Raw genomic sequence first — 1,025,326 nt, 5'->3', positions numbered from 1 at the left:
CCCCCCTATAACATTGGGATAAATTTAGGATTTTTTGAACAAAATCTTTACCACTCAAATGTAGAGTGAAAGAGTATGGTGAGTTTTTTTTTTTTTTTTTTTTTTTTGGAGGAAAAATTATCTCGTAATTTTTTGCTCTTTCTTTACAAACACCACACACCCTTAAAACAACAGCAGCAAACTGGGATTGAAATATAAATTACATTTGTAACCTACTTTTATGGCTTTATGTATAGTGGACAGTTTCCACATCAAATATAAATAACTCCATTACCATTTTTAAGGTTGCACAGTATTCAATGTCTAGATAAATCAGTGTTTAATTATGCCCTAATGATGGATACTGATATAGCTTCCATTTTTCATCATTATCAACAAAAATCTGATGTACACTTTTATGTCTCTCCCTGGTTAATGCTCAGGATAAATTCCTAGAAGTAGAAATTCTGGATTAAAGGAATAGTGATCTAAAGAAGAATGCCATACTGTGCAGCAATTGGGAATTTTCAGGTGGGGACATTGACGAAATGAAAATTGCCCAAGCTTTAACAACTGGGTGTCAGGGCCAAGGCCAGACTGAGACATCTAGCTGTCTGCAGCCCATGTAATAATGCTCAAATTCTGTGCAAGTAGGGAGGTGGCATTTTATTGACTTTTTTGTTATTTTATTTTCTAAAGTTTATTGAAGTACAGGTGATGTACAATGTTGAGATAATTTCTGCTGTACCACAAAGCGATTCAGCTACACATATACACACATCCAGGCTTTTTCAGATTTTTTTCCCATATAGCTGAGCATGGAATATTGGGTAGGTCCCCGTTGGCCAATCATTCTGTATACAATAGTGGGTATATTGCCAGTGGGAGAGGTGGGGGATGGATTGGGGGTTTAGGATTGGCATCTGCAATTATTGAATGATGTGGTTTTTTTTTTTAAATGTCTTTATTTATGTCTTTGTGATGTAACTGGAGGATTCATCTTCGTTCCATTACATGTGTCTGAAGTACTGCTGGTCAGAGTAGTATTTCCCCCAGCTTCCTCGATCAAACACATGGGGCTCTTATGAATATCACGGATCCTGGGTCCCACCCAAAAGTGGCTGAATCAGTCTCTCTAGGCGATGGGCCTGGGGTATGGTATATTTAACAAGCCAGGTGAGTCTTATAATCAGGAAAATTTGGGAAATACCTGGAGGGGAGGAGGCAAGAAAATGAGTGATTTCCAGTGGCTAATTTAACTTCTTTATGGGAATCATCTGATTGATGATGTACCTACCAGTGGGATGGGCGAGAGGGAGCAAAATCCAGGATAAGCAGGATTTTGAGGATAGAGATGGTGAAAGGATTTATTTCTGAACAAGAACATGATAGGAATCATTATTCCTAAGCCTATGTTCCAAAATTTCACCTTTTCAACAAGCGTTACAGTAATTTGTTACCACAATGGATAAGAAGACCATTAGACGGATCGTAAGACCCTTCCATCCCTTAGAGAGAGAGTGGGACATAGAAGCAATCCTCAATGAGAACCATTAAAACGGTGGTCAGAGAGCTGATGGATTGTGTTGCTCCTCCTTCCCAGGCTCCACCCCCAGGCTTGCTTCCCCCAGTGCTGCACCTTTTCTCCGGAGTGTGAGGTCTTGGCTTGGAAAGGGCAGCTCTGGTCAGAGCCCCAAAACAGGAGTGCAAAGGCCCTGAGGAGGAGGCGTGGCTAGAAAAAGGACCCCTGTGGGAGCTGATGACAGCGGTGAGTAAACCAGAGATTAATTTCACTTGCCTTGTCTGACCCAGCCATTGCTGTGCTTGGTGCGGTCACTAAAAACTAGCTCCGGGCCATAAAGATCAATTCTGCATAAGTGCACAGAGATAGACGCGTGTTCAGTATAGACAGCTTTGAGAATGAGAAAGGCATGGCTCTCTACTGTAAGATAGTGTCTCACATCACTGGTTAGGAAAAACTAAAATACTTGTAAAAATGGTCGATCCTTAATATTTTACTAAAGAAACAATAGTCTTTCTCTTTTTTTTTTTTTTTTTTTTGCAGGGAGGGAAGTGGCTTTTTAGGGCATACCCATGGTGTATGGAAGTCCCAAGGGGTGAATTCGAGCTACAGCTGCCGGCCTACACCACAGTCACAGCTACAGCAATGCATCTATAACCTACACCACAGCTCACAGCTACGCCAGATCTTTAACCCACTGAGCGAGGCCAAGAATCGAACCCATGTTCTCCGGGATACTAGTCAGGTTTGCTACTGCTGAGCCACAATGTAAGCTTCAAGAAACAGTAGAATCTCTTTCAAATGTGGGCGTCCACATTTTTTTCAGTGAGACTTTTTAAGTGTGTTTGTAACTGAGACGGGAGGGAAGGGGGCAGGGTACAACCGTTTAAAAAATGACACAGCCATTGAGGATAGAGTACAAACTGGTTGGAACGGATTAGGCCCAGGATGTTGGGAAGATTCAACTTCCAGTGGACCTTGAGCCTTATTATGCACTCGTGGTAACTCATTAGCAGCTAAATGACAGGCCCACAGGTGCCAGGTCTGAGGCCGACCATAAAAGGCCAAAAAGTGAGTCGCATCCCAGTTCCTGGAAATCCCCACCCACCCTGAAATAGTTGGAATAACCCTCCCACTCATTAGCCTATGAAATTACCACACCCATACAAATTTACATATTTTTAAAGTTTTAAAATATTGTGGGCTGCTCTTAAGCCTTCTGAGATGGACCACATTCTGTCTATGAAACCTGTACCCACATTCCGTCCCTCTCAATAAATCGACTCCTTTTCTATCACTTTGCCTCTGTTGAATTCTTTCTGTGCTGGGACACAAAGAACCGAAACTTCAGTAGGTCTGGAGACCAGGTATGCGATTTCAGTTAAAAGACAGTGGGTTCGCACCCCAGCCCATGGACTCAAGTCCCATCTGAGTTGTGCCCTTTCTTAACTACAAAGTATTCCCTCTCCTAGTATGTGAAGCCCCTAGTCTCTGCTTGACTTCCGTGATCTCTTTGCACTGGCTAATCACCAGGTGTTTTAGGTGCTTGTACGTAACCATAATGCAATGATGGTGCCTCATTTGGGCAGGGGCCTCCTTCCTTTCCGAAATGCAGTTCTTATAAATGAGCAATAGTTCATGATTCTTAAATTCCAATCCTGTGGCCTTATTTTCCACAACAATTATAAAAATACTAATTGAAGATGACCTGTGATCCTCAGGAGATGGTTAGATAAACGCTGGAATACTCTGCAAATAGTAAAATAGATGGATTCAACGAGATCTATGAGTGCTGCAATGAAAGACGTCCACAATAGATTGGAGAATTGGAGTTGTATCATTAGTAGGTTTTCACATTTTACTTAAAAAAAAAAAAAAAGGAGAAACCTGTGTGTTGTCTATACATTTATATCTCTGTATGGGTATATAAATGTGTATTTGCATGTATAAAAGAGGAGCTAGCACGTGACTTAAGGGAGGAGACAGCAGATGTTCAGGCAGTCCGCCCTAATCCAGCTGTGTTGGGCATTTAACTGTCGTCTGTTCTGATTTGTTTGTGCTTTGGCTATATTGGTTACAAATATATGTAATGCATCATTCCTGGAACAGCAGTAGGGAAATGGGAGACATATTTTTTTTTTTAACTTCATTCACTTCTGTATTGATTGAATTGGGGATAAATTACCAATTAAAGTAATTCTAAAGTGATAACAGTACATCCAATTTGTATGTAAGTGATCTATAGATGTTATAGAATGAAAGCCATGAAATCAAACTTCATAATATTAAGGTCTATTGCCCAAGGGGGTGGGTTTGGTTCAGGAGGTTTTCGAAGTCCACCTCCCAATTGTAAAATGAATACATTAAGCCAAAGAGGTGTTGCAACTTGCCCAAGGTCATTCAGCAGGTTAGCAGCAGAGGTCCAGGGAAAAACCAGGTCTTCTGATGCCTTCTTCCAAGCTCATTCTAATTCTTATGATTTTTCTCTCTCTCTGCCTCCCTCCATCTCTTCCTCTCTCTCTCTCTCTCTCTCTCTCTCTCTCTGTGAGGGGGTGTTTTAAAACCCCATGCTTCTCTTGCAGTTCCCTGAGCTTTAAAAAGAAAGATGGCCTTAATTAGAATTCAGCAATATTAGGTAAATAAATATAGAATCTTCTATTGGTTATGCTAATACAGCTTACAATAGCTTTTACATACCAAATATGCATTTAACTCCGAAAAATAAAATGGATTATGTTAATGAGAATGTTCTTGAACATCATATGGAAGTTCCTTTTTTTTTTTTTTTTTTATTTTCCCACTGTACAGCAAGGGGGTCAGGTTATCCTTACATGTATACATTGCAATTACAGTTTTTCCCCCACCCTTTCTTCTGATGCAAGATGAGTATCTAGACATAGTTCTCAATGCTATTCAGCAGGAGGAAGTTCCTTTAACTGTACGATGTAGCTGTGTCATTTTTTTCCCTTCGATCTTTAGATCGAAATTGAATGAGCCTTGTAACGGTAATGGATGCAGAAAGAACTAGCACAAAGACAGAAAAGGCTTCTTCGATCTGTTAGTATAATGATAGGGCAGCTTAAATAAATAAATGACTCAGAAGGCTCAAAAGTTCTAGATAAAAACTCATTTACCTACAAATATTAACACAAGTTACACTATAGCTAGTAGCTAGGGTAAACGTTACCATAGAAATAAACAAAAGGTTTCCTTGGTAATAGACATAGTCCTTTTAGTTGATACAACATGTTACAGTGAAATAAGTCAGAAAGACAAAGACAAATACCATATGATATCACTTGTAACTGGAATCTAATATACAGCACAAATGAATGTTTCCACAGAAAATCATAGACTTGGGGAATAGACTTGTGGCTGCCCAGGGGGAGAGGGAGGGAGTGGGAGGGATCCGGAGCTTGGGGTTATGGGAGGCAAACTATTGCTCTTGGAATGGATTTACAATGAGATCCTGCTGTGTAGCATTGAGAACTATGTTTAGATACTTCTATGGCAGCAGAACAAAGGGTAGAAAAAAAATGTATACATGTAAGTGTAACTTGGTCCCCATGCTGTACAGCGGCTGGAGGGGGGAGGGTAGTTACAATTCTTAAAGTGATGCTGTAGATGAGTTACAGAGAATGCAGTCTTCCATACCTCCCTGGATTCCCATCCTCTGCAGTGCGCTTTGCCATTAGCCTGGTTCTCCTTGTTCCTTCTCCCCCTGAATCTGACAGGCCTTGTGATTTGGCCAATAGAATGTGCAGAAGAGAGGGTGTGCCAGTCCCAAGACTGGATCTCTTGAGGCCTGTACACATACGCACGCTCTCGTAGCATTCTGTGTTCACTGTGAAAGCAAACCCAGGCTAGCCTGCCAGATGGTATGCAAACACAAGGAGCAGAGACAAGCCATGTAAGCTGAGACCATTCTAGAGCCATCAGTCTGCAGCCGACCTGCCAGTTGACTGTGATGAATTAGTGAGCTGAGCCAAGGGCAGCTGAGCACAAAGGAGTTGACCAGTTGACTGTAGACTCGTGAGTGAATTCAATGCTTATTGTGTTAAGCCACTTAATTTTGGGTGGTTGGTGAAGCAACATGATTGTGGCAATAGTTGTCTGTGACTATTATGTAGAATTCCTAGCTCAAAATGAGCCCAGTTTTACATGATGAAACTGCAGATATTCTCCTAGGGAGCATTTATTGAGCAACTATAAAACTGTGAAGTTTCAAAAAGAAGAAACATGCACATTTGTCCAAGGGCAAACAAGACTCTCTTTGAGGGGTTGGCTTTCTGATAGGAGAGGTACAAATGTCCACTTACGTAACAAAACCTGAGCATTAATCAGTGAACGCAAATAAACACACAGGAATATATATTTTCTGATTTTTTCCCAGTTTCAATGAAGTATAATTGATAAATGAAATTGTATATATTTAAAGTGTACAACTTGATGTTCTGATATAGATATACATAGTGTGATAAATAATCACCACAATCAAACTAAATAACATACTTACCTTTTTCTCTCTTTTTGTCTTTTTAGGGCCGCACCCACAGCATTTGCAGGTGACCAGGTTAGGGGTCGAATCGGAGCTGTGGCCTCCGGCCTACCCCACAGCCACAGCAACGCGGGATCTGAGCCACATCTGCGGCCCACACCACAGCTCATGGCAATGCTGGATCCTTAACCCATTGAGCAAGGCCAGGGATTGAACCTGAGTCCTCATGGATACTATTTGGGTTCTATAACCATTGAGCCACAACAGGAACTCCAAAATACTTATCTTCGTAGATAGTTCTCTCTCTCTTTTTTTTTCTTTCTTTGCCACCCTGCAGCATAGCCCTATGAATAATAATTTGAAAAATATTCTCTTCATTTTACTGATGAGGAAATGGAGACTCAGAGAGAAGTAATTTGCTCACGTTAATGGCAGGGTCTAATTTACAACTTAAGATCTATGTTCTTAGGAGTTCCCGTCCTGGCACAGTGGAAATGAATCCGACTAGGAACCATGAGATTTCGGGTTCGATCCCTGGCCCCGTTCAGTGGGTTAAGGATCTGGCCTTGCCTTAAGCTGTGGTGTAGGTCACAGACGAGGCTCGGGTCTGCCGTTGCTGTGGCTGTGGTGTAGGCCAGTGGCTACAGCTCCGATTAGACCCCTAGCCTGGGAACCTCCATATGCCGAGGGTGCAGCCCTGAAAAGCAAAAACAAACAAACAAAACCTATGTTCTTAACCATGGTTGGTTGTACGATTGTACTCTGGCTTTATTTCAACACAATGCTTGACACTAACATTTGCCTGTCTTCCCAGTCTAAGCATCATTTTGAGAGAGTCAAGTGGTTTTGACGGTATTTGATAATCTGCTAAGGGGTGAGAGAACACATCTCCCTTGCGGTAAATTCTGCCATCTTGAAACAAAACGGTAGCTCACATAGGTTTTTCAGTAATCACTGTTCCTGACGTTTTTGTAGAACTTAAGCTTTCAGTGAGGACTAAGGTCATATGATTATGTTGACTGAGATCTTCAATCCATAAAGACCAATAATTAATTCGGAAGGGGACGAGCTGTGAGATAAAATTTGTTCGGCTCACAAAGTCAGTTGATTTAAGCATAGAATTTAAATTCATAGTTCCTGCTGAGACTATCTAGTATTCACATTTTAAAGCATGTGATTTTGGAAACCTTTATAAAACTCTCCGCTGTTGCAATGTAATGCCATCTGGGATTCAGCATTTATAAAATGTGCGCTTAAGCGATGCCAAGAGATTCCTTATGCACACCAGATGGTACAATAACAGCTCTGTCTATTTTTCTGGCAGAAAAAAAAAATAGGGCTTTGGATGGCTTGAAACTTATGTCAATAAATTAAATCCAATCAATACTTCAGGGACATTATAATTTCAATAATCAACTAACCACCTAAATATTTTCATAAATGTTTTCATTTGGAGAAGAAAACAAAAGGGAAGACAATGGCTCCTTTTATGGCTTCATGTTTGCATTTAACCATGTTTCTAAGGAAAACAGCACCAATGCTCTTCAATGTGGGAAAGAAAGTTTCTCTGTATTTTAAAAGTGATATATGAGATTTTAAATGAGAAGCAGAGCTGTGGAAATCTCCTTTGAATAGGAAAAAAGTCCACATCAAATAGGTTGAACTGTTTTATCACGGTGATAAAGAGGAAAAAAATACACATGTAAGTGATACTTCTGAATAATCCATTTGAAAATGTCTTTACCTCAAACAGATGTATTTCTCATGAGCGCATTCAGCTCATACGGGAGTGTGTTAATGCTGCCTGGTTCTGCCCGAGCCTGATTCCCCAAAGTTTTCTGAGTAAAAACAGGGCTTTTTATTTACTTTCCATTACTCTTTTATTTTCAATAGAATTCATAATAAGACACTCATTAGATGAAGTAATTTTGTGAAAAGCAAATGTTCTGCTTGAATCTTTTCTTTTTCCTTATTACATAAAAATGGGCTTCCCTACCATACAAATGAATTTCCTCTGTAATTAGTCGTGAATAGCTTTGAAGAACAAATTATGTCTGCTTTTGAAAGCCAGACCTCTTGGGGTTCAGGGGGCAATCTCATTAAGAAAAACATGGGTTGCACAAGATGTTGAATTTCTTTCCCAAGTAGCAGTGAATGGTTTTTCAGAACAAAAACGAAGAATTTGTTTTGCACTTTGCTGGCATTGGTGTTTCTTTTAGAAGTGTCAACCACCACTAATACGTGCCTCTTCTTTCCCCCCCTCTCTCAATTTTAAGGTTATGTTATTAGGGACCTGCAAGTTTAGGACTATCATATCTTATTGATGAATTGTTCCTTTCATCATTATGTATTCTCTCTCTTTATCCTGGACAGTTTTTTGGGCTTAAACTATGTTTTGTCTGATACAAATACAGCTACACACGTGTGTTGTTAGTATTTGCTTGATATAACTTTTCCATTTTTTGCTTTTGGTTTTTCTGCAGTTCTGTATTTTAGATGTACCTACTGTGACGAAGACATGACAGAGTCTTTTTACTGATGAATTCCATCCATTTACTTTTATTTTGATTACAGATCGATATGGACCCTGTTTTTGGTTTTATACTGTGCTCTTTATTTACACTAGCTTTTTTATGCTTTTCTTCTTTTCTCTAAGGCAGAATTTTAAGTTAATGATTTGGGATCATTCTTCTTTTCTAACACAAACACTAAAAACTGCACATTTTCCCCTAAGCTCTGTTTTAACTGCATTCTGAAAATTTTGCTATGTTTGTTTTCGTTGTCATTCAGTTCAAAATACATCTCATAAAGGATCTGTAGCCAGAATACATAAAGAATTCTTATAACTCAATAAGATGACTTGATGACAAATGAACAAAGGATTTAAATGTAAGATATAAGGATGGCTAATAAGCACCTAAAAACATGCTCAACATTGTTAGTCATTAGGGAAATGAAAACTTACCCTACAGTGGTATCACTTCACACCCACTAGGATGACCGTAAATGAAAATACAGATAACAAAGTTTGCAAGGATGTGGAGAAATTCAAACTATCATACTTTGCTGATGGGAATGAAAATACTACATTCTCTTAGGAAACCATCTTGGTAATCTCTTAAAAAGTTAAATGTAAATTGCCATATAATCCAGCAATTCCACTCCTTGATATGTACCCAAGAGACATGAAAATATATGTCCCACACAAAGACTTGTGTATTCAGAGCATTATTCATAAAAACAAAAAGTGGAAACAAACCAAATGTCCATCAGCTGTTGAACAAATAGAGACATTTTGGTGTATCAGTATCGTCGAATATTATTCAGAAATAAAAAGGAAGGACGTAACTGTTACATGCTATAAAATGAATGAACCTCAAAAAGTATGTGACGTTAAAAAAAGGCTAGATACAAAAGACTATATATCACATGATTCCATTCGTATGAAATTCCTACAAATAGCACCTCTGTAGAGACAGAAAGCAAATTAGTGGTTTCCTGGGGCTGGGAGTAGAAATGAGAATTGACTACAAATTAGCATGAGGGATATTTTTGGGGTTACAGATATGTTATGAAATTGGATTGTAGTTGTTACCAGACAGCTTGGGTCTGTGTGCCCTCTATGTGGCAAAGCCAATCTACTGACTCCAGGTCGTGAGGAAGGAAAGTGCTGCATTTATTGCAAGGGGCCAAGAAGCAAAGAGTGGGCAGCTTGGGCTCAAAAGACCCAAAGTCTCCAATGGCTTTCAGGGAAGGGTTTTTAAAGACAGTGTAAGGGAGAGGGTCACAGGGTATGTGATCAGCTCAAAGGCAATTCTCTGATGGGTTGATGGTGAGGGAACAGAATGATACTTTAGGAATCTCAAATATCAGCCTTCTGGTTCCAACTGGCCTGGGGTCTACATGCTGGTAGTTAGCATGCAGCTAACTTTGTCCACCTGGTGAGGGTTTTAGTACCTGCAAAATAGCCCCAGCATATGGTTCAGGAGGTTACCTACAGCCCTTAAGAAGGAATTAAAAGTCTTTGAGAAGTTTATGGGTAAATTGCTATGATTTTTGTCTTGCTTGCCTGGTTTTTCTTTGTTTCTGCCTTTTCTCACTTCGCTGATTAACTTTCCTCTTTGGAACTCAAGGAAGACCGAGGAGGCCACAGCTTCCTACAAACAAGAGACATGGCAATGAGTGAGTGGCAGGGGTGTCTGTTCTCAGGAAGGCCCCACAGCATCCTGCTTGGTTTCATGGTAATAGTTGTACAAAGCTAAATTTCGTGACCGTCATTGAATGGTACACTTAAAATGGGTGAATTTCCTAGCATATAAATTATACCTCAATATAGCACTTTAAAAAAATAGACTTCCCCAGTGAACTAGACTAAGTTCTGAATTGTTTTGAAATTATGTTCTACATTTATGCCTGGAAGATCAATATTACATTCAAGATTTGTTAAAAGGACGTTTTTAAACATGTTCCTCAAAACACTCCTGGTGAACACAGCAGTCCTCCAATGTCATGGCCATTCCAGAAAGAAAAGGTCTAAGTTCAGTGCTGTGAACCTTTCTGGCTGCCTTCCGTGTTGGGAGGCTAGACTGAGCTTTGCCCTGGGGCGACACTCTTTCTTGTCACTGATTAACCAGCTTTGTAGGAAGGCTGCTTCACTGACATCCTGCTCTGCCTGGGGTGATATTTGGCCGGAGCTTTGGTGAGCAGAAAAAATGTCCACTCGCTACCACCAAGCTGCTAGTGACAGCTACCTGGAACTTCTGAAAGAGGCTACCAGGAGAGATCTGAATCTTTCTGATGAAGATGGCATGACTCCCACACTCCTGGCAGCCTACCATGGGAACTTGGGAGCCCTAGAAATAATTTGCAGCAGAGGGTAAGTTCAAACCGATGGTTTTGATTGGAAACTGTTTACAGTAGGGTTTTGCAGACAGCAGCAAGAGGCAGGGAATCAGTGAAAATACTTTTCTCTCTTTCTAGTCTGCGGAAATAATTGTCTTTTTTAGAGAAAAGGAGAAAACTTCCCGGAAGTATACTTTTTTTGGTTGTTTTTTACACTGAGCGCTGACACCATGGGGTGGCTGATCCCTTATAAGCCACATACACAGAGGTCCTGAACTCTAAGACACTCTTATTTGTCTTGGGGGGAAGATATGTTAATCTTATGCTTTTAAACACCTTTTCTATGACATGTAAATGCTTAACTCTTTTTTTAAAGATGTCAACTTTGATTGAAACAAACAATATGTTTCTATTTCTTCATCAATGCCATTAAAATCTCAAACCTTTTTAAAAAATACTCAATCCTCATGCAAGGTCATGATTCTTTGATGAAATTATTGGCTTTATAAGCTGTAAAAGGGACCTTCAGCCCTTCTTAACTTTATTACCCCTCTGGCTATCAGATACTGACATGCAGGCAAATTCCCCCTGTGGAATTCTAAAGCAGGAATTAGCTAGTTCTTGTCTTCTGCTTGTTACTGGAGGGGCTATGCTGTGTTGACAGCTATAACCCAAGAAAGGTAAAGAAGGAACAAAAGGAAATGTAAGTAAAAGTGGCAAGTGAATTTATTTCAAGTCCATACATTTCTGTACAGACCCTCTATGGACCAGTCATTTCAATGGCCACTGGGATGCTGCGATTGACAAAAGAAATGTGATTCCTGTCCTTGTGGTGGTCAGATTTAAGAGAGGAAGACAGAAATGTCATGTGTGATATTGTTACAAAGGGGGGAAGAGAGGGCACTAAGCAAATAACACAGCTATCCCAATCTAGGTAGTGAGGGAAGGCTTTCTTGAGCATTAAAGCTGGGATTTGAAAGATGTAAAGGAGGAATTCTTGTTGTGGCTCGGTGGAAATGCATCCGACTAGTATCCATGCAGATGAGGGTTCAATTCCTGGCCTTACTCAGTGGGTTAAGGATCTGGCGTTTCTGTGGCTGTGGTGTAGGCTGGCAGCTGCAGCCCCGAAGCAACCCCTAGCCTGGGAACTTTCATATGCTGCAAGTGCAGCCCTAAAAATAAAAAAAAAAAAGAAAGGTGGAAAGTTGTTGGCCGAATGAAGGCGGAAGGAAGAGGATTTCCCCAAGTGCGTGCACAGCTGTCTAGGCACTGAAGAGGTCGGGTGTGGCTGGATGGGGCTCAGAGAGACAAGAGACAAGACTAGGTCAGAAGAGCCTTGTAAACTCTGTGAAGGAGCTGGACTTTATCTTAATGCCATAGGAACCCACTCTCATGGGTGTGTGCAAGGGAGCCACCCAGTAGATTTCTGCTCACCCAGTTGTGTACTAGTCAGAGAAAATGTTCTGTGGGCTGTTGCTTGTAGGGAGGGACGAACTGAACCAGGATAGTGGTGGTGGGAATGCAGAGATGCGGATGGAGGTGAATGGCAATTCAGATATAGATTTCATTGTGATCTACAGGATATGGAGTCAGTAGATAAAGGAAGAGGGGGATCCAGGCACCAGGTTTGGGCTTCAACAGCTTGTGGATTTTGGCACCTTTTATTAAAGCGAGGGGCCCTTTGGGAAGTCAGAAGAGCCAAAGGGGGAGGGGATTCCGGAGTCAAAGACTGAATGAGGAAGGGAGTGGAGGTGATGTTCTCCATTCTTTTTACTGGGTTTGAGTTCTGTTTCCCAGACACCGCCCTCTACCCCGCCACCATCAGTCAACCTCCAGAGTATGACACTGACATAAGATCTCTCTTCTTCTCCCAAATTTTGTCCACCTACTCCAAGTACAATGTCAGTTACTTCCCAAACAGTGAAAGTCCTTGCTCCCTTTGAGGTCCGGTTTAAATGGAAATATCTAGATATTCTCTTTCTCTCTCTCCTTTTTATATACCTGAAACATTTCCTTATATGCATTGTTCTACTGGTCTTTATTTATCACGGAAGTAACATAAGCTGAGCCCAGAAAATTAAACCATATGCATACACAAATTATAAAGAAAAAATGTCTTATAATGCCATGCTGTTAACATTCATTTATATATATATATACACACACACTTACTACATATAAGTATGTATAAATATATATGTGTGTGTGTATATATACATACACATGCAATAGTATACAAAGTAGATATTTTTTGCGGTGTGCTTTTTTTTTCACTCCTCAATACATTTAATTTTCAGAGACATTTTAGTATTCTAGCCAATAAATATATTATATAAATATATTAGAGTTCCTGTTGTGACTCAGTGGTTAACAAATCCTACTAGGAACCATGAGATTGTGCGTTTGATCCCTGGCCTCACTCAGTGAGTTAAGAATCCAGCGTTGCTGTGAGCTGTGGTGTAAGTTGCAGACGCAGCTTGGATCTGGTGTTGCTGTGGTTGTGGGGTAGGCTGGCGGCTACAGCTCCAGTACCCCTAGCCTGGGAACCTCCACATGCCACAGGTGAGACCCTAGAAAAGACAAAAAGACAAATATATATATATACAAAATTTTATTTTGCCTTTAAAATGTACTGGAATTTTTTTTTTTTTAGCTTTGTTTCATTTTCTAAGGTAGTAATATGTTTTCTTCCTTTCTGATTCTCAAAGGAACACAGACTTATTGTAATATTTCATGTCATTGGAATATATACTTAATAAGGTAAAAATCACATGAATTCTCACAGTCATTAATATTTGGGTGTATTATTTTCAGATGCCTTTAAGAGCATGCATTTAAATGTACACATGGTTCTTCCTTAAAAAGGAAATCATGTTATACAAACAGTACTGAAAACTGCTTCTAATTATTTAATAAGATATCATGGACTGTTTGCACTTAAAAGAGATCCATGCCATTCTGTTTCATGGTTTCATCATAATTTAATTTGTTGCTTTTTCATGACGTTTAATTTGAATCAAGTCTTTGTATAAGTTGGAATGAACATCCTTGATCAGTTCATCTTTGCACAAGGGTCTGATATTTCCTCAGGATAAATTCCTTAAAGTAGAATTGTTGATTCAAAAGGATGCCATATTTTAAAGACTTTTGGCACATGTTGTGCCAGGAAATTTGAACCACTTGAACCACTTCCTCCAGCATTGTTCATTTCCTCACACGCCTGCCAAAACTGAGTATTATTATTCTTTTTATTCGTTGCCTATCTGATAGGCAAATAGATAGTGGTACATTGTCTCCATTAGCATTTATTTGATTTTCAGTGAGTCTAAATAGGCCTTCTCATGTAAAAAATATTTTTAAAAGATTTTTTTTCTGAGAACAGTGGGAAAAAAATCAACTTCAAAAGAAGAAATTAAATGGACCAGATGCTCAGAGTAATTTAATATAAGTGAATTGCCTATCTCATGACAATAATTGCAATTCAGCTTTAAAAATTATTGCCCAAATGTACTACTAATTACCAAAAAGCAAGGGCAAAATATGATTATTTAAAAATATTTTTATTGAATATCTCTTTGGGGAAAAAAGGGATAGAAAAAAAAATCAAATCAAAATTTTCTGAATTTAGCCCAAAGAAAAAATACAACATCAATATTTGACTCAGGTTATTAAATGGGGTGTACCAGTTTGTGACTATCTGGACAGGAATATATAGTGATTCTATCAAGAATTGTGGAGTTCCCCTTGTGGCGCAGCAGAAACGAATCTGACTAGGAACCATGAGGTTGCAGGTTCGATCCCTGGCCTCATTCAGTTGGTTAAGGATCTGTTATTGCTGTGAGCTGTGGTGTAGATTGCAGACGCGGCTTGGATCTGGTGTTGCTGTGGCATAGGCCGGCAGCTACAGCTCTGATTAGACTCGTAGCCTGGGAACCTCCGTATGCTGCAGGTGCAGCCCTGAGAGGACAAAAAAAAAAAGGAGAAGAAAAAAAAAAGAAATGTGAAGAACACCAGGGACTGAAAGACAAAGAATGAATTTAGAAGAACCCCCAACTCGTCAATAGAAAACATTTTGATTTAAGTTGTACATCAACTTGGAAAGCTGTCAATAAATAGGATTTCTGCAGGTAGAAATAGCTTAAATTCACTAAGGAAACCCATGAATCAGCTTCCTGAGTGTTTCATCTATAAATCTGAAGTTTTGTGTTTGAAATTTTAAGAGAAGAGCGATCTTTGGGATCATCTCAGGTTTTTTTCATGTTCTTCTTTCCATCTTAAAAGGATCATTTAAGAACACCTGGGATGGGAGGGAGGCGTGGATAAAGAAGATGCAGTACATATATATATATATATAATGGAAAATTGCCCAGCCCCTGAAAAGTACGAAATAAGGCCATTTGCACCAACATGGGTGGCTCTAGAGATTATCATACTAAGTGAAGTTAAGTAAGAGAAAGATAAATATAATACGCTATCACTTATATGCAGAATCTAATTAAAATGCCACAAAAGAACTTATTTTTAAAATTTTTATGGCCACACCCATGGCATATGGAAATTTCCAGTCCAGAGATTGAATCTGAGCTGCAGCTGTGACCTATACCACAGGTGCTGCAATGCTGGACCCTTTAACCCACTGTGACCTGAGCCTCTGCAGTCGGATTATTAACCCACTGTGCCACAGTGGAAACTCCCAAAAGAACTTATTTTATTTATTTATTTTTTGTCTTTTTGCCTTTTCTTGAGCCTCTTCCGAGGCATATGGAGGTTCCCAGGCTAGGGGTCTAATCAGAGCTGTAGCCACCGGCCTGTGTCAGAGCCACAGCAATGCAAGATCCGAGCAGCGTCAGCAACCTACACCACTGCCCTCGGCAATGCCGGATCCTTAACCCACTGAGCGAGGCCGGGGATCGAACCCGCAACCTCGTGGTTCCTAGTCAGATTTGTTAACCACTGCGCCACGATAGGAACTCCAAGATCCTATTTATAAAACAGAAACAAACTCACATATTTCAAAATCAAACTTATGGTTACCAAAAGGGAAAACTTTGAGGGGAGGGATAAATTAGGTTTATATATTAAACTACTATATATAAAATAGATAACTAAGAAGGACCTATTGTATAGCACAGGGCAATCTACTCGATACTCTGTAATAACCTATAAGGGAAAAGAATCTGAAAAAGAATGGATATATGTATATGTATGACTGACTCACTTTGCTGAACACCTGAAATTAATACAACATTGTAAGTCGACCATACTCCAATAAAATTTAAAAAATAAAAATAAACATAAAAGATCCCTTGGGATGGGGAAATGCCACTCCTCTGGGGTCTGAAGCATGTAGATTTAACCCAAATTGAACACCCTCTAACATCCTCATTACAGCTCATTCCTCTCAATAATTTCTTTTTTAACTTATCCAATCTAAGTTCGGGCAAATTCAATCAGTATGTTTTTGTTTGTGTTTATAGTAATGTCTTAGGTGTTTTACAGTCCCTCTTTGATGTCTTTTAAATGTGGTGTTTGGTTAAAACCCTCCTTTGGGGGAGGGCTGAGATATTGTGCTCCCCTAAGATACACAGCTATGTTAAGGCGGAAAGAGGTTTCCTTTGATCCAAAACAATTAAATCAGACGAACTGACCAGAGCCCTCGTGAAAGTGGCTGTGTAACAGAACTGTGTTATTTCATATTTGCTTTGCTTAGATTCAAGTTTCTTTTCTTTCCTCCCTCTTTGAACTTATTTTCCTTGCCACCATCTCTATGCACTCTGGTCACGCTGCAATCCTGGTTCTCCAAATATGTAATGTCACCTATGTGTGCATCTGCTTATGCTGTTTTCTCTGCTCAGAAGGAAATGGCCAAGTGCCAGCGTATGGGCTGGATCTAACCCACAGCAAGTTTTTTTTTTTTTTTTTTTTTTTTTTTTTTTTTTTTTTTTTTTTGTCTTTTTTGTCTTTTTAAAGTCATGTCCATGGCATGTGGAGGTTCCCAGGCTAGGGGTTGAACTGCAGCTGGAGCTGCTGGCCTACACCACAGCCACAGCAATGCAGGATCTGAGCCTCCTCTGCAACCTACACCACAGCTCAAGGCAACACCAGATCCTTAACCCACTGAGTGAGGCCAGGGATTGAACCTGCCACTTCATGGATACTAGTTAGATTCTTAACCCGCTGATCCACAATGGGAACTCCCCACAAATATGTTTTATTTGCACTTCATCATATTTTTCTTTTAAATATAAGCCAATATGTAAAAATCAAAAAGTTTCACATGAAATTCTGGATTTCTGCCTTTGTTTGGAAAAATGGGAACTCTGGGAATATTGTGTTTGCTTTTATTCAAGGTGGACTTAACTATGACTTTGTTGAAAAAACAAGCCTGGCCCTATGCGGTTACTTACATTACCTGCGTGGCTCCTTTAGGTTGATTTTGGGATATCTGCTAGGAGATGTGGATGATACAAAGGACAAAAGACACCGGTTTCGTGCTTCCGCAGTAATACTATCTAGTTGGGGACCAGGGCATCTTTGACACAATAAGAGAGGCTCTAAGTCCTTAAAAGCCGCAAGAGATATTGTAGTGAATTTACTAGGTGGGTGTAGGGGGAAAATATATGCAATAAAAGATTTTGAGTTTAGAGACAAGGGAAAAGGTAACAAGTAAGTTTATTGCATATTCTTTGCTACAACCAATTAAAGGTTTTGAGTTTAGAGACAAGGGAAAAGGTAACAAATAAGTTTATTGCATATTCTTTGCTACAACCAAGCACTTTTCCAAAGCCTTACATATGCTGAGTTAGTCACATGATACATCTATGAGTAGATAATATTTCCCTCAATTTATAGACGAGGACACTGAGTCCTAGAAGAGTTGAACTTGAGGCCTCCTCGCGGGTAAAAGGGAAAAGTGGAAGTATGTTAACAAAGACCACACTGTGTGGGAGAACATTAGACGGGGAGGCAGACTTGATCTGAGGGGTATTGCCTGTGTACTGCTGGGCAAATCCATTAAGTGCTCTGAGTGTTATTTCACCCCCTCTGATAAGTATTCTTTTATTCTTTCTCTAAGAGAAAAGTGGTGATGGTTGGTGATGGTGGGGGCAGCGAATGTCTAAGTGTTTTGTAACTGGAAGGCGTGAAGATGCTTTTGTAACTCCCCTGGAGGAATTACAAGTCTCATTCATCACATGATAGGACACTGGTCGGGGCACCTTAAGGAGAGTGCAGCTCTTCTAGTGAGCCTGCCAATCACCAGAGGATCTTGTTCAACTTCAGATTTGATTCAGAAAGTCTGGGATGGGGTCCAAGACTCTGCGTTTCTAACAAACGTGCAGGTAACAAGGCCTTAACATGTCAGTTGGAAGGGCATGGCCCTTCTCTCCTGTTGCCACCTGTTACTTACCAGGAATGTTAAGAGGTCTTCTCAGGCTCTCTCCTGCCAATCCATGGGGCCAGCCTGGTGAAAGTTCACTGAAATCCTGATTTGGGGGTCTGTACAAGTATTATCAGAGTTCTCAACGCTGGCTTGGGGTCAGAGCCATAGTTAATAAGTTATTACTTTTTTTTTTTTTTTTTGGTATCTGTTTATAACTCAAGGCTTGGCAGGAGAAAGGCTGGGGGTGGGGGTTGTAGCCTGAGGCAGGATTCCATTGGGCATTCATTCATTCCACAAATATTTTTTACCTACCATGTACCTGATTGTGTCAATCTTGGGGTCACTGGCCGTAATGCCATCTAATACTGTCCGCAATTCTACCCAAAACCATTGCAGAACTATTCACATATATAATTCTATAATTACACAGAAGTAAACTAAGGAATCCATGGACCCTTGTACGAATATTGGTTGTATTAGACACTATTTGCTTCCTGCCCAACATCCATTCCTCTCTTCTTTTGCTGATTGGGAATCAGTTCTGTTCAGTTCATAAGTTCTCTACATGTGACTCAGAGGAGGCTAGCAGTGGTGCTGGAATTGTAACTGAGCAAGTGGGCTTGTTGTCCCCTGCACCATGGAAAGGCCAAGGCAATGGTCTTCTATGGAGAAAGGAGGCTTTATTGCAGGGCAGCAAACAAGGAAACAAGGGGCACAGCTTTAGCCCCATCGCCCCGTTTGGCTTTTCCAATTTATCTTGGAAGTGGGGAGCAAGAAGAGGAGGGAGCTCAGAAGTGACTGGTGGAAAGTAGCATAAGTTTCAATGTGAGTTTCCAGAGTTTAAGCGTTCTCTGTGCAGGCCTGACAGTCCTCCATGCCTCTTCAAGGTGTTGCAAGTGCAGGTTGGGGGTGGAGCGATCTGGTATGTAGCATGTGGTGGATTTTCAGTGACATCCAAAAATACTCAGTCATTCCGGTCCCTCAGGGCACCTGTGTGAGACCCAGGCTCAGTTGGAGGGGTTGTCAGCAAGTTGTTTCCATATCTGTGGTTTCCCTGATACTCAGCAAAACCAGCTTGTGTTCTCTCTCCATGTTTCCATTTTTGTTTCTCTCTTGGATCTGCCATATAGGCCTTGAGCCTTTAAGCTACAGGAGCTGGTTTCAGAACCACGTCTTACCAGCTCAGAAGAGAAGATGGCTAAATTTTCAGAAAGTTTGAATCATATAAACACACCCATTATTAAAAATAAAATTATATGCACTTGCAATTTAATAAATTACATTAAAAAGATAACACTCAAAATTCACAACTTTCTAATGATTTTACCACATTTTACAGTTGTTATCTTTGCTCCTCAGATTGTGTAAAATCTATTAAATATCTATGAGGCAGGAATAATCATGTGCTATGGCCTATCTCTTCCAAATTCTGTGTCCGGTATTAGTAGCTCGAAATGTGCAATGGTGGGTGTATTCACATCATAGAAATTGGCACATGCTATAAATTGGAGCTTGATTTTTTTTTTTTTTTTAACTAGGTGAGCTAGTTGTTAAACATTTACCAGCACACAATGGGATAATCCTGTCCAGGGGAAAATTCTAACTGATCTAAGATAAACAAGGTAGTTCTATTTTCCTTCCCTCGGGCACATGGCCCAGTTCTGAACAATGAGAAATGAAAGTTGCTCATTTGGGAGATGATATAGAAAGTTTTCTTGCTTCTAAAAAGGAGATACAGGGTAGATATGGGATTTTCTTTTTTTTTCTTTCTGGCCATTGTAATGTCTGGATGTGACATTTCTGGACTTCTTCAGAAGTTGTCTTGCAACAAGGTCAAGTTAGGATTAACATGCATTTTGTTCTTTATTTTTGCTTTTATTTTTTTGGACCTCATGTTCAGAGAAAACAAATTAGCATGTACTTTTAATATTTTCTCTTCTAGAGGGGATCCTGATAGATGTGACATCTGGGGAAATACTCCTTTACATTATGCAGCCTCCAATGGTCATGCTCACTGTGTCTCATTCCTGATCAACTTTGGTGCCAACATCTTTGCCCTGGACAATGATTTACAGTCTCCACTGGATGCTGCTGCCAGCAGAGAGCAGAACGAATGTGTTGCTCTCTTGGATAAGGCCGCCACTGCCCAGAACATCATGAACCCCAAGAAGGTCACCAGGCTGAAGGAGCAGGCTCAGAAGAATGCCAGGAAGCAGATCAAAGAGTGCGAAAGGCTCCAGGAGAAGCACCAAAATAAGATGGCCCGTACCTACAGCAAGGAGGAATCTGGGACGCTTTCTTCTTCCAAGAGCACTTTCTCCAGGTCATCCTTTTCAAATGCTTCTGCATCCAATACATTCGGGTCACTGTCTAAGAGCATTAAAGACACTTTCAAGTTAAAGTACAAGAAGAACAAAGATACAGCAGAGCAGGTAGGGAAGGAGAGCAGAAGTGGGCAGAGGAATGTGATGGAAATGTTTAAAGAGGAAGAGGAGGAGGAGGAGGAAGACAAATTCTCAGGGGACTTCAAAGAGAAACTCCAGTTCTCATTAAAAGGGGACAGCTATGTGCAACATGAATCCATCCTCAACCGTCCAGGTCTAGGAAATGTTGTTTTTCAAAGCAACAGAATCTTGAGCCCTGAAGACATCTCAGGTAGCAAGAGGGAGTTTGGGTTTAAAATGCCCAGTGAATTGCTTCAGAGACAAGAAGCATCTGAGGCAGAGGCAGAGGAAGAAGAGGACAACCAGCGTGAGGATGATCTGCCTTGGGATGAGGATGAAGTGGAGTGGGAGGAAGATGTGGTTGACGCTACTCCCCTGGAAGTGTTCTTGCAGTCCCACCACCTGGAAGAATTCCTTCCTATTTTCATGAGAGAGCAGATTGATCTGGAAGCGCTGTTGCTTTGCTCCGATGAGGACCTTCAGAGCATACAAATGCAGCTGGGTCCCAGGAAGAAAGTTCTTAATGCCATAAACAGAAGGAAGCAGGTGCTACAACAGCCTGGGCAGTTGGTTGACACCAGCCTCTGATGGAGTATTGGGTCCCTGGGGTGAGTCTGCAGCAGTGGGGTGATGCTGTAGCTCAATGGAAACATTCTAGGCATTACCCACTAGTCTACCCAGGATTAGACTGCTGGGTTTCTAGGGTTCTCGGAGGAGTCTACCCAAGAAAGAGGTCCAAATTCTACTCTTAGAAATACTCTATACCCGTCCAAATAAACCACCAGTGAGAAATTCAAGGAGACCTGGGAATAAGAAAATGGCATTTCTCTTTGATTATCTTTTTGATCTTTTTGAATATAGAAAGGATTAAATGAATGACAGAAAAGAGGAAAAAAAAAACTTTCTTCACTTTCCTAACTCTGGACTTAAAATTGTAATCTCTCATCACACACTTAATTTCTGATCCTTAAAGTCTGGGGATTCTAACTCCAGTTCTGGCCTTAGCTCTGTGGCTTTATCTGTTGGTGGAGACTAAATTTCCTCCATTGGCCTATGGCTTAATGCCCAACTTGAATGTGTTTAACTCTTCAACAGATGTTTACGTGTGTGTATAAGGAATAGAAATAAGTCTATAATACTTCTGACAGGAGGGCGGTAGAGAGAGAGAAGAATGAAGCAGAATGTATGGTACCTGTTATGGACGGAATTTTGTTCTTCTAAAATTCCCATGTTGAAACCCTAACCCTCAATGTGACTGTATTTGAAGATAAGACCTTTATTACAGAGGTGATGAAGGTTAATGAGATTGTAACGATGGGCTCTAATTCCACATGACTGTTTCTTTTAAGAGGTTGAAACAGTGGCCATGTGCATGCACAGAGAGTATGTGATGTGTAAGCAAGGAGGGAAGCCTCGGGAAAAACCAAACCTTCTATCTCCTTGGACTTCGAGTCTCCAAAACTGTAAGAAAATAAATTTCTATTGTTTAAATCACCCAGTTTGGGAGTTCCGTTATGGCTCAGCAGCAAAAAACCTGACTAGTATCCATGAGGATGCAGGTTCGATCCCTGGCCTCACTCGGTGGGTTAAGGATCTGGCATTGCCATAAGCTGTGGTGTAGGTCTCAGATCTGGCATTGCTGTGGCTGTGGTGCAGGCTGGCAGCTGCAGTTCCAGTTCAACCCCTAGCCTGGGAACTTCCATATGCTGTGGTCCAGGCCCTAAAAAAAAGCCAAAAAAAACAAAAAAACAACAACTAACCAATTTGTAGTATTTTGTTACAGCAGCCCTAGCACACTAACAGAGTGCATAAGCAAGAGAGTCGAGGAAGTGAGAAAGAAGGATTCAGAAAAGAAATCTGACCTATTAGATGATTTTTCTGAGGTTAAGTGCCTCCTAAACCTTAAAAAAAAGGAAGAAGAAATCTAGGTTCTTTGTGGAGAAAATTCAATTTGTAAAAGTAAATTTTTCTTTTTTATGCATATTATGCATATATCTTTATTTACTGTTGTCTATCACCATTTCTGTACATTTGAATGCATGTAGGTTCTACAACATAATCCTTAACACGGACACTGCTGCTGGCATTATTTGAATAGTAATCTCAAATTCAAATTGAAACCCTACTTGAATAGCTAAGTAAGCTTCACTGGACTTTTATAGTCAGACTTGCATTAAATGAAATTTACCATTGATTATGTGTATGATATAGAAACAGCTTCAGCATGTCTCCTGATTCATATCTGTTTGGGTTGCTTCAGAAAGCACCACGGAGGGAAATTCCCTGTGTGGCTTAGTGGGTTAAGGATCTGACATTGTCTCTTTGAGGACACAGGTTCAAGCCCTGGCTTTGCTCAGTGGGTTAAGGATCTGGTGTTGCTACATGCTGCTGCACAGGTCACAGATGCGGTTCAGATCTGGAGTTGCTGTGGCTGTGGTGTAGGCCACAGATACAGCTCTAATTGGACCCCTAGCCTGGGAACTTTCGTATGTGGCCATCACAAGGGGGAAAAATACACCACCATGGAGGATACAGATATTTTAATCTGAATGATTGGCACATTCTTCCTTAATGAATGGGTTGAAAAGGTTGTGAATCATTGAATAAATATGTTACATTAGGAGATGATTATATTTATAAATATCAAATTTCATTGTTCTGGAATAAACTCTAGTTGTACACAAAATAATGTACACGAGAGCCATATTAACATGGAAGTCACTCAAAAAAGTATGTGATGTTTGAGTCTCCCTCTTACTATTTCCTTATTATAGAAGCCAGGATTCTCTCTCTGAGGAACCCCCAGAAACACTGGGTGGCAGGATATAGAAGTATAAGCCACTAGGAGAGGGCCACTGTTTTTTAAAAAAGGACTCTTTCCAGCAGTGCTTTGTATGTCATTGTCAGAGGTAAAAATAACATGGAAAGCCTGATGATCTATTCTAGCAGATGAGAGGCAGCATGCATGGAGTGATGATACAAAGAATTTTGAGCTGGAAACCAGCATTGCTACCTGGAAGATAGAATAGGAAATGAAAAGATACTTTTAAGGAAAGTAAGATAGGCCAGCAGAAATGTTACTGGAATTCAGCATTACAGGACTGAGTTCTGCTTTATGGGATTTATTATTTCTAGTTGGAATTTTCTATGCTGCCCTATTGGAGGGATGGTAATTTACTCAGAAATATAGGAAGGGGAAGGTATGTTTGCTGAGCAGAACTGGAGGCTCTCACCTGGACCATCCCATTGGACTCTACGTCAATTCTGTGATGAGATGATGAGATATGAACGTGAAGAACGTGTGGATTTAAAAACCTCACATAAAACTTCCATCAAATTGTTAGATTAAAAAGGAGGGAGAAATCATAATACCCCCCCCGTTTTTTAATCTTCGTAGGGACACCCTCGGCATATGGAGGTTCCCAGGCCAGGGGTCCAGTCAGTGCTGAAGCCACTGGGCTACGCCACAGCCACAGCAACGCCAGATCCAAGCCGTGTCTGTGACCTACACCACAGCTCAGGGCAATGCTGGATCCTTAATCCACTGAGCAAGGCCAGGGATTGAACCTGTGTCCTCATAGATATTAGTTAGATCCGTTTCTACTAAGCCATGACAGAAACTCCAATAATCCCTTTATGTAATAATACTGAATAATCTAACTCTATGAGGGGTTGTTAGAAGGCTTTTTTTTTTTCTTTCCCCAATAGTTGCCTTTAGTTTTTTTGTTTGTTTGTTTTTAAGGTATTCCAGCTTATAGACTCGATAAGTTCATCTATTCTTCTCTAAGTAATCTCTGTCCCATTTAGAGGAAAAATACCATATCCATGATTATCACAAAGACTGGCTTAAAATGCATAAACCAAACAGAATCACTGTGGGTCTTTTTTTTTTTCTTTTGTCTTTTTGTTGTTGTTGTTGCTATTTCTTGGGCCGCTCCCGCGGCATATGGAGGTTCCCAGGCTAGGGGTTGAATCGGAGCTGTAGCCACCGGCCTACGCCAGAGCCACAGCAACGCGGGATCCGAGCCGCGTCCGCAACCTACACCACAGCTCATGGCAACGCCGGATCGTTAACCCACTGAGCAAGGACAGGGACCGAACCCGCAACCTCATGGTTCCTAGTCAGATTCGTTAACCACTGCGCCATGACGGGAACTCCACTGTGGGTCTTAAATATCAGAGAGCAAAGGAGGCATACTAAAGGGTTCTATAGCTCCTGGGAACTCTGTGCCCACTGCCCTAGCAGAAAGCAAGTTCTGTCCTCCAGTGTAAGCTCCTTCAGGACAGGAATTTTCCTCTGTCCTATATTCATTGATATACCCTTTGCACCCCCAAGTGCAGATCCATCACTAGCAGGTAGTCAATAAATATTATTGAACAATTGGAGGTGACGCCTGGGCTGGAGGCAAGATGCAGATTACTCTGGCCTGTTGATTCCTAGGATCGTGACAAACTTCAGTGGTTCCCATGGCAACCGAAGTAGGTGGGCAATGTGAAACTGAAAAGTGACTTTGAAAGGCAAAAACCTTAAACTGTACAAACTACTGTTGATCACATTTCCTGACCCAAATCTAATATATTTGGAGAATTGTCTGTGCTCTTTGGGGTGAAAGACTATTTCTTCTCTGTTAGCAGCCTAGCATTAATGTAGGCATTCGTATGGAAAGCATGAAAGAAGAAATCTATGAATGAATTAAGGTGCCTTTGAGGAGTTCCCGTCGTGGCTCAGCAGTTAACGAATCTGACTAGCATCCATGAGGAGCAGGCTTGATCCCTGGCCTTGCTCAGTGGATTAAGGATCCGACGTTGCCATGAACTGTGGTGTAGGTCGCAGACGTGGCTCGGATCCCATGTTGCTGGCTGTGGCGTAGGCTGGCATCTACAGCTCTGATTGGACCCCTAGCCTGGGAATGTCCACATGCCATGGGTGCAGCCTTAAAAATCAAACAGGGAAAAAAATGATGCCTTTGAGAATCTTATTATCGCACACCCTTCACTACACATCCCTTACAGCTGTGATCATTCAGATCTCCAGAAAGACTCCATAGTCACTTGAGGGGTGCAGAGCAGATCACAGGGGTATTTTAGTCTAGCACAAAGGCTAGACAGCCTGGCGAACATGATACACTTTTGGCTAAGCTCCCTAGAGCATGAAGAGGACCGGCCAGGAGGAAATGGGGTAAGAAAACAAAGCAAACTTACATGCTTTTCCTTGCTGCTGAATTATAACCAGCCTAAGGGGTGGGGTGGGAGGATGTGAATGGGTCTTTGGCAGGACACAGACAACACAGCCCTGCTCATGATTTTGGGATCTGGGGAAAGCATCTCTGCACCTCGGATTCCGCATTGGCAAGTTGAGGAGGTTGGACTTGATGATGCCCAGTGGCTCAACACTGATTCTGTATCTGTAGATTTTGCCCACCTAATATACAGTCCTCCCCCTTTTTGGTAAGAGATCCCTTTCCTTTTGTCAGCTCATGTAGTCAGATGGGCTGACGGCAACCTTGATTTCATGGGGGGGCACGTAACCCAGGCCTGGGTAGTAGAGGACTCAGATCGTCACGGGTGATGCAGTGCTGTAGGCACAGGCACAAGGGCCTGACCTGGGCAGGGTATTCCATTTCCTTTAGCCACTATGTTGCACATACGGGCATAGGACCTAGATGGTCCAGCAAGTCTTCATTCTGGGACTTTTTTTCTTAAACAGCTGTAGGTACAGCCTATGGAAGTTCCTGGGCCAAGGGTCAAATCGGAGTTGCAGCATCTGGCCTACGGCAGCCACAGCAATACAGATCCGAGCCACATCTGTGACCTATGCTGCAGCTTGTGGCAATGCCAGATCCTTAACCCACTAAACGAGGCCAGGGACTGAACCCACATCCTCACGGAGACTATGTTGGGTTCCGAACCTGCTGAGCCACCAGAGAAACTCCCGTTCTGGGACTTTTAACTGTTCAGGAAGAGAATATCTATGCCTGGGAGGGTTGCTGAATAGGGCAGACTGTGATTCAGGAGCTCCTGGCATCCATCCTGCCACTCTCAGGGGAAAGCTTACTTGATAATGGAGCCGACACTGAAGAAAATAGAGCCAAGGGACAGGGAGAGAGACTGTGGGTCCTGATGACATTCGGAGCCCCTGGATAGAGCTATAGCTGCAAGCAGTTACCTGTGTATTTAATTAGAAGAGCCAATACATTCCACTCCTCATTCATTCATTCAACTTAAGGTAGTCTGAGTTGTGGTCTCTACCAACTATGACCAGAGGGGGTCTGACTGAGAGAGAAGTTCTGCTGTTCCTTGAAATAACAATTATAAGAAGCCAGAAAAAAAAAAAAAAAAAAAAAAAGGATCCATAACATGATCCCATTTACATGAAACATCCAAAAAAGGCAAATCCATACAAATAGTGGTTGCCAGGGCCTGAGAAGAAGGGGGGTGGAGCAGGCAGTGACTGCGAAATGGGTCCTGGGTTTCTATTTGGAAGGATGAAAATATTCTGAAATTAGACAGTGGTGACACGACCCTGTGAATATACTAAAAAACACTGGATTATATACTTTAAATTTTATGATACATAAATTGCAAATCAATGAAACCAAAACAATTTTTTTTTTTGTCTTTTTAGGGTCCCATCTGCGGCATATAGAGAGTCCCAGGCTAGGGGTCCAATCGGAGGTGTAGCTAACCCCATAACAACGTGGGATCCGAGCTGCATCTGCGACCTACACCACAGCTCATGGCAACACCGGGTCCTTAACCCACCGAGTGAGGCCAGGGATCGAACCTGCATCCTCATGGATACTAGTCAGATTCATTTCCGCTGAGCCATGACGGGAACTCCTAAAATAGAAAAAAAATTTAACTCTAGCTTTGGCGCTCCTGCAGGGAGTGAATGGAAGCACTCGATCCCCTCACTGCCCTGCTGTGCAGGATAGACGTGACCAAAGCAAGAACTGCAGAACTGGAAAAGCTTTATTTCAAGGCAATACAAAAGGCAGTGAAACACAGGGGGAAGGGAATGCTAGTTTAATCTGGTGGAACAGAAGAATGGCCGTTTAGTTTTGCCTTCCAACTACAAACACAAGAGGGGATCTCATTATTTAAGGTAAGACATGATAAGCACAAAACTAGAGATCACTGAGCACTGGGTGCTCTCATTTGACGGAGAGATTATGAGACAACTAGTGTTCATTCCCCTTCAGCTGTAGCATCCACTCAGCACAAAGCTCCTTTGTTTTATTTACCAGATGACCAGGACTCGTACACTAGTTTGGCTGCAACCAAGTCTTCCACCGCCATTCCTGGAATGCACAGAAATTCAGTTCACCTTCTGTCAGAACAACTTTTCCTCTTAACAGCCCACATCCCAGAGCTGGCAATTTCCCTGAGACAGTTGATGCCCGGCAGGGTAATAAGGACTGACACCCAACGTGAATTCAGGCTTGAAGGGTTTGCAAAGGGCAGGGCAGGGCAAGCAATGCCCACCAAACATTTTAAGTGTTCTTCAAAGGTTAGTTCAGGGACTAGAGAGGAAATACTTTAGGTTCTTCGGAGTTCCTGTCGTCGTTCAGTGGTTAACGAAGCTGACTAGCATCCATGAGGATGTGGGTTTGATCCCTGGCCTCACTCAGTGGATTACGGATCCAGCGTTGCCCTGAGCTGTGGTGTAGGTGGCAGACGCTGCTCAGATCCCGCGTTGCTATGGTTGTGGTGTAGGCTGGCAACTACAGTGCCAACTGGACCCCTAGCCTGAGAACCTCCACGTGCTGAGGGTGTGGCCCTAAAAAGACCAAAAAAAAAAAAAAATTTTAGGCTCTGCAGGCCAATTACCTGCAACTACTCAACTCTGTCCCTGTAGTGCAAAAGCAGCCATAGACCACAGTTAAACAAATAAGCCTGACTGTGCTCCAGCACAGCCTTCTTTGTGGACACCATAGTTTGAATTTATCATGTTCATGTGTCACAAAATCATCTTGCTTTTCCCTCAATCATTTGAAAACATACAAACCATTTCATTTGTGGGCTGTATAAAACCAAGTGGTAGGCTGCGTTTGGCCCACAGTCTGTCATTTGTTGAACCCCTGGTCTAGACCAAACCCTGAATCCTCTAGCATCACCCCTCTGCCTTGTAGTTTGGGGCACATACCTTAATCTTGAATACGTATATCCTTTTAAGCAGGGGCCAGATTTTATTAGGTTTTGTAGCTATTACTGAACCCAGTATGGAGCCTGATACATAACAGTGTTTAATAGGCATCTGCTAGAGGACAGGAGGTACCAATAAACAAATTCCCCAAAGGGGGAAAGTCAATAAAAACTGCTCAGATGTGTAGCGTGGGCTTCTGCTCAGAAGTGTGGTGTCTCTTGAAGGGGGCTGGCTGACCTCTGATCTGCTAGGAACAAGAAACATTCAGACACAAGATCAGTGTGATATCTTTGAAACAGGCTTTAGATAGAGCCTTTGCCTGTCTTTTTGAGCATGAGAGATTTAGAAAACTATTTAACAGATGGCAAGACACGGATACTGGCTGGGTGCTGGGTGGTTGAAACATTCTTAAATAACGCTTAAATAACTCTGCCAAGCATTAAAGCTTTGACTGCCTGTGATCATTAAAAAATGTCTAAGGCCTGGAGAGATTGAGGGCTCAGGGCAGCACCAATCTACCAACCAGATTAGGGCAATTCAATATTTTAGGTGCATGAACTAAATATTAGCTCTGGAGTTCCCACTGTGGTGCAGTGGAAACGAATCCCACTAGGAACCATGAGATTGCAGGTTCAATCCCTGGCCTCGCTCAGTGGATTAAAGATCCAGCGTTGCCATGAGCTGCGATGTAGGTCGGAAATGCAGCTCGGATCTGGCATTGCTGTGGCTCTGGCGTAGGCTGGCAGCTTCAGCTCTGATTGGACCCCTAGCCTGGGAACCTCTATATGCTGCGGGTGCGGCTCTAAAAAGACAAAAAAAAAAAAAAAAAAAAAAGTTAAATGTTAGCTGTGTTACCATGTGTGTTTGTGTCCGTTTCCTTAAATCTGGTGGCGAGGGAGTGGGGGGCTGAGGGGCAGACCCACCACGGGGAGCCCCTTCTTCACTGGGTTTCTGCTCATGCTAACTCAGGTGGTAAAGGGGCTCCCCTCTGAAGCCCTTCTTCAATCAGCAAGTCGGAAGGTAGGAAAGGAGGGAAAAAAGGGTCTCAGGCTATACTTCCTCGCTGGGCCTCTCTCAGGTTGGGTCTCCCTGCTATTTCTCTTAAGCCCCCTGTTTCTTAACATCTTTTTCTCCCATCCGCCCCCCCCCCACCCCCAGGCTTTCTTCTTCTGCGTTTCATTTAGATCCAAGTCTAAATGATTTAATGCTGACACCTGCTATGTGCAAATAGGTTGACACACACGTCTTGCTTCATTCTCTCAAAAACACTAGGTAACAGGTGGTAAAGACACTGTGGCTCAGAGAGGTGAGGTCACTTCTCCAAGGACTCATGCCCAGGGAGGGGCAGAGAATCCTACCCGGGACCGCCCTATTCCAGGGTTCACGGTCTTCATCACTAGGCCCAGACATAAATGACTGACCTGAACGAGAGAGTTCGCAATGATTCACCTACGAAAGCTGCAGACTCATTCCTTTCCCACCAGTGGGTAAACCGACCTCGTGCTCGGGTTCTGTTTGTGCCCTGGGGCTCTTACCCAAAGACTTGAATACTGTCGTCTTCTCGCAGTGGGCTGGCTTCACGCCCTTCACCACTTCTCCCAGCTCCGCAAAGATCTCGGCCTGTCAAACGAACACACGCTAAATGATGTAACGCAGACACCTGCTAGGTGCAAAGGACCCAGGCCATGGAGACAATGTCTGCTCAGGGCCAGCTTCTGAAGCCAAGACAGGGTGTCCCTGAACTGGATGAGGGATCCCTTGATAAAAAGACCTTTTGTAAGTTGGATGATATTAGGAGGATGCTTCCCTCTTTAAATTTTTTTTTTTTTTAAGCATCTGCCTTTGTGATACCATGACTGCAGAAGTACAAATTTGTATTTGTATTGGACAGGACACTGTATCAGCGAGCATACAGGCATGTTTTTATCTGAACACTCCTTCTGGCAGCCCCCCTTCTTGCTTCTATGCCCTGATTACAAAAACGAAAACAAAAACAAACAAACAAAAAAAAGGAGGCCAGAAAGTGGCCAACCCTAGTCCTAATTGGGGGAAAGTTTCGAGGCTGCAACAGCCTATCTTCCAATCCTACTGCTTTACAGGACAGCCCAGTCCATCAGGCTGCTTTCCTCAGGCAACGTGGACAGGAAAACATGTCACCACCGGAAGGGCCTGGAAGGGGATTAGAAAGAATTGAGAGATGTTTGGGAGTTATCACCCCACAAAGAAGTGGGGAGGTACTGAGGTCTGGAGTGGGCCAGACGGAGCGGGGAGCTAGGGAGACCCTGGGATCTAGGAGAGGACAGCCTGGCAACAGCCGGGAGACAGCCCAGCAGAAAGGAGGCTCACCCCGGACAAGAGGACATCTCCAGACTCTTTCACGGCGGCCTCCCGGGAGTCCACGTACAGCACAGCCTGTTTCATGAGCTCGTCATCCAGCTCTCTCCAGTCGGGTCTGCTGGCGCCAATGGCTAAGAGACAGCAAGACAGACCCTGAGCCTAGAAACAGCCACAAGGGAAACCAAAGGCACCAAAGAATGAAAGGGGTGTCAGAGGACCCATGGGAACAGATTTGGAAGGCCTCACGTCCTCAGGCCAACTCCCTCCCAGCCAACAAGACTGCGTATTCACTAATAATATCCAATCGGGAGTTCCCTTCATGGCTCAGCGGTTAGCGAAACTGACTAGGATTCATGAGGATGCAGGTTTGATCCCTGGCCTCACTCAGTGGGTTAAGGATCCAGCATTGCCATGAGCTATGGTGTAGGCTGTAGACATGGCTCAGATCCCACACTGCTGTGGCTGTGTTGTAGGCCAGCAGGTGTAGTTCCGATTTGACCTCTACCTAGCCTGGGAACTTCCAAATGCCAAGGGTGCGGCCCTAAAAAGCAAAAAAATAAAAAAAAATTAAAAATCCAATAATAAGAGTATTTGTAAAATAGTTACTATTATAATTAATTATAATTAATAGTAGAATTGATACAATAATTCTTATTGTATTAATGAGAATTAATTAAGGATTAATAATTATTCACTAAGTAAGAATTCACGAATAAGAATAACACCTGGCATTTTTTCCTTTCTGTTTCATATCTTTTCTCTGTACTAAAAAAAGAGGTTGAGGCAACTCAGCATTGATTTACAGCAGCCTACCATCTGTGGGATGTTTCACACATACTATTAATTATCCTCACACGTACATTTGGTGTCCGATTCGCATTTAAGATGTACACGAACTGAGGCTCAGAGCAGTGACTTCCTTACAAAAAGCCCTAAAACAGAGCCATCACTTGGTGCTTTTTCATACCCTACCCTCCTCTATTTTCTGTCCGCTTGCTCTTCAATTATTCCCATTATTCACCTTCAACCACTTCTCTCTCTCTTTTTTTTTTTTTTACGGCTACACCTACAGCATATGGAAGTTCTCAGGCCAGGGATCAAACTGGAGCTGTAGGTGCCAGCCTATGCCATAGCCATGGCAACACCAGATCTAAGACACATCTGCACCCTGTGCTGCAGCTTGCAGCTACCCTGGATTCTTAACCCACTCAGTGAGGCCATGGATTGAACCTGCATCCTCACAGAGACAGTGTCAGGTTCTTAACCCACTGAGCCACACCAGGAACTCCCAACCATTTCTCTCTTAACTCACGAGAAAAGAGCCCAGTGTCAGGGTCACAGACAAGCCCTAATGAAGAGGAACCTGTCTGCACCCTGGTACCAAGGTTTCACATCCTCTGCAGAGCCCAGAACCACAATGATGAAGCCAAGGAATCAGGTCTCCTGGCACTGGGTCATAGGATAATGCAGAGGCTGCGACCAAATGCCTGCAGGGCCAGGTAGGTAATGAAAATGAGCAGAATGGGTCAGAGGAATGGAATTGGAAATGGCAGAGACCGAGGTGCAGAGAAAAAAAGCAGGTCCTTCTCAGAGGGAGAGTCATTGTTCAACTCCAGCTAACTGTTGGCATGTGAGAATGCAGGGCCACTGTTAGATACTCCCCATTCCCCTCTTTTTAAAGAGAAGCAGGAAATCGATTTGCATGTGTTACTTCTTGAGTTTTCAGAACACTCTATGGTCTGAACAAAACACATCTGCTGGCTGGATCCGGCCTTGCCAGCTCGTCTTTGGAAACCACTATGAAGGCCGACATAACTATAAGGCAGCATTTACATGCCTCCTCTCACTGCCATCCGGCTTCCTCTGCTTATTCCCTCTCCTGCTGTTCTCCCTCACTCTAATTCTCAAAGAGAGTGGTGTAAAAAGGTCCATCTTGAAGGTTGTTTGTGTGAGGACTTCTATAGCACAAAAGCACCAGCTAATGAACCTCTTAAATAAATCATAAGCTGGTGGGAAAAACCCCAGCGTCTCAAGCCACCTCTTCTCATTGCACTTGTTCCCCCCAGTTCTGAGAAGGGCGAGTTCTCGGGGGGTTGCATGAGGCCACGCAGGCTGATGGAGGTGGGCCAGGCAGCAAAGGAAGGGGCCTCATTCTGGCTGGGCTTTGGTCTTGCTTGGGTGGGGCTAGAATGGGTGAGGGTCTGACACTGGCTGGTGGGGCGTGGGAGCAGGATGAGAGATGGGTAGGGGAGGCTGGAATGGGGCCTATCCCTTAGCCAAGCTGCAAGCCAGTGAAATCTGCTGTTGGTGTTTTCCTGTTGACTGCCCTTGTAACATACTTTTCTTAAGTATATTTGATGCTGCTGTGAACACATAAACCAATTTTGTCTTTAGGCTACAGAAAAATACACCAGGCCTTGACTCAAAATCAAGTCAGCCCTTCCTGGAGAGAGATTCAAAGTATGAGAGAGATCTGATATGAGGGTGAGTCTCTGTTGTTGGCCTGGAAGGTGAAGGATCCACATGGCAAGGAATGTGGGCAGCCTCTAGGAGCTGAGAGCAGCCCCAAGGAAACAGGCACACTTATCCTACAACGCAAGGAACTTGCCACAACCGCGTGAGAAGAGGATGCTGAGCTGTAGATGAGGACTGGACCTGGACAATACCTTCAATTCATCCTTGTGTGAGCAGAGGACTCAGCTTACCCATGCCAAGATTCCTGACCCACAGAAACCACGAGATAATAAATATGTGCTATTTTAGGCTGGAAAAAAAAAAAAAAAGCTGAAAAAAAAAGTCAGTCTTGCTAAAGATTCAGCTCTTGTCCATTTCACCAAGAACTGGTTTCTCTTGATTTCTCAAGAGACCAAGTCCTTCCAGAAATGGTCTTACTGTTTGGGGCTGGCTTTAATGCATCGTAAGACCTTCCCAACCTGGACCCACATCATAATACCCACATCATAATCTCAACCTACACAGGTCGAGACCCTCAACTTTCTATGGCCCATTCCTCAATCATGGTAGTTTCATTTCCTTCATAGAACTTTTCTTTAGCTGGAACGATCCAGCTTGTCTGTGTGTGTGTTTGGTTGCTGTCGAACTTCCTCCTTTGCAATATAAGCACCAGGAAAGCAGTGGTCCTGACTGCTGGTTTACTGTGGTATCCCCAGCATCTAGAACAGTGCCTGACACATGGTACAGATTCAGTACACATTTGTGAATGCATGCAGAATCATGATACTTGGCCCTTGCATGCACATCTGCAATGTGTGCAGAGATCTTAGATTTTTCTCTCTCTCTCTTTTTTTTTTTTGGCTGCACCCACAGCATACAGAAGTTCAAGGCCAAGGATGGAACCTGAGCCAAAGCATTGACAATGCCAAATCCTTAACCACTACGCCACCAAGGAAGTCTTTTTTTTTTTTTTTTTTTTTTTTGATATCTTAGTTTACACTATGTGCTTGTCACTTAAAACATGGAGCACTAAATACCATGTTTCAAGTCTCTAGTCTTCAACTGCTTATTTATCAGAATCTAGTCTTCTTATTGAATGATAATACAGGGGATTATTTAAGATCTTGGGCTCGGAAGGTAGAGTGCCTCAGTTCAAATCCAAGCTCTGCCTCTAAGAACCCCTGACTTTGAGCGAGTTATTTAATCTTTTCATGCCTTGGTTTCCCCACCTGTAAAATGGGGCTCATGGGAACAATAGCTCCTACTTCATAAGGGTCTTGTGAGGAGTCAGTGATGTAGGACTTCCAGAGAATTTAGAACAGCCCCTGCAATAATAAGTACTCAATATAGACTAGATCTTGCTGTAGCCCCAGGTCCATCTGAGGATTCTCAGAGGCCCCAGGAACTCTTATGTTTAGAGTCTCAACTATCCTATCGCACATATTAAAAAAGCCTCCACAGGTCACATTAAATGTCTTTTGTGCTGTAATTAAAAAAAATTTTTTTTTGTAATTCGAAGTGTTCTTAAGAGCAAGTGAGGCATTTGGCTTCTGTAATTTAAATCTCATTTAAGAACTGAGGTGTAATTGATCATTCGTCATAACGTGACAGTTTATAAAGGTTTATTTAATTAAATTTATCCGTTTCAGGTTGTGATCTTTGTTTCATATTTTAGAGCGAATATTGTTTTCCAGGCCCTTTAAAAGCTCGGGCACTCTGCCTGAGGGAAACTGCTCTGCAGATGCAGAGACCTGTGGTCCACCCAAGGGAGAGTTTGGCCACCAAAGGGTCATGGAGCTGCTTTGCTTACCATTGATGTGAGCCCCAGGCTTCACCCATTCGCCAAACAAAATGGGCTCTGTTGCCATGGTGACCGTGATGATCACATCTGCTCCTGCCACAGCCTCCTGGACCGATGGACAGACCTCAACCTCGCCTTGCACTGTGTTCGCAAACTTCTCCGCGTTTTCTTTGGTGCGGTTCCATATCCTCACCTTCATTGGGGTTACAGGAGGGACATTGGTGCTATGATTAGTTGGCTGTTTATGTGTCATCAAGCCCAGGGCTGCAAGGGAAACTAAGGGCTGTAGTTATTTAAATCATTGCCTAAGGTGAATGGACATTTGATCAAGGGTACAACATTAAGCTGGGCAAGATGTTTGAAAATGACTTTTTCTCTAGCCTATTCCCCTTTTAAGAGGGGGGTAGGTGTTTCAGTTCCAGCCTGGGACACAGAGCCTCAGTAGCTTAAGAGCTACTGATACAGATTAATGATTAGCAGAGTAAGTTCTGGAGCTAGACAGGCTTAGAAAGAATCCTTGCTCTGTCACTTAGGATTTCTGAAGTTATTTAACCTCATTCAGCCTAAGTTTTCATGTGTGTAGAATGTGAATGATCTCTGGCAAAGTCAGCATCAAACTCACAGTTTCTGTCTGGGACTCTGGGGTTATAACAGGTGTGAGCGTCACAAGGAGGATGTGCAGGGCTGTGCACGGGATAGCCTGACCCTTGAAGGATATGTGGGGAATTAAAGGTTGGAAAGGTTTCAGGAGGGAAGGGAGCAGCAGAGGAAAAGGCCAAGGGCAGTAGCTACAATTAGAATCCTGGAAAGTGCTGGGAGGGAGGGGATGGGTCGCTGACATCACCAGGAGGTGGGGACTTGCTAACCAGCTTAACATATTTTTGATGTCTGGGGTGGGAGTTGTCAGCCTTCAACTGAAGAGCTGAAGAATAAGGAGATAGAATAAGCATAGAAATGCATGTTATGTCTAAGTAAGTGCATTAACTAAAGGTGAAAAACAATACAATATGCCCAGTTCTTAGAGAAAGGTTAACCGTACCACCTTTCCTGTTAGAAAAATATGAAATCCTAGACACAACTTAGGTAAGGGAAGAAGGTGATAGTATTAGACTGTTCAGTGAAAATATAGTCTATACAACTGTGTATATTTAACATGATTGAAGCTATGTTAGGAGGGGTTACTATCCAAACTACTGACACAACATAGTATCAAAAACACCCCAAACAAAAAATGAGGGGAGGATCTAAATAAATATTTTTCTAAAGAAGACATACATCTAGCCAACACACACGTGAACAGATGCTCAGCATCACTGAATCATACATAGGTCAAAGCAAATCAAAACCACAATGAGACAGCATCTCACACCTGTCCGAGTGGCGATGATGAAAAAGACAAAAAGATAACAGGTGTTGGCGAGGATGTGGAGGAAACGGAAACCAATTGCACTGTTGGTGGGAATGAAAACTGATGTAGCCACTACGGAAAACAGTATGGAGATTCCTCAAAAAATTAAGCATAAAACTACCCTCTGATCCAGAAGTTCCACTTCTGGGTATTTAAAGAAAAAAAACCACTAACTCAAAAAGATATATGTACTCCCATGTTCGTTACAGCATTATTTATAAAAACCAAGATAAGGAAACAAGCTAAGTGTCCATCTGTGGATGAATGGGTAAAGAAACTGTGCTTTGTATATTATTATTATTCAGCCATAAAAAGAAATGACATACTATTCAGCGACAAAAAGAAAAATCCTATTCAGCCATAAAAAGAAAAATCTTGCTGTCTGAGACATCACGGAATATGGATGAGCCTTCAGGGTATAATGCTAAGTGAAATAAGTCAGACAGAGAAAGACAAATAGTGGGTGAGCTCACGCACATGTGGAATCTAAAAAACAAAACAAATGAACAAGCAAAACAATTCAGAACCTGACTCACAGATACAGAGAACAAAAGAAGGAAACTACCTATATGGGAGAGAGGCTGGGGGATGGGTAAAATAGGTGAGAGAGATTAAGAGGTGCACACTTCCAGTTATAAAATAATTAAGTCTCGGGAATACAATGTACATCATAGGAAATACAGTCAATAATATTGTGATAACTTTGTATGGTGACCCATGGTAACCAGACTTAATGGTGACCATTTCAAAATGTATACAAATATCCAATCACTATGAGGTATGCCTGAAGCCAAAATGATACTGTATCAATTATATTTTAATAAAAGGAGCAGGAAAACCCCACAAAACTATGTTATAAAAAAACGGATGAGAGATGATTGGAAATGTTAACACTTGTCTTTGAAAACAGGTAAAAGGGAACTTTTCTTTTCTTCCTTAGAGCCTTTGAGAACAAAGCGGAGGTATTATTTTTATCATAAAAAAATCCTACTTTACATCTGCCCCACCTCTCTCACACATACACAAAAAATAAAATCAAAGCAGCATCAACTGTATCCAAGGCAGCAGGAAGAGGGAGCCAGTCAGACTGGGGAAAGGTGGACCAATACCTGGCAGCAGAAGGGGCAAGTGGCAGCCTCCTCCTCTCTGGGCCTCATTCCCAGTTCCTGGATCCCTAACCTTGAGTACTTAAGAATCTCAGATTCTCCCAAGAGAAGCAACAGAAAAGGGCCAAAAGGACAAATGAATGGATAAAATGGATATAATACAACCCTTTAAGTAACCGAGGAGGCTCTCTGCATACTTAAGCATACACTGCAAACTTGGCAATGGGAAGATGTGATTCGGGCCTTTCTTCCCATCCTTCACCTCCAGTGGGACTGCTGGACAAGTCACTAAAGAACGGTCCAGGTGGTGGAACTCTCAACCTATTTCAGCAGAGCCCATGTGGTAACGAAGGAGCAAAGCAAAGGTCACAGCCACTGCCTCCCTCCTTCCCCCTCCCCGGACTTACCTCCTTAAAGGAGAACTGCTCTGTGAAGACCTCATAGTGGCTGTAAGCCTGGACCCCAGCTCCAAGGATACACAACACTTCACTGTTGGGGGGTTTCAAAAACTATTTGAGAGAAATGAGATAGAAAAGGGAGACACTAGGAGCCAAGAAAAGAACCAGTGGTTTGAGGATCACGTGACCTTCAAGACCTCTCAAACCATTCAGAAGATGTCATTTTGTATTTCTGTGTCCATTCTGTGGAGTAGGGAGGGGAAGGGAGCCTTCACTGGTACCTAAGAGGAGCCAATGCTTAACCCTCGTGATCTCATTTAGCCCAGATAACTGACCCTGTGAGCTAGATACTCCTGTCATTATCCTCCCCTTACAGATACAAGAATTGAGATCCAGAGAGGTTAAGTAACTTGCTCAGGGCTCTACAGCTATTAAATGGCAGGGGCTCCAAAACCACATCATTCATTCTTCAAAACCCACATTCTTTCTCCTGTGTCTCAGAGGCATGAGGAGCCACGCCTTCTATTCAGAGCTGTGAGTTGCTCCTGGGATCCATGAGTCCTTGCAAGCCTGCGTCCTCAGCTATATTTGCTGTGTTCGCTTTCCGTGGATCCTCTCTCAGCCTTTGTCTTCCTTGAAGGAGGAATGTGGAGATGGCATTCGAGGCACCGGCTGAGGGTCTGTCTTTGGGGGTGGGGTTCCACGAACTGCTATCATGTGTCACCTTTCCAGTGAAGTCTTTCTCTCTCCCCTGACAGAATTCACCACTTCACAGCACTTGCTTGCTGACAAATTTCTTTTCTTTCCTTTTTTTTTTTTTTTTTAAATTTTATGGCCACACCCGCAGCATAAGGAAGTTCCTGAGCCAGGGATTGAATTCAAGCTATAGCTGTGACCTATACTGCAGCTGTAGCAATGCCAGATCCTTTAACCCACTGTGCCTGGCTGGGGCGGGAACCTGCAACTCTGTAGCAATTGAGCTGCTGCAGTCAGAGCAAGGCTTTTTGTGTGTGTCTTCTTAGGGCCACACCCTTGGCATGTGGAAGTTCCCAGGCTAGGGGTGGAATTGGAGGTGCAGCTGCCAGCATAAATTACAGCATCCCACAGCCGCAGCACTGGGGGATCTGAGCCTTGTCTGCGACCTACACCACAGCTCATGGCAAGGCTGGTACTTAACTCACTGAATGAGGCCAGGGATCGAACCCCAGTCCTCATGGATACTAGTCGGGTCCATTAGCACTGAGCCACATCGGGAACTCCTGCAGTCGGATTCTTAACTCACTGTGCAACAGTGGGAATTTTCAGACAAATTTATTTTCTTAAACTGGTATGTAAGCTCCATGGAAATAGGGCCAGTCTCATCTGCACAGAATTGGCACACATCTGCTATTACGTATAAGAAACAGAACAGGGTTTATTGACCTCAGCACTATTGATATTTGGGTGGATAATTCCTTGCTGGCAATGGGGTGGACAGGTGTAGGCAGGTGGGCTGTCTGGTGCTTTATAGGAAGTTTAGCAGCATCCCTGGCCTCTATCCATGAACATCCCCCATTCCCTACCATTTTTGGTTAGGAAAACCAAAAAAATGTCTCCAGACGCTGCTCATCGTCTCTGGGGCACTTGGCCAAGTTGTTTTCAGTTAAGAACCACTGGCAGTGAGGAAGGACAGCACTGGCTCCTCAAACATCATGTGCTCTCCAAACTGTCCATCTTAAACAAGACTGTCTTCTGCCTTTTCCTCTTTTTCATTTGATAAAATCTGAGCTCTCTGGGTCTGCTCTGTCAATATTTTCTTCATTGTTGTTGTTGTTGTCTTTTTGCCTTTTCTAGGGCCGCACCTGCAGCATGTGGAGGTTCCCAGGCTAGGGGTCCAATCGCCACAGCCTTGGAACACGGAAGCCTTCGCCACAGCCACAGCAACGTGGAAGCCAAGCCATGCCTGTAACCTATACCACAGCTCACAGCAACGCCGGATCCTTAACCCTCTAAGAAAGGCCAGGGATCAAACCCACAACCTCATGGTTCCTAATCAGATTCGTTAACCACTGCGCCACGACAGGAACTCCTGTCAATATTTTCTAATTATTAAAATTCTGGAGTGCAACCTTAAAAATGAAAGTATTCTTAATATTAATCACTAGCAAAAAGGAGGCTCAGAAATATCAGTAGATATGCATCTCTCTTGCAGCTTTAGGAGCAAAGATATATTTTTGTGTGTTTCGCATCATCAAGTGTAGTTTATGGACTCTGATTTGGGAAGGTGTCAAAATGACAATATCCACAAGATTAGTAATCTTACCCTCCTGTCCAATAAGGAGAACTAGGTGATTTTTCTTTAAATATATATTTTTTCTGTTTTCAATGAATATGAACTATTCTTGGAAGTACACAGGGGCTTCAGAAATTGTTGCAGTATGCTGTAAAAGTAACCTTGGAACTCTGAAAGTAAATCTGTAATTCTGCTTGGTTCTCTCACTTGATATTTTGTTGCCCTGATAGCAATATTATAACTGGTATCTCTTTTCCTAAATGGCATAACATTTATAAGGTTTACCATCAGACCAAGATGAATGGCATTTCATTTCTATTCCCAGCATGCAGATAATTAAAAACATAAGGGGATAGTAGATGCAAACTATCTAGAATGGATAAGCAATATAAGATCCCACTGTATAGCACAGGGCACCACATCCTATATCTTGGGATAGAACATGATGGAAGATAGTATGAGAAAAAAAATGTATATCAATGGTGTACAGTAGAAAGTGACACAACACTGTAAATCAACTAAATTAAAAAAAAAAACAATAAATAAAAGTTTAAAAAATATACAAATCTGCTATGTTTCTTTCTTTTTCGTTTTTTGCCTGCCCCATGGCATATGGAGCTCCCAGGTCAGGGATCAGATCTGAGCTACAGTCACGGTCTGTTGGGGGAATGCCAGATCCTTAAGCCACTGTGCTGGGCTGAGGATCAAACCTGTGTCCCGGGGATCCCAAGATGCCACCCATCCAGCCCATTGAACCACAGTGGCCGCAGCGGCAGCCCCTCTGCTAAGTTTCTTAAAGAGTCTGAAAGACTGTTTCATTTGCATTCACTAGAGCTTTGCATGGTCTGACCCCTCCACTTCCCCAGCTCCCCCTCAGGACATGCTCCCCCCTGCACCTCCTGTTTTCTAGCTATACCAGCCCCCTTGCAGTTCCCCAAGCACATGTGCCAATATCAACCACAGGCCTTTGCACAGGTTCTTTGCCTGGAGTACTTTCACCCTCTGCTCCTCATAACCAACTCCTATTATCTCTTCAAATCTCAGCCAAGATACCCTTCCCATAGGAAAAGCCTTCCCAAATCCCACAGACTAGAGCAACACCCACCCCCCTCCGATTTTATGTTCTCATAGCCCTTCGCCCCTTTTATTCAATGTATTTGTTGAGGCTGTAATTTTTACACTAATTGGTGTGATTTTGGGGGGGTCTTTTTAGGGCTGCACCAGCAGTAATATGGAGGTTCCCAGGCTAGGGGTCCAATTGGAGCTCTGTAGCCACCAGTCTACACCACAGCCACAGCAACCTGAGATCTGAGCTGCATCTGCAACCTACACCACAGCTCACAGCAACCCCAGATCCTTAGCCCACTGAGCGAGGCCAGGGATCAAACCCGTGTCCTCATGGATAGTTGTTGGGCTCTTAACCGCAGAGCCACGGCAGGAATTCCTAATTGGTGTGACCTTTGGATTAATATCTGTCTCCTCAGATGTCCTCTGTGCTCCATGATGACAGGTTCTGTATCTGGTTGTGGTCACCACTCTATGCCCCATGCTGAGCAGAGGGCCTGGTCCTTAGTGGGCACGTAAATATTGTTGAATAAATACACGTCAGGGATAAACCTTGATACATACTGTAACCTTGCAAAAGCCTGCCGGGGTCCCCATCTCAGGGGATGTGCACCCCAGATGCAAAGTTACAGCATCTGTCAAACCTGAGAACTTTCTCTGCTGTTCATCCTCTTCCCCAAAGCCCTGACTGAAACAGAAGTGAGGAAAAGAAAACATTCCCCTCTTACAGCACAAACAGTAAAGCAGACCTTTGTTCCTTATTGAAATACCAATCTGAGCCCCTGGGAATAAAGCTGTGGCGTTTCAACCTAAACTTTGAAGCCCTGACTCAATGACTCTCAGCTCTTCTGTGAGTACAGATTTTTATTCACGCAAAAAGCACAATGCAACTGAGAGCTGGGTTTAGAGGAATGAAGGGCCCACACCTGGCTGATCAGACTCAACCAGAGATCATAAAACAAAACAAAACAAAACACAAACCAAAAAACCCCTTCGTTTCTTGGGCCCGACCCTTCGTGATTTCAATTCAGTGGTTTTGAGAGTATGAGTTTTTCAAAAAATTCCCCAGGTGATGCTGCTGCGTAGCCTGGCTTGTCCTGATCCAGGACGAGAAGACCCCTGGCTACCTGGGTTTCGCGACTTCAGGAAACCCTAGTCTCCATGTCCTTCTGCACAAAATGATGCCAGTAATACGTGCTCTGCCTTCCCCACAGAAACCCCAAAATAACCACTTATTTCCAGACAAGGGGCTGGAAATTATTTTGGCAAAGAGCAAAGTCCTTTTTATATTTACTTATTTATTTCTATTTTATGGCTGTGCCTGTGGCATATGGAAGTTCTCAGGCCAGGGACTGAATCTGACCTGCAGCTGCAACCTATGCCGCAGTTCGGCTGGGGATTGGACCCACGCCTCTGCAGGAACCTGAGCCACTTCAGGCAGATTCTTAACCCACTGCACCACAGCGGGACCTCCCAAAGTTTTTTTTTTTTTTTTTTTTTTTTTTAATGTAGGGCAGTATTGTTAGAGTCCCTCTGTCCCTATGTTACGAGGAAACATAACCTCAAAGAGTCCCTTGATTGTTTTCATCTGAGTTGGGTCTGGCTATAACTAAAAAGACAACAAACAACCCCCCCCCCAAAAAAAAAAAAAACAGTTCATCACGGTGTGTACTGTAGTCCATTCCCTTCCTATATAATTTCCAGATTAATCCGCACATTCTTCCCTCCCCAGCATGTGTGAAGAAGATCTTAACAGACTCACAATCTGAACACCTGGTCTTTGCTGCTCCAACCCTCTGTGAGCTGTCACATTTCCTTCATACATGGCTTCATAAATCAGTATTCCCAGACCTGGTACTTTTTCACCTAAAGCGAAGGAGTCCATGGAGTTCCTGTCATGGCTCAGCGGTCTACTGAGCATCCATGAGGATGCAGGGCCGATCCCTGGTCTCAAACAGTGGGTAGGTCGCAGGTGCGCTTGGATCCCGCGTTGCTGTGGCTGCGGTGTAGGATGGTGGCTGCAACTCCGATTCGACCCCTAGCCTGGGAATCTCCATATGCTGCGGGAGCGGCCCTAAAAAGTAAGTAAGTAAATAAATAAAGTGAAGGAGTCCACACTCTAACTGTTCCTACAGATACCTCTTCTTCTTAACCCGAAGCTGTAAAGGTCCTGTCTTTCTTGCGGGATGTCCTTATACTCTTATGGAACATCATCAATTCTGTCATTTGCTTTTCCTTCTGCCTAGAGAGCATCTCCCCTCCTCCTGTTTCACTCACTCACTTCCTTTTCAGTCTTTACTCAAATGTCACCTTCTCAGTGAGGACTTTCCTTGAGAATTTAAAATGTTACCTCTTCCCTAATACTCTCGATTCTGCTTTCTTTTCAGCCTTCTAACATCCTATTTGTTTTCTGTTGCTGGTGGTGGTTTTTTTTAAAAATGAAAATCCTAGCCTAGTATTAATCTCAAAAGGAGTTTGTTGTTGGTTTAATTATTATTTTTTTCTTTCTTTTTTTTTTTTTATGGCTGCACCTGTGGGCATTTGGAGGTGCCAGGGTTAGGGGTTGAATCAGCCGCAGCTGCTGGCCTATTCCACAACACTGGCTTCAAGCTGCATCTACGACCTATGCCATGGCTTGCAGCAACGCTGGATCCTTGACCCACTGAGCAAGGCCAGGGGTTGAACCCACATCCTCAGACACTAGGTCAGGTTCTTAACCCGCTGAGTCACCATGGGAACTCCGTATTTTTACATTTTGATTTTATTTATTGTCTGACGTCCCCTGTGTATGCCACTCTCTGTTTTGTTCACTGCCATATCTCTGACATTTAGAACGGTGCCTGATACGTGGGAGGGTCTCAGTCAATAGCTGCTGAATGAACCATGTGTCTGGCTAGGATCTGTTCATCTCCCCCTCTGCTTCTTGTGCAGTACAGGCTCTGGCCTATGGGTAATCACAGTGATTTGCCAGTGTGGTACAGGGGCAAGAAAACCGTCTTGGGAGTCAGAGAGGTCAAGTTTTAAATTACTGCTCTGCCACTTCTCAGCTGTGTGTCCCTGATCAACTCTCATAACCTCTCTGAGCCACATTCCCTACACCTGGCAAAGAGAGATAATTATATGGCAAGGTTGGTGTGAAGATCGGCAATAATACATGTAAGATACCTGGAATCTCGGCCTCATTAAATGCTAGCTAATCATTTCCTAACCATTGTGCTCACCTGAGAGCCCATATCTGACATCTGAAGTTCCAGCTATCTCCAAAGAAAATCAGAATGAGTTTCTCACTTCTCCCTTAGATATTCAAGCTCGAGACACCCAACACTACCCACCAGCTTGGCACGGCCAGGCACTAATCTTACCTTGGTAGCAATGGCAGATACTGCAGCAGTTCTTTTTGCAGTTATAACATTTCCATCCATGACCTAGGAGGAAAGAAGAGACAGTGAGAAAGAGGCACCCTTATCCACTACCTAGAGAGAAGAAACTATAAAAGACTAGCTCTAGGAAGCATCAGAGTGCTCCATAAAGGGCACAGGCTTCATGTTGGACCTGGATCCAATTCATCCACTTCTGAGAAATGCAACTTTGAATAGACATGCTTAAGCACTGGATTCCTAGCTATATAAAAACAAAGATAATGGCAACCATTTAGAGAGTTTTAGTGAGGATTAGATGCACTGGACTACATGAAACTTCTAGCACATGGCGAGCCCTGAAGAACTGCTCATGTTCTTTATTTGCCCGGGATTCTTCAAACATCAAATTAAGGAGAAACTTGAGGCATAAGAGTAAGTCACTTGACATCTGTGCAAGGGCCCAGAAAGTCTCCCTCAGGGGCTCTCAACTCCTCCTGCACATGTGGGGAGTTCTGTGACTATACAGATGCCCAGACACGACCCCTGGGTTAACTGATTCGGAATCACTAGGGATGCACCCAGACATCCTTGTTTTTGAAAGCTCCCCAGGTGATTCAGAATTCCTCCTGCCTAAGAGAATAACCATAATCCTTGGCACTGTTCTCCTCTGTTTATAGTATTAGCTCAGTTGATCCTCACCAAGGAGTAACAGTATTCTCGTTTTATGGACAAGGAGGTGAACTGCTTGGCTCCTGATCAGATTCAGGAAGAATCACCAGCCTTGTCCTTTAGTTCCAAAGCCTGAGAGGGTCTCAACAGTGGGGAAGCACTGTTGGTAGGTAGTATGGATGCCATTTCTATTGAATGAGCAGAGGTTAGGGAGAGCTGGATTCTCCTTCCAGAGGAGTGATGAACAGCCAGCTTCCCTGGCGGAGCCAGAAAGTCTAAGGAGGGTCTAAGGGTTCAGGGGACATTTGGGTAGAATTAAGGAGTCTGTCCCTGAAAAGGATGCAACTGGCTGGCCTCAGAGCCAGGCTAGAGGGCATAGGGCACTTTCCCTAACCAAGCTGTGTGGCTTCAAGCAAAGTGACTCTAATATGCTGAGCCTCAGGGACCTCAACAGAAAGGCAGGGGGAACAAACCTCCCACAGAGGAATGTGGTCAGAATTGAATGAGATCAATTTCTCCTGCCTGGCACATGCGAGGTGCTCAGTAAGTGGCAGTGAGAAAGGCTGGAGAGCATAGTCCTAGGACAGTACGGGCCCTGGACTTACACGGAGTAGGTCTGAAGTCCACCCATGCCACTTATTAGCTATGTAAGTGAGTACTGACTTTGGGAAAACTGCTCTATGACTTAATTTCCTCATCCACAAAATGGAGGTAATAAAATTACTTACTTCACAGAGTGGCTCTAAGTATTAAGAGAGTTTACATACACATATAAAGTATTTAAAACAGTGGCTGACACACACAGAGTGCTTGGTAAATATGGATGACTACTATTTTTTGATATTATCATTAAATGTTAAAACATGTACCCCTTAGAAAAAACTCCCAGGTAGTAGAAAGCAGCCCTGCTCTGTCACTCATGTAACTCCATGTAACACAGATTCACTAAATGCATGTTTCCTTGGCTACGGGTTCGTGCAAGCTGGATATCTGGAATAACTGGTATAGGATGAGAACATAATGAAGAGATTATTACTGCTACATTGTCGCACACTTGAAGCAGCAGTGGGCTCTGGCACTGGGTTGTGCGTGCTCAGGCAGTCCTAGAAACAGATACATGGTCACAGAGAAACCTCACTGTCACTGGGGTCCTGTCACTCAGAGAGGGGCAGGTGCCGTCACATTCAAGACACTGCCTGGGAGTTCCCATCCTGGCTCAGTGGATAATGAATCTGACTAGGAACCATGAGGTTGCCGGTTTTGTTTTGTCTTTTTGTCTTTTTAGGGCTGCACCTGCAGCATATGGAAGTTCCCAGCATGGTTCCTAGTCGGATTCATTTCCACTGCATGCCACGACGGGAACTCTGAGGTTGCAGGGTTTGAACCCTGGCCTCGAACAGCAGGTTAAGGATCTGGTGTTGCCGTGAGCTGTGGTGTAGGTCGCAGAGGCGGCTCAGATTCCGCGTTGCTGTGGCTGTGGTGTAGGCTGTCGGCTATAGCTCTGATTAGACTCCTAGCCTGGGAACCTCCATATGCCGCGGGTGCGACCCTAGAAAATACAAAACAAACAAACAAACAAACAAAAAACAACACCCCTGGCCCACGGAGAACTAACTTCTGAGCTGAGCTCCGTGCCCAGGGGCCCCCCTTCTACCCCAGGGCAGGGAGTCACTCACCGCCAGAAGAGAGCCATTGCTCGGCTCAAAGAGAAGCACAGTGGCCTGATGGGAGGGGACAGTGGAGGTGGAGCGGTGGCCCTCATAGAAGGTGACCAACTTGGTGGTCAGCGCATCCTCTGCTGCACTGTAGGCGGGCATGACCCCCAGGAAACTACAAGAAGAGAAGGAGCAGCTTCAACCCCTTCCCATCAATGCTGGGGTGTCTTATCAAGTCCCCATATCCCTGCCTTCCCCTTTCCTCAGTCACTGCCTTACTGGCCTTCTCCCTTCCCTCCCCATCCCTCTGCCTCCGCTCAGGCAGTATGCAGAGTCCGCATCTGCAGGAGAAAAACCACTCCAGTTTTGCCACTTACTAGCTGTGTAACCTTGGGTAAATCACGTCGCCTCTCTGAGTCTCGGTTTTCCCATTAGGAAATGGTTGCATCAATACCTACCTACATATGGAATATGTTGAATGAAACAAGGTAACGCCTACAAAGCCCCCATTTGGCGCAGTGGGGAGCATACATTAAGTGACAGCTGTTATGAGCCGTGATTAGGTAAACTCTCCCTTCCTTTCTCCCGCGGCTTCCTTTCTCATCCCTCCTTTCCAGTTTCTCCCGTCCCAGGTCCCAGCTTTCCTACTCACTCACCCGCTGTGCTTGGCCACCGGCACGACGGTGCGCACCGGCTGCACGACCCCTCCGTCGGGGCCGCTAGAGAAGTTGGCCAGGGCCGCCTCCAGAGGCGGGATGAGGAGGCTGGAGCTGCGGAGGTGGTCCTGCACGTCCGCGGCGCTCAGGAACGCTGGCACCGAGCTCATGTCGACGCCTGCCTTCTAAACTCAGCGCGCTCCCAGCGATCCGCGGCTCCAGGCCTGCTCCTTATATGAGAGCGCCGCGCGCGCGCGCGCGCGCGCTGCCGCCTACTGGTCACCGCCCAGCTCCGGGGGCGGAGCCAAGCCGTTTTTCCCCGCCCCCATCCCTGGGTCGAGGGGTGCCAGCTGGGTCCCTTCCAGCCACTGGTTCCCCGAGATTGGAGTTGAGGCAGCGGCGGGTTGAGAGCTAGTATCCTTGGGACCACTTTCTCAATTCCTGTTAAGTAGCCGTAGTCAATTTCCTTGCAAAACACATTAGTTTGGCAGCCCCCTTCCTCCCTGCTTCCCCACCAACTCCACTATTTGCTGCGTCGCGCCTGGGAAAGAGGAGACATCGGAGATGGGGGCAAACAAGAACGGGCTCCCTTATTTCTCAAAGTATTGCCTACTTCTTAGGAGATCTTAGACGAAAGGAGATAAAAGGGTATTTTTCAATTCTGTCCCCATCTGGAGTCTCTTAGGCCAACCTCCCTCCCATTCCTACCCCATCCCACCCCCATATCCCTGGCTGTTATTGCTTAGAGTGTGAGTGCACACTTTTCTCCTGGGCGAGCTAACTCAACCAACCTTCCGCTTTAGAAAAGGGAGACGCTCCTAGGAAAGATATAACCGCCTCAGTCACAAATAGCCAAATGCATAAGACATCTTGTTCGCAGACAAGTTGGGTTCTGCCCTTGAGGTGAGACTCCAGAACTTTACTCCATTAGGCTACACTGGCAGCAGAGGGTGAAAGAGGGGATTTCAGGCCAGGTGAAACCCAGGGGTGGAAGGAGTGTTGTCTAGTCCTTGAGAACAGTGTCTTGCCAGGCGGGGTTGGACTGGAACAGGGGCTGATGTCTAAGGGTACCAAGGCATAAAACTGGGATGCTTCTTGAAGTCGCACTGCTAAGAAGGGTGATTCTGGAAGGGAATCACATGGTTAAAGAGATTAAACACTTAGAAAGAGGGGTCTCATGCCAATGCAGAAAATGAAATAAATGAGCATGAGTGTAGCCTGGGAAACAGGTCAGGAGACCCTAGTCTCAAGTTGTGTTCTCCTGATACTTGCTTTGGGAGCTACATAGCCCATTTCTTAGGAAAAGGTCACATCATAAGAAAAGACAGTGTATGGCTAAGTGTCAAAATATGAACTAACGAAATAATAAATCATATGTAATATACTTAGCACAATAGTTGGCACAGAGTAGCCACATAATAAATGAAAACCTCTTGTATCATCAAAAAAGAGAGACACTGCCGTGAAATAAGTTAACAAAAGCTTATTTTAATTACACGATCTTGTTTCTTCAGTTCACCATCCTTAGAAATGCATGCCGAGGGGTACGGGCATTACAGAAATGTTTATGCCTCATTATTTGTGTTGTTATAATTATTATGCTGTAACACTTATTAGGTCTAAAAAAACAACAGAGATATAAAGAAAACAGCAGTTTGGATCATTATTCTTGAGGGGAAAAAAACAAGCAAAAACAAATACTCATCAACTAAAAGAGATATGAAATAGGAAAGCCAGATGGCTTTTTTGGCTTCCATCGTGAATTTAAAAATTGAGTCCTGGTCACGCAGAAAGCTTTTGTTATTTGTTTCTAGCAAATCCTGTAGGAAAAGGACTAGTCTGTAAATCACCTCAAATCAACTTCTTTGTAAAGCTTTGTGTAACATCACCCAGGTACTCAGTAAAGTGGTGCTGGGAAAACTGATCTTGATTGAATTAGTTCTTAATTGTTGGGCCCAGAGACCCTGGGAACTAACTGGTCCCAAGAATCCAGAGCCTTGGGACTTCCCGTCATGGCTCAGCAGAAATGAATCCAACTAGGAACCATTAGGTTGTGGGTTCGATCCCTGGCCTCGCTCAGTGGGTTAAAGATCTGGTGTCGCAGATGCAGCTCAGATCCTGCGTTGTTGTGGCTGTGGTGTAGGCCGGCAGCTGCAGCTCCGATTTGACTCCTAGACTCCTAGCCTGGGAACTTCCATATGCTGCAGGTGCAGCCCTAAAAAGCAAAAAAAAAAAAAAAAAAAAAAAAAGGAAAGAAAAAAAAAAGAAGCCAGAGCCTTTCCAAAAATGAAAGTTACGCAATATGCAATTTCTGGTTAGGGTCAGGAGCTGTGCAACCTGGGCAGGTAGAAGGGAATTCTTAGGTAATCACATATGCCAGGAGTCCAACTGTCAGTTCTGTGGAAGCTCTAACAGCTCCTCTGATTTCTTTTATTGTTTACCTAATATACAGTGTTAAAATTTTTACTGCTCTTTTTAACTTCAGTAGAAGCAAAATTAGCCTGCTATTGGAGTTTAATATGCTATTTCAATCATTTTTAAAATTTGCATCACAATAAATGCACGACTATTCAAAAGACAGTAGATCTGTGAGTCACCTCAAATCATCTTCCTTATGACTTTGGATCATATCACTCAAGTCCTCAGTAAAGTTTTAGTTGCCAAACATGATGGTCTGGAAAGACATCATCATAAAAGGGGAAGACAGCCTTTCTCCTCCCCAGCCTGGTGGTAGCAGCAGTGGTTCTGGGGAGGCTGGTGGGAATTCCAGGGGACCAGAACAGATCTGGTGGCCAACTGTAGAGGAATGGTCTAGAATATAGGTTAGAAGCTGGTTTTGCAGTGCGGACTGACAGCACATCAACCATGGTACAACAAACACTGGCCCAAATGCTCCAGAGGGAGAGGGGTTTGCTGGTATCACGCCACTGGGCTGGGACTTTGGGGTTAGCATATTTTTGTATAACATGTCAATAAACACCTTTTTGTGCTTAAATTTCCAAGGAGCTTCCATGGAAATGATCATATATATATATCTTTTTGTTGTTGCTCATTAATGGGATGCATTGTATGAACAGTTATCTTAGCATCTCAATATGTTTTCTATGGGTTTTATTGGAGTTCGAATGCTTTTTTTAGCAAAATCCCCACCAAATTACTTTCAGGTACAGGCTTAGGAGCTTTGTACTTTGTGATTTCCAAGTCAGGGCTGTGGGGTCAACCAGTTTGAATCTGAATCCTAGTTCTGCCACTGTACATGCTGGATGAACTTGAATAAGAAACTTAAGCCTTCTGATCCCGTTTCCTCCACTGTAAAATCAGATAATATTGGTAACATGTAAACTCCCAGTCTTGTGGTGAGGCACAAATGAAATCATTTTGTAAAATGTTTAGCTGGCAGGTGTTTAATACAGATTATTAAGGGAGTTCCCTTCATGGCGCAGCCGAAACGAATCCAACGAGGAACCATGAGGTTGTGAGTTCGATCCCTGGCCTCGCTCAGTGGGTTAAGGATCCAGCGTTGCTGTGAGCTGTGGAGTAGGTTTCAGACTTGGGGTGGATCTGGCGTTGTTGTGGCTGTGGTATAGGTTGGCAGCTGTAGCTCTGATTAGCCTGGGAACCTCCATATGCATGGGTGTGACCTTAAAGAAAAAAAAAGATTATTAATAAGTATTAATTGAGGCTTTTTAGTTTATTATTAAAGCAATGAAACTATGATCAGTAGTAATGACTTCATAGAAAATTAGTAAACTTATTAGTAATGTAGGGAGCAGTAACCAGGATGGTGGGATCAGGATTACTGATTTTTCCTTTTGTTTTAGCCTCTCCTACAGCACTTCATGGCTCTTTTAAGTTTTCTATTTTGAAAATTAAAAAACGTCATATTAAAGTATTTACCTTGATTATTGAGTTGGCTTCCCCTTAAATGTTACAGCCAATGGATGTAAGAGGTCCACTCCTCTCACTCCCAGTCTCTGTCTTGGAAAGTGGGGGACTGAGTGGTGGGCCGGGAGGAGCCAGGGGTGAAATATTTGGGAAGCCTGAGAAAGGCGGGCTGGGCGCCCCAGAAGCTGGCAAGTGGCCTATAAGGGACAAGCTGGGGAGTGGGGCGCTGGGGCACGTGCGGAGAGGGGCGGAGGCGGCACGCGTTGGGTCCTTTCGCCCGTGGGTGTGGGTACCGGTTCACGGGGCGGCGCCTTTAAGGGGTGGGCGGTGCCTTTAGGGGTCCGCGTGGCGCAGAGGCTGCAAACCGGTCCCCCCGCCCCGGGTTCCGCGGGTGGCTGGACGGTTGGGGAAAGCGTTGGAAGGAGGCGCCATGCTAGGTGGAAGGGCGCCCCTCAGCGGCGGTGCGGAGGCAGTTGCCGAGGCCCGAGCCGTGAGTGTCTGGATCTTCCCGCCCCTCCTCCTCCTCCCTAATCCCTCCTCCTCCTGATGCCCCGCCTAACCCCGCGGAGGTGGACTCGCTGATCGCGGGACTTCAAGATTTCAAGCTTTAAGGCTTGCTCTCCCTCTTCCCTCATCCATTCCTCCAACCCCATGCAATCACGCAAAATCTCCCTAGGGCCTTAGGGTGACTTTTAACTTTTTTTTTTTTGGTTGTAACCTTGTGATTGGAAGGACAGTTTGGGGAGATTCTGTCAACTATGTTTTAATTTACCTTTAAGGCACATGAGTTGACGTCTGAATCTCAGCTATCATGTAGGGGAATATCATTTTACCCATACCGAAAGATTTTTCTTTTCTTTTCTTTTCTTTTTTTTTTAAATTGAGGCGTTCCCTCTGTGGTGTAGCCGGGTCAGTGGTGGGACACGGGTTCGATCCCCAGCCTAGAACAGTGGGTTAAAGGATGTGGCATTGCAGCAGCTGCCCCTCCCTGCCCCCTAAAAGAGAGAGAGGCAGAGAGGGAGTGAGACAGAGGTAGAATTCACCATTTTTACCATTGTAAAGTATCAGAATTCAGTGGCTTTTATTATATTCACAGTGTTGTGAAACTGTCACCACTATCTAATCTGGAACATTTTAATCTGCCTTAAAATAAACCCTGTACTCAAGAGAAGTCACTCATCATTCCCCTTATTTCCAGCCCCTGGCTGGAAATAAATAGGCTTTCTGTCTGTGTGATTTGCCAATTCTGGGCATTTCTTGCGTGGATGGAAGTAATCAATAAACGAGTTTATAGTAGAAAAAACAGTTTTGTTTGAGCCAAATTGAGGACTATATTCCAGGAGATGGGCTCTCAGATAGCTCTAAGGAACTGCTCCAGAGAAGCATGGTTTTCCTCATAGTTTTGTATCTTATCAGAACAAAGAACACCAAACAAGTCAGGGATACAGTCTTTGAAGATTTCAAAAAACCCCAAAACTAAATTAGCTTGTATACAGTGAGTCAGTATGTCCTTGGAACCTGGGAAGGGAGTCTTATCATCAAAGTACTAGCATTGACATCTCAGGAAGGGAGGCATTTAATCTTTATTTTTAATTAGCACATTCTTTGCTTCAAGTCAGTACACCCTTTTCTTTAATGATTAAAGCAGATGTATGATGTGTATTTGATATGATACAAACAGGGTGATTTAGTTACCATCAAATTCAAGTTAAATCATGTTTAAGCGAGAATGACTTCTTCATAACTCAGTATGTGGAAATTTCTTCCATCGTATAAATAGAATCATATAATACGTGATCTTTTGTATTGGGCTTCTTCTGCTTAGCGTATGTTCAAGATTCCTGGGTGTTGTGTCATGGATTACATTTTGGATAATACCAAAATTTTGTTTATTCATTCTCATGGACTTTTGGGTTGGTTCCGCCTTTTGGCTATTATGAATAATGCTACCATGAACCTTTCTGTCTATGTTTTTGTGTTAACAAATCTATTCCTTACAACCTAGGAGTGGAATTGCAAGGTCATATGGCAACTCTATGTCTAACTTTTTGAGGAAGAGCCAAACTTTTCTGATCAGCTCGTGCTTGGTTCTTGGATTGGTTGGCATCAAGGTGAAGTTTCAAGGATCATTAATTAACCTTCTGTTTTCAACCAGCGTGGGTGTAGGGTTTACATGCTTGCCCTCAGCAGTTTTCATCTAGTGAGGGGTCTGCTTCCTGCAAAAATAGCTTGAGGATGTCTGTCAGGATTTTATCTTTATCTTTCAGGGAACTGGGAATTCAGTACTTTTGCTAGGTGGCAAATTTACACTCCTATTTTCGTCTTTTGGAAACTATGTACATATTTCCCTGGAACAGAGAGTTTATTTGTATTCCTGTGGGTCTCCGGGTATTGTCTCAAAGGCTTTAGGCATTTTGTTTTAATGGGCCTGTGAAGTCTGCTTGCTCAAGGCCATTCCCTCCATCCTTTTAAAAAATGGTTATACTTGAGTTCCCATCGTGTGTGGCTCAGTGGTTAACGAATCCGACTAGGAACTATGAGGTTGTGGGTTCCATCCTTGGCCTCTCTCGGTTAAGTAAGGATCCAGCGTTGCTGTGAAGTGTGGTGTAGGTTGTAGACACAGCTTGGATCCTGCATGCCTGTGGCTGTGATGTAGGCTGCTGGCTCTAGCTGCGATTTGACCCCTAGCCTGGGAACCTCCATATGCCACTGGTGCAGCACTAAAAACAAACAAACAAAAAGATGTAATTTTTTTAGTATTAATACAAGATGTAGCACCTCCTTTTCCCTCCTTGATTTTCTTAGTCATTTCTGACTTTGATAGCCCAATGAGGCTGTTAAGAGTGCTAAGGAAATTCTGACACATATCGCAATGTGGCTGCATCTTGAAGACATTTTATGCTAAGTGAAATAAGCCAATTATGAAATGTTAAACAAGGGTTTCCACTTATATGAAGTACCTGGAGTAGTCAAATTTGCAGTTATGGAAAGTAGGATGGAGATTACCAGCAACTAAACGGAGGAGGGAATAGTGAGTTGTGGGCTTTTTGGTTTTGTTTGTTTGTTTGTTTGTTTTTTGCTTTTTAGGGCCACCTCTGATGCATATGGATGTTCCCACACCAGGGGTCAAATCAGAGCTACAGCTGCTGGCCTGCGACACAGCCACAGCAATACCAGATCTGAGCCGAGTCTGGGACCTACACCACAGCTCACGGCAACGCTGAATCCTTAACCCACTGAGCAAGGCCAGAGATGGAACCCAAAACCTCACAGTTCTAGTTGGAGTCATTTCCTCTGTGCCACAACAGGAACTCTGTGAGTTGTTGTTTAATGGCTACAGAGTTTTAGTTTGGGATGAGGCACCTGTTCTACAGACGGATAGCGATGGTGTTTGCCCAGCAATGTGAATGTGATTGCTGTCACTGGATTGCACACTTAAAAATGGTTAAAGTGGTAAATTTTATGTCATGTATATTTTATCACAATTAAAAGTGCATGGCCTTTCAGCCAACTTCTCCATAGTAGCAAATGACCCTGGGGAAAAATTATGTTGGCTAAGTATTATAATTTTTCTGATTTTATGAATGATAAACAGCCATAGGTTACTTATTTTGCTCACAATTATACAGCTTGTGAGAGAGATGGGATTTGACATCAGGAAGCCTAACTTTATTTTTTATTTTTATTTTTGCTTTTAAGGGCCACACCCATGGCATATGGAGATTGCCAGGCTAGGGGTCCAGCTACAGCTGCCGGCCTGCGCCACAGCCACAGCCACAGCAACACTGGATCCGAGCCATGTCTACGACCTACACCACAGCTCACATCAACTCTGGATCCTTAACCCAATGATCAAGGCCAGGAATCGACCCTGCAACCTCATGGTTCCTAGCTGGATGCGCTTCCGCTGTGCCATGATGGGAACTCCAAGGAAGCCTAACTTTAGATACCAGATTTTTACGTACTATGCCCTAATATCTAGACCATGTGAAAAAAATCATGACAGTTTGGAACCTACCTAATGCTTAGCATAGAATGTGACACAGAGCACATATTACATAAATAGTAAGTATTCAGTGTTATAATTTGTGAGACTCTCTCAGAACCTATCAAAATAATAACTGGTATTTTGCACTTACAGTTTACATCTCTCTCTGTGAAAATGGATGGAGCTGCAGCTTATTGATCTTTGCATCTCTATTGACTAATATTTTTGTACATTTTAGAAAATCATCACATGTGAATTTAATGAATTACTATAAAAACAGGAGCGGCCAAATATTTCTTTCAAATTATTTTTTTTTGTAGTTTCATCAAGATTGATGGAAAAAAAAAGAAGGAGGCCATCCTTTTACTTGACTAAACATAACATTTTGGCAGGTACCTTAAATTTGAAAATCTCTACTTCCTTTTTAGAGTTGAACTCCCATTCTTTGTGGTAAAATGGATTTGTCGTGGCTCAACCAGTTTGCAGTCCTCCTCTGGAAAAATTTCATACTAAAGGTGGGTGGAATTATGTACGAGTAACAGTTGTAAAGACTCATGAAATTGAAAGGAAAACATTTTAATATTAATACAAGACACAGCACCTCCTATTTTAACAGCTCCTTCATTTCATTTCAGTTTCCAGGTATTTTTTTTCCCCTTTTTTCCATGGCTTAAGGTAGCTTTCTAAATCTGAAGAGTACCAATAAGGTATATGAATAGAATGAATAATGAAATGTGAAAAAGGTGAAAAAGACAATCCAGAGACGCATTCATGTTGTAGAATGGAGCTGAATAATATACAAACATATTATAACACACGCGTATACACATATGCTACTCTTTTTTCTTTTTTGGTCTTTTTCGCTATTTCTTGGGCCGCCCCTGCGGCATATGGAGGTTCCCAGGCTAGGGGTCCAATCAGAGCCATAGCCACCGGCCTACGCCAGAGCCACAGCAACGCAGGATCCGAGCCGCGTCTGCAACCTACACCACAGCTCACGGCAACACCGGATCCTTAACCCACTGAGCAAGGGCAGGGACCGAACCCGCCACCTCATGGTTCCTAGTCGGATTCGTTAACCACTGCGCCACGATGGGAACGCCTCACATATGCTACTCTTAAGGTTAATTAGCTCAATGTTGTTTCTCTTGCAGAAGCGGAAAGTAGTTTCTTTAACTGTGGAAATTTCCTTGACGTTTCTGTTCTCGGCACTGATTTTGCTTCATCGCAGAGACTTGGCAAAGGATTATCGAAATGCCACTCTTTTCAATCCTCTTCCTTTGAAGGAACTGCCCGGTTTCCTCACTGATAGGAAGCATGAATATATACTGGTTTATGTGCCTTCTGAAAGTGATGTGGCAAAAAATATTACTGAGATGGTGAAGAATGACTTAAATGCCCGTCTTAAAGGTTAGAAATTATGACGTCTAAAATGTTTTTTATATAGTAATTGATCCTTTGCTTCAGAAGAGGCCCGCTTCATTGACTTTGGTAACTTGTATATTCATCTCTTAAACATAACATTATGAGCTTTGTCAAATAACATCAAACATAGCTTCATGTAAGTATAAACAAAATATGACATTTAAAATTAGATGATGGAGTTATGTAATTCTAAATCTTCTTTGTCTCTGGTTATGCTTCTTAAACTAGGGTAAGTACCTGAGAGTGTGCCAAACGGACCCAAAGCCTCACGGTGAATTTGGCAGTTTTTTCCTGGATGCATAAACTTTACTAATTTTACATTTTATAAAAATATTACTTAAGCATGATATATGAATGCATTTGAAAGGATGATTAAAACCATGTAGATTATTTTTAAAAATCTTTATCTCCTTACCCTCTCTTTGCTCTCAGTTTTTCTGCTTTGTCTCCCACTGTGAAAAACACTGTCAGAAATTTGATAAGAATCCTTCCATTCTTGTCTCATGCTTTTATGTATGTGTGTGTGTGTGGCTTTATCCTGCTACATTTTTAAAAAATTATATATTGATTTTTCTCATTTTAAGGGTTTTTAGATAGGAGGGGAGGATAGATACACTCTATAATATTTTCACTTTTTAAAAGTGAAAATATTATATTTATGTAACTTACTGTAAAATTCCCATGCACTTTTATTTATTTATTTATTTTTAATTATTATTATTATTATTATTTTTTGTCTTTTAGCCTTTTCTAGGGCTGCTCCCGCGGCATATGGAGGTTCCCAGGCTAGGGCTGGAATCGGAGCTGCAGCCACTGGCCTACACCACAGCCACAGTAACGCAGGATCCGAGCCGCGTCTGCAACCTACACCACAGCTCACGGCAACACCGGATCCTTAACCCACTGAACAAGGCCAGGGATCGAACCTGCAACCTCATGATTCCTAGTCGGATTCGTTAACCACTGAGCCACGACAAAATTCCTGTGCACTTTTAACATATAAACCATGAATGTCCAAAGAACTTTAGTGATTTAGGTTCCATTTCAGGTACTCCAGTATGTAGACGTGGGAGATAGAGAACAGGCTGCTGTTCTTACCCTTTGCTCTTGTGGGTGTATCAGTGGAAAAGACTCATAAGAAGCACTGTCATTCTGTCATGTCGAGGCCATCAAGAGAGAGGGTGCCTAAAGACTGGAGTAGAGAGATCTGCCTGGTTGAAGGTCCATGGTGACATAGATTAATAAATGTCTCATTACCAAGTGCTAACTTCAAAGGAAGGAAGCTGAGAAACTTTGCTGATGAGGCCTGATCCTCTCTCTTAGTTTCTGTTGAACCAACTCCTTAGCAAAATAGCCCGGTGGATATAAAAAGATAATGTGTAAAAGTCTTTATTTGGAAACCTCCCACCTTCAGTTTATAGTGCTATTCTAAATTTTTTTTTTAAAAAACCTATTCCCTGGGAGCTTTTAATCTACTAATTCAAGGTCAGATGTTATAGCATCTGAACAGTATAACATGGTATAGATTACCAGTAGTAGGATCATTTGTCATAAGAAACCTGGTGTTGGGTTAAGACTCTGATGTTGGTATTTGATGACTTGTTTAATCGACACAGAGTCATGATTTCTGTTAAACCCTTTGGCAAAGAATTCCTGAGAACTATATAGACTTTATTTTTAGCATGCTGATCCAGAAGGTGCCACATCCACACACATTTGATTTTGAACAATTTCAAACCTATAGAGAAAATGCAAAATTGCTGCAATTTACCAGTAACATCTGTCCCATTTGCTTTATCCTTCCTTCTCCTTCTATCTATATAAAATGCATTATATTTAGTATTTTTGATATACTATATTTAATGTATATGTAACACTTGTAGGAATGTATATAACATTATTGGATTTTTTCTGAACCATTGAGAATAAATTGTATTCACGACACTTCACCTTCAAACACTTTATGCGTTTCCTAAGAATTAGGATATTCTCCAACAAAATCTTTACAGTGATCACACCTAAGAATTTTTAAATCGACATGAAAATGTTATCTAATATACAGTCAATATTTATATTTCTCTCATTCTACTAATAAGCTTCTTGAGAATTTATTTTCTCTTTTAGTAATCCAGGATTCAGCTGGAGATATATGAATCTGTATTGCGGGTGGCAAACTTCTATAAAGGGCCAGACAGTACATATTTTAAGTTTTATGGGCTGTCTATATTCCATCAAATATTCCGTTTTTTAAGAACTCATTAGAAATGTAAAAATCATTCACAGCTCACAAGCCCATAGCAAAACAGACTGTGAGGTAGATTTGACCTGTACAGAGTGAATTTGTTGACCCCTGCCTTAGAATTACTTCCTTCTGTTGTTTTTTCTTTAATGACATTAAAATTTTTTAAGAGACTAGGCTGATTATTTCACAGAAATTTCTAATTCATATTTGCCTGATTGTTTTCTCAAGTTTAGTTTCAGCTTGAACATTTGTGTCAAACATATCACATCTTTCTTAATAGGGTCTTTCCTAGTGATTCCACACGAGGAAGCCCATTGCCATTTTGTTCCATAATCGGTGATGTCATATTTGCTCATTTCATTAAGATCCGTCTCCACCAGACATTCCATTGGAATGGCATTGTTTTTCTCTCTTTGTAGTGAATAAGGAATCTCTAGTTCTAGGTTAGAGCCTTTCCAGCACCTTAGAACTTCCTTTTGTGCCAACTTGCATTACTGCTCTTCCAAGTTGAGACACTATTTCTGACATCTAAGACCATAGACTAGTTTTGCCTATTTTTCACGTTATGTAAATGGAAACACTCACTGTACCATCATATATAACATACTGTGTACATAGCATAGAGTATCTACTACATAGTTTGCTTGTGTCTGCTTTCACTTAGCGTTGTATTTGCAAGATACACTCAAATTGTTAGGTCAGATTATAAATCATTCCTTTTCATTACAGTATTACATTATGCTAATATTCTATAATTTATTTTTCTCCCTGTTATTGATGGACATCTGAGTAGATTCCAGAGTTGGGTTATTATGGGTGGTGCTGTTATGAACATTTTTATATGCACATTTTGATGAGCACATATCTACCTTTCTGTTTGGTATATGAACTGAAATTATTGCGTCTTGGAGGATGTATCTGTTTACGTTTAGTAGATACTATAAAATAATTGTGTAAAGATATTTACCTTTCTACCAGAAATGTATGAGTTTCAGTTGTTCTACATCTTCAGCCACACTTGGCATGTTTGTTCTGTCTTTTCACAGGAAGTAACATAAAATTATCATTGTCTTGCTCCCTGTCTCTGGAGAAAACATCTTGATATTTCACCACTGAGCACCACGATTGTTGTATATTGCTTGTAGATGTTCTTTATAAAATTTATTTATTTATTTTTAAAAGCAAGTTAATTTCTCATTTTATTTTTTAATTTTTTTTGTCTTTTTGCCATTTATTGGGCCGCTCTCGCGGCATATGGAGTTCCCAGGCTAGGGGTCTGATCAGAGCTGTAGCCGCTGGCCTCCACCAGAGCCACAGCAACGCGGGATCCGAGCCGCGTCTGCAACCTACACCACAGCTCACGGCAATGCCGGATCCTTCACCCACTGAGCAAGGCAAGGGATCAAACCCGCAACCTCATGGTTCCTAGTCGGATTCGTTAACCACTGTGCCACGACGGGAACTCCTCTTTATAAAATTTAGATAGCTTCTTTCTATTCCTGATTTGCTGAGGATTTTTTTTTAAATCACTTATTAATGTTAAATTTTGTCAAATGCCTTTTGTTTATATCTATTAAGATTGTCATTTCATTTTTCTCATTTTGGTTAACATAATGCTTTTTCATACTTGCATACTGGAATAAACTCCACTTAGCTGGGTTTATCAATGAATTTTATTTGCTATTATTTTGTTAAGAAATTTTAACATGTGTTTACGAGATTAGTCAGTTTCAAAATCTTTATTCTATGAATTATTGAAAGTGAATACCTAATTTCCATGCAATTGGGGTTTTTCTTTTTATTTACGTTTAAAATTTTACTTATTTATTTTGCTTTTTTGGGCTGCAACTGGGGCGTATGGAGGTTCCTAGGCTAGGGGTCGAATCAGAGCTACAGCTGCTGCCCTATAACACAGAAACACAGGATCCGAGCCACGTGCCAGATCCTTAACCCACTGAGCAAGGCCAGGAATTGAACCCACAACCTCACGGTTTCTGGTCAGATTCATTTCCACTGTGCCAAGGCGGGAACTCCTGGAGTTTTTCTTATGGAAACTATGGAAGTTCCAAGTCAAGGGCTCGAATTGGAGCTGCAGCTGCCAGCCTACACCACAGCCATAGCAATGCAAGATCTGAGCCTCTTCTGCGACCTATACCACAGCTCATGGCAATTTGGGATCCTTAACCCACTGAGCAAGGCCAGGGATTGAACCCATGTCCTCATGGACAGTAGTCTGGTTTGTTACCATTCACTGAGCCACTATGGGAACTCACAGTTTTTGGGTTCTTGAAGTGTTATATCATATCTGCAAATGCTTGTTTAAGGATTTTTAGTTCAGGTTGGGACAGTTTTTCCTGCTCTGTGAAATATTTTCAAGAAAGAATGGGAGAGATTTTTTAGTGGCTGAAATGCTTTGATTTTCATTTTCTGTTTTTTTATACTAGCTTTCTATGGATGTCATATACTGCTTTTGTTCTTTTCTAATTAAATTTTTTTCCAGTTTTGTTAAAATATGATTGACATATAACATTGAATAAGTTTAAGGTATACAAAGTAATGATTGATATCGGTATATGTTGCAAAGTGATTACCACAATAAATTAACATCCATTACCTCGCAGTTACAATTATTTTTACTTATGGTGAAAACTTGAGATCTACTCTCTTAGCAACTTTTTTTTTTTTTAACATTTGTCTTTCATGATGTATTTTATTTTTTAAAATTAGTCAATGAATTTTATTACATTTATAGTTGTACAACGATCATCACAACTCAATTTTATAGCATTTCCATCCCAAACCCCCAGCGCATCCCCTCACCCTCCAACCTGTCTCATTTGGAAACCAGAAGTTTTTCAAAGTCTGTGAGTCAGTATCTGTTTTGCAAAGAAGTTCATTGTATCCTTTTTGCAGATTCCACATGAAAGTGATGGCATATGATGTTGATATCTCACTGTCTGACTGACTTCGCTTGGCATGATAATTTCTAGGTCCATCCATGTTGCTGCAAATGCCATTATTTCCTTCCTTTTAATGGATGAGTAATATTCCATTGTGTATATATACCACATCATCTTTATCCACTCCTCTGTCGATGGACACTTAGGTTGTTTCCATGTCTTGGCTATTGCAAATAGTGCTGCAATGAACACTGGAGTACATGTGTCTTGGCGAGTCATGGTTTTCTCGGGATAGATGCCCAGGAGTGGGATGGCTGTGTCAAATGGTAGTTCTATTTTTAGAACTGTTTACTGTCTTCCACAGTGGTTGCACCAATTTACATTCCCACCAACAGTGTAAGAGAGTTCCCTTTTCTCCACACCCTCTCCAGCATTTACTGTTTGTAGACTTCTGGATGATGGCCATTCTGGCTGGTGTAAGGTAGCACCTCATGGTAGTTTTGATTTGCATTTCTCTAACAATGAGTTGAACATCTTTTCATGTGTTTTTTGACCATCCATATGTCTTCTGTGGAGAAATGTCTGTTTAGATCTTTTGCCCATTTTCTGAGGGGTTGTTTGGGCTTTTTTGGTATTGAGCGATAGGAGGTGTTTATAAATTTTGTAGATCAATCCCTTGTCAGTCGCTTCATTTGCATATATTTTCTCCTATTCTCTGGGTTGTCTTTTGTTTTGTTTAGGGTTTCCTTTGCTGTGCAGAAACTTTTAAGTTCCATTTGTTTATTTTTGTTTTTATTGTCATGACTCCAGGAGGTGGATCTGAGAAGATGTTGCTGTGGTTTATGTCAGAGTGTTCAGCCTATGTTTTCCTCTAAGAGGAAGGGGCTGTCTTTTCTCCACTGTATATCCTTACCTCCTTTGTCATAGGTTAGTTGGCTTTAGGTGCGTGGGTTTAATTCTGGGCTTTCTATTCTGTTCCACTGACCTATATTTCTGTCTTTGTGCCAGTACCATATGGTTTTGATGACTGTAGCTTTGTAGTATAGTGTGAAGTCAGGGAGCCTGATTCCTCCAGCTCTATTTTTCTTTCTCAGGATGGCTTTGGCTATTCTGGGTCTTTTGTGCTTCCAAACAAACTTTAAAATATTTTGTTCGAGTTCTGTGAAAAATGTCCTTGGTAATTTTTTTTCCCTTCATCTATTTATTTATTTATGTATTTTAAATTGTTATTTCCCCAATACAATGTTTTTTCTACTGTACAGCATGGTGACCCAGTTACACATACATGTAGCCATTCTTTTTTCTCACATTATCAGGCTCCATCATAAGTGTCTAGACAAAGTTCCCAGTGCTACACAGCAGGATCTCATTGCTAATCCATTCCAAAGGCAATAGTCTGCATCTATTAACCCCAAGCTCCCAATCCACCCCACTCCCTCCCCTTCCCCCTTGGCAACCACAAGTTTATTCTCCAAGTCCATGGTTTTCTTTTCTGTGGAAAGGTTCATTTGTGCCATATATTAGATTCCAGATATAAGTGATATCATATGGTATTTGTCTTTCTCTTTCTGACTTACTTCACTCAGTATGAGAGTCTCTAGTTCCATCCATGTTGTTGCAAATCGTCCTTGATAATTTGATAGGGATAGCATTGAATCTGCAGATTGCCTTGGGTCGTATAGTCATTTTGACAATACTGATTTTTCCAGTCCAAGAGCATGGTACGTCTTCCCATCTGTTTATGTCGTCTTTGATTTCTTTCATCAGCATCTTACAGTTTTCAGAGTATAGGTTTATTCCTAAGTATTTTATTCTTTTTGATATGATGTAAATTGGATTGATTCCCTAATTTCCCTTTCTGGTCTCTCATTGTCTGTATATAGAAATGCAGTCAATTTCTGTGTATTAATTTTGTATCCTGTGACTTTGCGAAATTCAATGATGAGCTCTGACAGTTTTCTGGTAGCATCTTTAGGATTTCCTAGGTATAGTATCATGTCATCTGCAAATAGTGATAGTTGTGATTTTAGCAACTTTAAATGTACGATATAGGAGTTCCCATCGTGGATCAGTGGAAACGAATCTGACTGGCATCCATGAGGACACGTGTTCAATCCCTGGACTTGCTCAATGGGTTAGGGATCTGGCATTGCCATGAGCTATGGTGTGGGTCGCAGATGTGGCTCGGATCTGGCGTTGCTGTGGCTGTGGCATAGGCTAGCAGCTGTAGCTCCAGTTTGACCCCTAGCCTGGGATCTTCCATATGCTATAGGATGCAGCCCTAAAAAAAAAAAAAAAAAAAAAAAAAGAATACAGAGAGACGAAAAAAAAAAAGGTACAGTACAGTATTCGCAACTATGGTCACCATGTTGTACATTACATGATCAGAATTTGTAACTGAAAGTTTATAACTTTTGATCACTTTCACCCATTTCTGTTTTGTAAATAAATTCTTTTACCCCTTTAAAAATTCCACCTATAAGTGGTATCATATGGTATTTGTCTTTCTCTGACTTACTTCACTTAGTATGCTAATCTCTAGGTCCATCCCTGTTACTTCAAATGGCATTATTTTACTTTTCATTGCTGAATAATATTCCACTGTATACATGTACCATATCTTTATCCCTTCCTCTGTTGATGGGAAGTTAGGTTGCTTCCATGTCTTGACTATTGTAAATAGTGCTACAGTGAACACTGGAATGCATGAATCTTTTTGAATTATTTTGAAGATTCTGCATGTTGTTTTCCATAGTTGCTATACCAGTGTTTGTTACTACCAACAGTGTACGAGATTTTTCTTTACATCCTCACTAGCATTTGTTATCTCTTGTCTTTTGGATGATAGAGATAGCGGACAGAGCTATCTTATTGTGGTTTTGATTTGCAGTTCTTGATGTTTATTGATGAGCATCTTTTCATGTACTTGTCCATTTGAATATCTTCCTTGGGAAAATGTTTATTCAATTCCTTTGCTCATTTTATTTATTTATTTATTTATTTATTTATTTTTGCTTTTTAGGACTGAACATGCCATGGAGGTTCCCAGGCTAGGGGTTGAATCAGAGCTGTAGCAGCCACCTATGCCACAGCCACAGCAATGCAGGATCCAAGGCACGCCTGTGACCTATCACCACAGTTCATGGTAAGGCCAGATCCTTAACCCACTAAGCGAGGCCAAGGATCGAACCTGCATCCTCATCATTGATGCTGGTCAGATTCGTTTCCACTGAGCCACGACGGGAACTCCCCTTTGCCCATTTTAAAATTAGATTAGTATAGTTTTTGTTTTTCTTTGCTATTGGTTTGCATGTTTCTTACATATTTTGAATATTAACTCTATCAGATATATGGTTTACAAATATTTTCTCCCATTCCATAGATTGCCTTTTTATTTTGCTGATCATTTCTTTTGCTATACAGACGATTTTTAGTTTGATGTCTCTTGTTTATTTATTTATCTTTTTTTTAAGGCCTCACCCATGGCATATGGAGGTTCCCAGGCTAGGGGTCCAATTGGAGCTGTAACCACTGGCCTATGTCACAGCCACAGCAACATCAGATCCAAGCCACCTCTGTGACCCACACCACAGCTCATGGCAATGCTGGATCTTTAACCCCCTGAGCAAGGTCAGAGATCAAACCTGCATCCTCATGGATACTAGTCAGATTCGTTTCCACTGAGCCAGGACAGGAACTCCATATTGTTTATTTTTTATTTTGTTCATTGTGCTTTAGGTGTCATGTCCAAAAAAATCATTACCATCCTTTGTTATCTTCTAAGAGTTTTAAGATTTTACATCTTAGATTTAATTTTTTAGTCTATTTTGAGTTAATTTTTGTGAGTCATGTAAGATAAGGGTCCAACTTCATTCTTTTGCATGTGAATATTCCAATTTTTTTCCAACACCAGTTATTGAAAAAAACTATGTTTTCCTCATTGGGTTTTCTTATATCCTTTGTCAAATATTAGTTAAACATATAAACACAGTTTATTTCTGAGCTACTGACTATTCCATTGGTCTATGTGTCTTTTTAACACCACTACTATACTATTTTGATTACTATAGCTTTGCAATAAAGTTTGAAATTGGCAAGTGTGATGCTTCCAGTTTATCCTTCCTTCTCAGGATTGCTTTGGTTATTCAGGATTATGTCAATTTTTAAATGTCTTATATTATCAGAATCAGGAATATAAATTGTATATGCTCACGGTTGAGAGTTTTGATGGGCTACTCTCAACCTTGAGCATAAACAGCTTATATTCCTGATTCTATTTCTAGAATACCTTCTCCTCTTTGCATATCAGTTTTTAAAGTCAATGGGGCTCTTTTGGTGGTGAAGTTGGTGGATTTTCTTTCTTTCTTTTTTTTTTTTACAACATGAGGATTGTTTAAATATATTTTAGGGCAGTGGTGATGTGAGTGAATGTATCACTAAAGTCAATGTAGTAGTGGTATTTAGAATGCATTTCATTTAAAAAAATTTTTTTTAATTTTCCCACTGTACAGCAAGGGGATCAAGTTGTCCTTACATGTATACATTACAATTACATTTTTTTCCCCACCCTTTGTTCTGTTGCAACATGAGTATCTAGACAAAGTTCTCAATGCTATTCAGCAGGATATCCTTGTAAATCTATTCTAAGTTGTGTCTGATAAGCCCAAGCTCCCGATCCCTCCCACTCCCTCCCTCTCCCATCCCAGCAGCCACAAGTCTTTTCTCTGGATTTTCTGATTTTTGTGATTTTCTTTTCTTTGTAGGGAATATTCGATTTCCAACTCTTTCTTCCGTTTTCCTCCCTTTGCCATCAAATCTCGAAGCGTAGCTTTCTATATTCCCATTTCATCTCTGCCAGTAATTGTATTTTCCAAACACCAGTCTCTCAGGCCACACACTGTGCAGTCTTATTCTCTTATTAATTTCCCCAGTAGCCAGAGTTTTGACATATGTTCTGTCCAGAGCTATTCCTTTGTATTTTCTGCTGTTTGGTGGCACTTTCTTAGCATGGGGGTAATTGTATCTGTCTTCTGGCATCCCTCAACCCGTACTCCACTCTCATCTTCTCTGATAAGCCTGTGTCTGACTCTTCACTGGTATCGGCTCAGTGGTTGGTTCTGCTGGAAAATGGCTCTATCGTTTCCTACTTAACACTTAATTTGAAGTTTGTGGTATTCTGTTTCCTAGTCATGTAGCAGGTGTGTGTTATGTTATGAGTGTTTCCCCCCCTTATTTCTTTGATTTTTTTTTTTCCTCTTGGAGGATGTGTAGTGAGTTTCTGAATGAGGTAACTGTCAGTAATCTACAGTAATCCAAAACTTTATACAACATTTTCAGTTAGGAAATATTTAGAGATCAGATGAAACTTTTTTGCAGTGGAATAGGTTTCCAGTTTCCAGTTCTCACTGGCTAAAAAAATGCTTGTTGCTGTTGCTGTTACTTTCTCATTCAGGACCTGTTTGGTTGTTCCCATAACAAAATCATGTAGCTTAAGTAAGAAAAAATTTTCTGTCCCAATTTTTATATTTGCTTTGCCCTAGGCTAAGGCATATTACTCACCCCTGTTCTGAGCCACCTCAATGAGCCTGAAACACTTAACTAGCTGAACGCAGAATTGCTTCTCTTTGGTTTTCTTTTCTTTCTCTCTTTCTTTCTTTCTTTCTTGGCTTTGCCAGTTTTATTTCATGTGTGTATTTTTTAAGGCTTTAAAAAATGTATTAGAGTTGATTTGCAATGTTCTTTCAGCTTCTGCTATACAGCAAATTGACCCAATTATAAATATATATGCATTCTTTTTTCTCATGTTATGCTCCGTCATGTTCCATCACAAGTGATTGCTATACAACAGGAACTCATTGCTTATCCACTTTAAGTGCAATAATTTGCATCTACTAACCCTAAACTCCCAGTCCATCCCCCTCCCCCTCTCCGGAAGCAACCACAAGTCTCTTCTCCATGTCCATGAGTTTATTTCTTTTCTGTAGATAGGTTCAGTGTGCTTTATATTAGATTCCTCTCTTTATCTTTAACTTTTGCCATTTTTATTATAATATATCTTGGTGTGGTCCTGTTTGAGTTCAACTTCTTTGGGGCCTTCTGTGTTTCCTGTACCGGGATATCTGTTTTCTTTAGATTTGGAAAGTTTTCAGACGTAATTTCTTCAAATATATTTTTGATCCCCCTTTATCTTTCTTCTTCTGGAATTCCTATTACGTGTGCATTGGCCTGCTCTATATTATCCCGTAAATCTCTTATATTGATTTTGTATTTTTTTTTTAATTTGGTTTTCTGTCTGCTGTCCTGATTGGGTGATTTCCATTATTCTATCTTCCAAGTCATTAATTTGTTCCTCTGCATTATTCATTCTGCTTTTCAGTTTGCATCTCTGCAAAGTAATTTTTAAATTTTTCTTGGTTCCTCCTCATATTTTCTAGTTCCTTTCTAAAGTAATCTCTGTTACTGTTTATATGTTCTCTTAATTCCTTCATTTTCACCCTTAATTCCTTATTTTGTTCCTTATTTTCATTGTCTCCCTTTGAACTCAGTGTCTGTTAGACTGCAGAGGTCTGTTTCATTGTTTGCTGTGAATTCTCCTGTCCTTCTAACTGGGAATGGGTCCTGAGCTTCTTCATCTTGCATATATACATATATAATTTTTTTTTTTCCTGTGAGTTTAAGGGAAATCAAACTGTAGTCTTTGAGGGCTATTTCTATGCAAGAGCTCCCCTTTGTATTTTGTGGTGGGTTACTATTTACTTTTGGCATGGTGGTTTGGATATTTGCTGTCTCTTTCTTCGTCGTGAGCAGGTTGTTATCCCCAGGGCACTGAGTGTGTTCCTGGGGAGAAGGAGGCAGTAGGTGGGGCTAGTAGTCAGTGCCTGGTTGCTGGGCTCTTGACAGCAGCAAGGACCTGCAGCAAGGTGGCGCAAGCTACTCCTAGTTTGAGGGTCCTGGTAAGTGGTAATGAATCTTGGGCAGATTTAAAAAGTGCCCAGAGCATTTGCAGTTGCAGGGTGTGTAAGATCCCAGGGGAGTGAGAGGAACAACAGGTGGTGTTCAGTAGCAATGCCCTCCTCTGTGGTGCCCTCGGAGATGATTGGGGCTGCAAGTGTTACCTGTTCAAGGATCCCAAGTGGTGGTGGGCCACGCCCACCTCTGGAGTCAGAGATAACTGTGGTGGTTTGCCCCCACCACCTGCAGACCACGCAAGAAAGCACCCTGTCCCACTTAGCCCATGCAGGAGGTGCTGCACAGGCTGTTCCTAGTTGCGGGGTCCTGAGAAGTGACCGTGATCAAGCCTGTGGGCGCTGTCCTGAGCGTTTGGCAGTGGCGGCAGCAGCAGGGCGGGTGTGCTCCCAGGGGAGTGAGAGCAACAACAGGTGATACTCCGTTGCAGTGCCCTCTTTTTTGCCGACCTCTGAGGTGACTGGGGCCACAGGTGGAGCCTATTCACAGACCCCTAGTGGTGGCAGACCACACCTCCCTCTGCTTTCTGAGATGACTGCTGCGGTTTGTCTCCAGTGCCTGTAGATCACACAAGAGGCACCGCATTGCAGTTAGCCCCCCGCAGCCCTTAGCCCACACAAGAGGTGCCCCACCACCCACAGGCCACGCAAGAATCGCCTGGTCTCCCATAGCCAGGACAAGTGGCCTCTCACCACCCATCGCCTGGGCCAGAAGCGCCCTGCCCCCTGAGAGCCCGCAGGCATGCGCAGGAGATCCCTACGCAGCCCGCCCCTCCTCCTCCCACCCTACCCAATAAGGGCGCCTCGCTTCTCCTGCAGGCCCAGAGCGCCTCCAGGCTTCCCTTGGCTGTGGAGTTCTGCTCCCCAGCCCAGGGCACACCCCTCCCTAGTCCCTTAGGCTGTCTCCACACAGCCAACCCTAGTCCTCTCCCCCGAACTGACCTTGGGAGCCTGAGTCTCAGCGCCCAGTCCACTGGAGCATCTCAGGCTGTGGGGTCCCAGGCGGTGGTGCCCACGGTCTGTGCGGCTCTCTGCTTTGCCCTCCTCAGTCCAGCTGCTGCACTTTTCTCAGCGACTTTGAGGTCCCTCCGTCTAGGCTGATCTCTCCATCAGTTAGGTGGCTTCCCAGGGTGTGGATTCCTCTTCTCTTTCAGAGCTTCCTCTTCTGAATGCTAGTCCCATCCTGATTCCTTCTCCTCTCTCTCTTTTCTTTTGTTCTACCCAGGTATGCCAAAGGTTTCTTGCCCTTTTTGGAGGTTTTAAGTTCCTCTGCCAGCGTTTGGTAGATGTTCTGTGTGAATTGTGCTACATGTGGATGTGTTTTTTTTTTTGATGTGTTTGTGGGAGAAGGTGAACTTACTCCTCTGCCATCTTGATCCTCTCTCCACATTTTTCTTTAAATTGCTAGATTTCAAAACACAATTGAAAGTTCTTCCATCCCAGTTTGCCTTAATATATATTGTAATAATTTAATACTGTTCATAATGCCACACAGCTTTGATGATACCCAAGAATTTTTATGTACCCTGAATATTCATTAAGACATCTGTGATATTAATATTTGAGTAGTAATGTTCTAAAATTTACATTATTAGGACAGGATTAGGGTATTCATGGTACGTATAGGGAAGTAGGAATAACCATTAGACATTTTACATTTATATGATGACTGATTTAGATTTTTCTGTCCGCAGTTCGAGGTTTTTCTTCGGAAGAAGATTTTGAGAGGTACATTATGTTTGTAAATAAGACCACTCGTGTGCTGGCTGCTATTATATTTGATCATGACTTCCAAAATAGCAATGAGAGATTGCCACTTAAGGTAAGAAGGTTTTAGCTAAAGATCATATAATTGTATTTTAAAGTTTCGGGGATTTAATGAAATATACATCCTTATTTTATAAATGGGAAAAAAGTATAACTTGCCCACGATCATAAGTGCTGGTATATAAGAACAGGGGTTTGAATCCAGCTCCAACTTACTTAATACCTGTACTTTTAATGATTACATTACTGATGAGAACACTGTACCTTAAGGTCTTATATCAGAAAATGAAGTAATATGAACCTTAGTGAGAATATTCACTTCACCCATCTGCCTGGCCAGGGAGATATTTCTAGTCCTGCAAAGTGTGGGTAAGAAAGTAAGAAAATAAGAGTATAGCTAGATAAAATGGGAAGCAATGTGTTACTTATTTAAATACCTTATTATGGAATTTCAAATAGTGTGTATCTATCATGGGATATTTAAACTTTTTAAAGAATTGATTATAAGTGTAATTGCCTTTCCAACTTTGCATATGAAGTCAAATTTATAATAAAGCTGTTACTGTATGAAAGTTAAAAAAAAAGTCTGGATGTCTCTTTGGCTCTAGACTGTGAACTCTAAAAGGAGTGTCTCTGTCCTCTTGTTAGGACAGTTTGTTTGCTGCTTCATTTTGCTCTGCTGAATGCGTCCTTGTTTTGCACTATGTGTCATGCTTTAATACATTGTTTTTATGTATCCAAAGAGGTAATTGCCTTCACTTTGAGAATTCTTGATTCTCACTAGGGTGGTGTGACTGGAAGCTTCTGTAATGCCACTTAATTACTCATTTGGATGCCCTTGAAATATTCAAGTTTGACCTTTAAAAGAGATACATCTATACACCAGCAGAGATTCTGACATGAAAGGCTTCTTTCTTTTGAATAAGTTGATTTCTCTTCTAAATCTCTAGTAGCAGCTCTTGGGCTCAGCCAGGTTGCATCAGAATTAGAATGTCTTACAGCCACTGAGGAAAGACTGATAACATTTCCCGAAGAGGAAAAGAATGAACAATGTTTTGAACTTGGTAACTTGATGTGCCTTTCTACCAGCTATTATAGACAAGCTCTGCCCAGGGTTGATGGAAACAATCAAACTATAATATCTATGCATAAAGCTAGATCCAGCATTTAGGATGCAAGTGTTTTCCAGTGGAAGGAAGGAAGGATAAAGAAGAATCACTGGCAGGACAGCAGGCATTCTTTCTTTCTGTCCTGCCATTGCTTCATTCCTTTCACATGTGCCTACTTTATGCTAATTACTGCCTTAAAAATATATGCTGATGCTGATATAGGCTCGTTGGTACACAGAGAGACCCTAGCCCGAATGTCAAATAGCTTTGGTGCAGTTTCATTTTTGTTGTTGATTCCTAGGTGTCTAGCATTTGGAATGGAGTCCTGACAAACTTTTTGCCCAGGTGCTTCTCTTTTCCCACACTTTACCAAACACAATTTCTTTCTCTCTGCTTTGTGACTTCATGGCTAATGAGACCTACTATCCTCTCCTCCCTCCCCCAGACGGTGGTTCTCCTGTAGTTTAGCTGATTTTCTTGGGCAAGATTTATGTGGTACCACAATGACCCATTAAGAACACAGACAAGATGGTGTCTCTGTGCTATGTAAAATACGTCAGGAACACTCCATTCATTAACTACAAAAGTTCCTCTGCATGGGGTACAAGGCCATCAGCAACTTGTTTTCTGAATACGCCCCCAGCCTCATTGTGTCTCATCTTTTGAACTGTATGCTCTAGCAATATTGAACTAGTAGTTCTTTGCATGTACTGTTATCTCTTGCTTCTCTGGCTTTGACCCCCCTTATTCTAGTTTTTTCCTCCGTTCCTCATTTCTTGAGTCGTTCTTCATAATTCTAGAAAACACTGACTCTTGACTATTCAGTCTCCTCTTCCCTCTTTTGTGCTCCTTTCACACTTCTGTGAATTCTCTGAGGACAAGGATTGTGTATTAAGAATATTTTAGAGTTCCCATCATGGCTCAGTGGAAACGAATCTGACTAGCATCCACAAGAATGCAGGTTTGATCCCTGGCCTCGCTCTGTGGGTTAAGGATTTGGTGTTGCAGTGGCTGTGGTGTAGGCTGGCAGCTACAGCTCCCATTTGACCCCTAGCCTGGGATCCTCCATATGCCTCAGATGTGGCCCTAAAAAAGCCAAAAAAAAAAAAAAAAAGATTTAAGCATGCTGTAAGTATTTAAAACTCCGCTTTTAAATAACTGAATTATGTGACTATTTAGCTCAATTTAGTACACTTGCCTCTCCTTCTTACCTTACGGATTTCTTTGGTGTACTTCCACTGATCATTGGCAATAGTCGTCTCTTGTTAAGCTACTCAGGTTCTACTGTAACTTACTCTGAAGTTTATTTAACTCTCCAGATGTAGTATATCATTATCTGTTCATTTAATACTTTAAAAATGTGACCTTCCACACTTAAATGTTATCATCCCTCCTTGTACGATACCTGGGTTTTTTCTTTATGTGTCATTCACTTTTTGAAGGGGGAGCTATCTTTGCTCTACCGTAATTGGCTAACTTAATGGGAGAGAAAACTAATAGAACTTTCTGAATTTTCCCTCAGTAAGCAGGCCAATTGTGTGTGAGGGAAATACAATCATAACGATCAAAGAAGATACCACTATTGTGTCTTTAAGACTCAAAGGCAAAAGGCCATGAAGGTGAAAGAGGGATCCATACAAATTTAGTCAATTTCAAATTATGACTGATTATAGCACCTGAGTCTTTTTACTTACTTGTCCCTTGTGACAGTAATACTGTCATTTCTCATCATTTAGAATTCTGAATTTCTCTGTCCCCAACACACAATTGTTAACTTTGAATTTTATTTTCCTTTCAATGCTAATATTTGCTTTTTAGTGTATGTTGGTTTAAAATATTTGTTTTGTACTTATGATTCATTCTAGGTAAAATATCATCTGCGTTTTAGTAGGTTCAGTAGTCCTTCAGATAAGTTAAATGGAAACAGGGGCTGGAATACAGGTCTTCTCTTTCCGGTAGTACCTTCTCAAGGACCCAGGAACCTAGCTCAAACAGATGGAGGATATCCTGGTGAGCTGATCCTTAAGCATCCTTGTTATTTTGGTTGTAAGCTGGCAGTCATATCAACATGTGTGACTCATTTTTTTTTCCCAACATGTGAGAGTTGTTTATTCATTAATTGTGACAGTGGATTTTTTAAATGTATTTTTTATTATAAAAACAAGCATTTAGAAAATGTTATATGTTTGAAAAAAAATCTTTCTTTAACCTTAGATCATTTCCTGAACTTTACTAATGTATATCCATGAATTTATATAATCATAGTTGGTAAATGTTGGCTCTGCTGACGAACAGACACATCTTCATATACTAACATTGTCTGCATACTTGTAGTTCTGAATTATTTTCAGGGGCTGATGAATTACTTTTGATTATTTGATGATAATCTTATTCTTTTTGAATTGTAGAGATTAAGTTGAGGGAAAAAAAATAGAGGATTTGAATGAACTAACAAGTCCGAAAACTTGTCTTTAGTAAATTATTCATCAGAAGACAAAAGCTCTGTGATTTTACCATTACCAATAAAAATTGGAAACAGTAAAAAGAGTCTGTAATAAGTGCATGGTTAGGAATATGATAGTATATCTGTTTGACAGACTATTGTGTAGTGATTAAACATAGTTATTATCAGGACTGATAAATATGGAGCCAGATGTATAGAATTATGAAAATATGTAGGGGTCTACATAGATTGGAATAACTGTCTGAAAATAAAAACAGAGTGGTGGGATTGTGTAGTGTATTGTCATTTTGTCAATAATATTTTGAGTATTTCTCTAATCAAAAGTTAAAAAGGAGTCTGGCCTCTTTTAAAATTAATGTGCTGCATGCTAAGTGTGGTTTGTGAGACCAAGTTCATTGAAAATAGCGTGATCTTGGTGGAAAATGGATAGTTTACAACCAAAAGAAGAGTTTATTGTACAAAAACACATGCATGGAATGTTATTCTTAGAGGTAGGTTTTCCTTAAAAAATCCTCCATAAAACAAGAAAGAAAATAGGCAATTTTCCAACTGTCAAAGACACTGCATAATCAAGTAGTATTAAAAATTGGTAGGAAGAAGCAATCACTTTTGTAAATGGTAGTATAGTGTAGAGACTAGGAGTAGATGACTTTTTTTTTTTTTTTTTTTTTGGCTCAGACTCTGTCAATCAGTAGCTTTATAATCTTAAAAACTTTGGACCAAGTTTTTTCATATGAAAAATGAGTGTTTAGACTAAATGGCCCTTTGGGTCTCTTTCAGCACTAAAATTCTGTGCTATGATTAGGACTTGGACCATTTAAATAAACTACGTTGTGGGAGAGAAGATCAGAATTAGTTTCATGAAATTTGAAAGTGAGACTTTAAAAAAATTTAGAAAGAATACTTAGCATGAGATCCATCTTTTTAAATTTTCAAGTGCGTGACATAGGCATGTGGTTGTATGACAGATCCCTAGAACTTTTTAATCTTGCAAAACTCAAACCCTATACCCATTAACAGCTCCTCATTTTCACGTTCCTCTAGCCCTTGGAAACCACCATTCTACTTTCTCTTTCTATGAACTTGATTTCTCTAGATACCTAATTTAAGTGGAATCATGCATGGTTTGTTTTTTTGGGGGCATCATGGCCTCAATGTTCATCCATATTGTAGCATATGACAGAATTTCTTTCTTTTTTAAGGGTGATAGTCCATTGTATACATCACATTTTGTTTATCTATTCATTCATCAAAGGACGTTTAGGTAGCTTTCACCTCTTGGCTATTGTGAATAATGCTGCAGTGCACATGGGTGTGTAAATATCTCTTTGAGATCCCATCTTCAATTCTTTTGGATATATACCAAAGGTGAGATTGCTGATCATATTGTAATTATTTTTAATATTTTGAGAAACATCCATACAGCTTTCCATTGCAGGTGCATCATTTTATCTTTCCACCAGCCGTTCACAATTATCCCAATTTCCTTACATTCACACTAAAACTTATTTTCTGTTTTTTGGTTGTTGTTGTAGTTGTTTTGTTTTTGGGTTTTTTTTTTTGTAGTGGCCAACCTGGACTGTGTGAGGTGATATCTCATTGTGGTTTTGATATGCATTTTCCTGATGACTACTGTATTTGAGCATTTTTTCATGTGCCTTTTGGCTGCTTGTATATCTTCTTTGGAGAAATATCTGTTCAAGTCATTTGTCCATTTCAATATGGTGGTTTTTGTTGTTGTTGTTGAGTTTTAGAAGTTTTTATATATTCTGGATATTAACTCTACCAGCTTCGTGGTTTGGGAATATTTTCTCCCATTCCACAGGTTATCTTTTCACTGTGTTGATTTTTTTCCTTTGCTCTGCAGAAAATTTTAAGTTTAATGTGGTCTCCTTTGTCTATCTTTGCTTTTGTTCCCTGTGCCTTTGGTATCATATCTGAGGAATCATTGCCAAATACAATGTCATGAAGATTTTGCCCTCTGTTTTCTTCTAAGAGTTTTATTTTATTTTTTTTTTGTCTTTTTGCTATTTCTTTGGGCTGCTCCCACGGCATATGGAGGTTCCCAGGCTAGGGGTCCAATCGGAGCTGTAGCCACTGGCCTACACCAGAGCCACAGCAACGCAGGATCCGAGCCGTGCCTGCAACCTACACCACAGCTCACGGCAACGCCGGATAGTTAACCCACTGAGCAAGGGCAGGGACCGAACCCGCAACCTCATGGTTCCTAGTTGGACTCGTTAACCACTGCGCCACGACGGGAACTCCATCTTCTAAGAGTTTTACTGTTTCTTTTGGTGTTTAATACATTTTGATTTAATTTTGATTATGGAATAAGGTCAGGATCCAACTTCATTCTTTTGCCTGTGGATATCCAATTTATCCAGAATAATTTTTTTGAATATCTTTTTGCCTAGTGCCGTTGGTGAAGATGATTTGACCATGTATGAGAATTTATTTCTGAGTTGTAAGTTCTTTCCCATTAGTCTGTCTTTATGCAAGTACCATACTTTTTGATTACTGAAACTTTGCAATATATTTTAAAATCAAGAAGTGAGTCCTCCAGCTCATAGGAGCAAGCATTCTTCTTGCTCAAGATTATTTTGTCTAATTAATGGTTTTTGAAATTTCATATGAATTTTAGGATATTTTTTCTATTCCTACAAAAAAATGCCATTGGAATTTTTATAAAGATTACATTGACTCTGTAGATCCTGCTGGCCTATGCCACAGCCACAGCAATGCAGGATCCGAGCCACATCTGCATTCTACACCACAGCTCACAGCAATGCCAGGTCCTTAACCCACTGAGCAAGGCCAGGGATTGAACCTGCATCCTCATGGATGCTAGTCAGATTCGTTAACCTCTGAGCCATGACAGGAACTCTGGGGGTGCGATTTTAAAAGGTATTGTGTTTTTATATTCCTTTTCTAATATTTAATTGTTAGTATACAGAAATGCAACTGATTTCTGAATGTTAATCTTATATTCTGCTACTTTACTCAATTCATTAATCAGTTCTAGTAGGTTTTATGTGGACTCCTTAGGGTTTTCTATATATAGTATCATGCCATCTGCATACAGTGATAATTTTACCTCTTCTCTTCTAATTTCGATACCTTTTATTTCTTTTGTTTGTCTGGCTGCTCTGGCTAGGAATTCCAATACTATGTTGAATAAAATTGGTGAGAGTGGGCATCCTTGTCTTATTCCAGATTTTAGTGGGAAGGCCTTCAGATTTTCTCCATTGTATATTATATTGCCTGTGGGTTAGTCATAAATGGCTTTGATTATGTTAAGGTATGTTCCCTTTATACCCACTTTGGTAAGAGTTTTGATCATGAGTGGATGTTGAACTTTGTCAAATGCTTTTTCTGCATCTATTGAGATGATCATGTGGTTTTTACTTTTCTTTTGTTAATGTGGTGTATGATGTTGATTGAGTTGCATATGTTGAACCATCCTTGTGAACCTGGGATGAATCCCACTTGGTCGTGGTGAATGATCTTTTCTATATGTTGTTGGATTCGGTTGGCTAAGATTTTGTTGAGAATTTTTGCATCCATATTCATCAAAGATATTGGTCTATAATTTTCCTTTTTGGTGGTATCCTTGCCTGGTTTTGCTATTAGGGTGATGGTGGCTTCACAGAATGTCTTTGGGATTATTCCTTCTTTTTTAATCTTTTGGAAAAATTTAAGAAGGATGGGTATAAATTTCCCTTTGTATGTTTGGTAGAATTCGACTGTGAAGCCATCTGGTCCTGGACCTTTTTTTTGTAGGGAGTGTATTTATTACATATTCAATTTCATTTCTGGTGATAGGTCTGTTCAGTTGATCTATTTTTTCTTGATTCAGTTTTGGCAGGCTGTAAGTCTCTAGAAAGTTGTCCATTTCTTAGCATATAATTATTCATGGTATTCTCTTATTTTTTTTTTTTTGTATTTCTGCAGTATCTGTTCAGATTTCTTCTTTTTCATTTCTTATTTTGATTATTTGATTTCTTTCTGTCCTCTTTGTGAGTCTGGCCAGAGGTTTGTCAATATTGTTTACCCTTTCAAATAACCAGGTCTTTGTTTTATTGATTTTTTTCTATTGTTTTTTGAACCTCTATTTTATTGATTTCCTCTCTGATCTTTATGATTCCCTTCCTTCTGCTGACTTTAGGTTTTATTTGTTCTTCCTTTGCTAATTCTTTTAGGTGGTAGGTTAAATTGTCAACGTGAGATTTTTCTTTTTTGAGGAAGGCCTCTATTGCCTCTAAGCACTGTTTTTGTGGCATCCCATAGATTTTTGAGAGGTTGTGCCTTCATTATCATTTGTCTTGAGGTATTTTTTAATTTCCTTCTTGATTTCCTCATTGACCCATTGGTTTTTTAGTAGCATGTTGTTTAGTCTCCATGTAGTCAGTTTTTTCTCATTTCTTTTCCTGTGGTTGATTTCTAATTTCATGCTATTGTGGTCAGAGGAGATATTGAAATAATTTCTGTACTCTTAAATTTGTTGAGTTTATTTTTGTGCCCCAGTATGTGGCCACTCCTTGAGAATATTCCTTGTGCACTTGAAAAGAATATATTATTCTGATCTTTTGGATTTAATGTCCTGAAAATACCAATTAAGTCTAAGTTTTCTATTGTGTCATTTCGGATCTCTGTTGCCTTATTGATTTTCTGTCTAGAAGATGTGTCCATTGATGTGAGGGGTGTTAAAGTCCCCTACTATTATTGTATTTCCATCCATTTCTCCTTTTATGCCTGTTAGTATTTGTTGTATGTATCTGGGTGCTCCTATTAGGGGCATATATATTGATGATTGTAATAATCCTCTTCTTGAATGGATCCTTTTATCATTAAATAGTGTCCTTCTTTGTCTTTCTTTATGGCCTTCATTTTAAAGCCTATTTTGTCTGATATGAGTATTGCAACTCCTGCTTTCCTGTCTGGTCCATAGGCATGAAGTAGTTTTCTCCATCCCCTCACTTTCAGTTAATTTGTGTCCTTTGCCCTAAGGTGAGTCTCTTGTAGACAGCATATTGTAGACTCTTGCTTTTTTATCCAACCTGCCACTCTGTGTCTTTTGATTGGAGCATTCGGCCCACTGACATTTAAGGTAATTATTGATAAGTATGTATCTATTGCCATTATAAACCTTGTATTCCAGTTGATTCTATGTTTCTCTTTTGTTCCTTTCTTTTCTTTTTTTGGCTGGATTATTTATTTTATGCTCCTGTCCCCTTCTTTTTAGATTTTGTGGATGAATTGTTTGGTTTTAATTTGTGGTTGCCCTGTTTTTCAAGTATGTTAACCCCTTCCTATATCTGTTTTCTTTAGCCTGATCATCATATAAATTCAAACACATTCTAAAAAGAGTGTCTAGGTTTATTTACTTTCCTTCCCCACATTTTATGATTTTGAAGTCCTTTTTTAACATCTTCATGCTGTCCTTTTGCTGTTCCTTGGGTTTATTGTTGCTTTTACAACATTTTTTTTTTCTTTTAGATCTGTATAATGGCTTATTTAAGTGATTGCTTTCCAATTGTAATTTCCTCCATCCTATTTTTTCTTACTTCTTTTTTACCTAGAGGAGCCCTTTCAGCATTTCTTTTAGAATGGGCTTAGTATTGCTATACTTTTTTAGTTTTTGTTTGTTGGAGAAATTCTTTATTTCTCCTTCTATTTTAAATGATCTTCCTGCTGGGTAGAGTATTCTAGGCTGCAATTTTTTCCTTTTAGAACTTTGGGTATATCTTTCCCTTCTCTTCTGGCCTGTAGTTTTTCTGTAGAGAAATCAGCTGATAGCCTTATTGGGGTTCCCTTATTATTAACTCTTTTTTTTCCTCTTGCTGCCTTTAGAATCCTATCTTTAACTTTTGCCGTGTTTATTATAATATGTCTTGGTGTGGCCCTGTTTGAGTTCAACTTGTTTGGGGCCCTCTGTGTTTCCTGTATCTTGATATCCACTTCCTTTTGATTTGGAAAGTTTTCAGCCATATTTTCCTCAAATTTATGTTCAATCCCCTTTTCTTTTCCTTCTGGAATCTCTATTATGCATTGAATGGACCTGCTTAATATTATCCCATAGATCTCTTATATTGCTTTTATGTTTTTTTTTCTTTCACTTGATTGTCTGTCTGCTGTCCTAATTGTGTGATTTCCATTATTCTATCTTCCAAGTCAATGATTCATTCCTCTGCATTATCCATTCTGTTTCTCAGTGACTTTAACTCAGCTGTGTCTCTGCAAATGAATTTCCTAATTTTTCTTGACTCGTCCTTGTATTTTCTAGTTCCTGTCTAAAGTAACCTGCATTACTGTTCATAACCGCTCTTAATTCCTTTGTATTTGCTCTTAATTCCTTCAGTATTTTCACTATTTCCTTTTTGAACTCCATGTCTGTTAGACTACAGAGGTCTATTTCACTGTTTGCTGCTTCAGGTGAATTCTGTTCTTTTAACTGTGAGTAATTCCTGAGCTTCTTCATTTTACTTATAAATTTTCTGATTCTGTGAGTTAGGAAAAAGCACTACTGTAGTTTTGGAGGGCTATTTATATGCATGAGCTACTCTGGGTATTTTGTGAGAGCTTACTTTTTATTTCTAGGGTGCTGTGCATTCTTCCAGAGAGATGGCCGGTAGCTAGTGCCTGGTTGCTGGGCCCTTGGCAGTGACAAGGACCCACAGGAAGGTGGTGCAGGCTGCTCCTAGTTGCGGGACCCTGGGAAGTGAAAGTGATCAGGCAGGTGTATGTGGGGCCTGGCATGTTTGTCAGTGGCAGCAGTAGAGCAGGTGCGTTCCCAGTGGAGTGACAGCAACAATGGTTGGTGCTTGGTTGCTGTGCCTTTTTCTTTGCTGACCTCTGAAGTGCCTGGAGCTGATGGTGGTGCCTGTTCACAGACCCCTTGTGGTGACAGGCCATGCCCACCTCTGGTGTCTGAGATGACTACTGTGGTTTGCCCCCACTGCCTGTAGATCATGCAAGGGATGCTGCCTTGCACTTAGCCCCCCACTGTCCTTAGCCCACACAAGAGGTGCCTGGCCACCCATAGCCTGCATAAGAGGTGCCCGGTTGCCTGTAGCTCCCACAAGTGGCACCTTGCCATGGGTAGCCAGCACCAGAGGTGCCCCACCCTCTGAGAGTCTGCTCGTGTGCAGGGAAAGATATTCCTGTGGCAGTCTGTCCCTCCTCCTTTCACCCTCCCCAACAATGGCACCTTGCTTCTCCTGTGGGCCCAGACCTCCTCCCAGGTTTCCCTGGCTACAGCACTTGGTTTTCCAGTCCGTGGTGCCGCCATTCCCTAGCCCCTCAGGCTGTCGCCACACAATGAATCCCATCCCTCTCCCTGGAATTGACCTCCAGAACCTGAGTCTCAGTGCCCAGCCCCTGCCTGAGTCAGTTTGTGCTGTCCCGAGGCTGTGGTACAAATGGTCTGTGTGGCTCTGACTTGGCTTTGCCCTCCCCAGTCCAGCTGCTATGCTTTCCTCTCCAACTTTGAGGTCCCTCTGTCTCAGCTGATCTCCGTGTCTGTTAGGTGGCTTCCCAGGGTGTGGGTTCCTTTCCTTTTTAACAGCTGCTTCTCAGGAGTGCTTGTCCTGTCCTGATTCCTTCTCTCTCTCTCTTTTTTCCCCCTTTCTTGATTCCCAGTTATGTGGAGGGTTTCTTCCCCTTTTTGAAGGCTTAAGGTCTTCTGCCAGCTTTCAGTACATGTTCTGTGTGAGTTGTTCTACCTGTAAATGGTTATTTTTTCTTGAGTGTTTGTGGGAGAAGGTGAGTGCCATGTTTTACTCCTCCACCATCTTGATACTTCTATATGTATGTATATATATATAGTTTATTTTTCTTAGAATATAGTTGATTTACAGTGTTGTGTCAATTTCCACTGGACAGCATAGTGACCTAGTCATTTGTGTATGTGTATAATATATAAAATAACCCAGTCATATATATATATACACACATATGACCCATATATGTATACACATACATATGACCCATATATACATATATGACCCAATCATATATATGTGTGTATATATATATATGTGTGTAGGTGTGTATATATATGTGTGTGTGCATGTACACATTATATATATACACATTCTTTTTCTCATACTATCTTCCATCATGGTCTATCCCAAGAGATTGGATATAGTTCCCTTTTTGATGCTATTATAAGTGGGATCATACCACTTCTTACTCTGAGCTTCATTTCTTTGCGTATTTCCATTGTATAGGCATATATCGGGCATTTTCTTGAATTCTAATTTCTTTTAGCTGATAAAATTACATAAAGCACTCGTACCATTTTCATGCAATAATTTATTTTGGAGAAACTAGTAATATAATTCCACGTTATATTATCTTTTTGTGTTCCAAATAGGTTTTTGTGACCTTGTTTTGTTTTGTGAGTTAAAAGATTTGAATTACCTTAATTGCCTTCTTTGGCTGGTTGTTTCCTAACACACTGAACTTGACAATTTTTGTTTTCTCATTTAGGGTATTATAAAGGAGGATTCCTGCTTGTGCAGCATGCCGTAGATAAGGCCATCATGATATATCATAATGACAGAGCTGCAGAAATGCTGTTTGAAAATCTCACCATTTTTGTTAGGAGATTTCCATACCCTGCTCATTATAGTGATATGTTTATGAGGACTTTTGCAGCTATCTTCCCTTTGGCAGTTATACTTATATTTTCTCTTACTGAACTTACCCTTCTCAGGACCATTGTTATGGAAAAGGAAAACAGATTAAAGGTAACTTCACTCTCTTTGTAACATTTTGGCCTGCGGGACAGTTTTGTGTGCAGGGTTGGACTATTTCTATACATTTGGCACTGGTGAATTGTTGCATTATAGTAGGAATATACAAATACAGATTGGCTATAAGTATGTACTTTGTCATTTGTCAAATGGTAAATGACAATGTGGGGGAGGTAGAAATCAGTGGAAATAACTTCAAAGAGTTAACTTCAAATTCTGGAATTTTGCACACTGGAATTTTGCCATGTTTCCTAAAGGGATAGTGATGCTTGGGTTTAATGAGGTCAGAATGGGATAGAAAGAAACGTCATTTTTCTGGGCAAAGGATTGCTCTTCTTTCCAGGTTTCCTGGTTATGTTAATTAAATTTCCACCCCCCCCCCAAATCACCCAGCCCTGAAAACCAAGTCTTATCTGTATAGTATAGTGTAGAAAGTATATGAGTGCTGCCACTGCCCGCCTTATAAGTTTTGGGTTAGTTTCTTGACGTCTCTGTGCCTCATCTGTAAAATGGAGATAAAAACACCCCTACTACATAGAGTGATTGTGACATTTAGAGGTAGTAGCTGTTTGCGCATAGGAAATATGTAGCTACCAACATGAATTCTCTCTCCATTCCCTTTGTCGCCTGTGTATGGTATGTCAACGAGCATACATTCTACTTCTTTGTTTTCATTTGTGGAAATGTGATTTTCTAGTTCAAGCTCTTATGAATTTTTCATCATCTGGCTAGCTCAGAATTCTTTTCATTGGTTTCCCCAGCCACTGTCTCCCCTTGATCTTGCTTCACACTGAACTCTTTTTCCCTTGATCTCCAAATGGTTCATGTGGTACCATTCTTCATTTTACTTTCTCTGACTAGCACATCTTTTTCTCTTTTTTTCCCCTAACAAGTGAATAATCTCTTTGAAATCTATTTTCAACTTTCAACTTCAATAACTAGTTTTTTCATTGTGTCTTCTGATCCTGTTACACAAACTTCAATCATGTTGTTAAAATTATTTATTTATTTATTTATTTTTTCCTCTGTACAGAATGGGGACCAAGTTACACATGCATGTATACATTTTTTTCCTCCCATTGTCCTCTTGCGATGTAATTTTTCATTTTGAACATTTAAATTGAAATATAAAGTAAATACATATAAAAATATATACCTGTAAATTGGTACAGCCACTATGGAAAACAGTATGGAGGTACTTTAGAAGGCTATACACAGAACTAGTGTATGACCCAAGCAATCCCACTCTTGGGCATATATCTGGACAAAACTTTCCTTGCACCCGCATGTTCATTGCAGCACTATTCACAATCACCAAGACGTGGAAACAACCTAAATGTCCATTGACAGATGATTGGATTAAGAAGATGTGGTACATATACACAGTGGAATACTACTCAGCCATAAAAAAGAACAAAATAATGCCATTTACAGCCACATGGATGGAACTAGAGACTCTCATACTAAGTGAAATGTCAGAAAAAGACAAATACTATATGATATTGCTTATAACTGGAATCCAATATACAGCACAAATGAAACTTTCTACAGAAGAGAAAATCATGGACAGGGAGAACAGACTTGTGGTTGCCAAGGGGGAGGGCGAGAGACTGGGAAGGACTGAGAATATGGGATTAATAGATGCAAACTATTGCCTTTGGAATGGATAAGCCATGAGATCCTGCAGTATAGCACTGGAAACTACATCTAGTCACTTATGATGGAGCATGTTATTATGAGAAAAAAGAATGTATATATGTGTGTGTAACTGGGTCACCTTGCTGAACAGTAGAAAATTGAAAGAACACTGTAAATCATATATAATGGAAAAAATAAAAATCATTATTAAAAAAATATTAAAAAAAAATATATGTATATACCTATGTGTACAGAGCATTGAAGCATGAACACAGGTACATAACTACTATGCCAGTCAAGACATAGAATGCTGCCAGCAATCCCGACACCCCTCGAATTCCATCTTTTTTTTTTTTTTTTGTCTTTTTAGGGCTGCATCCGTGGCATATAGAAGTTCCTAGGCTGGGGGTGAGTCTGAGCTGTAGCTGCCAGCCTATACCACAGCCACAGCAACGCTATAACTGAGCTGTGTCTGCGACCTACACCACAGCTTATGGCAATGCCAGATCCTTAACCCACTGAACAAGGCTGGGGATCAAACCCACATCTTCATGGATACTAGTCAGGTTCATTATTGCTGAGCCACAGTGGGAACTCCCTCTCGCATCCCATCTAAATCACTATATCTCTTGTCTGCAAAAAGAGTTACTATTTAAATTCTAAATCTATATTAGTGTTGCCTGGTTTTAAAACTTTATTTAAATAGGATCATATGATAGCTATCCTCCTCTGTCAGTGGGCATTATTGATGTTCCTCTGTGGAGTGTATTTTGGCCATTTTTTTTGCTGTGCATTGTTTCATTTTATGAGTATATCACAACTTCACAGTCATGTCACTGTTGATGGACATTTCGTTGTTCATGTATTATAAGCCACTGTGACTATTTTGGTGCACATGTGTACATTTTTCAGTTGGGTGTATACTTAGGATTGAGATTTGTGGATGTACATATTTTCAACCCTGTTAAATAAAGCCAAGTGTTTTTCTTTATTCTCTTATCCGTAATTTAAGAGAATTACTCTTGCTCCATAAGTATGCCAGCAATCAGTGCTATAAGCCTTTCTAAAATTTCAACCATTCTGGAAGAGTATAGTGGTATTTCGTTGTGGTTTTCATTTGATTTTCCTTATTAACTAATGATGGTGAACATGTTTATTGGCCACATGGAAATTCTCTTTCTTTTTCTTTTTCTTTCTTTTTTTTTTTTTTTTTTTGGTCTTTTTGCCATTTCTTGGGCCGCTCCTGCAGCCTATGGAGGTTCCCAGGCTAGGGGTCTAATTGGAGCTGTAGCTGCCAGCCTACGCCAGAGCCACAGCAACGCGGGATCCGAGCCGCGTCTTCGACCCACACCACAGCTCACGGCAATGCTGGATCGTTAACCCACTGAGCAAGGGCAGGAATCGAACCCGCAACCTCATGGTTCCTAGTCAGATTCGTTAACCACTGCGCCACGATGGGAACTCCCGAAATTCTCTTTCTTGAAGTGTCTGTTCAGAAGTCTTTGCTCCACTTTTCTACTGGGTTGCATTGACTTGCAAGCATTCTTTATATATTGTGGGTACAAGTCCTTTGTGTGATATATGTATTGCAAATACTTTCTCCCAATTTTTAACTTACTTGCCTTAATGATATCTTTGGACTTATAAAAATTCTTAATTTTAATGTAATGAAAACCTTTTCTTTATGATTAGTGCTTTCTGTGGCCAGCCTATGCTGGCTGAGTTTCTCCGTTTTGCTTTCCTCGTTGTTCTTTAAACTTTCTTTTTTTTTTCTTTGTCTAATCTTTGCACGTAAGCCTCTGAATTTACATCTAATCATAACTTTAGTTGCAACCTACAAGTTGAAGTATAGTAATTTCTTTATCCTATAGTTCAAAGTAATTTCTAATCATCCTTGTTCATTTCTTCTTTGACCCATAGGACAATTAGAAAATTTCAAGGATCATTCTAAATTTTAAATCATTTTACCGATTTTTTAAGGATAAAAAGCTGGCAGTTTATTGAAATCCTGATGTATCTTCCTAATAGCCATAGAAGGCATTAGTATTATTTGATAGGGTTGGAATAAAGAAATCTTCACTGACAGCAAAGAAGAGTATAGGTAATCGTTCCCTAAAAGGCCATGCAATTAATGTAGGTCCATGTTTACTAAATAATTAAGCTCCATGTTGAAAACCAGAGAAAGCACAATTCTCAGATGATTGTATTAGAAGAATAAAAATGTTTCTTGAATGCATCTAATTTGTCATTTGATTAGGGATCACACAGTGGATTTTGAAAAGTTTTATTGAGACTATTGTAAACTTTTAACAAAACAGAATGGTTTTAATATGTTTTACAAAATCACCACCACAACATACTAGGTGAAGTATTTTATTTATCTTTTGAAATTTTGATGACATGCCCTTGATAGGCTAGAATGAAGCCAATTTTAGCAAATGTTCCAAGTGCAGATGTGCACTGAAAAACAATGTATGTTGAGCATTCAAAGGGTGCACATGGTACATCAACCTTGTCCGATGTATTGTTCATATATTTAACGTGTTTTATTCATTAGTTGCTATCTGTTATTGTGAGATGTATGTTCAAAATCTACATCTATTGAGTTGTCTATTTTTTCCTTTTAGATGTCAGTTTTAACTTTATACATATTGATGTTTCATTTAGGAGCCCCGGTTTATGGGATTTACTTATTCTCACCTGTTTTGCAGGACTTGGCTGCTCAGTGCAGTCTGCCCATCACTGCCATCGCCGTGTCTTCTCACATTGCTGGTTGTTTTAAACTCCCTTGTGGGCAAGGATCAGGGTTTGGGAGGAGATCCATTATGCCTGCATTAGGAGCTAGCTCTTTTCATTTCTGGACTCAAAGGAAGAGCTTTTGGCATGGGGTGAGGAATCTTTCATCCACAATGGTTTCACAAAAACTTGTGGTCACCAAACTCAGAAACTCAGTGACGTTATTACCCAGCCTAGTGAACTTTGACCATAGAGTTAAGAGGTGGTAAACCTTTGACACATATATGCATCTCTTTCCCTTTCTCTCTCCAGCTGACCACCTTAAGACCTGATGCTTCCATTTGGCCTACTTGAATGATAGCATTTGAATGGACCTCTTTTTATGACTCTGTGGCTAGTGTGGTAAATATGTTACCTTACATTTTCTCTCCTTCACATCCCATTTTCTTCTATTCTTTTTATTCATTTTCTTTTCAATCTCTGAATGTACCGCCTGATAAAGTCCTAGCACGTAAGCTTTGCTTAGGCTTTTATTTTTTAGTCCTTACAGGCCAAGGAACTTTGTTATTAGGTGTGTATGAACTTAGAAATCTCTTCCTAATGGATTGGAATTTTTGTCATTATGAAATTGTCTCAGATCATGAAATGTCCATCTTTAATTGCCAGTGATACTTCTGTCTTTCATATTAATATAGCTGTACTGGTCTTCTTTTGGTTATATCTGCTTAATGTATCTTTTCTAATCATTTTATTTATAATATTTATCTTTATTTTTGAATGTATCTCTTGTAAGTAATTATTATATATGCATTAATGATCCTGAGTCTACTGAAGCATTTATAAGTAATATAATTAGACATGTTTGTATTTAAACATATCATCTTGTCATTTGTTTTCCATTTATGCCATTTTACTTTGCTACTTTTTCTTGCCTCCTTTTGGATTTTATCACTAATTTTATTTTTAATTAGTTTCTTGTTATGCATTATTTTATTATTTTTTTTCATGAAAGCTTAGAGATCCCAACATTCTTTCCTTCTTTCTTTCTTTTTTTCTTTTTAGGGCCACATCTGTGGCATATGGAGGTTCCCAGGCTGGGGGTCTGATCAGAGGTACAGCTGTTGGCCTATGCCACAGCCACAGCAACACCAGATCCAAGCCATGTCTGCGACCTACACCACAGCTCATGGCAACACTGGATCCTTAACCCACTGAGCGAGGCCAGGGATTGAACCTGCAACCTTATGGTTCCTCGTTGGATTTGTTTCCACGGTGCCACTACAGGAACTCCCCAACATGCTTTCTTGGATTATCAAAATTCATCAATCTAGCATCAAAGTGCATCAAAAAGCAAATTAAAAACTATATTAAAAAGCACTTTTATGAATGCTTCTCAAACATTGCTCCTATTTTATTTTATTTTATTTTATTTATTTATTTATTTATTTTTGCCATTTCTTGGGCCGCTCTCGCGGCATATGGAGATTCCCAGGCTAGGTGTCTAATCGGAGCTGTAGCTGCCAGCCTATGCCAGAGCCACAGCAGCGCAGGATCCGAGCCGCGTCTGCAACCTACACCCTAGCTCACAGCAACGCCGGATCGTTAACCCACTGAGCAAGGCCAGGGATTGAACCCGCAACCTCATGGTTCCTAGTTGGATTCGTTAACCACTGCGCCACGATGGGAACTCCCCCATTTTATTTTTTATCTATTGTATTTTATTTTGACTTTTTAGGGCCGCACCTGTGGCATATGGAAGTTCCCAGGCCAGGGGTCGAATTGGAGCTGTAGCTGCTGGTCTACACCACAGCCACACAATGCAGGATCCAAGCCACGTCTGCGACCTACACCACATCTCATGTCAAGGCCCCACCTTAACCCACCGAGCGAGGCCTGGGATCGAGCCGGCGTCCTCGTGGATACTAGTCCAGTTTGTTACCTCTGAGCCATGATGGAAACTCCATTGCTGTCATTTTAAATCCCACAAAATGTTACTGCAATACCTGATACAGTTACTTATTTATATATTTATGTCTTTATCCATTGTTCTTATTTCTGGTATCTTCCCATGAGTGATGATTTTGCCTTTTGCCTTAATCTTTAGTATTCAGTATACATTTGGTGTTGAATTTTTTCATTCTGTTTTTTGAAAAACTCTCCCAGTTTACCTTTATTCTTTTTTAAATTGAAGGACTAATTTTACATAGTAAATTGCATCGATTTTGCATGTAGAGGTCAAAAAGTTTCAGTATATGTATAGTCATATGTATTAGCCATCAAACTAATCAAGGTACAGAATAGAGTCTGGAAAGTTCCAGTTCCCATGCTATTTATTGGTCCCCCCTTGGAGGCAATCACTTTTCTGATTTCATGTCACGATATATTGTTTCCCTTTTCTATAACCTACCCTTCTTCTGATTTTTTATTTTCACTATTTCAAATCTTCATAAATTTAATTTTTATTTCAAAATTATTTTTTCTTCCAGTTTTATTGAGATAATAAATGACATGAAGCACTGTATAAGTTTAAGGTGTACAGCATACTGGTTTTCCTGATCATAATGCTTCATCATGAAATGATTACTCTTAAGTTTCATGAACATTCATCATCTCATATAGATAGAAAACAAAAGAAAAAGAAAAAAATTTTTTTCCTCTTGAGGAGAACACCGAGGATTTACTCTCTTAGCAAAGTTTACATAACATACAGCAGTGTTAATTATATTAATCACGTTTTACATTAAACACCTTGTATCTATTTATCTTATACCTGGATGTTTGTGCCTTGATTCACTTCTCCCTCCGCACTCTCCACTTTCAGTAACCACAAATCTGATCTTCTGTGAGTTTGTTTACATGTTCATGTTTTGTCTTCTTTTTAATTTTTTTATTTTTTTGTCTTTTTGCTATTTCTTGGGCCGCTCCTGCAGCATGTGGAGGTTCCCAGGCTAGGGTCAAATTGGAGCTGTAGCCACCGGCCTGCTCAGAGCCACAGCAATGCGGGATCCAAGCCGCGTCTGCAACCTACACCACAGCTCACGGCAACGCCAGATCGTTAACCCACTGAGCAAGGGCAGGGACCGAACCCGAACCCGCAACCTCACGGTTCCTAGTCGGATTCGTTAACCACTGCACCACAACGGGAACTCCACGTGTTCATGTTTTGAAGTATAACTGACCTGCAACAACACTGTGTTAGTTCCAAGTGTACAACAAAATGATTCAGATTTCTATATGTTACAACTTCATCACCATAAGTCTAGTTTCTTGTATAGTTAGCTGTGTCCATAAAAGATAGTACATAATTTTGACTATTCCCCATGCTATACATTTCATCCCCATGACCTATTTATTTTGTAACTTGAAATTTGTACCTCTTAATTCCCTCATCTATTTTACTTACCCCCTAACTCCCCTTCTGTCTGGCAGCCAGTTGTTCTCTGTATCTATGACTCCTTCTGTTTTGTTATATCTGTTTATTTGTTTTATTTTTTTAGAGCCTGCCTATAGGTGAAATCAAATGATATTTGTCTTTTTCTGTTTCACTTAACGTAATACCCTCTAGGCCCATCCACATCAGAAATGGCCAAATGGAATCAGTGTACATTTTTTCCTTTTCTTTTTCATCCATGCTCATGGCATATGGAAGTTCGTGGGCCATGACTGAATCTGAGTCACATCTGCAATGGCTGTAACTGTGGCAATGCCGGATCCTTTAACCTGCTTCCTTGGGCCAGGGATCAAACCTGTGCCTCTGCAGCGACCCGAGCTGCTGCAATTGGATTATTAATCCACCGTGCCACAATGGGAACTCTAACATGCAAATGCTATGTGAATAGTTATCATACTATGCTGCTGGGGGAATAATGACAAGAAAAATGTACATGTTTGGTACAGACGCAACCATCGTAGGCCTGCTTACATAGTACATGTCAGCAACAACAGAACATTTTCCTTCTTAAACTCTGACAGATTGCTGTCATTTAATTATCTCAAAGAGAAATATAAAGAATAAATCACAGACTATTTAAAATACAAGCACATGCAGAAAATATAATTATAGAGAAAATATAAATTCACTCTTTCACACACAGTGTTAACACGCACCCAAACTCTGATTCTTCTTTCTTGTTAACTCTTGATTTTATATCCTGCAATTTTACCAAACTTATTTATTAGTTTTAATATGCTTTTTTTTTTTTTTCAGAGTTCCCTGGTAGGATCTGGTGTTGTCATTGCTGTGGCTTAAGTCACTTCTGTGGCATGGTTCAACCCCTGGCCCAGGGACTTCAGCATGCCACAGGTGCAGCCACAAAATATGTTTTTTGTTGAATATTTAGGGTTTTGTGCATATGTGCATGTCATCTGAAAACGGTGACAATTTTACTTTTTCCTATCCAATTTGGATGACTTTTATTTAACTATTTTTCTTATCTCTCTGCTCTAAAACCTCCAATATGCTATTGAATAGAAGTGGTGAGAGTGGGAGTCTTTGCCTTATACCAAATTTTAGAAGGAAAGCTTTCCATTTTATATGATTGATTATATGATACCTGTGTGCTTTTTTCTGTGACCTTTATTGTGATGAGGTAAGTTTCTTCTATACTTATTTTGTTGAGAGTTTGAATCATGAATGGATGTTGAACTTTGTCAAGTGCTTTTTCTGCATTTATTGAGATGATCGTGTGCTTTTTCCCCTTCGTTTTGTTAATATGTTGTATCACACTGATTGATATGCATATGTTTAACCATCCTTGAATTCCAGGGGGGTTCCACTTAATCATGGTGTGTGATCCTTTTTATATGTTGTTGAATTTGGTTTGTTTTTTAGTATTTTTACATCTATGTTCATCAGGTTTATTTGTCTGTAGATTTTTTTTCTTCTGGAAAAAAGTCTTCTGCCTTCATATTATTTTGGTATTAGGTGATGCTGGCCTCAAAAAAAAAATAATAATTGTTCCTTTTTCTGTTTTTTTTTTTTTATTATTTCATTGAAGTCCCCTACTATTATTGTATTGCTGTCAATTTATGTCTACAGATCTATCAATGTTTGCTTTGTATATTAGGTGCTCTGATGTTGGATGCTTTATATACTTAAAATTTATATCTTCCTGTTGAATTGACCCTTTACCATTACATGTAATGACCTCTTTTGTCTCTAAGGACAGTTTTAGACTTAAAGTCTATTTTGTCCAGCATAAGTATAGCTACCTCTGCTTTCTTTTGGTTGCCATTTGCGTGGAATATCTGCAGTCATCCCTTTGCTTTCAGCTTATGTGTGTCTTTATATCTAACATGAACCTCTTATAGACAGCATATTGCTGGATCTTTTTTTTTTTTTAAACTTTCATCCATTCTATAGTTTTGGGGAGTTTCATCTGTTTACACTTATTGATACACTTTATAATTATTGATAGGTGATGATTTACTATTGCCATTTTGTTAATTGCTTCAACCTATTTTGTAGTTGTTTTGTCCCTCTTGTCCTCTCTTGTCTATTTATGTTATTTGATGATTTTTTAACAGTAATATGCTTTGTTTTTTTTTCTTCTTTATATTTTATTTATCTATTGTAATTTTTTTCTTTGTGGTTAGCTTGAGGCTTGCATAAAATGTGTTGTAATAGCACATTTTGATTTGGTAAAAATTTGACAATTCTTACTTTTTAAAATTTAATTGTGTAGGAGTACAGTTGATTTACAATGAAGTATTAGTTTCAGGAGTACAGCAAAGTGAATCAGTCATACCTATAAATATATCTATTCTTTTTTACTGTATAGGTTATTAAAAACAATCGAGTAGATAATCCTTGCTTTAGATTAGATTCTTGTTAATCATCTTTTTTATACAGTAGTGTGTATGTGTTATTATCCCCTCCCCACAATGGTTTCATCTATATAACCGTAAGATTGGTTTTGAAATCTGTGTTTGTTTCTGTTTTTTAAATAAGTTCCTTTGTATCATTTTTATTAGATTCTATATATGTGATATCATATGATATTTGTCTTTCTCTGCCTGACTTACTTCACTTAATATGGTAATCTCTAGGTCCATCCATGTTGTTGCAAATGGCTTTATCTCTTTTTTATGGCTGAATAATATTCCATTGCATATATGTACCACAACTTCTTTATCCATTCCTCTAATTTGAAAAGATACATGCATCCCAATGTTTATTGCAGCACCATTACAGTGTTAAATTACTCTGTATTTGTCTGTATATTTACTTTTACTAGTGAGATTTATGCTTTCATATTCTTTCACATTGCTGTGTAGCATTTGTTTCAACTTGAATTACTTCCTTATGCATTTGTGGTAAGGTAGGTTTAGTTTTTATCTCTCTGAAGAAGACTTTCTCTCTTTGCTTTTGTTTTATTTTTCATAGCATTTTTTATTACTCAGTTACATTTATAGTTGTACAAAGATCATCACAACCCAATTTTATAGCATTTCCAACCCAAACCCCAGTGCATTCCCCCACCCCACAACCTGACTCATTTGGAAACCATAAGTTTTTCAAAGTCTGTGAGTCAGTATCTGTTCTGCAAAGAAGTTCATTGTGTCCTTTTTTAAAATTCCACATGTAAGTGATAGCATTTGATGTTGGTGTCTCTGACTTAATTCACTGGTAAGGATATTGGAAAGCAATCAAATACCTTCACATTTATTTGTTTATTCAACATACACTTTCAAGCACTTTCTATGCATTAAACAGACTAAAAATAGAACTTTAGTATTGAAATATAATAATTAAAATGTGTTGCTTTAACAGCATAGTCAGAACCATCTGTTTGAATAGCCTCTGGAAACCAGTACCACTAATTTGACTTTTTTTTTTACTAGCCTTTTAAATTAAAATAATCATCTTGTAACTTTAAACTTTGTTTTGCCTTTTTTAAAACTTGAAATATCAAGTGTCTGTAACCAAGTAACTTTTGTATTATAGTTTATGAAACTTACTGCTAAAACTCTGTGAACTCTTTCTTGCCAATTATTTTTATTCAGATTTTAGTGTTCACAGATGAGAACACTGAGGCACAGAGAGGTCAAGGAGTTGGCTTAAGGTTATTCCACTTATAGGCGGCAGAGCCAGGATTCAAATGCTATTTCCAGTCTGTGTTTATACCAAGAAAAGTGGTCTCAGAAACAAGGAGAGGCAGCAGCATGACAGAGCACAAAGCAGGGAGTTCTGCCACGGCAGAACTTTGTAGAAGCAGCTCTCCTTCTCTGGGTCTGGTTTTCCGATCTATAAAATTAGAGGGTTTTCATTTAAATTGGGGATTGGCAAATTTTTCCTGTTTAAGGCCATATGGTATATATTTTAGGCTTTGCAGACCATTTCACAACTATCGACTCTTTTAGGAAGAAAGCAACTACAGATAATACATAGGAATGAGCATGACTCTGTGTCAGTAAAGCTTTATTTACACAAATATGAGTCAGGCTGGATTTGGCCTATGGTCTGTATTTTACCTGTTGTGCTCTAATTTTTATTTTTATTTTATTTTATTTTTTTGTCTTTTTAGGGCTGCAGCTGTGGCATGTGGAAGTTCCACGCTAGGAGTCAAATCGGATCTGCAGCTGCCGGCCTACACCACAGCCAAAGCCACAGCCACACCAGATCCAAGCTGTGTCTGTGATCTACACCACAGCTCATGGCAGTACCAGATCTTTAACCCACTGATCAAGGCCAGGGATAGAACCTGCATCCTCATGGATACTAGTCAGGTTCATTACCACTTGGCCAGAATGGGAACTCTGTAATCTATGGTTGAATGTAAATGTGATTTCTTTCTTATAATATTTCCTGAGGTAGAACATAATAAAAAAGTAAAGTTGTCCTATTTTTTGTGTTATAACTTTTTATTAACGTGTTTCTTGAGTTAGAGCCATAACTGGTAAGTTATTTGGGAAAAGATCCCTGAACTTAGAATTCTTAGTTGGAATCACTCTTAGTGAGTTCTGTTGCCACTTACTAGGTAAATGATTTTGATCAGTTCACTTGACCATTCTGAGACTTGACTTCTTTATAAAATGGAAATGATAATATTTAACCTATATAAGTTTTGTGGGAATTAAATCAGATACTGTTTTTAAATGCATTTTGAAAACTGTGAATTGTTTTCATGATACTTGTTTTGTGTTCATTCTCCCACAGGAGTACCAGCTCATGATAGGACTTAATAATGCTATGCTATGGGCTTCCTATTTTGTCACATTCTTCTTGATGTTTTTAATTATCGTCTGTTTAATGTGCGTGGTTTTATTTGTAAAGGCAAGTATCTATTTGAATGTAGCATGCCGCAGTTACACTTTAAGAGGGATAACATAATTGTGGTTGTTGGCTGTGTGGGTGTTAGGTTGCAGAAAAGCAAATATGTCTTTAATTTATTCTACTTGGAAATTCAGAAGCTGCTCAGTCTATCAGCAGACAAATGTGCTATTTAGTTTTTGTGCCATCTCACTGTTTTACTAGTGCTACTCAAATGTTTTAAGGATGTTTTCTGCGACAGCACTTCCAGGATGACTAAACCGGTTTCACAATTGTTTTGTTAGATTGTACCTGAGACAGTCCTCCAATACAGTGACCCATCTCTCATCTTTGTCTTTTTCCTGTGTTTCATCACTGCCTCAATAACCTTTGGCTTTCTGATTACCACATTCTTCAGTAAAAGTGAGTCCTTCCATGAAAGATATTCCATGAAATATTTTCAGTGTTTCTTTGAAAGATTTTTTTGAAAATTAAAAAAAAATTAAAAGATTTTCGGTGTTTCAATTGACTAAAAGAGAATTTTATTTGGGAGCACCTCCTAAAGTTTGGTTGCGATTTCATATAGAGCCTCTGCTTCCATTTTAAATTTGTCTAAAAAGATATGTATCATGTACATATGAAATGATTTGAGAGAAAGGACAGAGATTAGTGAAAATTAATACATAGGATGTATGTGGAAAGAGGATAAAAACATAACATCACATGTGACAAGAGGATATAATCAAAAATAGGGTCATATGAAAATATTTATTTATTTATTCACTCTCTTGAGAGATCATTTATCACATACCTGGAACAATGTTAAATAGAACAAAAAGAAATGAGAATGTCCCACCCTGTTCTCATTTACAAGAGGAATGTGTGACTGAATAAATTCAAACTGGCCTAGTTAGGGAATTTGTAGAATTACTTCTCCAGTGGTCATTTTTTTCTGTTATCATTTATTTTAAAGATAAGTACATTTTAGTTTTCAGACAAGAAATCTTCATCATTTTTTTTGCTTTTATATTCTTAGATGCTGAACAATTAGAATGTTACCTTCTTTCAGTCATTTAAGGCACAAGTGCCATCCAACAAGTGTTCTATGGTAAAGAAATTTACATTTCATAGGTTTTTTTTTTTTTTTTTTTTTTTTGCTGTTTTCAATAATAGCACTGCCATCGGTTGGTTCCTCCCATAAAGCACAGTAAAACCATGTGTAGAGAGAATTATGCTAAAGTCAGGCTGAACGTGGTGTGCTGAGGACTAATGTAAAGTGGGCAAATACTGATGAATGACTCACTCCGTAAAAACAACTATGATACCGATTAGATTTTTTTAAAAGAATTCCTTCTGTTTATAAACACAGCTGATATGGTACAAAGATCAAAAAGAAAGTGGGAGGTGATTGAAAGTCAAAGTTAGCTTTTGTCTTGGGACTTCTTGTTGAACATCAGAGATTTGAGGGTTTTTCTGACAGTAATTCAGGGAGCTAAAATAAGCCTAGAGCCTGCCAAATGTGTGCTATTTTAGAGGATACCACAAATAAAGGTAGGACCTTAGAGATGGTTAATTGTATCCCTTAATTAATTAATCCCTTAATTGTAAGGGAGGATGAGAAAGTTGCCACACAGAAGGAACAGCAATCTTATTTAAATGCACCAAAATATTCAATGAGAAGATAGAAATTTTAAGTTTTATAGCAGAAGACTGGTGAATTATGTAAAATTTTATGTTCCATATATATAAATAATTCTTTATCCCTCTAGCCATCTACCAATGTATCTGAAGTTTTTTCTTTGTTTTCTGTAATTTTTATTTTGGTTTCCTTTTTTCATAAGTCATAAAACTACATGCAGTCTTAAGGCAATAATCTGTATATGATTTGGTATCATTCTATTATTTTTCCATAGTTGCCTTTCCGTGTCTATTTTCTTGATTATAAGTCCTTTAAGTATTTTTTTATGGTATGAAGTATCACAAGTGCAAGAGTGTATACACAGTGTAAATAAAATATAATAAAATGAACGCCTAGGTGCTCACATAATACCTAAGAAAACAGAAATATGCTGGTTCCTGTGAATACTTTAGGTATCCCTAATAACAGTAACTACTTTTCTGACTTACTTTTCTTTGCACCTTCACCATTTATATATCACTAAATAGTGTGTTGCTTAGTTTTATCAGTGAAATTATACTGTATGAATTGTATACAATTTAGCATTATGGTTTAAGCTTTGTCTATATAATGGCGGATAACTGACTTCAGTTTTACCCTTGTGTATTATTCTGTTGCACAATTACCAATTTTACACTTGATGGATATTTGGGTTGTTTCTAGTTAGTTACTATGATGAGTAGTATTGATGTGAACATTCTTTATTTTTTTTTATTTTTTTATTTTTTTGCCTTTTCTAGAGCCGCTTCTGTGGCATATGCAGGTTCCCAGGCTAGGGGTCTAATGGGAGCTGTAGCCACCGGCCTACACCAGGGCCACAGCAACGCGGGATCCAAGCTGCGTCTGCAACCTACACCACAGCTCACGGCAATGCTGGATCCTTAACCCACTGAGCAAGGCCAGGGACCGAACCTGCAACCTCACAGTTCCTAGTTGGATTTGTTAACCACTGCGCCACAACGGGAACTCCTATGTGAACACTCTTGTATATGTTAGCTGGTGCAGATGTGCAAGATTTTCTTCTGGAGCACATAATTAGGAGAAGAATTTCTTATTCAGGTAGAGTATGTAAGCATGCTATCTTACTGGGTTATGTCAAACTGTTTCCAAAGTGATTGCACAATTTTACAGTCCACTTAGCAGTAGAAAAACATTCCTATTGTTTAATACTTTCAAACTTTGTACCATTTGAAATGTGAAAAGTTTCTCACGGTATTTTTTGTTTGTAATCCCTGGTAACTATTGATGCTGATCATATTTTTAGGTTAATATGAACCTGTGTGTTTTTCTCCATAAAATGCCCGTTAGTATCTTTTGACCACCTTTTTTACAGGAGTAAGTTCACTCACTAGTAAATTTATCAAGTTATGTAATCATAATAAAATTTTACTTTAGAAAATTTCCATCATTCCCCCCAATTTTTTTTGATCCCATCTTTGATCAGTTCCTACCTTTAACCTCTCTAGTACAAGGTAACAACTTATCTACTGTCTCTCTACATAAATCTGTTTTTTCTAGACATTTAATGTAAATGGAACCATAAAATATGTATTTCCTTTTTCTAAAATATCTAGTCTGGCTTCTTTCACTTTACATAATGATTTTTTTTTTCTTTGTCTTTTTGCCTTTTCTTGGGCCGCTCCCGTGGCGTATGGAGGTTCCCAGGCTAGGGGTTGAATCGGAGCTGCAGCCACCGGCCTACGCCAGAGCAACAGCAACACTGGATCCGAGCTGCGTCTGTAACCTACACCACAGCTCATGGCAACGCCGGATCGTTAACCCACTGAGCAAGGGCAGGGACCGAACCCGCAACTTCATGGTTCCTATTCGGATTCGTTAACCACTGCGCCACGACAGGAACTCCTACGTAATGATTTTGAAATCCATTTATGTCCAGCCTGTATCAATGTTCCTTCCAGTTATTTGCTGAATAATATTTCCTCATGTGGATATATTACATATCACACAACAACTGATGGACATTTAGATTGCTTCCAGTCTTTTTGCCCATTATGAAATAATGCTGCTATGATTATGTTATGTATAAGTCTTCAGGTTGGCATATGTTTTTACTTCTCTAGAAGTAGAATCACTAGGTTGTAAGGTAAATTTATATGTAACTTTTAAAGAACTTCCAAAAATGTTTTTTGAAGTGGCTATATAATTTTATATTTATTCCTACTGGCAAGAATAAGAGTTATGGTTTTTCTACATCCTAGCCTTTTAAAAATTATATCTATTATAGTGAATATGTAGTGATATCTCATTTTTCAATGGGTCATGTATATATATTGGTATGAATGTCAGTTATGTCTGAGGTGTCCAGGATTGTTTTACTATTCTTGCATTTCCATATACATTGGGACCAGCTTGTTAATTTCTACAGAAGATTTTGACAGGGGTTGGATTAAATCTACAGACCAATTTAGGGAGAACTGCCATCTTGAATATTATTGGCTTTCCATGAGCATGGAATGTCTCTTTATTTATTTATATTTATCTACATATAAGTGGTACCATATAGTATTGTCCTTCTGTCTGACATTTCACTATGTACAATATTGTCTATGTCCATCCATTTTGCTGCATATGACAATATTTCACTCTTTTTTTATGGCTAATATTCTCTCTCTCTCTCCATATATATATGTGTGTGTGTATACATACACACAACACACATAAATATGTATAGTATAGTATATATATTATTATTTATGTAATATATATATTAGATAGATGTAGCTATATATAGATATCTAGCTATATCTACATATAATATAGATATATATGTAGATATATATCTACATATATCTAGCTCTATATAATATAGGTATATCTACATATATCTAGCTATATCTTAATTCAGTTGATGGCTGAGTAATTTTCCATTGTGTGTGTATGTATATGTGTGTATTTTTAAAATTCAGTTATTTGTTAATGGGTACTTGGGTTGTTTCCATATCTTGCCTATTATAAATAGTGCTGTTATGAGCATTGGAGTGCATTTTCAAATTAGTGCATATTTGGGATATGTACCTAGTAGTAGAAGTGCTGGATCCTATGTTAGTTCTATTTTCACTTTTCAAAGGACCTTCCATAATTTTTTCCATAGTGGCTGCACCAATTTACAATTCTACCAACATTCTACTAGAGTTCCCTTTTCTTCACATCCTAACCAACGTCTGTTGTTTGTAGACTTTTTTTTTTAAATTTATTTATTTTTATTTTTTTTCCCCACTGTACAGCAAGGGGATCAAGTTATCCTTACATGTATACATTTTTTTTGCCCCCACCCTTTGTTCTGTTGCACTATGAGTATCTAGACATAGTTCTCAATGCTGCTCAGTAGGATCTCTTTGTAAATCTATTCTTTATACTTTGTAAAGTTGTGTCTGATAAGCCCAAGCTCCCTATCCCTCCCACTCCCTCCCTCTCCCATCCCGGCAGCTACAAGTCTATTTTCCAAGTCCATGATTTTCTTTTCTGTGGAGATGTTCATTTGTGCTGGATATTAGATTCCAGTTATAAGTGATATCATATGGTATTTGTCTTTGTCTTTCCGACTCATTTCACTCAGTATGAGATTCTCTAGTTCCATCCATGTTGCTGCAAATGGCATTATGTGTTGTTTGTAGACTTTGATGATAGCCATTCTGACAAGTGTGTGAGGTGATACCTCACTGTGGTTTTGATTTGCATTCCTCTATAATAATTAGTGATGTTGAGCATCTTTTCATGTGCCTAGTGACCATATGTATATCTTTGAAAAAAGCCTATTTAAGACTTCTGCCCAGTTTTTGATTGGGTTGTGTGCTTTTTCAGTATTGTGTTTTATGAGTCTTTTGTTTATTTTGGATATTAACTCCTTGTAAGTCACATTAGTTGCAAATGTTTCATCCTGTTCTGCAGATTGTCTTTTTGTATTGTCGATGGTTCCTCTCACTGTGCAAACTCTTTTAAGTTTGCTACATCCCATTTGTTTATTTTTACTTTTTTTCTTTTGTCTCAGGAGAGTGATATAAGAAAATAAATATTGCCATTATTTACATCAGAGAATGTTTTGCCCATGTTCTCTTCTAAGTTTTATGGTGTTTCGTCTACATTTATAGGTCTTTAAAACATACTGAGTTTATTTTTTATGTGGTGTGAAGGAAGGTTCTCATCTCATGTAGCTATCCAGCTTTCCCAGCACCACTTGTTGAAGAGTGTATATTCTTGGAGTTCCCATCATGGCTCAGTGGTTAACGAATCTGAATAGGAACCATGAGGTTGTGGGTTCGATCCCTGGCCTTGCTCAGTGGATTAAGGATCTGGCCTTGCCATGAGCTGTGGTGTAGGTTGCAGATGCAGCTTGGATCTGGCATTGCTGTGGCTCTGGCATAGGCTGGCAGCTACAGCTCGGTTTGGACCCCTAGCCTGGGAACCTTCATATGCTGCAGGTGCGGCCCTAGAAAAAAGAAAAAGGCAAAAAAAAAAAAAAAAAAAAAGGAGAAAAGACTGTATATTCTTTCCTTTTGTGTTGTAGATTAATTCACTGTAGGTGTATGGGCTTATTTCTTGGCTCTCTATTTTGTTCCATTGATCTCTGTGTGTATGTGCCAATACCACTCTGTTTTGATTACTACAGCTTTGTAGTATAGTCTGAAGTCAAGGACTGTGTGATACTTTCAGCTTTATTCTTTTTTCCCCACAATTTCTTTGACAACTCAGGGTCTTTTGTTGTTACATATAAATTTTATGATTATTTGTTCTAGTTCTGTGAAAAATGTGGCTATTTTGATAAGAATTGTGTTAATCTAAGATTGCATTGAGTAGTATGGATATTTAAATGATATTCTTTGAATCTAAAAACATAGGATAGCTTTCAATTTCTTTGTATCATTTTAAAATTTCTTCATCAGTGTTTCATAGATTTCAGTTAATAGGCCTTTTACCTCTTTGGTTAATTTTATTCCTAGGAATTTTATTTTATTTTTTTGATGTGATTGTAAAAGAGATTGTTTCCTTAATTCTCCTTCTGATAAATCATGTATAGAAAAGCAAAAGACTTCTGTATATTAATATTGTATCCTAATATATAGAAATGACTTCTGTATATTAATCTTATATCCTACAACTTTACTGAATTCATTTATTAATTCTAATAGTTTTTGGGTGGAGACTTTAGGGTTCTGTATATAGTATCATGTAATCTGCAAATAGTGAAGGTTTTACCCCTTCCAACTTGGGTATATTTTCTTTCTTTTTCTCATCTGATTGTTGTGGCTAGGACTTCCAATAAAAGTAAAAGTCGTAAAGGGACATCCTTTTCTTGTCCCTAATTGCAGAGGAAATGCTTTCAGCTGTGATATTAACTGTGCATTTAACGTATATGGGTTTTATTATGTTGAGATATGGTCCTTCTGTACCTACTTTGATAAGAGTTTTTATCAGGAATTGATGTTGAATTTTGTCAAATGCTGTTTCTGCATCTATTAAGATGATCATATGGTTTTTGTCTTTCCTTAAGTTACTGTGGTGTGTCACATTGACTGGCTTGTGGATATTGAACCATACTTCCATCATTGGAATAAATCCTACTTGACCATGGTGTATAACTGTTATTATACTGTTGAACTATATTTGCTAATATTTTTTTGAGGAGTTTTGCATCTATATTCATCAGAGGTATTGGTCTGTTATTTTTTGTAGTGTCTGTCTGATTTGGGGATCAGGGTAATGGGGGCATCATAGAATGAATTTGGGAGTGTTCCATCCTCTTCAGTGTTTTGGAATTGGTTGAGAAGGATAGGTATTAGTTCTTTTTTATATGTTTGGTAGTGTTCTCCTTTAAAGAATCTGATTCTGGACTTTATGCCTTCAATTTCATTATTAGTGATCAGTTTGCTTAGATTGTCTCTTTATTCCTTGTTCAGCTTGGAGGTTGTATGGTTCTAAAAATTTGTCCATTTCTTGTAGGTTGTCCAGTTTGTTAGCATATAACTTTATAAATCGCCCATGATTTTTGTCTCTCTGTGATTTCACTTGCTATTTCTTCTCTCTTATTTCTTTACTTCATCCTCTCTCTGTATTTCTTGGTGAGCCTGGCTAATTTTGATCAGTATTTTTTATATTTTAAAAAAGTCATCTTTTGCTTTATTGGTTTACTTTTTTTGTTATAGTTGATTTACAATGTTTTGTTAATTTCTGCTATACAGCAAAGTGACATATGTATATATATATGTGTATTTTTTTCACATTATCTTCCATCATGTTCCATCACAAATGACAAGATATAGTTCCTGTGCTATACAGCAGGATCTCATTGTTTACCCATTCTAAATGCAATAGTTTGAATCTACTAACCCCAAACTCCCAGTCCATCCCACTCCCTTCCCATTGGCAACCATAAGTCTGTTCTCCACAAGTCTGTTCTCATGTCCATCAGTTCATTTCTTTTCTGTAGATAGGTTCATTTGTGCCATATATTAGATTGCAGACATAAGTGATATCATATGGTATTTATCTTTATCTTATCTCACTTACTATGAGAGTTTCTACTTCCATCCATATTGCTGCAGAAAGGCATGATTTTGTTGTTTTATGCATGAGTAGTATTCCATTGTATATATATACCACATCTTGTTAATCCATTCATCTGTTGATGGACATTTAGGTTTTTTCCATGTCTTGGCTATTGTGAGTAGTGCTGCTGTGAACATTATGGTGCATGTAACTTTTTCAATGAAAGCTTTGCCTGGGTTAAAACTTCCCAGGAGTGGGATTGCTAGGTCGTATTGGTAGTTCTATATTTGGTTTTCTGAGGTACCTCCATACTGTTTTCCATAGTTTGTATCAATTTACATTCCCATCAACTGTGTGGGAGGGTACCCTTTTCTCCACAACCTTTCCAGCATTTGTTATTTGTAGACTTACTAATGATGCCCATTCTGACTGGTGTGAGGTGGTACCTAATTATAGTTTTGATTTGCATTTCTCTGATAATTAGTGATGTTGAACATTTTTTCCATGTGCCTGTTGGCCATTATATGTCTTCTTTGGCGAAATGTCTATTTAGGCTTCTGCCCATTTTTCAGTTGGGTTGTTTGTCTTTTTGCTGTTGAGTTGTATGAGTTGATTGTATATTTTAGAGATTAAGCCCTTTTCAGTTGTATTGTTGAAATTATTTTGTCCCATTCCATAGATTGTATTTTTTTTATGGTTCCTTTGCTGTGCAAGAGCTTTTAAGTTTGATTAGGTCCCATTGGTTTATTTTTATTTTTATTTTATTACTTTGGGAGATAGACCTAAGAAAACATTTGTACGGTTGATGTCAGAGAATGTTTTGCCTATGTTCTTTTCTAGGAGTTATGGTTTCCTGTCTTATATTTAAGTCTTTAAGCCATCTTGAGTTTATTTTTGTCCATGGTGTGAGAGTATGTTCCGTTTTCATTGATTTACATGTGGCTGTCCAGTTTTCCCAGCACCACTTTCTGGAAAGACTTTTTTCCTGTTTTATATTCTTGCCTCCTTTGTCAAAGATTAATTGACCATAGGTGTCTGGGTTTATTTCTGGGTTCTCTATTCTATTCCATTGGTCTGTAGCTCTATTTTGGTACCAGTACCACACTGTCTTGATTACTATGGCTTTGTAATATTGTCTCTAGTCTAGGAGAGTTATGACTCCTTTTTGTTTTTATTTCCCTCATGATTTCTTTGGCAATTCTGGGTCTTTTATGACTCCATATGAATTTTGGGTTGTTTGTTCTAGTTTTGTGAAAAAGGTAATGGTTAATTTGCTAGGGATCGCATTGAATGTGTACATTTATTTGGGTAGTATAGCCATTTTAACAATATTACTTCTTCCAATCCAAGGGCATGGAATATCTTTCCATTCATTTGAATCCTCTCTAATTGCCTTAATTAATGTTTCATAGTTCTCAGCAAACAAGTCTTTCAAGTCCTTAGTCAGGTTTATTTCTAGGTATTTAATTTTGGGGGGGTACAATTTTAAGAAGTATTGTATTTTTATATTCATTTTCTAATATTTCATTGTTAGTATATAGAAATGCAACTGATTTCTGAATGTTAATCTTGTATCCTGCTACTTTGCTGAATTCATTAATCAGTTCTAGTAGGTTTTATGTGGACTCCTTAGGAAATCCTATGCATAATATTCTATTATCTGCATATACTGATAATTTTACCACTTCTCTTCCAATTTGGATACTTTTTACTTCTTTGTTTGATTGCTGTGGCTAGGACTTCCAATATTATGTTGAATAAAAGCGGTAAGAGTGGTCATCCTTGTCTTGTTCCAGATTTTCATGGGAAGGCTTTCAGCTTTCCTCCATTGAGTATTATATTGGCTGTGGGTTTGTCATAAATGGCTTTGATTATGTTATGTTCCCTCTGTACCACTTTGGTAAGAGTTTTTATCATGAATGGATGTTGGATTTTGTCAAATGCTTTTTCTGCATCTATTGTGATAATCATGTGATTTTTAACTTTTCTTTCTTTAATGTGGTATATGACATTGATTGATTTGCATATTTAATTTGAATTTATCTAATAATTAGTGATGTTGAGCTTTTTTCATATGCCTGCTGGCTATCTGTATGTCTTCTTTGGTGAAATGTTTTTTAGGTCTTCTGCCCATTTTTCAATTAGGTATTTTGTTATTTGTTGTTGAGTTGTATGTGTTATTTGTATATTTTGGAGGTTAAACCTTTGTCTGTTGAGTCATTTCCAAAAAATTTCTTCCATTCTGTGGGTTGCCTTTTCATTTTTTAAATTGTTTCCTTTCCTGTGCAGAAGCTTTTGAGTTTAATAAGTCCCATTGGTTTATGTGTCTTTATTGTCTTTATTCTAAGAGGTGGATCAAACAAGATGTTGTTCTTTGATTTATGTCAAATAGCTACTGCCTATGTTTTCCTCTGGGAGTTTTATATTGTCTGACCTTACATTTAGGTCTTTAATCTATTTTGAGTTTATTTTTGTGTACAGTGTTAGTTAATGTTCTCATTTCATTCTCTTACATGCAGTTGTCCAGTTTTCCCTGCACTGTTTATTGAGATTATCTTTCTTCCACTGTAAGTTCTTACCCCATTTGTCATAGATTAATTGACCATAGGTGTTTGGGTTTCTTTCTTGGCTTTCTATCCTGTTCCATTGATCTATATTTCTGTTTTTGTGCCAGTACCATACTGTTTTGATGGCTGTAGCTTTGTAGTAGAGTCTGAAGTCAGGGAGACTGATTCCTCCAGTTCTGTTTTTCATTTCAATTTTGCTTTGGCTATTCGAGGTCTTTTGTGTTTCCATACAGATTTTAAAATATTTTGTTCTAATTCTGTAAAGAATGTCATTGGTAATTTAATAAGGAGTGCATTGAATCTGTTCATCGCCTTAGGTAGTATTGTCATTTTGATTACATTGATTCTTCCATTCCTAGAGCATGGTATATTTTTCCTTATATTTGTGTCTTTGATTTCTTTCATCAGTGTCCTATAGTTTTTTTTTTTTTTTTGTTGTTGTTGTTGTTGTTATTGTTGTTGCTATTTCTTGGGCCGCTCCCGCGGCATATGGAGGTTCCCAGGCTAGGGGTCTAATCGGAGCTGTAGCCACCGGCCTACGCCAGAGCCACAGCAACGCAGGATCCGAGCCGCATCTGCAACCTACACCACAGCTCACGGCAACGCCGGATCGTTAACCCACTGAGCAAGGGCAGGGACCGAACCCGCAACCTCATGGTTCCTAGTCGGATTCGTTAACCACTGCGCCACGACGGGAACTCCATTTTTCAGAGTAGAGTTGTTTTGTCTCTTTAGGTATGTTTATTCTTAGGAATTTTATTCTTTTTGATCCAGTGGTGAATGGGGTTGTTTCCCTAATTTCTCTTTCTGATATTGCATTATTAATATATAGAAATGTAATCAATTTGTGTGTATTAATTTTTTATCCTGCAATTTTACCCAATTCATCGATGAGCTCTAATAGTTTTCTGGTAGTATGATTTTCTATGCATAGAATCATGTCAACTGCAAACAGTGATAGTTTTATATCTTCTTTTCCAATTTGGATTCCTTTTATTTTTCTTTTCTGAGTTCATGGCTAGGACTTCAAGACTATATTGAAGAATATTGGTGAAAGAGGACATGCTCGTCTTGTACCTGATCTTAGTGAAAATGCTTTCATTTTTTCACCATTGAGATTGATGTTAGCTGTGGGTTTGTTGTAAATGGCTGTTATTACATTGAGGTAGTTCCCTTATATTCCCGGTCTCTGGAGAGTTTTTGTAAGGAATGTATGTTGAATTTTGTTAAAAGCTTTTTCTGCATCTATTGAGATGATCGTATGGATTTTATTTTTCAGTTTGCTGATGTGGTGTATCACATTGATAGATTTGCAGATATTGAAGAATCCTAGCATCCCTGGGATAAATCCTACTTCATCATGGTGTATGATCTTTTTAATGTATATTAATATGCAGTTTGCTAATATTTTGTTGAGGATTTTTACATCTCTGTTCTTCTGTGATACTGGCCTGTAATTTTCTTTTTTTCTGGTATCTGTGTCTGGTTTTGGTATCACTGTAATGGTAGCTTCATAAATGAGCTTGGGGATGTTTCTTCTGCAATTTTCTGGAAAATTTTCAGAAGAAGTGTTAACTCTTTTTTGAATGTTTGGTAGAACTCAGCTGAGAAGCCATGAGGTCCTGGACTTTTGTTTTTTGGAAGTTTTTAAAGCACATTTTCAATTTCAGCACTTGTGATTGGTCTATCCATATTTTCAGTTTCTTCCTGGTTCAGTCTTGGTAGGTTGTACCTTTGTAAGAATCTGTCCATTTCTTTTAAGTTGACCATTTTATTGGCATACAGTTGCTCACAGTAGTCTCCTGTGATCTTTTGTATTTCTGCAGTGTCAGTTGTGATTTGTCCTTTTTCATTTCTAATTTTATTGATTTGAACCCTCCCTTTTTCTCTTGATTACTCTTGTTGGCAGTTTATCAATTTTGTTGGCCTTTTCAAAAAATGAACTTTTGGTTTCATTTATCTTCTCCATTGTTTTCTTTGTCTCTATGTTATTAATTTCTGCTCTAATCTTTCTGTTTTCTTTCATTCTACTACTTTTGGGCTTTGTCTGTTCTTCCTTCTCTAGATGTTTAAGGTGTAAGGTTAGGTTGTTTATTTGCATTTTTCTTCTTTCCTGAGATAACAATCTATCGCTATAAACTTCCCTCTCAGAACTGCTTATGCTGTGTCCCATGGGTTTTGTGTTGTTGTTTCTTCATTGCCATTTATCCCAGTGTATCTATTGATTTTCTCTTTGATTTTTTCAGTGATCCATTGGTTGCTTAGAAGCATATTTTTTAGCTTCCAAGAATTTGTGGTTTTTGCTCTTTTTTTTCCTTGTAGTTCATTTCTAGTTTCATAGCATTGTGATTGGAGAAAATACTTGAAATATTTTTAATTTTTAAAAATTTACCAAGATTTGATCTTTGGCCCAAGATGTGATCTGTCCTTGAGAATGTTGCACATGCACTTGAGAAGAAAGTATATTCTGCTACTTTGGAGTGGAAAATTCTATAGACATCAGTTAAGCCTATTTGGTCTAGTGTATCATTTAAGGTCTGTGTTTCCTTGCTGATTTTCTGTCTGGATGATCTGTCCACTGCTATAAGTGGGGTGTTAAAGTCCCCCACTATTTTTGTGTTGCTGTTGATTTCCCATTTTGAAACTGTTAGTAGTTGCCTTGTATATTGTGCTGCTTCTATGTTGAGTGTAAATATATATATATATATATTTAAAATTGTTATTCCTTCTTTTTGTATTGATCCTTTGATCATTATATAATATCCTTCTTTATTTTATTTTATTTTATTTTTTTGTCTTTTTTTGCCTTCTTTATTTTAAAATCTATTTAGTCTAATATGAGTATTGCTACTCCTGCTTTTCTATAATTTCCATTTGCATGTAATACCTTCTTCCATCCCCTCAGTTTAAGTCTGTATATGTCCTTAGATCTGAAATGGATCTTCCATAGATAGCATATATATGGGTCTTGCTTTTGAATCCATTCAGCTAGTCATTTTCTTTTCTTTTTTTTTTTTTTGGAGCATTTCATCCGTTTAAATTCAATGTAGTTATGGATAAGTATGTATTTTTGTCATTTACTTAAATTTGGGGGGGGGCAGATTGCTATTTTAGGTCCTTTTTCTTCCCTTCCTCTTTTGTTGTCTTTTCTTGCAATTTTCTGACCATGTTTAGTGTTATGTTGACTAGTAGTTCCCCTCATATTTTGATATATCCATCTGTATGTGTGCAGAATTGTTTTGTCTTTCTGTTCTCCTTAATTGAAGAATCATTTTCAGTGTTCTGTATTTGTCCTCTCCTTTTCTCATGCTTGCTATTTTAGATATTATATTTGTCAGTAGGTGATTTCCTACCTTTAAATTATCTTCGCCTTTACCAGTGAGCTTTTTAATATTAATTTTTAATATTCTAGTTTCTAATTGTGGCTTCTCCTTTTCTGCTTAGAGAAGTTCCTTTAGTAGTTCATGTAGAGCTGGTTTAGAGGTGCTTAATTTTCTTAGCTTTTGCTTGTATGTGTAGCTTTTTCTCTCTCCAACAGATCTGAAAGAGAGCTTTGCTGGGTGGATATTCTTGTTGGGGTTCATACAAATTTCCATGAATGTGCTATTGCTTCCTTCTAGATCATTTTTCATTTCAGCTATTGCACTATTTTTTTGGTCTTCAAGTTCTCTAGCTCTTTGTGAAACATTTATTTTAAGTTCTTGATCCGTGTCTCCATTCTTTTTCCAAGATCTTGGATCATCTTTACTGTCATCACTCTGAACTCTTTTTCAGGTACATTGCCTATCTCCTCATCATTTAGTGGTTTTGTGTGTTTTTGTCTTGTTTCTTTGTCTGAAAGCTGCTTATTTGTCATCTCATAGTGTCTATACCTTTCTCTTTATCGTCCTCTTCACAGTTGTTGTGTAGATGTTGAAACAGGTGCCCAGTCCTGGAGTTCTTGGTGGTGGTAGTGGTTCAGGTATACCTCTTTGCTGGGTAGGCTCTATGGATTGCTCCATGTAGATATAGGAGCAGCTGCTGCTTTCTATTATCCCCTAAATCTCATGTATTGCTTTTGTGTTTTTTTGATTTGGTTTCATCCTGTTCTTCAAAGCCTTTAACTCAGTTTGCATGTCTGCAAATGGATTTTCTCATTTTTCTTGTCTCCTCCTTGTATTTTCTAGTTCCTTTCTAAACTTACCTGCATTACTGCTCATATCCACTCTTAATTCCTTCATATTCACTCTTAATTCCTTTAGTAATTTTAATATCTCCTTTTTGAACTCAGTGTTTTTTTAGACTGCAGAAGTCAGTTTCATTGTTTCTACGTTGGGTGAATTCTGTTCTGTTAACTTGGAATTGTTCCAGAGCTTTTCATTTTGCTTATATTTTTCTTATTCTGAGAGTTTAGGGAGAAAAACTACTGTTGTCTTGGAAAGTTATTTTTATGTACAAGTGCCCCTGGGTATTTTGTGAGGGCTTACTATTTATTTTTGTGGTGCTGAGTGTGCTTCCAGAGAGATGGAGGCAATGGGCAGGGCTAGTATCCAGTGCCTTGTTGCTGGTAGTATCTAGTGCCTTGTCAGTGGCAAGGACCCGCAAGAAAGTGGTGCAGGCTGCTCCTAGTTGCTGGGCTCTGGGAAATGAGAGTGATCTTCAGGCAGGTGTAGGCAGTGCTGAGTCTTTGACAGTGGCAGCCACAGGGTGTGTGCATTTCCTTGGGGAGTGAGAGCAACAACAGATAGTGCTCTGTTGCAGTTCCCTACTGTGTGCTGATGTCTGAGGTGACTGAGGCCACAGGTGGTGCCTATGGCACAAGAATAACCTCAACAATATTCCTATGGCCCCTCAGGCTCTCTCCACACTGCCAATAGTAGTCCTCTCCCTGGAACTGACCTCTGGAGCCTGAGTCTTAGCACCCAGCCCCTGCTTGAGCATCTCAGGATGTGGTTTCCTGTGGTGGTGGTACTGATGATCTGTGGGTCTCTCACTCTGCTTTGCCCCCTTCAGTCCAGCTGCTGCACTTTCATCCAAGATTTTGAGGTCCCTTCCTCTCAGCTTATCTCCCCATTGGTTAGATGGCTTCCCAGGGTATAGGTTCCTTTACTCTTTCACAACTCCCTCTCAGGAGTTCTAGTCCCATCTGATTCCTTCTCACCTTTTTTTCCCCTTTGGTTCTACACAGTTATATGTAAGGTTTCTTGCCCTTTTTGGAGGTTTAAGGTCTTTTGCAAGTGTTCAGTTGGTGTTCTGTCTGAATCATTATACATGTAGATGGATTTTTTTTTATGTGTTTGTGGGTGGGAGATGGTGAGTGCCATGTCTTACTCCTCCACCATATTTATCACTTCCCTGGTTTTATTGATCTTCTTTATTTTATACTTTGTCTCTATTTTATTTATTTCCTTTCTGATTTCATTATTTTCTTCCTCTGCTGACTTTGATATTTTTTTAAATTTCTAATTCCTTTAGAAGAGGGCTAGCTTGTTTTTTTGTTTGTTTGTTTGTTTGTTTTGTCTTTTTGCCTTTTCTAGGGCCACACCTGCGGCATATGGAGGTTCCCAGGCTAGGGTTCTAATTGGAGCTGTAGCTGCCAAGCCTATGCCAGAGCCACAGCAACGCAGGATCCGAGCTGTGTCTATGACCTACACCACAGCTCACAGCAATGCCAGATCCTTAACCTATTGAGCAACGCCAGGGATCGAAACCGCAACCTCATTGTTCTTAGTTGGTCGGATTCATTAAACACTGAGCCACAGTGGGAACTCCAAAGCTAGCTTGTTTATTTGATGATTTTGTTATTTCTTGAAGTATGCTTGTATTGTTATAGATTTCCCACTTGGAACTGTTTTTCTTGCATCCCATGCATTTTGGAAAGTTCTGTTTCCATTTTTAGTTGTCTGAGGTATTTTCTGTTTTCTTCCTTGATTTCTCCATTGACTCACTGACTTTTTATTTGTATGTTGTTTAACATGTTTCCACGTGTTTTAGCTTTTGCCGTTTTTTTTCTCTAATTGTTGTCAGAAAAAATGCTTGATGTAATTTCTACCCTCTTAATGTGTTGAAGCTTATTCTGTGGCCTATCATGTGATCTGTACTAGAGAACACACTTTGTGCATTAGAAAAGAATGTGTATTCTGCCGTTTTTGGATGAAATGCTCTGTAGATTAAGTCAAAATGATCACTAAATGTCACTAAAACTACTGTTACCCTATTGATTTTCTGTCTGGATTATCTGCTCATTTCCACAAGTTGGGTGTAAAATACCCTACTATTATTATTGTGTTATTGTCAATTTCTCTCTTTGTTGATATTTGTTTTATATATTTATGTGCACTTGTATTTGGTGCACATGTTCACAAATGTAATATCCTCTCCTTGTATTTATCCCTTTATCATTTTATAATGCCTTTTTGTATTTTTTGTAGACTTTGTTTTAAAGGCTGTTTTTTTTTCTGATAAGACTATAATCTCCACATTCTTATCATTTCAATTTGCCTGAAATATTTTTTTCAATCCCCAGACATCCAGTCTCTGTGTATATTTGGGTCTAAAGTTATTACCTTGTAAGTTGCTATTTAATTCAACCACCCTGGTTCTTTTGACTGGGATAGTTAATCCATTGACATTTAAGGTAATTATCAATAGGTATGTACTTACTTCCATTTTATTACTTGTTTTCTTGCAGTTTTTGTAATTCTTCCTTGTTTCCTTCTTTAATTTTTTTCCTTGTGGTTTGATGATTTTCTTTATTATTATTATTATTATTATTATTATTTTGGTCTTTTTGCTATTTCTTTGGGCCGCTCTCACGGCATATGGAGGTTCCCAGGCTAGGGGTCGAATCGGAGCTGTAGCCACTGGCCTACGCCAGAGCCACAGCAACGCGGGATCCGAGCCGCGTCTGCAACCTACACCACAGCTCACGGCAACGCTGGATCGTTAACCCTCTAAGCAAGGGCAGGGCCCGAACCCGCAACCTCATGGTTCCTAGTCGGATTCGTTAACTGCTGCGCCACGACGGGAACTCCTGATGATTTTCTTTAGAGTTATTCTTGTGTTTCTTTTTCTCATTACCTTTCTTATTACCAATGCTTTGAATTTTTTGTCTTGTAAATTGTTTATTTCTGTTTCATTAGTCTTTAATGTATTTTTCTCTTGCTCTTTCAATTGAGACAAATTCTTCTATTTCTTCATTTTGCTTACTTAATGTTCTCCATCTCTATGAAAATTAGGCGTAACCATTATCTATGGTGGTCTTAAAGGAGTGTCCTTCTGTGGGAGTATCCCTTTATAGTATTTATGCACCCTTTGACTTTGATAATAGAGCTGGAATTGATGTGAAGACAAATTACATCTTCCCTCCTGGTTTGTAGGCAGCTATCACCTTGGTACAAGGTGGAACTGAAAATGGAAGGGCTAGGGCCAGAGTCAGGTGTGAGGCAGGTCTTCCCCACCCTTCAGTGGCCATCACCACTCCATTAAGGGTGAGGGCAGGTTCTGAATTGCTGGAGTGGAAGCCCTTAGGGTCAGGTCCAAGTTGGCTCAATTTCTTTCAAGGATGTGCTCCCACCTCCAGCAGTATCACCCTTGCCCCAGAAGGGAGCAGTGCTAGAGCGAGTGGGGTTGATATGAGCTCTTGGTGTGGGTCAGAGTGGGGTTTGTGGTGTTCTGGCCACTGTCAGAGATCAAGACTACTTCTGATGTACCTTGTAAATGCCAGTAATGGCTGCCCATGCCCTGCTCAGACGTCTTATGAGTTTGAACCTAAGTCTCCCATTGAGCTCCTTCCTTGGTCATCCCAGTGATCACTTCAGTGTGAAGCTGTGACACAAGGCAGATGGTGCTGGAGTGATCCCTGTGTTCAGGCTGTGGCATGTGCCAGGGTAGATATGGGAAACAAGCAAGCTGTCTATGAATTCTTAGTCTTCTCCCTCTGCTCTGCTTCTGGAGCAAGCAAGCACATTCACACTCTCATGAGCAGAATCCTGGCTTCTCACCACCCTCCATTAGTCCCAGCAGCCCTCCATCTAGCTAAGGTGGTTCATCTTCCCTGTGTCAGAGCCCATGGCAGGAACTCCCAGTATATGTACCAAACTACTGACTCTCCTGGAAGGATCCCTGCTCATGTATCTCCCTTTTCTTCTGAGGCATCTTGCAGGGGCATGGGTCCCAACATAATCACTCTCTTCCTCTCCTATTTGATATCATGTAGATATTTCTTACAGCTTTGGTCAAATAGGTGTCATTCTGGCAGTTTCTAGTCAGTTTTAAGTGAACTGTATTCCACATATATGTATTTTTTGTGTTCCTTGGGGAAGATGAGTTCTGCAATCTCCTTTCCCACCATTTTGACCCAAGTCCAATGGAATGGCATTTTTTATTTTTAAAAATTTTTTATTATTAATTTATTTTTTTCCCACTGTACAGCAAGTGAATCAAGATATCCTTACATGTATGCATTTTCCCCCACCCTTTGTTCTGTTGCAACATGAGTATATAGACATAGTTCTCAATGCTGCTCAGCAGGATCTCCTTGTAAATCTATTCTAAGTTGTGTCTGATAACCCCAAGCTCCTGATCCCTCCCACTCTCTCCCCCTCCCATCAGGCAGCCACAAATCTATTCTCCAAGTCGATGATTTTCTTTTCTGAGGAGATGTTCATTTGTGCTGGATATTAGATTCCAGTTATAAGTGATATCATATGGTATTTGTCTTTCTGGCTCATTTCACTCAGTATGAGATTCTCTAGTTCCATACATGTTGCTGCAAATGGCATTATGTCATTCTTTTTTATGGCTGAGTAGTATTCCATTGTGTATATATACCACTTCTTCCGAATCCAGTCATCTGTCGATGGACATTTGGGTTGTTTCCATGTCCTGGCTATTGTGAATAGGGCTGCAATGAACATGCGGGTGCATGTGTCTCTTTTAAGTAGAGTTTTGTCCGGATAGATGCCCAAGAGTGGGACTGTGGGGTCATATGGAAGTTCTATGTATGGATTTCTAAGGTATCTCCAAACTGTTCTCCATAGTGGCTGTACCAGTTTACATTCCCACCAGCAGTGCAGGAGGGTTCCATTTTCTCCACAGCCCCTCCAGCACTTGTTATTTGTGAATTTATTAATGATGGCCATTCTGACTGGTGTGAGGTGATATCTCATGGTAGTTTTGATTTGCATTTCTCTTATAATCAGCGATGTGGAGCGTTTTTTCATGTGTTTGCCGGCCATCTGTACATCTTCCTTGGAGAACAGTCTATTCAGGTCTTTTGCCCATTTTTCCATTGGTTGATTGGCTTTTTTGCTGTTGAGTTGTATAAGTTGCTTATATATTCTAGAGATTAAGCCCTTGTCAGTTGCATCATTTGACACTATTTGCTCCCATTCTGTAAGTTGTCTTTTTGTTTTCTTTTTGGTTTCCTTTGCTGTGCAAAAGCTTTTCAGTTTGATGAGGTCCCATGGGTTTATTTTTGCTCTAATTTCTATTGCTTTGGGAGACTGACCTGAGAAATATTCATGATGTTGATGTCAGAGAGTGTTTTGCCTATGTTTTCTTCTAGGAGTTTGATGGTGTCCTGTCGTATATTTAAGTCTTTCAGCCATTTGGAGTTTATTTTTGTGCATGGTGTGAGGGTGTGTTCTAGTTTCATTGCTTTGCATGTTGCTGTCCAGGTTTTCCAGCAGTGCTTGCTGAATAGACTTTCTTTTTCCCATTTTATGTTCTTGCCTCCCTTGTCAAAGGTGAATTGACCATAGATGTCAGGGTTTATTTCCGGATTCTTTATTCTGTTCCATTGGTCTGTCTGTCTGTTTTGATACTGTGGCTTTGTAATATTTCTTGAAGTCTGGGAGAGTTATGCCTCCTGCTTGGTTTTTGTTTCTCAGGATTGCTTTGGCGATTCTGAGTCTTTTGTTGTTCCCTATAAATGTTTGGATTGTTTGTTCTAGTTCTGTGAAAAATGTCATGGGTAATTTGCTAGGGATTGCATTGAATCTGTAGATTGCTTTGGGTAGTATGGCCATTTTTACAATATTGACTTTTCCAATCCATGAATATGGAATATCTTTCCATTTCTTTACATCTTCTTTGATTTCTTTGATTAAAGTTTTATAGTTCTCAGCATATAAGTCCTTTACCTCCTTGGTCAGGTGTATTCCGAGGTATTTGATTTTGTGAGATGCAATTTTAAAAGGTATTGTGTTTTCGTATTCCTTTTCTAATATTTCATTGCTGGTATACAGAAATGCGACTGACTTCTGAATGTTAATCTTATATCCTGCTACTTTGCTGAAATTATTAATCAGTTCAAGTATTTTTTGTGTTGAGTCCTTAGGGTTTTCTATGTATAGTATCATGTCATCTGCATACAGTGACAGTTTTATCTCTTCTCTTCCTATATGGATGCCTTTTATTTCTTTTGTTTGTCTAATTGCTGTGGCTAAGACTTCCAAAACTATGTTGAAGAGCAGTGGTGAGAGTGGGCATCCCTGTCTTGTTCCAGATTTGAGTGAGAAGGCTTTCAATTTTTCCCCATTGAGTATTATATTTGCTGTGGATTTATCATAAATGGCTTCGATTATGTTCAGAAATGTTCCCTCTATACCCACTTTGGCGAGGGTCTTGATCATGAATGGCTCTTGGACTTTGTCAAATGCTTTTTCTGCGTCTATTGAGATGATCATATGATTTTTGACTTTTCTTTTGTTAATGTGGTGTATGACGTTGATTGATTTGTGTATGTTGAACCATCCTTGTGAACCTGGGATGAACCCTACCTGGTCATGGTGTATGATTTTTTTGATATGTTGTTGGATTTGGTTGGCTAAGATTTTGTTGAGAATTTTTGCATCTATATTCATTAAAGATATTGGCTGATAGTTTTCTTTTTTGGTGGTATCTCTGTCTGGTTTTGGAATGAGGGTGATGGTGGCATCATAGAATGTCTTTGGGAGTATTCCTTCTTCTTCAACCTTTTGAAAGAGTTAAGGAGGATGGGCACCAGTTCCTCTTTATATGTTTGGTAGAATTCGCCTGTGATGTCATCTGATCCTGGACTTTCATTTGTAGGGAGTGTTTTTATGACACCTTCAATTTCATTTCTAGTGATCGGTCTGTTCAGTTGGTCTGCTTCTTCTTGATTCAGTTTTGGCAGACTGTAAGATTCTAGAAAGTTGTCCATTTCTTCCAGATTGTCAAATTTGTTGGCATATAGTTGTTCGTAGGGAATGGCATTTTTTAAATGCTAAAAGATTGAACAGAATCTGTCAACTTGGTATCAAATGCCCATCAAAAATATTTTTTAAATATGAAGTGGAATAAAGGCCCCAAAAGTCCTAATTTGTCTTTAGCTAATTTTCTCTAATAGAATAGTAGCTCTTCAGATAGAAAAATAAAACCTTTTGATTTAGAAATGAAGCATAGAAATGTAGTGGGAAAGAATGAAAGGCACAGGAAATGGTGAATCTGTGGATAAGTACAGAAGACTTAGGATGTCCATAAAAATTCCAAAGGAAAAATCACAGTTAATGCTGAAATATTTAACAATATCTTCCTAAGTTCAGAGAAAGAAAAGGATATCTATTATTATTCTTCCTATTCAGTGTCATATAAGGGTACTAGCCAGCACTAATGCAAGGAAAACTCATGTAATGTGTAAATATTGGAAAGAATGTTGAGATGACAATACATCTGTAACAATTTTCTTTGTAGAAATCCCAAAGAATCTATAGATAAACTGTTAGACTTAAGTTAAATTAAGTTCACAAAATATGTGATTAATAGATAAAAGCAATTTTTTTCTACATATTAACTACCATTACAAAAGGAAATTTTAAAGATATTATTAACCATGGCAGAAAAAAAAGAAACATCTAAGAATTTATATTAACAATGTGAAAGCCCTTACCCTGAAGACATTAAAATATTCAGTATTCACTGTTCTTCCCATACATTAACAGTTGAATTCCCTGATGTGCGTATCTGTGTGTGTATGTGTGTGTGTGTGTGTGAAAATTCAAATTCCAAAATTTTATGGAAATGTAAGTAGCCAAGAATATTTTTTAAATAAAAATTTGGTGGAATTTTGCTACCAGATATCAAAACTTACTATGAAGCAATGGAGATAGAGACAATATGGTTTTTGTATAAGGACAGATAAGTTAATAGAATGGAGCAGGGAATCTAGAAACGAACTCACATATGTGTGGTCACGTGTTTATAACAAATACGTCACTTTAATGCAGTGAAGAAAGGCTAATATATAGTACTGGGCCAATTGGTTATCTATTATAGAATCACTTGAGCTATAAATGTCAACTCACTCAAAAAGTTAACCAAGATACATCACAGGCTTACATATGAAAGGCAAAATAAAAAATTGAGGATTCATAGAAGGATAAGATTAATTTTGTCCCTGAGGCTCTTCCAGATTTCATTCTTTTTCGTCAGTGCATTTATTGCTGAATGTTTGGTTAATTTTTCCTTGTCTGAACAAAATCTCCCGTCTATGACTGGTTGATTAATCTGTATGTCATATTATGAAACTACTCCCAGGAAATGAAAGGGGCTAGAAGGGTTTATCCCCATCAAAATTATCATATATTTAGATTTCTTGGTCTCTATAGATCTTCAGTGGCTTTAAACTATATTTTCCTAGTTTTCCTGCTGCTTTTACAATTTTCTTTTTGTCTTGCATTTCACCAGTTGTACTAGAATAAATTTAGGAATACTTTTATGTCTGTTCTGTTTCAAATTTTTAGTGCCTCTTTATTCTGTAGCTTGCATTTCCATTCAGTTTTGAAAAACTCTCAAACATTAAGTTTTCATGTAATTTGTTCTTTCCCATTTTCTATTTTCTTTTACTCTGCCAATTTAGTTACATGGATGGTGGGCTTTTTCACCATGTCCCATATATGGGAGATGACTAAAAGGATACCTCTTTCAGATGTACCTGTATTTTCCAAGGTTTTTCTTTTTATGCTTCTCTTTGTGTATATTTCTCTTTCCAGGCTCTAATACTGTATTCATCTTGTCTAATCTTCTATTAAATCCAACTTTTAATTATGAATTCCAGTTACTATATTTATTTTGTGTTTGATATTGTATTTCTTTTTTACACTTTCACGTTTTTCTTGAAATCCTCCATATTGCCATGTAGTTTTATTCTCGTGTGAATCATAGTGATTTTAGCATCTGTATCTGATAGCATTAAAAACCGTTGTTGTCTTTCTAGTGCCTGTCTTTCGTTCTTGGTATTGGGTTGTGTGTTTTGTCACCAGGTGTATTAGTTTTCTAGGGTTGCCATAACAAAATACCACAGACTAGGTGGCTTAAGCAACAGATCTGAGACCAGAAGTCCAAGATCATGGCGTTGTCATATTCAATTTGTACCCACCCTAAAGGCCTCATTTAACCTGTTAAAAAATGCCCATTTCCTTATCCTTCTTGCCAGTCATTTTGTCTTCCTTTCTGTGATCACAGTTTTTACCCCATCCCCCCCCAAAATAAAAACACTAGGGGGCAGACACAAAAGAACCCTGTGAAGGAGCTTCTGATATAGTTTAGCTTCTCCTCTGAAATGTGAGAGAAAAATGAGAGCATAGGGTGATGGTTCATTAAATGTACACCCTTGATTTTCTCCCTCTAAACCAGCAGATCACCTAGAACAAGTCTACATTTTCACAGTCCTTCTGAGGAGTGTTTTATGTGGCTTTTAAAAAACAGTCACAGAGTTCTTTCCGGAATGGTGATCCAGTCTCATTTCACTTAGTCACCCTTCTAAAGACTCTCTCTCCAAATACAGTCATTGGGTTAGGGCTTCAACACAATTCAGCCCATAATACCTAGCATTCCTAGTAATTTTTATTTAATGCAAAACATTGCATATAAAATGATTTTGGTCTTTGAATGGCTATTTTTTTCTGGTAGAGAAGATTTACATTTAATTCTGTCAGACGTCTAGGTTAGAGGCACAAGCATCCCCAGATTAGGGGTTAGGTCATTTTAATCCTATGGTTGGAGGTGATGAAAAATACCTCTTTCAGTCAACTTACCTGTATTCTAGATGTAGCCTTTCAGGGCCTTTAAGTAAAAGGTTGAGGTATTAATGATACAGGTCTACTTCTTTCCTTTAGTGCATCTCAAATTTGTTTTGTTTCTCTAAGCCTTTGACACTGCCAAAATCTCTACTCAGTATCTCAAACCTCTAAACTACAGATTAGATTTTGTAAATGCTTCAGAATGAAAATTACTCCCAAATTCTAGATTTGTCTTTCTTCACTTCTCTTCTTATCTTGATATTGGCCTGACCATTATTCTTGCATGGTAGCTCTCTCATGCTTCAAAACAAAAGTAACTTATCTATTTTTTTTTCTGTTGTCATTGAGAGAGCTGATCTCAAATAATGTAGTTCCTATGATATATAGCACTCTAATCCAGATGCTTATCTATGATGATGACTTATTGCCTTATTTTAATGTTTACCTTTAGGAAGTATCATAAATAAATGAAACATAAATGTCTGGAAGTATTTATAAACCCATTGTTAATTATTTCAGTTCTCACCTATCAAAATTCCAAATAAGTGGTAACAATATAAGTATGTTCATATGATGTGATTACTGGTATTTTACAGCTAGAAGTTGTTAAGCTAACTGGTCATAAATGAAAATGAAAAAACAAGTTTTTATAAATGTAGGGATAATCAATCTTTAAATGAGTAAATATCCACAACCATTGCATAAGAAAGAGTAAATTCCAGAAAAGTTTCTTCCTAATACTATTCATTCATTTATTTAAGCAAGCAAAAATGTTTATTTATTTATTTTAAGAATGCTTTTTATTTTTTCCATTATAGCTGGTTCTGCAAAAATACTTATTAAACATCTATTTTCTATTCTGCAAAATATTTATTAAACATCTATTCTCTATTAAGCACTGCTTAGATGATAATGATACAATGATGAAAAAGACAATTTCTCTTCTTTTTCAGAGTTTACATTTTGGAATTATTACGTAGTAAAATGAGAGTATTTATACTTTAACTTTTGTAGCTTATGTAAACTGACTGTATTTTCTTCTTACTTTTCAGCTACATTGGCTGTTTCTGTTGGAGGTTTCCTCTATTTTTTCACCTTCTTTCCATTTTCAGTAGTTTCCATCATGTATGAACAGTTGAACCTCACAGAGAAGCTGGTGTCCTGTCTCAGTTCAAATATTGCCGTAGCTTTGGGAATTGATTTTATAAGCAAGATGGAAATGAAGCGTGAGTCTTTTCTTTGTAAAACTTACTTTGATGATTTGATTACCAGGGAAAAAAGACAGGTGGTCTAGTTTGGCAATGAAGTAAGTGTGATAGTAAGTGAGAGATGACCTTAGTGTTTCTTAAATATTTTTCCTGGCTTGTAGTATTTTTATCATAAGATATCTGTGCATTATATATGTATACTATATACATGTAAATATTTATTTATTTTCATGTCTTTATATCAGCGGTCTCATATGGAGACAATTTTGTCACCTAGGGGATGGTGGCAGTGCCTGGGGATATTTCTGGTTCTTAATTGTCACACCTGTTGGTAAATTTTTCCTAGCTTTCTCCCATTCCATATATATATTTTTTTACCTTTCCAACATTGAGAAACCTGGCCCCCACCATTGTCAATATAATCATTCAGTTGCTCAGTTTTACAATTCCCAAAATGGTTATGGACCTGCTACTCCATCCCACTGTAAACAATTTACATATTAACTGTGGTAATTGTTTGTACTTCTTTTTACATTTAGTTTGAGCTGGGTAGTCAAAATACTGTGTTCAGAAATCACTTGGATTAGCATTTCTTACTTCATTCAGTGTAGTTATGGTATTCCTTTGAAATATGGGTAGGTGCATTTGTTTCTTTTTTTTAATAATGATTTTTATTTTTTCCATTATGGCTGGTTGACAGTGTTATGTTGATTTTCTACTGTACAGCAAGGTGACCCAGTCATACATTCATGTATACATTTTTTTCCTCACATTATCATGTTCCATCATAAGTGACTATACAGCAGGATCTCATGGCTTATCCATTCCAAAGGCAATAGTTTGCATCTATTAACTGCAAATTCCCAGTGCATCCTACTCCCTTACCCTCCCCCTTGGCAACCACAAGTCTGTTCTCCCTGTCCATGATTTTCTCTTCTACAGAAAGGTTTATTTGTGCCATATGTTAGATTCCAGATATAAGTGATATCATATGTTAATTGTCTTTCTCTTTCTGACGTACTTCACTCAGTATGAGAGTCTCTAGTTCCATCCATGTTGCTGCCAATGGCATTATTTTGTTCTTTTTTATGGCTGAGTAGTATTCCATTGTGAATATATACCACATGTTCCTAATCCAGTCATCTGTCAATGGACATTTGGGTTGATTCTATGTCTTGGCTATTGTGAATAGTGCTGCAATGAACATGCAGGTGCATGTGTTTTTTTCAAGGAGAGTTGTGTACAGATATATGCCTAAGAGTGGGATTGCTGGGTCATATGGTAGTTCTATGTTTGGTTTTCAAAGGTACCTCCATAGTGTTTTCCACAGTGGTTGTATCAGCTTACATTCCCACCAACAGTGCAGAAGGGCTCTCTTTTCTCCAAACCCTCTCCAGCATTTGCTGTTTGTGGACTTATTAATGATGACCATTCTGACTGGTGTGAGGTGGTACCTCGTAGTTTTGATTTGGATTTCTCTAATAATCAGTGATGTTGAGCATTTTTTCATGTGCTTGTTGGCGCTATGTATATCTTCCCTGGAGAAATGTCTATTCAGGGCTTTTGCCCATTTTTCAATTGGGTTGTTGGCTTTTTTTGCTGTTGAGTTGTATAAGTTGTATATTATAGCGATTAAGCCCTTGTCAGTTGCATCATTTGACACTATTTTCTCCCATTCTGTAAGCTGTCTTTTTTTTACAGTTTCCTCTGCTGTGCAAAACCTTGTCAGTTTGATTAGTTCCCATTGGTTTATTTTTTCTTTTATTTCTGTTGCCTTGGGGGACTGACCTGAGAAAATATTCATAAGGTTGATGTCAGAGAATATTTGGCCTATGTTCTCTTCTGGGAGTTTGATGGTGTCTTGTCTTACATTTTTCTTTCAGCCATTTTGAGTTTATTTTTGTGCATGACATGAGTGTTTGTTCCAGTTTTATTGATTTACATGTGGCCGTCCAGTTTTCCCAGCACCAACTGCTGAAAAGATTGTCTTTTTCCTATTTTATATTCTTGCCAACTTTGTCAAAGATTAATTGACCATAGGTGTCTGGGTTTATTTCTGGGTTCTCTATTCTGTTCCATTGGGCTGTATGTCTGTTTTTGTACCAGTACCACACTGTCTTGATTACTGTGGCTTTGTAATATTGCCGAAGTCTGGGAGAGTTATGCCTCCTGTATGGCTTTTGTTCCTCAGGATTGCTTTGGAAATTCTGGGTCTTTTGTGGTTCCATATAAATTTTTGGGATGTTTGTTCTAGTTCTGTGAAAAATGTCATGGATAATTTGATAGGGATTGCATTGAATCTATAGATTGCTTTGGGTAGTATGGCCATTTTTATGATATTAATTTTTCCAACCCAGGAACATGGAATATCTTTCCATTTCTTTACATCTTCTTTAATTTCCTTGATTAATGTTGACAACCCACCACCTAAATGAATTAGAAAAAGAAGAACAAACAAAACCTAAAGTCAGCAGGAGGAAGGAAATCATAAAGATCAAAGAGGAAATCAATAAAATAGAGATTCAAAAAATGATAGAAAAATCAATAAAACCAAGAAGTGGTTCTTTGAAAATGTAAACAAAATTGACAAACCTCTGGCTAGACTCACCAAGAAGAAGAGAGAAAAAACAAATAAAATAATGAAAAAGGATAAATCACAATGGATACCACAGAAATACAAAAAACCATGAGAGAATACTATCAACAATTATTGCCAACAAATTTGACAACCTAGAAGAAACGGACAACTTTCTAGAGACTTACAGCCTACCAAAACTGAATAAAGAAGAAATATATCAACTGAACACACTGATCACTAGAAATGAAATTGAATATGTCATAAAAACACTCCCTACAAATAGAAGTCCAGGACTAGATGGCATCACAGGGGAATTCTACCAAACATACAAAGAAGAACTTATACCCATCCTCCTTAAACTTTCTCAAAAGGTTGAAGAAGGAACACTCCTAAAGACATTCTGTTCTGCCACCATCACTCTAATTCCAAAACCAGACAAAGATACCACCAAAAAAGAAAACTATCAGCCAATAGCTTTGATGAATATGGATGCAAAAATTCTCAACAAAGTTTTAGCCAACCGAATCCAACAACATATCAAAAAGATCATACAGCACGACCAGGTGGGATTCATCCCAGGTTCACAAGGATGGTTCAACACATGCAAATCAATCAATGTCATACACCACATTAAAAAAAGAAAAGTCAAAAACCACATGATTATCTCAATAGATGCAGAAAAAGCATTTGACAAGGTCCAACATCCCTTCATGATAAAAACTCTTACCAAAGTGGGTATAGAGGGAACATTCCTTAACATAATCGAAGCCATTTATGACAAACTCTTACCAAAGTGGGTATAGAGGGAATATTCCTTAACATAATCAAAGCCATTTATGAAAATGTAATACTCAACGGAGGAAAGCTGGAAAGTCTTCCCACTAAAATCTGGAACAAGACAGGGATGCCCACTCTCACCACTGTTATTTAACATAGTACTGGAAGTCCTAGCCACAGCAATCAGACAAGCCAAAGAAATAAAAGGCATCCAAATAGGAAGAGAAGAGGTAAAACTGTCACTGTACGCAGACAACATGATACTATACATAGAAAACCCTAAGGAGTCAACCCAAAAACTACTTGAACTGATCAACAAATTCGGCAAAGCAGCAGGATATAAGATTAACATTCAGAAGTCAGTCACATTTCTGTATACTAACAATGAAATATTAGAAAAGGAATACAAAAATCCAATACCTTTTAAAATTGCACCCCAAAAAATCAAATACCTGGGTATACACCTGACCAAGGAGGTGAAAGATTTATATGCTGAGAACTATAAAGCATTAATCAAGGAAATGAAACAAATTTAAATATTTGAAGTTGTATTTGCTTTCCTCCTGTGCAAAATGTAGAAAATGTTTTGAGTTCATTGTTTTGAGAGGCTATTTTTCAATGTATCCACTTAAGACACACCATATCATAGTATTAATAAGAAATTCTATATTAAGATCAATTCATTTGTATTTCACAAGTTAGTAAATGCTTTAGCAAATACTTTGGCGATGTTACAGAAAATGTATCTTCTTATTTTCATTTTCATACGATGTAATTTTTGGGTGTTTGTGCCTTTTAAAAATTAAAAGCAGCCAAATGTTAGACAATATGTATATTGAAAATTTTGGTAGTAGCTTGTATTTTAAAAGAAACAGCTCCCTTATGATTTGCCTCAAGTTCTAATAACAGTATAAAGGGAAGCACATTCAAAATGCTGATTTGCTTGGTAGGAAGTGATTGTTCTTTGAAGACTAATGCAAGTAGACATGACTCATTATGGTGAAGTGAACTATTTCACATACTCAATAGTTTACATAAAATTTTAAAATGTATTTTTAAAAGAGCTAAGCATTTGTATCCACTGATAGCAATGCAGTACCTGCTTTATGGTGACTTTGAAACACACAAAAAAAGCTTATAAAAAGCATTTTAATTTAAATTTTACCTAAATTTATTTTATTTTTATCTAAATTTATTTTTAGTCAATAGTCTAGTAGCATTTTCCTCTCAATATGCTACTCCTTCCCTATAAGGCAGTTCCTAGAAGCCAGATAGTTTAGGTAATGAGAGAGTTAAGGTAAAAGTAATTGCTTATAGTTTTAAATGGACAATAGCTTTTTGCTCCTACTTAGTGTGCAAATCAGTTGTGTCTAAAAAATATGCAATTCTTAAAAAGGTACCATTTCTGATTTATTTATTATCTGTAACCTTTGGGAACTAATCACATGAAACCACAAAATTAGCAAATGTCTTTAAATATGTATATAAAACACAAATTACCTCTAATTTCAAGCTCTCCTGTGTTAGTGTTAATACAACTTAAAAAAAAAAAGAGTGTCTCCAAAGATAGTTGAATGCAATTTTTAAAAACAAACACTCATTTTAACTTTTCATCTATCTCACACCTTGATTTCAAAATAGGTCATTTCACAGGTCTTCGTCATAGACATTTCCAAGATAAGATTTTATATTTCACTACCAGAGTTTCTTACTATCAGAAAACCCATGCTTTCCTTTGTTGAAAGAGTTGGTCCTGCTGACGTTGGTATTTTTCATCCCTGTCTTGTTTCAGGAGGCATTTCTTGGATTTGCTATCTTCATCTTCATTAAAAGCTGCTGCCACTGAAAGGATTTTTGGAGCAAGAGTTGGAACAGTTTTGTTAGTTCAGGCATACTCGAAATAAATTTGGTAAATAAGTTGATGCTTTCTTTCTCTGTTGCCTGACTACAAAACCCAAACTTGGAAATTTTTTATAGGCTTTATTGAGAAGTCTGCAGTTTCTCTTTGAGCTGATCACTTCTCAGCCTTGCAGCTGGTACTTTGTCCTATCGCTCCAGAGGCTTTAGCTAGCTGTGGCTTCTTAGGCTTTTTCTTACCTTCCTGTCCATCATTTGCCCCACCAGTCTCCTATGCAGCCATGCCAGTGACTCTAGCATTTATTTTTAATTTTTTTAATTAATTTTTTAATTTTTTCCGCTGTACAGCACAGGGGCCAAGGTACACTTACATGTATGCATTTTTTCCCCACCCTTTGTTCTGTTGCAATGTAAGTATCTAGACGTAGTTCTCAGTGCTACTCAGCAGGATCTCATTGTAATGATTCTTCTTAAAGACTATCTCTCTGATACATTATCCATCTGTTCTTGAATGTTGTGTTCTATTTCCATGAAACCCCCTATCATGTTAATCATAGTTTTTTAAAATTCCTGGTCTGATATTTCCCACATCTTTGCCATATCAGAATCTGATTCTGTTATTTCTTCAATTTCTTCAAACTGCGTTCTTTCCCTTTTAGTATGCCTTACAAGTTTTTGTTAAAATGTGGACATAAGGTTCTAGGCAAAAGAAAGTACAATTAATAAGCTGTTAGTAATATAGATGTAAAGTGTACAGGAGAGAGGCAGCATTCTATTTTCTATGATTAGGTCTCAGTCTTTTGATGAGCTTATGTCCCTGAAACAGGAACTCATCAGTGCTTCTCAGTTTTTCCTCTTAGAGGGACAGGATGACTAGAGGGACCTGGACATGGGTATTCCCTTCCCTTAGGAAAATAAGGCTCTGGAAAAATAGTTTATTATGAGGCAGGCTGATTAAGAACAAAATGCTTTGGCATATTTCAAAATGGTTCCTTTTCTCCTTTCCCTCCTGGAAGCATGGAGGGATTTTTCTCTCATATTTACTGTGAGAAACTGATGGGGATATTTTGTGAGGTAAACTCAAAAACATGAACTCACAAGTTCCCTGTGACTTGATCCTCCTGAAGTTTTTAACTCTTCAGACTTGTCCACACTGGGCCCCAGTGATTTGTCAATTGCTGTTTAGGCTTTTACACCCCAGGATTGCTTAGAGGTTTCCACTCAGGGTTTCTGTTCCATTAAATTGCAATTCTTTGTATTTGCATATCTGGCCTCTCCAGTTTGAGGGGGCAGTGGGTTGCCCTGTGATCTTACTTATCTGGTGGATCTGAATTGATTTTTCAGTTCAGCTTCCTGCTTGTTGTTAGGAATGAGTGGTGAATTCTAAATTGCTTACATTTCAGACCAGGAACTGGAAGTTGAAACTTATTTTTTATATTGATGAATAATTTCCAAATTTATATTTCTTATTGGTTATTTCAGTGGAAATTAGCACAAGAGAAAATGGAGAGATAAGGCCACCATCTCAAACAATAGGTCTGCTTACTGCTTAAAGCCTTAAAGGCTTATTTTATGGACCTCTGGTGATGGCTTATTTTTTGTTTCAGTCATCTACTAACCTTTAGTTGGTTTGGATCTAGGTAGAGGCACTTTGCATTATTTCATTATCCTTATGGACAACCTAAATTTTAAAATATCAGAAAATAGTAAATAGATAGTATCCATCTCCAGAGAATACCAATGCATTTTTCTTAATATTCAATTTTAAAGGAGATGGGTAACTTTGTTCTAGTCGTAGCTGGGCACATGACGTAACTATCTGCTATTATATTTCAGGTCGTGGTGTTAGGTGGAATAACATACTGTCACCAGTGAACCCAGATGATAACTTCGTTTTTGCTCATATTATGGGAATGCTTTTATTTGATGCTTTCTTGTATGGCCTTCTGGCCTGGTATATAGATGCTGTCTTTCCAGGAAAGTATGGTGTGCCCAAGCCATGGTATTTCTTTATGCAGGTAAGTTCTAATGTTTCTGTTATTGAGAGAAACCTCTTGTTATTTACCTTATTTGTCAAAATGTGAGCATTATTATCTTTAATACCTTCCCTATGATCTGATGGTATTGATACAATTTTTATTCCTTCTCAACTAAAGCCATTATTATACATTGTAACATGCATAATGGAATTAAATGGTTTTCTCCAAAAAAATGGACATTTGAATGAATATGTGGTAGGGTCTTTAGATCTTAGTGAAGAGGGGACAAATTATGTCTGATAGCAGGTTTACCACTCTCTGCCCTTTTTATAATCTTAGCCCAAATTACTTAGAATCAAAGCCATAAAAAAATGGAAGCATTTCCTATCCTCTTCCTTATTATTCTGTGGTTCAAAGCAAGTGTTTCCCAAAATGCTGGTCTTAGAATTTCTTTACATTCTTAAAAATTATTGAATACCCCAACAAACTTTAGTTAATAGTCAGTTATATCTATTAATATTTACCATATTTAGAAATTAAAACAGAGATTTAGAAGATATTTATCAAATTATTTAAATATGTCAATGAGATGATTACATGTTGAGATATGTGATATTTTGGTGGAGGAAAAAACCCTATTTTCAAAATAAAAAAATAGAAGGGTGGCTTGTTTTACATGTTGAAAAATTGCTTAATTGAAACAATTAAGTATTCTCTTTAGAGACTGTGTATCTGACTCTGCATTCACTCTTTTATATTATGTTGCTTGGCTCATCATATCTGAAAAAAATGTGGCCTCACACAGACATAGAGTTGAAAAAAGGTGACATTTTTTGCTACCCTTTTAAACAAATTTAGCTTTTCCTTTTTGTTCTTCGCTAAAACTCAACTAGTGATTATTTACCAACAATTAGTTGAATTTTGGAAACTGAAAGCATGTTAGTGAACATTTCTTAATCTGTTAAAATAATATCCATTGGTGTATCTTTCCAATTGAATGGAGATTTAACCATACACAAATTTGTCACATTATATTTTGAATATTTAGAGAAGATCAGTTCATTGATACATACCTTCCAAGTTATGATGCATTTATCATATATTATCAGGGTTTTGCATTTAAAAACATCAACATGATATCATCAGAATAGTTTATGAGAATTGGAAATATGTCATAAAACAGTGGATACAAGCTTTTAAAATTTTCTACTTTTCACCAGAAACCTCAAATTTTGTCATTGACAACAAATAGTTCTTTTCCTTGAAATGACATCACTTTATTAATTTGTAAGAAAATGTCTGCCAGATTGTCATCCTTTCAGGTAGAAATATTATTCTATGAAAAAGTGGCCAGTTCACCTCACAACACAATGACACAAATGTCTTTCCTTAGTGCTCCCGTTATATTTTAATCTGCTACAGAAATGTCTTATGGGTATTTTTCATCACGCAGAATAATAAAAAATGTGCATTCAAGGAATGAGACTTTGTAAATTATTTTTACTCCTTCCTCAAAGAGATAATTAAATGAAACAGATTTTATTTTACTGTGAGTATCTAATAGTGAAGAAATGACAGCTTAATACAATTTTATACTACTGTTTTGATTTGTGTTAAGGCATCAGCAGTTTTACCTAATATTGCTTTTATACCATCAATGAAAATATCAACATAGTAAAAGGGCAAATAATATGTTTTATTCTATTTTACTTTATTTTACTACTTTTTACTGGTATAATTAATATACACTATTGTACAAATATCAGGTGTGCAACAAAGTGATTCACAATTTTTAAAGGTTATATGCCCTTTATAGACATTATAAAATATTGGCTGTATTTTTTGTGCTATACAGTATATCCTTTACATATAAAGCTAAGCTTTATATCTGATAATTTATACCTCTTACTTCTCTACCCCTATTTTGCTCCTTACCACTTCCCTCACCGCGTTGGTAACACAGCTTGTTCTGTTTTTATGCGTCTGCTTCTTTTATGTTATATGTTTTATGGTATGTTAACTAGTTTGTTATATTTTTCATATTGCATATATAGGTGATAACATACAGGATTTGTCTTTCTCTGTCTTACTTCACTTAACATAATTGACAGGTCCTTCGGTGTAGCTGCAAATGGCAAAATTTTATTCTTTTTAATGGCTAAGTAATAGTCCAGTGTGTGTGTGTGTGTGTGTGTGTAGATATATATCTTTTTTTTTTTCTTTTATGGAACACATGGCACAGAGAAGTTCACTGGCAAGAGTTGAATCCAAGCCACATCTATGGCCTCTGCCACAGCTGCAGCAACACTGGATCCTAACCTACTTTGCTAGGCCCAGGGATCAAACCTCTGCCACCTCAGAGAAAACGTTGGTTCCTTAACCTGATGTGGCACAGCAAGAACTCCTATAAACATCTTCTTTATCCAGTAATCTGTTGATGGACACTTAGGCTGCCTCTATATCTTGGCTATTGCAGATAATGCTGCTATAGACATTGGGGATGCATATATATTTTTGAATTACCACTTTCTTTATCCATGGATATATACCAGGAGTAGAATTGCTGGATCATATGGTAATTCTATTTTTAGATTTTTTTCTATAGTGGCTGTACCAATTTACCTTCCCACCAGTGTTATGCTATGGTTCCATTTTCTACACATCATCACCAACAATTTTTACTTGGGGTCTTTTTGATGATAGCCATTCTGAAGAGGTGAGATGATATCTCATTTTTGTCTGACTTGCATTTCTCTAATGATTAATGATGTTGAGCCTTTTTTCATATGTCTGTTTGCCATCTGTCCATCTTCTTGAGAATAAGGTGTATTCAGATATTCTGCCCATTTTTAAATTGGGTTATTTGTTTTTGTGATGTTGAGTTGTACGAGCTGTTTTTACATTTTGGATATCAACCCTTGATTAGTCATATCATTTACAAATGTTTTTGCCCATTCAGTTGGTTGTCTTTTTGTTTTGTCTGAGGTTTCTTTTGCTGTGTAAACCTTTTAAATTTGATTAGGTACCGCTTGTTTTTTATTGCTTTTGTTTCTTCTGCCTTAGGAAACACATCCAAAAAATATTGCTACAATTTATGTCAAAGAGTTTTCTGCCTATGTTTTCATCTAGGAATTTTATGGTTTTCAATATTACATATAGGTCTTTAATCCATTTTGAATTTATTTTTGTATATGGTGTTAGAAAACGTTCTACTCTCATTCTTTTACATGGTTTATTTTTGTTTTTGTTGTAATTATTTTAGGAGGTGGATAAAAAAAGACATTGCTGTGATTTATGTCAAAAAGCATTCTGCCTATATTTTCCTCTAGGAGTTTTATAGTATCTGGCCTTAGATTTAGGTCTTTAATCCATTTTGAATTTATTTTTGCATATGGTGTTAGAGAGTAGAACACTCTCTAATTTCATTCTCTTACATGTAGATGTCCAAATTTCCTGGTGTGACTTATTGAAGAGGCTGTCCTTTTTCCCTGGTATATTCTTGCTTCCTTCATCATAGATTAATTCACCATAAATGTGTGGGTTTATTTATGAACTCTCTATTCTGTTTGATTGATCTATGTGTATGTTTTGTATAAGTACCATGCTCTTTCAGTTACTGTAGCTTTGTAGCATAGTCTTAAGCCAGGACATGATACCTCTAGCTCTCAAATTATATTGGCTATTTGAGGTCATTTGTGTCTCATACAAATTTTGATAATATTTGTTCTAGCTCTGTGAAAAATCCCATTGTTATTTGGTTAGAGATGCCATTGAATCTGTAGATGGCCCTGGGGAAAAGAGTCATTTAAAATTATTAATTCTCCCAACCCATGGACACAAGATATTTTTCCATCTGTTTGTGATGTCTTTAATTTCTTTCATAGGTGTCTTATAGCCTTGTGAGGACGAGGTCTTTTACAGCCTTGTAGGTTTAAGTCCTAGGTGTTTTTATTTAATGAATGGTAAATGGAATTACTTTCTTAATTTTTCTTTTTGATATTTCATTGATAATATGTAGAAATGAAACATATTTCCATATATTAATATTGTATCCTGCAACTTTACAGAATTTTTGATGAGTTCTAATAGTTTTCTTGTAATATCCTGAATATTTTCTACATATAGGGTTAGGTTCCCTCTATGCCCACTTTCTGGAAAGCTTTTATCACAAATGAGTGTGGAATTTTGTCAAAAGTTTTTCTGCATCTATTGAATGATCATATCATTTTTATTCTTAAATAAGTTAATGTGATGTATCACATTGATTGACTCGTGCATGTTGAAATATCCTTACATCCCTGGGATAAAACCTACTTGATCATGATGTATGATCCTTTTAATGTATTGTAGGATTTGATTTGCTGATGTTTTGTTGAGGATTTTTGCATCTGTGGTTATCAGTGATATAGAACTTTAATTTTCTTGTGTGTGTGTGTGTGTGTGTGGTGTTTTTCATGTTTTGATATCAGGGCGGTGCTGATCTAATGGAATGAGTTTCTGTTTCTCCCTCTGCAATATTTGGAATAATTTGAGAAGGATAGTGTTAACTCCTCTCTAAAGGCTGGTATAATTCAGCTGTGAAGGCACATGGTCCTGGATGTTTGCTGGAATTTTTTCTTTAATTACTGATCCAATTTCATTATAGGTAATTGTTTTTTCATATTTTCTACTTCTTTCTTGTTCAGTCTTGGGAGATAGTACCTTTCTAATAAATTATTCATTTATTCAGGGTTGACCATTTTATGGGCATATAGTTGTTCATGGTATTTTTTTAAAAATCCTTTATAATTCTGTGGTGTTGGTTGTAACCTCTCATTTTTTGTTCCTGATATTATTAATCTGGGCCCTCTTTCTTTTTGATGAGTCTGTCTAAAGGTTTATCAATTTTGATTACCTTTTCATAGAAACAGCTCTATGAAAAGAGTTGGGTTTTTTTGATATTTTTCTTTTTTCCTGAGGTAAGCTGCTTTTGTTGCATCTTGAAGATTTTGGATTTTTGTGTTTCCTTTTTCATTTTTCTCTGGGTATTTTTTTATTCCTCTTTGATTTCTTCAGTATCCATTATTTGTTTAGTAGCATATTGTTTGGCCTCCACATATCTGTTTTTCTGTAGTTTTTTAAAAATTCGTTTCATTAGCATGATTATCAGAAAAGATGCTTGATATATTTTCAATTTTCTTAAATTTACTGAGGTTTGTTTTATGGCCAAGCATGTGATCTAGAATGTTTCATGTGCACTTGAGAAGAATGTATATTCTCTTCATTTTGAATGGAATGTTCTATATATGTCTATTAAGTTATATGGTCTAACAAGTCATTTAATGCAGTGTTTCCTTATTGATTTTCTGTCTGATCTATACATTGATGTAAGTAGGGGTATTAAAGTCCCGTAATATTATTGTGTTACTGTCATTTTCTCATTTTCTGTCTGTTAATATTTGCCTAACAAGTTTAGATGATCCTATGTTAGGTGTATATGTATTTACAATTGTTATATCTTCTTGGATTGATCCCATGATCTAATGTAGTGTCCTTCTTTGTCTCTTGTAAGAGTCTTTATTTAAAGTCATTTTTTCATGCTCAAAGTATTGCTGCTCTGGATTTCTTTTGATTTCCATTTGCATGGAATACCTTTTTTCCCATCACTCTCCTTTTCAGTCTGTGTATATTTCTAGAACAGACGTGAGTCTCTTTCTAGACAACATGCACATGGGCCTTTTTTTGGTCACCAATAAGTCACTTTGTGTTTTTTGGTTGGAGCATTTAGTCCATTTACATTTAAAATAGTTATTGACATGTATGCTCTTATTTCTATTTTCTTAAATGTTTGGGGTTTGTTTTTGTAGGCCTTTTTCCCTTTCTTCTTTTGTTCTCTTGTACTTCGATGACTGTCTTCAGTGTTATATTTGGATTTTTTCTTCTTTGTGTTTATATAAATTATAGAATTTGCATTTTTAAAATCCTACATTTATGGAGTTCCCATTGTGGTTCAGCAGAAATGAACCTGACTCGTACCATGAGGATGCAGTTTGATCCCTGGCTGCACTCAGTGGGTTAAGGATCTGGCACTGCTGTGAGCTGTGGTGTAGGTAGCAGGTGTGGTTCAGATCCCTTGTTGCTGTGGTTGTGGCATAGGCTGCAGCTCTCATTCGACCCCTAGCCTAGGAATTTCCATATGCTATAGGTACAGCCCTAAAAAGCAAAAATAAAATAAATAAAAATCTTGCATTTGAAATATGGCACCAAACAACCTATCCACAAGTAATTGAGAAAGAGAAAGACAAATACCATATTATATCATTTATATGTGGAACCTAAAATATGGCACAAATGAACCCATCTATAAAACAGAAACAGACTCACATAGAGAACGGACTTGTGGATGCCAAGACAGAGGGGGTAGGGGGTGGGATGGACTGGGAGTTTGATGCAAACTCTTGCATTTAGAATAGATAAATATTGAGACCCTACTGTGTAGCACAGGGAATTATATCCAGTCTCTTGGGATAGAACACGATGGAAGATAGTATGAGGAAAAGAATGCCCGTATGTATGACTGGGTCACTATGCTGTAGAGCAGAAATTGGCACAACACTGTAAACCAACTATAATAATAATAATAATAATAAAAAGAAACAACTCAGACATAGAGAACAGACTTGTGGATGCCAAAGTGGAGGGAGGAGGGAGTGGGATGGACTAGTAGTTTGGGGTAAGCAGATGCAAACTATTGCATTTAGAGTGGATAAGCAATGAGGTCCTACTGTATAGCACAGGGAACTATATCCAATCTCTTAGGATAGAATATGATGGAAGATAATATGAGAAAAATAATGTATATATGTATGTCTGGATCACTTTGCTGTACAGCAGAAATTGGCATAAGATTGTAAATCAACTATACTTCAATTAAAAAATAAAACTAAGTAAAAATAAGTAGGAAAACCCCCCACATTTGTATTCTTCTCCCCTCATGATTACTGTTTTTGATATCATATTTTATTTGTTTTCTGTATCCCTTATCTGCTTATTGTAGGTACAATGATTTTACTGCTTTTGACTTTTAACCACTGCTAGCTTTGTGTGTGGATGATTTCCTACCTGTACTGTATGTTTGCTTTTACCAGTGAGATTTTTTATTTCATAATTTTCTTGTTTCTAGTTGTGTCCTTTTCTTTTTTGCCTAGAGAAGTTTTTTTTTTTTTTTTTTTTTTTTTTTTTTTTTTTTTTTTTTTTTTTTTTTTTTTTTTTTTTTTTGCCTAGAGAAGTTTCTTTAATATTTGTTGTAAATTTGGTTTGGTGTTCTTTAAGTCTTTTATCTTTTGTTTGTTTGTAAAACTTTTTAATTCTCCTTCAAATCTGAGTGAGAGCCTTGCTATGTAGGTTGTAGGTTTTTCCCTTTCATGACTTTAAATATATTATGCCACTTCCTTCTGGACAGCAAATTTCTGCTGAAAAATCAGCTAGAAGACTTATAGGAGTTCCTTGAATCCTATTTGTTGTTTTCCCATGCTGCTTTTAATACTCTCTATCTTTAATTTTTGACATTTTGATTACAGTGTGTCTAAGTGTGTTCCTCTTTGGATCTATCCTCTTTGGGACTCTCTGCACTCCCTGGTTTTGGATGAATGTCCCCAGGTTAGGGAAATTTTTAGCTATTATGTTTCCACATATTTCCTCAGCCCCTTTCCCTCTCTATTATCCTTCTTGGACACTTATAATGTGAATATTCATGTGTTCGATATATCCTAGAGGTCTCTTTAACTGTCCTCATTTTTTTTTTTTTCTGTTCAGGATCAGTTCTTTCTACTGCTGTCTGCCATTTAGTTGATCTGATCCTCCATATCATTTAGTCTATTGTTGTTTACTTCAGTTATTGTATTCTTCATCTCTGTTTGGTTATTCTCTATTTTTCTCTTTGTTAAAAACTTCTAATTTCTTGCTCTGTGTATCCATTCTTCTTTCAAGTTCTTTGATCATCTTTATGATCATTAGTCTGAACTTTTTCCCGGGTCTGTTACCTCTCACCTCTTCACTTTGTTTTTCTGGAGTTTTATCTGTTTTATCTTGTTTCTTCTTTTGGATTATGTTCCTCTGTCATCTAATTTTTCCTAACATGCAGTTTTTCTTTCTGTGTATCTGGTAGGTTAGTTGGAGAAGTGATATTTTATAGGAGACACTTTGTGCATCACAGTAGCACACTCACCTCTTGTTCCCTGAGTGGTTGCTCCTGGTCTGGTTGGTTGCCAGGCCCTTCTTTGTGTGGGACCTGCTGGTCACTGGGGCTAGTTCATGAGGTGGCTGGCTGCTGAAACTTGCAGATCCCTAGTGCTGGTGGATTAAGTCAGGACCTAGGGTAATTCATGCTCACTGGAAGGCAGAGTCAGGTCCTATGACCTGAACACAGGGCCCAGTTGTCCCAGAGTTGGTATTGGACTACTGGTGAGTGGGGCCAATTCCTGACACAGCTGGCTGTGAAATCTGACATATAATACCCAAAACTTTTTTTTTTGGCCTGCTAGTGGGTAGTGCCAGGGCCCAGGCAGTTCCAGGGTATCTGTTAGCTTGTTGGTGGGTGAGCTAGGCCTGTAGGCTGTGGGGCTGTTGTCCTGTGGTTGGTGTCTGCTCACCAGGGGATACTATTCATGAGACTAGAGTACAATTGCTGATGGGCAGAGCCAGGGATTCTTCATTTGATGTATTCCTTTTGGTGTGTGGAGCTGGGTCCTGGGATTTTCAGTTGAATGGTCTTGGGTGTCCCAGTTCTAGTGCCTGCACACTGGTGTGTGGGACTAAGTCCTGGCCTCCTGTGGGCAGTGCCATACTAGTGGTGCATTGGGCTTAGAGGGTCTTAAGGCAGACTTTCTGCTGGTGAGTAGTGCTGTGTCCCTGCCCAGGTAGTTGCTTGGCTTGCCGTATACCAGTACTGATGAGTACAGGCTGTTGGGCAAGGGCAGGGCTGGGTCCTGAGGATAGGAACCTAGATGGAATATTCCAAAAGGGTGCTTGCCAGCAACAATGTCCACCTGGTACAATGAGCTTCCCAAACTGGCTGCCACCAGTGTCTGTATCCCCAAGGTGGGCTGCAGTTGCCTCATACCTTTCCAGGGGTCTCTCCAAAATCAGCAGGGAGGTCTGATCCAGGCTCCTTTCAAATTACTGCTTCTGCCCTGGGTCCTGGAGAATGTGATGTTTTGTGTGTGCCCTTTAATAATGGAGTCTCCATTTTCTCCAGCCATCTGAGACCTCTGAAAATAAGCCCCGATGGCCTTCAAAATCAAATATTCTGGAGCTCATCTTCCTAGAGGACCCCTAGAGCCTGATGTGGGTCTCAGACCCCTCATTCCTTGGGGAGAACCTCTGCAAATGTGGTCATTCTCCCACTTGTGGGTCACCCACCCAGCACTCTGGGATTTGACTCTATTGCAATCTTCTTCTACATCTTGTTATGCTTCCTTTTTTATATGGTTAGAGAATCTCTTTTCTGGTGGGCTCTGGCTTTTTAAAAATTTATGACTGTTCAAAAAATAGTTGTAATGTTGGTGTGCCTGAGAGGAGGTAAGCTCAGGGTCTTTCTACTTCATCATCTTGGCCACCTCCCCCAAAATAATGCATTTTAAAAGTGTTTTTATGAAAATAATTTTAAACTAACAGACTCACTGAAAGGGTCTTAGGAATCTTTAGGGATTTGTAGTCATGTCCAAATAAAGAGACCAACCCAGGTTGACAGAATGCTTTTTTGCTGAGCCATTTTAATGTGATTTTATTTTGTCCTTCTTCTTAGACAGTGAAATTTTATTTATTTATTTATTTATTTATTTTGGCTTTTTAGGGCCACACCTGCAGCATATGGAAGTTCCCAGGCTGGGGACTGAATCAGAGCTGCAGCAGCCACAGCAACACAGGATCTGAACTATGTCTGGGACCCACACGACGGCTCACAGCAAGGCTGGATCTTTAACTCTGAGTGAGGCCAGGATACAACCCACACCCTCATGGATACTAGTCTTGTTCATAACCTGCTGAGCCTCCCCCCACCTTTTTTTTGGACAGAGACATTTTAAATGGCATGTTCTGTGCTTATTCTATTGGAATTGAAATTATCGGTATTTGCTTCCACATTTCATCTCAAGTTATCTGCTACAACCCATCTCAAAACTGAAGTGAAATGAGCCACTTTTTTCCAAGTCTTAAAAACATTTTTTTTTTCGTGGCATCGTAATGATTACGTCTTTGCTTTTTTCTTAGAAAGCCTACTGGCTGGGAAAAGCTACAAGCATTCGGAAAAAAGAAGAGAGTCAAGTTACTAATATAACTCACAATGCTTATTTTGAAGACGAACCTGTTGATTTGGTGGCTGGTATCATGATCCAACATTTGTATAAGGTATTATTTACAGATCTCTTTTCCCCTATGTTACTGAAAATTAATTTACAGGGCGTGCATAGCAAATGTTTGTCACTGGCCATAACCCTACCCCCATATAATGTTAATAAATATTGTAGTCAGTACATTTATTATTTAAAGAGATAAAGTGAAATTTATGCACATAAAATAGAAATCCATGTTTTCTTCTACTTCAGAATAGAATTCAGCTTTGTATAGATGATAATGGTGTCTTCTGCAAGTCTCCCATTTTAAGAGCTAATTTCTAGTTGTAGCCATGATAGTTTATTATGTAAATATAAATTTATATTCATCGTTGTGGTTTTACTTTTCTACAAGTTACACATTAGGCTGTCCTGCTACGTTCTCCTCTTTCCAAGTGTTTTGTAAGGAGGTGTATTTACATCTGTCAACTAATTTGGATTACAGTAGGTATGTATTATTCCAGCAACCTATATGTCTGCTGGCATTCCCTTGTGCCTCAAGGAGATACTTCAGCTTAAGTTGAACCTCTAATCTCACAACTTGTGGAAACTCCTGTATCTCTTCATAGGTTCTACTAATTATCTGTGTGTGTTGTGAAGGGGGGAGGACTTTTTATGCTCTTGTGTTTTTTTCTGCCTCCAGCATAACACATTATGATTCTGGTTTAATCTCATCAATTTAGATGTAAAACTCATCCTTGCCTTTTTTTTTCCCTCAGAAGGACCACTCACATCACAATTTTCTAAGTATTTTTTACCTTTAATATAATTTGGAGCTTAGTTAGGGTTATCTCAAGGGACATATGAGCCATTTTACCAGCTTTACTCACTCTGTCTTTTTTAATCTCTGTTTTTGCTTCTTCTCCAAGACTGTCCCTGAGAGCCCTTCCTCTAATGTGTGGAGCAGTTAACATTTTCCCAGGTCCTTCTCCTAGACTTGCACATCCAGACACATCAGTGTTCAGCAGAACCAAGGACCTTTTCTGTAACATTTATTTACTTATTCAAGATGTTCAGCAAGTGGTTTCTAAGCAACTATTATGTTCCAGAAACTGATTGGTATTGGGAAGACAGTTGTGAAATATGCGGATAAAATCCCTGTTTTAAAGGAAATGTAAGCAAAAATTATTTAGGAGTTCTCCTGCCTCCAAGTAAGATGGAGAAGTTCTTGGTATCCCTTGGTATCCTCAAACTGCAAAATGTAGAAGAATCCAGATAAATTACATTTATCAGACAACTACAGTTGTTCTACAGACACAATAATGACCAGATTAATTTCAATTCTAAAGAATAGACAGTCTTTCTAAACTGACCTTAGAAATGCTGGCCGTTTTCTTCCTTTTAGTCATTTGCTGTTTCTAACCATGGACTGAGGATCAGCCTCAACCCCCCATCCCCACCCCATACAAGACTTTACTAGAAGAAAGAGATGTGATGCTTGAAACTTGAAGCTTTTGGTGCTCATAGTTGGCTGGCATGACATTTTGAAAGTTTGAGGGGGTCCAAACTCTCAAGTGTTCCTTTGGTATATCTAAACTGATGTATAGAGCTATAGCTGGTATGCTGGAAAACTAGACCAAGGATTCTGAAAGGCAACATAAAATATGTAAACCTGTGAAGCTCAGAAGACACAGTCACACTTGAAGAAAACATACAATTGTCCTCCCCTCAGACACCCAGTGTATTAGAGGCTAATGAACTATATCTAAACCTCCAAAAGACAGGACATAAATCTCCTTTAGTCTTACTGGACTGAGGATATGCAGACTGAAGATACTCCATAGATACTGACGAGAACCATGCTTGCAGAACAAAAATGAACTGGGATGGCTCAAGTCTTTCTAAACTTCCATTCTATCTTTCACCCCACTGAGTCTCATATTAAATGGAAGTGATGATCTCGTTCCCTTACCTATTTAAACAAGAAAAGGGATTACTCTTTTGTGGAACATAGCTGCACCTCCATTGTTATTTTACACAAATGTGTAGCTCAAATAAAAAAATTGCTAGACATGTGAAGAGGCACAAAAGAGTTACCAGTGACTAAGAATAAGAACATGCAATGGAAGCAAACACACAGATTTTCTGCATATTGGGTTAACAGAGAGAGATTTAAAAATCACCGTGATTACTAAATTAAAGAACATATTAAAAATAGTTATTCTTATCTGAATAGTTAAAATAAAGAACATTTGACAATAGCATTTGTAGCAAGGACATGGAAAAGGTATATTACTAGCAAGTAATTCAAATCAATATAACAACTTTGGAAACCTATTTGGCAGTGTATCATTCAAAGTTGTGCCAGGAAACAGAAACCAGTAATTTGAATACTGAAAATTTAGTACAGAGAACTGAGTAATAACAATGGGTTAAATGCTGATATGGATAAATCATCGCTTAAACTATATCAGAATATCAGGTTAGAGAATATCCAATACCTCTTGTGCTGAGCAGGGAATACTCAATAGAAGAACAAACTTGAAAATTTTTCTTCCTTTCCACCAAGGATAAGATTCAAGCTCTAGTGGAGGGTGTGTAACTGTGGTTTAGTGAATGGTAAGAAATTTGCTGAGGTGCCATACGGCTATGTCTGGCATCTAGAAAACCTCCTATGCATAACAGAGAAACATGCCAGGAACTACTTGCTTGGGTCCTGGAAAGACTTATTGAGGAGCCACTGGATGTGGTGACGATGAGACTTGCTGGGAAATTGCCCACTGAGGTGCTGGTTGAACTTTCTTGGAAGCCACCAGTGGGGTAATGCTGAGGTCTGACTGGAAATAATGGCGAGACTCCTAAAAGATAATTACAGAATGCCGTGTACCATGAGGGAAACAAAATGATGGGACAGTAACTTGGGCATACAACAAGAAATGGAAATAATTTTGATAGATTCCTGAAGTAAGGCCTCTTTGTGAAGCTGATCCTTGAGTTGAGCCTCAAAGATGTGAATGAATCAAGGAGTTGAAAAACTGAGACATGGGGGAGTTCCTGTCTTGGTGCAGTGGTTAACGAATCCGACTAGGAACCATGAGGTTGCGGGCTGGATCCCTGCCCTTGCTCAGTGGGTTAACGATCCGGCATTGCCGTGAGCTGTGGTGTAGGTCGCAGACGCGGCTCGAATCCCGTGTTGTTGTGGCTCCGGTGTAGGCTGGTGGCTACAGCTCCAATTAGACCCTTAGCCTGGGAACCTCCATATGCCGTGAGAGCAGCCCAAGAAATGGCAAAAAAACAAAAAAACAAAAAAAACTGAGACATGAAAAACAAAAGCAGAACATTAAATCCAAAACTCTGAGGTGAAAAATGTTATCATGTATTTGAGGAAGCAAGTACAGAAGAACTGGTAGAACACAAGTTTGAAGAGGTGGACAGAAACCACAGTAGGTCATGATAAAGTTTGGTAAAGTTTATATTTGAAGAGTATTTAGAAGTCATTGAAGGGAGATAATTCCATTAAGGATGTAAATTGGTGTATGTTTTGGAAAGATTCTTTGACTGTGGTGTGGAGAATTAGTGAGAGGAAGACCAATAAGGAGGTTTCTAAGCATTAGATAATGATAGCTTGGATTAGAGTAGCGTGGGTGAATATGGAGAAAAGTGAGCAGCTTAAGGTAATTTTCTGTAATTATATCTGTAAAGGTTGAGGGAAAAGGAGGAAACACATATGACTCAGATTTCTGACTTGAACAGTTCAGTGGGTGGTGGTGGCATTACTGATGTGGGAAAGACTGGAGACGGATTAGTTTTTTTGTTTAAAAGTGGAGACTTGAGGAACTTAACAGATCTCCTTTGGATATAAGTTTGAAATGCCATATAAACAAACATCCCTGTTGAGATATCTCCAGTTTTTGAGACATTGTTTTACCTTGTGACTTCAACTCTCTAATGCATCTAAGAAATATTGCCTTTCAATTTGTCCAGAGTTTTTTTTTTTTTTCTTTTCTTTTCTTTTTTTTTTTGTCATAGTAAGGATGTGAAAAAACTCCCTGAGACTAAGTAACCGTGCCGGTCTTCTTCATAAAGGTATTCACAGTATCTTATAAATAGATGCCACATTGTATGTAGACTAAATATTTGTTGAATAAATATATTGATTAGCAGTGGTAGGTGCCTGATGACTTAGTGGATGAGGCAGAGGGAGGTGTTAAAAGTAAGTTCCAAGTTTCTGGCTTGTACATCTAGGTAGGTGATGGTATGACTCACTAAGATAAGAATATAACAGGAAGAGTACATTTTCAAATGTGTTAATGAGTTTGAAGGGCTTATAGGACAACCAAGTATAATGGGTTTCTAGCATAAAGTTTTGGAACTTAGAAAGATATGGACTGGAGCAGACCGTGACATTATCAGCTTCAAGATAATAAAGTTTTGTGGCCCTACTTTGAGCTTCTGTACATGTATTGCCTTCACATATTGTTTATTTTTCACACCTTTATCTTTTTTATGCTTTTATTTTTCCTTTTGAGAGTAATGGGCTGTTTTTTCTTCTCTGGATAATTGATATAAACACCTGTCCTTTATAATAGTAGTAGATATAAAGCTTGTTTTGTTTTTGTTTTTGTTTTCTTTTCACAGGAATTCACATTACAAAATACGACTGTACTAGCAGTTCAAGACTTGACTTTGAATATGTATGAAGGACAAATCACCGTTCTTCTAGGACACAATGGGGCAGGAAAGACTACTACCTTATCTATTCTCACAGGTATATATTCAGGGTCACTTTGCACACAGATGCTGCTGATCAAGCTTTGAAGTTTTTGTATACTCTTCTTGACATTGTCATTGCTTGCATTTAAATGATGCATATAGTTGTTTCTCAATCCACTCTTTTTTTAAAGGGCAAATTATTTATTATTAAGTTTAAAAATCAGGTTTGTTTTTCAGGTGCACCAAACTTCTCACTTTGTAAAGTATTACCCTCACTGGTCAATACAAAGAATGTTTTATTTTCATTTATTCATTAATTTAACTTTCCTTTTATTTTACTATTTCTTCTATTCCCCTGTTCTCTTAATAGGAAAACATTCTAATTTGTTTGATGTATTTTTTTTATTGTAAAATGTATATTATATATTCTTATGACTATATTTTTGTTATAAAATTTTCAACATACATTCAAGTTGAAAGACTTTTAGTTATCACCCTTATGCCCACGGTGATTATACCATTTTAATATTTTATGATACTTGTCGTATAGCTATTGATCCTATTTTTTAGGCAACTGAAAATTAATTTTAGACATTAAAATGCTTCCTAACAAATAATTTAGTATGCATATCACTAACTAAAATTTTTTTCTCTGGGAGTAAATTTTCATTATGATGAAATGCTGAAGTTTTAAGTATTCATTTGCTGAATTTTGGCATATACATACACCTGTGTAATTGAACTGCCTATTAAGATAGATAACTTCACTATTATCCCAGAAAATGTTCTCATTACTCAAGTGATCCACTTGTAATTCATAGCAGCCAGTACATTTCAGATGAAGCAAAGCTCTATTCATATCATTAATGTATATAAATATGTCAGGTATTTGGGTGCAAACAAAGAATGCAGTGGTGAACAAAGTCCTCCCTTTAAGGATCTTACAGTTGAGGGGGCTACTGATGGTAAATAGGAATTTTATGACGCAACATGAAAAGTAAGAAAATAAAGCTTTTTTTTTTTAACCTTTTATTTTTTTTCTACTGCGCAGCATGGTGACCAAGTTACACATACATGTATACATTCTTTTTTCTCACATTAACATGCTCCATCATAAGTGACTAGACAGAGTCCCCCCTCCCCCCCCAAAAAAAGAAAAGAATGCTTGAGTGTTGTGTGCCATCCTGTAACCTTGATACAATCCTGTGGGCAGGGTATGTGCGCAAAGAGGAAATGAAATCTAGTTTGAATTTGGTATGAGTTGTGATTAATCATGAAAAGAAGAGGAGATGCATATTCCAAGGATATTCATGGCCAAGGATGAAGAGGAGAGAGAATGTTGTATGGCTAGAGAAAAGAAAGGGAATAAGAAATGACAAAAATGATAGCAGAATGTCAAGTAAAGGGCTGGAGCAAAGTTGAGTTTCACATTGTAGGTCAACTAGAAGCAGACTTACTTTAGAGGCAAGGGGTTATGCAAAACAACAATTCTTTGTCAGTTTCTGTCTTTGAACTCCCTCTGAACCTCAAAGACTTAAAGCGCTTATTTTAGGCATTAGTCTCTAATTAATGCCACATAATTATTAATGAAGTATTGTTACTGTTGTTATCAATGTAATATCAGCTACCATTTATTAAATGTTTTCTATATATTTTATCTTGGGATATATCCATGCTTTAAGCTTTGTGTCAGTGGTACCTAAAGATAACGGTCTCCAAAGATATATTCATGTTATTCCAGGGATTTTTTAATGTTTATATATATATATACACACACACACACACATATATATCATCTCATAATGAGATGTGAATGTTTATATATATATATCATCTCATGTTGATATATATATATACATATATGCATATACATATATCATCACATTATATGTAATGAGATAATCCTGGATTTTCTGGTTGAATCCTAAATGAAATCTGTAGTGTCCTTATAAGTGAAAGACAGAGGGCAGTTATAGATAGGCAGAAGAGTAGAGGACACAGAAGGGAGAAGGCAATGTAGCAATGGTCCCAGATAACCACATTGGTGTCCCACAGGGTAAGAGATATCCGCAGCCACCAGAATCTGGAAGGGGCAAGGCGTGGATTTTCCCTTAGAGTCTCTCCTGGGAGTTTAGTCCTCTCGACACTTCAATTTAAGCCCAGTGATACTAATTTCACACTTCTGGTCTCCAGAACTATGCTAGAATAAATTTCTGTTGTTTTAAGACTTAAGTTCATGGTACTTTGTTACAGCGGCCATTGGAAACCAATGTGTTTATAACCTCAGAACATACATTATGTAGTTTCTTCTGTGCATGTGCTCATGCCATTTTCCCTTACTGGAATGCCTAAACCACCACTTACCCTTTTGAAATATTCTATTTATCTGTGAAGATCCAGGATCCTGATCCCCTCAACCGTAATTAACCCCTCTTACTTCTTATCCCCTCAACCATAATTAATCACTCTTGCTTCTGTTTGATAATTGATATGTCTCAAGTGATTAGACTAGTACTTTCCAGACAGTAAATGCTCAATAAATACTTGCAGACTGAGTGAATTTCATCATGTGTCATAATTGTTGAGTTACCTGTTTCCTCCATTAGATTTAAGTTGTTTGAGGCAAGGGTCATGTATGGTTACCATTTTTTAAAGGGTAATTTTTAAAATGAGATAAAATTCATATAATATGTAAGTCACCATTTTAAAGTTTGCAGTTAGTAGCATGTGCTACTTTCACAATATTGTCCAACTACTATCTCTGTCTACATCCAGAAAGTTTTTCTCCCCCCCCAAAAGAAATGCTATATGCTTTAGCCATAACTTTCTCAATTTTCTATCCTCCCAGTCCACAGCTGAAACCTAATTTCAGTTTCTATGGATTTGAATAAACTGGATATTTCATATAAATGGAGTCATACAGCATATGAACTTTTGTATCTGGATTCTTAGCATGTTTTCAAGTTTGACCAGTGGTGTAGCATATGTCAATATTTTGTTCCTTTATATGTTTGAGTAATATTCTACTGCCTGCATAAACCACATTCTGTTTATTCATTTATAAATAATGATAAATGGATATTTTGATTGTTTTTCCTTTGGCTTATTGTGCTGGTGTAATTGTTCATATACAAATTCATTGGAACACTAGTTTTTAATTCTTCTGGGTATATACATAGGAGTATAATGGCTGGGTCATATGGTAATTCTATGTTTACTCTTTGTGAAACTGTTTTCCACAGTGAATGTATTACTATCAGTACAAGCATGTACAAGGATTTCTATTCCCCTCAGCAACAGTTATTATTTTCTAAAGGTAGCCATCCTAAAAGAGTTAAAGGTAGTTTTTCATTTTGCCTTTGATTTGAATTGTTTTTTCTTGAAGTATACATTACTTACAATGTTATATTTGTTTCAGGTGTACAGAAATGTGAATCAGTTATACATATAGATATATCCATTCTTTTTCCATATAGGTTATTACAAAGCCTTGAGTAGATTTTCCTATGCTATACAGTGGGTTCTTGTTAATCACTTCTTTTATGAAGTGTGTGTATATGTTATTACCACCTTCCAAAATTCCTTACTTCCCCCAGTGGTATCATCTATGGTAACCATAAGATTGGTTATGAAATCTATGGGTTTATATCTTATAAATATCTTCCTTTGTATCATTTATATTAGATTCCACATATAAGCAATATCATGTGATATGTGTCTTTCACAGTCTAACTTCACTTGATATGATAACCTCTAGGTCTATCCATGTTGCTGCAAATGGCCTTATTTCATTTTCTTTTTATGGCTGAGTAATATTCCATTGTATATATGTACCACAGCTTCATTATCCATTCCTTTGTTGATGGACATTTAGGTTGTTTCCATGTCTTGGCTATTGTAAATACTGCTGCAGTGAACATTGGGGTGCATAGATCTTTTCAAATTATGCTTTTCTCTGGATATATGCCCAGGAAAGAGATTGCTAGTAGTTCTATATTTAGTTTTTGGAAGAACCTCCATACTGTTTTCCATAGTGGTTGTACCAATTCACATTTCCACCAATATTGTAGGAGGGTTCCCTTTTCTCCACAATCTCTCCAGAATTTATTTTTGTAGACATTTGACAATGGCCATTCTTGCTGGTATAGGTGGTACCTCACTGAAGTTTTTACTTATATTTCTCTATAATGAGTGATGTTGAGCATTTTTTCATGTGTTTATTGACCATCTGTCGTTCTTCTTTGGAGAAATATCTATTTAGATTCTTTGCCCTTTTTTTGATTGGGTTTGGGTTTGTGTTTTTAGTTTTTGTTTTTGATATAAAGCTCTATGGGATGTTTCTTAATTGTTTCAGATTTGGTATTTTAGGTCTTTTTTCCCCTCCCTCTTTTGTTGTCTTCTACTGTGATTTGCTGTCTTTACTGTTGTATTTGGTTGACTGTTCTTTTTTTATGTTGTGTGTCTACTATAGTTTTTTGGTTTGCAGTTCCCATTAGATTTTGATACAGCAGTCTGTTTATGTACAGTATTTTTTTTGATGGTCACTTAATTTCAAATGCATTTTCAATGTTTTGCATTTGTTCTCTCCTCTTCTCATGCTTGCTAGTTTTGATGTCATATTTATCAGTGGATGATTTCCTATTTTCTTTTCACCCCTACTAGTGAGCTTTCCCATTTGTAATTTTCTTGTTTCTAGTTGTAGCCTTTTCTTTTCAAGCTAGATAAGCTCCTTTAGCATTTGTTGTGAAGCTGGTTTTATGGTGCTGAATTCTTTTAGCTTTTGCTTATCTGGAAAGCTTTTGATCTCTCCATTAAATCTGAATGAGAGCCTTGATGAGTAGAATATTACTGTTCCTACCTAAGTTACTACCTTCATCACCTTAAATATATCTTGCCACTCCCTTCTGACTTCCAGAGTTTCTGCTGAAAAATCAGCCTATATCCTTACAGGGGTTTCCTTCTATGTTATTTTTTCTTTTCCCTTGGTGTTCTTAATATTTTTTCTTTGGATTTAATTTTTTGTCAGTTTAATTAGCATGTGTCTCAGCATGTTCGTCCTTGAGTTTACCTTGTACGGGATTCTCTCTGCTTCCTCACGTTGAGTGAGGGTTTCCATTCCATATTAGGGAATTTTTCAGCTATAATCTCTTCAAGTATTTTCTCTGGCCCTTTCTCTCTCTCTCACTTCTCCTGCTAGGACCCCTCTGATGTGAACGTTGGTGCATTTAGTGTTGTCCAAGAGAGCTTAGACTGCCCTCAAGTCTTTTAATTCCTATTTCTTCATTCTTTTCTGTGGCAGTGATTTCTACCACTCTGTTTTCTACCTCACTTATTCGTTCTCCTTTAGTTTCCTGATATTGATTCCTTCTAGTGTATTTCTCATTTTAGATACTGTGTTAGTCATCTTAGTCTGCTTGTTCTTTAAATCTTCTAGCTCTTTCTTAAACATTTCTTATAACCTGTTCATTATGTCTCCATTCTTTTTCTGACATCTTGGATCATCCTTACTGTCATTACCTTAAATTATTTTTCAGGTAGATTGTTATCTCCTCTTCATTTAGTTGTGTGGGTTTTTATCTTATTCCTTTGTCTGAAGCATATTTTTTGCTTGTCTCATTTTGTCTAAGTTTCTGTTCGTGGTCTCTCTTCTACAGGCTGCAGGATTGTAGTTCTTGCTTCTGGTGTCTAACTCTGGTGGGTAAAGCAGATACCATCACTTGTCTAGGCTTTGTAGTGGGGGGACTGGTGTCTGTCTACCAGTGGTCGAACTGGGCCTTGTCTTTCTGATGCCCAGGAGTGTGTTTAGAGGTGGCTGTGAGTTCAGGATGACTTTAGACTGTCTATGTGATGTAATATTTTTTGGTACAAGAGCTGTTTTTAATATGGAATCCTGCCACCTCTTTCTTCAGTATATAATGGTCATTATCCCTTTGATAGGAGATGTGGCTGATGTTGTGTTGACCAGAGCCTGCACTGGGTATTGGATGGGGATTCCTGTTTTCTTTGTAGTTGTCTCTCCTCTCTATTTGTTGGGGTAGGGCCACCCTATCAGTTTTTAATCTGTGTCTCTGCTCTGTGGTGCAAGGTAGGCAGGATCGGAGAACCCCCACTATGGGACAAGTACCTGAGTATTCCTCCACTAAAGCTGTTTACCTGTGAGTAATCAACCCATTCAAGTCCTATATTTCCTAAATATCATCTGTCTAGTTTTCTATTGTTATAAATGGGTTAAGTCAACAGCTATTATTGTATATATGTATATTTATATCTTTAATTTCATTTCTTTGGTTTCATGTATTTGCTAGTTTGTCGTTAGGTACATATACACTTACCATTGTAGTTTCTTTTCTTTTTTTTTTTTCTTTTGTCTTTTTGTCTTTTCTAGGGCCCCTCCCATGGCATATGGAGATTCCCAGGCTAGGGGTCTTATTGGAGCTGTAGCCGCTGGCCTACACCACAGACATAGCAACACCAGATCCGAGCCATGTCTGTGACCTACACCACAGATCCTTAACCCACTGAGCAAGGCCAGGGATCGAACCTGCAACCTCATGGCTCCTAGTCACATTCGTTAACCACTGAGCCATGACAGAACTCCCGCATTGTTGTAATTTCTTGATGGGTTGAACCTTTTATCAATATATATGGTCTTTGTATTCTGTAATAATTTTTGTCTTTAAAATATATTTTGCCTGATATTATTATAGCCGCTCAGCTCTATTTTGTATCCTATTTGCGTGGAATGTCATGTTCTCTCCTGCCACTAGAAACCCATTTGTGTCTCGGAATGAAAATGAGTCTCTTTTTTTATAATACAGATGGATAAATTTTTCCTATTTTTTTCTAAATCTAACTTTTATTTGAGAAGTACATTTCCATTTACAGTAAACTCTAAAGGAGTTCCTGTTGTGGCTCAGCAGAAACAGAACCAACTAGTATCTGTGAGGATGTAGGTTGTTCAATTCCTGACTTCATTCAGTGGGTTAAGGATTATGATTGCTGTGAGCTCTGTGTAGCTTGCAGACACAGCTCAGAACCCATGTTGCTGGGATTGTGGCATAAGCCGATAGCTGCAGCTTCAATTTGACCCCAAGCCAAGAAATTACATATGTTGCAGATGCAGCCATAAACAAACAAACAAACTGAAAAAGAAGGAATTTCTTTTGCCATTTTGAAATTGTTCTACATCTTTTATCTTTTCATTTGTGTCTCCGAACTAAAATGTTTCTTCATTGCTGCACTGCTTCTTTATTTTTGTGATTTTTCCAATTATATTAATTACCTTCTTGTTTCTTTTTTTTTTTTTTTTTTGTCTTTTTGCCATTTCTTGGGCTTCTCCCGTGGCATATGGAGGTTCCCAGGATAGGGGTCTAATCAGAGCTGTAGCCTACGCCAGAGCCACAGCAACATGGGATCCGAGCCACGTCTGCAACCTACACCACAGCTCACGGCAACGCCAGATCATTAACCCACTGAGCAAAGGCAGGGATGGAACCTGCAACCTCATGGTTCCTAGTCGGATTCGTTAACCACTGCACCACGATGGGAACTCCTGTTTGGAGCTTTTTGATGTTCTCTGATGTGTAGATTTGTACATTTCATCAAATTTAGGATGTTTTGGTCATTTTTTAAAATATCCCTTCTGTTCCTTTCTCTCTTTCCTCTCCTTATGGGGTTCCCATTATGTGTATGTTGATATACCTGATGATTTTCCATAGGTCTCTCAGGTTATATTAATTTTTCTTCAATTTTTTTCTCTGTATTTCTCAAACTGAACCACTTTTAAAGTTCACTGCCTCTTCTGCCTATTCTAATTTGTTTCTAAGTTAATAGAGTGAATGTTTCATGGCAGTTATTTTATTTTTTTTGTCTCCAGAATTTCTTGTTGTTTTCCTTTTGTATTATGCTATACAGTAGGCTCTTGTTAGTTACTTCTTTTATATATAGTAGTGGATATATGTTAATCCCAAATTCCTAGTTTATCCCTCCCCCTCCTTTGATAACCTACGTTTTTTTTTTTTCTGCTTTTTTAAATGGCCACACATGTGGCATGTGGAGGTTCCCAGATTAGGGGTCAAACTGGCTGCAGCTGCCAGTAAACATCACAGCCACAGCAATACAGCATCCGAGCCACGTCTGCAACCTACACCACAGCTCACAGCAATGCTGGATACTTGACCCACTGATTGAGGCCAGGGATCTAACCCACATCCTCATGGATACAGTTAGATTTGTTACCACAGAGTTACAATGGGAACTCCCCCAAGTTTGTTTTTAAAGTCATGGACTTAGAGAAAAGACTTGTGGCTGCCTGATGGGAGGGGGAGGGAGTGGGAGAGATCAGGAGCTTGGGCTTATCAGACACAATTTAGAATAGATTTACAAGGAGATCCTGCTGAGTAGCATTGAGAACTTTGTCTAGATACTCATGTTGCAACAGAACAAAGGGTGGGGGAAAAAATGTAATTGTAATGTATACATGTAAGGATAACCTGACCCCCTTGCTGTACAGTGGGAAAATAAAAAAAAAAAAATAAAATTAGAAAAAAAAAGTGTGGCTGTATGGCTGGGTCACTTTGTTGTGCAGCAGAAATTGACAGAATGTTGTGAATCAACTATAATAAATTTTTTTAAGTATAAAAATAAAATGTATAAGTCTGTTTATGTCTTGTAAATAAATTCACTTGTCTTATTCTTTATTAGATTCCACATATAAATGATATCATACAATATTTGTCTTTGTCCGACATACTTCACTTAGTATGGTAACCTCTAGGTCCATCCATATTGCTGCAAATGGCCATATTTCATTCTTCTTTATGACTGAATAATATTCCATTGTATATATGTACCACATCTTCCTATGGCGGTGGGTATTTAGGTTGTCTCCTGTCTTGACTATTGTAAATAGTGCTGCTATGAACATTTTGGTGCGTAGCTTTTCTTGAATTATGTTTTTTCTCTGGGTATATATACCCAAGAGTGGGATTGCTGGATCACATGGTTGTTATATATTTACTTTTTTAAGGAACCTTCATACTTTTCTCCATAGTGGCCGCACCTGCTTATATTCCCACCAACAGTGTAGGAGGTTTACTCTTTTCTCCATACCCTCTCCAGGCTCTTTGTAAACTTTCTGGTGATGACATTTCTGACTGTGTGAAGTGATACCTTGCTGTATTTCTGATTTGCATTTATCTAATAATTAATGAATTGAGCATTTTTTCATTTTTTTTTTGCCATCTGTATGGCTTCTTTGGAGAAATGTCTATATCTTCTGACCATTTTTTTTATTTGGTTGTTTGTATTTTTATATAGAGAGAGAGCTGAATGATATGTCTGTGTGTTTTGGAGATTGATCCCTTGTCAGTCACTTTGCAAATATTTTCTTCCATTCTGTGGGTTGCCTTTTTTTTTAATGGTTTCCTTTTCTGTTCAAAAGCTTTTAAATTTAATTATGTCCCTTTTTTTTGGTTTTGATTTACATTACTCTAGAAGACATGTCAAAAAAGATATTGGTGCAATTTATATCAATGTCCTCCTCTAAGAGTTTTATACTATCCAGCCTACATTTGGATCTTTAATCTCTTTTGACTTTATTTTTTACATAGTGTTAGAGAATGTGCTAATTTCATTCTTTTACATGTAGCTGTCCAGTTTTCACAGCACCACCAAATGAAGAGACTGCCTTTTTCTCCATTGTATATTCTCGCCTCCTTTGTCATAGATTAATTGAACATAGGTACATTTGTTTCTTTCTGGGCTTTCTATTCTGTTCCAGTGATCCCTGTTTCACATACCATGAAGTGTGCAGCATGCAGCAGCTTGATATGAGATCTCAGTTCCCAGACCAGGGATTGAACCCATCTGCAGCAGTGAATATGATGAGTCCTAACCACTAGATAACCAGGGAACTCCCTCAAATACCATACTATTTTGATGAGTGTAGTTTTGTAGTATAGTCTGAAGTCAGGGAACCTAATTCATCTAGTTCTGGTTTTCTTTTTCAATATTGCTTTGGATATTTGGAGTCTTTTGTGTTTTTCTGTGAAAAAAATACCATTGTTAATTTGATGGGGATTGCATGGAATCTGTAGAGTACCTTGGACAAGATATTTTATTCTCTTCAATGCATCGGCAAATGGGATGGTTTTCTTAAATTTCCCTTCCTGATCTTTTGCTGTTAGTGTATAGGAATGCAAGAGATTTCAGTGTATTAATTTTGTATCCTGAAACTTCACCAAATTCATTGATGAGCGCTCTTATTCTTAGCATGTTTAAGATTTTCTATGTATAGTATCATATCATCTGCAAGCAGAGACAGTTTTTTTTTTTGTCTTTTTGCTATTTCTTGGGCCACTCCTGCGGTATAGGAGGTTCCCAGGCTAGGGGTCCAATTGGAGCTGTAGCCACTGGCCTATGCTAGAGCCACAGCAACGCAGGATCCGAGCTGCGTCTGCAACCTACACCACAGCTCATGGCAACAGTAGATCGTTAACCCACTGAGAAAGGGTAAGGACCGAACCTGCAACCTCATGGTTCCTAGTCGGATTCGTTAACCACTGTGCCACGACGGGAACTCCAGCAGAGACAGTTTTACTTCTTTTTTCCCAATTTGGATTCCTTTTATTATTTATTTTTTTTTTTTTGTCTTTTGGCTATTTCTTTGGGCCGCTCCCACAGCATATGGAGGTTCCCAGGCTAGGGGTCGAATCGGAGCTGTAGCCACTGGCTACAACCCGCAACCTCATGGTTCCTAGTCGGATTCATTAACCACTGTGCCACGATGGGAACTCCTGGATTCCTTTTATTTATTTCCCCCTCTGATTGCAATGGCTGGACTTCCACAAATTATTGAGTAATAGTGGTGAAAGTGGAGGGTCTTGTTTTTTTTTATTTTAATGGAAACACTTTCAGCTTTTCACCATTGGGAATGATGTTAACTGTGTGTTTGTCATATATGGCTTTAATTATGTTAATGTAGTTTCCCTCTTATACCCATTTGCTAGAGAGTTTTTAATCATAAATGTCAAAATCTTCTGCATTTATTGAGATGAATTTTATTTTATTCTTCAGTTTGCTAATATGGTGTATCACATTCACTGATTTTCAAATACTGAAAAATCCTTGCCTCCTTGGATTAATCCCACTTGCTTATGGTGTGTGATCCTTTTAATGTGTTTTTGGATATGGCTTGCTAATATTTTATTGAGGATTTTTGTTTCTAGTAAGTCTTTACCATCTTTTTTTCTATTAAGAATAGTGCTACTCCAGTTTTCTTTTTATTTCCATTTGCATTTAATATCTTGTTCCATTCCCTCTAGAATGGAATGTGCCTGTATGTGTATGTGTCTCTAGATATGAACTAGGTCTCTTGTAGATAGCATATATAACGATCTTGGTTTTGAATTCATGCAGCCAGTGTATATCTTTCAGTTGGAGCATTTAATCCACTTACATTCAAGGTAATTATCTATATGTATGTCCTTATTGCCATTTTCTTAATTGCTTTGGATTATGTCTAGGTCTTTTTTCTTACCTTCATTTTTGTTCTCTTCTCTTATGGTTCGATGACTATCTTTAGTGCTGTGTTGGATTGCTTTTTTATTTGTGTGTGTATCTACTGTAGATTTTTTTGTTTGTGGTTACCATGAGATTTTCATATGGGAGTCTATATGTATAGAAGATTGTTTTAAATTGTTGGTCTCTTAATTTCAAATACCTTTCCAATATCATATCTTTTTACTCTCTCATGATTGCTGGTTTTGATATCATATTTGTCTGTGAATTTTTTTTACCTTTACTGGATGTTTGCCCTTACCGCTATTTCCCTCTTGTAATTTTTTAATTGCTAGTTAAGGCATTTTTTTTCTTGCCTAGAGAAGTTCATTTAGCATTTGTTCTAAAACTGGTTTAGAGATACTGAATTTTACAGCTTTTGCCTGTTTGTAAAGCTTTTTATTTCTCTGTCAAATATGAAAAAGAACTTTCATATATAGAGGTGTCTTTTTTTTTTTTTTTCGGTAGCTTTTTCTCTTTCGTCACTTTAAATGTATTCTGCTACTCCCTCCTGGCCTCCAGAGTTTCTTCTGCAAAATCAGCTGATAACCTTAAGGAATTCCCTTATTTGTTGTTTGTTGTTTTTCCTTGTTGGTTTTAATATTTTCCTTTTGTTTTTAAATTTTTATTTGTTTGATTAATGTGTGTTTTGACATGTTCCCATTTGGGTTTATCCTGTATGGTACTTTGTGCACCCTGGATTTGAATAAGTGTGTCTTTCTCTGTTAGGGACTTTTTGGCTATAATCTTTTGAAATATTTTATCAGGCCCCTTCTTCCTGTCTTCTCCTTCTGGGGCCCCTATTTGTTAATGTTGCTATGTTTAATATTGTCCCAGAACTCTTAGACTGTCCCATTTCTTTCATTCTTTTTTCTTCATTTTGTTTCATGGCAGTGATTTCCACCACTCTGTCTTCCACCTCACTTATTCATTGTTCGGCCACAGTTATCCTGCTATTGATTTCTTCTAGTATATTTTTTATTTTTGTTATTCTGTTGTTCATCTTTGTTCTTCAAATCTTCTAGCTCTTTGTTAAACATTTCCCATAGCTTCTCAGTCTGTGCTTCCATTCTTTTTCTGTGACCTTGGGTCCTCTATCATTGCTAGGAATTCTGTTTAAATGTAATTTGCTTATATCCTCTTCATTTAGTTGTTTTTGTGGGTTTTTACCTTGTTCATTCTTCTGAAACATTTCTTTGTCATCTAATTTTGTCTAACTTTATATGTTTGTGGTCTCCTTTCTGCAGGCTGTAGGATCATAGTTCCTCTTGCTTCTGTTTTCTGTCTTCTAGTGGTTGACTTTGGTCCAGGAGTTGTGTAGGCATCCTGTAGGAGGGACTGGTACCTGCCCACTGGTTGGTGGAGCTTGGTCTTGTCCCTCTGCTGGCAGAGCCATGTCCTCAGTGTATGTTGGTTGCTATCCTCTTGGTAGGAAGTGGGATGGTGTGGTGACCAAGAGCCTGCACTGGTTATTAAGTATGACTTCCTCTTTGCTCTGTGGTTAAAATTGCCCAGTCAGGTGTAGGGTCTGCTCCTTAGTTGTTGGAATAGAGGCCCCCATATCTGTTTCTAAGCTGTGTTTCTGGTCTGTTTTGCAAGGTAGATGGGATTAGCATGCTGTCACTGGATGAGGAGACAGTGAGTATTCCTCCACTGAAACTGTTCACTTGTGAGTGTGGTCTGTTGTGTCACCTTTCGCTTGTTCTGTGGGCTCACTAAGTACACTGTTGTTGGCACTGATCTTGGCCCCACCTTAACTACTGGCATGCCAGATATTGGCCCTGGTGTCTCTCAGGCATTGTTTTCACCAGGTCAACAGTGCGGAGGCAGCTCAGACCCTAACCTGGCCCAGCCCACATGTGTATGAGCCCACAGCTGCTAAAGCCAGGCCCATCACAGTTGTGGGACCACTCATTATCCAGAATCCTTGCTTTGCACAGCTACCAGGAGAGATTTAACTCTCCTTTCTAACTTGCATAGCCTCTGGATTTCAGCTGTGATTTCATCCCCACTTCTGTGTATACACAATCTGTTCTCAAAGCCAGCACAGGGAAATGTGTGCAACTGGGTCACTTCGTTGTACAACATAATAGACAAAACATTGTAAATCAATGGTACTTTAATAATAATAAAAAAGGAGAAAGAAACAAATGAGCAAACATTACTTTGCTATTAACATTAATAATGACACCTTGTTAAAAAAAATGAATCTGGAACAAATGTTAAAATGGGTAGAAAGTTTAGACAATAGGATTAATGGGGACATTTAATCACCTCAAATGTAGTGGAAAATCTTGAATACATTTTCCCCCTTCAAAGTGTATTTTGTAAAGTAGAATTAAGAGTTGTGAAATTTAAGGATTTCTGTAGCTATATTTAGTATGTCAGATATTTCACCATAGAACTGTTCTATTTTCCATCTATACATAAAATTTATGTAAATATATTTAGACTATTTTATATGATTATGTCATATCTTCCAAATAGGTCTTTAATTTCTTGAGGATAAGAATCCTGTGTTCTAAATTTTTAATTTTAAAAAAAACATCTACCAGGAATTCAGCAGCTCAGTGGGTTAAGAAACTGACTAGTATCTATGAGCATGTGGATTGGATCCCTGGCCTCACTCAGTGGATTAAGGATCAGGCATTGCTGCGAGCTATGGTGTAGGTCACAGACATGGCTTGGATCCCATGTTGCTGTGGCTGTGTCATGGGCCAGCAGCTGCAGTGCTGATTCAACCGCTAGACGGGGAACTTCCATGCTGCAGGTGTGGCCCTGAAAAGAAAAAGAAATCTACTAAAATGCTTATAATACAGTGCTAAAATCATAATATACTTCATATATGTTGTCAAATGGCAGACAGCAGGGCTAGAATGTTGGAATAGAAAATTCTTCAAAATATTTTTATTACTCAAGTAATTAATATTTTTATACTCATTGGAAACTAGAATGTATGGATTTTTAAAAAAGGAAAAACAATTTTTCCCATCACCAGAAGTTACCATGATATTTAACCATGTCCTATTTGCTGTAGGACATACTGACTTTTTGAGTAATCCATAAGTATACTCTTAAGACTATTAAATGTATTGTCAGATTCCCTCACTTAAACTAACCTTCTGTCATGTTTCTGCTTAATTCTAGGTTTCTATCGTCCTACAAGTGGAAAGGTATATATTAATGGCTATGATATTTCCAAAGACATGCTTCAAGTCAGGAAAAGCTTGGGCTTGTGCCCCCAGGATGACATATTGTTTTCAGACTTGACAGTATCAGAACATCTCTATTTCTACTGTGTGGTGAGTCAGAGATATATTATTTTCCCCAACTGTTTTCATATGCTTCAAGCTGTATGACCTAGGATCAACATCTTCATCCCTGTTGAGTGGAAGTTCATTTTTTGGAGGCATTGCTATTTTACCATAAAGGAGGGCAAGGAGAAGGGGAAAAAGGTCTTATATCTAAATAACTCTGTAAGAAAAATCCTGATGAAGAATTTTCTTTTTTTTTCTTTTTAATTTTCCCACTGTACAGCAAGGGGATCAAGTTATCCTTACATGTATACATTACAATTACATTTTTCCCCCACCCTTTGTTCTGTTGCAGCATGAGTATCTAGACAAAGTTCTCAATGCTACTCAGCAGGATCTCCTTGTAAATCTATTCTAAATTGTGTCTGATAAGCCCAAGCTCCCAATCCCTCCCACTCCCTCCCCCTCCCATCAGGCAGCCACAGGTCTTTTCTCCAAGTCCATGATTTTCTTTTCTGAGGAGATGTTCATTTGTGCTGGATCTTAGATTCCAGTCATAAGTGATATCATATGGTGTTTGTCTTTGTCTTTCTGGCTCATTTCACTCAGTATGAGATTCTCTAGTTCCATCCATGTTGCTGCAAATGGAATTAAGAATTTTCTACGAATAAAATTGGAAGCACTATGTAAACGCCGTCTTCTTTTCTAGATAAAAGGAGTACCTCCAGAGATACGCCTCAAAGAAGTTAACACGATGCTGACTTCTTTTGGCCTGCTAGAAAAGCGTGATGCTCTTTCAAAGTCACTAAGTGGAGGAATGAAACGCAAACTCTCCATCATCATAGCACTCATAGGAGGCTCCAAGGTAAAAAACAATTAACATGATCCTTGCTGCAGCTGACATATAAAACTGAGCTGACCTAAACCTATGAGCTGTAACAAACCTATTTCTCTAAAATAAATTTCCCAAATGATAATTCGAGGGATTTCCCATTATCAATTCCCAGCTGATATAAAAGTGATTATGGGGTTTTAACTTACTATTAATTTCTAAGAGTTCTCAATGCACTCTAGATTACGTATTTTAATTGAAATATGTCCTCCATGAATAGTAAGTTATTCCATGAGAGGCATAAATGAGTTAAATATGATCATGTAATTTTTCTTTTGATGTTTAGGTGGTGATACTTGATGAGCCAACATCTGGCATGGACCCAGTCTCAAGGAGATTCACCTGGGATGTCCTTCAGCAGCATAAACAAAATCGTACCATCTTGCTGACAACCCACCACATGGATGAAGCTGACTTCCTGGGCGACCGTATAGCTATCATGGCAAAGGGATACCTGAAATGCTGTGGCTCTTCAATTTTCCTGAAAAAAACTTATGGTCTCTCTCCCTTTGATCATTTTTTTTTTTTTTTGTCTTTTTAGGGCCATACCCATGGCATATGGAGGTCCCCAGGCTAGGGGTCAAATTGGAGCTGTAGCTTCTGGCCTATGCCACAGCCACAGCAATGCTGGATCTGAACCGCATCTGCAGCTTACAGAACAGGCCATGGCAATGCCAGATCCTTAACCCACTGAGCAAGGCCAGGAATTGAACCTGCGTCCTCTTGGATGCTAATCAAATTCATTTCCACTGAGCCACAGCAGGAACTCCTTGATCATTGTTTAGATGCTAGTATCTTAATAATATTCTCTAACATGATTTTTTTATTTTTGTTCCTCTGCACATCTCTTCCAAATATCTTGCGTCCTAGTACATTAAGTCTAAACTATTTAAATTGGCTATTTGTAATTTCTACATCTCCTATACAGTTATTTTTCACTATGATCCAAAAAGTATATTCCAATTTAGAAAATACTTTTATTGAGCTCAAAAAAAGTTGTGTTTATTTTTTCATGTGGTTTCTACCTAAGTGGTTATGTTTTGTAGGAACGAAGTAATTCTTCCAAGGAATTTGATACATAGACTGATGGCTTATGTCTAGATATCTCTGACCCTTTTTTCCCTATTTCCAAATAAGTATCAATCACCCTTTAATGTATTAGTTAAATGGTTTCTAGTTTATTTTCATGAAATAATCCTGAAATGTCACAGTTGATCAACAAGAATGTATTCACTATTAATAAACACTGAAATAAAAATCTTGACTTTAATGGGTATATAGTCTGGTTAGTCAGTAAGACTAGTACATCAAAAATTATCTATCTATATCTATATATTATATATAGATAGGATATATAATTGATATATATATATATATATATGATATATAATTGAGTTCTGAAATTACATGTTTTAAACCAGTAAGTATATCAGGGATTCAGAATTGGAGGGTATAAATCAATGAAAATAGTTAAGGTTGATATCATTCCATTAATCATTAATTTTCTGTTTGAATTCATCCATTCAGCTCATATATCATTTTTACACACATTTAGCTCACCTCTTCTTCATAACCTCACCATTTTATGGAGCAGAAAACTGCAGCATATACAGAAGTATGTGCAAACTATGCAGTAAGTGGCAGAGTTTTGTACCTGGGTTCTGCTGACACCAAAGCCCATTCTTTGCACTTTAATATGCTATCACTTTCCCTCTACTCTTTATCTCAAAGAGAATGTTGAGCTTTAAATAGTAAATTTGATGAATATCAGAGTAGAAGGACTTACACTGTTTTCACTTATAGATGAGGACATAGATGTTGATATGCCTACAGTAGTTTAGTTGAAGACACATAATCATTACCTAAATATATTAGTATTTATAGAGTGCTCTTAGTTACAGACCTTAAAAACACCTCTTTTTTTAGGAGATGATATAAGTAAGTAAGTAATAAAGGAATGAGAATAAAAATGAGCATTTTTGCACTTGGTACAATAAGGAAGTCAGCCTGGATCAGAAAGCTGTTGGGAAGGATCAATGAGAAATTAAATTTGATGGACAGGATAGAAAATAGAAAGGCACTGAAAACCACAAGAGTGGTTTTAATTTGATGTACAAATGCATATATGTATGATATATTTAGAAATATGGAATTCGGAAGACCCGTTCGGGGTTAATAGATGCAGACTCTTGCCTTTGGAATGGATAAGCAATGAGGTCCTGCTGTGTAGCAGTGGGAACCGTGTCTAGTCACTTATGATGGAGCATGATAATGTGAGAAAAAAGAATGTACATGTGTATGTGTGACTGGGTCACCATGCTGTACGTAGAAAAAAAAATAATGCATTGGGGAAATAAAAAAAGAATATAACAACGTAAAGTCAGCCTAAAGTGATGAATGCTAAAATAAGAATTAGGGCAGCAAGACAGGAAAAATAAACATGTATGTCTATACATACATACATACATATATGTGTGTGTGTGTTTGTGTGTGTAAGATCCTGAAGGAATCAGAAACACTAGACAAAAGACAAGACAGAAGTTATAGAAGTCCATGTAGCCTATTGTCACATGATGAAGGGAAGACTTCCTAGTACAGTGAGGTGAAATTTTGAAGTTTTCATCATTCAGTATAGTGAAGTAAAATTTCCACTTTAATTACATGTCCCTGAAGTGTGGCAAGTGAACATTAAATGTGTAAAGAATGATGGAATGAAGGAAATTCAAAAAAGACATAAAACAGTAAGATTTTAACAAGTTTAAATTTTGGTAATATTCTTTTTTTTTTTAATTTTCCCACTGTACAGCAAGGGGGTCAGGTTATCCTTACATGTATACATTGCAATTACATTTTTCCCCCACCCTTTGTTCTGTTGCAACATGAGTATCTAGACATAGTTCTCAATGCTATTCAGCAGGATCTCCTTGTAAATCTATTCTAAGTTGTGTCTGATAAGCCCAAGCTCCCGATCCCTCCCACTCCCTCCCCCTCCCAGCAGACAGCCACAAGTCTCTTAAATTTTGGTAATATTCTGAAGTCAAAGATTAAAGAATCAGAAACTGACTAAGAGGAATGAGTTGAAAGTAATTTGAAGACCATATTCTCTCAAGTACATTATTGATGGCCCTTAAAAGTGAAATTTTAAAAAAGCAAGATCTTATGCTTCTTAGTGTTAAGTATATTATGTGTTTAACTTGAGCAGATTGCATTTGCAAAATGTTGATTTTTTAAATGGATGTTTTCAGGTGTTGGATACCACATAATTATGGTCAAGGAACCTCATTGCCATGTTAAGGAAATTACCCAACTGATTCATCATCATGTACCAGAAGCCATATTGGAGAACAATGTTGCAGCCGAATTATCATTTATCCTACCCAAAGAGTATACACACAGGTATGGATCCAGATAATGTTAGATAAATGGTTTGGGGTAACCAGAAATCACTACTACTTTTCTAGGTCTCTTCAGGTGTGGAAAACAGGTTATTTCTTGTATCCTGAAGGTTTCACTATTTGCACAGAGGGAATTCACATAACTTTTATTTCCTTTAGGTTTGTCTTGATATATTTATTTCTCTTTCTTACAGCCTGGTGTTAAGTAGTGATAAGAAATAATAGGCTATTGGCACAAATTTTGCTCTTGGTGAGTCAAATCAAGTGAATTGCTAAGATAATAAGAGAAAAAGTGGCCCATATGGAAGCTCCTAGAACTAGGAGCCCTAGAAATGACAGGACATAGGCAGTTTGACTGCAACAGTTAACCAACTTAGTTATCAAGAGGAGAAAGGAGGAATATTATTGGACCTGGGATGTTTATCTTGACTAAGAGAAGAGGAAAATAAGAGTATTTATGGAGGAGATAATGAAAATAGCAGAGTAATAGGATGTGAGGTTCATCTACTCCCACAAATACATTGAGAAAGCATCTACATGTGGAATTAATCACACAGAAAATTTACTGAAAGCTGGAAAAGACCTCAAAATTCTGATAGATCAAGAAAAAACTTCACAAAACCAGGTAGGACAAAAGAAGGAAGCAAGAAGACAGAGAAAATGAGAAAAGAAGTGGGATGTGACCTACACCCCTATGAAGTAGTTGGAAAGAGGAAAAGCTCCTGCACCCTGGGAAGCCCACCCACCAGCGAAGAGATCAGCTAGGACAGAGGAGGAACTTTAGAGAATGGAAAGCGAACAAAGCAATTGATGTGAAGTAGCTAAAATGGAAACAGTCATTCACAAAAGCACTATCACCCTGTACTTCCCAACCTTATGCTGGTACAGGCAGAGATCTGGAACTGAAACTCCAGATTTAGATATCAGTCTCAAAAAGAGAGAGCTAGGGCTGGCTACATGAGAAAAAATGGGTTGGCTGTGAGGAAACAGCCTGGAGGGACTAGAGTATACAGCAACCACGTTTAAGGGTGTAAGGTGAGGAAACTCAGTCAAGCTTGGAGGCCAGGCATCATTATTTGGGGGTGCTGGATGGAAGGAGCATGATCCACCATTGCAGCATTGTTCTCTGTGTGCATTCTTAGGCTGCAGGACACCAACATCTTCAGCTCCAGCAGCACCCAGCAGCAGATGCTGCCTAGTAATAGCTGGGGAGAAGTTCTACCCTTAGGGCTACAGAGAGGGCTCCTTAGGGTGGCCAAACAAGAGGAATAACTGTGGATCAGTGCCTGTCTCCACAACTACAGAGAGCATTCCTGAAAGCCTCCCAGGAAAAGGGAGGAATTGCAGGAGCAGCTGCTGATGTTGACAGATCTAGGAAAAGGTCCTGAGAGCTGCTGGGTAGCAGGAGGGGTCACAGGAACCACTGCTGTGCCCCCTGCAACAAAAGCAATCCTGTGAACTGTTAATCATTGCCACCTCCCTCATGAACCCAATCTCTATCAGCCAGCCAGCTTCAGGAGAGGTAGTATGATGCCACTGCTCATATCACGTGCTCTGTTACAGTGAGCCACTACCACCCCTGAGAACTCCAGGACTGGGCACCTGCTGCTGCATCTACATACAATAAACACAGAAAGTTAAAAATTATAAGGGACAATAAACATAGAAAGTTAAAAATTATGAGATGACAAATAACTTTCAGGCAAAGGAACAAGACAAAAACAACTAAATGAAGAGGAGATAGGCAATCTATCTAGGAAAGAATTCAGAGTGATCATAGTAAAGATGATCTAAGATATTAAAAAAGAATGGAAACGAGAAGTTATAATAAATGTTTAACAAAGAACTAGAGGGTTTAAAGAGCAAGAAAAGTAAGAAGAATAGAACAATATCTGAAATGAAAAAAAAAAGGAATCAATAGCAGGATAATGGAGACTGAAGTATGAATAAGTAAGGTGAAAAACAGAGTGGTATAATTCACTGCTCCAGAAAAGAATTAAAATAGAATGAAAAGAACTGAGGAAATTCTACAAACTCTGGGAGAACGTTAAATGTACCAACATTTGCATCCTAGGGGTTCCAGGAGAAGAGAGGGAGAGAAAGGGCCAGAGAAAATATTTGAAGAAATTATAGCTAAAAACTTCCTTAATATGGGAAAGGAAAAAAAATCACTCAAGTTGAGGAAGCACAGAGAATCCTATACATGATAAATCCTATACATGATAAAATCACTCAAGTTGAGGAAGCACAGAGAATCCTATAAATGTTTTGAGGAGAAACGCAGCGAGACACATACTAACCAAATGAACAAAAATTAAATACAATGAAAAAATATTTAAAACCACGAGGGAAAAGCAACAAACCCCCATAAAGCTAACAGTTGATTTTTCAGCAGAGAATCTGAAAGCTAGAAGGGAGTGGCAAGATATATTTAAGTACATAAAAAGGAGGAAACTAGAAGCAAAAATACTCTGCACAGCAAGGCTCTCATTCAGATTTGATAGAGACAAAATAATAGAGAAGATCAATGAAACTAAAAGTTTGTTCTTTGAAAAAATCAACAAATTTGATAAACCTTTAGCCAGACTGGTCAAGAAAAAAGGGAGAGTGTTCAAACCAAAAAATTAGAAAGGAAAAAGAAGTTAAAACTGAAATACAAAGGGTCATAATAAACTACTATGAGAAAATACATGCCAATAAAATGGACAAACTAGAAGAAACAGATTCTTACAAAGGTACAACCTACAAAGACTGAGCCAGGAAGAAACAGAAAATATGAATAGACCAATCACAAGTACTAAAACTGAAAAGTCCAGGGCCTGATGGCTTAACAGATGAATTCTATTAATCACTCAGAGAAGAGTTAACACCTTTTCTTCTGAACTCTTCCAAAAAATTGTAGAGGTATGAACATTTCCAAGCTCATTCTGTGAAGCCGTCATCAACCTGATACCTAAACCAAAGATATCACAAAAAAGAGAATTACAGGCCAATATCACTGAAGAATATAGATGCAAAACTCATCAACAAAATATTAGCAAACAGAAGCCAACTATGCATTAAAAGTGTTATGCACCATGTTCAAGTGGGATTTATCCCAGGGATGCAAGGATTCTTCACTATCTGCAAATCAATCAGTGTGATACACCACATCTACAAACTGAAAAATAAAAACCATATGATCATTTCAATAGATGTGGAGAAAGCTTTTGACAAAATTCAACACCCATTTCTGATAAAACTTTCCAGAAAGTGGGCATAGAGGGAACTTACCTCAACATAATAAAAGCCATTTATGACAAATCCAAAGCTAACATCATTCTCAATGGTAAAAAACTGAAAGTCTTTCTGCTAAGATCACAAACAAGACAAGGATGTCCACTTTTACCACTGTTAATCAACATAGTTTTGAAAGTCCCAGCCATAGCCACATCAATCCAAGAAGAAAAAGAAATAAAAGGAATCCAAATTGGAAAAGAGAAGTTAAATTATACTGTTTGTAGATGACATGATACTATACCTAGAAAATTCCAAAGATGCTACCAGAAAGCTGTTAGAGCTCATCAGTGAATTTGGTAAAGTTTCAGGATATTCAAAATTAATACACAGAAATTGATTGCATTCCTATATAACAACAATGAAAAATGAGAAAGAAAGATTACGGAAACCATTCCATTTACCATCACATCAAAAAGAATAAAATACCTAAGAGTAAAACTACCTAAAGAGATAAAAGATCTGTACTCTGAAGACTATAAGACACTGATGAAGGAAATCAAAATAACAGCAGCAGATGGAAAGATATACCTTGTTCTTGGATTGGAAAAATCAATATTGTCAAAATGACTAATTATACTACTCAAGGTGATCTACAGATTAAATGCATTCCCTATCAAATTACCAATGACATTTTTTCACAGAACTAGAACAGAATATTTTAAAAATGTGTATGGAAACACATAAGACCCCAAATAGCCTAAGCAATGTTAAAAAAGAAAAATGTAACTAGAAGAATCAGGCTCCTTGACTTCAGACTATACAACAAAGTTAGAGTCATCAAAAGAGTGTGTTACTGGCACCAAACAGAAATACAGATAAAGGAACAGGATAGAAAGCCCAGAAATAAACCCAAGCACTTACAGTTAACTAATATATAAACAAAGGCAAGAACATATAGTTGAGGAATGACAGTCTCTTGAGTTAATGGTGCTGGGAAAACTAGACAGCTACATGTAAAATAATGAAATTAAAACATTCTGGAACACCATACACAAAAATAATCTCAAAATGGATTAAAAAACCTAAACATAAGGCCAGATGCTATACAACTAGAGGAATACATAGGCAGAATGCTTTTTGACATAAATCACAGCAATATCCACCTCTTAGAATAATTACAATAAAAACAAAAATAAACCAATGGGACCCAGTGACACAGCAAAAGAAATCATTTAAAAAACTGAAAAGACAATCCACAGAATGGGAGAAAATCTTTGCAGACAATGCATCTGACAAGGGCCTAATCTCCAAAATATGCAAACAACTCATAAAACTAAACAACCAACAACATACCACCCAATCTAAAAATGAGCAGAAAACCTAAACAGACATTTCTCCAAAGAAGACACACAGATGGCAAGCAGGCTCATGAAAAAATGTTCAGTATCACTAGTTATTAGAGAAATGCAAGTCCAGATTGCAATGAGGTACCACCTCACACCAGTTAGAATGGCCATCATTAACAAGTCTACAAATAACAAATGCTGGAGAGGGTGTGGAGAAAGTGGGAACCCTCATTCATTTTTGTTGGGAATGTAAATTGGTACAACCACTGTTGAAAACAGCATGGAGGTTCCTCAGAAAACTAAATGTAGAACTATCATATGATCCAGCAATCCATTCTTGGGCAAACATTTGGACAAACCTTTATTCATTGCAGCACTATTCACAATAGCCAAGATATGGAAAGAACCTAAATGTCCAACAAGAGATGAATGGATTAAGAAGATGTGGCACATGTATACAACAGACTAGTACTCTGCCATAAAAAGAACAAAATAATGCAATTTGCAGCAACATGGATGAAACTAGAGATACTCATACTAACTGAAGTAAGTCTGTAAGAAAAAGATAAATACCATATGACATCATCTCTATGTGAAATCAAAAATATGGCACACATGAACATATCTACAAAACAGAAACAGACTCACAGACATAGAGAACAGACTTATAGTTGTCAAGGAAGAGGGTGGAAGAAGTGGGATGGATGGGGATTTTGGGGTTGGAAGATGCAAACTATTACATTTAGAATGGATAAAAATGATGTCCTACTCTATAAAGTCTAGAATAATTTTTTTTTGGTCTGAAAAAGTTGACCAGAAAAAAACATCCTCCTGAAACTAGTAAGGTTGCAGGATACAAGTTTGATATATGAGTCAATGACTTTCCTATATATCACCAGTTTAAAAATATAATTCAAAATAATGAACAAATAGTATTTATATTATTACCTCTGAAAGTGAAATACTTATGTATAAAGCTAGTAAAATAGATACAAGTTCTATGTGAGATAAATCCCAAAATTCCTGTGTCTAAAATGAAGGAAATTAATAAATGAGGAGAATTTCCATGTTTATGGATAGAAAGACTCAATAGTGTCAAGATGTCAGTTCTTCCCAACTTGATCTATAGATTAAAGGTAATTCTAGTCAAAATCCCTGTAAGTAATTTTGTGGACGTCAAGAAACTGATTCTAAAGTTTATACAAAGTTACCCAAAATAGCCAGCACAGTATTTAAGGAAAAGAATGAAGTTAGAGGAATGACACAGTAGATCTTCAAGACTTACTATAAAACTACTATAATGAAGACAGTGTAGAATTAGTAGAAGAATAGAAAAATTGATAAACAGAACAGAATAGAGAATTGAGAACTAGACATATACAGTCAACTGATCTTTGATAGTAGAGCAAAGGCAATAGAGAAAATACTCTTTACATTAAAAAAATTAATAAAATTGCGTGCCTTAAAACATTCACAAGAATTAGCTTAAAGTGAGTCATAAGCCTAGATGTCAAATGAAAACCTGTAAAACTCCTAGAATAAAACTCCTAGAAAATAATATAGAAGGAAAATTAGATAACCTTAAGTATTGCAATAACTTTTTAGATATGACATCAACAGCATGATCCATGAAAGAAATAATTGAAAAAGTAGACCTCATTGAAATTAAAAATTTTGCTCTCTGTTAAGGCAGTATCAAGAGAATTAGAAGGCAAGACATAGACTGGAAGAATATAATTTAAAAATACATATTTAATTTAAAAAGTTATCCAACATGTACAAAGAACACTTAAAACACAATATGAAACACTCAACCTAATGTATATATGGATTAACGGCTTTACAAGATACCTCAGCAAAGAGAATATATGGATGAAAGATAAGCATCTTAAAATGCTTATTGCATCAGGAAATTTTAAATTAAAACGACAGTGAGATACCACTATACACTGATTAGAATGGCCAAAATTGGGGGTTCTCATTGTGGTGCAGTGGAAACAAATCTGACTAGTATCTATAAGGATGTCAGTTTGATCTCTGGCCTTGCCCAGATCAGGGATCTGGCAGTGTCATGAGCTGTGGTGTAGGTCACAGTTGTGGCTCAGATCCCACCTAGTTGTGGCTGTGGGATAGGCTGGCATCTGTAGCTCTGATTTTACCCCTAGCCTGGGAACTTCCGTATGCTGTGAATATGGCCCTGAAAAGCAAAAAAAAAAAAAAAAAAAAAAAAAAAAGACAAAATCTCAAACACTAATAATACCAAATGCTGACAAAGATGTGGAGCAACATGAACTCTCTTTCACTGCTTTTGGGAATGAAAAATGGTACAGACACCTTGGAAGACAATTTGATAGTTTCTTATAAAAGTAAACATACACTTACCATGTGATTCGGCAATTAAGCTCTGTGATATTTATATGAAGTACTTGAAAACATGTCCACATAAAAACCTAAACATAAATGCTTATAGTAGATTTATTCTTAATAGCCCAAACTTGGATGTTGTTAAAATGCAGGTAAATGGATAAATAAACTGTGTAAGTGGGATAAATAAACATTGTATCCAGACAATGAATATTGTTTAACATTAACATGAATGAGCTATCAAGCCATGAAAAGATGTGCAGGAACCTCAAATGCATATATTAAGTGAAAGAAACCAGCTTGAAAAGACTACATATTGTATGATTTCAACTACATGACATTCTTTTTTTTTTTTTTTTTTTGTCTTTTATCTCTTGTCCTTTTAGAGCTGCACCCATGGCATATGGAGGTTCCCAGGCTAGGGGTATAATTTGAGCTGCAGCTGCCAGCCTACACCACAGCCACAGCAATGCCAGATTTGAGCCATGTCTGTGACCTACACCACAGCTCACGGCAACACCAGGTCCTTAACCCATTGAGCGAGGCCAGGGATCGAACCCTCAACCTCATGGTTCCTAGTCGGATTTGTTTCTGCTGCACCACAATGGGAACTCAAATATGACATTCTGGATAAGGAGAAACTATGGAGACATAAAAAGATCAATGGTAGTCAAAGGTGTAGGAAAGGTGATATGAGTAGGTATAGAATATTTTTAAGGTAGTGTAAATACTCTGTGATATAATGATAGACATATATCATTATAAATTTGTCCAAGAGTGAACCCTTAGCCAAACAATGGACTTTAGGTGATTATGATGTGTCAGTGTATATAGGAACATAGGGTATACAGGAAATCTCTGTACCTTCCTTTCAACTTCATTGTAAACCTAAAATTGCTTTCAAAAAATAGAATATAAAGAAACTCAAGAAAAAATTAAAAAATCTGATTAGACCTCTAGTAAGTAAAATCATTGAATTAGGAATAATGAAGATTTTGCAATGAAAAGACCAGGTTCAACTGGCTTATGTGTTGAGTTCTACCAAATGTTTAAATAAAAATTAATGATAACTTTCCACAAACCATTCCAAAATAGTAAAGGGAACCCAATCCATTTTATGTGGCATAACCTTATAATAAAACCATAAATAAAGACAAGAAAACTACAGGCCAATATAACTTTTGAATATAGAGGCAAATAAAATACTAGTAAATCCAATCCATGAGCACATAAAACACATTATACACTATGACCTAGTCATATTCATTCCAGAAATTCATGATTGGTTCAACAAGAAAAAAGTCATCAATTTAAACACCGTATTAATATTATAAAAAGTAAAAACCACATGATCATCTCAATGGATGCAGAAAACACACTTGACAGAATCCACACACTTTCATAATAAAAACATTAAACAAAATAAGAGTAGAAAGGATGTTTTTCCAGCTGATAAAAGGATCTATGAAAAACCCAGGGCTAATGTCATATTTAATAGTGAAAGACTAAAATTTTCCCCTTAAGATGAGAAACAAGCTAAGGACATCTGTTTTTGCCATTTGTACGAAGTACTGAATCCAAAAGCAATTAGGGAAGAAAAATAAACAAAACACATCCAAATTGGAAAGAAAGGATTAAAATTATCTGTATTTATAGATGTTGTCTTCTTGGGTGTAGAAAATCATGAAGAACCAACTTAAACTATCGGAACTAATAAATTTTTCAAAATATAAATGTAATATAAATATTTTCTATATACTAATAATGAGCAACCCAAAAATGAAATTAAGAAAAAAAATCATAATACTATCACAAAGAATAAGATAGTTAGGAAAGATATGATAACTGCAAAAGAAAGCATAAAAAAATAATGAAGAGGCAACCAATGAAATGGGAGAAAATAGTTGCAAATGATGCAACCAACAAGGGCTTAATCTCCAAAATATTCAAACAACTTATAAAACTCAACAAAACAAAAAACCAAATCAAAAAATGGGAAGAAAAACTAAATATATATTTCTCCAAAAAAAAGACATACAGGTGGCTAATAGGCACATGAAAAAATGCTCAACATCACTAATTATTAGAGAAATGCAAATCAAAACTACAGTGAGGTACCACCTCACACCTGTCAGAATGGCCACCATTAATAAGTCTACAAATAACAAATGCTGGAGAGGGTGTGGAGAAAAGGGAACCCTCTTGCACTGTTGGTAGGAATGTAAATTGGTACAACCATTATGGAAAACAGAATGGAGGTTCCTCAAAAAACATATAGAACTACCTTATGATCCAGCAATCCCAGTCATGGGCATATATCCAGATAAAACTCTAATTCAAAAAGATCCATGTACCCCTATGTTCAGTGCAGCACTATTAATAAAAGCCAAGACAAAAACAACATACAAGTTCATCGATGGATGTACGGTTTAAAAAATTGTGGTACAAGCGTTTACATTGTGGTTCAGCAGGTTAAGAACCTGACATCGTTGTGAAGATGTGTGTTCAATTCATGGCCTTGCTCAGTGGGTTAAGGATCCAGCATTGCTACAGGCTGCAGTGTAGGTCATAGATGTGGCTCAGGTCTGGTGTGGCTGTGCTTTAGGGCTGTGACTGCAGCTCCAATCCAAACTCTAGTCCGAGTACTTCCATACACCACAGATGTGACCATAAAAAGAAAAAAAAAGAAGATGTGGTACATATATACAATGGAATTCTACTAAGCCACAAAGAAGAATGAAATAATGCCATTTGTGGCAACATGGATGCAATTAGAGATTATCATACTAATTGAAATACAGCAAAAAAGGGCAAATAACCATGTGGTATCACTTATATGTTAAATCTAAAATATGACACAAATGAGCCTATCTATACAACAGAAACAGATTCATAGACATAGAGAACAGACTTGTAGTTGCCAAGGAGGCAGGGGAGTGGCATGGACTGGGAGTTTGGGGTTAGTAGATGCAAACTCTTACATTTAGAATGGGTAGGCAATGAGGTCCTATCCTACAGCACAGGGAATCTGTTCAGACCATGACAGAAGATAATATAAGAAAGGGAATGTATGTGTGTATATAGTAGTATATATGCATGGCTGTGTCACTTTGCTATAAAAAAGAAATTAGCACAACACTAAACTATACTTTAATTAAAGATAAATTTAAAAATAGAATGAATAAACACCAAGGTTCTGCTACATGGCACTGGGAACTATATCAAATCTCCTGCCACAGACAATGATGGAAAATAATATTTTTAAAAAGAACGTAAAAAAGAATTACATTTATTTTATATTGCTTATAATTTTGCCACGTAGAAAAAAGCAGGGCGATTTCTCAAAAAATGAGCAATATAGCACAATACATGGTTCAGCAATCCCGTTTCTGTGTGTTTATTTAAAGGAATTAAAATTAGGATCTCAAAAAAGCGCCTGTGCCATAATGTTCATTGCAACCTTATTCACAGTGACCAAGATATGGAAACAATATAAATGTCCATCTCAAATGAACAGATAAAGGAAAAATATGTAAATACAATGGAATAATATTTGGCCTTAAAAAGAAGGAAATCCTGTCTTTTGTGACAACATGGATAGATGGCCCCGGAGAGAGTTATGCTAAGTAATATAAATCACGGAATGACAAAAACTATATGACCTTACTTACATTATGGAATCTAAAATCACCAAACTCATGTAAAGCAGAGAGTTGAATTATGGTTGCCAGGGACTGGTAGAAGGAGGGTGGGAAAACAGGGATGTGACATTCAATTGGTCCAAAGTTTCAGTTTATGCAAGATAAATACATTCTGGAGATCTACTGTGCAGCATAGTGCATGTATATAACAGTATTGTATACTTACTATTTGCTAAGATTGTGAATCTCATGTTAAGTTCTCCTTACCACAAAAGTAAAAAATAACAAAGGGGATGGGAGGAAATGATGGAAGATGATGGGTATGTCTATGGCTTTGATGGTGATGGTTTCATATGTATATATTATCCTCAACTTCATTAAGATGTATGTATTAAACATTAAAGCTATTTGTCACACTTCAGTAAGTGGTTTAACTTTTTTGTAATTTTAAAAGGTTATGCAGGGGAGTTCCCATCAAGGCTCAGTGGAAACAAATCTGACTGGTATCCATGAGGGGGCAGGTTCAATCCCTGGCCTTGTTCAGTGGGTTAAAGATCCAGCATTGTCCATGAGCTATGGTGTGGCTCAGATCCTGCATTGCTGTGGCTGCGGTGTCAGCTGGCAGCTGCATCTCTGATTTGACCTCTGTTCTGGGAACTTCCATATGCCACAGATGTGGGCCTTAAAAAAAAAAAAAAAGTTTTGCCATGCACATGATGATATATGTGAGTGCATATTTTTTATTATTCTGAAAAGCACTTCAGAATAATATTCTGAAACTTGATTTTCTCTCTAAGATTGTGTCAATTGAATCCAATTTTGGCTCAAAAAAAAAAAAAAACCAGAGAAAAATTTAATAGAACTTTCCTAAATGGTAATTTTTAAATCATATTTATTGTGGTCATATTTACTCCTCAGAATATAGTAGAGATATGTTGAGAACTGAATGGGTTTCTGGAATAGATAATCTTCTAAACTGGATAAAGTGAGAAATCTCAGAAAAACTGTTCTTCAGAAGCTTTGATGGCAACACATCACATGTGCCTGAAATGGCACAGTATTTCCCAGGTTATTTGAGTGAACGGTTCTCTCCCAGTTTCTTGCTTTTATTATCCTTATGTCAATTTCTGCTTTCAGTGTCCTCTGTTTCTTATTAATTTGAAAACATTTTCCTCTTTAATTTAGTGGTTTATAAGAACTATAGCATATATTAAATAAATTAAATCTCAACTAGTGAGGAATGTTAATATATAAAGTCAATTAATAACTTTATCAGAAAACCAAGTAACGGTTTGTGATAGCAATCTGCTGTTTGTTTCTCTTTATATGTTTCACATTTCTGGTTTATCAGAATCATGGAAACTGTAATAAACATTGCAGTAAATAATAAGGTAGATTTTTTTCCCACTGCTGAAAGTAACACAAAATATAAATATGAATATCATGTGCTTGATGCTACTTTTTTTCTCCTTCTTCTAGGTTTAAAGACCTATTTGCTGATCTGGAAGACAGACGGGAAGAGCTGGGCATTGCTAGTTTTGGTATATCTATCACTACCTTGGAAGAAGTTTTCTTTAGGTAAGTAATGATCCATGGGAAGCAGGAGAGAGGGAAAAAAATCTTTCTTTAAAATAAGATCTTTTTGAAAGCAAGTCCTATCCTATATGGGGCTGGAGAAATTGAAGTAGTCATGGATTGTTATATGTGGTTATCTTCTATGAATCCTAGGCACATAAATTTATGGACTTTGCTCCCCTGTGGGCTGAGGCTATGTTGAGTCATGGACCTGGTGTGAGAACATTAGTTCAGAGATCTGGGAAGGAGACTCAGTGCAAATCATGGAACTATGAAACTTCATAAAGCAATGACACCCAGGTGCTAATTACCCAGGGTAGAGGAATATTGGGCAAGAGGACTATATGAAGCTTTGGGGTTAGGGTTGGGTGTCTGTGCCTTTCTTGTGTAGAATAGTTAGTATTGGCTTAGAGCAAAGAGAAATGACGTGGTCATAGAAAAAGTCCTGGATCTAAATTAGAGGTTTTACTCGGGATGACTTTAAAATCTTAATCTAGTCGTTCTCTGTAAACTACTTAATTGTGTGCATAGTTTATATTGTGAGATTACCTTGTGCTGTGTAAAAATTCAAAGAGAAAGTGCTGAGGGAGTTCAGTATCCTATGAAGTGAAGGCCCACTGGTTAGCTGTCAGAATACCTTATTTTTCTGAGGTCTGGACTTCCTTCTCTCAGGCTTAGAAACAATTTTGTTAGACCCAGGGATTACATAGAGTAGTGGCTCTCGTAGGAATGAAGTGTATCAAAGATTATATATGTATTCAGAACATCACTTGGTAACTTTGCCTAAGAAATAGAAGTTCCGGGAGTTCCCGTCGTGGCGCAGTGGTTAACGAATCCGACTAGGAACCATGAGGTTGCGGGTTCGGTCCCTGCCCTTGCTCAGTGGGTTAACGATCCGGCGTTGCCGTGAGCTGTGGTGTAGGTTGCAGACGCGGCTCGGATCCCGCGTTGCTGTGGCTCTGGCGTAGGCCGGTGGCTACAGCTCCGATTAGACCCCTAGCCTGGGAACCTCCATATGCCGCGGGTGCGGCCCAAGAAATAGCAACAACAACAACAAAAAGACAAAAAAAAAAAAAGAAATAGAAGTTCCGAGGGGAACTTGCCAGCTCTATGTCTCTTCTCTAATCCATTTAAAAATACCATGTGATATCACTTATATGTGAAATCTGAAATATGGCACAAATGAATTTATCTACAGAACAGAAACAAACTCATGGACATAGAGAACAGGGAGAGGGGGAGGGAGTGGAATGGACTGGGAGTTTGGGGTTAGTAGATGCAAACTATTGCATTTGGAGTGGATAAGCAATGAAGTCCTGCTGTATAGCACAGGGAACTATATCCTATCACTTGCAATGGAGCACGGTGGAAGATATTATGAGAAAAAGAATGTATATATGTATAACTGGGTCACATTGCTGTACAGTGGAAATTGACAGAACGTTGTAAATCAACTAAAATTAAAAATTAAAAAATTTAGATGTTATTTTATTTTTAAGACACAAATGACATTTTTATTTTCCTTAGAGAGCATGTTCTCATTACCTTCATGTACTGGCTCTACACTGCAGAAAACTAGCGTTTTTTGATGTAATTAATGATTAAATATTCACAGCTTTCTGAAAACAGCATTGGTACCATCAAATAATTTCAGTTGCTGTCATGGCTCTAACTTGATTTTGTGCAATTTTTGACCTCTTCAAGGTTCACTTTAACCTCGTTTAAAGGGGCTAATGTGAGCAGTGCTATGTCAATTTGTAACAGATATATTACAAATGCAGTTACAAAGTACTCTGCCTGGGTCATAGAAGGTACACAATAACAGATACCATAATTATAATAGTGAAATTGAGCTAAAAAGACTATTATAGAACTGGCTAAAAGTTAACATTTATTTATTTATTCTAAATACTTTCTGTGTTGATATTTAATCATTACAATGTCCATTTTTCAGATGAGGAAACAGAAATGAAAAATTCCCTAAAGTCCCACAACGCTAATATGACATTTTCAAACAAAACTGATAGGACTATCCTTATGTTTTTGAGTATTCTGTACATATTAAAAACATTTCCCAGTGAAAAGCATTAGTTTTTTATTTTAAAAAAAGGTTTGTGTCATTGTCTTTCATGTGTATGGTATTTCCTATTTCAGAAGTCTAGAATTATTATATATTAAAAAGCATCATATTGACTCTGTTTTCTAGTTTATGTGTAGGAAAATTATGCCAAAACTCAAATTAGATAAATATTTATATTTTCTTTGAGGATTATTTATTTTACTCATTTAAAATTTTTTGACAAGTAATACTTTATTCTCTCCATTTAACATAATTTTTTTATCTTATATTGGTATATAGCTAAATTACAATGTTGTGTTTAGTTTCAGGTGTTCAGCAGAGTGATAACAGATATGTCAATAAATGTACAAATAGATTAACACATATACATACATACATACGTATCCATTCATTTTTAGATTCTTTTCTCATGTAGATTATTAGGGAATATTCAGTAGAATTCCCAGTGCTATACAGTAGGTCCTTGCCGATTATCTATTTTACATGTAGGAGTGTGAATATGTTAATCCCAACCTCCTAATTTATCCCTCCCCCTCCATCTTTCACCTTTGGTAACTATAAATTTGATTTCAAAATCTATGAGTCTATTTCTGTTTTGTGAAAAGTCCATTTATATCATGTTCAAAAATTAGATTTCACATGTAAGTGAGGTTATATGATATTTGTATTTCTCTGATTTACTTCACTCAGTATGAAAATTTCTAGGTCCATCCATGTTGCTACAAATGGCATTATTTCATTTTTATGGCTGAATAATATTCCATTGTATATATGTACCACATCTTCTTATCCATTCCTCTTTCAATGGACATTTAGGTTTCTTCCATATCTTGGCTATTGTACATAGTGCTCCAATGAACATTGGGGAGCACATATCTTTTTGAATTAGGGTTTTCTTTGAATATATGCCCAGAGGTGGGATTGCTGAATCATATAGTAGTTTTATTTTTAGTTATTTAAGGAACCTCCACACTGTTCTCTACAGTGATTGCACTAACATACATCCCCACCAACAGTGTAGGAGGGTTCCTTTTCTTCACACCCTCTCTACCATTTGTTTGGTTATTCTTACTGGCATGACATGGTACCTCATTATAGTTTTGATCTGCCTTTCTCTAATAATTAGCAATACTGAATAATTTTTCAAGTGTCTGTGGACCATCCATATTTTCTGGAGAAATGTCTATTTTTAATTTTTTTTGTCTTTTTTTTGGTATTTTCTTGGGCTGCATCCACAGCATATGGAGTTTTCCAGACTCAGGGTTGAATCAGAACTACAAGTGCCAGCTTATACCACAGCCACAGCAACACAGGATCCAAGCTGCATCTGCGACCTACACCACAGCTCATGGCAATGTGAAATCCTTAACCCTCTGAGAGAGGCCAGGGATTGAACCTGCAACCTCATGGTTACTAGTTAGATTCATTTCTGCTGTGCCACAGTGGGAACTCTGAGTTTGTTTTTTATATTGAGTTGTATGAGCTGTTTGTATTTTTGGAAATTAATTTTGTCAATTGCATCATTTGCAAATATTTTTTCCCATTTTGTAGGTTATCTTTTCATTTTTTTTATGGTTTCCTCTGCTGTGCAAAAGTTTTTAAGTTTAATTAGGTCCCATTTATTTACTTTTGGTTTTATTTTTTATTACTTAAGGAGGTGGATCTGAAAAGGTATTTTGTAGTTTATGTCAAAGAATGTTATACCTGTGTTTTCCTCTAAGAATGTTATAGTATCCAGTTTAAAATTCAGGTCTTTAAATGATTTAGAGTTTATTTTTGTGTATGGTGTTAGAGACTGTTCTAATTTCATTCTTTTACATGTAGCTGTCCAGTTTTCTCAGCACCATTTATTAAAGAGACCGTCTTTTTCCATTGTATATTCTTGCCTCTTTTGTCATAGATTATTTTACCATAGATGCATGGGTTTAGTTCTGGACTTTCTAACTTTTCCCACTGATCTATATTCCTGTTTTTATGATAGTACCATGCTGCTCTAATTACTGTAGCTTTGTAGTGAAGTCTGAATTCATGGAGCTTGATTCCTCCAGCTCTGTTTTTCTTTCTCAGGATTGCTTTGGCTATTTTGTGCTTCCATACAAATTAAAGATTTTTTTTCATTCTAGTTCCGTGAAAAATGCCATTGGTAACTTAACAAGGATTGAATTGTATCTGTAGTTTGAATTGAATTCATCCAATCCAAGACCACATTATATCTTTCCATTTGTTTGTGTCATCTTCAATTTCTTTCATCAGTATCTTATGGTTTTCAGAATATAGGTGTTTCATCTCTTTAGGCATTTTTATTCCTAGGCATTTTATTCTTTTAGGTCCAAGGGCCAATGGGATTGTTTCCTTAATTTCTCTTTCTGATCTGTCTTTGCTAGTGTATAGAAATGCAAGAGATTTTTGTGTATTAATTTTGTATCCTGAAATTTTACTGAATTAATTGATGAGCTGTGTTAGTTTACTGGTAGCATCTTTAGGATTTTCTAGGTATAGTGTCATGGCTTCTGCAAACAGTTACACTTTTACTTCTTATTTTTCAATTTGGATTCCTTTTATTTCTTTTTCTTCTTTCATTGCCATGGCTATAATTTTCAAAACTATGTTGAATAAAAGTGGTGAGAGTGGGCAAAGTGCTTGTCTCTGATCTTAGCAGGAATTCTTTCAGCTTTTTACCATTGAGAATGATGTTAGCTGTAGGTTTCTCATATATGGCCTTTATTGTGTTGAGGTAGGTTACCTCTATGCCCATCTTCTGGATAATTTTTATCATAAATAGGTGTTAAATTTTGTCAAGGGTTCTTTCTGCATTAAGATGATAATATGATTTTGTTCTTCAGTCTGTCTATGTGGTGTTTCACACTGATTTGTGAATTTTGAAAAATTCTTGCATCTCTGGGATAAATCCCATTTGATCATGATGTATGAAACTTAATGTTTTGTTGTAATCGGTTTACTAGTATTTTGTTGAAGATTTTTTGCATCTACGTTCATCAGTGACATTGGCCTATAATTTTACTTTTTGTGGTATTTTTTTGTCTGGTTTTGGTATTATGGTAATAGTGGCCTGACAGGATGAGTTTGGGTGTGTTCCTTACTCTGCAGTTTTTTTGGAAGAGTTTCAGAAGAATAGGTGTTAACTCTTCCCTAAATGTTTGATAGAATTAGACTATGAAGCCGTCTGTTCCTGGACTTTTGTTTGTTGGAAGTTTTCAAATCACAGCTTCATTTCAGCACTTGTGGTTGATCTGTTTATATTTTCTATGTCTTCTTGGTTCAGTCTTGGCTGAACCTTTGTAATATTTTGTCCATTTCTTCTAGGTTGTTCCTTTTATTGGCATATAGTTGCTTGTAGTAGTCTCTTATGATTGTTCATATTTCTTCACCTTTTTCACTTCTATTTTTCTTGATTTGAGGTCTCTTTCCTTTTTTCTTCATGGGTCTGGCTAAAGGTTTATCAATTTTGTTGATTTTTTTGAGAGAAACATATTTTAGTTTCATTGATTGTCTTTATTTTTTTCTTTATCTCAATCTCACTTATTTCTGCTCTCATATTTATCATTTTTTTTCTTCTATTAACTTGGAGTTTTGTTTGTTCTTCTTTTTGTAGTTGCTTTAGGTGTAAGATTAGGTTTTTCACCTGATATTTTCCTTGTTTCCTGAGGTGATATTTTACTGCTGTAATATTCACTCTTACAACAGCTTTTGCTATGTCCCATAGGTTTTGGATTATCATATTTTTTATTTCCTCTTTGATTTCTTCACTGATCAATTAGTAGCATATTGTTTAGCTTCCACATGTTTGTATTTTTTGTGTTTTTTTTCCTGTTTTTGATACCATTTCATAGCATTGTAATCAGAAAAGATGTTTGATATAATTTCAATTTTCTTAAATTTACTGAGGCATTTCCCCAAGATTCAATCTGTCTTGGAGAATGACCCATGTGCACTTTGGAATGATTGGCATTCTGCCTCTTTTAGATGAAAAGTTCTATATATATCAATTAAGTCTAACTGTACTAATATGTCATTTAAGGCCTATATTTCCTTATTGTCTGTCTGTATGATCAGCCCATTGATGTAAGTGGGGTGTTAAATTCCCTCCTTATTAGAGTGTTAATGCTAATTTCTCCTTAAGGCTGTTAGCAGTTGCCTTATATATTGAGATGCTCCTATGTTGGGTACACATATAGGTACAATTATTATATCTTTTTATTGGATTATCCCCTTGTTCATGATGTAGTGTCCTTCCTTGTCTCTTGTAACTTTTTTTTATTTTAAAGTCTATTTTTTTTCTTTTATGAGTATTGCTTATCCAGCTTTCTTTTTATTTTAATTTTCATGGGCTATCTTCTTTCATCCCTTCACTTTGAGTCTGTGTGCATCCCCAGATCTGAAGAGGGTATCTTGTAGGCAGCATATATACAGGTCTTGTTTTTGTTTCCATTCAGCTAGTGTCTGTCTTTTGGTTGGAGCATTTAATCCATTACATTCAAGGTAATTATCGATACATAGGGTTTATCCTGTATGGGACTCTCTGTGCTTACTTTACTTGATTGTTTCTTTGCCCATATTAGAGAAGTTTTAATTTATAATCTCTTCAAATATATTCTCAGCCCTTTTCTCTCTCTCTCTCTCTTTTTTTTTTTTTTTTTTTTTTTTTTTTTTTTTTTTTTTTTTGAGGAGGGCACCATGACTGAACACCATCTTCTTCTTCGACCTCTATAATGCGAATATTGGTATGTTTGATGTCCCAGAAGTCTCAGGCTGTCCTCATTTTTTTTTCATTCCTTTTTCTTTACTCTGTTCTGTGGCGGTGATTGCCACTACTCTATCTTCCACATCAGCAATTCATTATTCTGCCTCAGTTATTCTTCTGTTGATTACTTCTAGCGTATTTTTCATTTCAAATATTGTGTGGTTTACCTTTGTTTTATTGCTCTTTAAATCTTCCACCTCTTTGTTAAACATTTCTCGTAACATAATGTGTTCATCCATTCTTTTTCTGAGATCTTGGCTCATCCTTGCCATCATTATTCTGAATTCTTTTTCAGGCAGATTGCCTATCTCTTCTACATTTAGTCGTTTGGTGGGTTTTTACCTTGTTCCTTTGTCTAAAACTTCTCTTTCATCTCATTTTGTCTGTTTATTTTGATCTATTTTCCACATCTGCAGGGTTTAGTTCTTCTTGCTTCTGTTTTCTACCCTCTAGTGAGTAACTTTGGTCCAGGGGTTTGTGAGGGTTTCTGGTTGAAGGGACTACTGTATTTCTACTGGTCGGTGGATCTTGGACTTGTCCCTCTGGTGATCAGGGCCTTTCCAAGTGGTGACTTTAGAGGTGAATATCAGCTCAGTAAGATTGTAGTAAGCCTGTCTGTGTTTAATATTATTTTGTTGTGAGGGCTATTTTTAGTTTGTTTGCCTGACACTTCTTTCCTCATTCTGTACTGACCATTATCATCTTGGTTAGTATATGTGACAAGAACCTGCCCTGGATATTGAGCAGGGCTTCCTGTTTGCTCTCTGGTTGTCAGAACCTTGTAAGAGATAGGGTCTTCTCCCTGGTCGTTGGGGTAGAAGCCCTCAGGTTTGTTTATGACTTGTGTTTCTAACCTGTGGTTTAAGCTAGGCAGGATTGGAGCACCCCCCCCCCAGGAGAGGAGCCCCTGAGTATTTCTCCACTAAAGCTGTTCACCTATGAGCATACTCTTTTGTGTCACCTCTCACCCAAGGTCATATAGTACACCTTTATGCAAGGTCATAAAGTACACTGTTGTTGGCACTACTTTTGACCTTACCTTAACTATGTGTATGTCAGCTATTGGCCCTAATATCTCTTGGGTATGGTTTTCACCTAGCTACTATTGCTGATCCACTGAGATTAGGACCCAGGGCTGCAGTATTTGTGCTTCTAGGCCTGCTATGGGAGCTGTGGGGTCAGATCAGACTCTGGCCTGGTCTGTCTCCCATATTTATGCAAGCACAAAGCCCTTAACTACTAAATCCAGACCTTTTTCAGCTGTGAGAACACTCACCCATTTGGATGTTCCACCAGCACTGACTTTATAAGGTCAACAGTGGAGATTTCAATCCATGGTTCATTCAGCTGGGAGAAGGGGTTTCAGCTCTTCCTCCTTAGTCACAAGGCCGCTGTGGCTCAGCTGTAGTTTCACCTCCACCTCTATGCGTGAGCATCCCATCAGTGGCTGCTCCCAAGGCAGCATGTGTACAGGGTACTGGAATGGCTGGTATCTGCTTTTGAGGCAGCAGGTACACAAGGGGTCAGTCACCAATGATTGCTTTGGAAGTAGCATGTGTGCAGGGACAGTGGTGGCAATTGATGTATGCAGGTAGGTGAGGCAGGCCTGCAGTCCAGGTGCACAATGGCCTGCTCCATGCAAGAGGGGTTGAAGCTATGACAGGGTGTTCAGTTCAGCTAGAAGGGAGCCCTCCCCAGAGCTTTCAGAGACTGGGGCCTGTGTAAGGAATAAGGCTGTAATTGTGGCCCCACCACTTGCATATGACTTAAGTATGGCACTTAGCCTCTGTGGTGGCCCAGGTCACCTCTCTGAATATTCCCAGTTCCAGCACTCTGCCCTCCCACTCTGCCAAGCTGTCTCACATAGCCAACAACTCTCCTATCTCCAGGTCTGCTCTCCAAACCCCATGCTCCAGCACTCAGTCCCTGCCCATATCTGTGGACTTGTGTCTCAGGCTTGGTGCAGGGTGTTTGTATGGACCCTCTGTGTATGTCTCATTCTGTCCTGGATGCCACAGACCAACTCTTGTGCTTTCCTCTAAGCAGCAGAAGTTACTTTCCTGTCCCAGCTTGTCTCTCAACTGGTGAGGGGACTCCCCCAAAGTGTTACAACTCTCCTCTCCTTCTGCTCCCTAGAGGGCAAGTCCCAAGCCACTTCTACCTTTGCTTTTTCTTGTAAGTCCTACCTGGTTACATGGAGATCCCTCTGTCCCTTCCAGTGTTTGAGTTCTTCTGTCAGAGTTCAGTAGATGTCCTGTGCAGACTTCTCCCTTTAGAGATGTATTTCTGATGACAAATTAATCAAAAGAATTAAAAAGACAAATACACCAAATGATTTTTAAAAAATACCTAGTCTTGGTGAATATGTGGTGAATTGTAACATGGATATGAAATTAGTGGGTTATTTTTGAAGATATATGAAAGTACATATACTAATTTTGGCAAGATACATAAGAAGCTTTAAAATGTGTATGTTCTATATTTGAAATTGTGTTTTTTTGTGGATATGATATCTGTGGAATAGTTATAAAAAGTTAAAGCAGGAGTTCTTGTTGTGACTCAGCAGGTTAAGGACCCAACCTTATCTCTGTGAGGATGTGGATTCAACCCCTGGCCTCACTCAGTGGGGTAAGGATTCACTTGTAGCTCCAATTAGACCCCTAGCCTGGGGCCTTCCATATGCTGCAGCAGTAGCTGTTAAATTAAAAAAAAATTTAAAGCAATCTAGGTAATTAGTCAATAAACCATGGTGCATCAGTACAGAAAAATAGAATTCAGTCATTATAAGTGATGTTAGGTAGATAGATAGTAAAATGAATATATTTCAGTAATTTAAAAATCAATTTGCAAAACAATGTTTGCAGTATTGTATCATCCTCATTTTGCACTGTATGTGTGTATGTGTATATTCGTGCTTGTGCATGTATAGATAGAGAAAAATCATTTGGGTACACCTGAGTAATGAAATCACTTTCTCTTCCTTTCTTCCTTTCTTCCTTTCTTCCTTCCTTCCTTCCTTCCTTCCTTCCTTCCTTTCTTTCTTTCTTTCTTTCTTTCTTTCTTTCTTTCTTTCTTTCTTTCTTTCTTTCTTTCTTTTCTTTCTTTTCTTTCTTTCTTTCTTTTTCTCTCTCTCTTTTTATGGCCGCACCTGCATATGGAGGTTCCCAGGCTTGGAGTCGAATTGGAGCCATAGTGCTGGCCTATACCACAGCCACAGCAACACTGGATCCTGGCCACATCTGTAACCTATACCAGAGCTCACAGCAATGCTGAATCCTTAGCCCACTGAGCAAGGCCAGGGATGACACATGCTTCCTCATGGATACTAGTCAGATTTGTTTATGCTGAGCCACGACAGGAACTCCTGAGTATTTTTTTTTTTTGGTTTATTGTATTTTTAAAACTTTTCCCATTGAATATGTCTTATAAGTGTATGAAATTAAAAAAAATAAGTTAGAGAAAAAAGTTAAGGAAAAAATCCGTTTTTGTCTTCAGTGGTATCAATTAATGTACAATTGCCATGACCAAACATGGCCCTGACACTACCTGGAACTAATATAATATTGAAAGTCAAATATATGTCAGTAAAAAAAGTCTTTTATATATTGAGGTTGTTCCCCTCTGTGCCCACACTCTGAAGTTTTTTTTATGAGGAATGGGTATTGAATTTCGTCAAAAGTTTTTCTGCATCTATTGAGATGATCATATGGTTTTTACTTCTCAGTTTGTTGATGTGGTGTGTCACATTGATGGATTTGTGGATAATGAAGAATCCTAGCATCCCTGAGATAAATCCTACTCAATCATGATGTATGATTTATATGCAGTTTGCTAATATTTTGTTGAGGATTTTTGCATCTATTGTTCATCAGTGATATTGGCCTGTGATTTTCTTTTTTTGTGGTATCTTTGGTTTTGGTATCAGAGTAATGGTGGCTTCATTGAATGAGCTTGGGAGTGTTCCTCCCTAGAGGAAAACATAGGCAGAATGCTCTTTGATATAAATCACAGCAACATCTTGTTTGATCCACCTCCTAGAATAAAGACAATAAAGACACAAATAAACCAGTGGGACTTATTAAACTCAAAAACTTCTACACAGCAAAGGAAACCATTAAAAAACTGAAAAGACAACCCGCAAGATGGGAGAAAATTTTTGCAAATGACTCAACCGACAAAGGTTTAATCTCCAAAATATACAAACAACACATATAACTCAACAATAAAAAACCAAACAACTCAATTGAAAAATGGGCAGAAGACCTAAGTAGACATTTTTCCAAAGAAGACATACAGATGGCCAGCATAGATGTGCAAAAAAAAAAAAAAAAGCTCAACATCACTAATTATTAGAAAAATGCAAATTGAAACAACGAGGTATCTCTTCACACCAGTTAGAATGGCCATCATTAACATGTCAGCAAAAACAAATGCTGGAGAGGAACTGGAGAAAAGGGAACCCTCTTATACTGTTGGTGGGAATGTAACTTGGAAATACCTCATAAAACTAAATATAGAACTACCATATGACCTAGCAGTCACACTCCTGGGCATATATCCAGACAAAACTTTCATTGAAAACATACATATGCACCCATATATTCATCACAGCACTACTCACAATATCCAAGACATGGAAACAACATAAATGCCCCTTCACAGATGACTGGATTAGGCCGTTAAAAAGACAAAATAATGCCATTTGCAGCAACATGAATGGAACTAGAAATTCTCATACTAAGTGAAGTAAGTCAGAAAGAGAAAGAGAGACACCACATGATATCACTTATATGTAGAGTCTGAAACATGGCACAGATGATCTGTTGACAAAATAGAAAAGATCATGGACCTGGTGGACAGACTTGTGTTTGCCAGGATGAGTCAGAAGGAGTGGGATGGATTGGGAGTCTGGGGTTTGTAGATGCAAACTATTGCATTTGGAGTAGATGGACAATGGGATCCTGCACTGTGGCCCAGGGAACTATATATCTAATCACTTGTGATGGAACATGATGGAGAATAATGTGAGAAAAAGAATATATATATATATATATGACTGGGTCAGTTTGCTGTACAGCAGAAATTGACAGAACATTGTAAATCAATTATAATAAAAATATTAAAAAATAAAATGTATTGCCAGGAATTTGCTGGTGTAGCCCCCCCAAAAAGAAAATTTAAAAAATTTTACCTTGGGAGTTCCCGTCGTGGTGCAGTGGTTAACGAATCCGACTAGGAACCATGAGGTTGCAGGTTTGGTCCCTGTCCTTGCTCAGTGGGTTAACAATCCGGCATTGCCGTGAGCTGTGGTGTAGGTTGCAGATGCAGCTCGGATCCAGCGTTGCTGTGGCTCTGGTGTAGGCTGGGGGCTACAGCTCCGAATTGGACCCCTAGCCTGGGAACCTCCACATGCCATGGGAGTGGCCCAAAGAAGTAGCAAAAAGACAAAAAAAAATTTACCTCAATTTGTGAAAATCTTATGATGATCTAGGAATTTAGAAGCCTTAGTTAAAATGCTTTTTTTTTTTTTTTTTTTTTTTTTTTGGTTTGTGTGTAGGGTCAGTAGAGAAGAAAATCTAGCTTCCCAGACCCTAAAAGCCAAAGATGAAAGAGAAGACATGAACAAGAATATGAACGCACCCAGAAATTTTGAGAGATCATATTCTTCCTCACTCTCGAGTGAACGCTCTAATATTAAATTTAATACTGGGGTGAGCATCATCACTAAGAATATAGTGCTGGTGTATATTTGGATATTTGGATATTTGGAGGGCTTAAAAAGATAACATTTCACTTTAATATTTGAATTCAAAGCAGAGTTTGGTGTTTTTAGCCAGAGAAGACCAGGTAAAAAGTTTTCAGTGAAACTGTCCAATTAATTTTATAATTCAAAAGTGAAATATAATAGTAAAAATTAGATTTTACTTTCACAATTTGTTACTCCTCAGAGTTATTTATCACAGTTTTTGAAAGTGTAAGTTCAGAATTGAAAAAGGGTCCTTCAAAAGTTATCACTACTCACACACGTAAAAGCATTTAAATTTGCGAATTGAAATGCCTTAGTATTTCCTGTTGAACCCTTCCAAAGTCACTATGTCCCTTCACTGGCATGGGGAATTTCACTGGCTTGCCAAGCATTTCTTTCATTTTCTCCTAATTATCAATCAGACAGTTTCCCCTGATAAAGACTAGGGATTCTGAGGTGGCGGATACATTTCTCAGAGTTGTCCATACACATGACTTCCCTGAGGGGCTGATATGCCAGTTGTGAAGCAGACTCAGTATTGTACAACTAGAATACTGAGCTGAATAGAACTGGAATTCCTGCTTCATTTACTATTTGACATTGATCAAATCATTTCACATATCTGTACTTCAACTGCATTTTCTGTGAGACTGTTTTAATGAGTTAACACTAGTAAAATATAAATTGTGGAATGTTTGGCATGAATCAGATATCTAAAAATGTAATTTTCTTCCTCTCCTTGCTTGCACATTTCTGCTGTATCACTCTTCCTTATTTCCTCCTCCTTATAAATGCACAGATTATAAAAGATTTGTAGATGGTCTAGAAAAAATTGATTATTTGTAGATGGTCTAGAAAAAATTGATTATTTCACTAATATATTCTGAATATAACCCATCTTTTAAAAGCCAGAGAAATATGAGAAACAATTCTCTTTCTAAACTTTACACTATTTCTAGCATGTGACAACATCCAAATGCTTTTTGTTTCACTCGGAAAATACTGGTTGATGGATTAGGGATATTTCCATATGGTGAATTATGAAAAATGGGCTGAACATATTTTAAGTAATGTGATCTATATACTCTACTTCAACATTATAGACATATTTTCATGTGAAGTCTGTACAACAGCAGGTTCTATTGTTAATCTGAAAAAACATGTATACTAAATTCACTATAGGTGGGCAAAAAAGTCATGAAAAGTAGAGAAAATCGTATATTTAGGTACATTTAAAAATTAACAGTTGGACACACTTCTTAAATTTAGAAGTTTAAGAAAAAATATTGAGCACATTACAGTTTAAAAATAAATTCATCTTCTGCTTCCTAACTATCCACAACCCTGTAGAAAACATGGATTAAAATTTAGAAAGAGGAGACTTGTTACATATGTACATTTTGTGTGTTTCTTAAATGTTTCGTTTATAAAATAGAGTACTGAAAGATCATGACTTAATCTTAGCTGAGAAGAATAAATGTAATGTTGTTCTGGTCAGAGATGCTATGGCTGTGTTACCGATGCTTTGAGCTTTTCAGCATAATTAGATGAGAAGCCAAATTTTAATCCTTCCATTTAACACATTGTACAAATAGGAGGTCTTGCTTGTCACCTAGACTGCAAACTATGGCTCCGTTCTGTTCAAGGATATATATATGTGAAATTGTGTACATCTTCTACCATAAGATTCAAAGCATTAATGTTAATGAATTTCATTAAATTTTATAGTCACTGTAATGTCTTTCTCTCCTCTTGTCAGTGGACTCTTCACTGTCAGCAGTTCTCTGCCATGTTCATAAAGAGAGCAATGTTCTATTGGCGCAACTGGAAAATAATGTTGCTGCAAATACTAGGACTTCTGGGTATTGTTTATTTGTTGATGAAAGGTGTGCAGATTATAATAAAAGGTGCAGAACCTGGCAGAGAAATGGATTTGGACCAATATGGTCAGACAATTGTGCCCTTCTCAACTTCTGGAAATAATGATTTTACTCAGAATTTAACAAAAAATCTTGAGATCTTGCTAAGGGCTAAGAAACAAAAACTTCATAAAGTAAAAGGTAAGTCTCTCTTTTTTTATTTTTTAAATGATTTTTATTTTTTCCATCATAGTTGGATGGAACATTATAGTGTTCTGTCAGTTTCCTACTGTACAGCAAAGTGACACCCAGTCACACATACATATATACATTCTTTTTCTCAAGAAATAACTGCTAGTAGATAGTCTTGCTTCTGTCATTTTCTTTTCTTTTTTTCTTTTTTTTTTCTTTTTTCTTTTTTTTTTTTTTGTCTTTTTGTCTTTTTCCTTTTCTAGGGCCGCTCCCGCAGCATGTGGAGGTTCCCAGGCTAGGGGTCTAATCAGAGCTGCAGCTGCCAGCTTGTGCCAGAGCCACAGCAATGCCGGATCCGAGCTGCATCTGTGACCACAGCTCATGGCAACACCGGATCCTTAACCCACTGAGCAAGGGCAGGGATCGAACCTGCAACCTCATGGTTCCTAGTCCTTCTGTCATTTTCAAATAAAGGTCTTAAGTGGAGTATCTAACTACTTGCTCTTTTTTTCCTTGATAGTCAACCTCGTAAAGGCAGCTAGAGCAGAGACAAGAATCATTCTTCAAGATTACTGGCCACAAAAGTTAATTATTAATGGAGATATCTTGAATATGCTACTTTGAGTACACGCCATTTGCTACACCTTATAGAGAATGGATGGGAGTACCAAAATGTTTTCTTTTATGAAATTTAGCAGAGAATTTTACAGAAAGCTATGTTTACAGTGTGGTATGATGGTCCTAAATCTCGAAACACTTCCCACAAGACATGGTTCAACTTGGCACTATCTAAAAACATATTAACAGTTTAGGATGAAGCCTTTATGAGCAGATTACTCAGAACTTATTTATTTGCAAGGTGGTAGTAATAACTGATTACATGTAATGAACACACACTTTTGGCAATAACTTTTCTAAATACTTGAATGGTCTCAATTTCTGTAACAACCAAATTTACTAAAGTTGGGGAAACTGAGGTTTGGAGATGTTAAGTTAGTTGTCCCAATTCATGCACCTAGAACAGAGATTATATTTTAAGATTGCTTGATGGGAGTTTGCAATATTAACTCACAGTACACTTAATCACCCCTGGTTATTAGTGTAATAAGTCTGTCTTATTACAAGACCGATCATTTCCTTCTAGGTACTTGGTTTGTATTTCCTTCAGCTACTGTCTGTTCAACAGTGTTATTTTCGGTTAGCACATAACCTGTGTAGTTTGTCAAGTTTATCCTTTAGGTTCCAGTGTAAGAGCTGAAAATGTACTTGGAGATATTGGTCAATTATTTCTACCATTATCCTGATCTTATGTTGAAATGCATAATAAGCTTGGTGGCATAAAAGTTATTTGTACATCATACATTTCTTCTCCTCCTTCACTAAGGATCACTAGATTAACACTGAATAATAAAAAAAAATCACACAATTTTTAGAAGAGGGAAGAGAGGAGAGAAATGAATTTCCCAATTTTAAATGTGTTCCTTTTCACTACATTATGTTATTTATATAAAAATGGACTATATTTCACAGATATATTAATAATAAGATATTCAAATTAAATCCTCCTTTTTGTAAATTCTTTTAGCACCTTGGATTTATCTCTCTCTCTCTCTTTTTTTTTTTTTTTTTTGGCTTTTGTCTTTGCTTAGGACCTCACCTATGGCATATGGAGGTTCCCAGGCTAGAGGTCGAATCAGAGCTGTATCTGCTGGCCTACACTGCAGCCACAGCAATGCGCAGGATTTCATCTGCATCTGCAATCTACACCACAGCTCATGGCAAGGCCCACCCATCCTTAACCCACTGAGCAAGACCAGAGATTGAACCCATGTCTTCATAGATACTAGTTGGGTTCGTTAACCACTGAGCCATGATGGGAACTCCTGGATTTGTCTTAATTAAAAATTCAAATAGCTCTTTGAGAAAGACGGTGGACTAAGTAAGAAGCTTCAAACCTTGTTCTTCCCCTATAGAAATAGCTAGTAAAAAAACCAATAGACTAGCAAAAATAGCTTCACATAGAAACTGACTAAGGGTCTGAACAGTCAAATGAAAGCTTAGTCAAGAAAAAGCCACACTCAAACCAGTAGGAAATTTTATGGTGTTTTTCTTGTTTTTACCCCATCACCTTCTCTGGGGCAGTGCAGAGAGTTAGTAGAAAGCTACCCAGTTCATTGTACCTCCCTCAGGGTAAAAATAAAAGTGTAGAATTTTTCAACATTCAGACTTATACGGGAGCCCTGTGAAGGACTGAGTTTGGTTTTACTTCATTCAGAGTTCAAGTTAAGACAGTGGCATAGTTTAAACATTATCTTAGAGGTTGCTGAAAGCAGTGATAAATGCCAAACTGTGAAAACTGCAGGGAAGATGTCAGATATGTAGGCACCATGGACAAGAGATCCAGCCATGAGCTATGGTGTAGGTTGCAGACATGGCTCAGATCCAGAGTTGCTGTGGCTGTAGCATAGGCCAGCAGCTGCAGCTCTGATTGGACCCCTAGCCTGGGAACCTCCATACACCATGGGTGCAACCCTAAAAAGACAAAAGACAAATAATAATAATAATAACTCTCAACAAAAGGCATTCGGGACCAGATGACTTCACAGATGAATTCTACCAAACGTTTAAAGTAAAATTAATACTAAACTTTCTCAACCTCTTCTAAAATATTGTAAAGGAGAAAACACTCCCAAATTCATTCAATAAGGCCAATATTGGCCTGACACTAAAGCCAGACAAAGACATTATAAGAAAACTACAAACAACACCCCTAAAGAATATAGATGCATCAATGATTAATAAGGTATTATCAGACAATGCAACAGCACATTAAAAGGATTATACGCAATGACCAAGTGTGATTTATTCCTAGGATCCTAGGATGGAAGGATGGTTGAACACAGGAAAGTCAGTCCATGTAATACACCCCGTTAACAGAATGATGGGAAAAAATGCACATGATAACTTCAATTGATGTAGAAAATTTTTTCACAAAATGATAATTATTTTTATGATAGAATACTCAACAAATCAGAAAGAAACAACTTCAACATAATAAATAATTTATATAGAAAGGCCACAGCTAAGATTATACTCAATATTGAAGCCCTGAAAGCTTTTCCTCTAAGAACATGAACAGTTAAATGTGCTTGCTTTCACACTTTTATTCACCATAATTCTGGATGTCCTAGGTACAGAATTTAGGCAGGAAAAAGAAAAAAAAAAAGAATCCAAATTGGAAAGCAAGAAGTTCAAATCACTTCTGTTCTCAGAAAACACAATTATATATATAAAATACCAAAAAATTTCAGCAAAAAACTATTAAAGTTGTAAATTCCTAAAAGTTGCCAGATTCAAAATCAATCTATAAGTATATGTATTTCTATACATAACAATGAAAAATCCAAAAACAAAAATAAGACAACATTTTCACAGAGTTCCTACTGTGGTGCAGTGGGTTAAGAATCCAACTGCAGTGGCTCAGGTCAATGTGGAAGTACAAGTTCAATCCATGGCCCAGCACAGTGAGTTAAAGGATCTGGTGTTACCATGGCTAAAGTGAAGATCTCAGCTGTGGCTAGGTTTCAGTCCCTGGCCTGGGAACTTCCATATACTGCAGATGAGGCCATTAAAAAAAAGAAAACAATTTAATTTATAATAGCATCAAAAGAATAAAATACTTAAAAATAAACTAAAACGTATAATGAAAATGACAAAATGTTGCTGAAAGAAATTAAAGATACAAATAAGTGAAAAGATATTCTATATTTATACATCAGCAGACTTAATATTGTTAAGACATAAATACTCCTCGACTAAATCTACAGATTCTGTGCAGTCCCTATCAGAATGCCAGTTATTTGGAGGAAGAGGAGGAATAGAAAAATCCATCCTAAAATTTGTATCAAATCTCAAGAGACATGAACAGAAAATCTTTTTCTCCCAGCTTTATTAAGATATAATTGACAAATGACATTTTGTAAGTTTAAAGTATATACCAATAATAATAATAATAATAATAATAATAATAATAATAATGAGTTTCCATGGTGGCTCAGTGGTTAACAAATCCAGCTAGGAACCATGAGGTTGTGGGCTTGATCCCTGGCCTTGCTCAGTGGGTTAAGGGTCCAGTGTTGCCATGAGCTGTGGTGTAGGTCGCAGACGCGGCTCGGATCAGGCGTCGCTGTGGCTGTGGCATTGGCCTGTGGCTACAGCTCCAATTAGACCCCTATCCTGGGAACCTCCATATGCTGCAGGTGAGGCCCTAGAAAAGACAAAAAAAAAAAGTATATACAATGTGATAATTTTATATTCTTACATATTGCAAAATGACTGCCACAAAAATTGTAAACACATCTATAAACTTAGAGTTACAATTTTTTATTGTATGGTGAGAAATTTAAATATCTTTCAAATATGCAACACACTATTGTTATAGTGTCAATTATGGTCACCATGCTGTTAATTAGAGCCAAGAACTTATAACTGGAATTTTGCACCCTCTTTGTACCCTTTGACTAACATCTCATTTCCCCCACCTCCCAGCTCCAGGACCAGGAAATTACCACTCTTCCTCTCTCCCTCTCTCTTTCTCTCTCTCTCTTTCCCTATATATATATGTGTGTGTATGTGTGTGTATATTTACATATATAATGTAATCTACATATATATTATGTCACCAATGCAGCTCAGATCATATATCTATCTATCTATCTATCTATCTATCTATCTATCTATCTATCTATCATGTCAGTACACAGTTAGGATGTTTTCATGTCTTGGCTGTTGTAAATAATGCTGCAGCAAACATGGAGGTGCAAATATTTCTTCAAGATACTAATATAATTTCCTTTGGATATATACTCAGAAGTGGATCTATTAGACCATACGGTAGTTCTCTTTTTAACTGCTTGAGGAAACTCCATACTGTTTTTCATAGTAGTACTTTGAAAAACAACTATACTACTTTATATTCCCACCAGTGGTGTACAAGTTTCTCTTTTTTCTACATGTTTGCCAGCACTTGTTATCTCCTGTCTTTTATATGATAACCATTCTATTTCATATTTCTGTTCTGATATTTATTATTTCTTTCCTTCTACTCGCTTTGGATTTTGTTTGTATTTCTTTTTCTTGTTCCTTTAGCTCTGAGATTTGGTTCTATATTTAAGATTTTTCTTGTGTCCTGAGGTTGGTGTAATTTAATTACTTCCCTTTAGAACTGTTTTGCTGCATCCTATAGATTTTGGATTGCTGTTTACATTTTTTTTTTGTCTCCAGGTATTTATTTCTTCTTTGAATTCTTAAGTGCCCCATTGGTTGTTTAATAGCATATTGATTATCCTTTATGTGCTTGAGGGTGGGGTTTTTTTTTTGCATTTTTTTATAGTTGATTTATAGTCTAATGTGGTCAGAAAAAAGCTTGATAAAATTTTAATCTATAAATTTGGTGAGTTTTTTTTGTGGTCTACTATGTGATCTCTCCTGGTTAATGTTACATTGCACTTGAAAAGAATGTGTATTTTCTTTATTTAGAATGGAATGTTCTATATATGTCTATTAAGTCCATCTGGTCTAACATGTCATTTATGACCAGTGATTCCTTATTGATTTTTGGACTGGATGATCTGTCCAATGATGAATGTGTGAGTGTTAAATTTCCCTACTATTATTGAGCTATTGTCAATTTCTCCCTTTATTAATATTTGTTTTACATATTTTGGTACCTCAATATTTACAATTATTATATCTTTTTACTGGATAGACCCCCATATAATTTTTTTTTCTTTTTATGGCCACATCTGTGACATATGGAATTTCCCAGGCTAGAGGTCAAATTGGAGCTGCAGCCCCCAGCCTAATCCACAGCCACAGCAACACTGGATCTGAGCCTCATCTGTGACATAAGCTACAGCTTGTGGCAATGCCAAATCTTTAACCTACTGAGTGAGGCCAGGGATCAAAGCTGCATACTCATGGACCTTATGTCAGGTTCTTAATCCACTGATCCACAACAGGAACTCCAAATTATTATGTGAAGTTCTTCTTTGTCTCATTACAATCTTTGTTTTAAAATCTATTTTTTTCTAATACAAGTATTGCTACCTCAGTTTTTTTTCATTTCCATTTTCATAGAATTACATTTTCCATCCCTTCACTTTCATTCTCTGTGTGTTTTTAATTGTAAAGGAGCCACTTGAGGCAGAATATATATGAGCCATTATTTCTTATTCATTCAGCCAATCTCCAACTTTTAATTGGAGTATTTATTCCATTTACATTTAAATTAATTATTGTTAGTTATGGTCTTATTGCCATTTTGTTAATTGTTTTTTGGTTGCTTTTATAGTTCAGTTTTGTTATTTTGACCATATTTTGCTGATTCTCCTTCTGATTTAATGACTCTCTTTAGTGTTAATTATGGATTACTTTATCTTTGTTTGTATCTAGTATATATTTTTAGTTTGTAGTTAGCATGAAATTCTTATATAAATATATATACGATTATTTATATATATGATTATTCTGAGTTGATGATCTCAAGTTTGAATGCTTTCTAACAACACTGTTTCTATTTTGTATATAGATTAGTTTGTATTTTTTTTTAGATTCCACATATAAGTAATGTTATATAATGTTTGTGTTCACAGAGTCTTAATATTCTCTAGGTCCATCCATGTGGCCGCAAATGGCAATATTTTATTTTTTGTTTGGCTAGGTAATATTCCCTTGTCTGTTGATGGGCATTTGTGCTCTTTCTATGCCTTGACTATTGTAAATAGTATTGTTCTGAATATTGGGGTTCAGGTGTCTTCCACAGTGGCTGTACCAACTTACATTCCCACTAAAAGTGTAGAAGAGTTCCATTTTCTCTACCACTATTTATTACTTGTAATCTTTTTGATGGATACAGTTTTGAATTAAGTGGTCGAGTTGTGTCAGAGCTGTTATGAGATGCTAGAAGAGGAAAAATGTCAGGCAAGTAAAATCATTGGGTTTTCCTTCTCTAAAATACAGAGTAAGGGATCTATATTGCATGCTAAGCCATTGGTCAGTATTGTTTTCTCATTCCAGGTCGTATGGATGCATATTTGGCCAATAATTCAGAATGTATTTATTCATGCATTATTGCATTTTCCATTGAGGTTAATGGAAACCAAAAGAGAGTTACCTTCTGGTTCAACAATGAGGCATACCATTCATCATCGTTATCACTGGCTATATTAGACAATATTATGTTTATGTCACTTTCTGGCCCTGATGCTTCCATTACAGTCACCAACAAACCTCAGCCTAAATATGGTACTTCTGGTAAATCTGATAAAATGTATGTATGCTTTTCTATTGGACTTGAGTTTTAATCTTTCTTCCCTATTCCTTTTCTATATTATTAATTAAAAGTTAATCTTTGGTTTATCATTTATTAAAAATAATAAAATAAATAATCATAATAAAAAGTTGACCTATTGTTAGAAATTAGTATTTCCCACTTTAATGTTTTACCAATATGTCCTCTTTATTCTTTCTTTTGTAGACAAATGTCAGGACTAAATGTAGCCTTAAATTTGTTTTTTGGTATGAGTATTTTCATCAGTGGCTTTTGTCTCCTGACAGTGACTGAGAGAGTCACTAAGGCAAAGCACATTCAGTTTTTGAGTGGGGTTTATGCCATTAATTTCTGGCTCTCCGCTCTAGTGTGGGACTTCTTCATCTTCTTCATTTCCTGCTGCTTACTGCTGGTGAGTATTTGACAAAGTATTGTAAGAGTTCATTCCCTGGTAAACCCCAGGAAATTTCTATTTGGCCGATAGTAACTTAAATCTAAGTCAAGAGAGATAAAAATTTCTTTGGCTCATTATATCAGAGTGTACTTCATGGGATGTGTCTTATAGTGAAATTTTCTCTTTTTTTTTTTTTTTTTTTTGTCTTTTTGCTATTTCTTGGGCCGCTCCCACAGCATATGGAGGTTCCCAGGCTAGGGGTCTAATCGGAGCTGTAGCCTCTGGCCTATGCCAGAGCCACAACAACACAGGATCCGAGCCGCATCTGCAATCTACACCGCAGCTCACAGCAACGCCGGATCATCAACCCACTGAGCAAGGGCAGGGACCGAACCCGCAACCTCGCGGTTCCTAGTCAGATTCGTTAACCACTGTGCCACAACGGGAACTCCTTTCTTTTTTTTTTTTAAATAAAATGTTGTTGTATGTTGAAAGAAAAATGCGCCTCTTGATCTGGCTTCTGATATGCTTGCTCTTCAATATCCACAATATACCAAAGCTTCTACAGATAGAGAAGGGTATAACATGTAACACTAGAAGACCAGTCCCCACTTAAACTAAGACAAATACTCTACAAATATAAAGTGTTTTTTCCTGGTGTTTTCCCATCTTGTCATCTATTATTGATTCTTTATTTTATAAGAGACTTCATGCTCAAATTTTGCAGTTTCACTCAAGAGATTTTTTTTAAAGTCATGAACTATTCATATTTTGTGTTTGTGTGAGGTTCTGAATATTTGAATGTTGAATAGATGAAGTAGAGTTATTAAAGTTTTTATTCTTGAAAGTAAAGTCAGGACAATTTTTGGTCTGTTTATGTTTGTTTCTTTCCTCATCATTTTTTATACCTTGTGTCTTCTCCACAGTCACACTCCTGTCCAATGGGAAGGTGACTGATACGCTGCTGTAAAATTTCAAGCAAACCTCTTTGTATGTTTTAATTGAGACGTAGGGCTGGGAGGCCAGTTTCAGTGCCTCTTTTGGCTATTACAAGACATACATAATTGTCCCTGGGGCTGTAATCGGAATGTTGTAACTGTGGATTCTGAGGAAGAGCTAGAAAGATGAAAGGGATTAGAGGCTAAAGTGATATAGAGCGCCAGGGTAGAGAGGGAAACGTGATATTCTTTCTCTGTTGCCATTTGCACACTGCCAAGGAGTTCAATGGTTCTTTCCTCTCACAGCTTAGCAGACAGCCATTTAGCAAGGTAAGGTGAAGCTACTAATTTTCTGAGGATGCTAATCATTTCTGTCACCACAGGAAATAACCAGGAGAGCTAATGCAGATATTGTCTCATGCTACATGATCTCCCTCCTCCATTCTCTACCAACACTTCCTTCCCCCTTATGCATACATTATGAAAACCCTGAAATAGTTAAGGCAATACCAGAGCCTTTAACCCACTGTATCAGGCCAAGGATTGAAGCTACATCCTGGCACTGCAAAGGCAGCACAAATCCACTTGCACCACAGCAGGAACTCCTATTTGTTTTTAAAATTACATTGCTGTTTAACTGCGTGCCACTGTGGGATGTATTGTTTTCTAGGTCATTAATTTCCAGACATTTTCTAATTTTTAAAATATACTGAATAATGAAGTTTTCTAAAAATATGTGGTTTGATTTCTAAGGAGTTTGAAAATGTATTCCTAGCTTAATACCACTTTTCTCAGATCATATGAATGATTTCAATCAATTTTATGACCAAGCATGTGGTAAATTTTGGCAAATGTTTTAGGTGTATTTGATTAGAAAATCAACTTATGTTTAGCAAACGGAGAGGTCAGGGAGAGGGAAAAATTGGGTTATGGGATTAATAGACAAAGCTACTATGCATAAAAGGGATAAACAGAAAGATTATACCTATAACACAGGGAATTTTAACCATTATCTTGTAATAACCTATAATGGAGTAAAATCTGCAAAGCTACTGAATCCCTATGGTGTACATCTGAAACTAATACAATATTGTAAAAAAATTATACTTCAATAAAAAGAATGTGTCTCCTGCTGTTATTGGACATTATTATAAGTAGGTAATTAAGTCAGTTTTTTTTAAATTATAGTTGATTAACTGTGTTGTGCCAATATCTTCTGTACAGCATAGTGACCCAGTTTTATATATATGTGTGTGTGTGTGTGTGTGTGTGTGTATATATATATTCTTTTCTCATACTAGCTTCCATAAAGTTCTATCCCAAGAGATTGGATATAGTTTCCTGTGCTCTACAGAAGGCCCTCTTTACTTATCCATTCTAAATGTAGTAGTTTGCATCTACCTCCCTGTCCTTCATATTCTCTCCTCCCTCCTCCTTGTAGATGGGTTTATATATCTATAATGAATATATTTATATAACTGGGTAACTTTGCTGTACAGTAGAAATTGACAGAACATTATAAAAAATATGTATACAGTGATATTCATTTTCTCGTAATATCTTTCATCATGTTCCATCACAAGTGATTGCATATAGTTCCCTGTGTGATAAAGCAGGACCTCATTGCTTATCCACTCCAAATGCAATAGTTTGAATCTACTAACCCCAAACTCCCAGTCCATACCACTCCTTCCTCCTCTCCCTTGGCAACCACAAGTCTCTTCTCTATGTCCATGAGTTTGTTTCTGTTCTGTAGATAGGTTCATCTGTGTCATATTTTCCATTCCACATCTAAGTGGATTCATATGGTATTTGTCTTTCGCTTTCTGACTTACTTCACTTAGTATAAGACTCTCTAGCTCCATCCATGTTGCTGCAAATGGCATTATTTTGTTCTTTTTTATGGCTGAGTAGTAGTATGCCATTGTGTATATGTACCACATCTTCTTAATCCATTCATGTGTCAATGGGCATTTAGGTTCTTTCCATGTCTTGGCTATTGTGAATAATGCTGCAATGAACATAGGGGTTCATGTATCTTTTTCAGTGAAAGTTTTGTCTGCGTATGTGCCCAGGAGTGGGATTGCTGGATCATATAGTAGTTCTATATTTGGTTTTCTGAGAAACCTCCGCACTGTTTCACATAGTGGTTGTACCAATTTACGTTTCCACCAACAGTGAAGGAGGGTTCCCTTTTCTCCATACCCTCTCCAGAATTTGTTACCTGTAGACCTGTGAAGGACAGCTGTTCTGACTGGTCTGACCAGCATGAGGTGGTACATCATTGTAGTTTTGATTTTCATTTCTCTAATAGTATGTTGAGCATTTATTCATGTGCCTGTTGGCCATCCGTATGTCTACCTTGCATAAATGTCTATTTTGATCTTCTGCTCATTTTTCAGCTGGATTGGGTTTTTTTTTCTTGCTGTTGAGCTGTATGAGTTGTATGCATATTTTAGAGATTAAGCCCTTGTCAGTTGCATCATTTGCAACTATTTTCTCCCATTCTGTAGGTTTTCTCTTTTTTTTATGGTTTCCTTTGCTGTGCAAAAGCTTATAAATTTGATTAGGTCTCATTGGTTTGTTTTCGTTTTTATTTCTATTGCCCTGGGAGATTGACCTAAGAAAACATTTATATAGTAAATGTCAGAGAAGTTTTGTTTATGTTCTCTTCTAGGAGTTTTATGGTGTCTTGTCTTATGTTTAAGTCTGTAGTCATTTTGAAGGGTGAATGTATCTTTTTGAATGAAAGTTTTTTCAGATATATGCCCAGGAGTGGGAATTCTGTATCATATGCCAGTTCTATATTTAGATTTCTGATAAACCTCCATACTGTTTTCCATGGTGGTTGTACCAATTTGCAATACTGTCAAGAGTGAAGGAGGGTTCCATTTTCTCCACACTCTCTCTAGCATTTATTCATAAACATGTTACCAGTGGCCATTCTGACCAGTACAATGTGGTACCTCATGGTAGATTTGTGCTTTGCTAATAATTATTGTTGTTGAGCATCTTTTTATTTGCTTATTGGCTATCCATATGTCTTCTTTGGAGAAATGTCTATTTAGATCATCTATTTTTTTATTGTTTTGTTTTGAGTTTCTGTTGTTATTGTTGAGTTGTATGAGTTGCTTGTATATTTACTGGGAATTGTTTGTTTTTCACTATTGAGAATAATATTAGCTGTGAGTTTTTCATATATGGCTTTTATTATATTGAGATAGGTTCCCTCCCTCCTTGCCCACTCTCTAGAGAGTTTTTTTTTTTTAATCAAAAATGGGTGTTGAATTTTGTCAAAAGTTTTTTCTGTATCTATTTGAGATGATCATATATTTTTCTTATTTTTCAGTTTATTGATGTGGTGTATCACACTGTTTGATTTGTGGAGAGTCAAGAATTCCTGCATCCCTGGGATAAATCCCACTTGATCATGGTGTATGATTATTTTAATATATACTTGGATGCCATTTGCTAATATTTTGTTGAGGATTTTTTCATCTATGTTGATCAGTGATATTGGCCTTTAATTTTGTTTTGTTGTATCTTTGTCTGGGTTTGGTATCAGGGTGATGCTGGCCTCATTGAATGAGCTTAGGAGTGTTCCTTCCCCTGAAATTTTTTTGGAAGAGTTTCAGAAGAAAAGGTATTAATTCTTCTCTGAATGATTGGTAGAATTCACCTGTGAAGCCATCAGATCCTGGAATTTCGTTTTTTGGAAGCTTTAAAATTATGTTTTCAATTTCAGAATTTGTGATTGGTCCGTTCATGTTTTCTGTTCCTTCCTGTTAAGTCCTCATAGGTTGTACCTTTTTTTTAAGACTCTGCCAATTTCTTCTAGATTGTCCATTTTATCAGCTTATGTTTGCTTATAGTAGCCTCTTATTATCTTCATATTTCTGTGGTGTGAGTTGTTACTTCTCCTTTTTATTTATAATTTATTCATTTGAACCCACTCTCTTTTTTTCTTGATGAGTCTAGCTAAAATTTTATCAATTTTCTTGATCTTTTCAAAGAAACAACTTTTGGTTTCATTGATCCATTGGGGTTTTTGCTCTGGTCTTTATGATTTCTTTCCTTCTACCAGTTTTGAGCTTTGTCTGTTCTCCCTAGTCTAGATAATTTAGGTGTAAATTTAGGTTGTTTATTTGAGATTTTTTTGTTTCCTGAGATAATACTTTACTCTATCAACTTCCCTCTCTGAACTGCTTTTGCTGTGTCCTGTAGGTCTTGTATTGTCATATCGTTCTTGTCATTTATCTCTAAATATAGTTTGATTTCCTCTTTTATTTATTCAATGATCAATTTGTGGTTAAGTAACACATTGTGTAGCTGACATGAGTTTGTATCTTTTTCTGTTTTTTTTTCCTATAGTTGATTTTTAGTCTCATAGCATTCTGATTTAACCTGTAGAATGTTCCATGTTCACTTGAGAAGAATGTATATTGATTGATTTGGGATGGAATGTTCTATAAATATCAGTTAGATCTATCTGCTCTATGATGTCATTTATGCCTGCATTTCCTTGTTGACTTTCTGTCTGGATGATCTGTCCATTAATAGAAGTGGGATGTTAAAGCCCTCTGCTGTTATTATGTTGCTGTCAATTTCTCCCTTTATGGCTATTAGCAGTTGCCTTATATATTGTGGTGGTGCTCCTATGTTGGGTGCATATATATTTACAATTGTTATATTTTCTTCTTGGATTGATCCTTTGATCATTATATACTGTCCTTCTTTATTTTAAAGTCTTTTTTTCTGATTTGAGTAGTGATACTCCCACTTTCCTTTGATTTCTATTTGCATGGAATTCCTTCTTCCATTCCCTCACTTTCACCTGTATGTGTCCTTGGATTTGAAATGGGTCTCTTGTTGCTGCATATATATGGTTCTTGGTTTTGTATCCATTCAGCCAGTCTGTGTCTTCTTTGTTGGAGCATTTAATCCATTTGCATTTAACATAATTGTGGATAAGTATGTACTTTTGCCATTTTCTGAACTGTTTTGGATTTTCATTTTAGGTCTTCCCTTCTTATGCTCACTTTTTGTGATTTGCTGACCATTTTTTAGTCTTGTATTTTTTTTAATGTGTGTGTCCATCATAGTTTTTTGATTTGTAGTTCCCATTAAATTTTGATATAACCATCCATATATGTACAGAATTATTTTTAGCTGCTGGTCTCTTAATTCCAAATGCATTTTAAACGTTCTGCATTTGTCCTCCCCTCTTCTCATGCTTGCTATTCTTTATATGATATTTGTCAATTTGTCCTACATTTATATTATTTTTGCCTTTTCCAGTGAATTTTCTCACTTGTAATTTGTTTATAATTGTTGCTTTTTCTTTTCTGCCTAGAGAAGTTCCTCTAATAGTTGTTGTAGATCTGATTTGGAGGTACTGAATACTCTTAGCTTTTGCTTGTCTGAAAAGCTTTTGCTCTCTTCATCATCCCTTTCTTTCTCTCTCCCTCTCTTCCTTCTGTATAACCTATGATGCAAATCTGAATAAGAGCTTTACTGGATAGAGTATTCTTAGTTATAGGTTCCTCCCCTTCATCAACTTAAGTACATCTTGCCACTCCCTTCTATATTTCAGAGTTTCTGATGAAAAATCAGCTATTATCCTTATGGTGGTTGCCTTGTATGTTGTGTGTTGCTTTTCCCTTGTGTTTTTTTTAAATTTTTTATTTATTAATTTTTATTGAAGTATATTTGATTTACAATGTTATTAGAATAGATAAAAAAACTTTTAAAACTCAACAATAACAACAAAAGTACAAACAACTCAATTCAAAATTGGGTAAAGGACTTGAGTAGTTTTTTTAATTTCTCCAAAAAAAAAAAAAAAAAGATGTAAAAATGGCGTTGCCACAACTGTGGAGTAAGTTGCAACTGCAGCTTGGATCTGATCCTTAGCCAGAGAACTCCATATGCCAGACAGACAAAAAAAAAAAAAAAAAAAAAAAAAAAAAAAGGAATAAACCCACCAATAGCTTTTATGGCATTTTTTATTTTATTTAATTTTTGTCACTTTGATTATTATGTGTCTATGTTTCTCCTTGCATTTATCCTATAAGGAATTCTCTGTGCTTCCTCAACTTGGGTTAGTGTTTCCTTTCCCATATTTGGGAAATGTTTGGCTATAATCCTTCAGATAGTTTCTCTGGCCCTTTGTCTCTCTCTTCTCATTCTGGATAAACTATGATGCAAATGTTGGTATGTTTCATGTTGTCCTAGAAGTGTCTTAACTCTCCTCAGTTCATTATTTTTTCTTTTATTATTTACTATGGCAGTGATTACCACCAGTCTTTCTTCCACATCACTTATTTGTTCTTCTGCTTCCACTTTTCTGTTATTGATTGTGTCTAGTGTATTTTTGATATCAGATGTTGGGCCATTTATCTTAGTTTGACTGTTCTTTAAATTTTCTAGCTCTTTGTTAAATATGCATCTTTTCTGTCTCCATTCTTTTTCTGATATCTTGAATCATCTTTACTATCATCACTCTGAATTCTCTTCAGGTAGATTGTCTATCTCCTCTTCATTTAGTTGTTTTTGTGGGTTTTGTCTTGTTCCTTTGTCTGAAAAAGACATTATCATCTCATGTTTTCTTACTTTCTAGGTTTATTGTCTCCTTGAGAGCAGGTATGTAGATACAGCAGTTGGTGTCCAGTCCCGGAATTCTTAGGTGTGGTGGCAGCTCATGTGTACCCAGAGCATGTGATGGGAGCAGTGATATCACTCTACCTGTTCTGGAGCTGGGTGTCTGCTAAGAATGGTGTCCTTGAGGGAAGTGGCAGTAGTTCACAGTTCATGGGACTGCTCTTGTAGCAGGGGGCACAGCAGCAGCTACTGAAACCCCTCCTGCTACCAGTAGCTCTCAGGACCATTGCCTGTAGTTGGTCACGTCAGCAGGTGCTCCTGCAGTCTCTCCCTTTATCAGGGAAAGTATTAGGACTGCTCTCTCTAGCCAAAGGTTCAGGTACTATTCCTACTCCCTTTGTATGACTACTCTAGTCATACAAAGTGCTCTTTTTAGCCCCAAGTGAAGGGTCTGTTTCCTAATTGTTGCTCTGTAATTTTGGGTGCTTGTGTTGTTCCTGCATTCACTCCAACTGTCCAGCAGGCCACTTGTGGCTCTATTTTTTCAGCTTTGCTCATTGAGCTGCTCATCTGAATATTGATATTAATATTGTACCTACTTGCTTTTTTTATCATTTTGATATAGTTTGAAATTTTAGTTTGTATAATTTGCTTTATAGAATTTGTATATTGATGTGTGCATACATGTGTAGAGTTGTATTTTCCTGATGGGTTGACTCCTTTATCACTATGATCTTTCTCCCTTTTATCACTACTAATATTACAAGCCTTAAAATATACTTGTTTTCTGGTAATAGATAGCTTCTTTGATTATTGTTGTCTTGTTATATTTTTTCCACCTTTTTACACTCATATTTTCTGGGACTTCATATTTAAAATTTTTCTTGCAAATAGTATATCGTGTATGTTAGTTATTTCCAAAGTGACAATCTATGCTTGTAATGGTTATATTCAAAGAAGTACTGATATATTTGGGTTTATAATGCTATCTTATATCTTCTTATTATTTCTGTATTTGAATATTCTGTATTATTTACTCTTTCTCCTTTTTCCTGCTATTATGATGTGTTGAGTCTTTAAGGTAACTGTCCTAAAATTGAACATATACATTTGATTAATTATTGTCAGCACAATTACTGCTTTTACCACTTCCCTGACAATTCTAAGATATTACAGCATTATCATTTCAACACCTTCATTTGACTTTTTGCATTATTGTGATGACATTTTAATTTTACATATCTATTATTAAAAAGATATTATTATTGTTTTTACATAAAATATTCACTTACATTTATTCACATAGAGTTTTTTTCAATTTTCTTCACTTTTAGCCTGCTATTTTATCTGGGGTCATTTTTCTCTTTCTAAGGAACTTCCTATGACAGCTTCTTTGGAAAGTTTTTATGGCAAAAAAAATTTCCAGATTTTGTTTGAATGGAAATTATTTCATTTTATTTAGTTTTTAAAGAATATTTTGTTTAGTTACCACCCCCAGCAATTTAATAATATCATTCCATTGTCTTATAGCTTGCTTCCATGATTTTTTAAGTCAGTTTCAGTATTTTTACTACTCTTTGGAAAGTAATACATATCTTTTCTCACTGTTTTTAAAAACTATTTCATTCTTACTTTGAGTATTCACCATTCTTACTATATTGTGCCTAGGTTTCTTTACATTTACCCAGCTTGGTATACTCAGAGCTTCCTAAACCTGAAGGTTGGTGGCTATTACCAATTTTATAAATTGCTTGGCTATTCTCTTACTTTCATTTGCCTCATCTTCCTTCTATTATTGTTATATAATTCCATTCACATATGTATTTTTTTCTTTTCACTGTGTCACACGTCTCAAACATGATTTTCTTTTTTTAAGCATTTCTTTGTGTATTGTCTATTGATCTCTTTACAATATATCAATCCTGTCTTCTGCTGTGCCTATTCTGCTGTAAAACCTATCCAACAAGTTCTTATTTCTTATTTATATTCCTCAGATGTAAAATTTCCAGCTATGTTCCCCAAATTTCAACTATCTTGTGAAATTATTCATTTGTAAACCTATGCTCTCCATCTATTTTCTTTAACATATTTGACATAGTTATTTTAACATTCTTATGAGTAACTTTATATCTAGATTATATTCACTGTGTTCTTCTCTATCAGTCAAAAGATAGAAAAGAAAATAGAAAAAAAGGTAAAGAGGTTAGACATGGCATATCATAAAAGAAAATATCAACTTAGAATAGATTTACAAGGAGATCCTGCTGAATAGCATTGAGAACTATGTCTAGATACTCATGTTGCAACAGAAGAAAGGGTGGGGGAAAAACTGTAATTGTAATGTATACATGTAAGGATAACCTGACCCCCTTGCTGTACAGTGGGAAAATTAAAAAAAAAGAAAATATCCATGGTCTATAAACATATAAAATCATTAAATTGCATTAATTATCAGAAAAATAAAAATTAAAAGCATGATAAGTGATGTCAGCACTATAGCATGCTCAGAATTATCTAGTCTTACTCCCCCATGGGAAAAAAGTACAAACTGATTAAAATAACCTAACAGAACTTCCAGGAAATAGTATTAGATATATAGCAATTAGAAGAATGCCCAATCAAGGAAAAGCCACATTCAAATTTTTATGAAATTTTATTGCATTTTACCTAGAACTTGACACAGACCCTTCTTGGTGTAGAACCACCTTGGTCTGGAAGATATGGCAGCCCAATTGCCAGTTATTTCCCTTGATGTGAAGGGAGTAGAGCATACTTTATTTGCAACATCCTGAACTGTATTAAGGATGAAAAAGGAACTGGTATCTGTCTTGCCTAACTTGGGTCTCAGATGGGGAATATCAGTGGTGACCAGTGACTGTGATACCAGGAGCATCACAGGCCTATTAAAGCCTAGAGGGAGGAATTATGGGTTTGAAACATGTAATAGATTATATAAGGCTCCAGGAAGAAGCTGGTTTAAGACACTAGGAAATCAAGTCATTCCAAAGTCCATATGTAGAGGAATTGAGATTGCAATATACAGACCAAGACAATACATATGCTCATAGAGACATGAGAAGACTTTGATATTGATAGACTAAGAACAGTTCCTAGTCTCAGAGAAAACCCAGATAATTGATTATGAACTGCCCTGACACAGAGGCAATGTGCAAAGATTGGAGGAGGTGGATGATTTCTTAAACACTCAGTTTTAACAATAGCAACAATAAAAACAACAAGGCATAAAAATAAAAAGGAACATATGATCTATTTAAAGACACAAAATAAAATAGCAGCAACCATCCCTGAGGAAACAGAAATTGGATCTACTAGACAAAGACTTTAAAACAATTGTCTTAAGTATTCTTGAAGAGCTAAAGGAAAAACATAGGCAAAGAACTAAAGAAACTCAGGAAAATGATATATGAACAAAATGAGAATATCAACAAAGAGGTAAAATTTGTAAAAAATAAACCAAACAGAAATTCTGGAGTTAAAAATATTATAACTGATTATCAAGCTAGAGAAATTCAACAGAAGATTGTGCAGGCAGAATAATCAGCAAGCTTGAATATAGGACAATTGAAATTATCATGTCTGAGGAGCAAAAGAAAAAGATAAACATGGACTAAGAGAATTGTGGAGTACCATCAAGTGGACAAATACACATTATGGGAGTCTTGGGAGAAAAGAGAAAGAAAAGGGAAACATATTTAAAAACTCATCAAATTTGATAAAGGACATTAATCTAAAAATTCAACAAACTCCATGTTAGAAATAACCAAAAAGACACATACTGAGAAACATGATAGTTAAATTGTTGAAAGTCAAAGACAAGAAGAGGATATTGCAAGTGAAAAGTGACTCCTTGAGCACAAGGAATCCTCAACAATATTAATCAGTAATATTATTAATCAAACTCTTAATAGAAATCTTAGAGGCCAGAAAATAGTGGGATAATATATTTAAAATATTGAGAGAAATATATCACTGGAGTATATTATATCCATCAAAACTGTTCTTCAAAAATGACAAAATCAAGACATTTTCAGATAAATGAAAAAATGGATAACTCAAAGCCATATGATGACATAAAGATCTCCTGTAGGGAGTTCCTATCATGGCTCAGCAGTAATGAACCCGACTAGGATCCCTGAGGATGCAAGTTCAATCCCCAGACCCACTCAGTGGGTTAAGGATCTGGTGTTGCCATGAGCTGTGTTGTAGGTTCAAGATGTGGCTTGGATCCTGTGTTGCTATGGCTGTGGTGTAGGCTGGTGGCTACAACTCCATTGGACCCCTAGACTGGGAACTTCCATATGCTGAGGGTGCAGCCCTAAAAAGCAAAACAAAAACAAAAAAAAACTCCACTAAAGGTAAATACACAAGGAAATATAAAAGCCAGTTGTCTTAGCTCTGATTACTATTAAAAAATACCATAGACTTGGTGGCTTAAATGAAAGAAGTTAATTTCCTCATAGTTTTGAAGGCTGGGAACTCCAAGTTCAAGGTACTAGTCAATTTGGTTTCCCAGTGAGGGTTCTTTATGGCTTGAAAATGGTCGCCTTCTCTATGTTTCTGTACGGGGGAGAGAGGGAAAGGAGGAGGCGAGAGATGCATACACACACACACACACACACACACACACACACACACACACACAACTCATCTTTCTTCTTCTAATGACATTATCCCATCATAGGAGCTCAACCCCCATGACCTCATATAAGTCTAATTGCATCACAAAGGTCACACCTTCAAATACCATCACATTGGGAGGTAGAGCTTCAGGATATGAATGGAGGAAGGATGCAACATTCAGTGCATAACACTGAATGAAATTTTTGTTTGAAACTCCACTTTTCTACAGCTTTTAAAAGACAAATGTATAAAAATAATCCAAATCTATGCTAGTGGGTAAAAAAATGTATAAAATTAATTTGTGACATAAATAATATAAAGAGGTGGAAGGAACAGTATAGTAGTACTGTCTTTGTATGTTATTAAAGTTAGGTTGATATCAATTCAAATTGGTTATTTTACTTTTAGGATGTTATATGTAACTCATGATACCAAAGAGGAAATACCTTCAGAATGCAAAAAAAAAAAAAAAAGAAGAAAAAACAAAGGATTCAAAACATGTCACTCACTACAAGCAAACTGAAAACAAAAGAAGGCAGTAATAGATAAATTGGGGACAAAAAATGAGTTACTTAAAAAGAAAATGGCAAAAGTAAATCCTTATCAGTAATTACTTTAAATGTAAATGAATTAAACTCTCCAATCAAAAGGCATATATTGAAACAAAGATTAATATAAATGATTTAACTATATGCTGTCTACAGGAGATTCAGATCGAAAGAAATAGATAAGTTGAAAGTGAAAGGATGGAAAAAAGACATTCCATGCAAATTATAACCAAAAGGGAGCTGAGGTAGCTACCTCGAAACTTTATGTTCAAAAATGTTATAATATCATATTCTTTTTACTAAAAGGATATCTAGCAATGAAAAGAAAAAATCATTAATTAGCCAAAACAGTTTTGAAAAAGAACAAACCTGTAATACATTTCCTAATTTCAGAACTTACTACAAAGATACAGTAATCAAAAAAATGTGGTATTAGCATAAAGACATACATAGAAACTGATGGGATAGAATAAAAAGTCCAGAAATAAATTATTTCATATATGGTCAAATGATTTTTTTTATAAGCACCAAGACTATTCAGTCGGTACAGATGATGGGAAAACTGGATATCCACATAATATATTAAAAAATGAAGTTGGACACATATACAAAAATATACAAAAATTAAGTCAAAATGGATCAAAGTTCTAAATGTAAGAACTAATACTGTAAGGCTCTTAAAAGAAAACAAAGAGAAAAATCTTCATGACATTGAATTTGGCAATGGTTTCTTGGAAGTGACGTCAAAGGCAAAAGCAGAGGAAAGAAAAATATAAATTGGACTTGATGAAAATTGAGAAAATATATAAATCAAAAGGCATTGTCAACAGGTAAAAAGGCAATTCACGACATGGGAAAAATAATTAAAATTTTATACCAGATAAAGAATTAATATCCAAAATATATAAGGAACTCTTAAAATTTAGCTATAACATCAAATTCAGGTAAAAAATGTACAAAGCTCGAGTAGATATTTCTTCAAAAAAGGCAAATAAGTGCTTGTAAAGATGCTTGACATTGGTAATCATTTGGGAAATGCAAATCAAATGTATAATTCAGATAGCTACTATCAAAAAGAGAAAATGACAAGTGTTGGGAAGGATGTGGAGAAACTGGAGCCCTTTTCATTGATTTTGTGTATCTAAGATGGTGGAACTGATATGGAAAAGAGTATGGCACTTCCTCAAAAAGTTAAACATAGAATTACCATATGATTTAGAATTTCCATTAATAGTGGAATTCCAAAAGCACTGAAAGCAAGGAGTTGAACAAATATTTGTACATCAGGGTTTATAGCAACATTATTCACAATAGCCAACTAGTAGAACCAACCCATTTTTTAAATTTCCCCAGTACAATATTTTTTTTTCTACTGTACAACATGGTGACCCAGTTACAAATACATGTAGACATTCTTTTTTTCTCACATTATCATGCTCCATCATAAGTGACTAGACATAGTTTCCAGTGCTATGATCTCATTGCTAATCCATTCCAAAGGCAATAGTCTATCTATTAACCCAAGCTCCCAATCTTTCCCACTCCCTCCCCCTCCCCCTTGGCAACCACAGATCTATTCTCCAAGTCCATGATTTTCTTTTCTGTGGAAAGGTTCATTTGTGCTGTAGATTAGATTCCAGATACAAGCGATATCATGTAAGAACAATATAATGCCATTTGTAGCAATATGGATGGGACTAGAGACTCTCATACTGAGTGAAGTAAGTCAGAAAGAGAAAGACAAATACCCAATGTTCTTTGATGGATAAATAAATAATTAAATGTGGTATATACATACAGCGGAATATTATTCAATCTTAGAAAGTAAAGAAATTATCACATATGCTACAACATAGTAAGTGATTGAATTCATTTCATTTCTCTTGAGACTGAAAAGTCTGCTGTGACAGAAAAAAATAGTGATCTCTGTTATACCCAAATATTTTCAAATATATTCACCTTTTGCTGCTTTTTCTACCATTGAGAATTTGTTATTAATCATATAGTGGCTATCCTCAGCTTCACCCTACTGTCTGATTCTCAAGGATTCTTCCACATAATCATTTAATAGTTCAAAATAGTTTCTCCAAATAGAATTTGGAGAAACCACAATTAATAGCTTACAAGATACAGACCTTATGCCTTAATGATTCTGTAGGTTCTCTGTTTCCTTACTTAGATCCACTATCATTTGGGCTTACTTAGATCCACTATCTCTGTTTCCTTACTTAGATCCACTATCATTTAGGCTTCCCTGTGTGGTTTTCAGCTAAGTGGCTGAGACAGGGAGAGGAGGCATAGGAAAACAGAGTAGAGCCAAGGACCAAGTATAAAAATAGTAGGTTCCCTAATATTACAGCTTACAGTTGCCCGAATGATAATGTTCAGAAAAAAAATTTCTTACTAGATGATATAATTCCTAGAAATACTGAGGATGGGAGAAGAGGAAGAAAATATACTTTGATCTTGTTCAAGGAGAACAAAATGAAATCATTACAAGTAGATAAAAACGGAGTTCCCGTCGTGGCTCATTGGTTGACCAATCTGACTAGAACCATGAGGTTGTGGGTTTGATCCCTGGCCTCACTCAGTGGATTAAGGATCCGGCATTGCTGTAAACTGTGGTGTGGGTCGCAGATGTGGCTCAGATCCTGCGTGACTGTGGCTCTGGCATAGGCCAGCAACTACAGCTCTGATTAGACCCCTAGCCTGGGAACCTCCATATGCTGTGGGTGCAGCCCTAGAAAAGACAAAAAAAAAAAATGTAGGTAAAAACAAGTAGAAAGGCAAGTAAGGGGATTCTGCTCACTGATAAAAGTGGAAATCCCTCACAGTCATGCTCACAGATAAAATTATATGACTCATAAACAGCTTTGTGTTCTAACAAAGGAAGATTTTTCCTTCCCTGAGTTTTTAGACTTACATTCTTGGATATTTTACAGCTTTCTTCACTTTGGCGTTACTTCTGTATTCTGTTTCAGGTGGTGTTTCTGTACTCTGGATCGGAAGTACTGGTCACGGATTACCACTTTCTGGACACATTGTTCATCCTCATGCTGTTTGGCTGGTCTGTCATTCCCTTCATGTACCTGATAAGTTTCCTGTTTTCTAGTCATACCAGTGCCTACATCAAGCTCGTCATATTTAACTACTGTGCAGGGGTTTTTGGTATAGTAGCAGATTTCCTAATAACTGGACTACTACAGGGTAAGGAGTGGACAAAATTTCACCATTTCTGGGGGAATAAATGAAGATGAATTGGCGTGAAGATAAGAACATTACATGAGTTCCCTTTGTGGCTCAGCAGGCAAAGAACCCAACTAGTATCCATGAAGATGTGGGTTCAATCCCTGGCCTAGTTCAGTGAGTTAAGGATCCAGCATTGCTGCAAACTGCAGCATAGGTCACAGATGTGGCTCGGATCCTGCATTGTTGTGGCTGTGGTGTAAACTGGTAGCTGCAGCTCCAATTCAACCCCTAGCCTGGGAACTTGATTAAAAATAAATATAAGAACATTACAAAGTTGGAGTTCCCATCGTGGCACAGTGGAAACGAATCCAACTAGGAACCATGAGATTGCGGGTTCAATCCCTGGTCTTGCTTCAATGGGTTAAGGATCCAGACATGGCTCAGATCTAGCTTTGCTGTGGCTCTGGCATAGGCCAGCAGCTGTAGCTCTGATTAGACCCCTAGCCTGGGAACCTCCATATGCCATAGGTGTGGCCCTAAAAGGACAAAAGACAAAAAAAAAAAAAAAGAACATTACAAAATTTTTTGGTTCTGGGTTTCTGGGGAAAAATTATGCTAGCGGTAAGTATGATTAATATTATAGATATCACATTGTATAAAATCTAATATAAATTATGACACTGAAATTTCTTCTAACCCAATCCCCTTCAAGACTTTTTGCCCAGAATTTGCAGAATATATGTATATATATATATATTTTCCTCCTTTGAATTTGAGATTTAAGAGAGATTGGATTTACAAAGATCACAATAGGAGTTTCTTAGGAGACAGACTGCTACCACTGCTTTATTAAATCACTCTAGAAACATTAATATAATCTGTTTTAAGTACTCTAGCTATCCCTGGGCCTGCAGAGACTGAGAGATATAGGCTTCCAATACATTTATTGAACTTAGGTCTTGCCCGCCAGTGAAAAAATTCCCTGAATTAGCTGAAGACCTATTATAATACTCCTTGCATATTTATTCAGGAGAGAATGTGAAGCCATATGAGAAATAATTGATCTCTGAATAGCAGACTAAGAAACATGTAGGACATGTTGTTCATTCTCTGAATTAATGAATTAATCACATTGCTTTTAATTAGTCTCTGTTTTAATTTTCTATTGCTACTGTAAAAAATTACCACAAACTTGATAAAGTACACAGATCTATTACCTTACAGCTTTGTAGGTCAGACACCTGACATGAATCTCACTGGGCCAAAATTAAGCTACCTGAAAGTCTGCATCCACTTCTGGATATCTTAGGAGGGAATTCACTCCCTTGCTTATTTGAGTTGGCAGAAATTCAGTTCCTTGAAATTATTGACCTGATATCAGATTTTTTTCTAAAATGGTATTTTTCTTTCTTATACCTTCTTGTGAGACTTTTTCTTTTCAAAGAAATTTCTATCCTTTTCAAAGAAATTTTGCATTTCATCCAAGTCTTCAAAACTATTGGCATACAGTTGTTCATAACATTTCTTTATGCTCTTTTAAGGTCTGTTTATAAATATTGATATCTGCTCCTTATATTCCTTCACACTCCCCTAACCGATCTGTCAGATCAATATTTACCATTTTCTGAAGAGCTGCTTTTTGGTTTTGTTCATTATTGCCTATTTTTTGTGTCCTGTTTTATGGATTTCTGTTTTTATATTTATTTTTTCGAACTTCTATTTACCTGGGATTAAGTTTGCTATGCTTATTCTATTTTTTTCAAGTTCAAATGTTACATGATTTTAAACCTTTTTTCTTTGGACTATAGAAGCATTTAAAGCTATAAAGTTCCTTTTAAATGTTCTTTTAGTTGCATCCCACAAATTCAGGTATGATGTGTTTTCGCTATCATTGTGTTAGAAATATTTTCTAATTTCTTTTGCAATTTCTTTGACTCCTGCATTGTTTACCAAATGTTTCATGTCTGTCTAGACTCCTGTGATTATTTATATTTATGTTTTACCAAAAGTTAATCTAAGTTTATATTTAGGCCTACCTTGGCTAAGCCTCTCCTGGTTCTTACATCCTGGGCATGATTATCCTACAGGACATCTTAACTGCTTAATCACCACTGGTCTGAAGTAAGAAAATGTTCCTGTCCCATTCAAAGCAGTGCTAGGTTCTAAAACCTCCTAAAATATTAAATTTTGATTAGAATGTTCTCATGGAATATCTAAGAACTCTTAATCAGCATGCCTACATAGCATATGTTACACCAAATAAGTATGAAATAAATACTAAATCTGACCTCTTCTAGGGATTAAGTATTCCCCACGAAGTAATTTTAGGATGGTTGGTTTGGGAAGATTTCTACTCACTTTCATTGTAAGAATAATAGTATTTGGGAAAGTTATTAGATGCAATAACTGCTGAAGCCTTCAATGATTAAAAAAGAAAAATCAACCAAAACAGAATACCATAGAGAATGAGAACCTGATTTCCAGAGTTAGCACGTTATAATATTCAAATATCCAGTTTCCAAAAAAGTTCACAAGGTATACAAATAAACAGAAAAAAATGACCCACTAAAAGAAACAAAGTCAACAGAAACTCTCTCTGAGAAAGCCTAGAAAAAGACTTTAAAATTTCTGTCTTAAATATACTTGAATAACTAAGGGAAATAATTTAAAAAAGACGTAAAAGTAACCATAAGAATAATGTCCCATAAAATGGAGATTAACAATAAAAAGTCCAAAGTTTTTTTTAAAAAAAAAAGACTGAACAGAAATTAAAAGTAGGAAATGAAAAATTCACTGGAGGTGTTACGGAAAGATTTAAGCAGGCAAAATACAGATTCAGTGAACTAGGAGACAGGACAATTGAAAGTTTTGAATCTTAAATTCAGACAGAAAAATAGTGAAGAAAAGTGAACAAAGCCTAAGGGACTTTGGGACACAATCAAGAAGACTGGTATATACATAATAGGAGTCCCAGAAGGAGAAAAGAGAGAAACAGAGGGAGAAAGAATATTTCAAGAAATAGTAGTCAAAGACTTCCAAAATTTGATGAAATGTGTGAATCTACAAATCCAGGAAGCTTGGCAAACCACAAATAGGATAAATTCAGAGATCCTTATGAAGACACGTGGAAATCAAACTCTAGAAAGACAAAAGGGAGGATCTTGCAACCATCAAGAGAGAATCAACTCATCAAACACAAAGAGTTATCAATATGGTTCATAGTGGATTCCACATTAAAAGTCTTAGAGACAAGAAAACAGAATTTTTTTGTCTGACAATCAAGAATTACATTTTATTTAAAAATTTTTATTATGACTGATTTATAATGTTCTGTCAATTTCTGCTATACAGCAAACCGACCCAGTCATACTTATATATACATTCTTTTTCTCACATTATCCTCCATCATGTTCCATCACAGTGATTAGATATAGAGTTCCCTGTGTTATACATCAGGATTGCATTGCCCATCCACTCCAAAAACAAGAGTTTTCATCTACTGACCCCAGACTCCCAATTCATCCCACTCCTTCCCCCTCCCCCCTAGCAAACACAAAAGGTCCATGATCTTTTCTGTTTTGTAGATAGACCATTTGTGCCACATTTTAGACTCTACATATAAGTAATATCACATGGTGTCTGTCTTTCTCTTTCTGGCTTAATTCACTCAGTATGAGAGTTTCTAGTTCCATCCATTTTGCTGCAAATGGCATTATATTGTCTTTTTTGTGGCTGAGTAGTATTCCATTGTATATATGTACCATATCTTCCTAATACATTCATCTATCAATGGGCATTTATGTTGTTTCCATGTCTTGGCTATTGTGAATAGTGCTGTGATGAACATAGGAGTGCATGTATCTTTTTCAATGAAATTTTTGTCTGGATATATGCAAGGAGTGAAATTGCTGGGTAATATGGTAGTTCTATATTTAGTTTTTTGAGATAGTTCCATCCTATTTTCCGTAGTGATTGTACCAAGTTATATTCTCACCAATGGTATAGGAGCATTCCCTTTTCTCCACACCCTCTCCAGGATTTATTTGTTGACTTGTAATAATGGCCACTCTAACTGGTGTGAGGTGTACTTCATTGTACTTTTGATTCACATTTCTCTAATAATTAGTGATGAGCATTTCTTCATGTGCCTGTTGGCCATCTGTATGTCTTCTTTGGTGAAATGTCTATTTAGGTCTTCTGCCCATTTTTCATTTGGGTTGCTGGTTTTTTGTTGTTGAGTTGTATGAGTTTTTTGTATATTAGGGATATTAAACCTTTGTCAGTTGAGTCATTTGAAAAAATTTTCTCCCATTCTGTGGGGTGTCTTTTCATTTTTTTCCACTGTACAGCATGGGGACCCAATTACACATACATTTATACATAATTTTTTTCTCCCATTTTAGTGCTGTGATGTAAGTATCTAGACATAGTTCTCAGAGCTAATCAGCAGGATCTCATTGTAAATCCATTCCAAGAGCAATAGTTTGCATTCATTAACCCAAGCCCCCAATCCCTCCAACCCTGAGATTTAACCTTCAGACAAGATACCATCAAACTCCTGGAAGAGATCATAGGTAAAACATTCTCTGATATCAGCCTTATGAATATTTTCTCATGTCAGTCTCCCAAATCAACAGAAATAAAAGCAAAAATAAACCAGTGGGACCTAACCAAACTGACAAGCTTTAGCATAGCAAAAGAAACCAAAAAGAAAACAAAAAGACAATTTACAGAATGGGAGAAAATATTTTCAAATGATGCAACTGACAAGGGCTTAATCTCTAGAATATACAAGAAACTTATACAAATCAACAGCAAAAAATCCAACAACCCAATGGGAAAAATGTCTTTTCATTTTTTAATGGTTTCTCTGATGTGCAGAAGGTTTTGAGTTTAATTAGGTCCCACTTGTTTATTTGTGTCTTTATTGTCTTTATTCAAGGAGGTGAGTCAAACAAGATGTTGCTGTGATTTATATCAAAGAGTGTTCTGCCTTTGTTTTCCTCTAGGAGTTTAATAGTGTCTGGCCTTATATTTGGGTACATTTTGAGTTTATTTTTGTGTATGGTGTTAGACAATGTTCTAATTTCATTCTCTTAAATGCAGTTGTCCAGTTTTCCCAGCACCATTTATTGAAGAGACTGTTTTCCTCCACTGTATGTTCTTGCCTCCTTTGTCATAGGTTAATTGACCCTAGGTGTTGGGGTTTATTTCTGGGCTTTCCATCTTGTTCCATTGATCTATATTTCTGTTTTTTGTGCCAGCACCATACTGTTTTGATGACAGTAGTTTTGTAATAGAGTCTGAAGTCAGGGAGCCTGGTTCCTTCAGTTCCATTTTTTCTTTTCAATATTTCTTTGTCTATTTGAGGTCTTTTGTTCTTCCATACAAACTTTAAAATATTTTGTTCTAATTCTGTAAAGAATGCCATTGGTAATTTAATAAGGAATGCATTGAATCTGTAGATTGCCTTAGGTAGTATTATATTTTGATTATATAGATGTTTCCAATCCAAGAGCATGGTATATTTTCCCAGATATTTATGTCTTCTTTGATTTCTTTCATCAGTGTCTTATAGTTTTCAGAGTACAGAACTTCTGTTTCTTTAGGTAGGTTTATTCCTAGGTATTTTATTCTTTTTGATGCAATGGTAAATGGGATTGTTTCCTTAATTTCTCTTTCTGATCTTTCATTGTTAGTATATAGAAATGCAATTTATTTCTGTGTATTAATTTTGTATCCTGAGACTTTACCAAATTCATCGATGAGCCCTAGGTTTCCTGGTAGTGTCTTTAGGATTTTCTAGGTATAGAATCATGTCATCTGCAAACAGCGATATTTTAATTCTTCTTTTTCAATCTAGATTCCTTTTATTTCTTTTTCTTCTCTTATTTGTATGACTAGGACTTTCAAGACTATGTTGAAGAACATTGCTGAAAGAGGACATCCTTGTCTTATTCCTGATCTTTCAGTTTTTCACCACTGAGAATGATCTTAGCTGTGGGCTTTTCATATATGGTTTTTATTATGTTGAGGGAGGTTACCTCCATGGTGGCCTGGGCCACTTCTTCGAACATTCTCATTTTCAGTACTCTGCCCTCCCACTCTTCTAGGCCATCTCACACAGCCAACAACCATCTTATTTCTGGGCTTGTTCTCTAAACTCCATGCTTCAGTACTCAACCTCTGCCTGTATCTGTTGACTTGTGTCTCAGACTTGATGGCACAAGGGGTTGCACGGACCCCCTGTATATGTCTCATTCTGTCCTTCTTGCCACAGACCAGCTGTTAAGAATTCCTCTGAGCATCCAAATCTCCTTTCCTGACCCAGCTTGAGCCCCCACTGGTGAGGGGACACCCCCAGGTGTGACAATTCTTTTCTCTTACAGCTCCCTCCATGGGTTGCAGAAACCAACCCTCTTCCACCTTTAAAAAAAAATCTTAAGTCCTACCTATTTATGTGGAGATCCTCTCTCCTTATGGTTATAAAAATGGACAGGTTGGGGGGGTGGAAGGATAGACAGGGGTTTGGAACTGGCGTATGCACACTGAGGTATATGGAATGATTGATGAGTAGGGACATATGATGTCAAATATTATCCCAATATCCTGTGATAATCTTATGTGGGAAAAGAATCTGAAAGAGAATGAATATGTATATAGGTATGACTTTGTTGTACATCAGAAATTATCACAACCCTGTAAATCAACTGTACTTCAATAAAAAATTAAAAATACCCCCAAATATTATTAATTAAAACCCTTTCTATAAAGTAAGCATTAGGCTCATATTGAAGTTTTATGAAATAAGTAAAAATTAGAATTCTAATTTAATAAAACCCTTCTAGAGAGCAAGGGGGAAACAGCTTCTCTGCTCATTATGTGAAGTTATCATAACTTTGACATCATAAATAGAAAAGAATAAAAGAAACATTACAAGATGAAATCACTCATAAATATAGATGTAAAATTCTGAGCAGAATACTGCAAACTGAATTCAGCCAAGTACAGAAAAGATAACTCATTATGACCAAACTAGATTTTTCCCAGTAATGCAGGTTAGATTTAATGGATCTATGATAGACTTGGAAAGTCTTTTAATGTAATTCACAATATTAATAAATCAATAGTAGAAAATCATATATGTAAACATATTACTTTGAGTTTTGGAAACTTTAAAATATGATTCATTATAACTAGGTAAAAATTTCAATAAATTCATATTTGCAAAAAGTATACAAAGATATCATATTCTCTGATAAATCATTTAAAATATTCCCTTCAGATTCAACATGATATCTAGGGTCCTGATCAGTACAGTAATAGATAAAAGTAAAGAATATGAGAATAGAAAGGAAGAAATTAAACTAGCATTATTCAGAGATGACATGAAAATTAGGATATTATCAGAGACATGGGAAATATATAAGGAGGCAAACCAAAACTGCAGATAGCAATTCTGCTTTTCTCTAGATCTTATAGTGTTCAGCCATTATGCACAGATGCTTACACTGATTGTTTCTGATTTGTATCTAGTCTGGTTTGTTGACATTCTACACTTATTGATTAGTACACATGCTGAATTGGAAGATAAATATTTTGTAACATACATTACAACATGTTTTTCTCAACTTTTATCTTTCTCCCCACCCTACCCTTATGGTATCCTTCAATAATTTTTCAGGTAAGTAATCATATTTCTCCTTTATCTAGGAAGATTTTCTTCTACTCTTTAGAGGTGAGAAGATACATATGTATTCCACAGAAAGACTAAATACTTACAACATTAGCCATTTTCCTTATTAAAATATTTACAATATATTACAATATTCACCATATTATGTTAGTTTCAGGTGAACAGCATAGTGACTCAATATTTTTGCAGATTAAATGCCATTACAAGTTATTACAAGATAATGCGTGTAATTTCATGTGCTATATGTTATATTCCTGTTGCTTATCTGTTTTATATACAGTAGTTTGATATTTGTTAATCCTATACACCATTCTTGTCCCTCCCAGTTTCCTTTTGTCCTTTTGTAACTACAAGTTTGTTTTCTGTATCTGTTTCTGTTGTCCATATAAATTCATTTGTATTATTATTTAGATTCAACATAAAAGAGATATGTACTATTTATCTTTTTCTGTCTGACATTTCACTAAGCATATTATTCTCAAGATCCTTTCATGTTGCTGCAAATTGTAAAATTGCATTCCTTTTATGGCAGTACACACACACACACTCACACATACACACAGTGGGCATTTGGGTTGCTTCATATGTTGACTATTATAATTAGTTCAGTTTGAAATGTTGTGGTGCATGTATCCATTTGAATTAGTGTTTCCAACTTTTCTGGGTATATACCCAGGAGTGGAATTGTTGGATGATGTAGTAGTTCTATTTGTAGTTTCCTGAGAATATTCATACCATTTTCCACAGTGGCTGCACCAATTTACATTCCCACCAACAGTGTACAAATGTTACCTTCCTCCATATTCTTTTTTTTTTTTTTTTTGCCTTTTTATCTATTCTAGAGCTGCTCCCCATGGTATATGGAGGTTCCCAGGCTGGGGTCGAATCAGAGCTGTAGCCGCCAGCCTACACCAGAGCCACAGCAACGTGGGATCCGAGCTGCATCTGCAACCTACACTACAGCTCACAGCAACACTAGATCCTTAACCCACTGAGCAAGACCAGGGATCAAACCTGCAACCCCATGGTTCCTAGTCGGATTTGTTAACCACTGCGCCACAACGGGAACTCCCACCTTTCTCCATATTCTAACCAGCAATTGTTATTTGTAGAATTTTCTTTTTACAGCCACACCCACAGCATATGGAAGTTCCTGGGCCAGGGACTGAATCCAAGCCATAACTTCAACCTACAGCACAGCTGCAGTGATACTGGATCCTTTAACACACTGTGTCAGGCCAGAGGGTAAACCCACACTTCCACAGCAACTCAAGCTGCTCCAGTCCAATTCTTAACCCACTGCACCACAGTGGGAACTCCTAGAATTTGTGATGATAGGCATTCTGACAGGTATGACTTGATACCTCATTGTTATTTTGGTTTGAATGTATCTAATAATTAGTGATGTTGAGCATCTTTTTATGTGCCTGTTACCATCTGAATGTCTTCTTTAAAAAAATGTTTATTCAGGCCTTCTGTCTGTTTTTTTGATTGAGTTGTTTTTTTTGACATTGAGTTGAGGGTGCTATTTGTATATGTTGGATTTTAACCAATCCCTTGTCAGTTGCATAATTTTCAAATATTTTGTTCCATCCCATAGGTATTCTTTTCATTTTGTTGAAGGTTTCCTTTTTAAGTTTCACTAGATTCCATTTGTTTATTTTTGCTTTTATTTCTTTTGCCTTAGGAGATTGATCCAAAAAAATATTGATGCTATTTATGTCAGGGTGTTCTGCCTATGTTTTCTTCAAAGAGTTTTATGGTTTTAGGTCTGACATTTAGGTTTATTTTTGTATTCTGTGTGAGGGAATGTTCTAATCTTATTGTTTAATATGTGGTGACCAGTTTTCTCAGCACTACTTGTTGATGAGACTTTTTTCCATTGTACATTCTAACCTTTTTTGTCATAGACTACTGGGTGCATGGACTTATTTATGAGCTCCCTAGTCTGTTCAATTTTTCTATGTGTCTACTTTTGTGACAATACCATGCTGTTTTGATTACTGTAGCTTTGTAGTATACTCTGAAGACTAAAATGGTTATATCCCCAGGTTTGTTCTTTTATCTCAAAATTGCTTTGGCAATTCAAGCTCTTTTTTGATTCTATATTAAATTTTTTATTTTCATTTTTAAAATTATATTTCACATAGTTTTTTTTATTAAGGTATAATTTATGTACAGTCTTGTGCCAATTTCTGCTATACAGCAAAGTGCCCCAGTCATACATATATATAAATTCCCTTTCCTATATTATCTTCCATCATGGTCTTTCCCAAAAGACTGGATATAGTTCCCAGTTATAAAGTAGAACCTTTTTGTTTATCCATTCTAAATGTAATAGTTTGGATATACTAACCACAAACTTCCAGTTTATCCCACTTCCTCCCCCTTCTCCTTCTGCAACCACAAGTCTGTTCTCTATGTCTGTGACTAGGTTTCTGTTATGTAAATATGTTCATTTTTGCCAAAATTTAGTTCCCATATATGTGATATCATATGGTATTTGTCTTTCTCTTTCTGACTTACTTCACTTAATGTGATAATCTCTAGTTGTATACATGTTGCTGCAAATGGCATTATTTCTTTCTTTTTAATGGCTGAGTAGTATTCTGTGGTATATATGTACTAAATATTCTGAATGCATTCATCTATCAATGGGAATTTAGGTTGCTTCCATATACGTTGCATTCATGTCTTAACTATCATGAATAGTCTTGCTATGAACATAGGGATACATGTATCTTTTTGAATGATAGTTGTGTCCAGATATATGCCCGGGGGTGGGATTGCTAGATCATATGGTAATTCTATATTTAGTTTTCTGAGGAACCTCCATACTGTTGTCCATATTGGTTGTACCAATTTACATTCCCACCAAATTGTATGATGGTTCCCTTTTCTCCACACCCTCACCAGAATTTATTTGTAGACTTATTTATGATGACTCTTACAACTGGTGTGAGGTGGTAACTCATTGTAGATTTGATTTGACTTTCTCTAATAGTGATGTTTTCTGTGCATTTTTACATGTGCTTACTGGCCATCTGTAGGTCCTTTTTGAGAAATATATATTTAGTTCTGTCCATTTTTCAGTTTAGGTTTTTTGTTAATTAGTTGTATGAGTTTTCTGTATATTTTAAAGATTACACCCTTGCTACTTGCCTACTTTGCAACTATTTTCTCTCATTCCAGTGGATGTCTTTTTATTTTTTGATGGTTTCCGTTGCTGTGCAAAATCTTGTAAGTTTGATTAGGTCCCATTTGTTTATTTTCGTTTTTATTTCTATTGCCTTGGAAGGCTGACATAATAAAACATTTGTATGGTTTATGTCAGAGAATGCTTTTCTTATGTTCTATTCTAGGAGTATTATGGTTTTAAGTCTTAAGTTTTATGTCTTAAGCCATTTTGAGCTTATTTTTCTGCATGGTGTGAGGATATGTTCTAGTTTCATTGATTTACATGCAACTGTTGAGTTTTACCAGCACCAGTTACTAATGAGACCTTTTCCCATTTTATATTCTTGCCTCCTTTGTCAAAAATTAATTGACCATAGGTGTCTGAGTTTATTTCTGGGCCCTTTATTCTTTTCCATTGATCTTATGTCTGTTTTTGTACCAGTGCCACATTATCTGATTTCTGTAGCTTTGTAATATTGTCTGAAGTCTGGAAGAGTTATGCCTCCTGCTTTGTTCTTTTTTCATCAGGGTAGCTTTGGCAATTCTGGGTCTTTAATGGTTCCAAATAAATTTTTGGATTATTTGTTCTAGGTCTGTGAAAAATGTCATGGGTAATTTGATAGGGATCACCTTAAATCTGTAGATTATTTTGGGTAGTATGGCCATTTTAACAATATTAATTCATCCAATCCAGGAGCATGGGATATCTTTCTGGTTTTTTTTTTTTTTTTTTTTGGAATCATCTTAAAATTCCTTCATCAATGTTTTATAGTTTTCTAAGCATCCTGTTTAAAGTCACATCAAGTATATACCTAGGAATAAATTTCACAAGGGGGTGAAACACCATTTGTTACTTTTAGCATGTACTCAAGTGGCCAATAAATGTCCAGAATTATTCTTTCTGGTTACCACCTTATGCGTATCTAAACCAGTTGCTATTCCCTTTGGGACACACTTGGTATGACATAACCACTTAGAAAATTATATATTTGGAACCTCACTTGTGTTGGTATCTTACAAATTTTTTTTCAGATATATTTTGTCTTTATTCCCAATTATCTGAATTCAATCTTGAATTCTTAATATGTTGACCCATAACCATCTTTATATTTTCTCCTATATAGTCATCATATATTATACACATTAGTTTACTATTTAGAGAAACCTCAGTTAGCTTTAAGTTTTGTCCTCTGGAGATGTGCCTCCTTTCAACTGATGAAATATTCTTTATCTCTTTCTCACTGTTGAGTCCTAGGCTGTGTTTCCTACTTTGTTTTCCTTTTTATTGATCATATAGGATATGAAATATGAGAAATAATCAGTATGGGTTTACTATTCACATCAGGTGAGAGGGAGACAGATTATATAGACATCAACTTTCCCAAAAGGACTTTCAAATTCTGTAATTATCAACATACAATATGCTACAAGACATTAGAAATTGTATACTTAGTGACAAGAGTTTCACGAGAATAATATGATGGCTTTGTAAATTTTCTCAGTTTATTTTGAGCAACTTGGGGAGCTTTTGTTTTCATGGGGCAGTTCATTTCATATAAAGCATGCTAATGTTATCGTCTTTTTAATCATAGACAAGGAGTCTGCTTCTAAAAGCCACATGCTTAATTCAATGATGTTGTTACCCATACATAATTTGGGGATGAGCATCAGCAGATATTATGATTTCCAGCAGACAAAAGCAACATGCGCCTCAAAGAAAAACGTTCCTATCTTCATGAATTGTAGTGAAGAAGGTAAGTATACAGGGCTTCCCAAGGCTCATCAGAGTTACCACTAGTCAACAACTTACTGCATGTGAGTAGCTCTCCCTACATTATTCTGAATCTTCATAGTTATTCAAGTTATGTGTTATTATTTTCACTTTGAGGAAACTAAAGCTTTTACAGATTGATGAAATATCTTATATGAGTTAGAGCTAAGATTCAAAGCTTATATGCATAGTGTATTTTCTCATGAGAAATAACCTCCAAAAATGAATGAAAAAAGAAAATGTGGTATAAATCTCGGATATATATATCTCCATAAAAGAGGAGAAAATCTTGTCACTTATGGGAACATGAATATACTTTGAGAGTATTATGTATAGTAAAATAAGTAAAATAAGTCAAAGTCAAATTCAATATTACCTCTCTTACAATGTGGAATCTGGAACTTAAGAAACGTGGAATCTTAAAAAAAAAAAGAACTCATATACAATAGATTGATGGTTGCAAGAAGCGGGAAGTATGAGATTGAGTGAAACAGGTGAAGAGACCCAAAAGTTTAAACTTCCAGTTAAAAAATAAATTAATTATGGGGATATAATTACAGGTAACTAATATTAGTATTACCATTATTAGTAATATTACTATAACTAAGGTAACTATAGGTAATAATAATGTGTTGTGTATTTGAAAGTTCCTAAGAGAGTATGTATTAAAAGTTCTCATCACAAGAAAAAACATAACTGTATGGTGATGAATGTTGACTTATTGTGATTGTTTCTCAGTATATACAAAAATTAAATTATTATGCTGTATAACTGAAGCTAATGTTATATGTGAATTATGTCTCAATTTTAAAAACATATAATAAAAAATAAGCATAAAAATTATAAACCTAGAAATTCAAGAAACTGAGTAAACTTCATATATGTTAAAACCAATGAAATTCATGTCGAGATACATCATAATCTAGCTTTGAAAACGAAAGACGAGAAAAGTAGCTACAAAAAAATTACACCTTAACCATAGGGCAAAAAATTTCCTCTAATTTATAGATTTCTCATCAGAAACCATGAAGACTCGAGGAACTGATACATTATTATCAAGTGCTGAAATGAAAAACCTGTCACCTCAAAATTCTATATACATAGGAAATATCTTTTAAAAATAAAGGGAAAATAATTTGTTTTAAGATTAAGAGTATCTACAGGAAGTTGTGATGTGTAGAAATCCTAAAAGAATGGCTATAAAGATTCTAGAAATATAAATGATTGAAGAAGTAATTTTAGAATATCAAGAAAAAAAGGACAGGAGTTCCCATTGTGGCACAGTGGAAACGAATCCAACTAGGAACCATGAGGTTGCAGGTTAAATCCCTGGCCTGCATCAGTGGGTTAAGGATCTGGCATTACTGTGAGCTCTGGTGTAGGTTGCAGATGCGGCTCGGATCTGGCGTTGCTGTTGCTATGGTGTAGGCCGGCAGCCTTAGCTCTGATAGACCCCTGGCCTGGGAACCTCCATATGCCATGGGTACGGCCCTAAAAAGACAAAAAGACAAGGAAAAAAAAAGAACAATGTAAAGAATAAAATCGTGGGTGAATACTATATACTTTCTTCTCAAGTTTTTTTAGTTTGGTGGTTAAAGCAAAATAATAGCATTGTCTGCTAATGTTCTCAGTTTACATAGTGGGGATATTTAGTAGAGTAACAAACAGGGAGGTTAAAGTGATACAAACCATGGAAAAGTTTTTATACTTCACTCGAAATGATAAACACAATATATGATAAGTTATGTGTGCCAAGTCTAATTCCTAGAGCCATCACTATAAAAGTACATACAGTATACACTTGAAAGAGATAAAGAAAAAGAAAGAATTATGTGTGTGTGTGTGTGTATATATACATATATATATATTTAAAGTTCACTATATATAAAACTGAATGAAAAATATTGCTGTCTATGTAGATATTTTCAATTTGTAAAAATTCATTGAGTCCTACACTTGGGGTGTGTGTGTGTGTGTATGTGTGTGTGTGTGTATATATATATATATTTTAATACAAAGTTTTTTTTAAATACAAAAAGGAAATTTGTTTATCTTCACCTCCTTGATGAGCTTACTATTTTCTCTATCATGAATCCAAAGTCTTGTAATTACTAACTTATCATCATAAGTAACTGGAAAAGTACCAGCTTTCACGCACTTACAACTTAGTTTAAATATTAGTGTTCTCGGCATTCCTGTCATGGCTCAGTGTTTAATGAATCTGACTAGGAACCATGAGGTTGTGGGTTCGATCCCTGGCCTCTCTCAGTGGGTTGGGGATCCTTTGTTGCCTTGGCTCTGGCGTAGGCCAGCAGCTGTAGCTCTGATTGGACCCCTAGCCTGGGAGCCTCCATATGCCGTGGATGCAGCTCTAGAAAAAGGCAAAAAGACAAAAAAAAAAAGAGGGTTCCCTAATAATTAAAAGTGGTTGCATATGTAACACAGTGACAGTTGATTCTTCTGCTTCTGTTCCACCCTTTCAGAACCACACTCTAAAGTATTTTCTGAGGAAAAATATTTGGGGACAAGGAGAGCCTTAGCTACTACCTAATATTCTGATTAGTGTGAATAGGCATTCACCCAATGCTTCTGAGTGTCTAGTATATGCTGGTAATAAATTCCTAGAACTATATAGCAAGATAAAACTCATGGAATTAAAAGTTTTCCCTCCTTAATAGATTCTTAAGATACTTTGCATAATATGAACTCATTAATCATAACTTTGAATATATTAATGTTTGATAAACATTCCATTTAAATCTATAGTCCTTCCTGTTTGTTGACTTTGTAGGATCTGTTCACTGGGTTAATATTTCAAAGTAAGCCCTTATCTATTTTTGTTGTTGTTGTCACCAGCAATGAAGCGCAGTGTATATGGTTTGGAAGCAGATGCAATTGGAAGATTTTTAATTGCAATGGCTGTCACAGGACTTATTTTCTTCCTCTTGATTTTCCTTCTGGAGACCACCTCATGGACCATGAGAACGTTTGTGTTTCGCTCTATTTTCTTTGGTATCTACAAGAAATTTAATAAAGTAAGTCGCTGGTTATGACATTGATAAGATCAAAAGCATATCTCTATACATGCCTAACTCCATGACCGGGTTGCAGCAATGTAAATTAATCCCTGTTTCCTGGGAACTGTGTGACTCAGAGATCTCCACCATAATTTGAGTTTTGTGGTTTCTAAACATTATGGCCTCTACCAGTCAGATATCAGATATTCTGAGAAGATATTTAAATACTTTTCTTATAATAGATTTCCCTTGAACATCTTCAGTGTCAGAGAACCATTCCCACCTAAAACTTCTCATTCACCATAATTCGATCCCTGGATAATTCTAATAAACTCCCAGGTGATATTGATTTTGTCGACATGTAGGATTTATATTTAATAGTTAGTCTCTATTAGCAGTTGTTTTCAATTTTTGGCATTTGTCAGAATCTCCAGAACGCTTTCTTAAGATCCAAATTTCCTGTCTCTTTCCTACTGCTAAATAAAAATCTGTATAGAAAACTCAGTTCTAGGGAGAGAAATCAAGATGGCAGAAGAGTAAGATGTAGAATGCTCCACCTCCCACGAATACATCTGCAGGTAGAATGACTCACACAGAACATCTACTGAATGCCTGTGGAATACCTCAGGCTTCCAAAAGGGCAAGAAAACCTTCGCACAACTTTGGGAGCATAAAAGGGAAAAGAAAAGAGAGAGAAAGAGGAAGGAATTGGGATGAGCCTTGGGACCCAACGAGGAAAGTGTAAAGGAGGAAACATCGCTACACTCTGGGCAGTCCCCTCAATGATGGGGACATCATGGGGGTGGGGAGGATGATTCTTGGAGCCTAGGAGGAGAGTGACGCAACCAGTTTGCAGAAGATGTCCAGAGACAAAGCCTAAGCCATGAGAAGGTAGGAGGGGTGTTTTCACAATATAATCAAATTTCATACCTGCATTGTGGGCAACCCACAGTCTAGAAAAGAATCATATTGCCAAGGTTCTCCCACAGGAGTAAGAGTTCTGAGTCCCACATCAGGCTTCCCAGCCTGAGGATCTGGCATCAGGAAGAGGAGCCCCCAGAACATTTGGCTTTGAAGACCAGTGGGGCTTGAGTGCAGGAGTTAGGGGAAACAGAGACTATGTATTTGGAGGATGCACAAAATATTTACTGTGCACTAAGATCAAGAACAAAGCAGTTACTACATAGGAGCCTGTGGTAGACGTACCTGTTGGAAGGTGTCTTGTGGAGACAGATGTGTGGAGGGAAGGGCATTGGCAATAGAAGCCCCAGGGAATGCTGATTGATGTGAGATTTCCTGGAGGTTCCCATTTTGGCATCAAAGCCTGGCCCTACATGAAAGCCTTCAGGCTCTAGTGCTAGAAAACCTCAGGCCAATCAATCAACTAGTATGGTAGGAACACAGCCCTACCTATCAATGGACAGGATGGCTAAAGTCATAGTGAGCTCACAGCCACCTCTATAAACACACCACTTGAAATGGCCCTACCCAGCAGAGGGACAAGACGTAGCTATACTCACAAAAGGGCAGTCACCAGTCCCTCACACCAGGAGGGACTACAGAAGTTCCTGGGCCAAATTTACCCATAAGGGGGCATGCAGAAAAAGCAAGAGAAACTACATTCCTTTAGTCTGCAGGAAGGATACCACAAACAAAGAAAGTTAGAGAAAATGAGACAGCAGAAAAATATGTTCCAGACAAAGGAAAAAGATAAAACTCCAGGACAATAACTAAGTGAAATAAAGACAGGCTATCTACCTGAAAAATTTCAGAGTAATGATATTAAAGATGATCCAAGATTTTGAAAAAAGAATAGAGGCGCAGAAGAAGAAGATGCAAGAAATGTCGAACAAAGAGGTAGAAGATTTAAAGAACAAGCAATGTAAGATGATTAACACTGGGATAAAGAAGATGTGGTACATACATACAATGGAATATTACTCAGGCATTGAAAAGAATGAAATAATGCCATGTGCAGCAACATGGATGGATTTAGAGATTATCATATTAAGTCAGTCAGATAGAGGAAGATAAATATGGCATCACTTGCATGTAGAATTTTAAAAAAAGATATAAAATAACTTATTTACAAAACAGAAATAGACATAGAAAACAAACTTATGGTTACCAAATAGGAAGTGGGGGAAGGTTAATTAGGATGTGGAGATTAACATATACACACTAGTAGGAAGTTCCACTGTAGTACAGTGAGTTAAGAATTCAGTGTTAACACAGCTATGGCACCTTTTGCTATTGTGACACAGGTTCAGTACGTGGCTAGGGGAACTTCCATATGCTGTGGGTGCAGCCACCCCCCAAAAAACATACAAACTCCTATATATACAATAGATAACCAACAAGGACCTACTGTATAGCACAGGGAATTGTACTCAATATTCTCTATATGGGAAAAGAATCTGAAAAAGAATGGATATATGTATGTATATAACTGAATCACTTTGCTATACACCTGAAACTAACACAACACTGTAAATCAACTATACTTCAATACAAAAAAGCCATGGGAGTTCCTGTCGTGGCTCAGTGGTCAACAAATCCAACTAGGAACCATGAGGTTGCGGGTTCAATCCCTGGCCTTGCTCAGTTGTTTGGGGATCCGGTGTTGCTGTGAGCTGTGGCTCTGGCGTAGGCCGGGAGGCTACAGCTCTGATTGGACCCCTGGGCTGGGAACCTCCGTATGCTGCGAATGTGGCCCTAGAAAAGGCAAAAAAAAAAAAGACAAAAAAAAAAAAGCCATAATTGGCCAAAAAATATTTATATATCTATATACAAACCACCAAAAAAACATACAAAGTGAAAATTAAAACTGAAATTAAATATAAAGTGAAATTTAAAACTGTCATTTTAATAGTATAAAAACATTCAAATAATATTTTTTTAGCCACACCCTCAGCATATGGAAATTCCCAGGCCAGAGATTGAATCTGAGCTGGGGCTGTCACCTTTGCCGCAGCTCCAACAATGCTAGATCCTTAAACCACTGCACCATAGTGGGAACTCTAAATGATGGTTTTAACCATTTAAAACAAAATATAAATAAATAGAAATTATACAAGACCTTTACATGGAATATTACAAAAACAGTTGAGAGTTTAATGAAAACCTATATAAATAATTATACCACATTCTTTTGAGATAACCCAATCAACACAATCCCAGTCTAAATCCTGTGTGTGTGTGTGTGTGTGTGTGTGTGTGTGTGTAGAATGATCAGCTGATGGGATAATTCTAAATTTTACATGGAAATGCAAAGTGATTCTAAAATTTACTTTGAAATGCAAAGTATCGACAATTTCCAAGGAAATCTTGAGAAACAACAAATGCAGTGGATTTATGCTACCATATATAAGTATTTTTAAATTTGACTATAAGGCAGAAAAACACTGTATCAAAAATAATAATAATTTTTCTGAAAGTATGGTTATCTGCATAAGTTCAGTTTTTTTAGAAATGCAACTTTTTATAACAGCCCCATCCCAGGCCTACTGATCAGAAGTTTTGGGGTTGGGACCCAATATCCTTGCTTTAAAAGCCATCCAAGTATTTCTGGTGCATGCTTAAACTTTGAGGACAAATAGAATATGATATCTAAAAATAGATGCACAAATGTGATATATGGCAAGTTTGAAACAAAATGTATTGGGGAATGGATGTTCAGCCTAATTCATGGTGTTTATTCAGTTGGAAATCCATGGGACAAATAATGAACTTTAACCTCTCTCTTAGTTCCTACAGATGGTTTTTAGTTTACAACTTTTCTATGGAACTTAATGTAAAAGGTATAACAGTAACGCTTTCAGAATTAAAAACATAGTAAATACCACCACAATAGTAAAGGCATCATCATCAAAAGACATCATTAAATGAGTCAAAAGGTGAGTCGCAGAAAGAGAAAAAAAAAGATTTTTGAATTGAACATCACAGGGAATAGCACAAGCCATCCAATTTTTGAATAAGCAAAAGACTGGGATACTGACTCTACAAAAAAGAATACACACAGTGAAAGGGGGATGGAGCGGTGGAAATGAAGGCTGGACAGGTGTTTGAGTTGTGGGCAGTTCACTCACAGCCATGGCCAGGAAAAAGCAGGAAATGGGGAAGGTGCCAGAGAGCTGGCTCCAAGTCCACTCTCCAGCAAAAGGGGCTGATGGCTGCTGATGGAGGGAGGTGGGATCAGGAGCAGGAGTGTGTGGCAGGCATCCTGACCATCGGGAAGCTCTAAAAAAGAACCAAGTGGCGCTGGCCAAACAGCAATTGCTAAGCAAACAGAACACCTCCCGGAGAAGGACTTTATTACCTCAGAAATGAGGGAGCACATTCAGGTCAAAGTGGGCAGTTTCAGTTTCCTCAACTTGCTTCCCGAGAGGGAGCCCCAGGCGTTTGATGCCATCTGTGTGATCCTTAGGGAGACCAAGCAGGGTCGCCTGGGGGATGTGATGCTCATGACCCTGTCTGATCTTCAGCGTATACGCCTACGATTGAGACTTGAGTCAGGTTCTTCCCACAAGCAGCCCTGCCTCTCCGCAGATATAATGGAACCCTCCCCAGACAAGAGAAATAATCCTCTCTGCCTGCAGGTGAAGCCCTACCCTCCTGAGTTTTATCAAACCCATTACCAGCTGGCCTCTAGGCTGAAATCTTGACCCTGTGGCTGGCACTGGTGTTGAGCAAAGTGCACTTCGCTGGAGAGAAAGACCTGAAATTCCGCTCTGGAGGGGTTGTGGACCATTGCACTCCAGTCGCCCTCTTAAGCTCTTGGACTACAAAGTTCATGTTCTACTTGACCAGACTGCACAGGAGATGCAAGAGAAAGTGTCTAATTCCACTCACTATGTGGCAGATGGTGGCATATCGTGAAGGGCAGCCTCTGTAGTGTGGATGGCAAACTCTTTCAGTTACAAGAGGTTTTCTGGATCTTTGACGATGCCAATTGCCAAAGCCTACAGAACAATCCCCAAATCTGTCTTCCTCCAGACCTGCTGTGGAGGTGAAACAGATCCCCGGGTTGTCCAGTAAGATGGAAAGAACCGTGAACTCTCCCCCCAGTGTGAGGAAAACAATGCTGGTAAAGAGGAGCTGCTGAAGATGTAGCTGCCCACTGGCTTGGACATGATTTTTGACTATACCTACCTTAAAGGTACTGCTGCCATGTGCAGCATCATGGGGGGCTCTTGGTACATCCAGGTCCTCATTCAGGTGTTCTCTGAGAGGGCCTGTGACATGCCTGTGACTGACAGGCTGGTGAAGGCAAATGTGCTCATCAGGGAGCGAGAAGGCTACACAATTGGCATGGAGTTCCACCGATGCAAGGAGACGTTCGAGTACTGTAGCACTTTGCCACCTCTGTCTCTTCCCAGAACATCTTCCCACGTGATGCCGCCTGATGCCACTTCCTCATCACTCATGCTCCATGGAGGCCACTGGACAACAGGAGGTGTGATAGAGGTTCTCCTCTTCAGGATGCACTGTTTCTGTTCCTCTCCTTCAGGGATTGGGAATCCTCTAGGCTTGTTCCACAGGCCCATCATCCCTGCTTTTGTACAGACTACAAGCCAGCTCCTTCCCATGTGAGGCTCTTTCTCCCTGTAAATCCAAATGTAGCTGGACTTTTTGCCAGGAGCATGTTGCTGCCACTGAGGAGCCTGGCAACAACGTTATGGAATGATGTTGATGAGGAGAGGATATTTGGGTTTCCTCACTGACTGTGTTGTTTCTACCCCAGGGCTTTTGTAGGAAGCGTTTTGGTAATGGCTTTCCTCACATTGGTTGAGTTGGCTCAGAGTCATCCACCATCTTTTCTTTGTCTTTTGTCTTTTTAGGGCCACACTTGTGACATGGGGAGGTTCCTGGACTAGGGGTCCAATCGGAGCTGTAGCTGCTGGCCTACCTCACAGCAATGACAGATCTGAGCCATGTCTGCAACCTACACCACAGCTCAGGGCAGCCCCAGATCCTTAACCCATTGAGCGAGGCCAAGGATCGAACCCATGTCTTCATAGATGCTAGTCAGGTTCATCAACCACTGTGCCACCATGGGAACTCCCCATCTTTTCTTTCATATCGCCTGATTATTTGTCCCAGAATGAGAGTTTGGAATGTGTCCTAATGTAGCATAGACATTTTTCATTTGGCTTCAGAAGACCAAGCAAGACTAGAAACACACTGATGCTATGTGTGCAGCCCTGATCTCTGTGCTCGTTCCCATCATTTGTGAAAGGTCACCGCGTGGAAAGGCAATCCTCTCAACTCTACTCCTAGCTCCTTTTGCCTCAAGGAATCCAGCCTTTCAGCAGAGGTTAGGGTCTGGGTGCTTTGTATCTGTTGTAAACCTTTGCCCATGGAAATCTCAAAGACCTTTTAACTGGTTTTTTCTTTCCGCTTTATTCATGAAATGAGCCTTGCAGAGAGTCAGCAGAGGCAGTTAAGAGTGGTATGTGTGCTCATACTTTGTAATCTGTCACCTTTGCTTTATTTTTCTTCCTATGAAATGTCCCTTTCTATAAAAGCGCCTAGTTGTTATCTCCCTGCTTCCTGTTTCTCTCCCTCTTCAGTGTCTTTTCATCCTGTTTATTGCTGCCACCAAATCTGTCTAAACTACTACTGAACTGGATCACTTGTCTGTTCGAGGATGTGATGTAGTACCTTGCTCCCTCTTTCTGCTTCAAAATTAAATCTCATTTTCATTTTATGTGACCTGTTTCCCCTTGTCATCAAGATCTCAATTTCAGAGAGACCACTTCTGTATTCCTATGTATGTTATTTGTTTACCCTGGAAGCCATCTATGAAACTTTACCATTTTTAAGGCCTCCTATTTTGCTATTGTTCTTTCCCCCCTCAGTCTAGTCTATATAGGACAGATTTCTGTTTTGGTTTTTAAATATAGATCTGATCTTGTTATTCCCCTACTTGGAACTCTTTGGTTTCCTCTCACAGCTCAAATGAAATCCAAACTCTACATTGACCTGCAGGACCCCTGCCTATCCCTTGAACTTCATTAAGTGCTGATTTCCTTGGAAGCCACAGCCCCAAAAATTAAAAAAAAAAATAGAACTACCATAAGATCCAACCATTCCACTTCTGAGTATTTATTTGAAGAAAATGGAAACATTAATTCTGAAGGATACATGCACTCCTATGTTCATTGCTGCATTATTTACAATAGCCAAGATATAGAAGCTAGTTAGGTGCCCATCAATAGATAAATGGATAAAAGGATACATATAAGTATACATACAAGTATGTGTGTATATATACAATGGAACATCAATCAGCCATAAAAAGAAATGAGAAATAATGCCATTTGCAGCAACATGGATGGAACTAGAGACTCTCATACTGAGTGAAGTAAGTCAGAAAGAGAAAGACAAATACCATATTATATCACTTATATTTGGAATCTAATATATGGCACAAATGAACCTTTCCACAGAAAAGAAAATCACGGACTTGGAGAATAGACTTGTGGTTGCCAAGGGGGAGAAGGAGAGAGAGGGATGGATTGGGAGCTTGGGGTTAATAGATGCAGACCATTGACTTTGGAATGGATTAGCAATCAGATCCTTCTGTGTAGCACTGGGAACTATGTATAGTCACTTACGATGGAGCCTGATAATGTGATAAAAAAGAATGTGTACGTTTCTGTGTAATTGGGTCACCATTCTGTACAGTAGGAAATTGACAGAACACTGTAAACCAGCTATAATGGAAAAAAAATAAAAATCATTATACAAAAGAAAAAAAGAAATCTCCCTACTTGTACAACATAGATAGTCCTGGAGGTTATTATGCTAAGTGAAATAAGTCAGATAGAGAAGGAAATTATTATATGATCTCATTTGTATGTGGAATCTAAAAACCAAACAAATGAACAAACAAACCAGAAACAGATTCATAGGTGCAGAGAACAAACTTGTGGCCATAGATGGAAGAGTAGTGGGAGTGGAGATTGGAAGAAAAGATGAAGGGGATTAAGAGGTACAAAATTCCAGTCTAAACAAGTTACAATATGTAATATACAATGTAGGGAATACAGTTAATAATATTGCAAATACTTTGTATGATTACAAATGGGTTGCTACACTGATTATGGCAATAAACTGTAATGCATATAAATGTGAAATGACTATTTTATACACATGAAACTAATATAGTAAGTCAACTTTAATAAAAATAAAGCATCATATTTATATTCATATGAAAATGTGCATACAGTAAGACCTAGAAGCTCCCCTTCTAAGTATAAATCCAACAGAAATACACAGTTGTGTTCACCAAAAGACACTTGAAAAAATATTCATCAACATTATTCATATAAGACAAAAATTTTTAAAAAGAAGTAAGCAAACTACATGCCTATCAGTAGTATAGTGGATTTTAAAATGACTATTCTCACAATAGAATACAGAAATCAGAAGGAATAGCCTATAACTCATGAAACACCATGGAATAACCTCAAAAATATAAATTGTCCCCAGAAGTCAGACATAAAAAGGAGAATTTCATGTATATAAAGTTCAAAACAAGAAAAACTAATACATAATTACACAGAGTTATAATTCTAGTTATTGTAGGTTAATATTCTGTTTTCTTTATTAGAGATGGTTACACCAAAAAATTATCAAGATGTTGATTTATGATTTATGTATGTCTAGATAATATGTTACACTTAAATAGTTTACACTAAAAATAGTATTAGAAGTATTCAAAATATTTTGCATTAAGCTTCAGTAAGATCTATAGTTAATAGTATTGAACCAGTGTTAACTTCTGTTTTGATCAATGTATCATAATTATAGGGTGTCATTAGGAGAAGTCTTTATAACTCTTATATAAATCAAATTTCTTTCAAAACAAAAAGCTTAAATTGAAAAAAAGGCAACCCAATTAAAATGTTCAGAAGGCATTATTTTGTTCTTTTTTATGGCTGAGTAGTATTCCATGGAGCATGATAATGTGAGAAAAAAAGAATGTATACATATATGTGTAACTGGGTCACCATGCTGTACAGTAGAAAAAAAAATAATGTATTGGGGAAATGCATTAATTAAAAATGTTCAGAAGATCTAAACAGACATGTCTTAAGACAGATGGCCAAAAAACATATTAAAAATGCTTAACATCATTAATTATTAGAGAAACACAAATCAAAACTACAGTGAGGTATCACCACACACTGGTCAGAAGGCACATCAAAAAGCTTACAAACAATAAATGCTGGAGGTGGTGTGGAGAAAAGGGAACGCTCTTACACTGTTGGGGGAAATGTAAATTGATGCAACCACTGAGGAGAAAAGTATGAACAGTCCTCAAAAATCTAAATATAGAGTTACTATATGATCCAGCAATACCACTTCTGGGTATCTATCCAGAGAAAACCTTAATTTGAAAGGATATATGCATCCCAATGTTCATTGCAGCACTATTTACAAAAGCCAAGTCATGGAAACAACCTAAATGTCCATCAACAGAGGAATGGATAAAGAAGAATTTGTACATATATACAGTGGAATATTCAGCCATAAAAAAGAATGAAATAATGCCATTTGCAGCCAACATGGATGGACCTAGACGTTATAACACTAAGTGAAATAAGTCGGCCAAAGACAAATATCATGAGATCTTTAATGTGTGGAATCTAATAAAAATAATACAAACGAACTTACAAAACAGGAACAGCCTCACAGACTTGGAAAACAAGCTTATGGTTACCAAAGGGGAAATACTGGGGAGAGGGATAAATTAGGAAGTTGGGATTAACATGTATAGCTACTATATACACAATAGATAACCAAGGACATACTGTATAGCACAAGGATATCTACTCACTACTGTGTAATAACTTATAAGGGAAAAGAATCTGAAAGTGAATGGATGTATGTATATGTATAATTGCCTCACTTTGCTGTACATAAAAAACTAACATGACATTGTAAGTCAATTATGCTTCAATACATTTTTTAAAAAGAATGATATGCAAATCTTATACTATTTTCACTCTCTTTCCTTTATATGGGATGCCCTACCCCTCTTCTTTCTTCCCCAGTGTAAGTCACCTGATGAACTCCTATTTCATTTAAATCCATCTTATACATTTCTTATTTGAGTCTGTCCTTGGATTCCACTCTTCCTCTAATAAAACAAAGTGTTAATCTTTACCTTCTCTCAACTCTTTCATATCTTATAAAATATACATTATATTTAAAAATAATTTGGGGTTATAATTAATAGTTTTGTTGTGGTTGTGTGTTGTGGTTTTTGGTAAAATTCCCATTTTGATAAGAGCATGCTACTTGCTCATGGTTAGGAGTGTGGTTTTTAAAGTTTGGAAGTAGAGAATAAAGTTATACATGAGAGCTGAGCCATACATGGTAAGTCATTTGGGGATGACTCAAAACCTTCTATTTTGATGTCCGTTGATATTATACCCCACCTTAGCTTCCCTGAAGCCAAAGAGTGTAAAGGACAGCTATATCAATGAGTCTTATTTTGAAAATACAGGAAAGAGTGTCCATGGAATTATCTGTAGAATCTGAAGATGAAGACGTACAAAATGAACGAAATAGAATCCTGGAGTATCCTCAGGAGTCACTGAATTCTACAGTGCTTATTAAGGAACTTGCAAAGGTAACATTGTTCAATGAAAAACTTAGGATGGTTTCATTTCTATTAAAGTGTATGTCATTAGTGTCAAGGACTCACTGTGGTTTTTGGCATCTGTGTGTATTCTCTCAATAGAACAGAAGAATTCTTGTGAAACTGGGGTAGCCCATAGGGGTAATGTTTGTATGTGACTTATAAGTATTCTTTGCCGTATTGTGTTTTCTGTATTTTTAAGATATATTTTGCAATGCCAGCCGTTTTTGCTGTGAGAAATATCTCTGTTGCAATCAAAAAAGAGGAATGCTTTGGGTTGCTTGGATTAAATGGAGCTGGGAAAACTACTTCCTTCCAAATTTTGACTGGAGAGGAGGTTGCTACCTCTGGGGATGTGTTCATTGAGCACTTGAGCATCACGAAAAATGTCCTAAAGGTAAGACACTATTACCATCTGAGGTATGAGAAGCATTATTTGTGGGTGAAGGTAAGAGGCAAGCAGTGGGAGAAGATAGAAATGAATCATGGAAGGAAATGATATTTTGACTGTCGACTCAGCCAGTAGATTCTAGAGAGAGATATAAAATTTTGAGGGGGATCATGAGGCAAATAGAGCAGTCTTACCATGAGAATGTCAGACCATAGTTTCTTTAGTTTTCTTTAAAATGATTGAAGAGAACAATGGTAGAAATAGAGGCTCTTGACTTTCCCTCTTTCTGTGGATACACCAAATAAACAGCTACACAGGAATCAATTCACTGAGAGATAAATCAAGAAACTAGTTGAAAGACTCTTACACATCATGCATCTAAGAAAATATCCAGATCAAAATGGGTAGGATAAGCTGAGACATAATCACACCATTAGCTCCATCCACAAAACGGTGCCTTTCAACCAGGATGGAAGCATCAACTCCCCGCTGATCCCTGAGGAGTAAAGAGTTTGGATCCCACATCTACCTCCTTAACATTTTGGCTACCACCCAAGAGTCTGGTTCCAAAACCACCTAGGTCTGAGGGCAGATGGGATGTGACATTCATGAATTCCTTAGGAAGGCAGAGAAAAAAAAAAAGGCAATTTCAATAAGCACCCCTAATGTCTATTTCCTATGGCTAAGCATGGAGCAAGTAGGAAAATACACTCAGCTCCCAGTTTTTTACTGGAAGGGTTTTGGCATCTGAACATTCCTATCTGCTTCTCCAATGTTGGATTTCAAATTAACATGCATCTAGGAGCTGGTGAGGATGGCAATTGGTAGTTCTCTGCGTGCCTGAATGGATATGCGAACACTTTCTCAGCCTTCGGAGCAATGACAGGGCTTGTCACACCATAGCCTCCTAGGACCACTAACACAGACAACGGTTTAGACAAGCACAACGGTTTAGGAGGATCCGAGAGCCTTTGGCCAGGATGCTTGGCGACATCATCTCCTAAATGAGGCCCATCTGTCTATACTAGGAGAACTGATTGTTTTTCTAATGTTCTAAAGTTTTCCTGATGTTTCTAATTGATTGTAGTTTCCGATATTCATAAACCAATATGGAGAGACAGAAAAAATAGAAAGGGAAATATATTCCAAACCAAAAAAGCAAGATTAATCTCTATAAAAGGAGCTTAATAAATGGAGACAAGTGATTTAGCTGACAGAGAATTCGAAGCAACAATGAAAATATGCTAACCAATTTCATGAGAGCAATGCAAGAAAAAAAATGAGAACTTTAACAAGATATACAATACATATAAATACCAAACAAATAATAGATTTGAAGAATCTAATAATAACTGAACCAAAAATTCAATGGAGGGGCCCAACAGTGAACTATTCAAACAGAATACATGAGAAGCAATCTCAAAGACAGATCAATGGAAATCATTTGATCAAAGGAAAAAAAGGGAAAAAGAATGGAAAAGAGTGACAGTAGCATAAGGAACTTATGGAGACACTGTTAGGAGGAGCAATGACATGAATTATGTAAGTCTGAGAAAGAGGAGAGAGAAAAAGAAAGGAGCAAATACTCAGAGAAATAATCAATGAAAAGTTCACAAAACTGGGGAAGGAAATATAAATCCGATCTAGGATGACCTAAGAAATGAACAAGATGAATCTAAAGACACACACACACACTGAGACACACTATAATCAAATTATAAGAAATTAAATACAAAGAGCAAATTTGAAATCAGTAACAGAAAATTGATGTGTTACGTCTATGATAACACCCATAAACTATTAGTGGATATTCAGCAGAAACTTTGCCGGTCAGAATGAGTGGGATGATATATATTCAAAGTTCTGAAAGATAAAAACTACCAATTAGAATACTACATCCAGCAAATCTTTACTTCAAGAATAAATAAAGGAGAGAAAAAGGCTTTCTGGAGTTCCCTTTGCGGCTCAGTGTGTTAAGAACTTGACATAATTCTGTGAAGATGTGGGTTTGATCCCTGGCCTCGCTCAGTCGGTTAAGGATCTGGCATTGCTACAAGCTGCAGCGTAGGTGCAAATGCAGATCAGATCCAGTGTTGCTGTGGCTGTGGCAAAGGCCAGAAGCTGCAGATCCTATTAGACCCCTAGCCTAGGAACTTCCATAGGCTGCAGGTACAGCCATAAAAATAAAAAAATAAAATAAAAATAAAAAGACTTTCTCAAACAAAAATAAGGTAGTTTATCACCACCAGATCTATTTTACAAGAAATGCTAAAGGGAGCTCTTCAAGTTAAATGAAAGGACACTAAACAGCAACATAAAAGCATAACAATGTGTAAAGCTCATTACAAAAACAAATTGGATTACTATATCAGTGATAGGTAAATTTCTTTTAATTCTGCTATAAAAGTTAAAAGACAAAAGTATTTAAACTACTGTAATTATGTTAATGGGTAGATAATATAAAGGGGTGTCAATTTTTCTTTTTTTTCTTTTTTCTTTTTTCTTTTTTTTTTTAAGGGCCACACCTTAAAAAAGGCGAGGCACATGGAGTTTCCCAGGCTAGGGGTTGAGTTGGAGCTACAGCTGCCAGCCTACACCACAGCCACAGCAACTCAGGATCCAAACCACATCTGCAACCTACACCACAGCTCACAGCAATGCCAGATCCTTAACCCACTGAGCGAGGCCAGGGATTGAAATGGTAAAACCTCATGGTTACTAGTCGGGTTTGTGATGGGAACTCTAAGAGGCGTAAATTATGACATCAGTAGCATATAATGTGGAGAGAGAAGAGATAAAAGCAGAGAATTATTGTATGCTAATAAACTTAAGTTGACATTAGCTTTTAAAAGCCTCTTGGTAACTACAAAAAAAAAAAAAATCTATGGACATTTCACCAAAAAAGAGAAAGGAATCAAACCCTATCAATACAGAAACACAGAAACACAAAAGAAGACAGCAAGAGAGAAAAAGAGGGACAAAAGAACTATAAGACACACAGAAAAGTTAACAAAATGGCAATAGTAAATCCTTCACTATCAATAAATCTAAATGGACAAAACTTTCCCTACTCCCAGAAAAAAAAAAAAACAAAGAAAGAGAGGGACTGAATGGATGAATAACCAAGGTCCAACTATATGCTCTTTACAGGAAACTCACTTTAGATTCAAGGGTATAAATTGGCTGAAAGAGAAGAGATAGAAAAAGTTATTCTATGAAAATTATAAGAAAAAGAAAGCAGGAATGGCTACATTTGTTTCAGAAAAAGTATATATTAAGTTAAAAAACTGTCTTTAGATAGAAAAATTACATAATAATAAAGGGGGTCAATTCAATAGGATCATATAACAATTGTAAATACATATGCACCCAACATCAAAGTACCTAAGTATATAAATAAATATTGACAGATCTGGAAAAAGAAACTTATACAATAATAGTAGGAGACTCAGAAAAATGGATTGAACATCCAGATAAAAAATCAATAAAGAAAGAGTGAATTTGAACACTAGAGACTGAACTGACTTATCAGACATACGGAGAACTTTTAACCAAACAGCAGAAGGATACACATTCTTCCCAAGCACACATGGAACATTTTCCAGTTTGGATGATATGTTAGATCACAAAACAAGTCATAGTGATTTTTTTAAAACTTCAAAATATTATAGTATTTTCTTCTGATGGAAATGGAATGAAACTAGAAGTCAATAATAGCATGAAAATGGGAAACCAGGAGTTCCTATTATGGCTCAGTGGAAACAAACCCAACTAGTATCCATGAGGATGTGGGTTTGATCTTTGGCCCTGCTCACTGGGTTAAGGATCTGGTGTTGCCATGATCTCCCTACCAAGTTGAGAAAGTTACCTTGGAAACAAGGAAAAATCCTGGGAGTCTGCAAGGGGCCTTCTGGGTGAACATAGCACTGCAATTTGCCTAGGGAACAGAGGGTAATTTGAGAATCATAGCAGACAGTCTGGGATTCTGCAGGGGGTCTCCTGGGTGGGCAGAGAGCCATAATCTGCCTAGGGAGTAGAGAAAGTTATCTCAGAAGCAGCACAAACGATTCTTTGTCTTTTTTTTTTTTTTTTAGGGCCATACCCACGACATATGGAGATTCCCAGGGTAGGGGTTGAATTGGAGCTGTAACTGTCGGCCTACTTCACAGCCACAGCGACACCAGATCCAAGCCGTGTCTCCAAACTACACCACAGCTCTTGACAATGCCCGATCCTTAACCCAGTGAGCAAGGCCAGGGATCAAACCCTATGGATCCTAGTCATGTTCACTGACCACTGAGCCACGATGGGAACTCCCCTGAACTCTACAATTTCTGATGAGAAATCTGCTCATGATCTTATTGAGGATCCCTTGTATATGATGAGTCTCTTTTCCTTTACAGGTTTCAAGATTCTTTGCGTTTGGTTTTGGAAAGCTTGATTTTTGTGTGTATTGTGTTCATCTTCTTTGGACATCATTGACATTTTTTTATTATTATTAACATATAGTTGATTTATTACAACATTTTGTCAAGTTCTGTTGTACATCGAAGTGACCCAGTCACATGGACATCATTGATCATAATTGGATGTTTGTATTCATATAGTTCATCAAATGTGGGACATTTTAGTATCATTTATTCAAATATTCTTGCTCTGTTCTCTTTCTGAAAAACTCCTACAGTGCATGCGCTCATCCATTTGATGGTTTCTATGGTCTTATAGGCTCCATCTACTTTTATTTCATCTCTTTTGCTTTCTTTTTCATGGGCGCAATAATTTACATTGTCCTATCTTTTGTTGACTGATTCTTTCTTCTGCCTACTCAAATCTGTCTTTGAATCCTTCTAGTGAAGTTTTCATTTCAGTTAGTTATTGTACTTAACAGCTCCAAAATGTTTTTTCTCTTTAGGTTTTCTATCTCTTTATTGATATTTCCATTTTATTCATACACAGTTTTCTTAACTTTCTCCATATCTTTCTTTAGTTCTTTGAATACTTTTTAAAAGTATTTGTCTAGTAGGTTTACCATCAGCATTATTTTTTAGGGATAGTGTCTATTTATTTTCAATGAGTCATATTTTCCTGTTGGTCTGCATCTCTGTAATCAGAAGCAGCAATAAGTTATTAGAGCACAAATGCCCTACATTTGGAGGATAAGATCTTTTTGCTCACCCTGGCTTCCCCTAGCTATGTGCAAACTGCTCCAGGAACATGTACACACATGTCACCATGGTGCTGGGGATGCAGGATGGTAGATGCTAGTATATTAAGAGCAGAAATTGAAATTAACCGCAATTTATAGTCCAAGTATTCTCCTGGAATTCGCAAGATTTCAATAGACTACAAAATTCCAAAATAATTTATTAGACAAAATTTGCTAGTGTAATTTTTGTCCAGGTGAGTAGATTTCTTCATGCTTCCTACTCTGCCATCTTCCCAGAATACCCTGAATCTCTTTTACAGTGATGCAATATGTTAATACCTTAATTATTGATTTAAATTCATCTATTACTCTCTTGTTTAAAGTGGCCTTTTCACTACATCCCACAAGGTTCAAAATATTGTCCAAGAGGAACCGAGAGTGAATTAAGAATGTAGTCGTAGAAATTTATTTTGAAATTTGCAAAATATGGAGGTTTCTAAAATATTTTTGATTTTATTGTTGATTTTTAATTATATTTTTATAGATGACTATTATATAATTTTTATAATATGTTAAGGCTTCTTTTTTGACTGATAAATGACTGAAGTAAGAGCTAGAATCCCAATTTTGCTCACCTGCCATGTAGATGATTCTCACAAAGCCATACTGCATAAAATAGAGAGCTGGAGAACCCCACTTATAGTCCATCCATTTACCGCCACTACCAAAAAGTAGAAGGTCACCTGAGCCTATACCAGAAATCAATGTCCAGCCCCTCCTTCTATGATAGCCTTTGATTATGAAATCCTAGAATCTCATGGGACTAAACAAATGAAGACTTATTAGAGAAAATAGATACTAAATTTCAAAAATATCCATTTAGTTATTAACACTGGACTCCACAGTACTGATTTGTGTGTCTCTTTTACTTTTTAGAGTCACCAGAGTTTTCTTTAGGCTTACAATAAGTAAAGGTTGAGCCAATAGTAGACTAACTTCTTTATATCTCATTCCTATTCTTCAGGTGAATATGCTTCTCTAAGAGGTTCACTGCTATTTATTTTTGAATTAATTTTTATTTATTTCATAAATTGAATATGGCCTTTTTAGGGAGATAAGCTTATGTTAATAAAAATCCATCTTGGGAGTTCCCGGTGTGGCTCAGTGGGTTATGAACCCAACTGGTGTCCATGAGGATGTGGATTCAATCCCTGGCCTCGCTCAGTGGGTTAAAGATGCAGCATGGCTGGGAGCTGTGATGCAGGTTGCAGACATGACTCAGATCTAGCATTGCTGTGGCTGTGGCACAGCCAGGAGCTACAGCTCGATTCTATCCCTAGCCATGGAACTTATATATTCCTCAGATGCGGCCCTAAAAAGAAAAGAAAAAAATCTATCTGGACGCACACCTTTGCACACTTTTAATTTAAATTATGACAGTAGCCTCCAGTAGTAGTGATTCTCTAATCGCTGAGAAATAAGTTATTTGCAAAAACTCTGTGGGTTTTAACTTTAGAAGCATGGGCTGGAAAACTTCAGGTCTTCTATGCTACTCATATTTACTGTATGACCAGTGAAATATAGTTGACTTGTGTTCATCATTATTCTTTTCTTTTAGGTCAGATCAAAAATTGGCTATTGCCCACAATTTGACGCCTTGCTGGATTACATGACTGCTCGGGAAATAATGACTATGTATGCCAGGTTATGGGGGATTCCTGAGAAGCAGATTAACCATTATGTAAATAAGTCAATACAATCACTGAATCTGGAGCCATATGCTGACAAGTTTATCTATACTTACAGGTAAGATATACCAATGCTCTCGTTACAGATAAAATTGAGGCGCCCTCCTCTGTTTCTGATTTTTGGAAGCGCCACTTACAAACAGAAGTGCCACTGACAAACAGAAACAATGACTGGGAAGTAATCTAATGCCCTGTCAGTATTTAGATGCCAGCAACCAAGTAGACCTAATTCGTATCACATTTTTCCCTTGCAGAGGTGAAACTCACAATCCTGGTTCTATTGCAATATAGCCATTGAATTACAAAAGAGAGCATCTTTGTCCATTGTTCTTTGTTTCTCAAGTAAGGACAATGTGAAATTCTTTGTATTGGCCCGGTCATTATGTAGTTTATATATCTGGGAGGCTCGAGGAACTTTTGTAAACAAAAGTCACCTTTCTACCTTTAGAATGAAAATGATTTGATTTATATATATGGATTTGAGTTTGATGGTTTGTTTAAGTCACATGCAATAAAGCATTTTTAGTAAGTCTGCTATTCCCTGTGATTCAGTATTTTGGAACTAGGCAAATTGTTTCCTGTAAATAATGGATATGTATTAAACAGATGTTTTAAATTACTGTTGCATCTCTGTTTCTGCTTTCTGTCTCCTTCTTTGACTGTGAAGTGGAGGAAACAAACGTAGACTGAGTACTGCTATTGCCCTAATGGGAAAGCCCTCCGTCATCTTCCTGGACGAGCCATCAACTGGTATGGACCCAGTAGCCCGGCGCCTGCTCTGGAACACAGTGACACAGACCCGTGAAAGTGGCAAAGTCATCATCATAACATCTCACAGGTGTGGTTCACTGAGAGGCTTGGTTAAGGATTAGAAGAGCCGTAGTGGTTATGGTAGAGCATTATTTGGGGGTGCTAATATTGGAGAGTAAACTTGCCCGAGCATGTGAGCTTCTCGTGAATCCTAATGAATGGAATGGCCAAGGATCCTCATTGAGAGGCAAGAGCAGGAAGTTTAAGAGCTGTTCCATTTGAATATTTGGTCCCTTATGACTTATTAAAAAATTATAGTTGCTTTACAATGTTATATTCATTTCAGGCTTGCAACCTAGTGAATCAATATTTTTTATAGATTATGCTCCACTTAAAGTTGTTATAAAATATTGGCTATATTCCATTTGCTGTAAGATATACCCTATAGCTTATTTATTTTACTAATTTCAATTTGAAAATATCTCCATTTGCCATGATGTTGATGATGGCAGAAAAGGGTTTTCAAAGAGAGTCACAAAATACTGGATGTTTGAACTACAGAATTTCTTCCAATAGAGACTTCTTTTTTTAAGCTTTACATCATTCTGGTATTTTGTTTTGCTAGTATGGAAGAATGTGACGCTCTTTGTACTAGGCTGGCCATCATGGTAAAGGGAAAGTTTGTGTGCCTGGGCAGCCCTCAGCATCTCAAGAACAAATTTGGCAATGTTTACATCCTAAAAGCCAAGATCAAGATTGATAAGGATGAGAACAAATTAAAGGATTTTAAAGATTTTATGGCAACAACCTTCCCAGGTAAAAAGAACATCATTGGGTTAACATCATTATAAATGTGTTAGATCATATTTTTTGTTCTCATCATCCACATGCTGTTTATCTCCAATAACTATTTCTTGTGAATTATAGATGTTAATTGCATTTCCAATGCTTGCTATTTTAAACCTTTTAGGTATGGTTGTGCTAGGAAGTTTATACAAAGAATAGGTATGTTCACCAATCTCTTGAGTATTAACTAGTAAGGCAGTTGTAGATTAGAACTCTTGATACAATTTATATAGCTAAAGCCATATGTTTGATCACAATGCTCAATTGTTATCACATAATCTGTATAAGTCTGCTAAGGCTGCTATAATAAAATACCACAGACTATGTGACTTAAATGGCAGAATTTTTTTTCTCACAGTTCTGAGGTTAGACATTCAAGATCAAGGTTTCAGGAGGTCTGGTGATTCCTGAACTCTCCCTACTTGCCTTGCAGATGGCCCTCTTTTCACTGTAGCCTCAGCTTTTTCCTGGATGTGTACATCCCTGGTGTCTCTTGCTCTTCTTATCAAGATATTGGTCATAGTGGATTCTAATCCACTATGACCACATTTATTTCGAATTACTTCCTTAAAGGGTCCATGTCCAAACACAGTCAACTGGGGTTAGGACTTAGGCATATGAATTTGGCAGGAAGGGGTACAATTCATTCCATAACATCACTCATGAAAAGCCTTAAGTTTTTTTCCCCCTTGCACTAAAACATAACTCTGGTCTTTTGCTGTCCCAGTCAGGATAAGGAGTTGAAAATCAAACCAGAACTGCTAAGCTTTTCTCTCCTTTCAAGAGTAGCTGCTTCTTCACGCTATATTCAATAAGTTTTCTCTGCCTATATGGTAAATGCTAGAAACAACAACCGTTTCTGTCTTTACCTTTCTTTCCTAAACATAAAGCAGGAACGTGGTAAGACTTAATAATTCTGGTTTTGCATCTGAGTTTCCACTCTGCCAGGCTGAGCAAAATATCATAGAAGTTCCCATGGTGTGTCAGGCTGAGGAATTGAAAGTTTATCTTCTAGGCAGTGGAAAATAGCTTGATTGATTGCATAGTAAGAATGGAGAGCAGAAAATTAAAAAGGATTGGATGGTAGGGCAGATGTGAGGAACAGATGTGAGGGAAAAAGAATTACCTCAGTGTTAATGGTCTATTAAGTTCAACATTCACTTATGCTTTCATCCAGCAAATATTTTTGAGATATAGTCCATAAATCACTACAAAGAAAAATTATGACCAGAAAACTTCATTTACTATGTGCTGTCCTAGCAACTTGTTCTACTTGAAGCAAGGACACAACACCAACCAGAAACTTATCCTCAAGGATGTGGATACAAGAGTGTTCATGGAAATGTGTGTTTGAGGCATATTTTCAACTGGGGGTGGTGATTTCTCAGTCTTTCCTCACATTATCTTGAGAATGTAGCTATTCAAATATGACAAATCAAAAAGGAACTGATATGTAACTATACATAATCATTGATTTTTTTAAAAAGAAAATACTATAAGCAAAGGGCAGCTAAAATATTCATTTCTAAAAACTTACTACAGAAATGAGGACTATTTAAGATAAAGGATTCCACACAATCTCAAGGAAATTTAAGTCACTATGCATTCTTTTTGTAAAAACTGCAAATATGATGATATGATTCAGTTTCTTCCCTTTGGAAGAGTATATCTGAAAAGTACGCCTGATCAAATAACACTATGTAAAATGAAAACAAAAATATTTTAATCCATTTTTAGTTTATTTTTGTGTATGCTTTGAGGGTGTGTTCTAGTTTCATTGATTTGCATGCAGCTGTCCAGGTTTCCCAGCCATACTTGCTGAAAAAACTGTCTTTTTCCCATTTTATGTTCTTGCCTCCTTTGTCAAAGATTAATGGACCATAGATGTCTGGATTTATTTCTGGGTTCTCTATTCTGTTCCATTGGTCTCTATGTCTGCTTTGGTACAGGTAGCACACTGTCTTGATGACTGTGGCTTTTGTAATATTGCCTGAAGTCTGGGAGAGTTATGCCTCCTGCTTGGTTTTTGCTTCTCAGGATTGCTTTGGCAATTCTGGGTCTTTTGTGGTTCCACATAAATTTTTGGATTGTTTGCTCTAGCTCTGTGAAAAATGTCATGATTAATTTGATAGGCATTGCATTGAATCTATAGATTGCTTTGGGTAGTATGGCCATTTTTACAATATTAATTCTTCCAACCCAGGAGAATGGAATATGTTTCCATTCCTTTGAATCCTCTCTAATTGCCTTAATTAATGTTTTACAGTTCTCAGCAAATAAGTCTTTCAACTCCTTAGTCAGGATGTTGGACTTTGTCAAATGCTTTTTCTGCATCTATTGAGATGATCATGTGGTTTTTGACTTTTCTTTTGTTAATGTGGTGTATGATATTTATTGATTTGCATATGTTGAACCATCCTTGTGAACCTGGGATGAATCCCACATGGCCATGGTGTATGATCTTTTTTATATGTTGTTGGATTTGGTTGGCTAAAATTTTTTTTTTGTCTTTTTGTGTTTTTAGAGCCACACCTCCAGCAGGTGGAGGTTCCCAGGCTAAGGGTCTAATTGGAGCTATACTGCTGGCCAATGCCACAGCCACAGCAACCTCAGACCCAAGCCATGTTTGCAGCCTACACCACAGCTCACGGCAATGCCAGATCCTTAACCCACTGAGCAAGGCCAGGTATCAAACCCACATCCTCATAATTCCTAGTCGGATTCATTTCTGCTGCTCCATGACGGGAACTCCCAGTTGGCTAAAATTTTGTTGAGAATTTTTGTGTCTATATTCATCAAATATATTGGCCTAAAGTTTTCTTTTTTTGGTGGTATCTTTGTCTGGTTTTGGAATTAGGGTGACTAAATGTAATTATTTCTCTCAGGAAAAAAAATAAGAAAATTCTTTATTAACCAACATACTAAATAAAAGGAAGAGTAAAAATTAAAGAAATGGTGAGCTGAAACACTGAGCAGGACAAAAATACAAATCCTGGGATTAAATGCCATTGTCAGCACTTTTATAATTGTATTTAAATTAATTACCTGCCTTCTCTCTTACTTTCTCTCAAATGCTTACCTGTATTTCTGTTCAGTGTTTTCCTATTTTCCTCCTTTCCAGTTTCAATTTCCCCTGTACTTTCTGTACCATTTGCTCTCAATAGTTAAGTATTTCTGAAATGTTTTCTTAAAAAAAAAAAAAAAATCCTCTCCAGTGCTATCCATTGTCTTTTCATATCTCCCTATTATCCCGAAATCTGATTTCTTACCCTTACAGTTATAATTTAAGATTTTCTTTCCTAGCATCTATACAGTTTCTCCAGTGGGAAAAAAGAGAGCCAAAGATGGACCTCAGGTCCCCCGTGTTCAGTATGCTTCCTGGGAGGCCCTCTTGGGTCTAACCTCACAGGGATCACTGGGTGAATCTCTGGGGCTTTACCAAAGGAGAATGCAATAAAGACAGAGAAGAGAGCTGGTGCTTAAAACAACCGGCCCTCAGACCTTGGCAAATCCCTTTCCTCCTTGCAGCAGCAATAGAGCTAGTTTCCAGTGGCTCTGCCTATCTGCAGAGCTGAGCTTGTGGCCATGTCTGGCATGGGAGCTCAGAGGGGACTTCTGCCTGATTTGCATCTCCAACCCGTGACCTGTACTGGGTGTGGAGCCCATTCCCTGCTGACCAGAGAAGCCAAGTCAAAGGCATCTGCTGGGTCTAACCTCCAGTCCCCTCCAGTCAGGAAGCCTGGTCAGAGAATTCAAAAAGCCATGGAGCCCATCCCACAGCTGCACTTTGGCCTTATCCAACCAAAAAGCTCAATTGGCACCGTTGCCTTATTTGGGAAAATCTAGTCGGCTCTGTGTGGTTGGTTGTTATTAGGTTTCATTTTTTCAGATTCAAGTACATTTGCTCTAGCTTTGGTTTTGATTTATTTACATAGGCTACCGACGAATTCAAGCCACCTCAAGTCTAATGGCTTCTAGTTTGATTATACTATCATAAATTTTAAAATATTTAAAATCCCATTTAATTTAATTTTTAAGGATTTGCAAATATACAATGATAAGTGTATCTGTTTGTTCCACATTTGAAATGGATTCTACCTCTCCCACCTCAATTACCCCAGAAATTCTTATTCATCTGTAACGGAACATGGCCTGACCTTGGGGTTTACATGTATGATTTCTTCTTTCACTTGGCATATGATCATGTGAATAGCAAAGAGGCTTTGTCCGGCCCTCCTCCCCAGAAAACACACTAAACACGCACACTTGCTCACACAACTAGAATAAAAATTCTACCCATTTATATTCTCAGCCCTATGTTTGGGAATAAAGTCTTATAGTAACAGACGTTTAGAAGGCTCAGGTTTCACCCTTTGGGCATATGAGTTCACAACATTTCTGTGTGTGAAACCCCTTCCTCAGTAATTACTATGAACTCCCTCAAGTATAACCTACTACAGCAGGAATCAATCTGCTGAAAGAGTTAACTACATCATGTATATGAAAGAGGTAGGTTTGGCGATTATGTCCCTTTTTTATTAGCCACATCTCATCACCCCTCTGTTACACATGTACCTTGATAAATCCATATTTTGGCATTTTAAATGTAATATTTTAGATTCTGCATCTGTCCTATCTTTCCTTTCTTAGGTAGTGAATTAAAACATGAGAATCAAGGGATCCTTGACTACTATGTTCCCAGCAAGGACAACAGCTGGGGAAAGGTGACTGCAGAAGCCATGGCCTTCTAATATTACCTGCTAAGAGGGCACTAATGATGGGGAAAGTATTTGGCATTTAGTCGTGAGGACTGGGTGCCTGCAGGCATAGAAGCACCAGAGACTTTAGGTTACTTTTTAATGGTCCTAGGAGTTCATTGCTTCCGATTTTTACCTCCAAATCCCATTTTTGTCTATACTTCCATCAAGAGAATGGGGACAGAGACCTGCTTTCTCTCAAGGATCTATTTTATCTGTCATTTTATCTCCTCCTTCTGAAGTACCATTTGTCCTCTAACAGTAACTTGGCAGCAGTTGGAGGAAGTGGAGGAGAGGCTCATCGGGGTTGGGGGGTGGGGAGTGGAGGGGAAGACTGCATGGTAACTGTACTTTTTGTTGTTGCCATTAAAGATGTTTGGTATTTTGGAGGAAGCTAAAGAAGAATTTCATTTAGAAGACTATTCCATCAGTCAAATAACGCTGGAACAAGTTTTCCTGACCTTTGCTAACCCAGAGAACACAGAAGCTCATGGTTGAAAAAAAAAAAAAGGTGCCTTGACACTGACTTGCAACTCTTGACCCTGTGTCTTCTTTAGACTACTCTCTACTATCCCCGGATACAGAGAGAGGCATTCCTAAGGGTATATATCTTGGTGTAAATATATTTACTTAATAAAGAGTCCCCCAAAGGAGACCTTATGTCCCTTCTTTCTGGACTTACATGAGTGGACTGTATACTCAGCATGTACGAATCTAAAGACATTTGGTGAAATTTCTGTTTTCGATCCTAGAAATATGAAAGCGTAGCAATTATTAGGGTGAGGACAAGGACCTTTTCCCAAGTATTCTGTATATCTGAAAACATTCAGAAATGATGAAGCTGTCAGATAGGACATTCTGAAGAGAAAGTGCTTTGTGTTTCAGCAGCTGAGTTATAGAGAAGAGGACCATAAAGCCTGGAGCAAAAATCACACACACACACACACACACACACACACACACACACACACACACACACACACACCAGTCTTCTAGCAAAAGGAGTCTAAGATTGATATCAAAGTTAATGGAGATAAGTGGGCTATTTCCAAAACTCAAACCAAGATTCTACATTGTAGAGAATCTTTGCACTAAGAACATTTAGAGTCCAAGAAAGGAAACAAAATCATTCTTTAAAAACAGTATGTTTTCTTCCTTATTCTTGATGTACCTCTGATTAAGAAGGGAAAGAGGGAGAAACAAGGCATATAGAGAGGGAGACAGAGAATCTTCCTACTTCTTGTTTGGGCAGATGGAGTTCCCCCACAAGCAACATGAAAAATCTAATCATGTCTGCAAGATCGTGAGCAGATTAGTAGACAAGTGGGACAATCTTTCTCAAATTATAAAGTGGGAAAAGTCAGTGAAGCTGTTCTATTTTGGGTAGTTTGGGGGTGGAGATTTTTATATCCTTAACTGGATATTGTGAGTAATAGATGTCTAGAAGCTATTCTCTGTTCTGTTTTGTTTTTATTTGTTTGTTTGTTTGTTTTCTGTAATGTAACTTTCTGTAGGTTCCATTCCAATACCTGCCATAGATCTCTGACAAGTAATTTCGGTAATTACAAAATTTGTTTCCCAGGCTGGCCATCTTGAAAAGGGGAGAGGGAACTCATTAACTTTTTCCTTGCATCTTGTCTCCCAGTTGGCGTCATTAATGACCCTTTAAAAAAATTCTTCGTCTCTCTTTCACTCTCCCTCCCTATCACCTATCCTGCCTCTTCATCTTCCAGCAAGAAACAAACATTATGTGTCAGTTCCTCTACTAAGCACTTTCCACGCCTTGCATCATTTAATCCCATGACAACCTTCTGAGGTAGGTAATGCTGCCACTGTCCTCATTGTATATGGGATGCTCCGAAGGGTTAAGAGATTCACCCAATAAGCAAGCATGAATATCAGTGTCCCATCAAGAGCCAGGGAACCACAGGGCAATTTGAACAGGGAAAGCAAAAGGAATCATTATAACAGGGATTTGCTCTTAGAAGGTCAAGAGAACTCAAGAGAATACCCTATGGATGAGGGAAAATGCCCAAGGAAGAAAGGGCTCCTCCCCAAGGCTGGGATTCAGATCTTCTAGCAGAAGGTTTAGCTGTGGCTCACTTGAATGTGGGGAAGTTCATTGACCTTGGGCCAGGACGGTTCCATACCTCAGGGTACAGGCTGCCTAGGCTGGCTAACGGGGAACCACGGGCTGGGTCAGGCAAGTAGAAAACCCTTCTCTGGGGTTGTCGTTCCCAGGTCTGTTCTTAAAATACATTCACCTTCCTATTACCTCTTTGCTCCGCTTCCTGTAGGTATTAATCAAGTACAGACCTAAAGCTTAATGAGGTCGAAAAGAGGAAGGGAAAGAAACAACCCTTCTCTGGGGTTGTTGGCAGTGCTAAGAAGGGTTACCTCTGTCAATCCCTGGAATCCACATTATTGGCGGGTGGGGAGAGGGAAGTGGCAGGAAGGGCGAACCACAAAATGTCCCCATCTGCTGCGGGCTGCAGCAGTAAGAGCAAGAAGAATCTAAGAAAACACCCTTAACCACGAATAGAAGCCCTTTGTCCTGCAGTGTTCCTCCAGCGCCCCTCTCTTGGCAAAGCAGGGGAAAAGAATTCAAAACCTGTGATTCCTTAAGTTATACTGGAGCTGAGTATTTCTTTGGGGTCAGCCAAGAGAAGCAAGCATCAGTGAAAGGTCTGCAGGTGGGGTCAGATGGGAGGCTGGCGGGTCAGGGCAGAGAGAGCTGACTGTGCTGCAGGGTATTTCTTGAGCTGCACCGTCTAGGGCAGGGGCGGCACCCGCTGACAGGTTCAGGGTGGGAGCAGGGGAAAGACCAGAGATGAGGCTTATGCCCGACGATTAGCAGCCTTGGGGTGCCCGGCTGGTGGGGGTTTGCAGATCACTGTGCCTGAGCCTCTGGAAAGTCTCCTTTAAGCCGCACAAACCCTGGGGCGGGGGCAGCCCCTGGCTCTCCTTAAATGGCCCGCCGCCAGCCACCCGTCCGGCTGAGGGTGACCTTGACACGTGAAGGAGAGGGGAGACCACGAGATGTAAGGGATGATGGGCTGAGCAGGAAGGCGTTCTGTGGCTGCGGGGTGGGGACGTGCTGGGGACGAGGCACGTGGGCGCTTATGCTGGGCCGGATCGGGGGTGGCGGTGGGGCTGGAGGCAGCGCGCGCAGGTTCCTCCCACCCACCTGACATGCAACCCGGCCTCGATACTTCGTTGCGGTACTCGCGCGAAGCCAAGGCAACAAACCTGTTCCAGGGACGGTTGAGAGGGACGTTAGGAGGAAGCGCCCAGCAGGTTCAAGGGGCTCCTGGCTGTAGCAGAGGCATTGTGAGTGGTGAGTCCCCGGGACCTCCCTCGCTTCCTTTCCCACGGCTTGCGAAGAGGTGCTCAGGTCTCCCCCACTCCCCGCCCCCTTTCTCCCTCCCTCCCCACCCGACAAATCACAGCAGACAGGCTCCCAAAGAGACTTATTCGTAGTCCCCAAACACACACAGGCGCTCACCAGGACAAATTCAACACATGCACTCTTGGAAATTTTATTTGGGCTGTGCTAAGTATTTGAACGCGAGGGTTTTGGAAGCACGCGTTTTGGTACAAATCCAGACGAGTCCACAATTGATGTGCTGTCTGGCTTCCTCAGGTGGGGCTGCTATAATAGAATCCCATAGGCTGGGGGACTTTCAAAACTACATGCGTTTGTTTCTCACAGTTATGGAGGCTCAAGGCTCCCTGCAGATCCCTGCCTGGTGGGAGCCCAATTCCTGGTTCCTAGACTGGGCTTCTTACTGTGTCTACGTGGCAGAAGGGGCAAGGGGCTCTCTGAGGCCTGTTTGATAAGGGCACTGATCCTGTTCTTCAGGGTTCTAGTCTCATGACCTAATCCCCTACCAAATCTCCCACCTCCTGATGCAGTCACACTAGGGTTAGGCTATCAGTATATGAATTTTGAGGGTACACACACAGTCAGTTTATAGCAATGACCTAAGGAAAATTATTTGATTTCACTAGGCCTCCGTTTCCTCATCTGTAGAAAAAGGACACAATGGGTACCCATCTCAGAGGATGATTGCAATATTCAAATTACGAGAACATAGTTCAGTAAATAGAAAAGGGTGTGGGAGTTAAGTACTCCATTTGTCTTAGTTTCCCTCTGTCAAAGCAAAAATTGCACCAAAGTTAAACCAGGCAAGGAAGACTCCGTGCAAATCTATTGGAATAGGGAAGGCAAAGCAGAATTCGATCTGAGCTCAACTCTGCTGAAACAAAAAGTTCAGGAAGGTTTTCCAGGCTGGGATGAGATAGTGGGGAACGTACTAGAGGACTTTAGGGAAGAGGGTTTCAATAGAAGGTGTCGAGTTATTTCCTGAGTTTGCAAAAGTTTTCTCTGTGATTAAGCCGGTGGTACCCACTGAAGGTAGCTCCCACCCTCCCTAGGAACAGAAGCGCTATCTTTCTTTCTTTTTTTTTTTTTTTTTTTTTTGTCTTTTTGCCATTTTCTTGGGCTGCACCCGTGGCACATGGAGGTTCCCAGGCTAGGGGTCAAGTTGGAGCTGTAGCCACCCAGCCTACACTAGATCCACAGCAATTCGGGATCCAAGCCGCGTCTGCAACGTATACCACAGCTCACGGCAACGCTGGATCTTGAACCCACTGAGCAAGGCCATGGATCGAACCCTCAACCTCATGGTTCCTAGTCAGATTCGTTAACCACTGAGCCACGACAGGAACTCCGAGTGCTATCTTTCTTGACTGCATTTCAAAGGATGACTCCTCGTTCCTTAAGACATTGTTTGCATGGTGAAACAGGAAAGACTTTTCTTTTAAAAAAAGACTGACATGTATTTCAAAGACACAGAGAAATAATTTATAATTACAAGTTTTCTAAAGAAAATGGTTTAACAAAAGAGAAGTCACGACCTAGAGCCAGAGCCCGACAGAAAGTTAGTCAAGCTCATGAGAACTTTAAGGCTGTCTTGGTCACCTCATTTTATGCAGAGTAGGTGGAAGATATCTATATTTTATAGAATTAAGACCCTGTGTTCCATTCAGAACAGGAAATGAAGTAACACAGTGAATAAATCTCATTCTAGTCATTCAAGCCTGTAATCCAGTGATTCCTTTTCATTGTTCTTTTGAGCCCACACTTCAGTAGGTTGTCCTAAAATTTTTCAGACACTTTAGGTTCATGCGCCTTCTACCTCTTCTGCCATTCCCCCAACACCCCAGGGTTGCATCCAAGTTTGGGGGAACAGGGGCAAGAGTGCATTTGGTATTTAGGGCGTCAAAAGTCCAAGAATAACAGAAGTAAAACCATTGAATCATTGACTTAGTAGCCATCACTGAATTCCTAAAAGTTGGTTGTACACATGCCAGAAAGACCCTTCATGAGCCAGGAGCACTCAATCCAAAACCCAGAGTGACTTGGGTATATTGTTATAAAGCAGATTATAGAGTGAGAAGTCAGCGACTGTTTATTCTTATCAGTGATTGGTTATAAGAATCTTTTTATTTTTTTAAATTTTTTTTTTTATATTTTTTCTATGCAAGATGGTGAAGTTTAATATTATGCTTTTTTTTCTAATTATGTTCATAATTGTTAGACAGAGTTCCAGTACAGCAGATCCATTGCTATACATCGAAGGCAATTCTATCTATAAAAGTCCTATTTAACAGCTCTAAACAGTGTATTTTTTATTCCTTCAGAAGTGAATTCTGGATTCATAGCTCTCAACATTTTTTTGTTTTTTATTTATTTAGATTATAACTATTCATTGGTTTTTGTGCATTTTCTATCTTATTTATTTTTTTTTTTTATCATGCATATGATCAGCATGATTTTAGTGCATTTGTTTTTTTAATGCAATATTTACCACTGTGAGAAGATAATTGCTTACAGTAACTGTGTATTCTTATCTCACAGTATTTTTTTTTATTTTATTGCTATTTTATATTTTTTTTTTATTTTTTTTTTATTTTTTTTTTTATATACATTTGTATCATATATAAATTTTTAAGAAGGAATTGTTAATGCTTAGATCATATCAACGTGGGGAAGGAGTTTAAGTTTTGCTTAACTCATGCCAAAGGCATAAGCAAGAATTGACCCACATCAAGGTATAAATAAACTAAATCAAACTTTGTCTGATTAAACAGGTTTTGTCTACTCAGGGAATTTTCAAGACTGGCCTCCGTTTGTTTTTGATTTTGACAAGCACTATCAACAAAGTGCTGTCTATTCTGCCATTTTTTTCTCTATGTATGTATTTTTACAAAGAAGCTTTATATCACATGTAATATCTTGCAACTTTTTTCCTTTAATGATGTATTATCCTGCTATGAAAGTACAGTATTTATCTTCTTCTCTGAAACAGATGACTATGATTTAATTGAAGGGATTGCCACTATTTCAGGATTCCATCTGTTTCCACTTTCTTGTACTAAAACAAGTGTTCTAGTGAACATCTTTCTGCATAAATCATTGTTTTGCTGTGATTTTGTTTATGAACTCTGTTTCTATGTGTTTTTTCCTCTTTAAGCGTTTGATCTACAACACAAATTCCTTTGTTGTTGATGTTACAGACATGTACTGAGTGTCTTTTGCAGCTAGTCATAATATTTGTTCCTGCTGAGGCACACCCACCTTCCAGTGAAAAATTCAAGAATGGCATAGTTGCAGAGTTGGAAGCTGCATGAATTGTAAATTGCTATCATGCCATCGCCACATGAACACAATGCCTGCCATGCCATTCTGATTGTGGTTAGTCTTATATTGAGGTTTTTGGGAATGCATCTTTTATATAAATAATGCACAGTGACTAAGCTCCATGTTGTTTGAGACACAGGAAAATAAGATACCATCACCACCCCTGGGCTGTTTAAGGTCTGGTATCACTTTCTTAAAGCCAGAATTTATAGTTTTCTATCTGTGTCCAGTATAAAGGAGTTGTCATGATTTTAAAGACGTTTTCCTTCTTAAAATATACCATTTTTTCTTTCTTCTTTCTATGGCCCTGGCGAATTGTGTTAAGATCCACATGGTCTACACTTCTAGAAATTTCAGATGAATCGTAACACAGTAATTTTTGATCTCTCCCATAATAAAGCTGTTTTTCTCCTGAAGCATAATTTATATGAAAAGCTCAGATTTTGATCAACGATCTGGTCAGTTTTGAAACAAGTACAGCCCTATCAAGACACAGATAGTTTCGGTCGCACTAGAGAGTTTATTCTTGCCCCTTTGCTGTCAGCTACGTCTCTCTCCCTGCTCCCTCAACCACAAATATGATAGTGCCTTTTCTGTGAACTCTTATGAATGGAATGATGCAGAATGTACTGTCTTGTGTCTGTTTTTTCCCCTTACACCCCTTTGTGCACCTCCCCCCTCTGTTACTAGACTTTTGATCTGTTTTCTGTTTCCTATAATTTTACATGAACTTCTTGTGTATTCTGTGCAGAAAATCTTTATCAATGCATGTATTTTCTTTCTCTGGCTTGCCTGTTTACTTAGCAGTGTCTTTCAAAGAGGAAAAGGGTTTTTTTTTTTTTTTTTTTTTTTTTTTTTTTGCTTTTTAGGGTCACGTCCACAACATATGGAGGTTCCCGGGCTAGGGGTGGAATCAGAGCTGCAGCTGCCAGCCTATACCACATCCACAGCAATGCAGGATCCAAGCCACGTCTGTGGCCTACACCACAGCTCATGGCAATGCCGGATCCTGAACCCACTGAGCGGGGCCAGGAATCAAACCCACATCCTCATGGATACTAGTCGGGTTTGTTTCCACTGAGCCGTAACAGGAGCTTCCAGTTTTTATATTATTGAAGTCTAATTTTTTAATTTTTCCTTTATGGTATATACTTTGGGCATTCTACGTAACAAGTCTTCACCTATACAAAAGTTACACAGAGATTTTCTGTTTTTTCAAAAGTTCTATAATTTTAGCCATTTAGATTTAGGTTTGAAATGTGAAGGTGAATTTAATGGCAAAATGTATCCGTGATCTGTTTTGGGTTAATTTTTGCATATGGTGTAAGGTAAAGTCGGTCTCGTTTTTTCCATAAAGATAATTGAGCTGTCCCAGCACCATTTAAAAAGGTGCTGATTGAAGTATAGTTGATTTACAGTGTTGTGATGGTTTTAGGTTACAGCAAAGTGATTCAGATGATGTGTGTGTGTGTTTGTGTCTGTGTGACATATGTTTGTATAAGCATATATATATATATTAATTTTCAGATTCTTTTCCATTATAGATTATTATGAGATACTGAATATAGTTCCCTGTGCTAGACAGTAGGTCCTTGTTGTTTACCTAATTTATATATAATAGTGCATATATGTTAATCTCAAACTCCTAATTTTTCGCTCTCTATCCCCTCATTCCCCTTTGGTAACGATAAGTTTGTTTTCTGTGAGTCTCTTTCTGTCTTGTAAATAAATCGTTTGTATCTTTTTTATATATTCCATATATAAGTAAAATCATAAGCTATTTGTCTCTCTCAGTCTCACCTACTTCACTTAGTGTGGTAATCTCTGGATCCACCCATGTTGCTACAAATGGCATTATTTCATTCTTTTTTGGCTAGGTAATATTCCTGCGCATGTGTGTGTGTGTGTGTGTGTGTGTGTGTGTGTGTTGTGTACACACCACATCTCCTTTATTCTGTTGATGGTCAAATTTAGGTTGCATCCAGGTCTTGGCTATTTAAGTAGTTCTGCAGTGAGCATTTGGGTTTTCATGTACCTTTTCAAATTAGAGTTTTCATCTTTTCTGGTATATGCCCAGAAGTGGGATTGCTAGATCACATAGTAACTCTAGTTTTAGTTTTTAAAGTAACCTGCATAGTGGCTGCACCAGCTTACATTCCCACGAGCAGCGTAGGAGGGTTCCCCTTTCTCCACACCATCGCCAGCATTTATTATTTGTAGCTTTTTTGATCATGGCCATTCTGAACTATATGAGGTGATATCACTATAGTTTTGATTCATATGTCTCTAAAAATTAGTGATACTGAGCATCTTTTCATGTGGTTTTTTTTTTTTTTTTTTGGCCATCTGTATGTTTTCTTCAAAGAATTATCTATTCAGGTCTTCTGCCCATTTGTTGATTGGGTTGTTTATTTTTTGATATGGAGCTGTATGTGCCGTTTGCATATTTTGGAAATTAAGCCCTTCTCAGTTACATCCTTTACAAATATTTTTTCCCATTCCGTAGGTTGTGTTTTCCTTTTGTTTATTGTTTCCTTTCCTGTGCAAAAGTTTTTAAGTTTAATTACGTCCCATTTGTTTGTTTATTTTTACTTTTATTTCCTTTACTCTAGGAGACAGAGCTTAAAAAAAAAAAAAAAAAGTGTTCTGCCTGTGTTTTTGGAGGGTAGAACTTCCAAAACTAGGATGGATAAAAGTGGCAAGAGTGAATGGGCATCCTTTACTTGTTCCTGATTTTAGAGGAAATGCTTTCAACTTTTCACTGTTGAGAATGATGTTAGCTATGGGTTTGTCCTATATAGCCTTTATTATGTTGTGGGAAGTTCTGGCTCTGTCCACTTTCTGGAGACTTTTCAGTTGAAAATGAGCATCGGATTTTGTCTAAGGCTCTCCTGAATGTATTGAGATGATCATATGGTGTTTATTCTTCAGTTTGTTAATGTGGTGTATCACATGGGTTGATTTGTGAATTAAAAAGTCTTTGCATCCCTGGGAAAAATTCCACTTTAAAGTGATGTATGATCTCTTAATGTGTTGTTGGATTTGGTTTGCTGGTGTTTTGTTGAGGAATTTTGCATCTACATTCATCCGTGATATTGACCTGTATTTTTTTTTTTTCTTTTTGTGGTATCTTGTCTGATTTTGGTGTCAGGGTGATAGTAGCCTCATAGAATGATTTCAAAAGTTTTTTTGAATCTTTCTCTGCAAGTTTTTGACAAGTTTCAGGAGTATAGGTGTTAACTTTTCTCTAAATATTTGCTAGAATTTACTTGTGAAACCACTGGTCCTGGGCTTTGGTGTGTTTGAAGTTTTTAAATCACAGTTTCAATTTCACTGCTTGTGATAGGTCTCCTGGGTAGGTTCTCCATTTCTTCCTGGTTCAGTCTTGGAAGATTGTACCTTTCTGAGAATGTGTCCATTTCTTCCATGTTATCCACTTTACTGGCATGTAGTTGTTGGTAGTGGTTTCTTATAACTCTTTGCATTTCTGTGGCCAGCACTACTTTTTGAGAACACCTTGCTTTACTTATTGAATTTCCTTGATATTTTGTGGAAAATAATTGACCATATTGTGTGGATCTACTTCTGGGCCCTGTTCTGTTTCACTGATCTCTGTGTCTGTCTCTTTATCAATATCACAGTGTGTTCATTACCAGAACTTTTTGTAGTAAGTCTTGAAATCAGAGAATATTAGGATCTCTAACTTTGTTCTTTTCTAAAATTGCCTTAAATCTTTTAGGACCTAGCATTTCTACAAAATGGCATGCTGAAATTTCAATTGGGATAGTACTTATTTCCTCAAAACGTCACCAACAGTGTGTTGGAAAGCTTTTGAATTTTTTCCAATCTGAAATGTAGTAACTACATCTCAGGCTTAATTGGCATTTCCCTTTAATATGAATGAATTTGAAGATCTTTTGTTTAAGTTCTCTTTTTCTTCAACTGTTTTTTTTTATTTTTTCACTTATCTAGAGGTTATTTCCTTGCCTTCAGTTTGTAGAACTCTTCATATATTAGGGAAATTATCCCCTTGTCTGTAATATAAATTACTAACTTTCCCTCTGTTTGTCATTTGCCTTTTGACTTTGCACATGTTAACATTTTTTTGTATGCATTATGTTATTAAACTTCTTTGATAGTGGATTTTGATTCATGGAGACTTTTCCCACTCTCTCATCTTTTGCCAGATGAGTGTCTATTCTGCTCAATGATGTGGGATAACACCCACATCCTGTGTCCACTGGTTTATTTCTCAGCTTTCTATTCTGTTCCACTTGTCTAGCTTTCATTTTGTGTCCTGGTACCATATATTTTTTTAAAGTAGAAACTTTATGTTTTAATATTTGCTACAGCTACAAAAATTTAACAAAATTTAAAAAATGAAAAATTGGAATTTCTGCTGTGGTTCAGCAGTAATGAACCTGACTAGAGTGCATGGGAACCCAGGCTTAATCCCTGGCCTTGCTCAGTGGGTTAAGGATCTGGCGTCGCTGTGAGCTGTACTGTAGGTTGTAGATGTGGCTCAGATCCGGCGTTGCTGTGGCTGTGGCATAGGCCAGCAGCTGCAGCTCCAATTCCACCCCTAGCCTGGGATCTTCCATATGCCATGGGTGCAGCCCTCAAAAGACAAAAATATAAAAATAAAAATATTTGGTACAGCTAGATTCACCTCATTAATCTTAATTTTTGATGTTTTCCTAGCTATTTTTAATATTTATCTTCATAAATAAACTTTGGGCTCAAAAAGAAATATATTTCTTATTATTTTTATTGGAATAAAATTGAAATATGCTAAATCAGGAAGATAAGAATAACATCTATATGATATTAGGTCATCCTATTCAAGGAAAGGAATGTTTTTCCCATTTAAATCTCTTTTGGGATTTTACAAGGGGGCTTTAATGTTTTCCTCATATAAATTTTGTACATTTCTTCTAAGATTTATTCCTAAGTGTTTTGGTTTTTTCTTGCTCTTGTAAACGGAGTATTCTCTTCTTTAGGTCTTCTAACAAGTCACTGTTTATATGAGTTATGTGTATAAAAGTTAGTTTTTATGTTAATTTTATATCCTGCTAACTTCTTGGATTTTTTTGGGGGGGTCTTTTTAGGGCCACACACACAGCATATGGAGGTTCCCAGGCTTGGGGTCTAATTGGAGCTACAGCTTCCAGCCTATGCCACAGCCACAGCAATGCAGGATCCAAGCCACATCTGCAACCTACACCACAGCTCATGGCAATGCTGGATCCTTAACCCACTGAGCAAGGCCAGGGATCAAACCCGCAACCTCTTGGTTCCTACTTGGATTTGTTTCTGCTGTGCTACGATTAATTGTTTGTGTTGGGTTCTGCATTGAGTCTCTTGTGTTAAGTATTTGTATGCAATTAGAAATTAGTTTATTCTTCTTTTCTCTTGTCTGATTCTATTAACTAATACTGCCAATAAACTGTGGTGGGCATAGTGGTCATCATTGTTACTTTTCCTAAAATGAAGTGTATACATTTATTGTGTTACAATATATTCATGAATTTCTTTTAGTTTTTTAGTAGTTTTAATCAGAAACAGAAGTTAAAATTTGCTGTCTATGGAGATGATTTTAAGTTTTATTTCCCCCTGAGATTTATTAATATTGCATGTTACATGATACATTTTTTTTAATATTGAACCATCCCTCTATTCCTGGAATAAATAGTGCATTTTTAAAAATAGGCAGTTGGTTTATGGTTTATAATATTCTATTCAGAAGTTTTGCACTGATGTAAGTGGAATTCATGTTATTTCTTTTTGAGGATAGTCTTTGCTTCCCAAAAATAATTGAATCATTTCCTTCTATGTTCGTGAAAGTTTTAACAGCATTTGAATTATCTGATATTTAAAGATTTGATAGAATTTCCTGTGCTTTGATGGAGCATTTCTTTGATATTATCTCTATTCTTAAGTGAAAATTGGGCTGTTTATATCTCAAGAGGATAAATTTTGATTTGTTGCAGTGTTGTAGGAAATTTTCCATTCAATGTAGATTTTTAAAATTTTTTAATTTAATTTAATTTTTTATTTTTTTTCTTTTTTTTACTGCCACACCTATGGTAGATGGAAGTTTCTGGGCCAGGGTTGAATCAGAGCTGAAGCAGTGGCCTAGGCTCTAGCCATGGCAACAATGGATCAAGCTGCCTCTGCAACCTATGCCACAGCTTGTGACAGTGCTAAATCCTTAATCTACTGAGTGAGGCCAGGGATCAAACCATATCCTCACAGAGACAATGTCAGGTTCTTAACCCACTGAGCCACAACAGGAACTCCCATTCAATGTGGATTTTAAAATATATTTGCATAATGTTATACAAGTAATCTCTAATGATTTTTTTAAAATTATCTTCTTGCCTCTTTTTATATTTTTATATTTTATTACTTTAAAATTTTTTTCTTCTATTCTTTTTCAGTTTAACTTTCTTATTTTTTATATTATATAGAGTATTTTTTTGTTAATATGAGTGTCTATGTCTATATATCCTTCAGACATAACTGCTTAACTGTATCCCATAGTTTTCAATTTATTTACTTAAGTCTTATTTACTCCTACTTACTTTTTGTCTTCTTGACTTTCATTGGACTGTTTTATTAATTTATCATCATTAGTGTACTTGTGTTTATAAATTCTTGATGTCTCATATGATTGTGCTTTATGTATTACTACGATCAGTATGGACTTTAGCCGTATAGTCTTCTTTGCCTTTGGGCCTGAATTCTTGTGTGCTTCCTCTTTATTGCTTATACTTGCCTATTATAACTTGGTGTTACAAACAACCATTTTGATTTTATCGAACTATATATTTAGTGAAATGCTCAGTTATTAAGTGTACTGTTCAATCTATTTTTAACAACTGTATATCAAGACACAGTACATTACCATCACTACTTAAAATTCTGTCATGCTTCAGTTTGCAGAGTCCCCAGAACCACACCTACATTAAAATATTTGCTAAAAGAACTCACATGACTCATCATATAGTTATTCATGGCTAACATTTATTACAGTGATATAGTAAGAGTATACAGCTGGCTCATAAGGAAGAAGACACAGGTAGAGTCTGGGAGAATCCATGTGCAGTTTTCTTTATGTTCACTAACTTCCCTTGAGGGATCACATGGAGCACATTCTTCCTTAAGCAACAATGTGATGGTTCTGCCCAAGGGAACCAATTGTTTTTTATTGCAGGACAATTATGTAGGCACTCTTTCTAGCATATTTCCCAAAATTCCAGACTTTAGGAAGGATGTGGGAATGAAAAACTTTCTTCTACACTCTTAAGTTCTGTGGCTAAGCCTGAAAATTAAGTTGACAGAAGACAGATTAGCAAGAGCAAAGCATATTAATTGTATTTACTATTTTAATGTATATATCAGTCTTTATAAGAAAAATTAAGACCCAAAGAAGCAGGTAGAACCTAGAGCTTAAAAAACAAAGAAATAATACATTGTGGGAAAGTGACAAGATGAAAGGATTGGCTAGGAACAGTGAATAATGAGAAAGTGAATAGGATATAAATAAAGGAAACTAATGGAAGATAAAGTTTGTTTTAGGAGAATTGTTTGTACAAGTCCACTTTAGAGCCAACTCCAAGTCTATGGTCATAAGAATGTTCTTCCTGGTACAGAGGGTTGCTTTTCTCATGGGAAATTTATGACCTGATTTTAGATATAAAGAGGGAGGTCAGAAAGTCCTTTTTCGAGGAACATGCTGAGATATATATATTAATTAAAGTGATAAAAATTTAAAAGAAAAATATTCAATCAACAAGGGAAAAAGCAACAAGTAATATACCAGTGAACCACCGTAAGATTATCAGCTGAATTTCTAGCAGAAACTCTGCTGACCGGGAGAGACTGGCATAATATATTTAAAGTCAAGAAAGGGAAGAACCTACAATTAAAAATGCTCTATCCAGCAAGGTTTTCATTCAGATACAGTGGAGAAATCAAAAGCTTTACAGATAAGCATAAACTAATAGAATTCAGCACCATCAAACCAGATCTACAACAAATGTAAAGGAACTTAAATAAATGGAAAAGAAAAGGCCATAACTAGAAACAGGAAGATTACAAAGAGGAGAGCTCACCAGTAGAGGCAATCATCAAATAAAAGTAGTAAATCATCCACAGACAAATATGATGTCAAAACCAGCAATCATGAGGAAAGAACTAATGCAAAATGTGGAAAATGATTTGAAACTCAAAGACAGTAACTTAAAACTGTTTTGTGTATATAGAGAGAGCTACATCTAAACCTCGTGGGAACCACAAACCAAAAAACTACAATGAACACACACATAAAAAAGAGAAAGGAATTCAAATGTAATATTAAATATAGTCATCGAATCATAAGAGAACAAAAGAGGGAGGGAAAAAAAAGTCAAACAATAAAAAATCCAGAACAATTAAGAAAATGGCAATAAGCACATGCATATTGATAATTACCTTAAATGTAAATGGATTTAATAGTCCCACCAAAAGACATGACTCAGTGGTAATGACACTGACTAGTATCCATGAGGATGCAAGTTTGATCCCTGGCCTCACTCAGTGTGTTAAGGACCTGGCTTTGCTGTGGCTGTGATATAGGACAGCAACTGCAGCTCCAATCGACCCTGCCTAAGAATTTACATATGCTGAAGGTCTTGCCCTTAAAAAAATGACAGGCGTTCCCTTTGTGGCACAGTGGAAACAAATTTGACTAGGAACTATGAGGTTGTGGGTTCAGCTCCTGTCCTCTCTCAGTAGGTTAAGGATCCGGCATTGCTGTGGCTGTGGTGTGGGCTGGTTAGACCCCTAGCCTGGGAACTTCCATATGCTGCGGGTGCAGCCCTAAAAAAAAAGATGCTCAACATCACCAATTATTAGAAAAATGAGAATCTGGAACTACAGTGAGGTATCAAAAAGTCTACAGGCAATAAATACTGGAGAGGGTGTGGAGAAAGGGGAACCCTCCTACACTGTTGGTGAGAACATAAATTGGTGCAGCCACTATGGAGAACCATATGAAGGTTCCTTATAGAACTAGATTACCACACATATGATCCAGAAATCCCACTCTTAGGCATACATCTGGAAAAAAGCCATAATTTGAAAAGATGCATGCAACACAATGTTCATTGCCACACTGTTTACAAGAGCTAAAGCATGGAGGCAACCAAAATGTCCATCAACAGAGGATTGGATAAAGAAAATGTGATACATATAGACAATGGAATATTATGTGGCCATAAAAAAGAATGAAATAATGCCATGTACAACAACATGAATGGATTTAGAAATGATCATACTAAGTGAGGTAAGTCAGGCAAAGCAAGAGAAATATCATATATGATCACTATTATGTGGAATCTAATAAAAATGATACAGAAGGACTTAGAGAAACAGACTCAAAGATTTTGAAACCAAATTTATGGTTACCAAATCAGGAAACATGGCAGTGTTTTGGATTTTGACCATTCTGATAGATGTATAGTGCCTATCTCATTGTTTTAATTTTTGTTTCCTTGATAATATATGATTTAGAGAATTTTTATATGCTTAATTTGTAATCTGTGTACCTTCTATGGTAAGGACTCTCTTAAGGACTTTGATCACTTTTCAAATAGGTATTTGTTTTTCTCTTTCTGACTTCACTTAGGATGAAAATCTCTGGTTACATCCATGTTGCTGCAAATGGCATTATTTCATTCTTTTTTATGGCTGAGTAGTATGCCATTGTATACATGTACCACATCTTATCCACTCATCTGTCAATGGATATTTAGGTTGTTTTCATGGCTTGCCTATTGTGAATAGTGCTATAATGAACATACAGGTGCATGTACATTTTGCATTGTAGTTTTGTCTGGATATATGCCCAGGATGGGGATTGCTGGCTCATATTGCGGTTCTATATTTAGTTTTCTTAGGAACATCTATACTATTTCCTATATTGGTTGTACCAATTTACATTCCCACCAACAGTATAGAAGGGTTCCCTTTTCTCTACAACCTCTCCAGCATTTGTTATGTGTATACTTGTTAATGATGGCTGTTCTGACTGGTGTGATGTGGTACCTCATTGTAGTTTTGATTTGCCCTTTTCTGATAATTAGTGATGTTGAGCATTTTTTCATGTGCTTCCTGGCCACCCATATGTCGTCCTTGGGGCAATGTCCAATAGAGAATTCTTAAATATAGTCACCATGGTGTACATTATTGTTTATTTTATTCACCTGATAACTAGAAGTTTGGACTTTTTAACCACTTTCACCCATTTCCCCCTCCCCTGCCACTGATAACAGATCTGTATTGTTTCCTTTCATTTGGGGTTTTTTATTCCACGTATATGTGAGATCATACAGTATTTGTCTTTCTCTAGTTGACTCATTTTACTTAGCACAGTTCCCTCAAGGTTTATCCATGTCGTCATATATGATAGGATTCCCTTTTTTTTATGGTGGAATAATATCATTGTGTTTGCAGACCACATTTTTGTTTATCCTTTTGTTGTTGTTGTTTTGTTAAGGGACACAGATTGTTTCCATCACTTGGCTATTGTGAATAATGCTGCAGTGACCATTGTCAGGGAATGCATCCCCCACAATGTTATCATTCCACATCCAGCATGGAACTGGCCACAGCTGAAGAAAAAAAGAGAGCTGACTTGAGTTCTGTGTTCAGAAGCCCAAGCGCCACGTAGGCTTTGAGGCTGTTCTTTTATTGAGACGCTTACAAGTGCCTTTGCATTCCTGTAGTCCCGCACCCAGTTAAAGGTTAAACAGATACGATCAAACAGAAATAGCTACAGATTCTAAACTGCAGATTTGTAACAGTCACCAGAGCCTCATATGCAAGAACTTCTGATCAAAGTTCTTTTTTTCTAAACCACCAGAGCAGGGTCCGTTTCCTGGTTTGTTTGGTTTTTTTTTCCCAAGGACAATCACTCTCTGCTTGAGGGCATGGCGCCAAGCCCCAAGTCTATTCTTCATCTATAGGCGGCCTTCTGTCAGAGTTTGTATGATTCTAAATCTATGCTATTTTTCCTACATCCTTTCCCACATGTCTCCTTTTTCTGTTTTTTTGGAGATGTTCTCCTTTTTTGTGGCTGCAGAGGATGACATGAAAAACAGGAGGTCCTTTTATCTTGATTGATCTGGTGGGGGATTCATGCAAGCCTTGTACAGAAAAAAAAAAGGAATAGAAAAAAACAATAATATACATCCTCCAATTAATATCCAGAATTTTAAGTGGAGTGTTTATAGAGATCCAAAGGAGCTGGATGATATCCAATCCATCCAGGATTGATCCCAATTTTTTGGCCTGACTTTGGGTAATTAACACTTGTTTATGAAGAAGAATATCTAAGGATTCTATGTCTGCAGATAAACTGGGGCAGAAATTGCCCCTAAGATGGGCTTGGACTTGTTCCCATGAAAAACTGTGATTATATTCAAGAGTCAGTATACAGACGTGAAAGAAACAGGGACCACACTGAAGTTTTATCTGATGTATAATAAGCTTGTTGTCTCTGACCAAGGAACTCGACAGCATTTTCTAATGCATCCAACCTACCTAATACTTGTCGGTCAATGTTAGTTTGAGTGGTAAGTTCCTTGGTCACATTAACCATGAATTGGTCTGAATGGTGCATGCCAGTGACTGAGTGATGTAGATTAATTCCTGCGGAGACTGCTGAGGCTATAAGAGTCACAGCAGCCAAAATACTTAAAATTAGCATTCCTATAAAACACCCAATGCGTTTATTTGTTGTTATCCAACCATTTATAATTTGTTGCATAAGTCCAATGCCAGAGGGAGGTATATAAGGTTCAGAGCTATTTACAGGTAACCATGAGTAAGGTCTCTAGCAGAGGACAAACAATAAGACTCAGAAGAAATATTCTTATACCCAATACAGGAAGAAAAAAAAATGTCCCCCAGAGGCTTTGACTTTATACTTACCTGTGGTATAGTTGAAGGACAGAATAGGAGAAGTGGTTACAAAAAAATACACAAGGAGAAGGGGTACATACTGTGATGGCTGACGTTATATTATTAACCAATTGCATCTGATCAAGGGAACCTGTTCTCCCCCCCCACTGTACAGCATGGGGATCAAGTTACTGTATACGTATTTTTCCCACCCTTTGTTCTGCTGCAACATGAGTATCTAGATATAGTTCTCAATGCTACTCAGCAGGATCTCCTTGTAAATCTATTTTGAGTTGTATCTGATAACTCCCCCCCAAGCTCCTGATCCCTCCCACTCCCTCCCTCTCCCATCAGGCAGCCACAAGTCTCTTCTCCAAGTCCATGAGTTTCTTTTCTGTGGAGATGTTCATTTGTGCTGGATATCAGATTCCAGTTACAAGTGATATCATATGGTATTTGTCTTTGTCTTTCTGGCTCATTTCACTCAGTATGAGAGTCTCTAGTTCCATCCATGTTGCTGCAAATGGCATAATGTCATTCTTTTTTATGGCTGAGTAGTATTCCATTGTGTATATATACCACATCTTCCAAATCCAGTCATCTGTCGATGGACATTTGGGTTGTTTCCATGTCCTGGCTATTGCAAATAGGGCTGCAATGAACATGCGGGTGCATGTGTCTCTTTTAAGTAGAGTTTAGTCTGGATATATGCCCAAGAGTGGGACTGTGGGGTCATATGGAAGTTCTATGTATAGATTTCTAAGGTGCCTCCATACCATTCTCCATAGTGGCTGTACCAGTTTACATTCCCACCCACAGTGCAGGAGGTTCCCTTTTCTCCACAACCCCTCCAGCACTTGTTATTTGTGGACTTATTAATGATGGCCATTCTGACTGGTGTGAGGTATATCTCATGGTAGTTTTGATTTGCATTCCTCTTATAATCAGCAGTGTTCAGCATTTTTTCATGTGTTTGCTGGCCATCTGTATATCTTCTTGGAGAAAGTCTATTCAGGTCTTTTGCCCATTTTTCCATTGGTTGATTGGCTTTTTTGCTGTGGAATCTGTTCTTTTATAAACCCCATCAGAAGCAAGTAAAGGGTTCCAAATCAAACCCCCCATCCTCCATAATTTTTCATGCCAAACAATCTGGGTTTATTAGTCACGTAAGTTATTATAGGACCGGATAGACCATTGTCTCTCCAAAAAACGGTTTCATTTTTAGCTTGAACGAAGTCTATCTGAGAGTGGCTCACATTGCCTTCTAAGCGGCCATGAGACCCTCGGTCTATAAACACATGATCTTTATTTTTACGATAAAATTGTCAATCCACTGTACCGGGGACCCAAGGTATTTTATTCATTGGTTTGAGAAGCTCTTTCTTTGAGGCACAAGGTGGGTATTTATGAGGGACATAGAGATATTTTCTTTATTAAAGATATGAAAAGCTGTGACTCTGATAAAGGTCGTGTTAGCACGTTGTCTTTTTTCTCTTTCCTTGAAGTGGAAAGCACGTCACTACACCAATCACTATTTGTAGAAGTTTGATTTGTTAAACATATTGGTGGGTCATGGGATTCCCATTCTAAAAGAGAGGATCCATCATTGACTGTGATCCAGTGTTCGTTATGTTTGATACAAGGTGGGTTATATTTTGTCCTCCCACAAAGTGGGAGGCATTATTAATGGGATATCCAGATCATTCCAAGTAATAGGGTCAAATATAGGAGCGTTAATTACGAACACCCAATATGTGTATTGGGCATCAAGTGTAAAGGGAAGAAGGGCCACTGTAATTTTTTGATTACCTCTGTGTTAATAATGGCAATCATCGCCAGCCACCTATTTCCCCAAGTTAATGGGCAGCGGCAGCTCTCCAGCCTCAAACCTGCCTGTTGAGTTAGGTGCTTCGTGCTTCCCCAGGTGTATCAGGGCCAAGCGGGTGGTGGACACGGTGCCTTGGATACTCATAGATGGATCAACAAGTGATGGTTCCATATGCAAGTCAGCCATTTGCATCGTCATCTGATCCAGGGAGACCAGAGATCCTGGCTGCTTCCACCAATCGGTGGTAAGGTTTTGCAGCTTTGGCTGGGCACCGCAGAGGACCTGAAGGAGTAAGAATGCAGGGATACCCTCTGCCCCAAATAAGGAGGTCCCAGGCCCTTCCCAAGGGCTGCCTTCTGGATTTTTATATAGTACTTTTGCATTGACCTTAAAAGAATTAACAGAAGCAAGTCTACTAGCTGGGGATGAATAATGATCATCAAAATTTAAAAAGTTATTGGTAGAGAGAGCTATATTGACTTGTACTTCTGGGGGCGGAATAGCCTACCATATCTGACTCCCCTTTTTTGTGTTTTAATGAGAGTTTTGAGTGCGAGACAGGCATGTTTAATAATAGCTTGACTAGTAGGATTTTATGGGAATCCGGTTTTATGTTGAATTCCCCAAGTGTGGCAGAATTTTTTAAATGTATGACTGGTATAAGCTGGACCATGGTCAGTTTTTCATTTTTGAGCTTACCCCAAGTTGTAAAGGACGCCAATAAATGCTGTATAGCAGCTTTGGATGTTTCTTCAGAAAGTACAAAAGCAAAGATAACCTTAGAACAGGTATCAATGGAGACACGTAAGAATCGCTTGTTACCAACTTTGGAACATGGGTTATATCTGTTTGTCAGAGGGCATTAGGTTGTAATCCCCTAGGACTGGTGTCGTGCTGTGAGAAACAGGAGACCGAAACTGACAGTCAGGACATGCCCGGGCAACTTGTTTAGCTAGTTGTGATGAAATGGTAAACCTTTGTTCAAGAGATCTCCAGTTTTCATGGAAGAAGGAATGTGATCGTTCAGCCTCTCCTACAGGGAAACAAGAGGCAAGGGTATCAGCACTTTCGTTTCCTTCATAAAACCATCCCAGCAGGAGGGTGTGTGAGCAAATATGAGTCAAATACAAAGGCTGTGTCCGTGTATTAACTAAAGTATAAACAGTAGAAAGTAGGAAGGTAAATCTCTCATCACTAGGTCACTTTAATACTGCTGTAGGAATTTGTTGAATAAGGTTTACAGTATACTGAGAGTCACTGATAATATTAAGTGGCTCAGGAAACATTTGTAAAGCTTTAATGATGGCTATTCATTCCAAGTGCTGTGCAGAGCCCACATCCCGCCCTCTGAGTGCCATTCATTGTTAAAATACCAGGTATAGTATTTTTTCAGATCGTCAGTGAAGACATATTGACCCCTATTTTTTTTTTTTTTTTGTCTTTTTGCCTTTTCTAGGGCTCTCCCGAGGCATATGGAGGTTCCCAGGCTAGGGGTCTAATCGGAGCTATAGCTCCCGGCCTACGCCAGAGCCACAGCAATGCGAGATCCGAGCGGCATCTGCAATCTACACCACAGCTCACAGCAATGCCGGATCCTTAACCTACTGAGCAAGGGCAGGGATCGAACCTGCAACCTCATGGTTTCTAGTTGGATTTGTTAACCACTGAGCCACAACAGGAACTCCATATTGATCTTTTTTGGTTGGGGTTTTTTGTAGAACTGGAAGATGCATCATCTCAATCTCACTATGTAGTTTTAACATAGGGTCTTTGGGCAAATGATAAGAAACTTGACCTATATAGTCAGCTAAGCCTGTTTGTATTTCCAGAGACTGTTGTGACATTTCTTCAAACCACTTTGGACATACTGGTAAATAAATGATTTCAAAATCTTCCCCACTTAACTCTAAAAGTCTTTTTTGCCCTTTTAAAATAAGTTCTGAAATATTTGTAACAATGGGCGTAAGAGCACGACTTTTTGTCAAAGGCAAAAACAACCATTCAATTTTTAGGATTCGAGCAGGCATAATTTGTGCAATTAAAGCTGTTGACCATTGGGCTGTGGGTAAAATCAAAAGCTGAAGGGGCATCTGTGCAACTCTCCTATCGTATGAGCATTCTCGTAACTTCTGATTAATTTGTTGTAATTCGAATAGTGATTTATCATCTAATCTTCTGGGCGCATTGAGGTCTTATTTCCCTTTAAGAGGGTAGCTAGGTATTGAATTTGATTATTGGTAATACCTAGCATTGGACACACCCAATTGATTGCACCTAGTAAACGTTCATTGTACATCATTTAAGGTTTTTCCTTTGGCTTCTATTTGAAGTATCTGTGGTTTAATAGTTTGAGCTAACATAGTCTGTCCCAAGTATTTCCGCGGGGCAACTCTTTGGATTTTTTCTGGGGCGATGTAGCAGCCATAATCACAAAGTATAGTTGGCAAAATAGTCATTATATCATCCAATTCTTTAGAAGCAGGATCAGCAAATACAATATCGTCCATATAATGACAGATTTGAGTAGAGGGAAAAGGATCTCTAATGGGCTGTAAAGCCTGGTGTACAAAACACTGGCAAATGGTGGGGCTGTTTAACAGTCCTTTGTTCGTACGTTTCAGTAATATCGAGCCTCAGGCTGTGCAAAGTTTCTAGCAGGGACAGTAAAAGCAAATTTTTCTTTATCTGATTCTGTTAGTGGGACAGTGAAGAAACAGTCTTTGAGGTCTATAATCGTGACATTTCAGTCTGATGGGATCATGGACAGGTCCCACAGGCTCAATTACAGCGTTAATCATTCTATGATCATATAAACAGTCTCCATTTTCCTGATTTTTTAGATATACAGAAAACAGGAGAATTCCTGGGGCTGTTACTGGGCTGTTTCCAATTGTTCCAAGACTAACTTCTTCAGCTGTTTACGTTTTCCCCCTTTTGGAGTTCCTGTTGTGGCTCAGTGGTTAACGAATCTGACGAGGAACCATGAGGTTGCGGGTTCGATCCCTGGCCTTGCTCAGGGGGTCAAGGATCCAGCGTTACCGTGAACTATGGTGTAGGTCACAGACGGACCCTGCGTTGCTGTGGCTGTGGCTGTGGCCTAGGCTGGCAGCTACAGCTCGGATTGGACCCCTAGCCTGGGAACCTCCATGTGCCACGGGTGTGGCCCTAGAAAAGACAAAAAAGTAACAAGTTTTTCCCCTGTTAATGGCCACTGGTCCACCCATACTGGTTTTGATGTTTTCCATCTGAGAGCTAGGGGGGAATTGGAACAGTGGCTGTTAAAAACAAGTCTCTTGTCGGTTGTATCATTTGAAACTATTTTCTCCCATTCTGAAAGTTGTCTTTTTGTTTTCTTTTTGGTTTCCTTTGCTGTGCAAAACTTTTCAGTTTGATTAGGTCCCATGGGTTTATTTTTGCTCTTATTTCTATTGCTTTGGGAGACTAACCTGAGAAAATACTCATGATGTTGATGTCAGAGAGTGTTTTGCCTATGTTTTCTTCTAGGAGTTTGATGGTGTCCTGTCGTATATTTAAGTCTTTCAGCCATTTTGAGTTTATTTTTGTGCATGGTGTGAGGGTGTGTTCTAGTTTCTTTGCTTTGCATGCAGCTGTCCAGGTTTTCCAGCAATGCTTGCTGAATAGACTTTCTTTTTCCTATTTTATGTTCTTGCCTCCCTTGTCAAAGGTGAATTGACCATAGGTGTCAGGGTTTATTCCTGGATTCTCTATTCTGTTCCATTGGTCTGTCTATCTGTTTTGATACCAGTACCACACTGGTTTGATGACTGTGGCTTTGTAATATTTCTTGAGGTCTGGGAGAGTTATGCCTCCTGCTTGGTTTTTGTTTCTCAGGATTTCTTTGGCGATTTGGGGTCTTTTGCTGTTCCATATAAATTTTTGGATTGTTTGTTCTAGTTCTGTGAAAAATGTCATGGGTAATTTGATAGGGATTGCATTGAATCTGTAGATTGCTTTGGGTAGTATGGCCATTTTTACAATATTGATTTTTCCAATCCAGGAGCATGGAATATCTTTCCATTTCTTTACATCTTCTTTGATTTCTTTGATTAAAGTTTTATAGTTCTCAGCATATAAGTCCTTTACCTCCTTGGTCAGGTGTATTCCGAGGTATTTGATTTTGTGAGATGCAATTTTAAAAGGTATCGTATTTTTGTATTCCTTTTCTAATATTTCTAGAATATATAAGCAACTTATACAACCCAACAGCAAAAAAGCCAATCAATCAATGGAAAAATGGGCAAAAGACCTGAATAGACTGTTCTCCAAGGAAGATGTACAGATGGCCAGCAAACACATGAAAAAATGCTCAACGTCGTTGATTATAAGAGAAATGCAAATCAAAACTACCATGAGATACCACCTCAACACCAGTCAGAATGGCCATCATTAATAAGTCCACAAATAACAAGTGCTGGAGGGGTTGTGGAGAAAAGGGAACCCTCCTGCACTGTGGGTGGGAATGTAAACTGGTACAGCCACTATGGAGAATGGTATGGAGGCACCTTAGAAATCTATACATAGAACTTCCATATGACCCCACAGTCCCACTCTTGGGCATATATCCGGACTAAACTCTACTTAAAAGAGACACATGCACCCGCATGTTCATTGCAGCCCTATTCGCAATAGCCAGGACATGGAAGCAACCCAAATGTCCATCGACAGATGACTGGATTCGGAAGATGTGGTATATATACACAATGGAATACTACTCAGCCATAAAAAAGAATGACATCATGCCATTTGCAGCAACATGGATGGAACTAGAGACTCTCATACTGAGTGAAATGAGCCAGAAAGACAAAGACAAATACCATATGATATCACTTGTAACTGGAATCTGATATCCAGCACAAATGAACCTTTCCACAGAAAAGAAAATCAAGGACTTGGAAAACAGACTTGTGGCTGCCGGATGGGAGAGGGAGGGAGTGGGAGGGATCAGGAGCTTGGGGTTATCAGATACAACTCAAAATAGATTTACAAGGAGATCCTGCTGAGTAGCATTGAGAACTATATCTAGATACTCATGTTGCAACAGAACAAAGGGTGGGGGAAAAAAATGTAACGTATACATGTAAGGATAACTTGATCCCCTTGCTGTACAGTGGGGAAAAAAAAAGTCTCTATCTTGACATTCCATTGGGCCCATATATCTCTACCCTGTAAGTTAATGGGAATGGGTAGAATGTAGGGTCGAAAACGTGCCTCCCTATCATCTGGTCTTAAACACAAAGTACATGGGTGCTACGAAAGCCTGGGGACCGTCCGCCCACACCCTTTGTTCTGTGCAAGTAGCCAGTGCTTGGGCCATTCTTTATCTGACAGTGCTGAAGCATCTGCCCCAGTGTCAGCCCTTGGAATACATCTTCTTTAATTTTTATCTCTAACAAAGGCCATCCCTGTTGTATTTGAGTCCCCCAGTAATTTTCTATGGGGGTATTTGTACTCCCAAAGTTTCCTTTTTCTCTTTTCGAAGGGTTGGCACCAGGTACAAAATAAGGTAATGGGAGCAGCTATGCAATGGCTTGTCCTTTTTGTAAGGTTATGAATCTGTCTACAGACACCATAATTTGAATTACTCTTAAATAGTCTGAGTCAATGACTCCTTTTTTTTTGTGGCACTAGATCTCCCTATTATAAGACCCACCATACCAGAAGGGACGGGGCCTTCAGCAGAAGTAGGTAGCACATACATTTTTCCTGCTTCATTTAATAATTCAGTGCTTTGAAGGGGAAGGTCTAGTCCTGTGCTCCCTCTTGTGGCAGCCCAAAGTGGTCCCACTGAGGTGAGTTCACCCAGATTTGCCTTGGCTGTGGTTTGGTGAGGCGAGTCCCCTTTTTGCTCTGGGCCTTTGCTCTGGGCCTGGGGAATTTGGCCCAATCAGGAGTTTCCGGAGTCTAAGGGATTTTCTTCTTTGTCATATTTGGATTTACATTGGTTTGCCCAGTGTTTTCCGTTTTTGCATCTAGGGCAAACGCCAGGAGGAGCAGTTTGACCTGTCTTACAATCCTTTTTCAGATGGCCCTTTGTTCCATACGAAAAGCACTTAATCGTGGAGTTATCGGGCTTTCCTTTAAGGGCAAAGGCCAACAGTTGTGCTTTATGTGATTCTGTCCCCGCATTTTGGCGCTTTTATAACCTGTGCTGTCGTGGAGGGAGGGCTGGTCTTTGTCTACCTTGATGCCTCTTAAAACGCTCGTAGAGTCTTCATTGGCACTTCTACTGCCAAAGATAACAGTAGTGTCTCTGCGGCCTCTAAATCATCTATCTGTCTACTAATAGCCTCTTGTAATGGATTTATAAATTCCATATATGGCTGAGGAGGCCCCTGTCTGACATTCCCAAAGGAACCCGTCCCTCAGCCTGAAATGGGAATTTTATGCTCCATAGTCTTTATGATTTCAGTTAATTGTTGTCTCCCCAGCATGGGAACTGCAGCTTGTTGTTGAGGATGGGCATAAGGACCAACTCCGATCAGCTGTTTCAAGGAAATAGGTATATTATTGCCCAAGATTCTCATAGCCTGTGTAACACAGGCGTCCTTAAGGTCCTGTCTATACACTGCATATTGAGCAGGAGATAAGACTGCCTTGATAAGAGCATTTCAATCCCAAGGGCACATGGAGGGGCTTCCTGCTATTGCTTCTACAACCCACAAAGCATAACGGCTGTTAAGCCCATACGCGTGTACTGACGTTTGGAGCTCTTTTACTGTGGAGAAAGGAATACCATCAGAAATAGGGTGGCCATTTCGTGGCATGACTAGAAAAAATTGTAATTCTCCTGCTTGGAAAGCCTCCTTCATGCATTTTTGCATAGGTGTTTGCAACTTAGAGACTGGTTAGTTCTCATGTAGGGAGTGATGCTGGCAGGGCTGCAGAAGGCGATTGTGGCAGAGCTGTTTTTAAAGAAGCAGCAGTGGCGGTAGCAGGTGGAGGGTTATTCAGAGGCACAGAGTTAGGTGCAGCAGGGGGAGGCCTTTCCAAGCAGGTCTCAGGGACAGAAGCACCTTCTTTATCATCGGGCTCATCTTCCCATTCTGTTTCTCCAACACTTTCATATATAGCAACTTGATGTAACGGACCTTAGAGCTGCTCTAACTGGAGACCAAGTCAAAATAACTTCAGGGCTGAGCGTCCCTATCTCTGTATGTCTTTCTTTCTTTATGTTTCCTTCCTACTCCTTCCCAAATTTCTATATCAAAGGACCCATGTGGTGGAAACCATGGGCAGTCAGTAATTTTGTTGCAGAAACCGCAAAAACCGTGGCAACGGAAGGAGACAAACAGCACTCGGAGATATGGAAAAGCAAGGTTTATTCAGCACCGGTGCAGGCTCAGAGGAGTCACCTCCAGAGTCTGAGCACCAGGTCTTTGTTCTCAGTAACTTTTCTACATTACAAGGTCTTGATTTTCCCATGTAAGCATCCCGGACCTCCCCCCTCCCCAAGCAGACAGTGTTCCTCCCTAAGAAATTGAGCAAGCAAGGTTACAGAAGCGGAACTGATAAGCAATGCTGGGTACCTGATTAGCAGGGCTGCTGGCTTGGACATAGGGCACACAGTTGCTACATTATTACAAGAAGGGTGGCATAGTGATGAGCACTGCTGGAAAGGCTTGCAGCTGCCTTCTTAGCCAAGGGGAGGTTGTCCTTTAGTTAAAACTCCATTTCAATTTTAGTAAAGCCTTTCTAGAAAGCTCTATTCCTATCGCCTGACCTAGAGTCTATAACACTCAAATATACTGTTTCTGCTCTGGTTGGTGAGTATTCTGCATGTCCTCTCTTGTAAAGTATGTCCCGCAGCAGTGGATTCCAGTATAGTTCCACTGCCCCTTACCGTTCCGGTGGGATCATCATGAAATGAGTTTTAACTAAAGAACAACCCCCCCACCCCTTGGCTAAAAAGGCAGCTGCAAGCCTTTCCAGCTATCCTCGCCTCATACCACCCTTCTTGTAATAATGTAGCAACTGTGTGCCCTATGTCCACGCCAGCAGCCCTGCTAATCGTGTACCCAACATTGCTTATCAGTTCCGCTTCTGTAACCTGGCTTGCTCAGTTTCTTAGGGAGGAACACTGTCTGCTTGGGAAAGCGGGGAGGTCCGGGATGCCTACATGGGAAAATCAAGATCTTGTAATGTATAAAAGTTGTTGAGAACAAAGACCTGGTGCTAAGACCCTGGAGGTGACGCCTCTGAGCCCGCACCGGTGCTGAATAAACCTTGCTTTTCCATATCTCCGAGTGCCGTTTGTCTCCTTCTGCTGCCACGATTTTTGCGGTTTCCGCACCAATCAAGTCATCTGGCGCTCTCAGTTCTTTCTCCTTCTGCGGGTGTTGCTCCGGTGTGTCGACTGGAACCATGGTCACGTCAGGATCACCACTTGTCGGGAAATGAGTCCCCGACAATGTTATTATTCCACGTTGAGGTGTGGAATTGGCCTCAACTGAAAGAAAAAAGAGAAGAGACTTGAGTTCTGTGTTCAGAAGCCCAAGCTCCGCGTAGGCTTTGAGGCTGTTCTTTTATTGAGATGCTTACAAGTGCCTTTGCATTCCCGTAGTCCTGCACCCAGTTAAAGGTTAAACAGATATGATCAAACACAAATAGCTACAGATGATAAACTGCAGGATTTGTAGCAGTCATCAGACCCTCATATGCAAGTCGTTCTGATCAAAGGTCTTTTTTCTAAACAACCAGAGCAGGGTCAGTTTCCAGTTTTTTTTTTTTTTTTCCAAGTACAATCAATCTCTGCAAGAGGCTTGAGGGCATGGTGCCAAGCTCCAAATCTATTCTTAATCTATAAGTGGTCTTCTGCCAGAGTTGTAATTCTACACCTATGCTATTTTTCTACATCCTTTCCCAGAGACCACGGCAGTGTTGATATCTTTCTGAGATGGTGATTTCAATTCATTCATATGTATATACCCAGAAATGGAAGTGCTACATGAGACGGTAGATCTATTTTTAATTTTTTGAAGAATGTCAATACCTTATTTCCTGGTACCCAGGAACCCATTTGCTTCCTTTACTTCTATAAGAACAGACTCTGTGGCCGATAGGGCTTCTTGGTTTTGGATGCGAATCAGGCAGAACTGCCCCCTGAGCTCCCTGGACCGTTGGGGCCATGCTCTCCGCTTAGCCTGATTCTGGAGTTTTCATAGTGATGTTGGTCTATGGACAGTTGCCAGCTGGGCTTCTTGCGAAGGGGAAGGATGTCTGGAACAACCCATGGGGCCATCTTGATGACGTCATTCTCCTAGATATCTTTCAAAATCAAGTGTCTGTACGTTTCTATCCCAGTTAAAAATGTGGGTGGTTATATTTTATTATGGGCTTTTTGCACTGCTTTGCATACTTTGAATAGAAGTCTTCCATTAGATATATAAGTTGGAAATATCTCCCCCTTCTGTGGCTTTTCTTCTTAGCCTCGTGATGAATTTTTTTTAATTGAAGTATAGTTGATTTACAATAGCATGCTTCAAATGTACAGAAACGTGATTTTTTTCAAATTATATTCCATGATCAGTTATGACTAGATATTGAATAGAATTCCTTATGCTATACCTTAAATGCTTGTTGCTTACCCATTTGATATATAGTAGTTTGTATCTGTTAATCCTATACTCGTAATTTGTCCTTCTCGCCCTCCTTCTCCCATTTGGTCATCATAAGTTTGTTTTGTAGTTTGTGAAAGTCTTCTTCTTTTTGTATATAGATTCATTTGTATTTAAATTCCACATGCAAGTGATTATCACATAGTATTTATCACATAGTATTTGTCTTTCTGTCTGACTTCACTAAGTATAATATTCTCTAGGTCCATCCATGGTCCTGCAAATAATAATATTTCATATATATCACATATGTCTTCTTTTTAAGTCAAGCAGCTGCTGACGGGAACTAGGGTTGTTTCCCATTTAGGGTATTGTAAACGGTCTTATTGTGAACACAGGGGTGCACCTAACTTTTTGAACGAAGCTTTTCATTTTTTATAGGTGTATAACCGGATGTGGGATTAGTGGATCATATGATAGCTCAATTTTTTAGTTTTTATTTCTTTAATTTATTGGATTTCCCACTGTGGCTCAGTGGTTAACGAATTCGACTAGGAACCATGAGGTTGCGGGTTTGATCCCTGGCCTTGCTCAGTGGGTTAAGGATCCAGCATTGCCATGAGCTGTGGTGTAGGTCGAAGGTGTGACTCGGATCCCACGTTGCTGTGGCTGTGGTGTAGGCCAGTGGCTGCAGCTCTGATTTGACCCCTAGCCTGGGAACCTCCATATGCCACAGGAGCAGCCCTAGAAAAGACAAAAAGACAAAAAAAAAATATTTATTGTTTAGGTTTGTTATTTTTTTATTTTTTTCCATAGGTCAAAATGATTTATTACCAATTGTGCTGGGACATTTCAAATCAAAGTGTTTTGTGGGATGCTTCTAAAAAATTATTTGTGTGTGCGTGATAACCTTTGTCTAGCATCTCAAAATATTTTCATCCCTGTAAATGGCTTAGTTAATGTTCAAGCACATAGGTTTTTGGGTCTGGTCTATTTCAGTGTTACATCTCTTTTTACCCCTCACATCTAATTCATCAGTGGGAAGCTTTGGGTTCTACAATACGGCTCATATCATTCTCTCTTCTGTCTTTACTGTCATCTATTAAGAGCATATCGTCATCCTTTCTTTTTTGGACTTAGGTACCAGCATTCTTTTTTTTTTTCCCCACCCTTTGTTCTGTTGCAACATGAGTATCTAGACAAAGTTCTCAATGCTACTCAGCAGGATCTCCTTGTAAATCTATTTTGAGTTGTATCTGATAACCCCAAGCTCCCGATCCCTCCCACTCCCTCCCTCTCCCATCAGGCAGCCACAAGTCTCTTCTCCAAGTCCATGAGTTTCTTTTCTGTGGAAAGGTTCATTTGTGCTGGATATCAGATTCCAGTTACAAGTGATATCATATGGTATTTGTCTTTGTATTTCTGGCTCATTTCACTCAGTATGAGAGTCTCTAGTTCCATCCATGTTGCTGCAAATGGCATGATGTCATTCTTTTTTATGGCTGAGTAGTATTCCATTGTGTATATATACCACATCTTCCGAATCCAGTCATCTGTCGATGGACATTTGGGTTGCTTCCATGTCCTGGCTATTGCGAATAGGGCTGCAATGAACATGCGGGTGCATGTGTCTCTTTTAAGTAGAGTTTAGTCTGGATATATGCCCAAGAGTGGGACTGTGGGGTCATATGGAAGTTCTATGTATGGATTTCTAAGGTATCTCCAAACTGTTCTCCATAGTGGCTGTACCAGTTTACATTCCCACCAACAGTGCGGTATCAGCATTCTAACACAGCTCCATGTGTCTACTTTTGCCTTTTTGCCCTCCATTCTCCAAGCAGTAACAGAGTACTCCTTAAAAGTGGAAAAACTGATCATGTTAGACTTTTAAATACAACCTTTCCCTGTCAGTAATTCTGTGCCAGGAAGTCTTACAAAGCTGTTCTAGAACATGGGAAGGCATTCTAGAAAACAGGAATTGTTATCACTACTTTATGCTCAATCTATTTAACCAGACTGGTGTTGCTACTTAACTTTTATTACTGAGCTCCTCTGTACAGAAGAAACTGTGATGGTACCTGCCTTATGCCTGAGCTGAAACTCTCAAAAAGAAAAAGAAAAAGAAAAAACCACACTAATTCACCAAACAAACAAAAAAGGCTGGTAAATTCACCTTGCATCAACTGTAGAGGGCACTATGAACATGGGTACAATGATGTCTATGTGTATGTACTCAGGCCACTTGGACTGAGTTAATTAACAATAATCACCTTGGGGTGTTTTTTTATTGTTATTACTTATTAAATTAATTAACCCTGGAAAACTTGAGATAGACTATGTCTGAGCAAGCCAGGCCATGCCAAACAGAGTACAAGGAAGACATTCCCCAATATTTTAATTTCCCCTAAAAAGCTCAGTGCAATAGAAGTCTTGGTACCTATTTCTTGGCCCTCTCTGCACAGCCAAGCCAGAGATGTCTCGTGACAAGTCGGTTCCCTCTTTATAGTTTGTGTAGTTTCAGTGAGGGAGCTGCTCCATCTATAACATTGGATAGTCTATTAATGGAATATATAGATTTATTTATTTTTCTTTTTTCCTCCTTTTTAAAGAATAATATTATGATTTACAGTGTTCTGTGAATTTCTGTTGTACAGCAAAGTCACACAGTCATATATATATATATATATATATTCTTTGTCCCACATTATCCTCCATCATGTTCCATCACAAGTGATTAGATATATAGTTCCTGGTCCTGTACAGCAGCATCTCATTGCCCATTCACTCCAAATGGAAGAGTTTTCCTCTACTAACCCCAGATTCCCAATCCATCTCACTCCCTCCCCTTCCCCACTGTCAAAAACAAGTCTGTCCTACATGTCCATGGTATTTTCTGTTTTGTAGATAGATCATTTTTGCCATATTTTAGACTTTACATATAGTGATATCATATGGTGGCTGTCTTTCTGACTTACTTCACTCAGGATAAGAGTCTAGTTCCATTCATGTTGCTGCAAATGGCATTATTTTGTCCTTTTTAATGGCTGAGTAGTATTCCATTGTATATACGCACCACATCTTCCTAATCCATTCATTGGTCGATGGGCATTTAAGTTGTTTCCATGTCTTGGCTATTATGAATACTGCCACAATGAATATACGGGTGCATGTATCTTTTTCAATGAAAGTTTTGTCTGGATAGATGCCCAGGAGTGTGATTGCTAGGTCATATGTTAGCTCTGTATTTAGTTTTCTGAGGTACCTCCGTACTGTTTTCCATAGTGGTTGTACCAAGTCACATTCCCACCAACAGTGCAGGAGGATTCCCTTTTCTCCACGTCTTCTCCAGCTTTTATTATTTGTTGACTTGTTAATGATGGCCACTGGTGTGAGGTGATACCTCATTGTAGTTTTGATTTACATTTTTCTAATAATTGTTGATATTGAGCATTTTTTCATGTGCCTGTTGGCCATTTGTATGTCTTCTTTGGTGAAATGTCTATTTAGGTCTTCTGCCCATTTTTCACTTGGGTTGTTTGTTTTTTTGTTGTTGAGTTATATGAGTTTTTTGTATATTATGGGATTAAACCTTTGTTGGTTGAGTCATTTGCAAAAATTTTCTCCCATTCTGTGGGTTGTCTTTTCATTTTTTTAATGGCTTCTTTGATGTCCACAAGGTTTTGAGTTTAATTAGGTCCCATTTGTTTATTTGTGTCTTTATTGTCATTATTTGAGGAGGTGGATCAAACAAGATGTTGCTGTGATTTATATCAAAGAGCATTCTGCCTATGTTTTGCTCTAGGATTTTATAGGCTCTGGCCTTATTTTTAGGTACATTTTGAGTTTATTTTTGTGTATGGTGTTAGACAATGTTCTAATTTCATTCTCTTAAATGCAGTTGTCCAGTTTTCCCAGCATCATTTATTGAAGAGACTCTTTTTCCTCCAATGTATGTTCTTGCCTCCTTTGTCATAGATTAATTGACCCTAGGTTTTTTGGGTTTATTTCTGGGCTTTCTATCCTGTTCCATTGATCTCTATTTCTGTTTTTGTGCCAGTACCATACTGTTTTGATGACTGTACCTTTATAATAGAGTCTGAAGTCAGGGAGCCTGGTTCCTTCAGTTCCATTTTTTCTTTTCAATATTTCTTTGTCTATTTGAGGTCTTTTGTTCTTCCATACAAATTTTAAAATATTTTGTTCTAATTCTGTAAAGAATGTCATTGGTAATTTAATAAGGAGTGCATTGAATCTGTAGATTGCCTTAGGTAGTATTGTCATTTTGATTATATAGATGTTTCCAATCCAAGAGCATGGTATATTTTTCCAGATATTTATGTCTTCTTCAGTTTCTTTCATCAGTGTCTTATAGTTTTCAGAGTATAGGTCTTTTGTCTCTTTAGGTAGGTTTATTCCTAGGTATTTTATTCTTTTTGATGCAATGGTAAATGGGATTGTTTCCTTAATTTCTCTTTATGACCTTTCATTGTTAGTATATAGAAATGCAATTTATTTCTGTATATTAATTTTGTATTCCGAGACTTTACCAAATTCATTGATGAGCTCTAATAGTTTCCTGGTAGTGTCTTTAGGATTTTCTAGGTATAGAATCATGTCATCTGCAAACAGTGACAATTTAATTTCTTCTTTTACAGTTTGGATTCCTTTTATTTATTTTTCTTCTCTGATTTGCATGGCTAGGACTTCCAAGACTATGTTGAAGAATAATGGTGGAAGAGGACATCCCTGTCTTGTTCCTGATCTTAGTGGAAATGCTTTCAGTTTTCACCATTGAGAATGATGTGTCCTGTGGGTTTTTCATAAATGGCTTTTATTATATTGAGGTATTTCCCTTCTTTGCCCACTCTCTGGAGAATTTTTTGAGGAATGTGTGTTGAATTTTGTCAAAATCTTTTTCTGAATCCATTGAGATGATCAAGTTTTTATTTTTCAGTTTGTTGATGTGGTGTATCACATTGATAGATTTGTGGATATTGCACAATTCTAGCATCCCTGGGATAAATCCTACTTGATCATGGTGTCTGATTTTTTTAATGTATATTTGTATTCATTTTGCTAATACTTTGTTGAGGATTTTGGCATCTATGTTTATTAGTGGTATTGGCCTGTAACTCCTTTTTTGTGGTGTTTTTGTCTGGTATTGGTATCAGGGTAATCGTTGCCTCATAGAATGAGCTTGGGAGTGTTCCTTCCTCTGCAGTTTTCTGGAAAAGGTTCAGGAGAAGAGGCATTAACTCTTCTCTCAATGTTTGGTAGAACTCACTTGTGAAGCCACCTGGTCCTGGACTTTTGTTTTTTAAAAGATTTTAATCACATTTTCAATTTCGTACTTGTGATTGGTCTGTTCAAATTTTCTATTTCTTGGTGGTTCTTTGTAAGAATCTGTCCATTTTCTCTCTCTCTCTCTCTCTTTTTTTTTTTTTTTTTTTTTGGTCAAAGGCATGTATCACCATTAACTTAACTTCCCTCTTAGAACTTAACTGCATCCTATATACTTGGTAAGGCTGTGTTTCCATTTTTGCCTATCTCGAGATAATTTCTGATTTCTTTTTTTTATTTTATCTTTGGCTTTTAAGTAATGTTATTTAGTCTCCATGTGTTCATTATTTTTCTTTTATTCTTTTTGGTTGATTTTTAGTCACATTCTGTCATGGCCAGAAAATATGCTTGAAATAATTTCTATCCTCTTAAATTTGTTGAAGCTTGTTTTCTGACATAGAGTGGTCATCTCTCCTAGAGAATCTTTATGTGTGCTTGAAAAGCATGTGTATTCTGGCTTTTTTTGGATGTGGTGTCCTATGGATATCAATTAAGTCTAACTGATCCTTAACCCCCTGAGCAAGGCCAGGGATGGAACCCACAACCTCATGGTTCCTAGTCAGATTCATTTCTGCTGTGCCATGACAGGAAATCCTACTTCTCAAATATTTTAATGCTTATGGTTTCTTGTCACACTTTAAGCTTGGTTAGAAATTAAGTAATTCAAATTCGTGATTTACTCATTAAAAATTTACATTTTGTTAGATAATCTAAACTTCTCTTTAAAAATTCTTTACTCCCTTAATAGAGTTGAAGAATGGATTTTTCATGGTTCTACAAATTTATGGTTCTTCTGTGGAAGAATTTTGTTTTAAAGGTAAGTTGAGCTACCTATTGAAGTTTTGCAAAAACTAAGAGACCACATTGGGAAAATATTGATAGCGCAATCACTACATTTCAGTTTATACTGTTGCATTTTTCTTAGGTTTAGGGCTGGGGGTATCTCTTCAAAATCTGAAGAGTTCTCACAGAGTAAAATGATATCAGCATGACACATAGAAAGGAGAAAAAAGACAGTCCAGGAAACCTTTGCTGTTAGACAGTCAAGCTGTTGCTTTTGGTCATCTGTATCTCTTTTATGAAATATCTATTAAAATAAAATAGTTATCCATTTGCAGTTAATGTACTCTTAGCACTATTAACTATTAATCCTTTTTTTTTCTTTCATGTACTAGAGGCGGCGATTCATTGCTTTAATTATGGAAATTATCCTCACATTACTATTTATTGGTACACTTTTGTTAACCCGCAACTTTGTGGTTATAAGGAATTATGGACCTTTCAATTACTCTCTTCAGCCTGTGGATGAGTTGCCTGCATTCCTTGGAAACATCCCTTTTCCTGGTCTATGGGAATTGGCTTTTGTGCCTTCCAAAAGTGTCGTGGTAAAGAATATTGTTGAAACTGTGAAAAGAGATTTACACTACAACTTTAAAGGTTAGAAATCAAGGTTTTCTTTTTAAAAAGTACCATTCCATTATTTTGGCAAAGATACACTTACAACCTTTTGTCTTGGCATTAATCCCAAGTGAAACATTTTAGGAGAGGCTCATAAACAAACAGTAACCTTCTAAGTATAAAATGGACTTTGTAAACTTGAGAGTTAAATTCCTACAAAATATTTTCTCCTAGAACCTAAAATATTTTTAATATATAATCATCATTATTATATATTGTCTAACCTATATATCTATATAGATGTATATAGACATATAGGTAATAATTATCTATTAGATCTATATATTTTAGATAAGGTAATATTCTGATAGATAATTTAATAATATTTTAAAATAAGTAATAAATTTACATCATTCCTGGTTATCATCCAATTCTGTGATACCAATTCTGCCTTGTTTCTGGTTATCCTTCTTAAACTGGGTGAGTCTTAGCCAGGCGTACATTATAGTGTGCCAGAAGTGCACAAAGCCACAGTATAAGCTGAAGCCCTCCTTCTGGATGTATATTCAGAGGTCAGTTGCTTCAAACATTTTTTATATAAAAATGTTGCACAAGTCATATGTGAAGCTGCATAGAATTGTTTTAAAAGTTCCCAATTCTTCACTCACCCTCCCATTCTCAACTCAGTTCATCGCTTTTTTCTCCCAGAGATAAATGTTGTCAGAAGTTTGGTGAGCATCCTTCTACTGCCCCTTCCCTTTACACATATGTATTTATTCAATCGCGGATTTGTTTTCAGTCTTGTTTCTCTCTCAAGGGTTTTGAGAATCCTGAGCCTAGATGCCATCTCAGAACATCTCCCACTTTTATAAAACACTGAGGCAGGAAAAAAAAAAGCAAACTCCCCAGTAGTTTTTATAGTATATATCCTAATAATTTAGTATTTTACAGATTACTCTGGGTTACCCTCAAATAGTTTATTTATAATTTCCACTCTGATTTCTTTTTTGATGCATGGAATTTTTAGGCCTTTATTACTTAGCCCCCAGGGGTGTGTCATTATCTTCTGTCATTGATTCTATTTCAGTTTCCCTTGAATCAGAGAGTATACTCCATGGCTGCAATTCCTTGAAAATTTGAGAATTATTTCTGACGAGTTTATGGTGTATTGTGATAAGTGTTCCATGTGCCTTTGTAAAGACTATGTATTTCGTATGTTTTGCTTATAGTATTCTGTAAATGGCACTCAGGTCAGGTTATCAAGTTGGTTAATCATCCTGCTTTTCAACTTTTCTGTATTCTTACTATTATTTGTCTGTTTATCCTCAGTTGTTGAGAGAGGTATTCAATTTCCAACTAGGTGTTATTAGTATTAAATAGGCTTTGTATATATTAAAATAATATTAAAATTTCCTTTTTGTGTATATATTTTGAAATTACATTATTAGGTCATGCGAGCTGTCTGTTGAATTGCTTTAAAATATTTCTCAGATCTGGAATTTTTACCTCTGTTTTTAATAGCGTCTAGGCCTCTAAAGAAATGTTCTGTTTTTTAAATTTATTAACCATGGTTACTTTAAAGTTTCTTCCACAAAGTTGTGGAATCTGGTTTACTTATATGTATTTTTCCAAGTCATCGAGTTCTGTTTCATAGCATATCTTGCGTGTCCATATTAAATGACAGATATTGTGGATGAAAAATATTAGATGCTCTTGAGGGCACTTCTTTACCCAAAGAGCGTTAGGTTTTCTTCTGGATGGTGGTCAGTGTATTGATGGGCCATCTTGATTCCATCCAGGGTTGGTTTAAGGTTTCAGTAAGGACTGTTCCATTTCAGTTTGCTCTTTATTCCTGAGGCATACCCTTTGTCCTAGGGCCTGGTTGCTCCTCCTATGGCATGGCCCTTCTAGTCTGGAGGATTTTTGAAGGGCCCACTAATGTTGTAGGGTTTGACCTTCATTTTCTGTCTCTCCTCACTGCTCAGCATCTTGGTCTGCCACCTGATGTCATCTTAGTTTCTTGGGTCTTATCCTGTGCTTTGTTTAGGAGTTGGTCAATGGAATTTACATGCTTAATTTTCTCTTCTCTTCTCTTCTCTTCTCTTCTCTTCTCTTCTCTTCTCTTCTCTTCCCTTCTCTTCTCTTCTCTCTTCGGAATTGTGCTTTCCAAGTCCCAGCTATTTTGGCCAGCTGAACTCTCACCTTCTGCTCTTCAACTTTGGAAGTCTGCAACACTTATCAAGTGATTTCGGGTAAAATACCAGGATGAACATGATACTCACCTAAGGCAATTCCCTTTTTCAAGACTTGTAACTCCATAGGTTTTGCTCATGCTTATTGCTCTCAAACAGTTTTATAGGTTTCATCCAACTGTCATGTAATAGAAGTGTTCAGTCTAATATTAGCTATTCCACATAACTAAAACTAGAAGTCCCTGTATAATTTTTTATGGCCACACATGTAGCTTTTGGAAGTTCCCTGCCCAGGAATTGAATCTGTGTTGTAGCTGTGACCTACTCTGTAGCTATAACTATGATGAATCCTTTAACCCACTGTGCCAGGGAGGGAACCTGCAACTCCCAGGTTCCTTGGCTGCAGTTGTATTCTTAACCCACTGTACCACAGTGGGAACTCAATGTATGAGAATTTTTAAACTGTCTGTTGGCTGTTTTCATGTTTTCTGGCTCTCGAGCCCCTTAACCTTCAAAGCCAAATGTTCTGGAGTCTCCTTATCACAATGTCAGACTCCCAGGCTTGGAACCATGACTTCGAGCTCAGAACCTCTGCAATATAGTTATTTTCCTCTTGGTGGGTATGGGACTTGCTTATATCACATAGACACACCTATTATCATATTACTGTGGCTTCGTCCATGTTTGGGGGTATAGAATATCTTTTTTGGTAGTTTCCAGTCTTTTTTGTCAATATTTATTCAGCGGTTAATTGGGATTTTGGTGTTTTTGTGACAGAAGGTAAGCATTAGTCCTTCTACTCTGCTGTCCTCCTGATCAAGCCCTTCTGGCAGAACAAAGCAGAGTTTATGCAACAATAACTAATACTTCCTGCTTTACCTGGGTCAGTGCAGCAGAACCGTGCAGTTGTTGAGGCGAGGCCAAATGAAGCAATGTCTGGCAGTGAATTTCTGGAATATTTCAGACTATAAACTATAGCATTCTGCATTTCCATGACAGGCTTCAGGAAAATGATGCTAACAGTAAACTCGGGCCTTATGATATACTCTTTACAGGACTGGAAACAGTAATATCTTAAAGTCCAGGTGTCAAGTGTGGCAGTGTTGAGGAGACTGTAACTTGAGACTGTAAACTTTGGAGGATGAGATGTGTTCTCAAAAATTATACCATCAACAATTTCAATAATGAGGCTTCACATGGAAGCTTTTGAGAATCAAAGCATTGGGGGTTTGCTAGACAGAATTGTGCAATCAAGCCCCTTAAAATCTTGGTCATAAAAATTCATGGAATTTCACTTGCACCAGTGGGCTATTGAAGTCTTTGGTATCCTGTTTACAATAAAAATACATTTACATTAAAAATATGTTTAATGCATAATAGAAGTAAGGAAATCTTTAATGTATATAAATGTACATATAGATATTTAAATGACTAAATATTTTGTCTTAGGAGGGTACAAATGATGCCACATTTAAAATTTTTCAGTTATGTTAAATTTAATTTAGGCTGAGTCCATTGATGAATCATCTCAAATACTGAAACATAATCACCTCAAATATTAAAGTTATAAAGTGGTTTCATTCCTCAGCTTCTAATTATTTTTGATTAGATATTTAAAATTCCCATGATATAGGACTTTGAATAGAATGGATAGTTCAAATTTGTTCATATTTCTCTTTGAGATGGAAATTTCAAAATACAGTTCAAAGCATTGCTCATTGTTAGGTTATTTCAGTATATAGTTATTTTATTCATTATATTTTAAGCTTGTGGTAAAATTTTAACACTCCAAAAAATTATGCATTCCAAATATCCATTATTTCCTTATGCCAGCATTTGAGCAACAGTCTTATAAAATATTTAATATGTTGATAGTCTTTCATCCATGTAAAATGGTTTCCCATCTTATAGAGAGGAAGGGCTGTCAGACATTTTGCCCTTTTGTGGTCAACTCACACATTAGATTCTTCTCTTTCTACAGTTCAAGGTTTTTCTTCAGAAAGAGATTTTGAAAACTACGTTAAAAAAAAGGTTAATTCTAAAAAAGTGATGGCTGCTTTTGTTTTTGACCATGAGTTCCAAAATAGCCATGATCCCCTGCCACTTAAGGTAAGACAATGTTATGTAGAGACTTCAAAATTGTACTTCCAATTTCCAGAGATTTAATGAAGTAGAGGTATCACTATTCCATTTTATACGTGGGATACTGTAAGTTATCCAAGATCATGCTGCTTTAATGTACCAGACCAAATCTAAATAACTTCTGTGTCCTTGCATTTATTTCGCCAATGCTTTTTGCTTGTGGGAAAAGAAGTGGATTCATCATCTTTCCAAGATTTCTATTTATAAATCAATCATAGGAAATATTGACACCTAAGGATATTACCTCTGCTACTGTATCTGATGTTCCAGCTGTCTCCAGCTGCACATGATGATGAAGGAAATATATATTTCATAGATCAAAAGATAAGATGTGTTAAAGCAAATGCAGCAAAAAGGAGGGGGGGGGCTTCTCTTTGTGGCTCAGTGGTTAGCAAACCTGACTAGAATCCATGAGAATGCAGGTTCGATCCCTGGCCTTGTTCAGTGGGTTAAGGATCCGGCATTGCTGTGAGCTGTGGTGTAGGTTGCATATCCGACTTGGATCCCATGTGGCTGTGGCTGTGGTGTAGGCTAGCAGCTGTAGCTCCCATTCAGCCCCTGGCCTGAGAACTTCCGTAGGCTGTGGGTGCGGTCCTAAAAAGAAAAAAAAAAATGCATCTTCACTAGCATGGAACACAACACAAAAACTTTCCTATTTCTTTTGAAAGAACTTTATAACCTTTTCTAAACCTGAATTAAGAGAATAATGTGAAGGCTTATCCATGCTGAATCAGCATGAAGACATATGTAGATACTGAGAACGATTCTGATAATAACTCCCAGGGAGAGGCAAGAACATGCTTCGAACCTGGTGTCTCTGATGTTGAGGGAAATAGCAAAGTAAGGTATCATTAATATATGGAAGCAAAATTCTGCATTTAAGATGCAGATGGTTGTCAGTGGAATAAAAACATAAGCAGGGTTGTAGGTATCTTTTCATTCTGTCACATCCTTTCATACACATCAGCTTCCCTCAAGTTACTGGCTCAAGGTAAGCTGATGCTGACATAGGCTCTACCATGTGGCTAGAGCCTGGTCAAAATGTTTTGGGGGCAGGTTCAAACTTCACCCTTTCTGCCTTATATACGCTCCCTTACTTGGCCCCCTTGCCAGTTTTTCTGGTCTGACCCTTCCAACTTTTGGCAATGGTTGGACCATTTGCTGACTTATAAAGCTGCTTAGGTCCAGTGTAATCTACCTTGATGTTTAAGGGTTCTTCAGAATAAGTATTTTGATTTAATAATTAAGTTATGCAACACTCCACGTTTACACTGTATCGCATTCTTCTTTTATCCACCTGAAGGACGTTAAAATCACTTTTCAGAGAGGTTGAGATTTTCCTTCCAGAATACTTGGCTGACATAATCAGGCAAGAAATTATAGTGTGTTTTCCTTATATTTAATTGCCGTAGGTGTGCCATCTATTTATTTGGGGAAAATACATTCACAATAGTGTGTCAGTTGCCGCTTTGTTTGCAACCTACAGTAACCCTACAGCAGGTTTGCTCTCCCTTCCTAATGTTCAGAATCTGTGGTGATGCCTCCAAATCAGTTTGCCTCAAAATCGCATATTTTCAATTGCACCTTAACCTCTTTTCATGTCTCATTCTAACTTAATTATAGTCTTTGTTTATAGACATTGTTTGTTTCTTATGGCTCCTTGTAGGTAAAATATCACCTGCGTTTTAGCAGTTTCCAGAGGAACAAGGATGTGAGGTTTGATCGAAACAGAGGCTGGGAAACAGGTGCTCTCTTTCCAGCTTTTCCTTCTGTGGGCCCCAGAAATGAGGATTTTGAAAATGGGGGAAGTCCCGGTGAGCACATCTTTAAACACATTTATTTTAATATCATAGTAGTTTAGTAACTGCCATCACATATTTACAGGTATATTACTTCAACCTTGTGATAAAAGTTATTTTTCACTTACTGTGCTGATTTGTTCCTTTGCATTTTTCAGTGTCCAAAAACCCATATGAAACATTCTCGACATTGAAACAGTGTATTTTATCCTTTCCTCGTTATTACCATTTCTTACCCTCGTCTTTTCATGTAGATTTACTTGTGAAATTTTGGCTTTAATGACTCAGTGTACACATCCAGTTACTGACCCTGATTAGTTACAAATATGTTATTCTTTGGGGTTGATGACTAGTTTTTAATATAGTAATTTAAAATTTATTATGTAAACTGCCATTTAAAAGTCTTTAACATGGAGTCTCTAGTTCCATCCATGTTGCTGCAAATGGCATTATTTTGTGCTATTTCGTGGCTGAGTAGTATTCCATTGTGCATATGTACCACATGCTGTACAGTAGAAAATTGACAGAACACCGTAAACCAGCTATAATGGAAAAAAATAAAAATTATTAGTTAAAAATAAATAAATAAAAGTCTTTAACATGGAGCATATGCTTTTACCATAATGCATATTTGCTTTGAGGAAATAACTCAACAAGAGAAACAAGTTCTGACCAACTTTGCATAATTCTTTAAAATTTCAAACAACCTACATCTTAAATAGGATAAATGAATAACAAAGGTATAAAATGTAGTTTAACAGAACATTGGATAGTCATGAAAAATAGACATTATTAAATCTTCTCAAAAGGAAAGCTCAGAACTATCATATGAGATTGTAGGTATGTTAGCTGCATACTCATCAACACAAAATTGGGATAAATACCCAACTATGAAAATATTTGCTGTGTGAGAGTGGTGGGATTGTGTTGGATGTTATTGTTATTTTATTTGGAAATATTTTAAGCATTATTTTTATAGTCATAAAATTTAAAAGAGAATCTTGTGTCTTTTCCGGCTTATGTTACTGCATAATGAACTTATGCCTAGGGCATTGTTTTATAAAGGTTAGACTGTGAAAAACTAAGAAAGCTGGATGATGCTAAAAGTTGTCAAAGATGTGAGTACATAGAAACCAAACTACACTGCCAGAGGTAGGTTGCCTAAGCTCAGCCAACCATTCTGGAGGGGGCAGTCTGGTACTGGTGGCTATCTTAACCAATGTGAGATACTGTAACAAAACACCACAGACTGAGTAGCTTGTAAATAACAGAGATATAGTTCCCATTGTTCTAGAGCCTGGAAAGTCCAACATCGAGGTACTGGCATGGTCATGTTTTTTTTTTTTTTTTTTTTTTTTTTTTTTAGGGCCACACCTGCAGCATATGGAGGTTCCCAGGCTAGGGGTCAAATCGGAGCTGTAGCTGCCACTGGCCTATGCCACAGCCACAGCAATGCCAGATGCGAGCCACATCTGTGACCTACACCACAGCTCACGGCAACACCGGATCCTTAGCCCACTGAGCAAGGGCAGGGATCGAACCCGCAACCTCATGGTTCCTAGTCAGAGTCATTTCTACTGCGCCATGACGGGAACTCCAAAGGCAAGGTCATGTTCTAATGAGAGTCCTCTTTATGATTCAAAGCATGTGCCTTATCAGAGTATCTAGGGATCTTTCTGAAGCCCCATGTATAAGGGCTTTTATTTATTTATTTATTTATTTATTTATTTATTTATTTTATTTATGAAGGCTCCCCTCTCATGACTTAAGTTATTCCCAAAGGCTTCACCCACTGATACCATTACCTCAGACATCAGGATTTCAACATACCTCTGTATCTGCAGGTTTTACACCCATGAATTCACCCAGAATATAGAAGGCAAACTGTATTTTTTGTGTTATGCCTTTTTATTTGAGGCACTTGAACATTCATCAATTTCAGTGTCTGTAGGGATTCCTGGAACCACTTCCCCACAGATACCAAGGGACAACTATATGTATTTTGGATAGATGCAAATATTAAAACCATAGCAATTGCCAAATTAAGAATATTTTGATAGATATAAATCCTACAAAACTCTTTTATGGATCCATGAGAATGTTCCTGGTAGTGTTTGTGGTGGCAAGGAACAGGAAGCAATCAGGACAGCTAATGAGAAAGACTGGACTAGATGTATACATAGCAGCATCTAAAGACACAGAACTAGGTGAATAAAATTTATAACATAATTTCACAATAAAATAAAATAAAATGTTGTAGAGAAAACATGTAGTATCCGAAATAAATTTATTGGATGAGATTAGTTACATGGAGAACAAGACAAGATAGTGAATAAATTTGAGCACACACAGTATACTTACCCAGAATAAAGCAAAGTAAAAAAAAAAAAAAGTCAATTTTATTCAGTCATATAAAGAAATGAAATATCAATACATGCCCCAAGGAGTTCCCGTCGTGGTGCAGTGGTTAACGAATCCGACTAGGAACCATGAGGTTGCGGGTTCGATCCCTGGCCTCGCTCAGTGGGTTAAGGATCCGGCATTGCTGTGAGCTGTGGTGTAGGTTGCTGATGCAGCTCGGATCTGGCATTGTTATGGCTGTGGTGTAGGCCGGTGGCTACAGCTTCGATTCGACCCCTAGCCTGGGGACCTCCATATGCCGTGGGAGTGGCCCTAGAAAGGGCAAAAAGACAAAAAAAAAAAAAAAAATGCCCCAACATGGATGAACTTGATAACTTTATTCCAAGTGAAAGAAGCCAAATGCAAATGGTCACATATGATTCCATTTATATGAAGCATTCAGAACCAATAAATCAATAGACACAGAAAGAATATTTGTGGTTGCTAGGGATTAAGGGGAGGCGGGAAAACCCATACTGTTTAATGGGTATGGGTTTTCCTTTGGGGGTGATGTTAATTTTTTAGAACTAGGTAGAGATGGTAATTGTACACCAAATATGTAACACAGAATTGTATGCTTTAAACTTAATTTTATGTTAGCAGCATTTTACCTAATTAAAAAAATGAACGAAACCTAGTGACCTGTGAGTCAATAATGACCTGGAGGTACCATATAAAAAGGAGAAAGAGAAGGAGCACAAAATATACTTATATTTCAAATTCGATGAAAATTATAAATGTATACATTAAGAAGCTCAGCAAATCCCTATCAGGATAAATACAGAGAAAACCTGTTCATACATTAAAAGTGCAAAGAAATCAAAGATAAAGAGAAAATTCAAAAGGCACCAGTGGCATTTGGTGTAGGTTGCCGCTGTAGCTTGGATTTGATCCCTGGCCTGGGTGTGGCCAAAAAAAAAAAAGTAAAAGTAAAACAAACAAACAAAATATGACCTGTCCCTACCTATGGCAGCAAAAGTGGGGATCCCAGACTTCTATTTATGTTAATGTATAACAGTGTACCCCAAAACCTCCACCAGTTAAAGAATGCCAGTGAGGGAGGTGGGTCATTCGTCTCGACTGGCTTCTCATTGCCTCCCCACACCTCCGTGTCAGTGGAGGCCAGGTGGTGAGTCAAGATTTCCACTCCTACCTGGTAGTAATGATGTGCTCTTCTCCATTTCCTCTCGGTGGAGTCTGTGGAGGCCTGGTTGAAAGTCAGGACATTCACCATTGTCCAGAAGTAATGAAACCACTCCAACCATGGTGTCAGTGATAATACAAGCATGTATTTATCTAGGGATCCCCCCTCTAACCCACAGTAATAAGGAAACCTCCCCATTACAGAAGTAATGAAACCACTCCAACTGTGGTGTCAGTGATAATGCAAGCATGTATTAATCTAGGGATCCCCCCTCTAACCCACAGTAGTAAGGAAACCTCCCCATTCCATATCCTTAGAGGCCAAGTGGGGGAACCTTGACTTCTACTTCTATCTGGCAGTGATGGGGGAGCAACCCCCATGCCCTGCTGGAACAGTGTCAGAGAAAGTTAGCTAAAACAGAAGGTTTAAGATAGGTCCAGGTTTTCATAACATAATATTGAAATGTCCAGATTTGGGTAGAAAATTACTCATAACAAGAACCAGGAAAAAAATTTATTTATTTATTTTATTTTATTTATTTTTTTTTTTTTAAGGATGCACCCATGGCATATGGAAGTTCCCAGGCTAGGGGTCTAATCAAAGGTAGCTGCAAGCCTACACCACAGCCACAGCAATGTGGGATCCAAGCTGCATCTGCAACCTATACCACAGCTCACGATAATGCCCCAACCCACTGAGCAAGGCAGGGATTGAACCCACATGCTCATGGATAATCGTTGGATTTGATTCCACTCTGTCATCACAGGAATTCACAGAACCAGGAGAATTTTAAATGAAATGAAAAGACAATAAATAGATGCTGTATTCGTTACATATGGCTGTCATAACAAATTACCATAAACTGAGTGGCCTTAAGCAAAAATTTATTGTCTCATGGTTTTGGAATCAAGGTTTAGCACCATGAAGGGCATAAGGAGAATCTTTTCTGGCCTCTTACAGTTTCTGGTGACTCCAGGAATCCCTCAGCTTGTGACTGCATGACTCCACTCTTTACCTCTGTCATGATATGGTCTTTTCCTCTTTGTCTCTTTTAAGGATAATTGTCACTGTATTTAGGGCCTATCCAGATCATTCTGCCTCATCTTATTTTGAGATCCTTAAGTATGTCTGCAAAGACCCTTTTTCCAAATAAATTCATATTAACAGATTCTGAGGGTTAGGACATCTTTTGGATATGTACTCAACCCAACACTGATGTTAACACCAGGATAACTGAGATGTTATAATTATCTGATAAAGATTTTAAAACAGCCATGATAAAAAAAAAAAACACTTCAATGAACAATTATGAACATGTTTGGGAAAAAAATGGAAAGCTTCAGCAAAAAAAAAAAAATAGAAAGTCTTAACAAATAAATAGAAGACATAAAGAAGAAGCAAATTGAAATATTAGAACTGAAAAATATCATAACTGAAATAAAAAGCTCAATGGGTGGGGTCAAAAACATGATGGGGGGGACACAGAAAAGAACCACTTTTTAGACGATAACTAATAAAATTACCCCAGTCTGAATGACAAAGTAAAAGTAGACTGAAAAAAAAAAGGAACAGAGTCTCAGGGACCTGTGGGAGTATAACACAAGATTTCATATTTGCGTCTTCAGGGTTGAACAAAGACAAATTTAGATGAAGCTTAAAAGCATTATGCTAAGTGAAATAAGTCAGGGAAAGACAAACCCAGCATGATAAATCTGTATTACTTTTGTACCTCTTCTTTAAGATTATTTTTCCAAAATAAAAATTATATTTTAGGAGTTCCCATCGTTGCTCAATGGCTAAGGAATCCGACTAAGAACCATGAGGTTTCAGGTTAGATCCCTGGCCTTGCTCAGTGGGTTAAGGATCCAGCGTTGCCATGAGTTGTGGTGTAGGTTGCAGAGGCGGCCCGGATCCCGTGTTGCTGTGGCTCTGGCGTAGGCCAGTGGCTACAGCTCCGATTGGACCCCTAGCCTGGGAACCTCCATATGCCACGGGAGCAGCCCTGGAAAAGGCAAAAGGACAAAAAATATGTATATATGTTTTTTAAATTCTTCAAACTGAAGTGGCAATAAAAGCAAATTTTCTCAAGCTTATAAAGCACATGTATGAGAAATGTGTGCTTACTGGTGAAGTATTTAACATGCCCCTAATATCAGGAATAAAGCAAAGATGTTTGCTGTCATCAGTTCTGTACAGCATATTACTGGAAATCTTAGCCTGAGCCAGAAAAAGAAGATGAAATAAAATGAGTAAATTTTGGAAAGGGAGAAGTGAGATGATCTTTATTTGCAGTTGACAGATGTATACAGACAATTCTGAGGAAATCCACCAAAAGTACTGTAAATAATGTGTTCATGTAAGTAAAATCCCAAGATTCAAAAACAAAATACAAAAATAAATTATAGGAGTTCCCATCGTGGCTCAGCGGTTAACAAATCTGACCAGCATCCATGAGGACGCAGGTTCAATCCCTGGCCTTGCTCAGTGGGTTAAGGATCCAGCGTTGCCGTTAGCTGCGGTGTAGGTCGCAGACTCGGCTTGGATCCTGCATTGCTGTGGCTGTGGTATAGGCCAGCAGCTATAGCTCTGATTGGACCCCTAGCCTGGGAACCTCCATATGCCATGGCTGTGGCCCTAAAAAGCAAAAAATAAAAAAATTTTAAAAAATAAATAAATTTGTACCAAAAACAAGAAAACACTTTTAAGAGAATATTTTTAAACACCTAAGCAAATGATGCAATATCTTAATAGGACTCAAAATCGTTAGGACGTAAGTTGTTCTATTGTATTTACTGATCCTTGTTTTTCTCCTTTAGGTTACATCACTGAAGGGTTCCTGGTTATGCAACATGCCTTGGACAAGGCCATCATGGCATATCATGCACGTGTTGCCGTACAAAATCTATTCACCAATGTCACTGTTTTTGTTCAGAGATTTCCATACCCAGAATATTATCATGATTTCTTCCTTGAAATGTTGGATATTTTCACCCCTTTGGTAATCTTATTTATCTTTGCTATGAATCATCTTATCCTCGTTCAATCTATTGTGTGGGAAAAGGAAAACCGATTGAAGGTAACTCCACTTTCCTGGTGGTAGAGAGAGCTTCTGTAGAAAATGTTAGATCTCTAGGGCAAATTTTGGTGGAGGGCTGGATTACTGCTACCCACTTAGCACTAGTGGGTGGTCATATTTCAGTAGCATCCACGAAGTGAACCCTTACATCTCTTGATGATTTTTATAATTTTTTTTGAATTCGTGGTTTAATTTTCGGTTTTATTTCTATAAGACTACTTCACAGGAATACTACATGTATATACATTATTTTTCTCATATATCCTCCATTATGTTTTATCTAAGAGACTGGATATAATTCCCCATGCTTTACAGTACAATGCCATTGATTATCCACTCTAAATATAATAGTTTGCCTCTACTAACCTCTACGAACCCTCAGTCCATCCCACTCCCTCCCCCTCCCCCTTGGCGGCCACAACACAGTTCTCTATGTCTGTGCATCTGCTTCTGTTTTGTAGATAGGTTCATTTATGCCACATTTTAGACTCTACATATAAGTGATATCATATGGTATTTGTTTTTCCCTTTCTGACTTACTCCACTTAGTAAGTGAAGTAGTATGAGAAGTAGTATGAGAATCTCTAGTTGCATCCAGGTTGCTCAAACTGGCTTTAAAATTTGACTGAGGGAGTTCCCATCATGGTTCAGTAGAAATGAATCTGACTATTATGCAGGAAGACGCAGGTTCTATCCCTGCCCTTGCACAGTGGGTTAAGGATCTGGCATTGGAGACATGGCTCAGATCCCACATTGCTGTGACTGTGGCATAGGCTGGCAGCTGTAGCTCTAATTCAACCCCTAGCCTAGGAACTTCCATATGCTGTGGATGTGATCTCAAAAAGAAAAAAAAAAACTGACAGAAAGTTCATTGAATCTGTAGATTGCTTTGGGTCATATGAACATTTTAATGACATTAATTCTTCCAATTCTTTAGTACAGAGTGTCTTTCCCTTTGTTTATATCTATAAGATTTTTATCAGTGTCTTATAGTTTTCAGTGTATAGGTCTTTCACCTCCTTGGTTAAATTTATTACTGGTATTTTATTCTTTTCAATGAAGTTGTAAATTGTGTTGTTTTCTTAATTTCTGTTTCTGATAGTTTGCTATTAGTGTATAGAAATGCACGAGGTTTCTATATATTGATTTTTATAATGCTACTTTCCTGAATTAATTTATTAGTTCTAACAGTTTTTGATGATTTTGAGGGGTTTTAATAGTTAATGCCTTGTCATCCACAAATAGTGATTTCTTTTCCAGTCTGAAATTATTTTATTTCCCTTTTTTTTTTGCCTATTTGCTCTGACTAGGCCTTCAAACACTATGTTGAATAAACATGGCAAGAGTCAGCATCTTTGTCTTATTTCTGATCTTAGGGGAAAAGCTTTCAGCTTTTCACAATTGAGTATAATGTTAAACTGTGGTCTTCTTATATATAACCTATATTCTGTTGTGGTATTTCCTCTATACCCGCTTCATTGAGACTTTTATTATCAATGGGTGTTGAATTTTGTCAAATGCTTTTTCTGCATCTGTTGAGATGATCATATGACTTGTATCCTTCATGTTGCTAATGTGGTGTATAACATTGTTTGATTTGTGGATGTTGAACCATCTCGCATCCCTGGATTAAATCCTACTTGATCATGGTATATAATTCTGACAATGTATTGATGAATTTGGTTTGCTATTTGTTGAGGATTTTTGCATCTATGTTCCTCAGGGTTAGGGCTTGTAAGAATATTAAGTCTTGGGAGTTTCCACTCTGGCACCGTAGGTTAAGGATCCAGCATTGTGTCTGAGGTGGTTCAGGTTCTATTCCCAGCCAAGCACAGTGGGTTAAGGATCCACCGCTTGTTAAGGTTGCTGCAGCTGTGGTGTAGGTTGCAGCTATGGCTTGAATTTTATCCCTGGGCCAGGAACTTCCATATGCCATTGGTAGAGCTGAAAAAGGTAAATAAAAAAAAAAGAATACTAAGTATGTAATCCATGAATATGGGCTATCTTTCATATCTTTAAAAGGCTTCTTTTAAATTATTTCAACAATGTTACGTAGTTTTCACAGAACTTAATATGTTGGTAAAATTCAATATTTTAAAAAACTCTTGAAGACAGTGCCACTTATTTTAATCATTTTATTGGTTTTCTACATTATAATTTTAGCTAAAATATTTTGATATTCTTTTGTTGAAACTTAAAATATCACCTATATCTATAAAGAATTTATAGAGATTACTCTAAAATGCTAAAGTTTTTCTTTGTCTTGCATTTTATCCTAGTGTTTGCTTCTAACCTTTGTAATTGAAGAGGATGTAATAAAAATAAAGGGCATATTAATCTTAGTTGTTCATAGTTTTCAGGGTTACTCATATATGAACAATATCAGGTAAATTATTGGTGAAATTATCTCTGCGCTTACAAGCATCACAGCTCTGCCACTCAGCAGCTGCATACTTTTTAATCAAGGCACTTAATAGTCTGAGCCTCAACTTCCTCCTCTATACATTGGCCTTGATAAGTGATAACACTTATTATTTAACCCATTTTTGTTGTGGTATAAGTTAAATTAGATATTTGTGAATGCATTTTGTATAATTATATTGTTTTACCTGATATTTTGTTTGTGTTAACTCTCCCACAGGAGTATCAGCTCATGGTAGGACTCAGTAATTGGATGCTCTGGGCTGCCTATTTCTTCACATTCCTTTTTTTGTATTCAGTTATCATCTTTTTGATGTGCCTTATTTTCTTTGCAAAGGAAAGTGTCTATTTGACTGCAGCATGCTACAGTTAAACTTTGAGAGGGAAAACAGAAAGGTGGTGTGGGCCTATTAGATTCAAGTTTCCAGGGGATAAAAATGTTCCTTTTGTTGACTCCACCATGGAAACTCAGAGGCTGCTTTTATCACCAAATTAAACTTTAAACCTAGATATGTGGACTTTCTGTAGTTTATAAATTGTCTACTCACCATTTCCCTCACTTTCATTAGGATAATGGAGTAGAAGGATTTAAGCTTACCTTCTCTCACAAAAACACCAAATTTACAACCAACTGCTGAACAACCATCAACAAAATAGACTATAAACTATCAAAAAAAAAGATATCCCCAAACAAAAAAGAAGCCACATTGAGATGGTGGAGGAGCACTTTCATGATATAAGCAATCCCATACCAACCAGATGGGCATCCCACAGACTGGAAAATAACTATCACACAGCCCACATCAGGTTACCATACCTGTGGTACTGGCATTGGTTGGAGGAGTTCCCAGAGCATTTGCCATTAAGGCCAGCAGGGATTGGATGAAGGAGCTACACAGGGCTGGGGGGAAAGAGGAGGGTGCACACAGGCTTTCATCTGCACTGGGTCAGGGCAAAGCAGAGATTCCATAAGAATCTGGGCCAGGCCTGCTTGCAAGTCTTGGAGGGTCTCCTGGAAAAACAGCAGGTGGCAGTGGCTTGCTTGGGAGGAGGGGGAAAGACATTGGAGGCAGAGGTCTCAGGAATAATCATTGGCATGAATTCCCTGGAGTTGGTACTTTTGAAAGATCTGGCCCTACCCATCAGTTCTGAGAAGCCCCAAACCAAACAATAAACTGGGTAGGAACACAGTCCTACCATCAGCAAACAGACTGCCTAAAGTCCTGCTAGGCACACAGCTGCATCTAGTCACACTAGAAGACAAAGCCCCACCCATTGTAGGGACAAGAATAAGCTCCACCTACCAGTATTCAGTCCCAACAGGAAGTCTGCAACAAGCCCCTGTACCAACTTCACCCAAAGAGGGCAGGCACCAGAGGCAAGAGAAGCTACAGCCCTATAGCTGGAAAAAGGAGACTCCTGAAAATCTATACAATACGAAAAGGCAGAGAAATATGACCCAGATGAAGGAATAAGAAAAAACACAAGAAAAAAACAGATAAGTGATCTGGAGATTAGCAACCACCATGAAAAAGATTTTAGAATAATGATAGTAAAGATGCTTAAAGATCTTGGAAAAAACTGGACGCAAAGATCAATAAATCGCAAAAATTTTGAACAAAGAAATAGAAGACATAAAGATTAAGAAAGTGGAGATGCAAAATGCAATAACTGAAATTAAAAATTCACTAGAAGGAACCAATACAGGAGGTAGAAGAACAAATAAGTGAGGTGGAAGACAGAATGGTGAAAATCATAGATGTGGAACAGAATAAAGAAGAATGAAAAGAAACAAAGACAGTCTAAGAGAATTCTAGGACAACTTTAAATGCACCAACATACACATTATAATGGTGTCAGAAGGAGAAGAGAGAGAGAAAGGACCAGGGGAAATATTTGAAGAGATAATAGCTGAAAACTTCCTTAACATGTGAAAGGAATCATTCACTCAAATCCAGGAAGCACAGTGAAACTCGAGGAACAGCCAAGACACATATCAAACTGATGAAAATTAAAGATTGAAAATTTTGAAACCGGCTAGGGAAAAACAACAAATAACATATAAGGGAATCCCCATAAGGATAACAGCTAAATTTTCACCAGAAGGGAGGCATGATATACTTAGAGTGATGAAAGGAAAAACACTTCCAACCAAAAATGCTCTCCTTAAGATTTGAAGGAAAAATGAAAAGCTTTACAGACAAGCAAAAGCTAAGATAATTCGACACCACTAAACCAGATTTACAGCAAATACTGAAGGAACATCTCTATGGAAAAGTAAAGGCCAAAACTAGAAACAAGAAAATTATAAATTAGAAGGCTCACCAGTAAAAGCAAATATATAGTAAATGTAGGAAATAATCTAGACACAAGTATGATACCAAAACCAGATGTTGTGAGGAGTGTACAAAAGCAGGATACTGGAGTTGCACTTGCAATTAAGAGACCAGCAACTTAAAACAATGTTTATATATATACATAGACTCCTATATCAAAACCTCATGATAACTGCAAAACAAAAATCTGCAATAGGTACACACGCAAATAAGAAATTAGCAATCCAACACAACACTAAAGATAGTCATCAAACCACAAGAGACAAGAACAAGAAAAGAAGAAGAAAGACCAACAAAATAATGAACCAAACGGCCATAAGAACATAAATATAAATTGACTAAATGCCCCAAATAAAAGTCATGGACTGGCTGAATGGATACAAAAACAAGACGCAATTATATACTCTTTTCAAGGGATCCATTTCAGTTGTAGGGATAAATAAAAACTGACAGTGAGAAGATGGAATATAGGTTATACAAACAAATCAAAAGTAAGATGGAGCAGCAATACTCATATCAGACAAAATAGACCTTAAAATAAAGGTTACAAGAGATAAAGAAGGACATTACATAATGATCAAAGGTTAATCCAAGAAGAAAATATAACAATCGTAAACATAAATGTACCCAACATAAGAGCACCTCGGTGTATAAAGCAACTGCTAACAGCCTTAAAAGGAGGAATCAACAATAACACTAATAGTGGGAAAACTTAACACCCTACTTTCAACAAAGGACAGATCATCCAGACAGAAAATCAATAAGGAAACAAAGGACTTAAATGATGCATTATACCAGATGGACTTAATAGATAAATATAGAATATTACATCCAAAAGCAGCAGAATACACATTTTCTCCAGTGCACATGGAACATTCTCTAGGGTAGATTACATTCTGGGCCACAAATCAAGCCTCAGTAAGCTTAAGAAAATTGAAATCAAATCAAGCATCTTTTCCAACCACAGTGCTATAAGATTGGAAATCAACAACAACAACAACAACCCCCAAAATGCAAAAAAACAAATACAAATGGAGACTAGACAGCATGCTAGTAAACAACCAATGGCTCAGTGAAGAAATCAAAGAGGGAGTATAAAAATACCTAGAAGCAAGTAAAAATAAATACACAACTATACAAAACCTATGGAGGCAGAAAAAGCAGTTCTAAGAAGTTTATAGCAATAAAGCCTATCTCAGGAAACAAGAGAAATCTCAAACAAACAACCCAACTTTACACCTAAAGCAACTAGAGAAAAACATCAAAACCCAAAGTTAGCAGAAGGAAAGACAGCATAAAGATCAGAGCAGAAATAAATGAGATAAAGACAAAGAAAACAATAGATCAGGAGTTCCCGTCATGGCTCAGTGGTTAATGAGTCTGACTAGAAACCGTGAGATTGTGGGTTCATTCCCTGGCCTTGCTCAGTGGGTTAAGGATCCGGCATTGCCATGAGCTGTGGTGTAGGTCACAGATGCGACCTGGATCTGGCATTGCTTTGGCTCTGGCGTAGGCTGGAAGCTACAGCTCTGATTAAACCCCTAGCATGCGAACCTCCATATGCTGTGGGTGCAGCCCCAGAAAAGACAAATAAAATAAAATAAAATAAAATTTTAAAAAAGAAAACAATAGATCAATGAAACTAAAAGCTGGTTCTTCGAAAGGATCAACAAAATTAATAAATCCTTATCCAGATTCATCTAAAAAGAAAGAGAAGACTCAAATCAATAAAATTAGAAATTAAAAAGGAGAAGTTACAATGGACATCAAAAAAATACAAAGGGTCATAAGAGATTACTACAAGCTACTATATGCCAATAAAATGGACAACCTAGAAAAAATGGACAAATTCTTAGAAAGGTATAATCTTCCCACACTAAACCAGGAATAAATAGAAAAGATGAATGGACCAGTCACAAGTACTGAAATAGAAACTGTGACTTAAACACTTCCAACAAACAAGATGAGATGTCTTCACAGGTGAATTCTATCAAAAATCTAGAGAAGCGTTAAGACCTTCTGAAACTATTCCAAAATACTGCAGAGGGAACATTCCTAAACTCATTCTATAAGGCCATCATCACCTTGATAGAAAAAACAGACAAAGATCACACACACACACACACAAATTACAAGCCAATATCACTGAAGAACATAGATGCAAAAATCCTCAACACAATGCTAGCAAACTGAGTCCAGCAATACACTAAGAGGATCATACACCATGATCAAGTTGGATTTATCCTAGGGATGCAAGGATTTTTCAATATCTGCAAAACAATCGCTATAATACACCACATTAACAAACAGAAGAATGAAAACCATGTGATCTTTTCAATAGATGCAGAAAATTTTTTTTGCAAAATCCAACTCCCGCTTCTGATAAAAACCCTTTAGAAAGTGGGCATAGAGGGAACCTACCTCAATATAGTAAAGGCCATATATGACAAACCCACAGCAAACATCATTCTCACTGGTGAAAATCTGAAGCAATTCCCAGTAATATCAGGAACAAAACAAGGATGTCCACTCTTGCCACTTTAATTCAGCATAATTTTGGAAGTCCTAGCCATGGCAGAGAAGAGAAGATTAAAAGGAATCCAAATTGAAATTGAAGAAATAAAACTATCACTGTTTGCAGATGCTATGATACTATACCTAGGAAATCCTAAAGACACTACCAGAAAACTGTTAGAGCTCATCAATGAATTTGGTAAAGTTTCAGGATACAAGATTACTACTCAGAAATCAATTGTGTTTCTATATACTAACAATGAAAGATCATAAAGAAATTTGGGAAACAATCCCATTTACCATTGCATCAAAAAGAATAAAATACCTAGGAATAAACCTACCTAAATAGACAAAAGGTTTATACTCTAAAAATTATAAGATGCTGATGAAAGAAATTGAAGATGACACAAACAGATGGAAAGATATACCATGCTCTTGGATTGGAAAAATCAATATTTTCAAAATGACTATACTACCCAAGGCAACCTGCAGATTCAGTGCAATCCCTATCAAATTATCAATGGTATTTTACACAGAACTGTAACAAAATATCTTACAATTTGTATGGAAATATAAAAGACCCCAAATAGCCAAAGAAATCAAGGAAGAAAAATGGAGCTGGAGGAATCAAGCTCCCTGACTTCAGAGTATACTTCAGAGCTACAGTCTTCAAAACAGTATGATACTGGCACAAAAACAGAAATAAAGATCAATGAAGCAGGATAGAAAGCACAGAAAAAAAACCCACACACTTATGGTCAACTAGTCTATGACAAAGAGTCAAGAATATACATTGGAGAAAAGACAGTCTCTTCAATAAGTGGTGCTGGGAAAACTGGATAGGTATCTGTAAAAGAATGAAATTAGAATACGCTCTAACGCCATACTAAAAAAATAAACTAAATATATATTAAAGACATAAATATAAGACCAGATACTATAAAACTCTTAGAGGAAAACAGGCCAAACACTCTCTGACATAAACTGCAGCAGTATCATCTCACATCCACCTCCTGGGATAGTGACAATAAAAGCAAAAATAAACAAATGGGACCTAATTAAACTTAAAAGTTTCTGCACAGCAAAGGAAATATTAACTGAAACAAAAGACAACCTGCAGAATGTACAAAATATTTAAAAGATTTGCAATTTAATCCTGGATTATGGAATTAATCTGACAAGGAATTAATCTTCAAAATATGCAAACACCTCTTTCAGCTCAATATAAACCTCATCAAAAATAGCAGATCTAAACAATTCTTCAAAGAAGACATGCTGCCCAAAAAATACATAAGAAGATGTTCAGCATCACTAATTATTAAAGAAATGTAAATCAAAAGTACTATGAAATACCATCTTACACTAGCCAGCATGACTATCATCAAAAAGTCTACAAACAATAAATGCTGGAGAGGATGTGGAGAAAAGGGAATCCAAGTCTTACACTGTTGGTTGGAATGTAAATTTGTGCAACCGCTATGGAAAACAGCAGGGATGTTCCTCAAAAAACTGAAATAGGACTACCGTATGCTCCATCAGTCCTGCTCCTGGGTATCTGTCCTTAGAAAATCATGACTTTAAAGTATACATGTACCACAGTGTTCACTGCAGCACTATATACAATAGCCAAGACATGGAAGCAACTTAAATGTCCATCACCAGAGGAGTGGATAAAGAAAACGTGGTATATATACACAGTGGAATATTACTTATCCAAGAAAAGAAATGAAATAATGGAGTTTGCAGCAACATGGACAGACCTAGAAATTATCATGCCAAGTGAAGTTAGACCATGCAAGACAAACATCATAAGCTATCAATTACTTTTGGAATCTAAAAAAAAAGGGGGATACAAATGAACTTACTTGCACAACAGAAACAGACTCACAGATTTTCAAAAACTTATCATTACCAAAGGGGACAGGTGATGGGGAGGTAGGGGTGACTTGGAGTTTGGGATGGAAATGTTCCAAAACTGTGCTGATAGTTGTACAACTATAAATATAATAAAAATCCTTCAATTATTAAAAATATTTTATATGTTTCATTTATCTTTTGTTGTGACATTACTTAGAGTATGACTAAACTGTCTTCATGATTGCTTTGCTAGATTGAACCTGTGCCAGTCATCCAACACAGTGACCCATCTCTCGTCTTTGTCTTTTTGCTGTGTTACGCCATTGCCACAATATGCTTCAGCTTTATGGTTAGCACATTCTTTAATAAAGGTGAGTCTAAAACTCCTCTCTGGGAAGATTGTATTTGAAAGCTCCTTCTGAACTTGAGTTGCCACCTGCACTATATCCTCTGTTTACTTTCTATCTGAAAGGATAAATATATGCACACGAAATTATTCGAAAGGGAATTAAGAGAGCAGTGAAGATTAATATAGCATAGCATACATGTGAAAAACTAAAATAAGATTATATTTGGGTGTTCTTTCTAACCTTTTATTGCTAACTCATGCATGGTATTTGTTTATCTACCAGGAAGGACTGAGAATGAGATAACTTCTGTATATTCTGTTGGAGGGAATAAAGTCTGCCAGGCTGATGATAATACTAGAGTTTGTGAAGAGAAAGAAAACAAAAAATTGCTTGACTGAAAGTGTCCTTAATTAGTAAATCCATATTATGCGCTTCTATTTGAAATATAGTCTCTTCCCCCAGAGAGCTGACATACTATATCTGCAAAAAAATGATTTGAGAGAACATGCAGAGAGCAATGAAAAATAATGGAACATGGTGTACACATGAAAAAAGGATTAAAATAATCCAACTTCAGAAAAAAAGAATTAAAATAATCCAACTTCAGATTGAAATTGAGAAAAACCTAAGAATGTTTCCTGTAGAGGTTAGTTTTTAGGATTTTTGCAAAACTGGAAGTCTGAATAGAAAATCAAATCAATGTACACAAGTATCCATTCATTCACTCAAATCTATTTCCTGGCACAGTATCTTGTGTTGGTATAGTACCTAATATATAAAGGCAAATAAAAAAGTCCTCCTTACCCTTTGAGGACTCACATGTGAATAGCAGGCAAGACCAACTAACTATTTTACTTTATTTTATTTTATTTTATTTTACTTTACTTCATTTTATTTTACTTTACTTTTATTTTTTTTTTTCTCAGTTCATTATCATGGGTATTATTAATTGATGGTTCCTCCTCATAAGCAAGAATATCATACATACAACACATACGCAATTGAAAAAAGAAAGAAAAGAAAAAGTCCACAAGGTAGAGGAAAGTAGTGTGTTGATGTGAGGCAGAATGAGATATACCAAAGAGGAAATATGAGGTAGAAAACAAATACCAATGTTTTCTATCTCTGGCATTCTAGCAAACTAAACATTCTGAACATTTGTGTATATATCTTCTGATACATATGGATGAGTCTTTCACTATGGTACATACTTAGAAATGTCATAGCATTTGTGAATTTCCAACTTGTGTTAAACATTTCCAGTATGGTTCTATGCATTTACAGTCCCACTGGAAGAAGATGAAAATTCTTTTTGTTCCATATCTTTGCCAAAATGTACTATTGCCAAACTCAAATTGCGCCACTTTGGAGATAAAAAATGTAACAGCAATTTAAATCCAAATTTTCCTAATTAGAAATGAAGCTGAGTATGTGTCATTAATTTGAGTCATGCATTTCCTTTTCTATAAAACATATTAATGATTCTTTTATAATTATTGATTTGCAGGAGTTCTTCACATAATACTGCTACATACCTTTTGTTAGTTGCAATTATGCTGCAAAACGTATTCCAGTTTAGAGCTTTTAGTTCTTTTATGGTATCTTTTAATAGTTACTGATTTTAGTGTACTAAAATTTATCAATATTTTCTTTCATAGTTTATTATACAAAGTATTTCAATTAAAAATTATTTCTGGAGTTTCCTTAGGCAAAGCAGGTTAAAGGATCCAGCATTGTCACTGCAGAAGTTCAGGTTGCTGCTGTGGCAGGATTTCTATCCCTGGCCTGGGGACTTCCACTTGCCAAGACAGCCAAAACATAAAAAATACAATTTAAAAAAATTTTGTCTTTTTAGGGCCACACCCATGGCATATGGAGGTTCCCAGGCTAAGGGTCGAATCAGAGCTGTTACTGCTGGCCTATGCCAGAGCCATAGCAACGCCAGATCCATGCCGCATCTGCAACCTACACCACAACTCATGGCAATGCCAGATCCTTAACCCACTGAGGGAGGCCAGGGATCGAACCTACAACCTCATGGTTCCTAGTCGGATTCGTTTCTGCTGCACCACGACGGGAACTCCTAAAAATATTTTTGTTTAAAAATTAAACAAAAATATTTCTTGCTCCAAGGTCATAAAGTTATTTTCCTGTTTTCTATGTGCGGATTGATTGTGTGTGTGTGGTATAATATAGCAAATTTATTTTCCCCCTAGATGCATAGGCAGTTGTGCCAGCAACATTTGATAAACAGCTCACCTTCTCCTCACTACTCTTCAGGACATACTCTGCTACAAGTCAAGTTTCCATTCATGTGTGCATTTCCATTCATGTGTGCTGCTCTGTTTTTGCAAATTTTTTATTATAGTTGATTTGCAGTGCTGTGTCAACTTCTGCTGTATAGCATAGTGATTCATGTTCTATCCCAAGAGACTGAATGTAGTTCCCTGTGCCACACAGTAGGACCTCATTGCTTATCCATTCTAAAGTCCTTATCCATCCCACTCAGTGTTCTACTTATTTATGTTTTAAGTACATTTTCAAGGATCTAATTAATATAATTTCATAATAAATCTCACCTAGTAGGGCAAGACAATTTATTCTTTATCTTCAAGTACGTCTTTGTTTATTATTGGCTCTTTGCTTCTCTGTATACATTTTAGGATAAAGGTATAATTCATGAAAAATCTTGTTTGGGTTATCATTTGAAGATACTAAATCTATAGATCATTTTGGGGAGAATTGACTTTATAATTTTGAATCATCCTATTAAATAACATAACATATATCTCCTTTTGGTTAGGGCTCTTTAAATGCTTTTCCCTAAAGTATTATATTTTTTCCATGGAAGTTTGACAGAGTTTTCCTGGATGTTTGTAATTTTGTATTTCCTGGATCTTTGTATTTTTAAGGTTACATTTTAATGTGCTCTTGGAATATTCAGATTGACTTTAAATGTTGGCTTTCATCAATTTATTAAACTATCAAATTATTTCTTTTTTTTTTTTTTGTCTTTTTGTCTTTTTGCCATTTCTTGAGCTGCTCCCGCGGCATATGGAGGTTCTGAGGCTAGGGGTCGAGTCGGAGCTGCAGCTGTCAGCCTACACCACAGCCACAGCAACGTGGGGTCTGAGCTGCACCTGCAACCTACACCACAGCTATAATAAAAAACAGTATGTGTCAAGGAATGGCAAGGACACAGAGAAATTGTTACTTTCATTGCTGGTGGGAAGTTAAAATGTTGCAGTAACTGTGGAAAACAGTAGTGTTTCCTCAAAAAGGCTAACATAAAATTACCATATAGCCAAATGGGTATAACGTAATTCCTCATTGTGATTTTGATTTGCATCTCCCTAATCACGAATGAATTTTAATATTAAAGGTGTAAGACTTCCAATGTTGCCCTTTGTTTTGGCTGTTTAGGGTCCAATGCAATTCTATGTTCACTATGTATTGTAATCAGTTTCATAATAGTTGTCTTTTCAGAGAATCACTTTGGAGGTTGTTGATCTATATGTTTATTTTATACCTCATTAATATCTGTTTTTATCTTTATTCTGTTCCATAAATTTTATTTTTGTTGATTGCCATTTTTCTAACTTCTCGTGATAAATTTTTGACATATTTCTTTTTTTTTTTTTTTGACAACACCTGCAGCATATGGAAATTCCCTGGCTGGGGCTCAAACCCATGCCTCAGCAGCAACCTGAGCTGCTGCAGCAATAACACCAGATCTTAAACCCACTGTGCCATAGTGGGAACTCCTGGTATATTTCTTTTAGTAAGTGAATTTAAAACTAGACATCTCCTTCTTAGTACTGATTTGACTGCTTGACAAAAATCTGATACAGAAGCTTTTTCTGTTTTCCATTAAAATATTTTATAATTTATGAGTTCTTCCAGTTCATAATTATTCAAGATTGTGTGGTCTTAATTTTCCTATATACTGGGTTTCTATAGACATCTTTCACCTATTGTCTACAATTTAATTTCATTCCTTTGTTGGGATTTACTTAATGATATAGTAAATGTCAGGTTTTTTTAAAAAAAAGAAATGTTCCACATATGTTTGAAAAAAAATTATAATATGAGGTTGTTTGGGGTAATTAACAATGTACTTTCATTAAGCCAAGTTTTTTAGTCATTGTTTACTTTTCTACATCCTTAATTTTCTTGGTAGTTGTTCCACCAACTGCTGAGAGATATATGTTTACACTTCCCATTATGATTGTAGATTTGTGTTCTGCTATTTTTGCTTTATATATTTTGATTCTATATTATCAGGTGCATCTTACATATTGCCTTGTTTTCTCTCATTTTTATCCTTTCACCCTTACATTTTTTAGTTATAAAAAAATAGCACACATTGGTTAGTGAATAAAACATGGTTCATTGTAAGGTATGTGGAGTCATGTAAATAGAAAAAGCAAGAATCACTTTTTTTTTTTTTGTCTTTTTAGGGCCACACCCGTGGCACATGGAGGTTCCCAGGCTATAGGGGTCCAACCAGAGTTGTTGCTGCCAGCCTGCGCCACAGCCACAGCAATGCCAGATCCAAGCTGAGTCTGCAACCTACACCACAGCTCATGGCAACGCTGGATCCTTAACCCACTGAGCAAGGCCAGGGATCGAACCTGCAACCTCATGGTTCCTAGTCGAATTCGTTTCCACTGCACCACAACGGGAACTCTGCAAGAATCACTCTTAATTGTGGGATAATATTTTGTACTTCATAATACCCTAATTTCATTTGAATGCTGAATTTTAACATCTGATGAAGTAAATTGGGCTCTTAAGAATTTTCTTTGCATTGTGTTATCAGAGCCATATTTCTGGGACACTTCATACTCTAAACCATAGCTGACTCCTTGATACCAACTTTGTATTTCTCAATCTATTCAGATATCCTTTTCCCCCAGCATCATGACATTGACTGAATCTCACAGCATCTGAAAACACGATGTAGGAATTTTCTGATTATGCCAATAATAGCAGTAATAAATATGTAAAATTTCCATTAAAAGCTGTAATATTCATAGTTAGTGCACATAGAATGATAAATTCCAGAACTGGTTCCTAAGATGTGCTTGTTTTAGATCACTCTCGTAATAAATCAAAGATATTTGTATTTCAGACTTTTGCATATTGCTTGAATTGACTTCATAATTTTCTTCTTATTTGCAGTATATTTTTCTGTTTCCGTTGGTGGTTTCATTTATCTTGCTACCTACTTTCCAGCTACCAGCTTCTTTTCAAACTATGCACAGATGACACTCACCCAGAAGTTGGCATCCTGTTTCAGCTCAAATATTGCGATGTCACTGGGTACTAAGTTCCTGGTCAAGGCAGAAATGGACAGTGGGTATTTACCTTGCAAATTTTGCCATGTTCTCATATGATATTCAAGTTTTAATATCAATTGATATTGCTAAACTGTCCTCCAGATTTTACGCTACTTCATACCACCATGTGTAGTCATAAGTGCTTCTACATTCTCTTCCATAAATTAAGTCTGTTAGGGTCTCTCCCTACCCCTTTTTGAGTTGCAACGTGCTATTTAGTGGTAGGGAAGCGAATGACATGGGTCTGCCTATATTAGCTTCCTTTTTCCAACAGTGCAATATCTATGTAAAAATTCTTCTAGTTTTCTGTTCTGTAGTTAGCATCCATCCCTACTTTTCAATGGTTATGTTTTTCTAAAATTGTATGTTCCAGGGAACATTTAGCATGAGGAGAGGTGAAGAGATAGGAGCCACTGTTTAACCCATACATATGCTTAATTTTTAAGCTTATTTTCCTGACTTTTTAATATATTTTATTTTTGTTTCACTGATTACTGATTATTTGTGGCAAGTAGGAAGGATTTTACATGATTTCTTGCTCAGCTACCCTAAATTCTAATGGTATAAGAAAGTACCTGATTATAGTAGGAATCTTTAGAGAATATTAATACATTGTTTTCTTTATTCTTAAATTATGGTGCAGATGGGGAACTCCATTTTGGCTTCAGTTGACACCTCAACTAAATGTCTCCTGTTATCTCTTAGAAATTGGAATTAAATGGAGTAACATCTTCTCACCAACCAAACTGGATAACTTTGTCTTTGCCTATATTCTGGGAATGTTTTTATTTGATGCTTTCTTGTATGGCCTTGTGGCCTGGTACATAGAAGCTGTTTTTCCAGGAGAGTATGGTGTATCCAAACCATGGAATTTTTTCCTGCTTGTAAGTTATAATACTTTTTTATTTATTTATTTATTTATTTTTTGTCTTTTGTCCTTTTAGGGCCATACCCACGGCATACAGAGGTTCCCAGGCTAGGGGTCTAATTGGAGCTGTAGCCACCAGCCTATGCCACAGCCACTGCAACAGCAACACCAGATCCAATCTGCATCTGCGACCTACACCACAGCTCATGGCAATACCGGATCCTTAACCCACTGAGCAAGGCCAAAGATCAAACCCGCAACCTCATGGTTCCTAGTCAGATTCATTTCCACTGTGCCATGACGGGAACTCCCTGTAATGCTTTTATTTTTGCGAGGAGCCACAGTCGTTATTAATCTGTTTTATAATTTCTATAAAATCCATTATGATTTAATTTTGTACTTTCTATAATTGAATCAATGTTAGGTAAAAATCATTCTCATTACTCTAGACAAACTAATTCACTAGCCCTTTCCTAAAGCATTTTAAAGCCTCCATTTTGTAGACGATATATAGACAATCTGTAGATCATGACCTGCAGCCCCAAACTTTACAAATTCTAATCCATCACTCTTGCAGGCAAATATTTCATAAAGAAAAGAACTCCAGCATAAAGAAAATAATATATAACGAGTCTCTGGATGCTAACAAGAAAAGGTTTAGTTATATCCAATATCTAGACACTCGCTACCTGATTTATTTCTTTGGTTATCCTAGAATTTTTAGAGTCAGAACCATATCATACTGGGGTGGGTACACTTGCCTCCCTTCTCAACCTTTCCCCTTATTATCATTAGCTAATGTATTACTAAGAGAAGAATATATGACAGAGAGCGATCTAATACTCTTAGCTGTAACTTCATTTTGGAATGATTTAGAGTGATGAACCCATTTGTTTTGTCTCTCTTTGACAGTTATGTTTCAGTAGAGATGTCTGTTTTTATGCTTTGGGGGTTAAAATGATAACCAATTACCTCCAAACTTTAATCCCAAGAAATTTTCAGCAATCCATCTCCATACAGAGTAACAGGCTAAAGTATTTTCTCATGTTTCGTTTTTCAATATTATTGCAGTAATGGCATTTTTATTCCCTTCTTAGCACTCCCACTGGTGTGGAGACGCAATTGAGAAAACGAATGAGACAAGACAATTTTATGAGACAACCAAAAGCAAATATTTTGAGGCTGAACCTCCTGATTTGGTGGCAGGTATCCAGATCAAACATATGTGCAAGGTATTGTTTTATAGATATATTTTACTTGGTAGGATTCATACTCAGTTTACAGTTCATTGTAAATGTTTGTTACAAGAGATACCAGGGAAAAGATCACATGCAAATAAAAGGTCATGACCATCGTGTTTACTTCCTTTGAGATAGTTCAAAATTAAGTTTATACAGTATATAATAAAATCATGTCTTGTCTTCCTCCAGAAAAGGATCTGATTTTCTATAAATGCTAATGATATCTTTTTTGATGTTTATATTTTTATTTTTATAATGATTTTTATTTTTCCCATTATAGCTGGTTTACAGTGTCCTGTCAATTTTTTACTGTACAGCAAAGTGACCCAGTCACATATACATATACACATTCTTTTTCTCACATTGTCCTCCACCAGGCTCCATCATAAATGACTAGATATAGTTCCCAGTGCTATACAGCAGGATCTCATTGCTTATCCATTCCAAAGGCAATAGTTTGGATCTATTAACCTCAGATTCCCAGTCCACCACAGCCCCTCCCCCTCCCCCTTGGCAAACACAAGTCTGTTCTCCAAGTCCATGACTTTCTTTTCTGTGGAAATGTTCATTTGTGTCATATATTAGCTTCCAGATATAAGTGGTATCATATGGTATTTGTCTTTCTCTTTCTGACTTGCTTCACTTCATTTGGGTTGTTTCCAGGTCTTGGCTATTGTGAATAGAGCTGCAGTGAATGTGCAGGTGCATGTGTCTTTTTTGAGGAAAGTTTTGTCTGGATATATGCCCAAGAGTGGGATTGCTGAGTCATATGGCAGTTCTATGTATAGTTTTCTAAGGTTCCTCCATATTGTTCTCCGTAGTGGCTGTACCAACTTACATTCCCTCCAACAGTGCAAGAGGGTTCCCTTTTCTCCACACCCCCTCCAGCATTTGTTATTTGCGGACTTATTAATGATGGCCATTCTGACTGGTGTGATGTGGTCCCTCATGGTAGTTTTGATTAGCATTTCTCTAATAATCAAGGATTTTAAGCATTTTTTCATGTGCTTGTTGGCCATATGTATATCGTCTTTGGAGAAATGTCTATTCATGTATTTTGCCCATTTTCAATTGGGTTTTTGGGTTTTTTTACTGTGGAATTGTATAAAGTTGTTTGTATATTTTACAGATTAAGCCCTTGTCAGTTGCATCATTTGAACCTATTTTCTCCCATTCTGTAAGTTGTCTTTTTGGTTGTTTTTTTTTTTAATGGTTTCCTTTGCTGTGCAAAACTTGTCACTTTGATTGGGTCCCATTGGTTTATTTTTGCCTTCATTTTCTGTTGCCTTGGGAGACTGACCTGAGAAAACATTTGTAAGGTCGATGTCAGAGAATGTTTTTTGCCTATGTTCTCTTCTGGGAGTTTGATGGTGTCTTGTCTTACATTTAAGTCTTTGAGCCATTTTGAGTTTACTTTTGTGCCTGGTGAGGGGGGTGTGTTCCAGTTTCATTGATTTACATACAGCTGTCCATGTTTCCCAGCACTACTTGAAGAAAAGACCATCTTTTTCCCATTTTTTGTTCTTGCCTCCTTTGTCAAAGATTAATTAACTGTAGGTGTCTGATAGGGATTGCATTGAATCTATAGATTGCTTTGGGTAGTATTGCTTCCAGTCCATGGATCATGGAATCATGGAATATCTTTCTATTTCTTCGGATCCTTTTTAATTTCCTTGATTAATGTTTTATAGTTCTTGGCACATAAGCCTTTCACCTCCTTGGTCAGGTTTATTCCAAGGTATTTGATTTTTTGGGGTCCAATTTTAAAAGGTATTATAAAGACTGTCTTTTTCCCATTTTATATTCTTGCCTCCTTTGTCAAAGATTAATTGACCAAAGGTGTCTGGGTTTATTTCTGTGTTCTCCATTCTGTTCCATTGGTCTGTCTGTTTCGGTACTAGTACCACACTGTCTTTATTACTGTGGCTTTGTAATATTGCCTGAAGTCTGGGAGAGTGATGCCTCCTGCTTGGTTTTTGTTCTTCAGAATTTCTTTGGTAATTCTGGTCTTTTGTGGTTCCATGTAAATTTTTGGATTGTTTATTCTAGTTCTGTGCAGCAACATGGATGGAACTAAAGACTCTCATCCTAAGTGAAGTAAGTCAGAAAGAGAAAGACAAATACCATATGATATCACTTATATCTGGAATATAATATACAGCACAGTTGAACCTTTCCACAGAAAAGAAAATCATGGACTTGGAGAATAGACTTGTGATTGCCAAGGGGGAAGGGGAGGGAGTGGGAGGGACTGGGAGCTTCAGATAAATAGATGCAGAATGTTGCCTTTGGGGTGGATTAGCAATGGGATCCTGCTGTGTATCACTGGGAACTCTGTCTAGTCACTTATGATGGAACATGTAATGTGAGAAAAAAGAATGTATACATGTAAATGTAACTGAGTCACCATGCTGTATAGTAGAAAAATATATATGTATATATATAAATAAATGATAAGAAAAATTTTTAATGTTATTGTATTTTTTTATTTCTTTTCTAATGTTTCATTGTTAGTATACAGCAGTCCAACTGATTTCTGAATGTTAATCTTATATCCTGCTACTTTGCTGAATTTGTTGATCAGTTCAACTAGTTTTTGGGTTGAGTCCTTAGGGTTTTCTAGATATAGTATCATGTCATCTGTATAGAGTGACAATTTTACATCTTTTCTAATTTGGATACCTTTTATTTCTTTTTTTTTTTTGTCTGATTGCTGTGGCTAGGACTTCCAATACTATGTTAAATAGCAGTGGTGAGAGTGGGCATCCTTGTCTTGTTCCAGATTTTAGTGGGAAGGCTTTCAGCTTTTCTCCATTGAGTATCATATTTGCTGTGTGTTTGTCATAAGCGGCTTTGATTATGTTAAGGTATGTTCCCTCTAACCCACTTTGGTAAGAGTTTTTATCATGAATGGATGTTGGACTTTGTCAAATGCTTTTTCTGCATCTATTGAGATGATCATGTGGTTTTTGACTTTTCTTTTGTTAATGTGGTGTATGATGTTTATTGATTTGTATACGTTGAACCATCCTTGTGAACCTGGGATGAATCCCACTTGGTCATGGTATGTGAACTTTTTTATATGTTGTTGGATTCAGTTGGCTAAAATTTTGTTGAGAATTTTTACGTCTATATTCATCAAATATATTGGTCTATAATTTCCTTTTTTGGTGGTATCCTTGCCTGGTTTTGCTATTAGGGTGATGGTGGCTTCTTAGAATATCTTTTGGAGTGTTCCTTCTTCTTCAATCTTTTGGAAAAGTTTAAGGAGGATGGGTATAATTTCCTCTTTGTATGTTTGGTAGAATTCAAGAATATATGTTTTACATCTGAATGAAATGGGCTTGAATCCCAAATCTTCTGCTTAAATATTGTGTTTCTTAGGCTATTTTCATTTTTAAAAAATAGCCAAATCTTATCACTATTTTTATAGTGTTTTATCTGCTCCAGGTAAACAAATATTTATATATAATTTCTCCTTGAAGGTGCCTGTCTTTTATTTAATTTAAAGGTAGTTGGTTTGCCTGGAAATCTCACTTCTCTGATAAGTCAGAAAAAAGTTATAATTTTGTGGGTTACTTAGTTTCTTGTTTGCTAGGGTAAGAGAGATGCACTTTCCAAGTTTTGCATCATAAGCAGAAGCACTTGTAGTCTACACATAAGAAGTTTTCAATTGGAAGTTCTCCAAATTGACAAAGGTATTGACAGAAGAAATTTCGGCATTATCAGCTTCAAGACAGTAATTGAAAAAAAGCAGGAATGCATCAGATTGTTCAGGGATATATTAGTAGATCTATTGTGAAATGCTGAAACTCATACCTTCTAATTTTTTCCCCTTTTCAGAATTTCATTCTGTTTACATTTTTATTTTTTTCTTCATGAGGTTCATTATGTGGTGTTGTTTCTTCTAAATATAGTTGATGTGAGTTCTTTTTCTTCCAAAATCTTAGTGACAGGTAAATATTTGTGCGTTTTTCCCCCCACAGGAATTCCGAGTGAAGAACACTATCAAAACAGCTGTAAAAGACTTGTCTTTGAATTTGTTTGAGGGGCAAATCACTGTTCTTGTAGGACATAATGGAGCAGGAAAATCCACTACTCTATCCATTCTCTCAGGTATGTGTTTAGCTCTGCTTTAAGTGTGTCCTCACATAGAGGCTGTAGATAAAAGTCTATGAGACTTTTGTATACCCCTTGATGTTTACAGTTCAGTCATTTCAGTGATACACAAAGTCGCTTAATAATCCACTTTTTTAAGGTATAAATAACTTCCTGTGAGAGATACCAGATATCAGATTTTACAGAGACATAAAAGCAACCACTATAAATACGTTCAAAGAACTAAAGGAAACCATGATTAGAGAGATGAGGGAATGTATGAAAACAGTATCTCCTTGAATAAAAATATCAAACCAAAGATAGAAATCATTTTAAAAGAACAAAATTGGAATCCTGGAGTTGAAAAACAAAAACCAAAGTGAATAATTAATTGAAGGGGCTCAGCAATAGAGGTGCATTGTCAGAAGGAATCTGATTTTGAAGACAGATTGATAATAATAGGGAAAAAAGAATTTTAAAAAATTAATAAATGCTCAGAGAAATTTGGAGCACTTTTAAAGTGCACCAACATATGTATAATTGTTCTAGAAGGAGAGGAGAAAAGAACAAAGCCAGAAAAACATTGTAAGAAATAATGTTTGAAATTTTCCCAAATTTTCTGAAAGCATTCATCTACATATCCAAGAACCTCATCAAACTCCAAATGGAATATATGTAGAGATCCACACCCAAACATATCATAGTAAAAATTCTGAAAGACAAAGATAAAATATTAGAAGCAGAAAAGTGATTCATCACATATCATGTCACACCAAGAAGGCAAAGAACAGTAAGACAAATTATAAACAATGGAAGCCAGAAGGCAATAGGATGATATATAAAAAGTACTGAAAGAATAAACTGTCAACTGAGAGTCTCACCTCTGTTTCAGAAATAAATGTGAAATAATACATTCCCAGATAAACAAAACTTTGGATAATTCATTGCTAGCAGACCTTCCTTACAAGAAGTTACTCAGGTTGAAATCAACTAAGCCTATATGAAGTCTGATTGACTTCACTCAGTATGAAAGTCTCAAGTTCCATCCATGTTACTGCAAGTGGCATTATTTTCTTCTTTGTTATGGCTGAGTAGTATTCCATTGTGTATATATACCACATCTTCCTAATCCAGTCATCTGTCAATAAACATTTGGGTTGTTTCCATGTCTTGGCTATTTTGAATAGCACTGCAATGAACATGTGGGTGCATGTGTCTTTTTTAAGGAGAGTTTTGTCCGGATATATGCCCAAGAGTGGGATTGCTGAGTCATATGGCAGCTCTATGTATAGTTTTCTAAGGTACCTCCATACTGTTCTCCACAGTGGTTGCACAAGCTTACATTCCCACCAACAGTGCAAGAGGGTTCCCTTTTCTCCACACCCCCTCCAGCATTTGTTATTTGCAGACTTTTAATGACGGCCATTCTGACTGGTGTGAGGTGGTATCTCATGGTAGTTTTGATTTGGATTTCTCTAATAATCAGTGATGTTGAGTATTTTTTCTTGTGCTTCTTGACCATCTACATCTTCCCTGGAGAAATGGCTATTCAGGTCTTTTGCCCATTTTCCCATTGGGTTTTTGGCTTTTTTGCTGTTGGGTTATGTAAGTTACTTGTATATTCTAGAGATTAAGCCCTTGTCAGTTGCATCATTTGAAACTGTTTTCTCCCATTCTGTAAGTTGTCTTTTTGGTTTTGTCTTTTAGTGGTTTCCTTTGCTGTGCAAAAAAACTTGTCAGTTTGATTAGTTCCCATTGGTTTATTTTTTCTTTTATTTCTGTTGCTTTGGGAAACTGACCTGAGAAAATATTCATAAGGTTGATGTCAGAGAATGTTTTGCCTATGCTCTCTTCCAGGAGTTTGATGGTGTCTTGTCTTTTATTATCTGGATTTTTAAGGTTTAAAAGGGTCTACTATCAAAAAATTTTTTTTAAAAATAAAAGGGTCTATTCCAATCTCAGTGCACAGTTTAAATAATATAATCTTAAATACTCTCAAGTGGCTAGTGGCAATGCTAGAATGTTTTAAGAATAAACTTTTCAGTGTTCTTATTACCTGAGTGATTTGTACTCATTCATATCCATTGAAGATTAAAATATACAGTTAACCAAACAAAAAATATGAAATAAATTACCTCTAATTTTATTACTCCAAAGGTAACAATTGATATTTTCTAAAATTTTCTGTGTGAAAGAAATCGCTAATTCTAATGCGTAACCCACAAGTAGATTTCAAATTTAGATGCTAATGAATAGTGTTTAGTCATGTTCCCTCATAAAAGCAAACATTCTGATATGTCTTCTGCTTGTTTCTAGGTCTCTATCTTCTTACCAGTGGAGAGGCCTATGTTAATGGATATGACGTCTCAAAGCAGATGGGCCAGATCAGGAAAAGCTTGGGCTTGTGTCCCCAGCAGGACTTATTGTTTAATTACTTGACAGTATCAGAACATCTTTATTTCTATTCTGTGGTGAGCCAAGGATATGTTCCTTTCCCCCACTTTGTTCATGTACTTAAGGTAAATCTTTCATCTTGGAAAGTTTAAAATTTTATTTTTTATAAATTCTCCTTTAAACATAAAGTCAAGAAAAGGTAAGAAGACACTATAGAGATGACGTAAGAAAGTAACTAGTGTAAAATGTTTCTAAGGATAAAGTTGAAAGCACCATGTGAGATATGGCTCCTCTTTCCAGATAAAAGGAATTCCTCAAAAGATGCGTCTTATTGAAATAAACAACATGCTGTCTACTTTCAACCTCCTAGAAAAGCATAATGCATTTTCAGTATCACTGAGTGGAGGAATGAAGCGCAAACTCTCCATCATTATAGCACTTATAGGGGGCTCCAAGGTAAAAAAATAAAATAAAATAAAAACAGTGGATTTCCACTGAAGGCAGTCTAAAAAAAAAAAAAAAAAAGTCAGCTAGCATAAATCCAAAAGGTGATATGGATCTAACATTCTAAAAGGAAACTTCCAAATGAAATGCCAAATGGGATTTCTATTTCCAACCTAGTTGATATGAAATTATCACAGATTTGGAATTATTCCACCATTTCTAATTCAGTTTTAGTCTAAACTTATTATCTTAGCTTCAGTTGGACAAGTGATTGTAAAAACAAAATCAGAGTAAGCCCCATGACTGGTTAAGACCTGACCTCATATATAATGTTTAGCAATGGTCATGGAACTGTTCTTCTGGTCTTTAGGTAGTGATTCTTGATGAACCAACATCTGGCATGGACCCAGCCTCAAGGAGAGCCACCTGGAATCTGCTTCAGCATTACAAACAGGATCGTACCATATTATTGACTACCCATGATATGGATGAAGCTGACCTCCTGGGTGACCGCATAGCCATCATGGTTAATGGATCCCTGCGGTGCTGTGGCTCTTCAATTTTCCTGAAAAAAATATATGGTCTCTCTCCCTTTGACCATTCTTTGTATATTGATGTCTTAATATTCTTCTAATATAATTGCCATTGATATTGACATCTTAATATTCTTTTAATATAATTTCTACCTATATTTTTTACTATCTACCCCAAACTTCAATGATTCCCTCTGTCATACTAACTGGAGCTCAACTATGATCCCTTTGAAATAATGGGCATATTTTAGTTCTTCAAAACTACCACTCTTTTTTTATTGCTTTGTCCAAATTTCATGTTCTTATCTTCCATGTAACTTCTGCTTAAATTTTAATTTGTTATACTTCTGCTGTGACTTCAATGAAATTGATAGAAATATGGATAGATGGATAGATAGATAGATACATAGATACATAGATAGATACATAGATAATAGCAGATGGGTGATGAATAGACAAGTAGATAATTTAAAGGATCTAAGGGAAATATACAGAATCAGGTATCTTTGTTCATTGTTTCTTGTTTTTCAAACCAGTATTAAATTGCTTCTGTATGAACAAAATATTGTGTTCAAATCTGGAGAAGAATTTTTCTAAACATTTCCATGTTCTAAGACCCTCTTTATCTCTTTTAGGCCATTGTTCAAAACTACTTATGAATCTGACAGTATTTTGTTGCCCCCTACATAAAATTTCAGTACCTTATTTCCAATATTTTATACTCCTTTTCATTTTTCCCCTTAAGCAGTAGTTTTCAACAAAGTTTCTTCATTCACCTTATTCATTATCTGCATACCTCCTTTAGAATAAATGCTCTTACCAGGGGAGAATTTTTTAATTGAAGTATAATGTATGTAGAACGTTCAGTTTGGTGAGTTTTTACAATTATATATACCCGTCTGATACCAAGGAAAAACAACATACGAAGCATTTCCATGGCTGGAAAAATTCCCCTTGAAACTCTTTCCATTAATTGCCTTCCTCCAGAGGCAGCCACTTTCTTATTTTTGTTATCGTGTGCTTATCTTGCTTTTTCTTGAATGTCATATAAATGAATTACATGCAGTATTTTTTGTTTTCTGGTTTCTTTACTTTCAGCTCAATATTTTTGAGATTCATCTCTGTTGCTGCCTATATCAAATAGTGCACACACTCTACTCTTCATGGACTTTTAGGCCATTTGGGGTAATTTATCTTTTCAAATTTCATGACCAAGAGTGCCATAAATTTGCTTGGATAAAAATTTATCTTGGGCAAAAATACGTGGATGTCAAGTTACCTGGTCAAAGATTGAGTCTATGTTCTGCCAAAAGATTCTCCAAACTACTTCTATTATTTTATACCTGTCAACGTGTTTGAGAATTCAATATACTCCATACTCACAAGAACATTTTTGGTGTCTTCGTATTTTAGCTGTTCCAGTGAATGTGAAAAATTATCTCTTATGGTTTTAATTTTTATTTCCCTGAAAATTAACTATATTGCATACATTTTCATATAAAATGATACTTTATATAAATTTTTGTGAAGCCTCTGCTCAAATTTTTTGACCATTATTCAAAGTTAGTTATTTAACATTTTTATGGTAAATTTGCATGAGTTCACATATTCTGGATATGAGTCCTTTGTCAGATATAGGTATTGTGGATATTTCCCCAAATGTTTTGCTTGCTTATTTAATTCTATGGTATCTTTTGATGAGCATAAATTTTTAATTTTGAAAAGTCCTGTTTATAACTGATTTCTTTTCTTGGTCAGTGTTTTTTAGGAAACTCTTGCCTATATTTTCTTCTGGATGCTTTATAGTTCTAGCTTCTAAAGTTTTATGACATATTTCAGGTTGATTTTTTTATGAATGGTGATAGGGAAGTTTTGATTCTGATTTTTTTCCATATGAGTGTCTAGAATCATTTTTAGGAAACACAATTTAATACCTTTGGCACGTTGATGAAAATAAACTGGTTATTTATATGTAAATAGGTGTTTGAATTATTTTCTATTCTGTTTTACTGGTCTATAAGCATATCCTTTTGCAAATAGCAGTCATGCATACTGTATCTTTATAGAAAGTCATGAAATCAGGTGTTGTATGTCACCAACTTTTTTTCTCCTTTGGTTTTGTTTGTTCTTTTTCTAATTCTCTTAAGTGGTAGATCAAGTTGTTTATTTGAGACTTCTTGTTTGTTTTTTGTTTTTGTTTTGTTTGTTTGTTTTTGAGGAAGGCTTGTATCACTATGAACTTCCCTCTTAGAACTGTTTTTGCTGCATCTCATAGATTTTGCAAAGCCATGTTTTCATTTTCATTTGTCTAAAAGAATTTTCTGATTCTTTGACTCATAGTCATCCAATCGTTTTTAGTAGCATGTTGTTAATTCCATTCTTTTCCCATTTTTATTTCTATATTTTATCTCTAGTTTTATACCTTTGTGTTTGGAAAAGGTATAATTTCTATCCTTTTAAATTTGTTGAAGCATTTTTGTGACCTAGTGACCTAGTATGTGCTCTATCCTAGAGAATGTTCCATGAGCACTGGAAAAGAATATGCATTCTGCTTTCCTAACATGCAGGGTCCTGGAGACATCAATTAAGTCCAGCTGGTCTATTGTATCATTTAGGACTTCTCTTGTCTAGTTGATTTTCTGTCTAGATTATATGTACATTGATATCAGTGGGGAATTAAAGTCTCCTCCTATTATTGTATTATTGTCAGCTTTTCTCTTTATGTCTGTTAGTATTTGTTTTATATATTTAGGTGTTCCTGTATTGGGTAGGTATATGTTACCAAGAATAATATCCTTGTCTTGTATTGATCTCTTCATCACTATATAATGCCCTTTTTTGTCCTTTGCCATAAGCTTTGTTTTAAAGTCTGTTTTATCTCAGAATAGTATTGTTACCCTTGCTTTTTTGTCATTTTCATTTGAATGAAATATCTTTTTCTTTCTCTTACTTTTGGTCAGTATGTGTCTTTAGCTCTGAATTCAGTCTCTTGTAAATGATATAGATTGGTCATGCTTTTTAAATCCAACCAGGAACATTTTTTCTTTTGATTGGAGCACTTAGTCCATTAAAATTTAAGGTAATTATTTATAGGTATGTACTTTACTGCTATTTTATTTCCTTCCATTGTTTTTGTCTCTCTTCATTTATTCTTTTTGTTTTCTCTTTTGTAGATCAAAGATTTTCTTTTGTAGTATGCTTGAGTTCCTTTCTGTAAGGCTTTTGTGAATCTTCTGTAAGTTTTTGATTTTTGGTTACCATGATGTTCATGTATGTTGACCCATAATTATATCTATATACTTTAAACTGATAGTCATTTAAGTTCAAATACATCTAAAAGATCTACATCTTTATTCCCCTCACCTACAATTTGTGATTTTGTGATTTTGATGACCTATTTTACCCTTTATGCTTATTTTTTACAGGCTTACCTAAGTGGTCTTCGATCCTGACTTTGTATTTTCCTTTTGTCTTGGGATTTTCCCTTTCCCATAGATTCCTGCTTCTTTTCCACCCATGAAAGACTCTTCATAATTTCTTCTAGGATAGGTTTAGTATTGCTTAATTCTTTTAGTTTTGCTTGTCTGAGAAAGTTTTTTTTCTTCTTACAGCTCACCTGTGGCATATGGAATTTTTTGGGCTAAGGATCAAATCAGAGTGCAGCTGCAGCTGCAGCCTATGCCACAGCCACAGCAACACCATATCCAAGCTGCATCTGCTTCCTACATGGCAGCTTGTGGAAATGCTGACCCTTTAACCCACTGAGTCAGGCCAAGGATCAAACCCACACCCCTGTGGAGACTTTGGGTCCTTAACCTACTGAGCCACTAGAGTATCCTGGATTGCAGTTTTTTCAGTATATCATGCCACTCCCTTCTAGCTTGCAAAGTTTCTTAAGAAAACTCACTAAGCTGATAATCTAATGGGTGTTCCCTTTTAAGTTACTCTTTATTTCCTTCTTGCTGCCTTTAGCATTCTTTGTCCCTAACTTTTGCCATTCTGGATATTTTTCGATGTATAGTTGATTTACAATATTGTGTTAGTTTCAGGTGTTTAGGAGAGTCAGATATGTATATCTTTTTAAGATTCTTTCCATTTTAATTTGATATACCTTGGTGTGAGTCTGTCTGGATTCATCTTGTTTGGGACCTTCTGAACTTCCTATACTTGGATATGTTCCTTCTTTATGTCTGGGAAATTTTCAGCCATAATTTCTTCTAACACATTTCAGTCCTTTTGCCTCTCTTTTTCATAACTGGAACCCTATTGTGCATAAGTTGGCATGTTTTATATTATCTCATAGATCTCATATGTTGTTTTCCTGTTTTTTATTTATTTTTCTGTCTAATATGCCAGTTGGCTGATTTCCAGTATTTTATCCTCCAGATCAGTTTTTCTTTCTTCTGTGTCATTTAGTTTTCTATTCATTGATTCTGCAATGTCTTTTATCTCAGAAATTGAATTATCTCTTTTTGATTGTTTCATCGTGATAGTTTCTCATTCCCTTTTACAGGAATTTACACTTATATTCATAATCTTTCTTAACACAGCATTTTTATAATGACCTTTTTGAAATAAGGTCTGATAGACTGGTGATCTCTGTTTGCTTTTTTATTGTTTCAGGGGATCTCACTTGCCCTTCTAATTGAGAGTAGTTACTCTATTTTATTTTTCCTACTCTTCATTATGCTTTATTTTATTACTGGAAAGTCATAAGTCATTAACTTCTTCTATAAAATAGATCTTATCTGCTCCATAGGGTTTCATTAAATAAGTGAAATATTTAAAAGGACTGAAAAGAAAGATTTTTTTATATCCCCTAGAATTAAAACATTAGTTTTTTAAAAATTAAAACTTTAGTGAACTTATTTTGACTGATGTATAGAGACTGAAATTGCAAAACAGTTGCTAGCAAGATCATTCACAACTTTTTATATTTATTTATATCTGTTCTGTAAAATACCAACATGATTTTATTATTCAACATGTTTTTCATTTACAATGGGTTTTAAGGATTTTAAAATCCAGTGGAATTTTTGGAAGAATATTGTATGATGAATACTTGATTTTAAAAAAAATCTGCCATTGATTTAATCTTTGTCTGCTTTTCCCTGATTTTATGTGTATCAGTGGTTGAGAAAAAGATCTTTAAAGAAACTTTAACATTACAGCAGTTAGAATAAATATTTGGAGGCTGGATGATCGCACAGTCTTTGGGAAAATTATGCTCCAGTATGTCTCAGAAAGGCAAAGATAAGGAATAATATTTTTTTCAGTTCCACATATAGACACATATATTAAACAAAGTTATTGAGAAATATGGACAAAACACTTCCTGTAACCTGTTTAAGCAGCTCATTGGAGTTCAGGTTCTCTTGTTTTAGGTACTGACTTCATCATGCATGAAAAGTTCATTTGGGATGATGTGACAATACTCCATAATGAGGATTCTTGTACTGTTGTACCTGCCATCAATCACCAAGAATGGCCGGTATAGTCTGGATAACAGTCTTTTATTAGATATATCTTTTGTAAAAATGCTCTCCCAGTCTTTGGCTTGTTTTTTATTTTCTTGACATTGTGTTTCACAGAGAAGAATTTTTTTTTACATCTGGTCAAGTTTTATTCGTCCTGCAATATGATTTTTAAATATTTGAATCCATAGCTTACATTTCCATGTCAGGAAATTTCACCTAAAGTTCCAAATTTGGGTTTTTTTAAAAACATGTGTAGAAATTGGTCTTTTCATTTTACTCAACTTTCTTTGTCCCTGTGAATTTAGGAGAAACAGGAGAAATTTTGGAGAAAATTTATCTATAGTTGTCTTGTGTGTGTCCAATGTCTCTGATATGAAGGCTGGATTTGATATGGACACCAGTGTTTCCTTGGGGTGTGCTGGCCACCATCACCCTGATAGGGGATGTGGTTGGTGTTGGAGGATCTAAAGCCTGTCCAGGGTATGGAGCAGGAATTCCTCTCTGCTCCATGGGTGTTGCTGCCCTGTAAGTGATAGAATTTGCTCTCCTGTTGTTGGAGTAGAAGCCTGGAGGTTCAGGCTCAAATCAGGCTCTCTTCCCTGATTGATTGCTCAACCTCAAAGAAGGGGAGTAGAAGCAAGTGAGGCTTGTACATTCTCAGAGTCCTAATGCATCACCTAATGTAGTCAACCAAAGCCACTCTCATATGCAAGCAAGTTCACATCACTTACCAGGTTGTGGTCATCCCAGATCTAGTTCAAGGTTGTGGATTAGAGTGGACTGGACTGGAGCATTTGCTAGACTGAAGCTAGCAACACTTTGGAAAATCTTGGCTGCAGAAATTGAAAAGGTCATACTTCTGCCTTTGTGGCACTCTTCCACCAGGACCTATCTTCCCCAGAGCCAGCACCAAACTGGGGGGTGGAATGAGTAGAGCCAAGTGTTTTCCCAATTCATAATGGGGAGTTCACCTAGGGAGCAGCCACTCATGCAGAGCTCTGTGAGCCCTGGTTTTTTTTTTGGGGGGGGGGTTGTTTTGTTTTTTGTGGGTTTTTTTGTTTGTTTTTTTGCTTTTGGTTTTTGGCTTTTGGTGGTTTTTTGTTTGTTTGTTTGTTTGGCAAGTCAGCATTCATGCACTCTCTGTAAGTATAATCTAGGTTTCTCCAACCTTTCTATCTGTCCCAGCAGTTCTCCCACAGCTAAGGATTTTTGTTTCTACTGTGTAGTACCTCAGAAATGGGATCCATTTACTCCCCAAAGCAATGATTCTCCACACAGACCTTCTCTTCTTTCAAATCCCTCCCAAGGATGGAGATCCCAACCCTAATGCCATTTCTCCATCCTACCTGTTTCTGAGGAAGTCTTTCTTGCTGCCCTGGTTGTAGAGGAGTTCTTCTGTCAGTTTTTATTTCGTTTTCCATGAGAGTTGTCTCACATGTAGATGTATTTTTGTTGTGATTGTCAAGGAAGTTGAGCTCCATGTCTTTATACTTGACCATCTTCTTTGGACACCACGCAATGACTTTTATATTGATCTGTGTATATATATACACATTCTTTTTCTCATACTATCATCCATCGCATTTTTTAACAAGAGATTATATATAATTCCTTGTTCTGTACAGAAGAACCTCATTGCTTATCCATTCTAAATGTAATAGTTTGTGTCTACTAAACCTAAACTCTCCCTCCATCCCATTCCCTCCCTCTTCCCCCTTGGCAACCACAAGTCTATGCTCTATGTCTGTTAGTCTGCTTCGGTTTTGTAGATAGGTTCATTTCTGCCATATTTTAGATTCCACATATAAGTGATATGGTATTTGTCTTTCTCTTTCTGACATACTTCACTTAGTATGAGAATCTCTAGCTGCATCCATGTTGCTACAAATGGCATTATTTTATTATTTTTATGGCTGAGTAGTATTCCACTGTATACATGTACCACATCTTAATCCACTTATCTGTTGATGGACATCAGGATGTTTCCATGTCTGGGCTATTGTGAATACTGCTGAATTAAATATATAGGTACATATATTTTTTTAAATGTAAGTTTTGTCCAGATAAATGCCTAAGTGAGTGATTGCTGGATCGTATGTTATTTATATATTTCTTTTTCTGAGGTACCACCATACTGTTTTCCATAGTAGTTGTACAATTTTACAGTCCCACAAACAGTGAAGGAGGGTACTCTTTTTTTTCACACCCTCTGCAGCCTTTGTTATTTGTAGCCTTGTTAATGGTGGCCATTCTGACTGTATGAGGTTGCACCTCATTGTAGTTTTGATTTGCATTTCTCTAATAGTTAATGATGTTGAGCATCTTTTCATGTGCCTAATACCTATTCATATGCATTCTTTGGAGAAATGTCTATTTAGGTCTTCTGCCCATTTTTTAATTGGGTTGTTTGGTTTTTTAGTTGTTGAGTTGTGTGAGTTGTTTGTATATTTTGGAGATTAGGCCCTTGTCTATTGCATTGTTTGAAAATATTTTCTCCCATACTGTGGATTGTCTTTTCATTTTTTTATGGTTTCACTTGCTGTGCAAAAGCTTTTGATTTTAATTAGGTCCCATTGGTTTATTTTTGTTTATATTGTCATTGTTCTAGGAGGTGGATCAAACAAGATGTTGCTGTGATTATGTCAAAGGGCATTCTGCTTGTTTTCCTCTAGGAGTTTCACAGTTTCTGGCCTTACATTTAGGTCTTTAATCCATTTTGAGTTTATTTTTGTGTTGGTGTTAGAGAATGTTATAATTTCATTCTTTAACATGTAGCTGTCCAATTTTCACAGTACCACTTATTGAAGAGACTCTCTTTCCTCCACTCTATGTTTTTGCTTCCTTTGTCATAGATTAGTTGACCAGAGGTCATTGGGTTTATTTCTAGGCTTTCTATCTTGTTCCATTGACCTGTATTTTTGTTTTTGTGCCAGTACTGTTCTGTTTTCATTATTTTATCTTTGTAGTATAATCTGAAGTCAAGGAGCCTGTTTCCACCCAAATTTTTAAATATTTTGTCAAGTTCTGTGAAGAATGTCATTGGTAATTTGATAGGGAATGAATTGAATCAGTACATTGCCTTGGATAATATAGTCATTTTGACAATATTGATTCTTCCAATCCAAGAAAATGGTATATCTTTCCATGTGTTTTGTGTCATCTTTGATTTCTTTCATCAGCATCTTACAGTTTTCAGTGTACAGTTCTTTTGTCTCTTTAGGTAGGAATATTCCTAAGTATTATTTCTGATGAGATGATAAATGAGATTCTCTCCTTAAGTTCTCTTTCTGATCTTTCATTGTTAGCATATAGGAATGCAAGAGATTTCTGCCTATTAATTTTGTATAAACCTGCAACTTTACTAAATTGATTGATGAGCTCTAACAGTTTTCTGGTAATATCTTTAGGATTTTTCTCAGTATATTATCATGTATCTGCAAACAGTGATAATTTTATTTCTTCTTTTCCAGTTTGGAATCCTTTCATTTCTTTTTTTTTTCCCTCTATTTGCCGTGGCTAGGACTTCCAAAACTATGTTGAATAATAGTAGTAAAAATGGACATCCTGTTTCTGTTCCTGATCTTAGTGGAAATGCTTTCAGTTTTTCACCATTGAGAATGATGTTATATATGGCTTTTATTATATTGAGGTAGGTTCCCTCTATACCCACTCTCTAGAGAGTTTTTATCAGAAATGACTATTGGTTTTTCTGAAAAGTTTTTTCTGCATCTACTGAGATGATCATATGGTTTTTGTTCTTCAGTTTTTTGATATGGTGTATAGCACTTACTGATTTTCAAATATCAAAGAATCCTTGCATCCCTGGATAAATCCCACTTGATCATGGTCTATGATCTTTTTAATATATAGGATTCAGTTGGCTAGTATTTTGTTGAGGACTTTTGCATCTATGTTCATCAGTTTCATTGGCCTGTAATTTTATTCATATATTATGTCCAATGATATTTTTATAGTTTCTAAACAAAATCCTGTCACTGCTATATCAGGAAGGTTTTACTGACTTAAAAATAGACACATAGATCAATGGACCAGAGTAGAGAACCCATAAATAAACTTACACATATATGGTCAATTAATTTACAACAGAGGATTCAAAAATACACAATGAGAAAAAACTGTCAATTCAATAAGTGGTGTTGGAAATGTGGTAAAGTCTGGGAAAGCTATATGAAAAAGAACAAAATTGGAACACGATACTATGCTATATGCAAAAATCAACTTAAAATGGATTTATCTTTTCATAGATATTTTATTGATACAATTTTAAACAGGATTGTTTTTTTATTTCTCTTCCTGATAGTCTATTATTAGCATGTAAAGTCAATATATTTCTGCATATTAATTTTATTTTCAGAAACTTAATTCATTTATTAGTTCTAATACTTTTTTGGTGGTGACTTTAGAATTTTCAGAGTATTGTGTGTCTGCAAATAGTGAATTTTTTTACCTCTTCCCTTCCAATTTAGATGACTTTTATTTCATTTTCTGATTTCTGCCTTTAGGACTTCCAGTAATAATTAAATAGAATTGTCAATAATTGGTATCTTTGTCTTGTCCTGATTTTAGAGGAAAATTTAACTTTTCACTATCGTGTATAATATTAGCTGTAGGTTTGTCATAAATAGCCTTAATTATGTTGGATATGTTCTCTCTATACCCACTTTGATGAGATATTATCATGAATGGGTGTTGAATTTTGTTGGTCACTTTTTCTGCATCTATTGATTGATCGTTTGATTTTTATCCTTCCTTTTGTTAATACAGTGAATCATATTAATTTATTTGTACATATTAAATCTTTCTTGCATCCCAGAATAAATACAACTTGATTGTGGTATATGATCATTTTTATATATTGTTGAATTTGGCTTCTAATATTTTGTTGGGGGTTTTTTGTTTGTTTGTTTGTTGTTTTTTGTTTTTGTTTTTGTTTCTGTTTTATTGCTTTTTAGGGCTGTACTCGCAGCATATGGAGGTTTCCAGGCTAGGGTTAAATCCAAGCTACAGCTACCAGCCTATACCAGAGCCACAGCAATGTGAGATCTGAGCTGCATCTAGAACTGACACCACAGCTCACGGCAATGTCAGATCCTGAACCCACTCAGCGAGGCCAGGGATTGAACCCTCAACTTCATGGTTCCTAGTCGGATTCATTTCCACTGGGCCATGATGGGAATTCTGTCTTGGGGATTTTTATATCTATATTCATCAGAGTGATTGGCCAGTGGTGTTTGTTTCTTATACAGTCTTTTACTGTTTTGGTACCAGGGTAATTCTGGCCTCATAAAATGTATATGAAAGTGTATATTCCTCTTCAATTTTTTTGAAAATTTATCAAGAATTGTCATTAATTCTCTTTAAAATGTTTTGGAAAATTCCTCAGTGAAGCCATCTGCTTCTGGAATTTTCTTTGTTGAGAGATTTTTCATTAGTGATTCAGTCTCCTTACTAGTAGTAGATCCATTCAGACTTTATTTCTTCATGGTTAAACCTTGGTAATTTTGTTTCTGGGGATTACTATGTATCCAATTTTTTTTTTTTTTGTCTTTTCGCTATTTCTTTGGGCTGCTCCCGCGGCATATGGAGGTTCCCAGGCTAGGGGTCGAATCGGAGCTGTAGCCGCTGGCCTACACCAGAGCCACAGCAACACAGGATCCGAGCCGCGTCTGCAACCAACACCACAGTTCACGGCAATGCCAGATCGTTAACCCACTGAGCAAGGGCAGGGACCGAACCCGCAACCTCATGGTTCCTAGTCGGATTCGTTAACCACTGCGCCATGACAGGAACTCCCTATGTATCCAATTTGTTCACATGTAATTGTACTCTACTATGATATTTTTAATTTCTGTGACATCAGTTGTAATGTAACATCTTCTATCATTTCTGATTTTATATTTTGAGTCTTCTTTGTCTTAGCCTAGCTAAAATTTTTAAGTTCTGTTTGTTTTTAAACAATCAATTCTTAGTTTTGCAGACTTTTTTCTATTGTTTTATATTCTCTATTTCATTAATTCCTCCTGTATTCTTCATTATTTCCTTCCTTTGAAAACTTTGGAGTTTGTTCTTCTTTTCCTAGTCCTTTGAATTGTAAACTTATGTTACTTATTAGAGATTTTTCTTAATTTTTTAACTTGCCTCTCTGTAATGCTTTTGTTGAATCCCATAAATTTTGGCATGTTGTATTTTAATTTTCATCTGTTTTAAGATATTTTCTAATTTCTCCTTTGATATCTTCTTTGACCCGTAAGTTTTTCAAAAATATATTGTTTTATTTCCACAGATTTTTTAATATAATGATTTTTAATTTTTTCCATTATAGCTGGTTTACAGTGTTCTGTCAATTTTCTACTGTACAGCATGGTGACCCAGTTACATATACATGTATACATTCTTTTTTCTCACATTATCAGGCTTCATCATAAGTGACTAGACATTGTTCCCAGTGCTACACAGCGAGATCTCATTGCTAATCCATTCCAAAGGCAGTTTTTAATTTTCCTGTTTTCCTTTTGCTATTGCTTTCCAGTTTCAATCCACTGTGGTCAGAAAATATACTTGCTATGAATCCAATCTTCATAAATTTGTGAAAATGTATTTTGTGATATAATATGTGATCTACCTCAGAGAATGTCCCAAGTGCACTTGAGAAAAATGTAGATTTGGCTTCTATTTGCTGGAGTGTTCTATATATATTTGTAAGATTCATTTGATTTATTGCGTTGTTAAAGTCCACTGTTTACTTATGGATTTTTGTGTCTAGTTAAGCTGTCCACTATTGAAAGTGGAGTTTTAAACCCACCTCCTTTTATTGTATTTCTGGCTATTTCATATTATAGTTATATCAATGTTTACTTTGTGTATTTTAGGATTCCGATGTGGTGTGCATATATTTTGAGTTGATCCTTTTGTTATTATCTAGTGTCTTTCTTTGTCTCTTCTGAGTGTTTTGACCTTAAAGTCTACTTTTCCAATAAAAACATGGTTAACCCAAATTTATTTTGGTTATATTTTCAAGGAATATCTTTTTAATCTCTTATTTTTAGCCTATATATGTCCTTAAATCTAAAGTAAGTTTCTTATAGACAGCATATAGTTGGCTCTTGCTTTTAGCTATTCAGTCACTCTACATTTTTGATTAAAGAATTTGATCTGTTTACATTTAAAGTAATTTTTGATAGGGATTAATTATTACTATTTTCTTGTTCATTATTATTTGTTTTCTTGAGGGGTTTTGTCTCTTTTTCCCTCTTCTGCTGTTTTTATTTTTTGTCGTTGTTGAATTTTTGTATTGATATGTTTGATACCTAAAGAAAACAAAAATTTTCTTTTCTTTTGTGTAGCTTATGTAGATATTTTCTTTGTGGTTATCAAGTGTCTTACATAAAGTGTCTTAAACTTATAACAATCTATTATAGGCTAATAACAACTTAACCTCTATCACATATAAAAATTGTTCTTTTTACCTACCCCTCTCCAACACTTTAGTATTGATGGCACAATATATATCTATTTTTATTATGTGTCTTATGTATTATTATAATTTTTAATAAAAATTTAACATTTAGTTACAGGTATTTTTAACATTTGCCTTTTAAATTTTATAGTAGAATTAAAAGTAAAGTTTACCCACCACCATTATAATAATACATTATTCTGTATTTGTCTGTGTAGTTACCATGATGTGAGTTTTATATTTTCATAAACTTTCACATTACTTTTTATCATCCTGTCTTTTCAATTTGAAGAACTCTATTTAACATTTCTTGTAATACAAGTCTAATGGTAATGAACTCTATTAGTTTTGTCTAGTAGTCTTAATCCTTCATTCTCGAAGGATGGTTTTGCCAGGTATAGTATTTTAGGCTGGCAGGGTTTTTTTTCAGCACTTTCAATATATAATTTCATTCACTTCTGGCCCTGAAGTTTTCTGCTGAAAAATCTGCTAATAATATAGGGATGTTCCCCTGTGTGTGACAATTTTCTTTACTCTTATTTCTTTCAAAAATAATCTCTTGGCATTTGAGTTTTAACTATTTGATTATGTGTCACATATGGGTTGCTTTGGATTAATCTTCTATAGATATTATGGGCTTCCTGAATCTAATGTCTATTTCTTTCCTAGGTTGGGAAATTTTCAACCATTCTTTGAATAAACTTTTTCATTTCCTCTCTCTATCTCACTCACTCACTCACTCTCTTTATGGGGCTCCAATATTCCATATACTGTTCTACTTGATGGTATCCCATTAGTTTCTAAGACTTTGTGTTTTTTTTTTTCATTCTTTTTTCTTTCTGTTCGTCTGAGTGAATAATATCTAATGACATGACTTAGAGGTTATTCATCCTTTATACTACTTTATATAGTCTGTTTCTAATGCATTTTTTCAATTGAGTTATGGAATTCCTCAGCTTTATGACTTCTTTTGGTGCTGATAAAGGTCTCTATTTCTTTTTTGAAATTCTCACCTTGTTCATGCATTAATATCCTGACTTCAGTGAGCAATTTATGATGGTATTTTGAATTCTCTATCATGTAAATCATATTTCTCCATTTCATAGAGTCAGATTCTGGAGATATATTTTCCTTTGTTTGGAAAATATCTGTCTATTTCTATTGATTTTTACATCATATTTAGGATTATATTTAATTCCTTGCATGTTTTATAATTTTTATAACTGGTATTGTCAATAAAATAATAGTAAAAACTAAAATAATAGGTATTTATTCTCAGAAAATGGTATGCGCTGGTCTCTTAAGTCATTATTTTGGAAGACTAAGGGAATATAATATATATTTGATGAAATTTGGGTTGTGTTACAGCTTTATTTGGATTCTGTTCATCACTTTTTTTCATTTTCTATTTATTTACTTATTTACTTATTGTCTTTGTAGGCCCTCACCTGTGGCTTATGGAGATTCCAAGGCTAGGGGTCTACTAGTAGCTTATTGCCGCTGGTCCACGCCATAGCCACAGTGACGCCAGATCCAAGCCATGTCTGTGACCTACACCACAGCTCATGGCAACACCAGATCCTTAACCCACTGAGCAAGGCCAGGGATCGAACCCTCAACCTCATGGTTCCTAGTCAGATTTGTTTCCACTGCACCATGACGGGAACTCCAGATTCTGTTCATCATTTTTTTTAAAAATGTTTTAGGAATGAGATCAAGATTTTTCCCTCAGCAGAGGTTGCTGTCTGTGCATGGATGAGATTATGGGGATCTCTTTAAGTGACGGTCCAATTTCCAGCTTTTTTGGATCTAACAAATCCTCCTTGTTCTTGCTCTCAGCTCTGTTTGCTCACCTTTTTCTTTCCACTCTGCTGCTCTCTCTGAAGCTTTTGAAAGGCCATTGCAGTGAAGAACTAATGTACCCCCAGAGGTATTTCTCTTAGTTCTATTTTCCTTGCCTGAGTAATTATACTGCCACTGCAATGTTTTTACAAAGTCCTGAAGTGTCTTGGGGGAATTTTTCTTCACTACCCCTACCCTTGTCCCCCAGATCCTAAAAGGTTACTATAGTGCACCTAGGGAATGTACAGAGTGCTTTGGAAAGATTTTTCAGATCTCTGAAGGAAGGTATTTTTATCTGATTTATAATAAATATCTTTTTAATGCATACTAATCTTATCTGTTCATATTTCAGTGCCAGTAAGACAAGTGGCCAGATAATTGAGGTTTCTTATCCTATCTCTATTCTATAAGTCCTTAAGAAACTTAATGAAATTACAAAAAAGTATTTTTTAGGCTTCTTAGACTTGTTATCAAATAATTTGTGACATGCCCTACCTTATAGCTCACTCAAACAATGGAAAGCCAAGTACAGTCTCACAAGAATGTAGAAAGTACAAACTTTTTTGTTTTTCTAAATGGATTTTCTCAGGTGTGGGATACCACATAGACATTGTGAAGGAACCTCACTGTGATGTTGAAGAAATCGCCAAAATCATTTATTATCATATACCAATAGCTACTTTGGAGAAGAATGCTAGAAATGAATTATCTTTTATACTACCCAAAGATTACACACACAGGTATGGATTCAGAGAGTGCTGAATGGTTGATGTTTAGATAACCTGAAATCACTGCTTTTCTTACTTTCTTCAATCTTAACAAGTAGAGTTTAACATGTCAAAACTCCAATCGCTTGCTCTTTAGAGAGAGATGCCACCTAGTGGTTATAACTACCCATTTGTTTTTTTAACTTTTTATTTTACAGCTGTATTTTCAGCATAAGAAAGTTTCCAGACCAGGGATTGAATCCAAGCCACAGCTGAGACATATGCTGCAGCTGCAGCAACTCGGGATCCTTTAACCCACTACACTAGGCCAGAGCTCAAACCCATACCTATTCAGTGACCAAAGCCAGAGCAATTAGATGCTTAATCCACTGTGCCACAGTGGGAACTCCTAGAGCTGCCTGTTTTTAATTGGTAACTGAGGGGAGGTTGTTGGCAGAGTAAAAATTGCATGGTGAGTACAATAATAAAAATAATAAGACAATGAGAGGAAAAAAAATATCTTTTATGGTGGCTTTCAAACCAGGGGGACAAGAACCCAAAGGAAAAAGGCACTTTTATTACAGTAGTTAGCCAAGTGATTCATCAAAGGGAGTCACAAAAAATAACTCCTCCTGAAGTAAAAATCCTAAAATATAGTTATGAAAGCCAAATATTCATGGGTGACTTTTAGAGTATTATTATTATTATTCTCTTGCTGTGTCCATGGCATGCGGAACTTCCCAGGCCAAGACTCAAATCTGCTACAGTGGTGATCCAAGCCACAGCAGTGGCAGACCCTGAATCTTTAACCTATTGAGCCACCATGGAACTCCTAGAGAATATTTTTATTTTTTGTATATGTAATATATAACAGATGTGTATATCACATATATGTATGTTTAAAATATGTAATATATAATACATCTCTAATAATATGTAATAATTACTTTGATATTCCATAGAGTCAATCCAGTTGTCCTATTCAAGGAGAATATGAAGAACTTTAACATGTACCCTCTCACCACTTTTATTCAATATAGTTTTGGAAATCCTAGCTACAGCAATCAAAGAAGAAAAATAAAAGGAATCCAAATTGGAAAAGAAGAAATTAAGTTGTCACTGTTTGCAGATGACATGATACTATACATATAAAACCCTAAAGAAGCTACCAGAAAACTACTAGGTTTTTCAATGAATTCAGTAAAGTTGAAGGATAAAAAATTAATACACAGAAATATCTTGCATACCTATACCCTAACAACAAAAAGGAAACAATCCTTTTTACCACTGCATCAAAAAGAATAAAATACTTAGGGATAAACCTACCTAAGGAGGCCAAAGACCTGTACTCTGAAAACTATATGACACCGTTGAAAGAAACTGAAGATGACACATATAAATAGAAAGATATACCATGTTCTTGGATTGGAATAATCAATATTATCAAAATGACTACAGTATGCAAGGCAATCTACAGATTCAGTGAAATCCTTATTAAATTGTCAATGGCATTTTTCACAGAACTAGAACAGAAAATTTGTAAATGTTATCCTATATACCACAAGAATTATTGATAAATATTCTAGCCACAAATGTCCATGGACATGGGAGAATGTGAATGCCAATGTGTAGGAATTACAAAGGTCAAAGGAGCATGCTGAACTTCACAATGAATATGTGAACACCAAAACTCAGATTGAAGGAAACGTCACAGGATAAAAAGTTCAGGTTCTTTTTACAAACACAGCCCTCACTTTGCCTAGTTTTGCTACAAATTTCAGTTACCAAAACTTAAATAATGCCAATCACCAACAACCTGGTTCACTTTTCAGCTACCATGGCACTGTAACTGTGAATAATTACATAAAGTATAAACTTCGCTACCAGATCATCAAAGATCACTATGTAAACTACATAAACATCAGATGCTCATCATGATCAGTGACCAATCATCCCATTTCCTTCAAAGTCTGTCACTGATGAATCACTGTGCACAGACAACAAACCACGCAGTTGTGTCATCTCCTTGTTTTGCAGTGATACATCCATAAGACATTTTTTTTAATTGACAAAAAAGGTACTAACCAACTAAGATGAAAGTGAAGCAAACAAACAAAAAGTGGTAATGTTGGAAGTGAAATTCTAATACAAAATAAATGAAAGTTATGGACTAGTCCACTGTAGAAATTTTCAACACTGCCACCATTCAAGAGACTCCAGATCTACAGTCAGAGGAATTTCATGAAGAAAATCTTGTCAAGATAAATAAGAAAGGTAGTTATGGCAAAAAAAAAGGAAGATGTTCCAGAGGAAGTGACATTGTTAAAAAAATAAATACAAAAAAAAAAACCTTTACATTAAAGATACTCTAAGAGGTATTTTACAACATGGAAGCAGCAAAAGCATAAAATGTTGAAAGCTGATCCAAAATTAAAAAGGAGTTTGATAATTTATCATGACATAAAAAGATGTTCACTCCATATTATAAGTTATATGACAGGAAAGCAAGCACTGTTCAAATGACACTCAATAGAAGTTCTCTACATACATGGAAATAACATACTTAAATCTTGATATTTCAAATTAGTGTACTAAATAAATATTCAATTTAATTTAAAAAAATTTTTCAGCTCCTGTTTTTTCAATCTTTTTGATCAAAGAGAATGATCTTTTAATTTAAAACACGATAATAAAAAAGAGGGAGAATTTTTCAGGGTGCCTCTCACAATCATAAATAATTTTAAATATCAAAGCTTGGATGAAGTTACATATGAGATCCTCAAGTCATTATAAAGTGATTTTAGAGGAATAAATATTAAAGTGAAATACCACTGCAACAAAAAAATGAGAATATTTAAATGTACTCATTTTACCTTTTTACAGAACATACGATGAGTCTTAAGGTTGTAAAGATTAAACCAAATAGTAGGATTAAATGAAAAGTAAATCAAATGGAAATATTAAATCAAGTAGTAATGTGATACAGACTGGATTCAAATACAAAATCATTTATCTCCAAAACTTATGCTCTTCCATCTACACCATGGTGTTAGAAAACTGGAGATGTACAAATCTCATTCTAATTTTAAACTTTACAAATTGACACTAATGATCTCATCGTTGAGTCTGGGCCAAAAAAATAGAATGAGAACTTAGAAATCATTGAATCGGGCAGAATCTCACCTTAGTCTTGGACAGAATTTCCTCTTGAAGTTCTATGTGATTTCAAGTCATTCTGGATAAATAGAAAGGACACTGAATTTTGAAATAAAAGGACTATTCTAAGAAATCACCAAAAAATGCATACTTTAAAAACAAATGTACTGCAAAACAGAAAACTTTAGAAACCGTGCTTTATAGTTTCAATCAAATGAAAGAGGACACTGAATATAGACCAAGAGAGAAAACAAGATGAAATAAATTTCCTAATTGGCTAATAAAAATCTGACCAATAATGGTAGCAGAAAAGAGAAATAATTAAAGCGAAACTATGTCAAGAATTCTTCCTACAACTACGAACAAATTTGCAAAGAATAAAAAGAGACAAATCCTTTACCATTGCCCACTCATTGGAATGGTTAAAATTAAAAAGACAGATTTTTATCATGTAAATATACCAACTGGATTTCATTGCTGATAGAAGTGTACAATGGTAAAACAACTTCGGAAATTTTTGTTATTTCTACTAAGCTAAATATGTGCTTATCCTACAACTCACCAATTATTCCTAGTATTTATCTGAAAGAAAACTGCTATCAAAATATTTGTAAAAGAATATATTTGTGTATAATTTATTCCTAATAGCTCCAAACAAAAACTGAAATGTCCTTCAGCAGCGAAACAGATGAATATGATTTTTTGTATTCCCCCAAAATATATGTGATATAAGTCATATTTATATTTTCTAAGTACATTTTATTATATATTTATATATTATACATAATAAAATTTATATAATAAGAAAAGGATATATACCCTTCAAAACATGATTGGCTTATACAGTAACTTGTTTTATTTTTATAAATTTAGCTATTTTGTTTTGCTTTTATTTTAATCACCAAACAGCCTAGGGTTTACAGATCTATATATGATATCATGATGACAAAATCAAAAAGCTTATTTCTTAATTATATGAATTCAAAAGCAAATTTCTCCCATATTTATTCCCCACAGTAATAATCACTCAGAAATTTTGGTGTATTTTTTTTTAGGATCACTACATGCATCTCTTGCATCTGTTCAATAATAATAATTAGTTTCATAGAAATGAGATCTCATAATAATGTTCTGAATCTCATTTTGTTCACTTACTAGCATTTTTCAGTCAGTTTTTATGATAGGGCTTTTATAACTTCATTTTTAAGACGACTATATTTTCCTTAGATCTTACTCTACCATCCCTTCATACAATTATTTATTGATTAAACTGTTGATGGATATTTATCTCCGCTTTGTGCTATATTAATGCTTTTTAAGGCAGCACAGAGTTTAATTCTAATTTCATCATATATTGACTAAAGGAAAAATTTTTAAAATAAATAAATATGCCAAAATTTTGGTGTATTAACAGTGGTTATGGGGGATGGCATTTTGATGATTTTTATTTTTGATACATTCATTTTAACTTGGTATAATGCACACATTAATTTTGTAACTAAAGTAAAGACTAATTACACAAAAAAATGAAACTAATCCTAGTTGAAAGGCCATACCTTGGAAATAAAGGCACATGGAGGAAATTGACTTACAACATGTGAAAGGCTGTTGTGTTGATAGATTGTAGCTTTATACAGAACTTCTTGTATGAGATTAGAACCAATGTCCATAACTACATAGAACTGAAAGGAAGACATTCAATTTGGAGGAATTTTGATAGACTTTCCAAGGCAGACATTCTCCAAGGGAGAATTCTGAATTTCCCTAACACTGAAGTGGGTGAAAGAAGTTCACTTGCTCCTTAGTGGGAATATAATAGATGGTTTTGAGATCTGGAGTTTTTTGGAAAAAAATAATCTTTTGAATGTGAAACACTATAAAATATTCCCAGGAAAATATTCTTTAAAAACTTTGATATTTCTACATTGCATATGGGTCAATTTCCATAGATTTTCTCAGCTATTGAATCACATCCTTCTCTCTAAATCCTCAACTTCTACTGTACCTACCCCATTTTCTATTTTTGGATGATTTTTTTCCCCATCAATTTGAGTAAGAGTTTATTTTTTGATTTACTGAATAAGAGAATCTGTAGCAGATATATGTGTGAAAAGGCGACTCATATGCACTAGCTAGAATTATTAGCATATAAAGAGTCTTTTTAATAGTCTATTAGAAGACCAAAATTGTGTGTATACAAGAACTAAATAGAGTGGGAAGCAATTTACTAGTTCCTTTCTTTTCATTTGTCCCATGTTTCTGATTTACTAGAGGAATAAAATTGCTATAAACATTGAATGAATGATCTACATTTTCTCCACTGTTTAAGGGAAATAAGTTTAGAATTTTATATACTTTTTTCATATATATTATATATATGAACATCTTCTGATATGATGCTAGCATTTTCTCCTACCCTCCTCCTCCTGTTCTTCATTCCTCTCAGCCCTTCACCGGCTCCTCTTCTTTTTTTTTTTCTTTCATTCTTTTTTTTTTTTTTTTTTTTTTGTCTTTTAGGGCAGCACCCACAGCATATGGAGGTTCCCAGGCTAGGGGTAAAATCGGAGCTTTAGCTGCTGGCCTGTACCACAGCCACAGCCATGTGGGATCGGAGCCACATCTGCAACCTCCACCACAGCTCACAGCAACACCAGATCCTTAACTCACTGAGAGAGGCCAGAGATCAAACCTGCATCCTCATGGGTGCTAGTCAGAATCATTTCTGCTGAGCCATGATAGGAACTCATCTTTTATTCTTATTTTATTCTAGGTTTGAAACTCTGTTTACTGATCTGGAAAAGAGACGGAAAGAGCTGGGCATAGCTAGCTTTGGTGCCTCTATCACTACCATGGAAGAAGTCTTCCTTAGGTGAGCAACAATGCACAGACAAAATGAAAACATTGTGGGGATAGGCTCACACCTCAGTCACCTTGGCAAGCTCATCGAACTTTCAGATACATTATATATTAGAAATTTAAGAGGAATGGGGGGAGGGAGCTGATACAGTTTTCTGGGAGTTTTTTTATATTAAGAGCAATGAAGAAAATACTACCACCATCATTTTAAAATATCTAAGAATAGATATTTTAACTCACCCAAAGTGAATTTGTTGCTAATCTTTAAACTGAATGATGTCAACTTAATGAAACTCTGAATACATTGCCCTTATTTTCCTCACTTTACTATGTTCTGACAGCAGTCCTATTACAGGTGCTTGGGAAAAAATTGCTTTACCGTAATTACCATGATGCCTCCACATGATGCTCCTGCCAGGCTATAAGCAAATCCAGTTGTCTTTTGAGTCAGGTGTTGTGATTCACACTCTCCAAACAGGATATGTTGTGATACAGTTGAAATAAAATGTTTTGCACTTTTTTTTTTTTGGATGTAGAGTCAGTAATATGGAGGATTCACCAACAGATATCCAAGCTACCCAACCTCATCCTCCCTCTACAGTCTCAATCAAGAATCAGAATAGGAACATGTCAAGAAATGAGAGAGCAGATTCTTCTGCCATGAATGAAAGCCCTGCTGTTATGTTTAATACTGGAGTAAGCACCTTTGCTAAGAAACATGATGTACATTTGTTTGGGGCACAAGAAGTATGTTTTCTTTTGATACTTGAACAGAAGGAGTGTGGAGTTGTCAGCCATTGCAGACCCAACCAGATAGAGCAATTTGTAACACAACCTAATTTATTTCCTAATGCGGAAGTGATAAGTTCTAGATAAAGATCTCAGCTGTGGAGTTCCGGTCCTGGCTCAGTGGAAACAAATCCAACTAGGAACCATGAGGTTGTGGGTTCGATCCCTGGCCTCGCTCAGCGGGTTAAGGATCCGGTGTTGCCGTGAGCTGTGGTGTAGGTCGCAGACGTGGCTTGGATCTGGTATTGCTGTGGTTCTGGCGTAGGCTGGCAGCAACAGCTCCAATTAGACCCCTAGCCTGGGAATTTCCATATGCCGTGAGTGCAGCCCTAAAAAGACAAAAAAAAAATCTCAGCTGTTATTCTCACCACTGTTATTCCTCAGTGTTGGTTTTTTTTTTTTTTACTGTTATAATTTTTTTCAAATTCATAACCCCTAAATTCATTAGTGCGTTGAATCTGGAGGGAACATGAATTTTAATAATCAAACGTGCTCAATATTTTAAGATTTTGCAATGGGAATTGATATTACATAAAAACCATTCCCTAATCAGTGTGATCCTAAGCATAGGAAGTCTCCTTGAATAGCCCAACATTTATTTTATTCTTCTAATTATAGGTACTTCCAATAAAGCACCCTGGTTTTATTGACAATCAGGAGTCTGAGGAAAATCATCTTGTTGAGATTTTAAGTATGTTATATCAAAAGCCAGACCTTAAACATGTAATTTAATATTTTATATCAGAGGTCACACACATTATCTAAAGGGATAATAAATATGTAAATCTTTGTGGGCTAATATCTCTGTCAAAATCACTCAACCCTGCCATTGTAGCACAAAAGCAACCACAGACAACACAGAAAATGAATGGGTATATCTATGTTCCAATAAAACTCTGTTTACAAAAACGGACCACAGTTTGTTGACCCCTGACTTGCAAAAATAAAGACTGATCACACTGTAGTATACTGTCATAAAGTTCCATTCCAAGTATTATTTATATAAACTTTATGATTTGTTTAGGTATATGAATATTGTAATCTTATGTTTCTCTCTTCTTTCTTTAGTATTCCCTCTACCAACAGCAGTTCTGTGCCATGTTCATAAAGAAAGCAATATTCAGTTGGCGCAACTGGAAGCTAATTTTGATACTGATATTGGCCTTTCTAGGTTCCCTTATATTTCTTCTCTCAGAGGGTGCTATTTTTTCAAATAATAATGATAATGAGAAGGCCAGACAAATGGATTTGGGTCAATATGGTCCAACTATTGTGCCCGTATCTATTTCTGGAGATTCTAATTTGACTCTGGCTTTCTTGCAACATCTTAAAAGTATGCTGGAGCCTGAAAAACAAACACTGAAGGAAGTGCAAGGTAAGGCTCATTAAGAGAAGACTGTTCTTAGAAGACGATCTCATTATATTGGTATATAACTGTTCTCTTTTTCGTACTGTCCTTACGTGGTTTTTCTACCATGGTAATACTAACTTCATAAAATAAATTAAGAAAAGTTCCCTCTTCTACTTTATGTGAGATATTAATCACAATCAGCATTGATTCTTCCTTAGACATTTTGTAGAATTCTCTAGTGAAACATTAGACATGTATTTCAGGTGGCATTTTTAATTTATAAATTAAATTTTGTTAATCATTATAATTATTCAAGTGATCTATATCATGTTGGGCGTTTGTAGTTTGTGTGTTTTGGTGATATGGTCCACTTCATCTAAGTTGTCATATTTATGTGTATAAAGTTATTCATAGTGTCAGTTTATTACCCTTTTGATGGCTGCAGATTCTGTAATGATTTCCCCTGTGTCATCTCTAATATTGGTCAATTATGTCTTCTCTCTTTTTCCAATCCTTTCTCTCACTGCACTTTTGGCAGGGTATCTTCTAATCAACCTGTCTTCCAGTTTTCTCTCTACTCTTTGTGTCCAAACTGGTATAAGTTATATATTGAGTTCTTAATTATATATTTTTTAATTCTAACATCAACGTTTGATTCTTTCTATGGACTCCAGTTCTCTGGTAAATTCTCTTTCTCTAATACCCACTTTGCCTGTGCATCTGTTTCTATTAGGTGTGCTTTTTCTTGGTTCTGTGTTTTGGTATACCTAGTAATTTTTAATTTAAAGCTAGATAATTTGTATAAAATTATAAGTGTTCTGAATGAGATAATCTTGTTAGAGAAAGTTTAATTTAACTTCTAGAAGGTGGTGAGATAAGGAAAACATCTAAATCCACTCAGACATATAAGCGATTTGAGGTTGGGTGGACCTTTTTGTAAGAATTGGTCTCTATCTTACTCCGTCTTACTCCTCGGGTATAGCCCTTCCTGAACCTTACTGAGAGCCTGAGGATTTACCAAGTCACCTCCACCGTTTATAAATCTAAAATGCCTCAAAAGAAAAAAGAGATATAGGATATTTGGCTCATTTTAATGTATTTTGGAACATTGGTCTTGGCCCCCAAATATTGATTGCCTTCCTTATATCCAGTACTTTCAAACAGGTTATTCGTTATTTTTTATCTGGTTTTTCTTTCTCAGAGGATGTCACTACTGTAAAACTAGCAATAAAAGCTGTAAATGGAAGTACTTACAGATTGTGACAGATAAGTAAGTCAAGAAAGTCTATACTATGTTGTCTGTGGTTTTCAGTGAAGTAGGAGATGAGGTTATAAAATATGAAGTTAGGCAACTTAGAATTTAATGATGGAATAGAGAACTTGGGGAGAATGGCAGTTTAACTACTTATTATTAGAATATTGAAAGGGAAGAAAAACCAAATAAAATGGCTTACTCTTTTTTCCCCAACATATATTATAGATGATCTGTATTGTGGGTAAACTAACCAATATTTTTTCCTCATCCTAGGTGACCTACTGAAATACTTAATGGAAAATAAAGATTGTATTCAGTCATGCATTGTTGCATTTTCCATTGTGGTGAAGACAAATACAACAATATTTACTGCTCTGTTCAACAATCAAGCATACCATTCACCATCTCTGACCCTGGCAATGTTAGACAACATTCTTTTCAAGTCCGTTTCTGGCCCTAATGCTTCCTTAACCGTCTCCAATAAACCTCAGCCAAGCCCTGCTTATAATGAACCCAGGTGAACGTAGGTTATTCTTTCATTAGAACTGAATAATACACTTTACATGGATTTCTCTCACAGATAGGCTTACACTAATATAATTAAATAAAAGCTGTTGATAGAAATTTGTGTTTTGTGCTATGTTGATTTTCTGATATATCTAATTTTGTTCCTTCTTCTGTAGGATAAGTGGACACCAGATGGCCTTAAATGTACATTTTGGCATGGCACTTTTGATCAGTAGCTTTTGTCTCCAGACAGTGACTGAGAGAGTCTCTAAGGCAAAGCACATCCAGTTTGTGAGTGGGGTCTATGTCCTTGTGTACTGGCTTTCTGCTCTGCTGTGGGATTTTACCATCTTCTTCATTACCTGCTGCTTACTACTAGTGAGTATTAGATAAAAGTTTTTTGAAGGCTCATTTTCCTTCTGTACCTCATAGAAAATTCCTATTATCTAATTATATCATAAACCTATAACTCTCATGATAAACTATCTTTTCTCATTCTTCTAAAAAACACACTGTGAAAGTTCCATAATAGAAAATTTCTCATGTTCATTAGAAGAAAATGACTTTTCTTTGCAAAAGCACAACGACCTCATGGCTAGCTCCCCATTTATGTTCTCTTCAATTTATATTGACCCCAAAATCCTCTCTAAAAGTGGAAAGGCTCTTACTTATAATAAGAGCCTTATACTCTTACTATGTATCTGCATGGTAGTGTACATACTACCCAGTCTTGTCCAGTTTTGTCCTCTACTGGACCTTCCGGCTATACTACCGCCAGCTTTTCTTTGTCTCTTTGAATGTATGTTAACAATGTTATTGAACACCTACTATTATCCAGACATTAGCCTGGGATTCAAAGTGTGTTTTTTCCATGTCTAAATCTAAACCCTATCTCCCAGTCCTCCTCCTATTGAAGTTCCTAACCAAAAGAGTTGTATGCAAGATTACTATTTTGAAGCTAAGGCAGTGCTCAGTAAACCCCAGTCCTGAACTTTATGGAAGGAAGTTCATTGGAGACCACACCACAGATTGGAGAGCTAAATGAGGTTTTCTGTTTTTACCACAAATTTCACACCCACCCAATTTATATCAATGAAGAATTAAAACAATGAGTAAATATGTGTGAATACATATCATCATCTAGTCCCAATGTTGGAATGTGGCCCAATGTAGGTTCCACATGCATGCCCAACCGTGTTAACAACTTACTTATTTTGGAGTGTATGTATGTGTGTTTTGGAGGAGCTAGAACATAATGAACACAAAAGATATTGTGTACATAGAGGTGAAATCGTGAGGGGGACAAATTATATGTTAACATGGTGGCCTGTATGCAACATATATGAACATAAGTGTGCATAGTTTTGGGGATGAAGAAAATAGGTACATATTCTTATTCCAAGGTTGAGAGCCATCAGGAAGTTTTCTTTCTGCACCATACAGTATGATGTCCAAGGACCTCCAAACTAGAAGTGGTAAGAAGAGGTAATATATAGATAAACTCATCAGTACAAAGATGTCCAAGTTAGAATAAACTATGCAAATCTTTCTCTCTGAACATCCTCCATCCTGCTACTTGTATTGGTTTGGCCAAGGGTTTCAATGCTATCATCTTCTCCTCAAAAATTAGCAGACATCATGGCAAGAGCACATCAGTATCCCTTTAAAGGGATATCCATTTATATCTGACACTACAGGAACTGACAGAGTAAATGGGCATTTCTTATGGCAGCATTATCTTCCCTCACCACTCTCAAACAACTCATGTAATATGTATGTATGGTGAGAATGTTGGAATCAAGATAATTTCTGAATCTTACAGTGATGTGTATTATTATAGCAATATTTCTAAAGGTTTGATTAGTCATATTAAAAATATTTCATGATTTGTAAATGAGATTTTTTATAAGGATAATGTTTAATTATTGAGCAGATTGGGTTTTGTAATCATCTTTATAATACATGGCTTTAAGGTTAAATAATAAAAATTATTTCAAAAACTTGAAATAATTTAGGATCCATGACTTGGCCAATTTTGATAAATATGCTAAGAATACTTAAGGATAATATATAGTCTCACTTCAAAACTCATTTTATGAGGCCAGCATATCATGATACCAAAATCAGACAAAGACACAAGAAGAAAAAAACACAGATGGACATAAGTACAAAAATTCTCAGTAGCAAGTTGAAGAAGTGACCATCAAGAGGGGAATCAAGATGGTGGTATAGGAGGAAATGGAATTTACCTCCCCCCACAAATATATCAACAATACATCTATATGTGAAACAATTCTCATAGAAAACAGGCAGATCACCTGTATGACTAAAGATGCAAGAAAAATCTCCATGTAACTGAGCAGGATGAAAAAAAGGGTGGTGTCAGGACATGACTTGAGATGGATCTGTAAAGGAGAGAAGGTCCACACAGGCAAACCTTCTCTTTGAGGAAGCTCCTGGGAAATCCACTGGGACAGACAGAGGGGCTGAAGAAAGCTTGATTCTTCTTGTGAGGAGTGCATGTGTGCTGGCTTACTAATAATAATCAGGGCACCTTGCTGCACTTCCCGATCAAAAGGGTGTATGCCCCATACTCAATCACTCTGCAATGCCGCCTGGCTTGAGATCAGGTCAGAAGTTCAGTCTAGCTTTTCAGAGACATACCAGGGGGTGTCTGGAATTTGTTCTAAGCCAAACCACAGAGGCTATTGCCAGTGTGTACACAGTGAAGGCAGATCCAGCCATAGATATATATTATACATGTGATTCATATATGTGTATATATATATATATGAATATGGACAATAACTGTATATATATATACACACATATATATATGGACACTAACACTGTACAATGGACACTAACACAATATACAATATTGTAAATCAAATATAATTCAATAAAAAAGACAAAGATTGTATATGATTATGCATTGTTGCAGTTTCCATTGAGGTGAAGACAAATGCAATATTTATTGCTCTGTTCAACAATCAAGGATACCATTGAGCATCTCTGATCCAACAAAAGAAAGGAAGAAAAAAAAGACTCAAAGTAACAAAGCAAATAACAAATTAGCAATAAGTACATAGTTATCCATAACTACACTGAATGTAAATGGGTTAAATGTTTCAACCAAAAGATATGGAATGGCCGAGTGGATACAAAAACAAGACCAATATATACGCTATTTACGAGAGACCCACTTCAGATCCAAGGACACATACAGACTGAAAGTGAGGGAATGGAAGAAGTATTACATGCAAATGGGAATCAAAGGAAAATGAAGTAGCAATACTCATATCAGACAAAATAGATTTTAAAATAAAGAAAATCACAAGACACAAAGGACATTTCTAATGATCAAAGGATCAATCCAAGAAGATATGACAATTGTAAATATATATGCACCTAACATAGGACCACCTCAATATATAAAGCAACTGCTGACAGACATAAAAGGAGAAATCAACAGCCACACAATAACAGTGGGGGACTTTAACACCCCACTTATATCAAGAGACAGATCATCCAGACAGATGGAATCAACAGATCAAAAAGGAAACACAGGCCTTAAACAATACTCTACACCAGATAGATTTAATTAATATTTACAAAAGATTCCATCCCGAAGCAACAGAATATACATTCTTCTCAAGTGCACATGGATTATTCTCCATGGTAGATCACATTTCGGGCCACAGATCAAGCCTTGATAAATTTTTAAGTCAAAATTAACCCATGCATTTTCTCCAACCGCAATGCCATGAAACTAGAAATCAACTACAAGAAAGAAAAAAAAACAGCAAAAACCACAAACTCCTGGAAGCTAAACAATATGCTCCTGAACAACCAGTGGATCATTAAATAAATCAAAGAGGAAATCAAAAAATATTTAGAGAAAAATGACAATGAAGATACAACAACCCAAAACCTGTGGGACACAGAAAAAGCAGTTCTGAGAGGAAATTTTAAGCAATACAGTCTTACCTCAAGAAAGAAGAAAAGGCTCAAATAAACAACCTAAACTTGTACCTAAAACAATTAGAGAAGGAAGACCAGACAAAGCCAAAATTAGCAGAAGGAAATAAATTATAAAGGTCAGAGCAGAAATAAATGAAATAGAGTCAAAGAAAACAATAGAGAAGATCAATGAAACCAAAAGTTGTTTCTTTAAAAAGACCAACAAAATTGATAAACTTTTAGAATACTCATCAGGAAAAAAAAGAGAGAGGGCTCAAATCAATGAAATTAGAAATGAAAAAGGGATTTTACAACTGACTCCACAGAAATACAAAGGATCATAAGAGACTACTATAATCTAGAAGAAATAGACAGATTGATACAAAGGTAAAACCTATGAAGACTGAAAAAGGAATAAATTGAAAATATGAACAGACCAATCAAAAGTAACAAAATTGAAAATATTATTAAAAACCTTCCAAAAAACAAAACTCTAGGACCTGATGGCTACAAGGTGAATTCTATCAAACATTCAGAGAAGAGTTAACACCTATTCTTCTGAAACTCTTTCAAAAAATAATGGAAGAAGGAATACTCCCAAGCTCATTCTATGAGGCCACCACCAATCTGATACCAAAACCAGACAAAAATACCACAGCAAAAGAAAATTATAGGCCAATAACACTGATTAACAAAAATCCTCAACAAAATACTAGCAAACCAAATTCAAATATATATTAAAATGATCAAACATCATGATCAAGTAGGACTTATCCCAGGGATGCAAGGATTCTTCAATATCTGCAAATCTGCTAATGTGATAGACCACACCAATAAGCTGAAGAATAAAAACCATATGATCATGTCAATATATGCATAAAATTCCTCTGACAAAATTCAACACCCACTTCTGATAAAACCTCTCCAGACAGTGGGGATAGAAGGATCCTACTTCAACATAATAAAAAACATATATGAAAAACCCACAGCTAACTTCATTCTCAATGGTGAAAAACTGAAAACATTCCCACTAAGATTAGGAACAAGACAAGGATGTCCATTTTCACCACTATTATTCAACATAGTTTTGGAAGTCCTATCCACAGCAATCAGATAAGAAAAAGAAATAAAAGGAATCCAAATTGGAAAAAGTCATACTATCATGGTTTTCAGGTGACATGATGCTATAACTAGAAAACCCTAAAGAAAGCACCAAAAAACAGAATTCTTTAATGAATTTGGCAAAATTGCAGGCTACAAAATTAATACACAGAAATTAATTGCATTTCCATATACTAATAGTGAAAGATCAGAAAGAGAAATCAGAGAAACCGTCCCATTTAAAATCACATCAAAAATAATAAAATACCTAGGGATAAACCTACCTAAAGAGACAAAAGAACTTTACTCTGAAAAACATAAGACACTGATGAAAGAAATCAAAGATGACACAAACAGAAGGAATGATATACCATGCTCTTGGGTTGGAAGAATCAATATTGTCGAAATGACTATACTACCCAAGGCAATCTACCGATTCAATGCAATCCCTATCAAATTACCAAGGACATTCTTCACAGAACTAGAACAAATATTTTAAAATTTGTATGGAACCACAAGAGACCACAAATAGCCAAAGCAATACTGAAAAAGAAAAATGAAAAGGGAGGGATCAAGCTACAGTCATCAAAACAATATGGTACTGGCACAAAAAGAGAAATATAGACCAATGGAATAGGATAGGAAGCCCAGATATAAAACCAAAAATCCATGTAGATGTAAACCAACTAATCTATGACAAAGAAGGACAGAACATAGAGTGGAAAAAAGCCTCTTCAATAAATGGTGCTAGGAAAACTGGAAAGCTAAAGGTAAAAGAATGAAAGCAGAACACTATCTAATATCATATACAAAAATAAACTCAAAATGGGTTAAATACCTAAATATTAAGCCGGATACTATAAAACTCCTAGAGGAAACATTGGCATAATGCTATTTGACATAAATCACAGCAACATCTTGTTTGATTCACCTCCTAGAATAATGATGATAAAGACACAAATAAACCAATGTGACCTAATCAAACTCAAAAGCTTTTGTACAGCAAAGGCAACCATTAAAAAATGAAAAGATAACCCATAGAATGGGAGAAATTCCTTGACAACAATGTAACAGACAAGGACCTAATCTCCAAAATATACAAACAACCCAGGCAAATTAAAAACAAAGAAAAAATAACCCAATTGAAAAATGGGCAGAAGATCTAAATAGATATTTCTCTAAAGAGGACATATGGATGGCCAACAGGCCTATGAAAAAATGCAAAATATCACTAATTTTTGGAGAAATGCAAATCAAAACTGCAATGAGGTACCACCTGACACTGGTCAGAATGGCCATCATTAACAAGCCAACAAATAACAAATGCTGGCAAGGGTGTGGAGAAAAAGGTACCCTCCTCCACTGTTGGCGAATGCAAATTGGCACAACCACTATGGAAAACAGTATGGAAGTACCTCAGGAAACTGTATATAGAACTACCATATGATCCAGCAAGTCCATTGCTGGGCATATATTCGGACAAAACTTTCATTGAAAAAGATACATTCACAATAGCCAAGACATGCAAACAACCTAAATATCCATCAATAGATGAATGGATTAAGATGTAGTACATATATACAATGGAATATTACTCAGCCATAAAAAGACAAACTAATGCCATTTGCAGCAACAAGGATTGATCTAGAGACTTTCATACTAAGCGAAGTAAGATAGAAAGAAAAAGACAAATACCATATGATTCCACTCATTTGTGGAATCTAAAATATGGAGCAGATGATCCTATCTAAAAATAACAAAAAACAGAAACAGATCATGGACTAGAAGAGCAGACTAGGGGTTCCCAAATGAGAAAGGGAGGGATTGGGATGGATGGGCATTTGGGGGTATTTTTGGATAGAAATTGTTATATTTGGAATGGATAGGCAATGAGATGCTACCGTACAGCACAGGGAAGTATGTGTGATTGGGTCACTTTGTTGTACAACAGAACTTGACAAAACATTGTAAATCAATTATACTTTAATAATAATAAAAAAGACATACATTATAAGAGTATGTAAGTCAAAAAAATTAACAGTATAGATATGGTGTCATGTTACTTCTACAATAAAATAAAGTAAAATAAAATAATAAAATAAATAAAATAAGGCATTCCCAAATAAAGGAAAACTCACTAAATCTGTTACCAGACCTTCTCTGTAAGAAATCCTGAAAGAAATCCTTCAATATTAAACTACACCAGACAAACCAACATACACATGAAGAGATAAGTATAACAGTAATGATGCCTGGATCAAGATGGTGGACTAGGTGGGTACTAGGTTCGCCTACCCTCTTAAATGCATCAAAATTACAACTATATATAAAGCAACTAACTAAATCAACCTAGAGACTAAAAGAACAGCTCTTCTACAATCCAGACTAAAAAGAAACATCCACACTGAGTCTGGAAGGAAGGAAGGAAAAACATCTGCTCAGGACCCACTGCCCTAGCAGGGAACACACTTGGGAGGTGGTAGGGCCAACTCAGTAGCCATACCTCCTATATGGACCCAATTTCTAACCAAAGTGCACAAAGCAAGGAAAAAGTGAAACTAGCAGAAAAGTGTAGCCCCAAGACACATCCCAAAACAAAGTGGAGACTTCCTTCATATCCAGGAGAAACCCTCTCTCTCAGGGCTCCTATTCCAGCCCCTGAGGCCATGGCCCAAGCCACAACAGCATAGGAGAACCCATCTTGCACTTGGCTCTGGCTCTAGCCCCTCCAGCTCAAGGCCTACCTCACAACAAGGCAGTGGCTGCCAGCACACTCCAGGGTAAGATGCAACCCATGGTCACTTCAGATCCAGCTCTCCTACCAAAGACAGTGGGCATATGTACTGTGTATAGGGACACTCCTATGCAAGGACATGCCTTCAAGATTAAGATAGTTCGAATTCCCATCGTACACCTCAGTGTTCATAGCAGCACTATTTACAATAGCCAAGGCATGAAAAGTAACCTAAATATCCAATTTCCATTGATAGATGAATTGATAAAGATGTTTTACACACACACACACACACACACTGGAATATTATTCAGCTATAAAATGGAATACTATTCATCTACAAAAAAGAATGAAATAATGCCATTTGTAGCAATATGTGTGGGCCTAGAGATTATCATACTAAGGTGAAGCACATCAGACAAAAACAAATCATATGATATCACTTACATAGAAATCTAAAAAATGACACAAATGAACTTATTTACAAAACAGAAATAGACTCACAGATATAGAAAACAAACTTACATTTACCAAAGGGCATAGCAGGAGGGTGGATAAATTATAATTTTTAAATTAACATATACACACCATTATATATAAAATAGATAAATAACAAGGGTCTCCTGTGTAAAACAGGGACCTATATTCAATATCTTATAATGCCTTATAATGGAAAAGAATCTGAAAAAGAATATAGATTTATGTATAACTGAATCACTTTGTACACCTGACAATAAAACAATATTTTAAATTAACTAAACTTCAATTTCTAAAATGCTTAACAAATAAAAAGGCAAAACATGGCTGATGGATCAAAACCAGACCCACCTAAGTGGACAAAGGAATCAATACAAGAAGAGGATATACCAAAAAAAAAAAAAAAAAAAGAAGAGGATATACCACTTGTTAACATGTTTGCACCTAATATAGGCGCACCTGCATATATAAGTAATATTAACAAACATAAAGGAAGAAATTGACAATAATACAAAAGTAGGGGACAATATCACCCCATTTCCATCAGTGGATAGATCATCCATCCTCATCAATAAGGAAACAATAAGGAAAGAGGAGGCTTAAATGAAACATAAGACCAGTTGGACTTAGATATCTATTATCTTCAGGACATTACACCCCAAAACAATAAAATACACATTCTCTTCAAGTGCCCATGGATGTTCTCCAAGATACTGATGAATGAAATTAAAGATTACAGAAATAAGCAGAAAGATATTCCACGTTTATGGATTGGAAGAATTATTATTTTTAATTATTACTATGCAAAGAAATTTACATATTTAATGCAATTCCTATCAAAATATTCACGACATTTTTCACACTTTTTCACATGACATTTTTAATGCTAAAATTTAGTATTAAATTTGAAATAATAGTAAAATTTATTTGGAGCCACAAAAGACCTCAAAGAGCCAAAGCAAAGTGAGTAAAAAGTACAAAGCATGAAGAATCATGTTACCGGACATCAGAATATACTACAAAGTTCAATATATTGCAAATCAATCAACATCATACACCACATTAACAAAAGAAAAGTCAAAAACCGCTGATCATCTCAATAGATGCAGAAAAAGCATTTGACAAAGTCCAACACCCATTCATGATAAAAACTCTCACCAATGTGGGTATAGAGGGAACATTCCTTAACATAATCAAAGCCATTTATGACAAACACAGCAAATATAATAGTCAATGGAGAAAAGCTGAAAGCCTTCCCACTAAAATCTGGAACAAGGCAAGGATGCCCACCCTCACCACTTTTATTCAACATTCTATTGGAAGTCCTAGCCACAGCAATCAGACAAACAAAAAAAATAAAAGGCATCCAAATAAGAAGAGAAGAGGTAAAACTATCATGGTATGCAGATGACATGATACTATGTATAGAAAACCCTAAGGATTCAACCCAAAAACTACTTGTACTGATCAACAAATTCAGCAAAGTAGCAGGATATAAGATTAACATTCAGAAATCAGTCCCATTTCTGTATACTAACAATGAGATATTAGAAAAGGAACACAAAAATATAATACCCTTTAAAATTGCACCCCCAAAAATCAAATACCTGGGTATACACCTGACCAAGGAGGTGAAAGACTTATATGCTGAGAACTATAAAACATTAATCAAGGAAATTAAAGAAGATGTAAAGAAATGGAAATATATTCCATGCTCCTGTATTGGAAAAATTAATATTGTACAAATGGCCATACCACCCAAACTGATCTTTGTCAAAGATTAATTGGCCATAGGTGTCTGGGTTTATTTATTTATTTCAGAGTTCTCCATTCTGTTCCATTGGTCTGAATGTCTGTTTTGTACCAGTACCACACTGTCTTGATGACTGTGGCTTTGTAATATTGTCTGAAGTCTGGGAGAGTTATGCCTCCTGCTTGGTTTTTGTTCCTCAGGATTGCTTTGGCAATTCTGGGTCTTTTGTAGTTCCATATAAATTTTGGATTGTTTGTTGTAGTTCGGTGAAAAATGTCATGGGTAATTTAACAGGGATTTCATTGAATCTGTAGATTGCTTTGGGTAGTATGGCCATTTTTACAATATTAATTTTTATGCTAGGCATGTATACATTTCATAGTAAAGTGGCTACCATAGTACTTAAACACCTCGTTTGCATGTTCATTTATAGGTTAATTTGGGTAGAATCTACATTCATAATGCATGGCCTTCTTGTTCAAGAAGAGAGTATACTGCTTATTTATCCAACTCGGCATTTGACTTTTCTTTGAAATAGGTTATGATTTGTGACATTGAAGAGTTATAAGCCTTCAAAACAGGGATTTCCAGATAATCCAAACTTTGATTACCCATGGTGTTTACATTATATTCTTTCAGAAATGAAATAAGCATAATTATATGTTCCTTTCCATTGCAACTGCTGCCACCATCAAGGACATCAGTCTTTAATTACATTGTGAGTTTTCTCAGCTTACCTTACTGTTTACTTCTTGATTGTCCTGCTACAGCATTGTGAAATTGAACACAGGGACAACTTTTGACATTTGTGGGAAAACTGCAATTACTGAGACAGGGATTTCCAGAAATTTATTTCCTTTAACAACTACACTTTCCTCTCCACCACCACCATCCAATCAATTTAGGCCCCTCGAATTTTGTGCTTCACTGTCTAGTTTTCAATTTCTATTAGAAAAATTTTAAAAAGAATCCCCAGAGTTGCTTCGGTGAGTGTAATGGGAGTGGGGACATAGAATAGGACCAGGCAACCCAGTTTGAAAGTAGGTAGCAGTGAGAAGATGTAGTCAGAGGGAAAATCTTTAGAGAAATAACCTCCTGGCTGGGAAAATTGAGAATTGGGATTATTAGGATTATTAAGGGAAAGTATAATGACTTTGCTTATGGATTTTAAAAAAAAAAACTGTCCTGTGTTTAAAAATGGGGAGGAATTATAGTGGTTCTGTTCACTGGATTATCCTCTGATGAAAAAACGTATCTTACATCATGCTCATAGCTAAGGCCTTTTTTAAAAGAAGTATTTTGGTTTAATTAATGAATACGTCTGTACTAACTAAGGATAGAACTGGCTATCTCCTTCTCTAAGTGTCATGGTTTGAATTATTTTTGCACTTCCCCTTGCCTTTATATCTGCATTTTCTATGTTTCAGGGAGTGTTCAAATACGGCCGATTGGATATCTACATCACAGATTACCGTTTTCTGGACACTATGTTGATCTTCTTGCTGTATGGCTGGTCTGCCATTCCCCTCATGTACCTGCTGAGCTTTCTGTTTACCAGAAGTACTTCTGCCTACATCATACTCGTCCTATTCAACTACCTCTCCGGCATTTTCACTCTCCTCATAGATGACTCATTTCAATTAGGTAAGGGTTTCACAAAGTTTCTCATTCCCCAGAAGGCAGCCGTGAATAAATAAGTCGTAATCGCCTAAGGACATGAGTAGACAATTAAGTTCTAGATTTTGGGGATATTCTGAATTTGATGTAAGTCGGCAAAATTATTTCCAGCGCCTGTGATACCCTAGACATTTTGTTAGAGCTGGGGTCCTAATATTGAAGTGATGGGACTCAACATGATGGGGCTCTTTGGCAAGATTCCTCCTCTCAAACCCTACATCCCAGAGCTCCAATCCATAATTTAAGGAATCTGTTTTGCACTGTCATTTGAAAATTTTAGGAGCATTTATCCTTGAGCATTTGTCCCTCATTTGTCAAAGAGAGAAAGAGAGTGAACAATAGAGAACACAAAAGAGCAGCTTTCTTCTTGGAAGAGTAGACCTCAGAAAGTTAGACTAAATTATATTTCAAATATATTCGATCATTATTATGTTTTAAGAGTGTTATCCCTTGATTTTGTGGTGGTTTGTAGTGAGGTGAAAAGAATGAAGAGTCAAGGGGAATCTTGAGTTCTTAGGAGAAGCCAACAGTTTTGTTGAGGAAAGGTTGTATGGTGGGGCCCTTCTCCCATTTAATGAATCCCGAGTAACTGAACAAGGTTCTTTTCAGAAAGAAGCAAAACGCTATATGTGCCTGACATACTTACAACAAAGACATTTATCCTTCCTTTCCAGTCCTGGTTTTGGCAGTATGCTTAAAGATGTGTCTCCTCATTTTCCTTCTCTGATTTTGAGATTTGGGGAGATGGTAAACTGACCATTATTATAGATAGAGTTCCTAAAGAGACCATAGTTACTCCAAGTTCCTAAAGAGACCATAGTTACTCCTTTGTTGAATTACCCTATAAAATGAATTTGAACTGGATCAAGCACTTCATCATGTAATCCTTCCCTGTTGTGGCAGAGCTCCAAAGTACAGGCTTCCTGCCTCATTCCCTTAGCCCTTTACCTGTCATAAACCAGTTCCCTGGAAACTACTTCAAGGGTGACTATTTCAGGACTTCCCATTGTGGCTCAGTGGAAACAAACCCAACTAGTATCCACGAGAATGCGTCTTCAATCCCTGGCCTCACTCAGTGGGTTAAAGATCTGTCAATGCCATGATCTGTGGTATAGGTTGCAGATGCGGCTCAGATCCCGCGTTGCCATGGTAGTGGTGTAGCTTGGCAGCTGCAGCTCTGATTCGACCCCCTAGCCTGGGAACATCCATATGCCACGGGTACGGCCCTAGAAAAGACAAAAAGATCAAATAAATAAAAAGAATTCTTTATATGTTTTAGACAACTACCTCACCAAAAAATTTTTCCTGAACTCTGCAATTACCAGCACAAACTGTGTCATCAGATATCAGCTGGCAAAAACTTCCTGGGAAGTAATTAATATATTAATATTAATCATATTTTTTAATCCCCTGAATTTTGTTTGGTCGCCACTGGGAAATGTGTTGTTTGGGGGATATTTACTATAATGAAAACTAATCTGATCTTTTTTAGAAGTTCAACATAGCATGTCAAATGCCACCAGAAACATCGTCCTTAACGTATTACTGCTTTTTCCCAACTACAACCTTGGGAAATGTATTGCTGACTATTTTACTTTCTACCAGATGAAGAAACAATGCTCCAAAGAAAAACCTCCTGCCTACTTAAATTGTAGTAAAGCAAGTAAGTATCTTCAGGCTTCCTAAGTCTGTAGGAAATTAGTCCCAGGTGCAGCCCACAAAACACATGGATAATTGGCCCTTATTTCAAAAAAGAAAGTCAGGTCACATGTTCAGCTTGAGTCTTCTGTATATCCAGTTGTTCCAGTACCCATTGTTAAAAACACTATTCATGGAGTTCCCATCACGGTTCAGTGGTTAATGAATCTGACTAGGAACCATGAGGTTGTGGGTTCGATCCCTGGCCTTGCTCAGCGGGTTAAGGATCCAGCATTGCTGTGGGCCGTGGTGTAGGTCGCAGATGTGGCTCGGGTCTGGCATTGCTGTGGCTCTGGCATAGGCCAGGGGCTATAGCTCCAATTAGACCCCTAGCCTTCGAACCTCCATATGCTGCAGGAGCGGCCCTAGAAAAGACCAAAAAAAAAAAAAGCAGAAACACTATTCATTTCCCCACTGAGTGACTTGGCCGTCTTGATGAAATCAATTGATGTTAGAAGTATGGGTTCATTTCTGGATTTTCAATTTTATTTATTTGATTTATGTGTCTATCTTTATGCCAGGATCATGTTCATTTTCATTACTTTAGCTTTGTAGTAAGTTTTGGTACTTTGCAAATCCATATACATTTAAGAATCAGCTTTTCTTAGCTTTTGGCAAAATTCAACTATTTATGATTAAACTTTCAAGAAAGTGTACAACACAATAAAGGCCATATATGACAAACCCACAGCTAACATCATTCTCAATGGTGAAAAGCTGAAAGAATTTCCTCCAAGATCAGGAAAAATATAAGAATGTCCACTCTCACCACTTTTATTCAACATAGTTGTGGAAGTCCTAGCTATGACAATGAGAGAAGGAAAAAAAAGAATCCAAACTGGAAAAGAATAAGCAAAGCTGTCACTGTTTGCAGATGACTTGATACTATACCCAGAAAATCCTAGGAAGTTCCCGTCATGGTGCAGTGGTTAACGAATCCGACTAGGAACCATGAGGTTTGGGGTTCGATCCCTGGCCTTGCTCAGTGGGTTAAGGAGCTGGCGTTGCTGTGAGCTATGGTGTAGGCTGCATACGTGGCTCGGATCCCACGTTGCTGTGGCCGTGGTGTAGGCCGGTGGCTACAGCTCTGATTAGACCCCTAGCCTGGGAACCTCCATGTGCCATAGGAGCGGCCCAAGAAAAGACAAAAAAAAAGAAAAGAAAAGAAAAGAAAATCCTAAAGATGCTATCAGAAAACTAGTAGAGCTCATCAATGAATTCAGTAAAGTTGCAGGATACAAAATTAATACACAGAAATTGATTGCATTTCTATATGCTAAGAATGAAAGATCAGAAAGAGAAATTAGGGAAACCATCCTGTTTACCATGCTATCAAAAGCAATAAAGCACCTAGGAATTAATCTATCTAAAGAGGCAAAAGCAGGTACTCTGAAAACAATAAGACAATTGCTGGAGGGGGTGTGGGGAAAAGGGAACCCTCCTGCACTGTTGGTGAGAATGTAAGCTGGTACAACCACTATGGAGATCAGTATGGAGGTACCTTAGAAAACTATACACAGAAATGCCATATGACCCAGCAATCCCATTCTTAGGCATATATCCAGACAAAACTATCCTTAAAAAAGCCACATGCACCCGCATGTTCATTGCAGCACTATTCACAATAGCCAAGACATGGAAACAACCCAAATGTCCATCGACAGATAATGGGATTAGGAAGATGTGGTATATATACGCAATGGAATACTACTCAGCCATAAAAAACACAAAATAATGCTATTTGCAGCAACATGGATGGAACTAGAGACTCTCATCTTGAGTGAAGTAAGTCAGAAAGAGAAAGACAAATACCATATGATATCACTTATGTCTGGAATCTAATATATTGCACAAATGAACCTTTCCACAGAAAAGAAAATCATGGACTTGGAGAATACACTTGTGGTCACCTGGGGCGGGGGGGAGTAGGGTGGATTGGGAGCTTGGGGTTAATGGATGCAAACTATTGCTTTTGGAATGGATTAGCAATGTGATCTTGCTGTGTAGCACTGAGAACTATGTCTAGTCACTTATGATGGATCCTGATAATATGAGAAAAAAGAATGTATACATGTATGTGTAACTGGGTCACCATGCTGTACAGTAGAAAAAAATTGTATTGGGAAAATAACAATCAAAAAATAATATTGTGGAATAACTTCAGAAAGTCCTATGAAAAAAATTTAAAAATAAAAGAATTATTTGATAAATTATTAGATTTTATAAGAATTTAAGGTGGTTGATTAATGCAAAATAAATTTAAACACAAAATTCAATTGCATTTCTATACATCAACTGCAAAATCTTATAAAATATGATTCTTAAAAAAGACAGTTCAACAGCCAATGCTGGAACACTTTGAACAACAAGTAGTATTGAATTATATTTTGATAAATAAATGATGAAAAAGAAAAAAGTATTCCACAGAATTCCAATTTATGTAGATACTCCAAGCTTGAGGAAGTAGATCATAACTTGTTCCCCATTATATGTGATGTACACAATGACTTCTTTCCAAATAACATAGGGTAGAAAAGGGAGGGAAAGGAGTAACTTGACAGCAGAGAAATCTGACAAACACTATCTCAACCAAGGACCTAGGTAAACATCAACAAAGATGGGTCACACTGAGTATATGTATCCTTTCTTTTGCCCACATCTTTTTTTTTAAATTGAAGTGTAGTTGATTTACAATGATATATTAGTTTCAGGTGTACAACATATCTATATTTGTCTATATTTTTACAGATTATACTCCACATAAAGTTATAAAATATTGGTTATACTCCTTGTGATATACATTACATTCTTGTATCTTATTAATTTTATACCTAGTAGTTTGTACATCTTAATCCCCTAATGCTGTCTTGCCCCTGTCCCCATCTCCCTCCCCACCAGAAACCACTAGTTTGTTCTCTGTACCTATTAGCCTTTCTATTTGGTTATATTCATTCATTTTATTTTTTAGATTCCACATGTAAGTGATAACATACAATTTTTGTCTTTCTCTGTCTGTCTTATTTCACTAAGCATAATACCCTCCAATTCTAGCCATGTTGCTGCAAATGGTAAATTTTCATTCTTGTTTATGGCTAAGTAATATTCTATTGTATACACGTACCTCATCTTCTTTATCCATTTATCTTTCTCAACATTTAGGTTGCTTCCATATCTTAGGTGTTGTCAATAATGCTGCTACAAACATTGGGGTGCATGTAAGTTTTCAAATTAGTGTTCTCATTTTCTTTGGATGTGTGCCCAAGTGGACTTGCTCAATCATATGGTAGTTCTACTTTTAGCTTTTTAAGAAACCTCCATACTGTTTCCATACAAGCTGTACCCATTTACATTCCCACCAACAATAATCAAAACATTATGGTACTGGCACACAAACAGACATATAGATCAATGGAACGTGGTAGAAAATCCTGAAATAAACCCAGGCACATATGGTCAATTAATCTATAACAAAGGAGGCAATATAAAATTAGGAAAATTTCTTCAAAAAGTAATGTAAAAACTGGACAGCTACATGTAAAAGATGAAATTAGAACATTTCTCACACTCTATAAAAAAATAAACTCTAAATGGATTAAAAACCTAAGTATAAGACCAGAAACTATGTGTATCTTTTTTCAATGAGATAAAAATTGCACTTTATCTCTGTAATCTTCTCTAAAACCTCCCAATAATACCGGTCTAATAATGAAAAAATCAGACAAATTTTAATTGAGGACATCCTACAAAATATCTGACCAAAAGCTATCAAAGTCAACAAAAAAAATAAGGAAAATCTGAGAAACTCACTGTCAAGAGGAACCTTAAAGGTACATGACCACTAATTGTAGATTCTGGACTGGATCATGGAACCAAAAAAAAAGTATACATTATATTTTAAAATCTAGGAAATCTCATTAAATCAGGAACTTTTGTTAATAGTAATGTCAATTTTTTTGTTCATCATAACAAGTACCATACTGATGTACGTTGTTAATAATTAGGGAAACTAGGTGCACAACATATGGAATACTCCATACTTGCTTCACAACTATTCTATAAATCTAAAATCACTTTTTAAAACTAGGAAGTGTATGATTTTCCTATAATAGAAATTCTGTGCTTCTTATGCATTAACTTTTTTCTCAAGAAAGTTCAAAATGTGTCAGCTAATGGTCATTTTACCTTTTATAAACAGCGCATTATCTTTTGCCAGCACTGTTGCATATTAATATTTTAACTATCAGTTTAACACTTCACACTTCTGAAATAATTTTGGGCATAGTTTCATGACACGCAATCATTATTGAACATATGAATAAATATGTTAATATTCATATGCTTACTCGATTAGCATATATTATACTCATGAAGATCAGCCTTCAGAATTTGCTGTTCAAATGGCATTTTTTTGTAGCAGGATAATGACTTCTTACACTCTAAATACTTTACCTGCCTCCATTTAAACTTATGTTTCATTTTATCTTATATTTCTTCCTATTGATTGTTTTCTTAGGTCTTATTCATGGTGTCAATTTTCTGCAGAAAAAAATGTCTTTTTTTTTTCCATTCTCAGATAATACAAAGAATGTTTATTCTTTGGAAGAGGAAACCATTGGAAAGTATATGATTATGATGAGTATCACAGGCTTTGTTTTCCTTCTCATCATTTTCTTTTTGGAGACTACTTTGTGGAGATTAAGAACATTTTTCCATCAATACATTTACTTTGTTATCTATAAGGCATTCAAGAAGGTGAGTAATTAAGCATGGACCTTAAGAATGACTATAAGATAATGGACCAATTATCCTAAAAAGCATTTATCTACATTTGAAAGTCTCAATAACTGGAAAAAAGAAAAAGAATGTGTCCTCTGAAATACATTTCTTTAAAATTTTATTGGAGTATAACTGATTAACAATATTGTGTCAGTTTCAGGGGTACTGAAAGTGATTCGGTTATACATATAGGTATGCCTATTCTTCTTCAGATTTTATTCTCATATTGGTTATTACAGAATATTGAGTGGTGTTCCCTATGCTACACATTAAGTCATTGTTGGTTATCTCTTTTTTATGTAGTACAGTGTGTATGTTAATCCCAAATTCCTAATTTATCCCCTCCTCTTACGTTTTTCCTTTGGTAACCGTAAATTTGTTTTCAAAATCTGTGATTCTGTTTCTGTTTTGTTAATAAGTTCACTGTGTCATTTTTTAGATTGCATATGAGTGATATGTAACACTTGCCTTTTTCTTTCTGAATTATTTCAGTTAGTATGATAATCTCTGTGTCCATCCATGTTGCTGCAAATGGCATTATTTCATTCTTTTTTAAGGCTAATGTTCCACTGTATATACCACATCTTTTTTATTAAAGTGTATTGATTTACAATGTTCTGTCAATTTCTGCTGTACTATATGTGACCCAGTCATACATATATATATATAAAATATATATATACATTTTTTTCTCACACTATCTCCCATCATGCTCTACTCCAAGAGATTTAACATATTTCCCTGTGCTTTACCCATTCCTCCATTGATGGACATTTAGATCACCTCCGTGTCTTGGCTATTATGCATAGTGCTGCATATGAACTTTGGGTTGTATGTATCTTTTTGAATTAGTAAAAGTTTTTAATAGATATTTATCCAGGAGTGGGATTGCTATGTCACAGGGCAACTTTATTTTTAGTTTTTTTGAGGAACCTCCATATTGTTTTTCATAATGGCTATCCCAATTCACATTCACACCAATATTATTTTCTCTTTGATAAACATTGCCATCATAACTCCCTCTATACCTTCATGCATGGTACCCATTATTTTTAATATATCGGTAAAGGTCATTTTTTTTTAATTTTGTCTTATTTTTATTTAAGTATAGTTGATTTACAGTGTTGTGTCAGTTTCTGCTGTACAGTATAGTAACCCAGGCACTGGGTCCTGTGTACATTATAGGAGGTTCCCATTTCTCCACACCCTCTCCAGCATTTGACTATATTGATTCTTTCAATGCAAGAGCATGATATAACTTTCTGTCTATTTGTGTCAACTCATTTCTTTCATCAGAATCTTAGAGTTTTCAGAGTGCAGGTCTTTTGCCTCTTTAGATAGGTTTATTCCTAGGTATTTTATTCTTTTTGATGCAATGGTAAATGGTATCATTCCCCAAATTTCTCTTTCTGATCTTTCATTGTTAGCATGGAGAAATGCAATAGATTTCTCTGTCTTGATTTTGTATCTCGCAAATTTACCAAATTCATTGATGAACTCTAAGACTTTTCTGGTAGTGTCCTCAGGGTTTTCTAGGTAGTATCATAGAATCTGCAAACAGTGATAGTTTTACTTATTCTTTTCTAGTTTGGAATCATGTAATTTCTTTTTTTTCTCTCTCTCTCTCTCTCTGATTGCTATGCTAGGACTTCCAAACCTATGTTGAATAAAAGTGATGAGAGTGGATATCCTTGTCTTGTTCCTGATCCTAGTGGGAATGCTTTCAGTTTTTGGCCATTGAGCTGTGATTTTAGCTATGAGTTTGTTATAAATGGCTTTTATTTTGTTGAGGAAGTCCCCCTCTGTGCCCACTCTCTGAGTGTTGAATTTTGTCAAAAGCTTTTTCTGCATCTTTTGAGATGATCATATGGTTTTTATTTTTCTGTTTGTTTATGTGGTGTATCACATCAATAGATTTGCAGATATTGCAGAATCCTTGCATCGCTGGTATAAATCCCACTTGATCGTTGGGTATGATCTTTTTAACATATATTTGAATGGGGTTTGGTAATATTTTGTTGAGGATTTTTTTTAATCTATGTTCATCAGTGATACTGATCTGTAATTTTCTTTTTTTGTGGTATCTTTTTTCTGATTTCAGTGTCAGTGTGATGGCGGCTCCATAGAATGAGCATGGGAGTGTTCCTTCCTCTGCAATTTTTGGAAAAGTTTCAAAATAAGAGGTGTTAGCTCTTATCTGAATGTTTGTTAGACTTCACCTGTGAAGCCATTGGATCCTGGACTTTTAGTTTTTGAATCACGTTCTCAATTTCAGCATTTGTAATTGGTCTGTTCGCATTTTCTATTTATTCCTGGTTCAGTCTGGGTAGGTTATACCTTTGTAAGAATCTGTCCATTTCTTCTGGGTTGTCCATTTTATTGGCATACAAATACTCACAGTAGTCTCTCATGATCCTTTGTATTTCTGCAGTGTCAGTTGTAACTTCCCCTTTTTCATTTCTAATTTTATTGATTTGAACCCTCTCCCTTTTTTTCTTCATGTGTCTGGCTAAGGGTTTATCAAGTTTGTTGATCTTTTCAAAGCAGCAACTTTTGGTTTCATTGATCTTCTCAATTGTTTTCTTTGTCTCTATGTTACCAATTTCTGCTCTAGTCTTTGTGATTTCTTTTTTTCTACTAATTTTGGGCTTTGTCTGTTCTTTCTTCTCTATATGTTTAAGCTAGGTTAGGGTGTTTATTTGTGTTTTTCTTCTTTTTCCTGAGATGATTGTACTGCTATAAAATTCCCTCTCAGAACTGCTTTTGCTGTGTCCCATAGGTGTTGGGATTGTTGTATCTTCATTGTTGTTTGTCTCTATGTGTCTTTTCATTTCCTCTTTGATTTCTTCAGTGATCCATTGGTTGTTTAGTAGCATACTGCTTACCTTCCAGGAGTTTGTGGGGTTTGCTGGTTTTTTGGTTTGTTTGTTTGTTTGTTTGTTTGTTTGTTTCTGTCAGTTGATTCCTAGTCTCATAGCATTGTGGTCATAGAAAATGCCTGAAATAATTTCAATTTTTAAAAATTTACCAAGGCTTTATCTGTGACCCAAGATGTGATCTATCCTGGAGAATAGTCCATGTGCATTTGAGAAGAGGGTATATTCTGCTGCTTTGGGGTGAAAAGTTCTGTAGATATCAGTTAAGTCTGTTTGGTCTAGTGTATCATTTAAGGCCTGTGTTTCCTTGGTGGTTTTCTGTCTGGATGACCTGTTAATTGCTGTAAGTGGAATGTTAAAGTTCCCCACTATTATCTTGTTGCTATTTATTTCTCCTTTTATGACTGCTAATAGTTGCATTATAGATTGTGGAGCTCCTATGTTGGGGACATATATATTTACAATTGTTATTTCTTCTTCAAGTATCAATCCTTTAATCATATATGTAATGTCCTTCTTTTCTCTTGTGACCTTCATTATTATGAAATCTATTTTATCTGAGTATTGCTACTCCTGCTTTTCTCTAATTTCCATTTGCATGTAATATCTTCTTCCTTCCCCTCACTTTCAGCCTGTATGTGTCTTTAAGACTGATGTGGGTCTCTTGTAAGCAGCATACATATGGAACTTGTTTTTGTATCCACTCAGCCAGTCTTTTAGTTGGAGCATTTAATCCAATTACATTTAATGTAATTATGGATAAGTATGTACTTATTATCACATTCTTTTGGGGGGGGTCCTTTTTTCTTCCTTCTTCTTTTTCCTGTCTTCTCTTGTAATTTGCTGACCATCTTTAGTGCTGTGTTTGGCTTGCTTTTTCTTTTATATCTGTGTGATCATTATAGTTATTGGATTTGTAGTTCCTGTTACATTTTTATATAACCATCTATATGTGTGCAGAATTATTTATAGTTGCTGGTCTCTTAATTTTGCATAGCAAAGGAAACTATTAGAAAATAAAGAGACAACACACAGAATGGGAGAAATCTTTGTAAACAAAGCAACTGACAAGGGCCTAATGGCGAAAACATACAAACAACTCGTACAACTCAACAACAACACAAAAAACCCAATTAAAAAAGTGGGCACAAGACCTAAAGACATTTCTCCAAAGATGACATATTGATGGCCAGTAGGCACATGAAAAAAAAATGCTCAGCATCACCAATTATGAGAGAAATGCCAACCAAAATTACATTGAGATACCACCTCACACTGGTCAGAATGGCCACTGTTAACAAGTCTATAAGTAACAAATGCTGGAGAGGATATGGAGAAAAGGGAACCCTCCTTCACTGTTGGTGAGAATGTAAATTGGTACAACCACAATGAAAAGAGTCTGGAGGTGCCTCAGAAAGCTAAATATAGAACTACCATACGATCCAGTAATCCTATTCCTGGGCCTATGTCTGGACAAAAATATAATTCAAAAATATAAAACTTGTTTTTGACATCTTTGTCCATTAAATCTGACATCTGATTATTTTTAAGGCAGTTTCTATTTCCTGCTTTTTTCCTATGTATGGGACCAGTTTCTGCTTTCATTTCATAATTTTATTCCAAACTCTGAATATTTAAAGTAAGCATTGCCTCTGTGGGTACTGCCCTCCTACAGGGACTTTTTATTATTTGCTGGTCTGTTTACTAAGTGTCTGGGCTGTTTTAATGAAGTCTATTTTCCTTGTAGTGTGAAGCCCCTGATATTTTTCTCAGAGGACACAGAACCGGGCGCGGGCACAGTCATTCTGGACTAACAGTGCCCTTTCCCTGACTCTGACTCTCCCTCTCCCTGACCACACCCAGCTGTTAGGCTCCACTAAGTGCTGGTGGATTTCTGTACTGTTCCCAACAATGCCTTAAGTTATAAATTGCTCCATAGACCAATCCATTTAAATTTGGTCTTCGTTGTAGCAGATAAAGGGCATTTTTCAGGATTTGTTCTTCATCCCAGAAGGGTTCTTCATAGCCATTTCTTTCTCTGGTTCTCTCCAGTAAACCAGCTAGCCTATGGTTAATTTATATCTATAGTGGAACCACCAGTCATTTATTAATTGCTTTACATAAAACCCTCCTTTTTTTGAGAGCATCCTTATGCTTGACTTCACCCCTACTATTTCAAATAAAGACAATTCTATGGGGGAGAAATTACTGGCTCTCCCTTTTTTTTTTTTTTTTTTTTTTTTTTTTGTCTTTTTAGGGCCGCACTCATGGCATACAGAGGTTCCCAGGCTAGGGGTCGAATGGAAGCTGCTGCCAGCCGAAGCCAGAGCCACAGCAACAGGGGATTCGAGCCACATCTGCAACCTACACCACAGCTCACAGCAACGCTGGATCCATAACCCACTGAGAGAAGCCAGGGATAGAACCTTCAACCTCATGGTTCCTAGTTGGATTCGTTAACCATGGAGCCATAATGGGATCTCCAACTGGCTCTCTGTTTTATAGCCTAACGCTACCCCTCAGGAAAAGCTCTGAGCCAAGAATCAAGGATGGTGATATGCTTCTCACTTGAGGGATATCCCTGCTCCAGGACGAGTGCTTAGTGGGAGACAGTAATCTCTGGTCTTCTTGGTTGCTCCCACCCCCAGCCCTTGGAGCCTTTGCCTTAACAATGATCTAGGGCTCAGTATACCACATCACACCCAAAGTAAAGTCCCCCACTTCATGTGTGGGGCTGGATAGAAGAAAGAATCTTCAAACTCCCAATTAAACTCACTCAGAACATAGCCTCTGCAATAAGTAGATGGGGAATGTTCTGAGAAATGCTGACATTATTCCTCTCCCAGAAAGATGCCTTAGTCGTTGATTGAATCTGATTGAATCTGAGCCACAGCTGCACCAGTGCTGGATCCTAAATGAAACCCCCACCCTAACCAGCTGAACCAGAGCAGGAACTCCTAAATCTTTGTTCATTTGATGAACATCCTTAGGCTCATTTTCAAAGGCTTTAAATAGGTATTTTTCAGTATTTCTTTTACCAGTTTCACAGGTCCACAGACCTCCTCACATTGACATTCTATTTGTCTTAAAAATTTGTCTGATTTTTTTTCTTCCTCCCTCATGAGAGTCAACTCTTCTTTAGCCTTTCAGTGTTATACATATTGCGACTTAATAAATCACACTTGGAGTTCCCGTCGTGGCGCAGTGGTTAACGAATCCGACTAGGAACCATGAGGTTGCGGGTTCGGTCCCTGCCCTTGCTCAGTGGGTTAACGATCCGGCGTTGCCGTGAGCTGTGGTGTAGGTTGCAGACGCGGCTCGGATCCTGCGTTGCTGTGGCTCTGGCGTAGGCTGGTGGCTACAGCTCCGATTCGACCCCTAGCCTGGGAACCTCCATATGCCGCGAGAGCGGCCCAAGAAATAGCAACAACAACAACAACAACAGCAACAACAACAAAAGACAAAAAAATAAATAAATAAATAAATAAATCACACTTGATCGAGCTCAGTTTTTGGTGTGCAATTCCAGAGGGAGGGTAAGGCTATTTTCTTCATCTGTGCAAAAAAAAAAAAAAAAAAAAAAAAAAAAAAACTATTCTGAAATAATTGGACAAAATGGCCTTAAAATTATGACAAATTTCTGTCCTAATATCTTGAGATCAGTTTCCTGAAGCTTCTTGGTCTAGTCAAGATTACTAAAGAGCAATAGTATCTTTTAATATTTATTTTGAACCATAAGGTCCAGTGAGTTTCTTAGGAAAAGTCTAGTTTATCCTTGCTGATCTTGGAGTTCCCATTCGTGGCTCAGTGGTTAACGAATCCAACTAGGAACCATGAGGTTGCGGGTTCGATCCCTGCCCTTGCTCAGTGGGTTAACAATCCGGCGTTGCTGTGAGCTGTGGTGTAGGTTGCAGACGCAGTTCGGATCCTGCATTGCTGTGGCTGTGGCGTAGGCTGGCAGCTATAGCTCTGATTAGACTCCTAGCCTGGGAACCTCCCATATGCCACAGGTGTGGCCCTAGAAAAGGCAAAAAGACAAAAAAAAAAAAAAAAAAAGTCCTTGCTGATCTTCTTAACTCCCATTCCTATTTAGTTTGGGAAAAGTTATTATTATTAAAAATTCATGACCGTTTTTTTTAGAATTTCCCTACCTTCTTTAAATGACTTTCTTCTTAAGGACCCAAGGGATAAAAACTATTTCTCTCAATGCTTTAAATACTTTTAAAGACCTAAAGTACACACCTTAGCATGTTAATTTATACTCTTTCTGTGATTTGGAATAACTTTTTCTTCTCCTCTAGTCTCCACCTGCATTCTTCTGATTAACTATTCATTAATTGAAACTTAGTTTGCACACGAGATGTTGAGGTGATATTCAGAGGCTTCTTTAAATACTAAAACATTCTCTTTTGACATATTTGAAATCATCCCCCAGTTCCGCTTTCATGAAGCCACTTAGATGAGATCAGACCCCTAAAGAGTATCCACCTCTGTGATTATTGTCTTGAAAATATAGGGGAAAGTATCCAAGGAATTATCTGGAGAATCTGAAGATGAAGATGTTCAAAACGAAAGAAGGAGAATCCTGGGGCACCCTCGAGAGTTGCTGAATTCGGCAGTGCTCATTAAGGAACTCACAAAGGTAACATTATTCACCGGCCAAAATATGGTGGCTTCATTTTACTTCAGAGCGTGTCATTCGTGTCCAGATTTGCTGTGGTTCTTCAGGATCCATGTTTGTTCTCTCAGTGGGATAGAAGACTTCTTGTGAAATCACTTGAAGTAGTGATCCATAGGGGTGTTAGGTACTTATTGTATTTAGCCAACAAATATTCTTTTGCTATATTGTGTTTTCTGAATTTTTAGGTATATTTTAAGTACCCAGTCATTTTTGCTGTCAAAAATATATCCCTGGCAATCCAAAAAGGAGAGTGCTTTGGATTGCTTGGATTCAATGGAGCCGGAAAAACTACTACCTTCAAACTTTTGACAGGAGATGAGATTGTTACCTCTGGGAAAGTGTTCATTGATGGCTTCAGCATCACTGAAAATACCCAAAAGGTACGACACTATCACAGTCCAAGGTGTGAGAAGCATGATGACTTGGGAATGCAGGAAATAGGCAGATGGCTGGAGATATTAGCTGGGAATCATGATAGGTATTGATATTAATACTGTTGACTCAGTCAGTAGATTCCAGAGAGAACAATAATTGTTTTTGAGGAGCAACAGTGAGGCAACAAGAACAGAATCGAAGACAAGAGCATCTTTTGTGTTCTTTGAAACTGGTAAAGGCAGGTTCTCTCAACAGTGCATCTAACATGTGCCAGAGAAGGTGCCATGAGGAAATAAAGACTGGGAAGAAAGAGAAAATGACCTGAAATTTACTTGTAACTGAGGTCTTGATCCATCTTAGAGCTTTGGAAAAGGATTGCCTTTCAAAGTGATCCTAAATTGAGGCAATGTAGCTGGATTTTGTATCCCTGCATCAGCCAGGGGGCTGTACACTGCCACCCGTAAGAGGGAGCATAACCTGGGAAGAAGCTAAGTACGGGGCGGCGGGGGGGGAGGATTCAAGTATTGAAGCGGTCTCCCCTAAATATCTTATCTATACCACTTATCAAACCCCCTTGGAGGGATACTGAGTTGTATAAAGAGTCCCCTGATTGTGGAGAATGGGGGAAAGGTTAGATCAATATAGCGCCAAAGAGAAAAAGCTAAATTGGGCACCAAAGCTATGATCTATAAAAAATGTCAACATTCTAGAGGGACCAGACATACAGGCAAATATGAGCCTTTTGCAATGACTAATTCAGTACATCTGAGGAAGATTTTTCAAGCATCAGGGAATATATCTATCCAGTTGGCTCTTCTGAAACATATGACATATGGTGATCTTTTCATCCCCTCATGCTTAAAAATGTTCTTTAACGTTGTGGCTTTGAATGTGGTTTAAATAAACAAAATGTACCATTTTTGAATGTGCAATTCATTTGCATTTAGAACATTCACATTATTGGCAATCTTCACCACTGTCCATCTCCAGAACTTTTTTATTATAACAAACTGAAAATCTGTACCCCATTCAAACATAACTCCCCATCTCTCCTCCATCCCTGGTACCCACTATACTACTATCCATCTCTATGAATATGACTATTCTAGTACCTCATGTCAGTAGAATCAAATAATATTTGCACTTTTGTATCTGACTTTAGTCACCTATTCTAATGACTTCAAGGATCACCTATGTATCAGAATTTTATACTGCTTTAAGGCTGAGTAGTATTCCATTCTAGGTGTATATCACATTTTATTTATTTGCTTATTCTTTGATGGACATTGAGGTTGTTTCCACCTTCTGACTGGTTGGTGTGAATAATGCTGCTGTGAACATTGATTGGTTTACAAGTATCTGAGAAACCTGCTTTTAATTATTCTGTGTACATTCCCAAAGATCACAGGAATTCCATGTTTAATTTTTGGAAGAACTGCCGTACTACATCCCATAGGGGCTGCACCATTTTATGTTCCCACCAGGAATTCACAAGATTTCCAGTTTCTGCACATCCTCACCAATACTTGCTATTTTCTGTTTTATTGACAATAGCCATTCTAATAAATGTGAACCGATGTGTCATGATTTTTTGTCTAGTCTGCTATGCCCTTTTAGTATTTTAGTGTTGGACTTTCTTATGTACATTGTATCATGTGAAAATATTATATAGTTTTTCTTTTTAAATTCCTTGATGTTTACAATTAAGCTAAATATTCATTTCAAATTACTAATCTATTCCTTTTTGAATTTTTATCATGATGACTTTTCCTACCACACATTAATTTCACTTATTTTTGAACATTATATAAAAATAATTGTTCTGTGTACTTCTTTCTGGCTTCTTTAATTCAATTTTATGCTTGTAAGCTTCATACACATTATCACATATAGTGGTAGTTTGTTCATTTTCATTGCTGTATAATATTTAATTTTATGAATATAAAATGATTGTTTATCTATTGCAAGTTTGGCAGATATTGTTTCTGAGCTTTGTTATTAATATGGCCACGATTGCTACTTAACATGTCATTTGGTGCATAAATGTACACATCTCTGTTAGATATATACTTACAAATAAAATTACTGGATCATAATAAAGTAGGTAAGTCTTCACCTTTAGTTGATACGGCCAAATGGCTTTTCAAAGTGATTATACCAATTTTCTCTCCTGCCAGTAGTGTATGGTTTTCATCATTCTATATCCTTGTCAACATTAAACACTGACAGTCTTTTAGACTGATTTAGACATTACATTGTGTTTAGTAGCTTCCTTCCTTTTTTTTCCCTGATAATGTATGAAGTTGAATATATATTCAAATAGTTATTGAAAATTTAGATATCCTCTTTTGTGAAGTGGCTGTTCAAGTCTTGGTAATCTTTTCTATTGGGTTGCCTCTGTTTCGGCAATTATTTGAAGACATTCTTGGCATATTTTTCTTTGGACAAAAAGTTTTTTAAAAATTTTAATGAGGCCTATTTTTTCTCTGTGTTCATTAGTTTTTTTGCTTTTTTTGTTTTTGTTGTTGTTGTTGTTGTTGTTTGGCTGCACTCACAGTACATGGAAGTTCCTGGGCCAGGTAATGAACACATGCCACACCCAAGACACTGCAGTGATAATGCCAAATCCTTAACCTACTGCACTAGAAGAAAATTCCCCCATATTTATATTAGGTATTAAATTTCCTTTGGTATCAGAAGTTTCATTGCATTATCTTCCACAATTAGATTTATGACCCATATACTATTACATAAGGGTCAAGATTCCTTTATGTCATTTGTTGGTTTGTTTGTTTCCTTCCTTTGGGGGCCAGATCAGCAACATATGGAATGCTAGGGGTCATATTGGAGTTGCAGCTGCTGACCTATGTCACAACAACAGCAAGGCCATATCTGAGCCACATCTGCAACCTGCACTGCAACTTGCGGCAACACCAGATCGTTAACCCACTGAGCAAGGCCAGGGAATGAACCTGCATCCTCATGGATATGAGTCAGATCCTTAACCTGCTGAGCCACAACTGGAACTCTCTTTTCCTTCTCCTGTGTTTTACTAAAAAATAACCAATTTACCTAGCTCCTTTTGTTGAAAAATTATTCTTCTTTATCTGCAACATCAATTTTGTCAGCTATAAAGTGTTATATAAATATGAGTCAGATTCTGGACTGCTCTCTTCCATTGGTTGATTTGTTTATCTTTGCACCAGTAACGTACTTTGTTAATTATGGAAGTCTTTTTAAAAAATCACAATATCCAAAAGTGAAAACTTTGTTCTTCAATATTACTTTGGTGGTTCTCATCCTTTTACAACTATAGCTGAATTAATAAATTAGCATACCTTTGAATAAAAATGCTAGGATTTTAAGTAGTATTCAGGAGGTCGACATATTTATTGTGAACATAATACAGATCTTCATGTATTTGGGTCTCATTAAATATCTCAGAATAATAATTTTTTGGTTGTGCAGGGATATTACACTAATAAGAAAATTCAACTAGTTGTCTAGATTAAGACCAAGAAAAAACAATATTTTTTGTTTGTTTTGACTTCAAATATTTATTTTTTTTAATTGTTATCAATTGTTATTTCCCAAATGATTTTCCTTTTTACTGTACAGCATGGTGACCCAGTTACACATGCATGTATACATTCTTTTTTCTGACATTATCATGCTCCATCATAAGTGACTAGACATAATTTATTACTTATTGATAGTCCATAGAATTACATTAATTTTTAAATATTGAACTTATATTCAACAAATTATTAAATTATCTTAATTCTAATATTTTTCTATAAATTATGCTGTAATTTTCACTTCTACAATCATGACTGTTAGTGATAATGACGGTTTGTTTTCTTTTCAATCCTGTGGGTTTTTTTTTTTTTCCCCTGCCTTATTGCAATGGCTAGAGCCTCTACTCAGAATTGAATAGAGGCAATTGCAGATATTTTCTCCATTTCAATCTCAGGATCAAAAATTTTATTCACATTACATTTTTTCCCCTGCAAATGGCTTAATTTACCCTCATTGGCAAAAAAAAATATTTTTGCTATATATAGAATTGAAGATTTGAAACTATTTTCCTGTAACAAAGTAATATGTTGTTTCACTATCATTTTACTCCCATCTCTACTTTTGAGAAATCAACTGTCAATCTGATGTTCCTTTATAGATAATCTTTCTTTTCTTTATTATTTCTTTAAATTTTTTCTCTTTTTAAAAATAAACTTAAGGAGTTCCCATCATGGTGCAGTGGTTAATGAATCCGACTAGGAACAATGAGGTTGCGGGTTCGATCCCTGGCCTCGCTCAGTGGGTTAAGGATCTGGCATTGCCATGAGCTATGGTGTAGGTTGCAGACATGGCTCAGATCCCAAGTTGCTGTGGCTCTGGCGTAGACCAGTGGCTACAGCTCTGATTTGACCCCTAGCCTGGGAATCTCCATGTGCCACAGGAGCAGCCCTAGAAAAAGCAAAAAGACAAAAAAAAAATTAATTTAAAAAAATAAAAATAAACTTAAATGTGAAGTACAGTTGTCCCTTGAACATGGATTTGAACTATGCAGATACACAGATTTTCCTCAATAAATATATACTATAGTACTACACAATCCACAGTTGAATTGATAGATGCAGAACCATGGATACAGAGGGCTGACTCTAAAGTTGTAAGTGGATTTTTGACAAGCTAGAGGGTCAGCACCCCAACTCACATGTTGTCCAAGGATCAACTCTAATTAGATATGAACCTGTTATCCTGCTTGGAAATTGTTGACATTACCGAGTTTATCAATTAGTTCTTTCATTTGTTCTGGATAATTTCCACTTATTTTTTTTCTTAAAGCTCTTCTTTTATTCTTTTCTTTCTCTCTTTCTGTAACTCCAGTTGTCCAGATATTAGATTTTTAGTTTTTCATCCTTATCTCAATTTTCATAGTTATCCACTTTTTATTTGGGGGATGAATTTAAATACTTTCTTATGACCTATATCCAGGTTAGGTTAATTTCTTCCATTGTGACTAAATTTCAGTCAGACCCATTCACAGAGCTTGTAACAAGACTTTTTAGTTGGTATATATGGTTCATTTCCAAAATATCTAGGTGAATTTATAGTTTTCTCTTTCATGAAGAAAATTTAAAGCTTTTAAAATTTATTTTAAAAAATAAATATTTTCTCATCTTATCTACTAAACTGAATATTTGAAGTCATTACTAACATAGTTTAGGTAAGTATTGTTTCTGCTAATGGCATTCATAGTGTCTTTTTTTCCTTGTTCACTGAGTTATATTTGTACATAGCTTACCTACTTTCAAAAATTATGAGAGAATAATTTTATACCTAGAATAAAGAAGAAATTTCAGTTGTTTTCTGCCAAGAATATAGGAGCATAAGTAGCCTTTAAGTTAATTAATAAAATGCCAGAAAATGGCATAAATATTAATTATTTAAAATAAATTTAATTAATTATGGTTTAATTTAAGGAATTTAATAAGCTAAAAGTCATACCTATCTCTCTGAATATATAGTCTATGTACATATGAACACAAATCCACAAAGTTGTTGGTAAATTTGTAAAGCAACACTCAGTGTATTCTCCTGTTCGTGGAAGTAGCAAAGGCTTTGTTTCTGGCTCAGCCTTAATATGAAACAAGGTCTTACAAATGACTATGCAAATTTTGAAGGGCAAAAACTTATATGGTGGCCATGTCCCTTGGAGTTCCTCATTAATAAGGGAAACATCTCATCTGCTAATACTCCTCCAAATTCAGTGGGCTCTGCAATTCTTTTCCTAAATTCTTTATCCTCAAGATTATTAAGGAGCTCCCATCGTGGTGCAGCAAAAGCGAATCTGCCTAGGAACCACGAGGTTGTGGGTTCGATCCCTGGCCTTGCTCAGTGGGTTAAGGATCCAGCATTGCCATGAGCTGTGGTGTAGGTCACAGATGCGGCTCAGATCCTGCATTGCTGTGGCTGCAGTGTAGGCCAGCAGCTGTAGCTCTGATTTGACTCCTAGAGTGGAAACCTCCATATGCCATGGGTGCAGCCCTAAATAGAAAAAAGAAAAAAAAAAGATTATTAAAACTGAACTGGGGAACCTATTACTCCAATTTATTACAATAGATTATCTTTAGAAAAAAAAATTCTTGGTAGGACTCTTAGAGGCATGGCCTGTAGGTCTGTGGGTCTTCTATCTCATCTAGGAATGCTCAGTGGCCTAGATGACTTGGGTCCTTATTAAGGCAATTCTTGTAATCAGGTGAAGTCAAGAATTGGCTATTGTCCTCAATCTGATGCCTTGCTGGAATACATGACTGGTCGGGAAATAATGATCATGTATGCCAGATTATGGGGAATCTCTGAGCCCCAGATTCAGCAGTATGTGGACAAATGGTTGAATTCACTACAACTGGAACCCCATGCTGACAAGCTTATCAGCACCTACAGGTGAGTAATTATGCTGATTTTTTTGTTGTGGCTGCTAATGTTGAGGTGCCTCCCTATGTTTTTGATGTTTGAAGTCCATGTCCACAGCTTCACCTAAATCCTTCTGTCACACAATTGTGTGGACAATTGTGGAACTAGCTCATGAGTTTGTAGGTTTCAGATACCAGTAATAAGACAGATCAATGTAGTTCATTGTCTTTCCTTTGCAGAGATGAAACTCAAAATCCTAGCTGTACTTGAATTGTAGCCCTAAATCTCAAAATGGATCTTCGTATTTTTCCTATGGGGTCTTTATCTCCCAAAAAAAGAGGAATGTTGGTCCTTTGAATTATGGTGGGACTTATATATCTGGAAAATCACAAAACCCTAAAAATAAGTAAATAAATACCACTGATAATGTGGCTAAAATCAGTTATGTAAAGGGCTATCCTCTACATTTCAAAGGAAATTTAATTGTTGTATATATCCTGTACTTGGGTCTACTACCTTATCTAAGATGCATCTAATCAGCATAGTGGATGTCCACGTTAAGTGCTTGCTGAGATTCTCAGCATTTGAGATGTTAATGCTGTGTCCTATAAATAACTGATGCATATATCCTCCCCATATTCTCTCTTCTTCTATGACCATGAAGTGGAGGAAACAAACGTCAGCTGAGTACTGCTATTGCTCTGATGGGAAAACCCTCAGTGATTTTGCTGGATGAACCAACAACTGGCATGGACCCAGTAGCCCAACGCCTGCTCTGGGATGCTGTGACATGGGCACGTGAAAGTGGAAAAGCCATCGTTATAAGCTCCCACAGGTGTGGCTCATTTGGAAGCATGGGTTGAGGGTTGGCAAGCATTGTAGTGACTGTAAGAGTTATTTGGGGCTAAGTATATTGAACTGTGAACTTGCTTGAGTACTGTGAGATATTCATTAACCTTACTGAATGAAACAGTCACGAATCCTCATTGAGTAAATAATCAAAAGTAGGGAGAGAACAAGAAGTTCAGGAGATTATCATTTTGAGGATTTTTTTTACTCTCTTTTTCATCGTTTGAAAAATTTCCACTTCACAATTATGAGCCTTTGGCAAATTCCACTTCACATTGAAAGCAGAGTCACAAAATCCTTGTTCTGTTTGAACTATAGAATGTCCTCCAAAAGAAATGTTTAGCTTTACATTTTTCTGGTATTTTGTTTTACTAGAATGGAGGAATGTGATGCCTTCTGTACCAGGCTGGCCATCATGGTGCAGGGGAAGTTCATGTGTTTGGGTAACCCTCAGCACCTCAAGAGCAAGTTTGGCAATATTTACATCCTGAACATCAAGGCCAAGATTTATACACATGAGGATAAATTAGATGATTTAAAATTTTTCATCACAATGACATTTCCAGGTAAATTAGGTTAGGTTAACTTTGTTAGAGATGCATTAAATCATGTATTTTTGTCTCACCATCCATATGTTTTATGGTGTCGATAACATTTTTCTGTGGGTTATTAATGTTTAATGATTTTCCATACTGAATTCCTTTGGGGATTCTTGTTTCTACAGTTTCTAGTGCTCATTATGCTAAGAAATTTTTATCAAAAAAGGTTCTAACTTAGCTCTTTCTATCATTTTGATAAGAGAGTCTTGAATTTATGCCATGCATACAAGTTATATCTCTAAAGTCATATATTTAGGTCAATTTACAATTATTTTCACATATTACCATGTAAGTTTTAAGGAATTTTTTTTCCTACTCTGTTCTGTTGATGTCTCAGCCATGATATAGTATTTAAATGCAAAGAAGAACCACTAAACATTTCTCTCAAGAGTAGTTCTGCTTCGCATATGAATTGATAATTCTGTGCCCAAAATTCTGCCCTCAGTAATAGTATGAACTCCGTAAGAGTAAGACTAATTTCATCAGGAACAAATCTGCTGAAAAGAATTAGCCATTTCATGCATACTAAAGAGAATGGGATATTCAATCATTCCCCCCTTTTGTATTAGTCCTACCTATTCACTTTTCTGTTATATATAACTAAGTAGCTATAACAATATTTTGGAAATTTAAAAAGAAACCTGTAAGATTATTCACCCATCCTATCTTTCCTTTCTTAGGCAGTGTATTAAAGCATGAGAACCAGGGGATCCTTCACTACTACATTCCGAGCAAGGACAATACCTGGGGAAAGGTGATTGTAGAAATCATGTCCTTCTGATATTACATGTTAAGAAACCACTAATGATGGGAGCAGTATTTGATATGCAGACATGTGAAATGGAATTCTGGCACTGTAGGAGGAGCAGAGGGGTTACTTTTCAAACAACCCCAGTGTTTCATGGCTTAATTTCTGCTCCCCAAATCCCATTGTTAGTCCATGTCCATCAAGAAAATGAGGACAGAAAACTGCCTTGTTTTAATTCTCAATGATCTATTTGTCCATTTTCTCATCTCTCCCTTCTGTGCTTTTTGTCCTCCACCATTAACTTGGCAGCAGTTGTAGAAAGTGGAGGAGAGACTCATCTGGGTTGGAGGCGGGAAGGGAGGACCGCAATGGTAACTGCACTTTTTTTGTTGTTGTTGAAGGTGTTTGGTATTTTGGAGGAAGCTAAAGAGCAATACAATTTAGAAGACTATTCCATCAGTCAGATAACACTGGAACAAGTCTTCCTGACCTTTGCTAACCCTATAGAACAAGAAAAAGGGTGCCATGAGATTCACTTCCAACGACCAGAGACCCTTCCTTAGCCTACTCTGTGCTACACCTGGATACATGGAGGGGCATGTCTGTGTATATTTTAGTGTAAATATGTTTATGTAATAAAGAGTACCCCAAAGAGTACATACATCTCTTCTTTGTAGATTTAATGGGCAGCCTGTGTGTCCAGCATGTGCAAATCTAAAGACATTTTGGTGAAATTTCTGTTTTCTCTCCTAGAAATGTGAAAGAGCAGCATTTATCAGTGTGGGAACAAGGACCCATTCCTGAGTATTCTGAATATTTGAGCAGAAACATCCAGAAATGATGGCACTGTTAGATGGGACATTTTGCAGAGTGGGAGTTTATGTTTTTACTAACACATAGAACAATACTGAGTTAGGGATAAGAGTGAGGTAGGCGATAGATGGGCCCCTGGGCTGAGAACAGCTGGGACTTTTTAGGCTGAGTAAATTGGGCTTGATTCTCTTTGACATGTCAAGGAGAAAGTTAACGGCAGGAGCTGAGCTCTGATGGGTTAAAAAAAAGATAAGAGGACCACACATCAATCATTCCTGGGGTCAAGAAGACCTCCCCAAACACACATGCGCAGAAAGACTCCTTGGGGTCAAAAAGGGAGGGTTCGCCAGGCCATAATGAGTCCTTATAACCATCCCATTACACTTTGCTCTGGAATCCATCTTGGGTCCAGTCCGGCGTGAGAACTGAAACAAGATAATTGGCCAAAGGAAAACAAAGACCTGGAAGAGCTGTCCTACGTAAGTGGTTTAAATCACCTCTCTGGTATGTTTCTCACTCATGAGGATGGCTGAACCCCTAACTCCTCTTTTGGGTGTGGATTCCTGTCTTGCTGCTGTCTTAAATAAACTCCTTCTCTGTGTGTTCGCCCACATGTTGTACTTGGTTTATAACAACAAACATGAACCCATTTTTACACTCATTGCCTCCTTGAAACATTCTTGTTTTGTAATAGGGGCAAGAATTGTGCAATTCTGCTTCTAGTTTCTAGCTGATCTAGTGGCCAGGATTTATGGTTGTCATTCAGGCTGGCCAAGTTCAATTCTTGAGCTAGCCATTAAGATCTCACTGCAAACCATCACTCAGTGCTGTCTCTCCAAGATCAAGAGGAATGCAAAGCCTGGGGCAAATCATCTTTCCCATAAATACACCACTGAGACATAGATACACACGTACCTAAACACACATAGGGAATTTTTAACAAAAAGAATGAAATTAAAGTCAATATCAGCGTTTAAGGGGTAAATTGGGTTATTATTTCCAAAGCTTAAACTCAGATTCCATATTTGTAAGAGAATCTTCACCCCAGGAGCATTTAAAATCCAAGAAAGAAAGCAAAAACAAGGCCTTAAATATGCCTTCCTATTCTTGCCCCACCTCTCATTAAGAAGGAATGAAGGAGAAATGAAGTGGAGAGGGAGCGAGAGAAGTCTTCTTCTCATTCCTGTTTGGGCAGATGGAGGCCCTGCCCGCATATCCTCTGCTTTAGCTCCTCTCTGAAGTATAATATGTGTCTTGAAGTTTTAAAGGAACATGGTAAACTGACTTCTGTGGACAGCTACAAGAATAAAGGATTTCTGGACCAAGACGTTTATACCAATCAACAAACTTTAAAATGCTTTACAACTTTGGTTCGGGGAGTTTGGGATATTTGGGGCACATGATCCACCCATCTCCTTGCATGGCTCTGCAATAAACCTGTCTCTGGTCCAAACTGCAGTGTTTCTGTTTGTTTGGCCTCCTTGTCCATCAGGCACATAGACTTGTGCTAACAGAAGCGGCCTGAGAAATCTAATCACCTCCAGATTCATGCGCATGCAAATTAGTTAAGCCCTGGCGAATTGCAAGAGGTAAAGCATCCATGAAGCTGCACTATTTCGGGGTGGTTTGTTCTAGGTTTTTAGGTCCTCAATTAGATATTGTAATGGTATATTTTCTAGTAATGGCAAAATCTGTCTCCCAGGTGGACCATCTTGAAAAAGGAGACATTTCATTTTATTAAGCTCTCAACTTGCATCCGGTCTCCCAATTGTCTCCATTCATGACCCTTTTAAAAAGCCCTTTACTCTGTAGTCTCTTCCCCTGCCCTTCCTTCCCTCGACCCATCTCTTCATCTTCCAGCAAGCTCTTTCACCTTTAACAGGGGATTATGCATACGGAAGTAAACTCCAGAAAATACCCAAGGAAAAAAACTTGAAAGACATCTCCCCAAGAGTGGGATTCAGATCTTCTTGAGAAGGTTTACTTGTGGCTCACTTGATGGTGGGGAAGTTCCTGGCCCAGGACTGTTCCACACCTGCTGAGCAAGCAGGAATTACCTCTTGCCTTATCCTGGCCAACAAGGAACCAAGGTTCCTTCCCAGAGGTTGTTGGCGGGGCTGGTGCTAAGAAGGGTCACCTCCTTCAGTCACTGGGAATCCGCACTTAATGGGGGGCGGGGGCTGAGAGCCACAAATTGTCCTCCCCAACTGCTGCTGGTAAGGTAAGAGCAGGAAGAATCTAAAACACCCTTAGTCAAGAGTAGAAGCCCCTTGTCCTGCAGTGTTCCTCCAGCACCCTCTCCTGACAAGGGTTACGCTATCAGATCAAGAACCTAGTTCTATTTGGCGCTGAGAGACAGTAAATTGATAGCGGGCACAGCAGGGGAAAAGGATTCCCTCTGTGATTCCTTAAATTACACTAGAGCTGGGTTTTCAGGTGGGGTCAGCCGAGAGGAGAAAGGTTGGAAGTGGGCTCAGCCGAAAGGCTGGCGGGTCAGAGCAGACCTGCGCTAGGGATTTTATGCGCTGCTGTGGTCAAGGCCAGAGGTAGCCTCTACCCACAGATGGAAAGCCGGGATCAGTGAAGGGCGGGGCAGAAGGGGGAAAGAGCCGCGAGGAAGGGGCGCCTTAGGCCACGAGCCTTACGCCCCACGACAGGGGCGGATGCTTTTAAGTGGCCTGCAGGTGGGATTTGCTAGACTCTGCGCCTGCGCCCGGCCTCCCGGCCTCCCGAAGTTCCCTGTTTAACTCCCACAGGCTTTAGAGGCAGGACAGCCACTTGCTCCCCTTAAACGTCCTGCCACCTGGCCCCGCTAAAGGTGACCTTGACACAGGAGGGAGAGGGGAACCCACGAGATGTGGAGAACTGTGCGGGTCGTCCTTTAGGGTCCAGAGGCGAAGAACTTGGAGACCGAGCGTGAAGATGCTAGATAGGTTCCTTGGGGTCTGGGCGGTGCGGGGGATGGCGAGAGGAGGGGGGGACACGCGCCAAAGAGTCGAGCTGGGGGGCGGTCGTGCTGAAGGGAAGCAGGGGAGGGCGGGAGGGTGCTGGGCAGACAGGCTGATAACGAGGACGCTCTGCGCCTGCGGGATAGAATCGTGCTGCGGACCGGGGTGCGTGGGCGCTTGCGCGGGGAAGGGGCGGAGGAGGCGCATCTTTGCTGGATGTGCGCGAGCGTGGCGGAGGCCACACACCTCCCGGGGCAGTGGGAGGGGGCCGGTTGAGAATAGGACGTTGGGAGGAGGCACTGGGCAGAATCGGCGCGCGTTTCTCAGCTTCAGAATCAAGGGGAAAGGTGGTGGTGTTTGAGAGGCTTGAGCCGGTGAGTGTCAGAACCTCCCAGCCCTTGGTCCTTCTCCCCAAGTTCCCCTGGCCAAGCGGATGCTCCCTGCGCCCCCACAGAGGCTAACTTTCTGGGAGCCAAACCAAACACGCAAACCGTCCACAACCCTCCCTCCTCCCCCCTCCAAAACAAACCGAAACCAAAAAACGACCCCCACCAACCTCATATGAATCGTAATCTTACTTACACCGCAGTAAGGTCACATGACCTCCTTGCGTCCTGTCGTGCCTTCTACCATGATGTATTGCTGTTGCTTAGGAGTTTACCCTGGAAGGAAGGGTCGTGTCTCTTCTACCCTAAGATCTCACAGAACTCTCCAGGAGACAACGGGGGGGGGGGGGGGGACAACAGCAAAATAAGGTTTGCTTTTCCTCATTATGGATTATCCCAGATTTGTTGTTTTGACTGAGAAGGGGCACACTGTCTTCTTGCTCTTTTAGCTATTATCGCTTTTCTGAAGAAAGTAAAGATTGGAAGTGGATTAGGGCATGAGATGAAAGAAAGTAAGGTGAAATTTAAAACTATTTTCTTCCAATCCCCAGAGTCATCCTAAGGTATTTTTGCTAGATTTTTTTGCATCCTGGAACTTCGCTTCAGTGGTATTTGCTGTTTTAAACTTTGAGCCTTTTGGATGAAGAATCGCTTCTGTGTTATTTATTTTGCAGATATATACTAAATGCTTAATACCGGTTACAGCGAGGTCAAATTTTGTACTACAAAATCTGTATTGTTAATTTGAAGGACACCAGCTAAAATAGTAACTAGTATCACTGTATGCAGAAAATTTGAAATCATGTAAGCTCTTCACCATCCCTCTGGTTAAATATTCATGGAAAATCACTTCATTTTAGAAGTCTCTGGCAATAGCCTAAACTGTTTTTTGTTAGTTTGCTTGATTTGTATGTTTTGTTTCATTTTTATCATTGCCCAGTGTGCAGAAAACATCTGCCATGTCCTTCTTGGTCAAGATTAAATTCATTTAGATCTTCAGAAGTGCTTATAGTATATTTACCAGTCTTTGGTGTTAGGGTAATCATGGCCTTGTGAAATGGGAGTTTGGGAGTGTTCCTTCCTCTTCAGGTTTTTGGAAGTCTTTGAGAAAGACTGGTGTTAAATTCTTTGAGTGTTTGGTAGGGGAAAAGTAAAGTTTGGTAGAATTCACCAGTGACACCTCCTGATCCTGGACTTTTCTTTGGGAGATTTTTGGTTACTAATCTCCTTATTCATTATTGATCTGTACACATTTTCTATTTCTTCATAATTCCATCTTGGTAGGTTGTATGTCTCTATAAATTTTTTCAGTTTCTTCCGGGTTCATGGTAGTCCGCTATAATCCTTTGTGTTACTGTGGTATCAACTATCCTGTCTCCTTGTCCATTTCTAATTTTAGTTTTGAGTCTTTGCTTTCATTTTGTTGGTCTAGGTAAAGCTTTGTTAATTTTATCTTTTCAAAAAAAACAGCTCTTATTTTTTGCTATTGTTTTTGTGGGCCCTATTTCATTTGTTTCTGCTTTAGATTTTGTTATTTCCTTCTTTCTGCTAATTTTTGGGCTTAGTTTCCTCCCCCCCTCAATTCCTCCAGGAATATACAAAGTTAGGTTGTTTTGAGTTCTTTCTTTTTTCTCAAAGTAGCAACAATTTACTATTATAAACATTTACTATTATAAGCTTCCTTTTTAGAACTGCTTATGCTGTATCCCTTAAGTTTTGGTATGTTGTTTCCTTTTTCCTTTGTTTCAGGATAAGTATATATGTTGATTTCCCTGTTGCTTTCTTCTTTGACTCATTGGGTGTTTAGGAGCATGTTTATTTCCACACATTTGACATTTTCCACTTTCCTCTAAATACTGATTTCTATTTCTTACCATTGTAGTCAGAAAAGATACTTAGTGAGATTTCACTCTTCTTACATTTTTGTAAGTCTTGTTTTGTGACCTAATGTGTGATCTGTCCTGGAGAATGTTCCATGTGTGCTTGAGAGTATGCTGCCATTGGATGGAATGTTCTTCATGTTTCTGTTCTGTTTAGTAAAAGGTATGGTTCAGTTCTAATGTTTCCGTATTATTTTTCTGTCTGGATGATCTATCCATTTTTGAAAGTTGAGTATTGAGGTCTCCTACTATTACTACATTGTTTTTTATTTCTCCCTTCAGATCTGTTGGTATTTGCTTAATAAGGTGTTCCAACATTAGGTGCGTATGTTTTTATTGTTATATTCTGATGAAGTATTATATAGTGACTTTATTTGTCTCATTATAGTTTTTGACTTAATGTCTCTTTGGTCTGGTATAAGTATAGCAATCCCTGCTTTCTTTTGGTTTTTATTTGGATGGAATATCTTTCTATCCCTTCACTTTGAGCCTATGTATGTCCTTAAAGCTGAAGGGTTTTTTTTGTTTGCTTATTTGTTTTGTTTGTTTGTTTGTTTTTGCTTTATGCTTTTTGGGGCCACACCTGCAGCATATGGAAGTTCCTGGGCTAGGGGCTGAATTGGAGCTGCAGCTGCTGGCTGACACCACAGCTGCAGCAATGTGGAATCCAAGCCCTGTCTGTGACCTACAGCAATTCCAGATCCTTAACCCACTGAGTGAGACCAGAGATCAAACTTGCATCCTCATGGATTCTAGTCAAATTCATCACCCACTAAGCCACAGTGGGAACTCCCCAGAAGTGAATCTTGTCATCACCATATTACGTGGGTCATGCTTTTTTTTTATCAAGTAACCACATGCCTTTTAATTGGGAGGAATTAATTCATTTACATTGAAAGTAATTATTGATAGGTAAGGATTTATGAAGGCCATATTACTAGTTGGTTTTTGATTTTTTGTTCCCTGCTCCTTTATTCCTTTTTTGGTTTTTTTTGTTTTTTGTTTTTGGTTTATGTGTATTGATGATTTTCTGTATATATATATATATTTTTTCACATTCTTTTCCATTATAGATAATTATAAGATATTAGATATAGTTCCCTGGCTATATGGTGGGTCCTTATTTATCTATTTTATGCGTAATAGTGTGTATCTCTTAATCCCAAACTCCTAATTTATCCCTCCCTTTCCCCTTTTGTAACCACAAGTTTATTTTCTCTGCCTGTGAGTCTTTCTGTTTTGCAAATAAGTTAATTTGTATAATTTTTAAAAGTACACCTATAGGTTGATATCATATGATGTTTGTGTTTGTCTGACTTCAGTTTGTATGACAATTTCTGGGAACATCCATTATGCTGTGTGACAGTGTATTTTAAGCTGATAACTTTGATCACATACGTAACTCTCTTCTTTTAATTTTACCCCCTCCATATTTTGTTTTTGATGTATGTCAGAATTTACCTTGTTTTATATTGTGTATCTATTAACAAACTGTTATAATTATTTCAATACTTTTGACCTATAAACCTTTATAATAGAGTTAAATGATTAATAGACCACCGTATTATAGTATGAGTGTTCTTAATTTGTCTCTCTAATTTTCCGAGTGTTCTTAATTTGTCTCTCTAATTTTCCGGTATGTTTTATATTTCCATACATTCTCATTCAAATTACCTCCCTTAATGTTCACTATTTTCTGCTTCAAGTCTACTGTTGAAGCTTTGTATTGAATTCTTCAGTTTGGTTGATGTATTCTTCAGCTCTAGGATTTCTGTTTTCCTTTGGTGGGTTTTAATGGTTTCTAATGGCTTTAATGGCTGTCTTTGTTTAATTTCTCATTTTTTGTTCATGAATGATTTTCCTAATTTTATTTAGTTGTCTGTGTGTGTTTCTTGTAGTTTACTGATGTTTTTAAAAAAAGGATATTTTGAATTCTTTGTCAGTTCATAGATGTCCACTTCTTTAGGGTCAGTCATTGGAATTTTCTTAGTTTCCTTTGAAGGTGTACTGTTTCCTTGATTATTCATAATCCTTATGGCCATGTATTTGTGTCTGCACTTCAGGAGGTAGGGAGTTTTTCCAGTGTTTACAAACTAGCTTTGGCAGGCACCCCTTAAGTCAGCCAGTCCAGAGATTTTAGATGGGCTCTCTGGTGGTGTCCACAGGTGGGCTTGCTGCTGGTAACCTTGGGCAGGCTGGTTTACTCCCTAGGTCAGGATGTGGGCAGACCTGGTGCTTGGTTGCATGGGGGCCACCCTGCACTTGGTTCTGTGGGAGAAGGCATGGAGCCTAGGTTCACTGGGGTGGCCTGGAGTATGGATCTGTGTGGGCATACAAAGTTCCGGGTCTGCAGGGGCCAACCAGCACCCTGCACCATTGAGTTGGGACCAGGAACAGGTCTAGGGAGTCTCTTTTGGTACTAGGACAGTTCGTGAAACCTGGTTTCACAAGAGACAGCCTGGAGACTGGAGACATGGGTGCTAGCCTGACTCTAAGGTGAGCCTGGGGCCACAGCAGTTGGTCTTTAACCTCAGGATCCAATTTGGATGTTGAGTCCCTGGAGGCCACTCTGTCCCTGAAGCCAGGAGCCTGGGTTCATGGGACCTGGCCTCAATGCTGAGTCTGGTTTGATGTGAGGGGTAGGGGCCTGGAAACTGGATTTGTGGGAACCAATCTAGAGTCTAGGTCCATGGGGGCTAACCTGGGACTAAAGTGGGCTAGGAGCCTGGAGTCACAAGAGCCACCCAGGGTCATAGGAGCTAGCCAACACTTGGGAGAGCTGAGGAGCCTAAGTTCACGGGAGCTGGAAGCGTGGTGCCACTGCAGCTGGTTGGTGTCAAGTTGGACTGGGAGCCTCAGTTTGTGGGAGCCCTGTAGGAGCCTGGTGCCCTGAGAGCCGCCTGGGAACAATCTTGTTTTTAAGATACAGGTTACATCTTTGCCATATAGGAAATGCAGTGATACATACATAATTCTATGTGTACATACATGCTCATAGAAGTAAATAAATTATACATACATACTTTTAGTTATAGTTTTATTAATCTATTCCACACAGGGAGTTATGTGTAGCTTATTTTAATAATTGTTCAATTTATTTAAAATTCATATTCCAGTACCACAGATTTTTCCAGATAAAAATTCAAGAGGGAAAAGCTTTTCTTTTGTCTTGTTTGGTATTCATTTTGAGTCTGTGATTTTATGTCTTTCATCAATTTCAGAAAATTTTTACCTGTTTTCATTTGTTACCTCTGTCAATTTCTACCCATATTGGTACTACAAATATATGTTTATTAAATTTTATGGTGTCACTGTATTATTTTTCTTTTTGTCTCTCTATGCTTTATTTTTAGTACTTTCTTCTGAAAACATTTCCAGACGACTAATTTCTCTTCAGCTGTGTCAAATCTGCAATTATACCATCCATTGAGGTTAAACTCAGTTGCTGTATTTTTCTGTTTTAGAGTTATTTGGCTGTTTTTCAAATTTGTCATGCTGTTATAGTTCCAGTTCTCTTTTCAAACCCTCAATCCTATCATTTTTTCTTTTGAACATAAAGTTATAGTTATTTGAGTCTTTTGGCTGATAATTTTAATATATGGAACCTTTTACAGCATTTCTATCTGTTTCTTAGTTTCTGATTTATGTAATCTTATCTTCCTCTGTCTATGGTTATTTTTTGTTTTTACTAAAGTATAGTTGATTTACAATGTGCCTATTTCTGCTCTATCGCAAAGTGGCTCAGTCATACACACAAATACATTCTTTTTTTAATATATTGTTTTCCGTCATTGTCTATCCCAGGAGATTGTATATAGCTCCCTGTGCTATATAGCAGGATCTTACTGTCCATTCTAAATGTAATAGTTTACATCTATTAACCCCAAATTCCCAGTCCATCCCATTCCTTCCCCCCTGCCCCTTGGCAACCATAAGTCTGTACTCCATGTCTCTGAGTCGTTTCCTATTTTATAGATAGGTTCTTTTGTGTCATATTTTAGATTCCACATCTAAGTGATATCATATGATATTTGTCTTTCTCTTTCTGACTTCACTTACTATGAAAATCTCCAGTTGCATACATGTTGCTGCAAACAGCATTATTTTGTTCTTTTTTGTGGCTGATTAGTATTCCATTGTGTGTATGTACCACATCTTCTTCGTTCATCTGTCGATAGACATTTAGGTTGTTTCCATGTCTTGGCCATTGTGAATAGTGCTGCAATGTATATATCTTTTTACCTTAATTTTTGATGGGTTATATGCCCAGGAGTGGGGTTGCTGGGTCATATACTAATTCTATATTTAGTTTTCTGAGGAACTTCCATACTGTTTTCCATAGTGTTTGTACCAATTTACATTCCCACCAAAAGTTTGTAGGAGAATTCCCTTTTCTTCACACCCTCTCCAGCATTTGTTATTTGTAGACTTAGTTAATTAGTTATTCCACCCTGTGATATATGGAGTGCCCTGGCCAGGCATCAGATTGGAGCTGCAGTCTTTACCTATGTCACACTGTAGCAATGCCAGATCCTTTAACCCGCTGGGCTTGGGATCAGACTTGCATCCTGGTGCTGGAGAGATGCTACTGATCTCATTGTACCACAGCAGGAAGTCCCGTTGACTTCTTAATGATGGCCATTCTGACTGGTGTGAGGTGGTACGTCATTGTAGTTTTGATTTGCATTTCTCTAATAATCGGCGAAGTTGAGCATCTTTTCCTGTGCCAACTGGCCATCAGTATGTCTTCTTTGGATAAATGTCTGTTTAGGTCTGCTGCCCATTTTTCAAGTGGGTTGTTTGTTCCTCTTGCAGTCTGCCCCCAGCCAGTGCTCTCTTCAGCAAAGTCACCTTGCTTCCCTTACACTCCCACGCTCCCTCGGCCATGGTTCACTGCCCCTTAACCCCCTCAGGGTTTTTGCATACAGCCAACCCTAGTCCTCTCCTCAGGACTGACTTCTGAGGCCTGAGCTTCAGTGCCCAGCCTCTGCCTGAGTTTCTTAGGCTGTGGTGTCCCAGACAGTGCCAGTCTTCTGTGCCATGCTCTCTCTGCTTTGCTCTCCTCAGATCGGCTCCTGCATTTTTCTCTGAGGCTTTGAGGCTCCTTCTTCATCCCAGCTGATCTTCCCATTCGTTGGGTGGCCTCTCAAGGTATGGATTCCTTTCCTCTTTCACAACTCCCTCTCGGGAGTGCTGGTCCCATCCTGATGCCTTTTTTTCTCCTCTCTCTCTCTCTCTCTCTCTCTCTCTCTCTCTGTTTTCTTTTGTTCTCCTTAGTTATGTAGAGGTTTTCTTGCCCCTTGTGGAAGCCTGAGGTCCTCTGCCAGTGTTTGGTAGATGTTCTGCAAATCGTTCTACATGTAGTTTTTGTTGTTGGGTTTTTTTAAGCGTTTGTGGGAGGTGAGCTCCACATTCTATTCCTCTGCCACTTGATCCCAGATCCCATCTGTGATTATTTATATTATGTGAGAGTAATTATATTTGGAAATTTGGTTTCAGAAATAATTTGATCTAAGTTGTTTTCTTTCTTTCTTTCTTTCTTTCTTTCTTTCTTTCTTTCTTTCTATCTTCCTTTCTTCCTTTCTTTCTTCCTTTCTTCCTTTCTTCCTTTCTTCCTTTCTTCCTTCCTTCCTTCCTTCCTTCCTTTCTTTCCTTTTTACAGCTGCACCTGTGGCATATGGAAGTTCCCCACCCCAGGGATGGAATCCAAGCTGGAACTGGATCCTTTACCCACTGTGCTGGACTAGGGATTGAACTGGCACCTCTGTAAAGACAAGCCTGATCATTAACCCACTGCACCACAGTGGGAACTAATGTTTTCTAATTCTTCCAGAGAAATTTGTTTGTTTCTTTTTTTTTTTTTTTTGTCTTTTGTCTTTTGTTGTTGTTGTTGTTGTTGTTGTTATTGTTGCTATTTCTTGGGCCGCTCCCGCGGCATATGGAGGTTCCCAGGCTAGGGGTTGAATCGGAGCTATAGCCACTGGCCTACACCAGAGCCACAGCAACGCGGGATCCGAGCCGCGTCTGCAACCTACACCACAGCTCATGGCAACGCCGGATCGTTAACCCACTGAGCAAGGGCAGGGATCGAACCCGCAACCTCATGGTTCCTAGTTGGATTCGTTAACCACTGCGCCACGACGGGAACTCCAGAAATTTGTTTGTTTCTGTCTGGCACCTTAGTTAAATCTCAAAGATGGAGATGATTTGGAGATCCTTTTCAATATCTGCAATGTCTGATCTATCTCTGATTTACTTTAACTCTCGGCAGCCCAAAGCAAGGGATTTTCTAAGCCTACCCTCAATCTAGGTCTGTTGAGTGTGATGTCAGCTGTGGACTTCTCATATATGGCCTTTATTATATTCCTTATGTACCTAATTTGTTCAATTTTTTTTTTAGTTATGGAAGGGCATTGAATTTTTTTGGCCACACTCAGAGCATGTGGAAGTTCGCAGGCTAGGGATTGAACCCATGCCACAGCAGTGACCCAAGCTTCTGCAATGACAACACAAGGTCCTTAACCTGCTGTGCCACAAGGGAACTCCAGGATGGGGGTTGAATTTTGTCACATGCTCTTTCTGTGTTTAGTTATGTATAATTATATGCTTTTTCTTTCATTCTGTTCATGCAGTGTATCATATTTATTGGTTTGCATATACTGAACCATTCTTGCATTTCAAGGATAAATTCCCTTGATCATGATGTGTGACCCTTTAAATGTACTGTTGAATTTGGTTTTTGAGAATATTTTGAGGGATGTACATCTTTATGTATCAGGGATATTGGCCTATAGTTCTATTTTCTTATAGTGTCCTTTTCTGGTGTTAGGGTAATGTTGGCCTCCTAAAATGAATTTGGACATGTTGCCTTCTATTTTTTGAAAAAGTTTGAGAAGAATTGATATAATTTTTCTTTAAATGATTGCTGGAAATCACCTGTAAAGCCATCTGTTCTTGGGCCCTGGAAATAGAATATCAGATCCTGTTAGCTTATGCCATCTGGAGAAATGGAATGATATTGGTTCATCTATTTATTTATTTTTTAAAACATCCTAGAACTTTATTAGATATTAAGGGAATTAATAAGGGACAGAAAAGTAGAAACAGTTTAATTTTATTTGAAATACGTAATCATTATTGCTATCAATCTTTGAGGCTGATTAAGGAGAAAATTAGGAGAGAGAAGTAATACTGTTCTTTGCTTGATGTTCACATTATTAGGTAACTTAACATTAAAAAAAAACCTTTCTTTCCATCCCTGGAGTTGAACATGCACTTTTCGTAGAAGAATGGATTTGTTGACATTCAACCAATTTGCAGTGCTCCTCTGGAAAAATTTTACCTTAAAGGTATGTACTTGTAATCCATGGATGATGTCCATAAATGCCCATTTGTTGCAGTTTGGATTTTGTGTGTGGTTGTTGGTGGGGACACACAGATGGTGCACACTTTTGAAAATTCCAAAGAGCTGTTTCAAATCTATAAAACTGGGTTAATCAGTAGTACAGTATGACCTGTAAGAAAGTTGGTAGGAGAGGTGGAGGAATGATACAAGACAGTCCAGGAAACATTGGTTGTTCCAGAGCGAAACTGATAGAAACTTAATATGATAGCAACTACCATTTGCATTAAATGTGTGCTCAAGCTAATTAACACCATCTTTTTGTTCCTCTTCTAGAGGAGGCAGTTCTTTAATTTAATGTTGGAAATCCTAGCAGCATTGGTGTTTCCTTTGATGCTTTTGCTGTTCCGTTCAGTTGTTACCATAACTGCTATTGGGCCTTACAACTTTACTTCTCAACCCATCAGTACTCTGCCTTCTTTTCTCAAAAATGCCGAAGAGTGGAAACTGGTTTATGTGCCTTCTAATGTTGATGTGCTAAAAGACATCACTGAGAATGTGAAGAGGAATCTAAACATCAGCATACAAGGTTAGAAATTAAGGTTTTTTTTTTTTTTTGTAAAACTCATTATTAAGGGCTTTTTGAAGGAGATAAAATGATGTAGCAAAAAAGAATAAAGTTGGAGGGATTACACGTCCCAGTTTTATGACTTAACAGTGTAACTGTAGTTTTTATAAACAGTGTGGAATTGGTGGAGGGACAAACACACAGAGCAAAGAAGCAGAATAGAGAAACCCAGAGGTAGATACAAATATGCAAAAAAAAAAAATGTTTTTTACACTGATGCAAAAGCATTCAGTGGAAGGATAATCTTTTCAACAAATGGTGCTGAGTGATTGACCATCCATAGTCAAAACAGTGAAATCTCACATGTTATACAAAGATTATGTCAAAATGGACCACAAAATCTGGAAAGTAAAATGATAAACTGTTGAGGAGAGAACATAGCAGAAAGTCTGTAATTTAGAGCTAGTTGAAGAATTCTTAGACAAAGTACCAAAATCATCATCCATAAAAGGAAAAAAATGATAACCTGGACTTCGATGTATAATATTTGTGATTGCTCTTATAAAGAAAATACATACACTTAATTTTTCACAGGTTACCTAGAACTTTAATTTTACTACTTTATCATCATGTTGAATGTTTACCACTTTGTAGGTCCCATTGTATTTCCTACTTCATATTTTATCTTTCTTTTATCATTATATCCAGTGAGTTGAAAATTTTACTAGAAAATGATATAATTCACACAGATATTTTTAAATAACTTAAGACTATCTAGACACTTGCCATAGTTGTTGCTCTTCATTTTTCAAAGTTCTAAGTTTTTCTTTCTGAAGTTCAAGTTTTCTTCTGTTTTTCCTTCTTCCTGAAGATCTTCCTTTAACAGTTTTTTTAGATAAGGTCTACCAGCAGTGGATTCTCTTTGTTTCCCTTCATCTGAGGACATCTTTAACATTATTCTTGAATTCCAAATTTTCATTTGGTACAAAATTCTGGGTTGACAGTCTTTCAACATTTAAAAAATATTTGCCACTTTGTTCTGGCCTCCTTGCTTTCTGCAAAGAATCTGTAGTCAGTTGAATCTTTGTTTTCCTATAGGTAGCGTGTCGTTTCTCTCTGGCTGCTTTCATAGGTTTTCAATCTTTATTTGTGAAAACTTTGATTGTGATGTGTCTGTGGGTTTGTTTTTTTTTTTTTTAACTTACTCTGTTTGAGGTTCACTAAACCTTTTAAATCTGTTAAGTTTCATGAAAAACAGCCTTCTTTCCCCGTCCTAGGACTATGGTGACACAAATACTATACATTTTATGTTGTCTCACTGTTGACAACACAAAATGTGTAGTATTTGAGGTCATTGTTGCTAAGGCTCTATTCAACTTTTTTTTCCCATTCTTTTTTTGTCTTTTCTTGGGCCACTCCCGCAGCATATGGAGGTTCCCAGGCTAGGGGTCCATTCGGAGCTGCAGCCACCGGCCTACGCCAGAGCCACAGCAATGTGGGATCCAACCTACACCATAGCTCATGGCAATGCCGGATCCTTAACCCACTGAGCAAGGGCAGGGATCGAACCCGCAACCTCATGGTTCCTAGTCAGATTCGTTAACCACTGTGCCACGACGGGAACTCCCCAACTTTTTTTTTTCCATTCTTTTTTATCTCATTCAAATTAGGTAATTTCTGCTGATCAACCTTGAATGATTCCTTCCTCTGTTATACCTATACAGCTATTGAGTCATCAAGTGAGGTTTTTTTTTTTAAAGCACAGTTTAAAGTTAGCCCCTCCTGATTTATCTTGTTTTTTTCAAAAACAATGTTTTTGAGATGTAATACACATCCCATACATTCAGCCATTGAAAGTGGGCAATTCAGTGGCTTTTAGTATATTCACAAAGTTGTGCAACCCTTACTTACCACCATCAATTTTAAAGCATTTTCATCACCCAAAATCAGTCCTGTAATCTTTAGTCCTGACCTCACAATTCCCCATCCCCATCAGGATTAGGAAAATTCTCATCTTTTTGTCTCTACAGGTTTCCTTTTTTTTTTTTTTTTGTAAACGTTTAATATAAATAGTTTACATATAAGCCTTTACTAGAAATAGTTTATGTATAAACATTTTATATCAATTTTACATAAATACAATACTTGGTCTTTTGTGACTGGCTTCTTTTACGTAGCATAATGTTGTCAGGGGTCACCCATGTTGCTGCACGTATCAGTAATTTTTTATTGTCCAATAATATCCCATATTGTGGATACACTGTACTCAGTTGCTGCTTCTTCATCGGTTGTTGGACATTTAGGTTGTTTCCACCTTTTGGCTAGAATACTACTGTGAACATTCATCTCCAGGTTTTATATAGACATATGTTTTCATTTGGGTATATACCTAGGCGTGGAATAAATAGATCATATGGTAACTCTATTTTTAACTTTTGGAGGGACTGCCAGACTGTTATGTAAAGTTGTTGTACCATGTTACATTCGAGTCAGCCGTGAATGAAGCTTCCAGTGTTTCCACGTCTTCACCAGCACTTGTTACTGTCTGTCTTTTTGATTATAGTCATCTCAGTGGATGTGCAATGCTGTCTTATTGTGATTTTGATTTGTATGTCTCTGATCACTAATGACTCATCTTTAGTTATTTATTTATTTGGCTCTTTAACACCACATCCACCGCACATGGAAGTTCCCAGGGTAAGGGTCTAATCGAAGCTTGCGACTGTTGGCCTACGCCACAGCCACAGCAATTCCATATCCGAACGGCATCTGCAACCTACACCACAGTTCACAGCAATGCCAGATCCTTAACACACTGAACGAGGCCAGGGATTGAACCCACATCCTCATGGATACTAGTCGGATATGTTACCACCGAGCCACGACTGGAATCTTGGGAACAGACCGTGGGAACAGGGCTAATGGGAACTCCTAACCCATCTTTATATGTGCTTTATTCTTATTCGTATTTAAAATTATTATTAATTAAAATTTTGTAAAGTACCGAAATCTTTTTGAACCCCAAATATCCATTAAGTAGTTGTGATAACCAGTATTTGAGAAAGTGTTTTTTTTTTTTTTTTTTGTCTTTTTGCTATTTCTTTGGGCCGCTCCCGCGGCATATGGAGGTTCCCAGGCTAGGGGTCTAATCGGAGCTGTAGCCACTGGCCTACGCCAGGGCCGTGCCAGATCTGAGCTGTGTCTTTGACCTACACCACAGCTCACAGCAACGCCGGATCCTTAACCCACTGAGCAAGGGCAGGGCCCGAACCCGCAACCTCATGGTTCCTAGTCGGATTCGTTAACCACTGCGCCACGACGGGAACTCCAGAGAAAGTGTTTTTAAATTTACAGTATTTGAGGAGGCTTCTGTCCATGTACAGTAATCTTTCCTCTCTTAGAAGGGATGATGAGATGTTTTTATTTAAGTGAACCATTTTGCTTTTCTGCAGTTCAGGGCTTTTCTTCAGAAACTGAATTTGAGAAGCACATTAAGCATGACTTTGACTCTGAGAAAGTGTTGGCTGCCATTGTTTTTGACTATGACTTCAAAAACAGCAGTGATCCTCTGCCACTTCAGGTGAGAAAGTTGTATGTAGAGTTTTCTAAATAATTTTCTAGTAGCTGCAGTTCCCATTTCTAGGATTTTAATGAATTTCATATTATTAATCCTATTTTATAAGATAAGGGAGCTAATTTTCCAAGGAGCAAACTACTAGTATACAGTAGAGCAAGAATCTGAATCCAGATCTGAGTAACTTTAATGCTTCTGTTCTTAACTACTGCATTATGCTGATAAGAGAGGAACTGTATTTTTCACACACAGGACCTTCTAGTTTTATAAATGAAAACAAATAAGCCTGAAAGCAGATGCATCTTCCTTAACAGACCGCTAAAGATGAAAAGATCCTTTTTTTTTTTTTTTTTTTGAATGAAACACAGAATTTAAGCCCTTTCATAAGTCTCTAGAGAAAACTTTAGGGCTTAGTCACATTGATTCACATTAAGACATCCGTAGGCATTGAGAAAGAATCTGATTATAGCCTAGTTCATGAGAAGGAAAGAAAAAGAGTGCTTTGAATTAAGTGTCTTCTTAGCAGATCTTATAGGTGTTTTTATCCTGGTGATGATGGAAATACATGGGCAATCTATAACAGCTAGACATGGAACCAAATTCTGTGTTTATAATCCTGACTATGCTTATAATGTCAGTAAAGGCAGGATTAATAAAACCACTCTTAGGATAATCTGCTTTCTCTGTGTCCCATCCTTCCATGGCTATTCTTCTGTGCCAGTTTCCATTAACTAAGTCAAAATTATCCACCTGCTGATACAAATTTGCATTGGCTCAAAGTATCTTTGATGCTATTGCAAGTTTTATTCTCATTGCTGGTTTTTTTTTTTCTTTTTCATTGCTGATTGACAACACTTGTGTCACCAAATATTTGAACTAGATTTATGACATCAGAAATTCCCCCAAATTATGTGCCCAGGAGCTTGGTCTGGTTTTTTTCTCAGCTTTATTGAGCTGAAGTATGTCACTGTGTAAGTTTAGAATGTACAATGCAATGATTTGAAAGGTGCATATATGGTGAAGTGATTACCTCAACAAGGTCAGTTAACATAATCTTCACCTCACAGAATTGCCATCTTTTGTGTGTGGTGAGACTATTTAAGATGAATCAGTTCTGGGCATCTAATGTACAGCATGCTGCTTTGGTCCGTTTTGATGGTTTTTAAAATAGATCTTCTCATCTCTGTTGATGAGTTCAAGTATATCATAGACCTGGTATCTACCAGCTTTCTCACAGCTTAGATGACTTTCTTTTGTTCATCTTCCCGTGCCACAAGGATCCACCTAAACCTCGAATATGATCACATCACTGTCCTGATAAAAAGACTTGAATGACTTCCTGTCGATTCGGGCTCATGTCTGGAGTCCCTTGCAGAAGATATCTGGCTTTCAGTATCCTAGTACTTGGATATCTCTGCTACTCCTCCCCATACTTTGTTTTAGCAGCCCTCACCTGGCAGAAAGTCTGCAGAGGCACGGTGTTACTTTTTGCTTCTGGGCCTTTGGTCACATTTTCTTTGTTGTAGGAATGCCACTGTGAACTGCCATTCACCTTCCACCCCCATCCCTGACTTTTCTGTCTTTCCGTCATAACTTGTGCATATTCTTATAAGTCAAAATTCATATGAGAGCACAGACGCTACTGTAGTATTTCAACAAAAAGGTTTCAAAATAAGGAAATATGTACCTATCACATTCTAGATTTTAGTCACATTTAACCTGTTTAGGAGCAACACTTAACCTGTTCAGGTGAACCATACCCTTGAGCCTTTAGTTTGCAGGTTGTAGTTGCTGCAGATGTGTCTTCACTGTTTTCAGGGGGCAGGTAAGCACCAAGAGGTGCCCCTGTGTTCCTCACTCTGCTTTCATGATGTAACAGCAATTGCTCCCTCTCATTACTAGGTGAGGATCATACATTTGTTTTATTTGAATTCCTTTCTCTTTTTTATGTATATCCATTAGAGATTTTAGGTTTGCTGTCGTGAGGTTGTTTGGATCAGGGCTCAGGAGTTCCTCAGGCTGGAACCTGCTTGCTGTTGGGCACAGCTGGGTCTCAAGGTCTCTGGCTGCAAGGCCCTGGGGTTCCTGGAGCTAGTGCCTATGCACTGGTGTGTGGGACCAGATTCTGGTCCCTCTGGGTGATAAGACCGTGTTTTGAGGCAGCTGTGGGCTCAGAATTTCTTAAGACAGATTCTTCCTGGTGAGCACGGCTTTGATCCTGCCTGGCTATTTGCTTAGGCTGAGGTGTCCCATACGGGTGCCATCGGGCTGGTGGACAGGGACAGGTCCCAGGAGTAATCAACTAGAGGGAGGATTCAGAAATTGCACTTGGCAGCATCAGTATCCACGTAGTAGAATGAATGAGCTCCTATAAGTGGCTGCTACAAGTATCTGTGTCCCCAGGATGAACTTCATTTGCCACCTGACTCTTCAGGAGACTCCAAGATCAGCATGTGGGTTTGACCTAGCCCCCTTTCAATTACTTCTGCCGTGGGTCCTGTAACATGTGAGATTTTGCGTGAACTCTTTTAAATTAAGAGTGGAGTCTAATGTTTCCCATAGCCCTTAGGGTCTCCCAAAATTTAGCGTTGCTGGTGTTTAAAGCCAAATGTTCTTCCTAATGCAGGACCCCTGAGTTGGGGAACCCAGTGTGAGACTCAGACCCATTGCTCCTTGGGGAGAACTTCTGCAGGTACAATTATATTCCCATTTGTGGGTCACCCACCTGTGGGTATGGATCTTGACTGTAGACAACTCCACTCCTCCTACCTGTCTTGTTATAGTTCCTTCTTTAACTTCAGTGATAGAGGATTTTCTTCTGCTAGATTCTAGGTTTTCTTATCAATAGTTGCTCTGTAAATGGATATAATTTTGGTGTACCTGGAGAGGAGGTAAGCCTGTGATCTTCCTAGCCTGCCATCTTGGCCTGAAACCCCAACAGCCATTTTATGAGAAAGAGAAAAACCAATCTCCAAATTAATGTAGAATTTCAAGAGGTCTAAATAGTCAAAACACAATCTTGAAATAAAGACAATTTCTAGATTGTAAACCTGCAGCACTGCTACAGTAATCAAAGCAGTGTGGTACTGGCATAAAAATAAGGATAGATTGTTGGGATAAATTGAGGGTCTGGAAATAAAGTCATATATATTTGGCCAATTGATTTTTGTAAATAGTACTGTTGTAGTCTCCGTAGTGGGAAAAGGCAGTTTCTTCCACAAATGATGATAGGACACCTAGGTTTCTACATGCCTCATACCATACACAAAAATTTAACTCAAGTGAACTAATAATCTAAACAAAAAGTTAAAAACATAAAACTCTTGGAAGAAAACATATGAGTAAATCTTTATGACTTTGATGTGGCAGTGGATTCTTAGGCATGACCTTAAAAAACTTAGATAAATTGGACTTTATAAAATTTAAAAATCATGTGCAGGGAGTTCCCATTGTGGCTCAGTGGGTTAAGAACCCAACTAGTATCCATGAGGTTGTGGGTTCAATCCCTGGCCTTGCTCAGTGGGTTAAAGGATCTGGCATTGTCATGAGCTGTGGTGTAGGTCACAGACAGGGCTTGGATCTGGCATTACCATAGCTGTGGCAGAGGCCGGCAGCTGCTGCTCTCATTTGACCCCTAGCCTGGGAACTTCCATATGCCACAGGTGTGGCCCTGAAAAGAAAAAAGAAAAAAAAAAACTATATGCAAACTATAAGAACACTATCAGGAGACTTCTATGACAACCCACAGAATGGGGGAAAATATTTGCAACTCATATATCAGCAGAGGGTTTAACATATGGAATATACAAAGAAGTATGAAGTTAAGTTGTTATAACCATAAGATATTTTATGTAATCTCCATGGTAATTAAAGTATGTTCTTTTTTTGTTTTGTTTTGTTTTTTTGGTTTTGGGTTTTTTTTTTTTTTGGTTTTTGTTTTGTTTTGTTTTTGCTATTTCTTTGGGCCACTTCTGCGGCATATGGAGGTTCCCAGGCTAGGGGTCGAATCAGAGCTGTAGCCACCGGCCTACGCCAGAGCCACAGCAACGCGGGATCCGAGCCGCGTCTGCAACCTACACCACAGCTCATGGCAACGCCGGATCGTTAACCCACTGAGCAAGGCAGGACCGAACCCTAAACCTCATGGTTCCTAGTCGGATTCATTAACCACTGCGCCATGACGGGAACTCCTAAAGTATGTTCTTATTGCCATTTTGTTATTTGAATTGTTTTGTTGGTCTCTTTCCTTCTCTTCCTCTTGTGTTCTCTTGTAATTTGATGAGTATCTTTAGTGTTATGTTTGGATTGCTTTTTTTTTTTTTTTTTTTTTTTTTTGTCTTTTTGTCTTTTGTTGTTGTTGTTGTTGTTGCTATTTCTTGGGCCGCTCCCGCGGCATATGGAGGTTCCCAGGCTAGGGGTTGAATGGGAGCTGTAGCCACCAGCCTACGCCAGAGCCACAGCAACGCGGGATCCGAGCCGCGTCTGCAACCTACACCACAGCTCACAGGCAACGCCGGATCGTTAACCCACTGAGCAAGGGCAGGGACCGAACCCACAACCTCATGGTTCCTAGTCGGATTCGTTAACCACTGCGCCACGACGGGAACTCCTGGATTGCTTTCTATTTTTTGTGTATCTTTTGTAGATTTTTGGTTTGCAGTTACCATGAGGTTTTATATAGTAGTCTCCCTCTCTCTCTCAATGTGTGTGTACATATAGACACACACACACACACACAACACACACATATACATACACACCACATGCACAAGATTGTTATAAGTTGCTTTTTAGGGCCGCACCCGTGTCATATAGAGGTTCCCAGGCTAGGGTTCTAATCAGAGCTATAGCTGCTGGCCTAGGCCACAGCCACAGCAGTGCAGGATCTGAGCCACACCTGCGACCTACACCACAGCTCATGGCAATGCCAGATCCTTAACCCACTGAATAAGGCCAGGGATCGAACCCTCAACCTCATGGTTCCTAGTCAGATTCGTTTCCACTGTGCCACAAGGGGAATTCTGATTGCTGGTTTTGATATATTTTTTGTGTGGATGATTTCCTCCATTTTTACTGTATTTGCCTTTCCTGGTGAGCCTTCTCATTTGCAATTTTCTTGTTTCTTTCTTTTCTTGTTTCTTGTTTCTTTTCCACTTAGAGTTCCTTCAGCATATATTTTTTAAAAATATAGTTTGGTGGTGCTGAATTCTCTTAGCTTTTGCTTATCTATAAAGCTTTTGATTTCTCCATCAAATCTGACAGAGCCTTGCCGGGTAGAGTATTTTTGGCTCTTGGTTTTTTCCTTTTATCACTTTAAGTATATCACGCCACTCCATTCTGGCCTGCAGTGTTTCTACTGAAAAATTAGCTCCTACCCTTATTGGGGCTCCTTTGTATTTTATTTGTTCTTTTTCCCTTGCTTCTTTCAATATTTCCTCTTTGTCTTTAATTTTGGTCACTTTGATGAATACGTGCCTTGGGTTGTTTCTCCTTGTGTTGATTCTATATGGGACTTGTGCTTCCTGGACTTTAGGGAGTGATTCCTTTCTCATGAGAGGGAAGTTTTCAGCTGTTATCTTTTCAGATATTCTCTCTGTCTGGCCCTTTCTTTCTCTCTTCTGGCACCTCTATAATGGAATGTTGGAGCATTTAGTGCTGTCCCAGAGGTCTCTTAGACTCATTTCTTTTCAATTTTTTCTTTATTCTGTTCCATGTCAGTGATTTTTACCAGTCTGTCTTCCATCTCACTTATTTGTTCCACTGCCTCATGGATTCCTCTATTGATTTCTTATAGCATAGTATTTTTCTTTCTTTTTTTCCTTTTTAAGGCTGGACTAACAGCATATGGACGTTCCTGGGCCAGGGGTATAATTGGAGCTGCAGTATGGCCTGTGCATCAGCCACAGCAACACCAGGTCTGAGCTCCATCTGGGAACCATGCCACACTTGAAGCAACACTGAATTCTTAACCCACTGAGCAAGGTCAGGGATTGAACCTGCATCTTCACAGAGACAATGTCGGGTTCTTAATCCCCTGAGACTCAATGGTTACTCCCTTCTAGTGTATTTTGCATTTTGGTTATTCCATTGTTCACCTCTGCTTGATTGTTCTTTAAATTTTCTATTTCTTTGTTAAACATTTCTCATACTTTCTCAGTCTTTGCTTCAGGTTCTTTTTCCCAGATGTCTGATTGTCCTTACTAGCATTACTCTAAGGTCTTTTACAGGTAGTCTGCTTATCTCCAGTTCACTTAGCTGTTTTTCTGGGTTTTTGTCTTCTTCCTTCATCTGGAGCGTATTTATCTGCCTTTTCACATTATCCAGCCTTTTGTGTTTGTGGTGTCCTTTCTGCAGGCTGTAGGGTTTTAGCCTCTCTTGACTCTGGTTTCTGCCCTTTGGTGGATGAATTTGATCAGGGACTTGTGGCTGCCTTCCTGATTGGAGGGACTGTTGTCTGTTCACGGTGGATGGAGCTGGTTTTTGTCCCTCTGGATGTCAGGGCTGTGTTGCTGAATGTAATTAGAGATGGCTGTGTGTTAGGACTTTAGACGGGCTGTCTGCTGATGGTGGTGCTGTGTTCCCACATATTTGTTTTTTGGCCTGGGGCTTCTCAACACTGGTGTGTGAGGCCAGGTTTTCCCAAAGTGGTGGCCTCCAGGGTAGTCATGCCAGTGATTATTTCCTGGGACCACCACTTCCTGTGTCCTGCCCCACATTGAGCCACAGCTGACCCCTGCTTTCCCAGGAGACCCTCCAAGAATTGAAGGTAGGATTAGCCCATGTTCTTATGTGGTCCCTGCTTGCCCTGGGATCCAGCGCACATGGTAACTTGTGTGTTCCCTACTAGAGTGGAGTCTCTGTTTCCCCCAGACCTGTGGAGCTCTTGCACTCAATCCCTGCTGGCCTTCAACACCAGACCCCCAAGCTGGGGAACCTGACATGAGGTTCAGAACTCTCACTTCTGTGGGAGAACCTCTGTGCTATAATTATTTTCCAGTCTGTGGGTTGCCCCGCCCAGCTGGTATGGGATTGCTTATGTCCCCAAAGCACCCCTCCTTCCATCTCATTGTGGCTTTTTTTTTTTTTCTTTTTAGGGCCACACAGGCGAGGGGTCAAATCGGTGCTATACCTGGTGGCCTACACCTACTCCACAGCCACAGCAATATAAGGTCTGAGCCACATCTGTGACCTACACCACAGCTCATGGAAATGCTGGATCCTTAACCCACTGAGCAAGGTCAGGGATCAGACCTGCATCCTTATGGATGTTAGTCAGATTCGTTTCTGCTGAGCCATGATGGGAACTCCTAATTGTGCCTCTTCTTTGTCTTTGGGTATAGTATATCTTTTTTGGTAGCCTCCGGTCTATTTTATTGTTGGTTATTTAGCAGTTTTTGTGATTTTTGGTGTTTTCTCGAGAGGAGGTGCACTTGAGTCCTTCTACTCTGCCACCCTGTTTGCGAGCCATCTGTGATGGTGAACTTAATAATTGGGCTCCATCAACCAGCTATTACCCCATTTCTCTCCCTCTCAGGATTCCTGTTCCTTGACACACAACAATGTCAGAATTAGGCCAGTTAATAACCTTATAGTGTTCTTTCAAGTGAAGAAAGATGTACACATTTCTCACTTTGAATCAAAACCTAGAAATTATTAATTTAGTGAGTGTGTCATGTTGAAAGCCAAGATAAGCCAAAACTAGGCCTCTTAACACCAAACAGTTAACCAAGTCATGGATGCATCGGAAAAGTCTTTGAAGGAAATTGGAAGTGCTACTCCAGTGAACTCACAAATCAGCTTATTGCTGATGTGAAGAATGTTTGAGGAATTCCTTTCGTGGCTCAATGGTAACCAAATCCAACTAGGAACCATGAGGTTGCGGGTTTGATCCCTGGCCTCGCACAGTGGGTTAAGGATCCGGCGTTGCCGTGAGCTGTGTTGTAGGTCACAGACGCGGCTTGGATCCCGCGTTGCTGTGGCTCTGGTGTAGGCTGGTGGCTACAGCTCTGATTCAACCCCTAGCCTGAGAACCTCCATATGCTGCGGGTGCAGCCCTAGAAAAGACAAAAGGACAAAAAAAAAAAAAAGAATGTTTGAATGGTCTGGATAGGTCAACTCAGCCACAACATTCCTCTAAGCCAAAGCCTAATCTGGAGCAAAGCCCTAAATCTCTCCAACCCTGTGAAAGCTGAGAGAGGTAAGGAAGCTACAAAAGCAAAGGTTGAGACTAACAGAGGTTAGTTAATGAGGTTTAAGGAAAGAAACTATCTCTATAACATAAAAGCACAAGATGAAGCTGCAAGTACTGATGTAGAAGCTGCAGAAAGTTGCCCAGAAGATCTAGCTGTGATCATTAATGCGGGTATGCTACACTTAACAGATTTTTCCATGTAGATGAAAATCCTTTATTGGAAAGAAATGCCATGTAGGACTTTCATAGCTAGAGAGGAGAAATCAGTGCCTGGCTTCAAAGCTTCAAAGGACAGGCTGACTCTTGATAGGGGCTAATGTACATGGTGACTTTAAGTTGAAGCCAGGGCCTATTTAGCATTCCACAAATCCTAGAGCCCTTAAGAAGTATGAGAAATCTACTGCCCTTGCATTCTATAAATGGAACAACAAAGTCCAGATGACACCGGATCTGTGTAGTGTGCCTAACTGAATATTTAAGCCCGTTGTTGAGACCTCCTGCTCAGAAAAAATAGACCAATTCTCTGTGTGCTCTCCCACATGCTGTACTATGTTTCTAACGATAAACTCTATACCTGTTTTTAAAGGAAAAATAAAACAAAAATAATAAAAAAAACCAAGCAGCTAAATTTCAAATATTTAGACAGTTTTCCAAAGGATATATGCAAATGACCATAAAGGTGCAAAAAAGTTTGCAGTGAGATGTTACTACTTGCCCAGCAGAAAGGCTAAAATTACAGTCTGACAGTATCAAATATTGGTCAGGATGTGAAGGTACTGTTGGTGGGAACGTAAAATGTGGTGGTGGGGTTAGAAAAATGTCTGCCAATTTGTTTGTTCAAATAAAACTAAACACACACCTACCCTATGGTCCATCAGTTGCACCTTAACAAATTTACCTTTAAGAAGAAAAACATTTTCACCAAAAAGTGCTTTGCAGAAAATAGCAGCTTTACTCATAGTATCGAAAAATTGGAAATGGTCAGCTAACCATCAGTGAGAGAATTAGTGAGTTCCGTTGTATTCATACCATGGAATATCGCTCAGTGACAAAAAGTAATTAACTACTAAAAATAAAAATTGTGAATTTCAGAAGCATCCTGATGTTTAATAAAAGAAACCTTATGCAAATAGGTACCATATGACTTGATTCCATTTATATAAAATTTTACAACAGGCAAAATTAATCTGTGGTGAAATCAGAAAAATTGTATCTCTGATTTTGATCAGGATCAACTGGGAACGTGCAGGAGAGAACTTTCTGGAATGAGGGTAATGGTTATCTTGACAGTAGTTTGGGTTACAATAGCTATGCATTTTTCAAAACTAATGTACAGTGAAGGAAATGGACAGTTGAGATTTGTGCATTTTATTGATGTGTTACCTCAAATAAGAAGTATAAATAAATGTGGAATTCTAGTAAATTCTGAACTCCTCAAATAAGTATAAATAAATATGGAATTCTAGTAAATTCTGAACTCCTCAAATAAGTATAAATAAATATGGAATTCTAGTAAATTCTGAACTATCTGGTAGATGTGTACTGAAGTCTCTAACTTACTTTGCAGTATATCCAAAAATTAAATATATTGTTAGATAAATATAAAGTATATGATATTAAATGTATGCAAATGTATATAGATATATGCATTCAAACTTAAATGTATGCATAGTATAAATTATATATGCATACCTCATTTTGCCTTTTTTATGTACAGAACACACTGGTCATTCATTAAGTTTATTTCTTTTTGAACCATAAATCCATTCCTCTCTACTCTGCTTTTTGATGCTGTAGCACATTTCTGCTTTTTTCAGCCAGCTCTATGTTGGATTCTGCTTATAAAGGGCTCTAGATGCAGACTAGAGGCAAGACTGAGGAAAGGGGAGGGAACGTAGACTTTTCTGTTAGCTTCCTATCTGCTTATGGTTGCTGTGAATGACATCTGAGCACCACCTCTTTTTTTAGCAGTGGCAGTTTCTTCCTATGGCAGCCAAATACAGTTTGCTCCTTGCCTAATACTTTTCAAAATCAGACTCAGCACAGCCTCTAAAAGATAACCAGCCCTAGGCACCTGGGGCTCCCTTTCAGAAGTCTGGGTCTTCGTTCCAAAATTCCTTCTTTCAAGCTCTGAGACAGAGTACTAGCCGACTTGTGCCCATTCCTCAGAGGTTTGATTTTTCAGCCCACAGAATCTCTCATCTAAGCCTATAATGTTTAATAATTCCAAACTCTTTTGTTCCCTCAGTCGTATGACCAGTGGCTGCTTCCTTCTCTCAGTAGCTGATACCTTAGAGTTGTCTTATCCTTTGAGTTACCTAGTATGCTTTCTATTTTTTGATGATACCTTGAGCAGATATAAAACTCTGTATTGTGTAGAGGTACCATAATTTATACAGTCCCTTATGTATGAACAGTTAGATTAATTCCAGTACACTCTACTTCCACCCCAAGTAATGTTACAACAAACTTGTGCATTTTTTCACACTGTTTATATGTATTCCAGGTCTGTTCCTGAAAAGTAGGGCTGCTGAATCAAACAAATGCACAAGCAGTTTTGTAAAACATTGCCAGATTCTCCATTATAGTTGTGCCATTTTTCATCCCACAAACACTATATTAAAGTGTGTTTGTCTACTGACTTGCAGAATATGTTGTTAAATTTTTGAATTTTCCAGTGTGAAAGTTTAAAAAGATATTTCTGTAGCTCTAATTTGCATGTATTTCATTGTGTGACAACGAGAAGCTTTGTATATCTTTGTGGGACATACGTATATCTTGTTTTTATGAACCGTATACATTTTGAGAGAACCTCAAATGTAGATGCTATTGGACATATGTTGTTGTGCTTGGACTCACTGTCATTTCCAGACATTCAGAATCACTTTGACATCAGATGAGTCTCATCTTTCAAGTCACCTGGTTTCCCACCTGGACTTAGTTTCCTTTATTTCTAATATTTGCTTTTCATTTTTTTTTTTCCATTTTAAACATAGTTTGTTTCCTATTGCTACTTCTAGGTAAAATATCGTCTGCGTTTTTCTGGGATAGAGAGGACTGTCCTTTGGCCAGACAGGCAAGGCTGGAAAACATCCTTACTTTTTCCTAATTTTCCCTCTGGAGGACCCCGGAACCCAAGTTATCAGGATGGAGGAAGTCCTGGTGAGCAGATCCTTATGCATACTACTGTGTTATTGCAGTTGCATACTAATATGTGTGTGTGCATATAATACACATATAAATGTATATACATGTGTATATATGTATACATGTGGATACATACCTATATAGAAAATCAGTTTATTTTTAACTTGTGTTAATTTTTTTTAATTGTTATTTCCAATGCAATTTTTTTTTCTCTGTACAGCATGGTAACCCAGTTACACATACATGTACACATTCTCACATTATCATGCTCCATCATAAGTGAATAGACATAGTTCCCAGTGCTTTGTGTTAATTTTTAAATTAAATTTATATTATACCCAAACTACTTTTTAATCACATATATTTGGTAAACCGAACATCTCTGTGTGTATAGATGGATAGCATGCTTTCCATTCTTATATCAATATATTTATCTTTATGTAGTTGTGATTTAGTGTTCTGCTTTCCAAACACATACATTTTAATTTGTTGGCATTGTTTGCCTTTGTGTATCTATAATTCTATTGATTTGATCTAAAAGTTTTTAAATTGTGATGGTAATTTTTAACCGAAATTTTTATTTTGCATATTGTCTTGAAAAGTCCTTCATGTGGAATTTGGGTTTACCAACGATCTTGAGATTTCTATCTTTAGCAGATATTCAGTAGGAGAAAAAAAAATCTATGCGCATTCTAGCATTAGCAACAAAAAATGGAAATAGCATAACCAGTAAGACATAGATGAACCTATTACACGATGACTAAAAATAGTCTTTACGAAGTCTGTTGAAAAAGAATTTACACTGAATCTACAGGTACCTATATGAAATGGCTAGATGGAGGTGGGTGAGCATTATTAGTCCACACAGTGGAAGTGAGGCTATATGCAAGAGAGGATGCCGCATTCAGGAAACTACATGGCCTTTTGTTTGTCTGCCTTTTATTATAGCTCACGTAGAGGTTTATGCAAGAGGCTAGTAGAGGTGAAACTAGGAGGCCAACAGGTCGTTAAATGCCTAGCACGTAAAGTGGAAGAGTATGAAATTTCTCCTGTGAGCTCTTTATGAGAGACAGACACATGGGAATATTTAGCATGAATAAAAGAAATAATATGGTAGTAGATACATATCTCCAGGTGGTGACACTCATAGTTTATTTTTGGTGTCTGTTTATATCGAACACAAAATTTTTGTTTTATACTATTGCTGAACAAAGAAGACTGTGGCCTGTATTTCACAAGTTATGTAATTGATCAGGATATTTCAGAGAATGCATTTTTTGCTTTAGATGTCTGCATTTTATTTTGTCATTTCACATCTTGATTTGGGGTGGCATGTTTCTTGAGTATACCCTTAGGTGTCCTTAATACCATACTGTTGTGGGGAAATGTTATAAAGAGTAGGGAGGATGAAGGATTGCATGCTTAGTAACATTCAAATTAAGGAGGAGTGAACAAATAAAATAAGGGTACAAGGATTAAGCAGTATTGACAGGGAAGTGAGTAGAAAAGTATCTACTACATGAATCAAAGTAGGAATAAGCAACTATACTTGATGCTTCAGTTTTATCACCACAAAAGAAGCTTTTTCATATTTTAAAAATTAAAAACAGTAATCCCATCCCAGAAAAGAGCTTTATAAAAACACTGTAAAAACTATAAAGCCTTGATGAAGGAAATTAAAGATGATACAGAGAAAAGAAAAGATGTCCCATGCTCTCAGATGAGAAGAATCAATACTGTTAGGATGGCCATACTCTCCAAAGATTAAATATGTAGCTTTTAATATGTACATATTTAATACAATCTCTATCAAAAGTCCCATGACATTTTTCACAGAAGTAGGACAAATAATCCTAAAATTTATATAGAACCGCAAAAGACCTCAAATTGCTAAAACAGTCTTGAGAAAAAAGAGTAAAGCTGGAAGTATCATGCGCTCGGTGTCAGACTATGCGACAAAGATAAAGTAATCAGAATAGAATTGAACTGGTACAAAAACAGACAGATCAGTGGGACAGAGTAGGGAGCCTAGAAATAAACTCATGCAGCTATGGTCAGTTTATGTAGGCGAGAATATACATTGGAGAAAAGACATCCTCTTCAGTGAGTGGTGCTGAGAAAACAAACAGCTTCTTGTAAAAAAGAAATGAGATTGGAACATTTCCTCACAGCATGTACAGAAATAAACTCAAAACAGATTAAAGACCTAAATGTAAGACCTGAAACCGTAAAACTCCTAGAAGAGAACATACACAGGACACTCTTTCTCGTAAAGTGTAGCAAATGTTTTTGGATCTGTCTCCTAAGGCAAAATAAATAAAGCAAAAATAAACAGATGGGACCTAATGAAGCTTAAAAGCTTTTGAACTGCAAAGGAAAACATCAAAATGCATGGACAACATAGGGAAAGGAAAAAAAAAAGTTTGCAAATGATGTGACATACAAAGGGTTAATATCCAAAATATACAAAGATATCATATAACTTAGTATCAAAAAACTCCCAACCAAATCAAAAAAAATGGGTAGAAGATCTGAATAGACATGTTTTTCAAAGAAGAACAGATGGCCAACACGCACATGAAAAGATTGTTCAACCTCACTAATTATTGGGTAAATGTAAATCAAAACAACAATGAGCTATCACCTCATATCTCTCAGAAAGACTATGATCAAAAGTCTACAAGTAACAAATTCAGACAAGAATGTGGATAAAATAGAACCCCGTACACTTTTGGTGGGAATGTAAATTAATGCAGCCACAGTATTATTCCTCAAAAAGCTAAAAATAGAATTATCATAGGATCCAACCGTCCCACTCCTGGGTATATCTGAAAAAAATGAAAACTATAATAGAGAAATACATGTGCACTGCAGTGTTCCTAGCAGCACTGTTTATGAGAGCCAAAATATGGAAGCAACCCAAGTGTCCATCAGTAGACGATGGATAAGAAAGATGTCATATCAACATCATGAATATTTTCTCAGGTCAGTCTCCCAAAGCAATAGAAATTAGAGCAAAAATAAACCCATGGGACCTCATCAAACTGAAAAGCTTTTGCACAGCAAAGGAAACCAAAAAGAAAACAAAAAGACAACTTTCAGAATGGGAGAAAATAGTGTCAAATGATGCAACCGACAAGGGCTTAATCTCTAGAATATACAAGCAACTTATACAACTCAACAGCAAAAAAACCAATCAATCAATGGAAAAATGGGCAAAAGACCTGAATAGACTGTTCTCCAAAGAAGATATACAGATGGCCAACAAACACATGAAAAAATGCTCCACATCGCTGATTATAAGAGAAATGCAAATCAAAACTACCATGAGATCCCACCTCACACCAGTCAGAATGGCCATCATTAATAAATCCACAAATAACAAGTGCTGGAGGGGCTGTGGAGAAAAGGGAACCCTCCTGCACTGCTGGTGGGAATGTAAACTGGTACAGCCACTATGGAGAACAGTTTGGAGATACCTTAGAAATCTATACATAGAACTTCCATATGACCCTGCAATCCCACTCTTGGGCATCTATCCGGACAAAACTCTACTTAAAAGAGACACATGCACCTGCATGTTCATTGCAGCCCTATTCACAATAGCCAGGACATGGAAACAACCAAATGTCCATCGACAGATGATTGGATTCGGAAGAAGTGGTATATATACACAATGGAATACTACTCAGCCATAAAAAAGGATGACATAATGCCATTTGCAGCAACATGGATGGAACTAGAGAATCTCATCCTGAGTGAAATGAGCCAGAAAAAGACAAATACCATATGATATCACTTATAACTGGAATCTAATATCCAGCACAAATGAACATCTCCTCAGAAAAGAAAATCATGGACTTGGAGAAGAGACTTGTGGTTGCCTGATGGGAGGGGGAGGGAGTGGGAGGGATCGGGAGCTTGGGGTTATCAGACACAACTTAGAATAGATTTATAAGGAGATCCTGCTGAATAGCATTGAGAACTATGTCTAGATACTCATGTCGCAACAGAAGAAAGGGTGGGGAAAAAAACTGTAACTGCAATGTATACATCTAAGGATGACCTGACCCCCTTGCTGTACAGTGGGAAAATAATAATAATAAAAAAAAAGAAATGTGTTAACATGGGGAAAGGTAGATGGAAAGTGAAAAAAAAAAAGAAAGATGTCATAAATACACACACACACTCACACATAAACATAATGAAATATTACTCAACCGTAAAAAGTGCTATTCTACCATTAGCAGCATGGATGAACTTAGAGTATATCATGCTTCGTGAAATAAGTCAGGGGGAGAAAGATAAATACTGTGTGGTATCATTTATATGTGGAATGTAAAAAATAAATGAATATATATGCCAAAACAAAAACTGACTGATGAAGAAAACTAGTGGTTACCAAAGGGGAGAGGGCACTAAGATAGGGGTATGGAATTAAGACATACAAACTACTATATATATACCATATAAGCAACAAGGATATATCGTACAAGTGAGGAGTTCTAGCCATTATTTTATAATAAATTATAATGGAGTAAAAATCTCTAAAAATACCGGAGTGCAATCACTAAAATCACTATATTGTACACCTGAAAGTAATATAATACTGTAAATCAACTATACTTCAATAGAAAAAGAAGGTTAGAAACAGCAGTTCCTCCATAAAAGAGTTTCAAATAAGTAACACAAACTTTATTTACGTATGTATTTTAAACTTGCAGTTGTTGATGAGTCTATGTATATTCTAGATATATTGTTGGTTCCAAATGTTAAGATTGTATGTTCCAATTTTTTATTTTATTATACTGCCCTTTATTGAATAGAAATCATTACTCTGATATATAATTTATCATTTTTGCCATGTGGCTCTTCTGGCATTGTTTAAGAAGTCTGTCCCTACTTAGAAGTTCAGAAATATTTTCCTACTGTTTCTTCTTTTTTTCTGTCTACAATTTGAATGTTAATCCATGAGGATTTCAAATTTATATATGGAGTTCCTGTCGTGGCACAGCGGAAGCAAATCCGACTAGGAACCATGAGGTTGCAGGTTCAATCCCTGGCCTCGCTCAGTGGGTTAAGGATCTGGCATTGCTGTGAGCTGTGGTGTAGGTTGCAGAAGTGGCTCAGATCCCACGTTGCTGTGGCTGTGGCGTAGGCAGGCAGCAACAGCTCCGATTAGACCCCTAGCCTAGGAACCTCCATATGCGCCAGGTGCAGCCCTAAAAAGACAAAAAATAATAATAATAATGATAATCAACAGATAGAATGTGTGTACCCAAGTTAGAAAATCCCACTGAATGCTTTCAGGATTCAGGGCTCACTTTAGCACAGGGAGTAACCCCTTCATGGCAAAAGGGCAGCATGTGTAATGGAAAAATACCAAAAGTAAAAAAAAAAAAAAAAAAGTTGTATATGTCTTATTTAGGTAGTCAGTATCATTTTTCTCCATATAGAATAAGGCAGTTTTCTGAAAACTATTTAAAATAAGCTGTCCTGAAATTCTTTTTTTTCACTATTAGGCTCTATATTGTATACATCAATTACATTACACTATCAGTGCAATATTATATTACTATTACAGTAGTTTTGTGTACCATGTCTTAATATTAACTGAGACAGACTCCAAGAAGACCCATTATGGAACTAGCAGACATGATGTTTAAGGTGGCTCTATAACTATTGTCAATGAAATAAAAGAAATTAAGTGCACAATGATAGAAAAGATAAAAAAGAATGAAGCATAAAGCCTTAAATTGGAAACTACAAGACAGATTTAATAGCCAAATGAAAATGACAGAAGAATAAGTGAACTTGAAACTATAAAATATACTCAATCTGAAAAACAAAAAATTTAAAATGGAGTTTCAGTGAAATGTAGGGAAATACTAAATGTTTAATTATATATTAATAATATGTATAACTAGAGTCCTTGAAGAATAAGAAAGAAAAGGGTAGGAAAAAATAATATGTAGAAAAATGGCTGAAAGAGTCCAAAATTTGATTAAAGACAGTACCCATATAGTGTCTGGAACTAATTATATGCATCAGATAAAATAAATTTCAAGACAAAGGGTCAGTTGTTCAAGAGGATATAAACGTGTATGCATCATAGCAGAGCTTCAAAATATATGAAACAAAAACTGGCAGAATTAAAGTGAGAATTGGGCAAACCCACAATCATAGAGATATCCATATCCTTCTTTTTTTTGTTTGTTTTCTTGTTTGTTTTTTATTTTTATAATTTTTTTCTTATTTTCCCACTGTACAGCAAGGGGGTCAGGTTATCCTTACATGTATACATTACAATTACATTTTTCCCCCACCCTTTCTTCTGTTGCAACATGAGTATCTAGACAAAGTTCTCAATGCTATTCAGCAGGATCTCCTTGTAAATCTATTTTGAGTTGTATCTGATAACCCCAAGCTCCCAATCCCTCCCACTCCCTCCCCCTCCCCCTCCCATCAGGCAACCACAAGTCTCTTCTCCAAGTCCATGATTTTCTTTTCTGAGGAGATGTTCATTTGTGCTGGATATTAGATTCCAGTTATGAGTGATATCATATGGTATTTGTCTTTGTCTTTCTGGCTCATTTCACTCAGGATGAGATTCTCTAGTTCCATCCATGTGCTGCAAATGGCATTAGTCATCCTTTTTTATGGCTGAGTAGTATTCCATTGTGTATATATACCACTTCTTCCGAATCCAATCATCTGTCGATGGACATTTGGGTTGTTTCCATGTCCTGGCTATTGTGAATAGGGCTGCAATGAACATGCGGGTACACGTGTCTCTTTTAAGTAGAGTTTTGTCCGGATAGATGCCCAAGAGTGGGATTGCAGGGTCATATGGAAGTTCTATGTATAGATTTCTAAGGTATCTCCAAACTGTTCTCCATAGTGGCTGTACCAGTTTACATTCCCACCAGCAGTGCAGGAGGGTTCCCTTTTCTCCACAGCCCCTCCAGCACTTGTTATTTGTGGATTTATTAATGATGGCCATTCTGACTGGTGTGAGGTGATATCTCATGGTAGTTTTGATTTGCATTTCTCTTATAATCAGCGATGTGGAGCATTTTTTCATGTGTTTGTTGGCCATCTGTATATCTTCCTTGGAGAACAGTCTATTCAGGTCTTTTGCCCATTTTTCCATTGATTGATTGGTTTTTTTTTTTTGCTGTTGGGTTGTATAAGTTGTTTATATATTCTAGAGATTAAGCCCTTGTCGGTTGCATCATTTGAAACTATTTTCTCCCATTCTGTAAGTTGTCTTTTTGTTTTCTTTTTGGTTTCCTTTGCTATGCAAAAGCTTTTCAGTTTGATGAGGTCCCATGGGTTTATTTTTGCTCTAATTTCTATTGCTTTGGGGACTGACCTGAGAAAATATTCATGATGTTGATGTCAGAGAGTGTTTTGCCTATGTTTTCTTCTAGGAGTTTGATGGTGTCCTGTCATATATTTAAGTCTTTCAGCCATTTGGAGTTTATTTTTGTGCATGGTGTGAGGGTGTGTTCTAGTTTCTTTGCTTTGCATGCAGCTGTCCAGGTTTCCCAGCAATGCTTGCTGAATAGACTTTCTTTTTCCCATTTTATGTTCTTGCCTCCCTTGTCAAAGGTGAATTGACCATAGGTGTCAGGGTTTATTTCTGGATTCTCTATTCTGTTCCATTGGTCTGTCTGTCTGTTTTGGTACCAGTACCACACTGTTTTGATGACTGTGGCTTTGTAGTATTGCTTGAAATCTGGGAGAGTTATGCCTCCTGCTTGGTTTTTGTTTCTCAGGATTTCTTTGGCGATTTAGGTCTTTTGTGTTCCTATAAATGTTTGGATTGTTTGTTCTAGTTCTGTGAAAAATGTCATGGGTAATTTGATAGGGATTGCATTGAATCTGTAGATTGCTTTGGGTAGTATCCATATCCTTCTTTCAGCAACTGTTACAACTACTAAACAGAAAAAATATTAAAAGTAGGTGATACGAATAATATTTTAAGTTTCCCTAAACTGATTAACATTTGTAAAACAAATACTTAACAGTGGAAGAATACATATTTTTTTTTAAAGAGCACATGGTATTTTCACCAGGATAATTCTTCAGTGGGTTATGAAACAAATCCCATTAAAACTAAAAAGACCAAAATCATACAGAGTTTGCTTTCCAATGACCGTGGAATTAAATTAGAGATCAATAACAATAAGGTAATTAGAAAAAATGCAAATATTTAGACATTAAACAACACCTTTCTAAATAATCCTTGAGTCAAAAAAGAAGTCACAAAGAAATTTTAAAATGCTTAGAATTCCCGTCATGGCACAGCAGAAAGGAATCCAACTAGGAACCATGAGATTGTGGGTTCAATCCATGGCCTCACTCAGTGGGTTAATGATCCGGTGTTGCCGTGAGCTGTGGTGTAGGTTGCAGATGTGGCTCGGATCTGGCATTGCTGTGTCTGTGGCATAGGCTGGTGGCTACAGCTCTGATTAGACCCCTAGCCTGGGAACCTCCATATGCCACGGGTGTGGCCCTAAAAAGACGAAAAAAAAAAAAGAAATTTTAAAATGCTTTAACTTTAATAATGAAGAAAACATGACATATTAAGATTTGGGAGGAAAATTGCGTTGATACAGCTAAAGCAAAGCAGTGGCCTAGGAAGAACTATAATTTTATGTGTTCATATGAGAAAATAGAAAAATGTAAAATTAATTATCTGAATTCCAACCTTAAAAATTGAGTAACTACTATACATAAAATAAATAAGCAACAAAGATTTACTGTATAGCTCAGGAGATTATATCCAATATGTTATAATAACCTATACTGGAATATAATCTGAGAAAAGGTAACTGAATCAGTACACTGAACACATTATTGTAAATCAGCTATACTTCATTTAGTGCAACAGCCTCCCTGACCTAAATCTGTGAAATAATTGTTATTCTTTAGTTCTTACTTATTGTACCAATCCGCAAGACTCCAGATATGTAAAAGTACTTTTCAAGTAGAAAAAAATTTAGTAAAAGAAAAGTAAATTACATCCTAAGCTGGAAGCGAGAAAATGGGGAGTAGTAGGATGTGAGGTTCACCTGCTTGCACAGATACATCAATAATGCATCTACCTCTACCTATGGAATGATTCGCACAGAAAATTTTTTTGAATGTTGGCAAGAGACCTTTGAATGTTAGAGCAAGAAAACCTTCTCAAAATGGGGTAAGACAAAGAAAGAAGAAAAAAGAGAGAAAATGAAAAAAGAAGCAGAATTGGACCTGCTCCCCTAGGAGATCAGGAAAGAAAAGCTCCTGCACCCTGGGAAGTTTCCCCACCAGTAGGAGATGAGCCAGGACAGAGGAGGAACTTTAGAGGATTGCAGGATAACACTGCAATTGGTGTGAAGCAGTTAAAATGGAACGTCTTCCCAAAAAAACCCAGTGTTACTTGCCCTGGATATGCTACCATCCCAACCATATGCTGATACAAGCAGGAGTTGGGAACTAAAATTTGGACTTTGGAGATCAGACCCATAGAGAGATCTGGGGCTGGCTACACCAGAAAAAACTAGGATTGGCCATGCAGAAAGAGCCTGGAGTGACTAGAGTCTGGGGTGATCATATCTGAAGGTGTAAGCCGAGGAAACACCGATAATCTTGGAGACCAGGCACCACGTTTGGGGATGCTGAAGGAAGGGGCGGGATCCACTACATGACAGCCTTGTTCCCTGCATGTGCTCTGGCTGCAGGACCCCACCTGCTGCAACTCCAGGAGCTAGGGCAGGAGCAGATGCTGCCTAGGAACAAGCTGGGGAGCAGCTCCTACCCTAGGGCTGCAGAGCCCCACCCTAGAGCTATAGCACTGATAAATTTTCAGCCAAACTCATCATGGGAAAAAACCCCTTGGGGGGGCTCAAATCAGTAAAATTAGAAATGAAAAAGAACAAGTTAATTGACACCACATAAATACAAAGGATCATGAAAGGTTACTGTAAGCAGCTGTATGGCAAATAAATGAACAAATTAGGAAAAAATGGACAGTTTCTTACAAAGGTACAATCTGCTAAGACTGAACCACGAATAAAAAGAAAATATAATAGACCAATCACAAGTACTAAAATTGAAAATGTGATTCAGAAACCTCCAAAAAAAAAGGCCTAGCACCCGATGGCTTCACAGATGAATTCTGTCAGACATTCAGAGAAGAGTTAACACCTGTTATTCTCAGACTCTTCCAAAAAATGCAGAGGAAGGAACATGCCCAATTACATTCTATGAAGCCTCCATCACCCTGGTACCAAAACCAAAGATATCACACAAAAAGGAAAATTTACAGGCCAAGATCAGTGTTGAACATAGATACAAAAATCCTCAAAAAAAATTAGCAAACTGAATCCAATTATATTCAGGATCATACACCATGATCAAGTGAGATTTATCCCAGGGATACAAGGATTCTTCAATGTCCACAGATCAATCAGATAAGCACATCAACACAGGGAAGTATACAAACCATATGATGATCTCAATAGATGCAGAAAATACTTTCGACAAAGTCCAACATCCAGTTTTGATTAAAAAAAAAAAAACTCTCCATAAGAGGGGCATAGAGGGAACCCACCTCAACATAAACAAGGCCATATATGACATACCCATAGCTAATATCATACTGAACAGTAAGAAGCTGAAAGCCTTTCTGCTAATACTAGGAACATGACAAGTATGTCCACTCTCGGCACTTTTATTCAATTTAATTTTGGAAGACCTAGCCATGGCAATCAGAGAAGAGAAAGAGACAGAAGGAATTTAAATTGGAAGAGAAGAAGTAAAACTGTCACTATTTGCAGATGACATGATACTATACATATAAAATCCTAAAGACACTATAAGAAAACTGTTAGACCTCATCAATGAATTTGGTATTACTGCAGGATACAAAATTTTAATAAACAGAAATATTTTGCATTTTATATACAATGAAATATTAGAGAAATTAGGAAAATTAGGAAATTAGGCCGGCAGTTTTAGCTCCAATTGGACCCCTAACCTGGGAACCTCCATGTGCTGTGAGTGTGGCCCTAGAAGGCAAAAAACAAACAAATCCCATTTAACATCATATCATAAAGAATAAAATACCTAGGAATAAATGAAGAGACAGCCCACAAAATGGGAGAAAACATTTGCAAATGATGCAAATGACAAAGGCTTCATCGCCAGAATATACAAACAACCCCAAAACTCAACAATAAAAAAACAAACAACTGGAGTTCCCATCATGGTGCAGTGGAAACGAATCCGACTAGGAACCATGAGGTTGCAGGTTCGATCCCTGGCCTTGCTTAGTGGGTTGAGGATCTGGCATTGCCGTAAGCTATGGTGTAGGTCCAGTGCTTGGATCTGGCACTGCTGTGGCTGTGGCATAGGCCGGAAGTTTTAGCTCCAATTGGACCCCTAACCTGGGAACCTCCATGTGCTGTGAGTGTGGCCCTAGAAGACAAAAAACAAACAAAATAAACAAAACAAAAACCCAATCAAAAAATGGGTATAAAACCTAAAAAGACATCTCTCCAAAGGAGACAGGCATATGAAAAGATGCTCAGCATCACTAATTACTAGAGAAATGCAAATAAAAACTACAGTGGTCACTGTAGTCAAAATGGCCACTGTTAACAAGTCTACAAATAACAAATACTGGAGAAAATGTGGAGAAAAGGTGGGAATTTGCTCTTGGTGGGAATGTAAATTGGTACAGCTACAATGAAAACAGTATGGAGCTTTCTCAGAAAACTAAATATAAAACTAGCATATGATCCAGCAGCTCCACTCCAGGACATATATTTGGACAAAGCTATATTCAAAAAGTTACATGCACCCCTGTGTTCATTGCAATGCAATTCACAGTGGCGAAGACGTGGAAACAACCCAAATATCCATTAACAGATGAATGGATTAAGAAGATGCAGTACTTTTGTACAACGGAATACCACTCAGCCGTAAAAAAGAATGAAATAATTGTATTTGTAGCAACATTGATGGAACTAAAGATTCTCATACTATGTGAAGTCAGAAAGAGAAAGACATATACCATATGATATTACTTATATCCAGAATTTAAAACATGGCACAAATGAACCTATCTATAGAAACAGAAACAAACAGACATAGAGAACTGATTTGTGGTTACCTAGGAAGGGGAGGGGGAGGGGGATGAATGGGGATTTGAGGGTTAGCAAGCTGTTACATTTAGAATAGATAACCAATGAGGTCCCACACTAGAGCATAGGGAACTATATCCAGTGTCTTGGGATAGAACATGGTGGAAGATCGTATGAGAAAAAGAAGGAATATATATGTATGACCGGGTCACTTTGCTTTACAGCGGAAATTGACGTAACATTCTAAATCAACTGCACTTCAATATAAACGAATGAACAAATGAATGAAAAAATAAATCCTAAGGTGCCTTTTAGTTTTATGGATTACTTTGTTTCAGTAAAACATTTTCTTGGAGACCATACTCTATTTCTCATTGTAATGGCTCCGTCCTTGTGAGCTTCATTTCTTATTTTACATATCCAAGTCTTTCTCTCTCCAATATTTGATTAAATCTGCATACTTTTTGTAAATATGGATTGCATTTAGGAAGCTTATCACTTTCATTAAATGTAATTTAATTTGGGGAAGATACGAATCAGATTGATCTGACAAACTAGCCCTTATTTGTATGTCACATCTGTGCTAGGTTCTCAGAGTAATTATGTTCAGTTGGCCTTGATACAACAGTAAAGTTAGTTTCTGAATGTTACAAGCGATGGCTGACCGCCGTTGTCTTGTTCTTTGTATGTCTGAGCTGTTCCTTAGCCCGCTTTACTTAGCCCGCTTTACTTCGCAATGTTTGTTTTATCTCATAGGGTACATTAGAGAAGGGTTCCTGGCTGTACAGCATGCCTTAGATAAGGCCATCATGCTCTATCATGATAGCAGTGCTAAAGAGACGCTATTTGATGGCATCAGCATCTTTGTACAGAGATATCCATACCCAGCTCATCCTCAAGACAGATTATTTTTGCTCACTGGTGATTTCTTACCTTTGATGTTCATACTCATGTTTGCTCCAACTGTACTTTCCATCATGCGATTCATTGTCTGGGAAAAGGAAAGTAGATTGAAGGTAATTCCATTTATCTTCTGATAAAGTTTCTGTAAAGATATTTTTAAGCCCATAGAGCTCTGTTGTCTGGAGAGTTGGATTATCTCTGCATATTCAGCATTATTGGGTGGCTGGTTATACCCCATAGCAGCACATTACATCCCAGTAACAACAAATACAGAGCTGGAAGCATGACTTTCCAAGCTGGAAGATTTTCAGAAGCAAGCTCTCTGTGGGCAGCAGCAGGAAAGGTAAAACTGAGGGCAGGGAGGGAGACAACGCAAGGTCACTAGTAGAATTTGCTGTTTCTGGTACCTAGAGTAACAGTGGATTTCAACCACAACTCACTTCCTGGCTAAATTAAAATAAATCCTATTTACCTTGATATCTGCTGCCCTAGATAACATGTTGGTGTTTCAACAAAAAATTGTAAGGAACACCAAAAATTAAGAAAAGACATAGTCCAAAGAGGCAAATGAATAATTAGGCTCAGATAAAGCACCAGTGTTAGAAATATAAGGTAAGGAATTTCAAATTATTCTGATTAATAATTTAAGGCTCTGAGAGGAAGGAAATGTGTCCAGGATGCTTAAGACCACCACTACTTTCTAAAATCACTAGAAGGCTTCATGGGATTCAGAATAGAGATATGATGACAGCTAGGAATTATTATAATGTTATACAGGAGGTGTATGTAGCTAGATCATAAGAGGAAATGACACAGGCAAAGCCTGTAGGAACTAACCTGTGGGCTTTCTCAAGTAATTTGACCTCTTGTGAAGTTACTTGACAAGAGTAAAGAGGTCCAGTAGGCTTGACCCTGATGAGGAATGAATCAAAGATTTGAATAAGACAGTTGAAATTATACAAACTGAAATGCAAAAAGAAAAAATGTAGAGATCTAGAAGAAAGCATCCAAAAAAGACAGTACAGTATCAAATGATATAACGTGTATATAATTGGAATCCCAAAGGCAAGATGAGCTAAGAGATAATGGCAGAGAATTTTCCAGAATTGAGAGACATCAAAACACATATCCAGAAAGCTCAGGAACTACAAAGCAGGGTAAGTCCCCCCGCCGACACACACACACCCCTAGATATATATTCAAACCACTGAAAATCAGGGACAAAAAAAATCTTAAAAGCAACTAGATGGAGGAAGAAGACACATTGCCTACAAGGAAGAAGTGTAAGAAGTACAGCTGACTTCTAACTTACAGGTGAATTTTAAAAATAACATAGATACATTTCTCTAATATCCCTCAAAGAAGAGTATAATGGAAAAGGGATCTTAATCTCAGTATTTCAAAGTATAATTTGAAATGTTTTCCATTTTGGTCCAATACTAGGTGTAGTATTGAAAAAAAAAATCTCTTAACTCAAGAGAAAAATATTTTAATGCCAGAGATGCCCTTACTAACTGCATACTTTTGATCAACACATGTAACTTTCTGAGCCTTGATTTTTTTTTCGTTCATAAATTGAGATAGTACCCACTTAAATAAGCTTTATAGGAGTTGAATTAAAATATATGTGAAAATATTATGAATTGCTGTTATGTGTAATATTTGATTTGTATTGAATTTCCTACAGGAGTACCAGCTCACAATTGGACTTAAAAACTGGATGATTTGGACTGCCTATTTATTCACATTCCTCCTTTTTTATATCTTCATTATCTGTTCCATATGTGTGTTATTCTTTGCCAAGGCAAGTGTTCAGTTTTATGCTATAGAAATGTAGTAAGTTACATACATAATATTAAATTTTTATTAGCTAATAGAAATTTTAAGAAGTAAAAAGAACAGGTGAAATTATTTTAATATATATTTAATTTAGCCAAGTATGTACAAAATATCATTTCATTATGCAACTAACCAGTTTAAAAATTGAGATATTTTACATTCTTTTCTGTACTAAGTATTTCAAGTTCCAGTGTGTGTTTTATATTTACAGCACATCTCAATTCGTATGCTATATTTTCATTAGAAATAGTCGATCTGTAGTTGACACAGCTTCAGTTTTCTAATTTAAACTAAAAATAACTAAAATTCAGGAAGTTCCCTTGTGGTGCAGCAGGTTAAGGATCCGGTGTTGCTGCCGCTGTGGCACAGGTCATAACTGTGGTGCAGATTTGATCCCTGGCCCAGGAACTTCCTCATGCTGTGGGTGCAGCCAAAAACAAGACAAAACAAAAACAAAAATAACTAAAATTGAGTGAAACTAAAAGTTCAGCCTCTCAGTCACACTAGTAACTACATTTCAACTGTTTCATGGCTGTATCTAGGTAAATGGCTCTTATTTCTGACATCTTAGTTCTAGTTGATAACCCGTATGGCTATCATTTGAAAAAGGAAAAGATAATTTTAGTGTGATTGGTTTCATGTTGCCAAGAGGATGAAAAACGGCTTTTATTTTCTTCAGTATGAAACTAAGATGCTGCCAAATCTCTGAGAAAAACCTAAATCCTTCTGTAAGATGTAAGTTACTTAGTTAATTTTCTATCTCAGTTGAGTTTTGGTCACGGAGCAGTATGATCATTTCATTAGGGCCATTATTTTCTCCCTCTTCCCTTGTGTTTGTATGCCACTATCGTGTACTTTACATGATGTCACAATTGTTTTGTTGTAGATTTTCAATGAGCAAGTCTTCCTCTACAGTGACTATAGTTTCATCTTTGTTTTTCTTGTGTGTTATGCCATCGCTTCAACATTCTTTTGCTTTCTGGTTAGCACATTCTTCAACAGAGGTGAGTCTAAGACTTGTATAACAGAATTATTGTTTTAATTGACCAAAATAGTTTCATATTTGTGAACTCCTTTTAGTCATCTCATATGTAGTCTTGGCTTACATTCTGATATAGAAGATGAATTGCTCATGAAATAATTTGACAGAAGGTAGAAGGTGTATTGAAATTTAATATGGCCCAGTGCATATAAAAGAGATAGTTACCAGTTAGAACTTAGGAAAATTAAATAAGGCTTCCTGCAGAAGTTGGTTTCAAATCACTTCTGAAAACAAATCAAGAAAAGAAGGTATTCATTCATTCATTTATTTGGCATGTCTTTGTGCACTTACCATATAGCAAGACTCTGTATCATATACATAGACAAAGGAGAATTGATTCTCTGTGTATGCCCACAAAAGAAATATATGTGTAACCAGATAACCCCAAATTGGTCTATCAATGATTTTACATAAATAATTCTCTATTAACAGTTTTTATTTCTTTTTTAGACCATAAGTGTTAACTATTATTCCTCTATTATCTTTCTTCTCTACTGAACTATTGTCTGAATATTACCCCATTAGATAATTTTAGAGTATAAATGTAGTTTTAAAGTAAGACTTTTAAGCATCATAGGTAATTTAACTTTTAATATAGTATATGATCAGCTGATTTGTTTTCATAGTTCAAAGTTGGTATTCACCATTGTGCACAAAAGAATTAACAAACCAGGCATGAGACTCTTACCCTTAGAAAGTCCTTCAAGAAAGTTCTAGAGGATCCAGCATTGCCATGAGCTGTGGTACAGGTCGCAGACACAGCTTGGATCTGGTGTTGCTGTGGCTGTGGCATAGGCCGAAAGCTACAGCTCCACTTAGACCCCTAGCCTGGGAACCTCCATATGCCATGGGTGTGGCCCTCAAAAGACAAAAAAAAAAAGGAAAAAAAAAAAGTCCTTCTAGAAAGGCTAGAGTATAAGAACTTAAATTTTTGGAGGATTCCCCCCATTCTCTTAGGTACTTTGTGGCTTACTGTACCTAAAATGCTTGTGCAAACAATATTTATAGGGAATGTGAGCTTTCCTTCTAAGAGTCTTAAATCTTGGTGTATGTTAGGCCAGGAATGCCTATATGACCAGCTCCCAATAAAAACCTTTGTCACTGAATCTGAGTCTAGCCAACAATATTTCATACATGTTGTCACAATTCATTGCTAGAGGAGTGAAGCACAACCTATGTGATTTCACTGAGAGAGAACTCTTGTAATATCACGCCTGGTTTCCTCTGAGCTTTGCCTCATGTTCCTTTTCCCTTTGCTGATTATGCTTTGTATCCTTCCATAGTTAGTATAACATTATTTATTCATCATGGCTCCGAGTATGATTATATGCTAAATCCTCTGAGATGTCCTAGTAGGTCATTGAATGTAGTCGCGGTCTTGAGGACACCAACAAAATAACACAAGAAAATTTGTGGAAGAATACTGTGTTGAGCTAAAGCAGAAGGGATATGTTGAAAATTAAAATAAGACTGCCAGATAAATAGGAGTTACTGTATTTATAAAAACTTAAAGGGACATTTTTTAATTTTTTTATTGTAGTTGATTTACAATGTTGTGTCAATTTCTACTGTACAGCAAAGTGACCCAGTCATACATATATATGTACGTTCTTTTTCTCACATTACCCTCCATCATGTTCTATCACAAGTGACTAGTACATCATGATCTCGTTATTTATCCACTCCAAATGCAATACTTTGCATCTACTCCCACTCCATCCTACTCCCTCCCCATCCACCTTGGCAAACACAAGTCAGGTCTCCATGTCCATGTGTTTGTTTCTTTCCTGTAGATAGATTCACTTGTGCCATATTTTAGATTCCGCATACATGATACCATAAGTGATATCATATGGTATTTGTCTTTCTCTTTCACTTTCTCTTTCACTTCATTTAGTATGAGAGTCTCTAGTTCCATCCATGTTGCTGCAAATGCGTTATTTCGTTCTTTTTATGGCTGAATAATATTCCATTGTGTGTATTTACCACATCTTCTTAATCCGTTCATCTGTTGATGGACATTTAGGTTGTTTCCATGTCTTGGCTATTGTGAATAGTGCTGCAGTGAACACGCAGGTGCATGTGTATTTTTTAAGGAAAGTTTTGTCTAGATATATGCCCAGGAGTGGGATTGCTGGGTGATGTGGTAGTTCTGTATTTAGTTTTCTGAGGTACCTCCATACTGTTTTCCATACTGGTTGTACCAATTTACATTCCCACCAGCAGTGAAGGAAGGTACACTTTTCTCCACACCCTCACCAACATTTGTATTTGTTGACCTGTTAACAGTGGTAATTCTGACTAGTGTGAGGTGGTACCTCATAGTAGTTTTGATTTACATTTCTCTAATAATCAGTGGTGTTGAGCATTTGTGCCTATGCCTGTTGTCCATCCGTATATCTTTGGAGAAATGTCTATTCAGGTCTTTTGCCCATTTTGCAGTTTGGTTTTTGGGTTTTTTGCTATTGAGTTATATTAGTTGTTTGTATATTTTAGAGATTAGTTCTAGTCATTTGCATCATTTGAAACTATTTTCTCCCATTCCATAGGTTGTCTTTTTGTTTTTTTTTTTCTTATTGTTTTCTTTGCTGTGCAAAAGCTTGTAAGTTTGATTAGATCACATTGGTTTATTTTGTTTTTATTTTTGTTTCCTTGGGAGACTTACCTAAGAAAACATTCATATGGTTGATGTCAGAGAATGTTTTGTTTTGCCTATGTTCTCTTCTAGAAGTTTTATGGTGTCTTGTCTTATGTTTAGTCTTTAGGTCATTTTCAGTTATTTTTGTGCATGGTATGAGGGCTTGTTCCAGTTTCATTGATTTACATGTAGCTGTCCAGTTTTCCCAGCACCACTTGCTGAAGAGACATTTTCCCATTTTATATTCTTGTTTCCTTTGCTGTAGATTAATTGAGTATAGTGTCTGGGTTTATTTCTTGGTTCTCTCTTCTGTTCCATTGGTCTGTATATCTGTTTTTGTCCGGTACCACAAAGAGTATAGAAATTATTTCAAGTATCTTCTCTGACCATAATGGCATGAAACTAGAAATCAACCACAGGAAAAGAAATGAGAAAAAAAAAACTGACTGCATGGGTACTAAATAACATGCTGCTTAAAAACCAGTGGGTCAACAGGGAATTCAAGAGGGAAATTTAAAAATACCTTAACACAAATGATCATGAAAACACAACCATTCAAAATCTGTGGGATGCTGCAGAAGCAGTGCTTGGAGGGAAGTTCATAGTGATACAGACATTCCTCAGAAAAGAAGGAAAATCTCAAATCAAGAACTTAACTTACCAACTAAAATAATTAGAAAAAGAAGAACAAACAAAACCTAAAGTCAGCAGAAAGAAGGAAATCCTAAAGATCAGAGAGGAAATCAATAAAATAGAGATTCAAAAAACAGAGGAAAAATCAATAAAACCAAGAGCTGATTCTTTGAAAAGGTAGACAAAATTGACAAACCTCTGGCCAGACTCACCAAGAAGAAGAGAGAAAGAACTCAAATAAACAAAATAAGAAATGAAAAAGGAGAAATCTCAATAGATATTGCAGAAATACAAAAAAAAAAAAAAAGAGGATACTATGAACAATTACATGTCAACAAATTTGACAACCTAGAAGAAATGGATAACTTTCTAAGGACATACAGACCACCAAAACTGAATCAAGAAGAGACAGATCAATTGAGCAGACCAATCACTAGAAATGAAATTGAATATGTAATAAAAACACTCCCTACAAACAAAATTCCAGGACCAGATGGCTTCACAGGCAAATTTTACCAAACTTACAGAGAGAAATATATACCCATCATTCTTAAACTTTTCTAAAAGGTTGAAGAAGAAGGAATACTCTCAAAGACATTTATGAAGCCACCTTCACTGTAATACCAAAACCAGACAAAGACACTACCAAAAAAAGAAAATTATAGGCCAATATCTTTGATGAATATAGTCACAAAAATTCTCAACAAAATTTAGCCTACTAAGTCCAACAACATATAAAAAAGAACATACACCACGACCAGGTGGGATTCATCCCAGGTCCACAAGGATGGTTCAATATATGAGAATCAATCAACATCATACACAGCATCAACAAAAGAAAAGTCAAAAACCACAAGATCATCTCAATAGATGCAGAAAAAGCATTTGACAAAATCCAACATCCATTCATGATAAAAACCCTTACCAAAGTGGCTATGGAGGGAACAAAACATAATCAAAGCCATTTATGACAAACCCACAGCAAATATACTCAATGGAGAAAAGCTGAAAGCCTTCCCACTAAAATCTGGAACAAAACAAGAATGCCCTCTCTCACCACTGTTATTCAGCATTCTATTGGAAGTCCTAGCCACAGCAATCAGACAAACAAAAGAAATGATAGGTATCCAAATTGGAAGAGAAGAGGTAAAATTGTCACTTTATGCAGATAACATGATGCTATATAGAGAAAACCCTAAGGATTCTGCACAAAAATGACTCGAACTGATCAACGAATTCAGCAAAGTAGCCAGATAAAAGACCAATATTCAGAAATTGGTTGCATTTCTCTATACTAACAATGAAATATTAGAAAAGGAATATAAAAATACAATGCCTTTTAAAATCACACCCCAAAATTAAATAAACCTGCCCAAGGAGGTGAAAGACTTATATGTTGAGAACTATAAAATATTAATCAAGGAAATTAAAAAGGATCCAAAGAAATAGAAAGATATTCCATGCTCCTGGGTTGGAAGAATTAATATTGTAAAAATCGCCATACTGCCCAAAGCAGTCTACAGATTCAATGCAATCCCTATCAAATTACCCATGACATTTTTCACAGAACTACAACAAACAGTCCAAAAATGTATATGGAACCATAAAAGACCCAGAATTTCCAAAGCAATTGTGAGAAACAACAACCAAGCAGGAGCCATGACTCTCCAAGACTTCAAGAAATATCACAAAGCCACAGTCATCAAGACAGTGTGCTACTGGTACAAAAAGAGACATACAGACCAATGAAACAGAATAGAGAACCCAGAGATAAACCCAGACACCTATGGTCAATTCATCTTTGACAAAGGAGGCAAGAATATAAAATGGGGAAAAAAAGTCTTTTCAGCAAGTAGTGCTGGGAAAACTGGACAGCTGCATATAAATCAATGAAACTAGAACACACCCTCACACCATGCACAAAAATAAACTCAAAATGGCTAAAAGACTTAAACATGAAACAAGACACCATCAAACTCCTAGAAGAGAACATAGGCAAAGCATTCTCTGACATTAACCTTGCAAATGTTTTCTTAGGTAAGTCTCCCAAGGCAACAAATAAAAGCAGAAATAAACCAATGGGACCTAATCAAACTTACAAGCTTTTGCACAGCAAAGGAAACCATAAAAAATAAATAAGTAAATAATGCCATTTGCAGCAACATGGATAGAAGTAGAGACTCTCATACTAAGTGAAGTCAGTCAGGAAGAGAAAGCCAAATACCATATGATACCACTTAAATCTGAAATCTCATATACAGCACAAATGAACGTTTCCACAAAAAGGAAACTCATGGACTTGGAAAACAGACTTATGGTTGGTTGCCAATGTGGAGGGAGAGGGAGTGGGATGAACTGGGAGTCTGAGGTTAATAGATTCAGACTATTGCATTTGGAGTGTATAAGCAATGAGAACCTGCTGTTTAGCACAGGGAAACTATTTCTAGTCACTTGTGATGGAACATGATGGAGGATAATTTGAGAAAAAGGATATATATATAAATATATATAAGTGTGTGTGTGTATGGGTCACTTGGCTGCTGTGCAATAGAAATTGAGAACACTGTCAATCATCCATAATGGAGAAAATAAAAATCACAAAATAAAAAATAAACACAGTCTTGAACAGCTATTGGTCATAGAAGGAATCAAAGGAAAATCTGAAAAAATAATTTTTAAAAATTTTAATTGGGAAAATTAGAACATTATCTTGAGAGAAATGAAAACAAAAAGGTCAGTATACCAAAACTTACAGGATGCAGCAGAAGTAGCATGAACAGGAAGTTTACAGTAAAAACATCATCATTTCAAAAGAAAAAAGCTCAAATAATCTAATTTTACACATAGTAGTAGAAGTTCTCGCCAGGACAATTAGGCAAGAAAAAAGAAGTAAAAGGCATCCAGATAAGAAAGGAAGAAGGAAAAATACCTCTGTTTTCTAATGACATAATTTTATATGTAGAAAATCACAACAGTCTTACCAAAAATGTTAGAACTAATAAATTCAGTAAGAAGTCTAACACAAAATCAGCATATAAAAATCAACTGTGTTGCTATATATTAACAATGAGCTATCCAAAAAGGAAATTAAGAAAGCCTTCCATCTTGCAATGTTATTGAAAATAATACTTAGGAATAAAATTAAGCAAAGAGGTGAAAGACTTTTATACTTAAAACTACAAATCAATCAAGACCAGAAATTAAAGCAGACACACATAAAGGAAAAACACCCTGTGTTTATGGATCAGAAGATTTTGTATTATTAAAAATGTCCATACTACCCAAAGTGATCAAGTTAAAGCAATCCCTGGCAACATCCAAATGGCATATTTTATAGAAATAGGGAAAAAAACTAGAATTTGCATAAAACTAAAGACTCTAAATAGCCAAAGCAGTCTTGAGAAGGAAGAATAAAACTGAGGGCATCACACTTGATGATTTCAAAATATATTGCAATGCTACAGTAATTAAAACACTATGGTACTGGCATAAAAACAATGTAACAGAATAGAGAGCCCAGAAATAAAACCATGTGTATAGTCAGCTGATCTTCAGAAGGAGTACCAACAATACCGGATAGGGAAAAGTTCTCTTTGACAAGTGGTATTGGGAAAAGTGGATATCCACATGCAGTTTAATGAAATTGGGCCCCAATCTTACACCATACACAAAAAATTAAGTCAAAATGTACTAGGGTCTTAAACATCAGACCTGTGATTGTAAAACTTCTGGAGGGAAATGCAGAGAAAAGCTTCTTAACCTTGCTGTTGGCTATGTTTTCATAGATATGACACCAAAACCATAAGTATCAGGAGCAAAGGCAGTAACGTGGAACTACGTCAATTTAAACTTTTTTTTTTTTTTTGCACAACCAAGGAAGTTATTTAGAGGCAGCCTATAGAATAAAAGAAAATATTTACAAAGCTCATATCTGATAAAAGCTTAATATCCAAAATATATAAGGACTTCTATAACTTAATAGGAACGAGACAAATAACAATTTTAAATGGGCCAGGGAACTGAATAGACATTTCTCTGAAGAACACATATGAATGGATGATGTGTATAAGAAAAGGTGCTCAAAATTACTATCAAAGGCAAATCAGAAGCACAATGTTATTACCTCACACCTGTCGGAATGGCTACTATGAAAAATCATACAAAATACAGCTTTACAAGTGTACAAGAATGTGGAGAAATTTGAACCCTTATACGTTCTTGGTGGGAGTGTGAAGTGGTGCAGCCTCCATCTAAAACAGTATGCACATTCCTCACAAATTTAAAAAATAGCTACCATGTGTTCCAGCAATTCCTCTTCTGGGTCTTGCCCCAAGGAATTAAAACCAGAATCACTTAGATATACTTGCACTTCCATGTTCGCTACAGCATCATTCTCAACAGCCAAGATATGGTAATGACCCAAACATTCATAGGTGGATAAATGGATAAAGAAAATATGGGGTGTATGCATACAATGGCCTGTGATTCAGCCTAAAAAAAAAAGATGAAAATTCTACCATTTATGAAAACATAGATGGACCTGGAGGGCATTATGCTAAGTAATGTAAGCCTGAAACAGAAAGACAAATACCACATGATCTCTTTTATGTGCGGGAGCCAGAGTAGTCAAACGTAGAAGCAGAGACTACAGTGGTGGATGCTAGGGGATGGAGTGTAGCTGGGGAGATGATGGACAAAATGTACAAAAATGTAATTATGCAAGGGAAATAAGTTCTGAAGATCCACCAGTGCCTATAGCTAACAGTACTGTAATGTGTCCTGAAAATCTGAGAGGATACACCTTTCGTTAAGTGTTGTTACCACAAGAAAAAAACAATACTAAAGGAGGTAGGTAGAAACCGAGAGATGCTGGATGTATCTATGGCCTTGATGGTGACGATGGTTTCGTGGATGTATAACTCACCCTTGAACTTGTGGAGTTGTATACATTAAATTTGTACCATTTTTTACACATTAGCAATGCCTCAGTAAAGAGGTGTTTTGGAAAATTAAATCTTTGGGAATGATGATAGACTTTTAAAGAACAGGGTATAGGTTATCCTAAAGGGAGTTGAAAACATTTTATCATAAGAATGAAAAGGAGAAACACAAGTTGAAATATGATATGGACTGAATTTTTTTCCCCTCATTTGTATGTTGAAGCCATAATTCCACATGTCTTATAAGGATTAGTGTCTTTATTAAAAGAGATACTAGAGAGTTTGTTCTCTCTCTTTCTCTCCCATGTGAGGACACAGGAAGGAGGCAGCCATCCACTTGCCTGGAAGAAAATTCTCACCAGGAACCAAGTCAGCCAGCACCTTGAACTTGGACTTGCCATCCTCTAAAACTATGAGAAATAAATCTCTATTATTTATCCACCTGGTCTATGGTATTTTGTTATGATATTCCAAGCATACTAACACAAATTGCAAGGAGTCATTTTAGGCTGGCTCCAAGCCAGGTTTTCGTTTAGATGATATTAGTCAGGAAAACATATTTAGGAGTTCCCATTGTGGCTCAGTAGGTTAAGAACCTGACATAGTATCCATGAGGATGCAAGTTCGATCCCTGGCCTCTCTCATTGTGTTAAGGATCTGGCATTGCTGCAAGTTGTGGCATTGGCCGCAGATGCACCTTGGATCTGGCGTGGTTGTGGCTGTGGTGGAGGCCTGCAGCTGCAGCTCCAATTCAGCCCCTAGCTCAGGAACTTCCATATGCCATAAGTACAGCTATAAAAGAAAAAAAGAAAACATCTGAAATTTCTGGGGTCTACAACAGTGTCTTAGAGGAGTTGTTTGTTAAATGTGTATATTATCTTTTTACAATAATATCTTGGTGTATTTCTTAGGTCAGCCTGTGGACAGACCCTCTGATTGGGTCAATTACTGTGAGCTCTTTGCCTTAATTGTTGATTTGGTTGATGACAGGAAAGCTGACAAGGTTTTTGAATTATAGGCCTTGTCAGCCAAACTTGATGGCATGTGGGCTTCAGCATTTGCCAAGTTCATTAGAAACAATGGCTTATTTGGAGGGTTTGGGCCTCCTAATTGCAAACTGATGAAAATACCTGGACCAATAGTAACAAGACAAACAACCTACAGAATGGTATGCAATTGCACCTAAGAGGCTTTTGTTGTCTGATACTGATTTTCTTTCTTTGATGATAAGGACAGATTGTCTGGTGTCATCATTACAAGATATGGTGTTGATTTATTATATCTCCAAATATGGTTTTTCTTTTCTAAGTAGTTTTCTCTCTCCTTTTTTGGTAATCCTTTGGTTTGGAAATTGTCGTACAATGCTAAATAGTAATTTCCTACAGGGGATCACAGGGAGAGCCCAGATTAGTTATCTATGACTTATAATTCTGGTACATTCAGGAAGGTTTTTTGATGTTATAATTTTAATATCAACTAGGTCACATATCAGATGGCCAGTTGCCTGGCCTGTGGGAAAATCTACATTAATGTATGCCGGAAATATGTGCCCTCCATCTGGTCTTCAGCCCTGATGAGATGAGGTATTTACAAAGCTAGGAAAAGCTGTTATTATAACGAATTCATATATAATGGGTCTGTATATTTGGAGACTAGTCATAATCTCCCTTTAAATACCAAAAAGTGCAATGAAAAGTTTTTGAAGGTTGTGAGTTGTGATCTGAGCAAGGGGCCTTGAATTAAGAGAGATTATTATCTGTTCATGTGCAGGCCTAGAATTGAAAAGAAGTTGTTTGCAGAGACCACTGTGTCCCTCCATTAAACCAGCTATCAGGGACCTATCAGGTTCATAAAAGTTCTGTTGAATGCCTTTTTAAAGAGCCCACCATTGAGAAGTGAAACGTGTGCCTTGGTTACTGTCAGTAATATCTGTAACTCTGAAGGGGATAAGCAATATCCCAGCAAGCCTTGTAATCATGGTCTTCATTTATATAGAGACACATGGAATTTTGACTTATATTTGGATTATCAATTCGTAGGCAGTGGCTCCACAGTTTGTAATAAAAGTGAATATGAGGCCGTTTGTTAATCAGGACACCAGTGCTAAGATGACTGCCTCATTGACCCTTGGTGGAACTTGGCTTTATCAGGGGCGTCCATCATGGATGGAAAGCAGAAATTCTACTGAGCTCCATTATTTACGGTTATGGCAGTTCCATTTGTACAGTCTGTGAACTCTCATTGCGTTTACTCAGCCCCAAGTGGTTCCCCAGGTAGCCATGGGGTCTGGAGAAAGGACAACTTCCTTTAGCAAAATGACATCCGGAAAAGGACTGACGTCAGAGGAGGCCACCCCCTTGGCAACTGGGATATGCCAGAGGGCCCAGATTTGTTTCTTTATAATGGAGGCCTCAGCAAATGTGACAAGACTTTTGGGGTGCTTCCTCCATGACCTAAAGCACACTGGGCTGCTGAGTAGGGCAATCACAATCTTAGGAGAGTCTGACTCCTGAGATTATGAGTCTTTATTTATAGGAGAGCCTACTATGTAACTATGTAATAATATATAGCACAGAGCCAGTTTTTTATTAGAAGCCTATATCTTTACTCTCTAAACCTGTCTTTGTGTCTGTACCACACTGATTATTGTAAATTTATAGTAAATTTTGAAATCAGAAAGTGTGAGTCCTCCAGTTTTCCAAGATTGTTTTGGCTGTTTGGGGTCCCTTGAGATTCCACATGAATTTAGGGTGGATTTTTCATTTTTGCAAAGTATGTCATTGGGGTATTAATAAGGATTACATTGAAAATGTGGATTGCTTTGGGCAGTATTGACATATTAGCAGTATTAAATCCTCCAATTCATGAACCTGTGATGCCTTTCAGTTTACTTCTTTAATATCTTTCCAGCAATATTTTGTGTCTTTATTGTACAAATCTTTCACCTCCTTGTTAATCTAACAAAAGATTGTTAGTTTGCTGCTATTAGAATTGTTAATCTCCTTTTCAGATTATTCATTATTAGTGCATAGAAACAAACTAATTTTTGAGTGTTGATATTTTTTTTTGTCCTGCTACTTTGCTGAATGTATTGTTTAGTTCAGATAGGTTTTTTGTGGAACTTTTAGGGTTTTCTAAATATAATATGACTACAGGTATTTCCACATCTATATTCATAAGGGAATAGTGGTCTGTAGTTTTCTTGTCACATATATCTGATTTTGGTTTCAGGGCAATGCCAGCTTCATAGAATGAGTTAGAAACTGCCCTCTCCAAATTTTTGAAAGAGTTTAAGAAGGATTGGAGTTAAGTCTTCTTTGAATGTAGAGTTCAAGAGTAAAGCCATCAGACCCAGGGCTTTTATTTATTAGGAAGTTTTTGGTTACTGATTCAATCACCTTACTAGTTGCATATCTATTTAGATTTTCTGTTTTTTTGTGATCCAGTCATGGTAGGTTATGTGTTTCTAGGAATTTGTCCATTTCATGTAGTTTCATCCAATTTATTGGTATATAATTATTTATAATATTATCTTAAAATTCTTATTGCCATATAATCAATATTTATGTCTGTACTTTTATGTCTGATTTTGAGTTTTCTCTTTATCTTAGTCAATCCAGCTATAGATTTTTGAAATCTTTTTGTTGAACCAACTTTTTCTTTTGTTTATTTTTCTCTATTTTTCTATTCTTTATCATTTCTGCTTTAATATCTTCCCATGTACTAGTTTTCTTTCCTTCCTCTTACTAGCATTCAGCATTGCTTATTCTTCTCTTTCTACTTCCCTAAGTTGTAAAGTTGGGTTGTTGATTGAAGATCTCTTGTCTTTTTCAAAGTGAAGAATTATAAATGTTTCACTTATTACTGCTTTCAGTTAATTTCATGTTTTATAATACTGTATTTTCATTTTCATTCATCTATTTGTACCTTCTAATTTCTCTTGGGACTTCATTTCTGATTCATTGGTTGTTCAGGATTGTATCATTTAGTTTCCACAAACTTGTGAGTTCTTCCAACTTTCTCTTTATTCTAACTATACCCTGTTGTAGTTGGAGAAGATAGCTTTTATGATATTCATCTTAACTTAAAATTTTGTGATGTGATTTGATTTGTGGTCTAACATACAGGCTATCCTGAAGACTGTCCTATGTGCACTTGACTAAAAGAAGTTGTTGGCAGGACTGCATTCCTTCAGAGGCTATAGGGAAGAATCCATTTCTTGCCTTTTCCACCTTTTAAAGACCTCCCACATATCTTGGCCATGACCCCCTTCTAGCAATTGCATCACTCTGGCTTCTACTTTGGTCATCACATTGTCTTGTCTGACCCTAAATCTCCTGCCTTCCTCTTTTTTATTGAGATATAGTTGTTACAATAATACTAGCTGTGCTAATTGTCCATGGATTTACTTTTTACTGGAGATCTTTACTTATTCGTACAGTCTCAAGTTGCTATATAGTGTCCCTCTATTTCAACCCGAAAGACTCTCTTTAGTTCTCTTCCAAGACAGGTCTTTTTTGTTTGTTATTCATTTCTCCCTCATTTTTAAAGAACAGTTTGTGCATTAAGAATTCTTAGTTTTCACCTTTTTTCTTGAGCAGTTCAAATATATCAACTCAGTGTATGCCACTCTTCAAGTTTCTGATTATAAATCTGCCGATAATCTCGTAAGGGTCCTTTGCATGTGACAGCTGTCTCCTCTCTTGCTACTTTCCAGACTCTGACTTTTTTTTTTTCTTTTTAGGGGTGCACCTGTGGCATATTGATGTTCTTAGGCTAGGGGTCGAATCAGAGCTGCACATGCAGCCTATGCAACAGCCACAGCAATGAGGGTTCCGAGCCACATCTGTGACCTCCGTGGCAGCCTGTGGCAATGCCACATCCTTAACCCACTGAGCCAGGCCAGGGATAAAACCTGCATCCTCACAGACACTGTGTTGGGTTCTTAACCCACTGAGCCACAATGGGGACTCCCAGATTCTTTGACTTTAGATTTCAGCAGTTTGATTATAATGTGTCCCAGTGACAAGGCTTCTTGAGGTCATGCTACTTGGAGTTTGTTGAGCTTCTTGTATGTTTATATTCATGTCTTTCATAAATTTGGGAAATTTTCAGCCACTATTTCTTCAAATAATTTTTACTTTATTCTGTCTTCTCTTTCTTGGACTCCCACAATGCGTATGTTTGTCTACTTGGTGGTGTCCCACATATTCCCTAGGTGGTTTACTTTTCCTCAGATTACTTTATATTTCTCAGAATCGAACATTTTAATTGTATTGTCTTCAAGTTGATTGAATTGTTCTTATTCCTGGGAATATTTGATTTTTAAACCCTGTAAGTAAATTTTTCATTGCTTTTATTGTATTATACAGCTCCAGAATTTTCTTGTTTCCTTTTTATGTTTTCCACCTCTTGATATTTTATTTTGTTCATACATCATGTTCTTGAGTTTATCCTCATCTTCCTTTAGCTCAGCGAGCATCTTTAGAATGTTTGTCTTAAAGTACTGATCTAGTAACTTCACCATCTGGTCTTTCTTAGGGATAATTGCTATTAACTTACTTTTTTCTTTCTTGTTTCTTTGTATGCCTTGTGATTTTTTTCAAAACTTGACATTTAAATTTAAATTTCAAGTGGTAACTCTGGAGCTCAAATTCAGTTATCACCTCACAACTGTTAGGTTGACTATTGACAAAAATGAAAAATATAGCAAGTGTCAGAATATGGAGAAAAGAGAACCTTTGTATACTGTTGGTGGGAATATTCATTGTTGTAGCCACTATGAAGAAAAATTTCATGGTTTCTCAAAAAATTAAAAATAGAAATACCATAAGTTGCAACTACCCCTCTTCTGAGAATATACCCAAAGGAATTATTTTTCTTTCTTATCTTTTTTTTTAGGACTGCACCTGTGGTATATGGGAGTTCCCAGGCTAGAGGTCAAATCAGAGCTGCATCCGCCAGCCTATACCACAGACATAGCAACATGGGATCCGAGCCACATCTGCAACCTACACCACAGCTCATGACAATACCAGATCCTTAATCCACTAAGCAAGGCCAGGGATCAAACCTACATCCTCATGGTACTAGTCAGATTCATAACACAGTGAGCCACAATGGGAACTCCCCTGAAGGAATTAAAATCATTTCTCAAAGAGATATCTGCACCCCCACATTTCTTACAGAAGTATTCACAATTGCCAAGACATGGGAGCAACCTTAATGTATTTCAATAGATGGATGTGTAAAATGGTTTATACATATAATGGAACATTATTCTGTCTTATAAAAGGAGGAAATTCTGCCATTTGTAACAATATGTATGAACATAGAGGACATTTTGATAAGTAAACTAACCCAGAAAAACACTACTTATATAAGAAATCTAAAATAACCAAACTTAGAGAAGAAGAGTAAAACTGTAAAATTATAGTTGCCATGAGACTAATGGGCATAAAGGAAATAGGGAAGTATTAGTCAAAGAGCACAGAATTTCATTATGCAAGGTAAAATAAATTTTAGAGATTTACTGTACAACATAGTGCTTGTCAATATTGTGCACTTGAAAATTTGCCAACAAAGTATATTTTATGTTGTGTTCTTATCACAAAAAAGTAATAATAATAAATTAAGAGGGCAGAAGTAAACATTGGGAGATGACAGATATGTTTATAGCACAGATTGTTGTGATGTTTTCATGTGCGTACACTTATCTCCAAATTCATCAAGTAGTTTATATCAAACATGTAGCTTTTGTATATCAATAATATCTCAATAAGGTGACCTAAAAGGGAAAAAAAGGTAACTCATGACATTATAATGTAATTTGATTTCCTTCATCAGTGTTGACTTAATACCATCTCAGTTATAATCTTTAAAATTTTTTTTCTATTGAAGTTTAGTTGATTTACAGTATTATATTAGTTTCAGGTGTAGAGTATAGTAATTCAGTATTTTTGCAGATTATACCCCATTATAAGGTATCAAGATAATGGCTATAACCTTCTATGATATATATCGTATCCTTAGTGCTTATTTCATACATAGTAGTTTGTATCTCTTAATCCTATACTCCTAATTTGTCCCTCCCCTCTAGCCTCTCCCCTTTAACCACTAGTCTCTTTTCTTTATCTGTGAGTATGTTTCTGTTTTATATGTACATTAATTTTTTATTTAGAATATAGTTGATTTACACTGATATGTCAATTTCTGCTGTACAGCATAATGACCCAGTCATACATATATATATACATTCTTTTTCTCTTATCATCATCCATAATGGTCTGTCCCAAGAGTGCTACTCAAAATAGCCAAGACATGGAAACAACCCAAATGTCCATTGACAGATAAATGGGTTAAGAAGATGTGGTACGTATATACAATGGAATACTATTCAGCCATAAAAAAGAACAAAATAATGCCGTTTTCAACAACTTGGATGCAACTAGAGATTCTCATACTAAGTGAAGTAAGTCAGAAAGAGGAAAAACAAATACCAAATGATAACACTTATATGTGGAATCTAAAATATGGTGTTGGAATTCCCATTGTGGCTCAGTGGCTTAAGAACCTGACACAGTGTTCTTGAGGATGTGGGTTTGATCCCTGGCCTGGCTCAATGGGTTAAGGATACAGTGTTTCCACAAGCTATGATGCAGGCCACAGAAGTGGCTGGAATCTGTCATTGCTGTGACTGTGGTGTAGGCCAGCAGCTGCAGCTCGAATTCAGCCCCTAGCCTGGGAACTTCCATATGCCACAGATTTGGCCCTAAAAAGAAAAAAAAAATTAAAATTTTGCCCAAGTGAACTTATGTACATTTATTTTTATTATTAGATCCCAGTTGTAAGGAATATCATATAATATTTGTCTTTCTCTGTCCGACCTATTTCACTAAGCCTCTTGGTGTATCACAGTTTCTATAAATGACAGAATTTTATACACACACACACACACACACACACACACCTCCTTCATGCATTTGTCTGTCAGTGGACATAGTGCTGCTATGAATATTGCAGAGCATTATATTTTCAAAATGAATGTTTTCATTTTTTCTGGATATATACCCAGGACTGGAATTGCTGGGTCATATGGTGGTTCTATTTTTAGGTTTTTTAGGAAATATACTATTTTCCATAGTGGCTGGACCAATTTACATTCCCACCAACAGTGTAAAGGGTTCTCTCTTCTCCATATCCTCAACAACATTTGTTATTTGTGGTCTTTTTCATGATAGCCCTTCTGACAGGTGTGAGGTGATAACTCATTGTTTGATTTGCATTTCTCTGATGAATAGCAAGGTTGAGCATCTTTTCATATGCCTGTTGGCCATCCATATGTCTTCTTTGGAAAAATGTCTATTCAAGTGTTCTGCCTATTTTTCACTTGGGTTGTTTGGGGTTTTTTATATTAAATTGTATTAGCTTTTTCTAATGTATTGGATATTAACTCATTATCAGTCATATCATTTTCAAATATTTTCCTCCATTCTGTAAGTTGTATTTTTGTTTTGTCAGTGGTTTCCTTTGCTGTGCCAAAGATTTTAAGTTTAATTAGGTCCCATTTATTTTATTTTTGCTTTTATTTCTTTTGCTTTAGGAGACATCAAAAAATATTCCCATGATTTGTATCAGAGGGTGTCCTACCTATATTTTAGGAGTTTTATAGTTGCAGGAATTAAATTCAGATTTTTAATCCAATTTGAGTTTATTTTTGCATATAGTATGGGGGAATGTTTTCATCTCATTCTTTTACATGTAGCTGTCTAGTTTTCCCAGCACCACTTATAGAAGGGACTGTCTGTTCTCCTTTTATATGTTCATTTCCTTGGTAGTAGATTAATTGACCATAAGCATGTGGGTTTATATCCAGGCTTTCTGTCTGTTCCAGAGATCTACGTGTCTGTTTTTATGCCAGTACCATGCCGTTTTTGTTGTGTATCTTTGTGGTCTGAAGTCTGGAAGGCTGATGCCTCCAGCTTTATAGCTTTTTCTCATGATTGCTTTGGCAAATTGGGATTTTTTGTGTGTGTGTGGTTCCATATAAATTTTAAGATTATTTGTTCTAGTTCTGTGAAAAAAATGTCATGGATATTTTGGTAGACCTTGCATGAAATCAGTAGATTACTTTTGGTAGTATGGGCATTTTGAGAATATTAGCTCTTCTTATATGTGAACATGGGATAGCTTTCCATCTTTTTGTGTCGTCTTCAGTTTCCTTCATCAGTGTTTTATGGTTTTCAGAGTATGGGTCTTTTACCTACTTTGTATAGTTTATTTCTAAGGATACTATTCTCTTCAATGTGATTTTAAACAGGATCATTTTTTACTTTCTCTTTCTGATATTTCATTATTAGTGTATAGAAACACAACAGAATTCTATATATAAATCTTGTATCCTGCAACCTTACTGAATTCATTTATTAGTTCTAATAGTTTCTGCATGGAGACTTTAGGGTTTTCTATTTATATCATGTCATCTATACATACTAACAGTTTTACCTCTTCCCTTTCAATTTGGATGAATTTTATTTCTTTTTCTTGTCTGACTGCTGTGGCTAGGACTTTGACTACTATGTTGCATAAAAGCAGTGAGAGTGGACCTTCCTGTCTTGTTCCTGAATTTAGTGGGAAAACTCTCATTCACTGAGTTAAGTGTGATGTTGGCTTGGGTTTGTCATAAATGGCCTTATTATGTTGAGATATGATTCCCTATACCCATTTTGATGAGAGTTTTTGTCATGAATGAATGTTGAATTTTGGCAAGTGCTTTTTCTACCACTATTGGAGTGATTATGTAATTTTATCATTCCTTTTGTTAATGTGTTATATCATGTTGTTTGATTTGCAATTATTGAACCATCCTTGCATCCCTGGAATAAATCCTACATGATCATGGTGTATGATCCTTTTTATATATTGCTGGACTCAGTTTGCTAATATTTTATAGAGGATTTTTGCGTCTATTCTCATCAGAGATACTGGCCTGGAAGTTCCAGTCGTGGCGCAGTGGTTAACGAATCCGACTAGGAACCATGAGGTTGTGGGTTCGGTCCCTGCCCTTGCTCAGTGGGTTAACGATCCGGCGTTGCCATGAGCTGTGGTGTAGGTTGCAGACACAGCTCGGATCCCGCGTTGCTGTGGCTCTGGCGTAGGCCGGTGGCTACAGCTCCGATTTGACCCCTAGCCTAGGAACCTCCATATGCCGCAGGAGTGGCCCAAGAAATAGCAAAAAAAAAAAAAAAAAAAAAAAAAAAAAAAAAAAAAAAGATACTGGCCTGTAATTTTTTTGTGGCTTCTTTGTCTTATTTTGGTATCATGATTATAGTGGCCTTGTAGGATGAATCTGACAGTATTCCTCAATCTTTCATTTTTTGGAATAGTTTGAGAAGGATAGATATTAGTTCTTTGTATGTTCAATAGAATTCCCCTATGAAACTATTTGTTCCTGGGCTTTTGTTTATTTGGAGTTTTTCTTTTATTACAAATTCTGTTTCATTTCTAATGGTCAGTCTGTTCAAATTTTCAGTTTACTCTAGAAAACTTTGTCTTAATAAGTTGTATGTTTCTAGAAATTTGTCTGTTTCTTCTATATAGTCCAATTTGTTAGCATATAACTGTTTGTAGTATCCTCTTATGATTCTTATATCTCTGGTATTTGTTGTAATTTCTTCTCTTTCATTTCTTATTTTGTTTATTTGGGTCCTTCTCTTTTTTTCTTGGTGAGCCTGGTTAAGGTATATCAATTTTGTGTATCTTTTTTTAAAAAAACATCTCTTGTTTTCACCTGTTTTTTCTATTTTTATCTCATTTATTTCCTCTCTTATAATTATTTCCTTACTTCTGCTGACTACGGACTTTGTGTATTCTCCTGTTTCTGATTCTTTTAGGTCATAAGTTAGGCTAGGGCACAATGAGGCAGTTGTAGGAAACCTGGCAGCCATGCTGCCATCAGAGGTCTGGGCTGCTTCTGGGGCATCATTGAGTAAGTGCCAACAATGGCCAGTGCCCATCCTGGGCTCTGCCCTGACCAGATCACCTCTTTATCCCAAGGTCAAGTCTTTGAGTCCTGACCACCATAGATCGAGTGCCACACTGTGGTGTGCAGAGAGTGGTGCTGGTGCATTTGCTTTGCTTGGATGGGTAGTGTGGGGATGTAGTCATGAGAAACTCATCACCTGCTAAGGCAAACTTTTCTCCACCTTGTCTAGGGCAGGCCAGCACCTCTGAACTCCTCACAAGTGGAATCCAGCATTCTCCAGTCTTTTCTAGCCCAGTGGTTCTCCAACCAGCCAAGGGGCTTGTCTCCTCCACATAGGATCCTAGGACTGGGATGCCCAGCCTGTGGCTCAACATGCTAAGTCCCCAGGATGAATGTCCACCAGTGGAATCTTCCTTTTCCTCTGAGTGACCTCCTAAAGGCACAGGTTCCAACAATTGTTTTTCTTCTATCTTTTCCTATTATATGTGTATCTCACTTACAGCCTTGATTTTATAGTAGCCTTTCTGCCACTTTGCAGTTAGATTTTTAGCAAGAATTATTGCACATGTAGGTGTATTTTTGATATGTTGATGACAGGAGAGATGAGTTCTACATCGCATACTCTGCCATCTAGATATCCTGTCTCAGTGATAATCTTGGAAAAAATTCTTTTTCTAATTTATAGGAGTCCATATTTATGGACCTAACTCTTAATAATTAACTATTAAATGCAGGCAACTCTCAATAATTAACTCTTCAACTATTCTTTCTTTTGAGTATCATGATTTAGATTGGAAGCATGTATTGAAAACTTCATCTAGGGCTTTTTATTCCACCCATAACTTCAAACTCTCTGAAAACACTGATATATTCATGTTAATACCAATGGTGTGCGTTTATAATTTCTCAAACCAAGTGATCATGAATAAGTTTTAGAAAGGATAAAGGAATTTTCCATAACCTATGTATGGGTCATTCTTTGTTTAAACGACTATAAATATTTATCATATGTGGTAAATATCCTATACATTGTCACTCTGTACATTAATTTGTTCATTCACACATACTTAGCACACACTGTGTTCCAAACATTGATGATGGAAGGGTGAAAAAGAAAAATAAATTATTTTCTCTTATAGAGCTTACATTCTTTTCCTTTAGTGGATTATAAGTTATTTATGACTTATTATTTTATATATTGCTTTAAACTGACCTTATAATTTCATTTCTTATTTGCAGCCAGTTTGGTTGCTTCTGCTGGGAGCTTCCTATATTTTGCCAGTTTCTTTCCATTTAACACCATTACTGAGAACTATGGACAGATAACCCTCACCAGGAAGGTGGCTGCCTGTCTCAGCCCAAATATTGCGTTGGCACTGGGGATTAAGCTTCTGGTCAAGTTGGAATTAAAACGTAAGAGTTTGCCTTGCTAATTTTGCCTTTGCTCTTTGATTCCAGGAAATGTGGAAAGAGGCAGTATGGGTGGGACAGAGGGTGAAGAAGTAAAGTATTATAAAAACTATTTATCTTTAGACTTGTTTATTATAAAGGTAATAATGTGAACTGTAAGAAAATCAGAAGTGAGAAAAAAAGTTGCCCAACTCTTTACATTAACCCAATTATATTCTCAGATAAAATAATTTTAAACTTTATATTCTATAACTTTATTCACCTAATATTTATTAGCTCTCTTCCCACACAAAGATATGCTCCTTTCTTTTACAAAGTTCTTTAATATCCCATTGCAAAGAAGTACTATAATTAACCAGTTTTCAATGAATGCACATTTAAGGGGTTTCGAATTTTTTGCCATTACCCACAATAGTGCACATATATTTGCTCATATGATGTGCATACTAATATAAATGAATTCCTAGGCATAAAAATGGTATCTAATAAGGTATTTGTAGCTTAATTTTCATTGCTATTATAATAATGTTCAAAAAGGGTAGATCAGCTTATCCTCCCACAAATAAGATGTGAATTTTTCTGAATTCTTTCAATAATACATTATACTACTCATGTGAAAAGCAGATATAATTTGTTTCCTTACCTGATTTTCCTCCAAACTCTACACTACTAGGCTAAAGAAACAGATGTAATATAAGCTCAATCCAGTGATTTATTCTGGTTCTTCTGATTAAGTCTTTCATACACCTCTTTCCTTCTTGTATTCTTCAAGATGACATGGGTGGGGATGGAAATTTATGAGATCTCTTATGGCGGAGGGAAATGGGGATCTCAAATCTATGTGATAGTCTCTGGACCTTTTATGTCTGTAGTAGAGTACCTACCCTGACCTGCTTTACAAACTGATGTATGACTCAGTATGGCCCATGTGGAAGAATATGCTGGTACTTCCTCTGTTAGAAACTTGGTTCTGGCTACTTTCTGTAGGCTTAAAGTTCTCATCAAGTTCTTTGCCTTCTTCTGGCACTCTCTGAGACTTTTTGGCCTTTGCAAACACTTGGAAAGTTATGCAAGCTCTGAATATGACTTCTAAGTTATGAGGAATTGGTAGCATCACTTCCAGCCCATCTAACGGCCTCATTGATAATCATCTTTAATCCCATTAAATCTTTTTTTCTCAGGCTCTGTTACCTTATATCTTTCTCAAAGATACAAGGCCCATGAATATTCTTCTCATGGTACTGATCTATTGGAGAGGAAGGGCTAAAATTGAAGGAAGGATAAGGTTCATGGGCTATTGTGGTCTTCATATTTTTCCTCTTTGAATTAGGAGTTCATTGCAAGCCCTCATGTTTGTTTTGTTTTGTTTTGTTTTGTTTTTGTTTTGTTTTGTTTTTTCAGTAGTGCTACACTCTGCCCAGAAATAGAGGAAGTAGAATAACATATGATTACTTGTTTTCTTTTGGTAACTTTTTTCCCCTTTCCATTAGTACTCTGAGCAAAACTTCTTTTTCTCTTCCACTTTGTAGTCAGCATCCTTCCCTAGTGCTGTTAATCTAATGGTTATATTGATGGGAATTTAGCATGAGGGGGAAAAGTGGAGGGTTGGTTTCTAATAGGTCATCTTTTTTTCTTAGTCTTTTGTTACTGTTTATTTTTGTTTTAGTCATTAATGGGATTCCTTTTTTTTAGATTTTAAAGGGAGAAGGGAAGAAATTAGTGTTGTTACATATTCCATCATTTTATTGGAGGACCTAAATGTTATGGGTATCAACATAGAGATAATTCACAGTGGCACAATTTAGAGTATCAACCTTTTTTTTGCCCTTACAATCACAAACCTGTCATCTCTGGTATCTATCTCCTTTTTATTTCAGAAGTTGGTGTTAAGTGGAAACACCTTTGGACACCAGCCAACCTTGAGGATAAGCTCATCTTTAAATATATGTTGGGAATGCTTTTATTTGATGCTTTCTTTTATGGTCTTGTGACCTGGTATGTAGAAAATGTCTTTCCAGGGCAGTATGGCATGCCCCAACCATGGTACTTTTTTCTTATGGTGAGTTCTAATACTACTGTTTTTGTGGAAGACCTTATGAGCCTATTTCACAGTGTTTATAATCAAATCAAAAGGGAATGTGCCAAAGCATTTTAGTTGGCATACCGTCCATATTGAAATGCTGGCTATTTCTTGATGCACTTTAAAAAGCCTTCCACATATGCCAACACACAATGTTTATGGATAAGACCCTGAAACCCCATACATTTAAAATTGTGAGCAATATAATCCTTCTTCAGCCAAGCAGTACACAGTGGATTAGAGTAGAGAAAAAGAAATGTAAAAAACTCTGCAAAATATGTTCCCAGCTAAATTAATATGTGGATCCTGGTAAATGGAGGATGAGGTTTTCCTCATATCTGTGTTCTCACCACCTGCTTCCTTTCAGTAGTTAGAGCCTCTGCATTTTGCCATCCATGTTCCCTTAGCATTACTAGATAATATATGGTACAAAGAAGATGTTCCGACCAAATGCGATGAAATGTATTGGCTGTATTACCTCATTTTTGAGTAAAACCATTTTGTCCCTACCTCTTGAACACTAGCATTTTTAAAACGTTTTTGCTTCTAAACACTGGAGATTCAAATCATACATAATTTTGCTGCAAAACTTAACCCCTAAAAGCATGTAACAGTTTTCTCTATCCCAGAAAGTAGACCAAGTCAAAATGCTTTCAATTTCTTATGGTGCCTCATTTTTTTACATTTAAATTTTTGATTTAGATGAAATTCATATAACTTAAAATCAACCATTTTAAAGTGAACAAATTGGTGGCATTTTGTACATTTACAAAATACATACACATATCTAGTTCCAAAATATTTTCACCACGCAAAAATAAAATTCTATACTCACTAAGACGTCACATCCCATTTCCCCCATCCCAAGTCCCAGCAACCACTAATCAGCTTTCTTTTTCTATGGAATTATATATTCTGGATATTTCATAGAAACAAAATCATATAATATGTGACCATTTGTGTCTGGTTTCATTCACTTACCATAGTGTTTTTGAGGTTTATTCATGTTGTAGTATGTATCGGTACTTCATTCTCTTTGATTGCTGAATGATATTCCATTATATGTATATAGAGTATATACAGTATGTAGAATAATTTCCTTTATTAATTCATAGTTGGACATATAGAATACCTTTGGCTATTGAGTAGTGCTGCTATGAATATTTGGGTGCAAGTGTTCACTTAATACCTGTTTGTTTCAATTCTTTTGGAACTATACCTAGGAGTGGAATTTGGGACTTTACCTAAGAGTGCTGATTCTATGTGTCATGTTTTCAGGAACCACTGAGCTGCTTTTCTTTTACCCTTGTGATATAAGGTGGTATTGTCTTGCTTTTTTATTCTCATCCCCTTAATACTAATCATGTCAAGATGTTTTCATGTGCTTGTTAGCCATTTGTATATATTATTTAGAGAAATGTCTATACAAGTCCTATGCCTATTTTTAAATTAGGCCTTTTCATAAGGACACTAGAACCTTATCAGGGACTGTATATGACTTGTAAATATATTCTTCCATTCTGTGGGTTGTGTTTTCACTCTCTTAATAGTGTCCTTTCATGTACAAAAGTTTTACATTCTGATTAAATTCAATTTTATCATTTTTTTGTTGTTGCCTGTGAATTTGGTGTCATATATAAATAGCCATTGTCAAATATAATGTCATAAATATTAACCCCTATCTTTTCTTCTAAGAATTTGGTGTTTTTATCTCTTATATTTCTATCATTGACCAATTTTATTTAATTTTTATATTAAAAATTTTATAGTTTTTTGCATGTGGATAACCTGTTTTCCCATCAACACCCTTTGAAAAGAGTATTCTTCTTTTAATGGTCTTAGCACACTTGATGAAAAAAAGATGGCTGTAGATGTATGGGTTTATTTCTGGACCTTTAATTTTATTCCATTGGCCTATATGTCTGTCATTATAGCAATGCTACACTGTTTTTATTTTTTTATTTGTTTTTTTTGTTTGTTTTTTGGGGTTTTTTTTGTTTTTTGGTTTTTTTTTTGCTTTTTTTTAGGGACGCATGTGTAGCATATGGAAGTTCCCAGGCTAGGGGTCAAATTAGAACTGCAGCTGCCAGCCTACACCAAAGTCACAGCAATGCCAGATCCTCAACCCACTGAGCAAGGCCAGGGATCGAACCTTCATCCTCATGGATACTAGTTGGGTTCATTTCCACTAAGCCACAATGGGAACTCCCCATACTGTTTTGATTATTATAGTTTTATAGTGAATTTCGAAATCTGAAAGTATGAGTGCTACAATTTTGTTCTTCTTTTTCCAGATTGTTTTGCCGTATAGGGGCCTCTTGCAGTTCCATATGAACTTGAGGATCAGTTTTTCTATTTCTGCAGAAATGTCCATTTTAATTCTTATAAGATTTACGTTGAATCTATTGATTGTTTTAAGTAGTATTGCCATATTTGAAATACTGTCTTCCAGTCTTTGGATTTTCTATTTATATAGGTCTCATTTGAATTCTTTCAGCGAAGTTTCATAGTTTTCAGTGTACACGTGTTTTTACTTCTTTCAACTTTATTCTCAAGTATTTAACTCTTTTGGATGCCACTGTAAATGGAATTGTTAGTTTTCTTTTTGGAGTGTTTGTTGCTAGTGTATAAAAACACAACTGATTGTTGCATGTTGTTATTATACCTTATGTCTTAGGTGAATTTGTTTATTATCTCTATTAGTATGGGGGGCTTATTCTTTGGGCTTTTCTTAATGAGTAGCATCATGTCATATTCAAGTATAGATAGTTTTACTTCTTCCTTTCCAATTTGGATGTCTTTTATTTATTTTTTCTGCCTCTTCCTTCTAGCTGAAACTCCCATTACAGTGGTAAGTAGCAAGGATGAAAGCAGGCATCCTTGGCTTATTCCTGATATTAGAGGAAAAGATTTCATTGTTTCAGCATTGCGTATGATGTTAGCTGTGGTCTTTTTCATAAATGCCCTTTGGCATTTTGATGAAGTTTTCTTGACCTTGAAACACTGTCAAAGGCTTTATTTGCATCAATTGAAATGATCATGTGTTTTCTTCTATTTGTTTGTCAATGTGATTTACTGCATTGATTACCTTTCATGTGTTGAAAAACCTGTGCATTCCTGGGATAAGTTACACTTTATCATGATGTATAATTCTTTCGATTATGCTATTGGATTCCATTTACTAGTATTTGGTTAAAGATTTTTGCATCTATATTCATAAGAGATACTGGTCTGTAGTTTCTTCTTTGTGATCTCATTGTCTGGCTTGGTGTCAGGGTAATACTGAGTCTCAGATCCTGCATTGCTGTGACTGTGGCGTTAGGCCGGCGGCTACAGCTCCAATTAGACCCCTAGCCTGGGAACCTCCATATGCCATGGGAGCAGCCCTAGAAAAGGCAAAAAGCCAAAAAAAAAAAAAAAAATACTGAGCTCATAGAATGAATCAGGAAATGTTGCCTCTTATACTTTTTGAAAGGTTTGAAGAAGAATCACTCTTAATTCTTATTTAAAGATTTGGTAGAATTCGTTAGTGAAGTATTTTGGTCCTGGACTTTTATTTGTAGGGAGATTTTCATCACTGATTTGGTTGTGTTACTTATTACAGGTCTATTCCTATAGAGTTCTTCATTTCTTAATCCTCATTTGGTAATTACATTTTGGTTTTCTTTCTAGCGCTCATACTGGTTTGGCCAAGCAAGAATTAAAAGAAAAGAAATGAAAGACTGTAGGATAACTCTAACCAAGTATTTTGAGGCTGAACCTACAAGTTTGGTGGCAGGTATCCGGATCAAACATTTATACAAGGTATTGTTTAAAAGGTCTCTTTTTCCTACAAGGACTGAAAGCTATATGCTGGTATTAGAATTGTTTGTAACAGCTGTTCCAAGAAAACAAATGAAATGCTTAATAAAGAATCATAGCAAATATAGTTCTCATTTGAGGCACTCATTAAATGTATAAATATGGATATACCTTTACAAATATATTAATCTTTTAAACTTCTCTGATAGTCTTAGAAATAAGTGATATTTGAATTTTGTGATGAAGTTTTCTGAAGAAAATAAACTTGATGCGTTAGTAACATTTGGGTGTGTGGTCGGGGAGGGTAACACTCAGTGTAGTTAAAGGAAAACTTCTCTGAAGGGATGACCTTTGAACTAAGACCTAAAGAATGAGACGAGCCAATTATTTGGAAAGCTAAGGGAAGAAGACTCATGATAGGAAAATAGCAAATTTGAAAACATTCAGGTGAGAAAGACTTTCACGTGTTTGAGGAACAGAAAGAAGACCAATATATTTGGAGGCAAAGAATGATAGTAGATGGCTTCATTGGGAAGGCATTGACGGGTTCAAAACACTGGAGGGACATGATAATGTTTTTAAAATTTTGTTGGAATATAGTTGTCTTACAAAGTTGTGTTAATTCCAGGCATACACCAAAGCAAATCATATACATGTGTCCCTTCCTTTTCAGATTCTTTTCCTATATAGATTACCACACAGTACTGAATAAATTTCCCTGTGCTGTATACTATGTCCCCATAACCTGTCCATTCTATGTATAGTAGCATGTATATATCAATCCCAATCCCCTAGTTTCCTCCCCCATGTTTTCCCTTTGGTACACATAAGTTTGGATTTGAAATCTTTGAGTCTGCTTCTGTTTTGTAAGTTCTTTTGTATCATTTCTATTAGATTCTACATGTTATTATCTCATATATTTGTCTTTCTCTGACAAATTTCTGTCTGATTTACCTCATTAGTATAATAATTTCTAGGTCCACCCATGTTGCTACAAATGGCATTATTTCATGCTTTTTATGGCTGAGTAATATTCCATTGCATATATATACCACATCTTCTTTATCCAGTCCTCTGTTGATGGGCATTTAGGTTGATTCCATGTCTTGGCTATTATAAATAGTGCTGCAAGGAACATTGGGGTGCATGTGTCTTTTCAAATTATGGCTTTCTTCAGGTAAATGCCCAGGAGCAGGGTGCCTGGTAGTCCTGTATTTAGTTTTTTGAGGTACCTCCATACTCTTCTCCATAACAGTTGCATCAGCTTACATTCCCACCAACAATGTAGGAGAGTTCCCTTTTTACCACACCCTCTCCAGAATTTGTTTGTAGACTTTTTGATGATACCCATTCTGACTGGTGCGAGGTGATACCTCATCCGTAGTTTTGATTTGTATTTCTCTAATAATTAGTGATATTGAGCATCTTTCCCTGTTCTTTTTGGCCATCTTTCTGTCTCCTTTGGAGAAATGTGTGCTTAGATCTTTTGACCATTTTTTAATTGGGTGCTTGGTTTTTTGATAGAAAGCTGTATGAGGTGTTTGTATGTTTTGGAGATTAATACCTTGTTGGTTGCTTCATTTACAAATATTTTTGCCCATTATGTGGGTTGTCTTTTTGATTTGTTTATGGTTTCCTTTGCTATGCAAAAGCCATTGGTTTATTTTTGTTTTTATTTTTATTACTCTAGGAGGGGGATCCAAAAAGATATAGCTGCGATTTGTGCCTATGTTTTCCTCTAAGAGTTTATAGTATCTGATCTAACATTTAGGTTTGTAACCCATTTTTTTATTTTTTTATACGGTGTTAGACAATATTCCAATTTCATCCTTTTACATGTGGCTGTCCAGTTTTCCCAGCACCAGTTATTAAAGAAGCTGTCTTTTCTCCATTGTATATTCTTGCTTCTTTTGTTGTAGATTAATTGAACATAGGTGTGTGGGTTTATTTATTGGCTTTCTATCCTGTTCCACATATCTGTTTTTGTGCCAGTACCATACTGTTTTGATGACTGTAGATTTGTACTATAGTCTGAAGTCAGGGAGCCTAATTCTTCCAGATGCTAATACATTTAGAATGAGTAAGCAGTGATAGCCTGCTGTATAGCACAGGGAACTATATCCAATCTCTTGGAATAGAACATGAAATAAGATTGTATAAGCAAAAGAATGTATATTGTCAGAAGTGGGATTACTGGATCATATGGGAGTTATATTTTTAATTTTTTAAGAAATCTTCATACTGTTATCTGTAATGACTGTACCAATTTATATTCCCTCCAGCAGGGTTCCCTTTTTTACATACCTTTTCCAATACTTATTTTTATTGTCACTATTAAAAATTTTTCATGATAGTAATAGTCATATAACATGTGAGGTAGTCTTTTTTTTTTTTTTTTTTTTTGGTCTTTTTGCTATTTCTTGGGCTGCTCCCGTGGCATATGGAGGTTCCCAGGCTAGGGGTCCAATCGGAGCCGCAGCCACTGGCCTACGCCAGAGCCACAGCAACGCGGAATCCGAGCCTCGTCTGTGACCTACACCACAGCCCACGGCAATGCCGGATCGTCAACCCACAGAGCAAGGGCAGGGACCGAACCTGTAACCTCATGGTTCCTAGTTGGATTCGTCAACCACTGCGCCACGACGGGAACTCCATGAGGTAGTCTTGTTTTTATTTTCATTTCTCTGATGATCTAGTGATTTTTGAGCATTTTTTTCATTTATTCATATGTCTTCTTCAGAGAAATATCTATTTAGTTCCATTTTTAAAATTTTGTTTTTGTTTTTGTTTTGTTTTTGCTGTTAAATAGCAGGAATCCTTATATATTTTGGGTATTAACTCAATCAGGTATATAGTTTACAAATATTTTCTCCTTTTCTGTACAATGCCTCTTCTTTTGGTTGATTGTTTCCTTTGATGTGCAGAAGCTTTATGGTTTGATGTCATTCCACTTCTCTATTTTTCCTTCTGTTCCCTATGATTTTGTTGCCATAATTATGAAATCATTGCCAAGACCAAGGGCAAGAGTTCCCTCTAGGAGTTTTCTAGTTTCTGATTTTACATTTAAGTCTACAATCCATGTTGAATTAATTTTTGTGTATAGTGTAAGGTGAGGGTTCAAATTCATTGTTTTAAAAGTAGATGTGCCGTATTCCCATACCATTTGTTCAAAAGACTGTCCATTCTCCATTGTGTATTCTTGGCATCATTGCTGAAGGTATGTTGACCATATATGTATGAGTTTATTACTAGGCTTTCTTTTCCGTTCCATTGGTATATGTCTGTTTTTACGTTATTTCTGATCACACCCACAACATATGAAAGTTCCCAGGCTAGGGATCAAATTTGAGCCATAGCTGTGACCTACTCTCTGTTTTTATACCAGTACCATATTGTTTTGATTATTATAGTATGTAATGCATTTTGAACGGATTTATGTAGTTGTGTAATTCATTTGTAGTCACGTGATGCTTCTACCTTTATTCTTCTAGTTCACCATTGCTTTGGCTATTCAGAGTCTTTGTACCATATACATTTTAGAATTGCTTTTTCTATTTCTGTAAAAAAAAAAAAAAAAAAAAAAAAAAAAAAACGCCAGTGGGATTATTACATTGGATCCATAGGCCATTTGGGTAGTATGAATATTTAAACTATATCACTTCCTCCAATCCATTAACATAGGTTATCATTCTAATTTTTGTGTCTGCCTTTTCCTAGTTTCCAATATACAGGTTTTTTAACTCCTTGATTAAGGTTTATTACCAGTTACTTTATTGGTTTTGATGTGATGGTAAATGGGATTGCTGTCTTAATTTCCTTTTCAGATCATCTTTGTGTATATTGAAAGATAAAGATTTTTGTCTTTTGCTTTTGTGTTCTATAACTTTAATGAATTCACATGTTATTTCTAATAGGTTTGTGTGTGTGTGTGTGTGTATGTAGTCTTTAGGACTTTCGAAATATTATTTCATCTGCAGATAAAATAGCTTTTCTTCTTCCTTTCTGATTTGATGCTATTTAATTCTTGTTCTTAGATACTACTGTAGTTAGAATGCCTAGTACTATGTAGAAGAGAAGGGACAAAAGTGAACACTCTTAACTTGTCACAGATCTTAGAGGAAAAGCTTTCAGTTTTTCACCATTGAGTATGATAACTACGGCTGCCTTACATACACCCTTTATTATTTTGAGGTAAATACTTTTTTATAACTACTGAGATGATCATGTGATTTTTTTCTTCAATCCATTAATGAGATGTATCACATTGAGTGATTTCCTTAAATTTACCCATCTTTGAATCGCAGGGATAAATAACATTAGGCATTGTATATGATCCTTTTAGTGTGCTGTTACAATTCAGTTATCTATTTTTTGTTGAGAATTTTTGCATCTGTGTTCATCAGGATATTGGCCTGTACACTTTTCTTGAGGTGTCTGACTTTGGTAGTAAAGTAATGCTGACCTCATTCATTGAGTTTGGAAGTGTTCCCTTGTTTTGTGTTAGTCTCAATGTATTACTAGTCATATTACCAGGTAGGACTGTCTGGGGGAGGGGTACCCCTTTGGCCCATATTGCATGTGGTGAGCCCTCATAGGCATTTCCCCAAATGGAGTCATTGCTATGGCTGGACATTCTCTTGTGGTTCTGTATATTTTTGAAATTTTTTATTAAAGTATAGTTGATTTACAATTTTCCTTAAATTTCTGCTTTACAGTAAAGTGACCCAGGCATACATATACTGTGTTCTTTATTTATCATACTCTCTTCTCTCAGTTCTAACCCAAGAGATTGGACATAGTTCTCTGTGCTGTGCAGTAGGACCCCATTGCTTTTCCATTCTAAATGTAATAGTTTGCATCTACCAACCGCAAACTCGCTGTCCATCCCACTCCTTCCTCCCTCCTCCCAGTAACCACAAATCTGCTCTCTATGTCCATGATCTGTTTCTGTTTTGTAGATAGGATCATATGTGCCATATTTTAGATTCACATATGTGATATCATATGGCATTTGTCTTTCTATTTCTGACTTACTTCACTTAGTTGAAAATCTCTAGTTTCACCCATGTTGCTGCAAATGGCATTACTTTGTTCTTTTTTATGGCCGAGTAGTTTTCTATTGTATTCATGTACCACCTCTTCGTAATCCATTCATCTGTCGATGGACATTTAGGTTGTTTCCACATCTTGGCTATTGTGAATAGTGCTGCAGTGAACACAGGATGCATGTATCTTTTTTAATGAATGATTTGTCCAGGTATATGCCCAAGAGGGGGATTGCTGGATCATGGTAATTCTTATTAAGTTTTCTGAGGTACCTCCATACTGGTTGTACTAGTTTAAATTCCCACCAACAGTAAAACAGGGTACCCTTTTCTCCAAACCCTCTTCAGCATTTGTTATTCGTTGACTTGTTAATGATGGCCATTCTGACTGATGTGAGGTAGTACTTCATTGTAGTTTTGATTTGCATTTCTCTAGTAAGTAGGGATGCTGAGCATTTTTTCAGGTGCCTACTGACCTATGTCTTCTTCGCATAAATGTCTATTCAGGTCTTCTGCCCATTTTTCAATTGGGTTGTTTGTTTTTTTGTTGTTGAGTTGAAGGAGCTATTTGTGTGTTTTGGAGATTAGGCCCTTGTCTTTTGTATCATTTGCAAAGATTTTCTCCCATTCTCTGGTTGTCTTTTTTAATGGTTTCCTTTGCTGTTCAAAAGCTTTTCGGTTTATTTACATCCCATTGGTTTATTTCTGTTTTTATTGTCCTTATTCTAGGAGGTGGATCAGACAAGATGTTGCTGTGATTTATGTCAGTGAGAACTCTGCCTGTGTTTTCCTCTAGGAGTTTTATAGTATCTAGCCTTACGTTTAGGTATTTAGTTCGTTTTGATTTTATTTTTATGTATGGTGTTAGAGAATGTTCTAATTTCATTTTTTTTAAATCATCGTAAGACACATCTCTGCAACAAGCATCAGGAGATTTTGAAATAACAAGGTTTATTATTCACAGTCCTGGAGATTACATGGCACACCTGGGGACAAAAAGTGATTGTGAGTAGAGAAGGAGAGAACGTGAACCAAGGGTTCTTCCTTTATTGGGGTTGAGGAGAGGATGCCTGGGGTTTTGTGGGTTTGCTCTTTACTGGTGAATTCAAAACATCACAGCAAAAATTAAAGTGTAGGAAGATAAGCACGGATTCAATCAAATGGGCAGTTATCTAAGTCACCCAGGGCTTTCTAATAGTAAGACTTCTTGTGTGAGTTGGTCTGGCTCTTAACCTAGCTGTGTAACTGGCAATATGTTTAGTTGAGATGGGTGTCTTTGAAATGGATGCCTCAGAAATCAAAATTTTAATGCTTGAGAAGGATCAAGATTGTAGAGGAGTAAAATGTAGCACTCACCTTCACCTACAAGACATAAAAAAAAATCTACATGTAGAGCGATTCATGTAGAGCATCTACTGAACACTGACAGAAGACCTTTAACCTCCAAAAAGGGCAAGAAACCCTCCACATAACTAGGTAGAACAAAGGAAAAGAGAGAGAAGTAGAAAAGGAATCAGGACGGGAGCAACACTCCTGAGAGGGAGCTGTTAAAGAGAAAAGGAACCCACATCCTGGGAAGCCATCTAACTGATGGGGAGATCAGCTGAGACAGAGGGACCTCAAAGTCGCCAAGAAAAGCATAGCCGCTGGGTTGAGAAGGGAAAAGCAGAGTGAGAGCCACACAGACCATCTGCACCACCATCCCCAGACACCACAGCCTGAGATGCTCAGTTAGAGGCTGGACATTGAGACTCAGGCTCCAGAAGTTAGTTCCAGGGAGAGGACTAGGGTTGGCTGTTTGGAGACAGCCTGAGGGGCTATGGAGCAGTGCACCATTGACTGGGGCATAGAGTGTAACAGATAAGGGAATCCAGGAGGAGGTCTGGGCCCACAGGAGAAGCAAGGCACCATTGTTGGGGAGGGCGACAGGAGGAGGGGTGGACTTCCATAGGACTATCTTTCCCTGTATACGCACAGATTCTCAGAGGGTTGGGCACCTCCTGCGTAGGCTGTGGTTGACCAAGCACCACTTTCTTGTGCTACAGGTGACTGTGAGCCTATTGTGCAGGCTACAGGTGTCCAGGCAACTCTTGTGTGGCAACAGGGCAACGGGGGGCTAAGTGCAATTCGGCACCTCTTGTGTAATCTATAGGCAGCAGGGACAAACCACAGCAGTCATCTCCAGAGGGGATGTGGCCTGCCACCACTTGGAGTCTATGAACAGGCACCACCTGTGACCCAAGTCACCTCAGAGGTTGGCAAAAAAAGAGGGCACTGCGACTGAGTACCACCCATTATGCTCTCACTCCCCTGTGAACACACCCACCCTGCTGCCGCCACTGCCAAATACTCTGGGTACTTCCTACACATGCCTGCTCACTGTCATGTCCCAGGGCCCTGCAACTAGGAGCAGCATGCACCACCTTCCCATGGGTCCTTTCCACTGTCAAGGGCCCAGCAGCCAGGCACTGGTGACTATCCCAGCCCATGGCCTCCATCTCCATGGAAGCATGCGCAGCACCCTAAACATAAAAAGTAAGCCCCTGCAAAATACAAAAGGGTGCTCCTGCACATAAATAGCCATCCAAGACTACAGGAGCTGGTTTCCCTAAACTCACAGAATTAAAAAATATATATCAGCAAAAGGAAGCTCAAGAACCATTCCCAGTTAAAAAGAACAGTAGAATTCACCTGAAGCAGCAAAAATGAAACAGATCTCTGCAATCTAATAGACATCAAGTTCCAAAAGGAGATAGTGAAAGTACTGAAGGAATTAAGAGCAGATATAAAGAATAATGCAGATTACTTTAGAATGGAACTAGAAAATATAAGGAGGAGCCAAGGAAAATGAGAAAATTTATTTGCAGAGATGCAAGCCAAGTTAAAGGCATTGAAGAGCAGAATGAATAATGCAGTGGAACAAATTAGTGACTTGGAAGATAGAATAATGGAAATCACCCAATTAGGACAGCAGACAGAAAAAAAATGTAAAAAACATGAAAGCAGTATAAGAGATCCCAGGGATAAGATAAAGCAGGCCAATCTGTGCATAACAGGGATTTCAGAAGGAGAAGAAAAAAGGGGATTGGAAATATATTTGAAGATATTGTCTGAAAACTTTCCAAATCTAAAGGAAACATATCAAGATACAGGAAGCCCAGAGGGCCCCAAACAAGTTGAACCCAAACAGGCCTACACCAAGATGTATTATAATAAATGGCAAAATTAAGATAAAGAGAAGATTGCAAAGACAGCAAGACAAACACAAAGCATTAATTCAAGGGAACTCCCATAAGGCTATCAGCTGATTTTTCTGCAGAAACACTGCAGGCCAGAAGAGAGTGGCCAGATACAATTGAAGTTCTAAAAAGGAAAAATTTGCAGCTAGAATACTCTACCCAGCAAGAATATCATTTAAAATAAAAGAAATAAAGAATTTCTCCAACAAAACAAAAACTGAAAGAGGACAGCAATACTAAACCCATTCTAAAAGAAATACCAAAAGGGGTCCTCTAAATAAAAAAGAAGTGAGAAGAAGTATGATGGAGGAAATCACAGTTGAAAAGTAATCAATTAAATAATCCAGTATACAGATCTAAAAGGAATTTTAAAAAAACCTATTATAAAAGTGATAAACTCAAGGAACAGCAAAAGGACAAACATGAAGATGTTAAAAAATAGACTTCGAAATCATAAAATGTGGGGAAAGTTAAAAAAAAAAACTTTTTTTTCTAGAATGTTTTTGAGCCTACACGACTATCAAGCTGAAGCAAGCAGATATAGGAAGGGGTTAATATACTTGAAAAACAGGGTAACCACAATCTCAACAAAACAATAAACTTATGGAAACTAAAAAGAAGAGGACACAAGCCTAAAATGAAAGGAAATCATCCAAACAAAAAAAGAAAGGAACAAGGAAGAAACATAGAATCAACTAGATAACAAGGTTTAAAATGGCAGTGAATACATATTTATCAATAACTACCTTAACTGTCTATGGACTGAATGCTGTAGTCAAAAGACATAGATTGGGAGTTCCCATCGTAGCTCAGTGGTTAACGAATCCGACTAGGAACCATGAGGTTGCGGGTTCGATCCCTGGCCTTGCTCAGTGGGTTAAGGATCTGGTCTTGCTGTGAGCTGTGTGTAGATTGCAGCTGCACGTTGCTGTGGCTCTGGTGTAGGCCGGAGGCTACAGCTCTGATTCAGTCCCTAGCCTGGGAACCTCCTTATGCCACAGGTGTGGCCCTAAAAGAGACCAAAAAAAAAAGATAAAACAAGACCATAAAGAAAGACAAAGAAGGACAATGTTTAATGATAAAAAGATCTATTCAAGAAGAGGATATTACAATCGCCAACGTATATGTCCCTAATATAAGAGCACTCAGATAAATACAACAAATACTAACAGATATAAAAGGAGAAATTGATGGGACTACAATAATAGTAGGAGACTTTTAACACCCCACTGACATCAATGGACAGATCCTCTAGAGAGAAAATCAGTAAGGCAACAGATCCTAAATGATGAAAAGTTAGACTTCATTGATATTTTCAGGACACTGCATCCCAAAAAAAACAATATGTATTCAAGTGCACATGGAACATTCTCATGGATTGACCACATATTGGAGCACAAAACTAACCTAAACAAATTTAAGAGTATGGAAATTATTTCAGGTATCTTCTCTGATTACAGTGGCATGAAACTATAAATCAACCACAGGGAAAGAAATGAGAAAAAACTGACTACATGGAGACTATAACAACATGCTACTAAAAAACCAATGGGTCAGTGAGGAAATCAAGAAGGAAATTAAAAAAATACCTCAAGACAAATGACATTCGTACACATCTATTCAAAATCTATGGGATGCTGCAAAAGCAGTGCTTAAACTGAAGTTCATAGCAATACAGGCCTTCTTCAAAAGAGAAGAAGAATCTCAAACTGATAACACTGCAACTAAAAGAATAGAAAAAGAACAAACAAAACCTAAGTTTAGCAGAAATCAGTCATAAAGATCAGAGAGGAAATTGATAAAATAGAGTTTCAAAAAAAATAGAAAAAAAATCAATAAAACCAAGGTCTGGTTCTTTGAAAGGATAAACAAAATTGACAAACCTCTGGCCAGACTCACCAAGAAGAGAGAAAGAACTCAAGTGAGCAAAATAAATGAAAAAAGAGAAACCTCGATACTGCAGAAGTATAAAACAAACAACAACAACAACAAAAAAAAAAAAAACCCAGAATACTATGAACAATTCTGTGCCAACAAATTTGACAACCGAAAAAAACATGGACAACTTTCTAGAGACATATGGCCCACCAAAACTTAATCAAGAAGAAACAGATCAATTGAACATGCCAATCATTAGAAATGAAATTGAATAGGTAATAAAAACACTCCCTACAAACAAAACTCCAAGAGAGGCAAATTCTTCCAAACATAGAAAGAACTTATACCCATGCTTAATATTTTGCAAATGCTTGAAGAAGGAACATTCCCAAAGATATTCTATGAAGCCACCATCACCCTAGTACTAAACCAGACAAAGAAACTACCAAAAAAGAAAATTATAGACCAATATCTTTGATGAATATAGACACAAAAAATTCTCAACAAAATTTTAGCCCAGTGAATGCAGCAACATATAAAAAAGATCATACATCACGAGCAAGTGGGATTCATCACAGGTTCACAAGGATGGTTCACCTTACACAAAACAATCAATGTCATACACCACATTAACAAAAGAAAAGTAAAAAACTAACTGATCATCTCAATAGATGCAGAAACAGCATTTGACAAAATCCAACATCCATTCTTGATAAAAACTCTTATCAAAGTGGGCAAGAGGGAACATACCTTAACATAACCAAAGCCATTTATGACAAACCCACAGCAAATGTAATACTCAATGGAGAAAAACTGAAAGCCTTCCCACTAAAATCTGGAACAAGGCAAGGATGCCCACTCTCACCACTTTTATTCAACATACGATTGAAAGTCCAAGCCACAGCAGTCATACAAACAAAAGAAATAAAAGGTATCCAGATTGGAAGAGAAGAGGTAAAATTGTCACTTTACGCAGATGATGTGACGTTATATGTAGAAAACCCTAAGAACTCCAGAGAACAGATGCTCAAACTGATCAACAAATTCAGCAAAGTAGCCAGATACAAGACTAACAACATTCATAAGTCAGTTGAATTTCTGTATATTAACAATGAAGTAATAGAAAAGGAATTTAAAAAACAATCACTTTTAATATCACACCCCCAAAAATTAAATACCTAGGAATAATCCTGACTGAGGAGGTGAAAGACTTATATGTTGAGAACTATAAAGCATTAATCAAGGAAATTAGGATTCAAAGAAATGGAAAGATATTCCATGCTCCTGGATTGGAACAATCAATATTGTTAAAATGGCAATACTACCCAAGGCAATCTACAGATTCAATGAAATCCACATCAAATTACCCATGACATTTTTCACAGAACAAATAAACCAGGGACTATGTGTGACTTATTCCTAGATGTAACCCAAGCACATAGCACAATGCCTAATACATAGTGGGCCTTCAGTAAATACTTGTTGAATGACTTATGGTCACCCATGGCTTAAATTAATTAATTAGACTTGGTGACTTATTGCATACAATAGTTAATAGAAATGGCAAAAAGTTGGAGTTCCTGTCGTGGCTCAGTGGTTAACGAATCCGACTAGGAACGATGAGGTTGCAGGTTCGATCCCTGGCCTCGCTCAGTGGGTTAAGGAGCCAGCATTGCCGTGAGCTGTAGTGTAAGTCGCAGACATGGCTCAGATCCCACGTTGCTGTGGCTGTGGTGTAGGCCGGCAGCTACAGCTCCAATTAGACCCCTAGCCTGAGAACTTCCATATCCCTCGGGTGTGGCCCTAGAAAAGACCAAAAAAAAAAAAAAATGGCAAAAAGTGTTGAATTATACTCAGGTTTCTGGTTTGTATATTCGTAAATTAGGGGACCATTCACAGATTTAGGGAATACAATTAAAGAGTATATTTTCAGGGTGTGATAATAAGCAGAGTTTTAGGCATATTGAGCTTGAGATATTTCTAAATATTTAAATTTATGTTTCTGGTATGTTTTTAGAGATACAGAGCTATAGCTTTGGGGGAGCGATAGTGACAAACACTTTATTATCAGCATCTATAAAGTGATTGAATTCATGAGAGAAAATTAGATTCCCTAGAGCCGTCATTTTCAAGTGGGGATGAGTGTGTCATTCCACTCAAGGAACAACTGACAATAATCTGGAGATATTTTTGGCTGTCACAACCAAGAGAAGGAGAGGTGAGGTGAGGAGTGCTACTGACATTTAGAATGTGGAGACCGGGAAGCTGCTAAACCTCTTACAAAGCACAGGAGAGCCCTCCAAAACAATGAATTATTTAATCCAGAATTCAGTTAGTGCTAGTGGTAAGAAGCCCAAGCCTAGGGAGAGTTTGTGAACATACCATCTTAGGTTTTCTCTCGTGAATTTGCCCATATTACTCCCTCTTCTTAATATTTCTCCTACATTCTAAAAGAGAATTCATAAACTGCATCCTCCAAGGCGCCCTTCTCGGTTTGCTTCCTAGTTAGAATTTGCCAATGAGAGAAATTTGCAAACAAACACATAGGCAGATTTTAGGTTCACCTAGATGAGTTCTTGGGAACCACAGGCTTTCTCATTTTAGACTGAAATACAGTTAACCCTCAAAACACGTGGGTTTGAACTGCAGGGGTCCACTTCCATATGGATATTTTTCAATAGTAAATACCATAGTACTACACGGTCTGTGGTTGGTTGAATCAGCAGATATGAAAGGCCAAGTATGAATTATGTACAGACTAACCTTCCACGTGGCTCAGGGGCCATCTACAGTAGGAGTTTCCAGGAGACCCTTCAGAAGGATTTTTAAACATGTTTTGTAAAGAACAAAATAAATACTTTAGGCTCCCATAGGCCACATACAGTGTCTATCACATATTCTATTTTGGTTTTTCTTACCAAGCCTTGACAAGTATAAAAAGCTGTTCTTAGTTCATTGGCCATATTAAAAAGATGGGCGATGTTTCAGTTTGCAGACTCCTGCTTGAGAGTCGCAAGAATTTCTGGACAAGGTTTTTTCTTAGTCACTAAATTTCTGGCTGAAATCAGGATATCTATCTTTCTGGTCATTTATGGCAGATTCTGCAAGCTTCCCTAGCTCTTGCTACAGTTGAGAAAGCTCATAATTATGATAGGATACTCTTCATACATAGAAAGAAAAGTCTCCACTTGCTTACCCAAATATAGATAGACGTACATACCACTGAGACTTCACACAAACTCATTGCACCTACCAGTGCTGTTCCTTGTTCACATCATCTTCTTTATACACTGTGAGTTTGATGACATGTTTCTTCTAGGAATATAGGAGATACGTGTCTTTTATAAGTGGTAGTAACAGATATCAAGTGTTTTTTTTTCTTTATTCCACAGAAATTTGGTGACAAGGTAGCAATAAACGACATGTCTTTGAATTTATATAAGGGGCAGATCACTATTCTTCTAGGACAAAATGGGGCAGGAAAAACAACAGTCTTGTCCGTTCTCACAGGTATGTATTTGGCTCTGTCCAGAGGAGAAGTCAGGTTCCTTCTAAGACTGTAAACCAGTCAACAACTTGTGTTGAGGATATTGTCATTTCAGTGTCAACATTAATTATTAGAGTTTCAATTATTTAAAACCAAGATGTTCATGTGATATAATGAATTCATCCATTTAATCAATTAAAATTATATGCTGGTTATTTTTATAGGATTAGATAATACAGTGGTGATTTCATAGTTGCTACACTCAGTTTTATACTCTGGCAGAGATACGGACAAACTTGGAACATCCAACATACCACAAATAAGAAGGGAGGCATAGGGTGCTCTTCACCCAAAAGAATGACACCTTACCTGCTTTGAGCATGAAGAATAGGGAAGTGACCTCAAATATGAGGCAAATAGGAAGTATAAAGTGCTATGAAGGGAAGAAAAGAAGAATATTATATATATAAGCAAAGACGAAGGAAACTTAAAAGCAGGGGACATATGACTAGACCAGAGAAGGAATTTCAATAATAGCAAAAGATGAAGGCAGATAAATAATCAAAAGATCAAATCATGAAAGTTTTGGGGGAAGCCATGCTCTAAAGTTTAGAATTTATTCGGAAAGGAAAAGCCATGAAAGAATATTTTCTAAAAGTTTATAATTTAGAAATACGGCATTCACTAGAAATGGATATGGAACGGATGAGGAATACTAGGGACCAGTGTAGCAGTGAATCCCCTGTTGCGTGTGAGGTTAAAGTAAGTCCTAGAGGCTGGAGCAGGGTTGAGCCTCACAGTTAAGATAAAACAGCCTCTCTTTTGATATAAGGGTGATTCAGAACTGAGACAGAAGGGGCACACACTGCTCATACTCTCTGCTGTTTTATGTGTTTAAACTGAATCCCTCTAAATCTCAGTTAAAACTCCTTCAAAGAATGACTGCCTAACATGCATAACAACATAAGGTTATGAGTCAACTTTTAATTACCTTCATGGTAATGTATGCATGATATATATAGTTGATATGCTTTACATAAGTTATCTTGGAACACTCTTATTTTTTTCTCTTTTATAGGAAGAACATTTATTATTGCACTGTAATTGACTTAAAATATTATTTTAATTAGGTGTACAATCTAATGATTTGATATTTTATACATTATGAAATGGTCACTCCAGTAAGTCTGGTAATCATCTGTCACTAGACAAACAATATTTTTGACTATATTTTTTATGCATGTATTACATTCCCATGACTTATTTATTTTATAACTGAAAATTTGTACCTATTAAACTCCTTCAACTATTTTGTCCATCCCCCACACTCCCTCCCCTCTGCAAATGAGCAGTTTTTTCCTCTGTATCTATGATTCTCTTTTTGTTCTATTCCGTTCGTTTATTTTGTTTTTTAGATTCGACATGTAAGTGAAATCATATGGTATTGGCCTTTCTCTATGACTTATTTAACTTTAGCTTAATATCCTCTAGATGGACACGTGTTGTCACAAATAGCAAGATTTCTTTTTTTTTTATTGTAGTTTGCGTATCAGCTTACTTTTATTGACAGTAATTTTTGTTAAATTCGATTGATTTTTTTAACAACTCTTTACATTTTTTATTATAGTTGCTCTACAATGTTGTGTCAATTTCTGCTGAATAGCATAGTTGACCCAGTCATTCATACACACACACACACACACACACACACACACTTTTTCTCATACTATCTTCCATCATGTTCTATCCCAAGAGATAAGATTTTATTATTTCTTATATCTGAGGAATATAATGTGATATATATAATCATATCTTTTTTTAAAAAATTGATTATAATATAGTTGACTTACAAAGTTATGTCTCTAAGAACTTATTTCTTCTAGATTAACCAACTTGTTGGCATGTAATTTTTCATAGTACAGTTGACCCTTGAACAACCCTAGAGGTTAATCTGCCTGTAACTTGTAGTCAGTCCTCCATATTCATGGTTCCTCCACATCCTTGGATTCAACCAACAAGGGACTGTGTAGTACAATAATATTTACTATTGAAAAATATCTGCATGTAAGTAGACCCACTCAGTTAAAACCCATGTTGTTCAAGGGTAAGCTGTAGTGTCATATAATCTGTGTTTATTTATGTGACATCAGCTATAATGTTTCCTCTTTCATTTCTGATTTTGAGTTTTCTCATTTTTTTTAGTCTAATTAAAATTTGTCAACTATATTTGTCTTTTCAGAAAAAAAAACAATCTTAACTTTAAATGTTTTTTAATGTTACTAGTCTCTCTTCAGGTTATTTCTTCTCTAATCTTTATTTCCTTCCACTAACTTTGGGATTTGTTCTTTTTCTAGTTCCTTAAAATGTTTCTTTAGGTTTTTGTTTTTTTTTTTTCTTTCTTTCTTTCTTTTTTAGATCTTTAGTATAAACTTCTCTCTTAGAAGTTCCCGTCATGGTGCAGTGGTTAACGAATCAGACTAGGAACCATGAGGTTGCAGGTTCAATCCCTGGCCTCGCTCAGTGGGGTTAAGGATCTGACATTGCCGTGAGCTGTGGTGTAGATCGCAGACGCGGCTCGGATCCCACATTGCTGTGTCTCTAGCATAGGCCGGCCGCCAGAGCTCCAATTCGACCCCTAGCCTGGGAACCTCCATATGCTGCAGGAGTGGCCCTAGAAAAGGGTAAAAGACAAAAAAATATAAAAAAATAAAATAAATAAACTTCCTTCTTAGTATTGCTTTTCCCACACCCCATAGGTTTTGGTATGTTGTGTTTTCACTTTCATGTCTCAGTATTTTATAATTTCCCTTTTTATTTCTTCTTTGACCTATTCGTTTTCAGAAATGTGATTTAATTTTCACATTTACATATTTTCATATTTTCCTCATCCTGTTGCTTTCTCGTTTCACTCTATTGTGGTTTGAGAAGATACTTAGTATGATTTCAGTCTTACAATTGTTATGCTGTTGCATTGGTCTGTATGTACAAGTACCACACTATCTTAATTACTGTCCTTTGTGACATTGCCTGAAGTCTGGGAGAGTTATGCCTCCTGCTTGTTCTATGTTCCTCAATTTTGCTTTGGCAATTCTGTGTCTTTTATGGTTCCATATAAATTTTTGGATTATTTGATCTAAGTTCTGTGAAAAATATCATGGGTAATTTGATAGGGATTGTATTGAATCTGTAGATGCCTTGGGTAGTATGGCTATTTTATTCTTCCACCCAAGATCATGGAATACCTTTCTATTTTTAGAATCCTCTAATTTCCTTGATTATTGTTTTATAGTTCTCAGCATATAAGTCTTTCACTTTCTTGGTCAGGTTTACTTCTAGGTATTTAATTTTGGGGGGGCATGATTTTAAAAGGGATTGTATTTTTATCTTCCTTTTCTAATATTTTATTGTCAGTATACTGAAATGCAACCAATTTCTGTATGTTAATGCTATATCTGGCTACTTTTGCTGAATTTGTTGATTTAGTTTGAGCAATTGTTGTGTGGAGTTCTGAGGGTTTTCTACATATAGCATCCTGTCATCTGCAAAAGTGACAACTTTACCCCTTCTCTTCCAATTTGGGTATCATTTATTTCTTTTGTTTGTCTGATTGCTGTGGCTGGGACTAGGAATACAGGCAGCACTCTTTCTTTCTTTTTTTTTTTTTTTTTTTTTGGCTTTTATAGGACTGCACCCGCAGCATATGGAGGTTCCCAGGCTACAGGTCTAATCAGAGCTACAGCTTCTGGCCTGTGGCACAGCCAGAACAGCAACTTGGGATCTGAGCCGTGTCCGCGACCTACGCCACAACTTACGGCAGTGCCAGATCCTTAACCCACTGAGCGAGGCCAGGGATCGAACCTGCCACCTCATGGTTCCCAGTCGGATTTGTTTCCACTGCACCATAATGGGAACTCCTAGGCAGTGCTCTTGAAGGCTCTTAAAGAATTCCACCAAGCCAGAGAGGGATGTGGAACAAGAAAATTAAAATGCCAATAACATTGTTACCATGTTTCAATCAGCTTTTTCTTGATTATGTGTTTGGTTGCAGTTGTTGACTGAAAAACTCCACAACCTAAAAGTTGAGAATTATGTTTTATTCATTGGCCTTTGTGAGGACTTAAGCCCGGGGGCACCCTCTCAGATAGCTCAGAGGAATTGCTCCAAAGAGGTAAGGGAGAAGCCAGGATACATAGGAGTTTAAGCAGCAAAAAACGAGCAGTCAGAACATCAACATATTACTGTTAATTAAAGAAAAAGCCGACATCTCACGTTAATGAATTTAGCACTTTTCTTTGTAGTCTGCAGCACTTTTCTAAGAGTCTGGACTTACTGAAATCTTTCCTTTGATATACACCTTAACGCTCTAGAGTTAGCATCCTATTTTTCTCCGTCCTGAATCCCTTCAGGGTGTGCAGTTGGGAGTGGCTGATGGCTTGGTGGCCATAACCTTCTGTGTTTAGAGTAGATGACCTTTTTTGCCTTCGCTTAGTCATAAATTCAACCAATGTTTGGGAGGCATTTCATGGCCATTTTTGTCCCATGGTGCTAGGAAGGCTCATTCCCAGATCAGGCAAAGATTCTGTTGATAGTCCATTCAAGATATTAATTTTTGGATTAGGCCCTGTTGATAATCTGAAATTTTCTGGATCCCTTCCCACCGGAGTGAGCCTGCATGCCTCATCACCACCCAGCCCCCTCTGGTCTATCAGGCTCATTCACCCTGATCTCTGGCCAACCCACTCTCACCAGAGTGAGCCCAAGCCCATGTACCTGATCACCACCGGCCCACCTCCCATCTGGGTGGACTTGTGCATCCCAGTTCCACTGTGCCCTCCTCTCACAGCAGCCTGCCCTGAGCCCCAGACACTGCCCAGCCACCTTCTGCCTGGATTGGCTCCTGTGCTTCTCCTGCCTTGGGAGCAGTCTGTGGTTGGGCTTCCCACATGCAGAGATAGAGCTGAAATCACAGCTAAGCCCCAGAGTCCCTTGACTAAGAACAAAGAGCTGAAGTCTCTCCTCCTGGCTATGAGAACCTCAGATTTACACCACCACTGCCAGCCTTGTAAATCCAGTGCCTGTGGAATATGCAAACAAGACATGTACTCCCACAGCTAAGACAGCTTTAGGAGCTACGGGTTTTAGACATGTACGGGGATTGGACCAGGCCAGAGTCTGAGCTACCTCCATGGCTCCCACAGTGGGCCCAGGTGCATGACTCCTGCAGTCCTGGAACCTGACCTCAGTGGATCTGCACTGGTGGCCTGGTGTAAAACAACACCTGAAAGAAACCACGGCCAATGCCCGGCATTACTACAGTTAAGGTGGGGCTGAGAGAAATGCCAACAACAGGGTACATTGTGAAACCGTATAATTGGTGAATGGTGACTCAACAGAGAACACTCATAGGTGAATAACTCTAGTGAGGAATATTCAGGGGCTCCTTTCCTACTGGGAGTGCTCAAGTGCCACCTACTTCATACCACAGCTCAAGAAACAGATCTGGGGCTCCTACTCCAACAACTAGGGAGTAGACCCTGCCCCTGACAGGGTGGGACAACCACAGAGCAAATAAGAGGTCCCACTCAATACCCATTGCAGGCTCTGAAAGGTCAGTAGATCTTTTCTATTATTTTATTGATCTCTATTTTATTTATTTCTGCCACTCATAGATACAGAGAACAGACTGATGAATTGTCAGAGGCAGGGGATGGGGGCTGGGCTGAATGGATGTAGTCAAAAGGTACTAGCGTCCAGTTATAAAAGAAACAATTCATGGGATTGTAACGTACAGCGTGGTGACTCTAGTTAATAATACTATTTTGCAAATTTGAAAGTTGCAAAGAGAATAAATCTTAAATGTTCTTATCATTAGAAAACAGCTGTGACTGTGTCAGGTGCTGGATGTTAACTAGACTTATTTTCCTGAACTTTTCACAATATATACAAATGTCAGATCATATTGTACACCCAATACTAATATAATATTATCTCAATGACATCTCAATAAAAAGAATGTATTTTTCAATAAGGTAAATAATTTGTGGGGTTTAAATGGTCTTACAGTTTCTTTTCTACGTATTACCAGATAATTCCCCACAAAACTTGGACTAGTTATTGATACTTAAATTTCTCGACAAAATTATATATTCCAGAATTTTATGTTTTTTATAGCACCACGCACAGTAGGGTTCACAAATATAGTAACTATATATGGTTCACAAATATAGTAACTAGCTGATTGCAATGCAAATAATTGAAATACAGCAAATTATTTAAATGTTTTTACTACTAATATAATCCATTCCCATTGTAGAAAATGAATATATAGAGCAAAAAAGAAAAGAAAAATAAAATTAAGATAGCTAGTCTCACTACCTAGGTGTAACTGTTAATATTATCCTGTAACTATTCTTCTGCAGGAGGTAGTACTAATTCTTTGGAATAATTCACAAACAGACTGGATTTGAGTTGCTAATTTGCACCTTTTTATGTTCTCTTATCAAAGTTCAGCTTCTGTCTTGTCTTTGGCATATTTGTAGGTTGTTACCGTCCTACCAGAGGAGAGGTCTGTATTTATGGATATGACATCTCAAAAAACATAAGGGAAATTCGAGAAAATATGGGCTTCTGCCCACAGCATGACTTGTTGTTTAATGACTTGACACTCTCAGAACACATTTTTTTCTACTCTGTGGTGAGTGAAGTTTTTTAGATGGAAATTATGTAGATTGAAAAAATAAAAATCTTTAATAAAATTATATAGTAAATGTAACTTTTTTCCTTCTTTTTTATCTATGAATTTTAACTCATTTAACCAACAGCACAATTGGGATGCTGAGCAGTTTCACTACCCCAAAGCACTCTCTCTTGCTGTTGCTCTATAGTCAACCCTCTCCCCCGCCCCAAGACCCCAGTAACCCCAGTCTGTCCTTTATCACTGTTGAGAATATCATGTAAATGGAATCAAATAATATGTAATATGTAGAGATTGTCTACTTAGACAAAGGCCTTTAAGATTCATCTGTGCCATTGCATGATCAGCAGTATGTTTCTTTTAATTGCCAAATACTATTTCATGTTTAAATGTGACACAGTATATACCAATTGAAGGACATTTTTGTTTATTCTAGGCTTGAGGAGTATGAATAAATCTGTTCTGAGTTTCATGTATAAGTTTTAACTTCTCTCAGAGTAGGAATACTAGATTATAAGTGTTTGGTTTTTTTGTTTTGGTTTGGTTTTTTTTTTTTTTTTTTTTTTTTTTGGTCTTTTTGTCTTTGTTGTTGTTGTTGCTATTTCTTGGGCTGCTCCCGCGTCATATGGAGGTTCCCAGGCTAGGGGTCCAATCGGAGCTGTAGCCACCGGCCTATGCCAGAGCCACAGCAACGCGGGATCCGAGCCGCGTCTGCAACCTACATCACAGCTCACAGGCAACGACGGATCGTTAACCCACTGAGCAAGGGCAGGGACCGAACCCGCAACCTCATGGTTCCTAGTCGGATTCGTTAACCACTGCGCCACAACAGGAACTCCTATAAGTGTTTGTTTATAACTGCCAAACTGCATTCAAGACTGGCGGTACCATTTTGCACTCCCACCAACCATTTGTGAGAATTCCAAGTGCTCCACATACTTGCCATGATTTGTTACTATGCTTTTAAAAATTAATCACTTTAAAGGATATTGTTCATCTTCATGTGAACAGTTCATGGTGTTCTTTTTGACGTATTTGTGGAGATCTTTTTCCTTTTTTAAAAATATGAGTTGTTTCCTTATTATTGAATTTTTGAGAATTTTTATATATTCTGGATATATGTCCTTTGTTGGATATGCACTTTGCAAATATTTTCTCCAAACTGAAGCTTGTTGTTTCATTTTCTTTTTTTTTTTAATTTAGTTTTTACCAGAGTATGGTTGATTTATAATGTGTTAGTTTCATGTGTATAGCAAAGTGAATCAGTCATACATATAAATATATCCATTCTTTTTTCCAGTATAGGTTATTACAAACTATTGAGTAAGTTTTCTTGTATTACACAGTAGATTCTTGTTAATTATCTGTTTTATACAGTAGTGTGTACATGTTATTCTCACCCTCCAAATTCTTCCCACTCACATACAGTAACCACAGATTAGTTTTGAAATCTACTTTTTTTAGAAATGAATACTTTTTTTTTGGTTTTTTGATGATTTTTATTTTTACCATTATAGTTGGTTTACAGCGTTCTGTCAGTTTTCTACTGTGCAGCAAAGTGACCCAGTCATACATACATATATACATTCTTTTTCTCACATTCTCCTCCTTCATGCTCCATCACAAGCGACTAGATATTGTTCCCAATGCTATATAGCAGGATCTCGTTGCTTATTCATTCCAAATGCAATCGTTTGCATCTATTAACCCGAAATTCCCAGTCAGTCCCACTCCCTTCCCCTCCCTCTTGGCAACCACAAGTCTGTTCTCCAAGTCCATGAGTTTCTTTTCTGTGGAAAGGTTCATTTGTGTCATATATTAGATTCCAGATATAAGTGATATCATGGTATTTGTCTTTCTCTTTCTGGATTACATCACTTAGTATGAGAGTCTCTAGTTCCATCCATGTTGCTGCAAATGGTGTTATTTTGTTCTTTTTTATTGCTGAGTAGTATTCCATTGCATATATATACCACTTCTTCTTAATCCATTCATCTGTCATTGGACGTTTAGGTTGTTTTCATGTCTTGCCTGTTGTGAATAGTGCTGCAATGGACATAGGGGTGCATGAATCTTTTTCAGTGAAAGTTTTGTCTGGGTATATGCTCAAGAGTGGGATTGCTGGGTCATACAGTGTTCTATATTAAGTTTTCAGAGGTACTTCCATACTGTTTTCCATAGTGGTTATACCAATTTACATTCTGACCAACCGAGTGCAACAGGAGGGTTGTCTTTGATCCACACCTTCTCTAGCATTTGTTATTTGTGGACTTACTAATGATGGCCATTCTGCCAGGTGTGAGGTGGTAGGTACTTCATAGTAGTTTTGATTTACATTTCGCTAATAATTAGTGATGTTGAGCTTTTTTTCATGTGCCTTTGGCCATCTGTATATCTTCTTTGGAGAAATATCTATTCAAGTCTTCTGCCCAGTTTTCAATTGGGTTGTTTTTTTGTTGTTGTTGAGTTGTATAAGTTGTTTGTATATTTTAGAGATTAAGCCCTTGTCCATTGCATCATTTGAAACTGTTTTCTCCCATTCCATACATTGTCTTTTTGGGGTTTTTTATGGTTTCCTTTGCTGTGCAAAAGCTTGTCAGTTTAATTAGGTCCCATTGATTTATTTCTGCTTTTATTTCTTTTACCTTGGGAGACTTACCTAAGAAAACATTTGCAAGGTTAATGTCAGAGAATGCTTTGCCTATGTTCTCTTCTAGGAGTTTGATGGTGTCTTGTTTCATGTTTAAGTCTTTTAGCCATTTTGAGTTTATTTTTGTGTATGTTGTGAGAGTGTGTTCTAGTTTCATTGATTTATATGCAGCTGTCCAGTTTTCCCAGCACCACTTGCTGAAAAGACTTTTTCCCATTTTATATTCTTGCCTCCTTTGTCAAAGGTGAATTGACCATAGGTGTCTGGGTCTATTTCTGGGTTCTCTATTTTGTTCCATTGGTACCAGTACCACACTGTCTTGATGACTGTGGCTTTGTAATATTGTCTGAAGTCTGGGAGAGTTATGCCTCCTGCTTGGTTTTTGTTCCTCAGGATTGCTTTGAAAATTCTGTATCTTTTATGATTCCATGTACATTTTTGGACTGTTTGTTGTAGTTCTGTGAAAAATGTCATGGGTAATTTGCTAGGGATTGCATTGAATCTGTAGATTCCTTTGGGTAGTATGCCATTTTTACAATATTAATTTTTCCAACCCAGGAGCATGGAATAGCTTTCCATTTCTTTGAATCCTCTTTAATTTCCTTGAAGTATATGAGTTTGTTTCTGTTTTTTAAGTAAGTTCTTTTGTGTAATTTTTATTATATTCCATATATAAGTGATGTGATATGTCTTCCTCTGTCTGACTTACTTCACACAACATGATAGTCTCTAGGCCCATCCATATTGTTGCAAATGGCATTATTTCATTCTTTTCTTATGGGTGAGTAATATACCATTGTATATATATACCACATCCTCTTTATCCATTACTCTGTTGGTGGTTGTTTCCATGTCTTGGTTATTGTAAATAGTGCTGCAATGAACACTGGGATGCATGTATATTTTATAACTGTGCTTTTCTCTGGATATATGCCCAGGAGTATGATTGCTGTATCATATGGTAGTTCTACATTTAGTTTTTTAAGGCACCTCCATATTGTTCTCTATAGTGGTTGTACCAGTTTACATTCTCAGCAACTGTGTAGATAGGTTCCCTTTTTACCACATTGTCTCCAGCAGTTACTGTTTGTAGACTTTTTTATTATGGCCATTCTGACTGGTGTGACTCACTAAAGTTTTCACTTGTGTCTATCTAATAATTATAAATGTTGAGCATATTTTTATGTGTTTTTTAACCATCTGTATGTCTTCTTTGAACCATTTTTTTGATTGGGATTCTGGTTTTTTTGAGATAAAGTTCCTTGAGATATTTGTATATTTTGTAGAGTAATCTCTTGTCAATCTCTTTGTTTGCAAAGATTTTTTTTCCCATTCTATGGGTCGTCTTTTCATTTTGTTTATGGTTTCCTTTGCTATGCAAAGGCTTTAAGTTTAATTAGGTCCCACTGGTTTATTTTTACTTTATTGTCATTATTCTAGGAAGTGGATCAAATAAGATGCTGTGGCAATTTATGTCAAAGAGCTTGCTGCTGACGTTTCCCTCTAGGAATTTTATAATATCTGGCCTCATATTTGGGTCTTTAATCCATTTTGAGTTTATTTTTGTGCCTGGTGTTAGAGAATGTCTAATATCATTCTTTTACAGGTAGCTTCCCAGTTTTCCCAGCACCTCTTATTAAAGAGACTGTTTTTCCTCCACTGTATGTTTTTGCTTCCCTTATCATAGATGAGTGCACCATAGGTGCTTGGTTTTTTTTCTAGGCTTTCTATCCTGTTCCACTGATCTATATGTCTGTTTTTGTGCTAGTACTATATTGTTTTGATGCCTGTAGCTAGGTAGTATAGTCTCAAGTCAGGAAGCCTGATTCCTCCAGTTCTGTTTTTCTTTTTCAATATTGCTTTGACTATTCAAGGTCTTCTGTGTTTCCATACAAATTTCAAAATGCTTTGTTCCAGAGCTGTGAAAAATATCATTGGTAACTTGATAGGGGTTGCATTGAATCTGTATATTGCCTTCTTGACATTGTCTTTTGCAGAGCAAATTTTTTAAACATTAAAATCCAATTTATCACATTTTTCTTTATGTTTCTGCCCTTGTTATCTTTTCTAGAACTCTGTGCCTAACTCAAGGACATGAAGATTTTATTCTGTATTTTCTTCTAAGTTTTTGTAGTTTTACATGTTACACTTAGATCTGCAATCCATTTTGAGTTATTCTTTGTATAAAGATTTAAACTTTAGGGCTGTGTTCTTTTTTCTTGAATATGGATGCTGTTTTAACACCTTTTTTTTTTTTGTCTTTTTGCCATTTCTTGGGCCTCTCCTGCGACATATAGAGGTTCCCATATGCCATGGGTGCAGCCCCTAGGAAATACCCAAAAAATAAATAAATAAATAAATAAAGTCACTCAGAAAAAGACAAATATCATATGACATCACTTATACGTGGAATATAAAACATGGTACAAATAAACCTATCCGCAGAACAGAAACTGACTGACAGACATGGAGAACAAACTTGTGGGTTGCCAGAGGGGAGTGGGAGGGGGAGGGACTGGGAGTTTGGGGTTAGTAGATGCAAACTGTTACATTTAGAATGGATGGGCAATGAGGTCCCGCTGTACAGCACAAGGAACTATGTCCAGTCTCTTGACACAGAACGTGATGGGAGATGATAAGAGAAAAGGAATGTGTGTAGGTATATGACTGGGTCACCTTGCTGCACATCAGGGCACATCAGGAAATGGCACAACATTGTAAACCAACTATAATTTTTTTAAAAAAGTACCACTGCTTTTGGACACCATGGTTTCTGGTTAGAAATCCAAAATCATCCTGGAGTTCCTGTCATGGCTCAGGGGTTAATGAATCTAAGAACCATGAGGTTGCAGGTTCGATCCCTGGCCTTGCTCAGTAGGTTAAGGATCCGGTGTTGCAGTGAGCTGTGGTGTGGGTTGCAGACGCGGCTCAGATCCCACGTTGCTGTGGCTCTGGCGTAGGCTTGGAAGCTACAGCTCCGATTAGACCCCTAGCCTGGGAACCTCCATATGCCATGGGTGCAGCCCTAGAAAAGGCAAAAAGACAAAAAAAATTAAAAATAAAAAATAAGAAATCCAAAATCACCCAAATTGTTTGCCTACTGATAATTAGTTATTTTTTTCCCCTAGGTATTCTCAATATTTTTCTACTGTTTTCACATTTCAGCAAGTTTTTGATGATTTAGCTTGTTTAAATTTTTTTGTCTATCTGGATGGGGTTCAATCAGTTTCTTCAACCTATAGGCGCATGTCCTTTGCCAGTTGGGAAATTTTTAGTCATTATTTCTTCAAATATTATTTCAGCCATGTGCAATTTTTTTTCTCTTCTTCTCAAAATTCTATGGCTTGAATGTTAAACATTTTGTTGTCTAAAAGTCCCTTGAGCTTTGTTTTATTTTTCTTCAATCATTTTTCTTACTGTTGTTCGATTGGATAATATCTATTGATTTGTATTCCACGTTCATTGGCCCTTTCCTCTGTTACACCTATTCTACTACTGAGTACACCTTTGATATTTTGATGATACTTTTTTTCAAACATTTTGTTGAGGTCTACTACATGCCAAACCCAGGGATACAAAGATGACTATAAGAGTCTGTTCCCTCAAGGAATGAAAGTCAAGTAGGTGAAAGACAGTAAAACACCTAGGAGTACTATGGAACAGTAATTGAGATATATGAACAGGATGAAGGGAATTCAGGTCTGGTGCCCAATACTGTTTAGCAGCAATTAGGAAAGGTATCCTAAAGAAAGTAAAATCTAGGCTAATTTTTTTTTTTCTTATGGTTACACTTGCAACCATCTGGAAGTTCCCAGGCCAGGGATTGAATACAAGCTGCAGCTGCAACCTATGCCAGAGCTGTGGCAATGCCAGATCCTTTAACCCGCAGCTCTGTGCTGGGGATCAAACCTGCTGCTCTGCAGCAACCTGAACCACTGCCATCAGATTCTTAACACACTGTGGAACAGCAGGAACTCCTAGGCTAAAGCTTTTTTAACCCTTTTTTATTTTATTTATTTATTTATTTATTTTCCTACTGTACAGCATGGGGCTCAAGTTACTATTACATGTATACATTTTTCCCCCACCCTTTGTTCTGTTGCAATATGAGTATCTAGACATAGTTCTCAATGCTACTCAGCAGAATCTTCTTGTAAATCTATTCTAAGAAAAACATCTGATAACCCCAAGCTCCCAATTCCTCCCACTCCCTCCCTCTCCCATCAGGCAGCCACAAGTCTATTCTCCAAGTCCATGATTTTCTTTTCTGTGGAGATGTTCATTTGTGCTGTATATTAGATTCCAGTTATAAGTGATATCCTTTGGTATTTGTCTTTGTCTTTCTGACTTATTTCAATCAGTATGAGAGTCTCTAGTTCCATCCATGTTGCTACAAATGGCATGATGTCATTCTTTTTTATGGCTGAGTAGTATTCCATTGTGTATATATACCACATCTTCCAAATCCAATCATCTGTTGATGGACATTTGGGTTGTTTCCATGTCCTGGCTATTGTGAATAGTGCTGCAATGAACATGCGGGTGCATGTGTCTCTTTTAAGTAGAGTTTTGTCTGGATATATGCCCAAGAGTGGGATTGTGTTAACCCTTTTTTTAAATTGAGGTATGGTTCATTTACAATGTTGTATTAGTTTCAGTTGTACAGTAGAGTGTATCAGATAAATACATTTTATTTTTCAGATGTTTTTCCAGTATTCTTTATTTTTTATTTTTGTCTTTTTGCTATTTCTTGGGCTGCTCCCACGGCATATGGAGGTTCCCAGGCTAGGGGTCTAATTGGAGCTGCAGCTGCCAGCCTATGCCAGAGCCACAGCAACGCGGGATCCAAGCCACGTCTGCAACCTACACCACAGCTCACGGCAACGCCGGATCGTTAATCCGCTGAGCAAGGGCAGGGATCAAACCCACATCCTCATGGTTCCTAGTCGGATTCGTTAACCACTGCGCCACGACGGGAACTCCCCAGTATTCTTTATTACAAGATACTGAATATAGTTCACTGTGCTATACAATGGGTCCTTGTTGTTTTTCTTGACATAGTAGTATGTATATGTCAGTCCCAAACTCCAAATTTATCTCCTTTCACCTCCACCATCCTCCTTGGTAACCATAAGTTTGTTTTTTATGTCTGTGAGTCTGTTTCTACTTTGTAAATAAGTTCATTTACATCATTTTAATATTCCACATATATATGATATCAAGTATTTGTTTCTCTGACTTCACTTAATATGATAATCTCTATAAAATGGCATTATTTTATTCTTTATGTGGCTGAGTAATATTTCATTATATGTATACACACACACACATATATACAACATCTTTATCCATTCATCTGTCAGTTGACACTGGTTGTTGCCATGTCTTGACTATTGAAAACAGTGCTACTGTGAACATTGGGGTACATGTATCTTTCAAATAAGAGTTTTCTCTGGATATATGCCCAGAAGTGGGACTTCTGGATCCTATACTTACTCTATACTTAGTTTTTTAAGGAAGATCCATGCTTTTCTACATAGTGGCTGTACCAGTTTATATTTCCACTAACAGTGCTGGAGGGTTCCTTTTTCTCCATACACACTCCAGCATTTATTACTTGTACACTTTTTTTTTTTTTTTTGCTTTGCTTTTTAGGCCGCACCCACAGCATATGGGGCAAATTGGAGGGGAAGCTGCTGGCCTATACTACAGCCACAGCAATATGGGATCCAAGCCATGTCTGCAACCTATACCACTGCTCATGGCAACGCCAGATCCTTAACCCAGGGATTGAACCCACAACATCATGGTTTAGTCAGATTCATTTCTTCTGTACCACAACGGGAACTCATAATTGTATACTTTTTTATGCTGGCCATGCTGGCCATTCTGACCAGTATGGGGTGGTATGTTTAATTTGCATCTCGCTAATAATTAGTGAGTTTGTGAATTTTTAATATCCCTGTTGGCCATCTGTATATCTCCTTTGGAGAAATGTCTGTTTAGGTCTTCTGTCCATTTTTTTTAATGGCCACACTCACAGCACATGGGATTTCCCAGACCAGAGACTGAATCTGAGCTGCATCTGCAGACCTATGCCACAGCTATGGCAACACCAGATATCCTTTAACCCAGTATGCCAGGTCAGGAATCAAACCCAGTCCTCCACAGCAACCTGAGCCACTGCAATCATATTCTCAACCCACTGTGCCACAGGGTGAAATTCCTCTGTCCATTTTTTTTGATTCAGTTGTTTCCTTTTTTATACTAAGTTGTATGAACTGTTTGTACAATTTGGAAATTGATTCCTTGTCAGTAACATCATTTACAAATATTTTCTCCAGTTCCATAGGTTGTCTTTTCAATTTGTTTATGGTTCCTTTGCTATGAAAAAGCCTTTAAGTTTAATTAGGTCCCTTTTTTTTTTACCTTTGTTTTTGTTTCTATTACTCTAGAAGAAAAATCCAAAAAAATATTGCTGTGATTTATGTCAAAGAGTGTTCTACCTGTATCCTCTGGAGATTTTGTAGTATCCAGTATTGTATTTAGGTCTTTAATCCATTTTGAGTTTATTCTGTGAATGATGTTAGAAAATGTTCAAATTTCATTCTTTACATATAGCTGTCCAGTTTTCCCACCACCGCTTACTGGAGAGACTATCTTTTGTCCAATATACATTCTTCCCACCTTTGTTGCAGATTAATCAATAATAAGTGCATGGATTTCTGGGCTTTGTATTCTGGTCCATTGATCTATAGGTCTGTTTTTATTACAATACCATACTGTTTTGATTACTGTAGCTTTGTAGTATAGTCTGAAGTCAGAGACCATGATTCCCCCAGCCCCATTCTTCTTTCTCAAATGTTTTAGCATCTCAAGTTCTTTTGTTTTTCCCTACAAATTTAATTTTTTTTTCCTAATTCTATGCAAAATGCTATTGGTAATGGGATAGCAGTTGCATTGAATCTGTAGACTACCTTGAGTAGTACGGTCGTTTTAACAATTCAGGAACACAGTCTATCTTTCCATATGTTTGTGTTATCTTCAATTTCTTTCACCAGCATCTTAGAGTTTTCAGAGTACAGGTCTTTTATATCCTTTGGTACGTTTATTCCTAGGTATGTTTTTATGTGATGATAAATGCAGTTGTTTCCTTAATTTCTCTTTCTCATCATTCATTGTTAGTGTATAGAAATGCAACAGATTACTCTGTATTAATTTTGTATCTTGCAACTTTACCAAATTCATCAATGAGCTCTAGTAGTTTTCTGGTAGCATCTTCAGGATTTTCTGTCATATCTATCATCTGCAAACAGTGACAATTTTACTTCTCTTCCAATTTGGATTCTTTTTATTTCTTTTTCTTCATTGATTGCCATGGCTAGGACTTCCAACTCTATGTTGAATAAAAGTAATGAGAGTGGTCATCCTTGTCTCTCTCCTGATCTTAGAGAAAAAGTTTTCAGCTTTTCACCATTGAGTATGATGTTAGCTGTGAATTTTTCATATATGGCTTTTATTATGTTGAGAGAATTTCTCACTATGCCCACATTCTGAGGAGATTTTTAATCATAAATAGGTGTTGAATTATATCAAAAGCTTTTCTATATCTATTGAGTTGATCATATGGATTTTATTCTCCAATTTGTTCATGTTATGCATCATATTGATTGATTTGCAGATACTGGAAAATCCTTGCACCTCTGGGATAAATCCCACTTTTGATGTATAATTGGATTCTTTTGGTTCACTAATATTTTGTTGCATATTTTTGCATCTGTGTTCATCAGTGATGTTGGCCTGTAATTTTCTCTTTTTCTGTGGCATCTTTGTCTGATTCTGGTAGGAATGGGGTTTAATTATATTGTAAGTCCACCCTTCCTACCAGTCTCATGTGGTTTCTTGTTTATGTCTTTAGTTGTGGAAAGATCTTTTAGTTGTAGATCTTTTCTGGTAGGTTTCAGACTTATTCAGTGATGGTTGTTCTGCAGATTTGTGTGATATTTGTGTGCTTTTGAGAGTAGGTAAGCTTAGGGCCCTTCTGCTTTGCCATCTTGTCCATCTCTAGGTTAACTCTGGGGCTGGAGCCCAGCAGCAGGGACTTCAGCAAGGAAAGGAAAGCCAGGAAGCTGTCAAAACATGCAGTCAGGAAAGTTGTCTCCTGGTTGCTGTCCCTGATATTTTCTCTGTTAATTCCAACATGTGTGCCATCCAGTCATCAATGTCTGTTAATTGTCTTTTCCTATGTGAGTTGAGACTTTTATAATTCTTTGTGTGCCAAGTAATTTTTGTTTTTATCCTGGATGTTTTCAACAATACCTCATGAGATTCTATATCTTATTTCTATATTATCTGTGAGCTATGGTTCCAATGTCAGTTTCAAAGACTTTGCAGTGCTATTCCAGTCTCTCCCATGTATGGATCCATTGGTCAGCTCACATCTGGTTAGGAGTTTACTCAGCATAATTTTTAAATTTTGGTACATTAGCTAGGATTAGATCCATATATGCAAAGCGTGATGGGGTAAATGTGTGAGTTCATAAACAACTTTATGGAATCACTTGCCTGCTCATTTCTGCTGCTGTTTCTGGTTCCCCAGGATTCCTTTTTCAGTCCTCCAGCTAGAAGTCACCCACTGTCATGATTGTGCCACATGCAAGTGTCAGGAAGACAGAGAGAGTGGTAAACAGCAACTGGGCTTGGTTATGTCTTTTTTGAGCCGTGGCTCCACTGAACTGGGAAGAAGTTTCCCTTCCCTCAGAGGGAAAAATGGGATAAAGAGTAACCTTTCCATGCCATCTCAGAGCTTTAGGAGTTTTCCCCTTTCCACTCTTCAAGCCAGAACTAGAGGGTTTCTCCTTAATCTCTTCTGTCTGCACTGCACTACAGTGCTCACTTTTAGGCTTTGGGTTGCTTTCGGTTCAGGCTAGGGGATACACAAAGTGAAAATGGTTAAACTCAGCAGTGGTTCAGTGGTACTTCAAATTATGGTGTTCATCTTGATTCAACTGTGGATGCTTATTTTTTATAGTTCTCTAGGTTTAACAATTGAGTTTAGGGAGTTCCCTTCGTGGCTCAGCGGTTAATGAACCTGACTAGGATCCATGAGGATGTGGGTTTGATCCCTGTTCTCACTCAGTGGGTTAAGGATCCAATGTCACTGTAAGCTATGGTGTAGGTCGCAGCTGCAGCTCAGATCCCATGTTGCTGTGACTGTGGTGTAGGCTGGCAGCTATAGCTCCAATTCGACCCCTAACCTGGGAACTTCCATATGCTGCAGATGCAGCCCTAAAAAGCAAAAAAAAAAAAAAAAGAAAAAAGTTCTGTGAATTTACTTCATCATACCTGGGAGCTAGAAATGGATTTCTTTTCTCCCTATATTCATGAGCTTCAAGTGTCTTTATAAATTCTGAAAATAATTTTAGGAACTCTCCTTTAGACCTAAAGGAAGGCAATGGGAGAAGACACTATCTAGCTGATGTGTTTTAAGGACATAGTTACAAGAATCTTCATTCATCTATATAGATACGTAAGAAAACGTAAGATCTAAGAACTTTCTGAAGGTAGCATTGGATGCACCATGTAAATTCTGGCTCTTCTTTCTAGGTAAAACGTATACAGCAAAAGATACCTCCTCTGGAAGTTGACAATATGCTGTCTACTTTTAACCTGCTAGAAAAACGTGACACGTTTTCAGAGTCACTGACTGGAGGAATGAAGCGCAAACTCTCCATCATCATAGCACTTTTAGGAAGCCCCAAGGTATTACAGAAGAGAGAGTGAGAGGTGGGCAGAGAGAGGGGCACTAAAAATGGATTTCTTCCAGCTGGTCTAGAAAACTCAGCTGGCAAAAACCCAAGAGTTGATATGACTCTTAAGGAAAATTGCCAACAATTATTAGGAGGAACTGGCTTAACTGTTATATTTGGGATTTTTTTCCTAGATTTTTTTAAAACTATAGACTTGTTTTTATATCAAGTAGTACTTTCTGTGTCTAGTCTTTGTTTTAATTTTTTTATTAAAGTATAGTTTCTAACCATTATTTTTAGCCTCAACTCTTTATCTTCCTTTAAATATTTTCCACTCAAATAGTAAATTATCCCACAAGTAGCACAGCATCAATTATCAATGGTTATGGAATTGTTCTTCTGGTTTTTAGGTAGTGATACTTGATGAACCATCATCTGGCATGGACCCAGTCTCCAGGAGAGCCACCTGGGATGTCCTTCAGCAGTTTAAACACAAGCGTACCATCTTACTGACCTCTCATTACATGGATGAAGCTGACATCTTGGGTGACCGAATTGCCATCATGGTCAAAGGGACCCTGCAGTGCTGTGGCTCTTCAATCTTCCTGAAAAAAATATATGGTCTCTCTCCCTTTGATCATTCTTAGGATAATGGTGCCTTAACAATATTCTTCTAACAAGATTTTAATTATAGTTGTGTATATACTGAAAACTTCACTGACTTCCTCTAAATTAGGTGGTAACTATTTTAATTGGTTTTTAAGGCCCTGTGCCATTTGGATATTCCTTATATATACTCAATTCCTCTCCACTACACAGCTTTAGACTCAGGAAATTCCTTTATCATCCTACAAAGGCCATCGTTATCTCTCCCATTTTTCACCTACTGGCAGTTTTCTTTGTCTCTGGAATCCATTTGTGCCTTCAATAGATTTATTTTATTGAGTAACTGATTGATGAGGAGAGAAACTAGAGAAATAATTGTTTCTGATCCTAGTTTCTCACTTGTCAAGCCAATGTCAAATCCCCAGTCTGATGAGATAACTCTAGAATGTGGCAGTTGATCCAGGGGACTCAGAGAGGAGGTTCTCGGGACCAAAGATGACTACACACAGCCCTGTGCTGGGTGAGAAAGCAGTGAGCTGACTTCCCCGAGTGGAGAGGGGGACAGGGTGGAAACCCTGCAGAGCAGTGTAGCACGGGCCCGTGCGGTTTCTGTCCCTGCCTCTGCTTTCCCTGTGCCATACCGGGGGCACCCCTCAGTCTGGTTAGCTCCACCCAAATAATCCTGATCGAGGGACGGCATGTTGGGGGTGGATATTTTCCAGATTGGAGAGTTGAACGTCTTTGACTCAGTTCAGCTGTGTTTCCTGGTGCCATTGGATGCAGCGACAGTGGCAAAGTCCCCTGAACACAGTTCCCAGTGGCAGAGCCTGGAGGCAACGCGTCCAGAGGAACCGCACACCTTCCTCTGGTGCAAACCTTCCCACCTTGAGTACAAGGACTCATGTTTTACAGCATTTATTTATGTACAGTAGGGCAGGGAAACGAGGTTATGTTTATACGAAGTTCTGCCTAGTTAGTGAAATAAGTTCCTAGTGCAGTGGCCCTGCAGTTATTTCATCTCACAGAAGCAGTCAGCGTGTCCCCCGCCACGTCTGGTTTAGGCACTTACCCTGAGCTTCATGGGGCTTCTTTGCGTGTGTGCGGTACAGAAATCTTCACACACACGTAGCCCTTTGTAGGTTGTCCTTTAAGGAGTTTCTGACTAGACAGTTTCTTTTGCTTGATAAGCTCTTCTTTCCGGACTCAGGAGCATCTTAGAGGGTCGAACTTGGGAACGAACCCAGGTCTCTGGCCCCATGCCGCCCTCTGCCTGGTGTCAGTCTGCACTCAGCTTTGTCATTTTGTCACTGCAGATTGCACCAGTGGGTATATATGCTAATTAATATGAGTCCTTTTTCCTTCTTTTTTTTTTTTTTTTTTTTGGTCTCTTTTTTTGCCATTTCTTGGGCCGCTCCAGCGGCATGTGGACGTTCCCAGGCTAGGAGTCGAATCGGAGCTATAGCCACCGGCCTACACCACAGCCACAGCAACGCAGGATCCGAGCCACGTCTGCAACCTACACCACAGCTCATGGCAACACCGGATCCTTCACCCACTGAGCGAGGCCAGGGATCAAACCCGCAACCTCATGGTTCCTAGTCAGATTTGTTAACCACTGAGCCAACGGGAACTACTCTTTTTCCTTATTTAAAGGAGTCCCTCTTGCTGAAAGTAGATGATTACTATTACTATAGCATATGAAAGTATTGTTTGTGCTGAAAATCCATTGCCATTTGGTATAATTGCCATTTGTTCTTTCCATGAAAGAGAGATGCCCTCGAGTGTGTTTGTACACAAGCCCTCATGAAGGCGGCTGGTGCAGGACCAGTAGCTTCTCGCTGCTTTGGGTGACGGGTGACACCAGGGGGAGGCCGAGGCGGACAGGGCTCTTCTCTCCCCCTTGCTCCATGGGGGAAGGGCTGTGGCCCCTCTCCGTCTCTCCAGTCCAGCCCGACTTGACCTCTGCCTTGATGTCCACATGCTGAAGCTTGCACAGCTGTGCTGTCAGATCTGTGGGGCGTAGAAAGCATACGTGTGGGCCCCAGAGTGCACACACTTAGCCCCTGTGTGTGAGTACCGTGTTGGCTGTGCTTCTTCAAAACATTTGCTTAGTTTTCAGCTGGAAAAAAAAAAAAAAAAACAACTTGCTATGTGATGCCACAAAATGAAAGCTGCTGACACCCCGGGAACAACAGCCAGCTGAGCAACTGTAAAGTACCCATGCCCTTGAGAGCTCACAGCCCTTCCAGAGGGTGGCCTGACACAGCAGGCAGAGGGGAGACTTTCCTTCTTTGCAAGATGGTGAAAACAGACTCTCCCAGGGAATTTTATCGTCTTTTTGAGTATCATCATAGTTCCTCTGGGAAGCCTTGTTTTCCCCTTTTAGAAAATGCTGGTTTTAATGAGACTGGTTAAAAATTTCATTTTTGCTTAAAGTAAGTGCTCTTCCCAGGTGAAAACTTTTTTGGTGTGTTTTAAAGGTAAGAACAGGAGGGGAAACTTTGCTTTTTTAATTTAATCATTACATTCAGTCTAGAATGACTTACTTGATTCCGAGACAGCCATACCACTAAAAAGTTTTACATTTCCAGAAATTAATTGTAAACATCAGTTCAGTCCTTAGTTTATGGCAGAGACAACTGTCTTAAGATAAACCCTCATTTTGGTGCAGTGTTTGATGTTCAAAACAAACTGTTAATAAACATAAACCGAAAAAAATAAAACAAAATGTGGCAATTGACCGAAGGATGTAGTGCAGGATGAAAGAGTTATATAAGTACAGTAATACAGTCCTTGACTTTGATAAAGCCTTTTTAGGAGATAAAACTGGTACATCAAACAGTGAACCATTGAGGACTAAAATTATAGTAATAAGAATCCAAAATCAGAGGGCGTGAATGTAAAGGAGATAATTAAGGATGAATTCCTTCTTCGTCTCTTCAGTATTTGAGTTCATGCAACTCACCTTATCTCCTCGATGCTGGTTACTGTGGCATCCACTTTACACAGCATATTTAGCATTCAAGACAACAGCCCCATTTTATAGAATACAAAACTGTGGCCCAGATATATCAAAAGTGTATCAAAGTCATATTTATAGATCCATTTAATTCAGAGTTTGGGATCACCTTATAGAATTAAGTTTTACAATTGACTTGTAAAGTTATCCAATATTAGGTTTATTCCACTTGAATTGGGCATACCTGATTCCGAGGCACATTACTGAAAGAGCTATGCTTTTGATAAATAAATCATTCATAATAATTTCTAATAGCCTCCACTAATGGTACTAATTATTGCTAAAATAATACCTAGTTGTAACCACATGTTTTAAAAGTATAAGACTTTGGGACATGCAAGCCCCTCATAGATGCTAAACTTTAAATATGCTTGAATTGAACTTCTTACATTTGGCTCAGAAGCCTAGAATTTGTGTTCCTTTCCTTAGTAGCATAGGAAATCCATGTTGGTATCAGCATTCAGCTTTCACTAACTACCTTGTCTGTCTACAGAAGAAAGCATTGTCTATTGATTAGAGACCTAAGAGGACAAGACAATTGAGAAGTTTATCGTGTCCTGGTTCCTGGGAAGTGAAAAATAATTTATTTTGGTAATAGTTTTAGTCCCCGTAGCTAGGAACTAATGGATAAGGTACTTCATTCTCTGGATGTCAGTTGCCTCATTTGAAAAATGGCATAGTAGTGTCTTCCCTACTATACGCCAGGTCAATAAACCAGATTATCAGATAAGAGATCTGTGCTTAAAACCTATTAGTCTTTTCAAAAATCTTAACATAAATGCAAATACAATGACCATTTTTAAAATGCACATGTTTAAAAGGAAGAATGTTTTCCTCCAATTCCAGAAAATAATTTTTCTATATAGGAAAAGCACGAATTAAGTATAATAGTTCTCTGATTTCTTTAAGATCATTAATCAAAAATCATAGTTGGAGTTCCCATCATGGTGCAGCAGAAATGAATCTGACTAGGAACCAGGAGGCTGTGGGTTCGATCCCTGACCTCACTCAGTGAGTTAGGGATCTGGCGTTGCCATGTGCTGTGGCGTAGGTCGCAGACACAGCTCGGATCTGGCGTTGCTGTGGCTGTGGTGTAACTGTAGCTCCGATTAGACCCATAGCCTGGGAACCTCCATATGCTGTGGTTAAGGCCCTAAAAAGACAAAAAAAATCATAGTCTTAGGCTTTCCATAAATCTCTGTCTAAAATTTAACAACATTCCTTCAGCATTTCATATCTCCCATCTCTGCTTTAATTTTGTGAACACAATATATATTCTAACTTATTCGTCTTCATTATTATGTGTCTTCTTTGACTAGAAAGTAGCTCTTCTGAACAAGGCAGGAATTTTTATTTGCCTGTTCACTGGTCTATCCCCAAGGCCTAAATTAATAATATATAGTGGACAACCAATAATAATACATGAATATTTATCAAAATAAGAATTTCAAAAATAAGTAGCCAGATAAGAGGGGCCTTTCTTCATATATCTACTGTATGTGGTTATATACACTAAATTATTATCATTCACTAAGAAAATCTTTCAAATTATGGAGTAAGCTGCTATTTATTCATTGCCTTGGCTCTTTGAGCAACATTTGGAAGTTTTAGCTGTGAGACTCCTCAGAGTCATAACAAAATGTTATGACCTGTGACATATCAGGTCTTCCTCCTTGTGGACCCAGGTACCTGAATCGGGGAGAGCAAAATTTGGTCTTACGCAGAGATGAAAAAGTACGAAACTGCTTCATTTGTTCTTCTAAATGCTTTCTCTCAGGTGCTGGATATCATATAGTCATAGAGAGGGAACCACGGTGTGATGCTGAAAAGATCTCTGCAGTGATTTACTCTCGTATACCAGATGCCATTTTGGAGAACTCTATTGGAACTGAATTATCATTTATCCTACCTAAAGAACATACACACAGGTATAGATGCAAAGAGTCCCTGATGACCAAAAATCATTTTCAATTTTCCAGGTCTAGTAAGCTTAGTGAGTCATATTTTGCTAATAAGCCAGGTCTCCAGTTACAGCTGTCACTTCCCAACTAGAGTTGACAAGTTCAGAGCTAAAGATTTCTTTACATGTACAGAAGATTGCCTCATAAGTTCAAGTTCATTCAAAGCTTATCTGATATTTATCTTTCCGGGGTTTTTTTTGGGGGGGGGGAGGGGAAGCACAGTGGGAAGCAGGTTTGCAATCTAGTCCTTATATCTTCCTGGTAATGAGGGATAACTAATGGTAAGATGTTGATGATGTATAAGTTTTATGGGTGGTGAGTAAGGTCTGGGGAAATATTAAGATGATCAGAGAACAAAGTAGCTTAAATGGCAGCTCTTGGAGTAAGGGTAACAAGGGCACAGAGAAACCCAGAAGTTTGATCGCAGTAGTTAGCCAAATTAATTATAGAGTGGAGACACAGGGATGATAATTCTACCTGGGATTCCCATCCCAGCTAAGAGAAACAGAAATTAAAAGTGTTCATCACTAGCCTTCACGTAGTGTGCCATTTTCATCTTCTTATCTGAAGTTATTACCACCCAGATACCCCATAGGTGCAGGTTGGCTGCCATACACAAGAAGAGATGAAGGACTTGAAGGACATGGCTCTACATATCCCTCTGATTAGAGCTCCTGGGCAGAATGAAGGAAATAACACACAGGGGTTAGGCAACAAAGTTTCCGATAAGTGAACAGGTAGGAAAATAAACATTTTTAATCTAGAAGAGGAATAAAAGGAAGAGCAAATACTCGATGGAGCTGTATTTATTCAGAGAATAAACCTGAACCTTTTTGAGACACAGAAGCATGGAACAGCATTAAGACAATTAGGGTGACCCACAGCCCTAGTCATGAGGACGAGTAAGGGACATAAAGGAAACAGCAACTGGACATTCGTCATATGAACATTCATTCAGAAGATGTTTTGTTGGGTATTTTTAGCTTAACATGTTAACTATACATCTGGAAGTGCAGAGCATCTCTGAAAGAAACATGGCAGAGGAGCTGCCTAAACTTAACAGGATATCTGCCCTGTAATATACATATAAATTACGTTATCATAAGAAACCACAAATAATGAATATGTCATTACTATGAAGACTAAAAGAAGAAACGTAAGAATTTATAAACAGGTAATATTTTCTTCATGTCTCTGTACTAAATATTTTGGACATGGAAGAGAGATAGAGGAAGAAACTCTGAGAAATGAGGAAGTCACACAGTTTAATATCCGCACATTAGATGTGGATTTCTGGACCATGGACAGTGGATCTAACACAGCAGAAAATGTAAATCATGAAGTAGGGGGAGAATATGTTTGCTCAGAATGAAGTTTTCTTGAACAAGCTAATTCTAAACTAACTATGGAAAGAGAGAAACCAATCAGAATAAAATGTCCATGGCCAATGTAATTCACGGAATAGGTCACTATAGTAGGAAAAGAATACAATGACAAGGAATTATGTGAGGAGTTCTCGTAGGAAGCAGGGTCAGATTGAACTGAGGGGTAAAATTAGATGGAAATGGGTGGAATTCAACCAAAATGTGAAGGAGATTTAGAGGATGGAGGAGAGTTTTTAGTCCACCATCTCGGAGCATAGTCATACATGTTTCTGATAGTCCCTCACTGGGAATGAGAGTGTTTGGCCAACAGGAACCTGCACAGGGAACTCTACCCAAGATTCTGTGATCATCTATATGGGAAGAGAATCTGGAAAGGAGTGGATGTGTGTACATTTATAACTGAATCACTTTATTGTACAGTAGAAATGATAACACTGTAAATCAACTATACTTCAATAAACTTTTAAAAATGAAAAAAAAAGTATTTCACTAACTCCATTTTCTGTCATTTAGTGATGTATAACTCCTATAATTTGAGAACTCTTTTCCATTTGATGTAGGAAGCATATAGGAATAAGTAAACTTTTAGCAACTAGCTTTAATCCTTGACACTGACAAAATAAATTGATAATTTTTATAAGGACAAAAGAATTATATCAAAGATCACGTTACAGTGGGAGAAACTTGGTAAGGTAAATATATCTTCATTATTTCCATTTCTTTCACAATAAGCATTAAAGAATAATGCTCTACTAAATATTTTTCCCAGGGCTAACCAGAAATTATTATTGAACAAAACAATATTGAAAATTCATCTAGCCAAAAAACCTAACACCCTGTATTAAATGGACAAACGACTTGGATATACATTCTCCAAAGACACTGTACAGATTGCCAATAAGTTCAACTCATTAGGGAAATGTAAATCAAAAACACAAAAAAATAACCAATATTCGTTAAGGATGTGGAGAAACTGGAAGCGTGTGCATTGCCATTGGGAATGTAAAATGGTGCATCTGCTATGGAAAATGGTATGATAGTTCCTCAAAAAGCGATCCATGTGATCCAGCAATTCCACTGCTAGGTATACGCCCAAAATAATTGAAAGCAGGAACTCACACACTTGTGTGCCAGTGTTCACAGCAACATATTCACAGAATCCAAAAGGTAGAAACAACCCAAGTGCCCAGTGACGAATGGATGAGTAAGAAACATGTTGTATGTCCTTACAGTAACTATTATTCAGCCTTAAAAGGGAATGAAACTCTGATACGTGCTACACTGTAGATGAACCTCAAAAAACTTATGCTAACTGAAATAAGCCAGACACAAAAAGACAAAGCGTACATGATCCCAACTTACATAAGGCACAGGGAATGGGCACATTAATAAGGACAAAGTACAATGAAGTCGAGGGAAAGGAGAGACAGAGAATTATTCTTTAATGGGTACGGAGTCATAGTTTGAGATTGTAAAATAGTCCCAGAAATGGCTGGTGATGAAAATTTGCAGAACATTATGAATGTGCTTAATGCTGCTTGAATTTAAACTTAAATGAATTTAACGCTTAAGATGATGAAACGGTAAATTTAAAGTTTCATATATTTTACTGCACTAAAAAATTTTTAAGAAAACAAAAGGGAAGAATAAAATTGGGAATAAAATTAAATATTAAGTGGGGAAAAAAAGCAAGTGCTTATACATTGTTTTTCTTAATTCCATTTAATAGAAAATACTAGAAAAAAAAGAAAATGTATCCAGACAAGTGCTGCTATTTTCCTTGCCTCTCCCTTCTCTTTCCAGGTTTGAAGCTCTGTTTAATGAACTGGAAGAGAAACAGAAAGAGCTGGGCATTGCCAGCTTTGGTGCTTCAATTACTACCATGGAAGAAGTCTTCCTTAAGTGAGTCATCCTTAAATGTCCTTAAAAAAACACAAAACTTCCACCCCTAAAATCAGTTTGAGAGCAAACCCCACCCAGTTTGCATTGGAATAAAGTAACTGAACTTAAGAATTTTGAAAAATATATCTTTTATGCTAACGTATTTCTGCATATTCAGCTGAGACTATGAAAAGATTTTGAGCTTGGGTCTTGTTACATGTGTCTTTTCATGACAAAAGATTTAATTAAGAGTCAAGGAAAAAAAATTAATATCTAAGTCATCATAGGAAAAGTTCTGGTTTTAACTTGGAGTCTATATTAGAAATGACTTTAAAATTTTGACCTAAGCATGTTTCTGTTGGGAAGGGAGAAATTTTCCTCTACACTTCTAAATGTTTCTGGCTGCTCTAAGAATTAAGTTGATGTGAACAATTAGCAGGAGAAAAATCAAACAAAAGTTTAATAAAATGCATACATGGGTGAGACCCAGGAGAACTGGGTAATTTGCCGAAAGGGCTGAAACCCTACTGTCTTCAGCTAAAGACAAAGAGAATGTTGGGGGTAATGGTTTTGGGACTTCACTGGGGAGGAAGGCAATTCATATGGTGAATTGCCTTCATATGGAGAAGCAAATGTTTGGTAAAAATATGTTTGCTAGGCCTTGCAGAGACTAAAGGACACAGAACGAACTCTGATCGCTAGTCCCTGCCTGAGTATCCCCCACCACACCTAACCTATATTCTCTGCAGATACCTCTCACTATAACTCCAGTCCTGGGAATAGGCCCTTTATCAAAATATTTTAAGCAGCTAAGGCAGAAGTAAAAAGACTTCCTGAGTCTCTGGGGCCTTGATTATGTTTTGCCAGAAATAATTCACACGCCAAAGAGACGTTTTGGGGTGGCAAATTTTGCTCCCCTACATTTCCACAATTTACTTCATTTATACATGGGTTTGTTTCTTGCACTATGAAGAAAATTCAAAATGGAAATGCCCAGAGTTTTCAAACTGTCAGTTAACAAAGTAAGGTGGTTACCTGTTGAGAGTTTTACAAAATATCCTCTCTCAGATCCAGGGATTTTTTTTTAATTAAAGTATAGTTGATTTACAATGTTTCTTCAATTTCTATTATAAAGCACAGTGACCCCATCACTCACAGTTCCCTGTGCTGTACAGTAGTGCCCCACTGCCCATCCATTCCAAATGTAACATTCTGCATCCAGAAACCCCAGGGATGTAATCGTTTCAGTGTCTCAAAGTTGACCGGGTGAATAAGTTCACAGAAGACTGCTACATATCAACTCAAGGCTACTTCAGTAATTTATAGTACTGAATAAACTGTAATAAGAATGATGTATCATAGTTATGGCCATTCAGTCAGATGTCCTCTTGTCTGTCCCTGGGCAAGTTACCTAGGAAACAAAATAATAATGAGAGGTTATTTTGTAAGCCCAGTTAGAACAAGCTTTGTAAAGGCAGAGACCATGTCACTTTTGTTCACAAACTATACTTGGAGCCTCAAACAATACCTGCTGAGTAAGTTGATACTCAGAAGTTTCTTGGATGAATAAATGAATTAACTAATGTTATTTAAAGCCGTTACCTCCACAGTAGATGCTCTGCCTGCTACTGGGAATTATAGGTTGAAACCTTAGGCCATAACACAAAGGTTGCCTCTCTGGGGATACTGTCAATGTTTATCACAGAGTCTCCTTTCACACCTTTTTTATTCTCTCTTTTTTTTTTTTTTTTTTTTTTTGCTATTTCTTTGGGCCGCTCCTGCGGCATATGGAGGTTCCCAGGCTAGGGGTCTAATTGGAGCTGTAGCCACCGGCCTACGCCAGAGCCACAGCAACACGGGATCCGAGCCGCATCTGCAACCTACACCACAGCTCACGGCAACGCCGGATCGTCAACCCACTGAGCAAGGGCAGGGACCGAACCCGCAACCTCATGGTTCCTAGTCGGATTCGTTAACCACTGCGCCACGACGGGAACTCCCTATTCTCATTTTTATTGTGGTAAAATATGCATAAGTTAAATTTAACGTCTCGAACATTTTTGAATATACAGTTCAGTGGTATTAAATATTTCTACATTGGTGTGCAGTCATCACCAGTATACATCCCCATAACTCTTTTTCATCTTGTAAAACTGAAAATCTATACCCATTAAACAATAACTCCCCATTCTCCCCTACTCTTACCCTGGCAACCACTATTATACTTTCTGTTTGACTTCGGTAAGTACTTCACATAAATGGAATCATACCATATTTGTCTTCTTGTCGCTGGTTTATTTCGCTCACCTAACATCCTCAAGGTTCAACATGTTGTAGCATATTACAGAAGTTCCTTTCTTTTTAAAATCAAATATTACATTTTACTATATAGCACATTTTGCTCAACCATTTATTGGTCACTGGACACATTTTTAGGCATTATGAATAATGCTGCTATGAATGTCATATACAAATATCTCTTTGAGATCCTGCTTCCAGTTCTTTTTGGAATATACCCAGAGGTGGAATTTCTGGATCATATAGTAATTCTAATTTTTAATATTTAAGAATACCATAGGGTTTCTATAGTGGCTCTACCAGTTTACATTCTCACCAATAGTGCACAGGAGTTCATCTCTTCCCATTCTCACCCACACTTCTTATTTTCTGTTTATTTGATGGTGGCCATGTAATGGGTGTAAAGTGGTATTTTATGATGGTTTTGATTTGCATCTCACCAATGATGAGTGATATTGAGCATCTTTTCATAGTGATAGTAAGCATCTTTTCATGCTTATTGGTTATTCATACATCTTCTTTAGAGAAATGTCTATTCAAATCTTGTTGCCTCTTTTTGAATAAGACTGGTTTTTGTTGCTGAGTTTTAGAATTTATCTATATATTCTTGACATTAATTCCTTATCAGACTTATGATTGGCAAATATTTTCTCTTTTTTGTGGATTATTTTTTTACCGTGTTGATATCATCCTTTGATATATGAAAGTTTTTAGTTTTTGTGAAGTACTGTTTGCCTATTCTGTCTTTTGTTATATTGGAATGATACCCAAGAAATCACTGCCAAATCCAATGTTGTGAAGATTTTGTCCTATGTTTTCTTCTAAGGGTTTTATAGTTTTAGCTCTTACATTTAGATTTTTTTTTTTTTTTTTTTTTTTTTTTTTTTTTTTTTTGTTGTTGTTGTTGTTGTTGCTATTTCTGGCGTCCCGCATATGAGGTTCCAGCTAGGGTGAATCGGAGCTGTAGCCACCGCCTACCCAGGCCACAGCAACGCGGATCCGAGCCGCGCCTGCACCTACACCACACTCACGCAACGCCGATCGTTACCCTGAGCAGGCAGGACCGACCCGCACCTCATGTTAGTCAGATCGTTACCATGCGACAGGAATCTTTGTTGCATTTTCTAATCAATTTTTGTATATGGTGTTAGTTAAGAATCCAATTTCATTATTTCACATATGCATATCCAGTTTTCTGACAGCATTTGTTGAAAAGACTGTCCTTTCTACTTGTCAAAATCATTTCTGAGCTCTCTATTCTATTCCCTTGGTCTCTTTGCCTGTCTTTATGCTAATACCACATGATTTTGATTACCATAGCTTGGTAGGATGTTTTGAAATCAGGACATATGACTCTCTCAGTTTTGTTCTTCTATCAAAAGCCTTTCTTAATTCCTTTAGTATTTTTATTACCACCTTTTTGAACTCAGACTGTAGTAGACAGGAGAGGGCTCTTTCATTGTTTCAGGGGAATTCTTTCATTCCTTTAATTGGTAGTTGTTCCTCTGATTCTTCTTTTTAATTTCAGCTCTGCCTCTGCATGCGGACAACCCACCAGCACTTATGCACTGCCAGAGCTCAGAGAGGTGGAGCCACACCTGCTGTTAGCATGGTGAGAATGAGGCTGCTATGGAGGGGTCCCACCCTTCCTTCCCATGTGTTAACAGTGGGACCTCTATGGTGCACTTGGGTTCCATCCTTTGCACACCCCTGGTTGCAAGCCAAACATACTCAAGCCCCATTGGACTGCCGCTACACAGCCAACCCCAGTCCTCGCCCCAGGTCTGACTGCTGAAACCCAAATTTCAGCATCCAGCCCCCACATGCACCAGCAGATGCATGTCAGGTTGGGGAAGGCAACGAGGTGGGCAGAACCATCTGTGCTGGTCTCTTTCTCTTCTGCCTGCTACATGCTAACTGCTGCTCTCTCCTCTGAGCCTCTGAAGCTCGCCTTTCTTCCCAGCTGATCTCCAGGCCAGTGAAAGGGGTACCCAAGATGAGCAAACCTTTCCTCTTTCACAGCTCCCTCTCAGGTACGAGTCCAATCGCAATTCCTTTTTTTTTTCTTTCATCCTATATGGTTATGTGGTCATTTTTCTTGCAGCTTGGTTGTATGAGATTTTCTGCCAGCATTCAGTAGGTATTCTGTGAGAACTGTTGCACATGTAGATGTGTTTTTGATGTATGTGTAGGAGGAGGTGAGTTCTATATCCTTCTATTGTGCTCTCTTGACCTCCCTCCTCTAGTGTCCTTTTTTTTTTTCACCTTGAAGGACTCACTTGAGTGTTTCTTATTAGGGAATTCTAGTGGTTGTGAGCTCCCTCAGCTTTCATTTATCTTGATCTGCATTAAATTTCTCTTTTCTTTTGAATGACAGTCTTACTAGTATAGTATTCAGGGTTGACATCCTTTTTCTTTTAGCCATTTGAATATATCAGGGCACTGTCTTCTGGCCCTCAAAGTTTCTGATGAATAAATTCATAATTTTATTGAGGATCCCTAATATGTGATGAATCACTTCTCTCTTGCTTCCAAGACTTTGATAAAGAAATTGAAGACACAAACTAATGGAACGATATCCTGTATTCATGGATTAGAAAAATCAGCATTATTAAAATGTTCATTTTGCCCAAAGCCATCTGTAAATTCAGTGCAATCCCTATCAAATTCAAATGGCATTTTCCACAGAAATGGAAAGCCAACTATAAACTCTGTATAGAGCCACAAAAGACCTTGAATAGCCAGATTAATGCTGAGAAAAAACAAAACCAGAAGCTTCACACTTCCTGATTTCAAACTATATTACAAAGGTACAGTAATAAAAACAGTGAGGCACTGGCATTAAAACAGATACATAGACCAATGGAACAAAGTAGAGAGCCCAGAAATAAAGCCACACTTTTATATTAAGCTGATATTTAATAATGGTGGCAAGAACACACAGCCAAAAAAAGGATAGCCTCCTTAATAAATGGTGTTGGGAAAGTGGATATCCTCATGCAAAAGAATTAAATTGCACCCTTATCTTAAACCATACAGAAACAAATGAAAATGTTTTAAACATAAGGCCTGAACTGTAAGGCTTATAGAAGAAAATAGTGGAGAAAAACTTTGACATTATAAAACATGACAATTTAATATATGTATACATTGTGAAATGATTATGATAGTCCAGTTAACTATCATGTCCATTACCTCCAATACGCACCCTGTTTTTGTATGTGGTAGAACACATAAGACCTACGCTCTTAAAAACTTTCAAATATATAATACAGTATTGTTAATTATAGTCACCTGCTGTACATTAGATATCCAAAATTTATTAATCCTGTAACTAAGTTTGTGCCCATTCCCCAGTATCTCCCTACTTCCCCCACCTGCAGCACCTGGAAACCACTGTTCTACTCTGGTTTTATGAGTTGAATATTTTTAGATTCCATATATGAGTGAGACCTACAGATTTTATCTTTCTGAATCTGTCTTATTTCACTTAGTATAATATTCCAAGATCTATTGTAGGCCAGCCTTAGGGCACAGATGGGTATGACTCCCTGGTGGATCACCAGGAAAGCAGTACTGCTCCTGGCCAGCAGCTGGATCCCCAAAGTCCCCCAAAAACGCTTTTGTCCCTGGACAGCTGCTCAATTATTGTTGCTCACCAGGGAATCAGTAGGGAACCTCCTATTCCACTATTTTGCTGTTGTCATGCTGGCGCACTGTACCAGTCTCACAAAAACAGCACAGAACTAGAATAGGAAAAAAAAAAAACCACAGATAGCAACAAAACTGAGTCAAGAGTCCTACACATCTGAGAGTGAATGAATGTGTTCAAAGCACAGCAGCAAGAGCTTCACAGAAATAGCAGCTGTGTGGGAGCACTAGAAGGGAGACAAAAAGAGGAAATCCCTTCCCAGGGTGGAAGACTTCTGGTCGATCTGGGAGCAGGAAGTGACTGGGAATGGGCTCTCGGAAGCAGTTTGTGGTGCGACCAGTGGAGATACGGGAAGATCAGAGGCTCCTGGGGGAACCTCAGTCTTCAGACTGTTGACAATACTCACTAAAATGCAGACCTCATTATGAGGGAAAACTGCAGGGACTACAACACAAGGCAAGACCTCCAGACCTATAATACGGGGAGGGCATCTGAGAAAGCAGATTTCCAAATGCATTGAAGAACTGCATCCACTGACAGGCCATTAGTTTGACTAATTCACCTTGAAATCCACTCGTATAAATGTTTCAAGTTTTTGTAACAGAGGATGTACACATAATGGAACATGATCCATCCTTTGTGACAGCAGGGATGAATCTGGAGGACATTACGCTCGGTGAAATAAGCCAGACACAGAAGGACAAATACGGCATCATCTCTGTTACATGTGGAATCTTAAAAAGTTGAACTCACAATAATGGAAAGAAACATGTTGATTACCAGGGACCATAGGTGAGGAAAATGAGAAATACTGGTCAGGGGGTACAAACTTTCAGTTGTAAGATGCATAAATTCTCCGGGTCTCCACAAGTATGACACAGTGACTATAGTTAATAATGTATTATGAATTTGAAATGTGCTAAAAGAGTAGATCTCGGGAATTCCCATCATGGCTCAATGGTAACGAACCCGGCTACTATCCATGGGGCATGCGGGTTTGATCCCTGGCCTTGCTCCGTGTCATATAGGATCCAGCGTTGCCTTGAGCTGTGATGTAGGTCGCAGATGCAGCTCGGATCCCGCATTGCTGTGGCTGTGGTGTAGGCCGGCAGCTACAGCTCTGACTTGACCCCTAGCCTGGGAACTTCCATATGCTGTGGGTGTGGCCCTAAAAAGCAAAACATCAAAATAAAACAATAAAAGAGTAGACCTCAAGTGTTCTCCATCACCAAAAACAAAAATGGTAACTATATGAGGTGATGGATATATTAATTCGCTTGATTGTGGTAACTGTTTCACAATGTATACACATAGAAAAACATCATATTCGCTACCTTAAATATTTATAATTTTTGTCAATCATACTTAAATAAACCTGGAAAATAAAAAGAAAATAAATAAAAGACAAATGGCAAGATGTTAGGTATAAATGCAAATATATCAGTGATTAGACTGCTTATAAATGTACTAAGAACAATTCATGTGCCCCTTTTAAAAGAATATGTATATATTTGTGTTTGTGTATACGTATGTATGGAAAAATATCTCATCAGGGTCATCTCTAGATATTAGGAATATTTCTCCTTTTACTTAGTTATATTTTCTAATGGAAATTTTTCACCAATAAATAAAATGTAAAGAATAAAAACCTAAGAAAGATGAAAGAGAAAAATATCCAATGATTATATTTTAAAAGCACAATAGTCCTCAAACCTGCTATAGGGATTTTATTTTTTTTTTTTATTTTTTTTATTTTTTGTCTTTTTTGTCTTTTTACGGCCACACCCGTGGCATATGGAGGTTCCCAGGCTAGGGGTCTAATTGGAGTTACTGCTGCGGGCCTATACCACAGCCAAAGCAATGCAGGATCTGAGCCGCATCTTCGACCTACACCACAGCTCACAGCAACGCCAGATCCTTAACCCTCTAAGCAAGGTCAGGGATCGAACACACAACGTCATGGTTACTAGTGGGTTTGTTAACACTGAGCCACAACGGGAACTCCTACAGGGATTTTTTAAATCAAATTTTAATAGTAATCCATATAAGGTTTTTAAAAGAGTATAGAAGTTGCTGATTTGTGATCTATACCCATTATGTGTGAATGTCATAGTTCAGAATTTATTAATGTTGTGTTCTATAAAAATGCTAACAGGAAGGTATTAAAAAAGACTTTGATAGTTCTGTGGCTTGGGGGAAAAAATACACCTTTCAAATCATGTATTTTCTATCAAAAATTTTTTGTAATTCATTATTCCTATCTCTTAAGATACTGTGATATATTTTTCCTCCATTATTCTGTGTAGCATTTTTCTTCTTAAATTATAATTACTTGTGTATATCTCTTTATTCTTCTTAAGTATCCACACCAAAAGACCCAGCTTCAGACATAGGCACGAATGAGAAATGCGAGGACTTAAAAAAAACTACTATCCAATGTCTCTATTTTTCATAACACAAAGACTGTTTTAATACCCACAGGACAGTTACTAGCTTTAGCTTTGATTTAAGGTAAGTGCTTTAACTTGAGTGAGCTCAGCTTCATAAAACATATAATATGTTATAATTCTTTTTCTCATATTACCCCAGAATGGTAGAGACTTTGTCATGGATTATCCTCCGACTGGTTTATTGAAAGCCACTACTATCATGCTGCTGCTGTATAGTTAGCACACTTCACAGTCCGTGAGAAAGGTCAAGGAGTCTCCCAAATTTGGAAGATTGTTGGACATTTCTTAATAAAATACATTGAGGCTATAGTCAAGATAAATTGTTTTGTGCTTTTTGTGTGTGCCTGTATGTATGTAGGGTCAATAAGCTGGCAGATTCTCAAACGGATGTCCGGCCGAGCCAGTCCCACCAAAAAAGAAGACAAGACATGGAGCAGAATGTGAGTGTGTCCAGAAGTCATGAGAGACCCGTTTTTCCATCACTGAATGAAACTGCTAACATTAAATTCAATACTGGGGTGAGCATATTCACTAAAAATGTAAACCTAGTATGTTTGGCTCAAGTATAAATTGTACACTTTATTTACTATCTGAACTTAAAAGCTGCTTAGAGTTTGGCTATAGGACAGCCAGATAGCGAGAGAATCGTCCAGACTGCAACCCCATTAATTTCATGATGCAGGAGATATGGGTTCTAGATAAAGATCACACTATACTACTCTCACCCTTGTCCTCTCTCAGAATCACTCTGAAAAGTTCTGATTTGTTTTCTAATAAATTTCCTCTTTGTTCAGTTTTAAGACACGACCCGAGAGTTATGATTGTTAGAGATATTGGTTGATCAGATCAGGGGCATTTTCTCACTATGAACCATAGTTAATGTACTAAAACTTTGCAAAAGATAATTGTTATACACAAGTTTTACAGGGATATTTCCCTTAAAATGGTGAAATGAAAAGATTTTTAATATTAAGTTTTAAAATACATGTAATTTTTTCTGATCATAAATACTACAAGTTTATTAACGAATAAAATCATTTTGATAATATTTTCAAATGTAGTAAGGTAAGAAACCAGATGTTAATCTTTTGCCTTAATACCTTACACAAGTAAAACTTTTCATACCATCTTGTTTTTCTGGGTTAAATTCAAGGATCTATTTGTATAATATGTGTATATCTTCTGCCATAAAAATTTGAAGCATTGGATTTTAACATGTATGTCCTCCTTGGATCACCAGCAATTCTAATTCTATACTCCTCTCCTCTTTTTAGTTTCCACTTTACCGCCAGCAGTTTCACTCCATGTTTATAAAGAGAGCACTGTTCAACTGGCGAAATTGGAGGTTGACATTGCTGCAGATATCAGTAATTTTGTTTGTCACTACTTATCTCTTAACAACTCTAAGCTTAGATTTTGATTTACCTGCCAGAGAATTGGACTTGAGTCAGTATGGTCGAACAATTGTGCCCTACTCAATTTCTGGGAATTCTGATTTGGCTCTGAATCTCATAAAAAACCTTAAAATTTTTCTAAAACTTAAGAATCAAGAACTTCGAAGAGTACAAGGTAAGACCCATAGTAAAAAAGAGGCTGCTGCTCTATGAAGACCTATATGTACCACTTGCAAAGAAGGAACTTAACTATGCTACTTAGCTACCCATTTCTTTCCTTTCTACTAATTACCAGTATCTTAGAGGCAGCTAAATCAGAGGCTAAAAATGTACACTTCAAGACAACTGGCCACAAAAGTTAATAAGTAATAGAAGCATTTTATCAGTAGATGGTCTTTAGCTAACTGTATCATCTTTCAGAGGATGAGTAAAACAGTCAAAATACTGTTTTGTTGTGAAATATGGCACAGAATTTCTATCCTGACCAGAATACAAAATGATTCTGTAAGCCCTCACAGGGTGGAAAATTATTTCTAAGAGCTGAAGATTGTCCTTCAGTCTACAGTATAGACCATCCTAAAAACAGGTGGCTGAAGACAATAGATTGACTTCTCAGAACTACTTTTTTGAAGATAGTGTAAATAACTACAGTTATTTTTTAGTGTTTACCTTTGGTAAAAACCATACTAAACACTTTCTCTGCGTTATCTTTCTTAATACTTTACGTAGTTTATTTTTTATCCACTGCTATGTAACAAATAATGCCAAAACCTGGAGCTCCCACCGTGCAACGGAACTAGGAGGTTGCAGGTTCGATCTCTGGCATCACTGAGTGGGTTAAGGATCCAGCATTGCCATGAGCTGTGATGTAGGTCACAGATGTGGCTCGGATCCTGTGTTGCTGTGGTCATGGCATAGGCTGGCAGCTGTATCTCCGATTTGACCCCTAGCTTGGGAACTTCCACATGCCATGAGTAATACCCTAAGAAGCAAAAAATAATAATAATGGAGAATTTTGAATTCTTGTTACGTTGGGATGAACTAATTTTCCACAAAAGCAGCAAAAATATTTCAAAAACAATTATTAAAAAATCAATTAGAATATTAGAAATTAAGCAAAAGCAGAGAACAAACTTTAAAAAATGTCTATTTAAAAAAGAACTATTGGAGAAGTTCCCGTCATGGCTCAGTGGTTAACAAATCCTACTAGGAACCATGAGGTTGCGAGTTCGATCTCTGGCCTTGCTCAGTGGGTTAAAGATCCAGTGTTGCCATGAGCTGTGGTGTAGGTTGCAGACACAGCTCAGATCCCGTGTTGCTGTGGCTCTGGTGTAGGCCGGCAGCTCCAGCTCCAGTTAGACCTCTAGCCTGGGAACCTCCATATGCCATGGGAGCAGCCCTAGAAATGGCAAAAAGACAAAAAAAAAAAAAAAAAAAAAAAAAAAAAAAAACTATTGGAGTTCCCGTCATGGCGCAGTGGTTAACGAATCCAGCTAGGAACCATGAGGTTGCAGGTATGAGCCCTGGCCTTGCTCAGTGGGTTAAGGATCCAGCGTTGCCGTGAGCTATGGTGTAGGTCACAGACACAGCTTGGATCCTGCATTGCTGTGGCTCTGGCATAGGCCAGTGGCTACAGCTCTGATTAGACCCCTAGCCTGGGAACCTCCATATGCTGCGGGAGCGGCTCACGAAAAGGCAAAAAGACACACAAACACACACACAAAAAAAACTATTGCACCTCTATAAAAAATAAGGTCTGTGGCATTTTAACTTAGGACTATTCCTGTCACTCTCCCTTCCCTCAGTGTTTTGATATCCATGAAACCAGGAGCCTCACAGTTAATGGAAAGAACCAGTCTCTTCAGAGCCCTGTTGAAAACCCCATCCTGAGGGCATTGTCAGTACTTTGAAATAGCAACTCCCTGAAAAACTCCATTCTCAAGGCATTGTTGCTATTGGATATAAATCAGGGCTCAACTCTGAAAAAAGGCCTTTCCCCAGAGAAGTATTAAAAAGAATAGCAATCTGGTGGTAACATCACCACAGTTGGCTGAGGCCATGATTTAAGTTAAGCCCAACAAGAGTTTGGCCAAAAAGTAATTTTAAAGGAATACCTGGAGAGCTAGATAACCACAGTGAACTTTGAAAAGCTCTGACATGCCTACAGATCTAGAAAATTCAAAGTGGTAGTGTACATGGCCAGAGATGACCTAGGGAATGAGAAGGTTCCAGTAACTCGCTTCTAGCTGATATTGAGGCCCTATATAGGCAAGAAATGAAAGTTGCAGCTGACTTGTAAACTGCCTGAAATTTGAAGGTGTGTCTTCATGCACAGATCCCCTTGACAAAGAGTGGAAGACTTAATTGGCTTTAGACATTTAAATGAATCTTTTAGCTGATGACTAAATTATACCGATTCAGGACTGATCCCTATAAGCTAGGCTTTTTTTTTAAGCCCCAATTTTTTTAAGTCCATCAAAGAAGTTAGTGGCTGCACACTGTAGAGAATACAGAACCTACGCAATTAGTCTACAGAAATCATTAACCAAATGAGCAGCAACAATTTTTTAAAAAGAACAGTAACAATAAACAAGGGTTAAGGAGGGGGATTCAGATACCAGATTTGTTACACTATCTTATATGTCCAATTTTCAACAACAGAAAGAAAAGGGAAAGAGGTGAGCTGAATTGTGTCCCTCCAGAATTGATATGCTGAAGTCCTAGCCCCTAGTGTCTCCGAATGTGACTGTGTTTGGACATTGGATCATTAAAGAAGTAATTCATTTAAAATGAGATCATTAGAGAGGACCTTCATCCAATATGATCAGTGTCCTTAAAAGAGAGTGAAATTAGGACACAAATATGCATACACAAAGGAAAGACATAGGGACAAGGAAGCCATCTATCAGCCCAGGAGAGAGGTCTCAGAGGACACCTACTCTGCCAACACTTTTATCTTGGACTTCTAGCCTCCAGTACTGTAAGAAAATAAATTCCTAAGCCACCCAGCTTGCAGTACTTTGTTTTGACAGTCCCAGAAAACTAATACAGAAAGAAACAGAAGAGTGTGACCCATACACAGTGGGGGAAGAAGGCCAATAGAAAATGTACTTGAGGGAGGCCGGATGTTGAACTTAAACTATAAATCAGCTATTACAAGTATTTTCAAAGTACTAAGGGAAATACATTTAAAGAACAAAAAAGGAAAGTATGGCAACTTCATCTTTCCAAGAAGAGAATTTTAATAAATAAATACAAATTTAAAATTTAAATGGAAATTTTTTAGTTGAAAAGCATAGCTGAGATGAAAATTTCACCAGAGGGGCTCAATGACAGATTAGAATTAGCAGAAAAATGAATTAGCCAAGTTGATGGTAGGTCAATAGAGATTATCCAGTCTGTGGAACAGAAAGAGAGAAGGAGGAGAGAGAAAACAGCTTCTGAGACATGAGGGGATAACATCAAGCAAACCAAAATATGCATGATGAGACTTACCAGAGAGCAAAGAGAGTAATAAAGAAACAGAAAAATATTTGAAGAAATAATGGCCAAAAACATCCCCAATAAGATGGGAAACGTTAATCTTTGCCTCAAAGAAGCTCAAAGAATTCTAGGTGTGGTAAACTCAAAAATATCCACACCTAGATACAACCTAGATACAACTGAACTGGTGAAAGTCAAAAAGAGAAATCTTGAAAGCAGAAGAGGAAAATGACTTATATCACATACAGGGATTATCAATAATAGTAACTTTTTAAAAGGTCATCAAAAAGAATAAAGAAATTGGGATATAATCACATAATGACATATCATATAGTAATAAAAAGCAATTGAATAAAATTGATCCAGAACAACATGGATGAATCTTAGAAATACAGTGTTGAATTGGGGAAAAAAATAACAGAGACTACTTAAAATTATGATACCGTTTTCATAGGGCTCAAACCAAACATCCTAAACCACATATAATTAAGGAATGAATACACATGTCATAAAAGGAAAAGAAAAAACAGCTGCTGACTCTTTATCAGAAGGAGACAGAAAACAGTGGGATGGCTTAAAGTGCTAAAGAAAAAAATGGCCAACCCCAAAATATTATATCCAATAAATTTCTCCTTCAAAAATGAAGAAATAAAAAACATTTCCAGATAAGCAAAAACAGAAATTCATCACCAGTAGAACTTCCCTATAAAGAAGTATTAAAAGTTTTTCTTCAGGGCAACTCCAAGATACATTATAGTAAACATGGCAAAAGTTAAAGATAAGGAGAGGATTCTAAGGGCATCAAGAGAAAAACAAGAGTTAATGATAAGGGAACCCCCATAAGGCTGTCAGCTGATTTCTCTGCAGCAATACTACAGGCCAGAAGAGAGTGGCAACATATATTCAGACTTCTAAAAGTGGAAATTTTGCAGCCTAGGATAGTCTACCCAGCAAGCATTTCATTTAAAATAAAAGGAGAAATAAAGAATTTCTCCAACAAACAGGAATTAAAAGAGTATAGCAATACTAAACCCATTCTAACAGAAATACTGAAAGGGCTTCTCTAAATAAAAAAGAAGTAAGAAGATATAGGATGGAGGGCATCAGAAATGGAAAGTAATCACTTAAATAAGCCAGTATACAGATTTAAAAGAGGGGGAAAAAACATTCTCAAAGTGACAGTAAACACAATGAACAGCAAAGGATGAACATGAAGATGTTTAAAAATGCCATCAAAACCATAAAATGTGGGGAAGGGAAGTAAGAAAATCTTGACTTTTTTTTTTTTTAGAATATTTTTGAGCATATATGACTACTGGGGTAAAGCAAGCAGATATAGAAAGGGGTTAACATACTTGAAAAACAAAGCAACCAAAATCTCAACCAAACAATACACTCATAGAAACTAAAAAGGACACAAGCATAAAATAAATCATCCAACCAAAAAAAAAATAAAAACAAAGGAGAAACATAGAATCAACTAGAAAACAGTGTTCAAAATGGCACTAAATACACATTTATCAATAATTACCTTAAGTGTCAATAAACTAAATGCTCCAATCAAAAGATAAGAGATAGGCAGACTGGATGAAAACAACAAGATCCTACAACATGCTGCATACAAGAGACTCACCTTAGGGCAAAGGACACGTATAAATGCAAAGTGAGGAGATGGAAGAAGATATTTCGTGTGAATGGAAAAGACAGAAAAACAGGAGTTGCAATGCACGTATCAGACAAAATAGACTTTAAAACAGAGGCCATGAAGACAAAAGGTGCTATTTAATGATAAAAAGATCCACTCAAGAAAAGGAGATTATATTCATCAATGTATATGCCCCTAATATAGGATGGCCCAAATGCATACAACCAATGCTAACAGATATAAAAGGAGAAACTGGTGGTAATACAATAGTAGTAGACTTTTAACACCCCACTCACATCAATAGACAGAAAAATCTATATTCTCTAGATATAAAGTCAATAAGGCAACAGAGATCCTAAGAGACAGAATAGAAAAGTTAGATTTAATTGATATTTTCAGGACAGTATATCCACAAAAATAAGAATATACATTTTTTTTCAAGTGCACATGGAACATTCTCAAGATTGATCACATACTGGGACACAAAACTAACCTCAACAAGTTTAAGGGTACAGAAGTTATTTCAGATATTTCCTCTGATCACAGTGGCATGAAACTAGAAATCAAACACAGAAAAAGAAATGAGAAAAAAACTGACTACATGGAGACTAAACATGTAACTAAAAAATCAATGAGTCAGCAAGGAAATCAAGAGAGAAATTTTAAAATACCTCGACACAAATATAATGAATACACAGCTATTCAAAATCCATGGGATGCCACAAAAGCACTTCTTAGAAATTCATAGCAGTACAGGCCTTCCTCAAAAAAAAGAAAAATTTCAATACAACAACTTAACCTACCACCTAAAAGAATTAGAAAGAGATTAACAAACAAAACCTAAAGTCAGCAGAAGGAAGGAAATCATAAAACTCAGGAAATCAATAAAATACATTCAAAAAACAGTAGAAAAAAATCAATAAAACCAAGAGCTGCTTCTTTGAAAAGGTAAACAAAATTGACAAACCTCTGGCCAGACTCACCAAGAAGAGGAGAGAATAACTCAAATGAACAAAATAAGAAAGGAAAAAGGAGAAATCATTATGGATACTGCAGAAACACAAAAAAGCATAAGAGAATACTTATGAACAATAAAATGCCAACAAATTTGACAATCTAGAAGAAATGGAAAACTTTCTAGAGACTTACAGCTTGCCAAAACTGAATCAAGAAGAAACAGATCAATGGAAAAAACTGATCTCTAGACATGAAATTGAATATGAAATAAAAATACTTCTTACAAAAAAAATTCCAGGACCAGATGGCTTCACAGGGGAATTCTGCCAAACATACAAAGATGAACTTAGACCCATCCTCCTTAAACTTTTCAAAACAGTTGAAGAAGAAGGTACACTCCCAAAGACATTCTATGAAGCCACCATCATCCTAACTATGAAAACAAACTTACAGGCCATTATCTTTGATGAATATAGATGCAAAGGTTCTCCACAAAATTTTGGCCAACCAAATCCAACAACACATAAAAACTATCATATACCAGGACCAAGTGGGAATCATGCGAAGTTCAATATATGCAAATCAATCAGTATCATACACCACATTAAAAATGAAAAGTCAAAAATGACATGACCATCTCAATAGATACAGAAGAAATATTTGATAAAATCCAACATCCATTCATGACTAAAAAAAAAAAATTACCAAGTGGGTATAGAGGGAACCTACTTTAAAATAATAAAATCCATATATGAAAAACCCACAGCCAATATAATACTCAGTGGAGAAAATGTGAAAGCACTAAAATCTGAAACAAGACGAGGGTGCCCACTCTCACCACTGTTATTCAACAGACTATTGGAAGTCCTAGCCACAGCAGTCAGACAAACAAAAGAAAGAAAAGTCATCCAAATAGGAAGAGAAGAGGTAAAACTGTCACTGTATGCAGATGACATGATACTATATATAGAAAATCCTAAGAACGCCACCCAAAAACTACTCAAATTGATCAATGAATTCAGCAAAGTAGCCGGATAAAAGACCAATATTCAGAAGTTGGTTGAATTTCTAATTCTAACAATGAAGTATTAGAAAAGGACTATAAAAAACAATCCTTTTTAAAATTGCACCCCAAAAAGTTAAATATCTAGTAATAAATCTGACTAAGGAGTTGAAAGACTTATATGCTGAGAACTATAAAATGTCAATCAAGGAAATTAAAGAGGATTCAAGAAATGGAAAGATATACCATTCCCTTGGAATGAAAAATTAATATTGTTGGAATGGCCATACTACCCAAAGCAATCTACAGATTCAGTGCAATCCATATCCAACTACCCATAATATTTTTCGCAGAACTAGAACAAACAATCCAAAAATGTATATGGAACCATAAAAGACCCAGAATTGCCAAAGCAATACTGAGGAACAAAAACCAAGCAGGAGGCATAACTCTCCCAGACTTCAGGCAATATTACAAAGCTGCAGTAATCAAGACAGTGTGGTACTTTTACCAAACCAGACATACAGACCAATGGAACAGAATATAGAACCCAGAAATAAACCCAGACACCTACGGTTAATTAAACTTCAACAAAGGAAGCGAGAATATAAAACAGGAAAAAAAGACAGTCTCTTCAGTAAGTGATGCTGGAAGAACCGGACAGCTGCAAGTAAATCAATGAAACTAGAACACAGCCTCACACTGTGCACAAAAATAAACTCAAAATGGCCTAATTAAACATAAGATGAGACACGATAAAACTGTTAGAAAAGACCATAGGCAAAACATTCTATGACATCATACAAATGTTTTCTGAGGTCAGTCTCCCAAGCCAATAGAAGTAAAAACAAAATAAACCAATGGGACCTGATTAAATTCAAAAGCCTTTGCACATAAAGGAAACCATAAAAAAACACAACCTATGGAATAGGAAAAAATACTTGCAAATGATGCAACTGACAAGGGCTTAATCTCCAGAATATACGAACAACTCATACAGCTCAACAACAAAAACAGCCCAACTGAAAAAATGGACAGAAGACCTGAACAGACATTTCTCCTAAAAAGACATACAGATGGCCAACAGGTATATGAAAAAATGTTCAACATTACTAATAGAGAAATGCAAATCAAAACTAAAAGTACCACAACACACCAGTCAGAATGGCCATCTTTAGTAAGCCTACAAGTAACAAATGCTGGAGAAGGTGTGTAGAAAGGGGAACCCTCCTACACTGTTGATGGGAATGTAAACTCACACAACCACTATGGAAAAAAGTACGGAGGTACCTCAGAAAGCTACATAAAGAGCTACCATATGATCTAGAAATCCCACTCCTGGGCATATATCCAGACAAAATTTTATTCAAAAAGATACATGCACCCCTATGTTCCTTGCAGCACCATTCACAATAGCCAAGACGTGGAAACAGCCTAAATGTCCATCAGCAGATGACTGGATTAAGAAGATATGGTACATATAAACAATGTGTTACTACTCAGCCATAAAAAAAGAACAAAATAATGGTATTTGCAACAACATGGAGGGAACTAGAGACTCTCATACTAAGCGAAGTCAGAAAGTCACAAACACCATGTGATATCTGGAAGCTAATATATGGCACAAATGAATCTATCTACAGACAAGAAACAAACTCATGGACATGGAGAATAGACTTGTGGTTTCCAAGGCAGAGTGGAAGGGAGTGGGATGTATGACATGTTGGGGGTTAGTAGATGCACACTACTGCATTTGGAGTGGATAACCAATGAAATCCTGCTATATAGCACAGAACTATATCTAATCACTTGTGATGAAACATGTTGGAGAATAATGGAAGAAAAAGATTGATCCAAAAAGACTGGGTCACTTTGTTTTGCAACAGAAGTTGACAGAAAATTGTAAATTAACTATAATAAAAAAAATTTTAATAGCATAAAAAAGGATAATTTGCAGAACAGAAACAGACCCAGACTTTGAAAACAAACTTATGGTTACCAAAGGGGACAGGCTGGATCTGGGGATGGACTGGGTGTTTGGGATTGGCATATGCACACTGTGTTACATGGAACGACTGGCCAATGGGACCTGCTGTATAGCACAAGGAACTCTACTCAATATTCTGTAATAATTTATATATGAAAAAAATATCAAAAAGAATGGTTATGTGTATATGTATAACTGAATCACTGTTGTACATCAAAAATTCTCACAACATTGCAAATCAGTTATACTTCAATAAAACTTTAAACATAAAAAGATAAAAAAGAAGACATATAAAACAAAAAGCAAATTGTCAGGTATAAATCCTAGCATGTCAGTAATTACAATAAATATAAATGGGATAAACAATCCAATCAAAAGGCAGAGGTCTTTCAGACTGGAAATTTTACAATCTAAATTAGATTAAATGATTCTGGGGCAGAGAGAGTGGGACACAGTATACCAAAACTCAGAACAGCATCAAAAAGAATAAAATACAAACTATATAGGAATAAAAAGAGGTGTGCAAGACTTGTATACTAAACATTATAAAATACTGCTGAAAAAAAAATTCTTGATACATGAAGAGATAATCCATGTCATGGATTAGAATGCTGAATATTGTTAAGATAGCAGTTATCCTCAAATTGACCTATAGATTCAATACAATTCCTATCAAAATTCTAGATTTTTTTTTTTTGCAGAAATAGACAAGCCAATCCTAAAAGGTATATGGAAATTCAGATGACTTAGAAGAACCAAAGCAACTTTGAAAAAAAAAAAAAAAAAAACACTGCATTTGTTTTAGAGGAGAATAGAGCAAGAATTTCTGAGTAATTTACTGTTTTCTTAAGTTGTAGACTATATGTAAGGATTATGGATGGGATAGAATTCTTGAGGAGAAAGTAAAGATTTGAGATAGCCACACTCTGAAAATTAGAAAGGGAAGGACAGAGTTCTCATTGTGGCTCAGTGGGTTGAGAACCCGACATAATGTCCTTGAGGATGCAGGTTTGATCCCTGGCCTCACTCAGTGGGTTAGGGATCTGGGTTGCTGAAAGCTGCAGCATAGGTCACAGATGCAGCTTGGATCCATTGTTGCCATGGTTGTAGCACAGGGCTGCAGCTGCAGCTCTGATTCAGTTCCTAGCCCAGGAACTTCCATACGCTGCAGTGGGGCTGTACAAAGAAAAAGAAGAAAAGAAAGACATCACAGGATAAGGTGTCTTGATCTTTCCTCTCAAACATAAGTAGTAGGTGATTTATTACATGTTAATTCACTGACCAATTTCTTTCTTCTAGGTAATGTAAAGAATTACATATTGGAAAGTAAAGAATATCGTGACTTCTCCATTACTGCATTTTCCATTAAGGTTGAGAAAAACAAAACGATAGTTACTATTTTGTTCAATAATGAGGCATACCATTCAGCTGCAACATCCCTGGCAGTGTTAGACAACATTCTTTTTATGTCACTTTCTGGCCTCAATGCTTCCATTAGAGTCTCCAACAAACCTCAACCTCTCCCTCTTTATGGTTCTAATGTAGGGTATGTATGATTTTCTTTTTACTGGAATTGAGCCTTAATATGTATATATCTTGTTATCTGAGCATATATATTTGAAAAGAGATACTAAAATCAGCACTTCCACTTTTATTTCACTATTTATCTTTTATCTCATTTTCTGTAGGCCCACAAATGGAGTACAAGTAGCATTATCTTTGGCTTTTGGCATGGCCCTTGTGGTCAGTAGCTTTTGCCTGCAGACAGTGACCGAGAGAACCACTAAGGCAAAGCACATCCAGTTTGTGAGTGGCGTCTACTTACTTACTTACTGGCTCGCTGCTTTGCTGTGGGATCTCATCTACTTCTCCATTATCTGCTGCTTCATACTGGTGAGTGTCAGCTGAAATGGCATGAATGTTCGTTTTCCTATGTCACCCTCAGGAAATCTCTATCCAATGAATTGTATCCTAAAATTAAAAAAAAAAAAAAGAAATTTGAAACGACTTTGGTTTATGATGCCAGAGAATATATTGTGAAAACCTCATTATGGAAATGTAGTCCCTCATGTTCTTTCCATTGGAGAAAATATTTTACTTTTAAAAGTCTCTCTTGAACTGGTTTCCTATGGAATTGCTCAGCATTATGCCCAGGCCCAAAACCTACTTGAAAGGAAAAGGGCTATTATTACATGTTACTCGTCCCTTGCTAATCAAGTAGATAAGCCACAGCCACCAATTCCCAATGCTGGGCTCTCTGATAAAAATGGACCACAGCACATGACATAAAATCATGACTTAAGGCTTTTTGTTACTATTCCCCTATACTCCTATGCATACCCCAAAATCCCAGATGGCTGGGTCTGCCAAACAGAACTGAATCTGACCCACACACCCAGTTTTAGATAGTGAGGAGGTGGAATAAAGAATGAGCATGTGGAGTTACCATCGTGGCGCAGTGGTTAACGAATCCAACTAGGAACCAAGAGGTTTCGGGTTCGGTCCCTGCCCTTGCTCAGTGGGTTAACGATCCGGCGTTGCCGTGAGCTGTGGTGTAGGCTGCAGACGCGGCTCGGATCCCGAGTTGCTGTGGCTCTGGCGTAGGCCAGTGGCTACAGCTCCAATTTGACCCCTAGCCTGGGTACCTCCATATGCCATGGGAGCGGCCCAAAGAAATAGCAAAAAGACAAAAAAAAAAAAAAAGAATGAGCATGTAAGAATGGTACAGCATTCTTTAATGATTTTGCTCCATAGTGAACTTGGCAAATTATTTTATTTTGTGTGCATATTTGAGGGTGAGGAAGATGGGAACCTATATAGTTATCCAAGGGATAAACCCATGAGTAAAGGAGGGGTAAGGTTTCTTTGTGTAGAAAAGGGACTGGGGACTTAAATATGAATAGGACTGTGTCTCAGCCTTCAAATGTTCACTGTTCAGCAATGGACACAGAAATGAAAATAGATCATTATAAATTATAAACTCATGCTACTATAAAAGGATGAACTATTAATTCCCATTCAGACTATATCATGAAATGATAAAAACTAGTTGTTGGAGGGAAAAGGAGACCATTTTAGTCAGTTTGGCTCCTATAGCCATAAGAAAAGCTCATACAGTAAGCTCTAGTATTGGTTCTGAAAGAGAACCAGGATCCTTGCAGCTATAACAGCTGCTCAGCAATGCCAGCCTCCTGCTCACGGCACAGCAGACAACCAGCATAATAGAGGAAGACCACCAGCCTTTGAGGGCCACAATTCTCATCATTTTTTTTATCTTTTGTCTTTAGGGCCGCACTCGCAGCATATGGGGGTTCCAATCGGAGCTACAGCTGCCAGCCTATGCCACAGCCACAGCAGTGCAGATCCGAGCCATGTCCACAGCCTACACCACAGCTCACAGCAACACTAGATCCTTAATCCACTGAACAAAGGCCAGGGATCAAACCCACGTCCTCAGGAATACTCGTCAGGTTCATTAACCACTGAGCCATGACGGAATTCCCAGTTGTCATCTTTTGCCACAGAAACTGGGAGAGCTGATCTAGGTATGGTCTCTTTACATGTCCCCTCCATATAAAGCAGTATTGGAATCAATGAGAAAATACCTGAATCTTTTCCTCCCCATACCAAGGAACCATTCTTTCCCTGGCTCTTTCAATTTGGCTGGCACACCCAGTTGTCATTTCCTGGTTAATCTGTAAATAAGCCCATCCTTTGTTAATACTTGTACCAACATTGCCATTTTGTGCTCACAAGAAAAGTTACTTGTCGTGTGTTTTATGTGTTATGTCATTCAAAACCACAATTATCTGAAGTGACTTCAGTTTATCATATTTTATAGGCAAAGAAATGAAGACTCAAGATGGAAGTTACTTAGCCAAATGCACCCAGCTAGTACAATTTCAGAACCCTGATTGGTGTTATTCCAAAATGCATTCTCATTTATACACTCAAAATCATCCTGGATAATGCACTTTAAACTTACTTCTGCTCTCATATTCCCAGTTCCCTCTGTCTTAGCATCTTACTTTTCTCTGATCTTATCTTCTCGTACCCTTTTGGTCTGGGAGCGTTCTCTGTCTCCCATCACCCCCAGAATTCCCTTTCATGGTTCTCAGACTGGAGTTCTCTGTGGATTCTTAGCTTTGCTTATTTATCTGATCTGGCTATCCCTTTGTTTTAAATGATACACTCCCTTAATCTTTGCTAGTCGGTTAAATGCCACCAGCTGGACTTGTTCTTGGACCCATCAAGAGGAGGCAAGATCTTACCATTTAAAAAAAAAAGGATCTTGTCATTTAACAATATTAAGTATATTTTGTATTCTTTATTTCATTGATGTGTCTATAATGTGCCACTACCAATCAGTTTTAATTATGGTGGTTTCATAATATATTTAATTACTTTTGATGGATTGACTTCCCTTGCTTCCCCCATTAATCATCTTCTGCAGAATTTCCGGCTATCTTGATGTTTTGTTTGCTTACATGTAATTTTTAGACTCAGCTTATCTAATTTCAAAAGAATAAATTCCATTGCTATTTTTATTTAGAGTAATTTGGGGGAGAATTCACATTTTTACCATGTTGAGTCAGACCCTATCTAAAAAACAGGGTATGTGGGCTCATGTATCCAAGTAGAAATTTAAATTTTCTTTGAAATAGATTCCAATTTAAGTGGAGTTCCCATCGTGCCTCAGTGGTGACAAACCTGACTTGTAGCCACAAGGATGCAGGTTCAATCCCTGGCATTGCTCAGTGGGTTAAGGATCCAGCATTGCTGTGAGCTGTGGTATAGGTCGCAGATGTGGCTCAGGTCCAGCATTGCTGTGGCTTTGGCATAGGCTGGCAGCTGCACTCCAATTCAACCCCTAACCTGGGAACCTCCATATGCCACAGATGTGGCCCTAAAAAGACAAAAGACAAAAAAAAAAAAGTTATCCCTAAACATTATAAGCCTTGGACAAAGCTGCTCTTAGGTTACCTGCAGTTTCTTTCTGACTTGTATTTATTTTATTTCATCCTCTTAATTGGAGTGGTGGGAACCAGCTGTACTTATAACCGGTCAAGTTCTTTCACCTAAGATTGTTGATTCTCTTCGTATACTTTCTTTAAACACTATTGCTTAAATATAAACTACTTCCAACTACATCATAGGGTTGTAATGGGGTTATTCTTGGTTAACTCTTCTGTTTATTGGTGGCCCTACTAAATAATTTTGTAATGGCTTAAAAGGGGCAAACTTTCTGTCTTTGGAGAAACTGTAGTTACCAACTTTGCCATATAGATTATTAATTCTTTAATAATTCTAGAGGTTCCCTTCTTCCTAATCCAGCCATTCTAAATGTCTGCTTCCCTACTGATTCAGGTGGCATGAGGAATAATTGAATAAAGAGGCTTCTGAGTTGCTGAGATAGATATAAGTGTAGTTCAGGGAGAGAGTAGAGCCAGAGGGTGGGCTAAATATGAAGAGTGACACAAGGAAGGTTACATAATATTTCAACACCCACAGGGAAAATCTTTAGAGATATAGTCTATTTCCTAGGTCATTTGGCGGCGGGCGGGGGGGGCGGGGCGGATTCAGAGTTGGCCTTAATGCAGAGATAATTACTTTTACTTTAATGGTAGGAGGAAAAATTAAAATTAATGTTGTTCCAAACAGGAAAAAAAAAAAGTATAGACATCTGTTCATGAAATTCCTCTACTGAGGAAGAGGTAGTTCCCTTACGGTTCATTTTTAATGGGTAGGATGATTTAAGTAATGAATAGTTCCATGCCGCAATGAAGGCAATGCTTGCTGCTTTCTCAGTGTTCTGGCTCAACTTCTTGTTATTTCGGTGTGCTTCACCTTGCTCTTTACTGGTGCCTTCTGTCCCAGGGAGTGTTCATATACTGCAGAGTGGATGCATTTTTCGTGAATTACCACTTTCTGGACACAATGATGATCTTTCTGCTGTACGGTTGGTCTGTTGTTCCCCTCATGTACCTTGGAAGCCTCCTGTTTTCTAGTAGTCCCATTGCCTACATCAAGCTCACCCTCTTCAACTACTTCTCAACGGTTTTCAGTGTCGTCTTTCACATCATGGTGCAGCACACCGGTAAGGACTTCACACAGTTTTCCCCTTCTCCAAAGACTACATTAAATAAATGAAAATGAAAGAACTTGAGGATGAAAATATTCATTGCTAAGCTCTAATATTTTCCAGGTATCTGTATCTTCAGATACATTGGGTATCTGCAGACCTGTGAGTTTTGAAAATCAGCAAATATTTATTGAATAGGTATGTGAGAAAGAGGTTGAGGGAGAGAGGAAACGGAAGGGGAAATGGGGAAGAGAGAGAGAGAAACTAAGCTCTTGAAAGGAGCTGGACTCAGTGTCATTTTAGCCTCATGAAACAAAAAGGAGAAGAAATTACAGTACAAATGTGCCAAACTCTTACGTCCTTTGAAAGATCCCCCTGCCTCACCCTTGACTTGCTCCTTCAGTTCTAACATCTTGACAGCACAGTGGAGCAAGCTGAGGAGCCTGGAGAGCAGAGGTTCTAGCGTGTATCTCCTTCCTGATTTAATGAAGCACATAATCTTGAACCTGCCACTGAGTACCTTTCAGAAGAAAGCAACTAAATATGCGAGAAACATGGGCCTCATTAGACCAATTTCTCTTCCTTTCAGGCCTGATTTTCCCCATCTTCTTTTTCTGATTATGGAATTTAAAGAGAGGCTACCTTTGCCAGTGATCACAAATAAGATTTGTTTGTTTCTAGGGCATTTCTCTATAAACCTGAATTTTGAACTATGTATTAACATACATGGTTATGTTAGGAACTCAGCCCTCCCTCACATGACCGGAACCCATCAGAAGAGGCCTCCAGATTCATTCCCTGACTTTAGGCCTTGGCCTCACACAAAATGAAATGCAGTGTATGAACCAGGCATAGATTTTTCTTTTTTCACACTTCTCCAAGTATTTTGCCATGTGAGTAAAACTTGAGCCCCTGCACAGTAGGCTGAAAAAGCCAAGTAGGAATTATGCATTCATTCTCATTCCCTGAATTAATGACATTGTTGGCAGTCACTTTTACACCATCTATAGATTCCACCAGTGATCTCCCCTATTAATTGATCATGTTTCCAATTCTATCCTATGTGTATTTTCTTTCTAAATTTTCTGTTAGTAACTAAAACCTGTGGACTCTTGCACCAAGGTCCCCATATTGCCTCCTGACCTCAGGTAGAACTGAAGGTCGTATTCGCATAGCAGCTTGTCCATCATGCCTCCCTTACAGAGTCTTCTTCCCTATGGGCAGCCAGTCTATAAAGTCCTCAGATTCTCCTAACAGAAGGTAAAGATGGTCTAATAATTCTAATCTTTCTTATTGTCTCATTTCTGAGAGTTTACTGTCTGGCCATAGCGTATTGTCTTAATTCAGAGGAAAGGGCTTTGGGGCACATTAAAGTAACAACATTGATTTTGCTCTAAAACCCAGATAATATGGGTTTTCTGAATTCCCACTTCTATTAATGAAGACTGTCTCCTGGGGTGTGGCTTTATGGACTTCCAAACCTGTTCACTTTATTGCATTATAATATAATTTTTGTCTGCAAGAGATAGTTTAGAAAGTTAATTCCATTTCTGTGGTTGAAAAAAATCAAAGTACACTTCTGTCCCTTTCGCTTATTGTAGTAATGGATCCCATCTTTTTTCTAATAGTTAAGTTCTGCCACCTGGCTTCTACTGTCTAGGATCCCATTATAGTTTGTCAGGGAACCAAATTCTATTGCAACATACTCTGCTGTCATCTTCACCCTACAGAAGACAGCAAACACAAAGCTCTTCGAGAATGTATTTCTTTTTTATTTTTATTAAAGTATTACTTGCATTAAGAAAAGTTCAGAGACCATAAATGAACAGCTTAATACACACAAGTAAACATGCTAGTGAAATCTTCCTCTCTCCAACCAGGACTTCCCATGGGCCTAGACCAACCAAGAGTTAGAGAACAGAGTCCTTTGATTTAGTCTATATACATAATCCTCCCAGGGCAGGGAGAAGGGTAGAGTAATGATTCAAAGGGACAAATAAAAGAAATATGACAAAGAGACTGTTGGATGTGACAATGACAAATTCAGTGGAGACTTCCCTGCCCAGAAGGATGGAGGTCTGAATAAAGTGAATAGCCCTCCCACTTAAAACAATAATATATGTTGGATAAAACATTGTATAAACTTTTTTTTTTTTTTGTCTTTTTGCCTTTTCTAGGGCCACTCCTGTGGCATATGGAGGTTCCTAGGCTAGGGGTCTAATCGGAGCCGTAGCCACTGGCCTATACCACAGTCACAGCAACACCGGATCTTTAACCCACTGAGCAAGGCCAGGGGTCAAACCCACAACCTCCTGGTCGCTAGTCGGATTCGCTAACCACTGCGCCACAACGGGAACTCCTAAACTTTTTAAATGCATCATTGGTCTTGCAAGAAATTTCAGGTTGGAGAGGCCAGCAAAAAAATGAAATTCAAAATCCCAGGATTTTCCATTTTGTAGGCTGCATAGGGAACAGAGGAAAACCTAAGGCCATGCCCAGGTAGGGATTTTAATAGCTGACCCACCCATAAGGAAGGTGGAAGACAGATCCTAGGGAAATACTGTTAGCAAAAGTCTTCTCTTGAAGTCTGTCATTGTCAAATCCATGCTACAGGCCATGAAGTTAAACAAGCTTAGTGACTTAATAACTACTTTTTCCTCAAATATGATCTACTAGATTGGTAATTCTTTGAGAATGGTTTGATCATCTTAGGGAACTTTGTTTTTTATGGGAGGTTCATTACTTTCTTAATTGAAACTAATCTATCATCTTTTTTAATTATAGCAATTGACATGCATGAATCCGCAAGAACCTTCCTGGGTAATGCATTAATGATGCTGCCTAATTACAACTTTGCAATGAGTATCAGCAAATTCTTTGATGACTACATGATGAAAAAACTGTGTACCACACACAAGCAATTTCAAAGCATCTATGTGAACTGCAACAAAATATGTAAGTATCTGGAGTTCCCCAGCTCCTTAAAAATTACATATTCCTTTCTAGACTTCAGTATTTACACTTATATTGTGGAAAACAAGAGAAACCTATCATTCCTTCAATTGAGATAGTAAGGCTTGCTCTTTTAAGTGCTTTTCTATACCAGAGTTACTATCACAGACGAGCAGAAAAAAAGCCTCAAAATAAAATCCAAGATAAATTTCATGAAGCCACCACCAAATTTAGTATGCTTTACTGCTAGTTACTCACCTACAATGTGAAAAGTAGCTTAACATATATTATCTTGACTCTTGACAGCACCCTAAGTTCTTATTATCCCAGTTTTATAAATGATGGAACTGAGTGCTTCACTTAAACTGAAGATTAAATAAGTTCCCTAGGACACTAAGTTTATGGTATCACACAGATTATAGAAAGGTAAAATCACAGCCAGATCACAATCAGGGAAAAAAATAATAGCATTATACTAAATGTTCCATATTTGAGGCTGATTCCACATTTCAGATTGATTCTAAAAATTGAGAAATAATGAGTATATTTGCTATATGTGTATGTGTGTGTGCAGTTTGTCCTGGAACCAAATAATTTATATATAGCCAGCCACCAAATTGTAAATGTAATGGTATTTCACTAAATCAGTGCAGGATGAAATATAATTATTAGGGTCAAGTTAATTATATTTTTGAATGATTCCTGAAAAACAAAAATTATGTCACATTTTAGTTCTCATCATATGTGCACCATAAACTCTTTTTTAAAAACAGCTCTGATGAGTTATTGTTTACATGCCATATCATCAGTTTTAATTTAATTGCATTTTATTCATTACTCTTTCCTATCATATGATTCCATTATATTTGGAATCCAATATACAGCACAAATGAACCTTTCCACAGAAGAGAAACTCATGGACAGGGAGAACAGACTTGTGATTGCCAAGGGGGAGGGAGTGGGATGGACTGGGAGTCTGGGGTTAATAGATGCGAACTATTGCATTTGGAGTGGATAAGCAACGAGATCCTGCTGTATAGCACAGGGAACTATATCTATCTAGTCACCTGTGATGAAACATGATGGAGAATAATGTGAGAAAAAGACCCATATATATATGACTGGGTCACTTTGCTCTACAGTAGAAAATTGACAGAACACTGTAAACCAACTATAATGGAAAAAATTAAAATCATTAAAAAAAAAAGACCTTGTTGGTTGCATCATTTGCAGCTATTTTCTCTCATCCCATAGGTTGCATTTTCTTCTTTTTTTTTTTTTTTTCATGGTTTCCTTCGCTGTGCAAAAGCTTGTGGTTTGATTAGGTCCCATTGGTTTATCTTTTTTTTTTTTTTAATTTCTATTGGCTTTGGAGACTGACCTGAAAAAAAAAACATTTATATAGTTGATGTCAGACAATGTTTTGCCTATGTTCTTTTCTAGGAGTTTTATGGTTTCTTAAGTCTTTAAGGCATTTTGTCTTTTTTTTGTGCATGATGTGTGGGTGTGTTCCAGTTTCACTGATTTACATGCAGGTGTCCAGTTTTGCCAGCACCACTTGAAGAGACTGTCTTTTTCCCATTTTATATTCTTGCCTCCTTTTCGAAGTTTAATGGACTGTCGGTGTTCTTGGTTTATTTCTGGGTTCTCTGTTCTGTTCTGCTGATCCATATGTCTGTTTTTGTCCTAGTACCACACTATCTTGATTACTGTAGCTTTGCAGTATTGCCTGAAGTCTGGGAGTAACAGTTATGCCTCCTGCTTGGTTTACTTTCCTCAAAATTGCTTTGCCAATTCTGGGTCTTTTATGGTTCCATATAAATTTTTGGATTGTTTGTCTAGCTCTATGAAAAATGTCATAGGTATTTTGATAGGGATTGCATTAAATCTGTAAATTGCTTTGGGTACTATGGCCATTTTAACTGTATTAATGCTTCCAATCCAGGAGCATGGGATATCTTTGCATTTCTTTGATTCTCTTTAATTTCTTTGATTAATGTTTTATAGGTCTCAGCATATGGGCCTTTCACATCCTTGGTTAGATTTATTCCTAGGTATTTAATTTGGGGGAGTACAATTTTAAAAGGGATTTTTTTTATATTCCTTAATATTTCATTTTTAATATATAGAAATGCAACTGATTTCTGAATGTTAACTTGTATCCTACTTTGCTGAATTTGTTGATCAGTTCACATAGTTTTTGTGTGGAGTACTTAGGGTTTTTTATATATATTATCATGTCATATGCATATAGTGACATTTTTACCCCTTCTCTTCCAATTTGGATACCTTTTATATCTTTTGTTTGTCTGATTGGCGTGACTAGGACTTCCAAAAATATGTTGACTAAAAGTGGTGAGAGTGGGCACCCTTGTCTTGTTCCAGGTTTTAGTAGGAAGTCTTTCAGCTTTTCTCTGTTGAATATATTGACTGTGGGTTTGTCATAAATGGCTTTTATTGTGTTAAAGATATGTTCCCTCTATACTCGCTTTGGTAAGATTTTTTTATCATGGATGGATATTGGATTTTGGCAAATGCTTTTTCTGCATCTACTGAGACGATCATGTGGTTTTTGACTTTTCTTTTGTTGATACAGTGTATGATGTTTATTGATTTGCATATATTGAACCATCCTTGTGAACTTGAGATAAATCCCACTTGGTCACGGTATATGATCTTTTTTATGTGTTGTTGGATTTGGTTGGCTAAAATTTTGTTGAGAATTTTTGCCTCTGTATTCATCAAAGATACTGGCCTGTAATTTTCTTTTTTGGTACTATCTTTGTCCAGTTTTGATATTAAGCTGATGGTGGCTCCATAGACTGTCTTTGGGAGTGTTCCTTCTTCTTGAATGTTTTAGAAAAGTTTAAGAAGAATGAGTATAAATTCACATTTGTATGTTTGGTAGAATTCGCCTGTGAAGCTATCTGGTCTTGGACTTTTGTTTGTAGGGAGTTTTTTTTTTTTTTTTTTTTTTTTTTTTTTTTTTTTTTGTCTTTTGTCTTTTTGTTGTTGTTGTTGCTATTTCTTGGGCCGCTCCCGCGGCATATGGAGGTTCCCAGGCTAGGGGTTGAATCGGAGCTGTAGCCACCGGCCTACGCCAGAGCCACAGCAACGCAGGATCTGAGCCGCGTCTGCAACCTACACCACAGCTCACGGCAACGCCGGATCGTTAACCCACTGAGCAAGGGCAGGGACCGAACCCACAACCTCATGGTTCCTAGTCGGACTCGTTAACCACTGCGCCACGACGGGAACTCCTGTAGGGAGTATTTTTAATATTTATTCAATTCCTAGTGACCTGTCTGTTCACATGATCTTTTTCTTCCTCATTTAGTTTTGGTGGGTTGAATGTCTCTAGAAAGTTGGACATTTCTTCTGGGTTATCCAGTTTGTTGGCATATAATTGTTTATAGTATGCTCTTATGGTTTTTTGGATTTTCGCAGTAGCTGTTGAGATCCCTCCTTTTACATTTCTTATATTGTGTATTTGGGTTCTCTCTCTCACGGTGTCTGGCCAGAGGTTTGTCAATTTTGTTTACCCTTTCTACTAACCAGTTCTTGGTTTTATTGACTTTTTTCTGTTGTTTATTGAATCTCTATTTTATTGATTTTTCTCTATGATCTTTATGATTTCCTTCTTTCTGCTGACTTTAGGGCTTTTTTTTTTTTCTTTTCTTTTGTTTCTCTTTGGGGCCATACCTGCAGCATATGGAAGTTCCCAGGATAGGGGTCAAATCGTAACTGCAGCTTCCAGCCTATGCTACAGCCACCTACAGTGCAGGATCCTAGCCTCATAGGCAACCAATACCACAGCTCATGGCAAAGTCTGATCCTTAACTCATAGAGCAAGGCCAGGGATTGAACCTACATCCTCATGGATACTAGTCAGGTTCATAACTCACTGAGCCACAATGGGACTCCCTGACTTTAGGTTTTGTTTATGTTTTTTTCTGATTTTTAAGTGGTTGGTCTGGTTGAGGAAGGCCTGTATCACTATGAACTTCCCTCTAAGAACTGTTTATGCAGTATCATATAGATTTTGAATGGTTGTGGTTTTTTTAACCTTTTAAAAAATTTATAGTTGATTTACAGTGTTTTGTCACTTTCTGCTGTACAGTAAATTGACCTAAATATATTTACATATATACATTCTTTTTCTCATATTATCTTCTATCATGTTCTGTCACAAGTGATTGGATATAGTTACCTGTGCAATACAGCAGGACTTCATTGCTTATCCATTCTAAATGTAATAGTTTGCATCTACCAACCCCAAATTCCCAGTCTATTCCACTCACTCCCACTCCCCTTTGACAACCACATATCTGTTCTCCATGTCTGTTTCCATTCTATAGACAGGTTCATTTGTGCCATATTTTTGATTCCACATATAAGTGGTATCATATGGTATTTGTCTTTCTCTTTCTTACTCACTTCACTTAGTATGAGAATCTCTAATTGCATCCATGTTGATGCAAATGGCATTATTTTGTTCTTTTTTACAGCTGAGTAGTCTTCCATTGTGTATATATAACACTTCCTCTTAATTACATTCATCTGTCAACTGACATTTAGGTTGTTCCCATGTCTTGGCTATTGTGAATAGTGATTCAATGAACATAGGGGTGCATGTATCTTTAGAAAGAAAGTTTTGTCCAGATATATGCCAAGGAGAGGGACTACTGGATCATATTGTAGTTCTATAATTACTTTTCTGAGGAACCTTCGTACTGTTTTCCATAGCAGTTGCACCAGTGTACATTCCCACCAACAGTGAATGAAGGTACCCTTTTCTCCATACTCTCTCTAGCATTTGTTACTTGTAGACTTATTAATGATAGCCGTTCTGACAGTGTGAGGTATCTCACTGTAGTTTTGATTTGCATTTCTCTAATAATTAGTGATGTTGAGCGATTTTTTTCATGGGCCTGCTGGCCATCCATATGTCTTCTCTGGAGAAATGTCTATTTAGGTGTTCTGCCCATTTTTCAATTGGGTTGCTTGGTTTTTTGCTGTTGAGCTGTAGATGTTTGTATATTTGGGAGATTAAGTCCTTGTCGGTTGCATCATTTGCAACTACTTTCTCCCAGTTTCTAGGCTCCCTTTTCATTTTTTTTTTTTTTTATGGTTTCCTTTGCTGTGCAAAAGCTTGTCAGTTTGATTAGGTCCCACTGGTTTATTTTTGTTTTTATTCTTATCAGCTTGGGAGACTGACCTAAGAAAACATTTGTACGTTGATGTCAGAGAATGTTTTGCCTATGTTCTTTTCTAGGAGTTTGATGGTGTCTTGTCTTAAATTCTTTAAGGCATTTTGAGTCTATTTTTGTGTGTACTATGAATGCATATCCTAGTTTCATTGATTTACATACATGCAACAGTCCAGGTTTCCCAGCACCACCTGCTGAAGAGACTGTCTTTTTCCCATTTGATATTCTTGCCTCCTTTGTTGAAGATTAATTGACCACAGGTGTCTATGATTCTGTTCCATTTGTCCATATGTCTGTTTTTGTACCAGTACCACATTGTCTTAATTACTGTAGCTTTGTAGTATTGCCTGAGGTCTAGGAGTCAGACATCCTGCTTATTTGTTGTTTTTGGTTTTTTTTTTTTTTTAACTCAGGATTGCTTTGGTAGTTCTTGGTCTTTTATGGTTCCATATAAGTTTTTGGACAAATTATGTCATGGGTAATTTGATAGGATTGCATTAAATATGTAGATTGTTTTAGGTAGTATGGCCATTCTAACAATATTAATTTTTCCATCCAGGAGCATGGGATATCTTTCCATTTCTTTGAATCCTCTTTAATTTTCTTGCTTAATGTTTTATAGTTATCAGCATATAAATCTTTTACCTCCTTGATCAGGTTTATTCCTAGGTATTTAAATTTTGGGGATGTGATTTTAAAAAGGACTTATGTTCTTTTTAAATATTTCATTGTTTGTGCACAGAAATGCAACTGATTTCTGAGTGTTAATGCTGTATCCTTCTGCTTTTCTGAATTTGTTGATCATTTCAAGTAGTTAACTCTGTTTTTCTCTTGCTGCCTTTCTAATCCTCCCCTTAACTTTTGCTGTTTTTATTATAATATGTCTTAGTGTAGGTCTGTTTGGGTTCAACTTGTTTGGGTCCCTCTGTGCTTCCTGTATCTTAAAATGTTTCTTTTAGATTTAGACAATTTTTCAGCCATAATTTCTTCAAATATATTTTCAATCTGCTTTTCTTTTTATCCTCCTTCTGGAATCCCTATTATGCATAGATTGGCATGCTTTATATTATACCAGAGATCTCTTATATAGCTTTCATGTTTTTTTCATTTGGTTTTCTGTCCTGATTGGGTGATTTCCATTATTCTTTCAAGCCACTTATTGGTTCCTCTGCATTATTCATTCTTCTTTTCAATGCCTTTTACTCAGCTTTTGTCTCTGCAGATAAACTTTCCAATTTTTCTTCATTCCTTAGAGTTTCTAGTTCTTTTTAAATAATTTGCATTACTGTGGATATCCACTCTTAATTCCTTCAGTGTTTTCATTACCTCCTTTTTGAACTTTTAGACTGCAGAGGTCCACTTCATTTTTGCTCCTTGAATTTTTCTGTTCTTTTATCTGGGGTTGGTTCCTGTACTTCTTCATTTTGCTTCTGTAAGTTTGTTCTATAAGTTTAGGGAAAACAATTATCAACATAGTCTTGGAGGGCTGTTTATATATGGGAGCACTCTTGGGTAGCTTGTGAGGGTTTACTATTTTTATTTGGCGTGAGGGCTGCTTTGGGGTTGGATGCTTGCTGTCCCTTTCCTCAGTGTGTGGAGGCTGTTATCCCATTGATAGGGGGGTTGCTGGTGTACAGGCTTTGTATGCTTCCAGGGAGATGGAGGCAGGGCCAGTAGCCATTGGTTTAGCAGCATATTGTTTAGCTTCCAGGAGTTAGTGGTTTTTTTTTTTTTTTTTGTTTTTTTTTTTTCTTGTAGGTAATTTCTAGTCTCAATAGCATTGTAGTCAAAGAAAATGCTAGATATAATTTCAATTTTTAAAAAATTTACCAAGGCTTGATCTGTGGCACAGGATGTGATCTATCCTGGAGAATATTCCATATGCCCTTGAGAAGAATGTATATCCTGCTGCTTTGGTGTGGAATGTTCCATAGATATCAGATAAGTCTATCTGGTCTAGGGTGTCATTTAAGGCCTGTGTTTCCTTGGTGACTTTCTGTCTGAATAATCTGTCCATTGATGTAAGTAGGGGTATTAAAAGTCCCCCACTATTATTGTGTTGCTGTCAGTCTTTCCTTTTATGGCTGTTAGCCGTTGCCTTATGTGGTACTCCTATGTTGGGTGCATATATATTTACAATTGTTAGATCTTCTTGGATTGATCCTTTGAACATTATGTAGCGTCCTTGTCTCTTTGACCTTCTTTATTTTAAAGTCTTTTTGTCTGATATGAGTATTTCTACGGTTTCCATTTCCATGTCATACCTTCTTTAATCCCCTCGCTTTAAGTCTGTATGTGCCCTTAGTCTGAAGTGGGTCTTTTGTAAACAGCATTTATATGTGTTCTGTTTTTCTATCCATTCATCCAGTCTGTGTCTTTTTGTTGGAACATTTAATCCATTACATTCAGTATAATTATAAATATGTGCTTATTGCCATTTTGTTTTGGATTTTTTGATTTTTTTTCTTCCTCTTTTTTTTCTCCTCTTATGATTTGCTATCTTTAGTGTTGTATTTGGTTTGCTTTTTCTTTTTCATGTGAGCTTGTCTGAAAAGCTTTTGATCTCTCCGCCAAATCAGAATAAGAGCCTTGCTGGGTAGAATAGTCTTGTTTCTATGTCCCTCCCATTCACCACCTTAGATATACCTTGACACTCCCTTATAGCTTGCACTGTTCCTGCTGAAAAATCAGCATTATCCTTATAGGAGTTCCTGTGTATGTTAAGTGTTGCTTTTCCCTTTTGCCTTTTTTTTTTTTATAGTTGATTCGCAGTGTTGTGTCAATTCCTGCTGTCTAGCACAGTGACCCAGTCATATACACACACACACACATTTTTCTCATGCTATCTTCCATCATGTTCTACCCCAAGAGACTGGATATAGTTCCCTGTGCTGTACAGTAGGACCTCATTGCTTATCCATTCTAAACGTAATACTTTGCATCTACCAACCCCAAACTTGCCATCCATCCCATTCCTTTCCCCAGCCTGTTGGAAACCACGAGTCTGTTATCTGTGAGTCTGTTTCTGTTTGTAGACAGGTTCATTTGTGCCATATTTTAGATTCCACATATAAAGGTTATCATATAGTATTTGTCTTTCTCTTTCTGTGGCTTTTTATTTTCTCTTTTCATGTAGCTTTTAATATTTTGTATTTGATTTTTGTCAGTTTGATTAGTATGTGTCCACTGCATTTCCTCTTGGGTTTATCCTGTGTGGAATTTTCTGTGCTTCTTCAACTGGAGTGACTATTTCCTTTCCAGTATTAGGGAAGCTTTTGTCTGTAATCACTTGAGATACTTTCTATGGTCCTTTCTCTCTCATTTCTCCTCTAGAACCCCATGATATAAATGTGGTATGTTTAATGTTGTCCCAAAAGTCTCTCAGACTTTCCTCAGTTTTTTTTTTTTTTTTTTTTTTTTTTTTTTTTTTTGGCCATGCCTGCAGTATGTGGAAGTGCCCAGGCCAGGGATCTAACCTGTAACTTGTGCCAGAGCTATGACAACACTGGATCCTTAAAACGGTGCACCGCAAAGGAACTCCTCTTTTCATTTTCATTCATTTCTGTGGCAGTGATTTCCACCACTCTGTCTTCCACCTCACTTATTTGTTCTTGTGCCTCCATTATCCTGCTGTTGACTTCCTTCTAGTGTATTTTTCACTTCAGATACTGTATTATTCATCTTATTTCATTCTTCAAGTACTCTCTTTGTTAAACATTTCTTGTAATTTCTCTGTTGGCATCTTCATTCTTTTTATATCTTGGATCTTTCCTATCATCATCCTGAATTCTTTTTTAGGTAGATTGCCTATCTCTTCTTCATTTAGTTGTTTTGGAGGTTTCTTTCCCTTGTTCCTTTCTCTGAAAGCTATTTCTTCTTTGTTTCATAATGTCTAAATGTCTAAGTTAATGGTCCCCTTGAGAACAGGTGTGTAGATAAGAGTAGCTGGTGCCCCATACTGGAGTTCTTGGGCGGAGGTGGCTCATATATACTCAGAGAACATGATGGCAGTGGTATCATGCTACCTCTCCTTAAGCCAAGTGGTTGCTAGGGATAAAGTCCATGAAGGAGGTGGCAGTGGTTCATGGTTCACAGGACTGTTATTATAGCATGGGGGGGGGGTGTTGCATCAGCTCCTGCAACCCCTCCCACTACCAGGCAGCTCTCAGGACCGTTTACTATTCTGGGAGGTCATCAGCTGCTCCTGCAGTCCCTCCCTTTGCCAGTAAGACTCTGAGGACTGCTCCCTGTAACCAGGGTGGCTGGCGCCATTCCCATGGTCAGTTTTTTCTTTTGACCACTCTGAAGTCCCTCTCTGTAGCCCCAAGGATGTGGCTTGCTCCCTGGCAGTTGCTAAAAGGTGCTCTCTATAGCCACGGGATGTGCACTGTCCTTGAAGTTCCTGTGTGGTTCCCTCCAAGTTTGCTAACTATACTTCAATTTTAAAAAGAAAAGAGAATATTAGACACAGAAAAAATAGCAAGAACTAAGCAGACATTTTTCCAAAGAGGACATTCAAAACAGCCAGCAAATACATGAAAAGGTACTCAATATCACTCATTTTCAGAGAAATGCACATCAAACCTAAAATGATACATCATCTTACACCTGTTAGCCTGTTAGAATGGTTATCACCATAAAGACAAGGGGCAATAGGTGCCGGGAAGGGTGTGGTAAAAAGGGAACACAGGGGAGTTCCCGTCGTGGCGCAGTGGTTAATGAATCCGACTAGGAACCATGAGGTTGCGGGTTCGGTCCCTGCCCTTGCTCAGTGGGTTAACGATCCGGCGTTGCCGTGAGCTGTGCTGTAGGTCGCAGATGCAGCTTGGATCCTGCGTTGCTGTGGCTCTGGTGTAGGCTGGTGGCTACAGCTCCGATTCGACCCCTAGCCTGGGAACCTCCATATGCCGCGGGAGCGGCCCAAGAAATAGCAACAACAACAACAACAAAAGACAAAAAAAAGACAAAAAAAAAAAAAAAAAGGGAACATACATATATTGTTGGTAGGAATGTAAACTGGTACAACTACTGTGGAAAATAATATGGAGGTTCCTCAAAAAGTTAAAAATAATACCTAGTATACCATCCACCACTTCCACTTCTGGGTATATATGTAAAGGAAATGAAATGGGATTTTGACAAGTTATATGCACTCACATTTATTACAGCATTATTCTCAATATTTGTAAACAACTCAAATGCCTATCAACAGGTGAATGAAGAGTGTTCTAATTTGATTGTTTCACACATACCTTCCAGTTTTCCCAGCACCACGTAAGGAAGGAAGGAAGGAAAGGAAGAGAGAAAGGGAGGGAGGGAGGAAGGAAGAGGAAAAAAAGAAACCTAGAGAAAAAAATTATTGACAGGAGAACAGTGTTATAATAACCATAAATATCAGGGAAAATCAAATAAGAGATAAAATATTAAGCCAATTACTTAGTTTTTATAATCTGTATGTCACTAAATCTACCTTAAAATTAATTTTTATCCTATATTTCTTAATATTTAGTGTCATTTTAGCCTTTGTATCAGTTTTTAAAGTAATGCTTTCTCTTTTACCACCCTCAGTTACTGAGAACAGTGTGTATAGTTTTGGAGAACATGGGATTGCAAAGTTTTTGATTTCACTGGCTGCCCTGGGCTTAATTTTTCTGCTCTTGCTGTTTTGTCTGGAAAGTACATTCTGGAGCCTGAAAAACTTTTTTTTTCATAAAATTGTATTTGCTGTCTACAAAATATTCAGGAAACGCAAGAAGGTGAGTAACATACCTTTAGATACAACTCAAAGAAAGTTCAGTGTTAGGCCAGAACACATTAAGTTACTTATTCATATCTCTGTATTTGATAAAGAAAAGATCATTCAACTATACCAAGATCTACCTGGGACCAATCTGAACCACAGGTCTTTCATTTTAGTTTGGATTTCAGGTTCTAAACTTTGAATGCTCTGCCAGGAAGAAAATAATACATTTAAGCAATTTTTATTATAGAAAGTTCTGCCTTGTTCACGTTCAGTCTCTGAGATGTATTTGGTTATGATTATAGGACTGACTTCTTTAAAAGTGTGTAGAATTCCAGGGTTTCATGGCCTTGACCTATCAGATTATTACCTATTGGTTTACATAGCTCTCATAATTCCACATAATCTCTGAGTTTTGCCGAGGATTTTTGATTTTAATGGTCCATTCATTCAGTAACTGAGTTATCACTGATCTATTCTTGAACCTCTCTCGAGGCAGAAAACCTACATTTGTCTCTTTCTGACTTTCTTTCATTCATCCTAATCCTGTCTCCAGGTCCTGCTCCAGGGTGTCTCTAGATCTTGACCATAAATTTCTCTGAGCCTGCATAACTCTAATATTTCAGAAGGAAGGATAGCTCAAGACTATAATGGCCTTTGCTTCCATCTGGAATTCTGACTAGCATGAAGAGCATTTACCTAGAGTTTTAGTTGCCTGCTTTATGTTGCAAATTTATGCATAGAACTACATAATTAGAAAAAAGTCCTGTTCTATCTACTTTTATGCTAAAACCCATAGAGATGTTATTACTCGAATCAGAAGATGTCTGGTCCCACATGACCAACAAAAATAAATTTAGAAAATTTGAGCAGCATGTAATAGACATGATTTTCTTCTTAGTGCCTAGAATTAAAAAGAGGAATGTTATGTTGAGACTTTTTTCCTGCCCTGACTTTCTTAGGCTGAGGCAATAGCCCCTGAACCATGTCACACGTCAGGTATGAAACAAGAAGTATAATGAGTATGGAGGGAGATTTTGTGATAATGAGAATACTCAGCTCGTATGCTCTATTTGTCACTGCCTCCTGAGTAGAGAGAAAGAGCAATACCAAGCAAAAGAATAATACTTGGAATTGGCCAAGGCCTCAAAATTTATGTAGTAATCTCATGATCTATTCTGCTTAGCCTTAGTATCCTTAAACATAAATAAACTGAATCCCCTGTTTCAAGCCAAAATGTTCAATCTTAGTTTTCTTAACATTTCAAAGTGAGAAATAGTCATGAGTATCAATGAAAAGTAAAAGATTGTTCATGAATCATAAAAAGCGAAAGATATTAAATATAGAATTCTTTGTTGACAGATTTTTCTTTTAACACTTTGCCTATATCACAGCACTGCCTTTTAGCTCCCATTGCGTTCATAGTATAGGGTACTGATTTCATGAAAAGTCAGCTAGTAGTCCTTTTTTGTCCCCTTGCATCTAATGAGTAATTTCTCTCTATCCATTTTCAAGTTTTATATTTGTCATTAACTTTCAATAGTTTATAATGTGGCTTATTATGTATCTCTTTGTGTTTAAACTACTTAGGAGAATTTTAAATTCCTAGACATACAAACTCACATTTTCATCAAATTTAAGAAATTTTTGGCCATTATTCTTCATTTGTCAACATTTAACATCTATTTATGATTTGTTTCAAAAGAAGCTGTCTGCAAACTAGGGAAAGAAACTGTCTTAACCTGATAAGTGGCATCTATTTATATGTAAAGCTTACAGTAAACCTAATGGTGAAAGACTAAATGTTTTCCCTTTAAGATTGAAAGTGACGCAGGGATGTTCACTCTTAACACTTCCATCAACTAATTTTGAGATTGGGGGGGGGAAGCAATTAAAGCAGCTCTCTTCTCACTCTTGATGAGCATGTTTCCTGAGCTGAATATATTCTGCTGCTCCATTTCCTCCTTAATTTAACCATTACCATTAAATCAGTACTTGAAGCGAACATAAGCAATTCAACACAATAAAATTTTTCTCAAGCAGTACAAATTACTAGTCACAACACACCCCATGCTGTTTCATTCCTATACATCTTTCGCTGAGCTCCCACTGCTGATGACAGATGTTCTTCCATCCCCACCCTACCTTCATTCTCTCAATGTATCTTCTGTTTATTCTTCAAATTCATCTCAGACTTCACCTTAAGGGGCCGTCTCTCAAAAAAAAAAAGGAGTTCATTTTTCTCCTCTCTTGGATCTCATGGTCTCTTGAACATATTTTAATTGTAGCAAACCACAGGAAATAAGAATTAATGTTATTGATAGGGCTTTTGTTCTCCACAAAGTGTCCATGTTCCAGGCAAGGACATACTGCTGACCCAGAACCGTTGTAGAGAATCTTGTTCATGACTGTAGTTTCTAAAACTCAAGAATAAATCTGCGCCTAAGAGTCCAAGAAATTGATAAGGTTCTTTGACATTATTCGAACATATTCTGACATCTTTGCCATCACTCCTTCCGGTCAGCTTTCTTAAAGCCCCCCGCTTTAAACCAAGATGTCTAATGTTTATCCACACCTGTGATCCTTGTCTTGAAAATACAGGCCACCGTGTCCACCCAAGTGATCAACGAGTATGTGGATAAAGATGTAGAAAATGAAAGGAAGAGAGTCCTGGCACTGTTACCTAAGTTGAAGGCTGCACCCGTGCTTCTTAGTGAACTTACAAAGGTAAAGTGATTCAACGTCCAACCTTGTCCTACCATCTACCAGGGAACTGCCGGGGTTCTGTTGGTAGTATTACTAATTCATTGAAGTTGTGCGGGTTCTAAGTGCTCTATGGTAAACCAGAGGGCTGACAGAGGAAGAGCTCTTGTGAAACTGTCCCGGGCAGCAGTCCACAGGGGTCTGAGCTTATGGCTGTGGCTGATCCATAATCAGTGCTTCAGTACACTGTGGTGCTTTTTTATTTTCTCAGATTTATTTCAAGTGTCCAGTTGTAATGGCTGTAAGAAACGTCTCCCTTTTAGTCCAAAAGTATGAGTGCTTTGGATTACTTGGATTAAATGGAGCTGGAAAAACCACTATATTCAAAATGCTGACCGGAGAGGAGACCTTAACTTCTGGCGTTGTGTTAATTAAAGACAATAACATCACGGAAAATATCCGAAAGGTATTTCTGGATCTAATCACGGAGTCGGTACCATAAGGGAGGAGGTACCCAGACAAGCGGGTGTGGGGGGAAGAAAAGCTGGAAGCATATGCATACATATATGTATTCTTTGATCAAAGCAGCAGACTCCAGGGACAGCGATAGTCATGATAACATCCCAGCTTTGGGAAAAGGCAAATACTCTTTGAGGCGGAAACAAAATCTGAGTACCTGTAAACAGATCAAACAAGAAACAAAAGAGCAGTTATTTCACTTAACCTGCTGTGACATAATTGGAATTTGGTAGAAAACAATGATTAGAAAAAGCAGTTGTGAAAGATATTGAGAAAGTAGAATTATTAGCATTTAGGCTGATATGAGTTTGGATGTGAGTTAGATGGGAAAAGAAGGTAACCTAAGGAATCTACTTAGAGCCAGTGAATGAGTGTCGTTCACCCAGAGAGTAAACACGGAGATGAGTATATTCGGAGGAGGATATGTTGAAAGTTAGATGTCTGTGACACATTTAAATGGGAAATATCCTGGACGGTTGGAATTTATGATGGTGAATTGATAATGCAATAGAAATCTCTTGGGATGCATCAAAGTACAAGTGAAATGAAACTGTGGAAGTAAATGAGATAATCTCTAGGGAGTGTGTATAATAATGAGAAGAAAGATTTGAGTTGAATCTTGAGGACTATCAACAACAACTATTCTATGTTGACAGATAAGGAGAGACTAACTAGAGTTCCCTGGTGGCCTAGCAGTTAAGGATCCTGCATTGTCACTGCTGTGGCACAGGTTTGATCCCTGGCCTAGGAACTCCTGCATGCCATGGGTGCAACCAAAAAAAAAAAAAAAATTTTTTTTTTCTTTTTTTACATTCTATGTCTTTTGATTGGAGCATTTAGTCTGCTGACATTGCCATTTTGAACGTTGTTTTCTAGTTGATTTTGAATGTCTTTTGTTCCTTTCTTTTCCTTTCCGTTTTTTCTTCTGTGATCTCATGGTTTTCTTTTCTGTTATGCTTGTGTTCTTATGAATCTATATTTTTCATTTGTGATTACCCTGTTTTTCAAGTGTGTTAACCTTCCTATATCTACTTGCTTTAGACTGGTAGTCATATAGGCTCAAACACATTCTAAAAACAAAAAAAAAATTCTACGTTTTCTTACTCTCTTCCCTGACATTTTATGATTCTGATGTCCTCTTTTACATCTTCATCTTTATCCCTTTGCAGTTCATTTTAGGTATCATCACTTTGACATTTTTTTTTTAATTTGTGTACTGGCTTATTTAAGTGATTTACTTTCCACTTGTGATTTTCTCTTTCCTATAGATCTTGCTTTTTTTTTTTTTTTTAGGGCCATACCCATGGCATATGGAGGTTCCCAGGCTAGGGGTCTAATCAGAGCTACAGCTTCTGGCTTAAGCCACAGCCAGAGTCATGCCAGATCCAAGCCAAGTCTGCAAACTACACCACAGCTCACAGCAACGCCAGATCCTTAGCCCACTGAGCAAGGACAGGGATTGAACCCACAACCTCATGGTTCCTAGTTGGATTCTTTCCACTGCGCCGTGACAGGAACTCCTTAAGAACTTTCGATATTTCTCTTAGGATAAGTTTAGTATGGCTGTATTCTTTTAGCTTGTCTGAGTTCTTTATCTCTCCTATTCTAAATGATAATCTTTCTGGGTAAATAGCCTAAGGACTATAAATGTATCATGCCAACTTCCTCCTAGCTGCAGTGTTTCTGTAGAGAAATCTGCTGATAGCCTTATAAGAGTTCCCTCAAAATTAACTTTTTCTCTTGCTGTCTTTTGAACCCTCTCTTTAACTTTTGTCATTTTAATCATAATGTATCTTGATATAGGTCCATTTGGGTTATCTTGTTATCTGTGCTTCCTGTACCTGGATATCTCTTTCCTTCTTCAGGTTGGGGCAGTTTTCAGCCATAATTTCTTCAAATATATTTTCAATTCCCTTTTCTCTTTCTCCTCCTTCAGGGATCCCTATTGTGCATAAATGGCATGGTTGACATTATCCCATAGCTCTCATATATTGCTTTCACTTTTTTTTTCATTTGTCTTTCTGTCTGCCTTTGTTTAGGTGATTTCCATTATTCTGTCTTCCAGAATGTATTCATTCTTCTGAATTACTTAGTTTGCTATTTATTATCTTCCACTTGACTTTTGTCTCAGCAAGTTAAGTTTTCTGATTTTGATTGGCTCTTTATACTTTCTAGTTCCTTTTCACAGTGCTCTGCATTTCTATCACTAGCCTTTCTTAATTCCCTTAGCATTTTTATTACCCTCTTTTTGAACTTGGACTCTAGTAATAGACTGGAGAGGTAAGTTTCATTATGTGCTCTTTCAGGGGAATTATCTTGTTCTTTTAATTGGTAATGGTTCCTCTTATTCTTCATTTTATTTCTATTTCTCTGTATGAATTTTGAAGATACAGTTACATACTGTGGTCTCAAAGGGCTGTTTTTGTGTGGGATCATCTCTGCATAGCACGTGTGAGTCTAATATTTTTGGTGCAAGGGCTGTTTTGAGTATGGATGCCTGCCACATCCTTCCTCAGTGTGGGCTGGCCATCATCCCCCTTGATAAGGGTGTGATTGGTGTTGTGGTGACCAGAGCCTGCGCTGGATATTGAGTGGGGGCTTCTCTTTGCTTTGTGGTTGTCCTAGGCCTGTCAGAGGCAGGATCTTCTCCCCAGTTGTTGGAGTAGAAGCTCCCAGATCCATTTCTGAGCCACAGCATGAGGTAGGTAGGACTGGAGTGCTCCCCAGAGGAGCCACTGACTAGTACTCTGGAGGAGCTGTGCACTGGGAAGTGCACTGTGTGGTGTCACCTGTCACCTGTTGTGTGGGCTCAAAGGTACAGTGTTGTCTTTATTGCCCCCAGCCCCCACCTCAACCATAGACATGGAGGGGTCCTCAAACACTGTGCTCACCAAGCCACCAGTGCAGATCTGCCCGTGCAGATCCCCCAAAGTCAGGCATGGGGGCTGCTATAGTCACACACCTTGACACACTTTAGGAGCTACGAATTAACCTGAACCTTGGCCCCACCTCCACTTGTGCATGCTCATAAAGCCTGAAACTGCTAAGGCTGGACCTGCCCCAGCCACCAGAATACCACTAATATGCTCAAATGTCTTGCAGACCCTGAGTTTACAGAGCCATGGGCTGTGGAAGAAAACTGAAGTTCCACTACCACTGGGACAACTGCTTGTATTTCAGCCCTCCTTCCAAAGTCACATGGCCCTTGGGGATCAGCTCAGATTTCAGCCCCACCTCCACATGTGAGTAATTCACCAGCACTTGTAGAAGCAGAGCTGCCCCCACTGTGGTCATGCTGAGAATGAGGCTGCTGAGGCAGGTCCTGCCCCTCCCTTCATGTGCATCAATAATGGGGCTTCTATGGTGAACCTTTCCGTGCGTACTCCCAGTTGCACAGGCACACTTCAGGCCCTTCAGGCTGTCCCATGCAGCCAACCCTAGGCCTCTCCTAAGGTCAGTCTGTCAAAGCCTGAGTTTCAGAACCCAGCCCCGATGTGCACCACCAGATGTGATAGGCTACAGCGTGGTGGCCAGAACCATCGGTGCTGGTCTCTGTTCTGCCTGCTGCAGTCTGACTTCTGCACTCTCCTCTGAGCCTCTGAAGCTCCCTTTCTCTCCCAGCTGATCTCCCAGCCAGCAAAGGAAGTTCTCAGAGTTAAGAGAACCTTTCCTCTTCACAGTGCCCTCCCAGGAGTGCAAGTTCCATCCCAATTCCTTCTTATCTCCCATTTGTCCGACCTGGTTATGTGGTCATCTGTTTTGCAGCTTTGGTTGTATGAGATCTTCTAGCATTCAGTAGATGTTCTGTGAGAATTTTTCCACACGTATTTTTTTTTTTTCCACTGTGCTCACAGCATGTGGAAGTTCCCGGGCCAGGAAGTGAACCTGCATCACAGCCATGACCCTTGCCACAGCAGTGACAACAGCAGATCCTTAACCCTCTGAGCCACCAGGAAACTCCACATGGATTTTTCATGGATTTGGAGAAGGAGGTAAGCTCCATCTCCTATTCTGCTATCTTGATCTCTCTCTACCTACATCTTAAGGGTTCACAGTTTCTCAACTTTCTCAGTTTCTGTGTAGAGATTCTGTACTTTGTGAGTGGTAAAAATTTGGACCCCACGTGCAAACCCAGCTTATCCTCTATTTCCACTGGATTTTATTTCTGCCCATGGCCTGGAAATTTTTTAAACTCTAAGCTATAATTCCTCTCCAAAATTCCTGCAGTGTTCAGGTCCAAAGTCTTGAATTTTTTAGTGTACTTTTATTTCAACTTAACTCCCTTTAATATTTCTAGTAATGATAAGGTGAGAAGATTTTTGTTTGTCTGGGGAAATATTTCTCTCTCGTTTTTAAAGCATAAGTTTTCCGGATTTAGTATTCTTGGTTGGCAGCTTTTTCTCTTGCTTTTTTCAAAATTCTTTTTGACAGTTTGATTATAATGTGTCTTGGTCTGGATCTCTTTATCTTTTTTGGCTATCTTTCAGCTTCCTTGATCTAGATGTCCTTCATTCCCTAAGTTTATTATGTTCTCAGACATTTTCTTTCTCTTTTTTTTTCTTTAGGGCCACAACCATGGCATATGGAGGTTCCGAGGCTAGGGGTCCAGTCGGAGCTATGCTGCTGCCCTACACCACAACAGTGCGGGATCCAAGCTGCATCTGTGACCTACACCACAGCGCATGGCAACGCCAGATCCTTAACCCACTGAGAGAGTCCAGGGATTGAACCCGCGACCTCATGCTTCCTAGTCAGATTTGTTTCCACTGCACCATGACGGGAACTCCTATGACAACTATTTTAATTTCTTTGCCATGTAAACCATTTACTCTCCATTTTATTAGGGTCAGTTTTCTAAATATTGTTCTTTTATTTATAAAAATGTTCTTCATTTTCCTTGGCTCTTTGTGTTAAAACATCTCTGGAGTTCCTGTTGTGGTGCAGCAGAAACAAATCTGACTAGGAAAACATGAGGCTGCAGGTTTGATCCCCGGCCTCGCTCAGTGGATTAAAGATCTGGTGTTGCCATGAGCTGTGGTGTACGTCACAGACACAGCTTGGATCCTGCCTTGCTATGGCTGTGGTGTAGGCCAGAAACTGTAGCTCTGGTTCGACCCCTAGCCTAGGTACCTCCATGTGCCACAGGTACAGCCCTTAAAAAAAAAAAAAAAAAAAATAGCAAAACATAAAAGTGAAGACAGTTTTTTTGTAATAGCCTCCAAAGTGGAAACAATCCAAATTCACAGCAGACTGGGTAAACAAATTATGGGATACCCAATGGAATACCACACAGAAATACAATGGGCTGACTCCTGACGGATGCCACAATGTGGATGGATCTCAAAACATTTAATGCTTGATGAAAGAATATGTATTAAAAATGTATGTTATATATCTTTTATACAAAGTTCTATTATAATAAGTTAAATTAATTCACAGTGGCAGAAATTACATCAATCATTGATATAAGTGTAGGAGGAATGAGAGCAGGGATTACAAAGAGACAATAAAAACTATTGAGGCTGTTAGATACACTGTCCTAATTATGGCGAGTTTCACAGTTGTATGTATATATCAAATTTATCATATAATTTAAATACAGTCTGCTGTATGTCAGTTATACCTTAACAAAGCTATTATCAGCATATGGTGGTGACTGGTAGTAAAATAAAAACATTTTCAGATAAAAAATATGAGATTTATTACTACCAGAATAGTCTTGCTAAGGGAAATACTAAAGGATTTATACTTCAAGAATAACTAAAAAAAAAAGTCTTGTTCAGAAAAAAAGAAAACTGATCCATGACAAAAGGTTTGCAATGAAAGAAGGAATGAAAATGCAAAGTGATAAAACTTGAGTCTATGTCAATTTACATTGATTTTTAAAGTATTAATGAGAATTATAAAATAGTACTGAAATACATGACAATTTCCCGATATAAGTTCCAAAGATAGTAAATGAAATTAAGGTGTTCTTATTTGCATAGGCCAGGGGTACAGTAGAAAAATTCATTTTTTATTTTGTTAAGAGTTAACCTATTTTATGTTTTAGAGTAATCACTAGTAGATAGAAGCAGTATATATAAATTTCAAAAGAAGGGATGTAATGATTAAAAAGCACTCAATCAATCCAAAATAAGCCAAGAAAAATAGAGTAACCAATACATGGGACAAATAGAATACATAAATTTAGTTGACAGAAATAAATTCACATATATGAGTAGTATAAGTGAACTCAACATTAAAGGACCAAGATCAAAGTTTGGATAAAAGTAAACAAAGAAAAAAATTAAACTACATTCTCTACAAGGGGCATATTTTAAAGTTAGGTTTTTTTTTTTTTGTTTTGTTTTTTGTCTTTTAGGGCCACACCTGTGACATAGGTGGTTCCCAGGCTAGGGGTCAAATTGGAACTGTAGCCACTGGCCTACAACTCAGCCATAGCAATGCAGCATCCGAGCCACATCTGTGACCTAGACCATAGTGCACAGCAACACTGGATCCTTAACCCACTGAGAGAGGCCAAGGATCAAACCTGCGTCCTCATAGATACTAGTCAGATTGTTTCTGCTGAGCCACGATGGGAACTGCAGGCATATTTTAAATAGAAGGAAAATTTGAAAGTAAATGAAGAGGGAATTCCTATTGTGGCTTAGCAGTAATGAAGCTGACTAGTATCCATGAAGATGCAGGTTTGAGCCCTGGCTCCTCTCAGTTGGTTAAGGATCGAGTGTTGCCATGAGCTGTGGTATAGGCTGCAGATGCAGCGTGGATCCCATGTTGCTGTGGCTGTGGTGTAGCCTGGCAGCTACAGCTCCAATTCAGCCCCTAGCCTGGAACTTCCAAATGCCACAGGTGTGGCCCTAAAAAAAAAAAAAAAAAAAAAAAAAAAGTAAGTAAATGAAGAGAAAATGAAGAGAAAAAGATATACTGTGAATATATTATTCCAAAGAATAGGGCTAGCTATAACATTAGACAAAACTTTAAGGCAAAGATTATTATAATTTCCATCAGAAAAACATAGTTTAAAATTTTAGGTGTCGTTCCTATCGTGGCTCAGTGGTAACAAACCTGACTAGTATCCATGAGGATGAAGATTCAATCCCTGGCCTCAGTTAGTGGGTTAAGGATCTGGCATTGCCATGAGCTCTCGTGTAGGTTGCAGATGCAGCTCAGATCCTGCGTTGCTATGGCTTGAGCATAGGCTGGCAGCTGCAAAACCTATGGCATGGGTATGGCCCTAAAAAAAAAAAAAAAAAAAAAAAAAAAAAATTAGGTGTCTGAGAATATAGTCTCAAAATTTAAGAATAAAAAAGGGGGGCATCGAAGGAGAAACAGATACTTATGATTGTAGCAGCTAATTCTAATGATGCTGTTTTTTCATATAAGGAATATTTATAAGAACTGATCATATGCTGGAGGAAAGCAAGGTTTAATTTCAAAGATATATGAATATGTATTTATAGGGAGTTGCCATTGTGGCTCAGTGGTTAACGAATCCGACTAGGAACCACGAGGTTGTGGGTTCGATCCCTGGCCTTGCTCAGTGGGTTAACCATCCGGCGTTGCAGTGAGCTGTGGTGTAGGTCGAAGACGTGGCTCGGATCCCGCGTTGCTGTGGCTCTGGTGTAGGCCAGTGGCTACAGTTCCGATTCAACCCCTAGCCTGGGAACCTCCATATGCCATGGGAGTGGCCCAAGAAATGGCAAAAAGACAAAAAAAAAAAAAATACATGAATATGTATTTATAAAAGATGCCATTAGAACAATACAATACTTTGTAAATATCAGAACAAAATAAAAAGACCTTATTATAAAACGACCTTAATATAAAACAAGGTGGAATTCTAGCCTAAAAGCATCAAAGATGACAAAAGGGGCACTAAGATTAAAGGTGACATTTATAATGGAGATGGAAAGGTTATGAATAGTTTTTGCACCAAATGACACAGAAGCAACCTCCCTAAGGCAGACATTATAGTAGATATGAGAAAAAAAACATGTAATACATGAAATGCTTAACTCTTTTTAGTCCAAGACAGATCATGTCAATAGAAAATAAACATGGACAAAGAATATGTAAGCAACATATTCAATATGGTAATATAATTAATATATATCAAATTCTACATCTCTCAAAAATAATTCACTTGTATGACCATTTTAATGCTATATATTAAAAAACAATATATCCAAATCTAAAGTATATAGTATATGATTGTAATTGAATAAAATAAAGCATAACAAAGTTAGAATATGAAAAGGCTCTCCCATTTTGAAATTTAAAAATTCATCATTAGGTAATTCTTGCATTTAATGAAGTATTATAAAATTTCTACAAAATAATAAAACAGTATATGTCACAGATTATGATGTAATAAACCTCTACTCAGAATAATGTGTAATTTTATATATACTCATTTCAATTTTAAAAGAATAAAATAAACTTATAAACACCTGGCTCAGAAAAAAAAAAAATGAATGGAAGGAAAGCATATAAAAGTATAAATGTATAAAACAAGTATATAATTGGTATGTAAAAATATAAAGTCATCTAAACAATGAATAAGTCAGATCACTAGAACTTTGCAAAAAACAAAAGATAAACCTATTAAAACTAGGCAGGGGTGGGGATCAAGATGACAGAGGAGTTAACATATGGTACTTGCCTTCTCCCACAAACACATCAAAAAAAAAAAAATTTCACATGTAGAATGATTTGCACAGAACATCTACTGAATGCTGGCAGAACCTAAGACCTCCAAAAACAGCAAGAAACCCTCCACATATCTGGGTATAACAAATGAAAAAGAAGAGAAAGAAAAGAATCAGGAGAGACCAGCATTCCTGAGGAAGCTGTGAAAGAGGGAAAGAATCTTCACCCCGGGAGGCCTCCTAATTGACAAGGAGATTAGCTGGGATAGAGGGGAGCCTCAACGCCTTGGAGAAAAGTGAAGCAGCAGGTCAGAGGAGGGCAAAGCAGAGAGACAGCCACAAGCTTCATCACTACGTGAGACACTTGGGTGGCTGGGAGTTGAGACTCAGACTTCAGAGGTCAGTTCTGGGGAGAGGACTAGGGTTGGCTATATGAAGACAGCCAGAGGGGACCAGGGAGCTGTGCACAACAGGGGAAAAGTGTGGGAAGAGGCCTGGCCCACATGAGAAGCAAGGTAAATTGTTGGGAAGGGCGAGAGAAGGACAGGACTGCCACAGGAATATCTTTCTCTGTGCATGCTCAGGCTGTCAGGCGCCTTTTGAGTGGGCTATAGGGGTGGATGCAAACCCCTGCAGCCATTTCAGACTCCTGATCTGGGACACAGCCTGCCACCACTAAAGTTCCCATGATCAGGCACCACCTGTGGCCCCAGTCACCTCAGGGGTCGCCACTGAGGAAGGCCCTGCAACTGAGCACCAGCCATTGCCCTGACCCCCTGCGCATGCACACACCCCACTGTTGTTGCTGCCCACCTCCCTGAGGATCACTGCCACTGCCCAGGGCCCTGAACCCAGGAGTAGCCTGTGCCCCCACCTTCCCACGGGTCCTTCCCACTGCCAGGGGCCTGGCAACAGGACACTGGCTATAGGCCCTGCCCATTGCCCCCATCTCCTTGAAAGCATGCATAGGCTATACACCTGCACACCCCCATCAAGGGGATAACAGCCTGTACACACTGAGGAAAGAGAAAAAAATTATGGAAACCAAAAGAAGCCCTCCCATCAAAAGAAAACACACACACACACATATATATATATATATATACACATACAGATATGGCCTTCACAAGCTACCCAGAGATGCTCCCACATATCAACAGTCCTCCAAGACTACTGAAGATAATTGTTTCCCCTAAACCAACAAAAAGAAGAATATAAGCAAAATGAAGAGGCACAAGAACCATTCCTATTTAAAAGAAAAGGAAAATTTCTGTGAAGGAGCAATGAAACAGACCTCTGCAGTCTAACAGACACTGAGTTCAAAAGGGAGATAATGAAAATACTGAAGGAATTAAGAACTGATATGTACAGTGGTGCACATTACTTTAGAAAGGAATTAGAGGAGACAGGATTAAGATGGCAGAATAGAAGGACTGGAACTCAACTTCTCTCCTAAAAACAACAAAACTAACAACTAAAGACTGAGCAACCTCCACCCAAATGGACCGGAAACCTTCAAAAAGATACCCTACTCCAGAAGAAAAAGAAGAGGCCACATCAAGAGGTAGGAGAGGCTATTTCACGATATAAATAACCCCATACCTCCCAGGTGGGAAGCTCCACAGACTGAAACTAACTGGTTCACAGACACTCACCTACAGGAGTGAGAGTTCTGAGCCCCACATCAAACCCTCACGTGTGGGGATCCAGCACTGGGAGAAAGAGCCCTTGGAGCATCTGGCATTGAAGGCCAGTGGGGCTTGGGCGCAGGAGCTCCACAGGACTGGGGGAAACAGAGACCCCATTCTTAAAAGGTGCACACGGAATTTCTCGTGCACTGGATCCCAGGGCAGAGCGAGGTCTCCAAGGGAATCTGGGTCAAACCTGACTGCGGTTCTTGGAGGACATCTTGGGAAAACAGGGGTGAATGGTACTTGTTGTGAGGGAGGGACATTGAAGGCAAAGCTGTTGGGAATATTTAGCAGCATGCCTTTCTCTGGAGGTGGCCATTTTGGGAAAATCTGGCCCCACCTGTCAGTCAGTGCTGAGAAGCTCCAGGGCAAACAGCAACCCAGGTGGGATCACAGCCCTGCCCCTCAGTAAACAGGCTACCCAAAGACCCCTCAGGCACATAGCAGCCTCTAGTCCCATCCAGAGACTAAGCCCCACCTACCAGAAGGATTAGAATCAGCTCCACCTACCAGTGGGCAGGCATCAGTCCCTCCCATCAGGAAGCCTACAGCAAGCCCCCCATACTGACTTCAGCCACAAAGAGGGCAGACACCAGAAGAGAGGCTATGACCCTATTATCTGTAAAAAGGTCATCACACCAAAAACCTATAAAAATGAAAAGACAGAGAACTGTAACTCAGGTGAGAGAGAAAGGAAAAACCCCAGAAAAACAGCTAAGTGATCAGGAGATTCTCAGCCTCCAAGAAAAAGACTTTAGATTGTTGATGCTGAAGATGATGCAAGACATTGGAAATAAACTGGAGACAAAGACGGATAACTTACAGGAAACACTAACCAAAGAGATACAAGATATAAAACTTAAACAAGAAGGGATGCAAAATACAATAACAAATAAAAAATTCACTAGAATAAAATTTAAAAAAATTCACTACAGGCAGCTGACAGCAGAATACAGGAGGCAGAAGAACAAATAAGTGAGGTGGAGGACAGATTAGTGGAAATTACGCATGCAGAATGGAAATGAGAAAAAAGATTGAAAACAAATGAGAGTCTCAGAGAACTCTGGGACAACATGAAACGCAACAACATCCACATTATAGGGGTACCAGAAGAAGAGAGAGAGAAGGGGACAGAAAAAATATTCCAAGAGATAATAGCCGAAAACTTCCCTAACATGGGGAAGGAACCACTCACTCAAATCCAGGAAGCACAATGAGTACCATATAAAATAAACCCAAGGAGGAATATACCAAGACACATATTACTCAAACTGACCAAATTAAAGACAAAATCTTGAAAGTAGCTAGGGAAAAGAAACAACATACAAGGGAACCCCAATAACGTTATCAGCAGATTTTTCAGCAGAAACTCTGCAAGCCAGAAGGGAGTGGCATGATATACTTCACGTGATGAAAGGAAAAAACCTCCAAGATTAATCTACCCAGCAAGGCTCTCATTTAGATTTGAAAGAGATATCAAAACCTTCACAGATAAGTAAAAGCTGAAAGAATTCCAAAACACTAAACCAGCCTTACGACAAATACTAAAGGAACTTCTCTAGGAAGAAAAGGCAAGACAGCAACAGGAAACAAAAATTCCACAAATGATAAGGCTCACCAGTAAAGGTATATATACAGTAAAGATACGAAATCATCCATGCACAATTACACCACCAAAATCAGGAATCATGAGAAGAGGTGGGTACAAATGCAGGACACTGGAGATGAACTTGCAATTAAGAGAACAACAACTTAAAACAATCTCGTATACATATAGACTCATATCAAAACTTCAGAATAACTGCAAACCAAAAATCTACAATTGATACACAAACAAGGAATCTCTGGAGAAGAAATATATCTCATAGTAAGTAAGTGCATAATCCGCCATGAAGGGGGTCATTTGACATCATTCTTGAAATGCTCAAGTCTTCTTACATCTTATGCTGATTTCCTCTCCATCAAAGAATTTATGATAATTATAATTAATGCAACTGTACAATTAAATAATACAGTTCTACAATTGTATTATTAATAACCATTCCTCTCCATGGTACAATGTAAGGTCTATAATATCTTGTTTATCACATCACCTAGAATTGTGTAATGCCTATATTGAAGAATCAATAAGATGTAACAAATTGTGAGGACATATTTATATACTTACACTGTTTTTTTAACCAATTTATGCATTTTATATTTTACTTATTTTCAGAGGGTATATTATTTGTTATTCTTACCAGTTATTTTTTATTATGCTATATAACATATTTAATGGTATATAAGGCTTTCTTTATAAATTTTAGTTGCATAATATACACATTTTAATATAATGCTAATTTTTAAAGAAAAATTGAATGTAATAGATAACACTAAATAGTAAAGATGAAAGCCATACAAAATGGGATAAAGTATAGATTTCCTATTTGTCTCAGCATATTTTCTATTCCACTTCTCCAGAGGGAGTCACTTAATCTGTTTCTTAAGATCCATGATATAATAATCTGTATGAATGTAACTGTGTTTAAATATATGTATTTTATTCTGTTAAAAAAAATAAACAAAAGAATTAGAAACCTACAGAGGAAATAAGAAAAATTAGAAATTCATCTTCAAAGACAAAAGCTCAGTTAAATGCATTGAAAAGCAGAATGATGGAGGCTGTTCAAGAAAACTTCATTCTGAGCAAATATATTCTCCCCCAACTTCATGATTTACATTTTCTGCTGTGTTAGATCCACTGTCCATGGTCCAGAAATCCACATCTAATGTGCGGATATTAAACTGTGTGACTGGAGTTCCCATTGTGGCGCAGCAGAAACGCATCTGACTAGGAACCATGAGGTTGCGGGTTCGGTCCCTGCCCTTGCTCAGTGGGTTAATGATCCGGCGTTGCCATGAGCTGGGGTGTAGGTTACAGATGTGGCTCAGATCCTGCATTGCTGTGGCTCTGGTGTAGGCCGGCAACCACAGCTCCAATTAGACCCCTAGCCTGGAAACCTCCATATGCCAAGGGAAGCAGCCCTGGAAAAGGCAAAAAGACAAAAAAATTAAAAATAAAAATGGAAGCAATAAGAGATCTATGGGATAACATAAAACAGATCAACCTACACATAATAAGGATTCCAAAAGGAGAAGAAAAAGAAAAGGGGATTGAAAATATATTTGAATAAATCATGGCTGAAAACTTTCCAAATCAAAAAGAAACAAATATTAAGACACAGGAACCGAGGGCCCCAAACAAGTTGAACCCAGACAGACCTACACTGAGACATAATAAAAATGGCAAATGTTAAAGATAACAAGACGATTCTAAAGACAGCAAGAGAAAAACAAATAATTATAAGAAAACTCCCTCAAGTCTATCAGCTGATTTCTCTGCAGGAACACTGCAGGCCGGAAGAGAGGGGTAAGATACATTCAAAGTTCTAAAAGGGAAAATTCTGCAGCACAGAATACTCTGCCCAGCAAGATTATCATTTAATATAGAAGGGGAAATGAAGAATTTCTCCAGGAAACAAAAACTAAAAGAGTACAGTAATACTACACCCATTCTAAAAAAAATACTGAAAGATCTCCTCTAAATAGGGAAGGAGTAAAAAGATATAGGATGAAGGAAATCACAATTAGAGTAATCATTTCAAAAAACCAGTATACAAATATAAAAGGAAAAAAATTTCTATTTGTGAAAGTGATAAATAAACACAAAGAACAGCAAAAAGCTAAACAGGAAGATAAAAGGAGTGAAAATTATAAGATGCATGGCAGGAAAATAAAAAATCTACAAACTGGATTTCCCGCTGTGGCTCAGTGTTAAATCCAACTCATACCCATGAGGTTGAAGGTTTAATTCATGACTGGGCTAAGTGAGCTGAGGATCTGGTGTTGCCCTGAGCTCAGATCTGTGTTGCTGTGGCTGTTGTGTACGCTGGCAGCTGAAGCTCTCATTTGACCTCTACCCCCTAGCCTGGGAACTTTCATATGCTGTGGGTGCAGCCCTAAAAAGCAAAAAAAAAAAAAAAAAAAAAAAAAAAAGGAAAGAAGGAAGAAAAAAAAACTACAAACCCACAGCTAACATCATTCTCAATGGTGAAAAGCTGAAAGAATTCCCACTAAGATCAGGATCAATACAAGAATGTTCACTCTCGCCACTTCTACTTAACATAGTTTTGGAAGTCCTAGCCAAGGCAATCAGAGAAGAGAAATAAAAGGAATTCAAATTGGAAAGGAAAAAGTAAAACTCACTGTCTGCAGATGACATGAAAATGCTGAAGACACTACCAGAAAACTGTTAGAGCTCATCAGTGAATTTGGTAAAGTTGCAGGATACAAAATTAGTACACAAAAATTGATTGCATTTCTGCATACTAACAGTGAAAGATCAGAAGGAGAAATCAGAGGAACAGTAACATTTACCATTACATCAAAAAAATTTTTTTAATTCCTAGGAGTAAACCTACCTTAAGAGACAAAATACCTGCACTCTGGAAACTATAAGATGCAGATGAAAGTAATCATAGGTGACACAAATAGATGGAAAGATATACCATGCTCTTGGATTAAAAGAATCAATATGGTCAAAATGAGTATATTACTCAAGGCAATCTACAGATGCAATGCAACCACCATGAAATTACCAATAGCATTTTTCAAAGAACTAGAACAAAATATTTTAAAATTTGTTTGGAAAAACCAAAGACCCTGAATAGCCAAACCAAACCTGCTAAGAAAAATGGATCTGGAGGGATCATGCTCCCTCACCTCACAAGATACTACAAAGTTATAGTCATCAAAACAGTATGGTACTGGCACAAAAACATAAATATAGTGGGTTAAGGATCCAGCGATGCCGTGAGCTGTGGTGTAGGTCACAGAAGCGGCTCAGATCTGGCATTGCTGTGGCTCTGACATAGGCTGGCAGCAACAGCTCTGATTAGAGCCCTAGCCTGGGAACCTCCATATGCCATGGGTGCGGCCCTAAAAAAGGTCAAAAGACAAAAAACAAAGAAAAAAAAAAACAAATGGGACCTAATTATGCTTAAAAGTTTTGCATAGCAAAGGAAACCATAAACAAAAGATAACCCACAGAATGGGAGAAAGTATTTGTAAATGAAGCAACTGACAAGGGATTAATCTCCAAAATCTCAAACACCTCCTGCAGCTCAATATCAAAAAAACAAACAGCCCAATAAAACAAATGTGCAGAAGACCCAAACAGACATTTCTCCAAAGAAGAAATTCAGATGGCCAAAAGATACATGAAAAGATGCTCAATATTACTAATTATTAGAGAAAGGCAAATCAAAACTACTATGAGGTACCACATCTACTGTAAGAGAATGGCCATCATCAAAAAGTCTATAAAAAAATAAATGTTGGAGAAGATGTAGAGAAAAGGGAACCCTCTTACACAGTTGGTGGGAATCTACATTGGTACGACCACTACGGAAAACAGTATAAAGGTTCCTCAAAAAATTAAAAGTAGAACTACCATACAATCCAGCAGTCACACTCCTGAGCATCTATACAGATAAAACCATAATTTGAAAATGTTTATTGTAGCACTATTTACAATAGCCAAGACATGGAAGCAACCTAAATGCCCATCAACAGAGAAATGGCTAAAGATGTGGTACATATATTTAATGGAATGTTACTCACTCATGAAAGGAATAAAATAATGCCATTTGCAGCAACATGGATGGACCTAGAAACCATCACACTAAGTGAAGTTAGCCAGTCAGTGAAAGACACACATCATATATCACCTATATGCAGAATCTAAAAAAAAAAAGGACGCAAATGAACTTATTTGTAGACCAGAAACAGACTTACAGACTTTGGAAAAACTTACAGGTGGGAGACTGGGAGGGATGAAAAACTTGCAGGTGGGGGACTGGGGGTTTGGGATTGGCATATGCACACTGAGGTATATGGAATGTTTAGCAAACAGGGACCTGCTGTATTGCATAGATAAATCTTCCCAATATTCTGTGATAACCTATGTGGAAAAAATCTGAGAGAAAATGGGTATGTGTATATGTATGACTGGGTCACTTTATTGTACTGCAGGAATTATTACAACCTTGTAACTTAACTATAGTCATATATAAAAACTTTTAAAAAAAGAAAAACGGGGCAACCACAAATCAAAACCAAGTATTACATTCACAAAAACTAAAAAGAAGAGGATGCAAGCATAAAATAGGAAATCACTCAACAAAACTGAGAAATGAACAAAGGAGAATCATAGAATCAACTGGAAAACAACATTTAAATGGCAATGAAAATATATATATTTTTCAATAATAACCTTAAATGTCAAAGGACTGAATGCTCCAATCAAAAGACATGGAGTAGCAGGCTGAACTGAAAAAAAACAAGAGCCTACAATATGCTGCCTACAAGAGACACCTTAGGGCAAAGGACACACAGAAATTGAAAGTGAGAGGATGGAAAAAGACATTTCATGTGAATGGAAATGACGGGAGTGGGGGGTTGCTATACTCATATGAGACAAAATATACTTTAAAATAAAGGTCACAGATGATAAAGAAGACTATTTAATGATGAAAGGCTCAATTGAAGAAGAGAAATTTATACTCATCAATATATCTACCCCTAACATAGGAGCACCCAAATATATACAACAGAAGTAACAAACATAAAAGGAGAAGTTGATGGAAAGGCAATAATAGTAGGAGACTTTAACATCAACGTTTAGATCCTCTAGACAGAAAATCAACCAGGCAACAGAGATACAAAATGATGCAATAGAAGAGTTAGACTTAATTGATATTTTCAGGATGTTACATCCAAAAAACTCAAAATATACATTATTTTCAAGTGCACATGGAAGATTCTCTAAGATTGACCACATATTGGACACAAATAAGTGTACAGAAATTATTTCAAGCATCTGCTCTGACCAGAATGGCATGAAACAAGATATGAACCACAAGGGAAAAATGTGAAAAACCTGACTACATGGAGACTAAACAACGTGCTACTAAAAAACCAGTGGGTCAATGAGGAAATCAAAAAGGAAATTAAAAAATACCTGAAGAGGATTTCCCGTCCTGGTGCTGTGGAAACGAATCCAACTAGGAACCATGTGTAGGTTCGATCCCTGGCCTCATTCAGTGGGTTAAGGATCTGGCATTGCCATGAGCTGTGGTGTTGGTCGCAGACACAGCTTGGATCTGGCATTGCAGTGGCTCTGGCATAGGCCGGCAGCTACAGCTCCGATTTGACCCTTAGCCTGGGAACCTCCATATGCCACAAGTGTGGCCCCCCCAAAAAGCCAGAACAAACCAAAAAATACCTCAAGACAAACAATGAAAACACAACTATTCAAAATCTATGGGACACTGCAAAAGCAGTTATTAAAAGGAAGTTCATAGTGATACAGGCTTTCCTCAAAAAAGTAAAAATCTCAAATCAAGGACCTTAACCTACCACCTAAATGAATTAGAAAAAGAAGATCAAACAAAGCCAAAAGTCAGCAGAAGGAAGGAAATCATAAACATCAGAGAGGAAATCAATAAAATAGAGATTAAAAAACAATAGAAAAAAATCAGTAAAGCCAAGAGCTAGTTCTTTGAAAGGGTAAACAAAACTGACAAACCTCTGGCCAGACTCACCAAGAGAGAGAACCCAAATAAACAAAATAAATGAAAAAGGAGAGATCTCAATAGATACTGCAGAAATACAAGAAAACCTAAGAAAATACTATAAACAATTATATGCCAACAAATTTGAAAATCTAGAAGAAATGGACAACTTTCTAGAGATACACAGCCCACCAAAACTGAATGTAGATAATTTGGACAGACAGATCACCAGAAATGAAATTGAATATGTAATAATACAAAAAAAAAAAATTCCCTGAAAACAAAAGTCCAGGACCATATGGCTTCACAGGTGAATTCTACCAAATGTGCAAAGAACTTATAACCATTCTTCTTAAAATCTTCCAAAAGATTGAAGAAGGAACACTCCAAAGACACTCTATGAAGCCACCATCACCCTAATGCCAAAACCATACAAAAATACTACCAAAGGAGTTCCCAGCATGGCACAGCAGAAATGAATCCGACTAGGAACCATGAGGTTTCGGGTTCGATCCCTGGCCTTGCTCAGTGGGTTAAGGATCCAGCATTACCGTGAGCTGTGGTATAGGCCACAGACACAGTTTGGATCTGGTGTTGCTGTGGCTGTGGTGCAGGCCAGCAGCTGTAGCTCTAGTCGGACCCCTAGCCTGGGAACGTCCATATGCCATGGGTGCGGCCCTTAAAAAAAAAAAAAAAAAGGAAAAAAAATATACTATCGAAAAGAAAATTACAGTCCATATCTTCGATGAATATAGATGCAAAAATTCTCAACAGAATTATAGCCAGCTGAATCCAACAACACATAGAAAAGATCATACACCACCAAGTGGGAGTCATCCAAGGTTCACAAGGATGGTTAAGCGTGTAAATCAGTCAATGTCATATACCACATTAACAAATGAAAAGTTAAAAACCACTGATCATCTCAACAGATTCAGAAAAAGCATTTGACAAAATTCAATATCCATTTATGATAAACAATCTTACCAAAGTGGGTATAGAAGAAAAGTATCTTAAAATAAAGCCATTTATGGAGTTCCCGTCGTGGCGCAGTGGTTAACGAATCCAACTAGGAACCATGAGGTTGTGGGTTCGGTCCCTGCCCTTGCTCAGTGGGTTAACGATCCGGCGTTGCCGTGAGCTGTGGTGTAGGTTGCAGACGCGTCCCGGATCCCGCGTTGCTGTGGCTCTGGTGTAGGCTGGTGGCTACAGCTCCGATTCAACCCCTAGCCTGGGAACCTCCATATGCCACGGGAGCGGCCCAAGAAATAGCAACAACAACAACCAAAAGACAAAAAATAAAATAAAATAAAATAAAGCCATTTATGACAAACCCACAGCTGAAAGCCTTCCCACTAAAATCTGGAACAAGACCAAGATGCCCACTCTCACCACTTTTATTCAAATAGTATTAAAGTCATAGCCACAGCAATCAGACAAAAGAATTCAGTTATCCAAACTGGAAAAAGTAAAGTTATCAGTATATGCAGATGACATGATATTATATTTAAAAAAACCTTACGGACTCCACACAAAAACTATTTGATCAATGAATTCAGCAAAGTATCAAGATATGAGATTAATATTCAGAAATTGGTTGCATTTCTGTATACTAGCAATGAAATATTAGAAAAGGAGTATTAAAAACAATCCCTTTTATAATCAAAAAATAATAAATACCTAGGAATAAACCTGACTGAGGAGGTGCAAGACTTATACATTGAGGACTATAAAACAGTAGTCAAGGAAATTAAAAATGATTCAAAGAAATGGAAAGATACCTCATTCTCCTAAATTGGAAGAATATTGTTAAAATGACCATATTACTCAAAGCAATATACATATTTAATGTGGCCCCTATCAAATTACCCATCACATTTTGCACAGAGAACAAACAATCCAAAAATTTATGTAGAACCATAAAATACAGAGAATGGCAAAAGAAACCCTGAGGGGAAAAAACCAGGAGGTATAACTCTTCCAGACTTCAGAAAATATTACAAAGCCACAGTAATCAAGATAGTGTGGGTCAATTAATCTTTGACAAGGGAGGCAAGAACATAAAATGGGAAAAGGAAAGTCTATTCAGCAAGCATTGCTGGGAAACCTGGACAGCTGCATGCAAAGCAATGAAACTAGAACACACCCTCACACCATGCACAAAAATAAACTCCAAATGGCTGAAAGACTTAAATATACGACAGGACACCATCAAACTCCTAGAAGAAAACATAGGCAAAACACTCTCTGACATCAACATTATGAATATTTTCTCAGGTCAGTCTCCCAAAGCAATAGAAATTAGAGCAAAAATAAACCCATGGGACCTCATCAAACTGAAAAGCTTTTGCACAGCAAAGGAAACCAAAAAGAAAACAAAAAGACAACTTACAGAATGGGAGAAAATAGTGTCAAATGATGCAACCGACAAGGGCTTAATCTCTAGAATATATAAGCAACTTATACAACTCAACAGCCAAAAAACCAATCAATCAATGGAAAAATGGGCAAAAGACCTGAATAGACTATTCTCCAAGGAAGATACACAGATGGCCAGCAAACACATGAAAAAATGCTCAACATCGCTGATTATAAGAGAAATGCAAATCAAAACTACCATGAGATACCACCTCACACCAGTCAGAATGGCTATCATTAATAAATCCACAAATAACAAGTGCTGGAGGGGCTGTGGAGAAAAGGGAACCCTCCTGCACTGTTGGTGGGAATGTAAACTGGTACAGCCACTATGGAGAACAGTTTGGAGATACCTTAGAAATCTATACATAGAACTTCCATATGACCCCACAATCCCACTCTTGGGCATCTATCCGGACAAAACTCTACTTAAAAGAGACACATGCACCCGCATGTTCATTGCAGCACTATTCACAATAGCCAGGACATGGAAACAATCCAAATGTCCATCGACAGATGATTGGATTCGGAAGATGTGGTATATATACACAATGGAATACTACTCAGCCATAAAAAAGGATGACATAATGCCATTTGCAGCAACATGGATGGAACTAGAGAATCTCATACTGAGTGAAATGAGCCAGAAAGACAAAGACAAATACCATATTATATCACTTATAACTGGAATCTAATATCCAGCACAAATGAACATCTCCTCAGAAGAGAAAATCATGGACTTGGAGAAGAGACTTGTGGTTGCCTGATGGGAGGGGGAGGGAGTGGGAGGGATCGGGAGCTTGGGCTTATCAGACACAACCTAGAATAGATTTACAAGGAGATCCCGCTGAATAGCATTGAGAACTATGTCTAGATACTCATGTTGCAACAGAAGAAATGGTGGGGGGAAAACTGTAATTGTAATGTATACATGTAAGGATAACCTGACCCCCTTGCTGTACAGTGGGAAAATAAAATAAAATAAAATAAAAAAAGATAGTGTGGTACTGATACCAAAACAGACATATGGATTGGTGGAACAGAATGTAGAACCCAGAAATAAACCCAGACACCTACAGTCAATTGTTCTTCGACAAAGGAGGCAAGGATATAAAATGGGTACAAGTCTCTTCAGCAAGTGGTGCTGGAAAAACTGGACAGCTGCCTGTAAATCAATGAAACTAGAACACACCTTCACACCATACCCAAAAATAAACTCAAAATGGCTTAAAGACTTAGACATAAGACATGATACCATACAAATCGTAGAAGGAAACATAGGTGAAACATTTTCTGACATCAAATGTACAAATGTTTTAAGCCAACAGAAATAAAAACAAAAATAACCCAATGAGACCTAATCAAACTGACAAGCTTTTGCACAGCAAAGGAAACCATTAACAAAAATGAAAGACAACCCACAGAATGGGAGAAACAAACAACCACTTGAAAAAATGGTCAGAAGACCTAAATAGACATTGCTCCATTGAAGACATACAGAGGGCCAGTATACGCGTGAAAAGATGCTCGACATCACTAATTATCAGAGAAATGCAAATCAAAACTACAATGAGATACCACCTCACACAGGTCAGAATGGCTAACATTAATAAGCCTACAAATAAAAAATTCTGGAGAGTGTGTGCAGAAAAAGGAACCCTCCTTATCTGCTTGGGGGGGAATGTAAAATGGTAGAAACACTATGGAAAACAGTACGGAGTTTCCTAGAAAATTAAATACAGAAATATCATATCCAGCAGTCCCATTCCTGGGCACATATCCAGGCAAAACTGTAATTCAAAAAGGTACATACACCCTTTTGTTCACTGCAGCACTATTCACAATAGCCAAGACAGAAACAACCTAAATGTCCATCAACAGATGAATGGATTAAGATGTGACAGGATAATGTGAGAAAAAAGAATGTACACATGTATGTGTAACTGGGTCACCACGCTATACAGCAGAAAACTGACAGAACACTGTAAACCAGCTACAATGGAAAAAAATAAAAATCAGTATATATATAAAAAAAAGATGTGGCACATATACACAACGGAATACTAATATGCCATTTAAAAAAACCAATGAAATAATGCCATTTGCAGCAACATAAATGCAACTAGAGATTCTCATATGATATTGAAGACAAATATGTGATATCATTTATATGTAGAATCTAAAATATGGCACAAATGAACCTATCTACAAAAGAGAAACAGACTCACAGACATGGAGAACAGACTGGTTGTTGCCATGGGTGAGGGATGAAGGAGTGGGAGGGACTGGGAGTTTAGGATTTGTAGATGTAAGCAATCACATTTAGAATGGATCAGCAGGGAGTTCCTGTCTTGGCGCAGTGGTTAACGAACCCGACTAGGACCATGAGGTTGAGGGTTCGGTCCCTGCCCTTGCTCAGTGGGGTAACGATCCGGCGTTGCCGTGAGCTGTGGTGTAGGTTGCAGACACGGCTCGGATCCCGCGTTGCTGTGGCTCTGGCGTAGGCCGGTGGCTACAGCTCTGTTTCAAACCCTGGCCTGGGAACCTCCATATGCCGCAAGAGCAGCCCAAGAAATGGCAAAAAAAAGACAAAAAAAAAAAAAAAAAAAAAGAATGGATCAGCAACCAGGTCTTACTGCAGAACACAGGGAATTCAATCTCTTTTTGACAGAACACAATGGAAGATAATATGAGAAAAAGAATGTACATACATATGTGACTGGGTTATTTTGCTCTACAGCAGAAAAGGGCACAGTATTGTCAACTATAACTTTTAAAAAGTAAAAAAGGGAGTTTCCATTGTGACTCAGCAGGTTATGAACCTGATTAGTATCTGTGAGGATGCAGGTTCGATCCGTGGCCTTGCTCAGTACATTTAGAATCTGGCATTCTAAATGAGCTGTTGTGTAGACTGCAGAGGTGGCTTGGATCCTGCGTTGCTGTGGCTGTGGTGTGGGCTAACAACTGCAGCTCTAATTCGACCCCTAGCCTGGGAACTTCCATGAGCCAAGGGTGCAGCCCTAAAAAGAAAAAAAAGTAAAAAAGAGGGAGGGAACACAAATACATTGAAAATAAATTATAAGAAACACAAAGTACTTGATTCAATTCTGTGCAAATAAAACTTAAATATTTAATAAAACTAATTTTCTAGCTACATTTTCTAGCAAACAATTAAAACTGACCTCAGGAGTTCCCATCATAGCTGAGTGGTTAATGAATCGGCTAGGAACCATGAGGTTGCAGGTTCGATCCCTGGCCTCGCTCAGTGGGTTGAGGATCCGGCGTTGCCGTGAGCTGTTGTGTAGGTCCCACACTCGGCTCAGATCCCGTGTTGCTGTGGCTCTGGCGTAGGCCGGTGGCTACAGCTCTGTTTCAAACCCTGGCCTGGGAACCTCCATATGCCACGGGTGCAGCCCAAGAAAAGGCAAAGAGACACACACACACACACAACAAAACAAAAACCTTACCTCAGAAAAACAAAACTGAAACAATCACAATTCCTATAGAAGACAGAAAAAATTGTCAAAGATTTACCCTTTAATGAAGTAAAATAAGATTATATTTTATGGCTGAGCAATATTTTGGTGTTTTGATATACTACATCTTCTTTATGCATCCATCTTTATCCATTCATCTGTCAACAGATGCTTAGATTGTTTCCATGCCTTTGGCTACTGTAAATAATGCTGCAATGAACATAGGTGTGCAGATATCTTTTTGGGCTAGTATTTTCATTTCCTTTGGATAAATACCCAGAAACTGAATTGCTGAATCATATGATAGTTCTATTTTTATCTATTGAGGAACCTTCATACTGTTTTCCAATAGGGGCTACACAAATTGACATCTTCACCAGTAGGGCACAAGGGTTCCCTCTTCTCCATATCCTTACCAGGATCTGTTCTCTCTTACCTTTTTTATACCAGCCATTCTGACAGGTATGAGATGTGGTTTGACGTGTATTTCCCTGATCATTCGTGATGTTGAATACTTTTCAGGTACCTGTTGGCCATTTTTATGTCCTCTTTGGAAAATTTTCTATTCAAGACCTCTGCCTGTTTTTGTTGTTGTTTGTCTTTTTGCCATTTCTTGGGCCACTCCTGCGGCATATGGAGGTTCCCAGGCTAGGGGCCAATCGGAGCTGTAGCCACAGCCACAGCAACTCGGGATCCGAGCCACGTCTGCAACCTACACCACAGCTCACGGCAACGCCGGATCCTCAACCCACTGAGCAAGGCCAGGGATCAAACCCGCAACCCCATGGTTCCTAGTCGGATTCATTAACCACTGAGCCACAAGGAGAACTCCCCCTCTGCCCGTTTCTAAAATCAGAATGTTTGTCTTTTTGTTGTTGAGTTTTATGAGTTCTTCATATATGATGGATATTAACTCTATCAGATATATAATTGCACATATTTTCTCCCATTTGGTAAGTTGCCCTTTTATTTTATTGATAGTTTCCTTTGCTGGTCCAAAGCTCTTTAGTTTAGTCTAACGTGTTTATTTTTGGATTTATATATCTATACATATGAATATATTATCATTTTTATCTGTGGGAGAGTTGGCCTGATAGAAGTTACTTGCCATTATTGGAAGTGAAATCCTATACATGTTTTTCATTGATTTAATAAAATGGCTCTTTCCCAATGGTATCTGAATAGGCAACTTCATCTAACAAAAAACTATCTTGGGTACATGGTAGTGCACGATAGATAATGTGTTGAAAATTCCTGTAAGGGGTGTTAGTATACCATTTTATTATAATGGGGTTCCAGCTGTAAAGATTCTTTAGACTGAGAAAAAGAAAGAATCCTTGCTGGGAGCTCTATGGGTATCATATCTTCTTGCCAGCCTGGGCTAAAAACTTCAGGTTTTCTGTCTAATCCATATAACTGTATGTTCAATGGAATCGTTGACTTGGGCCTATTGCTTATGAATTACCCTCTTAATTCAGGTTAGGTCAAGAATTGGCTATTGTCCTCAAGCTGACACCATGCTGAACCACATGACCGGTCGGGAATTGCTGATCATGTATGCCAGGCTGTGGGGGGTCCCTGAGCCAGACATTTCCATGTATGTGGAAGCATTTTTGCATTCAATGCACATCGAAGACCATGCTGACAAGCTGGTCCACACATACAGGTGAGACATTATGCTGCTGTGTTGATTAAGCTGCCTACTGCCCACCTGGGTTTCTCCTGTTTCCAGTGAATACCTGTAAATTTAACCTGACAACTCTGTCACACAGAGGCAATAACTATGGAATATACTTATGTCCTGTCAGGGTTCATATGTCAGGAATAAGGTAGATTACATTTGTATGAAGTCAACCTTTACAGACATGAGTTGTAAACTTTGCATTTCAAGGAAGAGCACTTTCATCCCTACATCCCTATGGTTCTTTATCTCAAAATAAAAATATTTCACAAATAATTGCTAAAAAAAATTAATTATCGAAAGAAAGTCATTTCAATGACAATGAGTTGATACGTAACACTTGGACTTGGGTCTACCGCTTTGTGATTCGTGTAACATCAGCATTGTGGATATAGGAACTAATTCTATCCTATGAATTAATAATGTCTATACCCTTATTTCTTCTTTCTCCTTTTTGTAAAATAAAGTGGAGGAAACAAACGTAAACTGAATACTGCCATTGCCCTAATGGGAAAGTCCTCAGTTATCTTCCTGGACGAGCCATCTACTGGCATGGACCCAGTAGCCAGGCACCGGCTCTGGGACACAGTTACATGGATATGTAAAACTGGCAAAACTATCATCATAACTTCCCACAGGTATGACCTACTAGGAGACTTGGTTGAGAGTTACAAGAGTCTAAGAGGAAATTAGTTGGAGCCAGGAATACGGGTCAGTGAACTTGTCTAAGTATGTGAAATACGCAAGAGGAATTGTGAGCAGATACTGATTCCTATCTAAAACCAAGCATCCTCAGTGGAGTTCTGGAATCCAGGCTCAACAGAAGATAGGAAGTTAGGGAACTGTTCTCATTGTGAATTTAGCAATCAACTGCTTTGAATGTTAAAACCTGCTCTTCACAAATATTGTCTTACTAATGATCATCGGCAATACCAAGCTCTCCTCCTCTGATGAGTGTTACCTTGTGATCATAGCTGTGTTTCAAAATACAGAATTCGCCCTCTGAAAGCGAGTTTCTTCAGCCATATATTCCTTTGTGCCCCTAGCATGGAAGAATGTGAGGTCATTTGCACCAGGCTGGCCATCATGGTACAAGGGAAGTTCAAGTGCCTAGGCAGCCCTCAGCACCTCAAGCACAAGTTTGGTAATATATATAATCTGACAGCAAAGATTAAGATTGACAATAATGAAGATAAACAAAAAGAGTTCAAAGACTTCATTGCGACAACTTTCCCAGGTAATATAGGTAGGGCTGACTTATGAAAATGGTATTAAAGTCACATGTGTTGTTTCGCTGCATGTACTCAATAAGTTTTTCCCAAGGGTTACTGATGTTTATTGAGCATTTGCATTAGGCTCCTTTTTGAAAATAATTTTCTGTGAATTTATCCCTAAATATGCTAAAATGCTTCCTCAAAATAGCAGGGGGTAACAGAAGAAAGGGTGGGGGAAAAAACTGTAACTGCAATGTATACATCTAAGGATGACCTGACCCCCTTGCTGTACAGTGGGAAAATAAAAAAAAAAATTAAAAAAATAAATAAATAAAGTCATTACTCTTTAAAAAAAAAAAAAATAGCAGGGGGTTCTCACTAGTCTCCTGTAGGAATCATCCAGTAAGATAAACCTGTTCAGGTTTATTCATCTAGGGTTAAATTACTGAGGTTAAATCTCTCTTTTTTTAATCCTTGATCGTTTTTACGGTTTCTCCTTCTTTTTGAACATGTAGCCTCTGCCCTTTCCCTGATTTCTGACCAGGCAATGTTTATGAAAGGCAAACCCCCTTTTCTGCTTTCAAGGAAATAGTCTAGATATGTGACATAGAAATTAACTATTCTACTTTTGTATACTAACTTCAGTAAGTGCCCCTCTGTGCCTATACTAAACTAATTCACAGCCAGCTTCTATTTATTTCTACTCCACTACATTATTCTAATAATTAAGCAAAGACATGGTAAGTCTTTTAATAATTTTGACTGGCATCGTCTCTAACTTGAATGATTATTTTATCAACAGTGTGGTGGCCAGATGACCAGAATGCAAGATTAAAAGCATGGAGGCTATAACAATGATAAAGCAATAAATGACACTGGCCTGTACTAAGGAAGTGACATAAGGAAGGGAGAGGAAGAGGGAGTTCCCATTGTGACTTAGCAGAAACAAACCCAACTAGTATCCATGAGGATGCAGGTTCAATCCCTGGCCCCACTAAGTGGGTTAAGGACCCAGCATTGCTGCAAGCTGTGGTGTAAGTCACAAACGTGGCTTGGATCTGGTGTTGCTGTGGCTACGGGCCAGGCCAGCAGCTGTAGCTCTGATTCGACCCCTAGCCTGGGAACTTCCATATGCCACACTTTCAGCTCCCCCCAAAAAAAGAATGGAGAGGAACAAATGATAGGAAATATATGTATGTGTGTGTGTGTGTGTGTGTGTGTGTGTGTGTGTGTATTGGAATATATTCCAATGCTATATATATATATATTGGAATGGGCAACCCAAGAGGAGGAATCGCTATGTAGAAAAGATAATTAATTCAGTATTAATTACACCTAGATATTCAGATAAAGATGTCCATTAGACAATTGAATATTTAATTATCCATTCATATAATAAAACTTAAGGAGTACTTACTGTATGCAGTGTTGAAGATACTGTATTAACCTCACAGACTCATACAGTGAGCCACTCCAACGACCTACTCAACCTGAGGATGAGAGAGGACACAAAAAACTGAGGACAAACTTGTCTTAAAGGAGTTTAAAATAAAGTTCCATGTGAGAAAAAGAAAGCATATATATGTGTTTGTGTGTGTATGTCTGTGTGTGTGTATGTCTGTGTGTCTGAATGACTGGGTCATTTTGCTGTACAGCAGAAACTGACAGAGCATTGTAAATCAACTATAATAGAAAAAAAAATCTTCTAAGTCAAAACAAGAAAATGGAGTTCCCACTGTGGTGCAGTGGGTTAATAATTCAACATCGTCTCTTGTGGCAGCACAGGTTTGATCCCCAGTCTGGTTCAGTGGGTTAATGATCTGGCATTGCTGCAGCTGTGGCATAGGTCACAGCTACAGCTGGGATTCAATCCCTGGTTCAGGAATTTCTATATGCCGTGGGTACAGTCACAAGGAAAATTAAAAAAAAAAAAGAAGTGAATACCATAGCTTGAATATGAAACTACATATGGAAGGTCACTGATTTGGCAATCCTATCTCATATTATCCTTGAGCAAATTAGCTGTTTCAAGTAAAACTTCCCCAGTTAGAGAAAGCAGAATAGAAAGGAACAAAAGATTATCCAAGAAAGGAGAAAACAAAGAAATATAAGATGCGAAGGGACACAAATATACAGTTCAGTCTAAAATTATTCATAATAATTGCAATATTATTTTAATTGAATGCTTCTCTGTAGTGAAAAAGAATTTAAGAGACCACAGATTATTTTTAAAAGACCACAAGGAAAATAGTTCCTCTTTCTACAGTATGGCAGAAATACTCTCAGAAAGGTAACAGTGCTAAAATAAAAATACTTACTGGAAAACAAAGTAAAATTGCTTTTAATTATTTGCCTAGGCTCAGGAGAAAAAAGTGATAAAAAAAATTCAAAGAACTAAAACAGACCAGAAAAAAATTGTCAAGCTGAAACCTGATAGTGACAATAATAAAAATGAAAAAGTTGGTTTGTCTTGAAGCAAATTCCAATACCAGTATGGAGAAAAGAGGTAAAACTTTGGACCTTATGCAACATAAGAAAAGCTTAACCTAAGATCGTCACAGTAAGCAAGGACCTTCAAAAATGAACAGATGCTCTGGTTTCCAATCCATCATGTAATAATAAGGTAGGGAAGTGACACTCTGTCCGAGTAAGAAGTAAAAAGCCTAACAAAACTGAAAAATCAACAAATCTTCTAGGATGTGAAAAAGAGATAACAGAGAAGCCAATGCAGACAATAATGGAGAGATGGGTACATACAGAGGATTGTGCCTTAACCAGAGAAGAAAATGACTAGCCGATACCTCGAGGGGAACCAGTGCCAGGGTAGAAAAACCTGAATTGTAATTGCATTGCTGGAGACAACACTGTGTGGACAACTACAAGAGGGAACAACTCCAGGGCACCTGGTCATAGGGGTTTCCCACATATTGTGACATTTACCTTTTAGGACACTGACCGGGTTACCAAAGTAAATATCAGGAAAAGGCCTTTGGAAGGCCTACCCGCAGAGGAAACCAGTTAACTAGAGGCTAACTGCCTAGGGCACTGTCAGAGCCTAAATGACCTCAGAGAAATTCCAGCCAACTCTTAGCCATCTTGTTCCACAAAAGAGGGAAGAAGAAAAAAAAAAAAAAAGAAGAAGATGATCTTGTAAAGTTCAGAGTTCAGAGGTATAGGCTCACTGAGTAACTGAGATGTACCTACAGGCTACAGAACCCTTCCCAGCCTCCCACGCCTCACCAGCAGATTACTAAAGGCCTGTCTACAGCAGTTCCTTTTTCCCCAGGAAGTCTAAGTATCCAAAAAACTACCAAGAACACCAAAAGGCAAGAAGCACAATTCGAAGGCTTAAAGCAATATCAGAACCAGACATGGCAAGGATGTTGGAATTATCAGTCCAGTAACTGAAAACAGCTATGACTGATATACCAAGGGCTATAACTAATCAACTAGACAGCAGCCAAAAATAAATGAGTAGGGAGAAGATGAAGACGGTGGAGGAGCAGGACGTCACGCTTGTCTTCTCCCACAAGCACATCAAAAAAAAAAAAAAACATCTACATGTAAAACGACTTGCACAGAATATCTACTGAATGCTGGAAAAGAACTTAAACCTCAAAAAAGGGCAAGCCTCTTGACATACCTCCGTAGAACAAAAGACAAAAAGAGAAAGAGAAAAGGAATCAGGAAGGGACGCACATTCCTGAGAGGGAGCATTCCCATGAAGGAGGAAAGGAACCTACACCCAGGGAAGTCACCTGACCGACCCGGAGATCAGCCAATATGGGGGGACCTCAGAGTCACTGAGAAAAGCACAGCAGCTGGACTGAGGCGGGCGATGTAGAGTGAGAGCCACACAGACCATCTGCACCACTGCCTGAGACGCCCAGGCGGGGGCTGGCTGCCGAGCCTCAGGCCCTGGAGGTGAGTTCTGGGGAGAGGACTAGGGCTGGCTGTGTGGGGAAAGCCTGAGAGGCTAAGGAGGGGTATGCCCCAGGCGGGGAAGCAGGGTAGAATGCCATGGCAGGGGGAAGCTGGGAGGACGTCTGGGCCTGGAGGAGAAGCAAGGCGCTATTGTTGGGGAAGGCGAGAGGAGGCGGGGCGGAACGCCATAGGCGTCTCCCCATGCATGTGTGCTCAGGCTCTTAGAGGGCAGGATGCCTCCAGTGCAGGCTATGGGTGGCAAGGAGCCACTTGCTTGGGCTAAGGGAGACCGGGCACTTCTTGTGCAGGCTACGGGTGGCCAGGCCCCTCTTGTGTGGGCTAAGGGCAGCAGGGGGCTAAATGCGATGTGGTGCCTCTTGTGGGATCTACAGGCAGCAGGGAGGAACCATGGAGGCCAGAAGGAGGCATGGCCTGCCTCCATTGGAGGGCTATGAGTGGGCTCCACCTGCAGCCCCAGTCACCTCAGGGGTGGGCAAAAAAAGAGGGCACTGCAACCGAGCACCACACGTTGTTGCTCTCACTCCCCTGGGAACACACCTGCCCTGCAACTCACTGACAAATGCTATGAGCAGGGCCCAGACACTTGATCACTGTCACTTCCCAGGATCTTGCAACTAAGAGCAGCCTGTGCAGCACCTCCTGCGTCGGCTACATGGGATGGGGTGCTTCTTACGTGGTATACAGGTGGTGGGGGCAAACCACCACATTTATCACTGACTCCAGAGATGGGTATGGCCCCCTACCACTGAGGGTCTGTGAACAGGCACAACTTGTGGCTCCCATCACCTCCGAGGAGGACACTGCAATCTAACACTACCTGTTGTTGCTCTCACTCCCCTGGGAACTCACACACCCTGCTGCTGCCACTGCCAAATGCTTCAGGCACCTCGTAAATCTGCCTAAGGCTCATCATCACTTCCCAGGGCACTACAACTAGGAGTAGCCTGCGCCACCTTCCTGCAGGTCCTTGCTGCTGTTAAGAGCCCAGCAACTGCGCACAGACTACTAGCCCTACCTACTGCCTCCTTCTCCCTGGAAACACTCAGCACCCTGGGGATAACAGCCTGCTCGCAACAAAGAAAGAGACTCAAATATCCAAACTGCCATGCCAAAAATAAATAGCCCCCACAAAATACAAAGGGGTGCTCTTGCATAGAGGTAGCCCTACAAGACTACATTTGGCTTCCCTAAACTCAGAGAAAAAAGAAAACATAAGCAAAGTGAAGAAGCTTAGGAACCATTCGAGGTTAAAGGGACAGAATTCGCATGAAGCAGCAAACAATGAAACAGACCTCTGCAGTCTGACAGACACCAAGTTTCAAAAGGGAGACAGTGAAAATACGGAAGGAATTAAGGCTGAATATCAAGGAATTAAGAGTGGATATCAACAGCAATACAGTTTATTTTAGAAAGGAACTAGAAAACATAAGGAACATAGAAAAATTAGAAAATTCATTTGCAGAGATGATGAATGAATAATTCAGAGGAACGAATTGGTGAGCAGAATGAATAATGCAGAGAAACGAATTAGTGACTTGGAAGGTAGAGTAATGGAAATCACCCAATCAGGACAGCCAGACAGAAAACCAAGTGAAAAAACACGAAAGCAAAATGAGAGATCTATAGGGTAATATAAAGTGGGCCAATCTACACATAATAGGAATTCCAGAAGGAGAAGAAAAGGGGATTGAAAATATATTGTAACAAAAAAAAAAAAAAAAAAAAAAAGAAAGAAAGAAAAAGGGAGTTCCCGTCGTGGCGCAGTGGTTAACGAATCCGACTAGGAACCATGAGGTTGCGGGTTCAGTCCCTGCCCTTGCTCAGTGGGTTAACGATCCGGCGTGGCCGTGAGCTGTGGTGTAGGTTGCAGACTCGGCTCGGATCCCGAGTTGCTGTGGCTGTGGTGTAGGCCGGTGGCTACAGCTCCGATTGGACCCTTAGCCTGGGAACCTCCATATGCCACGGGAGCGGCCCAAGAAATAGCAAAAAGCCAAAAAAAAAAAAAAAAGAAAGAAATTATGTCTGAAAACTTTCCAAATCTAAAGGAAACTGATATTAAGATATTAAGGAGGCATAGATGACCCCAAAAAAGTTGAACACACCAAGACATATTATAATAAAAACAGCAAAAGTTAAAGAGAGGATTCTAAGGGCAGAAAGAGAAATACAAAGTGTTAATAATTATAAGGGAACACCCATAAGGCTATCAGCTGATTTCTCTACAGAAACACTACAGGCCACAAGGGAGGGCAAAATATATTCAAAATTGTGAAAAGAAAAAATCTGCAGCCTAGAATACTCTATCCAGCAAGAACATCATTTAAAAGAGAAGGGGAAATAAAGAATTTCTCCAATAAACAAAAGCTAAGAGACTACAGCAATACTAAACCCATTCTAAAAGAAATACTGAAAGGGCTTCTCTAAATAAAAAAAATAACTAAGAAGAAATAGGATGGAGAAACCACAATTGGAAAGCAATCACTTAAATAAGCCAGCATACAGATCTAAAACAAGGGGGAAAAAAAAAAAAAAAAAACTACTGTAAAAGCGATGATAAACACAAGGAACAGCAAAAGGATACACACGAAGATGTTAAAAAAAGACTTCAAAATCATAGAATGTGGGGAAGGAAAGTGAGAACATCTATACTCCTTTTTTTAAAAAAAATAATGTGTTTGAGCCTATATGACTATCAGGGTAAAGCAAAAGATACAGGAAAGGGTTAACATACTTAAAAAACAGGGCAACCACAAATCAAAACCGAACATTACATCACAAAAACTAAAAAGTACACGAGCATGAAATAAATGGAAATCATCTGACCAAAAAAAGGAAGAAAGGAAAAATGAATTAACTGGAAAACAAGGTTTAAAATGGCAATAAATACATATCTATCAATTACTTTAAATTTAATGGACTGAATGCTCCAATCTAAAGACAAAGAGTGACAGACTGATAAAAAAGCAAAAACTTACCATCTGCTGTCTACAAGAGACTCACCTTAGGGCAAAGGACACATACAGACTGAAAGTGAGGGGATGGGCAAAGATACTTCATGCCACTGGACAAGACAGGAAAGCAGGAGTTGGCAATACTCATTTCAGACAAAATAGACTTTAAAATGAAGGCCATAAAGAAAGACAAAGAAGGACACTATTTACTGGTAAAAGGATCCATTCAAAATGAGGATATTACAATGGTCAATGTATATGCCTCTCATATAGGAGCACCCAGATACCTACAACAAATACTAACAGACATAAAAGGAGAAATTGATGGGAATACAATCATAGTAAGAGAGTTTAACACCCCACTCACATCAACAGACAGATCCTCTAGACAGAAAATCAATAAAGCAACAGAAATCCTTTAAGACATAGTAGAAAAAATTAGACTTAATCGACATTTTCAGGACATTTCATCCAAAACAAATCAGTATATACATTTTTCTCAAGTGCACTTGGAACATTCTCAAAGATCAATCACATACTGGGGCACAAAGCTCACCTCAACAAATTTAAGATATAGAAATTGTTTTAAGAATCTTCTCTGACTACAATGGCATGAAACTAAAATCAACCACAGGAAAAGAAATGAGAGACTAAACAACATGCTACTAAAAAACCAATGGGTCAATGAGGAAATCAAGAAGGAAATTTAAAAATACCTCAAGACAAATGCTAATGGAGACACAATCACTCAAAACCTATGGGATGCCACAAAAGCAGTGCTCAGGGAAATTCATAGCAATACAGGCCTTCCTCCAAAAAGAAGACAAATCTCAAGTGGGTAACTTAACCCACCACCTAAATGAATTAGAAAAACAAACAAAACCTAAAGTCAGCAGGAGGAAGGAAATCAAAAAGATCAGAGAGGAAACCAATTAAATAGATTCAAAAAATCAGGAGTTCCCGTCGTGGCGCAGTGGTTAACAAATCCGACTAGGAACCATGAGGTTACGGGTTTGGTCCCTGCCCTTGCTCAGTGGGTTAACAATCCGGCGTTGCCATGAGCTGTGTGTAGGTTGCAGACGCGGCTCGGATCCCACGTTGCTGTGGCTCTGGCGTAGGCCAGTGGCTACAGCTCCGATTGGACCCCTAGCCTGGGAACCTCCATATGCTGTGGGAGCAGCCCAAAGAAATAGCAAAAAGACAAAAAAAAAAAAAAAAAAAAAAAGAAAGAAAGAAAAAGGAAAAGAAAAAAAATCAATAAAACCAAAAGGTAAACAAAATTGATAAGCCTCTGGCCAGACTCACCAAGAAGAGGAAGAAAAAAACCCAAATAAACAAAATAGATAATAAATGAAAAAGGAGAAATCACAACAGATACTGCAGAAATACCAAAAAAAAAAAAAAAAATAGGAAAATCCTATGAACAATTGTATGCCAACAAATTTGACAACATAGAATAGACAACTTTCTAGAGACTTAAAGCCCACCAAAACTGAATCAAGCACAAATAGATCAACTGAACAGACCAATCACTAGAAGTGAAATTGAATATGTAATAAAAACACTCCCTACAAATAAAAGCCTAGGACCAGATGGCTTCACAGGCGAATTCTACCAAACATACAAAGATCAACTTACACCCATTCTCCTTAACTTTTCTAAAAGGTTGAAGAATCAACACAGCTAAAGACCTTCTATGACTCCACCATCACCCTAATACCAAAACCAAAGATCCCACCGAAAAAGAAAATTACAGGCCAGAATCTTTGATGAATATAGACGCAACAAATTTTTAACAAAATTTTAGCTAACCGAATCCAACAACATATAAAAAAAGATCATATGCCATGACCAAGTGTGATTCATCCCAGGTTCACACGGTTGGTTCAATATATGCAAATCAATCAACATCATACACCACATTAACAAAAGAAAATTCAAAAAGTACCTGATCATCTCAATGGATGTAGAAAAAAGCATTTGACAAAGTCCAACATCCATTCATGATAAAAACTCTTGCCAAAGTGGATATAGAGGGAACATACCTTAACATAATCAAAGCCATTTATGACAAACCTACAACAAATGTAATACTCAATGGAGAAAAGCTGAAAGCCTTCCTGCTAAAATCTGGAACAAGAGGAGGATGCCCACTCTCACTACTGTTACTCAACAGACCTCAGGATTCTGATAGAGCAAGAAAAACTTCACGGAACCGGGTAGGACAAAAGAAAGAAGAGAGAGAAAATGAAGAAAGATGCAGGAGGGGATCTGCACCCCTAGGAGAGATTTGGAAAGAGGAAAATCTCCTGCACCCTGGGAAGTCCCCCCTGCCACCAGCAGGACAGAGGAGGAACTTTTGAGTATTGGAGGTGCACACAGCAATCAGTGTAAAGCAGTTAAAACGGCAAGAATCCTCCACAAATAGTCGGTGCAACTACCCTGCACTTCCCAACCAGATGCTAGTGTAGGCAGGGATCAGGAACAGACACACTGGCTTTAAGATCAGACTCAGAGAGAGCTGGGCTGGCTATGTGGGAAAAAAATGAAAAAAACTGGGGTTGACTGCCCTAAACAACACATAGGGCAACCACATATATGGGTGTAAGCTGAAGAAACCCAGACAGGCTTAGATGCCATTGTTTAGGTTCTGGAGAGAAGGTACAGAATCCATCACCACAGCCTTGTTCCCTCTGAGGGTTCTCAGGCTACAGGACACCAACTGCTTTAGCTCTGGAAGCCATCCTGCAGCAGCTGCTGCCTAGCAACTGCTGGGAAGCAGCCCCACACTTGGGGCTACAGAGAACGCAGGGCAGGCAGAGTAACCACCTGGGGAAATAGCACAAGCTCCTCAGCTACTGCCAGTGGCCCTGCAGGGGCCAGAGCCAACAGCAAACATTCCATACCAAGGGAGCCAGCCACCAGAGGCCCACTGGCACACGTTCTGCATAGGAGCCACAAAATGCCTGGTGGGTGGTCAGAATGGCCACAAGAAAAGCACAATCTCTTTGGCTCTTGCCAGCAGCCAGTAAGGGATGACAGGAGCAGCATAGGTTGCTCAGCTGATCAAAGCAGCCACAGAAATGGTCCCCAACATGTGTGCTAATACAAGTAGCTACAGAGAGCACTCCTGCCCATGTCCCAGCAGGGGGAGGAGCCACCAGAAGCACATATCCTGCAGCTACAGAGAGAGCCTTTTAGTCACAGTTAGGGAACAGCTCCCACTCTAGAGCTACAGAGAGAGCTCTCTAGAGCAGCCAGTCAAGGGGAGTTTGACAAGCAGGACGGCATTGCCTCTACAGCTACACGGCGCAGTCCTGAGAACCTCCTCAGCAAAGGGAGAGAATGTAGGAATAGCTTCTCTTATTGCCAGTCACAGGAAATGGTTCTGAGAGCTGCCTGGTAATGGGAGGGGTCCAAGGAGCCACTGCTGCTCCCCCTGCTACAAAAGCAATCCCATGAACTGTGAGTCACTGCCACCTCCCTCACAGACCTCATCCCTAGCAGCCACCAACTCCAGGAGAGGTACCACTGCTTCCATCATGTACTCTGGGTATGAATGCTGCATTACCACCCCTGAGAATTCCAGGATTGGGCACCTAATGCGGCCATCTTCATACCTGCTGTCAAGGGAACCATAACCATAGAAAGTTAGACAATATGAGACAACAGAGAAGTAGCTTTCAGACAAAAGAACGAGCTGAGACAAAAACAACTAAATGAAGAAGAGACAGGCAATGTACCTGAAAAACAATTCAGAGTGATGATAGTAAAGATGATCCAAGATATTGGAAAAAAGAATGGAGACACGGATAGAGAAGTTACAAGCAATGTTTCACAAAGAGCTAGAGGATTTAAAAATCAATCAAACTAAGATGAACAGCACAATACCTGCAATGAAAAATACACTACAGGAATCAATAGCAGGATAACGGAGGTAGAAGAACAAATAAGTGAGGTGAAAGAGTGGTGGAAATCACTGCCACAGAAAAGAATAAAGAAAACAGAGAGTAAAGAACTGAGGAGAGGAGTTCCCATCGTGCAACAGTGGTTAACAAATCCGACTAGGAACCATGAGGTTGCGGGTTTGATCCCTGGCCTTGCTCAGTGGGTTAACGATCCGGCATTGCCGTGAGCTGTGGTGTGGGTCTCAGACGAGGCTCAGATCCCGCATTGCTGTGGCTCTGGTGTAGGCCGGCAGCTACAGCTCCAATTAGACACCTAGCCTGGGAACCTCCATATGCCATGGGAGCGGCCCAAGAAATGGCAAAAAGACAAAAAAAAAAAAAAAAAAAAAAGAACTGAGGAGAGTCTAAGAGACCTCTGGGACAACACTAAACATACCAACATTCACATCATAGGGGTTCTAGAAGGAGAAGAGAGAGAGAGAGAGCCGGAGAAAATACTGGAAGAGATTATAGCTGAAAACTTCCCTAATAACAAGAAGGAAAACACTCACTCAAATTGAGGAAACACAGAGAATCCCATTCAGGATAAACCCAAGGAGAAACACAGCAAGACACATACTAATCAAACTGACAAAAATTAAATACAATATCAAAAGCCACAAAAGGAAAGCAACATATACAAGGGAACTGCCACAAAGATAACAGCTGACTTTTCGGCAGAAACTCTGAAAACTAGTAGGGACTGGCAAGATATATTTAAGATTAGAAAGGGGAATAACCTAGAACCAAGAGTAGTCTACCCAGGAAGGCTCTCATTCAGATCTGATGAAGAAGTCTTAAGTATTTCAGACAAGCAAATCTATGAGAATTCAGCACCTCCCAACTAGCTTTACAACTACTACTACAAGAAATCCTCTAGGCAGAAAAGAAAAGGCCGCAATCAGAGAATGAAATTACAAATGAGAAAGTTCACTGGTAAAGGCAAAGATAATATAAAAGTAGAAAATCACTCTTTGACAAATATGATATGAAAACTAGCAAGCAGGAGAAGAAGAGAGGACAAATGCAGACCACTGAAAATGCATTTAAAATTAAGAGACCAGGAACCAAAAGCAATTCTATACATGTATAGTTAGTTATATCAAAATCTAATGGGAACCACAAACCAAAAACTATAATGGACAGAAAGAGAAAAAAGAAAAAGCAATTCAAACATAACACTAAAGATAGTCAGCAAATCAAAAAAAGAGACAATAAAAAGAGACAATAAAAAGAGGAAGGGAAGAAAAAAGACCCAAAATAATAATCCCAAACAATTAAGAAAATGGAAATAATTACATACTTATCCACAATTACATTAAATATGAAGGGATTCAATACTTCAAATAAAAGACACAGCTTGGGGTTCCCTGTTGTGGTGCAGTGGGTTAAGAATGTGACTAGTGTAAATTTGATACCTGACCTCATTTAGTGGGTTAAAAAGTCCAGTGATGCCACAAGCTGCAGTGTAAGTCACAGGTACAGCTCAGATCCCATAGTGCTGTAGCTGTGGCATAGGCCAGGAGCTGCAGCTCTGATTCGACCTCTAGCCTGGGAAACTCCATATGCCACAGGTGCAGCCCTAAAAAACACAATAATAATAGTAATAGTAATAATAATAATGATGATGATACAGACACTGGCCGAATGGATAAAAAAACAAAACTCATATATATGTTGTTTACAAGAGACCCACTTCAGACCTAAGGGCACATACAGACTTAAAGTGAGGGGATTGAAGAAGGTATTACATGGAAGTAGAAATCATACAAAAGCAGGGGTAGAAATATTCATATCAGACAAAAAGACTTTAAAATAAAGGTCAAAAGAGACAAAGAAGGATACTACATAATAATCAAAGGATCAATCCAAGAAGATCTAACAATTGTAAATATATATGCACACAACATAGGAGCACCACATAAGGCAACGGCTAATAGCCATAAAAGGAAAAACTGACAGCAACACAATAATACTGGGGGACTTTTAATACCCCTACTTACATCAATGGACAGATTATTCAGACAGAAAATCACCAAGGAAATACAGGCCTTAAATGACACCCTAGACCAGATAGACTTATCTGATATCTATGGAACATTCCACCCCAAAGCAGCAGGATATACATTCTTCTCAAGGACATATGGAATATTCTCCAGGATAGATCACATCCTGTGCCACAGATCAAGCCTTGGTAAATTTTTTAAAAATTGAAATTATATCTAGCAATTTCTTTGACTACAATGCTATTTAAACTAGAAATTACCTACAAGAAAAAAAAAAACAGCAAAAAACACAAACTCCCTGAAGCTAACAATATGCTACTAAACAACCAATGAATCACTGAGGAAATCAAAGAGAAAATCAAAAGACACTTAGAGAAAAATGACAACAAAGATATAATAATCCAACAAAACAAAACACAATAAAGCAGTTCTGAGAGGGAAGTCTATAGCAATACAATTGTATCTCAGGAAACAAGAAAGAACTCAAATAAACAACCTACTTTACACCTAAAACATGAGGAGAAGGAAAAATAGACAAAGCCCAAAACTGGCAGAAGGAAAGAAATCATAAAGATCAGATTAGAAATTAATGACATAGAGACAAAGAAAACAATAGAGAAGATCAATGAAACCAAAAGTTGGTTCTTTGAAAATACCCAAACTGCTAAAACCTTCAGCCAGACTCATCAAGAAAAAAGGAAGAGGGAGGGACTCATCAAGAGAAAAAGAAGAGGGTTCAAATTATTAAAATGAAAAATGAAAAAGAAATTTCCATTGATACCACGGAAATAGAAAGGATCATAAGAGAACACTATGAGCAACTATATGCCAATCAAATGGACAACCTAGACGAAATGGACAGATTCTTACATATGTACAACCTACGAAGACTGAAAGAGAAAGAAATAGAAAATATGAATAGACCAATCATAAGTACTGAAATTGAAAATGCGATTTTAAAACTTTCAGAAAACAAGTCTAGGACCTGATATCTTCATAGGTGAATTCATCAAATATTCAGAGAAGAGTTAATACCACTTCTTCTGAAACTCTTCCAAAAACACTCGTAAGCTCATTCTATAAGACCACCATCACCCTGATACTTAAACCTGACAAAGATACCACAAAAGTTACAAGCCAGTATCATTGATGAACATAGATGCAAAAATCCTCAACAAAATATTAGTCAACTGAATCCAACTATTTATTACAAGGATCATACACCATGATCAAGTGAGATTTATGCACAGGATACAAGAATTCAATATCTGCAAATCAATCAGTGTGATACATCACACAAACTGAAAAAAAAAATAAACACCATATGATCATCTCAATAGTTGCATAAAAAACTTTTGACAAAATTCAATACCCATTTCTGATAAAGGCTCCCCAAAAAGAGGGAAAAGAGGGACTTACCTCAACATACTAAAAGCCATCTATGACAAACCCACAGTTATCATCATCTCAGTAGTGAGAAAACAAAAGCATTTCTGCTAAGATCAGGAACTAGACAAGGATGTCCACTTTCACTACTGTTATTCAACATAGTTTTGGAAGTCCTAGCTATGACAATCAGAGAGAAAAAGGAAATAAAAGTAATCCAAATTGGAAAAGAAGTAGTAAAATTATCACTGTTTACAGCTAACATGATACTATACCTAGAAAATCCTAAAGACACTACCAGAAAAATATTAGAGCTCACCAATGAATTTGGTAAAGTAGCAGGATACAAAACTAATACACAGAAATCTATTGCATTTCTATATACTAACAATGAAATTAGGGAAAGAGAAATTAGGGAAATGCTCCCATTTACCATCACATAAAAAAAAAAAAACTAGAAATAAGCCTCCCCAAAGAGACAAAAGACCTGTACTCTGAAAACTCTAAGATGCTGATGAAAGAAATCAAAGATGACATAAACAGATGGAAAGATGTACCACTCTCTTGGACTGGAGAAAATCAATATTGTCAAAATGACTATAATACCTAAGGCAATCTACAGATTCACTGCAATCACTATCAAATTACCAAGGACATTCTTCACAGAACTAAAAGAGAGTATTTTAGAATTTGTATGGAAATGTTTACAAGAGACCCCAAATAGCCAAAGCAGTATAGAAAAAGAAAAACAGAAATGGAGGGATCAAGCTTCCTGACTTCAGACAATGCTACAAAGCTACAGTTATCCAAACAGTATGGTACCAGCACCAAAAAAAAAAAAAAAAAAAAAAAACAGACATACAGATCAACAGAACAAGAAGAAAGCCCAGAAATAAAGCTAAGCACCATCTACAACAAGAACACAGGGTGGAAGAAAGACAGGCTATTTAATAAGTGATGCTAGGGAAACTGGACAGCTACATGTAAAAGAATGAAATTAAAACATTCTCTAACACCATACACACACCCAAAAAAACAAAACAAAAAAACTCAAATGGATTTGAGTTTAAATAGACTGAAGACTTAAATACAAGACCAGATACTATAAAACTCCTAGAGGAAAACATAAGTGGAATGCTCTTTGACATAAACCACAGTAACATCTTGTTTGATCCACATCCTAGAATGACAATAAAAACAACAATAAAACAATGGGACCGGGAGTTCCCGTCGTGGCGCAGTGGTTAACGAATCCGACTAGGAACCATGAGGTTGCGGGTTCAGTCCCTGCCCTTGCTCAGTGGGTTAACGATCCGGCGTTGCCGTGAGCTGTGGTGTAGGTTGCAGACGCGGCTCGGATCCCGAGTTGCTGTGGCTCTGGCGTAGGCCGGTGGCTACAGCTCCAATTCGACCCCTAGCCTGGGAACCTCCATATGCCGCGGGAGCAGCCCAAGAAATAGCAAAAAGACAAAAAACAATGGGACCTAATTAAACTCGAAAGGTTTTGACAGCAAAGGAAACAATTAAAAAACAAAAAGACAATCCATAGAATGGGATAAAATCTTTGCAAACAATGCCACTAACAAGAGTCTAATCTCCAAAACATACTAACAGCTCATATAACTCACAACAACAACAAAAACTGGGAGTTCCTGTCATGACTCAGAGTTTAACAAATCCGACTAGTAACCATGAGGATGGAGGTTCGATCCTTGGCCTTGCTCAGTGGGTTAAGGATCCAGTATTGCCATGAACTGCAGTGTAGCTTCCAGACCCAGCTCAGATACCGTGTTACTATAGCTGTGACATAGGCTGGCAGCTGTAGCTCTAATGTGACCTCTAGCCTGGAAATTTTCATATGCTGCAGGTGTGGCCCTAAAAATAAAAAAAAAATTAAAAAAGAATGGATAAGCAATGAATTCCTACTGTATAGCACAGGGAACTATATCCATCTCTTGCAAAAGAACAGAATGGAAGATAATAGGAGAAAAAGAATATATATATATATATGTATGTATGACTGGGACACTTTGCTATACAGCAGAAATTGACTTAACACTGTAAATCAACTATACCCTAATAAAAAATAAATTTGATTTTTTTTAAAAAAGTAAAGAATTACAAATCAGAAAGGAAATAAGATCTTCTTTGTAGATATGATCTTATATATTTAAAAAAAAAAAACATAAAAGACTCATCAAAAAAAACCTTAAACTGGAGTTCCCATTGTGGTGCAGTGGTTAACAAATCCGATTAAGAACCATGAGGTTGCGAGTTTGATCCCTGGCCTTGCTCAGTGGGTTAAGGATCCGGCACTGCCGTGAGCTCTGGTGTGGGTCGCAGATGCAGCTCAGATCCCACATTGCTGTGGCTCTGGCGTAGGCTGGCAGCTGTAGCTCCGACTGGACCCCTAGCCTGGGAACCTCCATATGCTGTGGGAGCAGCCCTAGAAAAGGCAAAAAGACCAAAAAAAAAAAAAAAAAAAAAAAAAAAAAAAAAAAAAACCTTAAACTAATAAACTAGTATAATTAAGTTACACCATACAAAAATCAATATAGGAAATCAGCTAATCTGCATAATCTAACAATGAACTGTCTGTAAAACAAAGAAACATAGAAAACAACTCCATTCACAATGGTATTAAAAACAATAAAATACTTAGGATTAAATTTAACCAAGGAGGTTAAAGATATGTACAGGGAAAACCATAAAATATGGATTAAAGAAACTAAGGAAGCTAAAAATATATGGAAAAATATCCCATGTTCACATATGGAAGAAGTAATATTACAGTTTTTATACTACCAAAAGCAATCTATATTTGATTCAAACTTTATTAAAATTCCAATGGTATTTTTCACATAAATAGAAAAAAATCTCAGAATTCAAATTGACCAACAAAATATTCCCCCAAACTAAAGAAATCCTGAGGAGGAAAAAGAACAATGCTAGGAGCATCATACATTCTTATTTCAACTACATTACAAAGCTATAGCAATCAAAAAGTATGGCATTGGTAAAAATACAGACACACAAACTTATGGAACATAAATTAGGAGCCCACAATAAATCCATACACATATAATCAACTAATATGTGACAAAGGAGCCAAGAATACACTATAGAAAAGACAGTCTCTTCAATGAATGGTGTTCGGAAACTGGATATTCACATACAAAAGAATGAAATTAGACCCCCATCTTACCACACACAAAAATTAACTCAAAAAGGATTCATGACAAATACTAAGACCTAGAAGAAAAGATGAGAAAATCTCCTTTACATCGGTTTTGGCAAAAAATTTTTGCTATCATACAAAGAGCACACGCAAGAAAAGCAAAGATTGGGGAGTTCCCGTCGTGGCGCAGTGGTTAACGAATCCGACTAGGAACCATGAGGTTGTGGGTTCGGTCCCTGCCCTTGCTCATGGGTTAACGATCCGGCGTTGCCGTGAGCTGTGGTGTAGGTTGCAGACTCGGCTCGGATCCCACGTTGCTGTGGCTCTGGCGTAGGCCGGTGGCTACAGCTCCAATTCGACCCCTAGCCTGGGAACCTCCATATGCCGCGGGAGCGGCCCAAGAAATAGCAAAAAGACAAAAAAAAAAAAAAAAAAGAAAAGCAAAGATAAACAAGTTGAACTACATCCAATAAAAGCTTCTTCACAGTAAAAGAAATACTCAATAGGAATTCCCGTCGTGGTGCAGTGGTTAACGAATCTGACTAGGAACCATGAGGTTGCGGGTTCGATCCCTGCCCTTGCTCAGTGGGTCAAGGTTCCGGCGTTGCTGTGAGCTCTGGTGTAGGTCACAGACGCGGCTCGGATCCTGCGTTGCTGTGACTCTGGCGTAGGCCAGCAGCTACAGCTCTGATTCGACCCCTAGCCCGGGAACCTCCATATGCCGCAGGAGTGGCCCAAGAAATGGCAAAAAGACAAAAAACAAAAAAAAAAATAAACAAAAAAAAAGAAATACTCAATAAAAAGCCAACCTATAGGATGAGAGAAAATATTTGTAAACTATATATCTGAATAAAATTATAATATACAACACTAAATAAACTATAATTAAAAAATCATTAAAAATCATAAAAAAAAAGCAAAAGTGTTGTAAGGAAGTCATACACCTCAATAGCAAAATAAAATCTGAGTTAAAAAATGGGCAAAGAACTTAAATTTTTCCAAAGAAGACATACAAATGGCCAATGGGTAAATAAAAAGATGCTCAGGAGTTCCTGTCATGGGTCAGTGGTTAACGAATCCGACTATGAACCATGAGGTTGCAGGTTTGATCCCTGGCCTTGCTCAGTGGGTTAAGGATCCGGCATTGCCATGAGCTGTGGTGTAGGTTGCAGATGCAGTTCGGATCCCGAGTTGCTGTGGCTGTGGTGTAGGCTGGCGGCTACAGCTCCGATTGGACCCCTAGCCTGGGAACCTCCATATGCCGCAGGAGTGGCCCAAGAAATGGCAAAAGACAAAAAAAAAAGATCTTCAACATTATTCATAAGGAAATGAAAATTAAAGCCACAATGAGACATCACCTCACATCTGTTAGAATGAATATTACCAAAAAGACAAAACAAGTATTTAGTAAGTATGTGGAGAAAAGGGAACTCTTGTCTATTGTTTGTGAACATGTAAATGAATATATCCACTAAGGAAAACAATATGAAGATCCTCAAAGAATGAAAAATAGAACTACCAGGGAGTTCCCATCATGGCTCATTGGTAATGAACCCAACTGGTATCCATGAGGATGTGGGTTCTATCCCTGACCTTGCTAAGTGGGTTAAAGATCCAGCACTGACATGAGCCGTGAGCTGTCACAGTCACAGCTCAGATCCAGCACTGCTGTGACTGCAGTGTAGGCCTCTGTCTACAGCTCTAATCTGACCCCTAGCCTGGGAACTTCCATATGCCAAGGGTGCAGCCCTAAAAAGACAAAAAAAAGTAAAATAAAAATAGAACTACCATATGATCCAGCAATCTTATTTCTGGGTTTATATCTGAAGGAAATGAAATCACTGTCTCAAAGAGATAGCTGCACCCCCATATTCACTGCAGCATTATTCACAAGAGCCAAGATGCAGGACATAAATATACTGCATAAAGAAAATGTAATATCTAATTCTTTCTACCTCTCTACACAATGAAATATAACAAAAAGAATGAATGAAATCCTGCCACTTGCAACAACATAGATGTAACTTCAGGGCATTATGATAACCAAAGTAAGTAAAACAGATTAAAAAGACCAATACATAATCTGAGTTACATGTGGAATCTATAAAAGCTGAACTCATAGAAGTAGAGTTAAGAATGGTTATTTCCAGGGGCTGGGGTTGGGGGGTGGGTAGAAGAAATGGGGAGATGTTGATCAAAGGGTGTAAACGTTCAGGTACAAGATAAATACATTCTGAAGATCCAATGTATACAGCATGGTGTCTGTGGTTGCAATACTGTGCTACATGTTTAAGTCACCAAGAGAATAGATTTTAAATGTTTTCATCACACATAAAAAATTATGTGACATAATTGTTATGTTTATTAATACTATGGTAGTAATCACGCCACAATACATACATGTATCAAATTACTTCAACTTATGTAATATGTCAATTTTATCTCAATAAAATCAGGGGGAGTATTTACATGAAAAATTTTAATCAACTAAAATAATTAAAAGAAATTCATGGAGTTCCTGTCATGGGGCAGTGGTTAACAAATCCAACTAGGAATGATGAGGTTGCGGGTTCAATCCCTGGCCTTGTTCAGTGGGTTAAGGATCCAGCATTGCCATGAGGCTGGTGGCTACAGCTCCGATTAGACCCCTAGCCTGGGAACCTGCATATGCCATGGGAGCGGCTCAAGAAAAGACTAAAAGACAAAAAAATTCATTTGGTGAAAAGATACCAAAAATGTATTCTATTATATAAGCACATATATAAATATATATGTGTGTATGTGTTTATGTATAAGTGAAAACAATGACAGCAATGATACAGGTACCGGGAAGGAAAAAATTAGGATTATTCTGTAATTATGAGATATCTGCATTCCTTCTAAAGTTGTAAAGCGTTATGTGAAATTTGACTTGGATTTATTGTAAATATATATCGTGAACTCAAGAGCAACCACTTTAAAAAGTTTAAAATAAAGAAGTATAATACACTAAAAGGAAGATAAAGTATAATATACTAAAAGGAAGATAAAATAGAATCATAAAATGCTGAATTTAAACTACAAAAGGCAAAAAAAAAAAAAGAAAAATGAGGGGGAAAAGACATGGCAATGCATAAAAAACAAGAATATGATACTATATAAAAAAGCATGAATGCCAATAATCTTAATACACCAATTAAAAGACAGATATTATCAGACTGGATGAAAAAACAAGACTCGACTATATGTTATCAAAAGATTAGGAGTTCCCATCATGGCTCAGTGGAAATGAATCTTCCTAGTATCCATGAAGATGCGGGTTTGATCCCTGGCCTTGCTCAGTGGGTTTAGGATCCGGTGTTGCTGTGAGCTGTGGTGTAGATCGCAGACCCAGCTCAGATCTGGCATTGCTGTGGCTGTGGCATAGACTGGCGGCTACATCTCCGATTAGACCTCCAGCCTGGGAACCTACATATGCTGTGGGAGCAGCCCCAGAAAAGGCAAAAGACAAAAAAAACAAAAAACAACAACAACAAATAAACATACTTCTAAATACTACAAGAGTCAAAAAAGAAAACTGAAGAGGAGGTACCGTCATGGCACGGCAGAAATTAATCTAACAAAGAACCATGAGGTTGAGGGTTCAACCCCTGACCTCGCTCAGGAGGTTAAGGATCTGGCGTTGCCATGAGCTGTGGTGTAGGCCACAGGCGTAGCTCAGATGCCACGATGCTGTGGCTGTGGTGTAGGCTGGCAACTGAGCTCCGATTGGACCCCTAGCCTGGGAACATCCATATTCCATATGCCACGGATGCAGCCCTAAAAAGCAAGGAAAAGAAAAAAAGAAAACTGAAGAGAAATGAAAAAATAATTTGAAGTAAAAAGGAGAATGCAATTTATCAAAAATTCATGGAATGCAATGAAAGCAGCCCTTAGAGGAAAATTTATAGCAGTCAATGCATATATTAGAAAAGAGGAAAGATCTCAAATAAATAACCCAAATTTCCATCTTAAGGATCTAGAAAAAGCATAGCAAGTTAAATCAAAACTAATAAGAAGAGGAGTTCCCGTCATGGCACAGTGGTTAACAAACCCGACTAGGAACCATGAGGTTGTGGGTTCGGTCCCTGCCCTTGCTCAGTGGGTTAATGATCCGGCGTTGCCGTGAGCTGTGGTGTAGGTCGCAGACGCGGCTCGGATCCAGCGTTGCTGTGGCTCTGGCGTAGGCCAGTGGCTGCAGCTCCGATTAATCCCCTAGCCTGGGAATCTCCATATGCCATGGACATGGCTCTAAAAAGACAAAAAGAAAAAAAAAAAAAGAATGAGGGAATAGGGAAGAAATCAAAGAAACCAAAAAACAGGAAATCAGTAGAGAAAAATCAGTGAAACCAAAAGATGATTCTTTGAAAATATTGATAAATCCTTACAATATATAAGAAGTAGAAGACAAATTATTAATATCAGAAATGAAAGAGAGTATCACTACAGAATTCATGGATGTTAAAAGGATAGTAAATTAATACCATTAACAACTATGTCCACAAATTTGATAAACTAGATGAAATGGATCAATTCCTTGAAAGATACAATCTGCTAAAATATACACAGAAAGAAATAATCTGAATAGGACTGTATCTATAAAAGAAAATGCATAAATAATTAAAAACATTCCCAAACATAAAGCATTAAGCCCAGATGGGTTCCCTGGTGAATTCTACCAAACATTTAAGGAAGAAATTAGGCCAATCCTCCACAATCTCTCTCAGTGAATAGAAGCAAAGGAAACACTTCCTAATTCATTCCATGAAGTCGGCCATTACCCTAATTAAAAAAACAAAGATTTTATGAGGGGGAAAAAAAAACAGACATATGGATCTCCTGAACATGAATGCAAAATTCCTCAAAAAATGATAGCAAATTGAATACAACTGTTTATGAGAAGAATTGTATACCACAACGAAGTGGGATTTATCCCACAGATGCAAGGCTGGTTCAACATTCAAAGATCAATTAATGTAGGAGTTCCCATTGTGGCCTGGCAGTAACAAACCCGACTAGTATCCATGAGGATGTGGGTTCAATCACTGGCCTCGCTCAGTGGGTTAAGGATTTTGCATTGCCATGAGTTGTGGTGTAGGTCACAGATGTGGCTCCAATCTGGCATTGCTGTGGCTGTGGCATAGGCTGGCAGCTGCAGCTCTAACTTAACCCCTAGAATGCAAACTTCAAAATGCTGTTGGTGCAGCCCTAAAAAGAAAAAAGATCAATTAATGTAATACAACACATCAACAGGCAAATCACATGATTATATCAAAAAGCATTTGTCAACATGCAACACTCATTTATGATTTTTACATCTTAGGAACTGGGGATAAAGAGGAATGTCCTCAATGTGAAAAGAGTATCTACCAAAAACCACAATTAATATCACTTAAATACAAGAAACTTGAAGCTTTCATACTAAGATCAGGTACAATGTGAGGATGTCCCATCTAACCACTGCTTTTAAACATCACACTTGAAATCCTAGCTAATACAATAAGACAAGAAAAGGAAATAAAAGACATATAGATTGGGAAGGAAGAAGTGTGTTTTTTCAAGGATGACATGATTGACTCATTAGAAAATCTGAAAGAATATACCAAAAACTTTGAGAATTAATAAGTGGTTAAGGCAAAGTTGCACAGTACAAGGGTAATATACAAAAGTCAATTACTTTCTTAGATACCAGCAATGAACAAGTGGAATTTGAAGTTGAAAATGCAATACCATTTACATTAGCACTCCCAAAAATGATATACAGTTATAAATCTAACAAAGTATATACAAGAGGTATATGAGGAAAATGTTAAAAAATTTTGATGAAGAAAAAAGAACTAAATAAATGGAGAGGTATTTCATGGTCATGGACTAAGACGTGGTACTGTCAAAATGCCATTTCTTCCCATTTTGATTAATATAATGCATCCTAATCAAACCCCAGTTTTTTTGTGGACATTGATAAACCTATTATAATGTTTATATAGAAAGGCAAGAGTGTCAGAATAAACAACATGCTATTAAAGGAGCAGAACAAAATTGGAGGACTGATGATACCCAACTTCAAGACATTACAAACCTACTATACTCAAGACAATGTGATACTGTCAAAAGAATAGACAGTACAAAGGAATAAAAGCAATACAATGAAGCAAAGATAGGCTTTTCAACATATGGTATTAGAACAACTGAACATCCATATGCAAAAAAAAAAAAAAAAAGATCTAAACACATACTTAATGCTCAACAAAAATTTAAAATGGAATACAGACCTAAACATAAAACCCAAAACTATAAAACCCCCACCAAATACTAGAGAATATTGGTTGCCTTGGGTATGACTTTTTAGATACAACACCAAAGGCATGATCCATGAAAAAAGTATAAGCTGGACTTCATTAAAATTAAAATGCTCCATGGAGTTCACATAGCAGTGCAGTGATAATGAATCCAACTCGTGGGTTAAGGATCTGGCATTTCCATGAGCTGTGGTGTAGGTTGCAGACATGGCTCGCACCTGGCGTAGCATTGGCTGGTGGCTGCAGCTCTGATTCAACCCCTAACCTGGGAATTTCCGCATGCTGAGGGTGCAGCCCTAAAAAGACAAAAAAAAAAAAAAATTTAATGTTCTGCTCTGTTAAGGACACTGTCAAGTTGATTAAAAACAAAAGAAAAGACATAGGCTGTGAGAAAATATTTGTAAAAGATTTATCTGATAAAGGACTGTTATCAAAAACATACAAAGAACTCTCACAATAAGAAAACAAGCAACCTGATTTTAAAATATCTGAAGACATTATCAGGCACATCACTAAAAAATGATAATACAAGTAGAAAATAAGAACATGAAAAGATGTTCCACCATATATGTCATCAGCAAATTAAAGCTATGACACCACTGCACACCTATTAAAGTGATTGAAATCCAGAACCCTGATAACACCAAATGCTGGTGAGGATTTGAACAATAGGAATACTCATCCATTGCTGGTGTGGGTGCAAAATGGTACAACCATTTTGGAAGACAGATCTGTGGTTTCTTACAAAAGCAAGCATGCTCTTACCATACTATCTAGCAGTCATTCTTTTTTTAAAATGTATTTTACTGAAGTATAGTTGATTTACAATGTTAATTTCTGCTGTACAACAAAATGATTCAAATGTATAGATACAGATACTCTTCATCATATTCTTTCCCATTATGTTTTATTATAGGATACTGAATATAGTTCCCCGCGCTTTACCGTATGACTTTGTTGTTTATCCATTGTATAAATAATACTTTGCATCTGCTGATCTCAAACTCCCAAACCATCCCTCCCTCACCCTCAATAACTCTTGGCAACCACAAGTCTGTTCTCTATGTCTGTGAAACTGCATTTGTTTTGCTGATAAGCTCATTTGTGTCATATTTTAGATTCCACATGTAAGTGATATCACATGGTATTTGTCTTTATCTGACTTACTTCATTTATTATGATAATCCCTAGCTCCATTTATATTGCTGCGAATAGCGTTTTTCATTCTTAATGACTGAGTAGTATTCCGTTGTATATATATGTGTGTGTGTGTGTATATATATATATATATACACACACACACACACACACACACAACATATATTCTTTATCCACTCATCTGTCAAAGAACATTTAGGTTGTTTCATTTCTTGGTTAATTATGCTTCTTGGTATTTATCCAAAGGAGCTGAAAATTAGCATCCACACAAAAACCTGCACATAGATGTTTATAGCTGTGTTATTCATGCTTGATAAAACTTGGAGGCAACCGAGGTGTGTTTCAATAGGCAAAATGGATAAACTGTAGTTTACCCAGACAATGAAATATTACTGTTGCTAAAAATAAATAAGCTATCAAGCTATGAAGACATGGAGGAAACAAATGCTTGTTACTAAGTGAAAGAAACCAATCTGAAAAAGCTATATACAACACAGTTCCAACTTATAATGACATACTGGATAAGGCGTAACTTTAGATACAGTAAAAACATCAGGGGCTGTCATGCTCTGGGAGTCAGGAGGGATGCACAAGCAGAGCAAAGAGGATTTTTAGGATAGTGAAATTACTGTTTATGATACTATAATGATAGATGCATGTTACTATTAATTTATCTAAACCCATAGAAAATACACCAAGAGTAAACTATATTGTAAGCTACAGACTCTAAGTAATAATGATATGCTGTTGTAGGTTCATCAACTGTAACAAATGTATCCAGATGTGGGTAATGGGAGAGATGCTGTCGGGAAAGGGTATGTGAAAAATGTTTCTTCCACTCCATTTTGCAGTAAACCTCAAACTGCTTTTAAAAAGTCTATTAAATTTTTTTTTTTTGTCTTTTTAGGGCCACACCCAGAGCATATGGAGGTTCCCAGGCTAGGGGTTGAATCAGAACTATAGCTGCTGGCCTACACCAGAGCCACAGCAACATGGGATCCGAGCTGCATCTGCAACCTACACCAGAGCTCATGGCAACACCATACCCTGAACCCACTGAGCAAGGCCAGGGATACAACCTGTGTCCTCATGGATACTAGTCAGATCCATCTCTGCTGAGCCATGATGGGAACTCCTAAACATGTCTATTAAATTTTCTTAATGAACAAATCTTTTCAGCCTCAGACTGGCTGAATATCTATTAGCACTTACAGAAGGTAACATAATTCCCCTTGTATCCCCCCAAAAAGTATCCCAATTTAAAAGTATCCCTATTTAAATAGTCTCACAGATCAAAATCACTCTGTAATATCAAAGAAAAAAGCCTAAAGTCACATAAAGAGATGCCTTGATAAATTGAAATTAAGCAGAAACACAAATAATAATTTCAGACTTCAAAGAACATCAAGATTTTAAGGTAATGATATGTCGTATAAAATAAATGTGGGAGTTTCACTTCCAGAATGGCAATGTAAAGTCGCTGCAGACCCGCTGCTCAGTGTAACAGGTGAAATTTATTCTTAAAACAACAATAAGTCTCTGGGAATGATCCTAAGGACATACAGGAACTGAATAAACATTCATTCAAGAAAACGTATTAAAACTTTGTAAGAACAGCAGGATTCTTTGATACTGAAATACAACCTGTTTCTTCCCAACCTTTCCCAACCCGGTGCAATGAAAACTCCACTCCAAGTAGGTGCAGCCAAGATCCCTCTCCCACCAGCTTCAAAATGACCACTGTATTATGTTCCTGGGAAAAGTGGGATGTCAACACTTCTCATCTTGCCATCTAATCTGCTTGCAGCAGAGGCTAATTTCCAGGCACTTACAGCCAAGAAATCAGGATGCCCTATTTCAAGGCAGTGCGCCTTTATGGGATACAAACTCTATCTTGACTGATCTGTGCTGAGAATACTAAGGCTCAGTCACCCATGACCTGACTCATTAGCAAGTTAAAGCTTCTGCAGCATCAGCAGGACCTGAGAATACAAGATACCAGCTTCTTCCCAGCTCCTAAAAGCAGGGATGCCACTCAGAAACGGACTGTTATCGCTAACAAGGGCTTAATCTCTAAAATATACAAACAACTTATACAACTCAACAGCAAAAAATAAAAATAAAAAAATAAAAAATAAAAAAAAAATAACCCAATTGAAAAATGGGCAAAAGGCCTGAATAGACAATTTCCCCAAAGAAGATATACAGATGGCCAACAGGCACATGAAAAAAATGCTCAACATCACTGAGAGAAACACAAATCAAAACAACTATGAGGTACCACCTCATAGTAGTCAGAATGGCTTTCATTAACAAGTGAACAAACAAATGCTGGAGAGGGTGTGGAGAAAAGGGGACCCTCCTGCACTGTTGGTGGGAATGTAAACTGGTACAACCACTATGGAGAAGAATATGGAGGTACCTTAGAAAACTATACATAGAACTACCACATGACCCAGCAATCCCACTCCTGGGCATATATCCAGATAAAACTTTCCTTGAAAAAGATACATGCACCCCTGTGTTCACTGCAGCACTATTCACAATAGCCAAGACATGGAAGCCACTTAAATGTCCACTGACAGATGACTGGATTAAGATGATGTGATATATGTACACAATGGAATACATAAAAAGAACAGACATAAAAAGAACAGAATAACGCCATTTGCAGCAACATGGATGGAATTAGAGGCTCTCATGCTAAGTGAAGTACGTCAGAAAAGAGAAAACCAAATATGATATCACTTATATCTGGAATCTAATACATAGTACAAATGAAATTTTCCACAGAAAAGAAGCTCATGGACTTGTGAAGAGACTTGTGGTTGCCAAAGGGGAGGGTGTGGGAGGGAGTAGGAGTCTGGGGTTGACAGATGCAAACTATTGCATTTGGAGTGGATGAGCAATGAGATCCTGCTGTATAGCCCAGTGAACTACACCTAGTCACTTATGATGGAACATGACAGAGGACAATGTGAGAAAAAAAAAAAAGTACGCATATGCATGACTAGGACACTTTTTTTTTTTGTCTTTTTAGGGCCACACCTGAGGCATATGGAGGTTCCCAAGCTAGGGGTCGAATTGGAGCTGTAGCTGCCGGCCTACACCATAGCCATGCCAGATCCAAGCCGCATCTTCAACCTTCGCCACAGCTCACAGCAATGCCAGATCCTTAACCCACTGAGCGAGGCCAGGGATAGAACCTGTGTCCTCACGGAGGCTAGTCAGATTTGTTTTCGCAGAGCCATGACGGGAACTCCTGTGATCAGTCACTTTGCTATATAGTAGAAATTGACAGAACACTGTAAACCAACTGTAATGGAAAAAAATAAAAATCATTATAAAATATAAAAGAAGAAAAAAGTGAAAAGACACTGTAGAATGGGATTAAATATTTTCAACAATATATCTGATAAAAGATTAATATCCGGATTATTAAAGATCTCCTATAACTCAAAAAACAAACTACCCAATTCAAAACAGACAAAGGACTGGAATAGACATTTCTCAAAAAAAGATATACAAATGACCAATTATCGCATGGAAGGATGTTCAATATCACTCAATAGTCATTATGGAAATGTAAATCAAAACCACAATAAGATAACCATTTCTGGAGTTCCCATTGTGGCTCAGCAAGTTAAAAATCTGACTAGAATCCATGAGGATAAGGGTTCGATCCCTGGCCTTGCTCAGTAGTTTAAGGATACTGCATTGCCACAAGCTGCAGTATAGGTTGCAAATGTGGCTCAGATGTGGCATTGCTCTGTCTGTGGCAAAGGCCAGCAGCTGCAGCTCCAATTCAACCCCTAGCCTGGGAACTTCCATATGCCACACATGCGGCCCTAGAAAGAACAAAAACAGACACCATTTCACACCTACTAGGACGGCTATAATCAAAGAAAGAAAATTACCCGTGTTGCTGAGAATGTGAAAAAATTGCAATTCCGGAGTTTCTGTCATGGCACAGCAGAAACGAATCTGACTCGGAACCATGAGGTTGTGGGTTTGCTCCCTGGCCTAGCTCAGCAGGTTAGGGATCTGGCATTGCTGTGAGCTGTGGTGTAGGTCACAGATGCGGCTTGGATCCAGCATTGTGGTGACTGTGGTGTAGGCCGACAGCTGTAGCTCCAATTAGACCCCTAGCCTGGGAACCCCCATATGCCACAAGTGTGGCCCTGAAAAGACAAAAGACCAAAAAAAGAAAAAATGGAATTCTTGTGCATACTGGTGGAAATATAAAAATGGCACAACCACTGTGGAAAACAGTTTGGGATTTCCTCAAAAATTTAAACATAGGGAGTTCCCGTCGTGGCGCAGTGGTTAACGAGTCCGACTAGGAACCATGAGGTTGCGGGTTCGGTCCCTGCCCTTGCTCAGTGGGTTAACGATCCGGCGTTGCCGTGAGCTGTGGAGTAGGTTGCAGACGTGGCTCGGATCCCGTGTTGCTGTGGCTCTGGCGTAGGCTGGTGGCTACAGCTCTGATTCGACCCCTAGCCTGGGAACTTCCATATGCTGCAGGAGCGGCCCAAAAAAAGGCAAAAAGACGAAAAAAAAAAATTTAAACATAGAATATAAATATACTTTAGGATCTAATAATTCTACTTTAGGTATATATCTAACTGAAATCAAGGGTTTGAACAGATATTTGTATACCGATGTTCATAGCAGCATTATTCACTATAGCCAAAAGGTAGAAAAATATATAGATATATGTAAATATAAATATATATATAAATCAAATAGATAAACAAAATGTGATATATTACACACAATATAAGACTATTCAGCCATATAAAGGAATGAAATTTTGATAAATGCTACAAATGGATGTCCTTTGAAAATATTATGCCTAGTTAAATAAGCCATGTACAGATAGATAAACAGTGTATAGTTCCACTTATATGAAGTACCTAGAATAAGCAAATTCATAGACAGAAAGCAGAATAGAGGTTACCTGGGGCTGGAGGGAGGGGTAAGGGGAACTCTTATTTAATGGGTACAGAGATTATGCTGGGGATGCTGGGAAAGTTTTGGGTGTAGATAATGATGATGAGTGCACAGTACTGTGAATGTAATTAATGCCACTACATTATAAAATTTACACAATTTAAATGATAAACATCATGCATATTTTACTACAAAGATAAAAGACCTAGAAATTAGAGACTATCAAAAATGTATAAAGTAGATCAAGGAAGTTCCTTTCTTTTCAAGTTTACTATTAATCTTATTTATGGGTGTTGGAATTTTATACATCTGTCAAAATGATTTCATAATCTTTGCCTTCTGTTAATGTGGTGAATTACATTGGTTGAAGGTTTTTTTGTTAGTTGATTTATGATGTTCTGTCAATTTCTATTGTACAGCAAAGAGACCCAGGTATACATGTATATGCATTCTTTTTTTCACATTATCCTCCATCATATTCCTTCCCAAGTGATTAGATATAGTTCCGTGTGCTATACAGCAGGATCTCATTACTTATTCATTCAAATGGAATAGTTTGCATCTACTAACTCCAAACTCCCAGTCCATCCCACTCCCTCCACTCTCCTTCTCCCCCTTAGCAACCACAAGTCTGTTCTCCATGTCCATGAGTTTTTCTGTAGATAGGTTCATTTGTGCCATATATTAGATCCCAGATATAAGTGATATCATATGGTATCTGTCTTTTTCTGACTAACTTCACTTAGTATGAGAGCCTCTAGTTCCATCCATGTTGCTGCATATGGCATTATTTTATTCTTTTTTATGGCCGAGTAGTATTCCATCGTGTATATGTACACATCTTCTCAAACCATTCACCTATCAGTGGACATCTGGGTTCTTTCCATGTCTTGGCTATTGTGAATAGTGCTGCAATGAACATACGGGTGCATGTATCTTTTTCAAGGAAAGTTTAGTCCAGATATATGCCCAAGAGTGTAACTGCTGGATCTATATTTAGTTCTATATTTAGTTTTCTGAGGTACGTCCATACTATTTTCCATAGTGCTTGTACCAATTAGTTGAGTTTTTAATGTAAGCCAATCTTGTATTCTTGTAATAAATCTCACTTTGTTGTAATGTATTCTCTTTTTTTATATATTGTTATTCAATTTGCTAGCATTTGATAAGTATATATTCACCTATGCTTAGAAGGTATGTTGTAACCCTTTCTTGTAACTTGTGGTATCTAACTTTAGGATCAAGGTTATACTGTCTAATAAAATGAATTGTGAAATATACACTCTTTTTCTACTCCTGAGATGCACAGTAGGAATGAGTTCATATGTTCACTAAAAAATAAGTACAAGAATATTAATGCACTGATCATAATGGCCAAAATCTATGGGAGTCAGACTGTCCATCAACAGAATGGATACCTAAATTAAGGCATGTTCAAAATGGAATGGAAGATGATTAAATCTATTGAAGTGGAATACTGTACACATACAATGGAATAGTGTTCATCAACGAGAATGCAAACTTCACCCACAGAGCATATACCCCAAACACAATACTAAAGGAGAAAAAACTCAAAAGAATACTGTTTAATTGTATTTGTATGATGCACAAATACAAATTTCACTTTCTGAAAATTCATTGAGCAATATAATTACGATGTTTACTTTGCTCTATGTGATACTTCAGAATTTTCTTTAAAAATAAAGGAGATTTGAAAAAAAAAAAGCAAACAAAACCCTCAGAGATAAAAACTAATTACTGAAATTAAAACCAAATGTTAGGGTATGGCAGTCTAGTTTTGAATTTTCCCAAATTTCAAACCAAAATGGAATAGAATGATATAAATGAAAACTCATGAAAAAAAAAAAAAACATTTGTAACAAAAGCTTGGTGGCACAGTATTCCCTGAGAACCCTAGAATACAAGCAGTTAGGCCGGAATCACTAATGATAACAAGGTGTACGTGCCATCAGCAGTTATGCTGCACAGAGCCAAGGGAAAAGAGTTAGTTTTGCTATTCCTAACAGCTAAGGAGACCAGGAATTGGAACATTTTTGAGAGAGAAATTTTCTATATTGGGAAAAGTAACCAAAACAAGCAGGAAACATATAAAAGGATGTTCAAAAGCATCAGTCGTCCAGGAAATACAAAGTAAAACTGGCAATGAGATACCACTACGCAAACATCAAAATGGATAAATTTTTTAACTGACCAAAGAGTCGGTACACGTGTGAGGAAAGGGACTCTCATACGTGGCCAGGCGGAATATAAAATGCTTGCAACTTTTCAGCAGTATCTATCTACTCATGTTCATGATCCTAAAACCTCTGCCCCATCAATTACACTCCCAGGAAAGTGATTTCGTTTAAGTACCAGGAAGTAGGTAGAGAATGTTCAAAACAAAAATGTAATATCCCCAAAGTGGAAACTGCATTATTTCTTGCTGCCTATCAAATTCACAAAAACCTGAGTGCCTTAAAACAACAATAGAGAGAGATGAAGACAGCAGAGTAGGCGGCCATGGAGTTTATCTTTTCCTGTGAATATATCAAAAACACATCTACAAATGCAACAGTCCTCACAGGACACCTACTGAACACTGACAGGAGAACTCCAACACCTGAAAGGTCAAGGGGGATCTTCACATAACCGGGTAGGAAGAAAGGGGGAGAAAAGTGGCAAAAGCGGGTTGGGACTTGTGCCCCTGGAAGGGAGATGAAGAAGAGGAGAGGCTGCTGTACCCAGGGAAGTCCCTTCGCCAATGGGGACATCAGCTGGGACAGAAAAGGAGCTTTGGAGGCTCAGAGAAAGGGCCACAGCCAGTCTGTGCCAGGCAGGACAGAATTTGGCATACACAGATGGTCCAAGCAACCATCCTGCACTCCCTAGCCTGAGATATGCATCCACTCATATGGGTGGGGGCCAGATGCTGGAGCATGGGGCTTGGAGAAACCAGACCTAAGGATAGGACTGCTATTGGCTGTGTGAGACTGCCTGGAGGAGGGTGAGGGCAGAGCACCACAAGTGGAAGTACTGGGGCGGGGTTGGGCCTGGGCTGCCATGGAACCTAAGTGCCATTGTTAGGTGGCATGTTGAGGGGTGGGGCTGCCATTGCAGCCTCCTTCCCCACACAGGCCCCTGGCTCTGGATTCTGGGGGAGGCTCCCACCTGGGCTGGCCCACACACACACACCCCAATTACCCACCCCATGCCATCCCACCTGAATAGGTTCCTGTGTGCCTGCTGCCTTGGAAGTAGTTGTCAGTGGATTCCACACAAGCAGAGATGGTGCTGAAACCACAGCTAAGACACAGGGAGGTGAACAGCTCAAGCAAAGGAATACTCAGTGGCTCTTCTCCCGGGGGTAGTGCTGCAATCCTGCCTATCTCACACCACAGATCAGAAACACAGCTCAGAAACAGATCTGGTGGCTTCTACTCCAACAACCAGGAAGCAGACCCTGCCTCTTACCGGGATTTAACAACCTCAGAGTGAAGAGGAGCCCCCATTAAATATCCAGAGTAGGCTCTTGGACCACAACATCAGTCACACCCCTATAAAGGGGATAATGGCCAGCATACACTGAGGAAAGAGGTGGGAGACAACCAACCTAAAAGCAGCCCAAGAGTTCCCGTCATGGCACAGCAGAAACAAATCCAACTAGGAACCAAGACATTGCGGGTTAAATCCCTGGCCTCACTCAGTGGATTTGGATTAGGGATCTAGCATTGCAGTGAGCTGTGGTGTAGGTTGCTGACGCAGCTTGGGATCCTGCATTGCTGAGGCTGTGGTGCAGGCCGGCAGCTACAGCTCTGATTTGACCCCTAGCCTGGGAACCTCTATATGCTGCAGGTGTGGTGCTAAAAAGCAAAAAAAAAAAAAAAAAAAAAAAAGAGTTCCCATCGTAGTGCAGCAGAAACAAATCTGACTAGGAATCATGAGGTTGCAGGTTCGATCCCTGGCCTCATTCAGTGGGTTAAGGATCTGGTGTTGGCGTGAGCTGTGGTGAGTGTTGCAGACTTGGCTCAGATCCCACGTTGCTGTGGCTGTGGCGTACGCTGGCAGCTGTAGCTCCAATTCAACTTCTAGCCTGGGAACCTCCATATGCTGCAGGTGTGGCCCTAAAAAGACAAAAGACAATAAATAAATAAATAAATAAATAAAAGCAGCCCATGCACCAAATACACACACACACACACCCATACAGGCTTCCTAGAGCCATACTGAATTCACAGCCACTTCTAAACACACCCCTTGACACAGCCCTGCCCACCAGAGAGATAAGACCCAGATCCACATACCCTCCCACCAGGAAGCCTGTGGAAGCCCCTCAATCAACTTCACCCAACAGGAGGCAGACACCAGAAGCAAGAAGAGTTACAACTCTACAGCCTACAGAAAGGAGACCACAAATATAGAAAGACAAAGTGAAATGACAGGGAGATATGTTTAGGAAGAAAGAACAAGATAAAAACCCACAAAAACTAAATGAGTAGGAGACAGGCAATCAACCTAAAAAAGAATTCACAGTGATGATAGTAAGGATTATGAAAGGTCTTGGAAAAAGAATGGAGGCATAGATTGAGAAGTTTCAAAAATGTTTTAACAAAGAGCTACAAGACTTATAGAACAAAAAAAGATGAACAATGCAGTAACTGAAATTAAAAGTACACTAGAAGGAATCATTAGAAAAACTGAGGCAGAAAAATGAATAAGTGAGCTGGATGGCAGAGTGGGGAATTCACTTCTATAGCAAAAAATAAAAAAGAATAAAAAGAAATGAGGACAGTCTAAGATATCTCTGGGACAACATTAAACCTATCATCATTTGCATCATCGGGGACCCAGAAAGAGGAAAGAGTGAGACAAAAGGCCTGAGAAAATAGCCAAAGAGATTATAGCCAAAAACTTCCCTCATATGGGAAAGGAAACCCTTGTTCAAGTCCAGGAACTGAGGAGAGTCCCATGCAGGATAAATGCAAGGGGGAACATGAAGAGACACATATTGATCAAACTGACAAAAATTTATACAAAGAAAAAAATCAAAAGCAACAGGGAGAAGCAACAAATAACATACAAGGAAACCCTCAAGAGGTTATTAGCTGATTTTCAGCAGGCACTCTGATGAAGGGAGTGGCACAATGTCTTTAAAGTGACAAAAGGGAAAAATCTACAACCAAGAATACTCTACCCAGAAAGGTCCTCATTCAGATTCAACAGAGAAATCAGAAGCTCTGCAAACAAGCAAAAGCTAAAAGAATTCAACACCATCAAACAGCTTTACAAAAATGCACCTAGCTTACATCAACAGATTATCCAAACAAAATCAGTAAACACGGGCCTTAAATGGCACACTAGGTCAAATAGACTTAATTGGTATTTATGGAATATTTCATCAGAAAGCAGCACAATACACATTTTCTGAAGTGCACGTGGAACCTTCTCTAGGATAGATCACTTGCTGGTCCACAAATCAAGCCTCAGTACATTTTTTTTAAAAATGAAATTATATCAAGCATTTTTTCTTTTCATTTTTCCACAACATTATGAAACTAGAAATTGGGGAGAAACTGCAAGAAACACAAACATGTGGAGGCTAAACAATATGCTACTATACAACCTATGGATTGCTAAAGAAAGCAGAGAGGAAATGAAAAATACCTACAGAAAAATGACAATGAGGGTATGATGATCCAAAACCTATGGGACACAGCAAAAGCAGTTCTGAAAGGGAAATTTATAGCAACACAATCTCACCTCAGGAAACAAATGTCCCAGACAAATAACCTAAACTTACTCCTAAAGCAACTAGAAAAAGAACAAACAAAAAACAAAGTTAGTAGAAGGCAAGAAATCATAAAGATCAGAGCAAAAATAAATGCGATAGGAAAGAGGAAAACAATAGAAAAAAAAATCAATAAAACTAAAAGCTGGTTCTTTTAAAAGATAAAAAAAAATTATGTGCTGGGGGTTTGGGATGGAAATGCTATAAAATTGGGTTGTGATGATCACTGTACAACTATAAATGTAATAAATTACTGAATAATATAAAAAAATTGATAAACCTTTAGCCATAGCTCATCAAGAGCCAGCTTTCTAAGGTGATGATTTGGAATTCAAGAGATACTTCCTGAGGATTAAAGGGAAGCTAAGTGATGTTGTAGGCAGTCTTAAAGTTTGGCTGCCTGCCATTGAATAAATCCACTGGCTGTGGGATTCCTGGTCAATATAATGTGGCTATGTGGACACTGCTCTTCCTAGAGAAGATTATCCTATTCTGCAAACTGCAAACAATAGACCCTGAATAACTGCCTTCCCGCCAGCCAAAAGTTTTCCAATTCTTTCTGTATGTTCCTCCTACAAATAATACCCATATCTTAATTGTAAATAAAAGTTTAGGGAAGGGGTAGATAGAATTCACTAGATACTTCTTCATCTGCATTTTAATTTGAGACCCACCTGGTAGAAACGAAGTTTTGGGGATACCTGAGTTTACCAGCTTTTATACCAACATAATGAAAGATGATACTTCTGTCCCATTTTTACCAAAACATTTGGTATCATCCAGAAAGTACATATTCCTCCACATTAACTGGATGAATTGGTAAAAACAACCTTGTGATTTGGGGACAATAGGTTTATCAGTTTATGAAATAAAGCCAACTTCAAAAACATATTCCCAAAATTTTTACTTTAATTTTCAGACGGGCCTGACCAGGTATATAAATCCGATTTCGAATTAAAACGATTAAAATTACAAATGGCTATGTTTTTTCTGGTGTAGTTAATACATAAAATACTGATTAGCCTTTCAAACAGAGGTTGAGCATAAATTTTAGTGCTTAATGACCTTTACTCTATATTACTGCTGCACATTTTAAATATTTTCTATATAATTTTCTACTTTCACAGCTCTATTTTAATTCTTTACTACAGAAATATATTCTATTTTTAAAATGAAAGAAAGAAAAACAGGGGGCTTGAATCAATAAAATTAGAAAAGAAATTAAAACTGACACCACAGAAATACAAAGGATCATAAGAGACTACTACAAGCAAATATATGCAAATAAAATTGACAACCTAGAAGAAATGGACAGATTCCTACACAGGTACAACCTACCAAGACTGAACCAGGAAGAAATAGAAAATATGACTACATTAATCACAAGTACTAAAACTGAAACAGTGATTTAAAATTTTCCAAGAAATCAGGAGTTCCCGTCGTGGCGCAGTGGTTAACGAATCTGACTAGGAACCATGAGGTTGCGGGTTCGATCCCTGCCCTTGCTCAGTGGGTTAACGATCCGGCATTGCCGTGAACTGTGGTGTAGGTTGCAAACGCGGCTCGGATCCCGCGTTGCTGTGGCTCTGGTGTAGGCCAGTGGCTACAGCTCCAATTCGACCCCTAGCCTGGGAACCTCCATATCCCGTGGGAGCAGCCCAAGAAATAGCCAAAAGACAAAAAAAATAAAATAAAAATAAAATAAATAAAATAAAATTTTCCAAGAAATCAAAATCCAGAACAGATGACTTCACAGGCTAATTCCATCAAACATTCAGAGAAGAATTAACAATTTTCTGAAACTCTTTCAGAAAATTGCAGAGGAAGGTACATTTCAAAGTTCATTCTATGAGCCACCATACCCTGATACCTAAACCATATGAAGACACTACAAAAGAAAATTACAGGCCAATATCACAGATGGACATAGAGGCAAAATTCTCAACAAAATATTAGCAAACTGAATCCAACACTATATAAAAAAGATCATACACCATGATCATGTACAATTTATCCTAGGGATTCAAGGATTCTTGATATCTGCAAATCAACTAGTGTGAAACAAACTGAGTAATAAAAATCATATGATCATCTCAATAAACGCATAAAAAGCTTTTGACAAAATTCAATACACATTTATGATTTAAAAAAAAAAAACAAACCTCAGAGTTCCTGTTACGGCTCAGTGGTTAACAAATCCGACTAGGAACCATGAGGTTGCGGGATCAATAGTAGGTTAAGGATCCATTGTTGCCGTGAGCTGTGGTGTAGGTCACAGCTCAGATCCTGCGTTGCTGTGGCTGTGGCTCAGGCCAGCAGCTGTAGCTCCGATTTGACCCCTAGCCTGGGAACCTCCATATGCCACAGGAGCAGCCCCAGAAAAGGCAAAAAGACAAAAATAAATAAATTTTTAAAATTTTTAAAAAACCTCCAGAAAGTGGGCATAAGGGTACCTACCTCAACATAATAAAATCCATATATGACAAACCTACCCACAGCTAATATATTACTCAATAGTGAAAAGCAGAAAGGATTTCTGCTAAGATCAGGAACAAGACAAGGATGTCTACTCTCATCACTTTTATTCAACATGGTTTTGGAAGTCCTAGCCATGGCAATCAGAGAAGAAAAATAAATAAAAGGAATTCCTACTGGAAAAGAAGTAAAACTGTCACTGTTTGCAGATGACATGATACCATACCTAGAAAGTTTCACAATACTGTCAGAAAACTACTAGAGCTCATCAATGATTTTGGTTAAGTTGCAGGATATGAAATTAATACACAGAAATATCTAGCATTATTATGATAACAATGAAGGATCCAAAAGAGAAGTTAAGGAAGCAACCCCATTTACCATTGCATCAAAAAAATAAAATACTTAGGAATAAACCTACCTAAGGAAGCAAAAGACCTGAACTCTGAAAACTGTAAGACTCTGATGAAAGAAACTGAAGATGACACAAATAGATGCAAAAATACAGTATGTTCTTGGTTTGGAAGAATCAATATTATCAAAATGACTATACTGCCAAAGGCAATCTACAGATTCAGTGCAATCCCCATCAAATTACCAATGGCATCTTTCACAGAACTACAACAAAAAATGTTTACATTTATATGGAAACACAAATGATACCAAAAAGCCAAAGCAATCCTCTGAAAGAAAAGAAGAGCTGGAGGAATCAAGCTGCCTGGCTTTAGACTATACTGCAAAACCACAGTCATCAAAACAGTATGGTACTGGGATAGAAACAGAAATATAGATCAATGGAATAGGATAGAAAGCCCAGAAATAAACCCATGCACCTATGGACAATTAATCTACGACAGAGGAAGCAAGCATGTACAGAGGAGAAAAGACAGTCTCTTCAATAAGTGGTGCTGAGAAAACTGGACAGGTACATGTAAAAGAATGAAATTAGAACACTCTGTAACACCATACACAAAAATAAACTGAAAATGGATTAAAGACCTAAAAGTTAAGACCATATACTATAAAACTCTTAGAGGAAAACAGGATCATAACACACTTTGACATAAACCACAGCAATGTCTTCTCAGATCCACCTCCTAAAGTAATGAAAATAAAAAACAAATTAAAAAAAAAAGACCTAATTAAACTTAAAAGCTTTTGCACAGTAAAGGAAACCATAAACTAAAAGATAATCCAGAGAATGGGAGAAAATCTTTGCAAGTGAGACAACCAACAAAGGATTAATCTCCAAAATATACAAGCAGTTCATACAGCTCAATGTCAAAAAAAAAAAAATCAAAAATGGGCAGAAGATCTAAATAGACACCTATCCAAAGAAGACATACAGATGGCCAAAAGTCACATGAAAATCTGCTTAACATCACTAACTATGAGAGAAATGCAAAAAGTCATCAAAAAAACTACAAACAATAAACACTGGAGAGGCTATGGAGAAAAGGGAATCCTTCCACATGGTTAGTGAGAATGTACATTGGTATAACCACTATGGAAAACAGTATGGACATTTCTTAAAAAACTAAAAATAGAACTACCATATGATCCAGCAATCTCACTCCTGGGTATATATCCAGAAATAATCGTATTTCAAAAAAATACATGTGCACCATTCTTCACTGCAGCACCATTTACAACAGCCAAGATGTGGAAGCAACCTAAATGTCCACTGAGAGATAAATGCCGTGGATGTGGCACTAAAAAGCAAAAAAAAAAAAAAAAAAAGATACAAAAGAACCTCTTCAGGAAACAGACTCCAAAGATTTTGAAACTGAAACTTACTGTTATCTAAGAGGAAACACTGGGGGGAGGGATAAATTAGGAGGTTGTAATTAACATATACACACTACTATATATACAACAAATAAGTAATCAGGACCTACTGAAGGACACAGGGAAATCGACTCCATACATACAATGGAATACTACAAAGCCGTAAAGAAGAAGAAAATAATGGAACATAGATGGAACTAGAAATTATCATACTAAGTGAAGTCAGAGAAATATTATATGATATCACATACGCGGAATCTAAAAAAAATAATACAAATGAACTTATTTACAAAACAGACTTCAAAAACAAACTTACAGTAAATAAAGGGGACAAGTTGGGGGATGTAGACTGGGGATATGGGATTGGCTTATGTATACCATTGTATATGGAATGAATGGTGAACAGGGACCTTCTGTATAGCACAGGGAACTCTATCCAATATTTTGTAATAACCTATATAAGAATTTGAAAAAAAAAAGATATGTGTATACATATATAGCTGAATCACTTATTGTACAGCAGAAATTGTCACAACACTGTAAACCAACTATAATTCAATAAAACTTAAAAATTATACAAAAGGAGGAGTTCCCATCGTGACTTAGTGGTTAGCAAATCCAACTAGGAACCATGAGGTTGCGGGTTCGATCCCTGGCCTTGCTCAGTGGGTTAAGGATCTGGCATTGCCGTGAGCTCTGGTGTAGGTTGCAGATGCGGCTCAGATCCCGCGTTGCTGTGGCTCTGGCGTAGGCTGGTGGTTAAAGCTCCGATTCGACCCCTTGCCTGGGAACCTCCATATGCTGAAGGAGTGGTCCAAGAAAAGGCAAAAAGACCACCAAAAAAAAAAAAATTATACAAAAGGAGTTCCCATCATGACACAGTGGAAACAAATCCAACTAGGAACCATGAGGTTGCAGGTTCAATCCCCGAGCTCACTCAGTGGGTTAAGGATCTGGCATTGCTGTGAGCTGTGTTGTAGATCACAGATGCGGCTCAGATCCTGCAGTGCCGTGGCTATGGCATAGGCCAGAATCTACAGCTCCAATTTGACCCCTAGACTGGGAATCTCCATATGCCGTGGATGTGGCACTAAAAAGCAAAAAAAAAAAAAAAAGATACAAAAGAACCTCTTCAGGAAACAGACTCCAAAGATTTTGAAACTGAAACTTACTGTTATCTAAGAGGAAACACTGGGGGGAGGGATAAATTAGGAGGTTGTAATTAACATATACACACTACTATATATACAACAAATAAGTAATCAGGACCTACTGAAGGACACAGGGAAATCGACTCAAACCTCTATAATAACCTACAAGGGAAAATGATCTGAAAAATAGATACATGTGTATACATAACTCCTCTGAAAAAGAACGTATATATGTGTATGTGTAACACTCTGCTGTAACCTGAAACAAACACAACATTGTAAGTCAACTATACTCCAGTAAAAATATCAACAACAGAAGCAGATCACGACAGCAGAGGAGTTAAGACATCGCACTCACCTTCTCCCACAAACGCATCAAAAAAAACACATCCACATGTAAAACAACATCTACTGAATGCTGGCAGAACAACTTAAACCTCCAAAACGTGCAAGAAACTCTTGACATAACTGGGTAGAACAAAAGGAAAAAAACAGAGACAGACAGAAAAGGAATCAGGACGGGACTAGCATTCCTGAGAGGGAGCTGTGAAAAAGAAAAGGAACCCAGGTCCTGGGAGGTCACCTACCCGACGGGGAGATCAGCTGAAATGGAGGGACCTCAAAGATGCCAACAAAAGTACAGCAGCTGGACTGAGGAGGGCAAAGCGGAGTTCGAGCCTCACAGATCATCTGCACCACTGCCCCAGACGCAATACAGGCCTTCCTCAGAAAAGAAGAAAAATCTCAAATGGACAACTTAACCCACCACCTAAGTGAAATAGAAAAAGAAGAACAAATAAAACCTGAAATCAGCAGAAGGAAGGAAATCAAAAGGATCAGAGAGAAAAATCAATAAAATAGAGGTTCAAAAAACAAGAGAAAAAAAAAAATCAATAAAACCAAGAGCTAGTTCTTTGAAAAGTTAAACAAAATTGACAAACCTCTGGCCAGACTCACCAAGAAGAGAGAAAAAAATGAATAAAATATAAAATAATGAAAAAGGAGAAATCACAAAGGATACTACAGAAATACAAAAAGCATAAAAGAATATTATGAACAATTGTATGCCAACAAATGACAACCTACAAGAAATGGACAACTTTCTAGAGACTTACAGCCTGCCAAAACTGAATCAAAAAGAAACAGATCAACCAGGGAATTATCATCATGGCACAGCAGAAATGAATCCGACTAGGAATGATGAGGTTGCAGGTTCGATCCCTGGCTTCACTCAATGTGTTATGGATCCGGCATTGCTGTGAGCTGTGGTGTAGGTCACAGATGTGGCTCAAATCTGGCATTGCTGTGGCTGTGGTATAGGCTGGCAGCAACAGCTCTGATTAGACCCCTAGCCTGGGAACTTCCATATGCCGCGGGTGCGGCCATAAAAGGACGAAAAAAAAGACAAAAGAAATAGATCAACTGAATAGACCCATCACTAGAAATGAAATTGAGTTATGTAATAAAAACACTCTCTACAAATAAAAGTCCAGGACCAGATGGCTTCACAGGCGAATTCTACCAAACATACAAAGAGGAACTTATACCCATCCTCCTTAAACTTTTCCAAAAGGCTGAAAAAGAAGAAACACTCCCAAAGACATTCTCTGATGCCACCATCACCCTGATACCAAAACTGGACAAAGATACCACCAAAAAAGAAAACCAGGGAGTTCCCGTCGTGGCGCAGTGGTTAATGAATCCGACTACGAACCATGAGGTTGCAGGTTCGATCCCTGCCCTTGCTCAGTGGGTTAACGATCCGGCGTTGCCATGAGCTGTGGTGTAGGTCGCACACACGGCTTGGATCCCGCGTTGCAGTGGCTCTGGCGTAGGCTGGCGGCTACAGCTCCGATTAGACCCCTAGCCTGGGAACCTCCCATATGCCGCGGGAGCGGTCCAAGAAATGGCAAAAAGACCAAAAAAAAAAAAAAAAAAAAAAGAAAAGAAAACCATAGGTGAGCATCTTTGATCAATATAGATGCAAAAATTCTCAACAAAATTTTAGCCAACTGAATCCAACAACAAATAAAAAAGATCATACACCATGATGAAAGGGGATTCATCCCAGGTTCACAAGGATGGTTCAACATATGCAAATCAATCAATGTCATACACCACATTAACAAAAGAAAAGTAAAAATCCACATGAACATCTCAATAGATGCAGAAAAAGCCTTTGACAAAGTCCAACATCCATTCATGATAAAAACTCTTACCAAAATGGGTATAGAGGGGACATACCTTAACATAACCAAAGCCATTTACAACAAACCCACAGCAAATAGAATACTCACTGGAGAAAAGCTGAAAGCATTCCCAATAAAATTTTGAACAAGACAAGATGCCCACTCTCACCACTGCTTTTCAACAGACTACTGGAAGTCCTAGCCACAGCAATCAGACAAACAAAAGAAATAAAAAGTATACAAATTGGAAGAGAAGCAGTAAAATTGTCACTGTATGCAGATGACATAGTATGATACATAGAAAGCCCTAAGGACTCAACCGAAAAACTACTTGAACTGATCAACAAATGCAGCAAAGTAGCAGGATGTAAGATTAACTTTCAGAAATTAGTCACATTTCTGTGTACTAACAATGAAATACTAGAAAAAGAATACAAAAATACAATACCTTTTAAAATTGCACCCCAAAAAAATCAAATACCTGGGAATAAACCTGACCAAGGAGGTGAAAGACTTATATGCTGAGAACTATAAAACACTCATCAGGAAAATTAAGGAGGATTCAAAGAAATGGAAAGATACTCCATGCTCCTGGGTTGGAAAAATTAAGATTGTAAACATGGCCATACTACCCAAAGCAATCTACAGATTCAATGCAATCCCTAGCAAATTACCCAGGACATTTTTCACAGAAGTACAATAAACAATCCAAAAATTTATATGGAACCACGAAAGACCCAGAATTGCTAAAACAATCTTGAGGAACAAAAACCAAGCGGAGGCATAACTCTCCAAGACTTCAGACAATATCACAAAGCCACAGTCATCAAGACAGTGTGGTACTGGTACCAAAACAGACATACAGACCAATGAAACGGAATAGAGAACCCAGAAATAAACCCAGACACCTACAGTCAATTAATCTTCGACAAAGGAGCCAAGAATATAAAATGGGAAAAAGACAGTCTTTTCAGCAAATATTGCTGGGAAACCTGGACAGCCACATGTAAATCAATCAAACTGGAACACACCCTCACACCATGCACAAAAATAAAATCAAAATGGCTTAAAGGCTTAAATGTAAGACAAGACACCATCAAACTCCTGGAAGAGAACATAGGCAAAACATTCTCTGCTATTAACCTTACAAATGTTTTCTCAGGCCAGTCCCCCAAAGCAACAGAAATAAAAACAAAAATAAACCAATGGGACCTAATCAAACTGACAAGTTTTGCACAGCAAAGGAAACCAAAAAAAAAAAAAAAAGACAACTTACAGAATGGGAGAAAATAGTTTCAAACGATGCAGCTGACAAGGGCTTAATCTCTAAAACGTACAAACAACTTATACAACTCAACAGCAAAAAAGCCAACAACCCAATTACAAAATGGAAGACCTGAATAGACATTTCCCCAAAGAAGATATACAGATGGCCAACAAGCACATGAAAAAATGCTCAACATCTCTCATTATTAGAGAAATGCAAATAAAAACTAATATGAGGTACCACCTCACACCTGTGGGAATGGCCATCATTAATATATCCACAAACAACAAATGCCGGAGGTGTGGAGAAAGGCAACCTTCCTACACTGTTGTTGGGAATGTAAATTGGTACGACCACTATGGAAAACAGTATGGAGGCACCTTAGAAAAATATACATAGAACTATCATATGACCCAGCAATGCCACTCCTGGGCATATATCCAGACAAAATTTTCCTTGAAAAAGACACATGCACCCGCATGTTCATTGCAGCACTATTCACAATAGCCAAGACATGGAAACAATCCAAATGTCCATTAAACGATGACTGGGTTAAGAAGATATGGTATATATACACAATGGAATACTACTCAGCCATAACAAAGAACAAAATAATGCCACTTGCAGCAACATGGATGGAACTAGAGAATCTCATACTGAGTGAAGTCAGAAAGAGAAAGACAAATACCATATGATATCACATAACTGGAATCAAATGTATGGTACAAATGAACCTTTCCACAGGAAAAAAAAATCATGGACATGGAAAACAGACTTGTGGTTGGCAAGGAGGAGCGGGGAGGGAGTGGGGTGGACTGGGAATTTGGGGTTAGCAGAGGCAAACGATTGCCTTTGGAATGGATAAGCAATGAGATCCTGCTATGTAGCACTGGGAACTCTACCTAGTCACTTATGATGGAGCATGATAATGTGAGAAAAAAGAACCTATGTGGGACTGGGTCACCTTGCTGTACAGATGAAAATTGACAATACACTAAACCAGATTTAATGGAAAAAATAAAAATAATATTAAAAAATTTTAACAGCAACAATATTCACATCACAGTTGCTACGGGTTAGAAATTTAGGAGAGGCTTAGGTAGATTATTTTAGCTCAGGGTCTGTCATCACATTGGAGTATAGCTATTGGCTAGGGCTTCCATCATCTGAAAGCTCACTGAGGCTCAATGATCTGCTTCCAGATTCACTCACATGGCTGCTGACAATTCCTTAATACATAGACCTCTCTATGGGACTGCTTGGGAGTCTTCACAATGTAATGGCTGGCTTCCCTTGCATCGAATGATTCTAGGGAGAAAAAGAAGCCACAATGTCTTTTATAAACTAGTCTCCGAAGTCACACTGTTATTTCTGCAGTAACCTATTGATTCACAAGTTAATCCTATTCACTGTGGGAGGAGACGAGACAATTTGTGACTACGATGAGGCAGGGATCATTTGGGGCTATCTAGAAGGCTGCAAAGTACACCATATGCCCAACAGCAGGGTATAGTCATACACTGGAAACTTTAAAGTAATGAAAATAAAGGAGGTATAGTTATATACAACATGGATGAATCTTTTAAATATACAGTGAAAGAAGCCAGATAAAAGTCATACATACTGTATGACTGCATTCAGATGAAGTACAGAGAAGCAAAAGCAAGCTGTAATATTTAGGATTACATCTTAGGTAATAAACCTATGAAGAATAGCAAAGAAATTGCTTACCATAAAAAACAAGATAGTAGTTATCTTTAGGGGGGGAGGAAGTAAGCCATGTCAGTGGCACAGGTAATTTCTGGAGTGTTGACTGCTGGTTACATGTTTAACTTTATTGTAATTCACTAAGATCTACCTATATTTCCATATACTTTTTGTGTGTGTGTGTGTGTGTGTGTGTGTGTGTGTGTGTGTGTGTGTGTGTGTGTCTTTTGTCTTTTGTTGTTGTTACTATTTCTTGGGCCGCTCCCGCGGCATATGGAGGTTCCCAGGCTAGGGGTTGAATCGGAGCTGTAGCCACCGGCCTACGCCAGAGCCACAGCAACTCGGGATCTGAGCCGCATCTGCAACCTACACCACAGCTCACGGCAACGCCGGATCGTTAACCCACTGAGCAAGGGCAGGGACCGAACCCGCAACCTCATGGTTCCTAGTCGGATTCGTTAACCACTGCGCCACGATGGGAACCCCCCCATATACTTTTTATATGTTGGATACATTTCACAATTTTTAAAGTTTTTTAAATGTTTGCTTACTTATGGAGGCTATGTATACATTACAAAAGAAAATCACTTTCTATAATTGACAGTTATTTTAAATATCTTAATTCCATTTGCAGTAATCGCCAACTGTATGATAATAAATCTAACTGTGTCCTATCAGTTAGGAATGGCTATACTATCACTACCACAATTTCCTTTCTGCAATAAATGCCTTCGCATTTGTATTATATAGCCATGAATTTACTCTTTCCTTTAGGATGAAGGTTGCCTAGTCATGAGCATAGTACAGAGATCCTACCCTACACACACAAAAACACACACACACACAACTGGAAAAAGAAAACATGCCCAAATTTTATGAACATAGTTTCAGAACAATGTGTAGAAACAGAGTCCTATAAAGGATCTAGAGATTATCACATTAAGAAAGAGAAATGTGATACCACTTACATGTGGAACCTTAAAAATGATACAAACAAACTTATTTGCAAAACAGAAACAGACTCACATAGAAAACAACTTATGGGAGTTCCCATTGTGACTTAGTGGGTTGAGAACCTAGCTAGTATTCATGAGGATGCAGGTGGGTTAACAATCCAGCATTGCCGCAAGCTGTGGCGTTGGTCACAGATGCAGCTTGGATCTGGTGTGGCTGTGGCACAGGCTGGCAACTGCAGCTCGGATTCAACCCCTAGCCTGGGACCTTCCATATGCTCAGGTGCAGCCCTAAAAAGAAAAAAACCAAACTTATAGTTACCAAAGGGTAAAGGTAGAAGGGAGGGATAAATTAGGAATTTGAGAGTAACATCTGCACACTATTATGTATAAAATAGGTTACCAACAAGGACCCACTGTCTAGCACAGGAGAACTCTACTCAATATTTTGTAATAATCTATATGGGAAAAGAATCTGGAAAAGCATATATATACATATATATTTGCTGTACACCTGAAACGAACACAACATTGTAAATCAACTACACTCCAACTTTAAAAATTTTTTTTTAATTTTTATTAAAAAATGTAAAAAAAACTGTTAGAAAAGAAAACAGAGTCCTATAGAACATCAGAATTCACATAAGTCCAGTTTGGCCAAGTGAGAATGTGAGTTACCAGGTTTTTCTCCATGCCTAAAAGGGAGTAAATCCTATCCTCTAGAGTTTTTACAAACTATGAACAGTAAGACCATATTTTGCATGGCAGTAGATCTGTTGAAATACTTAACAAAGTCAAATATACTAAAAAGAATGGAATTTTGCCATCTTCTTTATTAACTGCATATATTATTTCTCTTTTGGTGTGAAAAACTGAAATGGGAATGATTTGGGAACTCTGTAAGACTTTGTCAAACATGGGGCCTGTTACTTACCTGTCAAATCTTTCCTTTCTTAGGTAACATCCTAAACCAGGACCATCAAGGGATCATCGGCTACTACATTCCCAGCAAGGGAATTTGCTGGGGAAAGGTGATTGTTGAAATCCTTCCTTTCTAACATGTGTTCAGAGAGGACTGCTAGGAAGCACAGAGATTCAAACATGTGGGATGGAAGCGTGACCTTGGCAGAGGAAGAGAGCCTTTAAAGTTACTTCCCAAAGGTCCCTGTAGTTTGAGACTTCTGACTCTAAATTCTAACATTCCATACCTACCAAGAGCATAGGAATGGAGAACTACTTCCTCTTTGCTTTCCTTCTCCTTTCTAACTTCTTCCCTCCTGTGTCTTTCTGTCCTTAAGCATACACCTGGCAGGAATTGGGAAGCGATTAGGTGGGCAAAAGGTTCATCTGGGAATATTACAAGAGTAACACCGTCATTTTTTTCTTTTCTATTAAAGGTGTTTCATATTATGGAGGAGGCTAAGGCACTGTTCAATCTAGTAGACTATTCCATCAGTCAGATAACACTGGAACAAATCTTCCTGACTTTTGCTAATATTGATAAAATGGGAAATGATCAAGAAATAAAACTGCTATGAGATTCCGTTCCAATCAGTGACCACCGTTGTCTTTCTTAGACTGCTGTCTGCAACTAGATGCACAGAGGTACCTCTCTGCCCCCTCTCCTCTTCTCTCCATTCATCTCTTCTCCTTATCCTCCTCCTCCTTGTTCTTCTTTCTCCCTGCTTTCTCTTTTTTCTCTCTTTCTCACCCTGTGTGTACACACAAACTGAACCCCCAAAGAAGAAAGTCTGTAATCTTTGGGGATCAAGGTCAGTGACCTGTTGTCAAGAACTAAACCATGAAGGGTCTGAGATTTTACCCTCCTTGTAAATTACCAAGGAGGCTTACTGCAGGTCCATGAATATTCCCAGAAGACACTGAAATCCTGGGCCCCAGACACAGGACTTTTTTACAGCAGTAGCAATAGTCAGAGATCATAGGTGCACCAGTTCCCCTATCCCTAAGTCTCCCAAGGCAACACAAAGAGAGCCAGGCAGCGTCTACTCATTCAGTGGGTGGTGTTACAGGAGAGGAACCCTGAGCTTCTGGACCTTAAAAATTTTTTTTTGTCTTTTTGCCATTTCTTGGGCCACACTCGCAGCACATGCAGGTTCCCAGGTTAGGGGTCGAATCGGAGCTGTAGCCGCCAACCTACACCACAGCCACAGCAATGCGAGGATCCGAGCCACATCTGCAACCTACACCACAGCTCATGGCAATGCCGGACCCTAACCCACTGAGCAAGGCCAGGGATCAAACCCACAACCTCATGGTTCCTAGCTGGATTCGTTAACCACTGAGCCATGACGGGAACTCCTGGACCTCAAATTTTTATAAGTAAACCAGACCAATCTTTGCAAGTTCTTATCACACCGAACATTAAGCAAATCTTTCGTCTGGTCCAGAGGGAGACGCTGTCTCTCATCGAAGGCCTTTTCCTCTATAAACGGCATCTCTTGCCAAGTCATAGAAAAATGCAGAAGATCCATGAAGAATTATCTCCTCATAATATCCACCTCTTGTTTCCACATCATCTTGGTTTCTGGCAAATTTTCCCATGAGTATGCCACCCCACAGCCACCCTGATGAATCTGAGATTGGGACCAAATTTATTTAATTTGCCACATACAATTGTTAAGGCTACTATGGAATACTACTCAGCCATAAAAAAGAACAAAACAATGCCACTTGCAGCAACATGGATGGAAAGAGAGACTATCATACTGAGTGAAGTTGAGTTAGAAAGAGAAAGACAAATATATAGATATAGATATAGATATATATATATATATCATCATTCCATCCATGTTTCTGCAAATGGCATTATTTCGTTTTTATGATTGAGTATTGTATCTATGTATTGTTTTTATGGTTGAGTTCCATTGTATCTATGTACTACATCATTTTTCCCCTATTATTTATTATTATTTTAAATACAAAATACTACAAACACACAGAAAATTATAACAATTCTGAGAAAAACTCCTGGAAGGAAAGAGACCAAAAGAATGTTAATTAAGAATGGTGAGCTGGAGTTCCCATAGTGGCGCAGTGGTTAACGAATCTGACTAGGAACCATGAGGTTGCGGGTTCGGTCCCTGCCCTTGCTCAGTGGGTTAATGATCCGGCGTTGCCGTGAGCTGTGGTGTAGGTTGCAGACGCGGCTCAGATCCCGCATTGCTGTGGCTCTGGTGTAGGCCGGTGGCTACAGCTCCGATTTGACCCCTAGTCTGGGAACCTCCATATGCCGCGGGAGCGGCCCAAGAAATAGCAACAACAACAAAAGACCAAAGACAAAAAAAAAAAAAAAAAAAGAATGGTGAGCTTATTGATGAATATTCCCTATCTCCATTTTTTGTTCTATGTACCCCTCCAGATATCGCTTACATCTGGAATCTAATATATGGCACAAATGAACCTACCTACAGAAAAGAAAGAAACTCATGAGCATGGAGAACAGACTTGTTGCCAAGGGAGGGGGAGGGGGTGGGACAGACTGGAGTTTGGGGTCAGTAGATGCAAACTGCTGCATTTGGCATGGATAAGCAATAAGATCCTGCAGCAGTACAGCACAGGGAACTATATCTAATCACCTGATGGAGGATAGTGTGAAAGAAAGCAATGTATATAAACGTATACCTGGGTCACTTTGCTGTATAGCAGAAATTGACATACCATGTAAATCAACCTTAATGAAATAAAAAAAAAAGTCAAGGAATGATCAGAATTAGAATTAAAAAATAAAATAAAAACTTCCAAAAAAAAAACTATCATCAATAGCCCCAAGGAAAAAAAAACAGAAAACCTGAAAGGATGAATGATTGTTTTTTAAATGGAAATGTTCATCAAAACTCACCCCACCCCACCCCCAAGAAAGGCCCTGATACGTTTTAACCACTTGCAAAGAATTTCTATCAAAAAACTGTTCCAGCAAATATAAAAACTGTAAAACTTGCCAAACTCATTTTAGAAAAGCATGAAACCTTGATACCAAGAGAAACAATTTTCATTCTACTTCCCTTATAACCATAAATCTGAAAAGAGAGCTTTCCAAGCCTTCTATGCAGTAACAGCCTGGTATTTGATTTTACTGCCCTCCAGGGCTGGTGACACACTTTTTCTGTTATACTCAATCTTCCCACTTCTTGGTTTTTGTCCTCCTTTTGCTGGCCTAACTTTCTAGGCAAGAGGGGGGAAACTTGCCTGACTGAAAATGTGTTCCTTCACCCCGGAGAGGAGGGATGTCCAGGTATAAAATTCTACTTTGAAGATTGTATTTTCTCAGAGCCTTGAGGACACTGTTCTGCTGTCTCCAGGCCATCAGGGCTGCTGACCAACATGCTTTCGTAGGTTAAATGGGTTTCACCTGAAACATGAATTAAATGGGTTTCACCTGAAACATGAACTCTCCTCCCTACAAGAAGTCTTTTGGGTTTTTTTTTTTTTCTTTCTCTCTCTCTTTATCCTTGGGGTTCATACATTCTATAAGCATGAGTCTTGGTGTAAGTCTTGTTTCATTCATCCTGTCACCCAACAGATTCCTTCCATCGCAAGTCTTTCTTGGGCTTTGGGGAAATGTCTTCGTTTATTTAATAATTGCTCCGCTCTATCTTCCCTTATTCTCTCCTACACTTACTATCCTTCAAGTGTGAGATCCCCTACATCAGGAATTTAAGTCCCTTATGTTTTCTCCCCATACTTTCTTTCTCCAGTCTTAGAGAGTACATCCATTTTTTGATCTTCCAGCCCTTATCTTGATTTTAAGCAATGGCATTTTTCACTCCAAAGAGTTCTTGCTCCCCTAATGGGACCCTTCTGAAAAAAACATCCTGTGGTTTTACATGTTGTGGTCTTTTCTATGTCTGAGGATTCTGCACTGGAAACTACCTGGGTGCTAACCCTACCTGACTGGTGCAATGTTAATACACCAATTTAAATCTTCCCTATAGACACCCTATAGCCTGGCCCTGCCCACCAGGGAGCTGGCTCTAGCTTTCAGACCAGCCTCACCCACCAGAGGACAAGAATCGACAAGCCTACAAGTCCCAGGAATCCGTGAGCCCCAGCCTTACCCACCAGTGGGCCAGCACAAGCTTCAGGACACCCTTGAACCCACAACCAGCTGCGTCAGGAAACAGCTTCATCCACCAGTGGGATAACACCAGGCCCAGGACTCCCAAGGCTCTATACCCAGTGATATTGAGACTCAATTCTATCTGCCAGTGAGCCAGCACTAGTCCCCGTGCTCACCAGCAGTTCAACACCAGCTCAGCAACCCTGGGTCCTGCAGCCAGGACCCCAAAAGCCAGCTCTGCCAACCAGTGAGCAGATACTAGCCCCAGGACCTACTGTCACAGACTTTGGGCCCCAATTCCACCCACCAGCAGGCCAACAACACATGCCCAGGGACCATGGCAGCCCTGCAGCCTCCATTGCCAGGAACCGGCTAACACACTAGCAAGCCAGCACAAGCCTCAGGGCTCCCTAGGTCCCACCAGCAGGCCAACACTAATTCTGGAACACCTTGAGCTCCTCAGCCAGCAGCCCCAGGAACTAGCCCCAACACCAGCAAGCCAACACTAGATCCAGAAACCCTATCCCCACCACCACCCACACCAGAACCCAGCTCTGCCCACCAGTGAGCCAGCATTAGGTCTGGGATCTCTCGGGGTTTTGCAGCCAGCTGCCTTACGACCCGGCCCTGCCACTCAGTGGCCAGCAGCCTCCACACAAGGAAGGGCCTGGCAACCAACTGCACCAGGAGCCAGCCACACCTACCAAAATGCCCACAGCTGTCAGCTCACCCTAAGAGAAGTACCCACACAGCCCACATTGGGAGCACCCCAGGACAGGTACATCTATTGGCCAGGACAGGTACATCTATTGGCCAGAGGGGAGTATACTGCTGGAATACATAGGATGTATCCTATAAAAGGCTGCTTCTCCAGGGTCAAGAAACAAAACCAACCTACCAGATATATGGAAATAAAAACGTCAAATTAGGCAAAATGAGGCAAAAGGGGAACATGTTTCAAATGAAGAAACAAGATAAAATCCCAATCTGAAAAAAGGACAGACTGAACTTCTTTGCAGAACAGATACTGACTCACAGACTTTGAAAAACTTATGGTCTCCAGAGTAGAGTGTTTGGGGGGTGGGGGGATGTGCTTGGGTTGTGGGATGGAAATCCTGTGAAATTGGATTGTGATGATCATTATACAACCACAGATATGATAAATTCATTGAGTAATAATGATTAAAAAAAAAAATCCCAGAACTAAGTAGAGACAGGCAATCCACCCAATGAAGAGTTCAAGGTAGTAATTGTAAAGATGATCAAAGAACTCAGGATAACAATGTATAAACGAAATGAAAAGTTTAACCAAGAACTAGAAGATACGAAGAAGAATCAAACAGAGCTGAAGAATATAATAATTGAAGTGAAAAATACACTAGAAAGAATCAACAGTAGAGTAAATGATGCAGAGGAATAGAGTACTCTGGAAGATGGAGTAGTGCAATTAGTGAAGCTTCACAGATAAAGAAAAATAAAAACAAATGAGGACAGTTTAAGAGACCTCTGGACAACAGCAAGCATACTACCATTTCCAACATAGTGATTCCATATTGAGAAGAGAAAGAGGAAGGGGCAGAGAACATATTTGAAGATGTGAAAGCTGAAAAATTCCCTGACTTGGGAAAGGAAATAGAAATCCAGATCCAGAAAATATAGATCATCCCAAATGGATCAACCCAAAAAAGAACCACACCAAGATAACACTGTAATTAAAATGGCAAAAATTAAAGATAAAGAGAGAACCCCACAACTAAAATCATACTCAACAATGAAAAGCTGAAAGCATTTCCTCCAAGATCACGAACAAAACAATGATGCACACTCTCACCACTTTCACTCAACATAGCATAGGAAATCCTATCCAGCAATCAGACAATAAAAAGAATAAAAGGAAACCACATTGGAAAGAAAGAAGTAAAATTGTCACCATTTGCAGATTACATGATGCTATATGCAGAAGTCCTAAAGATACCTCCCAAAAAACTATTAGAGCTTATCAACGAATTCAGTAAAGTTGTCAGATATCAAATTAAAATACGGAAATCTGCTGCATATTTATACACTAACAATAAACCATCAGAAAGAGAAATTAAGAAAATAACCCCATGGACAATCACATTTTAAAAAGAATATCTAGGAAGGAACCTAAGGAGGTAAAAAAAACCTATACTCAGAAAACTCTAAGTCACTGAAGAACAAAGTTGATGACAACAAAAACAGATGGAAAGATATACCATGTTCATGAATTGGAAGAACTAATATTGTTAAAATAACCATTTCCTAAGGCAAATCTATAGATTTGATGCAATCCTATCAAAATACTGATGGCATTTTTTCACAGAACAAGAACAAATAATGTTTAAATTTGATTGGACTCACAGAAGACCCCAAATAGTCAAAACGATCTTGAGAAAGAACAGAGCTGGAGGTATTACATTCCTCGACCTCAGGCTATACTACCAAGGTACAATAATCAAAACAGTACTGTACTGGCACAATAACAGACGTAGATCAATCGAACAGAATATAGACCCAAAATAAACTGATTTACAGACAGTCAATTAATCTACAATAAAGGAGCCAAAAATATATAGTGGGGATAAAAACAGCCTCTTCAATAAGCAGTGCTAGAAAACTGGAAAGCTACAAGAATGAAATTAAGGACTCACCTCGTGGTGCAGCAAGTTAAGGATCCAGAATTGTCACTTCAGTGGTTCAGGTCCCTGCTGTGGTGCAGATTCAATCCCCGGCCTGGGAACTTTCACGTACCATAAGTGCAGCCAAAAAAAAAAAAAAGAATTAAATTAGAACCATATACAAAAAGAAACTCAGAACGGATTAAAGATCTAAATGTTTAAGACCGGAAATGTTTAAAACTCCCAGAAGAAAATATAGGCAGCATATTCTTTGACATATGTTGTAGCAATATTTTTTTGGATTGAATGCCTAAGGCAAAGTGAACAAAGAAAAAAAAAAAAAAAAAAGGACCAAATCAGACTTAAAAGCTTTGCATAACAAAGGAAACCACCAACAAAAAAATTTTTTTTTTCGTCTTTTTGCTATTTCTTGGGCCGCTCCCGCGGCATATGGAGGTTCCCAGGCTAGGGGTTGAATCGGAGCTGTAGCCACCGGCCTACGCCAGAGCCACAGCAACTCGGGATCCGAGCCGCGTCTGCGACCTACACCACAGCTCACGCAACGCCGGATCGTTAACCCACTGAGCAAGGGCAGGGACCGAATCCGCAACCTCATGGTTCCTAGTCGGATTTGTTAACCACTGTGCCACGACGGGAACTCCCACCAACAAAATTTTTAAAAAATTCTACTAAATGGGAGAAAATATTTGCAAGGAATCTAACTGATAAGGAGTTAATACCCAAAATACATCAACAACTCATACAACTCAATACCAAAAAAAAAAAAAATGAAGATGAGTTCCCATTGTGGCTCAGCAGTAACGAACCCAACTAGTATCCATGAGGATGTGGGTTCAATCCCTGGCCTTGCTCAGTGGGTTGAGGATCTGGCATTGCTGTGAGCTATGGTACAGGTCACAGAGGCAGCTCAGATGGAATGTCCATGTGCTGCACATGCAGCCCTTGAAAAAAAAAAAAAAACTTTAAAAATGGTCAGAAGACTTGAATAGACATTACAGTGAAGATATATAGATGGCTAACAGGCACATGAAAAGATGCTCAATCATCAGAGAAATAAATGCAAATCGAAACCACCGTAAAATGTCACCTCACACCTATCAGAATGGCTACTATCTAAAAGACTACAAATAACAAATGTTGGCAAGGATGTAGCTAAAGAGAATCTTTTATGTTGGTAAGAAGGTAAATTGGTACAGCCACTGTAACAGTAGGGCATATTCTCAAAAAATTAAAAATAGAACTACCATATGACCCAGGAATTCCACTCCTGGGTAGATATTCAAAGAAAGCACAAACACTAATTTGAAAAGATACATGCACACCAATGTTCATAGCAGCATTATTCACAACAGCCAAGAATGGAAGCAATCTATGTGCCCACCCCAGACGAACAGTAGAAAACATGTGATATAGATATTTAAATTTATAAAATGAAATACTGCTCAACCATAAAAAAGAAAAAAATTTTGCTACTTGCAACAACATGGATGGGTCTAGAAAGCAAATACTGTATGTTATCACTTATATGTGGAATCTAAAAAATAAATGAGTGAATATAACAAAACAGAAACAGACTCACCAATATAGAGCTCAAACTAGTAGTTACCACTGGGGAGAGGGAAAGGGAACAGGCAAGACAGGGGTGGTTATTAAGATACACAAACTACTACGTATAAAATAAATAAGCTACAAGGGGAGTTCCCGTTGTGGCGCAGTGGTTAACGAATCCGACTAGGAACCATGAGGTTTCGGGTTCAATTCCTGGCCTTGCTCAGTGGGTTAAGGATCCGGCGTTGCCGTGAGCTGTGGTGTAGGCTACAGACGCGGCTCGGATCCCGAGTTGCTGTGGCTCTGTGTAGGCCGGTGGCTACAGCTCCAATTCGACCCCTAGCCTGGGAACCTCCATATGCCGCGGGAGCGGCCCAAAAAATGGCAAAAAGACAAAAAAAAAAAAAAAAAAAGCTATAAGGATGTTTTATACAGCTCAGGGAACACAGCTGATATTTTACAATAATTTTAAATGAAGTATTATCTATAAAATTTTGAATCAATAAGTTGTAAAACTCAAATATAATACTGTAAATAAATTATACCTCAGAGTTCCTGTTGTGGCTGAGGGGCTTAAGAACCCAAGTAGTATCCATGAGGATGCAGGTTCCATCCTTGGCATTGCTGGGTGAGTTAATAATCCCGAATTGCCACAAGCTGTGGCATAGGTCTCGGGTGCCGCTCAGATCCCACGTTGCTACGGCTGCGGCAAAGGCCAGCAGGTGCAGCTCCAATTCGACCCCCGCAGCCTGGTAATTTCCATATGCTGCAGGTGTGTCCCTGAAAAATAAAGAGCGAACAAACCATACCTCAATTAAAACAAATAAAATTTCCCTACATTTTTATTATCTCCAAATCTCAATGCAACTCCAAGCCCTCGGCCTTCCCAGGATTCCACTGAGAAAATCCATGCCCAGCTCTATTGTATCCCCTCTTATTTGCCTGTTAGGCAGACAATCTGTCTTGTTTTCATTTATCAACACACTTCCACCTGGCTTCCAACCTCAATCTTTCACAGCTCTCATCCACTGATAACCCTGGCCTTTTTTCTCCTGTGTTTTTGTTTTTGTTTTGTTTTGTTTTTTCTTTTTACTACCAACACCCGAAACCTAAGGAAGTTCCCAGGCTAGGGGTCAAATAGGCTGCCAATCCACCCCACATCCACGGCAACCCCGGATCCCAGCAGCATCTGCTACCCCGGCTTGCAGCAAAGCGGGATCCTTAACCTACAGAGCGACGCCAGGAATCAAACCCGCATCCTCACCGACAACGCTGGGTTCTTAACCCACTGAGCCACACTAGGAACTCCCTTGTTATTCGTTTATAACACTCTATTCATTTTAGGCAAAAAAAACACTATGTCCTCCTGTATCCAAAGTCTACAGATTAAAGCCAAAGAAGAAAACAACAACTAACTTAATCTCAAATTATAAGGATATAAAAACAAAAACTAAGAGCATCTAGTAATCAAAGAGGGGTGAGTAGTGTCAACCGGTGTAGAGGGATGAAGTGGGCACTGCAGCTGGCGCGGGAGTAACCTGTGTAAGGACATGGAGCAGAGGAGGTGGACAAACGGTGGGAGACTGGGGGGGTGTGGGCACACCTGTGGGGATGTGGCCAGAGGTGGGGAAGCAAGAGGTGCTAGTTACCAGGAATAACAGCCGAGAAGTCCGGAGTGCAACAGGAGAGGGGCAGGAGTAGATCTGCTACGCTGCTGAAGATGTAGAGCGTTTGCACCGCAATATGAGGCGGGGGCGGTGGAGAGGGCGCACGCGCCAAGGGCAGAAACGCGAGGGCGCACGCGCCCCGGGGCCCGAGGAGGCGGGGCTTAGGCGCCAGCGGGGCGGGGCGGGGCGGGGCGGGGGGGGCGGGGCGGGGCGGGGGGGGCGGGGCGGGGCGGGGCGGGGCGGGGCGGGGCGGCTTATGAGGGACACCTGCGCCTGGAATCCTTGGGCAGGTGTCGCTGGTGGGCTAAGGCGCTGTGGGCAGGGAGTGCAGCGCTCAGTTACTAAGTGGTCGTGGTTGTGGGACCAATGGAGGGTCTTAACCCATATAGTTTGCTTTCTACGTAAAATTATCGTGTGTGTTGTCTCAGTGTTAAAATACAGTTTGTGCGTGCAGTAACTACAAAATCTGTCGTTTTATTTTAAACAACTTGTTTAAAGTGGAATTTTAAAATGCTTTTAACACTTAAAGGAATCTGTCACCCTTTAAGTTTTTTCCAGTTTGTTAGACACTTTTTGAAAAGCAACATTAAAGAACACACTTTTGCGGGACATGCAGAACTTCCCCAGGCCAGGGATTGAACCTGAGCCGCAAAAGTGACAACTGCCGAATCCTTAACAGCTAGGGCCATGGAACTTCAAGGGCATATATTTTTAATAGTTTCTGAATTCATCATCTCCATAAACGTCGCAAAGAGAATAAAACATCGGTTGGAGAGCCCTTACTGTCTTTGCTCCTCTAGGACCTAGCATTTTGCCTGGCACGCTGTAAACATTTAACAGATATTTTCAGAATGGGGGAATGCTATTTTCAATGGACAAACCTGTTAAGGGACTCCATTTAAACCCATTTAAACTACATCTTCAGATGTATGCTCAGCAGGTTAAGAACCCAATATAGTGTTCGTGAGGATACAGATTCAACCCTTGGCCTCACTCAGGGGGTTAAGGATCCTCTTTGCCACAAGCTGCGGTATAGGTTGCAGATGTGGCTCTGGTCCAGCGTGGCCGTGGCCTAGGCTGCCAGTTGCAGTTCCCATTCTACCCCTAGCTGGGGAACTTCCATATGCTGTAGATGTGGCTGTAAAAAGAAAAAGAAAAGCTACATCATCTTCAGGATGAATGACATCTTCAGGACCTTAAGTAGTCAAGCTTGCCTGGAGAGTTATCTTTAAATACATCTAAATCCCACCCCAAGAGCTTCTCTTTCATGAGATCTGCAGTGGGAGCCCAGAATTTGAATGTTAATCAGACAGGTGATTCTTATGCACAGCCAAAATCAGGGATTTACGTCAAAGTAACTGAGATCTCAAGGATATAGGACCAAAGTTGAAGAACCAAGCTTTTGGTTAGTTTCTTAGGGCTTTTTGTAATTTTGTTTTTCTTTTTGGAGGGTGTTTTTACTTTGCTAGATATTCATTTAGATTGCAAGCATCTCTTTTTTGGGAAACACAAATTTGGAAGGGGTTAGGCCATTCATAACTCAGTCAGATTACTGTTATCCCAACACTTAAATGGAGATTAACTCCTTTGTCAGGGTAGAAGCTTGCTGAGGTTTTGTCGTTTGTTTTTGTAGTCAGCAGTAGAACATTAAAAAGTGTGGAGGGAGTAAAACATGCCTGGTCGAAGAGCCAAGAAGGGTAATGAAAGAATAGGATTTTACACAGTCTGCAGTTTAAAATTAAGCCTTTCACTCAAAAAAAAAAAAAGAGAGAGAGAGAGAGACAGAGGGGGAAAAAAAACAAAAACAGTTTCCTGTTGCGGCACAACGGAAACGTAAATAAACCCAACTAGTATCCATGAGGACGTGGGGTTGATCCCTAGCCTCGCTCAGTAGGTCAAGGATCTGGTGTTTCTGTGAGCTGTGGGGTAGGCCAGCAGCTGTAGCTCTCATTCAAGCCCTATCATGGGAACTTCCATATGCTGCAGGTGTGGCACTAAAAAGAAAAAAAAAAAAAAGCCCTTAAGAGAAATGTACAAAATGGTGCTGCGGTATCAAAATATCCCCACGTATTTGAAAAATTTTCCCAGGGAAAAAATATGAAACTGGCAAGAATAAAATATATTTTGGAAGAATATATCTGGCGTAGCCTATTATGTAACTGGTGCCATAATTGTAGGCATAATTTTTTCAGGATATTATTAGCATGTATTAAGGTGAAGTAGCAGTAATGACAAAAGTAACATAAGAAACATTTTTTTTTCCAGGTCCACACACGCAATATATGGGAGTTCTCTGGCCAGGGTTCCAATCGGAGCTGCAGCTGCCGGCCTACATCACAGCCACAGCAATGCTGGACCCAAGCTGCATCTGTGACCTACGGCACAGCTTTGTGGCAAAACCGGATCCTTAACCCACTGAACAAGGCTAGGGATGAACCTGTATCCTCATGGAGGCTAGTCAGGTTCTTAACCCACTGAGCCACAACGGGAACTCCCTAGGAAAAATTTTTAAAGACCGTATTAGGGTTCCCATTGTGGCTCAGCGGTTAATGAACCTGACTAGCCTCCACGAGCATGTGGTTTCCATCCCTGGCCTCTCTCAGTGGGCTAAGGATCCGGCATTGCCGTGAGCTGTGGTGTAGATCACAGACAGGATTCGGATCCTGCGTTGCTGTGGCTCTGGCATAGGCCAGTGACCATAGCTTCAATGTGACCCCTAGGGCTGTGGGTGTGGCCCTAAAAAGCAAAAAAAAAAAAAAAAAAAAAAAAAAAAAAAAAGCCACATGAATATGAAGTTGGGGAACCATTAACAGAATTGAGGAAGTTGAGGAAGGGAATTTGGAAAGATTTTGTCAACATTTGTCTAAACTAGCTTGTGTCTAACACCTTGTTCTTGGCCAAGAATCTGTTATTAGGCCTCTTAATGTCACTCAAACTGACATGGTTAAGTGTTAGGGCAAGAACTGCAGATGAGGGCTATCCTGGGAAATCCAGCATGCAATGGTCATTATATCTATAAAAAGTTCTACCCTCTCCCCATTGCCTCCTCAGTGCCAAGTTAAATAGTAGGTATATGAAAATCTTTATCCTAATCAACCTATCAAGATTTTATTGAGTGTGCTTTCTCTTCAGCAACTGTGCTTGATGTTAGAAATAAGAAAATAAAAAAAAAAGAGATCCTTCCTGCCTAGGGGGTGAGAGGCTACTGCCTACATCTTAGAAAAAGCGCACTAGATACAAAAGATACCAAAGTTGCAGAAAAATAATATAAGAGTGTGTGTCAGGAGAGATTCATTCACTTATTCTCTCAAAAAATATTGAGGAGTTCCCGTCATGGCGCAGCGGAAACCAATCCGACGAGGAACCATGAGGTTGCAGGTTTGCTGGCCTTGCTCAGTGGGTTAAGGATCTGGTGGTGCTGTGGCTGTGGTGTAGGCGGGGGCTACAGCTCCGAGTGGACCCCTAGCCTGGGAACATCCATACGCCGTGGGTGCAGCCCTAAAAAGGCCAAAAAAAAAGAAAAAAAGAAATATTGAGCACATACTCTATGCCAGATACTGCTGAGGCTTATAAAAACAAAACAAACACTGCTAATGCTTGGGTCACTGCTGTAGCACAGTTCTGTCCCTGGCCTGGGAACTTCCACATGCTGTGGGCACAGCCAAAACAAAACAAAACAATGATAATTTAAAAAAAAAAAAAAAAACTGAAAAACCTGAAAAACCAAACAAAAAGAATGGATTAGAAATTCAAATTTTGGAGTTCCCATTGTGGCGTAGTGTAAACAAATCCGACTAGGAACCATGAGGTTGCAGGTTCAATCTCTGGCCTCACTCAGTGGGTTAAGCTGTGAGCTGTGGTGTAGGTCGAAGATGCAGCTCAAATCTGGCACTGCTGTGGCTGTGGTGTGGGACAGTGGCTACAGCTCCCATTGGACTCCTAGCCTGGGAACCTCCAAATGCGCGGGCACGGCCCTAGAAAAGGCCCCCAAAAAAGAGATATTCAATTTTTTTTTGTAAAGTTTAAGAAAGCTGGATATTCATTAAATATTTGGTAGAATTCACCAGTGAAGCCAGCAGATCCAGGCCTCTTCTTTATCAGGAGATTTTTATTGCTGATTCAATCTCCTTTTAGTTATAGGTGTATTTCTCCAAGTCCATCAATCTTTGGTTTTTATGTATTGGAGCTCTGATGTATGTTTATAACTGTTACATCTTCTTGGTGAATTGACCTTTTATCAATATATGCTATCCTTCTTTGATTCTTGCAGCAGTGTTTGACTTAAAATCTATTTTGTTTCATATTATTATAGTCATCCCACATCTCTTTTGGTTACTTCTTGTGTTGAATATCTTTTTCAAGATTGAATATCACTTTCAACCTATGTGTTTCTTGAGATCTAAAATGAGTTCCTCATAGACAGTATATAGTTCCATCACAGTTTTCAACCCATTCTGCCAGCCTTTGGATTGATAATTTTATTTATTTATTTATTTTAGGCCCGCACTTGTGGCATATGGATGTTCCCAGGCTAGGGGTCGAATCGGAGTTGTAGCTGCTAGCCTATGCCACAGCCACAGCAATGCCAGATCTGAGCTGGGTCTGTGACCTACAACACAGCTCACAGCAATGTGGGATCCTTGACCCATTGAGCGAGGCCAAGGATTGAACCCACATCATCATGGGTATTAGTCAGATTCTTAATCCACTGAGCCACAATGGGAACTTTGATTGAGAATTTTAATCCAGTTACTTTTAAAATAATTAGTGATGGGAATAACTTACTTTTGGAATTTTTTATTTTTCTGTATGTCTTACACCTTTTTTGTCCCTCAGGTCATCTATTACTATCTTCCTTTGAGTTTAGTTGATTTTTTTCTTTTATGTTGACATGTTTTGATTTTCTTCTCATTTCTTTTTGCATTTTTTCTGTAAGTATTTTCTTGTTACAAAAGGATTACATATAACATACTAACATTATAATAACCTGTTTTGAAACCAGCATAATTTCCATAGCATACAAAAGCTCCACTCGTACAGCTCTCTGTATCTCTATCTTATGTTTTTGATGGAACAGATTACATCTTTATATATTACTGTAATTCTTTTTAAAACTTTTTTCATATTACTTTTAGAGTTCAGGTTTGATTAGTTTGCATCAAATCTGTGTATCAAATTGGGGATAACTGACGTATTTACTATGTTGAGTCTTCTAATCCTTGTACATGATATGTCTCTATTAATTTAGGTCATCTGTGATTTTTTTTTTTTTTTTTTTTTTTTTGTCTTTTTGCTATTTCTTGGGCCTCTCCCGCGGCATATGGAGGTTCCCAGGCTAGAGGTCGATTCGGAGCTGTAGCCACCGGCCTACGCCAGAGCCACAGCAACATGGGATCGGAGCCGCATCTGCAACCTACACCGCAGCTCCCGGCAACGCCGGATCGTTAACCCACTGAGCAAGGGCAGGGATCGAACCCGCAACGTCATGGTTCCTAGTTGGATTCGTTAACCACTGCACCACAACGGGAACTCCTATGTTTTTTTTTTTTAATTGTTTTAGTTTTCAGCATTTTCAGAACAAACAGTTCGTGTTTTGTTACCCAGTTATTTTTCAACTAATCATTAAGATTTTTTTCCTTTTTCTGGTTTTATTTCATTTACATGTTCACCTACTGTACTGGTTAGTTTTTGTTGTTTGTGAACTCTAGAAAATAGGCATCACACTGAATATAGTTACTTAATGCTTTTACATTTAGCATTGTTTCTAAGACTCACTGATGTCATAAAAGAAGAAACTCATTACCAGCACTACTTGCCATAATATTCAAAATAAATATACAACTATTAAAATAGAACAATGTTCATTTATGTACCAACTTAAAATCATCACATGCATCACTGTGTAAGTGTATCACATTTTCACCACCGGGTATTAGAAGTCGCCTGGTATCTCCTGTTAGATAAGGCGGAGCAATTCACCCACAAGCCAAAGAAGACCTAAGTTTGTGTATGCTTTGTAACATCTACAGTACCAGCCCTTATGAAATTTTAATGCACATATGAATCAACTTGGGATCTTGCAAAGGTGCAGATTTTGATTCTATATGGAACCTAGATTCTGCATTTCAAACAAACTCCTAAATGATATTGATGTTGGTTTCCCAACCACGCAAAGTGGCAGGGTACCAGACTGTTAAGTCCCTGAAGGGCAGGGATCATGCCTTATTCTTTAGAATAGTGTCTGGCACAGGCAACGGCTAAGTTACTACTCGTTGAAGAAAGCACTGAATTCGCTTCCCCCCAGTCACACGACTCCCAATAAGCAACCTTCAGTTCCAGTCTCTCGCGCGAGCGCACCACTACTATTCAAAATTTTTAATCTAAGACAAAACTATAGCTCAGTTTTTATTTTCTACGTAATCCCAGTCTAGAATATAAATTCCATGAGAGTAGAGACCTTAGTTGTGAGGATTTCCTAAATTTCAGTCTCCCCGGACCTGATCTGGAAGTAAGAACAGCGAATTCTCTGGGTAAGGCCTCTGCTCTCATGGAGCTAATGATCTAGCGAGGACTTCAAGCGAGAGGCGATCACACCAGGTTTCTACGTCCAAGCCTTTGCTGCAGGGCAGCCACGGAGACCCGCTCCCAAGGCCACGGCCACCAGGCAGTGGGAAGTCCTGGAACTCAGTCGCCGCGGGGGGGAAAGCCCCGGGCAGGGGCTCTTTCATTGGACAGTCCAGATCGGGAGAATCCAAAGTGGCGGGGGTGCTGGATGGGCTGTCCTAGACGTAGAAAAGGACTACAGAGTGGATATCCGCGCCAGGAAGAGAAATCTAAAAGTGGTCATTTAAATTGCCTTCTGAATATTTCCTTACGAAATTATGTGTCTCCCTAGCCTGCGTCTTGGAGGAATTGGACTGGTCCAACCTCCTCCGGGGAGCAGTAGAGCGCAGGCGGGTCGTGTAGAGAGGCCCCTCAGTAGGCGTGGGAAAGAGTGTCGCGGGGAGAGTTGGGCCATTCCCGCCCTCCGCCACCATCTTGCTCTCCTGTAAGGCGGTTGTGACCGCGGGTCCGAGCAATCTTAAGCCATGAAGCTTATAACCAGAGCCGGATCCTTCTCGGTGAGCACAGCCGGCGGGCTTGGGGCAGGGTTGGGAGAGCAGTTTGTTAGCAAGGTCATACGGACAGGAGGTGCCTGGTTTGGGGTCCCGGTGCCTTGGGCTCTGTTCTGCCCTTCAGCTGAACCCTGCCGGCCAAGTGGTCTGCAGGCTGGGTGGGTCGGGCGGCCGAAGGACAGCTCGTGGTCTGAGTACCGGAGACCCAATGCCGGAAAACCGAAAGAGAGGGAGAGGGTTTGAGAGCCGAGGTGCAGCGACTGGGCGTGGGAGACCTTTGAAGGTCATTAGTGCACTTTGCTGGAGAAGGCGACCGCCAGACCTCGGACGCAGGAGGCCGGCGTAGACCTACCTGTCAGCCTCGGCCCCCCGTCCCTACCCGTCAGCCTCGGCGTATGCTTCTTGGCGTATCACGGAGCATCACCTTTTCCAATGGGCTTATGAGTATGATCCTAAGGAAGAAATGAGCTAATGTCTTTGTAGCGTTTTTCGCAGTGCCTGGAAGTTGTTACTGTGGTCTCCTGCTTTTCTTGATCTCTTGTCAGAGTTTATCCAGGAGGGGTTCTTGGCCTGCCCTCAAGAGCTTAAGCTCATTCAAGCCAAGCCGGAGTGAAGCATAGCTGTTGTCTGGGGAAATCTCCTCTAAGTGTCAGTGTTATATGTGTGGAACGGTAGTTATGGGGGGGGGGTCTTGTTCTCAGATTGAAAAATCTCAGCAAAGCCGCCTTTGTTCCTAGGAGACAGTTGGCAATATCTAGAGACATTTTTGGTTGTAACAACTTGTGGGGGAGTTCTGCACCTGAACATCCTACAGTGCCTAAAGCCATCCACGGCAAAGAATTGTCCAGTCCCAAATGCCAAAATTACCTGGGTTTGCAAGGTAACCTAGGAACCTGATAGAAGGAGGTGCAAAAGACCAGGGAATGGAGTTTCTCTGCACTTAATGTTTAAGTAGATAAACTATGAATTGTACAAATAGCCCTAATTTAGTCTACAATTGTCTTACCCTTCCTAACACCCCTAGACAAACCAGTGATTAGAGGAAAACCCAGTTAGACTGGGCAAAGATCTCCAAAGCTCCTCCTCCATTCCATCCATCTCCACTTTCCAGTAGGAAAAAAATACTCAGTTCCCATCGTGGCTCAGTGGAAACGAATCTGACTAGAATCCATGAGGACACAGGTTCAATCCCTGGCCTTGCTCAGTGGCTTAAGGATCTGGCGTTGCTATGAGCTGTGGTGTAGGTAGTAGACACAGCTCAGAACTGAGCTTGCTGTGGCTGTAGCGTAAGCCAGCAGCTACAACTCCGATTCCCTAGCCTGGGAACCTCCATATGATATGCCACAAGTGCAGCCCTAAAAAAGCAAAAAAAAAAAAAAAAAAAAAAATAAAATTAAAAAAATTTTTAAAATAAAACAGTAAAATCACTAGGAGGGTTAACTATATGAAACTAGGAACCAGCTTAATACAGCACTGATGCTGAATGCACAACCAACAGCCTCCACCCCCTGGACAACACCGAGGGGCATTGCAGCCTCTGAAGGAGGGGGGTCCTTAGAAAAATCTAGTAGCATGTTTGTTTGATCCTGGGAGTACTGAGGATTAACTCTCAGCATCTCTAGTAGTCACCTTATGACCCTTCCACATCATCAAAATGAGGCATTTTGTATCATTTGCCAAAAAAACCTGATTGCAGTTCAGCATTTTGGATCCATAATCTGACATATAAGAGGACCCTTTTACCCTTAATACTGTACATACCACTGTAGTGGGTACATATAGTATATTGAGAATCTGCTATGGATGAAGTTATTGTTCATCTCATGGTATATTAGTCAAAGAAGATAAAACCCTTGGTTGTATAGTATTAGTGTAACGCAGAAGAGAGTGAAGATTCTATGGGAAAAATTGGGGGCTTAGACAAAATTTCTTTTATAGACTTTATCCTTTTTAAAGGTTACCTAAAATGATTAAGGAATGAAATCGTATTGGAAAATAGGCCGAAAAGATGAAACTCTTTGGGCAGATAAGAGAAGCAGTCATGGTAAAATCTGTCTAAAAGGGTATGAATGTGCTATTCCACACTTTTCCAAAAAATTCCAAAGTATTAGAGCTAGAAAGAACCACTTGAAGCCTTAATAAGATAGTTAAAAGGTTTTTTTAAAAAACAAAAACAAAAACAATAGTTCCGTCATGGCACAGCAGAAACGAATCTGACTATGATCCTTGAGAACCAGGTTCAATCCCCAACCTTGATCAGTGGGTTCAGGATGTGGCTGTGGTGTAGGCTGGCAGCTGTAACTCCAATTCGACCCCTAGCCTGGGAACCTCCATATGCTGTGGGTGCAGCCCTAAAAAAAGACCAAGAAAATAGTAATGATTCTTTACATAGTAAGAAGTAAACATGGAGAACTCAGTATTCCTTCAGCTTCCACAAATCACAAAGAAATATTTTAGAATGGCATGGGGAAACTGGTGGATGAGTCAATCCATAACAAGTTAATCGGCTAAGTCCCCTCGTGGAGTTCTTTTACCATTGAATACCCTCTGTTGCTTGGGCCCACTCTGATACAATGCACTGTTCTTTGAGAAATGTGGTAACCTGTCTTTTTTTGTGTTTAGAGATTTTATTCTCTCAAAGTTGCCCCCAAAGCTTTGGCCAGCGCTGCCCCTGCAGGAGTGCCTCTACAGCCTCAGGACCTTGAGGTTAGTCCCACTGAGTTGCTCACTGGCCCACCTGTGCCTTACTGTCCTTGGTAATATAAAGACATTAATCACATCCCTACTTTATCTTTAAATACAGTTTACCAGATTACCAAATGGTTTGGTGATCGCATCTCTCGAAAACTATGCTCCTGCATCAAGAATTGGTTTGTTCATTAAAGCAGGCAGTAGATATGAGGACTCCAACAATTTAGGAACCTCTCATCTGCTTCGTCTTGCATCCAGTTTGGTAAGCATCTTTACTACTGCAGTGTGTTTAGAAATCTACAGAGTTCCCTGGTGGCTCAGCAGGTTAAGGGTCACTGCTATGGGGCAGGTTTGATCCCTGGTCCGGGAACTTCTGCATGCTTCGAGTGCTGCCCCAAAAAAGAAAGTAATCTGTGGTATCTTAGTTCTACAGAAAAGAACAACAAAGCAACATCCCTATGTTAGTTTCCCAGAGCTGCCATAGCGAATTACTGCAAACAGTGTGGCTTAGACAAAAGGAATTCATCTTCTCACAGTCTGGACGCTGGGAGTCAGGCAGGGTGTCAGTAGAGCTCTGCTCCCTCTAAAAGCTCTAAAAAGAGTCTTGCCTTGTCTCTTTCTAGCTTCTGGTGATTGCCAGCAATCCTTGGCATTCCTTCACTTGCACCTGCGTCATTCCAATCTCTGCTCTTATCACATGGCCTCTGTGTCCAAATATCCTTCTTATTTAAGTTTTTCAGTCATATTAGATTTAGGGTCCATGACCTTGTTTCAAGTATTTGCATCTGCAAAGACTATTTCCAAAACAGGTCGCATTTGCAGGTCCTGGATGAACATGATTTTTGGAGGGACATTATTCAACTCAGTACAGGTACCAAAAAACCACAGGATACTTTTTACCACAGAGAAGCATTAAATTAGTGTCCATCTGAATATTAGTGCTAGAAAATAGAAATCAATTTTTAAAGGAATTATTAAATGCCAGAAATTGAAAGAAAATTATTCTTTCCCATATGCAGATCTCTTGCAGAATAGAATGATGAATCCAGTAAGCTTGTATTTGATAATGGAATTTTAACCTAACTATACTTTATATAAAAATCTGTACTTGTGCTTTTTGGGGAACTTTGTTTCATTATTCTTAAACTAGAAAGGATTCCCTATTTAGGTAATGTTCTTTTTGAATTTAATGACAAACACTAGATTTTGATGTAGAGTGATGTTTGGCAAGCATAGCATTAAAAAAATACTAAAAAAAATTGTTCTTTCTTTTCCAAGACTACAAAAGGAGCTTCATCTTTCAAGATAACCCGTGGAATCGAAGCAGTTGGTGGTAAATTAAGGTTTGTTACGATGAGTAATCAGAAATAGTGAAAACACCAGAGGGTAGTCAGTTGTAAAGGAACTTTTCTATTACCGAGGTGGTTAACAATTTCTTAAGGCACAAGAAGGAGAACACTGATAAATTTGACTGCAAAAAATGTAAAATATCCTTAGGCCTTAAAGTAAAAATTACGTTATCTGGGAGTAGATATTTGCAACATATGTAACCTGGAGAGAATTAATTTGCAAAAATGAACTACAAATGAGGAAAAAACAACCAAAGAGAAAATGGATAGGGAGAGGCTGTTCCCAGAAGAGGAAGCCAGAAGCAAGGATCTTTACTTGTAATCAACAGTGATGACAAGCATTTTATGCTTCTGGTGGAAGTATAAATTAATACAGCTACTTAGAAAAGAACCAGGTAATATCTGTTCATATTGAAAATGAGCATATTTTACAAGCTAACAATTTTTCATCCATATGCACAAAGGAATTCTTTATCGTTATCGAGACTGGAAGCAATTTAAATGCCTGTCTTTAGAGAGAGAGAAAGAGTGTGATACAGTAACATGCTGGGCCTGCTACACAGCAGTTAAGGAAGAACTCGATCTGTATCCACATAGCAGACTTCAAAACAAAATGTTTTGTGGGAAAGTAAGCTTCACAGTTTTTAAAGGTATAAGGTTTTTAACAAAATAATAACATGTCGTGCTTATGATTATACTTGTCTCTAGTGTGGGAGGAAGTGAGAGAGTTAGCCTGGGAAGGGTGCAAAGAGATCTTCAACTTTAAAGTTTTTTTTTTTAAGTTGTAGTAAAATACACATAACATTAAATTTACCACTCTGCATCCACTAACCCCAAACTCCCAATCCATCCCACTCCCTCCGGCTCCCCCTTATATGTATGACTGGGTCACTGTGCTGTACAGCAGAAATTGACAGAACATCATAAATCAACCATTCTCTACTACACAATTTTTAAAATATAAAAAAAAAAAAAAATGTACCACGCTAGAGTTCTCTAAGCAAAGTAAGGATCCAGTGTTGTCATTTCCCACCTTCAGGTGTATAGTCCTATGGCGATAAGTGGCATTAAGCACCATCACCACCACCATCTCCAGAATGTGTTGTTTTTGTTTTTTGCCTTTTAGGGCCGCACCCATGGCAGAGGGAGGTCCCCAGGCTAGGGGTCAAATCACAGCTCCAGCTGCCGGCCTACACCACAGCCACAAGGGGGAAATCCGAGCTGCATCTGCAGCCTACACCACAGCTCACAGCAATGCCGGATTGCTGACCCACTGAGCAAGGCCAGGGATCAAAGCTACATCCTCAGATACTAGTCACCAGGACAGGAACTCCCTCCAGAATGTTTTCATCTTCCCCAGCTGAAACTGTAGCACTGACTCCCCCATTCTCTCTTTCCCCCAGCCCCGGGCAGCCACCACTCTGTTCCGTGTCTGTGATTTTGACTGCTCTAGGCACCTCCTATCAGTGGAATCATACAGTATTTGTTGTCCTTTCATGACTCCTTTATTTCGTTTAGCAAAAAGGTCTCAAGGTTTATCTATGTGTAACTTGTCAAGATTTCCTTCCTTTTAAAAGTTGAAATATCTGCCATTTCCTTTTTGAAGATTTTAAAAAATATTTTACAATTTTAGTTGAGTGTATATACTTTGTTATACTATTATTTATACTTGTTTCTACCTCACAGTAATTTTTTTCCAAAAGAGTTGGTTGATTTAACAAAGCTATAAGGGAAAGCTAATATTGATCTGTAATTCACTGTGATTTATTTTTGACTTAGTGTGACTTCCACAAGGGAAAGCATGGCTTACACAGTGGAATGTCTGCGAGATGATATGTAAGTACTTGTAGGTTTTTTTTGTTTCTTGTTTTTTTAAAGAAATACCGAGCTGCTCAATTCTAGTCTTTTTTTAATGGGGCATTGTGGCCTCCTGTGTTGGTTTTGGATTAGTATTCACAAGGTGCCTGAAGTGGAATATTGAGAGCATTGCAGTTCTGAGGAGTGGATGCTGGTTTTAAATTTTTTGACGGTAACTCTTATCTTCATGCCTTCTGTAGTGAGATCCTGATGGAGTTCCTGCTCAATGTCACCGCAGCACCAGAATTTCGTCGCTGGGAGGTAGCTGCCCTGCAGTCTCAGCTAAGGATTGATAAAGCTGTGGCTTTTCAGAATCCACAGGCTCGTAAGTGCACTTTCAGATTATGTTCCGTCGTTTCTAAGATAACTGCGTTTTTAAAAAGATCAATTTGTAGAGGAATAAAACTGCAGTTGAAATTTTTTTCTCCTTGGGTTTGAAAATGCGCTTTCCAAAAATTTGCCCACTTTTAAAACATACCATTCTGTTTGTTTCTAAACATTTGTGTTGTTGACTATTTTTCATCTTTAACAGTATATAAATTGATTGTAGAATCCTGGGCCTTTTTCCTGTATGTCATTCCCCCAACCTGGTGTTTTTGTGGTTGTCTTCCTTTTTTCTTTTCTTTTTCAGCTGCACCTTTGGTGTATGGAAGTTCCCAGGCCAGGAACTGAACCCGAACCAGATCCAACGCCAGATCCTTAACCCACCATGCTGGCCCAGGGATCAAATCAGCACCTCCACAGAGACAAGCCTGATCATTAACCTACTGTGCCACAGCAGGAACGCCCTACCTGTTATTTTTTTAATGGTTGTTTTGCTTAGACCAAATCCAGCAGCAGTTGCTGCTGCTTTTATTGTTTATTGTTATGTATTGCTATTACTGTTTAGCCAACTCACCTTTATTGGGTCTTTCCAACCAACTAAGTTTTTAAAAGTAAGAACTTTTTTGTATTCATATTTGTGTTTATATAATATTTAGTTAAATGATCTTGACAAGTACATCTGACGAAACAAATCTATTAAAAAGCACTCCTGACTCTCAGAAGTCATACATCTTCTGGTAGGAGCAAAAGTGTGCAGATAGACCACTGAGATAAATGCAGGTGATCAGCTGCAGGGGCTCAGGGTGGGATGGACTTCACTCAGATGCAGGCCTGTCAAGGGTGGGTCTCCCAAAAAGGAGAAAAGAAAAAATAAATGAAAGAATGGGTCTCCTGTCAGGTATTTGAAAAACAGTAAGTGCTCGCTTTCTGTTAGCTAATGATATTTCATAGTGATTCTGTGTCACATAGGAGAACGATATTTGTTACTCCAGACCTCTGCCAAAGAATTAGATAGAATGTTAAAGTTGTGGAAAAGATGGCTTGAGGAGTTCCTGTTGTGGCTTATTGATTAACGAACCAGACTAGCATCCATTAGGTTGTGGGTTCGATCCCTGGCCTCGCTCAGTGGGTTAAGGATCCGGCATTGCTATGAGCTGTGGTGTAGGTTGCAGATGTGGCTCGCATCTGGTGTTGCTGTGGCTGTGGTGTAGGCCAGCGGCTGCTGCTCCATTTAGACCCCTGCCTGGGAACCTCCATATGCCACAAGTGTGGCCCTACAAACAAACAAGCAAAAAAAAAAAAAAAAAAAAAAATGACTTCTGTGTTCAGAGTAGCTTTCTTCCCCATTGATAGCGCTGAGGCCCCAACCCTCATCCTTTCTGCCTGAACAGTTAGTTACTGTCATCTCCTGGCCAGTGTCTCTGCCTCCAGGCATACCTCTTCAGTCCATTGCTGTTACCTATCACTATTACAGTGATTTTTTTTGTTGTTGTTGTTTTTTTAGGGCACACCCATGGCATATGGAGGTTCCCAGGCTATGGGTCCAATTGGAGCCACAGCTGCCAGCCTACACCACAGCTACAGCAAGGAGGGATCCGAGCCTACACCACAGGTCATGGCAACGCCAGATCCTCAACCCACTGAGGGAGGCCAGGGATCGAACCCACAACCTCATGGTTCCTAGTCAGATTCGTTTCTGCTGTGCCACAACAGGAACTCCTACAGTGATCCTTCCGACATGAAAATCCTGTAAAGGTGTCTTATTATCAATGAGGTAAAGTCCCAACCACTTAACTGAGCATCTTCGTTAATGCTAGTGATCTGGCCCCTGCCACACTCCCTTGTTTCTCGCTCTACCCTCTTCCCTTCCCAGCTGCCATTCCCCTTTGCATCAAACTGTTTTCTGTTTCCTTTGCCTGAAATGCTGTTCCCAGATCATTCACCTGGGAAACACCTACTCATTCTGGCAGACTCATCCCATATTTTACTTCTGTTACTCCTTTCAGATTCCCACCACCCGTCCCTCGTGCCCTCGCTGCATTTTTGATATACTGCTAACTTCACATCCATAATACTTTATGTTATAGCTTTTCCCCTCAACACTTTGAGGGCAGGCACTGTGTCTTACTCAGCTGTATTTCCTGCACCTGACACAGTACCTGGCATAGAGGGACTGCCCAAATGATAAATAAAAGACACATAGCTCAGGCAGAGGCACTGAACCCGGAAAGTAGGGACAGTGCCAGGGTACCAATGAGGAGTGCCGTTTGGCAGTGGCATTTGACCCCTGTAAGCTAATAATATGACCTCAAACTGATACTTTCCTATTCCTCTCATCCTGACAACTCCCTCATTACCTAGAGAGGGAACCTTGGAAGTAAGTGAAATTCAGATTAGATGACTTAAGGTCACAGGGCAAGGTGCTGGCATAACTAACTAGATTCAGTTTCTGCATCTGAAATCCAGGTCATTGTCTACTTTCCAGGTGACACCAGGTAGACTGAAGTTAGAGATGTGTTTCGGTGGCTTCTGACATTTAGAAGCTGCTATCCTAGAATCTCTTATTTTTCTCAGCACATTCAACTGGCAGAATTTTAAAAGTTGCTAGAGGTTAAATGATACTAAATTTCAAGTCCTCTGAATTCTTGAATGCTGTAAGATGACCAAAGTTGTATAGTCTAGTTGCTCTCTAGGCTCTAAACATTTTATTGTCTTTATTTAAATCACATTTCCTTAACTGCTTCTTTACTTACTTTACAGAGGTCCTTGAAAATTTGCATGCTGCAGCTTACCGAAATGCCTTGGCTAATTCCTTGTACTGTCCTGATTATAGGATTGGAAAAGTGACACCAGATCAGGTACTGATAAAACACATTATATTTTAAAATGTGTCTGTTTTCACATTAAATTGCACATGGACCTGCCGTTTCAGTTTTGTTTGCTAATTTTGCTTTTTATCTTCTAATTTAAGAAATTCTCTTGCTTATTTTTCCATCAGCTTGCTTTTTACCTAAAATTTGACCTGAACAATTTTTGCGTATCTTTCAACTAAAAAAAAGTTTTTATTACAAAAGTGACATATTCATCACAGAAAATTCAGAAAACAAAGACAGGCAAAATAAAGGGAGTTCCCGTCGTAGCTCAGAGGTAATGAACCCGACTAGTATCCATGAGGACTTGGGTTCAATCCCTGCCCTGGCTCAGTGTCTTAAGGATCCAGCATTGCTGTGGCGGCAGCTATAGCTGCCATTCAACCCCTATTCTGGGAATTTCCATATGCCAGGGGTACAGCCCTAAAATGCAGAAAAAAAAAAAAAAAAAAAGGCAAAATAAAGGGGGAAAAAATATAAAATGTTAAAATATCTCACACACCTAAAGGCACTCATTGTTTTGTTTTTTTGTTTTTTTTAATTAATGAATTTCCCTACATTTATAGGTGTACAACAATCATCACAACCAAATTTTACAGCATTTCCATCCCAAACTCTCAGAGGCACTCATTGTTAACACCTAAATATATTTTTCTTCTAGACTCTTTCTGTGTGTATGTGTCTTTTAAACAGTGTATGAATGTTTAACTACCGTAATCTTGTGACGAAAAGTCTTCCTTTAACCACTCTGAATACCCAGATGGGAATGAACACCACTTCCATACCTCCCATGCCATCATCAGCTTGCTCACCAGCTCATTTACCTTCTCCAGCACACCTGCCTCACTCTGCTGGCAGTACAGATTTGTCACTTGTCATAGCCATATGTATATCAGAGAGAGAACTTTGTTTCCAAAACATGAAACATTGAGCATTAAATCTGCAAGTGTAGATATGTGTATACAGTCTTAATTACTTACTCCTACCACCACCCATTCCCCCTAAATTTTTTATCAAAAGACATTAAGAGAAAAACTGGGAGGACTTCCCATTTTAGCTCAATGGAAACAAATCCAGCTGGTATCCATGAGGATGTAGCTTTGATCTCTGGCCCCACTCACTGAGTTGGGGATCCAGCGTTGCCTCAAGCTGTGGTATAGGTCGAAGACACAGCTCAGATCTGGCGTTGCTATGGTGTAGGCCGGCAGCTGTAGCTCTGATTCGACCCCCAGCCTGGGAACTTCTATATGCTATATGCCACATCTTCAGCACTAAACCAAAAAAGAGAGAGAGAAAGAGAGAAACTGGGAATTATCAACACTTTCAAAGTATACATGACTCAGAAATTAAGATACTTATTTTCGGAGTTCCCGTCGTGGCCAGTGGTTAACGAATCCTACTAGGAACCATAAGGTTGCAGGTTCGATCCCTGGCCTGGCTTAGTGGGTTAAGGATCTGGCGTTGCCATGAGCTGTGGTTAGGTCGCAGATGGGACTCAGATCCTGCGTTGCTGTGGCTGTGGTATAGGCTGGTGGCTACAACTCCGATTGGACCCCTAGCCTGGGAACCGCTGTATGCCATAGGTGCAGCCCTGGAAAAGACAAAAAGACCAAAAAAAAAAAAAAAAAGATGCTTATTCTCATTTCTGGTTATCCACGACAGAAAACTGAATTTTGTATCCCTTTTCTCTTTTGACTTACCTCCTTGTTAAGAAAACTATCCAAATATCAATTTAGCATCTTCCCTCATAGAGCACTTTTTAATTTTTTAAATTTTATGGTCATCCCTATGGCATATGGACATTCCGAGGCCAGGGACCGAATCTAAGCCACAGCTGCAACCTATGCCACAGCTGTGGCAATGCTGGATCCTTTAATTAGCGTGTCACATTGGGAACTCCAAATAGGGCACGGCGCTTTAAAAAAAAAAATTATAGGTGATATCATCCAACTTGGAATCACCAATATTTTTTCATAAGACTGGCCTCTAGTGGGTTTTTAACGTTTTTCAATAATCAGATTCACTCTTGTAAAGATAGATGATTAAAGATATGTATGTCGTTTGAGGTAGCTGAAAGAATGAACATATCAGGAGTTCCCATCATGGCTCAACAGAAACAAATCTGACTAGTATCCATGAGGACACAGGTTCAATCCCTGGCCTCGCTCAGTGGGTTAAGGATCTGGTGTTGCCATGTGCTGTGGTGTAAGTCAAAGACAGGGCTCAGATCCCACGTTGCTGTGGCTATGGCGTAGGCTGGCAGCTGTAGCTCCAATTTGACTCCCCTAGCCTGGGAACCTTCATATGCCTCAGGTGTGGCCCTAAAAAGACCAAAAAAAAAAAAAGAAAGAAAACATAGCATAGCAAATCATTTACCTAAAAGGGTGTCTATTGTGGCATTGGGTATAATTAAAAAATAATTAGAAACAAATTAAATATCCAACATTAGAGAACTAGTTAGATGATGTATTAAATGTAGAATGGAATACTATTCAACCATTCAAAAATAGGTACTGATAATGAAAATTTTCATAGCATATTGTCAAGTAAAGAAAAGGTAATTTATGATAAGATATACCAAGGGAATCCCATTTTTTAAAAAATAAGTTGTGTGTATGTATCATGGAGAAATACCAACACGTTAACTACAGTAATTAGCATTTTTTTAAATGTATCCCTAGGCTAAAGGAAATTCTAAGGAAATTGATGCTAGAATACTTTGAGCAAAGACAGCATTCATTAGAAAAACATCAGTTTAAAAAAAAAAAAAGAAAATATGGCTTTCCAAGGTGGAGACACCATTTATTTTAGGGCACAAATTCTCATAGATTGTTTATAGTTACCTTAGTTCAGTTTAACAGTCTCAACCAACATTAGTCAAGGAACCCTTTTTTTTTGGCTGCACCCTCAGCAATGACCCAAGCCACTACAGTGACAATGCTAGATCCTTTCCTACTGTACCACAAGAGAACTCTACCAAGGAGCCTTTTTAGCCAATTTTTCCTCCACTCATACCCAAATAATGATTTTTTTTTTTTTAGTGCCTGCAGCATATGCAAGTTCCCAGGCTAGGGTTCAAATTGTAGCTGCAGCTGCAGTCCTACACCACAGCCACAGCAGTGCCAGTTCTGAGCTGCATCTGCAACCCACGCCACAGCTCACACAAATGCCGGATCCTTCAACCCACTGAGTGGGCGGCCAGGAATCAAATCTGCATCCTCATGGATACTAGTCAGTTTCATTATCCATTAGCCACAATGGGAACTGCACAGTGATTTTTTTTTTTTTTTTTTTTTTTTTTTTTTTTTGTCTTTTTGCCTTTTCTAGGGCCTCTCTTGCGGCATATGGAGGTTTCCTGGCTAGGGGTCGAATCGGAGCTGTAGCCACCGGCCTACGCCAGAGCCACAGCAACGCGGGATCCAAGCCGCGTCTGCAACCTACACCACAGCTCCCAGCAACGCCGGATCGTTAACCCACTGAGCAAGGGCAGGGACCGAACCCGAAACCTCATGGTTCCTAGTCAGATTCGTTAACCACTGCGCCACGACGGGAACTCCCACAGTGAATTTTTAATACCATGGATATACTGTAGATCTCTTTATGTACTTTACATGTATTAGTACTTTATATGTAAAGGAATAAGTTGTTTTTTTTTTTTCTCACCCCCCAAGAAGTAATTTTCATTCCCTTGGGAGCAGTAGTGCGCCTGTTGAGAATGCGTGTTTTCGCCCTCCTTTTGTATATTAGGTCTAAAGTGGTGGTGTAAACCGGTGACTGTCAATTCTCACTGATTCTCAGATCAGCTAGGTGGTTGATGAGATAGGTGGGCAGTTTATTTTAAATAAAGATTCCAAGGAGTTCCCTCAGGGAAACTCCTTGGGTTAAAGGTCTGGCATTGTCACTGCAGCAGCTCAGGTGATTGCTGTGGCATGGGTTCAGTCCCTGGCCCAGGAACTTCTCTGTGCCACATGTGTGGCCAAAAAAATGGAAAAATAAAGATCCAAGATTTCACATTGAACCTAACTGTATCAGTCCGTATAATGGGCCCAGTAATGGGATAGGGTGGGGAGAGATTGACAGAGTTTGTTTTTATTTTTTAAGCCCCCCAGATAATTGTATAATCATCCAGGCTGGAAAGCCCGGTATAGACCGTAACTTCATAGCAGGAAAACCTTTAAAGATAGGCGAGAGGTATATGGTGATATAACTCTATTAGCCCTACTATAGAATATTAATAATAGTGCTTTATTACTACCTGTATAAAGGCAAAAGAAACCTGCTATACTTCTTAATCATTAAGATTAATGATCTTAATGATTAATGATCTTAATGATTAAGATCCCATTTTTTCAAGTTCAAGCTAGCGTGTGCTCTAATTTTTAATTCCTTTTTTTTTATTAGCAGCTTCACTGAGATATATTCGCATACCATACACTTCACACATTTAAAATATGCAATTCAGTGGTTTTTATTATATTCAGTTATATAACCATCACATTAAGACATTAAGTTCTGTTCTTTTTTTTTTTTTTTTCTTTCCTTTCTCTTCTTAGGGCCACACTGGTGGCATATGGAAGTTCCCAGGCTAGGAGTCAGATTGGAGCTATAGCTACAGCTGCCAGCCTCTAACCACAGCCACTGCAATGCAGGATCCAAGCCCTAACTTGTGGCAATGCCAGATACTTAACCCACTGAGCGAGCTCAGGGATGGAACCCATATCCTCATGGTTACTAGTTGGGTTCTTAACCCACTGAACCACAATGGGAGCTCCAAATTCTAGTTCTTTTAAGCAGTGGTCTTTAAAATTTCAGTGTAGTTCAGCACTGGATAGTCCTTCATAGTTTATTATATCAGCTTTTAAGCCTGAGTATTTATTTTCTGCTGAAAAGCAATTTTACATTTTTTACAGCTTCCTATATTTATATAAATATAACCTAATAAATGTTTTTAACTTCCTCAGTTACATTACTATGTACAGAACCATTTCACAAGTGCAAGAATGGCTTTGATTGGACTTGGTAAGTTGGGGATTGCCTGCATGTCAGTTTGTTTCTTTAAGAGTAGTCCTTTTTAACTCACAGACATAGAGAACAGACTTGCGGTTGCCCAGAGGGAAGAAAGGTAGAGGAGAGTTGGGTGGGAAGTTTGGGACTAGCAGATGGAAACTATATGGAATTAACAAACCACAAGATCGTATTGTATTGCACAGGGCACTATATTCAAGTGTCCTGTAATAAACCAAAAAGAATATGAGAAAGAATATATGTATATCTGAATCACTTTGCTGTACATGAGAAACTAATACAACCTTGCAAATCAACTCTACTTCAGTAAAAGAAAATAGTATGACTTGCCAGATAGTGAAACATGTGAATAACTTAATGAAAAGACAACATTATCCCTGAAACACTGTAAACTCGCATGATCATATGTAACTGTGTATATATACATCTTTCACAGTTATGTACAGATGGATGACTAGATAGCTGGATCATTTACAGTTTCAGTGTTCTTGACTCTCAGAAAAGGTGATAGAAAATTCACTGAGGTGGCTGACTTTTATAAACTGGTGCGGTGGAAGAGTGGACACCTTTCCAGCACATTGTAACTCATTCACTATATAGGTTACCAGCTTCAATGTATCGTATACTCATTTGGATATTTTCGTAAATTCTAATCACAGAGTTACCCTTCATGATGTTCTGTCTCATTCTAGAGAGTGGTTAATTGAAAAAAAGAAACTCTAAGATGTTCTGCTGTTAAATGTTGCACTTAGAGCTATGAATAAAAATACTGTTTCACTGATGTGAGTCAAAAAGAAAAAAGTAGTCCTTTAAGCTATAATTATGTGAACATAGGACCGAACAAAATTTGAGAACTCATCTTTTATGTCAGAAAGTAGGTATGTGATAGGACTTTATTTTATTTATTTTTTGTCTTTTTGCCATTTCTAGGGCCGCACCCGTGGCAAATGGAAGTTTCCAGGCTAGGGGTTGGAAACCCCTACACCAGAGCCACAAAAACGTGGGACCCGAGCCGCGTCTGCAACCTACACCACAGCTCACGGCAACGCCGGATCCTTAACCCACTAAGCAAGGGCAGGGATCGAACCTGCAACCTCATGGTTCCTAGTCGGATTCGTTAACCACTGCGCCACAATGGGAACTCCATGATAGGATTTTAATAACTAATCTTTTTGTTTTTTTTTTAAAGCAGAATCCAGCATCTAACCTTTTTTTAAAACATGGCTTTTAAATTTAGGACAGTATTTGAAAAACCTATGACAAAGGGCAAATTTCTCTAAGCAAAGAGCTTTTGTTCTTGTTTTAGGTACACTTTAATAGAAATATAGACAACGGGCACGAAACAATTTGTGGGGAAAATGTCTATGCCAGTTACTGTAAAATGTGTCATAACCAAGTAGTTTTTAATTTGTGAAACTGGCAAAAGTTAAAAGATTGACACTGCTCAGTATTAACCAAGGTATGAAGAAATTGGCACTCTCAAAAATTATTAGTGGGAGTGTAAAATGATATAACATTTTTAGAAGTCTGAATATATTAAAATTTTGAATGTTTATTCTCTCTCTCTCTCTCTCTCTCTCTTTTTTTTTTTTTTTTTTTTTTTTTTTTGTCTTTTTAGGGCCGCACCTGTGACATATGGAAGTTCCCAGGCTAGGGGTCCATTCAGAGTTGTGGCTGCCAGCCTACACCACTGCCACCTACACCACAGCTCACAGCAACGCCAAATCCTTAACCCACTGAGCAGGCCAGGGATCAAACCCACTTCCTCATGAATCCTAGTCCTGTTCGTTAACCACTGAGCGACGAAGGGAACTCCTTAAAATTTTGAATGTTTGTTCTCTTAAACCCAGCAAGTTTGGTCAAGTTTACAAAATAGTTGCATGAGAATGTTATTAGTAGTATTGGGCTTTATTGATCATTTGTTTTATAAGTAACAGCTTAATTGAGGTATAGTTCACATGCCACAAAATTCATGCTTTTAAAGTGTGCAGTTTGTGGGTTTTAATTTATTGAGGGTGTAACTGTTGCCGGAACATTTTCACCATCCTGGGAAGAAACCCCATACTCATTAGCAGTTACTCCTCATTCCACCTCTTCCTGGCCTCTGGTGACCACTAACTGGCTTTCTGTCTGCATAGAACTGACTCTTCTGGACATTTCATATAAAAGGAATTATATAATAATAGCCTTTGTAACTGGCTTCTTTCACTTAGTCACTTGGTGTAGTGTTTTCGAAGTCTGGCCATGCTATAGCAGGTACCAATATTCCATTCCCTTTACTGGCCCAATAACATTTTGTTTATCCATTCATCCCTTGGACCTTTGAGTTGTTCCTGAATGTTTTGGCTGTTACGAATATAAACATTTATGTATAAGCTCTTTTTTTTAGTGCTGCAACGAACATTGGGGTGCATGTATAAATTTTTTAATAAAACACGTTTTTGATTCTTGGGTATGTACCTAGTAGAATTGCCAGGATATTTAACCATCTGAAGAAGAGCCAGGCTGTTTCCCGAAGCAGGTGAACCATGTTACATTCCCGTCAACAGTGCACAAGGGTTCAATTTCTCAACATCCTCCCCAGTTCTTAGTGATGATCTCTTTGATAATGGCCATCCTGATAGGTGTGAAGTAGTGTCTCATTGTGGTTTGGATTTGCATTCCTATAATGATTGATGACATGGAATATCGTTTTTCGTGCTTTTTGGCCACTTGTATTATCTTCTTTGGAGAAATATCTGTTCAAGTCTATTGCCCATTTTGGTGTTTTTTGTTTTTGTTTTTTTTCCCCCGCTCTGTGGATGTTTCCAGGCTAGGGGTCGTATTGGAGCTAGAGCTGCCGGCCACAGCCACATAGGATCTGAGCTGCATCTGTGACCTATACCACAGCTCACAGCAACGCCAGATCCTCAACCCACTGAGTGAGGCGAGGGATCAAACCTTGCAGCTTCATGGTTCCTGGTCGGATTCGTTTCTGCTGCGACACAGCGGGAACTCCTATTGCCCATTTTGAATTGGGTTGTTTGTTTTACTGTTGAGTTGTAAGAGTTCTTTATATATTCTGGACACTACTCCTTACCAGACACATGGTTTGCAAATGTTTTTTCCTATTTCGTGGATTATCTTTTCATTCTTTTGAAAATGTCCTTTAGTGCACATTGCAATATTGTTTTAATAGCCAACTATTAGAAACATACTAATGTCCGTCAAGAAGGGATTGATTAGGAGTTCCCATCCTGGCTCAGCAGTAATGAACCCAACTAGTATCCATGAGGGTGCAGGTTCAATCCCTGGCCTTGCTCAGTGGGTTAAGGATCCAGCATTGCCATGAGCTGTGGTGTAGGTCACAGATGCGGCTCGGATCCTGAGTTGTTGTGGCTATGGCATAGGCTGGCAGCTGCAGCTCCGATTTGACCCCTAGCCTGGGAACTTCCATGTGCCATGGGTGTGGCCCTAAAAAGTATAAAAGGGGGGGTTGATTAAATAAATGATGGTACATCCTCATAATAGTCTATAACCATTAAATGTTTGGTGACAGTCACTTTGATGTAAATTACAAAAGACAAGTTAGAAACAATAATACCATTTTTAAAATAAAAAATATTTGCATAGAAAAGAGTTCTAGATGAATATATAGTAAAGCTGTAAATGGATATCTGGAGAAGTGGTATAATGGGGAAGCTCTTTTTATTTCTATGATACTTGAATTGTATAATCATGTATTTTTAAAACGGTAGATTTTTACAGTTGTCTTTCAGAAATTAGGGTTCTAGCTTGTTTTTCTTTCTGTTGAAATAGGTGTGAGTCATCCTGTTCTAAAGCAAGTGGCCGAACGGTTTCTCAACATGAGGGGGGGGCTTGGTTTATCTGGCGCAAAGGCCAAGTACCGTGGAGGTAAGCATTCTGTTCCATTAGGGTTCATTTATCAGGATGCCCCCCTCCCCTGGTGGTGTCAATGTGGAGAGAAAGAATTAGATTGCTCGGGTGTTATGTGTTGACCACGTTTGTGTAAGGGGAAGCGTGGGATGGCATGAGGACAGCATCAGGCCAGAGAAAAGCTTAATCCGAATAGGTTGATACTGTGTCGTAGAGAATACTGAAAAGTAAAACCAAAAGCCCTTTTGTCTTTGCTCTTTTTTTTTTTCCGTGGCCCCAGGTGAAATTCGAGACCAGAATGGAGACAGTCTCGTCCATGCTGCTCTTGTAGCAGAAAGTGCTGCCACGGGAAGTGCAGAAGCAAATGCATTTAGTGTTCTGCAGCATGTCCTTGGTGCTGGACCACATGTTAAGAGGGGCAGCAATGCCACCAGCTCTCTATACCAGGCTGTCGCCAAGGGAGTTCACCAGCCATTTGATGTGAGTTTACACAGTCCGATGTCCCTCCTTTTGTTTTCAAAGGCTTAACATTAATCCAATTTTAAAATTTAAGGTGAGGGAGTTCCCGTCGTGGCTCAGTGATTAATGAACCCAACTAGCATCCATGAGGATGTGGGTTCGATCTCTGGCCTTGCTTAGTGAATTAAGGATTTGGCGTTGCTGTGAGCTGTGGTGTAAGTTGCAGCTGCAGCTCAGATCCTGAGTTGCTGTGGCTCTGGCGTGAAGCTGTCGGCTACAGCTCTAATTTGATGCCTAGCCTGGGAACCTCCATGTGCCACGGGTGCAGCCCTAAAAGACAAAAAAGACAAAAAAATAAAAAATAAAATTTAAGATGAGGAGTTCCCATATTGTGGGAACTCAGCATAGTGTCCTTGAGGGTGCAGGTTTGATCCCTGGCCTCACTCAGGGGATTAAGGATCCAGTGTTGCAGTGGCTGTGCTGTAGGCCTGCAGCTGCAGCTCTGATTCAACCCCTGGCCTGGGAACTTCCATATGCTATGGTGTGGCTGTAAAAAGAAAAAAAAAAACTAAAAAAAAAAAACTTTTTTAATAAAAAATAAAATATAGGATGAACACACAGAAAATCTTTGTACAATTGAGGAGACAACCAGACATAATTTTAGTACCTTAGTGGGTCTACCAAAAACTTAACTGTCTTTTTAGCTACTCTAATATAAAAAGAATTGAATGCTTTACATAATCAGAAAGTCATACTTCAATTCCCATTAGAATAAAGTTTTAGATATTAAACATTCTCCTAAATTCTCATGAGTCTTTTTTATTTCCTCTGTCCCCTTCCATTCTTGTGGCTTCTTCCTAATTTCACTGCTCTTCATGTTTTCCAGTAAGTGTACAAGGTAAACACCAAGAAGTTGCTTACAAACCTACTCCTCCAGCTTGAGATTAAGTGAAAAGAGGAAAATGGCATTTAGTCGTAACCGAAAGCCCATGTTTCCTTAGAAGACACCTTCTTATGACAGTGAGCCAAGTGCTAAAGCTCTCAAAATAGTGATACTCAAATCAAGAGAATATAAAATGTCAACCAGCAAGGTATTATATTATGAGTGATGATAGTTGGTCCAATGTAATACCCTAAGTACACAACCTTCTTTAAAAAGTAGCAAATGTTCTAAATTGTAGGATTGAGTATTGTTCATAATTTCAGCAACAGTACATGGCACAGGTAGATTTATGCTGCAATAGATCTTCGGCCATTTGACACTTGGTGGAAATTAAATTCAGTCATCTTCTCCTCTTATTCCCCCTACTCGAGTGGCACTGTCAAACTTTTCTTTAGCAGAGGAGCTTTTTTTATCCAATACTATTTCTCAACTGCAGTGCCCAAACACAGTTTTTGCTTTTAAAGTTTTTGCTTTTAAAGTTCTCTGATGGCCTAGCGGGTTGAGGCTCCTGCGTTCTCACCGCTGTGGCTCTGGTTGCTGCTGTGTGGCAGTGTAGACTCAATCCCTGGCCCAGGAATTCCCACATACTTGCCTGTGTGGCAAAAAAGAAAAGAAAAAAAAAAAAAAAAAAAACCCAAAAAACCAAGAGAGAACCTCAAATAAACACTCATTTAAAAAAAAAAAAAAAAAAATGCTTAGCAGGCTCACTTGGCATTGAAACCCTTGGATCTTCTGTACGTTGCCTTAGGGTTCCCTGGAGCACAGTTTGAAAACCATTATCTTAAATTAGTCCTAAATTTGATTTCCACCAAATTTTCTTTCTCCTGGTTCGTGGCTACTCTGTTTTCTTTTCTTCATGCTTTACTCTTCACCATTGAATGGTAAGGATGTTTTGAGTAGTTAGAGTTTAATCTAATCCAGTGACATAACATAATAGAAATTTGGGAGTTCCTGTCTTGCCTCAGCAAGTTAAGGACCCGACCTTGTCTCTGTGAGGCCAGGTCGCATCCCTGACCTCGCTCATAGGGTTAAGGATGCAGCATTGCCACAAGCTGCAGAGTAGGTCACACATGCATCTCAGATCCAGTGTCACTGTGGCTGCGGCGTAGGCCTGCAGCTGCGAATCAGCCCCTGGCCCCCGGACACTTTCATGTGCCATAGGTACGGCTATAAAAAGAAAAAAAAAAAAAAAAGTAGAAGTTCCTATTTAAGAATTTGGCCAGAAACTTGGAGAACAAATAGGATACCCTCAGAATTGTAATTAAACCTCAAGTGATTGAAATACGTATCTTTGTGTGCTTTGTACTGGCCAAAGCAGTGGTTTTCAAACTTCGGCGTGCATGAGCATCACCGAACATGGGTTTGAAATGCGGAAACCAACTATAATGGAAAAAATGAACATTTCTTAAAAATTTAAAAAACAAAAACAAACAAGAAAATAAATTTTAAAAAATGCGGGCTCCCAGTCATTGCATCTGTAGTGATCTGTAGTCATTGCATCTGTAGTGATCTGGTGATCCTTATGTGAATGGTCCACATAAACACTGGAAAACATTTTCCTAGGCTGTCATATTCACCGTAAGGAGCTCAACCCTCTGCTCAGACCACAGACAGCAATCCCTGTATTTTCAGAGGCTAAACTTCTTGCTCCCGTGAACATCTGGATAATGGCCATTAAGCAGAAATGTCCCGCCCAACTCTGACTAGTATACCAGAGATGTAAAAGCAAATTAATAAGAAGGAAGTCATCACCAACAGCAGAAGGAAGAAAGGTTTGTCCAATGCCAAAGCCCATGATCTGTACCACCTCGGCCATACTGAGTCTACAGTAATAACGTTCACAAGTTAATGTTAACCTTTAATCATCAAGGCGTTAGGAGAAAAAAAAGGAAAGTGAGCAATCCATTTTAGAAAGAGATGAATGAGAAAAGTTAAAACTGTGACAGTTCTGAAAGAGGTAACCTGTGTAACTTCAGTCCCTCACAGAACCAGTTAAGTGGAATACTAATTCATTTCCTTTGCTTATGCTGTGAAGGTACACATTTTTGTCTAGACAACCTTAGGGAATTGTGGTGCCCTGTTTTACCCAGTAGAATGAGTAAAGTTTCATTATATTTCAGGTTTCTGCTTTTAACGCCAGTTACTCAGATTCTGGACTCTTCGGGATTTATACTATCTCTCAGGCTGCATCTGCTGGAGATGTAAGTTGCGAACTCATCAATTCTCAAAAGATTGTTTTTCCCCCATTAACATGTTTTTAGTAAAAATATGGGAGTTCCCATTGTGGCTCAGCAGTAATAAACCCGACTAGTATCTGTGAGGATTCAGGTTCGATCCCTAGCCTTGCTCAATGGGTTAAGGATCCTGTGTTGCCGTGAGCTGTGGTGTAGTCACAGACGCGGCTTGGATCTGGTGTGGTTCTGGTTGAGGTACAGGCCAGAAGCTGCAACTCCAATTCAGCCTCTAGCCTGGGAACTTCCATGTGCCTCGGGCGGGGCCCTAAAAAGAAAATATATTTTGAATTTTGAATGCCATGATTTATCAGAGCTCTGTATAGTGTGATATCATTCAAGTGTTATCTGCTGTGAAGAAAACTTAAAAATGAAGAACATATATACGAATGCCTCTAGGAATGAGCAAGGAAATACCTCCTTGGTATGTTGGTTCTGTATGGACATGGGCTATCGAGTTGTCTCTGGGATATGAGGTCAAGGCCAAGATGTACCCTGGGAGCCCTCAACATAAAGTGTGTGTGTGTAAGTCAGGGTTATGTGTGAAAGGTTGTAGGAGGAGAAACTGAAGGTCCAGCTGAGGAAAATGGCCAAGAAAATGGAAAGAAAAAGAAAAACTGTTGCATTTGGAGGCCAGGGAAGAGAATGGTTAACCCCATTTTGATCTATTCTGGATTAATATCCTTTTTTTTTTTTTTTCTTTTTTTTTTTTGTCTTTTTGTCTTTTTGTTGTTGTTGTTGCTATCTCTTGGGCCGCTTCCGCGGCATATGGAGGTTCCCAGGCTAGGGGTCCAATCGGAGCTGTAGCCACCGGCCTACGCCAGAGCCACAGCAACGCGGGATCCGAGCCGCGTCTGCAACCTACACCACCGCTCACGGCAACGCCAGATCCTTAACCCACTGAGCAAGGGCAGGGACCGAACCCGCGATCTCATGGTTCCTAGTCGGATTCGTTAACCACTGCGCCACGACGGGAACTCCTGGATTAATATCCTTTTAACCACAGAGAGGTCTGCTAGTTTTAACAAACTAGGACGATATTGGTGATGTTAATTGATTTTTACCAGAGTGTTGGAAGTGATCTAAAATTTGTATTATTAAGGAATGAATGAGAAGAAAGAAATGCAGAGTTGGTGCAGGCAGGTGGAGCTGAGACTTCAGGGAGGTATGGTAGAGTTTCCTCAGAGATTACGAAGGAAGAGGCATTCATGGTGAAAGGAAAGAAAATTGGAGCAGGCAGAGGAGAGAGGAAATTATAGGTGGATCAGATCTGGGAAATCAAGTGCAAACAGGATCCACAGGCTGACGTGGGAGAAGAGGTTGTCAGGAAGATGCGGACCTACATCCCTGGTGAGGTAAGAGGCTAAGTCATGTTTTGAGAGTAAGAGAAGGAAGGAGAGTTGTGAAAAAGTAATGAGGCTTGGGACAGATGAGTGGCTGAGGCACACAGGAGCATAACAGCAGTATAAATGTCTCCTTGAGATCAGTGGCCACAAATTCATAGTACAGTCAGTTAGCGGTCTAGCCTAAGGGAGAAATGGAGGCAGGCAGGAGGGTTGATCCCAAGCTGTAGTCCTGCAACGTAGACAGGTCAGAAGTATGAGGAGACAACTAGAAGTTGGAAACACTGGCAAGAATGATTGAAGGGATGATTCATGGATCTAGGCAAGATAAAAAAAGTGATCCAGGGGTTCCCATAATGGCTCAACAGGTTAAGGACCCATCATAGTCTCTGTGAGGATGCAGGTTTGATCCCTGGCCTCACTCATTGGGTTAAGGATTGGGCATTGCCACAAGCTGCAGCATAAATCACAGATGCGGCTCGGATCTAGTGTTGCTGAGGCTGTGGTGTAAGCCGGCAGCTGCAGCTCCAGTTCCACCCCATCCGGGGAACTTCTGTATGCTGCAGGTGCAGCCCTAAGATGGAAAAAAAGTGACGCCAGAGGGACCTGATAGATTGAAAGTGGACAAATCAAGGAACTAGAGGTGTTGATAAAATGCTAGAGAAGGACAGCATGATTAAAGACTTAGGCCAGAGGTCTTGGAAGTGAGGGTTTCTGAGGTAGGACAGATGAAAGTTATATCCACATCTGGGGTATGGCTTTGGAAATGGGTAGCTCACATGGACGGAAAATGAGGGTCCTAGAATTTAGGTGAGTAGGGAAAACAATAAGTAGCACGGGCCAGGTTTGTTTTTATTTATTCAACAAATATTTACCAAGTACCCAGCCACATCACTGGAAGGTGATTCCTCTTGATGCCAGCATTCCAGGTATGGACAAGCTTTACAAATTGCCTTTGTAGGAGAGTTCCCATTGTGGCGCAGCGGAAACGAATCTGACCAGAAACCATGAGGTTGCAGGTTCAATCCCTGGCCTTGTTCAGTGGGTTAAGGATCTGGTGTTGCCATGAGCTGTGGTGTAGGTCACAGATGCAGCTCCGATCTGGCGTTGCTGTGGCTGTGGTGTAGGCTGGCAGCTGTACCTCTGATTAGACCCCCCAGCCTGGGATCCTCCATAAGCTGTGGGTGTGGCCACAGCTTAATTATAATTTATTTTTTTAATTATAATTTATTTAATTATAATTATTTAATTATAATTTAATTATAATTTATTTCAAATGTTCAATTTCTGCTGTACAGCAAAGTGACCCAGTTATACATATATATACTTTTTTTCTTATATTATCCTCCATCATGTTCCATCACAAGTGACTGGATATAGTTCCCTGTGCTATACAGCAGGATCTCATTGCTTATCCACTCCAAAAGCAATAATTTGCATCTACTAACCCCAAACTCCCAGTCCATCCTACTCCCTCCCACTCCCCCTTGGCAACCGCAAGTCTGTTCTCCATGTCCATGAGTTTGTTTTCTCTAGATAGGTTCATTTGTGCCATATATTAGATTCCAGCTATAAATGATATCATATGGTATTTGTCTTTCTCTTTCTGACTTACTTTACTTAGTATGAGATCCATGTTGCTGCAAGTGGCATTATTTTGTTCTTTTTTATGGCTGAGTAGTATTCCGTTGTGTATATGTACCACATCTTCTTCATTCATCTATTGATGGACATTTAGGTTATTGCTATGCCTTGGCTATCATGAATACTGCTGCAGTGAACATAGGGGTGCCTGCATCTCCTTGAATGAAAATTTTGTCTGGATGTATGCCCAGGAGTGGGATTGCTGGACCATATGGTAGTTCTGTATTTAGTTTTCTGAGTTACCTCCGTACTGTTTTCCACAGTGGTTGTACCAACTTACATTCCCACTAACATTGCAGGAGGGTTCCCTTTTCTCCACACCCTCTCCAGCATTTGTTATTTGTAGTCTTCTAATGATGGCCATTCTGACTGGCATACTTCTTTCTTATTAGTGAATTGTAAGAGAGGGCAGGATTGATTACATGACACTTTAAGAGTCTGAGGAAATTTTAGAGATGTTTATTCTTCATAGTCACTTATAAGTCCCTGTGTTTTCTTTTTGTAAACCCTGCCTCCACCCTCTGCCCTCTACCACTAAACATTTGTAAGAAGCTTGGCTACTTAGATATTGTACAAACAGCTGCTTTATAGATCCCTGGAAGAGTGAGCAGCACATAGTGACCTAAGAATTCCACACGGACACTATACTGTGTCTCTGGAACGAACCTTCAATCTTAGGTTTTTGCCCTAGTAGAGGAGCAGCCGAATGCTGCAGGCGACCCTGGCACTGAGCAGAGATGACCAGCTTTTACTTATTTATCCTAGGTTATCAAGTCTGCCTATGACCAAGTAAAAACAATTGCTCAAGGAAACCTTTCTAATACAGATGTCCAAGCTGCCAAGTAAGTTTCAATATTAACTGTGTTTCATCTTTCAATTATTTGAAGGTTGTTTTTTCTAGTTACAACACTATTGTAATAAATGCACAAAAGGATTGAAAGGTACAGAAAAGTATTTAAAAGAAAAGGAAAATAGATTCGTCCCACCTAGAGATATCATTATTAACATTTTGATTATTATCTTGACCATTTTTATACATTTTAAACATAGTTAATATTGCATATATACTTAATAAATAATATTACTGTGTTTATTGTAGAAATTTGAAAATTACAAACACAAAGAAAGATAAAAATTATCTTTCATTCCCTACCAGTGATTCTTCTCTTTAACATGATAATGTTTCCATTTATTCAGATCACTAAAAATTATGTCATAAACAGTTTTAATGGGTGTGTCCAAATATACTTGTTGGACATTTTTCAACAAGATGGCAATTGGGGATTCTAAACAATTAATGATATCTTCGGGCTTAAAACATTTTTTCATTTCTTGTTACTTTTCTTGGTATAGATTCACAACTGGGCCAAGAGTTACAAATACTATAACGAAAGGTTCTGCGTTAAAATATGTATGTGTGTTTGTACGATATTGGTATATTTTGGAGTCACCATGTTACAGGGTTGTACTAGCTTATAAATCATACCATCAGTGTAGGAGAGTGCCTATTCCGCCATAACCATTGGCGGCGGTTTTTTATCTCTTCACTGATTTGGTAGATCATAGATAGCTGATTAAAAGGTTGCAATTTCCGGAGTTCCCGTCGTGGCGCAGTGGTTAACGAATCCGACTAGAAACCATGAGGTTGCGGGTTCAGTCCTGCCTTGCTCAGTGGTTAAAGATCCGGCGTGCGTGAGCTGTGGTGTAGGTTGCAGACGCGGCTCGGATCCCGCGTTGCTGTGGCTCTGGCGTAGGCCGGTGGCTGCAGCTCGATTAGACCCTAGCTGGAACCTCCATATGCCGCGAGAGCGGCCCAAGAAATAGCAAAAAGACAAAAAAAAAAAAGGTTGCAATTTCCATCTCCTGCTGGGTGATTTTCAAATTCCCATTGTCTTCACTGAAAGTGGTAAGAACACCTCGGTAGTTCTGGGAGTTTCTCTAAAAGAGACAGACTCTGGATAGAGTTGGAAATCAGCTTGCATTTTCATACAGGAGTTAGACCATTTAAATTTGACTCCATCCATTTCAGTTCAAAAAGTGAATCCTGAAACTGGCAGTCTTCATGATCACTTATTTAGTGTTGCCCACAAGGAAAGTATGACAGGGTGAATTACAACCCAGGAGGGAACAACCTGTTGCCATTTCTGTTCTCTTTAGTCTCAGTACTTTTATAATGCCAAACACACTAAAAAAAATTGTGTCTGTGAATGAGTACAACACAGTTTATTAAATACCATATACGTGAAACCAAGGATTGATAAGGATGCGGCTCTACATTATTGCATCCCAAACAAACATAATTGAGACACCGGCTATGCTTAGGGCAAATGTATTTTCTTAATAACTGTAGCACAGTTGTTGGCAAGTACCTCAATGTTCAGAAAGTGGAATTTTGGTTATTAATGTCAAGATATGTTTATTTCCTGCCATTTTGATGGAGTTGATGCTTTTTTGTAAGGTTCTTATTAGTCTTCCTATAGTGAAAGAGAAAGTGAGCAGTCATTGCTGAAGGGACAAACTAATATAATCTTTTCGTAAAGTTTATTGCAGGTAAAGTCTTTTTTCAGTTAAGCTGGCGGTATGGTAAAATTGCTACATCAGATTATAATTATGCTTAAATGGAAGTCTTGCTACAGAGTACCAAGAAGATGGGTTTCTTTGAGAGTTAAATAACTCAGATGCCTTACTGCACACCGGTTTCTTTCTGGGATAATTGTGAATTGAATTGTGTTTTATTTCAAATCGGTGCTTTGGTGCCAATATTTAAGCTACAGGGACTTAATAGGACCTATCTGTCCTTCCCCACCTCCCTCCCCTCAGTGAGACAAATCCCAGCACAGAAATGGGCTGGGAGTAGGGAAGTTAGATTATCGGCACACAACATTCTGCTAAGTGGGCAGTGAGAAGAGCCCACATAGGTATTTTTAACAGAGATGCCTAAAATTATGACCGAAAAAGTATCAGGAAGCAGTAAGTTACTTCAGTCATCAAAACTTCACATTACAGGAGTTTCCCTTCATGGCTCAGCAGTTAACAAACCCAACTAGTATCCATAAAGTTGTGGGTTCAATCCCTGGCTCCGCTCAGTGGGTTAAGGATCTGGTGTTGCCGTGAGCTGTGGTATAGGTCACAGATGCAGCCTGGATCTCATGATGCTGTGGCTGTGGCATCCTCCACATGTTGCTGGTGCAGCCATAAAAAATAAAATAAATTAAATTTTTAAAAAAATCACATTACAGGAGTTCCCTTCATGGCTCAGCGGTTAACAAACCTGACTAGTATCCATGAGGATGCAGGTTCGATCCCTGGCCTTGCTCAGTGGGTTAAGGATCCAGTGTTGCCGTGAGCTGTGGTGTACGTTGCAAATGCGGCTCGGATCCTGCAATGCTGTTGGTCTGGTGTAGGCTGGTGGCTGCAGCTCCAATTTGACCCCTGGCCTGGGAACCTCCATATGCCATGGGTACAGCCCTAAAAAAAACCCAAAAACTTCACACTGCAATAGTTTTAACTCGATCTTAAGTTCTAGTCTAAAATCAAAAGGCCATCTGTTGGGTTTTCAGTATAATCTTATAATGACAGCTTTTAAAATGATATCAATATTAAAATAGTTCATGAACTGAAGAAATAGAATGGAGACTTTTGGCACTGTAAAGCTGTTAATTTTTGTATTTACCCAAACATGTTTAAGGGTTTGGGAGAGTACTTTTAAATTGCCTTGCTCTGTAAAACTGGGTTCTGCCTTAGTTACACGCCTTTTATTGGACAGGAACAAGCTGAAAGCCGGGTACCTAATGTCAGTGGAGTCTTCTGAGGGTTTCCTGGATGAAGTTGGGTCTCAGGCTCTAGTTGCTGGTTCTTACGTGCAGCCATCCACGGTCCTTCAGCAGATTGATTCAGTAGCTGACGCTGATGTTATAAACGTAAGCAAATGAAAATTTATTTAACATCAAATAACTTGTCCTTATGATCCAATTTCAGAAGGAACGTATAAGCTTCCTTGGGCTACACAGGCTGTTTTCATGGTGTTTGGTGCCGATCTACCTGGTGTAGAGGCAGAAGGGCTCATTCCCATCAGATCTACAGACGGCTTCCTTGTCAACTCGGGGGTAGATGTTTCTTCCTCATTCCTCTCAATTACCATTAGGTTAAACCATTTTAAATTCTTAAATGTCCAGAAGGATCAAATATTGGCAGTTTCATAAGATTCAACCTGATTGTCAAGTGTGGTATTTTCCCTCCTCCAAACTCTCTCCCTGCCAGTCCTTCACAGTCCACCATCTCAAGATGGTCTTTCGTTTTCTCAGCCCAAGACATTCATTACTCCTGCCCGTGCTATGGTTTTTTTTTTTTTGACATATATTGTTTCCTACAAAAGTGAGTTGCTTTGAGCGCAAGGACTATGTCTTATACTTCTTTGCAGTCCCTTCTGTGCCTAACAAGTAATGAACTACAGAGTGAACCCAAAGCCAGTCCTTCTGTATTAACAAACGCCAACTCCCCTTCTATGATAGACGTCTCAGCCGTCTTCTCACCAAGGGGTCTACCCTTGGGGACAGAAAAAGGAAGAAGGCTATTTTAAGATAGGAACCCTGACTTGATTTCACTTGGCCCCTAAGTTCATCATCACACGCTCTTCCAGATGGCTGTCGTCATCTTGTAGAGTGTACCATCGTGAGAGGCCAGCCCAGCTGCCTCTGACACCATCTTCTTATTTAAAAAGCCGGCCTTGGGAGTTCCTGTCGTGGCTCAGCAGAAATGAATCTGACTGGCATCCAAGTTAAAAAAAAATAAAAAGCTGGCTGGAGATATTGTGGGGAATGTTCCTCGTTGTATTACATTTAATCTAAACAGCCAGCCTTTGAACTCAAAGTAGTGTCATAAAGAATAGTAGGATATTAAAGTGTAGCTTTTTAAGTCAACAATCTGTATTTTTATTGACTCAGACTTTGCCATTGTCTATAGAAACAGGAAAGGACAGCCCTGCCCAAGGAGGCACTGCCCCATTTTGCAGTGTCAGAAAGGTTTTCCTTTTCCCTCATGTCTAGGGCACCACACTGCTCAGTTCAGAAATATGAGTATTTTCATATTTTTATGTAAATATTTTCATAATGAATATAAAATATTTACTCAGAAATATGAGTATTTCATATGATGAAATAGTCAAAGGAACAGAAGTTATCTACTTGCTTATTTCTATTAACTTTCTGTCTTTGTTTGTTTACTTAAAGGCTGCAAAGAAGTTTGTTTCTGGCCGGAAGTCAATGGCAGCAAGCGGAAATTTGGGTCATACACCTTTCGTTGATGAGTTGTAATATTGAAACATGTTGCAGGAAAGAGCTGAACATTTTCTCAACCCTGAGCAGCAAATACGTGAAGGTGAAAAGCCTCTAATGTAACATTTATCTTTTTTTCCAATGAGATTAAATATCGTAAAGCATAAATGCAAGTAACTGTTCCCAGCTGACCTAAAGTCAATAAAACATTATATTTAAATGTTTTTCTTAGAGTTCCTGTCACTGGTGTGGCTCTGGTTACCACTGTGGCAGGGGTTCGATCCATGGCCCGGGAACTTCCATGTGCTGCAGGCATAGCCCAAATAAATAAATAAATAAATAAAATTTTCTTACATTTTTCCTAACCAGTTATTCAACAAGTTTTTGTTTTAGTTGCTTTAGAGGAGAACAAGAATATAATAATAAAGTACAGAAGTGTGAGAAACTATTACAATTAAGGCTAAATGGAGTTCCCTTGTGGTGCAGTGGGTTAAGGATCCAGTGTCACTGCAGTAGCTGGAGTCACTGCTCTGTCACTATAGATTCAGTCCCTGGCCTGGGAACTTCCACATACTGCAGGCATGGCCAAAAAAAATAAAAAATAAAAAATAATGGAGTTCCCATCATGGCACAGTGGTTAACAAATCCGACTAGGAACCATGAGGTTTCGGGTTCGATCTCTGCCCTTGCTCAGTGGGTTAAGGATCCGGCACTGCCGTGAGCTGTGGTGTAGGTTGCAGACGCGGCTCAGATCCTGCATTGCTGTGGCTCTGGCGTAGGCTGGTGGCTACAGCTCCAATTCGACCCCTAGCCTGGGAACCTCCATATGCCATGGGTGCAGCCCTAGAAAAGGCAAAAAGACAAAAAAAAAAAAAAAAAAAATGAAGGCTAATCGGCTCTCAGAGTAACTATTTCCAGTTTATGATGATGATGTATTATTATAATAGTACATGTGTTCTATATAGTATTAGTATTAATTTAAAACGATAAAAGCAGTTAAAAACTGTACTCTTGGGTAAGAACAATTAAATGGTCTGGGTACGTTTGATTTACCTTAACTGTGTCAGAATTTTTTCTCTCATCTGTTTCTTTCTTGTCTCTTTCAAGTAATTAACTATCGAAAGTAGGGCTAAAAGGGGGGAGGAGTTCTAATGTGAACAACTAGCCAAAAAAATCTCTTATTTCTTTTAAATAGGATACTTGAAGCTTACAAAATGAGGGAAACTAAATATCTACATTAAAATGCGGTACTTACCTTAAAAAGTAAAATTCTCTACTATGTTCACACGCTCTGATATTGGGTTCCTCTGCTGCAGTTTCTAAAAGATGAGCCATTCTTCTGAGACAGGAGGGTCTTAAGGGTTGTAATGACCTGAATAAGGTTTATGAGGCCCGTGGGACCCCAGGGAGGTCTTTGGAGATCGCGTCCAACAAGGTCTTTTTAAGGCTTTACAACACAGTCGTGAAAGGGAAATGATAAGTCGGCACATATTCCTTTAAGTATAGCAAAGCTGCACATGGCAGTGCACAAAAACTGGGTGATTTCCAGATGGGTGTTCCCGTGATCACAGATTGGCAAGCTGCTGCCTAACCAGTGTTTGGCACAGTTTGGCTCTTGCCCTCTTCGACATGAGCATAGTCTTCCAGCCAAAATGCATCGGAGGTAGTGGAGACGGAGGAGGAGGAGCTCTCGTTGTCCTGCTTCACCATCGTCCAGTAGGGAGAAGGGGCGCGCACTTCTTTCTTGTGATCTCTGTGAATCATCACGTCGCAGTTAATGTCTTTTCCTACACTAATAGTTTGGTTCTTCTTTTTGTATCCATGCCATTCTCGGGAGATAGACAGTGGTCTCCTCGCAGGGTAATGTCCAGTGGTCCGTGGATACTTAAAGTACTTGAGTCTTTTATCTAAAACTCCATCTTCATCGTCACCACTGCTCATGGAAGTGTCATCTTTTGCCTGTTCAGTTTTCTTTGTGGTGCTGAAATGTAAGGAATAATACATGAAATGGATTCTCAATGTCTGAAGATGCATTATTACCAAACGAGACGTCTTAGAACCTGCTTTCGGTCATAAAAGGACACAGCATTACCCTTCTGTGTTGTCGAAATTTTTCTCTTTTTAAAATTACCTTTAAATGTGTCTCCATTCCTAAATGGAGATCAAATTCTGCCCTACATTAGTTCACATTACTTTAAAAAGCTTTGCATTAGGTGTCTTCATTTCATTTCACGAACAATGACAGGTCAACACGGCCATCTCCTCCACAGAACGGTTTTCATGGGTCACAGGAGGTCAGCAATAACAGAATATTCCTGATTTTGAAGGGGGCATCTAGAAATAGGCCTCAAAGAGTTCCCGTTGTGGCTCAGTGGGTTAAGAGCCCAACATGATGTCCATGAGGACACAGGTTCGATCCCTGGACTCACTCTTTGGGTTAAGGATTCATTGTTGCCACAAGCTACTGCATAAGTCACAGATCTGGCTTGGATCCCGAGTGGCTGTGGCTGTGGTGTAAGCTGGCAGCTGCAGCTCCAATTGGATCCCTAGCCAGGCAACTTCCATATGCTGCAGCTGCAACAGTAAAAAGAAAAAAAGACCTACAACATACTAATCATTGCTCAATCTTTGGAGTTTTCTTTTTTTCTTTTCCCCTGAGCATCATTCATTACTTCTCAAATGTGGATTTATCGAACACCCTTCTACCCAGACATGTAAAGATTTTTTTGTAACTTGCCCCAGCTATTGGCTTTCTTGATTTTTGAGACTGCTGGCAACAACAGGCTTCTTAAAACTTTTCTAATGCCTGCAGCTTCTGTGCCTGCCCTTATTTTCCTGAACAAATGCTCCCCCTCGTTATGGTGCTGTTGCCCAGCAGAGCCCAAACTAGATCTTTGAAATTATGAACCTCTGTTATTTTCTGTCCTGCTAAAAGGAAATTGGTTACCCTCCCCATCCCAATCCCCTGAACCTATCAAGACTTACTGGTGTTATCGCTAGCGTCCTTCAAGGCCTGCCTGTCTTATTTGCTCCTAAGGATTTGAACAGCTTTTCCTAAAGTTCATCTCTGGTACTGAGTCATTTTTACTGAGAGCCACTAGTCTCAAACTGCACGATTGTCTTTGACCCTTGATTTAGTGCTGTGCGAGGACATTCAGAAGATTGCACGACTAGAACAGTTTGTCTTCTAACTGCAAAGGATATCGTTTGCAACTCTGTTAGATAACCATGAAGGTGGTAGAGCCAGGTTCTTGTTAAACTGGCATTAGGTAATAATGCCACAAGCCAGGAGAGGTCAGGCTTAGCTGGAAACAGTTTTTTATACCCACGAGAGTTTATATTTCTCTCCAGTGTACACACATTGTATCTGCTCCTAAAAGTCGTCATTCCAACTTTGTGACATAAACCTTTTCCTTCCCCTCTGTCCCTTCCTTCCTCTGTCCCTTCCCGTCCACGAGTTGCTAAAATGTCTTAGGTATAAGCATTTTGCTTAATTAAGAAAAGGACTCACGGGTTCCCATTGTGGCTCAGTGGTTAACGAATCCAACTAGGAACCATGAGGATGCGGGTTTGATCCCTGACCTCACTCAGTGGGTTAAGGGTCTGTTGTTGCCGTGAGCTGGGGTGTAGGCCAGCGGCTACAGCTCCAATCAGACGCCAGCCTGGGAACCTCCATATGCCACAGGTACAGCCCTAGAAAAGACAAAACAAACAAACAAACAAAAAAAAAAAAACAAAGAAAAGGACTCAGAATGTAATTGGTATTGTTCCTAAATTTGGATTTTAGCCTCATACTTAAGTTCCGTGTTTGCTTTTGAAGAGTCAATCTGCTTTTTTTTTTTTTTTCTTTTCCTTTTAGGGCCACACCTGCAGCATATGAAAGTTCCCAGGCTAGGGGTCGAATCAGAGCTGCAGCTGCCAGCCTATACCACAGCCCAACGTCAGATCTGAGCTGCATCTGTGACCCACACAGCAGCTCATGGCAATACTGGATCCTTAACCCACTGAGTGAAGTCAGGTATTGAACCCATGTCTCATGATACTAGTCAGGTTCGTTACCGCTGAGCCACGACAGGAACTCCCAACCTGCCATTTTTAATATTCTGAATCTCAACGTCTGTGCTTAGAAGATTGTTCTGTAAGTAAATAGTTAAGAGCTCAGGATTGAGAGCTGCACTTTCCAATACAGGGTCCACCAGCTACGGGTGGCTGCTAATTTTAAACTGATTAAACCTGAACAGAATTTAAAATTCCTTAGTTACAAGTCCTCATATTTCAGGGGCTTAGCAGCCACCTGTGGCTAGTGGCCACCACACGGGATAACACAGATACAGAATATTCCCACTACTGTTAGATGCTGCTGCTCTAGAAACACCAACACCACTGAGCCCTGTGGCCTCTGGCAAGTTTATACACTCCTCTATTGGTTTCAGTTTTCTTATCTGTAAATGAGGATAAATTTAAAAAACCGGGGGAGTTCCCATCCTGGCGCAGCAGAAACGAATCTAACTAGGAACTCTGAGGTTGTGGGTTCGATCCTTGGCCTCGTTCAGTGGGTTAAAGATCTGGCATTGCTGTGGCTGTGGTGTAGGCCAGCAGCTGTAGCTCCAACTGTACCTGTAGCCTGAGAACCTCCATATGCTGTGGGTGTGGCCCGAAAAAGCAAAAAACAAACAAAACAGAGAGAAAAATACCAAAGATTAAACCTTAAGGAACTCCCCAAGACTGGGTAAAAGGATATCAAGAGGAAATGAAAATCATGAGAGTGTGGTATCACAAAAGCCTGGGGAAAATGATATTTTGACAAGAGTTGAGGTGGGAGCTTATTAAATGTCTAATGCTCAAAAGCCAAGGAAAACAAAGACTGAAGAGAGTCCATTGGAATCAGCAGTATGGAGGTTGTAGGAGACCCTGGGGAAAAGGACTCTCACCCAAGAGATAAAAGCAAGGCCTACACTGAGGTGGGAAGTGGTGTCTCCTAATACAATTCAACAGGTTTGGAACAGTGGCTGGAAGGAAAAGAAGAGAGTGGGGTTTGCTAACATGGTAGAGGTTTTAAAAAGGCTTAAATGTTCTTGGGAAGGATCCAGAGAGAGTTGACTATGCCAGAGACAAATGAGGAAATGGGATTCACAGCACATGTTTAAGAGCTAACTTTGGAAAAGGGGGGAGTCACGCTCTCCCTAGGTTTGGAAGCAGAGTTCCCATTGGATAGTTTGGTCTTTTTTTAAACTCCCATGTCCAAGGCTCTTGCCTTCATTCTGCCTCATATTAGGTCCTAGATTGTATTGTCCAAAAGGACTTAGGAACCCACTAAATTGTGGCAATGTTGGAGTTCCCATCGTGGCGCAGGGGAAACAAATCCAACTAGGAACCATGAGGTTGCGGGTTCGATCCCTGGCCCCGCTCAATGGGTTAAGGATCTGGTGTTGTCATGAGCTGTGGTGTAGATATGCAGACGTGGTGTGGATCCTGCGTTGCTCTGGCTGTGGCATAGGCCGGCAGCTGTAGCTCCGATTCAACCCCTAGCCTGGGAACCTCCATGTGCTGCAGGTGCGCCCCTAAAAAGCAAAAACAGAAAAAAAAATCGTGGCAATGTCATAATCATTCCTACATGGCCCAATTGATCATTTTCACATTAAACTAAAATTACCCTGTGCTTCATAGGCCCCGGGGGGATTCTGTAGTATAACAAAGATTTCCTAAACTTAACTACTTACCGTGTTATTGGGAATTTGGTCTCAGGGATTAAATCGTATATGTCTTGCCATTCTTTGGGTATGTCAATGAAATCTCGATAAACCTTGATTTGCAGCACTGTTCCTATGGTGATATTTTGCAAAAGCTTTAGAAATTCTCGAAGAGTATATCCTAACACATTGGCATGACCAACAGTAATCAGAACATCACCTGAAAAAGGAAAAAAAAAAAAGTAAAATTAAGAGAATGGTTTAAAAGAGACATACCATTTCTGGCTTTATTGTGCAATGTTTCTTTGTGTGTGTGCGTGAAGTGTCGTTTTTATGGGTTCATACTGTTGGTTTATTTTGAGTCAAAGTTAGGCTTCAGCCTTTATTTAATAAAAATGACCATCTCAGTGACATGAGGGTCCTTTGCACGATGAAGAATACATGCAAGATGTTTCTTAATAGCCAGTGTAATGGTAATACTGTATCATGTTTTTATAACATTTCTGAAGTCCTTGGTGAGACAGAGGCTAAAAACCATTTCTAATCTGAACCATCCTTTAGGATTCTAAAAATGTGTTTGTTTCAAATAACATGAATGGCGCCCTAAAAAATAAAAAAAGGGAGTTCCCATCGTGGTGCAGTGGAAATGAATCTGACTAGGATCCATGAGGTTGCAGGTTCGATCTCTGGCCTCACTCAGTAGATTAAGGATCTGGCGTTGTTGTGAACTGTGGTGTAGGTCGCAGACGTGGCTTGGATCCTGCGTTGCTGTGGCTGTGGTGTAGGCCGGCAGCTATAGCTCTGATTCGACCCCTAGCCTGGGAATCTCCATATGCTGCAGGTGCGGCCCTAAAAATTAAAGAAAAAATTTTTTAATTAACGTGAATGGCTAATACTATTAAAGAAAAAAAACACACTAAGTGAATAAATGAACTTTTTTTTTTTGCCTTTTTGTCTTCTTAGGGCTGCACTTGCGGCATATGGTGGAGATTCCCAGGCTTGGGGTCCAATCGGAGCTGTAGCCACCAGCCTACGCTGCAGCCACAGCAACGCCAGATCTGAGCCCTGACTGTGACCTACACCACAGCTCACAGCAACGCCGGATCCTTAACCCACTGAGCGAGGCCAGGGATCGAACCTGTGTCCTCATGGATGCTAGTCAGATTCATTCCCACTGAGCCATGACGGGAACTCCAGTGACTACTTTCTCTCATACCTCCCTAGCCATTTCCAACGCCTTCCATACAGTGAGCACATCATATTAAACATCAAGCCTTCCTTTTTAATGTTCTGCCCTCACACAGTGGTCGTTGAGCAAGTTATTCTACATGAAACACTAGACAGTCAGCATGGTTTAATTAAGTTCAAGATGTGTATACAGAGAGTATGTTGGTTCAAAGGGATCTGACAGGTAGGTCCCCTACTAGTGGGACAGGGCTGAAAATGGAGGGAAGGGAGATGGCCAATTAGGAAGATTCTGAGCCCAAAACAGATGGGAAGAGAACCACATCTTAAGAGCAAGCCCCTGGACCTCCAACCTGGATGTTTAAAAGACCAGGTATTCACTTGTACCCAGCCGCTAAGGCATGGACATGTAAACTAGGTCCAGCTAGTGGCCAATCCCCTGGGTCTCTGAGCCTGGAGCAGGAGATGCAGAGAAGTCACAGGAGCACCTGGTGTCCGTGGCCCTTTGTTCTCTCACCATTTTCCAAACCTGATTCTCCAGCCTTTCTGGCAATTCTATCGGACTCCATGTTCTAAATCCAGTGCCTCAACAGAACTGTTCTGTGGCTTGCAGTGAAGACCCCTGACTGCTACAAGGGCATTCAGCAAGAGAGGAAGGAATACAGAGATGTTGCTTTTCAAGGACTGATTGACATTGGGTAAAATATTTGGCATTGGCTTTTACTAGTTCCAACATCTCGCAGAATAGTTTCGGAGTCTACAGCTGACAGTGATAAAGTGACCCCAACGAGTCCCAAACGATAGGTTCACCTCTCCGTGCATGGGAAGCTAGGGACCCCTCAATCATCCTCATTCCAAGGCAGCGAAAGTCTAACCTCAGAGGAGAAAGGAGTCAAGATGAAATACCTCCTCCGATACTACTCCCCACTGTGCTATAAGTGGGGATTATGCCAACCCCAGAGGAAGCCTCCAAAGACAGATTTCCGTACTGCTAGATCCTATCAGAAACTAAAGTTCACAGTATTAAAGAACATGAACACTTAGAAGGGTGGAGAAAGCCTACTTTGGTCTTAAAAAAAAAAAAAAAAAATAGCTCGGGCTAACTTCAGAATGAAAGAGCTTCCTCCCAACTACCTGCAGATTATGTGGCCCGAACAGCTGTTCGCCCTATGGAGGTTATTTAAACGCCTCACCAGATGAGCTTACTTGCCCAGTGTTAAAAGGAGTGTTTCTAGCTGAAAGCTCTGGCTTGGCATCATGCTTAATTATGTTGCTAAAGGGCGACTTTGTTATCAAGAGGGCAGAAAATAAAAACAGCTTAATTCCCTGACCATCCTGGCTGCAAACCAAACATGTCATTGTATGCATGTAATTATTCTGGCAACAGACGTTAACACTGCCCTTCAGAAAGAGACACCCACTTGATGTTTATGAATATCAACCCCATTTCACATTTTTTTTTCTGTTTTAATGGGCTGTAGGAACCATATTACATAACCTATTTTGATTACCTATGTTTATTCAACCTTGCAGCAGCCAAGCCACTCCTAAAAGTAGATTCTACTTTTCTCCCATCTCTCCCAACTAGGCTTAAATTCCCGAGGCTCTGTGTGGGTAGAGGTCACACGTGCTTGGTCCATACCCCAGTGCCTCGCAAGATGCAGGCATTCAGAAAGTGCTCATTGGGAGTTCCCGTTGTGGCACAGTGGTTAACGAATCCGACTAGGAACCATGAGGTTGCGGGTTCGGTCCCTGGCCTTGCTCAGTGGGTTAACGATCTGGCGTTGCCGAGAGCTGTGGTGTAGGTTGCAGACGCGGCTCGGATCTCGTGTTGCTGTGGCTCTGGCGTAGGCTGGTGGCTACGGCTCCAATTAGACCCCTAGCCTGGGAATTTCATATGCCGCAGGAGCGGCCTAACAAATAGCAAAAAGACAAAGAAAAAAACAGACAGAAAGTGCTCATTGAATGAATGCAGCCGAGTAGTGGTGGTGGTCAGTACCTGTATTTACCTTCAAAGCGCTATTAATTTCTTAAGATCTGGATATCAGAGTTTGCTAGAGGCATACTGGCTAAAAGGAATTTAAAGTGTAGCCAGAACAAACTAACACTAAATTAGGAAATCAAGAGGAAGCCCCATTATGAAATACCAAAGGAGAGAAATTTGAAGCCCATGAGCGAGAAATACTGAAGCTTAGAGGTAATAGGGTCAAAAAAATAGCAGGTTTCTGGAGTTCCCATCGTGGCGCAGCAGAAACAAATCCAACCAGGAACCATGAGGTTGCCGGTTGGATCCCTGGCCTCGCTCAGCAGGTTAAGGATCCAGCATTGCCCTGAGCTGTGCTGTAGGTCAGAGACATGGCTCAGATCTGGAGTGTCTGTGGTGTAGACAGGCGTCTACAACTCCATTTCGACCCCTAGCCTAGAAACCTCCATATGCTGCGGCTGTGGCCCTAAAAAGACAAAACAATTTTTTTCAATACCAGGTTTCTAAGACCATCCCCTCTGAAAACTCTCATAATCATTGTCAAAACAACTGAGTTACAGTACAGAATCTTTGAAACTTAGACCTTAGAGAGATGGCTGACTTGGGTGAAAAGTTTTGGGGACCTAGACTTACTCTATATTAAAATCTCTTTTCTAGTGAAAATTATGTGTTGGACTAAAAGGCCTCTTCAAGGAGATAGAACACAAAGCCTCTGGCCAAGAGAAGACATACCAGACCCTTATCACCCACTGCAATGAGCCCTCCCTCCCCTTGAGCAAACTGGCCTACTCCTTCACGCCCCTGACTAGAAAGGCTTGTAGCCCACTCCTCACCTTGCCCCTAATATGTCCCCAACCAACCAGCAAGTGTAGCGTAAGACCCCTCTTTACCCAACCAATCAGCAGTCAGCAGGTGTATCGCGAGACCTCGCCTCTCCCTGAGCTATAAAAACAGACACAACCACACCCCAGAGGTCGGCTCTCCCTGATGGTCAGGAAGTCCTTCTGTGGTGCGAGCAGTGTCTCTCATCTCCAACTCTTCTTTCTCTCAGGGGTTGGCTCCTCCTAATCATCAGGAAGTCATCCCGCTGCACTAGCAGCATCCCTTACCTCAATAAACTTTTCTTCCTTTCTTTTTCTTTCTTTTTTTTTTTTTTTTTTTTTTTTTTGTCTTTTCTAGGGCTGCTCCCATGGCATATGGAGGTTCCCAGGCTAGGGGTCAAATTGGAGCTGTAGCTGTCAGCCTTCGCCACAGCAACGCCAGATCCAAGCCACATCTGCAACCTATACCACAGCTCACAGCAATGCCAGATCCTTAACCCACTGAGTGAGGCCAGGGATCAAACCCACAACCTCATGGTTCCCAGTCAGATTCATTAACCACTGAGCCACAACAGGAACTCCAAACTCTTCTTTCTTTTCACCTTGCTATACTGGAAAATTGTTTTTCTGCCCCACATGCACAGACCATGACATTATGGGCTTTCTTAGCAGACATGGGCTCAAGTCTCAGCTCTAACCACCCATAGCTCTGTATTAAACAATTCATCTCTCTAAGCCTCTATATTTTGTCATCTGCCTTCCAAAAGTGCTGCAAAGATTAAATGAGTTAATAAATACGGAGACACCTGCACAATGCCTGGGACAAATACTCATTTCCTATTCATTTATCAAGCATAGATATAATAAATGGATTTAAAAGATGAATTCAATACTGTCTCTGACCTCCAGGAGCCCCGTAGCTGTAGCCCCTGCCCCCATAAGATTCTGTTTCAGGTGCACGAAAGCATACTCCTGCCCACTCTAGCGAGTTCGCCCTCTGGTTATCACCAAGCATCTGACCCCTGACCCCAAAAAAGCAGAAAAAGGCCGTGGGGCCTGGCTGGAGTTCTTTTGGTCTGGAAAGTCCAGAGCTCTCTGGCAGTTTGCTCCCCAGCACCAAATAATGATAATGTGGAGAAAGTGCTTTGGATTTTAAGGTGAGGTAAACTTTCAGAATAGCATCGTTTATCTACTTATTTCTGTAAACCACTGTTCCTAACCCTAGCTGCAGTGAGAATCACCTGAGAAGTTTTTAAACCATGCTCTGCCCTGTCCCCACATCCGAAGAATTGAATCAGAACCTCCGGGGAGATGGGGCCTTGGATCGTTGTTTGAAAAGGTCCTGATTAATAAGTACCAGAGAGGCAAAACCACTGGTTTAATCCACTGGGGGCTCCTGTATCACAGTCATTTCCAGTTAATAAAAAATAAAATAAAAATGCTATGTCTAGAGGATCTCTAGGTAAGAATGGCCTAAGAGAAATGATTGCCAGTATTCCTATCACACTGTTGTTCTCCCTTTCATAAAAATTGCCAAATCCTAGCGACTTCTGATAAAGGTGTTATCATCCCAATGCAGAGGTGAGGTGACTGAGGCCAGGAAAGTTACATGACTTTGTCCAAGGTCACGGAACTAGAATGTGGCAGAGCCTGGGCCTGACTTCAGACCAGCTCACACTGAAGGGTCTTCCCTTCTCGCTGTTTACCATCCCACTGGGCGGCCCTGACTCCTGAGCACAGCACTGGGCCCAGAGCAGGCACTGGGAAAACACGGCTTAAATATGGAGGGAAAATTCATGCATCCAAAGACAGAGAGGCAGGGCAGTCTGGACAAAGAGCGTAAGAGAGAGGGTTCAGATCCCCACTCCTTGGTGTCTAAATATCTGATTCCTTATCTGTAAGGTGCATTAGTATAGAATCTACCACAGGGATTGTTAGGAGTATGAAACGAGATCATGCATCTACCTGTTAATACTGCCTATAGGGGGATCAGCACTGTCTCTGCAGCACTGGGATGCAGGTTCGATCCCTGGCCCAGCACAGTGGGTTAAGGATCTGGAGTTGCCGAAGCTGCAGCATAGGTCACAGCTGCAGCTCAGGTCTGATCCCTGGTCTAGGAACTTCACATGACCCCAAGCAGCCAGGCAAAAAAAACCCACTGCCTAATAAAGAAAAAATATTGACAATCCCGTTGTAGCTCAGTGGAAATGAATCTGACGTGCATCCACAGGACACAGGTTCGATCTCTGGCCTTGCTCAGCGGGTTAAAGGATCCAGCGTTGCCGTGAACTGTGCGGTAGGTCACAGACACAGCTCTCTGATCCGGCCTCGCTGCGGCCATGGGGTAGGCTGGAATCACGCCCTAGGCTGGGAAACTCCACATGCCGTGGGCACGGCCCTAAAAATACAAAAAATTTAAAAAAAATAGAATAAAAATAAAAGAAGAAATCTTTATCCACAGAGAGCCTTAAATACTGGAGTGACACTGTGCCTGTGTATGAATCCCACCTACTACATGGGGGTGAACCTGGACAAGGAATTCAGTCTCACTGAGCCTCTGTTTCCTTACCTGTAAAAGGGCAATGATAATAATAGTTCCCACCTAGAGGGTTATTGTATGAATTCAATGAATAAATAGGCACAACCGTGAGGAACTGGCTTGCCCAGTGAAAACTTTCAAACGACGTCGTCATCATTGTCCTTACACTGAAACCTCATCACCCTGAAGTCAGGTGGGAGGGAGGCCAAGGCTGAGAGGCTGGGAGGGTGGGGAAACCCAGTTACCTGGCTGGAGTTTTCCATCCCTGGCTGCAGCCCCCTTCTTAATGAGGTGGGTGATCTGAAGGTAGGGCCCATGCTGAATGATGATCAGGCCCAATCCCAGGCTGCCCACGGTGAGTTTGGTCTGCTGAGTTTTGCTCAGGTTATGTACAGACGGCTTGTTTCCTTTTTCTAAAAAAGGAGAAATTCGTTTTAGTCATTCACCTAGACTTCGGCATGACAGTCCTTACCAGGGTTCTAAAGCCAGGCCCTTAGGGCAGTTACTTAACCTCTCTCTTCCTTAGTTTCCTCGTCAGTAAAATGAGCATGATAAAAATGCCTCCTCAGAGGGTTATTATGAGCATTAAAGGAGAAGGGTTCCCGTCGTGGCGCAGCAGAAACAAATCCGACTAGCAACCATGAGGTTGTGGGTTCAATCCCTGGCCTCGCTCAGTGGGTTGAGGATCTGGGGTTGCCATGAGCTGTGGTGTAGGTTGCAGATGCGGCATGGATCTGGCGTTGCTGTGGCTGTGGCATAGGCCAGTGGCAGCTGCAGCTCCAATTAGACCCCTAGCCTGGGAACTTCCATATGCCACGAGTGCAGCCCTAAAAAGATAAAAAAAGAGAGAGAGAGAATTAAAGGAAATAGTTAAACAGCTTTTACACAGTACCCAGCACATTTTGAATACCTAATTTTTTTTTTTTTTTTTTTTGCCTTTTTTTTAGGGCTGAACCTCAGGCATGTGGAGGTTCCCAGGCGAGGTGTCAAATCGGAGCTACAGCTGCAGGCCTATGCCACAGCCACAGCAGTGGGGGATGATCTGAGCCTCGTCTGCGACCTACACCACAGCTCATGGCAACACCAGATCCCCAACCCACTGAGCCAGGCCAGGGATCGAACTCGCATCCTATGGTTCCTAGGTGGGTTCGTTAACCACTGAGCCATGAAGAGAACTCCCTGAATACTTAATTAATGTTAGTTATTACTATCTGTTCACTTCACAACTATTGATTGATGCAGGCAGTGTGTTGGGAAACAGAAGTGTTTCTTGCCCTCGTGAATCTTCCAGCCTAGTGGAGGAGATAAATATCAAGGAGTGATGTGAACAGATGCTGAACGACAAACTGTAATGCATGCTGGGAAGGAAACAGGAGAGCGCGCTCTGATGGGGACCAACAGGGGGCCACTGCCTCCTGGTCAGAGAGCAGGTCAAGGCTTCACAGAGGAGGTAAAATTTGAATTGAGGTCTAAAGGACCAATAGGAAAGCTTTAAGCAAAGTAGGATGGATGGGAGCAAACTGGATCAAGATTCTGGGACAGGAAAGAACATAAAGACCAGTAGGAGGCAGGCAGGAGGAGCAAAGGCGGAGCAGACAGGCTGTTTCCCACGTTTACGTCACTGGAAAAGCTTAGAAGCCATTTCAGCAAGATAAGCTAAGAGCTGCACTCAAACAAAAACCTTTTGGCGGCTGTATGGACTATGGGGTCTGGAGGGGGAAATGAAAAATGAAAGGGTTACTGGAGTTGCCATTGTGGCTCAGCAGTTAGCGAAGCTGACTCGCATCAATGAGGATGCGGGTTCGATCTCTGGCCTTGCTCAGTGGGTTAAGGATCTGGCATTGCCATGAGCTGTGGTATGAGTCGCAGACACGGCTCGGATCCTGCGTTGCTGTGGCTGTGGTGTAGGCTGGCGGCTACAGCTCCGATTAGACCCTTAGCCTGGGAACCTCCATATGCCACAAAAAGAAAGAAAGAAGGAAAGAAAGAAAGAAAGAGGAAGAAAGAAAGGGTTACTGCATTTACCCAAGCATGTCATGACAATGTCAGTGGAGATAAGCAGTAGGGGAAAAAAGCATTTGGGAGAAAAATCCAGGGCCATGGGTAGGGAGGGGGTGAAATATGTTTTTTACAGAACTGAATCACACAAGCAAAGTTTCAAAGCCTGAGGAGTAATTTCAAACAGCAAGTTATTTTCCCAAGAGGAAGCTTCTGAAAAGACTCATTTTCAGTTCACAGGAGGCTTCTGGGGCAACTTTCAGCACACTCTTTCAGCATCTCATACACACACACTTAAGGAGAAGTGACAAGTTACTACTTGCCAAGCCTTTGCCAAATCTATGTGCCTGTGGTATTTGGGGGCTCAGGTGTCCTCCTCACCGGTGAAGGAGGGGCTCCCCCTGTCCCACACCTCCAGCTGCGGGGAGCTGGCTGGCTCATGGCCCTTTCAACTCCAAGCAAGGGTCCTTGCTTATCTCCAACCTCCCCCTCCTGGAGACCACGGATGCTTTCTGTCCAGAAAACAAGGTAACCCAGAATGAGAAGGTACCATCTTCAGAGCCTTTGCAGGATTATAGGAGCGATTTGGAACCAGTTATCCTCTCCTTGAGTCTCTGGTTTTCCTGAGCAATCAGAGAACTGGCATCACAGCCAGGGTCTGAGTCCCAACCTCAGTTTGCAAATTAAAGGTGCTTATGATATAATCTACGATGAAGCCCAGTCTCCAAAGACAGCGGGGTGAAGTTAAAGAAGCCAGACTCAAAAGACTCCATATGACATGATTCCGGTTTTGTAACATTCTCCGTGGCAGGGGCGAAACCGTAGAAAACAGATCAGGAGCTGGGGTGGCGAGAGGCATGGGCAGCGAATGGGCATCGCGAGGTAATTTGGAGGGTGGTGGAAATTACATCTTGTTTGTGGCAGTGGTTAAACACGGGTATATGATTGTTAAAACTCACAGAGCTGTCCGCTGAAAAGGGGAGGCTCTTACTGTATGTAAATTACAGTCTGGTAAACAAATGTTGGTGAGAGGCTGTGTGCCAGGCTGAGTGTGATGGTCCCGTTTTACAGAGGGGGGGGGAGTTACCTTTAGCGCTTTTCTGAACAGGCTTCTTCATAGCCCCGGGAGGGCAGGCCGCTCAGGAGGGCCTCCCGGAGCCAAAGCTGGAGCCGGTCCAACTCCCAACTGCTTTCGAACCTTGCCGGAGCCGGGGCGCGGCGGGCCCGACTACGGGCGGCGAGATCTCGGGCCGGCCCCCAGGGGGCGCTGCGACCACGCTGTCCAGAAGTGCGGCGCTCCGCTCCGAGGACCCTGGAAAATGCAGTGCAGGAAAACTTTGGTGGAGAAAAACAATACTTCTGCGGGGAGTCGCACAGTGCTTGGCCCACCGTGGGGTTCGTCACCCATTCTTGGGAAACTGCTGAAAAATGGAGAGGGTGGAGGAAGCCCATGAGAGAGTCTCTCAAAGAGGTGAGGTTGTCAGCAGAGGAAGATCCTAGCTAGCTCTTAAAAGAGCACAGAATCCCCTGCTGCTCTCCAATAATGGTATTTTTAAATATTGTTACATCAACTGCGCCAACTGCTTTGGAACGGCACGCTTTTCATGGATGTTTTGAATGAGAAAAGGCCAAGAGTGGCCTGAAAAAAATGAGTCACGATTAGGAGAGGAATTAATTCTTCCTCCTTTTTTCCAAAATAATCCTTCCTCCCCCACACACATTCACTCATACAGCAAGTATTTACTGGAAGCCTGCTCTGTGGTTTGTGCTGATGCTGGGGATACAACAGCAGACAAAACAAACAAGGGCTCTAGCCTCTTGGAACTTAGATTTAAAAAAACACAGGGAGTTCCCTGATGGCCTAGCAGTTAAGGATCTGGCGTTTTCATCTGACTTGGGTTTGATCCCTTGCCCAGGGAACTTCGGAGTGCCATGGAATGCCCCCCACCCCCCCAAAAATCAGATGTCTTTTGTCATTTTTTTTTAGGGCCACACCCGAGGCACATGGAGGTTCCCAGGCTAGGGGTCAAATAGGAGCTGTAGCTGCCGGCCTACACCACAGCCACAGCCACACCAGATCCAAGCTGCATCAGTGACCTACACCACAGCTCGCAGCAACACCAGATCCTTTACCTACTGAGGCCAGGGATTGAACCTAAGTCCTCATGGATACCAGTCAGGTTCGTTAACTACTGAGCCACGACAGGAACGCCAAAAAAATCAGACGAAGTGAACAATTTTAGGAAGGTATAAATTATCAAAAATAAATTCTAGAAGAAACTGAAAACAGTGTACTGAGGTGGGTCCTATTGTCACCCCCACTCTGACGAAACTGAAAGGCTAGGCCTCTCGTGTTTATGCCTTCAACAAAGAGTAATCAAGCACCTATCAGGTGTCAGGCACTGTGCAAAGATTTCCATGGTAAACTCGGCAGGTTCCAGCTTACTCAGCGGTTTCTGGGGCTCTACCCAGACAATAAAGCAGGGAAGATTTCCTGTTGGATAAATCTCGTGTTGTAGTGGCTGATACAGAATGAAATGAAATGAAAAGAGTCATCCTGTTCCCTGTTACTCACAACAAGGCATCTCCTACAGGTGGCTCCTTGTGACAGAGTGCCTCTGTCCTCCTCCAACAAGTCTGGAAAGGCATCTGTCTAGACACCAAACGAATTCTATCATACAATGCATCCTTTTCCTCCATCTTCCTATCAGGAAAGGAGGGTGAGAGTTTGCAGGAATAAAGAACATCGGCATTCAAGGTCCTGTGAGGGGAGCCCATCACTGCCTGGCACACAGGATCCATCCGCCTTTCCTCCATCCCAGGCAGAAAATGCTTTTTTTTTTTCTTCTTAAAGCATAGCTGACTTACACTGCTGTGTTGATTTCTGCTGTACAGCATAGAAACCCAGCCATATACATATATACGCACACACATTCTTTTTCCCATATTACCTTCCACACACTCTATCCCAAGAGATTGGATAGAGTTCCCTGGTGCTGTAGAGTAGGACCTCACTGCTCATCCATTCTAAGTGTAATAGTTTGCATCTACCAACCCTCAACTCCCAGTCCATCCCACTCCCTCCCCCCACCCCCTTGGTAACCACAAGTCTCTGAGTCTGTTACTGTTTTATAGATAAGGTCGTTTGTGCCAAGCAGAAACCTCGTCATTGTGAATGGCAAGATCACACTGATGGGTGGAACTGAAGGATACAAACGGTTTCAGGGATGCTGTGCCGTGCTGCCCAGATCCCCCTTTGGGACTAAAGAACCTATTCCTCCTCCTCCTCCAACCCTGCCACTAGCTGGAGAGAGTCCCTCGCCCAAGATGACACCTCATAGCCTCCAGTGACTGATCATTGCAAAGTAAAAAAAAAAAAAAAAAAAAACAAAAAAACAAAAAAACCTGGCTCCCTCAGCCCAACTTGAGCAACTCTGGAGGACCATCCCAGCTTCAGAGCTCCCTAAGGGGTCTGCTGAGGTCTTCCTATGGCTGCACTGCAACCCAACTTCTCCCTCTAAGAAGTCCTGCTTCCTTCTCTCCCTCCACGGATGTAGGTCCCAGGAGTACACCCCAATAAACTTGCTGCAATTAAGATGATTTCCTAGAGAACCCAACGTGCTGCCCCATGTGCCAGGGACAGCGTGAATGGGGAGATGCTAAGAAGGGGTTTGGGGAGCTGGCTGACCCGCTCTGCCCAGATAATGAGCAGGGCCCCACCCCCAGCAGTGGAGGAGCCTCTGTCGCCTTGGGCACAGGGAAGCACTACAATTGTTCAAGTTTTCACTGGCAGTAAAATGAAATGGTTGGGCACTCGCATGATTCACCCGGGTGTCTCTTAGTTCTCCCGTGCCCTGTTTTACAGTAAATGGACAGGGACAGCTGCCACAGCCTGAGAATGGCAACCAGGAGCTCAGCCCCCTCAGGGATGGAGCTCTGGGCCCCCCGTACCATGTAAGCACCTAGAGGTGCTAGCAGAGGGTGAGTGGAATCAGGATGGATAGGAGGGAAATGCGTGTGTCAGTTGTACCCCAAGGTGAGCGATGGCAGCAGCAAGAGCTGTACTTTGTCCCACTAACTCCCTTAAGTTTCCCACAGAAAAAGATGCCCACCAGGGTCCTGAAGGTCTGGCTCTCAAAACTGCAAAGAAGCCAGTGGGTCTGTGCAGCCCAATGGGTGCACTGTTGCAAAGCCTGCACCTAGTCCTTCCTCGACCCCCTTCAGGGCGGGAGGACTTAATTCCCCAATTGCTGGGGAGCTCTCAGCTGTCCTTAGCTGAAAAGCCAACTATGCAAGGGCATGCACCATTCCTGGGGTAGCTGGTCTCCAGTGACTGGTCCCTGCAGGGACACAAAGGCTCGGTCCCTTTACCCCAACTCAGAACAACTCAGAACAGCCATCCCAGCTTCGGACCTCCCTGACGGGTCTGCCAAAGCCTCCTGTGATGGCACCACAGCCCAACTGCCCCCTCTGCCCAATCCTGCTTCCTTCCTTACCCCCAGGAGTTGAACCTAAGAACACTCCCTGATAAACTTCCTGCACAGTCATCAAAAATCTCGTCTCCAAGTCAGCTCCGACACAGCCCAATCCATGCGACTAAATGAGAATCCAGGAGTTCCCGTCATGGCGCAGTGGTTAACGAATCTGACTAGGAACCATGAGGTTGTGGGTTCGGTCCCTGCCCTTGCTCAGTGGGTTAACGATCCAGCGTTGCCATGAGCTGTGGTGTAGGTTGCAGACACGGCTCGGATCCTGCGTTGCTGTGGCTCTGGCGTAGGCTGGCAGCTACAGCTCCGATTCGACCCCTAGACTGGGAACCTCCATATGCCGCAGGAGCGGCCCAAAGAAATAGCAAAAAAAAAAAAAAAAAGAGAATCCAGTCCAAGCACAAACTATTAACCTCTGGATTGAGCTCTTTTGTCTTATCTAATCCCAGAAACGCCACACTCTTAGCCTGCATCCATCACACTCTTAGTCTGCATGGTAAACTTGACCTCCAGGGAGGCAGTGTGTTCTTTATCCTGTCAGGCCAAAGAGCATCCTTAAAGAGAAGAGTGATTGCAAAGTCCCCTGCACAGTGTTCCCTGAGGTCCTGTATGCATTCAGCCCCTGCTGGGCCAAGGCCTACCATCCATCACAATAAAGCAGGCTGTGTTCACAGCCCTTGAACAACCGCAGCATGGCTATTTATGACTTCGGCTGCCGGCATAGCTCCTTCTTGGGGGCCTTCTATGTTCTTCTGGGTCCCTAAGGACTTTCTGTCTTAAGGAGCCTCATGGCTCATCCTCTCTCTGAATAGAAAAGTTCCAGCTGCTTTGCTTAGGGGGTGAAAGGATGAGGGGTTCTATCACAGAAGCAGAGTGCCTGACTCTGAGAGTCTGTTGTTCAGATGGAAGAAAGAGGTCCAGAGAGGTGACATGACTTTCCCAAGTTCAAGTCAGCAGCAGGGGTGGGGCTGAAATATGGTTCTGTGTCCTTTTTTGCTCCATCACACAACCTCTCCCTAACCCCTAGGGTTTGCCTCTGCTCAAGTCTAGACTGAGATATAGAGAAGGGAACTGATCTGTCCTGTCCTGAAAGTCTTCGGACTTTGAAACACGAGGCAGGTAGGCAGGCAGGAATGAGATTTAGGGCCAAAAACAGGGATTAATGGGAAATCTGTAGCATATTTGGTTCCTGCCACCCCACATCCTGGTTGGTAAAGGATGGGATGGGTGATTATTGTCTGTTGTGATATGCAGTTATTCATCTGGTAAAAAAAAAAAAAAAAAAAAGTTTGAAATTCTTTAACTCTGTACTGGTTGTTTTTATGCTTTAATCTTAGATCCAGAACCTTTCGTTCTGGAGGGCCTGGGAAGTGATATCCAGGGAAAAGGAGGAATTTATACTAGTATTTTTTAAATGCAAGAATCAAGTCAGACAACAACCAGCAGGCGGGCAAGCAGAACGCATCACAGTCACTGGATTGCCAGACCCGCAGAGACAACCACTAAAACCCAATAAAGAGGAGTTCCCACCGTGGCACATCAGAAGCCAATCCCATTAGGAACCATGAGGTTGCGGGTTCCATCCCTGGCCTCACTCAGTGGGTTAAGGATCTAGTGTTGCCATGAGCTACAGTGTAGATCGCAGACGCGGTTCGGATCCTGCGTTGGCCGTGGCTCTGGTGTAGGCTGGCAGCAACAGCTCTGATTAGACCCCTAGCCTGGAAATCTCCATATGCCGCAGGTGCAGCCCTAGAAAAAGACAAAAAAAAGAAAGACCAATAAAGGAATGGTAATATTTAAAATTTTTAAAAAAAGAAGAATCGAGTCATCACCCCACTCAGGTGGAGTTAGAATAGGCAAATGTTCCAACATCTCACCCCAGATTCTCATCAGCTACCCAGTAGTGAACATTATTTGAGAATTCAGAACTGAATAGTTGGAGTTTCTTTGATTACTTGGCAACTCCAATGCTTAAACAACAACGAACAGTGAAGACCTCCTGCAGTAATGCATTATGTCTGAACCCTTGGAATGTATAAATCAGATGGTGTCACTTTCTGGGGCAGAGGAGAAATAAATGGTTTAATAATAATAATAAAAAAAATCCCCCCCCACCCCAAGAGACCAATGTTTGGACAGGAAAGTCTGTAGGCTAGCCATCAATTTCTCCTTACCCCATCTAGGTGGTGACACTGATAACTCTGCATTTCTGCAGGGCTGTTGGATCGGTGGAATTTGAAACTTGCTGAGTTTTGTGGACATGTAAGCGTTCCAAAAATAGAGACAGATGTCACTCTTCTAGGTCTTCAAGAGATGACTAGGTGGCATTTATGGAGAAAATGAGTGTCTCATTTCCTGTCTGGTACATGGGGAACTATTTGGGAAAGACAGAGCTGGATTCAAAGTCAGGGTTAATGGTGATTTAGTCTATGAGCCATGAGAGAAAAGGAAAGAAACCTCTACTGGATAGCAAAATTGGATGTGGTAGACAATCTGTATTGCTAATAAATTACACCAACATCTTGGGTTTTTTCTCTCTCTCCAACCGAAGCCCCTTCCCATACCTCCCTAAATAGTATCGTCCAACACCTAGTTACTCAGGCCAAGAATTTAGGAGTCATCCCTAAGTCCTCTCTTTCTTTTAACCCTTCCCCTAACTCATCAGCAAATCCATCCCTCTGCCTACAAAATATCCAAGACTGCCAATTTCCCCCAATCGTCACTATGCTCATCCTAGTTAAAGCTTTATTTCTCTCCTGGACCCCTGTGCCTCTTAACTGGTATCCCTGCTTTCATTCTTGCCCCTCCCCCCTACAATCTACACTCTTTACAAATTAAATAAGACCTTGTCACGCTCCAGCTTTAAATTCTCCAGTGCCTCCCGGTTGCCTTTAGAACAAAATCCGAACTCTTTTATCCTGTCTCTCAAAGTCCTGTATCTGATCTCTGCCTACCTCTGTCTTCTCATACCACTCACCAGTCACAGAGACCAATTTTGCGGTTCCTTGAACAGGCCAACCTCTTCCTTGCCCACTTCTCTAACGTTCTTGGCACTTTTTTTCCCCTCTGTCTGGAATACTCTTGCCCAGATCTTCTTACATCAGGTCTTTATGAACTTGGCGTTCTCAGTGTTAAAATCTTCCCGGACCATCCTCAAGCAGCACTGCAGCCCCTCAAGTCCCCCATCAGATTAATCCCCAATGTAATTCTAGATCAACACCTGACATTACCTTTATTTTAAAGATCAGGGTATTAGTTTCTTTCTCTTCCCCACCAGGAGGCTCCTTCCTGGCTTCCTGAGAGCAGGAACCTTGTCTCTCATGTTCTCTCCACTCCAGCACGCCCGGCACCTACAGCGCTGTCCATAGTTACTTCCTAAATGGGGCAGTCCCAGGTCTGACAGTCACGGAAGAGGCAATGATCACCCAAGGTGACATGGGTTTGTCACCGACTCACTCGGGGGCCGGCGGAGTCAGGGCCGCCTCCTGCTGTTAAGACCGGCGGCTCCCCCTGACCCCCATTCCTGTCTGCCTTTTAAAAAGCTATGGCTCAAAAGCCTTTTTGTGACCACACAGCCATTGTCAACGACAATATTACTATCACTAGCAAGAGCGTGGACTGACGGAAAGGGCGGGAGCGGGGCAGGGGCCTGGGTCGGGGCCGCGTCCAGGGCAGCGAGACGGGCGGCGGAGCAGAGGTCGACGGCACAGGGTCCGGGGCAGGCGGGAGGGTCGGGGCTGCGGGCCGGGGCAGCAGACAGAGCGGACAGCGGACAGAGCGGACAAGCGGACAGAGCGGGGTCGCCACGGGCCGGGAGCCGGAGCCGGTCTCGCCAGCGCCGCGACTTCGCTTCCGGGTGAGGGGCGGGCGGGCGGAGCAGTTCCGGGGCGGGCGGCGGTTCCGGCTGTGCGGGCCGCGCCGCGGCTGCTGGTCCCGGGCGCGCGGAGGGCGCGAGCAGCGCACGGGGGCCGAGGGGGCGCGAGGCGGCGGCGCGGGGTCTCCGGGCCCCGGCGGCGGCCCATGGGGCGGGAGGCGTGAGGCCGCAGCCTGCCCGGGGCTCGGGGGGTGGGGGGAGCGGGGCGGGGAGATGGATAAACTGACCATCATCTCAGGATGTCTCTTTCTGGCCGCCGATATCTTCGCCATCGCCAGCATCGCCAACCCGGACTGGATCAACACCGGGGAGTCCGCGGGTGAGCGGCGGCGCGCGGGCCGGGCGGGGGATTGGCTGAGGGAGGAGGGAGGGGAGGGGAGACCCGGCTGAGAAGAAGACGGAGCTGGAGGGTGCGAGGCGGGGGCCGGCCTGAGGAGAGGAGGGCGGAGGCGACCGGGACTGCCGGGCCGGGCGGCCGGGGGGCAGAGGGGATGGAGAAGAGACGCGCCGGTCGGGAGCCGAACCCCCGGGCGGAGGGGATCGGCGCCCCGGGCTGAGTGCAAAGTGGCGGAGTGGCGGGGAGCCCTGGGCTGGGCTGGCGGCCCCGGGAATAGGGGTGAGGGGAAATAGGCGCCGACCTGAGGGATCGCGGAGGAACAAGCTTAGTCTTGGATTTTTAAAAAAAAGTCACGATGAGAGGAAGCCGATATGGAGGGAAACCGAGGCGATCGTGAAGGAATCAGAAACCAGGCGGGCAGCCTGGGGGTGTGGGAGGCCAGGAGGTGTCGGGTCCGACCCCGAACACCACCCTCCTGCAACCTCCCAGGAAGCGGCAGCCGGCTGAGAGGTCCTGGCCGTGCGGAGTTAATGGTGCGGGGAGAGCCGGGGGCGTTGCGGGGGATGGGGGCCCTTACCCGCGCCCCCACCAGCCCCTGCCCACAGGCAGTGTTTGAGACGCATGTGGCTTCCGATTTTCCCTTTGAAGCCTGTGCGGTTAGAATTTTGCTTTATTTTAGGCCCGCGAGCTGTAATAATCCTAATAATAAACTTCATTTTATGGGGCCTCTTTCATTCCAGCGCATCACAAAACGCTTTAGAGCTCCTAATAGTAGTTACAGAATTAAATAACACATTCGAGTTGCTGGCTACCCAGCAGCAGTGCCTGCTGTGACACCACAGAGCTCTGTCGGCAGCAGCACCCTCCGGAAAGGGTAGACATCTTTCTGAAGGGTATCCCAGGTGAATGCCCTTGCAGGATTTTTCTCAGCTTGGGCCACCACCCCTACCACACACACACGCAAAATCACTCGCTCACTCACACTCAGACCTATGAGACCAAACCTTTAATTAATGTAACAGCTGCCAGGAGAGCTGATGGGAATACAGGCACGAGCCTGTTTTCTAACTGCTTGTTCGGTGCAGGTGAAGGGAATAATGGGGGTGGGGAATGTCAGGCTCCCTCCGTGAATAATTTGTTGTAAGAATGTGTATCACTGTGCTGTCAAACTTCTTAAGTATTACTTGTGGGTCTGTATTTATCCTGCAATATTTTTAGCTCCTGAAAAAAACTGTGGCTGGGACATTTGTTGCTTCCTCCTCCGTCTCTCCCCCATCTAGACCTAGTAACACAAAATCATACTGTCAGATTTACTGGTTATTAAAATAACACTCTAAAAAATTCTCCTTTCCTTGCCGATGTAGTCTTAGCAAGAGCTCTTAATTGCAAGGCATATATGACTATTATATAGCCCTATGGAGGTGTTAGCTGATGCTAGAGTGGTAATATTGCAATATATAAATGTATCAAATAGACACTTTGTACACCCTAAACATACACAGTGTTATATGTTATATGTCAATTCTATCTCAACTTTTTTAAACTGTAAAACATAAAATACGTGATGTCACTGTTGCTACTGGTTTGCAGTTAATAAGTGTGATGTGCAGTTCTTGACCTGTTGTTTTCATCCTGATTATATGTGCAGGGGCTCCTTTTATAACTTTCTCTGGGACTTTACATACTTAGGGACAAAGAGATTTCACTGTTCGAGCAGATCCTTTCTGTAAGGAAGTTTCAAGTGGAATCCCAACTTAACGAACTAGACGAAATGCCCATGGGAAAGATACAGTTGGGAGAGGGAAGAGAGAGTTAAGGAATAGCATAACATTCCTGGGAAGATATGTATTTGAAAGAAAGCACACAGAGGATGAATACGGCTCCTTCAAATTTGGCAAAGTCATCAGCCCTGAGTTGCCTCAGTGATGAGAGGGACAGAAGCTCAGGGTTTGAAAGAAGTAGAAACTGTTTGAAATAAATAAATAGTTGCAAGAGAAAGCATGCCAACCAGAGACATAGGATTAGCTAGCAGCATGGAAACCTCTTTGAAGTCGGCTGTCAACATACAGTGTAATAACCCGTCTGTTTTGGTGACCTTGTCTGGTAGTGGCTCAGCTACTTTGGCACCAGTGTGTGGTGAAAGCCGATAGAAGGCTTTATTCAGAGTTGGGATTTGCTAGATACGTGCAGCAAAATGATAGAGGAACAAAGGTGTTTGGGGCGTTGGTCAAAACGTTGTAATGATGGCTTATGAAATCTCAGCTGGGTAAGGGGTAAAAGTGAAAAAGAAAGGAGCTGATGTATTATTGGTCATTGAATAGTAGATGGTATATGGTCAATGGAATAGCGAACCTGGACCCAATAGAGTTGAAGACTTGACTGGGAGTGATTGATTCAGCAAACTGGAAGGACAAGGGATTATGGGCACAAAGTCCAGAGGGTGACAGTGGTGATGTGTGGCAGAAGTGGGATAGAAGTGATATTTTTTTTTCCCTAACAGTTTCCTTTGCCGTCTCAAAAGAGGAATAAGAAGAGATAGTAAGGGAGTTCCCTCTGTGGCACAGCAGGTTAAGGATCTGGTGTTGCCACAGCTGTGGTACAGGTTGCAGCTGCAGCTCGGATTCACTCCCTAGCCTAGGAACTTCCATGTGCCACAGGTGCGGTCAAAAACAGAAAAAGAGTGTGTGTGATAGTAAGAACAGTAGGACATTTTTCAAAATCATATCTAACCTATATTTCTTATGGTTAAATGTCAGACATTAAGCCCCCAAAACTTAAAATGAGTGAGATAGTATGCATTTTTGTTCACTCTTGTGCTTTTTTGCACTGTGATAAGATGCACCTGAATTTTGCCTAGTGTTAGAGGTTGTATGCTAACTGTACACTTTTACCTGATCATGCAGATCTGGTCTTGAGTTTAAAAAAAAAAAAAAATCAGTGCAGTTTCAGCTTCTAAATCAGAGAAACGTTTACAGGAAGTAAGATCTCAGAGGTGACAGGACTAGCTTTATGCTAAGATTTGCATAAAAGTGACTTAACCTGTGCGGGTTTGATTCCTGGCCTTGCTCAGTGGGTTAAGTATCTAGTGTTGCTGTGAGCTGTGGTGTATGTTGCAGATGCCGCTCGGATCCTGTGTGGTATGGCTGTGGTGTAGGCCAGCAGCTACAGTTCCGACTGGACCCGTAGCCTGGTAACCTCCATATGCCACAGTGCAGCCCTTAAAAAAAAAAAAAAAAAAAAGACTTAACCTGGCAGCAAAAAGTCAATGTGTTGGTTCCCTTTGGTGCTTTATACATAAGAATCTTGATTGTGATGTTTTCACTGCAGTTTTTTAAATGGACAAAATATATTTTGAAAGTAGAACTCCTGAAGCTGAAAGGTTCTGCAGAATGTTGTTTGAAAACCACTGCAGTAAACTAGTAAGGGAAAGTTTAAGGTTTCAAATCTAAACTTTATCACTTAACCAACTCTGTGACTTTGGGCAAGTTCCTGAGTGGCTATTGTGATGATTGAGTTAATCCATGTAAAACATTTAGAATAGCTCCTGATACGTAGTAAGTGCTCAATAAACATTAGATATCATTGTATTGCTCTTCTGGTTTACAACAGGTCTCAGCATCCCAGTTTTCAAAGCTCAGAACCTATTACTGTGAGAACTGACCTATTTTCTTTATTAGATGTTCTTAGAAATAAGGAAACATCAAGAATAATATAGTCAGGCTTAGCACAAGTCAAATAAATTTGTCTTCCCTCTTGGCTTTGGACTTCTCTATCATTGTCCCTCCTCTTTCAGGCTCTCATCTGCATATTCTAGTCTCTCTACTCACCTTCAACTTGATCTGCCACAAAAGGCAATGAAATATCCACAAACAAATGACTGAGTAGAATAACTTCCTAAAATCTTAAATAATAAACTGTATTACTGTAAGATTATGGACCATGCTTCATACTGGCAGTTCTTTGTTTTTTATAGTAGTGGCCCAAATACAGAGAATGTATGCTCCTTTCATTTTCAACTATGTATGATAGCTTTTCCTGAGTTTGTTCTGATAGCTCGTGGATTATGCATAGACTTCTAAAGATACAATGAAACAGAAATAGATAACATATGTTTGGGGAAACTATATGAAGAATAGTTACGGTAGTAAGGCCCTTACTGTTTCTGTTAGTGGTATTAACATTCTTTTAATGGTAAATGAATATAATGGCAAAATTACATTAATTATGCTATGCTGGTGTCAAATTTCTGCTGGTTATTGGAACTCAACCCCCAAACAGTATCTTTCATTTGATGTAGTGCAAGCACTTGGCATCTGTGACTTGATTTGATTCCTTAGCCTTTTTATATTTGGCCAATGCAAAATGGTCATTTCTACATTTCCCCCCACATGTCAATGCTTTGTACATGAGATTTGTCTGTTTTGGGTTTTTTTTTTTAAGGGCCCCACCTGCAGCATATGGAAGTTCCCAAGCTAGTTGCTGCAGCTGCCGGCCGCAGCAACACCAGATCCAAGGCACATCTGAGACCTACACCGCAGCTCACTGCAACACTAGTTCCTTAACCCACTGAGTGAGGCCAGGGATCGAACCCCCATCCTCATGATTACTGGTCGGGTTCATTATTGCTGAGGCACAAAGGGAACTCCTGTACATGAGATCTGAGTTTCAGTGTTGAAGAGTCTCCCTACAAGAAAACTCTTATTGGGGTTCCTATTGTGGCTTAGCAGGTTAAGGACTAGACATTGTCTATGCGAGGATGCAGGTTCAACTCCTGGCCTGGCTCAGTGGGTTACAGATCAGGTGTTGCTGTGAGCTTTGGAGTAGGTCTCAGATGCAGCGTCTTCATGGATACCGTTGGGTTCTATACCGCTGAACCACAGTGGGAGCTCCCTGGATCCCTTTATTGAGGCATCATCCCCTTTACAGCAAGGATTTCAGCGACTATTTGGGATTATACCATCCTAAATCATCCTAGATGGATTGACTTAACGTTCTTTATGAAGATTTCTAAATGTTTCCCCAGAAATCTCTTCTAGCACGTGAAGGAACTTAAACTTTTTCCTTATGTCTAATCAAAATTTTTCTCTCTAAAATTAGTTGTTACATTCACATTGTAGTCTGTCATAGTGTATTTATTCCTGAAAATATTTTCATTCTTCTTTTGAAAATTGTTTAGATTGGATGTTAAGCGTGTTTAAGGAGTCTCAATAACAGCTGCCTCCCAACTTTGAACTAATTGAGAAAAAGAATAAGATAATTAGGAGCCAAAATATTACTTATTACTGAGAGAGAAGATATTGGAGAAGGTGCCTTCTGTGCTTGGACAAGCATCTTCCTCACACTGGGCCTCAAAATTGAGCAGACCTAACTGTCCAGTTCCAGGCAGGACCTGCCCTATAAGACTTAACTGCATGAAAGAGCAGAAGAAATGAGTGCTCCCTTTAAGCAGCTTGCTCCCAAGGGCAAAATGTTGGATCACTTATGCCCAGGTTTGTGTCCTAAATTACCAGTCAAATAATTTATAAATTTACCAGTGAGGGAGACAGAGATAAACTAAGATATTCTAACAGCTGAACCCCCCCCCCCCAGTAAAAACACCAGAAATGGGGAGAAAGCCTTACCTGGTTGAAACCCAGGAGATGGCTGACATTTTGTGAAGGAGAGTTTTCTTTTTCCTCAGCAACAAAGACTGGCAGGCAGATGCTTGGGGAAATGAAAGACCTGAGTGGGGAGTGAGGTTCATTTCCCATCCTGTTACCCACTACCCTCGCCACAGGAAATCCTGGTAAGCCTCAGATAGGGGACTGTGGGTTTGACATCCGTCGCAGAAGAGTTCAAGGTCTTTAGGCAGATCCTGGCCTACAAGTCAGGAGTCTTTGGTTTAAAACATTAAAATTAGAAGCTTCCAGCGAACAAGGTCCTCGTGTGCAGCAAAGGGAACTATAATGATTTTCCTGTGATAAACCATAAGCGAAAAGAATATAAAAAAGAATTCGTGTGTGTATGTGTATATATGTACATAAGTCATTTTGCCATACAGAAATTAACATTGTAAATCAACTGTATTTCAATTAAAAATAACAAGCTTCCCAGACCTGTTTATGAAGTACTATAAAATTATTAAATAATAAGCCCTTTCTCTGGAACTGTGACAACGTCAGTAATCACACAATTGGCTTGGTGTGAAGGAGCTCTCTGACATCAGTTGTTAAACAGACTTAATCTAAAACTTTATTGATCATTTTGGACATGACTTGTAGAGAAGGACAGAACTGGGTTACCTAAGAGGGCAAAAATCTTGAGATTGTGCTCTCCTTTAAAAAGTAGTAATGAAATGTCTTAAATGGCTTTTTGAGTCTTTTTCCAGTAAATTTCTTTTTAAAACAGCTTTATTGAGATAGAATTCACATACCCATAAAGTTCACCCATTTAAAATGTACAATGCAGTGATACAAAATTTTTTTTCCTTGTTTTTTAAAAGAGTAATATTATCAGTATTATTTGTTTCATCATATCAAATAAGAAATTCGAATAAAAATTCAAAGACCAGTCTTTTTATAGTGTTCCCAGGTCATACTTGAAGTTGGAAATAATTTATGATATTGTGGATTTCCCAGCATAGGTCAGGTTTTCCAACATGAGATTAGATTTGCTTAACAAAGCATTTATTTCCTTTACAACCTTAGTTCCGAAAGGCCTCTCTTTTTACCATTATCAGCAGAGATGTAGCCACTTCAGGATGAGGAGTGTGAGCTAGTTGGCCTAAAAGTTTTGGAGAAGGGGAATTGAGGACCAAGAACATGGCAGAAGCCGTGAGAGAATGGAAATAGCTGAAAGGAAGGAAATTTTGAAAAAGGTATTACAGAGTGATGACTGCCATTGCATGTAGTAGACTGACCGGCCTTGTCAAATTCTTCATAGCTTGGCTACCTGAGCCCTTTTCAAAGCTGGCATAGTAACAGTCGCACATATCAGTCCTCCACTGTTCCGCCTAGTGTGCTTGTTAAACCCTTCCTGGTAAATATTGAGTTTGTATTGGAGTTGCAGTGTCGTAAAATGGTCCTGTAGGATTTGAGGTAGACATCTAGATTTGATTCTTGAATTCCCTTTTTGTGAGCTTTATGATTTTGGGGCATGTAATTTGATTTCTCAGCTGTAAAATGGGGATGATATATTCATCTCAAAGGATGGTTGTGAGGAAATAAAATATGGCACATGGTCTAATACCTAGCAAATGCTCAAATGTTAGTTATTATTATCTGAAAGATCAAAACATCTGAATTTAAAAATATTTCCCTTTCGGGAGTTCCTGTCGTGGTGCAGCAGAAACGAATCCCACTAGGAACCATGAGGTTTGGGGTTCGATCCCTGGCCTCGCTCAGTGGCTTAAAGATCCAGCGTTGCTGTGAGCTGTGGTGTAGGTCACAGATGCGGCTCGGATCTCGAGTTGCTGTGGCTCAGGCATAGGCCGGCAGCAACAGCTCTGATTAGACCCCTAGCCTCCATATGCCGCAGGTGCGGCTCCCCCCAAAAGAGAAAAAAATATAAATAAAAATATTTCCCTTACGTATTCTGTTTTGTTTGTATCTTGCCTTGTTCTAAAAAGATTTAAGGCAACATGGTGTGTCTGCATTGAATGTTTCTGAAACGCAGTTTGGGGTCTCTGGGAAGACTGTGAAGTCCGTTGTAGTGATGATAATAAACTTGATGGCATACATGTAAGTACCAAAACTAAGGAATGCATTGGGTTTATGTTTCTGGAACAGACTGAACAGGTCTTTCTAAGTGAAAAGCAACCCAGCATGGTGGAAAGGGCACACAGGTTTTGGAGTCAAACCAACATAGAGTCAGATCCCAGTCCCACTATTTGCTGGCCATGTAATTGATCTGAGACAAGTTGTAGCTGAGGCTTTTTTAATTGGTAAAAATTGTATCATTCAGTCTTGGTTGATAACCTCTTGCAGCCCTTCCAGTTGGTATGCAGATTCATACCCCACGTTTCTCTTCTCCTCTAGGTTAAAGAGTAATAATTTGCAGTGAATTGTGAGAATCACTTAGATCAGAAGTTATTTTTAAAAGAATATAGTGGGCTATAAATCCTTAAAGATGGAGTATGGAGAGTCAGCTAGTCTCACCTCAAAGACTGAAAATAACTTTGAATTGCATGAGATAGTTGGTTCTTAATAGAAACCTGGCAAAGAGTATAACTGAAAATTTAGATTTTGTTTATAGAATGAAATTTCTTCAAGCTGTCATTATCTTCTAGCAGTGCAACTGTGAGTTTTTGTTTTTGTTTTCCATATCCCATTGCAACGCATACTTAAGCAGTGGGCCATATTACATAATTTTATAGGAGAAATTTAGATATGTACTAAAGTATTGCTGTTGACGAAAGTGTTATTATTGAATTATAAATAAGAGCTTAATCATGCAACTTGAATGGATAATGGTTTATGTCATAACCTCGTTTTATATCCTTTAAATAACCCAAGAAATTAAGTTTTACAGTGACAGCAATGACATATTATAGGTATACATTTCATATTTATAGCTTTATTTATGACGATATATGCAAACATTGCATTCTGTTTTTTTGGTTATTAAAATGTTTTATTTTCTAGCGCTGAAGTTACACATTTTTTCCCAAGTATTTTTTAGAATTCTTTGCCCAACTGGCAGATACCTGCTAAAAAGTGTAATTCTTACAAAAACTGGTCCATTGATAACAAAAGATTGGGTGTAGTGGTTACATTATTTTATTCTTTATTGACTATAGACTGATGAAAAGTAATATTCAGCAAAGATATAGTTGAAATACTAGAGAGGTTAGATAAAAGCCATGAGGAAGTCTAAGGATCTTTGAAAATCAGTGTACGTAAAGTAAATATGTGGATCAAATCACTCTTCAATAATATAGCTCTGAAACTTTGCTATATAATCTCTCGTTTGCTGTTAATTAGAGAGAGAGGAGAATCCTTACCAAATATGCCAAGTAGAACTCTATAGTCCTTTGGGATTTATTGCTTTAGCACTGACAAAATAAAAAAGCAGGGAGTTCCCGTCGTGGCGCAGTGGTTAACGAATCCGACTAGGAACCATGAGGTTGCGGGTTCGGTCCCTGCCCTTGCTCAGTGGGTTAACCATCCGGCGTTGCCATGAGCTGTGGTGTAGGTTGCAGACGAGGCTCGGATCCCGCGTTGCTGTGGCTCTGGCGTAGGCTAGTGGCTACAGCTCCGATTCGACCCCTAGCCTGGGAACCTCCATATGCTGCGGGAGCGGCCCAAGAAATAGCAAAAAGACCAAAAAAATTAAAAAATAAAAAAGCATATGGAATTGGGTGTTGCTGTCAATGATATTTACATGTATTTATGAGTATATACTAACCAGCACATAAAGTTTGCTTACATGAAGTTTCAGTGTATGATTGAATTCAGCTTTGAAAGCAAACTGACATTTCTTTGAATGGCTATTTTTTTTTGTTTGTTTGTTTAAATAGGAAAAGACTACACTTTTTAGTGTGTCTCTTTATATCAGCCTTGCTATAAATAAAAGGTCACATTTGGCATTTTGACACTTGCTATTGTGTATATTGAGCAAACAGGCAGCTGTTGACTTTTAATATAGATCTTTTCAACCAGTGACCATATACTGCTATCGTTAGAGATTTTTAAAGAGTAAAGACAATGTAGTTGGTTGGGTCAAGTGAAAAAGTTGGAGAGAAGAATTTCACTAGGCCTTCCCATTTGTGGTGTATTCACAGCAAGTCGTGGGACATTATTGGGTCTGCTTTCAGCTGTAATAATAGAGATTTTTTTCAAAAGTAGATAGGAAATATTCATGTTAAGGCAAAGATCTTCACAGGCCATTTCATTTATTAAGTGCCATCCATTTTAATAAAATAAGTGATTAATTTATTCTGAGTAGTCCTTATATCTTTCCATAGGTGTTTTTTATACCACTGTACTTTATTCTAGATAGTCTCACAACAAGTGCTTATTGGGTATTTGTGATTTATAAGGAACTATACTAACTATTCTGAGGAATTGCATTTAAGCAAATGAGGAACCTATACTGTGTTTGAAATAAGTGTCACATATGTGATCAAATGACTTTCTGCCCAGGTGGTTAAGGAGGAGATGGAATTTGAGCTTAACACATAATGCACTTAATGATGAGTTTTTATATAATTATGGAGACGGGCAGTGTTTGAAAATGGAATGGCGTGAGTAAATATAGGGAAGGCAGGGAAATTTCCATTTCAGTCCATTTCTACACATCGCTGCTAAATTTATCTTTCTAAAGAATAAGTATAGTAATAATAGCAAATACTTACATAGCATGTACTTTATGATAGATACTTTTCTAGGCACTTTACACGCATGAACATGTATCACTTTACATGTGATTTAAACCTCACAACATCCCTGTCTAATTGCTATTCTTAGCCCCACAAAGATATGGAGAAATCAAGTAACTTGCCCAAGGTCACACAGCTGGTAAGTGGAAAAGCTGAGATTTGAATCCAGGATCTCTAGCTCCAGAGTCCTGGCTCTTAACCACTGCATGTACTTGAACCAGGAACCTTCAGTGACTCCTCTTCATCTTCCGTAGCACAAAAGGCACTCAAGGATCTTCGCAATATGGCTCTTGCTCACCTGTCCACCCTCAGATCCTACTTTCCTTCAGTGAATCTAAGCTCCATCCCCTCTGTGTTACTTTCTGTTTCCTAAATACAAAATCATATTCTCATCTTTAAATCTTTCCTTATGTTTATTCTCAGCCTGAAATGCCCTCTCAACTCTTTGCAGTTCCTGTCTCATCAGTGTCCTCCCCATCTTCCGAGTGTATTTCAACAGCTCTCTTCGTGAAAATCTTTATTTATTTATTTCTTAGGGCCGCACCTGCAGCATGTGGAAGGTCCCAGGCTAGGGGTCGAATTGGAGCTGCAACTGCTGGCCTACACCACAGCCACAGCAACGCCAGATCTGAGCTGCGTCTTCGACTTACACCACAGCTCACAGTAACACCGGATCCTTAACCTACTGAGCGAGGCCAGGGATCGAACCTGTGTCCTCATGGGTACTAGTCAGATTTGTTCCTGCTGAGTCACGACAGGAACTCCATGAAAACCTCTATTAATCCCCTGCCTTCCATGAGTGTTCCCTCCTTGGTAATACTTTGCCTGTTTTTATCGGTAGCATATCTGTATCATAGTTTTTGTGTTACTTGCCTTCTTTCCTAATGCAGATTTTTAAAGTTCCTTAAGATCTGGGCATAAAGTTTATTGACCTCCATACCTTAGATAGCACTCACTCCAAGCTTGCACATGGCAGGAAAGAGGAAGTAATACTAAGATTTTGAACCTGGAGTAGGGAATAGAATTGGCAACTATGGGGAGAGAGCTGACTTGTGGGCAAAAGTGATGAGTTTGGTTTAGATGTTATGTTTGAAGTGAGAGTAGAATATCCAAGCAGAAAGGGACGAGAGCTGAGAAGAGAGGATGCTTTGGCATTCCCAGTCATCGTATCTCACGTTCACAAGTATGATAGTTATATTGTTATATATATCAAATTATTGTTCAGTAGTTGCATATCCATAGAATTCATTCTTAATTTTTTGGACAGGTTATCAGATGGTTTTTATTTTGAAAAGTAAGGTTCAGCTTCCATCTAGTTATTCCCAACTTTGAAAAAATATTATTAGATGAAAGTTAATTTCTAGGTTGACCGGTTGATTTTCTGGGTCAATACAGAAATTAGATTCCTCGGCTAGCCTGTAAGACCATGTTGTAACTAAAACCTTTAATTATGCATCTAAAAAATAGTATAAAGCAATGCAATTGCATTACTAATAAGTCGTTTTTTAAAAGTTTAATAAGAATGGTGGCTTATTTCTTTGAGCCTTTAATTTGTCAATTTGACTTTAAAGCATATGACGCTTCTTCTGGGTGCTTCACTGAGATTCTTCTTAAACTTTTCAACAGTACTTTGGGTCACTTTTTTATTTACAGATTGCCCTGTCAGGGGAAGAAAAAGAGGATTTGCAGAAAATGCGTGTTTAAAAGATTTCCTGAGGCGGAGTTCCCGTCATGGCTCAGTGTTTAACAAATCTGACTAGCATCCATGAGGACACGGGTTCAATCGCTGGCCTCGCTCAGTGGGTTCAGGATCTGGCGCTGCTGTGAGCTGTGGTATAGATGGCAGAGATGTGGCTTGGATCCCGAGTTGCTGTGGCTGTGGTGTAAGCAGCAGCTACAGCTCTGATTGGACCCCTAAGCCTGGGACCTTCCATATGCTGTGGGTGCAGCTCTAAAAAGACCAAAAAAAAAAAAAAAAAAAAAGATTTCCTGAGGTGGAATAACGTGAGATAGAGTTTAACGCAGTGGAGGTGAGGAAAGGGTATATGAGGGCAGGAATGTGCCTGAGTGTGTGTGGTGTGTGATGGTGAGGAGCGGACGTGGGGGAGATGAGGAACTTGGGGTGCATAAATGATCTCTTCCCGAGGAAGCAAGGTGATAGAGAATTGGCTGGATCCCGTGTTCCTCATTCAACCCCCATGGGAGGGGCCATCAGTCCTGGCTCGTAGGGTTCCTCTTTGTTGAGGGGCCCTTTGGCTGGCTGGAGCAAAGAGGAAAACTGTTTTATATGCCAGTTGGGGTATGAAATGGTACAAATTAAGTATTTTTAACTTGAAGAGTACCTTTATTGAAACTTAGCTTCCAATTCAGGCTTTGCTGTAGGTATTTCGTTTGTGCTTGAAAAATCACCTAAATGTTTATTCTTTACTTCCCCCAGCTGAAAAATAGTTCTGTGTTCCTCCTTCACCCTCATGCGTCTCATCTCTTGGTTTAAAATAAAAGTGGGTATATATGATATGTTGAAATCCTAGAAAATTGTTTTATTAGGAAAGTTAGAGTGAAAGGAGCGTGGGGGTGAAGGCCCAGAGCTCAGTTCAGATTTTGGCTCTGCCATTTACCAGTGTTGCTTGGCTTCTGAACTTTTGTTTCCTCATCTCTAAATGAGGATGATACCTCTTACCTTCATGGTAACTGTAAGAATCAGAGTTAATATACCTGAAACACCTGCCTCAGAACAGCTGCCTATGCTAGTTAGTTCTTGTTGTTGTTAAACAGCTAAATAGATTGATCTCTTATCACACTGGGATATATAAAATATAACACTGCAATTGATGACCCATCATATAGTCACCAAAAGCAATCCGATTTTTTTTTTAAACTAGAATAATATCACTCTGTTGAACCTGGTTGCCTGTATCATTTTTCACAGACACACTGCGCCAGGCCTCTGATACTTAACCTGGATTACTGCCTTCTTCCTTCTACCTTAGTGCACTAAGAGAAAATAGTACCAGGCAGCCTATTCAAATGTTATATATTCAAGTTCTGTTCTGCATATCAGAGGTTAACGTGTATTGGGGGATTTTCTAGTAACGATGACAGGTGATTCTAAACCACTAACATTCTGCCAACCTTCTTACTGTAGCTCACGTTGGCTCTGTAGGTTATGGATGTAGTCAGTGGCCCTAGAGTGCATTTCCTGCAACTGGGTAAATACGTAAACCATGATCCTGATCTCGTTGGTTGATGTCAGTAACCAAGTGTAAAGCCTTCTGAAAGTAAGGGTGATTAATGATCACAGTTAGCCTATGAGGTAGTTTGTTGTAGTCTTATTCCTTTGCTTATTTTGAGACATAAAATGAGAAATCTTTGTTATGCTGTAGATAAAATAATTAGGAGTTAAAAAAAAAATTTTTTTTTTCTTTTTTGCCATTTCTTGGGCCGCTCTCGTGACATATGGAGGTTCCCAGGCTAGGGGTCAAATCCAAGCTGTAGCCACCGTCCTACACCAGAGCCACAGCAATGCGGGGATCCATGCTGCGTCTGCGACCTACACCACAGCTCACAGCAACGCCAAATCCTTAACCCACTGAACAAGGCCAGGGATTGAACCCGCAACCTCATGAGGAGTTAAAATTTTTAAAATCATTAATCACTTAAAGAACTGTAGAATGAATCTTATTTAAAACAAATAAAGACAGTTATGTTAGGGAGGTCCCTGGTGGTCTAGTGGTTAGGATTCATTGCTTTCACCACTGCAGCCCAGGTTCAACCCCTGGTCTGGGAATTGAGATCCTACATCAGGCCGCTGCACACCATGGCCAAGGTTTACCAAAAAAAAAAAAAAAAAAAAAAGACGACAATCATGTTAGATCACTTTTAGGACTCCCATTTGAAGTAAGATTTAGTGGGTTAGGATCATCCAAGCTCTAGTATATTAAAGTGTAGCTGATGCAGACTTAATCCCCATAGCTTTAGAGGACTCTTTCTAGTATCTGCTTACTAACCATCCAGTAGGTAGCTATCATCCACTAACCATTTTGGAATCATACCAGTAGCTGGTAAGATGTCTGCTTTAAGTGAATCACCCTGTATTTAAGATTTGATTAATGTTATTGTGAAAGTCTTCACAGTGTTCAGGGAGGTTTCTATTTCTTAGTTTCTTGTTGTTTTTGCCTCTATGAGTTGCTGGCCAGTGCATTAGCCTAGAGTTAACTAAAAGATTGTATCTCTTTATACATCACCTCCTACTGCCTTCTGTCCTGCCTCTTTAGGAGCCTATTGTGACAAATCCCCAACTTGACCCTTTAAGCAGATCACACCCAGGTGAAAAAGTCTGGGTTGCCAATGTCTTCCGCCATCCTAAGTGGTCAGGGCATTGTTGCAGTTCCCACTGACTTTTCTTGTGTCGCCTTGGATACACCCATAGCCCTCTCCTGTGGTTGAGGTCTGCTGTATCTCTGAGCTTGGAGTTTGACTGAGTTTTTTTTTAAGGAGAATCCATCCATTTCTCTAATGAGAAAGAGGTCTTTCGACTATATTATTAGAGGCTACATAGGCACTTAATTCCTTTCTGTGAACTTGTCCTTTTATACATTCCAGAAATTCTTTAGTGATTTTGCTTTGTTGTTGACATTTTCCCATGCTCTTATAGAATTTTTAAAAATATATATTGCTTAGGTCATTTCAGTGGGATTTGGAGAAAGAAGGAGAGCAAATTGACTCATCTCCCAAAAGTGTTTAGTAAACATTAATTCAATGAGAGAAATCAAGAGTTAGTCCCTATTTGCTGATTATCTTTTCAATTTTTATTAGTACTGGGACAATTCACAGTGAACTGTGTGTGACTGGGTCGCTTTGCTATACAATAGAAATTGAAGAGACATTGTAAATCAACTGTAATATAAAAAACAGTGAAAAAATAACAGAAAAGTTATGCTACAGTAATTTTACTTAGTCACACTTTTTTTCTAGGTAAGCCAGAAATGGTTTAAATTTTGTCCCCATATGGCAAGAACATGTGTTTGGTTGGAATGCAGGAGAGACTATAGATAAGTGGCTAATAACACAGACTCTGGAGTCTGGATTTAAATTCTACCTACGTTGGAGTTCCCATCATGGCTCAGCAGAAAGGAATCTGACTAGTATCCATGGGGACGCAGGTTCAATCCCTGGCCTTGCTCAGTGGGTTAAGGATCCAGCGTTGCCGTGAGCTGTGGTATAGGTCGCAGACGCCGCTTGGATCCTGTGTTGCTGTGGCTCTGGTGTAGGCTGGTGGCTACAGCTCTGATTTGACCCCTCCATCGGCCACAGGTGCGGCCCTAAAAAGACCGAAAAGAAAAAAGAAAGAAAGAATTCACTTGCTTACAGCATAATCTTGGCCAACATACTTCAGAGGTCCGTTTGAAGATTAAAGCATTCATATATATAAAACACTTAAAGTGCTTGGCACATAGCACTGTGAAGTGTCAGCTAAAATTAACGGGCCTAACTTTTGAAGATTCCTTGCTATAATCTCTTCAGTAGCCATAAGCAGTTATCTTAAAATTGATCATAAATGCTGTGTGGTTTTAGGTTGTAGATGTACTGTCACCATTTTGGAACACAGGTTCCATGGACAAATGGCCAAAATTGTTACCTTATATAAAGAATAGTACCACTGTAAAGAAGTGGGAAGAGTAGGCTTTGCTTGAAGCATGAATATTTTGAATATTTTGTTTCACATATTCAAGGAAATAAGTTGGAAATGATGGCAGGAAAGCAGATCCCCAAATAGTGTATGATATCACTTATGTGTGGAATCTAAAAAAAAAAAAAAAAGATACAAAGGAGCTAATATACAAAACAGAAATAGACCACAGACATAGAAAACAAACTTACGGTTATCAAAGGGGAAAGAGGAGGAGAGAGATAAATTGGGAGTTGGAATTAGCATATACACACTACTATATATAAAATAGATAACCAACAAGACCTACTGTATAGCACAGGGAACTTTACTGAACATTTTATAATAACCTATAAGGGGAGAGAATCTTAAAAAAATGTATATGTTTGTATAACAAAACTTTGTTATATACCTGAAACTGAAATAACACAAAATTGTAAATGAACTATACTCAATTTTAAAAAAGTAAATCCTGGAGTTTCCACTGTGGTGCAGTGAGTTAAAAATCCATCTTCAGGAGTTCCCGTCGTGGCGCAGTGGTTAACGAATCCGACTGGGAACCATGAGGTTGCAGGTTCGGTCTCTGCCCTTGCTCAGTGGGTTAACGATCCCGCTTTCCGTGAGCTGTGGTGTAGGTTGCAGACGCGGCTCGGATCCCGCGTTGCTGTGGCTCTGGCGTAGGCCGGTGGCTACAGCTCCGATTCGACCCCTAGCCTGGGAACCTCCATATGCCGCGGGAGAGGCCCAAGAAATAGCAACAACAACAAAAAAGACAAAAGACCAAAAAAAAAAAAAAAAAAAAAATCCATCTTCAGGAGTTCCCGTCGTGGCGCAGTGGTTAACGAATCCGACTGGGAACCATGAGGTTGCGGGTTCGGTCCCTGCCCTTGCTCAGTGGGTTAACGATCTGGCGTTGCCGGGAGCTGTGGTGTAGGTTGCAGACGTGGCTCGGATCCCACGTTGCTGTGTCTCTGGTGTAGGCCAGTGGCTCAGCTCCGATTGGACCCCTAGCCTGGGAACCTCCATATGCCGCGGGAGCGGCCCAAAGAAATAGCAAAAAGACAAAAAAAAAAAAAAAAAAAATCCATCTTCAGCCACTCAAGTCACCGGCAAGGCACAGGTTCTATTCCTAGCCCCACACAGTGGGCTATAGCATAGGTTGCAGCTGCGGCTTGGATTCAGTCCCTGGCTGGGGAACTTCCATATGCTGCAGGTGCAACCATAAAATAAAATTAAAAAATGAAATAAAAAAAAGAATTTTAAAAGTTAAAAAAGTAAATTTTTTTTTTTTCGTCTTTGTGCTATTTATTGGGCCGCTCCTGTGGCATATGGAGGTTCCCAGGCTAGGGGTCCAATCGGAGCTGTAGCTGCCAGCCTACGCCAGAGCCACAGCAACGGGGGATCCGAGCCGCGTCTGCAACCTACACCACAGCTCACGGCAACGCCGGATCGTTAACCCACTGAGCAAGGGCAGGGACCGAACCCGCAACCTCATGGTTCCTATTGGATTCGTTAACCACTGCGCCATGATGGGAACTCCTAAAAAAGTAAATTCTTACATTGAATACAAATGAAAGCCTAATTGTCTATCAAATTGATAATGTAACTATCAAGAAAAAAAACAATTACCTTTTGCGCACAGTGCTCTGACTGTGCTCTGTTAATGAAATACAGCCTAAGGACAAAAAGAACAGCAAAGAAATATTGAACCTATAAGGTAGCAAACCCCCTATTGTAGCTCTTGACAAGAAATGTTATTCCCATCTTGCTGACGGAGAAGCATGTTTAGAGAGAGGAATGATTTGCCTGGCATTGTTTAATTAGATGACAGAGCTGTTGCTCTGCTCATTATATACCACACTGTTTTTGTATTTTTTGTAGCGTGCTCTTCAGATAAGTTCCTGGTTTCTTTAGTATATATGTATTTTTTCTGTTTTCTTTTCTTTTCTTTTTTTTTTTTTTTTCCTTTTTTGGCCACATCCTGGGTGTGCAGAGGTCCCAGGCTAGGAATAGAACCTGCACCACAGCCATACCGGAGCCACAGCAGTGACCTGAGCCATAGTACTGACAATGCTGGATCCTTAACTCACTGAGCCATCAGAGAAGTCCTACCTCCTTTTCTTGGCATGATCTGTAATATTAGTCAGAACCCTATTTTCAAGAGCTTCCTAACCTAGAAGTTGTAATTGAAAGCTGCATTCTTAAAAGACATTCATCTGTTTGTAATTTAAGGTATCTTATGGGGATTTTGTAGTGAGACATGTAGGGGGAAAGTGATAAAGAATGCAGTTGTTGGATCAGCATTTTTTTTCCATGAGAGATAGTAAAAACAAGTATTGCTTTATAAATGGTGATTTAAGTGATTCATTCATTAAAGAAGGCAAATAAAAATAGCAGTGAAACAAAGACATAATAACTAGTTGTTAAATGAACTCTATGTCCTTTGGAAAGGGGATGATTAAGGGAGAAAATATGTAAATATCTTGAAAACACAAGCTAACTATTTGCAGTTTTGCAGAATAAAAATGGTGGGAAGAATCAAACCGTACAAGAATTTAGTTGGATCTTGCTTAAAGTACTTTGCATCATAAATCTCCAAACTTATTTTTTAAATTACAGCATTAAAGGAACCTTTTTTTTTTTTTTTTTTTTGGCCATCCCTCAGCATGTGGAGTTCCTGGGTCAGAGATCAGATCTGAGCCACAGTTGCGATCTATGCCACAGCAGTGGCAATGCTGGATTCTTTTTTTCTTTTTTTTTTTTTTTTTTTTTGTCTTTTGTCTTTTTGGTTGTTGTTGTTGTTGTTGTTGCTATTTCTTGGGCCGCTCCCGTGGCATATGGAGGTTCCCAGGCTAGGGGTTGAATCGGAGCTGTAGCCACCGGCCTACGCCAGAGCCACAGCAACGCGGGATCCGAGCCACGTCTGCAACCTACACCACAGCTCACGGAAAGCCGGATGGTTAACCCACTGAGCAAGGGCAGGGACCGAACCCGCAACCTCATGGTTCCCAGTCGGATTCGTTAACCACTGCGCCATGACGGGAACTCCCATGCTGGATTCTTTAACCCACTGCCGGGCCAGGAATCAAGCCTGCCTCCTTGGTGCTACAAAGACACCGCTGATCCCGTAGCAACACTGGGGAGCTTCTAAAGAACCTCTTTTTTTTTTTTTTTTTTTCTGAAGTTAGCTGTTAGAACCTCTTCTTGAATTAGCAGAATCAAAACGTAATTTGTTCTATTTTTTTCATCTTTCCTAAATTATCTTTTTTTCACTTTTACCAAGAGTTTATTGATACAGAAATGCTAATGATATAAAAAGTGAAGAAACACAGGACATGCATGATATAAGATGATTCCAAACTTATTTTTTTTAAAAAAAGGAAAGAAGAATATATACATAAACATATAGCAAACAGAATAAAATAAAATATATTAAATCTTAACAGCAGTTTATCTCTGGGTAGCAGGATTATAAGTCGTTTTTATTTTACATTTCTTTATATTTTAGTTTCTTTTATTTCTTTCTTTATATTTCTCTGCCAGTTTTCTGCATGTTGCGTCTGAATTATCTTTAAAGTGCATGGCTTTAAGATGTTATTTTATATAATATACTAGAGAAACTGTCTGGAAGATCTAGGCCCAGAATTTCAATCCAGTATAAGTTTAAAAAGAAGTAAGGTTGGCAATCAGATTAAATTTTTTTAATTGCTTTTTATCAGGATTAAGAATGTAATATAGTGTTACAGTCTTTTATTAGATTAATGGAGTCTCTAAACACTTGGAGAAAATTGTTTTAGTATTTCCTGTTCACAGTTGTGTGTAGAGGATGTCCATTGTGGAAGCTGGGTTTATGGGACCTCCTTCTTGTTCCTGTGGCTTTAACTGGCTGGAAAAAACATGCAAGAAAAATTAAATTGTTCTACCAAACATTCCTAAATAGTAAACTGAGCATAGTCTCGAATCAGACCTGGTTCATATCCTAACTCCAGCTTTTTCTGGCTGGCACCTAGTCATTATTCAGCTCTCTCATTTATATTGTTTTGAGGATTAAATGAGCGTATGTAAAACACTTACTGATATCGTAACTAGAATTCAGTAAATGTCCAGAATATGGTGGCAGCTATTATTTATCTTTTCATCTTTTCCAGATTTATGAGTGATAGGGAAACAAAATTTATTATGAGCACCCTTTATTCTAATGTCAAGGATTCCAAGTAGAGGTTAGGACAAAACTAGATTTTTCTGAACCTCAAAACTTGAGATTCTATTTGGGAAGTGAGAAATAAAGCTGCCAAATATCTACTCTACTCATGTGGTAGCAAGAAAGTTGAATTTCTAATTTGTTTCCTGCCCCAAGCCCTTGCCTTCACTTCCTCTGTCTCAATATGAGAATTTCTGTACTCCTTTGGAGATTCTTGCCTGACTGAAACTACAGAGAAAAATCTCCAGGAATTTTAGTATGGCTAGCTAATCATAACTTTCTGGAAGATCATCTGGATGTAGTTTGTTTTTAAAGTCTATCATATTTTATGTCATTAAATTTCTATACTTCTAAATTGCTGATTTCACTTTTCCTAGGTTGTGCCTGTCTATTTCTCAGAACTGTATATTTTTTGTGCAGCAAATATAAAATATGTAGTTGACTGTCAGTAAGAATTATTATCAATTAAGCTACCAGAATTTTCCCTTATCTCAAGTTTTCTGAATGTAATCATTGCATCAAACACGTACATGCACATACATACAGGTGTAATTTTCCTTTATTGTGACTAAGTCGCTTTAAATAGTAGAAATTATGATACTGGTTAGATGTAATTATTTTGGCAATATCACGGATAAGCTGCTGGACCCTGGACTTTAAAGAGAGAATCCAAACATCTTACGCACATAATTCATTCTCTATAAATATCAGAAGGGCATTTTATTTATTTATTTATTTTGGTCTTTTTGCCTTTTCTAGGGCCACTCCCATGGCATATGGAGGATCCCAGGCTAGGGGTCCAATTCGGAGCTGTAGCCGCCAGCCTACACCACAGCCACAGCAACACCCATCTGAGCTGCGTCTGTGACCTACAGCGCAGCTCATGGCAACGCCGGATCCCCAACCTACTGAGCAAGGCCAGGGATCGAACCCGCAACCTCATGGTCCCTAGTCGGATTCATCAACCACTGAGCCATGACGGGAACTCCAGAAGGGCATTTTAAACTTATTTCCAAAACAGCTGTTTTTTTTAAGCTGAAGCTCTTTTTTTCAGGTGTATGGCATAGTGATTGAGTATTTTTACAGATTATGCTTCATAAAAAGTTATTGCAAGATAATGGCTATGATTCCCAGTGCTATACAGTATATCTATCCTTGTGGCTTGTCTGTTTTATACCTAGCAGTTTAATCCCATGCCCCTCATTTGTCCCTCCCCTCTTTCCTCTTCAATAAGGTGACCACCAGCTTGTTTTCTGTATCTGTGACTATCTCCTTTTTTAACTTAACCTTTTACATTCTGAAACTTTTTCTTTAAGAAATTGTTGTATATAATCTACTCAGTCATATTTCCTTTAATTTTTCTTTTTCTAAAATCTTATTTTTCCGAAGGTGATAAATTATAATGTTTAATGTTCTGCATTTACACCCGGCATTCGCTCACTACTACGTATGTAAACAAGTACATATGAACCGAGCATTGTTTCCATTACACTTTCTGCAGCGTTCGTATTTCTAAAAGCTATAAAAGACAGATTGTTTAATGTACATTCCCGTCATTTCACATATTTCCTAATTCAAAAGTACTCTTTCTCAAAACTGTCAGATCCATGTGTGATTCATAACATGAAACAGGGTGGCCTGTTGTTCTTTCTTAATTGAGTTGACATTTATAGTCTTCTAGCCTCATGGTCTGTCTGGGGAAAAATATCCAACATTTTAAAGTCATGTAATTTATCATAGATGTTATGATTGGAGAAAATTCTTCATTCTCCCTTCCAGTTTTAAAGCTTTTGCCTCCACTTTTATTGTGTCCCCAAAATGCAGTTTGGCAGTCAGTTGACTTGGAACTTTAGACCCTTAAATTTTCTGGACAGAAAATGCTGTTGCATTCTTAAAGGCTTTTAAGAATTATTTGGATCTCTCCTAGAAATTTCTAAAATACTGGATTGCTCACCAACTTCATACAAATAGTACTGTTAGGCTAAAAAGATCATTTTCTCAGTTTCCTTCCTCATAAATCCATTGTTTCTCTATCCAATCCCCAGATTCTGAAAATTGCCTAGCAAAATTGCTTATGAAGTCCATTCTTAAGTTGGAAGAAAGAAATCTATGCAAAGGGTGTCACCATGTTGTTTTAATTTTTTCTATTTATTTTATTTTATTTTTTATGTCTTTTTGCTACTTCTTTGGGCCGCTCCCACGGCATATGAAGGTTCCCAGGCTAGGGGTCTAATCGGAGCTGCAGCCACCAGCCCACGCCAGAGCCACAGCAACGCAGGATCCCAGCCGTGTCTGCAACCTACACCACAGCTCACGGCAATGCCGGATCGTCAACCCACTGAGCAAGGGCAGGGACCAAACCCACACCCTCATGGTTCCTAGTCGGATTTGTTAACCACTGCGCCACGACGGGAACTCCACCATGTTGTTTTAGACTCTAGATGGAATCTATTCTACCTTTACCCTGATTCAATTTTTTTTTCTTTTTTTTTTTTCTTCCCACTGCGCCCATAGCATGTGGAAGTTCCAGGCTAGGGATCAAAGCCTTGCCATAGCAGCAACCCAAGCCACTGCAGTGATAATGCCAAATCCTTAACCTGCTGCCCAATAAGAGAACACCCTGATTTCAGAATTGATAGGAGTGTTCTGAGCCTGAGTACTCTTAAGCTTTTGGTATTTTTTATTTTACATGGAAGTGTAGTTGATTTACAATGTTGAGTTAATTTCTGCTGTACAACGAAGTGATTTAGTTACACATGTAATTTTCCACTATGGTTTATTGTAGAACATTGGATATAGTTCTCTGCTATGGAGCAAGATCTCTTTGATTACCCCTTCATGTATGTGGCAGGTTACAGCTGCTGACCCCAACCTCCTGCTCCCTCCCTCCCCTGCTCCTTGGCACCCACAGAGTTTGTTCCCTAAGTCTTTAAATCTGTTTCTGTTTTGTAGATAGGTTCTTTTGTATGGATTTTTAGATTCCAAGTATAAGTGTTATCATATGGTATTCGTCTTTCCCTTTCTGATTTACTTCACTCATTATAATAATCTCTAGTTCTATCCATGTTGCTTGGAATGGTGTTATTTTGTTCTTTATATAGCTGAGTGGTATTCCATTGTGTATGTGTGCGTGCATGCGCATTTTCTTCATCCATTCATCTGTTGAAGAACATTTAGGTTGTTTCCATGTCTTCACTATTGTGAGTGGTAGTGCTGTGAACATAGGGGTGATGTATCTTTTTGAATGATAGTTTTGTCTGGGTATATGCCCAGGAGTGGGATCACTGGATCATATGACCACTATATTTTTAGTTTTCTGAGGAACCGCCATACTGTTTTCCAGCGTGGCTGTACCACCTTACATTCCCACCAACAGTGTAGGAGGGTTTTTTCTCCACATCCTCTCCAGCCTTTGTTGTTTATAGACATTTTAATAATGGTCATTCTGACCAGTGTGAGGTGGTACCTCACTGTAGTTTTGTATTATTTCTCTAATAATTAGTGATGTTAAGCATATTTTCATGTGCCTGTTGGCCATTTTTATTTCTTCTTTGGAGAAATGTCTATTTGGTTCTTCTGCCCCCCCCCCCCCCGCCTTTTAAACTGCTGTAGCTTTGTAGTACTCTCTGAAGTCTGGGGGGGTTATGCCTACAGCTTTGTTCTTTTTCTTCAGGATCGCTTGGGCAATTCTGGTTCTTATATGGTTTTAGATGGTTCCATATAAATTTTAGGATTATTGTAGTTCTGTGAAAAATGTCATGGGTAATTTGATAGGGGTCACACTAAATCTGTATTATTGCTTTGGGCGGTATGGCCATTTTAATATTAATTCTTCCAACCCAAGAGCATGGGATATCTTTCCATTTATTTAAATCACCTTCAGTTTCCTTTATTAATGTTTCATAGTTCTCAGCATATAGTATTTCACCTCCTTGGTCAGGTTTATTCCTAAGGCTTTTTTTGGTTTTTGTTTTTTGTTTCTTTGCTTTTTAAGGCCACGTCCACAACATATGGAGGTTCCCAGGCTAGGGGTCCAGTCAGAGCTGTAGCTGCTGGCTTTCACCACAGCCACAGCAACACAGGATCTGAGCCTCATCTATGACCTGCACCACAGCTCATGGCAATGCCAGATCCTTAACCCACTGAGCAAGGCCAGGGATCAAACCTACATCCTCATGGATGCTAGTCGGGTTCGTTACCACTGAGCCACAATGGGAACTCCCTGGAGGTGTGATTTTTAAAAGGTATTGTGTTTGGAGTTCTCTTGTGGTGCTACAGGTTAAGGATCCATTTAACCACTGTTATTACTGCAGTGGTGAGAGTTCAATCCCTGGCCCAGGGACTTCTCCATGCCACAGCTGCAGCCAACAAAACAAACTAAAAGAATTTTTTTTTTTACAGTCCCTTTCTGATATTTCATTGTTTTTGTGAAGAAATGCAACCAACTTCTGTATGTTAATCTTGTATCCCGATACCTTGCTGAATTCATTAATCAGTTCTAGTAATTTGTGTGTGGAGTCTTTAGGGTTTCTATATATAGTGTCATGTCATCTCCATATTAATGACAGTTTTACCTCTTCCTTTCCAACTTGGATACCTTTTATTTCTTTTTCTTGTCTGATTGCTGTGACTAGGACTTCTAATACTATGTTGAATAGAAGAGGTAAGAACGGGCATCCTTGGCTTCTTCTGGATTTTAGCAGGAAGGCTAAATACCATTGAGTATTATATTGGCTGTGGGTTTGTCATAGAAAGCTTTTATTTTGTTGAGTTATGTTCCCTCTATATCTACTTTCGTAAGAGTTTTTTTTTTTTTTTTTTTTTTTTTATCCTGAATGGGTGTTGAATTTTATCAAATGCCTTTTCTGCATCTCTTGAGATGATCATGTGGTTTATGTCTTTTCTTTTGTCGATGTGATAATTTGATTTGTATATGCCGAACCATCCTTGTGAACCTGGGATAAATCTCACTTGGTCATGGTGTATGATCTTTCTTAGGTTTTTTTGTTTTGCAGACTTTCATGTAGATAGGGATTCTCTGGGATTCAAAACGTGTCGTGAATCACTGCAGGAAAAGATTCAAATACAGTCAAAGTATGTGAAAATCAAAAGCATATTTTTCCAAACAGGTTAGACATATGTATGTCTGTACAAAGCTTAACCAGCTAAGGCACGTCGCTACTTTACCACTTGAAAATATGCTTAGAGTATCAAAACATTGTTTCATCCATATTTCTAGGTAAATTGTGCATCAGTCCTTTTCTCTTTACAATTAAGTGTTTCCAGTAGTTCAAGACCTTTTTTTAAACTATTCCCTTGAGCTGACAAATGATCACAAAAGTTACTCTGACTTAAGTTAGTTTTTCGTTTGTTTGTTTTTGTTTGTTTGTTTGGGGGGGGTTGGTCTTTTCCAGGGCCACACCCACCGCATGCGGAAGTTCCCAGGCTAGCGGTCCAATTGGAGCTATAGCTGCCAGCCACAGCCACAGCCACGCAGGATCCGAGCTACATCTGCGACCTACACCGCAGACACTGCAACACCGGATCCTCAACCCACTGAGCAAGGCCAGGGATCAAACCGCAACGTCATGGCTACTAGTTGAGTTTGTTAACCACTGAGCCGTGATGGGAACTCCTGACTTATGGTTAGTTTATTCCATTGTCTGAAAAGTATTTTTTACCTACTCAGGGCAAGATGCAATAAACAAGACCCAGTTTTAGTGAGAGCTACAAACAAACATTTAATTGGAACTCAATAAGAAGAGTGCTAAAATAGTAGTAAATGCATGTTGCTGTGGGAGCACATTGGAGTGCCTCTAATTCAGGCTGGGAAGGTTTGAAATGGTTTAGCTACATGAAGGAATGACCTCCAACCTGAGATCTAAAGAATAAAGAATAATAAGCAATGAGATCCTACTGTATAGCACTGAGAACTATATCTAGTCACTTATGATGGAGCATGATAATGCGAGAAAAAAGAATGTATACAGGTATGTGGGTCACCTTGCTGTACAGTAGAAAATTGACGGAACACTAAATCAGCTATAATGGAAAAAATAAAAATCATTATTAAAAAAAGGAATAAAGAATAAATTGGCCGAAGAAGGGAAAGATGTAAAAATATTCCAGGTAAAAGGAAACAAAGCCTCAGAGGTTTAAAAAACAAAACAAAACAAAATGTACGTAAAAGGAACCTAAAAGCTCATTGTGCCTGAAAACAGTCGTTTGAAGGGAGGAGTGGTATCAGATGATGCTGGGGAATCAGGGACTAGATCATAAAGAGCTTATTTTTCCATCTCTCTTCCTTCTTTTTTAAAAACAGATTTATTGAGATAAATAATTCATATGCCACATAGTGCATCCCTTTAAAGTGTACAGAGTTTAGTGTATTCAATCACCACAGTCAGTTTTAGAACATTTTTGTGTCGCCTCAAAAAGAAACCCTTTCTCCTTCAGCTGTCACCACCACCCCCAACTATCCAAGCCTGAAGCTACTAACCTTCCTTCTATCGCTATGTATTTAGATATTCTGCAGATTTGATATAAATGGAATCCTATGTAGTTTTTTTGTGACTGGCTTCTTTCACTTCGCATAAGGTTTTCAGGGCTTATCCATGTTGTAGCACATGTCAATACTTCATTTCTTTTTATAGCCAAATAACATTCCATCCTGAATAAACTTCACTTTGTTCATCAATTGTTGAGCATTTGGCTTGTTTCTACCTTTTGTAGCTATCATGAGTAGTGCTATGAACATGATGTACATATTTTTAAGTGGGCATATGTTTTCACTTCTCTTGCTTTTCTGGGAGTGAAATTGGTGGCTTACATCTTTATGTGGAACTGACAGACTGTTTCCCAAAGTGGCTGCACCGTTTTACATTCCCACCAGCAGTGTATGAGGATTCCAGTTTCTCCACATCTCACCAACACTTGTTATTTATGCTTTTGATTATAGCCATCCTAATGACTATGAAGTAGTTTCTCATTGTCATTTTGATTTGCCTTTTCCTGATGGCTGATAAAGGTAAAGCATCCTACCCTATGCTTTTGGCCATTTCTTTATCTTCTTTGGAATAATGTCTGTTTGATCCTCTGCCCATTTTTATATTGAATTGTCTTTTTATTATTGAGTTGTAAGAGATAAGTCATTGTCAGACAGATGACTTGCAAATATTTTCTCCCATCCCCGTGGTTATCTTTTCACTTTCTTTACGGTGTCCTTTGCTGAACAGACATTTTTAAATTTGAAGTCCATTTTATCTGTTGTTTCTTTTATTACTTGTGCTTTTGGTGTCATATCTAAGAAACCATTGCCTAATCCATTATCGTGAAGATCTTCCATAAGTTTTCTTGTAGCTCTTACATTTACATTTCTTTTCCATTTTGAGCTAATTTTTGGTTTTGATGTGAAGCAAGGGTCTTCATTTATTCTTTCACAAGTATCCCATCACTGCTTGTTGAAAAGACTATGCTTTCCCAATTTGAATAATCTTGGCACCCTTGTTAAAAATCAACTGACCATAAATGCGAGGGTTTATTTTGGGACTCTCAACTCTGTTCCATTGATCTGTACATCTGTCCTTATGCCATTGTTATACCATTTTGATTATAGTAGCTTTATAGTAGATTTTGAAGGCTAGAAGTGCATCTTCCAGCTTTATTCTTCTTTTTCAAGATTTTTGTGGCAGTCTCCTGAATCCCTTGCATATTTGCATAAATTTTATGGTTGTCTTGTCAGTTACTGCAACAGTAACCCAAAACACCCAAAACAAAACCAAAAGCCAGCAAGGATTTTGAGAAGGATCCCAATGAATCTCTAAGTCAGTTTGGGGAACCTTCTAATCCATGGGTATGGGATATCTTACCATCTGTCTACCTACTACCTATCTGTTTATTTATTTTTCTTTTTACAGCTGTACTTGTGGCTTCTGGAAGTTCTCAAGCTAGGGGTTGACTAAGAGCTGCAGCTGCCAGCCTACACCACAGCCACGGCAATGCCGGATCCAAACTGTATCTTCGGGCTGTGCCACAGCTTGTGGCAGTGATGGATCCTTAACCCACTGAGCAAGACTAGGGATCCAACCCACATCCTCGTGGACACTATGCAGGTTCTTAACCTGCTGAGCTGCAACTGGAACTCCCTTACCATCTATTTAAAACTTCATTAATTTCAGCAACATTTTTAGTGTTCAGTAGAAAAGAATTGCACTTTTTGAAAAATAGTTTTTAGTGGCTGACCTTAAGTTTGCAGTATATATTTACAGCTAATCTAAATCTTCGTTCAAGTAATGCTATACCACTTCAGAGGAGGTGTATTTAGCTTATAATAGAGTGTTACTCAATTTCCATTTCCTCCTTGTAACATTACTGTTATCCACCTCATTGTTATTGTTATTTTGAACCAACTGTTTCTGTTAGAGCAATCATGAGTAAGAAAAACAAAAAAAAAATTTATTTTACCTCCATTTATTCCTTCATGCCCTTCCTTTCTTTATTTCAGACTCAGATTTCTGACCTATGTGATTTTCCTTCTTCCTGAAGAATTCCTTTTAATATTTCTAGCAAGGCAGGTCTGCTGGTTTAAAATTCTTTCAATTTTGTTTGAGAAAGTCTTTATTTCTCCTTCACTTTTTTTGTGCATGTGTCTTTTTTGCCTTTTTCTAGGGCCGCTCCTGTGGCATATGGAGTTTCCCAGGCTCGGGGTCGAATTGGAGCTGTAGCCACCAGCCTACACCACAGCCACATCAACGCGGGATCCGAGCCGCATCTGCAACCTACACCACAGCTCACAGCAACACCGAATCCCCAACCCACTGTGCAAGGCCAGGGATCGAACCTGCAACTTCATGGTTCCTAGTCAGATTCGTTAACCACTGAGCCATGATGGGAACTCCTCTCCTTCACTTTCGAAGGATAATTTTACTCAATAGAGAATTCTAGATTGATGGGGGTTTTTCTTTCAACACTCTCAATATTTCACCCCACTCTTTTCTTGCATGGTACCTGATGTAATTCTTACCCTTGCTTTTCTACAGATAAGGTGGTTTTTGCTATGGCTTCTTTCAAAATTTTATCTTTTATTTTTTAAAGTTTGAATATAATATATATACATGTATGTTTTTTGATATTTATCCTGCTTGGTGTTCTGAGTTTCCTAGGTCTGTGGTTGGTAGCTGTCACTAATTTTGAAAAATTCTCAGTCATTGCTTAAGATACTTCTTTTGTTCCTCTTTCTCTTCTCCTCATGTTCCCACCACACTATCTTACAGTTTTTGTTTTTGTTTTTGTTTTTAATGCTTTTTAGGGCCACACCTGCAGCATATGGAAGTTTGCAGACTCAGGTCAAATTGGAACTGCAGCTGCTGGCCTATGCCACAGCCACCACAATGCGGGATTCCAGCCACGTCTGTGACCTACCCCACAGCTGACGGCAACACTGGATTCTTAACCCATTGAGCAAGGCCAGGGATTGAACCCACATCCTCATGGATACTAGTTGGGTGCGTTACTGCTGAGCCATGATGAGAATCCCTGTTATACCTTTTGTAATTGTCACACAGTTCTTAGAGATTCTGTTCTGTCTTTTTCATGCTTTTTTCTCTTTGTGTTTTAGTTTCAGAAGTTTCTATTGATGTTTCTTCAAGCTTGCTGATTCTTTTTTCAGTTGTGTGCAGTGTATTGATGAGCACATCAAAGACAGTCTTCATTTCTGTTACAGAGGTCTGTGTGTGTGTGTGTGTGTTCTCTCTTTTTTTTGGCCGTGCCTGTGGCGTTCAGAATTTCCTAGGCCAGGGATCGAACGTGTCCGACAGCAGTAACCCAAACCACAGTGGTGACACCAGATCCTCAATTTGCCGTGCCACCAGGGAATTCCTGTTATAGGGTTTTTGATTTCTAGAATTTTGTTTGATTCTTAGAATTTCTGTCTGACTGCTTACATTGCCTTTGTGTTTCTGCATAGGGTCCACTTTTTCCATTAGATCTACCTTTAATAGCTGTGGTGTACAGTGGCTTGGTGTGGGATCCCACTTCCCAGACAAGGGATTGAACCTGGCTGCAGCAGTGAAAGCACCAAATCCTAACCTCTAGACCTTCTTGGCACTCTCTAGATATTCCTTTGGCATATTAATCAGAGTTGTCTTATTTAAATTTCCAGTCTGATAGTTCCAGTGTCTCTGCCAAATCTGAGTATGCTTCTGATGCTGGCTCAATCTTCCCCTTCAGACTGTGTTTATCTTGTGAGTGTATCTTGTAATTTTTTGTCAAAAGCTGGACATGATGCACTGGGTAAAAAGAAATTAAGACAAATAGGCCTTTAGTGTGACGTTTTGTGTTTATCTGGCTAGGGGCTAAGCTGTATTTACTCTTTGCTATAGTTATAGAGTTGGTGGCTAAAATTTCCATTAGTATCTGGTCTTTTTCTTTTTCTTTCTTTCTTTCTTTCCTTTTCCTTTCTTTTTTTTTTTTTTTTTTTTTTATTCTCCGGTGTTGTTTTTGGTGTTCTCAGGAGACTTCTTAAATAAGATCTGATACATGCAGTTCTTTGAGTTGTATTCCTCTGCTGTTACACAGGATCCTTGTTTAGGGGATGGTAAGTTTTGTAGGAGGGAGAGCATTTTACAGGTCTGAGTCTTTGGGTGAGCTTGTGCCCCTGGGCTGTGACCTTCACAAGTGTTTCTCCTCCCCTTACCCTCTGTAGAGACATGAAGGCTAAAGAGGGCTGGAGTTCGCTGTTTGTCTTCCTCCATCTCCTCTAGGTTCTGGTAAAACCCCAGTCAGTCAGGCTCTGGTGAAACAGTTTCTTTTGAGGTCAAGCCTCATTAAAAACAGAATGCTCTGGGTTTATTTCAGAATAGCTGCTTTCCCCTTTCCCATATCAGAAGCAAAGGGGAATTTTTTTCTTATCTACCCTGTGCGAACCTGGTAGAGCTCCCAGAGGTAACATTCACAAAAGTGCGGGAGGCTCCCTAAGACAAGATCCTCTTGGAAGTTTTAACTCAGACTTGATCACAGTGAGCTTCCAAGAGTTCATCAGTTACAGTTTAGATTTTCCTACCTTGGTACCAGTTTCCATGGAGGTTTTGAGGTTTCTGCTCCAGTAAGTTGTAATTGTTTGTATCTGCCTCTTTGTTTCTCCAGTTTTGGAGGTAGTGATTTGACCTGAGTCTTTAGTTCTCTGATGGATCTAAGAAGAGTTTTTGATGTTCAGATTGTTTGTCACTTTTCTTGTTCTGTTAGTGAGAATGACACCTTCCAAGCTCCTACGTACTGGTCCGGAAATCAGAAGTTACCATTTATTTTGTTAAATTTATTTCTGGATATTTTATTCTTGTTGCTTCTTATTGTAAATGCTTTAATGACCTTCTTAAGTTGCAGATTGTTCCTTCCTGGTGTATGGAAATACACTTACTTTTATGTATTGATTTATATCCTACACTTTTAAACGTCATTTATTCTAATAGTGTTTCAGTGAATTTCTTTTTCTTCCCCTGTTGCCTTAGCTAGAACTTTTAGAACATTGATGAGTAGAAGCAGCAATAACAGATATCCTTGTCTTATTCCTAATCTTGGGGGGAGGGCATTCAGTCTTTCTTCATTAAGCATGTTAATGGTTATATATAATTATATATATATATATATATATATATAATGTAATATTTATTTATTCCTAGCCTATTGCTATTCTATTCCTACATTTTTGCAAAACTGTAGTATAATATCACAACTAGGATATTAATATTGATGATATTCCACAGATCTTATTCAGATTTCCTTACTTTTACTTGTACTCACTTACGTTTATGTATTAGTAAGTTCTACACAGTCTTATTACCTATGTATGTTCATGTCTCCACCACCACAGTCAGGAACAGATATTCAGGTTGAGTGTGTGTATCAATAGTTAATTTCTTTTTATTGCTGATTGACATTCTGTGGTATAAATACACCAGAGCTTAACCATTTACCTGCTGAAGTGCATCTAGGCTAATTCCAGTTTGGGGCTATTACAAATAAAGTTGTCATGAACATTCATGTACATATTTTGGTAAGAACCTGAGTTTTCATTTCTCTGAGGCAGTGCAAGTGCTGAGTCATATAGTAGTTGCATGTTTTCTGAAGGACCTTTTAAGCAATGTGAACAACCTGGACGTGATTGTGGGAGCATTAGGGGACCATTTTAATATTAATCCCAATTTTAATATTTTAAGTTTCAAGAACTTGTCAAACTGGAGAATATGCCTATCGGGTAGATTACTCATAAAGCAGACTTGGACTGAAGATAAAAAATAATGTTCAGAAGTTCCCGTTGTGGCTCAGCAGTAAGGAACCTGACTAGTGTCCACTAGCTCTGGATAAGAATGATATTTCCCAGGAAGAGTGCAAGGAGTGAGGGAGGAAAAAAAGAGCAGAACCTCAGATACAGCTCTGAAAATTACCAACATTTTCAGGAGGCTGACAAAGAGCTAGACCTACTTAAAAAGAAAATTTGATATTGTGGGTGCCTAGGGGAGAAATTGTTTTCTGGAGGAAAGGAATGGTCAGCAGTGTTACCAGAGTGAAATGAAGTTGACTTTAAAGAGATGGTTAGGAGTTCCTGTCGTGGCGCAGTGGTTAACGAATCCGACTAGGAACCATGAGATTGCAGGTTGGATCCCTGGCCTTGCTCAGTGGGTTAAGGATCTGGCGTTGCCGTGAGCTGTGGTGTAGGTCGCAGACGAGGCTCGGATCCCGAGTTGCTGTGGCTGTGGCTACAGCTCCGATTAGACTCCTAGCCTGGGAACCTCCATATGCCGCGAGTACAGCTCTAGAAAAGGCAAGAAGACCAAAAAAAAAAAAAAAAAAAGAGAGAGAGAGGGATGGTTAATAACCTCGGTGAGAGAAGTTTTAGTGAGGTGGTAGAGTAGGAGCCTCATTCACAGTGGGTTGAGACAAGACTAATAGGTGCAATAAGATAGCAGTGGAGATGGAATTTTGCCAGTGGAGGGAAAAGGGAGGTTAGTTAAATAGAAAAGAATGTGGACCCAAGGTGAGTCTGTTCTAGATAGAGAAGAGTTGGACTGTCTTGATGATGATAAGAAGGCAGTAGAAAGAAAGGGGTTGATAATGCACCAAAGAGAAGGAATTCTTGATTGAGCAAGGATCCCGATGCTACAAGGCAGAGTGCTAGACAGAGCATAGCAGAAGAATAGACTTCAGGGAGATAAGGTATATTTTCCTTTGTGATAGGGTGGGAAAGGATTCTTAGATCAAGCAGATCTTAAAGTCAGCTTCTAGATCCAGTGGTAGTAAGTTGAGGGAGTTTACTTCCGATGGCTTAGAAATTTTCTGTGGTATAACGAAGGGGTCATTTGTTAAGAGGGAAAAGAGGATGATAGGTACGACATTTAAGGAGAATGGAAAAGGTTGAGAGAGCTGCTGTAGCGAAGAGTAGAGAGAGAGTTGACTAGAAAAACGGAAAGATCTCTAGATCATAATGAGGGCCTAGCTGGGCTATGGGACATAATTTATTCTAATGATCCCAGTCTTAGAGCTGTTTATTTTTTTCCAGGAGAGTTCAGCAGACCCAGCAGAGATGTGGGCAAAGGAGACCATTGTGTGGATCCAGGGTCGGAGTTTGTTCCACATGACATTGAATGAGTTAAGCACAGTTGTCTAATAGACTTTGAAGTCAGACAGGTCTCAGTTTTAATCCTATTTTGAGCATTTAGTGATTTAGGTAGATTACTTAACTTTCTCCAAGCTTCGGGTTTCCTGATAATTAAATCAACCTAATCATATCAGTTTCCTAATCCTAATACTGTCTCTTTCAATAATGAGGGATAAATGAGTTAAACAAATTTAAGTCCCTTAACACATAGTTTGGCACATAATAAATGTTAATAAATAGGCCCAGTTCTGTCACTTATTAGCTAAATGATCTCAGGCAACTTTTTTTCCTTGTTATTTATAAAGAGGATATTATAATACTTGTTGGGAATGTTTATTCGGTTGGATATCTTGCAGGGAAAAAAAAAAAAAAAAGCCAAAAACTGTCACAGACATAACCTTTTCACTACCCAGTAGTTTTGAGTTGAAGCACACTGGGTAAGGGATTTTTACAAAATTAAGTTGAAAAGTTAGGTAGGAATTTTGGCCTGTGTTTTATAATTAGTAGATAGCCTTTAAAAGTTGATGAGCAGAGAGATACCATAAAAGTGATGTTTTGGGAATATTAACTTAGTAGTGTAGGCATATGTGCCTCACGAGGAAAGGGATGTTGTTACATCGTTTGTCTCACTGCTGTATCCCAGTACCCAGAAGAGCGTCTGCCACATAGAAGGCACTTAGTAAATACATGTTGAATGAGTGAATGAAATAGAAGGAGGAGCTAGAAGAAGAGAGACTAGTTAAGAAATTATTAGAATAATTTCAACATTAGGATATGAAGTTCTGGATAGGGATGATATCAGTGGAAATGGAAAGATAAAAATTACCAAAGAAAGAGTGATTTTTGATATATTAAAAGGGAGGAGAATGAGGAAGGCAACAAGACGATTCCAGGATTCCTAAACTGGGTGATTGAAGCCGTTGGCAGTGTCCTTGTTGAAAATGTCTGTCTGCATCTCCTTTTACAACTTTTTATGTCTGATACTTAGAACAGTGCCTCACATGTAGGGCCAAGCAGTAAATACTTGAATGAAGGAAAGAAAACAGGGGAAATCAGAAGGTTACATTTTATGTGCCTTGTGTGTTGGAAGAAGTAAAAGGACACCCAGGCAGGCAGAAGATGAGGCTAAAATTCTGTAGAGAATAAATGGCCTGGGGAGTTCCCACTGTGGCTCAGGAGCCATGACTCTGATTAGTATCCATGAGGATGCGAGTTTGATCCCTGGCCTTGCTCAGTGGGTCCAGGATCCAGTGTTGCTGTGAGCTGTGGTGTAGGTCGCAGACGTGGCTCAGATCCAGTGTTGCTGTGACATAGGCCAGTAGCTGCAGCTCCGATTCTCCCTCTAGCTTGGGAACTTCCTTATGCCACAGGTGCAGCCCTAAAAAGTAAAATAATAATAATAATATTAATAATAATAAAAGATCTTGGGGTCTACAACATTTAAGGGGGAAAGAATCAATAACAACAGGAGTGTGATTTCAAGACAGCAAAGACAGAGCATGGCTACCAATGTTACATGCTTCAGAAAAGCTGAAGAAGATGAGGACTGGAAAAGATCTTTGGATTTAGAGACTGAGAGGACAAGAATGGTCTTGGAAAGAATAGCTTGCATTGAGCAATGAAGTGAAAGTCATATTACAAAGGGTGTGAAGAATGAATGGATAAGGAGATGCATTTCTCCAACAGCTAAAGGAAGCGAGGCACTGTGGTAGTCTGAGCTAGTCATTTAAAAGAAGCATAGTTTGTTTTGTTTTTTTGTATAACGATATAAGCATATATATATATATATATATATATTTTTTTTTTTTTTTGTCTTTTTGCCTTTTCTAGGGCCACTTCCTGCAGCATATGGAGGTTCCCAGGCTAGGGGTCTAATCAGAGCTGTAGCTGCCGACCTACACCACAGCCACAGCAATGCGGGATCCGAGCCGCGTCTGCGACCTACACCACAGCTCATGGCAATGCCAGATCCCCAACCCACTGAGCAAGGCCAGGGATCGAACCCGTAACTTCATGGTTCCTAGTCGGATTTGTTAACCACTGGGCCACAATGGGAACTCCAAAGATATAAGCATATCTTGTAGAGAGAGAAGAAAGATCCATAGTCTGAGACAATTGTCAAATTTTAGTGTGCACAAGAATAATGAGGATTTTGTTTAAAATGCAGGCGGTTGGTACCATTTATAGGGTATTTGATTCAACAGGTCTGGGGACTAGATATCAGCATTTTAAAACAAGTGACTCCCCCTCAAACACATGAACATGCACACATTTGAGATATTCTAGTGTGGTTAAATACTAAGACCACACTCCGACTTAACAGTGGTCCAGGAAGTAATTGAAGTCAAAAGGATGGGGTGTTCTTGATGTGGTGCGTTGGAATGGCAGTGTTTTGGGAATGCTGAGACTCAGGTTTGATCCCTGACCTGGCGCAGTGGATGGGGGATCTGGCAGTTGCCACAGCTGTGCCTTGGGCTGCAGCTGCTACTCAGATCTGATCCCTGGCCCAGGAACTCCATGTTCCTCAGGGTGGCAAAAAAAAAAAAAAAAAAAAGGAGTTCCTGTCGTGGCGCAGTGGTTAACAAATCCGACTAGGAACCATGAAGTTGAGGGTTCAATCCCTGGCCTCGCTCAGTGGGTTAGGGATCCTGTGTTGCCCTGAGCTGTGGTGTAGGTCGCAGATGTGGCTCGGATCTGGCATTGCTGTGGCTGTGGCGTAGGCCGGTAGCTACAGCTCCAATTAGACCCCTCACCTGGGAACCTCCATATGCCACGGGAGCAGCCCTAGAAAAGTCAAAAAGACCAAAAAAAAAAGGGAAAAAAAAAAGTGTGGAAGGGAATTAGATAAGGGCTAAGCTTTGAAAAGGAGGAGTTCATCTTCTTTGGGAATTTTGTCAACTATACTTCAGTTTCTCAAAAAAAGGTAGTTCCTGGAGTTCCCATTGTGGCTCAGTGGTTAACAAATCCGACTAGGAACCATGAAGTTACGGGTTCGATCCCTGGCCTTGCTCAGTGGGTTAAGGATCTGGTGTTGCCGTGAGCTGTGGTGTAGGTTGCAGGCGCAGCTCGGATCCCGAGTTTCTGTTGCTATGGTGCAGGCCGGCAGCTTCAGAATGCTTCGGGAGCAGCCCTAGGAAGAAAAAAAAAAAAAGCTAGTTCCCTAGTGGCTCAGCAGATTAAGGATCCAGCATCGTCACTGCTATGGTTCAGGTCACTGCCTAGGCACAGGTTTGATCCGTGGTCCTGGAACTCCTACATGCCTCAGGCACGGCCAACAAAAAAAAAATTACAGTGTAAAAGTTATTATCATCAAGCTTTCAAAAGTTAAAAAAAAAAAAAACAGGTATATATAGTACAGTGTAATTTTGAAATAATACACTGAGCTTCAGAGAGGTTTTCAGGTCAAGAGGAGGGCAAGTGAGCTTGCTTCATTTGCATGACCTTGATTTTTTCCTTTAAGTGGGAAGGATGGTTATCTGCTCTGGGCAGGCATGGGAGAATCTGAGGAGTGTGGAAAGGTCCAAAACAGCTGCTGTGGGAGATGCAGGAGAATCGCCAAAGAGGAACTTAAGCCACGCTCAGCAGCATTAGGCTTCTATTAAGTCAGGTGGCATGACTGGTGGACCCAGTCAGCAGTTTTCTTGACAGTTTTCAAAGTAAGTAATAGTCCTAAAAATACATTTTTTTTCATCAGGACTCTGTCATCTGTAGATGACTTATACCTTTTTTGATGCTTTTAGCATGTCCCACTTCATGGAATAATGAACTTCAGAGATTTCCTATACAGGGTATTTTATAAGTATTTGAAATTTACCTGACTTTCAGCTCAAAAGATAGTTCCTTTGATTTGCTAGAATATACTTACATTCATTTTCTCCATACTCTTTGAGGTCTTATGGATTTTGATCACAGCTCATATGATGCTCACCACCATTTTACAGATTGCTCTTTCTAAGGCCAGCTCCATGGAGGGTGTTTATTTTCACCTGAGCACCAGAATTTACTCAAGTGAATGCAGGGCCCTGGCTTGGGGAAGAGGAAACCAGCCTGCTTAGCTTTCTCTAGATTTGGATAAGTAGGAGTCACTTGGAACTAAGCAGGAAGGAACACCCAGGCCTGCTGCTATTTATCCTATACATAGCTTTTTTTTGGTTTGTTTGTTTGTTTTTTATTTTTTTAGGCCTGTGTTCACAGTATGTGGAAGTTCCCAGACTAGGGGTCTAATTGGAGCTGTAGCTTCTGGCCTACACCACAGCTCATGGCAACGCAGGATCCAAGCCACGTCTGGGACTTACACCACAGCTCATGGCAAAGCCAGATCTGTAACACACTGAGCAAGGCTAGGGCTTGAATCCACATCCTCATGGATACTAGTTGAGTTCTTTACTGCTGAGCCATGATGGAAACTCCCTATACATATCTTAATAAATACTTTGAACAGCTGTGTGAGATAGGTAATAGAAGGTGTCCATTTATAAATCAGAAACAGGCTGAGATGCCTAGATGCCTAGGTTTGAGAAATTCTGAAATGTCGGTTGTCTAAAAATACTGTAGAAAGTAGTTATATAGAATACAATCCATTGAAGGAATACGTGATTGTTTAGTTACCTGTTCCCCAAGGCAGATAGCCAGGGGTGGGTGGTTTTTGTTTTTTTGTGGAGTTTTTTTGTATTGTTGAAACACCTTCTCGATAATAATAATTACTGATTTATTAAGTACTTCTGTGTGCCAAACATTGTTCTAAGTTTCTCACAAGATTAAACTCAGTTCATCTTCTATAGCCCTACAAGGTCAGTACTATTTGTTATCTGCGTTTTACAAATGAGGCACAGAAAGAATAAGTAACCTGAGGAAAGTTACAGAGCGAGTTAGTGATAGAGCCCAAGGCAGACTTGCTCGATAGCTTACTGTGCTCTTAAGCAATATGGTTTTGTGCCTTTCACTGGCCCTCGGGTTAAAGTGAGGATACCTTTTCAAACAGCTTGGCGAGTTATTCCTGCATTACCTGATGACATCATGTGTAATAGCAATAACATAACTAAGTGAAAGGAAAGAATCAGCTCTTCGATAGTCTCCAATACCAGTCAAGAGTCTAAGCATCTCTAGTTAATTCACTGTGTGAAGTTTAAATATGTGAGAAAAATACAACATGTGTTCTTGTGCCACTTCACCGAGTGGAAAAGGCAAAAGAAGAGCAATATTTGGACTAGATCTCCGTGATCCTTGAAAATAAAATGTATGGAGTTTTCTAATGTTGGCTGTGGGTATTGGTGGGTAGTAAAATATTTGGAAACTTATGAAAGTAAGTAGTTTCTGGAGCCTGAAAATAAAAAATTTGTCTACTCTTCACATTTCTTAAATTTAAAAGGATTTTAATTAGGGTTGTAAAATAATTGTTTTATGAGGAACATATTTCAGGTACTCAATAGCCGTATGTGGCTACTGGCTATCATATTAGTTCAGGCCTAAGCTGACCAACAGATTATTTATTTGGTAACATCTTAAGTCTTTTTGAATGAACCCAGCGTATCAATAGTTTGTTCTGATTTCTTTAATTCTTTTGGGAGGTTTTGTAAAGAACAATTTGAGTTAAGAAAAGTTCAAACAGCTGTATCATCACTATGTGAAAAAGAGGCAGCTGAAGGATGTGGAATTTGAGCGCACGGGAGAGCTAAAAGGACACTTGACCCCTGTTGGTGACTTTATTGCTCTATTTTTAAAGGACTGGCAAATACAGCTCTTGCTTTTTTAAATTTAACTTTAATAATACACTTGATAATCATATGATAGTTATGTTCTGTAAAGTCACTGTGAACCATGGATTAGTAAATAGTTATCCCCAGGGCTTAGGTTCCTGTGAGCTTGTGGTCACGTTTCATCAGCCAATCAATGCGTAACCTAGTTTTTATGTGTGTTTGTTTAAAGACACCTTAAGGAGTCAATGAATCAACAGCATATATTAATGTTACATGTTAACGTTGCATATTACTAATAGTATATAGTAATATAGTGCCAACAGCCCTGTAACTGGTTTCTGAATGAAGCTTATCTAACACATGTATTTTCTCTGAAAGGCACAGCACAGCCTTCCTGCACTTAGGAACACTAGACAGAACTTCAGCATTACACTTGGGACATTTTATTTATTTTTAGGTTTTTATTTTTTCTATTATACTTGATTTACATTGTTCTGTCAACTTCTGCTGTACAGCAAAGTGACCCAGTCTTTTACACACACACACACACACACACACACACACACACACACACACACATATTCTTTTCCTCACATTATCCTCCATCATGTGGCATATGGAAGGCCACATATCCCATGTGGCATATCCCAGGCTAGGGGTCATATCAGAGCTGTAGTTGCCGGCCTACACCACAGCTCAACACCGGATCCCTGACCCACTGAACAAGGCCAGGGATCAAACCCGCATCCTCGTGAATACTAATCAGATTTGTTCTGCTGCGCCACAGTGGGAACTCCCCCACTTGGGCCATTTTAAACAGCAAAATCACCAACAAAAAGCATAAAGATATAAAACACATGGCATAAAAAGGCCACAGAAGGACACTTGTTTTCTGTATGAGAGCTGAAACAAACCTGGTATGACTTCAGCCGGAAATGTGTGTCTGGTGACTCAGATTTTTTGCCACCCAGCATATGCCTTATGTCTTCAGATGACCACACAAGTACCACAGCTATTGATTTGAGGACTACAAATAAATTTTAATTGAGTGGGCATATTTGCAAGTATGAAAACTGCAAATAATGAAGATTGACTGTATATGAATGCATTCTGCATTTTAAAATGAAAAGTTAAAATATAGGACTTTCTTCCCCATCTCTAAATTTCCTACCCTCCTACTGCATCTTTCCTTTCCAGAAGTAAGCACTCACTTTCCTATACAGTTACGTATATGTGTGCCTACAGAAATACATATTTTTAAATCACTAGATCTCAAGATACATGCTGTTTTGCAGTTTGCTTTTTTCTCATGATGTCTTAGAAGTCCTTCCACATCAGTATACCCAGAATTCTCATGTCTTTTCAGTATCCTGTGGTGTGTATGCACCATAATTTATTTAACCATTCATCTATTGATATGCATGTAGGTTTTTTTCACTATTGTAAATAATACTATAGTGAACATCTTTGTGCCTCTTTCTTTATCTGTATGTGCAGGGTTTTTTTCTGGATTACATACATAAAAATGAAATCACTGGGTAGAAGAATATATGCAGTTTAAATGTTGTTAGAAAAGCAGTTATGTCACTGGGAAGATGACACGGAGTTGGAGTTAGAACTGCAGATGGTATTCGAGGGTTAGTACTTGTGAAAGATAGGGGACAGAAGCTAAAGGAGAGGAAAAATGGTCAGATAACAGATCTATCAGAGTCTCAGCACTCTGAAGTAAAGATTGCCTCTAGAGGAATAGTCTGGTGTTGGTAGACATGGCTAGGTCCTAGAACTCCTTCATGCTCAGTTATTGACCAGAGGCTGTCTGAGGGAAAAAAAAAAAAAAAAAAAAGTGGCTTATCTTGAAAAATGAGGTGAATCTCAAAGGTGCGAACAGCTGTAGGCTAATTGCATGTTTGAGTTTAACTGCAAGGTGTCTTCAGAGGAGATCTGAGCAGTGTCTTTCCAAAGCAACCTCTACAGTATAGTATAGCATATGGATAGTAACAGAGTCTAGAGCCAGACTTTGTAGGTTCAGCATCTTTGTGTGTGATTTTACTCAACATCTCTGTGTCTTGGTTTTTTCATCTATAAACTGGAGAAATAATAGTACCTACCTCATAGTGTTGTAAAGAGATGAAATGAGCTGGTTTATCTTAAGCACTTAGAATAGTATCTGGGACATGTTAGCACTACATAAGCATTAACTGACATTGATATTAGTACCTCATTTTGCTCTCCCAAAAGGCTGTGCCAGTTTCCTTTACACTATCCCAACAATGTGTAAAATAGTATTCATTTTTCCATTCCTTTTCAATTGCTGGATAGTAAAAATCTTCTTAGTTTTTGCCAACTTAAGGACCAGAACCTAGTAAAACATAGTATTTTGTCTTAATTTGTATTTCTTTTTTATTAAGTCGAACGTCTTTTCATATTATTGGCCACTTAAACTTCATCTTCAGTTTGTATACTTGAGGTTTTTTGTTTTTCCTCATTGACTTCTAGTACCTACTCTTATATTCCAGATATTAATCTGTTAGTTGCAAATATTTTCTCCCAGCCTCCTATTGGTTTTCAAATTTATTTTCTAATATTGTTTACGGTTTCTTTTATCATGAAGAATATTTTCCTGTTATGATTTTAATTTTTATATTCATCTGCTATCTTATTTTGGTGAATAGTATTAAGTAAGAATCTATCATTTTGGTGAATAGTATTAAGTAAGAATCTATCTTAATTCCTTTCTAGATGGTAAACCAATTGTCTAAAACAGTTGACTAAATAATTCATTATTTCCATTGGTTTCTAATGCTATATATATTTGGCCTGTTGAGGTATGTTTACTTCTGTTTTCTTGATTGATTATTTTGTGGCTAGAGAGTTTACCTTGGCAAGAAAGCACTCTGTGGAAGTACATTCAAACATTTTAATTTTGGAAGTTAAAAGGAAAACCCCTCTTAAGCTACAGTAAGTGAAATGAATTGATTTGGATTCTGCTTGGTTGCTTCTGTCAGCATTCTACCTCTTAGTCTTTAAACAGCATACTTGATTAGCTGTTTCTCTAGCACCAGAAACTTTACTTGGTGGATTAAAATACAAAGCTCCAGGAGTTCCTGTTGTGGTGCAGCAGAAATGAATCCTACTAGGAACCATGAGGTTGTGGGTTCGATCCCTGGCCTTGCTCAGTGGGTTAAGGATCCGGTGTTGCTGTGAGCTGTGGTGTAGGTCGCAGATATGGCTCAGATCTGGCATTGCTGTGGCTGTGGTGTAGGCCGGCACCATAGCCTGGGAACCTCCATATGCCGCAGGTACAGCCCTAAAAAGACAAAAAAAAAAAAAAGTGAAGCTCCAAAAGAAAATAGTTCGGGTGTTTCAGACACATCTTTCTTGGAGGTCCCACTGTGGCTCAGTGGGTTTTGAACCTGACTAGTATCCATGAGGATGTGGGTTCAATCCCTGGCCTTACTCAGTGGGTTAAGGATCAACATTGCCATGAACCGTGGCATGTGTCACAGGCATGGCTTAAATCTGGCCTTGCTGTGGCTGTGGTGTAGGCTGGCAGCTACAGCTTTGATTCCACCCCTAGCCTGGGAATTTCCATATGCCGCAAGTGTGGCCCTAAAAAGACAAAAAAGGGAAACAAACAAAAAACCCTTTCTTGCTAAATGCAATTGAATGTTGCTCTTTAGTTCTGATCATCTCTCTGACTAGAAGCAAATATGTCTAGAGCAGGAGTTCTCAAAATATCTGGGATAAAATATCTGTAGCTCAAATGACAGACAAATAGCTAATTTGTTTAATATTTGAAAGCTCTTACACTTTAGTAAGGGAAATGCAGTATTATTACACCTGCCTTTCCCCCCATGAGGGATATGTTCCAAGACCCCCAGTGAGTGCCTGAAACTGCAGATAGTACCCAGCCCTATAATACATACAAACCTATAATACATACATATCTATAAAAAGGTTTAATTTGTAAATTAGGCATAGTGAGATATTAAAAAACAATAGCTAAAATAAAGAGAACAATTATAACAATATATTGAATAAAAGTTATGTGAATGGAATGTGATCTCTCCCTCTTTATTTTTTTACTTTTATATTTTTTTAGGACTGCAGGTCAGACATATGGAAGTTCCCAGGCTAGGGGTCAAGTCAGAGCTACAGCTGCCAGCCTATGCCACAGCCACAGCAATGCCAGATTCGAGCCACATCTGCAACCTACACCACAGCTCACGGCAATGCTGGATCCTTAACCCACGGAGTGAGGCCAGGGATCAAACCCGCAACTTCATTGGATACTGGTTGGGTTCGTTTCCACTGAGCCACAATGGGAACTCGATCTCTATTTTTCTATCCAATCCTGTTGCTAAAGGTGTGTGATCATCCTTTACTTGCAGTAAATTGCTTGATATCATTTGTTTCAGGAGATCCTTTGCTGAAGTTTTCATATAGGCTCAGTGCCTTCTAGTGTAACACATTGCTGTCAATTAGCATGTCTTCCACTCATGAATTTAATGCCTTTTCTATATTAACCAAATACTTATCACACATTGGCCATAACTTTTGCACTTTGAGGTACAACAGCAAAATTAGCACTAGTTTATTTTTCCGTGTTCACAGTTTCATGGTTAGAAGATTCATTCTTATCATAGATCTTAGCAACCTCAGCATATGATTTTTTTCTTACTAAGTTGAAAATTTTCCCCTTTCATTTAAAGGAAGCACTTTACAGTTTCACTTTGGCATATCTGAACTGTCAGCATTACTGCTCTTAATAATGACCCCTAAGTAAAATAAGGTTTCCTTGAGCCAAGCAGTGCAATACTGAGACAATCCATTGGATAACTGAGATGACCAGTAAGTGCCTAACAGACAGTATCCCTTACAGCGTGGATTCACTGGACAATGGGGTGATTCATGTCCTAGGCAGGCCAGAGCCAGATGACACAAGATTTCATTTCTGGAATTTTCCATTTAATATTTTTGGACCATCGTTCACTGTGGGTAACAAACTGCAGAAAGCAAAACTGTGGATAAAGGGGGAATGCTGTGCTCTATCCAAGAAGAGGAAGAGAGAAAGGGACATGAAGAATACTTGCCATTTGCAGCAATGTGGATAGACCTAGAGATTATCGTACTAAGCCAGACTATATTTAATATCCTGTGATAGACCATAATGGAAAAGAATAGGAAAAAGTATATGTGTTTGTGTGTGTGTATGTAACTGAGTCACTTTGCTGTATGGCAGAAATTAACACCATGTTGTAAATTACATGATTAGAATAAATTTTTTTAAATATTTGAAGAATAGCCAGAATCTCTCCAGATTTGATGAAAACCTTTAATCTGCACATTGAATAATCTCAACCAATTCCAAATAGGATAGATTCAAAGCAATCTACACCAAGACACATCCTAGTCAGTAAAAAACAGACATTAAGAGAATCTTGAGAACAGCAGGAAGAAAGTGAATCCTCACCCACAAGGGATCCTCAATACCATTAGCAACCAACTTCTCCTCAGAAACCATGAGACCAGAAATCCATGAGATGATATATTCAAAATGCTGCAAGAAACAGACCATCAACTAAGAATTCTGCAAAATTGTCCTTCAAAAACAAAGGAAGAAATAAGACATTCTGAAATAAACAGAAACTGAGAAAATCCATCACTAGCAGACCTGTCCTCTAAGAAATACTGAAAGGAGTCTTCAAACTGAACTAAAAGGGCAGTAGGCAGTGTTTTGAATCCACATGAAGAAATAGAGCAGCAGTAAAGTTAACTGTAAAGGTGAATATAAAAGTCGGTATAGCCTTTTTTTTTTTTTAATGTGCTTAACATTTGTTCCTGTTTTGTTTTGTGTTTTTGTATAGCTGGTTTACAGTATTCTGTCAATTTTCTACAGTACAGCATGGTGGCGCAGTTACACATACATGTATACATTCTTTTTTCTCACATTATCAGGCTCCATCATAAGTGACCAGACATAGTTCCCAGTGCTACACAACAAGATCTCATTCCTAATCCATTCCAAAGGCAATAGTCTGCATCTATGAACCCCAAGCACCCCATCCCACCCCGCACTCCCCCCATGGCAACCACAAGTCTCAGTATAGCTTTTTGCTGTAACTTTATATATTATAAGCCAGTCAACACAGTTTTATAATTACTGTTTATTTTTTGAATGGTAGTAGTACAAAAAAAGGGGAGGGAATTGAGGGATATTGGAGCAGAGTTTTGGTTTACTGTTGAAACTAAGTTGGTAAACCTAAGCTGTTGGGTTTCTTCTAAAATAAAATCCACCCTTTCAGCCCACTCTCACCACTGCTGTTCAGCATGGTATTGGAAGTCCTAGCCACAGCAATTAGACAAACAAAAGAAATAAAAGGCATCCAGATAGGAAGAGAAGAGATAAAACTGTCACTGTATGCAGACGACATGATACTATACATAGAAAACCCTAAGGACTCAACTCAGAAACTAGTTGAACTGATCAGCAAATTCAGCCAAGTAGCAGGATATAACATTAACATTCAGAAATCAGTCACATTTCTGTATACTAACAATGAAATATTAGAAAAGGAATACAGAAATACAATACCCTTTAAAATTGTACCCCAAAAAATCAAATACCTGGGAATATACCTGACCAAGGAGGTAAAGAACTTATATGCCAAGAACTATAAAACATTAATCAAGGAAATTAAAGATGTAAAGAAATGGAAAGATATTCCATGTTCCTTGGTTGGAAAAATTAAGATTGTAAAAATGGCCACACTACCCAAAGCAATCTACAGATTCAATGCAATTCCTAGCAAATTACCCATAACATTTTTCACAGAAGTAAAACAAACAATCCAAAAATGTATATGGAACCACAAAAAAACCAGAGTCACCAAAGCAATCCTGAAAAACAAAAACCAAGCAGGAGGCATAACTCCTCCAGACTTCAAGCAATGTTGCAAAGCCACAGTCATCAAGACAGTGTGGTACTGGTACCAGAATAGACCAATGGAACAGAATAGAGAATGCAGAAATAAACCCTGACACCTATGGTCCATTAATCTTTGACAAAGGAGGCAAGAACATAAAATGGGAAAAAGATAGTTTATTCAGCAAGATTGCTGGGAAACCTGGACAGCTGCGTGCAAATCAATGAAACTATAACACACCCTCACACCATGCACGAAAATAAACTCAAAATGGCTTAAAGACTTAAATATAAGAAAGATACCATCAAACTCCTGGAAGAGAACATAGGCAAAACATTCTCTGACATAAACCTTTTGAATATTTTCTCAGTTCAGTCTCCCAAAGCAACAGAAATAAAGGCAAAAATATAAACCAGTGGGACCTAATCAAACTGATAAGCTTTTGCACAGCAAAAGAAACCAAAAAGAAAAAAAGACAACTTACAGAATGGGAGAAAATAGTTTCAAATGATGCAACTGACAAGTGCTTAATCTGTAGAATATACAAGCAATTTATACAACTCAACAGCAAAAAAGCCAACAACCCAATGGAAAAATGGGTGAAGGACCTGAATAGACATTTCTCCAAGAGATACAGATGGCCAACAAGCCATGAAAAAATGCTCAACATCCCTGATTATTAAATGCAAATCAGGAGTTCCCGTCGTGGCACAGTGGTTAACGAATCCGACTAGGAACCATGAGGTTGCGGGTTCGGTCCCTGCTCTTGCTCAGTGGGTTAACGATCCGGCGTTGCCGTGAACCTACTGTGGTGTAGGTTGCAGACGCGGCTCGGATCTAGCGTTGCTGTGGCTCTGGCGTAGGCTGGAGACTACAGCTCCGATTGGACCCCTAGCCTGGGAACCTCCATATGCCGCAGGAGCAGCCCAAGAAATAGCAAAAAGGCAAAAAAAAAAAAAAAAGAAGAAGAAGAAATGCAAATCAGAACTACCATGAGATACCACCTCACACCAGTCAGAATGGCCCTCATTAGTAAGTCCACAAATAACAAGTGCTAGAGCAGGTGTGGAGAAAAGGGAACCCTCCTGCAGTCTTGGTGGGAATGTAAGCTGGTACAGCCACTATGGAGAACAGTATGGAGGTACCTTAGAAATCTATACGTAGAACTACCATATGATCCAGCAATCCCACCTTGGGCATATATCTGGACAAAACTTTCCTTAAAAACGACACATGCACCCACATGTTCATTGCAGTTCTGTTCACAGTAGCCAAGAACTGGAAACAACCCAAACTCCATTGACAGATGATTGGATTAGGAGGATGTGGTATATATATATACACAATGGAATACTACTCGGCCATAAAAAAGAACGAAATAATGCTATTTGCATCAACATGGCTGGATCTAGAGACTCTCATACTGAGTGAAATAAGTCAGAAAGAGAAAGACAAATACCATATTACATCACTTATATCTGGTATCTAATATACAGCACAAATGAACCTTTCCACAGAAAAGAAAATCATGGACTTGGAGAATAGACTCATGGTTGCCCCGGCGGGGGCGGGGGGGGTGGATCGGGAGCTTGGGGTCAACAGATGCAAACTATTGCTCATGGAATGGATTTACAATGAGATCCTGCTGGGTAGCACTGAAAATTATGACTAGATACTTACAATGCAGCACGACAATGGGAGAAAAAATTATGTATACATGTATGTATAACTGGGTTCCCATTTTGTACACTGGGGGAAAAATGTATTGAGGGAAATAACAATAAAAAAATTTTTTTAGTTAAAAAAACATAAAATCCACCCTTTTAAAGTGCACAATTCTGGAGTTCCTGTCATGGCGCAGCAGAAACAAATTCAACTAGGAACCATGAGGCTGCAGATTCAATCCCTGGCCTCACTCAGTGGGTTAACAATGGCATTGGTGTTAACTGTGGAGTAGGTCACAGATGCGGCTCTGAGCGCCCCCCCCCAAAAAAAAGGCAAATAAATAAAGTGCACAATTCAGTTACTTTTTAGTATATTCACAATGTTGCACAGCCATCGCCAATATCTAGTTCTAGAGTATTTGCGTCAGCCTGGGAAAAACCTGACTTCCCCATTCCTCCTCCCCATCCCCTGGCATTCACTAATCTTTCTGCCTCTTTGGATTTACCTATTCTTTATATTTCATATAAATGGAATAATGCAGTAGGTTGCCTTTCATGTCTGATTTCTTTCACTTAACGTAGGGTTCATCCACGTTGTAGTTTGTAGCAGTACTTCTTTTTTTTTTTTTTTTTTTTTTTGCCTTTTTGCTATTTCTTGGGCCGCTCCTGCAGCATATGGAGGTTCCCAGGCTAGGGGTTGAATCAGAGCTGCAGCCACCGGCCTATGCCAGAGCTACAGCAACGCTGGATCCGAGCCGCATCTGCAACCTACACCACAGCTCACGGCAACGCCGGATCGTTAACCCACTGAGCAAGGGCAGGGACCGAACCCGCAACCTCATGGTTCCTAGTCGGATTCGTTAACCACTGTGCCACGACAGGAACTCCAGTACTTCTTTTTTAAAGTGTTCTGAATCATATTCTTTGTTTTGTTTTGTTTTGTTTTTTTGTCTTCTCTAGGGCCGCACGTGCGGCATCTGAAGGTTCCCAGGCTAGGGGTCGAATTGGAGCTGTAGCTGCCGGCCTACACCAGAGCCACAGCAACTCAGGATCCGAGCCGTGTCCGCGACCTACACCACAGCTCACCAGCAATGCTGGATCCTTCACCCACTGAGCAAGGCCAGGGATCAAACCTGCAATCTCATGGTTCCTAGTCGGGATCGTTAACCACTGAGCCATGACAGAAACTCCCTGAATAATATTCTGTTGTATGAATTTTGTTTATCAGTTGATGTACATTTGGATTGTTGAGTGATGCTGCTATGAACATTCACGTACAAGTTTTGGTGTAAACATGTGTTCTAATTCCCGCTGAGTACACTTCAGTTCTGACAGTAACTACCTAGAGGTAGCACAGATCCCACAAGTTAAGGGCTTGTGCTCTACAGGACTCCCGCCAATTCAGACACTACCCTAAGATTTGAGGCAGGGTGGGGAGCCAATTCTGACCTACTGGCTACAAATTTGGGATTTCTGACGACCCCCTCAAGGTTCAATAAAGAGACAGTTATGGTGCTTTGATAGAAGCCGTGGAAGCATAGAGGAACAATCAGCCTAGAATAGGAATGTATGAACTTGTCAAGGAAGACTTCCCAGAACTGACTTATAAGCTGCAACTGGAGTTTTAGAGTTGTAGTTAGTAGCCAGGAAAAGAAGTTTGGAAGAGTAGTTTAGGCAGAGAAAACAGTATTTTTGAAGGCCTGCACTGTGTGTATATATGTTAGAGATGATATTTAAGAATTAATTTAAGGAGTTTCCGTCTTGGCTGAGCAGTAACAAACCTGACTAGTATTTATAAGGATGCAGGTTTGATCCCTGGCCTCGCTCAGCAGCTTAAGGATCCAGTGTTGCCATGAGCTGTGGTGTAGGTCGTATGGATGCAGTTTAGATTTGGCGTTGCTATGGCTATGGTGTAGGCCGGGAGCTACAGCTCTGATTTGACCCTTAGCTTGGAAACTTCCAAATGCTGTGAGTGCAGCCCTAAAAAGACAAAAAAAAAAAAAAAAAAAAAAAGAATTTGAGCATCAAACTATTACATTTAGAAAGGATGGACAATGAGGTCCTACTATGCAGCACAGGGAACTGTATCCAATCTCCTGGGATAAACCATAATGGAATGAATGAAATATCTTTAAAAAAGAATGTATGGAAGTTCCCGCTGTGATGCGCCAGGTTAAAGGTTTTCTCTGCAGTTATCTCTGCAGTGGCTCAGGTCACTGCTGAGGTGCAGGTTTGATCCCTAGTCTAGGAACTTTGTCCTGGGTGGGGCCAAAAAAAAAAAAAGAATGTGTATATAACCAAGTCACTTTGCTGTACAACAGAAATTAGTACAACATTGTAAATCAACTATAATTTAAACAACAATTTGAGCATCAAATCTGAAAACAAAAAAAGTAATATCATCTAGACTTTTGTAGGCTGTTTGGACTTACAGCAGAGAGAGGGTGAAAGAAGAAAAACCAGATTCAACAAAGATCCCTAAAGAATACCAAATTTTAATGCATGGCAGAAAAAAAAAGTGTCTGTGGAGAAAAGAAAACAGAGAAGGAAAAACTAAAGAGGCATGAGGAAAATAAATAGAACATAGAGTCACCAAAACCAAAGGAAATGTATTTGAAGCAGCTATATCAGATGTTGCTAAAATGTTAAGAAAGGGACTTGGAAATATCCTTTGGAGTCAGCAGCGTGGGATGAATGAGCCCAGCAAGAGCTGTGTCAGTGGGGTGGCTGGGGCAGAAGCCAAATTGCAGTAGATTAAAGAGGGAATGAGACCCTGGGAAGTGGAGACAGGGACAGAAACTAGACAAGGTTGGGGGACAAAGGCTGCTAGGCAGGGCAGACAGAAACACGAGTCGATAGCAGAGGATGGCTCGTTTTATGATAGAGGGGACTTAAGCACATCCAAATAATCCTGCATTCCAGGAGAGAAAGAAAATAAGTTGGGCAAGCTCGCAAAGCAAGAGAGAGAATGGGATCCAAAACAAAGTGATAACGATCCGTAGGATGAAAGACTAAATTATGTGCAGATCAATTCCTAAGTGTTGGTGGTGAACCGTTGAGTTGCTCTCCGATGGCCTTTATCTTTTCTGAAACGTAGTAGACACGGGCACCTACTGAAGTGATAGAGGCCGTGGTTGGTTCTCCTATGGAAGGATAGAGCCGCAGACCTGGAGTGGCCACGGCAGAGCATGGGGGAGCCCTGAACTAGGGAAATCCAGTTTCCGGATAGTAGTGATGGTCCCGAGATAGAACCCTAGGAATGTGTAGTGGCACCCCTCTGCTCCAAGATAGGATTTTCTTCATCCGCATTCAACATCCCTAGAGGTAAGTGCCAGAAGGACAAAACACGTTGCATCAGGTTTAGGGGTTTTGCCAGGTGGCTACGGTGAAAGGATAGAAGTGAGGTGGTACCATCATGGATCAAGGACTTTAGGCCAGATAAGGAAAGAAGTAAAGACATTAGAAAAATGATAGAGGGGGAGAAAAGAGGGTCTAGTGACGGGAAGTGCCAGGGAGGTTTAAGAACAGGTAGAAGTAACAGGAAGGGATGTGCTGTTACTATAGCGGACACTAGTGACTGGCCTGATAAACCTGTTATGTGACTCAGATTTTCAGACACTGCCTAGTATGGTTTATTAAGGGTCCTTGTTTTACTTGTCTACTATTTTTGGCCAGTTCACTTTTTTTGGTCTTTTTAGAGCTGCCCCCGCAGCATATGGAAGTTCCCAGGCTAGGGGTTGAATCAGAGCTGTAGCTTCTGGCCACAGCCACAGCAACGCCAGATCCAAGCCACATCTTGGACCTACAAATGCTCTTGGGAAGGGCAACATGTGAAGCCTTTATCAACCATTAAAACATTTGTGGGAAAGTGTTTGGTCTGTATACCATTAAGGTATGGCAGATACACATCTGCCAAGATCACATTTTTAAATCCCCAGGGAGAAAGGCGAGTAAGAAGAGATCCACCTCAGTGGTAGAGACAGGGCGAGCCAGTTCACAGGCCCTGCAGCTGACAAGAAGTGCCCCATGAGTACATGAGAAGAGAACATGAGTAGAAAGAAAATTTGAGGGGGAGATGGGAGAAGGCAATAGCATATGTGAACTTCACCATTTTGCTCCAGTTCAACCCTATATTGGAAAATCCTCTCTGTGGCCCGTTGAGCGAGCACTTCCTGCACATGATTTGCACTGACAGACTGGTGGGTATGTATGCCTTTCTGATTTGCAATCCCTGTGTTTGAGATTTTCAGCTTTTACATGTGGTGATGACGTGCCTCGTAATCATTCTTATTGTGGCAGCAGACATGCTCAGGCGGGCTGTGTTAAATCATTTCAACAGTGTCTGGATCTGTAGATGATGGGTGTCAAAAGCCTCTTTAGTTAAGATACCCCACTTGGCAGTGAAAGACTCATCATGACTTCCTTTTGTGTGTTATGATACACAGGTGAGATACTAAGAGGCATGTGAGACGCTGTAGTTCCTAGTTTGGTTTCCTTTTTCTCCTTGTGTGCAGCTCTTTTATTTGACTGGATTGGTTACCTAGGAAACAGCTGCAGGGTAAAGATGGATTGGCTGTTTGGGGAATGGAATTACAGGCCCCTTCCAGAAGCAAAAGACCTGTTGGATAAAACAAAAATTAATGAATGGCTGAGTTTATGCTTAGTTTAGTATACTTCAAGAAATCACCCTGAGACAGTTCTATAGGAGAACCTAGTTAATGCATTGTGGTTTTTAAATGAGCTTTTTTTAATTCATTTAAATTCACCAAATGTTTATTAATCCCTGCCTTGTGCCCATTGCTGCAGGCCAGTCTGGGGGTTTCCAATGAAGTAGACAGTGCAGTTCCCTCCTGAAAAGCTCATTTTCTGTTTGGAGTTAAAAGGAGCTACCTTAAAATCAAGTGCACGATTGTGTGATTCAGTCTAAATGTGTTCAGAGAATTTGGAGAACATAAAAGATCTTGGCTGGTGAGTGATGGATTTGAATCTACAGGCAGGAGCTAATTCTCGGAGGCAAAAGATGAAATTTAAAGACCTGGTGAAAGTTTGGTTAGTAACAGTTAGCTGAATTTACAAGATTCAATAGTAGCAGCACAGGAGCTCCCATTGTAGCTCAGCAGGTTAAGGACTTGACATTGTCTCTGTACAGATTTAGGTTCAATCCCTGGTTTTCTTAGTGGGTTAAGGATCTAGCGTTGCCGCACACTGTGGTGTAAGTTGCAGATGCAGCTCCAATTCGACCCCTAGCCTGGGAACTTCCATATGCTGCAGGTGTGACTACAAAAAGAAAAAAAAAAAAAAAAAATAGTAGCAGCACAGTTACCCCTGCAGATCTTTACACTCGGACAACTTGTGGTTTGAAATATGTGATTCTGATATAAATTATATTGCCCTAGAACCTTACTCAAGAAAGTGAATTTTAGCAACAGTGTGACCAACCACTGTTTGCACCAGCCCTTGCATAATTTATTTAAGAAAAGTCTATTTTCACTGAAAGTGTGACAGTCTTGGAGTCTCAGACCACTACAAAAATGTGAGCGCATAAGAGACACTCAATAAAATGTTTGTGAATTGATTGTTTTATATATGGTACAGCTTACTGTTGTTAGCATTAGCTTTCCTTTCTTCCAGAACATAGCTCTTGGTCTTGACTTGTGGTGATATAGACCTTAGTAAATACAGGAACATAACTCTTCTTTTAAAGCTGAACATCTGTCAGGTTATTTCCATTTGGTTTGTAGAAAGTATGTCTATAATTTTCATTTTCTTACTTGTTCTCTTTGTATTCACTTGGTGTGGTATGCCGGTCAGGAGAGGAGGAAAAAATAATCCTGTTCAGAAAGATTAACAACCGACAGGCACAGGAAGTTAAATTTGACCCCTAATGCTCCCTGCCATATCCTTAAATGGATAGTAAAGAAGCAACATAAGGATACTCAAATATTTTGAAGGAGAGATGTTTTAGTTATGACTTACTGAACCTACAGCTTCAAATATTTGCCAGCAAATAAAATAGTTGTTAAATGTTAATCTCAGTCCACCAACTATATAGAATTACCAATGAAACTTTCTTTCTTTTTTTTTTTTTTAGGGACCCTCAGGTTCCCATGCCAGGGGTCCAATCAGAGCTGTAGCCGCCAAACCACATCTGCGACTTACACCACAGCTCACAGCAGTGCTGGCTCTTTAACGCACTGAGCGAGGCCAGGGATTGAACCTGCATCCTCATGGTTACTAGTCTCATTTGTTTCCACTGAGCCACAATGGGAACTCCTGGAACTTTCTTTGTATTTTAAATGAAGTTGTGAAGAAAGTTGTTGCTATCATCAGAATCCATAACTTTGCTAGCGGGTCTTTCATTGCCTATTCTTACAGTAAGTTTAGCGTTTACAAATGGGTAGTGACTGCAGAGGGTAATTTGCTTCTAATGAATTTTTTTTCTTTCAGTTATTGTATTTTGCATCTTTTCTTGTTTAAATTTTATATCTTGTATCGCTTTGGTCAGTGTTTCCTGTAAGTTATCCATCTTTGCCTCCAGTTTATTTCCAATGTCTTGCATCATCTTCAGCATCAACAATCTAAAGTCTTTTTCCTGGAGGCTGAGAATCTCCTGATCACTTAGCTGATTTTCTGGGGTTTTTCCTTTCTCCCCCATCTGGGTTATAGTTCTCCATCTTTTCATTTTTATAGGTTTTTGGTGTGGTGACCTTTTTACAGATAATAGAGTTGTAGCCTCTCTTACTTCTGGGGGCAGCCCCCCTTGTGGCTCAAGTTGGTTGGGGGCTTGCTTTAGCTTCCTGATGGGAGGGACTGATGCCTGTCCACTGGCAGGTGGGGCTGTTTCCTATCCCTCTGGTGGGTAGGGCTTTGTCTCTGGTGAGATTAGAGGGGGACGGGTCTAAAGGCAGCCTGTTTACTGATGGGCGGGGCTGTGATCCCACCGGGATTGTTGTTTGCCCTGGGGAGGTTCAGCGCTGATGGGCGGGGCCAGATTTCCCCCAAATGGCCACCTCCAGAGGAAGGCAGGCTGCTGAATATTCCCCAGAGCTTTGCTTCCAATGTCCTTCCCCCAAAACTACACTCACCCCTGTTTTCCTAGAAGGTCCTCCAAGAACTGCAGTCAGGTTTGACCCAGATTCCTATGGAGACTTTGCTTTGCCCTGGGACCCAGAGCACATGAAAGTCTGTGTGCGCCTTTTAAGAATGGGGTTCCGTCTCCCCCAGTCCCATGGAGCTCCTGCACACAAGCCCCACTGGCCTTCAATGCCTTATGCTCTGGGGCTCTTTCTCCCAGTGCCAGATCCCCACACATGGGAGTTTGATGTGTGGCTCAGAACTCTCACTCCTGTAGGGGAGTCTCTGTGAACCAGTTACTTTCCAGTCTGTGGGGCTTCTCACTCGGGAGGTATGGGGTTGCTTATATCACGTAGTCACCCCTCCTACCTCTTGTGGTGGCCTCCTCTTTGTCTTCTGGAGTAGGATATCTTTTTGAAAGTTTCCGGTCCATTTGGTTGAAGATTGCTCAGCATTTGGTTGTAAATTTTGTTGTTTTTAGGAGAGAAGTTGAGCTCCAGTCCTTCTCTTCTGCCATCTTAATCCCATCTCTACGGAGGGTAATTTGTTAGAGGTTTTTTGCTGAGTGATCAGGAGTGGTTTCCTGTTAGGGGTTCTTGAGCACTACTGTAAACGTCTTCTTTATTTCTAAAATTACAATAAAATGTCTTATCCTAATAAGACACACCCTCTCCCCCAAGTTTTCCTTTCAAGCAAACTTTTTAGTGTTTCCTTTGAAGAACAAGTATGCAGCTCCCTGGTACCTACTTACTCCTGTCCCCTCCCCGTTTCTGATTTCAAACGGTTACACAATACTTCAAAAAATTAGTGATTGTCAGAAACTTTGAACTGCTTGACTTCTCTTGGGCCTATAAAGTCACTCCACTCCAAACAGCAGCCAGGAGGAGGGTCAGGGTGGTATTACTGTGAAGGTTTGCCCACTTTCCCTCTGTCACCCCTCATCTGCCTCCATCCTGCTGGAGGTGATCTCATAATTGTGATACTATTTGCACCCAGGTGGAGATGACGAGAAGGGCCTGTTAGATGATTTGAGAGAAAAGGGTACAACTGGTTTAGTGTCTTTCGCTCTTTTGAAAGTGTTAAGAGTTAGCATTAGAAAAAAAAAAAAAGACACCTCAGTTTTGAGAAAATAACTGATTTTTCTGTTTTCTTTAAACACATTGATTATTTTGCAGGAAACCCCCCTCCCTCCGACAGCCCCGCCTACCCACCTATACATCTGTCAGCTCCAGCCCGCATCTGTCTTCTCCCACCACAGGCAGCTTCCCGAAATGCCTTGGGAATTTTATTGACTGTCCTCAAAACAGGCGCTTGTGCATGGCAAGTGCTGTGATTTTGAGGTTAATGTCTTTTTGTTGTAGTTGTTGTTGTTCAGATGAGAAGATAAGACCACAAAAGATGGGAGAAACCTATTATGTTTTCAGTGGCTCCAGAAATTTGTTTTCTTATACTTTAGGCAGCTGTTTTCCCATTTGCGGTTGCTCTTAAAGGGGGAAACAAGCAACTTTTACTCAAAAGTAACATTCTAATTGTTCTTCTAGTGGGGAACAGGATGAAATACTCTTTCATTTTCCTTATCTGGGTTTCTGTAAATTAATTCACTCCAAATTTGATAGAAGGTTTCCTTGGGTTTGACATGAGAACATGTTTGTGTAAAAGTAGCTCTTGATGTTTAGCAGAAACCACTTTCATGTTATTTAAATTGGAAATGGGAGAGGGGGCGCTTTAAAAATCAGCACTAATGCTTTTATGCACCTCTACTGAAGCATGCTAGTAATGATTTGGCAACACGAACACTTGTACATTGTGCAAAAATTGTTGAACTCATGAAATGAGGTGAACCTCCTAGTTTTTCCAGCATCTTCTTGAATTTAATGGAAAAGTACTTATATTGTAATATTCTTAAACCTTTTAAGTTTAATAAAATATAGTGGTTCTAATATTTAATTTGCTTACTTTTATTTATACATTACACTTAGACACTTTTCAGTTATTTAAAATGTGTGTTTTGGAGTGCCTGTCGTAGCTCGATGGAAACGAATCTGACTAGCATCCGTGAGGACGCATGTTCCATCCCTGGCCCCGCTCAGTGGATTAAAGATCCGGTGTAGCCATGAGCTGTGGTGTAGGTCACAGACACGGCTCAGATGCTGTGTTGCTGTGTCTGTGGTGTAGGCCGGCGGCTACAGCCCTAATTTGACCCCTAGCCTGGGAACCTCCATATGCCACAGGTGCGGCCCCAAAAAGACCAAAAAAAGGGTGGGGTGGGGGGGTTCGCCTCAGCCAAAATAAAATAGCATACTTGAGTCTTAGATCTGAGAGTAGAGAAGTTTCAGTTCTTTCTGCCTGAATGGTAAACTCGCAAGAGCAGAAACTCTTGTTCACTGTGATTTCCTTGGAGCCTAGAACAGTGCCTGATGCAGGTACTCAGAAAGGTATTTGATGAATGACTGAATAAATTGCTTTCTATGACTTGTGAGGGTTTGTGTGTGTGTGTTTCAGTTCGCTTTATCTGTTAAGCCAAGTATTATGCTGTAGCAGAATGCTGAAGAGTGGCACTCAGTAGACTTAAGCGCTTGAATGACCCCCCCAGGGAGAAATAAGATTTAAGGACTAAAGGGGTATTTGTAGGGACAGTTCCCTGGGTGTGCCAAACCCACTAAAATATTCCCACTTTTGCATCTTCCCAGGAGCACTCACTGTGGGCCTTGTGCGACAGTGTCAAACAATCCATGGACGAGACCGGACATGCATCCCACCTCGGCTTCCCCCAGAGTGGGTCACCACACTGTTTTTTATCATCATGGGAATCATTTCATTAACTGTCACATGTGGTTTGCTGGTGGCTTCCCACTGGCGAAGAGAAGCTACAAAATATGCTCGATGGATAGCATTCACTGGAAGTAAGTAACCTGTGCTTACTAAATTTGTCTAGAAGGCACTCACACTGGTATATTTGTGAAGATAATCAAGAATCAGTAATAAGGACTCTCTAATCATCAAAAAGCACCACTTCCGTACGGCCGTCAGATAGACTCTACGCGGTCCCACCAACTCTTCAGAATTCTCATCACGAGACCAGGACATCCAAAACCTTAGTGGCTTTGTATGAAATTGTATTTAACGCATTTTATTTTTACTCACATTGCGACATCAGTGTTCCAGGTCTGTGACTCAGACCTAACCACTAACCTGAGTCTTTTCCTCTTCCTAAAGGTATTGGTATCTTCTCTGAAAATAAAGATAAAATCTAGAAGAAAATACACAGAAATATAAATTAGATTAAGGTGGTGATTTGCTTTTTAATATCATTGACTTTTAGTTTCTGCTGCTATTGTGTGACCATTGAAAAATCAACCCATTTTGTTATTTCATAATGGTTTATCAGCATTTTTTATTTCATTAAACTATGCCCAAGGGTATGATATATTTATATATTACACATTCTCTGGTGCTTGACAAAACGGGTTTAATTTCAAAACACAACAGAGGGCTTTTCTCAAGCTGAAAGCAACAAAAATGCACAAAGGAAAACTTCTGTAATTCTTTTTTCTTCTTTCTAAAGCAGTTTTGCGCCCCCCCCCCCAACCCCCCGGCACAACGTTTGTCAATGCCTGGAAACATTTTGATTGTCACAACCAGGGGAATGCTACTGGCATCTAGTGAACAGAGTGCAGGGATGCTGCTAAACATCCTACAAATGTGCAGAATGGCCCCAGATGGCAGTAGAGTCCCATTGAGAAACCCTGCTCTAAAGAACAGAATACCTATGCCAGATGCTATGGGATTTAATTTCTAATTCAATATGTTATAATCATCTCAGGTTTTCATAAGTTTTCTAATAATATCATAACACTGCTTGACAGTGTAATGTAGAGTGTATGATAGGACTAAGGCATAATCCCATGCATTATTGTTAAAAACTTAATGCATTCTTGAAGATCATCATAGGGTAGAGATATTAGTTCCTGAGTCTGTTTCTCCCTATCTCTGTGAAACTCTTTCAAGAGAGTCCTGGAACTGTGGTGTTATTTTTGTCTCTATAACTCCCTCAATTTTAAAATTTAGATCACGTTGCCGTTGACATAAGTCTTTTCCATCCTTGTTAAGAAATGTGAAACAAGAGTTCCCGTCGTGGCGCAGTGGTTAATGAATCCGACTAGGAACCATGAGGTTGCGGGTTCGGTCCCTGCCCTTGCTCAGTGGGTTAAGGATCCGGCATTGCCGTGAGCTGTGGTGTAGGTTGCAGATGCGGCTCAGATCCCGTGTTACTGTAGCTCTGGCGTAGGCCGGTGGCTACAGCTCTGATTAGATCCCTAGCCTGGGAACCTCCATATGCCGAGGGAGCGGCCCAAAGAAGTAGCAAAAAGACAAAAAAAAAAGAAATGTGAAACACGTTGATGATCTAGTTTAAGGTCAGACTTCCTGAGACAGTTCTTTTCTAAATAATAGGGTCTGGAGGCAGTTATAGAAACATGGCTACTAAATTAAAGGGTATTGATGAGAAATTTAAAGACCCTTTTCTCACAGATACAATTACCATCCAAATAGAATTCACTCTTTAAGGAGTAAAATAAAATCAAAGAAGAAGGATTTAGTTTCTGGATTTAGTTGAAATTTGGGGAGTACGTATGCTCTGAATACCAGAAATCTAAAATATAATTCACCAAAGTAGTATGAGTCAGAGAAAGCATTAAGATGTTCACATGAGCCATTGGTTCTTGTGACCCAATAAAGGGGAAGAACTATGATTCTTATTTTTCATTCTTCTGCAGAATATTTAAGTACATGTTTAATATGTAGCTACCTCCAAATATAATATTTCCTTTTTTTAAGTAAATAACAACGCTCTAAAATAGTATGTGCATGATACATAATTTAAAGCCCATGAAAGGGTCACCAAGTGAAAAGTAGGTCACATCTGTGGCCCTGTCACCCAGTCATCCACTCCTTTTCTAGAAGCAGCCATTCCTACCAGTTTGTGGGGTTTCCCACCAGAGATGTTCTATACATAGAATCATATATGTATATGTGTGAGTGTTCTTTAAATATATATTTATTCCATACCTTGGTGGTTTTTGTTCAGCAGTGTATCTTGGAGGAGTTGATGTCATCTAAGTATGCCTAAAGCTGCATTCCTCTGGGCTTCCTTAAATACATTGCTTCTGTAATCAGAACTAGTCTGCTTGGGGTGGCAGCCAAGAGAGGAATTGGGCGCCCCCTGCTGTTTCCATTCAGCCTTTGAAAATGCACTTCATCTCTATCACATGTATTTTTATTCTAGTTAAGCTGTAGTTTTGGTAAGAATACGAAGCTAACATTTTGTGGTGGATTTACACAGTGGGGAAATAGCCTCTCAAAGGAGAGCCACCCATGATGAGTCTCACCTATGGGGGCAAGAGTGACTCTCATCCTTGCCTCTGCCACCCTAGTTTACTCTTCTCTCAGCACAGCTGATTCCTTGACTCTCGCCACCGAGAAATCTGTGTCATTGAGGATGTGAAGTTAGGTCTTTGCAGACTTATTTAAGACCCGTATATATCACAAGTAGATATTTTCATAGTTCCCACCGTGGCTCAGCAGTTATGAATCTGACCAGCATCCATGAGGATTCAGGTTTGATCCCTGGCCTCGCTCAGTGGGTTGAGGATCTGGTGTTGCCGTGAGCTGTGGTGAAGGTCGCAGACACAGCTTGGATCCTGCTTTCCTATGGCTGTGGTGTAGGCCAGCAGCCACAGCTCCAATTCAACCCCTAGCCTGGGAACCTCCATATGCTGCAGGAGCCGCCCTAAAAAAAAAAAAAAAAAAGGTATCTTCGGCATTAACAATAATTTAAGATCTAAACTAACTTTACAGGTCTCAATATGAGCTTAAAAAAAAAACAAAAACAAAAAAAAAACCCATCCACTAACATTAAATTTCTCCAGGCAGTATAGAGAATCTAATTCCTTGGACTAAAACCCAATATTGGATTGAATTAGTTCATTGCTTCCTTAAAAATTGATTAAGCATTTTCTAACCAATTTGGAAAACATTTGACACTTGTAAAATATTAAAGTCTACTTTAAATATAGTTGTTAAATGGTTACTCCATCATAAAGGATAGGTTTTTATTTTACAGTAGAAAATAGAAAATAGGATAGGAATGAAGTTGGCACATCAATTAACAGAATGAACAGCTGTAATATCTGCATATCTCTTAAGCAATTCTTAATTGTTTTAGTGTTTCTTGAGATTAGATTAATCAACATTAAAGAACAAATTGTTTTTAAGGCAATAATGTTGTCCCATTGTTTTTATTAGATTGTGTATAGCTATTTAGATTGTAGTTTCTTTTTACTTACCAAACCAGATTAAGGCATAAGAACCATTAGAGATTGACAGATAACACTGATAAGGGGGCATTGACAGCATTAATAAAGTTATTTATTGCTAACTGTACAACAGAAAGGCCCAAAGATCTAATACTTAATACCTGAATTTTTCACTTGTTCTGTAATAGGTATCCAAAAGAATCTAAATTCGCTTATGTAACATTATTTGGTGTGATTGTTTATCCAAAATGAAACAGGATCTGTGTCTGTTTAATCTAAAATAATCCACCTAAATGGTACAAAGCAAACAAGAGTGCTGGTGTCTGTCTTTCTTTCTTTCTTTTTCTTTCTTTCTTTCTGTCTGTCTGTCTGTCTGTCTGTCTGTCTGTCTTTCTGTCTTTCTTTCTTTCCTTTCTTTCTTTCCTTTCTTTCTTTCACCTTTTAGGGCCACACCTGCGGCATATGGAAGTTCCCAGGCTGGGGGTCCAATCAGAGCTATAGCTGCCGACCTATACCACAGCCACAGAGCCAGAACTGAGCTGCATTTGTGACCAATACCACAGCTCATGGCAACCCTGGATCCTTAACCCACTGAGCGAGACCAGGGATCCAACCTGCATCCTCATGGATTCTAGTTGGGTTCGTTACCACTGAGCCAGGATGGGAATTCCTTTGTTTGTTTGTTTGTTTGTTTGTTTGTTTGTTTAATCTCTTTATGGTGTGTTTCTTAAACTAGTGTATTGCTTAACAAAAGGCTACTTTGTTTTGGCCATGCTTATGGCATGCAGAAGTTCCCAGGCTAGGGATCGAACCTGGCCATGGCAGTAACAACACCAAATCCTCAACCACTAGGCCCCCAGGGAACTCCAAAATGTTCCTTTTTAAAATGCATTTCTGGAGCTATCTCCATCCATAAAATATTCTTAATTGGCTTTTTCAGGACCCTCCTATTAAATTTTGTTGATTGAGTAACACAAAAATACTTCAGGACCAGTGTCAGCTGGTATGTTTATCCAGGACTCTGTCAGTACTGCTGGGGATGGGTTTAACCCAGAAAAGTTTTCTCATTGTTAATAATGGGAATGACTCTGGTAATTTGTCTTCACATTACACTGAAGAAATGTTTCCACCTTCAGAGAAATTCAAAAGACTAAACATTTGATCAACTTTCAAAAAGCAGAAAATACTTTATTGGAAAAGACAACCTGTCTGTAGGTAATTTGTGTTCCCTACGAAGAGTGTTTCTTTGGTAGCACAGGAAAGCATGCTATCTCCTAAAACAGTCGACTGTGTAATTATAATTACTTCTGCCCAGACACTGGGTTTTCTGACGTATTTCTAAAAACGTTTTCTGTATTTCAAATAATATATATTTCATTATGTTTTTATACAAAACTCAAAGCTTTCCTCACCCTTCCCCCGCTTTACATGCTCTGTATTCAGAAACCCGGAGAGGTTTGTGTTTTGTCTTGTTTTGTTTTTGGAATATTGTCCATGATGAGAGAGAACCACTCTGACATTTGCTCCTCATTCCAGAAGTTTCTGGTTCCTTCCACTAGCTGATATCAAATCAGAGTAAGGCAAATGGTACTAATATTTGTATGTACCTTTTCTCAATTCTTTCTAGCTAATACCAACTGAGAGGAGCAGATAATTGGCAAAATAATAACCAGGATGATAATATTACGCAACATTTATTCAGCACTTAGTGTCAACCGGACACTGTGCAAAGGACTCGACATTGTTTTGTTTATCCTTCTACTATTTACCCATTTTCAGGATTTCAGAAACCTAAGATTATACCATTAGTAAGAAGTTGAGCCAGAACTTAGCCCCTGTCTGATATTAGCCAGACTGCCCTTAGTCACTACTTTCAAAATGGTCAAGAATTGTAGGAGTTCCCGTCGTGGCTCAGCGGAAGTGAATCCTACTGGGAACCATGAGGTGGCGGGTTCGATCCCTGGCCTTGCTCAGTGGGTGAAGGATCCGGCGTTGCCGTGAGCTGTGGTGTAGGTCGCAGACATGACTTGGATCTGGCATGGCTGTGACTCTGGCATAGGCTGGCAGCTACAGCTCCGATTAGACCCCTAGCCTGGGAACCTCCACATGCTGTGGGTGCGGCCCTAAAAGGACAAAAGACAAAAAAGCAAAGAATTGTATGTGTGAGTACTTAATAAGTTTGGAGGCCTTCTTTAAGGTTGATGTTCGAAACTATATATAAAATGCTAACCCAGCTTTTACTGTATTTAATTGTTAGGCGTTGGGGATATCATGATGTGTAGTATAGAGAAATCTTGATAAGTGTGGACCATGTCATAACAGGTTTGACCATGTCATGAATCCACAACCGTTCTTAGAAACTCCTTTGCGCCAAATTTTCATTGTTTTCTTAATCACCAAACCATGTTACTAATGTTGTGTTTTGGTTTGTTTTACAGTGATCCTTTTCTGTATGGCTGCCCTAATATTTCCAATAGGATTTTACATCAATGAAGTCGGAGGTCAACCTTATAAATTACCCAACAACACAGTAGTTGGGTCATCATATGTACTTTTTGTCTTATCAATTTTCTTTACAATAGTAGGACTTCTATTTGCTGGCAAAGTTTGTTTACCAGGCTGATGAATGTCTAAATTGCTTGACTTTTTATTATTTTTTATTTTATTTTTTTATTTTTAGAGGGTGGGGAGGACAAAGGCAAGGCATCTGAGTAGTCCTCTCATAGGAAGATGCTTAGATGAAACCGATGCTGAAAAGGAAAAAAAAAAAAAAAATGCTTTGATTTGTTCTCACTATGCACTTTGGATTTAAAAACAAAAAATAAGGAGAGCCTTTTCCATAACCAAATACAGACAATAGTGACTAAATCTCCTGAGCATATTTCAGGCAGTCAGGTCTGCACTGTGATAGCAACCTAGTGAAGGAGAATGCTTTATATTGAAAAGCATGTGGCCCTTTGTGACTCTGTTGTTCCATTTTTAACGTCTAATGATTCATTTGAGGGAGAAAAAAAAAAAAAAAGAGGTCTAAGTATTTATGAATCATGGTGGACCAGAGGGATGCAAGAGAAGTTCATGTGGGGCTGGCCTCACCTCCTAAGAAATTAGTGTTCACAGCTTCCTTGTAATGGTGTGAGCCTTTGGCACCAGAATGGATTGCCATTGCATTACTGCACCAAGAAGCCAACAGATCAAAACCTGTTTGCTAAAATGTATGTAAAAATTCTGAAATTCCCTGTTCTCTGTGTACAAAAGAAAAAAAAAAAATCAAACACTAAGAAACATGTTGTTGGGGGGGTAGGTGGGTGGGGGAAATGTTCCTTATATTTATATAAATATATATATAATATATATATTTTGCTGATGCAGTATACAGTGTGTATATATATGTGTGTGTGTGTATGTGTGTGTAAATTTATATACACACACATGCAAACAGTTCCTGGAAGAGAACTCTGAATGCTTTGCTAGCAAAACACTGTGGTGTGCAAACCTAGAACTCAATAGACAAAAGCCATTTATCTGAAGGCTGCATAGTGGAGAGAGTCTTCAGTTTACCTCATTCTTTGTAGCAGCCCTTGATTTTAACAGGTTTTTGTAATAGGTACAAATAATCCCATACCTTTCTAGGTGCAATTTTAAGTTAAGCTAAAATTCTTTGTAGGGTTAATTTATTTGTATATGATAGTAGAAGGTAAGATCATGTCAACCTTATAATTTGGGGAATCTGACACTATTTAAATTATTGGCAACTGTTGTCTGTTGTACAGAGGTTCTCTTTTTCTACTGGCTTGGTCTGTTACATTAATAATGCATTTTATATGTTCAAGCACACAACTTTGCAGAAATACAAAATTCACTAGTAATATCAACTTACAGTATTTTGGCTATTTATAACACTAACTTCACTCTGCTATAAAAATTAATATTCTTTTTATCTGTAAGCACTATTACTAAGCTCCTTTACCAAAAACCTGAGCAATACAATATTTTCTTTTTGTGCTCTATGCCTTCGTTTGCTGAAAGCTAACGTTTTTGCATTTGCTTTAAGGGGCTGTACTAAACCCACAGCTTTACGTTTTTTCCTAAAAGAAGCGTTGCAGCTAAGCCTTGAACCCATGGATGGCTTTGAGATACAGTATTTCTCTTCTCCACCTTTCCACGCCTTCATGTCAGTGCTTAGTTGCTTTTCCAGGTGAATACTATAGATAATCTCCTGTTTGAAACATGGGGCAGGAGGGTCTTTCATGGCAATGGAGTCTTTCATGGAAACCGCAACCCAAATGTCCCTTTCTGTAGAGTGAGGGTCCCTTGTAGTCCATGCTTCACACAGACTGAAATGAATGCACTGTTTTTGGTTTTTTTTGTTTGTTTGTTTTTGTTTTTAAAAAAGCTAGATTATAAATTATAAAATGATGGCTTCAGAGATGGGGCTGCCTCCTCAGATATTCAAGGTATGAAGTGGAGGAGCCCGATGTGTTTCACACTGGCTTGTTGGACATTCATATATCTTACTGTTAATTCAGCAGTATTTTATTGTAGAAGAAAACCCCAGTGTTTCAGTTCAATCAGGAGTCGGGGTGAGGGGCAGACCACCCCTGTGGTGTGTTCCTTGAGTGTGCCGAAGGAATGTCACACCTTTCCTCCCCAGGGTCCAAGAAACTTGTGGGAAATACCTGAGGGAGACTAATTTTCCTTAAGTATTACGGTGTCTAGTCAGTTCTCAGAATACCACTGGACGTGCGCTATGGACATTTGGGATTGCAGTTCCCATTGTGATTTGATTGGTCCTCGGTCAAATGGATCAGTTTGAAGGAAAGCTTTGGTTGTCACCATTATACCACTGAAACAAAGTGTTAGCAAAGTATGGTTCAAATTAATTTATGATATGACCAAGAGCTTTTCTCTTCCAAAAGATGAATTTTATTGTACATAGTTTCTCAGAATAATTTTTAACTGGATCGAGCATGGGGAGAGAAAGTTTCTCAGCTGCTAAGAATTTCCCCATTGTTTGCCTCTTTCACTTACAGTGGTATTGCAGATAAGATTGCAGAATTTAAGGTTTTATTTGTATCTATTACACAAACCATTAACTTGTCTTTAATTTCATCACTGTCTTGGAGGTCCAGTGCGCAAAGGGCTGATAGGGGACAACTCCCTCTACCAGTCAGCACTCTAACCAAGGATTAAAATCATCCCATCAAGTAGTAGTATGTGAAGTCAGATCTTTGTACTCTTCCAGACCAAACATCGAAGTGGACTCACTCATATGAAATTCTATAAATCCTGTAAGTGAAAAGATAGACAACTGTCAGCAGTTGCTTTTAAAAAGGTCACTATAATAAGTACTATATAGTACAGTATTAATTTATAGCAGGAAACCGTATCTTGTAAACTGTATATAAAACACTGTTTAATGGTGCAATCATTTGTCAAACTTTTGTCTGTTACATTGTTTTTAGAGTGTGTGCATTCTTCTCATACCTAAGAACATCACTGTAAAATCTGCTGAAGACTATAGGTTTTATTTGCACAAGACTTAATTAGTTTTGAAATTTTGGGAAGCTCCTATTGAACACGCCTAAACGTCTGTAAACATGAAAAATCTTCAGTTCATTAAAAGCAAACATTTCAGTATGATTCTTTCCAAAGGTAATCCATGTTCTATGTTGTTAATGTGTGTATGTAATTTTTCTGCCTCTTCTTCTTATAAATCTATTTTCTGTTTCATTTGTTTTGTTTTTGCAGGACAGCTCTTTTTTTTTTTTCTTTTTCTTTTTCATGTTCTAGATGACCAAAACACTTCATTGATTTTTACCCTTTTGCCTAAATCTTTGATATCCCTCCTTGATGTTCTGTGAATTCACTTGTTTAATCTCTTAAGTTAAAATAATGAATTGTCCTGGTGACATACAATCTGTTGATTTAGAGGAAAGACCCTGAAAAAGTATTGGAAACTAACTTTGGATATAATACTTGTAGCTGTTACTTTGCATCGTGGGCTTCATGGGAAGAACATGTTGCATTTATTTTGTCTTTATTAAAAGACTACTAGCCACAAGTTACTCACTGTAGTAACTGTTTTATCATCCCACTTTGATCTTCTTTAAAATATTAAATTTACATTTGCAATTCAAAACAGTATGCTGTCTTTCAGAACTAATATTTGAAGGATAAAAATATATGAAGGAAAAAAAGCAGCCTGTGTAGGTTGGCTTCCCTGCACAGGACTTACTAGTTACATCACCTCAAGAGATTTTAAAGCTTGTGATCGAGGCCTGTATATTACCCCAAACTTTATGAAGAATTGTTTTCTAATTGGTTATAACATTTTTCAATTAATAGTTTCAAAACAAAATTGTTAATACAAACTGTATAAAATGAACATAATTTTCTTCACTTGTATTTTTGTTATTGAGCAAGTTTATCAAAATAAATTGTCTACTAAAGAAACTAAAAAGCCTTCCATTACTTTGAAGTCAGCTTTGAATTTTAAAATATATTTCAAAATTTGACGTCTCACAGAGGTCTCACATACTCACGCAGTGGCACTTCCAAGCCCCTCGGTTTGGTTTTGTGGTTAGCATTGTGCTGGGGGTGGTTCTCCCCCCTGCTCCTCTGCCCTCACTCCTGGCTGCCCACTAGGGAAAAGATGCCATTGAGATTGCCAAGCATGGATTAGGCTGTGTTTACCAATAAGAGGAGGCGCTCAGCATGCAGATGTGGCACTCTTTTGTGTCATAGTTCCCTGGACTAGGAGAGAGCTACTGAGCCAAGGCTGCCAAAGCCAGTCGTCTTCCTTTTCTTCTTTCCTCGCACATCGACCTAAGCCCTTTCATCGTTGCTTCAGTCTTCTGTTTCTATTTATTGAAGACCAGAGGCTCTCAGCTTGTAAGATTTTAAAATTTGTATTGAAGGAGCAGAATAGAGGCCTTTGGTCTCTCGACCTAACTATGCCCCATCGCAGCTTTACTGTAAAGAAGTCTCTAGGAGTATTGCAGCTAGCCCACTTTCGGGTGTTTCAGTCACTCGTGTTCATGATCCCAATATATTAAGTGGAAAATATCACAAATAAACAATCCATATTTGAAAAAAAAAAAAAAAAGGGAACGACCCCAGCCTAATAATAACTAGTAATCAAATAAAATACTGTGTTTACTCCTCGCGGCTGTTTCTTCTTTATGTGACCTCTTAGGAGCCTCATGTGGAATTGGGAGGTTAAGACAAGGTGGGATTTGGTGGTTCTTCTTCATCTTAAGGGCATCTTTGTGTGTATGAGTGTGTGGTTGCATGGAAGTTCCCCGGGCCAGGGATTGAATCCGAGCCTCAGCTGCAACAACACCGAATCCTTTAACCCCTTGCGCCAGGGATCAAACCTGAGGCACTGTAGTCGGATTCTTAACTCACTGTGCCACAGTGGGAACTCCTCAAGGGCATCTTAGGGTGACCAACCATCCTGGCTTGCCTGAAACTGAAGGGTTTCCTAGGGCATGAGACTTCTAGCACTGTAATTGCGGAAGTTCCAGGCGAATAGTGATGAGTTAATTTTCCACTACCTTTACACCGTTCAAATCTTACCCTGATTTTATAACATATTAGAGGCATTTGAAGGGTTCTTTTCTATAAACAGTAATGAATAGATCAACTAGAAATTGTAATGGTAAACTTAATACTGAACTTCTAAGAAGAGGAAAGCACTTTTTCCTCCTCTTTGGTAGCACTGCAGGAAATGGCAACAGACTGGCTTTAAAAATAATGAGTTTAAAAAAAATACTTTATTTAGACTTAGTCTTCCATCCACTCTATTCTAATCACTGTATGAGAAGATCACAGGAAATACAACAAGACTAGAGGACTGCGTTCCTTTTATGCCAAGTCAACTAACTCTTCTGGGTCACAGTTTTGCAGCAACAAAATAAAAGTAGTTATTTATAAATGGTATTAAAGATAGAAAGCATAGTGCTATATATATATATATATATATATATTTTTTTTTAAATCTAAGCAGGAAAAAAAACCCACCACGATGATATTTTCAAGCAAAGTTTCTACAAATCAGCCCCAATTCCAAAGACTAAGACCACCTAAGATTACATTTCAAGAAGAAATTTTTCATGAGACTCTTAATAAGATTTCAGAGCTGGAGGAAACCTAAAAGAGCATGCCCAGTGTTCCCATTTTCCAAAGGAAGAAATCAAAGACTCAAAGGCTTATTAACTTTTCCAAAGTCACACATCTAGGCCTCGGCAGAACACTTAATGTAGGGAAAAAAATGAGTTGACCAATAGGCCTTGGGACAAGTGTTGACCTAGGCCAGATGCTCCACTTCTGTAGCCACTTGAACCGGTTTTTCTTCAACGAATCTGCATCTGCTTGATTTCATTGAAATCATTTCTGCCAAAATAACCTTAACATAAAAAAAAAAAAACTTTTCATTTGTCTATGAGAGTTCCCATCATGCCCGTAGTCTATAGAATGAAGTCCAAACTTCTTTAGCACAACGAAAACGCTTCCTGATCTAGCTTCAGGCTATCTCCCAGTCTTATTTCCCATTCCATTCACTTTTTACTGACAAACCAGTCTATTCTCCATTCCTTCACTACACGGTGCTCTCTTGTAGCTGTGCCTGGATGACTCCTCCCTGCAGCTTCCCAGATCCCTTCTGCACTTGAAATGCACCTATTTCTTGATGCTTTGTTTCCCTTGTGCTTGTACCTCTGTAACGGAACTTACTATCGGGGAATTGACTGCCTGGATTCAAGTCTCCGTTCCACAGTAAATCGCTTAATACATCACTTCACCTCTGTGCATCTTGGTTTTCTCATCTGTAGGCCTGGCCTAATAGTACCTACCCATAGGGTTATTGTTGGTTTAAATGAGATAAAACATGGAAAGTTCATGGCACATGGTAGGCATGCATATATTACTTGCTGCTGTTATTAAATACTTCTCTATAACTAGATCATAAACTCTTGAATTCAAGGAATGTGGCTTTCTTACAGGCCATAGAGATCTGACAGTGATTGAAACATGGGTCATCATGATTCAGTTTGGGGCTAGGTTATAAAGGAACAATAAAACTATTTCCTGGAGATTTGAAAGGCCCAGTCACTTCTCTGCCAGGGTTGTTTTCAGTGAAACTTTTCTTGAAAGCAGAGACTTGCTTAGATCAGCCTTTATAAGTAAGAGTAGTTATTTTACCATTAAGTATTTGACTGTATCATATGCCGGTCTCACCAATCTCCTTAGGATTTCTCTGGACTCAAACCCATTTATTGGTGAACTCCCGGTGCTCTAATATTGATACTTATACAGAGGACTAGGATGATGCAAGCACCCTGTTGATCCTGAGAGAACTCTCTGGAAGCTTTTTCAAGCCGGTGAGTTCTCCCTTCTCCTGAAGCCGTCCATATATTTGGTATGTTTTGCAAAACTTGGTTCTGCCAAGATGACTTTAATTATTTCTATTAACAGAAGTAGACTCAGAGTTCCCGTCGTGGCTCAGCAGAAACGAATCTGACTAGCATCCGTGAGGATGCAGGCCTTGTTCAGTCGGTTAAGGATCTGGTATTGCCATGTGCTGTGGTATCGGTCCCAGATGCGGCTTGCATCTGGCGTTGCTGTGGCTGTGGTATAGGCTAGTGGCTACAGCACTGATTCAACCCATAGCCTGGGAACCTCCATATGCCACAAGTGTGGCCCTTAAAGAAAAAAGGAAAAAAGGAAAAGAAGTAGACTCAAGGATTTGGTTTCATTTTAGATGTGGTTATCCCCGACTGGTCATCTTCTGGCACTGGTAGATAATTACCAATGTGTTTGGTCACTATTAAATCAATCCCTGTTTATTATGTGTCAGGGCAAGTCAGAAAGTAGATACAGTGTCATGACTCTGGCACTCCTTGTGTTTAAATATTTAATTGTATAAGATGATTTGAGTATTTCCTTAAATAAAAATTAAAACTCATTCTTTGACACTGGTTTGTTCTCTATGGCAAAATACACATGCAGTTGAAGAACCATCAAAGAAAACCTATTCCACTCGCCATGGTAAGTCACTCGAGGGGAAAAAATGACCCACATTTCTAAGAAGGTTTTTTACGACCTCATCTTCTACACATCTAGATAAGGTGGCTTGTGTGGTGCAGTCCCTCCCACAGTCACACGCCACTCAAATACCTGACCTCATTTCTGCATTCAGGGTCATCAGTAACTTTTTTTTTTTTTTTTTTTTTTTTTTGCCCTCCGTGCTCTTGTGGAGAAGGAAATTACCTTGACCCTAAACTGGGACAAAATAATTTTTTTAAACAGGAACATGTGTCTGTAAAATTTTTTTTTTTTTCTTTTTGTTGTTTCTAGGGCATATGGAGGTTCCCAGGCTAGGGGCCCAATTGGAGCTGTAGCCACCGGCCTACTCCACAGCCACAGCAACACGGGATCCTTAACCCACTGAGCAAGGCCAGGGGTCGAACCCTCAACCTCATGGTTCCTAGTCGGATTCATCAACCACTGAGCCACGACGGGAACTCCCACGTGTCTGCAAATTCTTTAATGAGTATAGGAAATTAAAAGGCTCCCTCCCCCATAATCCACCTTCACAGAGATTTCCACTGTTAACAGTTTACTAGGTATTCTTTCAGACATTTTGCCATCATTACAGTGTGTGTGTGTGTGTATGATGTGTTTACACACATATGATCGTGTCCTGTTCAATTGATTTAACAAAAGCAAGATCATATATATATATATATATATATATATATATTTTGTCTTTTTGTCTTTGTAGGGCTGCACCCATGGCATATGGACATTCCCAGGCTAGGGGCCTAATCAGAGCTGTAGCTTTCAGCCGGCACCACAGCCACAGCAAAGCAGGATCCGAGCCGCATCTACAACCTACCCCACAGCTCATAGCAACGCCGGATCCCCAACCCACTGATCGAGGCCAGGGATCAAACCCACAACTTCGTGATTCCTAGTCGGATTTGTTTTGGCTGTGCCACGATGGGAACTCCCACAGGATCATATTATACATAACTGCTCCCACTACTTTCTTAATTTATGATGAATATCCTTCATTTTTAATGACTGTATAGTATAGATAGATATCTCTATTATGTGTGTATATACACACACTGTATAGATATAGGTATGTTTTTCTGTTCCCCTGTGGTACATTTGTTTCCAGTTTTTTCTATTACAAATAATGCTGCTGTGAACTTAAGTCCTTAGAGAATAGAAACTTCCCAAATATCAATAACCTGACATTCTAACTGAAGTCTATCAACTACTCTATTATGGCATTTCATATTTTTTTTAAAGCACTGTGATTAAGAAGTAGTGGCATTGGTGAGAGTTCAGAGGAAGCAACATTAAATTCATGTTGTGTTTTTCCACATGTCCTCTTAATTAATACTCCTGTGAAGCAGGAGATAGCCCTCTAGAGACGACAAAACTAAAAATCAGAAGAGTCAACAATTTACCCACAGTTCCATTGGTGAATCTGGGTTTCAAAACCTAACTTCCCTGACTTCAAATCTAGGACTACTTTTGCTGCCCCACATTACCAGTTTGGCTAGTCTAAAAGAAATAAAAATAGCTTGTCCCAGTTGCATGATTCTTTGGCTCAGACATAAGCGGCTAAATCTATGGTTTGCTTCTTCTGGATGTGGAATGCAAATAACTATAAAAGGTAGTCCCGACTTGGGAACAACTTGTGATCATCACATATTTTGTTGAAAGAAAATTCTGTAAGTTATTGTGTTTAATCTTCTATCACTCCCTGCTCATCGTCAAGCTTTCTGCAACCACAGCTAAGTGGTATTTTATAGTGCTTCCTTCCTTGATTTGTGTGTTTTCTCATGTTACCCATTGGTTTCATCAGAACCCTTTTGAGAATGGAGCACCAGAGAAATTTTCCCAAAGTCACTATCCCCTAACCTCCCTGTAGTACTTGTAAAAATCAACTAGATCCCTTCTCCCTCATTGGTAGGAAATCTGTTGGCCATTGCGGCTACCCTAGGCTTGGGCTCCACAGCTCAAACTTTAGAAAGCTCCCTCCTGGGAGTTCCCGTCGTGGCGCAGTGGTTAACGAATCCGACTAGGAACCGTGAGGTTGCAGGTTCGATCCCTGGCCTCGCTCAGTGGGTTAAGGATCCGGTGTTGCTGTGAGCTGTGGTGTAGGTTGCAGACGCGGCTCGGATCCCACATTGCTGTGGTTCTGGTGTAGGCAAGCAGCTACAGCTCCAATTAGACCCCCTAGCCCGGGAACCCCCATATTGCCTCGGGAGCGGCCCTGGAAAAGGCAAAAAGACAAAAAAAAAAGAAAGCTCCCTCCAGTCATTGGTCACCTGTCTATAGTCATTGCTGCTGAAACATCACCTGTTCCAGACTGAATGGTACAGGAGTTCTGCTGTATCCAATCCTGTCCTTGGCGTAGCTGGGAATCCCTCTGGCTCTGGACTTTCTCCCCAGGGATGTACCAAGGACCCATCTCCTCTAAGGTCTTGCCATCTCACCAGTGTTTCTACCAAACACTAGGCAGTTCCCCCCTTCCGCTGAGCCTCTGATTTTCAGATCTGATTTCTTGTCTGTTTATCTGGGGACGATTCTCTCCCCTCTGGCTTTCCTCAGAGTCACGTTTGCCTAGTACCCGCGTCCCTTTCTTTGTTGAAAAAGCAAAACAAAGTAACAACAAAAACGACTTTTCACGGGGCTGATTTCAGCCCTGGCTCCAGGACTAGATACGGAAGCCAGGTCTGGCCAATCAGAGTCATAGTTCTGAGACATGAGTTCAGGAAAGCGTATTTCCTGTGACCAAGCCAAGCCTGGGACTTTGCTGGAAATCCTGGGAAAGAGTCATTCTCCTGCCCCTAAGGTGCAAAAAGCCAAGGAGGGGAGAACTTAGTGTCCCAGGTTTGCCAACCACTCAAGAAGAGCTTCCCTAAGAATAAGTCATCACAGAAGAAAAGAAGCTAAGAAACGGAGGCAGATTCTCTGTTAACATCATTTTATTTTATTTTATTTTATTTTTTTGTCTTTTTGCCATTTCTTGGGCCGCTCCCTCGGCATATGGAGGTTCCCAGGCTAGGGGTCGAATCGGAGCTGTAGCCACCGGCCTACGCCAGAGCCACAGCAACGCGGGATCCGAGCCGCGTCTGGGACCTGCACCACAGCTCACGGCAACGCCGGATCATTAACCCACTGAGCAAGGGCAGGGACCGAACCCGCAACCTCATGGTTCCTAGTCAGATTCGTTAACCACTGCGCCACGACGGGAACTCCTGTTAGTATCATTTTAGCCTTTGGGTCAAGCCATGCCTGAGGCCAGAACTATTGCTGGATTTTTTTTTTTTTTTTTTTTGGTATTAGAGCAAGTAAACTCCCTTTTATCTTCAAGCCAGTTTGAATTAGGTTTTTGTCTCTTTTAACTGAAAAAAAATCTTTATACATTCCCCCTTTCCTCTTGACAATTGAACAACTCACTCAGCTCCCATGCTTGGATATGTCCCTTTGATCTTCAGGTAGCCCAGGCTTTTACAAAAGACAGAAAAAAACTGTTGACTTCTGGACAATGCTTAACCCAACAAAATCACCTGCTACGGCTTGAAATGGAGGAAGGAAAGTAAAATACAAATTAGTATCGAGGAGTTCCCGTCGTGGCTCAGTGGAAACAAATCTGACTAGCATCCATGAGGATGCAGGTTTGATCCCTGGCCTCCCTCAGTGGGTTAAGGATCTGGCGTTGCTGTGAGCCGCGGTGTAGGTCGAAGATGCGGCTCAGATCCCACGTTGCTGTGGCTGTGGCGTAGGCCAGTGGCTACAGCTCCAGTTGGCCCCCTAGCCTGGGAACCTCCATATGCTGTGGGTGTGGCCCTAAAAAGACCAAAAAAATTAATTTAAAGAAATACATCACATAATAATATTGTCTTAGTCTGTTTGGACTGCTGTAGCAAAATACCGCAGACTTAGGAGGCTTCTTAAAAAAACATTTAACCAGATGCTACTTAGATTTATTGTGATGATCATTATACATACTATGTTGTACAGCTGAAACTAATCTGTTATATGTCAATTACACATCAATTTTTTTTAAAAAAAGAGTTTGGGATGCTGAAAATAAAACCATCAGAGTCACCACTATCTGCTCATTTCAACACATGAGGATTATAGAGACTAAGTATGGCACATCACTACAATATTTATCCAAAAACTAAAAGAGCTTTGGAATTCAATTTTTTTCAGATGTAAAATATCAATGAGGAGTTCCCATCGTGGCTCAGTGGTGAACGAATCTGACTAGCAACCATGAGGACAGAGGTTTGATCCTTGGCCTCGCTCAGTGGGTTAAGGATCCGGCGTTGCCGTGAGCTGTGGTGTAGGTCGCAGACACGGCTCAGATCCCTTGCTGCTGTGGCTGTGGTGTAGGCTGCCAGCCACAGCTCCGATTTGACCCCCAGCCAGGGAACCTCTATATGCCACGGGTTTGGCCCTAAAAAGCAAAAAGAACAACAACAAAAAAAAATCAGTGAAATGATTCCATATTATGTAACATCACCCCATCAGAGAACGAGGCAGCCTTCCAAATTACAAAACATCTAAATATTCACATGAAATACAAGAAGAAATACATCACATAATAATATTGTCTTAGTCTGTTTGGACTGCTGTAGCAAAATACCGCAGACATAAAGACTGAAAAGAGCCTCGTGCCAGTTCAAGTTTTGCCACTACATGAGCTTGCTGTGAACTTAAGATGTAAAACAGTGTTTTCTGCAACATCACTTTTTAAAAGAGTATCAGTTCTGGAGCTGGAAGTTCAAGATCAGGGTACCAGCATTGCCAGGCAAGAGCCCCCTTCCAGGTTGCATATTTCTTACATCCTCACAAGGTGGAAGGAGGCTGGGCCGGGGCGGGGGGGTCCTCTGTCAGCCCTCTTTTTTAAAGGCACTAATCCTATTCAAAATACTCCCATGACTTAATCACCTCCCGAAGACCCCCAACTCCTAATACCTTAGGGGTTAGGTTTTCAACATGAATTTGGGGGGACACAAACATTCAAACCATAGCAAATATATGTGGGGTAATGAGAACAGGCTAGAGCTCCTAAATAAAGACCATAGGTAACTTGACCCTGCTCAGGTCCCGAGAACCTGAGGTAAGAGGAAGGGAAACTTCTATTGACCTCCAGCTCCTACATGGGGCCAATCATGAGCTACAAACAGTCTGAGGAGAGCTGAGAAAGATGGTACTCACATAGAACTTTCTTCTTGGATGATCATACACCTGAAAATCATACTCTGTTTTATCCGTCTGGCACACAGATATATCCAGCATATGTGCCATGGAAGCTCAAGGAGAAAAAAGAAGTAACAATGAACTTTTCAACTCTGGGTTTTACTTCTTGCAAAACGTTGAAAATGCGTGTATCCAAGAGCAAAGGAAATTGTGGGGGTGGTAAGATATCTGTCTGGGGCCCCTCTGTCTCCAAAAATAGTGTCTCAAAGCTAGCTGACCTCTTCCACCCAGGATTTCCAGTAAGGTGGCCGCAAGGACCTTCACCCTTTGTTCAGAGTGGCCTTCAGTGGGTTGCTCTCAGCCTCCTGGGACTCCTTCCTCTTCTGACTTCCCTCCCTTTTTCTGATCTCCCTCCTCTCCTGTCTTGTGGGTGTTGACAAAATGCCATGATTTACATATGCTCCTCTCAACCCAAGACTATTCGGATTGGACCTCTAGGAGCCACTACTAGGGTCAGCCTCTGAAGGGGTTCTTTACCATAGCGTCACTACCATGGGGAGCATATGTTCTAAGTTATAAAATGGAAAGTTCAGGAGTTCCCGTTGTGGCGCAGTGGTTAACAAATCCGACTAGGAACCATGAGGTTGTGGGTTCAATCCCTGGCCTCGCTCAGTGGGTTAAGGATCTGACATTGCTGTGAGCTGTGGTGTAGGTTGCAGACGCGGCTCAGATCCCGTGTTACTGTGGCTGTGGCGTAGGCCGGTGACTACAGCTCTGATTAGACCCCCTAGCCTGGGAACCTCCATATGCCACGGGAGCAGCCCTAGAAAAGGCAAAAAGACAAAAAGACAAAAAAAAAAAAAAAAGAAAAGTTCAGAAAGTGAAGATTGTGATTTGAGACATGACCTGGATAAAAACAAAAACAAACGAAGTGCAGATCCTTTAGCCACTACACGCTGGTTGACATTGAGTACGTGACTCCATCATTCCTGATTTCCATTGAAGACAGAGTTGGAAAGGTCCCCAGCTGTGGCATAAAGGCTGGTTACATCATAATCACCCAGGCCCATTGTTAAAGATTCATCTTCTCACACTTTGCTACAGTTCTATATCTGTCTCCCAGGTTGGACGGTATGTATGTTTTCTTAGCAAATAACCCAGATGATGCCGAAGGACCTGGGTTTGGGAACCACTGCAGTAGAAGATTTCCTCGGATGCTAAGAGGTCACCGAGCCTACTGCTGTATTAGCCAGGCGAGGCTGGACCTGGTAGCAGTGAAGACTGCCAGACCTCTCCCAGGGAGGGTGTTTGGGGGAACCCCAGGGAATTTGCAGAGGAAGAGGAGGTTACCACCTTTTACGCATGTCACAAGTTCTCTGCTCTCTTTCTTAATTTCCTACCCGAGGAAGCAGCAGGCACCAGGGCTCTACTGGTCTAAACCACAGTTTTCTGCAGACCTAAAGGTTCTAAAAATGCAGAAGAGGCCCAAATCCTACTCCCAGGCTTTTGTGGGGGTGGAGAAAAGCAGGGTGCCCAGGGAGAGGTTGTTATTAACAACAGAGTGATAATTTCTTCCCCAGGGGTAAGGAAGATTTTTCCCTGTCCCTGCCTCAAGCTGCAGTGGTGCAGTCTGTTACCTTGGAGACCAGCTAACACTTCCCGCAGGGCAAGTTTCTTTGTTAAGTTGCCTGGAGGAGCTTGGAGAAACTAAAAGTGGGAAGCAGGAAAAGCGGAGTCCTGGGATGGCCAGGGGCCCTTCTCCTAAAGATGGAGAAATAAGTGGAGAAATGCAGGTGAGGTTGAGTGTCACAAGGGTGAAGAGGGTGCTAGGAGAGAGGGTGGAGGAAGCCCAGATGCTAAGCTCCGGACTGAGGGAGAAAGATTTAGGGAGCCTGGGCCTTAAGCACCTGTTCCCTACGTGCCAGGCATTGTGCTAGGTGCTCTGAGGGTGGGGGTAACACCCGTAGACAAGGAAGTGAGGGGGCTACTCTGGAGAAGGACCATGACAACTTGGTATATGAGACAGCCAGAGGGGGAAATGATTTCCTCCGTGGAATTTGCAGAGCCACAAATGGGGGTTCAGGAACGACTTCCTGGGTTTTCCTATCAAACAAAAGGGGCAGAGTAGGTCCAACTTGACCAAAGAAGGGTATGAATTAGCAGGTGTGTGTAAGTAGAGGTTACCAGGGTGTGGGGGTGAATGAAAGATGAGGAGGTAAGAAAGAGTAGATCTAAAAGGAATGAAAAGCCTTCTCAATGTTTGACTTGCTGGCCCACGGCACGAAGGAGCCATGGCAGAGTTCTAAACAAGCAGTTTAGAACTGCTTAATATGAACGACTCTGCATATCAGAAAAATCATCCTGGCAGCAGATTGTAAAATGAACCAGGGAGTTCCCACCGTGGCGCAATGGGATCCACGGCGTCTCTGCAGCACCAGGATGCAGATTTGATCCCCAGCCTGGCGCAGTGGGTGAAACGATCCGGCTTTGCTGCAGCTGCTGCAGGGTAGGTCGCAACTGCGGCTCAGTTCTGATCCCTGGCCCGGGAATTCCACGTGCTGAGGGGCGGCCAAAAAAGAAAAAAGAAAGAGAAAAATCATTCTGGCAGCAGATTGTACAATGAATTGGATGGGGGCAAGAGTAGAGGTTATTAGGCAGTTAAAAATGCAAACCCTTGGGGGAAATAACAGTAAAAAATTCATTTAAAAAAAATGCAAATCCTGGGGGGTGGCTTTTTTCTGGGTATTTAGATCCAGCTGTCAGCACACTAGGAAGTTAGCTGAAGGTTTTCTTTCATCTACTGATCAGGACCACCTTTCTCCCTTTGGCAAGAGGGCATCACCTAAGGACAAGTCTGCACATTCTCTTCCCCTCCTGTGACCAGTCTCCCAAGGTAATGTGGCCCCTTTTTGTCTAAAATCTGGAACTGCCCTGAGTACATTTATTCAACAAATGTTTTTGGAGCAGCTACTATGTGATGGGCAATGAGTCCACAAAACAATTCCAGCAGTGAACCTAAGTCCCTGCCCTCATAGATCTTTCTTCTGTGATTGATGAGTGGGGCAGAATGGGCCGGGGGCGGGGGGGAAGCTAGATCATCCGATGAGGGAACCTGCTACAAAGAAAACAAAACCGGAGAGTTCCCGTTGTGGCACAGGGGAAGCGAATCCGACTAGGAACCACGAGGTTGCAGGTTCGATCCCTGGCCTCACTCAGTGGGTTAAGGATCCCGCATTGCTGTGGCTGTGGCTGTGGCTGGCAGCTGTACCTCCGATTCGACCCCTGGCCTGGGAACCTCCCTATACCATGGGTACAGCCCTAAAAAGCAAAAAAAAAAAAAAAAAAAAAAAAAAAAAAAAAAAAAAGGATGAAGAAGAAAGACAGAAAACAAAACAGGTCGGCAAGGGTACCGGCTGGGATGAGATGATCAAAGAAGACCTCTCGATAAGGTTTCATTTAGCAAAGGACTGAGGGTAAGGGCTGTGGGCTGTCCCGTTCTGCCTTGCCAGCCCCAGCTCTCCCTGGCACTCAGGAGGCACCCTATGAATGTACATCAAATGAATGATGGCTTAAGCGTCATATGTCAACATGCTTAGAGATGCAGCAGATTTTTTTAATGATCTTCTGCATTCCTATAGTACCTTGTATTTTACAAAGCTCTTGTACATTCTCTCTCTCTTTTTTTTTTTTTTTAACCTTTTGTCTTTTTAGGGCCACGCCTGCCCCACGTGGAGGTTCCCAGGCTAGGGGTCCAATCAGAGCTGCAGCTGCCAGCCTACGCCACAGCCACAGCAACGCGGGATCCAAGCCATGTCTGTGACCTACACCACAGCTCACAGCAACGCTGGATCCTTAACCCTCTGACGGAGGCCAGGGATCGAACCTGCAGCCTCACGGATCCTAGTAGGGTTCGTTAATCACTGAGCCACGACGGGAACCCCCTCTTGTACATTCTCAATGTCATGCGATCCTCTTAACAACGGAGTGGAAGTAGGCAGGGCAGTGATAATTATCCCCATGCCGTTCTGCAGAGGGAGAAATCAAAGGTCTAGCGCTCTTTCTAGCCCATCACGTAGTTTTGTTAGTTTTCTGTGGCCCCAACCCCCCTCCTCTGGCCCACACAAGTCACCCTAGAGTCCAATCGTATAAGCCTCTGAATTCATTAAGCTGTTCATCACTTGCTGAAAAGCAAAACCTGAACCATCACGGGGTATTTAGTGTTCCTGAGGCGTTTCTAGTCCAACAATCTCTGCCATGAGAGTCTCCCAGCAATAGAAGACTGAATTAAGCCCTTTGTTTCTTTGAGATATTGCCGCATTATCTTGGCCCTTCCCAGAAAAGAACGCTCCTCTAAATAAAAGTTTAAAGACCCCGAAAGAGAAAAGCATGTTGCGGAACCATCATTAGGTTATCGGCTTTAATGGTTTCATAAGAACGCATATGCCAGTGCCCAAGCTGCAACCCAGTTTGGAGTTTCTCACTGGTGTTTTCACCGATGTTTTTTTTTGTGTGCAAGTAACAGAAACCTCAGTGAGGTAGCTTAAGTAGAAAGGGAGGGAATTACAAGGCACAACTCTCACACGGAACCCAAGAGCAGAAAATGAAATCGGTTCTCACGGGATCAGTAAATTCAACTTCCTCCTCTCCCTTTACCTCCCTCCTCAAAGTAGTTACTGTCTGGCAGTCCCTGCGCTCATGCCACTTACAATCCAATGGGAGATAGATGCCAATTTTTAAAAATCACACAAATGGGAGTTCTCATCATGGCGCAGCGGAAACAAATCTGACTAGGAACCATGAGGTTGTGGGTTCGATCCCTGACCTCGATCAGCGGGTTAAAGATCCGGTGTTGCCGTGAGCTGTGCTGTAGGCTCAGATCTGGCGTTGCTGTGGGGTAGGCCAGCAGCTACAGCTCCAATTAGACCCCTAGCCTGGGAACATCCATATACCACGAGTGCGGCCCTAAAAGAACACACACACACACACACATACACACACACACACATGAAAAATTTAAGCAAATGAATGTATTATTCTAAATTAAGTACTCTGAAAGAAAGGAGCATTACGATGGTTTACATAACACAAACACAGCTGAAATAGGGTGGGATGGTGGGGAGGACTTCCCCAAGGAAGTGACATTTGAGCTGAAAGGTCAAGGATGAGTGGTTGGGGGAGGGGAGGGCAAAGCCAGCAGGTGAAAGGCCCTGTGATCAAAGGAAAGGTAGGGCCTTTCTGGAACAGAAGGTGAGGGCTGTGGAACGCAGAAGCAGTGAGCGGTAAGGGACGGGAACGCTGGAGAGGCAGGTGGACAGCAGCCAGAGCATGCGAGCCTCAGATGCCATGGTAAGGATCTTAGTCTTTATGCTTGAAATAAAGGGAAGACCTTGAACATTTTTAAGCAGGAGGGAGAAGAGGGGGTGTGACCCTGGATCTGAGTCTTTGAAAGATCACTTCGGGAGTTCCCATCATGGCTGAGCAGTAATGAACCTGACTGGTATCCATGAGGATGCAGGTTTGATCCCTGGACTCACTCAGTAGGTTAGGGGTCCGGCGTTGCCATGGGCTGTGGTGTAGGTCACAGACTGGCTTGGATCCCGCATTGCTGTGGCTGTGGTGCAGGCCGGCAGCTGCAGTTCTGATTCGACCTCTAGCCTGGGAACCTCCATATGCCACGGGTGCAGCCTTAAAAAATAAATAAGTAAAATAAAAATGAAAAAAGAAGCATTGAGCTGAATATAGATACCTTCCAAGACTGTTGTCTATATGCCAGACGTATCCTTATCTTTTCTGGTGTGCTTCTCCTCCCTAGGAAGATAAGCACTGGGTATTTGTATAATGGCCACACAAACTAGTCATGTCTTCCATGGTCAAGAAAATACGTTTCTGGAAAAGCACTGGTAAGCATCTTCTCTGATTTTTCAAATGAAAACAACAACAATAATATTTTGTTCATGGGAGTTGAGCGGGAAATACTTGCTTTGAATTGAAATTGGGTAAATGGTCATTCTGTCACCTTATAGCCGAGAGCTTCAGTTATCTAACTACCAGGACAAAAGGAAAAAATGTCTTATGAACCGGAATCCAACATCTTATCAGGTTCAACACAGGAATTGATCCCAATTGCTGCACAGAAATTTTACAAAATGTTTCTGAGAGCGTGGAGTCACTGTCTGGTGCTGGAGCAGGAATCCAATTACTTTGTCTGGCATGCAGAACAGACCTGTGGTTGCTAAGGGGGAGGAGGAGGGAACCAGATGGACTGGGAGTTTGAGGGTTAGTAGCTGCAAACTATTACATTTAAAATGGATGGAGTTCCCGTCGTGGCGCAGTGGTTAACAAATCCGACTAGGAACCGTGAGGTTGCGGGTTCGGTCCCTGGCCTTGCTCCGTGGGTTAAGGATCCGGCATTGCCGTGAGCTGTGGGGTAGGTCGCAGGCACAGCTTGGATCCTGCGTTGCTGTGGTTCTGGCATAGGCTGGTGGCTATAGCTCCGATTCGGCCCCTAGCCTGGGATCCTCCATATGCTTCGAGAGCAGCACTAGAAAAGGCAAAAAGACCAAAAAAAAAAAAAAAAAAAAAAAAAAGCTAGAATGGATAAGAAGGAGGTCCTGCTGTAAAGCACAGGGAATTATATCCAGTCTCTTGGGCTAGGTATTGATGGAAGATATTATAAGAAAAGGAGTGTATATATGTGTATGATTGGGTCACTTTGCTGTGCAACAGAAATTGGCACAACATTGTAAATCAACTATAATTTAAAAAAAAAGAAAAAAAATTACTTTTTCTTTTGTAGCATGAAGAGAAATAATGACAGAGAACCAAAGAAGCAATTGAACCAGAGGAATATCAGTGGACTTGGCCAAAGTCTAGACAACGGACTACTGGTTACACATGTTAACCAGACACAGGACCTACTGGTAAAAACTATAGTGTTTTAACGGAGTGGCAGTGCTTACCAATCTTAGGGAAGGCAGAATGTGTAAAACTCTGGATGCTTCTTTCCTCACAGAGCATCTCAGGACTGAAAAAGATTAATAAGAATTCACCTGTAATCCCCTGCCTTTAGAAATGACTGAAGAATCTCTACACTGTGTATAGAAATTATATAGACTTCTTGGCTATATCATTAAATACACAGGGGCATGTGAAAACTCTGTCCATGTTATCAAAGCTTGAAGGCTCGTTTAACCCCAAAACTCCCCTTCCTGAGATGTGTCTTTCTTCTAGGATTCCTTAAAACCTAGATCCAAAAATCAGTATCATGCAGTGCTATTGGAGCAAGAGAGGTATGCAGGAGAATCACCTGCTAGAAAAAAAGCCAGAACCATGGTTTTAGGCTCCCAGGGTGTCAGTGAGCTGTCTTCCCATAGTGACTGTCCAGAATTCAAAATTCATTCAACCGTAGAAACTGTTGTCATTGGGGTTGTTGGTGTGAGCCTGGCCCATTACCACCTGTCTATTCTATACTAGAGTCAAAGATGATCCTTTAAAATGATCATCAGGGAGTTCCCGTCATGGCTCAGTGGTCCACAAACCTAACTGGTTATCTATGACGACACAGGTTCAATCCCTGGCCTTGCTCAGTGGGTTAAAGATCCGGCGTTGCTGTGAGCTGTGGTGTAGGTCACAGACGCAGCTCGGATCCCGGGTTGCCGTGGCTGTGGTGTAGGCCGGCAGCTACAGCTCCAATTCAACCCCTAGCCTGGGAACCTCCATACGCCACAGGTGCAGCCCTAAAAGGACAAAATACAAAATAAATAAATAAATAAAATGACCATCCATCAAAAACAACATCATGTTGATGCTGGCAATTAAACAATCAGGAAAACAGTTGTCTTTTATACTGGCACTTATGCAAGAGCAAGTTTAAGTGAAAGGAAATGAGCAAATGTCAATAGAATCTGGAGATTCAGAAGGATTCTTTCCATGACTTCAGAAGCTGATGCTATGCGTCTTTATTTCACCTAATTTCTTAGCAAATATATGACTCTCCAGGTGTACAGGGACCACTCCTACATTTACCAGCTCCAGCTAGGACCTCCTTTACCTCACAAACGAATACCAGTGGGAAAGAGGAAAAAGGATTGTTCCCACCCAAGGATCTTACATCCTTCAGTATCCAATCAGTACGTCCTACAGTCAAAATCTATACTGCATTTAATGATAGCTCTTCAACTACTAATACAAAATCCACATCCTAAAACATGATGGATCATTTAAAAAGCAAGTAAAATGGAAGAAAGGTGAATTACAAGTCTGCCAATCTCAGTGATCCCAACGGGGCGGGGGGGGGGGGGTGGTTGTCTTGAAAGATGAGAAAAGCGACATCTAGTGTTCATATAACGCAGAGCAGTGTTTTCCTAGGTGTGGGGTTGGGGCTAAGACTACCCGGCGGAGCCGTTCCAAGGACAGGACGTTGATTAGCATAAAATCACAGAATGACGAATTTGTCTTTTCGGTCGGTTCTCATGCAATCCTTCATGTAGTCATAGTTTGGTGGCGTTTTAAGGCCATATAACAGTTCCCCGTTGTGACTCAGCAGGTTAAGTACCATGTGAGGATGCGGGTTGGATCCCTGGCATGGCTTAGTGGATTAAGGATCCGGCATTGCTGCACGTGGCTCAAGATCCAGTGTCGCTGTGGCTGTGGTGTAGGCCACAGCTGCAGCTCTGTTTCTGGCCCGGAAACTCCCCTATGCTGCCCGTTTGGCTGTATAAGTAAACAAACAAACAAACAAAGGCACAATAGCCTTGCAGTTACAAGCATGACTCAAGCTATATTGCTTGGGTTTGAAACCCAGCTCCACCACTTACTAGCCGCGTCACTTTAGACAAATTACTCCATTCTCAATACTTCAGTTTCCTTGTCCGTAAAATGAGGTTGATGCCGAAACCGAAACCTCTTTTGTGGACGTAAGTGAGTGAATAGATGGAAAGTGCTTGACACATCATAAGTGCTACTTAAGCGTTTGCTCTAATGATGAGTGTTTTTCACACTTCTTCCACACTTGTGAATTCCCTTTGGAAACCGAGGGTGAGCAGAGCTCAGGCACTGAACGTAAGGTGTCCCATACGCTCTAGCTGGATGTGAGAGAGGCATTTATTTTCATTGCCTTTCTTTGTTACCTTCGATTTGTGACCAAACCTGAAGGAGAAGTGAGGGTTGTTGTTAAGAATGGTTGATGCAGGAGTTGCCCTCGTGGTGCAGTGGTTAATGAATCCGACTAGGAACCGTGAGGTTGCAGGTTCGATCCCTGCCCTTGCTCAGTGGTTTAACGATCCGGCGTTGTCGTGAGCTGTGGTGTAGGTCACAGACACGGCTTGGATCCCGAGTTGCTGTGGCTCTGGCATAGGCTGGCAGCTATAGCTCCGATTCGACCTCCATATGCCACCAAAGTGGCCTAAGAAATGGCAAAAAGACAAAAAAAAAAAAAAAAGAATGGTTGATGGAGTAGCACGCAAGGCCATGTGCTAGATCTCAGGGTCACGAACCCATCTGACAGATGAAGAAAGAGCAACCCACTTTACTTGTCTCGCATCACAAAGCTAGTGAGTGGGGAGCCCGGGACTGTGCTCCCTTCTTCCCTCCCTTTCTTCCTCTGTCCTTTTCTCCTTCTGAAGCCTCTACCTGATCTCATCCTGTCTACTGCAGCTCAGTCAGCCGTAGCAGGTAGCTTCAACCCCTTGTCCACCACCTCACCCTCGACAGTGAGAACCTGTCAAATACAAGCCCAAGTGGTACCCACTCAAGCTTCAGGCAGGTGCACAGGAGATGGGCAAGGCCAACTTTGGGTCTAGATGGGGTCAAGGCTAAACAGGCTCTTTCCACAGCCATCTGATGCTGCAGGAAGGTCTCTCTCGCTATGGGACGGAACTGGCCTCCGCCTAAGATGCTGTTCTACACCTTGAGTCATGGCCAACCCCAGCCACAAGGAAGCCATCCATATCTGAAAGCTCCTGCAGAACCCCTGATTCTTTTTTTTTATGTTTTTCTAGGGCCACACCCGTGGCATATGGAGGTTCCCAGGCTAGGGGTCGAATCGGAGCTGTAGCCACTGGCCTACACCACAGCTACAGCAATGCAGGATCCGAGCCGCGTCTGCGACCTACACCACAGCTCATGGCAATGCTGGACCTTAACCCACTGAGCGAGGCCAGGGATCGAACCTGCATCTTCATGGATGCTAGTCAGATGGTTACCCGCTGAGCCACAACGGGAACTCCCAGGGAATATTTCTATCTTGTTCACACTGGGGCCAAGCACCAGGGACAGTGCCTCGTTCAAAGCAGGGCTCTGACAAGGCAAGATTGGAACAGAGCCTCAGGCCAGCTCCCATGTGTACCATCAGTGCTGAATGTTTGCCATGAACCACTTCAGCTTCTCCACCAGGGCCACCACCCACGTCTTGAGCTTAGCACTCTGTAAGGGACAGCAGGGGGGTCAGTAGGCACAGTCAAGGGGGCTTGTCCACAGCTATAGCACTGCTGTGATGGCTAGGACATTCTTCTATTTTTTTTCTTTCTTTTTTTTTTTTTTTTTTTTTTGTCTTTTTGCCATTTCTTGGGCCACTCCCGTGGCACATGGAGGTTCCCAGGCTAGGGATTGAATCGGAGCCATAGCCACCAGCCTACACCAGAGCCACAGCAACACGGAATCCGAGCCGAGTCTGCAACCTACACCACAGCTCACGGCAACGCCGGATTCTCAACCCACTGAGCAAGGGCAGGGATCGAACCCGCAACCTCATGGTTCCTAGTCGGATTTGTTAACCACTGAACCACAACGGGAACTCCAGAAATTCTTCCTCTAAAACGTTTACCCACTGTGCCTGTTTCTGGAAAACCCACTCCCTCATTCATCAGTCAACAAATGTTTGTGGAGGATCCCTCAGACTGAGAGGAAGGCAGAATTCATGTACCTGAAAAGATACCGAGAATGCAAATATGGAAATAAAGAAGATACGAAGGAGGGCTTGTGCTGTGGTGCAAGGGGATCGGCAGCATCTCTGGAGCACTGGGACACAGGTTCAATCCCCAGCCCGGCACAGTGAGTTAAGGATCCGACCTTGTTGCAGCTGCTGCATAGGTTGCAACAACCGCTTGGATCTGATCCCTGGCCCGGGAGCTCAATAGGCCTCCAGGCGGCCAAGAAAAGAAGAAGGGAAAAAAAAGATGACATAAATGAGAACAGAGGCACTTATTCTGATCTTGCTACGGCAGCAGAGGCCACTACCATCACGTGCATTTGGCAGAGACTCAGAGGCAGGCAGGGGACTAGGAACACTTTAGAGGGAAAAATCAGAAAATTTCCAGGTGAGCCCTGAAGAAGGGCATTGGCCCTCAGAAGCCAAAGGCCAGCCAACTAGAAGCCAGGCATCTCCTGTAATTGGTTTGGGAGCATATTTGGCTTTCTCTGGTGGGTCCTGACCTGGAAAGAGATTAAAAAAAAAAAAAAAAAATGGGGACGTTCCTATTGTGGCTCAGCTGAAACAAATCTGACTAACATTCATGTGGATGCGAGTTTGATCCCTGGTCTTGTTCAGGGGATTAAGGATCCGGCGTTGCCGTGAGCTGTGGTGTCGGTTGCAGATGCGACTCGGATCCTGCATTGCTGTGGTTGTGGGGTAGGCCAGCAGCCACAGCTCTGATTGGACCCCTAGCCTGGGAACCTCCATATGCAGTGGGTGCAGCCCTAGAAAAGACAAAAAAGACCAGAAAAAAAAAAAAAAAAAGGAAAGCTGGCAGTCACTGCCAGTCCTAACCTCCTGGTCCTGTTGCTGCAGAGGTGATAGTTTGGCTTCGAGGAATGGTTGCCACAGAGGTTGTGGGTCAGAGTTCTGTGGTCACACAAGGTCTGGCTGCTGTCTTGTATTCAGTCTCTCACAAAAAAGTACGTGGTGAGTGGTGAATCATCCAGACACATTCAGAGAGGAGGTGGGGGTTGGGAATGGGCATTTCTGGGGCAGCTGGCCTGGAGCACAGGTGTCTGCATTTGTCTGTTCCCTCAGCCAGGTGAGCCCTTGGACAGACCTATCTCAGGGAGCATCCATCAGGGCTGACACCCCTGGGGGCGGGGGGGTCCATGTGGCAGGAACACAAGTCATCTTCAGCCTCATTCTCTCTTTCCACTGTTTTCTGTTTGACTCCGGCTTCTTGTCCCGCAGAGACTGCAGGAGGAGGAGACCCAGCCCTCAGCCTGGGAGGACTCAGAAGATTGGCTTCTAAGGCACAGCTTAAAGTCCGAGAAACTCACCTTGGCTGAGCTGCTAAGCCAGGGCACAGCCGTGCTGTAAGTCTGAAGCCATGCCCCTCATCCCCAAGCCTGCAATGACATACTCAGGCCCCTGAGCCCAAGAGACCCTTTTGTATGACTTTGCTTCTTCAGGGAGGAGGGCAGCCAGGTCACGAGGAAAATGTACGTCTCCACTGAGACCATCCACCGGTTCGAATCCAAGCTTTCTAAGTAAGTCTGTTTCTCATTATCCTTCCCATAATCCCAGAGCTCTTAGAATCACCTTCGTTTCAGGCTGTCTCAGCAGCTGGAAAATGACTTTGTTCAAAGGACAGTCTCTGTGGGAATTTGGGTAGGACTCGTTCCACTTCTAGCCGCCGTTTCTTCTTTTCTCAACCCGACCAGTTTTTCTCAGCCTTTTAAAATCCATGGTCCCTTTGGAGTTCCCTTGTGGCACAGCAGGTTAAGGACCTGGTGTTGTCACTGCAGAAGCTGAGGTCCCTGCTGTGGCATGGGTTCATGCCCTGGCCTGGGAACTTCCACATGCCATGGGTGCAGCCAAAAAGAAAAAAAAAAAATTAAAATCCATGGTCCCTTTGGATGAACACATAAAACCTCACAATCTCATCTAATGTGCAATGGTTAAGAGTGACTGGTTTCAATGACAAATTGGTTAAGTTCATATTTTTGCAAAAGTTGTGTCAAAAATATTCAGGCTTCCCCGCTTCTAAACCTGATTTTTTTTTTTTTTTTTTTTTTTGCTTTTTTATGTAGGGATGCACCTGCGGCATATGAAGGTTCCCAGGCTAGGGGTCGAATCTGAGCTGCAGATGCCGGCCTATGCCACAGCCACAGCCACACCAGGTCTGAGCCACATCTTTGACCTACACCACAGCTTATGGCAATGCTGGATCTGTAACCCACTGAGCGAGGCCAGGGATCAAACCCGCAACCTCATGGTTCCTAGTCAGATTCATTTCTGCTGTGTCATAATGGGAACTCCCCAAAGCAGATTTTAACAGCACCATTCCCGTGCAGCAATCAATAGGCCATGATTACTGCTTGCCTGAGGTTTCTTAAAAGGGGAGAATAAGAATTAATCGCCAACATTTATGAATGTGTCAAGAATTGTGCAAAGAGCTGCACACGTTATCTTATTTAATTCTCACAACCACTCAAAATAGAGTGTTACTCTCAAGCTGGTTAACCAAGAGTCAGTTGCTCGATGGCCAATTTGCCAAATGTATCAAAACATTTTAACTGGAACTTTTATGGTCAAGATTCTTGGGTTGCAAGGTTCCACAGATTCTAAACAATTCTGCCATCTTTTGGCAGATTGGTTTTAGCTGTGAATCCAGCCTTTTAAGGAAGTTCAGGTCTATTCAGTTGATTGGTCATTTGGCACATTGATTTGCAGAGAATTAGCTTTCAATAAACTGACTCTTGGCAAATGGACTTGGACAGAGTCTTATTATTACCTTCATGCTGGAGGTGATGAAACTGGGGCTCAGAGAGTTTACCACACCTGTCCAGGGTCACACAGCTAGTCAATGGCAGAGCTGGATCTCAGAGACAAGCGAGTCTCTTTATACAGGGTTTTTTTTTTTTTTTTTTTTTATCTTTTTGCCATTTCTAGGGCCACTTCCACGGCATATGGAGATTCCCAGGCTAGGGGTCTAATCAGAGCTGTAGCCACTGACCTACACCAGAGCCATAGCAACACAGGATCCGAGCCGCATCTGCGACCTACACCACAGCTCACGGCATTGCCGGATCCTTAACCCACTGAGCGAGGCCAGGGGGTGGGTGGGTCCTTAACGTGAGCACCTGTGACAGGCTAGTTTCCAAACAGCCACTGGACTGGTTTGCAATTAAGGGGAAGCTCAAGAAACTCCTCTGGGCACTTTTCTTTTTTTCTCTTTTTTCTTTTTTTTTTTTTTCAGTCTTTTTTAGGGCTGCACCCACAGCATATGGAAGTTCCCAGGGGTCTAATCCGAGCTGTGGCTGCCAGCCTATGCCACAACCACAGCAACATGGCCACGCTGGATCCTTAACCCACTGAGCGAGGCCAGGGATCGAACCTGAGTCCTCATGGATGCTCATCAGGTTTGTTTCCGCTGAGACACAACAGGAACTCCCTGGCCACTTACTTTTCAAAAACTAAGCTGTGTGTTCATCAATCCACTGAGAAACTGCGGCTGAGTCTCCTCATCTGTGCATTTATGACCATGTCCAGTTGCCTAGAAAATTTGTCTGAAAAGACACAGATTTAGGAAGGGCAAGAATGTTCTTCCACCTTCTTCCAGAGACCAGCCCTCCTTTAAAGGCCACTCCTAGTTCCACCAAACCACAGCCACTTGTAACGCTCATCGCCATCCCCAAGGGCACCATCCACATGCTGGATCCCTGTCACAACCTCTCTATCCGCTACCCCAGCAAGCACATGCCTTCAGTTTTCTCTTTGCTAGAAGAGAGAGTTTTCCCCTTATATTCTCCCAAAATAATATAATGTGAGGCGTTTTCCCTTTGTATGTAAGGAGATTTCTCCCAATGCCTTAGACACATGAAAAGAAAAAATATTCCCACCTGCGTTTTTCTTCCATGTATGTAAATGGCTGTTGCTCAGCGATGAAGCTGACCTCGGGTGACAAGTCTTTCTGGTGTTTTGACAGAGCTATTGAACTCTACCAACGGAGAATTCAGTGGCTCACAGAAAACAGCAAGAAGGTAACAGACATAGATTTCATAATTTTCCCCTTTCATGCATTCTGTCTGTATTTGGTTTTTTGTTTGTTTGTTTTTGTTCTTTTTGTCTTTTCTAGGGCTGCACTCGTGGCATATGGAGGTTCTTAGGCTAGGGGTCCAATTGGAGCTTTAGCCGCTGGCCTATGCCAGGACCACAGCAAAGTGGGATCTGAGCTGCATCTGTGACCTACACCACAGCTCACGGCAATGCCAGATCCTTAACCCACTAAGCAAGGCCAGGGATCGAACCTGAAACCTCATGGTTTCTAGTCAGATTCGTTTCCACTGCACCACGATGGGAACTCCTATTTTGTTCTTTTTTTATGGCTGAGTAGTATTCCACTATGTATATGTACCACATCTTCTTAATCCATTCATCTGTCAGTGGACATTTAGGTTGTCCACTACCCCTTTCTGACAGACCCCAACTGGATTCCAGGGAGGCAATCACCTGTAACTCAGCTCATGAATCCTCTGGATTCTGGGACACCTGGGGTAATGCGTAGTCCGTCACTGGGCCCAATTCCCGACGCTGCTGTCAGCAAGGCCGTGGCCAAGTGGCCTCACTCCTCTGGGTGTCTGTTTCCATATAAGCAGAAGGTAAAAGCGAGGGTTATAAAATGGAGGCACTCAGGCAAATCTGGCCCAACAACCATATTTTTCTTGGCCCCCATGGTTTTAAATATTTCTTGAGGAGTTCCCATTGTGGCTCAGTGGGTTAAGGACCCAGTGTAGTCTCTGTGAGGATGAGGGTTCCATCCCCAGCCTTGCTCAGTGGGTTAAGGATCCTGTATTGCTGTGAGCTGTGGTGTAGGTCACAGACGCCACTCTAATCTAATGTTGCTGTGGCTGTGGTGTAGGCTGGTGGCTACAGCTCCAATTTGACCCCTAGCCTGGAACTTCCAAATGCCACAGATGCAGCCATAAAAAAAGAAAAATGTTGTTGAATTAGTAGCTAAGATTTTATTTTTTTGAATTATATTTGAGATTTATACTATTGCGCTAGTTTCAGGTATATAGCAAGGAGAAATATATATACATAAACACATTTTTCAGGATATTTTCCCATTGAAGTTATTACAGAATATTGAGCAGGGTTCCCTGTGCTATACAGTAGGTCCTTGTTATCTAGTCTATACATAGTCATTGTATATGTCAGTCCCAAACTCCCCATTTCTCTCTTTTCCCCACGTTTCCCCCTTGAGTTGCCAAGATTTTAAAATCCTGATATCTCACTTTTCTGTCTGCTTTCAATATTCTCTTGAAAAGTTGGACCCTCTGGCACCACTAGGCTCCAATTCCCTCTTATGTACTTTTCCTATTATTTCTAGGGGATACATTTCTAGAATTTCAACGGCTAGATTTCAAGGAATGCATATGTTCAATGACAAAGGTTCTAAAGTCAGATTTCTTGAATGTTAAAAGGACAGGACTGGACTCAAATTGGAACTCCTCTGGTCCCTGAAAATTGGCAATGTTTTGGGACGCTTCCTACTTCATCTGGGTGATGAATTCAATACACATTGATTAGGTGATTACAGAGCAAGCCCTTTCCCAGGATTGTTTAATGAATAAATCAACAAATCATATGCAAAGTCAGTTGGTGATGGTGCTACAAAGAAAAGTAAAGCAGAGTGAGGGAACTGAGAGTGAGATTGAAGGGGCGCTATTTAAATAGAATGGTTGGGAATTCCTGTCGTGGCTCAGTGCTAAGAAACCTGACTAGCATCCAGGAGGACACAGGTTCGATCCCTAGCCTCGCTCAGTGGGTTAAGGATCTGGCATTGCTGTGGCTGTGGTGTAGGCCAGCAGCTACAGCTCTGATTTGCCTCCCCCCAGTCTGGGAACCTCCATATACTGCAGGTGCGGCTCTAAAAAGACTAAAAAATAAAAAAAATAAACAGAATGGTTAAGGAGGAGACATTGAACACCTAAAGGCAGGGAGGGAGGGAGCCCTGCAGAGATCAAGGGAAGAGGAAACAGCACATGCAAAGGCCCTGGGGCAGGAACAAGCTTGACCTGTTCCGGAAGCAGCCAGCAGGCCGGCTAGCTGCCCGGAGCTAGCAGAGCAGTGTGGAGAGTGGATTTCTTTTTTTTTTTTTTCTTGCTATTTCTTGGGCTGCTCCCGCGGCATATGGAGGCTCCCAGGCTAGGGGTCTAATCAGAGCTGTAGCCGCCGGCCTACGCCAGAGCCACAGCAACTCGGGATCCGAGCCGCGTCTGCAACCTACATCACAGCTCACAGCAACGCCAGATCGTTAACCCACTGAGCAAGGGCAGGGACCGAACCCGCAACCTAGGAATCATGATTCCTAGTTGGATTCGTTAACCACTGCGCCACGACGGGAACTCCCTCAGACTGTATTTGAAAGTGAGAGTTTTAAGCAGAGAAGTGACATGAGTCAGTCCTTAAGTTGCAAAAAGACCGATGTAGATGCTTCATAAACTGACTGTAGGGAACAAAGACTAGGAGGCAGGGATGGTGGCTCAGATTTAAGTGCTAGGTTGGGGGATAGGATGAGAACTGATGGATTCGGATTGAGCTTTGAAGGCAGAGCCGGCAGGATTTGCCAATGGGTTGGGTCGGTGTGGGCCAGAGTGCCTGGTGGTGAATGTTCAATGCCACGTACCCAGGTGGGGAACATGGAGCAAGGAATAGGTTCGAAGAGGAACCATAACTTAAGTACCCAATAAAGCATAATTTAAAGGCCAAAAGCATCCAATGGAAACCTACTGCCCTAGAGAACTATCAATTTCATGTGAATGAAAATTCCAATTTGCCGTGCAGCTATTAGCAGGATGAATGTTATGCGCTGAATCAAACAGCATTGACACGTAGCTAGAAATAGCTGCTAGAAACATAATTAGAAACGCAAAGAAATACCACTGCAGAACTCAACACCTCTGCCTTTCATTGGGAGAAATGAAGTAATAATGATAATAATAGTAATAATAATAATAATGAAATAATAATAATCATGCAGTTAGACGTCAGACTTTATGTCTTACAAAGGAGGCTTTTCTACAATCTCCAAATTTTCTTTTTTTCTTTTTTTTTTTTTTTTTGTCTTTTCGCTATTTCTTTGGGCCGCTCCCGCGGCATATGGAGTTTCCCAGACTAGGGGTCTAATCAGAGCTGTAGCTGCCAGCCTACGCCAGAGCCACAGCAGCGCAGGATCCGAGCCGCGTCTGCAACCTACACCACAGCTCATGGCAACGCCGGATCGTTAACCCACTGAGCAAGGGCAGGGACCGAACCCGCAACCTCATGGTTCCTAGTCAGATTCGTTAACCACTGCGCCACGACGGGAACTCCTCCAAATTTTCTTTAATGAACATGTATGACTTTATAGGAGTGGATAGTAAATATTAAGGGGGAAACTTTTTTTTTGTTTGTCTCTTTAGGGCCGCGCACCCGGCATATGGAGGTTCCCAGGCTAGGGGTCCAATCAGAGGGGGAAACTTTATTTATTTTTATTTATTATTTTTGTCTTTTTGCCTTTTCTAGGGCCACTTCCTCGGCATATGGAGGTTCACAGGCTAGGGGTTGAATCAGAGCTGTAGCTGCCGGCCTACACCACAGTCAGAGCAAAGCGGGATCCAAGCCACATCTGCCACCTATACCACAGCTCACAGCAGCACCGGATCCTTCACCCGCTGATCGAGGTCAGGGATCAAACCCGCAACCTCATGGTTTCTAGTCAGATTCATTAACCACTGAACTACAATGGAACTCCCCGGAGGGGGGAAACTTTTACATAGAACTGCCAGAAATAGGAGCAGATCATGCCCAGAGCGAAAGCCAGGAGTCTGGAATTTGCTCTTTCCTCTATAAAATGGTTCTTCCTTCTGCTGCTTCTCATTGGGATCAAGGACTCCTTGAACTTCTGCTCCTCAGAGCAGCTCAGCGAAAGGTTTGGGGAGGCACAGAGCTGTGTGGGTTGTCTCCACCCTTCCCTCTTTGGTTTTAGGCGTTTGGCCTCATCAAGGGGGCCCGAGTCGGCATCCTGGTGGATGTGTCAGCTGTCAGCCGTGGCCCTCAGAAAGAGGAGTTCCAAAAGGACCTCCTGGTAAGTCTCTGGCACAAAGTCCCTGAAACCACCCCCACCAGCACACCCTCCCCTTGTAAGCTTGCTAACCGGCTTTGTTGACAGCGGAGGCGAGAGAGTGTTTTGCAAAGCGCAATTCACACTTAATTAGCACGTACAGTTAAAAAAAAAAAAATTATGTTGAGGTCTGGGAAACCCGGCCTCAGAGTCATTCTCTGTCGCAGTGTGAGCTTCTGGTATTCACAGAATAGCAGCTCCTCTGAGCTTGACTTTGCTTCAGAGCTCGGGGTCCCTGGAAAGACAGCCTGGAGATGGCCATCAGTTGGGCTGACTCCAGCACAGCCCAGGCTTCTGGCCTTTTCCAGACAGAGGAACCATTCTGGTTGCTCTGGCAGGTCACTAACCGAGAAGCTAAGACTCCTAGGATCAAATCCCAGGCCCCTCTGCCACTTCTGTGTGATGGTGTCACCTTATCTTTTTTTTTTTTTTTTTGTCTTTTTGCTATTTCTTTGGGCCGCTCCTGCGGCATATGGAGGTTCCCAGGCTAGGGGTCGAATCGGAGCTATAGCCACTGGCCTACGCCAGAGCCATAGCAACGCGGGATCCGAGCCGCATCTGCAACCTACACCACAGCTCATGGCAACGCCGGATCATTAACCCACTGAGCAGGGGCAGGGATCGAACCCGCAACCTCATGGTTCCTAGTCGGATTCGTTAACCACTGCGCCACGACAGGAACTCCAGGTGTCACCTTATCTTTAAAGTGGGGAAGGAGTTCCCGTACTGGCTCAGGGGTTAACGAACCCAACTAGGAACCATGAGGTTGTGGGTTCAATCCCTGGCCTTGCTCAGTGGGTTAAGGATCCAGCGTTGCCATGAGATGTGGTATAGGTGGAAGACGCGGCCCGGATCCTGCGTTGCTGTGGCTGTGGTGTAGGCTGGCAGCTGTAGCTCCAATTGGACCCCTAGCCTGGGAACCTCCCTATGCTGCAGGTGTGGCCCTGAAAAGACAAAAGACAAAAAAATAAAAAATAAAAAAATAAAGTGGAGATGATAACAGTTGACACCCCAAGGGGTTGCCAGGGGACAAAAGGGGTTCACGCAAGTGAAGTGGTGAGTGGAGCATGGAAAAAGGCCTCCATGAAGTGCTTCTTTGGGGAAACTGTAGCGCTTTGAAGAGAACCTCAGCAGCCAAAACAAGGACCTTTTAGAGGGATCAACATGGGCCAGTCCTGTCCCCTGTTCCTGGTATTCAGGCTCCCCCTCATGACTGGTCCCCAGGGCCCTAGGTGGGCTGCTCCAGTATTGGCCAGAGCAATACTTGTGTTGGCCGCAGCAATGAAGTTTCTAGCTGGCCGAGAAGGGGGAGGGATTCTCTTACTGTTGGATGTTTACCAGGCTGAGCCAGGGAGCATCCAACAGGCTGGTGCTCCATCCATCTCTCCATCCCCAGCTCACACATCCTGGACAGAAACCACGGTCCCAACCCGCGTCCTCTTCTTCCCTGGGTGCCACAGTTCAGCGCCTAGGGTCCAACCCCAGAGCACATGGAGGTGGCTGCTCATCCCACCCACACCCATGGCCCAAGGGTCCCCTAAGGAGCTGCTTCAGGAGGGACGTGGGTCTGCAGTCAGGGATGGTGAGGGCACACACGCGCCTTGGCTGGCCTAGGGCCCGCCCTCACCAGGTACAGCCAGGGACAGGCTGGGATGAGAGTTGGGTTGTGCCTCCTGCACCCCGAGACCACATGGGCAGCAAGCAATTGCCCCCTTGGGGCCACTAAGCTGAGCCTCAAGCGACCGTGTTTCAGCACAGCTCACACCCGAGCCCAGAGGGCCAGCTGCGGCGTGAGAGGTCTGTGGCCCTGAGAGCCAGTGATGTCCTTTTGTCCACCAGAGCCTCATTGACGAGCAGCTGAGCCACAAGGAGAAGCTATATATCCTGTCTTTCGGCACCACCACCAGCGCCCTCTGGCCCGACCCCGTGGACGTCAGCGCCTCCACGTGAGTGATTGCCCAGCCTTGGCCCGGGTGTTTATCTGGTCATTTTCCTCCCTGCCAGGGTCTTTATTGCACGATTAAAGTGCAAACCCAAGGGAGTTCCCGGCGTGACGCAGCAGAAAAGAATCCAACTAGGAACCATGAGGTTGCAGGTTCGATCCCTGGCCTCGCTCAGTGGGTGAAGGATCCGGCGTTGCCAGGAGCTGTGGTGTAGGTTGCAGAGGTGGCTGGGATCTGGCGTTGCTGTGGCTGTGGGGCAGGCTGGTAGCTGTAGCTTTGATTTGACCCCTAGCCTGGGAACCTCCATGTGCCCCGGGTGCAGCCCTAAAAAGCAATAAATAAATAAAGTGCAAACCCAAGGCCCAACAGATCAGTGAGTACAAAGAGATGATTCACAAAAAGCAGAAACACAGGGAGCCAGTAACTTTTGGAAAAGTGGTCAACCTCACAAACACCACAAAAGGTAAAGACCAGGCATCTTTTTTTTTTTAATTTATTTTTTTGTCTTTTTGCCATTTCTTGGGCTGCTCCCACAGCATATGGAGTTTCCCAGGCTAGGGGTCGAATCGGAGCTGCAGCCACTGGCCTACGCCACAGCCACAGCAATGTGGGATCCAAGCCGAGTCTGCGACCTACACCACAGCTCATGGCAACGCCGGATCCTTAACCCACTGAGCAAGGGCAGGGATCGAACCCACAACCTCATGGTTCCTAGTCGGATTCATTAACCACTGAGCCATGACGGGAACTCCAGGCATCATTTTTTACCCAGAAAACTAGTACAGATAGTTTTATTATTATGAAATTGTTCATTTTCAAAAATTCAAGCAGCATGAAAGGATAAATAATAGCACATGAGTCTCCCTCTGCCCCTAGCTCCCCTCTCAGCTCCCAATAACAGTTTCTTCTACTTCTGACCTGCATCAGTGTGTTTATCATCTTTTATTTAAACATAATCAGGAGCATATTACACTGTTCTGCATCTTGACTTTGCTACTCATCTTCTTATTTAAAAAGTTAAAGTTTTTTTTTTTTTTTTTGTCTTTTTGCCATTTCTTGGGCCGTTCCCACGGCACGTGGAGGTTCCCAGACTAGGGGTCCAATTGGAGCTGCAGCCGCCGGACTATGCCAGAGCCACAGCCACATAGGATCCAAGCCGCGTCTGCGACCTACACCACAGCTCAGGGCAACGCCAGATCCTTAACCCACTGAGCAAGGCCAGGGATTGAACCCGAAACCTTGTGGTTCCTGGTCAGATTCATTAACCACCGAGCCACAATGGGAACTCCAAAAATTAAAGAATTTTTTATTTAAAGTATAATTGGTTTACAGTGTTGTACCAATTTCTGCTGTATAGCAAAGTGACCCAGTCATACATATGTATATATGTTCTTTTTCTCATATAATCTTTCATTATGTTCTATCCCAAGAGATTGGATATAGTTCCCTGTGCTACACAGCAGGACCTCATTGCTTATTCTTTCTAAATGTAGTAGTTTGCATTTACTAACCCCAAACTCCCTGTCCATCCCACTCCCTCCCCCTTCCACTCCCCCTCCCCCTTGGCAACCGTAAGTCTGTTTGTGTCTGTGAGGCTGTTTCTGTTCTGTAGATAGGTTCGTTTGTGCCATATTTTAGATTCCACCTAGAAGGGATATCATATGGTATTTGTCTTTCTCTTTCTGACTTACTTCACTTAGTATGAGAATCTTGACTTGTATCCCTGTTGCTACAAATGGCATTATTTCATTCTTTTTAATGACTGAGTAGTATTCCAGTGTATGAAGAAGCTGTATCCACAGCTGTATCCACAGCTTCTTCATCTATTTATCTGTAGATGGACATGTAGGTTGCTTCCATGTCTCAGCTATTGTGAATAGTATGCAACTAATCTTGAATGTTATTTTCTCTCCGTACACAGAGATCTACCTCATTCTTTTTAATAGCTGCATCACATTCCACTGTATAGATATACTGTAATCTATTTAACTAGTCCCTTATATTGGGGAGTTTCTAACTTGGAGGGGTTTTTTTGGGAGGGTTATGGAAAAAGGGGGAAAGTAGGTAAGAATTTCTACTTAGGTAAGCAGACAGCTCTTTTCTAGGAAGGGAATAGCTACCATGTGTTAGATGCCATGCCTGGCACTTCACATGTACTTTTTTTTTTTTTTTTTTTTTTGGTCTTTTTGGCTTTTAGGGCCGCACCCGAGGCATATGCAGGTTCCTAGGCTAGGAGTCCAATCGGAACTGAAGTTGCCGGCCTACACCTCAGCCACAGCAATGCCAGACCCAAGCCATGTCTGCAACCTACACCACAGCTCATGGCAACACCAGATCCTTAACCCACTGAGCAAGGCCAGATCCTTAACCCGCATCCTCATGGATCCTAGTCAGATTCATTAACCACTGAGCCACTAAGGGAACTCCCAAAAGGAACTCCTCTTTGTAGATAGGTACAGAGTCTGATAGCTCAGGCTTTGAATCCTGGCTCTGCCAGTTACGGGGGATTTTGACAGGTTAACTCTCTCATTAGCAGAATGAGGCAAGTATACCTTCTTCTCACGGAGTTATGGTGAAGATGACTGAAAAATAAGTGCTTGGCATGGGGCGGGTACTCAACGGCTAAGAGTGTTTTTTGTTTTTGTTTTTATTTTTTTACTGTGATTTCCATCTGATCTGTCAGAGTGGAGGTCTCCTTGAAACCTCTAGCCAAGAAATCCTCAGTACCAGTTATTCCTGGATTCCCTTGTGATTTTCTTTTTTTTCATATTCCTGCCACCTGGGCTTCTATTTACTTTGTGCCACCTGTACGATTATTGATTTTTTAAATACCAACGCTATATTTATTTTGAAGGAAACTATCAATACCATAACGGAGAAACCTGTGTCATTTGCCGTAATTAGAAAGTCATCATAAAAATAGAATGGGAGTTCGTGTCATGGTTCAGAGGTAATGACACCGACTAGCATCCATGAGAATGAATGTTCAATCCCTGGCCTCGTTCAGTGGGTTAAGGATCCTGTGTCGCCGTGAGCTGTGGTGTAGGTCACAGATGTGACTCAGATCTGGCATTGCTGTGGCTGTGGGGCAGGCCAGCAGATGCAGCTCTGATTCAGCCCCCAGCCTGGGAACTTCCATATGCCGTAGGTGCGGCCCTAAAAAGAAAGAAAAATAAATAAATAAATAAATAGAATGAAAGCAGACAAAAAAACATTTAACCCCAGCTGAAACCTATTGGCTAGAGAAGGCACCAGGCATGGCATTTGTTCTCTTTGTTTATTTTTTTATTTTTTGTCTTTTTTGCCATTTCTTGGTCCGCTCCCACGGCATATGGAGGTTCCCAGGCTAGGGGTTGAATCGGAGCTGTAGCCACCGGCCTACACCAGAGCCACAGCAACGCGGGATCCGAGCCGCGTCTGCAACCTACACCACAGCTCACGGCAACGCCGGATCGTTAACCCACTGAGCAAGGGCAGGGACCGAACTCGCAACCTCATGGTTCCTAGTCGGATTCGTTAACCACTGCGCCACGACGGGAACTCCCTGTTCTCTATGTTTAAAAGGGAGATACAACAGGAGTTCCCTGGTGGCTCAGGGGGTTAAGGATCCAGCATTGTCACTGCTGTGGGCTCTGGTTACAGCTGTGGCACGGGTTTGATCCCTGGTCCAGGAGCTTCTGCATGCCCTGGGCATGGCCGTAAATAAATAAGACAACAGTCATAATAATGAAGACAGACTTACTGGTAAAGGACTGAGTTTTTTTTTGAAGCATCAGACTGAAAGAGAAATGGATAGAGCAGAGCTCTCTCATCAGTGACACATGAGACACTTAACCAAGAAAACTCTGTGCTGACTCGTTCTTCCTGTTGTGAATGGTGTGTACCCCAGTCCACATGGGATGTAGCCACACAGCCTCACTGCCTTCTCTTGGAGGCCTCTGAGGGTTATGGGATTAACTCCATGCTTCATTCAGGCTGAAGTCTACCTCCCAAGAGAGCTAGAGGGAAAGGAGCTTAGCCCCAGACCCCCACATAGCAGAGTCGCTAGAAGCTCAAGTCCTAGAGTTACACCTGGTTTTCAGTCTCAGTGTTGCCTGTTGCTTAGAGCATCACCTTGGGCAGGTCCAAACTCTGAGCTTCAGTTTCCTCATCTGTAAAATGGGAATAAAGGTATCGCCTCAAAGAATTTTTTGTTTTGTTTTGTTTTGTTTTTTTAGGGCTGTTCCCGTGGCATATGGAGATTCCCAGGCTAGGGGTCCAATCGGAGCTGTAGCCCCTGGCCTGTGCCAGAGCCACAGCAATGCTAGATCTGAGCCTACACCACAGCTCACAGCAATGCCAGATCCTTAACCCACTGAGTGAGGTCAGGGATCAAACCCACATCCTCATGATGCTAGTCGGGTTTGTTAACTGCTGAGCCACGACGGGAACTCCAAAGAAGGGAGGTTTTTTAAGGTTGATTAATTTTCTTACTTTTTTTTGTCTTTTTGCCTTTTCCAGGGCCGCACCTACAGCATATGGAGGTTCCCAGGCTAGGGGTCTAATTGGAGCTACAGCTGCTGGCCTATGCCACAGCCATAGTAACATGGGATCCAAGCAGTGTCTTCAACCTATACCACAGCTCACGGCAATGCTGGATCCTTACCCCACTGAACAAGGCCAAGGATCGAACCTGCAACCTCATGGTTCCTAGTCGGATTCGTTAACCACTGCGCCACGATGGGAACTCCAATGTTGGTTAACCTCAACTGTGAATATCCTATACCTGGAGGCCTCTCTCCCTAGACACACTTCTCTGAGTCTTTCTTTTTTTAAACATGTTTGATCTTCCTTCCTTCCTTTCTTTCTTTTTCCCCCACACCCACAGCATATGGAAGTTCCCAGGATGGGGATCAAACCAGCCATGCCACAGAGGCACACAGGATCATTAACCCACGGTGGGAATTCTCCATCTCAAAGAATGACTGTCAAGCTGAAACAAGCTTGTATCTGTCCTGGGCCTGGCACCTCGTAAGAGTACCGTGATCCCCTCCAGCCTCCAGGAACTCAAGCTCTGGGTGAAGAAGCTACAACCTGATGGAGGCAGCAACCTGCTACAAGCCCTGAAGAAAATCTTTGCTCTGAAGGGACTGAATTCTCTGGTGACCATAATGGGAAGCTGGTAGGTCCCTTTTCCTAAGCAGATAACCGGGACGTAGGAAAGGGGAACTAAACCATTGTTCGAGGAAAGACGGTCAAGCCTGACTCTCCACATACACTGGAGAGAAGGGCTGTGTTCACAGCCCGTCCGTTCACAGATGCTGGCCCAGGGCGGCCAGGCCTCAGTCCACTCCGCCCTGTGTCTTACACAGGTGACCTGGGATGCAGGTGGTTGGTGAGATTTGGTGGGTATTCCTTGGGAGTTACCATTTTGCCGGGCATGGGTCTCATGGTGGGGTACCCGCTTCTCTTCTTCTGCCCAGCCCAGATCAGCCTTCCGAAATCCTGTCCGACTACATCCAACAGGCCACTGTGGGAAGGGACCTCATCACCCACATCATCACCTACAAATGCGATGATCAGGTGCCCCTTGTAAGTAGCCAAGATTCTCCAAGGCTCCCCTCGGATTGGCCGGAGTGAGCCGGGCTGGTCTTTGAGGCCCCCGGGCTGCAGACCAGGACACAGCCCTCCTGGTACCCCGTTCTCCCGTTGGTTAGTCGGGAAGCTTGGACTGTTGGGAGGCTCAGTCAGGGAAGAAGCTTGCAGAGGACTGGCACTGCCCTAGGGAGGGCTGACCCTGTCACCACCCCTGCAGGCTGTTCTGAAGAACCTCGCAGAAGCTCTTGGGGGCTGCTACCACTGCTATAGCCCAGAGACAGAGGTAAGCCCCTGGGCCAACACAATGCCCCCTCCTCCTGTCCCTAATTGCCTCCAGGGTTGTGCCCAGGGAATCTGGGCCAGACAGACTATGCTGTGTGTATTCTTGCTGCCTGCACCCCCAATGCAGCCAGCATACCCAGGTAAAATCAGGTTAAAAGGAATGTATGGGAAGAATAGGAACAGCATGAGTCTCAAGGGAGCCTCCTATTGTGTATGATGAGTTGATTGCATACCGGTGAGCAGGTAGAAGCTTTTTATTTATCTGAGTTTTTCTGGCTTTACTGAGATGCAGTTGACACATAACATTGTGTGAACTTATACAACTTGCCATCTGGCCAACTCTTGGCACTTTTCACTACGTACAATGGTTTTAGGCATATCTTTGGGCTTCTCCACATTAAAAGCTCTTGAAGGACAGAACTTTGGTCTGGTTTCTAGGCAACATGGAATAAGAGAAAGAGCTAGAGAAAAACCTGGGAGCAATGTTTTAATCTGCCATTTGCCAGCTGGGTCTACCTAGTGTTTGCTACATCTGTTTGCCTTCCCTTTTAGCATGTGGGCAGGTTTCCAATTGCTCTGAGCCTCGTTCTCTCATCTGTAAAATACTGGGATCCATTGTGAGACTATAACAAGTTAAACAACACGGAGTAGGAGTTCCCGTCATGGCTCAGTGGTTAACGAATCCGACTAGGAACCATAAGGTTGCGGGTTTTGATCCCTGGCCTCGCTCAGGGTTGGGGGAATCCAGCGTTGTCGTGAGCTATGGTGTAGGTCGCAGACATGGCTCGGATCTGGTGTTGCTGTGGCTGTGGTGGAGGCTGGCAGCTGGAGCTCCAATTCAGCTCCTATCCTGGGAACCTCCACATGCCTCTGGTGCAGCCCTAAAAAGCAAAAACAAAACAAAACACAGAGTAAAAGCTTAAAGTATAGCATACATACGTACTGTCAGTTTGTCGCTTTAAATGTTTTCTCCAAGTATTTCAATGGCTGAACTGAAGAAACAGATTTATTTATGGCCCCATTAGAAAAAAAAAAAAAAAAAAAAGATAAGCTTTGCTCATTTTGTACAGTGTTAATGAGGCGTCTTTAAAGAAAATCCCAGGGAACTATTTAGTGTGCAGAAGATCCCTCCCAGGAGTTCCCGTCGTGGCACAGTGGTTAACGAATCTGACTAGGAACCATGAGGTTGCGGGTTCGGTCCCTGCCCTTGCTCAGTGGGTTAACGATCCGGCATTGCCGTGAGCTGTGGTGTAGGTTGTAGATGCGGCTCGGATCCCGCGTTGCTGTGGCTCTGGCGTAGGCTAGTGGCTACAGCTCCGATTTGACCCCTAGCCTGGGAATCTCTATATGCCGCAGGAGTGGCCCAAGAAATAGCTAAAAAGACAAAAAAAAAAAAAAAAAAAAAAGAAGATCCCTTCCAGAAGGAAATGTTGAAACAAAACAGGAGCAAAAGACCCCCCCCAAAAAAAGAGGGAGTTCCCATCGTGGCTCAGTGATTAACGAATCCGACTAGGAACCATGAGATTGCAGGTTCAATCCCTGCCCTTGCTCAGTGGGTTAAGGATCCAGCGTTGCCGTGAGCTGTGGTGTAGGTTGCAGACTTGGCTCGGATCCCGAGTTGCTGTGGCTCTGGTGTAGGGCTGGCGGCTAAAGCTCCGATTGGACCCCTAGCCTGGGAACCTCCACATGCCGCGGGAGCGGCCCTAGAAAAGGCAAAAAGACAAAAAAAAAAAAAAAAAAAGCAGGAGCAGACAGTAACCCAGGAGAGTGGGATGGCCCTTGTAAACTTAGGGCTGTCTTTATCTGCACCAGATTTCACGCCAGCTTCCTTTGATTTACAAATGAATAAACATTTTGTACCCCTCATCTGAAGCCCAGATTTCAGGTTTGAGAAACAAAACCAAATGGAACGTGAAAAATAAAGCAAGATACAGCCAAACACAGCGAGCTCTCTCTGAAGAAAGCTTTTAAAGCCGGGCCAGTAGAACCCTGAGTTTCCATCCAGTTGCTCCACCTCACTCTGCACCCACCAAAGCTCTGTCTCTCCCAGATGGACCTGTCCTACTGCAGGAGACCCAGAGCAATCTATTCTCCTTTTTTTATTTTCAGGGGCACATCTGCGGCCTATGGACGTTCCCCGGGCTAGGGGTCGAATCAGAGCTGCAGCTGCCGGCCTATGCCACAGCCACAGCCTCGCAGGATCCAGCAGCATCTTGCGACAATGCCAGATCCTTAACCCACAGAGCAAGGCCAGAGATGGAAGCCGCATCCTCATGGACACCATGTCGGGTTCTTAAGCCACTGAGCCACATGAGAACTCTCTTGTTTGTTTGTTTCTTCATATTTTTAAGGTTAGACACACTTCGGTTGTTTCAAAGACTGCAGGCCAGGAGTTCCCATCAGGCTCAGCGGAAACAAATCTGACTAGCATCCTTGAGGACATACGTTTGATCCCCGGCCTCGCTCAATGGGTTAAGGATCCCGTGTTGCTGTGGCCGTGGTGTTGGCCGGCCGGTGTAGCTCCGATTGGACCCCTAGCCTGGGAACCTCCATATATGGTGCAAGCCCTAAAAAGACTAAATAAATACATAAAAGACTGCAGGCCAGTACCGTGAAATGTAACACAAGATGTTCCCAGGCTCTCTCCTGCACATAGACCCCTGTTTGTAAGGTCTGCTTTGAAAAGTCTGCCACTCCACCTTAGGGATTGATGGGTGTGCCTGTCCTTTCGCGCCTTGGCCACTGCTGGTAGGCAGGTGACTTCTGAATGACTATTGCACCCCCTCACACACAGGTCTGCAGCAGCCAGGAGGTGGATGCGCTCCTGGCAGAAATCCGGAAGGCCCAGAGCCTTCAGGGCCACGTCCAAGCCCTGCACCAGAGCCCCTCCTGCGAGGAGCCCGCAGGTGCAATGCAGGAGGTAGGTGGTCAGAATCCCAGGCTCAGATCTTCTAGGGGCACCCAGCTGGCCTCGCTGTGCTCTCCTATCTCACCTCTCACTCAAGGGCACAGCTGCCACCCCAGCCCCACCCCACGCCACCCACCCTCCTATTTGGAAAGTGGAAGAAGGCGACACCCCATCCCCTGATGCCCCCACAACTCTGAGTTGCCCTGGCCTCCTGCTGTGCCAGAAAGATCCTGGTGGATTTTCTTTCTTTCTTTTCTTTTCTTTTTTTTTTTAAATTAAAGTATAGTTGATTTACAATGTTGTGCCAATTTCTGCTGCACAGCAAAATGACTCAGTCATACATGTATATACATGTTTTTTTTTTTTTTTTTTGTCTTTTGTCTTTCTTTTAGGGCCTCACCTGTGGCATATGGAGGTTCCCAGGCTAGGGGTCTAATCAGAGCTGTTGCTGCCAGCCTACACCACAGTCACAGCAATGCCAGATCCGAGCTATGTCTTCGACCTACAGCACAGCTCATGGCAACGCTGGATCCTTAACCCACTGAGTGAGGCCAGTGATCGAACCTGCATCCTCATGGTTCCTAGTCGGATTCATTTCTGCTGTGCCATGATGGGAATTCCGTGTGCCATAATTTAGGGTCTACATAGAAATTACAACATATGGTATTTGTCTTTCTCTTTCTGATTTATTTCACTTAGAAGGATAATCTCTAGTTGTATTCATGTTGCTGCAAATGGCATTATTTCATTCTTTTTTACAGCTGAGTAGTATTCCATTGTGTATATGTACCACATCTTCTTAATCCATTCATCTGTCAGTGGGCATTTAGTTGCTTCCATGTCTTGGCTCTTATGAACAGTGTTGCTATGAACATAGGGGTACATTATCCTTTTGAATGAAAGTTTTGTCCAGATATATGGCCAGGAGTTGGATTGCTGGATCATATGGTAGTTCTATATTTAGTTTTCTGAGGATACTCCATACTGTTTTTCATAGTGATTATACCAATTTACATGTCCACCAACAGTGTAGGAGGGTTCCCTTTTCTCCACACCCTCTCCAGCATTTGTTATTTGTTGACTTGTTCACAATGGGCCATTCTGACCAGTGTCAGGTGGTATCTCATTGTAGTTTTGATTTGAATTTCTCTAATAATTAACGATGTTGAGCATCTTTTCATTTGCCTACTCGTCATCTGTATGTCTTCTTTGGAGGAATGTCTATTTAGGTCTTCTGCCCATTTTCCTTTTTTCTTTCTTTCTTTCTTTCTTTTTTTTTTAAGGGCTGCACCCGAGGCATATGGAGGTTCCCAGGCTGGGGTCCAATCTGAGCTACAGTTACCCGCCTATACCACAGCCACAGCAATGCCAGATCCAAGCCACGTCTGCGACCTACACCACAGCTCATGGCCACACCAGATCCTTAGCCCACTGAGCAAGGCCAGGGATTGAACCGGCAACCTCATGGTTCCTAGTCAGATTCGATTCTGCTGTGCCACGACGGGAACTCCCCCGTCCATTTTCAATTGGATTGTTGTTTTTGTGTGTGTTTTTTTAAGTGACACTCACGAATAGCAAATTTATGAAGGTGTTGCTCAAATGTCCACAGTTTGGGAAGTGCTGTTCTCTGTTTTCCTCAGACTTTTTTTGTTTGTTTGTTTTTTGTTTCATTTTGTCTTTTTGCCATTTTTTGGGCCGCTCCTGCAGCATATGGAGGTTCCCAGGCTAAGGGTCCAATCGGAGCTGCAGTCACCGGCCTACACCACAGGCACAGCAATGCGGGATCCAAGCCGCATCTGCAACCTACACCACAGCTCATGGCCACGCTGGATCCTTAACCCATTGAGCAAGGCCAGGGATTGAACCTGCAACCTCATGGTTCCTAGTCGGATTCGTTAACCACTGTGCCATGACGGGAACTCCTGTTTTCCTCATACTTGATCTATGTGATTTAACTTCTCAGAACCTGAAGTTTTCAGTTGTAAAAGTGGGCAAGGGAGTCTGGGCTGCTTCAGGGTTCTCTAAGTGATTTGGTGTAGGAGTTACTTTTTAGTTCCCTTATGTTTTGGGTCACAGAGGGGCCACCTGACATCTTGGAGTCCATGGTGTTGCTCTTAATGATAAGAGGGGGAAGGGGTTGGAGTTCCCATCGTGGCACAGTGGAAACGAATCCGACTAGGAACCACGAGGTTACGGGTTCAATCCCGGCCTCACTCAGTGGGTTAAGGATCCGGCATTGCCATGAGCTGTGGTGTCAGTACAGACACGGCTCGGTTCCTGCCTTGCTGTGGCTCTGGTGCAGGCCGGCAGCTGTAGTTCTGATTCAGCCCCTAGCCTGGGACCCTCCATATGCGGCAAGTGCGGCCCTAAAAAAAGACAAAAGACAGAAAAAAAAAAAAAAGTGAGAAGGGGTGAGGAAGATGGATAAATGAAAGAGGATGTCAGTTGCTGGAGACATCTCTCTTCTGGAAATTCCAGAAATCTCCAGAGAAGGCCATAGGGATGATGGGAGGGAAAGGCAGACTGCCTTTAATTTGCCAGGTAATGTTTTTAAGATGCTCCCCTGGGTGGGGAAGACTGTGAACTTTCCAGCCCTAAAATATGATCATGTAATGATGATTTTTCATTTTCAATTTAGATTTCCAGGGAGTTCCCGTCGTGGCACAGTGGTTAATGAATCGGACTAGGAACCAGGAGGTTGCGGGTTCAATCCCTGGCCCCGCTCAGTGGGTTAAGGATCCGGCATTGCCATGAGCTGTGGTGTAGGTCGCAGACATGGCTCGGATCTGGTGTGGCTGTGGTGTAGGCCGGCAGCTGTAGCTCCAATTAGACCCCTAGCCTGGGAACCTCCAGATGCCGTGGGTGTGGCCCTAGAAAAGAAAAAAAAGAAGGAAGAAAAAGCTACAAAAAGTGCAAAATGTAAAGGAAAAGATGGTAACTTTGTCTACATTAAAATTAAAAATTAAAAAAAAATTTAGATTTCCACAGAGATTGCAAAAAGGCCTCTCATGAGTCTTCTGCCTAAACCCCCGAAGCATGAAGACCCCCTCACGATTGCGTTCCCAGACTTGGACAAGACTTCTGCAGAGTGGCTAAAGACCAATAGCCTGAAAGGTAAATCCCCAAAGAAGGCAGAATCCCGAGCTTGGGTGACTGACCAAAAGGCACAAATCCTCGGGGGCCGCATGAGGAGGGCCTCAAACCCACTGCTTATGTTTACAGCCAAGAAGCTAAGCCTTTATCAGGTTCTGGCACCCAATGCGTTCTCTCCAGTGGAGGAATTCGTGCCTATTCTTCAGAAAACAGTATCATCCACTATCCACGAGGTAACCTAGACTCAGCATCCTGCCCAGTCTTTCAGGGCATTTCCTTTCTGAAATGTTCAGGAAATAAAAGTCATAAGGCAGAGCCCAGGGCACAGGGGCCTGAGGGCCTGGGGTGGGATGCTGGCTTTCCAAGCAGGACTCTAGAACTCTCATCACATCTACTCTAACTACTGTTTGTCTTTTTTTAGGGCCACATCTATGGCATATGGAGGTTCCCAGGCTAGGGGTCCAGTCGGAGCTACAGCTGCTGGCCTACGCCACAGCCATAGCAATTCGGATCCTTAACCCACTGAGCAAGGCCAGAGATCAAACCTGCATCCTCATGGATGCTCATCAGATTTGTTTCTGCTGAGCCACGACGGGAACTCCTAACTTTTGTTTTTCCAAGACATGAGAATGAAACTTGGGAAACTGGGATAAGAGGGAGCAGGCTGGGCCCCGCACCTCATCCATGAAGGTTTTCTTCCATTCCAGTCAGAACACACTCTCTCTGTGGCCTCATCGTACCTCGTATGAACCTCTGCTGTGCTCCCATGACATGCTAATTTTTTTTATTTGTTACCTGTCCAATCCCCACCAGAGAGAGCCCTTTAAAAGAAAAAACTCTTGGAGTTCCCAGTGTGGCACAGTGGATTAAGAATCCAACTGCAGTGGCTTGGGTCACTGTGAAGGCGAGGGGTTGCTCCTCAGCCTGGTGCCGTGGGTTAAAGGATCTGGTGTTGCTGCAGCTGCGGCTCAGATTCAGTCCCTGATCTGGGAACGGGCAATGCTGCATCCTTAACCCACTGCACTGCCTGGGGATCAAACCTGCGTCCTCTGTGGATCCTAGTTGGGTTTGTTACCACTGAGCCCCAGTGGAAATGCTTTGACATGGTGATGAAGGTGAAAAGATAGATGAGTGGATGGATATGTGAACAGACAGAAGGATGGATGATGGGATAGGATGGAGAAATGGAAGGAAGGAATAAGGGGTGAATAGAAAGATCCGTGGAGTTCCCGTCGTGGCTCAGTGGTTAATAAATCCGACTAGGAACCATGAGGTTGCGGGTTTGATCCCTGGCCTCGCTCAGTGGGTTAAGGATCTGGTATGGCTGTGAGCTGTGGTGCTCGTCACAGATCCCACGTTGCTGTGGCTCTGGCATAGGCTGGAGGCTACAGCTCTGATTAGACCCCTAGCCTGGGAACCTCCATATGCCGCGGGTGCAGCCCTAGAAAATACAAAAAAAAAAAAAAGAAAAAAGAAAGATCCGTGGAAAGATGGAAGAAGGGAAGAAAAGGACGAGTGTGGGGATGTCTGATTCCAGCAGCCCAGGGGTGTCAACTAAGTGGATGGCGTGATCGTTAGAGATACAGATGTGACGGCTTGGTGGAGGACGAAAGAACAAAATGAACAGACCTGACTTTCAGAGTGTCCGCCAAGGCTTATCTGGGTTCCCAAACCTAAGAACCCATGGCTAGTACTTTTAAGGTCTCCGACTCAGCTATTACCAAACCTCCAACCATATCTTGTAATAAAGACTCTGATGTTTGGAAGAGCCTCCTGAGAAGGGAGTTACCTTGCCATCAGGCACATTTTATTCAGGGGACCGTATCCTGAAGGCCCTTGCCTGCCAGCTCTGGACAAGGCGAGGGCCTGGCTGGGTAGGTGGGGAAGGGGCCTGACCTGCCCCCAGATGTGCCACGGGCCCATTTCCCTCTATTGCCTCTGATTTGGAGAGCCTAGTGCTCAATTTACTTATTTACTTATTTTTATATAATGATTTTTATTTTTTTTCCGTGAGAGCTGGTTTACAGTATTCTGTCAATTTTTTAAAATTTTTTTATTTTTTTGTCTTTTGTCTTTATAGGGCCGCACCTGCGGCACATGGAGGTTCCCAGGCTAGGGGTCTAATCGGAGCTACAGCTACTGGCCTACGCCAGAGCCACAGCAATGCCAGATTTTAGCTGCATCTGTGACCTACACCACAGCTCACGGCAACACTGGATCCTTAACCCACTGAGCGAGGCCAGGGATCGAACCCCCAACCTCATGCATCGTTCCTAGTTGGATTCATTTCCGCTGCACCACGATGGGAACTCCTCAATTTTCTACTGCTCAGCATGGTGACCCAGATACACATACACGTATACATTCTTTTTTCTCACATTATCAGTCTCCATCATAAGTGACTAGATGTAGTTCCCAGTGCTACACAGCAGGATCTCATTGCTTATCCATTGCAAAGGCAATAGTCTGCATCTATGAACCCCAAGCTTCCAATCCATCCAACTCCTTCCCCCTGCCCCTGCCCCTTGACAACCACAAGTCTGTTCTCCAAGTCCATGATTTTCTTTTCTGTGAAAAGGTTCATTTGTGCTGGATATTAGATACCAGATATGAGTGATATCATATGGTATCTGTCTTTCTCTTTCTGACGTACTTCACTCAGTATGAGAGCCTCTAGTTCCATCCATGTTGCTGCAAATGGCATTATTTTGTTCTTTTTTATGGCTGAGTAGTATTCCATTGTTTACATGCACCACATCTTCCTAATCCAATCGTCTGTCATGGACATTTAGGTTGTTTCCATGTCTTGGCTATTGTGAATAGTCCCCAGCTCAACTTAAAATTCTTCCCCACCTGAGCTTCTGTTCACCCTTTCCCCTCCTGGCCACACCTGAGGGCAGAAGGCAATGGTGCAGTTTGAATGGCATGACGGGACAGTGAAGAATATCCACGTGGACCTGCCTTTCCTGTACGAGTATCAGGTCAGTGGCAGCTGCAGGGAGGGGACGGGGGGGAAGGCAGCATGCAATGTGGAGACCCCAGGCCCCTGACTGCACTCCTGCTTGTACACAGAGACTGTGCTCCACCCACAGGCCCCTCCGGAGCTTTCTCTACCTCCTCCCCAAGCAGGGGCCTGGATGCCTCAAACCCAAGCCTCTAATCTTTTGGGTCAAGTTCACCTCCTCCCCATTCGAGGCAATGACATACTTTGACTCTTCCCTTCCTGGTCTTGTGGCAGATGCATCCATGCTTTAGTGGAATGTTTGTACCCGCTGCCTTGAAACACCATTTTTAGAAGCCAAGTTGCGGAGTTCCTGATGGGGCTTAGCTGGTTAAGAACCCAACATACGTGTCCATGAGGACTCGAGTTCGATCCCCAGCCTCGCTCGGTTTAGGGATCTGGCAATGCTGCAAGCTGTGGCATAGGTCACAGAGGCAGCTCGGATCTGGTATGGCTGTGGCTGTGGCACAGGCCAGCAACTGCAGCTCCTGTTCAACCCCTAGCCTGGGAATTTCCATGTGCTGCAGGTGGGGCCCAGCCTTAAAAAGAAAAAAAAAAAGAGACCAGGTGGGATCCACCCCTCTCCCCATACACCCCTTAATCCGCCATCCTCTGCTCAGTCACTCACTGTGTGGGGCCCATGAGTTTGCAGAAACAGCTCAGCAGAGCCATGCGGATGTATGAGAGACGGATTGAGTGGCTCTCCCTGGCCAGCAGAAGAATCTGGGGCATTGTCTGTGAAAAAAGGTACCTTCCCCCAAGTAGTGTTCTTGTCCTTCGTGGGTCTTGTGTGTGACACGGCAGTCATCCAGTTCATGAGTTCCTTGTTGGTAGCATGAGAAACCATCATTTAGGTTAAGGATCAGTAATCACTCAGCAGAACCCCTGGAGGAAAAAGTCGCCACCATCACCCTGAATATCAATAGTAGCATCACTCTGTGACTCAGGATTCTTACTGTTAAAAAGCAACAGAAACAAAGTACAAACTGCCTTACACAAATCAGGGGAGTCTGGTTAAGGCAACTGAAAATTCTAGAGTCGATTCGATAGGTGGCTTCAGGCATGGCTTGATCCAGAGGTTCATGCATGTCAGGACTCTCTCCTTCCCTCAGCTCTGTTTTTCCTCTCTGTTGGCTTTGTTTTCAGGCCAGCTTATCCTTCCAGGTGACAAGACAGCCACCCAAAGCTCCTAACTTACTTTCTGCCAGGTTAGCACTCCTGGGGCTGGGGGAGCAGGCCCATGCATGAGCAATAGCTCACTTAGGCCAGGAGGGTTTGATATTCTGATTGCCTGGGCTCAAATGGCCACTTTTTTTTTTTTTTTTTTTGTCTTTTTTGTCTTTTGTTGTTGTTGTTGCTATTTCTTGGGCCGCTCCCGCGGCATATGGAGGTTCCCAGGCTAGGGGTTGAATCGGAGCTGTAGCCACCGGCCTACACCAGAGCCACAGCAACGCGGGATCCGAGCCGCGTCTGCGACCTACACCACAGCTCACGGCAACGCCGGATCATTAACCCACTGAGCAAGGGCAGGGACCGAACCCGCAACCTCATGGTTCCTAGTTGGATTCGTTAACCACTGCGCCACGACGGGAACTCCCAAATGGCCACTCTTAAAGCTTAAAGCTCTACCCAACTCAAACGGACTGTTCTTGCTGGGGCACAAGAGGATTGGCGGCGTCTCTGTATCACTAGGACACAGGTTTGACCCCTTGGCTGGCACACTGGGTTAAAGGATCTGGCATTGCTGCAGCGGCGAAGATCACAACTGTAACTCAGATCTGATCTCTGGCCTGGGAACTCCAAATGCTGTGGGGCAGCCAAAAAAGAAAAAAAAAGAAAAGATTGTTAGAGACAGAGATGACCCCCCACCACCACCCCTCAAAAGATCAAGAGCCTGCCGTGAGAAGTCATGGATGCTCAGTAGGGAGAAACGATAGGTATCCATTGTAACCATCATTATTCCATAGTAAATTTGATGCATTACCACTTACCAAGTATTATATTTAGTAAAACTACTCATCTATTATATCATTTAATTTTCAAAGCAACCCTATGATGAGTCTTATTATAAATGGTTTATAGTTATTTATGCCAAGGATCAGAGAGGTATTGCGACTTGCCTGAGGCCACACAGGAAGGGGGACTTGAACCCAGGTCTCCTGACTCTATATCCAGTGGATTTTCTTTTGCTACCCATAGTGGTCCTCAAATGAGAATGGGGGGAAGGAGATGGGAATATAAGATTTGAAGTAGGAAAAGGCTGAGTGGTGCTAGAGGTCGTAAGACGGAGAGAGAAAATAAAAAGAAACATTTCCCCAGAGGCCCATTTACACCTAATTCCCCCATCTCACTTGCTGGGCTTGCTTCAGTTCGCTCTTCACAGACCCCAGCTGACAATAATATTGAATGATATTGAATGTGATTTAAAACACCCCAACTGATAATAATATTGAATGATATTTAATGGGATTTAAACCAAGGAAATGTATGATAATCAAGGGGTGCAGCCCTGCCCTGAGGCCCTCTCTGCTCTGAGGCTTTATTCCATGACAGACCCTCCTGACCCCACCCCTGCCCAAGGCTACTGTTGTCATTCCACCTGTGATGACCTCAAACCATGGAGAAGATCTGGCCAGCTGTGAATCTGGCAGGCAAAACGCTCCTGGAAAAAACGTTAAATAGTAAAATGGAACAAAATACACATTAGCTGAGCGATTCGGTTCTCCTCTTAAAGCTTGTGTTTCTTTTTAGGGTGGTTGTGCTGCTCGATATCTCGGTAACCAGTTCCATGTACATTATTCATATCCAGCACTCCCTGCGACTTCTGCTGGAGGAGCAACTGTCCAACAAGGACGGCTTCAACATCATTGCGTATGCGCCCCCCTCCTGGGGTGGGGAGGGCAGGGGCCCGGGACGCCATCCCTGGGCTGAGGCTTGCGGCTGGACCACGGATGTATGAGCAACCTGGCCTCCGAGGGTGGCCCTCAGCTTATCTGATTTGCAGGATCTTATTTGGGGCATTGAATAATTAAAGGGTGGCAGGACAGTCCCGCAGGGGCCAAGGTGATAAGCGGCCCCAAAACACACTGCTCCATCAGCCAAGATCAAGTAACTCAGCCCATTGCCCCATTTGGCTTCCTAGCCAATAAACACAAAAGAGAAAAGCGCCCCCAGGCTTGGTTTCCAGCTCAGTTCTAGCAGGCCACAGTGTTTCAAGCATTTAGAATTCCGGGTATAAATTTTAATATATGTAGGTGTAGCTATATAGAGTTATAGATTATATATAGCTATATGTATTTATATAGTTCTTTGACATGATATGATTTAATTATATAAAACTAGGTATTTAAAAATTATCTGTAAGTGTATACAACCTCAAACCAGGAGTTCCCATTATTTATTATCATTATAGTTTATATATCATGTAAATTAAAACTGGGCATTCCATGGGGATGTGGGTTTGATCCTTGGCCTTGATTAGTGGGTTAAGGATCCTGTGGTGCCACAAGCTGTGGCTTGGATTCAGCATTGCTGTGGCCATGGCATAGGTCCCAGCTGCAGTTCTGATTCGACCTCTAGCCTGAGAACTTCCATATGCAACAAGTGCATCCCTAAAAGGAAAATTAATTAATTACAACTACATAACCATATGTATTTAAATTATATATAATTTTATACGTAAATTTTAAGTATAAACTTTAAATTTTAATTTGGAATGTGATTTAACTATAAATTTATTATATAAAACCTATATATCATACTATATATATTTAAGTTATAGTTCTATATACATAGGTACATACAATTTTAATCTATAATTATATATAATTTATCTATAATTATATATAATTATATATTTAAACCTTTTTTACCCAAATGCACATCAAATAGGGAGTGTTCTAAACCTAAATAGTCAGCAGTTACTAATTTTATATTAAACTACACCAGAGCCTAATCATTCCCTAATAAATTAGAGAAAAAATGCTTAGAGAAGCATTTTGGACAATATTTTTATTCACTCATCCATCCATCAATTCATTTCATTCAACAAATTTTATTAAAAGCCTGCCATGCACCATCCTTATATTCTAGGCATTAGGGATACAGAAATTAAAACAATACCTGTCCTCAAGGAATTTATGGCCTAGTAGTGGGAGGCAGGTTTTTTTTTTTAATTTTTATTTTTTTGTCTTTTCGCCTTCTCTAGGGTTGCTCCCTCGGCATATGGATGTTCCCAGGCTAGGGGTCGAATCGGAGTTGCCTACACCACAGCCACAGCAACACGGGGTCCGAACCGCATCTGCGACCTCCACCACAACTCACAGCAACGCTGGATCCTTAACCCACTGAGTGACGCCAGGAATCGAACCCGAAACCTCATGGTTCCTAGTCGAATTCGTTTCCACTGCGCCATGATGCGAACTCCAGTATGTTCATATATAAGTGCTATTAAATGTTTTCTGAGGAAGTAATTAGAAGGCGGGATATGGGACTGTGAGGGGTCAAAGGCAAGGTCAGTCCTTTCCACTGGGTAGAATGAGGTCAGGAAATCTTCGCAGAGGAAGTGACCCTTTCCCTGAGTCCTGACAAATGCGTAGGTGTTTGCCCAGCACATGGGAGTGATGGGGGAAAGGGAAGAAAGAGCGTTCCAGGTACAGGGAACAGCACGCGCAGAGGCCCAGAGGTGTGACATACCACAGGACTTTGGGGGACCATCGGTGTGAATAGGGGATGAGAGGGAGAGATGGAACGTGACAAAATAAAACACCAGATGATGGAGGATTTACACAGGCCATGCTGGGGGGGGGGGTTATACTATAGGACATATAAGTCTGGAAGGATTTTAAGTGAGGTAACTATCTTGAAACACTCAGGCCACGAGCTGAAGGATGAGCTGAAGGGGTGTAATAGAGAGAAGGAGACAGGTTAGATGAGCATAGCATATACATAGGATAGAGTATAGAATGTATATAGTATAATATAGAGTATATATAGAATAGTATAGTGTGTGTGTATATATATAGTCACGTTAGGTTTGCCAAGGGAGGAATGTACAAGGCCAAGCCGTTAAAGCTGGAGAGATTTATTAGGGCATCTGAAATGGACGAGCTGAGCTCAGGGGGCATCAGCATCGACTGTGAGCAGGCACTCTGCTTATAAAGGGCTGGTGGTGGGAGAACCGTGGCAGAAACAACGTGCGGGGAGGGCCAAGGGGTATGTGTCTCCTCTCGGCATCTCCTGTCCAGATAAGTGGTGCAACCGCCCTGCCAAGGGCACGGATTGATGTGAGCAGGCAGGGTAGCCAGTCCTTGGTCAGCGATGCTTCGTATGCCTTGTCCCACGTTGCTCAACCAGAAGAGTCACTAGTCCCATTCCCCTAGGAACATAGCAGTAGAGATTGTATATAGTATAGTATGTTGTGGAGTAGAGTGGGCTTGAGCCAAGGCAGCAGAATGAAAGAAAGGGATGCCTATGAGCAGCGCTGGGAGGTAGAATCCACAGGCTGTGGTCACTGTGTGGCTGTAGGGGATGCAGGGATGGTGAGAAGATGTACCAGGTAGGACAGAGCTGGGAAGTGGAAGATAAACACAGAGAGTGTGAGCTTCTCAAGAGTTTAGGGATGGTGGAGGTCCCGTCGTGGCGCAGTGGTTAACAAATCTGACTAGGAACCATGAGGTTGCGGGTTCGGTCCCTGGCCTCGCTCAGTGGGTTAAGGATCCAGCGTTGCCGTGAGCTGTGGCGGAGGTCGCAGATGCGGCTCGGATCCTGCGTTGCTGTGGTTCTGGTGCAGGCCTGTGGCCACAGTTCCAATTAGACCCCTAGCCCGGGAACCTCCATATGCCGTGGGTGTGGCCCTAGAAAAAGACAAAAAAAAAAAAAAAAAAAAAAGGAAATTGGTTAAAATAATGCTGGCATTAAAATTCTATGCAACTATTCAAAAGAATGAGGGAGGAGTTCCCATTGTGGCAAAGTGGAAATGAATCCGACGAGGAACCATGAGGTGTTGGGTTTGATCCCTGGCCTCACTCAGTGGGTTAAGGATTTGGCATTGCCTGAGCTGTGGTGTAGGTTGCAGAGGTGGCTCGGATCCTGCGTTGCAGTGGCTGTGGTGTAGGCCGGCAGTTGTAACTCCGATTGGACCCCTAGCCTGGGCACTTCCATATGCCACGGGTGCGGCCCTAAAAAGAAAAAACAAAGAAGAAGAAGAAGAAGTAGCTAGTAGAGTGGAGTGGGCCCTGGTAGACGAGAGGCAACAGGGATGAGGGAAGTGACATTGGGCACGTGTGTGGGAGGAGGTCACTGTAGGACAAGGTCTCAGAAGAGATTGGCGGTGGGGACGTCAAGAGCCCAGGTGGAGGAACTGCTCTTGAACCAGAGAGGAGCTGCCTTTTCTTTGATAAACTGGATAAATCCTCTTCTCAAGGATTTAGATTCTGTTTCATGTGGAAAATGAGCTGACGCGTATTCAAAAGAAGAGCCAGAGTACAGAGTGAAAGCTGTGTCATGAGGCTGAATCAGGGCTGGGGGAGCTGAAAAGGGAGACGGCCTCCTTCCCTGGAGGATGGGGAGGTTCATTGAGAGAAGGGAGATGAGGGGTAACCCTCAGCCCATCAGGAGGGAAGTCTGGCACAACTGGTCCTGGTCTGTGCTCAGCTGAGGGTCCCCGTTCTGTTCACACGGTGAATATAGGGGGACATGGCATGACCAGCAGGGAAGTCTCAAGGCTGGCCTGGGCCAGGGTCATCCTAACATTTTGGGAGTTTGCCCCCTGCTAAAATCCTGGGGAGCCCAAAAGGCTGGGGCACATTTATGGGGCATGTTTCCCCCGAAGAACAAGTCCTCTTTTTCCTTTGCTCCAAGGTTCGGAAGCACAATTGAAAGTTGGAGGCCCGAGATGGTTGCTGCGAGCCATGACAACTTACAAAGCGCCTGGCGGTAGGTGGCCCCCTGTGTCTGAGGGCAGCTCTTTGCTCTGGCCCTCTCTCCTCCAGGAAGGAGCGCTTTCTGGAATCTTTGCCCTCCGATAGAGGCAGGCATGGATTGGAAAACGGTCACCTTTCAAGGCCTGCCCCCGACCCCCTGCTCTGGGACCTCTGGATGGCACCCTCAGCTTGGCCCTCCCTGCCTACCAGATGGGTCCTGAGCCTGCGGTGTCAGGGAAGCAGGAATGTCCTCAGCGCCCTGCGCAAGGCCGTGGAAGTGGACTTCAAGGACAAAGACAAACAGCAATCACAGGGCATCTATCTCTTCACAGGGGGCATCCCCGACCAGGACGTGGTGAGTCGGTCACATCCTGGACACCTCTTAGCCTTCCTGATCCCACATCTTCCCCGGGGTGGGTGCTGGGCAACTGGTTTCTCCAGCGTGATTTTTCCAGTCTAGACTTTATTGTGCAGAAGAATCACCTGGGGATGTTAAAATGCAGGTGTTGGGAGGTCCTGCTGTGGCGCAGTGGAAACGAATCTGAGTAGTATCCATGAGGATGCAGGTTCAATCCCTGGCCTCACTCAGTGGGTTAAGGATCTGGCATTGCCGTTAGCTGTGCTATAGGTCCCAGATGCGGCTCAGATCTGGCATTGCTGTGGCTGTGGTATAGGCCAGCAGCTGTAGTTCTGATTGGACCCCTAGCCCAGGAACCTCCATGTGCTGAGGGTATGGCCCTTAAAAGCAAAAAAAAAAAAAAAAAATGCAGGTGTTATTAAACCTGGATCCAAAGGTCTAAACCTGGGCCCTGAGAATCTGCATTTCTAACAAGCTCCCAGGGGATGTCGAGGCTGCTGGTCTACAGGCCACACTTGGTGTCAGTGGACTATCAGGCCACCTCACCCGCCACACCCTGTGAAGCCAGAGAAATTGACGGAGGCTTTTTCATCTTTCCATCCTAGTGCCACATACCAGACAGGGTACACGGTATGTCCTCAGGAAAGTGATTAGGGGAGTTCCCTGGTGGCCTAGTTGTTAAGGATCCAGTGTTGCCACGGCTGTGGTATGAGTTCAATTTCTGACCTAGGAACTTCGGCATGCCGCAGGTGCAGCCAAAACAATAACAACAAAAGAAAAGAGGGGCTCCTTTTGTGGCTCAGTGGGTGAAGAACCCAACTAGTATCCATGAGGATGCAGGTTCGATTTCTGGCCTTGCTCAGTGGGTTAAGGATCCAGTGTTGCCGTGAGCTGGGGTGTAGGTCGCAGAGGTGGCTCGGATCTTGTGTTGCTGTGGCTGGGGTGTAGGCTGGCAGCTGCAGCTCTGATTGGACCCCTAGGCGGGGAACCTCCATATGCCGCCGGTGCAGCCGTAAAAATACAGGAAAAGAAAAAAAGAAAGAAAGAAAGCGATGAGGCTGAACTGAGCGGAGACCAGCGGCTCCCAGAATCCTCAGGTGTGGGGTCCTCCTCCCCCTCTCCCCACAGCGCATGCTCAGCGCCTACGTGGCGGAGGCCTTCGGGGGCTGCGACTTCCAGCTGAACGTGTGTCTCTTCTACGTGGGCGAGGCACAGATGGACACCACACCGCCCGCCTGCTATGCCAGCCGCAGCGACACGGCCGCCGCCTACCGGGAAGTCACCCGGGCTGCTGGTGGCCGCTTCCACTGGTTTGGAGACACAGGTGCGTGTGTGTTGGCTGGTCCTTCCACTTTTTTCTTTCCAGACAGTTGTGTCAGTACCGACATAGGTCCCCATGCCATGGACCATTCTGGAAAAGGGACGTGAAAAATCACATTTGAGGAGTTCCCGTCCTGGTGCAGCAGAAATGAATCCAACTAGGATCCATGAGGTTTTGGGTTCAGTCCCTGGCCTCGCTCAGTGGGTTAGGGATCTGGTGTTGCCATGAGCTGTGGTGTAGGTCGCAGACGTGGCTCGGATCCCGCGTTACTGTGGCTCTGGCGGAGGCAGGTGGCTACAGCTCCGATTAGACCCCTAGCCTTGGAACCTCCATATGCTGCGGGTGCAGCCCTAAAAGGACCAAAGACCAAAAAAAAAAAAAAAAAAAAAAAAAAAAATCACATTTGAAATGTAAAAGTGCTATTCTGGAGCTCAATGGTGGTGATGGCTATGCCATTGAACAGTACATGTAAAATGGTTAAAATGGTACAGTTTATGTTATCTATATCTTGCCACAGTTGTTTTAAAGTAAATAAATAAAACTACTTAAAAATATTTTAGGGGAGTTCCCGTACTGGTTCAGTGGATTAAGGACCCGACACTGTCTCCATGAGGATGTGGGTTCAGTCCCTGGCCTGGCTCAGCAGGTTAAAGATCTTGCATTGCCACAAGCTTTGGCTAGGCTGCAGAGGCTGCTCAGATCTGGTGTTGCTGTGGCTGTGGTGTAGGCCTGCAGCTGCAGCTCTGATTCGCCCCTATCCTGGGAATTTCCATAGGCCATAGGCACAGCCCTAAAAATAAATAAATAAATAAGAAAAGCAAAAAAAAAAAAAAAGTAAAACAGCAGATGCCAAAAAACATCTTTGTTCCCCCGCCCCAGTTTACCTAAAAGCAGGGCATAAATTTCTGTTTGTAAAAGTGTCTCCCTCTCCTGTGCCAGGAAGAGGAGGATGGTTCTTAGACTTAATTACTGGAGACAACTCTGAGCTTTTAATGGCACCAAGAGGAATCTACATAACAACCCTTAACTAAAATATTTATCTTCCATTAGTTCCCCCCATGTATTTACTTTCCCACCTCGCCTAAAAGCCCAACCCCCTTTCCTTTGTCTTGTCATTTCTCTATAAATGCTTGTTCTTTGTTAAGATGCTATATAAGCATCTTATGGCACAGTGGGTTCAGGATCCAGGGCTGTCACTGCAGTGGCTCAGGTTGCTGCTGTGGCACAGATTTGATCCCTGGCCTCGGAACTTCCACATGCCACAGGCGAGGCCGAAAAAAGAAAAAAGAAAAAAAGAAAAAAAAAAAAAAGAGAAGTTCTACTTAAGCCCCAAGTTCTAACCACTCCCTCTGAGTTTTTCATTACTGTGTTTCTCCCCTGTGTATGCACACTGCACATATGAGTGAACTCTGTTTTTCTCTTGCAAATTTGTCTTTTTTCAGTTTAATTTCCAAGGCTCCCTCAGCTGAAGAATCTAGGAGGGTAGAGGAGAATGTATTTTTCTCCCCTAAATAGTTATATGATTATTTTAATACTTCATTTAAAAAATATTAGTATTTGTTGTCAGTAGTGTCATAAATTTTCTTTCTGGGGCCACACCTATGGCATATGGAGGTTCCCAGGCTAGGGGTCAAGTTGGAGCTACAACTGCCGGCCTACACCACAGCAAGGGAGGATCCAAGCCACACCTGCGACTTGCACCACAGCTCACGGCAACGCCGGATCCTTAACCCACTGAGCGAGGCCAGGGATCGAACTCACGTCCTCATGGATGCTAGTCAGGTTCATTAACCACTGAGCCATGACAGGAACTCTGGTGATTATTATTCATAATAGCAAATACATATAGAATAGCTACTATGGGCCAGCCAAGTTGCTAAGCATTTTATGTACATTGTGATTCATTCCTACAATAAGCCTATGATGTGGGTTATTATTATTCCCATTTTACAGATGGGGAAGCTGAGACACAAGCCCAAAGTACAGAGGTAGTAAGTGGTGGAACCAGGAGTTGAACCAGGCACCCCACCTACAGAGTCTGTCTTCTTAGTCATTACACTCTAGGCCCTCCCAAGTGAGTCACCAATATTCCCTACAGACATTAGCCCCTTTAAAGAACCCCAAGGTGGATCTTTTTATTCACTGGAGGAGCAGGCCCTTTTCCCTGACCTGCTCTTCCTGTGGGTGAGAGCCCTTGGCTGGGTACCAGGGTGCTAGGTCCCAAGGCCAGCCCCACTCTTGGTATCCTCACTGTACCTGCCTTTACCAGCAAGGGGGCTGGTCAGCTCAGCCCCTTAGCACCCCATCCTGTCCCTTGGGCAGGTTATGTCCACACGGCCTGTGTGTTTACAGATATGAATGCTTGCCAGGAATTTCACCCCTTCTCCACGCTCATGCTGTGCTTTGTTTCCAGGTATTTATGAGAGCGATGACATCAATGCCATCATGTCTGAGATGGAAAAGGCCCTCAGCTATTCCCAAAAGGTATGCCTTACGTGTGGAGCAAATGATTACACCGCCTTCTCCAGTAGGGTCCTAGGGATGCCCTATAAAGTACCACAAACTGGTTCCTTAAAATGACACGGATTTTCTCATGGTTCCAGAAGTCTAAAATCAAAGTGTCAAAAGAGCCATGGCCCCCCCCCCCGCAAGTTCTCAGGAGAATCCCTCTTTCTGGTGGTGAAATTGCATTGGGTGCTTGTTAAAAATGGCAAGGAAAGAGTTCCCTGCTGGCTCAGTGGGTTAAAGATCCGGCATTATCACTGCTGGGGCTCGGGTTCAGTCCCTGGTCCAGAAACTTCCACATGCTGCAGGTGCAGCCGAAGAAAGAAAGAATCAAAAATGACAAAGAAGGAGTTCCCGTTGTGGCTCAGTGGTAACGAACCCCACTAGAATCCATGAGGATGCAGGTTCGATCCCTGGCCTTGCTCAGTGGGTTAAGGATCTGGTGTTGCTGTGGCTGTGGTGTAGGCTTGGCAGTTGCCCCTGGCCTGGGAACCTCTATATGCCACAAGTGTGGCCCTAAAAAGCAAAAAAAAAAAAAAAAAAAGGCAAAGGAGGACATTATTGAAAACAACTGCAATGGGGAGAGAGATTGAACTCAGCTCTGATTACATAGCAGAGATAGCTGGGGATTTACTGCCAATGAGCAGAGTGAGAGGGTCAATGGGTGGAAAGTTACTAAGAGGAACCTGGTTAGATGTCAAGGGTAGGAAGTTTCTTGCTAAACAGGCTTAACAGGATTCTTTGCTAAAACTGGGCTCCGAAGGCTAAAGTGGAAGCCTCGTCAGAAAGAGGGTCAGAGAACTATGACTAAGTTTGGTCCAGGAGGGGGTCCTGGCCCCCAGCAATCCTTGGCATTCCTCAGCTTGTGGCAGCACAATTCCAGGTCCCGCCTCCATCTCCACATGGCTCTCCTCCCGCAAGTGCACCTGTGTCCCTTCTCCTCTTATAAAGACACCCGTTGTACTGATGAAGGCCCCACATTTCCAGTATGATCTCATTTACTTACACCTTAATTACATCCACAAAAGCCCTGTTTCCAAGTAAGGTCATGTTCAGGGGTACCTGGGGCTTGGATTTCAGCATGTCTTTTGGGGGGACACAACTCACCCCACATCAGCTTCCTGCTTTCTGTGCTGATCCACAGACACCCAAGGCTTCCAATGAAACGGGAGAGTTTCCTGTAAGTCCTTGGTTTCAGGTCCATGTGCTTTTCATCCTGGCCTGTACATCCTTGAACACATCATGCTCCTTGCTAAACTCAGGGCCTTTGCACCTGCTATTTCCTTGGCCAGCCATTCCCCTCCCAGGTCATCAATGGATTGCTCCTTATTATTCAATGTTCGTTAAAATGTCACCTCCTCAGAGAAGGGAGGCGAGCGGTTCAAGGCAAGATGAGAGAGGAGCAATAAGAATGGAAGTAAGGGAACAGACATGAGAACACGTCTTTAAGATAAATTAACCACACTTGTGGCTGATTGAATGTATGGGCTGAGGAAGAAGAAGAATCCCAGAGTGACTCCCACGTTCCTTGCTGGGGAAGAGAAAACAGGAGTGGCTTCAGGGAGAGTGGGCCAAGAACAAAGGTGAGTTTGTGGGGGCCTGTGAGATAATATGTGGGAGTATCCTTCAGGCAGGCGGATAAAGAGGAAGGCTGGACATAGAGGTGCAGGGCATTCAAGACGTGAGGATGGACCAAGAGCACAGAGGTGACCATGGCCAAGATGGGGAGACTATGGAGTTCCCGTCATGGCTCAGTGGTTAACGAATCTGCCTAGGAACCATGAGGTTGCGGGTTCGATCCCTGTCCTCACTCAGTGGGGTTAAGGATCTGGCATTGCCGTGAGCTGTGGTGTAGGTTGCAGATACGGCTCAGATCCCACGTTGCTGTGGCTCTGGCGTAGGCCAGCAGTTACAGCTCCAACTTGACCCCTAGCCTGGGAACCTCCATATGCTGCTGGTGTGACCCTAAAAGGACCAGAGTCAAAAAAAAGAAAAAAAAAAGATGGGGAGACTATGCTGACACATTTCAATCACCACCACTGTCAGGACTGCCATCTCCCTGACTACATTGGGAGCTTCTGGGGGGGAGGGGTGCAGGGCCACAGATTGGCAGGTCCCTGCCTTAATTTTCCTCCCAGAAAGGGCCTCTCTTCGGTGCTTTTAATTATTTTATTTTAGTCTTTTTAGGGCCGCACCTGCAGTATATGGAGGGTCCCAGGCTAGGGGTCCAATCAGAGCTGCAACTGCCGGCCTGCACCACAGACACAGCAACTTGGGATCCAGGCTGGGTCTTCGACCTACACCACAGCTCACAGCAACACTGGATCCTTAACTCACTAGGCAAGGCCAGTGATTGAACCCGAGTCCTCATGGATACTAGTTGGTTTTGTTACCACTGAGCCACGGCAGGAACTCCTTTGGGGCTTTTTAAAACTGCTTATCAGGTACATGTTTGTCCTCTTCCTTCATCTGGTAAAACTCATTTACAAGGTGTTAATGGGCAATAATGGTTCAACCCATTCTTTGCATAATATTATTTTCATTCGAGTGGTGTCTTCTAGTGCTTTGACTGAGCATGATTATTGGAGAAGCTGTCAGGCAGTTGTGAAACATGTAGGCACAGGAATCAAGTATTACACCACTATTCTGCCAGCATCTGGAGTCAGCTTTGGGCACATGGTGAGCTGACCGCCATATATGGAGAGATGCTGAGTCCACATATGGAGAGAGCACTGGCTTTGGAACAAGGCCCACCTGGGATCAAGTCACTCTCCGTGGTCATAGTGTGGCCTTGGGAAAGTCCTTTGAGTTTGTAAGCTTTTGTTTCCTCACTCATAAAATGGGGATGAGATAACCCTTGCCCTGCCGGTGTAGTTGCATGTCTTGTTGGCAAGGGGGTGTGAGACTCCCAGGCACTAAGTAGCCCAGCATCTGATGCATCCCAGGTCCTCCAGCCTTGGTACTTACTATTCATAGGCTTGATCCACAGGGCTGTCAGCCGCAGGCAGCCCTAGGCAGCCCTCTAGGGACAGAAGGAAGAGCCCAGGGGCCCTAGTCGCACCTGCTGCGGGCATATGTGTGTTTGCGCGCGCGCATGCGCGAGCGCCCCCTGCGGTGGAGACCGGCTGCCGGACGCTGCTAACCCTCCCCACCCTCGCTGCAGTGCGCCCTGCTCGTGTCCTCCCTGAAGAACCAGTCTGGAAAAGAACAGGACAGCGCTGCCCTCCTGAGAGAAAAGCCGAAGGCGCTCAAGCCAAGAAGTCCACCCAGGAAGCTCTGTCCCCCCAGAGCCACAGCGCCTTCCGTGGCCAGAATGGTTTGACTCCCCTCCCGAATAACACACAGAGGATTTTGTTTCCACCTTGTCTCCTTGTCTTTCCTGGGTCTTGAAGCGGCCTGGGCCAGGCCCCCAGACCCCAGACCGGCGGGGGGGCGGGGCGGGGCGGGGGGTCCTCGGTGATCAGTGTCCCCGATCTCCAAGGAGAAGCAACGGGGTGGGGGTGTGGTTGCTTCTCAGTTCTGGGGCCTTGTGGCCGCCCCCCACCCCTTTGGCTCTGCCTGGCTGTTCCAGCTTTGTGATACCAAGGATTCCATGGGGTTGGTACCCACTGCTACCCACCATGGTTGTAAGGCAGGAGCTTCATGCTGAAGGGGCTCTCAGGGGCAAAGGAATTAGGGCATTGGAGCATCTCATGGGCTCTTGCTGCTGCTGCCCGAGGTTTTCAGGGACCTAGTAGGAGCTGGAGGGTGGCCCCATGCCTGCCAGGGGGCGGGGGCGCGATCCCCATTCACAGCCTGTCACATCTGTGCTGCATAAAACACCCCTTAGCAATCAGAAGGGGCCTCTAGAAGTGCATCTGGGGGAAGACCCCAGACTCACACTGCTTGTGGGCAGAAGGGGCAGTCAGACCTGAGAGCTGTTCCGTGTTTTACCAATGGACAGACCCTGGTGAACACAGCACATTTTCAGAATGAAGAAATCCATCCTTCCCTGGGGCTGCACTTCCAGAAGATTCTGTCCACACAGGCACTGCCCTCGTTTGCAGATCCACCAGCTTTCAGGAGCTGGCCCAGAGCTGTGGCCCCCTCCTGTCTTCCCAAATTCTGAGGGAAAACCCCAGAATCTCGGGGTCTGCCGCCTGGACCTTCAGTGGTCCCTGAGCTGGTTCAGCACAAGGAGGCTTGGGCTGCACCAGGGCCTCAGAGGGGCCTCCTGACACAGGAGGAGGGTGCCAGCTCCTGACGTTTTCACAGCCGATCACCCAGAGGTCTCCTCAGCTGGTCCAGGGCTCTGGGTAACTTTAACTGTCACCACATTCCAGGAATGGAGGAATCCCTCCCTTAAAGTTGAGGCGCCTGGTAGGGTGCAGAAGTTCCCTGAGTGGTTGCTTGTCAAGCTGGAGGCCCAGAAATTCCAGTCCACTAGGAAGAGGAGTGGAGTGGATAACTGGTGAAGAAAGTTCTGGCAAATCCCCACAGTTGTCCTAGCAGGCCTCCTCTTGTAACACACCACACCACACACACACACATTTTTTCGCCTCAAAACCCAGCATCCTCTCCGTATCTGCTACAGGAGATGGGACAAGTATGAGAGAAGTCCGCTTCCTTAGGCTACTCCCTGCAAAGGCCCCTACTTGGCAGGTTGAGGTTGGGGTGACTGGGGTACTGCCTGCGGCAGAGAACGGGCCTCTGATGGGAAAGACTGCCTGTTTTCCAGAGCATTAAGGATGCCTCTGACAGAGAGAAGAGTCCCCCCTTGAAAACTCTACTATGGCGTCCACTCAGTGGCAAAGTGGGCATCCTCCCAGGTAAGGCATGGCCACGGTGGGTGGAGGGATGGACAAGCATGGCTGAGACGTGGATTAGTGATGACAGTAAAAACTACAGTGACGAATGGTCGTGAATCTCAATCATGCGCTAGCCCTTCTGCTACGATTGTCCCGTTTAAAGTCCTATGTGGGGAAGTTCTCATTGTGGCTTAGTGGGTTAGGAACCTGACTAGTATCCATGAGGATGGGGGTTCAATCTCTGGCCTTGCCCAGTGGGTTAAGGATCCGGCATTGCTGTGAGCTGCAATGTAGGTTACAGACGCAGCCCGGATTTGGCATTGCTGTGGCTGTGGCTATGGTGTAGGCTGGCAGCTGCACCTCTGAGTCAACCACTAGCTTGGAAACTTCCACATGTTGCAGGTGTCATAAAAAATAAAGTCCTATGTGGAGTTCGGTGATGGCTCAGTGGGTTAAGGATCCAGCGTTGTTCTGCTGTGACTCTGGTTGCTGCAGTGCCATGGGTTCGATCCCTTTCAGAAGCAGCCAAAAAAGTAAACCTTAAAAAAAAAATCCCGGGAGTTCCTGTCACAGCTCAGTGGAAATGAATCTGACTAGCATCCATGAGGACGCAGGTTTGATCCCTGGCCTTGATCAGTGGCCTAAGGATCGGGTGTTGCCGTGAACTGTGGTGTAGGTTGCAGACACAGCTTGGATCTGGCATTGCTGTGGCTGTGGTGTAGGCCAGTGGCTACAGCTCTGATTCAACCCCAAGCCTGGGAACCTCCATATGCCAAGGGTGTGGCCCTAAAAAGACAAAAAAACACCAAAAAAAAAAAAAAGTCCTATAGGGTAGGGAGTATATTAGTTCCCCCATTTTACTGATGAAGAAATTCTGGCTCAGAGGAGCTAAGGAGATTATCTGGTGCCAGCCAATCATGACAGGGCACCAGTACTTTTATGAAAATACTCAGCCCATAGAACCTAAGACCATGTCTCTTACTTCAAATGTCAAAGACATAGCAGAGTGATTCAGAGCAGAGTTCTGGAAGGGTTCCACTCAGCAAGACCTGGGTGGAATCTGCTCTGCTTCTTACTGGCTCTGAGTTCCATTTATCTCATCTGTAACCTAGGAGACTCTGAGGATAAAACAAGACAGGTTTCAGGGAGCACTTCACACCAAGCCTGGCAAATATTCGATGCTCTAGCTTTACAGCTCCAGCTGAGGCCAGAGGACCTGGGTGGTCCCAAAGGACCTCAAAGCCACCTTGAAGCCCCATTTCAAGGGCAGAACGGAGTTCCCATTGTGGCCCAGCGGAAATGAATCCGACTAGTATCCAGGAGGGTGGGGGTTCGATCTCTGGCCTCGCTCGGTGGTTTAAGAATCCAGTGTTGCCATGGGCTATGGTGTAGGTGGCAGATGCGGCTCGGATCCTGGGTGGCTGTGGCTGTGGCATAGGCAGGTGGCTATAGCTTCGATTCAACCCCTAGCCTGGGAAATTTCATATGCTTTTTTAGGGCTGAGCCCTAAAAGAAGTGGGGGGGCGGACAGAACATAGTGGAAGTTGATACGTCCCTAAGCCAAGCAGCATGACTTTACCACATAAACCCTTGAGGCTGCTCCAGCCAACAGGCCAAATGTCCTTTAGCTGCCGCCCAGCCAGTGAAAGAAGGAACTGCAGAGCTGAGGAGGAAGACCAAATCAAGGGACACAGAGACATCTCTCTCGCTGTTTTATACAGAGACGGGGAATAACGTGGGTAAGTTGGAGGCTACACAAGTGTCCAGACAGCCCCCTCGTCCTGTGGGACCTGGAAGGTCATTGGGCCCCGAGGGAAGGAGACACTCCAGCTGTCACGGGTCCTGGGCAGCCATGCCCCGCCCCCACTCCCACCCCCCAGCAGGCCTGTCCTCAAATCGCTCAGGTCTCCCAGCCCAGGGAAATGAGCTTGCAAAGTCTTGACGCAGGCAAGGGTTGGTATCAGAGATCTCCCCAGGTGCCCGGGCTCAGCACTCCCACTCTGTCCACGAGTGGCGTGGTCCTCAGACCCACCAGGAAGGGAGTGGAGATGAGTCTCCCAGGCCAGCCCGATGGCTGCAAAGTGGCACAGGTCCCAGTGCCAGCTTCCTGTCGTGTGGAGAAGGGAGGGCCCAGGGTGCCTCCCCAGATCCATCCAACAGCCTCCCTCCTGTCTCTCAGCAAATTGCACTTGAGGAATGTTACAGCTGACTTGATTGACAGAGAAACTGACATGAGAAAGGGAACTGTGGAAGTAAGAAAACTGTGGGAGTAAGAAAACTGTGGGAGTAAGAAAATGGCCCCAGGTAACTCTACTCTCTTTCTCCCAGGTTTTGTGTACAGGAAATACCCTCAAGGGAGAGGCCTAAGAAGGACTAGCTCTTCTATTGCATTGCCCAGGAAGGACAGAGTCTGCTCAAGCCAAGAGGTACTACGCTGTGGTCACCAGCAAAAGCCCCCAGGCAATAATTCCTTCCACCCACCGTATTTCTAGGAAGGTGGGCATACTTGGAATTGAGGCCAAACCTGCTTAAAAGGACTGTTTAAAGCATCAGAAATAATGGAGTTCCCGTGTGGTGCAATGGGTTAAGGACCAAGCATTGTCACTGCAGCAGCTTGGGTCACTGCTATGGCGAGGGTTTGATCCCCTGCCCAGGAACTTCCTCATGCCACATGCATGGCCAAAAGAAAAAAAGAGAGAGAGAGAAAAAAAAGAGTCAGGATAAGGATTAAATAGACCCACATGGGAACCTTGTTCTGCCACTTCCTAGCTGGGTGACCTCGGGTAAGTCATTCAGTCTTTGTTTACAAAATGAAGATAATTGTACCTTAATAGGATTGCTGATTAATTGAAGTATATTTTGTGTCAAGTACTTAAGTGGTATCAGATCCTTTTGGACACATGCTGCAAAAACCCCTTTTCTGGTTCAGATCCAGAAGATAGAATATCTTTTCTTCCCACAACAAGTCAAAGAAGTCTGAGCTTGATTCTGATTGGCCCACTCCTGGATGCTATGCTCTGATTGCTTTAAACCCACCCGTTCTTGTACTTTTCATTGTGACAAGGAGAATGAGACTTATCCTAATTTGTTTAGAGTCTAAACTTTAGACCAATCAGGGTTTCCATGCAGATGTCGTGGGAGAGGGTCGAAATGGAAATTGGGGAAGCAACAGTGTCCCCCAGACTAGAGAATAGTAAGTGCTTAATAAATTTTGCTCCCCATTCTCTGTATTTCTCATGCATCTCTCCCCAGCATTAGGGCAGGAATTTGCATGTGACGGAGGCTCAGTGAGGACCTAGGAGCCCCACATTTCAAATGCAAGACAGATTCTTGTATTAAAGAATCTTAAATCTTAAAACATGAGCCATTATGGCTCAGCAGGTTAAGAATCCAACTAGTATCCATGAGGATGTGGGTTCAATCCCTCGCCTTGCTCAGTGGGTTAAGGATCAGGCATTGCTGCTAGCTGGGTTGGTATGGCTGTGGCGTAGGCCTGCAGCTACAGCTCCCATTGGACCCCTAGCCTGGGAACTTCCATATGCCGCAGGTGGTCCTAAAAAGCAAAAAAAAAAAAAAAAAATTTAATAAATGACTCAATTGTTCAATTAAGCCTGAATAACCTAAGATAACAGTTTTTCCTTTATTCCCAAGTGGGTAGCAAATTATGGTCTAAAAAGACTGAAGATGGAGATCTCCAGATACTTGGGTCCCAGATGCACTCATCAAAAGTCAATACAGACGTCGGCCTCGGCCTCGGCCTCAGCCATACACTGCAGTGTGGTCCCCAGCATAGAGGTCAATGTAAGTCAAGATCATATTTTCTTTTTTTTCCTTTTTTTTTTTTTTTTTTTTTTTTTGGCTTTTTGCTATTTCTTGGGACGTTCCCGAGGCATATGGAGGTTCCCAGGCTAGGGGTCGAATCGGAGCTGTAGCCACCGGCCTACGCCAGAGCCACAGCAACGTGGGATCCAAGCCGCGTCTGCAACCTACACCCCACCCAGCTCACGGCAATGCCGGATCCTTAACCCACTAAGCAAGGGCAGGGACTGAACCCAAAACCTCATGGTTCCTAGTCGGATTCGTTAACCACTGTGCCACGACGGCAACTCCAGTTAATTTTTTTTTTTTTTTTTTTTTTTTTTTTGTCTTTTAAGATCATATTTTCTCTCCCAGCTCCTGCCTCTTCTCAGGCACCAATGGGCAAGTGTGTTGGGGAAAACTACATATAAATGTACCCCTCCCACTTCTGTTCCTGCTTCTCAGAACCCCATCCTCCAAAGAGGGGCTGCCCTAAGGCAATAGGAGATGCAGAATCTTGTTGGAAGAAAGTCAGCCCCTCAGAGTACCTGATGGTTAGAGGGGCTCACTGGAGTGAGAAATTTTTTTTTTTGTCTTTTTTTTTTTTTTCCAGGGCTACACCCATAGCACATGGAGGTTCCCTGGCTAGGAATCTAATTGGCGCTGTAGCCGCCAGCCTATGCCACAGCCACAGCATTGCAGGATCCCAGCCATGTCTACAACCTACCCCACAGCTCATGGCAACGCCGCATCCCTAACCCACTGAGTGAGGCCAGGGATTGAACCCACATCCTCATGGATACTAGTTGGGTTCCTTAACCTCTGAGCCACAACAGGAACTCCTGGAGTGAGGATTAGAACCAGTTGTTGAGAACATAGGGCAGTGGCTGGAATATTTACCAGTAAGAACACTGTCCCTCAGTGCGGATGGTGGTTCTGTTGAGATGGCTGGGAAAAGGGGTTATGACAGGAGGTGAGGGGCTTTTCTTCTCTGTTTTCTAGTTTTTAGGTAATTTTTTTTTATTGCTTTGACACTGGAACAAGTAAATTTAGTATAAAACAAAAATCTAACCATGCTTCAAAAAAGACCCCATTTTCTCTCCTTGCCCTTTGATGTGACATTATCACCATTAGGGGACAAAATAAAACTAAAAATTGCCAAGAAATTTAAAATTATCTACCAGAAAAATTTTATGGGAGTTTAATCATGCTGCTCCCCCTTCCCATCCTTTTTTTTTTTTTTTTTAATCCATTCTATTCTTTTTTTTTTTTTTTGCTTTTTAGGGCCATACCCATGGCATATGGAAGTTACCAGTCAGGGATCAAACAGAGCTGCAGCTGCCAGCCTACTCCACAGCCACAGCAACACCGTAACCAAGCCTTGTCTGTGGCCTACACCACAGCTCACAGCAATGCCAGATCCTTAACCCAACTGAGTGAGGCCAGGGATCAAACCCACATCCTCATGGATACTAGTCAGGTTAACTGCTGAGCCACAACGGGAACTTCCAGGTTATCCTTTAGTTTGAAATTTATAAATCTCCCATCCTACCATTAAGGGTTTTTGGTTTTTTTTTGTCTTTTCTAGGGCTGCTCCCACGGCATATGGAGGTTCCCAGGCGAGTGGTCTAATTGGAGCCGTAGCCACCGGCCTACGCCAGAGCCACAGCAGTGCGGGATTCAAGCTGTGTCTCTAACCTACACCACCGCTCACAGCAACACCAGATCCTTAACTCACTGAGCAAGGCTAGGGATTGAACACACAATCTCATGGTTCCTAGTCGGATTCGTTAACCACTGAGCCACAACGGGAAAGTCTTGAGGGTTTTCTATTTAAAATTTAGATACTGTGTTTGTATCATTACAGTGACCACATTTGCCACAAAACCATCATCCCAATCCTCCCACACCTTCCCAGAATCATGCATTTGGTAGTTCAATAAAAAAAAAAAAAACTTTTAAACAAACGAAGATACCCTTAAAGTGTTTTGAGGAATACCCTTGCGATGCAGCAGATACGGATCCAGTGCTGTCACTGCTGTGGCAAAGGTTTGGTCCTTGGCCCAGGAATTTTCATATGCTATGGGGACAGCCAAAAAAAAAAAAACAGGGAGTTCCTGTCCTGGCTCAGTGATAATGAACCTGGCTACTGCCCATGAGGATGCATGTTTGATCCCTGGCCTCGCTTGGTGGGTTAAGGATCCAGCCGTTGCTGTGAGCTGTGAAGTAGGTCCCAGACTCGGCTGGGATCTGGCATTGGCATGTGGATGTGGTGTGGCTGTGGCATAGGCCGGCAGCTGTAGCTCTGATTCGACCCCTAGCTTGGGAACCTCCATATGCCACGGGAGCGGCCCAAGAAATGGCAAAAAGACAAAAAAAAAAAAAAAAAAAAAAAAAAAAAAAGAAATAGCTGATGGGGGGAAATTTGCCTTTGCTCACTGGGTCCAGGGCATGGTGAGACACATTCAATGCACGCCCAGGGAACTCGAAGTGTACATCACATGCCTGGAGAGGGTGATGCGACGCTACATCCAGAGGCTGCAGTGGCTGCTGTCCGGTGAGCCTGCCTGCTGTCCTGGGGGGCGGAGGGCGCAAGGGGAAGGGAAACCCAGGGACCCCAGACCCACCTTCCCAGGCCAGGCACTCACAAACTGTCACCCATGGGAGGCAACATGATTGCTGGGTTCAGAGGTCAGGCAGAGGACAGGTGACGGGGAGGTGGCGCATGGGCCAGGCACCCGAGAGAAGCCGGCCTGTCCGGTCAGCTCTGCCAGGCCGTCTCCCACACCCGCCTCCCAGGCGTGACAGGGGCTGCTCCGCAGGAGCCTCAGTTTAGTGTTGATGGGGCCTGTGGAGCTGGTCCATGAAGGTAGCGATGGGAGGGGCTCCTGGTGAGAAGCAGCCTCTGTTCTCCTTTTTTTTTTTTTTTTTTTTGTCTTTCTGGGGCCGCACCCATGGCACATGGAGGTTCCCAGATTAGGGGTCTAATTAGGGTACAGCTCCCAGCCTACACCACAGGCACAGCAATGCAGGATCCTTAACCCACTAAGCAAAGCCAGGGATCGAACTCGCAACCTCATGGTTCCTAGTCGGATTCATTTCCACTGCGCCACAACGGGACCTCCCTCACTCGATTTCTATTGGCCAGTCAACAGGATTCCATATGCTCTATGACTTTGTTTCCAGCCCCAGACAATATAGACACCACCAAAGCCAATCCCTTAACTTTAGGGATGAGGAAACTCAAGCCCAGGGCCGTTTAATCACTAGGACAAGTCATCACAGGCAGAGCCCCCACGGAAACCTTGACCTCCCAGAGCCCAGACCACCGACCAGCTCTGCCCCTGGACAGACCCCTCTAGCAACCCCACAGAGGCATCTCTTGGTGAATTCACATCTGATCAGTGATCAGGCAGGCAAATGGGTATTGCCAGACCTTGTATTTGATGGCTTCAGTGAGGAAAGGTGCCCTCATGCCTCCCCTGCCTCTGCCCCCACCCTCACCCCGAGCAGGGAGCCGCCGGCTGTTCGGTGCCATTTTGGAGAGCAAAGTGTGCATCCTGCTGGACACGTCGGGATCCATGGGCCCCTACCTGCAGCAGGTGAAGACGGAGCTCACTCTGCTCATCTGGGAACAGCTGCGGAAGCACTGTGACAGGTATGAGGCAGGGGTGAGGGAGGGTGGGAGTCAGGAAGCTCCAAGGGGTAGTCCCTGAGGCTTCCCTGGCCAGGACCCCGTCCCCCTCCCCAGTTCCAAAAGGCCTGGAGGCTTCTGGCTAGCAGGAGAGAACATTGCCTTCTGCAGTCAAAGTAAAGCGGTTTTTAGAAATCCATCAGGTCCAGGGACAACTGCAAGCAGATCCAAGGAACCACCTGGGGGCCTTGAATTGTGGATTTCAGGTTTTTTTTTTTTTTTTTTTGTCTTTTGTCTTTTTAGGCCTGCACCAGCAGCATATGGAGGTTCCCAGGCTAGGAATCCAATCGGAGCTACAGCTACTGGCCTACACCACAGCCACAGCCAACAAGGGATCTGAGCTGGGTCTGTGACCTACACCACAGCTCACGTCAATGCCGGATCCTTAACTCACTGAGTGAGGCCAGGGATTGAACCCGCAACTTCATGGTTCCTAGTCGGGTTCATTAACCACTGAGCCATGACGGGAACTCCAAATTGGTTGTGATTTTTTTTTTTTAAGAGAGTTTTGGGGTGGTTTGTTTTCTCTACCCAGAAGGGTTTACCCTGAGGAAACAGCAGGAGACTGGTCCTAGGCTGGGACTCATTCTTGCCTTTATATTAAAAAGAGCAGACATTGGAGTTCCCACAGTGGTACAGTGGGTTGAGAATCCAACTGCAGCAGCTTGGGTTGCTACAGAGGGAAGAGTTTGATCCCCTGCCCAGCGCAGTGGGTTAAAGGATCCTGCAGTGGGTTGCTACAGCTGTTGCCTAGGTTGCACCTGCAGCTCAGAGTTGATCCCTGGCCTGGGAACATCCATATGCAGTGGGTGCAGCCATTTAAAAAAACAAACAAACAAACAAACAAAAAACCAGACATTTATAAAGAAGTTTCTTTGTGCCAAGCACTTTGCATGCATACTGTCATTCAGTCCTCACCACAATCCTATTCTTTTTTTTTTTTTTTTGTCTTTTTGTTGTTGTTGTTGTTGTTGCTATTTCTTGGGCCGCTCCTGCGGCATATGGAGGTTCCCAGGCTAGGGGTTGAATCCGAGCTGTAGCCACCGGCCTACGCCAGAGCCACAGCAACGCGGGATCCGAGCCGCGTCTGCAACCTACACCACAGCTCACGGCAACGCCGGATCGTTAACCCACTGAGCAAGGGCAGGGATCGAACCCGCAACCTCATGGTTCCTAGTCGGATTTGTTAACCACTGCGCCACTACGGGAACTCCCACAATCCTATTCTTATTCCTATTCTTCAGAAAAGGAAACAAGGGCTATAGAGAAGTTAAATAATTTGCCCAAGATCCCAAAACCAGTAAGTGGCTGGGGTGGAATTTATTTTTTTATTTTTTTGCCTCTTTAGGGCTGCACCCACACCATATGGAAGTTCCCAGGCTAGGGGTCCAATTGGAGCTGTAGCTGCCAGCCTACACCACAGCCACAGCAACGTGGGGTCCCAGCCACATCTGCAACCTACACTGCAGCAATGCCAGAATGCCAGAACCTTAACCCACTGAGCAAGGCCAGGAATCGAACCCATATACTCATGGATACCAGTTGGGTTTGTTAGCACTCAGCCACAACGGGAACTCCTGGGGTAGGATTTAAATCTAATTCTGTCTGCATCCAGAATCTTCACCGTGTGCTTTCTCATTCCCAGGTGGTCAGAGTTCGGGGGGCGGGGTGGGGAGCTTGCGGTAGGATCTTCAGGGGGCGGAGGTTATTTCCCCTGAGGTCAGTACAGACTGACGTGTTCTAACCAATCTCTTTCTCCTCTGCTCTTCCGCCCACTCCTTCCCTCTCCCCAGTTTTAACCTGCTCAGCTTTGCAGAAGGCCTGCAGGCATGGCAGGACACTCTGGTGGAAACCACAGACACAGCCTGTCACGAGGCTATGCAGTGGGTGACGCACCTGCATGCCCAGGGGAGCACCTCCGTCTTGCAGGCATTACTGGTAAGTTCCCCACCCCACCCCGCCTGACCCAGCAGCAAAGCAGAAATACCATCACCCCTATCCTGCTATTATACAGATGAGATACAACAGAGTGTACGAAGTGCACTTGATTGATTGATTGTCTTTTCTAGGTCTGCACCCACGGCATATGGAGGTTCCCAGGCTAGGGGTCGAATTGGAGCTGTACCCGCTGGCCTACACCACAGCCATAGCAATGCAGGATCTGAGCCAAGTCTGCGACCTACACCACAGCTCGTGGCAACGCTGGATCCTTAACCCACTGAGCGAGGCCAGGGATCGAACCCACAACCTCATGGTTCCTAGTCAGATTCGTTAACCACTGAGCCACGATGGGAACTCCGACAAAGTGCACTTTAGAATTTACTAAATATTAAATCATTTCATCTTTCCACCAACCCAGTGAGAAGGAGATTCTTGCTGTTCTCACTTTTTTAAAAATTTTTAAATATTTATGTATTTATTTTGCTTTTTAAGGCCACACCTGAAGCATATGGAAGTTCCCAGGCTCAGGGTCAGATCGGAGCCACAGCTGCCAGCCTATGCCACAGGCACAGCAACTCAAGATCTGAGCCACATCTGCCACCTACACCATAGCTCACGGCAATGCTAGATCCCCAACCCACCTAGCAAGGACAGGGATGGAACCCATGTCCTCACGGATGCTAGTCAGATTCGTTTCCCCTGCGCCACCACAGGAACTCCTGTTCTCACTTTATAGATGAGGATACAGAGGCCCAGAGAGGTTAAGTGACTTGCTTGGGGTTAACCAGCTGGGGAGTGTGCCGTGCTCATCTCCCAAACCTCAGCAGCGTCCTGGTCTGTCACAGGCTGAGAGGGGGAGGCTCTCAGTCTTAATGGCACGTCAATGGCACCCAGACTTTGCCCTTGGGGACAGCAGGTCGGCGGTTTCTGCCTGTCCTGGATGGTCCCTCCCCTGAGCCCGACAATCTGTGTGCTCTTTCAGAAAGCTTTCAGTTTTCCTGATGTGGAAGCACTGTATCTCCTGACCGACGGCAAGCCAGACACAAGCCGCAGGCTTATTCTCAGGGAAGTCCAAAGACTCAAGGAGAAAAACGATGTGAAAGTACACGCCATCTCCCTGAGCTGCTCCGACAGGTGGGGCGGCCGAGTGACATCCCTTCCCGACGGCCACGTGTCTGAGGCCGATCCTCAGCCAATCCAGGGACTCATGTTAGATGCTGAGCCCTCCTGGGCCTGAGGCCTCCTGGGTCAGCAGGTGGGAGGGCCCGGGCAGGCACTGTTCTGGGGAGCCCCCCCGCCGACTCCTGCACCCCCGCCTGCCTGACTTCCTCCAGCGTGGAAACAGATCTGCACCGATTCTCGCTGTCATGCACTGTGTTCTCTGGCTTCATCTTTCTTGGGGGCATATTTGTGAATATTTAGGGGGAAAAGGTTTAACGTAGAGTTACTTTTATAAACGATCACCATAGAACATGTGTTAGACGAGAGATTCAGCTCCTTCAAAAAAAAAAAAATTTCGTTGGCACAACCGTGATGGATGACTTGCATGCATGTTTAATCTCTCTGTCTAAACCATGAGCTCCTTAAAGGTTGCACCATGTCCCAGCCAGGCCAGACACATAGTTGGCATGGGATAGCTGTCCAGTTAAACAGGGGGGCCACGTGCTTTGAGGGGTCCAGGTTAAATGGTGACCCTGACCTCGGAGAGACAGCAGTGAGGGATGGCTTGGAATGAGATCTTAATTCTCTGCTCAGGAATTGAACCTGGGCAGCCTGGGTGAAAACCAGGAATCCTGGCCACGAGACCAGCTCGAGGCCAAAAGCAGAATGGCCCTGCTTCTTGCCTCCTGCTGAAAGCAAGCATGTGTCTAGGAGGCAAAGACTTGTAAAAACAGATAGAAAGTTTACTGTTACAGTCACAGTACAACATGTAGGAGAGCACTGGAGAGGTGGTTTATTTATTAAAATCAGAAGCAAAGCAGTAAGGAGTTCCCATCATTAATGAATCCGACTAGGAACCATGAGGTTGTGGGTTCAGGCCTGGCCTCGTTCAGTGGATTAAGGATCTGGCGTTGCTGTGAGCTGCGGTGTAGGTTGCAGATGCAGCTCGGATCCCTCGTTGCTGTGGCTCTGTCATAGGCCAGTAGCTATAGCTCCGATTAGACCCCTAGACCCCTAGCCTGGGAACCTCCATATGCCACGGGAGCAGCCCCAGAAAAGGCAAAATGACAAAAAAAAAAAAAAAAAAAAAGCAAAGCAGCAATACACACCCTAAAGAGGAGTGCGGGTGCAGGCACCCCCCCCCCCCCGCCCCCGAGTGGGGAGCACACCAGAGAGGTGATTTATGTCACTTATACAGGCCTGTTCTTCTGGGTTCTCTGTTCCTCTTTAGCCAATTATCTTGTTTTAATTCTCACACCTGACTGGACATAGGACCCTCCCCAGTGTGCACGTGCATCTTTTGACAAAGGTGGCTTCCAGAGCAAAGGATGCTGGGACGGTGTCAGGACTTGCTACGGCCTGGCGCCCCCTTTCTTTCTGACCCCTAGGAATCTTACTGCACATGTGTAATTGGGGAGGTCTCCTTGCCCCCAGGAGTGATGCAAGTGGTCATCTTTCTTAGGTGGAAAATGAAACAAGGCCTCAAAGCACGCAGATTCCTTCTTGTCCAAGAGGCCCGGGCAGCATATGTGTTCCCAAAGACAAGACAGCCCCGAGGCCTCAGACCACAGGGCTCCACACAACAACCTCTGTCTATAAAAAACCTAGCACCCGCCTGTGGCGGCGGAGCCCGTGTCTCGCCTGCTCAGAGCTCCCCACCACTCTGCTGGACAGCAAACTCCACTTGCAATCTCATTGCTCCAGCCTCTCCCTCCTCCCCCGCCATTCTCACAATCTCATCCCTCTACGCCAGCAGAGCTCAGCTCCTTCAACTAACTTTTTCCTTGACGTGTCAGAGAGAAACAATGCCCAGGTTACTTGGCCCAACAAGTCCCAGCTGTTCTCAGCCCAGGGGCCCATCCAGCTCCTACCTCAACCCTAAGACGGGGCATCCCTCTTACTCACCAGCAGCAGCCACCGCCACCCAAAACCAGCTGGGAGAATGGGCTTGTTGATGCCAAGTGACCCCAATGGCACAGATCCCCAGGGTCCGAGGCCCCTTGCCCCACTGACCTGACTCCCCGCAGGGGCTGGAGGTGCCCAGCGAACGCGGTGGGCCTGGCCTCAGTCCTGTGCTCCTCCCCACAGGGCGGCGGTTAACTTCCTGCGAGATCTGGCCTCCTTCACTGGGGGGCGCTATCACTGCCCCGCGGGTGAGGACGCGCTCTTCAAAATGCACGGCCTGCTGACCAGGGGCTTCATTCACCAAAGGGTAGGTTGTGGAGCTCCTGAGTGAAGTCTGCTCAATAAATGTCAGCAGGCTGACACACGACAAATATCTCCAGACTGACAAGAACTCTGCTTCTCTTGTAAGACAAAATATTGACTAAAGAGGGTTCAGGCTGCCTCTCCTCAAGGTTGGGGAAGGAGCAGGGTTAGGGGTGTAATTTAGAACACTTCACATTCAGGAGTTCCCTTTAAGGACCCAATGACATTGGCTCAGCAGGTTAAGGACCCAATGACATTGTCTCTGTGAGGATGCAGGTTCAATCCCTGGCCTCCCTCAGTGGCTTAAGGATCTGGCATTGCTGTGAGCTGAGGTGTAGGTTGCAGATGCGGCTCGGATCCAGTGTTGCTGTGGCTATGGTGTAGGCCCAGCAGCTGCAGCTCCAATTCGACCCCTAGCCTGGGAACCTCCATATGCCACAGGTGCAGCCATAAAATAAAAATTAAAAAAATAATAAGATGGTTCACATTCACAGAGCACTTACTACATGCTACGTGTTGCTTTATGTAAATTCCCTCTTTTAATCCTGCCAGTCGTTATTATACCCATTTAACAGATGAATGAACAGGAATACACTTAAAGTCAGAGTAAATGGTAAAGCTGGAGCCCAGACACCCATGCTCCTAAGTTCCATGCTTTAATTCCTGCATATTTCTGTCTCCTCTCCTTAATGTTACTGATGCACAGATATCCAGATGATCTGTTAAGAAATAAATCTGGGAGTTCCTGTCGAGGCTCAGCAGAAATAAATCTGACTAGTATCCATGAGGATGAGGGTTCAATCCCTGGCCCTGCTCTATGAGTTAAGGATCCAGCCTTGCCATGAACTGTGGTGTAGGTTGCAGACAAGGCTTAGACCCCACATTGCTGTGGCTGCGGCATAGGTTGGCAGCTGTCACTCCAATTTGACCCCTGGCCTGGGAATTTCCATATGCCATGGATATGACCCTAAAAAGCAAAAAAAAAAAGAAAGACAGACAGAAAGAAATTTAATAAAGTCATAGGTTCCATCAAGCATGTGGGGTAAGATCTTACAATCTGATGGAAAAATTATGTACACGTTCATACCTTCTAGAAATGTGCTGCTGTCAGGTATGACATTTCCAGGGCAGCAAATCACCCAGTAAGGTAACTGAACCAGAGTTTCAGATTTTTTTTTTTTTTTGGACGTTAAAGTTTACTGTCACAGGACATGGCGTAATTTTTGAAGTCAATTGCTTTGAATAATTTATGCAAGTAACTGCTTTGGGGCAAATATTATCAGAACAAGTGAAAATAATGCATATCCACCCATATCCTTATTACACAGGAAATCAAATTTGACAATAACGGGAAGGTTCTAAGTAAGATCTTATCAACTCAGATTCTTGGCATAGTTTCCAGGTGCTGAGTGGTACCCCTGCCACTACTACTCTTGGGGAGAGGAAACAGCCTCATCTCTTGCTTAGATTCTCTTGCTAGTTGTACTTTTTTTTTTTTATGCCCCACACATGACATATGGAAGTTCCCAGGCCAGGAAATGGAGCTGCAGCTGCCAGCCGCAGCCATAGCAACACCAGATCCAGCATCATCTGTTATCTACACCGCAGCTCACGGCAATGCCAAATCCTTAACCACTGATCGAGGCCAGGGATCAGACATGCATCATCATGGAAACTAGCTGGGTTTGTTACCACTGAGCCATGATGAGAACTCCTATTTTTTTGTTTTTTTTTATGCTTTATTGAAGTATAGTTGATTTACGAGGTTGTGATCATTTCTGCTGTACAACAAAGTGACTCAGTCATACACACATGCATTCTCTTTCAAGTTCTCTGCCCACATTTATTATTATTATTATTATTATCATCATTATTATTATTATTTGCTTTTTGGGGCCGTACCTGCAGCATATGGAAGTTCCTAGGCTGGGGGTTGAGTTGGAGCTGCAGCTGCCGTCCTACACCACAGCCACAGCAATGCCAGATCCTTAACCCACTGAGCAAGGTCTTGTCCTCATGGATCCTCGTTGGGTTCGTTAACCACTGAACCACAAAGGGAACTCCCTCCCACACATATTATTACAGACCACTGGATAGAATTCTCTGGGTAAGAACTTGTTACTTTTTTTCTTTTTTTTTTTTTTTTGGTCTTTTTTTGCTACTTCTTGGACCGCTCCAGCGGCATATGGAGGTTCCCAGGCTAGGGGTCGAATAGGAGCTGCAGCCACCAGCCTATGCCAGAGCCACAGCAACGCAGGATCCGAGCTGCATCTGCAACCTACACCACAGCTCACAGCAACGCCAGATTGTCAACCCACTGAGCAAGGGCAGGGACCGAACCCGCAACCTCACGGTTCCTAGTCGGATTCGTTAACCACTGCGCCATGACGGGAACTCCAGAACTTGTTACTTTTGAGCGAAGCTCTGGAATTTCATTAGTTAACATAAGAAAAAAGCATGTCTGTGAAGCTCTGTTTTCCTGGAAGAAATAGAGAAGCGGCTGGATAGGTTCCACTGACTACCAGTGAGGTAAGGGGCATATATATACTACTTCTGTTCTACTGCACAGAGAGGGGTTGACATCAGTGAGGTCTAAAGCCCCTCTTGGTATACACTGCCCCTTCCCTACACTGATTCTGGGGCACCTTATTGTAGAGGGTCCCATGTGCGGAACGCCTGGCCTTGACAGGTGGTGAGCTCCCTGTCCCTGGAAGCATGCAACCTGAGGCCCATGGATTTCCTGCCCTGGGTGGAAGGCTACATTGAATGCACTCTAACATTCTTTTCCTGAGATTTTGGATTTTTCAGGTCCCATCCCGTCACTTCATGGACCTCACTTCACACTCATTTCCCCTTTTCAAGGACCCCGCATTGCCACTATTTGAAGGAGATGATTTAAGGAGATTGGCCCAGGAGATCACCAAAGCCAGAAGCTTCCTCTGGCAGGCCCAGTCCTTCAGGTACGCCCTTCAAGCAGCCTCTCCCACCTGCTGTGTGGCTCCAGCCCACCCAGGCTCTGGGCCTCACAGCACCCTGGCTCCAAGAGTTCCTGTCCTGCTTTTCCCCCACCCGGGCCCAGGCAGGTGACCATCTTCCTGCATTTCCCATTCACTAGGTCCCAGCTCCAGAAGAAAAACAACACCGAGCCAAAGGTTGCTCCTTTTTAGAGACGTGCTTTCAGGTAAGGGGAGGGGATGGATTCACCTTCTGAGTGCCTGTCAAGGGCCAGGCAGCACGCTCTGTTTTGTGGACAGTAGTGACTGCAGGGAGGGGTCAGAAACAATGCTTCCTCTGAATAGAGAAGCCAGGGTGGAGTTCCCGTTGTGGCGCCGTGGTTAACGAGCCCAACGAGGATCCATGAGGATGCAGGTGTGATCCCTGGCCTCGCTCAGTGGCTTAAGGATCTGGCGTTGCTCTGAGCTGTGGTGTAGGTCGCAGATGTGGCTTGGATCCTGTGTTGCTGTGGCTGTGGGGTAGGCCAGCGGCTGCAGCTCTGATTCGACCCCTAGCCTGGGAACCTCCATATGCCGAGGGTGCAGCCCTAAAGTAGAAGAAAAAAAAAAAAGAAGAAAGAAAAAAAGAAAGACCGGAGTTCCCATTTTGCCTCAGTGGGTTAAGAGCACAACATAGCAGTGTCCCTGAAGTTGCGGGTTCAATCCCTGGCCCCGCTCAGTGGGTGAAGGATCTGGTGTTGCCATGAGCTGTGGTGTAGGTTGCAGATGCAGCTCAGAGCTGGCATTGCTGTGGCTGTAGCATAGGCCAGCAGCTGCAGCTCTGATTTGACCCCTAGCCTGGGTTGCTGCCTTTAAAAAGAAAATTAAAATAAATTGAAGAGCTGTCCTACAGAGAACCTCCCACTGAGCACATGTTGGCCCTGAGGACAGGGTGCCCTGGAAAGTAACTCACGGATCAGCACAATCCCAGACACCAGGGCTCCCTGGGAGCTGAGGGAGAGAAGGCTCTCCATCCCTGGGTCCACCCTAACATTCCCACCCCATCCCCAACACACCCCACATTCCAGTCACATGACTGTCACTCGCCAAGAAGTCCTGCACCAAGCCCCTTTGCATGGAATGTCCTTCTGCCACCCTCTGCCTGGCAACTCCTCCTCATCCATCGAGACACAGTGCAGATGGCATCAGCTCCACCTGTGCTCCATCAAGAGTGGTGGCCTCCAGCTTTAACCCCACAGCATCCTGACCTCACATCCCTCTCTATAGAGGCGATACTATCTGCACTCAGCACTCCGTGTCATGCTTCCTTGCTCCCTCGTCTTACTCTTCTCCTTGAGCGTGAGCTCCCTGAGGGATGAGGCTGGTGTCCTGACCCTCTCTAGGTCCCCAGAGCCTGCCATGTGGCAGACACGTAGTAAACAGTGGGCATAAGCTTCGTTCTGAGACTCCAGCTCTGGAGACCAGCCAGGCGGCATTGTTTCTGCTCTGGTCCTCTTGCTGTGTATTTCCCCACCACCCCGGTCCACGGGGCAACGCAGATGCACCGTCAGCCCATCTTGGAGGAAGAAGAGGAACAAGTGAGCCTCACCCTCCCCACCCCCCGTTCAACCAAACTGAACTGAAGTCGGCTCTGCAGCCTGGTCCAGAGCGAATGCTTGGCTCAAGCGTGTGAAAGTCGAGCTGGATCTGTTGGGCCACCCCACTGTGCACATATGAAATGAACGCATCATGTAATACGTTACCTGGAGTCATTCCTAAAACCGGAACAACTGTATTTCATTAGTAGAATCAAAGTTATTTTTAAACTGCTGTGATCATTGGTGTGTGTATGTGTACATTTTTGGTGAGATAAAACTTTATCAGGTTGCCTGGTGCCTCAGTGGGTCAAGGATCCAACATTGTCACTGCTGTGGCCTGGGGCACTGCTGTGGCATGGGTTTGATCCCTGGCCCCAGGACCTGTGTCATGGAAGCCCTCCAGGCATACTGAAGTTCTGGGGCCAGTGGTGGAACCTGCGCCAGAGCAGTGACCCAAGCTGCTACCGTGACAATGCCAGATCCTTAACCTGCTGCACCACAAGAGAACTATTCCCTCCAAAAAACTTTATTAAAAGACTCATATCTAGATATATGATGAACTCCAAAATCAATCAGAAAAAGAAAAATATCCTAACTTAAGTGGACAAAAGAAATGAACAATAAGTATATGAATGTGGGTGTATATGGCTCAACAACACTATCAATCAGTGAAATGCAAATTAAACCACAATGAGATACCACTATACGCCCATCAGAATGGCTAAAAATAAAGACTGACAATATCAAAGTAGGGAGAAATTGGAACTTTCACACATTGCTGGGGTGGGGGTGGGGACAGTATAAATTGGTCCAACCACTTTGGAAAACTGGCAGTTTTTACTAACGTAAAACATGTACTTTCTCTCTGCCAGCAGTTCCCCTCCAAAAGAAATGAGTGCACATGTTTGACAAAAGACACCTACAAGAACATTTAGGGAGTTCCCAGCTGTGTGGTGGGTTAAAGATCTGGTGTTGTCGCTGCAGCAGCTCGGGTCTTTGCTGTGACACAGGTTCAATCCCTGGCCCTGGAACTCCTGAATGCTGGGGGCATGGGAAAAAAAAAAATGTTTACAGCAGCTTTATTCGTAACAGCCAGAGATTGGAAACTACTTGGTAGAATGGACAAATAAATTGTGACATATTTGTGCCATGGACTACTATGCATCAACTTAAAAAGAATGAACTTCAGGAGCTCCCATCGTGGCTCAGCAGAAACGAATCTAACCAGCAGCCATGAGGACACAGGTTCGATCTCTGGCCTCACTCAGTGGGTTAAGGATTTCCGGCATTGCTGTGAGCTGTGATGTAGGTCACAGATGTGGCTTGGATCTGACGTTGCTGTGGCTGTGGTGTAGGCCAGCAGCTACAGCTCCAATTAGACCCCTAGCCTGGGAACCGCCATATGCCACAGGTGTGGCCCTAAAAAGACCAAAAAAAGAAAAAAAAAATGAACTACAACTATACTCAACAAGATGTATCAATCTTATGAACAATAATCAGACACAAAAGAGCATATACGTGTAAGCTCATGTATATGAAGTTCCAGAATAGGCAAAACTATCATTGTTGCTGTCAATGAGAGAAGAGTGGTTACTTCGTGGGTGGAGGCCACACTGGGGGCATCTGGGCATGCTCGAACCAGTCTTGATCTGGTTGGTGGTTACATCGATGTCTACATGAGTAAAAATTCATCAAATTGTTACAGACACACACACAGTTTACTAAGGCCTGACAAGCTGTGGCTACTGGCCCAGGGAGACAGAGGAACCACAGCCCTTAGCACAGTGGATCTCAGTCTGGTCCCTGTTCTGGACAGCTGCCCTCTGCATCCTGTCTCTACACCCAGAGAAAATGGCCTGTGGTCGCTGCTTTACTTTGCTCAGGCTGTCATAACAAAGTGCAAGAGACTGAGTGGCTGAAACAACAGAAGCATCTCTAGTTCTGCAGGCTGGAAGTCTGAGATCAAGGAGCCAGCAGGGCCATGCTCCCTCTGAATGCACTGGTGGGGATCTGTTCACAGCCTCTCCTGGCATCTAGCAGTTCCTTGGCTTGTGGCATCATATGTCCAGTCTTGGCATGATGTCTGGGTCCACCTTTCCCCTTTCTATAAGGGCCCTACTCTAATATGCTTTCTCTTTGCCAGCAATTCCACTCCAAAAGAAATGAGTGCACATATTTGAGAAAAGACACATACGAAAACATTTAGAGAGTTCCCAGGTGTGTGGTGGGTTAAAGATCTGGTGGTGTCACTGCAGCAACTGGGGTTCCTGCTGTGGCACAGGTTCAATCCCTGGTAACTAATTTTTTTTTTTTTTTTGTCTTTTTAAGGCCCACACCCGCAGCATATGGAGGTTTCCAGGCTCCAGGTCTAATCGGAGCTGTAGCCTCTGGCCTACACCACAGCTGCAGGAATGCCAGATCTGAAGCGCATATGCGACCTACACCACAGCTCATGGCAATGATGGATCCTCAACCCACTGAGCGAGACCAGGGATCGAACCCGCATCCTCATGGATGCTAGTCGGGTTTGTAAACCACTGAGCCATGATGGGAACTCCCCCTGGTCCCTCTATCTTTAATTACATCTGTAACGACACTGTTTCCAACTTGGGCCACGTGGTGAGGTCCTGGGGTTAGGTCAACATATAAATTTGTGGGGGGTCAGGGGAGGCCACAATTCAACTTACAACAGTTGTGTTGTAAACTAGGCTTCTCCTAGCAGGACGACACCAGCCAGCTGGGTCTGGGGACCGTGGATCCTCTGGCCTTGCTGGTGGGAGAGGAAGAGGCTGGTCTTTGTGACTAGGACAGCCCAGAGACATGGTTTGCAAAGCAGCGAAGCACAGGACCTGGGTTTGAATCCCTATCTCTTATCTAATGATAACAGCTACCATTGGTTGCATGCCAAGTGGGCAGGCGTCATACTCAGCATTCTGCATATGGTACCTTGTTAGCCACCAGCCTCACAACAGTGTAACTGGTACCCACCACTTCCAGATTACAGAGGAGGAAACTGAACCTTGTAGCTGCTCAAATACACAACAAGAAAGTGGCAGGGCCAAGATTTGGAAACAGGGCTGACCCCATGGCCACCTGCTATGCTCTTGAGCCCCTTTTCATCTCTCTGGACCAGTTTGACTGTCTCTAAAATTGGGCTAAAACAGACTTAAGCAAGATGCCTTACCACCTGGCACATAGCATGTGCTGGCTGAAGTTTTTTCTCTTTCTCACACCCACCTATGCCCACAGAGAAGATTCATACAGGTGAAGTCTTTCTAATAGCCTTCATCTTTTTTTTTTTTTTTTTTTTTTGCTTTTTAGGGCTGCACCCTCAGCATATAAAGTTCCCAGGCTAGGGGTCCATTCAGAGCTACAGCTGCCAGCCTATGCCACAGCCACACAGGATCCAAGCCGCGTCTGATACCTACACCACAGCTCACGGCAACGCCAGATCATTAACCCACTGAACGAGGCCAGGGATCCAGCCCACAACCTCTTGGTTCCTAGTTGGATTTGTTTCCGCTGCGCCATGATGGGAACTCCTCTAGCAGCCTTCTTTAAGCCAAAGTAACCAGCCCTTGATGCTCTGAGTCTGGGAGCACAGCTCCCATAGCTCTGCTACAGCAGTGGTGCCCGCTGTTGGGTGCATGCCAGCCCCTCTGCTACTGCCACTTTCGAATGAGTTTTCCAGGGATGGTGTGATCCATGTGGATGCCCCCTATGCAAGGGAAAGGACAGTACTGCAGAATCACTGATTAAATGTGGAATGATGGCCTTGGAGAATAATGGATAACCCAGAAGTGGGTGGAAGGATGCAAGAAAGCCAGGTAGATGGCTGGGTAGTGGAAGGGAGGAGAGAAATATATGGAGCGAATTGGATGGATGAAAGGCTGAATGGATAGATGGAAAGACCGAATGATGGATGAACAGATGAATGGACAAGAAAGAGTTTAAAATTGGTGGTAGGATAGATAAATAGACAAAGAGATGGATGAAAAAATAGGTGGGATAGTGAATAGATCAAAGGGAGGAAAGTGGGAGGGAAGGAAGGCAGGAGGAAAGAAGGCAGGAGGCAGGCTGAACAGACAGGACAGTGTGAGAGAGGACGTGGATCCCAACCACAGGGCTGTTCTCCATGTCCATGAGTTTGTTTCTGTAGATAGCTTCGTTTGTGCCAAGGGTTAGATTCCAGATATAAGTGGAACATGAGGGGGGATAATGTGAGAAACAGAATATGTGTGAGAGAGAGACTGGGTCACTTTGCTGTACAGCAGAAATTGACAGAACATTAATTTTTTTTTTTTTTTTTTTAAAGAGAGGACATGGATGGATAGGTGGGTGTAGAAAGAAAGACAGTTCCTTGGGGTTCTAGGCCGTCTATGCGGGCTAGGACTTGGACCCTTTCCCCATCAGCATCGCGGCCCATGTCACCCTTGGACCGGCCTCAGTTTCCCCTCTGTAAGAGCCTGCAGGTCCTCACGTTAGAGACGACGCTTGAAGGGCGACGGGGACCAAGGAAAACGGCGTTGGGCGGGCGTGGGGCGGTCCCGGAGCCCCGAGGCGGCGGCCCCGCCCCGAGGCGGCGGCCGGGCTGCGCTGGGCTCCGAGCGGAGACAGACCGTCGCTCCGGGAGCACGTAGAGCCGCTGGAGCCGGGCCGGGTGAGTGCAGCCGGGGCGCGGGGCGGGAGGAAGCAGGGGGACCGGTCTTCGAGCTGCCTGGCCCTTCGCTCTCGGAGTGGGGGGCCCGGTCCTGCCGCCCGCGAGAGGAGGTCACGCCCGGGGTAGTTCCTGACGCTCTTTCACGGAACCACGCTTTGGGTCCCCGGAGACCTGGATCCAGGCCTAGCCACTCACTGAGACGCCATCAGAACTCGTAAATATTCTCTGAGCCTCAGTCTCCCTTCCCGGATGTTGGGAACTGTAGCCTCGCTGCACAGGACTGGCAGGGGGATTAACTGCGGCTCCGCCTGGGCCCAGATGGGTGCAAGTGCCCATCGGCTCTGAGTGGTTTCATTCATTCAGCGGCTGTTTGCTGACAGCCTGCTTTGTGCCAAGCGCAGGTCTAGGTCCACGGATACTACAGTGATCCAGGCCCTTCTGGAGCATGCGTGCCAAGGGTCAGGACCCACCTGTGAGCTGGACCGGGCAGCCAGGGTTTTGTGGGTCCATTTTTTTTTTTTTTTTTTTTTTTTTTTTTTTTGTCTTTTTGTTGTTGCTATCTCTTGGGCCGCTTCCGCGGCATATGGAGGTTCCCAGGCTAGGGGTTGAATCGGAGCTGTAGCCACCGGCCTACGCCAGAGCCACAGCAAGGCAGGATCCGAGCCGCGTCTGCAACCTACACCACAGCTCACGGCAACGCCGGATCGTTAACCTTGTGGGTCCATTTGACAACAGTGGATACTGAGATGGTGAGATCATAAAGACCTCCTTGCCCAAGGGCAAACCCAGCAAATGAGACCTGAGGCAGGGTCCCAGCCTTTGACACAGAAAGTATCCTCATGAGGATAGGACAGCTCTAGGGAGTTCTGTGGTGGTTCAGTGATTAATGAACCTGACTAGTATCCTTGCGGACGTGCGTTTGACCCCTGGCCCTGCTCAGTGGATTAAGGATGTTGGTTGTGAGCTGTGATGTAGGTTGCAGACACGGCTTGGATCCTGTAGGCTACAGTAGCTACAGCTCCGATTCAGCACCCTAGCCTGGGAACCTCCATAGCCGTGGGTGCAGTCCTAAAAGACAAGGAAAAAAAAAAAAAAAAAAGACAGCTCTGGTGCCACAGACTCTTCCCCCTGGACAGAGTCCCCTGGGCTTGGATGGATGGTTCCACCTTGGGGTTGCAATCGCCCCTCCCAATGGGGGAGATAGATTTGCCCCCTGTGCTGACTGAGATCTGGGGTGTCTCCCCTCCCGGGTAAACCTGAGTGCTAGTGCTTGTACAGGGCATGACTGAATCCCCTACTGAGACCTTTGGTGAGCAGGGCAGTGACAGAGGAGACTAGAAGATACCCTCTAGCTGTCCCCGTAACCACCACCAGCAACACCTCTGGGGGCTCATCCCTCAGTCATTCAGTTTCTCAGTTGCACCTGTTCTTTTTCACAGTCACTATGTGTCACACAGGGCAGAGTTTACCTATCTCTGCATCCATTCAGCCTGACACACAGTAGGCCCATTGTACACAGATGCCGCTATTACTGATGATAATAGTCCAGCCTTATCCTCAGATAGAGCAGGAGGTAGTAGGTGAGAGGATGGTGACAGTGGCTGCCAGCTTGGCCTGCTTTAAGTCTGCAGTGAGGAGGACAGGATCCTCAGGGCTGGCCCCCAGGTCTTGAAGCCCACAGTGGGCTTAGGTAGCCACCTGCACTGCTGATGGACCTGGGCGAGCCAGAGGCGGCAGAAGCCAGGGCAGAGGTGGTACGGCACTTGTACAAGTTTCCAGGGCCCTGTGGATTCTTCTCCTCCTCTGCTTCCTCCTGTTCCTCCTTCTCGCCTCCTCCTCCAGGAAGCCCTCCCCATTTCCCTGTCAGAAAGCAGTCACCACTATCCCCCACCCCCCAGTCAACTGGAGTTCCCCTTGGCATGATTTGTTCTGTCGCCCTCTGGTGCTGCATGGGAACCTCGATTTTAAGGAGCTGGTATAGCGGTCAGGAATGCTTGGGGTAAATCTCAGCCGGGCAGTGTGACTTTGAGCGTTGGATTATCCAGCCGTGAAACCCAAAATCTGGCCGCCTTGTCTCTGACTCTCTTTGAGGAAGGCGGCAGCCACCTTGGAAGTTCTCAAGATTCTGAAAGGGAGAGAGACAGTGGGAACTCAGAGGGTCTCTAATTCCCACCAGAAGGTCCCCCAAGACCCCAGGGAGCTAATTATCCACGTGACTTGAGCAACTCTACAACATCCATTCTTTTATTTTTCCCTGCAGGTGGACAGATCCTGGGCCCCCATGGCTGAGTAGAAGATGAAGCCCACTCCAGCAGGCTCCTCCCCAGAGGCCTGCAAAGCTGCAGGGCAGGGGGAGCCGAGCTGCCCTGTCTGCCAGGCCCGGGGCGGGGTCTCGGCCCCCAAACCTGAGTCAGGGCCTGGGCTGGGACCTGGTGCTGTGTCCAGACCTGCGCTGGGGCCTGCTGTGGTTCTAGAACCTGGATCAGGGCCTATTGCTGTGTCCAGACCTGGGCTGGGGCCTGGTTCTGTGTCAGGTCCTGGATCTGGGCCTGGTACTATTCCAGGCCCTGGCGTAGGTTCTGGTGCTGTTCCGGGGCCTGGTACTGTTCTAGGGCCTGGGCCTGGGCCTAGTGTGGTTCTAGAACCTGGATCAAGACCTGGTGCTGCTTCAGGACCTGGGCCAGGGCCTGGAGCAGTGTCAGGGCCTGGGCTGGGGCCAGGGCCTGGTCCTGCTCCAGGACCCAGTCTGGCTGTGGGGCCTGGGCCAGCAGCTGGGTCAGTACCTGCTTCCGGAGCTGCACCCTTACCTGGGCCCAGACGGGGATCAGGGACTGGGCACGAACCCAGTGAGCCAATAACAGCCCCAACACCAGCACCACAGCAGAAGACTCAGGTGACACCTGTGCTGGCCTCCAGGCAGAAGGTTCTGGTGACTGGAGGAGGAGGCTACCTGGGCTTTACCCTGGGTTCCAGCTTAGCTAAGAGCGGCATTTCTGTCATCCTGCTCGACCTCCGCAGACCCCAGTGGGAGCTGTGCCCAGGCACCGAGTTCATCCAGGTGCGGTGAGAAAGCTCTTGGGGGGACTTGGGGGGAGGACAGGCTGGTGGTGGAAGTCAGGGGACATTGTCTAGTGTGTAACCAACCAGTGGCTGGTACTGAAGAGCACAGGCTCTGATGTCAAACTGTTTAAGCTCCAACTCCAGCTCCCAGCTGAGCAGCCTTGGCCGCAGGGCACCACCCCTCTGAGCCTCGTGTCTCCAGCCACCGAACTAACAGTATCTCTTTCACAAGGGTCCTGTGTGGGACTTCCCATCGTGGCACAGCAGAAATGAATCCGATGAGGGCCCATGAGGTTGTGGGTTCGATCCCTGCCCTTGCTCGGTGGGTTAAGGATCTGGTGTTGCCGTGAGCTGTGGTGTAGGTCGCAGACGTGGTTCCGATCCCATGTTGCTGTGGCTGTGGTGTAGGCCAGCATCTGTAGCTCCAATTTGACCCCTAGCCTGGGACTCTCCATATGCCATGGGTATAAATAAAAAAAATTTAAAAACGCAAGGGTCCAGTGTGAAGTTGAGGAGTCAGTGCATGTAAAAGGCTGAGCACAGCCTCTGTGACTTAGCTCAGTAAATGGGGCTGATGATGCTGCCCAGTGGGAACTCGTAGTAAATCCTGCCCCATAGCCCGTCCTGGCCCTGCGGATGCTGGGCCCAGGGGAAGCAGTAGGGCTCAGGGACCTGGCCAGGTGCCATTCGCCGGATTGCCTTGGACCCAGACCTCCTACCTCTGTGTCCGCCATCTCCTCCGTCCCTGTTTCAGGCTGATGTCCGAGATGCAGAAGCCCTGCACCAAGCCTTTGAAGGGGTGGACTGTGTCTTCCACGTGGCCTCCTACGGAATGTCGGGAGCTGAGAAGGTGAGCCCCTCACACACAGCGCCTGGAGTTAGAGTGGGGTTCAGGTCCCGGCTCTGCCCACCCCCCTCATGCCCACATGTTCGTTATTTCTCTTCACCTACTCCAGAAGGATTGGGGCTACACCCCACCTGCGATTTGCATCCATGAGACCAAATGCCAGTTCTGCTGTTTTCTAGCTGTGTGACTAGGACAAGTTAACTTAACCTCTCCTTCATCTATAACCTGAGGACACTACTAGTACTTATGTCACAGCCTCTCCAGAGAACAGGGAGCAGTATCTATCAAAGCATACAATACCCTTTGAATCAGAAATTATACTTACTTAGATATATGCAGCAGTGTTTTGGTGTTTTTTTTTTTTTGTTTTTTTTTGTTTTTGCTTTTTAGGGCCACACCAGCAGCCTATAGAGCTTCCCAGGCTAGGGGTCCAATCAGAGCTGCGGCTGCCAGCCTACACCAGAGCCACAGCAACGCGGGATCTGAGCCACATCTGCAACCTACACCACAGCTCACAGCAACGCCGGATCCTTAACCCACTGAGCGAGGCCAGGGATCGAACCTGTGTCCTCATGGATGCTGGTCAGATTTGTTAACCGCTGAAGCATGGCAGGAACTCTTGCAGCAGTGTTTTGAATAACAAGACAGGAAATAACCTAAATGCCCATCAGTTGGGAACTCTTTAAATAAATTGTGATATAGCTCAACAGTGAAATTCTATGCAGCCATTCCAAAGCCCGAGGTAACTCAGTATGTGCCCAGAACAGAACAGTTTCCAATGTGTAAAAACAGTGTTTGGCACTGTTTTGCTTCTTTTTAAAAAGCCATACAGTCACACATCGTATGTGCTGATGTTAAGTTGTGCAGATTATCTCTAGAAATCCAGAGACTGGTAACAGTGGTTACGTCTGGGCAGGAAAAAGAGGGACTTGGAATCAGGAGGGGAAGGAAATTTTCCTCTTCACCGAATACCCATTTCACGGTTTTGTGTTATTTTTAATCTTGTGCTTATATTACCTGTTAAACAAAAACAGCCACAACAAGAACAAATACAGTTTAGAAATCGATAGGGGAGTTCCCATTGTGGCTCAGTGGGTTAAGAACCTAACATTGTAGGAGTTGCCATCGTGGCGCAGTGGTTAACGAATCTGACTAGAAACCACGAGGTTGCGGGTTCGATCCCTGGCCTTGCTCAGTGGGTTAAGGATCCAGCGTTGCTGTGAGCTGTAGTGTAGGTTGCAGACGCGGCTCGGATCGTGTTGCTGTGGCTCTGGCGTAGGCCGGTGGCTACAGCTCAAATTAGACCCCTAGCCTGGGAATCTCCATGTGCCACGAGAGTGGCCCTAGATAAGGCAAAAAGACAAAAAAAAAAAAAAAAAAAAAAAAAGAAGAACCTAACATTGTATCCATGAGGATGCAGGTTCAATCCTTGGCTTTGCTCAGTGGCTTAAGGATCTGGTGTTGCCTCAAGTCTCAGTGTAGGTCGTAGATGCAGCTGGGATCCGGTGTTGCTGTGGCTGTGGAGTAGGCTGGCAGCTGCAACTCCAATTTGACCTCTAACCCAGGAACTTCCATATGTCCAGGGTGTGGCCACAAAAAGAGAAAGAGGAGTTCCCATCATGGCACAGCGGAAACGAATCCCACTAGGAACCATGAGGTCGCAGGTTCGATCCCTGGCCTTGTTCAGTGTGTTAAGGATCCGGTGTTGCCGTGAGCTGTTGTATAGGTCGCAGACGCAGCTCAGATGCTGTGTTGCTGTGGCTGTGGTGTAGGCCAGCAGCTACAGCTCCAATTAGGCCCCGCTAGCCTGGAAACCTCCATATGCTGCGGGTGTGGCCCTAAAAAGACAAAGAGACAAAAAAAAAAAAAAAGAAAAAGAAAAGAAAAAAATAATATGGAGCCCACCTCCTCATGTGGTTGTAGGAATTAAGTGAGATGTAAAGGCTTTGCCCTGTCTCTGATGCAGAAGCAGCTCTCCCTGTAACCTAGTTGTTTTTATTTTTCACACCCCAGCCCCTGGCTTGGGTAGAGACAGTATTACTGTGTCCGTCTTACAGATGAGGCAGCTGAGACTTCTTCCCAAGCAACGAAACAATCCAACACATATGAGTCTCTTTTCTGGGTCAAGCCCTTTCCCAGGTGCTCCCATGGGGCTTATTCAATCCTGCCGGCCCACCAAGGGGTCTGCCCTCACTTTCTGATGAGGGAGCAGACAGCCAGATGGGGGATGGAACCTCCCCTGCTGGCCCAGGTAGATGGTAGCAGAGAGGAGCCGAGGGCTACCCTGCACTGCCTAGGGGCCCTTTGGGGTCCCCAGCTCTGAGCTGCAGCCCCCGTCCTTCCCCACCCAAGCCCAGGCTCACAGCCTCAGCACCAAGGCATGAGACAGCACCCCAACTCTCCCATCCCCGTCTTGTCTTTTAGCTGCAAAAAGAGCAGATTGAGTCTATAAATGTCGGAGGCACCAAACTAGTGATTGATGGTAGGCGCTCAGCGGGAGTGTGACCTGCCGTGTGCTTGCTGTCCCTCTCCCACTCCTGCCCTGGGCCCAGCTCTGGGGGACAGGGCGGGGGGACAGAGGCAGGAGGCTCCTGCCCTCCCCCCTGCCCTCCCCAGCAGAGGGCCTGGGGACAGCACATCCTTCCCATTCTGCAGGCCTGCCCAGGCCCCTGCATGGGTGGCTCAATGTGGCCTCCCCGTGTGGCGGAGTTTGCACAGAGGGCTTAGGGGTTGGGAGCAAGAAAAGCTGCCAAAGCGCCACCATAGAAGACCCCCCATCTGGGCTCTCTGGGCATGTCCTGCCTTGTCCTGCATCCCGTCTGTCTCTCCGATTCTAGAGTGTGTTTTCTCTCTGTCCCCACTGAGTGAGACCTCTTCAGACCTGGCCCTGGCAAAGTAGTCCAGGGGCCACAGCCACACTGAGAAGGAAGAGGGAGCCAGATGGGCCCCCAGGGGTCCACGGAGCAGGGACCTGACCCCTGCCCAAGTTAAGGGAAGGATGCCCTTCCCTGCAGACCCAGGATGTGTGGCTGGAGGCTGGGAGGAGGATTCACCCAAGGAGGTCCCTCTGGGCACCTCCTCAGCCAGCCTCCTGCTCACATCAGCTCCGTGTGTGTGTGTGTGTGTGTGTGTGTGTGTGTGTGTTGCCCTGTGACCTGTCGCTGCAGTTTGCGTCCGCCGGCGGGTTCCAAGGCTCATCTACACCAGCTCCGTCAATGTCGTGTTTGGCGGGAAGCCCATAGAACAGGGCGATGAGGACTCTGTGCCATATGTCCCACTGGAGAAGGTACCTGGCTCCCGGGAGAGGTGGGCGGGGCCCATGGACCTGGGACCCACAGTCCAGAGGGTAGGGCGGGGCGGAGCCAAGGTCAACCTCACCACTCATGGTGAGACCCAGGAAGAAAGAGTCCCCAAAACCGGGTGGCACAAGCCTCTTGTCTTTCGGCCGGTCTTGCCAGCAGGGTCTTTGAAATCACACAGACCTGGCCTTGAGCCAGCAAAGCCACTTCCTACTGGGGGCCCCCCTGAGCAAATCCACTTGGAGGCTCTCCTTTTTTGGCTGGGTGTGATGACACACCCAATGGGGACGTGGAGAGCTGGAAGCGAGATGATGGATATGAAAATGCCACATGAGCATTAAAGGATGACATGTAAACAACCTACCGGACGTGCATCCAGCATCCACATCCCGGAGCAGGCGTTGCGGCTGGTGAATCAAAGCGCCTCTGGTTGTTGTTGCTGATCTGAACTCTATTCTCTATCCCTGTGGCTCCCACCCAAAGGGAGAGGAGGGGTAGTGGGGTTCAGGACGTGGCTATTTCTCAGTGGGGATCCCAGCAGTGAACCCCCATGTGGTCTGAAACAAAGGTGCAGCCCTGGGACCAGGTGGGCTGGGCAGGCATTGCTGACAATGTCCCTGACCCCCATCTGGTGGCTCTGTTCTCCCTGTCGTCTGCAGCACATGGACCACTACTCCCGAACCAAAGCCATCGCCGACCAGTTGACCCTCATGGCCAACGGGACACCTCTCCCAGGTAGGTACTGGGGCGCCTGGCTCACAGCCAGTGTGCATGTCCCCTGCTGCCTCCCTGAGGTATGTGCGTGATTCTAGCTTTGAGCTTATATGTTGCTAAGGCCCAGCTTCCTTCCAAAGGACATTTCCCCTCGGCCTTGGACATTCTTCATCCCACTACTTCTGAGCACCCCCACCCCCGCCAGGGATACAGCCTGGAAAGCATCAGGCCCCGTCTCTGCCATCGCATTGCATGGGTCAGCCCAAGTCTGGCTCTCTTTTCTGCCACATAGAAGGGGCTCCAGTTTGGGGGACCCTCTCTATATAAGAGTACAGATGTATGAATATGCAGTGAGGTATATAGTGCTTTGGAGGGGCCATGCAAGTAAGGGGCCCTTCAGGAACTCCCAGAAAAATTGGCCTGGATTGCTTCTTCTTCCTGTATTGACAGAGAGAAATAATCAGGGAGTTCTCTAATGGCCTCGCCGGTTGAGACTCCTGCGTTCTCACTGCTATGGCTCTGGTTGCTGCTGTGAGGGGTAGGTTCAATCCCTGGCCCAGGGATTCCCACATACTGCCTCTGTGGCAAAAAAGAAAAAAATACAACAAGAAAAAAAAGAGAGAGAGAACCTGAAATAAACATTGAAACTCTCATTTAAAAAGAGAGAGAGAGAGAACCTGAAATGAACAGTGAAACTCTCATTTGAAAAAAAAAAAAAGAAGAAATAATTAGGAGTTCCCGTCGTGACTCGGTGGTTAACGAATCCCACGAGGAACCATGAGGTTGCGGGTTCGATCTCTGGCCTCGCTCAGTGGGTTAGGGATCCTGCGTTGCTGTGGCTGTGGCATAGGGTGGCAGCTGTAGCTCCGATTAGACCCCTAGCCTGGGAATCTCCACATGCTGTGGGTGCAGCCCTAGAAAAGGCAAAAAGCTTCCCCCCCCCCAAAAAAAAGAAATAATCCTAGACTAGGGACAGGTGGCAGCATGGCACAGTGGCAGCATGGCACAGTGGCTAGGCACCCACGTACTGGCATCAGACTGAACTGAGTTCAAATCCAGGCCCCACCACCTCTTAACTATGTGATCATGGTCAGTGTTCTTATTCTCTCCTAGTCTGAGATGTTTCATCCATGAAAATAGGATCCATCTACAAAACAGAAACAGACTCACAGACACGGAGAGCAGGCTTGTGGTTGCCAAAGGGGAGGGGGAAGGAAATGGGTTGGACTGGGAGTTTGGGGTTAGTAGATGCCAACTATTACATTTTGAATGAATAAGCAATGAGGTCCTGCTGTACAACTCAGGGAACTATATCCAGTCTCTTGGGATAGAACATGATGGAAGATAATATGAGAAAAGGAATGTGTATACACACACACACACACACACACACACACACACACCCCTATGACTGGGTCCCTATGCTGTACAGCAGAAATTGGCACAACATTGTAAATCAACTATACTTTAATTTAGAAAAAAAGAAAATGTGGGTATTGGAATTTACCTCGAAGAGCTGGAGTGAGAATAAAATAATGATGAGTATTGTTAAAAAAACAAAACAAAAAAAAAGTATGGGGGGAGTTCCGTGGTGGCCTAGCAGGTTAAAGACTGGAGTTGTCACTGCTGTGGTGTGGGTTCAATCCCCAAAAAAACCACACGAATAAATTGTGTTTATTAAGTGCTTATTACATGGCAAGACCTATTTTATGTGCTAGTTTTACATGCAAAACTCTCAATAACTCTTCACAGCGTCCATATGAGGTGAGAACCTTACCTACCATTGCTTTCCAAACTCAGGAATCAAATAGATTCAGATAAATTCCTTGCTATCCAAATTATCACTATTTGCTGAAATTCAAACACTAAAAAGAATCAGGAGTTCCCACTGTGGCTCAGTGGTTACAAACCTGGCTAGTATCCACGAGGATGCCGTTTAGATCCCTGGCCCTGCTCAGTGGGTTAGGGATCTGGCATTGCTGTGACCTGCAGTTGTAGGTCACAGATGCAGTTTGGATCTGGCGTTGCTGGGCATTGCTGTGGCTGTGGTGTAGACTGGCAGCTGCAGCTCTGATTCAACCTCTAGCCTGAGAATTTCCATATGCTGCAGGTGTGGCCCTAAAAAGAAAAAAAAAGAAACTAAAAAGAATCAGAAAACTTGATTTCTCACTGTCTAAACTCCAGAGCCAAGTGGATTAGGAGAGTGAAGCTTGCTTGCAATGAAAATCCCAAATTTACAGGAGAGAAAACTGAGGCTGAGAGGGTAACTGACTTAGCTCAAGGTCACACAGCTATGAGGTAGCAGAGGTGGAATTTGAAAACCCCCTACCCCCCAGGGGAGTCTAACTCCGGAGCTCTCCAGTTTACCCATTGTGCTGCCCTGTAGCCCTGGCTCGATAGTTCTCTGAGCATGAATTCTTTTCTCTAGAATCCTCCCCATCCCAGCCCCTCACCCTGGGGCTGTCTATACCTGGACCTCTCATCCCAATGGGAACATCCAGCTGTGTTTCCCAGGAGCTTGACCCCGCGCAGTTGAATTCTCTTCTCTACCATGGCCTCCCCTGGCTGGGCCAGCAGCCTACAAGCCAGACACCTAATCCTCTGGCTGAGAATTATTTATACAAGCATCCCCAGCTTTCCCTGGTCAGGAGAGTCATGGATACCCTGGGCCCAGCCCCTCTGGGACATGGCCGCCCAGTGCCCCACTGGCCAATGTCAGCTGCAGCCCGACCAACCCTCCCTCCCCCACCCCCAGCCCTGCCTACCCGCCCAGGGGACCCAGAGTTTACAATTAGCTGCAGGCTGTTTACAGGAAAGTGCACCTGATACCTGCTTTCCAGGAGTCGAGCCCCGGTCACCCTAGGTGACTTCCAGTCCCTACTATCTAGCTGGTCCTTGAGGCTCTGCCTTTAACCTGGCCTGGAGCACCCTGGTGCCTGGAACAGAGTCCTTAGATGTGCAGACCCCAACTCAGTGTGAACACCTTGTATCCTCCTGTCTTGAGTGTGTTCGTGTCCTGAGGCCACCCGGACAATGACCATAAACCTGGTGGCTTAAAACAACAGGAATTTCTTCTCCGGCAATTCCTGCAGTTCACAGACAGATGTCTGAAATCAGAGAAGCATTAGGGTTGCGCTGCCTCCAAAAGCGCAAGGGGAGAAGGAAAGACCTGCCTCGACTCTTCCAGCTTCTGGCGTCCCCAGAAGCTTGGGGTCTTTTCTCAGTGTGTGGTTGCATCGCTCTAGTCTCTGACTCTGTCTTTACCTGGCCTTTCCTTCTCCAGGTGTCTCTTCCCAGTGGGCCTCTTATACAGATACCTGACATTAGGGCCCGTCTGGATAATCCAAGCTCATCTCATTTTTATATTTTATTTTATTTTAGTTTGCTTTTTAGGGCCGCACCCTCGGCATATGGAGATTCCCAGGCTAGGGGCTGAATCGGAGCTACAGCTGCCAGCCTACACCAGAGCCACAGCAACGCAGGATCCAAGCCACGTCTGCGACCTACGCCACAGCTCACAGTGACGCTGCATCCTTAACCCACTGAGCAGGCCAGGGATCAAACCTGCAACCTCATGGTTCCTAGTCAGATTCATTTATGCTGCACCATGATGGGAACTCCTCATTTTTATTTTTATTTACTCCTTTTTCATCTTATTTTTAGATCCTTAATTACATCTACAAAAACCCCTTTTCCAAAGACGGTAGTGTCCCCAGGTTCTAGGACGTGGATGGATATTTTCAGGGTGCCACTGTTCAACCCACTACACTGGGCCTCGTTGTTTGTTTCCGTAGGAAAATGGTTTTTTACACAGGAAGAAACAGCATACATTCAAAACTTACAGATAAGGGTTAGCTGTATTGCTCATCTCTTAAAAAAAGTTTATATAAATATTCAGTCAAAAAGTTCCCATGGTGGCGCAGCAGAAGCAAATCAGACTAGGAACCATGAGGTTGCGGGTTTGATCCCTGGCCTTGCTCAGTGGGTTAAGGATCTGGCATTGCCATGAGCTGTGGTGTAGGTCGCAGACACGGCTTGGATCCCTCGTTGCTGTGGCTGTGGTGTAGGCCGATAGCTGTAGCTCTGATGAGACCCCTAGCCTGGGAACCTCCATATGCCACGGTGCGGCCCTAAAAAGCAAAACAAACAAACAAACAAAATTTAGTCAAAACCAACAGGATTATCTCCCTTGAAATGTTATCTATACAGATTTCCAAGTAGGTCACAGGGCTCTATACTGTTTTGGAATGTCCTCAGAAGGCTCGGTCATTAATCAGGTAACAGAGTAAAAACCCCAGAGTCCTTTCTTTCAAATGAAAGTTAGGGGTTGAAGCAGAGCAGTAGCCACCAGCCCACACCACAGCTCAGAGCAATGCTGGATCCTTAACCCACCAAGTGAGGCCAGGGATCAAACCTCATGTCCTCATGGATCCTAGTCGGGTTCATTACCACTGAGCCACAACAGGAACTCCCCCATCTTCTTGGCTTGTGGCTTGTGGTCTCCTCCTCCTTCCCTGCTTCTTTGGAAGCCTCTCCGCCCTCCGAAGCCTCCCTGGCCTCTGCCACCAAATCCACCTTGGCCACCTCAGCCTCCTCCTTGGCCACCAAAGCCACCTTCACCCTTAGGCTTGGCCCTGGATGTCCTCATAAAGGAAAGAGGGCATTTGGCTAAAGCCCAGAGATGCCAGTCTTGCCTAATTTATGGAGAAAGAGGAATTTATGCTGGAAGGATGTGGGATAGCTTCTAGACATAGATCCCAGAAAAATGACCATCAGGGTTTAAAAGGACAGAGGCGGGGCAGCTCCAGGGACCAGGGAGGCAGGAGCCGTGATCAGTTCCTCGGGGTGAGCCCCCCTCCTAGGATTTTAGATTCAGTGACACTCAGAGTCACATTCCTGCATGGGAACATGGCCTTGGCCCAGCTTGGGTCCCGTGGCTGCCACCTCAGGGAGAGGGGTGCATCTAGACTGACAGCTCCCCCCTCCCCAGACCAGGTGGAGACGGGAAGAGGGTCCCCAAAGGAAGGTGAGCTTCTGGGCTCAGAGGATGACACACACTCTGGGGAGCCCAAGCTGGGAGCATTGCCACGTGGCGGACCTGAGCCTTAGGAGAGAGGAATGTCTTCTAGGAGGCGCCACCTCCGCTAAGGAGCTGGGGTTGAGAGTCAAATAATTTACACGTAGTAGCTTTTTAAAAATGTAATCTTGGCTTTCCCTTTTGGCACAGCAGGTTAAGGATCCAGCATTGTCACTAAAATGGCTTGGGTCCCTGCTGTGGCATAGGTTCAACACCCAGCCCAGGAACTGCCACATGCCATGTGCAAGGCCGGAAGAAAAAAACAAAACCCATAACAGGAAACAAAAAAAAAACAAAACAAATGAAAACCCCCTACTATTTAATTTTTTTTTTTTTTTTTTGTCTTTTTTGCCATTTCTTGGGCCGCTCCCGCAGCATATGGAGGTTCCCAGGCTAGGGGTCGAATCGAAGCTGTAGCCGCCGGCCTACACCGGAGCCACAGCAACACGGGATCTGAGCCACGTCTGCAACCTACACCACAGCTCACGGCAACGCCGGATCCTTAACCCACTGAGCAAGGCCAGGGATCGAACCCAAAATCTCATGGTTCCTAGTTGGATTCCTTAACCACTCAGCCATGACGGGAACTCCTAAAATTTTTTTTTAATCTTAAACACAAATGGATTATGAGAATAAATTGAAAATTTTGTAGGCGTTTTTTTTCTTTTTTTCCTTTCTTTTTAGGGCTTCCCCCACAGCATATGGAAGTTCCCAGACTAGGAGTCAAATCAGAGCTGCAGCTGCCAGCCCACACCGCAGCCACAGCAACTCAGGATCCAACTGCATCTTCCACCTCTGCCATAGCTTGTGGCAACACCAGATGCTTAACCCACTGAGTGAGGCCAGAGATGGATCCTGCATCCTCACAGATGGTATGTCCAGTTCTTAACCCATTGAGCCGCAATGGGCACTCCAAAAACTTTGGCAGGCTTTCTTCAGGCTTAAAAGGAATATATTTGGAGCAGCCTTCCAGGTTGTAACCACAGATCCCCGGGGGAGACATGCTCCACTGCCACTTGTGGGGGCCCCTCAGCAGGGAATTTGGGAAGCCCCGGAGCAAGCTCTGTCTTGGTCTGGGGACTCTGGCACAGAGCAGGGAGAGTCAGGGGAACAGACCCCCAGCTCTCACACTGATGACTCTTATCCTTTCCTTTCCCCGTTGCTTTCTGGAAAGTATAGCTGCTCCTGCCAGTTACAGAGCACCCATTTTCCAGGTGAGGAGACCAAGGCTGAGAGAGCTAAGGGTCTTTTTGTTAGTAGTCTATCACCCAAGGCATCAAAGCAAAGAGCTTGGGCTTTGGTCCCATCTCAGCTCCACTAGGCTGAGCTGTGTGCCCTTAGGCCAATCATAGCCCTTCTCTGAGCCTTGGTTCTTTTATCCATAAAGCAGGGATAATAACAGCTCCCACCTCTCAGGGTTGCCTTGAAGGCAAAATTCCAGGTTGACCAGAGTGCCAAGCACATAGTAGGACCTCTCTGAAAGCCATCATGGTCCTTACCTGATAACCAGGAAAAGGAAGGAACTATAGCTATTGGCACGAGGGCCTGTGTGTCTGTGTGCGTCTGTAAAATGGGCACCGCAGGACTCTCATGGGAGTCGAAGGAGATTATGTCCATCAAGTGCTGGTTAAACCCTCACGGGCCATGCAGAGAGCTGCGTCTAGGTCTTGCCTGTGAGCATCCTGAAGGCAGGGACCACTTCCTCATCACTCTGATTCTTCACAGCATCCATCCCAGGGCCCAGTGCTGCAGGGTGGGAGTGGGGGAGATGATTCTGAATAGTGCTTGTTGAATGACTAACTGATTGCTGAGAGAGTCATTCATGGAATGAGGAAATGTCTAGGACCTGTCCGGGTGAGGAACAGGAGAGGTGGACAGCCTTTCTGTCTCTCTCCCTGCTCCCCTCCCGAGGCCCCTGACCACCCTCTGCTGTGTTATAGGAGGAGGCATTCTGCGGACCTGTGTGCTCAGGCCCCCAGGCATCTATGGCCCCGAAGAACAGAGGCACCTGCCCCGCGTGGCGGTATGTTGACCCAGTCCCAGGCCAGAGGCACGGGAGGAGCCTGGCTGATATGTGTGTGAATGGGGACATGTCAGTCGTGGGGCAGTGTCCCGAGTTGGGGACCCTCAGTTCTGGGAGAACTCATGCCCCCATCAGGCCCAGCAGGGACAGGGCTCTCAGCCTGCGCCAGCCAGGCCTGGATACTGGTCGAGGAGACATGGAGCTGTGACCCCAAACAGGCAGAGGAAACTATTGCCCTGCTCAGATGTAGGCTCCCTAAGGATGGGCCATCTCATCTCATCCTGCCGGCGCCAGAGTCTTCATCCAGAAACCCTCTCCCCAGGGAAGACCGCGTGCCAGGATCTAACTACAGGGAATTCTAGATCCTGTCTTCGAATTCCTCCCAGCCTGTTCGGGGAGACAGACACCATAGCCATAGATTCAGGATGCTAAGGGCTGTGTAGAGGGAAGAAGGGGGAAGATGGGAGCACAGCACAGAGGGCCTGGCAGGGGAAGGTCCAGGAGGGCTTCCTGGAAGAAGTGATGCCTGTGCTGTTTGGATAGAGAAGAAACTAACCAAGGAAATGGGGTGATAGTGAGAAGGGGGTCCAAGTAGAGCAGACAGCTTGGGCACAAACCTGGAAATGAAAAAGCGTTCCAGGTTTGGGGAGGATTCCGTGAACAAAATAGATGATTCCTGCCCCTGCAGGGTATATATTTGCATGGGAGGAGAGAGGTGATAAACATGGTACATGGCAAGGGGTGTTTAAAAGCCCCAGAGACTGTGGCGGAAGAGGAAAAGTGGCATGGGGAGAGGTAGCAGGGGGTGCAGGCAGTCAGGGGAGCCTCTTCAAGCAAGGACTTCAAGCATCACCTGGAAAGAGGCACCCAGTGCATCACTCAGGTAGTTGGAGGGAGAGCCCTGCAGGCAGAGGAACGGCTAGTCCAAAGCCCTAAGGTGGGGGGTTCCCGTTGTGGCTTAGAGGAAATGAATCCGACTAGTATCCATGAGGACGTGGGTTCGATCCCTGGCCTCACTCAGCGGGTCAAGGAGCTGGCATTTCCATGAGCTCCCTGCCTCGCTCAATGGGTCAAGGATCATGAGTTGTGGTGTAGGTCGCAGACATGGCTCAGATCTGGCGCTGGCTATGGCTGTGGCATAGGCCGGCAGCTGTAGCTCCAATTTGACCCCTAGCCTGGGAACTTCCATATGCCGTGGGCGCGGCCCTCAAAAAGTAAAAAATAAAAATAAATAAAACAGCGCTCCAAGGTGGGAACCTGCTGGCACGTTCTATGGAAGAGGCTGAGTGGCTGGAGCTAAGTGAGCAAAGGGGTCGGTGGGACACAAGGCAGAGGGTAACTGCGTCGGGAGCAGAGGGCCTCCTCGGCCATCCAGCTGGTGGGATGGGCGCCCCAGAAAGTTCTGAACAGGGGATTCGTGTTCTGACTTGAAAGGATTTGAAAGGATCCCCTGGCTGCATGGAACAGCCCTCTGAGCTAAGGGTGGAAATGAGACAAGTTAGGAGGCTGTTTTGGTGTCCAGGTGAGAGAGGCGGGCGGCGGGCAGCGGTCAGGGTAGTAAGGTGTGGACAGATTAGTAGCCGAAACTCTGGGTTTGCTGATGGGCTGGGTGTGCAGCTTGAGGGATGGGAGAGCCGAAGGTGGCTGCAGGATTGGGCCTGAGCCCTGGTGCTATGGGCTTAGGGAGGGAGAAGCGGCCAAATGGGAATGAGGACAGGATCAATCTACCTTGTCTATTCGGCAAGCAAGGGGGGAACGTGGGGAAGGCATCCGATCCCATCCATGGGGCTGGGATAGACGCCTCTGGCCTGGAGCTACATGGAATTTAAAGCCACTCCCAGGAGTTCCCATCATGGCTCAGCAGTTAGCCAACCTGACTAGTATCCATGAAGACACGGGTTCAATCCTTGGCCTCACTTAGTGGGTTAAGGATCCGGAATTGCCGTGAGCTGTGGTGTAGGTCGCAGACATGGCTGGGATCCCGTGTTGCTGTAGCTCTGGTGTAGGCCAGCGGCTACAGCTCTGATTGGACCCCCTAGTCTAGGAAGCTCCATAAGTCCCCATGCAGCCCTGAAAAGACAAAAAAAAATGGAGTTCCTGTTGTGGTGCAGCAGAAGCAAATCTGACTAGGAACTTTGAGGTTGCAGGTTCGATCCCTGGTCTTGCTCAGTGGGTTAAGGATACGGCATTGCCATGAGCATGGTGTAGATCGCAGACACGGCTTGGATCCCTCGTTGCTGTGGCTGTGGTGTAGGCCGATAGCTGTAGCTCTGATGAGACCCCTAGCCTGGGAACCTCCATATGCCACGGTGCGGCCCTAAAAAGCAAAACAAACAAACAAACAAAATTTAGTCAAAACCAACAGGATTATCTCCCTTGAAATGTTATCTATACAGATTTCCAAGTAGGCCACAGGGCTCTATACTGTTTTGGAATGTCCTCAGAAGGCTCGGTCATTAATCAGGTAACAGAGTAAAAACCCCAGAGTCCTTTCTTTCAAATGAAAGTTAGGGGTTGAAGCAGAGCAGTAGCCACCAGCCCACACCACAGCTCAGAGCAATGCTGGATCCTTAACCCACCAAGTGAGGCCAGGGATCAAACCTCATGTCCTCATGGATCCTAGTCGGGTTCATTACCACTGAGCCACAACAGGAACTCCCCCATCTTCTTGGTTTGTGGCTTGTGGTCTCCTCCTCCTTCCCTGCTTCTTTGGAAGCCTCTCCGCCCTCCGAAGCCTCCCTGGCCTCTGCCACCAAATCCACCTTGGCCACCTCAGCCTCCTCCTTGGCCACCAAAGCCACCTTCACCCTTAGGCTTGGCCCTGGATGTCCTCATAAAGGAAAGAGGGCATTTGGCTAAAGCCCAGAGATGCCAGTCTTGCCTAATTTATGGAGAAAGAGGAATTATGCTGGAAGGATGTGGGATAGCTTCTAGACATAGATTCCAGAAAAATGACCATCAGGGTTTAAAAGGACAGAGGCGGGGCAGCTCCAGGGACCTGGGAGGCAGGAGCCGTGATCAGTTCCTCGGGGTGAGCCCCCCTCCTAGGATTTTAGATTCAGTGACACTCAGAGTCACATTCCTGCATGGGAACATGGCCTTGGCCCAGCTTGGGTCCCGTGGCTGCCACCTCAGGGAGAGGGGTGCATCTAGACTGACAGCTCCCCCCTCCCCAGACCAGGTGGAGACGGGAAGAGGGTCCCCAAAGGAAGGTGAGCTTCTGGGCTCAGAGGATGACACACACTCTGGGGAGCCCAAGCTGGGAGCATTGCCACGTGGCGGACCTGAGCCTTAGGAGAGAGGAATGTCTTCTAGGAGGCGCCACCTCCGCTAAGGAGCTGGGGTTGAGAGTCAAATAATTTACACGTAGTAGCTTTTTAAAAATGTAATCTTGGCTTTCCCTTTTGGCACAGCAGGTTAAGGATCCAGCATTGTCACTAAAATGGCTTGGGTCCCTGCTGTGGCATAGGTTCAATACCCCGCCCAGGAACTGCCACATGCCATGTGCAAGGCCGGAAGAAAAAAACAAAACCCATAACAGGAAACAAAACAAAACAAAAAAAAACAAATGAAAAACCCCCTACTATTTAATTTTTTTTTTTTTTTTTTGTCTTTTTTGCCATTTCTTGGGCCGCTCCCGCAGCATATGGAGGTTCCCAGGCTAGGCGTCGAATCGAAGCTGTAGCCACCGGCCTACACCGGAGCCACAGCAACACGGGATCCAAGCCACGTCTGCAACCTACACGACAGCTCACGGCAACGCCAGATCCTTAACCCACTGAGCAAGGCCAGGGATCGAACCCACAATCTCATGGTTCCTAGTTGGATTCCTTAACCACTCAGCCATGACGGGAACTCCTAAAATTTTTTTTTAATCTTAAACACAAATGGATTATGAGAATAAATTGAAAATTTTGTAGGCGTTTTTTTTCTTTTTTTCCTTTCTTTTTAGGGCTTCCCCCACAGCATATGGAAGTTCCCAGACTAGGAGTCAAATCAGAGCTGCAGCTGCCAGCCCACACCGCAGCCACAGCAACTCAGGATCCCAACTGCATCTTCCACCTCTGCCATAGCTTGTGGCAACACCAGATGCTTAACCCACTGAGTGAGGCCAGAGATGGATCCTGCATCCTCACAGATGGTATGTCCAGTTCTTAACCCATTGAGCCGCAATGGGCACTCCAAAAACTTTGGCAGGCTTTCTTCAGGCTTAAAAGGAATATATTTGGAGCAGCCTTCCAGGTTGTAACCACAGATCCCCGGGGGAGACATGCTCCCACTGCCACTTGTGGGGGCCCCTCAGCAGGGAATTTGGGAAGCCCCGGAGCAAGCTCTGTCTTGGTCTGGGGACTCTGGCACAGAGCAGGGAGAGTCAGGGGAACAGACCCCCAGCTCTCACACTGATGACTCTTATCCTTTCCTTTCCCCGTTGCTTTCTGGAAAGTATAGCTGCTCCTGCCAGTTACAGAGCACCCATTTTCCAGGTGAGGAGACCAAGGCTGAGAGAGCTAAGGGTCTTTTTGTTAGTAGTCTATCACCCAAGGCATCAAAGCAAAGAGCTTGGGCTTTGGTCCCATCTCAGCTCCACTAGGCTGAGCTGTGTGCCCTTAGGCCAATCATAGCCCTTCTCTGAGCCTTGGTTCTTTTATCCATAAAGCAGGGATAATAACAGCTCCCACCTCTCAGGGTTGCCTTGAAGGCAAAATTCCAGGTTGACCAGAGTGCCAAGCACATAGTAGGACCTCTCTGAAAGCCATCATGGTCCTTACCTGATAACCAGGAAAAGGAAGGAACTATAGCTATTGGCACGAGGGCCTGTGTGTCTGTGTGCGTCTGTAAAATGGGCACCGCAGGACTCTCATGGGAGTCGAAGGAGATTATGTCCATCAAGTGCTGGTTAAACCCTCACGGGCCATGCAGAGAGCTGCGTCTAGGTCTTGCCTGTGAGCATCCTGAAGGCAGGGACCACTTCCTCATCACTCTGATTCTTCACAGCATCCATCCCAGGGCCCAGTGCTGCAGGGTGGGAGTGGGGGAGATGATTCTGAATAGTGCTTGTTGAATGACTAACTGATTGCCTGAGAGAGTCATTCATGGAATGAGGAAATGTCTAGGACCTGTCCGGGTGAGGAACAGGAGAGGTGGACAGCCTTTCTGTCCCTCTCCCTGCTCCCCTCCCGAGGCCCCTGACCACCCTCTGCTGTGTTATAGGAGGAGGCATTCTGCGGACCTGTGTGCTCAGGCCCCCAGGCATCTATGGCCCCGAAGAACAGAGGCACCTGCCCCGCGTGGCGGTATGTTGACCCAGTCCCAGGCCAGAGGCACGGGAGGAGCCTGGCTGATATGTGTGTGAATGGGGACATGTCAGTCGTGGGGCAGTGTCCCGAGTTGGGGACCCTCAGTTCTGGGAGAACTCATGCCCCCATCAGGCCCAGCAGGGACAGGGCTCTCAGCCTGCGCCAGCCAGGCCTGGATACTGGTCGAGGAGACATGGAGCTGTGACCCCAAACAGGCAGAGGAAACTATTGCCCTGCTCAGATGTAGGCTCCCTAAGGATGGGCCATCTCATCTCATCCTGCCGGCGCCAGAGTCTTCATCCAGAAACCCTCTCCCCAGGGAAGACCGCGTGCCAGGATCTAACTACAGGGAATTCTAGATCCTGTCTTCGAATTCCTCCCAGCCTGTTCGGGGAGACAGACACCATAGCCATAGATTCAGGATGCTAAGGGCTGTGTAGAGGGAAGAAGGGGGAAGATGGGAGCACAGCACAGAGGGCCTGGCAGGGGAAGGTCCAGGAGGGCTTCCTGGAAGAAGTGATGCCTGTGCTGTTTGGATAGAGAAGAAACTAACCAAGGAAATGGGGTGATAGTGAGAAGGGGGTCCAAGTAGAGCAGACAGCTTGGGCACAAACCTGGAAGTGAAAAAGCGTTCCAGGTTTGGGGAGGATTCCGTGAACAAAACAGATGTTTCCTGCCCCTGCAGGGTATATATTTGCATGGGAGGAGAGAGGTGATAAACATGGTACATGGCAAGGGGTGTTTAAAAGCCCCAGAGACTGTGGCGGAAGAGGAAAAGTGGCATGGGGAGAGGTAGCAGGGGGTGCAGGCAGTCAGGGGAGCCTCTTCAAGCAAGGACTTCAAGCATCACCTGGAAAGAGGCACCCAGTGCATCACTCAGGTGGAGGGAGCCTGCAGGCAGAGGAACGGCTAGTCCAAAGCCCTAAGGTGGGGGTTCCCGTTGTGGCTTAGAGGAATGAATCGACTAGTATCCATGAGGACGTGGGTTCGATCCCTGGCCTCACTCAGCGGGTCAAGGAGCTGGCATTTCCATGAGCTCCCTGCTCGCTCAATGGGTCAAGGATCATGAGTGTGGTGTAGGTCGCAGACATGGCTCAGATCTGGCGCTGACTGTGGCTGTGGCATAGGCCTGGCAGCTGTAGCTCCGATTTGACCCCTAGCCTGGGAACTTCCATATGCCGTGGGCGCGGCCCTCAAAAAGTAAAAAATAAAAATAAATAAAACAGCGCTCCAAGGTGGGAACCTGCTGGCACGTTCTATGGAAGAGGCTGAGTGGCTGGAGCTAAGTGAGCAAAGGGGTCGGTGGACACAAGGCAGAGGGTAACTGCGTCGGAGCAGAGGGCCTCCTCGGCCATCCAGCTGGTGGGATGGGCGCCCCAGAAAGTTCTGAACAGGGGATTCGTGTTCTGACTTGAAAGGATTTGAAAGGATCCCCTGGCTGCATGGAACAGCCCTCTGAGCTAAGGGTGGAAATGAGACAAGTTAGGAGGCTGTTTTGGTGTCCAGGTGAGAGAGGCGGCGGCGGCAGCGGTCAGGGTAGTAGGTGTGGACAGATTAGTAGCCGAAACTCTGGGTTTGCTGATGGACTGGGTGTGCAGCTTGAGGGATGGGAGAGCCGAAGGTGGCTGCAGGATTGGGCCTGAGCCCTGGTGCTATGGGCTTAGGGAGGGAGAAAGCGGCCAAATGGGAATGAGGACAGGATCAATCTACCTTGTCTATTCGGCAAGCAAGGGGGGAACGTGGGGAAGGCATCCGATCCCATCCATGGGGCTGGGATAGACGCCTCTGGCCTGGAGCTACATGGAATTTAAAGCCACTCCCAGGAGTTCCCATCATGGCTCAGCAGTTAGCCAACCTGACTAGTATCCATGAAGACACGGGTTCAATCCTGGCCTCACTTAGTGGGTTAAGGATCCGGAATTGCCGTGAGCTGTGGTGTAGGGATCCCGTGTTGCTGTAGCTCTGGTGTAGGCCAGCGGCTACAGCTCTGATTGGACCCCCTAGTCTAGGAAGCTCCATAAGTCCCCATGCAGCCCTGAAAAGACAAAAAAAAAATGGAGTTCCTGTTGTGGTGCAGCAGAAGCAAATCTGACTAGGAACTTGAGGTTGCAGGTTCGATCCCTGGTCTTGCTCAGTGGGTTAAGGATACGGCATTGCCATGAGCATGGTGTAGATCGCAGACTCGGCTTGGATCCCTCATTGCTGTAGCTGTGGTGTAGGCCAGCAGCTGTAGCAAAAAGACCAAAATAAATAAAATAAAGCCCCCCACCCACCCCCTGCTTGGTCTGTGTTTCTCCCCACCCCCGACCAGGGCCACATCAAGAAGAGGCTGTTCATGTTCCGATTCGGGGACCGCAGGACGCGGATGAACTGGGTCCACGTGCGCAATCTGGCGCAGGCCCATGTGCTGGCCGCTGAGGCCCTCACCGCTGCCAAGGGCTACGTGGCCGTGAGTCCCCCCACCTTCCCCGGGGGCTGCAGGCCTGCCCCCCATCCCCTGGTGCATGTGCGCGTGCGCAGACACACACACACACACACACACACACACACACACACACACACACACGCAGTGTATCTCCCCAAGCTGCCTAGCGGGACTGTGGGCCCAGGGGAGCTGGGGGGTGGGGGTTGGCGGTGGTCCTTTCAGAGCATCATTAGCTCCTGGAAATGACCCTGTGAGGTCGGTGTTGTTGATTCCGCAATGACCGTCGCCAAAGGCTAAGCATTGTACTGTCACGTTCCATCTGTACAGCAGCCCAAGGGGAGGCCCCATTACTATCCTCCCATTTCCCAGACTCCATCAAGGGCACACAGCGGGCCCATGTGGCAGACCTAGAGGTCAAAGAGGCTTGTCCAGGTCTGTTCCCAGGGCTGCTCAGGAGAACGAAGGAGTCGGGGCGGCTCCTGGAAGCCATCTGAGCCAGTGGGGGTCGGACAGTGGGTGTGTGCCTGACCGTTCCCCTCCCCGGGTCTCCCCCAGAGCGGGCAGGCGTACTACATCAATGACGGGGAGAGTGTCAACCTCTTCGAGTGGATGGCCCCACTGGTAGGTGCCCAGATACCGCCCCTGACAAGTGAGAATTTGGGGATGCCCATGTCTTCTCTGCCTGTCACCCCTTTCCTGCTTCCAGAAAAAACCAGATTTCCCATTAAAGACCTGCAGTGGCAACACTGTCCACCAGGCGACATTGGAACTGGCTGGAGCTGGGTCATGGCTGCCCCTCTGGGGGGCCATGAGCTCCCCCACTTTGCCATAGTCCCTCCCAGCCTGTGTCCCAATGTATGTGACTTCTTACTCTCTGGAGTTTCGCTTGTGGCCCAGAACGAAGTAAGCAGCACGTAGACAAAGCCCATGGAGAAGTGTTGGCTCTTGGATGTCTCACTGCAGCCCCTCCGAGAGCCCTGGCCGCCTCTCCAACAGCCTACAGACCCTGTCTCAGGCCAGGCCTGCCTGGAAGGGGTCGACCAGAAGCCCCACATTGGAGCATCCATCGTGAGCATTCAGGCCCTTGCATGTCAATTTTTTACAGTTTTATTGAGATGTGTTTTATAGACCATACTACTCACCTATTGAAAACATGCAAGTTGGGAGTTCCCGTCGTGGTGCAGTGGTTAACGAATCCGACTAGGAACGATGAGGTTGCGGGTTTGGTCCCTGCCCTTGCTCAGTGGGTTAACGATCCGGTGTTGCCGTGAATTGTGGTGTAGGTCACAGACTCCGATCCCGCGTTGCTGTGGCTCTGCGTAGGCCAGTGGCTACAGCTCCGATTCGACCCCTAGCCTAGGAACCTCCATATGCCGCGGCAGCGGCCCAAGAAATAGCAAAAAAGACAAAAAAAAAAAAAAGAAAACATGCAAGTCAATGATTTTTATTTGTTTGTTTGTTTTTGTTTTGCTTTCTAGGGCCGCACCTGAGGCCTATGGAGGTTCCCAGGCCAGGGGTCGAATTGGAGCTGTAGCCGCCGGCCTACACCACAGCCACAGCAATGCTGGCTCCAAGCCACATCTGCAACCTACACCACAGCTCACGGCAACTCGGGATTCTTAACTCACTGAGTGAGGCCAGGGTTTGAACCCGAAACCTCATGGTTCCTAGTCAGATTCGTTTCCCCTGCTCCACAAGGGGAAATTTAAGTCAGTGATTTGTTTAGTATATTAAGAGCTGTGTGGAGTTCCCTTGTGGCACAGCAGGTTAAGAACCCCACGTTGTCAGTGCTGTGGTGTGGTTCCATCCCTGGCCTGGGAATTTCTGCATGCCGAGGGAGGATGTGGCCAAAAAAAGAAAGTTTTGCAACCATCACCATTACACATAGTAGAACATTTCATCACCCACCCAAAAAAGAACCCCCCAAATTATACCCTTTAGCTGTCACTTCTATTTACCTCTCACCCATCCAACCCCAACCACTCATCTACGTCCTACCTCTATAGATTTGCCTGTTCTAGACATTTCCTAAAAATAGAATAATACAACATGAGCCCTTTGTGTTAGGTTCTTTCATTAAGCCTGATGTTTGCAAGTTTCACCCATGTTGTGGCATGTGGCATGTCAGTACTTCATTTTTTTTTTTTTTATTGCCCCAAAAGGATATACGACATTTTGTTAACCTATTCATCAGTTGATAGAAATGAGGGTTTTTCAGAGTTCCTGTTGTGGCTCAGTGGTTAAGGAATCCGAGTAGGAACCATGAGGTTGTGGGTTCGATCCCTGGCCTCGCTCAGCGGGTGAAGGATCCGGCATTGCCATGAACTGTGGTATAGGTCGCAGACACAGCTCGGATCCCGAGTTGCTGTGGCTGTGGTGTAGGCCGGAGGCTACAGTTCCAATTAGACCCCTACCCTGGAAACCTCCATATGCCATGGAAGCGGCCCAAGAAATGGCAAAAAGACAAAAAATAGCTGCACTATTTTACCCTCTCATCAGCAATGGAAGAAGTTCCAGTTTCTCCACATACTTGTCAGCACTTGTTTTATTTATTTTTTTCCTTTTTACTGCTGCAACCACCAGGGATTGGATTAGAGCTGCAGCTGCAACCTACGCCATGAGCTTGTGGCAATGTCATATCTTGAACCCACTGAACAAGGCCAGGGATTGAACCTTATAGCATCTTCAGAGACAAGTCGGGTCCTTAATCTGCTGAGCTTCAATGAGAACTCCATGTCTTTTTGAATAGTACCCATGAGGATGTGGGTTCAATCCCTGGCCTTGCTCAGTGGGTTAAGGATCCAGCACTGCCATGAGCTGTGGTGTAAGCTGCAGACGAAGCTCAGATCTGGTGTTGCTGTGGCTGTGGTGTAGGCCAGCAGCTGTAGCTCCGACTCAACCCATAGCCTGGGAACCTCCATACGCCAAAAGTTCAGCCCTAAAAAGACAGAAAAAAGGAGTTCCCATCGTGGTGCGGTGGTTAATGAATCCAACTAGGAACCATGAGGTTGCGGGTTCGATCCCTGGCCTCACTCAGTGGGTTAAGGCTCTGGTGTTGCCGTGAGCTGTGGTGTAGGTCACAGACACACCTCAGATCCCAAGTTGCTGTGGCTGGTGGCTTTAGCTCCGAATGGACCCCTAGCCTGGGAACCTCCATATGCCTCGGGTGCGGCCCTAGAAAAGACAAAATAAATAAATAAAAAGACAGAAAAAAATTGCTTAAAAAAAAAATAGCTAGGCAGAGCTTCCATGCCTACCTGCTGCTTGCACCTCTCACAAGTGTCCTATCTTAATAAATCTGCTTCTTCTTTTTTTTTTTTTTTTTTTTTAGGTCTGCACCCTTGGCTTATGGAAGTCCCGAGGCTAGGGGTCTAATTGGAGCTGTAGCTGCCGGCCTATGCCACAGCTCATGGCAACACCCCGATCCTTAACCCACTGAGCAAGGCCAGGGATCAAACCTGCAACCTCATGGTTCCTAGTTGGATTCGTTAACCACTAAGCCACCACAGGAACTCCAATAAATCTACTTCTTGCCTATCAAAAAAATAAAATAACTGAAGGCTGAGAATGATCCCAAGTTTAAAACCCACCCTATGTAGTCAATTCCTACTTGAGTTTTCCAGGTCATGGTGTGGATTTCATTTACAGACTGGCCTAAATTGGGGCTGGGTGTGGGGTCTGCCCCCTTGGGTGGGCAGGTGAGGAGGAGTCAAGAGGCGCCTCCGCTGGCCTCGGGATGAAGGCAGCCTGTGGCTTTTCCACACCAGCCCCTGAAGGACCTGTCCTCACCTCAAACCATGTTTCCTTGCAGTTTGAGAAACTGGGTCACAGCCAGCCCTGGATCCAGGTGCCTACTTCCTGGGTTTACCTGTCAGGTAAGGAAAGCAGGGTGTGCATGAAAACCCTCTATGTGCCAGGTGTACATACACTGTCTCGTTGTAAGCCCAGGGCCAGGACCTGGTTGAGGTGAGGCACTGCAGACACAAAATTGAAGGAACTCCTCAGTCTTAGGAGTCAATGCTCCAAGCCCAGTCTTGCCCAGCCCTGAGAGCAAGTGCCTCCTTAAATTTTGCACCCAAGGAGTTCCTGTCATGGGTCAGCAGAAACGAATCTGACTAGCATCTATGAGGACACAGGTTCAATCCCTGGTCTCGCTCAGTGGATTAGGGATACGGTGTTGCCGTGAGCTGTGGTGTAGGTTGCAGACACAGCTCAAATCTGGCATTGCTGTGGCTCTGGTTTAGGCCGGCAGCTACAGCTCCAATTAGACACCTAGTCTGGGAACATCCATATGCTGTGGATGCAACCTAAAAGGACGAAAGACAAAAAAAAAAAATTGCACCCAAGGTACCTCACTCTCCTTGACCTAGTTCTGGCCCTGTTTAATCTGTATCCTGTTTGTTTGCAAAGTGGGTGTGATTGTAAAGATGAGGCAACTGAACCTCTGAAACCTATGGAGCCACAGTGAGAAAGACAAAGAGGAGACAGAGAGAAAGAGGCAGAATTTACTCTGGGCTTGGCTGACTCCTGCAGGCATGGAGTGATAGTCTGCCCGAAGGGACAGGTGGTCCCAAGTCACAGATAGCTGTGTTCCTGGGAAACCTTAGCTGGATAGGATAAACCTCTTGATAAAGGTATATCTGCGTGCCTGTGGCACTCAGAAAGTCCTGGACCAGGGATCGAGCAGGCACCACAGCTAGGTTCTTAACCTGCTGAACCACCAGGGAGCTCCTGAATCATGCATTTTAAATGCATTGATCCCTGCCAGTTAAACAGGAGTTCAGGGAGTTCTCATTGTGGCTGAGCTGAAACAAATCCAGCTAGTATCCGTGAGGATGCGGGTTCGATCCCTGGCCGTGCTCAGTGGGTGGGGGATCTGGCATTGCCACCAGCTGTGGTGTAGGTCGCAGACACAGCTCGGATCTGGTGTTGCTGTGGCTGTGGTATAGTCTGGCAGGTGCAGTTCCAATTCGACCCCTAGCCTGGGAACGTGCATATGCCTCGGGTGCAGCCCTGAAAAGCAAACAAGGAAGGAAGCAGGGGTTGCAAACTTTTGTCCCTCAGGGTGCCCATGCAGGATGACTTCCGGTGCACAGCATGGCCACCATGATTGACACTCCCTGACCCCCAGCTGAGAAAAGATCAGCCAGAGGCTCTGGCAGCTTTGGAGGATTATCTACAAATTCTCAGTTCCCAGGGAGCAAACTATAACTCAGTGCCGCTTAACCTGGGCTGCTCATTGGGATCACCTGGGAGCTTTTAAAATATAAAAATACAGCCACACCCCAGGTCAACTGCTTCAGCTTCCGGGGAAGCAAGGAAATGGGAGAAGCAGGAGCATTTTAAAAAGTGGTCCAGGAGCTGCCATTGTGGCTCAGCGGAAGCGAACCCAACTAGTATCCATAAGGATGCCGGTTCAGTCCCTGGCCTTGCTCAGTAGGTTAACAATCCAGCGGCGTTGCCGTGAGCGGCAGTGTAGGTTGCAGATGCAGCTTGGATCCTGCGTTGCTGTGGCTGTGGTGTCAGTGGGCAGCTGCAGCTCCAATTCATCCCCTGGCCCTGAACTCTATGCTGCAGGTGAGGCCCTAAAAATACAAAAAATACAAAAAACAAACAAACAAACAAAAAACTGGTCCAGAAGTTCCCACTGTGGTGCAGCGGGATCTGCACGCCGGGACGCAGGTCTGATCCCTGGCTTAGCACAGTGTGTTAAAGGATCCAGCATTGTCACAGATGTACCATAGGTCCAGCTATGGCTTGGATCTGTTCCCTAGCCCAGGGAACTCCAGATGTCATAGGGCAGCCAAAAAAAAAGAAAAAAAAGAAAAAGAAAAAGAAACCTGTTGTCCAGGAATTTCCTGGTGGCTCAGCAGGTTAAAGATCCAGCATTGTTACTGCTGTGGCTTGGGTTTAATCCCTGATCTAGGAACTTTCACGTGCCACAGGCAAGGCAAAAAAAAAAAAAAAAAAAGTGATCCAGTGTACAGCTCCACGGCCCCAGCGGCTTTTCTCTCTGACTTAAGAGAGCATCTCCAAGTAGAAGTGAATGAGAGACATGATTATAGAAATCACTGTGAATCTGAATTTATTTTATTGATTTTAATTTTTAAATAATTTTATTTCTTCCACTATAGCTGGTTTACAGTGTTCTGTCAATTTTCTACTGTACAGCAAGGGGACCCAGTTACACATACATGTACATTCTTTTTTCTCACATTATCCTGCTCCATCATAAGTGACTATGAATTTATTTTATTTATTTTTGTCTTTTTAGGTCTGCACGTGCAGCATGTGGAAGTTCCCAGGCTAGGGGTCCAATGGGAGCTGCAGCTGCCGGCCTACACCACGGCCACAGCAACGCCAGATCCAAGCCAAGTCTGCAACCTACACCATAGCTCAGGGCAATGCGGGATCCTTAACCAGCCAGGGACAGGATAGCCCCTGCAAGGCCGGGGATCAAACCTGCATCCTCATGGATACTAGTCAGATTCGTTTTCACTGAGCCACAAAGGGAACTCCTGAATTTATTTTAAAATGTCAGCCCGGAGTTCCCGTCGTGTACATGGTTAACGATCCGACAGGAACCATGAGGTGCGGGCGGTCCTGCCTTGCTCAGTGGTCGATCGGCGTTGCGTGAGCTGTGGTGTAGGTTGCGCGCGGCTCGGATCTGCGTGCGTGGCTCGGTGGGGGGCAGCCGATTCGACCCTAGCCTGGAACTCATATGCCGCAGAGCGGCCAAAAAAAAAAAAAAAAAAATAAATAAAAATAAAATAAAATAAAATAAAATGTCAGCCCTTTAATATAAAGAACAAGTTCTTTGTGATGCATGTGGCTGCCAGACAGGACACCCCAGGGTGTGCTGAGAACTGCTGATTTAAAGGAATCCAAGGACAGGAAATGTTTGCAAAGTGGAGAGTCCCCCTGGCAAAGCAAATGATGCCCCCAACTGATTTGTCCCTGAGAGTGTCCCTGGAGTTTGCATAGTGCAGACCTCCTGGTCACTGTCCCTCTCTCCCCACACAGCCACAGTGATGGAGTATTTGCATCTGGCCCTGAGGCCCATCTGCAGCCTCCCACCTCTGCTCACCCGGAGCGAGGTAAGTGGGCTGCCGCGAGGGGAGCCCCTGGGCCCTGGTGCCCCTCGCTTACCTTCCTGCGCCTTCTCCACTCCCCCATGGTCACAGCCCCTCACCTTTTGACACAGTAACTGGATGCTTGTCTGAGGTTTCAGAACCTCCCATGGGGACCCCCGAACTCATACCAGATGCTTTATAACATCTCTCAGCTTCTTGTCTTTTCTTTAGGCTGTGCTCTCTGGGTCTGAAGGGTGACAGCTCCAAACCCATCCCTCATCCCTGTCATCTCTTTCTTTCTTTTTTTTTTTTTTGCCTTTTCTAGGGCCGCTCCTGCGGCATATGGAGGTTCCCAGGCTAGGGGTCCAATCGGATCTGTACCCCCTGGCCTACACCACAGCCACAGCAACTCAGGATCCGAGCTGCATCTGTGACCTACACCAGAGGTCACAGCAACACCAGATCCTTAACCCACTGAGCAAGCAAGGCCAGGGATCGAACCTGCCACCTCATGGTTCCTAGTCGGATTCCTTAACCACTGTGCCACGACGGGAACTCCTTTTTTTTCCTTTTTATGGCCACACCTGCAGCATATGGAAGTTACCTCGCTAAAGGTCGAACCGAGCTGCAGCTGCCAGCCTGTGCCACAGCCACAGCAACACCGGAGCGAGGTTAGTGGGCTGCCGTGAGGGGAGCCCCTGGGCCCTGGTGCCCCTCACTTGCCTTCCTGCGCCGGATCTGAGCCCATCCGCAACCTTGGCTGCAGCTGGCGGCAACGCTGGATCTTTAACTCCCTGAGCGAGGTCAGAGATTGAGCCTGCATTTTCACAGACACTGTGTTGGGTCCTTAACCCACAGAGCCACGATGGGAAGTCCCTTTTTTAAAAAATTTTATTGAAGTATAGTTGATTTAGAATGTGTTCATTTCTGCTGCACAGCATAGCGATTTAGTTATACATTCTTTTTCGTATTCTTTTCCATTATGGTTGATCGCAGGACATTGACTATAGTTCCCTGTGCTACGCAGTGCGACCTTGTTGTATATCCATCCTATAGAAAATAGTTTGCATCATCCCTCCTCCCCTCTCTCTTGGCAACCACAAATCTGTTCTCTTTGTCTGTTTTCTTCTGTTTTGTAAATAGGTTCATCTGTGTCCTATTTTAGTTTATTCTTATTATTTTGTCTTTTTAGGGTCATAACCCCAGCATACAGAGGTTCCCAGGCTAGGGGTCGAATCAGAGCTATAGCTGCTGGCCTACACCACAGCCTCAGCAACTTGGGATCTGAGCCACCTCTGCAGCCTACACCACAACTCATGGCAGTGCTAGATCCTTAACCCCCCTGAGCGAGGCCAGAGATGGACCTGCATCCTCAAGGATGCTAGTCAGATTCGTTTTCCTCTGAGCCAACATAGGAACTCCCATCTGTGTCCTATTTTAGATTCCATGTATAAGCTCATCACTGTCATTTCATTCATAAGCAGCTCGTCTTCCCAGCCAGATGGGAAGCTCCCAAAGGCAAGTTCAGTGATACTCACTTTTTAGAATGTCACCACTCCCCAACCACACACACACACAACACAACCTGTTGGGTCTAGGCTCACAGATCCTGCTCACTAAATAATTTTATATTGGAGTTCCCATCGTGGCACAGCGGAAACGAATCCGACTAGGAACCACGAGGTTGCAGGTTCGATCCCTGGCCATGCTTAGTGGGTTGAGGATCTGGCGTTGCCGTGGGCTGTGGTGTAGGTTGCAGACACGGCTCAGATCCGGCGTTGCTGTGGTTCTGGTGTAGGTCAGCAGCTGTAGCTCTGATTGGACCCCTAGCCTGGGAACCTCCATATGCTGCAGGTGTGACCCTGAAAAAAGACAAAAAAAAAAAAAGTAAGTAAATAAGTTTATATTAAGTACCTAGTGTGTTCAAACACTGTTCTCAAGTAATAATGACAGTTTTCCATTTGCAAATACAGTTTCAAAGAGAGGATGTTTCCATGCAGATTGTAGACAGGAAAACAAGTGGTGTTTGGTGTTATTTGCAAAACCCTTCCAATCCCTTCTCTCATTGGCTTCTCCCTGATGCTCTGCTAAGTTAGGAAGGGCAAAAAGCTTATGATCTCATTGAATGGTGAGAAACTGAGCACTAGAGAAGTCAGTGACTTGTCCCAGGTCCCACCATTCTGGAATTGGCTTCACACTCATCTATTGAGTGGTGAGGAAATGCCAGGCACTGTGTTTATTTCATTTAATCTTCATGACTCCTATACACTGTCCATTCTCTTATCACCTCCACATACAGAGGAGGAAATGAAACACATGTGGGTTGAAATAACCTGACCATGACCATTTACTGATGTAGCAGCACTGAGATTTGAACCCAGACCTAAATGATTGCGAACTTAACTAGTAGCTTGTAAAATGTCAGGAATCATACATAAGAAAGAGCTGCCAAGGTGCTGCTGAATTGTGGTCGGCACCCCTCTCCTGTTACTTAGGAGTTTTCTTGTGCAATGCACCATCAGAGAATCCCTAACTAGCTGCGAAGTTTCTGGGCACTGTGGCTCAGGAGCCCTCTGCTGGTCAGCCTCTGACATAGCAACCAGACTTCCAGTTTGTCTTCATAGCCTTTTTTCACTCAGTGTATGTATGTATCTACTCTGTGCCAGGCATTGTGCTGAGGAATGGAGGCAAGACAGCCCTTACCCCAAGGATCTCACAGTCCAAAGGGGAAGACAGTCCAGTAACTTGGAAATTCAACACACTATCATTCTGGGCTGTACTGGGGGAATTTATGAAGAACTTCAGAATATACAGAAGGGGAGGAGTTCCTATCATGGCTCAGCAGAAATAAATCTGACTAGTATCCATGAGGATGCAGGTTCGATGCCTGGCCTTGCTTAGTGAGTTAAGGATCCAGCGTTGCTGTGAGCTGTAGTGTAGGTCACAGATGCTGCTCAGATCTGGTGTTGCTGTGGTTGTGGTGTAAGCCAGCAGCTACAGCTCAGCTCCTATTCCTATCCTAGCCTGGGAACCTCCATATGCCACTGAAACTAATTCGGAGGTAATTAGGGAGGCTTCCCAAAGAAGGTGACATCTAAGCCTGAGCTCTGAAAACACTGTGTCCTAGGACTCTGCATTTCTGAACTTACTGAGGCCAAAAGGAACAAGAACTTTCCACTCCTTCTCTCTCCCATACAAGCATCCAACCCCAGGGGCTGTTTCAGGGCCATGGGAGAATCTAGCAGCTAGTGACTCCTTCCCAGTGTCTGGTTGAGGAACAAGGGAAGAAATGAAACTGATGAAACTGGTAGGAGGGTATCCTTCCCAGTTCCAACATAGCAGGGATGGGCATGGACTCGAATCTGACTCTTCTGTGCAACCCTGGGCAAGTCACTTAACCTCTCTGTACCACTTCACAAAAGTAAATGAGATACGGCCCAGAAAGGATGTAGCCCACTCCAGGCGCAAGTACTACCTTTGAAGCCTGTGGGCTTCAGGCCATCTGGCAGCGGAAAACGCAGCTCAAACCCTCCGGAGTAACCATTTCCGCTCTTTGAATTCTTCTCAGCGAGGGCGAAAAGGTTGCACCCTGGGGCCTGACTGGCCAGACTGGTCTGAGGCTATGGGCTGAAAAGCCAAGGGCGTTTCCTGGAGACATTTTACCGGAAGGCTGCACCGCAGGCCGAATGCTTTGAGGGCCTCCAGAGCCCCAGCATCCTGCTAGGCAGGGGGAGGGGAGTACAGAGTGGAGCCTTTCCTTTGGGGATACCGAGGAGTTCAGTAGGCTGGGAAGATACAGAAAAGGCATTTTGCAGGCAGCGCCCTCAAGGAAAATGCAGGTGATAGAAAAGAGGTCCTCCCTGATGAGGGCATCGCAGGCGCAAGATCCAGCTCCGGGGTCCTTTTAAATCGCTGTAAGACTAAGGGAAATCTCACGGCTTTCATGCCTTCTCGGGAAGCAAGGTGGAGCTTGCTTCAGAGGCCCATTAGTCCCGCCCCCGGCTGTCCCGCCTCTCCCCGCAGGTGCGCAGCGTGACCGTGACGCACACCTTCCAGATCGCCAAGGCGCGCGCCCAGCTTGGCTACGCCCCGGACAAGTTCAGCTTCGCCGACGCGGTGGACCGATACGTGCAGTCCACGTCCGGGCGGACCCACAGCTCTACGGCGAGGACGCTCCTGCGGCTGCTGCTTGGGCTGCTGCTGCTCCTCGGCCTGCTCGCCCTGGCCCTGCACTTCCTGGCCCTGCAGCCGTCCGTTGTCTGATCGACGTCGCCGGCCTGTCCTTGCCCCTGCCTCATCTTGGCGACCTGGATCCAGCCCTACTCAGCCCCCGGGATTTGAGCCCGCCCCCGAGTCCTGGACTGGTCCCCGCCCAGCCCTCTGCCCCGGCTCCACTTCCTGGGTATTGTCCCCGCCTCCCGCGTTCTGACCCCGCCCCTGTCACGCCCACTGGGCTTTGACGGGCCCATGCCCCGCCTTTGGAGCCGTGGTCACGCCCCCGCGTCTGGGTTTCCCTCCTAACCTCCGAGCCTCGGTCTGCCCTGGCCCGTGTCTTGGTTTCCCTCTGGCCTGGTTGAGATGCCAAGGAGAAGTTCCTAGCCTCACAGCCTCCTCTGCCTTCTAGGCCTTCTCCGCGTCCCTGCCCAGGTGTGCCCCGACCCCGGGTTCACCCCCACTCTGGCTCCGCCCTCTTTCTAGCTCTACCAATACATCTGAGCCCCCTCCCCCCGTCCCTTGGCTGCTGCTTTGGTAACTGGCTTAGCCCCTTCCTCTTGGTTGGGTCCTTCCGCTCGCCTACTTGAGTTTCGGCCCTAGCCACGCCCCTCCCTTATGGCTCCACCCCCTCCGGCCACACCTCCTGGGTGAGTTCTTGCGTCCTGGCTGCCGCGGCTTCTGCAGGCTGGGCTAACTTTGCAAGTTTTCTCTCACTGCTCTCTTTCTAGGGACACCGAGCTTCTTCACTGCCCGAGCTCTTGGGGCTTGTCCTGAGATCTGCCTGAGTTTCTCTGGGCTTGCCCTGAGATCGTCTCGGGATCTTGGATTAGACCCATTCTGGGAGCATTGCGTTTGATCCACTGCTATGCTTATGTCTTGGGTTCGCTCACTCATGCAGTCTCCTTATGCGTTTATAACCGGGGATGGAAGGATACCTGAGAACCAGGCTTCTGCCCAGCCCAACTTGGCCTTTTTGGGCTTCCTGTATATGAGTCTGGGGATTAGTAAGCACAGACTTCGGTACTACAAGGGACATCAGAAAAGGGGGAAAAAAGCAAGATAATGTGAGAAAAAAGAGTATATATGTATGTGTGACTGGGTGCAATTGACAGAACACTGTAAATCAGCTATAATGGAAAAAAATAAAAATCATTTTAAAGGGGGGGAATTTTTAGGGTGGTCAAAAGATACAAACTTCCACTTCAGTAAATAAATCATGGGGGTATAATGTACAGCCTGGTCATTATAGCTAATAATACTGTACTGTATATACGAAAGTTGCTGAAAGAAGATCTTGAGTTTTTATCACAAGAAACATAATTGCAGCTTTGCGCGGTGATGAAAGTTAACTAGACATTGTGATCATTTTACAATATGTACATAGAGGAAAAATTGTGTTGTACACCTGAAACTAATGTTGCATATCAATTAAATCTCAAAAAAAAAAAAGCCTTTTTAGAAAAGAATTGGATCTCTTGAAAGAAAAAGTACCAATATAGTTATAACGGGAGTTATTAGAAATTTCTTGGTGATATTTTATGGTTTAGTATTGCTTCTGTTTGTTAATGAGGGGGCCAGCAGATAATCTTTAATGTTGAAACCATAAAATTTCTTAATCCAGCCCTGCTTGCCACAGAAACAGTGCCTTCCTATGGTCTTGGTATCAACTGTGGATACTAAAATACTAGTGTGTAATTACGTCGGCGTGTATATCATCATGTGAACACGTGGAACTGGTTGATAAAACCGTGGATCCTAACAGAGAAGGAAACTCTCACAGGTTTAAAGAAACCTGTGATAGGAACAAATGTGTTAATTAGGGCCAAGGTGGCCATGGCCAGGTGTGTTCTATGCTGAACAATTAAACTTGGTAGAAAAAAAAAAAAGAAAGAAACTTTGTGGGAGTTCCCGTCGTGGCTCAGTGGTTAATGAATCTGACTAGCATCCACGAGGATGCAGATTTGATCCCTGGCCTTGCTCAGTGGGTTAAGGATCCAGCGTTGCCATGAGCTGTGGTGTAGGTCGCAGTCGAAGTTTGGATCCTGTGTTGCTGTGGCTGTGGTGTAGGCTGGCAGTTGGACCCTTAGCCTGGGAATCTCCATATGCCACGAGTGTGGCCCTAAAAAGCAAAAAAAAAAAAAAAAGAAAAAGAAAAAGAAAAGAAAAGAAACTTGGTGAGGCACAAAAAATGTGTATGCCTCTTTGCTGTGTTGAATTGCATGTGGGTATATAATTTTTTTAAGTTCAATAATCTTTATGTGTATTTAAAGCTTGACTGTTTGAAAGTGTTTTCATCTATATGCTCTTACTTTCAGGGTCCTCGCATAGGGCTTATTATTCTCACTTTATAAATGAGGAGACTGGGATTGTCGAACTTCAAAGAGTGGAGGGGGGTGTTGCTGCTCTGTGGCTGGGGTATTTGAGAGGAGCTGCCCAAGGCCCAGTGGCCTAAACATGATACACGGTTATTTCTGCTCATCTGCCCCTTGGCTGTGCCAGGACTTGGTTTGACTCTGGGATCTACCCCAGTCCCAGATCCACAAACCTTGGGCCATTTGGGGCTGACAGCCCTTTCTTCTCAGTGACTCACGTGCATTGAAACTCACCTTCTCCTCTGACTTTCTCTACCAGTCCTGAGAAATCTGTTCTCAGGGCAGGGAAAACAGGCTTTCTCTGTTCACATAATTTTCTACATCTTTTGTCTCCTGCCAGATATCAGCTTGTGAAACCCCAAAGCAAAATCAATTCCTTTGTTTTCTGGATTTCTCTTAAGTCATCTCTTCCCCCCAGGCTCTGAGAGTAGACTGTCTAAACCCTGGGCATGGGGGCAGCATGGGTCAGCTATGCCAAGAAATCTTCCTTCCTCTCAAGTGTCTGTACCCAGTGGGAAAGGAGGTGGCACCTCCCCCATCAGAGAAACCAAGTCCCGGTGAGGGTTTCGGAGGCTGCCCAGATAACCTGCCCTCTGGGAGGTTCTGAGAGGACAAGAAGAAGGAGGTCCCAGCTTTCTTGGAGACACTAAGCAGAAGCATTATGAAGGCAGAAAACAGAGCTGTCACTGTGGGCAGCTCAAGGTGATATAGCCAATCAGAAGGACCAGGAAGGTAAATTCATAAACTTTCCATTATGGGTGTTGAAGCGCTTCCCCTTTGTAGACGCACAGCCAGGTATCCAAGACATCCTCGACTCTCTCTCCTCCTAAAAGTATTTCTTGTGACTCCCCACTCCCCCTCCCAATACTGCTACCATCACCCTTCCCCTCCTCCAAATCAGATATCATGATGAGATGTCCACATTTACGGATTTCTTTTACCTCACACCAAAATGGCTTTAATCAAGGTCATCAGGGCGTTTCTCTGTGGCTCAGTGGGTTAAAGATCCATTGTTTTCACTGCTAGGGACACAGGTTCGATCTCTGGCCCAGATACTTCACATGCCAAGGGCAGAGGCAAAAAAAAAAGAAAAAGAGAGAGAGAGAGATACATTGAAAAATGAAGTTCCCAGAGTTCCCATTATGGCTCAGTGGGTCAAGAACCCAGCACTGTGTCTGCAAGGATTTGGGTTCCATCCCTGGCCCTGCTCAATGGGTTAAGGATCTGACCTTGCTGTGAGGTGCAGTGTAGATCTCAGATGTGGCTCAGACCCAGCGTCGCTGAGCCCATGGTGTAGGTGGGCAGCTGCAGCTCCTATTCGACCCCTAGGCCAAGAACTTCCATATGCCTTAGGTGCAGCTGTAAAGGAAAAACCAAACCAAACAAAACAGAGTTCTTGGTGACCTAGTGGTTCAGGACCCAGCATTGTCACTGCTGTGGCTCTGGTTACTGCTGTAGCTCAGGTTCATTCCCTGGCCCAGGAACTTCTGCATGCCATGGGTGTGGCCAAAAAAAGAGTGACTTTGTACATGAATTATAAATCAAAAGGATATTCTTTTCAGTCTTTGTCTTGCCTAGACTCCAAAATAACTGGCCACTCCCTCCTTCTTGCCATAATCTTCTTGGCTTATGTGGCAACACAGTTGTTTTCCACTTGTGTCTCTGGCCAATCCTTCTCTGTCTCCTTCATTGGCTTCTCTTTCCATTGCCTTCCCCCTAAAAGAACGTCCTTCTTAGGGAGTTCCCATCGTGGTGCAGTGGTTAACGAATCCGACTAGGAACAAGGAGGTTGTGGGTTCAATCCCTTACCTTGCTCAGTGGGTTAGGGAGCCGGTGTTGCCGTGAGCTGTGGTGTGGGTCAAAGACATCCTTGGGGCTCCATCTTGGTCCCTCTACATTCTCTTCCTGGGCAAGTTCATCCATTCCCATGACCTCAGTCTCCAATGCCTCCCCATTTTGTGTCATTTGCTCAGAGAGTGTCCTCTTGGCCTCCAGACCTCTACGTCCAATCTTCTCAATGCCACGTCCCACATCTCAAACTCAGTGTGCATCAAACGGACATCCTCGTTTCCGCAAACTCCCTCTTCATCCTGTGTTTCCACTTAGGGAGAGGAGAGGCACCAGCAGCCATCCAGGGACTCAAGCCCCAAACTGGGTCATCACTTTATCGGCATGTTCTTCTTCCTGTCTACATGGCCGAAGACATGTCTTCATTGTCTCCTGTCAGGTCCACCTCCGAATGTCTCCTTGAGCTACCCCTTGGTACAAGCTTTCTCCTAAGATAACTACAGTGGGCTTTGAATGGAATCTCCTATTTCTCCTGCCAGAGGCAAATTTTTAAACCAAAATTGGGAAGTGCCACCCTTCAGCTTAAAAACCTTTCGATGGTTTCCCATGCCCTCAGGACCAAGTTCAAAGCCTTAACTTGACATTGGTGGCCCTCCTTGCCTAGCACTTCGCTCTCGTCTTTATTCATCCAGCTGCTCTGTCCAGCTGCCCTAAATTAGCTTCACAGCTTCTCCGACTCAACAGCGTCTCCTTTGCCTCCAGTACTTTCCACATGTTGTCCCCAGTTTCTGGAACTCCTTTCTCCCACCTTCACTTAGCTAATCTCTCAATTTCCAGTCCAAGCTAAAAGTCACTTGTTCCTTGTCCCCCATTCAGCTGCTTGCTGCCTGCCATATGACACTTCTCACAGGTATAATTAAAGAAATTACAATGGCTGTGAACTCTACCTGCCAAGACACGTCTGCCTCCTTGCTCTATAGCCTCAGGTTGATCTTGGTTTCTGGCATATAGTCGGCCCTTCATAAATAGTTGTTAAGTAAATAAACAAGACCAAAAACCAAGTAGGAGGTGAACCAAAGAAGCTAGGACCTCAAGGCAGGCCTCCCGATACCCCAGACCAGCCATAAGGTCACCTGACACCGTTTCTATCAACAGTGATTTATAGAGACAGCCTGAACCTTCTGCGGGACACATAACATGGGCCAGATAGGGGCCCTTCCCAATTCAGGTCTTGATTCAGATAACCCCCACCTGATTTTTGCCGGGCCTTGAAGCACTAAGGACGCAGACAGCTCGTTGAGAACTTTTCAAGGTTTCTCGGTGCTTTCCCATGAAAATAGGGAGTTGTTTTTGTCTTTTAAGTAGCGGGATTGGTGGATTTTGTACCAGATTAGGGAGTGAGACGGCTTGTGCTGCAGTTTCTTCCTTTTCCTCTCCCTTCCCCATTCCATTTCAAGAAAAAAAAAGCGTCAGAAGGCAGAAAAAGAGAAGAGTAACTGGAAGAATACGACATAAAGAGGAGGATGGGGAAAAGGTAGAGTTTATGGTATGGCAGCGGTGGGATTCGAACCCACGCCATCGAAATGACTGGAGCCTAAATCCAGCGCCTTAGACCACTCGGCCACGCTACCAACCGCTTGGAGCGGCTTCCACCGATACTATATTAGTCTAGTGACGCGGCGTCTCACGCTCTACGAGCCCCGCCCTCATCGGTTTACGCATGCCCAATATTAGTTTGGCGTCCCCTGCGCCCGTTACCGCCTGTTAACTCCTGGCTTCCTTCTAGGCTTCGGAGTCAAAGTACTCTCATGATCGACAGTAATGATTACAGTCGCGACGCAGCTTTAAAAAGCAAAAAAGAGTTCCAAAATGTTAATATCAATATTTATTCCTCATGTTTGCCATTGATTTTTCATGAGCGTGGGATACTGCCTGTGGCCAGGTGGGGGCAGTGCCGCGCTGCCTCTTGCTCCTGGCCTGGCTGGCGGTCCCGATGGGAACCAGGGTTTGAGGGGAACCGGCTGGATCCGCATCTTGTGGACTCTCTAGCCCTACTTCGGGGAAGTTCTGCAGCCTTGGGATGGGTTAGTTCCTGCTATCACGATGTAAGTAAGGATCACAGGTCCAGGGAGGAAAATCATTGAAGGTTTTTACATATCATTGCCTTGTGTAGGCTCCCTCAATCATCACTATTATCTACTTTTTACAGAGGGGGGAAACTGAGGATATGAGAGCCTGAGTAACTTGTTTTAACTGCCTTGGGCAGAACCAGCATTCTCTAGACTCCCAAGACTAAGTGCTCTTTTTTAGACTATGTCAGTGTGTTTTTAAAAATGCAGTAAATTTAGAGCAAATACGGAACACATCAGTGTATACAGAGCAAACTTTCTTTTCCTGCCACCCAGAATTAATAGTAGTCTGCTCTTCTGAAAGTTCACCCCCTGTGGCCACAAGAAGGAAGCGGAAATCCCCCAGCAAATGACTCAAATGACTCAAAGCATTCTCCCCTAGTTGGACTATTTGCTAGCAGCAACTGTAGCAGAGAAGACAAATCTGACCTCATATTGAATCTATTCCTTTAGCTCTAACCTTTGTGCTCTGTTGCCTGTGCTTTGTTATGCTGGCTCTGCACCTTTTGTAAAGAAATGTTGCCTATGGCATGAAACCTACAGGAGAGCCCTTCTCTAGGCTCTGACCTTAAAAGGTAGAGCACTTTTCCACTCACACAGAGCTAAAAAGTTGCAGAACAAACTGAGTTCCCTCCTGGCTTAGCAGGATAAATTGTCACTGTTGTGGTTCTTGTTACAGCTGTGGCGTGAGTTTCATCACTGGCTTGCATGCTAAGGGTGCCAAAAAAAAAAAAAAAAAAAAAAAGTTGTAGAACAGAGGATAACCTTTGGCTTGTTAGAGGTTTAAAGAAATACTGACTGTGACCAAACCTAGGTGGCCTGCAAGAACAAAGGATTCTGCCACCAAGAAGTTTGCAGCAACCAGCTACCCACCCCCACCCCTGCTCCCCTTTTAGTATAAAAGAAGCCTGAATTCTAACTTGGGTAAGATGGTTCTTTGGGACACTGTTCTACCATCTTCTCAGTTTGCTGCTTTTCAAATAAAGTCACCATTTCTTGCCCCAACACCTCATCTCTCAATTTCTTGGCCTGTCCTGTGATGAGAAATATGAGCTTGGACTTGGTAACAGAACTCTACTCCCCCCCCCATTCCCCCATCCCCGATAATTTAATTCAAGTGAACATTTATCCAGTACCTACTAGGCCAGATCAGGCAAAAAGCAGCTCTCCACAGCTGCTCAGAACCCTCCTGCCAGAGGTGCTTCAACAGAACAAAATCCAGTAGAAGCAAGACCAGGAGTGCATTGCTCCAGCCAGCAGGCTTGTTTGCCTGCAGGCTTCTGCATTAGCCCTGACCCAGCTTCTGCAGCAATGTATGCCTGTACGGGTGAGGCTGGAAGGGAAGTTCCCTTGAAAAAGCCAGGCCCAGCCAGGCAAGGGTGGGGACACCACAGGAGCCAGGGCAACTAGGCTCTGTTTGGGTTTTATTTTTTTTTTTAACTGAGCGTTAAAAATAACTTTTGCTAAAGTCATATCTGTTTTTGCTGAGACTCTAAGCTAAGAAAGCAAAGCACAAATTAGAAAATAAAACCACCTTTCATTTCTCTACCCAGTGAAACTCTGACAATGCTTTGGTCAAAGAAAGTGCTTTTTCGGATGGCCAAAAAAACACATGAAAAGATGCTCAGCATCATTAATTATTAGAGACATGCAAGTCAAAACCACAAAGAAGTATCACCTCGCACCAGTCAGAGTGGCCATCAACAGAAAGTCCCCAAACAGTAAATGCAGGAGACGGGGTAGAGAAAACTACACTGTTGGTGGGAATGTAAATTGGTACAACCACCATGGAGGTTCCTTAAAAGACAGAATATAGGAATTCTTGTCATGGCGCAGTGGTTAAGGAATCCGACTGGGAACCAGGAAGGTGCAGGTTCGATCCTGGGCCTCCCTCAGTACATGAAGGATGTGGTGTAGGTTACAGATATGGCTCAGATCCAGCATGGTTACAGCTCCAATTCCACCCCTAGCCTGGGCGCCTCCACATGCTGTGGGTGTATGGTGCAATTTTGACTCTTGCCAAAAAGCCAGAGGAGTTTTCTCAAGGTAAGTAAAGGAGCCAACAGTTCAAACCAGAATGATATATGTCTTTCAGGTCTTGTGTTTTCAGAAACTTGTAGCATAGACGCCAAAGGGTAAAACACTCAGCCATGGGTCTCAGGACCATTCCTTTTTTTTCTTTCTTTCTTTCTTCTTTTTTTTTTTTTTTTTTCATTCCCCTCATCACCTTGTGAAATGCTACCTCTCTGTCACCCGTTCTCCAAGCCTCATAAACTTGAACCTAGTCCCTGCAGAGGCCCTGGCTGCTGGTAAACTGAAGAACTTCACTCTCCCAGTGGGACCTGCATTTTTAGGGTCCACAAAAACGGAAGAGGCAAGGCTTAGGGACAGGACGCTGGAGGGGTCCGTATATACCTGGACCTGGGTCCAATCCTGGTTCTGCCACTTACTAACTCTGTTACCTTGGGAGGGTCACTCACCCTGTCTCCCGCCTCCTTGTGTACAAAGTGGGCAAAATAAGAGGGTCGTGATGAGAATTAAAAGAGAGAAGGTCTGTAAAGTGGTTACCACTGTGCCTGACACAAAGTGAATGGCCTGTAAATATCAGCTCTTATGACAACCCCAAAAAGGTGCATCAAAGCAGGCGTTACAAATGACAGGTGGCCCTTGACAACAGAAACATGTTTACAAGCTAGTGTTCAGGGAAAGCAAGGAGCAATAGATAAGAGTCTACTCTTGTTAGGAAAATGTAAATAGCCTACATGGATACCTAGATAGCAGCTCTGTCTCTGGCCTGCCCACACTTGTTTCTCTGTGTCTGCCTGGGACTCACCTGAACACTCAGCACTCCCTCCAGTTCCATGGGAGAATTTGGTCACACCATTCCAGGCTTTGACCAAAGAACTCTTTGGGGTGTAGGGAGGGGGCTATGTCTCACATCCCACCACAAACTGTTTAAACAGCCCCCACAAGCCATCACCCAACTGGGAGCTTTTCCCCATCCTTCTCAAATCACCTGGCTGCTTCCGCATGGGGCCGTCCCTCCATCCTACCTGCAGGAGAAGAGGGGGGGTCCTTCAAATTTCTCTCTCTCTCTCTTTTTTTAACCCCAAACCAGCAGGAGCCCTGAAATAAAGATGCCCTTTACCAAGAAGAGCCACCTTGGACATCTGCTGGGCAAATGTATCTCTAAAGCCTCATTTTTAAAAATCATTTTTATTTTTTCCATTGTAGTTGGTTTACAGTGTTCTGTCAATTTTCTACTGTACAGCAAAGCGACCCAGTCACATACACACACACGTATATTCTTTTTCTTACATTATCCTCCATCATGTCCATCACAAGTGACTAGATATAGTTCTCTGTGCTACACAGCAAGATCTCATTGCTTATCCCCTCCAAATGCAGTAGTTTGCATCTATGAACCCCAAGCTCCCAGTCCATCCCACTCCCTCCCCCACCTTGGTAACCACAAGTCTGTTCTCCAAGTCCATGCATTTCTTTTCTGTGACAAGCTTCATTTGTGCCGTATATTAGATTCCAGATATAAGCGACATCCTACGGTATTTGTTAAAGCCTCATTTTTATGATCTGTAGAGTAAAGCTAGTGAGACCTACCTCTAGGGTTGGTGTGAAGAGGAATGAGATAAATCACTCGATAAACATCACTGTTACTTTTATTTCTAAGAGTTGTGAAATTTCTAAAATTTCCCTAGAAGGTTTATCTGGAAGAATATCCATGTGTGCACAGTAGTTATCATTCGTTTTATTGCCTTTTCTTCTTTATAACTTTTCATATCTATTCATTCATATCACAGGCATTTATTAAGCACTTACTATGTGCCAGGCCATGTGCTAACAGGAATACAGACAGCAATGTACTAGGCAGGTCAGGGACCTCTAGAGATGATATTAAACAATTATACACATTCCTACTGTATAGCATAGAGAATTGTATCCAGTCTCTTGAGATAGACACCATGGAAGATGATATAAGAGACAGAATGTATGTACATGTGTGACTGGGTTGCTTTGCTGTACAGCAGAAATTGGCACAACATTATAAATTGAAAACATTTAAAAGTTAGTGTTCCTGACGTGGCGCCCCGGAAACAAATCCAACTAGGAACCATGAGGTGGCAGGTTTGATCCCTGGCTCACTCAGTGGGTTAAGGATCTGGCATTGCCGTGAGCTGTGGTGTAGGTCGCAGACGTGGCTCAGATCCAGCGATGCTGTGGCTGTGGCGTGGGCCAGCAGCCTTAGCTCGGCTCAGAGGCCTAGCCTGGGAACCTCCATATGCCAGTGGGTGGGGCCCTAAAAAGACAAAAATAAAGAATAGAAAAATTATACACATGATTGCCGTAGTCATAAGCGCCTAAGTTTTTACGAAGCAGAAATCCGGGGTGGGATGGGGGGGCGATCCATTCTTGATAAAAATATTTTAAGGTTATGCTTAGAGAAGTACCAACGACGACATGCGATCACTCTTTGGAAAGGACTTGAATACAGAACGAGGCAGCCAGCTATGGAGGATGGTAAGGTGCGGTGCGCAAGGGAGGAGTTGGCTGTCCCTTGGCGGGTCAGTGCCAGGCCCTCCCCACCCGATGGGCCCTGAAGCCGTATACTCAGCAGGCTGGGGAGCTGGGGACGGAGCGCCGGCAGGTCCACGCGGCGGCTGCAAAAGCGGTGACGGCCACGGGAGGGCGGCCACGTGAACGATGCACCGAGTGCCCGCCCGGCCGTGGCCCCGCCCCTGCCTGCCTCCTCCTACCCAAGCCCCAGCTCCAGCTCGGCTCCAGTGGGGATCCGCCGCCCGCACACCCAGCGCTGCAGCCGCCCCAGCTCCGCAGACAGTGGTCTGCGCCCGCGCCCTTGGAACGCGCCCCCAGCACACGGGATCCTTCCAGCAGCCCCGCGTGCCCCCTTGCGCCCCGGGATCGGTCCGGCGGCCGCAGCTGCCTCCTTGGAGCGCCCGCCTGCGCGCCCGGCTCTCCGCTCCCCGGCGCTCTCGGGGGGCCCGCCCGCCCTGCACCCTGGAGCACCGGGCCACGAGCTTCTGCCAGCTCCTCTGGATCCTCGCGGCCGTGAGCAGCGGCTGCCTCGCCTGTCCGCCCGGAGCAGGTAGGTGGGGTGGCGGTTGGCTCTGAGAGCCGGGATCGGGCGCTGCAAACAGGCTGGGGCTTAAAAGTGAGGACCCAGGCGGAAGGGACGGGTGAGGGTTAGGCTCTTCGGGGCTCAGTGTTTGCTTCTGTAAAATGGGGCCGTCGTGCAGATTCACGGCAGTGACTATAGGAAAACTACTCGGCACGTGATGGTGTGGGAGAGGCAGCTTGGGGGCCGCCAGCCGGGGCGCCTCGGGGCCCGCAGAGGGTGGGGACAGCCCTGCCTTCCTTCCCCTGCAGGGCCCAGAGCCACGTCCCCTTCCCCGGCCCCCGAACAAGAGGCCCTAATTCCCAGAACCCCGAGGACAGTGTAGACGCGCCCTTGCTGCATTGTTGGCTGCGGGAGTTCGGGTGTTGGCAGTCTCCGGGGACGTGTGCGCCAAGAGACTGGGCATTAATATGCGGGCGGCGACGCGGGGGCGGGAGCCTACCGGGTGAGTCCCGGCCTAGATCCGCTCCGCGGGCCTGGGGGAACGCGGGGAACCAGCCTGGTTGTCCGGCTAGTGAGAGGGAGGGGGGCTGCTCCGTCTGCCCCGTGGGGACGCGGTGTGAGAGCCTGACTTCTGGGACCTCCACCCTGGAAGCTGCCTGCCTTGGGGCCCATCAGCCAGGACATTGTCCACCCCCTCTGATTTTACGGAGGAGGAACTTGAGGCTCAGAATGAGCCAAGGGCAGATACCCGGAACTGTGGGAATATAGAGCGAGCAGGTGAGAGCGGAGAGCAAACGCTGTGTGTGTGTGTGTTGGGGGGAAGGTTATTGGGCAAGACTTCCTGAAGAAAGTGATGCTTGAGCTGAGCTGGAAAGGATGCCAGTGGGAGGAGGAAGGGTATAGGGGTGGAGTTGTGCAGGTGTCTTCTCCCTCTGTGGGCTCCACAACACCTCACATTCATTCTTTTGGCTCACGTGTGTATTCAACAAATATATTGCTTGATGACGGGAATTCAGGTGTAACATGGTTGGGATTGCCGCCTCCCTTTCCTCTCAAGTTCTTTGATGTTGCGTTTTTTTGTTTGTTTGTTTGGTTTTTTTTTTTTTTTTTTTTTTTTTTTTTGTCTTTTTACGGCCACACCAGCCGGCATATGGAGGTTCCCAGGCTAGGAGTCTAATCGGAGCTGTAGCCGCCAGCCTAAAGCCACAGCAAAGCCAGATCCCAGGTGTGTCTGCAGTCTACACCACAGTTCACAGCAACACCGGATCCTTAACCCACTGAGTGAGGCCGGGGATTGAACCTACCACCTCATGGTTCCTAGTCAGATTTGTTTCCGCTGCACCGCGATGGGAACTCCTCGTGTTCTTCCTAAAGACAGGGTGTAGGCTGGGGTCCCAAGTTCTTATCTTTTGCAGGGTGTGGGGAGGCAGGAAGTAGGGGCCTGATGATCACTTGAAATAGTCTCAGTTTGCATGTGATGCTTTGTGTACATTCTGTGCTTGGAAGTTTTGTTTTTGTGTGTGTGTGCTTTTTTGATTAAGGCTAATTAAGGATGTGTCATTGAAATGATTTTAAAACTTTTTTTTTTGCTTTTTAGAGCTGTACTCGGGGCATATGGAAGTTTCCAGGCTAGGGGTCGAATTGGAGTTACAGCTGCCAGCCTACACCTCAGCCACAGCAACCTGGGTTCTGAGCTGTGTCTCTGACCTACCCCACAGCTCAGGGCAGCGCCGGATCCTCAGCCCACTGAGCGAGACTAGGGATCAAACCCCCATCTCATGCATACTAGTCAGATTGGTTTCCGCTGCACCACAATGGGACCTCCATAAAACATTTTTTAAAGTATTATGTGACAGAGATGGCTCTTGGTCACCAACACCTGTGTCCTCTTCTCCTGGGGTGTCACCCAGATGGATTCCCAGGCTCTCTTCCAGTTGGGTGGGCCTGAACTGAGTTTTGGCTGATGGAATGTGAGCAGACATGGTGGGTGCCCCTCTCAAGCCCAGACCCTAAAAACCTGCCCCTCTTTTCCCATTGACCCACAGAGATTAGAGGACTTAGGGCCTGGAGAAGGACAGAGCCCCGAGCTGGAAGGAGCCTGGGCCCCTGCATAACTGGAGCAGAGCTTCCTCTTTCCCCTCTGCGCTGGTCTGTGGCTGTCTCCTGATGAGAATGGGGCTCTGGAGCTGTTTGGAAGGTCCGGGGTGAGAGGGGCTTATTGGTTCCGGCCTGCCGCTCGGGGTGATCAGGCTGGGCTGTTCCACAGGGTGGCAGGGTGACTTTAGACCATTTTTCTTCCACTGGTCACATCTCCCAAAGACGTCTTGTCCAGTCTTTGGCGGGATGGGCAGACACTAAGAGCAGTGTGGAAGACAGCTGAAGGTCACTAGCAGAAACTTGGATTTGTTCAAGCTCATTCTCTAGGATTTACTCTTTCTTGGTCCGATTCTTTAAGCTGATACAGAAAAAGCTGATGATCAGGCCTATATTCAAAGGAATAGTGGCTGGCTGGGCTGATGGAAAAATAAAAACTTTGGGGAGTTCCTGTTGTGGCTCAGTGGTTAACGAACCCGACTAGGATCCATGAGGACGCGGGTTCGATCCCTGGCCTCGCTCCGTGGGTTAAGGATCCGGTGTTGCAGTGAGCTGTGGTGCAGACGTGGCATCGCAGACACGCCCCGGATCTGGGGTTGCTGTGGCTGTGGTGTAGGCTGGCAGCTGTAGCTCCAATTGACCCCTAGCCTGGGCCCTCCATATGCTGTGGGTGGGACCCTAAAAAGCAAATAAGTAAATAAATATAAGAAAAAGTAAAAAGTTTTGTGTTGGGGAAATCAGTTCTGTGGCCCAAGAACTGAGAATGTTCTAGAATACAGTGGGATAGTGATGGATACGAGGTAAAAGCAGCTTGGGCCTTAGTATGTTGCTGGATTAAACTCTTGCAGCCCAGGCTGATGGGCACAAGCAAGAAGGCTTCAAACAAAGGAAGGGGAGTCGCTGTCATGGCTCAGCAGTTAATAGTATCTATGAGGACGCGGGTTCGATCCCTGGCCTCGCTCAGTGGGTTAAGGATCCGGTATTGCTGTGAGCTATGGTATGGGTCACAGACACGGCTCAGATCCTGTGTTGCTGTGGCTAGGGTGTAGGATGGTGGCTACAGCTCTGATTTGACCCCTAGCCTGGTAACCTCCATATGCCATGGGTGTGGCCCTAAAAAGTGAGTTACTAATAGGCTGATGGTAAAGCAGAAGGTGACCGTCTCTGGGTCCCCAAAGTCCCAGGGCTGTGGAACATTCCGAGAAGCATTTCAGATACCTGGCAATTCAGAGGGTGGGCAGTGTTCGGTCCTCCAGCTGGGACACTTCTGAGACTTGGCAAGGCCCCCGCGGGGAGTGGCCAGAAGGCAGGTGGTGCAAGTGCAGAACGTTTCTCTTAGCCAGGGGTTCTCCAACTTCTGTGCAGTTGGTACCATCTGGCGGGCTTGCTGGGCCCACCCCAGACTTGACTTGAGCAGGACTGGAGCAGGGCCCCAGAATTTGCATGTGACAAGCTCTCAGATGAGGCTGCTGCTTCTGGCAGTGGTCCCAGGATCACACTTTCAGAAGTGGTTCAGCTGATGTAAGCCTGGCTAGACCTGCCCTGGCTTCAAACCCACCTCCCCCTGCCTTCTAGCCCCTGTGATTTGGGGGCAAGAACTCTTTTTTTCAGGGCGGCACCTGCGGCATATGGATGTTCCCAGGATAGGGGTCGAATCGGAGCTGCAGCTGCCAGCCTACACCACAGCCACAGCAACACCAGATCTGAGCCGCATCTGCAACCCACATCGCTGCTCATGGCAACACCAGATCCTTCACCCACTGAGCGAGGCAGGGATCGAACCTACGGCCTCATGGACACGAGTCAGGCTCATTACCACTGAGCCATGATCAGAACTCCCAAGAACTCTTAACCTCTGTAGGATGAAGCTAATGGTGCCTACCTCCTGGGGTCCTAGGGAGGCTTCCTGGAGGAGGTGGCACCTAAGCAGAGATGCGAGCGATAAGCAGAGTTGGGTAGCGGACCGGCAGGGAGAGCAGGCTAGGGTGTGAGCCAAACAGGACATGGCATGTGCGAGCCAAGGGAGGGGGACCTTGTCCTCCAGGGAGCTGAGAGGAGTCACGGAGCAAGAGCTTTCTTTGTAAGTGTTGCTGGGAATCTGCTCTGGGCTGCGTGCCTCAGGGCAGGACTGCAGTGGAGGAGAGGTTGACCACGGCCTAGAAAATGGGCTTCGGGGATGGGATGGACCTGGTGGCAGCGCATGTTACTTCTGTCCCCATTCTGTTGGCTCAAATGTAGTCGTATGGCCCCACCTAAACTCGAAAGGATTTGGGCAGGGCAGCGCAGATCCATAGTGGACAGCCACTTCTGGGCCACACACCACCTCTCTCACCTACTTTCCACCTTGCTCCTCTGCTCTCTGTTGGTAGATGAGGAAGCTGAGTTCAGAGAGGTTAAGTAATTTGCCTGACATCGCTCAGCTAGTAGTGGCAGAGCTGAGACCTGACCCAGACCTGTGTTCATCCCCAAAGCTTTGTTGGGCCAGATTCTGGTCTTGGCTGGGTTGTTTGTTTTTGTTTTGTTTTGTTTTGTTTTTGTGTCTGCTTTTTAGGGCTGCACACGCGGCATACGGAGGTTCCCAGGCTAGGGGTCCATTGAAGCCACAGCTGCTGGCCTATGCCACAGCCACAGCAACCCCAGATCCGAGCTGCATCTGCGACCTACACCACAGCTCCCAGCAAGGCCAGATCCTTAACCCACTGAGCAAGGCCAGGGATCAAACCCACAACCTCATTGTTCCTCGTGGAATTCGTTTCTGCTGTGCCACGATGGGAGCTCTGGTCTTGGCTACTTTTAGAGGGGCTCCCCATGACCCAGACTTTCCCACTCAGGATCTCAGCTGTGGTCTCTTGCTAACCCCCAGATGCCTTGTAATATAACCCAATGGTCCCTCTATTCCTCCACACCCACAGTGCCCATTATATCTGCAGCAATTGCCAGCTTTGCTCCTGTTACTCATTCATCGATGCAGCCTGCGTTTTCAGGGAACCTAGTGTGTGCCAGGCATTATGCTCTGGGCTGGGAGCTGGAGAGAACCAAGACACCTCCCCTTTTATTCCAGATGCTCACATGGTCTGGCCTCTCCACATGGAGTGGCTGTGTAAACACAGAGTTCCCCTGGGGAGTGAGACGTGGTGTCTCTCTGGTCTGACCCGCCAGGAGTACAGAGCGTCCTGGGTCCATGAGGCGGGCGCCCAGCAAATGATTAAACATGAAAATTCAAGCCCTCTTGTGTACTTTGTTCGTCGAAGCCCCAATGACAACATGGTGCTTTGTCTTCTAACATGCGTTTTCCTGATTTTTAAAGCTGTGAGGTAGCCTTTGCACTTGAACGGTTTTACATAAATGAAGCACTGTGGTGATATGCAATGATATTTTTATTGAGCCCTGGCAGAGGGAATGTTGACTGGTTTCCCTGGGTGCAGCTGTGGGTTGCTGTTCTCATCAGTGAGTAAGCTCATTTCTCCTCCTCTTTCTGGTGTGCATGAGCTGAGGTGTTTTTATTTTTTTATTCTTATTTATTTGCTTTTTAGGGCTGCACCCTGGGCTTGTGGCCCCTTCCTACATCTTCAAGATCAGCTGCATAGCATCGTCAGATCTTTCTCCATGACCCTGCTTCCATTGTCTCATCTCTTCCTCTGACTCTGACCCTCCTGCCTTCTTTTTATTTTTTTTGTTTATGTATTTGTCTTTTTGCCTTTTCTAGGGCCGCTCCTGTGGCATATGGAGGTTCCCAGGCTAGGGGTCAAATCAGAGCTGTAGCCGCCGGCCTACACCACAGTCACAGCCACGCGGGATCTGAGCCGCGTCTGCAACCTACACCACGGCTCATGGCAACGCCAGATCCTTAACCCACTGAGCAGGGCCAGGGATCGAACCCGCAACCTCATGGTTCCTAGTCGGATTCGTTAACCACTGAGCCATGACGGGAGCTCCTCTCCTGCCTTCTTTTTAAAAGGGCACTTGTGATTACACTGGGCTCACTGGATAATCCAGGATAATCTCCCTTCTCAAGATCCTTAAATTCATCACATTTGCAGAGTCACTTCTGCCACATAAGGGAACTTGATATTCACGGGTGTTGGAAATTAGAATCTGGACATCTTTTGGGGGTCCTTATTCTGCCCACGACATACATAGTCAGTACAATGGAAATGCTCATGGAGGGCCTGGAAGGAGGGAAGGGACTTACAAGTTGGGAAGCGGGGCGTGGCCAGGGCATCATAGCAGCTGGTCCCTTTGAGGGCCAGTTCTCCCAGGAACCACATGCCTGGTCTCACTGGCTCCTCAGAACAGCTCCTGGGCAGGTGCTGTTGGCTGTCTCCTGTTTTACAGACAGAAAACCACCCAGGGAAGTCTTTCTGGAGGGGGGTACACATTTGAGCTGGGTTTGGAAGGGAACCAAGGCGTTTGGCAGCAGGTGGGAGAGGCATTCCAGACAGAGGGCAGGGAAGTGAGAGCTTGGTCATGTGTGGCGACTAGTGATGACCAGGTGACTGGTTCTTTGGTGGGGACATCTGTAAATCAGTCCTTTTATTCTAACATTCTGACATGAACTGTGTTATCTCTTGAAATAATTTTAATAAATGTCTATTCGGAGTTCTCGTCATGGCGCAGCGGAAGTGAATCTGACTAGGAACCATGAGGATGCAGGTTCGATCCCTGGCCTCGCTCAGTGGGTGAAGGATCCAGCGTTGCTGTGAGCTGTGGTGTAGGTCGCAGACGTGGCTCGGATCTGGCATTGCTGTGGCTGTGGTGTAGGCCAGTGGCTACAGCTCCAATTCGACCCCTAGCCTGGGAACCTCCATATGCCTCCAGTGTGGCCCTAAAAAAGACAAAAAGACAAAAAAAAATGTGTATTCATGAGCACCTACCACATGCTAGGGGTACAGATGTTATAAGACCCTGACCTGGACTCTGAGATCGATGCTTGACTTAGTAACATCTGATGATGTGGCACAATTGTCCCCACTCCCACCCCCACTAAATAAAAGAAACAGCCTGGAAAGGTATTTGATTAGCACTTGTTGAGCCCTGCCCAATGCCAGGCGCTGAGAGGGTACAGACTCAAGGAGGTCCCAGCCTGTCCCGTGGAGTCTGTTGTTTAGAACAGGGTCTTGGCTCCTCATGGGGGAGTCAGGGTTCAAACCTGGCCCTGCAGCTGCAGAGCGCAGGTTCTCTGCCGCTATTTTAGGCTTTGGTCTTTCTTGTTTTTTCACTAGCTGTTTTAAAAATTTGAAGGACAGTTGATTTACAATATTATATCAGGTGTACAGATAGGGACTTCAGTGTTTTTAGAGATTATACGCTATTAAAAGTTATTACAGAGTTCCCTTGTGGTGCAGCAGGTTAAGGATCTGGCGTTGTCACTGCAGTGGCTTGGGTTGCTGCTGTGGTGCACATTCTATCCCTGGCCTGGGCACTTCCACATGCCACGGGCATGGCCAAAAAAAAAGTTTTTGTAAGGTAATGGCTGTAATTCCCTGTGCTATAAATATATCCTGGTGCTTGTCTATTTTATGCATAGTAGTTTGTATCTCTTAACTTGCCCTTTCCTCTCCATACTGGTAACTACTAGTTTGTTTTCTATATATCTGTGAGTCTGTTTCTGTTTTGCTGTATATATTCGAATATATATATAGTTCTCGTTTTTAACTTTATGGCTGTACCCATGGCATATGGACGTTCCCAGGCCAGGGATTGAATCCAAGCCATAGCTGTGATCCTTTAACCCACTGCACAGGGCCGGGGATTGAACCTGATCCTCTGCAGTGACCCAGGCCACTGCATTTGGAATTTTTTTTTTTTTTTTTTTGGCTTTTTGCCTTTTCTTGGGCCGCGGCATATGGAGGTTCCCAGGCTAGGGGTCCAATCGGAGCTACAGCCGCTGGCCTACGCCAGAGCCACAGCAGCGCAGGATCCGAGCCGCGTCTGTGACCTACACCACAGCTCACGGCAACGCCGGATCGTTAACCCACTGAGCAAGGGCAGGGATCGAACCCGCAACCTCATGGTTCCTAGTCAGATTCGTTAACCACTGCGCCACCACGGGAACTCCTGCATTTGGATTCTTAACCCACTGTGCCATAGCAGGAACTCATATATTTTTAGATTCCACAAATAAGTAATATCATATAGTATTTGTCTTTCTCTGTCATTTTCACTAAGCATAATATTTGTCTCTGCTCTATTTCACTAAGCGTAATATTCTCTAGGTCCATTCACATTGCTTCAAATGGCAGAATTTCATTAGTTTTTTATGGCTGAGTAATATTCTATTATATATGTGTGTGTATATATGTAGTATATATGTACACATATATATTAGAGTATTACGTGCAGATATTACATATTACATAGAGATATTACATTACCACATCGTATTTAATCATCTCTTGATGGACACAGGATGCTTCCATATCTTGGGTATTATAAATAGTGCTGCTGTGAGCTTTGAACATGAGGTGCACGTCTTTTTTTTTTTTTTTTTTTTGTCTTTTTAGGGCCGCACCCTCTGCATATGGAGGTTCCCAGGCTAGGTGTCTAATCAGAGCTGTAGCCACCGGCCTACACCACAGTCACAGACACGCGGGATCCGAGCCGCGTCTGCGACCTACACCACAGCTCACGGCAACGCCGGATCCTTAACCCACTGAGTGAGGCCAGGGATCAAACCCACAACCTAATGGTTCCTAGTCGGATTCGTTTCCACTGTGCCACGATGGGAACTCCACATGTGTCTTTTTGAATTAATGTTTTCATTTTCTTTCGATAAATACCCAGGAGTGGAATTACCGGGTCGTATGATAGCTCTATTTTTAGCTTCTTAAGGAACCTCCCCACTGTTTTCCATAGTGGCAGCGCCAATTTCCATTCCCACCAGTAGTGTACAGGGGTTCCCTTTTCTCCCCATCCTTGCCAACATTTGTTGTTTGTAGACTTTTTGACGATAGCCATCCTGACAGTTAGGAGGTGGTATCTCATTGTGGTTTTGATTTGCATCGCTCTGATGATGAGTGATGGTGCACATCTGCCCATGTGCTTTTTCACCTGCTTTATTATCATTAAGTAAAAATTGCGTCTATTTAAGGTAGACAGTGTGAGGAATTGCTCTGCGTATCCTTTGTGAAATGTATCAACCGGCTTATCACATCCATCCCCTCACATTCGATCTCCAGGACCTGGTCATCTGACTTAACTGAAATTTGGTACCCTCTGACAGTTATCGCCCCATTTCCCCCCCCTACACCCCCAACCCCTGGCAACCACTCTTCTACTCTCCTCTTCTGTGAGTTTGCCTTTTTTATTTTTATTTCTTCATTGGTTTGTTTTCTTTTTTGGCCATCCCACGGCATGTGAGGTCCCCAGCCAGGGATCAGATCTGAGCTTCAGTTTCCCCGTAAGCCGCAGCTGCGGAAACACTGGAGCCTTAACCCACTGCGCTGAGCTGCATATCGAACTTGCACCCCAGCCCTCCCAAGACACCGCTGATCTTGTTTTGCCACAGTGGGAACTCGGTTTCCTTCAAAAGTTTGACTTTTTTAGATCCCACATGTGAGATCATATAGTATTCTTCTGTGTCTGGCTTATTTCACTTAACATAATGTCTCCCAGGTTCATCCATGTTATTGCAGATGATAAGAGTTCCTTCTTTTTAAAGATTGAGGCATTCCCGTCGTGGCTCAGTGGTTAACAAATCCAACTAGGAACCATGAGGTTGCAGGTTTGATCCCTGGCCTCGCTCAGTGGGTTAAGGATCCTGTGTTGCTGTGGCTGTGGTGTAGGCTGGTGGCTACAGCTCCGATTCGACGCCTAGCCTGAGGACCTCCATATGCCGCGGGTGCGGGCCCCCGCCAAAACAAATATTAAATAATATTCCATTGTATACATACACCACATTTTCTTTATCATTTCATCTGCCAGACACTTAGGTTATTTCATACCTTGGCTATTGAGAATAAATGGGTGTGCAGATATCTCTTTGAGATAGGTTTTTGGGGGTACCTGTTGTGGCACAGTGGAAAGGAATCCGACTAGTATCCACGAGGATGCGGGTTCGATCCCTGGCCTCGCTCAGTGGGTTAAGGATCTGGTGCTGAGCTGTGGTGTAAGTCACAGACATGGCTCAGATCTGGCGTTGCTATGGCTGTGCTGTAGGCCAGCAGCTGCAGCTCCAATTCCACCCCTAGCCTGGGAATTTCCATGTGCTGCAACTCTGGCCCTAAAAAAAAAAAAAAAAAAAAAAGACAGGTTTTTGTTTCTTGTTGGAAGGAAACTGAAGACTCAAGCTAGAGCTCAAGAGATCCTTGGAACAAGCCAGGTGCAGCCCAGGGAAGCCTGGCTTTGCTAAGTTTTGCCCCCCAGGGTAGCCCCTTCAGAGGTGGGCAGTCACTTCTCTGCCCAGCAGCTCCTATCATTGCCAGGTGAGAGAGTCCACACTGAGGGCTTAGCGTGGTGCCTGGGAAACAGGAAGCTGTCCATGTGTGTTATTTGTCAATCCTAGTTCAGTAAGAATTGCACATTTTTGCAATCAATAGGAACAAAGGTCTTTTCTGCTTTCTTATCACTCATTTGCAGCACAAAAGCCACAGCTCTTCTTCTCTCTCAGGTGAGATGCATTTATGCCAAATCTGTAGCTCCTTCTGGTTGGTGGAATAAGAGGGAGACTACGTGGATGAACCTAGAGATTATTGTATTAAGTGAAGTAAGTTAGACAAAGATAAATATTATATGAAATCACCTATGTGTGGGAAAAAATGATACAAATGAACTTATTTACATAATAGAAACAGACGGACATAGAACTTAGGGTTACAGAGGGCAACGGATGGGGAGGGATAAATTAGGAATATAGGTTTAGGAGTTCCCGTCATGGCTCAGTGGTTAACGAATCCGACTAGGAACCATGAGGTTGAGGGTTCGATCCCTGGCCTCGCTCCGTGGGTGAAGGATCCAGTGTTGCCATGAGTTGTAGTGTAGGTCACAGACATGGCCCAGATCTCGGGTTGCTGTGGCTTGTGGCGTAGACCAGCGGCTACAGCTCCAATTACACCCCTAGCTTGGGAACCTCCCTATGCCGTGGGTGTGGCCCTAGAAAAGACAAAAAAAAAAAAAAAAAAAGGAATATAGGTTTAACAGGTACACACTACTATATATAAAATAGATAAATAACAAGGACCTACTGTATAGCACAGGGAGCTATGTTCAATATCTTGTAATAAACCTATAATGGAAAAGAATCTGAAAAAGAATATACATATGCATGTGTATGTATATATGTACATGTAACTGAATTGCTTTGCTCTACACCTGAAACTAACACAATAGTGTAAATCAGCTGAACTTCCATAATAATAATAAAAATGATGAAAGAGAGTTCTTGGCATGGTATCTAAAGAAACCAGAAGACCTACCATCTGGCGTGGAGAAGTGGGGAAGGGACGTGCTGAGGGGAAGTGATGCTACAGTCTCATTTATCACACCAGGAAATCAACAGATAAGAACCAAAGTAGATAAATTAAGAAACCGCAGAGAGGGGAGTTCGCATCGGAGCTCAGCGATTAACGAACCCAACTAGGATCCACGAGCACATGGGGTTGATCCCTGGCCTCACTCAGGGAGTTAAGGACCCAGAGTTGCCGTGAGCCGTGGTGTAGGTTGCAGATGTGGCTCGGATCCAGCGTTGCTATGGTTGCGGTGTAGGCCAGCAGGTATAGCTCCGATTCAGCTCCTAGCCTGGGAACCTCCATATGCCGAGAGTGCGGCCCTGAAAAGACAAAAAATAAATAAAAAATAAATAAAAGAGAGGAATTCTCTTGTGGTGCAGCATGTTAAGGATCAGACTGTCACTGCAGTGGCTCAGGTCATTGCTATGGCTCGAGTTCCATCCCTGGCCTGGGAATTTACAAATGCCAAGGGCGCAGCAAAAAAAAAAAAAAAAAAAAAAAGAAAGGCAGAGCAAGCTTATTACTTAGAGATATGGCGATATCTACCACGAGTAATATCTAGATAATTGGAGTGGTGGCCCCTGGAGGTGGGAAGCTGGGCTGTCCACGTACTATTGCAAAGGTTTTCACTAGAGTTGAGCAGTACCCAACCTGTATGGTCGTACACAGTGGCCCTTATAAGAAAGTGGTGTCATTTTTCAATCCTGAACTTCAATAAAAGTGCTTTTTTAATTATATAGAAATAATAAACAGTGGCCCTAAGTCCTAGCTGGATTTGGGATTTTTTGTTTGTTTGTGTGTGTTTGTTGGTTTGTTTTTTGCTTTTTAGGGCTGCACCCGAGGCATATGGAGGTTTCCAGGCTAGGGGTCCAATCAGAGCTACAGCTGCCCGCCACAGCCACAGCAACATCAAATCTGAGCTGCGTCTGCGACCTCACCACAGCTTATGGCAACACCAGATCCTTAACCCACTGAGCAAGACCAGGGATTGAACCCACACCCTCATGGTTCCTAGTCAGATTTGCTTCCTCTGTGCCATGATAGGAACTGCCCTGGCTGGATTTTGGATGTTTCATATTGCAGGCGCCAAACAAACCTATGTGTAAGTTAACCAAGACAGCCCCCGATCCCCTCAAAAGGCAAGGGTTTATTGTGTCATAAAATTCAGAAGTCTAGGCAGGTAGTTTGGCTTTAGGCATGTTTGGATTCGGGGTCTGAAATGATGTTATCACCGTTCGTTTTTCTCGTCATCTCTGGTTCTGCTCTTGACCAACCACCAGCTTTGTTCTCTGGTGGCCTCAGCCCCTGCTTCAGAGTCACATCCTGCAGGAAAGAATTGATCCTCTCTTCCGGTTGTTCAAGTGAAAGCCCCAGGCTTACCTGGGATTGGGCAACAGTGGTTCCACTCGAGTCATGTGCCCGTCTCTGAGCCAGTCACCATGGCCAGGTGGCCAAATGCTGTGACTGATGCAACAGGGTCACGTGACATGCCCTCCCTTGCCCCCATTGCCTGGGGAGAACCCCAACCCCAACCCCAGCCACATGACCTGAGAGCGAGGCAGAGGCTGGTTTCCAAACAGAAGCAGATAATATCCTATATTTAGCCCATGACTAATGGCCGGTAAGTCATCCTGCCCACTGTGCTTGCAGTGGAAGGGTGGGAGATTTGGGTACATTGGGCAGATCTTGGTACATTGGTATTTGTGCACCAGCGGCTGAGTGCAACCTATACTGACTCTGGGGTGCTAGCTCTGAGGCGTGGAGGCTGGGAGATTCCAGCTTATTTCTACAGCAGGAAGGCAGCTTCTGGGGGTAAGGGGCGCCCCAAGGAGGACCAGGGGTCCCTGTGACTTGGCCTGCAGGTCTTGACCTAAGCATTTGCAAACATCATTTCCTCCCCCAGGGGCTGCTGCCAGAGAAACCCTTTATAGCAAGACCCAGTGAGAGCAGTGGTTCAGTGACCAGAGCCTAAGATAGCCTGTTCCCTGAGGACCCCTGAAGAAGCTTGGCTTGGCTGCTTACCAGGCTTCCAGGTCACCAGCCTGGCTGGGACCCAGGACCCAGCCCTTTATTGATGGTAATAAAATGATGAGGATAACTGCAGTCTTAGCGCTTGCTCTGTCCTAACATTTTCAAGTTAACGGAGTATAACTCTGCTTCCCAGATGACAGCAAGGAGCCTGAGGCCAAGAAGTAAGTCACACTGCTCGTAAGTGGTAGAGCTGGGGCTGGAACTGGGGTCTGCTTGACTCAGAACTCCCCTGAGCTGCCTCTCCAAAGAAATATTTTCCCAGGATATGTCAGGAACTGGAAGGGGAAGTTGTGGATGCCTGAGTGAGGGCAGAGGAAAACTCACTAGAGAATCCTGATGTCTTGGGAACTGAAGTTCTGATCCCGGCCTCAGGCTCTCTGCTCACAGGAGCAGGCTCCTTTGTGGGCTGAGCAAAGCCCAGATTAGGTGGGGAATTCTAGGAGGCTGGATGATGTGGCTGGTGTTGGAACAGGCTTTGTGGGACTGAGTTATGAAGCAATGAGGGCTCCTTACCTAAGGGAAGGGGCTGGTCTTCGTAGGCAGATGTGGAAGCAGCTACCAAGTTAGGACTCTGGACTGAGACCACAGTTGTCCCAGGCTGACCCTGCCCAGGCAGCAACTTGTCCTAAGAGATGTGATGTGACTTTTTATAATATGGGCGAGAAAGTGGCTATTGGACTAGACAGATTTAGCAAGCAGAAGGAAAAAAAGAAAATTACAGTAAGTTTAGATTGCAAAGTCTGAAGATTATGAGTCTAGGACAGTTATGCTGCCCCATGATGTAAGATTTATGCTGCTCCAGCACCTGGCATCTTCCTCATGGATAAATTTAGCTGCTTGAGCTCCAGCAATCACACCTGCATTCCAGCTAGCAGGAAGGCGAGAGAGCAGAAAGGTACACTAACTCCCTTTATTTATTTATAAATTTTTAGTTTATTATTATTTTAAATCAAAGTTTAGTTGATTTGCAATGTTGTGTCAATTTCTGCTGTATAGCAAAGTGGCTTAGTTATGCAATATATGCATTCTTTTTTTATATATTCCTTTCCATTATGGTTTATCCCAAGAGATTGGATATAGTTCCCTGTTGCTGTACAGAAGGACCTTGTTGTCTATCCATTCTAAACGTAATAGTTTGCGGGAGTTCCCGTCGTGGCGCAGTGGTTAACAAATCCGACTAGGAACCATGAGGTTGCAGGTTTGATCCCTGGCCTTGCTCAGTGGGTTAAGGATCCGGTGTTGCCGTGAGCTGTGGTGTAGGTTGCAGACGCAGCTTGGATCCCGCATTGCTGTGGCTCTGGCGTAGGCCAGTGGCTGCATCTCGGATTCAACCCCTAGCCTGGGAACTCCATATGCCGCGGGAGCGGCCCAAGAAATAGCTAAAAAGACAAAAAAATAAATAAATAAATAAAATAAAATAAATGTAATAGTTTGCATCTGCTGACCCCCAACTCCCAGTGCATCCCACTTACTCCCCCTTCCCCTTGGCAACCACAAGTCTGTTATCTATGTTTGTGAGTTTATTTCTGTTTTGTAGATAGGTGCATTTGTGCCACGTTTTAGATTCCACATAAGTGATATTATGTGGTATTTGTCTTTCTCTTGCTGACTTCCTTCACTTAATATGCTAATCTTAGTTGCATCCATGTTGCTGCAAACAGCATTATTTCATTTTTTTGTAGCCGAGTAGTGTTCCATTGTATATATGTACCGTCTCTTCTTAATCCATTCATCTGTCAATGGACCAAGTTGTTTCCAAGTCCTGGCTGTTGCAAATAGTGGTGCTGTGAACATAGGGGCGCATATATCCCTTTGAATCATTTTTTTGTCTGGGTATATGCCCAGGTATGCTCCCTCCCTTTCAAAACCCTTCCTCAAGTGACATACAGCGTTTCTGCTCATATCCACTTGGCCAGGATTTGGTCACATTGTCACACCTAATTGCAAAGGAATCTGTGAAGTGTAGACTTTATTCTGAGTGGCTCCAAGCTTAGCTAAAAAGCAGTGGTTCTCTTATTCAGAAGAGACAACAGGAGTTCCCGTTATGGCTCAGCGGCAATGAGCCCGACTAGTATTCATGAAGCCAAGAGTTCGATCCCTGGTCTTGCTCAGTGGGTTAAGAATCTGGCATTGCCATGAGTTGTGGTGTAGGTCGCAGATACTCTTCAGATCTGAGTTTCTGCGGCTTTGACATAGGCTGGCAGCTGCGGCTCCAGTTCAGCCCCTAGCCTGGGAACTTCCATATGCTTCCGATGGGACCCTAAAGAAAAAAAAAAAAGAGAGAGAGAGAGAGAACAGCTGTTGGAGGTCAGTTAGCAGGCATTGCCACAGCTGCGTTAAGTACAAATTTATGACAGCTGAAAAGCCATAAGACAGAGCCTGCTTACTCAGTTCTGGAATACATGATCAAGTGCCTGCCGAGTACAAGGCACTGTGCCAGCCAGGGTCACAGCTGCTGCTTGTCTGCAGCTTTTTTTATTTCCCGGAGGCCAAGGAAAATGTCAGGTCTGTGGTGGGACATGGCCAAGGGCTGGGGTTCTGGTCATAATTCCCCTGTGAACGAGTTGTGGAACCTCAGGCCCCTTGCTCACTCGACTGCGCTGGTGAGATGAATTAATTTAGTCAAGGTCACTAGCAGCACAGCTGGAATTTTCACCCTTGGCCCCCTGGCTCCTGAGTCCGGGTTCTTAACTGCTGGGCTACACTTCCTGGTGGTCCATAACTCCTGCCGAGGTCCTGGCCCCTCCCCTGGCACCAGCCCAGTCCCCAGAGGCCAGTGACCTGATTGGCCTGCTGGCAGCTCCAGGCAACCACATCTCTTGGTCAGCAGGGATTCTGGCCAAGGGCTGACCAGGGCAGAGTAGGCGTTGGGGCTGGGAGCTGCCCAGAGAGGGGAGAAGTGGGGATAGGGCCGGGGAAGATTTTGGTAACAAGCAGGATCAGGTGGCTCAGACATCAGATGCAGGCAGTGACTGTCTTGCCAGGAAGGTCAGAAACAAACTCAGCAAAAACAAAACCAGAGCAGTGATTTTCAGACTGAGATGAGAAATCTCAGTGGGTAGTGCATGAAGGATAAAGAATAAAAGGAAAGAAAAACAAGCAATCGAAAATAGCAGCATGGGAGTTCCTGTTGTGGCTCAGTGGTTAATGAATCCGACTAGGAACCATGAAGTTGAGGGTTCGATCCCGGGCCTCGCTCGGTGGGTTAAGGATCCGGTGTTGCCGTGAGCTGTGGTGTAGGGTGCAGACACAGCTTGGATCCTGTGTTGCTGTGGCTCTGGCGTAGGCCGGCGGCTACAGCTCCGACTGGACCCCTAGCCTGGGAATCTCCATGTGCCATGGGAGTGGCCCTAGAAAAGACCAAAAAAAAAAAAGGAAGAAGGAAAATAGCAGCATGTCTTATACCAAGTAATGCTAAGTACAGTTTCTTGAAATTTTAACTTACTCTTTATAGGAGTATACCAGGTTAGGATATATTTCCTGCTGTGATGATTGTCTAAAAGCTAAAGTCTCAGGTCTAGGGTGTTCCCCTTGTGGCTCAGTGGAAACGAATCTGACTAGCATCCATGAGGACACAGGTTCAATCCCTGGCCTGGCTCAGTGGGTTAAGGATCCAGCATTGCTGTGAGGTGTGGTGTAGGTCACAGACATGGCTCGGATCTGGCATTGCTGTGGCTCTGGCTCTGGCTGTGGCTGTGGCTGTGGTGTAGTCTGGCAGCTGCAGCTCTGATTTGACCCCTAGCCTGGGAACCTCCATATGTCATGAGTGCTGGCTTAAAAAGCCAAAAAAATAAAAATAAAGGTAAGGGCTGCTAAAAATAATTAGAATTACTGACCTAATCTAAATTTTTGTCACCGATTTATTATTTTATTTTTTTCTTTTCTTTTTTTATTACTTGATGAATTTTATTACATTTATAGTTGTACAATGATCATCACAACCCAATTATACAGCATTTCCATCCCAAACCCCCAGCACATCCCCCACCCCCCAACCTGTCTCATTTGGAAACCAGAAGTTTTTCAAAGTCTATTTATTATTTTATATTGAAGCAACCCAGCGTTATAAAAAGTTAAAACAGTTTAGGAGGGTGCAAAATGTTAAAAACTTCCCTCCGCCCTCAGCTCCCATTCCCACTGCCCATCCTAGGGCTGGTAGCTCTCTTCTGGGCCCTTCAAGGAAGTTTAAATGCATCTGCAAATGTACTTTTTCTTTTAACACAAATAGGATCAGCATAATGTCCCTGGACTCCTGCAACCTGCTTTTTATTTTTATTTATTTATTTTTTTGTCTTTTATCCTTTTTTTTTAGGGCCACACCCATGGCATATGGAGGGAGGTTCCCAGGCTAGGGGTCTAATCAGAGCTGTAGCCGCCAGCCTACACCAGAGCCACAGCAACACGGGATCCAAGCCCCATCTTCAACCTATACCACAGTTCACAGCAATGCTGGATCCTTAACCCACTGAGTGAGGCCAGGGATCGAACCTGCAACCTCACCGTTCCTAGTCGGATTCGTTTCTGCTGCGCCACGATGGGAACTCCTATTTTTATTTTTATTTTTATTCTCTCTCTCTTTTTTTTCTTTTTTGGCCACCTGGCAGCATATGGAGTTCCCAGGCCAGGGATCAGATCAGTGCCACAGTTGCAACCTATGCTGCAGCTGTGGCAATGCCGGATTCTTTAATCCACTGTTCTAGGCCGGGGTCCAAATCTGGGGTCCTGGTGCTACAGAGATTCTGCCGATCCCATTTCACCATAGAGAAAACTCCACATTTTTATTCATTTAAAAAAAATTTGGGGGAGTCCCCATCGTGGCCCAGCAGAAATGAATCTGACAAGTATCCATGAGGACGCAGATTCGATCCCTGAGCCCTCTCAGGGGATTAAGGATCCGGCATTGCCATGTGCTGTGGTGTGGGTCACAGATGCGGCTCGGATCTGCCGTTTCTGTGGCTGTGGTGTAGGCGGGCAGCTACAGCTCTGCTTCGACTCCTAGCCTGGGAACCTCCATGTGCCACAGGTGCGGCCCTAAAATAACAAACAAAAAATTTTTTTAAATTTATTTTTTGGCCATGCCCACGGTATGTGGAAGTTTCCTGGCCAGGGATCAACCCTGTGTCACAGCAGTGATAACACTGGATCCCCAACTCGCTGAGCCATCAGGGAACTCTTGCTTTTTAAATGTAAGCTTTTGTTGTCTTTCTTTCTTTTTTTTTTTTAATTCACAAATGGGCCAATCCACCTATTTAAAGTGGACGATGCAGTGGTTTTTAATATATTCAGAGAGTCATGCAACGTTTTAGAACAGTTTCATCAATTCAAAAGAAAGCTTTTAGCCATTGGTCCCCATTTCCTTCAATTCTACCCTAGGCAACCACTCATGTACTTTCTCATAGATTTATCCTCTCTGGATAGTTTATGTAAATAGAATCATTCCATATGGTCCCTGGTGACTTCTGGCCCTTAGCATCTGCGTTCCTTTTTATGGCTGAGTCGCATTTCTCTGATGGATACACCATATTTTGCTTGTGTATTCATCAGTTAATGGGTATTTGAGTTGTTTCCTCTTTGGCTATTATGAATACGACTCCTATGAACATATGTGAGTAGTTTTGGTCCTGGACATGTTTTCATTTCTCTTGGGTCTATACCTAGGAGTATAGTTGTGGGATCATATGATCATTTCAGGTGAACGTGTTGAGGCTGTTTTCCAAAGTGATGGCACCATTTGTACGTTCCCGCCAAAAGCGTATGAGAGTTTCTCCCCATTCTCACCAACACTTGTCACTTTCCATTTTTAAAATTATATCCATCCTAGTGGCGTGGCTTTGATTTATATTCCCCCAATGGCTAATGATGTTGAGCATCTTTTCATGTGCTTATCCGGCCCGTGTGCATATCAAGGGGGAGAGGGAGGAAGTGGGGTGGATGGGGAGTTGGGGGCTAACTCTTACATTTAGAATGGAGGGAGTTCCCGTCGTGGCGCAGTGGTTAACAAATCCCACTAGGAACCGTGAGGTTGCGGGTTCGATCCCTGCCCTTGACCAGTGGGTTAAAGATCCGGCATTGCCGTGAGTTGTGGTGTAGGTTGCAGATGTGGCTTGGATCCCGCGTTGCTGTGGCTGTGGCGTAGGCTGTCAGCTACAGCTCCAATTAGACCCCTAGCCTGGGAACCTCCCATTTGCCGCGGGAGTGGCCCAAGAAATGGCAAAAAGGCAAAAAAAAAAAAAAAAAAAAAAAAAAAGAATGGAAAAGCAGTGAGGTCCTGATGGAAGGCAATATGTGAACAAGAATGTATACATACGTATGACTGGGTCACTTTGCTGTACGGCAGAAATTGACAGAACATTGTAAATCAACTATAATTTAAAAAAATTGAAAAATCCTCCGCTCATTTTTTATTTGAGTTGTCTTTTTATTGCTAAGTAGTATGAATCCTTTAGAGAGTCTCTTATCAGACAAATGATTTGCAAAAGTGTTCTCCCATTCTCTGAGCTGTCTCTCCACTTTCTTGGTGGTGTCCTTTGAAGCACAAAATTTTTAATTTCAGTGATGTCCAATATCGCTATTCTATTGTTGCTTCTATTTTTGGTGTACTGTCTAAGGCTTTGCCTAACTCAGCATCACAGAAAGTTTCTCTTAAATTTTCTTCTGAGAGTGGTAGCTGTTAGCGAAAACAGCTGTTATATTTAAGCCATGCTCCTTTTTAAAGTCTTTTTTTAAATTGAAGTACAGTTGGTGTACTAATTCGTGTTAGTTTCTGGTGTACGGCAAAGTGATTCAATTATGTATATATGTATATATATTCTTTTTCAGATTCTTCTCCATCATAGGTTATGACAGGATATTGGTATTACTTCATTCTTTCTTATGGCTGGGTAATATTCCACTCTAAGGAAGGGGTTCAACTTCATTCTTTTGCATGGGTATATTCACTTGCCCTGGCACTGTTTGCTGAAAAGATTTTTCTTTCCCATTGAATTGTGTTGGCACCCCGTCAGAACTCAATTGGCTGTAAATGTGAGGCTTCATTTCTGGACTCTCAGTAGATTTCCATTGATCTCTGTATCCTCGTGCCATTAGCAACTGTCATGGTTACTGTAGCTTTGTAGTCAGTTTTGAACTCAGGAAGTGTGATTCTTGCAACTTTTGCAGGATTCTTTTGGCTCTTCTGGGACCCTTGTATTTCCATGTGAACTTTAGGACCAGTGTGTTAATTTCTTCATTGAAGCCATGGGATTTTTGATAGTGATTGGGTTAAATTTGTAGATCATGTTAGGGGAGTGCTGCCATCTTAACTACGTTAAATATTCTTTTTTTTTTTTTCTGTCTTTTGTCTTTTTAGGGCTACACCCGTGGCATATAGAGGTTCCCAGGCTAGGGCTCTAATCAGAGCTGTTGCTGCCGGCCACAGCCACAGTCACAGCAATGCCAGATCCGAGCCAAGTCTGCAACCTACACCACAGCTCATGGCAACACTGGATCCTTAACCCACTGATGGGTGCCATGGATTGAACCCTCAACCTCATGGTTCCTGGTTGGATTCGTTTCCACTGCGCCAAGACAGGAACTCCCTGTATGTTAAATATTCTGATCTGTAAACACAGGGTCTCTTTTCACTTATTTAGGTCTTCTTTAATTTCTTCTGATATATTTCATTTTTCACTGTACGGATCATGCACTTCTTTCATTAACCAAGTTTTTAAATTCTTTTTTGATGTTATCATAGATGAAATTGTTTTCTTAATTTCATTTTTGGACTTTTCATTGCTAGGGTATAGGAATACTACTGATTTTTATATCCTACAATTTTGCTGCCCTCTTCCCAACTATCTTTGCACATCTTTGTATAGCTAGAGTTTCCTTTTCTTTGTAAGAGTCACATAGTATTTCATGGTGTAGAGGAACTGTGGTTTATATAGCAAGCCTCCATTGATGGACAGTGTGGGCACGTCTCTCTTTTCACCAGTACTGATTGTTCTGCAGGGCTCTTTGGGCCACTTATCCATTCTGGGGATGTGTGTCCAGTGCCCACTCTGCACTTTTTTTTTTAAATGGAAACTCCCAGGCTAGGGGTCAAATTGGAGCTGCAGCTGACAGCCTATGCACAGGCACAGCAGTGCTGGATCTGAGCCACGTCTACCACCTACACTGCAGCTCATGGCAATGCTGGATCCTTAACCCACTGAGTGAGGCCAGAGATTGAACCGCAACCTCATGGATACTAGTCGGGTTCATTATTGCTGAGCCACAGCGGGAACTCCTGACTCTGCACTCTTTAAGGCACTGGGGCTACAGACAATAAAAAAGTAAATGAGATAATTTCAGGTTAGGAAAAATGTCTGTGAAGAAAAGAAAACAGGGCATGCCCTAGGAGTGACTGGTTGTGCATTTGAGAGGGGTTCTTTGGGTTGTGTCAGAGAAGGTTTCTCTGGAAGAGGTAACTTGAGCTGGCATCCAGATGATAAGACCCACTGTTGGAGATTGGCCGGGTCGTTACAGGCACAGGGAACAGCAAATGCAAAGGCCCTGAGATAGGAATTGGCTCCCTGTGTTCACAGAACAGAAAGAAAGCTTGGGGCTGGAGAGCTGCCAAGCCAGAGGAGCAGTTGGGGGTGGGGGGGAGGAAGTAGAAGCTGCTGGAGGGTGTAAGCAGAGAAATGATTTGATCTATTTATGTCCTTAAAAAAATCAGCCTGTGGCTTAAGAAGCATTTATTTTCTGCTTCAAGCGCTGAGTTCCTTTTTTTGTCATTTATGTATATTTTATTTATTATTTTTTTATTACTCAAATGAACTTATCACATCTGTAGTTGTAAAATGATCATCACAATCCATTTCACAGGATTTCCATCCCATAGCCCAAGCACATCCCCCTACCCCCTAAACTGTCTCCTCCGGAGACCATAAGTTTTTCAATGTCTGTGAGTCAGTATCTATTATGCAAAGAAGTTCAGTCTGTCCTTTTTTCAGATTCCACATGTCAGTGAAAGCATTGGATGTTGGTGTCTCAATGTATGGCTGACTTCACTCAGCATGATCATTTCTAGGTCCATCCATGTTGCTAAAAATGCCAGTATTTCGTTCTTTTTAATGGCTGAGTAATATTCCATTGTGTATATGTACCACATCTTCTTGATCCACTCCTCTGTCGATGGACATTTAGGTTGTTTCCATGTCTTGGCTATTGTAAATAGTGCTGCAATGAACATCGGAGTACATGTGTCTTTGTGAGTCGTGATTTTCTCTGGATAGATGCCCAGGAGTGGGATTGCTGGATCAAATGGCAGTTCTATCTTTAGTTTTCTGAGGAATCTCCATACTGCTTTCCACAGTGGTTGCACCAATTTACAATCCCACCAACAGTGTACTAGTGTTCCTTTTTCTCCACACCCTCTCCAGCACTTATTGTTTGTAGACTTTTGGATGATGGCCATTCTGGCTGGTATAAGGTGGTACCTCATCGTGGTTTTGATTTGCATATCTCTAATAATGAGTGATGTTGAACATCTTGTCACGTGTTTTTTGGCGATCTGTATATCTTCTTTGGAGAACTGTCTGTTTAGATCTTCTGCCCAAGCGCTGAGTTCTTAAAATGGAATTACTGAATGGAGGAGTTTGCACATTTAAAGTGTTCCCAAGAGTTCCTGAGTGGCTCAGCAGGTTAAGGATCCGAGTTGTCACGGAAGAGGCTCAGGTTACTGCTATGGCACAGGTTGATTCCTGGCCCAGGAAATTCTGCATGCCATGGGTGTGGCCAAAAAATATACAACAGTTAAAAAATAAAATGTTCCTAGATGCTGCCTGCCAGATGTCTCCCCCAAAGTTAGTGTAGTTTTCACCCTGAGGGTGCCCCAGCACCCATCCTCTTGCTTCTCTTGCAGGACCCTCCTTGCTGCATTTGCCCAGTAACTCTGGCTGTGCCGCCCAGCCCTTGGGTAAGACGGGCACCCCGGGAACATGGCAGACGAAGACCTCATCTTCCGCCTGGAAGGCGTGGGTGGCGACCCACCTCCCGGGCTGGGGATTCAGACGCCGACAGTGACGAGGAAGAGGGTTACTTCATCTGCCCCATCACCGATGACCCCGGGACACACCAGAATGTCAGTTCCAAGGTTCATAACTACTACAGCAACCTAACAAAAAGTGAGCGCTACGGCTCCAGCGGGTCCCCGGCCAGCTCCTTCCACTTCAAGGTGAGTGGACCACCTGCGCCGCCCCCCTCCCCGCCTCCGCCGCCCTTACCCCCTTCCCTTGGCATAAAGGGTGGGTGCTGGCGTCGCTGGTGGAAATCTTTCTTGTGTTTCCAAACTCTGATCAGAGCTGTAAATTCTGGATCTGAGGGTAGGCTCGTTAAGGGAGAATTTTGTTGGTTTCATACACGTATCACCGCTTTGGAGTGGTGTTTTGTTAAATAGCTGCTGGGGACCCACGACTGGCTTGTAGAAACCTTGGCCGATTTTTAAGACGCGAACAGGAGAGTCTAGAAAATATTGGAGCGGGAGGGAGGAAGGGAGGGAAAAATGATCAAAGATCTTATTTTGGAGACATGTACACATGTTTGCACACTGACACGTGGTGACCAAATTGACTGATGAGGAGGCTCTCATGACATACCTGGTGTTAAGTGTTTTTATTTCATCCCTGCACGTGTGTATGTGGGTTCAGGGACAGGATGTAAAATGAAGTTTTTCATGTTAGTTGTGTCAAAAAAGCTTAGGGATAGGACTCCTTTTTCTGGGTTGAGGACAAGGGTACTTATTTTGTTCGTGATTTGTGTTCATTCCATGGCACACCTGGTATAGAGGAGAGGGAGAAAGGCAAACATTATTGGTTTTTTTTGTTTTTTTGTTTTTTTGCCACACTTGCCACATGCGGAAGGTCCTGGGCCAGGGATGGAACCTGAGCCACAGCAGTGACAGTGCCCAGTCTTGAACCACTGGGCCACCAGGGACCTCCTAGACTTTTGTATAGTAAGTAGTGATGAAAAAAAATTATTTTTTATTTTTAAAAATTTTTTATAGTTGATTTGCCATGTTATGAAAAAATTTTATTTATTTATTTTCTGTCTTTTTTAGGGCCGCGCCCGCGCAGCACATGGAGGTTCCCAGGCTAGGGGTCTAATCGGAGCTGTGGCCACCAGCCTACGCCACAGCCACAGCAACGCCAGATCCGAGCCTCGTCTGCGACCTACACCACAGTTCACAGCAATGCCAGATCCTTAACCCACTGAGGGAGGCCAGGGATCAAACCCACAACCCCATGGTTCTTAGTCGGATGTGTTTCTGCTGCGCCGCCGCAACAGGAACTCCTGAAAAAAATTTTAAATGCAATACTGTTATCTTTATCTAATTTAATCCTTATAGTATCAATTTGTACCATGAGCAAAATGCCTGTTACCACTTTGAAATTGAAGGCTTTCTTCTCTAGCTGCAGAATGAATCTGTTTTTAGAAAATTAATAATTCTAGTTCTTGGACAGTTGGGTATTTTTTCCTTTCAGGCCAGAGTTCTCGCTTAAGTCTCCTTGGGACGGGCAGCTCCAGAAATAGGCCTGTGAGTACCCCCTTGAGGCTGGGAGGCCCCTGAAGTGTCAGGTTGTGGCTGTCCCTGCTTTCCTTTCCTAAGGCAGCTTCTGAAACTCACACTCAGCCCGTAGGAGGGCAGCGTGGGAAGACAGGAGAGCTGCCTGTCACTCCCATCAGTTCACATTAAGTCAGGAAGGTTCTCAGAGACACTGATCTCTGCAGTCTTCTGCACCGTGTGTGAGGAGGTTGAGGTGCCAGAGGGAGGCTGGAGGGGTCAGGGCTTGTGAAACAGAAACCAGCTAGCTAGCTCAAGGGGAAAAAAAAAGGACATTAAGGAGTTCCCGTCGTGGCGCAGTGGTTAACGAATCTGACTAGGAACCATGAGGTTGTGGGTTCGATCTCTGCCCTTGCTCAGTGGGTTCAGGATCCGGCGTTGCCGTGAGCTGTGGTGTAGGTTGCAGATGCGGCTGGATCCTATGTTGCTGTGGCCCTGGTGTAGGCGGCTGCTACAGCTCCATTGGACCCCTAGCCTGGGAACCTCCATATGCTGCGGAGCGGCCCAAGAAATGGCAAAAAGAAAAAAAAAAAAAAAAAAAAGGACAGTAATTCTAACAGTCTAGAAGTGCTTTTGGGGCCCCAGGGACAGAAACAGTGTCTGGGTCTTGGGGGGACAGATTCAGACACATAAAAGCAGCAGGATCACCCTTTGTCTCATCCATAAATGTTCCTTAGCTGTTCTTTTTGTGTGTGTATGTGTCTTTTTAGGGCTGCACCTGCAGCATTTGGAAATTCCCAGGCTAGGGGTCAAATTGGAGCTGCAGCTGACAGCCTATGCCGCAGGCACAGCAGTGCTGGATCTGAGCCACGTCTACCACCTACACTGCAGCTCACGGCAATGCTGGATCCTTAACCCACTGAGTGAGGCCGGAGATTGAACCCGCAACTCATGGATACTAGTTAGGTTCATTACTGCTGAGCCACAATGGGAACTCCATCTTAGCCTATTTTTTATTCTTCTCTGCTCCTCCGTGGATGCTCACGGAGGAGCAGGGTCCCCTCATTACTGATGAAGCCATGTGCAAAGACAAGTTTGATGTTTGACCCTCTCCATCCCAACTGTGGGAGGAGAAAGTCTGGTTGGTCCAAACTGAGTCAGACATCCTTGGCTCTGGTCTAGTCACCTCCAGCACAGGGCAGGAAGCAGCGGTCACAGAAGAGGGGCGGCTTCCCGAGGAGGATCCAGGTGGCCTCCTAGTGGGGCAGACCCCCTCAGAAGGGCTCCACCCACAGCTGTCTGTTCAGAGGACCAGGAGCTGGATTTGTGTTTTTTTGGCAAACATTAAGTGGGCCCAAGAGCTGGAGGGTCTCAGATGGATGGACACAGTCTCTGACCACAATATGCAGTACAGTGAATTCTTTAAAGGAAGCACAGATAGAGTGATCCAGCAAAGGGAGGTTTGTCTGTCGGTCTGGCTTAGGATGTGAGCTTTATGAGGGCAGGACCCTTAGGCCTGCTCATCACTCATCCATCCTAGTGCCGTGCACACAGTAGGTGCTTCATTTGGAATTGGTAAGAAGGTGGATGAATGCTGAACTTACTTCTCTGTGGGTGCTGTCCTACTAAAGGTCAGATAGCATTTACAAAAAACATAAATCAGGAGTTCCCGTCGTGGCGCAGTGGTTAACGAACCCGACTAGGAACCATGAGGTTGCGGATTCGATCCCTGGCCTTGCTCAGTGGGTTAAGGATCCTGCGTTGCCGTGAGCTGTGGTATAGGTCACAGATGCAGCTTGGATCTGACATTGCTTGGCTGTGGTGTAGGCTGGCAGCTGTAGCTCTGATTAGACCTCTGGCCTGGGAACTCCATATGCTGCAGGTGTGGCCCTAAAAAGGCAAAAGACAAAATAAATAAATAAAGTAAAAACAAATTTATACCTCAGAGTTGTAACTCACATAGATGATTATATTAGTTTCAGGGGAGGCAAAAAACATTTTTTAATGGCTGCACCAGTGGCATATGGAAGTTCCCGGGTCAGGGATTGAATCCGAGCCACAGCTGCGGCCCCAATGGATCCTTTAACCCACTGCATTGGCTGGGGATTGAACCCACACCTCTGCAGTGCCCCAAGCCCCTACAGTTTGATTCTTAACCTACTGTGCCACAGCAGGAACTCCAGAACAGTTCTTTATTGGGTGGGACTGTCCCTTACATTGTAGGACATTCAGATGTCTGACCCTTGCTCCCTAAATGCCTCATTTCCTCCCATTTATTATGACAACACACAATGTTCCCTGCCATGTTTTTGCAAAGCTTGCATGAGAGGAGTTCCCGTAAACGAATCCGACTAGGAACCATGAGGTTGCAGGTTTGCCTCAGTGGGTTCAGGATCTGGCGTTGCCGTAAGCTGTGGTGTAGGTTGCAGACGCGGCTTGGATCCCGCATTGCTGTGGCTCTGGTGTAGGCTGGTGGCTACAGTTCCGATAAGACCCTTATCCTGGAAACCTCCATATGCCTCGGGAGTGGCCCTAGAAAAGGCAAAAAGACAAAAAAAAAAAGGCAAAAAAAAAAAAAAAGCTTGGAGAGATGCTGCAACCTTGGTTTGGAATAAGTGCAGAAATATTTGTGTGAGTGTTCACGTTTATATGTTCAAAGATGTGCTTTGCAGTATTGTTTGTGATAAAGAAAAGATGGAAACAGCTCAGATGGTCCATCAAGAGGGGCCTCTTTAATTATAGACCATGGTCCTAACAGAATGCAGTATTTATTAAAACAAAGATGTTTCTATGTGATTTGACTTGAAAACAGTGCCAAGATACACACATATCTTTTTTGTGGAGAGAAAACAAAGTCCATGAAAAGCTCTTGGGAGAGTGCTGGTCCATAATCAGGGCAAAAAAAAACCAAACAAACCGTTATCTATTTTTATTTTTATATGCTGTGAAGTAAAAAAGCAAGTTGAAATATAGTATCATCCCACTTGTATCAGAAAACTTAGGTACACGTGTATTAGCACTTGCAAAGCAAACACGTATATAATGTTAAAACCAGTATAAAAATTTCTCATGAGAAAAGGAAGGAATTTGCATCTAGCAGTTAATGGTGATTCTCTGGGGGTGGGGTGGGTGGGATGAATGCCCTTAAGGGGAATGATCTACCATTGTATATATTTCCAAACAATTTGGAACTTTTAAAACTACATGTATGGGGAGTTTCTGTCATGGCTCAGTGGTTAACAAATCCAACTAGGAACCATGAGGTTGTGGGTTCGATCCCTGGCCTTGCTCAGTGGGTTAAGGATCCGGTGTTGCTGTGAGCTGTGGTGTAGGTCGCAGACTCAGCTTGGATCTGGCATTGCTCTGGCTCTGGCGTAGGCCAGCAGCAACAGCTCCAATGAGACCCCTAGCCTGGGAACCTCCATATGCTGTGGGAGCGGCCCTAGAAAAAGGCAAAAAGAAAAAACCAAAAAAAACAAAACAAAAAAAACCTACATGTATATATTACTTGTGTGCACAAAAAAGATGTTTTTAAGAACCTGACTAGTATCCATGAGGATGCGGGTTCCATCCCTGGCCTCGCTCAATGGGTTGAAGATCTGGTGTTGCTGCAAGCAGTGGCATAGATCGTAGATGTGGCTTGGATCTGGGGTGGCTGTGGTGTAGGCTGGCAGCTGCAGCTCTGATTTGACTCCTGGCCCTGGAATTTACATATGGTGCAGGTGTGGCTCCACAAGACCAAAAAAAAAAAAAAAAAAGCTGTTTTTAGAAGAAGAAAATAAAGCAACAGAGCCAGGTAACCACCCCTCTCCCAACAAACCTCAATAATTGCTGGTCCTTAAGACTCATTGATGGAGTTCCCATCATGGCTCAGTGGTTAACGAATCCAACTAGGAACCATGAGGTTGAGGGTTCAATCCCTGGCCTCACTTGGTGGGTGATGGATCTGGCGTGGCTGTGGCTGTGGCATAGTCCGGCAGCTACAGCTCTGATTCAGCCCCTAGCCTGGGAATCTCCATATACCACGGGTGAGGCCCTAGAAAAGACAAAAAAAAAAAAAAAAAAAAAAAAAAGACTCATTGATTCCGCAAGGCTGAGTTCAAAATCCTGGAGCTCATGGTCCCCAGGGACCCTGCACCTCTCCTGGCTCCTGGAATAGGCTTCACTTTTCACGCCTCTGCCTGGAACCTCTTTCAGCTGACATCTGGGTCTGTTAAAATGATCCTCTGTCTGGGTCTGTTAAAATGATCCTTCGGGCTCCCTAGACGCCCTGCCCTGGTTATCTCCTCTGCATTCCCTGGGGCTCGTAGCAGAACTTTCCATGTATCCGTCATTCTCTACTGTCCTGTTTGTGAGTCAGCCTAGGGGCTGGGTCTGATGGCACTTCCTGTTCCCGGTAGTTGGTGGAGTGGCTTCGAAATAGGACAAGATGAAGCTCTTGATTGTCCACTGACCTAGGTGATGGAAGGCAGGCCCTGTGGGGTTCCTGTTGCCGGGGGTGACTCCAGAGGGGGACCCAGCTCAGTTTCCCAAACCCCCTCTCCCTGGCACGCAACAAGCCAAATGTGTTTTCTTGTTTACTGTCGTCATGGCAACCTGGCTTGATTAACCACAATAGCCACCTGGCATTCCTCCAAGGCGGCACCACCCTGCCAGGTACCAGGCGGGTATTGTGAACTGCTGAGTTTGTTACACGGCCAGGGCATCTGGCCTGAGTTCCCAGGGGGATGGTGGCAGAATCGTTCAAGGGGTCGCCCTCTGGAGAGAATATCAGGCAGCCAAGCAAAAGATGTTTATCGAGTTTATCATAATGTGGGAAAGTGCTTCCACTCTGGAGTTAAGTTTAAAGAGCAGAATATAGAGGAGGATTATAGCTCTGAAAACACACACCCATCCCCCCTCCCCCCCCCCCACACACACCAAAAGCCCGGAGGAAGTGCATCAACATGGCAACAGAGTTTATCCTGGAAAGAGATCACTCCTTTTCTACTTCTCTTTCATTTCTACGCTTTCTAGTATAAGCATATGCAGCATGTATATATTTTCAATTTTTTTTTTTTTTTGTCTTTTTGCTATTTCTTGGGCCGCTCCCTCGGCACATGGAGGTTCCCAGGCTAGGGGTCGAGTCAGAGCTGTAGCTGCCGGCCTACGCCAGAGCCACAGCAACGTGGGATCCGAGCCGCGTCTGCAACCTACACCACAGCTCACGGCAACGCCAGATCGTCAACCCACTGAGCAAGGGCAGGGACCGAACCCGCAACCTCATGGTTCCTAGTTCCTATATTTTCAATTTTTTAATAAAGTAGGACATTTAATTTAGAAGGATTATTTTCTTGGTCTGAAAATATCTTAGGGATCATCACAGCACATATAAAGATCACTTGTTTTTATGTCAGTGAATTAAATTGTATTCTATCACATGATGTTCGTGGATTTATTTAGCCTGCCCTTTTCTTGAGGGATACTTGAATTGTTTGCTTTTCTTTCTTTCTCTCTCTCTCTCTCTCTTTTTTTTTTTTTTTTTTTTTTGCCTTTTAGGGGCGCACCCATGGCATGTGGAGGTTCCCGAGGCTAGGGATCCAGTTGGAGCTACAGCTGCCGGCCTACGCCACAGCCACAGCAACGCAGGATCCCAGCTGCATATTCGACCTACACCACAGATCACGGCAACGCCAGATCCTTAACCCCTGAGTGAGGCCAGGGATCGAACCCACAACCTCATGGTTCCTAGTCAGATTTGTTTCCTCTGCGCCATGATGGGAACTCCTGCTTTCCTCTTTCTAGTGCAGACAGTGCTGTGATAAATCTATACATACATCCAACCAGACATTAAAATACATGTATTTTATAATATGCAAATGCCACCCGTACATGGTACAAAGAATTCAACCTGTACAAATGGTAAACAGTGAAAAGGAAGCCTTCCACCTTTGATCCCTGTCTCCCTGGGGGATGTCCTTCCAGAAATGTTTCTTATGAATAGAAGCATACCTATGTATGTCTCTCTTGCTCTTCTTTTTTGCAGAAATGTGAGTTCGCCACACACCTGTTTGGAACTCCTGTGGCCATCTGCCCTTACTGGCATATGCACGCTGACATCAGCTGCAACTTACATAGCTGGGGGTTAGGCAGGCCCGCTCTGCATGTTTTACTCAAAGCAGCTCCTTAAATCTGCACAGCAATCCTATGAAGACAGGTGTTTTGACAGACCGTAAACTTGGGAGTAGGAGAGCGCAATCGCTTAACGCTCTTGGTGAGGGCAGAATGTTGTCTTTCTCATTTTACTGTTTTGTTTTTCTAATGGCTGGCTGTCATGGCATTCTAGGGAAGCACGATCAAATTTTTAGCCACTTCCTCATAGGTGGGTATAAAGATCGTTTCAGGAGTGGGAGAAGAAGAAGGTGGGGAGTCAGATGCGTTGAATTATTGAAACCTGGAGTTCCCGTCGTGGCTCAGTGGAAATGAATCTGACTAGCATCCGTGAGGATGCAGGTTTGATCCCTGGCCTCGCTCAGTGGGTTAAGGATCCGGCGCTGCCATGAGCTGTCATGTAGATCGCAAACACGGCTCGGATCCTGCATTGCTGTGGCTCTGGCGTAGGCTGACAGCTGTAGCTCCGACTGGACCCCTAGCCTGGGAACCTCCATATGCCATGGGTGTGACCCTAAAAAGACAAAAAAAAAAAAAAAAGATCATTTCCAGTTTTTTGCTACCACAAACAGGGCTTCTGTAAGCATCTCTGCATGTGTCGTGGAACGCCTGCTGGGTAAATCTCCAGAGGTTTTGGCTGGAGCAAACGTTTGTCGGTTTAAAACTTGGCTGGGCGTTGCCCATTGCCCTTCAAAGAGATTGCACTGGCATTGGTGCCCCTGTGATGCATGGGCACGCCTGCTTCCCACACCCATCTTGGCAGGCTCTATGTAGTGCTTCAGCTCTTACTTTCAACACCCCAGGGTGGCTCTAACAGCTTGGTCAGAGGACAGCGAGCACCCCAGAATGAGGCAGAGAAGCCAGCGTCTGATGACTCACTGGAAGAGAAACATCCCTGGCCACCCAGCTCTGGGAGACCCTCCACCCGGCAGCTTTGGGCTTCAGAAGCCCCTGCCCGCTGACCACAGGAAGGTCTTTGCGTGCCCAGAGGTGATGTCACTTTGGCACTCTGCCCCCTGCTCTGGGAATGCAGAATCGGAAAGAGAAACTTCGTTGTCCTGGGTCTCAAAAAGCTTTGGACTTCCAGCAAAATAAGGGCCTGCTGGGCAGAATGAAGGAAAAAGATTGCTTCTGGCACTAGGGGAAGCTGCCAAGTGACTTGGTGTCTGGAAAACAGGAGGAAGCTGGAGAGAGTTGAGCTGGCTGAAGGGACTGATCTTATCGAAGCATAGCATCGTTTATGGAAATACGCTGGATACTCATTAACAGGGATCTCCCTTTTTTTTAATGTATATTCTTTTTATTAATGACCAGTATTTATTTGTTATTTATTTATTTATTTATTTTTGCTTTTTAGGGCTGCTTTCACAGTATATGAAAGTTCCCAGTCTAGAGGTCGCATCTGAGCCACAGCTGCCAGCCTACACCGCAACCACACAGCAATGTGGGATCTGAGCCACACCTGCAACAGGAATTGAACCCGCCTCCTCATGGATACTAGTCAGATTCCTTTCCTCTGTGTCGCAACAGGAACTCCCAGGTCTCCCTTCTTTAATTTTTTTTTTCTTTTTGCTATTTCTTGGGCCGCTCCTGCGGCATATGGAGGTTCCCAGGCTAGGGGTCCAATCGGAGCTGTAGCTACCAGCTTACGCCAGAGCCACAGCAATGCGGGATCCGAGCCGCGTCTGCAACCTACACCACAGCTCATGGCAACGCCGGATCGTCAACCCACTGAGCAAGGGCAGGGACCAAACCCGCAACCTCATGGTTCCTAGTCGGATTCGTTAACCACTGCGCCACGACGGGAACTCCTCCCTTCTTTAATTTTATTTTGTGTTTTTTAGCGGCTTTATTGAAATGCGGTTCACTGCTATACAACTTGCCCGTTTAAAATGTACAATTGAGTTCCCGCTTAGCACAATGGGTTAATGATCCCGCTTGTCTCTGTGGAGGGGACAGTTCAATCCCTGGTCTGGTGTGGCGGGTTAAGGATCTGGTATTGCGGACTGCAGCTTAGGTATGGCTCAGCTGTGGCTTGGATCTGATCCTTGGCCGCAGAACTCCAAATGCCACTGGATGGCAAAAAAAAAAAAAAAAAAAAAAGGGATCCTGCATTGTAGGTCACAGCTCTGGCTCAGATTCATCCCTGAGCCGGGAACTTCCATATGCCACGGGTGCAGCCAAACAGAGAGGTGCAGCCAAACAAAGAGAAAAAAAAAGTATATTTTAATAGCTTTTTATTTTATTTATTTTTGTTTGTTTTGCTTTTCCTTTTTCAACTGCACCTGTGGCATATGGAAGTTCTCGGGCCAGGGTCAAATCCAAGCCACAGATGTGGCATATGCCAAAGCTGCAGCAATGCCAGATCCTTTAACCCACTGCACCAGGCCAGGGATCAAATCTGCACCTCTGCAGCAACTCAAGCTGCACAGTCAGGTTCTTAACCCACCACACCTCACTGGGAACTCCTCAATAGCTTTTAGTATATTGATAAAATTATGCATCTTCTGAGAGTTCCCTGGTGGTCTAGTGATTAGGGTTTGGCCTGGGTTTAATCCCTAGTCTGGGAACTGAGATCCCACATTAAGCTGCTACACACTACGGCCAAAAAAAAAATTATGTGTTTTTATCATCACAATCAACTTAAGCTCATTTTTATTACCCTGAAAGAAAGCCTATATGTCTCACCCATCACCCACTAGCATCCCCATCCACGCAGTCCCTAATAACCACTAATCCACTTTCAGTCTCTATAGATTTGCCTTTTCTGGACATTTCCTGTCAATAGAATTATACAACATGTGGCCTTTTTTGTCTGGCTTTTTTCACTTAGCATGTTTTCAAGGCTCAGCCATGTTGAATCATGTGCTTCATCCCCTTTTGTTGACAACTCTTACTCACAGGATGAATGTGAACCTGACCGCACGAATGGCCTGAACCCAGCCAGAACCCAGATTGGGACTTGAACCCCCGAGCTGGGACTGGAGCCCAGCCTAAAGCCAGATTGGGACTTGAACCCATGGGCTTAAATTAAAATCACTCACCTGGTGTCTGTGCTCACGGAGGTCCAGGATATTCATGCCTCCCCACAGAAGGAATTCAGCGAGAGACAAAGTGATAGGCCAGAGATAAGATGTATTCAGATAGGATGCTTGTGGGAGACGCAGGTGGGCAGGCGACAGGATCCGGGGGGGCTACAGTGTTTATGATCCAGGGGGAATAGGGGTTGGAAAAGACAGCCTCTTCCTCTTTCTTCCAGTAGTAGCTCCTCCTTAGAATCTGCTAAGGTGTGTATTCAAATCAGCAGAAGGGTCCTCAAACTCCTGAATCCGAATGCAGGCCGCATCCCAAACCCCACCAACAACCTGAGGCAGTTCTCGCACCTCCACTAGTCAAGCAAGGCTGCCTCATTCTGATGGCTTTTTTGAGCAATTATTAACTTTCAGTGATGTCCAATATTCCCTAGATTTCCCTCGCGATGATCCTTTATTGGGATTTCTCCAGCTACCTGTGCCTACTCCAGCCCTATCAAATATACCAATTTTATTTACCCATTCATCAGTTGAGGCACTTTTGAGTTGTTGTCCCTTTGGCTGTTATGAATAATGCGACACAGGGGTTCCCGCCGTGGCTCAGCGGTAATGAACCCGACTAGTATCCCTGAGGACGAGGGGTCGATCTCTGGCCTCGCTCAGCGGGTTAAGGATCCTGGCATTGCCATGAGCTGTGGTGTAGGTCACAGACGAGGCTCAGCTCCTGCGATGCTGTGGCTGTGGCATAGGCCGTTAGCGACAGCTCTGATTCAATCCCTAGCCTGGGAACTTCCATAGGGTGCGGCCCTTAAAAAAAAAAAAGACAAAAAAAGAATAATGCTACACAAGTCTTTGCATAGACATGTTTTCCTTTCTGTTAGGTAGATACTTGGCAGTGAATTTGCTGGGTTTGAGTCCTGGGTCTGCCACTTCATGGTTGCAGCAGGTCTATAGGGGAAGTCACGTCTTCACTCTGAGCCTTGGGTACTTGTCAGTGGAAAGGGGACCTATCCTACCTGCCAGCCCTTCCCTAGCAAGGTTGTCTTAGCAAGGATGCCCCTGAGGAAGGGCCTCCAGGAGACGAGGGCATTATGTCTTCCTAGGGAATGCGATGCTTTGCGGGTTCTTGTTCCCATCCTTCTCAGCCTGTCCTCTCTAGCCCAGGCTCCGAATCCCATTGGTCAGAGGAGATCAGCTGTGGCTACTGTTTTCAACAGAGTTCTTGAGGATTTTTAGCTTTGTTTCTTTGGCAAATATTTGTTTTATTGCTTAGAAAAGTGATCCATGCTCCTTGCAGAAAACAATGAATGTGCAGATACAACTGCTGTTAAGGTCTTAGGGTGTGTTTCAGTATAAATACAGACACGACTAAATAAACTGAGGCTTTTCTTTTTTTTTCTTTTTTTTTTTTTTCCTCTTTTTGCCTTTTCTAGGGCTGCTCCCGAAGCATATGGAGGTTCCCAGGCTAGGGGTCGAATCAGAGCTGTAGTCACCGCCTACACCAGAGCCACAGCAACGGGTGGGATCCGAGCCGCGTCTGCAACCTACACCACAGCTCACGGCAATGCCAAATCCTTAACCCACTGAGCAAGGCCAGGGATCGAACCCGCAATCTCATGGTTCCCAGTCAGATTCGTCAACCACTGAGCTACGACGGGAACCTGGGGCCTTTTCTTTGTCATTACAGGATTATGCTGTATCTACTCACTAATAAGCCGTTTTTCCTCGGCAAATGAGAAATGGTGCACAGCTTTGCCCATAAGTAAATACGGCTCTAATGTGTCATTCTGTTAATGGCCCCATGGCAGCCCATTGTATGGATATGCTGCTGTTTCTTCAAGTTATTTCCTCTTGTGGGATCCTTAGGCAGCTTTCAGGTTTTTGGTGCTGGTTTCCAGGGAAATTGCATGAACCTCTAAATGCCTGTGACCCAGAGAGGGGCATCTGTATAGCACTGTCAGCCTCTTCCCATTCCAGAGAGTGACTGTGCATCCACCCTTCTTCCCACTTGTCTTATTTGTCCTTGGTTTAAACCCTTTATGGCCAGTCAGGAGGAGCAAGTAGAGCTGACTTGGGGCTGTAGTTCTTAAAGTCCATAGATGTGATGATGGGAAAAAACGTATTTTATAACATCCGCTTAATGAAGGTAACAGTTCCTGTTTCAAGAAGGAAGCTTCAGGGAGTTCCCGTCATGGCGCCGTGGAAATGAATCTTACTAGTACCCATGAGGATGTGGGTTCAATCCCTGGCTTCACTCAGTGGGTCAGGGATCCGATGTTGCCATGAGCTGTGGTGTAGGCCAAAGTCACGGCTCAGATCCTGCTTTGCTGCTGTGGCTGTGGTGTAGGCCAGCAGCTGCAGCTCCAATTCGACCTCTACCCTGGGAACATCCATATTCCGTGGGTTTGGCCCTAAAAAGCAAAAAAAAAAAAAAAAAAAAAGGAGGAGGAAGAAGAAGGAAGCTTCAGGGAGCTACTGGATGCTTCCTCATGTAAGATCTGGAGGCCCTTTTGAGAATAAGAATAGTGGGGAGTTCCCACTGTGGTGCAGCAGTAACAAACCTGACTAGGAATCATGAAGTTGCAGGTTTGATCCCTGGCCTCACTCAGTGGGTTGGGGATCTGGTGTTGCTATGAGCTATGGTGTAGATCACAGATGCGGCTTGGATCTGGCACTGCTGTGGCTGTGGTGTAGGCCGACAGCAATATCTCCAATTAGACCTCTAGCCTGGGAACCTCCATATGCTGCAGGTGTGGCCCTAAAAGGACAAAAGACAAAAAAAAAAAAAAAAAAAGAATAATGGTATACTTTCTTATTTCCTGATATAAGGTTGTATTGCTATAAACTTCCCTCTTAGAACTGCTTTTGCTTCATCTCATAGGTTTCGGATCATGGTATTTTCAATGTCATTTGTCTCTAGGTATTTTCAGTTTCCTCTTTAATTTCTTCAGTGATCCATTGGTTGTTTAGTAACATATTATGTAGCCTCCACAGGTTTGTGTTTGCTGCTTTGGGGTTTTTATTTGTTTGTTTGTTTGTTTGTGGCTACGCCCATAGCATTTAGAAATTTCCCAGCCAGGGATTGAACAGCAGTAACCAGAGCTACAGTAGTGACACCACCAGGTCCTTGACCTGCTGAGCCACCAGGGAAATCCTTCTGTTTTTTTCTTGTAGTTGATTTCTACTCTCATAATGTTGTGTTTGGAAAAGACGGTAGATATAATTTCAGTTTTCTTAAATTTACCGAGGCTTGATTTGGCCCAAGATGTGATCTGTCTTGGAGAAGGTTCCGTGTGCACTTGAAAAGTATGAATATTTTGCTGCTTTCAGATGGAATTTTCCATAGATATCAATTAAATTTGTTGGGTCTAGTGTGTCATTTAGGGCCTGTGTTTTCTTATTGATTTTCTGTCTGGATGGTCTGTCCTTGTGTGTAGGTGAGGTGTTAAAATCCCCTACTGTTACTGCGTCACTGTTGTGGTTATGGCCGTTAGCATTTGCCTTATTTGCGGTGATCCTAAGTTGAGTGCATGTATATTTACATTTGTTATATCTTCTTCTTTTATGTATTTATTTATGTGTTTTATCTATTTTTTCTTTTTAGAGCTGCATCTGTGGCATATGGAAGTTCCCAGGCTAAGGGTAGAATCAGAGCTGTAGCTGCGGGCCTACACCACATCTCACAGCAACTCCAGGTCCTTTAACCCACTGAATGAGGCCAGGGATTGAACCCACATCCTCATGGATGCTAGTCAGGTTTGCTACCCCTGAGCCACAACGGGGGACTCCTGTTATATCTTCTTCTTAGACTGATCCTTTGATCATTATGTAGGGTTCTGCTTTGTACCTTGTGACCATCTTTATTTTAAAGTCATTTTGTCTGATGTGAGTATTGATACTTCAGCTTTCTTTTGATTTCTTTGTGTGAGTGTGTGTGTGTGTGTGTGTGTGTGTGTGTGTGTGTGTGTTTGCCATTTCTTAGGCCACTCCCGTGGCATATGGAGGTTCCCAAGCAAGGGGTCTAATCAGAGCTGTAGCCACCAGCCTATGCCAGAGCCACAGCAACATGGGATCCAAGCCGCGTCTGCGACCTACACTACAGCTCATGGCAATGCCAGATCCTTAACCCACTGAGCAAGGCCAGGGATCAAACCCGCAACCCCATGTTCCTAGTCAGATTCGTTAACCACTGAGCCACAACGGGAACTCCAGCTTTCTTTTGCTTTCCATTTGCATGGAATACCTTCTTCTATCCCTTAACTTTCAGTCACTGTGAGTCCCTAGGTCTGAAGTGCTTTTCTTGCAGACAGTATACATATGAGTCTTGCTTTTGTATCCATTCAGCTGAATTTTAAAAGTTTTAAACTCTTTTTAAAAATCTATTATTTTTTTGGCTGTGGCAGGTGGAGGTTCCTGAGTCAGGGATCAAACCTGCACCACAGCAGTGACCCAGGCTGCTGCAGTGACAGTGCCAGATCCTTAACCCACGGCACCACAAGAGAACTCCCAGTCTGTGTCTTTTGGTTAGAACATTTAATCCATTTACATTCAGTGTAAATGCACACAGTATAAGTATGTCATGTATTGATATGTATGTACTTTTTGTACAGTATTGACATGTATGTACTTATTGCCCTTTTCTTGATTGTTTTGGGTTTGTTATTTTAGCTCTTTTTTCTTCCCTTCCTCTTCTGTTCTCTTCTCTTATGACTTGATGCCTATCTTTAGTATAGTATTTGGTTTGCTTTTTCTTTTTTATGTGTGTATCTATTGTTGTTTTTTGGTTTGTGATTCCCATTACATTTTGATATAGCCGTCTATATACATAAGGATTGTTTTCTGTTGCTGACCTCTTAATTTTAAATGCATTCTCAGTGTTCTGCATTTGTACTCTTGTCTTTTCAGAAGACAGACAGATGTCGAAAAAGCACATGAAAATGTGCTCAACATCACTAATTATTAGAGAAATACAAATCAAAACTGCAATGAGGTATCACCTCTCCCCAGTCAGAATGGCCGTCATCAAAAAGTCTACAAACAGTAAATGCTGGAGAGGGCGTTCCCATCATGGCTCAGTGGCTAACCAATCTGACTGGCATCCATGAGGATGCAGGTTTGATCCCTGGCCTCGCTCAGTGGGTTAAGGATCTGGCATTGCCATGAGCTGTGGTGTAGGTTGCAGATAGTGCTCAGATCCCACATTGCCGTGGCTGTGGCGTAGGCCAGCAGCTGCAGCTCTGATTCGACCCCTAGCCTGGGAACCTCCATGGGCCACGGGTGTGGCTCTTAAAAGCAAATAAATAAATAAATGCTGGAGAGGGTGTGGAGAAAAGGAAACCCTCCTACACGTTTGGTGGGAATGTAGATTGGTGTCACCCCTTTGGAGAATAGTAGGGAAGTTTCTTAAAAATCTCCATGTAGAACTACCATATGATCCAGCAATCCCACTCCTGGGCATATGTCCAGAGAAAACCTTAATTCAGAAAGATACGTGCACCCCAGTGTTCATTGCAGCACTATTTACAATAGCCAAGCTGTGGAAGCAGCCTAAACGTCCATCAACAGAGGACTGGGTAAAGAAGATGTGATACTTATATAAAATGGAATATTACTCAGCCTTAAAAAAGAATGAAATAATGCCATTTGTAGCAACGTGGATGGACCTAGAGATTAGCATGCTAAATGAAGGAAATCATATCAGGGAAGACAAATATCATATAATATCACTTATATGTGGAATATAATAAAGAATGATGCAAAATAACTTATTTGTAAAACAGAAACACACAGATTCCAAAATCAAACTTATGATAACCAAAGGGGACACTGTGGTGGGAAGGGATAAGTTGGAAGGATGGAATTAACAGATACACACTACCAGACATAAAATAGATAACTATCAAGGACCTACTCTATAGCACAGGGAGATCTACTCGTGTTCTATAAATTAACCTATAAGGGAAAAAAGAGTAGGTATATGTCTCAATAGAACTGATTCACTTTGCTGTACGCTTGAAACTAATACAACATTATAAATCAACTATACTCCAATACATTTTATTTTATCTTATTTTATTTTTGCTTTTTTTTAGAGCTGCACCTGCAGTGTATGGAAGTTCCCAAGCTAAGGGTTGAATTGGAGCTATAGCTGCCAGCCTATGCCGCCGCCACAGCAATGTGGGATCCGAGCCTGTCTGAGACTTCCACCACAGCTCACGGCAACTCCAGATCCTTAACCCACTGAGCGAGGCCAGGGATCGAACCCACATCCTCATGGATCTTAGTCGGGTTTGTTAACTGCTAAGCCGCAAAGGGAACACCCGCCACTAAAATTTTTTTAAAAAGAATAGTGACATTAAAAATGGCAGCAGTAGCTGATAACATGATATGGGCCAAAGAGATTGCAAACTCATTACCCACACATGCAGTCTCGCTCTTGGCATTTCCCAGAAAATTTATTTTTATTATTAACCTTTTATTTATTTATTTTTATTCCCACTGTCAGGCTTTGAGGAACCAAAGCTTTTCTGTTCCCATTTCAGGATTAGGTTTTCCTCTTTATGAAGCCCCCTGAGCCCCCTGTTTTATGTAAGAGTAATTAGTGCTTGCAATTGAGTTTTAGGATCTTTAGAACTAGAGGATGTTAGAGCTGGTGAGGCTGTAAGGCCATCTAACCCAGTGATCTTTGTTTATTACCTTTGACTTACGTGTTCAATGCCTGAAGACATTCTCAGAGTGAAAAAAATGCACGCAGTGTAGATGGAGCTGAAGTCACCTTGCTACCCCTCCTGTCTTCTGTTCCCAGAGATAACCATTGTGTCAGTTTGGTGTAAATTACTTTTCAGACCTTATGTATGTATGTATGTATTTTTGCTTTTTAGGGATGCACCTGCAACATATGGAAGTTCCCAGGCTAGGGGTCTAGTCGGAGCTGCAGCTGCCGGTCTACACCACAGCCACAGTGACTCTGGATCCAAGCCATGTCTACCACCTACACCACAGCTCATGGCAACTCCAGATCCCTAACCCCATTGAGGGAGGCCAGGGATTGAACCCACATCCTCATGGATATTAGTCAGATTCATAACCCGCTGAGCCACAACGAGAACTCCTATTTATTTACTTATTTATTTGGCCGCATGAGCAACAGGCAGAAATTCCTGGGCCAGGGATAGAACCCATACCACAGCAGCTACCCAAGCCACAGCAGTGACCACTCCAGATCCCTTAACTTACTGCCCCACAAGGGAACTGTTTGTTTTTTTTTTTAATTTTGTTTATTTATTTTTTTTGTCTTACCGCCATTTCTTGGGTCGCTTCCGAGGCATATGGAGGTTCCCAGGCTAGGGGTCCAATCGGAGCTGTAGCTGCCGGCCTACACCAGAGCCACAGCAATGTGAGATCCGAGTTGAGTCTGCAACCTACACCACAGCTCACAGCAACACCGGATCCTTAACCCACTGAGCAAGGCCAGGGATCAAACCTGCAACGTCATGGTTCCTAGTCGGATTTGTCAACCACTGAGTCACGACGGGAACTCCTGTTATTTTTATTTTTAAATTTTTATTGAAGTATACTTGATTCACAATATTATATTAGTTTCAGGTGTACAACATAATAATTCAGTATTTTTATAGATTACACCGCATTAAAGTTGTGAGAAAAATACTATTATTTCCTGTGCTGTATAATTTTTAGCCTTTTAAAATGCATTTATATATAAATATATATTTATGCATATATCTGTAGACACATAGTCTTAGAAATCCATAGTACTGGAGTTCCTGTCATGGCTCAGCAGTTAACAAATCCATTAATATCCATGAAGATGTGGGTTTGATTCCTGGCCTCACTCAGTGGGTTCGAAATCCAGCGTTGCCATGAGCTATGGTGGAGGTTGCAGACATGGCTCGGTTGTGGCATTATTGTGGCTGTGCTGCAGGTCAGCAGCTATAGCTCCTATTCAACTTCTAGCCTGGGAACCTCCATATATCGCAGATATGCCCCTTAAAAAAAAAAAAAGAAAAGAAAGAAATCCATAGTATTGATTTGTGGGTTTCCTCCATTGGTAAATGGTGTCATACTGTTTGCATTATTCAGCACCTGGCTTTCCCACCCCCAGACAATAAGTCTTAGAGAGTGCCCATATTAGTTAGCACCTTCCTCTTTTTTTTTTTTTTTGGCCCTGCCCACACCATGTGGAAGTTCCCAGGCCAGGGTTTGAACCCACAGCATAGCCGTGACAATCCTTGCCTGCTAGGCCACCAGGGAACTCCACCATCTTCCTCTAACAGCTGCATATGAATATGCCTGGTATACATAATCATCCGCCTTTGATGGGCAGGTCATTCTCAATGCTTGCCTGTTACACAGCATATACCGACCGTCTTTGGGCTGGCTCACCTGGGCACACCTGGGTAGGTCATCGGAATGACTGGGCCAGAAGTCAGTGAAGAGAAGAAGCAGTAACGAACCCAGCTAGGATCCATGAGGATGCGGGTTCCATCCCTGGCCTCACTCAGCGGGGTTAAGGATCAGGCATTGCCGGGAGCTGTGGTGTAGGTCGCAGATGCTACTCAGATCCCCAGTTGCTGTGGCTGTGGTGTAGGCCGGCAACTACAGCTCCAATTCAACCCCTAGCCTGGGAACTTCCATATGCTGCAGGAAAAAGAAAAGAAAAGAAGGTTCATAAGCAGGGTCTTCCAAGGTGGCAGTACTTGCCTCCACTCTCCTCACAGTGTCTGAGAGTCTGAGAGTCTGAGAGCTCTCCAGAATCCCTCGGCTTTCCTAACCTGATGCGTAAAAGAGTTCCAGTTAAACAGCTCAGCCAGGGATGCTCACCTGTAATGAACACGGCGGGCCCAGTGACTCTTTCTAGTGGGAGCCTGTCTACCCCAGGGATGGGGACAGGAAAGCAGGTGACCCCTGGTCGTCAAAACATTCTTCACTGGCTTTTGCAAACGAGGACATAGAGGTTCCCACAGTTGGTTGGCAGTGGGCCGGAACTAGACTTGAAGGAACTGAGTACAGGACTTTTCATATTCTGGTTTTTAATTTTTTTTTGCTTTTTAGGGCTGCACCTGCAGCATAGGGAGGTTCCCAGGCTAAGAGTTGAATCAGAGCTGCAGCCGCCGGCCTGTGCCAGAGCCACAGCAGCGTGGGATCCGAGCCGTGTCTGTGACCTACACCACAGCTCATGGCAATGCCAGATCCTTAACCCATTGAGCACGGCCAGGGATCGAACCTGCGTCGTCATGGTTGCTGGTCAGATTTGTTAACCCCTGAGCCATGCCGGGAACTCCATGTATTTTTTAATTTTTATTATTTATGTATTTTTTTTCTTTTTAACCCTGCACCTGGGCCAGGGGTTGAATCGTGCTGCTGCCAGAATACACCACGGCCATGGCAGCACTGGATCCGAGACACATCTGTGACCTACACCACAGCCTGCGGCAACATTGGATCTTTACCCCACTGAGCGAGGCCAGGGGTCAAACCTGCATCCTCCCAGAGACAACGTCAGCTCTTTTTTTTTTTTTTTTTTTGCTATTTCTTGGGCCGCTCCTGCAGCATATGGAGGTTCCCAGGCTAGGGGTCTAATCGGAGCTGTAGCCTCCGGCCTACGCCAGAGCCACAGCAACGCGGGATCCGAGCCGCGTCTGCAACCTACACCACAGCTCACGGCAACGCCGGATCGTTAACCCACTGAGCAAGGGCAGGGACCGAACCCGCAACCTCATGGTTCCTAGTCGGATTCGTTAACCACTGCGCCACGACGGGAACTCCACAACATCAGCTCTTTAACCTGCAGAGCTATAACAGGAACTCCTCTATCACTTTTTTTTTTTTTCCTTAAGTCTGTTGTATTAACCCCCCCTGTTGCCAATAAGACTTGATTCTTCCCTGGGTTCGGGGGAAAAAAGGTAAATTGGAGTCTGTGAAATAACACGCCCTCTAGGAGTTCCTGTTGTGGCTCAGCGGAAACGAATCTGACTAATATCCATGAGGACGCAGGTTCAATCTCTGGCCTTGCTCAGTGGGTTAAGGATCTGGCGATGCTATGACCTGTGGTGTAGGTCGAAGATGTGGCTTAGATCCCAAGTTGCTGTGACTGTGGTATAGGCGGGTAGCTATAGCTCTGATTTGACCTGTAGCCTGGGAATCTCCATATGCTGCAGCGGCAGCCCTAAAAAAAAAAAAGAGGGAGTTCCCATCGTGGTTCAGTGGTTAACAAATCCGACTAAGAACCATGAGGTTGCGGGTTCGATCCCTGGCCTTGCTCAGTGGGTTAAGGATCCGGCGTTGCCGTGAGCTGTGGTGTAGGTTGCAGACGCGGCTCGGATCCTGCTCTGGTGTAGGCCAGTGGCTACAGCTCCGATTGGACCCCTAGCCTGGGAACCTCCATATGCCACGGGAGCGGCCCAAGAAATGGCAAAAAGACAAAAAAAAAAAAAAAGAAAGAAAAGAAAACAACAACATGCTTTCTAATTTTGAAATGCTTTTTTCCTTGACTGCTTTTTTTTTTTTTTTTGGTTGGTGCTCCACCATCCAGCCAGGAGATAACTTCTGTTGATTAATCTTCTTTGAATGGGGGGCCTTGTCTTTGATGGCTCAGGGAGTGAATTAGTCACCAGTTAAAGAGGTACATTTAGAAAGCAGAGAACGCGTACAGACGCTGTGAGCTCCTTGACAAGAAGGCTGTCCCTGCCATTCATGGCAGCTGGAATACAGGATGGGACTGTGGCATTTTTTTGAAATACAGAAGTGCAGGGAGGTCCCTGGTGGTTCTAGTGGTTCGGACGAGGCACATTCACCACTGCTGCTCAGATTCAGTCCCTGGTCTGGGAACCGAGATCCTACATCAAGCTGCTGCACACTGTGGCCAAATAATAATGATGACGATAGTTATATAATATTGTAAAGTACAGAAATCCAGAGACAGTTTTCGTTGTAAACATGTCTGCTTCAGGTAATTTATAACAGGGAAAAAAATCAGTGGCAAGCTCAGAGTCTTTTTTTTAATTGTTACACTCCTTTCTTTTTTTTCCTTTCTGTCCTTTTAAAATGCATTTTCTAACTTTATTGCTGGTATATAGAATTACATTTATTTATTTATTTATTTATTTTTGCCTTTTTAGGGCCGCAACAGAGGCAGATGGAGGTTCTCAGGCTAGGGATCAAATTGGAGCTGTAGCTGCCAGCCTACACCACAGCCCCGGCCACGCCAGATCCAAGCCGTGTCTGCTGCCTACACCACAGTTCATGGCAACGCCGGATCCTTAACCCACTGAGCAAGGCCAGGGATCGAACCCACATCCTCATGGATGCTAGTCGGGTTCGTTAACCACTGCGCCACAACAGGAACTCCCAGAATTTTGAGTTAGAAAGCAGAAGTCCTTTTCTAACCCCTTTTCTTCTCAAACCACAGCTGACAGCTGACAGAGGTATTCTGCAAATTTTGTGGCTCTGATTGTGTTGTGGCTCTGATTAGACCCCTAGCCTGGGAACCTCCATATGCCGCGGGAGAGGCCCTAGAAAAGGCAAAAAGATAAAAAAGAAAAAATTCTGTAGGACTTGTACTTTTTTTTTTTTTTGGCCACGCCCACAAAATGTGGAAGTTCCCAGGCCAGAGACTGAACCTGCCACAGCAGCGACCCAAGCCACTGCAGTGACAGTGTTGGATCTTTAACACACTGTGCCACAGAACTCCTGCTTGTGTTATGATAATAAGCAGACCAGGAGTTCCGGTTGTGGCTCAGCGATTAATGAGTCTGACTAGCATCCATGAGGACGCAGGTTTGATCCCTGGCCTCGCTCAGTGGGTTAAGGATCTGGTGTTGCCGTGAGCTGTGGTGTAGGTCGAAGATGTGGCTTGGATCCTGCATTGCTGTGGCTGTGGTGTAGGCTGGCGGCTACAGCTCTGTTTTGACCCCTAGCCTGGGAACTTCCATATGCCATGGCTACAGCCCTAAAAAACAATAATAATAATAATAATAAACAGAGCAGACTTTTGGAATCAGGAGAAAAAAAAAATCAAGATGGCTAAGTAAAGAACCAAGTCTCATTGACCCACTCTCCCGAAGGGCTGTAAATTATATCTTCAGTGTGATTCCAATTTTATTTAAAAAGGCACATAAAGGATCTGGAGAAGAACTAGTCCAAAGCATTGACGATGGTTACATTGGGTGGAGAGCGTGTGGTGGATTTGAATTTTCTTTGTCATCTGTATTTCCCAAGTATTTTCTTTTCTTTTTTCTTTTTTTTTTTTTCTTTTGCTTTTTAGGGCAGCACTCACAGCATATGTAAGTTCCCAGGCTAGAGGTCGAATCAGAGCCACAGCTGCCGGCCTACATCACAGCCACAGCAATTCGGGATCAGAGCCGTGTCTGCGACCTACACCACAGCTCATGACAAAGCCAGATCCTTAACCCACTGAGCGAGGCCAGGGATCGAACCTGCGTCCTCATGGATACCAGTCATGTTCGTTACTGCTGAGCCACAGCAGGATCTCCAAAATAAGCTTTTTAAAGCAAAAAATGGGCTCATACCATGATCCTGTTGAGAATCAACATGTTCTCTTCCGAACAGGCCTTGGTCATCTTTCTGATTAGCACCCCAGAAGCCTTGTTTTCAGTAGGGTTTGGAATTTTGGGGGATGTTGTGGGCACCACAGCGATGGAGGGCACCACAGGCATCGAGTGGGTGGAGGGCAAGGGTGCTTAGAGCAGATCTGCACCAGCAACTGTCCTGCATCTCTGGGACCTTAGAACATTTCATGGGAATCTGCTCATAACTAACCGAGTTTAGAACTGGAGCACTTTCTTAGAGTTCCCGTCATGGCGCAGCGGAAACGAATCGGACTGGAAAACATGAGGTTGCCTGCCTCCTGGGAAACCTCTCAGTCCTGGGCAAACCCGCCTGGACGGTGACCCTAAGAACTCTCCCACCTCTGTCCTCTTTAAACCACAGTTAAATGACCTGGGTGAGCTATGAGTCACTTGTATTTTATTTTATTTTAAATTTTCTTGATTTTTTTGCTTTTTAGGGCCACACCTACAGCATATGGATGTTTCCAGGCTAGTTCACTTGTATTTTAAACAAATATATATCTCTCTGGAATGAAAACTTCTCCTTTTAAAGCATTCCACTCTTACTCTTAGTGACTTGAAACATTTAAATACATATCTAACTATTAATAAAAATTATTTTTAATATCTGTAATCCTCTTAATAAAGGAAAAAAATTCACAGTTATTATTCCATGCAATCCTCAAGATTAGAGCAATAACCCCATTTTAGAGAAAATAAAACAAAGGCCAAAAACAATAGCATCCTGGTTCCACTTTCATCCTGCCCTCGGGGTGAGGGAGAGCAGCCTTGACTACTTTTTCCAGCTTTGAAGTCTTCATTTACAAGTCTTCACAGAGCACACACTCTATACCCAGGACATGGTGAGGAGGATACACTTTGCAGATCTGCCCTGTTGACCTCCTGTGTCAAGCCTTCCATGGGTCTGATTCAGAAACTATTACATTGCCTTAAAATCCCATCCTAAGAGAATCCTATACTCTCTCCATGCTAAGCTTCAGCATTTTGGTATCTTCAAATGGGTTTCACCCAACCACCAAAAAAATAAGTTCTCCTGATTTTGACTGGTGCCATGGTCCTCTGAGAACCCAAACACAGGGAAGCAAGTCTCCTTGGCAAAGTGTTTGGGGTGCGCATGGGTATGTGAACATGTGCACATCTACTAATAACAACCCTTGTTTTCACTGCCCTGTCTCAGTGCACTGGAGGAACAGTTATGGTCAATTATGCCATTGTTAAGGAGTTCCCGTTGTGGCTCAGTGGTAATGAACCTGACTGGTATCCATGAGGATGCGGGTTCAATCCCTGGCACAAGGGAAGGCTGTGCTCATATGAGCTGTTCCCATAGGAGGTCTTGTGAGAACTGTGTTCCTAAAGGGATGACGGATGTTCTCTGCCTCCCCAGAGGCTGGAGACGCCTGGGGAATCACAGGGCTGGCCTGCACTGTCCCAAAAGCCCCTGGTCTGGACCTAACCCTCCCCTTTGCTTCTGCAGGAAGCCTGGAAGCATGCCATCGAGAAGGCCAAGCACATGCCTGACCCCTGGGCCGAGTTCCACCTGGAGGACATTGCCACAGAATGTGCCACGCGTCACAGGTCAGCTCCTTGCCTGCAGGCGCTGTAATGATCCCAGTTCTCAAGGGGTCCTGTTTCTGCTTATAACCAGTGAGGCTTCTGTCCCCTTGGGGATCAAGGAAAAAAGGAACAAAATAATACTAATAATAACAGCCAGTATTTGAGTATTCATGCAAGCTAAGGTACTGTGCATTATCTCATTTACTCCTTAGAGGGGTCCTGTAAGGTGTGGATTTGACAGGTGAGGCTAAACTATGATGCAGTAACAAATACCCAGGGGGCTGAAGGCCACAGAGGTGTATTTCTTGCTCATGTGAAGTTGGGTAAGAGTTCAGTAACTCTTGAAGGCAACTTGGGCATCCAAACTACTTTCAGCTTGTGGCTCCATCATCTCAACACGTGACTTCCCCAATTGTCATCAAGAAGAAAGAGAGCAGACCAGTTTTTCAACACCTTGGGCCCAAGAAGCTTCACAAAATGGAGCTAGGAGGGTCTAGGTTTCTCATTTGAAAAGGCAGGAGATCCCTTCTGTCGGGGCGCAGTGGAAACAAATTCAACTAGGAACCATGAGGTTGCGGGTTCGATCCCTGTCCTCGCTCAGGACAGAATGTGAATGTGGCGTTGCTGTGGTGTAGCTGTGGTGTAGGTGGCCGGTGTGGCTCGGATCCTGCATTGCTGTGGCTGTGGCGTAGGCTGGCGGCTACAGCTCTGATTGGACCCCTAGCCTGGGAACCTCCATAGGCCGCAGATGCAGCCCTAAAAAGACAAAAGACAAAAAAAAAAAAAAAAAAGAATCTCATTGTCCTGGTTTTGGTTTTATGCCCATCCCTAAAGCAGTCATTGATTGTTCCAGAAACTGTGCCCTAATCGGCCAGGTCTAGATCACATACCATCAGCCAGAAAGTGCTGGGGGATCCACTTCACCCCATCCATAGGTTCTGAGAATGGAGCTTCCCCAGAGGAAAATTGGGGCATTGTTACCAGAAAAAGAAGGAGCAGATGCTAAGCAGGCAGAAACAGTGGAGGCCTCTCCCTCGTTCTGCATCGTGTCCATCCTCCCGCCCTGTAAGGAGGTGGCTTAGAGCCTGGTGTGGACCCCCCTCCCCATTGCGGAGGCTCTGGGGTCTGTGCCGGCAGCTGAAGTCAGCATTGTGGGGGGCCCAGGTGTGGGCCCTGATCCTTCCTGCCTAGAAGAGCAGCGTGGTGGCTGGTTGGTGACATGTGACTTCCAGGGAGGCCTCTGGAAGATCAGGACCCACAGGTTGGGCTGGCCCGATGTGTTCTGGAATTCCACAAGGCTCAGGGACCCGGCCAGACTGTGTTTATTTCCTAACGTAAGTGGCTCACCTCACCTGCCCTGGCTGCTGGCGGAGGAGGTCAGGCATTGATGGCCAGAAGCTCCAGGGATTTCTCAGTTGGAGGTTTTTTTCCTCCATTCCTGCAGCTCTGCTGCAAATCCGTTCTTTATTGGGACAGATTTCATGTGGGTTGTACCCAGGCTGGTTAAGAGCAAAGGTCTGGGAGTTCCCATCGTGGCTCAGCATAAGTGAACCTAACATCCATGAGGACGCAGGTTCGATCCCTGGCCTTGCTCAGTGGGTGAAGGATCCGACGTTGCCATGAGCTGTGGTGTAGGTCACAGATGCGGCTCAGATCCTGCATCACTGTGGCTGTGGTGCAGGCCGGCAACTACAGCTCCGATTCGACTCCTAGCCTGGGAACCTCCATTTGCCTGGGGTACAGCCCTAAAAAGCAAAAAAAAAAAAAGAAGAGCAAAGGTCTGGTTGAAACTGACCTAGGTTTGAATCATGACTCTCAAGAAGGTTATTTCATGTCTCGGAACCTCAGCTTCCCCATCTGGAAAGTGGGCACAATATGTGTATGGATCTCATAGGGCTGAGGGAAGGTTGATTGAAGAGTTCCGTGTAAGCACCCAGCACACAGTGACTGCTCAGTGAACTTGGAGCAACTGTGGCCTTTATGGCATTTGTGGTTGTGAAGGACAATTAAGATCCTTCCACTGTCACATGTGCCCACCCTCCCCCAGCTTCTGGGTGCCTCTCAGCTTTCTGGCTGTTTGGAAGTGAAGGAAGACTGTCCTTTACCTTGGCCTCTATGTAGTAATAATAATAATGATTGTTATTATTATTATTATTTTTGCCTTTTCTAGGGCTGCACCTGCGGCATATGGAGGTTCCCAGGCTAGGGGTTGAATCAGAGCTGTAGCCTCTGGCCTACTCCAGGGCCACAGCAATGCCAGATCCGAGCCGCGTCTGCGACCACACACCACAGCTCATGGCAATGCCGGATCCTTAACCCGCTGAGCAAGGGCAGGGATCGAACCCACAACCTCATGGTTCCTCGTCAGATTTGTTAACCACTGAGCTACAACGGGAACTCCTGATTGTTACTGTTTATTGAGCACAGTACTTGCCATGGGCTGCTTGCCAGCAGGTGTGTGGCTCTGGCGAACCTCCTCATCCCCCGCCCCGGGGCCTGAGGCAGGTTACCTCCCAGGCATCTGCTTGTTTTTCCTGGTAGAGGTTTCAGGCTCTGAGAAGGCCGTTCTCATGAGCTGGGAGGTTCTGTCCCTACTGAGGGTGAGCCAGGGAGGCACCTGCTAGAGCTAAGAACACCTTGGCCCTGGGGGCAGTTTTAGAATTTAGGGACTTACTGTGCTGAGGAGCTGGCTACTAGGTAAACCTGTTCTAGGCTCAGCCAGGCCTAGGGGCAGATTTGCTCTGAGAAAGTGGATTCCTGGGAACGGAGAGATGTTCTGGAACCATCTCCATCCTTCTCTGCCTTGGGTGTGTATCCAGCAGCCCCTTCGCTGGCTGGACTCAGAGGCAGGACCCTCCTCCACCGCTGCCTTTAGGGACAGTCTTTAGGAAACATGCCCAGCTACCTGGGCTGGGCCTCATGCTGGCAAGACCAAGGGTGCTGCCACCTCCCATCCTGGGACACAAGACCAGGGGCGCTGCCACCTCCTGTCCCGGGACACCCCATTCATTAAGTTGACCAGTTACAATAGGGATGTTTATTCAATTGTTCTTCCAACATGTATTTATCAAGCATCCCTAGAACCAGGCCTGCAGTCATCAAGACAGGCCTGAGGGCCTTTGCGGAGTTACAGTCCACTGGGGAGCCAGATAGGGAGCAAGCCCACCCACCACCCAGCAGTGGGCACTGGGGGACGTGGTGGAGAGGGAACAGCTGCCTTTGAGGAAAAGGAAGGAGGCCAGTGTGCTTCGAGGAAGGGAGGGAGGTGGGGAGAGTGTCCAGAGACCCAACCCTGGAGATCCGCTGGGCCTGTGGGTGGAGAGTGGACTTGATCCCGAGGGCAGCGGGGAGCCCAGAAAGGTCTTTTGCCTTTAGCCAGTGAGTGGCAAGACCAGGGTGCAAACACTGCGCCCTGGGGTGGGTTCTGGTCTCTGCAGGTACAACGCCGTCACAGGGGAGTGGCTGGAGGATGAAGTCCTGATCAAGATGGCATCTCAGGTGAGCAGAGCATTGAGCCCAGGGGGTCAGGGCTGAGTGGGGATTTCTCTCAAGCCAGCGTCAGTGCCCCCTCTCTCTCCTCCACACCCACTTTATTTTCCACTTTATTTTATGTTTGTAACTTTGGGGGTTCTTTTTAGTATTGTATGTTCATTTAATTTAGCTAATTAATTAATTTCTTTTTAATTTAGGGCCATACCCAGGGCACATGGGGCTTCCCAGGCTAGGGGCTGAATCCAGAGCTACAGCTGCTGGCCTACACCACAGCCACACAATGCCAAATCTGAGCCACGTCTGTGACCTACACCATAGCTCACGGCAACGCTGGATGCTTAACCCACTGAACGGGTGAGGCCAGGGATCGAACCCACGTCCTTATGGATGCTAGTCAGCTTTGTTAACCACTGAGCCACAACGGGAAGTCCCAAGTATGGCTTCTTTTGCCTTCATTTGGCCTGTGAGGTTTGCACATGTTCATCAACTGAATTAACCTAATTAATTCACCCATTTTACTGTTGATGGACATGGAGGTGGTTTTGCATTTTTTTTCTATTATAGACGGGGCTGCAAAAAACATCCTTTGACATGTCCTGGTTCTACCCCCACCCTGTCACCCCCACAAGGTCTCCCCCCGTCTCCAGGATTCATCTGCGCTCAGCTGGGTTGGGGATTTAGGGTGATTTCATCAATCCTGCAGCCTCCCGGCTGGAAGTTCTATGAGGTTTTGGTGCTGGGTTGTAGCTGGGAGGGCCCAGGGATTTTAGGTGGACGTGAGGTCTAGGACATCCATGTCGGTGGGTGCCATCCCAGGGGAAAATTCTCCTGGCTCCGGGTAGCTTCTGGGTGGGGGGTGGGGACTGATAACCCTCTTGTGTGATATCTTTCAGCCCTTCGGCCGGGGAGCAATGAGGGAGTGCTTCAGAACGTAAGTGATGCAGCCTGGCTCTCGGAGTCCTGCCCACATCCCCTCGGGCTCCTGCAAAGGGGGGCATTGTGACATTGCTTTTTTTTTTTTATTAATGAGTTTTATTTTTTCCATTATAGCTGGCTTACAGTGTTCTGTCAGTTTTCTGCTGAACAGCAAAGAGACCCAGTCACATACACATATATACCCTTTTTTTTTCACATTATCCTCCATCAGCCTTCATCATAAGTGACTAGACATAGTTCCCAGGGCTGTACAGCAGGATCTCATGGCTTATCCATTCCAAAGGCAATAGTTTGCCTCTATGAACCCCAGATTCCCAGTCCATCCCACTCCCTCCCCCTCCCCCTTGGCAACCACAAGTCTGTTCTCCAAGTCCATGAGTCTCTTTTCTGTGGGAAGGCTCATTTCTGATCAAGAAACAGAGATAGTGACTTCCCTTCTTGTGGCCTCAGCTCCTCTCCCCCTGGTTTCCCCTGGACCACACATTAGGCTGGGCTGTGGGGAATGGGTTTGGGGCAAACAGGGAGTCTGTCCCTTAAACCCCCTTCCCAGCTCTTTGAAGGATGCCCTGGGGTGGGGAAGCCTCTCCCACCTCCTGCATTTCGTTCCCGGCTCCAGCCAGCCAACTCAGGAAGGGTCTCCCCATCCTGAGGACCAGGGCTCGGTCCCCAGTGAACCCCAGAGTTCCCCCTGATGCCTCTCCCCTCAGGAAGAAGCTCTCCAACTTCCTGCACACCCAGCACTGGAAGGGGGCTTCCAACTACGTGGCAAAGCGCTACATCGAGTCCGTGGACAGGGACGTGTACTTTGAGGATGTGCGTCTACAGATGGAGGCCAAGCTCTGGGGAGAGGAGTATAATCGCCACAAGCCTCCCAAGCAGGTGCGTGGCCCCTCTGCCTGCTCCCCTCCCACACAGGCGCAGTTGGGGATGTGTCAGGAGATGAGGGCGACGGCAGGGCCCGTCACAGGCTCCCTTTTCACTGCCTTAGCAGCAGCTAATAACAACCATCCTTTGGAGTTCCCTTGTGATGCAGCAGCTTAAGGATCCAGCATTGTCACCGCAGTGACTCAGGTCACTGCTGTGGCACAGGTTCAGTCCCCGGCCCAAGGACTTCCACATGCCGTGGGTACGCCAGACACAAAAACAAAAACAAAAACCCGTCGTTACTGAGCTTGATAGGTCAAGTTTGTTTATTCCTAAAAGCAGAGCTCTGAGATTGTTTGAGGTTGGGATGTTGTTCTTCCATTTACAAATGGCAGTTATTTGTCAAGACTTTTGTTTGCAAAGGACAGAGACCCACTCAAACAGGTTTCATCCCCCCAAAAGGGAATTTAATGTCTCCTGTAACAGAGTGATAGACTGGCTACAGACATGGCTAGATCTAGGACCAAACCCAGGTTGTTAGAAATCTTTCCCTGGTTCTACCTTCAGTGTTCTTATGTGTGTTGGCATCAGTCTCAGGCAACTTTTTTTTTTGTTTTTTGTTTTTTGTTTTTGCTTTTCTAGGGCCACACCCTTGCACATGGAGGTTTCCAGGCTAGGGGTCTACTCAGAGTTACAGCAATGTCAGATCCGAGCTATGTCTGCGACCCACTGAGCGAGGCCAGGGATTGAACTTGCATCCTCATGGATACTGGTTGGATTTGTATCCGCTTCGCCACAACGGGAACTCCTCAGGCAGCTCTTTGATTGACAGTGACATGTCAGCCCCAGTAGCTGCAGGCTCACTTTCTGTTTCTCAGCAACATTGATGGAATGACCTCTGTTTTCCCACAAGTTCCAGTGACAGTCTCAAAGCCGGGTTTCATTAGCTCTGATTAGGGCAAATGCTGGCCACTGAGCCAATCATGATGGCCAGGGGGTGAGAATATGCAGATTGGGCAGACCCTCAGCCAATCATGATGGCCAGGGGGTGGGGATATGCAGATTGGTCCAGGCTAAACATCAGTGCTCAGGAGAACCAGAAGTATGAGTCCTTCCATCCAGACCACTGGGACTGAGATTGGTGGCTCCCCCAAAAAGCAGGAGAGGCAGTGGGAAACAGATAACTTATCTGCCCTCTGGGGAACCCAGGCCACAAAGAGGTTAAGTGTCTTGCCTGAATGGGCAGGGATGGAGCCAGGGCTCCAATCCAGGCTTCCCAAGCCCCTGCCCTTGGCTCCTTCACTTTAGCGCCCAGAGTGTTGGTCACCTGAGGCCAAGAGGAATTTCCTGTTGCTATTTAAGGAAGTAATGCCCCAGGCGTCTGCTCTGCCTAAACTCACAGCTCAGCTCTTGCAACTGTTTGTGTACCTGCTAGCTATAAGCACCTTCTCCTGAGTGCCTGGGGAGAGCCATGCTTCCAGGCAACCAACAGAATTTATTGAGTGCCTACTGTTTACATGGCCCTTCATTAAGTGCACCTGGCATGGATACAAGAAGCCACATTCCCACCCATGGGGCTAGTAACCTCCTTAGTAATTTACTACACTCCAGCTGGGTCACCTTTCCCTTCCTCCCTAAGCTTGTTTCTGCCTCAGGGCCTTTGCACTGGCTGTGCCCTCGCATCGCTGGATCACCTCCATCTTTCTCAGGGTTCGGGTCTCAGCTCATGTCATTTCTTCAATGAGGCTGAGCCAGACCGTCCCAAATGAAGTAGCCCTTCCACTGCTGCGTCTTCTAGCACATCATTCTGTTTGTTCTGGTTTCTGTATTTTAGAGTTATTAGCACTGTCTGGAGGGTCTTATTCTTGTAGTTAATATTTCAGTTGCATCGCTCCCCTAAGGGTGGGGACATTATCTTGTCTTGTTCACTATATCCCAGTGCCTGGGTGCTTAATAAATAATAACGTGGTTGAATCGATGAAGGGAGAGGCATGTGGTTGGTTGAGAAGGAACGGGCTGTCTCCTTGTTTCCCGGACACTGATCCTCACCTGCTTGCCTTCTGGTTAAGCAGGTGGCCCTTGTAGGGATAGAGCCAGCTGTGGGGGCAGGAACCCTCTGGGAACCAGCTGCTCCTTCCGCTCTGGTTGGTTCTCAGAACTGAGGCCCCATTTGGGGAGGTTCTCAGCTCTAGGCCCCTTTGGCCTCTGCATCTGTTGTCTGCCTGTCTGGTGACTCAGCCTTGCAGTTCCCTGGATAGTCATTTCCTGGGGAAATCCAGACCTGGCTCCTGTTGTGGGTGGAATCGTTGGGGACAGGGTGCCATGGGTGTGACCGGGTGTCACAGATCACAAGTTAGAGTTTAGGTCTTCTCTACCCAACCTACAGACATACTCAGGACTTATCATTTGTTTTCTTCTGAGTGCAAAATGAAACTTACACTTGGTACAAAATTTAGCAAGGAGTGTCTGAATTCCCTTGTACTTTCTCTTTGCAGAAGGAGAACCACTGTTAGGTTTTGGTATCTATCACATTTTTTTATTTTTTTGTCTTTTTGTCTTTCTAAGGCCACAACTGCAGCATATGGAGGTTCCCAGGCTAGGGGTCTAATTAGAGCTGTAGCTGCCGACCTACACCACAGCCACAACAATGCCAGATCCGAGCCGCATCTGCCACCTACACCACAGCTCACGGCAACACCAGATCCTTAACCCACGGAGCAAGGCCAGGGATTGAACCTGCAACCTGATGGTTCCTAGTCGGATTTGTTTCTGCTGCACCACAACAGGAACTCCTGGTATCTATCACTTTAGAATTGTGTTGGCGGATAATAATGACCACAGCAAACACTGACAGACTCTCCTGCACCAACAGATTGCATTCTCATGCTAAATCTGAGATCCCTATTCCAGGAAACTGAGGCATAGATTGGTGAAATAACTTGCCCAAATTCACAGTATTAGCATAAGGCACAGGCTACATTGCTTACAAGACTGACCCATAGTTGTGTGTTACCTCAAAATGCTTTCCTTCTCCCTCATTTAACAGTCCTGCTTGGGGGCTCAGGGTGGAATGGTGCTTCACCTCCTTAGGTCACTCAGAGGCCTGGTTCCTTCTGCCTTTTGCTCTTCCATCTCCTGGGAGCTGCCCTGGACCTGTGGCCTCAGGAAGGCCAAGGAGGGGGCAGGCTGAAGTTGCAGCATCACTGCTGCTCCTTTCCTATTGGCTGGGTTTCACCACGTGGCCACACCAAGCTGCAAGGGAAGCCAAGCAATGTCATTCCTCCTGGAATGGCTGTGCATCCTGTTAATTCTCAGGGATGGGGATTGTCTTAGTCCCTTTGGGCTGCTGTAACAAAGTGCCCCAGACCGTCCTGGGTAACTCATAAATAGCAGAAATGTATTGCTCCTAGGGCTGGAGGCTGGCAAGTCCGAGATAAAGGCGCCAGCATGGTCGCGTTCTGGAGATGGCCCTCTTCCGTGTTCACAGCCAGAACCTTCTTGCTGTGTTCTCATGTGGTGGATGGAATGAGGGGGCTCTGGGGGGAGGTCTCTCTCTCTCTCTTTTTTTTTTTTTTTTTTTTTTTTGGCTGTTCCCACGGTATGTGAACGTTCCCGGGCCAGGGACTGAACCTGAGCCACAGCAGCAACGATGAGGAGTCCTTAACCACTAGGCCAATGGGGAACTCCTGTGGGGCCTCTTTTGTTAGAGCACGAATCTCTCACTCCCGTGTGACCTGATCACCTCCCAAAGGCCCTCCCTCTTAATACCATCATCTTGGAGGGTTGAGATTTCAACATAGGAAATTTGGGAGGATACATTCAGGCGGTAGCTGGGGTTTTCATTCTCAAAGGAAAAGGGGAATGGATGTGAGGGGGACCCTCAGCAGTTTCTGGTTCGTCGTGGAGCCAGGAGTGGAGCCTAGGCGGGCTAGCTCCCCTCAACCCCTCTGCTCCAGCCGCTCATCAGAGGAAGGTACCCCTTGGGCCCTGCCCTTCCCCCTGACCACGTGCCCCTCTGCCCAGGTGGACATCATGCAGATGTGTGTCATAGAGCTGAAGGAGAGACCAGGCCGGCCCCTCTTCCACCTGGAGCATTATATTGAGGGCAAATACATCAAATACAACTCCAACTCGGGCTTCGTCCGTGATGACAACGTGCGCCTGACGCCGCAGGTGAGGCTGCATCTCGGCAGACTTCAGGGCCCTGCGCGGTTAAACGGGGCTTCTTCCTTTGTCTTCGCCTCTGTACAGCCCCTCCCTGCCGAGGAAGGCCCCCAGTGTGGGCAAAGCCGGGGTGTCACAACCCCTCAGAGTGGTGCCTGCCAGCATCTGCACTGCCTGGCCTCTTGTGGTCACCTTTTTCTTCCTGTCACCCCACAGGCCTTCAGCCACTTCACCTTTGAGCGTTCCGGCCACCAGCTGATTGTGGTGGACATCCAGGGTGTGGGCGACCTCTACACCGACCCGCAGATCCACACCGAGAGGGGCACTGACTTTGGAGATGGCAACCTAGGTAGGCCGGGACAGCCAGCAGGTCGGTCCATGGAGACCACACGCCACCCCCCAAAAAATCTCCGAGCTCTTTGTTCCCTCAAGATAGCCGGCCTAGGTGATATAGGGGCCTTCCCCAGATGGTGGAGATGAGATCCTAGGATCTTTGGCCCTGCCAATTCAGCGTGTTTGAGGAGTTCCCGTTGTGGTGCAGTGGTTAATGAATCCAACTAGGAACGATGAGGTTGCGGGTTCCATCCCTGGCCTCGCTCAGTGGGTGAAGGATCCAGCGTTGCCGTGAGCTGTGGTGCAGGTCGCAGATGCAGCTCGGATCCCACGTTGCTGTGGCTGTGGTATAGGCCGGTAGCTACAGCTCTGATTCGACCCCTAGCCTGGGAACCTCCATATGCCATAGGGGCGGCCCTAGAAAAGACAAAAAAAAAAGACCAAAAAAAAAAAAATCAGCGTGTTTGACACCTGCCCCTGTCCCAAAGCCGAGCAATCTCCAGACCCCCTGTTCTGTCCGCAGGTGTCCGTGGGATGGCTCTCTTCTTCCACTCTCATGCCTGCAACCGGATTTGCAAGAGTATGGGCCTCGCTCCCTTTGACCTCTCCCCGAGAGAGAGGGACGCAGTGAATCAGAACACCAAGCTCCTGGTGGGTACCCAGTGTGAGCCTGCTCGGGCTGGCAGGGCCCTTCTGCTGCTGGGACCAGCCACCTGCGCTTCCTGTGTGCAGGTGGCCCAGGCCCTACGATGCTTCCCTGAAGAATGTTGGTCCCATCTGTGTCCTGTATCCCTCCCGATCCAGTGCACAGTCCTCCTGAATGTCCCCACAAATACAGGAGCTGGGATCTGCTTGATGGGGGCCCATTTCTGACCAGAGTGAGGGGACCAGGTGTATAGAGATAGTGACTGGTTTGTGTAGTGTGTTGACACATGGCTGGACTAGACTTGGACCTGGCTCTCTGGGCACCTTTGCTGTGTCAGGATGTGCCCCCCTCCCCACCCCCACTGCATGGACCAGATAGAAGGCAATGCTGACGAAGACCACCCGGGGATTCTGGATGTATAACAGCATAAATCTTCCAGCTCAGGGCTGTGAAGTGTGGCCAGGACTTTGGGGAGTGCTGGCCCTCTGAGCTCCTGCTCCAGATGCCCCTTCTTAGAGGGCTTCTGGATTATTGATTAAAGATAATCACGGAGTTCCCGTCGTGGCGCAGTGGTTAACGAATCTGACTAGGAACCATGAGGTTGCGGGTTCGGTCCCTGCCCTTGCTCAGTGGGTTAACGATCTGGCGTTGCCGTGAGCTGTGGTGTAGGTTGCAGACGTGGCTCGGATCCTGCGTTGCTGTGGCTCTGGCGTAGGCCGGTGGCTACAGCTCCGATTCAACCCCTAGCCTGGGAACCTCCATATGCCGCGGGAGCGGCCCAAGAAATAGCAACAACAACAAAGGACAAAAGACAAAAAAAAAAAAAAAAAAAAGATAATCACTATTTAATCTGGATTATTGACTAAAAATTAACAATAATTTTAAAATAATTAAAATAATTAAAAATAGTCAATAATTCCTCATTGATTATTTTTAGATTTTTCTGCCAGTCCCTAAATAGGCACAGATGGGTGCTGTGGCTGAAAGGGCCTTGGGTTTTTTTTTTTTTTGTCTTTTTAGGGCCACACTTGCCGCATATGGAGGTTCCCAGGCCAGGGGTCCAATCGGAGCTACAGCTGCCGGCCTACACCACAACCACAGTAACATGGGATCTGAGCCGCATCTGTGACCTACACCACATTCACAGCAACGCCAGATTCTTAACCTCCTGAGCAAGGCCAGGGATCGAACCCATACCCTCATGGATACTAGTCGAGATTGTTAACCACTGAGCCACGATGGGAACTCCAGGGCCTTGGGTTTGGGGGAAACAAAAGGCAACTGGAAGAGCCCCTTGTTCTGCTCCTGAGTGACATGCCTGTCCCTGTTAATTCTCCAGCAATCAGCCAAGACCATCTTGAGGGGGACAGAGGAGAAGTGTGGGAGCCCCCGGGTGAGGACCCTCTCTGGGAGCCGGCCCCCCCTGCTCCTTCGCCTCTCAGAGAATTCTGGCGACGAGAACATGAGTGATGTGACCTTCGACTCTCTCCCTTCCTCGCCATCTTCAGCCACGCCGCACAGCCAGAAACTGGACCACCTCCGTGAGTGATGGTTTGGTACCTGGTCATTGTGGTTGGAGGGGGTGGACGCCTGGTAGAACAGCACTAAACTGATGGTAGAAAATCAGACACGTGCAGGGTTCCCATTGTGGCTCAGTGGAAACGAATCCAACTACGAACCATGAGGTTGCGGGTTCAATCCCTGCCTTCGCTCAGTGGGTTAAGGATCCGGCATTGCCATGAGCTGTGGTGTAGCTCACAGACGTGGCTCAGATCCCATGTTGCTGTGCCTGTGGTGCAGGCGGGCAGCTGTAGCTCCGATTAGACCCCTAGCCTGGGAATCTACATGCGCTGAGGATGCAGCCCTAAAAACCAAAAAGAAAAAGAAAATCAGACGCACCAACCAAAAAGATTGATGGTTTAGATGGTTTTACGGGTGAGTTCTTTTAATAAACTTTCAAGACTCCATCATCCAGAAGCTGCAGAAACAACCTCTGTGGTAGAAAATAGGGTAACATTTTTTTCAGTGTGTCTTCTGAAATTAGCAAAAAACTTTTATATCAAAATTTGACAAAACAGCAAAAAAGGAAACCATATCCCTACCTCAGTTATACATATACAAGGCAAAAATTCTAAATAAAATATTAACAAATAAAGACTAGTATCTTAGAAGAATAGGCTGTCCCAGCCAAATAGGGTTTTTCAGGAATCTGAAGGTTGTTCAGTGTTCAGAAACCAATTAACATCATATGAATGGGTCAGAGGAGAAAGGGGGGAATCATTATTTCTGGAGGTAAAAGTGACCAGGTTTGCTCATGGTATGAGCAGGGGTCTGCAGAAGAGAGGGGAGAGGGGAGGCAAGGCCGACTCCAGGATTTTGATCTGAAGAACCAGCAGGACACTGTGGCCATTATTTAGCTGGAGGAGGCCTTGGGTGGGGGGGGCAGGAAAGGATTTTAGTGTCAGCTTTTTTTTTTTTTTTTTTTTTTTTTTTTTGCTTTGTACGGCCACATCTGTGGCATATGGAGATTCCCAGGCTAGGGGTCGAATCGGAGCGACAGCTGCAGGCCTACACCACAGCCACAGCAACGCGGGATCCAGCCCGCATCTGCAAACTACACCACAGTTCACGGCAATGCCGGATCCTTAACTCACTGAGCGAGGCCAGGGATCGAACCTGCATCCTCGTAGAGACAACATTGGATTCTTAACCCACTGAGCCACAATGGGAACTCCTCTTTATAAATTTAAAATAAAGAAGGCTGGGAGATGGGGAGGCGGTGGGTGGGTCTTGTGACCTATTCCAGTGGCAGAGCTGGGACCTTACTCGGTTTCCTCCCTGCCCAGATTGGCCTGTGTTCAGCGACCTGGATAACGTGGCACCTCGAGACCCTGACCATCTGGACAACCACCGGGTGAGTGGGGTGGACTCTGTCCCCCCGGGCATGGAGGCTGAGTCCTCAGATTTGGAGCTGGGCAGCCCAGTCTGCTCTGGCATGGGCAGGAAGGCACAGGCAGGAGAATCCCATCCTCCTGCCTAGGCCAGCGTTTGCTCTGGGAAGAGCTGGGTCCATTCTAGTTCCCAGAGGTGGTTAGAGCAGAGGGACTCTGAAGCAGCAACAGCATGACCTTCTGATAAATGCTGGGCCCGGCCCCAGGTTTGGTTTGGCCCCATGCATGGGGATACCTGTCATGTGGGTAGAGGGAGCTATGCTGAGTCTCCGATGGGTAAGTTACAGCACAGGCAGCTATGATGCTCGAAGGTTAGATACACAGAACAGGTTTCCTGCAGCCTCTACGTTGCTCAGTGGTAAGAGGCTGTAGCTGATATATTTGCATTCAGATAAACATGTATTACAGTGTCAAATTAAAATTCTTTTTTTTTTTAGGGCTGTACACACAGCACATGGAACTTTCTAGGCTAGGGGTCGAATCGGAGCTGCAGTTGCTGACCTATGCTACAGCCACAGCCACACCAGATCTGAGCTGCATTTTCAACCTACAGGCCAGATCCTTAACCCACCGAGTGGGGCCAGAGATGGAGCCCGAGTACTCATGGACACTAGTCAGGTTCATTACCACTAAGCCACAATGGGAACTCCTCAAATTAAAAATTGATTGGATTTTTTTTTTTTCTTTTTACGGTCGCACTTGCAGCCCATGGAAGCTCCCAGGCCAGGGGTCGAATTGGAGGTCAGCTGCAGGCCTATGCCATAGCCACAGCAATACAGGATTCGAGCCACATCTGTGACGCATGCCACAGCTTGCAGCAACACCGTATCCGTAACTCACCAAGTGAGGCCATGGAGCAAACCTGAACCGTCAGGGAGACAACATCAGGTCCTTAACCCACCAGGCAACAATGGGAATTCCTGATTGGATTTTTTTTTTTTTTGTCTTTTTGCTTTTTCTAGGGCCGCTCCCGTGGCATACGGAGGTTCCCAGGCTAGGGGTCTACTCGGAGCTGTACCCACCGGCCTACGCCAGAGCCACAGCAACACGGGATCCAAGCCGCGTCGTCGACCTACACCACAGCTCACGGCAATGCCGGATCCTTAACCCACTGAGCAAGGCCAGGGATCCAACCCGCAACCTCATGGTTCCTAGTTGGATTTGTTTCTGCTGAGCCACAATGAGAACTCCCAGTAGTGCTCTCTTTATCCCTGATTTAGAGTTGGGGAAACTGAGGCACAGAAAGGCAAGCTCATGGTCACCCAGTGATGGAGCCAGGGTTCAAACCTAGGCCATATGGGAGTTCTCTTGTGACTCAGGGGTTAAGGATCTGGTGGTGTCACTGCAGTGGCTCTGGTTACTGCTGTGGCATGGGTCCAATCCCTGGCCTGGGAATTTCTACATATCTTGGGTACCACCAAAAAAGAAAACAGAAAGAAGAAGAAAACCCAGGCCATCCTGGCCTCAAACCCACCCTCTGTGTTGCTATCCTTTGCTTCTTTTTTCTTTTATCTTTTTTCTGGGGGGGGGGCACTTCATGGCATATGGAGTTCCCTGGCTCCTGGGTCAGGGATCAGATCCAAGCGGCAGTTGCAGCCTACGCTGCAGCAACATCGAATCCTTAACCCACTGTGTGGGGCTGGGAATCAAACCTGCATCCCAGGGCTCCAGGGTTGCCACCAATCCCACTGCGCCACAGCAGGACCTCCTGCTGTCCTTTCTTTTGATTTTCCAGCATTTCTCAGATGAGTGTTGCTCCCCATTTCTGAGATGAGGACGCTGAGGTCTGGAAAGATCGGCTGCCTGGCCCAGGGCCCAGAGCTGGGGTCTGAGTGAGGCTCTCTGTTGCTCAGCTTGGGAGTGGTTCCCAGGGATCCGACTTGGGACCCAAGGTCATGCAGAGAGTGGGTGTGAGGAGGAGGTTGCCCGGAGCTTTGGGGTATGGCCTGTGATCCGATTTCAGAAACAGCCTTTCACTCAGCACACTGAATACTTCAGTTTGGTTGTAAAATTATAACCTGTAGATTATACCTCAATTTAAAAATTGAAATGGTAAAAAAAAAAAAAAAAATGAAACAGCCATTTGGCTCACACAGAGGCCTGGGGGAAGACTGTAGGAAGCCTGTGATGCTTCTAGAAACTAGGGCCTGGCGCCTCTTTAGGTTAATGTAGCTTCTTGGGGTGGAACAGATTCCTGGCCAGACCACAGGCCAAGGATTCCACTGTGTGTGTTTCATGGCTCCCATCTGTCTAGAGACTATTCCAGGTTTTACAGTTAGGGTAGTGATACCAAGCTTCTTATAACAATATGTTGATTTAAGTAAAATAAAATGGTTTATTGAAAGAAAAAATAGTAAAAGAGAGGTATGAATTCATGAAAGGGTCTTTTTTTGGGGGGTTGCCACACCCGCAGCAGGCAGAAGTTCCCAGGCCAGGGATTGAACCCAAGCCACAGCTGTAACCAGAGCCACAGCAGTGATGACACTGGATCCTTAACCCGCTGAGCTGTGAGGCAACTCCATGAAAGGGGTTTTATCTGGTAAGGGAAGTGAATGGGATAGGGAGGAACTCATAAGTCTAAATTTGGGAATTGGAAAAAATAAAAGTAAAAAAGATTAAAAAATTTTTTAAATAAAAAATAATAAAATAATAAATTTGGGGATGGAAATGCCAAAGTCCAATATAAAATTTGGTTGTGATGCTCATTGTACAACTATAAATATAATAAAAGTCACTGAGTAATAAAAATAAAAAATAAATAAATAAGAAATCTAAATTTTAACAACAATGTTTTATTAATTCCTTCTAGAAATAAAAGATCTGAAGTAAGTAAGGCCCAATGTTAAAATGTGGCAGGAGTTCCCTGGTGACCCAGTGGGTTAAGGATCCAGCGTTGTTGTCCCTGTTGTGGCTTGCGTTTCTGCTGCAGCACAGGTTCAGTCCCTAGCCCCAGAACTTCTGCGTGCCATGGAGTGGCCCAAAAAACCCCACAAGAGTTGACAGAGCCCACTAACAGGTGCACAGGAGGTCATTTTAGGCTTCTCTGTTCCCATTTGTGTGTTTGAAATATTTCTTAGTAAAAGGAAAAAAAAAGAAAAGCATTAGCTAAATAGTTTTGCAAGTGACAAGCAGATATGGCCAGAACTTAACATTGGCAGACAAATGACGATGTATTAGAGATAAATTATACCAGATTTGGAGTTCCCTGTTGGCCTAGTGGTTAAGGATTGGATTGTCACTGCCGTGGCTCTGGTTTGATCTGTGGCCAGGGAGCTTCTGCATGCCGCAGGTGCAGCCAAAAAAAAAAGCAAATAAGTAAATAAATTATACTAGATTCATTTTTACACAGAACTCAGATCTAGAAGAATAAAAAATATGCCCAAATGGGGAGTTCCCATCGTGGTGCAGCAGAAACGAACCTGACCAGGAACCATGAAGTTGAGGGTTTGATCCCTGGCCTCGCACAATGGGTTAAGGATCCGGTGTTGCCGTGAGCTGTGGTGTAGATCACAGACATGACTCAGATCCCGTGTTGCTGTGGCTGTGGCATAGGCTGGCATCTGTAGCTCTGATTGGACCTGTAGCCTGGGAACCTCCATATGCCGCCAGTGCAGCCCTAAAAAAAAGAAAAAATGCCCAAATGATGTGTGCAGTTTGGGTAGAGGGCTTAATTGTAGTCAATAATTGTTCCCAGTGCTACATTTGTATCCATGGGTCATATCTTTGAACCAGCCTTTGTTTTTCTGCCTGTGAAATGGGTGAGTCCCTCTTAATAAGAGCGCCTACTACAATCCATCCTCTGAGTGTGACAGCTCATTTCATCCTCAGAGTCCTCTGAAGTAGGTGCTGTCATAAATCCCCACAGCTAAGGAAGCGGAAGCTCAGAGAGGCTAAGCAACTGTCCAAGGTCATGGCCGGCAAGTCACAAAGCTCGGACTGGAGCCTTGGCGGTCTGGCTCCAGAGCCCAGGTCCTCCGCCACTCCCTTGTTCCCCAGCCAGCAGGGGTAGGAGGAAGAGGATGCCAAGTGAGGGTTTGGGACAAAGGAGAGAAAGCAAAAGGTGGCGATTCCAGGTACAACTACCACCAGAAACGCAGAGGACCCCTGAGACCCCTGGCCATCTTTTCTCCACAGGACTCTGAGAACAGTGGGGACAGCGGATACCCCAGTGAGAAGCGGGGTGAACTGGATGATCCATATCCCCAGGAACATGTAAGGCACCCCCAGGAAGTGAGAAGAGTCCCCTGTGGCCCAGTTGTCCACAAGGATGGAGAGCTGGGGGGGGGGGGGAAATGCAGTGAGTGGGTGGTAAGAGCATAGAGTCAATTAATAAAGAATTCATTTCATAGCACTGAGAACGATGTCCAGTTCCTTATGATGGAACATGATAATGGGAGGAAAAAGTATGTATACAGGTGTGTGTAACTGGGTCCCCAGGCTGTACAGTGGAAAAAAAAAAATGGGGGAAATAAGAAAAAAAAAAAAAGAAATCATTTCAGATAAAGATAAATGCAGGGCAGAAGATAAAACAGCATACTCTGGACCAGGGAGTTTAGTAAGGGGACAAGCCTTGGGGATCAGGCCCGAGGTTGAAAATGGCAGGTATGTCTCAGGATGAAGCTGGGACCGCTGGTTGTGAAGCAGAGAGGGTGCTAGGTAATGGGCCAAAATGGTGCTGGTGTCGGCGGGAGGGCCCAGCTCAAAGGCACAGGATTCTGGCAGTCCCTCGGGAGGGCCCCAGGAGCGGGGGGGGTCTCAGGCAGTGTTGGCCATTTAGAGGTTTCGCCAAGTACCGAAATGAAGCAAGAGCATCAAGGCCAGTCTTGCTGGGAGCCTCTGTTCTCAGCTTTGTTGCTGCAGTGATGGGGATGGGAACTTTGGCTAAGGGACAGACGTGGCTCAGTTTTCTTGGCACCTGTCTGCCGGGATCCTGTGCCTTTGAGTCTGTTCCATCTGAGCCCATGGTGAGAACGGGAGGACAGCTGTGGCCATCCCAGCCTGTTGGTCCTGCCTGTTACCCAGCATCCTCTCTGCTTGGCAGACAAAGGTGCCAGCTTCCCTTGGTTCTATGAGGAGGGTCCCCTGGGAGGGCTGGACTAGTTCCCTCGGAGGGAAGAAGGACTGCTCTTCGAATCACTCTAATCTCTGCCTCCATCAGGGCCACTCGAATGGTAACCGGAAGTACGAGTCGGATGAAGACAGCCTGGGCAGCGTCGGACGGGTAATGCGCCCCCAGCAATCCTTGCCTTGGCTGCTACACTCTTGCCTTTTGCAGGCTCTGTTTCTCCCCCTCCCCTATGTCACATCACTGCTGCCTGCCCAGGCACCTCCCCATCTCCTAATGGAAGATTTTTTGCAAAGGAGCCAATCCCCTCTGCAAATACTTTTTTTCTTTTTCTTTTTCTTTTTTTTTTTTTTTTGTATTTTTAGGGCCACACCCGTGGCATATGGAGGTTCCCAGGCTAAGGGTCCAATCGGAGCTACAGCTGCCAGCCTACGCCAGAGTCACAGCAGTGCAGGATCCGAGTGGTGTCTGCAACCTACACCACAGCTCACGGCAACGCCAGATCCTTAACCCACTGAGCAAGGCCAGGGATCGAACCTGCAACCTCATGGTTCCTCGTCGGATTCGTTAACCACTGTGCCACGACAGGAACTCCCTGCAAATACTTTTGAGCTCCTGCCCTGGGCGGGGTGCTGGAGGAATGGGGTGGGGGCGGTGGGGGTGTACTGGAGAAGAACAGGATGGCCCCTCCTGGAGGCCACAGCTCACATGTTAAATGCTGCCCATCTGGGTCTTTTTAGGGCCACATTAGGATCATTATCATTAGGCAGGTGGGGGAAGACCAGCTTCCAGAACACTCTTCTCTGGCTGACTCTGAACCACCCTCTGGCCTTTGCTAAGGCGAACCTCCCCACTGCAAAATCCTTCTTCCCCCCTGGTTGTATCTCCGCAAAGCCGTCTGCTCTTCCAGGCTGGACTCCAGTGGCACCTCCTCCAGGAGCCTTCCCTCATCACCAGGGGAGACTTGACTCTCACTGCTTCCAGAACACAGATTATTTACCACCTGGTAATTTTTTTACCATGTGGTATTTTCTTTTCTTTTCTTTTTGCCTTTTTTTTTAACCCCCCCTAGGGCCACACCATGGCATATGGAGGTTCCCAGACTAGGGGTCTAATTGGAGCTGTAGCCACCGGCCTTCGCCAGGGCCACAGCAACGTGGGATCCGAGCCATGTCTGCAACCTACACCTCAGCTCATGGCAATGCCAGATCCTTAACCCACTGAGCAAGGCCAGGGATCGAACTGGCCACCTTGTGGTTCCTAGTCAGATTCATTAGCCACGGAGCCACGACGGGAACTCCATACCATGCAGTATTTTTTTAATCAGGTCAAGGCTGCAGTGTGGCATGGAGCAGGGTCATTCAACCATAGCACCACTTTGTCGTGGGGACTGCCCTGTGCATTGCAGGATGTTTAACATGCGTGCGTGTGTGCTCGCACACAGGTATGCACAGGGCCTCCTGGCTCTGTCCTGAGAGGACTTTGGACAAGGGTGTGTTTAGCTGGGAGACAGGGTGTGTTTATTAAACTCACCCCCTGAAACACCCCATAGACACAGAGGGAAAGCATAGTGAAGTTGCTTCCAGGTCTGAAGTCAGCCTCTTCTGGTGCCTTGTGTGGGGAGCCGGCAAAGGAGCAGCTCAGGGCCCAGCCTCCCCGACCCAGGTCCGGTTGATGACCGAGGGGACTATTCTTTGAACCACTGCAGTGCACGGTGCTAGCCTCTGTGTCCGGTGGCTGCCACATTCCCTCAGTGCCCACGAGCTGGCAGAATACGCATGACTAGAAATGGGACCATGCTTGTCCAAGAAAACTTGACGCCCCATGGGTTGCACCCCCTAACGTGCCAGGCCGGCTTTCGTGGGGGGTGGGGTGCATCCATCCCCAGCCCCTCGCTTCTCTGGCCTGCAAATGCCTGGTCCTCCCTTCCCTGCAGGTCTGCGTGGAGAAGTGGAACCTCTTCAACGCCTCCCGCCTCCACCTGCCCAGGCCTTCGGCTGTGGCCCTCGAAGTGCAGAGGCTCAACGCTCTGGACTTTGAGAAGAAAATCGGGAAGTCCATTTTGGGAAAGGTATGGGGATGCCCTCTCTGCCCTCACCCCGCGCCTCCTCCACGAATCGCTCCCCCCCCCCGCCCCTGCCTCGTCCCCCACAGGCTGGCCTGGGAGTGGGGAGCAGGGAGGGGTGCCCCTGTGGCATCCAGGCAGCCAGGCCCACCCGCCGCCTGTGTGGCAGGTCCACCTGGCCATGGTGCGCTACCACGAGGGCGGGCGCTTCTGCGAGAAGGACAAGGAGTGGGACCGGGAGTCGGCCGTCTTCCACCTGGAGCATGCGGCCAACCTGGGCGAGCTGGAGGCCATCGTGGGCCTGGGACTCATGTACTCACAGCTGCCTCACCACATCCTGGCCGACGTCTCTCTGGAGGTGAGAGGGGCAGGGACTCAGTCCACCCTTCCCTCTCCCTTCCCTGGGTTTATGCCCCAGAAATTTCCCAAGCATCACTTTGGGGCCAGACAGTTCCAAGTGAGTTGAAACGGGTAGAATTGGTCTCTGGTGGGAGTTCCCACTGTGGCTCAGCGGTAAGGAACCCGACTAGTATCCATGAGGATGTGGGTTCCATCCCTGGCCCCACTCAGTGGGTTAAGGGTCCGGCATGGCCATGAGCTGTGGTGTAGGTTGTAGATGTGGCCTGGATGCCACGTTGCTGTGGCTGCAGTGTGGGCCAGCAGCTGAAGCTCCGATTGTACCCCTAGCCTGGGAAACTTCCATATGCCACGAGTATGGCCCTAAAAAAAAAGAATAGCTCTCTGTCCTTGGGGAGTGAGTAGAAGGGGACAGTCACATTTCCAGCAGCTGTGACATGGTGTGACGGGAGAAGCAGGAGGCCTTAACACACGAGGACGGGCCTTTGCTGGGGTTTCCTGATTGTCAGTTCCAGCTCTATCCCTAGTGGCTAAAACAGACCTGGCACACGGTAGATGTTCAGCGTTCACTTGCAGAAAGAATGAATAAAGTGGTTTCTAAGGTAAACCTGAAGGCGGAGCGGAGGCAGCCGGGCAGAGGGAGCTCTCAGGCCCAGATCCAGAGGAGACAGACAGGATGGGGCTCAGGGAACAGGGTGCGATCAGCGTAGCTGGATCGAGGGCATGAGGAGATGGTACAGAAGGAGGCTGCAGGGTGGCCTGGGCAGGACGTGGGTGTGATGGGAACCCGTGAAGGCGTCTGCTCCCTTTACTTCCCTGGTCTGTGGGCACAGAGAGCAGGACCTGACAAGGCCTAGGGAGTGCCATCCTTTCCTTGGAGGAGGCTCTGTCCCATCCCCCCCATCCCATGGACCAGTCTGGTGGCTCCATGAGCCTGGGCTTGACGTGGGCACAGGCACCAGGCCTCCATGTGGGCCTGGCCATGGCCCAGCAGGTCAGGGGTCTCAGGCTGGAAGAGGGAGTGGGAAGGCACCCGAAAGTCCTTTAAATAAAATAGGGGAGTTCCCATCGTGGCACAGGGAACCCAGTCCAACTAGGAACCATGAGGTTGTGGGTTCGATCCCTGGCCTTACGCAGTGGGTTAAGGACCTGGCATTGCCGTGAGCTGTGGTGTAGGTTGCAGACGTGGCTCGGATCCCGAGTTGCTGTGGCTGTGGCGTAGGACAGCAGCTACAGCTCTAATTGGACCTCTAGCCTGGGTGCAGCCCTAAAAAAAAAGACAAAAAGACAAAAAATAAATAAATAAATAAAATAGGAATTCCCATTGTGGCTCAGCAGTAACAAACCTGATTAGTATCCATGAGAGCTCAGGTTTGATCCCTGGCCTCACTCAGTGGGTTAAGGATCTGGCGTGGCTGTGACTGTGGTGTAGGTTGGCAGCTGCAGCTCCGATTTGACCCCTAGCCTGGGACCTTCCATATGCTGCAGATGTAGCCCTAAAAAGCAAAAAAAATGAAAAAATAAAAAATAAAATAGGCAATATTCACGTGTAAAAATTCATTAATATACAAAGGTTTACAGGGGTTCCTGTTGTGGCTCAGTGGTAATGAACCCAATTAGTGTCCATGAGGACGCAGTTTTGATCCCTGGCCCCACTCAGCAGTTAAGGCTCTGGTGTTGCCATGAGCTGTGGCATAGGCCAGCAGCTCCAGTTCGACCCCTAGCCTGGGAACCTCCATATGCTGCAGGTGCAGCCCCTAAATAAATAAATAAACAAATAATAAAGTTTACAGTGAAAAAAAAAAATCCCCCTTCTCATTCTCCCCATAACTATTCTTAGTTTCTCACATGTGATTCCAAGAAGGCATTCATTCCCTAGGGCTGCCATAGCTAATAACCGCACACTGGGTGGTTTAAAACAACAAATCCATTCTCTTGCAGTTCTGGAGGTCAGAAGTCCAAAGTCAAGGTGTTGGCAGGGCCGGGCCATGGTTTTCTAGCTTCTCGTGGTCATGAGCAGTCTCAGGTGCTCCTTTGTTCATAGGTACATCACTCCAACCTCTGTTTCCATCTTTTTTTTTTTTTTTTTTGCTTTTTGGGGCTGCACCCAGGCTAGGGGTCGAATCGAAACTACAGCTGCTGGCCTACACCACAGCCACAGCCACACCAGATCCAAGCCACGTCTGTGACCTACACCATAGGTCTTGGCAATGCTGGATCCTTAACCCACTGAGCGAGGCCAGGGATCAAACCCGAAACCTCATGGTTCCTAGTCGGATTCATTTCCGTTGTGCTACGACGGGAACTCCAAACCTCTGTTTCTGTTTCCACATGGCTTATCTCTGTGTTTCTGTGTCTCTGTGTATTTTTTATCTTTAATTTTTTTTGGCTGCACCCACAGTATATGGAAGTTCCCCGGCTTGGGATTGAGCCTGTGCCACGGCAGCGACCCAAGCCACAGCAGTGACAATGCTGGATCCTTAACTGCTAGGTCACCAGGGAACTCCTTGTATCTCTCTCTCTCTCTTTTTTTTTAAAGTTCTTATTTATTAATAATGGTTGGAGTTCCTGCTGTGGTGCAACAGGATCGGTGGCATCTCTGGAGCTCTGGCACACAGGTTTGATCCCTTGGCCCAGCACATTAGGTTAATGATCTGCTGTTACCGAAGCTGTGGTGTAAGTCACAACTGCAGCTTGGGTCTGATCTCTGGCTCGGGAATGCCATATGCCACAGGGTGGCCAAAAAAGAAAAAAAGAATTGTTAAGGTGTCTCTTTTCTTATAAAGATACCAGTCTGGGAGCATCCATTGTGGTGCAGTGGAAACAAATCCAACTAAGAAACATGAGGTTGCAGGTTCAATCCCTCATGTCACTTAGTGTGTTAAGGATACAGCATTGCCATAAGCTGTGGCGTAGGTCACAGACGAGGCTTGAATCCTGTATGGCTGTGGCTGTGGCGTAGGCCGTCCACTACAGCTCTGATTAGACACCTAGCCTGGGAACCTCCAGACCAAAAAAAAAAAAAAAAAAAGACACCAGGTATAAATAAATAGGAATTTATTTATTTATTTATTGTCTTTTTGCCTTTTCTAGGGCCGCTCCCACCGCATATGGAGGTTCCCAGGCTAGGGGTTGAATCGGAGCTGTAGCCACTGGTCTACGCCACAGCCACAGCAACGCCAGATCCAAGCCTCGTCTTCGACCTACACCACAGCTCATGACAACGACGGGTCCTTAACCCTCTGAGCAAGGCCAGGCTTAGAACCCGCAACCTCATGATTCCTAGGCAGATTCATTAACCACTGCACCACAATGGGAACTCCCAGTCCTACGGAATTTAGGGCCTACTCTACTCCGGTATGACCTTATCTTTTTTTTTTTTTTGTCTTTTTGCCATTTCTTGGGCCGCTCCTGCGGCATGTGGAGGTTCCTTATCTTAAATAATTACTTCTGTTTGTAAGGACTCTGTTTCCAGATCAGGTCACATTTTGAAGTTCTGAGATACGCTATTGGGGAGGGGGGGCACTTTTCAACCCAGTGCAGAGGTTTTTTTTTTTTTTTTTTGTCTTTTGTTGTTGTTGTTGTTGTTGTTGCTATTTCTTGGGCCGCTCCTGCGGCATATGGAGGTTCCCAGGCTAGGGGTTGAATCGGAGCTGTAGCCACCGGCCTACGCCAGAGCCACAGCAACGCAGGATCCGAGCCGTGTCTGCAACCTACACCACAGCTCACGGCAACGCCGGATCGTCAACCCACTGAGCAAGGGCAGGGACCGAACCCGCAACCTCATGGTTCCTAGTCGGATTCGTTAACCACTGCGCCACGACGGGAACTCCCAGTGCAGAGTTTTTATGACAGTGCAAAATATATTTTCTTATTTTCACCCTCTTCCCCCCCTCCAAAGTTAGCATGCCACACGCACCCACTGGGACCCTGCTTTTTCCCTCTGTTCTGTAGAAACCGTGTCTTCATTCTTGTCCACAGCTGAGTAACATTCCACTGTATACAGAGGACATAGTTTGTCCATCCTGTGCCCTGTGGATGGAGACTTGGGTTGGTTCCCTTCTTATGATATCTCAAAAATTGCTGCAGTGATTAGACTTATGCATGTTAAGATGAACTATTTTTATAGGTCATGAAGGTAGACTCTCGGCAGTTTCATATGGTTGGGTCTGATACATCCTTTGCCATGTGGTCAGGGACAACTTACAGCCTTTTTTTTTGGCTACATCCACCCTCTGGCATTGGAAATTCCTGGACCAGGGATCGAACCTCTGCCACAACTGTAGTGACATCAGATCCTTAACCTGCTGTGCCACAGGGGGATCTCCTGTGTTTTAGGTGGTAAGGGGCAGGCTTGGTTGGAGGAGGAGATTTTGACAGGTGGATGATTTGTGCCTCTTTCTTCCATCGCTCCTTGAGGTCTGGACGGAATAAATGTCATTTCGCCTGGGGTGTGCTGGCAAATGCTTAGCAACTGGCTCTTGTGGGTGGGGAGGGAATGTATGCTCCTATGTAAGTTGATTATACATTTACTGATGCAGTGAATGTGGAGCATACGGTTGAGAAACAACAACAAAAAATACCCTGTTGTGAATTCTCTGTAGTCAGCTGATCCTCATAGAATTCTTTTGCTAACTCTTGTGGAACTCCTTATCTTTAGCCCTCTTCTCCTTGCAATTGATGGAGGCGTGAAGGTCTAAATATAGATACTGATTGATCCTTTCACTTACTTTAGTGAATAAAATGAAAGTGAAATAAGCAAGTCCTTTGTCTGAGCTGCAGCCTCATTTATTTGCTGCTGAGGTGAGCTGCTTCTTTGCTGAATCAGATGATAGTTTTATTTATTTATTTTTGGCTGTGCCCACAGCATGCGGAAGTTCCAGAGCCAGGGATTGAACCTGCGCCATAGCTGCGACCTGAGACACAGTATGGACAATGCTAGATCCTTAACCTACTGAGCCACCAAGGAACTCCAGACGATAGTTTTGTTTGTTTGTCTTCTGTCTTTTTAGGGCCACACCTGCAGCATATGGAGGTTCCCAGGCCAGTGGCCCAATTGGAGCTGTAGCCGCTGGCGGCCTGCGCCACAGTCACAGCAGCTCTGGATCTGAGCCGCGTCTGTGACCTGCACCACAGCTTATGGCAATGCTGGATCCCACGGAGGGGGGGCCAGGGATTGAACCTGTGTCCTCATGGATGCTAGTTGGGTTCACTAACTGCTGAGCCACCACGGGAACTCCTGTTTGTTTTCTGTTTTTTGGTCTTTTTAGGGCTGCACTGTAAAAGGGGTCAAATTGGAGCTGTAGCTGCCACAGCCACAGTAATTCCAGATCCAAGCTGTATGTTTGACCTACACCCAATGCCAGATCCTTAACCTACTGAGTGGAGCCAGGGATCCATCCTCATGGATATTAGTCGGGTTCTTAACCACTGAGTCACACAACAGGAACTCCCAGATGATAGTTTTAAATACCAAAAAATGTTTCTCCAGTTTCTTGTGCTAGTCACAGTGTAATAGCTACAGACATGGCACATGAAATTAATCTGCATTATTAATATTTTCATCTTCTCTGGTATAAATGCTCCAGGCTCTAATATGACATCACTGAGCATGACGTTGGGAGGAAACTCACAGCAGCACACTATTTTATAGCATTTCCAGGAGTTCCCATTCTGGCTTAGTGCTAATGAACCCGACTAATGTCCATGAGGATGCGGGTTCGATCCCTGGCCTCACTCAGTGGGTTAAGGATCACCCATTGCCTAGAGCTATGGTGTAGGTCACCGACATGGCTCGGATCCTGCATTGCTGTGGCTGTGGGGTTCCCTTAGCCTAGGAACTTCCATATGCTTCAGTGTGGCCCTAAAAAGCAAAACATGAAAATAAAAATTATAGCATTTCCATTGTGCAGATTCCATAGACCAGTGGTTCTCAGCGAGTCATTTTGTCCCCTCCTTTTCCAGGGGACACTTGGCAGTGTCTGGAGACCTTTTTGTTTGTCACAACTCTGGGAGTGTGACTAGCCTCTAGTGGATAGAGGCCAGGGATGCTGCCAGACATCCTACAAGGCACAGGGCAGTGCCCTCAACGCAGAATTGTCTGGTCTAAAATGTCAGTAGTGGAGTTCCCGTCATGGCGCAGTGGTTAACGAATCTGAAATGAATCTCACTAGGAACCATGAGGTTGCGGGTTCGATCCCTGGCCCTGCTCAGTGGGTTAAGGATCTGGTGTTACCGTGAGCTGTGGTGTAGGTCGCAGACTCGGCTCAGATCCCAAGTTGCTGTGGCTCTGGCTATAGCTCCAATTGGACCCCTAGCCTGGGAACCTCCGTATGCCTAGAAAAAGGCAAAAAAAAACATAAAATGTCAGTAGTGCCAAGGTTGAGAAGCCCTGCAGTGGATATAAATAGCCTCAAGAGCATGGATAGCAGTAAAACATAGTAAAATAATTGGGAGGTAGTGAGCTTTGGGTATTTGTTCAGCCTTTCATTTAATTGTGAGTTTACATAATTTAATTTTTTTTTGTCTTTTTAGGGCCGCACCTGCAGCATATGGAGGTTCCCAGACTAGGGGTTGAATTGGAGCTGTAGCTGCCGGCCTACACCACAGCCACAGCAACACAGGATCCGAGCTGCGTCTGTGATCTACACCACAGCTCACGGCAGTGTTGGATCCCTAACCCACTGAGTAAGGTCAAGGATTGAACCTGAGTCCTCATGGATACTAGTCAGATTCATTTTCGCTGAGCCAGGACGGGACACTCCAATAATTTAATTTTTAATAATGGCTGTGATTTACCACTGGCTTGCTTTTACATCGGTTCTCACAAGCCTGTGGAGCCACCTCTAGGGTACCCACCACATTCAGCTTGTTCCCTCAACATCTGCCACAGAGCCTGGCTCAGAGCAGACACTCAGAAGGGACTGAGGCCTGATAAAGGAGGGCCAGGGTCCAGGATGAGTGCTGAGGGGCCAGGACCAGGGCAGACCCCTTCTCTCTGAGACTCCCTGGCAACTCTCCTTATGAGCTCAGGCTGTTTACACCAGCCACACCCGAGGACCTGTCTAAAGGGAGGTAGAAGCTATTTCTGCTTTCTCATCTGCAGGTGTCCCAAAGACCTTTCCCTCCAGGACAGACTCTGGCAGCAAGGAAAACCATGGCCAAGTGCCCTGAAAAGCTGCTGGCCCCTCTCCTATGTTCCCGAAAGTCCCCATTCTTTGCGCCTTTCCCTGTTGTCTTGCTAAAGACTTTCACTCATCCAGCACATGCTCTGGGGGCACCATCCTAGATTCTTATTCAAAACAGTAACCTTTTGGAGTTCCCGTGGTGGCTCAGTGCTTAACCAACCCAACTAGTATCCATGAGGACGTGGGTTCGATCCCTGGCCTCACTCAGTGGGTTAAAGATCTGGCATTGCCATGAGCTGTGGTGTAGGTCACAGATGCAGCTCGGATCTGGCGCTGCTGTGGCTGTGGCATAGGCCAGTGGCTACAGCTCCAATTAGACTCCTAGCCTGGGAACCTCCATACGCCATGGGTACAGCCCTAAAAAGACAAAAGACTGGAAAAAAAAAAAAGAAAAAAACCAGCAACCTTTTCAGGTGGGGAAGGATGGCATACAGATAACAAATGACAAATGGAAACATTTCCAAAAGAAGTAAAAATAGGAGTTTCCAAAAGAAGTAAAAATAGCAGTGGTTGACGAATCTGACTAAGAACCATGAGGCTGCGGGTTCGGTCCCTGCCCTTGATCAGTGGGTTAACGATCCGGCGTTGCTGTGAGCTGTGGTGTAGGTTGCAGACGCGGCTCGGATCCCACATTGCTGTGGCTCTGGTGTAGGCTGGTGGCTGCAGCTCGGATTCAACCCCTAGCCTGGGAACCTCCATATGCTGCAGGAGCGGCCCAAGAAATAGGAAAAAGGCAAAAAAAAAAAAAAAAAAGAAAAAAAGAAATAAAAATAACTAACCTTTATTGAGCACTTCCTGTGCCAAGCATTGTTCTTAAGTGCTGAGGGGTGGAGAATATGATGGGGAATGTGAGCCAGAGTGACTGGAAAGGCCTCTTGTTATTAGAACACTGAGTCCAGCTGCAAGGGAGGCTGGGAAATGTAGTTTTTAGCTGGTCAGCCATGTGCCAGGAAAAATATAATGGGGGAGAATGGACATGGGAAGCAGCTGATCATCCCTGCCACACTTCTGAAGCCTGAAGGTTGAGAATGGCCTCATCTGCTGATAGAAGGGCTTTGGATTTGTGTCTTGAGTGAGACAGAAGGGCCTGGAGCAGCTTTGAAAGGGTCATGTGACCTGACTCTTGGGCTCAAAAGGTATCTTTCTGGATGGATCTTGGGGAAACAGAATGGAAACATGTGGGAATGTACAGTGTTGCAGCCCTGAAACAGCCCCTAAAAAGGCTAAACAGAGAGTTTTATGTGACCCAGCAGTGCACTCCTAGGAATATATGCTCCCCCAGATAAAAAGGTATATCCACACAGAAACTTGTATGCACATGTTCATGGTGGCAGTGTTCTTTTAATAGCCAAAATGTGGAAACAACCCAAATGTCCATCCCCTGATGTCTGATGGACAGATAAACAAAATGTGGAGTTCCTGCTGTGGCACTGCAGGTTAAGGATCTGTGTTGTCTCTGCAGTGGTGCAGGTTCAATTCCCGGCACAGTGGGTTAAGGATCTAGCATTGCTGCAGGCTGTGGCGTAGGTCCTCAGCTGCAACTCAGATTCAATCCCCGGCCAGGAACTTCCATACGCTATGGGTGCAGCCAAAAGCAAGGGGTGGGGTATGATCAGACAATGGAACATTATTTGGCCATAAAAAGAATGGAACACTTGGAGTTCCCGTCGTGGCTCAGCGGTTAACGAATCCGACTAGGAACCATGAGGTTGCGGGTTCGATCCCTGGCCTTGCTCAGTGGGTTAACGATCCGGTGTTGCCGTGAGCTGTGGTGTAGGTCGCAGGCGTGGCTCAGATCCCGCATTGCTGTGGCTCTGGTGTAGGCCGGTGGCTATGACTCTGATGAGACCCCTAGCCTGGGAACCCCCATATGCCACGGGAGTGGCCCTAGAAAAGGCAAAAAGACCAAAAAAAAAACAAACAAACAACAGAACACTGGTAGAAACTGTGACATGAGTAAACCTTGAAAACCTTATGCCAAGTGAGAAAAGCCAGTCACAACAGGCCACGTGGTGTATGATTATATTTATATAAATTGTCCAGAGTAGGAAAATCTCTAGAAATAGAAATATCAGTGGTTGCCTAGGGCTGGTTAGGATGGACCAATTGGGAGATAATAGTTAAGGGGCATGGTGTTTTGATTGCTTTTTGGCTTGATGAAAATATTCTGAAATCACCTATGGTGATAGTTGTACAATCTGTGGATCTGTAAATATACTAAAAGCTTTTGAGTTGTACACTTTATTTCTTAATTTATTTTTATTTATTTATTTTTTTACTTTTCTTAGGGCTGCACTCACGGTATATGGAGGTTCCCAGGCTAGGGGTCAAATGGGAGCTGTAGCCGCCGGCCTACACCACAGTCACAGCAATGCTGGATCCTTAACCCACTGAGCAAGGCCAGGGATCGAACCAGAAACCTCATGGTTCCCAGGTGGATTCATTTCCACTGAGCCACGACGGGGACTCCTTTTTATTTATTTTTAAATTATTTTTTGGGGCGTCACCCACGGCACATGGAAGTCCCCGAGCCAGGGATTAAACCCACACCACAGCAGTGACCCAAGCCACTGCAGTGACAACACCAAATACTTCACTCCCTGCAGCACAAAATAACTCAGAGTTGTACACTTTATTATTATTATTTTTTTAGGGCCACACCCACAGCATGTGGAAGTTCCCAGGCTAGGGGTTGAATCGTAGCTGCAGCTGCTGGCCTACACCACAGCAACAGCAAGGCCAGATCCAAGCTGCATCTTCGAGTGAATTGTGTGGTATATGAATTTTATCTCAGTGAATCTGCTAAAAGATTTTAAAAGCATTGGAAGCAGGGAGCCCTGTTGGAGGTAAGAGATGATGTGGTCTCTGGAGGAATCAGAGCAGAGAGGGGAGAGCGAGCAGGAGTGAGCTGAGCTTCTGTTTCTTCCTGCCTGATGAGAGCCCAAGGAGCTCTTTGCAACGGGGTAAGCCCTGCTCTCTCAACCATGGGTGGTTCTATAGCAGCCCCAGTCCAGAGCTCTCGAAACGGTTCAAGAAACGGAGTTAACTGCTAGTATTCATAAGGACTCGGATTCGATCCCTGGCCTTGCACAGTGGGTTTAAGGATCCAGTGATGCCATGAGCTGTGCTGTAGGTCCCAGACTCCGCTTGGATCCCGCATTGCTGTGGCAGGGGTGTAGGCTGGCAGCTACAGCTCCGATGAGACCCCTAGCCTGAGAACTTCCATAGGCTGCAGGTGCAGCCCTAAAAAGACAAAAAAGAAACGGGGTTAAAGTGGAGGAGTAAGGTTCTGGCACCCCTCCCATTCGTAAGCCTCATTTCCTTTTCTCTCCCCATCTTTGGTTTATATTCACAGGAGACAGAAGAGAATAAAACCAAAGGATTTGATTACTTACTGAAGGCAGCGGAAGCTGGCGACAGACAGTCCATGATTCTGGTGGCCCGAGCTTTTGACACCGGCCAGAACCTCAGCCCAGACAGGTATGGGGGCCACGGCTCACATGGAGCTGGTGGGAACCTGGGCTGCAGGTGGGTCAGGACGGACCTGTGGCTCCTGCAAGTACTACCCCAGTGATCTTGGGCTGGTAGTTTTACCCGCTTGGCCTCAGTTTCTCCCCTGTGTAAAATGGGAATGATTGCAGAACCTGCATCCTAGAGTGGTTGTGTGAGGATTACAGGAGGGCTAACTGACGTGGTCCTCATTGCTCCTGGCACATCAAGTGTGAGATAAATGGCATCTTAGCTGTTTTATATGAAGATTTGGTTGAGAAAGAGTCTGAAGGGTTATGCAGTGTCACGTCCACAGAGGTTGTACCTAAGTGTTAAAATTAGGGGTGATTGGGAGTTCCTGTTGTGACTCAGTGGTTAACAGATCTGACGAGGAACCACGAGATTTCGGGTTCGATCCCTGGACTTTCTCAGTGGGTTAAGGATCCGGCGTTGCCGTGTGCTGTGGTGTAGGTCGCAGACGTGGCTCCGATCCCCCATTGCGGTGGCTCTGGTGTAGGCCGGTGGCTATAACTCTGATGAGACCCCTAGCCTGGGAACCCCCATATGCCACGGGAGCGGCCCTAGAAAATGCAAAAAGACAAGAAAAAAAAAAAAGAATTAGAGGTGATTTTAATGGCCTCTTCCTACTTTTTAAATTTTTACTATCTTTCACTTCTGAGAGGGAAGAGAGGGAATGAAGCAAGCTCCAGGGGAGTTCAGGCCTGGAGTGGGTTTCCCAGAGTGGGTTTGAGACTCCCGACGGCTACCACTGCAGGTGCCCACAGCTTTTCAGTTCTCCTGATGGCAACTTCATCTCACCCCTTGGACTCGGCCAGTGGGAAGTCCCAGAGGTTCAGGAGCAGAGGATGGTTGGGGGAATTGAGCCATTAGCGGGACCCATCGATCACCTCCTGTGGTTCCCAGTGGATCTGGGCTCCCCCTGTGTTGTCCTCAAGCGCCTGTGACTTTCTGGAAGGGAGCATGGTAGGGCCATTTGTTGTCTAAACCCCCAGGGTTAGGGCAGCCTGGTGATTCCGTCTGTGGGTCAGGGTTGCATCTCCCTCTCACTGGGTTGAAAAGGAAAATCAGAACCGTGACCCTGTCGTATCAAGCTCCCAAGGTGTGAATACGGACATCCTGCCTGTGTTACATACCATGCAGACATTTGTCAGATACCTACTATGTAACAATAACACTCCCGTGTGTGTGTGTGTGTGTGTGTGTGTGTGTGTGTGTGTGTTTTAGGGCTGCACTCATAGCATATGGAAGTTCCCAGTCTAGGGGTCCAATCGGAGCTGTAGCCGCCGGCCTACACCACAGCCCCAACAACACGGGATCTGAGGCAAGTCTGCAATCTATATACCACAGCTCACGGCAACACTGGATCACTGACCTACCGAGCAAGGCCAGGGATCAAACCCGAATCCTCATGGATACTAGGACTCATTCCCACTGTGCCACAACGGGAACTCTCTCTCTCTCTCTCTCTCTCTCTTTTTTTTTTTTTTGTTGTTGTTTTTAGGGCAGCATGTGGCACATAGAAGTTCCCAGGCTAGGAGCTACAGTTACCAGCCTCCGCCGCAGTCACAGCAACGTGGGATCTGAGCCGCATCTGCAGCCTATACCACAGCTCACGGCAATGCTGGATCCTTCACCCTTGGAGCGAGGCCAGGGATTGAACTCGAATCCTCATGGATCCTAGTTGGGTTCATTAACCTCTGAGCCACAAAGAGAACTCCCTCCTATATTTGGATGTATGTGGATGACACCTTCATACCTGTGGTTTTATTTCACTGAGGACTAGAACGGAGGCGCGTGCATCTCTTTAGTCCCAGTGCTTATTAGCACAGGACCTGGCTCAATAGTTGTTCGAATGAATGAATCCGCACCTCTCTTTAACACAGACAGGTCAGGTATTCAGGGACTCGTTTTATGGACGTGTTTGCTCTTGTACTGAAAACTGAGCGAGTTTGTCTCTAGTCAGGTAACCAGTAAGTGGCAGAGCCAAAACTTAGGTCTGCTCACCTCTCCTCTCCTTGGACTACACACTAACCTGCATCTTACGGGACTCAGAACTATACTGGCACGAGGGGAGGGTGAACAAAACAAACATTATGTCCGACTAAGTGCCAGCATGAATGGTGCCCGTTGAGTGCAGTGGGGAAGCACCATACTTGTAGGGGGAGCTGGAGCTGGGCATTGAATATGTGTATCTGAGGCCCTTAAAAAAAAATCTTTGCTATTGAGTTCCCCTGTGGCTCAATGGGTTAAGAGTCAGACATAGTGTCCGTGAGGATGTGGGTTTGATCCCTGCCCTCATTCAGTGGGTTAAGGATCTAGCATTGCCACAAGCTGCAGCAGAGGTCCCCGATGCGGCTCGCATCTGGCGTTGCTGTGGCTGTGGCGTAGGCTGGCAGCTGCAGTTCCGATTCGACCCCTAGCCGGCGAACTCCCACATGCCATAGGTTCGGCCTTAGAGAAAAAAAATCTCTGCTATATGTGTGTTCTCTTCATGTGCTTCGCTAACCTTTTGTTTTCATTTGAGATGTGAGGTTTTCATTGCTGACTTGTAAGAATTTTTAATGTGTTAAGGCTATTAACTCTTTGGCTTCTGAGTTGGCTTTAAATTTTTAAATTTTTTTTTCAGAAATGACTACCATAGGTGTGGGGGGCAGGGAATAGCCCACACATCATATGATGACCATTGTTTATTGGGTTTGGAGACATGCTGGTTTCTAATATTTATGTGTCAACATTTTCCTTTATAGTTTCTTCTATAGTCATTTTATTTCTTTCCTCCTTTCTTTCTTCCTTCCGTTCTTTCTTTCTTTCTTCCACCCCACGGCATATGAAGTTCCTAGACTAGGGATCAGATCCAAGCCAAAGCTTCAACCTAAGCCACAGCTGCTACAACGCCGGGTCCTTAACCCACTGTGCCGGGCTGGGGATCGAACCTGCATCCCAGTGCTCGCAAAACGCTGCCGATCTCATAGTGCCACATCAGAAACTTCTGTAGTCATTTTCTTATTCATCTTCCTCATTTCAAGCTGCTCCAGCTTTTTTAATTGAGGGTCAGCTATGGGTAAGACTCAGATTTGCATGTAAGGAGTTTTGACCCTCTCAGAAGTTACCATCTAATGGAGAAGGAAAAGTCATTGTAAATTCCCAGGTGAGAAGGACCCACTCACCCCTGGGTGTGGAGTTGGGTGGGGGTTGGGGGAGAGAGTGGGCTCTTTCCCTTCTTTTCCATTTCATATTTTGGGGGCAGTTCTGTCTGGCTCTTCAAGACCGAGGAGGGTCACAGCTGAAAGGGGTGAGATCACCTCGTTTAATGGATTCCAGCCCATTGGTAAAACCCTAGTTGGTTGATGTGTCATGAGTAATTTTCAAACGACTTTCCCTTTTTTTTTTTTTTTTGCTATTTCTTGGGCCGCTCCCGTGGCATATGGAGGTTCCCAGGCTAGGGGTCAAATGGGCCTATGCCAGAGCCACAGCAACACCAGATCCAAGCCGAGTCTGCAACCTACACCACAGCTCATGGCAACACCGGATCCTTAACCCACTAAGCAAGGGCAGGGACCGAACCCATAACCTCATGGTTCCTAGTTGGATTCGTTAACCACTGCGCCACGACAGGAACTCCACGACTTTCCTTTTTTATAAAATAAAATGGAGTCAATAATATCTTCTGGGAGTTCCTGTTGTGGCTCAGAAGAAATGAACCTGACTAGCATCCATGAGGACACAGGTTTGATCCCTGGCCTCACTCAGTGGGTTAAGGATCTGGCATTGCCATCAGCCGTGGTGTAGGTTGCATAGGTCAGCGGCTACAGCTCCAATTAGACCCCTAGCCTGGGAACCTCCATATGCTGCAGGTGCAGCCCTAAAAAGACAGTAATAATAATAATAATAATATCTTCTGACACCATCCCAGCCAGCCAGCCACTTGTTTACATTTATTCATTCAGCAGACACTTGGGGGGAGTTCCCATTGTGTTGCAGCAGCAACAAACCTAGCTAGTAACCAGGAGGATGCAGATTCGATCCCTGGCCTCACTCAGTGGGTTAAGGATCTGGCGTTGCTGTGGCTATGGTGTAGACTGTCAGCTGCAGCTCCAATTCGACCCCTAGCCTGGGAACTTACATATGCTACAGGTGTGACCCTAAAAAAAAAAAAAAACATGTTGGGGGAGCTCCCAGGTGGCCTAGTGGTTAGGATTCGGCACTGCACCACTGAGGCCCAGGGTCAGTCCCTGGTCTGGGAACTGAGATCTCACCTCAAGCCACTGCACCTCATGGGAAAAACAAAACAACACACACACACACCCACACCCACCCACCCACCCACATACACACACATAGATATTTGGAGTAAGGCTTGCTCTTTGCCAGGCCCTGGGGTTATGGAAGGCAAGTTCATGTGCCCGACCCATAGTGAGCCCAGACAAACAGAAATATTGAAGTTTGGAGCAGAGAAAGGTTTATTGCAGGGCCATGCAAGGAGATGGATGGGCTTGAGCCCCCCAAACCCAAACTCCCCAAAGGGTTTCAGCAAAGCATTTTTTTTTTTTTTTTTTTTGTCTTTTGTCTTTTTGTCTTTTGTTGTTGTTGTTGTTGCTATTTCTTGGGCCGCTCCCGCGGCATATGGAGGTTCCCAGGCTAGGGGTTGAATCGGAGCTGTAGCCACCGGCCTACGCCAGAGCCACAGCAACGCAGGATCCGAGCCGTGTCTGCAACCTACACCACAGCTCACGGCAACGCCAGATCGTTAACCCACTGAGCAAGGGCAGGGACCGAACCCGCAACCCCATGGTTCCTGGTCGGATTCGTTAACCACTGCGCCATGACGGGAACTCCCAGCAAAGCATTTTTAAAGGCAAGATGAGCGTTCCTGCTGCAGTGCAGGGGGTTAGGAATCTGACTGCAGCGGCTTGGGTTGCTGCAGAGGTGCAGGTTCGACCTCTGGCCTGGGAACTTCCATATGCTGCAGATGCACTTAGAAAAAAAAGTATGGAAAAAAATAATAAAGGCGAGGTGAGGGAGAGGTGTGGTTGGTTGTTGCAGACTCCTTGGTTTTGGAAGCCTTTGTTCTTGCAACTCTTCATTAGATCAGGTCATGATGTTCCTGTAAACCTCTGGCAAGACGAATGTTATTCTCTGTTCTGTGACTTTTTCTCTATATGAAGAGAAAAATGTTATGCTCTTGAAAGTCAGAGCCTTGAGAATGGGTCATCTTATATATTTCAGGCTACAAGTAACATTCTTAACTTAAAGCTATAGAATACAGGAGTCCCCATAGTGGCGCAGCGGAAACGAATCTGACTAGGAACCATGAGGTTGCAGGTTCGATCCCTGGCCTCTCTCAGTGGGTTAAGGATCTGGCGTTGCCATGAGCTGTGGTGTAGGTCTCAGACGCGGCTCAGATCTGGCATTGCTGTGGCTCTGGTGTAGGCTGGCAGCTAATAGTTACAATTCAACCCCTAGCCTGGGAACCTCCATATGCTGCTGGTGCAGCCCTAAAAGGACAAAAGACAAAAACAAAAACAAAAAAAAAAGAAAAAAAACTATAGAATAAAAAAGTTAAAGTTAAAAAAAAAAACCAAACAGATGTAACATGAAGTCAGATTTGTGCTCTCATACTGGGAATGCAGCCGTGAATTAAACAGACAAGGTCCCTGCCTTCTTGGGGCTTACATTCTAGTCGGGGAAACCATAATTAACAAGTGAATAAGTAAACAGGAGAATTACAGATGGAGGTCATTGTGTGTGGGGATGGCGTTCTTGCAGAGGTAACCTATCAGCTGAGCGTGGTGGGATGTGGAGCCAGGTGTGGGAAGAGTTGAAAAGAACGTTCCAAGTAGAGATAGCAGCAGGTACAAAAGCCAAGGAGCAGACAGGAGCTGGCATGTTTGGGGAGGAGAGAGTGACCCAGCGAGTCTGGCATGGGAGAAGGTTAATAGGAGCCAAGACTAGGGGTGGAGCCAGGTCATTATCGCTGTTGCTCCTGGAACATGTCTTGAGGCCCACAGACCTTCTTATCTGCGTCTCTCTTTGCTCTTTCTTGGTAGGCTAAACCATTACTCACCCGGTCATATGCAATTAGTACACCCTAAGGAAAAGAGGCCTTGGCCAAGGGTCCCCCACCCACCTCCTCTTCTACACGAGTCAAGGGGCAAATTGGCTGGGAGGCCAGCCACTGCTAATACTAGCCCATTGGGTTTTTTTTTTGTGTGTGTGCCTTTTCTAGGGCCGCTCCCCTGGCATATAGAGGTTCCCAGGCTAGGGGTCAAATCGGAGCTGTAGCCGCCGGCCTACACCAGAGCCACAGCAACGCGGGATCCGAGCCACATCTGCAACCTACACCACAGTTCACGGCAACGCTGGATCCTTAACCCACTGAGCGAGGCCAGGGGTTGAACCCGCAACCTCATGGTTCCTAGTCAGATTCGTTAACCACTGAGTCACGACGGGAACTCCCATTGGGTTATTTCATGAAAACTAGAAATATGCCCCCATTCCTCAAGATGCTTTACTTTCATCTCTTGGAAACCCGTTGCAATATACCAGTTTTCTTAGGAAAAGCTACTTGACTCCTGTCTTAATAAAAATACAAACTCTGCAGTGTGAATGACATCCCTTAGATGTGGCGGCATTGGGTACTGTGGGTCATGGATCATAGGTGGTTGGCCCCACTGGGATCCCTGGCTTGTCCTTCCTGCTGATGGGCCTCCTCCCTTCTGCTCTGTTGCCATGGTAACCTCCCTCTTTTCCTCTGTATCTTCTGGCAAGGTCCCCAAACTGGCCAGAGGCTCTGCACTGGTACAACACTGCCCTGGAGACAACAGACTGTGATGAGGGCGGCGAGTATGATGGGATGCAAGATGAGCCCCGGTACACGCTACTGGCCAGGGAGGCGGAGATGCTGTTCACAGGCGGCTACGGGCTGGACAAGGACCCACAGAGATCAGGTAGGGCCTGGCAGACCTACCCCTGGGGAGGTGATAGGGCTGGACAATGAGGGACAGAATTCCTGCCTCACTGGGAATTACAGCAAAATGCATGGCTGAGTCTCTTCTCAATACTGGTTGGGAGAAAAATTCATACTATATTTTGTCAGACTGGATACACATGTGATGCTGGCTTAGAAGGGGGTATGGAGAGAGTTCCCTTCGTGGCTCAGTGGTTAACGAACCGGACTGTTATCCATGAGGATGTGGGTTCGATCCCTGGCCTCACTTAGTGGGCTGAGGATCTGACGGTGCAGTGAGCTGTGGTGGTCGCAGATGCAGCTCGGATCTGGCCATTACTGTTGCTATGGCATAGGCCAGCGGCTGCAGCTCCGATTCGATCCCTAGTCTGGGAACCTCCATATGCCACTAGTGCGGCCCTAAAAAGAAAAAAAAAAAAAGAAGAAGGGGGTATGGAGCTGGTGTGCAAATTAATATTTTTATTTCAATGGTCATATATTAGAAGTTTGGAGGCTTTTTTGCAATTTAAAAAATTGAGCTGAGGAGTTCCCTTGTGGCACAATGCATTATGGACCTAGCGTTGTCCCCACAGAGGCTCAAATCACTGCTGTGGCTCAGGTTTGATCCCTGGCCTGGGAACATCTACATGCTGAGGGTGCAGTTAAAAAAAAATTAAATTGAGCTGATACTTTAATAACACAAAAATCACCGTTTTATTTGATTGTCTTTTCAGGGCGGCACCCACAGCATATGGAGGTTCTCAGGCTAGGGGTCAAATCTGAGCTACAGCTGCCAGCCTATGCCAAAGCCACAACCATACTGGATCTGAACCGCATCCCTGACCTACACCACAGCTCACGGCAACGCCGGATCCTTAACCCACTGGGCGAAGCCAGGGATGAAACCCGAAACCACATGGTTCCTAGTCAGATTCGTTTCTGCTGCGCCAAGATGGGAACTCCAAATTAACCATTTTAAAGCGTATAACTCAATGGCTTTTAGTATATTCACAATAGTTTGTTTTGGTTTGGTTTGGTTTGGTTTTTGGTCGCCCTGTGGTGTATGGCGTTCCAAGGCCAGGGATCAAATCCCAGAGGCAGTTTCACCCTATGCCGCAGGTGCGGCCACGTGGGATCCTTTAACACAGTGTGTCAGGCTGGGATCGAACCCGACCTTGGAGAGACACCGCTGATCCCATTGTACCACGCCAGGAACTCCTATAATCCTTTATTCGAAATTTCTAAATCCGAAAGCTCTGAAAGCCACGTTTATGCTTGTTTTACACAAATTCATTTGGTGGCAAAACCTATGCAGACCTGACAGGAGGTGGTTTGCAATCCTGATTTCTTGTACTTTATCTCTTCTACTTTCATAAATACCCAGTTAATCCTGTAAAAGTCCTCGGCCTGATTCTCATTGGCTCAGTTGGAATCACCTGAACCAATCACTGTCCTTATTGAGATGGCTTTCTTTGATTGGCTGTGCCTGGGTCGGGACCAATCCCTGCTGCCTGGTGGGGAGGGAGAAAGTGCTTTGATTGGCCAGGTTTGATCACATGAACACCCAGAGCCCCACCCAGGTGATGTGGATGAGGAGTAATCTGACGATTCTTTTTCCATGGAGGCGGGACGGACGACCCTGGGCTGGCAAAAATAGCAGGTGCTTCACCTCTTTGTGCCCCGCTCTGCTTTCTTTCAGGTGACTTGTATACTCAGGCAGCGGAGGCAGCAATGGAAGCCATGAAAGGCCGGCTGGCCAACCAGTACTATGAGAAGGCTGAGGAGGCCTGGGCCCAGATGGAGGAATAACGCTGGGAAAATCACTGCCAGCCAGTCCCAAGCAGAGGGCTAGGAGGGGGGAAAAAGACCTCTTTGCTCGTTTGGAGGTAGGGGGTGGGGGTGGAAGGGGCACATATTTTTAGCACCTTGTAAATCAACTTTTGTATTTTATTTTTTGACTCTTGAAAATATCTTTACTACCAGCGGAGACACTGCAGCTGTCCCCTAGGGCCGCATTTTGGGGGCGTAGGATAAAAAAAAAAAAAAAAAAGCAGCCTAATGAACCAACATATCTTTTTGAGGTTCTTCTGTGTTTTGTTTTTATGAGATGTAAGAAAATATATCTTTTGTGCCGTGGATGGCTTTGCTCCTCACCCTTTTCAGGCTGGGCTGGTATCACAGATCCCCAGAGCCTGTGTTTCCTCAGCTGGGATGGGGCGCTGCCTATTAACTTTCCACAGGGTGTGTATTGTCATGACCTCCCACAAAGCCTTCTTCCTCAGAGCACTTGGAAGCATGCGAGGCATTTTGAGGGATGTGAGATTGTATAATACCCAGATCCCCTTCTGCCATGGAGGAGGGCACTCACGCGGACTGTTTCTTTTGGGTTAATTTCCTTCCCGAAACACAACTGCTTTTCTGGAATACAGCCAAATTCCGTTCTTAAGCATGTTTTCCACAACGGGCTTACAAAACAGATTTGATATATATATATTTTTTCTTTTTAGGGCTGCTCCCGAGGCATATGGAAGTTCCCAGGCTAGGAGTGTAATTGGAGCTACAGCTGCCAGCCTACACTATAGCCACAGCAGCAGCGCAGGATCCCAGCCGCGTCTGTGACCTACACCACAGCTCATGGCAACACCAGATCCTTGACCCCCTGAGCGAGGCCAGGGATCCAATCAGAGTCCTCATGGTTCCTAGTCGGGTTCCTTAACCGCTGAGCCATGATGAGAACTCCGAGATTTGATTTTTTTTATATGCACACTTTTACTACCTCGAACTCCTCCATCAGCCGGTGTGAGAGTGGGTGCACCGCAAAACCTTTATGTGTAAGAACGGTGGCTTAGAAAGTTGCAGCTTTTCCTCCAAGCAGTTGTGTACTCTGCATCTCAGAGGCAGCATCCACAACGAGGCTGAAGCACCCCGTGTACAGTATTCCTCCATGTTTTCTCAGCATTTGCTGTTCTTTTGCAGAAGCTACTCCTCAACTCCCCGTCCTTGGCATTTTCTGCCTGAAGCTCAGCGGATTTTTCTTGTAATTTGCAGCGGGATGCTTTCAGCAGCAGCCCCTTGAGATTTGTCTAAGCTGTTGGAGAATGAGAGGGCAAGAACTGTAAACACTCATTAATTCCAGTGGTTTCCCCAGGGCCACGCTATGGCTGTCTGTATTTAATGAGCATTCCCTTTCAAAGGAATTCAGATTTAATATCAGTATGATTTCATTTGGTGTTTCAAATAGCAAAGAAAACAGACTGCTTTGATCAACCCCAAGTGCTGAAGCAGCCTCTCCTTCTTTGTTGAAAAATCAAAATAAGAATTCTCTCATGACACAACGGGTTAAGGATCTGGCCTTGTCACTGCCGCAGCTTGGGTGGCTGCTGTGGCGCAGGTTTGATCGCTCGCCCAGGAATTTCCATGCGCCATGGACGTGTCCGGAAAAAATTAAAACATAAAAAGGCAGAACATAATCTACAAACCATTCTCATCTGCTCATCAAAACAAGTCCTTCAGCCTGTTAAGGTTAAGTGTTATGGAGTCATGGCCCTGTACACACACTAAGTTCCAAAATTCAGGGTGTGCCCTTAAGGAAAAATCAAGCGGAGTCAAAATTACCCCTGAAAAATCCTTTAGAGCATCTATAAATGACAGTATCCCTGCTGTATTTGGACTCATCCCAGCCAGTTTCCTTTAGAAGTTGGAACGGATCCCCCTTTTTCCATTTGCACTAGATCAGCTGTTGGCTTGCCTTAAATTTTTTGTTTGTGTGCCTTAAACCAATGCTTTTGAAAATTTGCATGTTAAATGTGAGTGAAAAGTAACTTCATTGTGACTTACATCTTCGGAGGCATCAAGCCTCATCTAATTGATGCTTTGGTTGTGGCTGTTAGTTCAATCAGCCTTCTCTCTCTCTCTCTGAGATTTGATTATGCAAGTCATTTATATTCCCTGACCACTTGTCCCATTGCTGAATTATACGTCAATGCTTTCCTCTAATATGGATTGGCAGCTTTTATGTAAAGGGTCCGATAGTAAATACTTTAAGCTGTGCGAGCCATATAATCTCGGTTGCAGCTACTCAGCCCTGCTGTTGTAGAGTGTGTCTATCCATGGGCAATGCCTAAACCAGTGAGTGCAACTTTATTGATAAAACAAGCTCCCTGGGCTATAGTGTGCCAACCGCTACTCTTATCCTGACTAAGAGCTACTATGTGAATCACTGGGGGAAAGTGTTACCTCAATTTTTCAGCCTCCGGTGCTTGAAAACATACTGTGTTGGCACAGAGTAGGCCCTCAATAAATTCATGAACAATGGAGAACAGCCCCAGTCACGGCACTCAATCTTTGTAGCTCTGGTTCCTTCATTGTCTAGATTGGCTTGAGCCATCACCCCTGCAAATCGCTCAGCTGCATGGCCTGAATGTCGGCAGGTGATTCCCCTTCTGCAGGAGGCTGGGATGGCCTGCAAATGCTTCCTTAAGGACCATTGAGCCAGCAGAATTTATTCCACCTTCGAAACTAGTTCTGTGCCTCCTAAAACTGGATGGGGCATCTTCTTTTCCCACAAATGCCGGGCATGAAAAAAACAAAAAACCCCCAGGACATTCCAGCCCAACGAACTGAAAAGACATTGGAGATTATTTTCAAGTGCAAGAAACAGGCGAAGAGCCAGGAGATAAACAGAGTCAAGATATAACTGGTACTAGCCATCACAGAGAATCCAAGGTTCTGAAATGTGGACTCTTTCCAAGGACCCTGCTGGTTAGAAGCGAAGCTGGAGCTAGGGTTTGAGCGCTGCTCTTACCCTGGGAATAAAAATTAAAGTTCAACTGGACTGTAATGTCTTTCAGTTCTGCGATAGCCTTAAGAAGGAAAAAAGCTTTAACATAAGTGGGAAAAACTTCCCTAACTCCAGTGCATCTGCATGTCCTTATCCCCTCCTCCTCACCTGAGGCCTTGTGGAGATTGATCATCAAATGCAACTTTGATGAACCAAGCCAGGTAAATGACTGCTGTTGCGCTTTTCGTGACTTCCTTTCCTTTAGTCCTGGCACATTTGTCTGCGGTACTAGATGTGTTTTATGCATCAACCAATGTTTACACACGTATGTGCAGCTTGTGTGGGGAGAAAGGAGACAAAATATGCATATTCTCTGAATTCGTGCCTGTTACTCTTTTTTTTTTTTTTTTTTTTTTTTTTTTTTTTTGGTCTTTTTCGGGTGCACCCGTGGCATATGGAAGTTCCCAGGCTAGGGGTCTAATCGGAGCTGTTGCTGCCGGCCTACACCAGAGCCACAGCAACGCCAGATCCGAGCCATGTCTGCAACCTACACCACAGCTCACGGCAACGCCAGACCCTTAACCCATTGAGCAAGGCCAGGGATCAAACCCGAAAGCTCATGGTTCCTATTCGGATTTGTATCTCCTCTGCCACGATGGGAACTCTCTGTTACTCTCTTTTCTAATCTCTGAGGTAACCACTTAACCTAGACAAGGTGGACATGGGGTGGGACCCAGAGAAGTGGCTTGCATTACAGATGTATGTATTAAGTTCCATTTTGCCTTTCCAAATAAAATTGTTTCTTTCTGGTCTCAAGTCAGATGTCTCCTGGTAACAAATGAGTGAGGTAGCTGGATGGAGGCAGGGTGAGTTGGAGGGCTCAGCATCACCTGAGAGGCAGCCCAGATTCAGCTCTGAATGGTTGTCGCCATGAGTGTGAGCCCACCGTCACTCCATTTTCCAGTTTTTCAAGCTGCAACAAATTGGATATTTTTATGCAAGGTTTCTTGATTTTTAGCATTCTAATAAATTCATATAAAATACCTTCCAAATTTGGCCCATGTGTTGTCTGTTTGCTTTAAAGGATGTGCACCTCTCTTTTTTCTTGCTTTCTCTCATCTATAACACGAAGAATAATCTTTACAATCATCTGAGTTGTCATCAGTTTCAAAGAAGAGAATGTCTGTTCGAGATGACTTGTGATCTGATGCTTAAGAAAATCTTGGTTCCTGATATGATCATTGGTTTCAAGCTAATGATGATGTGCTTTTTTGTTTTTACCGCATCTGTGGCGTATGGAAGTTCCCAGGCCAGGGACTGAATTCGAGCCACAGCTGCCACCTAGGCTGCGGTGGCAGCGACACTGGATCCTTAACCCACTGCGCAGGGTGGAGGACTGAACCTGTGCTCCTACAGTGACCCAAAGTGCTATGGTCGGATTCTTAACCAACTGGGCCACAGCAGGAACTCTGGTTTTTTAATTTTAAGAAATTCAAAGGAGAATTTCTTTTAAAATCTTAAGAGCTTTAAGAAATTTGGACATTAGCATAAATATACATGGTATATTGAACACACACAGGTCCATTTGGTCCCAAGTCCCCACTAAATTGATAGGAAAGAGATTTTTTTTTTCTCCCCCGTTCCCCCACCCCCGGCCACACCTGCAGCATGTGGAAATTCCTGGTCCAGGAATCAAATCCATGCCATAGCAACAACCCAAGCCAATGCAGTGACAACACCAGATCCTTAACCTGCCGAACCGCAAGGGAACTCCCAGGAAAGAGGTTTTCTTAGTGGCGTAAGACACTGAGGATGGAAAGGAAGAGGTGTCAACAGCAACAAAATTTTGGATGCTGGAAAGTAGATGGATTGTGATTGAATTAGTAGACCCAAGGAGGGTGGATCCTCAGTCAGCAGTAAGGAAATCTGAGAAACAACTCCGTTTTCATCATTGAAGAACCCCCAAAAGCCTGAGGAATTGGCACCAGGAACCTCTGGAAGGAGGAGTGAAATGGGGCTAAAAATGTAGGTTCAGGACTTCCCATTGTGGCTCAGTGGAAATGAATCTGACTAGTATCCATGAAGTTACAGGTTCGATCCCTGGCCTCGCTCACTGGGTTAAGGATCCGGCATCACTGTGAGCTGTGATGTAGGTTGCAGACACGGCTCAGATCCTGAGTTGCTGTGGCTGTGGCAGAGGCTGGCAGCTGTAGCTCCGATTTTACCCCTAGCCTGGGAACTGCCACATGCCATGGTTGTGGCCCTAAAAAAACCAAAAAAAAAAAAAAAAAGTAAGTTCAATAAAAAGACTATTAAAGCATCAGACCACTAGACTCACTCACCATCCCAGTGTAGCCAGCCAACTGCCCCTCCATCACCCTGCAGATGCCTAGGATACCAAGAAGTAGAGTGAGACCACTGCTGAAGGGAGGGTTAGGGGAAGTTCTTGTATTGGCTGTAAAGTCTCCAGCAGCCTTTTTTACCAAGCTGTGCTCCCAATCACTGGTAGCTGACCTTGTCCCTCCAGGTGGAAGGCAGAAATCTCTAGGGAGTCTGATCAGCCCTAAGATAAAAGAATTAAGGTACTTCTCTAATGAAACAGGCTGGCCAGAGCATCTCACAAAAAAGACCTCAGCCAAGTGCCACCCACACACTCATAGAGATTCCCAGATAATGTATTAGAGCCTTTTTTTTTTTTTTTTTTTTTTGCCAGGGGGGTAGGGGGTGGGAGTGTTGCTGTGTCCCAGCGTATAAAAGTTCCCAGGTCAGGGACTGAAGCCGCAGTACAGCAATAACCAGAGTCACAGTAGTGACAACTCAGGATCCCTAACCCATTAAGCCACCAGAAGAACCCCATTCTTTTTTGTTTGTTTCATTTTGTTTTTGAGGGCTGCACCTGAGGCATATGGAGGTTCCCAGGCTAGGGGGTCAAATCAGAGCTACAGCTGCCAGCCTACCCCACAGCTCACCACAACATAGGATCCTTAACCCCCTGAGTGAGGCCAAGGATCAAACCCTTATCCTCATGGATCCTAGCCGGTTTCCTTAACTGCTGAGCCACCAAGGGAATTCCTAGAGCCCCCTTCTTAAGCTTGAACTGCTACCCAAAGAGCCATAGGCAAGGAAAGCATTTCATATAACAGATCGAACCAACAGAGGACAGCATTTGGATGAAATAGAATATGCCTGGAGAAAAAAAAGAAGTAATAAAAAACAATATTCTTAGATAAAATACCGCATCCATGAAAAAAAGAACAAGATGTGATTCCAAGAACTCACAAAGCAAACAACTCTTGTAAATTGAATACACCCTTAGGAAAATGAGTAACTTAATAGACGGCTGGGAGAATGAAGTTAAAGAAATCTCCCAGGAAGTGGAACAAAAGGAAAAAAACCTGAATAATAGGAGAGGAAATTCTAGGAGCCAGAGGAGCAGGCACTCTGAGTTGTTCCACAGTGGAACAGTTACAATTGTTACCATTTTTTGCTTTGTGGAGGAATTAGCTCAAAACAGCCTATGATTAGGTACGTGTAGCTTTTTTTTTTTTTTTTTTCCCTCCTTGGTTGCAGGTAAGAGAAATTGACCCTGGCTAACATTATTACCAAAGAAGCACTCGTTTTGAGAAGGAAGTAGCTTCTATATTGGAAGAGAAAAGGGAAACACAATCAGGCCCCAGAAAGGGAGTGCTCTCTTGGGCAGCACATACATATACAAGATGACCACAGTAAGAGATTAGCATGGCCCTTGCATATGAATGACAAGCAAATTCGTGAAGCATTCCATATTTTAAAATAAATAAATAAAAATAAATAAATAAGGGAGGTTCCAGGGCACGTGTGGGGATCTAGCAGAAGGTAACCGTTCCCCTGCCAGCCCCACTCGCGAGAGAAATCATTGTGTCTGGTCTCCAGATTCAAGTTCCCAGGATAAAGCATCTGATTGGCCTAATTTGGATCTTATGCCCGCCCCCTTAGTGTTTAATTGACAGCTCCTTCAAGCCCCCCAGGGAGGAGTGTTTCCTCAAGGAAAATAAGAATTGGAAGCAGAAAAGCGGGGGAAAGGATTCTGGAAAGGCAAAAGCAACAGATTCCCAGGAAGAGAAAACGGGCCCTGAAGATTAGAGGGAAGCATTAAAGAAAAGTTTTCAGATTATTTTATTGCAAGCCTATGCCAAAAATGTATTACAATCTTTTTGCAAATGTAAATAAAGCCTCAGGGAGGGTAGTTCTAGGGTCCATACTTGGTTAGGGGCATGTTCTTTAATGTACTTTTTATTACCGTATCCACCTACAAGGAGTAAACTGCACAATCTCAAGTGCAGAGCTTGTTGGATTTGAGAACATTTGCAGCACCCCAGAAATCTCCCTCAGCCCCCACCTCCCCCAGACGATACTCTTCTGACTTTTATTTTGGTAGAGACATTTTACAGGACAAGAGAATGATTAAATAATCATTGTTGAGAGAGAGAGAGAGGGAGAGAAAATGTCCTATTACCATTCACTACCTCCTTGACCGATAACCGGCAGTCAGCTGGGTGGGCGGAAAATTAGTTTCCCAGTACAAATCTCAATGCCAATAAATTTCCGAAGAAAAATGGTTAAGCCTTTTTTTCAGGAATGTTAAGTTCTTTCCAGAGGGAGATTCATGCAGGTACGGTGTGGTCTCAGACCAAGTTTGAGATGATTTTCCTTTTGCAGGAGCAAAGGAGTGAAGAGTGGAGGGGATCCAGGACTGAACCCCCATGTCCATCCGCACTGCCCACAGCTGGAGGCGGACGCCCTTCGGCCTAACAGGCCTCTAGAATGGGGATGGGGGACAAATGGACAGTGTTTGATCTGTGGTGCTTGCCCAGTCCCCTCCACCTGCCCCATTAGCCACACCAAGGGGCAGCCGATTGGACCCGCCAAGGGACAGTCAAGGATTCTCCCCCTACATAAAGCTGCTGGGACCCCGTGGGTCCAGGAGTTCTGATGCAATATTCTGCTTCTCCTGCTTACTAGTTTCACATCTGATTGTCACAAGACAGCTGGGTAATGGGGCTCCAGGTCTGCAAGAAATGTGCAAAAGGAGGCCCTGTGCTCTGCCTTCTAGGATCAGCCTGTATCCCCACAGGCTTCTGTTAAGCATTCGGTTGAGTACGTTTGGGTAGGCACAGAGCTGAATTGCTCCAGAATATTCTGGCAGAAATATCTTTAGCTGTATTTGAGCCATTATCATGCAATTGATGTTCTTTTTTTAAATTTAAACTTTATTTTTTGAGGGTCTTTGGTCCAATTGACCCAATAGCCTTAGCTTTAGCAGAAAAGAGGACTTCATTACCATGATAAAGGGATGTCTCTGAAGAACATGAAATCTCCTGGGCTCTGGGAAGAATCTTGAGATGGGAGCCACAACACCATCAGGATTTCTCTATGATCCTCTGCTCTTCTTCTCATTTTTATCATTCTTTTTACGTACACTGGCTTCCTCTGTTTCTCTAGTCCATCTCACAGAATACGGCCACCCCAACTCCCACTTTCTCCCTAGTTCCAGTCAATCTCAGAGACTAACTCCAACCCTTAACACAGTCAAAATAAATCAGGAACTCATCTTGTCTCAGTTCAGATTGAGAATCTGAATGACCCAACCCCCGTCCAATATTTACCATTGAGCCCCTGGGACATGGTGTGGAAGAAGGGACCAGAGCACAAAGGTGGCTGCCTGGGGACCGACTTTGGATAGACTCTGGGCTGGTCAGGCAATTCCTGGAAAAGAGGGATCAGGCAGAGATTCCCCCAATTGTCCTCCTTTTGGAAAACCCAGCGCACAAGTGAAAAACAAATACAGTCTCTCCTGATACTATAACATTCTGCCTGGATCAATGTTTTCCTTGATCTCAAGGACTATTCCTCATTTAGCTTTGATCCCTGCTCTGCTCTTTGTGCCTGCTCTGGTCTAGATAGATGGCTTTTTCTGTATTTTTTAAAAGATTCCTTTAACAAACTCTCCCAGGACAATGAAATCTTTGCATATCAATACTTAACATGAAGGGAGGAAAAAAAGGGTTGAAGAGGAACTGAAGAGAAGGAGGAATATGAACTGCCCAAATATTAGGGTGTGTGCCAACTGGATATTTACCAGAAACTTGAATTTAACAACTTAATATAAACAACGTAAATTCCATATTCATAGCATGGAATAAATTAGATCTACATCTGTCAAAAATAAATAGAAAAAACATAACTAGAGTAGAAAAGCAAGTGGCAGAATGATATAAGTACAATATAGTAAGGTTTACATAAATGAAAAGCAAAAAATCATAGTATATATTGTTCCTGGGTATATGTACACAGGGGTGGACAGGTGGATAGAAAAGTATGAGAAGTGGACTGGAAGGATACGCATCAAATTCATGACATTTGGGAAGAGGCTTTTATTTTTATTTGTAATAGTCCATTTTTATTTGTAATGGTCTAATATTTTTAATGGATTTTTTAAAGGACAACATATTCGTACTTTTAATAACAAAAGCATATAGGTAGGGAAAAAAGTATACATAGGAAAAAAATTGAAAGTGAAATGCCACAACGTTAGGTGGTGGGTGTATGGATAATTGTTTTTTCTTTGCGCTTTTTCTGTATTTTTAAATATCTATATATGTATCAACCTGGATAGATATTTAAGAAACATAGTGGGGTGAAAAAAGTCAGCTGCAGATAATCATAGTATAATAATATTTATATTCATGTAAAAATCCACAATGATAAAAACGAAACACTCTCCATGGATATATCTATCCATATGAATATATCCGTATATATCCATATAAATTCACAGCAAAAGATCCAGAAGGATACACAGTGTACTAAGTGGAGGGACTTCAATGGGGGACAAAGGTAAAAGAACATTGGTACTTCGTCTGAAAAATTTTAATATTTTGCAATAACCCACATAAAACTTGTGTAACTAAAAATGAAAACACCTGAGCTTTTAGAGAAAACGGCCCACTCGAAAATCCCCCTGGTTTGGCTTTTGGAGCCCCTGGCGCAGGTTACTGCTGAAGTCCATGATGTCTTCCGTGTGGGTTAATTTAGGGTCTCCGGGTTTAATGCCCACTAAGAATACAGATTCTTAAACTGCTTTTCATTCTAAGATCGGTTCGGAACAAGACTGGTCTAAATATTAGAGGAAATATTTTATTTTCTGTACCTGGTATATTCTAAATAGTTCTATTAAGATGAAGTAAAGCACTTAAGCGGAAGAAGAAACGTACACGCAAATGCACATAAACGTATGAAGTAGTTTTCTGGAAGGCACTTTGCATAACCGGGTAGCGTGGCCGAGCGGTCTAAGGCGCTGGATTAAGGCTCCAGTCTCTTCGGGGGCGTGGGTTCGAATCCCACCGCTGCCAAGGTCAATCTTTTGACGGTTTGCAGCTGTTTTGCGCCAGCATCAGCGCCCCCTGCTGCCGGGAAGGGCTGGCTCACCTCATGAATGGAGCGGCGGAGGGGGGCGGGTCCGCGTGCGCCGGGGCGGGGCATTGTGGGTAAAAGGAAGCGCGAGGGCTGGCCCTGCTCCCCCCACGTGTCCGCCCGAGTTTCTCCACCGGCAACATGGCCGCTGCCTGAGAGAAGAGCCGGGCCGCCGCCGCCTCTGCAGCCCGCGGGTACCTGGGCCGTTGCAGCCGCCCGCCTGCGGGCCCCGCGGAGAGGTGAGTGCCGAGTGGGCTGCGCCTGCCCGGGCTGGAGCCGGGCCGCACTCAGGAGGTGGGCCTGGGCTGGGCTGCGGAGTAGGCCGGGAGGCCCGCGCCGCGCGGTGCCCAGAGGCCGGGGGCCGCTCGGGACTCGGTGGGGGAAGGACGGGCAACCTGCCTCAGTCGACCTGGGCCGGCCGCGGGCTTCGACCTCGGCTGGGCCCGGTGGTTGGTGAGGCCGCGGCCGAGGCTGCCGGCGGTGACTCAGGGGCCAGCCGCCTTGCCCCGCCCGGCTCAGGCGGGCCTCCTTATGGGAGCACCTGTCCGAAGGCAGCCGGTGACCTGCCGGCGTGGCGGCTCGTAGCGATGGCTGCGTGGTGGGCGTGAGAAGGGGGCCTGACCACCCGCGAGGGAGGCGAAACCCATTGGACAGTGTGGCTCGGGGCCGGCGGCCCGCCCTGATGGGCAGGGGGAGGATACCCAGGCCCTCTCCTGGCTGCTGAACCAGAGCAGCCTCCGCGCGGCCAGGCCCGGATTTCTTCATTCATTTATTCCAGCCACCACTCAGGGCTAATTGAAAACCAACTACGGGCGGCTGATACAGCCCTGACCATTTGGTCGGAAGAGGTGTCAGTAAGCACGTCAAGTAAACCAGTAAATAAATAAACAAGGTCGCTCTGTTGTGTTAGCTTTAGAATCGTTGGGGCTTGGGGGCAGAAAGAGCTCTTAGCAAGCTTCACAATTTCTTTATCTGTGAAATGGGGATAACAGAATTCCCCACCTCATAGGGTTGTGGTGAGGACTAAGTAGGGTAAGGCGGGAGAAGCCCCAGCTTACAGCATTTTGATTCCTGGCTAGATCTCCTACCCTTTTATATTGGAAGAAAATGTGCCAAGTTGTAACAAACCTGTCCTTGGCTTACATTTATACCTTATTTAACCCTCACCACAGTCCTCTGAGGTCGGTACTTTTGTTATCCCCATTTTAGGGATGAAAATAACGAGCAGTCCTAAGATCAAACAGCTCCAGGTGGGACAAGGGTAGCGAGCAGCAGACCTGGGATTTGAACTTACAGAGTTCTGCCTCAGAGTCCATGCTCTTACCCACCGTACTATCCTGCTTTTTGTTAAAGATGCCTGCAGCATAGTAGTTAAGAACCAGAATAAGGATCTTTTGCCATCAGCTAGACCTAGGTTTGTGTCCTAGCTCTGCCGTTCTCCAGCACTGTGACCCTGGGGTAAGTTAACACTCTGAACTTTGTTTTCTGCTTTCTTAATTGGAGATGGTAAATCTTGATTTAAAGGGCTATTGAGCAGAGAAATGGGAATATGTATTTTAAGTTCTTGGAGAAGGGAGGGTCTGACTCTAGTTTTAAGAGGTAATTCTTCTAGCCCCTAGGCTATCCTTCCCTTGAATGGAAGTGGAAAGGGATGACCCAAAGAGGGGGGGAACGTGTGGAGGGGCACACAGCCAATAAGAACCCGGACCTTGAGACTATTTGCCCAGGGGCCTTTCCCCTTAACTCCGAAGCATCTTGTCCTCACCCTATCTCACTCCCTCTAGGAGCTGGAGATTATTTGCAGTCCCCTCTGCTTTTCAGTTTGGTGGACAGCATAGATGGATGCAGCTGGCTGGGGCCTTCAGGCTGCTCCTCTGCTCTGAACACCTCCTTAGCTCACCTGGCATTCTTGTCCCCTTTCCATTTGTCGAGCAAAACCCCTGATGGGGTCTGTTTTCTGTGCCCAGCACCATGGAGCCACAGCCACAGTGTCCCCTTGTGGCCACAAGTCACCCTGTGGAGGCCCAGGGGTTCACTCACTCCTGCTAGGGAAGCTTAGCTTGTGGTGGCCTGGGAGGACAGGCTACACCCCTATCCTCATGTGTCCAGGAGACCCAAGCCATGAGGCCACTAGTCTCTCAGTGGGGCTGAGCTAGACTCACTGGGTACAGGGTCTGTAGCTGCCTGACGTATGCGTTTTGTGTACTGTATTGAGTGATAATTTTATGCCAGGTCCTGTTCTACATATTGGGAGATCAGCATGAATTTTTTTAAAAAGATAGTAATCCCTCTATCAACTCAGCTTCAACTTTTGTGGTTGAAGCCCTGAGAGGCTGTCATGGAGCTTACATTCTAATGCAGAAGATAGACAACTCAGAAGCAAATAGACTAGGTTTTTCCAGATGGTGATAAGAACCTGAATGTGGTCGTGACTGGAAACAGTTACAGGGCGGAGGTGCTGTTTAAGGTGGATAGTCGGAGAACCTCTCTGCTCCTGGAGGGGCTGGGTGATGGTATCTAATGAAAAGAGGTCAGCCTTGAAAGGAGGAAAATAGACGAGGTGCAAAGGTCCTGGGGCAGACTTGGGCTTAGCCTCACATGAGACCTTGAGGCCACGGAAAGGAATTTGGATTTTATTCTATGTGATAGTTGAAGGGCTTTGAGTAGAGAAATGATGTGATTGCTTTTTCTGCAAGACGACTCTGGCTGTTTCTGGGAGGATTGGAGGCAGGAAAGACTAGTTGGAGCAGTACTTTTTAAATTGCAGTTCCAGATTTATTAGTGGCATGTGAAATCAACTTAGAGGGATTGTAACCGGTATTTTTAATTTTAATGACTGAGGGTAAAAACCATCGCTTCAGAGTTCCTGTTGTGGCTCAGCGGATTAAGAACCCGACGTAGGATCCATGACGGTGTGGGTTCGATTCCTGGCCTTGCTCAGTGGGTTAAGGATCCCGTGTTGTCGTCAGCTGTGGGATAGGTCACAGATGTGGCTCGATTTCTGGCATTGCTGTGGCTATGGCCTAAGCCAGGCAGCTGTGGCCCTGGTTTGACCCCTAGCCCAGGAACTTCCATATGCTGCAGATGTGGCCCTGAAAAAAAGAAAAGAAAAAAAAATCATGGCATTAGGTACAAAAGCGATAATTGATGGCTATTTGAAATTTTGTTTTAGTTAGGTAATTGTGCTCTAGGTCATTTATATGAAATGGATCTTTTCTTTTTCCTTTTTTTGGCCCCACCTGTGGCATATGGAATTTCACCTTGATCCTTAACCCACTGTGCCAGGCCAGGGACCCAGCCTGCGCTGTCATAGAGACAACAGTCAGAACCTTAACCCACTGCACCACAGCGGGAACTCCTGAAATGGATTTCCTTACCTGGGTCTTAGGCTGAAAAGTTTGCAAGCCCCTGAGTTGGATGATGTTGGCTGGGAGGGTGAAGGGAGGTGATGGCCGCTGTGTTCACCTATTCAGATGTTTTATCAGGAGGAGGAGGCGCACCCTCCTCCCTGAGCTCCCCCTGGACTGAGGAGAGGCCAGTAGAGAGAGAGCTGAGAAAGCCAGTCTCTCAGGAAAGACTGTGTCTTAGGATCCTCCTAGGCCACACCCTCTTCGTACCTATGGGCTGGTCCTTGGCTCACCTGGGAGTCCCCAGTCTTTCAGTTGTCCACAGAGCCAGCTGTGAAGAAGGCAGGTCCTTCTCCTACATTTATGGTCCTTGGCAGCCTGGGCAGGTGCCTCAGGGTCTTGGGCTGTCCGGCTAGTAGCAGGCTGCCAAAAACTGCTGATCTGGGGGCTTGTGCTTTTCAACCAGTCTCCTAATCCCTGGCTGTTGAGTAGCCTGCTTCCCTCTGCCGTCTCCCTCCACTCACAGTCCTGTGGTGGCTCCCTAGTAAATGGCATTCCTGTGGCTCATTTATGCAGATGACACGTACATACTGAGCAGCTGCTATGTGCTAGGCACTGGGGGTGCAGCAAGGGACCAAATAGACGAAAATCTCTGCCTTCATGTAGCTTATGGCTTCGTGGCAGTGGGGGCGGGGATGGATACACACCCAGAGCTCTAGAGGGTCGGGTGGCGGGTGACACGTGCTATGGAGAAAACCAGAACAGGCGAGGAGCGGGCTGGGAAGGCTATTGCAATTTCGAATCGAGTGGACCCGGGACGTCTTAGTGATGAGGTAGCATCTGAGCAAAAAACCTGAAAGAGGAGCAGGAGGAGGGAGCCCTGAGGTTATGGGGGTGGGCAGAGCTGTTACAAAGACCTGGAGGTGGGGTGGGCAATGAGGTCTGAGAGGAAAGGGGGCAGGAGGGGCTTGTTTAGGGTCACACGTGGGACGAAAAAGACTTTGGCTTTTATTTCTGAGTGAGAGGGGAAGACTTCGAAGGCAGAGGAGTGACGTGGTCTGACTTGGCTTTTAAGCGGGTCGCTGCTTTGGGTCGAGCAGAGACGGTAGGGAGCAAAGGTGAAAGAGAGACCAGTTAGGAACCTGCTGCTCTAAGGCAGTGGCTGGGAGAGCAGATTCCTGATGCTTTGAAGGTAGAACCCTCGGGGTTTGCCGGTGTGGGATGAGAGGAGGAGAAGCATTGAGGATGATGCCAGGGTTTTGGCCTGAGCAACCTCAGAGTCTGGAATGTGTATCTGGAATAAGGGGCCAGGGCAGGGGCTTGGATGCCATTACATCCCGTGGTGAAAGATTTTATGTTCTTCTAAATATTAAAGCATTCAAATATGAAGCAGATAAGGTAAAAGTCTTTTTGGTCTTAACAAAAAGTAGAGGTATGGGAACCGCTGAGATCTGAGGGTGCCCAGCGGCCTGTCTAACTGTGACCATCCTCTCCCTTTGGGAATAGGAAGGGTCAGCCCTCTGAACAGGGAGTTCCCTGCATTCAAGGATTCCACTGACCTCAGAAACTAAATTTGCCCTGCGCCTGGCAACTATTTACATACCATTTGCATTGTACTTGATATTATAAGAAAGCGAGAGATGATTTAAAGTATAGGCTGTGCTTAGGTTATGTGCAGATGCTACACCAGGGTGAGGGGCTGGAGCATCTGCAGATATTGGTGTCCCTTTGGGTCCTGGATCCAGTCCCCACCTTCCCCTCTGATACGGAGGGACCGTGTGCCTGCCCTCCGCCCTGGAGCCCCTTGCTGCCTTCCCTCCTCCAGGTACTTGATATGCTGCCTGTTGCCTGGAATCCCTCTTCCCCCTGCTCTCCTGGCTTGTCCCAATCTTTGTGTCTTTCAAGGCCCAGCCCAAATGCCCCTTCCCCTGCCCCCGGCAGGAAGGCCCTTCCCTTTCCTCTGAACTCCCCTACCTCATAACTGTGGCCTGAAGTTGGACAGCCTGGCACTGATGTGAACAGCTTCCTTGCTGTTTGGCTTTGGGTAAGACACATAAAACTGTCGGCGTTCCAGCCGCCTCGGTGTAAAATGGGGACAATGAAGAGAAGAGTATATGACGAGGGTCATTTTTAGACACACACACACACGCAAAATCATAGAAAAGGAGGTCATCTCACTCAGGGTTGGGTTAAAAGTCAGCTTGAGAATCAAATATCAGAGATGGAGTCACCCTGCAAAGCAGGACTTCAGACAGTTGGCGCTTCCTGTTGCACATCAGACTCTCTGTAAAGGTTCACCATGGCCCCTGATGACTTCTTGAGTGTTTTCATCATGGCTGTGGTCCAGCCAGCTCCATCCTCCTGCCTGGCAGTGAATTCTTTGTGAGTGGCCCGAAAACCCCTAAAACGGGTCATTTATCTATTCTTTTGCATGGGTGTAGCTGACACGTGGATGTTTGGGTCCACCTGTTTGCATCCATCACCTGGTGGTTTCTCCCCGGTTTTGTTTTTTTGTTTTTCAGATTTTTTGTTTTGTTTTGTTTTGGCCAGTGGGGTATATAATGGGCTGTTCTCTTTTGACTGCATGATAAATGTAGAAATAAGATCAATTTCTGATTGTCTCAGGCTTCTCCCTCTTCAGTTGCAGAGTAGGTGCCTAGGTGTGTTGGTGGAATGACTGACTGATGGCCCAGGCCTCTTGTTCTCATTGCAGATCGAGTCCAGGGACTGCGCGGCTGGCTCCCCCCTAGTATGGCCAATGAAGAGGATGACCCAGTCGTACAGGAGGTAACTGCTCTTCCCCACCCTCTGCCAGGGAAGGGTCCCTCCCATCCATCCTCAGGCCAGCCCGGGACCTGTAGACGTCCCTGTGCCAGGAACCCTCTTTCCCACATACCTCCCTGGCTGACCCCTCGCTTCCTTCAGGTATCCGAGCCAGCATCACCTTGTCAGAAAGGATGCCCTGACCATCCTGCCTCGTGCCATGTTCTTCTGCACACCTCCCCAGCCCCTTACCTTGGCCGTGCCTTGCACTGGACACAGCTCTTCTCAGCCCCTACATGCGTCTCCTTGCATTAGACTATAAGCTTCATGAGGACAGGGATTTTGTTCTGTTCACCACTGTGTCTATAAAGCCAGGTTCACTGGCTGGCACTTAATTGAGCCTCAGTGACTATTTGTTGAATGAATGAATGGGTTTATTAACTCTGTCATCTTCCTGGGCTTTCCCAGATTCAGTCATCCAGCAGTTGTTCCTTGGATCCTGGGCTTTCCCAGATTCAGTCATTGAGCAGTTGTTTCCTAGATCCACTAGGTGCTGGGGGCTGTGACAGCAGTGAGCCCGGGCAGTGTTCCTGCCCTTCGGAAGCTTAGCATCTGTGGGGGGAGACTGACAGGGAAGGGGTCTGCAGACGGTAGGGTGATAGGTTCTAGAGTTGGGCCCAGGCGAGGACACATCATCGAGCCTCCAGACCTTTGCATGTGCTGTTAGCCCCACCTAGCATTTTCTTTTTCTTTTCTTTCTTTCTTTTTTTTTGGGGGGGGGGTGTCTTTTTTAGGGCCACACCTGTGGCATATGGAGGTGCCCAGGCTAGGGGTCTAATCGGAGCTGTAGCTGCTGGCCTATGCCACAGCCACAGCAACGCTAGATCCGAGCTGAGTCTGCAGCCTACACCACAGCTCACGGCAACACCAGATCGTCAACCCACTGAGTGAAACCAGGGATCAAACCCGCAACCCCTGGTTCCTAGTCGGATTTGTTAGCCACTGAGCCATGATGGGAACTCCGAGCATTTTCTTCACACATGCCTCCCCAGTGCCTGATGAGCTCTCTCCTTAAGGGCTGGAGATAGGAGAGAACATGGTTCATAGGAAGAGCTTGGAAGCAGGAGGTCAAAGTGGGGCAGGGGCAGTGAGGGTTGAGAAGAAAGGGAAAGTAGGGCCAGATCAGACCACCTTAAGACAGACTAGTCCAGGACAGGTGATGGAGCGCACAGGCAGGGGCCTTCTGCCCCATCCTCATCAGAAAAGTCTTTCCTCCGGCTCTCTAGGATGCGTTCTGGTCGGGGCAGCCTCAGGGAATACATTTTTTTTGGACTGAGGTGAAACTGGCCAGGGGGCTCTGGACGTCAGGTTGGAGATTTGGTTCCCTTTGTTTTTTTCCCTTTTTATGGCCACACCTACAGCATATGGACGTTCCCGGGCCAGGGGTTGATTTGGAGCTGCACCCATGACCTACGCCACACCTTGAGGCAGTGCCCGATCCTTAACCCACCGAGTGAGGCCAGGGATGGAGCCCGCATCCTCGTAGAGATAGTGTCGGGTTCCCAACCCACTGAGCCACTGCAAGAATGCCTGATTCTCTTTGTGTTTTTTGTTTTTTTTTTGTCTTTTGTCTTTTTTGTTGTTGTTGTTATTGTTGCTATTTCTTGGGCCACTCCCGCGGCATATGGAGGTTCCCAGGCTAGGGGTCCAATCGGAGCTGTAGCCGCCAGCCTATACCACAGCCACAGCAAGGCGGGATCCGAGCCGTGTCTGCAACCTACACCACAGCTCACGGCAACGCCGGATCGTTAACCCACTGAGCAAGGGCAGGGATCGAACCCGCAACCTCATGGTTCCTAGTCGGATTCGTTAACCACTGTGCCACGACGGGAACTCCTGATTCTCTTTGTGTTTAGCATCAGCTGAGCTATTTCTTCCCCCCCAAAACTGCCCCTAGGAGCCCCTACCCCTTACTTGAAAGTTGAGGAGCAGGTGTGTGCCAGGGGCAGGTTGGGCTCTGGGTTCTGTCTCCTGACTAAGTCTTCTTCTCCTGTTCCCAGATCGACGTGTACTTGGCCAAAAGTCTGGCAGAGAAGCTCTATCTGTTTCAGGTAATCATAGGACATGACGGTAAAGCGGGAAAAAAGCAAGTGATGGTGGGAGTGGAGACGCGGGAAGTGGTGGCCAGGGAATAGTGGGGAACCTCCGCGTGGCTGAGAATTCTTGGCCTAGAGGGCGTGACGGGACAGGCTCTTTGCTTTTAGGGGCAGGTCAGTGATAGTCTCTCCTTGTGAAGTTGGGAAAACCAAGGCAGAAGGGTGTGGTGGCTAAAGCTCGGGCTCTGGGACAGTCTGCCAGCACTGAGACCCAGCTCCGTCACTGCTTGGCTGCAAGTCCTTGGGCAGGCAGCTCAGTTTCTTCATTTGCAAAGCGGTGGTGGTAATAGTAGCTGCCTGAGAGGCCCTCCCAGGATCCGCTGAGCCCACATGAACTGCGCAGAACGCCACCTGGCCGCGTTAGGACCGAGAACGCGGGCCTCTGCATCCCTGAGACTCAGGGAAGGCCTTTCTGGGGGCAGCTCCAGGGCAGCAGTGGTGCCTGGGTCCTGCCAGCTGTGTGTCTCCCCCAGTGGTTATCCCCACCCCCTCCCCTCTTGGCCGGGCCAGCAGTTTCATCCAGGTCACCCTCAGGTGTTAACCCTAGACTATCTGCAGGCACCATTCAGAGCCCTTTTCATGTTTTCTCACCCCTGAGGAACCCCATGGTGGTGATTATTATTGCAATTTTATAACTGCTTTATTGAGATCTAATTCACACCCATGCAATTCCCACATTAAGTGTCAATGCCGTGGATTTTAAGTCTATTCACAGGGTCGTGCAACCAGAACCACAATCTATTTTAGGAAGTGTTTGCTGCTGCTCTTATCTCCCCCACCCCAAGTCCTAGGCAACCATTAACCTATTTTCTCTCTCTATGGATTTGCCTATTCTGGACATTTCATAGCATTGGAGTTGTGTAGTACGTGGCCTTTTATTTACTGTGATGTTTTCGAGGTTCCCCCGTGTTATAGCATGTGTCAGTACCTCATGTCTTTTTATGAATGAATATTCTCCTTTGTAAGGGTATATGTACCACATTTTATTTCTCCGTGCATCAGCTGATGGGGATTTGGGTTGTTGCCGTGTTTTGGCTGTTACGAATCATGTAGCTATGAACATTCCAGTCCAAATGTGTGTGGGGAGATGTTTTCGTCTCTCTTGGGTATATACCTGGGAGTGGAATTGCTGGATCCTGTGGAAACGAAGTTTAATATTCTGAGGAATTGTCAAGACTGTTTTGCAGCACTTTACAATTCCCAGCAAGAGGGTTCTGAAGTCTCTTTGCTCCCTCCCATGTTGCGTATGAGGAAAAAGAGGCCTAGGGAGGCTAGTAACTTGCACAGGGGGTCTGGATAGGGCAGCAGAAGCCCCATGTCTGTCCCTTGGAGTCTGCCTCTGTAGGCCAGGAGGCTGGAGCTGTTGTTTCCTTCTGCGATTGCTTCCTTGACTGACTGCAGAGTGATGGGTAGGATGGATGGTGGTGACAGTGACCCATGTGTGTTCACAGCGTGCCAGGCTCTGTGCCAGCTGTCAGCTCCATTTGCCTCTTTTTTCCTGCTCCTGATGGTCCTGGAAGGCGAGGAGCTTGCCTGAGTGCCCAAGGAGCAAGTCCTAACAGAGCTAGGACTGTCTGATTCCAGAACCTGCACCCTTCCCCGCCACTCTTCCCAGTTAGCAGGACATCACAGAGCTGCCCCAGACCTTGGCAGACCAGGGGCCTCCCGGGCTGTCTTGGGTGCATTTGTCCCAGCTCAGGGCCCAGTTCAGGCCAGCTGTGCTCCAGGCCATTCCTGGACCTAAGTTCCAGCCCAGGAAGCAGGGAGGAGTCACTGTATTGCTTTTTTTTTTTTTTTTTTTTTTGTCTTTTTAGGGCCGCACCCGTGGCATATGGAGGTTCCCAGGCTAGGGATCTAATCAGAGCTATAGCTGCTGGCTTACACCAGAGCCACAACAATGGGGGATCCAAGCCGCGTCTGCGACCTACACCACAGCTCATGGCAACACCGGATCCTTAACCCCCTGAGCGAGGCCAGGGATTGAACCCACAACCTTATGGTTCCTAGTCGGATTCCCTAACCACTGAGCCATAATGGGAACTCCTGTATTGCTATTTAAGTGAGCTTTTAGGAAACAGCCATTTCCTTGGGTGAGAAAGCAGCTGATAACAAATGTCCCCAAAGGAGGGTTTACTTCATCCGCCACCATGCCTCCACCAGGCTGCCTCTGGAAGCTGTCATGGTTCCCACTGTGATGGCCACAGCCTGCTTTTCTTTTCTTTTCTTTTTTTTTGGGGGGGCGGAAATGGCCACAGCTTTTTGAGAGTGGGTCCCAACCACGACTTATCCATCCACTCAGTAGCATCCGTACAGTGCGGGGAAAAGAAGAAAAGTGCATCTGCGAGGAAGGATGTCCCCGGTGTGTTTAGAGCAAAGAAGGGATTTCAGAACTCAGGTGTAACAGAAAATAATTTCACTTCTGATGACGCTGGGGCCCAGAGGGGGCCCTCTGAGCAGGTCAGTGGCAGACCAGCTCCTTTCTCTGACTGCAGCTTTTTATTATGGAAGAGTCCACACAGCAGCAAAAGGAGAGAGAATAGTGATTCCCATGTATCTGTCGACTGAAAGAAATGCGCAGCCTCAAAGTTGAGGATTATGTTGTGTTAGGGGACATCCTGAGGACTTAAGCCCGGGAGACAGCCTCTCAGAGAGCTCCGAGGTAAGGAAGGAGCCAGGACACGTAGGCGTTTTTACACCAAAAAAAAAAAAAAAAAAAAAAAAAAAAGACGAAAACCAAAAACAAACAAAAAACCCCACAAAGAATAACAACCTACCAAATAGTCAGAATATTAAAAGATCACTGTTAGTTAAAGAAAAACCAGATACCGCAAGTTAAAGAGGTTAGCACTTTTCTGTGTATAGGAAACCTGGCTCATTGAAATCTCTCCTTTGCTGTGCACCTTAGCCATCTAGGCCCTGTACCCTGTTTTCTCCATCCTGAATCCCCTTAGGGGGCCTGACTGCGGGGCCTGAAGGTTGTTCTGTGTGGCAGGTGACATTTCTTTGTCCACAGATGCATCCTTGGGCTTCAGCAGTGAGCAGCATTTGCCTGTTTTTATTTTCCTTCTTTGCTTCCTGCGGCCTCGTTTCACTTGTCCTTCTCGACCTAGATGACCTGTAAACTAGCAGTTCGACTTCAGACTCTTACTGTTCACTGCCGCGGCAGGGCTATAGTTTCCTAGGGCCCCTGGGCCATGTGTGCTGGGGCCTGTTTGGGTTCTTGATGCTTAGGCCTGTCCCCTGGAGACATCTGGAAATTGCTCTTTGGCAGGAGGCTAGGTGGAGCCAGTGAGAATGGGATGCAGGGATGCAGGTGGGCGGGGTGCGGGCTCTGATTGGGGTGGAGGGTGACTATTGACTCTTGGCTAGTGCCCCCTAGCTCTGGTTGGGGCTGGGTAGGGTGGGCTGATGGCTCCTTTCCCGTCCCTAGTACCCTGTGCGTCCAGCCTCGATGACCTACGATGACATTCCGCACCTCTCAGCCAAGATCAAGCCCAAGCAGCAGAAGGTGGGGCTGCCCTCTTTGGATGGAGATGGGGGGAGGGGAGAAGAAACCAGAGACAGGCCTTTTGGGGGGCTGGAAGCCCAGAGGGGAGACTGGCGAGTTAGGAAGAAAACCTGCAGCTTGCAGGGCCTTGAAAGATGCCGATGGAACGAGTTCAGAAAGGGGGTGAGCAGCTCCAGAGAGGCCAGGGAGGAGTGGGGCTCAGCTCACCTGGAGGACAGGATGGGGCGGACTCCTGCGCACAGACAGGGCGGGGACCGTGTGAAGAGGTCCCCACAGGAGGAGTCTCCTGCCTCGCAGGGCTGGGGCGACAGGGACCAGGAGAACAGCTGCACCTGTCCGTGTGCAGCTGCAGCGTTAGGCCCCGTTGCCGTGTAAAAAAAGCTCTTCCAGTATTGCCAATTCTGCTGACATTTCAAGAGAAGTTGGAAATACGCATTTTTATGGGGAAAGCTCTTGATTTTTAAATGTTGGCACCTAATTTAGATTTTTAGATTTTGGGGCGTGGAATCAGGGGGACAAAGAAAACTACATGAGCCCTCCTCCCGCAGAAAAGCACTCTGGCCCTTCTGTTGGAATTTGGGTTTGTGGGCTTTGTGTGGACAGATGCCTGGGGCCCTCGGGGAGGGATGAGGTCCGTCCTGTTTCTGGGCAGGGGCTGGGGTTAGGAGGTGGTCATGGTGGGGTCGGGGGATCCCCTGGGGGCTGTGTCTCGGGGTCCTCACAGCGGGTCACGGGTGCTTGGGGCCTCCAGGTAGAGCTCGAGATGGCCATCGACACGCTGAATCCCAACTACTGCCGCAGCAAAGGGGAGCAGATCGCGCTGAACGTGGATGGCGCCTGTGCTGACGAGACGAGCACCTACTCCTCGTGAGTTCCCTGGGCGTCGAGGCCTCTGAGTGTCACTTTCTTCAAATAGGAGCCTTTCGAGGCCCTCACGAGATGTCTGGGCCCTGGCCCCATGGCTGGGCTCCCTGCCAGCGTCCCGCCTTTGCAAGCATGGCCTTTGCACGCTGGGCCTGGTGCAGGCCTGTCCCTGTGGGCAGCGTCTTCATTCCTAAGGCGACTCCTCTGACAAGTTCTTCCAGGCAGAGGAAAGCTGGCCCCTTGATGGGGGAGAGGGAGCTCCCTCCCACCCAGTGCTTATCTCTTGGGCCGCAAGTACAGGCTCCTCATCCCCAGCTCCCCCCTGTAGCCCACGTGGCCTGTCCTGTGGCCTTGGTCTCTGGCGGCTGGATTTCAGGTGTCTGGGATAGAGGGCGTTGTGCCTGCCAGGCCGGGGCCTGGAGCTTCCTGCCCCTTGACGTCTGTTCTCCCTGTGCTTCCAGGAAGCTGATGGACAAGCAGACGTTCTGCTCTTCGCAGACCACCAGCAACACCTCCCGTTACGCTGCTGCGCTCTACAGGCAAGGTACCCGCGCTGGGCGTCTGGGCTGCTGTGGCTCGTGAGGGCTGATGGGGTGGGAAGGAAGCAGGATGGGAGCTGGGACAGGGGGGAGACACCCTAGCCTGGCGTCCAGTCCCCTCCTCCCCTGTATGCTAGATACCCACAGAGGCCAGACTGGTGGTGGAAATAACAGATTTGGCCCCCTCTAGGGACTTCTGGCTAGACACTGCCGGACCTGATGAGATGGGGCTCCAGGGTCATCGTCCTCCTGGGACACGGACACACACAGTGTAACTCTGGGGACAGGGGTAGAATGTTATCTTCATTACAAGGTACTCAGGACCCAGCAATTCCCTTCCTCGACAGCATCCCCTTAAGAGAGGTGAATGCATATCTCCACATAAAAACCTGTCGGTAGCGGCATTTTTCATGGTAGAGAAAAGTGGAAGCGCTCCAGAGGTCCATTGGGCTGCTGCATGGGTACCCAAACATGGCATAGCCGTGGATTAGAATATTCTTTAGCTGTCATAAGGGGAGAAGTACTGATACACTCCATCCTGGGTGAGCCTTGGAATTGAAGCTAAATGAAGGAAGCCAGGCACAAAGGACCACCTGTCACATGATTCCATGCGCGGGAAATGTCCAGAATAGGCAAACCCATTGCGTTAGTAGATTCGTGGTTCCTCGGAGCTGGGAGGAAAGGGGAATGGGCCATGACTGCTGATGGGTGCAGGGTTTCTCTTTGGGGTGGTGGAAATATTCTAAAGCTGATTGCGATGCTGGTCGAACAGCTCTACGAATGCATTAAAATACATTGAATTGTATGCTTGAAATGGGTGAATTGTATGGTGTGTGAATTAGATCTCAGTAGACCCCTAGCCTGGGAACCTCCATATGCCTCGGGTGCAGTTCTAAAAAGGACAGAAAGAAAAATAAATAAATAAATAAATAAAATAAAAAAGATAAAACACTAAGGAAATAAACCAGGATAGGATAAAAGTAATGTCAAATAACTACACTCTTCTTTTTTTTTTTTTGGTCTTTTTCTAGGGCTGCACCTGCCACATATGGAGGTTTCCAGGCTAGGGGTCTCATTGGAGCTACGGCTGCCGGCCTACACCACAGCCACAGCCACACCAGATCTGAGCCGCATCTGTGACCTACATCACAGCTCATGGCAATGCCAGATCCTTAACCAACTGATCGAGGCCAGGGATCAAACCTCATGGTTCCTAGTCGGATTCCTTAACCACTGAGCCATGACGGGAACTCCTACACTCTTCTATTTCGAACCCATGTCTCAAGGATATAGTTCTGCTCCCTCTGGAGGCCCAGAGAGCTTCCCCAGAGCTGTAGCTTCTGTCTGATTTCTTCTCTTTTAAGCTTACATTGACTCGATTGAAATCTGTTATCTTTGCACTGGCTCCCAGTGCACAGGTTTGATTCACAAGAAAAGGCCATGGTGTAGACACTCCTCCACCTGGCTCCGCCAGACCTCTTCTCCAGCCCCATTCTCACTAGCCAGTTTCTTAATAGGATGGGTGGAATTTTTTTTTTTTTTTTTGGTCTTTTTGCCTTTTCTAGGGCTACTCCTACGGCATATGGATGTTCCCAGGCTAGGGGTCTCATCGGAGCTGCAGCTGCCAGCCTACACCAGAGCCACAGCAACACGGGATCCGAGCTGCTAGTCTGTGACCTACACCACAGCTCACGGCAAGGCCAGATCCTTAACCCACTGAGCGAGGCCAGGGATCAAACCCGCAACCTCATGGTTCCTAGTCAGATTCTTTAACCACTGAGCCACGATGGGAACTCCCAGGATGGGCAGAATTTTGACAGGAAGAGGTGGGAGGGTGAGGATGTGTGGGGGCGGTTAGGGAGGCAGAGAGGGTGGTCTGGCAGAGGCCTGACTGGGGGAAAGAGCAGGGCGTGTTTGGTGTGGACAAGTCACCCAGTATGGCTGCAATAAGCAGTTGTGGGGAGAGGAGTGGGGACCAGGGTCGGAGGGCCCTTGAGTGCTGGCAGAGGAGGGCTTGTAGGCAAGCCTTAAGGAAGTGGCTTTGAGCAGAGGTCTGGGTTCATGTCTCCATCCAGTTTGTGTGCTTGCTGTGCCTAAAGGGGCCTCATCAGGTTGGGAATGGCCATCAGCCTAAGACTTGGGACTAGAGCAGAGGTGGGAGGTGGCTTGGTAGTGGGCCGAGGCCTTTAAGGGAATCTGGGGCCCTTGGTAACTCCCTTGAGCCAAGCTGGGTGGGTCAGCCTCAGCTCCCAGAGTCAGGTCCAAGCCCTTCTTCCTCTGCCAGGTGAGCTCCACCTGACACCTTTACATGGCATCCTGCAGCTGCGGCCCAGCTTCTCCTACCTGGATAAGGCTGACGCCAAGCACCGTGAGAGGGAGGCCGCTAATGAGGGTGAGCTCTAGACCCCCAGCCCTGCCGTGTGTCTGGATGGGCTGCTCATGGGAAAAAGTATTAAAGGGGTGGGTTACAGCATCCTCTACCCACTGGCTGTGAGTGGCCCCCACTCCCATGATTTTGACAGTGAGAAATGTCTCTGAATTCCCAAATATCTCTGGGCTGGGGTGGGGGGGTGGGGCAGAGTCACCCCTAATTTAGAACCACCGACTTAAGCAGTGGTTAATGCTCTGTCTAGCAGGAGGATTCATGGACACTGTGGTCTGAGGCCTGCCTGGTGGGTGGAGTGGAGAGCCACCACCAGAGGCTGCAAACACGGCTTTTCCCTTTGCAGCAGGAGACTCTTCACAGGACGAGGCAGAAGAAGATGTGAAGCAGATCACGGTGAGCTCAGGCCGCAAGAGAGAGCTCAGCCTCGGGGGCAGCAGGGCCGGCTTGGTAGTTCAGCCGCCTGGAGGCAGCCAGGGTTGGGAGGGTCAGCGCAGAGCTGGGCTCTGGGGGTGAAGCCGGCAGAAACAGGCCCCGTCTCTTTGTGCCTTCCTGCCGGACTGCCTGGGGGGGACAGTCTAACCTCTGCCCAGACTGAGCTGGGGGGAGTGGGAAGTTTTCCAGACGGAGGGTTCCCTGGCCTCCTGGTGGGTGCTAAGGCGGCAACCCAGGAAGTGTCCCAGGCCTCAGGTTGTGACCCTGCCCCCCTTTCCCAGGTGCGATTCTCCCGGCCGGAGTCGGAGCAGGCCCGCCAGCGGCGCGTGCAATCCTATGAGTTCCTGCAGAAGAAGCATGCCGAGGAGCCCTGGGTGCACCTGCACTACTGCGGCCTGAGGGTGAGCTGGTGCCCAGGCAGTGTGCCCTGTGGCCTGACTGACTCTAACTTATTCGAGACTCAGCTGTAGCCACTTGGTAATGCCACGGGGAGAGGGGTTACGTCTGTGGACAGTTTGTCCTCCGTTCTTGCCTTTCTACCTGGTGTGTGCTCTGAGCGAGTTGCGCCTGCTGTGTCACTGGTGGGGGTTGTGGCCACCTGGGCTCTCCTGAGGGTGAGCATCTTGCTAGGCTCAGAGTGGGCCTGGTGTTTGGTTATGTACCTTTTTGCATCATGGTTCCTGAATGAAAGCTAGATGCTTCACTGGGCGCTCCATGGAGAATTGGCCATCTGTTCCATGGCCAAGTTCACTGCATACCTGCCAAGGGTGATTTTTACTATTTTTGACTTAGAACCCAGTCCTCGGAATTGTGTATTGAGTCAGGGAAGCAACTGAATATTAGCTATAACGACTGGGAGAGAGCAGCTCCTGATTTCTCTGGAAACTTCCAGACAGATTTATGTTGACAGAGCCTTAGACTTTGGGTCAGACTTGCAGAAGCTCTGCTGTTTCCTAGTGTGTGACCTTAGGCAAGTTACTTAATCTCTCTGAGCCTCCATTTCCTTATCTGTACAATGGGAAGAAGAATAATAATACCTAACCTCGTAGTTATTTGGGGGCTGAGATGAGTTGGTCTAGGTATACAGCCCTTAGAGCAGACTGGCACATAGTAGGTGCTCAGTGCATGTTAGCTATTATTTTCATCAGGTTTGTGTGTGTGTGTGGTGGGGGGGCGAGTTTGGCTGCCACAAGGCGTATGGAGTTCTCGGGCCAGGCATCAGATCCAAGCTGCAAATGCAACCTAAGCCGCAGTTGGGGCAGTGCTGGATCCTAGACCCACTGTGCTGGAACCAGGGTTTGAACCTGCGTCCCAGTGCTCCCAAGATGCCACTGATCCTGTTGTACCAAAGCAGGAATTCCTATTTTTATCTTTTTATTTTTTTCTTTGGCCACCCTTTTATTTTTGCCTACCCTTGTGCTACTTATAAGTTCCCAGGCCAGGGATTGAACCCACACCACAGCAGTGACAATGCCAGATCCTTAGCCCACTGTGCTACCAGGGAGCTCCTTTTTGTTTGTTTTTTCTTTTTTCTTTCTTTTTCTTTTTTTTTTTCTTTTGTGGCTATACCCATGGTATGTGGAAGTTCTTGGGCCAGGGATCACACTGGTGCCACAGAGGTGACCAGAGCCGTTGCAGTGACAACGCTGGATCCTTAACCTACTGCTCCACAAGAAAACTCTGGGAACTCCTATTTTTATCACTGCTGTCAGTGTTCCCGAATCAGACAGGGCACCGAGGCACGGTGCTGGGGTCGTCAAGGCAGGGAGGTGGTTGGTTGAGGCCTCGTCGCAGAGGCCTTGAATGCTGCGCACAGGAGGTAGACATGACCCTGTGGGGCCTCAGAGCAGGTCATCGGGTGGCTGGTGATGCAGGACTGAGGACTGTGGTTGGTGGAGGGAGGCCTAGAGTGTTAGCTGAGGGTCCCTTCACTAAGTGTTCCTCCCCCTTCAGGACAGCCGCTCTGAGCACGAGCGCCAGTACCTGCTATGCCAGGGCTCCAGCGGCGTGGAGAACACCGAGCTCGTCAAGTCGCCCAGGTGGGATTGGCCTGGCCAGGGTGGTAAAGTCCTGTGGCCCCTCCTGTCGCTTGGGGGAGGGACGTGGAGCGGCTGTCCTCTGGAGAGGGCCAGGAGTGGGTGTGGGATTTGGGGTCTGGATACCGCCTGGTCGGGGGCTGGGGTGGGGCAAGGACAGAGTCCTGGGAGCTGCTGACCCCACTTCTCCCCCCACAGTGAGTACCTCATGATGCTGATGCCTCCCAGCCAGGAGGAGGAGAAGTGAGTAGAGTCGGGCTGGGTGCCTCCCCTCCTCCCCACCGCCGCCCCACACCTCTGGCCTTGTAACCCTTCACCTTTGTTTTCACCAGAGACAAACCTGTGGCCCCCAGCAACGTCCTGTCCATGGCCCAGCTGCGCACCCTGCCCCTGGCCGATCAGATCAAGATCCTGATGAAGAACGGTGGGTGGGCAGCTTTGCCCTCCAGGCAACCACAACCATGCCACCTCCTGGGGAAACGGAGTAGGGGCCATCTTAAGAACAAGAGGGTGGGACCAGGCGCCCAGCTTTACAGCTCTGTCCTTGTCTGGAAGCCCCAGACAAGGATGGAGCTCCGATTAGACCCCTAGCCTGGGAATATCCATATGCCGTGGGTGTGGCCACTAGGGCGGGTGGCAGGCTGCCTCAGATGGGCTCCGGGTCCCTGCCACCCTTGCTGCTTCCTGCTGTGTGAGCCTGGGCAGGTCATTGAGCTTCCTGACTGTTATCTGTAAGTAGGAGCAGAGGTGAGGCTTCTGAAAGGCCCACACAGAGCCTCACCTGTGAGCACAGGCCACGTTCATTTTCACAGTGAAGCACGTTCACTTGCACTGTTTTGTGGCACCCTCCTCTGCGTAGTGGGGACTTGGAGTGTCAGAACCTTTAGAGTGGATGAGCCGTGAACCTGAGAGCTGAGTCCCAGGCCCTGGGCTCTTCTGAGCTGCTGGCACGAGGGGCTCTGGGGCCTGGGTGGAGAAGGGGACCCGGGGGGCAGGCCGCTGGCCTTGCTGCAGGAGACCTGGGGTCTCCCCTGCTCACTAGGGCTGGGGGAGAACAGGGCAGTGATTAAGTGCATGAACACTGGACTCAGATGGCCTGGGTTCAAATCCTGGCTCAGCTGCTTACTAGCCAATTGGTCATGGGTGAGTTTTGAAACCTTCCGGGTCTTCCTTGTGAGGAGTTCCCATCGTGGCGCAGTGGAACCGAATCTGACTAGGAACCATGAGGTTGCGAGTTTGATCCCTGGCTTCACTCAGTGGATTAAGGATCTGGCCTTGCCGTGAGCTGTGGTGTAGGTCGCAGACGCAGCTTGGATCCTGTGTTGCTGCGGCTGTTGTGCAGGCTGGCAGCTGCAGCTCCAGTTCAACCCCTAGTCTGGGAACCCTTCATATGCCAAGGGTGTGGCCCTAAAAAAAGAAAAGAGTTTTCCTTGTGGGCACCCTTCAGTCTTCCCTGTGGGGGTTTTCTCCAGGGTTCTGTGAGAGGTGGGCGCCAGCCCAGAGTAAGCTGCATGGATGTCAGCAGGCACTGTTACCAGTGTCATCTTACTGCCCACATGCTGGGGTTGTTCTGTGAACCTGCAGCTGTATAGACAAGGTGGCAGGGAGGGAAGGCCCAGGCCCCACCTGAATTGTCTGATGTCCCCCCATGTCCTCCTCAGTGAAGGTCATGCCTTTTGCCAACTTGATGAGCCTCCTGGGCCCTTCCGTCGACTCTGTGGCTGTTCTGCGTGGCATCCAGAAGGTGGCGATGTTAGTCCAAGGAAACTGGGTGGTAAAGAGGTAAATTCATTTTAGTCCCTTAAAGGAAGCACCTAATCCATTTAAATGTAATATAAGTACTGACGTTTTGGGTTGAAATCTACCTTAGTGCTTTCTGTTGGTCCTGCCTGTGTTATATTTTATATTCATTCTTACCTTCTTTTCTTGTGACTCCATTTTCCTCACTAATTTGGAAGCTGTCCTTTCTTGACTCTTGGTGATTACCCTACAAATGTCGTCATACACGCGTGATTATCACGGTTCAATGTCAGTTGCCGCTTTTTACCCTCATCCATGACACTTCAGCGACCTTCGAATATTTTATATTTATCTTCCTCACAATTCATGTGCCAGTGTATTTGTATATTTCAATTCTCTGTTTTATTTTATTTAATTTATTTTTTTATTTTTTTGTTTTTTTGCTGTTTCTTGGGCCGCTCCCGCGGCATATGGAGGTTCCCAGGCTAGGGGTTGAATCAGAGCTGCAGCCACCAGCCTACGCCAGAGCCACAGCAACGCGGGATCCGAGCCGCATCTGCAACCTACACCACAGTGCACAGCAACGCCGGATCGTTAACCCACTGAGCAAGGGCAGGGATCGAACCCGCAACCTCATGGTTCCTAGTCGGATTCGTTAACCACTGCGCCACGATGGGAACTCCTCAATTCTCTGTTTTAAACTCCACACACGGCATTGTATTATCCAGTCAGTAATCTTTTAGATCTACTCACATATTTGCCTTTTTATTTTGCTCATCATTCCTTTCCGTGTGTCTGTATTCCTATCTGTGATCATTTCCTTCTGCTAAGAAATGTTGCGATAGTTCCTTCAGTGAGGGTCTGCAGGTGAAGAATTCCTTTGGTTTTTCTTTATCTGGAAATGGCCATGTCACCTTTGTTCTTGCAGCATGATTTTTGCCGAGTATAGAATTCCGGGTTGATGATTTGACTTCCATTGTTTCCGTTGTCTGTCTGATATGTGTGCCACGGTCTAATTCATGTTCCTTTGTTTCCCTCTGACTGCATTTAAGATTGTTCTCTTGTTTGGGCTGTCATGGCTCAGGATGATATGCCTAAGTGTGAATTCCTTGTCTGTGTCCTGCCGGTCTTGATTTTGTGCTTGCTGTTCCTAGGGTTAGGGTTTCCCTTCTGTGATTCTTCCTCTAGACTCCCTGCCTCTTCCCTGGACGGTCAGTTTCTAGGGGGCAGGAACTATTTGTTTTGACTCTGCCTTGATCCCTGATTCGCAGTATGACGCCTGGTGCGTGGTTAGCCCTTGGTAAATACAGTGTGGCTACATCATATGCACACTTGAGTTAGATTAATTCTAAATGGTATGATATAAAATACGTGAATACTCATTTGTTAGAAAGTGTGATGTAAAGTGAACAGTCTGTCAAAAGTGTAAATTGCTAGAAATTTTTTAAAAAGTACTTTAGTCTTGGAGTTCCCCCGGTGGCTCAGAGGGTTAAAGATCTGGCGGTGGTGTGGCTGCTGTGGTGAGGGTTCGATCCACATGCCACGGGTGCGCCCCCCCCCAAAAAAGTCATTCACTACAAAAAGTCCATCATTTCACAGTTGGTTGGCCAAGTAAACTGGAAAGTGTATTCACGTTACTGCCACACGGTGACACCCTTTCCTGGGAAACGACGCTCACTCCTGCAGCTGTGGTTCTGTGGGACACAAGTGATCACTTAGAGGAGACTTTTATGATGGCATGTCACTGGTTAAATGGGACCACCCATGTGTATTTATGCTTCGGGTGGATGAAAGCCAGGAGGGGCCATCCCATTAGGCCCCCTAGGGCCCTGGCCCAGAGGAGGCACAGAGATGTGCCTGATGTCCGGGAGCCAGGCAGCCACAGAGCTGGGGGTCAACTCATTGCCCATGGGTAGTGGTCCATCCTGTCCCTCTGTGTCCCTGTGAGAAAGTGATGCACGATGCTCACACTTGCTGAGTACATGTGTCTGGACTGCTCGTTCTGCAGCCTGCTCTGTGCTTTCCTTCACACACTGTCCCTGTCCTCAGGAAATCGGGGGGCAGGCACCTTTGCAGTGTATGGACCACATTCACTCACTACCTACCTAATGGGCGTTTCCTCTCCGTGTGGCAGTGGCAGTCAGCTCCGGCCAGGGCCCTGTCCCACAGAGCTTATACAGGAAGGGCGGGTGGGTGAGGCGGACACGGAGCTTGGCCTTGAAGGAAGAGTAGTAATTGGTTGCCAGTGAGATTGAGGAGTCGGGCCACAGGCGCCCTGGGTGTGGATGGCTGGGGTGGGGGGCGTGTGTTCCTGGGCAACAGGGACTGCACCTGGACTTGGGGTCAGGCTTATGCGGTGGAGATGCTTTTCAGCCTCGGCGCCTACTCATTTGCCCCCAAAGGTCCCTGAGCCTTGAGTGTCGTCTCCATTCTCTCTGAGGCTCCAACCTCTGCCATGCTCGGGGCCTATCCACGCCAGCCTGTGACCCCGCCTGCTTCAGCTCACACTGCCCACCCTTCCCTTTCAGCCATTGAGTTGCTTCATTGCCAGCAACTCTTGGCGCCACACCCACCTTATGTGTGGGACTCACCATCTTCCAGAGTCCTGGGCTCACCTTGTCTGTCTCTGAGCCCCTGTTCCCTCTGACCGTGCAGTGGCGCTGGGCCAGTGTGTGAGTGGGGGTTGAGAAGGGGTAGGAGGACGAACTCTTGGAGTCTCTGGATGGGGAGGGTGCTGCTTTCCTACCTAGAGGTCAGTGGAGCCAGTCTCCCAGGGGAAAGGGGAGGGTCTGAAGGGAGCTCTTGGGGTCCAGGCCTGCACTAGCCCATGGTGGAAAGAGGCCTGGGCTTCCACTTGAAGTCTGAGGGAGTGGGAGGCAGAGGGGCTCAGGACAGGGACTGACCTGCCCCCCGTCTCATTGGCAGTGACATCCTGTACCCGAAAGACTCTTCCAGCCCGCACAGCGGCGTGCCTGCCGAGGTCCTCTGCAGGGGCCGAGACTTTGTTGTAAGTGTCCCGGCTCCCTGGCCTGCCCGGTGGGGGGGTTGGGGAAGGAGGATGGGCAGTGCAGAGTGTCCAGGACCCTTGGCCCAGGCATTGGGCAAAGGGCAGGTATGTGGGTGGAGGGCCCTGGACTCTGTGCCTTTCTCTTCCTTCCTCTTGGATCCTGGAGCCTCCGGCTTCATAAGAACCTTTGAGTTCCGACGGCCTGGCGGTTACAAACTGGAGGCCAATACATGGTTTCCGGCCAAGGAGACCTTTGACCTGAATGGTTCTTTTAAGATGTTGACTTGGAACCATGAGGTTGCGGGTTCGGTCCCTGCCCTTGCTCAGTGGGTGGAGGATCCAGCGTTGCCGTGAGCTGTGGTGTAGGTCGTAGATGGGGCTCGGATCCTGCGGGGCTGTGACTGTGGCTGTGGCTGGCAGCTGCAGCTCCGATTCAACGCCTAGCCCAGGAACTGTATGCCATGATTAGGGCCCTAAAAAGCAAAAAAAAAAAAAAAAAAAAAAAAGGTGAAACGTTGACTTAGTTGTTGATTTTTACAAATCACAACCATGATTCAAATCAGATTTCCGTCTTGTCACGAATAATTGGACAGCCTGGTACCACTGGACCCACACCCCCAAACGGTACCCACTTTGAATGGGGCTGATGCTCCCCAGTTCACTACAGTCCAGGCGTGACTGCTTTCCACGTGCGTCTTCCTGCACTGTTGCTGTGGGCTTTTGCAACTCCGCCCCGTCGTCCCCTTCCTGCCCCCCCCAGCCCTTATCCAGAGCTTCAGTCCCAGCTGAGGAATCCCTCCCAACGGCTTGAACCCGGAGCTGCTAGGACCTGCACTGCCGCCCTTGACCTTGGCGGTGCGCTTTGGGTTGGCTGCAGTCTCTCTCCTTGGAGCTGTCTATCCGTGGTGACCTTGGTGAGCTCACGCGGCCCAGTCACGCCAGGCTCTCAAGCTATTTACAAGAGCGTCTGTGTTCTCTCTTTTCTTCACTGGATGGCCCAGCTCCTTCTGGGCACTCAGTGTCTAGGTGCCTGTGCAGTTTATTTTCGTCTCGGGGGGTCAGGGTGCGGCAGAATCAGCCGATTCCCAGGCTCACTCACCACACACATCATGTGTCGCTCAGCTTTAGCTGCTTATCAGCCCTTCTCTGCTTGTGCAGATGGCTGTCACATCTGGGGGTCTGGGAGGAAGTCCAGTCACATCTGAGTTGTTGTGACCTATGGGCAAGGCATTCCCCACCTTGGGGAGCTTTTGTGGGATGGGGTGGATGCCTGCAGCTGCCATCCTGGAGGAGGTGGCCCTAGAGGTCCTTTACAGCGGAGGGGATGAAGGCTCGGAGTGGACATGACTGCCCCCAGCTACACAGCCGGGACCCAGACCCATTCTGCCCGATGCCCAGGCCCAGGCTGGGAGCTGCCAGTCTGCCCACATCCCAGGATCCCAGGACAGGGACAAGGGTTTGGGGGGACACTCTTAGGAGCATTCATCCCTGCCTCCTGGAAACAAGCTTCTTTTTCTCCCTCAGATGTGGAAGTTCACACAGAGCCGGTGGGTGGTAAGGAAAGAGGTGGCAGCGGTGACCAAAGTAAGTGACGTTCTTCTTGACCTAAGGCCCGGCCCCACTGCGGGAGGATCCGGGGCGGGCGGCTTCACCTTTGCCCCCTCCCCGCCAGCTCTGCGCGGAAGACGTGAAGGATTTTCTGGAGCACATGGCTGTGGTGAGGATCAACAAAGGCTGGGAGTTCATACTGCCCTACGACGGCGAGTTCATCAAGAAGCATCCCGATGTGGTCCAGCGGCAGCACATGCTCTGGACGGGCATCCAGGCCAAGTAAGCGCTTGCTGGGCAGGACGGAGGGCAGCCAGACAGAGGAACACCAGAGGGGAGGGCAGCCTGGCTGCACCGGGGGTGGTGAATGCACATTTGGGGCTGTGGGCACCCTCCTCCACTCGGGTGGACTTTGCTGATTGATCCCAGAAGCCCCCCAGCTCCTCCTATTGACCCGAGCTGACGCATGTCTACTTTACGGGGTCGAGGAGGTGGGTGAAAGCCCTCCGGAGGAAGAGCCCCGGCTTATGTGGCCTGAGGCAGGCTGGCCAGGGACCGCCATGCCCCATCCCCGCCTTGGGGTTCCCAGCTGGCTGAGACCGTCAAAACTCCAAGCAAGTGGCATCTGCCGTGACCAGGGTGTCCAGGGCTTAAGGGGGGACGTTTCTGTCGGGAGTCTGATGACGGGGATATGGTTTGAAGCTAAGAGGGTTTGTTCTTCCTTTCAGATTAGAGAAAGTTTATAATCTTGTGAAGGAAGCCATGCCAAAGAAGCCGGATGCACAGTCAGGTGTGGAGGGGGGGCCCCTCACCCCGACACTGGTCCCAGAAGGTCTGCTTCCCTGAAGCTTGCTGGGGCTCGGGCGGAGAGGGGCTGAGAAGGTGTGGCTCCCTGCTGGCCGCCCTTCCTTCCGCGCCCTCCTCCCTTCCCCTCGGACCTCAGCTGAAGGCTCGCCCGCTGGCAAAGCCTTGGCCTCGGGACTGCGGCTTCTAGAGTCCAGGGCCGAGTCTGGGTTCGAGGTCCCTGAGACATCTCACCTTCCTGGGTTGGCGGGGATGCTGGTGGCAGGAACTGAACTGTAACCCACCCTGCCTTGGGTCTCGGAATGTGGGAATCTGATTTTCCCAGTTCTCTGTCTTCTCATTGGTGGTGTAGCCGCGTTCCTGCCGGGTACAGGGGAGGGGAAAGCGGGGCGGATGCCCTGCTTCTGCGCCTGCTGGCCTGCATTTTCCCGTCCCCTTCCTCTGGGCAGCAGGGCATCCCCCAATGGGCTGGGAATGTCTGGGGGGCAGGGGGACGATGGGCCTTCATCTCAGGCCCTTCCCTGCACGGTCCCTACCGTCCTGAGCAGCCCCGCCTCTCCCCACAGGGCCTGCCGGGCTGGTCTCTGGGGACCAGCGGGTCCACGTCGCCAGGAGACAGGCCCAGCAGAACCACACGTCGCTGGAGCAGGAGCTGCAGCGGAGGAAGGAGCAGCTGCAGGCGTCCATGGTCCTGCCCAGCGTGCGGATCAAGGAGGAGCCCATGAGTGAGGAGGGGGAGGAGGAGGAGGAGGAGCGGGAGGCGGAGGAAGACGAGGAGCCCATGGACACCTCTCCCGGCGGCGGTGGCGGCCTCCACAGCAGGCTGGCCAACGGGCTGCCTGCCGGTCGGGCAGCAGGCGGGGACAGCTTCAACGGGCACCCGCCCCCGGGCTCTGCCGGCTCCCCCGTGGCGCGGGAACTGAGGGCCTTCGTGCAGGCCACCTTTCAGAAACAGTTTGTGCTCACACTGAGCGAACTCAAGCGCCTCTTCAACCTGCACTTGGCCAGCCTGCCCCCTGGCCACACGCTGTTCAGCGGCATCTCGGACCGCATGCTGCAGGACACGGTGCTGGCCGCCGGCTGCAAGCAGATACTGGTGCCTGTAAGTAGCACCCGCGCCTGCTGGACAGGCTGCAGACGAGGCCCCTGGGTCCCCGGGCCCCCCGGAGGGGTCTCGGGCAGGCAGCACCTTTCCTGGTGGAAATCGGTCGTGGAGAGAAGTCTGGTCACTGGAGTGGCCTGAGCCCTACCGGCTTTGGGGGAACAGCTCTTTGCAGGGTGCATGGGGTTGGGGGTGCTGGGAGACTGTTGGCCTTGGTGTGACTCTCAGCTCCCATGTGGTCGCCGTGTGTGACCTCGGGCCAGGCAGCCTCTGGGCTCTGCACTCTCATCTGAAGTGGGCACATGTTAGTGTTTGTGTCCCAGGACTTCGGTGAGGACTGAACGGGAGTCTGAAGGCTGGAACCTACTGCTCGGCACACAGCAGGCCTTGGCCACACTGGCTCCCCGTCCTGGGGTCTGGTTCCCCCTCCCCTGCCAGCACCTCACTCATTCCTGTCAAGCTTTGTCCTTTTTCAGGGCGATTTCACTTCCAAGATCATTTGATCTTCTTTGCAGCTGCAGAGGAAGAAACTGAGTTTCAAAGAAGTCAGATGAGCTTGTTTAAAGGAAGTGATAGAGCTGGAATTTGAACCTCAGCATAGTGGCTCTAGGTCTTAAGTCCCTTCTGCTTCACTAAGATGAACCGACTCTCTCACCGGAGCCCCCAGCTGGGCCGCGGTGGGTGGGCCTCCCTGTCTGATGGCATTTCTGGTGCTAGGCTTGCAGGTGCAGGTTGGGCCACCCCCACCCCAGGCTCTTGTGGTCTTGTCCTGGCTTTGGGAGGGGCCCTAGAGGGGAGGAAATGCAGGAGCAGAGGGACTGTTGGAGACTGTCTCCCTGAGCTGAGGGCGAAGGGTGCCAGGCTGCGGTCGCAGAGGCTGTGCCAGTCATTCTCTCCTCCCAGGCTCTGTCCAGACCTGGCAACAAGTGGGGCGAGGTGGGGCTGTGTCTGCCTCTTAACAAGGGAGCACGGACGTCTGCAGTCCAAGGTCAGAAGCACCTGCGGCCTGGGGTGACCTGAGGCAAAGTCCATCCCTGTGTACGTGAGGAGCAGGAACTAGGACAAGAGGCCCTGGGTCCCAGGCTGGCCGGGCCGTCCCAGGGGATCCGGCCCTTGCGGCAGGGAGCCTCCTTGGTGAGGCCTCTACAGAAGGTACTGGGGTTTGGGGGCCCTGCTCTATTCGGAGCCACCCTTGTCCATCCAGCAAATAGGTCCAGTTCTCTGCAGACTCGCCTTTGGCTGCCTGAGCCTGGCAAGGGAGGGGTGCCTGAGGTTAGCCAGGCCATCCTGGGCAGCCAGAGTGGCCAGAGGACAGGCACATGGAGTGGGCCTGTTCCTGCTGCCGTTTCTCGGTGGGGCTGGCTTCCGCGGGAGACCCTGGCCCTCCCTACTGCTCTCTCACCAACTGCCCTCCCAGTGATCCTGATGTGGGGATCGGATTCCAGTCACGCCCAAGGCAGAAGAGTCCTTAGACCTGTCCAGCCTCGTTTTATTACCTGAGCGAGCCGAGGCCCAGGGAGAGCACATGTATGTACAAAGACCCGAGTTGAACTCCTGGTTCTGCTCCTCATTAGCTCTGTGACCATGGACAGTGAGTAGACCTGGTAGCAAAGGAGACTGTATATTTAAAGCCCCACCTGGGACTTTACTTGGTAGGAATCGTGGTTGTTCCTTGTGTTGTGGCGCCAAGACTGGAACCCATTCTGCCAGGCGCCCCTTCCTCCATCCCCTTTTTCCAGGGACCAGAAACCTGGGCCACCCTTTCTTTGGTCCACCTCGGACCCTACTGCATGGAGTGGCAAGGGTTGCTTGGAGCTGGGTGGGCCTCTGACCCATACCGATGTGGCCCTTGTAGGAGGGACTGAAAGGGGTCCTCAGGATAGTCCCAAGGAGTTACGGGGTCGGAGTGCTTCTCGGACACATCTGAGGGTTGATACCCAACTGGGGGTGAGGGTCGGGGGGGGGGGGCGCTGGATTTTAAAGCCAAGAGGAGCACCGATGCCTCCCTGCCCTGAGGACGTTGTGGGCCTCGGGCTGGGCATGTCGCACGCTTGTCACCCGGGTAGGGGGTGGCTGGCCTCCCCCGGCTCCCCAGCGCGGAGGGCGAGGAGGCAGGTTTGCAGCTGCTCCATAGCCCACAGCTAGCGAGTGGCAGGAGCTGGGACTGGAACTCTGTTCCCAGAACTGGGCAGTGCAGACCAAGAGGGCCCTAGGGCCAGTAGGCCGGGGTGTGGATCCACGTGGTTAAGACAACCAGCAGCTCACTCCTGGGCCTTGGTTAGTTTCCCCCACAGACTGCTGCTTCCCCGGATGAGCAGAAGGTGTTCGCCCTCTGGGAGTCTGGAGACATGAGTGACCAGGTGAGCTGACCTTTGCTGCCATCTTCCCCAGGAGCAGGGAGTCTTCTTCGGGGCTTAGACCTTTGGAGTGACCTGAAGTGCAGTCATGTGCATCTTGGATTTTTCCAGTCACTCCCAATTATACATACTCTGGCTCCGTGTCTCATGCACTTTGAAGCATGATGGATGTGCTGGTCGTTTGAGCCGAAGCCAGTGGTTCCCAAAGGCCAGTTTGGACCCCCTGCATCAAAGTCACCTTTTAAAAAATACTGATCTTGCCAGGACTGACCCCAGAAACGCAGTTCAGTTCAGTACGAACAGGATAGGGTCCTAGGTATTTAAGTTTCTACAGAGCTTTCTAGATGATTCAGACACCCGGCCAGGCCTACGAACCCGTGACGAACCACATTCCTCAGGTGGCTGATGGTGCTGGGAATCGGAAGGATTGCTCCTCAGCTCTTGGGGCTGGATCAGATCTCAAGTTTGAGAAATTGGTGGTTTTGCCTCCAGTCACACCTTGGCAAGATGGGTCACAGGTATCCAGTGGACAGACTGATTTCAACCAGTAGCACCTGAGGTCCAGTAGTTGTTTCTTTACATCACGAACTTGCCTGAATTAAGATGGACTTGCTAAGACTCCAGTTTTCTGTCCTTCTTTTCCTTAAGTGCTGGGAGAAGGGAGTGAGCAAAAAACCCTCACAGAGTTCTCTGTCCCCTTTGGCCTCTTAGAAGGGGACTGACTGGCAGGCTAAGACCAAAGGGCCAGGGACTTCTGGTGCCCTGGGGGCCTGTGGCGCTGCTATAGATGGAGAGTCAGATGGGACCAGGTCTCTAACGAGTCTGGGTGCCTTTGGCCAGAATAGGTGGCATCTGGGTTTCCTACTCCTGAAATAATAATTAAAAGGAAAGAAAAGTAGTAAGTGCATATTCTTAAAAATAAGTAAGATTGGGAAGTTCACTTGTGGTACAGCAGGTTAAGAATCTGATGTTGCTGCAGCTGTGGTGCAGGTTGCAACTGCATTGTGGGTTCCATCCCTGGCCGGGGAATGTCCACATGCCGAGGGCGAGGCCAAAAATAGATAGATAGGTAAATAGGACTGAAAACTGTAAGAGAAACTGTCTCCTGCCCTACCTTACCGGATTCCCACTCCTTAGGCAATTTTTTTTTTTTTTTTTTTTTTGTCGTTTAAGGCTGCACCCACCGCGTATGGAAGTTCTCAGGCTAGGGGTCAAATCGGAGCTGTAGCCACTGGCTTTTTCCACAGCCACGGCAACACCAGATCTGAGCCGCATCTGTGACCCACACTGCAGCTAACGGCGACACTGGATCCTTAACCCACTGAGCGAGGCCAGGGATTGAACCCCTGTCCTCATGGATATTTAGTTGGGTTCATTACTGCTGAGCCAGAACAGAAACTCCAGCAATCATTTTTTAACCACAAGATACCTTTAAGAGTTCCTCCATTTTTAGAAAGAAAAAAAAAATGCATGCATACACAAAAGGCACTAAATAAATATCAGTAGTGATTATATTTCTTTTTTTGTACTACTTTCTGTTTTCACTTGCATGGTTTTTTGAACCAAAGATACCAACAGCAGTACCATGCTTGAGTCTGACTCCTGGACGTCTGTCCCACCGTCTTTCCATTGGGACCAGCTCTGTGTCTGCTGCTGGCCTGGAATCTTGTGTTGTCTTTGTTGCTTAATTTTAGCTTCTGAGGGGACAGAGGAGTTGTCTGCATTCTTCTGTGTCTTAAAATGGCTTTCTTTTGTCCTCAAGTATTTGTGTTTGTCTGGGGCTAGGCTTTTGGAGGGGAAATCATTTTCCCCTGAATTTAAGATAGACTTCCGTTTATATTCAAGCTCTCAGAGTTGCTGATGGGGTGATACTCTGCTTCTTGTTCTTTCCGTTTGCTCCACATCCCTCCCATTAAGGCAAACGTAAGGCTTTTTCTTACTTTGCTTGTAGCACATCAGTGCAGCAACTCCAGAGGTACCCTGGCCAGGTCATTCCTGTGCTGGACAATCGAGTCATCCTTGGGAAGTTCTGGGACAGATGTGTAATTCCTTTACCTGTTTTCTATTTTTTGGAAATTCTTAGGTCCTATGTTGGACATACTAGATCAAATCTTTTTCACTTAACAGCTTTTGTACTTTTGGGGGGATTTTGACCAATTTCTTCCTGTTTAGTTTTCCTTTGGGACGTAATGCTTTTCACAGCATCCTGTCATGTTTGGGTGTCAGGACTTGAATCCACTCTTCATCCCCCGTCTCTGTCCTTACACAGCTTAGACCATGGCTGCCCCTTTTGCATAGCACTCCTGTTTTTTTTTTTTTACCATGAAAAAGTGTGTCTAAACCACTCATCCTCTGATGCGTACTGGCATTTTTGTTCTTGTGGGCATATTCCTTTATTTCTTCATTTTATTGGGGTCCGACAAACTGGCCAAATGTGTTTGTCTTTTAAAACAGTGAAGTCTTGCACCGGGACTCTGACCACAGACCACAGTATGGAATTAGGTCCATAGCTTTGGATTTCTTGTTTGGGGATGTTGCTCTTTTAGATGACACCTTCCTATAATAACATGTTTTTGCTGCTACAGCACCGACAGGTTTTGCTTGAAATTTTTTCCAAAAATTACCGCGTACGCCGGAACATGATCCAGTCTCGGCTAACTCAAGAGTGTGGAGAAGATCTGAGTAAACAGGAGGTGGATAAAGTGCTCAAGGTACATCTCTCTCTTGTAATAATACACAGAGTCTTCTGCGCTTCTGCTCTGACCGAGCTGAAGAACGAGGGGGCCCATCTTAGGTGGAGGCCGACAGTGTGTGGAAAGGGATCTAGTCTGGTGCCTTTCCTGCTACTGTGTTTATAACTCAGGCTTCTTCTGGACACCTCCCCAGCCAGTCAGATCTTTAGCAGCAGATAATTGGCATTGGTATGGGGATGTGCAAAAGGGCTAAAGTGAACAAGACATAAGCGCCGTGAAAAAATAAAAGTGTAGGAGTTCCCACAGTGATGCAGTGGAAACAAATCCGACGAGAATCCACGAGGGTGGGTTTGACCCCCGGCCTTGCTCAGTGGGTTAAGGATCTGGCGTTGCTGTGAGCTGTGGTGTAGGTCGCAGACGCAGCTCGGATCTGGTGTTGCTGTGGCTGGGGCATGGGCCAGTGGATATAGCTCCAATTTGACCCTTAGCCTGGAAACTTCCCTCTGGCACAGGTGTGGCCCTAAAAAGCAAAAAAATGTTGTCTAGGGGCTCATCACCCACAGCCTAGATTAGTGCTCTCACCCCACGTCTTCTTTGGGTGTTGGACCACTTTCGTATTTTTTCCCAGAAAAAATAGTAATACTAATACTAACTCTTGTGCTATTTGCCTTTTTTTTTTTTTTGCTTTTTCTAGGGCCGCTCCTGTGGCACATGGAGGTTCCCAGACTAGGGATCGAATTGGGGCTGTAGCCACTGGCCTATGCCAGAGCCACAGCAATGTGGGATCCAAGCTGTATCTTCAACCTACACCACTGCTCACGGCAAAACCGGATCCTTAACCCACTGAGCAGGGCCAGGGATTGAACCTGCAACCTCGTGGTTCCTAGTCGGATTCGTTTCCGCTGTGCTATGATGGGAACTCCCTCGAATATTCTTAATTATCTTAAGCATCCAAGGCCATACATAGATGCTGATGCTCTTTGTGAAGCACCTTTGTTCTGGTCAGCTTATTCAGTTTTGTATGTTGCGATTAGAAAGCACATTCATTTATAGTTCACCCCTGAGGAGAGGAGGCTCGAGGCCCACATGTGGAGGAGGCAGGGTGGCGACCACAGCGTTGTGGTCAGGTGGATCTCGATGTCTTGTGTTCTCTCCACTAATCACGATCAAGGTTGGATATTCTACACAGAATATAGTAGCTCCCTCTCCTGCCAAAGCCTGCCCTTCATATGTTTCTCTGTTCGTAGGACTGCTGTGTAAGCTATGGTGGCATGTGGTACCTTAAAGGGACGGTACAGTCTTGACAATGGTTGCAAACCATTACCCCAGTGAATCCAAGCCCAGGAAGGACGGCAGAGCCGGCAGAGGTGGAAGTAGAGTCTCGATTGCTTCAGAAGACACAGCGCAAGAGGGACTGAGCATCTCGTGGCCTGTGGCGTTGCACTGTGGACAGAGGGGATCGTGCTCAGCCAGTGGTAGGGTCAGCTTAAGTTAGATCACTCCCAGAGGAGACCAGCCGGGACCTCCTTTGCAGTACAGTTTGAAATTCCTGATGTATTTTGCTTATTATTTGGTTTCATTCTCATAATAAAGAGAGTGTATACTGAACATGGGCAGGATGATGAAAATCATGGTTCAACATCTTTCAACCTTAATGCCAACAAGGTCTAAGTTATGTTTACAAGATGAAGAAAACCTCAAGGTTTTTAATATTTAAAATGCCTAGAAGCCAATATTAAATCTTCAATTATCTATCTGCTAAGACTTCTGCCAATGTCATTAAGCAAACCAAATTGAAATTTTTTATCATTGGGTTTCTGTGGCCCCCTCCCCCCTTTTTTTTGTCTTTTGAGGGCTGCACTTGCAGCATATGGAAGTTCTCAGGCTATGGGTGGAATCAGAGCTTCCACTGCCGGCCTACACCACAGCCCCAGCAACACCAGATCCAAGCTGCGTCTGCAACCGACACCATAGCTCACAGCAACACCAGATCCTTAACCTACTGAGTGAGGCCAGGGGTCGAACCCGCCATCTCATGGATCCTAGTTGGATTTGTTACCACTTAGCCACAATGGGAACTCCCATTTTATCTTATATTTAAAAAAATTTTTTTTTTTGGCTGTGTCTATGGCATGTGGAAGTTCCCGGTCCAGGGATCAAACCCACACCACAGCAGTAACCTGAGCTGCTGCAGTGACAATGTCAGATCCTTAACCTGCGCCACAAGGGAACTCTCATTTTACCTTTTAAAACAACCTACTTTATGTAGCAGTCTCAACTGTTTACATGAACCATAGCAAAAAAAATCAAAATCAAATCCATTTATTCTTAATGTTTGCAAAAGGATGCAAACAAAACCAGGTAAGTATGGAACAGTGTATAAGTGAAGTCATCACACTTTGATGTAAAAAATTTATATTTTGTGTATTTTTAAAATAAATGCTAACACTCACCTGGCATCATGGTGCTGCTGTCTTCAAATGGTTATAAGAAAGCAATGCTGTCTTTGCTGTCAAAGCCTTGTATGTCTGTCAGGGAAGGGAGCCAGCAGCACTGCCCAGTAGAACTGTGGAGTCACATAGGTAACTGTAAAGTTTTCTAATAGACACAATAAGATGGTAAAAAAGAAACTGGTTAAAAATTTTAATGTATATCATTTAGCCCAATATGGCTAAAACATCAACATGTAATAAAAATACTTTACTTTTTTTTCAACATCTGGTATCTTATACTTAGAACACTCTGCAGTTGGGCCTAGCTATCTGTAATTTAAGTACTCAGTTGCCCCATGTGGCTCATGGTGACTCCTGGACAGTGCAGCCCTTAGAGGATTATGAAAAAAAGAGAATAAGCTGGGTTGGGCAAGATGTGAAATTTTGCTACAGTGACTTGCCATGGTTTATTTTGGGCAATAGAGCCACTACTCTGAAGGTTTAGATGATGGTGTATGTGTCTGTTACCCCCCCACCCCCTCAAGAAGGAAAAAACACTAACATTTGGTAACGAGTTTAACAGATTGATTGTATATTACGTTCTTGGTTCTAATTGTTAACATACCTGAGTCTGAAAAGAGTAAAAATTCATGGTTCGTCATGGGCAGTGGTTAACGATCCGACTAGAACATGAGGTGCGGTTCGTCCTGCCTTGCTCAGTGGTTACGATCGGCGTTGCGTGAGTGTGGTGTAGGTTGCAGACGCGGCTCGGATCCTGCGTTGCTGTGCCTCTGGCGTAGGCTGTGCTACAGCTCGATTCACCCTAGCTGGAACTCCATATGCGCGGAGCGCCAAGAAATAGCAACAACAAAAACAACAAAAAAAAAAAAAAAAAAAAAAAAAAAAAAAAAAAATTTCCAAAATTTTTCTGGTGTCCAGCTATCACATAGCGATGCTACTGAGGTGAGACCCCTTGTGGTCCAGCAGAGACGGAGCAGACCAGAACTGATGGGGAGTGAGGGTGGAGTGGGCAGGAAGAGAGATGGATTAAACATTGAATTCAAATCACTAGGAAAATTTGGAAACTTAAAAAAAAAAAAATGATACAAATGAATTTACATACAAAACACAAATAGACCCACAGAGATAGGAAACAAAATTATGGTTACCGGAAGAGAACCATCTAGGCAAATAATAAAGAATATAGGAGGGGGAGTTTTCTGGTGGCTCAGTGGATTAAGGATCCAGTGTTGTCACTACTGTGGTCCAAATTCGATACCTGGTCAGGCAACTTCACAGGTATGGGAAAAAAAGAGATGAAAGGCCCAGGGATTATCACAATTGAATTATATATGTCAAATCTTTATGACAACGCAAAGGTAGACCAGCATGAAATAGGCTGCAAAATTCTTTTTTTTTTTTTCTCTTTGCCTTTTCTAGGGCTGCTTCCTGTATGGAGGTTCCCAGGCCAGGGGGGTCTAATCCAAGCTGTAGCCACTGGCCTACACCACAGCCACAACAACGCTGGACCGGAGCCAAATCTGCGACCTACACCACAGCTCATGGCAACGCCGGACTGTTAACCCACTGAGCAAGGGCAGGGATGAAACCCACAACCTCATGGTTCCTACTCGGATTTGTTAACCGCTGGGCCACGATGGGAACTCACGGCCTCCAAATTCTTAATGAAGCATTGATTTTAAAAACCTGCCAACTATAGCATGTTAGGACTAAAAATCCTAATTAGTGACTGTCAATGGCTTGTAAAAGAAATAATTGTAACATGTCTTGATACTAGGAATAACTACTATAACAGACGTGCAGGGTAGTATCATTTCCTCTAAGATTAGGAACAAGGGAACAATGGTCACCTTAACTATTTCTGTTTAACACAGTACTGGAAATTCCAGCTAGAGAAATTAGGCAAGAAAAAAAAATTAGGAAGAAAAATTATCTCTGCAGATTATATGCTCTCTTATATGAAGAAAACTAAAGACTGCACAAAAAATCTTAGAATAAGTGAGTTCAGCGCAGTAACAGGATACAAAGTGAACACAAAAATCAGTTGCATTTCTACACACTAACAAGGAACAATCTGAAAAAAATAAAAAATCACATTTATGATGGCATCATCTAGTAAGAAGGTAGATTTGTATAATGAAAAGTACAAAACTTTACTAGAGAAAATTAAAGACAAATGGAGACACATGTTCATGGGTTGGATGAGTGTATATTGCTAAAATGTTAATGTTACCCCCAAATTGTCTACAGATTCAATGCAATTCCTTTGCAGAAATAGAAAAACCCATCCTAAAATTCATATGGAATCTGAAGGGACTCTGAATAGTCCAGACAATCTTGAAAAAGAACAAAACTGGAAGACTCACACTTGCTGATTTCAAAACTTAATTACAAAGCTACAATGATCATAAAGACAAATAGACCTGTGGAAGAGAAAGCCCTGAAATAAACCCTCATGTGCACTGTTCAATGATTTTTGACAAGCATTCCAAAACCATTCAATGGGGAATGATCACCTAACATTATAGAAAAAACTCAAAATGGATCAAGGACTCAATGCAAGACCTAAAACACAACTAAGAAGAAAACAGAACTAACGTGTTACAACTTTGGATTTGGTAGTCATTCTTGGTATGGCACCAAAAGCATAGTTAACAAAAGAGACACATTGGACTTGATGAAAATTAAAAATTTTTATGCGTCAGAAGACTCAACAGAGCAAAAATGCAACTCACAGGACGGGAAAAATTACTTGCAAATCGTATCATCTCATGAGCGATTAATACCCAGATTATGTAGAAAACTCCTAAAACTCAACAAGATAACCCAATTCAAAAATGGGCAGAGGGGAGCTCCCACTGTGGTGCAGCAGAAACAAATCCAACTAGTATCCATAAGCATGCGGGTTTAATCCCTGGTCTTGCTCAGTGGGTTAAGGATCTGGCATTGTCATGGGTTGTGGTGTAGGTTGCAGATGCAGCTTGGATCCTGTGTTGCTGTGACTGTGGTGTAGGCTGGCAGCTGCAGCTCCAATTTGACCCCTAGCCTAGAAACTTCCATATGCTGCTAGTGTAGCCCTAGAAAAGAAAAAAAGAGGGGGTGGGGACAGGATTAAGATGGTGCACTAGAAGGACTGAAGTGCACCTTTTCTCATAAAAGCGACAAAATTACAACCAACCACTGAACAGCCTTTAACCAGACTGCAAACTATTAAAACAAATAGCCTACTCCAGAAGACAAAGAGGAGGCCACATCAAGATGATAGGAGGGAACAATTATATAAACAACTCCATACCTCCATACCCACCAGGTGGGCAGCCCAAAGACTGGAAAGTAATGATATCTCAGAGGCTCACCCACAGGAATGAGAGTTCTGTCAGGTTCCAATGCCTGGGGATCTGGCATTGAGAGGAGCCATGGGAGCATTTGGTGTTGAAGGCCAGCAGGGCTTGTGCACAGGCGCGCCATTGGACTGGAGGAAACACAGGCTCCACCCTTGAAAGGCACACACAGGCTTTCATGTGCACTGGGACCCAGGGCAAACAGACTCTATAGGAATCCAGGTGGTTCTTGGAGGATTGCCTGGGAAAACAAGGTGACTGTGGCTCCTCGTGGGGGAAGGACATTGGAGACAAAGATTGCTGAATTAGTCATCAGCGTGTGTTCCTCTGGAGGTGGCCGTTTTGGCGAGATTTGGCCCTACACATCAGGACTGAGAAGCCTCAGGCAGAACAATAACGAATGGTGGAACACAACCCCACCCATCAGCAAACAGGCTGCCTAAAGGTCCCCCAGGCCTATAGCACCTCTAATCACATCCAGAGACACTCACCAGAGGGATTAGAGTCAGCTCTAGCTACCAGTGGGCAGGCATCAGTCGCTGCCATCAGGAAGCCTGCAGCAAGCCCCCGTAACAACCATAGCCACAAGGGCAGTAAGAGAGAGGCTCCAACCCTCTTGTCTGCAAAAAGGAGACCACACCAAAAATCTATACAAAATGAAAAGGCAGAGAATTAGGACTCAAGGGAAAAAGAAAAAAACCTAGAAAAACATCTAAGTGATTTGGAGATTACCAATCTCCATGAAAAAGACTAGATTAGTGATAGTAAAGGTGATTCAAGATCTTGGAAATAAAGTAGAGGCATACGTTGATAATTTATAGGAAACAATGAACAGAGAAATACAAGATTTAAAATTTAAGCAAGCAGAGGAGTTCCCGTCGTGGCGCAGTGGTTAACGAATCTGACTAGGAACCATGAGGTTGCAGGTTCGGTCCCTGCCCTTGCTCAGTGGGTTGACGATCCGGCGTTGCCGTGAGCTGTGGTGTAGGTCGCAGACGCGGCTCGGATCCCGCGTTGCTGTGGCTCTGGCATAGGCTGGCAGCTACAGCTCCGATTAGACCCCTAGCCTGGGAAACTCCATATGCCGCAGGAGCGGCCCAAGAAATAGCAAAAAGACAAAAAAAAAAAAAAAAAAAAAACTTAAGCAAGCAGAGATGCAAAATACAATAACAAATAAAAAATTCATAAGCAACCAACAGCAGAATACAGGAGGCAGAAGAACAAATAAGTGAGATGGAAGACAGACAGTGGAAATCACTGACGTGGAACAGAAAAGAAAAAAAGATTGAAAAGAAATAAAGACAATCTAAGAGAGCTCTGGGACAATGTTAAATGTGCCAACATCTGTATTATAGGGCTGCCAAAGAAAAGAGGGAGAGAAAGGGCCAGAGAAAATACTTGAAGAAATAATAGCTGAAAACCTCCCTAACATGTGAATCATTCACTCAAATCCAAGAAGTGCAATGAATAACATATAAAATAAACCAAAGAAGGAACGCCCTGAGACGCTTATTAATCAAACTGAGCAAAATTAAAGACAGAGGAAATACTGAAAGCAGCTAGGGAAAAGAAACAACACACAAGGGAGCCCCGATAAGGTTATGGGCAGATTTTTCAGTAGAAATTCTGCAGGCCGGAAGGGAGTGGCATGATATACTTAAAGTGATAAAAGGAAAAAACCTCCAATCAAGATTACCCAGCAAGGCTCTCATTCAGATTTGAAGGAGAAATCAAAAGCTTTATAGACAAGCAAAAGATAAGAGAATTCAGCACCACTAAACCAGCTTTACAGCAAGTACTAAAGGAACTTCTCTAGGTGGAAAAGAAAAGGCCACAACTAGAAACAAAAATATTGCAAAGTACAAGGCTCATCAGTAAAGGCATACATATAATAAAGTTAGGAAATCATCTACACACAAATAAGCTATCAAAACCAGAAATTGTGAGAAGAGGAGGGTACGAATGCAGGATACTGGAGATGCACTTGCAATTAAGAGACCAACAACTTTAAAACAATCTTGTATATATATATATAGACTCCTATATCAAAACTTCAGGATAACTGCAAACCAAAAATCTACAATAGATACACAAATAAGAAAAAGCAATCCAAATACAACACTAAAGGTAGTTATCAAACCAAAAGAGAAAAGAACAAAAGAAGGAAAGAAAAAAGACCAACGAAAACAAATACAAAACAGTAAAATGGCAGTAAGAACATACACATCAATAATTACCTTAAACGTAAATGGACTAAATGCCACAACCAAAAGACATAGACTGGCTGAGTGCATACAAAACCAAGACCCAAATATATTCTATCTTCAAGAGACACACTACAGTTCCAGGGACGCAAACAAATTAAAGGTGAGAGGATGGAAGAAAACATTCCATGCAAATGGAAATCAAAAGAAAGCTGGAGTAGTAACATTGTATCAGACAAAATAGACCTTAAAGAATATAAAAGAGAAAGAAGAATATTAAATAATGATCAAAGGATCAATTCAAGAAGGAGATGTAACAATTGTAAACATATATGCATCCAACATAGGATCAAATCGTGTGTAATGCTAACAACCCTAAAAGGAGAAATTTACAATAACACAATAATAGTGTGGGACTTTAACACCCCACTTACAACAATGGACAGATCATCCAGACAGAAAATTAACAGGGGAAATGCCAGGCCTTAAATGATGCATTAGACCAGATGGACCTAAGAGATATTTATAGAACATTCCATCCCAAAGCAGCTGAATATACATTCTCAAGTGCACATGGAACATTCTCTAGGATAGATCACATTCTGGGCCACAAACCAAACCTCGGCAAATTTAAGAAAACTGTAGTCATATCAAACAATTTTTCGAGCCAAAACACTATATGACTGGAAATCAACAAGAAAAAAACTGAAAAAATAAAATAACAAAAACACGTGAGTTCCCGTTGTGGCTTGGTGGTTAATGAATCTGACTAGGAACCATGAGTTTGCGGGTTCACTCCCTGGCCTTGCTCAGTGGGTTAAGGATCCAGTGTTGCTGTGAGCTGTGGTGTGGGTTGCAGATGCAGCTCAGATCCCGTGTTGCTAGGCTCTGCTTAGACCCCTAGCCTGGGAACCTCCATATGCCACAGGAGTGGCCCAAGAAATGACAAAAAGACAAAAAAAATAAATGAATAAAATAAAAGTGGAAAAGGAGAAGTTACAATGGACATCACAATACAAAGGGATCATAAGAGACTACCACAAGTAACTATATGCCAGTAAAATGGAGATCCTAGAAGAAATGGACAAATTCTTAGAAAAGTACGGTCTTCCAAGACTAAACCCAGATGAAATAGAAAAGATGAAAGGACCAATCACAAGTACTGAAATTAAAACTGTGATATAAAAACTTCCAACAAACACAGGTCCAGGCTTCACAGGCGAATTCTATCAAAAATTTAAAGAAGAGTTCATCTACCCTTCTGAAACTATTCCCAAAAATTGCAGGGGAAGGAACACTCCCAAACTTAGCCGATAAGGCCACCATTGCCCTGATACCAAAACTAGGCAAAGAGACCGCAAGAAAAGAAAATGACAGGCCAATATCACTGATGAACATAAACGCAAAAATCCTCAACAAAATACTGGCAAACTGAATTCAGCAACACATTAAAAGGATTGTACACCATGATCAAGTGGGATTTATCCCAGGCAAGCAAGGATGTTTCAGTATCAGCAAATCAGCGTGATACACCACATCAACACACTGAAGAAGAAAAAACCATATGATCCTCGCAGTAGAAAAAGGTTTTGACAAAATCCAACACCCATTTCTGATAAAAACTCTCCAGAAAGTGGGCATAGAGGGAAATTACCCCAGCGTAATACAGGCCATATGTGACAAACCCACAGAGAACACCATTCTCAATGGTGAAAAACTGAAAGAATTCACGCTAAGATGAGGACAAAGGCAAGGACGTCCACTCTCCCCATTAGTATTCAACATGGTTTTGGAAGTCCTAGCCACAGCAATCACAGAAGAAAAATAAATAAAAGGAATCCAAACTGGAAAGAAAGAAGTAAAACGATAACTGTCTGCAGATGACGTGAATACCTACAAAGCCCCAAACAATCCCATTTACCATCACATCCAAAGAAGAAAATACCTAGGAATAAACCTGCCTAAAGAGACAAAAGACCTGTACTCTGAAAACCGGAAGACGCTAATGAAAGAAATCAAAAATGACACAAACGGATGGCAAGATATACCGTGCTCTTGGGTTGGAAGCATCAGTGTTGTCAAAATGACTGTATTACCCAGTGACTTGTATTACAGATTCAATGCGATCTCTATAAAATTACCATTAGGTAATTTTTCACAGAACTAGAACAAAATATTTTAAAGTTTGTTTGGAAGCACAAAAGGTCCAGAACAGCCAAAGCCATCCTGAGAAAGGAAAATGGAGCTGGAGAAATCAGGCGTCCTGACCTCAGACTACCACAAAAAAAGAACACGACAGGCCAATATCACTGACTTCAGGCTATACTACAAAGCTAAAGACATCACAACAGTATGGTACTGGAACAAAAGCAAATATAGCCCAGGGGAACAGGATTGAGAGCCCAGAATTAAACCCACACACCTATGGTCAGCTAATCTATGACAAATGAAGCAAGAATATACAATGGAACAACAGTCCCTTCAATAAGTGGACAGCTGCATGTAAAAGAATGAGATTAGAACACCCCCAGCACTATACACAGAAATAAACTCAAAATGGATTACAGACCTAAACATAAGGCTGGACACTATAAACCTCTTAGAGGAAAACATGGGCCAAAGACTTTGATGTAAACCACAGTAATACCTTCTAAGATCCACCTCCTAGAGTAATGACACTAAAAATAAAACCATACAAACGGGACCTAATTAAACGTAAAAGCTTTTGTACAGCAAAGGTAGCCCTAAACAAAATAAAAAGACGACCCACAGAATGGGGGAAAATATTTGCAGATGAAGTGATGGACAAGGGATTAATTTCCAAAATACGCAAACACCTTCTGTAGTTCAATGCCAAAAATCAAACAACCCCATGAGAAAACGGGCGGAAGATCTAAAGAGACGTTTCTCCAAAGAAGACCTACAGATCATCGAAAAACAAAGGAAAAGATGTTCAACATCACTAGTTATTAGAGAAATGGAAATCAACAAAAGTACGATGGGTACCACCTCCCACCTGCCAGAATGGCCATCATCAAAAAAATCTGCAAATGATAAACCCTGGACAGGCTGTGGAGAGAAGGGAACCCTCTTACACTGTCGGGAATGTAAATGGGTGCAACCACTATGGAACAGTATGGAGGGTCCTCAAAAAACTAAAAATAGAATTACCATTTGATCCACCAGTGCTGCTCCTGGGCAGCTATCCAGAGAAAAGGAAGATACAGGTGCCCCAGTGTTCACTGCAGCACTACATACACTAGCCAAGCCATGGAAGCAGCCTCAGTGTCCACTGACAGAGGAGTGGC

General features: G+C 41.2%; 12 protein-coding genes, 1 long non-coding RNA gene, 2 other non-coding genes and 1 pseudogene across 29 annotated transcripts; 12 read left to right on the top strand and 4 right to left on the bottom strand.

Annotated features, from left to right (window-relative positions):
* ANKS4B (ankyrin repeat and sterile alpha motif domain containing 4B) lies at nucleotides 10,642-27,012 on the top strand. The gene is made up of 2 exons (XM_003124558.6): nucleotides 10,642-10,875; nucleotides 20,165-27,012. The coding sequence occupies exons 1-2, from the start codon at nucleotides 10,712-10,714 to the stop codon at nucleotides 21,252-21,254; spliced, it is 1,254 nt and encodes a 417-aa protein (XP_003124606.1). The 5' UTR covers nucleotides 10,642-10,711; the 3' UTR covers nucleotides 21,255-27,012.
* Nucleotides 27,621-48,448, bottom strand: CRYM (crystallin mu). Of its 2 annotated transcripts, none has more exons than XM_003124557.5 (8): nucleotides 47,993-48,448; nucleotides 47,358-47,511; nucleotides 45,016-45,078; nucleotides 38,326-38,427; nucleotides 35,414-35,597; nucleotides 31,159-31,280; nucleotides 30,348-30,432; nucleotides 27,621-27,967 (listed from the first exon to the last, which is right to left on the bottom strand). In XM_003124557.5, the coding sequence occupies exons 1-8, from the start codon at nucleotides 48,160-48,162 to the stop codon at nucleotides 27,903-27,905; spliced, it is 945 nt and encodes a 314-aa protein (XP_003124605.2). In that variant the 5' UTR covers nucleotides 48,163-48,448; the 3' UTR covers nucleotides 27,621-27,902. The 2 variants fall into 2 exon arrangements, with proteins under 2 accessions (XP_003124605.2, XP_020942160.1); XM_021086501.1 differs by lacking the exon at nucleotides 27,621-27,967 and adding an exon at nucleotides 28,896-29,056 and having other exon boundaries at nucleotides 47,993-48,243.
* On the top strand, nucleotides 53,746-254,642 carry LOC100622606 (ATP-binding cassette sub-family A member 3-like). The gene is made up of 28 exons (XM_021088375.1): nucleotides 53,746-53,988; nucleotides 56,294-56,380; nucleotides 57,020-57,275; nucleotides 71,092-71,219; nucleotides 74,139-74,283; nucleotides 121,947-122,120; nucleotides 129,151-129,332; nucleotides 139,542-139,679; nucleotides 144,242-144,371; nucleotides 159,023-159,177; nucleotides 159,839-159,994; nucleotides 160,308-160,518; nucleotides 163,267-163,417; nucleotides 175,466-175,564; nucleotides 187,961-188,114; nucleotides 189,909-190,289; nucleotides 191,301-191,397; nucleotides 197,248-197,530; nucleotides 197,738-197,942; nucleotides 213,633-213,824; nucleotides 226,275-226,467; nucleotides 229,341-229,519; nucleotides 240,021-240,146; nucleotides 240,358-240,552; nucleotides 247,311-247,498; nucleotides 248,108-248,278; nucleotides 248,816-249,006; nucleotides 254,166-254,642. The coding sequence occupies exons 2-28, from the start codon at nucleotides 56,321-56,323 to the stop codon at nucleotides 254,189-254,191; spliced, it is 4,566 nt and encodes a 1,521-aa protein (XP_020944034.1). The 5' UTR covers nucleotides 53,746-53,988; nucleotides 56,294-56,320; the 3' UTR covers nucleotides 254,192-254,642.
* Nucleotides 233,032-235,335, top strand: LOC102167398 (annotated as a pseudogene).
* Nucleotides 256,959-353,168, top strand: LOC100524979 (ATP-binding cassette sub-family A member 3-like). The gene is made up of 21 exons (XM_021086499.1): nucleotides 256,959-257,130; nucleotides 289,937-290,005; nucleotides 290,364-290,625; nucleotides 294,760-294,887; nucleotides 296,587-296,734; nucleotides 303,080-303,339; nucleotides 305,981-306,103; nucleotides 312,721-312,838; nucleotides 318,002-318,175; nucleotides 318,865-319,043; nucleotides 320,125-320,264; nucleotides 323,818-323,827; nucleotides 324,270-324,384; nucleotides 326,683-326,837; nucleotides 327,061-327,216; nucleotides 327,575-327,785; nucleotides 343,123-343,273; nucleotides 349,167-349,265; nucleotides 349,789-349,948; nucleotides 351,110-351,416; nucleotides 352,921-353,168. The coding sequence occupies exons 2-21, from the start codon at nucleotides 289,946-289,948 to the stop codon at nucleotides 353,166-353,168; spliced, it is 3,204 nt and encodes a 1,067-aa protein (XP_020942158.1). The 5' UTR covers nucleotides 256,959-257,130; nucleotides 289,937-289,945.
* LOC100524794 (ATP-binding cassette sub-family A member 3-like) lies at nucleotides 391,873-618,831 on the top strand. 5 transcript variants are annotated; one of them, XM_021086498.1, is made up of 31 exons: nucleotides 391,873-392,016; nucleotides 401,130-401,257; nucleotides 401,587-401,839; nucleotides 405,271-405,398; nucleotides 416,604-416,745; nucleotides 429,624-429,883; nucleotides 431,458-431,568; nucleotides 432,496-432,613; nucleotides 453,086-453,259; nucleotides 455,137-455,315; nucleotides 459,009-459,140; nucleotides 472,692-472,809; nucleotides 479,326-479,480; nucleotides 491,737-491,892; nucleotides 492,290-492,500; nucleotides 497,282-497,432; nucleotides 500,654-500,752; nucleotides 509,490-509,649; nucleotides 510,406-510,700; nucleotides 520,900-521,146; nucleotides 521,289-521,493; nucleotides 525,478-525,697; nucleotides 528,467-528,637; nucleotides 539,413-539,600; nucleotides 542,186-542,311; nucleotides 542,559-542,753; nucleotides 568,137-568,324; nucleotides 568,807-568,977; nucleotides 569,386-569,576; nucleotides 617,667-617,740; nucleotides 618,107-618,831. In XM_021086498.1, exons 2-31 carry the CDS (start codon nucleotides 401,198-401,200, stop codon nucleotides 618,245-618,247), a joined length of 5,019 nt encoding a protein of 1,672 aa, XP_020942157.1. In that variant the 5' UTR covers nucleotides 391,873-392,016; nucleotides 401,130-401,197; the 3' UTR covers nucleotides 618,248-618,831. The 5 variants fall into 5 exon arrangements, with proteins under 5 accessions (XP_020942157.1, XP_020942154.1, XP_020942155.1 ...); XM_021086496.1 differs by lacking the exons at nucleotides 429,624-429,883; nucleotides 431,458-431,568; nucleotides 432,496-432,613; nucleotides 617,667-617,740; nucleotides 618,107-618,831 and adding an exon at nucleotides 394,191-394,229 and having other exon boundaries at nucleotides 391,897-392,016; nucleotides 568,807-570,274; XM_021086497.1 differs by lacking the exons at nucleotides 429,624-429,883; nucleotides 431,458-431,568; nucleotides 432,496-432,613; nucleotides 617,667-617,740; nucleotides 618,107-618,831 and adding an exon at nucleotides 394,191-394,229 and having other exon boundaries at nucleotides 391,897-392,016; nucleotides 455,134-455,315; nucleotides 509,490-509,571; nucleotides 568,807-570,274.
* Nucleotides 497,440-549,940, bottom strand: LOC102163149. Of its 2 annotated transcripts, none has more exons than XR_002342382.1 (4): nucleotides 549,878-549,940; nucleotides 541,730-542,963; nucleotides 521,426-521,571; nucleotides 497,440-502,142 (listed from the first exon to the last, which is right to left on the bottom strand). It is a non-coding gene; the product is annotated as an uncharacterized LOC102163149 (long non-coding RNA). The 2 variants fall into 2 exon arrangements; XR_002342383.1 differs by having other exon boundaries at nucleotides 500,747-502,142; nucleotides 521,430-521,571.
* LOC100524613 (cytochrome b-c1 complex subunit 2, mitochondrial) lies at nucleotides 634,627-665,715 on the top strand. 2 transcript variants are annotated; one of them, XR_002342381.1, is made up of 14 exons: nucleotides 634,627-634,782; nucleotides 637,399-637,482; nucleotides 637,580-637,729; nucleotides 638,746-638,810; nucleotides 640,596-640,652; nucleotides 640,874-640,998; nucleotides 643,758-643,855; nucleotides 648,829-648,886; nucleotides 652,691-652,786; nucleotides 653,049-653,248; nucleotides 656,291-656,371; nucleotides 660,154-660,969; nucleotides 661,235-663,308; nucleotides 664,617-665,715. XR_002342381.1 is itself a non-coding variant. In XM_003124555.5 (14 exons), exons 1-14 carry the CDS (start codon nucleotides 634,750-634,752, stop codon nucleotides 664,698-664,700), a joined length of 1,362 nt encoding a protein of 453 aa, XP_003124603.3. In that variant the 5' UTR covers nucleotides 634,627-634,749; the 3' UTR covers nucleotides 664,701-665,715. The 2 variants fall into 2 exon arrangements, 1 of the variants encoding a protein (XP_003124603.3); XM_003124555.5 differs by having other exon boundaries at nucleotides 660,154-660,230; nucleotides 663,155-663,308.
* PDZD9 (PDZ domain containing 9) lies at nucleotides 661,597-687,218 on the bottom strand. 2 transcript variants are annotated; one of them, XM_021086490.1, is made up of 5 exons: nucleotides 686,596-687,218; nucleotides 679,966-680,190; nucleotides 677,126-677,293; nucleotides 670,382-670,571; nucleotides 661,597-666,642 (listed from the first exon to the last, which is right to left on the bottom strand). In XM_021086490.1, the coding sequence occupies exons 2-5, from the start codon at nucleotides 679,994-679,996 to the stop codon at nucleotides 666,249-666,251; spliced, it is 783 nt and encodes a 260-aa protein (XP_020942149.1). In that variant the 5' UTR covers nucleotides 679,997-680,190; nucleotides 686,596-687,218; the 3' UTR covers nucleotides 661,597-666,248. The 2 variants fall into 2 exon arrangements, with proteins under 2 accessions (XP_020942149.1, XP_020942150.1); XM_021086491.1 differs by lacking the exon at nucleotides 686,596-687,218 and adding an exon at nucleotides 685,540-686,585 and having other exon boundaries at nucleotides 665,786-666,642.
* C3H16orf52 (chromosome 3 C16orf52 homolog) lies at nucleotides 687,297-755,580 on the top strand. The gene is made up of 3 exons (XM_021086492.1): nucleotides 687,297-687,558; nucleotides 745,504-745,716; nucleotides 751,566-755,580. Exons 1-3 carry the CDS (start codon nucleotides 687,453-687,455, stop codon nucleotides 751,748-751,750), a joined length of 504 nt encoding a protein of 167 aa, XP_020942151.1. The 5' UTR covers nucleotides 687,297-687,452; the 3' UTR covers nucleotides 751,751-755,580.
* Nucleotides 765,876-834,622, top strand: VWA3A (von Willebrand factor A domain containing 3A). Of its 5 annotated transcripts, none has more exons than XM_021086487.1 (35): nucleotides 765,876-766,154; nucleotides 767,170-767,254; nucleotides 770,174-770,261; nucleotides 771,158-771,281; nucleotides 776,528-776,652; nucleotides 776,749-776,826; nucleotides 779,268-779,322; nucleotides 783,312-783,410; nucleotides 785,286-785,392; nucleotides 790,425-790,550; nucleotides 790,852-790,960; nucleotides 791,184-791,249; nucleotides 794,043-794,168; nucleotides 797,135-797,270; nucleotides 797,379-797,482; nucleotides 800,150-800,230; nucleotides 800,903-800,997; nucleotides 803,002-803,121; nucleotides 807,112-807,186; nucleotides 807,384-807,528; nucleotides 808,660-808,855; nucleotides 811,266-811,336; nucleotides 814,521-814,673; nucleotides 816,075-816,165; nucleotides 817,773-817,883; nucleotides 818,473-818,570; nucleotides 819,796-819,945; nucleotides 822,391-822,499; nucleotides 823,456-823,600; nucleotides 825,430-825,574; nucleotides 826,560-826,711; nucleotides 828,827-828,950; nucleotides 831,809-831,906; nucleotides 832,062-832,127; nucleotides 833,439-834,622. In XM_021086487.1, the coding sequence occupies exons 3-34, from the start codon at nucleotides 770,200-770,202 to the stop codon at nucleotides 832,111-832,113; spliced, it is 3,528 nt and encodes a 1,175-aa protein (XP_020942146.1). In that variant the 5' UTR covers nucleotides 765,876-766,154; nucleotides 767,170-767,254; nucleotides 770,174-770,199; the 3' UTR covers nucleotides 832,114-832,127; nucleotides 833,439-834,622. The 5 variants fall into 5 exon arrangements, with proteins under 5 accessions (XP_020942146.1, XP_020942145.1, XP_020942148.1 ...); XM_021086486.1 differs by having other exon boundaries at nucleotides 833,283-834,622; XM_021086484.1 differs by having other exon boundaries at nucleotides 765,877-766,154; nucleotides 832,968-834,622.
* Nucleotides 836,910-873,787, top strand: SDR42E2 (short chain dehydrogenase/reductase family 42E, member 2). Its single transcript, XM_021086483.1, has 12 exons — nucleotides 836,910-838,137; nucleotides 840,398-841,195; nucleotides 841,952-842,047; nucleotides 844,469-844,526; nucleotides 845,212-845,330; nucleotides 846,003-846,078; nucleotides 853,075-853,157; nucleotides 860,766-860,903; nucleotides 861,435-861,500; nucleotides 864,691-864,754; nucleotides 867,903-867,976; nucleotides 871,976-873,787. The coding sequence occupies exons 2-12, from the start codon at nucleotides 840,434-840,436 to the stop codon at nucleotides 872,213-872,215; spliced, it is 1,776 nt and encodes a 591-aa protein (XP_020942142.1). The 5' UTR covers nucleotides 836,910-838,137; nucleotides 840,398-840,433; the 3' UTR covers nucleotides 872,216-873,787.
* On the bottom strand, nucleotides 877,877-877,958 carry TRNAL-UAG. Its single transcript has one exon. It is a non-coding gene; the product is annotated as a tRNA-Leu (tRNA).
* EEF2K (eukaryotic elongation factor 2 kinase) lies at nucleotides 883,227-976,338 on the top strand. The gene is given in 19 exon segments (XM_003124551.6): nucleotides 883,227-883,578; nucleotides 907,009-907,139; nucleotides 907,142-907,320; nucleotides 931,911-932,011; nucleotides 935,428-935,488; nucleotides 936,376-936,413; nucleotides 937,126-937,297; nucleotides 941,306-941,455; nucleotides 941,663-941,795; nucleotides 942,303-942,430; nucleotides 943,765-943,966; nucleotides 945,272-945,339; nucleotides 949,511-949,588; nucleotides 950,535-950,597; nucleotides 952,378-952,512; nucleotides 952,676-952,864; nucleotides 963,406-963,530; nucleotides 970,329-970,507; nucleotides 972,206-976,338. Coding segments are annotated over 18 exon segments (2,166 nt in total). The 5' UTR covers nucleotides 883,227-883,578; nucleotides 907,009-907,084; the 3' UTR covers nucleotides 972,316-976,338.
* TRNAL-AAG lies at nucleotides 982,596-982,677 on the top strand. The gene has a single exon. It is a non-coding gene; the product is annotated as a tRNA-Leu (tRNA).
* Nucleotides 982,827-1,016,479, top strand: POLR3E (RNA polymerase III subunit E). 3 transcript variants are annotated; one of them, XM_021086481.1, is made up of 21 exons: nucleotides 982,827-982,977; nucleotides 988,799-988,872; nucleotides 990,909-990,959; nucleotides 994,435-994,512; nucleotides 995,264-995,379; nucleotides 995,838-995,920; nucleotides 998,200-998,307; nucleotides 998,645-998,694; nucleotides 999,015-999,134; nucleotides 1,000,687-1,000,772; nucleotides 1,000,968-1,001,012; nucleotides 1,001,102-1,001,193; nucleotides 1,002,431-1,002,551; nucleotides 1,005,435-1,005,516; nucleotides 1,007,041-1,007,100; nucleotides 1,007,189-1,007,346; nucleotides 1,007,793-1,007,854; nucleotides 1,008,435-1,008,970; nucleotides 1,011,253-1,011,330; nucleotides 1,013,913-1,014,038; nucleotides 1,015,268-1,016,479. In XM_021086481.1, the coding sequence occupies exons 2-21, from the start codon at nucleotides 988,837-988,839 to the stop codon at nucleotides 1,015,322-1,015,324; spliced, it is 2,145 nt and encodes a 714-aa protein (XP_020942140.1). In that variant the 5' UTR covers nucleotides 982,827-982,977; nucleotides 988,799-988,836; the 3' UTR covers nucleotides 1,015,325-1,016,479. The 3 variants fall into 3 exon arrangements, with proteins under 3 accessions (XP_020942140.1, XP_020942141.1, XP_003124600.2); XM_021086482.1 differs by having other exon boundaries at nucleotides 982,858-982,977; nucleotides 988,779-988,872; XM_003124552.6 differs by lacking the exons at nucleotides 982,827-982,977; nucleotides 988,799-988,872 and adding an exon at nucleotides 993,497-993,663.

Source organism: Sus scrofa, chromosome 3 (assembly GCF_000003025.6).
Source record: "Sus scrofa isolate TJ Tabasco breed Duroc chromosome 3, Sscrofa11.1, whole genome shotgun sequence".
In the NCBI taxonomy this organism is placed as follows: Eukaryota; Metazoa; Chordata; class Mammalia; order Artiodactyla; family Suidae; genus Sus; species Sus scrofa.
This window is presented reverse-complemented; position numbering and strand designations above follow the sequence as displayed.

What these genes read in the sequence shown, in the direction of transcription:
- ANKS4B (XM_003124558.6), top strand. Translation starts at nt 10,712, where the DNA reads ATGTCCACTCGCTACCACCAAGCTGCTAGTGACAGCTACCTGGAACTT. An exon ending in GAAATAATTTGCAGCAGAGG is followed by an intron (nt 10,876 to 20,164) that starts GTAAGTTCAAAC and finishes TTTCTCTTCTAG; the next exon opens with AGGGGATCCTGATAGATGTG.
- CRYM (XM_003124557.5), bottom strand. Translation starts at nt 48,162, where the DNA reads ATGAGCTCGGTGCCAGCGTTCCTGAGCGCCGCGGACGTGCAGGACCAC. An exon ending in CCGGTGGCCAAGCACAGCGG is followed by an intron (nt 47,512 to 47,992) that starts GTGAGTGAGTAG and finishes CTCTTCTTGTAG; the next exon opens with TTTCCTGGGGGTCATGCCCG. An exon ending in TATCTGCCATTGCTACCAAG is followed by an intron (nt 38,428 to 45,015) that starts GTAAGATTAGTG and finishes TCTCTCAAATAG; the next exon opens with TTTTTGAAACCCCCCAACAG.
- LOC100622606 (XM_021088375.1), top strand. Translation starts at nt 56,321, where the DNA reads ATGGATTTGTCGTGGCTCAACCAGTTTGCAGTCCTCCTCTGGAAAAAT. An exon ending in CTTAAATGCCCGTCTTAAAG is followed by an intron (nt 57,276 to 71,091) that starts GTTAGAAATTAT and finishes TTCTGTCCGCAG; the next exon opens with TTCGAGGTTTTTCTTCGGAA. An exon ending in CATGAATTGTAGTGAAGAAG is followed by an intron (nt 226,468 to 229,340) that starts GTAAGTATACAG and finishes TGTTGTCACCAG; the next exon opens with CAATGAAGCGCAGTGTATAT.
- LOC100524979 (XM_021086499.1), top strand. Translation starts at nt 289,946, where the DNA reads ATGGATTTTTCATGGTTCTACAAATTTATGGTTCTTCTGTGGAAGAAT. An exon ending in TGAAAATGGGGGAAGTCCCG is followed by an intron (nt 296,735 to 303,079) that starts GTGAGCACATCT and finishes TTTCTCCTTTAG; the next exon opens with GTTACATCACTGAAGGGTTC. An exon ending in CATGGAATTTTTTCCTGCTT is followed by an intron (nt 319,044 to 320,124) that starts GTAAGTTATAAT and finishes TTCCCTTCTTAG; the next exon opens with CACTCCCACTGGTGTGGAGA.
- LOC100524794 (XM_021086498.1), top strand. Translation starts at nt 401,198, where the DNA reads ATGGATTTGTTGACATTCAACCAATTTGCAGTGCTCCTCTGGAAAAAT. An exon ending in TCTAAACATCAGCATACAAG is followed by an intron (nt 401,840 to 405,270) that starts GTTAGAAATTAA and finishes GCTTTTCTGCAG; the next exon opens with TTCAGGGCTTTTCTTCAGAA. An exon ending in AGTCTTGTCCGTTCTCACAG is followed by an intron (nt 472,810 to 479,325) that starts GTATGTATTTGG and finishes GCATATTTGTAG; the next exon opens with GTTGTTACCGTCCTACCAGA.
- LOC100524613 (XM_003124555.5), top strand. Translation starts at nt 634,750, where the DNA reads ATGAAGCTTATAACCAGAGCCGGATCCTTCTCG. An exon ending in TTCGTCTTGCATCCAGTTTG is followed by an intron (nt 637,730 to 638,745) that starts GTAAGCATCTTT and finishes TTCTTTTCCAAG; the next exon opens with ACTACAAAAGGAGCTTCATC. An exon ending in GAAAAGTGACACCAGATCAG is followed by an intron (nt 643,856 to 648,828) that starts GTACTGATAAAA and finishes TAACTTCCTCAG; the next exon opens with TTACATTACTATGTACAGAA.
- PDZD9 (XM_021086490.1), bottom strand. Translation starts at nt 679,996, where the DNA reads ATGAAGAAGCCTGTTCAGAAAAGCGCTAAAG. An exon ending in GGATGGAAAACTCCAGCCAG is followed by an intron (nt 670,572 to 677,125) that starts GTAACTGGGTTT and finishes TTCCTTTTTCAG; the next exon opens with GTGATGTTCTGATTACTGTT. An exon ending in ACCAAATTCCCAATAACACG is followed by an intron (nt 666,643 to 670,381) that starts GTAAGTAGTTAA and finishes CTTACATTTCAG; the next exon opens with CACCACAAAGAAAACTGAAC.
- C3H16orf52 (XM_021086492.1), top strand. Translation starts at nt 687,453, where the DNA reads ATGGATAAACTGACCATCATCTCAGGATGTCTCTTTCTGGCCGCCGAT. An exon ending in CAACACCGGGGAGTCCGCGG is followed by an intron (nt 687,559 to 745,503) that starts GTGAGCGGCGGC and finishes GCATCTTCCCAG; the next exon opens with GAGCACTCACTGTGGGCCTT. An exon ending in ATGGATAGCATTCACTGGAA is followed by an intron (nt 745,717 to 751,565) that starts GTAAGTAACCTG and finishes TTTGTTTTACAG; the next exon opens with TGATCCTTTTCTGTATGGCT.
- VWA3A (XM_021086487.1), top strand. Translation starts at nt 770,200, where the DNA reads ATGGCCACACAAACTAGTCATGTCTTCCATGGTCAAGAAAATACGTTT. An exon ending in ACCAGACACAGGACCTACTG is followed by an intron (nt 771,282 to 776,527) that starts GTAAAAACTATA and finishes CTTGTCCCGCAG; the next exon opens with AGACTGCAGGAGGAGGAGAC. An exon ending in TCCCTGAGCTGCTCCGACAG is followed by an intron (nt 826,712 to 828,826) that starts GTGGGGCGGCCG and finishes TCCTCCCCACAG; the next exon opens with GGCGGCGGTTAACTTCCTGC.
- SDR42E2 (XM_021086483.1), top strand. Translation starts at nt 840,434, where the DNA reads ATGAAGCCCACTCCAGCAGGCTCCTCCCCAGAGGCCTGCAAAGCTGCA. An exon ending in TTCCTGGGTTTACCTGTCAG is followed by an intron (nt 864,755 to 867,902) that starts GTAAGGAAAGCA and finishes CTCCCCACACAG; the next exon opens with CCACAGTGATGGAGTATTTG. An exon ending in CTCTGCTCACCCGGAGCGAG is followed by an intron (nt 867,977 to 871,975) that starts GTAAGTGGGCTG and finishes CTCTCCCCGCAG; the next exon opens with GTGCGCAGCGTGACCGTGAC.
- POLR3E (XM_021086481.1), top strand. Translation starts at nt 988,837, where the DNA reads ATGGCCAATGAAGAGGATGACCCAGTCGTACAGGAG. An exon ending in AAGATGTGAAGCAGATCACG is followed by an intron (nt 998,695 to 999,014) that starts GTGAGCTCAGGC and finishes CCCCTTTCCCAG; the next exon opens with GTGCGATTCTCCCGGCCGGA. An exon ending in GAGCTCGTCAAGTCGCCCAG is followed by an intron (nt 1,000,773 to 1,000,967) that starts GTGGGATTGGCC and finishes CTCCCCCCACAG; the next exon opens with TGAGTACCTCATGATGCTGA.